The 1153433-nt window shown below is 45.5% G+C and overlaps 2 protein-coding genes and 1 long non-coding RNA gene across 6 annotated transcripts; 2 read left to right on the forward strand and 1 right to left on the reverse strand.

Annotated features, from left to right (window-relative positions):
* The first annotated feature begins 1992 nt into the window (after positions 1-1992).
* Positions 1993-119501, forward strand: LOC138246093 (testis-expressed protein 47-like). The gene is made up of 8 exons (XM_069200326.1): positions 1993-2146; positions 2543-2755; positions 39807-39879; positions 70120-70223; positions 70339-70403; positions 74246-74447; positions 79970-80126; positions 118481-119501. The coding sequence occupies exons 2-8, from the start codon at positions 2624-2626 to the stop codon at positions 118531-118533; spliced, it is 786 nt and encodes a 261-aa protein (XP_069056427.1). The 5' UTR covers positions 1993-2146; positions 2543-2623; the 3' UTR covers positions 118534-119501.
* On the forward strand, positions 19754-28454 carry LOC138246094 (uncharacterized). The gene is made up of 2 exons (XR_011194221.1): positions 19754-19890; positions 25953-28454. It is a non-coding gene; the product is annotated as an uncharacterized lncRNA (long non-coding RNA).
* Positions 119502-206305: 86804 nt separating the features above from the next.
* On the reverse strand, positions 206306-709828 carry ARHGAP44 (Rho GTPase activating protein 44). 4 transcript variants are annotated; one of them, XM_069200328.1, is made up of 22 exons: positions 709395-709828; positions 429635-429674; positions 421488-421592; positions 410748-410824; positions 402651-402762; positions 400490-400566; positions 376539-376656; positions 374962-375030; positions 374764-374845; positions 369962-370089; positions 360483-360594; positions 360235-360316; positions 357427-357507; positions 345271-345384; positions 344551-344642; positions 343724-343904; positions 278174-278395; positions 238157-238588; positions 230578-230723; positions 222854-223231; positions 221665-221716; positions 214224-214360 (listed from the first exon to the last, which is right to left on the reverse strand). In XM_069200328.1, exons 1-21 carry the CDS (start codon positions 709445-709447, stop codon positions 221709-221711), a joined length of 2709 nt encoding a protein of 902 aa, XP_069056429.1. In that variant the 5' UTR covers positions 709448-709828; the 3' UTR covers positions 214224-214360; positions 221665-221708. The 4 variants fall into 4 exon arrangements, with proteins under 4 accessions (XP_069056428.1, XP_069056432.1, XP_069056430.1 ...); XM_069200327.1 differs by lacking the exon at positions 221665-221716 and having other exon boundaries at positions 206306-214360; XM_069200331.1 differs by lacking the exons at positions 221665-221716; positions 238157-238588 and having other exon boundaries at positions 206306-214360.
* Positions 709829-1153433: the final 443605 nt, after the last annotated feature.

The following is a 1153433-nucleotide window of genomic DNA, read 5'->3' on the forward strand; positions in this document are numbered from 1 at the left end:
TGTTATTCACCGAGACTATCAGGGCATGTTATAGTACTGTACCTGTACACTATATCACCGCATGCTCGTATACTGTTATTCACCGAGACTATCAGGGCATGTTATAAGTACTGTACCTGTACACTATATCACCACATCCGGGAATACTGCTATTCACCGAGACTATCAGAGCATGTTATAGTACTGTACCTGTACACTATATCACCGCATGCTCGTATACTGTTATTCACCGAGACTATCAGGGCATGTTATAAGTACTGAACCTGTACACTATATCACCACATCCGGGGATACTGTTAGTCACCGAGACTATCAGGGCATGTTATAAGTACTGTACCTGTACACTATATCACCACATCCGGGGATACTGTTATTCACCGAGACTATCAGGGCATGTTATAGTACTGTACCTGTACACTATATCACCGCATGCTCGTATACTGTTATTCACCGAGACTATCAGGGCATGTTATAAGTACTGTACCTGTACACTATATCACCACATCCGGGGATACTGTTATTCACCGAGACTATCAGGGCATGTTATAAGTACTGTACCTGTACACTATATCACCACATCCGGGAATACTGCTATTCACCGAGACTATCAGAGCATGTTATAGTACTGTACCTGTACACTATATCACCGCATGCTCGTATACTGTTATTCACCGAGACTATCAGGGCATGTTATAAGTACTGTACCTGTACACTATATCACCACATAACGGGGGTACTGTTATTCACCGAGACTATCAGGGCATGTTATAGTACTGTACCTGTACACTATATCACCACATCCGGGAATACTGCTATTCACCGAGACTATCAGAGCATGTTATAGTACTGTACCTGTACACTATATCACCGCATGCTCGTATACTGTTATTCACCGAGACTATCAGGGCATGTTATAAGTACTGTACCTGTACACTATATCACCACATCCGGGGATACTGTTATTCACCGAGACTATCAGGGCATGTTATAAGTACTGTACCTGTACACTATATCACCACATCCGGGGATACTGTTATTCACCGAGACTATCAGGGCATGTTATAGTACTGTACCTGTACACTATATCACCGCATGCTCGTATACTGTTATTCACCGAGACTATCAGGGCATGTTATAAGTACTGTACCTGTACACTATATCACCACATCCGGGAATACTGCTATTCACCGAGACTATCAGAGCATGTTATAGTACTGTACCTGTACACTATATCACCGCATGCTCGTATACTGTTAGTCACCGAGACTATCAGGGCATGTTATAAGTACTGTACCTGTACACTATATCACCACATCCGGGGATACTGTTAGTCACCGAGACTATCAGGGCATGTTATAAGTACTGTACCTGTACACTATATCACCACATCCGGGGATACTGTTATTCACCGAGACTATCAGGGCATGTTATAGTACTGTACCTGTACACTATATCACCGCATGCTCGTATACTGTTATTCACCGAGACTATCAGGGCATGTTATAAGTACTGTACCTGTACACTATATCACCACATAACGGGGGTACTGTTAGTCACCGAGACTATCAGGGCATGTTATAGTACTGTACCTCTACACTATATCACCACATCCGGGGATACTGTTAGTCACTGCGACTATCGGGGCACGCTAGAGTGCTGTGCTAAATGCTAAAATAAAGTTATTCACTGCATGCTAGGGTACTTTGAAACTGTGCATATCAGCTCTTGCTTGCTTCAAGTCCTCCCGCATTTTGAGTGAAAGTTTTCCCACTGCACTCTCGTTGCAATAAGAGCGCGTGTTCTACAAGAGGCAAAGCGCGCGGTCCTTCAGCTCTCCATGTGTCCAGTGCAGAGCCCGTGCGCGGCCTCAACCTCCGAGTGCGTCCCTGGGGCGGGCCAGCAGCACAGTTTACAACTCTGCGGGCGAGACGAAAAGTCCGCCGAGCAAACACTGAGCCCTTTGACGTGCCAAAGAACAATCCAGGATTTCAATGGGGAAAGGATCTATACTTTGCTCCCTAGGCAACAGTCCCCTACAGCCAAAGCAGCAACGGAAAAAGCAGCGCCAACAAACAGCGCAGACCGGACTGGCGACTTCCCCCAGTGCGCTGCGAGGAGCTCTCGGCGTCTTGGCAGCAGCCAGATTGTACATCCCAGGCTTTGGTGCCCATCGTTTTTTCTGCTCTTTCTGTCGTTATTTTTACTTCCTTTCGCTTTCCACATTCGTTTACACCCTTTTAGCGCGACCTCCCCCACTTTCCTTCTTTCTTCGTTTTTTTTCTTTCTTAATTTTCGTTCTTTGTCTTTTCGTTATTTTCTTGCATTTTTCGTCTTCCTTTTTCTTCTTCCACTTTTTCTTTCGTGAATTTGTTCTTTTCGTTTCTCCACTCCTAAACATTCTTTTTCCCATTTGTGTTTTGTTTTTCTGTATTTTCTTTCTCTTTTCGCTAATTTACCTTTTTTCTGGTCGTCTTTTTTTCTCTGTTTTATCTTTCCGCCGTTTTCCCTTTCCTGTCCCGACTGGATTTGTATTTTCGACTAGTTGGCCCGAGCTAGTGAGAGAGTTGCAAAGGCTGCCGGTGCTTCCAGTCTACTCGGCGCTTTGCTGGGCTTCGGTGCGGGGATGGAGGGCTCCCAGAAGAGCGCGGATCGCAGGGTGAAGAGGAAGGAGGGCTCCGCGCTGGAGAGAGCTGAAAACAGCCTCTACCATCAGATCCTGAGCAAGAGAGCGTTCCTGGCGGCCGAGGAAGACACGGTCAGTGGCACCCCTTAGACTCCTTAAAGCGCCACTGGCGTACTCGAAGCCGACCCCTTAATATCTGTGTCCTTTTATGAGCATAGGAAGGGGACATTGAGTTTATGTAGCCTGGGAAGTGGGAGCCCGCCGGAGCCGGCTCAAGACCCCTTTTTGTCTAGCTGAACGTCCTTTATTCTCTCTTGGCCACCCCACACTGGCTCGGTGCTCGTCTGCGCCTTTTTTGTGGGTGGTTGCCACAAAGTGCCACTATACACAACTGCATAGTGTTTGTTTTATCTTCTGGGAGTTGTGTGCTCCGAGCTCATGTTGCTTCAGTTCAAGTGAGAACTCTCCACCCAGCCCCGTGGTTTACCACAGACCTCTGTTGCTGGTAGTTGTACACTACAAGTACCAGAAGACCCCGCGGTAGGAGGACACCTTCAAGTAGCTTCTTGTGTTTCATACCCGTACACGTCGATGATCCAAGCTGCAGGTCTGAGCCAGGAAGGCTACATTGTTTGCAGAAACCGACTTCCGGGCGTTTAGTTATCTCTTTCCAGTCCTTCCTTTGGTTTATTTTTAGAGGTGTGTATCTTTACTGTGTTAATACATTTGAAGAACTTGTGGACTGCATTTCCCAGAATGCACTTTTTTAAATGAACTGAAATCGTGACCTCCTGCCGATGTTTTATTTGCTCAGCAGAAGATCGATCAGAGAAGGTGGATAAACTTTGGAACGTTTCCTGTAACTTTGGTTTTTTTCCTGGCGAGGCGATATGTACCTTGTTAAAGGGAAATGTCTTGGGAAACTGCTCTGCAGGGAACAGAAATGCAGTAGATTACGAGAACAAAACTGTCCTACAATACTGCATGTTAAAATAGTTTAAGGCGCCTCCTGCGGATATAGTAATTAGTAACCAGCTAATCGGTTGGTAAAATAATGGTGAGGTAAATCAGGTGCTTAATGCTGGGGGGATGAGAGGTGTGTGTGTGTGTGTATATATATATATATATATAGTCCCTGTTCATTTGTTTAGACTATTAATTAGCCGCAGAACTCTATTCTTAAAGATTTCATGCATGATTTATCTAATCACCTTTATTGGCTTCTGGGATTTGTAGTCCTACTTTAACCCATTGGAAACATCTGAACTCTAGTCCCAGAATACAGAAGGAAAGAGCATGGAGTGGGTGGAAGTCTCATGTGTGATGCTGGAAAACTTTGGAATTTTGTTGTTGACAATCTTAAAGTGCCTCTTACGGAGCGTGGCCTGTGCAGATCATCATTTCTGACTATTCACACATCTGTCCTCTGCAAGGGGGCATTTGAAAGGACATATTTACTAAGACATTATGAACTGTAATACTGGGCGCTGTTTCACACTTACAGGCGGCATCGGCTGTTCACCATACGATGAGACTTCTGCATTTCAGTATGCAGCAGCAGTTGTGTTCTTTGCTCATTATGAGGACGCCGCATTTTCATTCCCCTTTGCCATACCAGCCTCAAGGCTCCTACCACACACGGGAGCATTCACCTCCCACTTCCACAGAAGTGGCAATGCATTGCCATAGCAATACCCAATTAATCGGGCCCTTAACACGCTAATCACCCCCGTTACTCCTCTGGGTGCTGTGTGCCCGTGAACCCGGAAGTGTTCTCAGTGGTGCTTCAGAGCGGCAGTCAAATGTTCTGCAGCAACTAGTTGTCGCCCCTAAATAAGCACTGTCCAATCAGCTCGAAGAGCACGGTTTGTTCCAAAAACCCTCCAGAGGGCCGGTAACACTAGTGCACGTGCTGTCAGCAAGCGGGCACAGTCGACGCCTGTTTCACTAACTAGACCCACGAGAAGGGGCCCTGGAGGAAAACAGAAGCTGTCTGTGTTACCGCCACGGAAGAGGAATCGTGTTTGGCGGAAAAGGGGCAGGTGGGAGTTTCAATAAATAGAAACATTAACTCACATATCCCAAGTGCTTTAATCTCTTCAGAGCATGGGGCGTCATTTGTTTTGTTTATTAATGTCCATGATTAATTGATTTGAGTTTTATTTTTATTAAGCGCTCAAATACCGGAGAGTGTCCAAACACTAGTCAAAATAAGGCACTGAATAAATCACAGCTCATCAGATAAGTTCTGAACAGCTTGCTTACAGAACTCAAGCAAATGGGGTGCTGAGTGTACCGGAAGAAGAATATTGTTCCAGGTTAGAGCTGCCACTGTGGGGAGAGCTTGGCCATCCATACATGATTTTTTGGAAGCGGAGCCTTCACAAACAAGCATTTGCAATGCAATGGGTCTCACGTTTGCTAGAGTTACAGCTATTAAACAATACAATTAAACTGGTAGTCATGAAAAGCATTTGATTACTGCCCAGTGAGATTGCTCTGCCTATGAAACAAAGAGAAAAAGTAGTCCAGAAATCATACGGAAAACATGGAGACTTGTATGTTTTCAGTAGTTTGCCGGTGCGCTCGAGGAGGGCTAAACACCAGAAAAGGCATGACCTATGCATGTCTTTCACTAATGAAATCAAGCGAATTTTAAAAGGCAAGCCCACAAACCAACCAAAGTGATGAGTGTGACATGGGCGTGGTTAAAAGCCCACAGAGATATTACAACTGGGACAGAGCGCTTACGCACTCTCCCTAAAAAGAGGTAGAAGGATATAAGAGTTGAGCAGGCCAGTAGACTGAAAAAAAAAACAGACTTTTAGGGGCTTATTCACAAACTGCAATTTGTAGTACTTTAGAGAGGAGTTAAAAGAAAAACTTGTAACTCACCTACAAAAGATTAAACCCATTTCTATTCATAAACTGCACTTCTAAAGTTACTACAGCCAAAAAGGGACCCAAAAGAGTAGTAACTTAGCCCAGGTAAGAGCTGGCGTAAGTCCAGCACCACACATGGCCAACCACTGGTATTGCAACAACCTCCCCTTGAAAATAATGAGGGTAGGGACCTAAAATAAAACCCCATATGAAATCTTGTTATTAAATACTAATATTTAAAATAGTAAAAAAATAATTATAATTTAATGTTTACAAAATCTAAAAATAAAACACGTATTTAATTATGAAATATTGTAACAACATTTTGTGAATTTATATTAATTTTTATTAAAATATAATCACATTGTTTTTAATTTATTCTGTAAATCACATTTAATTTTTACTGCATGATATACTTTTTTTAATTGAGGGTAGAACTTATTTTTATGATGAACTACAGAAAAATAATGTAATTCGTTTAATATATTTATCCTATTTAAGGATTTAATTCAAATTTAAATTACTCTTGCTGTGGCAAATTCTTTTCGTTCTACATTTACAATAAATATATACAATTAATTCTCCTGTCTCTGGGGGTGGAGATGTGTTAGTCTGCATTTTGATTAACTTTACCTTGTAGTTTGTGAATATCCAAAAGTAGTAAAGTTGCTCAAAAGTGTGACCTTGGACTGGAGGATGATCTGGTGCAGTTCTTGAGAGCTTTGCATTTTGACATTTCAGCTTCCACAAGGTTTGGCATGAATGGGGAACAGGCCAGTAGCTTTAAGCTAGGAGGAGAGGTGCTGCAGGGCTGCATCCTGGCTCCTGTATTGTTTCTTTTGTATATCAACAGCCTCAATGCAGCTCTTCCAAATACTACATCGGATGCCTCTATAATTGGTAGGAAAAAAAGTCCCTGTTCTTCTTTACGCAGGCAATGTGGTTTTGTTATTTGGAACACCTAAAAGGCTACATGTTTTATTTTAGGAGCTTGTGTCTTTTATGGGTACACTGGAGTTGGCTACTAATGAGACACAGACCTTTATAATGGCCTGTAAGTCCAGAAACTATAAGATGAGGGGCATTCATCTGCATGGTCATCCTGATGCTCAGACCGAGGAGTTTTCATACTTGGGTGTTGTCATGGATGCCAAGAACAATGGGGACCCTTGTGTGGTCAGGGTGAGACAGAAATTAATAGGTTCAGTGGCCCACATTTTCAACTTGGCTCAACGTATCAGAGAAAAGGCCTGTAGTCCCTCTTATAGAAATCTACAAGAGAAAATGTCTGCCGGTCCTCACCTATGGGAAGACATTTGGGGATATTTTAATATTAGTCCCTCCAACATGAGCAAAATAGGGGGCTCTGATGACTTTTTGGGGGTGCCACTTGCATGCTCCACCCATATTATTCATCAGGAGGTAGGGATGAAGTATGCTGAGGACATTATTAAGTTGGCTCCCCTTCTTTGTGGTGCTCTAGTTGGTCTAATTCATGTGCCTCACTGAATAGAGACATTATTAGTGACTGTCTCATGTATGTGAGAGGCATGAAAATTCCCTGGTTTAATTACATGAACATCGAATTTATGAAGCTGGGTAGGCCCACCCTTTTCACCAACCCTTCCTTTATCCATAAGTCGGACCTATTGTGTGTCAAAACTGCTTTTAAGGAGAGGCAGAGAGTACTCGGGGAGGGCCTTGAACGTAATAAATGGCCAGTTAAAGAGTACATGGAGATTCACCCCTCTCCATCCTGTGAACCCTACCTTGAGTGGATTGATATCTGTTGGGATAGCTCCTGCTTACCAGGTTTAGACTTGGGTTTCTAAGGTGGCACCAAGGCTTCTCCCTTGGTCAATTTGTCCCCTCTAAAGTTTTGTTATGCCCATGCAATGGATCTTGTCCACAAAGTCTGATGCACTTTATCTTTTTCTGCACAGTTTCATCAACCTTACAAAAAGGTTTCTAATTCCGCTTATACATTAATGAGGAATTAGAACCTCTAGGTCAGTCCTTGTAGCTACAGAAAATGGACTCCCCATCTAATTGAGTCAACATCTGTTACTTCCTAATATGTACAATTAGCAGAAGAAAATCTTTAATGTTTTAATTAGCAAGACCAATCTGAGAACTGTTGTCTCACATTTTTTCTGAATCAATTTCTGATATTGGCACTACATTATGCACTCTATGAATCTGAATTTGTCATGTTAGCCAAACACCTAGTGTGCAATTCATGGTTTTTGCTTGGTAACATCTTTGTGTGGCAGAGGACTCTTGCATGTTGCTGATTTTATCCAGTTGTATTTTCAACTATATTTGTTCCTCACTTATTAAATTTTATAATGGTGTGTTTTTATGTGCACTTTTATGGCCACATTTATGACTGAAATAAAGAGAAGTTGAATTGAATTACTCTAACATGTAAGAGCAAATTACACATGTAAATTACTCACAATTGTAAGTTACATTTGTGAATAGTCCTACAGTCTTTTGGATGAGAAGAAAAACAAACCTTGTGACAGAAACCTAGTACTTTAAAAATGTCATGTTTCTGGATAGGAAGTCATTGCAAAGAATGGAGAATGGGAAATGCCCTAGTCAATTTAATAGATCCAGTAATAAGGGTGGGATTCAAAGAGGATCCTTGTGGAACTCCCCATACACATTTAGACATGAAATGAAAATTAGGCAATGGTACTCTGTACTGTTGCAAAAGCGGCTCTGTGTCACCAGAACTCCACATTGCACAACCTGGGCTTCCATTTTACCAACAATTCCTGCCACATGCATTAGCAATATTATGTATTCAAAACAAGCCAAGCCCATTGGCAAATGAACAGATGTTGAATGCCTTTGGAAGGGCTGGAATATAATTTGCCATATTTGAGTAAAACGTTTCCAATAGTGTATTAGATTGTACTGTTTCCCATTGAGGAACTATTAAATATTCAATTATCCTTTCTTGGGCCTTTAGTCCTCGCCTGTCAAACAGTTCAATCTATTGTATGCTTATTAGGCCTGCCCATTACTTACCATTAAATGGCTTTAGTGTTACTACTATTTGCTTGCCTCTTACTTGATGTCTTTCCTTGTTGATTGGTTGGCTTTACTGTCACAGTTTTCGCTTGCTTCTTAATCAGTAGATTTCCTTGATCCATTTTGTCAATCTTTTGTATTTTATTCTTTTCACCATCCTTTTGATTGGCAGACACATTCTTTCACTGCTCAACTATAGGGAAATATTTTTGGTAAAGATCTCAATCAGAGTGCATGTGTTTTTCAGCTCTCTCCCGCATGTGTTTTTCCCACTCAAATACACGTTTCTCTTCTTGATTGACTTTGCCTTCTCCCTCATGTGCTGCTTGCCCTCATACATGTGGTACTCACCTGCCTCCTGCTCTGTGTTGCTCTCTTCCTTGCGTACTTCTCTCCCTTGTGTTGCTCTCACCCTCATGTGCTGGCTTTATTTTTTTTATTCCCTCCACCAGCTTGTTGTTGCTCCTGCCCCTCTCACTCCTCAATACACTTACCGGGGTTTTTAATAAATTATCGGAGGACACAGTAGCAAATTTCTGCTGGTCCTTCCACCTTTCACATTACTCCAACTTTTTTTTTTTTTTTTTACAGTTTTAGATCTGTAAATTAAAAAAAAAAGACCCCTGCATCCTTTAGTGGCACAGCCATGCGTGGTCACAGGCATGCTTGGTTGATGATGGATTTGTGCCCATGTGTCATCACAATGCACTCCCCTGTGAAAGAACATCAACAAACTTATTTTATTTCCTGATTGGTAAATAAAAGTCAAATCTTTTTATTCTTTTCATCAATACTGTACATCACTGGCAAACAAAAACTTTTTTCTTGTGTTTTATAGCATGGTCAAAAGGCATTAACAAACCCAAAAGGTCCTAATGGTGAGAACTAGTAGCAAAGTCAATGCTTGTTAAATATTGTTACTGGCATTTGCTGTGTATTTCCTGTAAGTGCTTCTAAAACGAATGAAGAAATGTAACATTTCTGGACCTATGGGCAAGTTTATAAAAATGCAGTGAAAACCTTCCATAAATGTCATAGCAAAAGCAAGACTATGGTGGTCATTACAACCCTGGCGGACGGTGTTAAAGCGGCGGTAAGACCGTCAACAGGCCGGCGGACAAAAAAAGAGAATCATGACCCTGGCAGGAGCCGCCAACAAAGACAGCCACTTTAACACACCGCCCGCCACGGCGGTACAGACAAGCAGCGCGGCGGTCACTGCCAACAGACAGGCGGAACACAATGTACCGCCCATAGTATCATGACCCGCCAATCCGCCACCTTTTCCGGGGCGGATTCACTGTGGATAAAAACACGGCGGAAACAGCTTTGGCAATGGGAAAACGCTCACCTGAATACATCCCACGAGGAACGAGGACTCCATGGACCCCGAACCACAAATACTCCCTGCCCTTGTGTTTCTGCTCCTCTACGACTATCATCTACATAGGCGCCGAAGACAACGGTGAGTACTGCACCTACGACATGGGGGAGGCAAAAGTTAGGGGGACACCCACCAAACACCCCCAACCTTGCATTATCCAACATACACACCAATGCATTCACAAAAACCACAGTAACAACCTACAATCCCCCCGGAAGAATGAAAAGACAAAGCGAAGTTCGGTTAAACATTGTAATGTGGCAATATGCATGTCATACAGAAATATACAGATATATATGAAAATCAGTCATAATTATATACAGTACGAGAAGTAGTGCAGATATGTACACAACAGTGTCCGTGCACCAACAGTCCAAAAATGCATGGGCGAGGCCCACAAAGGATACCTGACCACAATCGGAGAGAACACTGCTGGGGCATCAGATAGAAATACTACAGGCACCTCAGGGGGAAGGGAAGTGGGGGCACCTCAGCCAGATCCACGACGGGGCTCCATGCCCATTTATGTATCCTGGGGAGTGCAAAGCCACAGTCTCTCAAGTCTCTACAGTGGGTGGCTTGCCCACTGTGCCATCCAGGGGAGTGCAAAGCCACAGTCTTTCAAGTCTCTACAGTGGGTGGGGTGCCCACTGTGCCATCCTGGGGAGTGCAAAGCCACAGTCACTCAAGTAGATGCAGGTCTCCACTGGTACTGGGGGGGACTGGTGCCCAGAGTGCTTCATCCTGTGCAGGACAGACAGAGTGGATGCAGGTCTCCACTGGTTCTGGAGGGGGACTGGTGCCCAGACTGGATGAGTCTCCTCGTGAAAGTTCCTGTCCTGTCACTGTCCCAGCTGCACATGGGATAAGGATGCCTGATGTGGCGGTCTATTCATTCCTACCCGGTGCTTTCCCTGTTCAGCGGTGCTTCGACATGGCGGTCTTTGCCCTGTTCAGCGGTGCCTTGCCATGGCGGTCTTTGCCCTGTTCAGCGGTGCTTTGCCATGGCGGTCTTTGCTCTGTTCAGCGGTGCTTTGCCATGGCGGCCTTTGCCCTGTTCAGCGGTGCTATGCCATGGCGGCCTTTGCCCTGTTCAGCGGTGCTATGCCATGGCGGTCTTTGCCCTGTTCAGCGGTGCTTTGCCATGGCGGTCTTTGCCCTGTTCAGCGGTGCTTTGCCATGGCGGTTCTGGTACGGACATTGGTGTGTGGCATGACGTTCCCTACACTGGGCATTGGTGTGTGGCATGACGTTCCATCATAGCCCACCTGGGCTGTGGCAGCCGGGGCCCTCCTGGGCTGTGACTCCGTCGGCGGTCTCTTGACCAGTGACGATACTTGGGCCCTCCTGGGCAATGACTCTGGCGGTGGTCTCCTGACCAGTGACGATACTTGTGCCCTCCTGGGCAATGACTCTGGGGGTGGTCTCCTGACCAGTGACGATACTTGTGCCCTCCTGGGCAATGACTCTGGCGGTGGTCTCCTGACCAGTGACGATACTTGGGCCCTCCTGGGCAATGACTCTGGCAGTGGTCTCCTGACCAGTGACGATACTTGGGCCCTCCTGGGCAATGACTCCGGCGGTGGTCTCTGGACCAGTGACGACGGTGCTGGTGGTTGTGTCTCGACCGCCGGAAATGATGGCGCACTTCTCCGCCGTGACACTCACAACAGGCTGGGCAGACTTCCTCTGGCTCTTCCCCACCTTTGGTGGAGTCACACCTGACTCTCCAATCCCCTTGGAACCCATGTGAGTTGTTTTCCCACCAGGAGTCTTCACACGGTCCCATCATCCACTCTCCAATTTTAGAGCCTTTACAGGGGGTGGGCTGCCAGTCCCTTGGCTCCGGGTCATACTGCCAGTCCTGGTGGCAGGTGCACTCCACAAACCTTGAACAGGCACCACTGGTATTGGAGGCTTTTTGGCTGAGGCGCTACGACGGGACTAATGAATTGGAGGGGGGCTGGGGGCAAATAGGTCAACTTTACAGAGGGACAGTTTCTGACGAACACTGGGATGGGTAGTTGGAGGCTGCCTGGGAGTGGAGGAAGAGGAGGTGGTTGTCGGAGGTGTCACTTTAGGTGTTTTGGGTGCAGGTACTGGAGGCTGTCGTGAGGTGGATGGATGTTGTGTGAGTGATTGGCGGCGTTTGTGTACTATGGGAGGGGGTGTCACAGACACACTGGGAGAGGACACAGGGGACGTGTAAATGGGAGTGGAGGTGGTGAGTGCAGGTGAGCTGGGTGTGGTGCTGGGTGTTCTGGTGCGAGTCCTAGTGCCTGTAGATGTGGTGCATGCAGGTGTGTGTGTAGACGAGACTGGGAGGGAGGAGGGAGAAGAGGAGGAGGGGGACACAGTGGAGGCAGTGGATGTTGCTGTGTCTGTACGTGGGTGAGGCTTGCGTGAGTGCCTGTGGGTTGTGTGGTGCCTATTTTGCTTGAGCTACCTGTGTGTCCTGACTTGTGTGCATGCTGGTCTGTAGGTGTGTTTGGGATGGGCTGGGGTACAGGAGATTGGGTCTGGGTGGAGGAGGTTGGAGGGGGGAGGCTAGACACAGGGACAATGGCTGCCATCAGTGCTGAGGCCAGAGATTGCAGGGTTCGCTGAAGGACAGCCTGACCAGAATGAATGCCCTCCAGGAATGCATTACCGTGTTGCAACTCTCCTTCTACACCCTGGATGGCATTTACAATGGTACACTGTCCAACAGTGAGTGACCTGAGGAGGTCAATGGCCTCCTCACTGAGGGCAGCAGGGGTGACTGGGGCAGGGCCTGAGGTGCCTGGGGCGAAGGTGATGCCCACCCTCCTGGGTGAGCGGGCACGGGGCGAATGCTGAGGGGCTGCTGGGAGGGCGGTGCTGGTAGGGGAGGTGGCGGCTGTACCTGTAGAAGTGGGGCGCACAGATGGTGCCGCCACCACAAGGGAGCCCCCATCGGCGGACAAGTCCGTGTCGCTGCTTGGTGATCCGGTGGCCGACGTGAAGCTCCCCTCGCCCTCCGTCCCACTGGTGCATTCAGAGTCCGTGGTGTGGCTCTCCATGGCCATGTGGGATGCAGCTCCCTCGTGCTCCGGTGCCACTGTACCTCTGCCTGATGATGCTGATGTACAAAAGGACAGGGAGAGCAGAAAAAGGGGGGGGGACAGAAGAAGGAGAGTTTTAGTGCATGGCATACCACTACCGTTGATGGACAAGACAGACACAGCAGCCCCCTGCATTACGCCGTGCTCCTGCCCTCTGCACAAGCAATTCCTGGGATATGGCCTACATGGCAATGGTGGACATCTGCGCACATGGATGCCACAGGGGCAACTATACCTCGACTTGGCACTCTGCTGAGGTGGGGTAGAGTGCCACATGGCCTACATTACGGAGGGGCCTTGCCTACCGAACTCGCCTTGGCCTAGGGACACCCACAGCCCACCTCCCCCACTCAGACACCTCCACTGTGCGCAAAGTCCGCAGAATGAGAGTGTACTCACCCCTTTGTGTCTGCTGTGATGCCCTCAAGCGCCCATCCAACTCCGGGTAGGCCACCGCCAGGATCCGGAACATCAGGGGGGTCATGGTGCGACGGGCACCCCTCCCACGTTGGGAGGCCATCCCCAGCTGAGCCTCCGCCGTCTTCTTGCTGCAGCGGCGAATGTCCTCCCATCTCTTACGGCAGTGGGTGCCCCGTCTCTGGTGGGCCCCCAGGGTCCGGACCTCCTTGGCGATGGCACGCCAAATGTCCCTCTTCTGGTGGGCGCTGACCTACATGACATGCACAAGGAAAGAGGAACAGTCATTAACAAGTGCACCGTCGTTGTGAGTGGCCCCCTCCCTACTCTGGCCATGTGGTCCACTCATTTCCATGCATTAATGTACTATGAACTCTGCCCCCTTCCCTCTTCCAACCCGCCCTCTCCACCCAGGCCTAGCCCATACCACGTGCTCCCTGTGTACTAACCTGTTGGTCTGGAGGACCGTAGAGTAGCGTGTACTGGGGGAGGACCCCGTCTACCAGTTTCTCCAACTCCTGTGCAGTGAAAGCAGGGGCCCTTTCCCCAGACGCAGCAGCCATTGTCGCTTCCACACCGAGGTCACAGCAGCACTTGCAGTGTAGGTCCTCTCCTGTCGAAGGTCAGGTATCTAGTGATTGAACAGATAGAAAATGGCAGTGACGTCCGCGGCGGTGACGTCTGCGGCAGTGCGCATCATCACCGCCGGCGCACCTATTCATTGGCTCCTGGGACCCATAGGGTACAAAGTTAACCAATGCAGCATTGCGCCGCGGTCTACGACTGCCTACCGCGACGGTGTGCAACGCCAGCGCAGTTACCCCACAATCCCATTGTCCCAGTTTAGAGGTCAGGCAGCCGACATTTCAGGGGCCCACATGGCTTAATTTACCTCTGCGTCACACATAGCTAGGCCTACACTCAACACACATACAGGAAGGGTTCTGTGAGTGGTGTAGTCTTGTGTGTAACTGTGGGTACATACCTGGAGGAATAATGACTGATTCTTCGCTGTTGTCCTTCGTAGGCACTGTCAGCTGGGACAGTTGAGAAGATGGCGGAATCCTCCGGTGTACCGACCGCTGGTGGACCTGTTGACAATGGAAGAGCGACATGTCATCGTCACCTACCGGTTTGACCGTGCCACAATCCAGGAACTATGTACCCAGTTGGAGCCAGACCTGATGTCACCAATCCGCCATCCCACTGGAATCCCCCCTGACGTGCAGGTGCTGTCAGTGCTCCATTTCCTTGCAAGTGGGTCTTTTCAGACAACAGTGGCCATGGGATCAGGGATGTCCCAGCCTATGTTTTCCAACGTGTTGTCCAGAGTGCTGTCTGCCCTGCTGAAACACGTACGGAGATACTTCATTTTCCCTGAGGTGGCAGATTTGCCTACAGTGAAAGGTGACTTCTATGCCCTTGAACATATCCCCAACGTCATAGGTGCCATTGATGGGACCCATGTAGCTCTGGTCCCCCCCCCACAGGAGTGAACAGGTGTATAGGAACAGGAAGAGTTATCATTCAATGAATGTCCAGATGGTATATTTGGCAGACCAGTACATCTCGCAGGTAAATGCTATGTTCCCTGGCTCAGTGCATGACGCCTACATCCTGCGAAATAGCAGCATCCCTGATATGATGTGTCAACTCCAGAGGCACCGTGTATGGCTATTGGGGGACTCTGGTTACCCCAACCTTTCCTGGCTATTGATCCCAGTGAGGAATCCCAGGACCAGGGCAGAGGAACGCTACAATGAGGCCCATGGGTGGACTAGGAGGGTGATCGAACGCACCTTCGGCCTCCTGAAGGCCAGGTTCAGGTGCCTCCATATGACAGGTGGATCCCTATTCTACTCACCGAAGAAGGTGTGCGAGATCATCATCGCCTGCTCCATAATTTGGCTTTGCGACGCCAGGTGCCTTTTCTACAGGAGGATGATCCAGATGACGGTGTTGTTGCAGCTGTGGAGCCTGTGGACAGTGATGAGGAGGAAGCTGAGGAAGAAGACAACGACAACAGGGAGTCAGTCATACAGCAATATTTCCAGTGACACACAGGTGAGGACATTTTCATGTTTAACATTACATTAACTTTCACACGTCTACCTCTATCCGGTTTGTCGATTTCAAACACTATTTGGTAACTGAGTTGTACCTTTCCATTACGGTTTCACAGGTGTGGTTACCAACGTGTCATCTGCTTGCATCATTCAAGGACTTGTGATGTGTGACATACGTATGTTAGCCTTACAATGGGAAACGCATTATGACACTGTCATTGATAATACATAATTAGTAAATCACAGACTGACTCAAGATTGTTTTGGGTTTCAAGGGTGTTTATTGAAGTGCTCAGAAATGTGAGGGGGTTGTAAAAAGAGGATGGGTGATGGTGGAGGAATGTCCATGGCAGAGTCCAGTCTATTAGTCTCACAGATGCACTGCCCATCTGGGCATAGGAAGTGGAGCTGGGGCAGTTTAAGTATGGACAGGGTAACAAGGTGGTACAGTGGGAGGACAAACAGGGTGGTCTCATTTCCTTGCGGGGGTCTTGCCATCTTGCTCTATCCTGTTCCTGGATCTCAGGGACCGCTTGCGTGGTGGTTGTCCGTCTGCAGGGGGTGGGGTGCTGGTGTGTTGGTCCTGTGGCGGGGCATCCTGTCCACTAGCGCCGGCGGAGGTGGTGGGCAGTTCATCGTCCTGGCTAGTGTCAGGGGCCCCTTGGAGTGCCACTGTGTCCCTCATGGTGATCTGTATGTCCTTCAGCACCCCTACGATGGTGCCCAAGGCGGAGCTGATGGTCCTGAGCTCCTCCCTGAACCCCAAATACTGTCCCTCCTGCAGGCGCAGGGTCTCCTGAAACTTGGCCAGGACCGTCGCCATTGTCTCCTGGGAGTGGTGGTAGGCACCCATGATGGAGGATAGGGCCTCGTGGAGAGTGGGTTCCCTTGGCCTGTCCGCCCCCTGTCGCACAGCAGCCCTCCCAGTTCCCCTGTGTTCCTGTGCCTCCGTCCCCTGGACCGTGTGCCCACTGCCACTGCCCCCAGGTCCCTGTTGTTGTTGGGGTGGTGGGTTATCCTGGGTTCCCTGTAGTGGTGGACACACCGCTGATTGACCTGTCCTGGGTAGGGAGGTTTGGGTCCGCTGGGTGGGTGCTGTGCTGGTGTTACCAGAGGGTGGAAGGTCAGTGTTGGGCTGTGCCTGTGCAAGGGGCACCGACTGTCCCGAGGCCCACGATGGTCCGGGCTGGTCATCAGGATCCAGTAGGGCAGAGCTGCTATCGTCACTGTGGGCCTCTTCTGGGGGTGGAGTGGTGTTGTCTGGACCCTCTGGTGTGGTGACGGTCCTTCAGGTTCCTGCAGGGGCATCAGAGCATGATTATTGCATGTGTGTGTGATGGTGTGGAATGGGTGGGTGTCTGTGTACCCCAGTGCATGCATTCCTGTGGGTGGGCTTGATGATGGTTAGCAGGTTGTTCTGGGTATGTGCAGTGAGCATGCTTTAGTGAGGGGTGACCATGCTTAGTTGTGTCATGCAGGGCTTGGTGTTGGGATGTGTGGTTTGTGTTATTAGTACATTAGTGAGGAGTTGGAGTGATATGGGAGGGGATGAGGGTGGGGGTGTGTGAGAGCATTCAGGTAGGGTGGGGGATATGATAGTTAAGATTTGACTTACCAGTGTCCCATCCTCCACCGACTCCTCCGAGGCCCTCTGGATGCATGATGGTCAAGACTTGCTCCTCCCATGTTGTTAGTTGTGGGGGAGGAGGTGGGGGTCCACCGCCAGTCCGCTGCACCGCGATGTTGTGCCTGGAGACCGTTGAACGCACCTTCCCCCGTAGGTCGTTCCACCTCTTCCTGATGTCCTCCCTATTTCTTGGGTGCTGTCCCACGGCGTTGACCCTGTCCACTATTCTGCGCCATAGCTCCATCTTCCTGGCTATTGATGTGTGCTGTACCTGTGAGCCAAATAGCTGTGGCTCTACCCGGATTATTTCCTCCACCATGACCCTGAGCTCCTCCTCGTAGAAGCGGGGGTGTCTTTGGCGTGACATAGGGAGGTGTGTGTGATGTGTGGGGTGGTGTATGTGTTGATGAGTGTGGTGATGTGTAGCGGTGTGTGGTGTTTGGTGGTGGATGTTGTGTGTGTGATGGTGTTGTGTGCCTCTGTGTGATGGGGTTGTCTATTCTGTGCTGTCTCTCTGGCCTTCGTTCGTGATTTTTCGGTCGTAGGGGTTTGCGGGTGATGTGGGTGTGTGTTTTATATAGTGTTGGGTGTGTGGGAGTGGTGTGTGTGTGTGTATGTGTATCAGGTGTTTGTATTTTGAATTGTCCAATGTGGTGGTGTTTTGGAGATGTGTGTGTATTTTGAGCGCGGCGGTGTGTACCGCCAATGGAATACCGCGGTTGTAAGACCGCTGCGTGGATTCGTGGGTCGTAATAGCATGGGCGTGTTTCTGTTGGCGTGGAGGTGGAGGTTTTGTTTTCGCCAGTTTATCACTGACCTTTGGTGTGGCGGAGTTGTGTGGGTGTCTGAATTTTGGCGGATTCCGAGCTGTGTGTCATAATAGCTGTGGCGGAATTCCGCGGCCGCGTATTGGCGGTCTTCTGCACGGCGGTAAGCACCTTTTACCGCCAATGTTGTAATGACCCCCATAGACATGATCTGTATTGTTTAAGTTGTTTCCTCCTTCTGGATCAATGGCTTGCCTCTGACCAGGGCTCCTTTTGGGCACCCGCTGCTCACATTTCAGATGATGTCCCTTCCTTATGCTGATGTCATTCTGGGTGTATTAAAACTCTCCAGACAAGTCAACAGCCATCACTACTTGTTGTAACAGGGAGATCTTTTAGTCAAGAACAGTAGAATTGAAAGCAATGGGGAAGGATTCCCATATGGAATGAAAGTCCTTGCAGTGCAAGGAAAGCTGTGCCATCCTGCCTAGTCTGACATTTTCTGTCCAGTTTCTCTCTCAATGTGCTGATCAAGTAGCAGGTCTACAGGGCTTAATGCATGGTTTGCAAAGTAATAGCAGCAGAGATTTATTGTTCGAAAGGCTTACTCACAAGTTTACCCATCACTTTTTTAGAGGGTGGCTATAACTGTGATTGTGGCAACACATACGGTGTATCTGACAGATGTGCTTAGGGCTGTCATTGGTATCTTTTCACAAGTCAGATTCTAAAAGTTGATGATGTTAGACCAGTGGTTGAACTTCTTATCCACTTACCCAAAGACTGTGTGGGATGAGTGTGGCTACCTCATACAACACTAATCAAAAAGGAGTGTGTTAATACATTTTAGACAAGAATGATAGGTGCCCTGTAAGATCCCTTGAGGAGAAAGTGGTACATTCACCTGGCATGCTATTGTTTGCTTATTTAAAGGTGCTACAGAAAAAAATGTTAAAGTACAATTAAAACTCCTTTGCGGTGAATCTATTTGTGTTTCCTTCACTTTGGTGATAGTTGTTGTATGGAAATCTTAAATAAAGGGATAGGTAGACCCTAAACAGCAATTGTAGGAAGCTGGCTCTTTATAGTGTGGAAAAATAGTTTCTCACCCTTCGTGCAACCACTGTTCATTTGACATCAGGACAACCATATTGAATATGGCATCCATTTTGTGAGCGTTTTAAACACCCCGTCGCAGAGTAAATAGGCAGAAAAAGATGCAGCTTGAAAGCAGCTACATCGTGCAATATGCCTAAGGCCGAATACCAGACCGGCCACATACCTGCGGTTAAGCCAATTTTGAGAAAAACTAATTTCCACGGAATAACCTGCAATTGGAACAAGGTCATACCTGCCATTTACTACACACTATTATACGCTTCAGCTGTTTGCACATTTTTGTTTGTAAGCAATTTCCCACTCCTCTCCCCTGAGGCATACAAATGTTTTTATACCTAACTAGTGGAAAATGATTGAACCTCTGCCATTTGTTTGCATGTAGTAGAAAAATATATAAAAGCTCTATGCTGCGCGAAGTGAGACAGACTACTCCCTAACCCGCTTGGTGAAGGAGCTCTCCCTTAACTTGAGTTATTGAATAAATCCCGATTATTCTCTACGTCTCGGACCCCGTCTCTTTCCTTTTTTTATTATTTATTTAACTTACAAGGAAAATTCAGAGGTATTTTAAATTATTTACCACATTTTGGCGCCCGAACAGGGACTTTCCCTTCTCTACACGCGCCGGTTTTGCCGGTCGCGGGTTTTTCCCCTACTCTCTCTCGCGACGGACTTTAGGTGCACCCGGTGGGGATTTCCCGCCGAACTCCCTCGGAGACCCGGGGGGGACCAGCGCCCGGCATACACATGAGGCGGTGAGAGATGCGGAAAGTCCATACCCGAGTGCGACAACGAGGAGAAGAGGAGTCCGAGACATCCGAGACCCCTCAAAACGCGCAGCGTCTGGATTCGATCGAAGAATAAAGAGTTTGCTTCTCGGTGAGTACTGCTGAAAAGTATCAAGACGTTTTCTGTTTAAACAGAAACGGTACAGATATACATTAAGAATGTCATTATTTACTAAATTCAAGTATCGGGCAAAAGAGAAAAAATTGTTAGAGAGGGCGATTGCACTCCCACCCAAGGACACTCCAGCTAGGTTCATGTATAACAAACATGGTATGCCCGCCATTGTATTCTTGGACCTATGGGTAGAATATACTAGTCAATTAGTGGAACGATTCAAATGGCCAAGTACGGGGACTTTTGATATAGAAAATGTCCTCAAAGTAGAGGAACAGTTGTTCAGGAGAAAAGCAAGACAGGGCCAGTTAGAGGCCATAGAATGGTGGAGGAAAGAAGCCCAACTGAGGCAAGAGAAAGCTCAAGGAAAAGCTGAGAAAGCCCAGAGAATGTCAGGAAAAAATAGACAGGAGGAACTATAAGAGAAAGGAAAAGAGGTAGTTCTCGAGCGGATGATAAGAGAAAGTCAAGGAAATGTTACAGGTTTATACCCCGTACTGCCAAGTTGTGAAAATTCCTGCCCCGACAAATCAAAAAAGAATCCTCTCCTTCCCAGTGCACCTATGCCCCCTGATGATTCGGCGCTTATAGACTTATTAGATGTGCCACCCCCATATTTTACCAATACACAACCACTCTTACCCGTACATAATCTATCACCATTGGTTTCTCCTGAAACTGTCGAGGATCTCTCCGAAGCCGCGAGATTCCTCTCTATAGCAGAAGAGGATAAGAAGGACGAAGCGGGAGGGGGAGAACCAGAAGGACAGTGCCCACACGATCCCTTATCCACGATATACCCCGCCTTAGGGGACGAGGGAAAAAGACTAGTTGCCATTTGGAAAAAAATAGAAAAGATCCCCGCTGTACAAAATAATATCAATGGTATGCTAGAATTCATGTTAAGAGGGGGCGACTCTACTCCCTACCAAGATGTCTTGAAAGGAAGAAACAGAAAACAACAAATGTGTATATATATACCTTCATGTTATATCTATTTGCTCGATACTTCCAATTTAAGAGATTAAGAAATCCGGCGAAATTAGAAGATTTAATGGAAGAGGTGGCGGAGGAAGAGGAAGGGTGGATAAGGGAGAAGGAGTGGATTCCAAATTAAACAAATTATTAGATCTCATGAGGGAACATAGACATAAATTTAAAGAAGGAACAGTAACTCCCGAGAGGAAAATCAGTAAACAGCACCCTGTACGATGCGTACCACCCCTAGGGGATAGCTTTGCTCCCCTACTCGTGTTCCCAGAACCTCCCAGTAGCGAAGAATTATATGAGGAAACTGAGGAAGCTCTAGACTGGTTCTTTGAACAAGAACCGCCATTTACAGCCGAGGAACAAGAACTGGTCCGTACTGCTACCCTATGGACTTCACAACCAAAGATTTATAATTCGGACATTATAGCCCAGTTATACTCTAGTTTACCCCTCACCCAGCGTAGGTTAGCAAGTCTGTACATGACACAACACTTGATGACACTGAATAGAGTTTTCAGACCCCATCAATCGGCCCTTGAAAACGTGTTATCCAAATGTACCTCCTTGGCCTTTTTGCAAGATCCTGCACACTTCCTTAACATATTTTTAGATGCACGACAGGAATATCATGATGAAGTGGCTAGGACACTCCTTCGGGCCCGCAATACTGATTATAGGGAGAAAGAAATGTATCGACAATACCCTCTCAGAGAGGTCCATCCTAGAGTAAACGCCGCAAATGAATTGCAGAAAGTTTTTGTGTATACACCTCTTACTAAATTAGAAATAATGAAAATGAAAGAAATGGTACCACCGCATTCTAAGGATCCTGTTGGGTTTTTTAAGGAACTCACAGACGTCCTTACTATGGGAATATATACCTTAACAGATCTAACAATTATACTAAAAAATTTGCTGCCCCCAGGTATATATGAGAAATTAAGGGGACAAGACTGGTTAGTGGATAACGCTAATTTGAATTGGGCCGCCTTAGAGACAAATGACAACGCCAGGGCAGCTGGAGCCGACATACCAGATGATGTGAAATTAGCACCGACCCTCATTCTTAAAGTGTTGCCCCAACTTCTTACCACAACGAAAGAGGATTGGGATGCTATCTCCGCCTGTAAACAAAAGCCAGGTGAAGATATAGGGGATTATTATACGAGATTAGAGAAATGTTTCACTGCCAATAGTGGTCTTAAATTAGAAAGTGATTCATATGCACATCTTTTTGTATCCAAATTGGTGGAAAACAGCCTCCCGAAGTTAAGGGAAAGAGTTCAGAAGGTAGAGTGCTCCTGGCAAGCACAAAGTCCCTCCCAAGTCCTACGAATATTACAATATCACCAAAACAGGATAAGGGGGGAAGAAGAAAGCGAATAGGTTAGGGTAAAGGAGACTAAGTTAAGAGCACTGGTGGCACAAACAGTGATGCCCAAATCAGGGCCACAACCTCAGGTACAAAGAAAGGGTAATAATTCTAAAGGGGTTTGTAACTATTGTAAAAAACCAGGACATTATGTTAAAGATTTACAAGGGAACGTTACGTGCCCAGTTCTAAAACATAATGTGGCCACTGGGAAAACTGCACCCAGAATACATGTTCCTCGAGATCAGTACAGACCTCAAGAAGGAACGCCCCAAGAACAGAATTAGGGAATACCAAACACAACGCAAATGTACATATCTGATGAAAATACTGGATATGCCGATTTCCCCAGTTTTTTATGAGGCTGCCCAGGGGGGGTTGAGGATAAATTGCCCCTTATCCCTATACCTGTGGACCAAACTGGTCCATATGTAGACGTTCACCTCCTGGGACAAGACAAGAAATTCCTATTGGATACAGGGGCAAGTAAGACAACGATAGATCATAACGAGCTCCCGCAAGCTCCACTCTCTGAGAATAAAAATATTTCACTGGGTTTCTCAGGTCAACCCATTACAAGTAATACATCAGAGCCACTACCCTTACAAATTGGCCCCCTTACCACTACGACAGATCTTCTCTTGACTGATGCTTGCCCCGAGAATCTATTAGGAATAAAACAATTGAAAGAATTAGGAGCCATAATAGTGTGCTCCCCCCAGGATGTGCGTCTGTTCCTTCGAGACTTCAAGGGCCATTATACAGTCAGAGATTTAGATCCTCGATTGGCCCACCTCCCAGCCGAGTTGTGAGCCACCAGTCCCACATCGGTCGGGCGGATGGTCATCACGCCACACAAGATCATTTTAAAGGAGGGAGCCATACTACCACGACTCCGTCAATATAAAATGCCTCCACAAGCTGAGAAAGCCCTTACTTCCATTATAGAGGACCTCATCACTAGTGGGGTGGTGATCGAAGTACCATCAAATACCGTGAATTCACCCGTATTACCTGTGGCAAAGAGAGTACAACAAGGAGAAAATACCAACTATAGACTTGTGGTAGACTTACGGGAATTAAATAAATGTGTTGTGGCACAACATCCTGTCGTACCAGACATATCTACCCTTTTAACAACAATTGATTGTGAAGCCACACATTTTACCGTTATCGATCTCAAAAATGCGTTTTTCAGTGTACCAATACATGAAGACAGTCAATATTTGTTTGGGTTCTCATTATCCGGAAGGAGTTTCCGGTTTACCCGAGCTCCTCAAGGATTTACTGACAGCCCGAGCATCTATAGCCAAGCACTAAAAAGACAGCTAGACACCATACAAATGCCTGATCAAACAGCTCTTCTACAGTATGTCGATGATATACTCATTACGGCCAGATCTGAGCAGTCATGTGTCGAAGCTTCATTATTGGTATTAACATTCTTGGCTGAAAATGGCCACAAAGTGTCGCCAAAGAAATTGCAATTCTGTCAACAGCAAGTGACCTACTTAGGGCACTTGCTGTCAAAGGAGGGAAGACAGCTAACAAAGGAGAGAATACAATTGATACAAAATATACCACAGCCAAAAACACAGAGACAGGTACGCGAATTCATAGGACTAACATCCTACTGCAGACAATGGATACCCCAATTTGCACTAATATCAAAACCACTTGTAAAATTGACAACATTAGAAGCCAGCACGTCACCCCAGCTTTCCTGGACAGAGGAACACACGCTCGCTTTCAAAACATTGAAAGAGGCGATGTGTCAGGCCCCGGTGTTGGCCACCCCTGATTATCATAAAGATTTTACACTATTCGTCACTGAAAAGAATGGGACCGCTCTATCGGTCCTGACACAAGAGCAAGCTGGAAAACAAAGACCATGTGGATATTTTTCATCCACCTTAGATCCTGTAGCACAAGCTCTTCCCGCATGCCTGAAGGCAGTAGCAGCAACAGCTCAAGCTATTAGACAAAGCGATGCTATAGTATTGGGACACCCTTTGATAGTACGAGTTCCCCATGCAGTAGAACTATTACTTAACAGAACACAGACGCAACATCTAACAATAGCAAGACTGTCAGGGTATGAACTGACACTTTTTCAACCTCACATACAGATCTTAAGATGCAATACCCTGAACCCTGCCACACTTTTACCCATTCCATGAACATAGATGAGGTACATGATTGTATGGAAGTGATTGAACAAGTGACAAAACCACAAACAGATTTAAAAGACACTCCATTACCAGATGCAGAAGAAAATATTTACGTGGATGGTTCCTGTAAAAGAACAGAAAAGGGGGAGATAAGGGCCGCCTATGCTGTTACCACAAATACTCAAATTTTAGAAAGCAAACAGATGCCCATTCTCTCAGCACAAGCGGCTGAGTTGATAGCATTGAGCAGGGCCTGTCGATTGGGTAAAGGAAAAAAAATAAATACTTATACTGATTCACAGTACGCTTTCGGAGTAGTACACAATTTCGGAACATTATGGAGAGAAAGAGGATTCATGACATCGCATGGATCAAAAATACAACATGCAGATTTGAGAACACAATTGTTAGATGATATACATCTACCAGAACAAATAACTATAATAAAATGCAAAGCACACACAAAGGGGACAGATCATGTTATATTAGGAAATGCATTAGCAGATCAAACAGCTCAAGACATGACACAGAAAGACGTAGAGAGTACGCTGCATCACGGTCCCGAATTTATGCATATGCAGGTCACACGAGATATAACTATGGACATCCAAGACATACAGAGTCACGCCACAAATGAGGAAAAAGAAAAATGGAAAGAGGAAGGAGGGATACTAACTGATCAAGGATGGATGACATCACATAAAGCAGTCTGGTATCTCCGCGATGCCATGGTGCAGATTATTATAGATACAATACATGGACCAGCCCACCTTGGGGAAAAAGCAATGCTAGACGCAATACAACATATATGGGACAATAAACATCTTAGGGCAGCAGCCAAACAAAGAGTCCAAACATGTATGATATGTTGTCAGTATAATATTGGAAAAGGCACAACAGTAGGGGCAGGAGGATTTCATCCTCCTGAACACCCTTTTGAAGTTATACAGATGGACTATATACAAATGGAAAGGTGCAGAGGACAGAAGTATGTACTCGTAGTAGTATGTGCATTAACACGATGGACCGAAGCTTATCCTGTACCTGACTATACTGCCAGCACTACAGCTAAACAATTGATTAAGGAGTATTTCCCTAGGTTCGGTCTGCCCCGAGTTATATATTCTGATAATGGTCAACCATTCTCGTCTGAATTAATAAAAAAGATATCGCTCCTGTTGGGATACCAGTGGAAATTTCACTGTGTGCGTCATCCACAGGCAGCAGGCCTGGTTGAGCGACATAACCAGATTTTAAAAAACAAATTGTCAAAAATATGTGCAGATAAGAAAATTGATTGGATAACTGCTTTACCTGTAGCACTGTTCTATATGAGAATGGTTCCCCATTCCAGGATAGGATTAGCTCCATACGAGATCGTTTTTGGAAGACCACCTAACATATGGGGGATACCTCGAGCTAAGTCTATAACAGATATTGAAATACCTGTACTGACTGATTACCTGGCTGCCTTGACGTCTGCACTTCAATCTTGTCGTTCACAGGTTGTAGCCGCATTTCCTGATAATACTGAGCCCAAAGAGCACCAGATCAAACCAGGCGATTGGGTTTATATTCGTAATTTTGATCGAACAACACCTCTTGAGCCTCGATGGAAGGAACCGAAGCTCATTCTACTGGTTACCAGGACAGCTGTAAAAGTCGAAGGTCGTAAGGGATGGCTCCATGCCAGTCACTGTAAGAAACATTTTCCCAAAGAAAAAAGCAGACAGACATCGCCACTTAATACACAACAGAACGCAGAACAATTGACATTACCCACAGAAGAAAGTCTCCACCAGACTTATAGATCTAAACTCAGGTCATCTACTCAAGCCCAGGTCAATTAAGTCCAAACAAGCTCTACTTGTTGGTGAAACGGCAGGGGCTCTGAGAAGTATACCTGACAAAAATGACGACGGAGACAGTGAAGCAGAAGATGTTGAGAGACAAATATAGAAAGAAAATGTGTGCGGAAAGAAATTTTTGTATAATGGTGTTAATGTTGTTTCTGGCAGCAGCAATGTGTTTAGGTTGGGTTTTACATTTAATTTTTCCATCTAGTCAACTCCCTATATTCTCACCCAACAGTACACAAGAACATACCTATTATGATCTTACACCTCATGAACGGGCCCACAGATTAGCTATGCAAAATAACTCCTTTGTACGGATGTTGCACTATACTCACCAGGTTGCCAATACTACCGATTGCTGGATATGCGGACAGATTCCCCCTCATCAGAATGACGGAGGGATGCCACTGGTACCTTTTCCATTTTCATATAATGGTACCTGTGAGGCTTGGTTTGCCTTAATAACAGCGTACAATACCTCCAATTCCGCATGCCCTGAAGGAGATGCTCGGATATGTAAGAATGGGTGGCCATGGGGAGATCTGAATACCGTCCTTAATCAAGTCTGTTATCCCGACGATAATGGAATACCACAGGCTAAGGGGACTATATTCGAAAGTGAAGAGTATAAACAGGAGTATTGGTCTTCCAAATTAGTAAATACCAAGCCTAAAAAGAAAGGCGGACCAACCTCCATATCTGTTTCCGAAATGAAAGGACAGCTGTGTGTCCAGAAGACTGGTATAATCCAGGTAGGACACAGTGAATGTAATGTTACTGTGAGTTTCGAGGATAAAGGCCAATCAACGTTTCCAGCGTCTAGACATACATATTTTGTCTGTGGAGAGATAGCCTATATACGTCTTCCCCTCAGATGGGGAGGAAGATGCTATATATCTTTCCTATTGCCTCCCGTTTTCCTTGCCCCTCCGATGTATCATAAGGATCGCCTACTCCCTAATGAAAGGCATAAGAGATCTATAGATACTTCGGAGATAGACCAAACAGAGACTACCCTGGAACAGTATACAGACTTCAATAGAGGTTTCTTCTTCTTTATTGGACCGATTCAGAATAGTAAGCTTATCCGTAGGCTTACTCGAACAGTAGAAGCAGTTGTAAATCAGACTATAGCCGCTCTGGGAAATTTGACACAGGAACAATCCGCTATCAGAATGGTAGCGCTTCAAAATCGTCTTGTTCTTGATGTCATACTAGCAGAGAAGGGTGGAGCGTGTAAAATTATCGGGTCGAGCTGCTGTGTTTTCATACCTGATAATGCCCCCTCTGTCTATGAGGCTATTTCTAGATTGCACAAAATTGCGTCCAGCTTACACCAGGATCCTGGCAACTGGACCTGGTCAGGATGGTTTTGGGGACTAGTCTCCACATGGGGCTGGAAATTGATTTCTGCTATTGGCATAGCATTGTTTACATTAATGGGATGCTGCCTGTGCATCCAGTGCGGCCCGCCACTCTGTGGATTGTGTGCTACCATGTGCATTCCTAAACCACACATCCAGAAAAAAGAAAATGTTAAGATTATGCTCCAAGATCATATTGATGATCTTATGGCCATCGAGATAGAGGACAATGGTTGCACTCTGGTGCAAGGAGGGAATGTGGAAAAATAGTTTCTCACCCTTCGTGCAACCACTGTTCATTTGACATCAGGACAACCATATTGAATATGGCATCCATTTTGTGAGTGTTTTAAACACCCCGTCGCAGAGGAAACAGGCAGAAAAAGATGCAGCTTGAAAGCAGCTACATCGTGCAATATGCCTAAGGCTGAATACCAGACCGGCCACATACCTGCGGTTAAGCCAATTTTGAGAAAAACTAATTTCCACGGAATAACCTGTAATTGGAACAAGGTCATACCTGCCATTTACTACACACTATTATACGCTTCAGCTGTTTGCACATTTTTGTTTGTAAGCAATTTCCCACTCCTCTCCCCTGAGGCATACAAATGTTTTTATACCTAACTAGTGATAAATGATTGAACCTCTGCCATTTGTTTGCATGTAGTAGAAAAATATATAAAAGCTCTATGCTGCGCGAAGTGAGACAGACTACTCCCTAACCCGCTTGGTGAAGGAGCTCTCCCTTAACTCGAGTTATTGAATAAATCCCGATTATTCTCTACGTCTCGGACCCCGTCTCTTTCCTTTTTTTTTATTATTTATTTAACTTACAAGGAAAATTCAGAGGTATTTTAAATTATTTACCACAATAGGATACCTCAAAATGAGATATATTGTGCAAAGAGTCCAGGGGTTCCCTTACTAGTACACAGGGGCTTGCTCTAGTAACCCCAATGTGCCTTTTAGGAGGTAGTGTGGTCGAGCAGCCTTAGGCCTGTCAGAGAGGAGTGTTAGACATCACCAAATGCACACACAGTCGATAAATGAGACAAACGACTCAATAAGGAGATCCACACCAATTTACAAAAATAACAAGTATTATGTATATTTAGGCACTAGAAGCAATACAAACAGGTAAGTATGTTTTGCATGAAAAATACTTTCAAGGTCAAGAGTCGAAATTTCAAAAGTTGACACAGTGCATTTTTAACAATGGGCAATGTTATCCAATGCAGGAAAAACACATACTGCATACATGTATAGTACAGTGACTTACAGGACCAATCTCCTGGACTTAAGGTAAGTATGGGGCAAGGTCCAAGGCTGTGGCAGCTAGGTACTGAGGTGCCTTTCAACCTCAGGTACCCAATGTTATCCTATGGGGGAAAAACATGTACTGCATCTGGCTTTTCAGAGCGACTTATGGGACCAATCTCAGTTAAGTATGGGGCAAGGTCCAAAGCAGCACCAACAGGTCATCTCGGGTGGCACTGGGGCTGCATCATTTTGTACTGCCCTTTACAATCCATAACATTGTAGGAGCCCATAGCATCCATGTACCAGCCCAAGGGGGCAATGGTGTTATTTTCCTTCAGTCCATGCCTTTAATGAGACACCTGATCCCTAACACTACATTCCACTTCCCCACTTGCTAGTAAGAACCTACTGATCTAGTGGGATGCCACATGTCTGGTGAAAACATGCATCAACTGAAAATATCAAATTCAACCATCTGTGCCTTCAGAGCACGTTGGGCGTGGTAACTTTTACCCTTGAAAGCAACTTCATCAGCACCATGACACCATATGTTTTCTATGTGCATGTGTGGAGGGTGAGGAATTGGGGAGCTGTGGAATTTTCTGTGGTGTTTGTGAGTGTTTCAATATTATTTAGTTGTGTTTGTTTTTTTTTTTACCCTACCAAAGTGGGCTCAGTTTTTTTCTAACTTTTCCCGGTCTTCTGAGAAACGAAGTAAAAGTCTAGACATAGCTTTACATACTGGAGACGTGACCGCTGACAGTTTAGAACATTCATTGATGAGTGTAAACCAAGCCATAGCAAAAGTATGGGGTCCCAAAGGCCGCAGAAGGTAGGCATGAACTCACAAATCGTCCTCTTAGGATACGATTTTCCAAAGACACCCATGGCATTTGAATTGTAGTACCTTACATGCAAGTGCTGTAAAAGCATGTAGGTTCAGTTGGCAGACTCACAAAGTGCTACAATTATCTAGTTTGTTTCACAGTGCATCGTTGCATCGTCTTACGGCCATCCAGTTCCTATATATTTCTAAAGACATACCTTATATCAATGTCTTAGCTCAATATGGCTATTGTTAATTGCATCTGATTAGTCTGATCCCCAAACCTATTACCACCACTTTAAACAAGCCTTGACCTCTCAGTGTAGCTACATTTGGAAAAGGTCCTATGACACTCCTGTTGGAAGACTATACCCATCATTGGTATGACCCAGTAATTGCTGTCTGCCAACCAACCCAATACAAAGCCATCACATTGAGTAAAATGGATTGGCTCTGCAGAGGTTTTCATCAGTCAAGGGGGCAGAGTATCAACCCCTGTCCGTTACCCTTTTATTTCTTAGCCTTCCTTGAGTGGTGATAAGATGTTTGCTGTAGATTTGAGAGCACGAGAAATGGCTTGAAAAGTAATATGTAAGCAAGGCTCCCTGACCTTCCCTATGATAACATAGACAGAGTCTTCCGATCAGAATCTGTCCCCAACCTTTACCCTGCACATTACACATGAAAAGGCTTGTTATGTTCATATATGCCTCTGACAGACCTTCCCCACAGGGAATCACTCCCTTATAAATGGCTTACTCCTTTGGTTTTATCACTTTTTAACAGTGGTTTGTTCTTTGAAAATGCCTTCCTTAATAATGCAGAACTTAAAATGTTCTGACAATCCACTTGTGGTCCAGTCCATTTGTGGTCTGTTCTTTTGAGGAGTTGTTTGCCACACATCCCTATATCATCCATCCATCCTTAAGATTCTGGTTCCATCAGCTAAGAGATTTATCAGTCTATGAAGATTTGGGTATTATCAACTTCAAGCACCTTCTCGTGGGCCTAGTTCAGAAATGCCATTAAAGGGCGTAGTATGCTAACAAAATGTCCTGTAAAAATCTTGCCTTTTCAGCTCCAGTCCTACTCATATGCTAGGGTCCATGGGATGTCTCACGTTGTAGCCTCCTCTCACGCCATAAATGTTATAGTTCCTGAAAGCCTCAAAGGAAACCTGGAGCCTGTATCAACCTTCTGAAGGCAAAAAAACTCACCTGCCCTGAAGCAACACTCTCAACCCTGGCTGTGTGTTAAGATGAAACTGTACATTTTCATAACAATTCTCAAATGTTGATGTAACAAATTAGCTAACAAATCACATCTCTTCACAACTTATACATGGCTTAAAAATACTGGAACCATCGTATACATTGAGGTAGCTACCCATATCAGCCTATGATGTCAGTCTCTGATGTTGTACATAACACAAGTTCTGAATAGGATAAGTACCTCCCTCAGGGGCTTTATGCACATGGTTTCAAGTCCTAGTCCTTTGTATTAGTCTAATGCATTTTGGGTGTATAGCCTTGTTATGCTTCCACTTAAACTAATTAGAGTAACATACCTGAAACTAAGGATTGCTAGGTGAAACATTCAGGACTGTAGACATACTCTGTAATAACAGCACTTCCCCCAAACTATCTCTGGAGAAATACTTTGCCACATATCCTATTCAACAGTAATCATAATGTCTTTAGACTTGATTCCACTAAACCCGTGTTGAACTTTGCTAAAGAGGAAGAGTGTTTTAGGTTCTTATGTGCATAGCATAATGTCACCTACTTCTGGATATGTGCCAGTCCAAATTGCTCTCATTTAATCACACTTGATAGTAGTAGCTCTTTGTAGGAGCACCACATTGCTTGGCCTCGGAGGATGAACAGTGCTCGCATGTCATTAACAAAGTGGATTGTGCTTCAGAGAGGAAAATTATTATTGTAGTTTTATTGTGGTACTTACCTTTGATACTGCCCTTACCTTCTCTCACTGATCCCCCTGCCCATACCTCATTGTTGAAACATTCCTTGGGAGTTCATTTAGAATGTTCATGGTCATATCTGCCCTGTGTGGTGAGACTGGAGACACTTAACTTCAATAGCTCTCCAATGTAATCAATAAAAGTAATTTACCTCATCTCTTCTTGATTTTTACTTAACATATTGGCAACAAGGATGGCACAACAAGTTCCAGTTGGACCTCTGCCTCCTCCTCTTGCAAGTTCCAGGTGGTATGACATCTTCCACAAGTCCTTTAAGGGTGATTCCTGCTTTCAGCCGACAGTCCTTACAGCTGTTTGGCTTGTCATTAGCTGACCCATCTGTCTAGGATCAAGGGTAAGCTTACCGATGAACGTTTGTTCATCCAGGTGAGCCTTGTTGCAGACTGCGCTTTCGCCACCTACTTCAAGAGATTTAATTTATAGGCACTGTTGTCCACTTTCTGGAGGCTTTTCTGACTTTGCCGAGCACTGTTGTGAACTTAGCTGGCTGTCTAGCATGTTCCTACCGTCTCCTTGCCCTTGGCCGTTTTACATATTGCAGGCAGGGCATGTGCAGCTTATAGCACAGCCTGATCTGGACAGTTTACGGCTGTGTTAGCTGTTGAGTGTGAAAGCGTATCCTTGGTTGCCTCTCTGCGGGGAGCCACTTTACTTTCTTGCTGTATGGTGCTTCCTGGCAGTGACCGCACTTATGAGTGGGCCTCCAAGGGATTTGCACTCAAGGCTGCTTGATGTTCCTATTATGATTCACTCCCCAGCAGTGCCAGCACTCCTATCACAACACCTTGGGATGTCACCATGCTGGTTGCCAGTTGTGACTCTCCTGCAGTGTGTTGTCTGACACAGCTCACTGCATTGGTATATTCTGAGAATCTTTGGATTAGCTACCTGTGATTACCCTCGCCGTTCTGACACCCGTCGAGGTGGTTGTTTCGGCCTCAGCTTTATAGCTGAATTCTAGGAGAAATAAAACAATCCAGATGATCCTTCAGAGAGGCAATCTGTTTAGCACCATGCTATTTTTTGAGTGCCTGCCTCTTCTTAGAAGGAAGTCAGTTTGCCTTTAATATCTTTCATACAAAGAGAAGTTGATTATGGATGTTTCTTCCTTTTGCCACACTTCCTGTTTGTCCACCCTCATTATAAATGTACTGCACATGTGACCTTCAAATTTCTCCATAAAAAGAGGACACTACGCAGTACAACAGTCATAAATATAGGACTTGCAGGCTCTGCTTCTAAGTGTACAATATAAAGGAAACTTCTACTACATACATAGGTGGTCATTCCAACCCTGGCGGTCCATGACCGCCGGGTTGGAGGACCGCGGGAGCACCGCCGACAGGCCGGCGGTGCTCCAATGGGCATTCCGACCGCGGCTGTAAAGCCGCGGTCGGACCGGCAACACTGGCGGTCTCCTACCAGTGTACCGCCGCCCATTGGAATCCTCCAAGGCGGCGCAGCTAGCTGCGCCGCCGAGGGGATTCCGACCCCCCCTACCGCCATCCAGTTCCCGGCGGTTCTCCCGCCGGGAACCGGATGGCGGTAGGGGGGGGTCGCGGGGCCCCTGGGGGCCCCTGCAGTGCCCATGCCGCTGGCATGGGCACTGCAGGGGCCCCCGTAAGAGGGCCCCTAAATGTATTTCACTGTCTGCTGTGCAGACAGTGAAATACGCGACGGGTGCAACTGCACCCGTCGCACAGCTTCCACTCCGCCGGCTCGATTCCGAGCCGGCTTCATCGTGGAAGCCTCTTTCCCGCTGGGCTGGCGGGCGGCCTGAAGGCGGCCGCCCGCCAGCCCAGCGGGAAAGTCAGAATTACCGCCGCGGTCTTTCGACCGCGGAATGGTAACCTGACGGCGGGACTTTGGCGGGCGGCGGAGGTCCGAATGAGGGCCATAGTCTCTATCTGCTAGTGTATATTCATCCTCTTTACTCATATTAGCCTTCCATATTACTTTGTGTGCAAGAATTACTGAATATGAATCAACCCCCACCCTTCCTTAATGAAGTAGGTGAACCAGATATACCATTGGAAAGATGGATAAGAATCTTTGAGTCCTATCTTATATCAATAGGAGGGGACACATTCATTACAACAGGAAAGCAGCATGTATTATTGCTTAATATAAATATACAGGCTAGGAACATTTATGAAGATCTCCTGGAGCACGCCACAGCTGAAGGAGGAGGACAGGGAGAAGGACTAAATGTTTACCAATCCACATTAACTAGGTTAGAGAAATATTTTAAAGAAAAGATAAATGTGGTCCTGGAAAGGCATACATTTTTCTGTAGAATCTAGGGCAAGAATGTGAAAATTGATTATTAGATTGCAGTACTCTGTGGTTTATCAGCCACATGTGAATTTGGTCAGCTTACAGATTCCCTCATACATGAGCAATTAGTAAGATGTATGAACAACCCAATAGTACAAGAGAAACTACTTGCTTTAGATCCTAACTTTTGTACAAACAGATGTAATTGATAAAGTAAAGAACATCCAAGAACAGAAGTTCATCAAAAGTGGTAGTAAATTGGAAAAGTTAAAGTGTTACAGATGTAGCAACACTAACCACTTAGCGAATAATCCCAAATGCCCTGCAATATCTTTTTTATGCAAAAAATATAACAAAATGGAACACTTCACTAAAGTATGTAAAGATTCTGGGGGGTAAAGATGTTGATTTGGTAAAACCTTTAGATGATGATGCAAATCTGAGAACAGAATAGTTTTTCAAGTAAATGGTAAAAATTAGGATATCATTCCAGGGCAGGAACACTGTTGAAAAAGTATATATTTCAAAACAAGGTTCTAATTTATTGGGATAGAAACATCAAAAGGAGTTGGTCATAAAACTCGACTCTAATAATGAAGAACAAGTACTCTTGATAGATAGATCTGTTATTGGGGATGAGATATGTGAAGAATTTCCAGAGGTCTTTGCTGAAAATCTAGGGTTCCTTATTGATTTTTTGCACAAAATCAAACTTAAAGATAATGCCATCCCTGTAGCTCACAATGCTAGACCCATTCCATTGCTTATGAAAGAACCTCCAAAGTAAGAATTCAATAAATTGGAAACTCAAGGTGTAATTGGAAAAAAATGAAAGTTCGGAATGGCTTCCCACATAGTCATTGCTAGCAAAAATAATTCCAACAATATCAGGTTATGTGTAGACCTTTGTGACCTTAATGCCAATATATGGGTAGACAGACATCCCCTGCCCAGAATAAATGAGATGTTAATTTAATACAAAATGCTAAGTTTTTTGAGTGCTGGATCTTTTAGCAGCTTACCATCAAGTAGCACTCCACAAAGACTCCAGACCTCTAAAATCATGTATCACACCATTTACAGCATACTACTACTGCAGAATGCCCCTTTGGTTATCTTTGGTGACAGCTGTGCTCCAAAGGGTAATGCAACAGATCTCAAAAGAATGCAAAGGCACACTCTGTTTCCAAAATGACATATTAATTTACGGTTCCTAACAGAAGCAACACTGTGATAATCTCAGAATGGTCCTAAAATAACTCCAAATGGCAGGCTTAACAAGTAAAAGAGAAAAATGCAAAATTGGAGTAACTGTTGTGACTATTTAGGTCACACTATATCTAGTGATGGCATTAAACCCCAAATCAGCTTGGTTAATACAGTAAAATGTGCCCCCATGCCTTCCCGCAAAGATGAACTAAAGTAATTCTTAGGACTTGCTGAGTATATGTCTAAATTTGTAAAGAAAAAAAACAACAACAAAAAAAACTTCTGAGACACTGTACAGCGTTTACACACCCTCCCAATGAAAGGTTCCTCATTTGAATGGAAGCATAGGCATACCATGGCCTTTCAGAAAATTAAAGAAGTTATTGCGATGCGAATGCCTCAAACAGAGGCAATTGTTATGTTAACTACAGAACCATTTTAACCACTGATGCTAGCAATAGGGGACTTGAAGCTACGCTATCCGAAGTAGTAAATGGGTCAGAGACTATTGCTACGTTCACTTCCAGACAACTCAAGGGCCCTGAAATTAATTAGTCCAGTATAGAGAAGGAAGCGTTAACATGATTCTGGGGCATACATCACTTTAAATATTACCTGTGGAGTCTACCATTTAAATTAAGAACAGATCACAAACCTTTAATACCAGTACTAGCTACCAAAAGCATGGAAACACCACCCCACGCATAGCCAAGTGGATTTTAGGATTACAGGGCTATAATTTCATGTCAGAATATGTACCGGGGTAAATTCCTTGCCAGATGAAATGATTCTAGCCAATACTGTCCCTGCCTTACTAGAAATGGAATGGGACGATAACTCTAATAAGGATGCCACTCTGTTATCGGTCAAAGAGAAAATCATACAAAGGTGGCCGGAGAAATGAAAAACTTTACCAGCACAATTACAGCCTTATTGGAATGTTAGAAATGAATTATCCATCCAAGGAGCATATATTCCAAAAGGTTTGGAATCATACCTCCAGAAAACCTCAGAGAATGCATTGTAAATATTGCCCATGAAGGACATCTTGGAAGGAATCTCACAAAACCATGATCAGGGTAGATTACTGGTTTGTCAAAATTGATTGAAAGGTGGAAGATAAGAGATTGTTATGCTCGTGGGAAAATTGATAAAACTAAAGTGACATGCTCTGGTGACATGTTCATCCAAACCATGGCACCAATTAAGATTGGGTCCTGTTCATATTCCAGGCTTGAATCAAAAATTCATCTTTGTGTTGATTGATTACCACTCGCATTGGCACAGCTCTAAATTTGTAAATAACACAAGCATTAAATCATTCTTAGAATTCTTGACTGACACATTCTCACCATCCCCAATACCATAATAACAGACAATCTGTTACAATTTGCATCAGAAGAAATCAAAACTTTTCTGAAGAATTTAGCCATCAATCACATAAGGACACCCTTATACTCTGCAAAGGCCAATGGGTTAGTAGAAAGAACAAATAACATGATCAAGGAAACCATCCAATGTGCTCACACTACTGACACCCCCTTACAAAAAGCACTAAGAGACGACATGGGCATACTATACATCTTCTAATTCCATTACAAGAGTATCACCATTCACAGCTGTCAATGGGAGGAAGCCTAGTTCCAAACTTACTCTTAGCTGGCTCAATGGAGGTCAACCTCTATGGGTGGACATGAAAGCTATCACAGAATCTATATGTGATCTCCAACAAAATTACAAGTCTTGATATGACAACAAATGGGGGACTAAAGAACAAAAATGGAGGGTGGGACAATGAGTGGTAGTAAAAAAGCCCTCTGTGAATAAAAACAAATTTAACAAATATTCTCAACCTTGAAGGCATGGACGTCAATTTTCCAAAATGCCAGGAGTAGCGGAAGTGACATCACACAACTTTCTGTCTTTACTTTCACTCACACACACACACAAGCTTACACATACACACACATTCACTCATTCACACACTCTCTCTCTCACATAAATACACTCACCTATAACCACACACACAACATACATTTAAACTTGTTTTTTACTTACCTCAGCTACCAAGGAGGTGCATATTCCAGCTAATTGTACTCCATTTTTTTACAGTAATAGTGAATAATATATTTTTCACTATTACTGTAATAAAAAAACTGATTGAAAGCAAGGAAGTGGAGCCCGAAGCAACGTCCATGAGGACCAGCTGCCACTGTGTTCTTGGCACTGATTTTGTGACTTCTGAGGTCAGGAATTGCAGAGGCAGTGCCAGGGTTTGCAAGGGTCAAGCTGGGGGGGTTACAGCTGTGATCCCTGACAACACCCAAAATGTAGTAGTCTTAGAAGACGGCAAAATGCGGAGTATGGACAGGATAGCCCATTGTCCAGAAGATGTTGTAGGTGACTTCAATATGTAAAACACCAATCATTGAAACAACATAAAAACAATGGAACAGCGATAAAACCAGAGGACTACACATTCTCCCAAATGGCTAACAGATTATGAAAGTCTTGTCGGGATTCATTGTTTTGATCTGTTTTTGCAGATGTTATGATTCATTTTTTTATCTTATTTCCAGATATTTATGAGGTGAATTGTAAAATTCCTTTTTTTTTTGCTTCAGGGAGGGAGATATATTGTGGTTTTAATGTGGTACTTACCTCTGATACTGCCATTACCTTCTCTCACTGACCCCCCCCCCCCCCTTACCTCATCGTTAGAACATTCCTTGGGTGTTTATTAAGAATGTTCATGGTCTGTCAGATCTACCCTATGTGGTGAGACTGGAGACACTTCATATCAATAGCTCTTCATATTAATCAATAAAAGTAACTTACCTCATCTCTTCATGATTTTTACTTACAAGTGACTAAAATGTATAATTGCACTTGATTTCAGTAGCTCTTTGGGAGCCCATCGCAATATTTGAAGGAGGTTTAAGTATTTGACATAACACTGCGTTATTTTAAATTGGACCGAGGCACTATGTATTTGTCCGATTTTGCTCTGATCTGAATTCCTCAGCAGTCTGACAGCATCACTTTTTGTAAGCAGTTGTGTGTTCACAGGTTGTTAAGTGTGTGACATAACACTACCTGCTTCTGAACTCTGTGTCGGGCACAGCATTGATAAATCTTGCTCAGACCGGGAAGTATTACATTTTAAGGGGGTGAGAGTTGGCTGTTCATTAAGCATGGGACATCACACCACCTTGTTCCAGGCTGTGACCAAGCTGTGCAATGATCACATGTTGCCCATGCTTCATTTTAAAAGCACTTGCAGGGCCATCACATTGTGTGGACATTTGACCGTGAATGAGATACGTCCTGTCTGAGCTTTGGGTTGTGTAGGTCGCATCCCCCTCCTTCCTTTTGGACATATTTGCATTATATGTACTCAATGAATGTTTGTTGAAGCACCATTTGTGCTACAATGCACATCATTTCAAACAGTTGAATGAAGTTACTCGCCTCCCCTCAGAGCAAACTTTACAATAGTTTAAAAATACTGGATATTTGAAAGAATAGTTCAGTCTCAGAATGTGTTTAGTTTTTGAATACCTCCAGTATTTATGCCCACTCCATTGTAATGTACACAAATGAGGTATTAACCTACTCAAAGTTAAAAGTATTGACTGTAATGGAAACATGGATTAAGTTGTATTGTAATAATGACCTTAATTCAACACTACTGGGGTTTATTTTATACATTGGCAAATTCAGAGAAACATAGAGGTAGAGGTGTGGAATTAATAGCCACAAAAATTAATATTCAAGCCCTTTAAACTTGCCTGCCACTCCTGTTTTGAAGTAGTGGTCTGTAGATTTATTGTATCACCAAGTACAACACTTTTCCTTTTCTGCCATTTGTAGAACACATAGGGGACATAAGAGCTTTATAAAAGCTCTACCGGACCTGTTTGCCTCTATAGTTAATTATAATACATGGGCCGAGTGTATAGGTGACCCATTTGTTTGCTTCCACTGAGACCTGCAAGGTCTTGAGTTCAACAATTCACTAGTTCAGAATCTGGAGCACAGCCTAATTCCGTTCTAGATTCTAAAATCAACCTGAATTGAACCAATTTCCGTTTTTTTCAACCTGAATTGAATCATTATCAGTTTCGTGTTCAGATCAAGAAATCCTTGTCCCCTTTTTATCACCCAGGACATCACCAGCCCAAGGATCCCATTGAGCTCATTCACAAACAAAATCTGAAACTGCTGAAATCTTACTCCAGCCTTCTGCTCCTCTAATTTAGAGAAACGTTTTACAATATAGCCATCACTGATAACACCAAAGCAACTTCAAGAGATCAAGTGCAGACAGGAACTGTAAATACATCTAAGACCATTAACAGCTCGTTTATTGGGGTGCTGGATCTTACATGCTTCAAACATTCCTGAATCGGGAGCAGGCCCCTGCACCAGGCCAGTAACTAATTGGACCGAATAATTCATTTCTCACCAAGACTAACCATTGTATTCTTTTCAGTTTGTAATTTAATGCATAACATCTTGTTCTCCAACTGAAATCTTATTTTGTTTCAATTGCGGTTTAGAAATCACTTCTTCACAGACTGGTCTTCCTGGCTAAGGTATCTCCAGAGCTAGCAGATAAAAGAGATCTGGGAGGTACGTCTTTGATGTATATTGCATAGGAGTAATGGCTCTTGGAAGAGGGACGGAGACGGGGTTAATTATATACATGACATATTTTTATTATATGTGATTGCTGGTTTATAAAAACTTATCAGTAGTTTGTGTTGTTGCATGTAAGGGAATCTGGTTACAGGGAAATAGATTTATGTGTCAAGAATATAGTCGAATGTGTAGCTGGGATCTGGTCTCAGACAGTTTCTTCAGTAGCCACAGTTTCTGCATGAAGTATTTGCAGTGGTTAATATCCCTATTTGCTTTTCCTTCCGCCCATCGTCATTCATGGGTAGCCCAGAAAGGTGGTTTGAGTGTAGCTGTGGTTGGGAAATGTCACCACTCGTGTCTTGCACAAAAACTGGAACAAATCAATTATTCATTGTTACTTTTCAGTGATCCATTAAGTGGCAAATGTGAAATGAGTCCAAGTCTACTCTGTTTTTAGTAAGGGTGCCCAAGGCAAGCTTGACATTACTCACCTGTGTAGGGAACTGGCACAGGGCACACAACCCTGCACAAAATATGCACTCACCCACTCATTAGGAGAATTGGAAATCTCACATCTCATACTACATAGATCCTGAAGATCACTGGTATTAGATTGGGTCAGTCATTTCAGCCTTCTATGCCTGTTTAACCTTTTCCACTTCAACATGTGCCTCTGCCACAATACCCTCCTGCCATTTTGTTAACCCCATCCTTTGAAGGAAGCTTTTTTCTTTCTGTTGTGGGCAGGCCTTAGTATTTGCTAAACATCAGTCATTAGTGACGTTCTTACTGAATGGAATAAGGGAGCTATTAGTCAAATGATTTTGACCCACAGAGCATTCTCGGAAACCTTTTGTTAAATGATGAAAGTTAGTTCCCATTGTCAGCTGTTACTGTGAAATATTTTATTTTCATGTGTATATGTATTCTAGGACGAAAATTGGTGGAACAGTAGTTTTGCAGTTTTCAATAAAGACTTCTTTGGTCCCCTCCCATGCCTGTTTTCTTTTTTTTCAGAAGATGTGTCAGTAAACTTAACACCGTACTAAACGTGTAACTTTCTGGGTTTGCTGCCATATCTCAATTTTTCCTCTAATGTTCAGTCATTGCAGAGATTGTACACAAACCTATTTTGCAGATTCTTTTTCTCACAGCTTAAAGTTTGCATCTTTCACAAAGCTCGTAATGTGTTGAAGAAGGAAAGACTTTGTAAGTGTTCACTCTCATGGCCATATGTTAGCCATATGCTAGCCAGGATTTAATGTTCATTTCTTTGAATATTTTGCTGATGCATTTTTCCCCACTCGCAATTCACTTCTCAAAGATTTTGGACATTGTAGACTTGAATGTCTGACCTAATGACGCTGAGATACATATGCCCTGAGACTTGTTGCCACTGATGTTTGTTTTGAAACGTGCTCAGTGGCGAATGGGTCCTTATTGCGGGGTGCTATTTTAAAACTAGGGGGTTTTGTCTCAAAAACAGCAGATGGCATCATAAGTAGCATACGGCGGGGCAAAGTTAGTAATATTTCATGCAATACAGCAGGAAACAGCATAGAATCATGTCTATCATATCGGAGCCATTGGCCTTCTGCTGCTGTGCTCTGGGTCCAGTTAGGCTGTCTTGCACAGTGGTGAGTGTGCACAGTCTAGCACAGGATCTGCTTTGGAAAACAAATTCCAGTGCATAGACGCATTTCAGAGGACTGGCCTGGCTCTGTACTGTGCATTTCAGAACACACGCAATGGATGTTTTTTTGAGAAATCAAAGCATTTACCGTTGTGAACACCTGCTTCAAGGTGGCATTAGGTTTTGATGCATTGCCTGGTTTGGCTACATCTTAATGTGAAAGACCATGACACACTTCTACCGGTTTGTTTTCTAATCATTTGGAAATATTTCAGAGATATAATACAGGTTGAATGAACTATACTATACACAAGGAATCAAGACAATAGTACATGAATCGTTAAAGATTTGATGGCAAATTGGTATAAGTCTGGCAGCTGGGGATGGGTTAAAGCATCCAAATCAAAAAGATCTGAAGATGGCCCCAATATTTCTGAAATTCTAGAGGTCAATCTGATCAACAGACAGATTAGGACAAAGCAGCACATTAGGATAGCCTAATGTTCCTGCCATCTTTGGAATCCACTGCTGTGGCTGGGTCCTTTAAAAAATTGTTGGTATTTTACAGTTTTGGATCAGGCGTAGGAGTTTCTCACTTTTAAGTTCTTAACTATGGTTCTCTGTTGTTTTAGCTGAATTGTCTTAGACTTTTTAGGTCCCTGATCTTTACAATGTCCCTGTGTAGACCGAACTACATCATTCACGGATTATTTTCCTTTACATAAGTATATCCCTCCTAAACATTTGTTCAAAATTAAGTTGCCTAAACCGACCCTTCATGCAAAACCTGAAACATCAGCCAAGCCAATGAAGTATTGATGGCCCTGAAGTAAATTCATGGAGTGACTAGAAAGCACCAATTAATACTCATAGAATTTCCATATATAGGTGACGTAGGCTGTGACCTATGCCTCTCCTTGTTGGGCAAGGTGGCCAGCACAGACACAATCAACATGTAGCCAGCAATGGCGAAGGAGCATCATCCCCCTGACTAAGAGCCAGCAGCTGAAAAATAAAACAATAGTCTAATATAGTTTTATTTTTCCGCTTCTGGCTCAGTCAGCATGTGAAGGGAGGAGCGGGGCTGGGCCATGGGAGGGATGAGGGGGAGTGGAGTGAGTGCACTAAATGTGCAAGTCAGTTTGGCCGGGTTGGAGAAACTGCACAGACTCCCATGCAGTGTCTGAGCGGCAGAGCACGCTGCGTAGACCAATCCTGGAGCAGTGCCAGGATTGCGTGGGGAGCCTTTGCTGGAGTCGCAGGGAATGCTGGGACAGCAACACCGTTGGAAGAGGAGCGATAAGCGAATGTCAGCAGGAACAGGTACGTTTTTTTAATTTTTTTATTTTTATTTTCCCCCTCTGAGTCCGCCCTTGAGATTTGTGGCGGCTGCCACTGCATGTAGTGAAGTTGAGCAGCGTAGGCACCATCAACATACAGCGATCAAGTGCTTTGCAGCGGTTTTGGAGTGGTGTGCCAAAGAAAGAAGAGTTGTCAATGCCAGTACTTCTCCCTTACCAAGCATAAACAACAATGTAAGAGTTTCCTCTTTTCCACGCCTTAGTTTCATTGTAAAGGCATTTTCGTTATAACACTTGTGTTATAAAGCTATTTGTTGTAATAGCATTCGGTATTCTGTAATACATCCACTGTTAGCTTCTAAAGATAGTCATTTAGATCCATTAGCACTGGTGCTATATGGTCTCATTTTCGAGTGCTGGCTCTCTGTCAGCAGAATGGCTTTTACAGGGCTAGTTTCTCTTTATGAAGATTTGATTATAGTAACTATTTTGGTTGAAATGCTAATGTCACCTGTGAGACAAAACCACTCTGATGGAAGGTGTTATTCAGGTTCGGTTCAGAAGATCAGGAATTCCGTTTTTTTTGTTAGGTCAAGAGTTAGTTTCATGTGTCTCATCCGAGCTTTGGCCTGTGTTATACCTGTGAGAGTAAGGGTCTATTCAGAGGGGGCTAGGCTATGTTTTTTCTCATGAGCCCTTAGAGTTTTTCTCTGGTTGTGCAATTGAGAGTGGTACAAGTGAGCAGTTTTCTTGCTTGATCTGAGTATTGTTTTAGGAGGGGCAGCTTCAGCTAAGCAAAGAGCTAGATAGTTTTATATTCTAGTAGGAGAATACCGGTGTAATAATCCCTTTTTAAAACGATTATCTTTAAGAGCCATCTTGTTTGATTAGACGTGTGTGTAGAGCAGGCAGTAATTGTTTGTCTTCAGTTGTATTTGGGCATATTTACCAATGCAGCTTGTTGGCGTTGTTGGGGTCCAGGTATTTTAACTGGGGAAATACACTACATTGTCTACACTGATAGTTGAATCACCTCAACAGCATCATAATGAATCTTAATTTATTAGGCATACCCCTGAGACAGCACCTGCTGAAAAGTTTCTTGTGAGTCCAGCCTTCAGGAAACAATTAAAATGTCAAGATAACGCTTGTGATTAACATTTCTGAAGGGAGAGAGATGGGAGTTTTGTCTAGCGGCATCTTTCACTCGCCATAAATTAGCAGAGAGGGTTAATATGCCTGCTACAAAGAACAGAACTATATTTTATGTGGACAGCCGAGCGGATTAGTAAAGCCAACCTTTACCAGCAATTTAAAACAAATGAATGTGAAAGGGGGGTATGGAGAGATGATGGGCACATTTGCCAGGTGGTAGTGAGTGAATCCGTGGAGATGGTCATGGGGCGGGGGCGCCCAAAAAAGCTGCCATTTGGCACTTAAGCTGGCCCTAGCTGTTGGCAAATAGTCGTTGCCAGTGCTTGCTTATAGTATTCTTCAATACATTTCAGGATCGATGTTGTATCTTCCACATTATGCTGCAGTTTTTCTTTTAACCAGTAGATGGCACTAAAATGCAGAAAACTGCTGTTTAAATGTGACTTTTTGAGGGTGCAATGTAGTTAATAACAGGAGGAATGACACATCTACAGACAGTAAAACTAAAAACTTCCGTGGGTCAGTACAGAACGGGATGAAGGCAGTAAATAAGAGCAAAGCTACTGAGGTTGGCATTCAAGCTTTCCGTGTTTTGAGGGAGAAGTATAGCATACAATCAGAGAGACTGCTGAAGATGTCTGTAGCAAGACTACAAAAAGGGGGTAGTGGTTGCAAAAAATGATACCTTTCATACATCATCAAAATAGTTTGTGATAGTCCTGATCAGCATGCACATAAATGCATACTTTCAGCGAAGTGGAAAAACTACTTAGTGATATTTGTTTGCTAGATATAAACATAATTCGGTATTTTGCATCCTTGGATGTCCCTGTGTGATGTGATACTGCTTTTCATTGCACACGTACAAGAAATTTGAATCAAGAATACGTTTTTTTGTTTTGTTTTGTTTTACTTGACCTACGGTCACTTCTACTACAACACCCTTATAAGTAGCTCTTTTGTTTCTGTTGATGTTTACATGTATTGTTTTTGTGGAGCAATAGGAAGTAATTACCTCATCACTGTCGATAAAACATCTTGGTCGATTTTTTCAGATGAGTTTAGTTTCTGTCCCATTTCTATGCTGCTGGGGTGTTTCTCTACATTTCTGGAGCTTCAGTTTATCTCAATGGATTCCTGGAATTCATCTGTTTTGCTTTGAAATGTTTGACAATCTCTGAATGGCAGCCCATGTCGCTGGTGGAAATTGTGTAATGCTTGCTTGTTCCTTCTGACATTTCTGATTGTGACACTTTTAACATTGTTTGAGAGCTTCATGTAGGAGAATACTGCCAAGGTTATTTTCTTTAACATCGGGTAAATGTCAACCATTTATTATTTATGCCGTTCCCTTCCCAATTTACACCTGTGACTTTGAAATTCTTTATGGCTTCTCACTCTGCCACATCCTTTTCAATTTCTTTGTCAAGCGTCTAATGCAGATCACCTGGTCTTTTGTGTCTTTATGCACATGCTATAGGTCACTAGGTATATGCTACATTAGTGGCTCTGAAACTTGTTAGCACATCTGACCTTATTTGGTTTCTTAGTTTTAGTTTATAAGGAGACCCGTGAGAGGTTCGATGGACCTTTTGACTGTGCTCAGAATGTTCCACCATAAGTCTCAATTTCAATACACCAACAGTAGAGACTGACAAGCCAGAGCTCACGACTGGAGATGGAGTTAGAGGGCTCTGGAGCCTTTCTTTCTTGCCAGCACATGGTCCATTCCATTTTTGTATCTTAAAAACTTGGGCTTAAAAGTGGTCTTGAGATGATGCTCCCTGTTGAAGGGCTTTATTGTCTTTTCGTTTCACTGCATAAGGCTACTGCGAACAAAATCTCCTCCTCTAAATAAAATGAAGCACGTTCTTAAGTGGCGACGATAACCCTCTCTTCCACTCAGAATACCAGCAATTTTCTCTCTTGGGATTGTCACGATGGCTTACTTGCCAACCTCATATGGTACACAATGCTGGCACTTAACTGCTACTGCCAGAAATTAAATGTATCACTAGCCGTTTCTGCTCTCTTCATTAGCTGCCTGGGCACATAGTTTATTCCTTTTAAATAGTGGGTGAAGTCTTGGGTCACCCCACCTTGCTTCATAATAAGCTAACAGCCCACTGTCCTGTTCAGCCCCTTTCATTTCCATCTCTTTATTTACCTTTGATTTTTCACTTTCTTTGAATGCACAAAGGTGGAAGAGCTCTGTTTGTTTTGCTTGTGTTGCTACTAGGGCTTTGAAATGTTCTTCCTCTGACTATAAGAACTATATGTTCAGAATAAAACCGTAAAAAATTCCGTAACGACCGATTCTTCGGTTTTGTTTTATGTAGAGTGGTTAGTGCTAAGAACCCGGCCTGCTTGACAGCAAGCAGAAGGTGCCCACCAGCCTAGGCAGCGAGGCAGGAGTGCAGGGGATGGTGGTTCAGCTATTTAAAAAAAAAATCATGTTTCTAGGAGTTTATTGAGAGAATATTGAATAGAGGTTGTTGGTAATGCGTACTGTGATTCAACAACATAGTACTATCTTTACTTCACTGGAATCAACCAGTCTCGGGAGTTTCTTTAGGGAAAGTGCGTCCCAGGCCAGATTTTGGTAGCAGCCACTCGGAAGGTCTTTCTACCAGCTCCTACTCCTAATATTTCGTACATTTAATATCAACTGCCGTGCAGATCTTAAAGATTACGTTGTTTAGACCATTTCACATTTTTGCCAAAAGGCAAAATTTACCCATACATTTGAATGTGCATTTTTACTCCTATTTAGGTCTCATAAAGTGCTTGCTCGCGTGCTCACCGAGAGCACCTTGGCGCTAAGAAATTAATGACGAAAGGAAAGATATCTATTGTCTACAGGGGTATAGCGACATTTTCAAATCTTTTTACAAAATTTCTATAGATTTAGCTCTCTACACAAAGCAGGTGGAAGATGATGATTCCATTGAGAGACTGCAGCAACTGGCAAAGCTCAGGGAACCAATCTGGATTTCTTTTCTTTGCCAGATGTTGAGATTTAAGTGCCCACGGGAGATGAAACCATTTGAAGAGCAATGTACAAGGTGTGTCAGTATTGACGTGTTATGGTTTGTGGACCAAGCAGAGGAATTTCCAAGTCCCCCTTCTGCTTGAAAGGCAGCCAGTGTTGGGAAGCAAATGCTGGCATTGCATGTTTTTGTCTTGAGCATCTGCAAGTTATGTTAGCTGCTGCCTTTTGTTATAGTTGCAGCAGAACAAGACAACAGTCCGGAATATCTATATGTTATGCATTGCAACAATCTAAACAAGAAGAAACAAAAGCATACAAAATTTGCGCTTTGTGCAGAAAAGAAAAAAAGGTTCAAGACTATTCACAGGACTCACGACACAGGGATGTTAGCATAGGAGCGAGACATATTTTTAAAGTGCAGGACAAGGGTCAACTGAGGATAAAATTTTAACTTAAGATTTTTGATACCCAATACCTGTCTAGCACATTTACCCAAAACCTGGGCCAGAACGGAAGCTGCCAAAAAAAGAGTAATGAATGGAAGTCTTGTCTCCGTTCAATTTCAATTCCTTATAATTTATCCAAAGCCCCACCTCTGTCAGACATTGATGAACATTGTCTTCGCTGACTGACAAGTCACTGGAGATCTTTAAAATGAATAAAGATGGCATGACCAAGTAAAGAAGGGAAACCAAATGATGACCATACACGTATTGAAGAGTGGATGGTGTGTTGAAGCGCTTCCTGTGCGAACTCCTCTTCTGTTGATATGAAGTGGGTTTGTTTGCCCAGAAAGTGCAGAATTCATGCTAGTGCTGTGCCATGGTCACTACGGTGATTTACCCCATCAGTAAGGGTCTGACAGTTTACCAATACCATATCAAACGGCGCCGACTGGTAAAACTGGATAAGAGCAGCTAATGCCACAGCTTCCGCTCTGCACCCAGCACAAAACCCACTGATAAATCCAGATTGTGAGGGATACATTAAGTTTTTGAGGATGGGGGTCCATTCAAAGAGCGAAAACTTTTGAGTATATCTTACAATCTGTATTTATGAGGGATATGGGGCGGTAGTTTTTGGAGTTGGATAGGTCTTTGCCTTCTTTGGGGATAACTATTATAGTTGCCTCTGCAGCGTAGCCCTCAATGGTACCAGTGGAGGAGAAGTGTCCAAATAATCTTCTAGAGGAGTGATTCAGGAAGTACCCCAGGTTTGGTAGAATGAGGTCGGGAAGTCGTATGGGCCCAGAGCCTTCCTGTCTTTCATTTTCTTACTAGCATTAATGATTTCCCTGTGAGAAATCGGTTGTTCTAATGATTGTTTTTTTTTTATTCATCTAGCTTGGTGATGGTAATCTTGTTGAGATAATCCAAGCATAGGAGGTGTTATTGCTTTTTGAATAGAGAGTATGAAAGACATTTTCAAAGGTGTTTAGAACGTCTTTCTTGTTAGTTGATGGTATGCCATGTTTGTTGGTTATAGAGATTATTCTTGTTTTCTGATAGGTCTGTTTTAAGTAAGACGCAAGTATTTTGCCAGCTTTGTTATGACTACAAAAGTTGATTTCGTTATATATTTGGACTATTATGTGGGCTTTGTTACTCAGTATTGTATTGATGCTTAAGGTTTGTCAGATTATTTAACTGTGTTTTGTTTTAGGAATTTTTGAGGTCTTTCTCTAATGCTTTTGTTTTGGGTTCTATTTGGTTGAGGGTTTTGTTGTCTACCATGTTTTCTTTGACATAAGGTTAATCATTTGCCCCCAGAATGTGCATTTCAGGGTGTTCCAGATGATTTGTGGGTTTGGCCTTGAGAATCTGTTGAGTTCTATGTATTCTTTGATCTCTTTTCTGATTATTTCCTTAAAGGAGGGATCCTCCATGAGGAGGTAATTCATTCTCCATGTTTTTGTTCCTGTTGTATTGCAGGAGATATTGTAAAGTAGGGATTTGCAGGCGTGGCCTGAAACCAGGATTGGTACAATAGTGAGTAAAGAAGAGGCTGTGACGTGTATTTCGTCAATTAGGATATCGTCAATACGGAAGAAAGTATTGTGCGGTTGGAAGAAGAATGGGTAGTCTTTTCCCGTAGGATTGCTCAGCCTCCATATGTCTTTTAGATTAAGAGAACTGAACATATTGAGCATTTATTTATGGAATTTGTTGGGTTTAAATTGACAGGCAGAGTTCTTATCAAGAATAAAGTCTCAGGGTAAATTGAAGCCCCCTCCTTAAATGATTCTGCAGTTGGGAGGCAGAATTGAGAGCTTTTTTATGAGATTCACCCAGAAAGCTGAGTTGTCGTTATTGGGGGCATATATGTTAATGACTGTAATTTTAGCTTTGCCTTCAGTGTCCACTTCTTAGGACAAGATAGTGAGGCCAGAGATTTCTGAGGTAAGGGAGATCAGTCCATTTTTTGGTTGATGATTGGGGCACATGATAGTTCCCCAACCCATGCTTTTTTTTTTTTTTTTTTTTAAATGAGAGTTACCTCTTTCAACGCCTCTTTGATTTCTTGTAGGAATATGAGGTCTCCCTTGAGTTTGTGGGTGTAGTTTAGGATTTTCTTTCATTTGGGTGGGTGATTTACACCCTTGACATTAAGGGATAGTGCCTTTATGTTGTGCATTTTAGTGGGAGGCGAATCCTCTTGTCTATGTAACTGGCAGGGTGCCAGCTGGTATTAGGCCTGGTATTAGGCGATGAGGTGGGAGCAGGGATGAGAAGGGAAGGATGGTTCGGAAAGGATGGTTTGTGGGGGTAAAGGAGAGGGAAAGGGCTAAAGGGAGAGGGGTGGGGGAAGGGAAAGGATTTAGTAAATTGGCATACTAGAGAACAGGAAAGAAGATAGGGAGTACAAAAGAGAAAAAATAGATAGCTTAGAGGTGGGTTATACATTGAGGCTCAGATTCTAGATACCCAGGAGGGGTATCTGAGACGTTCTCTCGGAGTCTGAGTGATGGTGGCCACAAGTGGTCAAGCCTAAGTCCAGAATACAGTGTTACAGCGCCCTATATGAGTTTGGGACATGAACTGAGAATCACGGCCATGTCTAGGTGTGATGTGTATGTATATACTGCTTGGTAGCTGAAGTTGATTCCAAAGGGGCCTAGCAAGTCAATTATCATGGTATAGAAGTGTGTAATTGTTGTAAGTGTATTGTAGTAATTATATGGTAGTAATTGTAGTAGGTGTAGAAAGTGTAGTAAGTGAGGTAGCTTGTTGAGGGGTGAGTACTAAGTAGTAAAAAGTTTGTTGTTAATCCTCATGAAGGAGGTTTCTTTGCCATTGAGCAACATTGTAAAGAATGGTACCCAATGTGTATCTCAATTATAGTGTACATAACACCAACATGTAGATACATAGCCCAGTATGAACAATATGCAGTAATGTGTAGTAGGGACAAAGAAGCGAGGTCAGTGCAGTGTAGTTTCAGAATTATCCAAAAGTGAATCGGTCAAATGTCTCCAGGAATCTGTAGTGCTGACTAACATTAGTAAATTATAAATTGTATAACCTGAGAGTTAGGAACTGATACAGTGAAAGTTAAAACATGTGGGAGACCATTATTGATATGAAACTTGGTAAAAGTAAACAGACAGAACATATCAGTACAACAAATTTGTAGTTGGATTAAAACAGATTAAAACACAACAGGGCTAAGGTCAGCATAGGAAAATAAGATCTACTGTGTAGGGTTATTGGTAGATGGTAGTTAGTAAGTTGTGGGCAGTTGGTTAATCATTAGTAGATTTATGGTTAGTAAGTTGTATACAACATTACCTGTTCATTGCTGTGGTGTGAGGTAAAAGTCATCCAGGATAGAGGGCCTGTATCCCAATTTGAGGGTGAGGAGGCAACATAAACATTTCAGCATGCCAGTGTTAGTAAAGAAGAACAAACTTGTGCACCCAAATTAAGCAGTTAAGTTAGATCAGTAAATGCTTTTGGGGAAGTGAGTACTTCCCATGCAATGTTCCCATGGATCGTTCGTAGTTCGGCAGTGCCGTGAGAAGTAGGTACAGTGGGGTTTGTTTTTACCATTTGAGGGCATCCTTAGTTAATGTTAGTTAGTTAGTGAGTATTAGTAGAGAAGACAGGTGTTTAGTGTTAATCATACCTTCTAAAAGTTAAGAAGTCATTTTCAAGTCTTGGATTGTAGGAGTCCAATTCCTTAGGATCATCATAGATGGTGATTTTTCCACAGAAGATTGTTTTAATTCGTGCAGGGCCAATAAACAAAAATTGTGTTGTCAGGTCTTTCAGAGCTTGCCTCTGGGATAAGAATGCCTTTCATTTCTTGACAGTGTCTTTGGAATAATTATGAGCTATCCCAATGGAGGAGCCTTGCCATTTGATTCTCTGTATTTTCTTCATCTGTGTGAGAATAGTTGTAGTATGCGAGTAGCTGAAGTGTTTGAAGATGCATGCTCTCTGAACTTTGCTGTTTTGGGGGTTTATATCTGGGGACTCAAAGTCCTTGTGGAAGTTTATGTTGAGCACTTGGGGGATCCATTTTTAAATGAATGCAGCACAGGAAGGGGCCTGATTTTCGCTACCCTCTGGAAACCCAAAAATACGCAAGTTGCCACTTCTATTTCTGTCTTTGAGTTTGGTGATGTTCCTTTCCAGTCGGACCAGTCTTGCGGAGGTGGTTGATTAACTTTTAGAAGAGTTTTGTTTGTTGTCTTCCAGGAGGTTTAAATGTGATTCTATTTCAGAAAATCTTCCACCCAGTGAAATCATTTTTTGTTTTAAGGATGGGAGGTTGCTCTGCACTGGTCTGTGGAAGACTTTGTCAATTAAGCAAGCACATGCAGCATATCTAGTTTCTGCATGATTAGGTCTAATGTAGCAGAGTTGTCAGATTCAGCTTTTATAGGGCATTGTGCCACAGGAGGGTCCAGTTTGTGTCTCCTTTGCACTAGTTTGCTATCTTTCATCCCTCCCCTCACTTCTCTTGGGTCATGCGGCTTGGAGTTCGCTAGTTTGAGAGGCGGCCTTACAGTATATTTCACGTGCGGTTCACCTTAGTTGGACTTGTGCAGCCTTTGTGTTATTTGCCGGAGGTTAGACAGAGATTAGATCGCTGGGTGCAATTAGCATGTAGAAAGGTGTGAAGGTGGACTGGATTCAAAGCTTTCAGCACTGTGGTGCTTCCAGACCTTCCAGAGCTTTAGAGTTGCCTTGATGCTTAGATTGCACCTGAGATGTCCACAGACCTTGGATTTCACTATGCGACTGTTGTAGATTGTAGCATAGTCCAGTGAGGTGAAGTAGTTGGTACCATTCCTGGGTTTGGCTACATTTAAGTAGTTTTCACATGGCGCCTCGATGTGGCATAGCAGGGTGCAGCACATTGGAGCATGAGAATTTGCCCTCGACCCCACTCTTGGGCACATTTTTATATTTACAATAGTGATGGAAGTCCTCTGGATCCCAATGTGGGAAGCAAATAGATTACCAGAGGGTAGAAGCTCCTATTCATGCAGGAATGTTCTGGAGCATGTATTAGTAAGTGGTAGTGGCCATCTTGGGGTCAGGCATAGGGTCAATGCAGCCTTTGGCTCGATGAGCCTGTTGATTTTAGTATATTATAGTCCATATTATAGTCCACCTACCAATCAGGATGCTGTGGAGCAGTACCAGTATGTGCTCACATCTGGGGATGTGTCGTTAGTAGTACCGCTGGAGTGGCTGAGGGGAAATTCAGCCAGGTGGTGTCCTTATGTCGGCCATTTTAGGGACAGGTGGTGCAAGGTTGGTTCTGGTGGTCTTGATGGCGAGAGGTACTTCTCTCGCAGTGTACTTGCAGAAAACGACTCATTAGCTGCACCACATCTTCCCACGCTAAGGCCACTGTTCATTGAGTCAGTGAAGGCAGTGTGTTGTTAGATCAGGCCGTTTTTAATGCCGTTGTGACAGAGCTTTCTGCCTAGGTGGCCATTTCTCTTGGGCGTTAGCCACACTCCTACGATGCTATACTTTTTATTTTCTCATGGAACTTGTTGTTCATTAGCAGTGGCACTTTAATCAATGGGATGTCAACACTTCAGAATCTCATGAAGTTTTCATAGACTGAGTTTACTCTACAACTTCACAAAGTTTCCTGCAACTTTGCAAACACCTTTACAGACAAAGAGGCAGAGGCACAGAGGAAGAGATGTGTTGGGGGAAGTAGTCAAGGACAAACATGTCAGGATGGGACAGTGAGGCACAAACACAGAGCCAATAAGACACAAGCAGAGCAACAGTGACATTAAGACGCACACTCTAGAACTGGGAACTACTAATAAGGAACCTCTCACACCTTCAGGAGGTCCTAATTGAGCCCCCTCTATGTTCACTGTGTAAACTCCAAGCAACACACATGCTATTCGTTTTGTTATTTAAAAGTAATTAAAGTTCACTTTGAAGTTAAAAGTAGGTAAGCTTCTTCGCCTCAAGCTTTCCGGGCATGAAGCAATGGGCAAAATCGATGAGGGAGCCCACCTGGTCCACTGGAAGTCAGTTGCTCAAAGAAATTGACAGACGGGACTGGGGTCTCAAAAATCTTTTTAAAAAAAAAAAACATGAACAAAAAAAGCAGCAAACAAAGTGTGCACTTCCCTAAACAAATCCCAGTTCAATGTCAAGGAAAGGTACGCCAGGATTCTTGGTAGCTAGTTTCCAGTCCAGTAATCTCATCAGCAGGCAAAGGAGTCCACTTGAAACAGGTCAAATGAGGTCCAGCTCTCAGGAGTGGATGTGCTTTATGGCAGTAGTTAGAGTTGTGTTTTTTTTGTTTAAAAAAAAATAAAATGCATTGCACTAATGAAACTCAGACTCTGGCTAACATTGAAATTTTAGGGCTCATGCTCCATTTTTGTTTGTGACCTTTGCTGCCAATGTCTTGTATCGCAAGGACAAACTCATATTTTTTGGGTCTCAGTAAAATAATGTTTAAATGTAGTTTCACAGGCAAGACAGCTACCTTCACAAGAATATTAAATTTCCCAAAGAATTGCACATATATATCAGGTTTTCCCTAGCTGTTAAGCATAATCGCACAAAATGTAGCAATTTTTGTTTTAGAACAGGTGGTTTCTGTGAATAGCTCCATGTTGTAGAATAATGAGAGATTTTTAAAATGTATTTACTTCCAAGTGTTTCACTCTATTTAGCTCTCATTGGTCTATTTTCTGGGAATCATGAACAAGTGTATTGAATGTATGAAATCCATTGTTCAGAACCCTTTAAAGTGTACTATTTTGTAGGTATGAAAATTACTCTTTTCTTCTGACCTTAGGAGGAGAATCCATGCCGGCTTGTTCTCCTATTCCACACTTTGTATTTTAGTTACCCGAACTTTACTAAGTTCCTTGATTGATCCTGTATTTTAACTGAGCTTTGCACTCTGACTTATTGATTATTGGATTTGACTATACAAATAGGCCTGAGCTGAGTTGATGGAGTTCTACTCTGTGGAATTCTGCAGAGTTGAAAAAGCTCTGTGGAATTCTGCAGCATGGCACCCTCTCCTGAATGCGCCCGATCTCGGAAGCTCTAAGTGCACTTCCGAGATCATGCGCATTCAGGAATGAGCCATAGGCAGTGAAAGCCTCCATTTCAAGCCTCTTGTGCACCGGCCTGTCCTGTGTGCACTGCCCACGGGACAGTCTGATGCCCAAGAAGCCTGAAACAGCAGCTTTATTTAGCTGCCTATGGCCAAGGCATGAATTCGGGCCAGGTCCGTAGGCAGTCCTGTGTGCACTGCACATGGGCAGACCAGTGCACAAGAGGCCTAGGCAGGCTGGTGCACAGGATACCTGAAACAGCAGCTTTCACTGCCTATGGCCCAGGCCTGAATTCAGGCCTCTTGTGCACAAGTGTGCACATACAAAAAATAAAGAAAACAAGGGCTCACCTCGGTTCTCGTTGCCAGTGGCATGGCACTCTGCCTCCCTCTGCCCCCTGCTCCCGGGCCCGGGCCATGGCTGCTGTTGGAGGGAGGCCTGGAGGATCCGGTCCAGAGCTGGTGCCCCGCAGCAGCTCCATACTGCTGCGCCAACGTCAGGCCAAGAGTGCGCACCGGAGCCCAGTTATGGACTGCACAGCGCAAGTGCAGTAAGTCTGCACTTGCACTGTGCAGCCCATAACTGGGTTGCAGTCCGCTGGTGACAAGCTCCGCTCCACTGGTGGGTCTAGCAGAGTTTTTGGTTGAACTCTGCCCTCCAAATGTAGCGCGGCGTGCCAAAAAACGCCATTAGCTCTGCCAGCGGAGCGGAACTCGCTGCCCACTCCTATATACGCCTCGATTTCTGTATGACTTTTAAACTGAAAATAAACCATTAACGTCTACACTTTCCCCATTTGTCTTGCTTGTAGGACCAAATGGGTTCCATATGTCCACTGCTGAAATTGTCATTTAGAATGTTAGAAAAGAAAAATTGTCAGGAGAACCAAAATCTGCTAACCAATTATCACTGCTCCCAGTCCATCAGTCATGCAAAAGAATGATGCTTAGCGCAACCTCACAGTTTGCGTGTTGTGTACATTACTCTCTGCTTGCATCATTCATGGGCGATAAATCGACCTTTGAGAATTGTATTCCCTTCAAGGCTTGTGTGAAGATTTAATTATGAAAACAGAAACCGCTTAATATTGGCAAATAAAGATTAGAAATGTCTGTGTATGGAGAAGTGAGTTTTAAAAAAGCGTTTTCCAAAGCATACCTTCCAGTACACCAATTCATCCTTCTAATTTTTTGGTACCTGCAAAAATCCTCGTTTTGTAGTTGAATTCATGAAATAATATGCTAGTAAATTTGAGAACTTGGCCCTGTTTTCCCTGTAAAGTCTTGAAGAAATTAAAGTCCCTACCCCTTTTTGAGTCATACCATTAATAAGTGGTAAGACTTTTCTTTGTTTTTAGGTCAAGAACAAGGAATGCCCTGACTTTGGTGCTTGAATAGCTGTTTAACACAGAACACAGAACGATTTTGTAGCTGGTAATTAGGTTTAATTTCTAACTAATAGGATAACATCATGAGGTGTTATCATCTTACTGCTTGTACATGGACAGCTACTGATTGGTTGCAGGCGTAGGTCTAATTGTAATGTGTTTTACTGCTCTTTTTGCAACATTGTGTGCAGATATATTCATTATTTAAACTTCTCTCATCTATGATGTGTGTTGGACAGATGTCTGATCATTGGGGAGGGTCATGTGCTCCGGGCAATTGTACTGGTGAAGCCTGAAAGCCAAGAATGTAGTACCTCAAGCTTAAGCGAACACAAGAGTTGATAGATTGCCTGAAAACGTGTATCCTGTTACAGTCGTATTGTTTGATGTGAATCTGAAGCATTTGAGCTCAGATTCACTCTTTGAATATGAGTTTCACTCCCAGCACCATTTTCTCTCTCTGGGTGAGACGTTTACCTTCCAAGCTTAGTCTCACTTTGTGGGCGTGAGACTTACCTCTATGAGATAGCTCTCGGTCTTGGCTAATCTCAGTGGCCCCAAGGGGGGAATACTGTTTTTTTCAACTTTAAATTAACTTTTGCTTTCTTCTGATCTTACTCTTGTCATCTTGATGGTATGCAGAGGCTCTGGGTGTAGGGGTACGGGTGGTTCTGTAGCACCACATATCCTTGCAGGTGTTCAGAAGGAGAATGACTAATAAGCGGCCTTTACATTTTGTTTTATCTTGTTGCATTTGCTTTGACAAAGACGGAGTTCGACAACCAGGCATTGTCTACTGATAAATTGCTGGCTATTCTTTTAACATAGAGATTGGTGTTTACTTTTCTTTTCTTGGACTGCACCATGAGGGAATTTTGAACAGGGAGTGTGGAAGGACAGGATGTATGATGTCAAATGTTTTATAACACACAAGTACATTTAAATACTTGTAAGTGAACTACACAAATAGTTTTCTTAAAAAAGCAGCAAGGAAAGCACAAATGAGGCATTTTTTTGGAATTACGAGTTTCATGGAAACAAAGATTTTAATAGGATCATAACAAACCAAGACACCCTACTTGTGTAGTGCCCACATAGTAGATACATGTGGAAACTAAGTTCCACATTTTTCATTGTGTGCTATATTAGTTTAGCAATAATACTGCATGCCTGATGCTAACTTAATGGCAATTGTCAAAAGACCATTTAAATTAAAAATGTACACTGTCTATATGTCTGTACCCTACTACAGCATTCTTCAGTTCTATATTTCGGAAGATTTGCTACAAAATGCACCCCTGAAGGCATGCAGCTTCTCTGCCATTCTCCTTCTGAATGGCTCAATGGGAGTGCCTCATTTGCTCCACTTGTTCTTTGTGTGATACTTATATTTTTCACATTCCCTATGGCTTGAAAGTGTGTAATGGTGAGTCTAAGAGTGATAAGGCTTTAGTGTTTTACGTCACAAGCCAACTAGAGCCTTGCCAATTGTTCATGTCCTCCCACTAAGGATACTTGAGCAGTAATGTTCCTTTCCTATCAATTATGTTTATTATCCAGCACCCTAGATCTTCTTACATTCCTACGGTTTCTTCAAAGAGAAAGACTTTTCTTTAGTTACTGATGTTAAACTTTAAATATAAGAGAACATGGTGAAAGAAGGACTACTGGAGACTGTTGGAGGTTTGCAGAATAGCAGCCTGGACCACACACTTAGAATGCTCCGGTTTCTCAGTGCAGATAATGGCAAAGGTTTGGAACTACTGTAGCCACGTGAAATGTTCAGATCATGCCTGCTTTTTCAATTGGGATCTTGAAACAAGCCTGGGTAATTGTGGCATTCTTGGGTCGCTTCACTGAGTTATCATCATTTGGCATTTTAAGGTACAAACCAGCTGGTTTTAAGTGGCCTCGTGGTGACAAGTAGATTGAGAACCACTACACAAACTGTTAGAAATGGGGTCTTTGGTTGACAGTCAGGTTACCCCCTGTTCAAGCAAGGACCCTCACTCTAGTCAGGGTAAAAGAGAATCGGCCTCAGCTAACCCCTGCTTACCCCCTTGGTAGTTTGGCAGAGCAGTAGGCTTAACTTCAGAGTGCTAGGTGTAAAGTATTTGTACCAACACACACAGTAACTTAATGAAAACACTACAAAATGACACAACACCAGCTTAGAAAAATAGGAAATATTTATCTAAACAAAACAAGACCAAACCGCCAAAAATCCAACATACACAAGTCAAGTTATGAATTTTTAAAGATTAAACTCAAAAATAGGGCTTAGAAACAAAAATGCTTCGATGAGATGTTAACACGGTGTCGTGACGGAGTCGGTCCCAACAAGCCGACACCAGCGGCGCCGGACACGGAGTCGTGTAGACCCCCAAGTACAGTACCTTTGGTGAAGAGTGAAAACAAGCCGATGCGCGAAGTCGGGGATCGCGGCGTCTGCGTGAAACGTTGAATCCGTGCACTTCGAGCGGCGTCGGTCACGACGTGGTGTGGTGACTTCCACGAAGTCGCGGACTTCAGCGGGGCTGCTGCGGCGTCGGGCCTGCGAAGAGCATCGCGTTCCAGTGAAGGTCACGGCGTCGGGTGCAGGCGACGTCACCGGATTCAGCAGCGGCGTCGGTCCGAAGGCGTCCGAAGTCGATTTCCTTGGATTTCCACCAGCTTTCATTCAAGGGCCCAGGGACTGGATAGGGCACCACTTGTCAGAGCAGGAGTTTCTCCAGAGACTCCAGGTGCTGGCAGAGAGAAGTCTTTGCTGTCCCTGAGACTTCAAACAACAGGAGGCAAGCTCTAAATCAAGCCCTTGGAGATTTCTTCACAAGATGGAAGGCACACAAAGTCCAGTCTTTGCCCTCTTACTCTGGCAGAAGCAGCACTGCAGGAAAGCTCCACAAAGCACAGTCACAGGCAGGGCAGCACTTCTTCATCAGCTAATCAGCTCTTCTCCAGGCAGAGGTTCCTCTTGGTTCCAGAAGTGTTTTTAAAGTCTGTAGATTTGGGTGCCCTTCTTATACCCATTTTAGTCTTTGAAGTCACCTTTCTTCAAAGGGGACTCACACCTACTTGTGAAATCCTGCCTTGCCCAGGCAAGGCCTCAGACACACACCAGGGGGTTGGAGTCTGCATTGTCAGAGGCAGGCACAGTCCTTTCAGATGGGCGTGACCACTCCACCCCTCCCTCCTAGCAGAGATGGCTAATTAGGAAATGCAGACTACACCCCAGCTCCCTTTGTGTCACTGTCTAGTGTGAGGTGAAAAACAACCCAACTGTCAAACTTACCCAGACAGGGAATCCACAAACAAAGCAGAGTCACGGAATGGTTTAAGCAAGAAAATGCTCACTTTCTAAAAGTGGCATTTTCAAACGCACAATCTTAAAATCAACTTTACTAAAAGATGTATTTTTAAATTGTGAGTTCAGGGACCCCAAACTCCACATGTCCATCTACTCTCTAGGGGAGTCTACACTTTAATCATATTTAAAGGTAGCCCCCATATTATCCTATGAGAGAGACAGGCCTTGCAACAGTGAAAAACGAATTTGGCAGTATTTCACTGTCAGGACATATAAACCACATTACTATATGTCCTACCTTATCCATACACTGCACCCTGCCCTTGGGGCTACCTAGGGCCTACCTTAGGGGTGCCTTACATGTAAGAAAAGGGAAGGTTTAGGCCTGGCAAGTGGGTACACTTACCAAGTCGAATTTACAGTGTAAAAATACACACACAGACACTGCAGTGGCAGGTCCGAGACATGATTACAGGGGTACTTGTGTGGGTGGCACAACCAGTGCTGCAGGCCCACTAGTAACATTTGATTTACAGGCCCTGGGCACCTCTAGTGCACTTTTACTAGGGACTTAACAGTAAAACAAATATGCCAATCATGGAGAACCAATTACATACACATTTTAAACAGGAGCACTTGCACTTTAGCACTGGTTAGCAGTGGTAAAGTGCCCAGAGTAATAAAAACAGCAAAATCCGAGTCCAGCACACATCAATAACCTGGGGAACAGAGGCAAAAAGTTAAGGGAGACCACACCAAGGATGAAAAGTCTAACACGTGTGTCCCCCCAGCTAAAAGTGGGGAGCAACTACCCAACCTCATAGGAGTTCTCATCACTAAGGCGGAAGAATCTGTACAGACCATTAGCATTGGCGTGTTCTGTACCAGGACGATGTTCCACCGTAAGGCCCATCCCCTGTAGGGAAATGGACCACCTCAACAGTTTTGGATTCTCACCCCTCATCTGCATTAACCATCTGAGGGGCCTGTGGTCGGTCTGAACCCGGAAGTGAGTCCCAAACAAGTAGGGTCTTAGCTTCTTCAGTGCCCAGACCACAGCAAATGCTTCGCGTTCTATGGCACTCCACCTACGTTCCCTGGGTAGTAACCTCCTGCTAATGAAGGCTACGGGTTGATCTAAGCCCTCTTCATTAAGCTGTGAGAGTACTGCTCCAATACCATGCTCTGAGGCGTCTGTTTGCACAACAAACTCCTTGGAGTAGTCAGGTGCCTTCAGCACAAGTGCTGTGCACATGGCAGCCTTCAGGGCATCAAAAGCGTTCTGGCAAGCCTCTGTCCAGATCACTTTCTTGGGTTGCTTCTTAGAAGTCAACTCGGTTAAGGGGGTAACAATGGTACCATATCCCTTAACAAACCTCCTGTAATATCCTGTGAGACCTAAAAAGGCTCTCACTTCAGTCTGGGTCTTGGGGGGCTCCCAAGCCAGAATCGTGTCAATCTTAGGCTGTAGGGGTGCCACCTGGCCACTCCCCACCTGGTGTCCTAAGTACACCACAGAACCCTGCCCTATTTGGCACTTGCTCGCCATAATAGTGAGGCCTGCCTTCTGCAGGGCCTCTAACACTCTCCAGAGGTGTTGCAGGTGTTCCTCCCATGTGGAACTAAACACAGCAGTGTCATCCAGGTAGGCGGCACTGAACTCATCCAGTCCTGCCAACACCTGGTTGACCAACCTCTGAAAGGTGGCAGGGGCATTCTTCATCCCAAAGGGCATCACGTTGAAGTGGAAGTGCCCATCTGGGGTAAAGAATGCTGACCTCTCCTTTGCCCCCTCAGTTAAGGCAATCTGCCCGTACCCAGATATTAAATCTAACATACTGAGGTACTTGGCAGCTCCTAACCGATCAATGAGCTAATCAGCTCGGGGGATGGGGTGTGCGTCAGTCTTGCTGACCGCATTGAGACCCCGGTAGTCCACACAGAACCTAAGTTCTGGAGTGGCACCAGGAGCAGCAGCCTTCGGGACCAATACCACTGGGCTGGCCCAAGGACTGCTGGAGTGCTCAATAGCCCCTAGGGTTAACATTTTGGAGACTTCCTCCTTAATGCAAGCCCTGACCCTGTCAGTCACCCTGTAAACCTTATGTTTAACAGGTGTACTGCCCCCAGTGTCCACATCATGTGTGCACAGGTGTGACTCCTGGGATCAGGGAAAACAGCGAGGCGAACTGTCCCAACACGTGGCGACAGTCCGTCTGCTGTTCCTCAGTCAGGGAGGGGGAGAGGATCACTCCCTCCACAGACCCATCTTTCTCTCCTGCAGACAGGAGGTTAGGAAGAGGCTCACTCTCTTCCTCCACCTCGTCATCTGTCGCTAGGAGCATGGATAGCTCAGTGCGCTCAAAGTGTGGTTTGAGGCGGTTGACATGTAGGTCCCTCAAAGGGTTCCTGGGGGATTGCAAGTCTACCAGATAGGTGATCCCGCTCTTTCTTTCCACCACCTCAAAAGGCCCAGTCCACTTATCTTGGAGAGCCCTAGGCTCCACTGGTGCCATGACCCACACTTTTTGTCCTGGCTGAAACTCAACCAGAGTGGCATTCGGGTCGTACCACTGGTTCATATCCTCCTGGCTTGCTTCCAGGTTCTCCTGAGCGAGACTCCTGAAGCGGGCAGTCTGGTTTCTTAGTGCCAGCATGTAGCTAAATACATCCTGGAGTGGTTTACTAGGAGCTTTCTCCAAAGCCTCCTTCACCAGACTGAGCAGTCCCCTCACAGGGTGGCCATAGATGAGCTCAAAGGGGCTAAAGCCAAGTCCCTTTTGAGGCACCTCCCTGTAAGCGAACAGAAGGCATGGCAAGAGGACGTCCCACTTACGCCTCAAGGGCTCTGACAGGCCCTGAATCATGCCTTTCAAGGTGCGGTTGAATCTCTCAACCAGACCATTACTTTGGGGGTGGTAAAGTGTGGTGAACTTGTAGGTTACCCCACACACCTTCCACAAATACTTCATATAAGTGGATATGAAGTTTGTACCACTATCAGATACCACTTCCTTGGGGAACCCCATGCGGGTAAAAACTCCCATCAAGGCACGTCCCACCACGGGGGCAGTGACCGTCCTTAGAGGAATGGCTTCTGGGTACCGTGTGGCATGGTCCACCAAGACCAGGATGAACCTGTTGGCCATGGCTGTCTTGGGGTCCAGAGGCCCCACAATGTCAATTCCTACCCATTCAAAGGGGGTACTGACTATAGGTAAAGGTTGGAGGGGAGCTTTGCATTTCCCCCCACTCTTGCCACTTGCCTGACAAGTCTGACAAGACCTACAATAAGCAGCTGACTGCTTGTGCATCAAGGGCCAGTAAAAGTGGGAGACAAGCCTCTTATAGGTCTTGTCCTGCCCTAGATTTCCTGCCAAAGGCACATCATGAGCCAAACCCAGTAGGTAGGCCCTGAAGCACTGGGGTACCACCAGCATACGAGCTGACCCAGGCTCAGGAACCTTAGGCTCACTATACGGGAGGCCATCCTCCCAATATATCAGGTGAGTACCTGGCGCCTCGCCAGCTGCCTGGGCTGCAGCCTGCTGCCGCAGCCCCTCAAGAGTAGGGCACTCCTGCTGCGCTGTGCAGAATGCTTCCCTGGTGGGTCCCCCTTCCTGCTGCCACTGTGACAGCTCAGGGACCTCCCCCAGTTCAGCCACCTGCTCCCCTGTAGGTTCCGGGGCATCACCCTCAGGCTCCGCCTCCTCCCGGACCGTGGGAACCTCTGGGGCCGGTTTCCCGCGCCCCCTGCCCTTCCTCTTCCTGGCGGTCCCCTGGGACACTGTTTCACACTCCAGGGGCTCTTGACTACCCTGATTGGCTGCCATAGACCGGGTGGATATGCATACCCACCCAGGCAGACCCAACATCTCCATGTGAGACCAGTGTTCCACCTCCTTCCAAGGGGAATCCTCCAGGTCATTGCCTAGCAAACAATCAACCGGCATGGTTGGACTCACAGCTACTTTCCAGGAACCTGAGACCCCCCCCCCCATTCAAAGGGAACCTGTGCTACTCTGCAGAGGCGCTCAGAGTTGTCTACCGCAACTACTTGGTGAAGTACCCGGGGATCAATCTGCTCTTCAGACACCAGGTGACTCCTCACTGTAGTCGCACTGGCTCTTGTGTCTCTCAGAGCCTCCACCCTCTGTCCATTGATGGTCACCCATTGCCTGTACTTCTTAGTGTTATCAGGCACTAGGTTTCTCTGGACCATCTCACTGTCCCCTAGTGAGACAAGGGTCATTTCTGCTGGTTCCCACCCACCTGAAACCAACTCCTCCCCAAGCGCTACACTGGCCAAACCCTGGGACGGTGCACCAGTAGGTGCAGGTGTACTTTTGGGGCATTTGGGGTCCCCCCTCACATGACCCACCTGGTCACATGCATAACACTTATGTGGGGGACCACCTGCCACTGGCTTTCCTTTGGACAACCATGGCTTCTTTTCACTGGGGGGTTGGGAATCCTTACCCTGGGAATCAGTTTGGGGCCCTTTAGAGAACTCCCCCTGTTTGCCCTTACCCCCCCTTTCTTCTGAGAGGGACCCTGCCCACCCTTGGCGTGGTCTCCCCCATACCTCTTTTGGACCCTGGTGCTCTCCCAGCGGTCCGCTTCCTGCGCAAGCTTCCTGGGGTCAGTCAGCTTGCTGTCAATGAGGTGCTGGCGCAGCGCTGGAAAACATAAACTGTACAAGTGCTCCCAAGCAATTAAATTGTAAAGCCCCTCATACGTGTTTACCTTACTGCCCTTCACCCAACCATCCAGTGACCTGCAAAAAGAATCAACACATTCCAACCATGTTTGGGATTCCTTTCTCTTGTAGGATCTAAACTTCTCCTTGTACTGCTCAGGGGTGAGACCATACCTGGTGAGTAAGGCCTCCTTCATGACAGGGTAGGTGAGAACCTGAGCATCCCCTAAGGCTGTCAGTGTGTCCCTCCCCTCTGCCTCAAAATGATGCTTCCACAGGGCTGCCCCCCAATGAGCTTCAGGGACCAGGTTCATGTGGAGAGCTGACTCATAACCCTTGAACCACAAGTAGATATCATCCTCCCTCTTATAATCCCTCACAAGGTATTTTGGGATGTGTACCTTCTCTCAGGCTGCACTGTAGGATTGCTGCCACCATCCCTACTGGACAGACTCCTCTGATCTATCTCTTTTAAACTGAGCTCATGAGCCATTGCTAACTTCCTTTCCTCAATGGCCAGCCTTCTCTGTTCCATCTCTAGACTGAGCTTTTTCAGCTCCAATTGGTACTCCCTCTCTGCCTGTCTGTCCTGTAACTCTTCAGGTGTCAGACCCTTGGAGGATACACTGCTACTTGCCCTGGAGACTCTCTCCTGAGACATAACAGGCCCACCCACTACATCAGTGTGAGAGACTTGCAACTCCTCCTCCCCCTCTGGCTCCTCATCTGTGTGCCCCTCAGCTGCTTTGGCTGTCACCCAGGCCCTCAGCGCCTTTTGCAGCTCATCCTTCCTGTATGAGCTCTTAATGGGACAGCCAACATTACTACCAAACTGCTTCAACTGAGCCACTGTGTAGCTCTCCAATTTCTCCAAATCAAAAGCAGCTCCAGCTAGGGCATCTCCAGACTGAGACATGATGAGAGGTTAAAAAAAGTGCAAAGTTCCAAAAACAGAAAAGCAAGTTCTCAAATTAAGTTCCAGAAAAGTCAATCACAGGATCAGCGAAAAAAGAAACTGAATGCAGAGCAAAAACAGTCCAAATAGGAAAAAAAACAATAATCACAAGACTAGTAGTATGTGGTCACGTAGTAGTCTGAACTCAAACAGTAGTGTACACTTAATTACTGTATGTCAAGTACAAATACAAGTCCAAATCCCAACCGCTGATCACCAATGTTAGAAATGGGGTCTTTGGTTGACAGTCAGGTTACCCCCTGTTCAAGCAAGGACCCTCACTCTAGTCAGGGTAAAAGAGAATCCCCCTCAGCTAACCCCTGCTTACCCCCTTGGTAGCTTGGCAGAGCAGTAGGCTTAACTTCAGAGTGCTAGGTGTAAAGTATTTGTACCAACACACACAGTAACTTAATGAAAACACTACAAAATGACACAACACCAGTTTAGAAAAAATAGGAAATATTTATCTAAACAAAACAAGACCAAACCGCCAAAAATCCAACATACACAAGTCAAGTTATGGATTTTTAAAGATTAAACTAAAAAATAGTGCTTAGAAACAAAAATGCTTCGATGAGATGTTAACACGGCTTGTTGGGAACGACTCCGTCACGATGCTGACACCAGCGGCGCCGGACACGGAGTCGTGTAAACCCCCAAGTACAGTACCTTTGGTGAAGAGTGAAAAAAAAACGATGCACGAAGTCGGGGATCGCGGTGTCTGTGCGAAACGTTGAATCCGTGCACTTCGAGCGGCGTCGGTCACGACGTGGTGTGGTGACTTCCACGGAGTCGCGGACTTCCGCGGGGCTGCCGCGGCGTCGGGCCTGCGAAGAGCATCGAGTTCCAGCGAAGGTCACGGCGTCAGGTGCAGGCGGCGTCACCGGATTCAGCAGCGGCGTCGGTCCGAAGTCGATTTCCTTGGATTTCCACCAGCTTTCCTTTCAAGGGCCCAGGGACTGGATAGGGCACAACTTGTCAGAGCAGGAGTCTCTCCAGAGACTCCAGGTGCTGGCAGAGAGAAGTCTTTGCTGTCCCTGAGACTTCAAACAACAGGAGGCAAGCTCTAAATCAAGCCCTTGGAGATTTCTTCACAAGATGGAAGGCACACAAAGTCCAGTCTTTGCCCTCTTACTCTGGCAGAAGCAGCACTGCAGGAAAGCTCCACAAAGCACAGTCACAGGCAGGACAGCACTTCTTCCTCAGCTAATCGGCTCTTCTCCAGGCAGAGGTTCCTCTTGGTTCCAGAAGTGTTTCTAAAGTCTGTAGATTTGGGTGCCCTTCTTATACCCATTTTAGTCTTTGAAGTCACCTTTCTTCAAAGGGGACTTACACCTACTTGTGAAATCCTGCCTTGCCCAGGCAAGGCCTCAGACACACACCAGGGGGTTGGAGTCTGCATTGTCAGAGGCAGGCACAGTCCTTTCAGATGGGAGTGACCACTCCACCCCTCCCTCCTAGCAGAGATGGCTAATTAGGAAATGCAGGCTACACCCCAGCTCCCTTTGTGTCACTGTCTAGTGTGAGGTGAAAAACAACCCAACTGTCAAACTGACCCAGACAGGGAATCCACAAACAAGGCAGAGTCACAGAATGGTTTAAGCAAGAAAATGCTCACTTTCTAAAAGTGGCATTTTCTAACGCACAATCTTAAAATCAACTTTACTAAAAGATGTATTTTTAAATTGTGAGTTCAGGGACCCCAAACTCCACATGTCTATCTACTCTCTAAGGGAATCTACACTTTAATCATATTTAAAGGTAGCCCCCATATTATCCTATGAGAGAGACATGCCTTGCAACAGTGAAAAACGAAATTGGCAGTATTTCACTGTCAGGACATATAAACCACATTACTATATGTCCTACCTTATCCGTACACTGCACCTTGCCCTTGGGGCTACCTAGGGCCTACCTTAGGGGTGCCTTACATGTAAGAAAAGGGAAGGTTTAGGCCTGGCAAGTGGGTACACTTGCCAAGTCGAATTTACAGTGTAAAAATACACACACAGACACTGCAGTGGCAGATCTGAGACATGATTACAGGGTTACTTGTGTGGGTGGCACAACCAGTGCTGCAGGCCCACTAGTAACATTTGATTTACAGGCCCTGGGCACCTCTAGTGCACTTTTACTAGGGACTTAACAGTAAAACAAATATGCCAATCATGGAGAACCAATTACATACACATTTTAAACAGGAGCACTTGCACTTTAGCACTGGTTAGCAGTGGTAAAGTGCCCAGAGTAATAAAAACAGCAAAATCAGAGTCCAGCACACATCAATAACCTGGGGAACAGAGGCAAAAAGTTAAGGGAGACCACGCCAAGGATGAAAAGTCTAACACAAACCTTGAAGGATATCATCAATTATGGAATCTGATGTTTTTGACTCTTATAACAGGTGCCAGGTATGTTAGATATCCCAGTGATTGGGCTTGCACCCACCTTTCTGCACCTGGGTCGCACTGATGGACATTGCCCAATTGCATCGCTGTGGACCACTACACAGCTCCCTGGAATTCCTGAGCAGAGTTTTGAGATTACAGACATAGATCTATTTGTACGTTCTTCCAACATTTCATGGTGGCATCCATTACTAAATGCATCAAAGTGCACCCGACAATATGCCTGAAATTTTTTGTTACAATCATAAGCACTTTAAAAACATTTTGGTACTCTGTCTTATGCTCCATTCTAAAATAACTTGGTGTTCAATGTAGACATATGCAATCTTTCTTTCGGTTTTATTCAGGGTGGGTTTTTTTTTTTTTAATTCGGCACAAGCGTAGTTTTGATACTGTCAAGTAGCTTTTATTTGAAGTCTTATATACTTTTTGCAGTATAGAGCTGCAGAATATCCACATGAAAGGAGAAAAATACATATCTTGGTTTCTAAGTAGCACTGAGATCAGAGTACACTTTTGTGTCTCTCAGGGCAAATAAGAGCTCCTTTTATTACTATGTTATTTGTGTTAACAACATTTGAGCGGTGTAAAGTATAAACCAACCACCAGTTCCTGGGTCTGTGGTTTCCTTGGTTACTATTACTCCTTGCTGAGACAAGGGGCCTATTATACTGTGTGTGCTAAAGTTTTACCAATAGTTTTGACAATGTTTATGACCTACAGTGTTGTGAAATTCTCCATCCTGTCAAGAGTGGACTCAATTAGTAACTGAAGAGGCCTAATGCACATATTAAAGCTACATTTTCAGCAAATTGATTGTGAATCTATGATAGCATTTGCCAGTAGGAGCCAAACAATGCTAAAGGGAATCTATTATTTCAATTGAGTTGGTGAATTGTAGTTAAGCTAGTCCTAACTTACCTTCTCATTGTTTGTATGTTATAGTCTAGCTTTGAACTATCATATAAAGTGATCGTATTAACTATAGTATAAAGTTATTGTTTGATGTATTTAATGTGTTGTTTGATAATTATAAGTAAAAACATTATGACATTTGTTTAAAAAAAAATCCTTGCATGCATTAACAAAACATATCATTAGTGTGTTTCTTTTTAAACTACTGAAATAAAATCAATTAGTTTCTTAAAATAACATCCAAAAATCCATGATTCACTGGTGTTGGTACTTTGCTACATTGACGGGTTCTGCAGACCTTGTACCCCAAAACAAAGGTGTCATGGGACCGCAACGCCATGGTGGGGAAGCCTGGTCCCACAGTCGTAACGCAGATCTATGTCTGATATATATATTTGTTAATATTCCTAAACACCAGTGAGGTTGAGTGTTCCTTTGTAGCACCCCAACATTGGTCAGGGGTCCGCTGGTCCTCACCTCTCCTCCTCATAAGCCTCACCATCTTATGTTTTTTAAGACTCAAGGACTAAGGCTCTCATTATGAACACGGCGTTGTTTACCGCCGTGTTCAGGCTGGCGGTCATTTAACTGACCGCCAGCCCCCCTGGGACCCTGCTGGCCGCAAAATGAACATTTTGCTGGGCCGGCGGGCGCAAACATTGTTTCTGCCCACTGGCCCAGCAAAATGCCTGGCCGGAACATTGCCGGCGGCTCCACATGGAGCCGCCATCAATTCCTCTGTGCAGCGGGTGCAGCTGCACCCGTCGCGCAGATCACTGCCCATAAATCGGGCAGTGACCTGCGCAATGGGGCACTGCAAAGGGGCCCCTGCACTGCCCATGCCAAGTGCATGGTCAGTGCAGGGGCCTTCAGTGGGGCCCCGGGGCACCTCTTCTGCCAGCCTTCCCTGGCGGGCGAACCCGCCAGGGAAAGGCTGGTGGCTGTAGGGATCATTATCCGAGGGGCAGCAGCACTGCAGTTCGGATGATGATTCCTTCCACTGCCAGGCTGCCTGTCAGAGGCAGCACGGCGGTGGAGAAGGGCTGCCTATGGCGGCCCTCCATGTGTACATTATATGGCGGTTCAGCCCGCCATGTGGCTGGCGGTCTTTTTACCCGCCGCCGACATGGCGGGCTGAACCGCCGGGGATCATAATGACCCCCTGAGTCTCAATCTCTTTAATGACCGTTGCAACATTTTTTAACAAAGTTGCTGCCAGGCAATCAACTAGATTCTGTATCGCAGATCCACCTCATGATCTGCAGTACTGAAATGGCTGACAGGAGATAAAGCTCTTGCTACCAATCAGAACTGAGTATTTTTGAATTTTGGATTCGTGGTGGTATCACAGTATCAGATATTTCCAACTGTTCACCCCGACATGACCAGTCTCAACACCCTTCTAAATGCTAATTTCTCAAAAACTAGTGTACAGATTTACACCAGGGAACATACAACACACTTTGTGAGAAACGTTGCTCTTTTATTCCAAATTTTCTGTAATTCCGTTAGCTCTTTTTTCAGTATTGAAGAGCAAACTTTCCAATGGGATTTGACATCGGAATTCATACTTTAGGGTCCCCCCCTTTTTCTTGAACCCCGCCTGATGGATAGAAATACTTCCCATGATGGAACCAAAGTGGATATTTTTTTTTTTTTTTTTTTTGTGGACAGATTCCTGCTTACCGTCAAATAGTGCCAAAGTCATTAAGAAAACTAGAAATGGCTTTCCAACAGAAAGTCTCACCTATCTTTAACTAGCACTGCTACACACACACACACATATGATTTATGTATTTATAGTCAAACTATGCTGGTGTTTAATCTCAGGCTATTTAAAAGTATCAGACTCAATGTGTTGTGAGTATATAATTTTAATGCCACTCGCTAACAGTGTTACCGACTGCTTCTTCCGCAGAGTTTTGGGACCGCCATTTCATGAGCCTGCAGCGCTATTTCCAGGGAGAGAGTGTAACTGGCCTTCTTCTGATTTACCCCGCTTACGCCGTGCACGTTCTGGAGGTAAGGGGTTACGCATGTGCAGAAATATCGCTTCTACCACCAATTCTTCTTGGTGTAGATCATTTGCAAAGAACAAAGGTTAGTGGGATAACAAGTTCATCGTTTCTATTCCCAGTCATCCAGTGATGCCCTTTACTCTGTGCTGAAGACTATGAAAGACATGAAAAAGCAAGGCAACAGGTGAGTTGATGGATAGCACTCTGGTATTTATCACTTTTGTTTTGTATTCAATGCCTAATGTACCGAACCTTTATGTTCCTTCAGATGGGAACAGCGCTAGAAGTTAGAAGATACTTCTAATAATTGGGCTTTCCATTTTCTTAGAATTTCTTCTCTATATTAAGTGATCAAGCATCCCATATGTTTTCCGGCAATTGAGGTGTGTCCTGCATCTCACGTTGACCTTTGCTAGATGTTTGAAAGACCAAGAATTCTTTAGGGGTAAACTATCTCCCACTTGGACTTACCTTTCTTTTCTGTTACCTTTGACTGATATTACAGGGTCAGTGCCCATACAGCTGCATAATTTCAAGCAGGTTACCCACAAACCTCTGAGCAGTTTACCAATTAAAACTCCTGTAATGTTAATTTTGAATCTTGTATGCCAATGATCCAATGAGTTGTGAAATGTAACATGCAGTAGTGTTACTAAAACATTGTTGGCATGCCTGTATTGTTGACATCAGACTATTGGTCGTTCTTTTTGTGAGCATCTGAGTTGCCTTCTGAGGTGGGTTGGAAGGGGAGGATGGTGATCTAGAAGTGGGTTTCTGTATCATACACAGTGTCCCTGAAGACCACGAGAACCACACCTCGTATGCAGCGCAGTCCTGCTTTGTACATGATTTTTCCCACCCTACTGAGAATGAAGTCTGTGTTGCTGCACCCTGTTGTCCTAAGTCTGGGTATTTCCTTCTGTGTTCTTACAGGCAGGAGACTTGCAGGTGTACATTATGCTCAGTGCTTAATTTGTAAATAAAAAGGTGCCGGTGCTCAAAGCCCTCCTCTTAAACACACGGCTGCTGCAAGTAAATCTGCGAACACGGAATACTGAGGTAGCGTAATCCCAATGCCATCTCTGACCTCTTCAATCCATCTAAAGCCACTCCCTGCCCCTTCAGCTCACTCTTGCAGCTTTCTGCTTTCTCTCATCGTGACGCTTTTTCGTTTTTCTCTTCCTCCGTCTTTCCCAAATGTGTCTTTTGCTCGCAGCAAATGCTTGAGGCAGAAGACTAAGCGCCGGCCCTCAAAAATAAGTGCTGGTGCTCAGCACCGGAAACAACAAGCACAAATTAAGCACTGATTATGCTGCTTATATTTGGAACCCCTTAGGTGCCACTCACTCCAATACCCCCACTTTTGCTGTACCCTAGAGGAACCAGCATTCCAAATGCAAATAGTTCCCTGACTTATGAATGTGAACACAATTGCGTTTTAACTCACCTGCTGTTACTACCAGAGACAATAGCACAGAATACAGCCATTGTCTGACAGAGGTTCAGTCTGGGGCATGGGAAACTTGACTGCAGTGCTATCCTCATCTGCAACCTAGCACACACGCACCCCGAGCTTTTAGCACTCTCCTTAGTTAAAGCTCTGTGGAATACCATGTACTGCCCTCAGAAGTGTCAGCATATCTGATTAGAAATTAACAATACATTACATTTGCTGGTGTGCAAAAGTACGGAAGCCCAATAACTGATGCTCGAGAACCTCATAACCGTATGAGGGTTTTCAAAAGACTGCTCGGCTTTTAGGCAATATAACGTGCTTGAGTTTATTAAAAAAAAGGCACCGTTTCCAGTTAGAATTACCAAATGTGTCTCAAGGAATAAATCATAATCCTCCAGTAAAATTAATTGAAAACTTGTGCAGGTTTGACCTGCGTTACTGTTGGACTATGTAAGTGCTTTTTGCTTGGACCTCACAAAAAGCTTCTGATGGCTGACATTTTGCGCATATTGTGTGTCATGCATAGTGATATTAGGAAATTTGCAGATTTCTCCACGTATCTCATTCACCTACTTGTGTCTCTAAATATGTTTGCATAAATGATTGCATGGATTAATGTGTGTATGTCCTAACATCATGCCTTTTACTTGTTCATCCAAATGTTTATTTCTTCTGGAGCCAAATCCAAAGGGACCCTTTACAGCAGCTAAATCATTTGCAAAACCTTCTAGGGGTAAATTTCTCTCCTTTTGTTGCATAAAGGTTTGTACTGATATTTCACAATATGTACAACATAATAGTTCAGAATATAATAATACTCACATAAGAGGATTTTTAGAATTCTTCTGGTCAAGCATCTTGAGAAAAATATCCAAACTTCAAATTTGACTGAAAATATAGGTAAACAATCAATCGGAGCAGAGAAGTGGACTCACAGCGGGATAGGTTCCCTGTCTTACTCTGATATGATAAAAGAGAAATCACTTCTGCCATTCAACAGATATGCACGTAATCGTTAGGCTAAATTACCAATCCACACCTTTTTGAAGGAAGAGTTACCTTCCCAGCAGACAGGCCACAAGCTGGTGAATGCTGACTAGAAAGGTTATGAATGGTAAGGAAGAGACAAGAATGAATGTGAAGTCAGTATGTAGAGCTATGTAAAGACGGGGCATGGAAAAAAGTCATAGATTATTGTGAAGTTCCATGTTGAGAAGACACTATAAGTGGCCTGTTATTGAGATGACGTGTTAAAATGTGTCCATATTCTTGCAGTTGTCTTTGAATTAAGGAATTTCTTCTGGTTTCCTTGAAGTGAATAGGAGCTATAAACCTCATATAGAGTTAGGTACTAAGATGAATCCTCTGATTTGCGGAGTCAATGTTAAATCAGATTCAGAATCCACCTGTGTAATTTCCTCCACCTACTATCCCTATGGTAGAGTAATTCCCACCGGTAGGTTCTGCATCATATGTAGCACTCCCTACACAAATTTTAAGACTTTGCCTAAAAATTCTAAATTGAGGCATAAGTTGTCTCCTTCTTAGCACCTGGTTGGCCGTTGTTGTGAGGTGATCTTTCCTTCTTGAACGTCAATGGGCTATAGTTCTCTGTTTCTTAACCAGGAACGAGTTGAGCATGATAGACCCCTGACTTATGTGGTCTATGGCAGGTATGTCTAGCATAGATCCTGGAAGACCTGGGCCCGTATTATAGAAACTACCCAAGGGCGCAACAGGCATGTGTGCACACTTTGTGCACCCTGGGACACTTTAGTATTATAGAAAGGGCCGTAGATGCTTGCGCAGCCGCTTCTATAATACAGACAGTGCTGGCGCACTAGTCGCGCCAGCGCTATCTTAAGGCGGTGTTCCCTCATTTGCATGGGGGTGAGGCCCCATGCAAATGAAGGAATCTCTGTACCACTGTCCCTGTGCAATATCATACAGTAGATGCAGGCACAAAGGCAAAGAAGCTGTCAGGAGCCACACTGACAGTCTGCCAATGCGCCCCCTGATGCCACCCCTCGTGAAGGGGTGAAGGAGGTCCTATGGACTCCCTAGACATCCCCTTGAAGGCAGGTGCAATCATTCACTGCGCCTTACTGCAAGGGGATCTCTCTCCCCTCTTAGAAGGGCAGGCGGGTTGTCTCAGCACAGTGAAAAATTGAGTGGCTGCTCCGTATTTCACTTGAATCCTCTGCCCCGAGGGCAGCACGAGTTTTCTGCTGGCCTGAGGGCAGCGCTTGCAACATAATAGGGTGTACTCTACCTGTTTGCGCACGGCACACCTGTTTGAAGATGAACTGTGGCTCAAACAGAGAAAGGGACCTTGTTTGTAATACGGCCCTAGATATATGCCAGACTTTCATAATAAGGACTGATGCGTAAATGAGCTCTAATTAAAATAATTGTATGTAATTGGCACCATATGTGCATATCATGACAGTTCGACATGGATCCAGCCGTGCTGGGCCAAAGGTTGGCATTCAACTTCTGTTCTAACTCTGCAGTCTGGCATGCAAATGGTGCCATTGTGGTCTCAATGTCACCATCATGCTCTCTTTCAGTGCCTTGCTGTTGGAGCCCAGGATCCTGGTGATGTCCCATAACATCCCTACCCGACTTTTTCACCACTGGAACTATAAGGTGCTCAATGTGCCTGGATCCCACCTGGGATATGCAGATCAAGGAGAGTCACTGGAGGACATCATCGGCGAGTGCCTAACAAAGTTACTAAAGCTCGGTGTGCACCTGCTTAAGTACCCCAGGGTAAGAAATTCGTATTTTTACATATGAATGTTATTGATGGCAAGAGGTACAAGATGTGCTGTCCTTTTAAAACTTTCATATATCAATCATACATGGCCTGGATGTAAATCCACAAAATAATCCTACAGGTTTCGTGAAGACAAACGTCTTATAGACAATCCTAGGCCACTGATAAAAGCAGCGTTCTGGACATTGTGACGTTGAAACCTGGCAACACAGACTTCACCTTCCGAAGTCAGTAAATTGGCTGCTGTAAATTAGATTAATATTAACGTCTGTTATTTACATCTCGTAAAAACGGCATAAGTACAGTATGAAGTACTTTATAAACCAAGTTTTTATTGTTATATTAAGGTTTCCCAACTCTAGTATGAATGGAAGATTGTCTACAGATATGACCGTTTTTTTCCTATTTACTAATACTTTTTCATGATCTTAACGGGACATGCTGTGCAGAACTATAGAGTCTTGACAGCATTCGGAAAGTAGACAGTTCATGATTTAAGAATCTATGGAATTATCTACAGAAATGTGATACCTGTCGAAACTGAAAAAAATCTTACTTTGCTGGTTAATCAGGAATTCTAAATACGCAGAGAAAGCAGAATAGCGGAAAAAATATGAAAACTCATCACATTTATAAATTATGATATAATAATATCCTGTTTTATTACGTCATTGCTATAGTAGTTCTGCTGTTTTACCCCACTGTCAAAGGTGTTACTATTATCCAATTCAATGTTACCTAATTTATAAATTTCTGAATGATGCACAATAGACTTTACCCTTCTGGGCTGTCAAGCCCATGGCCTTCATGTGTGCCAAAAATCAAGAGCAGGCGTTTAACTCGGGGCGAAGGAAGTTAAACATTTTTTTCTGCTAAATTCGTGGCATTTTTATCAAAACCTCACATACTTTGTAAAGTTCACGAAGGCTGTTAAGTTTCAAGAAGACAATTCTGCCGGATCAAAATCCCACAAAAGTAGGCTTTAAAGGACACAGCACCTGGAAAACCCGACATCTAGTAGAATAATTTTCTCAAAGAAAAGGAAAATACATTTTTAGGTGGGAATGTTTCATCCGGGGGAAAACGTTGTGAAACAGACCAACTTTGTGAAGTTGCGAAGTTCAGTAATGTGTCACCTCATCAAAATGTGCGTGTGAAATTATAATTTCATATGTCCTACAGTTAAATAAATGCACCGGCTTGTTTGGTTGGAAAGTGGCCATATACGGGTCCGCCTCTTCAATTTAAAGATCCAGGTACATGGAAGACTTCCCTATTGAAATATTGCACAGCACTGCTGCTGGTCCAGCATCCTACAACCTGTGGAATGATGCACAAATTTACAGCTCTTAATGATGCACCAACTGGTTTGGTTCCAGTGGCTATTTCAATGCTTCACTCACTTGTGCCCGAGCAGAGGTAGCCCATGCAGAGAAGGAACACCCACTGAATGGTAAAATCATCAAACTTATTTAATGTAGTGATCAATGTAATCGTATTTTTAGTTTTTCTAATTGGAGTGTCATAAAACGCTACATGTCACCAAGGCCACTTCTGAGCCCTGAACAGAGAGCATGACAGCTAGGGCCTGGATTGCAAAGCGCTTTTTTTGATAACCAGATTTTATTTATTTGATACTACAAGTATCACCCACTGTGATACAATTATTAGTTACATAGCATCTCTGGGTCACATTATTATGTACAACGGTAATCTCAAACAACATATTTCTTATGGCGGGATACCATGGTATACCCACAACTTCCCCATATTTTGTCATGTGTTTTGGGACATCCTCATGCCTTGTATTCTGGTTTCTCTTGGTGCGCCCACTAGTCAACTCTCTTTCTCCATAGCTGCAGCAAGGGGGTGAAGGTTGTTTCCACAAGCAAGCAATGTCTTTTTTAGCCACCAGACAAACTGTCCCTATAAAAATCCTCTTGCCACGAGGACCCCACCAGCTCCTCCAGGAGGCCCAGCAGCACTGTCCGGGAACCCAGATCGATCGAGCGATTCAGCACCACAGAGATTTCGCGATCCACCCCATCCCAAAAGGAGCATTGAACTGAATGTTCCCATGCCACGTGTTAAAAGTTGTGTGGATCAACTCATCTGTTGTATGCAGTGCAGGAATAGGTAAGTTTCATGAAGGTAGATGTTCTGGATCCTATACATCTGTGATGACATCACCATTTCTCTGAGAGCTAGGCATGCTATATCAGATGGGCCGGGTGAATAGCAGTGGGGATAGGGGACATCCTTTGCGCATGCCTCTATGGATTGGAAATGGGGGGGGGAATAAAACTCAATTGACAAGGACCTGCTATGGGAAGGTTGTAAGCTAGATGTACCATTCTCCGGAACTTTGGGCCCAGCCCTCACTGGAGCACAGTATCAAGATAAAATCAAGAAACCATGTCAAATGCCTTCCAAACGTCTACAAAGAGAAGGGCTAGGTTATGACCCAGGTGGTGTATTTGGGAGAGGGCCAACTCCACTCGGCTAATTCAGTGGTGGGTACTTCTACCCAGCATAAAACCACATTGGTCTGGATGAATAAGGTAGGACAGGGTTTGATTCAGTCTAATTGCTAGAACTGTAGTGAAGACCTTGACATCAGCTTTAGTAGTGGAGATCAGGGGGTAGAAAGAGCACCAATCTGTATGAAGACCCACTTTGGATATGACAATGATAGTGGCACAGTCGAGGTCTGGGGTGAATGATCTCTATTGTGATGCCTCCGCATAAAAGGCCAGTATGTGTGTTATCAGAAGAGTCCGGTATCTCTTTTAATATGCAATAAGGAAGCCATCTGGGCCGGGGGTCTGCCCCGATTGATGTTCCGAGATAGCCTGATCTACCTCTTCACTCGTCGAGAGGTTGGTCCAGTTCATGAGCCAAAGAGGATGGGATCGTGGGTATGGGTATGTCCTAGATATGAGGGGTCTTTCGGCTTCAGGGGAAGTCGGGGTTGCATCTCATATATACATCTTGGTAAAATGCCATAAAGACTTGAGCAATTGCCGGTTGGTCCCCATGGAGGTTACCAGCAGAATCTCTAATGGCAGGCATGATTCTACTGGGAATATTACGGGTTGCTAGCCAATATAACAGGTTGCTAGATTTATCACTGGTTCATATTCCTTGTCTGGGTCAAGACCCACTAGCACTGCTTTGCCTCCTCCAGGGAGACCTGTCTGAATTTGAATTGTGCTGTTGCTAGTAGGCAACTGACATTGTCCGTGACAGAGCCTCTGACCTGGCATTTCAGGGCAAAGATCTGGGCCTCTAGGTCTGCCACTTGCACCTGTTGCACCAATTCCTTCTATTGCACATAGGCCTTGAGCAGCCAACCAAACATAGGCATACTCAATGTTCATAACGTTGCGGCTGAGGGTACTGAGCCTACATTGTTCTGAAAGAAAGCCCACAACTCCTCCTCCATGAAGGCTGTGCATTCCAAATCCAACAGATGCCACGCATTAAATCTCCAAATAGGGCTTTGGGTATTTGGTTGGGCATCCCACTCAATAAAGAGTGGGGGGCGTAATCAGATATATCTCACAAGAGCATCCAAAAAGATCATAGGGACAGGAGATCTGCTGACGGCAACCAGAGGAGGTAATTCCTTGATTCCGTATTGTGAACCGCTGACTGGTGTGTGTAAGACCTTTGTGAGAGGTTCCATGAGCACCATACATCACGATGACCCATGGAATCTGCCCAGGTGACTAAGCACGTAGAGCACATCCATCTACCAGGTCGTGGGGTGTCAGGGGTGTCCCACATGGGATCAGGAATAGCAGTGAAGTCCCTGCCTTTGAGGATAGTCTTGGGGGTAGGGAGGAGGCACTATTAGGATCTGGAGAGTACACAAGGTCGGCTGCAGGAACTGTGGAGGGACATAACAGGAGATAAAGTTAGTGTGTGACAGCCATGCGTCCTTCGATCTCCACATATCTTCCCTCAGAATCCTCGTGTACTTTAGTTACCATTAGTGCAAGGGTTTCATGCAAGAAGAAATTGACCTAGAAAGGGACATTGAGAACCTAGGAGGTGTGTCTCCTGAAGTAGGACTATGGGGGTTATTACAACTTTGGAGGTGGTGTGAATCCGTCCCAAAAGTGACGGTAAAGTGACGGATATACCACCAGCCGTATTACGAGTCCATTATATCCTATGGAACTCGTAATACGGCTGGTGGTATATCCGTCACTTTTGGGACGGATTAACACCTCCTCCAAAGTTGTAATAACTCCCTATGTCTGGTCTGTATCGATTGATGTAGCGCAACACCACAGATCTCTTTATACGGTGCGAGAAACCGTTTACATTCCAAGAGATTACCCTCATAATCCCAGGGGGTGGTGGGATATATGTGTCGAATGGGGACCAGTTAGTGATGGGAGGTAGTCCACACATGGCAACTCAGAGCATAAACTAGGAAGCAGAGAAGTCACAGTGGAGAGCACACATGTGAATACCTGAAAGGAAAAAACAGGGTACACAGCAGAACAACAATCCCATGAAAACTACACATTCCCCCCCCCCGTAGCCTCCCTCTCCCCATACTTCCTCCCTCGAAGCATCTGTTGCCTATAAACAGAACATGAAACTTGAAAACATGGGGGAAAATTAAATGGCAGTTTCTGTTGCCCCTGGGTCGGATCTCGAGCCTGACAGTGATTGCAAAACATTTTTAGTGGTGCAAAACATGTTTTACTGGTGCTAATGTATGCATGTGTTGGAAGGTTAAGGCAGTGTTTGGTGCAAACACCTTTCCCACTGTGTTATGAAAGGAGATTTGTGAACATGGCACTGGGCGACAAGAATATTTGTGCATATGTATTTTGTTGTTGTTGTGGTGGTGTGTTATGTTTTTCCTTCTTGTGTTTTTGTGTTGCATTATTTTTTTGTGTTGTGTTATGTTTTTGTGTTGTGTCTGGTTTTGTTATGTTTTGCTTTGTGTCACATTATTCCTTGTGTTCAGTTGCACTTTGTAAATACTTGAGATGCCAACGATGGTCGCTAAATATGCAGCCAAAATCAGCACATTTTTTTAAAATTTTCAGTAACAATCATTTACCACTCTCAAATATGTTAAAATACTGCTGCTCCAGATCTTCATCTACTTCAGACTCCTGTCACCCCCAAAACTGTGGGAGGGATCTGTCATAAATTAAAACTTCGGGTGCTCACTTTGTGATAAAGAGCATAGAGTCCAGTTTGATGCACAGGAATAATCTAGATCTGAAATTCTTTGATCGCTTCCATGTGGGGCTTAATTAAAAGCCTTGATCAATGAAAACCGTGAGGTAGGAATCATAGCTGCTTAAGTATCTAGCTCATGATTAAATGCTTGTACCACAAGGAGAGTTTAAATCAAGTAGTGTACTTATAGCCTGTCTTTTGTAAGTGAAGGTCGTGGCAACATAGAAATACCCGTTGACTTTGTATCTGATGCAAATGTTTATGTCTTTATGAATCTGACCTTCCTGTGCCCTTTGGCTTTCAGGCCTCGAAACACCTTGCAGACTCCATCATCGAAAAAGTGCCCGAGTTGATAATTCCCCAGGCCACCATATCCCACCTCTTACAGTGCAAAGATCTACTCACTCCAGGGCAGTATCTTCGGAACTACACTGCACCCATGGACATCGTCATGGACTCAGGTAAAGTGTTAGCCGCACAGTGAAGGGCATCACGAACTGTTTATTTGAAGTTAAAATTTATTTGTCCCAGATAAACATTTTGCGACAGAGTAGATTGCTGTTAATGGAAAACAACGAGTTACCTTACAGGTTGGTGTCTCAGAGTCCAATTGGTCGGCATCAAAAGTTTTGATTAATCAGAATAAACATTTTAATAGAAGCAACAGTACTATCTCGAACCATCAGTCAAAAAGTAGAATTATGGTTCTTTACCATTTTGTGTAACTACTATCCTCTGTCTCATAATTTACATCCCAGAATAGCTAATGGTGCAAAACCCTGTGTTAGAATGATTTATGTATAAAATTATTTTCTACAGGGTCCCTTTTCATTATTGCATTCGGTTTCTGAATTGTGGGTGTACTTGCTCACCAAAGACATGTATGATCAATCCCAATTTCCCAATGTGGAGGGTGATTGCTCATCCTGTTCTAGTTTTGCTTCTTGTGTTCTGGCTCTTGAAGTTTTGTTTTTCCAGAATGACATTACAACTTGAGACTGAAAAAGCTTTTTATTTATGACATGGGGCTATCTAAGATCTCCGTGTGATGCACACGTCAGTTGTGACAACCAGAGACCTGTGAGCTAGTCACACATCATCAAAATCTACATAGTACCAATAACAGTTAGAAATTGCAGCAGTGAGTGTTTGGTTGAAAGAAATCATTGAATACCTAAAAACCAAGCCAAAGTTAGCTTATAGACTGCTGTGTGGATGAGCATACCTCATACACCTTAAATGTATCTCAGACCTGATCATTATGCCAAAACTTCTTCCCCTTGTATGAAATAACATGACAGCCTTGGTGTCTTGTTGTACTGCAAATATGTAGGGATTTAGGGCCTGATTTAGAGTTTGGCATAGACTACTCCATGACAAAGGTAATTGAGTACCCTCTCCACCAAACTAGCGTTCTGCCCACCTTATTTGGACCTGGGCCATGTCCGCGTTAGATTCTATTCTATCTTTTCCACTGACATATTACCCCGGCCCAACAGAGTTCGGGTCGTAGGACGTTTGGGCATTTGTCTGCCTGACAAATTTAGAGAGGGCTGCTAAAACTGTAGTTTTGACTTTCACACACTATCATCCAAAATGTGGTGGTAAGTGAAAGTAAAAACATTTTAATGACCCCATGCCATGAGAGAAAACTCCCATGGAGAAGGTCTCTCAGTTATTTATTTTCAGTTGAAATATTACGTTTTTGCGAACCTTAGTCCATTAAACCAAGCATTAATCTAACATATCCCAGCATTTTATACACAATATATGTATACTAAAATAGATATTTAATACATTTATAACATTCTACCATCATAAAACTGAAATTCTCAATACTAACGTATCCATAGATAAAACCACTTTTTATATATAATATATTTATTCTAGAAAATATTATATAAAATACAAGATACAATCATAAAAAGCAAATATAGGAAATGAGGTATCTGTGTCTCAATGATAAATATTCATGAAATACATTTGCAATAGCCACCAAAATACACAAAAGAAATACAAACTTAAAAGTTCCAGTTGTTGGAAAGATCCTTTGCTTCCCCCTTCTTATTCCATTTACTTACAGCTGATAATATTCAGCCTATTGAAATGGTGACATCTAAAAAACACATTTCACACAATAATATTATGGCATCTAGCCTCAATATTAACCGTATTTAATTAAACTAGGCCATGTTAACGTTGCCTAAGATTAACAAAATATAGATAATTAAAATATGCATACTGGAGTTTATAGTGTTCAACCCACACTCGCATCCATCATTCTCCCGCTAACCGGGAAATAGCAAAACCCAAGATTTAAGATCTCTGTGCACCATATTGGGTTTGGGAGTTCTGAGAGCTAAGGATACTGGCTAGTGTATCAGATGAAGGGTGATACCCAGGATGCTTGTTTCCTCTCCAGGGAGGACCTGGTCTGGCAGTTCGGGCTGGCCTGTTCCCATGGGGAACAGGGTCAAGACTGATTTGCATATGGCTGGGTTCAAACTGGGGTGAGGTGGCAAGCAAAGTAATAATGGATTAAACCCAGATCTGTGACTGGGGGTGATTGTTTTAAAAGTTTCAACACTCCATCCATCGTTTTATTTTGTTTTGTGATGTTGCTTTCTAACCCAGTCAACATATACATTTATTACCAACATTTGATCATGACTTAAAGTATTAGCAAATGGATATATCATTGTTGCTTGCAGCCATTAACATTTTGTTATTACTCTTGTAATTTGGCAATTTTTGTGGATACTAAAGTTAGTATGCCCCTGTTGGGTGCCCTAGACCCTTAAGCCGAGCCTCTCAAACATTATGCAAAAAGCCATTGAAAGGAGTAATATTCCCAGATAGCCAAGTCTCCTGCAAACAAAATTTACTATTTTCTTGAAACAGTTTATTCCAGCAATCCTTATCCATCAATCTCCTAAAACCACGTATATTCCATGATATTATCCCTAGGCTAACTGGCAAGCACCTTCCCTATTCATTAATACTGAAATAAGAAGTGTCTTCCACACACTCGCTTTCAAGACAAGATAATCTATTACTCTGCCTGATTTTATGAACTGGAATTTTACTAATTCTGTGCAGAATACTAAGTTCAATACTACATTTGTGAGATCTACCGTCTTCATTGGGCAACACTCTGCCTGCTCACAGAATGTATGTGAAAATAAACATGATCTAACCCAGTATGATGGTTATGAAAGCCCATTCCCTTTATCAAAATGGATTTCTTCCCTTTGCACTGTCCTGATTCCCTGTGTGTGTAATTTCAACTCGGAAACCAATATCATGCTTAGTATCACTTTTGAATAGGAAACGACTTTCAGCATCTCTTTCCTTACCTTAATGTTTACAAATGCAACCTTCTTCATATATTTAGAGGCAATTGATGTTAGAGAGGCTCCATTTCTAAACAATCTCTCTCTTCCTTGCCTTACCTTCCTCCTATTCTCTTTATTTCTATGCACTCTACTTCCATACATTGTACATCTTGGGTAAAGTATAGGATCCCCTATTCTTGTCACCAGCACATGTCTCCTAGATATAAACACCAGGTCTGTCTGATTGAGGTTAGCACCTCTGCATCTTCTTCAACTTTTTCTGGAGATTCTACCGTAACTGGCCTTACTATAGCTGCCATACTCTCATTTAATGCCTGCATGTCTTTTGCTGTGAAATTTGGAAGCAAAGTTTATGATTTATTCCCTTATTGTTCACAGCTATTGCTTCTAAAACCCCATGTATAGTCTTTTGCATAAGCAATATAACTTCAAGTGATGTTGAGGAAGATAAGCCTGTTGGATCAGTCAATGTCAAAATGTCAACTCCTTTATTGCAGCGATCTTGTGCTACAGTTCAACCTCACTGCTGCATGCCTACCCTCTCCCCTTGCTCAGGGGAAGGGGGTCAAATACAGTTGTGCATAGACTGTTTAGAATAGCTGATGTCCTGCAGAGAACAGTCAAGAAACAGACAAGGTTCTGTTGCGCTACAGCACTGGTAAATGCCGGTACACACCTGAAATTCCTGGGGCTAAACGCCATGGAAGCAATAGCTGGCAATGGCACAGCACTCTCCAGGTCCACAAGTCAAGGAGCCTCGAACAACCCTTAGGACAGCCTCAGAGGTAGAGGATCAGTCGTCCACTTATTCCACACAGTTGGACACACTCTCGGAGTCTCCAGCAGTCTGCAGTTTGTTATCTGTTTGTCCCGCTGATTGAGAACCAACAGAATAAACAGAGAGGCAAGCAGGCAGGCGGGCATGAGCATGGCAACTATATCGAGGTAAGTGCTATGTGCGTCCATGTGCAAGCATCTATGCCAGCAGTAGGAGGGAGCTTTGGGATTTGGTTTTTGGAAATCAAACAAATTTTGAAAGAGTGCCTTATGGCACTATCTTGTTGATGGAGCAGCATGGCACAATGGTGCAAGAGTGTTAGCAACGCATCCAGAACGCCTCCGCACGCCTCATCCTGGTGGGGCAGTTCATGAGCTAAATAATGGCTATCCACCACTGTGGGGTGGACAATTGCCCGTCAGATGCGACCCTACAGCACATGACCGGGAGATGATCTTTTGCGTTCTTGACTGTGTGTAACATACTTTAATGGCTCAGTGATGCACATCTCCCATTTTAACTTATTATGGGTATTTTGACAGATGATAAATTCTTCTTGTGGATGATAGAGTGGGGGCATTTGAGGGTTGAATTTTATACTTTACATTTGAAGTTTATTTTTGGTTATCAGGTATTTCCACACTGTAGATCATGACATAACAATGGAAAACATGAGATTACACAACACATCCGACCTTCCCAATCAACATCCCTAACTACCGTATAATGTCATGGAATGTGAATGGCTTATATGGTAGAATCAAGCAAGGGGATTTACTCTACTTTGCAAAACAGCATTCCCCTGACAAGTTTCTACTGCAAGTGATGCATCTACTGGGCACAAACTGTAGGTTCTTTGGCCTTATAAGGGTACATGTGACTGTATCAGTTCAGCTTTATTAAGGGATCTAGGGGCATAGCCATTTTTCTTAGAATGTCATTCCCTCGGGTAGTCACTTAGACTACAACGTATGTTCAAGGATGTTAAGTGCCGGTTTTGGACAAACCTGAGAGCCACAGCTAGTCTTTTGTCAGTGTGTATGCCCCTCCAGCTCTCACACATTTGTGTCCTAGATGTTCACACCACTTTGATGGCCTGACCTTCCCCATGGGCTGACGTTACTTGGGGTAATAATGGACAAAGGGGTAGTTATTCAGGAGACATGTACCATGGGATCACCTAGAAATACAATATTGGCAAACTGGGGGACCCCTCTGGGAACTGTGCAGAGGTATTTGGCATCCATATGTGAGAACATTTATTAATTTTCCTCACTGCACTGATCCTTCTCTGGAGAAGATTACTTCCTTTTGCTTGTCACATATCTGACTTTGATCCAGGGAGCACATCTTTTTCTAAGGGGATTATCTGACCACTCCCAGTTGAGATGCACTTGCAGTTGCTGGGCAAGGGGAATGCAGCATTTGGCACCTGAACACTGATTGTTGGTAGGCAAGGATTTTCCTGTTACTGAGACAAAGATTGACACTTACTTTAAATTGAATGTGGGCTCTGTCGCCTCTCCTCACACTCTGTGGGAGGCTGGAAAAGCATATATTTACAAGAAAGTGATGGCCTATCTGCAGCAAGGACAGGAAGCTGGCAAAAGAAAGCCCCAGCTCCAAACTCATTGGCCTGGAGCACAAATGCACTTCCACTGGGGATATCACTGTGCTTCATCAGCTGAAGAGTGACAGAATAGCAAAGAAGCAGATGGCCTACTATGAAGCTAAGGTGATTGGATCACTGACAGAACATCAGAAACAAAAATACCATGTGGACAGAATATTGTAACAGCAATATCGAGGACCAAAATGTTGAGAGCGTAAGTGTAAATAAGGAAGTATAGATTTACTATTCTTAATTCCACAACTACGTACCTTGAAGGTGTATATATCATCAAGGTAAATTTATGTGGAGTTATATGCGGTAAACCTTTGCTTACCTATAGAAACCTACCTTCACAATATTTTGTCCTCAATATTCTTGGCAAACTATTTTGTCCACACAATATTTATTCTCCAGTATTTATCCAAACACTAAGATGATTTAGGTGGTATGCCAGTCTATGAGTTTGAGGACAAAGCTGGGAAATATGTGTACTGGATAGCCAACAGGGTGAATACTTCCTGGGTGATAACAGAGATCTGAGACTTCTTGAGAGCCGTAATCACAGAGTTATTACCTCAACATTTGCAGCGTGCTACCGCACTCTGTATATAGCCTGCCCACTGTCATCTAGAGAAGTTGAGTCTCCCATGATATGTGATTTACTGCTACAGTTGCTGACCAGTGCAAAATGTAATGAACTGGAGTTCCCTTCTCAGCGGAGGAACTCTCCAAACGCATTGTTGACAAGCACTCTGAGAAAACTCCAAGCCCAGATGGTTTCAGATTGAAAAATGTTCTCTTCTGATGCCACACCTATTGAACGTTTTCAGATGCCAGGGGCATGCCTCATGATCTCCAGTTGGATATGATTTTGGTCCTGTTTAAAGTATACAGACCCCCTAGATTAAAGCATATCCTACTGACAAAGTTCACTTATTGATGACAAAAATATGTCAATCTACTGACAAATTGACTAGCCAAAGTTCACTAATACACTCAGACCAGAACAGTTTCATGCTGGGTCAGACCACATGACTGCATTTGACAGTTACAGATGGCACTGCCCCATGTGCAGGACCTAGTGCGTTGATACTTGTAGACTTTGAATAGGACAGTCATTCAGATTCACTTCACTGGACCTTTATGCACAAGGTATTATACCAATGAACTTTGGCCCTCAGTTCCAATCTATATTAAGGTCCTTTGCAATAGCACGTGGGCACAAGGGAAAGTTAACAGAGGGGTGTCAGCTCCTTTTGCTGTTAAAGGGACACAAAATAGGGCTCACCCCCTTTCATATCTGTTTTCTGCTTTGGCATTAGAGCCGCTTGCAATTTGGATCATGTGCGATGCTTCGGTACATGAATTTATGTGGAAAAGGATTATTGAGGACAGTATATCTTGGTACACAGACAGTATTTCCTCTTCCTTCTGTACCAGATTGGATGGGACAAAGAGCCATGAACTTCTTTCAGCTATGGGGGTTAATTGGGGACGATACCGGTCAGTGGCGCGGATGCAGTAAATAATTCGTAATCTATGGTCTTGCTCACATGCTGCCATTATGCCCTGCAGAACTCAATGTACCCCGGTCAAATAGTCAGTCTTCCAGAGATAGACAAGTTGTTGGTGCACCTGGTCTGAGCCAGTAAGAAAAGTAGAGTGCGGTTAATGGCGCTAAGCCTGGACATGACTGCCACACATAGAACATGTGGTAAAGTGGTGTAGGGAATTCCAAACTGGGAAACCAGACCGATGGGAGAAATACGACAAAAGAGTGCTCCGCCCATCCACTTGATGAGAGCAGCGCATCAACTTCTGAACATACCCAGACTGGTAGGGCAGGTAGCCTCAGCCTGGGAATTGGCAATTAAGAGTGTAAAATGCCCACCCTGCAACTCATCCCTACCCATAGAATGGCTACAACGGTATTGGCATATACGGGAGACTATGACGTTGGCGGCGTGGAAAGGGGATGAATGTCACACACTTGGTGACCAAATTCATAGCATTTGATGAAGCCAGTGACACCGTTGGGGTGGGTGTGGGACAGTTTCTACAGGTCGCCAAACTGGCACAGACAGCCAGGGAGAGTGGACCAGCTTTGCAGAGGTACCAACTCCCTCGGCTACACTGGAAACCCTCCCAGAAGGAAGAGAGGGGAGGAGACCGGTATCAGGTTATACGCATCTCTGAAGGATGACAGGCTCTCAGTCCTGATGCATGCCACACAGGCATGAGAGAATGACTAACTGATACCCTTATTGGATAAGGAGTGGGCATCGTCCTGTGCGTAAGTATAGGACAACGCAGCCAACACTTGCTTCAAACTGACGCACTTAGCTACTTTCATCGGTACTTGACGCCGACTGTAGAGAATGTACCCGGACAGACCTTTGACAAGCCCATGCTGCGAGGACCAGAGCCCCACTTTCCTACACATGGCCCGGTCATGTAGACAGCTGGCACAATATAGATGGAGATAGTGACGCAGCGTCAGAGGGTGCCCCTATTCAGGCTAACAGCAACAAAACAACAGTGCTTGCTTGGCCTTGGCCCAAGACCCAAACGTGGTAAAATGCAGCATAAATTCCTGAATTTGGGCTTGTTGCTGGCTAAATGCTAGACAGCAATACATTGGTTAGTGGTAAATGTTCCCACAGTTGGGAAATCAAGTCAAGACATGACGGAATGGTCATTAGTGGAGGAAGTGCTACTGAAAAGGGCGAGGACAGATGAAGGGATAGAGGAGAACTTAGGATGCTGGGCTGACATGTTACACACCCTGGTGGGCAGACAAACAGATGACAATGGCGCAAACACTGCACCGGAACATCAACATGCTCAGCCGGAGGTCTCCAGTGAGACCCAGGCCCCCATTGGGAGCGGGCAACTCAACACATGTGAACACTAACAGGGACACGCCCTGCCAGAATGTCAAAGATGAAAATTGGAATTAGGATACACTGGGTGGTGGGGAAAGCTGAATGGATCAACATTATGGTGGGACAATAACCATGGAATTTGGTGTGCAAAATTATTCCTGCAACGTATGGGAAATCACATAATGTGTGGGTATGTTCAGATGTTGTTTTTCTGTTGCTGCACTGTTGGAAGACTAAAAAATGTTAATAAAGATTTAAAAATAGAAATAATATTTGGAAACCTAAGCTAAAAATCCTGTATGATTATTTTAAATATTTGAGTATTCATAGCATCCTTGAATTAAAATCTCTGCTAGAGAAAATAAATACACCTGACAAAATACCAATCACCAGTTTCAAGAGTGTGGCACTATAGAGAATGATTATAATTCTTCATGTCCCTCAAAAGTTCCCTGCAAGGTCCCCCAGTGATTCTTTGGACATTGTCAACAATGACATGTACATTGCTTTGGGCTGGTAAGCTTCCAATAGGAGCATTTGTCAAATGCAGTTTATATACAAAGGTGAGCTTGAAATCTCAGACTTACGTCTTTATTACCGAGCAGGAAAATTTGCATTTTAAATAATTGTCTCTCTGGGAATAGGGACGACCCATTAATTCATCTTAAAATTGATCTGTTTGAGGGGGCTAAATCAAAGACTTGTGTACCATTCTCCAATGCCTAAGGATCTTCCACCCATTGCAAGTGTAGTCTTCGATTGCTGGAAGAGGGCCCTTCGCTGGATGAGGTGGTGGTGCAGATTGGTGCAATAAACTCCACTATGGCGTGGTACTTGCCTCCAACCTTTGGCCAAACTTGCGGGTTCAAGAAGTGTCACTGTATAGGAATATCTAAAATGGGGAGTGTTTGGGAGAGAGACCACATGCAATCAGGAGGATGTTGAGCTTCATAAGTCCCCATTTTGAAATACCTACAATGGAGGCATGCTCTTCAAATCAAATCAAATCATTAACATTTATAAAGCGCGCTACTCACCCGTGCGGGTCTCAAGGCGCTAGGGGGGAAAGGGGGGGGTTATCGCTGCTCGAACAGCCAAGTCTTTAGGAGTCTCCGGAAAGCGGAGTGGTCCTGGGTGGTCCTGAGGCTGGTGGGGAGGGAGTTCCAGGTCTTGGCCGCCAGGAAGGAGAAAGATCTCCCACCCGCCGTGGAGCGGCGGGTGCGAGGGACGGCAGCAAGTGCGAGGCCAGCGGAGCGGAGGGGGCGGGTGGGGACGTAGAAGCTGAGGCGTCTGTTGAGGTATTCCGGTCCCTTGTTGTGGAGGGCTTTGTGTGCGTGGGTGAGAAGACGGAAGGTGATCCTTTTTCTGACTGGGAGCCAATGCAGGTGTCTCAGGTGTGCGGAGATGTGGCTGTTGCGGGGTACGTCGAGGATGAGGCGGGCCGAGGCGTTTTGGATGCGTTGCAGGCGGTTTTGGAGTTTGGCGGTGGTCCCGGCGTAGAGGGTGTTGCCGTAGTCCAGGCGACTCGTGACAAGGGCGTGGGTCACGGTTTTTCTGGTGTCGGCGGGGATCCAGCGGAAGATCTTGCGGAGCATGCGGAGAGTGAGGAAGCAGGCGGAGGACACGGCGTTGACTTGCTTGGTCATGGTGAGAAGAGGGTCCAAGATGAAGCCGAGGTTGCGGGCGTGGTCTGCGGGGGTCGGTGCGGTGCCGAGGGCCGTGGGCCACCAGGAGTCGTCCCAGGCGGACGGGGTGTTGCCGAGGATGAGGACTTCCGTTTTTTCAGAGTTCAGCTTTAGGCGGCTGAGCCTCATCCAATCTGCAACGTCCTTCATACCCTCTTGTAGGTTGGTCTTGGCGCTGGCGGGGTCCTTGGTGGGGGAGAGTACAAGTTGGGTGTCGTCGGCGTAGGAGGTGATGATGATGTCGTGCTTGCGTACGATGTCGGCGAGGGGGCTCATGTAGACATTGAAGAGTGTCGGGCTGAGCGATGAGCCTTGAGGTACGCCGCAGATGATCTTGGTGGGTTCTGAGCGAAACGGAGGGAGGTAAACTCTTTGGGAGCGGTTAGCGAGGAAGGAGGCGATCCAGTCCAGGGCCTGGCCTTGGATCCCGGTGGAGCGTAGGCGGGTGATTAGGGTGCGGTGACAGACGGTGTCAAAGGCAGCCGAGAGGTCGAGGAGAATGAGGGCGACTGTTTCACCGTTGTCCATCAGGGTTCTGATGTCGTCTGTGACTGAGATGAGGGCGGTTTCCGTGCTGTGGTTGGTTCGGAATCCGGTTTCTGAAGGGTCGAGCAGGTTGTTGTCTTCCAGGAAGGTGGTCAGCTGTTTGTTGACGGTCTTTTCTATTACCTTGGCTGGGAAAGGTAGAAGAGAGATGGGGCGGAAGTTTTTCAGGTCGCTTGGGTCAGCCGTAGGTTTCTTTAGTAGGGCGTTGACTTCAGCGTGCTTCCAGCATTCGGGGAAGGTAGCAGAAGAAAAAGAAGAGTTGATGACGGTCTGGAGGTGCGGGGCGATGATGTCGTCGGCTTTGTTAAAGATGAAGTGCGGGCAGGGGTCCGAAGGGGCGCCGGAGTGGATAGAGTTCATGATGGATTTGGTTTCTTCCGTGTTGATGTGGGTCCAGTTGTTGAGGGTGATGTCCGGGGAAGCGGGTTCAGTGGTGTATGGTTGGGTCTGGTGTCCGAAGCTGTCGTGGAGGTCGCTGATCTTGCGATGGAAGAAAGTGGCGAGGGATTCGCACAAATCCTGTGAGGGCGTGACGGCGTTGGCGCTGGGGTTGGAGAACTCTTTGACGATGCTGAAGAGTTCTCTGCTGTTGTGGCTGTTTTTGTCTAGTCTGTCGGTGAAAAAGTTCCTTTTGGCAGTGCGGATCAGGTGGTGGTGTTCGCGTGTAGCGTTCTTGAGGGCGGTCATGTTGTCAGCGGTGTGGTCCTTGCGCCAGGCCTTCTCAAGGGCACGACAAGTTTTCTTTGATTCTTTGAGGGTGTCAGAGAACCAGAGAGGTTTTTTGGTGTTGGTCTGTCGATGCGTGCGTTTGTGGGGAGCAAGGTTGTCAGCGCAGTTGGAGATCCAGTTTGTGAGGTTGAGAGCTGCGTCGTTGGGGTCGGTGGTGAGGGTGGGTTGGATGGCGGCGAGAGCGGAGAAGAGTTGCTCTTCAGGGATCTTGTTCCACTGTCGATGAGGGATGGGTTGAGTGCGGAGGTGGGAGGTCTCGCGTCGGAATGTGAAGTGGACGCAGCTGTGGTCGGTCCAGTGTAGGGCAGAGGTGTGGCTGAAGAAGACGTGTTTGCTGGCGGAGAAGATAGGGTCGAGCGTGTGTCCGGCGATGTGGGTGGCGGTGTTCACCAGTTGTTTGAGGCCGAGGTTGGCGAGGTTGTCGAGCAGGGTGGTGGTGTTGGGGTCGTTGTTTTGTTCCAGATGGAAGTTGAGGTCGCCTAGGAGGATGTAGTCCGGTGAGGCGAGGGCGTGCGGGGAGATGAAGTCGGCGATGGCGTCGCTGAAAGAGGCGCGAGGTCCGGGAGGACGGTAGACGAGGGAAGACGAGCTCTTCTTGACTTTAACCCTCTGGAGGCCAAACTGACTGTAGATTGATTAGCCAAAGAGGCGTATTGAGACTTTATCACTTCCTAGTGTCCAATGCTTGACCAGCTGAGATCTAAATTAGGGGTGGGTGAAAAATTCTGCTCCACCTGAGGAGTTTGCAGAGTTTTGCCCAATCCACACTCTGCTTGGAGTGTGGAGTTCTGGCAAAACTCCGTCAACTGCCACATGGTGGGTTGTTTCTTGCATGGAGATCGCCAATGTTAAGTTGGTGCATGGAAGGGAGAAACGGCGTCCCTTAGAGCTGTCTTCGGGCCCTAGAACCCCTCCTGGTGAGATTTGTTAATGAAGGCAGTCGCAGCAGGCCACAACCATTTGCTTTGAGAAAGCTGCCGCTCGAGCTGAAAATCTACTTGAGCAGCAGAAAGAGCAGCACCTTCATGCGTGCCACGTGGTGCCATGCACACTAATTTTACAACTGGGAACAAGCTCTCGGTGCTAAAAATCGTTGTGAGCAGCATGACATTCCATTATTTGGCCTGCTTGTGGAACGCTGCTGATTCTCACAGCGTTTTTATGTAACTATGCGGAATTCTGCAGAGTGAAACTCTGCAAGTTCCACCCAGGCCTTATCTAAATGGGAGGATGAGCTGGAGGTGGCAGACTGAAGAGGTGCATGGATGAGTGCGTGGAAACTGGACATATATTCGAAACTATATCTTAGCCAACTTAATTGATTACAAAGGGCATACTTTACCCCATGTAAATTGTGGAGGATAGATAGAACTTCTTCACCGGAATGCTTGTGTACCTCAGATACAAGGAACGCCTTCCATAATTGTGTGAACATTTCACCAGATTCTTACATATTGGCAGAACACACTTCAGCTATTGTCATTCTGGCTAAGCCTATTGATCCATCTGGGGGTAATGGAGGAGCTGGATGGTACCCGAAAAGAATGTTCACTGATACATAGCTAGGCACTGGTGTTCAGAGAACGCCTTATCTTTGCAAGAATGGATCAAGGGCATTGACTTCTGCTGCCGCGTAGAGGAAGGAACCTGTATACCAGGCCAGAGGCTGTCCTCATAAATACAAGAGAATGAGGGGCACGGTGGGACTATATTCACTGGAGCAAGCAAGCCCTATATGAGATGGAAACTGCAAATTTTAGTCCAGTAATGGCAGGCAAATGGGTAATTAAATTAGGTTGCACCTTATATTATCCATGCAAAGGACATGAACACAAAATGGCCCTGCCCTGGATGTATTGTGCTAGCACAGGACAAACCAGTAGGCAATGCTCGTGAAATGTTACAAACTTTAGCCAGAGAACTAGCTCACACTGTTACATTCGAGGCCCTGTCATTTTATTTTTTCTCCAATTTTCATTTAGTGGTTAAAAAGAATTGCCCTTTGTTCCTTAGACTTAAACGTCCGGCTTGTTAAATGCATTTGGCAGACGTGGTCTGTGGTGTTTAGACAAAGAAAACCACTCTGCCAATGGTTTCTCATAAACTAGGCTGCCAGAATGCTATGTGCATTACGCCTGCAGGGCCTTAGTCTGTGGCCTAGGCTCTGAAGGACCAATTCTGAAAAGCAGTGAGGGAAATACGGGGCTTCGACTCGTACGGTTACCCATAAGATGTTTGCAGTACTTTTCCAACTTTTAAGTGATTCACAGAAGCTCAATTCACAAATATTGTTTGTGGCTATGCGTGACATACTCTTCAATCAATCAGTGGATTTGTAAAGTGCGGCTAATCACCCGGTGGGGTATCCAGGCACTGGAGCTGGAGGCCTCATTTGAACACCCAGGACTTCAGTCCCCTTTAGAATTCCACAGAGAGGAGGCGGTCTGTAGTTGCAGTGGAAGGCGGTTCCAGGTCTCTCTAGTTTCAACAACTAAATAAGACATTTCTTGTAGAATAAACATTTGTTATTATCACAAACAATAGGTGAAATAATACTGGAAATCTGAGACAGTTTTTTTGCCCTCAAATCAACTCATTTTGTCCTTAGAAAAACACTTCTGTATAATCCAATGTAATGTGTGGGTGATAGTTGTCTTTTCACACTCTGAATATTATGTAATCCTTCCCCTGACAATAGTAGTTGTGCAGTGATATGCGTATCCTCAAACTACCAGCAAATCAATAGCAAGCAAATCTATGAGTTTGTGACTGTTCGCTGCCTTTTGCAGTGCCGCCTTCTTGGAATGTACTAACCTGTGATTCCATACAATAAAGAGTAATGGCACACATGCGGTATAACAACTCTAAGTAGATCAAAATTAATCCAACACCCGTCAAAGTATTCTACACATTGTATCTATCTGGAAAGGCACCAAAAGTTTATCCTTATACAAATCTATTGATCCTATTTACTGAATTCACAAAATTATATGCACTGTATACAACCATAAATGTCACTCTATTTCAAAGCCTATAAATAGTCATTAGTACATGAGATAATAAAAGAAAAAAGTATACATTTCAGTGTCAACTACATGTTCATATTCACAATCCCATGATTGATCTAATTAACATAACTGCCTAAACCAAAAACTCCCCACTTGCTCGTCCGTCGTCAACACGTGTTTCATCCGGGGGAGTGCCCCTAGGATTTCCTCAGGACTTTCTTGTCGAATAAAGATCCATCCAATACTTCCTAAAAACAATATTGCCACATGACATAAGTCAGTTACTAATTCTCCTATTCATCCATACCCTAATTGTAAACTTCAAATTGAAAGCCAACCATGTGAGCAGGTGAGAACCATGCAAATATCCGACATCACCGTTATAATAAGTGATGTTTCAATGTGTATCTAAAGTGAACACATCATTTTATAAGTGTTTCGCCCTCTCATGCTATAAACTGTGTAGTGATGCATAGAACAAGTAAGTGCAGCCCCACTCTAGTTTGAATTAAAACCATATTTAGTGCCAACAGGATAGTCAAATTGCAAATAAATAAAATTAATACGAATTGGAATCGAAAACAATTATAAATATGAATAAGTACCGTGCTCTTCATTCACTTAAAAGGGCCCAATTGTGCTTCATTGTAACCCCAACAAGAAGAGGTATGCCCCCCAATTTGTTTAGATTTTACCTTACTAACTCGGTTGTGCCTGATTTCTTTAAATGCTCCAATGCACCTCTTGATTCTCGAAGTAAACTCTGGCAGTATATAGATACGATAAAAGTATACACAAATATTTCAATCGTTAGACATTTCATAACGTATTTATGATGTCCATGTGATCCCCAAGTAAACTTACCAATTAACTTGTTAGCTTGAATTAATTCTAGAACCTGTCTCCGCGTATTTATATCGATTCCACCTATTGTGAAAGTTAGCACCAATTAATTACAAGTCCTGTATGATTAGATCTATCCATACTAATAGAAAATTCAGAATCCCTATTTACCTGTAACAGTATCTGGATATCAGCGAGTACGCTTCCGATTAATTAAACCGAGTTTCTATTGTGCGTCCTATTTAAATGCCTCAGACGCTAACGCAAAATAGAAGACGGACTAACGCGAACCTAGCCGTCTCTGCTGTAAACATAAACAATGCACTTCTATCTTACGACTTCCCCTTCCTAGTTAGTGACAAAAGGATACTAAACATCAAAAACGGACTACATTAACAACAAATAAGTCTAAGAAGGAAAACAGCCACACAGGTCCAGTTATTATATCCTAATTGGAGCCAGTTCTGATCTCTATAAGCTCTGTGTCTATGTACTTATAATTGCCTGTCTCTCATTCTATATAAATACAATTATTTAATTACTTTTACAAATGGTTATCTTACAGTAATGAACTTGTGAAGAGTTATGAAACCACATAGACTGTTTATATCAGACTTCTCTTGAATTAATTCTCCAATTCACAATAAATATGTAGTATACACTACAATTATTTAAAAAATATATATATTTTACATATCCTTACTCTTATTTAATTCGATATAAATTCACTCACTGAGACTTTGCTTATTACTTCTCACCGAGAAAGTACTCAATCTCATGATCTGTGTTTAATCCTAATTCCACTGCTCCTAACTTCATGATCCATAACGATTCCCTTCTTCTTAAGGCCAATTCTCTATTGCCTCCCCGTGGGTTCTTTTCACATTGTTCAAAGCCAAAAAATTTAAAGTCTTTATGTGCCTCTTGCGCTTTACATATCATCATATGCGAGGCTATCGGGTAACGTTCATCTAGTTGCCTAATTGCCCTCCAGTGTTCCGAAATTCTCGTCTTAAGTGGGCGTATCGTACTACCCACATATATTTTCTCACATTTGCAAATAAGCATGTAAACTACAAATTTCGTGTTGCAATCTATGTGTGATTTTATATGTATTTTACATCCTCTTCTATCAAAAAACTCTTTCTTAGATTGCCATGCCCATTTGCACATTGCACATGAACCGCATTTAAAGAAACCACGGTTATGTACACTAAGCCAATTTACCTTAGTTTCCTCTGAAACATAACTTAGACTTAAAATACTTTGGAGGGTGTTCCCCCTTCTAAACTACACCTCCGGTTTCATACCTATGTATTTCTTGAGCACCTCATCTTGAGTCAGTATTGGCCAATGTTTTTTCATTATTTTCAATAGTTTCTGAGAAACATCCGTGTAGTCTAAAATAATCCTCAATCTCCGAGCACTGTTCTTCTTGCCCTCCTCATTTTTTCGAGTCGTTAGTGACAGTGTCTGTGAGCGGGAGGTCTTAAGAGCCTTATTTCGAGATTTGACTATATTGTTATCCGAATAACCTCTAGCTCTAAATCTATGTTCCATATCCACAATGGTATCATAGAAATCGCAATCCCTACTACAAATCCTTCTCGCTCTGATCATCTCACCCAATGGTATAGCCTCTATTTGGTGTTGAGGGTGTGAGCTTGACGCATGCAATATAGTGTTGCAGGAGGTAATTTTCCGAAAAAGTCTACTTTCTATCCTATTATTCTCCACAAATAATTCTACATCTAAGAATTCTATTTTGGACTCACTGTATTTATATGTGAATTTGATATTCACATCATTTCCATTAAGGTAATCGCAAAAACTCTCCAACGCTACTGCATCCCCTGTCCATAACATGAGACAATCATCAATGTATCGCCCCCAATAGAGGATATATGAGTGCCAATTTGCCGCTTTAGAACCCCACACCCAATTTTCTTCGAAACATCCCATGAAAAAATTAGCATACGATGGTGAGAATTTCGAGCCCATCGCTACACCCTGTTTTTGTCTAAACCAGCTTTGTTTAACCTGAAAGTAGTTGTTATTAAGTATAACATCAGTCATATCCAGCAGCATATGTTTATGTTCTAATAGGCTCGCCAATCTCTTGTTTAAAATATATTCTATTGCTTTCAATCCCCAATCATGTTGAATGCTAGTGTAGAGAGCTGTCACATCTAGAGTTACCAAAAACATCCCTGGTTCCCATTGGAAATCTGACAATAAACTCAGTACATGTTTCTTGTCATTGATGTTTGAAGGTAGATTATTTACAAATGGTTGTAAAAAAAATATCGACAAATTCTGACAACCTCTCAGTAGGTCCTCCTATGCCTGAAACTATCAGTCTCCCCGGTGGAAATTTAGATTGTTTATGAATCTTCGGTAATGTATACAGACACGGGTATTTGGGACGAAATACTTGTAGATATAGAAATTCTTCCTCATTCAGTAAATCCCTATCTCTCCAGTTCCTTAACATTCTATTTATTTTCCCTGTCAGGGCTGACATTGGATTGTTTGAAAGCTTTTCATAACAGGCAGTATCATTTAATTGTGTGCTCATTTCCTGCTCATAGTCTGTGCGATTCATTACCACTATATTACCTCCCTTATCCGCTTTTTTAATGGTCAAGTCCACATCTGATTTCAAAGTCTTTAGTGTCTTGTATTCCTCTTGTCTCAGATTTGATCTCCTCCATTGTCTCTTCTTCGTTTCTTCTTTGTCCAAATCATTCCAAACTAATCCAAAAAATGTTTCTATATTACTGTCCATAGTTGATTTGGGTACCCAGGTTGATCTTCGTTTCAAACCACTAGCAATATGTTTATCCGGAGAAATACTCAAGTCTTGTCAAATTGAAGACGTGGTAATTGGATCTCCCTCATAGTCTGTAATTGTCATTAATGTTACAGTGTCATAAATATCCTGAATCGACAATTTACTCAATGCTCCTGTTCCAATTGGAGCCGTTTCTGTATCTATTACACGTGATTCAAAATATCTCTTAAGTTTCAATTTTCTTATAAATTTGAATAAATCAATTTTAGATTGACACACATTGCCTTTGACCGATGGACAGAAACCCAGTCCCCATATGGGTTTCTGTCCATCGGTCAAAGGCAATGTGTGTCAATCTAAAATTGATTTATTCAAATTTATAAGAAAATTGAAACTTAAGAGACATTTTGAATCACGTGTAATAGATACAGAAACGGCTCCAATTGGAACAGGAGCATTGAGTAAATTGTCGATTCAGGATATTTATGACACTGTAACATTAATGACAATTACAGACTATGAGGGAGATCCAATTACCACGTCTTCAATTTTACAAGACTTGAGTATTTCTCCGGATAAACATATTGCTAGTGGTTTGAAACGAAGATCAACCTGGGTACCCAAATCAACTATGGACAGTAATATAGAAACATTTTTTGGATTAGTTTGGAATGATTTGGACAAAGAAGAAACGAAGAAGAGACAATGGAGGAGATCAAATCTGAGACAAGAGGAATACAAGGCACTAAAGACTTTGAAATCAGATGTGGCCTTGACCATTAAAAAAGCGGATAAGGGAGGTAATATAGTGGTAATGAATCGCACAGACTATGAGCAGGAAATGAGCACACAAATAAATGATACTGCCTGTTATGAAAAGCTTTCGTACAATCCAATGTCAGCCCTGACAGGGAAAATAAATAGAATGTTAAGGAACTGGAGAGATAGGGATTTACTGAATGAGGAAGAATTTCTATATCTACAAGTATTTCATCCCAAATACCCGTGTCTGTATACATTACCGAAGATTCATAAACAATCTAAATTTCCACCGGGGAGACTGATAGTTTCAGGCATAGGAGGACCTACTGAGAGGTTGTCAGAATTTGTCGATATTTTTTTTACAACCATTTGTAAATAATCTACCTTCACACATCAATGACACGAAACATGTACTGAGTTTGTCAGATTTCCAATGGGAACCAGGGATGTTTTTGGTAACTCTAGATGTGACAGCTCTCTACACTAGCATTCAACATGATTGGGGATTGAAAGCAATAGAATATATTTTAAACAAGAGATCGGTGAGCCTATTAGAACATACACATATGCTGCTGGATATGATTGATCTTATACTTAATAACAACTACTTTCTGGTTAAACAAAGCTGGTTTAGACAAAAACAGGGTGTAGCGATGGGCTCGAAATTCTCACCATCGTATGCTAATTTGTTCATGGGATGGTTCGAAGAAAATTGGGTGTGGGGTTCTAAAGCGGCAAATTGGCACTCATATATCCTCTATTGGGGGCGATACATTGATGATTGTCTCATGTTATGGACAGGGGATGCAGTAGCGTTGGAGAGTTTTTGCGATTACCTTAATGGAAATGATGTGAATATCAAATTCTCATGTAAATACAGTGAGTCCAAAATAGAATTCTTAGATGTAGAATTATTTGTGGAGAATAATAGGATAGAAAGTAGACTTTTTCGGAAAATTACCTCCTGCAACACTATATTGCATGCGTCAAGCTCACACCCTCAACACCAAATAGAGGCTATACCGTTGGGTGAGATGATCAGAGCGAGAAGGATTTGTAGTAGGGATTGCGATTTCTATGATACCATTGTGGATATGGAACATAGATTTAGAGCTAGAGGTTATTCGGATAACAATATAGTCAAATCTCGAAATAAGGCTCTTAAGACCTCCCGCTCACAGACACTGTCACTAACGACTCAAAAAAATGAGGAGGGCAAGAAGAACAGTGCTCGGAGATTGAGGATTATTTTAGACTACACGGATGTTTCTCAGAAACTATTGAAAATAATGAAAAAACATTGGCCAATGCTGACTCAAGATGAGGTGCTCAAGAAATACATAGGTATGAAACCGGAGGTGTCGTTTAGAAGGGGAACACCCTCCAAAGTATTTTAAGTCCAATTTATGTTTCAGAGGAAACTAAGGTAAATTGGCTTAGTGTACATAACCGTGGTTTCTTTAAATGCGGTTCATGTGTAATGTGCAAATGGGCATGGCAATCTAAGAAAGAGTTTTTTGATAGAAGAGGATGTAAAATACATATAAAATCACACATAGATTGCAACATGAAATTCGTAGTTTACATGCTGATACCCCCACTTAAGACGAGAATTTCGGAACACTGGAGGGCAATTAGGCAACTAGATGAACGTTACCCGATAGCCTTGCATATGATGATATGTAAAGCGCAAGAGGCACATAAAGACTTTACATTTTTGGGCTTTGAACAATGTGAAAAGAACCCACGGGGAGGCAATAGAGAATTGGCCTTAAGAAGAAGGGAATCGTTATGGATCATGAAGTTAGGAGCAGTGGAATTAGGATTAAACACAGATCATGAAATTGAGTACTTTCTCGGTGAGAAGTAATAAGCAAAGTCTCAGTGAGTGAATTTATATCGAATTAAATAAGAGTAAGGATATGTAAAATATATATATTTTTTAAATAATTGTAGTGTATACTACATATGTATTGTGAATTGGAGGATTAATTCAAGAGAAGTCTGATATAAACAGTCTATGTGGTTTCATAACTCTTCACAAGTTCATTACTGTAAGATAACCATTTGTAAAAGTAATTAAATAATTGTATTTATATAGAATGAGAGACCGGCAAATATAAGTACATAGACACAGAGCTTATAGAGATCAGAACTGGCTCCAATTAGGATATAATAACTGGACCTGTGTAGCTGTTTTCCTTCTTAGACTTATTTGTAGTTAATGTAGTCCGTTTTTGATGTTTAGTATCCTTTTGTCACTAACTAGGAAGGGGAAGTCGTAAGATAGAAGTGCATTGTTTATGTTTACAGCAGAGACAGCTAGGTTTGCGTTAGTCCGTCTTCTATTTTGCGTTAGCGTCTGAGGCATTTAAATAGGACGCACAATAGAAACTCGGTTTAATTAATCGGAAGCGTACTCGCTGATATCCAGATACTGTTACAGGTAAATAGGGATTCTGAATTTTCTATTAGTATGGATAGATCTAATCATACAGGACTTGTAATTAATTGGTGCTAACTTTCACAATAGGTGGAATCGATATAAATACGCGGAGACAGGTTCTAGAATTAATTCAAGCTAACAAGTTAATTGGTAAGTTTACTTGGGGATCACATGGACATCATAAATACGTTATGAAATGTCTAACGATTGAAATATTTGTGTATACTTTTATCGTATCTATATACTACCAGAGTTTACTTCGAGAATCAAGAGGTGCATTGGAGCATTTAAAGAAATCAGGCACAACCGAGTTAGTAAGGTAAAATCTAAACAAATTGGGGGGCATACCTCTTCTTGTTGGGGTTACAATGAAGCACAATTGGGCCCTTTTGAGTGAATGAAGAGCACGGTACTTATTCATATTTATAATTGTTTTCGATTCCAATTCGTATTAATTTTATTTATTTGCAATTTGACTATCCTGTTGGCACTAAATATGGTTTTAATTCAAACTAGAGTGGGGCTGCACTTACTTGTTCTATGCATCACTACACAGTTTATAGCATGAGAGGGCGAAACACTTATAAAATGATGTGTTCACTTTAGATACACATTGAAACATCACTTATTATAACGGTGATGTCGGATATTTGCATGGTTCTCACCTGCTCACATGGTTGGCTTTCAATTTGAAGTTTACAATTAGGGTATGGATGAATAGGAGAATTAGTAACTGACTTGTGTCATGTGGCAATATTGTTTTTAGGAAGTATTGGATGGATCTTTATTTGACAAGAAAGTCCTGAGGAAATCCTAGGGGCACTCCCCCGGATGAAACACGTGTTGACGACAGACGAGCAAGTGGGGAGTTTTTGGTTTAGGCAGTTATGTTAATTAGATCAATCATGGGATTGTGAATATGAACATGTAGTTGACACTGAAATGTATACTTTTTTCTTTTATTATCTCATGTACTAATGACTATATATAGGCTTTGAAATAGAGTGACATTTATGGTTGTGTACAGTGCATATAATTTTGTGAATTCCAGAATGTTAAATAGGATCAATAAATTTGTATAAGGATAAACTTTTGGTGCCTTTCCAGATAGATACAATGTGTAGAATACTTTGACGGGTGTTAGATTAATTTTGATCTACTTAGAGTTGTTATACCGCATGTGTGCCATTACTCTTTATTGTATTGTTAGATATCCCTTTGGGTATATCGTGGAGGTAATATTTGGAGGGTGGTTACCTGAGTTTTGTGCACCGTGTTAATTGAGTTACTCTAAGCTATAATTTTTGGAAGTAGGAGCGCCAATCACTCACTATCTCGCCCTCTTCTTTTGGATCATAACCTGTGATTCCAGTACATCTGTTATTCCTGTGAAGCAGTAGCAGTTGTTCTTATGAAGGCACATTGTCAGAAGACCTGGGGGTATATCTATCAAAGGAGCTGCGTCTCTCTTGCACTACGCAGCATGTATAAGAGCGAAGCAACTCTTAAGACAGATTTGTGAAGCCAGGCAAGGCCACCTTTTCTAGCCTTGCCTGACTTGATAAATCTGCAGTAATACAAGGAGGCGATTTGTGATGTGCTGCGCTACTCTAGATTTATCAAGCTATTTATCTGCCCCATGGATTTTGGCATATTACCAGGTTTAACATTGGTAGTAGACCTGGGAATGCATCAAAAACCTACATCTCTTAAGAAGAGGCGTAACAAGGAGAGATACCTATATTGCAAGGGAGCCTGCATGGGCGCTGGGAAAAGCCAGGAATGCGCAATACAATGTTCAATTAAGTATGGTGCATTCCTGCTTTTCCCCATCATCCAGGGCACCGGAGCAATGTTCTTGCTGCATGATATGACAACAAATATGCCCCCTAGTTTAGTGAAAATGGATAGTGATTTTTTTTCTCACTTTTGGGGCACAAAAACTTTGTGACCCGTGCTCCGAGATGAATAGCTGTGACGTTTTACTGTCACTTACAATAATGGATTTCTACAGGTATACTGTCTATTTAACAACCACAGGGTGGAGCCAAATGTCCATAGTTCGGCTTTAAATTGTATTCCCATGTATTATTTTCATGTGCGTGTTTAGATTAGGGGGGTCTACCTTGAACGAGGCAAGTATAGGAGGATTATTTATGTTCTCTAGTCTTGCACATCGATACATTTGATGTGAAGGTATCTACCCCGGGGAGTTTGTTAAAATGTTTTGATGATGGAGGGATGAGACTCAATAGCATGCGTTTCTAAGAATAATTAGTTGTAATTGAATATTGATGCTATTGTCACCCTTTTCAATTGTACAGATTTAATCAACCTTGTAAGAATTAAAGGCTGGTTGAGCCCTTACCCGGATTTGAACCTGTAACTTGGAGGTTACACAGGGATTGCTTATCTAGTGGAAGCTTCCAAAAATCGATTAAATGTAGTTTGTAGATCAGAGCACAGCTGCAGCAACCCGTAGCCGACTTAAACACTTGAAATGTATTCACAGATTTCTAATTACGTTTTAAAGATTACAGTTGATCATTTTTCTACGTAAAAAAACAATATGTGAGTAATAAGTCCTCGGTGTGTGTCTGTGATATTTGGCCTGAGCAGCGTTTACTACAGCAGCGTTTACTACAGCACTGGGTGGTCTGCCAGATCAAAGTTTCATGTTTTGGTACTCTTTTATATCTTGCCTGTACGACAAATGTCGGTGTGGGTGCTGTCCTGCAGACAAGTCTAGACTCAGTGACAGTGCTTTATTTGAGCCGGTGGTTTCCGGTGAGGAGCACCGCACTTATTCTTCTGCCTCAAGCATTTCCTGCGAGCAAAAGACATGTGGGAAAGAAGGAAGAGAAAAACGAAAAAGCGTCACAAAGGGAGAAAACAGAAAGATGCAGGAGTGACCTGAGAGGGCAGGGAGCTGGCTGTAAATGGATTAAAGAAGTTCGAGATGGCTTCAGGATAGCGCTGCCTTAGTATACCGTACTGGCACATTTAATTGCAACAGCCGTGTTTCCGAGGAGATCTTCCTGCGACGTCATTAATGTGATGTTGGTGCTGAGGTGAAATTAATGTGAGGCAGCCAGAAGTAGGAGAGTAGAGATTAGGAGGGTGAGAAGAGGTAGAGGCCAGGAACCACAGATTTTACAGGTAACCCTGATAGCTTTCGTACAGATTGTCTTGGGGTAATTTACAGATGGAGAGGGGGTCTCTGCCTGGCTATCCTGTGAGAGGTCCCGGGTTCACGGGTGTGTTCCAGTCAGTGCTTAATTTGTGTTTGTTGTTTCCGGTGTTGAGCACCGGACTTATTTTTGAGGGTTTGGGCTTATTCTTCTGCCTCAAGCATTATATGCGAGCAAAAGACAGAGATGGGGAAGACAAAAGGAAGAGAAAAACGAAAAGAAGTCACAAACGTAGAAATCAGAAAGCTGCAAGAGTGAGTTGAAGGGGCAGGAAGTGTCTTTTCATGGATTGAAGAGGCCCAAAATGGCTTCAGGATTAGGCTGCCTCAGTATTCCGTGCTTGCACATTTAACTGCAGCAGCCGCGTGTCTAAGAGGAGGGCTTTGGGCACGGCACCTTTTTATTTACAAATTAAGCACTGGTTCCAGTGAACCACCTCCCTTCCTCATTAGGAGAGCTGTGATTGGCAGTGAAACCTCAGATATGTTGTATTTCAGATGAACTGCCAGGATTCTCCCCATTAATCAGCACTCATGGAAGAAAAGAGTCACTCCCTTGTTTGTCTAAAATATTTTCAATAAATATCATTTCAATCACTAGTGAGGAAATGTACACCAAATGAGGTGAACACCAGGGGAAGTAATGAGAAGAGTTCTGAATACCACCTGTAGCCAGTGCGGTTTCAGGTGTTTGGTTAGGTTTATGTCTTGCATGAGGTAATTGACGGGGACAGTTGTCTACTTGCCAGCACTATGCACCACATGTTCAGTCCTGACAGTGTGAACAAGTACTTGACACGAGTGTTGTGGTGCTCATGCATGGGAAGGTTTAGGCACTACACTTGAGGATTTACAGTTTAAGGATTGTCACCTTTATTTTATTGCAGACTTATCTCATGATGGGGTTTCCAGTCAGTTCAACCCGCCTTATGATTAGCCGATGTGAGACCAAGAGCTCCTGTTGTACCGTTGCGGCACCGATGATAGAGAATGGGAGGGTACGAATCTCACTGCTCTTTACTCAGGAAGCACCCGTTTAGTGCCTAGACTCAAGCCAGACGGACAATGGAGGGAATTATACTGTTAAATTTTAACTTGCTTTTATTATATAGCACTTGGGACCGTAATTCTGGCATTCTGTAGTGCCCTATAAAACGAGTATTGCTGTTATGGCATTTTGATGATACTTGGTATATTGGTTCGAAAGAATAAAATACTGTATTGTTCCTGCTTACGCTGAAATCTTTAACATGCAAATTATTAGGAGTGAACTCTTTTAGTGGCTACTAATCATCACTGGTAAGTAATATACACATGCCCTCCTTCTGTTGCTCCTCCAATTTGAGAAAATGCCCCATCGTGCATATACACAGTTTGGGACATCACTGAGACAAAATGCACATTAAACTTGTACTGCAGCATCTGTGCTTTTATTGTCAACAGAGGGCACTTGTATTACGTGGCTGCTGCCTCCAGCACCGTATGCCTACTCATATTGACACTAACTTCAGCAACTGCTGGCTGTAAAGAATTACAGAAGTGTAGAGAGATAGCCAAGCTGCTGAACTACAGCTGTTTTCCAAAGGAATGACAGTGGCCGCTACCCAGAATGGTGCTGTTGCCCTCGTCGACATACGGGGAACATCAGAACAGGGAATGATGCATCAGTCAACAAGTGGGTTTTCCCAGTGAAGAGCCTATTCATCTTTTTTACGAAGTTCGAAGTCCGAAGTTCAGAACAACTATCTCACATTCCCATGCTTCTGTCGTGTGTGTTTAATACCTAAGGGCTGTACAGGGTTCTACCATGCATTTCCAACTTTGACCCCCACCTGCTTCCTGGAAACCTAGAAGACCCACCTCCGATCCAGGTGAAGGATGCTAACACCATGTGATTATTGAACAGAGCAGTTCTCCCAGAACATTAAAGGTCCTAAATCACATTGTCAATAGAGTGACAGCTGCAACTTAAAACTTCCTTAAAAATGAGGGTATCAAGGACAATTTGTAATGGTTCAAAAGGTCTTAACACTAAAGGCAAGTCCTAAGGAGGGTCAAAGATTTTCCTTGGCTGACGGAGTAGCAGGAACAGATAACTAATAGTATTATTGCACCAGCCTTCCGCACAGAGTGCCCCGATTGACGACCATTTTGCTTTCAGGGTGGCTACAGCCGTATGTGTGTGGAAATGTTCCATTTAGAAGGTCAGCGTTTTGGAACTGAAAGGATGCTCAATGATGGGTGCAGACCTGTCTGATGGAAAAAGTCCTTGACTGAAGTCGATTCACTCCTGATACTGGAAACAGACCAAACCTCTCTAACCCTGTTGCCACAATCACCACAGCAACAGATGAAGGCAGAAGCTGGATTAAAAACAAAGCAGGGCACCCTAGAGGAATAGGACAGTGCTGGAGCATCTAAGTTGATACAAATTTGAGAAGCAGACATCATGTCCTCGGTGTCCAGTAGGGAACCACCCTCTTTGAAGAGAAACCATAGTGTAAGGACCTCAAAATAAAATAAGTTGAAAACTGCAAGTTTGGGGGAGCTGGAGCACCATCGATTTACATTGATGCTTCTTCTCCATCGAACTCTAAACAAAGCCCTAAGTTTCAGTGTATGCCAATATCAGTTTTCAACCATTCCCTTAAACACTATCTTGTTTAAGGAAATGACTATTTGAACACTTCATCATTGAGAGTTTCTTCTATGTTCTACACAGTTTTAATGTATACATTTCTTGTTAGTTTTGTTATTTACTGTGCAAACTGTAAGCGGAGTACTGGAAAATAGTTTTTTAGTGATCAGCTATTCCACTTGTTTCTAGGGATGAAACACTCAGTGTAATGCTGAACAGATCCCTACATCGGTAACCTCAAATAAACAATTTGGCCTACGTTTTTCTGAGGTTGCAGCATCTAATGGGTGCTATTATTCTACAACCCCACTTGGCTGACATTGCTACAACATTCCCTTGTGCCAAAGTAAACTATGTTCCAAAAATGTAAGGCAAAGATTGAAAATATGCAAATCCTTGCAGCCACATACTGGCAAATGTTCCTTTTTGTACTTGTTTCACCCTGATTCTGTTTAAGCTACAATGGCACCTACCACAAAGCAACATCATATTCAAACTTTGATCTTTGATCACGCATCTATAGATTTAGTAATCTTACACACTAGTTTGAAAAACACCTACGAGTGTATCACTCTAGCAACGAATGCCTGCTCAAGGGTAAAGCATGCCCAATCTATACTTGCTTATTTGCTGGAAGAGCATCTTAACTTCACAAAATCACAAAAAAACCCAAATTTTCCTAAACACTCCTACTCTGCTCTTAACTAGAAATTTGCAAAACTGAGACATTTGTTTCAGAAAATTATGTAAAATTGCACAAAGAGTTACAAAATTAAATTTGGGATAAAAATTCTTCCAAGATACCATCAAGAGGGCGGTTTCAGGATAACTGTCTTCTGCAAGACATTTTCCACTTGGACCAGTTTAACACAGAATATATTTGTGTGAACTTCAGGGCTGCAAAATATGAAGACTTTCACAAATGTCGCATAAAATACAAAGAAAGTTGAGCCTTTTTTTGGTTTAATGAAAAATGCTGAGACTACTTCTGATTCTGTAAGTACTTTAGGGGTTATTTAGACTAGGCATATTCTCCACAGTACTGGACAACTCCAGCCCTCCTTGTTTACAGTTCTCCACCTGCCTACAGTGGCACTGGAACTTGGGGTCCTGGACGTGCTGCAGCACACCCATATATATGTATATGTGTATGTATGTATGTATATATTGTATTTCTATAGGGTGAACCTAACTAAAAGGCATGGGAACAAGAAGATAAATTTGTAAGAGTTCAGACAGAAAATAATCAATAAGAAGGCCGTTGAATTGTTTCTTCTGTGGAAGCATTTGATATTCGTCCAAAGACAGAGGAAAATGTCAGACTACATCTGCCAAAGTATTGCCATTTATTGTAACAATTAGATCTGCATTGATGGTTTGTTTCTTTAGGTCAGAGTAGGATACTTTTATATATTGAATTTATTGAATTCCAGGAACGTATGAAAAGGCAAGGCAACTAATTGTGATAGATACATGGCAATAAAAAGGTTGTCTTGTAATGCTGAAACATGAGTGTCCGAAGATTTCAGTAAGTTGAAATCAAACCAAGACACATTCATTTTAATTTTGTATGATGCACACAAATATATTGTGTTTACTTAAAGTATTTATTTATTATTGTAGCTGTTCTGTATCTTAATATATCCTGTTTCTATTTGAATTCTGGTGGAGGTTTTCAGTGTTTTACATTTTTTTTTTTTATATTTTGCCCTGTAAGTATTCCTGAAGATGACGAATTTACAGCACTTACAAAGAACTTACCTTTTTATTTCCTTCCATCTTTTGTTCATTTGTATAGTTCATTCTTTCTCCCTTCTTTCCTGCTATGAATTATCTTCTCCGTATGTGTTCCTTATATTTGCTCTTCTAAGACACTTTACATTATTTCTCTGCCAATTTTATGTCCCAGGACTAAAATTCATTTTCCAGCAGTCCAGTCCCACCTTCTACCCATGATGCACATCAATAGGGATATGTTTGCACCCCATTCAAATTTGATTGCAGCAGATAAAAAGGTTAACCAGAGTGTCTAACAGTGTCTTGCTGATCCAGTCTTCAGAAAAATGACAATGATCTGATGACATATGATTTTCTACTTGGGACATTAATCTATATTGTGTGGTGCTCCATGTTCTGTTATTATAATCCAATGTGACAATAGCTTCTTCTTCGTCTAGAGCTATCAAGAAAACACTGGGCTAATACATGTAGTAGTGTTTCCTGATCCGAGTGTGTTCCTCCTTTGTATGGTCATAGAGGAGATGTCTGCTTAGGAATTAATCTGGAGTTTTAGGCTTAGTGGAATTATATTTATTCTGGAAGAGTCTGTACGGAGAGCACTCTTTGTTCATACAACTTTGGTAATTCTGCATTCAGAAAGCAAAGCTTTGTTCCACTCTCAGTGAAAGGGGATGACTCCCTTTTTCTCTTGACTAGAAAGATGCTCATACTTCATTTGTGATTCTGTTAGCCACTACACAGTGTTCAGTGCAGTGAGCTGAATCCATATGAGGTGAGTCCTGCTCCCAAAGAGGGTATGGAAAAAGGTCCACAGTTGTTCCAGTGTCCTGACAAATAGTCAAAATTGACCATAAGGGTCATGGCTGGAGCATTTATCAGAGAAATGTGTAAAAGTTCTACACTGTACCAGGTCTCATTTTTACCTTGTACAAGTAATTAGATGAGAGGTAAACCAGAGCAGAAATGTTACTAGTGCATTAGAGATTTACCCTTCAATGTATTGCTTTCTTCTAAATGCTTTTCACAGTGTTTCTATTTACCGTATCATCTTAGGCATTCCTGATCATTTATGTGTATTGAATGATTCATTATTTTTTCAATCTTCTTTATTGTGTGGGTAGTGTAGCAGGTATTTGATTATTTCAATGCTCATGTGCTTAAGTGTCCCTTTTGGGCTCTGATTCATTTGTTTACATTGCCTGGAATATTTGTTACAAGTAGGCTGTCAGAAGTACACACCAAGTCTGTTCACTGTCAAGCACTACAACAATAAAACCAACTAGTGCTCCTTATATGTTTGGTTATATGTTTATTAAACTCACACTCCTCTTCAAGTAGCACAATTAATTAACAACTTTGCAAATAGACTGTACAATGTTGAAGTATAAAAATAACACACAAATTAATTTTATTAATATACAGTTAAAACAATCTCTCAGGAGATGGAACAGCTAAGTGGGTTAGTAATTCAGAGGTTTGGATACTCTACTTGCCCTCCGCAGAGGTGTAAACCTTCCCATGTATTCACCTCGATATTTGAAGGTACTTAGGAAGTTAGGCAAAGTGGCTATTCAGACTATGCCCTATGCTGCAAAGCACTGCCCAGCAATGGCTTTGCCCACATTCCTCAGTTGCTTAAATAGGGTTACTATATTGGTTGATGTCAATAAGACACCATATTGTGTCCAGTCATAGGCTTTGATTTAATTAATCAGTACATTCTGAGAATTATAGTACAGAACCTGAGAACAATGCCGTGTAAAAGAAAATGACAACCAGATGGCCAATACCAGTTAGGGAGCATTCATTAGCACAGGGCACAAAACTGTGCTTGGATAAAATGCTCTGTGCACAGCATTTTGGGTGGTTCCCCGCTGCCAAATATTAAAAAAACACAGATCCACAATATATTTCTGAGAAATACTTTTCCATCACAAATAAGCTTTACAGAGCACACGGTGTTTTTTAAAGCAGTGTTATTTAGCACTAGAGGCTGAGTTATTTATGTTACTTTCCAACAACTCCATAATCTTGAGGGCCATTACTTCTGGCACAGCACATATATTGACTGGTACTTCTGCATGGGTCAGTGCTTTTGCACAAGACAATTTCTGAAACTACACATAGCTGCAGAATACTAATGCATCAAGGGGCACTATTGAAAATTACAACCTACGACATCATTTACAGATGTTAATATAAGATCTGTCCTTGGTTTTGTGGCTTTTGTTTGCATATTGTAAATTGATCTAGAGAGTGAATAGCACGCTTACACCTCACTCAACAAAATTTAGTAATTGTTTCTATAATCCCTGAGGTAATGGCTAATGACCTCTCTTATTTCTTGTCTTGAAGGCCAAACAATGGAAGGGTTCCTTTACAAGAAAGAGAGGAAATTACTTTACCAGTTGTAGAATTCTGTAGCACCTTCTCTGAGGCACAATCAGTTTTCTAGGTGTGCTAAACTATTTAGGAGAGTTCAAGAATGGGCACACTAATATTTGAGTCTTCCTGCGACCACTTTACTCACTATACACATTTATATGGAATAACCACAAATGTAAGTTGTTTGTGGAAGCTGCTTTGTTGTAGGTGTGAGTACATAGTGCAAATAATCATTTAGATTCTAGAGTTTCCCAGGTCTAACTATAACTATAAGTTGGCAGAGCAATTAAGACTTCACTTTTTTCAAACAGAAAATGAGCTGTAACTCCATTAGTTGTTCTGGTGACTTCAGTGATAAATAATCTCTCAATAAATGACAATACCTTACCTCATCATTTTTAACAATACATTGGTAAAGATTGGTTCTAAAATGTACTGGACATTTAGAAAGTGAGCTGTAAATCCATTGGCTGTTCTGGTGACTTCTTACCTCATCCCTTTTAACAATACATTGGTAAAGATCGGTTCTACAATATTCTGGACCTGTATTACTCAACCTCCTCAACTGGGTCAGGTCCTTTGGTACACTCACTCTTCAGAGCTTCTATGACCAGTGAAATTACATTGATAGCCAGTGTCCCTACTCTGAAAAGTGTCCCAGTACCACTGACTGTCTTGTGGAGGTCTTTTTGTCTTGAGAGAAGCTATCACCATGGCGGATCCTCTGAAAGGTCTAGTTGCTCATCAAACTTTTTTGTTCTTCCAAAAACAAATCCCCAAATGTGGGATTTTAAGTTTGGAAAAGGAGTGACTAATGACCCTGGGACCTTAAGAGTTTCTTCTCTGGATGTGGTGGACAGGATACTCTGTCACATTTGTGGCAAAGTACCCTTTTGCAAAAATCTAAAAATATCTGTGGATTTATCTCTACATATTATGGAATGTAATGAATGAAACTGATTTGATGTTGAATAGTATTCCTTTGACTAAAATTAAGAAGGAAATAGACCATGCAAACTGTACACCTCATAATCGATTTTGTGGATAAAATTGTTCATTACAGCTGAAAAACATTTATATTCAAGTTTCAGTTTTTACAAATACATTGATTACTATTTTGATGCTCAAAAAATAAATTTCAGCCACTTTTATGTAAAAAAGTCATAACATGCAGGTAAATATATAGATGGTTTTTGGTGAACTACTGTTTGTCATAATTATTTTTGATTAGCATGAAAAATACAACCACTTGAATTTCTTCTTATTCACTGTGGCTCCTGTGCCAGTGGCAAGGTTATGGATTGCATGAAATTTGCTGCAAGACTGTGAGGACAGAATATGGTCACAACAATATTGAGGGGAAAAATGTCGAAAGATAAGTTTCTATATATTTTCTGTACCTAACATATACGTACCTTGGTGATATATATCTTCAAGATATGTAGATGTGGAGTTAAGAATAGTGAATCCTGATCTTACTCTGTGCACTTACCTGTTCAATATTTTGTCCCTTGATATTATGGTAATGAGATTTGGCCCATTGATATTTGGGTTTTGATATTACCGGCCGCAGTTGCTTCATTGAGGGATTGTTGATCTTCAGAAGGAATGCATACAAACGTACCCACAATAATAAATTGCAATGATTACATTTGGTGTATTTTACTTTAAGGACATGTGTTTGGAAGTTACAACATATCATCTGTGTAGGTCTCTCAAGGTACAGTAAGTCTTCATAGAAATGTGCATGTCAGCACTTGCATGGTTCCAGTTTCATGCATGTGTATTCATTGTCTGTCTGTAACATCTACTGTGTTACTACCCACAAGACTGTAGTTAATCAGTGCATGTTGGTTTTTAGAAATATCCATGCTAGTAACTAATACTACTCCAGAAATATTTATGCATTAGCTATTGAATGGGATTTCCAAACTCATAAAGCTTTATACATGCATAATGCTCTAACCTGAATGGAAATGCTCAATTCTTTTTTTCACAGTAGTGCCTCTTAATGGTTTTCAAAATAGCCTGGGGATCTTAATTTAGGAAGCAGTTGTTGTTGTTCCAATATAAATGACCCAAAGTGGTCTATTTTCAATTCTGCCTCGTCTACTTCTACTGAAGAAGGAGAAATTGTTATGCCAGGTCATATGATCTGTCCCTCATTGGTTCTACAGCCTTCAAAGAAGTACTTTTATTTTTGTCGTGTATAAAAACCATTACAGTGGCCATCTTGTGGTGCAGCCTGATTTAATGTTTAGAAACTTTTGTTTCACTATTTAAAAAAAATGAAATAATCTCATTGGTCATTCAGCTAAGTGCTTTTGAAACAAATATTCTATTTTGTATTAGAGGCCATTTTAAGTGTTGTCTGCCTTGTACCTAAACTAACCCCGGGTGCATTTTAATAAGTCTAAAGGTAGATCTTACCAGAGGAACTTTGACAATGAGAAGCTTAGTAGCTAGCAGTGAGTTTTAAAAACGTTTGTATAGAAAAGTTAAGGGTGGCCTCGCTAGTTAGGCTATAAACATATGTCATTGGAGACTGGTTGGTTTAATAAATGACACTGTGATGGCCCCTTAGCCAGCTACTGTTAGTTTTCAAATGTGAGTGGGATACTTCCCCCATTAGTCCAGTTCATAAATATAATCTCTAAAACTAACCTCATATGTATTACATTTGGATGTGTTGAAGTTGTGATATAATGGGTGCATTCAGATTCCCATGGACTATTAGAGTAATTTCTCATTCTTCCTGGCAAGCCAGTCCTTCTGAAAATCTTATAAAGTTAAATAATCAATTGCACACTAGGCACAAATGACTGTCTCATTTGCAGTCCTAGCAGCCTTTCAGATGATTTACTTTCACTGTCCTTTTATGGGTACAGTTGATATCTCCAAAAATGAGCGACAGTACAGAATGACTGTTGAGCCTACTTAGTCATATAAGTGCCAAGAAAAGATTAATAACAAAATGCCACCTGACGAGAAAGATCATTTTAAGTTGTTACTTACAATGTAGATAAAACATTGATGAGATGAGAAACAATAAAGAAGTGATTAAGCAAATAAAGAACAGCAGAAAACAATATAGAAGCATACAAAATAAAAGGAGAGAAAAAAAGGGAGATCGAAAAAGTAGAACACTTAGGAAAGTAATGTAATCATTCACCATTTGCCATTGAACGGTTGACTCAGCATTCAATGGTGCATGTTTAGAGTCTGAAGTTTAATTAAAAAATGCATTTTAATTATAACTAAACAATGTAAAACCTTTTTAGGTCTACTCTTTCAGCAGTGTCATCTTGTAAGATGATCATGATGAAAATCTCTGAATCATTTTGTGTAGAACGCCTAAAGACGAGATAATTTGTACCAAAAATTATTAACTTTATTTCAGTAGAAGTATCTTCTTCAACTATTTTAGAGACAGCAGGTCACAGAAGAGTCAGCTTGAACAGTATTCCATTTGTTGCACAAAGGAAAACAGTTAACACTTGATGAAAATGGCCATCGGACAACATTGCTTCTTTCTCAATGTTGTGCACAAAGAAAACATGGCATGAAAGAGGATAAAGTATCCACATGACATTTTTCAGAGTATTTTAGTTTATCCTTGTTTTAAAAGTAAAGGATTCAGTAGACAAAATTGATGTGGTAAGATGTATTCCTCATATAATAATCACTGTGCAAATCCTGTGTTCCTTGTAAAATAACTTATGCAAACCGTAAATCAAGTGCCCTATTCCTAAGCAATAAAAAAAGCCATATTTAGAAAAAAGGTCTTAAATATCACAAAAAAGTATTGAATAGCTCTGAGGAGTTGGGTTTCTATTTGAGTGTCAGTTGAGAAATGCCCCCCCTGAACAAATAAAAGTTCTAGAGATTTTGCACCAGGCTTTCACCTCTTTAGTGTTATTGTAAAAACCATCAGTAACATCAAATCGTTCTTTGTTGGGATTTGATGAAAAATTGTCGGTATCCTATGCCAAAGTTCAAATGAATCCAAACTTATTTTAGAAGCTCAGTGCTTGAGGTGCTTATTGCCAGTAGATCGTGTGAGACAACCCTTTTAAGACTGAATCTATCCGATTTTGAAGAGCAGAACAGTTCAAAGTCTTTGCATTGATCTGACAACAATGCAGCCAAAACTTAATCTACAAATTTGGTATAGTTTTATGCCAATATTATATTTTTAAAATTATATCTTCATTAAAAATATATTAGTAATCATGTTCTGTGAACAAAACACCAGGCATGATGTGAGGCTTGTGCAAAGAGTAATAATAATTAGGTTTATGTAGGTCTGTGAGAGCACGATTTTGCAAGTAGTTGTCGAATTTCCCTAAGTAGAGAAAACCAAATGTTTATTCCAAGGCATCAACAGCGGAAATGTATCAAAATTTAGAAATTTCCAAGCCACTACTTCTATTTTTCACATGTGCGGGGTATATCCAGAACACTTACCAAAATCTTTAAAGACTTTAATAGATTTAAAAAAAGCAGAACTAGAATAATTTTGGAAAAAATGAAGTCCTTCTCAATTGTACAGCATGGAGAGATGAGAAATAGCAGAACTGATGTTGACTGTCATGATTTATGAGTGAAAGGTTTGGTGTAAATGGAAAATAATGCTGACCAGAGCAGACAGCAACGTATTGTGTCTCTGCCTATTGCAAATGATGAACCAGTTGTTTAATGTATTCAAGATTTTCCAATCAAATGTAAGTGTAATGATTGTACTAACCTAACACAACTACCAGGAAAGTCCTATGAACATTTGAGAACCATGAGAAAAATCTGAGTGACACAGACTAAGGCTTTCATGGAATCAAAATTAATAATGCACAAAGAACCCAAATAAATGGTAGTAAAGGGTAGAACAGCTAATACCTTAAACCATTTGCTGCACAGATACATACCTGTGATAAACCCTAATTTATCCATGAGTATTAAGTCTGAAACAGTTCTGTTCAAAATTACGTTTTTTGCAAATTCTTCTGAATCGTATTTTATCAGTCCAATAGGAAAAAAAGAAAATTATACTAACACATCTTTATGTTTTGGGGTATTTTACGTAGATCAAAATAATGTTGTTAATATTTCCAAAACACCTGGTTGAATGATGAGCTATCATTTGGTGGAAAATAAGTCAGGATTCATAGTTTACATGTTTGAAAGGCCTTTTATGAACTATTCAATGCAATCTAAATCAATAGGAGCAATCATTACTTTAAAAGCATGTGGAGGTTACATTGCACAGGACGAAGATTTTAGGAGTGATATAATTTATTTCTCAGTCATACAAATATATTATTATGGATTGGAAACAACTCCACAAAAACACTGAGATTTCTTGCTCATACACTACTTTACCAGAAGTCATGTCTTTATTTTCTTTCAATTGTGGATTTCATCCTTTTATCTATTTTTGGGTAGAAAATAACTGCCTACAATTATCTCCATATTCACATGTTGAGAAAAGAGATGCACAACTAGCATTATTTAATGTCTATAGGATATGACCATAAAATTGATTTAAGCAGCCAATACATATTCACCCAGTTACATAAAGGCCTACCAACATACTAAAGAAATAGACTTAATTAGGCCACTTTGGGTCAGGGTAAAATTAATGTGTATTAATATGTCAGTTGCGATGGTGCCACATTTGCCACTTTTAAACCACTGCATCTAACAAAGTCCTAGGATTGAGGAATTCCTCATGGACACCACTTCCATCTCAATGTCCAAAGCGCCCACAGGGTTTCTGACTTCACCCGTCTCAAGTCAGTTCCCCATTCAATATACCTTATGGTGTTGTTTCTGTCTGTGTGAAGCTGCCTCCCTGCTAGTCTCAGTACTTTTCCATTCTCCCGCATTCCAATTCTCTGGTTGCTTAAGTCCCATTGTTTACATTGTGACTATTATACCCACTGCTCATCTAATTTACCATCAGCCATATACCAGCTTGAGTCCATTCCTTCCTGACCTCATCGTATGTGTTTTTTCTGCACCATTCACCACCTGCATATGAGGTCATCTGCCTCACATTTCACCTTCTTGCCCTGGTGCAAAGTGACAAAAGAGATGATATAACTTTGATTCAGTCACTTAAATGGTCATGCTGAAACTGGTATGTACCTACCAGTCTAACTGTGACCACTAGTGTAACACACTGTTGCCTAATAAATGCTGCTCTGTGGGCTATTGAGATAACCTAGTGCTGAGCTGAGCTAAAGAAAAGCAAATTGTTTTCTATGTATGCTCTCAGGCTTCCCACTTATTCCCTCTTTAAAATCATATAATTGCTTATGTAATCAATAGATGCCCACTAGCAGAGGCAGGCAGCAGTCTTTGATTCTCTCAATATTTTTTAAGTTCCTTTCCCATAATTGGTCAATTTAACACAACAAATGGTTAAGCCAAAGTAGGTAACTGTGTAACCATACTGTCTATTAACCTAGAATGTTGCCGTAAATTTCCACAGATCATTAATGTTCGTAAATCTTGATAAAGATAAACACTTAATTAACTTTACTGCTCATAGACATGTGTGAGAAAAGAGAAATAGACTACTCAAACACCTCAGTTCTATAGAACAACACATTTAAACAGACATCAAACAAAAGCAAAACATCGCAGAATCCTTTTTTCAGCATAATTGCAACCACAATTCAAAAACATTATGCCATAAATATATGTGAAATTGTACTTCATTACTATTTATTATTGAAAGTTCAAAACTAAGTGTTTGCCATCAATTGCAGAAAGAAGTAGTACCAAATGTGTAATCGTAATGATGTTGAGTCAGTTCACTAAAAGTATAATGCCAGTGGATGACCATACCAATACTAATACCAATTTATTAGCAAATAAATGGTTCATGAAAATTCTTTTTTTTAACACACAACTAGAAAATGAGTTCAATTACTATACCCTGTGCTACAAACCTGCTGCATGCCTCCTTAAAATGAGATTTTATTCTGACAGCACTTTATGAAAATGAATCTCAGGCCGTGATCTTTCTTTCTAGAAAAAGAGATTAGCAAGGTTTAGCCGAGAACAGTCCTATGACGAGCTGCTTAATTCCATTCGTAAAAAGCAACAGCAAATGAAACTGAACATTAATGCACTTATTAAACTACATATAAACGTGATTTGAACTGGAGGCTTAAAGAAAGAACATTTTTAGCTTAGAAAGAATACATGAGTCACACTATAGTGAATATCACTCCATTGAATGACCTCTTCAAAAACAGGCTAATAATAATTATACCACTATGAATAAGAATAATATAGGGTTATTGACATTCATCTTTTTGTATTTGTATTAGTTTTATTAGTTTATTCCATAATCACAACAAAGATCATGCCACTTTTTTATTCTCACATTGATACCTGCTTTTCTTTTTCAGATGTTGTGTGGCCACCTCCAGTTCCAATAAAACCATTAGAAATGAGTTCTTAGCAACATCATGGAATCAAATCGAACTATTATCAGATGTCAGCAGTATGTTCACAGATGTGGAATTGTATATAGACCTTTAATTATTGCATTGTGAACATTCCTTGGACTCTGAGAGAACTCTTTCTTGACAGACCTGCCATGAAGTAATCCGTGGGCATTGAGGAACAAATACCAGTTATGTTTTAAATGCAGTGGTAGATTCTTTCTGCATGCTAATAAACAAATGGTGATGGAAGATTACAGAAGCATGAATCAAAATACTTAGTATTTTTTTTAACTCTTCAGGACAAAGTCCACTGGACTCAACACGTAGTGTCAACCTTATGTGTATATGAAAGTCTCTTGTTACATGTGACCTATGCTTTATGTGCAGTGTTCTTGTGTTTAGTTTGACCCTAGTACAGGGCTTTCCAAAGTAGTAAAATATATCACTTCGTTAAAGCATGCATTTCATATGATAAGTGATTTATTTATAAAGTAGTAACTCCCATGGTTCAAAAATGTTGTAAGAGAAGCTGCTGTTGGTGCTGCTTGCTGCAAACACTGGGGAAGTGGTGTAGCATCACCCAGTACTGAAGGTAGCCCAGATTGCTTCTGTTGATATATTCCATGTTTAAATAAATTGATAAGTTTTATATCACACATATTCATATTCAGCATTCATTCTCTTTTCCAGTCATTTCATTTTGCTTTTAAGTGCATGGAAATACATTGTTAAATCATTTTAGTGGAATTAATATGTACAGAAATGTACAATAATATGACAATAAACATATGTATATTTGCCTATGAGTAATTTATGAATGACTAGATTCAAAATTAGTAAAACATAACAATATTTTAACTTGACACACAAATCCTAACTGTGTATTGACTGCAGTTAAAACGAAAAAAAAACTAGGCTTGTATGCTTAAATGGAGTTGTTTTTACTTAACCGTACACCGTTAGGTAAATGTACAACTTTATACATATGAAAAATAAATACTTAATGATAATGCTTGCTTTGGCTCAAATATTGTTTCTAGCTTGATAATATTGTGAACTCAACTGCTCAACTGTAGTTCAGATTCGGTTGATATACTAATGTTTTACCGATGTGTAACTGTTAAGACAAGTCAAAGGGAGATATGGGAAACCACATTTCTGACAGATGCTTCTAGCCACATATTCATCACCTGTAGAATATCTGCTGACACCAGGCTGGGTTGGGAAGATATTTCAGCATAGTCCTTTTGAACCAGTAGGTAGTGTTACGAGAGACTGCACTGACTCCACTTCGCACCTTTGATGGTTGGAGTTGATATAAGTAACCTCGAAGCATGCTAACATCAGTTCCTTTCTTTCTGCGCCCTCGTACGTGAATCCGGAGTTAGCTACTAACATTTTCAGTAGACAAGCTTTTTCTCCACAAAATTTCTTTCCAGTATGAAAGGGAACATAGCCCCTTTAAAAATGACAGGGTTTAAGCCTTGTAAGCTTTGCAGGGACTGTTGCAAACAAATATCTGTGAGAGACCCAGAAGAAGTGTTTCTCTGGTGTTTGATTTGGGCCAGGAGCCCATATTATGCAAGAAATGTGCCCTGATACACCATAAGGTCATCCAGGAATGTGAAGCTAAGCTGTACGTCTCAAAGCACTGCAGGAAGTCAATTTAGGCCTCTTCCATTCAAAGTCGAGATCATGTACCTGTTCCTGCTCTTCAGACTGTCCCCACAACAGGTTGTCATCGCAGTTCAAGTCTTTGGGTAAGTCTGAAAAGAAGCATGAAATGTCCAAATGGACCCCTTCCCAACCTCGTCACTCTCCATCTGAGAACTCACAAGAATGTCAAGTTACTGACTCAGTCACCACATGGGCCCACTGCTGTCTTTTTTTTGCCTATTTGAGGTAGTTCAGGCTTAGCCTCCATAACTTTTTGTCAAAATAGGCTATCCATTCAATCTAATTTGCAGGGGCGGCTCCTCCGCTAAGGCAGAGGAGCATCGCCCCAATGGGCTGTAGAAAAAGGAAAAATAAAATGATAATAACACTATGTTGTTATAGCTTTATTTTTCCTGGGAGTAAGAGATGGGGCAGGGCTGGGCTGGAGGGGAATGGAGGAGGGCTGGGGGAGGGATATGTGCACCACAAGGTGCTCATGTTCGTTCTGCTGGCCATGCTGGGCCGGCCAAACAGACATGCTCACTTTGCATGTTTTCTACCTGGATGTATTGCACAGCCGAGGGGGGAACATGCCCAGGCTCCTACTCCCAGTCTGAGTGGTGAAGCAGGCCACTCAGACCAATCACAATGCTGCTGTCATGTTGGTGACAGCAGCATTGTGATTGGCTGGGACCCTGTGTGCAGCTGGGAAGAGGACGGAGGGGAGACAAACGTGTCTCCCCGAGAAGGTAAGTGTTTTTTTTCAATTTTTTTTTAAACTCCCCTCAGCCCACCACCCCTGTTCAGTTAGAAGCGCCACTGCAAAATTTTCTTTTTTTCAAACATTCTGGAGGTTCTAAAGGTACTCAGGATTTGTGGATTCTCCTGAAGGAGACCGAGAAAATAGGCAAAATAGTGCTACATGTTTAGTTTTTTGGAAAAAATTGAAAAAGTGTTCTGGATAAAAGTGTCTGTTTCCATAAAAATTGCATCAACAAAAGGTTTGATGTGCTAAAGTCATCATCTTCCCAGCTTTCAAGAACATGCAGAGCTGAATCAAACAAAACAATTTTTTACTACAATTTTGGTATTTTTCAAAGAGGTAGCCCATTTTTCCTATTTTTTGTGCTTTCAAACTACTTCCAGTTTGGGGTGTAAACTAGTGTAAAACCTATGCGTGATCCAGGATAGCTATATAATCTCTGAAAAGTAGACACAATTCCAAATTCGGCAAGCAGTCATATGTGTAGATCCCTCAAGGTTTACTCAAAGAAACAAAAATTTGAAATAAATATTGAAAACTAGTAGGGAAAAACAGCAATTTGTGAAAATTCATCTGTATCTTTTTGTCATGATGGCCAATTTACAAAAGCAATGCTCTGTTACGTTTACTACACCCTTTTATTTTTGGGGATAGATATTGTTTCTAGGTTCTCCAAGAACCCGAGGTACCCAGAGCCAACACCTGAGCTGCACGGTACAAAGGTTTTTCATTGTGTACTGAATACAGACTAATTCATATGGTGAAATATGTATTGTGAAAAATAAGTATCAAGGAAGTTATTTTTAGGAATTGGCAGAAGATGTGGAGTTTAGGCTTATTGGTTATTTGTACATCTCTGAATTTGTGGGTAACGGTATGAGCATATGATTTAGATCAGATTTTTCAAAATGTCTTTGTTCTTACACTCTGTCTTACATTTGGAAGGCACAAATGCATCCAGCATGTCTTTTGATAAAATGTATACCTCACTTATGTGGGTAGGCCTAGTACCTGCAACAGGGAACAGCCCAAAACACAACAAGGACACATCACATTTTTCCACTCAGAACTGACCCATTTTTTTGCAAAAGGGATAGCTGTGGATATTGGGCTCAAGCTCAGCCGGCACCTTGGGAAACCTAAAAAACCTGTACATTTTCTGAAACTAGACACTTAGGCGAATCCAGGGTGGGGTGATTTGCATGGCTCTCACTAGATTGTTTTACCCAGAATCCCTTGTGAACCTCAAACTTTGACTAAAAAAACCACATTTATTTTACATTTCTGTGATGAAATGTTTTGGAATCTGTGGGGATCCACAGACTTCCTTCTACCTAGCATTCACCTAAGTTTTCTGATAAAAATGGGAACTCACTTGTGTCGGTGGGTCTAATGCCCACAACAGGAAACTGCCCAAAACACAACAAATGGTAATCACATTTTTCCACTTAAAACTGACCAGTTTTTTGCAAAGAGGATAACTGTGGATTTTGTGCCCTAGCTTAGCTGGCACCTAGGGAAACCTAGCAAACCTGTACATGTTTTTTAAACTAGACATCTAGGGAAATCTAGGAAGGGGTAACTAGCATTGCTCTCACCAGGTTGCTTTACCTAGAATCCCTTGATGATGATGATGAATGCAACTTGTATTGCTCCACAGAGTGTCCTGGAGCACTGCACAGGTCAGAATGAAGGTTAATTCTGTCATTTTAAACCTTTCTAACTAGCCAGGATTTTAGTCTTGCAAAACTCAAACCTTGACTAAAGAACACATTTTCCTCAATTTCTGTGATGGGAAGTTCTGGAATCTGCAGGGAGCCACAAACTGCCTTCCACCCAGCATTCCCCCAAGTCTTCTGATAAAAATTGGAATTCACTTGTGTGGGTAGGTGACAATAGGAAATCCCCTAAAAGGCAATATGGAAACATCAACATTTCCTGTCACAAAAATGATCTGATTTGGCAATGTTGGGTAGCACCATTTTTTGGGCCGGGGATCGACGGTAAATTGGACACCCTGGGGAGTCCAGGGTGGTATGCTTCGTGAGAATCCCAGAAAGTATCTCATCCACAATGACTTTCAAACCTCGAATTTTGACAAAAAGTTCACATTTTCCTTTCATTTCTGTGACGTAAACTTCTGGAATCAGCAAGAATCCACTAAATTCCTACCACCCAGCATTCTCCCACTTGCCCTGATAAAAATTCTATCTCACGTGTGTGGCTGTGCCTAGTGTACATGACAGGCAAGCATCAAACCAAGGTCATTGGGAGCCTTGTGGAATGACTCTCATTTACCCTTGTTATATTTGTGCCCATCAAGAGCATTAGATAAACTCAGCTGGTGATGCCTAGTGGATCACGAATATCATCTGCACCCCAATGTGGGTGGAGGACCACTGGGTGGTTCCCAGCTTTTGGTGGTGAGCTACTCTACAAGACGAGCAACACTCTAAATCTACCCACTTCAAATGTCAGTTTTTCTAGTAGCACCTTTCCACAGCAAACTAGAAAAGTGACAAACCCTTTGCCATTTTTGCAGCAAAGTCTTTAAAGATATAATTAGCCAGTGCTATCCATGCCTAGCTGGAAAATGACAAAAGTGTTTTAATCCAGGCTACGTAGCATAGTTTTGAATTAATTACCTACTATCCAAGCCAATCAGGAATGAATACAAGCAACTCCTCACCCATGTTTTCACTTATTAGAGCTGGTCTGAGAAGTATAGCTTTATCTTGACACAAGAGTATGCACGTTGTAGGTCAAAACCAAACACTCCTGTGTTAATCCTATGCTATATAGTAACTATATCTTGGGGCCTAGCCAGCCACAGTATTGTCATCAATGATATCATTAGATGTCACCGGTGATGATCTCAATGATGGCACAGAACATGTCATGAGTGATGTAATATGTGAAGTCCTAACTAGTGCATGGCAAGTTTGTGAATTATAGTTCTTCAGTTAACTCTAACTGGTGAATTTCACTGTTTTTTGGTTTAAAATGTTAAATTTAAACTGACATTTTCACCAAAGTATAATGGCACTTTAACCTTTGTTTTTTTCCAGTGAATTTCTGAGGTCTTTTTAAAGTAAAGTAAGATATTATTTCCATACATAATTATAACAACACTTGTTTTTTACAGAAACTGATATCTCATTACCAAATCTAATGTTGTCAAAACCCCACCATGTGTGGCATGGCCAATGTGGAAACTGTACAACCAAAAGATAAAAGTGGTTTAGGAATGCGGAATGCAACACAAATAATCTTTGAATTAGAAAAAAAACATGTGTCTTTAAATCTAAAAATAGTGGCAGATGAGATTGTTAACCAAATTCACTAAATGTTCAAGTGTGTCCAGAGGATTAAGGATTATGATGGTTCCAACATTTAGTGATATGGACCTGGATCTATTGGAGGAATAGAGTGACTATACTGAACAGATCTCTATAAAACTCATGGGAACCTTGGTGGAACGTGGCATACATAAAATGGAGATACACATATCTAAGATTGAGGCTCTATCAAAAGAACTAGGGGATTTAGAGGGGAGGACAAAGTGAAGAATCTCCTGGGCCAAATGGAATCTGGATACACACAAGGAAGAGACAAAAAACAGAATAGTATGAAAGTTTAATTATGATGGGCTAGATTACCAGTTTGGGGGAACCTATACCTCTGCTTGAAAATACGATGTATTGAAGATAAAAGATAAGGATACATTTGAAAAAAACCCTGTAGAAAATGCTAGTTTGAGTGAAATCAAATTAAGCTCTGACCATGGCTCATCAGCAGAAGAAGGCCCCAATGAGAAGAAATGTGCATTTTACACTCATCAATTTGATACAAATGAAGAGGTAAACAAGGAAGCAGTGTAAGAGGAAACACACGATGTGTAAGGGGAAACGTAAACAGAGGTCAATAAACAACATGGAAAATATGGGTCACAAAATAGAGGCAATGGAGGATAGACCCATTGCTAATAACATTTCTTCCATGCCATTGAAATCAACCCAGGAAAGAATATTATGTTGAGGCTTGCCTTTGCCCCTCATCTATGAATTTTGGGGCCACATGTATGAAGATAAAAAGTTGCGAGTCTGATATTGCGATTCCATGCGAATCCCAATTACCAACTCACAAATCAGAATGTATGAACAAATAGTAGACCAGTTTTGCTATTCGGTGCCGAGTCGCATCGCAATTTGCGAAATCGCAAATTGTGATTACCTAAATTGCACAGGGGGGGGGGGTGTAACCGAATTTTAATTTGCGATCCGGAATCGCAAATTGCGACTAAGTCGCAATTAGCAAATGGGTGCAAAGGAACAGAGAAATTACACTTCCTGGTGCTGGATGATGACCTCAGAACCAGGAAGTGCCTCCCATGGAAGTGGGAGGAGTCTAGCCAGGACATACAGCAGAGGCACACCCAGCTGAGAGGAACAACTGCAGCCATGGCAAGCCAAACAAAGGAGGCAAAAACTGCAGGGAGGAAGAGAAAGCTCAAAGTCTCAGACAAAGAGTTGGAGGTCCTCACTGGGGAGTGCTGCCTACACCATGATGTCCTGTTTGGGAAGGCAGCAATGAGTGTCCCTGACTCACAAAAAAAGAAATTCTGGCTGAACATACAAAGTAAGATCCATGCCATCGGAGTCAGTCACTGCTCCATCGAGGAAGTGTGCAAAAGATGGTATGACCTCAGGTCAAGAACCAAGGAAAGGGTTGCAGAGCGGATGAAGGAGGCGCATGAAACAGGTGGGGGACCGTCCACAGTACCGCCACCCACAGCAATTAAGAGCATGGTGGAGACCACACTGGAGCCAGAGGCTGTTGTTGGAATTGGGGACCTGGATGGTTCAGCACCTGGAACCTCCAAAAGTAAGTAGCACATCTCACTTATTCACACTGTTCAAGGCACCATGCACACAACCACAGTTCACAAAAGCATGCATCATCCATATAGTTCCATGCCTATATGCCCACCTCAAGTTCAGTGCATTATGGGTAATGTAGTACAGTAGTCCAAATTTTGAGGAATTTTTATTTTGATAAGCCACACATCTGAGAGGCACTGACAGTGTATCCTCTGTGTCCCACGATGCCACCATGGCAGCAGACGAGGCAGTCAGCATTTCTGCAGAGGAGTGCAACACAACACCAATTGTTCTCCATTCACGTGAAACAACAGAGGACACAGATGTGGACAATAAGGCTGTAAACCTGACTCCCGGGCCACAGATGGGTGAGTGCCAGCCACTGGGATCAGCAGGGTATTGGCGTAGAAGGCGTCGTCTGACAACTGATGCAGGTGAGGAGGATGCCAGTACACAACTATTCCTGGGACTGGAGGCATCCCTACTCTGCAGTCACCGCCTGCAAAACAAACATATGTGGTTGATGAACCAGAATCTACACCGAATGCAACAGACTCTCACACAGGGATTTGGGAATGTTGAAACACAATTATCCACCATGAACACCAACATGGTCAACCTCACCACTGCCATCACTGACCTATGTAGAGAAATTGTGGCAGATCGGGCCCATGTAAGGCGCAATGAGAGCAACACAGCTGCACGGTTCCACCGGCTCAGTCAGTCCATTGGCCGCCTAGCCACCACAACCACATGACTGTCAAGACGCACTGTCACTCTCCAGGTTGAACTAGGACATTTTGCTGGAGATGTGGCAAGGGGACTAGGCCGCATTACTGCTGCTGTGGACCTTATTCATAACTCCCAGGCAGCAAGAGGCACTGGTGACACCCCTCAGGACAGTGAGGACTTATCAAGTGTGAGCAGCATTTCTGCCTCAGATGCCCGCATCCTGCATAGTAGCAGTGCCCGCCAGTCATCTGTGGACCAACCAGGCACAGGCCATGGTGGTCTTAGCCGTAGGAGGGTGTGATGTTTTGTCACTATGTTTATCCTAAGGCACATGAGTGGAATGTGTTAGGTTTTGTTACAAAATACTTGGTATACGCCACCATTTACATAATGCACTCCTGACAAAGGATATTTTTGTTTTCCACAACCTGGCTATGTGTGTCTTACATTTGTGAGTGCTGTTACGGTTGGCACTTACCTGCCAAAGTAATGAGTTGCTATGTGATCCCGTCTCCATCTGCCCTCCATTGCGGTTCTACCATCCCCAGGCTGTCGTAGTGGTGACTCCTGCTCCTCATCCTTAGAATCTGTGTCATCTAGAGTGAGATGTAGCCCGCCTCTGGTTGCTATGTTGTTTAGGATGGCACGTCACCACAATCTTGCTTGCAGTCTCTGGGGCATACTGGAGTGCACCTCCACTTTTCTGCAGGCATCTAAAATGTGACTTCAACATGCCAAAGGTCCTTTCAATGACGGTTCTGGTGCGCCAGTGTCCAATATTGTAGCGCCTCTCATGATTAGCAGGTGTTAGGTATGGGGTGAGCATCAATGGGCTCAGAGCATATGCACTGTCACCTGTGTAACAAAACAGCAGATATGAGCATGGCTTCACATGGTTATGCAGTGACACGTATTTATGACATTGGTAGGTACTACACTGTACCTAATAAATATCCATCATCAAACTCCCCACGCTCTAGGCATTTGTGTATCCCATTGTGCCTGAAAATGTATGCATCATGTGTGCTCTCAGGAAATTTTGCCACTATATCGGTTATGACATTATGGGCATCACATACCACCTGGATGTTGAGTGAGTGAGTATATTTTCTATTGCGGAACACATATTCCAGATTTGCAGGAGGACATATGGGTATATGTGTCCCGTCCACACACCCTATTACATGGGGAAAGTTTGCAATTCTGTAGAAGTCCAATTTGGTGTTGTGTATTTCCTCCACATTCCTGGGAAGGTAAATGTATCTGGACATGTGTGCGAGTATGGATCTAAGAAGGGCCTAAAGAATTGTGATAGAGCACTTTGAGACACCCCACCAGCAACAGCAATCACTTCCTGGTAGCTACCCGAGGCCAAGAGGTGCAGTGAGCACAGCACTTGCACATGTGGGGATGAAGCAGCTGCGCAGGGTTTGGCTTTCTAGCTGAGGTTTCAGCAGTTTAATGATCTCTAAGATGACTGTGCTGCTCAGTCTACATTTCTCATATATTTCCTCCTCAGTCTGTTGAAATATGGTCTGCCTGGTTCTGTATATCCTCTCCTGTCTCCGCCTCCTCCTCTGCTGGGCAGCCTAGACTTGCCTCCTCCATGAAATCATGTTGAGTGCAGCCATTTTGAAAAACCCAGATGCCTTCTGGGTCTGCTTTTATACTTTGGTTCTACTTACCACCTGTTTGGAATCAGTGCTAATCTGGGTGTGCAAAATGGCCTATTTGCGACTAATCGTAATTTGCTACTGCCATGTTGTAGGAGGCTGGCCTGGCTTGGCTTGTAGTGAGTACCAAGGGGTACTTACACCTTGCACCAGGTCCAGGTATCCCTTATTAGTGTAGAGGGGTGTCTAGCAGCTTAGGCTGATAGAAAATGGTAGCTTAGCAGAGCAGCTTAGGCTGAACTAGGAGACAAGTGAAGCTCCTACAGTACCACTAGTGTCATATGCACAATATCATAAGAAAACACAATACACAGATATACTAAAAATAAAGGTACTTTATTTTTATGACAATATGCCAAAGTATCTCAGTGAGTACCCTCAGTATGAGGATAGCAAATATACACAAGATATATGTACACAATACCAAAATATGCAGTAATAGCAATAGAAAACAGTGCAAACAATGTGTAGTCACAATAGAATGCAATGGGGGCACATAGAGATAGGGGCAACACAAACCATATACTCTAGAAGTGGAATGCGAACCACGAATGGACCCCAAACCTATGTGACCTTGTAGAGGGTCGCTGGGACTGTAAGAAAACAGTGAGGGTTAGAAAAATAGCCCACTCCAAGACCCTGAAAAGTGGGTGCAAAGTGCACCTAAGTTCCCCAGAGAGCACAGAAGTCGTGATAGGGGAATTCTGCAAGAAAGACAAACACCAGCAATGCAACAACGATGGATTTGCAGACGAGAGCACCTATGGAACAAGGGGACCAAGTCCAAAAGTCACGATCAAGTCGGGAGTGGGCTGATGCCCAGGAAATGCCAGCTGTGGGTGCAAAGAAGCTGCCACCGGATGGTAGAAGCTGTGGATTCTGCATGAACGAAGAGGGCTAGAAACTTCCCCTTTGGAGGATGGATGTCCCACGTCGTGAAGAAGCTTGCAGAGGTGTTTTCGTGCAGAAAGACCACAAACCAGCCTTGCTAGCTACAAGGGTCGCGGTTAGGGTTTTTGGATGCTGCTGTGGCCCAGGAGGGACCAGGATGTCGCCAATTGCGTGAGGAGACAGAGGGGGCGTCCAGCAAGACAAAGAGCCCACTCAGAAGCAAGCAGCACCCGCAGAAGTGCCGGAACAGGCACTATGAAGTGGAGTGAACCGGAGCTCACCTGAAGTCACAAAGGAAGGTCCCACGACGCCGGAGGACAACTCAGAAGGTCGTGCACTGTAGTTTAGAGTGCCGGGGACCCAGGCTTGGCTGTGCACAAAGGAAATCCTGGAAGAGTGCACAGGAGCCGGAGCAGCTGCAAATCACGCAGTACCCAGCAATGCAGTCTAGCGTGGGGAGGCAAGGACTTACCTCCACCAAACTTGGACTGAAGAGTCACTGGACTGTGGGAGTCACTTGGACAGAGTTGCTGAGTTCAAGGGACCTCGCTCGTCGTGCTGAGAGGAGACCCAGAGGACCGGTGAAGCAGTTCTTTGGTGCCTGCGGTTGCAGGGGGAAGATTCCGTCGACCCACTGGAGATTTCTTCGGAGCTTCTAGTGCAGAGAGGAGGCAGACTACCCCCACAGCATGCACCACCAGGAAAACAGTCGAGAAGGCGGCAGGATCAGCGTTACAAGGTCGCAGTAGTCGTCTTTGCTACTTTGTTGCAGTTTTGCAGGCTTCCAGCGCGGTCAGCAGTTGATTCCTTGGCAGAAGGTGAAGAGAGAGATGCAGAGGAACTCTGATGAGCTCTTGCATTCGTTATCTAAAGAATTCCCCAAAGCAGAGACCCTAGATAGCCAGAAAAGGAGGTTTGGCTACTTAGGAAGGAGGATAGGCTAGCAACACAGGTAAGAGCCTATCAGAAGGAGTCTCTGACGTCACCTGCTGGCCCTGGCCACTCAGAGCAGTCCAGTGTGCCAGCAGCACCTCTGTTTCCAAGATGGCAGAGGTCTGGAGCACACTGGAGGAGCTCTGGGCACCTCCCAGGGGAGGTGCAGGTCAGGGGAGTGGTCACTCCCCTTTCCTTTGTCCAGTTTCGCGCCAGAGCAGGGCTGGGGGATCCCTGAACCGGTGTAGACTGGCTTATGCAGAGATGGGCACCATCTGTGCCCATCTAAGCATTTCCAGAGGCTGGGGGAGGCTACTCCTCCCCAGCCCTGACACCTTTTTCCAAAGGGAGAGGGTGTAACACCCTCTCTCTGAGGAAGTCCTTTGTTCTGCCTTCCTGGGCCAAGCCTAGCTGGACCCCAGGAGGGCAGAAACCTGTCTGAGGGGTTGGCAGCAGCAGCAGCAGCAGCAGCTGCAGTGAAACCCCGGGAAAGGTAGTTTGGCAGTACCTGGGTCTGTGCTAGAGACCCGTGGGATCATGGGATTGTCTCACCAATGCCAGGATGGCATTGGGGGGGCAATTCCATGATCTTAGACATGTTACATGGCCATATTCGGAGTTACCATTGTGAAGCCATACATAGGTAGTGACCTATGTATAGTGCACGCGTGTAATGGTGTCCCCGCACTCACAAAGTCCGGGTAATTTGCCCTGAACAATGTGGGGGCACCTTGGCTAGTGCCAGGGTGCCCACACACTAAGTAACTTAGCACCCAACCTTTACCAGGCAAAGGTTAGACATATAGGTGACTTATAAGTTACTTAAGTGCAGTGGTAAATGGCTGTGAAATAACGTGGACGTTATTTCACTCAGGCTGCAATGGCAGGCCTGTGTAAGAATTGTCAGAGCTCCCTATGGGTGGTAAAAGAAATGCTGCAGCCCATAGGGATCTCCTGGAACCCCAATACCCTGGGTACCTCCGTACCATATACTAGGGAATTATAAGGGTGTTCCAGTATGCCAATCTGAATTGATGAAATTGGTCACTAGCCTGTTAGTGAAAATTTGTAAAGAGAGAGCATAGCCACTGAGGTTCTGGTTAGCAGAGCCTCAGTGAGACAGTTAGGCATCACATAGGGAACACATACATATAGGTCACAAACTTATGAGCACTGGGGTCCTGGCTAGCAGGGTCCCAGTGACACATAACAAACATACTGAAAAAAAAGGGTTTTCACTATGAGCACTGGGCCCTGGCTAGCAGGATCCCAGTGAGACAGTGAAAACACCCTGACATACACTCACAAACAGGCCACAAGTGGGGGTAACAAGGCTAGAAAGAGGCTACTTTCTCACACAAGCCCCCCCAAACGAAGGACAATAAGGCTAACCTTGGCCAGTTGAGACTTTATTGTCTAAGTGGTGATAAGTAGAGAGTAGCTCTGCAATATACTGGTTACTCCTTTTATCATACACTATATGGTTACTTCCCTGTGGGGATGTAAACCACCCTGTTTGAAGTTTTTTAGCTAAGCAATAATGTGAAGATATATTTTCAGAGTTTCTATCAGTAAGTTTTAGTTTAGAGCAGTGGGAATTGTCCACTGAACCTATTTCTAGTGATGAGAATGCCAGACCGGGATGCTGTCTCAGTAAAGCCATAGCTGGGCAAAAACTTTGTCCATATGGCTGGAAGAGAGAACAGGGATGCTGTTTCTCTTGAGTTGGAGCAGGGCAGGGATGCTGTCCTATGAGCTCCACACTAGGGCAGGGATGCTGTCCTAAGTGTTGTGAGGCAGTGCAGGGTTTCTGCACTAAAGTTTCTCTGGGAGGGTTGAAGGGATGCTCCATGTTAACTACAATGGTGCTCTTTTTCTCACCAATGTTAGTTATCCCACAGAGAGGTACTTTCACCTCAGGGAGTACAGCTATGCCAGCTGATGATTCCCTTGGAACAGGTGCCACCCCAGGAGAGGTTTCTCTCACCACAGGAATGGTATCCTGAATGGCAGGGTGGTTAGGGGATACAGTGATACCCTTTTGACCTGTTGTTGGAGAGGGATCCTGAGTTTTCAGGCCTTCTCTCCTTTGCTTTTTAATTTCAGTAGAAATGAGAGGGAACAATTCCTCCGGGATGCCCAGCATGGCTGCATGGGCATAAAACTCTACCTCAGCCCAACCTGAGGCCTCTAGGCCATTACCTAAGAGACAGTCTACAGGTAAGCTAGGTGATACCACCACCTGCTTAGTGCCAGTAACTCCACCCCAACTAAACTGAATTATAGCTAAGGGAAAAAACTTAGTGGAGTTATGGACATCAATAATCTTATACTGTTGTCCAATGATGTGTTATTCAGGAGGCACTAGGTTTTCAGTCACCAAAGTGATACTGGCACCTGTGTCCCTGTAGGCTAAGGCCTCAACACCATTTATTGAAACTGTCTGCCTGTACTTATCCATTGTAAGGGGACAAGCAGCCAGTGTGGCAAGGCCAATGCCACTAGGTGTGACAGAAACTGTCTTGGGACTGACTACCCCAGTTTCTATGATGGACCCATAAGTGAACCCAACTACACCCTTTGCTTGACTGTTGCCAGCAGTCCCACCACTAGTACCACTACTGCTAGGGGCACTAGAGCTTGATGTATTAGTGGTGGTAGGCTCAGGGGGTTTACCTGGACAGGACTTATCCCCTGGCCTATGGCCTCTGTTTTTACACACAAAGCACCAAGGCTTTTTAATGTGTGCAGGTTGTGAAGAAGAGGAAGAATTTGTTTTATCCCCACCCCCTGAAGAGTGTTTGGGATTTGAAGAAGGATCTTTGGTTTTACCCTTGTCCCCATGCTTATCCTGAGATTTCTCACCATCTTTCGTCTTGCCATCCTTGTCACCACCTGTATGAACCTTTCTGTTCACTCTTGTTCTGACCCATATGTCTGCCTTCTTTCCCAATTCTTGGGGAGAGGTCAGATCTGAGTCCACTAGATACTGGTGCAACAAATCAGACACACAATTATTAAGAATATGCTCTCTCAGGATTAAGTTATACAGGGTTTCATAGTCAGAAACTTTACTGCCATATAACCACCCCTCCAAGGCCTTCACTGAATGGTCAACAAAGTATACCCAGTCTTGTGAAGACTCCTTTTTGGTTTCTCTAAACTTGATCCTGTACTGTTCAGTGGTTAAGCCACAACCATCTAGGAGTGCATTCTTAAGAACTGTAAAATTATTGGCATCACTTTCTTTAACAGTAAGGAGCCTATCCCCACTCTTTCCACTGAAAGATAGCCATAGGATAGCAGCCCACTGCCTTTGAGGGACCTCCTGTACAACACAGGCCCTCTCAAGTGCAGCAAACCACTTGTTAATGTCACCCCCCTCCTTGTAAGGGGGAACTATCTTGTTCAGATTCCTAGAATCATGCTCTTTCACAGGATGACTATTTGGAATACTGATGCTGCCACCATGGGGTCCAAACCCCAACCTCTGTCTTTCTTTTTCTAAGTCAAATGCTTCCCTGTCTAGATCCAGCTGTTGCTTTTTAAGCTTCAGCCTGGACTCTTCCACTCTCAATCTATTGAGTTCCCTTTCTAACATTCTGTCTTCAGGGAGGGTGGGTTGGGCATGCCTTGACACAGAAGAATGGTGTGAATGGACAGAGGGAGACCTGTCCCTAACAGATGGCACTCTAACATTCTGGCCTACAGAAGTAACACTCCTACTGTGATGAGAACTCGCATTAGTACCAGCCATGCTAGGTGGCCTGCTAAGAGGCAGGTTGGGAAGGTTCCCTTCTAACACTTTTACTGGGGCTACCCCAGAATCAGAGTGTGAACCATCAGCTAATTTCTCACCAGATGTGCCAACTATGGTCTTATCCTGTTCAATGAGCATATTAACTAACAGTTCTCTTGAGGGATTCTTCCCTACCCCTAAACCTCTTTAAATGCAGAGACTCCTTGCTCCTTTCCAGCTAAGGTGATCATAAGCAACTCTGGTCAGATCAACAGTTTGACCTGTGCCAGACATGATAGAAAAGGTTTAAGGGACAGAAAAAGAAAGAAAAAGTTTCAGGACTTTTTAAGGAACAGAAAAAAAACTTTAAAAACTTTTTAGAAACTTTTTGATAGTTTTAGAGGTACTTTTCAGCACTTAGCAAAGGAGTAAGAGAAGAAAAGCAAAACTTTTTGGTTAGGTGTACATACACTGAACTTGTTTTGTATATTTTTCTCTTATGAAAAGTACAAAATGACAAAGTGGTAAGTAGTTGCAAGTACTTATCCCACCGCTGCACAACCAATGTAGGAGGCTGGCCTGGCTTGTAGTGAGTACCAAGGGGTACTTACACCTTGCTCCAGGTATCCCTTATTAGTGTAGAGGGGTGTCTAGCAGCTTAGGCTGATAGAAAATGGTAGCTTAGCAGAGCAGCTTAGGCTGAACTAGGAGACGAGTGAAGCTCCTACAGTACCACTAGTGTCATATGCACAATATCAGAAGAAAACAAAATACACAGATATACTAAAAATAAAGGTACTTTATTTTTATGACAATATGCCAAAGTATCTCAGTGAGTACCCTCAGTATGAGGATAGCAAATATACACAAGATATATGTACACAATACCAAAATATGCAGTAATAGCAATAGAAAACAGTGCAAACAATGTGTAGTCACAATAGAATGCAATGGGGGCACATAGGGATAGGGTCAGCACAAACCATATACTCTAGAAGTGGAATGCGAACCACGAATGGACCCCAAACCTATGTGACCTTGTAGAGGGTCGCTGGGACTGTAAGAAAACAGTGAGGGTTAGAAAAATAGCCCACCCCAAGACCCTGAAAAGTGGGTGCAAAGTGCACCTAAGTTCCCCAGAGAGCACAGAAGTCGTGATAGGGGAATTCTGCAAGAAAGACCAACACCAGCAATGCAACAACGATGGATTTCCAGACGAGAGCACCTGTGGAACAAGGGGACCAAGTCCAAAAGTCACGATCAAGTCGGGAGTGGGCAGATGCCCAGGAAATGCCAGCTGTGGGTGCAAAGAAGCTGCCACCGGATGGTAGAAGCTGTGGATTCTGCATGAACGAAGAGGGCTAGAAACTTCCCCTTTGGAGGATGGATGTCCCACGTCGTGAAGAAGCTTGCAGAGGTGTTTTCGTGCAGAAAGACCACAAACAAGCCTTGCTAGCTGCAAGGGTCGCGGTTAGGGTTTTTGGATGCTGCTGTGGCCCAGGAGGGACCAGGATGTCGCCAATTGCGTGAGGAGACAGAGGGGGCGTCCAGCAAGACAAAGAGCCCACTCAGAAGCAAGCAGCACCCGAAGAAGTGCCGGAACAGGCACTATGAAGTGGAGTGAACCGGAGCTCACCCGAAGTCACAAAGGAAGGTCCCACGACGCCGGAGGACAACTCAGAAGGTCGTGCACTGTAGTTTAGAGTGCCGGGGACCCAGGCTTGGCTGTGCACAAAGGAAATCCTGGAAGAGTGCACAGGAGCCGGAGCAGCTGCAAATCACGCAGTACCCAGCAATGCAGTCTAGCGTGGGGAGGCAAGGACTTACCTCCACCAAACTTGGACCGAAGAGTCACTGGACTGTGGGAGTCACTTGGACAGAGTTGCTGAGTTCAAGGGACCTCGCTCGTCGTGCTGAGAGGAGACCCAGAGGACCGGTGAAGCAGTTCTTTGGTGCCTGCGGTTGCAGGGGGAAGATTCCGTCGACCCACTGGAGATTTCTTCGGAGCTTCTAGTGCAGAGAGGAGGCAGACTACCCCCACAGCATGCACCACCAGGAAAACAGTCGAGAAGGCGGCAGGATCAGCGTTACAAGGTCGCAGTAGTCGTCTTTGCTACTTTGTTGCAGTTTTGCAGGCTTCCAGCGCGGTCAGCAGTTGATTCCTTGGCAGAAGGTGAAGAGAGAGATGCAGAGGAACTCTGATGAGCTCTTGCATTCGTTATCTAAAGAATTCCCCAAAGCAGAGACCCTAGATAGCCAGAAAAGGAGGTTTGGCTACTTAGGAAGGAGGATAGGCTAGCAACACAGGTAAGAGCCTATCAGAAGGAGTCTCTGACGTCACCTGCTGGCCCTGGCCACTCAGAGCAGTCCAGTGTGCCAGCAGCACCTCTGTTTCCAAGATGGCAGAGCTCTGGAGCACACTGGAGGAGCTCTGGGCACCTCCCAGGGGAGGTGCAGGTCAGGGGAGTGGTCACTCCCCTTTCCTTTGTCCAGTTTCGCGCCAGAGCAGGGCTGGGGGATCCCTGAACCGGTGTAGACTGGCTTATGCAGAGATGGGCACCATCTGTGCCCATCAAAGCATTTCCAGAGGCTGGGGGAGGCTACTCCTCCCCAGCCCTGACACCTTTTTCCAAAGGGAGAGGGTGTAACACCCTCTCTCTGAGGAAGTCCTTTGTTCTGCCTTCCTGGGTCAAGCCTAGCTGGACCCCAGGAGGGCAGAAACCTGTCTGAGGGGTTGGCAGCAGCAGCAGCAGCAGCTGCAGTGAAACCCCGGGAAAGGTAGTTTGGCAGTACCTGGGTCTGTGCTAGAGACCCGTGGGATCATGGGATTGTCTCACCAATGCCAGGATGGCATTGGGGGGGCAATTCCATGATCTTAGACATGTTACATGGCCATATTCGGAGTTACCATTGTGAAGCCATACATAGGTAGTGACCTATGTATAGTGCACGCGTGTAATGGTGTCCCCGCACTCACAAAGTCCGGGTAATTTGCCCTGAACAATGTGGGGGCACCTTGGCTAGTGCCAGGGTGCCCACACACTAAGTAACTTAGCACCCAACCTTTACCAGGCAAAGTTAGACATATAGGTGACTTATAAGTTACTTAAGTGCAGTGGTAAATGGCTGTGAAATAACGTGGACGTTATTTCACTCAGGCTGCAATGGCAGGCCTGTGTAAGAATTGTCAGAGCTCCCTATGGGTGGCAAAAGAAATGCTGCAGCCCATAGGGATCTCCTGGAACCCCAATACCCTGGGTACCTCCGTACCATATACTAGGGAATTATAAGGGTGTTCCAGTATGCCAATCTGAATTGATGAAATTGGTCACTAGCCTGTTAGTGACAATTTGTAAAGAGAGAGCATAGCCACTGAGGTTCTGGTTAGCAGAGCCTCAGTGAGACAGTTAGGCATCACATAGGGAACACATACATATAGGTCACAAACTTATGAGCACTGGGGTCCTGGCTAGCAGGGTCCCAGTGACACATAACAAACATACTGAAAAAAAAGGGTTTTCACTATGAGCACTGGGCCCTGGCTAGCATGATCCCAGTGAGACAGTGAAAACACCCTGACATACACTCACAAACAGGCCACAAGTGGGGGTAACAAGGCTAGAAAGAGGCTACTTTCTCACACAAGCCCCCCCAAACGAAGGACAATAAGGCTAACCTTGGCCAGTTGAGACTTTATTGTCTAAGTGGTGATAAGTAGAGAGTAGCTCTGCAATATACTGGTTACTCCTTTTATCATACACTATATGGTTACTTCCCTGTGGGGATGTAAACCACCCTGTTTGAAGTTTTTTAGCTAAGCAATAATGTGAAGATATATTTTCAGAGTTTCTATCAGTAAGTTTTAGTTTAGAGCAGTGGGAATTGTCCACTGAACCTATTTCTAGTGATGAGAATGCCAGACCGGGATGCTGTCTCAGTAAAGCCATAGCTGGGCAAAAACTTTGTCCATATGGCTGGAAGAGAGAACAGGGATGCTGTTTCTCTTGAGTTGGAGCAGGGCAGGGATGCTGTCCTATGAGCTCCACACTAGGGCAGGGATGCTGTCCTAAGTGTTGTGAGGCAGTGCAGGGTTTCTGCACTAAAGTTTCTCTGGGAGGGTTGAAGGGATGCTCCATGTTAACTACAATGGTGCTCTTTTTCTCACCAATGTTAGTTATCCCACAGAGAGGTACTTTCACCTCAGGGAGTACAGCTATGCCAGCTGATGATTCCCTTGGAACAGGTGCCACCCCAGGAGAGGTTTCTCTCACCACAGGAATGGTATCCTGAATGGCAGGGTGGTTAGGGGATACAGTGATACCCTTTTGACCTGTTGTTGGAGAGGGATCCTGAGTTTTCAGGCCTTCTCTCCTTTGCTTTTTAATTTCAGTAGAAATGAGAGGGAACAATTCCTCCGGGATGCCCAGCATGGCTGCATGGGCATAAAACTCTACCTCAGCCCAACCTGAGGCCTCTAGGCCATTACCTAAGAGACAGTCTACAGGTAAGCTAGGTGATACCACCACCTGCTTAGTGCCAGTAACTCCACCCCAACTAAACTGAATTATAGCTAAGGGAAAAAACTTAGTGGAGTTATGGACATCAATAATCTTATACTGTTGTCCAATGATGTGTTGTTCAGGAGGCACTAGGTTTTCAGTCACCAAAGTGATACTGGCACCTGTGTCCCTGTAGGCTAAGGCCTCAACACCATTTATTGAAACTGTCTGCCTGTACTTATCCATTGTAAGGGGACAAGCAGCCAGTGTGGCAAGGCCAATGCCACTAGGTGTGACAGAAACTGTCTTGGGACTGACTACCCCAGTTTCTATGATGGACCCATAAGTGAACCCAACTACACCCTTTGCTTGACTGTTGCCAGCAGTCCCACCACTAGTACCACTACTGCTAGGGGCACTAGAGCTTGATGTATTAGTGGTGGTAGGCTCAGGGGGTTTACCTGGACAGGACTTATCCCCTGGCCTATGGCCTCTATTTTTACACACAAAGCACCAAGGCTTTTTAATGTGTGCAGGTTGTGAAGAAGAGGAAGAATTTGTTTTATCCCCACCCCCTGAAGAGTGTTTGGGATTTGAAGAAGGATCTTTGGTTTTACCCTTGTCCCCATGCTTATCCTGAGATTTCTCACCATCTTTCTTCTTGCCATCCTTGTCACCACCTGTATGAACCTTTCTGTTCACTCTTGTTCTGACCCATATGTCTGCCTTCTTTCCCAATTCTTGGGGAGAGGTCAGATCTGAGTCCACTAGATACTGGTGCAACAAATCAGACACACAATTATTAAGAATATGCTCTCTCAGGATTAAGTTATACAGGGTTTCATAGTCAGAAACTTTACTGCCATGTAACCACCCCTCCAAGGCCTTCACTGAATGGTCAACAAAGTATACCCAGTCTTGTGAAGACTCCTTTTTGGTTTCTCTAAACTTGATCCTGTACTGTTCAGTGGTTAAGCCACAACCATCTAGGAGTGCATTCTTAAGAACTGTAAAATTATTGGCATCACTTTCTTTAACAGTAAGGAGCCTATCCCCACTCTTTCCACTGAAAGATAGCCATAGGATAGCAGCCCACTGCCTTTGAGGGACCTCCTGTACAACACAGGCCCTCTCAAGTGCAGCAAACCACTTGTTAATGTCACCCCCCTCCTTGTAAGGGGGAACTATCTTGTTCAGATTCCTAGAATCATGCTCTTTCACAGGATGACTATTTGGAATACTGATGCTGCCACCATGGGGTCCAAACCCCAACCTCTGTCTTTCTTTTTCTAAGTCAAATGCTTCCCTGTCTAGATCCAGCTGTTGCTTTTTAAGCTTCAGCCTGGACTCTTCCACTCTCAATCTATTGAGTTCCCTTTCTAACATTCTGTCTTCAGGGAGGGTGGGTTGGGCATGCCTTGACACAGAAGAATGGTGTGAATGGACAGAGGGAGACCTGTCCCTAACAGATGGCACTCTAACATTCTGGCCTACAGAAGTAACACTCCTACTGTGATGAGAACTCGCATTAGTACCAGCCATGCTAGGTGGCCTGCTAAGAGGCAGGTTGGGAAGGTTCCCTTCTAACACTTTTACTGGGGCTACCCCAGAATCAGAGTGTGAACCATCAGCTAATTTCTCACCAGATGTGCCAACTATGGTCTTATCCTGTTCAATGAGCATATTAACTAACAGTTCTCTTGAGGGATTCTTCCCTACCCCTAAACCTCTTTAAATGCAGAGACTCCTTGCTCCTTTCCAGCTAAGGTGATCATAAGCAACTCTGGTCAGATCAACAGTTTGACCTGTGCCAGACATGATAGAAAAGGTTTAAGGGACAGAAAAAGAAAGAAAAAGTTTCAGGACTTTTTAAGGAACAGAAAAAAAACTTTAAAAACTTTTTAGAAACTTTTTGATAGTTTTAGAGGTACTTTTCAGCACTTAGCAAAGGAGTAAGAGAAGAAAAGCAAAACTTTTTGGTTAGGTGTACATACACTGAACTTGTTTTGTATATTTTTCTCTTATGAAAAGTACAAAATGACAAAGTGGTAAGTAGTTGCAAGTACTTATCCCACCGCTGCACAACCAATGTAGGAGGCTGGCCTGGCTTGTAGTGAGTACCAAGGGGTACTTACACCTTGCTCCAGGTATCCCTTATTAGTGTAGAGGGGTGTCTAGCAGCTTAGGCTGATAGAAAATGGTAGCTTAGCAGAGCAGCTTAGGCTGAACTAGGAGACGAGTGAAGCTCCTACAGTACCACTAGTGTCATATGCACAATATCATAAGAAAACAAAATACACAGATATACTAAAAATAAAGGTACTTTATTTTTATGACAATATGCCAAAGTATCTCAGTGAGTACCCTCAGTATGAGGATAGCAAATATACACAAGATATATGTACACAATACCAAAATATGCAGTAATAGCAATAGAAAACAGTGCAAACAATGTGTAGTCACAATAGAATGCAATGGGGGCACATAGGGATAGGGTCAGCACAAACCATATACTCTAGAAGTGGAATGCGAACCACGAATGGACCCCAAACCTATGTGACCTTGTAGAGGGTCGCTGGGACTGTAAGAAAACAGTGAGGGTTAGAAAAATAGCCCACCCCAAGACCCTGAAAAGTGGGTGCAAAGTGCACCTAAGTTCCCCAGAGAGCACAGAAGTCTTGATAGGGGAATTCTGCAAGAAAGACCAACACCAGCAATGCAACAACGATGGATTTCCAGACGAGAGCACCTGTGGAACAAGGGGACCAAGTCCAAAAGTCACGATCAAGTCGGGACTGGGCAGATGCCCAGGAAATGCCAGCTGTGGGTGCAAAGAAGTTGCCACTGGATGGTAGAAGCTGTGGATTCTGCATGAACGAAGAGGGCTAGAAACTTCCCCTTTGGAGGATGGATGTCCCACGTCGTGAAGAAGCTTGCAGAGGTGTTTTCGTGCAGAAAGACCACAAACAAGCCTTGCTAGCTGCAAGGGTCGCGGTTAGGGTTTTTGGATGCTGCTGTGGCCCAGGAGGGACCAGGATGTCGCCAATTGTGTGAGGAGACAGAGGGGGCGTCCAGCAAGACAAAGAGCCCACTCAGAAGAAAGCAGCACCCGCAGAAGTGCCGGAACAGGCACTATGAAGTGGAGTGAACTGGAGCTCACCCGAAGTCACAAAGGAAGGTCCCACGACGCCGGAGGACAACTCAGAAGGTCGTGCACTGCAGGTTAGAGTGCCGGGGACCCAGGCTTGGCTGTGCACAAAGGAAATCCTGGAAGAGTGCACAGGAGCCGGAGCAGCTGCAAATCACGTGGTACCCAGCAATGCAGTCTAGCGTGGGGAGGCAAGGACTTACCTCCACCAAACTTGGACCGAAGAGTCACTGGACTGTGGGAGTCACTTGGACAGAGTTGCTGAGTTCAAGGGACCTCGCTCGTCGTGCTGAGAGGAGACCCAGAGGACCGGTGAAGCAGTTCTTTGGTGCCTGCGGTTGCAGGGGGAAGATTCCGTCGACCCACTGGAGATTTCTTCGGAGCTTCTAGTGCAGAGAGGAGGAAGACTACCCCCACAGCATGCACCACCAGGAAAACAGTCGAGAAGGCGGCAGGATCAGCGTTACAAGGTCGCAGTAGTCGTCTTTGCTACTTTGTTGCAGTTTTGCAGGCTTCCAGCGCGGTCAGCAGTCGATTCCTTGGCAGAAGGTGAAGAGAGAGATGCAGAGGAACTCTGATGAGCTCTTGCATTCGATATCTAAAGAATTCCCCAAAGCAGAGACCCTAGATAGCCAGAAAAGGAGGTTTGGCTACTGAGGAAGGAGGATAGGCTAGCAACACAGGTAAGAGCCTATCAGAAGGAGTCTCTGACGTCACCTGCTGGCCCTGGCCACTCAGAGCAGTCCAGTGTGCCAGCAGCACCTCTGTTTCCAAGATGGCAGAGGTCTGGAGCACACTGGAGGAGCTCTGGGCACCTCCCAGGGGAGGTGCAGGTCAGGGGAGTGGTCACTCCCCTTTCCTTTGTCCAGTTTCGCGCCAGAGCAGGGCTGGGGGATCCCTGAACCGGTGTAGACTGGCTTATGCAGAGATGGGCACCATCTGTGCCCATCAAAGCATTTCCAGAGGCTGGGGGAGGCTACTCCTCCCCAGCCCTGACACCTTTTTCCAAAGGGAGAGGGTGTAACACCCTCTCTCTGAGGAAGTCCTTTGTTCTGCCTTCCTGGGCCAAGCCTAGCTGGACCCCAGGAGGGCAGAAACCTGTCTGAGGGGTTGGCAGCAGCAGCAGCTGCAATGAAACCCCGGGAAAGGTAGTTTGGCAGTACCCGGGTCTGTGCTAGAGACCCGTGGGATCATGGGATTGTCTCACCAATGCCAGGATGGCATTGGGGGGGCAATTCCATGATCTTAGACATGTTACATGGCAATATTCGGAGTTACCATTGTGAAGCCATACATAGGTAGTGACCTATGTATAGTGCACACGTGTAATGGTGTCCCCGCACTCACAAAGTCCGGGTAATTTGCCCTGAACAATGTGGGGGCACCTTGGCTAGTGCCAGGGTGCCCACACACTAAGTAACTTAGCACCCAACCTTTACCAGGTAAAGGTTAGACATATAGGTGACTTATAAGTTACTTAAGTGCAGTGGTAAATGGCTGTGAAATAACGTGGACGTTATTTCACTCAGGCTGCAATGGCAGGCCTGTGTAAGAATTGTCAGAGCTCCCTATGAGTGGCAAAAGAAATGCTGCAGCCCATAGGGATCTCCTGGAACCCCAGTACCCTGGGTACCTCAGTACCATATACTAGGGAATTATAAGGGTGTTCCAGTATGCCAATCTGAATTGGTGAAATTGGTCACTAGCCTGTTAGTGACAATTTGTAAAGAGAGAGCATAACCACTGAGGTTCTGGTTAGCAGAGCCTCAGTGAGACAGTTAGGCATCACATTGGGAACACATACATGTAGGTCACAAACTTATGAGCACTGGGGTCCTGGCTAGCAGGGTCCCAGTGACACATAACAAACATACTGAAAACATAGGGTTTTCACTATGAGCACTGGGCCCTGGCTAGCAGGATCCCAGTGAGACAGTGAAAACACCCTGACATACACTCACAAACAGGCCACAAGTGGGGGTAACAAGGCTAGAAAGAGGCTACTTTCTCACACATGTACGTTCGGTTTTCGAGCCGCTAATTGGGACTTCTTATTTGCGAGTCGCAAAATCCAGTTTGCGATTCGGTAATTGGTCGCATCGCTATTTGGGACTCCGAAATGGCATTTGTACATACCATTTCGTGTTTTGCACGGTCACAAATAGTGCTGGGACCGATTTGCGAGTTGCAAAACGTACGTACATGTGGCCCTTGTTGTCTTGAAAATAGAACTATACAAAATTACACATACATTAAAGTTACATAAATACTTTGCTATGAGATCACCAAAAGAGGCATCTCTGACAGAATATTAAAATCAACACTATCGTGTAACATAAATATCATGTCAAGAATATCATTTACAAAAATTATTGTGTCCCTATCCTTATTATGGTAAGAACAAAAATATTGAAAAAGAAAAATATTGTTTCACATTAAAATGAAAACATATGTGTATATATATATATATATATATATATATATATTTAGTTGTTAAAGTAGTAAATATTACATATTTTTAATATATACTACTAATATAAAGTTAATTAAATAAATCTCACATATTTACTAGTATATATAAATATAAACTTATTTTTCACTGCTTCTCGTTGATGCTGCCCTCCCTTATGCAACAGTAGAGAAAGTGTAGGACTTAGGAGGTGTTAAATATATTAATCCCTCTCCAATAAATCAAACAATGACTTGTATAGTGTGTGAATCACCTGTGAGGGTATCCAGGCCCTCCAAACAGCGTGACAGTAGGGAAAGCCTTGAACTTCAGCAGGGTTTAATTTACTACTCCCAATCCAGTCTGTGCAGTAGTGGGAACATGTTGGACTTCAGAGGGGTTAAGATTTACTATTCCCATTCTAGTCTGTGCGATAGTAGGGAAAGCATTGGACTTAAGAGTGTTTAAATTTACTATTCACATTCCAGTCTGTGTAGCAGTTGAGAAAGGGTTAGATTTTAGAGGGGTTAAGTTTACTATTTCCACTCCAGTCTAAAAATCTCTAGGTAAAGTACTTCACCTCAAACACTTTATATATTTAAATAACACAATCAAATTACAAACAAAGGTTACAGGGACGTTGTAGTTAGGCTTATGTTTTAAACGGACAAAACCATAGAAATTGACCTTTTATTGTTAGAGTTAGCTCAAGTAACTATAACTCGTGTCCTAAGGTAAGCATAACTAGCACCCCAGCCGAGCACAGTTTTTTCATTAAAAACTTTACTGCACATATTAAACTGATGTTATCAATGATGTTATCAAAGATGTCATGAGTATCATCATTTGTGGGGTAATTAGAAGTGCATGGCAAGCACACGAGTTATAGTTACCTTAGGACACGAGTTATAGTTACTTGACATAACTCTGTTTTAGGTGAATTTGTATGGTTTTACACATTTAAAATGTGAACCTAACTATAACGTCCCTGTATCCTTTGGTTGTTGAGGTGAATTTCTATGGTTTTTATAATTCTATTTCCTAACTATAATGTCCCTGTAACCTTTGCCTTTTTCAGTGAATTCCTATGTTTTTTTTAATGTATAGTAATTTTCATTACTTCACATTAATCCAACCACCACCGTGCCCAGCCTTTGGCTGTAGGCCCCCTATAAGCACCCAACCTTGCATAGTGCTCAGTCGCTACCTATACGCAGCAGGGGTTACCTGCAACCAAACCCTGTGGCTAACCACCCAACCCCACACTGCGCACAGCCCTTTGGCCGTGCGCAACGGGAGTTGGCAGCAGCCTGTCTCTCTGGATGAGAATAGGTGTGAGAGGATGTATCTGGGGGCTAGAGTGGTTGTGAGAGTTTCTGTCTGGGTGTGAGAGCGCATACATCACTGACTTAATGTGTGAGTCAGTGACTGCACAGGTCTGTGAGTGTATGAGAGTCTGAGTGGGTCTGTGAGTGGGTGCGTGAGTGTTTGGGTCTGCTAGTGAGTATGTGAGGGGCTGAGTGGGGTTCTAAGTGGGTGCACAAGGGTCTGAGTGTGTCTGTGAGTGGGTGCGTGAGTGTCTGAGTAGGTCTGTGAGTGAGTGCGTAAGGGTCTGAGTGGGTGTATGAGTGGGATTCAAAAAGAGAAATTGAGACAGAGAGAGAGAGAGAGGTGTTTTTTTAGACTTTGATGAATGATACAATTAAAATGAGATATTTCTGAACAAACTGAAAAGAAAAATGTATTTGTCGATTAAAAAGATTGAGATCACCATTCACTATGTACTTACAATTCTGTGACCAGGGACACACCTAGACTAGAACCCTCAACTTTTAGTGCAAGGGTCTGTCTCTCTCTCTCTCCCATGCCATTATGAGATGGAAGAGAGAGGGCGACAGGATCGTGGGGGGAGTTTCAAGGCCCCCACAGTCCTAGCCAGCTCCTGACCTCTGCGGGAGCCAGCATTGCTCCGTCAAGTGGGGAGCTGCTTTAAAAAGAAGCTCCCTGCAGGTGGGGGCAATGTTTTTAACTGTTTCCCTGCATGCATACTTGAGTGCAGGAAAACAGATGAAAAGTCCTCTTTCTGACAGTGGGAGCTGTTTTACAGCTCCGCTGTCATAAAGCACAATTTGTTTGCTTCAGGGGTGGGCTCCCCGGGACATAGCAGGAACCGGCCATGGGGGTGACGGTCCTAAGGGCTGTCATTAGCAGCTTGAGGGGGGCGCATTGGCTCCCCTTCAACAAGCATTGCCCTGGGAAGGTGGTGGTCCCCGGGGCTTAGGGGTCCGCAATCGACCCCATTCACTTCTGTTATTGTAGTCCCAGGGAGCTAGTGGTCCCCAGGGCTGCACGGGGTGGGTGGTGTGCAGCCCCCGCATTCTATCTTCAAAAGTGCCCTGAGGAGGTGATGGTCCTGGGTCTGCGGGGGTGGGCTCTTTCTCCACATTCTACCTGCATAAGTTACCTGGGGACGTAATGGTCCCTGGGGCTGAGGGGGGCGATGTGGCTCCCTCGCATTCAGTTTTCAAAAGTGCGCCGGGGAGGTGGCAGTCCTTGGGGCTGTTGGGGACCGGGCAGCGCCCCTGTATTCTATTTGCAAAAGTGACCTGGAGAGGTGGTGGTCCACGGTGCTGCGGGGAGGCCACGGGGCCTACGCAGGGTTTTACTCTCTAGTCCCGGGCAGATGGCGTTCCCCAGGGCTGCAGGGGGTCCGCAATGCCCGCATGATTTTACTGTTTATCCCTCGGAAGGTGGTGGTCCCCGGGGCATGGGGGCCATGCAGCCCCCCGCTTGTAACATGAACAACGCCCTGGGGAGGTGGCGGTCTCTGGGGAAAATATAAGCCTTAGAGGGGGGACCTGTGCACCCTCCTTATATCGTGCTTAGACCGTGCTGTTTAAAAAAATAAAAAATTAATTGTGAATTTGCGACGTCATGAAACCGCAGTAAACATTTTTGGGATATTTGCTTTTTGCCCTGGTTAGTTCCCTTTGGGACCCCAGCACCAGAGCTAATGGGTCAGCGTGTCTCTACCCTGGCCCTTTTTCCTTTTTGTTTTGCTTTTTTTTATTGGGACTCGGCTGAAGCCGAATCACAAGATGGCTGCCAACACTTCCTGGTTGAAGTGTTGGCAGCCAATCAGATCTGTGCATTTCCCTGCACGAGCTCATTATTATTCGCTAATACATTGCGTAGGATCCGCGGCCCCAGACATACACATTTATTTTCCCTTTAATACCTCGAAAACTACTGAATGAAATTAAACCAAATAAACGAAAGCATAATCTGCGTACCAAAAGCTAGCTGTCTGCCAAATTTGGTGTACTTCTGTCCAGTGGTTTGGGCTGTAGTCGTGACTAAGGGGGTGATTCCAACTCTGGCGGGCGGCTACCGCCATTTGGCCGCCACACGGCCAAAATTCCGCGGCCCCCATTCTGACATTCCCGCTGGGCCGGCGGGCGCTAACCAAGTTAGCGCCCGCCGGCCCAGCGGGAATGAGGCCGCAACACAGGAGCCGGCTCTGAATGGAGCCGGCGGTGTTGCGGCGGTGCGACGGGTGCAGTTGCACCCGTTGCGCTTTTCACTGTCTGCCATGCAGACAGTGAAAAGCAGGCCGGGCCCTGTTAGGGGGCCCCTGCACTGCCCATGCCAGGGGCCCCCAGGGGCCCCAGGACACCCGTTACCGCCAGCCTCCTCCTGGCGGTGAAAACCGCCAGAAACAGGCTGGCGGTACGGGGCTCAGAATCCCCAGGGCAGCGCTGCTTGCAGCGCTGCCCTGACGGATTCTCCCAGCCGGGGCAAAAACGGCGGATGACCGCCGGCCCCGGCAATCCGACCGCGGCTTTACCGCTGCGGTCGGAATGGGGATTGAAGCACCGCCAGCCTGTTGGCGGTGCTTCCGTCATTCGTGGCCCTGGCGGTCCAAGACCGTCAGGGTCAGAATGACCCCCTAAATGTCCTATGGGAATTAACATGGGAAACCCAACTTTTAGTCCCCCCCTTTTTTTCTCAGTCCCTGCTTCACAGATCCCCGCAAAACTTTCCGTGCAGAACAAGAATCACCAGCACACTTCTTTTGGAATGTTTCCTGAGGATTAGTCAAATGATGCCAAAGATAAAGGCAAGTCAAAAAACACTTTTTCTATGTAAACATGGGCCTAATTTAACTACCTGGTGGGCACAGCCACTAGGTAATATATGTATATACATATATATATATATATATATATATATATATATATAAAATAAAAACAATGAACGAATTTACGTGACCAAGGCCTGCCAAGGCCAAAATGCATCTGGAGAAGCCAGCAATAAGCACTTTTTTGGAAAAGCCTACAGTGGTGTCTACATGTATCTAAAGTAGGTAAATATATATATCAAAACTTTTTAGTACTGAAATTCCTCTGAACACTAGATGCCCGGTGCCCCACATACTATATAATTTCCAATGTCCACCACAGAAGATGACCGGCGCTAACAGGGTGTGAAGAGTTCTTTATTTCCAGAACACAAGAAAATCATGAGCGTTTCAGCTGTGCGCCTTCCTCAATATCAAACATGCTCAGTGATTCCGTTCACCTATAAAGTCTCATTTAATTGGTTATTTCATCATCATCAACATAAATAAGGGATTAGTCATCTATTCATGTAACTAACATGGCAGCCATCATACAACATATTTACTTCAAATGAATATACAAAAGAACTCATACTCTCCAATTCCTGATATAATACCTAGACAAATACTTAGACATCACATTATCGTTATTATTCCACTGTTTAAAGGAATTCACACACATTTCCATGTGGAGGAACTTCTGACTCTTCCATAGCATATCACCTAATACCAGCCATCATAAGCTTTTGAGGGCCATTCATGTCCAGGCCCCATCCTCCTCTTACTCGCACAGATGTAATGCCAGTTCCTCCTCCCTGTTAAGCCCTCTCGAGGTTTTAGATTGTAAGTCCAAAATATATCTAGACTCAAGTCTCCATAATGTTGTGAAACTGTCACCATCTCTCTCACCCATTACAACATGATCCAAACAGAAAAATTGTAGGGCATCCCTATTGCTGTTATGAAAATCTTAAAAATGCCTTGCCACCATATAGGTTGGATCCCAGTTTGCTCTTGCCCTTATGTGTTATAACACTCTTTTCTTCACAGGATGTACCATGCTCCCAATATATTGTTTTCTACATGGGCCGACCAAACAGTATACTGTGTATTCAGTATTACAATTCATTAAATGTTTTATCACCATGGGTTTGTTGCAACCCGGCACATAATATGTATTCACCTTCTTACTGTATTTGCTTGCTTTGCAATTAGTACAAGGGAAACAACCATATAGTTCTATCACCAGACAGATTTCTGTTCTCCTGAAAGTGGCTATGTACTAGCATATCTTTTAATCTTCTACCCCTCCTGTCATTTTGAGGTGATCCGGTAAGTTGGAGCTGAGAAATAGATCTGATTTCAAAATATGCCAGTTTATTTGCAGAATCTGACAGATCTCTGGTGTCTCATTTGTGTAGTCTGTAATTAATCTGAAATCAGTCATTGCTTCTGCTGTATTATCCATAGTGGGCCTTTCCTCCAATAAATTCACTTTGTTTAGGTGACTAGCTTTCTCCTTTGCTTCCCTCATTATTTCTGTTGGATAACCTTGTACTTCAAATCTCCTAATGGTCTGTTCCTCTGCCAGTTTTCCCTGTTGAGGTATTTCTTTTAATATGAAGCAACTCCCCAAAGGGGATGCTCCACTTCAGTTTTTTGGGATATTAACTCCTGGCATGTAATACAGAGTTCCAGGCAGTCAATTTAATTTTCTAAATAGTGTGGTATGACGTTTACCATCTACAACATAACCTTCAGATCTAAAAAAGTCACACTGTCTTTGCTCATGTTACTAGTGAATTATAAGTTCACACTATTCTGGTTCAGAGAGAAAACGTAATCTTCAACTGATTTAAAGTCACCTTTCCAGACAACAAAAATGTCATTGATGTATCTGAGCCACATTATATTCTGGTCTAGCTATCTTTCAATCACCCCTGACCAGGCCACCTGCTTCTCCCATCAGCCCATGAATAAATTGACAAAGCTGGGGGAGAACAGGTGCCCATGGCTGTGCCGTGAATCTGTCTGTAGTGTTGTCCTGCAAAAAGAAAAATATTATAAAGCAGACAAAAACTGACAAACTGCAATAACATCCTATTGTATTCCCAGAACTTGAGTGCCCATATGCGTCATAAGAACTCTAATGCCTTTAAACCATCTTGGTGATCAATACAAGTATACAGACTTGTGATGTCCATGGTAACTAGCAAAAATCATCCTCCCAAATTACATTCACTATGTGTTGCAGGAAGTCCTTGGTATCTTTTATATAAGAACTCAAAGTTTTTACCAATGGGAGAAGAAAATTATCTAGAAAATCCATCAACCTCTATAACAATCTAGATTTCAACGAAACAATGGGACACACTGGTGGTCTAGTTGGATGTTTGTGTACTTGAGGTAGATGGTAAAATGTTGGGGTCACTGGATGTTCATTATTCAAAAATTGATATTCAGGTAAATCCAGCATAACCTATCATACCATTCTGTAATTACTATTCTTAAGTCTTCTCCACAAGTTATTCTTTGATGACATTGTGTATTGTTCAATTGTCTCATTGTTTCATTCTTGTAATCTTCTGTGTACATCAACACAATATTCCCGCCCTTATCTGAGGGATTCACCACTGTTGTATCATTTTTTTGTAAATGCTCCAAAGCCTGCCATTGGCCTTTTGTGAGTTTGCTTGACTTCATCTGCTTCGGCTGCATCCGTAAAGTCCCAAGTTCATCAGTTACTATATCATGAAATATATCCATTGCATCTGTTGGTACTTGTGGTACAAATTTGATTTCTGTTTGAAGATACTTTCATGACCAATCTGTGCTATTCCCAAACTCTCCAAGGAATCAATAATTGCCTCTTGATCCTCTTGCACTTCTAGCATTTCATTCTGAAAACAAGAGTTAACAGAGTTTCTAGATCCCCCTTTATCAGAATAGCCGTTGACTTTTAACCACTCCTCATTTTCAAGGTTTGCAAATTCTCCCTCTGTTTTTTTCCATTTGTACAATTTTAGTTTATGTATGAATTTCAAAATATCAATCCCTGTTTGGGCATAGCTGAAGCCTTGAGTGAGAATAAAGGACAATCCTAACTTCAAAACTGATTCCTCCTCATCAGCAGTTAACTTCCGTGAGGATAGTCAGATTGTCAGTATATATTTGCTCAGGTCTCCCCTCTTACTCCTCATTACTCTCTGGGGGATGTCATCCCCGACTTTTCGTCTTTGCCCCCTTTTCTTGTTTTCCACTTCCCCTTCTTTATTGAGGTCTGTTGCATTGACCCATTTATTGCCAGGTCTCTCTAACCAATCTGTATTCCTTGTGAGAAGGGTCACAGGGGACAATATTACTTCCTTCACCTTCCAAGAGGTCTGTATCTATTATCTCCAATTCCAATGTTTCCTTATGCTCAAAAGTAGTTTTATTTTAGTTTTTTTGGGAGTTCTCTCCTTGGAACATCATATTTCTTTGCCAAGGTTAAGATGCGACCAAGTTCATAGCCTCTAGCATCTCTCTAGAACTTCCTATGTTTAATTGACTCTTCATACATTACCAGTCTGGCCTTCATACCCTCTCTTAACTCTTCTTTACGTCACTCATTGCCATATCAATCGCCTCCTCTAAAGCCTGTATCTCCTTAAGTAATTTCTCTCAAATACTCCAGGCGAATGTCACCAATATTTTAATCATTCCTTGGGAGGACGTTGTTGCATGTTCTGCCCATTCTTGAAGTAATTGTGGGACTGGATTTTCATACGAGGGTATAGTGAAGATTCACAATCCTCGTGGGACTCTATTTACATCTAAATAACTCTGCAATTAAGTTACTTACCACCATTTTCTTATTTCTCTTTCATATAGGGGGTCATTCTGACCTTGGCGGTCCATGACCGCCATGGCGGAGTGCGGCGGTAGCACCGCCAACAGGCTGGCGGTGCTTCCTGGGCGATTCTGACCGCGGCGGTAAAGCCGCGGTCGGAAAAGGGAAGCCGCCGGTTTCCCGCCGGTTTCCCGCTGGCCCAGGGAACCCGCCATGGCGGCGCTGCTTGCAGCACCGCCATGGGGATTCCGAGCGCCTTCCCGCCAGCCTGTTTCTGGCGGTGTCCACTGCCAGAACCAGGATGGCGGGAACGGGTGCCGTGGGGCCCCCTAACAGGGCCCCACAAAGATTTTCACTGTCTGCCTAGCAGACAGTGAAAATCGCGACGGGTGCCACTGCACCCGTCGCACCCCTTCAACTCCGCCGGCTCCATTCCGAGCCGGCTACATTGTTGAAGGGGCTGTCCCGCTGGGCCGGGCGGCGGTCTTCTGGCGGTCGGCCGCCGGCCGCGCGGGAAAGCCGGAATGGCCGCCGCGGTCTTTTGGCGGGAACCGCTTGGCGGGCGGCGACCGCCAACTGCCGCGGTCAGAATGACCGCCATAGTCTCTTAAGTGCTTTGAATTTGTCATCAGGTAAATCAGGTGCTGTACTTGACCTGGTCCCGCCCGCTCTCTCTCCTGTTGGGCGCCTTTTACCAAAGATGCCCGCATTTGCTTCTTTCCGAGCTGCCTCACTGAACATGCTGTCAAAATTAATCTTCCACTCGAACGTACCCTTTTGCCTAGCCACTATTTCCTTGAATAATATCACTGTTGCTTACCTGTAGTAGTCCATCTAGTTCTCGTGGGTCCTCCGATTCAACCAGCCTCGACGGTCTACTGCAGGCGAGGGTAACCAAATCATGGGTGGTGGTTCCAGAGGATTTCTAATCAATCTCAAATCTTCTTGGCACAGAAATTCGTCCGAACACTGCAGGTGCTCAGTCCGTGGATTTTTTGAGGCTGCAATTATGAATCATGCCTGCTAATATGAGGATTGTAATATGTTTTTTAATGAATAAGTATACCTGACCAAAATGGTTGATATTAATATTATTAGTCTGGGACATTACAGCCTGCACTCCATGCACCCAACCCCCTGTTTGTTGGGGGGTGTTATGAATTACGTGAGGAGATAGGTTTCTATTTCTCTTGAAGTTATTAAGGGGAGATGGAACCCACACTCTCATGAAATAGTGCTCCCAACAATCCAACATGATCAATGTGATTATAAATAACGAATATTGTAGGTAAGTAAAGGTTGACGATCGGCATCAGGATTAGTGTCGGATGACCTTTATGGATGATGTAATGTGAAAATTGTATAGAATTGAGCAGATGTCTTTAAGTATTTGCCTAGGTATTATGTTAGGAACTGGAGTACATGAGTTTTTGTATGTTCATTCGAAGTAAATATGTTGTTAGATGGCCACCACATTAGTTAAGTGAATAGATGACTAGTCCCTTATTTATGTTGATGACAGTAAAATAACCAATTGAATGAGACTTTATAAGTGAGTGGCATCCCTGAACATGTTTGATATTGACTAAGGCACACAGCTGAAACACATTTATTTTTTTGTGTGTTTTTGAAATAATTAACTCTTCACACCCTGTGAGTGCCAGTCATCTTCTGTGGTATATATATATATAAAATAAAAACAATGAACACATTTACAAAATTCATAAACAGTGTAATAATTTTCAGTTAAAATAATAGTTATTTAATTATTACTTAATTAAGATGCCGCCCTATCCCCCTACAAACCTAGCAACCCACAGCTAAAATATAACTGAATAAATAGGTATAACACAATTTACATAACTGATAATTGCATAAAATAATTAACTAATAATAGTTAATTATTTAATTAACTTACCACCCTACAAAGCCAACAGCTGAATACCTAAAATATAACTGAAATATATAATTATTACACAATTTACATTGTAATTCATTAATGAAATATTTAATTATTCATAATTTTTTTTTTAATTACTGCTTAACTTCCCATCCTATACCCCTTCAAATATAGCAACGCACAACCTTTATGGATGATGTAATGTGAAAATTGTATAGAGTTGAGCAGATGTCTTTGCTGTCACTTGCCGTCAACCCGTCGGGATCACCGATTCTGGCAGGGATGGTGGAATCCTGGCAGTCTGACTGACAGGGTCTTAATGTGGAGGTCAGACTGCCACAGCAGAGGCGGTCCTGACCGCCACCATGAGGCTGGCAGTGTCCAGACTGCCAGCCTCGTAATGAGGCCCTTAGTTATCTGCATCTTCCCCCAAATATCCTTTCCCGACCTCTTTTTATCCTTTATTTCCTGTTTACTTTTTGTCCATATGTTTTGTAGCCCAGCACTTGTCAATTAGTGACATATTGTCTTTGAAGGATTCCTTTTGTCTTAAAATGTCAGGTGATTCTGATTAGCACTAATGTTCAGACGGGTTGGAAAATGTTTGTTTTCTGTGCACCAAGTATTGCTATTGTTATTCTGTATGGTTTTAATTGAATGTTTATTCTGTTTAATGTTAATTACACTACACTTTTTCAAGGTTAGGTCACCAGATGGTAATACGGTGCCTATATAGCTTGGTTTTAATTGATTCCCCCCCTCACCACCCCCCCACGCTAGGCTGAAAAGATTTGTCGACTTCCATTAGAGCATACCGGAAATGCTCCGGTAAAATCCAACTATAGCACTATGACCAAATGAGACTTAAGATAGCTAAAATAAATACATCTGTTTTCATACGAAAAATATTCACAATATATATAGCAAATGTAATAGGCGAATATATTAGCAAAGGAATTTAAATGTCTAAAGTACAAAAACTTTGAATAATTATTTAAAGTATATACTTTAAAATAGAGACATTATATGCTGGAAATTAGATCATAATATTGATGCAATAACGTTGATTGGTCTCTAGACCATTAAGGGCATATAACTGAATTCAGTCTTACTGTTATATTTAGCATTTGTCAAGGAACATGTTTATGTATACACATATTATCAAGATCTTCGGATGAAGTCTAATGTATATCAGTTTAAGTAAAATGAACATTTGTTATACGTTAGAGCACATGCAACTCTATAAAATTGATGTATTGTGCATGTTCATATACAGCAATCTATAGTTTACAGGTCATTTTATTTAGATTTTTGTTGTAAGTGTAATGAACAAGTGTGGTCATTATCAGAAATCGTGAATCATTAATCAAGTAATGATGGTCAATTTTAGAATCCTGTTAGCTATAGTATAGATAAGCCTTCAATTTGTGCATGCAGAGGTCACTTTGTTAAAATCTACTGTATGGTGTAACGAATAAGGTTGTTCAGCTTAAGGAATTACAAACTAATCAATAATGAGACCTTTCCAATTTCATTAGCCAATTTTCATCAGCCTGTTTTAATTATAAATATGTTATCAAATGGATATTGACACAAAAGTAGGACAATAGAGTTAAGTTTTTTACATGTTGAAAATGTCAAGCTTCATTTGGTGATAGTGTAGTGGTTGGGACGGAAATGACAAAAATAAACTGTATGTTTGCAAAGGAAGTGCTTTTTTGCTTACATTATGGTGCGGTTGGGTCCAGGATGGTACTAAAATGTTTTAGGTGTTGGGGGCTACACTTAAAGATTTGTGTTTAAACAAAAAATAAGAAGAATAAGGACTAAAAAGTAATTATTTACAACTTAAAAATACAAAATATCTGAATCCCAATGTATGGTACTTTATCATATTAGTCTGAAATAATAAATCAGATGTAATAGTATCCTCATTTTTTAACCTAGTTGAAATCACAAGGCATCCTGCCACTGGCAATGTTCATCACCAACAACAGTCAAGGCCTCAGTCCCCAGTACTGTCAATTACATACCTGGCAGGCTGACCTAGCAAAGTGGGCTGGCCTTAGTAATGTCAACTAAGGAAATAAATGCAAGTCTGTCATGGCTTCTAGTTCATGGTCCGTGCTTAATTTCCCTATTGAGAGATGTGCCTACTTCTGCTGTTTAAGAGTGGAATACGTAGAACACCGTTTGTCTCCCACGAGCTGTCTGCTTCCTGTTGAGACATGAGAATCCCCAGGTTGACAGTCCCTGACGTCTGCACACCTTTGACAGACACTAAAATAAAAGCCAAACTGCTCATGGGAAGTAAAATAAAGTAGAGAACTGGCTGTAACTCAACCACCGAGAAGCAGGTAGGGTCTGTGTCATTATGCATATACATATATTTTGCCCTTGGTATGGCCTAATGGTACTTTCTGCAATCAAATGCCATTCTAGTGCATTTGAGGTTACCATGGCATACTGGGAGTGTGGCATACCTGAGCAGTGTTGAACTTTTATCAAATGTCATATTAGAGCTTAAAATATACTGTGGAGCAATAAAGACCATAGAAAATATTAGGTTGCTTGACTGCCATGTATATCTTCATGTTACTATAAGTTTCTAATAAAAACAATTAAACGCTGTTAGACAATGCATTCAGTGTTTTTGCTCCCCAATCACAAACTTTCACAAGTTAATGCATGCAGTGTTCTGTAATGGGATATTTAGTTGCATTTGCAAAGCATTTTCTTACATTGTTGTTGTGTATGATAACACTTCGTTCTGATGGATACTTCTTACCGCATATTTCTCACCTTAGACTATCCCCTAGGTGCCAAACTGAATCCAGAGATTTCTTCATTGCTTCATAGCAGTGCTCTCACACACTCTAGTTAGCAACATGTGGCTCAGAGCTGGCTCCATCCTGTCTGAGAAGTGATGGAGTGGAGCTGCATACCAGTGCTACACCCTGTATGTGGTCTTCACAAAGGCCCCTCTCCCACTCTAAGATGTGGGCCCAAACTGGGTTCCGGTCCAGAGGCAGCATCCATGTTTGTTTAACTTCGCCTCAAAGTGCTTTAAGTTGAAGTCCAAGCTCAAAGAATAAGAACGCAACACAGGACTCAAACCCATCAAGCCACTCCAACTTCAACAATTGTGAAAGTATCACTATTTCAGTCGCACTCCCAAGAGTATGGAACCGATTCCTCAGTTGGTCTCGAGGTGCCCCTTATTTCCCTGTCTGTCATCAACCCCACAGAAAAGGGAGGAGTTCAAAGACAACATGTTGCACATTTTCAGTGCTCTTCTGGCTTCCTCTACCATGCCTTTAGACTTTATGGAGCAGCAGGGTCATCCAGTCCATGAACCACCAGTGGGTCTTTCCCCAGCTCTATCTGTCCCCTTAGGATCCTTTATCAGGTTAATACTGATGCCAGTACAGACTTCTGCTCCATCCCCAGGATTCCCAGCTGGTTCCTGCTACCCTGATGCTGGTGCTAATGGCACCGGTGCCAGAGAATATCATAGTGCCAACACTGAACCCCAAACAGATGTCAGGCTGAGTTTGACCTATGTTGTGCTATGAAATTAAAAAAGTACAATCAGTTGTTGTGCAGCCTCACTCTAACCATATGCCTCTGCCACGTCGCTACTACCAGCAAAGGCTCTGTCATCTTTTTGATTCTGACTCTGATCCTGTGCCAGACCAGGGTGCTCCCCGGGTTGTGGATGATGATGATGATGAAGGGAATAGCTTGCTCCCCCCTCATTATTCTGATGATACCTTATATTGTGATTTACATAACACCAGTGGGCTTCATTCCTCTCCTAAGGCAGAGTTTGACTATATGGGCTACAACAGAAGAAAATGTTTCATTTGCATTGGTGACTCAGAGGGCAGCTAAAACACTAGAAATTGTAGTGAATCCTAGTTTAATGGGATACAGGAGTTAGCTTAGCTTTTGGCTTGCAGACTCTTGCCCCCATCACCCAGTGACTTTTACCCTACTTAGCTTGCTCTGTTTTAGCGCATTTATTTAAAAAAATCTTTTAAGATGGCTGCCTTGTTTTGAGTTAGGCCCATGTTTTAGTTTGCGTTATCAGTGTCACCATGCTAAGGCGTCAAGATCAAGCTACAAAGATAAACAAACTGTAGGTGTTCACTTTAGGTACTTTCCCTCTTCATGCTTTCGAGGAAATTGTTTATATTAAGTACCATCCCAAGCATGCCTTGTGATCTATTGTTTGGGAACAAACCTATGTCAGGGGTCCAAGTAAATATGTATAAATACTCCTCACTTAAAAAGATAGAGGGATTCTGACCAGATGCCATTGATGCTATCGTTGCTGCACGTCGCCTTGACGCTGGCCTAGTCTTCGTGTCCCTACGGAGTCTGAACTAGAGACCTCATTCCAAGGTAACCAGGGTTGGGGGCTCTTCTCGTGGACATGGCATTGGCAGATTAGGTTTAACATACCTAGCTCTCCTTTAGGTAAGAGGTTAAGCCTATCATGTTAGGGTGTTAGGACATATTACACACTTCATGTCATTTCATGATATTGCAAAATGGTGGGGGTCTTTGTATTAATGGCTCTTGCCTTTACCATTCTGTTTCTTGCACTGTTCATTATCCTAATCATTGCAGCCCATGCAACTTATCGCAGATTGCAGTTTTGCTGAAATAAAACCTATTGAAACGTTACTGCATCTTCATTGCCTTTGTGTGATTGAGACATGTTGTTAATGTGAGAAAGGGGTAATCTCTGTTTAACCATGACACTCCCAGAGATGTCACTCTCTTGAGTCCATGTGTAAAGGCTGCCACAAATCACCTTTTATTGTTCGGCTTTCTGGTGAGGTGCTGCTTGTGAGCCGGAAGGGTTGGGACGACAGGTGTGACTTGTTGTAGGACTGGCATAGTCACCTACAAACATAAGTACTGTCATCCTTAAACCAGCAGTCTTGCCTACAGCAAGAGTCCAACTATGAAAAAATACAGCTACCCTGCATGGAGAACAAAACAAATGCCTTGACAGAACTTCTTCAACCTGGGCCAGCAACATATGAGCCCTCACTTTCTTTGCCCTCGCAGCTACTTTGATGGCTATTGGGTCGAAACCATGTTCCTACCCACATGTGGTGAGGGTGGTGGCTGGTCGTCATAGTCAGTGCCTGGTGACCTGGATTTTCTCACCAAACAACCCACTCCAAAAAAGCTTTTTTGTGCAGGCCTCCTAACCATGTTATTTCCTCATATGAATAGACAGGTGGCTAATCATCATAGATGGTGCCTGAGGACCTGGATTTTCTCACCAAACACCCAACTCCAGAAAATCTTTTTGTGCAGGCCTCGACCACTAAGGTAATTACAAACCCATTTCCAACCACTCCCCAGGATTGGGAATTCAAGAGGATTCATGCATTTGGCAAGCACATGTTTTCTTCCACCTGTCTGGCACTGTGGTCCATAAACGCAGCTTGACTGCTATACACATGCCCTTTGGGCCAGGGCCAGCAAGATCTTGTCAATGGACCCAGAATATCTTAGGACCTTTCTATCTCAGGCAATATTTGATTAATAGGACTCAGCAAAATATGTCATCAATGCAGCCCTGGTTAAAATGAATTGCCTACGCAAGGCAGCTGATACCACTGTTGTGCTTCACACACATGCATTAATGAAATCCACTGGATTGGCCAGTGATTTACAGTCCTCTCTAATGTAGATGCTCCTTGATAGAGAATGTGGACTCCGAGTAGGAACATTGTTAGAACAGTAAAGCTACAGCATGTTCCATGGTGCTGTTTACCACTGCCAAACAGTTTCTGCTTCAGTTACAGAAGTTTCAAGGCTGATCCATAGGGTCAGCATATAAACAGCCACAGCCTTTCCAGACAGTAATGCAGCACATACCCCAATCTTTTTGAAGTCATGTATATTAGTCTGGCAAGTAGCATGTTGGTCAGCAGGAGTATCAGTCTTTCAACTCTTCCCCTGCTACAATGGGCAATAACTCACTTTATTTATCCTTGGTAGTGCATGTCTAACTGGTGGGGGGAGGTGTTTGGATGGGCCTCAGGGGGTGTAAATTGAGGGCGTAGGATTGAACATTCTGCCTGGTTGTCAATCCATGACTTCCAACAAATGTGGTTTACAGATGTTCAAAATAGATGAACCTTGTATTTTCTCTCTGGCACGCCCACTATTCTTTCCTCACCAGAACAAATTTCGGAGGAACATCAGTCCATCCTGATAGAGAAAGTATGCCTTTTGCTCTCCAAGGATGCTTTTAAGAGAACACCAGATTTGTAAAACAGTGGTGTTGTTACTCTCACTACTTTCTCATCCCAAAAAAGGATGGAAGCCTCAGGCCTACACTGGACCTTCAACTCCTGAATGCTTTCCTCCAAAAGGACAAATTCAAAATACTCACACTGGCCTGGATCCTGTCTACTTTGGGCCTGGCTTACTGGATGATGTCCTTGGACTTGCAGGATACTTGTTTTCATATACCCATCACACAGTCCCACTTGCATTATCTGCAGTTCAGTTTGATGTGCTCTCCTTCTGCCTCACTAGTGATATTCACAAACGTGATGGCGGTGGTCACAGCCCATCTTCGGAGGTCAGGAGTACCTGTATTCTTGTTCCTCAATGACTGGCTGCTGAAGGTGGTCACACCACCTTCAGTCGTGAAACACCTCCAGATTACAGCAGAACTCTTGAAATCATTGGGGTTCACTATAAGCCAGTTGGAAATCCCACCTGATTTCTATGCAGAGGCTTGAATTTATTGGGGTGATCTTGGACACAGTAGAGCTCAGGGATTTAGCTCTGCAAGAGCTAGTTCAAGACATTTGTGCTATGACCCTCATGTTCAGGCTCGGTGATCTGCATTGGGACTTGAAGTTCCAGTGGGACTAGCATTAAAGCTACCTTTCCAACACTATCCAGGTATCGGAGGAGAGCGCTCAAGGTTATCAGTGGCCAGTGCTTGAAAGTAAGAGGTTCAGCAGTAAGGTCATTGGCGGCTCCTCTGTTTGGGCGGAGGAGTGTCGCCCCCCGCCAGCAGCAGAAGCTGCAAACCTTTCACAAGGAAGGGGCAGGGCCATGGGGTGATGAGCAGAGAGGGGAGCGCATTGTGCACTCCCCTCACTGCGCATGTATGTTTAGCCGGCTGTCGCGGGCCAGCCAAACATACTTGCGCAGAAGGCTGTCTCCAGCCGGGCTGGAGAGAGCCTGCACAGGCTCCCAATCTGCCTGGTAGAGCCCTGGCTGGGTGCTCCCAGGCAATCCTGACGCTGCTCTGAGCAGCATCAGGATTGGCGCAGGGCAGGCTGGGAGCCTGTGCCTGCCTGCAGGTGCAGCGAGAAGCAACGCAGAGGTATATATATTTTTTTTAATTAAAATTAATTTACCCCCCTAATCTTCACCCTCCCTGTACATGCGCCACCACGCCTCTCCCCACCCCCTGTAACCCTGGTGAACCGCTGCTGAGTAGGGTCCTCTCCCTTCCCCACCCAAGCTCATGGTGATAATGGATGCATCATTACTGGACTGGAGTAGTCGTGTGGGGAAGTAGGGGATAAGATGGATTGGTCTCTGGCAGAAGGCCGTCTCCAGATACATTTGGTGGACCTGGAGACAATCATTTAGCTCTGAAGGCATTCCTATTGTTCATTAACAGAAGGCTGGCACAGGTTCTCACAGACATCATCACCACTGCAGGGTACTGTATAAATCAGGGCTGAGTGGGGCAGTGGGTCCTGTGCAAGGAGGTTTGGTATCTCTGGAGGTGCTTGAAGCACCAGGCCATTTTCCTGGTCAAGAATCACCTAGCTCGGTCCCTGAACGCCATATCAGATGGACTCTGCAAAAATTGTCTGGTAGATCACAAGTGGAATCTGCACCTCAAACTGTTGCAGGGCATCATCTCACAGTAGGGAGAACATTGGCTAGGTATTTTTGCCCCCATCAAGTATGCACAGTATCAACAATTTTGCACATTGCTGTTTCTGCAAGAACACTTGTCAGAAGATATATGCTGGCTGAAATGGGACTTGGAACTCCTGTAAGTCTTCCTGTCTCTACTTCGTCTGCCCTGAATGCTGAAGAAGATCAAGAATGTTTGGGCTCAAGTCATTCTGTTGGCCTCATACTGGTAAGAATAGTGCGGTACCCAGAACACCAGGCTATCACGATCTGTCCTCCGATCAGACTGCTGCTTCAGGAGGACCTTCTGTCTCTGCAACACAGCCTGGTCCTCTACCTCCACAAAATGTACACCTACATGCATGGAGATTGAGCAACAGCAATGCCTTTGATTGGCAAAATAGAGTGGATGTCATCTTTGACTCAATTCCATTTTCTGCCTCAAGTAGTGGAGTCATTCTTGCTCATTCGTGCCCTTCCACAGAATAGATTTATGCCAGGCACTGGGACAAATGGACCACTGTCGCAACGCTGATCACTTACAGGTAAAGCTGTCTGGTGTCCCATTGTTTTTTTAAAACTCATTTCTATTGCCTTATTCAAACACAGTACAAATATTTGGCATACAAAACTGAAATTGGGTCCTCTGTGTACATCATGCAGACTCAAGAGGGAGGGGACTATTCGCTCCTGCCCATTTAATGATGGGCAGTATCAATGTGGTAGCATTGCTGTGTGCAATTCTATGTGCATGTGTTAGATGGGGCGCAGGTGCACGTTGAGCTATGGATGAAGTATATGCCTCCTGAGGGACAAAACTAAATAGAACTAGGGGAAGACATACTTTGCTGCCTTTGAACCCATTGGTAATGACATGCATTTTGATGAAAATTGTATGTTTTCAATATGTATTTTGTAGTTGTATGAGTGAGGGGCACACAAGCTGGCGGCACCTGGGCTGGTTGCGAGGCGGGGTGGGGATCCCTCGAAAGGTGGGGTATTCTACTCTTTTATTGCATAGTAGGTCTGGCATCCTTTTTTCTGTTGTCTTGTGCCCAGCAAGTGGCACTGGAAAAGGTTATTTGTTTGTCCTGTCTGGATTTTTACATTTGCGGGACCAATCTTCCTTGTTCAAATCACTTGTTGTGATAAGGTTTAAAAAGGTTTGATAAGCCTCTGTCCATACATAGGGGCTGAGGGACCACGTCCGCTCACTTTTTTTGCCATCAAGAATAGTGTATGTCAGGCTGAGCAAAGGCCCTAGATCTAGGGATGCAATTAATTGGCAATTTTGTCACAGTGTCCTCAATGACATTGTTACCTTAAAGGGGAAGCAGTAGCATTGCCAGTCCGCCAGAGGCTCTGGGATGTTCCCGTACAGGATCAGGAACACAAGCTGACAAAGATTATCGCTGTAACCTATTCTAACATAAGTCAGGACAGTCTGGCGGCCAGAGCAAGTAAACAACAACTACAAGATAAATTCAATAAGGATTCTACCAAGCAAGCAACTGAGGGTTCTAAAAACTGCTGAGATAAACAAGAACAAAATAAAGATAATACAAAACAAAGAGGAGAATCTCCACTCTCGGAGATCTCTGAGAAACAATACAATTTGAGAAATACAGATAGTTTAAAAACTCCTGATACATACCAATATCTTGATAGGCGCCAATCTTGTTCCTTTCAGGACTCATCAGATAAACGCAGTGAGAGAGACAGGTGTTCTGAACAACAAAACGAGTATGTGGAACCGAGAAAATATTCACAACGCTCATTTGAACCTTCCATAAAAAAGGAAGAGAAACCGCCACAACAGCAGGCACAGTTAAAAAAAAAAAAAGCACAAGTGTAAGAAATACTCACACAACTTGAGTACCAGGGTGTGATAGAACCCACATATCACAGATGAACATCCCTTTGTTCCCAGTAGCTAAGTAAGACCATTCATATAGAATAGCCTTAGACTATAGACATTTGAACAGTCACACACACGCGTTTGCTGTACAAAATGCACACAGCACAGGACTCATCAACAATTTAGTGTGCAAAAAATACAAAACAACCTTGGATATTTTCAGTGTTTTTTCCTGCCAAAATATACCACCTGAAAGCAGGGATTTGACAGCTTTTAGCGCATTAGGCTAGCAAAGGAAATTTTGTAGACTTTACAAGGGTATAGGAACAATATCCATACCACACAACATTGACCTTGAGGCGTTATCCTATGTAGATGACATCTATCTAACAGATGATGACCTTGTCACACACCTAAGATGGGTGGACCGCATTGTGTTGGGCTTTTCTGAAATAGGCTACAAATTTAATTTCAAACAGCAAAAATTGCCTTTCTCAGTGTCCTGTTTTTGGGATACGAGTTATCAGATAAAGGAAAGAACCTGGCACCCCATTTTCTAGAGAATTACAACCACCCAACACCATCAAAAAGCTACAATCATTATTCGATTTTGGCAGAACATACATTCCAGATTATGCACAATGCATAAAACCACTTTATGACTTGATACGGCCAGATTTTTCAAGTAAATATTGGACAGTTGAACACACGCATTCTTAGAGCATTACAACAGGACATGCTTGAAGCAAAAGACACACACGTGATAACAAAACAAACTTGATCATCAGAGTAATCGCTGGTGCCATTGGGTTCACCTATGTAACATTCAATGAAGGTTCCAACATCCCTACAGCATACAAATCACATTTGTATTCAATAGCTGAACAACACTTTGCTCCTGCTGAGAAACTTCTGACTGCTGTACAAATGGCTGTCATATAAAAGAGACCTCTAGCCCAGGGACCCCAATACCGGCCTTAGAGGCTGTGAAAAAAGCAAGTGTTGCAAACCCAATATCTTTACATCCACATTGGATTCAATTGGCCAACTCTCTGACTGCCACAGATGTTGACTATGTTTTTGACCAAAAACTTCAGACACAAGAGTTCCTTCAGTATGAACTTGAAAACCCAACACCTACAAACATTTTGCCTCTTTATCAATATGAAATGGTTATTTACACTAATGGTTCAGCGCAACTAGAAGGAGATACAAAATAACAATACTCTGTTGCTTGCACAGCTCTGAGTGGGTTCATGAGGGATGGCAATATCCACCCCCAAAACACATATATGCAGACCTTATGGGACTACATGGCACACTTGGCAGAGCTTAAGGCTCTAATATTGGCACTGGAACACACAGATCCTGACCTCCTAACAATTATTGTATGTGATTTGTATTATTGTGTCCAGTTCTTTAATGAATATCTGTATTACTGGCACCAGTATGGGTTCAGAGATTCAAAAGGGAACAGCATCAAAAACAGACTCCTGTGGGGGGAGGTAGCAGATCTAAAAGAGATGCTACCAAATGCCCATGTAGTTCATACAATCGACCATCAACGTGTAGGAATACACGTTGCAGGAAACACTTTGGCTGATGAAGCAGGCAAGTCAGCATTAGTCAAGGCTTCTGTCTCCAAGACAAGGATGGATGATGAAACACTGGCTGCTGTGAAAGGTTAGCTAACAGCAAGCTGTTGCCAAAGGTATAGCCCGCTAAATATTCCTGTTATTTAAGTGCTGAGAATGTTGTGTTAGTAACAATACCAGGGGTGGGTGATCATGGGATCCCTAAGACCTAAGATTAAATCTAATAAGAGCAGCGCATGAAGGGATTGCTTCTGCCCATGCGGATGTGGCAGTTACAATTACATTAGTGCAGAAACTCTATTGGTGATCAGGTCTATACAAACAGACCAAACAGTATGTCCTTTGCTGTGACATCTGTCAACAAATAAGTGATTCCACCGTTAAACACCCACTGCAGACACCTCTCCTAATTTCCAACAAACTGCTAAAATGTGTGCACCTGGACCATTGTGGTCCCCTAACGCCTTGATGGTGCATACAAATACATCTTAGTCACTGTTGATTCTTACTGCAGATTTCCATGAGTATGGCCACGACCATCAACTGATGCTCAAACTGTTATTAAAGATTTGCATATCTTCTTCGGGACATATGCAGTTGCGACTTTCAATTCGGACCAGGGCCCTGCCTTTGCTTCCAGGGCATTCAGGGGCACCATGGTGATAATGGGGGTCCAACAGTATTTCTTGTCTCCATATCATCCAGAGGGAAAGGCTATTGTGGAGCAGAAGATCCAAGACTTAAAGCAATCCTTAACATCTAGAGTACTAGGTTCAGGTCGTAGTTGGCTTAACCACCTGTATGGAGTCCAGAGAGCACTTAATAATCTACCCAGAAGGTCCTTGGCAGGGCGCACCCAATAAGAGCTCTGTTTGGCATACCTATGTATGTCCCAGATCTTGATAGCCCTGGTGCAGTGGTGGCAGACACACCTTTTGACATAAATGAACATGTCACCGCCTTTCAGGAATTACAACAGTTACGTGATGAAAACTCATCTGAATTTACTGCCACCTTGGGAATGAGGGATACATAAACAACATCCACCAGCTGGATTCCAAAAGTTTGGGATCTAGTGCATGAAAAGATTGCTGTAAAAAAGGAATAACCCCTTTCAGATCGATCATTGGTTCCAGTCCTGGGACTACACAGTACCAGAACTGTCACTATACCACTGATGTCTGGTTCAAAAAAAGCTGTTTTGTTTGAATTGACAATGGCAAGTTACACCATATGGCCAGTCCTACACAGTAGACCACAAGGACTCCTAAACTGTTCTTGAACCCCTCTGACTGCTAGTGAGGATGTCCCTCCCCAAAATGTAACATACAGTGATGAGATTTACCCGAGCTAGGGGACAGCGGAAAATGAACTTTCATTAGTACCTGTCTCTACATCTACGACAAGAAATGTCCACAGTTCTGAGCAATCCTACTCAAATTCAACACAAACATATGGAATAATTTACTATGAACAACAAAGTGGCTCGAAAGTACATTTATTTTTTTTCTTTTTAATCTTCTGATGACAGATGTCTCCGGCTCCCCTTCGAATACCCATGGGAGTCTTCTCTCTATTGTTGTTGATAGGTGGGGCTGACATCCATGTGACAAGCCCCTCTCCCTGTCTACAGTTCTGATTGGTCCTTGCCGAGTGCCATGACCTTGTTACCTGATGCCCGCGTTCATCCCAACTCTTCCTGGATTGTGGCCGTCGGGTAGGTCTCCAGCGTCGGACCACGTCCAATGTGGAAGTACACATTATGTTTGTCAAGACTTAGGGTCGCTTGCCCTTTGTTTGATTTAGATGCCGTTTTCACCCTCCCATATCGACATTTTTACTGGGTGTTCCAATGACAGAGGGTCCATTACCGATCTAAAGTGTTTAGACTAGAGTACGGCACTGCTTCAATTGAACAGAGCTACTTTTCGTTTTATACATGTATTGATTTATACGATTTGACATGCCTCTTAAAGATCCAGTTATCCATGCACCTCACTGCTGCTACCGTCTTTCCATTTTGCCAATTGCTTTATTTGAGCTTTCTCCTCCACAATGGCCCTTTCTAAATCTATTTGTAGGCATTGGAGTTCTTAGGAGAGCCCACTTGTTCCCCTAAATGGACATACCTTTTCCATAATATATGCTACTGGGTAAAAAGTCTTCTCCTCAAGCGACCACGTCACCTTCAACCATACCACCGTACTCCACTGGACCGACCACCACTGCATCCACTTCAACTACAAAAAACATACTGAGTACCATTGCACCCAACAACCACCCCGCCGATGCTGGAGCAAAGTTACGGAAGACCAGTTTACCAACGCCCTCGCCCAGAACCCACCCCCCGACTCCACCGACCCAGACACCGCCGCCAACAACCTCACCCTGTGGATCAACGACTGCGCCAACACCCTCGCGCCACTCAAAAAACCTACCGACAACCAAGCCAGAAGAAAAGCCGCCTGGTTCACCAATAAGCTCCTAAATTCCAAAAGCGACTGTCGGAGGCTAAAAAAGGAATGGCTCCTCAAATGCACACCTGACAACCTCACAGCCCACAAGGACGCCACCCGCAAGCACCACCAACTCATCAGACAAGCGAAACGATCCCACTTCAAAAACCGCCTGGACAATAACGCACACGACAGCAAAGAGCTCTTCAGCATCGTGAAAGAACTCTCCAACCCCAGCGCCAACATCAACGACATCCCTCCATCCCAAGAACTCTGCAACGCACTGTCCACCTTCTTCCACCGGATGATCACCGACATCCACGACAGTTTTGACGCCACTCCCACGCCAGACCCCACCCCCGAACACTCCACCTTTGCAAACCACCTGACCTCCTGGACCAACGTGAACGACACAGAGACACGTAAGATCATGAACTCCATCCACTCAGGATCTCCGTCAGACCTCTGCCCCCACCACGTATACAGCAAAGCCGACTCCACCATCGCCCCCCAACTACGGAAGGTCATCAACATCTCCTTCGAAACAGCGACATTCCCTGAAAAATGGAAACACGCCGAAATCCGTGCCCTCCTCAAGAAGCCCAAAGCAGACCCCAACGACCTCAAGAACTTCCGACCCATCTCCCTGCTCCCTTTCCCAGCAAAGGTAATTAAAATAATCGTCAACACACAACTAACCCGCCACCTCGAAGACAACGGCATTCTAGACCCCTCCCAGTCCGGCTTCAGATGAAACCACAGCACCGAAACCGCCCTTCTCGCCGCCACAGATGACATCAGACGCCAAATGGACAACGGTGAAACATCAGCCCTCATCCTCCTGGACCTATCTGCCGCCTTCGACACGGTCTGCCACCGCATCCTGAAATCACGCCTCCACGAACCTGGAATTCAAGGAAAAGCCCTCGACTGGATCGTCTCATTCCTCTCCAGCAGAACCCAGAGAGTCCGTCTCCCCCCCTTCTGCTCCAAAGCCACCGACATCATCTGTGGCGTCCCCCAAGGCTCATACCTCAGCCCGACGCTGTTCAACATCTACATGGCCCCCCTCGCTCAAGTGGTCCGACAGCACAACCTCAACATTCTCACCTACGCCGACGACACCCAGCTCATCCTCTCACTCACCAAAGACCCACGCACCGCCAAAACCAACCTCCACGAAGGAATGAAATCCATCGCCGAATGGATGAGAAGCAGCTGTCTGAAACTGAACTCGGACAAGAGGGAGGTCCTCATCCTCGGACCCACCCCCTCCGCCTGGGACGACTCCTGGTGGCCCACCGCACTAGGAACCCCTCCGACACCGTCCGACCACGCTCGCAAACTGGGCTTCATCCTCGACTCCTCCCTCACCATGTCTAAACAGGTCAACGCAGTTTCCTCCTCCTGCTACAACACACTCCGCATGCTCCGCAGAATCTACAAGTGGATCCCGACAGAAACAAGAAGAACAGTGACACAGGCCCTCGTCAGCAGCAGGCTGGACTACGATCAGGCAGTAACACAGTACCCACATAGAGCCAACGTGCTACCGTGGAGAATACTGCTGAAGACCCAGGGAAGTGCCCCGCGCCCCGGAGAGAGGATCGCAGGGGATCTGAACCAGGAGGGGCCCAGGAGTGGAAGCCCTCCATGAAGGGAGGAGGCACACCATAGCCTCCCCTAACGCAGATTAGAGAGGCAATTTGCAAGGGAGAGAAGGCAGCATAGGAGGTACCCCCATAACGGGGGGCTTCCAAATACAGACTGTACCCTGAAACAAGTGACAAAGACTTCTGGCGGTAACGCGGACCGGCTGGGGCAGGGACTTGGAGAGGCAGTGGTGGGCACAAGGCTGACCAGCCCCCACTATACTCAGGTGGGCGATTCAATAGGTCACGTGATGGAGGTGAGGTAACCGACTATCTTCGGTGAGCAGGAGAGGAGGAGGGCTAGGAGAGCAGCTGGCGTGGGGAGGACCTGCAGTGGCTGCCCTGTAGTCTCGTAGAACATAGCAGCAGGGACCCAGAAATGGGGAAGGTTGGTCGCAGGAAGGATATAGAGCAGAAGGAAGGAGCTACCGCAGAAACGATGGCAGACCTGCGGGGAACCAAGAGTACGCATCCTGTGGAGAAGACGGGAGACCCCACTCTTCAGGACGTACTTCAAGCCATAACGGCATCTCGTGAAGCCCTGGAGAGGAAAATTATGTCCTGGCCACTGATTTAACCATACTCAGAGACGATCACTGTCGCCATGCCGAAAAAGTATCCACCACAGAAAAACAAGTCAAGGAACTCCTATCTGAGGTTAGGGACGCATCCAAGATCACGCAAACGATGGAGAAGCGAATCCATGACTCAGAACTATGCGCAAAGGATGCCGAAAATCATTCCTGACGAAATTATTTCCGGGTGGTTGGTTTACCAGAACGCATTGAAAAGAATAACATGGTGGAGTTTCTAGAACGCTGGCTTAAAGAGGAAGTGGCAGAAGATGGACTCTCCCCCTACTTTGCGCTTGAGAGGGCGCACAGGGTCCCGGGGTGCCCTCCTCCGCTGGGGGCTCCTCCGAGGCTGGTTGTAGCTCGGTTGCTGCATTACAGGGATAGAGACTATTTGCTGAATCAAAGCAGGAAGAATGGGGACCACATGATGGACAATCACATGATCCGTATCTTCCCTTACTTTTCATGGGCGGTAAAAAAACAGAGGGCCACTTTTCGAGATGCTAAACTGAAATTGGGCCAATTGGGGATTCAATATGGGATGCTGTTCCCTGCAAGACTTAGAGTGGTGACCAAGGGGGGGTGAACAGTTCTTTACCACAGTGGACGAAGCATGCAGTGGATTGACTCTCAAGCTCCACTATCAGAAAAGGGTGGCTGGCTGAGACCCCACATCCGTGACCCCAAAGAGGTAGCAGGCATAGAAGGAATCGCAAATTGGGGACTCCCTCCAGTAAAGAGATGCAAAAAGAATGTCAGAAAGCAATGGAAGCAGTGGCATCGCTAAGCAGATCGGACCTTGGCTCTCACCCGAGGGCGGATGAGGAATTGGAACAATAAGGATCAGATTTGGATTCAGAAGGGTCGCGAGCATCGAATGAGTCAGGACCGGAGGTGACTCCTGGGACGTCGGACTGCGTCATTTGATTTGACCTGCTTGGCCCTTGATGTATTTGGAAGACCCGGCGCGGTCATTTTGTGGCTGCCAAGAATCCTCACCCCCACAGAGGCTGATCACATGGCTGTAAAAGGCCGAATTTGCAGGAGGGGGTCTGGATCCGCAAAAAAACCCTGATGCTTTGCAGACGGGGGTGGGACAGGCAAAGTGGTATATTCCTCTCTAAAAAACTTGAGGACCACCTCAGATTCCGTAGACAAGCTGAAGTAACTGTTTTAGTTTGGATGAGAATAGTTCAAGCTTTTGTCTTGGGGGTGGGGAGTTAGGTAGTTTATCGTTGAGTTAAGACTATTGGGCGAAGCGAGTCACAGAGATTGGTAGCAATTGAACCAGGGAAACGGTGCGGGTGGATATGGCTTTTGCTGATTGTGGTGATGAGTGGGGTGCAGGAACATCTACGGATGCTACATGGTTATGGCTACATTAGATTCGTATAAATTCCTTTCTTGGAATGTCCGGGGCATGCACACGATGGTCAAGAGGTATAAGGTTTTTTCATACTTACAGAGGAGAGGGATCCAGGTAGCAAAGCTCCAGGAAACGCACTTAACACATACAGAGGGGAAAGCACTACAGAAACGGTGGAGGGGCCAAGTATACTATACTACATATTCTTCTTTCGCTAGAGGAACCTTGATATGGATACGGGCTGGGGTCCCATTTCAGTTACTAGATAGTCAATCTGATCCTAAGGGGCACTTTGTAGCTATTCGGGGAGACTAGAGGGTAGGGAGTTAGCTATGATTAATGTTTACGCACCTAACTCTGAACAGGGCGCGCTCTTTACATGCCTATCGGGTCTTTTGGCCACATACCTGCAACATCCCTTGGTCTTATGGGGGACTTTAACTGTGTGGCATACCCCGTCAAGGACTGATCATACCCTCCTTTGCGCGACTCTCCGCTATCCAGGGTGGCACGACAATTTACATCATGGCAGTCACACTGGGGTCTAGTGGATGCGTGGCAGAAGTTGCACCCAGATGACAGGGACTACTCGTATTTCTCTTATTTACATGATTTACATGTCAGGTTAGATGCCTTCTTGTGCACACCAGATGTATTCCCACATATACATAATACTGCATACTTGGCTCGCACTATTTCAGATCATAATCCACTCTTGTTGTCGCTGAGGTGGGGCCTGACTCTCCCCAGCATCCCCACATGGAAACTGAAACCAGAATCATTGGAGGATGTATTATATCAAGGAGAGATGAAATAGCACAGTACACAATTTTATCAGATAACGAGGACACAGCCAGCAATCCTTTGATAGAGGGGATGCTTTTAAAGTAGTGATGAGAGGAAGGTGCATAGCGGGAGTGGTGGGGGTACGAAGATCACTACTGAGAGATACTGTAGAGGCAGGGCGTAAGTTGAGAGAAGCGGAAAAGAGTAGACCGGAGGACCCTCATTTACACTAGACCTTAATAGAGCTCAAAGAAACAGTGGCTGAGTGTGTGGAACGCCTACGCTGCTTTGATTATAGGAATTATATCGCTAGAGCCCATGGGGAGAGAGACAAGGCAGGCTGGATGTTGGGGTGGGTGGTGTTGCCGTCTCAGAGAGGCTCAACTATATTAGAAATGTAAACAGAGAGGGGGGATAGTATTTATGGTCAGGAACAAATAAACACGCATTTCCTCACCTACTATGAGCGACTATACAAAAGTTCCCTTCAATGCGAAAGGGAGCTCGTAGAGGATTGCTTTGCCCAGACGCAGTTCACACAGCTAACATCAGACATAGCAGGGCAGTTGGGGGAGGCCATTACCCAGCAGGAATCAAGGGAGCCATTAAGGATTTAGCTCGGGGGGAAGACACCAGGGACGGATGGTAGAGTTTTATGCCACATACGCAGAACTGCTGGCCCCTAGGCTTGAGATCCTCTAGAAGGCCGCAAAGGAGTGGGTAATTTTGCCGACAACGGCTCGGGAGGCAATAGTGGTGCCGCTGCTAAAGCCTGGTAAAGACTCCACTGAGTGCAGCCCTTACAGACCTTTGTCTATGTTAAATTTGGACTACAAGATACTCAGTGACATTTTGGCAACTAGGCTCCTCCCACATATGACACAATTGATCCACCCGGATCAGGCAGGCTTTGTCCCAGGGCGAAATACAGTGCATAATATACGCCGGCTGTTGGCGAAACTGAGGGACCCCGCTCAGGATGCTAAGATGGCCTGGGTGCTTGCTGTGGACATCGAGAAGGCTTTTGACAGCATGAGATGGGAGTTCCTATATGCTGTGATGGCCAGACTGGGTCTGGGTCCTGGATATATTGCGTGGGTGCGGTTACTATACACCAAACCTACAGCCAGGGTGCGCAATGGACGGATAATTTCAGAGAGCTGTGCTGTGGAAAGAGGCACCCGACAGGGCTGTCCTCTGTCTCCATTACTCTTCGCTTTGGCGATGGAACCGCCAGCAGCCGGAGGCCAAGGTATAAGAGCGGGAGGGGGGGCGACACCAAATTGCCTTATACGCCGACGACCTGTTGATTTTTTGGGGGGATATGCAGAGAGACCTGCCTCGAGGACAGTTAATGCTTTCTCAATTCGGGGCACATTCGGGACTGGGAGTAAACTGGGACAAAACCAGGTTCTTCCCGTTGAGGCCTGTGACCGCACCCACTGATGAGCTGGTGATGGTCTAGTGTGACCCAGGATGCATCTCTTATTTAGGAGTTAAGGTGTACCACGACCCGCAGGATATTTTGGAAGGAAATGTAGGGAGAGCGCTGCAGTCCATCAGGGCGCATATAGCTTTTTGCCAAACATTGCCATTGTCTGTAGAAGGTAGGGTAGCGCTTCTAAAAATGATTGTCTTGCCTAGGCTACTATATCACTTTACAGTCTTACTGGTGTGGATCTCCAGGCCGACCTTCAGAGACTTGGAGGCAATGGTGGTGGCATTTCTGTGGGGCAATGGCCGGAGAAGAGTGGTGCTGGCCAAATTGCAGAGACATTCTATGGACGGTGGGCTGGCAGTCCCATACTTTGGAGCATATTACTTGGCAGCGCAGCTCCAATGGCTTACACAGTGGATAGCAAGTAGAACGGACCCAGAGGTAATAGTGAGATCATTCACACCTCCGAGGGCAAGGCTGATGGAGGTGTTGTTGGGGATCCGAAGCAACAATTCGGGAGACTCCCCTGAATTTAAAGTCTTGATTCAATGCTGGACAAATTGTCTATGTAAAATTTAGATACAGTCCCCATACTCCTCAGAGCTGCTCTGTTGCTAGCATTGCCCCATCGGGTGGGATGGTCTCCAGATCTGGGTGGCGGCGGGGATCCAGACAGTGGGAGCGCTGTTTGCTGAGGGAAAGATGGTAACATTTGAAGCCCTTAAGGAGGAGTTTGATTTACCGAGGGGTCATTTCCTACTGTACGGCTCGCTAACTGCCGGCATTCGGCGGCACTGGCCGGAGGGATTGAAAGAGCCCCCAGCTCAGACGACGTGCACCTACCTGGCAACATCCGCTGCAAGGCTTAAAGCAGTGACTCATTTATATGGCAGGATATGAGCAGATAAGACCCTACCATTGACCCAACTCAAACTCAAATGGGAGAGAGATCATGGCACAGATATTCCTGACAACACATGGGAGCGCATACTGGAGGGGTTCCCCAAGATGACTAGAAATGCTAGATTCAAACTCATTAACTATTACGTGCTACATCAGGCTTATTTGACCCCTGGACGGATTAACAGGTACTTCGGGACAGACGGAGCAAATTGCCCTAGGTGTGGGTTACGGGGAGCTGAATTCAGACACATGTTCCGGGACTGCCCAAGTTTAGGAACATTCTGGGAGGCAGTGACCCAGTCTGTGGCAAGAGCGACAGAGAAGGAGATCCCCTGTACAATGGGCCATTGCCTGCTCGGGTGGTATCCACACACGCCCAAGGCGAAAGTTACAAGCAAATTTCAGGACTTGGCATATGTGCTGGCTAAGAGGGAAATAGCAATGACCTGGAAAAGTCAGTCGGGACCAAGAGTATCACAATGGAAGAGGGAACTGAAAAAATGGGCTAGGAGCGAGGGGGATGTTCTCCTCAGAGTGGTCAAAAAAGGGATGCGGCCACCAGAAATAGCACAGGGATGGGAGATGGTAACGGAGGCCCTGGAAGAAGAGATTCTGACCGACCTGGCCTCATGACCGATAGACCGAATAACAGAAAGTAGGAACCTGAGCATGCCCTCATCTGTTGGCGGACATCTTTAAAGATAGGGAACCTGACACTACCACACTCGGCAGAGGATGCACACATCAGACCATTCCGCATCATGCTAACACTATAAAAAGTTTAGACTAGCCAAAGGGGGGCAGGGAGAAGTTGGGGTGGGTATGGGGGGGGGAAGCTGGTTGGGACATAGGGTTCCAGGTTTGTAGGGGATCAGACTTGTATGGTTTGCGCTGAATAATTGTACTACCACCAGGCTGGCTGATGTAAAGTTGTAACAAGCTACCATAATATGATATGTGATATCTGAAACTGCAATAAAATTATGTTTACAAAAAAAAATCAATGATTATTTTTCAAACTCTTCAATATCTTTAACTTCGTCTGTCCCAAGAGCATGTATGCTATTAAATTGGCTTAAAATTAACTGCCTCATTCGTTCATGAAATTACCTATGGGTACTGTTAACTGTGCTTGACTTCCTTCTATGGATTGGTTTTGTCATTGTTTTCTTTCTGCTGATACATGGTCATTATCTTCCTGGACACTCTGCTGTTGAACTGATGGATGAGGTTTTGAATTCTCACCTGTCCTCACATAAGGTCTGCAGCGCCTTGTCATTATCGAACATTTCAGCTATACCAATTCCGGATGGGATTGTTTGGGATAAAGTATAATTTGACAGAATCTGACCGACAGAAATTATTCAAATTCCGTATGTATTCAAAGTCTCTATGGATTATACAATAACACCTAGGGTGGTTTCTGATGATTAGGATGTGAAAAGAGTTGATTCTATGCTTTCTGAACTTGAATACTGTACTGTGTTTGGAAGTGAAGATGCTTACCAAATAACAGCAAATTATAAGGACATTTTCTGTTACCATCGTTATGAACACCATTTTATACATAAAGCCAGCACCCCGAGAAATGTCTACAATTATACACAATGGGAACATTGTCCAACTCCACCAGTGGGGAGTACTAAAATGTATGTAGAAAAGGCAACATATATTTCTGGATATGATGTCACAAATGATGAGTCTTATTATTTTAAATTGCCTCCTATGAAATTTCAGACTGTCCTGGTCCCAACTTAATCTATTCTGATTCATTTGTTTCCCAGTTGGCTATTTAAGGCTATGACTATCGGTTGAAGTCAATTGACTTAAAGAGTGTGGGAGGAACCAGAAATTGGCAAATACAGGGATGGTAAGCTTTGTTTAGAGCATGCCTTATTCAGTTGCAAATTATATTCCTAAATGAAACTGTACAACAAACAAGTTGTTTGGACTTAGCAACAAGTAAGGAATTGAATGTGCCCAGTTTTACGTCAGCAGCTAAATTTAACAAGTGGCAACATTTTTTAAATGTCACAGAAGAACAGCTCGATGGGTGGGTCTGCAATGAAACATCTAACTCAGCACTTTCAGTTCCAAACAGGTCATTACTATGGCCGGTGGACACAACGTGTTGTCATGCGGATTTTGAAAACTCCACAGGGAGTTTTAGAATAAGACGACTGGCCCTTGTTACATATCATCACAACACACTGATATTGTCACCACATCTAGCATGGGCAAATTATGTCAATGATGATTGAAATCTTCCACATTAACAGCTGTTAAATAACAACTTAGTCTCCTGTCAGAAAACACAGACTTACAAGATGTATTGTTAGGTCCTAGAAAACTACGCAAAGTGCTTCTTATATGCAATATATAACAAAATGTGAAAACTTTCACAAAAAAGAAGCCGCCACCCGGTTAAGGCAAATAGATCAAAAAAACTTACAGAAACCTGTACCTGTTGTAGATAATGGTATGAACACTTTATCCAACTGCATTTACGCCCTAACTAACATAGTTTCATCTGCACTTGACATTATTCAAAATGACGCCATTTTTACAACAGGGACAGAGTCAGCTTAGGTCCGTTATGCAGTTAGGTTGGACAATACAAGTTCTGAAAAGTGGTCGTGTACCCTGGCAACATGTCAGCTCCAGGGACCTGTTTTCTGCATTTAATTTGATGTGAAAGCAACAAATAATGGCTAAGAAAGAAGCAACGCATATTTTGTTAAACATCAAAAAGTTAGAAAAGTTGCCTTGCACTGTGGCGGAAACACCATCTGCAGTTTGGTTAATACACAGGGATATCAATCTGGCCATTTCAACATTTCAATTCACCTCGTGTTTGAAGCACATTCCTGTTGGTTGCAGATTTTGAAAGCTAGGAGATAGTTATAACCATGAGGTGTGGGAGCTAGCCTTTACATACAAATGTTTCAATGGCATGAAGGAGTCTTTCGTAGCAGAAGCGAATGTGATACTTCTATAAGTCATTCAATGATTTTTAAACAGCTGTCCTTGCACGGAGCATGTAATGCTTCTGCTGCAAATTTAGCCTGTTATCTGAAGGGGGGTCCCAGTCCCTTTGATTCATCCGCCATTCCAGGTGCTCTCAAATAGGAGTTATGTAATGCTGAATAAAATCAGCTGTTGTGGTATGCGAGCCGGAATTGCCTATGTAGTTTCAGTCTCCCAAATTGTTACATGTTGTGGAGATGTGCTTTTTCCCTCGTCAAGAGATAAAAGTAGTGGAAATTTAGTCTCATAGTATTACTTCAAACATAAATTTTGACAAACTGAGCAGACCAAAAGCTCTTTTGTTTCAAAAACACGTGCCGCTTACATCTGCCCGCAAGACTTATGCTGTCCGAGTGGCGAGGTCATCTGCAGAGATACAGTCCCCTTTAAATACAAACTTCCCAAGACATTTCGGTGTACTCATAGGTTCAATTTTTAACGCATCTAACGCTGCTGGGATTGTACACTTCTTTACAGCTGTTGGGTCTGGTTTTATCAGCACCTTCTCCTCTATATTTGGCATAATACCTTCGGCCATACACTATATTTTTTCGAGTGTCTTTGGGTAATTCCCTGTTACTTTGGCCTAAATTGGTGTCATTTTGCTGTTAGTACTTTTCATTCACAATGACTGCCCCATCTCAACAAGGAGGACTGATGGCGCTTCCACCAGCCCATCTGTGTCATGACCGCATCATGAAGTATTTTGGAGCACCACTCCAGAGAAACTGGAGTCTAACTGGTCTTTGTCATTCAGACCGGTTCTGAATTGTGTGCAGCCTGTCTTTCGATGTTTGTGGTGCTCATTTGTAGTGAAATATGTGTTTTGACCACTGACTTTGTTGCACCACTTTGCACCTGGATTAGATGTCTAGTGTTCACCAGTTGCAGACTACATTTTGTATTCAGTTTAGCTGTCTATTGACTTTATCGTAGCATTAGACACTGCCATGTTAAAAGCAGACCGTACTTTTCCACAATGTAAACTGTGCTTGTTTTTGTGCTTTTTCTCACCAAGGGCTTTGGTTGATAAGGATGTACTCAGACGGCAGGGAATGGCCTTGTTTTGATTTGACACCTTGGGATTGTGGCCAAACCTCAACTTGTTATTTTCAAAGCAGACCTAAACTAGCCAGCTTGTTTGAATTGCTAAATGAGGGTTTTTTTCCAGAAAGCTCCTTCTGGTTTTTTAAGATATAAAAAGACCCAGTGTGACAGTGAGAGTGAGAGTGACTTCAATCAGGATTCTTGACGTCAGATGCCTGATGCCTGTCCCGTGAGGGTGGAAATCTCTTTCTTGCAGTCGAACAGGGTCATCATCTTGCTGGCATGAGAAAGATGAAGAGCTTGGAAGGCCCTACAGTGATGAATTTTTACTTCATTATTTGCTTTCCATAGTATAATATAATTACATATGTTTGCTGTGTACATTGCAGTGGAGAATCATTTTGGTATATTTTCCTTTCATTGCTGTGACTATTTTTAAATGTGTGCTTTCAACATGCTAATCTCCTTTTAGGAACCTCATGGTGAAATAATAATAAGGGGCATATTTATACTCTGTTTGCGCCGAATGTGCGTCAAAAATTTTGACGCACAATCGGCGCAAACCCTGCCCCATATTTATACTTTGACGCCCGACCCAGCGGGTGTCAAAATTCCACCATGTGCGTCATTTTTTGGAAGGGGGAACCAGCCTTGTGTTAATTATATGCAAGGTAGGCGTTCCCTTCCAAAAAATTACTTTAAGGCCTGTGCCCCTTATTTATACTCTGGCGTAATTTTGACGCACAGGAGGGGGTGGGCCTTAAAAAACAGTGCACAGCCTGATGGGTGCCGTTTTTTAACGCCTGGGTCAGGACAGGCGTTAAGGGACCTGTGGGCTCGGAAGGAGCCCAGAGGTGCCCTCCCCTGCCCCCAGGGACACCCCCTGCCACCTTTGCCCACCCCAGGAGGACACCCAAGGATGGAGGGACCCATATCATGGAAGTAAAGGTAAGTTCGGGTAAGTATTTTTTTCTGATTTTATTTGTGGCATAAGGGGGGCCTGAATTGGGCCGCCCTACATGCCACTATGCCCAATGACCATGCCCAGGGGACCTAAGTCCCCTGGGCATGGCCATTGGGCAATGGGGCATGACTCCTGTCTTTGCTAAGACAGGAGTCATGTCAATGGAGGTTGGGCATTAAAAGAAATGAGGCCTGAATTTTGCCTCAGACCTGACTTGCACCATTTTTTGACGCACAACCCCCATTTTCCCATACACCGGCGCTGCCTGGTGTGAGTCATTTTTTTTTACGCACACCAGTCCACAGAGCCGGCTAACGTCATTCCATTAATAAGGCGCCCGCATGGTGCGTTGGAATGGCGTTAGCCGGCGGTAAAATTTTTGACGCACAACTGCGTTGGCGCAGTTGTGCGTCAAAAAGTATAAATATGGGCCTAAATGTCTTCTTTGAGCTGAGAAGTGCATTCCAGAGATTTTTGTCAGCTCGGTCATTAGTGAAAGCAAAACACCATTCAAACATGCATCAGAAGTGTGTCTTAGCATGCAGCGCATACCTTCTTTGTGCGCTGGTCTGTTGGTGTTCTTGATGAGAGTTCAATGCCAGAAATGTACATTGAGACTGTGATTGGTATGGGAAGCTTCCTATGAGCCGCCCTTTGAGAATCAAGTGACTCCTAGTGCTACAACATCTGGCACTGCCTGGAAACTGCCACTTCGGCCAGAGTTGTGGCTGAGGCAACAAGACATGAGTGCTCCCTCACTTTCCTTGTCAAGGAACTGGTTACTTTACCATCTGCAGAAGTGTGGTCCAGTCATGACTCGTGGAGCACGGAAGGGTTGGGACGGCGCGTGGAGGGGGGGAATAAATCTTTTTTTTTTTTTTTTTTTTTAAACAAAACACTTACCTGAGTGCTGCACTCAGCTCCGCTCCTTCGTCTCCTCTGCCTTCTCGCTGCAGGCACAGGCTCCCAGCCTGGCCTGTGGCCAATCCTGATGCTGCTCAGCATTATCGTTCAGTTTATTATTGTTTTCTGGTAAAGGTTTTGCAGCTGCCATTACTGGCGGGCAGGTGACGCTCCTCCGCCCAAATGGAGGAGCCGCCCCTGGTGGGGTCTTTCCTGGAGTCAATAACAATTGTACCAGCAATTGTTTTTAAAAGAACATGATTACTGTTAATTTGCTGAAATTTAGCCTCAACTGATGTTTGAGGTTTGAAAATTCTAAATTGACTGTTTGGTTCAGATTTGGCCTGGTTTGCTTGTAGACATAAACATTTTATCTTATTCACTATATTTTAGCTTGTTTTAGTGATCAACATTATTATAGATCTTTGCAACTTTGAACCGATAATGGGGAGGGTATCATGAGGTTACTTTAGAATTTACACTGGCACATTATTTAGTCTTGGGCCTGAGGCCTGTGCCCCCCTCACCTAGTTACATTTCATTTTTATTCCTTTTATTATTTTCACAAAGCTTCATTTTAGTGGAGAGGTTTTTCATTCTTTTATCAGTTGCCCTTCCACGCAGAATTTGTTATTCATTTCTTTGCATGACATTTTCATCCTGTGCTCAATCCAAAGCTGTACACATTATTTGCCAGGTGTAGCCAGACCAAAGAGCACATTGTCTACCCTATATAGAAAAATAAGTGTCACATCAGGGCAGTACGTAGAATAACAGATATGTTATTATAAAACATCACAATTCCCACACCAGGGTAGAGGGGACATTCCAGCCAGGTTGCCATCCCATGCTGCATGTCGTCACAGTTTCTGCAGAAACCTTTTGGTTCCTCTTCATCTATGTGGGAGGACTCCCAGCAGACTAACAGACCTCTTCTTCACCTCTGAATGCAGGTATGAGTGTTGGGCTTCCTTTCCAGGACCAGAAGTGAGCATTAGGGCTTCCATTGCTATTTGCTCTCATTTAGAAACTTAGTAATGCAGGTAGGGAAATTATGGACACTATTGTGACAATGTGGTGGGACTCCTCTTGTGATTCACTGTCCTGGTCACTGTCATGATACTGCTGTGTTTCATTATCCTCATAATCGCAATTCATGCCTTTTTACGAAGAATGCAGTTGCTTCAATAAAATATATATTGAACCAAGATGCTACTTCTGTTTGTCTTTGCATGTATGAGACTTGTATAACTGAGAGAAAGGGGTATTATCTGTTCCACCACAACTTCCCTGAGGAGTCTGAGTCTCATGTGATAGGCTGCCACAAATCACTCTTACTCTGGTTTTGGTGAGGAGCTGCTCGCTAGCTAGAAGGGTTAGGCTGACAGCTGTCACACGGTTCAGGATCAGACTCAGTCCCCAGTACTCCGTGGTGCTGCTACCTAAAACCAGCAGTCTTGTTACTATAACAGGAGTCTACGACAACACCACCTTTTTGCCAGGCAAATTGGTGCTGAGGACGTGTCTCCTTCATCATTTAAATGGCTGATGCTTATGAAAATGAGTAGCAGCTTTAGGCTTAAACATGACATGTATATATAAGTGAATTCTCATTTTTTTCTCCCCCTTGACAACTTGAATGACTGGGCTGGGTAAGAGAGAGAGCAAGATATGGATTTCTCAATAAGCAACAAGCAGTGCATTTATCCATGTAACTGCACCAAAGCCATTGTCTCATAACATTTGGCTGCAGTGATTTAATTCAGATGTGTCTTGTGGGCAGGCCGCTGGTTGGAAATAAGATGAAGTTCAGGTATGCATGGAAACTTCAAAGGGATGGCAAACTTTTGGTACTAAAATTAGGTGTGCTGGGATCCTTAAAATGTTCTATGTTCCACATAGTATGTTTTATAATTTTCCCAGTCTATGCACTTTCTGTATTTTCTTTGTTAGCTGCAATAACCTTGTTAAATGTATTCTGCACAAAACCTGGCTTTACATAAAGCCTTAGAAGTAATAGTGTGGATTTCTTGCATGTATGGACTTGCAATGCAAGATAGCGAGAACTCTCAACGAAAAATAAAAATACTTGACGTTCCTTGGCAGGTTCTATTAAATTCCTAACAGTTGTTCTCGTCAGGTGAGCTGAGAGAGCTGTGTGGGCCATAACCTGTTTATTTTCCCCATAAAAGCAGGTAAGTTGGCTCATACCTATGCTTGCATTAGGGCCAGGGGAATTCTAACCAGGTCATTGTCATGTGAGGTCCCTAATAGATTAACTTGGCACTCAACTCATTGGCTAGAAATCTGAATACAGCCTGGGGCCACAGTCACATCCCTGACAATCATTACCAACATGGAGCTGTCCATTGTAATATTGATTATTTGTTCCTAATTTCAGAAAATAATACCCTATTCTATTGAAGGGGTTGTTAAGCACTTAGGGGGTCATTCTAACTTTGGCGGGCGGCGGAGGCCACCCGCCAAAGTTCCCCCGGCAGAATACCGCTGCGCGGTCAAGTGACCGCCGCGGTAATTCTGAGTTTCCCGCTGGGCGGGCGACTGCCAAAAGGCCGCCCGCCCAGCGGGAAACCCCCTTCCACGAGGATGCCGGCTCCGAATGGAGCCGGCGGAGTGGAAGGGGTGCGACGGGTGCAGTTGCACCCGTCGCGATTTTCAGTGTCTGCTATGCAGACACTGAAAATCTTTGTGGGGCCCTGTTAGGGGGCCCCTGCAGTGCCCATGCCATTGGCATGGGCACTGCAGGGGCCCTCAGGGGCCCCACGACACCCGTTCCCGCCAGCAAGGTTCTGGCGGTCAAAACCGCCAGAACCAGGCTGGCGGGAAGGGGGTCGGAATCCCCATGGCGGATTCCTCAGGCCAGGGGTAAACCGGCGGGAAACCGCCGGTTGCCCTTTTCTGACCGCGGCTTTACCGCCGCGGTCAGAATGGCCAAGGAAGCACGGCCAGCCTGTTGGCGGTGCTTCCGTCATTTTAGCCCTGGCGGTCGCCGACCGCCAGGGTTAGAATGACCCCCTTAACCATTAAAAGGATATCCCTTTTTTCCCCATTGAGTTTTTTATGAGACTCAAATTATGAGGAATCCTTTGGAAATATTAGAATATGTGTGAAAACAGCAGAAGCACCTGTACAAACATTAAAGGTCCAGTAACCAATTACTTGAAGTTGCAAGAGTGCCCCCTTATTGGGGCAGGGGAATGATACTGGTTGTCATTGCAAGTTGAGCTTATCATTTTTAAATATTTTACTCGCTGGAAAAGTTTTCAGCAATTGAGGCAGCTGCTGGCAACATTGCTACATACAAGCAAGACACCTCATCCTGCACAATACTTCAAATGAAAGGAAAGCAATCCCCATAAACTATCAGGAACATGGCTCATGTTTTAATGGAGAGTTACCACAGTTTGTGGAGCCAGTTTGAATGGGTCAGTGTTAGTGGAGTCTTTACTGGATCCCAATAGAAAATTGTGACTGAGGTCATTTAAGACAGTTGTTGGTAAACTTTGTGACAGTGTATAGATAACTTAGTACTTATTACAGATGACGGGACCAATTGGGAAATCCAGTAGTCACAATGGACGCACTACACAGACAATAGATCCCATATCTATGAAGCGCTTCCCTTGCCATTGCGTCATGCAAAGTGGTGAAAGGCAACGCAAGGGCTTCAGTGAGTTTTACTAAGCTGTGCAAAGCTACCTTGCATGGTTCTGCTGCCTTGCGTTACTCTGCATTGGGAAGGCTTTCTTTGGGTGGAGTGTGGGTGTTCCCACGCATCTGCCCATGAATTTTGGTGCACTTCCAGATTTATTAAGACTAATAAACCTGGAAATGCATCAAAATGCTACATCTTCCCAACAGAGGCATAACGAAGAGAAATATCTTTATTTCTACTCATTATTTTGTCTTTCTACATGTGCTGCATTGTGCAGCACAGGTAGAAAAAGGAAAATGCCTCAGAGCATTGCTTTTGTTCAGTGCAGGAAGATGGCCCTTCCTGCACAAAAACATCCCTGCCTGTAATGCAGGCACCCTTGCATCATGTTGCAAGGAGGCCTATCTTTGCCCTAGGCTGGCCTGTGTGTGCCAGTGCAGAAAGAGAGCAGGAATGAGCCATATATTAGTAAATGTGGCACATTTCTGCTTGCTCCATTTAAAGAAGCACAGCAAGTTGTCTTGCTGCATTGCGTTGCACCAAATATTAGAAGATCTGGGACTAAGGGGCAGATTTACAAGAAAGTGGCACATCGGTATTGATGCACCACTTTTCTTGCTTCTCCCTACTGTCACTAACACCATGGTTGCGCCGTATTTATAATATGGTGCACCATAGCGGTCGTTAACACAACAGTGTCAGAATTTTGATGATAGTGCAGCAAAGCATAAAGAGGCCCATGGGTTAATATGAGTGCGTCATTTCAATGCCTGCTCTGAGCAGGCGTTAAAAACGCTGGACAACATGGCACAGAGAAATGTTGTAAATTTCACAGCGTTATTTTTTCGGGCCTTGATGCGTTGGACTGCCCCCCTTGCATACATTATGCTGATGCAGGCATAATGTGGCGCAAGGCTTTACAAAGTGGCACAATGCATACATTGCACCACTTTGTAAATATGGCGAGGGAGAAAGGCCTTCTTAACGTCAACTAAGATATAAAAGAAAATGACACCAGAGCGGCACAAGGTGGCGATAGAGGCTTGTAAATATGACCCACAGTCTTTGAAAGCTGTGCCAAAAATGGTTGCTGAAATTTTACTTTACATCTGTGGAAAATAAACAACTAATTGCTTAAATTGATGATATCAATTTAAGCAATTTCCTTTTAGTTCCATCTAAAGTGAGAGAAAAGAAGCATTTTCTCCAGTTTTAGTTTATGGTTTGATACAAAAGAGCGCTGCTTATCCTAAGAAAGAAGCTACTATACATGTTAGGGATACAGATAAAGAAGTACTACAGGATACTTTTTACTGTCATAGATAATAGTTTTTGAACATAAACATGTCTATTCTTTACTTACTCTCACTCATCAAACCTAAAACTAGTTAAAGAAAGCTTACCTTATCTATATCAAGAACAAATTTGGATGCACAAGATTAAACCATTGAGTTGGGCTCTTCAAACACTTAAATCACATCAGGTGCTCTGGTCACTCTTTAAGGGAGCAGCACTCCCTGGTCGTTCCTGTCCTTTTCCCCTGAGCTGGCTGACACACAATGGGCTGCCATGGACAACACAGGCACCCTTGCAGCATAGTGCAAGGGTGTTGGTGTTGCTGGGATGGTTGTGTTTGTGCAGGAAGTGGCACCTTCATGCACAAATGCACAAACACAATCACAAGAGGCGTTTTCCTCTTTCTATATGTGCTGCAAAATGCAGCACACATGGAAAGAGGAAAGAACGAGGAGAAATAATTGTCCTTCTCATTGTTGCTCCTCCCTTGGGAGGCGTAGGCTTTTGACACATTCCGAGGTTGACAAAATCCTGTAAATCATCGAAAGCATCAAAATCCATGGGTGTGGTGTGGGAACACCCACTGCAAAACCCATGGAACGTCTGTGTGACGCAAAGTAAGGCAATGCAGCAACGTGTGCTGCATTGCCTTACTACATATCTACATGGCAATGTAAAGCCATGCGAAGTGGCTTTGCGTGGCTTTGTAGATATGGCCCTGCAGCCCGCGCCGCAGATGTATCACAAAAAGTGATGCACCAGCTTGCAGGGCCTAGGTCTTTAGGAATTAGACATACTATCTAACAAAATGCTCAAACTTCTATCCTCTCAAATATCTCTTCCAAAAAATAATTAAATTTGTAGTTAAAACATAAACATCAGTGAGACCCCCAACATAAGCAGAACCATTATAAGGACAACCAAGCACTGCATAAATCCCGCTCTGCTCCAACAAATCGACACTCCACAGAAAAGTGCAATGCGATCAACTCTTCTTCAGTGACAAAATACAGCAGTTTCTACTGCACATCAACATCGCTATGTCTGCTTCATCTCTTACACCCATCCCTTCCCATAAACCCAGCAATGCTTAATCTTCAAAAGCCCTATTTCACTGACATACTTAAATTCTTCCAAGCCACTTTTTATGAACATGTCTCACCTTTGCCCTACATTAATGCTCTTTCTGGGGATGCTCTCTTACCCATACACATCATCGGTAATGCCTCTCTCAGTCTCCATTGTCAATGCCTCCCTTACTCAAGGCATCTTCTCAGAAACTCTCCAGACAGTCCAGATCCTCCTACTAATGTTCAAAGGTTTTCTGCAGCATCACAGCCTGCAATTTACAAATACACAATGTTGGCTAATGCAAAACACCTTTAAACAGAGTATCACACCTCTTTACCAAGTTGGAAAATTATTTGCAACTCATAAAATGGCTTTTGTGACCCTTTACCAATTGCAAAAGGGGTATTAGAGAGATAAAGGAATGTATTAAGGCTTTGTGATGGCTTACTGCAGTCACAAACCATTAATCAGATCCTTTGCCAATCGCATAAAGGAGGGACTATAGGATTTATAATGGAGTGTATCAGTGCTTTGCAGCTGCCTACTGAATTCATAAACCATTCTTCAGATAGCAACTGTTAGAAATTGGGTCTCTAGTTGGCAGTGGTTTGCACCCTGTCCAAGTAGGGACCTTCATTCTAGTCAGGACAAGGGAGCCACACAGCTACGATAACCCCTGCTCACACCCTTAGTAACCTGGCATGAGCAGTCAGTCTTATCTCAGAGGCACTATGTAAAGTATTTTAGAAACACAATACCTCCAACTGAGGCTATCATGACATCTTGATGGAGTCATTCCCAACAGTCCGACGCCACTTGTGAGGCAGTGCAGGCCAGTCACGGAGTTGCACCAATCCCTGGTACATTACCCTGGAAAACAAGGTGCAAGTAAAGACATTGCATGCAGTAGGGGAGGTGAGGCATCACTGGAGCAGGTGCAGCGTCGGTTCCTTACTGCTACCGGGAAGGTGACGTGTCAGTTCCTTACTGCTAGGAAGGGGAGGTAAGGCATCAGTTCTTTATGGTTGCAGGGGAGGTGATGCAGCGTTGAGGCATTGGTTCCTTACACCAAGGAGGGGTCGATGAATCTAGCAGGTCAAGATGTGAGTTGTCCACTTCAAAGTGTCGCAATCACACCTGGGGTGTTGTGGCGGAGTTGGAGTCGGGTGTCACAGACGTCAGTGACAAAGTACTCAGGACTCACGCTGTGTACGGGGCATCAGGCCTGTGTTGCAGGTTGCGGTTGGTGCTCGCAGCATAGACCACGGCTCCAATGCAGGTGGCAGCACGGAGTCGCAGAGTAGCACCGGTTCTGAAGTTACTCTGAAGTCTATGTGCTTAGTTTTTTTCTTAGTTGCAACTGAGCTCACTCCCAAGGGTCCAGGAACTGGATTTGGCACCAAGAGAGCCCAGGTGCTAGTAGGTGAAGTCTTTGATGGCCCTGAGACTTCTTAACAGGGAGGCAAGCTCAGTTCAAACCTTCAAAGAACCTTGGAAAGCAGGATGTAGAAAGCAAGGTCCAGGCCTTTCACTCCCAGAGCAGAAGCGGCAAGCAGCAGACCAGCACAACAAAGCAAAAGGCAGAATGACAGTCCCTCCTACAGCATCCAGCTCTTCTTCCTGGCAGAATGATCTCAGTCCAGCAGTGTTTTAACTATATGGGTTCAGAGGTCCAGTACTTATACCTATTTCTGTTTTGAAGTAGGCAAACTTAAAAAAGAAGTCTTTGTGGTGCACAAGACCCTACCTGTCCCTGCCCTGGTCCCAGACACACTTTAGTGGGTTGGAGACTGCTTTGTGTGAGGACAAACACAGTCCTGATCAGGTGCAGGTGTCAGCTCCTCCCACCAGGAAGATCCATTAGGATATGCAGAGCACAACTCAGCTCCCTTTCTGTGACTGTCTAAAGTGAATTTACAAACAGCCCAATTGTCATCCTGACCCAGACGTGTATTCCACAGACAGGCAGAGGCAATAATGGTTAAGCAAGAAAATGTCCACTTTCTAAAAGTGCCATTTTCAAACTTACAGTTTGAAAACCACCTTCACTACAGCATGTATTTTCAAATTGTCAGTTCAGAGACGCCAAACTCCACATCTCTATCTGCGTTCAATGGGAAATTACACTTAAAAGATATTTAAAGGAAATCCCTATGTTACCCTATAGGAGATATAGGCCTTGCAATAGTGAAAAACTAATTTAGCAGTATTTCACTATCAGGATATGTAAACCACACCAGTGCATGTTCTACCTTTTAAATAGACTGCACCCTGCCCATGGGGCTGCCTTGGGCCTACATTAGGGGTGACTTACATGCAGTAAAAGGGAAGGTTTGGGCCTCACAAGTGGGTGCACTTGTCAGGTCAAAATGGCAGTTAAAAACTGTGCACACTTACACTGCAGTGGCAGGTCTGAGACATTTTTACTGGGCTACTCCTGTAGGTGGCACAATCAGTGCTGCGGGCCCACTAGCAGCATTTGATTTATGGCCATGGGCACACATAGGGCCATATTTATACTCCGTTTGCGCCGGATTTGCGTCGTTTTTTTTAACGCAAATTCGACGCAAAACGAACTCCATATTTATACTCTGGCGTTAGACGCGTCTAGCGACAAAGTCCATGGAGTTTGCGTCATTTTTTAACGTGGACACCAACTTTGCGTTAATGATATGCAAGGTAGGCGTTCCCGTCTAAAAAATTGACTCCGAGGCATGTGCGCTGTATTTACACTCCCGGGCAAAAATGACGCCCGGGAGTGGGCGGGTCAAAAAAAATGACGTCCAGCCGCTTTTGCGACGTTTTTTAGCACCTGGTCAGGGCAGGCGTTAAGGGACCTGTGGGCTCGGAAGGAGCCCAGAGGTGCCCTCCCATGCCCCCAGGGACCCCCCCTGTCACCCTTGCCCAGCCCAGGAGGACGCCTAAGGATGGAGGGACCCATCCCAGGGCACTTAAGGTAAGTTCAGGTAAGTATTTTTTTTTTTTTTTGTGGCATAGGGGGGCCTGATTTGTGCCCCCCTACATGCCACTATGCCCAATGACCATGCCCAGGGGACAGAAGTCCCCTGGGCATGGCCATTGGGAAAGGGGGCATGACTCCTGTCTTTGCTAAGACAGGAGTCATTTCAATGGGGGTTGGGAGTAAAAAAAAATGGCGCAAATCGGATTGAGGCGAAAATTTTGCCTCAGCCTGACTTGCCCCATTTTTTGGCGCCCAAGCTCCATTTTCCCCTACGCCGGCGCTGCCTGGTGTACGTCATTTTTTTTTACGCACACCAGGCAGCTCCGCCGGCTAACGCCGGCTAACGTCATTGAATAAATACGGCGCCTGCATGGCGCTTCAGAATGGCGTTAGCCGGCGTAAGATTTTCTGACGCACACCTGCGTTGGCGCAGTTGTGCGTCGAAAAGTATAAATATGGCCCATAGTGCATTGTACTTGGGTCTTACTAGTAAATCAAATGTGCCAATCATGGGTACACCAATCACCAATACAATACAGGGAGCACATGCTATTTAGCACTGGCCAGCAGTGGTAGAGTGGCCAGAGTCCTAAAGCCAAAAAAACAGGTCAGACAAAACAGGAGGAAGAAGCCAAAACGTTTGGGGATAACCCTGCAAAAAAGGGCCAAGTCCAACACCAACACCTCAATGGATGTGGTATTAGGGGTTTCAGGTACTGTTGGTGCTTGTTTTTGGGAGGGGGTGCTGAGAGCATTCTTAGCATTTGTGTGGGGGGTGTGGGTGGATGGCTGCTGTAGAACCGGCAGTGGGTGCATGTGAAAGCTCCTACCGCGGTGTGAGGGGTGGCACAACAGCACTTGGGGGAATGGCTTCTGGGATTTAGGCGGTCATTACAACATTGGCGGTAAAAGCCGATTACCGCCTTGCAGAAGACAGCCAACACACCGCTGCGGCTGCGGAATTCCGCCACAGCTATTATGACCCACATCCCGGAACCCGCCAAAATTCAGACACCCACACAAGTCCGCCACACCAAAGGTCAGTGATAAACCGGCGAAAATAAAACCTCCACCGTCACGCCAACAGAAATACGCCCACACTATCACGACACACGAATCCACGCGGCGGTCTTTCAACCGCGGTATTCCATTGGCGGTACACACCGCCACGCTCAAAATACACACACTCTTACAAAACACTGCCACATTGGACAATTAAAAATACACACACCTGATACACATACACACACCACTCCCACACACCCAATACTATATAAAACACACACCCACATCACACACAAACCCCTACTACCAAAAATTGAGAACAAAGCACAGAGAGAGACACCACCAGCAAGTACAACAGCATCCACAGGCACATAACACCATCACCCACACAACTTCCACGCACCTCACACAACACACCACTACATATCACCACACTTATCACCACACACACCACCCCACACATCACCCACACCACCCCATGGCACGGCAAAGACACCCCAGGTTCTCGGAGGAGGAGCTCAGGGTCATGGTGGAGGAAATCGTCCGGGTAGAGCCACAGCTATTTGGATCACAGGTTCAGCACACCTCAATTACAAGGAAGATGGAGCTATGGCGAAGAATAGTGGACAGGGTCAACGCAGTGGGACAACACCCAAGAAATCGGGAGGACATCAGGAAAAGGTGGAACGACCTACGGGGGAAGGTGCGTTCCGTGGTCTCAAGACACCACCTGGCGGTTCAGCGGAATGGCGGCAGACCCCCACCTCCTCCCCCACAACTAACAACATGGGAGGAGCAGGTCTTGGCGATTCTGCATACTGAGGGCCTCGCAGGAGTTGGTGGAGGAATGGACTCTGGTAAGTCAATCTGAACTATTACATCCCCCACCCTACCTGCATGCTATCACATACCCCCACATTCGCCCTCACCCCTATCACTCCAACTCCTCACAAATGTACCAATATCACAAACCACACATCCCAACACCAAACCCTGCATGCAACAACAAAGCATGGACACCCATCACTAAAGCATGCCCACTGCACATACCCATACAACCCCCTAAACCATCATCACACAAGGTCCCACACAGGAATGCAAGCACTGGGGTACACGGTCACCCACCCATTGCACACCATGACACACACAGATGCAATAATCATGCCTTTCCACCCCTGCAGGACCACTACCCAACGTCACCAGACAGGAGGGTCCAGACATGTCCACTCCACCCACAGAAGAGGCTCACAGTGATGACAGCAGCTCTGTCCAACTGGATCTAGATGACCAGCCCAGACCATCGGGGACCTCTGGACAGTCGGTTCCCCTCACACAGGCACAGGCCACCACAGACCTTCCCCCCTCTGGAAACACCAGCACAGCACCCACCCAGCGGGCCCATACCTCCGTCCCCAGGACACGTCAATCAGCTGTGTGTCCACCACTACAGGGAACCCAGGATAACCCACCACCCCAACAACAACAGGGACCTGGGGGCAGTGGCAGTGGGCACACGGTCCAGGTGACGGAGGCCCAGGAACACAGGGGCACTGGGAGGGCTGCCGTGCAACAGGGGGCGGACAGGCCAAGGGAACCCACTCTCCACGAGGCCCTCTCCTCCATCATGGGAGCATACCACCACTCCCAGGAGACAATGGCAACGGTACTGGCCAAGTTTCAGGAGACCCAGCGCATGCAAGAGGAACAGTATATGGGCTTCAGGGAGGAACTCAGAACCATCAGCTCCACCCTGGGCACCATCGTAGGGGTGCTGAAGGAACTACTTAACACCAGGAGGGACACTGTGCCACTCCAAGGGGCCCCTGACACTAGCATGGACGATAAACTGCCCACCACCTCCGCCGGCGCTAGTGGACAGGACGCCCTGCCACAGGACCACCACACCAGCACCCCACCCCCTGCAGAGGGAGAACCACCCCGCAAACGGTCCCTGAGATCCAGGAACAAGACAGAGCACGATGCCAAGACCCCCGCCAAGAAATGAGACCACCCTGATTGTCATCCCACTGTCCCACTTTGTCACCCTGTCCATAATTAAACTGCCCCAGCTCCACTTCCTATGCCCATATGGGCAATGCACCTGTGAGACTAATAGACTGGACTCTGCCATGGACACTCCTCTGCCATCACCCCTCACCATTTAACTTCCCCCTCCAATATTTTGCATTTAAATAAACACACCTAAAGCACAAAATGATCTGGAGTCTGTCTGTGATTTCGCAATAGTGTATTTGCAATTACAGTGACAAAATGTTCTTGGAATAGTAATGTCAACATACCTATGTCACACAGCTCTAGTCCATGAGGAATCTAAGCAGATGACACACGTTGGGACCCACATCTGTGAAACCGTAAGGGAAAGTGACAACTCAGTGATGTGTGTGCCAATAGTGTACGTTTTTTCAAAAGTGGCTCCTGCACTGTTGAACCCGGTTGATTGGCCAGATTTCCTGTGGCAGAAGGCTGGATTTGATATCTCAGGATCATTACATTTTTTGATCCTAGTCAATAGGCTTGCCATGGTTTTGGTTGAGTACCACTCAAAATGGCATGAAGTACAGCTTGTGCCTTAAGTCACCACAAAACGACAGACAGTAGAGAGGTAGTAGTTGAAAAGTACATGTAGTAGGCAGGAATGTATTCTCACCTGTGTTTCACTGGAAATATTGCTGTATCACTGAGTCCATGTTCTGCATGTCTTCTTCCTCTGCTTCATCCTCATCACTGTCCACAGGCTCCACAGCTGCCACAACACCGCCATCTGGACCATACTCCTGCAGAAAAGGCACCTGTCGTCGCAAAGCCAAGTTGTGAAGCATACAGCAGGCCACGATGATCTGGCACACCTTCTTTGGTGAGTAGAATAGGGATCCACCTGTCATATGCTGGCACCTGAACCTGGCCTTCTGGAGGCCGAAGGTCCGCTCGATCACCCTCCTAGTTCGCCCATGGGCCTCATTGTAGCGTTCCTCTGCCCTGGTCCTGGGGTTCCTCACTGGGGTCAGTAGCCATGACAGGTTGGGGTACCCAGAGTTACCTGCAAATGGCGAGGCACAACTGTTAGACACACACTAACCTGGATAACCCCAGACACCCATTCCCACTGTCTTGCTTCCAGGGGCTCACCTAATAGCCACACACGGTGCCTCTGAAGTTGACCCATCATATATGGGATGCTGCTATTCCGCAGGATGTAGGCGTCATGCACTGAGCCAGGGAACATGGCATTCACATGGGAGATGTACTGGTCTGCCAAACATACCATCTGTACATTCATGGAATGATAACTCTTCCGGTTTCTGTACACCTGTTCACTCCTGTGGGGGGGGGACCAAAGCCACATGGGTCCCATGAATGGCACCTATGATGTTGGGGATATGTCCAAGGGCATAGAAGTCACCTTTCACTGTAGGCAAATCCTCCACCTGAGGGAAAACGGTGTAGCTCCGCATGTGTTTCAGCAGGGCAGACAACACTCTGGACAATACATTGGAAAACATAGGCTGGGACATCCCTGATGCCATGGCCACAGTTGTTTGAAAAGACCCACTTGCAAGGAAATGGGGCACTGATAGCACCTGCACTTGAGGGGGGATTCCTGTGGGATGGCGGATTGCTGACATCAGGTCTGCCTCAACTGGGTACACAGTTCCTGGATTGTGGCACGGTCAAACCTGTAGGTGATTATCAAATGTCTTTCCTCCATTGTCGACAGGTCCACCAGCGGTCGGTACACCAGAGGATTCTGCCATCTCCTCACATGTCCCAGCGGACGGGGTCCTATGAAGGACAACAGCGACCACAGAGTCAAACAACTCAGAGGTACGTACCCACAGTTTACCCAGAACACCAATCATACACAATAGGTGGCCTGTATGTGTGTTGAGACTAGGCCTAGGTATGTGTGACGCAGTTGGAAATTAGGCCATGTGGGCCCCTGAAATGGCAGCTGCCTGACCTCTAAAGTGGGACAATGGGATGTGAGGTAACTGCGCTGGCGTTGTACACCATCGCGGTAGGCAGTCGGAGACCGTGGCGCAATGCTGCATTGGTTAACATTGGACCCTATGGGTCCCAGGAGCCAATGACGATGTACGCCGACGGTGATGGTACGCACCGCCGCGGACGTGACCACCATTTTCTATCTGTTCAATCACTCGATACCTGATCTTCGACAGGAGAGGACGTACACTGCAAGTGCTGCTGTGACCTCGGTCTGGAAGAGACAATGGCTCGTGCGTCTGGGGAAAGGGCCCCTGCCTTCACATCAGAGGAGTTGGAGAAGCTCGTTGATGGGGTCCTCCCCAGTACACGCTACTCTACTGTCCTCCAGACAAACAGGCAAGTACACAGGGAGCATGTTGTATGGGCTATGCCTGTGTGGAGAGGGCTGGATGTAAGAAGGAAGGGGGCAGAGTGCTGCGTGCATGAAAGACGGTGGGTGCATGTGCCACATGGCAAGGGTAGGGATGGGGGCCACTCACTTTGACAGTGCAGTTGGTAATTACTTCTCTTCTTCCCCTGTACATTTCATGTAAGTCAGCGTCCACCAGAAGAAAGATATTTGGCGTGCCATCGCCAAGGAAGTCCGGACCCTGGGGGTCTACCACAGACGGAGCACCCACTTCCGGAAAAGATGGGAGGACTTTCGCCGCTGGAGCAAGAAGACGGCGGAGGCTCAGCTGGGAATGGCCTCCCAACGTGGGAGGGGTGCCCGTCGAACCATGACCCCCCTGATGTGCAGGATCCTGGCGGTGGCCTACCCGGAGTTGGATGGGCGCTTGAGGGCATCACCGCAGACACAAGGGGATGAGTACACTCTCATTCAGCTGACTTTGCGCGCAGTGGAGTTGTCTGGGTAGGGGAGGCGGGCTGTGGGTTTCCCTAGGCCAGGCGAGTTCCATAGGCTAGGCCCCTCCGTAAGGCATGGGCCTGTGGCCCCCCCACCCCACCTCTGTAGAGTGCCAAGTACAGCTATTCATGCCCCTGTGTCATCTATGTGTGCAGATGTCGTCCATAGCCTTGTAGGCCATTTCCCAGGAATTGCACTGTAGAGACCAAGAGCGCGGCGTAGTGCAGGGGGCTTCTGTGTCTGTCTTGTCCGCCAACGGTAGCGGTAATCCATGCTCTCAACATGTCTTTATTCTGTTCCCCCCCCCCCTTTTTGTGGTTTCCCTGTTCTTGTGTGCATTAGCATCATCAGGCGGAGGAGCAGTGGCACCGGAGCACGAGGGAGCTGCATCCCACATGGCCATGGAGGGCCACACTACGGACTCTGAATTCACCAGTGGGACAGAGGGCGAGGGGAGCTCCACGGAAGGGACAGGAGCTGACACCAGCGACACGGACTCGTCCTCTGATGGGAGCTCCCTTGTGGTGGCGGCAACATCTGTGCCCCCCGCATCTACAGGTACAGCCGCCACCCCCCTACCAGCACCGCCTTCCCAGCAGCCCCTCAGCCTTTGCCCCGTGCCCGCTCACCCAGGAGGGTGGGCATTACCTTCGCCCCAGGCACCTCAGGCCCTGCCCCAGTCACCCCTGCTGCCCTCAGTGAGGCCATTGACCTCCTCAGGTCCCTCACTGTTGGGCAGTCTACCATTTTGAATGCCATCCAGGGTGTAGAAAGGCAGTTGCAACAAACTAATGCATTCCTGGAGGGCATTCATTCTGGTCAGACGGCCCTTCACTGAGCCTTTCAAACTCTGGCCTCAGCACTGATGGCAGCCATTGTCCCTGTGTCTAGCCTCCCCCCTCCAACTTCCTCCACCCAGACCCTATCCCCTGTATCTATCCCAAGCACACCATCAGACCAGCCTGCACACACCTCACCACACAAGGGAAGCTCAGGCAAACATAAGCACCACACATCCCACAGGCACTCACGCAAGCATCAGACACATGCAGACACACCAACATCCACTGCCTCCACTGTGTCCCCCTCCTCGTCGTCTCCCTCCTCCCTCCCAGTCTTGTCTACACACACACCTGCATGCACTACCTCTACAGCCACTACGTCCCTCACCAGCACACCCACCAGCACACTCCGCTCACGTGCAGTCACCACCCCCACTACCATTCACACGTCCCCTGTGTCCTCTCCCAGTGTGTCTGTGTCTGTGACGCCCCCTCCCAAGATACACAAACGCAGGCACACACCCACCCAACAGCCATCCACCTCACGACAGCCTCCAGAGCATGCACCTGCACCCAAACTCACCAAACGTACACCTCCTACTTCCACCACCTCTTCCTCCACTCCCAAACCCCCTCCAGCGACCCGTCCCAGTGTGTCCAAAAAACTTTTCCTGTCCAGCCTTGACCTTTTTCTCACACCTCCCCCACCCCGTCCATCTCATAGGTCCCGAAGTAGCACCTCAGCCACAACATCTCCAGGACCAGTGGTGCCTGTAGTCACAGGTATGTGGAGTGCACCGGCCACCAGGACAGCCAGTGTGGCACGGAGCCACAGCACAGCCAGTCCCCCCCCTGTGAAGCATCAGAAGTTGGCCAGTGCCCGGCGGGAGAGGGGGAAGACTCCAGCCACCCAAGCCGCTCCCAGGGGTCCCGGTGGGAGTGTGGACTCAGCTGTGACACCTCCCAAGGTGGGGAAGGGCCACAAGAAACCCGGCAAGTCTGGGAAGAGCAGCACGGCGGAGAAGACCGCCATCATCCCCGCTGCTCAGGAGGGCCCCGCCAGCCCCATCCCAGTTGCCCAGGAGGACCCGCCAGCCCCTTCCCAGCTGCCCAGGAGGGCCCCACCAGCCCCATCCCAGCTGCCCAGGAGGGCCTAGCCAACCCCAGCCCAGCTGCACAGGAGGGCCCCACCAGCCCCAGCCCAGCTGCCCAGGAGGGCCCCGCCAGCCCGAGCCCAGCTGGGCCATGAAGGACCGCCAGCCCCAGCCCAGCTGGGCCATGAAGGACCGCCAGCACAAGACCCGCTGGGCCATGAAGGACCGCCAGCACAAGACCCGGTGGGCCATGAAGGACCGTCAACTCAAGCACCGCTGAACAGGGCAAGCACCGCTGAACAGGGCACCGCCAACTCAAGCACCGCTGAACCGGGCACCGCCAACTCAAGCACCGCTGAACAGGGCACCGCCAACTCAATCACCGCTAGCCCATGAGCGGCAGGGGCACTGACGCAACTGGGACCGTCACTGGGTGAGTGATGCACTCTGGGCACCAGTCCCCCTCCAGAACCAGTGGAGACATGCATCCACTACCTCTGTCCTTCACAGGATGAAGCACTCTGGGCACCAGTCCCCCTCCAGAACCAGCGGAGAGATCCATCCACTACCTCTGTCCTTCACAGGATGAAGCACTCTGGGCACCAGTCCCCCTCCAGAACCAGTGGAGAGATCCATCCACTACCTCTGTCCTTCACAGGATGAAGCACTTTGGGCACAAGTTCCCCTCCAGAACCAGTGGACACATGCATCCACTACCTCTATCCTTCACAGGATGAAGCACTCTGGGCACCAGTCCCCCTCCAGAACCAGTGGAGACATGCATCCACTACCTCTGTCCTTCACAGGATGAAGCACTCTGGGCACCAGTCCCCCTCCAGAACCAGTGGAGACTGTTATCCACTTGAGAGACTGTGGCTTTTTCTCCCCAGGATAATGCAGTGGGCAACCCACCCACTTGAGAGACTTGAGAGACTGTGGATTTGCACTCCCAGGATAATGCAGTGGGCAAACCACCCACTGGAGAGACTTGAGAGACTGTGGCTTTGCACTCCCCAGGATAATGCAGTGGGCAACCCACCCACTGTAGAGACTTGGGAGACTGTGGCTTTGCACTCCCCAGGATTGAACAGTGGGCATTGAGCCCCCTCGTGGAACTGGCGTCGTGCCCTCATCCGGTTGAGGTGCCCCCCCTTCCCTTCCCCCTGAGGTGCCTGTTGTATTTCTATCTGATGCCCCTGCAGTGTTCTCTCTGTTTTGATCTGGTATCGAGTGTGGGCCTCGCCCATGCATTTTGGGCCCAGTGGTCCACGGACTATAAATGGTGCAATACCTGGACTACTATTCTTGGTTTATATTTTGTTAATAGTGTATATATGTATATATTTGCGTACTGCATTTTAATATATTACAATGGTTACACTAATTTCCTTTTGTCTTTGCATTCCTCCGGGGGGTTCGGGGGTGTAACTATAATGTATAGATATGTATTAGTGTGTGTGTTGTAGTGGGTGAGGGTGGGGGTGGGGGTTTTACGTGTTGCGTGTCCCTGTTTTTTGCCTCCCCCCTCCCCTGTGTTGTAGGTGCAGTACTCACCGTGGTCTTCGCCACCGGTGTTCGTGCTCCTGGTACAGGAGCAGGAAGATTATCGCAGGTAGGATTTGGAGTTCCGGGTCCATGGTGTCCTCGTTCCTCGTGGAGTGTGTAGAGGTGAGCGTTTTCCCTTCGAAATTCCTGTTTCCGCCGTGTTTTTATCCGCGGCGAATCCGCCCCGGAAAAGGTGGCGGATTGGCCTGTCATAATAGTGTGGGCGGTACATTGTCTCCCGCCTGTCTGGTGGCGGTGACCGCCAAGCTGTTTGTTTGTACCGACATGGCGGTCGGAGTGTTAAAGTGGCTGTCTTTGTTGGCGGTTTCCGCCACGGTCGTAATTGCTAATTTTTTACCGCCAGCCTGTTGGCGGTCTTACCGCCGCTTTAACACAGTCCGCCAGGGTTGTAATGACCACCTTAGTGTCCTAAGGAATGCTGTGGAATATCACTGGGTGGTGATTGAACTATGATTGCCTTTAACATTTTCCTGCCCTAGCTATATGCTGCCTGCTGGCTGTCCCTGGGTCACATGACAGGGCGTATTTGGCAGTTGGACTTTGTTTATTCCTCCCATACAGCCACACAATAGATGGATTAGGTGTCCCTGGATGCACCATCACTGACAGGAATGGGGCAGAGCTCGGCACAGACGCATTTGCAACTGAACAGACTTAGTGATACCTGATACTGAAAGATGCTATGCTGTGATAGAGAAGGTATTTGTTATTGTGTGTGTCTGAAGGAGGGGGTGTAAGGCTACAGCACTCATTTTACTGTTAATGTTCAGACTACAGGAGTACAACTTTAAACTTGAATATGTACCTGGAGAAAAAAATGTCACAGCAGACTTTTTGTCCAGACTACCTTGCACTCAGAAGGAATATGCTAGTGAAGCAGATTACATTGAAGTGATAGCTAATGTAGCTGATGTGATGTCTGGAAAATGTGAAGGTATGTCTGAAGAGATGTGGAAGGTTGCAATGGATGGCGACTTACTGTTAAAAAGGTTCTGAAACATGTTAAAGAAGAATGGCTGGCAAGGGGGGGGGCTGAGTTATTACCTTATTGAATAGTTTTGGGAGATTTGGAGGTTGAATGTGATATGCTGTTCAAAGATGGACATGTATACTCTCGGTCAGTTTGAGGGATCATACATTATCTGTAGCCCCTGAAGGACATTTAGGGATGTCATCCATAAAAAGATTGGTGTTTTGGTGGCCTGGCCTTGATAGGGTAGTAGACAGTGTTGTCAGGGTGTGTGATGTGTGTGCCAATAGTGTATGTTTTTTCAAAAGTGGCTCCTGCACCGTTGAACCCAGTTGATTGGCCAGATTTCCTGTGGCAGAAGGCTGGATTTGATATCTCAGGATCATTAAATGTTTTGATCCTAGTCAGTAGGCTTGCCATGGTTTTGGTTGAGTACCACTCAAAATGGCATGAAGTACAGCTTGTGCCTTAAGTCACCACAGCTGTTGTGACTGAATTTCTCAAAGAGTTGCTTGCTAGAGAAGGATATCAAGAAGTTCCAGATAATGGGGTACAGTTGAAATCATATGAGATGGAGAATTTTCCTAGATATTCTAATAATTGTTATGGCACCACTGCTTTGTACGAGCCTCAAGGTAATGGTCAAGTAGAAAGATTTAACTGCATGTTCAAAGACAATATCTTGTGGGCTCACAGGTTTGAAGCAGAGTGGAAAAACAAACTAATGGAGAAATGATGGTTGCATCGTATTACTCCACACACCACCACGGAGGTCAGCCCATTTAGACTGCTTAGAAGGAGCGATACTGTTTCTAAATTGTGCCCTTGTTGGTTCAAAAGGAGGCAAAAGGTAAAGGATGAGGAGACCAATAAGAAAGAAGTGGCATTGAGGGTTGAAGAGAAACAGGAGAGGACAAAACTGGCATATGATGCCAAGAAGAAAGTCAAAAAGCCAAATTTTGAAGTTGGTGATTTGGACAGAATTTGCAGACCTGCGGTTTTGGCCAACAGAGATTTCAAGTTTGGTAGAGCTGTGCAGGGGGTCAAGGTAAATAAAAACTGCGTAGTCACTCAAGATGAGAAAGTTTAGAATGTCAGGATAGTAGCCAAATGTGAATGTAGTAATAGTGCAGAGTCACATGCTCATTACTGTAAAGAAAGTCAGGATTGTGGCATCTAGAATAAAAAATGAAGCTGGATAGAGGCGGGCTTCCTGCAAACTGGTTGATTATATATATATAATGCTTTATTTTTATTTATTACTTTGTATTTTTTTGTCCTGTATTGTTGTTTATTTTTACTTAGTAGTACTTTAAATTTGTTTATAAAGGGAGGAGTTGTGTTATATCTTGTGTATTTCCCTTTAACTATTTATGCTTGAATTCAATTCTGGTCTCATGCCAGCTATGTGTTCATAAGAATTCTGTTTTAAGATAGTGAGGCAGTGGGGTTTCTGCTGCCTGGCTGACAGGTTGGTACTGTGCGGTTCTCCAATAAACTTACTTCTACCTTCAAACTGGAAAGATTTCTTGGATTCATTTTACTACGTTTAGGATTACAACACTCACACTCCTCCAGTCACTCACCAACATTCCATGACATCACACACTGGCTGAGCAGAGCAGAGAACAAAGGAGGTTGGCACAGAATACGTCACAAGCATAGCAGATTATAACAATAGGCCTGACTGCTTTTGTGCCAAGCTACAACAGGGTTAGGCACAGGTTAAATTAGTGACTTTAGCATTTCACCCTTGAATTGTGGCTGTTGCTTGAGCAGGGTTAACACCTCACTCAACCAACAACCCAATTTCTCACAAGATCCTCATAAAGTATATTCATATGATTTTTGCTTAGGTTATGCACTATATCAATGTAACTTCATAGATGATAACGTAGCGTTGTTGTGCTGGAAGTATGTAAAAAATGACACAGTGATTTTTAATTAAAAAACAAAAATCTTTATGGCATGCCTCACACTGGCTCACATATTAGGAACTGGACAAAGTTATGGATGAACCAGAATACTGACTCAGTCATTGTTCTGAGTGGTTTGAGTGATGAAGACCTGCAGCTAGAACATTATTTAGGTTACTTGACAAGGTAGAGTCTGAGACCTACATCACAAACATCAAAATGTAATACACATGAAAGTCAAAGGTATTACCTCAATGAAAACATATGGGGCCTCATTTTCAAGGCCTTTGTGCCACCGTTGCATCGTTTTTTTTGGCACAGGTAGGTTTTCCCAGGGAAAAAGCCACACAGAACTGAAGCAGTGAAATTTACATTTTACTGCGTCATTCTGCGACTTCACTGCGTCATTCTGAGACTTCAATGCCTGCGCAGAGCAGGCATTAAACTGACGCAGGGCTTTTTCTTATGGAAGCCTTCCACGCTTTGCTGGAGTAGCATCATTTTTTTTATGCTAGTCAAGCAATGCGTCAGTATTTCTGACGCATCAGTGGAGACATACGCCATGGAGCTCCGTATAGTAAATACAGCGCATCCATTGCATTGTTACGAAATCATTAGGCAACGCGAGAAATCTGACGCATAGGGCTGATGCCTCAGTTTCTTGTAAATGAGGCCCACAGTTTTAAAATCAACTTTGAAAGACTAAACGGGCTAGTAAAAGATTATTCTGCAGAAAGTTTGCCTGGGCATGAGAAAAATATTTTTGTAGAAGCGCCTATTACCGTTAGAATCAAAATGCATCTATATAGAACCTTATTTGTAGCATTTGATAAGCAGGGGTGACAGAGGACTACAACATATTGTTGTATTAATAATAACGTTCTAGTTCAAGCTATTTATACAAATGGTTTTTTGCACAGTGGTTCTAGCGTTATGGTTGAAACAACAACCAACATTATCTGCTGTTGTTCTTGACTGTGAAATTTCCACACAGAGCTAGCCCACACATGGCAGGATTATGATCTGCCCTCAATCACGACTTCTTTCTTCTGCATCTTGTAAATCGTTAAGCTATGGACGAGTTTGAGACTGAGAACGCCTTCACACATTTTCACGCCATCGCAGTGAATTATACTGAGTAGAATAATTTAGACATGGGTAAGAGCAGGAACGCCTGTTAGATAGCTCTCAGCACCTCCTATTTAGTACTATTTAAGAACCCAAGTGACCGGTTGCAGCTTATACTCATTACAAAATAAATGTGTCTCAATAAAACAATGTTTTTATTAAAACCTTTGAAGTTACTACCAGAGAAACCTCGAAATAAATCAAAATCATACAGAAAGTCTAGAAACTACCTTTTCGCATGCGTAATCGAGATCTTTAAGTGGAATGGCGCAATATCAATGGTTCTAAGTGGAAGTAAAACAACTGTTAAAAGCTTATGCAAGCCTCAGCATTCCCACATCACAGAAAGACCACCTTATCTTTAGCTTCTGATGATTTAGTGGTTGGGATTCCCGAGCTTGGCCTAAATACCCTAGAACAGTGGTTCTGAACCTGGCATTTGTGGACACCTGGGAATCCATGATGGCTTCTTAGGGGTCCACAGATGCCTGAGGATCCATGATGTCTACTTAGGGGGTCCCCAACGGCGTGGAAAAGTTTGCCACATGATAAACTACTATGGCCCAAATTTAAGAAGGCCTAGCGCCTCCTTGTGCTACATTAGCGTTATTGTTTATGTCGCTAATGTGGCTCAATGAGGCCAAATTCGCTCTGCGAGTTTTAAAAAGTGCTGCAATGCATGCATTGCACCACTTTGTAACCCCTTGTGCCACATTATACCTGCTCCAGGCATAATGTATGCAAAGGGGTATTCCCCCATTAGGGGGTCTGCAATAATGGCATGGTGGAATCTATGAGATTCCACTGTGCTATCTTTAGTGGCTATTTTTAACACCTGCACAGAGCAGGCATTAAAAGGGGCTCACCACTATTTATAATGGGCCCCTATGGACCTTGCAGGATTAGTGCCAACATTTTTGGTGCTAATCCTGCAATGCACTCCAATAGCATCAAAAATGTTGACGCTATTGTCCCTAACCTGTGTAATGGTGCACCGTATGTTTAATATGGCACACACATGGTAGCGTTGGGGGGGCGCTGATGGGTGCAAGAAAAGTGACGCTGCATGTAATGCAGCGGCACTTTTCTTCAATTTGGGCCTATGTGTGGATTCAAATACGGAGGAGGGGAATTCTGACCTGCCTTGAGTGGACCTTGGTCACAATCCCAAATCCATATAGATGCTGATTATGCAGACATTAAAGGGCACCGTAGCGTTAAAGTGACAAAACGGAACCAGACAGTCACCCTTCATCTCTTGTATGCATCCACTTTAGATTGAATAGTAACATTTTCACAGTGTCACCGTATGAGATAAATAGACATTCAAATGTAAAAATCATATTTTTCCTTTTTTGTTTTATGTTGGAGTTATGTGCCTACTGGAGGGGGAGTTAATGGCCAAGTTCAATCCTTCTCTCACTAGATGAGTTATTAATTTACTGGTAATTACTATCTAATCAGAAAAAAACATCCTTCTATTCAGAGAACATATTGGTGTAAAATATACCCTTAGATTAACCATCACAAGTAGCTGGTCTTTTATAACAGATGATACATCTTAACGTTTCTTGGTACTACCCATTTCCAACCTTGTAAGATTACTTACATTTGGAGTACCCAAAGGTGTTATAACCCAAACACCCAATGGAATTTTGCACACCGGTTAAGCAACCTCATCACCTACACAATGAAGTGATAGTACGTCATAAGCAACTGACTAATTGAACTTTTACACTAGCAGCAAACACTAATCAAGTAATAATAAAACACCGAAATTACTCAAAGAGAAGATTTATCATAAATTTACATATATGATACATACTGAGGATATTGTATCCCAAAAAATTACAGTTAACTTGTTCCACCTTCACTCTTACGTAACACACTTTTCTTGGCATAGGAGCTACTCACAGATAGAACATACCTAAACTCATAAATATTACAACAAAAACTGTGCATTTAAGAAATCGTTATCCACGAGGGTTCTCTTACTTTACTTTATGTATAGGATGAACCTCCTTAACACCGATAGATGCATAATCCCTGTATATATATAAGCCCTTTGCCCTGATAGGTTCATGTTTGCTCCAACTCTTTTTCTCACCTGCAGATAGAAGGAGGACTGGTGAGTGGAATAGACATCTTCCCTCTCCAGCTTGCTGATCTCAAAGATGTATTTGTGTCCTCTTGGGAAGATATCAACTTCTTGGGGTGGTGCCTCCGTACTGTTGAGCACAGGGGCATGTTTTTCCAAATTACTGAAAAAACTAAAACCTGTCTACTCTCTGTGACTTCCATCTGCCTGTCCAAAACTTTCACCAGATATTCGATTAATTGTTTGCAAAATACTGGTTGCACATTGCGACCATTAATTAAATTTCAACTAGAATTTTTGTGTCCTTAAAGATTTTAAGAACCACCTTGTGTGCTAATAAGTTAGTTCAGAACATTTGGAATCTTTGGGGATTGCAAACCAACCTACCTCATTAATATTGAGGCCATCACAGGGATGTTGGCCTGCTGAAGTAAGTAGACCACCATGTATGTGGGTGCATTTAAATAAAGTATTTTTTTTTAGATGCAGCCCCTTTTCCTTAAAGGAAATGGGACTGCATTTAAAAAGAAAATCTTTTTTTGAGTGTGAGAGAGTAAGTTGACAGTGGTCATACAGACCACTGCCTATAACACAACAAACTATTTTTAATTGACAAAGATGAAGGAGTCTTAAGGGGTCACCTTCCCTTTTACAATGATTTACCCCATCCTTTGAGGTCTCAGCCACTTTTCAATATTTTGTGACCAGATTTCAGTTGCATAACATGAACACATAACATACCAATACAGTATTTGGAAGGGATGCGTGCAACATGCCTCAGGATCATGACTATCTTGCACCTTCGAAGCAATGATGGATTTCGAGTGTTGCTGTCAAGTCACGACAAGTGTGCACCTTCTGAACAATGATGGGTTTCCAGTGTTGCTGTTAGGTTATGACAAGCTTTCATCTTCTGGACAATTATTGTTTTTCCAATGATGCAATCAATCATGATGAACATGTAATCGTCAGGATAATATTAGATGTCCAGTGCTGCTAGCAGAAGCTGAGGAAGTACTTCCTCTTATACTATTGATTTCCATTGCTGTTCACCGGTCATCTACAATTATAATCAAAACAATGACTTTTGAGAACTGATGTGATTGGTAGTACTTATCAGGTCCCACTGTAACAAGGATAGAAATGTAATTGCTAATGTAATGGGGTAGATATATAATGGGTAATGTCAATGATAAACTGTCTGAACAATGAGTTTCGCTCTGTACTGAAATAACAGGACCTAACCTAGGGCCTGATTTAGAGTTTGGCGAATGGGTTACTCCATCACAAACTTGACGAAATATCCTGTCCACTGTATTACAAGTGCATTATATCCAATTGCACTTGTAATATGGAGGACAGGATATCCATCACATTTGTGATGGAGTAACCTATCTGGCGAACTCTAAATCAGGCCCTGAGGTACATCTCCAGAACAGTAATGACTATGCAAATCTATTTTGCGAAACAGGCCCTCACTATGGTGGGATGTGAGAATAATCAGTATACAGTGATGATTAAACAGATCATGTCTAGGGCACTGAGCCAATCAGTAATGGGTGCCTATTGATGATGTAAGATTTCATGCGCAGAGTTTAATGACCAAAGTTCACAGTGTAAAAAACAGTCAAGCCAACACAACATTGTTTATTTTTCTTTAATATAAAAACAAAAAAAACATTTTGAGAATTGTGGCCTGAAGTGCTGTTTTTTTTTTTTTTTTAAATAAGCCCCCCCAGGGCTGCATAATTTCTGAATATTGATAAATACACCGAGTACGATACAAGGACTTGCAGCATGTCTGTTGAGTTAGGTACAAGAGATACACAGGGAGTGAAAGAACCCATTTTAAAACAAGATAATATTCACAGAGATTTATACATCTATTTAGGGTTACTTTCTTCTCCTGATGCCCTGTCCCTCTACCCTCCCTCAAACCCCAAACCTCCAGTCAGACAATCCGTGATGGGATGCACTTGTCACAGTTTGTGCAAAAGCCATAACACCTTTAACTTGCAAATACTGCTATAATAAGTAAAAAGAGTCTGTATCATTTGTACATTTACATAGGAGCTGGTAAGATTCCAATATTGACACCTCAATTAAATATTTCTTCTATACATTGTACATTTATACACCAGTTTTGATGGAATGGCTCAATTATAGAACAAATATATATTATATTTATTTATATATATATATATTTTTTTCTTTTAATAATAAAAATCAGTTTTGTTCCTGCACACACATACACACGGGCACACACTCAAGCAAATCACCATCTCCACCTCTTATTGAATCTGCTATCTATAAAGTGGTTATAATAAATACCCTTCTTTCCCTCCTGAAAATGTACCCATTGCACATCACCTATGAAGTGAACCCCTTGCCACGACACTACAATCTGGGTACACTGTAACCACAGAGGCAACGAGCAGCCGTCCTCCAGCTTTTCAAAATCCTGCTGGTTGATTTCTGTATACAATGGGAATATCTTATATTTTGTGTATAATATTACAACATTTGTCGACCACACTGATGTCCATAATGATGCATAATATTCAGTGCTCTTTAGTCTTAACATTGAAGACTTCCTAGGCTGACTTGCCAGGCACTTCTGAACTCAAACACCTGACTCTACAACTGCAGATCACAGCTATAGGAAGCTATGTGCATCCAAAGGACGAGACATCAATGTAGCTAATTTACAAGACCTGAATAACCACTGATACCTCAGTCGAGCTGCATTTCAGGTTCTATGTCACCGGAAGGTGAATCTGTGGCGTGGTTGTGAAAGTAAATCTGAATTCTAATAGGGGATGTAGCCAAGAAAAGAGCCAAGAGAAATGACCTATATATTATTTTGAAATTGGTTAGTGCAACATGCCTTCAGAATGACTCCAATATTACCTAGTGGATGTACTCTTAGCTTTTTTATTCTATGTACTATCATAGGATTTCTTTACGGTGTTTTCATAGACTAAGGTAAAAATAAACAAAGGGCCTAATTTACAAGAGGCCTGTGCCGCAGGAGCGTCACTTTTTATGACTCTCAGGTGGCGCATGCCTCTTAATCATATGAGATGAGGCAAAACCACCCTGCATAGCTTTGCATGGCCTCATAGATATGGAGTACGACAAGGCAGCGCAGAGCGCTATGTTGCCTTACTCTGCATTAAGGGGGCATTCAATGGGCGTTGCAGTGGACTTTCCCACGCAACACTCATGGGTTTTGACGCATTCCCAGATTTACAATGATCTGTAAGCCTGGGAATGCGCCAAAGTGATGCACCTCCCCAGGGGAGGCGTAACGAGGAGAAATAACTTTATTTCTCCTCCTTATTTCCTCTTTCTATGTGTGCTGCACATAGAAAGGGGTCTCTTAGCTTTATCAGGAGTTACTGGATGTTTATTGTAACCTAGCAGCTCACCGAAGTATATGCAGTACTCCACTGAGCCATGAAACCCAGTTCAGCCTGACATTCCTGCACTAGACACAGGGACATTTGAGGTGCCAGTGTATGGAATTTTCCCATTAAATTATCAACAATTACAAACGAAATAAGACAGCAGCGTCAACTTGCAAGTGGTTGGGCACATCTTTCTTTGTTATTAGTGGCCGCCCCAGTAGTAAAGTGTACTTTTAAATATACTGTCAAACCAAGTGGTGCAAGGTGTTGAGTTTTCTGAATGAATAGGAAACTGCATTAAATACCCTTGTTTTTACAGTACGACTCAAATTGATGCATTGTCCAGAAACCCATGAAGAGGACTGTTATAACAATGGCCACTTTGAAGGTTCAAAAGCAGTCCACCAAATGAAAGTGCTTGTTAAAAATTGTTCCTTTTTTGAGGGAGGGTGTCCTAGTTGGCACTGAAATAGATTATTCATTATGCAGTTTTGATTTCCTTCAAATAATCAATTCTGTTTAATCAGAGGTAAAACGAGAATTGTGTCAATAAATGGATAATCTAACAAAATGGGAAATCAGTCACATTCAATGTCACAAGAAGCCATTCGGAGCAGTGCTCTGGCTTTCTTCTTGATTTATTGAAATCAGAGAGGAACTCCTATCTGCAGGTGTTTCAAGAATACCTCCAATTGGTTATCTTGGGCAATGCACAATCTAATGGGATTAATAGTCATTCTCAGCAAGTTGCAAACACCAAAATACATAGGCTCTTATCCCTCAATGGTAAAAATAAAATCCTTTCTTTCCCTCACTGTCGCATGGAAAATATATGCACACTATAGAGTCTAGTTACTCCTTTTTCCTCCTGTCTTCACTGAAGCCAATAGGTTCAAGAAAGAGCTAGATAACCACAGAAGTACAAACAAAGAGATATGCTGGTGTGCCCAAAGGCATAGAGGGCTCCCTCCAAGTGTGAAACTGAACATTCCACTCGTAGGCATAGCATGAAACATAAGCACATTATTGCTATTCAATCCCACTTAATAACCATTGGAAATATCTACATCTTGGAAAACAGCCAACCCCAATATCTCCCACCCCTCTCAACTTTACAACATTTGCTTGGAACCTATTGAGAGGATGAGCACTGGTGCAAAGTTACCAGCCAGAAATATTTTGTGTTGTTAATACTGTGCTGAAACAATAATGTGTTACAGGGTGCCTTTTGCTGATAAGGCTACAGAATTATCTGTACATATCCATATTGATATCCTTGTCAAAGGAGGTAGGCATATCATTTCACATAATATTGATAAAACATATTTTAGAGAATACTGCACAGTCAGTCCGGCAGTTAAATTATTGTTTTTCAGTTAGTATGGATTTTTAAATCATGTTCTAATTTAATAGGATAACGTGTTCTGTAGGCAAATTGTTTTTGTAGAATTTGCAGAAATCTGGGCAAGGACCCAAAAACCCACAAAAGCCCTTTCATGAAAATAGGTACATGAAAACTATAAGACAAAAAAAATTGTTCTTCAAATTAAAAATATAAGAATCATGTATATGTCAAAGGAAGCAGAGGGAAATCAATGGGATCGTCATTTTCCTAGAAACTGGGTACATTTGGTGTCACACATGAATTTGTAGATGTTTCTTTGACTCAATTAAATGTTTCACGTTATTTTTTCTTTGAACGCCTCCTTGCATACATTATGCCTGGTGCAGGCATAATGTGGCGCAAGGGTTTACAAAGTGGCGCAATGCATGCATTGCACCACTTTGTAATTATGGCACGGGGAAGATTCCACTTTAGCGCTGCTTTGCCTTAGTGTAAAAAAAATGACGCTATGGCGGCGCTAGAGGCTCATAAATCTGCCCCAAAGTGTGTTTTTTTAAGCTGCAGATTAGGCAGCAGATGGTGTGTGGCAAAATAAGCAAATCCATACTTATGGGAAAAAAAGCTGTGGCTGCAGAATCTCATAATTCCAGTGGCCCTGGTTATAGCTAATACTCAAGCACAAGACGGCAAAGAGCATTTTTAGGGGTTTACCGAAAATATGTCATTTAGGTCCAGAGGGAATGTGACCTTATGCTCCACTGAGTTAGCCGTAGGACATGCTCACATTGATATCAATTGGGCTGACCACTTGAAATGTGCTCAAACACATGGACTTCGTACTCAATGAAAACATTCTTTTCACTGAGTACATTGGAACACTGCCAAAATGTACATTATTGTGATCTAATGGGTGATCCATCGGAACTATTTATAGTGAGATCCATACAGCACATAACATTACAATCTCCTTGAGATTTAGTGAACCTGAACAGGAAAAGCTACCATTAAGGTAACTTCAGGCCATTTGGCAATCTTCTCATTGGAACTGATGAAGATTCTACAGGAAATGTTCAATGTGATAAACTGAATGCTCAGAGGAACTATTTAGACTGAGAAAAAGTAGCTGGCCTGAAAGGAAGTATTCTAAAAAAAATGTAGCGTCAATGCCATCAAAGTTCACTGAAACTCACTAAGTAGTTCATATGTAATCTTATCAGTATTTCATATTACCTAGTCTATATGAAATGTATTTTTTCCAATTTAGATGTTATAGACAGTCCACTGGAAATAGACTATAATGAAGATATAAATTTCCATAAATTGGATAAACCACAGGGTGTCTACTCATCGGGGACAACTGAGAAGAGTTTCTACATTGTGCCAATTGTGATCACTTGGGAAGATCACATAAATTCTTTCTCCTATAAATACATTGGGTAACTCAGGGGGAAAATATGGAATTTTCCAGAACTATACCCTGTGGTTGTATTACAGGAATTGTCCTCATGAACCATTCTGCCTCAACAAATGTACATATCCCACTGGCATTGACAGAGCAGAAAAGAGGAAAAGTGTTCATCAAGGGACATTAGGCAGACCTCATACAATGTACGAATTTAGATCAATTAAGTAAACTACAAATATTTGGCAACTGGAAGCCAATGAGCACTACAAGTGTTTCTGCAATTTTGTTTTTACAAACGGAATACTGTGCTGTATCTTATAGGCTATCTGCAGTATGTCTCTGGTTTTAATAAATATTTTATTTTTAATTTTGAAAATAGGCTGAGGCTATTATATATATATATACATATATATATATATATCAAATATGTACCAGCTTGGTTTAGGCAAAAGCTTCCAGTAGCAGCACTGCAAAAGCTTCAAGATAAATGTGTTCACTAGGCAGGTCGAACTATCACATTGCTATATAACCTTTGTGTACAGCAATATAACTACAAATATTTCTTTACCAGAGTGAAAAGAGACTTAACAATAACAACTGCATGGATTGGATGCCCAATAAGCATTCGATTATGCAGCTTAAAGAAATATGCTCTGTAAGATTCCTGAGGCTTTTAGTGTTACTAATCTCACTTCAATGTATAGCCACTTTTCATAAAGGAGAAATCTGATGTTACTCAATATTCCAAAAAGAGTCATAACAAGATGAAGACTTTGTATTCAAAATTAAAAACATATGTTTTTCTAATCAGACTTTTTTTCAAATTGACACACTTCTAAAGAGAGCAAACAGTGGTTGATGGAAATCATTGAACTTATCTTAATTACTATTGGCACTTACTCTGGGCATCTATTTATCCAACTTTTTAACTGATTTGGGCCAAAGAGGGTAACCCTTAAGAATTAAGAGCCAGATTTAAGTGAAAATGACGGTGCGCATCGGGGCACCAAATTTGGCAGCGTTGCGCACTGTCGTTTTCAAAATGCAGGGATGCGACGTACTTATAATAATACGTGTTTCCCCCCGCGCAAAATTGGCTGCCGAGCGCCAACGCAACCACCCTTGCACAATAGTGCACGGATGGCTGCGTTGAGAGGGAGATTGTTTTTGTGCAGGAAGGGACACCTTCCTCCACAAAAACAATCTTCAATGGCAGTTTGCTCCTTCTATGTGTGCTGCACAATGCAGCTCACAGAGAAAGAGCAAAAACCAAGGAGAAATGAAAGCATTTCTCCTCGTTGTGCCACTCTAACGCCACCCCAGGGGTGGTGTTAGATCTTGGCATCCCCTCAGGTTTATGAAAACTTGTACATCTGGGGCAGCGTCAAAATGCAATAGGTGTTGCTGTGGCACGTCCACAGCAACACCCATTGCATGCCCCTTCCACGTAAAGTGATGCGTGTGAAGGGGTCGTATTTACAAGGTGGCGTTATGCCACAAAAAGTGGTTTAACGCCACTTGTAAATATGGTGCAGTGCATAGTGCCACCAGAACGCCACTACAAGTGACGCTCCGGTGGCGCTAGGGGCTTTTGAATATGCCTCTAAATATTTGTACCACTGCAAAAGGGGAAGGCCAGCTTGCATTTGCCGCATCCCTTTTAAACAAGAAAACCAACAATGCAAAATTTGCTTCGGCCTCAAACTTGGGAATTGAACGAAAAAGATATTCATTCCATGCTCTTTATTTAGGGAGTATTTTAGTAGCAGCGCAACTTTAAATGTCAGAATGAAATACCACCTTAATGCCACCTCAATAATATATGAACATGTCAACAGGGTAGCCTCTGGTTACAGATGAGTCTGGTCAGATTAAAATATGCACAATCCTACTTCCAAAGGCAGTAAACTGAGCCAATAAAGTGGGGTGTTTAATGATTTTTAGTGGCATACGAGCTCTTGAAATAAAGAGTTGTTAAGTTTTATGAGGGCCCCAGTCTTTCTTCGATGGGGCAATATAGAAAATACACAAACAGTATATGTATATCTCACGATGGTGAAGCCTCAAGTGGGTCATGATCGCTTCCCTTTATAATTGTAATTAATAGCATATTGCACTCAATGGATCTGGGTGTGTGGTTTGTGTCATGTTGTTTTTTCAAGTGCAGACATAAACGACGGTGTTTTGACCGTATACAAGGAGTTACATCCGTGCAGAAGAGTAAGGTCCTAGTTGTATTCTTCTGTGAAGTGATTCGAGAATAGAATATGTGAGGCTTTGAGCTTTCAGAAATGTTTTTTCATCATTTAAACCCTGCTGTGGCAATAACGCCTTTGCACTGTAGAAATAAATCTGTGGCTCTGTATTTATTAGTATACTTGCTTGAAAATAACGTGATGTATTGGGTCACACTAATTTGGTGTATCATAGATATATATATATATATCCCTTCCAAATCTGTAGAAGCGCGTCCATTCTGCACCCAGCACGGCAGACTACGGTGGGGTCGCGAGCCCCTAAATTTAACTAAACAAATCGTTCCTTTCAAATGATAAGAAAGGTGTTTCCTTTCTTATTATTTGAAAGGAACGATTTGTTTAGTTAAGTTATACATATATATATATATATATATATATGTCTTGCTCTTTAACACCATTGCTGAGGAGGATGGGCGAAGACTCACAAGGGCAAAGCCTTGAGTGGATCATAATGGGCCTTTCCACCTTCACCAATAGTAGTTGCAATTTACACAAAAGTAACAAAGCAATTGTGTATGTCTGTACCTAACATTCATAACTTTTTGATCAGTGATGCCATTAAAAAGTTATATATTTTAATGTATCATTCAGGCATTCATGAAATAAAGATGGATATGTGTAAACCGATGGGGGCGAAGGAAGATGAAAAACACAGAGCAACTTCATGCTATTGCTACTTGTAACTCTGGGTAATTGTTATTTTTTTTAGATTTATTTCAAGTCCAATATTGCACATATCTTTCTTCACTCATATATATATATATATATATATATATATATATATACATATATATATATTTTTATAAATATATATGTCACATGGGAGTTACAACACAAAAATGATAATAACACAGCTAGGCACCAAGTAAAAAAATAAATAAACATAAGAGCCAAAAAATGGATAAGGCAAAATGAAATTGCACCAAAATGAATGTGCCAAAGGGATAGGTGATTTTGTGGTTTCCTTAGGTCCATCTCGTTGTTGGCATCCAATGGGCAAAGCGCCTCTCTTGGCAATTTCGCAAAACAGATGTCTTGCAGTAGTGGTTGTGCCAGAACGTTGTCCCATTTGCAATGTAACACCCTTCACTCCCCTACCCGCACTCCCTACGTAAAGGAAGTCCTAATGTCATAGGGCTGTGCTCTCAGACTCCTCATCCGACTGGGTCTTCTCTCCTGCTGCTTCTGAGTCCCTCCTCTTCTTCTCCTCCAAAGCATCCCGCTGCAGGGCGGCATCAATCTCTATGAGTATGGAGGGGATGTCAAAGTGAACGAGATCTGCAAATGGGACGAGAAAAAACAGCGCTAGTTCTTGATCAACATCATGCGTGGCTGAAAATGCATTAGTACACCAGGGAACATAGCACCAGCAGTAATGCAGGGACAGGCAATGAGAACCCTGAACTTAAAAATATGGAAGTATTGAACATAATAGTGATGGTGTCTAATATGTAAAGCGTGAAAGTATTATGTAATAATTTTAATTGTCTTACATTATAAAAAAGAAACTAAGTAGTTTTTTAAATATAGTGTGGTGTTTTATTTAAAACACATGATGCAGTGATTTTTCTCTTGGCGCAATGGAGGCCATTTTTATTGAATGCAATGTTAGGTGGGCCACACCAGGATCCCAATCATTGACTTGCAGATTGCATGCAGATGTATGCAGCGGGTTAGCCAACTGGGCTATCGAAGACTAACTGCAGTTAGAGGTTGAGTAGGAGTTGTCTAGAACAAGCAATAGCGTCTTACAGCAGCAGCTTTTTGTTGCTGTCTGGATGAAAGGCCACTGGCTAAACGTGGGACCAGGAGTGGGAAGGGCTGGGAAGCAGATGGAGAAGTGAAGGTTTATTAGAGAAGATGTATATAGTAGTTGTTTATTGCACGGCCAAGAAATGACAGAAAAGCTGAACTAAGATTGCTAAAATGAGTTCTACCAAATCTATGCCTGTTGGGTTCCTAGCAGGATAAGTCTCCTTCCACCACACTGTTTCTTTTTTCCCCAGAAATGTCATTCCCTACTTATAAACAAAATTGAAAATGTATGTGAAAATGGCACAAGGGTTCTTCATCAATACTGCGCTTGCATGGACTGGTAAGGACATGAGAGTGACGTGAAGCAAGCCTTTTCATCCTTGTTCTGTCAGAGCAGCAAGCTGCCAAGCATTTTGGCCCAGATTTATGCAAAAGTAGTGCAGTGCGGTGCTGCGCCAAAAACAGCAGCACCGCGCCACTTTTGAGATGCAGGTGTGCGCCGTATCTAGAGGAACACGGCGTGCCCCTGAGTTTCCCCCTGCGCAGGCACTGAATTAGAGCAGCCTTGCGCCAACGCAGGCATCCTTGCACCATAGTGCAAGGGTGTCTGCGTTGAGGGGATAGATTGTTTTTGTGCAGGAAGGTGTTCCTTCCTGCACATAAACAATCTGTAATGGGGATTTGGCACTTCTATGTGTGCCACAAAATGCAGCACACATAGAAGTACCAAAGCATAATTTGGAATGATTGTTTAAGTTCAGGAAGGGACACCTTCCTGCATGTAAACAATCATCCATGGCATTTTGCTTATATCTGTGCTGCAGAATGCGGTGGAACGCCCACAACAACACCCATTGCACACCCCTCTGAGACAGATAACTGCGTCAGAGGGGTCCATATTTATAAGGCGGCGTAATGTCAAAAAAAGCGGTGTTACACCTTCTTGTAAATATGGAGCAGTGCTTAGCACCACCGGAGCGTCACGAAAAGTGGCACTCGGGTGGCGCTAGGGGCAATTAAATATGCCCCTTTGTGTCTTACCTACATGTGTGCAAGGTATCACTCTGGTTAGGGTTTGAGCTATGATCTGACTAGGATTCACCCAACTAGCCTTGCTCCACATGTGAACTGCTTCTGGATAATCAAAGGGCTTTCGATGTGAACCCATTCTCAAAATATGGCATTTTTTCAGCCTAGGAGAATTAAGTGAAATCTGTACTTTGAACGGTTGTGTAGTTTCTGCTCGGGGCGCCAACTTTGACTGCTCTTCCACTTCCATTTCCCTGGGAGGCTGGAAGGGTGGGGCAATGCTTTTGTTACTGGGGGCCGGTTTTATAGCAGTGCAGTAGTTTTAAAGGACCTAAAGAGTTCCTTGTATATCCAATAGTTTTCAGGCAACAATAAAAGGGCCAACATAACTCTGGTGATTAATGTACCTGCTGATGAGAGATCGTAGTTTGGCCTAGTGGCAGTTTTGACTCATCTAAGGTAGCTCAGAGGGCTAATATGCCTGCTGCAAAGAATGTGTACTATGCAGATCACAGAACAGTATTTTTTGTGCAAAGCTCAGTGGCATACTGCTTTTGTCACAGAGCTCCTTTTGTTACAGTGCAGTTCATAAGTTACAATCATAATCCTGCACCGTGAGCTATGAACCGCCATCAAAGAGCTGCAAGTAAACTGCATGGTACGGGTTAGAAAGTTATGTTCTTCCCCTAGTCTTTGATTATGCTAATTTTGCAAAAAAAGGGTTTGTTTGGGTATAAATACATTTTTATTAGTAAGTTCAACACTAACCACTCTCTTACGTTCTGAAAACTGAATTTATGCTTCCACAGACCAAGCACTCTTAAAAATGCCTACCAGTATGGATGACATGTAAATCCTACACCTTGTAGTCTCCTTTGTCAACATTTTGCATACATTGATTTACACACCTCCGATTCATTGTCTCTGTATATGTGTGTGTGATTTAAAGTGCTCCAACACCCTATGCTGGTAAGACAGGTGCTATAAAACAAATGCAATACATGTGAGTGAGGGGGGCTATGGAGAGATGATAGGCACTGTTACAGAGTGGTGGTGAGGGAATCATTGAAGAACTCCAATAAAGTTTGCTGTATCCTGGTGCACTGTAAGGTCATCATTTACTATGCTTTAAAAATGTACACAATTGAATATATAATGAACAATGTATTGTAGAATGCACTTTCTGTGCCATTCTGTCCCAAATTGTGCTTTGGGAGGGAGGGGAAAACCCTCCACACCACATTGTAGTGGTCAGGCTCACTTGCTATGCATCATATGGGCTTTGGTCTGACAAAATCTGCCAGGGCTGCTTTGGGTTCTCAGTCTGGCCCTGGATGTAACTGTGCCTTGCACATGTTACCATGTGCACTACTGAGCTATCTATGATGGCACCCTTTTTCAGAATACACATATAAAGCCCCACTACTCATCTTATTGGGCTGCAACAATGTACATGCTTACATGTTTAAAACTCCACCTTGCTATAGGACTTACAAGTATCCAACCGATCTTAGTAGGCAGAACATCTAGACTTGTAGTTCTGACACCAAACAAGAGAGACAGAACAGAACACTTCTCAAGCATCCACTATAATTGCAGCTACATACGGTGGCGTAACAAAGAACCTGCAGCCCCCGTGTTGCAGAGGAGCCCCTCTAATAAAAATGTACTTTGCAGGGCCCCCCCTCAAGTTTTGTTATGCCACTGGCTACATCACATAGTTCCTAGCCGGTAGTACTTAGCTGAAACTTCAACTCCAAAATGCCAATATAAAACACATTTTGGGTGATCTCTGTACAATACCAACGGTGAGCAGGATGGGCTACGTGCCCAGGAAACATGGAGGCTAATCTGAGGCACTCTCTCCACCCTTGAATAAGTAGGTGTCTTGTTTTTTAACAATATGTTCACCCAAGGGTGTGGCAAGATTTGGGATTTTGAATGAAGAGTGCACATGGATATATATCTACATTCTTTTCTGAACTCTTACATTGCCTAGCTGTAAAACTGTGCCTCCAGGATTGTGCCTCTTTTGCTCTTAGGTGGACTTTGGGTGGTTCATACTATGGTTAATTAACAGTGCCTCCAGGGTTATGCCTTTGTTTGCTTCTTACTGGACTGCTTGCACTATATACTGTCATTATTTACCAGTGCACGAAGGGGTTGTGTATCGGTTGCTTCTGAATGTACTCCATATAAAACATATCCTGTGGAATTTCAATTATCCACTTCCAATGCAAACTTTAGGATACTGATGAATCCCAAAATGGTATGCATGCCTGCTTGCATCTATTCTCCCACTCTTCAAAACACCTCAACCTTGCGCGCAGTGGAATTCTATGCATATTTGATGCATGTCTTTGAACTTCATACACCTCAGCCAACGCCTCCCGAGTATACCAAACTACACCAAAACACTGTCAACCTGGCACCGGCACCAAGAACCTGATGCAAATCATGGCGCTTCCTGGCCTTGTCAAAGATATTTAACTCTAGTACTTTATACAATAAGAAATACACCTCCGGTACCTGAGAGAGGATGTACTCATGTCATAAAAGCTCATCCCTGAGGAAAAGGAACCTTAAAAATTACTTAATTAATGTACTTTCATTATTTACACGGAGTTACACTCCTAAATAGTCAGTTCTCATGTTCGTGGCTGACACCCTTGGTGCAAAATGACACTTAAGTGATATTTATCCTGGTTACTCATACATTGTTAAAATATTTGTTCTTGTCTTGCACGTGATTTTAATGGCATCGGAAATGTGGCCCATTGAGAGGACTGTCAACTGCAGTCCTTAAAAACCTCTACATTCCAATGCCGCAAGCAAGTTTGTTTAGTGAGCAGTTGCACTTGATAGAGAGAGGTATATAACACGCATGTTGTGGTATCAACTTCGCAGGATTAGTCGGCATGTCATGCTTTCTAGTCTGAGTACTACTTAGCTAGATTCCTTTTAACAGTTGTTATAGGCAGTTTCTTGAAAGCACCTTAACTGCATGCAATACTATCTGAAGGAGATTACAGCAGAAGCAGGAGCAGCAGACAATGTACCTCTACCCTGCCCTAGATGGAGAATGTCAGATATGTTTAGGATTCAATGGCTTTAAATTAGAATTGTGATTCCTAATACATTGAACTTGCGTAATACATACTGGACTAAGACTGAGGCGGTCATTCGGCCCGCCATGCGGTTACCGCCATTTGGCCGCGCGGCCATTCTGGCTTTCCCGCTGGGCCGGCGGGCGCCCGCCAAAGGAGCTCCCGCCGGCCCAGCGGGAAAGGCCCTGCAACACAGAGGCCGGCTTCGAATGGAGCTGGCGGTGTTGCAGGGGTGCGACGGGTGCAGTGGCACCCGTCGGGATTTTCACTGTCTGTAGAGCAGACAGTGAAAATCTGTATGGGGCCCCCAGGGGCCCCACGACACCTGTTCCCGCCATCCTGGTTCTGGCGGTGAAAACCGCCAGAAACAGGCTGGCGGGAAGGGGGTCGAAATCCCCATGGCGGCGCTGCAAGCAGCGCCGCCATGGAGGATTCCCTGGGCCAGGGGAAAACCGGCGGGAAACCGACGGTTCCCCTTTTCTGACCGCGGCTTTACCGCCGCGGTCAGAATAGCCCTGGAAGCACCGCCAGCCTGTTGGCGGTGCTTCCGCTGCCCTCCGCCCTGGCGGTCAGAGACCGCCAGGGTTGGAATGAGGGCCTGAGTCTTGAACTAAGACTGATTCTGATGGAGTCTAACATACTCATGCCTATTGAAATATTGATTTATACACATTCCCTTCATCCCACGTTTCTTTATCTATATAAAGTAACATATTTCTTAATGGTTCATCCATAATACATTTCACCTGTGGGGTGTGAATCCATCCTTCCATAAAAGTGACTAAATGCTACACATGAATGAACTATGGCCCATATTTATACTTTTTTAGCGCAGCATTTGCGCCATTTTTTGACGCAAAAGCGGCACAAACTTGCAAAATACAATTGTATTTTGTAAGTTTGCGCCGGTTTTGCATCAAAAAGTGGCACAAATGCGCCGCTAAAAAAGTATAAATATGGGCCTATGTCTTACTGTTATTCTTTTTATTTCTCATCTGGGCTAAGGGCAGTAGATTTTGATTCCATTTCCTTACGGTTCCATGTCCTTTGCTTAGCAGCCCAAATACCTAATCTATGTTGTTAATTGACTGCTGTGCCAGTGAAACTTAGAAAACTTGGTCCGAATTTGTTTGTATTATTATTTTTTCAAATATAATATATGTGTTTCTTATTAAACATGACTTACTGGTCGATTTGGGATCCTGGAATGTTGTCTGGCTGGACTTGTGTCTAAATAATCTAAACTGCACTTGTGTGACTTTTTTCTATAAGTTTAGCTTTTTCCACCAATGGTTAATCTAATATAACATTTTAAATAATGATCTGGGGGTGCATGTATGTAGGAATACGTTGCTATTTGTATCGTATAAACCTAGCTACCTAGTAATAATGTTGAGTTTTATGTGAGTGGTGGGTGTAGACAATTTGAGATTGAGCACAGCAAGAGGGAGGGAAAAATGACGAAAAATATAACAAACTGGTTAATTTAATGGTCAGGCCGTACAGTAGGGCTTAATGAATTTTTCCATTTGCATAGAATTGGATTTTAGCGTTCGCTAAAAAAGATTCATAACAGAAGGATGGCAACCAAGACACAGGTGAGATAAAAGCAAGAACAAGGTTGCTGGGAAACGCCCCTAGAATCACCTCCTCTGCCTTAAACATGACAACAATGGGATCTTGGAAGTCGCTGCTGATACAGGCAGACTTTATTTCCTTTCATGGTCAGTGCATGAAATCATGTGCTCAATCTAACGTGATTGCAGCTGCTACTCAAGCGACAATCTGAAAATCATCGAACAGTACACAATGGTGACCATCTATGCGTGTAATTTGGAATTTTCTGTTGAACTTAGTACTACAAAGTGGAAGTAGTTTCAAAGCAAAATGCACAAACAATATAAAACACCCAACTAAATAATATAACTAAATAAGGTAGAGTAAGCTAAACCTCACATTTCGCACCAATACTATACAAACTATTACTATTTTGTTACATAACATTTGATATTCAATGATATATATTTTTTTAAGACAGTCTAAGAAAGGAAAGGATAATGTGATTAACTTGATTTTTTTATGAATCTTTCAAGCCATTCTACTCTTAAAACTGCTCAACAAAGTTTGTAACATACCCTGGAAAAAAATGTTCATTCATTCATTAGAGAAGGTAGAAAAAAACTCCTAACATGCATTCTTTTGAAATCCCTGCAACTGATATAATAAGCATTGTTGTACCTGCAAAATGACACCATTCTTTAGAAAACCTGTAATTTGTTGGTTCAAGTTGTTAAAACAAGCAATGATATGACATCCCAGTGTAGCAACGCGTGTAATGGAACGGGTGAAGGTTGCTCTCAACAGGGCGTTATAAAGCTGGAGGAAAGCAGGGAGGGAATTGTTCATTGTATGATTAGATTTGCTTTTTGAACAATGCCAAAAATACATAAAGACCAGGCAGCATGGCACAGGACAAGTTTACCGATGAAGGAATTGTGAACTTGCGTTGGGCGTGATAACAGTCTCAAGCCATGCACCTTTCTTTACAGCCCCATGCACAAGGCCGGAGAAGGTATGAGTTAGTGGTGATGACTGACATTCAGGCAGTAGCTGGAGGCCAGCCACAAGGGATTGGGATAGGTTGATTTAAGCTTCAAGGGCCAGAGAGGGGAAGTCGTAGTTCCAGCTTACCCGGAAAATCCCCCTCACACTTATCCAATATTGTGTCACTCGCGTCAAACAGCTGCAAGCCCACAATGATGGGGTATATGGGAGAAAAAAAAGGAAAGAGAAAGAAAAACACAACAGAAAAAATGTTCAGAGGGTTTTTTCATGTTGTAGGAGGTTGCATTTCTTATTGGTAAAGGCAAAAGAGAACACTGAACACTACTACATCACATAGCAGGTTTGATACACAAAACAGAGAGTAGAGGGCATAAAGACAATTAGAAATGGGAGATGGATCCTCTAGGTAACAAACAAATACCAGTCACCCAACCAATTTTCATACAGAGCTTAAAACATCTTTTGCTGGACACCTGTTTCAACTTTACGCCAACTACATTAAAAAGGTACAGCCCTCTTAATGCTAACACTCTTGGGTAAGTTGGCAGAGTCTTTATTGGTGGCTCTTTTGATATTACAGCCTTCCCATGGCGCTAAATAAATCTCCTCTCTCCCTTATTAGAGATGTCAGGTGGTAAACAACAGCCATCTTACAAATGCAGCCAGTTAGGCATTCCTGCCTCCTACAGGGACTGCACTCATCTGATCCTTTTGTACTACGTCTGCAAAGGTTGGTGCATGCAGCACACTGGGCCTGATGGAATTCAGATGATGGACGATATTGGCTAAGATGCTTCTGAATGGGAATGGACGCAATTCATCAACAATTTTATGCTAAAGGTTTCCTGAGACATGTGTTGCACTGCCCAGGCCATATATATCTTTAGGTACCAATGATGCAAGATAAGTTGGCATGCCCTGCACACACACACATATATATATATATATATATATATATATATATATATATATATATATAAATATTGTATATGTATATATAATGTACATAGACATATATGTAATGTGCTTTTTATCAATATTACCTAAAGAGTTTTTTTATTCAAACATAATATCTCTTTTACTCTGCAATACTGCAAGTCTGCCACTATAAAACATTTCTTGGTAAGTTACAATCGTACAAGCCAGTTTTACTGAGCTCTCCCTGGCATAAAATGCTTTTTATGTCTCCTACTGTGATATCTGATTTACATCATTCTGTCATCAATTCTCACTCACATCCAGTCCTCTCAAGCCTTTGTTCCAAGCACTCCCCTGCCGCATGCAATATATTTGAACCCCTGGGGCGCTTGATTACCTGTGGACATGCTTTCCCCCGGGGACAGGCCATCTAATATAGGGTGCTCCGCGGACTGAGGGCTAGCTCCGGACATGCTTGCTGAGGGGGGTTGCGGGGGTGGTAGCGTAGGCCTCTGCCTTGGCTTAGGAGTGGGCCTGGATTTGGTTAAAGTGCTGGTCAAGGAAGGCGGTGAGGACAGGGAGGGTGTGGTGGCCCCGGAGCCTTGGCAGACAGGCAGAGAGTAGCCTTGCTGGTAGTTGAGTCCATACGGCGAAGGGGTGCTGGGAGGGGTGGGGGAGAGGCTGACCGGGGATGGCTGGCCTGTAGATTGGTCTGACATACCACCAGACTGACCATAGGGAATCTTGGGTGGAATTGGTGCCAGCTTCCTGGAGACTGTAAGGAGAGAAGAAAGAAAAGGGAGAAGAAGAGCAAACAGAGCTGTAACACAAAGACAATTAGACGTACACAATATGCAGGTAGCAGCTGCCCTCATGCCACATTTTATGAAATGAAAGCACAGGAAACTTGGATGTACACTTCACAAATACTCCTATTCTGGGAGGCAATTGGTATTATACTTGTGGGCAATATGTGCACCTTATAATGTTGTACGATAAATGGTGAGGAAATTGCTTCACTTGCAGCATCATTATTTCTAAGAAAACACGAAGGCTTTATCAAAATACAAAAATATCAACACACATGTTAAACAATAATATTAAACTAACCAAATCTGGTCTCTGATGAAATAGAATAACTCATTATTTGTATGATTGTTTTTTCAAATGGTCTGACTTTTTTTCAAATCACATTCCTAACAAGTGTCAGAAAAATGTCTACTTTTGCCTTGAGGGTGCCCTTGTGAACTGTGCTCTAGGAGTGAAAATACCATGGTTGTCGAAACATTGTGTGCTATATGATGTGTATAGAAATGAAGCAACAGAGGCTGCAATGCTATTCATGTTGGGGAAGAGAAGTAATGATTTAAGTAAAAGGCCAATTGGGCAAGTTTTTACGGTATTTCATCCATAATGTAGGTTTGTAGGTCCTAATTGGCCTTTTATTGAATAGATTATTTGAGTCATGCATGGCATTCCATGCCCAATGTTGCCTGCAGCTGACCTTTGTCAGTGTTGCACAGTGTTATCACTTCTATACATAGATTTGTTTCAAGTACTTGGACAATGAAGCTGTGCTTTGGCTTTCATCTCACTCAGTAATCTAAGCCATGTTTTTCTTATTATGTCAGTAGAAATGTAGGCTTCTATACACTGATGTTGATCTTCATCAAGGAGTGACGGGAAACCTGATTGCCAGGGGATAGTATTATTCTAAAGCCTTTCACTGGGTTAAATTGGTCATATTTCAGCGGGTCCCAAACAGTCTGTCCGTTTGATCTTAACAGTCCGTAAATGTGATCACATCCTGCGCACTTTTCATCAAACTGCGTTTGGTTGCGTGTCACTAAGGGCCAGATGTAGCAAAGGGCTTTACCCATTCTGTGTCTATGGGAAAATGTGTTCGTACATATGGCCCTATGTGAGCTGTCTTCAAACGGTTATTTTAGTTCAAATCTGTTTATTGCGTTTCTTAACAATCAAATTATAAAATGATTTAAAGGTACAGCATGTGGCAGTTTGGCTATGGTCAGCTGGTCACCAAAAAGCGCTTTCCAGTTCGCTACAAACTGCTAAACAGTGAACTCAGTGATCTCAGTGATCTCGCTTTGACAGATAGAAGCCTACGCATGAAAGTGGTATGGTGAGGGATAAATCACCGTGTGTGGTGCATAGTGTTGCACTGAGTTCACAGTTCTCGATTAGTTAATGTAACTGGGTACGGAAATAAACAGTGTAATTCGCACATAATAACAGAACAGTTCCAACAAACTCTAGGGACATCCGGTATAGAATATTCATAGGTCAGAGGTCCCACCCAACAGCATGTTGACCACAGAAAGTATGAGCGAGACACATAACATCATACTTCTCGCATGTACAACAATGTGGTGCATAGAGCACGTTCAGGTGGGTTCAATGCGTCACAAGGCCCAGTCAGTGCAATGAGCAGGGAGCTCTTCCCTGCCGAGGGCACGGACCCAGAGGCGGGTGTCATAGGTGCGTCGTCTACAGGGCTATGTACTGCTATGTGAAAGTTGATCATTATAGCATCCCAGGTGTTAGCTATAGGATATTTACAAAGTCCTAAATTGTCTTCCTTGTGCATGGCTATGCTCTGTGACCTCGAGGAAGTTAGTAATGGGGAGTCTGGTGACTTCCACTTGAGGGTAATGAGCCTTTTAGCTAGCAGGGGGCCCAGGTCTATGTATCGGGATGTGCTCCTGTACTTTTTGCCCTTTTTATATAAGCCTAGTAGGCAGGCCTCACATGTAGTCAGTATGTAGCGTCCGTTGCAGAGGGATAGCAGGTGCCTCACTCCCACCCAATAGTGTGACAGATGAGTGCAAGACCATAGAATATGTTTAAGGTCTGCATCAGCCAGGTGGCATTGGGGGCACTTAGCATCTGTGCGGTGGAAATAACTATTGATTCTGGCAGTTGTAAGATAGGCTCTGTGGACAATGTACAGTTGTATTAAATGGAAACAAGCGTTCCGGGGAATACTATTGGGACGCCCCAGTATTACGGACCACTCCTTGTCTAAGCATGGCCTACCAAGATCTCGCTCCCAGTGAGCGTGGAATGACGTGAGTGGCGGCACTGTGCTTATGGACAGAGAATCGGCTAGACAGTGAGTCAGATGTCAGCCATCACCAAGCATGTGAAGATATTGAATAGTAGTGTGCATCGGTGGCTCTAGTGTCAAGTCTCCTCCACATATTTGTCAGTGTTCTAATGAGTGAATTATATGGGAGAAATTGGGTGGGCTGGACACCCCTCTCGTCAATCAGCATCTCACATGTAGGAAGTTTTCCATCTCCATAGAGGTCCCCTATGGTATGCATCCCAGCTTCATTCCAGGAAGCTAATTCGGTTCTAGAGGTGAAGCGGTTCCCTCTCGGTGTTCCCAGCAAGGCCAATGCAGGGGCAAATGTGAGTACTCCCCTCGTGAGACAGAGGCTATGGCGGTAGCATTGGCATGCCACTCGCAGGAGTGTGGGCTTGTGTAGGGGTGTTTTAGTGCAAGGGTGTAACAAGTGTAACAGTTTAGCCGCCCCCCATGCAGGTAGTAGCTAACCAGTATGCCATCCACTGTAGTTGGGTGGCGAGGTAGTAGTGCTCAAAGTTCAGTACTGTTAACTAGCCACGATTGGTCAGCAAGTACAGTTTGTTGAGAGCTATCTGGCAGCAACATGCAGTCCATATAAAGCCGCAAATAGCACTTTTGAGGACTCGAAAGAAGGAAGCTGAAATGTACAGTGGCAGGTTCGCAAAATAATATGACAGTCTAGGGAGTGCAACCATCTAGTGGAAGGCTACGCACCCTGCCACCAACAGTGCAAGCGTCTCCCAGAATGACATCTGTGCTCTCAGTGATGTGGCTGTCTGCGCGGCATTGTCATCCAGCAGGCTGGTGTGTGTATGATATACCCTGATTCCCAGATACCGGAATGTGACAGGTTGCCAGGTAATTGGGCAGTGCAAGTCACGGATCAGGTGCTACCAGGTCTAGGGGAAAGAGGTATGACTTGGCCCAGTTGACTCGTAAGCCAGAGAGCTCCACATTTGTACTGAGGGTGTGTGTCCGTGTGAACGGTACCAAGCTGATACCCTTGAGGTGAATTAGTATACTGTTTGCTTAGAGTGAGATTGTGTGTGTGTGGCATCACCAAGGAGGATGCCCCATATGCTGCCCTGTGCATTGAGGTCCACTGCCAATGGTTCTGTTGCCAGGGAGAACAGTAGCAATGAAAGCGGGCAGCCCTGACGCTTGCCTCTGTATATTTTGATTGTATCAGATACAAGGGTCCCCGTTTTTACTCTGGAGATCGGCAGTGTGTATAGGAGACATATAAGGCGCAAAAAGCAATTTCCAAAGCTGTATCACAGCAGGCCTGCAAATAGAAACGGCCACTCCAGAGAGTCGAAGGCCTTCTCCATGTCTAGGACCAGGCATCCCAACCTAGGCCAGCATTCTGGGGCATATTCAAGGACCCGAAAGATTTTCCGCATATTCAACAAGGTGGAGTGGGCAGGTCCGAAATCATTTTGATCAGTGTGTACTAAGGCCAGTCGGTCTGTCAATGCTAGCAGGTGGTAGGCACCTAAGTTAGTGGTGTCTTTTCCCTGCTTAGGTATTAAAATGAGGAGTGCTTCACTCATGGAGGCAGGAAGGCATGCGGTGCATAGGGCTTCCTCATATAATCCCCTGCGAACACGGGGCTAGTAGAGGGCTATATGGTATGTAAAACTCTGTTGGGAAACCGTCGGGCCTGGTGTCTTGCTTGGGCATGTATGGCTGTTTTTACCTCCAAAACCATTATAGGTTCATTTAACTCTAGCTGCTGGTAAATGCACAGACTCTAGGTAGGAGGTTATACATTCTGGAGCAGCTGTGCTACCAGATGTGTATTGAGGTGTATGGTGAAACGTAAGTAAGGTTCCAGTTATATTACTTCCCGTACAGAATGCCAGTTCGCTGGACAGATGTGGGAACTTAAACCGGGGGAAATGGACCCTAGTCCCCCATTGACAAAGTGAACTCACTAATATATGGTAGGTTCCCACTTAAGTGTCAATAATTTGAGGGCATCTAATTGCCAGTTATCCAATAAAGTTCCTTAAGGAATTGGAAAAATACTCCAGGATTTGTGATCCAATTTAAAGTTTATTAGACAAAAGTAAATGGCTTCATATTATGCAGCAAGTAGATGAAGCGTGGAACAAAATAGATACTCAGCCAACACGTGTTTCGCCCTATGGGGTGCATTCACCAGGGCTTTCTCAAGGCATAATTGTGATACATTTTTGCTTCTAGTAATGAACTGAGTGATACTGACAAAACAAACAATCCGTTTAGCAGCTAAAATAGCTTGTCCAGGGAGGTTCAGTCAGTTGCGTCCGTCGCCATTGTATTGAGGTGTAGTAGTGGAATAGTTCTTTGTGTATTTCGTGTTGAGTGTAGAGCATGTCATCAGTGGTCAAGCGTAACCCAACGATTGGCTTGTTCGGTTGTTCCTGCTGGATCAACCAGGCGAGTAGTGCACCAGGTTTGTCGACTGTGGCATCTGTCTTGGCTGAGTGAACAGTGTGGCTAATGCAGCATAAGCGTTCTAATAATGTCAGATGTTCATGTCTGGCCTCCGTTAGTTGGGGGCTACTATCAGCATCATGCGCCACCTTCGTTTCAAGGCACAGCAGTTTGGATTCTATTTCAAAGATGTCCTTGTCCAATGACGCATGCTCCAGCCCATGCGTAGACAGTGCCCTCTCAGTGTCACTTTTAACACATCCCATTCCATCGAGCATGTGTCTACTGAGTTAGTGTTATGTTCGCAGTAAGTACTGATGGCTGTGTCAACTGAGGACTGGAATGTCTTCAAACTGTTATGTCTGACATGATAATGCCTTCATCGTTCAGACCTTTGCATCTCAAGGCTACAACTCATCCCTCCACTCCCAATTTGTTCTGTGCTCCAACAACTTGACTCTCTCTAGTCCTAAAGACCAATTTCAAATTCAAGCGGTGGGTTGACTAGGAAGGGACAACATTTTCGGCTGTGTTGCCAAACTTCAATGAATCTCAGAGCAGCCGTACACTAGAATAATTGAGGAATATAACGTATATTGCATCAGGAGCTAAAAATGATATTCCAATCTAGGTTGTTTTAATAAGGTTAGTCTCACAAGTCTGATGATTGTTATGATTTAAATAGCTGTACCATATGACTGCTGTTAAGGTTTAAATGGACATGCTTGTATGATGTAGAGGAGCTTTTAACTGACAAAAATATGTTCACAAATGAGTGGTTCTCTACATCGTTATTTATATGAATAAAGAAAATACTCTTTTAAGTTTTTTTATTTTATTGTGCACCTAGTTATGTAATTTATGTTGTGTAAAACAAAAGATAGGTATTTCACAAATGTAAATTTCTTGACTACTTGAACAGTGTGTCTTAATACATCGAGCATGAGTAACAATTATTGTTTTGTTTGAAATAGCTGAATAAGTCAAAGGATTTCAATGGGTGAGTTTCTATTTATATACAATATTTTTCCTATTCTCTTTTGACTAAGGGTTCCCCCTCTCCACTTTCCATGGTACTACATTGTCATTTAAAAAAAATTAAAGTAACTCAAGAGAAGTGCAGTGACGATGACTGAAAGAAAAATTGACAGGAGAGAAAGGATCTATTGAATGATATCTTACCTTTTGAAATACTCTCCATCAAGAAGTTACACTGCTTACAAACCTACTTTAATTTAGTATGCATACAATTTGATCGAATAATTGTTTGGTTCACAGTGGATATTCAATGTTTAATATTATCAGGCGGCTCATAAGGTTTGGTTTGATATTCATGTCAGAGGACCTGGAGAAAATGTGTTTATTAGTGAGCACCAAATGAATAATTAATTAAAATAAGTACAAAGCTGCTTGTCTCTGATTGATAATGAAATTCTATTTAGAATGTTTAGACACATAGGATTCAGGTATCTATAGAATCTGCCCACATTTCGGTCAGAGTGAGACTGCAGAGAAATACTATTATAATTCTTGCAAAATTACTCTTAGGATAATTGTTGATTGTATTGTTTTCTGCTCTCCAATAAAACGAGGAACCCCTCCTTCCCTGTCTGCCATTTTCTATGACACTCTGGGCTTGACTAAACATAAGCACATATGCAGAAGATAGAGTGCTTTAGCAAAAGTACACAGCAGTCATAAATTAACTCTATATGAATGTCCTTGTCCTTGATTCTGCTCCTCATCTATTCTTTAGGAATGTACAGATATAATCTTTGCCTTCACTAAAAGTAAATGCTTCCAGGTAAATATTTTTTATGTAGTTTTGTGTAATTTTTATAAATCCATCAGTCGATTCTTGACATAATTCTTGTAAAACTAGTGATCAGGTAGATCCACTGTACATACCTTTTGTTATTCTAAAGATTGAGTAATTGTACAGCTCCTATGCTTCATCACCTAAAATGTCTTTGTGTCACTTCTCATAAATAGTTTCTTGGCTTCAGCTAACAGTGTATTGCTTTTGGCAGTAATGCCTAAGTGGTTCACTTAGTTTTGCATTGGACTAACCTTTGCAAGACATTAATAATCAAGCACTTTGCCATAATTCAGCCCATACCCAGTTTATCTGAATTGTGAGTAAAGAGATTATGTTACATTTTTAAATTTACCTGCTCTGTCATTCACCATCCAAATAAGACAGAAGTCCATGTCAAACATTTAACAGGTGTCAACAACACAAATAGAATAATAAAAGCAGCAGGTGAGTAACAAAACAGACCAAACAAGATCACATATAGTCCATGTGGAATATGCATGTATTGTTGGCATTGTGTTCTGCACTTTCACACTGCCAAGGATATAGAAGGACTGTGCCTTTATGAATTAGGGAGATTTCTCTGAAGGGTTGGTAGGTCTGAGATATAGTCAACCACATTTCAGATTGAGACTGACTCTGTAGCAAACCTCAGACTTGCCAAGCCATTACAGGCAGTCAGCCTTGGTCAGTCTTTCTCCCTGAAGCCAACCCTGTAGATTCCTGTCCACTCCTCCCTACCCTCCCAGCCACTTCAATACAATTCTTGTACCTTTTCTCAGGGAAAGAGGACTCTGGTCCACGGAGAGCTGATTGGCAACTGCTGCTTGTGGAACACCCCCAGAGGGTGCAACATAGCCAGTGCCCATGCTACCTTTTGGACCAGACACTGGCGAAAGTTCTTTGCTTTTCAAAGTGCTGAAAAAACAACAAACAATAAGAATAACAATGAAAGACAAATAATTCCAAATTAATATGCATTTAAAATTCTCATGTGTTTTTTTGGTACATAATGCTAATTTGATTTTCAAAAAGAAACTGTCTCTCTAGTCATACAAATACCTCACAAATAGCATCAGCCCACAGTCCCTTGAAAACAATGTCTGCCCCATAGACTGTTAGGGTAGTTGCAACATTTGAAAGACAGACCTTAATGACTTTTGAAAAAGAATAACATGTCATGCCATGATGTTTTAGAAATGGGAATTGCAATTGATTGTTGGCTGTGTTCTTGAATACAGGGAAGACTCACAATCTATGCAAATTCACATGTACAATCGGCAAAGTTGAACAATTCCATTTAGTAAACAATGCTTAATTGTCTATTAATAATATTAATTTACAATGTTTACATAAGATAGCTCTTGACAAAGTACTTGTGCTGTATTTGCCATCTGGAGTCATAATCTGCACTGTAAGCCTGATTCACAAAGGATTGTAAGAGTACACAAAAGAGTATTCCAGTAGCACTCTTTTATGTACTCAAACATGTTTTTGTGAAGTGGCCCCAAACCATCTAAAATCGGAATCAAATGGGAATATTCATATATAAAAATTACAAACAGGAATGACTATATCCTCTTTGCACCTTTTTAATTAAAGGGAATAGATGTTTCGGGCTAATTTATAAGGTATGTAAAAGTACCTACAAAATTACTCCTGTAGTACTCTTTTACATGCTCATAAATGCCTCTCTAAATTGGCCCCAGATGGGCTCAAAACCAAGTAAGGCTGGCAAAAGAATGGCTCTCATGTTTACAAATACTAGAAATGTAATGGTTCATTTGAGCATCGAGCTTCTTACTCAGTCAAATCCCTGTAAAGGACCTAAGGCAAGCTCAGTCATTTGCTAGCCTTTTTCTATTTCATGGCCACCTCTTTTTTCTGTTTCAACTCATGTTCTGAACTAACAATATTTGTTTGGAGAGGAAAAAAGCTTTTATTGTCACAAACAGTCTGAATCGCTGTTTGCGACCACAAAGTGTGTTTTACAATGTACTAAAACCGATTTAGGAGTCAGTACATTTTTATTGATTTGTAACTTTACTTTGCGACTGCAAGCCGTAGCAATATTTGTAAGAGACATATTGTAGGCGTGCTTTCCAAACAGTGGTTCCGTATGAGATATATTAATGTTTTGCAACCAAAATCCTGTGCAGAACATTGAAAATTTACTGACTTCCAAGTTGGGGGAGGGAAGAGGTACCCCAGGTGATTCCTTCTCCTTTGTGAATGTAAAAGGTTTCACCACCTTCTATGAAACAAATTTGAAAAACACAGCACTGTTTCTTTTAAGGAAAACAGGCTGCATAAAAAAAAAAAAAATCATTTAATTTAAAAGCGATCAAGGTATGGTGGTCTGTTGAACCTTCATGTAGGTCAGATTGCAAACCACTCCAAATTGGAATTTTATGATAGGTTAGTTTGTTAAATTCCATACTGGTAGAAACAGTACTGATCACAAATTAAAACCAGTTTTTAGTTAATTGGGGTCTAAATCTTTTCATGAGTGGTAGACTGAACATTTTATTGCTAGTAGTCTGAGCTTGTATGTGACTGGTATTTAATGGGAGACATGTATACAACATTGGTGACATAAACCTGTACTGCTGTATGAAGAAACAGCTATGGTGGTTAAACTTCATGACTTAGAGGATGCCTTTAGGCATTTTCCTGTGCTGTTCACATTAAGATTTAAGCCTATTTTACATTGTTATGGTTTTGTCTATCATACCTTGGGTTCATTTGAAAGCCAGTGTGATGATCACTATATTTTTACCATGAATGTGGGGGTTTGTTTATTTTAAAGCAGTGCGGACATTGAGCTCCCTCTGGACTTGTGTGATAGCCACCAATAGAACTTTTCTTTTGTGTTCTCTGCATTGATCATGCTTCTAGTGCATTTTCCATCTTGGGGAAAGAACAAGCACAGCTCAATATGCTTCCAATATATATGGTCCCGTGGGCTGTACTGGTGAGTTTGGGAAGTATTAGACCTAGTTTCAGCACCATGTGTTCCAAGCTTCATTCTGACATGCTGACAGTAGTACTGAAGGCTGTACTTGGTGATACTGCCTTTCGTAGCATTGCACTAAGAATACTTAATGCATTGTAAAAATGCTGGACTCCACAAAAATCAATACTGAGCAACACACAATGGTCTCCAAGGTTTTCTTATTCATAATGCACTGAAGCCCAATCTTTACCATACTCCCTACATTTTGCATTCATCCACGAATAAACCATACTAAACAAGGACTAGGAGGCTAAACCTGCAGACATATTGAGCATGGTCTGCAGACTTCATTTTTGAAACATCTAGCAAACAATAGCTTCCAACTCAGATGATATGGCCTTATGTTTATTTGCCAAAGACCCCACAACCCTCGCCCTCCTACCAGCAGTGCGCATGTGGCAACATTATATTGAGAAAAAACACATTGGGCCTCATTATGACTGTGGCGGTCACCAGACTGTCAGGGTCACGGTCGCAGTCGGACTGCGGCAAAGTGATGGTCCGACCGCAAAATTATGTCCACCCGCCGACACCGCCAGGCTGCCGCCAGCCTGCAGCCTGGTGGTCCCGGTGGTTGTAATCCGCCAGCCTGTCCATGGTGGTTAAAACTGCCATGGAAAGCCTGGTGGAACGGGGGACTCGGGCTCCCCATGGGGCCCCAGTACTGCCCATGCTATAAGCATGGGCAGTGCTGAGGCCCCCATGCACAGTCCTGTTGCGCATTCAACTGCCCATTAGGAGCCGGCTGCAATGTTAAGGCCCTGTTCACCGCAGGGTTGGTGGGCAGAAACTCTGTTTCCGCCTGCTGGCCTTGCAGTGGACTCCTAATAGGGCCGGGGGGGTTCAGGCCACACAGGTGGCCTGATGGTGGGATGAGTTTGGCGGGTGGCCTCTACCGCCCGCCAAACTCATAATTAGGCCCATTGTGTGGAAACATGATGAACGCTATCATGTTTGCATTTGAGTAAAAACTTGCTAATATCTATTGCTAAGGGATCACATTTCACCTCCCCACTTCTCCACAGCAGATATACAGAATCATGTTTGCGTCTGATCACCAGCCAAGAGATATCTCTTTTAAACTGCTCAGACTGCACTTTCACACTTCTCTACAGGCCTCCTAATAATGAAAATGATACCCTACAAGCTTGGGTTGACATAGCTTAGTTTGACAAAGCAAGCACTTATGGCCTTCTTCTTACCTTAGTTCAGAGATCGTTTGCAAGTGTTTATTCAGCCAGCTATGTGGAAACTTAAACATCTTTACAAGAACACAATACATATAGTTCAGAGGATTCTCTTGGCACTTTTCCCCCAGTGTTTGCTTATCCGTTGTGCTTACAGAGAAGTAATTCACACTGGGCCAGATATACAAGTCCCTAGCGCCACCAGAGCATCACTTTTTGTGACGGTCTGGTGGCAATGTGCACTACTCCGTATTTACAAGGTGGCATAAGCCACTTTTTTTGGCTTTACACCACCTTGTAAATACAGCCCCTTCACACGCAGCACTTTGCATGGAAGGTGCGTGCAAGGGGTGTTGCTGTGGACGTTCCAAAGCAACACCCATTGCATTTTGACATTGCCCCAAATTTACGAGAAATTGTATATCTGTGGCAGCACCAAAATCTAACGCCACCCCAAAGGTGGTGTTAGCATGGCGCAATAAGGAAAAATGCTTTCATTTCTCCTTGTTTTTTGCTCTTTCTACGTGTGCAGAATGCAGCACACATAGAAAGAGCAAATCGCCATTAAAGATTGTTTTTATGCAGGAAGGTTTGCCTTCTTGTAAAAAACAATCTCCCCCACAATGCAGCCATCCGTGCACCATGGCGCAAGGGTGGCTGCGTTGCCACTTGGCAGCAAATTTAGTGCCAGTGCAAGGGGAAACACAAGGGTGTGCTGTATTGTTGTTAATACTGCACATCCCTGCATTTCAAAGATGACAGAGCGCAGCACTGCCAAATTTGGCACAGCATCACGCTCAGTCATTTTCTTGTAAATCTGGACCACTATATTTTGATCGTAGGCTCACCACCCATTCAAAATCTAATGCTTGTCTTCTTTCCTTGGGGACTGTTGGTCGAAATCAAAAAAGACACACACTCCTAAGAAACCACTTAGCAAGGTCTTAAAGAATCAAAATGTGAACATCAAAGCGTATGCCACCTTTTTTTTATCCATTTGTTTCTCTTAAGCCAGAATCAACAGAAATGAAAACTAGACAATCTCTAAAACGATAGTGAAAACCTCCTTGACCATTAAAATGGGTCTACAATTGGACTCTAGCTCAGTGGCCCATTACCAGTGTGAGCAAATGTATTGTCACAACATTTGGGTTCTAGCAGGTCCGTCTTAATACAAATGCAGGACTGCCCAAATGGAAGTCTTCATGATGCTTATAGATAAACCACTGAAAATGCATGGCACTTCATTTTTAATATTTTCACCTGTTTCATAAACTACTACAATGTTACACAGACGATTGTATATATAATGTAATGGAAGTTCCTTTCACTTTTTAAAAGTTATTAGGTCAAGTTTTGCTTGGTGACTGCTGTATTTGGGCATTAAAGCGGTCATAATCTGCCTTTGGTAGTCCTAAATGACCTTATGTATTATTCTGAAGTGGATTGGTGGAAGTGGTTTTGTGTTTTGTTTCAGCAGGAAACAAAATTGATACATATGTAAAAATTGTTGTAATATCCTGTAAATAATTATTCATTGTTTGCCATGAAATTGTTGTGTATTACTATTGATATAAATTCATGTTTTAATTACATGTTTAAAGGAAGCAGCTATTCCTGAGATTGAAAGTGCCGCCTAGAGTAGCACTTTCATACTTACAATTGACACGAATGTAATGATTCAGAATGACCTTTAACCAACAAAACAAACACATATCTCGTCATCCATGAAAGCCTTACAATGGCATCCTGACAGACGCATTGCTCACTGAGCCTTTCTTCCCACAAGAGAAGTTCAAATGCTGTAGAGGGAGGCAACCTCAGCCTTCCATCCTTCAACCAAGGTAAACTTGATGGAATATCCTTTTCATTTGTAGCTGCAAACATATGGGACAAATTTCCTCCTTTCCTTCACTCAATTGAAAATCACTTGTTTTCAGTAAAGAACTTAATACTTTAAAAAAAAATTCTCTCAACACTAAAAGAATTAGACTTTTACAAACGCTATAGCACATTTTTCATGATACTTCTCAATTAAGACTACCACAATCTGAATTACCGTCACAGCTTGTGTTTTATAAATAAATACTAATTTATTTGTATATTCATTCATACAGAGTTGTGCAGAACATTTTCCACTTTTCATGTAGAGTTTTCATAAAACCAATTTTCTATGCACAAAATTGGCAGACACTGAATTCCAAGGCAGATTTCATAACACATATGGGATTTTCTGAATAAAAGAGGTACACCATTTATTATAGAAAGTGTGCACAGGTTTATATTCTCTTGAATGAATTACTGTCAATATTACACAAACTATTTTACTCCATTGGAATGCTAGGGCCCTATTTGCAAGCTGACACACTTGTTCTAGATGTGAGACAAGTGGTTACCATTTTGAAGGGTTTTCCAAGGTTCAGTAACGTTTTTCGAGCCTTTTTGGAACAATATATTGTTGAAAACCATTACAGTTATCTAGGAAGGTCAAAGAATTTGTTGCATAATTTAATTTGCCTTTAAATACACAATATAGCACACACTGGGTTTGCCGATGCCTCATTTTTTAGTCAAGTCTGCTACAATACTTCATTATGGCATGTACAGAATGGAACTGAGTTTACTGTATCATTACAGAAAATACTGTAGCTAACTAAGCGCCTCTTCCTTGTTCCACTATATTATAAATTATTATTGCCTGTTGTGCATCCTTCTCTCCTTATAATATAAAATCTATTATGATGCAAAACTGTGTTTTCAGTTTCAAACCCAACTGCTGAATTGGAGTCCTGGCCAAATAATTAGATACGGTTTTAGTGCATTTTTCCATGCAACTGTTGGACTTAAGTCCACAAAAAAATAGTTATTTGGAGAATTTTAGAATTCTGTATTGAGAGCTGACATTCTCAAAGGTCAGACTATGCAGTGCAGTTTACCAGTACACACTCAGGGCTTTAATTTGTGTGGCATTGCAACATCACAAAATTTTACTGTGTGACTTCTAATTTAGAATGAACTGAATTATTCAAATAAGAAATAGTACCACCATGTTGTCTGAACCACAATATCTGCTTACAAATAATGTATTTTGAGACTGGTGTACAAAGACCCATTTGCCAAACCAACATGCAGGATTTAAACACACGTGTCAGCCTCTCTTTTCTTTAAAAAACCCTACTCATGCTCCTTCACGGCCATACTCCTCCAAAAGCCTGACAGAATATGGGCCATTGGATGTTTACTTCTAACACTCTCCACCCGATTTAGAGAGGATGGTGTTACATTTATTTTGCTGTTCATAGAAACCTGGCAGTGAGGGACAGTGAAAAAAAATAATGACCCCCCCAATCCATAGCAAAAAGGGGTGGCGGATATCTCTAAAAGCGGAGGATGGGTTCCCCATCAAGGCGACACAGTATTTTACTCCATTGCCCTGATGGAGTTCAAACCATAGACCAAGATTTAAATGAGGTTTAAAACGTTTTTAAATATACCACTATCAGCCAGCCTCAAATCAGCATGGAACCATTCCTAGGGGCATTGATGCCCCTGACCGGCCGGGCACCTTCCCTTTTATGTAACATCAGTTCCCCACCGGTAAAGGGGCTTTACCACAGAGCTTCATAATGGAGCAGGATCTGAAAGAAAAGCTTGCCATGTTTAAAAATTAGGATTCAGGAAATTGCTGGCAATGTCTCAGTGCCTTGCTCTTACCAACTTCCAAAACTTTAGAGCAGCAGGAGCAATTGAAAACTTCCTATCTCGTCTCAGACTCCACGCCATCAAGCTAGCATGCAGCTAGCACACGATCCTGCAGTTTTTCAGCAAGTTATTGAATACGAGCTATACTGAACTACACATACACTGAGTATGTTTTGGGATATGGTCTGCTCTTACAGCGCTTCCGATTACAAACATGTGCTTGTTACCAACATTACATTAACAGCATCTGTACCTAAAAGAAATCATTTTACTTGGGGTCCAGTTATGTTTCACATTTGCAAACCAGTAATTCAAGTAAAGCATATTGTTCCTAAAGTGAATGCAAAAGCAAGATTTTCACCGTATCTAGTTGGGATTGTAAGACATTTTATCTTAGCTAATAATTTGCGGCACTTTTCACGCAAAGTAAATATTTTTGTATTTACCTAGTCAGCCTCGATCCTCTTTCTCTGGAACTGGACCAGTTGGCCCATGGGGAAGTGGCTGACATAGGATGGGGGTTACAAGGTGTGCTGGATGGGTCAGGTTTGGTTAATACAAGGGGGGTTTTGATGTACAGGGGTGATATGTTAGTTTCAGGAGCATGCGGTTCAGTGAGGGAGCTTTGTTTAGGAAGGTGTAAGAAGCACGGTTTAGGATTTGAGTTAATGTCAAGCGGCTGATGGGAAGCAGGCAAGGTGTGGCTGTACCCAGTCCACCTGTAGGTGGAGGGGGTCTCAGGCTTAGCACATGGCTGAGCCTTGGGGAGGAGGTGATGATGGGAGTGTGGGTAGCCAGGGTAAGAGGGAGGCCTGTCATCCTCAGGGGACACACAGTCGTTACAGGAATCCGACCACTGGGACGACACATCACCCGTGCTGTAAAATGTAGGGAACAAAACAAACAAATAAAAACAAAAAGAATAAAAGACAATAAAAATGCTTATACATTAGGAGAGAACAAAGTAAGAGAGTAGGCTGACAAAGGTTTTAGTGAAAAGGACAGATTACGAAGGATACAAAGACAAAAAAAGTAAGTTACTAGAAAGGAAAGATCTATAATGAAAGAAAGAGAGAAAGAACAAAGAGTAACTTGGAATACAGGAGGAAAGAAAAAAGGAGGGAGAGAAGGTTAAATAAAGAAGGGTCTAAATGAGGGAGAAGATGAACAAAGAAGAAAATGAAAAAGGAAAGAAACGTAGAAGAAAATAAAGAAAAGGAATACTTAGATGACACAGGAAAGACCTTGAAACAAAACGAGGCAGCCATATATATATAGACGTGTATATGTGGGATTAAAACGAAGAAAATGCAAATAATAAATCTACAAAAAAGAAAGACATTATGATATAAAATTATAAAGAAACTATAAAATGTATGAAAAAAATGACAAAAAGGAACAAAGAAATAGAAGGCAAGTCAAGAATGAAATAAAACAAAGTCAGATAGGATGAAATAATGAAATAAAGAAGTAGAGAAAAAGGAACAATACAAAAAATAAATTGATTTAGCTCATTCTTCAGAAAAGAATGAAGTCATACAATACCTGCCTTGTGATTTTGAGCTATTATGCCGTTTATATGCATCCAGGTATTGGTTTGTGACCCACAGCTCAAGCATGCCCTGTATGCCACAGGACTACATACAGTTTTAAAGTAGGACTGGGCAATATTTTTTACTCTACAGTAAAATGAAGCAAATATCACCATGAGCCTGTCGTTTTTTCCCTATCATGACAAGCACTGATATTTTGCAGCTGTCTGCTGCAAGATGACTGGTCAACATCCAAAGAAATAGTCAGTGAGATATTCAGATTGCCTACCAGCAGTCAATTAGAATGGCTTGTATTCTGGTTGATTAAATGGTGCCTAATAAGATTTGTTCATCAAAAGCAATCTAATTTGCCACCCGTTCGATCAATCACATTAGGAGTTTCATCTCTTAAGATCACTTTGATTGCCTACTGTCAGACAGTCAGCATCACTGTGGGCAGACATTGAAGCTCTGGGCCATGATCTGGGTTCAAGAAAGGTGCACTGAGTTTAAACACAGATAATTTTTTGTGGTCTGGCACCAAATATACCCTTTCCCGCATCCGAATGCAGAGTGGATTCTGGCCATTTTCTAAGCCGGATTTCACTGTCCGGGCAGAAATCATTGATTTTGCCAGTTTCACTATGCAATGTTTTTTTTCCCAACTATAGTCTTGAGTCAAGACATAGCCACATCCACATAGATGTCATGGTAAAGTTGGCGAGTAAGTAAAGTGTGTGCAACTGAGGAGAAAGTAGACTAAAAAAGGCACCTTAGTGATGCAGCGGAGAATTGGCTGCCACCCCTGATGTCATAAACATGACCCACATGTACTCATAACATATAACAAGTTGTGTCTAATGTAAATGTGGTGCACTCTAATTCAATACTGAAGTGCAGCCACTGTAGTGTACATATACCGTGTGAAATATAATCTTTGAGTATGATATTTTAACCACATTCACTTTATTTGAATGGTAATTGCATTTAAAATGATAACAGTCTATGTAATGTACGCGCTAATGTTAAAGTTTAATGTTAAAATGTATGTCTACATCATACTTGAGCATTGGTAAAGTCTGCATTCATATTAACTGTATAATGTGATTACGATTTACAAAATGTAGCTCACATTTAAATTAATGTAGAATTAAATGTGTGCGCAGTATAATGTGAAACTAAATGTGCAATTGCTTAACGTTTGCTTGACTAGGGCTGAATTTCTTTAACATGAGAAACTGTTTACATTTTCTGCTACATGTCATTTATATGCAGGTATTTTCACATCAATTGTTAGTTTGGAAATAGATGTGCTATTGACTTATTCGGAGAGAGTCTGGGAAAGCAACCTTGGACGGTACACAGAGACTCGGTGAGAAAGATGATTGTCCCTTATTCATACCTGTTGCAAATAATGTTCGGGAGCCCAAGGACAGCAACATTTCCAGGACGGCAGTGAGGCCCATTCCTGATGTTTCAAGTTTCACAGTGAGATGGGAGAAAAATGAGGCACATAATGAGGTGATCCATGGGTGCTGCTTAATGGACCTTGTGCAGTATTAACTAGGGCTTACATTGACTGATAGTAATCCAGATTCCTTTGGACTTTGAAAGGAACAGACCTCCGACTTTCCCCTTTTGCCACATGCTTTCCTGAGTGTCGCTTAGGCTTACACTTAATTTTCTAAGAGTATTCTTGACTGAGCTTCTGAAATGTGGACACCTTCCCTTTTGTTCCCCTTTCACATTTCTTGTTCATTTTTCCAAAACCTTTTTGTCCTATTTTGCTCCTCACTTTTTGCCCTTATGTTGTTTGTTAGATTCTCATTTTAGATAGTTTAGGTACTAGGGAACTTACTTAACTGCCCACAGCTAACATTAGCTAGATGATTTAGTTTGCACTAGTGTGTAAAAGAATTAACCAGCGTCTATTTTCGGAACACCAAGTTCTATGGCTGATATTTTGCATTGCTGTTACTGAGTGTCTGGTTTGTCTCATGTTAACTCAACTAAATTTCTTCAGAGGATTTGGCTATCCTATGGTGATTTTGTATCTTTACAGTATGTTCTTGAGATTTGTTTACATTAACCCGAGTGTTAATTTGTAATAAAATCTTTTAGCTTTATTTCCAATTTGGGTTTTCATTGTGTGGCGTAATTGGTTTCCCTGTAAATTAAATGTTGATTGATTTTTACCTGATTCCCTAGTTATACCCTTTGCAAGGACTCCAAGATTATCTGCCTTGAATTAGAGCATACAAATGCTCCATCATTAGCAACAAAAAAAGAGACAAAAAACACAATTGGCACTTGAAGTTCAAGCAGTGCCCGCAGGCTGGAAGTCGAATATTTCGATATGCAGGAGACACACACTTCTGGTTCCCACATGCTGGCACTTTCTTGACAAGCCATTATGGCAGTGATGCAGAATTCTTGGAATTGCTTTTATTAAAACAGAATTTGATTGCATTTTCTTATTCATACACACACACAGCATTATAACAGCACTTTGTCTTTGCATGATAAGAATATACAGGGTGGATTAGTATTCTCTCTTCTCGATAGTTAGCATTTCGTTACAATCTGTATTATTTTGTAGTGCTTTTTTCCCTTTTGATTCTTTTCTTGTCATTTCTTAACTTTCATAACTCCCCCCATCTCCTTGTGGGTATATCTTGGTCACATCACCGCTCCTACATCTCATTGCATGTATTTCTTGTTGAGTTGACCCCAATGTTCTCGCCAACTGGACCTTTTTCTGTTCTGTCCTTGTGGGGGAAGTCTCCGCCCATTATGCTTAGTCTTTAGGGGAATCGGTTACAGCCTCCCATGCCCGTGCTCCCTCTAACAAAGTGCGGCCTCTCTTGGCCTCTCTGAGTCTGACTTCAGATTCGTATCCTGCCCATTTGGTAAATTCTGATTTCCATGTATCTATACTCGGGCCCCGCTTGCTCTTCCAGTTTCTGGTTATTTCTCTTTCCAATCACGTAAGCCAAGTCTTGGAAACGGCTAGTGATCTTGTTTTTCGATGTGTGTGGGCACCAGCTCAACAAACACCGGCTCGCTGAGCATGGGACCTCTTTATCTAGCACTGTTGAGTGGGTGCTCACGATGCCCTCCCAGAAACCTCCCAACCGAGGACATTCCCAAAGCATGTGAAAGAATATGGCGTGTAATTCATTGTAGCGATTGCATTGAGCTGTTTGTATGTGATATACCCTATTGAGTTTTTCCAGTGTAAGATATGCTCTGTGAAATATATAGAAATTAATCAACTTAAACCGGGCATTCCTTATGGCTTTTGTTGCGTTATATTGGATATTTTCCCAGTCCTTGTCTCCAATTGTCTTGCCTAGGCGTGTCTCCCATTTATTCTTCAGGCTCTCTAGCGGCTTCATTACCTCTGTACGTAATCTCTTGTACATGCAGGTTAGTGCTTTATACTTTCCTGATGATATCACCAGGTATTGACAGCTAATGGATTGGCTTGGTTCTTCTACTCCTGTTTGCCAGTGCCTCTTAATGGTGTCTGTTAGTGCTCTAAGTAGTAGGAAGTGGCCCCATGGTAATTCATATTTTGCCCTAAAGTCCTCAAAAGGAAAGAGCGTCCTATTGCCATACAGCGCTCCAACCTCTGTCGCCCCTGCTTCCACCTAGGTTCGCAAACCCTAACCGGAACCTCCGTGAGGAGGTTCGTCCAAGAACCCTATCGGCAAATCTGGGGAATATGGAGTCCTCGTGTTCAGCTTCTTGAGGTGTTGTGTCCAGCACTGCTGTAGAACTTGGAATTCAGGCCTAGGTTCTCTACCTCTGTCCGGGAGCAGTAAAATGACCCTACTCTACGCTGTTAGGTCAGCGGTCAACATAGGGAGTAGTGCTCCTGGGGTCCGTCATCCCATCACCCATTGTGTAAGCCATTGCAGCTGGGCTGCTAGGTAGTAAGCCTCAAACTCCGAGACCGCCACTCCTCCCTTAGTTGTCAGCCTTTGTAGGACAGCCAGAGCAACTCGTCTGTGGCCCTTGCCGCATATGAATCCCGTTATGATCTTATCTATTTCTTTAAAGTATGCCCTTGGTATCCAGAGGGGTAATGTCATAAAGCAATAAAGCAATCTTGGAAGTGCCACCATTTTAAGCAGGGCCACCTTCCCTGGCACGAAGAGCGGCAGTGTAGACTAAAATGCAATACTTGCCTTTAGACCGTCTGGTCTTCAGAAAGAACCTCAAGACATGGTTGTTCGATCAGTGACCCACCTTGCCCCACCCCCTGTTTCCCCTCCCCCAGCGCCTTGAGACCCTTACGGGTGAGTAGCGCGCTCTACAATTGTTTTTGATTGGTTGATTGATTGAGACCTCTTATGGCTTTTCCCAAGTTGCAGTCCAGTAGGTCAGTCGTGGTGTGATATATGGGTTCTCCCAGGTAGGTAATAGAGCGTGGTTGCCAGGGCAAAGGCCCAAGTTCATCTAGAGCTCGCCATCTGTTTGTATGGGGAATAGGCTGGATTTGCTGCAGTTGACCTGGGATCCCGAGAGGGTTCCATAGTGCTGCAGCATGTTCTGCACTCCCAGGAGGTCTCTCCAGGCATTCTGGAGGAAAAGGAGCATGTCATCCACATATAAGGCTATATAGTGCTCCTTGTGGTCTATCTCCAACCCTAAAAATATTGTCTCTCCCCGCGCCCAGCATGCTAAGGGTTCCTGGGCTAGTGCAAATAGCAGGGGCGATAGGGGACACCCCTGCGTGGTTCCTCTCTCTACTCTATAAGCTTCGGATATATGTCGCTCTGTATGGACTTTAGCTGTTGGGTTCGTATAAAGCAAACGGGTCCAGCCAATAAACACCTCACCCAGCCCCATTTGGTCCATCACTGTATATAAGAAAGGCCACTCCAGACTATCATAGGCCTTCTCAATGTCAACTGCTAGAATTGCTGCCTCCTGTCTACCGGTTGAGACGGCTCTCAGGATTGCGCAAAGGCGCTGTATGTTATGAGCTGTGCTAAATCCTGATTGATCTAGGTGGATCAACATAGTCATGTGTGGCAACAGGCGCATTGCTAGTATCCTACTGAGTATTTTATAGTCCGTATTTAGCATTGATAATGGTCGATAAGCTTGCTCGTTATGGGGTTCTTTGCCTGGTTTTAGCAAAGGTATTATTAGGGCACCTTTGGTAGACTGAGGGAGTATGCAGAGGGTCTTGGCTGTATTAAGCATGGTGGTCTACCTAGGAGCTAGGGTTTCTTTATAATTATCATAAAGCTCAATAGGGAGACCATCAGTACCTGGCGTCTTATTTCGGGCCATTAGCTTGATTTCTGGTACTGTGATTTCTCCACCCAATGCCTCTACCTGCTCTGGAGGTAATCGTGGTTAGTGTAGGATGTCTAGTAACTCCCTCAGTTCCATCATTGGGAGTTCTGCAAGTGCTCAGTATAGCTGGGCATAGTATTCCGTGAATACTGTATTAATCTCTTCCTGCCTGTACCGCCTCAAGCCATCCTCTGCCTCCAATTCTACAATAATCGACCCTCTTTTGTTGGGATTTGCCAACCAGGCTAGGAGTGTACCCATGCAAACTCTTTCCACATGGGCTCGCACCACATAGTTTCGATAGTCAAAGCAACAGAACTTTTCGACTTCAGTAGCTACCGCTTCCTTGGCCGCAAGGAGTTCCTGATGGATCTCTTGGTGTCCGGGTCGTTCTCCTTCACACTCCCTAAGTAATGTTTCCGCCTCTAGAACCTCCTGAAGTAACGTTCTCCTAACCTTCTGATATACATCTCAATCTAATCACAGCCTTAAATGCATCCCATTCCGCTAATGGGGAATCTGCTGTACCTGTGTTTTTGGCAAAATAGTGATTAATAACCGTGCTTATTTCGGTCCGGAAAGTTGGATCCTCTAAGGTCTCGGGTCGCAAGCGCCATGTCGGGATACTGGGTCACTCCTACCCCCATCTAAGTCCAAGTATTAGTGGGTTGTGATCTGAAAGGGCGCAAGTCAGATACTCTGCAGCATGTACCTGAGCATGCATAGCTGGGGAACATAATATAGTATCCAAGCGGACATGTAAGCCATAATCTCTGGAATGGTAAGAATAGTCCCTATCTCCGGGGTGTCGACTTCTCCAGGAGTCTATTAGCCCTCACTCTGTTTGCCATCTTGCAAAAGCATTGGGCCACCCTCTCAATCTGTGTTCCTGGAAGGGGTGGATGTGATCTTTCTCAGACGGGGTCCGCCACACAGTTGTAAACCCCCCCATTAGTACTGGTTCCCTTAGGAAGGGGGCAAATACCCCAGATATGCTATTGTAAAATTGCCTTTGGTCTACCTTCGGACCATATATACTCCCTAGTGTCACGTCGTGGCCATCTGATCTGCCCTGTACTACCACATATCTGCCCTCTGTGTCAATCTGCTGCTTCAAGCATTGAAACGGTATCCCTGCCCAAATCCAGATAAGGGCCCCTCGCTCATATGCAGAATACATTATATAACATATCTGCCCTCACCATCTGCGCTGAAGTGCTTGTCCTCCCTTACTCGTCAGGTGCGTTTACTGTAAAAGGGCGATCTGTACTCCCCTCCGCTGCAGGTGGGAGTGAACCTTATAGCGCTTGGCCATGGTGTGCATCCCTCTTATATTCCAAGTTATTATCTTATATGTTGTGGTGCCTGCCATGTGCAGTTTGTCCCTCCCGGATGCCAATTCTTCCCACCCCTGCCTGTCGCTCTCCTGGCAATTCTTTGTATAACCTGCAGTTTGATTCATGTGTTGATGTGACTCCGGACCTCCTTTCCCCCAACACAAACTAACCATAAACAATCCCTGAAACTCCCTATCCTCAGGACAAGTAGGTCCCCCTTCCTCATCCAAACCATACCATACAACTGAACATTGGCAGGGTTTTCCACCAAACAACACTGTGGGGCGGATGCCATCAGCAGACGGTGGCCCGCCTGACTCCTCTCAACTCCCCATCAAGGTCATCAAAGATCTGTACCCCATTTTTTCATGCCCCCATGCATGGTCATCTGAATGTGAGTAGCCAGCTCTTACGTCCTCGTTGCCAGGCCCTCGAGTTTCAGGACTGGCGGGCGCGTCCATTGTATGTTTTGAGTTCATGTGTCAGTTCCTATTCTGGGTTTGCGATGTGTATGAAGTCTCTCTCCTCCTCCTGTGGGTGTCACAGCTCTCTGTATCACTATTTATGTCTGTCCCCCTTGGGCAATCACCTTCTCGCCCCTTCCAGCTCAACTCAGCTACTGTTTCCACCGCTGTTTGCTGTTCTCTCCGTGCCTCAGTTTTAGATGGTTTGCCTCCCAAGAGGTTTCGCCTCTTCTTTCTGACGGTCTTCTTCCATACAGTTTTACCTGTTGGCATGGGGTGGCTAGGGCCAGGGTGCTCTTGGATATCCAGCCAGTCCTATACATCTTGAGGTATCTGAATAAAATGCGTTCCTTCAGCAATGGAGACTCGGAGGCAAGCAGGAAGCATCATGGCGTACTTTATACTTAGTCTTGCTTTAGCCTCCATGAACGTTGCTCTTTGCTTCTGTATGGCCTTGGTGAAGTCCGGGAATATCATCACTTTATGACTGTCTATCGTTATCTCTTGTTTCTCTTGTGCCTTTGCTAGTATATGGTCTCGATCCCGGTAGTGTAAGAGACGAGAAACTATCAGTCTAGGCGGCATGCCAGGTTGTGGCAGCTTCGCTGGGACCCTATGCGCCCTCTCCAAGGCATAGAATGTGGAGAGTCCCTCCGATGCCATCTCTTCTTGCAGCCAATTTTCCAAGTAACATATCGCGTTTCTCCCCTCTATTTGTTCGGGCATCCCTACAATTCAGATATTATTCCTCCAGGATTTGTTTTCGCTGTCTTCTGCTCGGAGTTCTAGGGTGGGGACTTTCGCCTACATGTCTGCAAGCTGGAATTGTATTGCGTCCATCTTAGGGTTAAGCTCTGACATTGTTTTTTCTGTTGCTGTCACTCTTTCAGCCAGTTTCCAGTGGTCATCTTTTAGAAGACTCAGGTCCATCCCCAGCGCATCTATCTTGGTTTCAAGCGATTCTCTTGTGCTGTGATGGCTTGCAAAATGTCCATCAGTGTGGGGTCTCATTGGGGCATCTCCGTAGCAGTCTTCTGGTTGTCTAGGGATGAGTGCTCCATTGCTCTCCTCTGTGCCCCCTGCTCCGTCCTTTTTTTAGTCGTTTAGCCCGTAATTGTCAAGTAGGGGGGTATCTGGTCACTTCCGTTCTGTTCTATGTTGATTGCTTCCTGCTGCTCGTGCTTCAGCCTTCTTGCCCAGGGTTTAGAGCTCTATTACTATCTCACAGTCATTAATGTCTCAGGCGCAGGGCCCAGTTTCCTACGGCAGTAGGGGTTATTAAGTTGGTTGTTGTTGACAGTGTTATTGGCGCTGTTGGACGTCCAGTGGCCAGGCCTGAGATGCCCGCAACTAGGTCTTCCCTCGGTGATGGCCCTGCTATTGTGCCAGCGGCAGCATAGTACTGCTTGATATTAAGTATTGTTCTGCTTGTGTCCCTTGTTTGATGGCCACAGGGCCCTCACCCTTTTCGTGGCGACCCTCGCAGTCAGCTGTTCTCTGTCCCGCTCTGCGCTGCCGGTGCTTTTGTCTTACGCTTTCATCTCCATGCCTTTTTATTCAATTACCTTGGCGCCCCTTAAAAGCGCTATTCTAGTGTCGAACACACTGCAGTCCCTCCACTTTGCTGCTGCTTAGGACCACTGGGCGCCATTCTGGGATAACTGTTCTGGGTAGAGTTCTTCTTGTCAATTGTGGGGCCTCCACTGTATTGCGGGCCTTTCTGCCATTTTGTCGAGCTCTGGGTGCTGCTGTGTCCCTCCAGCCCCCGCAGCTGCCCGGGCCCACAGGTACAGGGATTCCAACAGTGATACTGCCTCCCTCACAGCAACAGCCCGGGCCTGCCGTGGGTGAAGCACCCAGAGGTCTCGCCCGAAGGCCTCACACAGCGCAAACCCCTCCCCACTTTACTTCAAACTCACCATCTTGTCGTGGAGGTGCTGCCCGTTGCAGACTCCTTGATCGCTCTGCAGTTTTCTGCACCGCAGTCAGGTCAGTCGCCAGTGTACCAAGGTCTCCAGGATGTCTTGTAGGCCCCGCTCACTCTATAGGCTGTTTTTCTGCACTCAGGGCCGGGCGCCGCCATTTTGTCTCAGCTCACACTTGGCGGCATGACTCTCGCACTGTCACCGTTTCTGGTCCGGTCTTTAGTGTTCCGGGTTCGCCATTATCGCACAGGTTGCTTTAGACAAGGGTTTTCGGTGGCCCCTATTTTGTTCGGGCCCCCGGATAGACAGGATCTTTAGGGATGTTGGGTCACCGGGGAGGGAGCTCGGTGGCTCACGTCCTACTCCATCTGCCCCTGGCCATACCCTTTCTTAATAAAACATGTCTTATCTGAGTAAGTCCGTGGAGGGAGGTTGGATTGGGCTATTTTATGTTATCTTACAATCAAGAATATAACGCTGCAACTCCACTGTAATCAGGAAGCAGGCACTGTTAAGAAACACTTGTTTTAATGCGCAGCCTACTATAATAAGAATGAAATCGCTTATTTTTCCTTTTTTAAATACTGCAAGCCTGCACAAACCCTGTAAAAATATTGTATACTATTTTCTAAATTTCTTCATCCCTTGATATCAATCTGGATTAGGTACTTCCCGATTATGCATTGAGTATTCAGGATTCTCATTTGGAATTCTGCCCACATCAGACATAGGTTAGCTAATGTTCCCATGACCAGATTTCCCAGGGTTGGATACACAGGGCCTAATTTTATCAGCTGGTAAATTCATCTTGGAAAAAAGACAGCCCCAACCAAGCTTTCTTTCCCCTAACTCTCCAAAGCCCCTCCTCTCATACCAGTCCCCTTGCAAAATTGCACAACTTGTTCCAAGCAGGTGATAAATATTTGTATTAAACCTCACTGACCCAGGTATTCCATGAGGAGTTATGCCTGGCAAATCAGAGGCAGCACAGTTATTCCCTGTACCATGGGGTTTAACTTGTAATAGGAGAAATTGTAAATCAGACCGCTAAAAGCTACCAGCATACTGGATTTTTCATTGGCTCTTAACCAGTGACTATCTACCCAGGAAACCCATAGCTACCACCTAAGACAAGTCTCATTACAATATCAACCCATATATTCATAGAATGTTCACCTAACTCATGAAACATGCCTACGAAAAGGAGACATCCATCTGGAGAAGACAGCTTTTGAACCATTCACTTGACTTTAAAGACAGATAAAAATGTACATGAAAACTGTTCTTAGCTCTGCTGCTATGAGTTCCTGAAATAAGTCCCCAAAAACATTATTTCTCTTATGTTTCTATTACATATTTAAAGTGTTCACAGTTTGTGAAAACTGTGTAGGTTATGACAATTTTAATTGTGTTTTAAAGTACTCCCTCATTGTTTTGACTGACTTAAAATGTTACTTATTTTAAAATACATTTCAATTAATCAATTTTGAATGTAGTCAATTCTAGGGTATAAATAGAGATTAATATACAGACAATAAAGATATATTCAAAAGCATGTATTATCTTGTCCTTGTACTTGACTCACCATATTAATGATTTTTAAGCCACTTCTCAGTCATGCAGGCAGATGCAACTACTGGCTAAAGGAGATGGGAGAAGTACCAAGAAAACTGAAATGCCTCTACTGCGACTCATTCAGAAGTTCTCACATCCAGTAGGAGCCAAATTTATTAATTTAAATTTAGGATCTTTCTGTAAATAGTCACCCGCATCTGTAAATATCTAATCCCACATACTTAAATGGAGGGTTAAAAAACACCTATTTCTACAAAAATGTTACTAAGTAACAGAGAGAATGGATTATCTGAGGAAATGTGGAAAAAGTAATGCTGGACTTAGGTAAGGTGCAATAGCCCCTCAATGTTAATTTAGCCAGATCCAGAGGAAAGGTGTTTAATTCAACCACTCCTGTTACAGCAATATGGTGCCCAGGAGTGCCTTGCTTCTTTCATGAATTCAGAATGTTAGCATTCTAGTTGTTCACTAGAATACTGTAGCGATCCTAAAGTAGAACTCTCAGAATCAACGGACAGGCTTCTGCTGCTTTTGCTGATACATATTTATCTCAAAATGACTGATATGTTTTTCCACATGGATGAGAAAGATGTTTGAAAATGTATAGAAAATGTGTCCTCATTTTAATTTCTGGAGAGTTAATCTTAAAGGAATTAAACTCCTCATGTTGCTCGGTTAATGAAGCCATCTCCACTGGAAATGCTTCAATGATGTAGCTTTTATTCTAGAAATATGGTGTCCAGGTGTGCCTCACATTTGTCAGAAATATAGAATTTTAGCACTCTAGTTGTTCATTAGACCACTGTGGTGAAGCTACAGTAGAACACGGGGAAAACACCAGAAAGGCTACTGCTGCGATTGAAAATATATGTCTTACTCAGCATGCTACATCTGTTTTCCTGTGTGGTTGAGGAAGATATTTTTGAATGTATAGAAAATGTGCCCTCATTTTACTTTTTGGATGACTACCCATAATTTCCATGACAAAGCAGCTCACCCATCAGATTCCATCAGGGGATCACTATTGTTAACAGGGGAAATGATCCTAGTGACACCACAATTCTTAAACGTGGAATGGTACCACAATACGTGCTGTGCTTCATGTAACTTTCTACCTAAACAGTACCATGAAAAACACACATTGTAACAAACAATATTTTGGATTTTACCCCAAATATTGAGGGGCTGATTTATAATAGCAATATTATCTAAGGGAAGGCACTCCCAGGTAGTTATTGACCGGAGAGGAGTAGGGAGCATAGAAGGCAAAAAACTTGTAGTTAACAAGACCTTGGTAAGCTACTCGCCTGCATTAGCTTCAGTAATCTTAGTTATACAAGATGGGTGTATATTACTTGTTTGTAGAATCTCTGTGATTCACAATTTACCATCCTAAGTTACTTCCAAAACCCACAGCCCGTATGCCCTAAATAAGCTCCTTTTTTAAATTAGATGTCATTGTCTTAAGCCTCGTTTTATGCCTTGGCTGTGCAAGGTACGGCTGTCTGCCTCTGAACTAAACAATTTACAAGGTAAGGCAGAGGTGGGGATACAGCAGATCAAATGATAATACCCTTGCCTGTGACAATTCCTTCTCATGTAGACAACAGAGTGACCAGAAGGAAGGATGCAACTGGAGTTGAAGGGGGTGGTTTACCAGCAACACTCAGGTAGTTATTGACCGGGGAGGAGTTGGAACCATAGTAGTCAAAACACTCATAGTTTACAAGCCCTTAGTAAGATACTCACCTACATTAGCCCCAGTAATCTTAGATATACACGCTGGGTGTAAATAACTTGTTTGTAGAATCTCTGTGATTCACAATTTACCATCCTAGGTTACCTCCAAAACCCTCAGCTCGGTATCCCCTAAATAAGTCCCTTTATTAAATTAGACGTCATAGTCTTAATCCCTGATTTAGCCTTGGCTGTGCCAAGGTATTGCTGTCTGTCTCTGAACCAAATAATTTACAAGGTAGGACAGAGGTGGGGATACAGCAGATAAAACAACAATAGCCTTGCCTGTGACAATTCCTTCTCATGTAGAAAACAGAGTGGCCAAAGGAAGTGAGCCAATTGGAGTTTAAGGAGTGGTTTACCAGCAAAGAGCTGGTGGTAGTCCACTGAGTCTACCTTCTGAGGGCTCAGTGAATTCCCTGGGCCCTGGGAAGGAAACAAAGGCTCCTGGTGCCACAATAAACCATAGTAGTTTTTAGAACTATGGGGTACTGAAGAACCACTTTGACAAAAGGGGAATCCAGGAGATTGTCTTGTCAGCAACAGTCAGGGAAAGAATGGGATTCAGATAGTGTGGGATCTACTTTTTGCTCACACACCCCAGATAAGGTTAGCCTAATAATAAGGATGGTGAATTCTGCCCCCAGATCCTGAGGAATACACATAATTGCCCCCCTCGCTGCTAAGCTTGCAACATATACTGCTAAAAGGAACAGTCTAGTCTGAATTGCTGGGGCAAGTCTCCCCTGAATGGCAACATAAGCAAACCCAGATCAGTTTCGGCCTCAACAGTGAGGTGCAGCATGAGTCTAATGGCATACTAAAGAACACAAAAAGGTGATGGATGGAATGCTTGCAGAAGACTAGCTCAGCCTGCATTCCAGTCTATCATTTTCAACTAAAATGCCACTAGAGAAAGAGACCCTGCCTGATGAAAATCAGACTTGGTGCTGCACTAATAGGAATTGAATAGTCTGAACCTCCAGGACAAGCCCCCTTTGAAAGGCAGAATAAGCAACCCCAGACCAGTTTCAGCCTCAACAGTGAGGTGCAGCTTGAATCTGGTGGCACAGTGAAAATGGGACTCATGTCTGGGCATACCCATTGCACTGAGGAATGCTAAAATGTGATATATGGAATGCTTAGAAATGTCTAAGCATTGACATCACTCTGTATTGCAAGTTAGTATATAGTTATTCATCCACTATGCCACACAGAATAAGCTAGAGTCAGTATCTTCACAATGGCTCTTGATGTTCTATGCCAGCATCCACCTTTCCTCTCCATTGCTCTACTTTTTCTCCTTGTGTCCACTTATGACACAGATACACTTCTTACTTTACAACCGTCCTGTACTCTCTAGCTGTTTCGCCTTGCAACGTATTTGTACAGCTTCTTCGGCCTTTAGCTCACCTGTCCTCTGCCTTATTACTCCCTTTTTTTTAACCAATTTTCTAGCTTGTTTCTTGTTTTCTACTTGTCTTCATTTTTCTCTCTTACATATTTTTGCTGTTATGCTAGTATGCAGTCACAGCTCCCGATAACAAGAAGGGGCGAAGCGCATGTGGGGGGAGGGGAGAATGTAAATAAAATTAAATGTAAAAATATAAAAATAAAAACACTTACCTTCTCTGCCTCGTGCTGCTCCTCTGTCCGTCGTCGCTCCAGACCAAGCAGGCAGGCACAGGCTCCCAGCCTGCCCTGCGGACAATCCTGATGCTGCTCAATGTAGAATCAGGATTGGCTGGGAGCGCCCGGCCAGGGCACTTCCAGGCAGACTGAGAGCCTGTGCAGGCTCTCTCATGCCCAGCAACTGTGTTGCCGGGCTTGAGAGAGCCTACTGCGCATGTATGTTTGGCAGGCTTGATACGGCCAGCCAAACATACATGCGCTCTGAGGGGGAGGGCTGTTCTTCACCCCGTGTCCCCGCCCCTTAAAAGAAAAGGATAATAAACAGGGTTTATTATCCTTTCTTTTAAAGGTTTTGCAGCTGCTGGTGCTATGCTCTTTATTAGTCTTGGTCCTCAATTGTTTCCTTTACCTTGATTTTTCACAGTTATTACTTACTGTATGTCTTCTCTCATTTTATTTTTGACTTACATGCTGACCAGTCTCATAATCCTGGATTTTTGGGTTCACAGTTTTGAAATCTTTCGAAATTTAATGACATCTGTAAATGAAAAACTTAAGTCTTAAATGGGAAACAAAGGAATTCCCTTTGTGTGTAAATACAGTTTTTCTCCAAGACAACAGTCAACAAATAACAATTAGGCATGCTGATTTATGAATTGTAAATTCTGAGGCACCCTCTTCCCACACAGTGCAATGCATAAATGTGCTCTGTAGGTCAGAAAAATGAGTTCTGCAGACTTACTTTTGAGATATATGCACATGATGCACAATTTGGCATCCCCCTGTGCAATAGATCATGGTTCTAGCGCATCGTTACCATTGGGCTGATCTACAGGGCACAATCAGTAAGGGGAATATTTATACTTGTTATATGCCAAATTTGCATCATTTTGTTTACGCAAATTCGGTGCAAAATGAACTGCATATTTATACACTTCTAGCGCCAAAATTATGGAGTTAAAATCATTTTTTAGATGTGAAAACCTACCTTGTGTCAATGAGATGCAAGGTAGGCATTCCCGTGCAAAAAATCACTCTATGGCCTTAGCGCCATATTTATCCCCTGTGCTAAAAACACGAACAGGGGGGAGGATGGGTCAAATAATGGGGCAAAGCTTGCTTTGCACCATTATTTAATGCCTGGGTCAGGGCAGGCGTTAGGGGACTTGCGGGCCTATTTCCATAGTGGAACACCATGAAATAAGCTCACAGGTGCCCTCCCCAGGCCCCAGGGACACTCCCACCCACACCAGAGGGACAGCGGAGGATGGGGGACCCATCCCAGGTAAGTATAGGTAGGTACAGGTAGGGGGGCGTGGCCAAGCAGCCAAAGATGGCATGCGCATAATTTCCTGGCTCAGGAGGGGCCTATAAACTATCCGGAATTTTAAGCCTGACATCGGGGCCGCCCGTGAGATCACTCTGGGCGGGGTCTTGGGAGTCCGACGGGGAGCAGCAGAGCCCGTTTCAGGTGCTCAAGAGCGATTCCTGGCGGCGGCGGCGGAGCGGAGTGCCGGCGGCCTGGTGTGCAGCCCGGAGACTGGGGACGAAAGCAGTTGGCCGCGCCCGCACGTGACTCCTTTGGACCGCTGGTCGAGCCGAGAGAGTTAGAGGCGGTGCTGGACCTGCTGTGATCTGCTGCGGGGGACCCGGTGCATTGCCCTTGGTGTAGTGGGCGCAGTGGGCTGCTCCATCGGGCCGACGCGGGGAGGGGAACTGGCGGCTTCCCAGAGCGTGGCATTTTCGAGGGCCTGGAGCGGGGGGCTGAGGCCTGGGAACCCGTGTGGTGCAGTGCCTAGAGGTGCTGAGTCGCGTCGTATTGGACGCAAAACGAGGAGCTACAGTGGACACCCCATCACCTCGGAGGTAAAGAGGGCGCCACGGCGGGCCAGGCGAAGCACTCCTGTGCCTGAGTGGTATTAGCAGGACGATGCCCGCACGGAGTGGGGCGTGAGGGGCGCACCGCCACTGCCTGTGCCATACTGCGATCCGCACTGCAGCCCTTAGGGGGGCACTATGGGGAGAAAACTGATGGGCCTAAGGAACTTGGGTAGATGAAGGGAAGTGGACATCCCTAGTGCACCAGAGGGAGATCCTGGTGGGAGCAGCTTCCCGCCCCGTAGAAGTGAGGGTGCAGTTGCGTTGGCCTCCTGGCTGGCCCTGGTGGACAGATGCGACCAGACCCGGGTGGCTTTTTCATCCCTGTTGGGCACACAGAAAAGCTGCTGGAGGCCGGAATCTGAGGGTACGGTATACTTGTGGACTGGGATATCATCGCCTAGGCGCTGTAACATAGGTTGGACCGCGTCAGCGTCGGAGGCGCCGGATGAAAGAGAAACCGCAGCAGTAGACCGCCCGCCACTCTGACCTTATTAGTACAAAACCCCATATTTTCGATGTCTTCCAAGAACCGGCACAAGAGTAAAACCATGGACCATGCACTGTCTGTTGAGCGCAAGGGAGGGGACCCTCAGGACCTCCCGCAATCTAAAGTGCAGGACACCTTGGACCAAATCCTGGGCGCAATTGAAGACACAAAAACAACATTACAGCACAATATTAATCAAGTCACAGTTGAAGTAGGACTCCTGAGGGCAGACCACCAAAAATTGGCAGACAGAGTTAAAGAGACGGAGTCCACCTTAGCGGACTTAGCACCAAAACAAAAAGACCTAACAGCCACGGTGATGAACCTAACGGACAGAGAGGCATGGCTGGAGCAGAGAGCAGAGGACGCGGAAGGGAGAAACCGAAGGAACAATGTGCGGGTGGTTGGCCTCCCGAGGGGGCGGAGGGCACGAATATGGTGGAATTTCTCGAGGAATGGTTGCGCACAGTCGTGGCTCCGGACCGACTGACCCCTCTTTTTCACATTGGAACGAGCGAACTGAGTGCCCTCGAGGACCCTTGCACCGGGCAGGCCTCCCTGCGTAGTGGTTGCCAGGTTACTGCACTACAGGGACAGAGATATCTTGCTACAGAGGGCCAGAGAGATGGGCCCCTTTAAGGTGGCGAATGGAGAGGTGACGCTATTCCATGATTTTACATTCAAAGTCCAGACCAAGCGAGCCTAATTTCTGTCAGTTAAGAGGGCTCTTAGAGGAGAGGGGATCCAGTACTCGCTTCTCTTCCCAGCTAGACTGAAAGTGATCCTGGAGGGCAAGACTACATTCTTCCAGTCCCCTGAGGAGGCGTGGGAGTGGCTGGAGGCCCGTGGAGGTCAGTCGGGGCGGCACACGAGAGAGGGCCTAGCTGAGAGTAGACTCCGTAGAGGCCCGGGGAGACGACGGAACAGAAACAGCCCCACGCGGCACCATCCCAGACACAGAGGGAGTTGGGAAAGAAAGCAGCCCTGGAGGCAGCGGCCTCCATGAGCAGAGAGGCGTCTCCTCCGGAGGGTTCTGGGGGAGAATCGGATGACACAGCTGTGTCCTCCGCGGGGGGCTCGGGCTGCTCCGCGCGGCCCCGAGGGTAACTCCGCAGACAGCAGATGAACTTGGATAACTGAGTATATAAGATGGTCTTGAGGTGAGGAGAATTGCACGAACATGAGGCCCCTCCGAGCACGGTCCCCCCAACCGGATTCTCATCCATTCTGTCAGACTGGCAAAAACTATAATTAAACTATTGAATATGTTGCACTGTTGCACATTTTCTGGGCAACCTACTATTCGAGAGGCGCCCTGGGGAAGGGGAGTTGGGATTCACAATTACAAGTTTTTATGGTGCTTTGGGAGATGTGGTTTGATTGTGTAAGGTATTCGATAAGATCCAGGGGGAGACCGATCACATGGGAAGACTGTAATGCTTATGATATATCAACATGGCAGAATATAATCTCCTAAAGTGGAACATACGGGGCATGGGGTCACCAGCTGAAAGGCATAGAATATTGTCCTATTTAAAGAGGAGGGGCATTCAGGTAGCGATGCTACAAGAGACCCACTTAGCGGCAGCAGAAGCAGAGAAGCTGAGACGCAGGTGGAGAGGGCAGGTGTTTGCCACAGAATACTCTGCATATGCAAGGGGAGTACTGATCTGGGTCCGTGCTGGGGTCCCTTTGGAGGTAGTGTCTACTGATATAGATCGTGAGGGCAGGTTTGTGATAGTGGATGGGAAGCTTCACAGCACCCCGATTGTCCTGGGTAGCATCTTCGCTCCTAATCAGGATCAGGTCCCCTTCATGACGGGTTTATCGAGTCACCTTACCCGTCAACAGACTGGAGAATTGTTAATTGGGGGAGACTTCAACAGCGTACTAGACGTAGACCAGAACCGCTCCACTCCCCCGATACCAGGGGCAGTGACACATAAGGTAGCAAACAAATTGAGAGAGTGGTTGGGTTCCTGGGGCCTGGTGGATGCATGGCGTGAGCAGCACCCTTCTGACAAAGATTACTCATACTACTCAGGTTTCCATCGAGTGCACACCAGGATAGACAGAGTGGTGTGCACAGCAAACCTAGTGCAAGGAATGACCCATTCTGAATATCTGGGACGTACCTTATCTGACCATAATCCTTTACTGCTTACATGGAGGGTGACTGAAGACAGGCCCCCCCATCCCGACGTGGAGACTAAACCCTGCTTCTCTAGAAGATCAGGCATATAGAGAGGCCCTCCGTTTATACCTGACTGACCATATTAAAATTAATAAGGGATCTACCTCCTCTAGATCCACTGATTGGGAAACGCTTAAAGTAGCGACAAGAGGTTACTGTCTAGGACAAACAGCAGGGGTACGCTAGAGCGGGAGCTGATTAGTCTCGAGAAGATAATACACGAGGTGGAACGGAGAAGGGGAGGTGAGGCACCAGAGAAGGAGGAGTACGACCAGGCACGGAGATCCCACTCCCAGGTGGAAGAACAACTTTGCTGCCACAACATGCAAAAATATTTAGCTTCATTGCAATCTGAGGAGGGCAGATCAGGTAGGATGCTGGCGTGGTTGGTGCGGCCAGGAGGGGATAGTGAACCCATCACGAGTGTGCGTGATATGGAGGGGGAAGGAAGATGCAGGCCGGGCCCTATAAATGATGCTTTCAAAGATTACTACACTTACCTGTATAGGAGCCCTGACGAGCTTAGGACAGATGATCTTGATAGTTTTTTTCCCTCTGACTACTCTGACGCACGAGGAGAGGGACAGTCTGGGTGGGCCGGTGACAGTGGAGGAAGTACAGGATGCCATCTCGCAGATGGCCCCTGGGAAGACACCAGAGACAGACAGCCTCCCAAAGGACTTTTACAAAAAGTTTATGATGCTGTTGACCCCCCAGCTGGTGGAAATGTACACGGAGGCATTGCACCGTAGCTTGTTACCAGACTCGCTTAGGGAGGCACTGGTGGTCCCTCTACCCAAACTGAAATCAAGGGAAGCATCGGTAGCTGACTTCCGCCCCTTATCAATGCTGAACAGCGATTTTAAAATTCTTAGTAAGATCCTGGCCAACCGCTTACTTCACTGCATACCCACGTTAGTGCACGTAGACCAGAACGGATTTGTCCCGAACCGCAATACGTCCCTGAATCTCAGGCGCCTCTTCGCTATCTTACATATGCCTAGAGAGGAGAGACCCCCATCGGGAGTGTTACTTGCAGTGGACTTTGAGAAAGCCTTCGACTCGGTTAGGTGGGACTTCTTGAGGGCAGTGATGCTGCGGATGGGCTTGGGAGAGGGATGGGTAAAATGGGTGGACTTATTGTATACGGCCCCGCTGGCAAGGGTGAGGACGGGTAGGATGGTATCTGATACTTATCCCATACACAGGGGAACAAGGCAAGGATGCCCTTTTGTCACCACTATTATTTGCCCTGGCCATCGAGCCACTAGCAGCCCAGATGCGGAATGACGGAGTGGATAGGGGTGTGGAATGGGGACAGTCTGAGCATGTTATCTCGTTATACGCCGACGATATTCTCATATATCTCAGGGATGGGGAGTCTGGACTCCCCTGGGCCCTGCGGAACTTAGAACATTTCAGAACCCTTTCGGGACTACACCTCAATAAGGGCAAAACATTTGTTTTCCCCATGTTATCGAGTTGTGAGCGCCCCGCCTCGTGCCCGGGGGACGTGCTTTGGGCCCCACTTACCTTTAAGTACTTGGGTATTCAGGTATTCCATCAAGTGGGGGATCTCCGTGACGGTAACCACTGTAGGTCACTTCGCTCCCTGCATGCATCTGTTGGGTTCTGGCGTTCCTTGAAGTTATCTATAATGGCCCGAATATCATTATCTAAAATGATTAAGCTACCCCGCTTCCTTTATTATTTTGCTAACTTACTGTTGCTAATCCCATCGGCGTGGTTCCGCAAATTGAACACCCTGCTTAGGGAATTTATATGGGATGATGGCCGCAGACACACAGCGCTCTCGATCCTTTGCAGGCAGGCTCACTCGGGAGGCCTGGGAGGCCCAGATTTTGAATCCTATTATCTGGCATCCCAGCTGCAATGGGCTTCCAGGTGGTTCGCAGGAAAGGGACATATCAACAGATGTATTGTCAATGGCAAGAAGGGCATAGATCGGATTATAGCACACATGATAAATCAGAGGGTAGCTCACCAAGCAGACAGCCTAATGACGAGGGCAGCTTCGTCGTGTTGGAAGAGATGCGCGAGATGGGTGGGGGTGGGCCTACTCCCCTGCTCTGCCACTGTCGGCACTGGTGTTGGATGTGGGGAAGAAGAGCTTGGTGGGCACAGGATTGGGAGTTTGGGAGAAGGCGGGAGTGGAGACAGTTGGGGGCCTATTCCGGGATGGGGTGCTGAGATCCTTTGCTGACCTAGTGGATGGTAGTGGAGTCCCGCAGGGAGGGTTCCTCCTATACCAGAAGTTGACACACACTTTAAGGGAACATTGGGAGACGGTGAATGCGGAGCCTGCCACCCACCGGGTATTACACCTTCTATTAACATCTAGGGATGATGCCCACCTAATCACTAAACTGTACCGGGCCCAAAATGGGGATGCATTAGACCCACTGCAATCTCAGAGGGAGAGATGGGAAAGGACATTGAGCGGGGACTTAACGGACACAGAGTGGAGTAGGGTGCTGGCATACCCGCGGGTGGTCTCTCAAAATACACGACTTAGATACATCCAGTAGAATTACATTCACAGGACGTACCTTACCCCACACCGCTTATCCCTAATATATGGCGGTGCCCCCAAGACATCCCCCAGATGTGATGACATAAACGCAGATTTCGACCACATGGTGTGGAGCTGCTCCGAACTCCAGCAGGATTGGGGTGCGGTATTGACCAACCTGACGAGCCTATTTGATGTGGAAATGACTTTGGCCCCATCTGTATGCTTGCTGGGTCTTAGAACGAGATTTTCACATGGGAAAACGAAAGGTTGCTTTCTGGATCTGGCCCTAGTCCTTTACAGGAGGTTGATCACATTGGGTTGGAGATCTCCTAGGTGCCCCCCATTGAATCTATGGAAACGGGATGTGGCGAAACTGGCTAGGGCAGAGCTACAAGTCCTGAAGAGTGAGGAAGCACGGGGCCTCCGCCAGACCCCATTGCACCGGCATGGGAGGAAGTACTGACGAAATGGGATCGTGTGGTGAAGGGGGGGGAACCATCTGCAGAGGAGACAGCATGAATAACAGGTCCGGGAATAGGAATAGAGGGAAAGGGATGCCATCACGCCTGTTGGGGTATAATGCACAGAAAGGACCAGGAGCCACGCCCGATGTGTGGACGGAAGCGGCTATAGGCCTGGGCTGAGACCATTAAGGAAGTAGAACAGGGAAGGGTTGGGATAGACAGGCAATGGATCAGGTGACCACTTACCCACCAATGAGCTGGGGGGGATTGTAAAGAGAACCAGACCATGCCCCGGTGAAGACGTAAAGACTCCTTACCCCTGCAACTGAAATTACCTGCTCTCATTGGCACCATCATGTAAATATATTGTTTAGTATTAGTTAAAGACTGTTATGTGGACATAAAAACAAAAATGATAATATGGCGCACACATGGAATGAATGTATATATATGAAGCTCCAACAAGTCTAGTACTGAGAATCTACAACCTCGAAGTATAGACATAAGGAACAATAGGATGTAATTTCTAGAACATGTAACATTACGGCGTGTTGTGAACACTGATGATAGTGAACCAGACGGGGGCCAGTTTCTGCCATAACTTGAATTGCACTTTTATGACAGCAAAATGTTAATAAAAATATATTCTAACATTTTTTTTTTTTAAAGGTAGGTACAGGTAAATAGTTTATTCTAATTTTTAAAGTCTCATTGGCCTTACATGGCACTGGGTGCAATGGCCATGCCCAGGGGACACTGGTCCCTTGTGCTGGCCATTGGGGTGGTGGGCATGGCTTTTGTCTTTTTTCTCTAAGACAGGAGTCATGTGGTATGGATGGTTTTGCGTCAGAAAATGACGCTAGGCTGGTTGGAGTCATTTTTTTTTTACTCTAACCAGCCTAATGTCATTTTTTGGTGCAAAACCCCCTTCTTCCATACCGCCACCCCGACCCGGCTAGGGTAATTTTTTTTACGCTAGCCCACCCTTTGCGCCGGCTTACACCATTCCATAAATATGGTGCCCAGCTGGCGCTCCGGAATGGTGCAAGCCGGTGCAAAACTTTTTGAGGCAAAACTGCGTTAGTGCAGTTTTGCACCAAAAAGTATAAATAAGCCCCTAAATCTGTAATTTCGCAAGATGGGCAATACATGACAATTTAATGGTTCCACAAATTATCGAAAAACATGCCAGATACAAATCACTGGTCCGCCACGATTAGCATCAGTAATCAGGCAAAAACACAGACTGTAAATATATTGAATTAAAATCCCAGATTATGCCTGGAAATTGGTGTAATTTGTGCCAGTTGTTTAAATTTATTAAATACAGTGAACAACACAAATAATAAAAAAATAAAAAACATCCAGTTTGAAGGCTCTATAGTTAAACACACGCAACAAATTTATGGGCAGGTGGAGGTCAAGCATAAGTTTGGCATTGCTATAAAATCAAAGGAATTTCGCATATTATGAAGTTAGCTAAAAAAATCAGCAATGCACTATTAAGGGTGATTTGTAGGATGAGTGTTGTACGTAGCTCAGTGTTACGGGGAGGGCAGTTGTGATGGGTAAAAAGTGTAATACCTTATATCTATTTACAGTATGAGGTGCAAGCAGATGCCTTTATCTCTATTTTTGTGTTTTTTTGCTAAAAAGATTCAATGGTCAGCAACTTCGCTACTAGACCACTTCGGAGTTGTGTCAAATTCACAGCGTGTACCAGCAGATTTTAATGTAAAAAAAATGGTTTCAAATGGGATTATGATCCGATTGAAAATAGTGTAGTTTTCCATATGAGAATTTCAGAATTGTCGAGGCAGACACAATTTTCACCACTAAAATAATCTGCTGTGTTTGACATCTTTGAGATCAGCACACGATGTGCACTTTTGTCACTGATGTATTATAGGGACCACTTCCCTAGAAGTGGGAGTGGGCATGTGTCAGCTGGTTGGGTTTCATGTTATGCTAGGCTTTCAGATTACTGTGTTCCTGAGCATTACTTGAGTCTGGTGTAACTGGCTGTGTCCGTAGTTACCCGATTGAAATGCATTCTTTGCTTGTGAGTTGGGTCTTTGGCCTCCTATGTCTTTGTTGGTTTTCCTCATCAACTTCGTTTAACTACAAGGTTTTAACTTGTCATTTTTTTTAGCAGGGTCCAACCTAATGCAAACCAGTAATGAACCTACTGCTTATGGGAACCGTGTATCCCAAACCCCAAACTTTGGTCATCCCTCCACACTTCGGCATACTATTTCAGTTGGGAAATTTAAAATTCACCCCCCCAAATCTCACTGGATTTAGGGCCATATTTATGACCTGGTTTGCATCGCTCTTACACGCTGCGTGGTGCATGAGTGACGCATACTGCAAGTGAGATTTATGAAGCTAAGCAAAGCCTCCTTGCATGGTCCTGCCTGGCTTCATAAATCCGGAGTAATGTAACGCAGTGCAAAATGCTGCTTTACATCAATCTGCGCCAGGAAGGCGTTGCCAAGGTGACTTGCTGCACTGCACTTAGCCACTATGTCAATATATATGCCCCTTAGACACTACTTACTTTGGTCTGGCCAACTATAAGCCTCTGTTTGTGTCTTTGAAGCCTTGTAATAATCAGTGCATGTAACTGAATGTGGAGAGCGTTACAGACGATGTAGACATTGCATTTTTTGATTTAGTTCTCGAAGCCTGTGATTGTGGCAGCCTACTCCTTCTACACTGCCTTGCACAGCAACAGCAGGTGTGATAAAGCAGCAATGAAGGCAGCGGGAGCTGAGCAACCATCTAGGGTAGGTTTTCCTTCTGCCCCGCAAAGTGGAATATTGGCTGATGGCAGGTGGGATGTTCTGCAATGAGTCAGATCGGACAATGGGGCACAAGAAATCAGTGCAATGTTCTTGCATAGTTGTGCCGGAGTAAGGCTTGCACAGCAGATAATAAAGTCTGAATTACAAAGGAAAACCTTCATTCTGCAGAGCCCGGAGTGATGATGCCTGGTGGACGTCATCTAATTCATCCATCCTAACATAAAGTCTGATGACAATGTAGGATCCCAGATAAATAACGAGATGAAACCACCTGGATTAATTTTTGAGAGTCAGATGTGAACTTTCTCTTGTTTCTCACAATACCTGTCTTAAGGTGAAAGAGCTTCAGGTAGGCCCTCAACATCCAGACCTCAAAATTGGCATTTCCAAATAAAAGCTTCAAATATCGCTTGTAATCATCCATGTATCCGTTGAACTGTGATGTCTTATCAGCAAAGGTAACTCTTATTGGTTCCATATTAAGACTGAAGATCACTGTTGCCATTGGGAATCCATGGACAATGCCATCAGTTACAGAATGTTTTGAAATCCAAGGAGCTCTACTGAATAAACTGGAATCGGTAATTGAGGTAGGATGAGAACAACTGCATCACTATGCTGTCAAAGCCCATTCTTGGGGATGCAAGGTTGAGCAAAGCATGATGGTTAATGGTACTGAAGTCTGCAGAGAGGGTAATAAGGATGAAGAGTCAAGGATCAATCTTGTCACTGATTTGGAGTGTACTTAATGGTAGCCATCTATGTAATGTATTTTACATTGAAACTGGTCATTTTGGAGGACTGCATTGTTCTTGAGTTTCTTATGAAACTGGGTGGCACTATTGATTTCTCTGATATTTCCATAGGAATAATGGATCAGTAATTTCAAAATAGCTATGGTACAGTTTGGGGTACATTAGCAATGGTAGGTTCTGTATAGTCTTGAGGGAAATAAAGATAATATCTTGTGGTAAGGATGCTTGACTACATTGATGAGAGTTTAGGAGCTTCTCTGACGACTGCCCTCATTGTCGATGCTGGCATAATGTCATAGGATGTTGCCTTGACTTCATGAGCTTTGAAAGATCATTGATGGAGATGTGGGACCATTCATAACATGGAAATATGGTGCTCTGGTGACTTCTCTTTCATTAGTTTTTTTTATTTTATTTTGTCAGTCTACTGAAAACTGTGAATCGTGGTTTACTTTTCCCTACAGAGTTGAAAAGATAAATCCCGACTGGAAATAACTCAAAGTTTGAAGCCACTCAAAAATATTATGTTTCTATTGGTGGCTTTTCGGATAATGTAAATATAGTATGTTGCCTTGGCTTTTGTGAACAGCTTCTTTATGGTGGTACGAAGTTTTTACAGGATCATCAGATAATTTATGTTAGACCTGGCACGTGGTGTCAGTGGTTACCTCAAATTTTTTGTTTTTTTTTAGGATGTGTTGCTGGTTCTCGCAATGAGCCTACCGGACCTGGCACTTGTGCTGGAAGCACAGTGTGAAAGTGCCAGCGTCATCCTTCCATCTACCTGGAAGTGGCATTCACCTAGGTGTGTAACTTGCACCCTGGGGGTTTTCCTGTATAGGTACAGGAGCTGGCATCACTTTCCAGGGTGTGCACATTTGTGCACAGGTATTCTAAGATAGGAATTGAGCCTGATAGAGGAGGCTAGCATAGGCACACTTGCAACTTTGTGGTGGCTTAAACGAAAGTGTGAAAGTAACAAAAGGGAAGAGGGAAGTATTTTCTGGTCCAGTGTACACCGTCCCAATTGTCTAACACAAATTCTATCAAAGTACACTGTTCCGATAAGACGGACACCACACTACCAATTAGGTTGAGAGTCATAAGGTCATCAAACACATTAGTATGTTAGAAGCAAGTGCCCTCATTGACCAATAGGTGACATGCTTCATCATTGACCATTGCTCCTTGTCAGGCCGGCGTTGCAATGCCTGACGGGCCCCACTTCCGGCTTCATGGATGATGGGTAGGTTAGGGGGACCGCTACTCCAAGAAGTACATACTTTTTATGCTTGAGAGTAGTAGCATCCATGTGTTCCCAAGGAGCCCATTCCTGAAACCTCATGCAGAGCTTGCCAAGGAATGCCCGCTCTTTAGGTGAGTGGCCATTCATCGTGGGGACCACTGCACAACGAAACGTCTTGTTGGTTTGAACAGGATCACCTGGTGCGGGACCCCTTAGGGCCTGCTATTGTCAAGTGTGTCCCATTTCTCTCATGTGAGCCTGGGCTGCATGCTCATTTTTTGCAGAGACCTGATCATTGGTTGCAACCCTCAGTGGTGGGGGGGTACGACCTGAGTTGTGCTGTACTTGGTTTCATATGGCACGACTGAAATTGCGTCAAAAGTGTTGACCAGGGAGTCTGGTGCGTCTAAAGTCATTGCACACTAGACGATGTGTCTCATTCCACAAAGGTACGGAAATGAAGTTCTAAGTATGACCAACGGAATTACTGCGACTTAAATCATTGTATGCTAGACATTGTGCCTTTTAGAGAGGTGCTGGATTTACATCCTTCGTGGGAGAGTCCAGGATTGTCTAGTGCAGTTTAGGTCTTCACGTACCAGTCTAGTGCCTTTTCCAAGGTGGTACCACATTGGGAATTGGCTTGTGAGTGAACACATGGTCAGGGTGATTCAGATCATTGGACCCCTGATGTGTGCCTCCTTTTTGTGGAGGTGCAGCACTGAGTACTTTTCACGTGAATATGTAACCATCTGGGGTTAGCTGAGTCTTCATGCTCCCAGACACGGCATCTCCTGGTACAGGAGGTGCGGGCCTAGTAACTTGCCACGTGCAACTGGCAGTGTTGAGGGCAACGCACGTCAATAAGCCCTGACGGCGCCTCTCCATTTCAGAGGTGATGAAATTGGTAACAGTGAAGTGTTTTCTTGGTTGGACGCCTTGGTGTCAAACGGCCCCGGTGACCCTGCTCCTGTGTTTTGGTGACCTCTTAGTAAACCTCCTGTGGGGAGCCCGAAATTCTACTCCTTAATGGTTTACCGGCTGTTGTTATCCTTTCCCCCACCTTGACTCCAGAACTCTCAGACTGTTGACTAGCCAGGAACAGCCCAGTAACCAGGGAAAGGTTGATGCAATCTTTGGTTCGTGGAGGGGCATGTTAGTTGAAGCTGGTGGGTGGCGGTTTGGGACCCAGGGTGCACGCAAACACCGTGGCCTTCACTATACGGGTATCAGGGCACCACATTAGGGTGTCAGGAGTGAGAGGATACAAGTGTGTGTGTGCACACGCCAACTGATACCCGTGGCACCGCACAGCAGGGCAGAGTGGATGTGAGGGAGTGAGAGCGGGTGAATGTGAAGGCAGTATCATGGTGCTGCTGGTCACGTTTATCCTGTCAGGGAGTTCTTACAGTTTGCATTACTCTTACTAGTGCAGCTTCGGTGCAGTGCTACACTAAAGTATTGTAATCCCTGTATGTACAGTTTGCTGCTAATGTCGGGAACCAGGATGCACTCTGAATTTATGTGTTACACTGATTGTGGGGATTTCTAGGGTTGGTCTTGTGCTGACAACGTTTGACACCTTATGTGGGTGCGGGGAGGAAATCTACTATTTTCCTTATGTGTAAATACGGCAGTAGTCTTTAACACAGTTGGGCCTCATATAGTGGCTTCCATTGCAAATTGGGGCATAGGCCCAGAGTTACATTATAACCGTACAGTGTTGACAAGGTGTGTGTTGAATCCAATCTTTTATACATGCAATGTGTATGAAGTCTCCTTTGTACCATGCAGTGTGGTTCTGGAGGGGAAGTCATGTGTAATTTGCTTTACGTATTGCCTCTTTAATAAGCCTGGCTGCTCTGTGCCACTCTACCCAAGGGTGAGCACAGGTTATCCTGTTAGTGTAATACCCTAACCTTGATGGGAGTGGCGGATTCTGCCTGGCTAGGGTCCTGCCTCAGCCATCCAGAATGTGCCACCTCCAACAATTTATTTATATATTTATATTCGAGTTTAATATGGCACAAGGTCATTGAGAGGTATACATGTGCTTTACAGAGTGACAAGATAGCAACAGCGGTCTTACAATAACTCTGAATCTACCATATGAAGTCGGGAGTTGGATACAGGGACGGTAGGGGATGGGCGGAAGAAACATAGGACAGAAACAGAGTGATGAACAGGAAGAGGCTCGAATGAAAGGAGTAAGAAGCAGGAGTGAGAAAGGCAAGTAAGGGTGAAAGGTACTGGAAGGAGAAGGAGAGAGGGAGCAGGAGGATTGTGACAAGAAAGTTGAGAGATGGGATAGAGCAATAAAAGGTAGGCAGAGAAGGAATAAAGTATACAAGAGGGTATAAGAGCTAGAATTCAATAGAAAGAGTATAGAAGGCAAGCAAGGATGGAAGGGTAGGTGAGATGAGATGAGGAGCAGGAGGGAAGACGTAGGAAGGCCGGAGAGAGGACGAGCAGATGGAGGTCCCAGGAGAGGTGTGCAAGTGTCTGAGAAAAGGTGCAGCTCTGTTCTGCATCACTTCTTCTCATGCCTGTTGATGCAGCATTTACTGCCTAATCTTTTGTTGAGCAGGATTTCAGTGAACATGGTTGTCTAGAGATTACTCTCTCTTTGAGTGCAATGAAGCGGAAAATCTAGAAAGAATAACTTTATTGCTTCAGTTGGATCTCTAGAGAAGATGTGGAGTGGAGGATGTCAACCGGAAGGCTACATGGTCATCCAAATCCAGGTAAAATACGACATGGTCAGGTGAGGTTTACATATGAAGCGTAGATGAAGTGCAACATGTTACATGCTACCCGTGCTGTGGGTTAGCAGTTTGATAAGCTGTTGGATGTTGGTGGTTCCCAAGAGGATGACAAATGCTTTATCATGGTTTTGGTTGCTGTGTTATCTGGGAGAGGGACACCAGAAATTAAAATATTGCATGATCAGGTGGTTTTGATACAACAGTGAAAAGATGAAGATGGAGCTATTTCCGGTTGGGCAGCAGCTCAGATGGAGGGTTATAGACTGGATTGGCAATAATGAGAATTAGCAGGGAAGCTGCTCAAAGGATTTAAAGGGTGGTTGTGGAGCATGCAAAGCCATGTTGATCCATAAAAGACTGTTATACCTCCTTCTGTTCTGGTGTATTTGTCAGTGGAGTTTAAAGGTACTATGTCACTGTGAATGCGTGATAAGGTGAGGAAGAGACAGATCTTTGACAAAGATGGCTACAAAGTTGGTTGTGATTACGATCTCTGCTGTATCTCTTGCACAAGAGGCATTGGACTACGTATTGGTGAGCATGAAGTGCAGTGAACGTCGAGTGTGCTGAGATGTAATGAGCTGGGAGTTGGAGTCTGCTGGTTACAATTTTTGAAACTAAATAATATACAGTAGTGCAGATGGTGCATAAGGATTTTGAAGTAAAAGCCCTGTCAATAGCCTGAACTAAGGTTTCTCTGAACACCTGCCAAATCCTGAGACCTTATTCTCAAAACACAATCATTTAACCCAAAGGAAATACAAAGATGGACTGTTGAGCATCCAATCCAAAACACTGTAATTGTGTAAACACAGCACTAAAATGACTGAAAACAAACTATTAAGGTTAATCTTTGACCTTTGACAATTCAGTGTTCCGACTGGTAGCAGCTAAACAGATACAGAGTCTGGTCCACTGTAATTTATTTGACCACAATCACAACTACTCAACAATTAACCAGCAGAATAATCTGCATCCATCAGCAGGCAGAGAGAACAAATATTCACAAAAAAAAAAAAACGTAAGACACTGAACTTAACACAGCCTTGTAGGATGAGTACAAAGCAGAGTATTTTCAAACCTAGCTGGAGGAAGCTGCAGCTTTTAAAAATAGTCGAAATACTGACTCAATCTGCATTCAAATTGGATTTTAACTGCATGTTGACGTATGATATCAGCACACCTAACTACAAATCAGCTATCTGATAAACCCATGGGCACATTTACTGCTAATTCATGCAACTCGCCACGCTGTGTGAAAGGTAGAAAGCAGAAATGCACCATATTTAAAAAGATATGGAGCATGTCCACTCTCTCCTTGCACTGGTGCACTGTGTGCTGCCTAGCGGCAATGCATTCACCCTTGCATTATGGGCAGGATTGTTTTTGTGCAGGAAAGGCTACCTTTCTGCACAAGAACAATCTTTAGATGCCTATTCCACTTTTCCACGTGTCCTTGTTGTACCTCTATCTGGTAGGTGCACCATTTTGGAGCAAACCCAGGCTTAAAAGTCTTTGTTAATCTGGGTGTGTGTCAAAATACATAGGAACGGCCATGCTCTAATATGCTCTAACCGTGTAAAGCCGACCCAATGCAAATTAACACAAGGTAAAAATATGTGCAGCGTTGCATTACTTTGTATTTACTAAACCATCTAAAGCCACTCAAAGTGGATACCAAGAAGGATTTAGCCAAAAAGGATTGCCACAACTGAATGCCAAAAAAGATTTTGCATTGGAGGCAGCACCCACAAAACTGATGATTCTTCAACACAAATTCATAGTAAATCTGGGTCCAAGTCTCTTTATGCCTGCATTCCATGTTGAGCTTTTGGGGTTTGTTTGGCAACGGTTCAGGTACCTCGCAGCAGGACTGACAATGCTGAGCTAACAGGATTTTTACATGGCTAACACTCAGAGAATTGACTGTGCCAACAGGTTGATAAGATCTTTACTTGGACTGCTTTGTTAATAAGTCACAGAACAGCTATGGGAGATAATGGAGATAATGTCATACATGTGATTATCCCGCCCAGAAGACATGGTGTTGCAATAAGGCAGCACTGAAAAACTGGGTGGTGGGCAGTGCACTGAAGGGACGTACGGCGGATCACTTGCAAAGTAAAAACAAAATTAAGGTAATTGAAGCAGGTCCCAGTGGGCCCTTTATACCTGCCTTCAACAGAGAGAAAATAAATATGCCGGTCACAGACCAAAGCCACAAGTCAACACCATCAGAAGTCCCCTTTTTGACATAGGGATGAAGTGACACATTGGGTGCTGTAGAGTAACATTGGTATCCTACAACTGAAGGGACTATTGCATTCAAATTAAATAACAAAGTTATCGTTGTACATTTGATGCTCCAAGGAGAGTGATAACTAGCAGTCAAGCTGCAAGTGTGTATTTGCCATCCTCTACTCTTGGAAAGATCTTTAGACTTACTACCTAGGACATCATTGCAAATGTACCAGTAATCCAGATTAGAGTAAATGTTACACAAAATTCACGCTGTACCTGCATTTTTTCTTGGAAGACCTGGCAAACTTTGATAGGAGAAAAAACTGCACAAGTTGCGGTTTTACATCTCAGTAAGTGAGAAAATGAACAGCATTACGGTGTTACCTCCCATTCCAACCAGTGTGTTTATAATGAAGGTAATACCTCCCAAAGAAATAAAAGCATCTGCAGTAGTTCCCCAGGCAGCATTAGTTCCCAGGATTACCTCAGATTCTGCAATGAAGGCCAAAGTCTGTTGGCTAGTAAATCTCCAGAAGAACAAGTTACTTACCTTCGGTAACTCCTTATCTGGTAGAGACAATATCTAGTTGCAGATTCCTTACCTTTCAATTTGCCACAGGTATCAGAATGGATCCAGAGAATTTTTGTGAGCAGTATCCCTGTGTGCTGTCAGGTGGTGTCGATCAGCTCTGAACCCATCATCGGCATCATCCGCCATGGATATGACATTGCGGTTCCTAAATAGGCACTACCCCGGCACGCTGACATCAGCTTCTTTTCACAACTTTCCACGTCAGAAGCGCAGAATCATGAAGAACACTGACCACTGGTGCATCAAAACTAAGGGGGTCAATATGAACACAGCGGTTTCACAGACCGCCAGCCCCCTTGAGACCCTGCCGGCAGTATAATATACATTCTGCTGGGCCGGCCGGTGGAAACAGTGTTTCCGCCCGCCGGCAAGCAGAATGCAGGGCCAGGACATTGCGGACAGCTCCACATGGAGCCGTCGTCAATGCCGCTGTGTGGCAGGTGCAGCAGCACCCGTCGCGCAAATCACTGCCCATAAATCAGGCAGTGACCTGCGCGACGGGGCATTGCATGGGGGCCCCTGAGCCCCCCTTCCACCAGGGAAAAGCTGGAGGAACAAGGGTTCTTTATCCGCGCTGCCCTGTCGGATAAAGTATGACGCAATCGTGAGGCTGCCTGTCGGCAGTAGCCTAGCGATGGCGGAGGGCTGCCTGTGGCGGCCCTCCCGTGTTCAGAATATGGTGGTTCAGACCACCATGCCGGTGGCGGTATTTTCCGCCTTCGCCGGCATGGCAGTCTGAACCACCATGTTCAGAATGAGGGCCTAAGGCCCTGAAGGGAAGTCCCGGCCCCTAGAAATCGCAGAGCATGGAGGATAGAAGGGTCAGTAAGGAATCTAAAACTAGATATTGTCTCTACCAGATAAGGTGTTACCAAAGGTAAATAACTTGTTCATTTGACACTTCTTGTTACAGATTCCTTATCTTTGAATACAGACCAAAGTAATACCATCCCTAGATGTAGGTCTGCGAGCCAAGTTCATACTAGAAAGTCCTTCAGGACTGAATGGGCACAGTACCTTTCCCTTCTGACCTGACTGTACAGGCAGCAGAGTTTGGCAAATGTGTGCAGAGAAGCCCATGCTGCCGCCTGACAGGTGTCAAAGACTGGAACACCATGAGCTAATACAGTGGTCACGGCTGTTGCTCAGGTAGAATGAACACTCAAACCCTCAGGGGGCTGCTTTTTGGCCAGTGTGTAGCAGATCTTAATACAGAGCACAACCCGTCTGGAGATGGTCCGCTTCTGCACTGCCCAACCTTTCTTCACACCCACATCACCAACAAAGATTTGATCATCAACGCGATGTACGATCAAGGTAGAATGCCAACGCTCTTTGTGAGTCCAGGCGGTGGAGTCTCTCCTGTTCCTTAGAAGGATGTGGGGGTGAGTAACAAGTAGGCAAGATGATGGATTGGCTACATGAAAGGGTGTGACCACTTTTGGCCCACTTTGTCAGGATAGATAGAAAGGTAGGGCGGCTTGGATGACAATGCCCATAGCTCGCTCATTCTGGAGGCAGATGTAATTGCCACAAGGAAGGCTGTTTTCAACATGAGAAGCCTGAGAGGACAATTGTGGAGAGGCTCCAAAGGAGTGTACATCATAAATGGCAAAACCAAATTCAGATCCTATTCGGGCATAATGAATGGGGATGGAGGAAAAAGATGTGTAAGACGATTTAGGTATCTATGTACAATAGGGAACTTAAACAAGGAAGGTTGGTCAGGCAACCTCAAAAGAGCAGAAACAGCAGACAAATAATCTTCAAAAGTGGCCATAGCAGAGCTCTGCTGGTCCAGGGAAAGGATGAACAACAGGAGCTCAGAGAGAGGGGCAAAAAGGAGGTCAACAGACTTGTCTGTGCACCATGCCACAAATTTCTTCGAACAACAGGCGTATACCATTTTGGTAGAGGGATGCCTGACTGCCAAGATTAAGTTATAGACTTCAGAAGGAAGGTCAAAAGCTGTCAACTGTTGCCACTCAATCTCCATGCAAGAAGGCGGAGAGTGGAAAGATTCGGGTGCAAAACCCTCCCCCTGCTGCTGCAAAAAAGATCCTCCAAAAGCGGCAGTCTGATCTGAGGATCGATGGCCATGCTAGGCAGCTCAGGGTACAAGACTCCCCGTGCCCAGTCCGGATCCACAAGGATTACTTGGGCCCGTTGTTCTTGGTCATATTGAGAACTCTTCACAGAAGTGGTATGGGCAGAAAGGTGTCTAGGAGGCCTGAGTTCCATTTGAGACGCAAAGAATGTCTGAGTGATTGCCACCTTGGAAACTCCAACATGCAACACTTCTGACAATGAGCATTCTCTGCAGAGGCAAACAGATATAACCAAGGCTTTCCACACTACTGAAAGAGACCTTGCACCACCTTTGGATGGAGACACCATTTGTGATCCCCTAGGCTTTTTAAGCTGAGTTGGTCTGCTTTGGCGCTCAGAGAGCCTGCCAAATGTTGAACCACCATGGATATGCTCTGCTGTTCCAGCCACATCCAGAGGTGCAGAGCCTCTTGACAAAGGGTCCATGCCACTCCCACCCACCCTGCCTGTTGCAATACCACATGGCAGTGGTGTTGTCCATGAACACCTAAACCATCTTTCCCTTGATAGAGGGAAGAAATGGATTGCACGGAATTCCACCAGGCCTCTGATCTCCATCTCTCCCAGGTAGTCGCCCCATCCCATGAGTGACGCATCTGTCACTACTGTCACATCTGGCTGGGGGAGGTAGAGGGATCTGCCTCTGACCCAGTCGCGGATCATTAATCACCATTGCAGATCTTGGGCAGTTTCCTCCGAGATCTGTACCTTGTCGGAGAGAGTGCCTTGATGCTGCGCCTACAGGAACTTCAGGTCTCACTGCAGAGCCTGCATATGCCACCTGGCATGTGTCACCAGTAAGGTGCAGGAAGTGATGAGGCCTAGCAGCCTAAGAGTCATTTTCATAGAAATCCTTGATAGAGGCTGAAAAATCGTTATCACAGCCTGAATATCCTGGACTTCCTGCTCGGGAAGATAAGCCCAAAACTGCATTGTGTCCAGAACAACTCTGATGAAAGGGAGCATCTGAGAGGGAGTCAGATGTGACTTCAGCATGTTTATAGTAAAACACACTGAGTGCAGTAGGTCCATCGTAGCATGTAGGTGGGAGATGACAGCCTAGGATGAGCCCACCTTCAACAGCCAGTCATCAAGATAGGGGAAGACTGAAATCCCTGATCTGCGCAGATAAGCTGTGATGACTGCCGTCACGTTGGTGAACACCGAGGGGCGCTGGTAAGGCCAAAGGGGAGCGCAGTGAACTGAAAGTGCTTATGGCCCACCGTGAACTGCAAGTAACGTCTGTGGGTAGGCAGGACGGGAATATGGATGTACGTGTCCTGCAAGACCAATGCTACCATCCAGTTTCCTGGGTCCAGAGCAGATAGAACTGGAGGCAGAGTGAGAATCATGAACTTCAACTTCTTAAGGAACAGATTGAGGGACCAAGGGTCTAGGATAGGATGGAGGCCCTTGTACTTTTTGGGCACCAGAAAGTAACAGGTATAGGAACCACAACCTACTTCTGGCACGGGAACCAACTCTATGGCTCCCTTGGCAAAGAGAGATGTAACTGGTGGAGAATGGATAAATGATCCTCCATCGTCTGATCATAGGATGATGGCATGGATAGAGGGGTAGTCTTGAAGGGGAGGAGGTAGTCCCTTCAGACTATCTGCAAAACCCACCTGTCTGATGTGATGGATAGCCAGCAGAGCAGGTGATGGCGGACCCTGCCTCCAACTGGCGCTAGGTGGTGGAGAATCAGATTAGGAAGGCTTAGAGGCTGTTGCAGGAGGAGGGGGGTGGCAGACTTTCCAGACCACTGGCTTCTCGATCCACCAGGTCGGTGGATCCCACACCCTTGGCCACCCAAAGGCAGGGCAGCATGTGTGGCACAGTGGCTGGCCAGGAATGGACATGGTTGGAGGCTCCTTCCGTAGCCATGAGAGGCAGACTGAGGGGGAAGAGGAGCCGCAAGCAAGGCCCAAGGACCTAGCCATGGCTTGAGAATCAAGCAATGAGTCTGCCTTGTCTCCGAAGAGATAAGTGCAATCAAAGGATATGTCCACCAAAGTAGCTTGGACATCCCCTAAAAAGCCAGACATCCTCAACCGAGTGTGGCACCTCAGAGCCACTGTCAACAAAACCGCTCTGCATAGCGAGTCGTTTGTGCCCAGTCTGCAACAGATAGTGAATTTGCTGTGTCTCTCCCATCGGCAGCAGCCTGAGAGTGCACAACCAGGGCCTCGTCTGGGACCTCTGGCAGCACTTGCGCAACCGTATCCTACAGTGTTTTGGGGATAGAGGCCCAAAAGGCATGTAGTGTCACGGACCGCAATGCTAGGCTGGTGGAAAAAAACAATCTTCTTCCCAGGTGTGTTCAGCCTTTTGGATTCCCTATTCAGGGGTGCAGAAGGAAACGCGTCCTGGGAAGTGGAGGCTTGGAAAACCAAGCTCTCAAGGTGGGGTGTTGCATCAGAAAACTTGGGTTCCCTGCAGCAGGGCGATGGAGGCAGGCAATTGTTCTATTCACAGGAGCCACTGTAGTGGGTTTGGACCAGGTACCCAGTAGGAGCTCTGTGAGAGCCCCTTCAACCTGGAGCATGGGTTCTGAGGAGGAAGCTCCAAATTGAAACACCTCTGTCAGTAATTTAGTCCTGAGGGTCACCGAAGGCAACTCAAGGTCCAGGACCTCAGCTGCTCTTCTCACCACCATGGAATAGGAAGCTCCCTCCTCCATAGCCATGGTAGAGAGAGAAAGCATGACAGTATTTGGAGAAGTATCCAGTCCGCTGGCTTCACCCAAGTCTGTATGCCTGTCCATAGGTTCCTGGAGCTGGTATTCTAAAGGGTCCAGTGACCCCTCCCATTCATCACCGTAACCTAGCAAAGAAGAATGGGGCTCAGGGTCCAACATAGAAGGCAAGGCTCCTGCCGGTGCTGGAGTCATCGTCCAGCTCCGTGTCAGAGTCGGGGATTGGAATGGGGATGGCATTGCCTGCGTGCAGCACCGGGAGCGTTGCCGCCAGGACTGGCGTCGGGGAAGGTCAGCATCGGATCCAAGAACAGATCAATGGGTGACCCTTGGTGCTGAGGCCAAAGCCTCTGATGTAGAACTCAAAGGGCCCCTTCTATCTCTGCGGGGCCCAAAGGTGTTCCAGCGGTGTTGGACTGCCTAAAAATGAGGCGCATTGCCTCAAAAAGCTCTTTAATTTGGTCAGGGGTCGCTCTGGCTCCTGGAAACTCATGTGGGGGGGGGGGCACGGAGTCGCCCCAGGCAGAGTGGACAGAGTGAGGCCTAGAATGTTGACAGTCCCTTGTCTTGTTGACCTACGGATGCGGAGAAGTTGAAGAATGCTTCCACTTTTTAGATTTCTTCTTGTGCCTCAACTTTTCCGAATGCCCCGAGGGCTTGGAGCAGGACGACAATGATGGAGGACTCCGCGAATGATCCCAGGACCTTCCTCTTGACCAAGATCTCGACTTGGTAGAGTCAAGGGTTGGGCCACCATCAGCTTCAGTGGCCTCTCCCTCAAGGCCTTCGGATGCACGGTCCGACACTTGGAGCATGACTTTGGGTCATTGTTGAAGACACACGAGGTGCTGATCCATCATGGACATCGCCCAATGACAGGAACAAAGGCTTGGGACTCAGTCTTTCTCTATGAAAACTCAAAAAAACTTTGACAAATAGTCAAAAAAGCCAGTAAAACAATTACTGTGGTGTAGGTCTCTTTGGATTAGCGCTAGCTGTTGGGGAAAGAAAAGAACTGACGCCAGCGCGCCGTGGTGGTGCCTATCAGAACGGCAACATTATATCTGGTGTGGACGAAGCGGACAATGGACGGAGAGCCGATCAATGCCACCTAACGGCACGCAGGGACACTGCTCATGAGAATTCTCCAGATCCAGTCTGACGCCTGGGGGAAATTCGAAAGGTAAGGAATCTGTAACTAGAAGTCTCAATCAGATAAGGTGTAAAGTGCCTGCACCCCCTGCAGGAAGGACATTCCATCATTAGGATTCACAATGGGATGCTTCCCTGCTTGACAGCCCATACTGGATTAGAAAGTAGACTTATTCATCATAATGTACTTATATTACATATATGATTACAAAGAGATGGGTCACTATATTAACCCTCCTCAAGAGTCACAATAATGTTAGCCCTACATTGTTTCTAGCTAAAACCACACCATTGCATGCTGTATTGGATGTCCAAATACACCTGACACCCTTTGTGCCTCGCCCTTGAACCCACCTCAATTTTAGTATGACACCAGCAACCCAGATAACAGCAACAAGATAAACAAAGGTGCCCAGTACTGATGCCACAGGGAAATTCTTAGAATGGCTGATGGGCAGGGGTGGTTGTTTCCACCTTATGCAAAGAAGGCTTTACCATTCTTGTGCTCGTGTAGGTCTTTACACAGCTGCATATGATATTTAAATGGATAAAGGTTTGCCCATGCTCAATGACGCTTTGGATTGTGATGGAATTGTCCATAGTAAACTTGTATTCTTCTCTCAGATCATTTGTTTTGATAAAAAGCTTTCAGCTCACAAGGGTAGGGAGCTCTGAACTTTGTGTTCTTAAGCGAAAGCTTTGGAGAGGAACAGGTGGCAGAGGTTTAGGGCAGAGCAGCATTGACACAGATATCTAGTTACCCATTCCCCTGATTTTAATGTTGGAAAATACCTCATATTGTTAGTATGGAAAAGAAAGCACTGAGCAAGAAAGGTTGCTCCAAAGCAAATAATATACTTTACTTCAGAAGTATCACGAAAACAACTAAAATATTCCCTACCTCAACCCGCAAACAAATTAAGGAAAGTGATTGGCAGAGATTCATTTTGTGATACGTATCAGAAATGTTACAAACACAGATTCCAGAATAAAATATAGCCACTGCACTGTCAAAGCTTACCTTGACCACTCTGGGGCTGGCTGCAAGTTAACAGAAGGAGGTGTAGGGGAGGGAATCACTGGAAAATCAAAAGCCTGCTCAGGGATTGGTGACTGAGGGGTGGCAGCAAGCTCAGACGGTGGTGCTGGAGGCTGAATGGCTGGAGGTGTGGAGGATGTCTTCCGGACCAATGAGGAACTTCGACGGGCAACCCAAGAGGTGTCCATCACCTTCACGCCCATGCTGGAAATACAGAAACAAACTGATAAAAAAGGAAAGTTCAATCTGCCTAATGCCTTCGGTAAAAACAGTACTGTACTGTAGTTTCCACATGATATGACCTTTTTCAACCCCCACTTCTAACTGAAACAAACTACTTTTCCTCTGTTCTGCAAAGGTTTTCATTAATTGCATTAGATTTCCAATACTATAGGCCCTGATATCCTTTTAATTATTTACATTAACACTCATTTACAATGAAGGGGCCCTACTCCCATACTTTAGATAACTGATACAATGAAATCAATTAATGGCAAGACCCACTCTCAGATGAATGCATGCAAATGTGGGGGCCATCTCGAGTCTCAAAAATTGTTGCAAGGAATGCTTTGTAAAAAAGAGCACTATCTAACCAAAGAGCAAATGTACAGGTCATTTTTCCGGTCGCTGATGGCCCAATTCATGGAAAAGTATTTTCTAAATGTACAAAATCCAAAATGCGATTCAGTAACTTGTTACTGAATCGCAATTTGAATTTGAGATTCGGAAGGGGCGTACTTGGGTGTCCCTTCCAAATATCAAATCAGTATGGTATATATTGCTGTTTTGAGACCAAATTCCTGTTGCAAAACAGTAATAATTAACACCATTTTAAAAATGGTGGTAACACATTCTTAAATGGTAAGGGCTGCAATTGGGACCTCTTCCCCTTTGAGAATGATGAAAACATATTTTGTTAAAAAACTGAGGACCTGATTTATGAAAATATTGCGCACCTTTGCGTAATTTTTTGACAAAATACAATTATATTTTGTAAATGTGCACCACTTTTACATAAAAAAATGACGCAAATGCAGCAAAATCTTTTCATAAATCAGGCCCTGAGACTTCAAAGTTTAATTTTGCTATTTTTAAACGCATCCCATTGGCCTTTAAGGAAAGCAGCCGGCATAAAAGAATAGTTTTATTATAAAGCAGTCATAGACACGGTGGTCTGCTGACCATAGCAGGCCACCATCCATGTGATGGCTGCGAATGAGTCGCCAATTATGACCTACCTCAGTGGTTCCCAAACGGTGGTAATCGTTATTCTAAAAGTACAAACATCTGGCCCCAAATGAGCTATTCAGTTTATCAAAAGTGACCAGCAAGAAAAATATAAATCTAAAGACATTCTCCACCTGATTGTGCATTTTTTGCTACCTATTCTCACAAGCAAATTAGGGGCATATATTTACAAGAAGTGGCGCAGCCGCTGCACCACCATTGGCAGCACTGCACTGAGTCACTTCTAAAATGTAGGGATGCGCTGTATTTACTAGAATAAGGCGCATCCCTGTGTTTCCCCCTGCACTAAATTAGCTGCCAAGCGCCATTGCAGCCACACTTGCGCCATGGTGCAAGAATGGCTGCGTTGCGGAGGACATTTACTCTTTCTATGTGGGGTGCCCCTAGGGTGGTGCTAGATTTTGGCGCTGCCTCAGGTTTACGAAATCTCGTAAATCTGGGGTAGTGTCAATATGCAATGGGTGATGCTCTGGAACGCCCACAGCAACACCCAGAGCATGCCCAGTCCACGCAAAGTGCTGCGTGTGATGGGGCCGTATTTACAAGGTGGAGTTAAGCCGAAAAAAGTGGCTTAATGCCACCTTGTAAATACGGCGAGTGCACACTGCCACCGGAGTACCACAAAAAGTCACACTCTGGTGGCGCTAGGGTCTTGTAAATATGCTCCTAAGTGCTCAGCTATGTAAGTTTGACAGATTTGTATCTCGAGCATTGTGCTTTAGAAGTAGGCCTGGGTGAAATGGCAACTGTTTTAACAAGAAACACAGTATTTTTTATGATAATTACAAATATCGTGGAAAATACGTTAAGACAATCATCTTCATTAAAATTGTATATAAGCTATCTCCTTGCACACAAAACTTAAGTAAGATACCTGCTTTATGCATTTTTCTTGGAGTTTTCTAAAATAATGAAAGAAATATTGCCTGTGAAAACATGCTGCTAAGGCACACGTCCACTTTCACAACTTTCTCAAATCATTTCCTGAATGAATAGTCTCCCAAGAAAGAAAGTTATGCAAAAAAGAGTAAGAAGACAAAAACAAAAAAATCATGCAAAATATGTGAAACATGTGAATCAGAATTTACGCGAGATTACCCTTGTGTGATGAAATTTCCCTGTGGCCTAATTACAACCCTGTCCAGGTATATGGGGACTTGCTTGCTTCTAGCTGGACGTCAAACTCGCCTTAGTGAGCAACCATAGTCTTGTGAGCTGGATTGGGCCTCATATCGTGCTGCTGACTTCCAGCCAGTCCCAGGGGCCCTTTCTTATTGCACTCTTTTAAATACGACTGGCCATGGCTTTCTGGATGGGGCTGAGTTATCTGGTCGTGGGGATGTGAGTCTGGATCTTCGGAGCTCTGGGATCAGGGGTGTCCTCCTCCTCCCTTCGAAGTAGCCATGGTTTACCTTCATCTCATTCGTTTTCTCGGCCACTGAAGAGTCCCTTGAGGCTGCTACCTTGAACCACAAAATGTTTTGAGTGGCTGTCTCCTCTCCCTGCTAGACATACACAAGGGTTCCTTTAACAGCAAACACTCTTTATGCCCCTTTCTCAAATGGTGTTTGGAATTTCTATCTGTCCCGAATTAGGACAGGAACCACTACTGTCATGTCCGAACCTTGGGCTCTACCAGCACTACCTCATTCATTTACTGCCTGCACTCTTAGGTGCTGATTGGGTCAAAGCAGCAGGGTTTGTATCCTGGCCTCCTAGGAAAATTGTGCTTCACCGGCTTTCCTATCATCATGGTTATGGGATGGACTATGTTGTGCAATGGGGCGTGTCGGGTCTGTGCAAAGCAAGTAGTATAGGCTCCAACTGAGGTTCGCTCCCTGTTCGGCTGCGATCCTGAGGACTCCGTGGAGGGTGCACATGAAATGCTTCACATCCTCTTTGGCCTGGGGCTGATTTGGTGTGATTAATTAATCATGGATCCCCAGTCTTCCAAGTATTCTTGAATTAAGCCTCTTGGAACAGGGGCTCTGTGGTATCCTAGTAACGTATAGGTGCATGTGTTCTGGGCACGAGAGGTGATGAGAAAATGTCGTATTACAATAGAATGTTGTGGGAGGCTTTTGGAACGGCAGTGAGAGAGCGCGACAGTTGACGGGGAGAGAAGAGGATGTTGGTTGGTGTAGGGATTTATGCTTGACCTCTGTCTAAATTAACCATTGCCACAATCTATCGTTCATTGGTGTTGTTCCGACGCTTACATCCACCTCTGATGACTATCTTACAGGCTCATTGTCAGTTTACTTCACCTTTGGGAAGCCAAACATTGCAAATGCCTTCTCCAACAAAAGCCACTCCTGCAAACAATTTCGAGGTTGTTAGCTCAACAAAGAGGTACTTAGAGTACCCATCGACCAACACACTGGTGAGTCACCCACCAGGAATGTTCCAGAGATCGAGACTGGCCTGGTCCACGGTGGCTCCCTGACTCTAATGACAATGGGGGCAGGATGGCTTGCTTCTCCCTTGATCTCACACAACGGGCATCTTCTGACTGCTTCTTCCACAACATCGTCTCGCTCTAGGAACCACACCTTTTCACGGAGGTGAGATTTAGGGGCAGATTTAAGAAAAGTGGCACTGCATTCAATGCAGTGCCACTTTTCTAGTGCCCCCCTACTGCCACCATGTGTGTGCCCTATTTATTATATGGTGCACCATGGCACAGGGTAGGGGCAATAGCGTCAAAAGTTTTGACACTATTGATGTACTTTGCAGGACTAGCGCCTTAAATAGTTGCGCTAGTCCTGCAAAGTACAAACGGTGTGCCTCCTTTTAACGCCTGCTCAGAGCAGGAGTTAAAAAATGCCATTAAAAATGGCGCAAAGAAATCTTTTAGATTTCTTTGCACCATTTTTTTAGCCCCCCTCTGGATACATTAAGCCTGGGGCAGGCATAATGTGGCGTAAGGGATTACAAAGTGGTGCAATGCATGCATTGCGCCACTTTGTAAATATAGCATGATGATTTTTTAAGCCAAACGCCATTAGCGTTGATAAATGACACTAATGTGGCTCTAGAGCTTCTTAATTCTGGGTCTTGCTCTTCTTTACCCCTCTGTGGCCGTTTGACTACACTTGACTGGAGGCGTTGTGAAAACGCTATTCTGTTCCCTCTTATCAGGAATCAGTCTGAGGTCACAGGTAGTTAATCGTGGACACTCTAGAGCTAGGATAGCATGGTTTTGTCAGCTGCCACGACACTCTAGAGCTAGGATAGTATGGTTTTCTCAGCTGCCACCAGTGGTGGCCGGCAGCTTTAGGAGGGAAGCACACAAACACACACACACTCACTCACGCACCCACATCCATTAACAACACTCATAACATTCAAACATGCACATACCAAACATTCATTTTAAAAGGTCTCACACACACTCATTTTTTCACACACGCACGCACATCCATTAACAACACTCATAACATTCAAACACGCACGCACCAAACATTCATTTTAAAACATCACATGCACACACACACACACTTACCTTCAGCCTCGGAGGTCCCAGGAGGGTTGGGACTGCTGCCTTCCCTTATTGGCCAACCTTAGGTCAGCCAATGAGGGAAGGCAGCAGTCCCAGCCTCGTCACAGAGTGGGATGCGGTCAGTGAGACTGCTGACCCCACCCTACTCTGTGACGTAGTGTCACTGATTGACACTCGCCCTGGGCGCTTCAGGGCTTAAACCTGAAGTGCCCAGGTCAAAGTCAATGGGTGATGCTTTCTTTGTCACCCAGGGGAGGGCCTCGAGGCACCTTTGCTGAGCCGAGGAGGTCACGCCCATAGGAGCTGTGGCCTCCTCAGACCAGCAAAGTTCAGCTCAGGCAGCCAGGAGTCTGCGCAAATCGAGCATGTCTGCTCCTGGCTGCCTGACCTGAACATGACGAGTGTCTGTCAGACTGACCTTTGTACAGCCTGACAGACACTCTTCATGAGGGGCAAAAGGTGGAGGAGCGTGGCCCCTCTGCCCTAAAGGATGGGCCGCGCTTGGCTGCCACCCACCTGTGAGTGTCCTGGAGAAACATCTTCCAGGCGTTTCACTGCAACACTTTCATCATCTTTTGGAGCCCATCATCCACAAGTGCTGCTCTCTGGCTGTCATCAAGTAGGCACTTTAAACCGCTATGTGCACATCCATGCCATCCTCTGGGTCCATCTGCCTGCTTCCTGGAGCTAGTAGGTGTTGTGACAAAAAGTCAGCTGGGTTCCCTACCCCAGCTCGGTATATGACAGTGAAGTGATATAGCAGGACCACCCATCTTTCAATCCACAGGGGTGGGTGTGGGGAGGTGCCCCGAAACAGGCTGATGAGAAATCTATGATCCTGATGCTCCTGAATTCTCGTCCATTTAAGTACAAGTGGAAATGATGCTCAGCACCTCTCTTTCAGATTATGGGGGTCATTCTGACTTCGGCGGGCGGCGGAGGCTGCCCGCCAAAGTTCCCCTGACAGAATACCGCAACGCGGTCAAAAGACCGCCGCGGTAATTCTGAGTTTCCCGCTGGGCCGGCGGGCGACCGCCAGAAGGCCGCCCGCCCAGCGGGAAACCCCCTTCCACGAGGATGCCGGCTCCGAATGGAGCCGGTGGAGTGGAAAGGGTGCGACGGGTGCAGTTGCACCCGTCGCGATTTTCAGTGTCTGCTACGCAGACACTGAAAATCTTTGTGGGGCCCTGTTAGGGGGCCCCACGACACCCGTTCCCGCCAGCAAGGTTCTGGCGGTCAAAACCGCCAGAACCAGGCTGGCGGTCAAAACCGCCAGAACCAGGCTGGCGGGAAGGGGGTCGGAATCCCCATGGCGGCGCTGCCTGCAGCGCCGCCATGGAGGATTCCTCAGGCCAGGGGAAAACCGGCGGGAAACCACCGGTTTCCCTTTTCTGACCGCGGCTTTACCGCCGCAGTCAGAATTGGCCTGGATGCACCGCCAGCCTGTTGGCGGTGCATCCGCGGTCCCCGGCCCTGGCGGTCTATGACCGCCAGGGTCAGAATGACCCCCCTATGCGCTTCGCTCTTCTGTGGCAGAGAGTGCCCGACTGGCTCTTGGCACCTGGCTCTTATTCTTGTGTGAGTACTGCTCCTAACCCACGGGACACCAGTAGCTTCATGGTTTTCTAGAGATTGATATAGGCCATAGAGGTGTTGGCCAATAGGGCACACTTGATGTTGTTGAAAGCGCCTCTTCCTGGGCACCCCACACCCACTTAGCTGCTGTCTTGGTGAAGGCCCTAAGTGGTTCTGACAACACTGCTAGATTCAGCAGGAATTCCCCGCAGTATGTCACCATACCTAAGAAGTTGCAGACCTCCGTAGCATTTAATGGGGCAGGGGTATTCTTGATAGAGTCCGCTTTACGGGGTTCTATCTGAAGGCCGTTCTTCAAGACATAACCAAAGAGTTTTTGGGCCTTTTTAGCAGTGCAGGAAAACCGAGGCATGGTGTTCACAGGACACCTCCTTCTTCCTCACCCCTCTCAGCTGAGGTATTCAGCTGGGCTGTGGCGGGTAAGTCAGCCCTCCGGAGTTCAAGGTCTTGCATGACGCTCAGCCCACAAACCAGTGACACCAGGCATGCTTTCTGATACACTTATCAGGTGCTGGGCTGAACCAAGGCACTCTGTCTCCCAAAATAATGGCAGCGCATGCTGCCCGGAGAGTGCAGGGGCAAGCGGTGTGGTTGTGCGATGTTGTGCATGGGTGCAAAGCCAGTTGTAGGTGAGGAGGTAGGATCTTGTAACCAATTTGCTCTGGGAGTTGAGGCCCAAACCCCAACTCAGATGAAACAGACCGCTCATCACACTTGGGGATTATTTTTGAGGCAGGCAAGGAGCGAGCCAGCTCCCATTTACATATCTCCTTAGCTGAGCCCGGCCACAGAGGTGCATGCTGCGATCACCCGCATAACAGAGCCCGAAAAACTCCGTACAACCCCTGCTGCTTATCTAGGGTGACCACCAGTCTGTAATTTTCACGGACTGCCCATAATTTCGCCCTGCCGTCCGCTGTCCGTGATGAAAGGCTTAACGGACGGCATGTGTCCGTAATTTTAGCCTTTCACTTAAAGGACAAAATGTAATTAGGACAGATCAGTTTCCCAGCTGGACTGAAAGGCAGAGTTTCCTGTGCTCTGAGGGAGGGAGGGGCAGACAGATAAGAAATGCCTACTTTCCAGGGTGTCTCCTTCCCTAAAGAAATGCAAATGTGCAACTGCTAAATCTGCAAATGCAAAGGGGCTTGGAAACCTGCATTGACTTTAATCAACGGAGTCACTTGAAGCTTTCTGATGGCAAAGCTATTTTCTTTTAGAGAGGTACTGTAAGGGTTTTCCAAGGTGAGCTGTGGAGTGTGTGGTTTTAATGGACAGTTATACAAAATGTTTTCACTAGGTATAATCTGTACATTATTCAAATGTGTATTTTAAAAGGGCTTTTTAAAAATGTATCCTAAATGTATTTTCACATTGTGAGGCAGCCTATAGTATGCTGTGTGTAACGCATGTTTAAAATAAGGACTTACACATTCACAGTGCTTTTAGGGATCTCAGCAACTCATAGTACTAACAAACATGGGCAAAACCAATAGGTTGCGTCTACACTGGATTTACTGGTTTTGCCAATGTATTTTATCCGTGTTATACACAAGAATGGCTGCTGTTCAGCATGGCTAAAAGTTAGTGGCATAGAGGAGAGTGGCATGGGGTGTCGCAGAGTGGAATGGCAAAGAATGGCATAGAGTGTTGTGGAGTGACAGAGTGGTATTTTTAGGAGTGGCATACTATGGAGTCGCGTAGAGTGGCATATAGTGGAGTGGTATGCAGTAGAGTTGACTGGTGTGGAGTGCAATGGTATAGAGTGTTTCAGAACATAGTGGTGTAGAGTGAAGTGGCATTGAATACAGAGGTATAGAATCAAGTGACATACAATGCAGTGTCACAGAATGCAGCGGCATAGATTAGATGGGTGCATAGTAGAGTGGAGTGGTGCAGAATAGAGTGACGTACAATAGAGTGGCAGAGTGTGCTGTAGAGTGGTGTATAGTGCAGTGGCGTAGAGTGCAGAGTAGACTTGAGTGGCACAGAGTGCAGTGGTGTAGAGTGGGGCAGAGTACAGTAACGTAGAGTGGTGCAGTGCAGAGTAGAGTATAGTGCTGTAGAGTGCAGTAGGGCAGAGTGGTGTAGAGTGCAGTGGCATAGAGTGGAGAGGTGCAGGGTACCGTGCAGTGGTATAGAGTGTAATGGAATAGAGTAAAGTGATGTAGATTGCTGTGGCATAGAGTGTAGTGGTGCAGAGTAGATTAGAGTGACAGGGCCATAGAGTTGAGTGTTACATAGCAAATTGCATTAGCATAGAGTGTACATTAGCATAGAGAGTATTGGCATAGAGTGCAGTGGTGTACAGTGCAGAGAGTGGCATAGAGTGAAGTTGTGTGGAGTAGATTGGTGTGACCTAGACTGGAGTGGTGTAGTGTGCAGAAGTGCAGAGCACAATGGTGTAGAGAGGCGTAAAGTGTGATGGCATAGAGTACAGTGGAACAGAGTAGAGAGGCACAGAGTATAGTGGTTCAGAGCAGAGTAGAGTGCAGTGGCATGGAGTGGTGTAACGTTTAGTGGTGCAGAGTAGGGTGCAGTGGTGTGGACTGGTGCAGAGTACAGTGGAGTGGAATATGCATGGTGTGTTAAGACACTGCCATTACAGACAACACGTTTTTGATTGAAATGGCCATTACATTTGCATGGACATACAGTTTTTCTAATAAAACTCTACAGTGCACAGACAATGTGTGGACATTTTATCACCTGGTGTAATGAATTGTTTTAAATTATATTAGGGTATTTGTTTCCAGACAGTTCAGAATTAACCAAAATGTGCTTCATTTGTGTTCCTAATTCTGATATATTCTGAAATCCTTGCACAGTTCATATAAATGCTGCTGTTTGCTAGAATAAAAACTCTTTCCTACCCCCGGTAGCCAGCAAGATTATCACATACATCCTCTCACTTTGAAGTCAGAGAAAGAAAAGTAAACACCAAGCTCCCACCAAAGACAGAGCCTGGCATTTTCCCATATTCTTTGAATGCACAGCAAATGTGATTGGATAAGAACAAGATTTACAGGCCTATTTACAGAAAGGGAGCAGTGAGAAGGATACTGTACATAAGGTTTGGGCAAGGGAAGGGACAAACTCAAGCTGGGCAGTCTAAGCAAATAACGCCAGTAATTTGAAAGCAATGAAATGTGAGTTACAAACCACAAAGTCAAAGGCAAGCAAAGGGCGGAATACATTCCCAGGAAAGCTCTATAAATGTACTTAAAGTGGCAGCCGCAGGATACTTTGTGATGAAAGTTCAGTATTTTAGCCCAGTCCGTATCTTGAAGAGGTTTGGCCACATAACTTTCCCAGGTAGTATTACAAGAAGCCCTGGAGTGGTCTCCATGTTGCAGGAAAGGTCTGTACACCCATCTTATTTGTTTGCCACCAGTCCCTATGGTGGAGAGGTTATGGCACAAATCATGTAGGTTTAGAGCTAGGTGGCAGACATGAAATAGGGCATTTAATGATAGCTTAAGGTGTTTGTAAGTAAGGAGTTGACCCGGCTGAAGGTGGTAGTCTGCCACAAGGGTTTGGAAATCTAGTAGTTCGCCGTCCAGAAACAATCACCCCAATTTTAAGATTGCTGCAGCATGCAACTGATGGAGTTGCTCTGAGCGCAGTCATACTTTGCAAGTGGGAAGGCCTAGCAAAGGTAGTGCAAGAGCACAGGGTTTTTTCGTGTCAGTGAGTGTACAGGTTCTAGAAAGCCATGAGAAAGCTGTGCAGGATAATCCTGGATGATGTTCCAAAGAATGGTCAGTAGGAAATCAAATCAAATAAAAAAAATGTTTATAGATCGCGCTACTCACCCGTTAGGGTCTCAAGGCGCTGGGAGGGGGGGAGAGTTGAAGAGGGGGGCAAGGAGAGTCACTGTTCGAACAACCATGTCTTGAGGTTCTTTCTGAAGATCATGAGGTCTCTTATTTTGCGAAGGTTGGTGGGGAGGGAGTTCCAGGTTTTGGGGGCGAGGTAGGAGAAGGACCTGCCTCCTGTGGTGGTGCGTTGGATGCGGGGGACTGTGGCCAGGGCGAGGTCAGCTGATCGGAGGTTGCGTGTGGGAGTGTGGAAGTTCACTCTTTCGTTGAGGTAGGTTGGGCCGGTGTTGTGGAGGGATTTGTGAGCGTGGATGAGGATCCTGAATGTGATTCTCTTGTCTATGGGGAGCCAGTGAAGGGATTTGAGGTGTGGTGAGATTAGTTTGTGGCAGAGGAGGCCAAGGACGAGGCGTGCAGCTGTGTTCTGGATTCTCTGGAGTTTGCGTTTGAGTTTGAGTGTGGTGCCGGCATAGAGGGTGTTACCGTAGTCTAGTCTGCTGCTGATGAGTGCATGGGTGACTGTCTTCCTGGTCTCTGGGGGAATCGTGCGGAGTGTGTGGAAGCAGGAGGAGGTTAGGGCATTGATTAGCTGTATCATGGAGAAGGAGGGGTCCAGGATGATGCCAGGGTTGCGTGCGTGGTTTGCGTTGGTGGGTGCGGGACCTAGGGCGGTGGGCCACCAGGAGTCGTCCCATGTGGTTTTGCTGGGGTTAAGCTTGAGGTGGTTAGTAGTCATCCAGTTGGCGGTGTCGAGGAGAGCAGCGTGTAGGTTGGTTTTGGCGGTTGTGGGTGAGGGAGAGGATGAGTTGGGTGTCATCTGCATAGGAGAGGATAGTGATTCCGTGTGCTTGGAGGATGTTGGCTAGGGCGATCATGTAGATGTTGAAGAGTGTGGGGCTGAGGGAGGACCCTTGGGGGACTCCGCAGATGATCTTGGTAGAGGTGGAGTGGAAAGGTGGAAGGCGGACTCTCTGGGTCCGGTCGGTGAGGAAGGAGGTGAGCCAGTCTAAGGCTTTGTGGCGAATTCCTATGTTGTGGAGGCATGTGCGGAGTGTGTGGTGGCAGACGGTGTCAAAGGCTGCTGAGAGGTCTAGGAGGATGAGTGCGACGGTCTCGCCTTTGCCGACTTTGGTCCTGATGTCGTCAGTGCATGCGATGAGGGTGGTTTCCGTGCTGTGGTTCTTGCGGAACCCGGATTGTGAGGGGTCAAGAGTGTTGTTTGCATCGAGGAAGTGGGATAGGCGGGCGTTGACTAGTTTCTCGGCAACCTTGGCGGGGAAAGGGAGGAGGGAGATGGGGCGATAGTTGGAGAAGGTATCTGGGTCGGCTTTGTTTTTTTTTAGGAGAGCGGTGATTTCCGCGTGCTTCCAGGGGTCTGGGTAGGTGGCGGAGTTGAAAGAGGAATTGATTATGTTGCGGAGTATGGGGGCGATGGTTGAGCTGGCTTTATTGTAGATGCGATGTGGGCAGGGATCGGAGGGGGATCCGGAGTGGATGGAGTTCATGGTTTTTTCGGTTTCTTCGTGTGTGGTGGTTGCCCAGGTGGTGAGTGTGGTGGTTGGGGTCATGAGTGGGGGTTGGGTGAGTGGGGGGTGTGTGCGGTGGGTGTGTGTGGTATGAAGCTGTTGTGGATGTCCAGGATTTTGTGGTGGAAGTGGTTGGAGAGGGCGTCACATAAGGGCTGTGTGTGTGAGGGGTCTATGTTGCTGGTTTTGGGTTTGGCAAGTTCATTAATGATGGTGAAGAGTTCTTTGCTGTTTTGAGAGTTGTTGTCAAGGCGTGTCTTGTATTGTTCTCTTTTGGCGGTGCGTATGAGTTGGTGATAGGTGCGAATGGTGGTTTTGAGGGTGGAGAAGTTAGTTGTGGAGGGTTCTAGTCGCCATATCTTCTCCGCATGGCGGCATTTTGTAATTGTAATTGTAATCGTATTTATATAGCGCTTACTACCCCTGACGAGGCGTCGAAGCGCTTTTCGATGAGTAGCACGCTACTCCGGAACCCAACAAGAATTAGTGATGGATTAGTATCGTTAAATAATGAGTACAGTTTTAGTATTATTATGAGTTAATTTGAGCCACGGATATGAGAGTTTGTTAGTTAGACTGGAGTAATGGAGGGGTGGAAGAGGAAATAAATCCAGAGGTGTTAATTGGGAGTATATCGTTCATTTACTCAACCCAAAGGCTTGGGATGAGTAAAGGGGGGTGGGGGGGAAGAGTATGTGGAAGGGTTAGGGAGAGCATAGTAGCAGGGTGAGATGAATGCAGGAGAATTTAGTAGGGTTGTGTGGGAGGTCACAGAGGTAGAGTGAGGTTTGGTGAGTTAGATGTGGAGGGAAGAGCTTAGGCAGAGATATTTAGGAGATGAAAGTGGTAGAAGGGATTTGGGATGAGTCAGAGTGAGAATGGAGGATAGTTTGATAGAGACATGACATAAGAGTGATGAGTAGATAAGTGTGATAAGATGAGAGCAGGAATTCGTAGATATCTAGTATAACAACCCAAAAAAAAGAAAAAAAAAAAAAAGGATTTGCGCTTGGAGTCTTGGAGTTCGGGGTGAACCATGGGGCGTTCTTGATGTTACGGGTGGCGATGTGTTTTCTGAGGGGTGCTAGTGTGTCTGCGCAGGTGGTGATCCATTTGGAGAGGTTGTGTGCTCCTGTGTTGGGGTCGTTGGCGTGGGGGGGGTTGTGAGCCAGTTGGGAGTTTAGTCATTCTGTGGAGATCTTGTCCCACATGCACTAGGGTGTGGTGTGTTGATGGTGGTGTGTGGGTGGTTTGGTGAAGGAGAAGTGGACGCAGTGGTGGTCAGTCCAGAGGAGTTCGGTGGTGTGGGTGTAGTCTATGTGTTGGCTTGAGGTGAAAATTCCGTCAAGCGTGTGTCCACTGAGTAGTGCAATAAACCCTCCTTAAATTCTTTACGGACAAACCCCATCTCATGCAGGGGGTGGGCAGACAGCCAGTGAGCCACCCTCTGGACCTGTACAGCTGAATAACAGCATTTTTAAGTCCGGAAGGCCTAATCCACCAGCAGTCATGGGTAGCTTTAGAGTGGAAGGAGCTACTTGATGGGGCCCCAGCAGCCAAGTCTGATGTGTGGCGTGTCTGAAAGAAATGAGGAATGAGCAGGGAATGGTTTGCAAAATAATACAATAATTGGGGAAGTACCCCATCTTCATTAGTGCTACATGGCCCACTACAGAAAGCAAAAGAGAAGACCAAAAAGCAAACTGGGCTCAGAGGGACCGTGTTGCTCTGCAGAGATTTCCTTCTTGAAAATCAGCAGGAAAATGGTAGATATTAATCCCTATGTATCGAAACGTAACTGGTTCCCAGTTCAATCTGAGGTCTAATTGTATACATAAGGGGGAAAACAGTACTGTATGTTAAAGAAACACTAATTACATTTTATATCTTTCTTATGTTCTTACATTTTTGTTTCTGCAATTTTTATCCCAAATATTCTGAAGATTCTATGAGTACTTTGACACTTGGGGATAGGTCAGATTACTGGTTTGGCTTTTGCTCAATTGCAAAATCATTTTAAGACATGGACAGAGTAGGCAACTGCCTTGAACAACCTTGCAAGTGGTCTGGCCACTGCTAATCCTTCGCAAGCACAAACAGCGGACCACTGCACCAGAACAGGTTGCCTGGGTGGGTAGGTGCTGCTTGTTCAACTACTTGACAGTGCCTCTTCTGTTTTACCCCTGTCTGCAGAGACAACTCCTCAGTTACGCAATACCTTCTGATACTCTTGGTGGACTCATCTTATCTGATTTTAGGAATTGTCTCACCATGTTCTTCTCTTCCTTATTTATCCAGTTCTTAGCAACAACCCTTTGAAACAGTTGCTGTGGATCTCCTATCTGATCTCTATTACATCCTCCTCTCTTATTATCTTTGATTGGTAGTCCTAGCTCCCAGTTCTGAGATAAATGTATAGTCCCGGACATACATTCTAGTGCTTTGAGTCTGCAGACAAGTTGTGGGTACCTGACATCCTGACATTAGGTGTGAGACTGTCGCCCAATCCATCTGCTCTGCCTTATTCATTTTGTTAGGTTGAAAGGCCATTGGAGGTTGAGGTGGGCAAGATGTGTTTGTTCAACTTGTTTAAACTAGCATGAGGCTAATTACCTTAATGTTTCCCAAACTGTTGCCATGGTTTTTTAAAATGTTTAGAAACATAATCAAAATGTTGCTATTGCTTTCTCTCTAAGAAAGATAGGGTAGATTGACGTAGGGGTGACGGCCTTAACACAGTGCTGAAGGGCATTAATTTACTACTGAACAAGGATGCAATGTGACACCTGAATGTGGCATACCAGGAGGCAATCACAAAAAGACCACAAGGAATAAATAGCGATATGTAAAAAATGAGTAGATACATTCACTGATAAAGTAATAGGGTATGACCCCTCTTGGATGTATCTGTAAAACTGACGTTTGTTGTTGAATTTTTGTCCTGAATTTTGACCCTTTGTCCTGAATTTTGTACAGTCCTGTCCAGAATTTGCCTCGATGCCAGGTGGTCACCCTATGCTTATCGCACCCATCGAAACGCTATTATGTGCACGGCAAGCACCTTACTTGTTAAAATAAAGGGCATGGCACCTCACTAGTCTGTGATTTAAGTCCATCTGCAACAAAGTATTAAATTAACCCAGCACATTGTTTATTTTGTCCTTGTTTTTTGTGCAGAGCAGAAAGAAGCCGGTAGCGATTACTTGAAATGAACGCTGCCTCTAGTGGCATTCTCTGATACATGCACATTCGGTGACAGCAATGAGAAATTCCTGTCCACGTTTACCCAGCTCTCTCTGAAAAATGTGACTGGTTGGAGTTTCCCATGAAGGACTAAGAAGAGCTATTTGCTGAATTTACTGTCATTATTACTCCCACGCATGTCAGCTGAAGCAGAATCAATCTTTCAAAATGGACCAAATTGTGATATGTTGTTTTGTTTGTGTACTGGTGCACAAATGGCAGACACAAGTTGGCACATCACCAGGGAAATTGTCAGAACCAACCAAACTCACTGTGATAGAGCAATCATGGTAGAGTTCACGATTCAAACTTGTGTAAAGACGAATCGAAGGTGAGCTTAAATATATGGTCAATTTAAGTTAGAAATGTCCAAAGCACTTAATAGAATATTCCTCACTCTCACAAAGGGAATCATCAGAACAATACATATTCACTTCACATAGAAACATATTTATCCGGAGAAGCAGGCCAACATAATAAGTTTGGGTTTAAGCCAGACAGTTAAATGCAGTGTACCTCCTGAAATCCATTTTAGACATGACATCAATGTAATAGAACGGGACACTGCATTCCATGGTGCACTCTAGAAAACTGGTAATTGTTTTCATATCTACAGAGCTCTTAATGTATGTTTTCACAACAAACCTGTGCCCTTCGTGTACTATAACTAAAAAAGGAACACACAAATCAAGGAATGGAGCACGTTTAGTAAAGGTTGTTGGGAACAGAAAAGTATGCCACAAGCACACAGATCAACTACCAGGTGTTGTGAAGGTGAAACATTCTATAACACCGTGGCATCACGCTGGAATAAAACGCATGGACACACACACCAGGAAGCATGTGTTGCCTTCTGATCAGCTATCAGAGTAGTTTTCCAAGGAAGACCACTGGTTTGACCTACAGTGCACATAAAGGCACCCAGCTTTGCACAAGACGGGACTATGGATTAGACCCATATCAGGGCATGCCGAAACTCAGCACAGACTCCCTAAGCAAAAATAAAGCCCCAACCAATGACATGGAGATCTTAAGAAACATAAGCTTTACAGTGGATTCATTTTTCTGAAATCACCACAATAATCCAAACAGTACATGCGTGATTGCATCAACCTGTACAGTAATACATCATCATGCTGCTGCAATGCCAGTATGCAATGTGTGCCTGCCCAACTCTGGCTGTGAGTTATTCCTAATGCGTCTATTGCAAATGACAAGGGAAGTTGATGGAGGGGCTGATTAACCATTGTCTTCTGACCCCTGTCACTTCACTTCCACCCCTTTACAATAGATTGTGCGCTAGGTTACTGGGAAGCCATGGGCATGGCAATGTGACATATAGTACCTAGAGAAAACAATTACTGCAAAGAGTGAAATGAGTGGGCCCCAGCATGGTCCAAACTTGCCACAGCCCCCTACTCATTACTTTAGATTTAGACAGGCTCTGCTACCTGTGATTCCTTTACTAATATGAATGAGAACATTGGAATGTTGAGGACTCCGTTGAAGACAACGGAGTGTCTCAGGACCAATAATTACTGTTATAGAATGACCCTTTGAGCCGACCTTCCAATGTTTGTCTTTCTCCCTCTTTAATTGAGAATAATGGCATTATTCAAACTGTGAGGGATGAGACTTTGTGCAAAGTAACGATAAACTGGGTGGTTTATGAAACTGCTTATCATTGAGCGTGTCTGTAACTGACTGAGACAGCCTTCAGTTTTGCAAAAGCAACATATTGTGGATATCAACATACATTGGCTAAACCCACCTCCCTCTGCTTTTTATGACCTACTGTGTTTGAGACTGTTGCTGTACGAAGAGACTGCTTCGTATTAGCAAGAACGACTCCAACAGGGTGAAACTGTCTCCTAATGAGTGAAAGAGCCTTAAACTGAGTGAAACTGCTTCAATTCAAGTGCATGCTTTCCAAAAACCGAGGCTATTTCTCAATAGGCGTAGTTGGCTTCCACTGAGAAAATATATGTTTCAACAAGGACAGTGAAAAACGCGCTCATAAACAGGAAAGTCTTGCTGGGAGGAAGAGTTGATCTAGCATGTATCAAAAACATCTTCCAATTACAGGGAATGATTAACATGACAGTTTCATCCTACTAGGGTGACTGCTTTTTCTATAACTTTATATGGCCTACTAGTTAAGAAGACAATACAAGCACTGGAAAAGACAATGGGGGTTATTCTAACTTTGGAGGAGGTGTTAATCCGTCCCAAAAGTGACGGAAAAGTGACGGATTTACCACCAGCCGTATTACGAGTCCATTATATCCTATGGAACTCGTAATACGGCTGGTGGTATATCCGTCACTTTACCGTCACTTTTGGGACGGATTAACACTCCTCCAAAGTTAGAATAACCCCCAATATGTCTAGCCTATGCAAGACCTATTGGATTTGCCAATGTCTTTTAGGAATGTTGTACAGCAGCATGGCTGGTTTTCACCATGGCAAAGTGTTAGTGGTGTGGCGTAAACTGGCGCATAGTTCAGTAGCATAGAGTAGAGTGGTGTAGAAGAGAGTGGAGTACAGTGGCATAAATTGGAGTGGTGTAGAGTGGCGTAGAGTTTCATAGAGTGGGGTGGTGTGGACTGGAGTAGAGTGGCATAGAGTGGAGTGCAATAGAGTAGAGTTACATAGTGTGTCACAGGGGCGAGTGGAGTGGTGAAGTGGGGCAGCGTGGAGTGAAGTGGCATAGAATGGCATAGAGCGGAGTGATAAGGAGTGGAGTAGCATAGCATGGAGTAGAGTGGAGTGCCATAGAGTGGAGTGGCATAGCATAGTGCAGAGTTGAGTACAGTGGAGTGATGTAGAGTGATATGGAGTGGTGTAGAGTGAAGTGGCATAGAGTGGATTGGTGTGGAGTTCAGTGCATGGAGAGGCGTGGTGTGGAGTGGCATAGAGTGGAGTGGTGCGATGTAGAGTGGAGTGGCATAGAACGGAGTAGAGTGGCACAGAGTGGCATAGAGTGGAGTGGCACAGAGTGGCGTGGCATAGCCTGGTGTATAGTGAGTTGGAGCAGAATGTAGTGGTGTAGAGTAGAGTGCAGTGGCATAAATTAGAGTGGAGTACAGTGTAGTGGTGTTGCGTGACAGAGTGGTGTAGAGTGAAGGGGCATATAGTGGAGTGGTGTGAAGATGAGTGGTGTGGAGTGGTGAGGAGTGGTGCAGAATAGAGAGGATTGGCGCAAAGTAGAATGGAGTGGTGTAGAGTCGAGTGAAGTAGTTTAGAGTAGAGTGGCATGGAGTGGAGTGACGAGAAGTGGTGTGGAGTAAAGAGGAGTGGCATACAGTGGAGTGGTGTAGAGTGGCACAGAGTGGAGAGAGTGTCAAAGAGTGGAATGGCATAGTGAAGGGTGGAGTGACGTGGTATAAAGTGGCTTGAAGTGGCATAGATTAGAGTGGCAAAGAGTAGAGTGGTGTAGACTGGAGTGGCGTACAGTAGAATGAAATGGAGAGGGATGGCTTAGAATGGCATGAAGTGGTGTAGATTGGCATAGAGGGATGTAGAATGGTGGGTAGTGACGTAGAGTGGTGTGGAGTACAGTGGTTTAGAGCACTATGGCGTAGAGATTTGCATGGCGTGGAATAGAGTAGAGTGAAATCGTATAGTGAGGAGTGACACAGAATGGAGTGGCTTTGAGTGGCATAGAGTGGCATGGAGTGGCACAGAGTAGCTTGATACAGAGTGGAGTAAAGTGGCATATAGTGGTATAGAGTAAAGTGGCATATAGTAGTGGGGAGTTGAATGAAGTGGCATAGAGTAGACTGGCATAGAATGAAGTGGTGTAGAGTGGACTGTGGAGATGCATAGAGAGCAGTGGTGTAGAGTGGAGTGTCATAGAGTAGCTTAGAGTAGAGTGGCATGAAGTGGCATAGAGTGAAGTGGCACAGAGTGGAGTGGTGTGAAGTTGAGTGGCATGAAGTGGAGTGGGGTGTAATAGAGTGGAGTTGCATGGAGTGACGTAGAGTGAAGTGGCATAGAGTGGAGTGGCGTAAAGTGGAGTGGCATTTAGTAGAGTTACATAGAGTGAGTGGCATAGAGTGGAGTGGTATGAAGTAATGAGGAGTGGCGTAGAGCAGAAAGGAGTGGCGTAGAGTACAGTGAAGAGGTGTAAAGTGGAGTGGCGTAAAGTAGCATAGAGTGGAGTGGCATACTGTGGAGTGGTGTGAAGTGGAGTGGTGTAAAGTAGTGTAGAGTGGAGTGGCATACAGTGGATTGGGGTGGATTAGAATGGAGTCGTGTGGAGTGGCTTATAGTGGAGTGGGTTGGTGTGGAGTGGCTTAGAGTGGAGTGGCACAGAGTGGACTGGTGTATAGTTGCAGAGAGTGGAGAGGTGCAGTGTGGTGTATAGTGAAGTGTCATAGAGTGGAGGAATGTTGACTCAAGTGGAGTAGCATAGAATGGAGTGTCATATGGTGGTGTAGAGTGGAGTGCTGTGGCATGGAGTGGAGTAGAGGGCTGTGGAGTGGCATAGAGTGGTGTACAGTCAAATAGAGTGGTATAGAGTACAGTTGTGTAGAGGCAAACAGTGAAGTGGCACAGAGTGGAGTGGCATAAATGAGAGTGGAGTAGAGTGGAGTGGCATAGACTAGAGACACAGAGAGTAGGGAGGCATAGAGTAACAAGGAGGGGCATAAAGTAGAGTGGTGTAGAGTGAAGAGGAGTGCTATAAAGTGGAGCAGCACAGAGTGGTGTGGAGTAAGGGGGAGTGGGGTGAAGTAGCGTAGAGTAGAGAGGAGTGGCAAAGTAGAGTGGAGTGGTATAGAGTGGTGTGGAGTGTTGTATAATGGTGTGAAGTGGCGTGGAGTGGTGTAGAGTGAAGTGGCATAGACTGGTGTGGAGGTGAGTAGCGTGGCAGGCATGGAATGCAGGGGCGTAAAGTTGCATAGAGGGGAGTGGTGTGTAGTGGCGAGGAGTGGTGTAGAATAGAGAGGAGTGTTGTAGAGAAGAAAAGAATGGTGTAGAGTGGAGTGACGTGGTATATGGTAGAGTGGAGTGGCATGGAGTGGAGTGGCATGGTGGAGTGCCACAGAGTGGAGTGGCACAGAGTAGAGGGGCGTAGACTAGAGTGGTGTTAAGTAATAAGAAGTGGCATTGTTTATAAAGTAGTGACACAGAGTAGAGTGGAGTGGTGTAGAGAAGAGTGGAGTGGTATGGAGTAGCACACCATAAAGTGTTGTGGATTGAGTGGTGTGGAAAAGCCTAGAGTGGAGTCACATACAGTAGCGCACAGTGGAGTGTCATAGAGTGGAGTGGTGCACAGTGGAGGGGAGTGGCATATAGTTGAGTAGCATGGAGTGAGCTGGATTGAAGTGGCATGGAGTGGCGTAGAGTGGAGTAGCCTAGAGTAGACTAGAGTGGAGTTGGATGGGGTGGGGTGGAGTGGAGAGGTCCAGAGGGTTATTGAGTGGTGTGGAGTGGCACAGAGTAGAGTGGCATGAAGTGGTGTAGAGAACAGTGACATGGAGTGGGCTAGAGTAGAGTGGAGTGGCACAGAGTAGAGTGAAGTGACATAAAGTGACGTGGAGTGGCACAGAGAAGAGTGACACAGACTGGAGTGGAGTAAAGTGGCATAGAGTAAAGTGGTGCAGAGTGGTGTGGAGTGAATTGAATGGCGTAGAGTAGAATAGAGTGGCATAGAGTAGAGGGGCATAAAGTGGAGTTGCATAAAGTGGAATCTCAGAGTGGAGTGGCATTAGAGTAAAGTTGTGTAGAGTTGAGTGGAGTACCATAGAGTGGAGTGCAGTGCAATATAGTGGCGTAGACTGGAGTGGTGTAAAGTTAAGTGGAATAGCGTGGAGTGGAATGGCATATAGTGGCCCTGAGTGGAGTGACATATATTGGCAGAGAGTAGAGTGGCTTAGAGTGGAGTGGTATGGAGTGGAAAGGCAGAGTGGAGTGGCGTAGAGGGTCGTGGAGTGGCTCACAATGACGTAGAGTGAAATGCAGTGGTGTAGAGTAGCGTAGAGTAGATTGGCATGTGGTGAAGTGGCACAGAGTGGCTTACAGTAGAGTGGAGTGGTGTAGAGTGGAGTGGCATAGAGTAGAGTTGCACAGAGTAAATAGGCACAGAGTAGAGTAAAGTGGTGTAAAGTAGAGCAGCGTAGAGTGGAGTGGTGTGAAGTGGAGTTGTGTAAAGTGGAGTGGCATAGAGTGGCATGTAGTGGCATAGAGTGGTGTGGAGTGGTGTAGAGTAAAGTGGTGTAGGGAAGAATGTTATTGTGTAGAATGGGGTGGCACAGAGTGCAGTAGAGTGGTACTATGTGGAGTTAAGTGGAGTGGTGTAGAGTAGAGTGCCATAGAGTTGAGTGGAGGGGACCGCACTGGTGTAGAGTGAAGTGGCATAGAGTAATGCAGATTGGTGCAGAGTGAAATGGAGTGGTGTAGAGTGTCATAGAGTAGACTGAATTTGTAGAAGAGTAGAGTGGTGGTGAGCAGAATGGAATAGAGTGCCGTGGCTTGGAGTGGCACAGCACACAGTGAAGTGGCATAAAGAGGAGTGGCGTGGAGCAGAGTGGGGAGGAGAGGCGTGGAGTGGAGTGCCATAAACAAGAGTAAGGTAGAGTAGAGAGTTGTAAAGTGGAGTGGACTAAAGTTGCATAAAGTGGCATACAGTAAAGTGGCATAAGGCGGTGTGGTGTGGCATAGAGTGGCCCAGAGTGGAATGGAGTGGTAGAGTTAAGTTGTGTAGAGTGGAGTGGAGTAGTGTAGAGTGGAGTGGTATATAGTGGCAAAGAGTGGAGTGGCTAAGGGTGGAGTAGAGTGGCATATACTGGTGTGAAGGGGAGTGGCACAGAATGGAGCAGGATAGAATGGCATATAGTAGAATGGAGTTGCATAGAGTAGAGTGGTGTAGAGTAGTGTGGCGTAGAGTAAAGTGGCGTAGAGTTGAGTGGCAGAGCAGAGTGGCGTGACGTGGAAGGGTATGAGTTGCACAGAACAGAGTTAGAGTAGAGTAGTGAGGCATGGAATGGCATATAGCAGAATGGAATGGCATTGAGTAGAGGGGCACATAGTGGAGTGGCATAGAGTGGAGTGGCATAGAATAAAGTGGTGTAGAGTGGAGTGGAGTAAGATAAAGTAGAGTGGAGTGGCACTCAGTGGGAAAGTGTGGAATGATGTATAATAGTTTGAGTGGAGTGACAGGGTGGATTGGAATGGCATAGAGTGGCATGGAGTGGAATGGCATAGAGTGGAGTGGCATAGAGGGGCAGGGAGTCGCATAAAATGGTGTAGAGGGGCATGGAGTGGCGCAGAATGGCGTAGAGTAGAGTGGAACAGAGTGAAGTGGCACAGCGTGGCATAGAGTGGAGGGGTATAGAGTGGAGTGGCACAGAGTACAGAGGCACAGAGTAGAGAGAGTGGCATAAAATAGAGTGGTGTAGAGAGGAGTGGAGTTGCGTAGAGTGGAGTGGCATTGAGTGGAGTGGCACGTAATGGTGCTAAGTGGTAGACAGTAGTGGCATAGAGTGGCACTATGTGGAATGAGGTGGCATGGAGTGCTGAAGAGTGGCACTGTGTGGAGGTGAGTGGCGTGGTGTGGAGCAGAGTTCTGTAGAGTGGAGAGGAGTGGTGTGGAATGGTGTAGAGTGAAGTGGCATAGAGAGTAGTAGAGTAAAGTGGCATTGAGTGGAGTGGGGAATCATAGAGTAGACTGGAGTTACAGAAGAGTAGAGTGGTGCAGATTGGATTGGTGTTGAGTGGCATGGCATCGAGTGAAATGGCATAGAGAGGAATGGTGTGGAGCAGAGTGGAGAGGAGTAGCGTATAGTGACGTGGCATAAAGAAGAGTGAGGTAGACTAGAGAGGTGTAGAGTGGAGTGAACTAAAGTGGCAAAGACTGGTGTGGAGTGACATAGAGTGGCATAAAGTGGAATGGTGTGGCACAAAGTGGAGTGCCAGAGTGTACTAATGCAGAGTAAAGTGGTGTAAAGTGGATTGGAGTAGTGTAGAGTAGAGTGGAGTGGCATATAGTGGTGTGGAGTGGAGTGGAGTGACGTAGAGTGGTGTGGAATAGCATAGAATGGTGTGCAGTGGAATGGAGTTGCATAAAGTGGAGTGGCATAGAGAGAAGAGACAAAGAGTAGAGTGGAGTGGCGTAGAGTGGAGTGAAGTGGCATAGAGTAGATTGGCCTAGAGTGAAGTGGTGCAGAATGGAGAGGTGTAGAGTACACTGGAGTGTAGTGGGGTGGCATGCAGTCGGGTGGAGCTGTGTAGTGATGCTGAGCTGAGTGGCGTAGAGTACAATGGTACGGGGTGGACTAGAATGGTGTAGAGTACAGTAGCATGGAGTGACATTAAGTTGCAGAGCAGAGTGGAGTGGCATAGAGTAGCAGAGAGTGGCATACATTGGCATGGAACGGCACAGAATTGTGGCATACAGTAAAGTGGCATAGTGGTGTGGAATGTCATAAGTATGGTGTAGAGTGGAATGGACTAGCATAGAGTAGAGTTGCACAGAGTGAAGTGGCATAGAACACAGTTGAGAGTGGCAAAGAGTAGACTGCCATGGCATCGAGTGGAGTGTCACAGAGAACAGTCACACAGAGAAAAGAGGCATAGAGTAGAGTGGAGTGGTGTAAAGTAGCGTGGAGTAGTGTGGAGTGATGTAGTGTGGAGTGATGTAGAGTGGAGTGACGCAGAGTGGCGTGTAGCGGCACAGTGTGTGCTGGAGTGGTGTAGAGCAGAGTGGGGTAGGGTGGCATAGAGTGGCACTGTGTGGAGTGGGGTGGCATAGAATGGCACAGAGTCCTATAAAGTGACATTATGAGGAGTTGTTTGAAATGGAGTGGTGTAGAGTGGGTGCTGTAGAGTGGATGGAGTGATGTGGAACAGAGTGGAATGGCATAGAATGGCATGTAGTGTTGTAGGGTGGCATGAAGTGGTGTGGAGTGGTGCAGAGTAGAGTGGTGTAGAGTAGAGAGGCATAGGGTGGTATTGCGTGGAGTGGCACAGAGTGCCATGGAGTGGCATTATGTGGAGCTGAGAGGAGTGTTGTGGAGTGGATAAGAGAAGAGTTGCGTATAGTGGAGTAGTGTGGACCGACATAGAGTGAAGTGGCATAGAAAGGAGCAGAGTGGCATAGGGTGGAACAGAGTAGTGTAGAGTAGAGTGGGGGGTCATAGAGCAGAGTGGAGATGCAAAGAGCAGTGTAGAGTGGAGTGGAGTGGCATGGAGTGGAGAGGAGTGATGTGGCATAGTGTGAAGTGGCACAGAGAGGAATGGAGCTGAGTAAAGAGGAGAGGAATGGTGTGGAGTGGAGTGGCATAGAATAAAGTAGGGCAGAGCAGAGGATAGTGATGTAGAGTGGAGTGGTATACAGTGGGGTGGCATATAGTGGAGTGGTATGGAGTGTGGTGATGTCAAGTGGCATAGAGTGACATGGAATGAGGCAGAGTAGAGTTGCCTAGAGTGGAGTGGCATAGAGAAGAGTGGAGAGGAATGGAATGGAAAGGAGTGTTGTGGAGTGGGGTGGGGTAAAGGAATGTTGAGTGGTGTGGAGTCGTATGGAGTGGAGTAGAGAGGTGTAGAGTGGTGTAGATAAAGTGGTGAAGAGTCTCATGGAGTAGCATAGAGTAGAGTGGGGTGGAGTGGCATAAAGTAAAGTGGCATGGAGTGGCATTGAGTGGCATGCAGTGGCACAGAATAGAGTGACTCCGAGTGGAGTGAAGTGGCATACAATAAAGTGATGTGGAGTGTTGTACAATGGTTTAGAGTGGAATGGAGTGGCATTGAGTAAAGTGGCATAGGACGGAGTGGCATAAAGTGCAGTAGAGTAAAGTGGTGTAGAGTCAAGTTGAGTATCGTGAAACAGAGTGACCTGGCATTTAGTGGCATAGAGTGGAGTGGCTTAGGATGGAGTAGAGTGGCATGGAGTGGTGTGTAGCAGAGTTGTATGGAGTGGAGTGGAGTGACGTGGAGGGGATTGGAATGGAGTGGCATAGAATGGTGTACAGTGGAATTGAGTGGCGTAGAGTGAAGTGGCATAGAGAGTAGTATGGAGGGGCACAGATTAGAGTGAAGCTGTGCAAAGTAGAGTGGAGTGGAGTACAGTGGAGCTGCATGAAGTGGAGTGGTGCAGAGTGGGTTGGAATAGACTGGTGTGTAGGAGTGTAGAGTGGTGTGGAGGGGGGCAGAGGAAAGTGGTGTAGAGTAGAGAGGCACAGAGTGCCATTGTGTGAAGTGGAGTGGCAGAGAGTGGCACAGAGTGCCATATGAGGAGCTAAGTGGAGTTTTGTGGAGTGCTGTCGAGTGGCATATAGTGAAGCTGCGTGGTAGGGAGTGGCATATAGTGGAGTAGAGTGCCATAGAGTGGAATGGGAAGGTGTAGAGGGGAGTGGGGCATTGTAAAGTGGAGTTGCACAGAGTAGAGTACTGTAGATTAAAGTGGCATGGTGTGGAGTGCCGTGACATTGTGTAAAGTGGCATAGAGAGGAGTAGAGTGGAGTAGACTGGAGAAGAATGGCACAGAGTGGAGTGGAGTGGCATAGAGTAGGGTAGAACAGAGTTTAGTGGTGTAGAGTGGCGTGGTGTGGAGTGGAGTTGCATATAGTGGAGGGGCGAGGAGTGGGGCAGGTTGGAGTGAAGTGGCATGAGTGGCACAGAGTGGTGCAGAATAGCGCCTCCTAGAGTGGAGTGGTCTAGACTGGAGTGGGGTGGAGTGGGATTGTATCGAGTTGAGTTGTGTAGAGGGTATATAGTAAAGTGGCATGGAGTAGTGTAGATACAGTGGTGTAGAGTGGCAAGGAGTGGCAAAGGGTAGAGTGGAGTGGCGCAGTGTGGCATGGAGTGGCACAGAATAGAGTGATGCAGAGTGGAGTGCTATAGGCTGGCACACAGTAAAGTGTCATAGAGTGGTGTGGAGTGACATAAAATGGTGTACAGTGGCACTGTTAGGAGCAGAGTGGTACAGAGCGGCACTGAGTGCCATACAGTGACATTATGTGGAATTGAGTGAAGTGGTGTAGAGTGATGTATAATGGAACGCATGGGTCATAATACCCATTGATGTCCTCTGAAAAAAAACTCTATGGCATTTTTTTAACTATATCCAGGGTACCCCATTAATAAAGGATACTTTGTGGTCTTCCTTGAGATATTTTTATTAGCACCAACTGGATCTGAGTCAGTTATCCAGAAAGAATAATATCAAAGAACTCCCTCAAGACAGCCCCACTTTAGGTGGAGTCCGCCCTGGTAGTATCATCTTACCAGGGAGGGACGAGGTGGCCTATGATGAAGGATGTCACTCTCGTCCTACACTGCAGGATTCTAGCCCACCTCGTTCAAATATTCGGGATTGCCAATATGTTAAATAGGAAGTATAGCGATAAGATGCCAGGAACTCTAGTGAAGAACCTATTCATAGATTGGTTAACTACTTTTGTGTTTTGAGTGTTTAATAGAGGCACGTGTGGGACTTTTCCCAGCCTCTGTGCTTTCTCCCCTTGTGTTAATGATAGAGTGGAGTGGCACAGAGTAGGTTGGAGTGGAGTGGCATAGAGTGCTGTGCATACAGTGGAGTGGCTTAGAAGGGTGTGGAGGGACAAACAATGGCATACAGTGGAATGGAGTCTCATAGAGTAGAGTGGCATAGAGTACAGTGGTGTAGAGTAAAGTGGCATAGAATGGAGTGTGGAGTGGCATAGAGTAGAGTGGAGTGGCTTAGAGCAGCGTTACACAGAGTAGAGAGGCATAGACTAGAGTGGAGTGGCATGAAGTTGAGTGGCATAGAGTGAAGTGGAATGGTGTAGAGTGGAGTGGCGTAGCATGGAGAGGTTTAGAGTAGAGAGGAGTGGTGTAAAGTGGAGTGGGTAGAGTGGTGTGGCTTGGTGTAGAGTGGTGTGGCTTGGTGTAGAGTGGAGTGGCATACTGTAGAATGGCAAAGAATAGCATATAGTGGAATGGAGTGGGATAGTGTAGAGTGGCCTACACTCTACAGAGAGTGGAGTGGCATAAAGTAGACTGGAGTTGTATAGATTATAGAATAAAGTGAAGTAGTGTAGTGGAGAGTGTTGTAGAGTACAGCGGCACTGGGTGCAGTGGAGGGAACAGAGTGGACTGGCATGGAGTGCAGTGGCGTAGAGTGGAGTGGCGTAGAGCAAAGTAGAGTGGAGTGGCTTAGATTGGAGTGGCATAGAGTGGTGTGGTGTGGCATGGTGTGTCATAGAGTGGAGAGAAGTAGAGTGTCAAAGAGTGGCGTGGCATAGAGTGGAGTGGGGTGTCAGAGAGGAGTGGCCTACAGCAGCGAGGAGTGGTGTAGAATACAGTTTCCTAGAGTAGAGTGGTTTGGCGTATAGATAAGAGGTGGAGAGTGGTGTGGCATAGAGTGGAGTGGTGTGCAGTGGAATGTAGTTGACTAGAGTAACAGAGAGTAGAGTGTTGTAGAGTAGTACAGTTTTATGTCGAAATAAACAATAAACCAAACTTGAAATCAACACAAAGGTTATGAGGAATTAAGAGGAAGAATGGCCGAAAGGCAATGAAATTAGGCGTGCAACGGCAAGCACCATGAAGGCAGGCTTGATCCATCCCATCCATAAAATGTAATTTTATTTTAATTGAGTGATTAAGCCAAAAGATACAGGCCTGGATAAACAATGTCCAAAATTGTGTTTGAAAACAAAATTAACAGGGAAAGCAGCATGAGAATTGGAAACAGGGGAAGTGTCCTGAAACATGTACATGTATGGTAATAAGCAATATAAAAATATAACAAAAGATGTACCTAAAAAAAGCAGTAGTGAAATAAATAGGACCTCAATCACAGTGCAATCAGCAGATGAACATTAATCAGGAGGAAGGAATCTGTGCTTGGTCCATGCTCCACAGAAAGAAAAGGAAGTGAAGTTCAGCATGCGCTGGCTAGCTAGGAGGCAGCAAAAAAGAGTGACAATGAAGCCAATGAACGATAAGCAACGGGTGGGCTCCAGGCTCTTTATTGTAATTAATACCCCTCACAAGCGAGAGCACATGCTGCGCATGCGCTGTCACAGGCAAGACGAAAAATGCAATGCTGCCTTCAACTGAGTTGACTCTCGTCTTGCACTGCAGGATTCTTACCCCATTAGGCCCATGGATAATGCAATCTGAAGTGAAATGCAATGATCAATCCTAGCATGTTTCATCCAATGGTTAGCAGAGTTAGAATTAAGGATATGCCTTTGCTTTATGAGAAGATGATGTCATGAAGAAGCACTCACTAGCAATTAAGCATGGGCATGACATTACCGTAAGGCAATGCACTGCCAATCAGATTACAGCTTTGGACACAATGGGGCTTCACATTCATATAACACAATGCTGCAGATGAGTAGCAAAGCTTCTCTTGGTGTTCACAGGAATACAAAGCCTCTCCTAGGTAGGAAGTGGTCCAGTAGCTAGGATAAGATACTATACCTTTGGATTTTCCTAAGGCTGCATGGACAGAAACACAACAAGAATTAGTGTACCAGTTGACTAAACTGTGGAAGATTCAGTTGCAAGTGTTAGTTGCAGCTAGACCCTCGAGGGAATGCAGGAGGATAGGGTTGGGTGAAATCTTAGGATCAAATGGGATAGTAGATGCAGGAAAAAGTTGAAATAAACAATTAAGGTTAGCAGTTTTCCTTTGTGACGGATGAAGTAAAATGCAGCTACCAAGTAATCAAGTAAAAATAAGGCCCAATGGGCTGCTTGGCCAACTACATAAGTGACATTGTTGAAGGGTCATGGACCAGTATCGTTGCCGATACAAAATAACTCCATCATCACCCAAGTTTCTTTAAAGCTGATTCTACACAAGCCTCTTTGAGGGATCGACCTATTATGTAGTCCGGCATGTCCTTCTAAATGGTGGAGTATGTGTACTGGGAATATGCATAGTTATCACAGATAACCTAGTTATTTTTGCTCCTTTGCACGGAATCTCTTGTTACCATTGAAGTAGAAAATGTATGAGTTATCACATCTCGAGTCCAGAGATCCATTGCTGATTGATATTATCTTGTAAACTGTTTTCTTTGCCTTTCTCCTATAAGTGCAGGGTGCTATACGAGTCAATATTGAGACTGCAAATGCTAAAATAAAGTTGCTGGTGGATAAGAATCCAAGACTAGTGCAAGGCTCACTTGCTAAAATGGGTAAGCCAGAGAGTGAAATGTGACCTTTATCAGAGTACACACCCAGACCAACAAGAAAATAAGTTTTTTTCTTGCTACATAGTAGAAGACAAAAATTCACAAACATCCTCTATAACATGATGCGTATAGCAAACTTTCATCAACAGTGGTCAGAATCAAGCTACAATCTCAGGGTATGAGTAGACACAGTCTCAATAGGAATCACCATTTCTTTTGAGATACCCAATGAAGAAAATATGCCAGCCACAAAAAGTACATTAGACATTTGGCCTATTTTATACACAACATCTTTTTGAAATGTTTTCTAACCCCACCGTCAAACTTCATTACTGTTAACATATGTCATCTTCATGTATCTCAAAAGAAAAAACGTGAGCCTGTTAAACATCTTTGACTTGTAGAAGTCTTAGGGAGACAAAGGTATGCTTAATGGTACACTTTCTTCAGATAATGAGGAAATCGTGCTAATATCTGGGTTTCTGAACCTTCTGGCTGCGTATTGTTTTGGGTGAAAATATTTAAAAGAAGACTGAGGTAGCTTTTGGTGTGCACGTGGTCAGTGGGGATGATTAATTTATATCACAGCCATTTCATTCTTCACAATTACTTCTGACCACAACCTTATAATCTCCTGTAGAGTAGCTGTTTTAAGAACAATAGGAAGAGAAGGCTTCAACAAATTAAATATGCTGCCCTCATCCTAAATGGAGACATTTCTCCCTAAAGGGCATTGGATGACTGAGGTAACAAACTATAAATAGCACAATGGAGATGGGTGTTACTGCCGGAGTCAAAGCCAATAGGTCGCATCTGTGTGCCGAGTCCCAACTAAATATTTAAAAAAGCCTGCTGGAGTGAAAAAGAAATCAATAAAATCTTGTTTTTTTTTCGATGCACATAAGAGGTAAACAATGTGTGATGACTCAGTGTGCTTTAATAATGTAAAAGAACGACTCACTGCCATGCAAGCGCTCCATGGGAGGAAGAATGATACAGGAAACAGCAGTAGCTTGAGATCAAGGAAAAGACTCTCTGTGCAAACCTGATGTACATTTTAAAGAATTGGTAACAGTAGGTAATGGCCAACAATACAGCTATCAAGCGAGACCTAAAATTACAAACTCTAGGATTTAATGTTTTTGCTTATCTCAACCAAGGCCAGAAACATCAGAATGGAAACGAAACTGATGTCTGCACACAATAAGACTGGCTAAACGTAGTCCTATAGCTATTTGCCTGTCATTTCTCTGTTGCAAATTAGGAAAACTACTTTCAATATTCTGGATTTCGTTGCATTGTCTATTGATTTCTGATATAGCTGTTGAGCCCAACATTACCGAACCTCCATAGCACTATTACTCTGTTTGTTCAGTAAATAGTCCCGGCAGTGCATCCCAACAGATTGTTCAGATATGCACCTACTGAAATCTCAGTATAAAAACTCGTCCTTTGGGCCAGCATCTTTAACTTTAACCTTTTCCCTAAAACAAGGGTGGGCCACAGGTTGATGGTTTAACACATGGAATATTTTGCTTGTCACATTTAGGATGAATTATTTTGGATACATTACTGCTCGAATCTGGGAGATATTTTCGCTACGCTTTGGCACTATGGACTTCAGCCATGAGGGCTGTTTGAGGAAGTGAGCAAATAAGTTGTTATGGTTTTGACATGTCCATTTATATTGCATGAAGGCACACATCGGTGGATGATGGTTTTACAATGATTATGTCATCGCGGTAAGCATCTGGTATTTCTGGACTAGGTGTAACGTTTTAACACTTTTCGAAATTGTTGATACCTTGTGTAGTGGGTTTTTGCACAGTTGTCTAATTTAACTAAGTATGCAGACACATTGCTGGTGCACTCATGGGGAGTTTGATCACCCCGATTAGCAGTTTTGTGATTGGCGATGGTGTCAAACAGGAGTTTAGTAATGATAATCAATCAAAATGTGACTATCCTAGATGACTGGAGGAAGGATTCCTGGTTTACTATTGTACTCCCAAATTAAGGTGATGAGTAACTTATAGAATGATACTATTGAGAAAGTCAGTAAGATTGAGCACTGGGATTTAGGATGTTTCCGGTTTCTGTCTCCTTCATACGTGTGGTAGTCAGATGACTGCGTCCCGACCGTCACAATTAGACTTGTTTCAAACGTCGACAAACCCTCCTTTTTGTTGGACAGATTTAAATAATGCAAAGGGGCCGTGCATGAGGTCACACTACCCTGATATGAACTGCTTCAAACTTTGTTTACACCCACTGGGATTTGTACAGAGTCGTATGTTGTATTTTGTAAATATATTCAGTCTGAGCACTGCGTCGTCTGCATTACATTCAAATCTGTCACTACTTGCTGCATATGAATTGCTGTAATGTACTTTTGATAGAAACTAAGGTTGTCCTGTGCTTCTTCTCCGAACGATTGCTAACGTTTAATGAATCAGAACAGAATTAGATTTTAGATCTCTCCGATATACTCATGAGGTTTCCACGTTTAAATGAGTCCCACGGGGCAACTGTTCCAATAATATGTACTTACCCTGGTCAACATAGGCACAAAGGGGCATTTTTAAGAGCCCCTAGCACCACCGGTTCGTCACTTTTCGTGATGCTCTGGCGCTGCTAAGCAATGCTCCATATTTACAAGGAGGCGTAACGCCAAAAAACAGTGTGGTTACGTCTCCTTGTAAATATGGTCCCCTCCAATGCAGTTTTCTGCATCAGATGGGCATGCAATGGGTGGTTCTGTGGGCGTTCCACCGCAACAACCGTTGCTTTTGATGCTGCCTCGGATTTATGAGTTGATGTAAACCTGAGGAAGTGCCAAAAACTAACCCCACCCCAGGGGTGGCGTTAGCATGGAAAAACGAGGAGGAATGCACTTATTCCTTCTAGTTTTTTGCTTTTTCAATGTGTGCTGATTTCTGCAGCACACATAGAAGAAGCAAAATGCCATGGACGATTGTTTACATGCAGGAGAGGACACCTTCCTGCACATAAACAATCTATCCCGTCACCGCAGACACCCTTGCAAATTGGTGCAAGGACGCCTTTGTTGGCGCTAGGCAGCCTAATTCAGTGCCAGTGCAGGGGGAATCACAGGAGTGCGGCACACCCTGTGTTTCAAAGTGGCACAGCGCGGCGCTGCTATTTTTGGCGCAGCACCATGCTGCGCCGTTTTAGCATAAATCTGGGCCAAAGTGTTTTCCTTGTCATATATACACAGACATGGGGGAAAGTTCTGTCATCAGATCAGGGGCCACAAAACTGCAACAAGTTGCATGGGCAACAGCTCTCACTTCCTGCAGCCAATAACTTTAGAAAATTCCTGCAGTAAAAATATTCCTCTTTCAGGTTTAGGCAGCGCTTCTCACTCAGATCCACAGTTGATATTCAAGTTCGCCACAGGTTTTGTTGATTTATTGTATATAGGTTTTGCCCTGAGATCGAGATTTTCACACACTGCAAACTAACTGCACACTAACTGCACACTAAGGGGCATATTTATACTCCGTTTGCGCCAAATGTGCGTCAAAAATGTTGACGCACTTTCAGCGCAAACGTTGCCCCATATTTAAACCCTGACGCCCGATCCGGCGCACCAGGAAAATGGCGCTATGTGCGCCAGTTTTTGGAAGCGGCACCCCGCCCTGCGTTAATGACATGCAGGGTAGGCGTTCCCGTCCAAAAACAGACGCACATAGCGGTGCGTGGTATTTATGCTCCAGGGCAAAAATCACTTCCGCGCGGCAGGCGGCGCAAAAAAATGGCGCAAAGCACGAATAGCGTGAAATTTTAACGCCTGGGTCAGGGCAGGCGTTAAAATGGGGCAAACACACCTGTACTTAATCAGAACACACAGAACAAACAACAGAGCAGCAGAGCAGCAGAGCAGCAACAGGGAGACATGGAGGTGCTTTTTCTTCAACCTGCACGTAGACGCAGAGCCCTGCAGCAACAACAGCAGCCACAACAACAACAGCAGGGACCCCAAAGACAGCGCAGAAGGCAGGAGAGGATATTCCGCCCACGAACAACCCTGCATGGCCTCAGGGAACGAGACATCATCCAGAGGTACCGGTTGAACTGGCAGGCCATTCAGCAGATGCTGACAAATATTGAACAGCAATTGGCCCCCACTTTAGTGACTCCACGCACTATCCCAACCGAAACAAAGCTGCTTGCCGTACTTCACCTGCTGGCAAGTGGCTCCTTTCAGACAACTGGTGCCCTGGTTGGTGGAATCTCACAACCATCTTTCTCCGCATTCCTGCCTAAAGTACTGGATGCCATCATTGGACTGACACCCCGCCACATCTGCTTCCCTAACACAGTGCAGAAGCAGCAGGAAACAAAACAGGGGTTCTACGCCATCAGTGGCTTTCCGCACGTCCTTGGTGCAATCGACTGCACACACGTACGCCTTGTGCCACCTGCTGCGAGTGAACACCTCTACCGCAACAGGAAGCACACACATTCCATCAACGTGCAGGCCATAGTCGATCACCAAGGACTGATCAGCAACATTGTGGCTAAATATCCTGGGAGTGTACATGACGCATTCATCTTCCGTCACTGCACCATCAACCAACACTTCCAGGATGGACGGTATGGCAATGGACTACTTGTTGGTAAGGACAAAAATCTACTTATATACTCACTGCACAGAAACCCTCTAGGATAAACAACACATACACCACAATAGCAACACCTAGACAGGAACACACTGAGGTACTCACATCACTAGCCATGTGTCACAAGTCACCATTGAACCTCTCACACATTTGAATTTACTCCACAGCTTAGTGTGAAGACATTCATGACTGTGGTTGCCTAAATGTCACCTTGCAAATTGGAAGTCTCACAATAACCTGTACACTAATACAATGCATAACTTTTAAGGGATGGGATGGCCTGGCTATGTTCATATGAACGTTTCTAATACCCTTTCATGTTTCAACTCTGCATGGAACTATCATCACACCCCCAGTGAGGACACACGGACAACTGTGTCACAAGTCACAATGCAAGGGAGGGCACACTGTACTTGAGAAACCAATACATCCTGCTGACAAACAGTTAGACAACAAACACTTGCTCAGCCAAGGGAAAAAAACAATGCCAAAGTTTCCACCAACAACCATAGGTTGTCACATTAGTACACAAAATAGTCACAGACAACACAACACAACTACTGCCATCAAAGATACGTACAACAGTGCCTCCTACATCTAATTGATACCATTCTGTGTTTCTCTTTCAGCTGATCAGGGGTATGGCATCCAGCCTTGGCTAATGACACCATATGGGAACCCAAATACTGCTGCTGAGCGGGCATACAATGACGCCCACAAGAGGACCCGCAGCATTGTGGAGAGGACCTTTGGGATCCTAAAGTCAAGGTTCCGCTGCCTTGACATCACTGGCGGAAGCCTACTCTACTCCCCAGAGATGGTCTGCAAAATCATACTCACTTGTGCCATATTACACAATATTTGTGTACAAAGGAACATTCCCCTCCTTGAACCGGACCCAGACATGCCTGAGGATGATGATGAGGAGGATGCTGGCCTGCAACAGGAGGGGGAACAACCTAACACCGCAGCAGGAGTGCGTAGGCGCCAACAGCTTGTGAACAATTTTTTTACTTAAGTTATTATAATCACTTGTATTCCACACTTGTAAATAAACACAGATAACAAACACCACATCATGCTTTGGCCTATTCATTTCTGACCACCTTTAGTTTGAAATAGCTGAAGATGAATGTCGTCTCATTGATCAAGAATGCCATTAAAATTCATCACACCAAAAATAAACATCACAACTGTATGCACAGAGGGTAGGATGTGACATGTTACATTACCATACACAGAGCCCAACAAGAGTACAAATGTGACAATTACACATGCCGGATCCAAACAACTGAAACAGTCTCTCATCCAGCCCAAAATTGGAGATCATTTGAAAGTCACATCACACGTGTTCAGAGACAGGGTGGGACCATCCATGTGTACGTGAACATGTCATCAATGGCTTCTCTCAAGTGTATGATGTGAGCAATACACAATTGCAACAACATCAGCTGCCACTAACTCAGGAGGAGACCTTGAAGTTACAATGACAACATACACACAGACAGGTCATACTGGATCCACATTCCCACACACATGTACACATATGTCATACAACCAACCTAATATTTGAAAGTAGACCATCACAGTTGTGTCCCAGTTTGAACCTAGCAGGAAGATTGTAACATGACACTAAACTAGTTTATGCAGAAAGGGACACAGACAAGCAAAACAATCTTCGCATTATCACATCGTGAACGCTGAGAGTCTTGCAAACTTAGGGGGTCATTCTGACCCTGGCGGTAATTACCGCCATGGCGGAGGTCGGCGGTAGCACCGCCAACAGGCTGGCGGTGCACCGATGGGCATTCTGACCGCGGCGGTTCAGCCGCGGCCAGAAACAGGAAGTCGGCGGTGTACCGCCGACTTCCCGCTGCCCTTGAGAATCCGCCATGGCGGCGGAGCACGCTCCGCCGCCATGGGGACTCTGACACCCCCTACCGCCATCCTGTTCCTGGCGGGTCTCCCGCCAGGAACAGGATGGCGGTAGGGGGTGCCGCGGGGCCCCTGGGGGCCCCTGCAGTGCCCATGCATTGCAATGGCATGGGCACTGCAGGGGCCCCCGTAAGAGGGCCCCACAAAGAATTTCAGTGTCTGCTTTGCAGACACTGAAATTCGCGACGGGTGCAACTGCACCCGTCGCACCTTCCCACTCCGCCGGCTCCATTCTGAGCCGGCGTCCTCGTGGGAAGGGTGTTTCCCGCTGGGCTGGCGGGCGGACTTTTGGCGGTCGCTCGCCAGCCCAGTGGGAAAGCCAGAATGACCGCCGCGGTCTTTCGGCGGGAACCGCTTGGCGGGCGGCGACCGCCGACCGCCGCGGTCAGAATGACCCCCTTAGTCATATGAAAATGGTATGCAACTTAGCTCCAAATCATCATTACTGCAAACGTCAAATGGGCTAATGAGATGAATGAATGGTCAACAGTCATTCATACCATATGGCCTTACATTTGCCCGCTGCTGCAGGTTTGCCAGGATATGATAAAAATACTCCATGGATACAGTAGCTATTCTGGATGGTCAAATCCTAGGGTGCTGGGGGCCTAACTCCACCTCTACCACCCCCAAAACATACAAGAATCATGTACTTGTGAACTAAACACATGCATAAGGCACATGTGTGGCCTCCATGTCACAAGTCCTACACAAATATGAAACACAAAATCATAATGGGACATGGTCAGCCCCATAAAAACTGAAAGTGACTCTCCCACTCCATGTTAGGACTACAGATAAAAGCATCCCCATCATAAAGGTGGGGACATTTTGGAGACGGAATACATAATGGTATCAAAAACATCATTTCAAAATAGCCATCAGCAATTACACCAAATATGTTGTCAAATATGGTCAATACATTAGTTAACGTATCCCAAACATCACAGTGTGAAGGCCGTCTATACATAAAAGTACGGACATTTGTCATATACAAACACAAATGTGTCTCACATCGCACCGTTTGACCATGACAAATCACCTTTCCAAAGCTAAACACATGAAGACATTTGGATAAATTTGCTCCATATTCTACGCATACAGCATGGCCGTCATAATTTGTTCACGTACATGAGTGCACACAATGCAGTCAGATACAAATGTATCCAAAAGTGTCTTGATATTTCACCTTCAAATTATTATTTACATCCACAATATTTTTGACTCTGCATCATGTGCACTACTGTACGTGTAAAAAAAAACACGCCCATGATGTACGCTACATGCACAATATGTTGGTCATTTCATGTACAGTATTAATTATTAATATTCATATCATATTTTTTCACTCCGCATCATGTGCACCACTGTACGTGTAAAAAAAAACGACGCCCATGATGTATGCGTGGTGAAATTGACGCTACATGCACAATATATTGGTCATTTCATGTACAGTATTAATTATTAATATTCATATCATATTTTTTCACTCCGCATCATGTGCACCACTGTACGTGTAAAAAAAACGACGCCCATGATGTATGCGTGGTGAAATTGACGCTACATGCACAATATATTGGTCATTTCATGTACAGTATTAATTATTATTATTCATATTTTTTCACTCCGCATCATGTGCACTGTAATGCGTCATAAAAAATTGACGCACAACTGTGTATGCGTGAAAATATGACGCATAACGGGAAAATAAAAACGGCGGCCATTTTATGCAGGAAGTGATGTAATAGGATATCCTGTTTACAAAATCTGTACTGGGAGGTAACTTTCACTTTCACTTTGCAGTCTCAGATTTCTCTAGACTGTGTGGTTGTGTGAAAGGTGTTGTCCTGTGTTTTACTGCTCTAGTGTCCTGTGTGCCTTGTATTTTGTCTTAGTGTCAATCTATTATTGTTGTATCACATTGTCTCAGTCTGTTTAGTGTTATTTTGTCTATACCTGTGATAGTTTGTATTGTCTGTGGGAGTCTGTTGTGGGTAGCATAGTTTGGGGGGTTAGTTGGGCTATTTTTCTACTTCTCCTTTTTCTTTCACACCTCTACCTTTCCCCATTTCCCCCTTTATATTTTATATTTTGTTGGTACATTCTTATCCCTCTCAATATGTCAGGTAGGCCTCGCCTGTCCAGGATGGGGGAAGACGAATTGAGGGGGTTCATATGGCTCGTAAGCCATTTCCTCCCACTAATGCTGGAAGCTGGGGGCCGTGTGATACAGGGGTATCACACGGAGGCCAGGAAAATCTGGTGGGAGAAGGTGCGCCATCACCTGGTCCGGGTCTATGGGAGTCTCAGGAATGTACACCAACTCAAGCACCGCTGGGCAGATCTGATCACCAGGGAACAGGACCTGCTGGACCACCTGGGACTCCAGATTGGTGGCCATGTTGGTGAGTAAAAAACAATTACATGGGAATGACAGAAATCGGTGTGTGAACATGTGATGATTGTTAGCGAATCTGCAAAATAAGTAGCTGAGTGTGTGTAATGCCAGGGAAACCTAGGCCCATGGTTATACACATTAATCCCCATTCTTGCAACACATGTACACGCAATGACAGCTTTATAAATTCAACATCTATTTGTATTATGCTAAGTCGCCCCCTCTCTGCGTCCCAAAATGTTTCAAATGCTGCGCTACAAAGGTATACATATGTGTCCTAATGTGTATTTGTTGCAGAATGTGTATGAAGACCTATGCTACCAGTCCGATGGATCATTTTTGCAACACATACCAGATGCCTGTAGCTGCATGTAATGTAGTGTTGCCTTTGTGTCAGAAATGCAACACGTGAACGGCTCCATTTGTACTCCACTGGTCATAATGGCCAGTGAGTACGTCATGTAGAAACAACATATCTACAGATGCAGACGCCATAGCTAGACAGAAAATTGGAAACACATGATGATGCTATACATGTGTGTTGCCGTCACGTCACATGAAGTCAGTCATGTTGTTCACACATATGTCACATGTGTGTCTGGTTGCTGTCTGTTGACCCTGTCCAAATAGCCTGTTTTATTGTGAGTGGTCATGCAGTCCTCATGGAACCAGTTTTGGAATGTCTCTCGGGGATGCACATGCTGAGATGTATGGATAACATTATTGTTGGGGCATACTAATGGAGGATTAACTTGGACGACACCTGACTGTCCTGACCACTGCATGAGTGTAGTAGGGTGTGACACTGGAGCAGGAGACTCATCCAATGTTAATGTTGAATACAAAGTGATCCATGCAGGATGAGCATGTGTGAAAGTCTATCATTACCATGTCATTTTCACACAGTGTCATTGTAACAGAAATCTTTTGTCCGTTCACCCAGTCTGAGTATAATCTTTGTTTCATGCTTTACAGGTGGACCAGCCCCGTACACCGTGGGAGAGGGGGCCCATTTTGACGACCCCGATACCTACAGTGAGTGTCGCCTGAGTGCTATTTACATTGTTTGGTAATGACGCATGATGGATTACTGTGTGTTCAAGAGAATTCATGATTTGATGTGCTGGCCGTTCATTTGCTTTGTTCTTTTAGTGTGATATCAAATTAGAATTATGTTTCTGCCAAGCAATACGTAGTCATCTCTCAGATTGAGGGGCTGTAGCCCATTCAATTAGGGCGGCAATTGGGAATGGTATGACTCATTTCGAATAGACTGGTCAATGTTAGATTTGGTCAGGGACTTGCCATGAACTGAGTCTGCATATCAGACTGACAGTCTCCCAGATAGCTTAGGCATATGGCATTGATGACAAGTGCTTCTTCCTAGTTGAGGATGGACTGTGTACACTGTAGGTTGGATCTTCCATGGGCATGTACTTCCACAAGGTGAACTCGAAGTGTGTGTGACTTGAGTGCAATGCCCTAGGTGTTCAGTTGAATCATGTGAATGGGTGTACTACCTCCCCTGTGTGTGTTGTTAAACATGCCTCACTAATAGTATGTTATGTTGGGCTAAGTCATAACATTTTGACATGTGTGGACCTGGGATGTGACAAGGTTGGGCTGACTACAACGTGTTGCTAGCCCTTCATAGGTGTTGTGTGTGAAGGCACATAATTGTTGCACTTTCTGTACACTCCTGGGTGTGCATTGAACATGGGATTGTTGGTTGTTCTTCCCACACCACCCACAAAGACTGGGATGTTACTGTGAAACAGGGTACCTAGGACTGTAGCAACCAGTATGTTACACGTACTTAACACCTTTTGTGACTTGAGTTAGTACCTTGGGCCAGAGTGAGAAAAATGTCTACACGTTGCAAATGGCATAAATATCTGTGTGGGATTTGCAAACGTCTGTTTCCTAATCCAAAATGTCTTTGGTGGTCATGTACATATGAGTAAAATGCTTTTCAAAATTGATATAATGAAGGGTTTTACCAGACCTACTTGCAAATCACAGTGGTAGGCAATCCCATTTGCAACCGAGTACGTGGTTGCAAAGTGAGTAGCTGTTATCATCCACTTGAAGAGGATGGTAACCACCTTGCTGACTGGAAGGGGTCCTCATTGTAAAGCTTCAGCCTTTGTGAGTGGACTAAAAGAATCCTGCGCAAAAAAGCCAGTGGTCTAAGGGACCAATAATTACCGTGAAAATTTCCAAGTACAATTGTTGTGATTTAAAAATAATTGCTGCTCATTTTTCTTTCCGGTAAACGGCCTACACTTGGGGAGAAATAACTTGCTTAATTTAAAAACAGTCACGTCTATGGAGTTCTGCTGGTCCCAGCAGGCCACCATCCCCGTGAGTGCCCATGTTGCTAAGGTGGGGCAACTTGGAACCCACATCATTGATGTTCATGAGGTGGGTTTTATGGACCCCATAGCGACTCGCAGACGGTGTCAGAGACACCGTTCTGCTTTGCAATTTGCTAGTTGATTTTCCTAATTTCCTACATCTGACACCTAGTGTGGACACATGATTCTGGGCCAGGGGTTCAATCTTAGCACACAACTAATTAAAAATGCTATTGAGTGAGGAGTGTGAGTGTAATCACCTAGAATGACATATGTACTGAAGTCAGTATGCGGAAGAGCTGGTGCCATAATGTCAAATGCCTTAGGTATGATTTGGATGAGTAGTTTAGGGTGATGTCATCCATCATGTAGAGACATGGATATGCTAGGTGTGATATGACCTTAGGGATGCATGATTCACATGTACTTCCTCTGAGCATTTCCGTGAACTATGTTGTAACAATTGCTGCATACAATATATTTCTAGTAATGGACAAATGAGCCATTGTGGGATTCAACCCACTGTAAATTCAATGCTCAATATTTCCCTTTTCTCTTCACAGCTGCAAACCTGAGTGCCGCAGAGCGCAACCATTTTGAGCACAGGGCACTGAGGTACAGGCACATCCTGCAGGTGCAGTGTGGGTATCGGAGGATGGCCCGCAGATACAATTCCGATCGGGCCTCCGGGGCGTGGTATGCCACACCACAGGCTCCACCAACAGTGCCACCTACAACCACCAGGTCTGCCCAAGGGGACCCAGCGACGGACCAGCCATCTTCCTCAAGACCTGGACCCAGCCGTGTGTTGGGAGCAGGGCTGTCCCGTCGCCACTCCACTCCAGCGACAATCTCCACCTCCACCGGCACGCAGACCAGCAGTGACCCTCCAATTGACCCTGCAGCCTTCCAGGCATTGTCTAGGAAACTGGACAGGTTAATTCAAAAGGTGGACAACCTGACGGAGGACATGGCGGAGGTTAAAAAGAAGGTGCGCTCCATCCGGCGCACACTTCAGAGGGCAAATCTTTAGTTCTTTTGCCCTCCTGAACTTTTACCCCTCCCCTCTCCCCTCTTTCCTCTTTTCATACTGTTAGTTGGGTTTGGGGGGTTAGTTATAGGATAAGTATAGGTAATTAGCTTAGTTAGTGTTAGGTAAGAGGGTGGGGGGTCCTTATACTTTCTATCTAATATTTTTGTGTGGGTGGGTGGGTGGGGTGCAATGTTGGGATTCCTGTTTAATAAAAAAAAAATATATATATATATATATATAAAAAATAAAAAATACAAAAACATATATGTTTGTTTAGGATAGTATAGTATGTGTGTAGGTTAGTAAGTGTTGTCCTGCATGTGTCTTGTCTCTTAATGGTGGGTGGGGGGTTGATGTTTAGATTGTTTCGTTACATGTGTAGAGTAAGTTTAGCTTAGGTTAGTTAGGGACAGTTGTGGGTTAGTAGTAGTCAGGTTAGATTAGTGTAGGTTTACCTTTCCCATAGTTGCCTCTTTTATTACTACTTTTAAATAAACATTTTGTTAACCCTTTACCTGATGCGTTAGGTGCTACCTTTTCATGGCCTTGACATCAGTGTAGCAGAAATGTTAAGTATGACATTTGTGTTCCATGCTCCCTATCCCCAGGCTTATGAGGTTTAACATGCCAGCTACCCGTGTGCTAACTTGGTAAGTATCCACCATGTTGGAGAGCCACCATTGGTAGTGTGCATTGATCATCAAGGTTTGGGGTTGGTATGTATCCTACTTCACAAAGAGTGCTTCCAGACTTGTTATTGTAGGTAAATAGATAGGTCGGACAGCATTGTGAAGTTCAGGGAGAGCTTTATAGATGATGATTTGTTCACACTCTTGTCTTGTTGCTATCATTGCTGACCTACATCATGTGTGTACTGATTCAGCATGACTTTCCTTCATGGAAGTATACGCCGTAAGGGTGATTGATGCAGTGTAATTTGTTTATCATTCCTTTCATTCTACAGCATAATTTCAAATGTTAGTATTGCATGGTGCCTATTTCTCAGCCACCATTAGTTGTGTAGAATAGCTATAGATGGTGCATCATTCTGTCCAACACAGCATGATTGTGTGTGCTTAGTCCCTTCATCAGTTATTTTCCTCAGTATAGTAAAGCTATGATGCAATCCGGGCCACTGCACAGATGATTCAGTATACATGTAATCAGGACAGTAGTATAGAGAATCGACATGGTTTCCACACAGCCACTTTGGAGTTATCTACTGCACAGTTGAATTTTGAAATGACACAGAGACACAATATGTGTGCAAGTGATATTTATTTATAAGTGGTGTTGTGCAAAATGTCCATTCACCATGTTTGCTGACTCCTTTCTGGGGCATTATTACATGGTGATCCTACAGAAGGGGTGTGGATGATGCTCCTGACATGCTGGGGTGATGTCACAGACAGTGCAGAGGAACATGAAATGCCAAATGGTAGGAGAGAAACATTCACTGGGAAGGTGGACAAGTCAGACAGTGGATTGCCGAACAGTCATTGAGGTTAGTTGTAGTGAGACTGGCATGTGTCAAAACGTAGGACCTTGGTCAGAGTAGGGCATGGTGCAGGGACTAGGGCTTCCGGGTACTCTTGCGTGTGAATGTTATCTGTTCCATGTCTTCTTCTTCTGATGTGTGTGTTGCCTGGTGTGTCCTTGTTGTTGTTGGTTGTGAAGGGGCAACACACACCTCAGTGTTAGAAGACATGGAGGCAGACATCCCGGGGGCTGATCCCTGTTGAGTAAGGAAGGGCAGTACTGCAGCAAGGAGGGCCTGCTGGTTTTTCAGAATGGCAGCCACATCCCGATGGTAGGCAGCCAGGTCGGCCCTGAGGGGTTCTATGTTGCATTCGTGCACACGTTGAGTGGCTTGCAGTTTGAGTTGTTGTGTCAACTGGATGACAGCTGTGCCAATTTCCTTCAGTGTTTTTGAAATGTCCTCCAAGAGAAAATTTCTGGCTTGCATTGCAGCTGCCTGATCAGCAGTTGACAACATGCACGAATGCACCCCCTCAAGGCTGGCTGCCATATTTTGCATCCCCACCCGCACCTCCTTGGCCAGCTCCCGCTGGACCCCAACGACAGTTCTTTCAAAGCTGGTGCCAGTGTCGTCAGAGTCCTCAGCTGTGTTGGAGCTGGCAGGTCTTACAATTGGGGTGGCGGGTGGTTCTACTGTGGTGGCTGCTTCTTCTGTGCTCCTCCTTGTGACTGAAGGTGGGGTTTGGAGGCTTTCAAGGACCATGTCAATGGTCTCATGTGGGAGGTTGATGGTGTCGTCATCCATGTCATCAGGGAACTCATGGACAGGCAGATCAGCAGGAGATCCGTGTTCCTCTGCAATGAAACAGGGTACAATTAGTGTGTCTGTGTTGTGACAATTTTGCAGTAAGATACAAGCCTTTGGATGCCTTAACATTGTACTCTGTGTTTGTCTACGTATCTGCTGTCCGTCATAGGGCATTGTTGTAGGCCTATGGCCCACCTGTGTGTCACATGTTTGATATGGATCTTTCAGACATGTCTGCCAGGTCGCCTCTAGGTGTTGCTTTGTAATTATTTAGGAATAGGTGTTTTTTTCTCCAACTCCTCACTCGGTGTTTCACTATTGTTATGGAGGGACATTTTGTAGGGTGGGCTCTCATTATCCAACATGTGATTCTTGGCTTTCTAAGCAGCAGGATAGCTAATGGTGTGGGGGACTAAGTTTGACCCACTTGAAAATAACTCTGTCACCCAGATATTCAATTTAGCTAAAACTAACTAGCAGTGCCTCTGGTCTCCCACATCAAAGGAATGTTTAGACATCCGAGCGCATGACATCTTTGGAACTTCTCAGGGAAGTGGTGGTCACTCAGGTCCTACACATTTGTATCTTTTCCGGTAGGTTCCCATACACAAATGACATAGACAGTATTAGTTTGATATGAAGTTTCATTGTACAACTGACTTGTAGGAATTTAGGTGTGAGCCCCATTTACACAAACAATACACACTGTTAGAATTGAAATAGTCCGCAGGAGAGTAATACATTAGTACACAGCTTTCATGGTGCCTAACTGTTTCTACTCTCCCCCTGCATGTTCTATGTATAGCACAGCTTGTTAAGTTTGGAGGTTGCCTGTCAGAATCACAGGGGAGACATCATCCCTCATATCAGAGGAATGGGCTAGGATCTGGTTGTGCATCAGCAGCAAGGCAGGCAGCATCTAGTTGTTATTTTCTGTTTGGAAACTCCCCCATGCGTGTCTTGGGACAAGGGAGTGAATGTAAAAGACATATGTCATGGTGATGACAAAGTTTCCATAAGCAGGAATGCCAAACCTTGACCCCTACCACATCTATCAGCAACGTACCAGACGGTATCCTTGACTGGGGCACAGAGTGAATATGTTCTGGCAAACTCCAGTGCAGAAGTAGGCAAAACAGTGTGATTTGACTAATTGACAACACCTTAGGACTGACTATTTGCTACATTAACTGATAGGAAGGGCAATGAGAATCATTTAGTGCAAAGTGCTCTGAGGCACTTAGATGTGAGCAAATGAGTATAAGTACATTCAGGGTAAGATGCACAAAGGCCTCCAGCCTGAGGCTAATGCGCAAAGTATACGTTTCACTTGCCACACTACACTTTGACTGACTGTGGGTGTTGTGACTGCCCTGCCAGCACACTTGCCTCTCAGGCCCTGCCCCATACACTTTTTATTCACATTGCATGATCTGTACATGTAACGTAGCATTACCTATGCATGTCAATGTTAGGATGTGGTATGGATGTAAACATTCTTGATGTTTTGAGATGGTGTTGGGTGATGTGTTTTGAATTGGATTGGCCTGTTTATCGTATGAAGGTCCTATTTGTTTGTCCGACTTTGCAGGTGTGTTTCAGTGACCAGTTGCCTGTGTCCCCTCCTCAATGTTGTTGTCTGAGCAGTATGACATTAGTGATGTAGCCTTGTTAGCCAGGCACGTGAGGGACCCTGACGTATGCAGCATGTGTGTATCGTTAGTGCTGTGTGGCTCCTATTGCTGTTTACTTAGGCTTATGTATGTGTCAGTTATGGACATTCGGCATTTGAGTGTACTGGTACCTTTGTCTTATTTCTAGGAGTAATTGCAGATGTCACCCTCACCCCCTAATTTAGGTATGTATGTTCCAGGGTGGGGTTTCTGCCATTTGGTACTATAGCTGCACAGAGATGAGAGGTGTTATTGTCAACTGTGTTTGCAGTTAAGTTACAGTTGTTGTATTTGCTACTGCATTACAGATAGGGACCTAGTTGATGTAGAATAGATTTTGCAATACAAGTGCCTGGATGTGGATTTGAGGTATTGTCCTTCCCACCTGTCACTGCTTTCCCTTGGCTCTCTTGTTGTAATTACAGGATGTCCCCGTGGGACTGTTGTGGTTGCTGTATTTTGTCGTGCCCCAGCTTCGGTCAGTACTGGGCATGCCCCCCTGCCGTGCCCCTTTCCCCATGCCACTTCATATATGTGCTGACTTACATGCATTGTGTAGTAGGTATCCCCCCCTGCTTACAGTCCCCATTATTGTATTATGATTCCCCATGCGACTTACCCTGCATGTGCGTAGTGTCGTGGTAGTCTGCGCTGTCCAGTCCTTGAATCCCTGTGACGATCTCCTCCGGGATGACGGCTGCGACCATCTCCTCCATGTGGTCCAGGGCCTCCTGTTGTGCTGGACTCCCCCTCCAGTCTGCATTGCTGCCTTCCTGTTCCTGGCCATTTTCTCTTTGGTCCTACGTTTGCAGTCATGCCAGCGTTTCTTACACTCGGTGACTGTCCGGCGTTCTTCAGCCACACTGTTAATCTTGTCCACAATTTGTTTCCAGATGGCCTCTCTCCTACTGAGTGGCAATTTTGAGGAGATGAAAAGTTGGTGCTGGTGTTCCGTCACCTCTTTCACCAGGATTTCCTGCTCCTCTGCACTGAAGCAACACTTTCTTTTTTTTAAAAAAATGTCCTGGGTCCTGTATGCTTCCTCCTGGCTGGTTCCTGGTCTGCTCTCATCCTCCTGGGGTCTGTTGGGGCATCTAGGATCCATTTTGGGTCTCCTCTCCTGAAAGGGCAGATTTCGCGCAAAAATGTGACGCTATTGCGTGAAAAAAACCGGCGTTTTCACGATTGCGCTGTCGTAAATCGACCCACAGTGATGTGCGTCGCATTTACGTTGGTTTCCTTTACGACAGACCGACGCTGTGTGCGTCACGAAATAATGACTCCCACCTGTTGGTTGCGCCGCCGTACGTCAAAGTATAAATTTGACGCCCGCATGGCGCATCCAAATGGCGTTAGACGGCGGAAATCTTTTTGACGCAAAATTGCATTAGCGCAATTTTGCGTCAAAAAGTATAAATATGGCCCATAATGTTTTCGGTGGCGGCAGCTAAACTTTGGAACATTCTCCTGCTACGTATCAGGAAAGAGAAAACTCTATGCCTTTTCAGAAACAGCTTTTTCCCTCAAATTATGATTTTCTTCCATGAAAGTTGCTGCTCCTTCGTCATCTTCTTCCGCTCTCATCTGCACATCTTTCCATTTAGCGCTTTGATGCTACGGTTGGAACACACTTTACACATACAAATATTTATAGAGCACACACTGTAACTCTCAGTCTGCATTGAGGGCCATATTTATACTTTTTGACGCAAAATTGCGCTAACGCAATTTTGCGTCAAAAAAATTTGCGCCGTCTAACGCCATTTGGATGCGCCATGCGGGCGTCAAATTTATACTTTGACGTACGGCGGCGCAACCAACAGGTGGGAGTCATTATTTCGTGACGCACACAGCGTCGGTCTGTCGTAAAGGAAACCAACGTAAATGCGACGCACATCACTGTGGGTCGATTTACGACAGCGCAATCGTGAAAACGCCGGTTTTTTTCACGCAATAGCGTCACATTTTTGCGCGAAAACTGCCCTTTCAGGAGAGGAGACCCAAAATGGATCCTAGATGCCCCAACAGACCCCAGGAGGATGAGAGCAGACCAGGAACCAGCCAGGAGGAAGCATACAGGACCCAGGACATTTAAAAAAAAAAAAGAAAGTGTCGCTTCAGTGCAGAGGAGCAGGAAATCCTGGTGAAAGAGGTGACGGAACACCAGCACCAACTTTTCATCTCCTCAAAATTGCCACTCAGTAGGAGAGAGGCCATCTGGAAACAAATTGTGGACAAGATTAACAGTGTGGCTGAAGAACGCCGGACAGTCACCGAGTGTAAGAAACGCTGGCATGACTGCAAACGTAGGACCAAAGAGAAAATGGCCAGGAACAGGAAGGCAGGAAGGCAGCAATGCAGACTGGAGGGGGGAGTCAGGCACAACAGGAGGCCCTGGACCACATGGAGGAGATGGTCGCAGCCGTCATCCCGGAGGAGATCGTCACAGGGATTCAAGGACTGGACAGCGCAGACTACCACGACACTACGCACATGCAGGGTAAGTCGCATGGGGAATCATAATACAATAATGGGGACTGTAAGCAGGGGGGGGATACCTACTACACAATGCATGTAAGTCAGCACATATATGAAGAGGCATGGGGAAAGGGGCACGGCAGGGGGGCATGCCCAGTACTGACCGAAGCTGGGGCACGACAAAATACAGCAACCACAACAGTCCCACGGGGACATCCTGTAATTACAACAAGAGAGCCAAGGGAAAGCAGTGACAGGTGGGAAGGACACTACCTCAAATCCACATCCAGGCACTTGTATTGCAAAATCTATTCTACATCAACTAGGTCCCTATCTGTAATGCAGTAGCAAATACAACAACTGTAACTTAACTGCAAACACAGTTGACAATAACACCTCTCATCTCTGTGCAGCTATAGTACCAAATGGCAGAAACCCCACCCTGGAACATACATACCTAAATTAGGGGGTGAGGGTGACATCTGCAATTACTCCTAGAAATAAGACAAAGGTACCAGTTCACTCAAATGCCGAATGTCCATAACTGACACATACATAAGCCTAAGTAAACAGCAATAGGAGCCACACAGCACTAACGATACACACATGCTGCATACGTCAGGGTCCCTCACGTGCCTGGCTAACAAGGCTACATTACTAATGTCATACTGCTCAGACAACAACATTGAGGAGGGGACACAGGCAACTGGTCACTGAAACACACCTGCAAAGTCGGACAAACAAATAGGACCTTCATACGATAAACAGGCCAATCCAATTCAAAACACATCACCCAACACCATCTCAAAACATCAAGAATGTTTACATCCATACCACATCCTAACATTGACATGCATAGGTAATGCCACGTTACATGTACAGATCATGCAATGTGAATAAAAAGTGTATGGGGCAGGGCCTGAGAGGCAAGTGTGCTGGCAGGGCAGTCACAACACCCACAGTCAGTCAAAGTGTAGTGTGGCAAGTGAAACGTATACTTTGCGCATTAGCCTCAGGCTGGAGGCCTTTGTGCATCTTACCCTGAATGTACTTATACTCATTTGCTCACATCTAAGTGCCTCAGAGCACTTTGCACTAAATGATTCTCATTGCCCTTCCTATCAGTTAATGTAGCAAATAGTCAGTCCTAAGGTGTTGTCAATTAGTCAAATCACACTGTTTTGCCTACTTCTGCACTGGAGTTTGCCAGAACATATTCACTCTGTGCCCCAGTCAAGGATACCGTCTGGTACGTTGCTGATAGATGTGGTAGGGGTCAAGGTTTGGCATTCCTGCTTATGGAAACTTTGTCATCACCATGACATATGTCTTTTACATTCACTCCCTTGTCCCAAGACACGCATGGGGGAGTTTCCAAACAGAAAATAACAACTAGATGCTGCCTGCCTTGCTGCTGATGCACAACCAGATCCTAGCCCATTCCTCTGATATGAGGGATGATGTCTCCCCTGTGATTCTGACAGGCAACCTCCAAACTTAACAAGCTGTGCTATACATAGAACATGCAGGGGGAGAGTAGAAACAGTTAGGCACCATGAAAGCTGTGTACTAATGTATTACTCTCCTGCGGACTATTTCAATTCTAACAGTGTGTATTGTTTGTGTAAATGGGGCTCACACCTAAATTCCTACAAGTCAGTTGTACAATGAAACTTCATATCAAACTAATACTGTCTATGTCATTTGTGTATGGGAACCTACCGGAAAAGATACAAATGTGTAGGACCTGAGTGACCACCACTTCCCTGAGAAGTTCCAAAGATGTCATGCGCTCGGATGTCTAAACATTCCTTTGATGTGGGAGACCAGAGGCACTGCTAGTTAGTCTTAGCTAAATTGAATATCTGGGTGACAGAGTTATTTTCAAGTGGGTCAAACTTAGTCCCCCACACCATTAGCTATCCTGCTGCCTAGAAAGCCAAGAATCACATGTTGGATAATGAGAGCCCACCCTACAAAATGTCCCTCCATAACAATAGTGAAACACCGAGTGAGGAGTTGGAGAAAAAAACACCTATTCCTAAATAATTACAAAGCAACACCTAGAGGCGACCTGGCAGACATGTCTGAAAGATCCATATCAAACATGTGACACACAGGTGGGCCATAGGCCTACAACAATGCCCTATGACGGACAGCAGATACCTAGACAAACACAGAGTACAATGTTAAGGCATCCAAAGGCTTGTATCTTACTGCAAAATTGTCACAACACAGACACACTAATTGTACCCTGTTTCATTGCAGAGGAACACGGATCTCCTGCTGATCTGCCTGTCCATGAGTTCCCTGATGACATGGATGACGACACCATCAACCTCCCACAAGAGACCATTGACATGGTCCTTGAAAGCCTCCAAACCCCACCTTCAGTCACAAGGAGGAGCACAGAAGAAGCAGCCACCACAGTAGAACCACCTGCCACCCCAATTGTAAGACCTGCCAGCTCCAACACAGCTGAGGACTCTGACGACACTGGCACCAGCTTCGAAAGAACTGTCGTTGGGGTCCAGCGGGAGCTGGCCAAGGAGGTGCAGGTGGGGATGCAAAATATGGCAGCCAGCCTTGAGGGGGTGCGTTCGTGCATGTTGTCAACTGCTGATCAGGCAGCTGCAATGCAAGCCAGAAATTTTCTCTTGGAGGACATTTCAAAAACACTGAAGGAAATTGGCACAGCTGTCATCCAGTTGACACAACAACTCAAACTGCAAGCCACTCAACGTGTGCACGAATGCAACATAGAACCCCTCAGGGCCGACCTGGCTGCCTACCATCGGGATGTGGCTGCCATTCTGAAAAACCAGCAGGCCCTCCTTGCTGCAGTACTGCCCTTCCTTACTCAACAGGGATCAGCCCCCGGGATGTCTGCCTCCATGTCTTCTAACACTGAGGTGTGTGTTGCCCCTTCACAACCAACAACAACAAGGACACACCAGGCAACACACACATCAGAAGAAGAAGACATGGAACAGATAACATTCACACGCAAGAGTACCCGGAAGCCCTAGTCCCTGCACCATGCCCTACTCTGACCAAGGTCCTACGTTTTGACACATGCCAGTCTCACTACAACTAACCTCAATGACTGTTCGGCAATCCACTGTCTGACTTGTCCACCTTGCCAGTGAATATTTCTCTCCTACCATTTGGCATTTCATGTTCCTCTGCACTGTCTGTGACATCACCCCAGCATGTCAGGAGCATCATCCACACCCCTTCTGTAGGATCACCATGTAATAATGCACCAGAAAGGAGTCAGCAAACATGGTGAATGGACATTTTGCACAACACCACTTATAAATAAATATCACTTGCACACCTATTGTGTCTCTGTGTCATTTCAAAATTCAACTGTGCAGTAGATAACTCCAAAGTGGCTGTGTGGAAACCATGTCGATTCTCTATACTACTGTCCTGATTACATGTATACTGAATCATCTGTGCAGTGGCCCGGATTGCATCATAGCTTTACTATACTGAGGAAAATAACTGATGAAGGGACTAAGCACACACAATCATGCTGTGTTGGACAGAATGATGCACCATCTATAGCTATTCTACACAACTAATGGTGGCTGAGAAATGTAGGCACCATGCAATACTAACATTTGAAATTATGCTGTAGAATGAAAGGAATGATAAACAAATTACACTGCATCAATCACCCTTACGGCGTATACTTCCATGAAGGAAAGTCATGCTGAATCAGTACACACATGATGTAGGTCAGCAATGATAGCAACAAGACAAGAGTGTGAACAAATCATCATCTATAAAGCTCTCCCTGAACTTCACAATGCTGTCCGACCTATCTATTTACCTACAATAACAAGTCTGGAAGCACTCTTTGTGAAGTAGGATACATACCAACCCCAAACCTTATTGATCAATGCACACTACCAATGGTGGCTCTCCAACATGGTGGATACTTACCAAGTTAGCACACGGGTAGCTGGCATGTTAAACCTCATAAGCCTGGGGATAGGGAGCATGGAACACAAATGTCATACTTAACATTTCTGCTACACTGATGTCAAGGCCATGAAAAGGTAGCACCTAACGCATCAGGTAAAGGGTTAACAAAATGTTTATTTAAAAGTAGTAATAAAAGAGGCAACTAAGGGAAAGGTAAACCTACACTAATCTAACCTGACTACTACTAACCCACAACTGTCCCTAACTAACCTAAGCTAAACTTACTCTACACATGTAACGAAACGATCTAAATATCAACCCCCCACCCACCATTAAGAGACAAGACACATGCAGGACAACACTTACTAACCTACACACATACTATACTATCCTAAACAAACATATATTTTTTTGTATTGTTTTTTTTAAATATATTTTTTTATTTTTTATTTTATTAAACAGGAATCCCAACATTGCCCCCCACCCACACAAAAATATTAGATAGAAAGTATAAGGACCCCCCACCCTCTTACCTAACACTAACTAAGCTAATTACCTATACTTATCTTATAACTAACCCCCCAAACCCAACTAACAGTATGAAAAGAGGAAAGAGGGGAGAGGGGAGGGGTAAAAGTTCAGGAGGGCAAAAGAACTAAAGATTTGCCCTCTGAAGTGTGCGCCGGATGGAGCGCACCTTCTTTTTAACCTCCGCCATGTCCTCCGTCAGGTTGTCCACCTTTTGAATTAACCTGTCCAGTTTCCTAGACAATGCCTGGAAGGCTGCAGGGTCAATTGGAGGGTCACTGCTGGTCTGCGTGCCGGTGGAGATGGAGATTGTCGCTGGAGTGGAGTGGCCACGGGACAGCCCTGCTCCCAACACACGGCTGGGTCCAGGTCTTGAGGAAGATGGCTGGTCCGTCGCTGGGTCCCCTTGGGCAGACCTGGTGGTTGTAAGTGGCACTGTTGGTGGAGCCTGTGGTGTGGCATACCACGCCCCGGAGGCCCGATCGGAATTGTATCTGCGGGCCATCCTCCGATACCCACACTGCACCTGCAGGATGTGCCTGTACCTCATTGCCCTGTGCTCAAAATGGTTGCACTCTGCGGCACTCAGGTTTGCAGCTGTGAAGAGAAAAGGGAAATATTGAGCATTGAATTTACAGTGGGTTGAATCCCACAATGGCTCATTTGTCCATTACTAGAAATATATTGTATGCAGCAATTGTTACAACATAGTTCACGGAAATGCTCAGAGGAAGTACATGTGAATCATGCATCCCTAAGGTCATATCACACCTAGCATATCCATGTCTCTACATGATGGATGACATCACCCTAAACTACTCATCCAAATCATACCTAAGGCATTTGACATTATGGCACCAGCTCTTCCGCATACTGACTTCAGTACATATGTCATTCTAGGTGATTACACTCACACTCCTCACTCAATAGCATTTTTAATTAGTTGTGTGCTAAGATTGAACCCCTGGCCCAGAATCATGTGTCCACACTAGGTGTCAGATGTAGGAAATTAGGAAAATCAACTAGCAAATTGCAAAGCAGAACGGTGTCTCTGACACCGTCTGCGAGTCGCTATGGGGTCCATAAAGCCCACCTCATGAACATCAATGATGTGGGTTCCAAGTTGCCCCACCTTAGCAACATGGGCACTCACGGGGATGGTGGCCTGCTGGGACCAGCAGAACTCCATAGATGTGACTGTTTTTAAATTAAGCAAGTTATTTCTCCCCAAGTGTAGGCCGTTTACCGGAAAGAAAAATGAGCAGCAATTATTTTTAAATCACAACAATTGTACTTGGAAATTTTCACGGTAATTATTGGTCCCTTAGACCACTGGCTTTTTTGCGCAGGATTCTTTTAGTCCACTCACAAAGGCTGAAGCTTTACAATGAGGACCCCTTCCAGTCAGCAAGGTGGTTACCATCCACTTCAAGTGGATGATAACAGCTACTCACTTTGCAACCACGTACTCGGTTGCAAATGGGATTGCCTACCACTGTGATTTGCAAGTAGGTCTGGTAAAACCCTTCATTATATCAATTTTGAAAAGCATTTTACTCATATGTACATGACCACCAAAGACATTTTGGATTAGGAAACAGACGTTTGCAAATCCCACACAGATATTTATGCCATTTGCAACGTGTAGACATTTTTCTCACTCTGGCCCAAGGTACTAACTCAAGTCACAAAAGGTGTTAAGTACGTGTAACATACTGGTTGCTACAGTCCTAGGTACCCTGTTTCACAGTAACATCCCAGTCTTTGTGGGTGGTGTGGGAAGAACAACCAACAATCCCATGTTCAATGCACACCCAGGAGTGTACAGAAAGTGCAACAATTATGTGCCTTCACACACAACACCTATGAAGGGCTAGCAACACGTTGTAGTCAGCCCAACCTTGTCACATCCCAGGTCCACACATGTCAAAATGTTATGACTTAGCCCAACATAACATACTATTAGTGAGGCATGTTTAACAACACACACAGGGGAGGTAGTACACCCATTCACATGATTCAACTGAACACCTAGGGCATTGCACTCAAGTCACACACACTTCGAGTTCACCTTGTGGAAGTACATGCCCATGGAAGATCCAACCTACAGTGTACACAGTCCATCCTCAACTAGGAAGAAGCACTTGTCATCAATGCCATGTGCCTAAGCTATCTGGGAGACTGTCAGTCTGATATGCAGACTCAGTTCATGGCAAGTCCCTGACCAAATCCAACATTGACCAGTCTATTCGAAATGAGTCATACCATTCCCAATTGCCACCCTAATTGAATGGGCTACAGCCCCTCAATCTGAGAGATGACTACGTATTGCTTGGCAGAAACATAATTCTAATTTGATATCACACTAAAAGAAAAAAGCAAATGAACGGCCAGCACATCAAATCATGAATTCTCTTGAACACACAGTAATCCATCATGCGTCATTACCAAACAATGTAAATAGCACTCAGGCGACACTCACTGTAGGTATCGGGGTCGTCAAAATGGGCCACCTCTCCCACGGTGTACGGGGCTGGTCCACCTGTAAAGCATGAAACAAAGATTATACTCAGACTGGGTGAACGGACAAAAGATTTCTGTTACAATGACACTGTGTGAAAATGACATGGTAATGATAGACTTTCACACATGCTCATCCTGCATGGATCACTTTGTATTCAACATTAACATTGGATGAGTCTCCTGCTCCAGTGTCACACCCTACTACACTCATGCAGTGGTCAGGACAGTCAGGTGTCGTCCAAGTTAATCCTCCATTAGTATGCCCCAACAATAATGTTATCCATACATCTCAGCATGTGCATCCCCGAGAGACATTCCAAAACTGGTTCCATGAGGACTGCATGACCACTCACAATAAAACAGGCTATTTGGACAGGGTCAACAGACAGCAACCAGACACATATGTGACATATGTGTGAACAACATGACTGACTTCATGTGACGTGACGGCAACACACATGTATAGCATCATCATGTGTTTCCAATTTTCTGTCTAGCTATGGCGTCTGCATCTGTAGGTATGTTGTTTCTACATGACGTACTCACTGGCCATTATGACCAGTGGAGTACAAATGGAGCCGTTCACGTGTTGCATTTCTGACACAAAGGCAACACTACATTACATGCAGCTACAGGCATCTGGTATGTGTTGCAAAAATGATCCATCGGACTGGTAGCATAGGTCTTCATACACATTCTGCAACAAATACACATTAGGACACATATGTATACCTTTGTAGCGCAGCATTTGAAACATTTTGGGACGCAGAGAGGGGGCGACTTAGCATAATACAAATAGATGTTGAATTTATAAAGCTGTCATTGCGTGTACATGTGTTGCAAGAATGGGGATTAATGTGTATAACCATGGGCCTAGGTTTCCCTGGCATTACACACACTCAGCTACTTATTTTGCAGATTCGCTAACAATCATCACATGTTCACACACCGATTTCTGTCATTCCCATGTAATTGTTTTTTACTCACCAACATGGCCACCAATCTGGAGTCCCAGGTGGTCCAGCAGGTCCTGTTCCCTGGTGATCAGATCTGCCCAGCGGTGCTTGAGTTGGTGTACATTCCTGAGACTCCCATAGACCCGGACCAGGTGATGGCGCACCTTCTCCCACCGGATTTTCCTGGCCTCCGTGTGATACCCCTGTATCACACGGCCCCCAGCTTCCAGCATTAGTGGGAGGAAATGGCTTACGAGCCATATGAACCCCCCCAATTCGTCTTCCCCCATCCTGGACAGGCGAGGCCTACTTGACATATTGAGAGGGATAAGAATGTACCAACAAAATATAAAATATAAAGTGGGGAAATGGGGAAAGGTAGAGGTGTGAAAGAAAAAGGAGAAGTAGAAAAATAGCCCAACTAACCCCCCAAACTATGCTACCCACAACAGACTCCCACAGACAATACAAACTATCACAGGTATAGACAAAATAACATCAAACAGACTGAGACAATGTGATACAACAATAATAGATTGACACTAAGACAAAATACAAGGCACACAGGACACTAGAGCAGTAAAACACAGGACAACACCTTTCACACAACCACACAGTCTAGAGAAATCTGAGACTGCAAAGTGAAAGTGAAAGTTACCTCCCAGTACAGATTTTGTAAACAGGATATCCTATTACATCACTTCCTGCATAAAATGGCCGCCGTTTTTATTTTCCCGTAATGCGTCATATTTTCACGCATACACAGTTGTGCGTCAATTTTTTATGACGCATTACAGTGCACATGATGCGGAGTGAAAAAATATGAATAATAATAATTAATACTGTACATGAAATGACCAATATATTGTGCATGTAGCGTCAATTTCACCACGCATACATCATGGGCGTCGTTTTTTTTACACGTACAGTGGTGCACATGATGCGGAGTGAACAAATATGATATGAATATTAATAATTAATACTGTACATGAAATGACCAATATATTGTGCATGTAGCGTCAATTTCACCACGCAAACATCATGGGCGTCGTTTTTTTTACACGTACAGTGGTGCACATGATGCGGAGTGAAAAAATATGATATGAATATTAATAATTAATACTGTACATGAAATGACCAATATATTGTGCATGTAGCGTCAATTTCACCACGCATACATCATGGGCGTCGTTTTTTTTACACGTACAGTGGTGCACATGATGCGGAGTGAAAAAATATGATATGAATATTAATAATTAATACTGTACATGAAATGACCACCATATTGTCCATGTAGCGTCAATTTCACCACGCATACATCATGGGCGTGGTTTTTTTTACACGTACAGTAGTGCACATGATGCAGAGTCAAAAATATTGTGGATGTAAATAATAATTTGAAGGTGAAATATCAAGACACTTTTGGATACATTTGTATCTGACTCTGCATTGTGTGCACTCATGTACGTGAACAAATTATGACGGCCATGCTGTATGCGTAGAATATGGAGCAAATTTATCCAAATGTCTTCATGTGTTTAGCTTTGGAAAGGTGATTTGTCATGGTCAAACGGTGCGATGTGAGGCACATTTGTGTTTGTATATGACAAATGTCCGTACTTTTATGTATAGACGGCCTTCACACTGTGATGTTTGGGATACGTTAACTAATGTATTGACCATATTTGACAACATATTTGGTGTAATTGCTGATGGCTATTTTGAAATTATGTTTTTGATACCATTATGTATTCCGTCTCCAAAATGTCCCCACCTTTATGATGGGGATGCTTTTATCTGTAGTCCTAACAGGGAGTGGGAGAGTCACTTTCAGTTTTTATGGGGCTGACCATGTCCCATTATGATTTTGTGTTTCATATTTGTGTAGGACTTGTGACATGGAGGCCACACATGTGCCTTATGCATGTGTTTAGTTCACAAGTACATGATTCTTGTATGTTTTGGGGGTGGTAGAGGTGGAGTTAGGCCCCCAGCACCCTAGGATTTGACCATCCAGAATAGCTACTGTATCCATGGAGTATTTTTATCATATCCTGGCAAACCTGCAGCAGCGGGCAAATGTAAGGCCATATGGTATGAATGACTGTTGACCATACATTCATCTCATTAGCCCATTTGACGTTTGCAGTAATGATGATTTGGAGCTAAGTTGCATACCATTTTCATATGACTAAGGGGGTCATTCTGACCGCGGCGGTCGGCGGTCGCCGCCCGCCAAGCGGTTCCCGCCGAAAGACCGCGGCGGTCATTCTGGCTTTCCCACTGGGCTGGCGGGCGACCGCCAAAAGTCCGCCCGCCAGCCCAGCGGGAAACACCCTTCCCACGAGGACGCCGGCTCAGAATGGAGCCGGCGGAGTGGGAAGGTGCGACGGGTGCAGTTGCACCCGTCGCGAATTTCAGTGTCTGCAAAGCAGACACTGAAATTCTTTGTGGGGCCCTCTTACGGGGGCCCCTGCAGTGCCCATGCCATTGGCATGGGCACTGCAGGGGCCCCCAGGGGCCCCTCGGCACCCCCTACCGCCATCCTGTTCCTGGCGGGAGACCCGCCAGGAACAGGATGGCGGTAGGGGGTGTCAGAGTCCCCATGGCGGCGGAGCGCGCTCCGCCGCCATGGCGGATTCTCAAGGGCAGTGGGAAGTCGGCGGTACACCGCCGACTTCCCGTTTCTGGCCGCGGCTGAACCGCCGGGGTCAGAATGCCCATCGGTGCACCGCCAGCCTGTTGGCAGTGCTACCGCCGACCTCCGCCATGTCGGTAATTACCGCCAGGGTCAGAATGACCCCCTAAGTTTGCAAGACTCTCAGCGTTCACGATGTGATAATGCGAAGATTGTTTTGCTTGTCTGTGTCCCTTTCTGCATAAACTGGTTTAGTGTCATGTTACAATCTTCCTGCTAGGTTCAAACTGGGACACAACTGTGATGGTCTACTTTCAAATATTAGGTTGGTTGTATGACATATGTGTACATGTGTGTGGGAATGTGGATCCAGTATGACCTGTCTGTGTGTATGTTGTCACTGTAACTTCAAGGTCTCCTCCTGAGTTAGTGGCAGCTGATGTTGTTGCAATTGTGTATTGCTCACATCATACACTTGAGAGAAGCCATTGATGACATGTTCACGTACACATGGATGGTCCCACCCTGTCTCTGAACACGTGTGATGTGACTTTCAAATGATCTCCAATTTTGGGCTGGATGACTGTTTCAGTTGTTTGGATCCGGCATGTGTAATTGTCACATTTGTACTCTTGTTGGGCTCTGTGTATGGTAATGTAACATGTCACATCCTACCCTCTGTGCATACAGTTGTGATGTTTATTTTTGGTGTAATGAATTTTAATGGCATTCTTGATCAATGAGACGACATTCATCTTCAGCTATTTCAAACTAAAGGTGGTCAGAAATGAATAGGCCAAAGCATGATGTGGTGTTTGTTATCTGTGTTTATTTACAAGTGTGGAATACAAGTGATTATAATAACTTAAGTAAAAAAATTGTTCACAAGCTGTTGGCGCCTACGCACTCCTGCTGCAGTGTTAGGTTGTTCCCCACCCTGTTGCAGGCCAGCATCCTCCTCATCATCATCCTCAGGCATGTCTGGGTCCGGTTCAAGGAGGGGAATGTTCCTTTGTACACAAATATTGTGTAATATGGCACAAGTGAGTATTATTTTGCAGACCATCTCTGGGGAGTAGAGTAGGCTTCCGCCAGTGATGTCAAGGCAGCGGAACCTTGACTTTAGGATCCCAAAGGTCCTCTCCATAATGCTGCGGGTCCTCTTGTGGGCGTCATTGTATGCCCGCTCAGCAGCAGTATTTGGGTTCCCATATGGTGTCATTAGCCAAGGCTGGATGCCATACCCCTGATCAGCTGAAAGAGAAACACAGAATGGTATCAATTAGATGTAGGAGGCACTGTTGTACGTATCTTTGATGGCAGTAGTTGTGTTGTGTTGTCTGTGACTATTTTGTGTACTAATGTGACAACCTATGGTTGTTGGTGGAAACTTTGGCATTGTTTTTTTCCCTTGGCTGAGCAAGTGTTTGTTGTCTAACTGTTTGTCAGCAGGATGTATTGGTTTCTCAAGTACAGTGTGCCCTCCCTTGCATTGTGACTTGTGACACAGGTGTCCGTGTGTCCTCACTGGGGGTGTGATGATAGTTCCATGCAGAGTTGAAACATGAAAGGGTATTAGAAACGTTCATATGAACATAGCCAGGCCATCCCATCCCTTAAAAGTTATGCATTGTATTAGTGTACAGGTTATTGTGAGACTTCCAATTTGCAAGGTGACATTTAGGCAACCACAGTCATGAATGTCTTCACACTAAGCTGTGGAGTAAATTCAAATGTGTGAGAGGTTCAATGGTGACTTGTGACACATGGCTAGTGATGTGAGTACCTCAGTGTGTTCCTGTCTAGGTGTTGCTATTGTGGTGTATGTGTTGTTTATCCTAGAGGGTTTCTGTGCAGTGAGTATATAAGTAGATTTTTGTCCTTACCAACAAGTAGTCCATTGCCATACCGTCCATCCTGGAAGTGTTGGTTGATGGTGCAGTGATGGAAGATGAATGCGTCATGTACACTCCCAGGATATTTAGCCACAATGTTGCTGATCAGTCCTTGGTGATCGACTATGGCCTGCACGTTGATGGAATGTGTGTGCTTCCTGTTGCGGTAGAGGTGTTCACTCGCAGCAGGTGGCACAAGGCGTACGTGTGTGCAGTCGATTGCACCAAGGACGTGCGGAAAGCCACTGATGGCGTAGAACCCCTGTTTTGTTTCCTGCTGCTTCTGCACTGTGTTAGGGAAGCAGATGTGGCGGGGTGTCAGTCCAATGATGGCATCCAGTACTTTAGGCAGGAATGCGGAGAAAGATGGTTGTGAGATTCCACCAACCAGGGCACCAGTTGTCTGAAAGGAGCCACTTGCCAGCAGGTGAAGTACGGCAAGCAGCTTTGTTTCGGTTGGGATAGTGCATGGAGTCACTAAAGTGGGGGCCAATTGCTGTTCAATATTTGTCAGCAGCTGCTGAATGGCCTGCCAGTTCAACCGGTACCTCTGGATGATGTCTCGTTCCCTGAGGCCATGCAGGGTTGTTCGTGGGCGGAATATCCTCTCCTGCCTTCTGCGCTGTCTTTGGGGTCCCTGCTGTTGTTGTTGTGGCTGCTGTTGTTGCTGCAGGGCTCTGCGTCTACGTGCACGTTGAAGAAAAAGCACCTCCATGTCTCCCTGTTGCTGCTCTGCTGCTCTGCTGCTCTGTTGTTTGTTCTGTGTGTTCTGATTAAGTACAGGTGTGTTTGCCCCATTTTAACGCCTGCCCTGACCCAGGCGTTAAAATTTCACGCTATTCGTGCTTTGCGCCATTTTTTTGCGCCGCCTGTCGCGCGGAAGTGATTTTTGCCCTGGAGCATAAATACCACGCACCGCTATGTGCGTCTGTTTTTGGACGGGAACGCCTACCCTGCATGTCATTAACGCAGGGCGGGGTGCCGCTTCTAAAAACTGGCGCACATAGCGCCATTTTCCTGGTGCGCCGGATAGGGCGTCAGGGTTTAAATATGGGGCAACGTTTGCGCTGAAAGTGCGTCAAAAATTTTGACGCACATTCGGCGCAAACGGAGTATAAATATGCCCCTGAGTCACCCCATTGAGATTTCTGGATGCAGGGGACTGAGGTCAGATAGAGACTGGTGGACCTGAGGTGCCGATTAGGCATATGCCATCTCATAGTTGTGCAATGGTATTCGGACCCTTCGGAATGGAGAGCCTTATGTGTGAGGCAAAGAGCTTTAAAGAAAATACGCTTCTCCACAGATAGCCAATGCAACTGCCTCAGGCTTTCACTAGCGGCTACCGACCTGGGAAGATCCAACACCAGGTGGGCTGCGGTGTTCTGTATAAGTTGCAGCTTGTGGAGAGAGTCTTTGCTGATGTTCAGCATCAAAGCATTGCAGTAGTCCAATTTAGATATGACTAAAGCAAGAATCACAGAGATTCTGAGATCCTTCTGTAAGAAGGGTAGAATCTTCTGGAGGGTTTTAATCACTTAATAACAGGTTTTAATAGTATGATTAACCTGCAGATCAAAGGACAAAGCATTGTCAAATAAGATCCCTAAATGTCTTGCCACTGGTATGGGCGCAGGCAGGTCTCTGCAAGATTGCGTCCACCAGCGAGAGCTCCATAAAGAGCTGCCAGCCCCGAAAAACAGGATTTCAGTTTTCTCTCCGTTAATTTTTATCCAGTTTTGGCTCATCCACTTATTGACTTCGTTCATGCAGTTGTGAAACCTGATTGCTACCTCCTCCCAGTTTCTATTAACCAGGATGATAAGCTGGGTATCATCAGCATAAAAGGAAACCTGAAAGCCAAATGAAAGGACCAACTGTGCCAGCGGTGTTACATACAGATTGAACAAGGTGGGGCTAAGAGAAGACCCCTGGGAGACCCAACAAGGAAGTTGGAACGGGGCTGCTCTGAAATCACACAGAAAAGACTCCAGGATATCCAGGGCACTGTCTCTTAACCCAGCTTGGTAAAGGCGCTGCACCATCAGTTGCGGAGAGACGGTGTGGAACGCAGCCGAGAGATCTAATAATTCCAGAATGGCTCTCTCCCCTTGATCTACCATTGGCGGATCGAGTCAGAAGTGGCAATAAGAACAGATTCTGTACTGTGCGTTTTCCGAAACCCATGTTGGGAGGGATCTAAGCAGCCACTTTTCCTGGAGGAAACGGGCTAATTCAGTATTAAGATGCTTTTCTCGAATTTTAGACGGGGTGGGTAGTAGAGAAATGAGACGAAGATTCTTAGGATCATTAGGGGTGCCTCAATGCTTCTTTTTGAGCAGGATTACAATTGCCTCTTTCCAGGGAAGGGGGAAGACCCCAGTGTTCAATACCTCCTGGTAAGCCAAATCTAATGCTTCGGACACCAGGTCAGGAGCAAGCCTCATTATTATAGAGGGGCAAGGGTCGTTAGGGGCCCATGACCTGACCCTAGAGAACAGAGCTTTAATTCTGTCTGCTGACAATGGGTGGAATTTGGCGAGTAGGAGACTGTTGTGAGTCACCATGTCCACCCTAGAGACTACAGGGTCCAGATCCCCAGGGTGCTGGGCAAAATTTCCCTGGATCTGTAGGACTTTGTTTTTTGAAGAAGTCTGCTACCTTATTACAAAAGGCTTGAGAATTCTCTAGTTCCGGGGAGGTGGCGGAGGAAGCGAGGGAGCAGACCACTCTAAAGAGTTCCTTGGTGCATTATCTGCTTCTTTAATTTTAGGAGTGAAATAGTCCAATTTGGCTTTCTAAATTACCAGTTTATAATCCCCAAGCAGAGTCCAAAACTTGTCTCTCTCCAGTTTTGATCCAGTTTCCATCTACGCTCCTGCTGCCTAAATCGTCCTTGCAGATCCTTGAGTTCCTTGGTGTACCAAGGAATATAAACATATGACTATAAAAATAAAAGCTATCAACAATTGTGTTGTTTCCTAAATACTCCCACCAGCACTTTACCAGCTACATAAGAACTGATCATGGCACCCAACTCTATTTCTCACAATGTAGTCATTTTCCATCATGTTGTACTAGCGCTCATCAACGGATTCAGCATGCCATTTTGTCTTGGTAGACATCCACCTACATTGCATTTCCACAAGTTAGACCATGAACCATCCCAGTAGGTTAGAATGCCTTGGGATACTTACATAGCATCAATGTAGGAGTCCACCTTCTATATCATTTATAAAGGATTATTGTTGGAGGTGATTTGCTCAACATTTCTAATCAACTATTCTGGATTTCTTCATTCAGCCACGTGGGCATAAGCTCCACTTAATGCCTGTCAAAATAGTTGTGTCGCTCATCTAAGAGGGAGACATTGTGAAAAGCATGGATGGACGGTGTTCTGTAGGGCACTGTTATCCTATATTTAAACACATAGGAACTGGATTTTATTGCATTTGTAGTACCTGCCTCGTGTGTTCCTACTGTAGCTTATGCATTTTCTCCTTTCACTTTATTTCACTTTAATAAACATATACAAAGTTGTGCTGAATATTTTACTGTTTCATGCTATAAATCCAAGGCCAATAAGACAGTTGTGACATTATAGCAATGTATTGAATGGTGCTATATTTTCCTACCCTAGTGTTATTTATGTTTCTCTCACAAGATATCAACTTGGCAACACGTATGAATTCATTATCTCTGTTCCATAATGCAGCCTGCTAGTTCACTGCCGAAGGCTATACTGCTTGTTTAAGACCCTGAACCCAAGTTATAAGGCTGAGCCCCAGGCATGGACAATGATCTAAATTAAAAAGCGAGAAACAGAAATACAAATATGGAAGTGTTAGAGCAGAGGGCTTATACCAGCCTTTATTGGCTGCATCACTTCATTGTCTTCAATGGAGCTTCCAACATTCCAATGGTCTAGTTGAAAGTTACATGTCTACGCCTAGACTGATATCACAATGGGAGAAAAGCTCCAGACCTAAGCATATATTTGTTCATGAGGCGGGGTAACCCAGAGTATAATGCACAGCCTGTTAGGGCACACAGCATACTGCATATATTCTATATGAAGAGTTTGGGATCCCCAGAGGGAAATGACTCTTTCAAACCCAAGGCATTAAAGGCCTATATGCTAGGTTCTACCTAAAGCATCAACGTCTCCACGATACTCTGAATATGTGAAAATGCTGCCAAATATTTTTGGTTGGATAAAATTGACCGTTGTTGCTTGGCTTTTATAGGCACAATTATTTTAAAAAGCTTGTAAAAGATAGTGTAAGACTTTGTCCAAAAATGATAAACCAAGTGATAGGGCTAGCATATAAAGCAGAAAAGAGAGATGTTAATTAACCAAAGGTGACCCTACCGTATAGTGCAGATGAAGAAGTTCCCTAAAGTGGTTGTTCCATACAGGCCTTTTGTGTTTTCCTATGAGATTCATAGCAATAAGTATCAAAAGTTAAACACTCAGTTAAGGAGGTGTGGCTAACAGTGCAGGTGAAACACAAAGGTTGAAAGGTATTTTGAAGTTAACATCATCACCCATATCTTGCTAACAGTGTCGTAGCACTAAGCACAGTCCCTAATATATTGGATTTTGAAAAGAAGAAAGCTCCCACACACTCCTGACTCACAAACTCCATGCTTTTAGTGTAGTTTGTGCAACTGAAAAAACATACCAAACAGAGAGGTTTGGGAAATAAAGGTAGAGGTCACTTGGGGTGGAAGGGCAGGAGAGTAAGGATGCTCTTTGGACATAAGAAATTATAAAGGATTGCAGTATAGAAGGGATAGTACACATACTGAGGAATATTCTCAGTGAGGGTAGGAAGACTTAGGGCCTCATGAAGAGTTTGGCAGGGGAGTTACTCCCTCACAACAGTGATGGATATCTCGTCCGCCGAAATATAAATCCCATTACATCCTATGGGATTTAAATTTTGGCAGATGGTATATCTCTCACCGTTGGGATGGAGTAACACCTCCGCCAACTCTAAATCAAGACCTTATGCAGTGAGTCCCAGCCCAACTTGATTCCAGCGAGTAATAGTTTCTCGTCTCTTTATAGTACATATAGAAGTGTGTCAGCTGATGGGACAAACTGATCGCCTTCACGGTGTGTGAATGTTCATGTGATGCTTCAGACGAGACACAAAATAAGACACATCCTACCCATCCTTTCTGTAGAATTCCAGCATCATGTTGTCGGTGGCAACACTGAGGGGGCGCCGAGCCTGGTCATGAAGTTTTCGATCAGAGTGGTCCATGTCTGGAGATGGCATAGAGCTGTAGTTGGCATTGTGGTTGATATGCACTGGGCTTCCATAGTTTCCAGTCACATTAAATTCGATATCTGTCCCAGAAAAAAATAACTTAGGATGCAGCAATGTCAGTCCACTTTCTGAGAGGTTGCAGAAAAGAGTATGCTGAGCAATCCCCACCACTGGTATCAGGTAGACACCCAAGCACGGGGCCAGATGATTTCAACCAACCAGGGGAAGGGACACTGGTTACAGAACAGACAACCCCATAAAGTATTTCTGTTACCTGGTCCCCGCATGCCAGGGAGACCAAGCTAAAAGGGTTGAATGAGTGTTTATTCTGATGATAGCAGGAGAAGGCCGCAGTGGACTACCATCACCACAATTTCATTTCTGGCAGACCCCCATGACTGTGCCTCTGTGCTGCTTGGTAAAGATCATGCAGTAACTGCACAGATGCACAGATTTCTGTGATTCAAGCATGCCAACACCTATGTTGGGTCACTGACTTTGCATCTGCCATCTTACAATGGTCAGCTCAGTTGAGGGGTGCGTTCCTATGCTTCTCCCCTTCCCATCCACACAATGTACCCGAAGCTGTAGGTTGTGCCCAGAAAGAATTAGCTGCTCTTTAGGGACATGGATGCATGCACACATGCGTTTTATTACTATTGGCTAATTTTGCATGCACAAAGGCTAGAGCATCATTTACTGCCAAAAATGTAATAGATAAAATACCTCCAGGAAAGAACCAGTCTGCATGCAGAATTATGGGTTCGATAATTCCGACTATCTGCAGGGACACAGTGGTCATCATCTCTGTGATGTTCCTAAAGAGAGATAGGTTATGAAAAGCAACTCTGGCCACTTTCATTACAAACATTTATATCTCGCAACACATCTTCCTTCTCATAAGCAGGGCATAAAGGCCTACAAAAAAGACTGCACTGGGAGAGGGAGATGGTGAATGAGCATCAAAAGAAAGGGTTTTAAACCATTCACCTTTGTGGAGACCTGAGAGACCGAAGAACTCACAATTGCAGAGAAAGCAAGCTGCTAGTACTTTACAAAGCGCCCTGAGGACTCAGTAGTTTTACTGAATCTCCTCCCTCTACTGACTTAACATATCCTTAAGCAAGTTTAGATAGTGGTATCCAAGAGTAACCCCAGTACCCCATGCTAACCAAATACCAGGGGCAGCCTATCGCTCTAGGAAAACTGAGACTTTTGCTGACTGGTGAAAGCCACGCAAAGTTTGTTCTCTGTTGGGTAAAATAAAAGTTTTTTTTAAAGGCCAGTCCATCTCTCTCAGATTTATTGGGTATTTTTATGTTATGCAAAGAAGAGGTTTCAGCTCAGAAAATAATATACACGACATAAAAGACACAGTTTACGTTGTCTGAAAAGCATCCAAAGAATGGGTTATGGGGTAACCCACAGTTCCATTTGCATACTCACCCTTCTGCCTGTGGCCAGAGCAGGTTGGGCCCAAGTACTATGGCCATGTTGCTTGGCGTCATTTTGTTTGCATCCTGGTATTCTGTCAATTTAGCTAAAAACTTTATCAAATATCTGGAAAAAACAGTGGAATAGTAAGTACTGTGTTTCTGGACTGACAGTAACAAAGTTAACATGTGACGTCCCACTAAAGACAGTTCTGAATTCAGGAATGCCTATGTCAGAACCAAGCCCAATAGCTGTCTCTGAACAGAACGAGGTTGACCATAATGATCTGTCAAGCAGGCATCACGTTTCAGGTTCTGGGCTTTTTATTTAATAAACCAATACCTTAATACTTTCTAGTTAATGTAATATTGGTTCACAGCTGAGTAAACTAGAATGCTACAAACACAATATAATGTTTTTAAAAAGGAAACTTCACAGCTGAGAACAGGGTGTATTGGTGTCTGCCCTATTGCTTCAGCAGCAGGAAATTATAGTAAATCAAAAAACAGGAGAGCTGCCTTGCCACGAAGTGTAAATGGTGGGTGAGACAATATTCAGGGGTGTGAAATTCCTATAGCCTGACACCCAGGACATATAGTTTGTGGTCAAGGACAGGTTTTCAGGTTTATTTTGTCCCTGGGAGAAGTAGGCCCAAACCCCTGCAGCACACACCCTTTGGCTGCAAATTTACAGTACCACATTACAGAGCAGGGAAAGGCATTGTCTGCAGTTGAGGTAATATTTGTTCCCATATATTAATGCTGTTCGAACTTGTATATATGGTTCATAAATGCAATGCCCTTATTATTAGGGTGAGTGTTCTAAATATATGTTGTAAGCTCAGACTGCACTACTGACAGCGGTTTCAGTAAAAATCCATACACGTTTGCGAAGTGTAAAAGGACTATGTTACTTACCCTGTAAGCATCTGTTTGTTGCATGTAATGCTGTAAATTGACATGCTCTGAATACTTCTGCCATCTAGTGTTGGGTCCGGATGTGTGCAAGTTATTTTTCTTCTAAGAAGCTGTTGGAGTCACGAGGTAAAGAGGCCCCTTCTCTCGGTGATACTGTGCATGGGCTTTGACTTCATTGTTAGATTGTTCTCCCGCAGTCAGGTGAGAATTGAGTGTGAGTAGAGTGGTAGAAAGAGATGTCCATGCATTTGAAGTATAAGCTAATACTTCAACGGCCACGGGCATCCAGGGAGGAAGCTCGGCACATGTGAATCTACAGCACTACATGTCACAAACAAATGCTTACAGGCTAAGTAACTGAATCTGTTCAATGGCATATGTGGCTGTAGGTACACATGCTCTGCATAGACTGTAAAGCAGTGCCCTCCAAAGGTGGTGGCTAGCCTGTGGGTGTTGCACTTGTCTGAAAAAGAGTACGAAGCACAGCAAGTCCAATATTTAATTGTTGTCGTGCTAGTACATCCAAGCAATAGTGTTTAGTAAAGGTGTGGGGATCTGACCAAGGTGGCTGCTTTGCAAATGTTAGTTATTGGTATATTACCCAGGAAAGCCATAGATGCACTTATTTTACGAGTTTAGTGTGCTCTAGAAGATGTGGGTAAAAGTTTTTTAGCTTTAGCATAGCAAATTTGTATATATTCAATTATCCATCTTGAAATACCTTCTTTAGATATAGCTTTCCCTGTGTTTGGAGGTGAGAAAGCAACAAAGAGTTGTTTAGTTTTGTGAAAATCTTTAGTTCTATCAATATAGTACATTAATGCTCTTTTAACATCAAAAGTGTGTAAAGCTCTTTCTGCAACTAAATCCAGTTGCGGGAAGAAAACTGGTTATTCAATTGATTGGTTTAGGTGGAATGTGGAAACAACCCTATCTTTATGTATTTTGGATACAAAAGGTCTTGATTATCGGTAGACCTAATTAGGGGCCTAATTCTTAAAGAAAGTCACAAAAGTCCACTCATGATATATGTCTTTGCATTAGAGTAGATTTGCATATTTCATGAATTTACAAGAATGCACAGAAGTAGACCATGAAATCATACTCCTAAAGAATATTTGTGAACTATATTTTAGAACAAGCAAATATCCAGGTGTATATTTCATCATGCGAAAATTAGTTGAATGTTTGGAACTTCACTTTCCCTTTAACCACTTTTTTCCTCACCCTGTGTAAAGAAATGGCTCCCTGTTGCAGTTACCCCCCACTTTTTGCCTGATACTGATGCTGACTTGACTGAGAAGAGTGCTGGGACCCTGCTAACCAGGCCCCAGCACCAGTGTTCCTTCACCTAAAATGTACCATTGTATCCACAATTGGCACACCCTGGCATTCAGATAAGTCCCTTGTAACTGGTACTTCTAGTACCAAGGGCCCTGATGCCAAGGAAGGTCTCTAAGGGCTGCAGCATGTCTTATGCCACCCTAGAGACCCCTCACTCAGCACAGACACACGGCTTACAAGCCTGTGGGTGCTAGTGAGAACAAAATGAGTAAGTCGACATGGCACTCCCCTCAGGGTGCCATGCCAGCCTCTCACTGCCTATGCAGTATAGGTAAGACACCCCTCTAGCAGGCCTTACAGCCCTAAGGCAGGGTGCACTATACCATAGGTGAGGATACCAGTGCATGAGCATGGTACCCCTACAGTGTCTAAACAAAACCTTAGACATTGTAAGTGCAGGGTAGCCATAAGAGTATATGGTCTGGAAGCCTGTCAAACACGAACTCCACAGCACCATAATGGCTACACTGAAAACTGGGAAGTTTGGTATCAAACTTCTCAGCACAATAAATGCACACTGATGCCAGTGTACATTTTATTGTAAAATACACCCCAGAGGGCACCTTAGAGGTGCCCCCTGAAACTTAACCGACTATCTGTGTAGGCTGACTAGTTTTAGCAGCCTGCCACAAACCGAGACATGTTGCTGGCCCCATGGGGAGAGTGCCTTTGTCACTCTGAGGCCAGTAACAAAGCCTGCACTGGGTGGAGATGCTAACACCTCCCCCAGGCAGGAATTGTCACACCTGGCGGTGAGCCTCAAAGGCTCACCTCCTTTGTGCCAACCCAGCAGGACACTCCAGCTAGTGGAGTTGCCCGCCCCCTCCGGCCCGGCCCCACTTTTGGCGGCAAGGCCGGAGAAAATAATGAGAAAAACAAGGAGGAGTCACTGGCCAGTCAGGACAGCCCCTAAGGTGTCCTGAGCTGAGGTGACTCTGACTTTTAGAGATCCTCCATCTTGCAGATGGAGGATTCCCCCAATAGGGTTAGGATTGTGACCCCCTCCCCTTGGGAGGAGGCACAAAGAGGGTGTACCCACCCTCAGGGCTAGTAGCCATTGGCTACTAACCCCCCAGACCTAAACACGCCCTTAAATTTTGTATTTAAGGGCTACCCTGAACCCTAGAAAATTAGATTCCTGCAACTACAAGAAGAAGGACTGCCCAGCTGAAAACCCCTGCAGCGGAAGACCAGAAGACGACAATTGCCTTGGCTCCAGAAACTCACCGGCCTGTCTCCTGCCTTCCAAAGATCCTGCTCCAGCGACACCTTCCAAAGGGACCAGCGACCTCGACATCCTCTGAGGACTGCCCCTGCTTCGAAAAGACAAGAAACTCCCGAGGACAGCGGACCTGCTCCAAGAAAAGCTGCAACTTTGTTTCCAGCAACTTTAAAGAACCCTGCAAGCTCCCCGCAAGAAGCGTGAGACTTGCAACACTGCACCCGGCGACCCCGACTCGGCTGGTGGCGATCCAACACCTCAGGAGGGACCCCAGGACTACTCTGATACTGTGAGTACCAAAACCTGTCCCCCCTGAGCCCCCACAGCGCCGCCTGCAGAGGGAATCCCGAGGCTTCCCCTGACCACGACTCTTTGAACCTAAAGTCCCGACGCCTGGGAGAGACCCTGCACCCGCAGCCCCCAGGACCGGAAGGACCGGACTTTCACTGGAGAAGTGACCCCCAGGAGTCCCTCTCCCTTGCCCAAGTGGAGGTTTCCCCGAGGAATCCCCCCCTTGCCTGCCTGCAGCGCTGAAGAGATCCCGAGATCTCTCATAGACTAACATTGAAAACCCGACGCTTGTTTCTACACTGCACCCGGCCGCCCCCGCGCCGCTGAGGGTGAAATTTCTGTGTGGACTTGTGTCCCCCCCGGTGCCCTACAAAACCCCCCTGGTCTGCCCTCCGAAGACGCGGGTACTTACCTGCAAGCAGACCGGAACCGGGGCACCCCCTTCTCTCCATTCTAGCCTATGTGTTTTGGGCACCACTTTGAACTCTGCACCTGACCGGCCCTGAACTGCTGGTGTGATGACTTTGGGGTTGCTCTGAACCCCCAACGGTGGGCTACCTTGGACCAAGAACTAAGCCCTGTAAGTGTCTTACTTACCTGGTTAACCTAACAAATACTTACCTCCCCTAGGAACTGTGAAAATTGCACTAAGTGTCCACTTTTAAAACAGCTATTTGTGAATAACTTGAAAAGTATACATGCAATTTTGATGATTTGAAGTTCCTAAAGTACTTACCTGCAATACCTTTCGAATGAGATATTACATGTAGAATTTGAACCTGTGGTTCTTAAAATAAACTAAGAAAAGATATTTTTCTATACAAAAACCTATTGGCTGGATTTGTCTCTGAGTGTGTGTACCTCATTTATTGCCTATGTGTATGTACAACAAATGCTTAACACTACTCCTTGGATAAGCCTACTGCTCGACCACACTACCACAAAATAGAGCATTAGTATTATCTCTTTTTGCCACTATCTTACCTCTAAGGGGAACCCTTGGACTCTGTGCATGCTATTCCTTACTTTGAAATAGCACATACAGAGCCAACTTCCTACATTGGTGGATCAGCGGTGGGGTACAAGACTTAGCATTTGCTGGACTACTCAGCCAATACCTGATCACACGACAAATTCCAAAATTGTCATTAGAAATTCATTTTTGCAATTTGAAATTTTTCTAAATTCTTAAAAGTCCTGCTAGGGCCTTGTGTGTTAAGTCCCTGTTTAGCATTGTCTTCTAGAGTTTAAAAGTTTGTTAAAGGTTTGAAATTAGATTCTAGAAACAGTTTTAGATTCTTTAAAAAGTCTTCCAACTTTTAGCAAAATAATGTCTGATACAGAGATGAATGTGGTGGAACTCGACACCACACCTTACCTCCATCTTAAGATGAGGGAGCTAAGGTCTCTCTGTAATATAAAGAAAATAACCATTGGCTCCAGACCTACCAAAATTCAGCTCCAGGAGCTGTTGGCAGAGTTTGAAAAAGCCAACCCCTCTGAGGATGACTTCACAGAGGAAGAAATTAGTGACTTGGAGGGCAATTCCCCCCTTCCAGTCCTAAATAGGGAGACCAGGGCCTCTCAAGCCCTGTCTCCAAAAATGATAGTCAGAAATGTTGCTTCCCTCACAGGAGGGTCCAGCATTTCTGAAATCACTGAGGATGCTCTCAGTGAGGATGACCCCCTGTTAGCCAGGATGGTCAAAAGATTGGCTTTGGAAAAGCAGCTCCTAGCCATAGAAAGGGAAAGAAAAGAGATGGGCCTAGGTCCCATCAATGGTGGCAGCAACTTAAATAGGGTCAGAGATTCTCCTGACATCCTAAAAATCCCCAAAGGGATTGTAACAAAATATGAAGATGGTGATGACATCACCAAATGGTTCACAGCTTTTGAGAGGGCTTGTGTAACCAGAAAAGTGAACAGATCTCACTGGGGTGCTCTCCTTTGGGAAATGTTCACTGGAAAGTGTAGGGATAGACTCCTCACACTCTCTGGAAAAGATGCAGAATCCTATGACCTCATGAAGGGTACCCTGATTGAGGGCTTTGGATTCTCCACTGAGGAGTATAGAATTAGATTCAGGGGGGCTCAAAAATCCTCGAGCCAGACCTGGGTTGATTTTGTAGACTACTCAGTAAAAACACTAGATGGTTGGTTAACTGGAAATTAAGTGTGTGACTATGTTGGGCTTTATAATTTGTTTATGAAAGAACACATTTTAAGTAACTGCTTCAATGAAAAGTTGCATCAGTATCTGGTAGACCTAGGTCCAATTTCTCCCCAAGAATTGGGAAAGAAGGCAGACCACTGGGTCAAGACTAGGGTAACCAAAACTTCCACTGGGGGTGACCAAAAGAAAGGGGTTACAAAAACTCCCCAGGAGAAAGTGGGTAACACTAGAAACAAAGAAAAAGAGTCCTCTGTAGGCCCCCAAAAACCAGAACAGGTGGGTGGGCCCCAGGACACAACCCAAAACAAAGGTGGGTACCAGGGTAAGAACTGGGATGCCACTAAGGCATGGTGCCACAACTGTAAACAGTCTGGGCACCACACCAAGGACACTTCTTGTCCCAAAAACAAACCCCAGAACAAAATTCCTGGGGTAACCAGTGTAGCCATGGGAGATGACTCCTCAGATGAGGAGGTCTTCCTAGCCTTCAACTGGAAACAGGGCCCAACAGGTGAGTTGGAGATTCCAGAGGGAAGTAGACACTTCCACCACCTACTGGTGAATGGAATCCCAACCACTGCCCTGAGAGACACTTGTGCCAGTCACACTATTGTGCATGACAGGCTGGTGCTCTCAAACCAGTACATCCCAGGTGAGACTGCCAGGGTAAGAGTTAGCCTAGACAGGGTCACTAAGAGGCCTGTGGCTTTAGTGCCCATAGAAGTGGGTGGCACTCTTAGCTGGAGAAGGGTAGTAGTCAGTACAGACCTCCCCCTTGATTGTCTCCTTGGAAATGACTACCCAGAGGTTAGTCAGAGCTCAAGAGAGGAACTGGTCCAGTGCCAGTCCTCTCCCAAGGATTCTGGAAGTCCTGCCTCTGCAGTAAATGCAAGCAGGCCCCAGAAGAAGAAGAAAAGAAAACAGAGTAGGAAGGGTGGACAACCTTTAGCCAAGGTTACAGCAAGCCAAGGAGATTCTGCTCCAGTAGGGGAGAACTCCAAAAATGGCCCTGATAAAGTCCAACCTGACCCACAAGAAGTCCTGTCTAGTCAGGCAACTGATAAACCTGAGTGGGTGGCTCCTCAGCTAACAGAAGAAAGAGTGGAAGAAGGGCGTTTACTACAAGATGCGGTAACCCCCCACTCCAATACAGCAGACAGGCAACCTGAACCCAAAGAAGCCTGTAACTTAGCCCCTTCCCTTTTAGGTGAAGAGCTAAAGGTGTGGTTCTGGGCACTGACAGCTGTCAGTGGCCTCTGCTGGGTGTTAGCCTTTATGGCTGCACTATCCTTAGCATGGTGGTCTGACCCCATGCCAAATAGCAAGTTAGGCCCCCTGACCCTATTGGTCATGGTGGGGTTACTCCAGCTCTGGGTAACCTCTCTGGGTAAGCTAGGGGTAACCCTGGCCAAGATAAGGTTAGCAGAGGTGGATACCTCTAAGACCAAGATAGAAAGAATGGGTGGAGACATTGAAGAGGCAGACAAGAGGCAATTCAGACTAGGTCCTATCACTGTGGAAGTAGGTCAGTTCCCCAAAGGGAATGACCTGAACAGAAGGATGTAAGGCAGAGTAGGCCCTGCAACTAACCAGCCTATTTCTCCTACTCTTCCTCGCCTGACAGACTAGGAAGACTCTCCCAGCTTGGGCTGAGTCTCCTGGCCTGTGGGCTGGGGGGGGCTTGTGTAAAGAAATGGCTCCCTGTTGCAGTTACCCCCCACTTTTTGCCTGATACTGATGCTGACTTGACTGAGAAGAGTGCTGGGACCCTGCTAACCAGGCCCCAGCACCAGTGTTCCTTCACCTAAAATGTACCATTGTATCCACAATTGGCACACCCTGGCATTCAGATAAGTCCCTTGTAACTGGTACTTCTAGTACCAAGGGCCCTGATGCCAAGGAAGGTCTCTAAGGGCTGCAGCATGTCTTATGCCACCCTAGAGATCCCTCACTCAGCACAGACACACGGCTTACAAGCCTGTGGGTGCTAGTGAGAACAAAATGAGTAAGTCGACATGGCACTCCCCTCAGGGTGCCATGCCAGCCTCTCACTGCCTATGCAGTATAGGTAAGACACCCCTCTAGCAGGCCTTACAGCCCTAAGGCAGGGTGCACTATACCATAGGTGAGGATACCAGTGCATGAGCATGGTACCCCTACAGTGTCTAAACAAAACCTTAGACATTGTAAGTGCAGGGTAGCCATAAGAGTATATGGTCTGGGAGCCTGTCAAACACGAACTCCACAGCACCATAATGGCTACACTGAAAACTGGGAAGTTTGGTATCAAACTTCTCAGCACAATAAATGCACACTGATGCCAGTGTACATTTTATTGTAAAATACACCCCAGAGGGCACCTTAGAGGTGCCCCCTGAAACTTAACCGACTATCTGTGTAGGCTGACTAGTTTTAGCAGCCTGCCACAAACCGAGACATGTTGCTGGCCCCATGGGGAGAGTGCCTTTGTCACTCTGAGGCCAGTAACAAAGCCTGCACTGGGTGGAGATGCTAACACCTCCCCCAGGCAGGAATTGTCACACCTGGCGGTGAGCCTCAAAGGCTCACCTCCTTTGTGCCAACCCAGCAGGACACTCCAGCTAGTGGAGTTGCCCGCCCCCTCCGGCCCGGCCCCACTTTTGGCGGCAAGGCCGGAGAAAATAATGAGAAAAACAAGGAGGAGTCACTGGCCAGTCAGGACAGCCCCTAAGGTGTCCTGAGCTGAGGTGACTCTGACTTTTAGAGATCCTCCATCTTGCAGATGGAGGATTCCCCCAATAGGGTTAGGATTGTGATCCCCTCCACTTGGGAGGAGGCACAAAGAGGGTGTACCCACCCTCAGGGCTAGTAGCCATTGGCTACTAACCCCCCAGACCTAAACACGCCCTTAAATTTAGTATTTAAGGGCTACCCTGAACCCTAGAAAATTAGATTCCTGCAACTACAAGAAGAAGGACTGCCCAGCTGAAAACCCCTGCAGCGGAAGACCAGAAGACGACAACTGCCTTGGCTCCAGAAACTCACCGGCCTGTCTCCTGCCTTCCAAAGATCCTGCTCCAGCGACACCTTCCAAAGGGACCAGCGACCTCGACATCCTCTGAGGACTGCCCCTGCTTCGAAAAGACAAGAAACTCCCGAGGACAGCGGACCTGCTCCAAGAAAAGCTGCAACTTTGTTTCCAGCAACTTTAAAGAACCCTGCAAGCTCCCCGCAAGAAGCGTGAGACTTGCAACACTGCACCCGGCGACCCCGACTCGGCTGGTGGCGATCCAACACCTCAGGAGGGACCCCAGGACTACTCTGATACTGTGAGTACCAAAACCTGTCCCCCCTGAGCCCCCACAGCGCCGCCTGCAGAGGGAATCCCGAGGCTTCCCCTGACCACGACTCTTTGAACCTAAAGTCCCGACGCCTGGGAGAGACCCTGCACCCGCAGCCCCCAGGACCGGAAGGACCGGACTTTCACTGGAGAAGTGACCCCCAGGAGTCCCTCTCCCTTGCCCAAGTGGAGGTTTCCCCGAGGAATCCCCCCCTTGCCTGCCTGCAGCGCTGAAGAGATCCCGAGATCTCTCATAGACTAACATTGAAAACCCGACGCTTGTTTCTACACTGCACCCGGCCGCCCCCGCGCCGCTGAGGGTGAAATTTCTGTGTGGACTTGTGTCCCCCCCGGTGCCCTACAAAACCCCCCTGGTCTGCCCTCCGAAGACGCGGGTACTTACCTGCAAGCAGACCGGAACCGGGGCACCCCCTTCTCTCCATTCTAGCCTATGTGTTTTGGGCACCACTTTGAACTCTGCACTTGACCGGCCCTGAGCTGCTGGTGTGGTGACTTTGGGGTTGCTCTGAACCCCCAACGGTGGGCTACCTTGGACCAAGAACTAAGCCCTGTAAGTGTCTTACTTACCTGGTTAACCTAACAAATACTTACCTCCCCTAGGAACTGTGAAAATTGCACTGTGTCCACTTTTAAAACAGCTATTTGTGAATAACTTGAAAAGTATACATGCAATGTTGATGATTTGAAGTTCCTAAAGTACTTACCTGCAATACCTTTCGAATGAGATATTACATGTAGAATTTGAACCTGTGGTTCTTAAAATAAACTAAGAAAATATATTTTTCTATACAAAAACCTATTGGCTGGATTTGTCTCTGAGTGTGTGTACCTCATTTATTGCCTATGTGTATGTACAACAAATGCTTAACACTACTCCTTGGATAAGCCTACTGCTCGACCACACTACCACAAAATAGAGCATTAGTATTATCTCTTTTTGCCACTATCTTACCTCTAAGGGGAACCCTTGGACTCTGTGCATGCTATTCCTTACTTTGAAATAGCACATACAGAGCCAACTTCCTACACCCTGGAAGAAGTTTCACTTCTGACGCTTGTCAGAAGTACATTTCCAACCTTTCTCAGTATGGGAAATGATTAGGGAAGACCTGATGAAAACCCTTAAAACATGAAAGTTAGTAAGTTTGCACAGACTCAAAAGGGCATTCCAGCCCTTGAACCATTGCTTACTGCTATCTCCAGTCCCAGTATATAGATTTGTGGTAAGGTGGCAAATTAAAGAAATTGCTTGTAGTGAAGCCCTGCTATGGATTAGCATTGGAATAATCAGAGAGGCTATTATCAGAGCTCTTGTATAATGAGATTAATGCCATAACTTATCGCCACATTATATGGCACCAAAGTGACTAGTCAATATTTTACAGGACAAATAGATCTATGAAGCAACCTTCCCCATGGACAAGTAGATATTTTATTAAATTCCACATCCCTGAACATTACTTGCTTCCTACAACCCATGCCGTCCCACTGTGTCTGGTTAGCAAATTTCACTTTATGAGAACTGGGAAAAGACAACAGACACCTTTGCTTCAAACCTGTTGTGGAATGTATGACAATGTTGAGTTTCAGTCCACACAACAGGTACAAATCTAGCTCTACCACTAGTGCAGCACAATAATTCCCCACACAGTTCAGAAACACAGTGACAGGTCAACAACTAGATCTGAAATGCCTCTTCCATGTTGTCCTTTACATTAAGGTGTTATTTTCAAGGTTCTGGCTTCTGAATGTGTATAAACAGTGCAATTTTTGACCTTTTCAAATTGTGCATTCATAGCATATAGAGGGTCATTCTGACCCTGGCGGGCGGCAGACGCCGCCCGCCTGGCGGGAACCGCCAAATGGCCGCTCCGCAGTCAGAAGACCGCGGAGGCCATTCTGACTTTCCCGCTGGGCCGGCGGGCGCCTGCCAAGGGAGCACCCGCCGGCCCAGCGTGAAAGGCCCTGCAACACAGAGGCCGGCTCCGAATGGAGCCGGCGGTGTTGCAGGGGTGCGACGGGTGCAGTTGCGCCCGTCGCGATTTTCACTGTCTGCAATGCAGACAGTGAAAATCTCCATGGGGCCCTGTTAGGGGGCCCCTGCACTGCCGATGCCAGTGGCATGGGCAGTGCAGGGGCCCCCAAGGGTCCCACAACACCCTTTCCCGCCATCCTGTTCCTGGCGGTAAAAACGACCAGGAACAGGATGGCGGGAAGGGGGTCGGAATCTCCATGGCGGCGCTGCTTGCAGCGCCGCCAGGTTCTGCCCAAGCAGGGGAAATCCAGCGGGAAACCGCCGGACTCCCTTTTCTGACCGCGGCTTTAACGCCGCGGTCAGAATGGGCAATGAAGCACCGCCAGCCTGTTGGCGGTGCTTCCGTTGCCCCCGGCCCTGGCGGTCTTGTACCGCCAGGGTCGGAATGAGGCCCATAGTGTCTAAATAATCAGAGATTCCACATGTCCTCAAAACTGTTTGGTAGATATAAACTGGCAAGAGTGGTTATTTATTTTTGGTGATGATGGAGTTATGGCCCCTTCAGAAGACTTTTGGTCATTTTTACAATGCTAGTAAATGGTAAGCTACTATGGTTCAAGGTCATCTGATTTTTACTTCCTGTCTGCCATTAGGGGTATTGGATATGCAAACTCACTTATTCATGCAGTCATCCAAGTTAGAGCAAAAGAAAAATGTATCATTTTTCCTATTCCTATGGTTTCTGGTGAATAAATATCTCTAATTATCAGATGGAAGGAGTGGCAACACAATGCCTTCAAATCAAATGCCTAAATGCCTATGATACCTGATGAGAGTTGGTTTCAAAAGAGGAAAGCATTACTTGGCCAGCCTCTAGTGATGGTCAATGATACTGCAGCAACATACCTTAAGTTATTGTAGTTGGTCTTCGGAAGCTTCTCGCATGCATTCCAGAGAGCCTGCAGCCTCTTGTCTTGGTCCTGAATGCTAAGGAAGAAAAATTGGATTCAGATAATTATTGTGTAAATAACATATTTATGTATGACTGTCCCACTGCACCTTGGAATTTCTTCCCTGGGGTAACACACTCCCACCAGGGTGAGGAGCAACATGTGTACAGATCAGCGAAAGACCTTCCCAGTGGCACGTTGGCACTGGAGATACCTATCAGAAGCGTATTCAATTGTTTTTTTATTCTGTGTAAGATGTCCTATGTTACACCTTCCTCCCCATCAATCACAAGAATTAATGGTTCCTCACTTTATATGTATTTATACTAGTGACAGTATTTATATGTCACTTGTGACTTACCCAGGAGAATCCTGAAATAATTAAGGGGGTTACTTAGAGTTTTCTGGATAGTAGATATCAAACAAAAACTGAAGGATGGTCAATTCACCTTATTCAGAGTGATACAATAACATTTTTGGAAGATGTCTGGTATTTACCAAACTTGAAGTAACACCATAAGGTCCTGGGCCCGCATTTACTAATCTTTAATGCAACACAGCAAGGCAACTTGCTGCGCTGCTTTGCCTGATAGAGAGAGATAAGAAATGTGCCATAGCTACTAAGACAATGTGCAATTCTGCTCTCTCATAGACTGAGTGCACTTCAGGCAGCCTAGCACCAACGCAGGCACCCTTAAGCCATGGTGCAAAGGGGCCTGAGTTATGGGCAGAATTGTTTTTGTGCAGGAAGGGATTCAAACCTTAGAGGCATATTCCTATTTCAATGTGAGCTGTGGAATGCAGCACACATGGAAATAGTAAGTAACGAGGAGCAGTAAAGATATTTCTTCTTACGGCTCTCTCAAGTAGGGGTGTTATTTGACGTAACCCCATGTTTTCTGCCTTTATTACATCTAGGTTTGCCTCAAAATAGATGGATGGATAATGGGAACACCCAGGCTGCACCCATGTATCGCCTGTATAACTCTGCAATGCATTGCATTTTTTACCAATTCAAGCAAGGCAACACAAATCAGACCTTGCGTGGCCTTGTAAATCTCAACTAGCCTTTTGCATCATGGGTGCACCATAAAAGTGGTGCAAACATGTCACAAAAAAGTAGTAAATCTTGGCCCAGGTTGGAAGAGGCCTGTTAGTTCCAATAAGGCTGACAAAAGAAGTTCTAAAGACCATTGGAATTATAAACTGCAGGGATGCAGACTATGGTGGTCATTCCGACCTAGGCGGGCGGCGGTTGCCGCCCGCCCGTCGGAAGCCGCCTGAATACCGCCCCGCGGTCAATAGACCGCGAGGGGTATTCTGACTTTCCCGCTGGGCCGGCGGGCGATCTGATTCAGATCGCCCGCCGGCCCAGCGGGAAAGCGCCTTCCACAAGGAAGCCGGCTCGGAATCGAGCCGGCGGAGTGGAAGGCGTGCGACGGGTGCAGCAGCACCCGTCGCGCTTTTCAGTGTCTGCATCGCAGACACTGAAAAGCCTAGTTGGGCCCTGTTAGGGGGCCCCTGCCGTGCCCATGCCATGGGCATGGGCACGGCAGGGGCCCCCAGGGGCCCCGTGACCCCCCCTACCGCCATCCTGTTCATGGCGGCTTTCCCGCCATGAACAGGATGGCGGTAGGGGGGGGGTCAGAATCCCCTCGGCGGCGCAGCGAGCTGCGCCGCCTTGGAGGATTCTAAGGGGCAGTGGAAAACCGGCGGGAGACCGCCGGTTTTCCCGTTCTGACCGCGGCCAAAGCGCCGCGGTCAGAATGACCAAGGGAGCACCGCCGGCCTGTCGGCGGTGCTCCCGCCCCCGTTGGCCCTGGCGGTAGAGAACCGCCAGGGTCAGAATGAGGGCCTATGAGTGTGTGGCTTAGATGTCACCTATATGAGTTGAGAGAAATGTAGTAGAGAACCTGTGAGTTCAGGAGTGCTTGAAAGCATGAGTTCTTGTAGGCAAGCATTTGTTACTTTAATACAAAGACGTAAGTGCTACTGCCAGTATAATGCAACAATTGGTCACATGCAGGAAAGAAATTACAATTTACTTAGTGTGCCCAGAAGATCAATTGCCAAACTGAAACCATCTGACCTGTGGATTCAGGAGAGGAAGACAGGGATATCTGCATTGTAAAATACAGAAATCGCTATTCAGTCATCAACCCGCTGAGGATTGTCCAGAACCAAAATTCCAGTCCTTTTTGTTTTCAGTATCTTGGGCAGTATCCAGATGGGCTTTTCTGGTGCACCCGATAGCTGAGCACAAATATGCACCTGCAGGGTGTAAAGTGAATTCACTTAACCCAATATTTCTTTGAGTAAGTACTTTATTTTCTGATAGTACAGCTAGGAAACAGAGGACCAGGTTTGCCTTTTTCTGTTTCTGAGGTGTGCTGTCAGAACATAAAGCTCTTAGAGAAATATGGGTTAAATTAATTTACTTTACTCTTTAAAAGTGTGTAAAACAGCCGGCTGGCTGTGCCCTATGCCAGTGAACCCCAACATAATACCAACAAAGCAGTTCATTTCTTGAGTCAGAGTGGGGGATATGATAATAATATTAAGAGTAAATAATTATTGTAGAGTTTAAATTCAATATTGGAATGCTGGAAGAGTCACAGTAACAGTAAGTGTCAGCCAGAGTTGTAGAGCCAGCAGGTAGGGTAATGACTCCTATTGATAGTCTGTTTCTACAGGAACAGTTTAGATCACATCTCCCTCAAGCTCACAAGCTCAAGGAGAGCTGTGACACAGAAAAAGGACTCACTTCGATGCCTGTATCCATTCGTCATAGAGTTCAAATGTCATTAGGGGTTCTGGAAGTTCTCGAAGGTATGACTTCAAAGCTCCTGGAAGACAGAGGGACATTAAAGGAGAAAGAGTTAGGGAGAAGTAGTGAACAGCTCTGGGTTTATTCAGTGATGTGAGTTTGGCCTGTGACTGGCAGAGTGCTGACTTTCATGCAATCTTTAAAGGATCCTTTTGCTCATTCACTGAACATTTGCTCTCATTTACCTGCTATTGCATGCGGGTCAACAGAATACTCTGCTACATCTACCACGCAGCAATCCAGAGCAGCTTTTAGCTTTTTCAACTTTGAGGCTGAAGGTGCCACCCGGAACAGACCCTAAAAATGAAACAGACAGAAGAGTGATGGTCAGGAACTGTAAAGATAAAAGCTCACCCATGTTACGTATATTACAGTGTTGGCCAGATACACTACAATCACTACAATATGCTCTGATGAATCTTGAAAGATACATGCATGCACTTTCAGTTTCCCAAACCTCTTTCACACTGTTGTCTCAAGGAAGTACTTGGGTGCCTGGATCCTCTTCTGGAAGTTGAACGAGTCCACCCAATGGAAATAAACAAATCTGAGTGTTTGTTTTTTTAGTGCAATCAAGGCCTACAGTAAATGTCTCAGGCATTTACAGAAGTGCTAGAGAGCATATAAACACCAAAGAGTGTGCTATATCACCTAGATGTAGTCGCCACCACACTATGGACTACACAATGGACAATTTTGGTAACTTTAGTTCTCTGAATTTAGAAGCAACATTCGCTTTGGTTTTCAATAATAAGGGGCATATTTATCAGTCTTTTACACAGCGCAATGCAGCAAGCAATCTTGATGCGCTGCGTGAAAAGGAAAGGGCAGAAATGAGCCATATTTAACATTATATGGTGCATTCCTGTCTTTTTCTTGGGCTGGCACACTTTTCGCTGCCTAGCACCAATGCAGGCACCCTTGCATCATGATGCAAGGGGCCCTGCTTTGTAGGCAGGATTGTTTTTGTGCAGGAAAGGAGACCTTCCTACAAAAAAACAATCATGAGAGGGATTTTCCTCTGTCTAAGTGTCCTGGAGAATGAGGGCCCACACAGAAAGAGAAAAAGTTTGCCTTGTTAGACCTCTCCTGGGAGGCACAGCATTTTAACACATTCCCATGTCTACCGTTAAAGGTAAATCAGGGAATGTGTCAAAATCCATGGGTGGGTGTGTTGGAACACCCACACTCCACCCATGGAACACATGCCTGGGGCAGAGTAAGGCAAAGCAGCAATTTGAACTGCCTTGCATTATTCAAGATTCATCAAACCATGCAGTGCCACTCAAGGTGGCCGTGCACAGCTTGGGAAATCCGACTTTAGTACTGCGTTGCCCTTGTGCCCCCTTGCGTGGCGCAAGAACAATGTGACTCTATGATAAATGTGTCCCCCAGGACCTAATTACAAGCTCCACAGTATTGGGGTGTTTATGCTGCATGTCATTTTACCATTTCTGTTTGGTACAAATGTCCCAAGTACAGTGCAATCAAAAGTAAAACTTCATGGCTCGGGGAATAACCATGTGAGGCAGATATTTCTGGACATAAAACCAGAATGAATCCCCTATACCATGCAGTTTTACCCATACATTTACTGCTTGCTCTGAGCTAGTCCATGGGCTGGGGGATGAGGGAGGGTTTAGGGGCTTGGAATGCATGTTTGAGAGACGGGGACAGAAGGGGACTTTTTTTCAGCAGAAGGAACTTCCCCTATTAGAAAGAAAGTGACACACTACTTGGTTGGTACTACAAATGTCCTAACACCAAGTACTATTTGCGCGTTTACTTGTGGATGTTCCCTAATCCCCTTATTCCTATTTATCTTTCTCTCACCCCTGCGTTGATATTACATATATTTGCTGTTGGACTTTTTTCTTATGCTGGGTCATCCCCAATCTTTTTGCTTCCTGCCTCCTATTTTGTGTGACCTGTTGCTATTGGCTTTTGAACTCTGAGCACTTTACCGCTGCTAACCAGTGCTAAAGTGCATATGCTCTCTGTGTAAAATTGTATGTAATTGGTTTATCCATGATTGGCATATTTGATTTACTAGGAAGTCCCTACTAAAGTGCACTAGAGGTGCCAGGGCCTGTAAATCAAATGCTACTGGTGGGCCTGCAGCACTGATTGTGCCACCCACATAAGTAGCTCTGTAATCATGTCTCAGACCTGCCATTGCAGTGTGTGTGTGCAGTTTTAACTGTAAATTCGACTTGGCAAGTGTACCCACTTGCCAGGCCTAAACCTTCCCTTTTCTTACATGTAAGGCACCCCTAAGGTAGGCCCTAGGTAGCCCCAAGGGTGGGGCGCAGTGCATGGTTAAGGTGGGACATATAGTAATGTGTTTTATATGTCCTGACAGTGAAATATTGCTAAATTTGTTTTTCACTGTTGCAAGGCCTGTCCCTCTCATAGGTTAACATGGGGGCTACCTTTAAATCTGATTAAAGTGTAGATTCCCTTTGGGAGCGGATGGACATGTGGAGTTTGGGGTCTCCGAGCTCACAATTTAAAAATACATCTTTTAGTAAAGCTGATTTTAAGATTGTGTGTTTGAAAATGCCACCTTTAGAAAGTGAGCATTTTCTTGCTTATACCATTTCTGTGACTCTGCCTGTTTGTGGATTCCCTGTCTGGGTCAGTTTGACAGTTGAACTGGTTGCATCTCACACTAGACAGTGACAGAAATGGAGCTGGTGTGTAGTCTGCATTTCCTGATGAGCCATCTGTGCTAGGAGGGAGGGGAGGAATGGTCACTTACACCTAAAAGGGCTGTGCCTGTCCTCACACAATGCAGTCTCCGACCCCCTGGTGAGTGTCTGGAGCCTGGCCTGGGCAAGGCAAGATTTCACATTCAAAAGAGACTTTACTTTGAAGTAGGCCTACTTCAAAGGAGAAATTGGGTATAAGAAAGGGACCCAAAATGACAGACTTTAGAACACTTCTGGAAACAAGAGGAACCTCTGCCTAGAGAAGAGCTGAAGAACTGAGGAGAAGTGCTGCCCTGCCTGTGACTGTGCTTTGTGGAGCTATCCTGCAGTTGCTGCTTCTGCCAGAGTAAGAGGGCAAAGACTGGACTTTGTATGCCTTCCATCTTGTGAAGAAATCTCCAAGGGCTTGATTTAGAGCTTGCCTCCTCTTGTATGAAGTCTCAGGAACAGCAAAGACTTCTCTATGCCTGCACCTGGAGTCTCTGGAGAGACTCATGCTCTGACAAGTGATGCTCTATCCAGTCCCTGGGCCCTTGAAAGGAAAGCTGGGGGAAATCCAAGGAAATCGACTTCGGACGACTTCGGACCAATGCCGCTGCTGAATCCGGTGACGCCGCCTGCACCCGATGCCGTGATCTTCACTGGAACGCGATGACCTTCGCAGGCCTGACACTGCTGCAGCTCCGCTGAAGTCCGTGACTCCGTGGAAGTCGCCGCACCGCGTCGTGACCAACGCCGCTCGAAGTGCGCGGATTCAACGTTTCGCACAGACGCCACAATCCCCGACTTCGTGCATCGACTTGTTTTCACTCTTCACCAAAGGTACTGTACTTGGGGGTCTACGCGACTCCGTGTCAGGCGCCGCTGGTGTCAGCTTCTTGTGAACGACTCCGTCACGACGCCGTGTTAACACCTCATTGAAGCATTTTTTGTTTCTAAACGCTATTTTTGAGTTTAATCTTTAAAAATTCATAACATGACTTGTGTATGTCGGATTTTTGTCGTTTTGGTCTTGTTTTGTTTAGATAAATATTTCCTATTTTTCTAACTGGTGTTGTGTCCTTTTGTAATGTTTTCATTAAGTTACTGTGTGTGTTGGTACAAATACTTTACACCTAGCACTCTGAAGTTAAGCCTACTGCTCTGCCAAGCTACCAAAGGGGTAAGCAGGGGTTAGCTGAGGGTGATTCTCTTTTACCCTGACTAGAGTGAGGGTCCTTGCTTGAACAGGGGGTAACCAGACTGTCAACCAAAGACCCCATTTCTAACATTGGTTGATCAGTTCTCCCTATCTACCCACACTCTAGTCTATTGTGGTTGAAAATCAATAACTTCTTTCCCTATGTCGTCCATTAATGCAGTATCGCTGAACACTAAAGGGTTGAATCATCCAGTGAAAAGAAGGAAAATCTTAGAAAATTCTAAAGACTTAACAGGTGATAATATTCTCCTACAGGAAACTGAGATTGGCTACAGGGAAGCCCTTTCTATGAAGATAGGATGGGTGGCCGAGGTGCTATGCACTGAAGCATCAGGGGGGGGGGGAAATGGGGCACTCACTTATCTCCAAGAGTTTTGATCGGTCAATTATCTCATCAGAACACGATGAAAAAGGAAGATGGCGTCTCACTAGGGTAACCAATGGCACCCAGGAAATATACATACTGAACATTTATGCACCGAACATTGACGACTATGAATTCTGGGCCAGACTGGACAAGAAATTAACTGATCTCCCACCTAATTCTAACCTGATCGTAGGCAGAGATTTTAACCTCCCAATGGACACTATCCTAGACCCCTACTCTGCTGTGCAATTTAGAATACCCAAATCTCACAAATATATGATAAACCTCTGCCAATTACACAAACTCAAAGCTGTATGGAGAATTCATAATCCAACCAGCAATGACTTTACGTTTTTCTCCTCACCCCACTCCAGCTTTTCACGTATTGATTACCTCTAAGTTTCAGACTCTCTTCTCCAGTATCCACCCAATTTTAGGATCCGACCATGCTACAGTTTCCATGACTATTATCCTAGCCCCTACCAAACAGAATAACAGAATGTGGCCACTAGGTTTCTTCTGAGGTATTTCTATGGGATGTATTTAAATGCACAGTGAGGGAACAAATCATCAAAAGCATGTTCAACAAAAATCACCAGATCAAAAAAATCACTTCAACAGCTGGCTTCAGAAATTAAGGCTAAGGAATCCACCTTTAGACAAACAAGGAATAAAGTGACACTAACTGAGATCAAACAACTGAAATACACATATAACACTATTATTAATAAACATGCTTATCTACGGGTCCACACACAAAAATAGAAACAACGACTATTTTTAAACAAAGCTGGGAAAACACTGTTGTACCATGGGCCTCCGCAGCCCGGACAGGGGAACCGGTTCGGGCCGGGGTTGGAGCCGTGTTCCATTTTACTGGCCGCGGGGCTTGCCGCGGCCCCTTTTTCAGGCCACAATTCATCCGAGGCCCAGGAAATGGCATCGGGCCTCGGCGGGTTCAGGGCGCGGTGCGCCCTTGGCATTAGGAGTGGGCGCCCCCACCCCTCACTGACCTGGTGTCTTGCCTCTTTCTGGGCTATTTTCTTCTTCTTTTTCCTTATTCTTTCTTTTTCCTTTTTTTCTCTTTTTCTCAGTGGGGCCAAATTCTCTTTCTCCCAGCATGCCTTTCTTCTTGTCTTTTTGCCTGCATGCATCTGGTTCCCTTTCTAACATGGCGCCCTCACCTATCTAATCCTATAGTCTTTTCCCAGTCTAACATGGCGTTCTTGCTTTTTCCTGCATGTCACTTCCTGTTCAGGGGTATTTAAGGAGTTGGATTCTTGTTCTCCTTGCGCTGCAACACTTCCTTTGGTGGTGATCAGGCTCCGGTTGTTTTCTTTCGATTCCAGCCTTTTCAGTTATTTTTCTTGACTTGGAAGTCTGATATTTTTTTCGTGTGTCTTTCCTTCTGTTCCAGGGAGTTCCTGTCATAGAGGTTTTTCCCTTAGGGGTTTTTCCTCTGGGACTTCTTCTGGAGGGCACAGACTGCCTTTGCCGTACCATTGTCAGCAGCACCATGGCTACCGGAAAGGGCCGCCCTTACCTTGGCCAGAGCAGGACCTGCAAGAATTGAGGTCGTCCTCCAGTTCCAGAGGACCAAGGCCATAAGCGAAGGGTAGACCCTGACAAACTCTGGCCTCCACACTCAAATTTAAACATACTTCTAACACAATCTCTCATATCAAAGCACCCAAAGGAGTTTTAAAATACAAAAACTAATGAGATTCTAGAAATCTTTGGAAACTTCTATGCTAAACTATACACCCCACAAATACCATGCCCAAAATCGGATTGTAAAACATTTCTCTGAAACCTCTGCATCAAAAAACAAACCGAATCAGAAAGAACCCAACTTAACAAGCCCATTGATTCCTCTGAAATTGCATGTGCAATTAGATACATTAAATTAGGCCAAGCACCAGGTCCAGACGGGTTCCATATCTCTTTCTGTAAAACATTTCAAGCCCCACTGATTGAAGATCTTAAAAACACATTGAATTAGTTTATACTCCAAAAGAAAGTGTCGGGCACCGCTGCTGAAGCGACAATAGTAGTAATCCCCAAGGAGGATGAAGATCACACAGACCCAAAAAACTATCGACCCATTTCCTTACTCAACATGGAGGCAAGCATTTTTGCAAAAATCCTGGCAAAACGTATTGAATCTTTCATTCCAAAACTCATACATAACTCCCAAACAGGTTTTGTTAAGGACAGAATGGCAAGAGACAACATCTGTACTTTCTGCCATGTCATGAATAAGGCAAAAATGGCAACTTGACGCTGAAAAAACGTTCGACAAGGTTTATTGGCCATTCTTACATGCCACCTTTGAGGCCCACGACTTAGGTGAATCTTTTATTAACATGACTATGGCTCTATACGCCAACCCTAAAGCAAACGTCCAGATCAACGGAGAACTACTGGCCTCTTTAGATTTATTTCAGGGCACACAACAGGGATGCCCACTATCCCCATGGTCGTTCCTCCTAGCAATAGATCCCCTACTCCTACTAATTGATTCTGCACCAGAGATTGTGGGATTCAAATTCGACAACGACACCTACAAAACCTCAGCATATGCTGCCAATATACTTATTTACACAGAAAATATGGAGAATGCAATTCCAACATTAATTAATATAATATCAAATATAATATCAAACTTCTCTAATGTCTCTGGATATACGCTGAATAGAGATAAGACAGAGGTCTTCCCCCTCAACTCATTATGTTTTGCCGCCCACCTGGATATACCAGGCCTAAAATGGCAACCTAAACAACTTAAATATCTAGGTATCTGGTTTGCTGGAAACATCCTAGGCACACTCCAAATAAATGAAGAGAAAACCATCAGCAAGGTTAAAAACCTTTTAGACACCTGGTCACCTAAAAATATATCCTGGTGGGGTAGACTCCAGACGTTGAAAATGATGATCACCCCAATCATTAACTTCACTACCTCCATGTTACCAAAGCATCTCTCCCACGTCTTCTTTCACAAGATAGATAAACTCACATTTGCATTTTTGTGGAAGGGAGAGAGGGCTAGAATCTCCTTTAAGGCCTTAAAAATGGAAACTCACGAAGGGGGCTGCAGATTGCCAAATTGGAATCAAACAGCTTTCCTAACATCAATTGCAACTTGGCTACTTAATGATTTACCTGACCCTCCCGAGATGACTTGAAATTGAAAAGTCTATATGATCACCCTTCTCACAAGCCACCTATCTGTGCATGAAAAAGTTTCGTCCTCCCTTCTCGCAAGAGATATTTGCTGACACTGCTTCCGCTATTAAATCATTAGACAAACAATCACAAACTCCAATACATAGATCTTTTATGTCTTCTCTCTGGCACAACCCCAGAATAAAACTAGACACTACAGTTGAATTACATTGCTTATGGGCCCCAAAAAACATCCATGTTATCAGCGACCTATATGATGATAATGGAGATCCCATGTCCTTTGCCTTTTTAGCTGTGAAACATAACCTCCCCCGACTGACTTCTACAGATTTCTAAATATTAAAGCCAAACTCTCTAAACTAGACTTGGCTACAAACACAACTAATGCAACCATATGCCAAAGACTAAGACTATGGCACTAGTCAGGTCACATACGCTCTGAGATTTACAAAGCTCTTGTGGCTTTGACCTCACAAGGCAGGTAATCTATTACTTCTAAATGGTCTAAACGCCTAGAAGGTCCAGTTGGAATACCGATTCTAGAGGAAAATTGGTCTAATATAGGCAAACATGCCCTACGAAATAAAGTTGCCCCATCACTGATTCAATCTAAATTTTTAACCCTGCACTTCCTACACTGGATTCCCACTAGACTACATAAGCTGGGTCTCAGAGGGAACGACAATTGTTGGAACTGTGAATCTGCCCTGGGATCCCATGAACATATGTTTATACAATGTCCCCAACTTGCTTTCTATTGGTCATATATCTCAAACAAAATTAATAACATGCTTGGGACTCCAATTTCCCTAAACTTTCCTTTAATCATTTTGGGCCCTTGGATTCTCTCAGTCTCAATCTGGATGAAAATGACATGGCTTCCTGGATCTCATTCTAACCATTGCGATTAAGGTTATATTAGCTGAATGGAAATCTTTCAAACATGTCTTCCCTCACACATGGTGGGCATGGGTAACATACCTAAGAGGAGCTAATAAGCTATACTAATCGCCCTCATGCTTCCAAACGGCTCTGAATAACATCTGGCGAACATTAGATCACGTTATGGAAAAATAAGTAAATTCCATTCAATGCATTTCTTACTACATCTATTCAATCACATTATAGATCACTTTTCTTAGCTACTCCTTTATACCAACGCCCCCTCTCCTCCTTTCTTACAACCCCCCTCCAATTCTTCCCTTTACCTTTCATAAATGTTATTATCTCCTGTTTGACTCGATGATACACCTTCATCCATGTAACAACGACTCTCTAGCTTTTAAATCACAATTGTTATTATTGGCTATTATGCTCAGTCTTATATGTATATGTGGATTACTTTCAGGTCAACCTTGCTGATATATGGACATGGATGTTGTGTTGCTCATCACATTATTATTCATATCAGTGTACCCTCTGGTCTCTAGATCGTTTAATTGTTGGTATTTTTTCTTAGGCCTAAATACTCCAATAAAAATGATTTGAACTAAAAAAAATAGTTTCAATTTGTTTAGTAGAAACAAAATTGTAAAATGAACTAAGGCAAGTTGCTGCACTGCGTTGCTTAAATGAGAGAGAGCTCCAAAGCGCCATAGCTACTAAGATATGTTGATCTTCAGCTTTCTCCCTGCACTGGTGCACTTAAGGCTGCCTAGTGCCTACACAGACATGCTTGCACCATGGTGCAGGAATTTCTTTGGTCCCTACATATTACAGGATCATGTGAAGTCAGTTTTGATGCAGCCTCTCAGCTGTACCTTTTTGATATCGAGATTGTGATGCAGACTAGTGCAACACGTTTGAGGAGACAGGGCAAAGATCAGCAAAGAGCATAGTGCAAGGGCTAAAGAAATATCGAGGGACATAGGGGACAGGACACATGGCAGAGTGGGAGCTCATGTCAAAGGTCATTGAAACTCTGGGGCCAATAAGAGGACATTTGCGTAGGCAAAGGGAGTGACGTTCCGGTGTGTGTGACAAAGGACATTAGGGAATTCAGTGAGCGTAACAAATGGCATTTGAGGCTGGGCTGAGTAACGTGACCATCAGGGAAGATGAGTGGTCCTGGCAAAGGACATTTTTTAATGTGTGTGTGAAGAACGGGTCGTGACAAAGAACATTTGGACACAAGATCAGCTATGAACAAAAGTAAATAATTAGATGGTGTTGGAAAAGACTGCTAGCCAGCTCTACCTCTTCCTGCATTCCACATTCGAGCAGCATTGTGACACAGGCTTCCACAGGAAATGCTATTTCACGTCCGCTGAGAGTCAGGTGGTCATCGAGTGGCTTGCCAAAAGAGGGCTTCTCAATCCAGGCCTCTGATAGGAAAAAAGAGAGGTGGGAGAAATGTCATCTATTCATATTATTCACAAACCTGCCTGCGGGTTATATGGATGTGCTTCTCGAAGCAATTCCAGCTGTAGAAATGTGCACCACGCTACTGCACACCCTACTTATTTGCCAGCTTTCCGTTTCACGTGCAAGAAAATTTGCAATTTCGCTGTATCCCTGGCCTCTCTGAAATCTGCTCCCTTCACTTTCCTTGTAGGCAACTGTATTCATAGGCAATAGGTGATAATTTTTATTACAAAAATATTGTTTATTGATATCATAAACACTCGCGCGCTTTCTATGCAACAATTATAGTTGAACAAAATAAAACTGAAATTATGTAAGGAGTAATCCCGCAGAAAAAAAAAACTCACATTTTTCTATCCAACAGAATTGCACCACTTTTTAAGAACAGTAGCGATCACCAGCTCAGTTCCTTGTATCACCCGGGAAATATGAGAGTTTAGCAGTGGTACTGGGTGCATAATACCCCAGCATGATAATATTTGCCTCACAACTCAAGTGCATTTGTGCATCTGATTAACACAACAGACAGAATTGACTCTTTCTTGTCACTTTATTACTCCTTCTGCAAAGAGTTTCTGAGTCATTACCACCAAGTCGAATCTGCTTGTAGTTTCCTATGCTAACACAAGCGGATGCAATTTGTGCTCATTTCCTAATTTCAGATAGTTCTAAAAAAGGTGCAAATCCGTTTCAGAATTAACTCATGGATCTAAGTGGCCCTAGCAGTCTTTTAGCCTCAATGAGGAACAGACCTGGCCTCGGTCAGGTTCCTGTAACCTGAATTAATCTGTTCCCAACACACTCCACTTATAGAAACAAGCACACTTACAAGAGATGGAGTAGGTGCCACGCACACTTTAGGTGTTTCCTGAAAATCTGAGGCACTGAGTAGAAGACAGTGGCGGCCGGCAGCTTTAGGAGGGAGGGGGGCGGGCGGGACGCACACACACACACACACTCATTCTTTCACACACAGAAACGCACGCACGCACATCCATTAACAACACTCATACCATTCAAACATGCACGCACCAAACTTTCATTTTAAAACATCACACACACTGATTCTTTCACACACGCACATCCATTAACAACATTCATACCATTAAAACATGCACGCACGCACCAAACATTCATTTTAAAAGATATCACACACTATTTCTTTCACCCACACACACATGCACGCACATCCATTAACGACACTCATAAAACTCAAACATCCACACGCGCACCAAACATTCAATTTAAAACATCACACACATACACACACACACACAAACACACTTACCTTCAGCTTCCAGGTCCCAGGAGGGTTGGGACTGATGCCTTCCCTCATTGGCTGACCTTATGTCAGCCACTGAGGGAAGGCAGCAGTCCCAGCCTCGTCACAGAGTGGGATGGGGTCAGTGAGACTGCTGACCCCACCCCACTCTGTGACGAAGTGTCACTGATTGACACTCGCCCTGTGCGCTTCAGGGCTTAAACCTGAAGCGCCCAGGGAGAGTGTCAATTGGTGGCACTTTCCTCGTCACCCAGGGGAGGGCCTCGAGGCACCTTTAATGAGCCGAGGAGGTCACGCCCATAGGAGCTGTGACCTCCTAAGCCCAGCAAAGTTCAGCTTAGGCAGCCAGGAGTGTGCACAAATTGCGCGTGTCTGCTCCTGGCTGCCTGAGCTGAACATGGAGAGTGTCTGTCAGGCTGACCTTTGTTCAGCCTGACAGACCCTCTTCATGAGGGGCAAAAGGACGGGCCGCCACTGGTAGAAGATGAAAGAAAACAATTCCAAAGTAGCAAGGAAGAGTCATAATATGTCTTGGGGGTAAAAACGGGCAGTCATGGATTTCTGGGGAGATGGCTGTGATAAGTTGAAATGTCACAGTGGTTGCCATAGATCCATCCATTTTTACACCTCAGGGATTCCCACTAGAATTGACTCTCAATTTAGCTACACCTATTCTCCTTCACCTTTAAAACTGCCCTAAAGACTGAGCTTAAAGAATAAATGTACCTCTAACTAATCCCAACTTTCTTATAGCTTCCTTTATCTATTAGCACCTGATGTAACTAAGAACATATCCTAACGGGATATATCATGGGGCTGAATTAAACTCAACATTTCCTCCATGTTTACCAATCAAAAGGTGAATGACTTGATGTACTGTGTTTCCGTGGCTTTGTACTGAGCTTCGTAGCAACCGTCCTATTGTTTCCAGTAAAGAAATCAAATAAAGTCCAAGCGGTGTTTTAAAATAAAATAAAACACAATATTTCTTCAAACAAATTTGATATCAGTGATTACATTTCAAAGTTAATTACGGAAGGTCTAGAACTTTCTTCCTCTTTCTCTCCAGTTCTCATTGGTGATGTAATTCTGCTACTCCCTGACAGTGGACATAAGAGACTAACTGCATCTTACCAACTGGCCACCTCCTCTGCACTTTTTAATTTGGAATTAAGGGCCAGATGGAGTAAGCCGTTTGCATGCTGCAAACTGCAAAAATCGCAGTTTGCAGGATGCAAACAGCCGAACGCGATGCTCATTCCCAAATTGCGAGTCGGTACCGACTCGCAATTTGGGAATGCGACTCGCAAATAGGAAGGGGTGTTCCCTTCCTATTTGCGACCGCATCGCAATTCAGAGTTGCTTTGTGACCGCGAATACGGTCGCAAACCAACTCGCAGTTACCACCAGTGTCACACAGGTGGTAACTCATTCGCAAAAGGGAAGGGGTCACCATGGGACCCCTTCCCTTTTGTGAATGTCGAAAAAAACGAAACCAAATGGTTTCGGTTTACTTTTCATTTTGCAACTCGTTTTCCTTTAAGTAAAACGGGCTGCAAAATGAAAAAAAAAAACTGCTTTATTTATAAAGCAGTCACAGACATGGAGGTCTGCTGACTACAGCAGGCCACCATCCCTGTGAGTGCAGGGACTCGCTATAGGGTAGCAAAATGCGACCCACCTCATGAATATTGATGAGGTGGGTCTTTGCGACCCCATAGCGAGTCGCAGAAGGTGTCTGAGACACCATTCTGCATCCAATTTTGCGACTTGCAAATTGCGAGTCGGTCAGACTCGCAATTTGCAAGTCGCAAAATTGGATTTTCCTACATCTGGCCCTAAATGTATTGCCTTTCTCTGACATTTGTACCTCTTCTTGCTGCAGTTGTATAGAGTCTGCATGTATAGCTCTATAACACTCTTTACTTTTTAGTTTGTGCATAAAGAAATAAAAAATAAAAAATAAATGCAAAATATTAATACCAAATTATTACAATCAGTAAGTTACTAGGGAAGAATTATGAAAAAGTATTAATGTCCATCACTCGTTCTGAAAACAACGACTTTACAATCTTTCCCTTAAACTACTGACAATGTACAAAATAATACCTCGCTATTTCTAGACTCATTCTCCCACCAAAAATAATGCTACTAATTCATTGTATTATCTGTCATTCAGGAATTTAACTGTTTATCTCTTACACTCCCGCTTCTGCTCTGGAATTTCAACTCGTTGCAATTATGGCTCACAGCGTTTTCCAGGGCATGATTTAATAGATATTTAACACACTTTCCACTTAATTCTCAATACAGCTTGGCATTGTGGAACGTCGGCGAGTAGGAGAAATTGAGCAAAATAGGTAAACTGGAGAAATGAGACAAAACCTCATGACATACACATGCCTGGGGTCATCATAAGTAGACACCGATACCTTCTAGACACTGTGATAATCTGCCTTCCTAGTCTTGAGATGTAGCCTACCATGGCCCAAGTCGGGGGTAGACGGTGTCTACTGCATCCACCCTGCCAAGAAGTTGTACCCCACTGAAATATGCAGAACAGTATGCTAAGCAATACACGTCCTGAAAGCAATTGCCCCCATTCTGTCATGTTGGACCACTTTCCATTTTTGGAGAAACTGCTCCTGTTATATTAGCAGAAGAAACAGAGGCACAACAACATAGCCAGGTCTGTAATCATCTCTATTAAAGACTACTGCTGTCTCAGCCTGGATCATATATCCTTGTCTTGTTTCTTGAATGAGAGGTCTTTAGGTGCAAATGCACCTATTTTACATACACACATGTAGGCAAAGCACTCAATCTGGATAAAATATCTCCTTCCTGTCCGGGGATCATCTTTGACCTTTAATATTTTAGCACTTGTTTTTCCTTCTACTCTGCATTATTTAACTCTAGAAATGCAACAATAAATGATGAGAAAAAGAGAGAGATTGTAAAATACATCATCTGGGCTGATCAATATCAAGCTGTCTTCTAACTCCATAACAATACTGTGCTTTTACTGAAACGAATACACTTTTGCCACTTCAGGGTCAGGCATAGCTAATGCCTACATGTAATTCACACTGATATGGTTCTACTTCACCCCAGCCACTGCAGCCCTGGCCCAAATCAGCATAAAACGCTGACGGTACCACATAAAATTCTGATTATTTTATGGTAATATGTGTTAATGGTGTCATCCATAGCCAGCAATGAATATGACTTTCAAATTAGTCATGTCCCATTTCATCCTCATTGTACCTCATTGTACCTTACTGTGCAATCCAGGTTTCTGGGCCACATATTTCTTGGAATATGGAATCTAATTTTACAGTGCTTTACTCACCTTGCTGTGCTTTAATCTGAGGAAGCATGGTTTGTAAAAGCTCTAGTGACTTTCGATGATATTCTGCTTGAACCTCTATCAGCTGAGAGACAGGCAAAAAATATGTATTACTATTGTTGCTTAGCAGCCGCTGCATGGTACACCATGATATCTCAATATATGGGAGAAAACAGTGAGTTCAGAGAATCGCAGACTTACAGTCTGAAAGTAGTTTGCATAGTCGATTTCTTTGGCCACGAAACTGTACATGTCAGCTGACAGCTGGTCCTGAAGAAACAAAAGGACATCGCATGAGGGCAGTCATGTGGGCATACAAATAGCAAATGACATCGGTGTGCATGCAGCTGACACCAGGAAGGATTAATTCAGGTACTCTTTACAGAGCTGCCTCTTCTCACATCTGCCTCTGCTCACTCACAGGTTATACCTCCTTCCAACCTTCAATACTTTTATTGCACATATTTTTACAGTTCTGCCCATACCTGTAGCTGTACATTGGAATATTTCATTATTCCTTGAAATGTGTTGCGCAATGCGCTACACAGACATTCAATTATTTGTACACATTACACCTATGTGGATCTAGTGTCAACCTTTACCACAGCAAGAGGACGACCAGAATATACCATAAGTATTTAAGTGAAATCACCTCTCAGGATTGTTTTTGTGCAGGAAAGCGCCACTTCCTGCAAAAAAACAATCCTGCATGCAACGGAGGCAACCTTACACCATGGTGTACATAGGCACTAGTTTGCCGAAATGGCGCCAGCGCAGGGGAAAGGACAGAAATGTATCATATTGCAGAAATACGGTGCATTCCTGCCCTTTCGCTTTAGAGTAAGGCAACAGCAAGATGACTTGATGCGCTGCCCTACACCAAATGCCCATCAATATGCCCCTTTGTGTCTGTAAAGTCATGTGTCTCAGGTTCTAGTTGCAATGTATTAATGGTCGATCTTCGCTGGCTAGAAGTCAACAAAAATAATCATAAGCAGGTATTTTTTATGTTGACATTTGAGGTTCGCTTAATTACTGTGTTATGCTGTGGCAATATCCTCGCATACAAGTAAGCCCTAGCCTCTGTTAACATTTTAGTATCAGTCATTTCCATATCTTCACACCAAAAGGCTATCAGATATATTAAAAAAATGAATAGGAAATGAAGCTCATATATCATGGCAATTTCTGCAATTTTTTCGAATTAGGTGAACTGAAAAATGTCTTGCAACCCAGTTACCAGACATTTCTTACATTTTCGCACTACTGGCTTGATTTAAATGATTCCCTTAATATCCTGGATATTCAATTGCATGCAATCTTTGCATCACAATTCACATCACAATTCACAAGGTAACTTATTGTGCTTTCTTTTGTGGCCACTAGGTGTCCACCATGTTCTTTTCAGATAAATGTCAATGTTTTAACACAACTGCAATATTATTATTAAGTTTTCATCGAAGGGAGAGGATATAGCGCAGCGTGGGATCACTGTCAAAACATTACTCTTTTCAGAAATCATATGAAAGAGAGGGAGTTATTTCATTGTGGGAAGTGTTGCAAAAACAGCAGTTCTTTTGTTAACTATCCTAGGGCAGGAAACTCTCCTCATGTCCAGTGGGATGGAGTTCCACACAGGACTAGTACTTCCTGAGAAGGATTGTATGAGAGATGTTTCCTTCTAAACCCAAGTGTTTCAAAGAAGGTTGTTCCTCTTTCAAAGTGAGGTTGTCAATGTAGCCAGTTGCAGGGCATGCTGGGGAAGAGAATGCACTTACCCTGCAAATCTCCACACGATTGGCCGCCTCCTCCATTTCTTCCCTGAGGGCATCAGCTTTGGCACCCGAAGGCTGGGGGATAGTGGACAGTCCAGATCCCTTGGCCGACTGCTGCCACCTGAGGAGCACGAGGAAAGGATCCAGTCAGCAACAAGCACAACATGATTCATTATGTTACTTTTACAAACCTCTTTTAGCTTGTAGCATTTGGCACTAATAGGTACATTTACTGTTAACATCCTATAAAAGAAGATTGATCGATGACACCGATATCTTGCCATGCTGGATCCAAGAAGCGGAGTGTAAAAGAAGTAACTCGGTCAGCCAAAGCGATGTTTGCCTGTGTTGATTTTGTCATTCATGAGCCCTAGAAAGCTCCTATTTAGATTCGAAATAATTATTTTATAACAAATCAAATATGCTGTCGACAAGGATTTAACTTATGCTCCCACCAATCAACGGTGAGTTCCGTCTGTCTTTAACTTATGTGAAAGGGCGCCCATGAACTCTGGGTAGCATCCAAGCTATTATCAGATTCACGTGCACTCTGTGTATCAGTGATGAAAGATGATTAAAAAAAAGAAAACATCAAATACAAGAAGTGAAAGGGCAACCATTGTGATGACCGTACATTTTTACAAATCATTCCAAGCTGCATCTTGCAGGTTGAGCTATGAGCTCAAGGCAATGCAAGCCTATGTGTGCGTCGGCTCTCTTTTTAGCAATGTCACTCAGGCTAAAATAGGTCATCAGTGATTCTACGAAGCTTTCCTGGAGCTGAAGCGCCAATCTTGTATCATTTCTAGGAGCCTGAGCCTCCACGTCTACCGAGATATTGACAGGCGCAGAAGAGGCTAGAAAAACAACTTTATTATCCACATAATGACTTCAATACTGCAATAGAGGCGCACAGCACCACTCAAAGGCCCTTTGCTCTAACTAGCACTTAAAACTTGCAAGTGACTCACTTCCATGATAATTCTCATTCAATATTCTTGACCTAATCTCGTTACTGTCTCTATCGCCTACATATCTGCCTCTGACTGGTGTCAGATGGAGTCCTGCCAATTACAGGAACTAAGCAGGAGAGAGCTGGCTGAGCCATGGCCATGTGATTTAAGACGAGACAGAGCCCAGCTTCTTCCTCACCCTCCCTCAGTCCCCTTAACAGCAGAAGGAAAAGTATTAGGAAAAACAGTAGGATGAAAGAAAAAGTAACATGAAGAATGGGAGCAGAGTCAGGAAGAATTGTGAGGGTGGTGGATGAAAAACGTGGGGTGGGGGTTGACATACAGTAGAGTACAATGTAGGGCACTATCAAATATATCAATATTATTAACTTCATTATATTAAGTTCAAAAGATATAACTCTTAAATCACCATAAAAAAATCACTATGCATTCTATGGATAGGACCTGAAATAGCATTTAGGTCAGTGGGAGTAAAAAGGGGCTAAGACCCCTGGCGTGGACCAATGTTTTCCTCTGCATTAAAGGAAATGATTATTATTTCACCACCATAACTTTATGGTTCTGTTTAATGTATTGAAAAGGTGTTCCATAGTAGTTCTAATTCCCAAGACTGTAGCTAGGGGACCAATGGTTACTTATCACATGCTGGATAAGTGACAGGACTAATAGGTAGCAAGGTTGAGGCTTGAAAGTGCTTCCTCGTAGGATCTTTTGTGCTTTTATATGCAGCATTACCTTAAAATGCTAGAGGGCATATTTATCAGCCCCTTGCACCACCTTGCTCCGCCTTGCACCACCTTAGTAAAAAAAAATTATGATGTGGCGTTTGGTTGCCAAAAATGTCGCACCATATTTACAAAGTGGCGCAATGCACGCATTGCACCACTTTGTAAACCTTTGCACCACATTATGCCTGCACCAGGAATAATGCATGCAAGGGGGGCATTCTGCCGGGGAGTACCTGAAAAATGCTGCAGTGGAATCTATGAGATCCCACTGCGCTATTTTTAGTGTCATTTTTAACACCTGCCTAAGGAGGGCATTAAAATGAGGCTCCCATTGTTCTCCATTCACATTGCAGGATTAGCGTCAAAATTGTTGGTGCTAATCTGGCAAAGCGCCAAACTAGGGTCAACAGCTTGACGCTAGTCCCCTAACGTGCGCCATGGTGTGCCATATGATAAAAGTGGTGCACACATGGTGGTCAAAGAAAAGTGACACATTATCACATGCTGCACCACTTTTCATGACTATGGCCCTAGATGACACCCAGCAGGGCATCATATGTTGGATACTGCATTGCTGCATTTTTGGATTTACCTGAATGATGATTAGATTTTGCCAAAGGCACGCCACGATCATGAACAGCCACCACTAGTTTTGATGCTCATTTATGAAACATTTAACATTTTTTTTATTGTCAGAAAAAAACTCCCAAAGCTGGAGTTTGCTTCAGGAAAAAAAAACTAATAACCCCTAAACCCAAGGAGCATGCTCCTAGTCTGTGGAGGTAATTTATTATTTTTAATGTCCCTCACCACCAGGTTTTTCCGGGAAGTGACTAATAGGAAAAAAAACATTATACTGTCCAACCTAAATAGGGCTGGCAGTGTCATGAACTTCCTCAAAAGGCCTCCACTCCATCAGACTGTTGGGGGAAATGTTTAATCAACAGACCCATTGGGGGCTCCACCACAGAAAACCTAAAGTTTGTTCATCTCTAAATGATGCAGGTGGACAATTGTTTGGCAGACAATATTTAATGCGTTTGCGACAAACTCTTAATTAGGCTTTGAGAGAATGATTATACTGTTCATTTTCGCCACTCTCCACCCCCACTTACCCCCTGTCCAAACTGCAGGTGTCTCATATACAGATGCCACATTTAATAGAATTCCCAGGGCCACAACCAAAACAATTTCCAGAGATTACAGGATATCTTCCGGGATTGTCAAATCGTGGTTTCAGAAGTTTGTAGCTTGAGCAAGCAAAGTTGTTTCCAAACCGTGTGCCAAAAAAGTTTACCAACCAGCTTCTGCAAAATACATTCTTATCCAGCATTTACTAAAGCAGCAATTGAAAAGCCAAAAGCCCAAAAGAAACATGTCAAACCACTAAAATGACTATATTTGGTCACTGTGTTTGGATAGCACATGCCTGGCACATTGGTGGTCATACTGCACCCATTGGTGGATTAGGAACTAGCCTATCATTTGCACTGCCAGCAGTGCATACATGCGGTCAACACATACCTTGGTAAAGCTGAAATTTGCAGATGACTTATGACTTTTGGTCAACTAATTTACATGTTAGTAGTGTAGTGGATAGAGCACATGTCAAGCAACAATATGCTCTCTACCGTCTGTGGAAATTTTAGCAAAGATCCTTTCCAAAACACAAAATAAAAATAGCCAGTTCGAGTGACAGCTACTGCTGATATAGCCATGTTCAGCTTGGCGCTACTGAAGATGCCACAATGTTATTTTTTCCAACAACAATGGCACTGGCCATATAACCATTGGAGGTGGCCAGCCTTCTTTAGGCCAGGTATCAGCTTGAAACCTCACAATAGGTATCTCCTTGAGAAATTCATTATTAGTTTTGGAGAAGCAATCCAGTTATCAAACGCTCATAGCCAAATGGAGAAAATATTTCAGGATATTCCACACTAGGTTTAAGTTTAAACAATAACTGGGGGTAGTTACCATTGATTAGAATATGAGAGAGTGAAAGATTCAGCGTAAGCATAGGGAGCAGACAATATCATATAAAGAGGCAAGAAGGTCAAGCCTTGGTAGGAAGCAAAAAGGGGAAATAGCAAGGAGTTTTGCTCTGTTCCAACAAGAAAGAAGAAATCCATTTGGGTGCTACTTGGTGGATTCCAGTTTATTCTAGCCTCTGCAGAATAATGTGATTGAAAGTTGTGTCTTGTGGGATACAGTTAGGGAATGCATAACAAAAGACAGGAACAGATGAATATGACACTATGATAAGCGGACGTATTCAAAACAGGAGAACAAGTGTCTGTACTCTGTCTCTTGGTAGAGACTAAGCTACAGGCTAGTTGGCAGGCTCCCAACTCATCTCTAAAGAAGACAATTTCAAACACCTAACTAAACACATCTACTTCCCTGAAGACGACCAGCGCAGTTCTATCATATTAACCAGTTAATGAAATTGGAAGAACCTTTGGAGGTACGGCCAGACCTGAAACTTACCTCCTAATGTTTCAGTGACAATCCTCCCTAAATGTGGAATACCCCTTGTTGTCCTCATCACCAGAATTTCCTGTTCCAAGGGGCCACAATTTAATTGCAAACCAAGAAAGGGATCTCAGTCAACTACAAGGCCTGTTTTCGAATTTGTTTAAGAAAAACCCTCTAATATGTTTTTAATACAACATCGTATTCTGACAGAGCCCATATAGTGATATGACAGTGACACTATCATTTTCTGGAAGCCTGACAAGATAACATAAAACAGAAAGCCCAGAGAATGTTAGCAGAAGAAATCATTGAATCATCCTCAAATGTTCCCATTGCTTTAATTCTGAAACCAGACAGTTCAATGAGATTATGTATAGACTTCAAATGAACAATTTCCCTTGCCCAGTTCAACTATTATTGTGTGCTCCTGGTTGACGGATTAATAGAAATGCTAGCTGTTGGAAAATGGGTTATTGGTAGGGCAGGTAGGTACCTACACCTAGCAACAGGCCACTAACCTCCACATAGGTACAGTTAGGTCTCAGTAAATTAATCCCAGCTCAACCCTTGGTAGCTTGGCAACGAGCGTCAAGGCTTAACTTAGGAGACAAAGTGTAAAGCATTCAAATATCACAAAACAGTAATTAAATAAAACACAGGAAACAGTTTAAAAATCCAAAACCAATTTATAAAAATAGTTTATATTTTTATCTTTAAAATGACACAAAAACGATTAAAATCGGTTCAGGGGAACCGGAGATATGAATTTTTAAAGAATTATTACTTTTCTAGCGCTTAGAAACAAAAAGCGCCAATCGGGTCATCTGGTTGCACCTCGACCAGGACAAAGTCAAACTTTCAGGCCGACCACGATGGAGCCCTGCTCGGCTACAGGTCGCGGGAGGCCTCGGTTAAAAAGTTACCTTCTGACTTAGTCTTTATTTTGAAGTTTTTCTTCACCGGGACGAACCTGCCAGTTGAATCCGACCTCCTGGAGCCCTTGTCCGGATACGCGATGTGGGTTTCCTCGGTGGAGACTTTTACCATCGGACTTAGTCGTTTTTTCGAGATGAAAATCCTTCGTCCGGGGTAAACCTGGATCTTGATCCGACGTCCATGGAGCCCTTCTCGGATACGATGGCTGGGAGGTCCCGGTCAACTTTTTAAGTTCGGACTTAGTCTCTTTTTTGGATGTTTTTCTTTACCGGGACGAACCACGAAGTCAGGCCGGGTCGCGGTTGAGGCAAGCCGGCTAGAATTTCCGCGGCGGGTCGGTCCCTCTCTGGAGCTTTTTTCCAAAAATTCTCAAATCTTTTCCAAACTTCTGGGGCTTCACCCAGATGTTCTTTTAAGGTTCTTTTGGGATCCACAGCTCACCCCAAGGGTCCAGAAGTTCTGTGATGGTCCTTGGGGGGTGCAGACTTCAACTCCCAGAATGCACCTGGCACAAACTCCTTTTTGGCCACTGGACAGTGGTCAGCTGGTCGCTTTCTTCAGGAGTTGGTGCAGGGGACTCTGGTTAGCAATTTTTCACCTGTAGCAAACAGGGAGTCCCTCCTTGAACCAGTTGAAGCCAGGCAAAGTCCTTCTTGTGGTGAAGCCCAAGTGTGCAGCTGGTGCAGTCCTTCTGAGTGCAGGGTCCAGGTGCAGGCCAGGGGTCCAGCAGGGCAGTCCTTCTTCTTCTTTAGTTCCTTTCTTGTTGAATTCTGGAGGGGATCTGAGGCGTGGGTGCAGGTCTGCCAGTTTTATCCTTGCTCCTGGGTGAAAAGCAGGGGTGCCCTGGTTCTCCAATCAGGGACAGGGTCGTCCCCCTGTGATGACCACTTCCTGGGAAGTGTGGCAAAAATCCATCCCAGAAGGCAACAGTCTCTAAAAATCCAACATGGATGAATCTGATTTTTGGAGGTTTCATCTGGCTGAGCCCACCCACTGGTGTGGCTAAAAATCATAAACGCACCCCTCTCCTGCCCTCTCCTAATCTAATCAAGGGGGCACCTAATTGTCTGGGGTTGCAGGATGTGGGGGTGTTGCTGGGTGCTGCAAATGTCCTTCTCTGCCTTTGAAGACCAGTTTGGCAGCCCTCCCCCTTCCTGCCTCACCATCTGCTGAGGGGAGATTCTCTCCCCCAAGCACATTCCTTTGTGTGAAGCCAGGCCACTTCACACCTAATCAAGGCAGCCTGGCAGAAGCTGCTGCAGGCTGGCCAATCAGAGCACAGCAGCAAAAACAATGCAGAGCTGAAATTGGCAACTTTTTAGGTAAAGTCTAAACTTTTTACCTGGACAAGTTATATTAAATCCCACAACTGGAAGTTGTGGGATTTATTACAACAATCAATTTGATACCAAATTCTTGGTATGTAACATTTAAGGAGACTTTAAAATTTAAAATAAAGTCTGCCCATTCTAGCCTATGAAGGCCATTTACTTCAATGAGGGAAAAACGAATTTGGCTGTTTTTACCTCACCAGGGCTTATAAATCTATTTTTATAAAGTCCCTGCTTATAGTTACATGGCACCCAGCCCTAGGGGCAAATAGGGCAAACCTTAGGGGTGACTTATATGTAAAAATAAGGTAGTTTAAGACTTTGGAAGTACCTTTAATTCCAAAGTCGAATTTACATATAACTTTAATTTAAAAGCAGCCAGCAAGGCAGGCTTGCTTTTAAAATGACACTGGGCACCTCAGCAATGCACCTAGGTGTGCACCACCTATGCTGTGGTCCCTAAACCTACATGCCCTACCATATACTAGGGACTTATAGGTAGGTTAACTTAGCCAATTATAATTAGCCTAATTTGCATATCCATTTTACACAGAGCACAGGCCCTGGGACTAATTTGCATATCCATTTTACACAGAGCACAGGCCCTGGGACTGGGCACCATCAAAGTCAGGAAAACACCAGCAAAAAGAGGAAAATGGGGGCAAAAAGTTATGGGGCCTCTGCAATCAGCCCTGTTTTCTCACACTAGCCAATGCCCAGCTCCTTGCAACAATCAATTCAACAAAGGTGTATTAGCAGATTGCCCTTACACCTCCCAAAAGCAAAAATTGAAGTGTCTGCCACTTTGTCAGGGTCTTACTTTCGGACTCTGTTGGGCACCAGCTACAGTTCAAAAGTTAGAGTATGCTCTAATATGAACCCATGTGCAATATACTTCTGTGTACCTCGATGATATCATCAAATGTAGCCTTAACTGAGCCACACATATTGTACACTTGAAGCATTTTATTTCTACACTGCTAAATCAGGATTACATGCCAATCCTAAACACAGGCATCTCTGAAGCCCAGTCACTGTCTATACCCTGAGTAATGGGCTCATCCACCCTCAGATAGATAAAATACAAGTAACCAGTACCTCCCTTCCCAAATACTAAGAAATCTGTAAGACCATTTTAAGGATTCATCAGTACTATGGATGATTCATACATTATTATGCAGTGAATGTAGTACCCTTAAAGTATCTCCTAAAGAAATTGTCCCATATAAACTACCACCTAGTTCCCTTCTCGCAAACAGACACTTTGGGGTTGGTTTGTGTGATGTGCTATCTCAGTGAGACAACAGCAGCGTAGAACACCCTCTCTTGCATATTAGTAGAAATGTATTACTCAAAGAAATTCCTGTATGGAGAAGGAATGCTTGGCAATCAAATGACCCATTAGTACCCCACAATATTATTTTCTGGGTCGTCATTTTGGTTTATATGTATATAATTCACGCCATAATTAATTCTAACATATAAATGAAAACTTGAGGTGAGATAGGCAGGAAGTAGAGAGGCGAGTAAGTTTGTGATCCTCAAGATAATGAACATTAGAAGGAGGAGCATAGTAGAGCTGAGGTGGAGAGAGATCTGGAGGAGAGGGTGGAGAAACACTGGATTGGAGAAAGCGGAAAAAGCACAATGAGCAGGAGGTGACAACTGGAGCATACCCAGAGAGTCACACTTTCAGCTCACAACACAATAATCCCTTGGAGACCCTGAGTCCTAGTCAACTACGGTCCCAAAAGTAGGATATGGTTTAAGGTATGTGGTCCTTAGTGTCACTCAAGAAGTGGTTCATGCACGGGGTGGCAGAATCGTACATTAGGGATGGGAAGGCTAATGATGAGTCCTGTTAACCTATCTGTACCAAGAAACACCAGTACTCATATCGCTGATACTCATGGTTGTAGCACTCTATACTACATCTATCATGAAACCTGCGGAGGTAGCACTTTTCTGTCATTTCTTGTTCCACTGTTATGATACAAGCTTTTTGTCCTCTTCAAGAAGTGAAGAATTCTGTAAAATTAGGTGTCTGAGGTACCAGCAGAACTACCTGTGGGATTCTCTGATAACTCTGAACTGATTTGTTTCCTAACTCATACAGACAATAAAACACCTTAACCGTCATTTTCATTTCCCCCTTCTTGCCCAATAAAGTGTCAAAAGCAGCCAACAAATACACACACATCAGGGCTCTGGCACTGGCACCAACCACATTCAGTTTCCAAACATTTCACATTGAGACATTGGCTGATGCTCTTTCTGCAGGTAGTCAACATTTCATCAGGTCTAAACTAATAAAGTAATTTGATTCAACAATGGCCGCAATTAGCCAGTGTCCTTAAAAGGCTTGGATTTGTCAGGGAGACTGGAAATTGAGCTTTGGTTTCACCTTCCTGATGGGTCAGCCTCAACCCTTCTATAATTGGAGTTCGACTAGTGCTTGCATTATGATCTGGAGAGGCAGCCATAAATGCAAGAAGAGGTATGATGATTTCCCTTTATTGATAAAAGTAAATGCATGTGTCAGTATAGTGAACACAGCCAAGACAAAAAGCGTTTTACAGAATTACTGATATACTTTACTCGGTTCACTGATACTAAAAACTCCCCCTTTTGTGAGTGGCTGGAAAGCATTGGTGTGGCAGGAGATGTGCTACTTCACCTGGGAAAGAGGGAGGCCTGAGCTAAAGTAAATAAAATAGCACTATCATTAATCACTTTACAAATGAATTACACTGTTTGTGAAAAAATGTTTTGAACAGTACAAAGTCTGGAGCTGTATTACTTTTTAAGTGTAGCCATAAGGCCCTCCATTTTGATTTTGGGCCGATCAATTTGATTATGAGAAGACTGTATTCATGTACTTTTTATATTTCACGCCATGCTCCTACATGCCAATGAAAGATACACTTATTTTGTTTTAACCCCTTGCTTGTGTCAGACGTCTGGGATCCGTCTGACGCCATAGTGGGCATGTGCATCAGACACCTCCCAGCCGTCCTAGCACCCACCCATGGGAGAAGCTCCGGCGCTCACCCTGTGGACCGCCATTCCTCATCCCCCCACCAGGGATGGCAGCGGAAGCACTTCTACTGCCACCCCTGACCACCCCGCGCCATATCTGATGACATAGGGGGCACCACAGGCCGACATCACGAGAAGTTGCCGGGGATGCACTGGAAGCTATTTGCTTCCAGTACATTGGAGAGGAAACTGGTGAGCTTCTCCTTGGGGAAAGGGTCAAGTAAAACAAAGAGGCATCTGGGGGAAAGGAAAAGCTTTTCCTTTACTCTGATGTCTCTTTGGAGCATTCCTGCTGCACGATCGTGCACTAGGCCACCAGGGATGTTTTATGGTGATGCCTTGGGAAAGGGTGCTCCCCTTTAGAAGGCAATTATTTTGGCCATTTCTGCACCCCTTGGCGGCAAGATGGCTTTTTTAGGCCCATCTGCCCCAAGGGGGCCAGAAACCCATAGGCCACCAGGGATGTGTTTTTGGGAGATTTTGGGGAGTGGACCCTTGTGCAAGGGTCACCACCTTTAAGGGGCAATTATTTTGGCCATTTCCGTCCCCCTTGGGGGCAGATTGGCCATTTCTTTAGGCATCAGGGAAAGTTTCTGAATGCTTGGTGGTGGGCTGTTTGTGGACTGGCGTATCATTCGCATTTGTGATCATAATGTTTTATTCCTCCTTTTTTCCTAGTTCAAAGCTTTTGATTCCTTTGGTGTGACTCCTGCTTGCGGTTTCAGCAGTGGTAGACCTTCAGTTTGCGTAGTTGCATGTGTTTGGCAGCATATTAAGCTTATGTTTTATTGTGTGAAATTTTCCTTGGATTTGTGCATGATGTGTACTTTGTTGTCTCATGTGTAATTTTGTTTTGTTTTTCCTTTTTTGTGGGAATATGTTGGTGCTTGCTGTGTATGTGCAGAGTAGGTGCTGGTGAGTCTAGCTGTCTGTCGCAAGTGAGTGGTATTGTTTTGAGTATATAGAACTTTGTGATAAAGCCACACTCTGTTTATTACTTATTTTACACAGTGTTTGTTGTTGTTGCCTTATTTGTCAAGTTACTGTTATTAGTAAGGATTATGGAGCGCTGCAGGATTACCCCTCAGCAGGTTGTTAGTATGCTTTTCGAATCTTACTCTGACCATGATTATAAGACTGACACTGCATCTTATGCAGAGGAGGAAGTGCAAGTTTCTGGCAGTGAATTTTCTGTCCAAGAGGAATCATCTGATGATGAGGCCACCCTCAGTGCGGAGGAAGTGTCTGTTTTAGAGGAGGACACTGATGTGCCAATAGTGCAGCAATAGGCATCTGGATTTCAGCCTGGGGCTGGAAGGCTTTTCATTAAAAGAGCTGATCGCTGGGCTGCCCCAAATATGGTGCACACAGCGTTGCCTGCCTTTACTGGTGTTGCAGGGTGTAGAGTGAATACCGAATACTTTTTTGCCTATAAATCTCTTTCAGTTGTTTATGGACGATGTATTTTTAGATGAGATTGTTGAGCAGAATTTATATGCTGAACAGTATTTGAGGGACAACAGCGCTGGACTTAGGCCCTGCTCTAGAGCTACCCAGTCGGCTCCCACAAATTTGGATGAGTTGAAGAAGTTCTTGAGTTTAACTTTTTTGATGAGCTTGATAAGGAAGCTGTCGCTGTCTTCATACTGGTCTACCAGTCCCTTAATGGCAACGGCCATGTTTCCTGCAAACATGAGTCATGAACAGTATTTGCTGTTGGTTCGGATGCTGCATTTTGTTGATAATGATTCAGCACTGCCACAAGATTTTCCTGATTGTGACCATCTTTTTAAGATTCAATCTGTCCTTGATCACTTTTAGATCGATTTTCAGAGATCTATGTTCCAGGAAAAGAAGTAGCTGTGGATGAGCCTTTGGTCCTGTTCAGGGGCCATTTGTTTTTTAGGCAGTACATTCCTAGCAAGGTGGGCACGTTATGGAAATAAGATGTAGCTGCTGTCTGAGTGTAGTGCAGGATATGTCTATAAATTCTTGGTGTACACTGTTAGAGATTCCAATATTGACCCCCTCCCCGGCTGTCTGTCCACTTTTGGTGTTAGTGAGAAAAGTGTTTGGGAACTTAGTGGAAAACTTTTTAACAAAGGTCAACATTTATACAAAGGTAATTTCTACACTGCTGTGCAATTGTTCAGGTAAATGTTCAAAGTGGACACTGTTATTTGTGGCACAGACCGCTCTAACTGTATAGGTTATCCAAAGCAACTTATTTGTCAAAAACATGATGAATTGCTAGCTGTGAATTTTGCAGACAGGAGGGATGTCTACATGCTGACAACCATCCATGATGAAAGTGACTGTTTGGGGTCTGGTTGCTGAAGTGTGCAAACCTGTGTGCATTTTAGACTACAATAAGCACATGGGTGGTGTAGACAGTGTAGATCAGAGAGTGGAACCTTAAAGTGCTGTTCATAAGGCTTGCATTTTGTATAAGAAGTTAGCTATCCATTTGTTTAATCTAGCAAACTTCAATGCTTTTGTTGTCTTCAAGGATTGTTCTTCAGAGTCAAAGATGACATTTGTTCAGTTTCAGGAGTCTGTGATAGGCAGCCTTGTTGTAGTGAAACAGGCAAGTTTTCCTAGAGTTAGAGTGGTGGAGGATGTGGCTAGACTGAACGATCCACACTTTGCTGATCACATTCCTCCAACGCCCCCCAAAAAATAATCCTTCTAAGAGATGTAGAGTCTGTATGTGGAAAGGCATGTGGAAGGAGAGTTGTATGCACTGCTCTGAATGCTGGGTGTTCTTCTAAACCTGGGCTGTGTTTGCTCACTTGTGTTAGATTGTACTACACACAAAAGAGTTTTTGGGAGCAATCATGAACATAAAAGTGAACTGTATGGTCTATATAATTTTATATTTTTAGTTCAGTTTTACGGTTGGCATTAGTGTGATGTATTCTGTTAGAGATGTTGTGTTTGTAGTTTTGTATTTACTTATAATTGGTTTGTGTTTTCTTTTTTATTAAAAAAATTTGATGGCTGTGTCTGTGGACTGGCGCTTGGCTGGCTGTGTGCGGGGACTGGTGCTTGGCTGGTGGTGTGCATGGACTGGCACTTGGCTGGCCGGCTGTGTAGGCTGGCGCTTGGTTGGCAGTGTGTGTAGACTAGCGCTTGGCTTGTGATGCTTGTGAGCTGCCACTTGGCTGGCAGTGTGTGTGAGCTGGCATTTGGCTGGCGGTGTGTGAGTAGTGACTTGCTCCAGCTCACTACACACACTACCAAAAGCCAGTCCATGCACTCCTTCAGCCACTGTGATTGTTGTGTCAGGCATGTGGGCGTATGAAAGTGATGGGCCCTTGAATGGCACTCTCTGTTGATGTGAGTGTTGTAATGTGCTGGCCCACAGCTGGCAGCATGAATGGTCTTGTGTGTGTCATGTATCAAAGGTATGTGAATGGATTGTAAAGCAGTTGGTGCCTTGACGCAGCTTTACAGCTCATGAGCTGTGAGTCATTGGTTCTGTTTTTTGACCTTTCAATTACTAACAGTGTATTTCATTTTTGTGAAACTCGTGTTAATAAAGTTTTATACATCGAACTATCACTCACCCCACAGCCAAATCCAACCAGTATGTGTGTATCCATAGAGTGAGAAGACAAGGCTCATTCACCTTCCCAATTTACTATCAACAACCACAAAAGGCTACCAAGTCTCTTACTTCTGTGATATACCAAGTACTCAAATTATAAAAATCACAGTTTTAACCTTTATTCCAGGTTGCCACATTGGTGATTAATCACAAGACAATGTTTTTGCACTGCTCCTCTTCGTTGGGAATTCAACTCTAAAAAAAAACGCCACTCTCCGGTAACCAGGCAGCGAAGCACACCCCTGGCATGCTAGGTGTCTCGGGTAGGATCCCAATGATGAAGCATGCCGCCAACTAGATTGGTGGGTGAGGGGTCTCTTTAACAAAACCTAAGGGCATTTTTTTCACAATTTGAGTGTTTGGGATATCACAGAAGTAAGAGACTTGGTAGCAGGTTTGGTTCTTGTCTAGGGAAAAGCTACCAATTCTATGTGTTCCAAAACTAAACACCCATGGGAGTACAGTGTGGTGTGCCTCTCATGGATCCCAACAGGTTTTCTTACTACAATGCCCTGCAAACCTCAAAATGTGACTAAACACACATTTTCCTTGCATTTCGTTGGCATATTCTTCCACAAACAGAAATACATCACAAATTTCCTACCACCAAGCATGGTTTCACAATAAAAATGATACCTCACTTGTGTGACTCAGGAGAGTCAGTCTAAAAACATATAAAGAAAACTGCTGTTTTGGACCAGCTTTGGTTCCCCTTCAAACTCTACATGTTTCTGGCCCTTCCCTGTCGCAGGCACTTAGCCCACCCACACAAGTGAGTTATCGGGAGACAGCGGGGAATGCTCGGTGGTAGAACATGTGTAGCTCCCCTCAGATTTTATAACTTTCCATCGCAGAAATGTGGCGAAAAATTAATTTTTTTTAGACAATTTTTGCGGTTTGCATGGGATTTTGGTTGACAGAACCTGGCGAGAGCCACACAAGTTACCCCATCGTGGATTCCTATAGGTGTCTAGTTTTTAAAAATGTACATGTTTGCTAGGTTTCCCTAGGTGCCAGCTGAGCTAAAGCCCAAAATCCACAGTAGGCACATTGCAAAACAAGGGTCAGTTTTCAGTAGAAAAATGTGATGTGTCCACGTTGCATTTTGTGACATTTCCTGTCGAGGGCACTAGACCGACCCACAAAAATGAGAGACCATTTTTATCGGAATACTTGAGGGAATGCTGGGGGGAAGGAAGTTTGTGGCTCCCCCTCACCTTATAGAACTTTCCATCACAGAAATGTGAGGAAAATGTGTATATTGACAAATTGTGAGGTTTGCAAGGGATTCTGGGTAACAATATGTGGTGAGAGCACCCATCACCCCATCCTGGATTCCCTAAGTATCTAATTTTAAAAAATGTACTTGCCAGATTACTCTAGGTGCTGGATAAGCTGGGGCCAGTGTCGTAATGAAACTTGAGGGGAACCCCCTGCAAAGTACATGGAGGTCCGCCCCACTGAACTCACTCAGGAGCACAAAGGCCAGGGAACAGTGCTGAGGGGGCCCTCTGGAGCTGGGGGGCTGTGGGAGGCCTTTGCTACACAACTGGCTAGGGCCCAAAATCCACAGCTAGGCACATTGAAAACATCAGTTTTTAGTGGAACAATGTGATGTACCCAGGGTGTGTTTTGGGCTGTAATCTGCCGCAGACCTCACCACACAAGGGAGGTACGATTTTTATCTGGAGACTTGGGGGAATGGTGGGTGGAAGGAAGTTTGTGGCTCCTCTCAGATTCAAGAACTTTCCATCACAGAAATGTGAGGAAAATGTTTTTAGACAAAGTTTGGGGTTTGCAAGGAATTGTGGGTAATAAAATGTGATGAGAGCCACACAAGTCACCCAATCCTAGATTCCCCCAGGTGTCTGGTTTTCAAAAATGCACAGGTTTGTTAGGTTTCTCTAGGTGCCGGCTGAGCTGGCGGCCAAAATCCACAGCTAGGTACATTGCAAAAAACAAGTCAGTTTTCAGTGGAAAAATGTGATGTATCCATGTTTCATTTTGGGCCATTTCCTCTTGCGGGTACTAGGCCTACCCACATAAGACTTGGGGGAATACTGGGTGAAAGTAAGTTTGAGGCTTCCCTTTGATTCCAGAACTTTCATCACAGAAATGTGAAGAAAATATGTTTATTTAGACGGATTATGAGGTTTGCAGGGGATTACGTGTAAAGACATGTGGTGAGAGCTACACAGGTCACCCCATCCTAGATTCCTCAAGCTATCTAGTTTTAAAAAATGTGCAGTTTTGCTAGGTTTCCTTAGGAGCTGGCTGAGCTAGGGCTCAAAATCCACGGCTAGGCACACTGCAAAAAACAAACCAGTTTTCAGTGGAAAAATGTGATGTGTCCACATTCAATTTTGAGCCGTTTCCTGTTGCGGGCACTAGGCCTACCCACACAAGTGAGGTACCATTTTTTGGGGTAGACTTGGGGAACACAGAATAGCAGAACAATTGTTATTACCAATTGTCTTTCTCTGCATTTGCGCCTTCCAAATGTAAGAGAGTGTATAAGAAAGAAGTCAGTTTGAGAGATGCCCTCTAATTTACATGCTAGTAGGGGTACCCACAAAATCAGAGATGTGCAAATAACCACTGTTTCTGAACTCCATATCCTGTGCCATTTTCGGAAATACATAGAGTGCCTTGATACCTATTTTTCACTCTTTATATTTTACCAAATGAGTTGCTGTATACCAGGTACACAATGAAAAAACATTGCAAGGTGAACCTACAAGCCTTATATATCCCTGCAACCAGAAGGGCCCACTGGATACAACAGTGTATTGCTTTTGAAAATCTGCCATTGTTTGAAAAAGTTACAGGTAAAAACGTAGACACAAATGTCTGTTTCAACTCAATGTCAATATTTTTTTTCAATTGCAACTTTCTATAGGAAAACTTTGAAGGATCTACACAAAAAATGCCTTGCTGAATTCAGATTTGTGTGTACTTTTCTGAGATGAATAGCTTTCCGGGATCCTCCATTGGTTTCATACCCATTTCTACCACTAACTGGAAGGAGGTTGAAAGCACACAAAAAATAGGAAAAACGGGGTATGTCCCAGTAAAATAGCAAAACTGTGTTGACTTTGGCTTTCTGATTTAATTCTGCCTGTTCCTTAAAGCTGGGAGTGTGGTGAATTTAGCACCACAGATCCTTTGCTGATGCCATTTTCAGGTTAAAAAACAGACACTTTCTTCCCCATTTTTCCAAAACCCTCGAATTTATCTGCATTTTGGCAAATTTCTCGGTGCCCTCCAGGGGAGTCCACAAACCCTGGGTATTTTTAGAATCCCCAGGATATAGGAAAAGAAGGATGCAAATTTAGCAAGGATAGCATATGTGGAAAAAATGTTATGGGGGGCTTAAGCGCAAACTACTCCACATAGCCCAAAAAAAAGGCTTAGAATTGGATGAGGGGAGGCTTAGCAGTGAAGGGATTAAAATCTGTCCATACTTAGTTCACTAAGCTCATTCTACAATTCTTGTGACAGCATTTATTTCAGATGTTTCGCTTTTAAGGAATGTAAACACCAATTCACGCAGTAAGCTGTTTCTTGAACATTTGCTGCCAGGGAGGACCTGGCCTGGCAGTTCGGACTGGACTGTTCCCATGAGGAACAGGGTCAAGACTAATTTGCATATGGCTGGGTCCAAACTGGGGTGGCGTAGTGAGCAAAAGAACTGATGGATTAAACCCAGATCTGTGACTGGGGGAGAATGTTTGATTTGTTCTGCATTCTGTCCATCATTTACTTTTGTTTGCTTTTGTTGCCCTTAGTTATACCTCAGCACAAAGATAGGAAGAAGAGAAGGTAATAAAAGGGTAAGAATAGTACTGAGTCCCTTCCAGGCCACTAGTATGAAGGATCTTTAAAGGTTAGACTGGAAGTATTGGAGGTATCACAACTACTAAGTCTGGCAGTAATGCTAAATTAAGAACTGAATGAGCAGTGATCAGTCTACGCATTCTAAGAAGATAAAAGTCATCTGTGAAGTTGGCTTTGAAAGTGCTGAAAATAAGAACGAGGGAACGGCCCTTGTTGTGATTCCAGTTTTACGTTCTTTTCTTTAAGTCTATTTAAGTATATGGTTAAATAAGGCACAGGGTGCGCTGCGAAGTGAGTCATCATCCCAGACATTGAAGATACCAAAGAGAGTTGGAGAGGAAAAGCCAATTAACGAAATATGTTACAGCTTGTGCTACGCGATCAGCACTGTCATTGACAAAACTGGGATCTGCACGAGGGCAACAAGAGAAGCGAAGAAACCCTTTAATCATATCATGACATTCATGACATTGAATCAGTAATAATGCAGAGCTGGCATGGAAGAACTCTGATGACAAGCTATTTCCTAGCTATAAATGATAAGCCACTCATTGCAAAGGATTTCGACTGGGCCGCAATCATTGATGACCTAAAACGCAATAATAAAAAGAATATATAGAGTAGCAGAGAGATGTGAGTTGACATAACCCTATGTTTCACAACAATGTGGTAATTAAATAATACACATTATAGAGACTTGTATTTAGGTGATCATTAAGGGAGGTGCAGTAAATTATCTAAAGCTACCACATTAGATGTGAAAGTATTATGGTGCCATGGCAAATTGAATTTGGCTACCAAACAAATCGTGGATGGTGTGGCATTTTTTGTTCAGTAGAGAAATTACTTTGCTGCAGAAGCAGCATTAAACTGATATGAACAAATACTACACTTGCCCTTAGCCAAAAGGTAGAGAAGCGATGGCTGTTGGAGCAGCATGATGCTCTATTGCCCGGTTCAGGTGCAGACATGCACTCATAGGTTTTTTTGTTTTTTGGCAGACTGCTGGCACACCCACTGCACACATCCACACTGTTCGACTTCATAAAAAGTTGCTTCAGCCATGGATATAATTATCTCACCCTGAGAGTGGCGTCCCATCAGATGTCCTGATGACCCATGGGTGAATGGAAAAACTGATACAATAAGCACTTTACAGTGAAAAGGCCTCAATGTCATGTCTTTAAAGGACTACTGTCTTGTAAGTAAAATGGCCATTCTAGTAACAAAAATTAGAAGCCTTTTGAGGCCCCCACACGGTAGCATGTAATAATAGTTTACAAAGGTTCAAAAAAATCAATAATTAATTAAATTAATAGCTTTGATTTTTAAATTGTGTCCTCAGTGAACCAGAACCCTAAGCGCTAACAAATACCCCATTTAGGCATAACATTGTTAGCTGACCAAGACGTTGAATGACAGCACCAGCTACATTATTGATCTGTTGAAAACTATGACCAACAACATACAAGCAAGCAAGTTATCCTAACAATTCATAACACCCTTTTATCATGGCTGTAAAGCAGTTTTCTGTAGACAAAACTCAATTAGATAGTCAATTTGCTCAAACTCGAGTCAGAGAGTAAGGTTAAATGACTGAGATATTACAAAGCTGTACTTTAATATCATTGAGCTCTACAAGGATGACCTTGATCTGTTGTGTGACATCATTGATCTGTTATGTGACATCATTCAGTGGAACTAAAACATTAAAATGATTCAACCCATTACCATCTCACAATGCCATCAGCCACATGACTACTCCCACTGCTGGACCCTCCCACCCTCCAATTGCCCAAAATCAAATGTAACATATGCCTTGTAGATATTCCCTCATCCCTCTTTGATTCAATTGCATACCTTCACTTAACTCCAACCAAAGATTACCACTGAGATAAGCTCTCTTAAGATCTACATGTGCAGCACCTGTACACATGAAGAAAGATAAGAAAACCTACCAAATACTCTGGCATAAAAAAGCAACTCTTAATGAAGCAATGGCCACAATAGCCACTGCATAGCCTGCCTACTATCAACATCTAATCTGTCTTTGCCTCACCTGCAATGTTGGACAGCAAATTGTTTTTCTCCCACTTTTATCAATATACAGTGCTCTATCACTGCAAGTCACTTTGCAGTAAATTCCACTTCAAAAACGAAACAGATTAACACGACTCTCATTTCTTTGCTCTCTTGCTTCTCATTGTGCTTTATCTCACGTTACCCTTCTAGCTTGTCCTATCCATCACACACCTGCACAACTGAAATAATTCCCACCCTCGGATCAGTCATTCGATCTTGTGCACCTCTCGAACTGTTCAACCTATTCCACATTACAAAACTTTTCAAACACGCTATGCTCACTAGCTGCCATTCTCTCCCTCTCCAGCAAACTATGAAATGCCCCTTACCTCTTGACATCTATTCCATATCTTTCCTTTTCCTCAATATGCCTATAAGGCCCCGTTGTCAACGTTTACTAAACAATGACACTATGGTCTATGACATTGTCATGTTTGACTCCAACCAAACTGCTATATTCCAAACAATCAACAAACAATCACAATATTTTGTGATATTTCTGTGGCTACCATTCAGTGATGTACAGGTAAGACATCTGTTCCATGAACTTCAAACAAGTTGCAATTAGATTCCAGCCAGCTGTAGCATATTCAACTATTCATAACTTCCAGAAAGGATGTCAGAATTGATGAGAACCCTAGACTCAATCAAAAACCCAATAAGGTGTATGTTAGTTGGCATGCATGTAAAGTTCTGACCACGAGATTGAATGAGATGTGTGACCGACTGAAAATGCATATTAACTAACAAATGTGATAAAGCAAAAAAGTGAGGACCCCCGTAAGACCTGGATCTGTGCTGCATGTGGTGAACAAAAGGAGCACACCTTTGCTGGAAAACAAAGGTGTTATGCAAGCTGCACTGTAACCCTGGTTTTGCAGTCACAGTGGTGACGCTGTCATTATTTTTAGTTTTGCATAACACATACACCCATATTATTCTTTGTGATCTTAGCTATATGCTTGTTGCTTTGCATTGTAAGGTTGGTTAGGCTGATGGCTGGAAGGAATGGAACAAAAAGTAAGGGAGGGAATTGGTGGAAAAGGGAAATGGGAGAAAACAAAAGAGAGGAGAAGTGGAGCTTGAGATGATGTAGAGCCATATCTCTGATGAATTAAGGGATCTAGAAGAGTCTGGACATAAACAGAACACGTCAACAACTGGCATTTAAAAATCAGTCACAAGGGGACTTATGAATGTATTGTGATATAATGAAAATGATCTCCATGTTAAGGTAGCCATAGGTAATGTAACGTTCAGTTTCAATGACTCACACTACGACAAAAATGTACTTTTGGCAGCTTTGTACTTTCTCTTGTTTCAGGAGCTGCGTTGCACTAGTTTGAGTTAATTATATTGTTACAAATGTTTTGATTTCTGTGCAAATTGCTCACCTGTGTGTGTTCCATAGAGAATGGACAGTGAAGTTCAATACATGTGACTGGGACAAGCTGACCATGAGGTATCATCCTCTTACGAGATAGCTCTTGAAGGTCGTGCAGCAGAAAACGTCCATTGTACAATGGCTGGGAAGAAGGGTGAAGCCATCCCATCGTGAAACGCTTAATCCTGATTGATTTCCTCTCCCTGAGACCCACGGTGATTGTTGCATATTGTCAAAAATTGTATGATTTAATTGTGCACTGCTGAGCTAGACAGACTCAGACCCCCTTTCAACTCTCTTGAGATCAGATGCCTTACTTTCCTCCAGCTCAAAGAGTAAGACTCCTGAGCAAATCCATCTCACTTACCAGACGGTTTCTTTATTTGATTCTACCCTTTAGAGGCTTTACTTACTGATACCTCCTGCTTGACCACTCTTACAATTTTTCCCAATTTCCTTTTAGCTTAGCATGTTAGAGAATTTTTCGTCAGGGGAAACTGAAACTTTCTTGATTTGCTTATGACAACTTTAAATAGTTTGTCTATCTATTTGCTATTTTGAATCACTTTTAATTAGGCTGACCAATTCATCTGTATTAAGATAATCAATTTATGACTGAGTGAATGATTTTAGTTTGTAACTTTGCTAATCTGCTACTAAACTTTAATGATTTGCAAATCTACTACTCTCAGTCATTATTGTGGGGCCTAATGTGTGCTTCACTTTTGTTGATTTATTGCTGATTTGCCAATTTGAAACCTCAGCCCAGGACTAAAAATTAATCCTCTCGATTGCAGCTTGTACTTGAGTTTGCATCACTGTCCTCCGTGTTGCAAATCCAATCCCCTATGCAACAACGGTGGCAACCAAGGAGAAATGTTATGTGTGAAAAGGCTGAAAGCAGCAGACTAAAGGGAATATTTATACCCCATTTTCGCCAAATTTGCGTCATTTTTTAGCGCAAATTTGGCGCAAAACAAACTCCATATTTATATTTCGATATAAGACCAGTCTAACGTCAAAATATTGGCGTTTGCACCATTTTTTAGATCAGTAAACCTACCTTGCGTCAATGAGATGCAAGGTAGGCGTTTCCATCTAAAAAATAGTGCTAACCCCATAGACCCATATTTATTCCCCCCGTGCTAAAATGACACACGGGTGGGAGAAGGGGCTAAATAATGGTGCAAAGCTTGCTTTGCACCATTATTTGATGCCTGGGTCAGACCAGGCGTTGAGGGACCTGTGGACCTATTTTCATGGTTAAACACCATGGAATGGTTCCACAGGTGCCCTTCTCAAGTCCCAGGAACACCCCACCCACACCAGAGGGACACCGGCGGATGGGGGACCCCATCCCTGGTAAGTAGGGTAGGTATAGGTAAGCATTTTTTTTTTTAAATTAAAGTGCCATCGGGGGCCCAACTTGGGGCCCCAGCGTGGCACAGGGTGCAATGGCCATGCCCAGGGGACACTAGTCCCCTGTGCTGGCCAGTGGGATGATGGGCATGACTCCTGTCTTTTCTAAGACGAGAGTCATGTGGTATGGATGGTTTTACATCAGAAAATGACGCTAGGTTGGTTAGTCATCTTTTTTTACTCTAACCAGTGTAATGTCATTTTTTGGTGCAAAACCCCCTTCTCCCATACTGCCAGCCCCCCCCAGCTAACGTAATTTTTTTTACGCTTGCCCACCCTTTGAACCAGCTTGCGCCATTCCATAAATATGGTGCCCGGCTGGTGCTCAGGAATGGCTCAAGCCAGTGCTAAACATTTCGGTGCAAAACTGCATTAGTGCAGTTTTGCCCAAAAAGTATAGATAAGCCCCTAAATGCCCTGCATCTGAAGGTCATCCAATAAAGACAGAAAAGGCCAAATTACATTACATTCATTTTCCTTTGAGTGGAGTGGGCATTTACACCTATTTTAGCTCTCCAAGGACATTGGATAATACAGAAGTGACCATAAACTCTTTTTTATGTATCTACGATTCATAATGACAGGAGAAACCTCAAAAGATGAGAACAGACGCCAACCCTTTTATTATTGCATTACTTTACAATATATGTCCAGCATTAAATGTCGAGCAACACCCCTAAAACTAACAAGTAGATATGACATCATGGTGTTTTAAAGTTATTGAGGTTTGAATCATCCTCTGTTCGCAAGTAAGATGAATACGGCATCCAACTCCTTCCATGCCCTGTCTGTAATAACTATTAGACAGGCACAAAGTTTCCATCAGTGCAATGTAAGTGGGTGTGACCTGGTTCAAATGAGTTTGTCTTTGTCTAGAGATATACTACAGACGTAGGCACGTCAATTAAAAGGTACCGGATGGATGCCCTAACAGTGCACCGTCCACCAGTTGAACCAAGTTAGAGTATGCACATTTCATTTTTCTGGCAGAAGGATAAAGTTCCACTTTTTCACAGCTGTTACCGATGTAAAGCAGGACCATCCTCTCGGTCTGCAAGGCTACCATAATTCAGCCTCATGAGAGCTTCCATTTTTTGTGAAGGGTGGTAGAACATCTCAAAATTGGCTAGCAAATCATTATCTACACATTACATTAATTGAGGAATTATTACTGATTACCTCAGTTTGCCAAACAGTGGAAAATAGATATGTGTACAATTGTTCATGTTACCCGAGTCATACTGAAAACTAAAATGAGCATTTGCAAAAAAAAAATCAGAAAAGCCCCACAAGGCAAGCGACAATGACAGAATTAGGCCATGGCCATGAGTGACAAAATGATCAGTTCTACCCTGCATGTTACCTGTACCCAGGCTTGGTTTCTAAACAGGATAATGACCCACTTTTGTCATTTACAGGACTCAAAATGCAAGCCAGGACTCTGACTTTGGAATTACTTTTCTGTTTGTTTGTGTTTTTGTCTGTGATAAAGTCACTGTCATTTGGCTGGGCTGCCAGCAGAGCCGCAGGAATGGAATTATGTGGCTGGGAAGGACCAAATTATGTAGCAGGATTGACTAGATTATGTGGCATGAAAAGGCAGATGATGCAGCTTATTGCAGCACATTTTTCTAAATATTGTTACTTCTTTGTTTTGTAATTTGTACATATGGTAACAGTCTGGGAATATATATTCACCTCGTTAGTACCAGTTTAATAACCAAAAACAGCAATAAGCAAATAAAATATCACAATTTAGTCTTTGTGAAGGCCCTTCTAATGCGTGGAAACACGTGCCACCAGGTTTTCAGTAATATTTTACCCGTTTGAGGAAAAAAAAATTTTTTTGTTATTAAAAGCTATAGATTATGCAGCAGATGATGGATATTATGGTAAATGCAGAAAATCCATAATCATGTTATAAATGCTGCAGCCCCTCAATCACATAATTTCAGTGGCCGTAGCTGCCAGTAAGACCTTGAATGGACTAGACAACATCCTGATGTTCTGAGTTTTTCCCTAAAGGTTGCAAATAGGTCTTAAAAGCCAGAACTGACGGAGGTCAGGCTTCTTATTTTAAATGTTGTGTCATTATTGTTATGAACGATAGACCTCTAATGACCATTGTTGGCTTACCTTGTTCTTGAGGAATCCATGTCCAGGACTAACTTTGCTAGGTGCTTCCTCTGTTTCTGGATGTTGGGTATCTCCACCTGAAGGATCCAAGGAAGAAGACAATAGGTGACCGACTTGACACTGTCAACCAAAGTGATCAGGTAAGAAGCAATTAAGAGTTTTACAAACGTGAAAAAGTGGTGGAGTCTATCAGATGTATAAGAGATCAATGTCACTCTAAGGCTTACCTGACAAATGTCTCTCTACATTGACTCATATAGAACTACAGGTTGCCAGGTGAAGGTTTCTTCCTATAAAGAGTCTGGAGGAGTTGCTAACAGCCTGCTAGGGCAATGGTAGAATTGGTTACTGTCAGGCTGTCACATGCCAGACCAGCCTGTGATCTGAATAATTCTGATCCAGCTCTGTTGGCCTTTTAACAATCCTATCAGTTTTTTATAAAATAGATGTACTGTAACAAGCAATTGTAAAAATATAATAACACTTGGGCCAAGATTTACTGAGATTTGGCGCAACGCAACACAGTAAGACAACTTGCTGCGGACAATCAAACGGAGAGAGCAGGAATGTACCATATATACTCATATATGGCACATTCCTGCTCTCTCTCTCTGCATTGGCACACTATGAGCTGCCAGGCACCAACACAGGCACACCTGTGCCTTGGAGCAAGGGTGCCTGCATTCCAGGCAGGATTATTTTTGGGCAGAAATGGACACCTTCCTGTATCAAAACAATCCTCTGCAGCATTTCCTTAAAGTGTGCTGCAGAATGCAGCACACTTAAAAAAAGGAAATAACGGTGAGAAATAAGGATATTTCTCCTTGTCACGTCTCTGTGAGATGTCTTAGAATTTTGACGCATTCCTAGGTTTACCAGTCTTAGTAAATCTAGGAATGCGACAAAAAAAAACATGGGTGGCGGCGTGGAAACATTACTCCAGATTTACTTATCTACGCCAAGCGTAAGGGTTTGTGTTACTTTGCATCCCATTGTGTGATGCAATGGCCGCTCATGACCTTAGTAAATTTGGGCCGTAAAGCTTTAGGAAAAAAGGATACTATGGAAAACCAAACAGCTATGAGATCTACATTTAAAAAATACTTGTGTCACCCTTTGTAGGTCGTTGAAGGTGGCATTCTCAAACTGATTCAGTCTCATTCATTTGAAATGAGAGTCTATCAAGTTAGACTCTAAAACATGGGTACTCGCAAACATTTTCCCAGGGGCCAAAAAGTTTGGTATGTAACGCGCCTGGGGGCCGCTTGATGCCAGGGCAGTGGCGGTCAAGTGTGGTGTTTGGGGGGATTGGTGGCAAGGTAGGTATAGGAGAAGCAAATGATATACATCTAGTGGCTGAAATAAACAATGGGAAACCACAAAACCTGGAATGAATCCCGGCTTACCTACTTTTCCAAATTGTGGGATCTTAGGCAATTGTTTAGTCTCACTTTCCCTCCTCTTTCTGCATTATCACATTTAAGATGACCTCGAAATACATGATTCATGGTGTGCGCTGCACAGAACCTGCTTCTATGTTTGATTTCATAAACTATAATGTTGTTAATGTATTATAGGAACCCAGGCAACCCATAAAGTGCACATACCAAGTGACTTGCCTCTTTAATTTACTATTGGTGGTGTTCTTAGTGTTTCAAAATGTATGTTTCCAAATGTATGTTTGAAAACTATCACTTTTAAAGGAATACACCTCAATGCACTGATTAAATAAATTGTACTAAGACAAAAGGGTTCTGCATGTTAACTAAATACACTTTTTTAATTTTGAAGAGACTGTCTTAGTTTTACACTTGTGCTGCAATGAAGGGTTTCTAAAGTTAAGTGCAGGAGTCCCTAGTTACTTCCTTTCTTTAACACCAATTAAGTTTGAAATAAATGATTGTGTGTGTATTTAATATTTTTATTGTTAGTGCAGAGTCGAGCAAACAGCTGCCCAGTGCTCCTGTTGCACAAGGGGCCGCATGTAAAGCTCAGAGGGGCTGCATGAGGTACGCGGGCCGTACTTTGAGTATCCATGCTCTAAAACATAAAAGGTCAGCCACATACATTTCAGAGCAAGATATGACCACTCTCTATGTCTGAAAAAACTGTCCTTCTCTCTTTCATCTTACTGCTGGGACAGGGCATTGGAAATCTTTACCTCAGCCAACACAAATAAAGGTTCTATAACATCTCGTTCCACTTCCACCTCAAAGTGTGTCAGTTCCTGGGCAAGTTTATCCTCGGCGTCCCCGCACAACCGGAGCATTTTCCTGTGAAGAGACAAGAAAATGCATTTTCGAATTGGACAACACCTTATCACAACAGACTCTGAGTACAAGGGGAGAAATAAGGGTGAGGCTTCTCCTCGGGCAGTCTGTGGGTCATGCTCTCCCAGGACGTCTAGTTCTTGAGCGAATAATATAACACAACATCAGGGTTTGTAATTTAATTTAAACTCTTTAGGTACACTAACGTTAGCCACTTTTAGTATACACAATGGACATATCAAAGTGAGGCTTGAAGAAGCGGCTTAATTCAGTGTAAATTAATGTTAGGTATTATCAAAATCTGAACTTACACTAGTATGGCAAATTTAAAGTGAGTGATCTGTAATCTATAGCAGACTACAGAGAACCAAACTAATTCTCTAAATGAAAATGATGACATGTTTACATTAGATGTAATTATCTGCTTGTGTACATCATGGTGCACTTCATTTATAATATGTATTCTCCCATGCTTCTTGCACTCCATCATTATTTATATTATCCTCACACAGCCCTAATATTTACTTTGCAAGTGAACTGCTAGGTACATTTTTCTGTTTAATAACTGGACCTTAAATTCTAACTAACAATTACCGCTAAACACCTCATAAGTACAAAACAAGAAAGGCATCATTTGCAGCTAGCTCACAGGCTCTGGTTTGAGGACAACTTTCCATATTTCTGTAAACTTTGGGAATTGATTCTCGTTGTGAAAAGGTTACTTTAATGAAAAAGCAGGATATGGCTTACAAAACACATCCTATCTCATTTACTATACTAAATAAATGTGACTCTCAACACCATTATAATACATTCAACCCCTCCCCTTGCTCCCAGAATAAATCAATTCTCAGCCTAATGTCACCTCGCTGCAACCTTTCCAATTCTCTAGGTCTTACAACGTTTCCAATTTTCTACTGCACATCTAACTTCTAGCCAGGTGGGCCAGCACCACTAGGTCTCCAAGCTTTACAATATTCTAACTACGACCACTCAAAGCAATCTAAACTAAAATAGATACTGTGCACCTCAAAGCATTGAGGATGAGTACAGGTGGGACAGTAAGGAAAGAAAAAGAGGAGAGGTAAAGCTAGAATCTCTTCTCTGAGCATTTGCTTGCACCTTAGAAGCTAGAAGAAATGAAGAAAAACGCTTACTGATAGACATGTCTCCACATAAGTGCTAGGATCACACTGAATACAGTACAAATGCATTGAGAACAGTCAGGTTAAGGTACATGACAAATAGGTAAGAGAAGAAAGTGCAAAGGAAAGGGAGGAAGAATCAGGGGCTGAGGGTTTCTCTTGGTACTTAGGCATCTCAGTGTATAGTGGCATCCTGGTTAAGAGGGCAAACCCTCCGTAGGGTGCTGAAAAGCTAGGCACTAGCACTTCCTCATGATCCTCCCTACGTTGATTAGCCAGCCTCTTCATGGAGGCCCCTGGTTGGAGCTAATGTTTAGGATTCGATGTGTGGAGCGTATGGAGGGCAGGGCATTGAATGCTGCTTATTTTGGTCCAGTGGCAGGGCATTACATCTGGGTTTGAAAGAAGCCTGATGGCACAACAGTGGTAGACCTAACTTTACAATTCAGCACAGCAGAATGAGAAACACTTTATTGGAATGACCGACCTGGCATATATTGACAAAGCTATAGCAATAGTTTAACTAACGTGATACAAGATCATGGTTTTCAATGTTAGCCTGAAAGGCTCATTACTGTTTAGCGCTACATATTCTATGACATGGTTCATATGGTGACTTGCACAAAAAACCTATAGCACCCTGTCCTAAGTGACAGAGGACGTTGATGCCCAAACTGACTACCATGGTACCCCTATTTTCTATCATATACGCAATCACCGTGCATCTTGAACCCCAACCCCCCTCGTCCTTCACATTATGCTCATCTCTCATCTGATACCAAAGGTGACACCCACGTCTCTGCTTGCATTTCTCTTCTGATCAAGAAGGTCTTCAGGACCTGCCTTCAGTGGCATGTTTATTTTAATTGTGGTTCACTGGCTAATGGGCGAACAAGCAGTAACGGTTTGCTGCTAGCTCATGTTTTTATTCATACTCCACACCACTCGATGGATGATCCATCTCCCCCAAGACAGTCCACTGCTGACTATTCACTGCACTGAAGGGGTGCCCTCAACACAAAACAGTGATGCATTGCACTGCCTATTGTCAGGTTTAGAGACAGCAGTTCTTGCATGCCTATCCCAGACGTTCCCCTAATAGAACTTTCAAATGGAAATGGAAAAAAACCTATTCCCAAGTGTATAACGAGAGCAGAAGAGAGGGGAAAATGTTGAAAGAAGATCAAGACTGGAATTGAGTGGTTCTGGAATCTTGTGTTCATGGCTGCAGATGTACGGTGTCTGGGTACAGCATTGAATCAAAGGGCTGGATTGGCTACCTTCTGCTTGCCATAAACCTCAAAACATATTACAGCATAAGAGTATCTTCAGAACTTAACCACCTCTTTATATTAAAGTGTGACAAAAGGTTTAAGGTTTTAACTGCTTCTCCTACAGTACAGGCACTGATAAACACAAGGGTAACCAGGATAGAACAGTGCCAAACAAAAGGGTAAGAGATACCAATGTACAAGTAGACAAGCTAAACAAATGAGAGGGAACAAAGGGACAAAATAAAGCTGGAGGAAGCAAAGCTGTGTGCAAACAGAAATGATAAGCAGGAACCCTATTACATCTTTCATGAGCTACATCCTCCCTGTCCTGTATATTCTCCGCCCCACCCTTAATCTATGCCCCAGCCTCCACAGGCCCGTTCACCACCTCCTCTTTTGACTTCACACTGCTCTGACATTCCAAACAGTGCACCTCTTTCTTAACTTGCTTATCAGGTTAGTAAGAGAATAAAACTAGATGGGTCACGATGGACAGTAAATCCTCTCCTTGCCTGCAAAACTCCCCTTTGCTGGGAAGATTTGCAAAGTTTGCTGCGGAATCTAGGATGGAACTCTTTTACTTTGAGGCATGTACCAATGAGGGAGGCTTCCAGGATTTTTCTAGTATGACAATCCATTTACAATCCAATGAGATATTGCAATTGTCGTTTCCTGATTCAAGAACCTAATGTGGCATCTTTCTCAAATTCAGGTTCTCCCTCAACCAATACCACTGGAAGAGAGTTCCGTCCTAGTTAGTAAGGTGGTTTAACCAGGGAAATTTACAAAAGGACACAACTACCAATTTTGGGGAAGCCGTAGCCATAGTGCTGTTGCCCCCTTCATCAGCAACACTTTTACAGGAGCCCAAAATTGAGGAGTGAATTATGGATAACTAATATCTTCAAGGGCTTCGAGGATAGCCACATCATATTTCCCTGTCTCTAAGTTGGGGCCTTTATAAACACCTGCAAATCTTTTCTGATCCAGTTGTGCCTCCTCTAACTATACCACACCTGTTTTGTGATTTTTCTGTATATTCTGCAAAAAGAACAGCACATGGAAATATATCTAGTTTAAAACTGTGATGGACACATTCGAGGATGAATGTCATAAGTACAGTAAACGGAGAGTAAACTGTATACGTATGCAGTAGTTCTAGGAAAATTCAGCAATATGAAGCCACGTTCCCCTCTCATATGGGCAGTCCATAAAAAGACAATGAAGATATTATTACAATGTCTGATTTACTCTGTCTGTCTGACCATCTGCCAGGGGGTGGTGTCTAGTTAATTTGCAAATAATGATGGTCAGTTTAGTCAACAGTTCATTCCAAATCCAAAACTGAGCTGTGCCCTCCTATGCATAATGATGAACTTTGGCAACCTCTGAATCTGGTTATTGCTCCTCTGAAAAACAGCTCAGCCAACGTAGGAGGAATAAAATAAGGTACTTGTATCATAGTCAGACATTGAGAGGGGAAGAAATCAGCACTACAATACACTGAGACTCGGACCAGCGTTGACTGGCACAGAGAGGAACTGTAATAGACCAGCTGGTATTCCATAGAGGGTTTTAGTTTGTGCACACACAGTACATTTCTTAATGTACTGTTCAATAGTCTTTTGCATTCATGGACACCTAGAATGTGCAGTCTGCCAATTCCCTTGGTTTCCTAGGGCCAGGATGGCCAGCTGCAAGCGTGTCATACATCAATTAAATTAATCATTGTCTTAGATCTTCTACGGGAATGTAAAGTCTCTTTTTATGCAATAAAATCTCTCCTTGAAGATTTCTGTGGTTCGGTGATTCTACCTTTTATTCCCCTTAGCTTTACTTGCATACTTTTAAACAAATCTGCAGTTTTCTCCCACGACTGAGACTGAAGTAGTACCAATATGGATGAACTAGGCATGTGGCGTTCTTCCCCTTGTATGTTCTGTGATAGTGCATTAGCCTTTCCATGCCTCTTACCACGCCGACATGTGATTTTGTATGAAAAATGGGGAAACAAATAATATTCTTCTTGCATCTGACATTAGAGCATTTCTTAGACTTGTCAGAAGACAGGAGTTGATGAAAAAGCTTTTTTCAAAAACCCAAATGCCTATTCCTGCTCTTTTCCCCAAATGAATGGTACTTCTTTTTAGTCAGTTGTGCAATCGGGAGGACAATGGTTCAAAAGTCTTGTATAAACTGCCTAGAAAAAATTGCAAACAGCAGGAATTTTTGTATCTTCATCACATTTTGAGGTTCAGGACAATTTAGCACAGTTTTAACTGTTTGATAGTCCGCCGGAACTCTGAAAGATGAAATCAAAATTCCTGAAAAGTGATGGAAGAGGTCTCAAAGCAAGAGTCTACTGTTTGTCTCTGAAACCACTTGTATGCCAATGTAACACCTCTTCCCCATGCTTCTTGTGCTCTGTTCTAGAGTCCGACAAAATCAGAATGGCATCTAAATATATGTCAACAAAGGTGTCTAAACTGTCACAAACTATATTATTAACAAAATGTTGAAACTCAGCTGGTACATTGCAGAGGCCAAACAGTATGAGCAAATACTCAAAATGGCCATACGATGAGTTAAAAGCTGTCTTCTACACATTTCCCTCTTTGATGGGTACCAACTATAGGTCTATTTTGGTAAACACTATCTTTTCCTACACTTGATCCAATAATACTGTGATTAAAGATGAAGAATAACAACTCCTGGTGGTTATGTAATCCATTTCCTATATACAAGGTGTATACGTTTCATTAGGTGTCGAGATAAGAAAAGTCCCCGCTCCTGCTGGTGAATGTCTTAAGAAACCTTTATTTGCGTTCTCTTCCAGATACACTTTCAGTACTTCTTCTTTCACAGTTAGGGAATGCCACGATGGATGAAGTTGATGGTGCAATGATATCTCTGATGTGGAGGCAGTGTCAGCTCTTGTCTCACTAAAGACATGCAGAAAATGTTGGTATTAGTCATGTATCATATTCTCTAAGTCTGATACATCTTGAGACACCTAAAGGCTTTAATGGCAATGTGTGACGTAGGCCAGCGCGAGGAAAATAGTGCTCTTGGCACAACGCTGGTGAAAAGAACACAATTGTGCTCATCTATTCCTTACTTGGTACATGATATGGCAATAAAACCAAGTCACAAATAACATGACCATACTTGCAAGTGCATTGATTAGGTTAAATATGCACATTTCTGCACAACCTCTTTGGTAACCGCGATCACTTCTTGTGTGTCCAAAATCACATCTCCTGATGTTAATAAAGTTCTAACTGTGTGTTCAAATCCTTCCTTTCTTTGCAGTCAAATACTGGGCTGGGAGTGAAATGTCTGATCAATAGAACACCCTGTACCTCCACTCTCAATCAATGCCATCATTTGGAGCGGTCCTGTAGGATTTGCTTGTATAACTTCTAGAAGGAAATATATTTTATCAGTAGCACATTCTTCTAATTGAACTTAGCCTACCCTGCATTAGCTGATCAGATTTGGGCTTTTCATGTTACCCGAAAGCTGAAGACATTGCTTTACACGATAGCCTAACTGGCTACAGCATAAGCAAGCTGCTTCTCTTCTTCATTTCTCCTTTTCCTCATTAGCAAGGGGCCTCAGCAATGATCCAATCTGCATTGGCTCTACAGATTTGGTGTCATTCTGATTCCTCTCTGAAGAATTTAAAGGAACCCAGAACCTGGGAGCCCATCTTCTTTCATAGCTTCAGAATGTGTTTCTGTGCAACGATTTGCAAAGTTATCTCTGTGGGTCGATTCACAACCAATGCCAAGATGTCTTCAACTTCTCTCTAAAAACATGGCAAAAGGGAGCAGCTTCTGATTCCTCCATCCGACTTGCTTCTAACTGAAGTTGCTGGAACTGGCCAATACATGTATTGAGGTCTTTACTTCCATGCCAAATGTAAGTAGACCCATGTGAGCTGAAGTCTCTGACCTTAGCAAAATACTGTTGTGAATCATTCCAAGAACTGGTCAAAACTACTGAAAATGGCATTACTTCATTAATTAGTGGAGAGATCTAATGCATCATTCGTCAAATATAATAACTTAAAGAAGACATTCAACAATTGAGTAATTAAATCCTCAGTCCACAAAATAGAATGTAATTTATACAGAGCAAAGAAGGCCCAGAAACCATTCGGACCCAGAGCATACTTTTCAGGCGAGTCTAAAGTACTAACCCAACTTCCTGCTGCAGGTGGTGTTGTCAGTCTTTGCTCAGGAGATATTCTTCCAGAGTCACCCTAGCTGGCCCCTTATCTTCACTGCTGTGAGCAGCAGCAGAGTTTGCACCCACAGGGGGGTAAACGGAATGAATTTTCTTATTGGGTGAGTTCCATGCAACCTTAAATCTTAGAAAAAGCTTGGGCTACTGCTTGTAATGGATTGACATCGGAAACCATGCTGTGCTGATGGGCTTAGAAAACTGTCAGGATTTGGGTGTTGCACAGTAGGTCTTTGATGTCAATCTCAAATGTCCTCCCTAATATGTACTGGAAATACAAACAGAAACCAATTTTCTACTATATTTCAGAGGGGAAGTGGAGGGCGAAGGTGGAAAACAGAATATCTAGACTATTCTCAGCTGGAGTTCTGTATCCATAGCTGCAGATTTATGGAGTGTAGTCATAGCATCGGTCAAATGGCAAATTTGGTAAAGGTAACCTTTGCACGCCATATACATCAAAACAAATCAGACCAGAAGAGTACTTCTGAAGTGAACCAACGTCCTAAAATGTATGTGACAAGTTGTATAAGTTTTATCTGCTTCTCAAAGAGAAAAGGTGCTGACGATCTAACCGGTAACCAGGATACAACCTTTAACACAGGAAAAGAGGAAGAGAACGCTGCAGAACAAAAGGGTAAGAGAGATACCACGGTACAGGTAGACAAACTGAACAAATGTGAATAAAGTGAGGAACATAACAAATGTAAAGTAAGCAAATGTGAGAGCAAATTGATACAATAACCTGAACCTTGCTATATGTGATAGTTGCTAAACCTGTGGCCCTTTTCTGACTTTGTATATATAGCCATGGAAGCTCTCCCACACTACCCCATTCCTAAACTGTGTATCCCACCCCAATCTGTGCCCCGACCTCCGAATTCAACTCTTTCATTGAACTGTTGCTATTCTGACCTTCCAATTTTATTTGCTTGGCTATAAAAACGTTTCTCAGGTTTGCAGAATATAGCTGGATCTGTTGTGATTGCGATTAAATCCTTGCAACTATGACTGGGCTCTGCTGGCTGTCTTGGGCCTAATTTTGGAATAGGAGAAATGTGGGGAAACTATTTTGCCTGTTAAATACCTATCATCACATTTTTATATAATATTTTTCCCTCAAAAATCAGCTTTAGTGACAAATACAGCAAAAGTAGTGGCTAATGTGTAAATAAATCAAGTATCGTATACCCTGCTACTCACAAAGTTATTGATCAACTGTGTATTCTTGTGGTTGTCTCTCATCCCACAATAGGTTGTGATATTTTGTTTCTGGTCATACAGCTCTCACTACACCAACCAAGTGTATAGTTAGTCTTACCCAAGCAGAGAGTCATCTCCAAGGATTGTGGAACCTTCCATAAGACACTGGGCCAAAGTGGTCAAAGGCAGCTTTTTCTGCAACAGAAACACACTGATTCAAGACTGAAGGTGAAGGGAAAGAATGGTTACACTAGGAGAAGCACTCGCGCACGGCCAAGACAAAAAACTGGCAATTAAGAATAATACTTACAGTTAAACAGGCATTTGTCACTGTTCAGCTCATTGGAAATAATGTAATTCAGGGATAATAATAATATGTAACATGGTGATGACACTCACGTGTTTACTTTTTATTGCTCGGTATTCTATTATACTTGGTTAAACTGCATTGCGAAGTCCATGGTGTTAGCCATGCTTATGATATCATCAGTTGCCAATGAGATCAAGCTGGGCTACTGGAACATCCTCCAACCTGGGCTTTCCGATAGGAATATCTAGGTTGTGCGGTCAAAGCAGAGTGGACATGTTTATCCTCTTCACTGACTTGGAAAGCCCTCAAGCCTTGAGACCAGGAACTAGCAAGATGATAACCTCTCCATCGCTGGAGGTTAATGCCGGTGTCTTTAACCTAACCATATCCTTTACTCTTATACTAAATCTCTACATTCTGCTTCATACCATCCTTACCTCACTTCCTAAGATATTTCTTGCTTCAACAATTCATGACATAATAGTTTTAGATGGATGTCATTTTTTAAGTCATGTTGTGTACATTTTTCCTTTGGCGGTATCTCTAGAATGCTTTTTATCTATACCTACCTTACTCTGGTGATTTATTTATAACATAATTTCTCTGTCATGTTTTGCACAGTAACATACTCCCAGGAGAGGAGAGATACTATGTAGTTGTGCGTGACTTTTAGCAAGAGCCCGACATAAGAGATGCTGCTGGAATCCACCTTAGCAGTTAGACTTATACAAAACCGTGGGGAGGATGACTTGGGTAGGACCAGCCTTAACACAGACAATACTTCTGGTTTTTGGTGGCTGCTGCAAGCTACAATCTGTGGGATTCATGATGAGTGTCCTGCATGCAATCCTCCTGCTCCCTGGCTGCTTAGCCATTGGATGAGACACTTGCACGGGGGTCTGTCGCGATGCATACATTGCTAATTAAGTCACTGGAAGAGGCATTTCAGGAGTAGGGCAATGTATAAAGCAATTCATGACCGACCCCTTATAATGCGTGCATTTCATCAGTGTTGTCGGGTAATGATCTTTTTATGGGCTACTGATATTTAATGGAAAGATTTGCTTTATGAATGTATTTCATGTCTGCATGATGTCGTGTTTATGTGCTATTATTATGTCATGTGCATTTAAAAAACCGATGGACTTTTAATGATGTTCTTTTCCCTTAGCACTGTTTGTAACGTGTAGTACATCTTATCTTGGGTGTACTTTACATTATCACACCTTCAGGCGTTTGATGGGAATTCCATACAGTGATGGCATTTAATGCAAGTAAATTTGGAAGAAATTCGGATGTTTTTGGTATAATACACTTTGTGAAAGTGTTTAAAATAATTACATCACTCTTTTGTTTGTACAGATCATTTAGAGGCGTTTTCTCAGAAGGCTTCCTGGCCTAAAGAGGAATCTTACATTTCCTAACAGTTTACTAATAGGAAGACGGGACTGGGAAGGAGCCAGGCACAGGTTAGGCTGGTGCCTTTGCCAGGCGTGCATCTGCCTCTGGATGAACTCTGCGTCAGTTCCTCCAACTGAGATTTAGCTTCCTCTGGGGGTTTGACCCGGCGCAGAGTCGACGTCTCTCTAGTCTCATTTTAAACTTTTTCGAAGCCAAAAAGAACAGACGGTGCCCACAGTTCTCAATGGAGCAGCCAAAGAATTGAATCATATTCTCCAACAACTGCATCCCAGTGTGGGGAAATATTTATTCGTTTGTTTGCACCTTACACGCTATTCAGGAAAGAGGTGGAAATGCCTGCTGAGACCGTGTATTCTTAACAGTCCAATTCCATTTCCGGTGCGCACCAAGTTTTCCAGAAACCCATGTTTGCAGGTGACCTCCCTTCGAGCAAGCTTCTGAACACTGCCAGAACAGGGCAGGGCAAATGCCAGCGAAAGAGATTTTCAAACTTGCAAGTACATTAATGCCTGTTTTTTTTTGTCATGATTGTGCTTTTACCTCATGTTGAAGTAACTGTCATACTATTTCTGTTAGGTTCTAATTTTTCGATTTCAACATTTGTTTTGTTTGAATATAAATCATTTGGCCCTACTGGGCAAGTCAACCTCATCATTTTAGTTCACGTTTAGTCTAAATCTTGGAATTAAGAGGGTAGTTAAAAATACACGTCTTCTCTCCTAAGTGAGCAGATAAAGTTTGTTCATTATTGACAATTTTTCCATAAAGATAATTATTTAATCATATATGAAGGGGCTGAACGTTGTTGAAATCCGACCTAAAAAGCAAAGTTCTCCAAAACCCTGTTTTCATTAATTTTCCTGAATAACCTTGTAAATTTCATCACACCTCCTCGAGTTGCTAGCATTTTCTGGTATCAGATACAACTACAACAGCTTCAACCAGTGGGTGTTGAGATGACTCAGCTGTCAGGGTACATCTTTCCCATACAGGATCTTGAGTTGTCTTCCAAGCTCATTAAAGCATACTATCTCATCTCGAGCAATTTTCACCTCAGCATTAATCCCACTCAGCACTCTCAACCTGTCCTGTCGAATAATAGGTGCAGTTACTATTCTAATGTATCTGCTAGACCTCACCTCAGTGACCTCCCTGCCCACTGAACATCCCACCGAGAATATCTTCCTTATCAAGTATGGCCCCCACAGCCCAAGACTGTTATTAACTGCCCATCTGATACATACCCATAGGATACTCTGTTAACAGTGGACCAAAGTTTTATGGAGGATACTTAATGAGATACTGTGTGAAAGTCATCCTTTTAGCATGTTCACTCCCATGTTTTCTGACTGATACTGTTGTGTAGCTATTTTAGTTATAGCTCCATGCACGTTATTTTAACACACTAGGCCCCTGTGCACTTTAACCTAGATATTCTATTTGGCTTCGCATTCTTATTTTACAAAAAACGTTTTTTACGGTCTTATTTTATTTTTCATCTATCTAACTGTTTTGCTTAGCCTAGCACTGTGTTCTCAAACAAGACAGTCTTGATCACTTTGTGCTTCATTCAAGGCTACACTTCGGTACATTGCCGGTGAACGTGGTAGAAGTTTAGTCTCCAACATTCGTAGAAAATACACATCCTTACGTAGGGACATTTTCTCAGAACATTAGCTGTGTTATTATAAAAACATTTCATAGTCCCATTATATGTTAAGAGGGAGATTCCAGCCAGGGAACCACGACTGTATGCTGATCACTGAATGCTTTGTTACAGATGTTAATGCAGACTACAGCCCTTTGCTCAGGTATGAGGGTTGATGTCTCCCCGGGGGAACCTGAAAGGCAGAATTAGAGCTTAACATGCTGTGCTCAGATTATGACTTGTATAGAAAATAATCCATTGATCATAGTGGCAATATGATAGTGTTATTCTTATGCTTCACTCTCCTCGTCACCATTTTAAAACTGTCATGTTGTGTCATCCTGGTTATTGCAGCTCACGCTTTGCTGTCTAAGATGCAGTTGTTTTATTAAACCAATCATTAAAACATATACTGCTTCTGTTTGTCATTTATATATGAGACTGAATTGTAAATGAGAGAACCGGATGTGACCTGAGTGACCACGACTTCCCTGAGAAGCCTAATATGTCATGCGCTCAGCTGCCCAATCATCACTATCCCCTGGTAGAGATGAGGCACTGCTAGTTAGCCGGAGCAAAACCCGGATTTAGAGCAACAGGTGTCACCCACAGTGGGTTAGACTCAGTCTCCCACACCGTGGACGATCTTGCTGCTCAAAATCCAGTAGTCTCATTAGAATAATGAGAGCCTATGCGACAATACTGGTGGTTACTGGCCCTGACTGTGCCCTGCGCTCTGCTAACCAGGCCCAGGGCCAGTGCACTGAGTAAAAAGTATATGATAAAGTGGGTCAATTACAATTGGCAATGACAGACTCCTGTACATCCCTAGTAGATAACAGGGCAGGGGGGGATTCAAACTACCTATAAGTATCTAGTGTAAAATAGGGCAGGGAAGGTTAGAGTAGATTTCCTGCACTGTGTTGCCTGCTATCATTTATAAAAGCAGCCCTACCGTGTAGACTGTCTTTAAAAGATCAAATGAGTGCACATTTGACTTTGGAATTAAACGTACTTCCAAAGTGACAATCTATCTAATTTTTACATATAAGTCACCTCTAATGTCTCCCCTAGGTTCCCCAGTGGTGGGGTGAAATGTAACTATAAGAACGATATTATAAAATATGTTTTATATGCACTGGTGAGGGTAAAACTGCTCCTTTCATTTTTCCACATTGTAGGTACTTAGCTCTGGAGGATAACATGGGAATATTTCACATAAATATAAGTATTACCAGGAAGGAGCTAATTGTCTCATGGAATGACTCAAAAGATTGGTGATGGTAAATCCAACAACTTGCCAAAGTTGAATTTATCATAACTAATACAGAAAAGAAGTTGTAGGACTTTCTTATTTGTAAGCCAAAATCCAGCCTGCTAGTGGCCTCTCCCGATTGATCAGCGTTAACAGGGTTAGCCAGGCTGCTTTAATGAGGTGATAAGTAGCCTGCACTGAGCTGATGTTACCTGATGGGGGGAGGTCAGCAGCTCTAGAGGCCATGCCAGGAAGGGGGCTGGGTAAATCAAACTGGGCTTCAAAGGAAGCAAAACAGAAAGGAATGTCCGGCAGGCCTGCTCTCTCACCCTTTACCCCACAGATAGGTAGCAGGCCCTGGAAAGGAATTTGCAGATGTCTGGAGGGGGTGTGTTAATGGAAATGAGCCACACCAGTAGATTGGTTTAACCAGGTCTTGCTCCTCTGGAGAACAATTGTTCACCTTGAATTTCAAAGAACAGTGCTTTATGGGACAAGAAAATGCCACACTTTGGAGGAAGCTGTCATGCTTTTGGGTGGCACCCTGCATCTCATCGGACAGGGGTGCCTTCCTGCTTGTCCCCAAGGTAAAATAAATAAATGTGACTGAGCTGCATTGCAATTCAGATCTGCTACCTGAAATCATAAGAAGAAGAAGGATTGCCCTGCTGGAGCCCTCGTCTGCAACCCCAAGGACTGCACTCTGAAGTGCTGCTCCTGTTGCACACTGGAACAACAGTCCTAAGGACTTTTCTTTGCTTCAAAAAGGACTCAGGAGTGGACTCCCTGAAAGCAACAGGTTAACAGAACTTGCCTGCACCAACTAGCACCAAAGTCCCCAGCCTGGAGTGCGTCCAGTAGATGTTTAAGGATTTAGCCAGGCGCATTGTGAGAACTGTAGTCCTAAACTTCCAAGGACCATCTCAGAGCTTTTAGACACTTGGATTTGTGTTTATCAATCAATCAATCAATAAATTTATAAAGCGCGCTATGTACCCGTTAGGGTTTCGAGGCGCTGGGGGGGGGGGTGCTGCTATCGTTCGAAGAGCCATGTCTTGAGGAGTCTCCTGAAAGTGAGGAGGTCCTGGGTCTGGCGTAGTGAGGTCGGGAGTGAGTTCCAGGTCTTGGCGGCGAGGTAGGAGAAGGATCTGCCGCCAGAGGTCTTGCGCTGGATTCGGGGGACGATGGCGAGGGCAAGGTTGGCAGATCGTAGTTGACGTGAGGGAACGTAGAAGTTGAGTCTGGTGTTCAGGTAGGTAGGTCCGGTGTCGTGTAGTGCCTTGTGTGCGTGGGTGAGGAGTTTAAAGGTGATCCTCTTGTCCACGGGGAGCCAATGGAGGTCCTTCAGGTGAGGGGAGATGTGACATCGGCGGGGTATGTCGAGGATCAGGCGGGCGGATGCGTTCTGGATGCGTTGGAGTCGTTTGATGTCTTTTGTTGGGATGCTTGTGTAGAGTGCGTTGCCGTAGTCGAGTCTGCTACTGACGAGGGCTTGGGTCACCGTCTTTCTGGTTCCTGTTGGAATCCACTTGAAGATTCTGCAGAGCATTCAGAGGGTGTTAAAACAGGAGGATGAGACTGCGTTGACCTGTTTGGACATGGTGAGGGCGGAGTCGAGGATGAAGCCGAGATTTCGTGCGTGGCTGGCTGGGGTGGGTGGGGGGCCCAGGGCGGAGGGCCACCATGAGTCATTCCAGGCCGAGGGGGTGCGCCCGAGGATGAGGACTTCCGTCTTGTCGGAGTTAAGTTTCAGGCGGCTGTTGCTCATCCACTCGGCGATGGGTTTCAGTCCCTCGTGAAGGTTGGCTTTGGCGGTGAGAGGATCTTTGGTCAGGGAGAGGACGAGCTGGGTGTCGTCGGCGTAGGAGAGGATGCTGAGGTCGTGCTGGCGGGCCAGTTGTGCGAGGGGGGCCATGTAGACGTTGAACAGCGTTGGGCTTAGTGAGGAGCCTTGGGGGACGCCGCAAATGAGGTTGGTGGCTTTGGAGTGGAAAGGTGAGAGTCGGACCCTCTGAGTTCTGCCGGAGAGAAAGGAGGAGATCCAGTTGAGGGCTTTGTCTTGGATGCCGGCTTCGTGTAAACGGGTAAGTAGGGTGCGGTGGCAGACTGTATCGAAGGCGGCTGATAGGTCTAAGAGGATCAGGGCAGAGGTTTCGCCGTTGTCCATTTGTAGTCTGATGTCATCTGTGGTGGCGAGGAGTGCAGTCTCTGTGCTGTGGTTTCGTATGAAGCCGGATTGGGAGGGGTCTAGGATGGAGTTGTCTTCTAGGTAGTGGGCGAGCTGTGCGTTGACGATCTTCTCGATGACTTTCGCTGGGAAAGGGAGGAGGGAGATCGGCCGGAAGTTTTTGAGATCGTTGAGGTCGGCCTTGGGTTTCTTGAGGAGTGGTTGGATTTCTGCGTGCTTCCAGCTGTCCGGGAAGGTAGCGGTGTTGAAGGAAAGGTTGATGATCTTGCGGAGTTTGGGGGCGATGGTGACGTCGGCTTTGTTGAAAACGTGATGTGGGCAGGGGTCAGAGGGAGATCCTGAGTGGATGGAGTTCATGGTCTTTAGGGTTTCGGCGTCGTCTACTTGGGTCCAGGTGGTGATGTGGTCGGCGTGGGAGGAGTTGTTGGGGGTGAGGTCTGGCGGAGGTGAGGTGTTGAAGCTGCCGTGGATGGCTGCGATTTTCTGGTAGAAGAAGGTGGAGAGATTGTCGCAGAGTTTCTGGGATGGAGGGATGTCGTTGACGTTGGCGTTGGGGTTGGAGAGTTCCTTCACGATGCCGAAGAGTTCCTTGCAGTCGTGAGCGTTGTTGTTAAGGCGTTCTGTAAAGTGGGAGCACTTGGCGCTTAGGGTACTTTGAACCCTCAAGAGGAACTTCAGGAAGAAGCTCCAGAAGTTTGGAGAAGATTGGAGCAACTTTGGGAAAAATCTCCATTATTTGACCAAAACGACATTGTAAGTCAAGCTGACTACCTTCAACCGTGTCCCAGCATGAATTTCAGGTTCATCCCACTGAAAGCTCTGGAAATCCAGACTTCCAGGATTTGACCGGGGCCTCGCGGAAAAGCAGTCCAACAATGTTGCATTGAAATCGGCTTGCTGGAAAAGTGACCAAGGCCTCCTGTTCAGTGTATCCGAGCAGGGCTCCAAAACAGTCAGCCTCAAACTTTGAGTTTGTGTCAGTCAAATGGGAACAGATGTCCCCGGTTGGTGCTATTGATTTCTAAGCACTAGAAAGCACATTGTTTTATTTAATCTTTAAAAAAACTCATAACTCCGGTTCCCTATATTGGATTTTTGTTGTTTTTGTGTCATTTATAAGATAAACATATTTACTTTTTTTATAAATTGGTGTGGGATTTTTATTGCATGTTGTGTCTTACTTATTTACTGTATTGGTGTATTTAAATGCTTTCACAAATGCCTCTTAAGTTAAGTCTGCCTGCTCGTTGCCAGGCTACCAGGGGGTGGGCCAGGAGGTTAATGTTTCGAGACCTTGACTGGACCTAACATTGGCTTGGTGACATTATTGCTAGTGATAGATGTGTACTTACCTCTACTAATAACCAGCCTCCAACAGATACAATCTTCTGCAACAGTAAGACGTTGGTTGTCCTGTAGTGTTTGGCAGAACTGCTGTGAATTGGCAGTGTTCCTGCCCCATCAAACCTGAGGTCCCCTCACTCTTTTGAGCATCAGGGGAAGCACTGAGTTTACACCTGTAGAGGCTCTGCCATCATAAACCCTTGATCTGGTGGCCCATCTGCACAGGACCACCAGGTTACACTAGTGCTTACCGTGTACTACTTAGGGTAGGGTGACGGCCACTCATTTCCCTACCCCAGACTGCTACACAAAGCATGCACACTAGTGTCTGTATTTTTATTTTTGAAAACCCAACTTTGCCCAGCAGGAGCTCACTCAGCTTAGTTCAGTGCCATCAGTGAAGCAACCTCAGGATCCAACCTTCAGGCTCTAAATTAGCTGGTTAGATTAGATTTAGAGGTGGGTCATGAAGAAGCTTCAAAACTGTAAAGAATGAGGAAAATTCCTCTGGACAATCTTGCTTGTTTGAGACATTCATAACCAGGTCACAGAGCTTTCTAAAAACAATGTATACCCCTTAGGATACATGCTGCTATGATGACAAGGTGACTCAGAATGTGAACTCTCACCATTGATATCTGCAGTAGTCTGATGGTCAACCATTCAAATCTTGACATTCCAGAATATGGCACAGGCCGCCTTGACTGGCCTCTACTCCTTTCTTCCCAGATCCCTTTAATGCATGATGCAGTCTCTCGATGTCTTCTTTCAATCCGTCTATGCTTGTTTTCTTGATGTATGCCCATGTCATCTAGATCCTTTTCGTGTGGAGGGTCCTAATCTGAATGTCACCCTCTTAGACATTAATACTGTATATCAGACTAAATGGATTTATCACAGGTTTTAACTGTAGTCCCTTCTTATATGCCTCACAGTTTTTTTCTATGGTTAGTCCTCCCATAAAGCTCACTAATACAAATCCTCCAAGAAGGGACGAATGCATATGAGAATCTGCCATGACCTATGCACATGGTGCACACACTGGCTCCCAGACATGGCAGATGCTGGATTTCACTAACACTTCCATTAGTATTTAAAGTCAAAATAATAGGCTGGATTGACCTTCTTCACCTGTTACGTTATATTACCAACCGTCTGAGGTCTGTGCCTTCTTTACACTTGTGTGACTCTCCGGAGTCAAAGTGATGTGAGTTGTTGTGTTTGGTTAGAGAACGAAATGTCTCTCTAGAGTACTTCTTTAATAAATATTGTTTCGTGTTGGACCGTAGCTGGCTGGGATGTGCATGATCATGTCACAGATGTATTCGCCCGTCTTCTGCAGGTATGTGTGTGCTGGAAGCTATGGTGTAAGAGAAAATAGTTCTATGGGAAGAGATTGCATCAAAGCTATGGTCACAGAAACCCTGTGCACGTGCCAGTTATTGATGTCATTAACTGAATGGAGTATATCCATGTCAGTTGAAATATTCTTCACCTAGGTAAATGAAGGAGGCACACACTGTATGGAAATGGGGGCTTGAGTTATGACACGAAGCTCAACAATTTGGCTTGGTTTTTCTCAGAATGAAAAAGGCTGAGAGAAAATATATTAACTTAATTTGGCACAGGGTTCTTTGAGCACAAATCAACAGCTGTCCAATATGGCTGGAAAGAAAGTTATTGTGCTATCAGAAATTTGAATAAATCATAAGGCAAGCATTTGCATAGTTAAATGTGCTTCTATACGTGTTATCTTCAATCTGTGATTTAAAGTGAAGCATGAACACGTTATTACGTTACTCTTTGGTAGGTACTAATGACACAAATAGCAGGAGGGCTGATAAGCTTTTTCTTTGAAAAATGTATATAAGGACAAGGTACCATTTCAAAAATGTTTGCCAAAGGTCGCAATAATATTTTTTGTCTTTCTTTAAACACAATGATTTCAGACCACAGGTGGGAGGGATGAAATGTGTAAATAGTGTCTATTTAGTTTTTTATTGAGTAAATGTATTTTTGTAAATATCTGTAAATCATGTCATGCTTTCCTTGATCAACGACCGGAATTAGGAGCATTTATACAGGCGACTAAGTCTGACGGGCCACATGTGTTCAACGACATTTTGTAACTATGTAGAATGTGCTACTGTTTCTATTTGACTTTCAATGGCTCTTTTCTTAGTTCAAAGCTATTTTCTGCTCAATTCCCTTAATAAGTTTAAAATGTAAATAAATCATCTAGACTGAGAAAATTCCTGTTGTCTATGATATGGATCCTAAGATAGGGCTTGGGGAGGTGGACCGCAGGGGGTCATTGATCGAATACTGCCTTAATTAGCTGTAACACAAGAGGTGACAATGGTTTCTCCGACGGGACTATTGCTTCACTGAGCTATAGGTTGGGTTGCTTCTGGTTAATAAGGGGACTGTGTGTTTCTCGACTCTGAGTGAGTGTGTTTATCACAACTGCAGTGCATGCTCCTTTTATACAAGTCTGCCGGCTTGGCGAATGGTGCAGGATTTCTAGGGGTTCTCCATCCTTCATGTCTTTTGAAATGCAGCTTGACAGTTCGTATTTCGATGAGATTTTAAGAATAGAAACTATAAATGTCATAACTGTGAAGTCTCCAGTCCCTCACAAACCATAACCCTTCAAGCTCTCAAATCCAGCATGCTGTGTCAGGCTCTTACCGATCTCTTGTCGGCCTCCAGCCCCTGGTGTCCCTGCAAACACGCCGTCAGTTTCTTGTGGGTGCTGTGGGTGACTTGCTTGACGAGCTCCAACCGTTTCTCTACCTTTTGGAAGCAAAAACACATCCACTTGTATCATCAGCAATATTATCTGAAATGACCAGAGCATCTCGATTGTCAAGTACTAGAAATAGGATCTGGATTTCCAGGGCAGGTTTGCTTTACTCATTCTCACAATCGGCAAGTTGCACCAATCTGTCTTTGCAGCTCCAGCCCCTGCTTGTAAAGCTCCAGACCGCAGAACTAACAACAGAATTACTTGAGGCTGTAAAATGAAAAGGTTGCCTGGAATAATACCATTCGCACAAATACCACGTGACAGGAATATTTACGTACATTTCTCCTCAGGAGCAATTGACAGTAATAGAGAAATACAACATAATAGAACTTGCTCTCCAAGGGCATGCTGAGATTGTCATAGACAATCAAATCATAGAAGCACCATGCCCCGCCGGGTACAGAAGCCTGGATTTTCCTTGGCCCCTTCATAGAAGGGGTGGTTTAGCTGTACTTTTTAGAGATTCCCTATCAGTGAAAAGACTACAACTGAGGAATTTCGCTAAGGGTGAGCTTTCAGGCTTCTCACTTACCCTTTCTTACCCTGACTACTCTGCAATCATCCCCCATTTACATGTGGACTTTGCAATATCGCCAGCCGACTATATTGCCCCTCTAATGATGTCTCATGAAGCCTTTTCAAGCTAGGAGATTTTAACATCTGGGTCGATGACTCCTACAATCCTGCTACTTCACATTCAGTACACTTGTTAGCAGCCTTAGGTCTTCAGCAATTAGTTACAAGAGCTACCCATGAACATGGACATACACATGACGAGATCTTTGTCCGAGAACATGTTATTTCAGTGTTAGATGTCCTACTTCACGTCTGGACAGGCCACTGTTATATTGTGTTTAGTATTCGTGCAACTGACAATTCCCTGATTCTTGGTCATGAAAACATAGCTCAGCTAGCCAAGTGCACCCCAGGGTTAAACTATCTCAAGCAGCTCTCGTGGAGTTCTTAGTGTTGTCCCCTGTCCTTGTGCATCCTGCTGGTTCTGTGGCAGAGCAGTTTGACAACTATCAGACATAGATAACCGGGGCACTGGGCACTATTTTATTATTAAAAATAATGGTTCCTCTCTAATGATTCTCTAAGGGGTGCTAACCCTGTGTGCAAAATATGAAAGAAGCTTGACGTGCAAACTGTTCTGTGGAATTAAAACATGAACTCAAAGTGGCTTGAAAAAGTATAAAAAGCTGATTAGAACTAACAAAGCAGAGTTTTTCGCAAAATAAATTTTTGAAGCACCCAACCTTGAAAATATTATTTTCCACTGTGCACTCCCTAGCTAATCGTGCTTGCATCTCACAGCTGGTCATACCCAATCAACTTCTATGTGACAACCTGGCAGACTGTTTCGAAAATAAAGTTACAAACATTATGGCATTTCTTACTTCAAGTAAACATTCACAATCATCATACAGTACCTAAGTTGCTGCTCTGGATAAAGCTACCACACTGCAAACAAAAAATCTTTTAGTAACCTTCGATGACCTGGAGCTGCTGTCAGATGTTGACTTTACTAATATTGCTACCTAAATTTCATCTGGCTCCTAACTTGACCTGCTTTCACCTCAGTTATGGAGGTTGCTGCCAGACCAATTAGTGGACCCTCTTTAAGCAATTTAAATCTCCCTTTACCAACTGCCACAGTACCACCTGCCTGCAAAAGGGCTTCAGCTGTTCCTCTCCTAAAAAAAGTTACTGTAGACCCCACAATCATCGGCAATTGTAAACCAATCTCTCATTTGCCATTTCCTAGCAAATGTCTGGAAATATATGTCAACTAGAGGTTATCTGAGTTCTTGGAAGAACATTCCTTATTGGACAACACACAATGTGGTTTTCGGCTTCTACGTGGGATTGTCTGTCCTGGTTACGGTGTTAGATGGTCTTCGAATGGCAGTGGAAAGGGGTCATCATGTAGCTTTAGTGATCCCTGACTGGTCTGCTGTCTTTAGCACAGTTAACAATGAAATTCTAATCTCTGGATTAGCTGAGGAAGGGGCCAAAGGAAAGCCTTGCATTATGTGTAAATCACATTTGGAGGAAACAACGCAAGAGATACATCTCCTTACATTCTGTTCCACCTATATCGTAGTCAGTCCGAGGGTACATAAGAGCTCTCCCCAGAATGAGACATTGTTTAATGTCTGCCTCAGACCACTAGCCCTTCCAATCAGATCCCACGCCACCAAAATTTGTTAATTATGCAGATGACACTTGTGTGGCCTGAACAAGTAAAAGGTCCACAATTCCCCTTACTGGGAATCAAGCACCCCTTTATAGCACTTGACTCTATCAAAATAGTGAAGCAGAGCAGTCCAAGGCCTCCTCATACTCAGGGAAGGTAATGTAGGCTAGTAATCATCGTTCACTGGCAGGCAATAATAACACTCAATAAATGATTGTCCTGTCAGTGCTTTTTTTTTTAGAAAAAGGAAAACTACATTTATTCCACACACACACCACTAAAGAATATGCAGTAATTCAGAAATATATACTTTGGAAGATGAAAAATATTGCAGAAGATATTACATAATCATCACTGACACCCTAAAGAGGGTCAAACAAACATATAAAGTAAGTCTACTGGCTTGGTCAAAGGTTCAAGATCCACAAACTACATATTAAAGACATCATTTTGTAGATAAATGTGATCATCAATAATTATCCCCAGGTGTAAATGCACTTATAAATGTCAATAATGCATATGCACTGTGATCCATAAACACCTTCAGTAATATTATCTAAAAAAACACTTAAAATGAGCAAAACATGAGTCTGTGTATTTATTTAAACTTTAAAACCCCTAGAGGACATTGCATTTTGACTACATTAACAAGCAACCACATACTTAGGGCCTGATTACGAGTGTGGCAGTCTTACGACTGCCACACTCATGGTGGTGGTCTGGACAGCCACATAGCAACCCTGGCTGTCGGACCGCCAGCTCGGGGAAGATCTTGGATCCCAGTGGTCGGGCGGAGATCCTAGCCTTTTCATGGAGGTAACACCGCCATGAAAAGGCTGGTGGAGAACAGGTGCAGAGGGCCACAGCGGGGCCCATGCACTTGGCATGGGCAGGGGTCCTCCTGCCCAGCACCCTCGCAATGTTCACTGTCTGCTTTGCAGACAGTGAACATTACAAGGCTGCTTTGCAGACAGCGAACATTGCAAGGATGCTGGTGCACCCTGCTCACTACAGCATTGCTGCTGGCTCGATTACGAGCCAGAGACAATGCTGTGGCCTGTTTCCTGCTAGGCCAGCAGGTGGAAACGTAGGTTTCCGCCCGCCCGTCGACCGAGCAGGAAACCATTAATAACTCTGGCGGGGAGGTTGCTGCATAGGCGGAGGCTACCCTGTTGGGAGTTTGGCGGACAGAGTTTTTTGTCCGCCACACTCAAAATGATCCCCTCAGTCTCTAGAGTGCACTTCAGTACATGTATATAGTTTAAACACTTTCAGGCCACAATAAGTGTAACCATAAAATACAAACGTAGATGGTGCTGCACACCTAGATGTAGAGCCAAAGCTCCAGCCATGGGAATGCTTAGAAACATTAAGGGTCCTGGAATCCTGACCCTCGCACGCACAGGGTCAGTCATCATAAAAATAAATTCCTCATCGGGGATTGCTGCGCTCCTGAAGACTCCTCTCCATTTTGTGTCTGTCGCATGGCTCCTTTTGCTTTTTGTGTTTTTTTTTAAGGCGTATCTGGTCCCACCCATGCATCCCCCATGCGTTAAAACATTGAGTGCAGTTGAGGAAGCCCACCTCTCGCTGCCCAGCTGGCTCCAACGTGGTCTGCACTTCCGCGTGCAGTCGTGGGAGCTGGCAGCTTTACTGTCCCTGCCCGCTCCTGTGTGCAGGGCGCTCTTGGTTTGTGGAGGTCACCTGCTCCCCCAGGTATGGGCAAACACACCACTCCTTGAGGGACGCAATGGCGCTCCTCCTTCAGCCTGCTTTTCTAGGGTCATGGATGGGGTCCGAGCCCCCATCCATTTGCTTACGGTTCAGGAGCTGGGGTCCTCGGGCCATTTGCAGGTCTCGGGATGGGGCCCCACTTATGCCCCTCCCCCAAAAAAATTAAAAGCATAGGCCCCTGGGGAGATGGGGGCCCCCAGGGTAAGTAGAAGCCTGGGGAGGGGCACGTCCCCTTCCTAGATGCAAATGCATAAGTGATCCTTGCACCAACCCGTGGCCTACGGCCCACCCCAGGGGTATATTTAGAAAAGTGCGGCAGAGCCCCACATGCTTCATCAAAAAAGGTCGCCAAACTCTGAAATGCCATTACTTATGCATCATTGGACCGACTTTGATGATCTTGGGCTCATTCTACTCCTGGGTGGCGAGGTCTGGCTACAAGGAGCAGTGCAGCAGACCTCCTCCAAAGCAGGGTAGTCCTCACAGAGCTGGTTTTCCTGACTCCCTGCGCTAGCCTTTCTTCTGGTCTCTGTCTCTGTCTCAGAAGACTAGGGAGTTCCCCCAAATGGTCCTTAGGATTTATAAGGGGCCAGCCTCACTGACCGTTTAAGAGACCAACATGTTCTAGACTCAACTGGGTAGAGTTCTTAGTCCTTTGTGGGCATCAGGGGGTTCTTCCTTCCAGTTGACCATGGCAGCCTGAGGGTCCAGCAGGGAAGTGCAGAGAAATCACCAGCAAGAAAGAGTCTCCCCCTTGTGCCAGAGTTTTTAAAGGGGAGAGGAAGGTTCCAGAATTCAGGCAGCCCAGGCCAATCGTAGGATGCCACATCACCTCTCCACCCTGTCCTAACCCTCCTGCACAGCACACTGGGCTAGTTCCAGGTGGTGTCAACCAGAAGCCACTAGTCACATCTCCTGTGGGGACCTTACACCCCTCGCTGACATCACTGTCAGGGCCTTCCTCACTAGATTTTCAATGGTTAGCCCCTCCTTTGTTGCCTCCAGAGGTTAGGACTTCTTCCTTTGGTAAGTGGGCTTTGGTAGGCCTATTTATGTTACAGTGTGACAGCTGAATGAGTGATGCAAATTATTCTGTTCCACCCCTTTCCTCCTCAAGAGCTAGGTGTAGTGCTGTTAATTGCTCCCTTTGCATTGGGTGGCCTTTGGTCCTGCTGCTGGAGAGAAATGAAATTAACTGGGCACAGCAAGGTGACAAAAGGCCTGGGATCTGATCCTGAGATGAGCCATAGAAATATGATTTTGGAAGACCCATAAATGTTATACATATCTATTTGAAACTTGCATAATTGATTTTCCTGCACAGGTTACACCCCAGTTCGGTGCATCACTGGTCTCTGTAGGCCAAAGGGAAGCTAAACTGCACTGTAATGAAGTGTCACTACAGACAAAACTGTAAATCACACTGACTTTCCCTATTGGTGTACACTACTATCATTAGAAGGCCTATCCCAGATCAATATCAAATATAGAATCTTGCAGAGTCCCAACTGCATCAGACTACCATTGTGCAGGTACAGGGCTGCACACAATAGCTTTCCACGTGCAACCTGCACGCGTGTGAACACGTGTTCATGTGTAACCAGCCAAGTGTCCCTTACACTTGCTGCATCACAGCAGACTTATTTTAAAAGGTGGACACTGGTGGTAAACGTGCAGTCCATTTGCCATGTGATTACAGTGAGTGAGAGACGTGGTGAAACTCACCCACATTAAAAATCCCAAAATCATGTGACCCAAAAATCAAACAATTGCAGCGTAGTAAATGGGCGAACCGAATTGCAACACCACCTAATTGATTCTTACCCTCGTTCATTCCCCTCAATTGTCAATGGCCTTGTTCCACAACTGCTTAAACAACATCTCGAGCTGGCTATGCGTGAACTCACTTAAATTCAACAGCAATAAAACTGATGTCAAGTGCTTTTATACAGGAAAATCCATGCACCAACTGCAGACATTTTTTGGCCCATCAAAGAGAACTCCGGTAAGGAATCTGGGAGAGTGTGTAAATAGCAACCTTTCACTTATGAGCCAAGGTAACAAACTCTCATCTTCCTGCTTTTTGTTAATGAAGACAGTTCGCACATTTCTACCTTTACTTCCCAGCCAGTTTCGCCCACTAATAGTGCAGAGTATCATTCTAAGTACATTTGCTTAAGGAAATGCACTGTTTCTGGGGACTCCAACGTACCTTATTAAATGTCTCTTTCCTAGTCAATCCTCTGCTGCTAAGTTAGCGCTCTCTCTACCAATGGGCACTTCCACCACTCCAGTGGCTCCCTGTGCCAAAGTGTATTCAATTTAAAACTTTTTGTATGGCCCACAGAGCTCGCCACTGAGTAGGAATGTGCTTTTTTTCAGGATAAACTAGTATGCTATGTCCCCAGCAAATCACTACACTCAGCCAACCCTAACTTCTTTAATTTTTCTAAGTTCAGCAAGGCCTGAGCAGACGGCCACAATTTTTTGGTTCAGACTGCTCAACAGTGGAACAACTTGCCTCCGACTCTTCAAGCCATAAGCCATCTCTATACTTCCAGGACAGCCCTTCCTACTTTTAATTATTCAGGATAATCAGCGACAGAATGCCTTCTGTACTTAACAGCCGTTCTTTATAAGTTTAAGTAATAATAATAATAATAATAATAATAATAATAATAATAATAATAAAATAATAAAATGCCTAATATGGTGGCATTAACTAGTGTTGTTTGCCTGAATTCTGGCTTTGGTGTAAGTACTGCAGGGACATGAAACAGACAGAGACAGTGGGTGTGTTTATTTACATGTATTGGTTGAGATTATGGGTACAGTTTGGTATAGCTTGTTGACTTATTGTTTCGGTTGCCAAGCCACCACTATAGAAGGACTTGTGCCAGATGGTTCTTAGTACAATAGCAAATTTAATGTTGGATTGGCTCAGTGTCCCTCTGATTGCAAGGACTTGGGGCCATATTTATGGCAATGTTGTGCAGTTCTGCATCACTGGGAAAGGGCAGGAGTTTGCCTTATATAAGGCATAATGTGTATTCCTGTCCTTTCACTGGTGGACAATGGACTGCCTACTGCCAATGCAGACACCCTTCTATGGTGCAAAAGTGCCTGTGCTGCATGCAGGATTGGTTTTGTGCAAGAAGGGGCACCTTCCTGCACAAAAACAATCCACAAAAAGACGAAGTAACGAGGAGAAACAAAGGTATTTCTCCTTGTTACGCCTCACCTGGGGAGGCGTGTCTTTTTTGGCACATTCCCAGGTTTACCAGGTTTGGTAAAACTGGGAATGTGTCAAAAACCATGGGAGTTGCGTGGGAGCACCCATGCAACGCCCATGGAACGCCTCCCTTGCACAGAGTAATGCAACTCAGCAATTTGCACTATGTTGCATTGCTCCAGAGTTTTGAAGTCATTCAAAGCTACGCAAATTGGCTTTGCGTGGCTTCAGGCATTTGACTCAGAGGTCTGCGTCATACATGCACCACACTGGGTGGTGCAAGCATGATGCAAAGCTCTTATAAATATGCCCCTTGGTTCTTAGATCAAAGGTCACAATTCTGCCTTGCTTCTATGTCAGGAACAAAGTGAAGCTTTTCCAAAGTCTTTTTGGGTGGAGCCAGCCACAGAGAAGCATTTCAGGTACAATACTACAGCCACTCCTTACCCCCTTCCTTGTGACAGACCTGTTTAGTAGTTCTCAGCCCACATTTGACTATGTGAAATACCAGTTTCAATGATAAAGAAGTGTAAACACCCAATGTGTCTAATTTAGGCATCCCAGAATGCATCTGTCATTGTCAAATTCTGCAGAAGTTGCGTATATTTTCTAGAACAACTGAAAATGGGATTATTCTGGTTCTGAATCATTGAGATAATCAACCAGTCCAACCTGTATTGTATAATGCGTCAAATTCAGGCATTATATTGAGTTTACAATTTAAAAATAGATGATTTTAGGATGCCACAGACAACAGAGAAGCAAAACAAAATATGTGCCACATAGGTAAAGCAACCAGGTCCATCCACTAGTCATAATTATTCCACCTCTATGATTTTAGTGCTGAGAAAATGCCAGCTTACCTGCAAAAGGTCATCGCTCAAGACTTCAGTTTTTTCAGCCCTAAGTGGGAAAAATTAAACAAAAACAGTTTGAAAAGTATTCACTGTATGGCGGAACACAAAATGTATAAACTTCATCATACAATGATTGATGTCAGAGGTATCATATTCCACTTTTTTCACCTTTCGTTTTATTGACACTGTTTAGACAAAATACCATTTAAAGCTCTATAGAGAAAATTATGTTCAGGTAAATATCCAGAATACGGATGTATTCTATTGAGGGAGTTCTGGATTAAACTAAAGACAACAGTGAATAATGAGTTGGCCATATTGCTTGGAACCCTGTAGTCACATAAGCCCTCGCTCTCTCTAATGTCATGCATTTTATTTGTTTCCTTATTCACACACCCTCGTGAATAAAGTAAGCAGGGAGGAGATGTGTTGTGAGGCAATAGGATGTATGTATGTGGTATTTTTATAGTGCAAAGCTATCCAAAATACAAAGAAGCATTGTAAAGTGCCAAAGACAAACACAAAGTCAACATGTGATAGCAGAGGCAGCTGGTGTGTTGACTGTTAATGAACTGGGATGTACTGTTCAGTCACCCTCTCATACCCTTGTTATGTGCACTTGTTCTGATAACTCCTCTATGCCCACATTTGTATGGATGAAAACATAATGGGCCTCCTAATACCCACCTTCACCGCCACCTGAGCTCGCCTTCCCTCTGTAAGCACTGTGATTTACAATAGATTACGATAAACTTGGGTATTTCCTGGTGTGATATCAAAGCAGCTGACAACAGAAGTAAGAATTTGTTATTTTATGTAACGCAGCCCAATGGAATCAAATATGACAGACATAATTGTAGATAAGTAGGTATAAGCAACGAGATGGCAAGCGATATCATAGACAAGGAGAGCGAAGCTTGAGTTGTCCATGGTTCTGAGAGTGAAAAGTCCTGTGTGAGAGACATCTCTCCCCTTGTGGGACTGTGCGGGGAGAGATGTTATGGGGTAAATACACAAAATATATTAAGACACAGAAATGAGTTCTGGAAAACTCTATGGTTGAGCCTCCCTCTGCTTCTGTTTTGCCAGCTGTCCACTCTTGTTGGGTCTGTTTGCCTTGGGGAGCCTGCACTGAAGGACAGCAAACCTCAATGCCTGTTCATTGGCCTACTCCAAGCTTCTTGGTCATGTCCTTAGCTACGCCTACCGACTCCACAGACATTGGGGTCATAAGGCTTGCCTGGCCTAGCTTGTGATTCCTGAAAGTGATAGGTTTGCAACTAGCTAACGTGTATTAGCACAGCATTACCTATCAATACCTTGTATCCAACAGGATATATTTTACACAACACTGAGCATGGATCCAGCAGCCACAGCCGTTGCTTTCAACAATTGAGCTGGCTTGTCGAGGCAATATTCTGGTACTGCACATTTTATTTATTTATTTATTCTAACTGACCGAACCAATATAAAGGAATTCCTTTATTGCACAATTCATCAAAAATTTAATTTACTTTATAGTTACTCTGAATGATCAAATAATGATTTACAAAATCCTTTGCAAACTATCAAACCTAGTAGCCAGCAAAAATACAATTTTTGTGATATATGTTGTATGCAAGGACGCAATATGGTTTGGCCATTGTGAGGTCCTTGGTCATCAGGTGATGCCCTTTTATGTATCCATCCTGATGGGACTCTGAGAGACCTCCTGTAGGTGTCAGATGTGCCAGACTGGCAAGGTGGGGCTCTTACATCTTTCGGCCATCCCAGTGCGGCCATGCGATATGTCTTACTGGCATGGCATGGAGCTCTGAAGTGTCTGACTGGCTGCTGCAGCTCTCTGAGATGCCTGCTTGGTACATTGCAGCTCTTAGATGTGTTAGATCTGCGTGGTGGGGGCTTTGAGGAGAGTGATCGGTCCAGTGGGTCTCTTTAGGTGTTGCAAATTTTCAACTAAAACGGTATTTAACTTTATAGTTCACATTGTAAAGTGTGTTATTTTGATCAATGGCTTTTGCTGCAATCAGTTCTGACTTGAGGTTGTGAATATCAATATTTGTATTTTGCCAATGTGGGCACATTACGGACATTGATTTTTGCTGCTGTAAAACATCACTGATTGACCACTGTAAGCACTTGCAATGCAATAGGTCTCACATTTGTAAGAGTGAGAGCTATTGGAGTTGTAAATGGTAATGCCTTTTACCTATGTGTTTTAGTTTGGAGTTTAGTGGATGTATGCCAGGTGCCACAGCAACATTCCCAACCCTGTCACTGCAGGAGAGAGGACACAACAAGGCCACCATCTTGGGAGTGTTTGCCTCATTCTTACAGTCTAGCTGTGATAACCTAGAAATGCAACCCTTTCTAGTGTGTTTGCTTAAACCTTTATAGCACCAAACAAGTCACAAAGAGGCACCTTTGTGGCATTTAACCCGAAGAATAAGGGGGTCAAAAGTGTTAGCAGAGGGCAGCCATATATTTCTGTGTGTTAAACTTTTAAAGGAATTATTCCTCTACATTGACAATACCCACCTAACTTTTAAAAACACTGTCTACAAAGAGAATAACAGAAGAAGCAGCTTAACTGCAAATGAATTATAGTGATTTTGTTAAGAATGGCACCTGCTTTGCAACGCTAAGAAATGGCAGAACCTGTATTACCAAGTGCTATATAAAAAAAATACGAGTTATTCCCAGACTGCCCCAACACACACCACACAAAGAGCCCTAGGGGAGAGGATGTGGTGTAAGGGCCAGAGCTGCTGACCTTGGAGCTGGGGAACACGGTTCAAGTCTTGGCACTGGCTCAACATCCTGTGATTCTGGGCAAATCAGGTAATCTCCCATTGCTACCAAAAATGAATGTGTTCTTGTGTAATGTAACCAGTGCTCATGTAAAGCACTATAATACCTTTGTATTAAGTTTGCACTTTATAAAACTGCAAAAAAAGAAATAAAGCACTCCAGTGCCTTTGTGTTGTTTTCACGCTACATAAAACTGCAAAACAAATTATCCTGACATAGCCTTTTCATCTCTGGAAGGTCGATGGAAATGAATTATAGCGATTTTGTTAAGAATGGCACCTGCTTTGCAGTGCTAGGAAATGGCAGAACTTGTATTTCCAAGCGCTATATAAAAAAAAATATAAGTTATTCCCAGACTGCTGCATCACACATCATACAAGAATCCTAAGAGAGAGGATTTGGCGTAAGGGCCAGAGCTGCCAACTCTGGAGCTGGGGAACACTTTTCAAGCCTCAGCACCAGCTCAACATCCTGTGATTCTGAGCAAATCGCTTAATCTCCCCTTGCTACTAAAAATTAATGTGTTCTTGTGTAATGTAACCGGTGCTTATGTAAAGCGATGTAAAACCTTTGTATCAAGTTTGCGCTAAATAAAACTGCAAAAAGATAAATAGAGCACTCCAATACCTTTATGTTAAGTTTGCTCTACATAAAAAAAATAGATAAATAAAAAGGACCTCTCAGACATCGGAAAGAAACATCATGTTGCCCGAAACCAATACAGCCATGAGCAAGCGGCGAGGCAAAAGGAAAAATAGTGCGCCAATATGAAGCTATCTGGCCAATCGTGCAATAATCCATGTAAAAGGGTCAGTTTCCAAGATGGTACCAAAACAGCTTCAAAGCAGGACAAACGTAAAGCATGTATCACCAACATCAAGGGATTTTTGAAAGGCAGGCCCAGGAATGAATGAAAGTGTTGTGCGTGAGATGGGACGTGGTTAAAGCCCACAGAATAGATTACAACAGGTAGTAAAGTATCCTCGACCGAAAAAGGGGCCAAAACAGTACACTCTACAATGTGTAAAACGGTGCTTAACAGCACCTGTCCAACCATCTTCCAATTTATTTATCTGGGATTTAGGTGTAATTGCCAATTTTACATCATGCAACGAAGGTAGCACAATTCTTCTATCTTATTGAAATTTTACTTCGGTTTTGGTGAGACTCTGCAAGGAAGTTTAAGTGAACGAAATAATCTAAGATCACGCGCACACACTACTCAACGCCTGTGAATGATTTAAAGGCAGCAGGCAGCATCTCTAAAGGGCTTGTTTTAGCACACGAGAGACGTAGCTTTTTCTGCACCAGAGCGGAATATTTGTGGGTGCATGACAATTACTGAAGGGTCTTTAGCTACGGATTGACAGATGTCAGTCAGCTTGTGGGTAATCGATCGCACAGTATTGCACACTGCGTTTCTTCGGCTGCCGGTTGCTCCCACCTTCTTGCTAGGTAAGCACAGCAGACATCTTCGTTGATGTAAGGGGCTATTTATACTCCTGTGGAGGGAGGGTTGTCTCCCTGTCCTTCAGCAGGGCAGCCACCATGCACAGCGTGAAGAACCAGGCCTCTCGCCGCCTGCTGAGCGAAGGGGAACACACTAGCATCCACTAGTAATAGGAGGGGACAGGTGAAATGTCAGCTCATGATGGAGTGGGTTGGCATGCATCCATGAATATGCGTCATCTTTCCCCTGACCTCAGGGTAATCTTGGACTGATCAACACTGATTTCTACATTGAAGCTGGCTTGTTGAGGCAATATTCCAGTAGTGCGCGTTTTTATTTTTTCATTTCGGTTGCTTTATATGACATTGACATGAACAGGAGGCATCAGAGCGCTTTAGAAGAGAACAGTTACCAAACAATCATAGTAGGAGTACATTAAAGATGAAAACGTGCATTAAGCGTATGTGGAGAGAAAGCAGTGCAGGAGGAGTACAATTTAGATAAAATATCAGAAAAATTAAAGCATATATTCAAGAGCGAGTGGGAGCTAAAGGAATTTAACCTTAGTGTTTTTGAAAGAGAAGAACTTCAAGTCCTTTATTGAAGGTAGCATGCCGAGTGTCATCGGTAGGGTCAGATGAAGATAGTTTCAAAATCATGGGGTGGTTCCGGAGATGAACTGGTTCATAAATCGCTCCTGTTTGAAGGTGAGGAAGTCCTATAAGAGGGATTGAGCATTTCATGCCCGTTTGGTGGCCAACATTTTCAATGCTACAGTCAGGTAGGCTGGTGAAGAGGAGTGCAACACATTGTGTGTGGAGGATGTAGTTTTAAACTGAGCTCTTGCCTCAACATGCAGCCATTGGTGGGTTAGCATGATGGGAGTGATGTGGTCAACTTTCTTGTGGTTGGTAACAAAGCAGGCAGCAGCATGTAGACTTGCCCTGAGTGTACCTAAGTGAACTTTGACGATGCCTGAGAGGGCCATGGTCACGCCCCTAAAGTCTAGAATGAACCAATGAATGTACAACTGATTTCAGGGCCTGTTCCTTGATGAGTTGCCTGAATTCCCAGAGCAGTCGTAGTTGGTCATTGCTGCAATGTGACTCTGTAGGTTGAATCGGCTGTCTAGGGCAAAGCCAAGGGAACAATGGAGGATTGGCGCTTCAAGCCCATGAGGAATTCCATCCAATCTTCTACAAATAGACTGGCTTTCTTCAGACATAAAAGGAATTCTGTTTTCTCACACTTAAGTTTAAAGTGATGATTTGACAACCATGATTGACTACTTATTAAGGTGTTGAATAGGAGGGTGATGTTGTTCAGAGTGACAACCTTCAGGTAGATATCACTTCCAGTTTATTACACAGTTGTAGCTCAGGATTTGTGGACGCTCCGAATTAGCCTTAAGGAAGCATGCAGGACTGAGAAACAACATTCAGTTAACACAACAACTGAACATCTTACTTTTCTGTTTGTCGCCCCTTCCCCAAAAAAGTGATCTGCGTTTCCGCAGTCAAAGCTGGAATGGAAAGAGGAGTCTGATGTAAATAAGGGGTCTGGTTATTTTGATAGCCTCTCTTCTGCCCCTCTAGGATAGGTGTAGTGAAGACGTGTTGAATGAATGAGAGAACACAAATAATCAGTGCTTGTAGTGCCAGAGCTTTGCCATTTTTCACCACGTTTCCACTCTTTTACCAGTTACTTTCCTTTATGTCACAACAATATGTGACTGCCTCCTACTGTCTTTAGGAGGTAAAGCGTGCCAAGGAATTAGCCATACAAAAGGCACTTTGAAGGGACTGAGAATATGCATGTAGCATCGAAACAGCAGCAGCAAAAGATAACATAAAATACCACAAATGCATGAACACCAAATATGCAGACTGGCTTTCATTCCTTGAGAGAACCACTGGTGTGCGGGGTAATGCTAGCTGGCGAGGTCGGTGTTGGCTGAGACTGAATACAAGCAGGCCATATTGGTTTTTACTGTGCTAGTAATTTGCTCCGATCCGCTTCCCTGTGAATAGGGCTGTTCTTGTACTCTATTGGGTCTGAACTCACAAAGACAATGTATACTCTGAAAATGCGAGCGTGCAAACTGGTAGCTTAGCTTCATGCAACTAAGTATTGGCAAGAACAATTGAAACACCGCACCATGCATACTAACTGAAAACTGAACACTTCATGTGATGTTCTTCCCTCTTCCACTGCATATGTACTCACTTTACCCCATCAGTAAAAGGTGAACAGTGTCTGGTCATGTGGGTAAGTAACCTTGAGTGTGAGCACGCAGAAAAATTGAGTAACCTAAATACTGGGACTCCCACTCACAAAGTGTCAGTCATTCCTTTGCCTGACATCAAGGGGTGTCTAAACTAGGCCTTGTAGTAAACCAGTACCTTCCTGAAAGAAAAAGAACAGACGATCTATCTGTCTGTCTGTCTGTCTATCTATCTATCTATCTATCTAGTGCAGCAAACACACTAAAAGGTTTTCTCAGTGCTGTAGACTGAGAGAATGAGAAAGGGATATCATTCTCTAGTGAGTGTTACCGCATACAAACTGAAAATTGCAGACATTAAGGGGGTGATTCTAACCCCGGCGGTCTTAGACCGCCGGGGCCAGGGTCGGCGGGAGCACCGCCGACAGACCGGCGGTGCCCCGCAGGGCATTCTGACCGCGGCGCTTTGGCCGCGGTCAGTGCAGGAAAACTGGCAGTCTCCCGCCGGTTTTCCGCTGCCCGTTGGAATCCTCCAAGGCGGCGCAGCTTGCTGCGCCGCCGAGGGGATTCCGACCCCCCCTACCGCCATCCAGTTCCCGGCGGTCCGCATGGGCACTGCAGGGGCCCCCGTAAGAGGGCCCCTAAATGTATTTCACTGTCTGCTGCGCAGACAGTGAAATACGCGACGGGTGCAACTGCACCCGTCGCACGGCTTCCACTCCGCCGGCTCGATTCCGAGCCGGCTTCATCGTGGAAGCCTCTTTCCCGCTGGGCTGGCGGGCGGCCTGAAGGCGGCCGCCCGCCAGCCCAGCGGGAATGTCAGAATTACCGCCGCGGTCTTTCGACCGCGGAACGGTAACCTGACGGCGGGACTTTGGCGGGCGGCCTCCGCCACCCGCCAAGGTCAGGATGAGGGCCTATATATTTTTGGTGACATTTTGTGAAAATATGTTGTTCGATGGTATCTTGTATGTTGTTTTTTATATGATGGCATATTTCAACTAAAAAACTCATGCAATACACCAGCTGGGGACCGATTTGAGCAGAAAGTGCCCACAGGAGGCCAAACCTTTGAGTGAAGAGCTTTATAAAAATCAGTGGTAAAGCCAATAAGATTGACGTTAACATGGCTTCTGGATCGGGCATATGCACAGTGTGCGAATGTTAAATGTTTTGGCTTTGCCTAAGCGGTTTGTCCAGAAGCAATGGAGCTCAAACACAAAGGCCTTCATTTGGACTTTGGGGGTCAATTTCAATGACTGCCAAAGCCCAACCTGCCAGATGACCGCCATATTGTAGGGGCTGGCTGCTTTCTGCCATTATTGAGGTTGAAAGCAGCAAGCAGTTGTTCTGACAGTTGGTGCTGCAGAGGCGGTTTCCTCGCCGGCACCACCACACCAGCAGGACTCCGTCCCCCATATTACAAGCTGCAATACGGCTTGGCGGAGTCCTGCTGGCGTGGTGGTGGCGGAAAGGATCAGCCAGGACCCATCTGCTCCCGGACATCCCCCTCGACTGGGAAGGTAAGTGGGCGTCCGAAAGTGGGGGCAGGGGGCCTGTGTGTCTGGGTGCGTGTGTGTGTGTTTGCGGAGGGGGTAGGAGGGTGCTGAATGCATGCGTGTCTGTGAGTGAATGTTAATGTGTGTACATGTGTATGGGGGTGTCTGTGTGGATGAATGCGCATTTATGGAGGTGTCTGTGTGGATGAATGCGAGTGATTGGGGTGTCTGAGTGCAGGTATGCGTGTGCTGCATGTGTGTGTGTGTGTCAATGCATGCGAGTGTGAAGAAGTGGGGGTGGGCGGGTGTGTATATGTGTGCATGTGTGGGGACATGTGTGCATGTGTGTGCTGACGACAGGAATGGACCTCCTGTTGCCAGGTGAGTGACCACCAGAGTTTTGGTGGTGGGGTGACCAGGGAAAGCCTGGCCTGTGCAACCTCGTAATCCGGACGGCAGGCTGAGGCCTGCTGTCGGGCTGGAGGTGCTCGCTGCCGGCCGCAGCGGTGCGACCGCATCTGCTGGCCCGGCGGGGTTGTGGAGGCTTGGCCTCTGCCAAGCCTCACAATTTTTAATGTAGCAGTCTTTACCGCCGGCTCCGCGGCGGAAGGACCGACACTGCGAAGCTGGCGGTCTCATGACCGCCAGCCTCGTAATGAAGGCCAAAGTATGTAAACAATGGATGCTAAAAAAAGGTTTATTTATCATTAGCACACATTTTAAGATGTTTGTGTCAGTGCTCACGCCCCAGTGCTACTAGACCCCTCACCAAATGATTTCAGATGTAAAATAGCCCCACATGTACAGGTGGAAGGACACACCCACCTAACCAGTTGAAAAACAGTGACACTAAAGTGCTCCTGTGGGCTGAGCCAAAAAGTGATCGATAATGTCTCTAGCCAATGTCTGTATGTTCTGGAGCAAAATGGCTGAAGGAAGTGGACCCAGAGTCCCTTAAAGGAAATATATGATACAATATAACATTTGGATGGTATATCTGGATTACTCTAAAGCCAACTGTCTCAAGCTCAACACCAATGACAAAGAAGCAGTGATCTTTGGCAAGACCACCTCAATATGGGACTACAACTGGTGGCCTGCCAAACTCTGACCCACGTTCAACACACATGCCAGAAGCCTCAGAATCATCACTAACAGCAAACTGAACATGACCACACAAGTCAACTCCATCACTGCATCCTTCTTCCATACTCGGAATATGCTGAAGAAGGTCTTCAAATGGTTCACAAGCAACACTAGAAAAAACATAATTCACACCCTAGTCACTAACTACTTCAACTACGGGAACACCCTCTACGCCAGGATCACAAAGCAATTCTGCAGCCAGACTCATCCTCAACCTGCCACACAGAACCCACAGCACAACATTCCAGGGAGCTCAGCAGGCTCCCGATACACAAACACGCTAATTGCAAACTCCTCACAGATACGTTCAAGGCACTACACAACTTAGGCCCCACCTATATGAACTCTTGCAACTCCTTCCACCAACCACTCAAACAGTTCTGCTCAGCTGGACTCCTACTCGCACACATCCTGCACATACACAGAACTAGATAAGGAGGACAGCTATTCTCTTACATTGCTAAAGTATGGATGTACCTCCCACTCCACATCAGAGCCTTCTCCCCTCTTCTTGATTTCTTCAAGAAGTTGAAGACTTAACTTTCAAATTAACCAACCCACCATAGGCAGGGCTGGGCACACACATGCACACTCAGCACCGGGATACTCTTGCGGGTGATAGTGTGCTTACAAGTACTAATCACATAACAAGAAGGTACAGCAGTGACAATGTGCCAGCTCTGGAGACTACAAGGAGAGAACTGTATTTTAGTATAGAAGCCAATGTAGAGGATGGTAAGATGTTCTGCAGGTCACATCTGCTTAGATTGCCTAGATCCTCAGGGCCAAATTTCCAAACATATCAAGACACATTAAAGACAGTTCTGAGGGGAAGCTACCAAGATAGCTAAAACTCTACAGCATGAACTTCGGGAAAAAAAAGATGCAAAGATTTATATATTTATAATATGGAGTGGAGATTTGATGGGAGGTACTACAGGTATTTAAATAAATGTAGAGTAAACGTACTGTACATGATATAGAAGGACTATATAATATGTACATGTCCTGATATGGGAAGATGAGCACGTGTCGATGGTGAGATGGCTCTGGGAGAAGAGGTAATGACCTAAGATGTGGAGGGAGAGAGTCGAGGGATCGGTACAGAATAATGGTGCTGTGACCCACAGAAATGGTAGTCACTACAAACTGCAAAATCAGAAAGGAAATGAAAAAGTTTTGGAACCACTCATAGGAGTAGTCATGGCGCAGTGTTGGTAACTTCGCTGAAAGATGAATTAGGTGCACGAACGTAAACATTTATATTTCAGTCAGAATCATCAAGCTTTTATGAACGATGGCAGATTTTTCTCTATTGTGTGTTTAAGGTTAGATGTCAGAACAAGGACGTCGACAGGGGAGGTGCAGGAGAGTGACCATTAGAAATGTGTAACTCGTCCTCCCAGTCATAATTTCGTTGGTATTTACTAACACTTCCAATGGATTTCTGCAGCACTTTACACACTAAAACCTATTGCAAAAATATGCAAATGGGGCGTGAAACCCCCCAAATATTCACAGGAAGTGAAGAAGAAGGGTTATTCCACAGGGAAAGGGAAAATAAAGTTAAAGTGAAATGTAGAAATGTGCTTGTTTGGGGTCAAGCCTACTCACACAAACGTGTGTGTGTATATATCTATATATATATCTATATATATATCTATATAAATATATATATATATATATATATATATATATATATATATATATATATATATATATATATATATATGTGTGTGTGTGTGTGTGTGTAACTTTGTGAAGCTCATAATATTCATATATCCAGGCACAAAAAAGAAGAAAACCTTTCAAAAATAAAGTTATTAATTGGGTCTCAGGTGTTTAATATGCCCAGGCCTAGTCGCATGAGGGATAAAACAATGGGCCTCTGAGAGGTAAAGATTCGCATCTGCTCATATTCAAAGGATGCTTTAATTCCACCCCCAAGGTCTTGTGGGCTGTAATGAGAAATATAATCTATACCTTCCCACTCAATGACTCATCCACTAATTCAATACAAGTACTGAAAGAAACAGAAAACAATGGGAAGAGCAACGAAGAAAAGTATGTTGTTACCAAAGCTGTAAGAAAATGTGAGCTACATTAAACTCAACCTTCATTCCATTTTCAGATCAGATAATTTCCTACAGATGGAGAAAGACTCAGGGAAGATGCTAACCCAGTCTTGGTCCAAAGTAGATAGTGATCAGCCCCTGTTGTCAATAAATACATCTCACCGTGTCTTCCACAGAGCGCTGCTTTGTGGTCATGATGTACGAGTTTACAAGTATTGTTAAAGCACCTGTGGATTCAGAGACTCTGTAGCCCTGGCACAAAAGGTCTGTGCATCTCTGAATTATTTATTTTTGTGATGGCTCTCCCTTGCACTGTGTTAAACTTCAAACTTTGCTGCTTCTTTCAGCCATATGTGAAGCAATGATGATAGATTTCTATTTTTTGACCAACAAACAAAGGTGATGGATGGGTGAAATACTTGCATTACTTTGCTCGCACAATTCGTGTTGTAAAAGCGCAACAACCATCATTAAATTATCCAACCACCAGCATTCAACTACTTTCAGCATTCAATTACTGACACAATCAGAACTAAACAAACACCACAGCAATAATTAAATAATGCCCATTATCATTACTAATGTTCTCTGTAATAAACATTATACTACCCAAGTATCAGCAGCAAATTACAACTGGAACGAGCAACTAACATAAGCTAACCCAATTCAATACTAACCTGCCCTACCTGGAACTAACCTTAAATTTATCCTCAATGATGCTGACTATGAAAAGAAGCTCGATGTCTGCGTAGGGTTAGGGCAACCTTTCTCCCTGTAAAAAATAGCATGGAATTTTATTTGATTCTATTCTCTTCAGTTCCAATTAATTTAAACGTTATTCAATTGTAACATGGTTTGAAGGAAAAAGGTGGCAGGTACATACGTATTAATGTACAACATTTATAACAAACGCCAAATGGACATCTTCGGCGCCCTTCAACGCCACTCCTGCACAAACAACACCCATATCTACCCAGGTCTGTCGGAGGAGTCCAACCAACTCAGTCACATATCATATAATAACCACAAACTTGACGGATCAAAAACTGAAATTCGGACCCCAGGCCATCAAATCTTCCTCAAGCAGATAAACTTACTACAACACCCTCATCTCCTTCAGCCAAACACTACTCACCAAATACAAATTAAGAAACCTGCAAGGGACGCCGGCCTCAGCTTTTGCTCTCAGATAGGGGCAGTAGAAAAAGCCACATTTTGCCACATTAAACACTCAAAACAACTCTACTGAACATCACCACAGACAACCATGTGGTGCAGGAGGACCACGCGTCAACTCTGGTATTGCTTATGGCAGTGCCTTATATGCAGGTATTCCCACATCCCAGATGAAGACATTGCAAAATCCTGAAAATGAAGCTTGCCAACTCATCTTTGAGTTAACAAAACCATATGTGGCAGACAATCTATAATGGCACCAAATGATCTCCGAGTAAAGAATCAAATTCAAGTTCTGCTGCCTCCATTACAAGTAGCTGGAAGTTTCTGACCGGAAATGCTTCCAGGAGAAGACTGAAAAGCAGAACCAGTGTAAGATCCAGTTCCACCAGCTCCACCGGAGACCCAGTGTTAAATATCAAGACCCAGAAATAAGAGCAGAGGTGACTGGAGGTTCTCAGTGGTGGCACTCTGTCCCCATAATCACTGCGATTTGACACCAACACTGCTCTGTCCCTCATGCTCAACAGGCAGAAACTTAAAAAACACCAATTGTAGAACAAGCACACTCCACCGTCCTCGCTACAGGCAGCCTCCAAGGACCAGTGCCCCCAACATACACCGGCCTGGTACAGCACGGGTCCTCTTCCACGGCTTCACCGCTGCAATTTATAACCAACCTCAATGACCGTGTGTGTCATTGATGTAACCCATGTTATCGATGTTTGTGCAACTATGTCTGCAGCAGACACATTATCCTACTGAGCTATTTTACAAACAGTAATCATAGCCGGGTCTGCTGGCTTCGTGGACACATTCAATTAGTGAAGGGGCCTGTGTTCGATCAAATGATCGTAGGCTGATTTCCATCGAACCCTTCCAGTCTGCCATACTTCAGTGGTCGAAAAAAGGTGCATCACTGACCAGAACATATGCTCAGTCACTTGGCAGGGAAGCCCCACACCTCAGTGATTCCATGCAAATTGAAAGGCGATGGAACACTGGTTCTCCATTAACTGAATTAACCCCTACGTGCTACACAGAACAGACAGGTCATCACAAGACACAACGGTATTTGGTTACGATTGTTACAGTCAATGAGAACGTCCAGGCCCGTTTGAGAAGGCAACCATCGGACTTCTGCGAGCGCCACGAAGCCACACAGATAGCAGAAGTTCACTACACAAATGCAAACCTCTTATCTGTCAATAGTGCTAAGATGCTCCTCAAGGTGCACGTCTGCGCGCTGCAGCAAAATCTGTTACTTTATGTCAGTTTCGTGACAGAGCACAATTTGTAATAAATTCAAGTGAACACAACAAAGCCCTGTGGATGAACTTGGCTTGTGCGTTTTGTACAACATTGAACCAAAGAGCTGCATAAGCCCTGCATTGACAACCGAGTCTATTTATATACCGAGCTGCCTCTAATAAATATACCACAAGGCTTTTAACATGTTAGGGAGTAATTATCTGTAAGTGCATTAAACTCCCTGGGCTATCCTGAGATCAGCTCCAGCGAGTGTCACACAACATGCATCAGGGTTCACCGCGGCCTGGATGTGCAGGCAGCCTGGAGGGTGGTTGGGGGGGCGGCGCTGAGGTAGAGACGCTCATCAGGGTGCAGAAGAGGCACAGTGGGAGGGCTAGAATACTCAGTGGAAGGATCTATGTGAAAGTATACAAACCAGAGATGTTCATTACCTCAATCCCACAGTCAGCAAACCATTAGCACAATGTTTACTATATCTTCCGCCATTTGTCCTTTTGTGTAGAAGGAAGGTGATGGAATTCCTCTTTGCCCTTCCCACCCATCTTCCTCACATTCCTGCGAAAGTTATGTATGTAGGAATGCATGTATGTATGTAATATTTCTATAGCGCACCTAGTCATAAGGCAGCAGAGCGCTTTACAGTGTCACAGATCAGCTGGGTTGTGGGCGGTTAACGGGTAGTGACCAGCCCGCATTGCACTAAAGGCTGTATTAGTCATCTTTTCATGGTAAAAGGCTCCTTAGTTAGGGTGACCAGATTTTGAGGAGCGAAAACCAGGACAGGTCAGACATAAAAGAAAGACTAAAGACTTTACTCACTTTTATATCTGGCCTGTCCCCTTTTTTGCGTAGATTTGTGAATGCGTGTCTATACATGTGTGTTTTTTTATTTTATATATATATATATATATATATATATATATATATATACACACACACACACATATACACACACACACACATTTACAACACTACATATAAATACTATTACACTACAATACAATACATATAAAAAATTAGCTACGGCTTCACCTCCCACCGTGCACCCCCAAACTGCCCCCCCTCTCTCTGTTCCCCAATCCCTCTCTCTGCTGGGAGCAGACAGGGGACTGTGTTGCCTGGTAGTAAAAGATAAATTACTTTAATGATTTCATAGGTTGTAGGCGTCTTTAACTTGTGCTTCCCTAGATGATCTAACATCTTCCCAAAACCCAGGACATTTATTTAATGGTCTGACCTTCGTCCCAAAAAGCGTGCCATTTATTTAAAATTAAGAGAAGCGTCGGGACACCGGGACAGTCCACTGAAAACCGGGACTGTCCGGGGAAATCCCGAATGTCTGGTCACCGTATCCTTAGTGGTGAATTCAAGATTTTCACAAAGGGCCGCCGTGGAATGACACAAGTACATTTTAGTGTCAATAGTTTATAAGTGGAGACATTGCAACAGAAAACCTCTAGACATAATAGCAAAACACACTGTGTTAAGCTGTAAGTGGTTATATACATTATTTATGGAGTGATTGCTAATAAATAGGTGAGTAGACAGGCAATTCTTAACTAGGGATAGTGTGTGCAGGATATAGAGTTGGTCAAGGCCCGTGTTAGGTGCATGGGTGGGAGGGCAGCCCAGTGATCAGAGGGGTGTCTATGGCTATGTCCAAGAAGGGCTTTGAATCCCAAGCGGTCTATAGTTCTGCCTTGAAAGCAGGAAGGGAGGATTCAGTTCAGCCTTGGACAGAAAGGATGCCCCAATGGGGAGGTGAAGAAGAATGACTGATGAATTTGTGAGGTACGACAGATTGTTTTCGGCCAGAGAAGGAGGAAAAAGTTAGCAAGAAGCAGAATTTATGTTGAATCCTAGCAAGATATGGTCTGAGTGAGGTAGGGATGCGAGACACGAAGTACAGCTTTGAAGACTAGGTGGAGAAGACTGGAATGGCCCAGGGTTGTTGCAACCCCAGCCTGTCTAGTGACAGTGAATCAGAGCACAGAGATGCGGAAGTTAACAATAATGTTGCTAGGGGAGAGCATGCAGCAGGTTTCAAACTAACAGACTGCGCAGGAGTCCCCTGTGCTCATTAGAATGGTGCTGGTGAAAGACATGGCTGAGTGGAAGCAACGGTGTGTGAACCTTCTGGATAATAACCAACAGCCTGCCAAACAGTAGTATTGGAGGTTTCATGAACAGGCTCATAGTGGCAGGGGGTCCTGTAGAAAATGTATAAGTTAAAGTAGAATTGTTTGTACAATAGACTGGCTAAGGGATTGTGTAGAACACATGGAGGTACTGCAGAATGTCTCGGAAGTACTCTAAAGTAGGTAGGAGATGGTGTCCCACAGATTCGAAGAGCAATGGAATGGCTAGGCCTCCCTGTAGAATGACTAGACAGTACGGCGGCATGCTTAGGTGGCTCTGTAGCATGGCTAATTTGCTGTTGCATGGGCAGCGGTACTGTAGAAAGGCTCAGAGATAAAGGAGGGTGTCTAGGATGTGAACTGCAATAGTACAGAAGAACGGTTGAGTATGGTTAGGAGGAGCAGTAGAACTGCCTGGAGTTACTATAGCGTAGCGTCTTCGAGCTGGCTCAAAATGACATAGCACACTTGTTTAATGAACTGAAACAAAAAGAATTACATAAAAGACACAAAACGGGAGGAAAGGGATCCAGGAGGCCTAACTGTCATTGATGGGCCCTACTTTACTCTAGCTAGGTGAAAAGCTAGACAGAGTATTTCAAAACATCACCATGGCGATGGAAAAGGCCTGATCACCAAAAGTTGCAGTACATGCCATGGGTACATAGAGTCTGTATATGAGATGCTTTACGGCATGGGCAAAGTGGCAATTACCCAGGGCCACCACCTTCCAAGGAGCCCCATGGAAAAGTGAGTTTTCTTTCTATACCACCTCTATTTCTGTAACTTACACTTTGTCCTTTCATATGCCTACCTGTACGTCTCACTCTGCCCAGGATGATTTTAAGGAATTTTTGGACCCCAGCCCTCAGCTGTTTTTCAGTGACCCCGTTTTTGCAAGTTTGTTTGAGATCGTGCATGCTAGAATCAGTAGAAAATCGGCAATAAAATTCACGATTATTCTGAACAGGGGGCATCAAAATATGTTTTGTCCAGACCACAGAAATCCTTGAGATGGCAATGTAAATGTGCACTGAGCAAGCCAACTTAAGGGGGAGCACCTTTTTAATTCATGTGCCAGGGATTCAGGAGTACCCCTCTAGGCCGCCTTGTAAATGCATCCATTGTTCTAAAAAAGACTCACTACTTAACAGTCAGCCTAAACTTCTGATGTTAGGACTAATGTAGTCTCGCTTTGGGAGGCCCATCTGCAGACTTGCCGCTGCTTCTTGAGCTAACAGAAGTCTTGCAAAAAGCTTTATTGATCAATCCAAATTGATTGTAGTCCAGCTTTATTTAAATAGGAGCACTGAACACAGGATTGCAATGTGTTCTTTTTGTTGGGAGTGAGGCAGAAAGGGGAGAAGGTTTTTTCTGATAGAAACATAGCTGGAAACTTGTCTGATAAAAGATGGCTTTTCACATGGATTCTAATGTACGTACATACCTGGCCAGCAGGGGGGGCAGACCTCATGGCAGTGAACCATTTGTTCATGTTCAATCTGGTGAAAGCCTGTTTGGTGATGCAAGGATTGTCTTCGCAAGATTGATTTTTAAGAAAGTTGATGCCTGGGTAGGACGTGCCAGAGAATATCTATGGAGCACTGTGGACTGATCAGAAACTACAGAAGAATAGTTAGGTGACCTTGTAAAATGGTTATCAGTTTTTGTACAATGGATTGAGGCACAGTAGAATGGCTGTTAGCACAGTAGGGGGCATATTTTAAAGGAGTGGTGTCGCATTCAATGCAGTGCCACTTTTCTAGCACCCATTAGCGAACCCCTACCGCCACCATGTTGCGCCGTATTTATTATACGGCACACCATGGCGCAGGGTACGGGCAATAGCGTCAACATTTTTTACGATATAGATGTACTTTGCAGGACTAGCAGCAAAAATGTTGGTGCTAGTCCTGCAAAGTACATAGAGGCTCATATTAATAAATGGTGTTCCTCCTTTTAACGCCTGGTCAGAGCAGGCGTTACAAAATGCTGCTAAAAATGGCGCCAAGAAATCTTTTAGAATTCATTGCGCTTTTTTTCGCCCCCACCTCCTTGCATACTTTATGCCAGGCGAAGGCATAATGTGGCGCAAGGGTTTACAAAGTGGTGTAATGCATGTATTGCAGCACTTTGTAAATATTGTATGTTGATTTTTGAAGCCTAATGCCACATTAGTGTAAAAAAATGATGTTAATGTGGAGCTAGAGCTTCTTAAATCTGGGCCCAGGTTTGCAAGGATGCACAGCAAAATGCTACAGATCTACAGGGTCTGTGATGTGACGTCCTGTGTCATCGCCGAGGGTGCTGTCAACGAGGGGTATGTGATGTGTAATCCTGCAATAAGGATGCACTACACAGCAGCAGTTATGATGAAGCTGCAAGGAGATGCATTGTGCTGCATCGGCTCTGCTCATAGGACCACAGCTGGGCTGATAGAGCACCTTTATACCAACTTCCAAGGGTCAAGGACTGGGGTGGCACCACTTTTGGTGTAAGACTCCAAGCAACCTGAGTCTAGGGTTCAAGAAGGTTGGAGCCTTTTCAGTCCTTGAGGCTCTGATCTGGAGGCCGGCCAAATAGCCTTTGGAATCTTTCTGGTGGTCATGGATTTAAGTTTAAGAAGCAGGCCCAGTCCTTTTCAATCAAGCATCAGGCCAGAAAGGCAATAGAGTACTAGTCTTTCTTGCATAGCTGCACAGCACTCCCTCTGAGTCTTTCACAGGTCCAGAGTTGTACTGTAGGGTCCGAGGGTCCAATATTTACACTTTGTGGTAGTTTTGAAGTAGGAGGTTTTGTACAATTAGACCCCCAGAGGAGTTTGGAATTTCCTTCCTCCCTGCCCTGGACCCAGCTTGCCTGGGGGCACAAATGACTAGTGTCAATCCTTTTGTGAGTGTGCTTAGGGAGAGGCTTTGTGATGTACAAGTGTGGTAGGTGACAGCTCCTCCTCCTATCAAGTCAGAGATGGCCAATCTTGCCAACACCTATTCCCCCTTTGTCTCACTGTCTAGGAGCAACACACAGTGAACGACTGCCAGCTACACCTAGTCATGTGACCCAGGATACATGCCACAGGCACCAAATGAGTTGGACAATAAAATGCCAATTTCTAAAAGTGTCATTTTCAGAATTGTGAAATAAAATCCAATTTCACCATCAAAGAGGGTTTTAAATTATAATTCTTTAGACACCAAACACAACATTCCTACTTGCTACCAAGTGAAAGTTATCACTTATTAAATGTAATAAGGTAACCCAACATTACTTCGTGGGAGAGGTAGGCCTTGCAGGTGTGAAAAATGAATTTAAAAGTGTTTGACTATCAGGACATGTTAAACTTGAAAGTACATGTCATACTTTTTAAATACACTGCACTCTGTCCTATGGGTTGTTTGGGGTGATTTATATGTATAAAAAAAGAATGTTTAGACCTGGCAAAAGGTTTATTTTGCAAGGCTGGAATGGCTGTTTAAACTGCCTATACAGGCAGCAATGGGAGGACTGAGAGGTTTAAAAGACTACATAAGTGAGTGGCACAATAAGGTCTGCAGGCCCACTAGTAGCATTTAATTTACAGCCCCTGGGAACATGTAGCACCACTGTGTTAGGGACTTAAAAGTAAATTAACTGTGCTAATCGGATGTAAGCCACTCTTACCATTGTCTAGGGAGTGAGCCCACATACTTTAGCACTGGTTAGCAGTCGAAAGTGCACAGTGGCCTAAGGCCAATAAAAACTAGATGAGCAAAAATAGAGGGGTAAGGCAAAAGGTAAGGCTGACAGGTCTAACACAGGACACCTCCTGAGGCGGTGGAGTGGAATGGCTAGGAGTTACTGTTAAATCACTAAAAGAAACAAAGTAATCTAAAGGTGCCCTTCGAAATGGTTTTGAGTCTCTCCAAATTAATCTAAAGGTGCAGTAGCATAGCTATTGGCAGGACTGTAGCTGCTGGTAGAGTAGAATGATTAAGGGATACAGTAGAATGATTAGCAGTTTCAACAGAACAGCTATGGGTTACTAAGGAACTGAGAGGGGTTTCTGAAAAACGGGTGAGTTGCTGCAGAATGGATAGGAGTTACTATAGCAATGCACTGTATTTCTCTGATGACTCCATAAACTGTTTTGTGTTACAGAAAGACCTACCAAGAGTGGCCACCCAGGTTTCTGAAGAAATTTACAATTTTGAAGATCACAAACAGACAGCTGCAGTGCTTAGTTTTTAAAAGAATAAGTGGCCAATATTTTGTTAATAAGAAGCTTGCAGCAGGCGTTATCGAAGGTCTGGTTCTAGAATACCAAGGTTGACTATTTTTGATTTCACCTAATGCTCCTTTGATTCACCACCAGGCACCTCTCACCCCGTCATGTCACTATTTCAGCTTCTGTTTAATCTCTGTTTTCTTTCTTAGTCACTGTTTTTTCCTCTTTCTCATCCTCCTTCTTTCTACCCTTTTGTGTTTTCCTCTTGGTTGCTCTTGGTCAGTCTGATGAAGGAAAATAAGTTCTGATCTCCAAAGATGCATGCCTATGGGTCTTATGTGCAACCACCAGCTCAAATTAAACACTGAGCAGTAACACAGCATACCTAGAAAATGGGTTCAGAAAACAGTGTATGAAGCAAACAGTCTTAAAATTGTACTGTGGCCTAGGCCTGTTACAAATCCAGCTTCCGCAAGACAAATTACGGGATAACAAAAATTCATATTTACAGTACAATGGTTATTTGAGAAACATACTCATAACTGAATTAGCTCTCAATTGTCAAAAGAATTGTGAGAAGAATGAGTAACTCCGGCAAGGATTGTGCAACACAAATCTCAGACGAAGAAAGGCATACAAATGAACAAATAAAGATAATACTCTATATAAAAACAAACTAGATCTGGCAACATTATTAAGTCTCTAAAGTTTTAAATAAACAATACCCCTTGCATCAAGTAAAAAAAAACACTAACAGTGGAAATATATTACCCAGCAATTAATGGAGCTAATACAACAATTTTCCATTACGTTTTTTGACATATCACTGGTTTTAATGGTCAAGGTAGAATATTACATTTTGGCACTACTCATCCTTCTCCTACAAATAACACACCCAGCCCCTTCTTACCATGAAGACCCATGCAGGTTTTAATGGAGTTCTCAGATAATAAACTTCAATTAAATAAGTCAAAGGTTGAATTCACGGCTCTCACCTCATGGTAAAGTTGGTTGTGCGACAATGCCTTTAAATTGTGGATATAATGGGGTGGCGGCAACCATTCATTGCATATGAATATTCTTCTTATTTATTATCTCCACACTTACGAATTTAGCAGTTTGTGTATACATTATGAAGTGGACTGGTTTTTCACTAACCCAATCTGTTCTTTTTCTTTTTCATATAAGTAATGATGGTTAGCAGCTTGCACCAAATGGTGACATTGGCTAAGCCAACCAAAATGATCAGAATACTGGCACTGACTACTACTGAGTGCCTTCAAGGTTTAGTAACAGGGGAATGAAGCAGACAGAGATAGCAGGTGTTTTATTTTCCCCAGAGCTTTTATGTTAGGGGGTGATGCTAGTACCCTAAACGTACACATGCTGACAGGCGTATTTGTCATTATCAACAATTGGTTCAGACCATAACTGAGGGTGGTCTATTAACAGCAGTTTACACCCTTATTAAATGATGTAAATGCTGTTAATGCTTTGAACAGAAGGCAATTATGTCTACTGAATATCATATGTGCATTTTTATCCAGACTGAGATATTGGAGGCTAACTTTCATATACGCAAATGTCTGCAAAAATAAACCTTGCAATTGAGTACATTGTCTTTGTTCTTCTCATTTGTTTGTATTTAATCTCTTAGAGCAAGTCCTTGAACAAATGTTTTGCTCCCTACAATGCAGGATTCATCACCCAGGCCAGGTATGCTCCCTTTGATATAGAAATCTTTAAAAGTGTCTATCAACTTCCTCATTTCTGATAAGAAAATATTCAATTTCCACGCTGCAATACAAATTAGTTATTGTGGTCTTTCTGTAGGTCATGGCTCTTAGGCTCTTATCAATAGCTTTACAAGTAAAATGCAAGTAGGCAACCACTTCTACACTGATAGAATACACAGAATCTCAAAGTGTGCTTTAACAATTTATTTTCTGTAAACTTCAATGGTTATGACAACCATTATATACATTGTCTATAAAATTGGATGTCTGTAGGACCACCATTAAATGACATTCCTCAAACCATAGATAGGTCACCATAGCTAGGAGAGATGCAACAAATTATTGTTGTTCTCTAGATCTGTCTATAAAGCACTAGAGGTGTGCAAAATAGTGTAATATTTGTTTGTAAAAGTTCATTAAATTTCATACATATTTCACAGAATTACAATTCCAGAATGAAATATGGTTTGCCAGTATCTCATATGCCTTTTTTTTGACGAGAGCATGAAGTTCACGTAAAAAAATCTTTTAAGATGCCAGCAGGAGACTGGTTCAAGAAGAAAATGACTCTCCGCAAGACATTTTCTAAAACAACCCCTTCTGTGGGGAAAAAACATGCAAAGTTGCGTAATGGAAAATTTCAACAAACTTTGAGCATCACAAAAGCCAGCAATTATGCAAATTTTGCCAGCATAATTAAAATTTCCCCAAGGCCTAAAAACATCCATCAAACATAAAGATGTGAGTTAAGCAGAACTCTAATATTTTATAATCCTAGCAGTTTGCTCAGGGTACTTTGCTGATCTTGTAGATAATAGTTACATTATTGTGAATAGTACTACTTCATCCTTAATTGGGTTTTTCCATCATGTATCATCATCATTCAACAGGCAAAGTTTATCAGTCATATGACTTTCAACTCACAATTGTTTATGATAAAAAGAATTGCTAGTTTTTTCACCTAAATGGTAATTTTAAAAAATGTTCATATTGTTATATCTATCTGTTACATCTGTTTCAACTAACAATTGTTTCTGATAAAAAGAATTGCTAGTTTTTTCACCTAAATGTTAATTTTTAAAAATTGTCATATTGTTACATCTATCAAAAATAAATATCATCACCACGGTAAGAAAGTTTAACAATCAACTTTAATATCTTTCCCCAAGGCAAAGTTAAATGTCTTCTTAACTTTTTTGCTTTATATTCTTAAAATTTATACTCATCATCATTAGGCCACCTAAACTTGTCTCATGACAGTACTGTTATCATAAGTAGATGATGAGGTGGGTGAGGCTTTAATTGTTTATGTTTCTGGCATTGATGTAGCTTATTTGTTCTATAGAAGAAATAAATCAGTTTATGTTTAGATAATTAAATCTTGCATGGAAGCAGTCTTTTTTTCCTGAAGCTGACATTTCAATTATTGTTAATTGTTGACGAGACAAGTTGATAATCATCACCTCCCTCCTTTCACCTCTGGATGGACCATTTAACAGATCCTAGGGTGTGTCCATATGTCTCTGCTAGGACCCCTTTCTACTCCATCTCATGTTTCTGATTTTTGTTGTTGTCATATTACCCCTCTTTTACTTTGTGCATTCTGCAACAGTCTCATCTCATATACAAAATCCTGGAAGGAAGTGTCTCCCAGTATTTTTAGCTAAGACCTAGGATGAACTGTGAGATGATAAATTGTTCATCACCCTTGATTGTTGCACTACACAATCTGTGTCCGGTATAATTGTTACATTTGGGAAAGGCATACATAGCACTGACACATAATCCTTCAGGTGTCTTTTAAGCTCCTACTCTTTTTTTCTCTTTGACTGCTCCCTAAAAGTGCTGCATATTTTCCTTGATCTCAGAGAGTAGTAGATCTGATATCCTCTGTTCCCTCATTGATTCCCTTCACTTTAAACATTGTATTGTGGCAAATCAGAGCCACACCTGTTGAGCACCCAGTTGGACATTTGCCTCCATCTTTGAGCAGGAACATCATCTGCTGGAGCGATGAAAATCCAAAAGCCTGGAGTGTTTCGTATAATATCTAAATAGGTTGTAAAGAGGCAAAGTCCCACAATTTAATAATTCTATTGTGGGACACCATTTTTAAATTAGTTAAATTTATACTGTAGAGTGTTCTGTGACCACAATGTGAGAGTTTGTAAAAACAGCCAGAGATATCTCTATGCAGCTCAACTCTGATAGTTGATCAGTTATCTCTATACAGCTTGTGTCTGACAGTTAATTAACCACCTCTATGCAGTTCAAGTCTTACAGTCACCCAGCTGTCACTATACTGTTTATATCCGATAGTGGCTAAACCATCACTTTATCGCTCATATCTGATAGTGAACCATCAATCACTACACAACCTGTATCTGACGATGGCCCAGTCATCTATATTCAGCTCATGTCTAAGAGTCTACCAGCCATCTCTCTACTACTAATTTCTGGCAGTAGATGAGGCATAGCAATACAGCCACTGATTCTCTGTATGAGGCATATTTGTGTATTCTAAGAAACCTGGTCCACTAAGTCTGTTTTCATCCACAGGTATTCTTGACAGTGCGGAGGCTGCATCCAATGCAAGAGGCTACCCATCTGAGGATCTTGCTGTTTGGGTGCCAATTGATCTAAATTGTTACACTTTTGGTATCCCCTCTAAATTATTGGATAGCCCTGTGTTACTACTAACTTTTAAAACAGGTCATAATATAATTCTACTTAAATTTTATATTACAGAGTGTAAGTACAGCTCTGAGTCCCCCCACTTTTGGCCAGCTTGATCGTGTGCTTGCCTATACCCTTATGACAGATGTCTCATGGTAACCACCGACCCAAGACTAGGGAATTTATTTCTACCTTTGAACCTCTCAGGTCTAATTATTATCTTTTCGAAGTGGATGGCTTAGTTTCAGGGACTTCTTGTTTATAGATTCCTTTGTTTCTGCCCCTCTAAGCCCTACAACTGTCTTTATTGACCCTATTTCAAGGTCTTCGAGCTTGCAGTAGTAGATCAGGTCCCGATATTCCTCTAAAATCCAGGTTGTTGACACACTCATATTGATTATAAATTGTGTAAAAAGTATGATTAGCAAGTTATGCTACAATTGGAGGTAAATAGGAGGCCAGAGAGTGACAATTACTCTTTTGTTTCTAACATTAGTTCGCTCTTTCTTTGTTACTTCTTCTGTTCTACCTGCATTTACATTAAGTCCCTCTTTCTTTGTTACTTCTTCTGTTCCCTCTGTGTTCACAAGGACATCTACCGATATGGCTGCCGTTGAAAGAAAAAGATGGAACTGGCCAGCTGTAGTCTCTGAGGATGTCCTCCCCAAAATGTATAATTTAGTTTCCCTATATTGGAATGGTGTTTTGCTACACACTCGCGTTTGAATGTGTACACCATACTTCATGAGAAAATAATAGTAGCTATAATACTTCATTTAACTAGGCCATGCATCCATTTGATGAACTAGCATCTGATTTGAAAAGGTGGTACGATCAGGAATGCCTTGAACTGATATCAGAAGATCTTTTGGATACCAAGCAGAGGTCGTGTAAGCATTTTTAAAACAGAAAATAAAATTCTGGAAGAACACTAAAGGGGTGAACACTTGGAGGTTTTTTATTTGAAAAACTTGAGTAAACTCTGGTGTACTGTATTTTTTAACCTATAGGTAGGGCTGTTATGCCAGACCAGCACTCACATTTCTCTGTTTTGTATAATAACACCAGCCCTTCTAATGAACAAACTAGGGTCTTACATCTATGCCTAGTCATAACTATAATTTATCTTTTGATGTGTTTTCATATGAAGAGTTTGTATTCACAAAAAATGGCAGGGCGTTACTTGGCAAAATATCTGTCAAATTATACATGTCAGAACCTCTGATCTTATCCAATTATATTTTAACATTAGCTAATGCCTTTGTGCAGTGTGCACCAGTGCCCTATTCATGGTTGAGAACCCCCATCATTCACGTTTCTAAGAAGAGCTTTTGTAGATCTCCAAGCATATATATCTCTATCATTTCCATTGATTCCTCACAAGATATTTGGGCAGCTAACTGGTTCTTGGTAGATTTTAATCCTAAATAACTGGCCATGATAATCTTTCACAGTGTCAAGTCATTTTTAGGAGATAGATCAGTAGGGTAGGTCAGATGTTTAAATTCTACTTGATTGGCCAAAGATACATTACATTAAAAAAGAGACTTTATATGTGGTCTTCGTGGACCTGAAGCCCACATTTGACAGTATCCCAAGAGATTTAGATTGTGCCTGCTCACACAATTTAGATGTTCCATATATTAATAAAATCTCAAGGACACTCCTGTGCCAAGGTAAGACGGGGGTAATTGTGGGTGGCTCCAAAACAAGGCTGGTAAAAAAGGCATTTGGTAGGAATGTGTTCTGGTTCCATCTTTTTGCTATATGCTAATCAGGATGTGGCACATTTAGAAACAATGTGCAAATGATGCCCTAATGCTGGCTGGAGTAAAAATTCTATTGTTATTGTTTGACACATAAATTGTTACTCAACGGACCTTCAATATTCTGCCATCAGGCTGGGTTAACAATTAATCCTTCAAAGTCTACTTTTATGCCTTTTAACCAACACAGATCATTTTGAACAAATTAGTATGGGTAATATCCTCCTAGAAAAGGTATCCGATTTTGGTTACCTGGATATCAGACTTGCCTCTGAAATTTAGTGGCACAAATTACTCCAAAGGAGTAATGACATGCTATATCAAAGGGCTGGTGCCACAATTTGGTTTACAAAGAGTCTCCATGGTAAGACTTTATCCCTGCCCTGGAGTTTTACAGGGCTACTAGAAAAATGCCTACAGTATATGGTCTCTGCACCATATATTACTGCTGTTTTACAAGTAGTAGATATGGAGAATCATATCTTTAAGGCTTGTGGCGCCCCATGTGACAGTCTTTTTTGGCAGCCCCCCTCTTCAACAGTGCACCTCATCTCTCCATAGCCTCTCTCTGACATATATTTCATTTTTTTTATAGTGTTACTGATAGTTCACTCACACTCAGTTCTGTGATCTGCATGATAAACGTTATTTGCAGCAGGAACTCTGCTGAGCCAAAACTGCCAGTAGACAAAATTCGGATCTTTCACCAGTAGGAATTCTCAGAATTATCTTGACGTATTTATTGTTGCCTGAAAACTGTTGGATGCACAACGAAGTTCATGTGCTTTTAAACCCAAAGTTATTTTTTCAATCAGCGCCCTCCATCAAAGTCAGTGCCCGGCGTGGCTGTACCGGTTGCACCACACAGAGTGCCCCTCATATGCCTATGCTTGGAGCTAGGTTTGAGGAACATAGAAAGTGGAATAAAGTTGAAAGCACTTGGAACACCAACGAATTACGACCTCATATAGGTGCTGTCCAGGATGTATTAACTATGAACGGAGCAAATAATTTGGGAATGTTTAAATATGTCTATGAATCACTTGATAAACTATGCCTGGTGAATATATGGTCTAAAAGAGAGACTACTAATATTGGCAAGTTCAGAATCCTCAAATTAAACCACAAACAGGTTGAAGGCTAGGTATTAACCAACACTTACGTGAATGAAAGTCTTTTTATCCTTTAAAAGCAGTTTGGTATTTGAGGGCTGTATTGACCGTTTTAAACCTTTGTTGCTCAACAAGGTATATATTAAATTCTGCTTTGGTGTCTTACTTTAAGCACTGTTCATCTCTGCCTGGACCTATTCTTCAGGTTTATTGAAATACTGCCCGCTGTACAAATTACAATGAGTCAGAAGCTCACTTTGTGTTTTGTCACTTGTACTGTAACCCTGTAAAGGATGGCTGATATAACTGCTGCATTATCAAGGTTTCTCTGAGCATGTTGCTGCCTTAGGTTCTGAGTTGTCCTTAAATCAGACAACTGAGAACATCTGATGTTCGCAATCTCCAGATACTTATTTTACTTTTGAAAGTTACTGACATATCTCAAATTTGCGGCATGAGGGGTAGTTAATGATGATGCACCCCAACCCAACCAGGGCTTCAGGGAGAGATTTGGCTAGTGGTCTATGTAGTTTTAATTCTGCTGGGGACATGATTTTGTAAGACATGGTAATGACAGGCAGTTTTATTACAATATATGGTAGTCATTGGCATGTGTTTTTATATAATGGTAGATTACAGATTAATTTCTATAAGTGTTTTTGTTTCACTATTTAGGATTTTTTTGCAAGAGCTGCTTCGGAATTTCAAATACTATTTTTTAAGGGTTAAATATGAGTTTTATGAAGAGGAGATTCGAAATAAAGTTGAGTCTGCTGCTGATACAGCTCAAGCCTGACAGTTGGTCAGCCTTTTCATATTCAATACTTGATTAACCATCTGTACACAGCTATTGTCTGACAGTTGATCAGACTTCTCTATACACCTCCTAGTTGATCAGCCATCTCTCTACAGCTCACATCTGTCAGTCAATCAGCCTTCTCTATACATATCATAGCAGATACAGCCATCTCCCTACAGCTCATCTCTGACACTCAATCAGAAATGTCTATATAGCTCATGTCTGACAGTTCATCAGTATTCCCGATACAGCTCATGTCTAATATTCGATCAGCCATCTCTATACAGCTCATAGCTGACAGTCAGTCAACCACCTTTATACAGTTGGTGTCAAATATTCGATCAGCCATCATTACATCATTATAGAGCTCGTATCTGACAGTGGCCCGGCCATCTTTATACAGCACATGTTTAAAAGTCCATCAGTCATATTTTTATAGCTCATAACCAATAGTTGATCAGCCATTTCTAAAGAGCTCATATTTGTTAGTCAATCGGTCAACCGCAGTAGAGTCCCTCAGACTTCACACTGATAGACACAGCACCGCAATTTTGACTCCATCCTTTACATATCATCATTGCACAATTATGCATTTACATTTGACATTATATTTACTGTGTGTCTTACTATTATTAACGTGTGTGAAAAATGCATTCATGAAATGTAACCATTGAAAGACTTAAGTTTTATAAACGTACACACTAATGTTCATTCAAAATACATGTATCCATTATTGACGTTTTATATTTACATATTAAGTTGTATTTTTAGAAGTAAACATGTGTTCTTTATTCATGTTCCGCATTTATTTTGACAAGTATATGTGTGCACGTATAATCATGTATTCAAAATGCACATTCAGGGTTGGGCAGTTAGACTGACTGAAGGCCTTAATTGTAAAATGTATTTTACTTGGATAGTGTTTTCTTTCTTTTGCAGGTGTGTTTCAAGGCTTCACTAGTAAGAGAAAATGAGTATTGTTATATGTATTAATTTGCTGATAGTAAAGCCTGATAAGAACAATCTTGAACAGAGATGTGAAGATCTAATGAATGGCTGGAGGCTCCTATTTAGTGCGTACCAGGAATGGGGGATGTTCAAGGTTACAGTAACCTTCTGAGGTCTATGAAATGAGAAAAGCAGGTGATGTTGCAAATGCGCACGATGACAAGAAGCTGACTGGTTCCTGTTGGGGAGGGATGAGATAACATTGATGTTGAAGGCTTTGTTTGATATAATTAATGCTTATGATGTTAGAAGTTAAGGAAGATTCCTATAGACCTGCAAGACCTCTCAGCTTCCTTTATCCTTGCAAGTGTGAAGCTTTTTGCTAAACATGTATACCCTTTTCTGGAAGTATTTTGCTGAAGCCTTAACTATGCTGATTCCTTCTTGCATTTCCAAATTTCTCTAAGATTTCACTTGAACCATCCTCATTCCTTACTTAGAATTCTGATTAGATGAATTTAGATTCATGTTATGTTTTGGAGAAAGATCATGAATTTATTTATGGAACACCTATTTCTAATTCTCAGTTTCTGTATTGCTGTGGTTGTTACTGCCTCACATCTTAATCTGATGAGACTAAATCGATTGTGATATTTCAGTTTGCCAGCTATAATCCTAAAGCTTTTTAACATTTTCATGACATGCATATATTGGATTAATTGAAAATAAACTACTTAACTTCAGTCGCTGATTCCCAGTCCTCACTGTGGGGCCAAACGGGCTTCGTGAAATTTAAATTGTTTATTATTGTTAACTCCCTCGAAGTGTCAATTTAAAAAGATCCACAGATGAGATTTTGTAAATCATACTCCTGCGCTCTCACAGGCATTACCTACGTCCCCTTAGTCAATAGTAAGGGTACTCATGGAAGGAGTGAAGGGGAGGGCGAGGGTTGGATGAGACAGCTATCACTGCTGATCCACCTCAAAGGCTTTTGACTTAATCCTTACTCTCAGCTTTAGTATATAGTTGGAGTGAAAAACTCCCCTGCTCAGAGTGAACTGCTGATTCATGTCCCTAAAAATCCATCTGGCTGCAGCTGCTAATTTTGAGGCAAAACGAGAATTAGAAATAGACAGCTGCATCCCACCTGCACAAATAGAGCTGATAATATTACTGTATGAAAATAATTACTGCAGCAACCAGCTAGCACACTGTCTCAAAAACATAGGGCAGTCCATGAGTTCACCATTAAAGATTTCTTAATAGGGATCAATAACTCGGTCAAGTCAGACATGATTTAATCTGTCATACCTTACCTGGAATTTGAAAGTATTTCCCATGACTCAATTATCTGTCAACTATATAGATAACTGATGGGATTATGAAAACCTAATCAAATGATGTACAGTTCAAATCTCAGAGGCGCAAATGTATGAATATTAACAAACAACTCGAAAATTGTATCTCAAAATCAATTTTACTTCACACAGTGTGAGGAAGCAGGTTCTCTTGATGAATCAGATGTCAGGAGGGGCAGGAAGAGCAGTACAAGATCTGACAGACAAGCACCTGGAAAGCAGCTAACAATTTCACTTTCACTCTACCCTGGAGGACCAATATACAGGCCCTTCCCTACTGTCTTCCTCTCTGTGTTTCTTCCTCTTCCTCTCTTCTTTCCCCCACTCTCTGTCTGTTTCCCTGTCTTTCTTACTCTTTCGCTCCCCTCTCTCTCATGTTCCCTCATACTCTCTTTTGCTGCCTCTCTATTTATCGTTATCTATCTATCTTTCTACATATGTATATAACTTGAAGTTGGTCTATCTGTTCTTTCGTTTTTCACCACCCACTGAGTTTCTTTCTATCGCTGCCTTTCTCTTTCATTCTCTTCTCTCTCACACTCTCTCTCATACATTGTCAGTAACCATCCCAAGTGTTAGTTTAAGCAAGAAAAGTACAAGGTGTGACAGAAAAATACTAGAGGGGAATCTGGCTGCGTCACTTTCTCTCTCCTACAGCAGCAGCACATATACTCTTCCCATTCCCTCTCTCTTTCTTCGTCACACTCTCTATTTCTCTCTCATTCTCTCCCTCTCGGCATATATATATTTATATATATATATATATATATATGTATATGTATATATATGTATTTTAAATATTGAGCCTTCCTTTTGAATGTTTGCCAACAGGTTCAAACATAGTATTTCACAGAAAATAGGTCTAACTGTGAATAATTTCCCATAATTTACAGAACTGAATTCACTTGCAGGATATTCAGCTTTCACAATGACAGTGCAGCTGCTTTTACACTGTTAATCAGCGCGTCTCACAAAGTCACCCTTTCAGGCCCACCCTTGATGCAAGCATTTACTAATGAATGCTGCCCAGTGAGTGGAACTGTTAATGCAGAACCCAGTCAGCAAAAAGTTACAGTGTCCCACATTGCACTTTATTTTCTGTATTTATATATGTGTTCTTACACTTTTTCTAGAGTGTCAACGTACTACAAAAAAAAGCACGTTATGTTGTGTTTTTAATTTCTTTACAATATGCTTTACATGGAAAATGCGATTTATAATATTACACTTTGGTGTCAAAAAAATTATATTTTACCATGTTATCCCAAACAGAAAACACACATTTCTCAAAATATTGACGGATATTTCTTCAGTCTTAGACACACAATGAACGCGAAATAGATGAAGCTCAAATGCTTCAAACGTTTCTAAACAGTGCTGAAAAGAATTGATAAATCATGAAATACTAAATATACATAAAGAGTAACATATGTAAAATGGTCCTATACTGCATTGCCAGCGTGGGTTCAGGTGGCATTCAGGAACCACTAGAGTGCAGCAACACAGATAGTGGGTGAAATATCATGAACTACTGTCAAACTGATGCAATATGCCAATAGGATAGCACTTAGTTTCATAGCAGTCTCGAGCATCGATTCTATGGCACCTCGCATCAGAAGAATGGCGTATTGGGCGATCCGAATAGCATGCAGCACCAGATGAAAAATACTGACCATTGATTGACTGCCACCTAGCATCAGCTCAAGGGCACACACATTGAAACTGATGGAATAGCTATGGAATTTCCATCCTCACTACAATGCTTACACCAATACAAGTTTCATAGTAGCTCAGTGGTCTGCAGAATGAGTGAATAAAAAGCCAATGATAGTTATGGTGGCTGAATGTTTGAAGGCACAAAGAAAAGCTAAACTTAAATAACAATTTTGTCTATTATGATGTAGCATGAAAAGAAAGAACCGCGCCAATGATCTAATAGCACTTATTGTATTGACTGTTCAGAATAAAAGGCTTTGCTGGCCCCCTGGAATTTAAACATGCCTTGCCGAGACCTAGGCAGCACATAGGTTAACCTAGACGCTGTCTTTGCTGGAACACACCCAACACACCCACTTACATACTACGAGCAAAACTGCCCAGGCACAGCACCCAGGAGCATAGGAGATGTGAAGTATCAGGTGTCTGCGTTTCCAGCCAAAAGCGGTCTATTGGTTAAGTCACCAGCCGTGGAATCATAAGGCCTTGCTTCTTATCCCTACTTCCCTACTTGACCAAATGATGTGACTCTCAACAAGTCACTAAATCAGCCAGTGGCAACATTTCATTTATCTGATAACAACTGCGAACACGTAGAAGCAGCACTAATGGTAGCGCGAAGCAGTATTTAGCTTGTCCATCTGCCTTTGCCTGAGATGAAAAGGTTTTGAAACCTATTATCCGGTTTGCCTTCAGTTTCTGCCATAACTACATTTCATGTTTTCACATTTAATGATTGCAGAGTTGTTTGTATTGCTTCTGAGAGCACATGTTTGACCAAATATAGCTCAGAGATCTAGCACAGCCCAGATGTGCCGTATAGGACGGCATCACCATGCTCAGAAGACTACACATCTGTACAGGCACACAAACTGCATCCATCTGGACAGGTGAGACAGACACCAATCACAGCACAGGCATATGCCATATGATTGGGTTTAATCTCCTTCACAGCTAAATGCATCTTTATTCACCCACCATACTCTTAACATGCAACCATATGCACTAGACAGGAAACTGTGTACACACTCATATAAGCCATTCAGTGGGTGCAGTGAGTATATCACCAGGCTCCCAACAGCACTATCCACTAATGCACACTACGCATTACTCTACAATGTAGACGTATAATAAGGAACTCTGAACATACAAACAGCAAAGCCCAAATATGCTCTTCACTGATTATTACCTGGCCTTACAACCGTTCGGCACCATCGAGATGATAATTGAGTTTGTCCAGAACTCGCTTCTCACTCACAAAGGACCGAGACCTTTCACTCATAGGTAAATAAAGAACACATGACATAAAATGTGAAAAGCAAATACACTAAGGTATGCAGCAGGGATTATGAGTTTGAATGCCCTTTTGTTTTTTCTGAATATATACATGTGTATACGTGTGTGTGTGTGTGTGTGTGTGTGTGTGTGTGTGTACGTACATGTGGGTGTGTGTTTTTGTTCATGGTGTGTGAAACCTCAATAACCTTCCTAAATACACTTCCACTTCCTAGTGTCGTCAGCAATTCAGCAAGTTGTCAACACAGAAGCAAGGCAGATACAATCAACTAGTTCTGGGTTCTTAGATCCTGGGGATATTATCCATCACCCAGCTATCTATCTTAGATGCTAACAGGAATCAGTTTCTGCCATCTTAAGTCTTTTTATCCACCAAACCTCCATGTGTTGCTCAATTCTTCTGCTCATTTGTGCTACTTGAACCATACCTGTGCTCGCATCCAACTTTAAAACTTGTTTTAAAGACTATTCATAATATGCTTCAAAATATTTACAGATAGTTCTTACCAACCCACTCTTGCACTCTTAAGCTCTCTCCTATGCTCTCTTATTGACCCCAAAAGTAAAGATGTGGATGTGTAAACATACCATATTATTTGTCTTGCCTCTAACTAGACTTTCAATCAATAATTATCAAGCATCAAACACAAATAAATCAATCTGTTGCCACCCAAACACCATAAGACCTTTTATACTGTGGTTCCATAGCCATGTACAATATTTCTTATCAAAGTACTTATTTCTAACTCAATAAACAAAGAAGGCATCCCACCCCTTTACAGTGGTGACGTTTGTGGCATATGTTGAGTGTTCCATTCGTTTTTTTTGCCTTCAGGTACTGTGTGTTGCAGGAAGGGCAAAGCAGCTTGAAGAGCAACAATGCATGTTCTGACTGACCCTACTAGAACTGCCATTGGTGGAAATAACTTCATAAACTCATTGGCTCTGCATTGTTAGCCTGGGTAGTGCCTTGTGCAGGAGCTGGTTTGAGTGGTGGTAGCGGATACAAAACAGCACTACCGTCAACACAGTCAATATTGGTCAAAATCCAGCCACGGGGGCTGCTTTTAAAGGAACAATGGCCTGATTTAGAGCTTGGCTGAGAGGTTACTCCGTCACGAATGTGACGGATATCCCGTCTGCCATTTTACAATTCCATTATAACCTATGGAACTTGTAAAATGGCGGATGGGATATCCGTCACATTTATCACTGAGTAACCCTTCAGCCAAACTCTGAATCAGGCCCTAAGTCTTTAGTGTACACACTTAGATAGATACAACAGGTAAACAGTGATAACCAATAATCACAAACCCAAAAGGTTAACAAGTGGTTACACTGTGGTCAGGTTAGCCAGACATACATCATTTATAAAACAACCAAGGCATATATCAGGAAAGCTGATACACACTTTGAGTTTTGTTACAAGGTCTTTATTGTGAAGCTCGGTACCTCGGTCACCTCCCCTCTACCAGTCGCCAGTACCAGAGGTACTGGTAACTCTAAGGGATAGAGTCAAGAGAGATGAAAAGTGGGACCCTGAGGTCCCCGTAACAATGAGAAATTACCAGTGGAATCAATAACTCTGGGTCCATTCAAGCTAATAGTTCCTCATTTCTCCCTGAGTAAAAAAGAACAGGTCCGCAGGCTCACAGCTGGCCGTGTAATTCCGAGAGCACCAGTTCCCTTGTTACCGGCTCCATCTGAATTACCAGGTACCCAGTGACAGCGCTCTTGATCTGACACCACCGCCATTCCTCAGAAGAGCCACTACACTTCTAATTGGACGCTAGCAGCACTACTCAACAGGGACATTTATGGAACAATAATAGCCCTCGTCTGCTGAGTTGCTATAGTGACATGGGCCACACGTGTCAACAAAATTGCTTTTCAGAGCACCTTTCTTGACAGTTCCAACCCCATCACCGTAACAACGGAGGTGTTGCTCAGCCTTTCACAATGAGTCTTCACGTCGGGGATTTACAGAAGTAGACAGCAAATAAAATGCTGACAATAATGCTAATAAAAACTTAACTATATTAATGGCGATGATGATAATAATGAAAACGAAACAACAACAAAAGAACAACATATTAATAATAATAACAACTCCTCTTTCGGCCCTTGAATGGCAGGTATTATTAATCACCGCAATGTCATTCATTTATAAACCTTGTAAAGATGAAAGGCTGATCTTGCCCTGCTTAACCTTTGAACTGTAGGTGTTTGGTCAGGCTCTTTTGAAGCTGAGGGCCCTGCCTCTGTAGGCAGCATGCTATAAAGTAGAGATTGAAAGTTACTCCACTGTTCTGTTTGGGCATGCGGCTATAGCATGTGCGACAGCTAGGCACAGGAATTGTTGCGAGATTACACCTAATTGTATCCCACTTCCCTGAGCATATACATTGGTTTATCCTCGGCTGTTGTGTCTGCTCTGCACCAACGTTTTCTGCAGCATTACCACTGACATTTTTTAACGTTTTATGACTGGCTCAAATTCTGCTTTAAGAAATTCCTGTGCTTTTCCACATGTTCTTGGCAGTTTTTATTTGGAGCATTATAGCATGCCGATGACTTGCAATCAGACCAAACTTTGATTTCAACTTTGATAAATTATCCATACAGAAAGGCCTTACATCTCAACAGAAATAAAAGCAAGATAATGATTTCTGCAAAAAGCACTTATAGTTTATTGATAGACTTCCATTAGAACAGGTGATTTATTACAACTATGCCGGGATTGCCTTTCATAGTCAATTGAAAAGGGAGTCCTGGTTGAAGAAAGAAGGAACTCAGTACAGGTGATCTACAATGCCTTGAACAGCTTCAATCATATATATGGTGGTTATTTTACAACTGTTGCTAGTTGTGTACCATTCTAATGTGACAATAATTTTCACTTATGGTTCTCCAGTTTGTCTTTCTACAGGTCTAACAATAAATAGGGCGGAGTGGTCCGCCATGAGGAAGATTTCTGAGGATTACATGGCATTATCTCAAACAGGACAGATGCTTTAACATTTGAATGGTTACTTAAGCTGATTATTTACCTATGACTGAAGTATTAGTAATACTTTATTTAGACCAACGGGGCATGTTACATTAGAAAGGATATTAGTGAGCTCTGATCTATGGGCAGTAGGGGATAATTGTGTTTCTTAAACATACGTTGATCCCCTGTCCATCATGATAGCATACTACATGTGACATTTGTAAAGCTTCTAGTGCAAGATTATGGTACCTTCAATGATCAATTTAACGTTGCTTATGTATTAAATATATTGATTTCAACTTATAGGCCCTGATTACAAATGTAGGACAAAATTTGGACCGCTTTTCAAACAGGGACAGCAATTTCTGGCTGTGTGATAATTATCACAATCTCTAAGCTTTCTCATAAGGAATTCCGGGAGGTCAAACCTGCAGACATTTATCGGGGGAAACCCATAAAAAAGGAAAAACATGTGGAATTTTGTGCGTAAAAGACCGATTCCACTTATTATGCCTCATCTACAAGTTAAAAACCAGAATAAGATGTATTTACCACCAGTGGTAGGTACATCACTCTAGGGTAATGATATTTACCCATGCAGTAAATGCAGTAGTGGTTCGTGGGGTGTAGAAGTGGCGGGGAGGCGCACGGAGGAGGAATAAAAATGTAATTAAGAAACAAAACATTCCTCCTCCGTCGCGTCGCACCGCTCCTCTGCGGCACGCAGGCACAGGCTCCCAGCCTGCTCTGCGGCCAATCCTGACGCTGCTCTGAGCAGACTGGGAGCCTGTGCAGGCTCTCTCTAGCTGGGCTGGAGAGAGTCCTGTGAGCATGTGTGTTTGGCCGGTCCGAGACGGCCTGCCAAACATATATGCGCAGTGTACTCCCCCTCAGTGCACGTCACCCCCATGGCCCAACATTTTCAAAGATAGTTTATTATCCTTTTTTTTAAGGTTTGGCAGCTGCCGCTGCTGGCCGAGGGGAACGATGCTCCTCCACCCTAATGGAGGAGCCGCCCCTGGGTAAATGCCTCACCTATTCAGGATAGGATATAATGAGGGCCCCAGAGGTTTCATTGATAGATCACATATTGTGATATTTACATTGATACACAGTAGTTGAAATGAGTTTTAGAATGTATGTTCATATGGTTTGCAAACCAAGAAAACAATTAAACGGAGTCAATGGAAGCTTAAGCGCGATGTCTCAGGAGGAGCCAAATGCTGAATAGGGAGACACCTGGAGTGGGCTGTCCCTAGGTGGTCTGACTAAGTCAAAAAGGATTGCTCAAAACATGCAAACATGCACTCAAGTGTTAAGCCTTCACTAGACCGATATGTAGCTTTTTAAGTTGAGGAGGAAGCACCTGGGGATTTTTCTGATCAATGTAGACATCTGTCTGAAAGGTAAAAAATAAAAAGGTGAGTGATTAATTGACTGGTGTAAAGGGAATCCATCTTCATGTAGAAAAGTAACAACACCCTGATATTGAAGGGGAAGGCGGTGCATGCGGGGGGGAGGGGGGCCGTGACAGCAGCGTGCGCTCCGAGGCAGAGTGAAAGTCTCTGCCAGCTCTCTCCAACCCGGCAACACAGTGCCGGGTTGCGCCGATTTTGCGTCAAAAAGCGACGCAAATGCGGAGCTAAAAAAGTATAAATATGGGGCATAATCTCCCTTGCGCTCAACCCCACTTAATCTCCCTTATACTCTGCCTTCTCTTCCTCATATCGCTTTCTCACCTGTAGTTATAACAAGTACTTTGACTTTTTAATGAGCAAGTATTTTGACGTTTTAAATCTCTTTCCTTTACACAAACATACACGCTTAAGGATGGATGTGTTCTTAACCTTTCTATCACCAACGCAAATGGTGATCCTTTTTCGAAAATTATTCTTCTAAAAACAAAGCTGTATTCCACAACTAAGCAATACTGACTTAGAGGATCTGCTCATATGGCCTTATGAGAAAATCCTGTGCAAAATTGTAGACTTAAAACAATACAAAAAATATTTCGAAATGGAATATGGATGTGTAGTTGTAAAAATGAAAGCAAAATTAAGGTTTGGGACAATTTACAAATGGCTAGAGTTTGTGTTGGTTCTTTGGGTTTCCGCATATTGAAAAGTATCCATAACCTGGTACATCATTGTTCCTTGGAGCAGTCCAGCTAGAGTAACTATACTCTGCACGGGCACACAGGTGCCGATCTGTTCGAAAAGGTGTGAATGCGTAGGCACCAGGCGCTGTGCAATCCCAGCCTCGCAGTTGCACCTGTTCACGATATTGTGGGTCATCATTGTCCAGAATCATGGCTCCTGTTTGCTTGGGTAAAGAGACAGGGGCCCTGGCACATGGGAGAAGAGGAATATTTAGCTGCGAGAAGAGAAAGAGACAAGCCAGTCCAACTCCTGGCCCGGAATGTGTGTATATTTCATGGAATTTCCACTCATTTTTGTAGTGTTCCTCTGGGGCATGACAGACCAGATGAGGTTTAAGAACTGACCCTTAATCCGTAGGTACCTGTGGAACACCACGGCACTACTTTGGCGGACGAAGTAATGTACAGAGGAGGATAATAGTGTGCAATATTGGCCATTACAACTCCTTTTCACCGAGCAGAGCACGCAACCCACCTCTTTTCTCCCAGCGGATGTCTTATGAGGCGCAATGCCGTCTAATTTTAGACTCAATTAAGGAACACAACATGAAAAAGAAATCCCAGGAAGATTAGGGAGGGGACTTCGAAAGGCCTTTAACAGGAAAGTTCGAATTACTAATTCATCATGGAAGGCCTGCGCTCCGCGAGGGACGCATTTGGTGAGGAGAGGGCACGTCAAGGGCTATTTTAACGTGCCTACATGCACGATGGTACAGTGAGAACTCATCTGACAAGATGGATTTGACTCCTCCTGCTCAGTTTTTACCACTAAATGACCTCTCACCATGTGTCACATCAACGTGCTGGGGATATTTTGTGTTAGCATAAACTCCGGAAAATTACGTGTTTGGGGTGGGTGAGAGAGTGGATAATTGTGAGAATATGTCAACAGTTTGGTGGATGAGTGAATGGATGAATGAACGAGTCAATGAAGGACTGCAGTAGTAACAATTAGGTGAGTCCATGGATAAATAAGTGATAGGATGGTGTTTGGGTACATGATGGTTGCAGCCACGTTATGGCAATTCTACAAGCGCCTCAAGGAGCTATGGTGATATTACAGATATTACAATACTATGCCAATGCAAACACCGGGATTGTGTCCTACTGTATTACACTGTACTGCATTAAAATGCATTACACTGTATTGCATTTTATAGTACTGCCCTATTATATTGCAGTACTGCAATTGTCTGTATTTTGCAGTACAGAGTATTTTCCTGCATTATTTTGTTGATGTGTATAGTACTTGCATGTATAGTAGTGATTGTACGTTTTTTGCATTGATGTATGTATGGCATTAAGTTGCATATTACTCTTGGTCAATTCTGGAATGTATAGCATTACATTGTACAATATTGTTGGATTGTATATTATTTCCGCATTCTGTTTTCTGCAGCATATGCTTTCAACTACGAGCAACGAGCTGTTGCCATTTTGATCAGCTAATTTATTTCCTGTCCTTGCTTATGCAGACACAGGCTGAGCTCAGAAGCAGCGGGAAGGGGGCTTTTCATCGTGAGAAGTAGGAGGGGGCATTTCGGCGGCCACCCACGTCTTTCACGAACAGGCACGCTGCGGGGACTGAACTGAAGGCATCTTAGAGCGGTGGCTGTTGTGGGCCCACATGCACAGTAAAAAGGCGACACGGACACCAGTACTATGTGTGCATAACTGACCCAGGCACGTGCTTCTGCCAACTTTTTTGCCTACCCCGTGACCCATGTTGCTTTCTCACGCATGTGCTTCTACCCCACACTGTTTCTCTTCCTCGTGTGCTGCTTTCCCTGTCCCCTCGCCCACCCCCATCCCCATTTCTAACTTCGATCTGTGTTACTCCCACGCCACCGTTTTTTCACATTATTTTTATTTATTTTTTGGGGGAAAGTGTCTACAGAGTTCCCCAACTCACCAGCCAAAGACACCAGGAAAAAACAATCAAAATGATTATATTTAGCAATCAAAGCAATAAAGTTCCTCAGCGGAATTGAAAGGGAGGGATTATTTCACTATAAGGAAAGGAAACTTAAAAAATCTAAGTTAAATGTTTTTAATACGTTTTAGATTTACGAAGAAGCCCTGTTTTTATGAAAAAATCGAAGCTACTTCTCAGTCTGTGCATAAGAAAATGACATACACTGGCCAGTTTGCTTCCATAATGCACACTACCAACAGAATCATCTCTGTTCTTCAGGGGAATTAAAGGTTCGTATTGGTGCCCTGAAAGCAAGTAGGTCTTAAGTCCTGCACTGTAGTGCAAACCTCACACGCTCCCCACCAGTGCCAGCTTCTGCCTGTTGGTGCCAGCATCTCACACTCCACCCAGTTTTACACTGCTTTTAAATGCAAGCTGGTCAAACTAGCTACCAGTGGCACCTAGCGAAATTGCATGCGAGTGCCAGCTTCTCACACTGACCACCATAGTCGTCTTCTCACCCAACATACGACCACCAGCTTGTCACACTGTCTGCCTGACAATATCAGGTTTCCACACTATGTGCCAGGGTCACTGGCACTAATACCCATCAGTGACATTTTCAAACACTACCTACAAAAAGTGCAGGCTTTCACTCAGCACAGGTAAGGAAACGTGAAATGACTCTCAGGTGTAAGGTTTGTAAAAGAGTGACCACAGGACTTCGTTTTAGGTCTGGGTTTTGACAACACAACTGTCAGACAAATTGCTTAAAATATCAATAGAGTGGATTTTGGGCCCGCCCTTTCTAAACATTGATTTTCTTCAATCGGCCTCTCAGTTATTGACTTGAAGCATTGTAATCATCTCTTGGCTCAGCCAAATGGAGTATTCATTGCTTTCCTAATGATATTGGCTGTGTGGGTGTACCTTTTGTTGGACCTGGCATACTTGGCGTAGTTTCCCCCCAACTTTTTGCCTTCCAGCCTCCTGTTTGCACTGACCTCATTTTTCTTGGCTCTGGGATTCTGCGCACTTTACCACTGCTAAACAGTGCAAAAGTGGCTGTGCTCTCTCCTTTAAGCATGATAACATAGGCTTACACCCAGTTGGCATTTTTAATTTACTAGTAAGCCTCCCTAATAAAGTGGTACTACATGTACCCAGGGATTGTAAATTATATGCTGCTAGTGGGCCTGCAGCATTCACTGAGCACCTCTTAAGTAGCTCTTTAAAAATGTCTAAGGCCTGCAATTGCAGCCTGTGTGTGTAGTTTTAAACTGCCATTTTAACCTGGCAAAATAAACCTTTTGCCAGGGCTAAACCTTATTTTTAATACATATAAGTAACCCCTAAGGAAGGCCCTAGACAGCCATAGGACAGGGTGCAAGTCAAACATGTACTCTTAAGTTCTACATGCCCTGGTAGTGAAAAGCTCCTAAAATTATATCTCACTACTGCAAACATCTCCCATAGGATAACATGGAGTTGCACTTATTACTTCAACAAGAGATAACTTTTAATTTGGAACAGGTAAGAGGTTTAAGTTTGGTGTCTAAGTTTGGTGTATGATGAATTGTAACTTAAAACCCTCAATAATGCTAAAGTCAGATTTTAAGACACAATTCTGAAAATGCCACTTTTAGAAAATTGCCATTTTCTTGTCTTAACCATTTGGTGTCTGCAGCCTGTTTCCTGGGTCACATGCCTAAGTGTAGCTGCCAGCTGGACCTTATATATTGCTCCCAGACAGTGAGACAAAGAGGCACGGTTCTGCTGATTGGATTTTTTGTCATTTTGGTCTCAATTCATTTACTGAGCTTTTGTCTAGTTTTCTAAATTGGTGTGGGATTTTTCTTGCATTGTGTTTTCAATTTATTACTGTTTGAAGGGCTGCATACATATTTTACACATTGCCTCTAAGTTAAGTCTGACTGCTTTTTGTCAAGCTACTAGAGGATTAAGCACAGATTAATTTGGGGTTTTATTGCGTTTCACCCAGATGGAGATTGTGGTTTCTGTTTGAGTAGTGTTTCACCCCCCCTAAACAGTAACCCCATTTCCAACACTTTTAACTTCCATTCCAGTGCCTGCATTGATCTACATGAAGGACTACTTTACAACTAGTGTCCTCTCTTTCTCCTGCTGGCTCCCTCCCATTTGTCTCTCTTTCACTTCACAATACCTATTGGCTTTGCAAATGCTTGTTTAGAAAAATTAGGCTACTTTGTAGTGAAACTTATCAATTGTAAAGGACTGCACCATGAGGAGACCTTACATGTCAATTAAAAAAGGCAATATTCTGGTACTACCTGTTGTGCTTTACAAATTCCGCAATCATTCATTCTTAACTCACTCAAATACACCAATAACAATGCTAATGCACAAGTTCAACCAATGCATGCCCCAAATGCTTTGCATAATATGGAACAAATGAATAAATCATCCTAAATCCTTTGTTTTGGGATCTGTTACAGGCATGATGGCTCGCTAATCAGATCTGGCTACTTTTTTTTCTCAGATGCATTAATGCAATTACTGGTCTAGTGCGGCTAGGCTTCTGGATTATATGTTCTCATCCCCATGCTATTCTCTAATGAGCGTCTGGATTTTCGGATTGCTCTTATCCCAGCAGACAAATTATGCAAATTAGCATGGGTTTTGACTGATGATCCACAGCATCACAAAAGGGCCTTAGATTTCTTTTTGGTAATATTAGTCTGTCCAAATACCCAGGCACACTCTAATAAAGACAAAAATGTAAAAAAACAGGTTCTTCCTTAAGTGTGCAACAGAGGCACAAATGACATATGTTCTGTGGTCCAGGCTAAATGCAGGATTGAAGGAGCAGGGGAACAGACAAAGAGTGTTTGCTATTACAAGCTCAACATGGAGGGGCACATGTGGCATGAGAGCTATTTACGTTATACTCTGGCTTTCTACACTCTGCTGAATGAAGGGTTTCTAAAGAGAACACTCTTGCCCTCAGACCTGGAACTGTGTGTCCAGAGCGGGTCCATGCAAGCGCTGTGTTCTCACACGTGGGTATTCAAAGCGTTGTGCGTTTTACAGAGAAGATGCTAAGCGCCGCAATGACTTGATTATTATTTTGGAGGTAATACCACTCCCTGGAAACACCGACGTCACTTGGTGCAATATCTGTAAGTCCCAATGCCACCGGGTGCGGTACATATAAGTGCAGTAAAGCCTCCTGGTCTGAGATACACCTCAGAATGAAGGATGAAACAGTAACATCACATGTTTTCACCCGATTTGCATCTGCAAACAAAGAATGTGACGTACTATCCCACGTCAACTCTTGTTTACACCCGAATTGGGATTAGCAGAGACTCAGAATGAGGCCCTGAATTGTCTGATAACGTCAGTGTGAAATAGTCTATCGGGCTGCAACTTTGAAAGGTAAGTTTCTCCTCTCTTGTTGCTGTACACCAATACACGATACTCTTCAAATGTTTCAAGTGTGATCCTCAAGAGCTGGCATGCGTCTAGTCAGGGATCCTGTGTGGACAACACCATCTCCCTGTCTCCTATACCCATCCAACCTGCCAATGATCCATTACTCTTTGACATTTTAAGACAATACTTTAACATATTTGAGGTTTGCTATTGACTGGGTAACTTGGGTTTTCTGCAGGACAAGTGCACTACCCAGAATCTGACCAGCGTGGAAGTCCTTTCTGATGGACCACACGTGTCTTCAGCTGTGATTCTGTGTCCTATGTACTACGTAAATTGCAGCCACTTGGACTACCCTTCTAATGGACCGAGGTGTCGAGGGAAGATCAGTGCTTGCACGCCTTGACCGCACCCACTGCCTTCATCTACAAGGTCATATGCTTTATTCCTCCTCTTGATGAGCCCCGACAGCTGCTGGTCATATCACAGTGATCCCATGAGAAGTATTACCCGCTGCATGCCCCCAATTATTGCCTCCTATTTCTGGCCACCCTGATTTGTGAGCCTCTGATGAGTAGGTGACATCTCAAGGGTCCTACAGGAACGTGGGTTTCCACTATATGCACCCCAATTAAGTAATGTCACATGCTGTAGTCCTCTGTGAAGCACTTATTATTTATCTCTCTGCCTCCAGCCTCCACGAAGACCTCTGTAAACCCACCCTATGCTTACTTTGGGCCAATTACGTCTCTTAGGGCCTGGTACAAGGTTTGCGAAGAGCTCACAGTACATAAATAAACACATACATGTTAACCCCTGCAGTTAAAGAATTAATGTTCGGGCCCTTTGGAAATATAAACGTGATAGACATAAAAAAAAGACCGACGCCGTTGTGGCTGTTAAACAAATATAGTACTGTAGTATAAGCCAACCGGGAATATAGAGAACATGATGTGCAATACATACACCGGTTGAACGACAAACTGATGGGAAATTCATAAACTGGCACACAGCAAAGTATTGTACAAAGTGCGACAGAGTAAACGTGTTTTATGATAATGTTGTGCAATACACACACCTGTGTCACTGGGAGAATGTTTTTAAATACATAGAACAATGACACGGAGAAAGGGTTGAGTAATGATATAGAGATGGCTGACTTTGAAATGTGCAATACACGGTGGTAGGGAAATGGTGGAAATTAAGGTCCTGCAAAGCTACACCACTGCCACCCATACCGAAGAAGAGGCAGAGCGAAATATATAGTCTTGCATGAATTAAGGGGCATATTTATGAGAGGGTTGCGTCCTGTTTGCACCATGCAACGTGGTACACGCATGACGCAACCCTCTAAGTCAGATTTATGAAGCCACATAAAGCCACTTTGTGTGGCTCTGAGTGGCTCCAAAAATGTGGAGTAAGGCAACGCAGTGCAAATCGCTGCGTTGCTTTACTCTGCCCTGGGAAGTCATTACATGGGCGATGTGTGGGTGTTTCCCTGCAACTCCCATGTTTTTTGACGCATCTCCAGATTTACAATAACATGTAAACCTGGAAATGCGCCAAAAGATACGCCTCCCCAAGAGAGGTGTAACAAGGGGAAATACCTTTATTTCTCCTCGTTATTTTCTCTATGTGTGCTGCAAAATGCTTCTCAGGATTGTTTTTGTGCAAGAAGGTGTCCCTTCCTGCACAAAACCAACCCTGCATGCAACACAGGCATGTGCAAGATTTGGGCTATACCAAGCGAAGATCTACAGAAATAGTAATTGGGGAATGATCCAAGACAGGTCCTACTTTGATGACACGTTTGGAGCTTTAGCAAGACAGATGGCGTTGTGAGAAAGAAGTCTAGTCTGGACTCCATGCCATAAGCTGGACCAATGTATATATAATTGCTCTGCTTGTGGTGCAACAAGCAACAGGGATCAAGGAGAGAAAAGTCCACCATAATGTCACTCTTAAGGGCTCTATCTCGCATTCTTCGAGGCTCAGGGAAGCCCAACTTGTCTAACAGTGGATCCAGCAGCATGTTCCAGTCACCGCCACTAATGACAGGACCTGGGCCAAATTCAGTCAAAAGCCTAGTCAGTTTCGCTAACCATTGGAGTTTATTGCCCAAGGGCGCATAATCAGAACCTGCAACAAAAGTATAGTCTGAGATTCATAGCTGTGCGAAGGCATAACAACCATAGTCATCAGTCCAAGACCTTAGAATGCTCACTGCTAGCTTCCTATGGAGCAGAATGGCAACTCCATTCTTTCTAGGAGTACTGACAGGGCTAGTAGTCGCTTCAAAGGACTCATCTGATCTGGAGGACAATATCGCCCTCCCCACCCAATCATACTTCAATCTGGCAGATTTCAAGGCGTATTAGTGTATCTCCTGTAAGAGGATAACATTCAGGTGTTTAGAACCGAGGAATTATTTTATCTTTTTACTATTCAGAAAGTGGGTCATACCATTGACGTTAAATGACCAGATGTGTAAATCCATAAGTTCATGGCATACCATGTCAATGAGCCACAGCAAAATGAGGTATGTAGAGTTCTGCAACAAAGAAGCAGATATCTGTCTATCACAGGGCCTAACTAACAAGAGCCCCTTTCAACTAACAACTCATGGATGGTGTAGTACAGTGGTTCCCAACCTGTGGTCCGGGGACCCCTGGGGGTCCGCAAAGCCTCCACAGAGGGTCCGCAGCTGCTTAGAAAATTAAATAATATTAACAGATTAGGTTCCCAGCTTTCAGTAATGACTCAGTAGGGGTGTCCCTGGATTCTAATAATGATTCAGTGGGGTCCCGAGTTCCAGTAATGATAAAGTGGGGGTCCACAGAAGTCGAAAGGTTGGGAACCACTGGTGTAGTAGAAGCAAGCAGCATGTCGGCCCGCCCCTTCTATAATGTAGGGTAAGGATCTAGAAGCATGGATGGGGAGAGGGGTAGTGGGTGAAGGGTAAGCCAATACCCAGGAAGGATTAGCCATGAGCCACATCCCCTTGGACATCAGTGTTTCAAGGGAGAGCTGGATTTGCCTGTCAGTAGTAATCAGATGAGCTTCCTGTCTGCTGTGCTCTCTGTCCGGGGCCTGGGAGCGAGATAGGCCAAGAGGTCCCTCAAAAGATGATTGTGATAAATCCATGTAGGAAGAGTGGGACTCCTCCCGCTCCAACCTTAGCTCCAATTCCACTGGTCATGAAATTCCTTGGTCCGACCATTCACTGTGACAATCATGATTGCTGGGTCCAGCAGGCTAATACGCAGATCAATGGTCTTGAGGGCAGAACGCAGGGCTAGAAACGTCTTCCAGATAATGTCAGCTTCATAAGAGAAATCAGCAGAGATAGTAACTCAATGCTTCCTAAGCATGTAGCACCCATGCCTACATGCCTCAGAGAGAAATGATCTTGCATGCTGGAACCGTAGGGAATTGGCAATTATCGGCCTCTGGGTGGTGCGGGCTGATGCTTTATGACACTCCATTCAGTGTGATGTTGGAGCTCCAAGGGACGCGTGAATGTGAGACAAGTAGGATCTGATAGAAAATTTTGAAGGAAAACCACAACGTCTTTAGTGTCCTCTGTCTCCTGGATACCAAAATTCTAAGTGTTATTCCTACGGTTCTTGGTTTCCTAGTCACTACATTTTTTTTGCATTCAAGAGTTCTGTACTCCATGGCGTGGCCTCTGTAACTCTAAGATCCAGCTCATCTAGACGCTTGTCTTTGTGTCTAATCTGGTGCGGAGATGCAACATCTTCCCCTTAATCGCCTCAAATTCCTTTTTAATTTCTGACATTGAATGTTCAACCGTGGAGATCGCAAATTGGATAAGTTTCAGTTCATCCATAAAATAATCACCTCAGAGGCCATTGGGTAGGCAACAAGATCAACAGATTGCTTGGGTTTATCTGTTTCTGCAAAAGTAATTTGAAGCTGTATTTTCTTACCAGGCATCTGCGCCGTTCCAGAAGGAAGGAGGCATTTGACAGAGGAGAATGAGTCAAAGATGTGTGCCCCCCTCCCAGTAGCAGCCCATCAACTGGACAAGGACTAGGAATGCAGGACGGTTAGGACTAGGACGATTCCTAAGCAGGGGTCTTCCACTACACAGGAGGTGATGGTAATGATAAAGAGGTAGGGAGAGCAGTGAATGATGGCTAGTACTCAGGGGTGGCCTGCAGTTATCTAGGTCTACAGGACGTGCAAAAGGCTATGTGGAGGCACAGATAAAACTAAGTGCAGGAGCTGTGGAGCATCCTCACAGTCTCAGAGTGAGCAAGCAGATAGGACCCATGGGGCGGTTTGTCAGTAAGTGACCACACAGCAGCACCAGCAGCCCCCGGGTGGTTGAGCTGGCTCACCACAGAGTGTCTCTGACTCCTGACATCTGAAGAGGCACAGCCAAGTGCCAAAACATACAGGCTGTCTAGGAAGGGGCCCCACGATGCTCGGTGGACCACAGGCCAACTGGAGGTGAGGAGCAGCTGGACGAGTAGCCCAGGATGTCGGTGACTATGGCAGTGGCAGCAAGAACAAATCAACCCGCCAGGAGGTGGGTACTGGCTTAAGCTTGCTCTGTAGCACCATCACCTCCTGGGGTCTACTGCCGCTCTGCAACAGGCCACTTTTGGCTCTGCTCTGATTCCTTGGCTCCCAACCCCATTAGAGGAACTGCTACTGTGTATCTTATTGGGCTGTATGAAGAGGTGAAGAAGTAAGCAGTCCCAGTGGTGGCCACAGAGGAGGGGAAACACCTCCAGGAGGCGGATTACCAGCAAAACATGCTCGGTAGCACCAGCATCCCCTGGGAGTTGGCATTGGTCTTCTGCAGGCTGCGCTTGGCCCCATGCCGCAGCTCCTCGGGGTCCGAAGGCCACACTGATGGTCTCCCGGCCCCGGTGCAGTGAGCAAATTTATTCAGACCAGCAGGCAGGAGTGGAAGTGAGTTTCAATGGGGCACCCCCTCTGGTTCCAGAGGAAACAAGGTCACACTGTATGAAGAACTTTCAGGGTAGAGCCACCGGAGCTGCACTAAGGTGCATCTTCCCGCATATCTTCTCCCCGATGTTGACATGTGTTTTGAGTGATTAAGTGATTCTGGCCCTGTAAATGAGGGAACATATTCTGAAATGGATGATTCTCAGTGTTTAAGGAACATGTTGACCATTGTATTAATATCATACCAGCAATGTCCAGAGCAGGAGCACCGTTTGGCCATGGAGCAGTTCAAACGTAAAATCAAAATGGCCTACATTGGCAGCACCACTCATAAAAATGCAAAATGCAGGATGTACAAAGACATCACCCAGAGACAAATTGTCCCACATGATACTTACGTAGTTTGTTGATTCAATCAGCCAGTCAGTCAATAAACTTTATTCGGCCAATGTATGGCCTTAAAAGTGCACAGAAATATCAAATACATCAAAAAATCAAACCATCAGTGTTGGACCTGGCCTTTTTGACAGGGTCATCCCCAAACTTTTTGCCTCCTTCCTCCTATTTTTTCTGACCTGCTGTTGTTAGCTTTTGAACTCTGTGAACTTTACCACTGCTAACCAGTGCTAAAGTGCATATGCTCTCTGTGTAAATTGTACTGTTGATTGGTTTATCCATGATTGGCTATTTGATTTACTTATAAGACCCTAGTAGAGTGCACTATATGTGCCTGGGGCCTGTAGATTAAATGCTACTAGTGGGCCTGCAGCACTAGTTGTGCCACCCACTTAAGTAGCCCCTTAACCTTGTCTCAGGCCTGCCATTGCAAGGCCTGTGTGTGCAGTTTCACTGCCACTTCGACTTGGCATTTAAAAGTACTTGCCAAGCCTAAAACTCCCCTTTTTCTACATATAAGCCACCCTTAATGTGTGCCCTAGGTAACCCCTAGAGCAGGGTGCTGTGTGGGTAAAAGGCAGGACATGTACCTGTGTAGTTTATATGTCCTGGTAGTGTAAAACGCCTAAATTCGTTTTTACACTATTGTGAGGCCTACTCCCTTCATAGGCTAACATTGGGGCTGCCCTCATACATTGTTGAAGTGGTAGCTGCTGATCTGAAAGGAGTAGGAAGGTCATATTTAGTATGGCCAGAATAGTAATACAAAATCCTGCTGACTGGTGAAGTTGGATTTAATATTACTATTTTAGAAATGCCACTTTTAGAAAGTGAGCATTTCTCTGCACTTAAATCTTTCTGTGCCTTACAATCCACGTCTGGCTAGGTTTAGTTGACAGCTCCTTGTGCATTCACTCAGACACACCCCAAACACAGGGTACTCAACCTCACTTGCATACATCTGCATTTTGAATGGGTCTTCCTGGGCTGGGAGGGTGGAGGGCCTGCGCTCACACAAAGGATTGCCACACCCCCTACTGGGACCCTGGCAGACAGGATTGAACTGAAAGGGGACCTGGTGCCCTTCTTAGCCACTCTTTGAAGTCTCCCCCACTTCAAAGGCACATTTTAGTATAAAACAGGGCCTCTGCCCTACCACCTGAGACACTTGCTGGAGAAGAAACCTGAACCAGAACCTGCATCCTGCCAAGAAGAACTGCCTGGCTGCTCAAAGGACTCACCTGACTGCTTTCTACAAAGGACTGCTGCCTTGCTGTTGGCCTGCTGTCTTGCTGAACTCTTGTCTGGCTGCAAAAGTGCTCTCCAAGGGCTTGGATAGAGCTTGCCTCCTGTTCCCTGAAGTCTCAGGACCAAAAAGACTTCTCTTTTTCAATTGGACTCCTCGTGCACCGAAAAATTCGACGCACAGCTTGCTCCGCGGTGAGAAATTCACCGCACGCCGATCCGGAAAGACGCCCTTCGACGCGACGCCTGCGGTGCCACCGGAACTTCGACGCACGGACTCACCTGGACAACGCCGCCCGACTTCCAGAGAGGAAATCGACGCAACGCCTGCCGTGAGGAAGAAAATTCCACTCACAGCCCACCGGATCAACGCACAGCCGGATAACAAGCCTAGGATTCCACACACAGACCCTGGGACATCTGGTAATCCCGCGACCCACAGAAGGAAACGGTCCGTGTGCCGGAAAACAACGCACGTCTTCCCCGAGAAAAATAACGACGCAAATCTGTGTGTGTAGGGGCGAAACCGACGCACACACCATTTTTCCTCCCGTAGAACGACGCACGTCTCCCCGCGTGGAAAATAACGACGCAAGTCCATGTGTGAAGGGGTGTAACCGACGCACACACCATTTTTCCACGCATCTCCTCTTCTGCGGCCCTCTGCAGAGATTTTCCACTCCAAACAAGGTACTTTGTGCTTGAAACAGACTTTGTTTACTTTTTAAAGACTTAAGACACTTCATATCACATATCTTTACAAATTCATATTGCATCTTTGATCGTTTTGACCTGCAAATACCCAGATAAATATTATATATTTTTCTAAACACTGTGTGGTGTATTTTTGTGGTGCTATATTGTGTTATTGTATGATTTATTGCACAAATACTTTACACATTGCCTTCTAAGTTAAGCCTGACTGCTCGTGCCAAGCTACCAGAGGGTGGGCACAGGATAATTTGGATTGTGTGTGACTTACCCTGACTAGAGTGAGGGTTCTTGCTTGGACAGAGGGTAACCTGACTGCCAACCAAAAACCCCATTTCTAACAAACAGCAATTAATACAATTTCATCCCTTCTCATCAATTCATCTGCCCTACTCCCTACAAGTCCTAAAAAATATACAATATACATAGCAGCAAAACATTCACCAGAAAAAGGAGGTCCCAGCCTCAAAACAAACTAAATAAATACAAAATCAGTTAAAATGCATATTTTCGCCTTATAGCAATTGCATCAATTATGTAACTGAGAACAGCCGTACAAATATCTTCCAAAGTCAAACTCTGTAAATAAAGTAAGCCTTCCTTATAAGATGTGAAATGTTTGTTCAATAATAAAGGGCATAAACACGCTATCTGGGGGACGTAAAGAATGTACAAAAGAGCAAAAAGTGATGTGTGGATTGCATGGTAAGCCCATCACATTGGCAAGGTGACAAGGAGGCATGCCAGGAACAACTTTTTGAGAAGGCCACTAAGTGATGCACAAGATTCAACCTCAATCTAGTGAGGTGAAGTCTGTATTGAGGATGAATTATCCATAGCAAATAGGGATTCACACTTGAGGACGTAGTAATTTGCATGCACCTTATAGCTGTAGGTTTACCTAAAATGCCTTCAAGTCTAGATTCCCCTCTGGCTGCTCCAAAAAAGCACCTTTAATTTAATTTTAGAACTAATAGGGATTCTTCCCGGGTTGTCAAAAACGTGTCCACAGCAAAGGCTATAAAAGGTGGGTTTTATATAAGCCAACCAAGGAATTAGCTCCATGTTATCCTGAGGTAGGCAATTAGACAGCACTTTCCTAGAAAAATCAGCTTGTGGGCTTTTTAGCCATTCGAGTAAGTGTGCCAGTTTGATATGATCTAATTCTGTATGAACAGTAAAACTCGTAGCTCTAGGAAATTGCTATGAGTCTACATAAAAAAAACAATTTTCAACAGTGTGGAGTTTCTTATAAAGCGTAACCCCAGACACCTGCACCATTGGTGCTGACTCATAAACATTTGGTATTGTAGAGCTGAAGCAAGCCTTGCACCTACTTTTGCCCTAGACGTTTCTCGAATCCAAAAATGGCATCACCCACCGCTCCCATTTTTTGTGCTCTGTGAGTTAAAAGTCAATCCCAATGTCCCTTTGCATCGAATAAAACGCGTAAACAATTCAAATTAGATGTTTTCTCTATCAAACTCCCCACTATATAAAATGTTTCTGATTTGAACAAAAATTGGGCTGCATGACATTATACAAGATTTTTGGTGATTCACCTTTAACTTAAGACTATGCGTAAAAATATTAGAACCATTTACAGGTCTTTGAAGCCCGTTTGCTGTAAGTGCCAGTAGGACTGCATCATCTGCGTACAGCAAAACTGGTACTGATTGGCTTCCAGTTTTAGGGACGTCTTCGGTACACGTACTCAATGCTACATACACAAAAATAGAAAAGGGGCTACAATACAGTCCTGTCTGACTCATCTATCCACTCTAATTGGGCCGATACAGTCCCCGTCTGTTGAATAACGAACTCCAGTGGTGCAGCCCTGGTGGAGCTGCATTATAAGATCTAATAAAGGGGCTTCAATTCCAGCATGCCTCATCAATTCCCACAAGAGCTCCCTATTCACAATATCGAGGACGAAAGAAAGGTCCATAAAAACCATGTGCAGAACGCCTTTTCTGGCCTTCACATATTTTCCAGTAATTAGTTTGTGATTCAAAGCCTGATCTAAGGTCCCTATTCCAGGGAGGAAACCATACTGCACCTGGCTAAAGAAATCTCCTCTGCCCAAAACTCTAATTTCCCCAATATGACTCAGCCTAAGATTTTCACTGTCGAGTCAATTAAGGATATTGGGCGATAGCAGGCTGGGTAGATTCCTACTGCCTTTTTTATAAATGAGAGCTATTATAGGCTCTCAACAAGAGGTGACTGGGCCACCCATCACTGCAGCTTGCAAAACATTTGTCACCAAAGGGGCCCAGAACACCAGGTTAGATTTATGCAAATCAACTGGGACCCCATATTGCCCAGGGGCCTCACCAGTTGTGGCACACATTGCTGCATTTGTTACAGAAGCCAAATCTATAAGATCAATAACCCATCCTTTATCAAATATGTGTCCACTTTCACAACCATCACCTGCCTCCTTATTTTTTGGGTGAAAAACTGCAAAATAATGGTCAACCTACTCCTGTTCAGTGATATGGCATGGGATGTCACTCAGCTGGCAGCCCGCAAAAAGAGGGTGATTTACTATATTCCAAAAAAATCTACAATTCTTTAATCTCACGGCTTGGTGCAAGTCAGCCCATGCTTTTGTCCTGACATCCTTCTTCCTCCAGTTAAGGGCTTCTTTATATTTGGACCTTGCAAGCCTAATGTGGTTAACATTTGGCGGGATGGTATTGGTGGCTAATTTTAGTTCTTGGAGTGCTACTGTACATTTGCGAGAGAATCAGTGATGGCCCACACGATCTCTCAAGGCTTTATTTAAGGTTAGGCCACCTGTTATCGCACTACAGAGCCTCTCATAATTGCGCAAAATACTTTTTGGGTCATCTGACTCAGAAAGCCAACCCGAGATCTTGTTAGAGCTATTAATATTCCCATTTTCAAAGAACTTTCCTGGAACTATGTAGCCCCAATGGAGACGGACCCTCTTATTCACAGAGTAAGTAACTGGACCCATTACTTTTGTAACTGGACTGTCCCTTTTACAAGAGAAAATCGTTACTGTGACAGGGTTGTGGTCACTAAATGGTAGCTCAAGAACGTCATAATCTAGGTCACACTGAACAAAATCCATTGATATTGGAACAAAATCTATTGTAGAGCCCTTGCCTCTTCCAAAAAAGGTGGGTGGATCTTGAGTTTGGTTTCCCCTCCCCTGAATATCTGACAAAAAAATTTAATCACAAGATAAAATCAGCTGGTTCAAGATTTTGCCATAGGGAGTATGTAAAAAGAGTCCCATATCGCACCCCTGAAAGTCGGTGAAACCTCAAATGCGATCTCCATCATAGGGACATTTAAGGTTACTAAACTCACCCACCCAAATTGTAGTGCTGAGATTATCTTCCTTATCAGCATACACCGTGATCAGCTCCCCCAATTCTTCGATGATGCAGGTGGGTTGCACCAAAATATTTTTAAAACAAAAATTAATTAAAATGATCTTGAGCTAATTGGGCAAATGAAGGCTTAAAATCTGATAAGGGAGCCTTCGGACTAATAGTTCAATTTCCAGGTTCTTTATAGAGTTTGTCATAAAAACTGCTAAACCACCCTTTCGTCTGCCAGCTATGGAAGGAGTTGCGCTTATACAATAAGACTTAAAGACACAAATATCTATCTTTTCAAAAGCCCGTGTTTCCTAATGACAAATCACATCATAATTCTTTATGAAAGTCAACCAATCCTCATTATGCAATTTGTTTCTGATTCCTGCAATATTCCAAGATAAAAGAAACACACCCCGGCTGGCCCCATTTGGAGTTGACACATTTGCAATTGCTATAAAACAATCCGGGGAAGGGGTTTTGTACTCAAATGTAATCACATCCTTGTCTAATGATCTTAATAAACAACCAGTCTCTCTTGATTAGCGTCAATTACTTTGCTCCAAATCGGACAGGGCTATAAAGGAATGCTCAAGGGGTAACAACAAAATTTGAGAAAGAACTGGTCTGAATGCTGCTTAGGCTCTTCACTCAGTTATCCATAAGGTGGCAGTGCATAAATGCCTATAAAAGTAACCGAGCTGCAATATCTTCAGAGGGCTTGATGTCATCATACCATGCCGGGCTTGGGTTAGGATGTCCCGAGCTGTCTCAGGATTGCGAACATTCACATGCACTGTGTCACCTGGACAGTTTCTTGCTAAGGGGTCAATACCACCAACTCTTCGTACAAGAAGAATCTTGCTGGCAAGGTCCCAATTACAATTTACTGTGCGTGTTAACCAAAATAGAACCTTATTTCTTAAAGATACCGTCAATTCCTTTGAGCCTAGAGGTAGCCAGGGTACATTTGCCAATGTTATAACATATGGGCATGATGCTGGATTAGGGTCAATAATATGTTAAGAGCTGAAATCCCTGGGGGTTTTCACCCTCTTAGCAGCTGGAGGCCTATTCCCTTGAGAAGGTGACTGACATTGCTCTTATTATTAGTAGTATTTATGGGCAAAACTAAAGTGGCAAGGCCCCTTCCTTGGCCCTCATTGTTTGGATTTGTAAGGGACTGTGCCTGTTGGCTTGGGGTTTGGGGAACCATATCCACAGGGCACCTCGAAACCGAAGGTGCCGAGGGCTGAGAAGTGACTGGGACAGCAGGACAGCAGGATTAACCAGTGTTACCGTCTGCTCCTTGTTTGGGTTACCGCCATCAGATTTGATTAAATGGGTTAAATTAGATAAAATAACACCAATATTTGCAATGCGCTCAAAAAGTGGACATAACTTAATGTCCAATAGTTCACTCAGGTGTGTTTTAAAAAAGTCCCATTTATCAGCTGGAAGTAAAAGGGCCTCTTTTGCAGCATACTGTCTACCAGTTACTGACCTCTGCTTCGCTTTACTCGTGGTTGGTTTAGTTGCTCTTTTAAGCCGATTGAAAGGTCTTTCAATCTTTGACCGGTCTAGTGTGATAAACCTCTTTCTGAGTGGGAGAGGGTGATACCTGCACCCCAGCACTAGAACACCCTTGCAGTAGAACAGGTGCCTGTATCAGCACAAAATACTTCTGTTATCCCATGTGTAATTAGAGAAGTTGGAGAGAGGGATGATGAAAGAGTCTCTGTTGTCAGTGAAAGGCGCAATTCGGCAAGTTTGATTTAATTTGCCACTAAATCAACAGCCCTTACCAAAAAGTTGTCAATCGTTGAGCACAGGTGATTTTTATGTAAATCCATGTTCCTTACCTGGGTAGTCTTTCTTTTCCCCATGATTCCACAAAGGAGAAATTATTTATCAAGGGATCACTTAGAGTTCCTTTTAAAACTGTTGGGTGGAAAACATAGCCGGCAAACAACTCCCCGAACTGCACCCAAACCCCGAGATCAAGAGATGGAGCACAGCCCCGCCCCTAACAGGCCATGGTGGGCTAGGACAGGCCTGTCTTGGCCCGGTCTTTGCCCAGGCGCAAGCTCTGGCGCATCTCGTGCTGTGGGCAAGCATCCGCCATAATGAAGCGCCTCGAGCCCACTAAGAAGCTGATGCAGGCTGGGGGACAAAGTTCCACCCCAGCCACTGAGACTGAAAACACTTTCTCTCCCAGAGCGCACGTCCTGCGTTGCGGGGAAGCATCTGCGCTAATCAAGCACCTTGGGATTGCCCAGAAGCTAATGCAGGCTGAGGAACAAAGTCCTACCCAGGCACTGAGGCCCAAAGCACTGTCTCTTTCAGGGTGTGCGTCCCAAATTGTTGATTCTCTTGTATATGTTCCCTAGTCATCACTATCACTTTGATAAAGAGTGTATACAGGAGTCTGCAAAATGACAAACCAGCACCGGCTGAAATAAACAGTAGCATATATGCAATAAAACAGGGGTATGAAATAAGGAAAATGTCAAACAAAAACGTGGGCCTTTCTGATACACCATGCGCTCGGGTGGTGACCTGTTGTGCAAGAGGGTGAATGTCTTAATGTTTAGGCTTCTCGGTGACACGGATCCATAGCAGGTCTGGTTTGAGGAACAGAAGGTGTTCAATTTCGTATGGAAGAATCAATGAGGTACAATCTTAACCCAATCATGGGCTAACCTAGGTAGATCTCTAAATATATTAGATCATCTTTACTTATGTTTAATACAGTATATGAGTGTTACATACAATATGGAATGTACTTATGTGTAAAAATACTGCAGTGACAGCATGAAAGAGATCCAATTCTATCCGTTACCTAAATGCCCAGCAACTAACTATCTATTAACTTTAAAACATAATTTATATATTATGTTATAGAACTACGTTATAGTACTATAAGACATTAAATGAAATAACACTGATGAGGCCTATTAATGAACAGTGTTAGAGGGATTCATTTTTCACGTGCGTAAGAATATCGACTCATCCGTACCTAAGTCAATTCCATATTTGAAAACAGTGAGGCTGGGAAAAACAGATGATCATAAATAGAAAAACTAGGGAGTATGTTTTCTTACTCTAAAGCAAAGTAAATTACTTATTGATCTAAACAGCACACAATTACTTTAAAGCGTTGCATCATAAACGAGCTTCAATTACACTATGTCAGTAGAAGATAGGTTTATAATATCACAACATGTGAGCTCGCAGGTTTTTCTGAACATCAATGACTCAAGCATGCCTTGCTCCCTTATGGCAATATTAATGCATTTTGTGCATTGGTTCTAACTATGGTGAATACTGCTTTACTTAACCTCTTGAGTAAGTGACACGCAAAGAACCATTAAAATCATTCCAATTGGCTTTGATGAAGCTGGGTCTGATATGTACACAAGCCCAATTTGAAGTCATCTTTTTTATTGTTTCTCTAAAATTAATCACTTTAATGGAATACTCAACTATTTATGAACCAACCCCCTACTGGAAGTGCCAAGTGGCTCATTCAAGTGTATTACATGATTTTTTTCAATGTATCTGCTTAGATTGTTTTCAGAGCATTTTGGTTATTTTGTCACATTAGAGATTTAAAAACACACAATTAGACTCTGCTAAAATTACAACACAAAGCACCTTTGCTCATACACCAGTATTGTCCTTTTCCCAAATTGGCACATAGAGCACTAGAATATTTCACGTGCCCCTTTCAATTAATTAGTAATTTTAGCCAGGTTATTCCGGAGTTGTGCTTTAAATGCACTTTTGATTTCATATTTTTCAAAATGTTCACAGGGCTGTGGTGGACCTCCCATCAAAACCTTACTTGAGGAAGGTTCCCTTGCTGAAATTCAGATTGGATATTATATCTGGCCTTCAGCAGTTCCAGTTGAGAATGTGGGTGGAGCCTACAGAGTAAGTGGGTAGAGCCAGTGGAGTAAGTGGGTGAAGCTGGGGAATTGGGTGTGGCCTCCTACAAAAATAATTGAGCACCTGGACTTAATATCTTACAAATTAAGCACTGGCACAATGATTATGACCAGTCTCTTTTCTGATAAGTAGATCCGTTTGTTAGAGCCTCAGGATTGCCTAAGAAGACCATTCCAACACGTGGAACATATATTTTTGTATGTTTTTCTAGTCCTAAATGTTTCATGGCTCCTGGTATATTCTCACAATTCCAACATGTTGAATTGTCACCATAAGTGCTATCATTTGGCTTCTTGAGATGTCCAATTACATTTGAATTACTACAGTAATCTTTACAGAACCCAGAGGACCTGAATTATAAACTCAAGCAGGGCAGCTTATAATACCATGGTTCTTGGACCCCTACTGTAAAATTGGCTACTTTTCAGTAGAACAAGGATGCAGGTGTACGGAACTCACCTTTTTAGGCAAGAGGATACACAGTGGAGCGTTATAGGTCGGATCTTCAGAATAAGAAAAAAGCTCCTGGAGGAATCCTTTTTTATAAACAAATTTGGTGGTTCATAACAACCATCTTACCAACTTCAGTCATAATAATGATTTCCATTTTTCAAACCCTGCAACAAAAGTTATCTCCAAAATATCTATCTATCGAATTTTATTAGTTAATAGAGAATTGTGTAAACATCTATTTCCTGTTCGATTTTCGGGAACAATTTTGTTTATATTTCGGTTTTTTCAAACTCAAATCTCCATCCTCTTTGATGTCTTCCTAGGACACAAGGCAATGGACCCGGAAGAAATAGTGTGCCTCGGTTGCAGATGATACTGTAATAAGCAACCAAATTGACAAGGATGCAAGAAAAAAGGACTACATTGTAAAACTTATTAAGTGATCAAAGACGTTGTGGTGAAGACTGAAAGCACATATACAAATAAAAAAGACGACAACGAGGAAAGTGTCAAAACCCATTACAAAGGAGAGAGAACATGGAACCCTCTCATCTAATCACTTCAACTGATCAAATATTGTCAGAAACAGAGGAAAGCCCAGGTGATTGCTAGACTCTAAGGGCTCAGGTGTACCCAGACAAAAGAATAGTTGGTTTATCATTATATATAACTATGGGGAAGAAGCGCCACACATATATATTTTATTGCGTTTTGGAGACCAAATCTGGAGCAATGGGCCCAGACCTGAAAGCCAGAGTGTCCTGTTTTCCGTTTTTATTTTTGTGGATTTCAGTGGTTTTTCATAGTGTTTTCTGTATAACATATGTGGGTGTATACTGTATAACATATTATTTATATATATATTACCTAGTGGAGGTCTCTCACACAGCCCTGGCGAACACCACCTTCCCAGGGCTTTTACCTAATACAATGCCTCCCAGGGCTACAATAAAAGAGTAAAGGGGGTCCGTTTCAAACCCCCGGGGACCACCACCTTCCTGGGGCAATAGCCACTGGAGGGGGGCCTACTGGCCCCCCTTCTGGAGTCAATGATGGCCCTGTGGACCACCACCCCCCAGGGTCGGCTCTTGCTAAGTCCCGGGGTGCCCAACCCTGGTACACAGCTGTTTGCTTTTGCTTGGTTGGAACTGACAGCTCCCACCAAGCAAAAGCAAAGAAGTCCGCTTTCTGAGAGCGGGAGCTGTCAAACAGCTCCCGCTCTCAGAAAGCAGAGTTTTCATCTGTTTCCCTGCACGCAAAAATGCCAGATCAACCTGCACCCATTCTCCTTTTTCACACTTTCAGATTCTTGCTCTACAGCATCTAACCTCTCAAGCTTTTGCCCCTCATGTTTCACCATTTCTTGTTTCCAATGCTGTTTCAATTTTTGTGGGTCTCTCTACTTCTCAATACACTAAATGGATTTTTTCTGTGTGACTCTGTGTTTTTGATACAACTACATCAAACTCCACTCAGCAATCTCCACCGTCCAAAACAACCAATTATCTAAATTATTAATCAATATTATGCTTCTACCAGTAAATCCTTTAGATACAGGAGACCCAGTCAACAAATGCCTCTTCTTCATACCAGACAAACCACAAATACCAGCACAGCAATCCATGACATAAAGACACATTATATGAGAATTACAACACATGTGAAACCCCCATATACTGCTAAATCTAAGTTGTGGCTGACACCTTCTATACAACATCACCTTCTGCCCACAGCCACCCATGTCAGCGGTATGGGCACTCAATAGATGCTTTAACACAGGTCATGAGAACACTGTGGGTCGCCATAGTTCAAGGTTGAATACAGGATCCCAAGCACAGAGTGAGTGCATGGGACTATCAATCAGCAGAGTATGAGTCCCTATAAAAAAAAACTCCAAAACACAGAGACTAGTGAAGACCCAAACTAGAATAGCCATGAATTCAGTAACATTATGGCTTCAGAAACAAATCCGAGATCCATGACATAGCAGGATAGGGGTTTCTATCAATCAAATTAAAAGGCTTTATTTTTGTACCAGACCATATTGGCACAATAGCACTCAATGCTGCGAGTAGAGAAGGACAGAATATGAATTTGAAATTGGGGTGCACTGTAGGTGTCAGTTTGTTCTGTCACTGGTGTAAGATGTCAATGCAGATCTCTGGGTGGTAGTTACAGGGCCTTGGACCCAATAAAATAACTTCATCTTTTGTAAGTGCTCTATGTTGTTGGCTGTCACTTTAAAGCTTTATGGTGTGGACTGGAAGGTGCTGGGGTTCATCTGATTAATCAGTGCACCTTATTGGATGGCTCCAGGAAGATCCTAGAATACTGATTTGTCCTATCCCCCAAAAATGTTATTCAGGGCAAAAGTAAAGGTTAGCACTAGTTAGGCCCATCTGGAAAATGCAAACCATTTTGGGGGTGAAGGTCCCAGATTAAAGTGACATGATTGTTACTCAGTTGCAGTCTCGTAGATGGTACAAAAACTGAGGGCCTGATTTAAAGTTTGGCAGAAGGGTTACTCCATCACAACAGTGACAGATCTCTCATCCACTGAAATATAAATCCAATCAAATATAATGGGATTTATATTTTGGCGAACAGGATATCCATCACTGTTGTGATGAAGTAACCCCTCCGCCAACCTCTAAATCAGGCCCTGAGGCTTTAATTCTTAGTGGAATCTTGGAAAACCTTCCTCCAATATCAGACAAAGGGGTAGAGTCTTGGACATGAAGCAAGCTTCCCCTGAAGCATCTGCATCTTGGTGAGTGGCTGGAAAAGAGGTCATGAGAGATGGATCTTACACAAAAGGTTATTTTCCTGATATGTGTTGCAGAAAAAGGTCAGTGCAAAAAACGTGTTATTCTGTGATACAGAACGACCGCCTGTGGCAGATCGTTCTCCCACCTCGCCGCCAAGATGTGGAACACTCTTCCTATCCACCTGCGACAGACACAGGACCTGCTAACCTTCAGGAGACACATCAAGACCTGGCTGTTCGAGCAGTAGCAGCACCCCCGCCTCCCTCCCACCCTCAGTACCTTGAGACCCTTACGGGTGAGTAGTGCGCTTTACAAATGCTATGACTGATTGATTGATTGATTGATTGATTGTGATTGGTTGTGAACTGTGACATTTCTTTGACTGGTGGCTAGCGTTGGGTCTTCATTGCTGGTGTAATGTGATTGAATATATTTAATGTGACCAAGACAGCAAGTTTTTGGAACCTCTGAAGTTGGGAGAGTCCTCTTTTAGGAACTCATGTGTAAAATATGGACATTGCCACTGCAAGGATCAGGGCGTATTTGTGATTTGATTGTCGGAGTGGGAGGACGCCTTTTTAAAAGCAAGCGTGTTACACTGCATTTTCATGCCTTTTTTTTAACGCCTGAAATAAATTATCTCCACTATGCAGCACTTGAAGGTTCCGGTCAGCCTACCGGGAAAATGTATTCTTTGTGCCTTTGAAGTTGTGGTGCACACAGTTTTCAAATGTTTCAGGGAGATTGACTCTTGTTGGGAGTTTCTGTAGATATACTGTAATTGTACCTAAAGCTCTCAGCCTGCCTTTATCACCTGCTCACATTTACGTCTCCAAATGTCAGCCCTCTCTAACGTTTTATCTGGCTAAATCAAAATGACACCTGCACTCACATAGCAGTACGAAGCTTCTCCTGCCTCCTTCTGGTCATGAAGTGGTACTACAGATATCCAACCCTCATTCTATGGGTAGGGATCAGGACCTACATTTAACTCTTTTCATGTTTCAAGTTATTCATATTTTCCGGAAACTTGCTTAGTATGAGCTCAGCAGCAGTAGAACAGGTGAGGGTAGTTTTCTTTGCCCTATGAGACTACACATTTCCCATTCCCTCTTAATGCAGATCACTAGCCCAAAACAAAATGATGTCATGAATTAAACACTAAGCTAAGACATTCTTTTAAGGACTCCAGTGTTTGTATGAGCTTCAAAACCGCCACATAGAGGGGAGAGTGAGGGCTGTTTTGGGATACGTAAAATGTCTAAGGGAGCTTTGTTTATTTATATATTGATGTGTTCATTTGTGCATGCATTATTTATATATTTTCTTACTTAATGGTGCTTGTATAACTCCACAGTGTTGCTGAGATTGGCCCTATATTTTGAAGGTGCATGCATTGCATGGGTGATGGAAATTTGAACAATGACATGTCAGTGTCTAGCAGTTAATATAGCTTGGGGGGGGGGTATTGCGCTGTCTACCTATGTTCACTCGACTTTCAGAGAAGCAAAGCTCACCAGTCAAACTCTGGGCCAAGTTGCAATTTCATTTGTTTTATTTGCCAGGCAAAGAGAAATTTGAATACTAATGTTGGCTGGACAGAACAGTCCTTGAGGGGCAGTTCATTATTTCGCAAGCACTGGCAAGGACAATAGGTCTCGCCTATGCAAGAGCTATTGGCTTTGCCAATGTGTTCTAGCCATGTTGTACACCAGTGTGGCTGCTGTTCAGCATGGCTAAGGGTTTGTGGCATAGATGTGGCATAGAGAGTGGCGTCGAGTAGCATAGAGAGGCATAGACTGTTGTAGAGTGCACTGTCACATAGTTGAATATTGCAGCATCGTAGAATGCAGTGGCATAGATTAGAGTGGTGCAGAGTAGACTAGAGTGTTCTAGAGTGCAGTGACGTAGAGTGCAGTGGTGAAGAGTAAAGTGCAGTGGCTTAGAGTGGTGCAGAGTAGAGTGCTCTGGAGTGCAATGGCATAGAGTAGAGTGGTTGGTGCAGGCATAAAACTTGCAGAGTACAGTGACATAGTGTAGTGGCATTGAGGCGTGGGCATAGGGTGGCATGGAGTAGAGTGGTGCAGAGAAGAATGCAGTGGTGCAGAGTGGTGTAGAGTGCAGTGGCGTACTATGAAGTGGTGCAGAGTAGAGTAGAGGGGCATAGAGTACAGTGGTGCACAGTAGAACAGAGTGGCATACAGTCCAGTGACGCAAAGTGCAATGGGCTAGAGTAGAGTGATGTAAAGTGCAGTGGGTAGAGTCTTGCAGAGTAGAGTGGCATAGAGTACAGTGATGTACAGTGCAATGGTGCAGACTAAAGTGCAGTGGTGCAGAACAGAGCGGCGTAGAGTAGAGTGGTGTAGAGTAGAGTGGTGTAGAGTGTAGTTGCATAGAGTGCTTTGGTGTAGAGTAGCACAGAAGTGAGTGGTGAACAGTATAGTGCAGTGCAGTGGTGCAGAGCAGTCTATAGTGGAATAGAGTGCAGTGGTATAGAGTAGAATAGAGTGGCACAGATTGCAGTGGTGTAGAGTGCAAGGGTGTAGAGTAGTGTGGAGTAAAGTGCAATGTCATAGAGCAGAGTGTTGCAGAGGTAGTTCATTAGTTTTGAGTAGAGTGGTGTAGAGTGCATTATTGTAGAGTACAGTGGTTTAGAGTACAGTAGTGTAGAGTGCAGTGGCATAAAGTAGAGTGGTGCAGAGTAGATCAGAATGCAGTGCATAGAGTGAAGTGGTGCAGAGTAGAGTAGCGTAGAGTGCAGTGGCATTGAGTGGATTATTTCAGAGTAGAGTGAAATGGCATGGAGTGAAGTGTTGTATGGTAGGGTGGAGTGGTGCAGGGTAGAGTGCAGTGACATAGGGCAGAGCAGCATTGAGTAGAGTGGCGTAAAGTGCAATGCATACAGTACAGTGGTGCAGAGTAGATTATCGTGGGGTTGAGTGGACTGTCATAGAGTGCAGTGGCGTAGAGTGAAGTGGTACAGAGTACAGTGCATTGGTGTATCGTGTACTGGTGTAAAGTGCAGCGGCATACAGTACAGTGTTGCAGAGTAGTGTGGCATGAAGTGGTATAATGTGGCATAGAGTAGAGTGGAGTGGTTCAGAGTAGAGTTGAATGGCTTAGACTGGAATGGTGTACAGTGCAGTGCCAAAGAGTATAGTGGTACGGAGTGGCACAGAGTGCATTGGCATAAAGTAGAATAGTGCAAAGTAGAATGGCATAGAGTGAAGTGGCGTATAGTGGAGTGGAGTACAGTGGAGTGGTGCAGAGTAGAGTGCATTTGCTTGGAGTGGTGCAGAGTAGAGTGGAGTAAGGTCAAATACACATGGTGTGGTAGGGCATGACTATTACAGGCAACACATTTTCAATTGAAATAACCATTACATTTGCACAGACATACATACAGCTTTACTGATAAAAGTATGCAGCACACAAACAATGTGTGGAAATGTAATCACCTAGTGATTTGTTTTGGTCGTAGAATTACAAAAAATGTGTTTATTTTTGCATTCCTAATTGTGATATATTCCGAAATGTCTGCTCATTTCATTACAGACATTAAACTTTGTGGTGTGCTACAAAAAAGGCCTTTCACAGCACGATTGGCACATAAATCCTCTCACTTTGAAGTCAGAGAAAGAAAAGTAAACACCAAGCTACATGGAAGACAGAGCCTGACATCCAGCCTCTATCTTTGAATGCACAGCAAATGTGACAAGGTAAGAGCACGATTTAAAGGCCTTTTTACAGAAATTGAGCATTAGGGGAAGGACACAGTAAACGGAGTTTGGGCAACGGAATGGAGGAACTCGAGCTGGACAGCTTAAAACAAATAAAACCAGCAAATAGAAAGCAAGCAAATGTGAGTTATAAATCACAAAGCCAATGGTAAGCAGTGGGCGGAATGCATTCCCAGGGAAGCTTTTCGAATGTCCCCAAGATGTCCTTAGCAAACCAGAAAGCTGAGCTGTCTGGTAGGCTTTGACCTAAGAACGGCGCGCTAATCTCATCCAAAAAAAAGTAAAAATGTTACAGGAGTGGTTGACTGGGTAAGATACATGCCACTCAACTCTTTTATACAAATTTCACTGTTCACAATAGTTTCAGCATCGTTCATGGAGCCCCCATTGTTCCGAGAATCTGTTGTGCCAAAGCTGGGGCAGCTGATGCAACAATACTCATGTTTGTACTCTGGGAGTTAGTCTTATCCCTTATAGCTGGAAATTGCTTGTATTCTGAATCCACTCTTTCCTTTCTCTTTGGGTCCCGGCAGTCAGGGAAGCCCTGGCAGGGAGCATGAGTAGGGTAATCCTATCAAAGTGTGCATCACACTAAGTCTAAGCGGCAGCTGCTCACCAGCACTAATGGATTCTTGTGCTGGACCACAAATGGTTGCAGTTAATCCCGTTTAGCTAACATCATGTACCAGCCACACTAACTTTCCGATTACGTATTGTTTTAGGCCTTACTAGAACAACCATAAAATGAGGAACAGGATGGCTTAATGGTCAGTATCTCTCGGAATGAACATACATCTCGATGAATAATGTATCACTTTACCGGTTTCATATACCATGTCTAAAGGAGTTGTATAGGTTTTCTATCACAAATTTATTTTCGTACATATTTCTACAGAAGAAATGTTACGGTGGAAAATGAAATGGTTTGTAAAATGAATGACAATTCGCAAATTAACTATACTCTGTAAGAGATGAAATAATTAGCACTATTGTTGTCTAAAGGCAATACTTACGGATATAAATGCATTAACTGTTGGTAATTGCTCACTCCTTAATAATGAGAGAAAGAACAAGGAATATAATAATAAGAGAAAGCAATTAATAACTGTTAAATAATTCGAACAGGTGGGTACTAATTTCAATTTATTTGTCAACGGTGCTGGATGCCCGTCTTCTTTACAATATAAATAATATGCATTTTTATTGTCTACCTAAACGGTAGTCATTTTATCCATTTTATCAACCTTATGAGAGCGGAACATTGCACCTTCCGTAACGGAGTCACATGGTCGGTCTACAGTCTGCACACAGATCGCTGGTGCATCAACCGACTGAGAAACCGAATTCTTTACAGCTGTTCGACAGAGACCTCTCTGCACAGAAGGGATTAAAAAGAATGCAGAATATTTATTTTCAGTGATACAGCAAGTAAAACGTGATAGGTAAACATAAAGAGAAATGTGTTTTAAAAAATACGAAAATAAACGTTTCCCTTGATGACAATCAACCGAGTGGCTATCAGGAGTTTGGAGCAAAATATTTTGAGTGTTAATTCTCGAGTTAGGCTCAGGCTGAAATTGTTACTTGAGTATATGTGACGTCGGTATAGAGTTGGTTAGGCCAGGCCACGAAGTGATTTGCGCTCCAGCAATTAGCTGCTCTTGGCTTTGACTGGAGTAAACAAGCCCGTCGGGCAGCTGAGCTGTAGAACAGGCTGCCGTGGAGCTTAGGAAACTGGACCCAGGATCTCGTTTTGAAAAGGATTTGAAGAATTTCCCTTTTAAACAAGGTTAATTACTGGTCAATTACTCCCTACAGGTTAAGCGCTGGGACGTTTCTTCGAAGCAGCTGTTCGCACTTCACAAGAAGTATTTAATTAATTCATTGGCAAAGCGAAGCTAGCCAAAGGACAGATACAAGGTGATGAAATGTAATGGTTTTTGATCTGCACAGATTGTGTTTGTCTGGTCAACATTAGAAACGCGAAGGGTACATATAGCCCAGCAAAGTCCTCTGAAGTACCCACCTCAAGAAGAGCAGGAGCATCACTAGTGGAATCAGACCCGGGCGCTTGAGATTCAGGCCCTGAGGTGCCCAGGGCTGACTGTTTATCAGAGACGCCTCATCACAGAGTGGGATGGGGCGAGCAACTCTCACTGAGCCTATCACACTCTGTGACAAGTTAGGGAAGGTCCTCCTCTCATTTCATGACCCATGACAAAGCCAGCCAATGAGAAGAGGCAGCAAGATCTTCTGTTCGTCGCTCCCTTCCCCGAAGCCTCCAGGAACCAAGATTCTTCTGCTGCTCCCTTCTGCCACCAGACAGTAAGTGTTTCTTGAATGTTGTAAGCATGTGTGTATGTATGAATCTTTGTGTATCTGTGTGTACACGTTGTGAATGGGTGTGTGCATGCATATGTGCTTCTGAATGGTGGGTGTATGTGTGCACTTGCGAATAGATGGGTGTGAGTGAGTGAGCATGTGAATGGTTCGGTGAGAGTGCTTGTAAGTGAATGGGTGGAAATGAGTATGTGCAGGGGTGTCCCCTCCCCCACCAGCTAAATTAAGAGCCGCCACTGACCAACATGCCAACTTCTAAGAGCCTAAGTCAAAGCTGTGCATGTCATCTGGTCCTCTGTAAGAGTCTAAAGTGACCATAGATCAACCCCGAGTTGAAAACACCAGGAGAGCATTAAGCATCCTATTCCAGTCCAAAGTAATGGGGTTGATGTTTATTCCTCAGCTTGCCCAAAAATCTACGTACACCAACTACAAGTCGACAAGTAGCTGGGCTTTCAACTGGGACAGGGTGTGCGGTTTTTCTTAATCAAAAGAATAGGCAGATAAGCATCCTCCCTGAGGGCAATCTTATTAGGCTGCATTTGGTACCCCCAACCATAAAATACTGAATCAAAGAAAAAACTAACACTACCGAGGCAATCCAAGGAAGTTTCTTATCCTTTCTGACTATTGTCCGTTCATCACAGGATAATCCAGCTCCTCTCAGCACCATCGCTAGGTGCAGAGCTTAGCTTTATTTATAAATGATGCCAGTGAGAAGTAAGATGAAACTGCAATGCAATGAAGCTTGGCATCGGACTTCTTAAGTTTCTGTTTAAGGTTTCAGCCTCGTTGCCAGCAGTAAAAATGGCCCAAGTGGGCTCTTGAGAGCATCTATATCTCCCAAACCAACAATAATGTCTGAATCCAACTCAAGGTAACCCCCAAAAGGTCACTGGATGAAACAGGACCCTTTCATCACTAAAGAAAGTAACTTGTTCATGTGACGTCGTTGTAGGGACAACAGGGTTTAAAATGGAGAGCTGTCTCCATGTGTTTGTAGACGATGTGAAAAGTGAAACAAATAGACCCATGTCTCCCTGCCCCAGGCAGAGTGGAATGAAGAAAAAAGACAAAGAAAAAACACACAACTAGGTAGTCAATGTGTCCAGGGAGGGGATTGAGGGCACCAGTGTCTCATATATGACGACACATGGCATTCAGTCACCTCCAGAGTAAGCAGTGAGATGACAGTCAGCTGCAAGTAAACTTCTGAAGACTATATGGAAGTCCAAGTACTTCCACGCATCTGGTGTTAGGAGTAAATAAGTAAAGAAAAGAATGTGCCAGGTGGACTCCTCCTTACTTCCATACCTCAAATGTGAATTTAAAATGGCATGCAAGACACCTAGTGTGACTTTCATGAATATAAATTGGAAGAAAGAGAATGGAGGAGGCACTTAGTGAGATGTTCAAAAAAAATGTAGGCTGAACAGTTTAGGGGTCTACAAATGAAGGTGATATTGTAAGCACGACGATGGATGTGACAGTCTATAATGCCCTCCTTTCGTTTATACTTTCTAGGGTTTTTTGGACTGAAAGAATCAAAACAGAACTTTAATGAAGTGCTAGTGTTAGGGAAGACAAAGAGATACCATGTCATGGCCAGAAGCGGACTGACCTTCAAGGTTAGGAGGGGCAAGTGATGTCTAACCACCAAGGGTCACTTGACTGCCAATGTATATACTTTTAAGTCGAAGCCTACCAGACAGGCTAAAGACATCCTGGTGACATTCAGACAACTTCCCCGGGAATACATTACGCCAATTGCCTACCATTGGCTTTGTGGTCTGTAGCTCACATTTGTTCGTATCCTGTTTGATGGACTTATTTTAGGCTGTCCAGATTAAGGCCCAAGCAAAGAGCATTCCTTATTTAGTGTACCCTTAAGAGTGCTCTCTTCTCTTTCTGTAAACAGGCCTCTAAATCTTGTCCTTATCTTGTCACATTTGGTGTGCAGTCAAATAGAGAGGTCAAATGTTAAGCTCTGTCTTCGGAGGAAACTTTTTGCACGTCGCAAACATAGAATTTAAGCTGTTTACGACATGCAAAAAGCACATTGCGATGCCCAATCCCCGTTTTGCGAGTCAGTAACCTGGTTACCGATTCCCAAAACGGGACTGCAAGTCGCAATTAGGAAGGGGTGCTCCCCTTCCAAAATGCGAGTCGCAGCGCGATGTTGTATTGTTTTGTGACCTCGAACGCAGTCGCAAAACAATCGCAGTTACCACCAGTGTCACACTGGTGGTAACCCATTCGCAAAAGGGAAGGGGTCCCCATGGGACCCCTTCCCCTTTGAGAATGGCATAGAAAACATTTTTTCAGAGCAGGCAGTGGTCCTATGGACCACTGCCTGCTCTGAAAAAATGAAACGGAAACGTTTCATTTTTTTGTTTTGTAATGCATCTCGTTTTCCTTTAAGGAAAACGGGCTGCATTACAAAAAAAAAACCTGCTTTATTTAAAAGCAGTCACAGACATGGTGGTCTGCTGTCTCCAGAAGGCCACCATCCCTGTGAGTGCGGCTAGTCTCAAGGGGATCGCAAATTGTGACCCACCTCATTAATATTAATGTGGTGGGCCTTTGCGACCCCCTTGCGAGTCGCAGATGGTGTCAGGGACACCATCCTACATTCTGAATTGCGACTCGCAAATTGCAAGTCGGTCTGACTCGCAATTTGCGAGTTGCAATTCAGAATTTTACTACATCTGGCCCCTGGTGTTTTCTTTCTCTGACTTCAAAGTAAGAAGATTTATGTGACATTCTTGCTGTGAAATACTTTTTTCCTATCACACAACAAAGTGTAAATGTCTGTAATGCATTGTGCAGACACTTCAGAATATATCAGAATTAGGAAAGCACAAATAAAACACTTTTTTGTAATTCTGTGTGTCTGCCACACCATGCCTACGCCACTTTACGTCACTCCACTCTACTCAGCACCACTCCACCCCTCTGCATTCTATTCTGCACCACTCAACCTTACGTCACTCCACTCTGTGTCACTGCACTGTACTCTGCACTACTCTACGCCACTGCACTCTAGCCAATACAGTCTATATCACTATAATCTACTCTACTCTGTGCCACTGCACTCTTCGCCACTCCACTCTACACCACTCCAGTCTAGGCCACTCACTCTAATCTGAAACACTGCACTCCATGTCACTGCACTCTACACCAGGGCACTGTATGCCAATGCACTCTATGCCAAACCACTCTATGGAACTCTAATCTACTCTGTACCACGGAACTTTATGCCACTGCACTCCACTGTGAAACAATCTACTCTACATCTCTGCACTCTATGCCACTTCACTCTACACCACTTTACTCCACTCTACTCCACGCCACTCCATTCTACACCACTCTACTGTATGCCACTCCACTCTACGCCACTGCAATCTATGTCTCACCATTCTACTCTACTTACTCTGCCCCACTCTACTCTACAGCACTTCACTCTACGCCACTCTACTCCAACCACTGCACTGTACACCAATGCACTGTACACCAATGCACTCTACACCACTCCATTCTAAGCCACTATACTGTATGCCACTCCACTCTACGCCACTGCATTCTACGTCTCACCACTCTACTCTACTTACTCTGCACCACTCTACTCTACAGCACTGCACTCTATGTCACTCTACTCCAACCACTGCGCTCTACAACACTGCACTCTACACAAATGCACTCTACACCACTTTACTAAGAATCAATGCACTCTATACTACTGCACATTATGCCATTCTACACTGCACCACTGCACTCTATGCCATATACTTTACTTTGCAACACTCTACGCCACTGCACACAGCACCACTCTACACCATGGCACACTACCCTGCACCACTCTATTCTGTCCTTCACCACTCCACTTTTTGCCACTTCACTCTACCCTGAAACAATCTACTCCAATCTACTGCACTCTACGACACTGCACTCTATGCCATCCTTTTCCACTCAATGTCACTGCAGTCTACGCTGTACCCCTCCCCTCTATGCCACTCTACTCTGCATCACTCTACTCTACACCACTGCACTCTACACCACTCTACTCTAAACTTCTGCACTCTGCACCAATGCACCACTTTACTCAAAATCAGTACACTCAATGTATCTGCACTCTATGCCAATCTACTGTGCACCACTGTACTCTACACTATACTCTACTCTGCAACACTCTACTCTTTTTCGCTGCCCTCTTCACCACTCTCCTCTACTCTACACAGTTGCACTCTACTTCACTGCACTACATGCCACTCTACACCATTGTACTCTAGGCCACTCCTCTCTACCCCCCTCTTCTCTACTCTGCACCACTGTACGCTAAGCCAAAGCACTCTACGCCACTCTATTATACACCACTCCACTCCCCGACACTCTTCTCTGCTATGCTGCAATGTACGCCAGTGCACTGTACTATACACCACTCTAAGCCACTCTACACTAATGCACTGTACACCACTACACTCTGCAAAACTCTGCTCTGCATCACTCCACTCTACACCACTGCACTCTACACCACTGCAATCTATGCTGCATCACTTCACTCTATTCCACTATACACCACACTACTCTACGCCACTTTAATCAAAACCAATGCCCATTATGTCACTGCACTGTACGCCAATCTACTCTCACCAATGCACTCTACATCACTATACTCTACTATGCAACACTCTACTGTACTCCACTGCACTCCATGTCACTGCTATCTATGCCACCCTTCTCCATTGTACTCTACGCCACTGCTCTCTATCCTCAACAGCACTCAACTCTATGACACTCTGTTCCACTCTATGCCTTTCCACTCTATGACACACTCCCTCCATGACACTCCACAACACTCTACGCCACTCCACAACACTCCACTTCACTCCTCGCCACTCCACAACAATCCACTCCAATTCATAGCACTCTACATCACTCTACCCCACTCTGTACCACTCCACCACACTCTACAACACTCTCTCTTATGTAACTAACTTTTAGCCATGCTAAACAGTATCCGCACTGGTGTATAACAACAGTTACCAAAGTTTGGCATCAAAGCTTTTAAGAGGATGACCACACCTGGTGGGTTTATCGGCTTAACTCATCATCATCAACACCATCATAAAAAATGTATTCGATTTGACAAGCAAATCATAAAAGCACACAAATAACAATTCGTTCCAGCAAAGGTGCCGGTAATAAAAGTGCATAAAATGACTGAAATACACAAATTCATTAGAACGTCACTGAGTCAAATGGGAACAGTAGAAAACACAAACAAATAAGTTAGAAAGATAAAACTGGTGGCCCAAGTTGAATTTGTTCCAGCTTAATTACTAGCTGTTGTATCATAAGTACAAAAGAGTCACGACCCCGCCCTGCAAGGTGAATAAAGTGCAGAGAAGATGAGAACTACAATTTTATGAGCTCATTTACACATATCGGGCCAGATGTATCAAAGAATTTTGCAATTGCAAACGGTGCGAATCGCAAAATTCGGCCGTTTGCGAATGGAAAATCGCCTTTCTGAATGTAAGAAAGGCATTTGCAGTGCGATTTCAAGGAATCACCATAAAATTGCGACCCCATTTAGGGAATCGCAATTTACGATTCTCTAAATGCGACATCGCAAATAAGGATTCCTTATTTGCGACCTAATTTAGAGAATAGCAAATTGTGATTCTCTAATTAGGAAATCGCAAATAAGGATTCCTTATTTGCTATTTCTTATGCCAGTATAACAAGCATTTCCTAAATGCGAATTGGGCATTTAGGAAATGCAATTACCACCAAATTCAATTTGGTGGTAATCATGTGCAATTTTAAAAAATGCATTAAAAATGCATTTTTAAAAATGGCATGTGTGCGCCTTTGGGGTGCAGCAGAGGGGGCCTTCGGCTCCCAGCACCCTGGGGTTTGCATTTCCCAAACTGCGAATTCCTAACATGCAAACATGCAACATGCAAAGATTTTGCAAATATGGGCCTACAGGCCCATAGGTATTTGCGATTCGGTAATAGCATTTGCGATTTTTAAGAAATCGCTATTACTGAATCGCAAAAATCATACATACCTTTTTGCTTTTCTGAAATAGGGATTTCTTAAAAATCGCTATTTGAGAATCACAAATCGGTTGTATGATACATCTGGCCCATTGTTTGGTATTTTAAGCGCACCCCTTATAAAATGTAGAACAGCCACACAGATATGGAAAGAGTCGAGGAGATGTAAATGGCTAACACCTTCTCTATAAGAACAGGAACGGCGAGACCTCAGTATTGGAAGCAGAAATTTGGATCTCAAATTTGTATACATTGCACAGAATAAGACAAACTGCATAGTGGATTGTTTTGCAAGATTATCACATGGACAGGGTGAAAGGTTTTCACACCAACCGCCTTGGTTGGGAAAAGCTACCAAAAAATGTACTGTGCCCAAGTGAAATTTTGTTATTTAAAATCTTTTTTGCGGCTCCATAAAGACAGTTAAATAAGGTTGTATCTCATTTATGGAAAAACTGGCATTGCCCATGCTCAAAGAGCTTCGCTGGTTTGGTGACTGTGGCGTGCGCTAATGCTTGAATGATATGAGGACTTAATTAGGAGTCTTGGTAGAGGACGCATTTTGAGAGGGTCATTAAAGAACTCTAATACACCCAGGTGCTAAAAAAGTATAAATATGGGCCCTAGTTCGCTAAACGCAAATTTCAGGTACCCAAGACATGGGATCCTCTCTGGGTTGGACAAAAGAAGACAATCCGAGATGATGCGTCTTGTAAAATCTAGCTCAGGTCTATGCCAGATTTTCACCCATAATAGCAGCGGTGCAAGACCGATACGGTCCTTTATGTACTCCGGACCCAGTACCAAATGACAAAAAGATGTTGGTGCGCTCTTGGGGACCATCAGGACCTTTCTAATGAATTTATTCTCCACTAATTGGAGCTTACCACAATTACTAAAGCTACACACCCCAGCCACATAAGTGGCGATCGAGAGGCATTTACATTTATATAGAGTGATCATCGTTTTGACAGGCCTCAGACCCAATTTTATTGCTAAACGAAACAGTGTCCTCATGGCTCTGGTAGTTTGCTGTGGCCTTAGGGTCAGCCATGGGCCCCACGACAGCTGGGTGTTAAAGGAATCCCTAAGTACCAGAAATTTAGATTTTTCTTGATCCGATTGCCCTGGACAGTAAAAGATTTCGACTTTGTTGACTTACGCCACATCCCATAATGTAGGACTTTTTATGGTTCACTTTTAGGTCCAGAGATGACATGAAGTCAACAAAGGCATCTAAGGATCTCTGAAGGCGCATGGCGGTTCTTGGAAGAAGGATAGCATCATCTGTGTATAGTAATGTTGCTGCAAAACTTTTACACATCTTCGGTAGTCTAAACCCTTTTGCAGCAAGTAGCCCTCTAAACCGTTTGTATAAACTTGAAGTAGAAAAGGAGCCCATTTACAGCCCTGATGGACCCGTTCCATCCAGGCAATTAGGTTTGTTCTCTCCCCATCATCATGATAGTGTATTTTAACCGTGTTGTTACAATGTAGCCTACGCAACAGGATAACTTGAGGTGTCTCCACCCCCATATCTCCCATCACGCTTCACAATTTGTCTTGATTGACAGTATCAAATGTGCTAGAAAAGTCCATGAAGGCCAGGTGTAATGAGCACTTCATGGACTTAGTATTCTTGCTCACAATCAGTGACCGGTTCAAGCATTGTTCCGTCATCCCCATGCCACGCCTAAAGCCATATTGTGTTTTGGAAAGCACCTTATTAACAGTGGCCCACTCTTCTAACCAGGCCAAAAGGACCCTACCCAGAAATTGCATCAAATAGAGATACCGGCCTGTAACGGGCCGGATGTTCCTGTTCCTTTCTTTAAGATAGGAACCACAATAGCATCCTTCCATGATGAGGGCAGGGAACCTACGATAGAGGCCCTAAAGATATTTGTTAGAAGAGGCACCCAAAGACTGGGGTTATTCTTGAATAAATCAAGAGGGACCACGTCCGTGCCAGGTGCTTTCAGACGGATGCCCTGGGTTAGCGCTACCTCCACATTCTTAACAGAGATTGATTGACTAAACTGCAAAGCATTGATCCATATCTCCAATCATGTCGACGTCCCTGTCCTTAGAATTTAGGGCTCTGTTTGAGGGCTTAACTCATTCATCTCACAACAGGGAATTCATCTTTTACTCCAGGACTGGAAGATTCAGGATGGGGCACAATAGACACTGAGACCGGAAGAGAAGGGGCCAGGGAAAGGCAGACACTTGGAACAACAGGCTCAGACAATGGAGCAAACAACTCAGGCAGAGTGAAGCCAAGCACAAACGGACACTCAAAAGGCATGATCCAAAGCCAGACATTGTGAACGACAGAGCCAGACATGGCCACCGGGGAAGACACTAGAAGGCCACCAAAGGCAGAAGTGCATATGTGCTTCTCAGATATTATTCTCACATCTCCATTTACTTCACCATATACAGGTTGGCAGTAGAGTCCTATGCAAGCTTCTCATCCTTGGGTATAAGTCCATCTATGGCCTATTACTCCCTGAAAGGTTGAGACCTTATCCAGTTACACCCTCTCTATAGTTCTGCATTCTCCTCTCTACACCTCCTTGCAGTGTTTAAAACCCGAGTGCCTGTGCTTGCTTCCACTCATTCAATCTTCTCAGACACATCAGTGACAAGATCTCCGTCTGGATCTCAGGTCATGCCCTTACCAAAGGCATTTATACCTGCACTTGGGATCCACTTTCTAAAGGAAGAATCTTTAGGGTGTCATCTTTATCCACGGACCCAAATATGCTTCTCTTCAAATAAACATACCTTTATCAATGTTCTGCATCGATTACAATACCACTTCGTCAATCCCCATCCTTATCTACATTATGTTCATCGCAATCCTCCACAACCATGTTTAATGTGTCTAGCCACAACCACTGCAAGTAAATGGGTGCTGAGTGTTTGATCCTCAGATCCTTAGTGAAAGAACATTCATTTTCCAAATGCTTATGTTTCCTGGTATGCCTAAATAAATAAAATTTAAAAAACATAAAAAGAAACAAAACAGACGTCTTCCAGTAACATTCTGTTAGCAAGGACTTCTTCGGAGATGTGATGATTTTGAGCTTAGATCTCCTGAGATCACCACACACAATCACTCTTCCTCTTGCTGGGGAAATGCAGACACGCATTTCACGCCGTCGTATAAAAGCAATTTTACTTTCAGGGCAGAAAGTGTAATACTCAGGCTGGCACACATGGTTTACCAGCCTATAAACAGCTTAACCACAGCTCTCCCTGGAGCAATTAGACATCTTGTTAATGCTGCACCGCCCAGACGGTATGCAGATTAACTTCCGCTCTCTAATGAAGGCTCATAAAGTTTTTAGCTCAACATTTTGCCCGTTTATTATGCAAAAACAGAGAATCCACGTAGTTCTTTAGTGCACAGCAAAACCCAGAGCTGGCTCACCTGGGGTCTGACGTTAGAAACCTGAACGTAAAACAGATTTCCGCATTAGTTAGTGCCTGAGCTATCACACAGGAAGACTGGCTTGCTTGAGCTCTCTGCTGAAGCTGAGCCAAATACATTTTTTGAGAGTGCTCCGGGTATCTCTGTACTGAAATTCCAGCACACCCTTTGGATTGTAACACAGTTCCTTTGTGAGACCTCTGTGAGTGTTTCAGTAGTAGGGCTGTAGTTGGGTGGTCTTGACTGGCTCTGCAGGCAATAATGCTGTAGAAGCAGTTAAGACTTGGCTCCTACCTGTGACCAGCCTTATTCCGGGTCGCTGTGGTGGCACGTTCTTTTGAGTGCTGGGGCCACAGCTCTGGAATGCTTGTCCACTGAGTCAAGCTACATTACTGATTCAGTAATTTTCTGGCAACATTTGAAGACCTACCTTTTCAGTGGAACTCCTCCTGTCTCATGTTTTCACATCTTTTCCCTCTCCTTTTCCATCTTTCTCACCTTCCGTCTTTCCACTTTGCGTGCTTTTCCCTCTTTTGCTCTCAGGAAATGTCTGATGTGGAAAATTAAGTCCTGGGCCCCCACTGGCAACCTCCAGCATAAATTAAGCACTGATCTTGAAGAAACATCATATCTATCAGACTTTGCCTGGGTAGGATCCCTCATGAAGAAACTGCTCCACCCAACTCATAACTGGCCTCTTATTTCAACTTAAAAGCACACTTTGTTGATGCATCTATTCGAAAGGTCCCTGAATTACCTATTGGTGGAAAGTGCCTGAAGCCCAGAGTGACGTGAAAGAGCCTTTTGTGCTACACACATATATGCTGAAGCATGTGCAACAGGACTGTTGAGTTGCTGTTGCTGCAAGATAAAGTATTAATATTTCTATGCTTAAATGCATTTAGCATCATCAACAAGCTGACGTGTCCTCTCTTGTAATGAGAACCCAATTGATGACTTCTACTTCCCATATATTCTGAAATTTGTGGGTGACTCTAGCATGTATAGCAAAATGTAAAACATTTTCTGTCCTTAAATATTAGGTTCAGCCTCTAGATTTAAACATGAAGACCTTTTTCAGGTTTTCCTAAATTGCATTAATATCCCTTGAATGGGCCGAATATATCATTAAAAGAACTATCAGATAGCCTACACCTAAGAGGAGGAGGTCATAGCTAGTGCATGTTTAACCTTAAAGAGGCCATCTGGTGAATGAAGTTACAAACCAACACAATGTCATCAAACATATAGTTGGTGATTGTTGATTTTAAGGTTGAGTAAAAGGACAAACCTTTATTGCTTTAGGATGGCTCCTTTAACCTAATTTGGAGTCTCAAGATAAAATATTGAGCGATCTTTAGTCTTCAGACCTGGTGCCTTTCTGCGGAAGCTAAATTAGCATATCATTAGATTGCTACAATAAACCACTGTCGGTGCTCATAAAGCACCATGGCCTTCCACTGGGGGCTGCGCAGTGAGCTCTAGAAGCTGAGTTCCGCTCTGATGCCCAGAGGAGTAATAATACCTAGCAGAGCAGCAGAGAATGTTGCGCAGCTTCCAAAGTGATGCTAAGTGAAGGTGACAGCATGTCAGGGCCGCTGGACCTTGAGGGGGCAGTGATGCAGAGGGCGCGGAGGATTAAAGGCCAGGAAGCATGCAGGAGGCTTCCATCGAAATGCTTCCTCCAAACATTGCTCTCAGGGTTCCTCATCAAGAAGCAACGTAGAGGTGACTTCGACACAACACAGGCGGGCTCAAGGTAGGACTCAAACGCTCAGCATGAGTGAACATATTGGTAGGATAGCATAATTGGTTGAGCGCTTGCTACGGAAATCTGTAGCATACAGATCAAAGATTTGAGTGTCAAACTAAGGCGATCAAATAGGTTCTATTGATAAGTTTAAGGTTTCTCCCCTTTACTAGTCAACAATGGGAAATCTTTTTGTTACCAATTTCCAGTACATAAAACCAAATTGATGTAGTGTACGAAAAGCTCAAATCTCAGTCAAAAATATATGTAAACCTGCACCCATGGGCAGTGTGTGGGTGTGTGTGAGGCTAACGATCTCAGTGACATAACATTTATCCCTCTGCAAATAATTTTATATTTCTAGCTGCACTTACACTATTGAATGATTTGTGTGAGTGATAAGTGCAAAATTCTAGCTCTATCTTATAGATATAATTTAGATATACATGCTTTCAAACGACCTTCAAACAGTAGTACAAAATACTCACTAAATTTGCTCTGCGGGTAGGATTTCCCCCAACCTACTCACAGTATTTAGGGATATTTTCTTCATGCAAAATGCACCCTGGCATCCAAAAGGAACATGAGGATACATTTTGTGCTAAGGAATAGCTCTAAATGCAGTAGAACATGAATAGCAAGCACGAACAGCCACCTGCACTCATTAAATGTGCTCTTGTGTTAGGATTTTCCCCCCAAATTACTCTTAATTAAGCAGGAGTAATCTTACTAGCAGTAATTCTGTGTCAAAGAGTAGCGGAAATTACTCTGATTACTCCAGCATGATTGAAATTCTAGCCAGGTGTACTTTTGATCTTTAAGGCCTCCCAGCCTACTTCGAGAATAAATTGCTACTATCTGGAAACAACAAATATGTCCGCAATCCTCCAGTTCTGCTCCAAAATTCTAGACCTTTTTTAGTTAAGCTTTGCCATGCTCCAGAACTCACTTCTTTTAAGTATGTATCTTAAAAATGGTGTTGGACAACAAGTATTATGCCTATCTCTGTCTGAAGGCTAAACTATACAAGGCATGTGGCGTGGAATAATCAATATATGTACTAAACTAGTATATGGAAAGTCCCTTACAGCTAGAAGAGTAATACCGAATTGAGCTCACCCATGTCAAAAGAACAATAAAATTAAAAAAATACGGCCTGAAAATTTGGAGGGTAATAAATAGCATACTTCAAGGCTTTCTTGATCCTCATCGTCCCTCCCACTTTACTACATCCTTTGCTTGGCGCATCGCAAGATTATTTCTATCACTCCAGCTTGAAGCCAGAAGTGATTCGACCAGAGCACCTTTCTAGCTGCCACTCACCAACCCACTCTCCTCAATATGTCAGTCATGACAACCAACACCCTTCCCATCCATACATATAAGCACCTGTGTGCTGTGAGAGGGCCAAAAGACTACCTTATATGGTGAGGGGTATACTCATGAGAGGCTTGCACCACCGTTGCATCACTTTTAGTGACACAGCGGCGGCGCAAACCTCTCAACCATATCTATGAGGCCATGCAAAGCCACTCTGCATGGCTTTGACCAACCTCTTGGATATGGAGTAAGGCAAGGCAGAGCGAGTAGATGCATTGCCTTACTCTGCACCAGGGAGGCGTTCCATGGGTGCTGCAGTGGGTTTTTCTACGCAAACCCATGGATTTTGACACCCCCCAGATTTACGAGTTCCTGGAAACCTGGGGATGTGCCAAAACCTTACACCTCCCCAGGTGTAACGAGGAGAAATTATCTTTATCTCTCCTCATTTTTATCTCTATACATAGAAAGAGGAAAACACCTCTATGGATTGTTTCTGTGCAGGAAGGTGCCCCTTCCTGCACTTAAACAGTCCTGCCGACTACAAAGGCACCCTTGCACTTTGGTGCCTGCATTGGCACTAGGCTGCCGGGAAAGGACAGGAATGCACCGTATTGCATACATACGGTGCATTCTTGCCCTTTCACTTTGACACAGAGCAGCGCAGCAAATTGGCTTGGTGCACTGCCCTACGCCAAATCCTCATAAATGAGGGCCCGAGTTTACAACAAAAAGGTCTCCCTTAAGACATCTGGAATTTATTGTTGACAAAGATGAGGAACATCTGAAATTCAGCATCGCCTTGAAGATTTAGACATTCTTAAACACAATACTCTGTTAATGTAAGTAATCTCAAATGAATCATAGATCCGATCCACCCTCAAGAATGAATACGCAATGGAAAAGGCAATAGGTCTGGGACTATCCGCCAGCCTTTTGGCTTTGGCAATTCTTGTTTTGTTGGTTCATAGTATTTGGGAAACCTTATTGTTGGGGAAGTATCCAGGCCCTCGTCAATTGAAAAAAAATGGCTGAAGGCAAAATGTTTTTTGGGTCTCAAAAAACCACACAAAACCTAGTAGCCCCTCACACTCAAGGGAAGTACTTTGTGTGCGGATGTGCTCCTTGGGTAAGGGCAGCATACTGTAATTCACAGTCAAACAATGGGTGCATTGACCCACTGCCCCATGATGCATGCTTGAGTGGGTGGATCCACTGCGGACAAATGTGAATGACAGAGACTAATGGATGATGTCCATTATCCCTATAAATTAACTATGCTCATAGGTTTAGTAAACGCAAAAGATCTTGCCTAACACCAGACTTAAGTCTAGTATAGGCTGACAGCCTTTTGAATTTGATAATGTTTTTGCAAAGATTTTGCAAATCGTTATTACAGTGGGATAGAGAGAAGTGAAAAGATAGATACGTTGAGAGTATTGCAAAGATAGATCGAGAGGGTTGTATAGATAGAGAGAGTTTTATATATAGTGTTGCACAGATAGCGTTGCATGTATAGTATTGGCTAGATAGATAGATAGACAGACCATCAGACAGAGAGATAGATAGATAGATAGATAGATAGATAGATAGATAGATAGATAGATAGATAGATAGATAGATAGATAGATAGATAGATAGATAGACTGTTTAAGGTGTGGCTGTCTATAATATTACTACAATAGCTCTGCTTACTACAGAACTAGGTACAACATGAAACATCATCACACTTGTCTTTCTCTGACCCCCATCTCCTCCGTGCACCAGATCAAGATAAATTCTGTTTAATGCACACTTAACAAAAATATAATGCACACATTCTTTAACATAGAAATGTATTTAAGTAACATGTACAATGTTAGTGAATCACAGCTAATTGATGGATTGGAACCTATTGTGAAGTTCGTGCTAAAAGTGAGTTTTTATTTAGCTTGCTGACAGTGGACACTGCATAGGGAACGGAACAAATATCAGCTTTTCCTTTCACAGTAAAGCTGTTCAATACGTTAAAGCAAGCTGTTGGGGGCATGGCTGAATGCCGCCCCAGATGGCCACTGCTTGTTAGAGCTCTGATCAGCTTCACTTCAGAGACAGGGCAATGTGAGTTATCTGGACCACTCTCAAACTTTCTTTTTACCTCAAATAGGCGTCGGAAGACAGTCACAACAAAGGAATTTCCTTATTTTCCACTTTGGCGGTATCCTGACTTCATTCTGGGATCCCGCTGTGACGTGCACATTGGTGACGGCCATTTTTACCGCTCTGGCGCTCCACAGGTAACTTTTCACCATAACGCAGCTCGGAGCTCATGTCTATCTCAAGGCATCTTCAGGTCTCCAACTGACCTTCAAAAGTAGTCCCTTTGCCCATATGTCTTCCTGTGGCCATTGCTTGCTTCTACGCCAGCTCACCTTGCATGTTTGCCTTTTCCTATTATATTTTACCACATGTGATGCCCTTCGCTTGTGTTCAGTACTTGCTATTTGTACTTCATCATATCAATATTACTGTCACCGGCTCAGGTTCCTGTTACTGCGCCTTGGATACAACTGTGTGACTGGCTCTTTTCTCTGTTCATTCTACTTTTTATGGTGAGATCTCGCAAAACGCAAAGTGGCAGTAAGTCTTCCCCCGTCTTTAAGCCTTCAAATTCCCTTTGTGTCCTGCGGACTCAGGACTACATTTATCAAACGGTGACGCAGCGCAGTGCAGCAGAGCGAGCATTCATGCTGCACTGCGTGAAAGAGAAAAGGCAAGAATGCACTGTATTTAATATTATATGACGCACTCCTGTCCTTTCTTTGCGCTGGCGCACATCTGGCTGCCTATCGCCAATGCACCAAAATCCCTGGGTGGATGTGTGGGAACACCCACGCTCCACTCATGGAATGCCTCCCTGAGGCAGAGTAACACAAGGCAGTGATTTGCGCTGCCTTGCGTTACTCTAGATTTATCAAGCCATGCAGCACCACGCTAGGTAACCTTGCGTGGCTTGCTAATTGTCACATATGTTTTGCATCACCCTTGCAAGGGTAACGCAAACCTCGATAAATATGCCCCTCAGTCGGATAATAGTAATCTGGCCTCCTCAATCCTCTTTGAGTGTGCTTAAGAATTTGGAAGATAGTGCTCTCCTAGCGCCCCCACTTCTGGAGCTGTATCAAAGAAGCCTACTTGCTCCATTTTGGTAAAAAGGAGAAAAAAAGATCTTGATTCCCTCTCAAAATCACCTACTCATTTGACCTTGGAGGATGTTATGCAGGAAATGAGTGCCCTAAAACCTTTTATGGCTGATAACTAATGCCTCATAACAACAGAGGCTAAAAGGTAGTCACACTGACCACAGATGACACCACCTTCACCATATTGAACAATTATGGTCCAAACTTTCCAGACCCAAAATTTTGGAACATGGTCTCTCACACTATCTCTGAAGACGCTACTGCTAATCTATTGGAGGGAGGTGACTTTTATTAAGTCCTGGACCCTTTTATGGCTAGGCATTCCACCTCACGCTTTGTTCCTCATGCCTCCTATAACTTCTTTAAAAGCCTCATTTCTCAACACTCACTCTCTGCTTCCTGGAGATTATACAACCCCAATCTGTTAAAATACTCCTTCTATTCTCCCACTCACCACTCTCCAGTTAGATTTGATTATATATTCCTTAGTAAAGCTTACTACGGCATTTTGGTTCCATTTTAATCTCAAATCATGCCCCGGCACTGACCAAGCTAGATATTTTGGTTAGCATGTCTAATAAATCATCTTGGAGGTTCAATAACTCGTTACTCTCAGATACCACCTTTCTTGCTTCCGATATGGCCTTCATTTAAAAAGTATTCAAATTCAATGACAACGTTCAAACACCATTTCATTTTGTTTGGGACGCCTTTAAGGCAGCCTCAAGGGCTTGTTACACTCCTCACCACATTCCTCTGCTATAGTTAATGGTATATGATCTCCGTATATACCTCTTAACAGAGGAACTTGACAGGGATGTCCCTTTTCTCCCTTGCTATTTGTTGTAGCTTTGGAACCATTCCTTCACCAAATAAGAAAGTCAGGTGACTTTATCGGGTTCAAAATTAAGAACATTCACATAAAGTTTACAGCATATGCAGACTATATATTATTTTATTTATGTCACATCAAGGTCTCTTCCTGCTTTTGTCATGAACTCAACCTATATCCTGCAGTATTGGGATATAAACTCAATGTAGACAAAACAGAGGTATTGACACTGAATAAATATTGTACCAAAACGATATTTGTCCAAGCAAACCTCTCTGGAACTCTTCCAAAATCAAATGTTTAAGTATTTGGTACTATACGACTCTCAAAGACACACTGAAAACTAACTCGGATGTCCTTTCGGACAAACGCCTGACTTTTTCTCAGAAATGCTCTGCACTGTATCCTGGTGGGGTCAGCTAGACACTATTAAAATGGTGTTCCTCCTTATTATCAATGTCTTTCTCATGATGCTCCCTATGTAGATCTCCAAGGGGTTCTTTGGCTCAATCAACAAGATCCTTTCTAAATTTCGTTGGCAAAGTAAACCTCCTTGAATCTCTTTGTCAAAATTAAAACTTCCCAGGTTTCTAGGAGGTGTTTACTTTCCAGATTTTCTTAATTATCATATGGCTTTTTGCATCAAGCAAATACAAATTTATATGACCACACGTCTTGATGCTCCTCAGAAGCTATGGTTCTTTCTGGTATAGGCTATGTTATGACCCTTCTTTCACAACACATCTTTTCATGCCTAACCGTCCCAAATTTTGGTTACCTTTTGCTGTTTCTCACGCATGCACCTTATTGAATCCCTTTTTTGTTTCACTCCTAACCCCCATTAATCTGATCTTCAACAGCCCTATTTGACATAATAATTTACTTACGAGGCAGGGAAGGACTTTATGAATGAACGCATGGGTATACTTCTGATCTCACAGCTGTACCATTCAGGTTCCCTCATTCTGCTTTTTAAGTTATCCTTCACATACCTCACATGTGTTCCCAATATTATGAAGTCTCTGAACTGGAAAATAATACACTCAAACATCACTTCTCTCCTGATACCTTCCATTCCGGCTCATATCCTCATCTCATCACATTATCCATCCACCTAAAGTGGCCTGTATACAAAGATTCCTGAGAGCACCCAATCCAGGTATTACCAAAACACTTACAGAAACATGGGAATCTGATTTTGTTTGGTCAAACTCTTTGTGGGACGCAATATGGTGCAAAATATAATCCACTGCTTGCCGTGCCAGCCTCAAACAAACCTTAATACTTTTTCTGCAAAATACTTTTTTATACTCCTGTCCATTTTTTTAAGCTCAAAGCTGCGTACCAAGATACTTTCTGGTGTTGCCACACCCATCCAGGTAGAGATTTCTTGATGTTCTTTTCATGCCCAGCTCGGTCCACTTTTTGGCTTTTGGAATTGAGCCGCATCAAGGCCATCACCCAGATTAATATACCTCTTTCACATAATTTATTGTTTCTTGGCAGCTTACATGATGTTTGATCTCTCAGTGAATTCATGGGAAATTTGTAAAAATCTTGATCTCCATTGTCATTTCTGTTATTACTTCCAACTGAAAGCCTATAGATAATATTATTCTTCAATGTTGGTGGAATCTAGTCTGTCATCATCGCAGACTAGATAGATACAATCGTGACTCACTGCAGTTGTCTGTCAAATGTAATCGGTTGTGGTAGCCAGGTATTGTCACATTCTGCGAAGGGGATCAATTTATTTTCTCCCGCCTAACTTTACAATTTATACTTCATAATTTATATTTCGCAATTTGTAAACATCTATTATTTAACATTGTCATATTTGCTGTTTCCTCTGTTGTATTCAATGACTCTTCATTTTGTATAATTATTAATGTTACAAGTTCATTTTGTGTATTTTTCGGATGTGTTAAACTTCCAAATGCCATACCGCTATAAGTTGCAAAATTCTATTATATTTAATGTTGCTTACTCAATAAACATATTTGCCCAAAAAAAGCAATTTTATAGGGCAACCTTTAAATCCAAACAACCCTGGACCAAAGGCATGACGAGCATATTATTAACTACCCTGTCATCTGGGTAAAATTAGGGCAAGATGCACGAAGTCACTAATAATGTTTTCTTTACATGCTCATTCCAATAATTCAATGGAGGACGAGGCTCGCTTTATTAAACACTTAATAACAATATGAATCACAGTTTGAAACCTTTCAGAAAGACACACATCCAGCTGCGCAATACTAACGTTCACTCAGTGTTTCCTTCTGATGTAACATGCACCACATATCATAAGCAAGTGCACTGGTGGCCAGAACATCCCACACAAAACACACTGACGTGGCAGGGCAACTATAGTGACACCAACCAGCCTCAATGGAGACTGCTGGCAGCACTTCAACATAGTGCCCTGTCCAGATCAGAATGAACACATTCTAACTGACAGTCTCCAGAGAGATGCTCTTGGCAAAATAAACAATCAGCAGTAAGGCCTAAAAGCAGTTTTTAAGGAGTTGCTTGACCCTTACATCAGAAACAAGCACTGGCAAAGACAATAGGTCTCGCTGTTGTGAGAGCTATTGGCTTTGGCAATGTCTTCCAGCCATGTTGTACAACAGTGCAGCTGCTGTTCAGCATGGCTCAAAGTTAGTGAAGTGGTGCAGAGTAGAGTGGCATTGTATGTAGTGGGGTAGAGTAGAGTGGCATACAGTAGAATGGAGTGGCATAGAGTAAAATGGAGCAGCAGGGTAGGGTGGGATAGTGTACGGTGGCATACAGTAGCATGGCATAGAGAAAAGTGAGTAGAGTGTCACAAAGTAGAATGGAGTCGTGGAGTGTATAATGGAGTGACGTAGAGTGGAATGGGGTGATACAGAATGGAATGGAGTGGCATACAGTAGGGTGACTGGAGTAGAGTTGCTAAAGTAGGGTGGCATAGAGAGGAATGGAGTGACAGAGTAAAGTGGCATAGAGTAGAGTCGCACTGTGTGGAATGGAGTGGCATAGAGTGCAGTGGTACAGAATAGAGGGGAGTGGCTACGAGTGGTACAGTTTTGGGTATAAGTAACTAAAGCAGCGATAGAGACTGCAAATTGGGTGAAAGCGCAAAAATAAGAGGCTGTGATAAAAGTAGGAAAGCACAGTCCAGGAATAAAACAGAAATGCCAATGAAAAAAAAAAAAAAAAATAGGGCATTTCAAAATGACGAGGAAGAACAAATATACTTTGTCAATGCTCCAGTGAGGAGCAATTTCAAGAAAGGAACATAAGTCTATGAGAGCTAAGCAATCGACAAAATTTCAAATTAAAGTGACAATAAGAAAAAACAAATGGTATCTAGTGGGTGGGTTGTAAGACCACTGAACTGTAAACAATAAGTCTTGCAATACAGCACATGTGCTATGTAGGTGAGACCTAAAAAGGGCACCAGATTTTCAAAGTGCTACAGTGTCATGCTAACAGTAAAATAAGCTATAAAAATTGTTGATAACATAGAAATGACGTTTTGAAACCCACAGCTCTGAAAGCGTCTTGCACTGGCTGGCCTTACTGGCAGCCCTCCTCCCACAGAACAGTGCGACCAGCATTACACCCTTAGAATGTAGAGGTGGCTCTGAACCAGCAATTAACAACACGGTCCAGGCCAAACTCAATGGAGGTGCGACAATGCACCTGGAGATTCATACAACAGGCAGAGGTGGGAGGAAATCATAGGCATTTGTTTTGGCCCACAACAAATGCAGGGGATGCAGAGAGCCCGACTGTAGCTATTCGGTGACCTTGCTGATAAAGGAAGTTCTGAAGGGCTGGCTGTCACCACTTCTAAGAGCTCAGAATTTCAGATGACAAAGTGGTTTGCCCAAGGTTCAACAAGTGGCTTAACGGACAACTTAGCAACATTTGTCAACCACAGTAAGAAGCGCAGACAAAATATTACAAGGCGAGAACTATTGTCTTTGCCAATGCTTGTTATGTCTCAGCACAATACCCTGATGATTCTCAGCAAATCAGTTCATCTCCCCATGAGTGAAAAAGAAAACAAAATGACATTTAGCACAAAAAAATCCTATCACTTAAAGAAAGCAATTGCATCCATGTCTTTGCGAAAATACATTTGAAAGCAGATAACATCAATTGTCACAATAAAAACAGATAATATCTGTTGTCACAATAAATATCAATTTCAAAGGAGGAAAGGGCTTCTTTTGGGTGTGTATGGCACAAAAAAGCATAGTTACAAATGCCAAGAGGTTCACCAAGGACAACAGAAAAGACAAAATAAAAGTAGTACCTCAACCACAGTCTGATCAGAGGGAAGGACAGCAGTCAAGCTGAAGTAATCAGTACTTGATCCGTGCTCCAGTCAAAAGAAGAGGAAGTGAACCTACTATGCACTTTCCAATTAGAAGGCAGAAAATACAAGCTTTTGCAATGCAAGGGGTCTCGCATTTCTCCGAGTTAGAGCTATTAGCAGTTGTAAACTCCTAACCAGACTTTTCTTGCCTCATTAAATGGAAAAAAAAAAAAAAAGAGCGCAATCGTGCTGCTAAACAAGCGAGATCGTACTGTGAAAAAAAGAGAAAAAGTAGTCCACAAATTGGACGGAAATTAGCAAGCCTTGTATTTTTTCAGTACTTGGTCGCTGCGCTCGAGGAGGGCTAACCACCGGAAAAGGCATGACGTGTACATGCCTTCCACTAATAAAAGCAAGCAGATTTTAAAAGGCAGGCCCACGAACCAATGAAAGACACTGACGTGACATGAAGGGGGCTCTGAGCCCTTTTCTAACTACTACAGTGTCTCGCAAGCGATACGCAAGTGCAAGCGCATGCTATGCATACTAGACCCTAAAAAGTGACAAAAACCCACCAAATGTTAAGCAATGGGCATTACTTAGTTTTCTCAGGAATTGCCAGAAAAAGTGACCCTTTGAAAGAACCACTCAAAAAGGGTGTGAATTATGAGATCTTAGTGGACAAGAGACCTTAAAGCTGCTTCAAGAGTTTTGTTCATTTAATCTATGACGAACACGTGTGGTCACTGTGGATGATCATGGTTTATGTGTTGTTTTAAGCACTTAAGTGAACACAAGACAATTTTCATAGCACATGAGAAGGTGAGGCTTTCTCTTGCATATTGGTGGCTGAAAACGTCAAGGTGCTTTTGTTATAATTGTTGTCTTATGTAAGCGTTTTAAGTGCTATGCTGTTTTTTGTTATCTTGTATGTTATGTTCAGGGCCACTGGAATTATGTCATGGTGCACCCGCAGCGATTTTTGCATAATTTAAGATTTGCCGCATTTGCCATTTAATCGTTTGTTCATCTGCTGCATAATCTGCAGTTTTTACTCAAATATTTTTGTTTCTACTTCAAACGGTTCAAATATTACTAAAACGCAGTGACACCTGTTGCTGCGCAGTGGACGGCCCTTTGTAGAGATGGACTGATCACCTTTCTGTTAATATATTTGGGTGTTAAAATACTACCGAGGTGCAGCCAATGACCAGACAGTGTTACCAAGTTTAAAAATGATGAAATATTGAAGCAGTGGTATTACAAAATGTGCCGAATTCTGATGCATAATTTGCCTTTACTTGCCACATAATTTACTCAGCCATACCGCATAATTTGGCTCTCTCCTGTGGCATAAATTGGCCCACTCCTGCTGCATAATTCCAGTTGCCCTGGTTATGTATCATACTATGCTGTCTGTTTTTTGTATGTGTTATGTAGTGTTGTTTTCCTTTGTGTTGTTATGTTTTATGTACGTTTTATATTGTATGTGCTGTGAACGTTTTATGTTATAGGTGTTATTTTATGTTTTACGTTATGTTGCGAGGGTTAGATATAGTACACGTTCGCTATTTCCAACTGCTCCTCATTGCTGTTGGAGGATTAGCGTTCTGTTGAAGTAATGACCCAAACGTGGGGTGCTTGTATGGAGGACCCTCAGGCCCAGCCCATGGTGGTGTGTGCCCCTGATACATGATGTCTCTGTCGTTTCCGCGTGACCGCGGCGTGTTTCTTCCACCTCGTACTCCAGTTTCAGGGCTGCTGCATTCTCGAATGGTCTCTAGGCCTGCGCCCTATTCCCTGATACTACGCTCTGTTGTGGAAACGGGTCTGCGTCTGCGCTCTCCACAAACCCTTGTTGCTTGTTCTTACTTGTGTCAGCCACCGAGGATAGGTAACTCGCAGAGATGTGTAATCTTAATTACTTTGCAGAATTAAACACTGACTGGCGTTTAAATGACCTTCATCTTGGTTCCTTAGAATGGGTTTCTGAAATGTTTATTTATTCAGAAATGCAACACCTTTGAAATACAATGCAGGAATGGATTACACGCCTATCTGATAGGAAGTTAAGCCCGGTATATTTTTTTCAGGCGGCTTTTAAAATGATAGGCGTTTGGCTGCAGTTGCGCTTTTCGCTGACCGATATTTCTTTTTTTCTCGAGTTCTATATGCGCTTCTATTGGCAGGTATTTGGTTATTTTTCTTGAATTGTATATACGCTTCTACTGGCAGATATTTCGTTATTTTTCTTCAGTTGTTCCAATATTAGTGAGGTGGCGCTCACCACTTTGTTCTGCATTTCCTTAGATTTCCACCAGTTTACAGCCATCTGTATCAAGGCTTTCTCTGTTGCAGAGATAAACAAGTAATGCCTGGTCAGGGGAGGGGGGATGGACGCAGATGGAGGAAACAGTATCTGAATCGGGTCAGCAGCAGCAGACAGGCGCTGAATTACTTGAATCAATCTGTGTTTGATGCCTGCTCCACAACAAGCGGCGGAAGTGACGTTTCGGCAGCACTGGCAAACAGAAAAAGCAGCAATGATGAGTGACACAGAAGCCGATAAATGGTAAGCCAGGGGTGGGCTCCAAGCCCTTTATGTAGACAAACAATAGAGTCTCGCAAGCGAGTCACATGGACTAGCGCATGCTCGAACCTAAAAAGAACCCTGTGGTGCACCAGCGCCTGGCACTAAAGTTTTTTTTTCTGGTAAATGTCCTTGTTGTGCAAAGGTAAAATGCTGTCACTCGCAGTGAAACAAACCAATGGCTGATAAGGGCTGGCTCCTTGCTGGGTGGAAGCACAATGTGAATGATAGCTGAACAGACCAACAGAAGAAGGAGGCTAACTAAAAGCCTTTCTATGCACGTAGGTATATAGATAAAAATCGGTCACCTCATAAAGATGGTAGGTATGAGCATATACCACTGCATCTCTCACTCTGCTTCACATCACCCTATGCTTAAGTTCAACTCGAACATTGCTGTCATGGACACTGTCCGATACGCACATGCAACACCATACTCTTCACACAAACTCTTCACAAAAAGGCCACGTTATAAAGCCACACTCTCACAATCAAGCACAGCGTGACTACCTAGAACCACCGAGAGGCCTTATCAGTGGTATGAGGCCCACTACAAATACTACTGCAATACACTAAAATACAGTGACCCGAACCCACCCCCTATTGCCATAGAACCACATACTGACTGCTCTTAAGGCCATCCAATGTGAGGGCCTTGCCAACATCTGCTTCACCAATCAAACATATTCCTTAACCTTCCAAGACAGAGCTCGGCTGAAAATATCGCCGCCATGGAAGTTGGTGCCGTCAGGGCACTGGGTAGGTGGAACAACTTAATGGATGCTGCATGGCGGCACTGATTTCTGCAAATAGATATTAGTTCTTTTTAGACTCTCTTCCTACCTTATCCCGCTGCATGTCTGCGCTGATTCATGTGTTTTAATGTTGATTTTTTATTGGCTTCACAAGTTTACTTCAGAACTTCTCTTGCAGAACCTAATGAATTATTCATGCTTAAGAAAATGAGGAAGTGGTTTATGTTGCATACTGAAAACTAATTTCCTCATTCTTTTATCAGACTTATACTTGTAAAACCAGGTACTTGGTTCAGCAGTGCGACTGGTTTCCAGATGTCAATGGCCAGGTGCCTAATTTGAAAAACAGGCTCAAGGGCCCAAAGCTTTTCTCAGAAACCCACCACTGGTGCTATTAAATGTCGGGTGCTGAATGCCAAAGCAACATAGTCTTAATTCCACCTCATGCCATTTAAATCCACCACCAAACACTCTCTGCTTCTTTATCTAACTCTTGAAGGTTCCGGCTTTATCCCTTTGGCACTGGTTTTCCATATTTTCTATTCCACCATTTTTCCGCCTTGTGTGTTCCTCAATCTCTTGCTCTCAGTCAAAGTCTGATGTGGAAAAATAAGTGCTGGTCCTCACAAATCAGTGCTGATGGGTCCCACCTGCAGCCATTGGCTCAAAGGAAGCACTTTATGGAACCAAAGAAAACAGAACTCTTATTGAGAGGCCCTGCAGTACAAACAACTGATATTTCTGCTGCCTGACATCTACTGCACTGTGGGTACCTCAAAGCAATGCAGTTTCGTGGCTGCATACTTATAGATTTTCTATGTAATCTTGATCTGCACAACTTGCATATTTTAACAAAATATAGTTTCCAGGTCATACGGATCAAAAGTTACTAAATCTTGACAACGTGTGTTGCAAATGTTGACTGGTCAACTATTTGTTACTTACTGGTGTGTTTGAGTGTCAAACCGGTACTAATGCGGTGAAACGTTTGCCCAGATGGTGTTGACATGTGTAAAAATGACAAAATAATGAAGTAATAACTCACAAAAGGTGCTGCACTATGCAGCCTAAATTTATCTTTCTTGATCCATAATTTAATCAGCCCTGCAATATATTTCCAGTACTCATGCTGATAGCCAGGTTGCAGGCTCACCCCAGCTTTTTGCCACAACAACAGTGGCACCTACTGTCCAGCTTGGGATGTCTCCTCTCTACATTAGTACATAAGGATGTCGGACCATATCCCAAGTGCTTCAAGAGCCACAGTGCTTAATTTGTAAATAAAAACGTGCCGGTGCCCAAAGCCCTCCTCTTAAACACGAGGCTGCTGCAATTAAATGTGGAGACATGGAATACTGAGGCGGCGTAATCCTAAAGCCATCTCGGGCCTCTTCAATCCATTCAAAGTCACTCCATGCCCATTCAGCTCACTCTAACAGCTTTCTACTTTTTCGCTTTGTGAAGCTTTTTCGTTTTTCCCTCCCTCCGTCTTTCCCATATGTGTCTTTTGCTCGCAGTAAATGCTTGAGGCAGAAGAATAAGCCCCGGCCCCCAAACATAAGTGCTGGTGCTCAGCACCGGAAACATCAAGCACAAATTAAGCACTGAAGAGACAGCATACGGGTGTCTTTAAATTGAAGGTACTGTATAGTAGTCCATAGCAATAATGGGTTACAGGCTAGGTCTTCTGAAAAATGTGCAAAAACCTGCAGAAATATTTACGGATTGCTATGGGTAGAATTCTTGTAGAAACGACGGTGAACAATTACATGAATGTTTCTTAGACCAATGCCAAAAAGAATGAGAAAAAGTCAAACTGCGCTAGCTGGATTTTTTCAACATTGAGATCATTGAGAAGGAAATCAAATGGTATAGTCTCTGTGTCCATGTTGACATCTGTTTTCAACTGCAATTTGTGAGTCATGATATCAAGGTCATTGTCTACCCCACACGTCTCCCCAATGCATAAATCTCAGAATCCTTTATGCCCTGATGCTCAGGCGCCTCACTTACATGTGCTTCTTTCACCTGGTTGTAGGGAATAAAAGCCAGGCTATACTGAGCAATAGTCTAGGGTGCTCCTGTGCAGTCAGGGCCGGCTTTAGTGCTGGTGGCGCCCTGTGCGACAGTCTTTTTTGGAGCCCCTAACCCCATGACCACCTTCTCAGATTCACTCACTACCACCTGGCAAATGTGTCCCTTATTTCTCCATAGCCCCCTTTTCACATACATTAATTTGCTTTAAAAGCGCCCGTTAAGGCTGGCTTTACTAATCCACTCAGATACCCACATAAAATATAGCTCTGTTCTTTGCAGCAGGCACATTAAACCTCTGCCTACTTTATGAGGAGTCTAAGCTGGGCTAGACAAAGCTCCCATTTCTCTCCCTGGCAGGAACATTAATCACAAGAGGTATCTTGACATTTTAATGGTTTCCTGAAGGCTGGACGCACAAGGAACTTTTCAGCAGGTGCTTCTAAATTGCAAGTTTCCTAACTCATTGCTAAACACAGCGCCCCCCAATCCAGGTCAGCACCCCATGCGGTCTCACCGCTCGCGCCGCCCTAAAGCCGGCCCTTCCTGCAGTGACCACCCAGCTGCAGCCTGCAAATCAGCTGTTCTGTTACTTTCATTAAAAAGTAACTACTGCATTGCTAGTCTACGTTAATAGATGCTACTGCGGCCTGCATCCTTGGCCCATGCCACCTTCTTTTCTGATTTTCATGCATCCATTCTTTACGCCTGGAAATCAAAGATATATGATCTGCATCTAATTTCCAAAAGATTATATGATTGCATAATATTCGCAAAATGTCCAAAATCTGTCGACAACGAAGAATGTGCAGATAACTGAAAAATCCGTGTGTCCCACAGAAAAATATGCACAAATTTAGACTCTTACAGTCAAGTTACATTGGTGGCTCTAAAAGGACAGTACCACTGAGGGAAGGTCAGTAACATTGGACACACACTGTGGATAAGGTTACTACTGGAAGAAAACACCGACCTCAGCCCTTGTCTCAGCATGAAGGAGAACACTTCCAAGCCTTCACCCGCAGGACATCCACACATTAGTCTGAAGGAGTCACTGGCCTTTTAGAGTGTGTCAGAGGAGTAGGTTCTGTTTATGACCCCAATAAAATCCTACTGCCTGGGGTTTACGAGTGGTAAATAGCGCTTATCACACAAAAATCCACATGTTTCAGTAAATACCATACTGTTTTTCACTGTTAAATTCTGGCAGGTTTGCCCTGCCAAAATTTGATTAAGGATGCGATATTTAATGAGATTGCGAAGAGACCCACTAATGATTAGGGGCGTTGTATACTGAGGGCACATTAGAGTGGAGCTGCACAGTATACCATCTCTTTGAATGGTTCGTCTATTTCTTCCTCTTCTTTGATCATTCACCTGGTAAACTATAAAACATGATACCTTACTACCAAATGCGACACCACTGCATGTGCTTTGTCGAAGATTACACTTTTTGATACTTATAGAAAACTTGGGCAAATGTATAGTAGTACATTGAGATTGTCCTGTTCTTTAGGAAAAGCATGTTGTCAGAGCCATTTTAGATGTTTGGCATGCTCAAATAAAGTTATTTAATTCTCTTCTCTTGGCACTGAAAGCAAGTAATTTCAACAACATGGCAGAAAATATCCCATTCCAGCACCTTAAAGTTAATCCAATTAGGCAACTTGGTATAACTTCACATGATAAACCTTTGTGTGAGCCTCGTAAGTATCTGGTTTGCTGACAGTACATTTAAAGCAAGGCATTTTATTGCCAGTTTCCATTTAACAATCTACCATTTTTGCCCTGAAGAAGGGAGGATGCATTAGCCGGGTATGGAGAAACGTCAACCTCGCCTTGGAACAGGACCTTTTTGATTTCTGAAGAACTGGGTATGGTTTATATCATAGTCAACTGTGTTTAGTTCTGTTATTATATTGATGTTGAATTGTTGCTTCTCCCTTTCACCTCTCCTCTTGTCTCATCCCCTCTCCTCTCTTGTGGTAACTGATACCAGATCAATAGTGTTGTCAAACTTACAAATATCTCTTAAGAGTATGAACTGAAATAAGAGGATCAATAGGTTTTGATGAACCCATAAATAGCTCTACTGATATCAGAAACCCAATTGTGTTGTTGAATCTACAAATATCTCTAAGTTTTGGAAAATGGTACCAGAGAATCAATTGTTCAATTATCAGCTCAGCCTGCTGATGATTATTTATAAGGTGTTAATTGTCAGAGGGTCAATGGGGAACTGATGTGACTTTAAACAGAAGATCAATAAATCAGCTTAACCTCCAAATAGCTCTTCAGGGTACAAACTGATATGAGTGGAACAATATTGGATGCTAAATATTAGGCTAGCACTTTTGAGTGTGAACTGGTACACAGGATCATAAAAGCCTACAGCACATTTGCACATCTCTTTAGGTTTTTAAACACAAGGGGGGAGGGAGCACACTGCCTCTCATCCCAGCACAGTTCGCCCTATTGCATCCTGATAATTGCAGTACACTTCAATGTTGCTGTAGTTTATTTCACCAAAGTTGGTGCAGATAATGCTATTATATTTAGACACATGTTGCTGGGTTTAGCCCTTCATCAGTAGAGAGCAAAAGTAGTAGAGAGCAAAGTCATCTAGGGTTGCTGAAATGTTGTCCACAACTTCACAGGTCACAATACCACTCCACAGGCACATCAGTGCATCCTAGGTGAGCTTGCCAGCTCATTAGTTCTAGGGAGCCTTAAAATGCAAGAGTGGTACACCACTTCTCATCCCAGCACAGTTCACCCCATTGCATCCTGGTAAAAGCACTTACTTCAAAGTTGCTTTTTAGTAGTAGAAGTTTTTCACCAAAGTTGGTGCAGATAGTGCTGTTATCTATAGACACATGATTCTGGGTTTAGCCCTTCATCAGTAGAGAGAAGTAATAGACAGCATAGAAAAGTCATCAAGGGTTGCTGGGGAGAGCCTGTCAGCAAATTGGCTCAAGGGAGCCTTTTAAACACAGTTGGGCAGCATTTCAGCAACCCCAGATGACTTTTCTCTGCTATCTACTACTTCTGTTCTCTACTGATGAAGGGCTAAACCCAGAAACATGAGTCTGTAGAAACAGCGCTACCTGCAGCAGATGCTGAGAAATGACAATTAAACAAGTCTCCTGTACTTGGCATACTAGGAAGATGCAACTCCCATGGATGAGCAGATATATACCCAAATGTGTTGGGATGGGAATTTAAGGGGTTATTGGCTCCCGGCAAATGCTGCCACAGGATTGGCTCTAGACTGTGGAAGCGAGATATGGATTTTCTCTGACTTTGAATTGTGTTTCAATTGGTGTTCCATAGTAGTTTGGACAGATACTTTTCCTAACTTAGAAGTAAACATATTTCCTTATCTTTTCTGATTTCCCGAGTGTGAATCTTCATGCTAAACACTCTTTCCATCTCCTCTGAACTTCTACTGAGTTTCACATGATGCTGACCCATTTCTCCTTTCCCCTTAAGAAATCCCCTACACACTTTGATTTCTTAAATTAGCTAGGATTAGTTTCTTTATGGAACAGTCAGTTTGAATATTTTGCATACTTTACATATTATTTGCAATCTGTACTTCATAATACTTAAATTCAGAGTGCTTGAATGTTTGAATATTTCCTCTGTAATTATATATTTCATTATTGATCGCCAACTCTACTGATGAGCTAATAATTCTAAAATAAACCTTCATGGTTACATACTATCGTCTTTGTCATTATTGTGGAACTGTTTTGGTTTTATTGAAAAGTAAATTAATTCTGAATGCTAGCTCCCCCTCAAGGCTTCAAGTTGACTACTAAATATCTTTACGATCAGTGGGGAATTCTGTATGATGACTATACCAAGAGATTGAGGTTTGAAAATCAGTGGTCAATCAAGACTTTTATATTTGAGTATTGGAAGGTGAGGGTACTCAGCGAACATGTTCTAGTAGATTGTTGACTATCAATCCAGGAGAACCTTATTCAAATACCAAAGTAGAACCTTTTGAGATTTAGGCATAACAGCTAATATTCCTATTCCTGGTTTCCTTATACAAATCTAAAGATTCCTTCAACAACTAATTTATTCACTGTCAACCCTTCCATCTTTTCAATGCATTTTGGCTGGTCTACCAAGATCTTGCTAAAGGATTGAGTTTACAAAAAAAGAGACCATAAAGTCACACTACTGGGGACACACTTGCAGAAACCGCATCTGGCCGCCCTCTACTTTTGTGTGCATATTCAGGCCTCTCTCACTGCTACTTGCACTTTCCAAATACTTATAAGGACATTCTATGTTAAAAGAAATATCAAAGTGCATACACAAACAATGTATGTTTAGATACTTAGTTCCTGTTTTTTGTTTAGGAAAAAAGATCAGCAGGCATTTTTGTTCCAATTATATTTCCTGTTGGCTCCCGTCCCTGTGATTTTGTGATTCTGGCATTAAACTGGGCAAACTATTTCAGGAACATTGGGTCTTAACTGGATTTAAGGAGAAAGGAAAGAGGTTTATAATTTCCAGCTATGTACAAAATAAAATATATCTAGTGCATGGATTCAGCCCCATTGTTCAAAAATATCAAGGGCTCCCCAACTGCAGAAAACTGAAGTGGGACAGGGGAAAATGTAACCAACAAATAAAGCAAACCCTCCTTCAAGTCAGGGTTCCTAAGAAGCAGAAACCCCAACAAACAGACAATAACAACATCAAGTCAACAAAGAAACCAGGGTGTCTTCGGACTGCAATTTGGCATGTGGAAGTTCAGCCTGTATCGGGAATATTAACTCATCCAATAAAGGATGATGAGACTGCAGCATTAGAGATAGTGTTTGAAATGCTGACATTATGGATTGAAATTTAAGAGTCGATATAATTACTCTGGATGTTCGAGGCGATCTAGCAAAGAAATGTCCTAACAGGTGAATAGGATTGGAGCTCTTTGAGCCCTTCACATTACAGAACGCATTTGATGATCACTACAGTCGTTCCTGGGATGGTTGTAAATATATGAATGTTTTGTGCCCTGAAGAAGGTGGGTGACCCCTAGGGGCCACTTTACACCGAAATGCGCGTCGGCACTGACCTCATTGTCCTGGATGCATATGGTTCATTGGACCTTTTTTCCTTTTCATCTCTCTGTTTGGAAACTATGGCCACTTAAAAGAAAGTTTTCATCAACCTATAAGAACATTGTTCTTCAATTAAGGCCTTATTATAAAAATAGGGGACTCTTCAGTTAAAATGCATAATGCCCCTGTTGGACATTTAAATGTGGGGTCATGAAAGAATTGTTAACTAGTGGCAACATGTGAGACCCTATGGGCAAATACTATATTTCTACTCTGTATATATCTTTTGATGTTTTGTCCAGGCTGTGTTTTTTATATTGTATGATTGTGATGGTGTGACTGTGTGTTGTTTTATTTGCTTTTTCTGTTCCAGGTGACTTAGGATTTTTCTGTATTATATATTCTCATTTGATTATCTTTTTCAATAAATGTTACTTGTTAAATAAAAATGAGTTTTCTCATAACCACGGTTCTGAATATTAGAGACTTGTACTTGTTTACCAATCTTTGTTGACTTGATGTTGTTATCGTCTGTTTTTTGGGGATTCTGCTTCTTAGGAACCCTGATCTGAAGGTGGGTTCGCTTTATTTGTTCAGCCCCATTGTTGGCATGAGAAATGGTTGAGCTAAAGCAAGCGGGCATCGTGTGAGCTGCGCAGCCTATTCAGCATGCTCCCTCCATCACTATCTAGCCATTCAGGGTTGACAGCATAGAAAAGCAAATATGCAATGCGAAGTTTACACAAGTAGCTAACGATAGAGGAGATTGGTTTGAGAATATTGAGGGAATGTGTTGAGTGAGGGCTCTTCGCATTAGGTTGAGGAGGTTGCATCCTACATTAGAGTCTGAGTGGCACAGCTTTATGCATACTTGAGCACCACTCATGTTGACATGGCTTACAAGTGCATACGGGGCATTGTACCTTAATAAGTAGTGTAAACTGTACACGCACTGATGCAAGGTTATGCATGTGTGTTACCAGGGAGAAAATATTGTGTTGGGCAAAGCTGCTGACTTCTAATGGAAGCCTAGAACATCAGTTCTTCCCTCTGCTGCCTCAATTGATGAAACTGGCAAACATGGAGATCTACCCCTACATAACCTCTTAGCGCTATGCCCAGCAGAAATCTCTCTTTGGTCAGATTGAGTATGAGGCAATATCTGCAGGCATTATCCCATCAGTCCCTCCACTTTTGTTCATGATAACCATGCATTTCCCTGTGTTAAGTGGATTGGTGCATGGTTTGAAAATGCATGCATTGTTAACGGTGTGGGTCAAAGATAGGTCCGAGGGTGCCATCACAGTAGGACGTAGTCATATTCTCGATACTGTGCATGATGGGTACAGGATAATCAGCATGTATCTTCCTCTAGAATATGATGACAAATAACCTTATAGCAATGAGACCTTCCAGAGCACACCTTATGATAGAGTATACAGTGAGGGAGCAATTAAGAATATTAAATAGTGTAATATCCTGGGGTGGGATATCCTGTAAATGTGTCAAAGCACAACCCTCAAAGCGACTGAGATTCAGGAAGTGAGTATGACGTTGTGAAGAAAAGAGTTTAAAGTCCCAGGATAGATAGACTTTGGTGAAAAGTATCCTCTTTGTATTCATCTCCTTGCCCACGAGAGAATCTTTGTGGAGCTGGTCCACGTGCCTTATAGCGTTGAAAGGAACAGGGCATGAAGACTGAGCCCTACTGTGACATTCTGATCAACAGTCTCTCCGAAGGGAGTCTATTGTCAGTAAATTAGCAAAGTCCTAAGGCAGTGATGTAATGGTCGGGACTAGCCTTACCAAAATGGTTTTGTTGATATGTGTTGTTGTGCACTCATTTTCTTGCCCATTTGGCATCTTCAATGGGGGTAGTTCACATGACTATACCATTAAAACCTAGTGATCACAGCCTTGGCCCTTCTGTGTTAATTTTGATAACTAAATGTACTGCTTCTATGGTGCCTATTTGGCAGGGTTAGACTTCAAACAATTTTGTATTGGGGGAAGGATTTGACTCTACCAAATTAGTTTGAAGCTAGACCTAACTTCTATAAAGCTCTTACATGAATACCTACATACTTACTAGCATGCCACATACACCAGTAGGCACCTAACTCTAACTGGAAAGTAATGAAACAAGATCTAAAGTTTCAGTATGGGCTTTTCTGAGTTATTAGTAGTGGTTGAAGGTGATGGTGCGCAGGTGGTAAAATCATTTATTCAGGAATGGGTGTGTATCGCATCTTCTCTGCATTGAAGATCAATAGTTTCCTTTTCTATTCCGATTAATAGTGACTTTCTATTGAGTAGGCATGGGGCTTAGTTTGTAAATAATTAAGTTTAGGGACCAGACGTTTTTCTTAGAAGCCCATTGCCAGCACTGACAATTGACAGGGTTGATGACTACTAAGTCTACTTGGGGCTGTGTTAAAGAGAGCGTCCTGTGTGTGGGCCTCTTTCTCCACCCAGGGCACTTCAGTATTACAGAAGGTGCTGCAGACCCTTGCGGTGCCGCCTCTGTAATACAGATTGTGCCAAAGCTAGATATGAGCCAGCGCAATCTGAATGGGGTGTCCCCTCATTTGTATGTAGTGTAGCTATGTGCAAAGAAGGGGATCTGTTGCCTGTGTCTGTGTTATATTACAGACACAGGCACTGAGGAAAAGAGACAGTGATGAGGTACGCTGTTTGTGCACCACAGAGAGATGGCACACAGACACCTCCGGAGTGAATGGCAAAATAGCAAATTTAAACACCAGATCTACCATTCCCAGTGCAGCTGCGGGTTCATCCCTGCCTTGGGAACAGTGTATTTGCTGTGATATGGTGCACTGTCCTGGTCCGCACAGTGCAGTGGGACACTGTGCCATATCCATACTACACCACTTTGTCTTTATTTGATATCATGCCTCTTTCTTGCCACACCCTAAACTTCCTTCTTTTTTATCTCAATTTTAAGGTGCTTTTTGATCCCTGATGTTTCACTTTGTCATTCTTTTCCTATCTCCCCCCCTCCTTTTTCTTCCTATCTCACTCTTGCATGCTTGCTTTGGTTCGAAGTCTAATGCTGGCAAAACGGGACTATGACCACCACTTGCAGCCACCTGCACAAATTAAGCAATGAGGGGAATCTTCGACTGAATGAGTTTTCACTTACAAATGCATCTCAAACAGCACTCGCATGCTGAGAGGACATGGGCTGAGATTTATGATAACAAGGGAAATGGCGGCCTGCCGATTCGGCCACATTTGATTTTTGATGAATGTATGATGGAAAAACGAATGCTGGAACCATGCATGCCTGAACAACGCGGTCAGAACAACGATCGCGTTGTTACCACGAATGCCTTTACCACACATGCCTTTACAATGATTTTTCTTTGTAAAAGGAAGCCTAGTAAAGGCATGTGTGGGAACGGCATGTGTGGTTCTAGCATGTGACCACCACCTGCCTTAAGGCCCAGAAGTACCCCACCCCTAATACTAAAACTACCCCAACCCACCCACCCCTAAAGCAAAACTACCCAGATACCTCCTACCCACCATGAGCCCTAAACCCTTCCCCGGTCTCCCCCATCCACCCTAAAAACAACTGACCCCCCCACTCCGTCCCCAAATACCAAACTACCCCAATCCCCCACCCCCAAAAACGAAACTACCCTGATCTCCCAGCCCGCCCCTAAAAATAAAAGTACCCTGATTCCCCCACCCGCCATTAAAAACCTAACTACCCGATCTCCCACTCCACTACCCCAAAAACCTAACTACCCCGATCCACCCTCCTACCGCCAAAAAAAAAACTACCCCGACCCCACCCCAAAACAAAACCACCCCGGTCCCCCACCCTCAAAACCCGAACTACCCCTATCTGCCACCCCCCAAAACCAAACTACCCCACCTCCAAAAACAAAAGTACCCTGACCCCCCTACTCCCCAAAACCAAACTACCCCGATCCCCCACCCCCAAAAACCAAACTACCCTGCTCCCCACTCCCAAAAACAAAAGTACCCCAACCCCGTCCCAAAACAAAACTACCCTGACCCCCCACCCCAACCCTAAAAACAGAACTGCCCTGATCCCCCCACCCCTAAAAACCAGAACTACTCTGGTCCCCCACCACAGCCCCTAAAAAAACAAACTACCCCGACCCCCAATCCCCACCCCAAGCCCTTAATCCACCCCACCCCTAAAAACTATCACCCAACCCTGCCCTAACCCCACTTACCTCACCACGTCCTCTCCCGATGCACTCTCCCTTTTTCTCTGCCTTTACCACGCATGTGCATTGTTTAGCACATACGTGGTTAAGGCTGAGAAAAAGGGAGTCATTTGTTAACACAAGCGTGGTTCCGCTTGTGTTAACAACGTTGTTGTGGTTCTGGCATCGTTGTTCCGGACGTTTCCCATTTTTATGGGCGAGCACAAAGTGCTCCGTCCATTCTGTAATCTCTCTTTGGGCTTGAAACCACACCCATGCCACGTCAGTCACCTACATTGGTTCGTGGGCTTGCCTTTTAAAATCCGCTTGCTTTCATTTGTGAATGGCATGCATACGTCATGCCTTTTCTGGTGTTTAGCCCACCTAACAGCACTGGTAAAGTACCAAAAACATACGAGGCTCGATGTTTTCAGCCTGGAGTCTGGACTACTTTATCTGTTTATTTTCCACACAGCGGGATCGCGCTGCATTTTCTTGCTTTACAACGCTAATAGCTCTAACTCGAACAAATGCGAGAGCCGTTGCATTGAAAATGCTTGTTGATATTTGCGATTATACCAAACACTATCTTTGTTAGTTAAGGCCAGGGCTCTTTAACGGTAAAGAGTATAAACTGTTACTTAGCTTTAAAACAATAAATCAACCATTATTATACCAGAATATCTGCTTCAATTTGAACCCGATATCACTCCAAATAAAGCAGACCTTGCAAACACATAAGTCGTAAGTGGTTTTTAGGTCTGGAGTTTAAAAGGAAAAATAAAAAATGAAATTCATCCAATAAGGATAATCGTTACACACTATTAGCCCCTTTGGAGATTCTTACCAGCATAGCCTTGATAGTAACAGCACAACTGATGGCCCACGGGAATGCCCAGTGTATTGTGCATTCACATAATCTTTCCTTATCACATTTTGGTAACCGCATTAGGTTGGTCCTCACTCTCAATCCACAGAGAAAGTGGAAGAGAGACAAACGGGCAGAGAAATAGAAAGATAAACACAGAAAGAAGAAAAAAAAACAAAGACAATAAAGGGAAAGAAAAAGAATGAAAAACAGAAAAAATACAAAGAGAATCAGAAAGAAAAACATTGAAAGAGAAGGACAAAGGAGAAAGGAAAAGAAGAAAAAGAATGAAAAAGAGAAATAGGGAAAGAAATAAAAATAAAAAGAGAACGCGAAAGAGAGCCAGAGAAAGTGAAAGTAACATGGCTTTTGGTGTTAAACCTTCTCATGCGCCGAATATGAAATAAATAACCTGAGACAAAGATTTTCTGAGTTTGGCTATTGAATTATTGACTTTTTTTGTCGTGCTGCGTGCTCTTGGTGATGTTTCATATTATCCATTGCTGCGATCTTGCTGCGCTATGGTTTTCTTCCTCGTCCTGACTGCCCATGAGGCCAGCTGTGCTGCCGTGAATAAGAAAGGCCTTCTCGTGCAGCTCGCAATAAACCCGCGGGTTCAGCCCTGCTGCCTCCATTCCCTTCCCTTCTCGCAGTAGGGATGCGCCTACAGCTACCAGATGGCTCCGCGCCATTAAGACTCTTCCTCCCCAGCTGTAATTGACCAAATCAGTGCATTCCGGGGGCTGCAGTCCTCGCGCAGTTCACGCGAGCCAATTGGAAATTAAAGGGTTCTAAAACCAGGACTGCTGTGCCTCGGTGACATGGAGGACTCTGGGTACCTACTCGGATTATCGGTGTAGAATTTCCCCACTTCGGCTCGCTCTATCGCACTTATTCGTGTAGAGTTATCATTAGGTTTTTGATGGTGACAACGGGGCATGATGCGCTGTAAATGCGGGGCCGCGCCCCATCGCTTCAGACCAGGTAAATGTAATGTGCGCCGCAATCCGACTGGGGCCCCTTTATCGTATCTGCCAGGCCCTCTGAGGCCGTTAAGTGATGGATAGTTCACTATTCAATGGTCTAGAAACAGATGTTTTTGAACTATTGCATCATATGTCCCTGGAGAGAGACGTGTGCGCCGCTCTATCGCTGAACCCAGCATCCTACCACGGAACGGACAGGCCTTGCCTGGCAGAAATGCTTTACGTACAGGCGCTGAAAGTAGGGGTTCGGCTGCACCCTCACACTAACCATGCTGGAGATCAGAAGGAGAATGAGCAACAAAGATGCCTTTTTAAATGTAGCTTTTTTCTCGTTAACATTTGCTGTGGGTTCGAAGGCAGAGGTCAGGTGTCAGGCTCTGTCTGGTGACAAATTGCCACATATTCAAGGGGATTGGTGTTCATACTATGCATACATATATGTATGTATGTGTGTGTATATATACAGTGCTTTAAATGGAAAAATAGAAGTGCAGGTACTCTGTAATAGAGTACCTGCTTGTTTCTGAGAAGTACCGGTACTCTCCAATTAAACGTATTACGTTTTTCCCGAGATATGCCGGTACTCTCCCTCTCAAAATAAAAAAGTGCTGGTACTCAGTACCGGAGAGTACCGGCCCATTTAAAGCACTGTATGTATATATATATATATATATCCATGAATACATACATCAACATCCAAAAAAGTCAAGTAATGACGCGCTCTCAAGCCGGTATTGTTTGCATGAACAATAAACTCTCTGCACCGGCTTGGGAGCGCGTCATTACTTGACTTTCTTGGATTTTGATGAAATTAATCGCCAGATTGCTCTGCTGGTGAGGACGCACCCCCGCCCCCCGATGGCACTGACTCGGAGGAGCAACTATTAGGTTAGGATATATACATGTTTATAGACACACACATGAATATGGTCTACTAAACACATGAATACAAAACCTAGGAAACAATAAATTCACAAATTGTGGTATGCAACACAGAATACACACAAAATGTATGAAACGCCATGCTCTGTTCACCTCTTTGCCAAAGGCACTTGTAGAAAAAAGAGGTCTACCAACAGCTAAAAGCAGAGGGATTGTGAGTTATGGTGAAATGTTTGCAGTTTGTCCAACAACATATACAAAATTGTTATCCCTTTCCTGCCCACCAAGCCTTCTTGTAACTTTAATTTCTCAAAAGCTACTCAATAGATTTAAGCCACACCATGAAAAGCATGCTTTCTTAGTAAAGTTGAAAGTTCATGTCACCCTTGGCATAATTCTATTCAGTGGGTTTTGCTTAAGTAGAGAGCACAATTTCCTAAAGAAGCTAAAAAATGTTGACCCCCTCTTAATGTTTTTCCCCTCGAAAGAACTACACTAAAACTGGCATTGCATTCCTGAGCAGAATGTGTTACAAACGCTGTGCAGGTTTGTCCAATGAAATTAGAGCTATAAGGAAAGCACGATGCTGAAAGCCAGTTGGTTTATAAATTCGTTCTGCTCACCCAAGCATGTAGTATAGTGCCAACTAGCACCCTGACAATGTTGGACCACATAATCCCCAAATTCTGTATGGGAGAGCTAGTGGGCGTGCATTTTCTGTTCAGGCAGCACATTTATGGAACTCGAACTGAACTGTAATGTTTTGCCCTTTAGGAAATCACATAAAACTTGGTTATATGCTCTTTAACAATTTACCCAGACAATTACTGGTTTTCAATCCTTTGTTAAACATCAACTAAAACACTGTGATCCTGTAATCTGCGCCCCTAACGTATGCACATGTAGTTATACATGCTTCTTTCCAAATGATTTCAGATTAATAGAGATAAGGTGAACTTTTCTCGATAATAAAACACTGCAGCTATTAGGAAAAGAATTTACATATTTTGCTCCATCACAATAAACTCTCTGACTTGACTAGTGCAGCTGTAATGTCATTTCATAAAAGCATCTCAGTGAAAAGAAAATCAATCCCCAGCGGCGCGCGCAGCGCCATCAAAGCAGTGCCAGCTTCTGAATACTCACACCCGACCTGTGTGATTCATGCCTCAATATGCTGCCTGTAAAAATATGTTGCTAAGCGATGCCGGTGCGGTCCCCATCCCCCGGATTGAGATAAAAATACATTTGTCGTAGCTCTGCAGCCCGTCGCCTGGCTTCCATCTTTAAAGTCTCAGTGGCAATGGTTTCGACAGCAGTCGCATCAGATAAGAGTGTTGGGACCGTTTAAGGCTCATCTCTCCTGACCTCATTTTGATGTGGAATGCCACAATTACGGTCAATTTCAGAGTTTGGCAGGAGTACATTTTTTTTGTAACCAAAGCTTATCTTTTTCTTTCTCATTCTTTTTAATTCTCGTAGTTCGTTGTTGCATTTTAGCTCTCGTATAAGCCAAGATCTTTTGACTTCCATAAAATTATGTATATAAGATATATTACTTTCGAGGGCTTTCAGGCAATTCTCTTCATCCATTGACTCGTTAATGTGTAATTTGCATTTTGCTCTGCCCACCCGGGCATGGAGCACAGGGGTAGCCCACTTCATCCTTTGGCTCTCTGCGAGTGAGGGCACTCTCTTGCAGATCGTGCACTTACACACAGTCCCCTTTTACGTTTTTTATACAAAAAACATCCAGAAAGGAAACAAACATTGGCAAAGCCAAAAATCAACATCTAGCACCAGACTTATGGGAATTTCCAGTGCTTGTTAATGGATTCGTTTTACTGTCTTACTTTCTGTAAAACGGAGAGACTTGCATTTAATAGGAAATCAATTGCAGACTGAATAACAGTCCCTGCAGCCCTGTTTTAGTGGCCACCAAATGCAAGATACAAGCAGTGATCACCTCGGTTCATCAGGCATAGTTGCCAACAGTAATGTAAAAGGGCTTTGTCAATATGGACAACTTTACATGTGTAATACATAAAAGCTACAGCTGCAATGCCCTTGGCAAGAAGGTCTTCATAGTAATAATAACTCCCCAAAAATGCAGCAGAGTTTATCACTCAGATATCAGCTTCAGCTGTATTTTGTAAATTAAACCATTTTCTCCAAACATCAGCTCATAAGTTCTGAAAATGCACGCATTTTCACCTCGCACATACTCTTTCCAATTTTGCTCTACATTTATTAAAAGATCAAACAAAAGCTTCTAATTTAGTAGGCTGGGCTGCACGCAGGAAAGTTACTTACAGAGCGGTGATGGAACAGTTGTTGGAGTTGGGGTAGTGCCATCAATTGTGCATCACTGAAGTCCTAGGGATTGTGGAAAATCCAAGTGGTACACAATTAATAAGTGTAGTTATAAGCCATGCTCATTCAGGCGGAGAGTTGAAAGGGTGTGCTATGTAGCTGACGGTGTATTATGAAGAAAACTGTTACAAATATATTGCTAAAGCATGGTGTGGAAGCACATTTGTCTATAGGCTCCACATTTTCCATTGAAATCGACACACAATTAACACAGATTTGTAGTTTTACTAATACAACTATATATCACACAAAAGATATTGTGTGGAAATTAGGTCTTGGCAAATATTTATAATTTGTATATCACTAAGTGAAGTTCTTCGTTTGTTTTGAAGCCATCAGAACCTTTGTTTCCACCACACTTCAGTATTATTTAACAAATGTGCTTCAAGTGTCCATTCCTAACTGCTGATGAATTGTGAAATATTTGTACAGCTCGCTTTCTGAAATTAAATGTTGTGTGATAGAAAAAAATGGACATCCACAACCTTTCCTTTCACACTCAATGTACTCCACGAAGATTGTCAGATAGTTCACTTTACAAAATCATCTCACTTTGCACTCAGAGAACGAAAAATAAACACCAATCTCCATGTCCAAAGGAATAAGTAGAAATTTGTCAGAGGATACAGCCTGATATTTGAGCTCTGTCTTTGAACACCAGCAAATTAACAAGATAAAAACAAAATTTAAAGGCATCTGTATTGCTCATTGAACTCCTGAACTCCAGCACAGTAATTGTCAGGGTGCTGAACCACCCCCAGCACCCTTACTTCCAGCGTCTATGCACTTACTGGTAGCTGGAGAGCTTCCAGTGGCTCCCAAGCTACTCGTTGGAGAAGCTTATTAAGGAGTTGCCCTGTCATTGCTGTGTATTAGACAACAATGATCACTGAACAGCATCACAGGAAAGCTTGTACTAGTACACCCAAAAAATTTGCTTCAGTGGTCTACTAGGTAGTTACAAAAGGCATACGTCCTGAAATGGATTGTTAGATAAGGCCATATCATTGTGAAAAGATTAATCACTACACACTGTAATTTGAATTCTACCCCAGCTCACGCTAAGTGGCTTGCAGAGGTAGAAACATGGGCAGAGGTGGAATATAACGTGATGCAGAAGCTAACAGCACAGAGGCGGGCGGGGAGCATTCCACAGGACATAGAATAATTGGCTATTTGTGGTGATCCCCAAGACTTACAAGACCTTCACCCCCCCCTCAGGAGTAGGTTGAACAAATTGTAACCAAGATGAATAAGCAAATGGCTATGCTCCCTCTGTAAATGTAATGTATTACTGAGTTTCAGTAATATAATAAAATGAAAAAAAAAGATGTTTAAAAAGGCTAATAGGGCAGAGGCCTTCAAACTTTTTTGCTTTGAGAACCTTTAAGCAACATTTATTGAACTTGAGGCTCCCTCCTAAACCTTTAGGATTGGAGGAGCAGGAGAGATGCACAGAGCATAGGGGCCAAGGCCAATGAGATAATTTCAGAGGTACTTTTTCAAGAGCTCATAGTCCACACAAAATGAGAGACTTTCAAAATAGCAAATACATCAAACAAAACCAGAAACAGACCCATAAATACTGCTCCACATAACTGGGGTTTTGTGAGCCCCTCGCAATCCTGGGCCCCAATGCAACTGCACCTGTTGGACTCATGATAACTGAGGCCCTGAGTAGCAGGCCACCACCTCTGCCTCTTTCACCTCTTCCCCACCTTGCCTGACTCTCACGCCAACCTTGCAACAGTCTCTGTCCTTTTCAAGAAAAAAAAGCTCCCACATGCTGTCCCCCTTTTTTTCTATAAAAGTGATATTTTGATAGATTTGACAATAAGTCCCTATGCCCCCTTTTTAAAATGAGACATTCATAACTGTGATGCAGTGTACACCTGAGACCCCAGACCCAATGCTGCTGCACCTACTTCAGTAATAATAGCTACTGCCATGCGAGGTGGGCTGTCTGCCATCTTGCCACCTCTCCCTCCCTTCCATTTCTTCAAGGCTAAACTAAGACGTCTCCTCTGCTTCAATTCTCCCCGCCCTTGAATCACTGTTCTGAGGCTCAAAGCAACACTGGCATAGCAAGTGCGTTTTGCAGCTTTATGCAAACAAAGGAGGATAGTAAAACTGCCATGCTTGAGGTTTAGCTGGCTCTACATACCATGGGGCCTTGGTTGTACTCTACCCGTAGCACCAATGATACTTTCTGCTCCCTAGTTTTACAAAAAGCAGCTTGGGTGACCTGGGCTCTAATGCTAGCAAGGACAATGGGTCTCCACTCCACTTTTAGATAGGAAGAAAGACAGAATTGGGGTACAGTGGTTACTTACACCGTTGCCTCACTACCTGTTACAATAATGACAGTGGTGGCCATTGGAAAAAAAACCTGTATACCACCCCCCTCTTAGGGGGCATCTCTTAGAGGAAGTTGTATCTGTTCATTTGTAAACCACAAAATTAGCCCCAGATAGTGCCCCTTCTTCTGGGCCATATCTTTGACACTATCTATGGATCTCACTGTTTCATGTTTCTCCTCCACCATTACTCTGAGGCCAAAGGGTCCAGAGAATTAAGGCTCTGCATCTGAATGCAACCATGTTTGACTCTTCCCTGCTGCCCTCTGGAATCATTTACAAGCACAGCTGTCCTTGAATGTTTAATGCTGACCTTGAAGTCCCTTTGCCTGAAAGCATGGAGGTGGTGGGGTACAAGGAGCTAAAGGCAAAAAGTCCTTTTTTACAATAATTTCATTGATGAAGTCCCTTAAAGCTTCGTTGTTACAAAAATGTATTCTTTTTAAGAGGTAAGGTAAGGTTATCAGCTGAGTTGCAGTGCAAGTGAGACACTTACTAAAGTGTTGCCACCAGAAGCATTCTGATTACTTACTGCTAAAATATACATTTTGAAAGCATATTTTGTTATCTCAAACACAACTTCAGGATGTGGTGGAATGGTTGAAGCTGATGACTTTGGACTTGGGAACGAGGTTTAAGTCTCAGCAGATTCTCAACATCCTGTGATTCTGGGCAAATCACTTAAGGGGTTATTACAACTTTGGAGGAGGTGTTAATCCGTCCCAAATGTGACGGATATACCACCAGCCGTATTACGAGTTCCATAGGATATAATGGACTCGTAATACGGCTGGTGGTATATCCGTCACTTTACCGTCACTTTTGGGACGGATTAACACCTCCTCCAAAGTTGTAATAACCCCCTTAATCCCCCCATGCCAAAAAAATGATTGGGACCTTGTGTAATGTAACTGGTGCTCCTGTAAACGCTCCAATGCCTTTGGGTGGCGTCTGCACTATATAAAACAGGAAAAAAAGACCTGTGGCAGCCCAATTTATATTAAAATAATGACTTACATATTTGCATATTCTGTCACAGGCTGGGACGTCATAGCACTGTAAATATATAAGTCTATATGCCACAACGCACCAGTTAGGAATCAATTGTGTGTCTTTCTGGTCAGACACACAGACATCTGCAGTGATCACATTAACTGACTGAGATGTCACATTTGCCAACAATTATTTTTTAAATAGTTTTATATAGCGCAAACCTGACCCAAGGTATCATAGCACTTTACATGAGCACCAATTACATTGCACAATCACATCACGTTATTTTATATGCAGTTACGTGAAGACAAAAAATAACAAAATACTTACAGAATATTTTGTTCTTTTTAGACACCACTTTGACTCTGCCACCACACTCAGTGGTCCCAGTAGCACTCTGGATCACGGTTCGTATACTCTTGTATGCATATCAAGTTTGTTTTTAAAGGAAATAGCCTAGAAATGAAGAAGGTCACACTTTCAGGCCATCTTAATTTACACCTCTTTGCTGAGGCTTTTGCTCCTCCTGGGAATGCAGCCACGGACTCCCGGAGGGGCACACCCCACAGTTTTAAGACATATGCTATGGTGTAATAGTGGTTTACTGTATTCATTGTTTAGAATATCTCTGTGTGCTCAACTACTAAGTTTGTATGAATGAATTCCAGATGAACCATTGTTTTGAGTATATACTGAAAGTCCTGGTTCTACTTGCATTGGTGCTGCTCTTTCATACACAGTATTAATGTCCAATAAGGCTGCGTGCATGATATTAAAAAGTAGGACATGTCCAAGGTTAATGTAAAACATGTCCTTACTGTCACAAGGCTCCAAAAGCAATGTATCAGAGTTAACTGTTTCTAGGAAAGCATTGTTTTTTCATCCTAAAATTAAATAATGTTATTGCTCCTCTTTGGAACCAGATAAAAAGTTAACTCTTGGAATTTGTAAACTATCTATTACACATCCAACTCATTAGTAAATTCAGACTTGTACTAAATATTTTACAACTAGTAATTTTAAGAAGTTGCCTTCTACCTGCATAAGGCCTGTAGAAATCTTATTTACAGTAGCTTCTAACTGTCACCCAGGCACTGAATAGCTCCTTGATGAGGTGTAAACTTGCTTCCAGAGCTCAGATCAAGGCATTGGGTGTGGGTAGGTGTTTCATTTCTCTGACAGGATGGCCATCTATGCAGTGCCCAATAACTTAATTATCTTTAAAGAGGCCTACACAGTCAAAGAGAAATGTAGCTAACACCTGGGACTGCCACCTTTTTATTCTGTTAGCCAGCCAGACACCAATCCCACTTAAAGAGGAGCATCCCATAGAACAGGTTTGAGTGACCACAGAGGAGAGGTTGCTTATTTCCCTGGCAACAACTCTAGGGTGGGCACAGGAGCTTTGCACAAGCGAAGAAAGGTTCTGCCATCTTGTTTTTAGGTAAAGAGGGGCAGTCTAGGATTATTTGCAGTAGAGCACAGAGGAACTGCTGCAAAGGTAGGTAGGTTTACCCCTGGTAACTTCTTATCTACTGGTTAGTAAGGGGCCAGGAATCAACCTCGCTCACAGGTCAGTTCCACACATACATGTGGTACCCTCTGAGCACCCTCTTTAGGACACTACCGGACTTGTGGAAGATACACAAAGGACTCCACCTGCTGTTGAGACTTCTGAGGAGAACCCCAAGGGCTGGACCTGCTCCCATTTGCACCCAGCTCCAACAAGTGGACTCGAAGGGTGAGCTGCCTGTTAGGCTATAGGGTCACGAAAGCTGCAAGAAGCCCACTTCCCTGGAAGAGCTCAGCTGACCAGTTTCTACTGGACCTGCCCTGAACCCTCCTGGTGGATTCTGTTAGAGTATGTCCTGTCCCCCAAGTGCTGTTCCTGAGGCCCTGGAACTCTTGGCCATTGTCAGAATGTACTGCTCCAGCCTAAACTCAAAACTAGAACTTTAAAGCGCTTTGAAGACTTTTTGCCTGGAGCACCAACAGAGGTCTAGGATCAACCTGCCCAGCCGATCTGCCAAAGGTGCATTACCAGTGGGCCTGACTTCACTGTAGCACCTGCTACATTCTTCTCCACAGCAGCAAATCCATTTAACTGGGCCCAGGGCTGACCAGCAACCAGCAACGTCAGAGCCTATTTGGCTACAGCCCCCAGCCTTTCCCTGCTGGAGAAATCTGACTCATCGAAAAATGTCTATGCCTGCAGTTAGAAAGCTTTACCGGTCCCGACGCCGAGTGGCAGCTGAATGAGTTTGATGACTTCCTGGGTGAGAAACACAGACTTTTCCTGCTGAGAGCTTTCCCTCCTCTGTCGATGGCTTCACCAGGACTTCAAAAAGCAGCAACCCATCATTTTTGGCCCCATCTTTGGATCCAAACTGCTGCCTTGCCCCGCTGAAGACTCTTATCTTCTCAGGAAAGTCCGAAGGTAACTCTTTGATCAGCACCACCCTGGTCCTCCTATCCGACCTGTGCTTCATCACAGTTGGCTTGAAACCTTACCCTTGTCCCAATGTAGTGTGAACAGTTGCCTGTGGTTGGCTCTTTCCAGTGCTATTTATATTTAAAAAAAATAAAAATCATATCTTCAATACCCCATAATGGGCTTTTGTCATTTTTGTAAACTTTTGTTAATTCAACAAATTCCCAGTTTTTATAAATTGGAGTGGGATTTTTATTGGGTTGTGTTTTTAAATTTGTAACTGTTTTTGAATTTCTAAATGCTTTACATATTTTCTAAGGTTAAGCATGTCTGCTCTGTGCCATAGCTACCAGGATCTTAGCTCCAGTTTAAATTACTAAACCCTTTACTGGACCTAGAAAGACTAATGCCATTATTACTTGTGGTTGACAAACATTATATTTGATATACTAAAAAGTATATAGGGACACCAGTTTGAAGACCAGATGGCCACATTTTTCTTGGAGTCACGCGATAGCATTTCTTAAGCAATCACAGGCATTTTATTTAGTATGTTTGGGGGCATGTTTACACTTGTTTTGCACCAAATTTGCATCTTTTTTTTTTTTACGCAAATTCGGTGCAAAACTAACTCCATATTTATACTTTGGCGCTAGAGCCGTCTAGCGCCAAAGCTATGGAGTTAAAGTAATTTTTTGGACGTGGAAACCTACCTTGGTCAATGAGATGCAAGGTAGGCGTTCCCGTGCAAAAAATGACTATGGCCTTAGCGCCATATTTATCCCACCGTGCTAAAATCAAGCACGGGGGGAGGAGGGGTCAAATAATGGTGCAAAGCTCGCTTTGCACCATTATTTAACGCCTGGGTCAGGGCAGGCATAAGGGAACCCGTGGGCCTATTTCCATGGTGGAACATCATGGAATAGGCCCACAGGTGCCCTCCCCAGGCCCCAGGGACACCCCCACCCACACCAGAGGGACAGCGGAGGAATGGCGAACCCCATCCCAGGTAAGTATAGGAAAGTACAGGTAAGTATATATATATATATATATATATATATATATATATATATATATATATATTTTTTTTTTTATTGCCATTGGGGGCCCTGAAATGGGTCCCCCTACATGGTACTGGGTGCAATGGCCATGCCCAGGGGAACCTGGTCACTTGTGCTGGCCACTGGGGTGGTGGGAATGACTCCTGGCTTTTATAAGACAGGAGTCATGTGGTATGGATGGTTTTACATCAGAAAATGACGCTAGGCTGGTTAGAGTCATTGTTATTTTACTCTAACCTGCCAAATGTCATTTTTTGGTGCAAAACGCCCTTCTCCCATACCGCCACGCCCACCCGTCTAGCGTCATTCTTTTTTACGCTAGCCCACCCTTTGCGCCGGCTTGCACCATTCCATAAATGTGGTGCCTGGCTGGTGCTCAAAAACGGTGCAAGCCGGTGCAAATCTTTTTGATGCAGTTTTGCACCAAAAAGTATAAACATGCCCCTTAGTAAATAAGATTCTAATCATTGTGACTAAGGACGGTGTCTAGACCCAGAACATTGATTTGTGACCAAAAAGAGTGTAAATATCTGGCCAATCCAAAAGTGACGTGTTAATAAATACCAGTGCTCTTTGTTGATACCAATTGCTGGATCAATGTAATCAAAACAAAACAAGTCTTGAATCTGCTCAGCAGAGCGCACACTGCAATTCCCCAGCATCACCCCTTATTCAAGCTAAGCTGGAAACTCTAATTAGGTATCTTTCCATTGACGACGTGAAATGAAAATTGATCATGGCACCGACAATTACATATATTCACGGACTGTGTTTATGTTTGGCACAGCTGTATTTTCCTATACACATATTGATGTTGGTGATTTTGTGTGGCTCTATTGTGGTAACAGCACTATGCAAAATTTCTGGGTCATCCTTGTAGACTTAGCAGGACTTGAAAAAGTTGACTGCTCCTTTGTCGACCAAGTCAAAGGGCAATGCATGGTCAAAGGTCAACATCTTGAGGCAATTGTCTTCACAGGAAAAACATAACATTTGCAGTAAATTATCAGGAGACGTTTGAGTCAATTGTGTTTGTGAGGTTAGAACATGCTCTCATTTTCATTCAATTTTTAAAAATTTGAAATGCTTATGTCGGACACAGAACGCAATTAAAACATGTATTTTTTTCCCAGTGATGATATCAAAGTACTGGACAGGAAACAGAAAGTCAAAGGTGAGAATATCGTGAGATAGTTGTGTATTTCTTTCGATTTCATATGATTTTGAGCAGCTTGTTAGCCCAGACCTCAAACGTAAACTACTGAGGAACCTTTTTTTTGCTGTACTTCATTTAGGCATGTTTAGGGCATGTGGAAAGTGCCCAGACCCTTCTAGTATTTCAGGGTCTTGGATTGCTAGGGAAGAGTAAGTGAGTGAGTGAGTTCAGTGAGGTGTGCCTGTGGGTGTGGTGAATATGGCAAGAGTCCCTGTAAGGAGGGTCCATAGGAGTCATTTAAAGTGTAAGTGAGGGAAAGAGTTAGCGAGTGAGTGAGCATGTGAGTTAATGAATGATTTGTGCATGTGTGTCTTAAACACAATATAAACATTGAATGTTTGCAAACTACATCACAAAACTTGTCAACCACCAATCGTTGACACATACACTGGAAATTCATCTCCTATCTGGCCAACCACCAGGTCATCCTGCTGGGAACCTTCAAATCCATTAAATTACCTTTTTGCAGCAGCCTACACAAGGCCTCCTCCTGCCCTCCATCATTTTCATCCTGTAACTGGACACTCCTTATTCACCAAAAGCAACACTAAGATCCATCAATGTGCCAGTAATATATAGCTGTACATGAAATGCTCCACACCCCATGACAATCAGTGACTCAAAACCTGCCACAATCTCAGTCAAAATGTCCAGTACCCAAAACTTAGCCAGCCAAAACTCAAATCCTCCTGTTTGCCAACAGCAGCACAGAAAACACAGATGTAAGAATGACTCACCTACATCTGATATCTAACGCATAATTACTTGTATTCCACTTTGACACTGATCTCTGAAAGACAGCATGGTAACACGAACATTAAACCCTTTCTCCTTTATACCAAGTTTAGAGCAGCAGTCCAAACGTTAGTCCACATGTACCTGGACGGAGGTAACACCCTAGGGTACAGCATGCCTCTCTAATCAACTCACCCACTGTTGGTGGAATTAGTACACGTTCACAGGATCTGCTCACCCTCAAACTAAACCACTTGATCTACAGTGGCCCGTCACTAGTTCTAACATGGTGGCCGCTTGGAGGCTAGCTTAATTTACTGTCAACTGGCAATTTACTAAGCTGAATGGTGCATTCACACAATCAACAGTGAAAAGGTGATGTATTTGGAAACAGGACCGCATGCCATCAGCCTTCTGGCTCCATACCACGGCGCAACAGCATTTCAATTTGTCTTTGCAGTGTGCACGTGTGGGCCAAAACAAATCACATGCACCCATATCAAGAATGATATGGTCCACAACACCAAGGAGTAGCCAGACTGCTTATAAAAGCTGACTTGGCTAGGTGGAACACTGTCCAGATGCACAAAAAACTTCAAGTGCTCTTCAACGCTGCACAAATGGCTGGGTGGCATACTCCCGTTGTCAGCACAGTAGGATCACTGCATGACCCGGCAGTCTCCTGCATGTATTGTGTATCACACAGTGGCCCATATGTCCAGTTAATCAATTGGAGGCTACAGTGAACAAGAAATGTAGCAATGCCATTGATCTAAGGAGAAAGCAAACATTGAGGAGGATGAAGAGGTGCAGCGGGGCTCAGAGATTGCTCATACAATGAATACTGACTATTTTATACTTTCATTTTCCCAGAAATATTAGCAGCTCTGCCACCTCATTATCAATTAATCACTGGAATTTGTACAGCGCCCAGCTGCTTCAGAAGAAGTGTCCCGGTGCTCAAAGCAGAGACAGAGTACAAGACCAGACAGTCAAATCTAGTTTTGATCAACAAGCCAGGTTTAATTCTTTCCTGAAGTGGTGCTCGGACTTGGCCATGTGGAGGTTGATAAGAAGGGTGTTCCAAAGTTTTGCAGTCAATACTGAGAAGGATCTACCATCCCGTCGGACCTTGGAAACCTGGAAAGTCGGAGGTGGCTCAATCTCAGCGTTCTCTCCTGTTGGTATCAACCACGCCTATTTCTCAGGTAACAAGGACTATTGTCTGCAAGGCCTCTGAACACCAGGGTCAAAGCCTTGAACTTGGTCCTTTTTATGTACAAGAAGCCAATGAACCTGCCTCACATGCGGCGAGATATACGTAATCCAAACAAAATATTACAAGAGCACTGATTACTGTTTTTCAGGTCTCAGCTGGAAGCAAGTGTATGAGCTTCCTGACTGATCTAAGCTTCAGGAAGCAGATCAAAGAGTTCTGGGAGGCAAAGGAAAGATCAGAATCAAACAGGATCCCAAATTTCTGGCCAAAGAGGCTGGTCCGAGGGGGGGATTCAGTTCCACCCACCAGAGGCTATCGGGTGGAGGGGCCTTCTGGTTTTAGAAAATAAGCTCTATTTTATCTGTATTCAGTTTTAAAAAGTTTGAATCCAGCCATTTGACAATGCTTTTAGGCAGTCTTTAAATTTGAGAAAGGCACTTCTGAATGTTCTTGGAACAAGAACAGTAGTTGCAGATCGTCTGCATACAAACTACCTTCACTTCCCAGGATTCAAAGAGAATAGCCAAGGGAGCTAGGTAGAGGTTGAAGAGCAACAGGCTAAGTGCGGAGCCCTGGGGTACCTCACGGACAAGGGGTTTTGAAGAGGAGGAGAAAGGGTGGATAAGAACCCGCTGGGAGCGCTCTTCCAGAAAGGATCAGATCCAGGACAGAACTGCGCCATGAAATCTGAGTAGGCTTAATCTATTCGACAAGGTGGAGTGTATCACCATGCCAACCCTGCCCACAGGCCTAACAAAACCACCATGCGAAGGAGCCGCCGTCCACAGATTCTCTAGAGGACTACACGTCCAGTAATCTTCATGCTGTATCCAACACAGAAGCCAGACTGTGTCATGTAACAGACCGTTTGCATTGACAAAGGATGAAAGTTTGTGATTTATCATCTTCTCCAGGAACTTTGCAGGGGCAGGCAGTAGTAAAATGGGCCTAAAGTTGCTCAGCATGCTCTGGTTCGCATTAGCTTTTTTAAAAAGAGTTAGCAGGAATGTCTGTTTCCATATGGTGGGGAAGATGCTGAATTTCAACGAGGAACCCCAGGTCATATTAAGAGAAGGATTAATTCAGTGTGCAGCAAAACAACGAATTTGAGGGGGGCAAACCTGATTTACATTTAAGCAATTCCTCAAGAGAGGTGTCTACTGAAATAGTGGAAAATTCGGATAAAACTGGTACGTGACTGGCGGGCGCCACCAATGCAATTCTGCCAGCAGTTCCCGGGAAAGTGGAGTACAGTTTTTGGATCTTTTCCTCACAGAAATCTGATAGCCTAGTGTAGACGTAATGCGAAGGGGGAATGGTGCTTTTAATTGCATCAGGGGAAGTTAAGAACTTGACAATATTGAAAATGTCTCTAATTGAATTGGTGGCAGTCGCAATCCATGCTGCATGGTACTCCCTCATGGAATTTCGAGTGAGTTTACAGAAGTTCCTGAGAGCTGCCTTGTAAGAGAGTTCAGCCTCCTGGCGGAGGACTTTCTCCAGCTGCGCTCAAGCTTTTTGCAGCAACTTTTATCTGCTGTTAGAGCCGGAGGGACCAATGGTGCAGACGGCTTGCCTCTTTTTGCCATGTGCAATTTTAGGGATACAACAGGATCCAATGCTAAGGAGATCCATTGGTTAAATAGGATCACGACGCTGTCTGGATTGCCTGTGAATGTGAGGAGAGTAGATTGAAGAGATGGCATGAAGGATTCCTTTGTGACATTCCACCAGTTTCTCTTCTTTACAGGTGTGCTCTAGGTTACTAATTGGTTATATGGACCACAGAAAGAAAATGGACAAGGAAATGATCCGTCCACACCTTTTGGTGTTGTCACTGTTAGGTGTTTTAACATTATCTGAGCGCTGTGCAGTAAAAGAACATCTCACAATTCTATCATAAAAATGCAGCAGATAACTTTTAAAACCTGCTTTTTCAAACATATTACTAAACATTTGTTAAGTTTGAAGATAAGCAGTCACGCCCTTGTAGGATGTATGCTAAGACTTGGGTGTTTTCAAGGGCAGTACATAAAATGACAAAGATTGGAAAAATGGTAGATTTTAACACAGTGCATTAACTGGTGCATTAATGGCTGATATAAGGGTATAAGGGTAATGCCCTTATAAAATTTATGAATGGCCATCAGCTTGATTCAAAATGTATGTTCTATGAATGTGAGCACTTGTTCATTTGACTTCCTGTGATAGCAGCAGTCCAAGGGTATGCAATGTCACTTTCCGTAATATTAAATCGAATGTCATGTTTTGTCACGGACGCCACTGAGGCCTTGCTCTGCTCGCCTTTCTCAAGAAGGTTAAGCGGTATACTACAGATTTTCTAATACCACACTGCCTCACGCTTAATTCAATCTACTTGCCACAATAAACAAAATTAAAGACTTGTAGTAGTTTGATCATATTATGCCCAAGAAACCGTCAACATCAAGACCAACTGCATCAAATACAATTTACAAGCACAAATGGTACCAAAGCAAACCTGGCTGAAAAATTAACCACCTGAGGTGGTCAGAGCAACGCTAGTAGCCAGTAGATCACCAAACTGGTAAAAACAAATTTGCTAATAAGTGAAAGCCAGAAGACAGGGCTGTTATGCTTATGTTCTCAAGAGCTAGAACAACATCTCCATCAACTTGGTAACTTCCCCAAACATCCTGAGGTTCAAAAAATACTCACATCTGCAGAGAACACTACATCTCTACAAGAGAGGAATCATCATCCACTTCTCCTTTCCAAATATCCTAGATAGAAGTCGAGGATACAATCCAGGTTCAGCACTCCTTTACTTTCTAAATAGACTTATGCACTAAAAGTACTAATGCATATATGTAAATGAAATGGTAACCTGAGCCTGGGTTGCAAATGTTCATTTGGATAAAAATATAATTGCCTAAATATGGTCGCAGGCACACTGAAATAAATCCTGGGATGCATTCATTTATTTACTTTAAAATACATATAATTTAATAATCTGCATTGATATTGGTCATGCTGTACCGTTGGCCACAAGATCCTGATGCGCAAGTCTTTTTTTATTATGGTGAGCTTCGATTTTTGGAAACATTCAAAGGAACTGTATATTTTTCCACCAAGTGTCCCTTCCTGAATCCTGCACATATTTTACAGTGGGCCAAAGCCAAGGACCAGAGCTCTCTGCTGACATGCACATTTTAGCATTTCCTGTTTTCTAAAACGGGCACTTGTGTGAGTGGGGGAACAGGTTAGCGAGTGTGCAAACACCATGAGTGCATTCCAGAGAAAAGCAAGTTGCAAGGCTCGAAAATGTCAAACAATGAACATCAACATAGCATCTGGACCACAGTTTTATATACTGCAATGATTCAAGGGAAACTGAAGGCAAATACAACTGGAACAGAACTAGACAACACACTACAATGTTTCTTTTTTACATATCACTTTACACATATGTATTGGTTTCCCCAGAACCACAAAGGACCACATATATAAGGCAGTGCTATCAAAATGGAGGGTTTCGTAATGCAGGTTTCAAGCTTTTTGGAGGGTCAAGAAAAATTCCAGGAGTAATCCTGCTGGTCAAAATGTACTCAAGCGGATTTTCCTGTAGGTGAAATTCCGTATGATAAAAAACCTTCTACTTCATCCCCATAAAATATGTGTTGCCCCTTTTGCTTTTCCGTTCTGAATAGGCACCTGCTTCTGTATCGTAGAAATGGTCCCTTTCTCCTGTTTTCACAGCGGTATCCAACCTGCAAAATGTTTGTGAATAGCTGCAAATTTAGCAGCCTGCATTTTCCAAGACCACCATCGTGTCCCTTCTCAAATTCTATTATATATTAGTGGCAAATGCGACGTACAGTTGGCTTTTCTATCGTGAGTGCACTTTACACTTCAAAAAATTCACCGACCCTGCTTTTGCAAATCAGGATGTAGGATTCAGAAATGCACTTTTCTTTTTCTTTTTATGCAACCACGTTGCTCCACAGTTGGTGCAAACCAGCCCGTGCTTTGTTTGATTGAGGGCTAAACTGGGGGTATAAACCAGGCTCTTCCAATTCGTTTTATTGTTAAGCACCTCAGAAGGGTGACAACAGAAATAGGGTATGTAACCAGACCTTAATGAGATGGTCAGGAGTCTCAGGGTCCTGTTTCATTTAGAACAGCCCTCAGGTTTCTTTGACTACGGTTATATTCAGTCTGCTAATATCCCCCACATGCCCTAACCTTAAGAAGGAGGATAGACAAGCCAGCAAGGTGCCAATGCCATGATGATATGATTACAGGTTCTTCCAACACTTGCTAGCCGTCTATTGCCACAGCAGACTTGTGTGGTGTCTAACCGAAGTGTGTCCAGCACGTCATAGTCAACGGATCTCCAGAGGTCCTCATGCAGATTTCAATGTACCGAGATGGTTTACCAGCCGGGCAGATATATGTGGCTCTCACATTGCAGTTAGTCTACAGTCTGTAACTCCTGGAGACAAAGGAAGTAGTGCCGGCCTGGGTACCACATCCAGCATAGCGTGGGATGTACACAAAGACACAAAATCCCTTGCGAGCAGCACCCTAAGCGACAGCAGACAGCCGCTGGTTCCTCTCCAAGAAAAGTGGACTAATCTGCCAACAGATCTGAGAGAGCATTCCAAGATTGGAAGATTAATGAAATTAAATGCAATAAACAACTTAATCAGTGAAAATATGGCTTCTGCAACTGCAAGCAATTCTCTACTCCTCGCTGTCCTGCATGTGTAAGCCAACGGAAAGCCCACAAATAATTTACGGGGCTTGGCCTGACTGAAGCTGCTCTCCTCTTAGTGTGGGTTAATGTTAGGGAAGCGGCTGACTACGAGACTCATTACCTACTGCATTTAACTTCCTGCTGTAGGGAAGGGCTACCAGCCATGGCGGGAGTGTCAAGCACGGCCTTTGCCTAGTTCCAGGATTTCCTGACAGGAACAACAAAATATGTCCCAATTTGTTGCAGGCAAGCCATTGTTTGCTCCCTTTTCCTGAAATGTTTGAGATGGCCACCGCTGTCACTACTTCATTATTTCAGTAGTTACCTTCAGCCACTTTTTTGTAACCTACAAACCTCAGGTAAAACCACATTCTTTTGCTGATGAAATCCTACTAGAGGTTCGCCTATTGATTAAGCAGATTACTGCCTTTGGATCACTACTCTCAAAGATCTGAGAACCAGAATGTCAATGAGTCTACTACAACTGAACTAGAGTAAACATGAACTAATCTTAGTTTGAACCAATAGAGATGTGTAGGAAGTTGGCTCTGTATGTGCTATTTCAAAGTAAGGAATAGCATGCACAGAGTCCAAGGGTTCCCCTTAGAGGTAAAATAGTGGTAAAAATAGATAATACTAATGCTCTATTTTGTGGTAGTGTGGTCGAGCAGTAGGCTTATCCAAGGAGTAGTGTTAAGCATTTGTTGTACATACACATAGACAATAAATGAGGTACACACACTCAGAGACAAATCCAGCCAATAGGTTTTTATATAGAAAAATATCTTTTCTTAGTTTATTTTAAGAACCACAGGTTCAAATTCTACATGTAATAGCTCATTCGAAAGGTATTGCAGGTAAGTACTTTAGGAACTTCAAATCATCAAAATTGCATGTATACTTTTCAAGTTATTGTCAAATAGCTGTTTCAAAAGTGGACACTTAGTGCAATTTTCACAGTTCCTGGGGGAGGTAAGTTTTTGTTAGTTTTACCAGGTAAGTAAGACACTTACAGGGTTCAGTTCTTGGTCCAAGGTAGTCCACCGTTGGGGGTTCAGAGCAACCCCAAAGTCACCACACCAGCAGCTCAGGGCCGGTCAGATGCAGAGTTCAAAGTGGTGCCCAAAACACATAGGCTAGAATGGAGAGAAGGGGGTGCCCTGGTTCCGGTCTGCTTGCAGGTAAGTACCCGCGTCTTCGGATGGCAGACCAGGGGGGTTTTGTAGGGCACCGGGGGGGACACAAGTCCACACAGAAATTTCACCCTCAGCAGCGCGGGGGCGGCCGGGTGCAGTGTAGGAACAGGCGTCGGGTTCGCAATGTTAGTCTATGAGAGATCTCGGGATCTCTTCAGCGCTGCAGGCAGGCAAGGGGGGGATTCCTCGGGGAAACCTCCACTTGGGCAAGGGAGAGGGACTCCTGGGGGTCGCTTCTCCAGTGAAAGTCCGGTCCTTCAGGTCCTGGGGGCTGCGGGTGCAGGGTCTCTCCCAGGCGTCGGGACTTTAGGTTCAAAGAGTCGCGGTCAGGGGAAGCCTCGGGATTCCCTCTGCAGGCGGCGCTGTGGGGGCTCAGGGGGGACAGGTTTTGGTACTCACAGTATCCGAGCAGTCCTGGGGTCCCTCCTGAGGTGTTGGATCGCCACCAGCCGAGTCGGGATCGCCGGGTGCAGTGTTGCAAGTCTCACGCTTCTTGCGGGGAGCTTGCAGGGTTCTTTAAAGCTGCTGGAAACAAAGTTGCAGCTTTTCTTGGAGCAGGTCCGCTGTCCTCGGGAGTTTCTTGTCTTTTCGAAGCAGGGGCAGTCCTCAGAGGATGTCGAGGTCGCTGGTCCCTTCGGAAGGCGTCGCTGGAGCAGGATCTTTGGAAGGCAGGAGACAGGCCGGTGAGTTTCTGGAGCCAAGGCAGTTGTCGTCTTCTGGTCTTCCGCTGCAGGGGTTTTCAGCTGGGCAGTCCTTCTTCTTGTTGCAGGAATCTAATTTTCTAGGGTTCAGGGTAGCCCTTAAATACTAAATTTAAGGGCGTGTTTAGGTCTGGGGGGTTAGTAGCCAATGGCTACTAGCCCTGAGGGTGGGTACACCCTCTTTGTGCCTCCTCCCAAGGGGAGGGGGTCACAATCCTAACCCTATTGGGGGAATCCTCCATCTGCAAGATGGAGGATTTCTAAAAGTTAGAGTCACCTCAGCTCAGGACACCTTAGGGGCTGTCCTGACTGGCCAGTGACTCCTCCTTGTTATTCTCATTATTTTCTCCGGCCTTGCCGCCAAAAGTGAGGCCTGGCCGGAGGGGGCGGGCAACTCCACTAGCTGGAGTGTCCTGCTGGGTTGGCACAAAGGAGGTGAGCCTTTGAGGCTCACCGCCAGGTGTGACAATTCCTGCCTGGGAGAGGTGTTAGCATCTCCACCCAGTGCAGGCTTTGTTACTGGCCTCAGAGTGACAAAGGCACTCTCCCCATGGGGCCAGCAACATGTCTCGGTTTGTGGCAGGCTGCTAAAACTAGTCAGCCTACACAGATAGTCGGTTAAGTTTCAGGGGGCACCTCTAAGGTGCCCTCTGTGGTGTATTTTACAATAAAATGTACACTGGCATCAGTGTGCATTTATTGTGCTGAGAAGTTTGATACCAAACTTCCCAGTTTTCAGTGTAGCCATTATGGTGCTGTGGAGTTCGTGTTTGACAGACTCCCAGACCATATACTCTTATGGCTACCCTGCACTTACAATGTCTAAGGTTTTGTTTAGACACTGTAGGGGTACCATGCTCATGCACTGGTACCCTCACCTATGGTATAGTGCACCCTGCCTTAGGGCTGTAAGGCCTGCTAGAGGGGTGTCTTACCTATACTGCATAGGCAGTGAGAGGCTGGCATGGCACCCTGAGGGGAGTGCCATGTCGACTTACTCGTTTTGTCCTCACTAGCACACACAAGCTGGTAAGCAGTGTGTCTGTGCTGAGTGAGAGGTCTCCAGGGTGGCATAAGACATGCTGCAGCCCTTAGAGACCTTCCTTGGCATCAGGGCCCTTGGTACTAGAAGTACCAGTTACAAGGGACTTATCTGAATGCCAGGGTGTGCCAATTGTGGATACAATGGTACATTTTAGGTGAAGGAACACTGGTGCTGGGGCCTGGTTAGCAGGGTCCCAGCACACTTCTCAGTCAAGTCAGCATCAGTATCAGGCAAAAAGTGGGGGGTAACTGCAACAGGGAGCCATTTCTTTACACAAGCCCCCCCCAGCCCACAGGCCAGGAGACTCAGCCAACGCTGGAAGAGTCTTCCTAGTCTGTCAGGCGAGGAAGAGTAGAGGAAATGGCTGGTTTGTTGCAGGGCCTACTCTGCCTTACATCCTCCTGTTCAGGTCATTCCCTCTGGGGAACTGACCCACTTCCACAGTGATAGGACCTAGTCTGAACTGCCTCTTGTCTGTGCTTTTTATGTCTTCACCCATTCTCTCTATTTTGAGGTCAGAGGTATCCACCTCTGCTAATCTTATCTTAGCCAGGGTCACCCCTAGCTTACCCAAAGAGGTTACCCAGAGCTGGAGTAACCCCACCATGACCAACAGGGTCAGGGGGCCTAACTTGTTATTTGGCATGGGGTCAGACCACCATGCCAAGGATAGTGCAGCCATAAAGGCTAACACCCAGCAGAGGCCACTGACAGCTGTCAGTGCCCAGAACCACACCTTTAGCTCTTCACCTAAAAGGGAAGGGGCTAAGTTACAGGCTTCTTTGGGTTCAGGTTGCCTGTCTGCTGTATTAGAGTGGGGGGTTACCACATCTTGTAGTAAACACCCTTCTTCCACTCTTTCTTCTGTTAGCTGAGGAGCCACCCACTCAGGTTTAACAGTTGCCTGACTAGCCAGGACTTCTTGTGGGTCAGGTTGGACTTTATCAGGGCCATTTTTGGAGTTCTCCCCTACTGGAGCAGAATCTCCTTGGCTTGCTGTAACCTTGGCTAAAGGTTGTCCACCCTTCCTACTCTGTTTTCTTTTCTTCTTCTTCTGGGGTCTGCTTGCATTTACTGCAGAGGCAGGACTTCCAGAATCCTTGGGAGAGGACTGGCACTGGACCAGTTCCTCTCTTGGGCTCTGACTAACCTCTGGGTAGTCATTTCCAAGGAGACAATCAAGGGGGAGGTCTGTACTGACTACTACCCTTCTCCAGCTAAGAGTGCCACCCACTTCTATGGGCACTAAAGCCACAGGTCTCTTAGTGACCCTGTCTAGGCTAACTCTTACCCTGGCAGTCTCACCTGGGATGTACTGGTTTGAGAGCACCAGCCTGTCATGCACAATAGTGTGACTGGCACAAGTGTCTCTCAGGGCAGTGGTTGGGATTCCATTCACCAGTAGGTGGTGGAAGTGTCTACTTCCCTCTGGAATCTCCAACTCACCTGTTGGGCCCTGTTTCCAGTTGAAGGCTATGAAGACCTCCTCATCTGAGGAGTCATCTCCCATGGCTACACTGGTTACCCCTGGAATCTTGTTCTGGGGTTTGTTTTTGGGACAAGAAGTGTCCTTGGTGTGGTGCCCAGACTGTTTACAGTTGTGGCACCATGCCTTAGTGGCATCCCAGTTCTTACCCTGGTACCCACCTTTGTTTTGGGTTGTGTCTTGGGGCCCACCCACCTGTTCTGGTTTTTGGGGGCCTACAGAGGACTCTTTTTCTTTGTTTCTAGTGTCACCCACTTTCTCCTGGGGAGTTTTTGTAACCCCTTTCTTTTGGTCACCCCCAGTGGAAGTTTTGGTTACCCTAGTCTTGACCCAGTGGTCTGCCTTCTTTCCCAATTCTTGGGGAGAAATTGGACCTAGGTCTACCAGATACTGATGCAACTTTTCATTGAAGCAGTTACTTAAAATGTGTTCTTTCATAAACAAATTATAAAGCCCAACATAGTTACACACTTCATTTCCAGTTAACCAACCATCCAGTGTTTTGACTGAGTAGTCTACAAAATCAACCCAGGTCTGGCTCGAGGATTTTTGAGCCCCCCTGAATCTAATTCTATACTCCTCAGTGGAGAATCCAAAGCCCTCAATCAGGGTACCCTTCATGAGGTCATAAGATTCTGCATCTTTTCCAGAGAGTGTGAGGAGTCTATCCCTACACTTTCCAGTGAACATTTCCCAAAGGAGAGCTCCCCAGTGAGATCTGTTTACTTTTCTGGTTACACAAGCCCTCTCAAAAGCTGTGAACCATTTGGTGATGTCATCACCATCTTCATATTTTGTTACAATCCCTTTGGGGATTTTTAGGATGTCAGGAGAATCTCTGACCCTATTTAAGTTGCTGCCACCATTGATGGGACCTAGGCCCATCTCTTTTCTTTCCCTTTCTATGGCTAGGAGCTGCTTTTCCAAAGCCAATCTTTTGGCCATCCTGGCTAACTGGATGTCCTCTTCACTGGGGTTATCCTCAGTGATTTCAGAGGTGTTGGTCTCTCCTGTGAGGGAACCAGCATCTCTGACTATTATTTTTGGAGTCAGGGTTTGAGGGACCCTGTTCTCCCTAGATAGGACTGGTAGGGGGGAATTGTCCTCCAAGTCACTATCCTCTTCCTCTGAGTTGCCACCCTCAGAGGGGTTGGCCTTTTCAAACTCTGCCAAAAGCTCCTGGAGCTGTATTTTGGTAGGTTTGGGGCCCATTGTTATTTTCTTTATTTTACAGAGTGACCTTAGCTCCCTCATCTTAAGATGGAGGTAAGGTGTGGTGTCGAGTTCCACCACATTCACATCTGTGCTAGACATTATGCTTCTAAAAGTTGGAATACTTTTTAAGAAACTAAAACTGGTTCTAGAATCTAATTCAAACTTTTACAAACTTTTAAACTCTAAAAGAAATGCTAAACAGGATCTAACACAAGGCCCTAGCAGGTCTTTTAAGAATTTAGAAAACTTTTCAAATTGCAAAAATCAATTTCTAATGACAATTTTGGAATTTGTCGTGTGATCAGGTATTGGCTGAGTAGTCCAGCAAATGCAAAGTCTTGTACCCCACCGCTGATCCACCAATGTAGGAAGTTGGCTCTGTATGTGCTATTTCAAAGTAAGGAATAGCATGCACAGAGTCCAAGGGTTCCCCTTAGAGGTAAAATAGTGGTAAAAATAGATAATACTAATGCTCTATTTTGTGGTAGTGTGGTCGAGCAGTAGGCTTATCCAAGGAGTAGTGTTAAGCATTTGTTGTACATACACATAGACAATAAATGAGGTACACACACTCAGAGACAAATCCAGCCAATAGGTTTTTATATAGAAAAATATCTTTTCTTAGTTTATTTTAAGAACCACAGGTTCAAATTCTACATGTAATAGCTCATTCGAAAGGTATTGCAGGTAAGTACTTTAGGAACTTCAAATCATCAAAATTGCATGTATACTTTTCAAGTTATTGTCAAATAGCTGTTTCAAAAGTGGACACTTAGTGCAATTTTCACAGTTCCTGGGGGAGGTAAGTTTTTGTTAGTTTTACCAGGTAAGTAAGACACTTACAGGGTTCAGTTCTTGGTCCAAGGTAGTCCACCGTTGGGGGTTCAGAGCAACCCCAAAGTCACCACACCAGCAGCTCAGGGCCGGTCAGATGCAGAGTTCAAAGTGGTGCCCAAAACACATAGGCTAGAATGGAGAGAAGGGGGTGCCCTGGTTCCGGTCTGCTTGCAGGTAAGTACCCGCGTCTTCGGATGGCAGACCAGGGGGGTTTTGTAGGGCACCGGGGGGGACACAAGTCCACACAGAAATTTCACCCTCAGCAGCGCGGGGGCGGCCGGGTGCAGTGTAGGAACAGGCGTCGGGTTCGCAATGTTAGTCTATGAGAGATCTCGGGATCTCTTCAGCGCTGCAGGCAGGCAAGGGGGGGATTCCTCGGGGAAACCTCCACTTGGGCAAGGGAGAGGGACTCCTGGGGGTCGCTTCTCCAGTGAAAGTCCGGTCCTTCAGGTCCTGGGGGCTGCGGGTGCAGGGTCTCTCCCAGGCGTCGGGACTTTAGGTTCAAAGAGTCGCGGTCAGGGGAAGCCTCGGGATTCCCTCTGCAGGCGGCGCTGTGGGGGCTCAGGGGGGACAGGTTTTGGTACTCACAGTATCCGAGCAGTCCTGGGGTCCCTCCTGAGGTGTTGGATCGCCACCAGCCGAGTCGGGATCGCCGGGTGCAGTGTTGCAAGTCTCACGCTTCTTGCGGGGAGCTTGCAGGGTTCTTTAAAGCTGCTGGAAACAAAGTTGCAGCTTTTCTTGGAGCAGGTCCGCTGTCCTCGGGAGTTTCTTGTCTTTTCGAAGCAGGGGCAGTCCTCAGAGGATGTCGAGGTCGCTGGTCCCTTCGGAAGGCGTCGCTGGAGCAGGATCTTTGGAAGGCAGGAGACAGGCCGGTGAGTTTCTGGAGCCAAGGCAGTTGTCGTCTTCTGGTCTTCCGCTGCAGGGGTTTTCAGCTGGGCAGTCCTTCTTCTTGTTGCAGGAATCTAATTTTCTAGGGTTCAGGGTAGCCCTTAAATACTAAATTTAAGGGCGTGTTTAGGTCTGGGGGGTTAGTAGCCAATGGCTACTAGCCCTGAGGGTGGGTACACCCTCTTTGTGCCTCCTCCCAAGGGGAGGGGGTCACAATCCTAACCCTATTGGGGGAATCCTCCATCTGCAAGATGGAGGATTTCTAAAAGTTAGAGTCACCTCAGCTCAGGACACCTTAGGGGCTGTCCTGACTGGCCAGTGACTCCTCCTTGTTATTCTCATTATTTTCTCCGGCCTTGCCGCCAAAAGTGAGGCCTGGCCGGAGGGGGCGGGCAACTCCACTAGCTGGAGTGTCCTGCTGGGTTGGCACAAAGGAGGTGAGCCTTTGAGGCTCACCGCCAGGTGTGACAATTCCTGCCTGGGAGAGGTGTTAGCATCTCCACCCAGTGCAGGCTTTGTTACTGGCCTCAGAGTGACAAAGGCACTCTCCCCATGGGGCCAGCAACATGTCTCGGTTTGTGGCAGGCTGCTAAAACTAGTCAGCCTACACAGATAGTCGGTTAAGTTTCAGGGGGCACCTCTAAGGTGCCCTCTGTGGTGTATTTTACAATAAAATGTACACTGGCATCAGTGTGCATTTATTGTGCTGAGAAGTTTGATACCAAACTTCCCAGTTTTCAGTGTAGCCATTATGGTGCTGTGGAGTTCGTGTTTGACAGACTCCCAGACCATATACTCTTATGGCTACCCTGCACTTACAATGTCTAAGGTTTTGTTTAGACACTGTAGGGGTACCATGCTCATGCACTGGTACCCTCACCTATGGTATAGTGCACCCTGCCTTAGGGCTGTAAGGCCTGCTAGAGGGGTGTCTTACCTATACTGCATAGGCAGTGAGAGGCTGGCATGGCACCCTGAGGGGAGTGCCATGTCGACTTACTCGTTTTGTCCTCACTAGCACACACAAGCTGGTAAGCAGTGTGTCTGTGCTGAGTGAGAGGTCTCCAGGGTGGCATAAGACATGCTGCAGCCCTTAGAGACCTTCCTTGGCATCAGGGCCCTTGGTACTAGAAGTACCAGTTACAAGGGACTTATCTGAATGCCAGGGTGTGCCAATTGTGGATACAATGGTACATTTTAGGTGAAGGAACACTGGTGCTGGGGCCTGGTTAGCAGGGTCCCAGCACACTTCTCAGTCAAGTCAGCATCAGTATCAGGCAAAAAGTGGGGGGTAACTGCAACAGGGAGCCATTTCTTTACAAGATGCCTTCAGGCTTCGCCTCTTCCAATGTTCTTCATACCTAATACCCTTGTGGATAACCTGGTCTGCAATCTGGGCTTCTTGTTTGAAATTGCCTCAAAGTAGTTTTCCAATGTAATACATTTACAATGTAAGCCTTTTTTTAGCTTTTGCTACAGAAAACCTTTGCCCCACTCATCTCTTCCAGGGCCTGGCTTCTTGTAGTGGATCACTGAACTCCTATTTAGGCCACACTACCTTCTTATTCATGTTGCTTCTTCTGTGCCCCATCCATAAATCCAAGTCCATTCAGAAAACTGCTGTTTATCTTCCGTCTAAGCTAAAAAATGGTACTCTGCATTAATAGCGAGATACCATTGGATACTGGATGAAGATCATCCTGATCTACATCCAGGATACTATGATATCTGCAAAGAAACGAAGTACAAAGACTACTCAGCACACCACTTGCCTCAAAGATTTTCTACTTGAATCATGTTATTCTAGAGGCACTGTACATTTACTAAGCACAATCCACAAAGTATTGTTTGCCGTAACTAGATGTCAGCTAATTCAGGAGGCTGTCTAAAGTAAGACAAACATACTCACAGAAAAGGTTAGTGAATAAATCCCATTCTGTTGATGTTACACAACTCCAATAAACAAGCACTGGCAATGCCAATAGGCCTGGCTTTAAAAGAATGTTATATGGTAATGTGGAACATTACAAGTTAATTAAATGGGAACGGATATGTATTTGTGTTGAAGGAAAGAACTGTAGAATAATGTTAGTAAAAGTTAAAAGGTCAGGTGACAGTTGCACTGTGAAGCCAGACCTAAAAATACATGTTGGTTAATGGATGCCCTCCATCCCTGCTGCCAGAGAAAACCCAACAAAAAAGACATAATGGTATTCCAATGTCATGTGTGTTTCCCTGAAAGTTTAAGCATAGGCATCTGGATAAATAAACACAATGATCACAGCTGCGTGGAGGGCGAGCACTTTGTTTGTGGAAGCACACAACATCTGTTCAACTGAAACATGTACTCTTGACTCCCAACATATTGGTTGACCTAAAGCCCCTCTCTAGTGATGCTCACATAATTGTCTAGATACATCTGCACTGTGAATCCAGATCATAATGACTAGCCAGCCAGTTCAGGCTCCATTAAAAATGTTCAAACATGTCATGCAATCTATATATAGCATGCACTATTCTATCTTATGCTATATATATATACATATATCTATACATATATATATGTGTGTGTGTGTGTGTGTGTGTGCCTTCCTTATCAGTGTGCTTTCCTTATCTTGCATAAAATGATATACTTATGTGGGATTATATGATGTGGATTGGGTTTGGTATTGTGTGGAATTTACTACATTGCCAGTTAGGTCAACAGAGGAGTGGTCTGAGCAAGTAGAATGCGTGTATGCCTCTGTAGGGTCCTATATGTTCTTGTAGTCATCCATGCAACTGAACGAAGAAGTACATATGGTACCTGATTGTGTCCTGCCTTCTTCATCGTAGCATTGTCTTCAGATACCATATGTGGCAATGAGGGAAAAGGACTTCATGAAACTTCACATCCAGAGGTACCTTGAAGATTGAAGCATCCTCAGAAGATTTGAGAGCAATTGAAATCCCTTCAGCAAGTGCGGCCCACCCAGCTTAAAAAGCCAGGACTGAACATGATAGCTTGCTAACCTCAAGAGCCTGGCTACAACACTGTTATGGTGTTTTATCTGCAATGGCTTAAATGGGTGCCTCTGCAGCAGTAAACATTCATGGGCATTGAAAAATAGCATGTGTAGTTCTAGTATTGAGTCATGCTTCAAAATAACAGCTAGCTAACAAATCCGTTGCCAGCAAGGAGGCTGGACTCTATTGTGGGTGCCAGAGAGTGCTGACACTGTGCATCGTCTATACTTATGTATTTTTTTTATATGTTTATACATTTTGTAGAACACCCTGTTTCATATTGCAGTCACTTCAGAGTATTTACAATCTTCTGATAATTTCAAGGCTAAATGGTGAGCCTGAGTGTAGTTGAAGCATTCTTCCATAGACCCTTTGAAGGTGGCATGAATGTATTACTCAAACATGTAGTTTTTCTGTATGTGTATCAAGTCAGTAGTACACAGGAGAAATGGACTATGGCTCTCTCTAATAGTTCCTACCTATGAAAATCTATTCCAGGTTCTTCATTCCACCCATGCCTATTCCAAGGAACACTTCCATCCAGGTAACATAAAAAAAAACTTGACACCTCCCATCATCCCTCTCTAAACATGACCAGGACAAACATATCGAATGGAAATTTAAAAAGGAGCAATGTAAGAAGAGATATAGAGGAGGGGTAAGACAAAGGAAATAAAATACACCTTGCAACTAATATGAAACAAATCACTTCACTCTACTAAGGATTATTCTGTTCCTAATACTTCATCTCACTTCAAACTTACGAGGGACAAAACGTTCCAGAGATTAAGAAAATCAAGCACCCAAAATCCAATGGTCCCCATATTCAATATTCTCAACTTGTCCTCCTGGGGTGGTACCATATGCCTCTGACTTTCCTACCTGCAACATCCAGCCCATTAACCATATGTCTATTCTCCACAGATGTTCAAGTCATACTACACCCGTACGTTTGTAAACTGATACTCTGCTATGATTTCAAACCCCACCTCCTTCCTCTCTAACAGCAGTATTCCACGCACTGATGGCCTTCAGAGCGTCAGGCCATCTTGCATGGGAATTCCTATGAACTTCCAGCAATTTGGTGCAAACTAAGGGGGTCATTCTAAGTCTGGCGGGCGGCGGAGGCCGCCCGCCAGACTTCCCCCTCCGAAATACCGCTCCGCGGTCAAAAGACCGCGGAGGGTATTCTAAGTTTTTCCCTGGGCTGGCGGGCGGTCGCCAAAAGACCGCCCGCCAGCCCAGGGAAAAACTCCCTTCCCACAAGGATGCCGGCTCGTAATCGAGCCGGCGGAGTGGGAAGGTGCGACGGGTGCTGTTGCACCCGTCGCGTATTTCACTGTCTGCCAAGCAGACAGTGAAATACTTGTAGGGGCCCTCTTACGGGGGCCCCTGCAGTGCCCATGCCAGTGGCATGGGCACTGCAGGGGCCCCCAGGGGCCCCGCGACCCCCCCTACCGCCATCCGGTTCTCGGCGGGGGGACCGCCGGGAACTGGATGGCGGTAGGGGGGGTCGGAATCCCCTCGGCGGCGCAGCTAGCTGCGCCGCCTTGGAGGATTCAATAGGGCAGCGGTACACTGGCGGGAGACCGCCAGTTTTGCCGGTCTGACCGCGGCTTTACCGCCGCGGTCAGAATGCCCTGCGGGGCACCGCCGGCCTGTCGGCGGTGCTCCCGCCGACCCTGGCCCCGGCGGTCTAAGACCGCCGGGGTCAGAATCACCCCCTAAGTCTCCCTCAAAATGATTCCTAAAAGAGCCTTCCCAACCCTTGACTTGTACTGCCCCATTCCTTACATGTACTTAATAACCCTCATCTTCATATAATTATACACTGTACTCTTCAAGACAATCCCCTCAGCTGATATTCCTAAATTTCCTTTCAATCACCAATGAACAAATGAGGATCCCAGGTTTTGCCCTCTTAAGAACGCAAATGGTGTGGCACTTGAGAATTGAGAGTGGTTCTATAATTTAGCAACATTGTCCAAAATGCTTCAGTCCACTTTTCTCTCCTTTGAATTGGCATTTGAATGGTCTCCTTAATAATGTGGGTAAAGCACTCATCCTGTGCACTTGTTTTGGGATAGTGAACCACAATTCTTCTGTGCTGGGCCACACACCAGACTAGATACTCGGAGAATCAGACATTACATTCTCTGCAACATTCACCTTTGGGTACAAGATATAAAGAACACACATTGTTTGTGGAAACATAAAATTAAAATATTAGTTCTAAATTAAATTTCCTCCAGGGACCCTCAGGTAGGTTAACTGGTGTGGGATTCACAAAACAAGCCTTGGCACTTCCGTCACTATTATCACAGAAGTTAAATTGCCTCAATCATCTGGAAATCACAATATCTAACCCGGCTAGCAGAAATATTCAGTCCTACTTCTTGTTATCGATCTGCTTTGGTGCCCTTCATTCACAGGTTTGAAAATCGTATCCCTCAAACCAAGAGACAGGGCGATTTTGTCAGCTTTCATAAGAATTTCATTCTCCCACGCTAATTCCCTTTGTACCTTTACAAATAATTTCATCTCATCTTGCAATTTCCCCTCCTTCAGCCATTCTACAATGATAGATTCTCACTTAGATCAGAGTTGTGTCAGCCTGCATGGCGTGATCCCAATCCTGCTCTGAATACACTCCTCTAAAAAGGACTCTCCTGCAGTTCTCACATCACAAACAGTAAAAAGTTACTCCACTTTTCTCTTGATCTTACTGACCATCATAGTCAGACAGAGGCAGTCTGAACCTGCAGTCAGTGTGCTGATTGTGTTTCCTAGAAACATTCTGGATTTCGAACTGGAAAGCCTGAAGTTTTGCAGCTAACCTATCTAGCCTGGTAGTGAACTTTCTTCCTCTACTTGGAGACAAGATGTTCACCTAGGGTTAGTGATTTGTGGAAAGCACAAAGCTAGACCCTGCAGGAGCATGCTGAGGTGCTCTATTTTATAGGTGCACGTAAGGAGCTCAGTTTCAATGACCGAATAATGTTTTTCCGCATTACAAAGGCTCTGTATCCATAAGCCACTATCCATTCTCTCCGCCTGTACCACTGCTGAAGGATGGCACCTAAGGTACAGTTACTAGCATGTACTGCCACAACCCACTGACAAACATTTCAGATTATATGCATGCGCAATATCATTCTTTAACGATTTAAAAGCCATTGTGTTTTATATGCGTGGGTTCATATTTCATAATCACCACACTGGTGATGCAAAAGAAAATACCTACAGGCACTGGAAAGGTTACTCCAAAAATTGATTTGTTTGCCTGTAAGTGAAACAAATCAGTAGGATACAAAGGCCATAGCTCTCTGCAGATCCCCTGTAATACGAAAACCCATTCCCAGTTCTACATTCCACCTTGAGAGTTCCACAGTACACTGCCACTTCAGGTGACATAAGGCAATCAGAATACCACACCCTTCTTGAGTGAGATTCAGCTCTAAACCACTCTAAAGAACTCAGGGCCAGATCCTGAAAGCTGTCACCCAGTGCAGCACAGCAGTCAAAAATACTGTGCTGCGTGACGAGAGTGCCATTTTCACATAGAAATGGCAATCTCCTCCCCTCTCGCTTGCTAGCACCAGTGCTGATTTCAGCTGCTGTGCACCACGCACACACCTTAGTGCCATAGTGCTAGGGTGTGTGCATGAGCCTAGCATAGGTTTTGTACAAAATACTTTGTGTAGACAAGTGGAAATGTTTTTCCTACTTTGTATGTGTGCTGTACAGTGCAGCACACATGCAAAGTCGCAAGAGCACGGAGAAATAAAAACAATTCTCAGTTTAATGCCTGCTTTTCTGTGGCATTCATTTTTGGCGCTAAATCCTTTCTCCTGATGTTACAGAATAGGATTTAATGCCGAAAAGTATGGGTGGTAGCATGGGTTCACTCATGTACCACCCATGTAACGCACTCTTGACGAGAAGTAATGCAAAGCAGTGTACTGCGCTTCTTTGAGTTACTTTGCTCCGCAAACCAATGCAAATACCAATTTGCGTTGGTTTGTGAATCCCCCAAAACATTTAGCATTGGTTTAGCGTTATAAAAGTAATGCTAACCCGACTCTAAACCTTTGAAATCTGGGCCTCAGTATTTAGTTGCGTTCTGAAGTGCATGTAATTTGGCTGAGTCTTAGATGTGGGTTCTACGCATTCTATAGTTTAGGACCCTGAAATTCCTTGGATCTGCCTCCATGACTCCACCCTTGGAATGTAGCTGTATTAACTGATGTACTGTTGTGGGACGAAGGTTTCTGGATGGTAAGTGTTAAGGGGGCAAAGGGCTTATGTAATTTGGTTCTTTCACTTTGTCACGTTGTGGACAGTAGAGAGAACTTGGGCCTTCCACTGGGAGCCAATGTATGGTTGCATTTGGGAATGGTCATTCTGGCTGCCATATTTTGCAGCCTTTGAAGACATTGATGAGGTACTTTGGGACAGATGTTGTAGTAACTGAGGTGCACCAAGACAACGACCTGATGAGTTCCACGCAGTGGCATGATTGGATCAGTGGGAATAATTGTCATCAGGTGGAGAGCTCCATATTGACCACTTGAACTAAGCCATTGTCTTGGAATGTAGAAAGGAGCTCGGTATCAAAGATGATGCCCATATTTCTATCTTTTGGTGGGGTAGTTGGGGGTAATCCAAGGACAGAGAGCCAGTTAAAGGGTTAGGAGGCAGTTTTTGTCACTCGTGAGCCAGGATTTCTGTTTTGCTCTTTACATGCACTAGAAAATCCCCTTTATCTAATACAAAACATGGTTACACAGGGTGATAATGTTCTAGGTCTCTCAATGTTTTTCTAACTGAAAGTGGATTTGGGTATCATCAACATACATTTGGAAGCGCGCAAGTTGGTTATGTATTTGAATAAACACATTATATTTTCATACCTATGAGGGTACATATGAATACTATAAACATTATTAGACATGGGGACATTAGTGAAGGTTTCAAGGTTTCAAGCTCATTTGTTGAATATAGTTAGAGGCAATGTTGTTATTTCAGGTTATTCAAAATTCAGCGACGTTTTATGGTGGGTGATGGGTAAGCATTGAGTATTTTAACCATCATTCCTGCTTTTTGTTGATAGATGAGTTGGTGAATGCTGCCAGCAATGTGTACAGTTTATGTATGTTGCCATGAAGCTCACCCAAGCACTTTATGTGTGCTCAACCTGGTGGGTTACAAGTGCATGAGATGTATGTGATGCTCATGTCTACATGCTTGGCCCTTAGTGTCTTATTCGAACAGTAATAGTCACTTTTGCTGCAAGCTGCATTGTGTCCAGAGTGACAGGATGTTGCACGTTTTATATTAATATCTCATCCTTAATGGGTGGGTATTACATGTATTTTCTGTGACGTTACAGTTTGAGTGGACAGACATTACATATTTTTGCTTTTTTGTGGCAATACATGTATTTGCTGTGTTATCCTGAATGGAGGGACGTCACTTGTTTTGCTGTACTGTCAAATGCTCGGTGGATGGGGTTAGAACGTTGCGTTTTGAATCGGCTGACATGACATGTTTTTGCTAATGTGCCCTGAGTAGACAGCTGTTTTATTGGTGGGTATTTATTGCAAGGTGCTGAGTGTTAAGTGATTGGGCTCGATGATGTTCCGTTTATACTGCATGATCGTACCCTGATGTAACATGACGTGTCTGTTAGTGCATGGGTGTGGGTCGAAGGTGTGGTCTGGTCTGTGCTGAGGCTTGTGGTGTTGGTGTTGTGTAGAGGAAGGCAGTGTGCTGTGTCATGTGACAGTGGTGTGGCTGTTGCATTGAGTCTATGCTATATTAGACCGGCAATATAGCATGTAATGGCGTCATGTGTGGCTCTTTTGTGCGGTGTGGAATTCAATATAACTTATGGGCATACTTCAATTATCTTGGCGTAACTGGCTGTGTGCAATGCTCTGTGTGTCCACTGAGTTTTATTCATTGGGGGCTGGTGACCTTTAAAAGAGGTGAGGCGTAATCCTTGGCTCAAATTACAATAAGCTTCTTCTTGAAGGGTTCTCTCATACTTTCTTGAACTAAGGGCCTCATTTACAATGATTTGGTGTAGGGCAATGCCGCAAGTCTTTTTTCAGCACTGCCCCTCCCCAAATCGAAAGGGCAGAAATGCACAGTATCTACGAGTTACGGTGCATTCCTGTCCTTTCAGCCAGCGCCACTGCAGAATTTGGTGTCTAGTGCCAATGCAGGCGCCCAAGGGTGTCTGCGTTGTTGGCAGGATTGTTTTCCCCGTTCTATGTGTGCTGCAGAATGGAAAGAGGAAAAAAATGAGGAGAAATGAAAATATTTTATATTTATATCCGGGGAGGTGTGAAGTTTTGGCTCTGGCCCAGGTTTATGTGACTTTGTAAATCTGGGGTAGCGTCAAAATCCGGGGTGTTGCGTGGGAAACCCACTGCAATGCCCATGGAACGCCACCTTGACACACAATAAGGCCTTGCCTTATTCCATATCTATGAGGCCATGCAAAGCCAAACAGGGTGGCTTTGCGTCGACTCATAGATATGATTGAGAAACCTGCGCAACCAAAACATCTAAAAAAGTGACGCTCCGGCGGCGCAGGCCTCTTATAAATAACCCCCTAAGTTTACTGTCTCACTTTGACCCACTCAGGGTCGCTCGGTCTCACTAATTCATGCATTCTCACTCATTGTACTCTGGCCCACTCTCTCTCACTCAGTCCCACTCATTCTCTCATTCTGAATTACTCAGCTTTACTGTGACTCAATCTCACACACAGTAACACTAAGTTACACTCACTGTCATTCTCCCTCAATCACTCACATTCAGCCCCATACACACTTGTCCTTACTGTCACTCATTCTCACTCACTCTCACTCACACCTTCACTGGCTCTCTCTGACTTTAACTCATAGTCACACAGACATGCTCACAGTGCTGGAATTTCACCAGCTCTGAACAGTATCGCTGATAGCTGGCGCAGGCACCATCATGCATCTGTGTCAGCAATCAAACTATGTCACTAGCTGACTCAGTTTGTTGTTGGGCCCAAAGCAGGCCAGCATTTTATTTGTATTATACCAAGAGTGAATAATTATTCACTCGTGATACAATACAAATGGGCCACAAATTAAGGAGGGCGTAATGTAGCTGTGGAGCCCATAAAGGAGAGCTGCCACTGGTCTAGGGACACGCATCAATCAAACCAATTTATCCACTCACTCATCCATCCTTTCGCGGAAGATAGGATATCACTCTATGCCGATGACATCCTCTTATACTTAACTGACCCACTACTGACCCTCAGTAGAATCATGCATATTCTGGAAAAGTTTGAGCGATACTCTGGTTATACCATTAACTGTATGAAATCCATGATATATGTACTTAGTAGCCCTGATCCTTGCCTATCCGAGGATGCGAGGCCAAGATCTGCTGAGACGGTTTCCGTTATCTGGGAATCCATGAGACCATGGACCCTGCATGTTTCTACTATTCTAACCTACTTCACCTCCTAGTGTGGCTGAAATGCAATGTCAACCGTTGGAGGTCACTACTGGGCAGAGCGGCTCTTTTTAAGATGGTGGGTCTGCCCCGTTTTCTTAATGCTCTACATAATACTCGCTTCCCAGTGCCAGCGGCTTATTTCAAAACTATTGACTCAGGACCCTCCTGTGGAATGGGGGATCTGCAAGAATAGCAATAGCCAAACTGACTACAGGACGGTACTATGAAGGGATCGCATTGCCCGATATCCAGAAATTCTATTGGGCAGCCCAACTCAGCACTGTTAATGCGCGTTCATGCCCCTTCAGATGAGCAAGCCTATCGGATGAACAGATACCTCATGAAGAGGGGTAGATACCTTAGGGCTCTATACACCAACCCTAAACGCATAAACCTGAGTGGGCCAACATTAGTCACGGTCACTCTTTAGCATGCTGTACATCAAGCGCTGGGGTGAGATGGAAAGATAATTATGGCTACCCTGCTCTGGGATTCTGACAAGCTAGGGGACCAACCTGGCTTCTGGGATCTTATTGTAATCTCCAGTGTCTGAGACCTCTGGACCAGGTGACAGATCCACTCATTCGCAGAACTGAAGCAGTAATACAGTTTAGCATCCGCCGAATGTTACTGCTACCTTCAAGTGTGTCATGCTCTTCAAACAGCGCAATGGAGAAAGACTGACCTCCCCAAATCCTCCCCTTTGGAGAACAGGTTACTGGAGGAGCATATGCACTGCAAAGCGACATCTTTCACATACAGGAAGCTGATTCATAATCCTCCTGACCCGCCACAATCTGTATGAGAACACTGGGAACTAGACTTGGGGGACATTGAGGATGGATACTGGCTTGAACGGCTGGCTTTGCCCTGGAAGTTGACGATTCAATAGGGGTTTCGACTGGTCCAACTGAAAATACTACATAGATCCTATCTCACTCGTGTGGTCAAGGTGAAAATGGCCAGGGTCGTGGGCACCGGTTGTCTAAGGCGCTGTGGTCACGAAGGTTAATTTCTGCATATCATATGGGACTGCTCGGATATACAGGGATGGTGTTTCTAGGGTTGAATGTATGAATGAGGTATGCAGAGGCAAGAGGGGGGGCTACAGTAATGTGGTGCCTACTGAACATATGGGGCAAATCAGATCTTGGCAGAATGGAAAGAATTTGGATGCTCTTGGGGTTAGTGCTGGCCAAGCGTAAATTGCACGACTATAGGGACATCATAACCACCACAGTTAAGTGAGTGGAAAAATTATATGGACTGGTGCATGCTTGTGGAGAAAGTTGTTTATGAGACTCGGGGGGTGTCCAAAAAAGATCTAAAATATGGGGACCATGGAATAAATACAGGGGACACTTGTTTACCTACCTCACCTTGGACCAAGATGCAGTGAGGAACTCTGACCACTTTGACACAGATGTTTTCAAGAATGGGTAGGGCGGGGGTATGCAGGATGCCTTGCTGTCCATGTATTGTTATGACTTCCCCTACGCCCCAGCTGTTGTTGTTATGTTACCTACCGACTGTGTCTTTTGACAACTTGCCTTGTTTTGAATAAAAAGATCTTATTAAAAAAAAACACCCATCCTTTCATTTATCCACCCTTTCATCCATCCTTTCAATCATCCATCCATCCTTTCACTCATCCATCCATCCTTTCACAGCATCCATCCATCATCCTCCCCTTGGCTCATCCACCTATCCACTCTTTCACTCAACCATTCATCCTTACACCCATCCATCCACCTTTTGTCCCATCCATCCATCCATCTATCCATCCATCCATCCCTCTACTCATACAACCCTCCATTTACTCTTTCTCTCAGACATCCATCCTTTCACTCACTCATCCATCTATCCATCTAGTCATCCATCCATCCATCAATTCACCCTTTCACTCATTCATCAATTGTTTCACTCATCCATCTTTACATATATTTTTTCACTCATTCATCCTTTTACTCATCCATGCATACTGTCACGCCATCCATTCATTTACTGTTAGACCTGACATGCTGAGCTAGTGTTTCCCCAAACGGTTTGCTTATTCTACATGGTTTTGTTGATTCTCTTTAAGTGCCATTGGGACCGTAGGCCCTTTCCCACTGTGGATACAGTGTGAAAGTGAGCGCGCCTTCCTACCTGTGCGAAGAAAGTGGCACTGACCAGTATGTGCACATATAAACACTGGTGTGCCCCTATGTACTTGGCCTGTCACAGCAGGCCTGAATGGGTTCCCTTGCACCGTGTGGTGTTCTCAACGCTTGTGGGCAGCCTGTCCCTGCAGCATGCCCCGTGCGTGTGCCAGGGCACATGTGCCCATGTAGTGAAAGAATACCTATGTGTGTTTTCACTACATATGAGAAGTGCTCTGTCCATAGGTTAACATGGGGATGGATTACAATTGATCCTGAACTGCAACAGTGGATTGCAGTGGAGCAGCCTCATGGTGTTTCCTATCATTGGATTCACAAGGACATACCCCTTTCCATGGTATAGACAGTTTTCTCAGTAATGCTCTAGAAATGCCACTTCTAAAAAGTGGGCATTTAAATGTTATAAAAAGTTTCTTTTGGTGCCTTTTAACTCTAACTTCATTTCACTGGCTGGATAGATTGGAGGGAGAGGTTTTGACACTTGGCCTCTCCAAGATCATGTCCCCACTAAAGATAACGATCTGCATTCCATGGCTCCATGGCAGACAGGCCTGCAATTTAGGGAAATATCTGTGGTTTAAAGGGAAAACCTTTGAACAACACTGAAGTTAAAAAGCACACTTCAGTACATCTGCTAGTACCACACTTCAGCAACTCAGAGCTACGCTTGCTCTGGACCATGTGGTGCACGCTGCCAGAGGGCTGTTGTGCACAACCAGTATTTACTTCCCCAGGAAAGGACTCCACACCCTTTTGACATTGTGGTTGGCCTGGGCAAACTGGTCGCTGCAGTGTGTCACTCTGAAGTGTGCTCTCCAAGAGTACAAAGGTTTGCCCCCTGTTCTCTTGTGGAAGTCTGAGGAACATCAAAGACCCCCGTGAGGAATCTACACCTTCTACCAGTATCATCTGGAGAGCGTTGCCCTCGTAAGTACTCGCATCATCGGCTGGACTTCATTGAGCAGCACTGGTGTGAGCGCTGAAGCAAGTATACTATGTGGAGACCGGTTTTGCCTGGTGCAGTGCCTTCAAAGTACTGCCTGTATTTCAAGAAGTGTGGCCTTCATCGTGGGGCCATAACACGCAGAAGTGGCAGGTTTGTTCTGAGCGGATTCACTGATGCGGGACCCAGTGTCCCATCCTTTGTTGAGTGTGTCACATTTCTCTTATGCAACTCCCAACTGGGTGCTCATTGTGTTGTGTGTCAGAGGTGTCGGCGTCCCAGGAACAGTGCCATACCCTACCTCGTATGGCCCCCCTGAACTTGTGTCTTTTGTATATCTAGCCTAATCGTCTGGTGCAAGTCAAGTCATAACGCATAAGATGTTGTGCCTCATTCCAGGGAGGTACAGAATTGAAATCCTTTATGTGCGTGCTCTAAGATTGTCTGGTGTGATTCAGATCATCGCACACCAGACGTTGTGCCTCATTCCAGAGAGGGACAACATTGGCCACTTTGTGTGTGCAATCGGAACCTGTCTGGTGCGACTCAAGTCATCACTCAGCAGACGCTGTGCCTCATTTCAGGGAGGTGCGGCAGTGAACACTTTGTGTTTGTGATTGGAATTGTCCGGTGCGACTTATGTCATTGCGCACCTGACATAGCACCTCCATCCAGGGAGATGTAGATAGGTATCTCTTCATGTGCAACAGGAAACATCTGGGGCTTCTCAGGTCATCGCACCCCAGATGTAGTGCCTCCTCCCTGGGAGGCACAGGATTTGGTAACTATTGTGTATTAGAGTGTCTGGCTTGGCGCCACTGTGATCAGCATGTGTGCCTGATCAAGAGTGACTCCAGCTGTGTCCGACCTAGCACTCAGTGAGAGGCTTTTTGCATCTTCAGCTAGTTGAAGGAGGAGTAGTAGGGCCACTTGGAGGGTGTAAGAAGGATCTGGAGCCCAAGTGACAGCTAACATGCCTGATATCAGTGCACCGCATTAGGGTGCTGGAAGCGAGTGTATGCGAGTGCATACATTACAAGCGGCCTGATATACGTGGCATCGCAAGGCGGTGAAGAAGGAGTGCGTGGGAGTGATTGCAGGTGATTGTTACACTGTACAATGGTCTTTCCAGACACATTAGTTATTGCCAGAGGACTACATGGTTGACTTAGATTTTGCCTGTGTGGACAAGGCCACAAAGATAATTTTAAGTGCTGCATTGCTCTATATCTACATATTACTGTTATCGCTGTAAACCCTGGTGCACCCTAAGACTGTGTACAATTGAGTTGGGGTAATGGCTAGGGTGGGTCTCGTGGTGACAATGTTTGGCACCTTGTGTGGGTGCTGGGAAGCATACTGCAAATGTCATTTTAACAAAGTTGGACCTAGTACTGCTAGTGTTGTTTCAAATGGTGATTCCTGCCCAGACTTATATTTTATTCATGCTGTGTTAATTAATGCGTGTGTTGAATACAAAACCTATATGCATACACCTCGTGTGAGGTCTCTTTTGTAATGCTCAGCCTAATTGTCGTGTGGTACTGCTGTGTCATTGCTATACACATTGCCCCTGTGATAAGCCTGACTGCATGGTGTCAAGCTACACAAGGGTGAGTGCAGGTTATACAGTGAGTGTAATCAGCCACCCCTGATGGGAGTGGGGAGTTCTGCCTGGTAAGGGCCCAGCCCAGTGCTTAATTTGTAAATAAAAAGGTGCCGGTGCCCAAAGCCCTCCTCTTAAACATGCGGCTGCTGCAATTAAATGTGCGAACATGGAACACTGAGGCAGGGGTTGTACAATGGAGCAATGCAGGCGTGATGCACAGATGCCTGAACAACGCCGTTGGAACAACGACTGCGTTGTTTCCACGCATGCCTTTTCGACGCATGCCTTTTTACAATGATTTTTCGTTGGAAAAACATGCCTAGTAAAGGCATGTGTGGAACGGCATGCGTGGTTCTAGCATGCCACCTCCCACCCGCCCTAAAAACATAACTACCTGACCCGCACCCTAAAAACACAAGTACCCCGACCCTCCACCCGCCTTAAAAACATAACTACCCTAACCCCATACCCCCTAAAAACATAACTACCCTGACCCCCCACCCGCCCTAAAAACATAACTACCCCGACCCTCCACCACCTGCCCTAAAAATATAACTACTGCGACACTCCACCACGCCCCTTAAAAAAAATGGCACCACTCGCCCTAAAAACATAATCACCCGACCCCCACCCGACCTAAAAACACAACTACCCTAACCCCCCACCAACCCTAAAAACATACCTACCCCGACCCCCTTAAAAACATAGCTACCCTGACCCACCACCACCCGCCCTAAAAACATAACTGCCCCGACCTCTCCTAAAAACATGACTACCCCGAACCCCCACCACCTGACCCTTAAAAAAATAAAAGGCCCAACTCCCCCAACACTGCCCCAGCCCCACTTACCTGACAGCATCCTCTCCCGATGCACTTTCCCTTTTTCTCTGCATTGTTCAGCACATGCGTAGTTAAGGCAGAGAAAAAGCACTGCATTGTTCCAGCAAGCGTTGTTCTGCTTCCGATGTAAACAACAGCGTCATTGCAGACTCATTGTTCCGGACATTTCCCGAGGCAGCGTAATCCTGAAGCCATATCGGGCCTCTTCAGTCCATTTACAGCCACTCCCTGCCCCTTCAGCTCACTCTTGCATCTTTCTGCTTTCTCCCATTGTGACGCTATTTCGTTTTTTTCCTCCCCCATCTTTCCCATATGTGTCTTTTGCTCACAGTAAATGCTTGAGGCAGAAAAATAAGTGCCGGCCGCCAAAAATAAGTGCCGGTGCCCCGCACCAGAAACAACAAGCACAAATTAAGCCCTGGTCCAGCCTCAGCCAACCAGAACACGCTGCCTCCAACATTCACTCATCCATCCTTTTACACTTCCACACATCCATCCATCCATCCTTTCCCTCATTCTTCCATCCATCCTTTCTCTCATCATCCATCGATCTATCCTTTCTCTCATCATCCATCGACCCATCATTTCACTCCTCCATCCATTCTCCCTTCCATCCACTCTCTCTTCCTTTCACTCTTCCATTCTTAGATCCATCCTTTCACTCATTTATCCACGCCTTTATCCATCCACCATTTCATGATCTATCCATCCACCCAGCCTTCCTTTCATTCACTCATTTCACTCCAGTTCATTATGAGCATTTGTCAGCCAAGCTGCAGACAGACGAGGCCCATTAAGAACCCCAACCCATATAGCTGATAAGCAGGGAGGGGTTAAAGAGGGGGGTGAAGATGCCCCTGGTGAAGAAGATTCCTTCCTTCTCTTGGGCCTTTATGGAGTCGAGATAAGGAGCACTCTGTCATGCTCAGCTCCATAATGTTTTTTTTCAAAGTGAAACCAAATGCAGTACTAAACACGTGTTACTGCCAGGAGAGTAGCCCCCCTGCACTAGTAGCTAATAGCATGTAATCATGTAAACAAATGTGAATACATGTGTGTGTGTGTATATATATATGTGCTTATTTATATGTTTGTATATGTGTGTGTGTGTGTGTGTGTATATATAAGATATAGAAAGTTGGGGCCGCCATTTTAGGTTATAGGAAACGGTCCCCGGGGCTGAAAAATTAAATTAAAAGTGGCATAAGGAGTCAGTGTGGAGGTCCCCTGACCCCACAGGTGCGATAAGGGGTCCTTGAGGGGTAAATTATGACTTTAAGAATATTTTTTTTCACGAAGCGCGATATTCCCGAATACAGTACATTACTCAGCACAGCCCCGGTGTGACGTTGCGACGAACTCGCGAATATCAGCAAAAACATCAATAAAAAAACATTCACAGACTTGTTCATACACTAATTCATTCAGTCATAGTAGCACTCAGACACTCCTGCAGCTACTGGCAGCCGCACACTGACCTTCATACATCCACTTAGAGACCAACTCAGACAGATACGCACCCACTCACAGACCCACTCAAACAATGATGCACCCTCTCAGACCCAATCAGACTCTGGCGCACCCACTCAGAGACACATTAAGACACTGATGCACCCACTCACAAACCCATTCAGACCATCACACATCCACTCACAGAACCACTCAGACCCTCTCACACCCACTCACACCCAGACAGACACTCTCACACCCAGAGACACCCTCTCACACCTATTCTTACACCGAGAGAGACAAACCCTTAGGCTGTGCATGGTACGGGTTAGGTGGCTATGGGTGGCTAAGGGTGGTTGGCTGCAGGACCTGGTCATAGGGGCAGGAGTCATAGTTACTTTAGGGCACAAGTTATAATTACTTGAAATTGACTTTTACTATGACTGCTCAATTTCTACAGTTTTGTAGGAGTAAATTCAGTATCTAACTATAACATCCCTGTAACCTTTGTTTTTGTTCAGTGAATTTCTATGTTTTAAAAAAAATATATTTCCTAACTATAATGTCCCTGCAATCTTTGTTTTTTACAGTGAATATATATATATATATATATATATATATATATATATATATATATGTGCACACATTTAGATCGCTTCACAAAAACTGCGACAGTCCTGACATCGAAGTAAAACTATTAGATTTAGATCGCTTCACAAAAACTGCGACAGTCCTGACATCGAAGTAAAACTATTAGGTTTTAGTCCTACTTTTATGTCTGGCCTGTCCCGATTTTTGTTTCTCAAGATCTGGTCACTCTCCCTCTACTTTGCTGCTTGGCTTAGAGATGGAAGAGAGAGGTAGCAGAGCACGGCTGCTGCTCATCTGCTGAGGAGAGCCAATAAACCTGTTATAGCAGCTCATAATTCAGAGGTCCCCTGGAGGAAGTGCGCTAGCACACAGAACATGTACGTGGGGTCAGCCGCTACCATGGAGTCCTTTCTGGGCACTTTTTCATTGCACTTTTTTTTTAATTCATAAAGCTGGTATAGTGATTTCCTAATTAAACTTTTATTTGCATCACAATTAGGAAATTGCTATTCCTAATGTATTATACTTTTATTTTTAAATTACCTAGTGGGTCGCAAATCGAGCTTATGAATTTTAATTAAGAATGTCACAGTTAGTGACCCATTAAGAAAGACAGCTATCACAGGGATGGTGGCCTGCCGGGATTAGCAGACCATCATGTCTGTGATTGCTTTTAAAAAAATCAAATAAATACTAAAGCAAATATAGCATTTTTTTTAAACACAGCCCGTTTTCCTGAAAGGAAAACAGGAGGTTTTTCAACAAAAAAAAAATGTTTTACCTTTTTAAGCATAAAAATATTTGTTTTAACATTCTCAAACAGGAAGCCATCACATAGGGAATCCTTCCCATTTGCAAATGGCTTGCTGCCTGCTAAAGAAGGTGCTAAAATATTAATGTTTCCAGATGGGAAGCCAGTCACAAAACACTCTGATTCAGTAATTGGAAGGGATGCCCTAAACACGCCCCTTCCAATGTGTTACTGAATTGCAATTTTGGTTTGAAACTTTAGAAAAAGCCTTTTTGCAATGGGAATCGGATGGATCCAGAGAATCTGGCCATTTGGAACAGCTAAATGTCTTTGTACATCTGACCCGAAACCTCATAACTCTCTTGTATGAGTAGCAACAGCTGATTACAAAACCTGTTACCACTTTTGCTATGTCATAAAGGCCTTCCAGGCCACACTGACAGTGCTCTCTGAGAGCCTGTCAGCACAGCCCTGCTTGTCTGCTTTGACTGAAAGCAGAATGCACAACTACAGGGGATAAGTAAGGTTGGAGAAGTGGTCAGGGTTGGTGAAGGATGGCAGGCAAGGTTTGTTTTAACCTTTGGGACAGGGATACATAACAGAGGCCATGTGATGTACGCCTCTCCCGTTATTCCTCTGCCACTGCGTAGCAGTGGAATACTGGGGCAGATGATTTAGTGGGCCATACATAATAAAACTATAGACTGGCAGGAAGTTTACTCCGGGGATGTTTTTCACCTGGTGTTTATGAGTGACATCATAGACAATTCGAGCTTCGCTGTTCTCTATTTGATGTCACTCAGAACCCCTCAGTGAGAAGCATCCCTGGAATTAATTGCTACCCACCTATAATTCTATATATAATTGATGACTTTAGATATACCCAGTCACCAATTATTTAGAAATGACGTCTGGATTCAACTATAGTAATGTATTACAATTGATTAATGATGTCACAATGCCTGCTGCCAGAGCCAGCAGTTGAGTGGAAAGGCAGGTGAGGTCACGAAGCAATATTAAAGAGGCTGTTTACAGAGCAAAAAAAGAAACATTGCTTTTCTTTCTTTTGCTCTGCTTTTCTAGCTGTACATTGACAGGAAGAAAGGAGATATTTATGACAACATGTTTATTTTTTGCACTCTTGTGGTAATTATAGAAAAGTTAGAATATTTCTGAAAGTTCCTCCTGTGCCTTTTTCTTTTAAAAAAACGTACTTGTATTAAATTGCCTGTGATTTTTTTGCAACTAATATCAAACAGCTTTTTTGATGTGTTTAATTTTGCACTAGAGATTTTATTTTTATTCTTCATGTTTCAAACAGGCTGTCTCTTACATATCAAAGGATTTAGGCGGGTTGCGGGAAAAGTGATGTATTGACCATGAATTATAAGAATAAAGTACTCCCTACCATACAGGATTAGGATGTTACAAGTCTCCTCAGAGTTTCGTAACCTTAAAAACGAATTTGACCTTCAGCCTCATTCTGCTATCTGGTCAAGGAACTCCTTGGTGACTTGCAATATCCTTGTAATATACAGCCTGGGGTACTTTATACCAAATATATTCAATTTTTACAAAGAATCATTGACATTGCATGGTCAGCAACATCCAACTACGACAGCTATGAGGTTATACTGAAGGCACAATTTGCTATATGAATGCCAATTGCATAACATAAAATAGTACAGCACAGCATAACATAATGTAGAACACAGCACAACATGACAGCATAACATATAATAGCACAGTATATTATAACACATCACAACATAGCCTAGCAAAACACAACTCTATACCTGATAACATAGCATAATTGTGCATAATATTACAAATCAACACAAAATACTTTAACACACACATCACAAAATAGCACAAATCAGCATAATATAGCAGAGCACAACATAAACCAACACAGCATAGCATAACAAACAGTAATGTAACATAGCATTGCTATACAAATGCAAGTTAACAATAACACAACATAACATAACAAAGCATACCACAACCCAGAGCTACTTAACACAAAATACAGTAGCACACATAAACCTTTTACAGCACAGAGCAGCACTACAAAATACAAGATAACTCAACATTGTTGAATGTTTGCACACCGCATTCCGAAGGTAAGTTCCACCTCTTCTTTACGCATTGCTGTGTACATGTACTACTGGGCTACATTTCCCTACATGCTTATGTCGGGCAATAATGTGTATATGATATGCCTTTAAATGTACATGCAGCTCTATAATGAATCTTGGTGCGTTGTTAACACATGAAGGCCTTATCAGGAGTGCCAACTTATTTGCAAATGGGCCCGGTAACGCGAGCACGCCGCGGATCTGTTTATTTTTATTTGCGGATTTCATTGTTGAAATCCGCTGGAATCTCCGAGAGTAAGTCTGGGTCAAAAAGACGTGAAATTAACAACTTCCCTGTTAATTCTTCATTTCTCAGAGTCCAACTCCTAATGGGGCAGATGTTCTCTTCCCCTAAGTCACCGGTACCACTTGTTTTCGTAGCTCCATGTGTGGGGAATAACAGTCCATTTCCTGGACTAATCGTAATGAGAGTTTAAGTACAGCTGACCTCTCCCTTTGTGGCCCGCTTGTCAAGAATCAGCCACTTACTAGAGGGGGAAGGTACCTGATACAATACATGCAAAAATATATTTGCCAGAGTATGAGTAATTTCTTAAAATTTGTAGTTCATTTATGTTATTCAAGAGAAACACATTCATCCAGGCTCTGATTCTGAGTTTACATTCTGATTATGCGAATTGAATGTTATACGCTACTTAGTATTAGACCGCAACGCTGTTGATGCTGGAGGGCAAGGTTTTCATATAAGAGTCTGAAGTAACTGAAGTAGTTAAGAGCTCAGTAGCTCTTGTTAGATCCTTAGGTAGCAGCATCAGCAAGAAGGTCCTCCCCGGGCTCCATCCTTCCTCTAACTTCATATCTCCTAGCTTTCACTCGACATCTCACACCAACATTATATTAGGTCACTCTCAGCATTCCAGACAGCGGTGGCCACTGCAAATCTCAAGGGGTGGGGCAAGGGGGAGGAGCTGGAGACGGAGGGGGGAAATAAAAAAAAAAAAAATTACCTTATGGCCTTCTTGGTCTCCTGCTGCCTCGCACTCATCTCCCCTCCATGTCGTGTCCCAGCATTCGCTAGGACAACAGCACAGGCTCCCCAGCAATCCTGGTGCTGCTTTCATGCCAAACATAGCATGAAAGCAAGGTCAGGACTGGCCTAAGCGGCAGTCACTGCTGCTCAGACAGTGCCCTGGTCTGTGCAGTGTCTCCAGCTCGGCTGTTAACACAGCCGGGCTCGAGAAACCTAAGTGTGCATGTGTGTTTGGCCGGCCTGAGACAGTGCACACTCTGTCCACCTCCTGTTGCCCTGCCCTGTCCCTCCCTGTTCTGCTGGCTGAGCCAGCAGATGAAAAATAAAATGCTAATGCAACTATTGTTTTATTTTTCATCTTCTGGCTCTAGGCTGGGGGGTTGATGCTTCTTTGCCATAGCGAAGCCACCCTGATTCCAGACACCAGGCCAGACATTCTGAGAACGGGGACATAAAGCATTCTATACACTCACTGCTTACTTTGTAAATAAAAAAGTGCAGGTGCGCAAAGCTCTCCTCTGAAACATGCGGCTGCTGCAATTAAATGCATGGAATACTAAGGCAGCGTAATCCTGAGGCATCTTTAATCCATTTACAGGCGTTCCCTGCCCCTTCAGCTCACTCTTGCAGCTTTCTGCTTTCTCCCTTTGTGACGCTTTTTCATTTTCTCTTTCATTAGTCTTTCCCATATGTGTCTTTTGCAAACAGTAAATGCTTGAGGGACAAAAATAAGTGCCAGCCCTCAAAAGTAAGTGCTGGTGCCAAGCACCGGAAACCACTGGCTCAAATTAAGCACTGTATACACTCCACAATTTTTCCTGACATAATTTGCCAGGTCAACTCTGTTGAAAGTTATCAGAGCAAAATGTGGAAATCGGTGAGATATATAAAGATTCTAATCTATAATGTTGTATTTTCTTACACAAATTTAAAACAGGATGTAGTTACGACGCCTGGTAAACGCCTCACCCAAGGTAATTGCATCCACCATGCGCTGTAAATACTTCACTCTTCACTGAAGCACTGGTAATTAAGGCCTAAATGCGACCAGTACTTTAAAAGACAATGGATAATTTTGTGACCGACTAAAAATAGCTCCTCTGTAGGCATAGAAACACTGTCAAGCTTTCCCCCAAATTCATGGTCCGATCCACAAAGCGTTTTGCCCATTTAATTTGAACTCACATAACGAAAGAAAAATAAAATTGGCTAAATTTAAAATGATATAGAAATGTTAGTATAAAAGATTAGTGGAATTTTATGTTCAGATATTTGCATAAATATCACATCCACAATATTGGGATTCGGACCATGCTTATGGGTGTTTCTTTCTTCGCCACCCTGAAAACGTAACTCAACTCTACAAAATCATACTTTTTTAAGTATTCACATCCTTCATGCAGAACGGTTCCCATCTATGGAAATGCACACTAATTTGCTCCTATCAAAAGCCTTTTCAGGGTGTGAAAGGGGAGGGCACACCCCATGCCTATAAGGGGTTAGTCAGTGTACTGCTTTCGTCTTTGCCACAGGTAAAAAATTGTATGTACAAACCCATATCTGCATCACACTGACAGGGGAAGCATTTTCGACCGTGTGAAAATGTGTATTTATTTGTATTTCTTATTTAGGAGCATTTGTATGGTGTGGGCCTTACCAGGGGGCAGCAGAGCGAGTTACAGTAACCAGAAGTACAGAGACAGGAGGGGTGCAGTTCAACAGTAGCCAGTGCAACAATAATATAGGCAGTGATCAGGGGCCTGAGGGTGAAAGGAGAGGAATGGACTCCCACAGACAGGCTCTGCACAGGTAGGGCTCCTTAAGGAAATGAATTGCCTTGCATTACGCCTAGAAATTTGATAATGGTAGTTATTCTCATTTGTACTCGGGATATTTTGTGAATTCCTTACAACTTTGTAATATGCTCCATAAATAAGACTGAACAGTCACCGGGAGAGCAGATTTTCAGCTATTTAACCCCTGTTTTTATGAACTGGACTGATCACAGTAAGAAGAAAATCTGATCTATAGTAATCCTGTGATGTACGATATAAAGAAGCAAATATACAACCACAGTAACTCACCACCCAGGCCTGGGTTATTTTCCATACCTACTGCACTTTTTTGTGTTACACCCCAATAAATGTTTTCCTGATAAATAGATGGATACAGGTGCTTTCAGTGAGGTGCAGTGAGATGTCAGTCAGATTTCACCAGGAACCTTTACATACACACAGAGAAAAACGCACACACACTCTCCCTCTCTATTTTTAAAGTACTAAAAGATATTGCCTATTTTAGAAAATATAGTGTTTTCTCTTAATACTCCTACCAATGCGCATTCTTCTCCCTTTTCACTGGCCCTTGGGCCCCTGTCAGGCGCCCTGCATGCCCTCCCGAATAAGTGCTGATTTTTTTCCTTTTGTTTTTCAGCTATGTTGTGGATAATAGGAAGGCTTGTGAAAGGGTCACTGTTTACACGTGTGGTTGTAGAGAGAATAAATTCACATTTAAGCCACCAGGCCACCAGAAATCCACATACCTTGCCCACTAGCTCCCGTTCACACTGCCCTTTGCTCTTTTCACTGAGGCTTAGGCTAGTATTCGTGGTAGGAACTATCCGTTAGGAAATCCCCGCCCACGGCCCTCACTGTGTAACTCGCATGACCAATCGGAGAGATCCCTCGATCTCTTCAAATGTGCAGGTCTTGGATGAGAAGGGGGATAATCTCTGGTGCTCAGTTTGTGGACAAATGCTTCACAAGACAAAGTGGTTGGAGATAGTGATGGTGGCAGATGGGCAAAAACAATTTAGGGAACATCTGATTAGCTTCCCAGAGAAATTGAATCCTTCCTCACATAGTTTCCTCTTTACTGGCAGTCTTTGTTAACAGTAGTAAGTATGCAGGCCCAGACGGGAAGCTGAAGGGGTATGTTCAGCCAATCAGCACGCTGACAGCAAACACAAGCTCATAACCCAGCATCCAGGTAAGTACACATGGGCCTCTAATTTAATCACTGATTGGCTGAGAGTACCACACAAAAAGTAGTGCAGCAGACTTTTTCTTAATCTCTTCATTGGTTTACGCCACCTTAATCCCCTGAAACACAAGTGAAGAGAAGGCATGACATTTCACAAACTTTTACAGTGCATTATATTTCAAGATACATTGACTGAAAAAACATGCCCAACAACAGTTGTTGTCCAGCGATTTTTTTACATTGCTGGCTGGATACCATCTGTGTGTCATGACATGCCTTTGAATAGTGTGATTCATGTGACTTTTTAAAAACTTTCTGGACTGTTGGACGGTCAGTTGAGCCCAAAAACATTTCTAAGAAATAGCTCTACCTTGTAGCACAAATATTTTTTGAGGACCTTTGAGTTAATCTTAACTGACTCTGGGGCTGATGTATTGTTGGTGCTGTGTCTCCATAGCATATGCGATACGGCCAGGAGCATTCTATGCACTTTGCGTTGCTTGAGCATATCAGAAGCCTCGAAAATCCAGCCTCATCGAAGTCCTGATGCAGCACTCCTTCGGCAAACCATGCAAACAGCTGTAAATGCCAAGATGGAGACCTGCAAGGAAGAGTCTTCCCCCATATATGCATTCACTTTTGCAACACCCCTCGTAGACAGGCTTCCACTTTGCGAATCTTTACTGATTAACAACTGCAGTCAGTAACCTTTGAGTGTTTTACGACAACATAAGTAGTCCCAAGGCATTGGTATCTCTTCTTGTAAGTCACAAGAAGGGTTAACAACTCACCCTTGTCCTTACGATTCAAAAGGACTATTGCGATTTACAATGTGCTTTACTACATTGAGTTTTTACATTTTCCCTTGCAAAAGGTGCCACTTTGTGCAACACATGCATTGCGAAACGAGAAGGTTTGATAAATCCTGTCCCATACACCGCTGGCTGATTACAAATGTGCCTTTCTCTCTCCAGCTGCAAGAAATCGGGCAGCCTCAGCTTTACAGATGTGTTATAAAAATGCATTCTTCGTTAATCAAATATATCTAACGTTCAATATTTTTGTTTTCACTGATTAACCTTAACATCTAGTCACTACCGCCACTCTCCTGCTGTCAACTTAGAATGAAGGTTCTGTCCAAATTCAAAGAAAAACAAGTCATTTGTGACTTTGCAAAGCTCATTTTTAAAATAGCTTATTGAATCCTCACTCAGGCCTAAAATCTGGCCTCACTGGATCTAAAAAAAAGATTCTAGGTCTTAATATGAGTTTACCAGTAAAATGAAGAGGTATTACCGCACCTAGAATTACCAATACTGTGTGGTTTGTTTCGCTTGGGTACAGTATTACTTTATGATTTCAAATGTTTTTCTCTCAGCGTGAAGGATTGATCTTTTATGCACTGATTTACGCTGGGTTGCCTCTTTCTGAGTATTTGTCTCAATTTACACCTCACAACCTTTCTGGTGAGGTGTGAACAGAAACAATGACCTGAAGTGTGTGATTTCCTAATAACAAGGAATCAGGTTGGGGTGAAAAATCGTATTTGCCCCAGACTCTAAATTACAAGGAAACTCAAAATGAGCCCGTTTCTGTTCTTTGATCAAATGGAAAATCTTACTCCTCAACTTTGGCTGTTAATTTGTCACTAATACCATCATGCTGTTTTTTCATGGTGTTTTAAAATCTGATCCCTGTTAGTCTGGGTTTGCCTAATGATACCATACATGACATGAAATGAAGGATTTGTCTTAGAGCAGACACTCATCCCAAGGAGTATTTTGTCAGTGTTGATAGATAATGGATGCCTATCATTACTCAACTCAATTGTACTCTTGTTATCAACCACCAAAGGATGAAAGGTTAAAAAGGTTGCCTTTACTCGCTGGTATGGAAACTTGTGACTAGCAGGGCAAACACAGATACCAGATGCCTTAGCTCACTGAGTCATCAGATCCGGCATACGCTATAGGCTGCTTAAGTAGTGCTGGTTTGGCCTGAGGCTGTCTTAATGCCTGCTGATTTAGCACACAGTGACAAACATCCTTCAAGGAGCAGGAACGCCATCAGTTTTATTTCATGAATTACAACGTGATTGATGGAAGAGAACCAAAGGCGAGCTGCTCCACAGAGCAAGGGCACGCATAACTTCTCTGAGCACGAAAATGGTCAGGATTAAAAGCTGGACTACGAGAACCACCAAGCCCTCCTAAAATCTCTCCTTTATTTTCTACATGTGGTTGCAATTCAAAGTGCAAATGTGTTATTGTGCTGTATTGAGTGGCCCTGCCTTATACTGGGAGTATGGCTTCTTCCGTGTAAATACGATGGTCTCTGCGTTGCACTAGGAACATCAGGTTGCCATTTGGTTCGGCTTTGAGGTATTTTTAACCATTAGATACTGGAATATTTTACTTGTAGAAACATTGGCTAAACGATGTTGCTCCTACGTTTCTCAGATTAGGATTTTCTCCATAGCATTGCTTCAATAAGGACAATGAGGCCAGACTTTGCCACCAGCACCACACTACAAGTGGCTGTAATCAAAGCAGAGGGACCCAAAGTAGGCCCAAGAGGGCCAGATCCATGACTGATTTCAATCCATGTAATAAAACTTCACATAGATCAAATTTAAATGGAACTCGGTCAGCGGTTATCATGGTAATCTGGCTTGGATCCCATCGTACAAGACCTGGTAGGACACCATTGAATTAGAGCCATAGATCTGCAGCGACAACTGAGCTATTAAGCAGCGCTTCAGGGGTCTCTACAACCATAAATAGCACCATAGCTGGGCCATAACAGGAATAGTGGCCTCAATTAATAAATCTCCACTCATATTAGTACTCCTCTGAGTGGGTGCAGATTTGCTGTGGTTTTGCAATTCACAAATATTCCCAGTAGTATGTCTGGACGGCTGCACCAGTTACACGTTCCAAGTGAACGTCTGGCAATTTACATTTTGGGGAGACATTTATGTGCATTGCCATTTCCCCCTGCAGAACTGTACACAGTACAGTGCTGCGTTCAGACTTCAGAAAAGGCAACCCAACTGCGCATTGGCATTTTTTTCTTCTCCACACGCAAATTAACTCCCTCCCCCTAGATAAACTTTTCCACTTTTAGCCCCCATATTGTCTCAGGAAGTTGCCTTCCTCTTCCCATTCTGGAAGAGATTCACTCTAAATCTTTACTCGACAAAATATATTATGATTTCCATAGAGGTAAAGGGCTGGACAGGAGGTTAACTCACACGGTTGTGGCCATTAACCACTCACTCACAAGGTAAACCATGTAATGAATTATCTACCCACCCCTTGTGTGAAGTGACTACAAATTCTGTGCAGTTGTAGGCAGGCGTGGGGTATAATTACAGAGTGACAAACTTGCAATTATGCCACTAAGTATGCTTTTGTGGACAAATGACAGGGGTAAATCCAATCATTTTCAGCCGTATGGCCTTTTGAATAGTCAATCGCTTCCTTTTTTGGCAGTGATTCATTTGTGGAATAGGAAAATAGGCCAGGTGACAACCATAGTTAAAGGGCCCGAAGCCTTGAGTTATGAGGACAAGCTTAACCAGTTGGAGCACTTTTCCTTAGAGAAACGAGGTCTGGTTACTTCAGAGTCCTATTCATTTCAGAATTTGGCAGGCCACCTCTTCATTCAAAGAGCTCTAACAAAGCACGTGGGCACCACTTAAGACTGGAAGGACAATCGATCAACTAATCTGCTATAAGAAAGAACTGTATTTGCAGTCATTGTGAGCAGTTCTGACATGCACAGCTTGTTTATGCATGCGGTGCATCACAGGGAAGGGGAATGACGTGGCGACATTATTTTTTAATTTTCATAGGATTATTTTTAACAGATAATGGTGTGATTGGTCTAATCACCAAAACTAATAACAAAGGAGTTTTTTTTTGGTTTATCTTCTTAACTTAAAGATTGGCTGGATTTCCATCTGGTTAGTCGCTCTTAGGCTAACCACTGCCGGCAAAAGATGAAGACAACTCCAATGTACCATCTTTCAACTATGCAGACAAGGTGACTGTGCCACGATGTAGTCTGTGGTATCTGTACCACAATGGCAGGAAAGACAGAGTGATGATGGAAGAGAACATAGCACTGGACGTTGCAAAGAGGTGTCTATTCTTGACAGTTGACTGCATCATCCAGCCAGGGAAAGGTGGGGTGCCCAAACATCTGACACTGTGACAATGAAAATCAAGAACAGTGGTCACCCTCATGCAGTGCACGTGGCAGTAGACGTTAGTACACCTCACCTTTTAACCTTGAAAGTCAAAAATTCAGGTCTCAGGCACCTACTTCCAACCAATCATAAGGCAACTCCAACTCAGTGGGTGGAGCTTCAATGTTTACCTCTAAGAACATATGATAGAATTCTTACTATTGACTATTTCATGAGAAGGGAAAGGTATAGGGACAAACATTATACAAATCCTCTCCAGCCTCACCAGTAAGGAAGATGCATCCATTACAGTACAGTGAACGAATAAAACAGGTCTGTACATTAAATGCATGATTATATTGCTCTAGGAGACTGCTGGTTTTATAGATATTAATTAGTGGCACTGTGCAACATAAGAATAACTTTAGAGTTCTTTTATTGTGGGCAGGCATATTTTGACCAATGTCTCTGCTTTCTAGAAACCCTGGGTTGTATTACATTTTGAGCTCAAGGAGGTTACTCTTGGACTTTTTGGTATTTAAAGAGGAGGATGCGCTGCAGAGCTACACTTTTGCATTGCATTTTTTAACATGGAATTAACCACAGTGATGCATGTATGAATACATGGCTCTCACCAGTGCTAGTTAAAATTGATTACAAGGGCACCATGCTCTCATTTTGGAGATGGGGGAACAGGATGTCCGTACAATACAAACAAGGATTCCTGGCTGCCGGTAGGGCCACAGGAAGTCTGCGATTTGTGGCTGCTGTCTTTTCGACATACGTATCGATCTGACCCATTTACCACATAATCCATAATCTGCTACATAATCTGCAGATTTTAACCAAAAAAATGGATTCTAGCTCAAACAATCAAAAGTTAGTAAAAGTGGGAAGAAGCTTCACTGCACAATGAAAGGTTGTTTGCAAAGGCTGACCAGTCATCTCTCAATTGGTTACTAGTACTATCGAGGTGAGATCTTTGCCCAGACAGTGTCATCATGTGGCAAAGAGACAGACTTCTGAAACAATATTATCTCCACATAATTGATCTTTTTTGCCATATAATTTAGTCATCCCTACCATATAACGTGGTCTAAGCCTGCTCCAGAATTTCAGTGTCCCCGGCTGCTGATTCATTCCTTTGGGCCCGTGAGTACACAGGCTGAGTGCTCTTACGAGTCCCAGCCAATGTAGCTCCACCTGCAAGGTGCCTCAAGTCCGACGTTCTACAAAAAGTATTTGATAGGTTATGGGTTGTATCGTCTTCGTTAGTCCAATGAAAGGTACTGTGGCCTGTGAACTTTGCATTAGACATTGCCCAGTTTCATGTATGAACCAGTGGACTTCCCATCCCATAATTCCGATGGAAGAGAGAGAAATAAGCTTGCGAATCGTATTGATTGGCCTGGCGGCTACGTATGCCCTGCTGTCTCTGCAGTCGATCATGGAGACCTCTGCCGCAGGGTATTAACTCTGATCCCGGAAGGATTGACAAGTCAGAAAAAAATGGAAAACAATAGAGTACAATATTGAGCGCTCCGGAGCACTGGGAGAGGCCTGCGCTAAAGAGATGGAAGCTGATTAAGCAAGTCATAGACAGACTCGCTGATCCACCAGGACAACCCTTCAGCCTCAATCGGCGGGCGCAGGGCTGGCCGCAGTGCTTCTTGGTGGTCGGCACGCAGACACTGGCTGTCACCCGGTGCTTCTTTAGCGAGGTGTGGGACCAGCACTGAGTTTTGGGGCCCCGGACTTGTCTTTCATCATCAGACTTTCGCCCAGACTAGGAGAGGGAGACAGAAAAGGGAGCAAGAAAGAGGAAAAAGATACAAAAACAGAAATCCAGGGAGAAAACTGGGATGATAAAGACCCTGAAAGAGTGAGAGGAGGAAGCAGGAATTGAGGCGTGGTGGAGACATGAGGTGGAAAGAAGACCAGGGGCTGTACTCCCCAAAGAGCAATGGATGGGTGGGGCAGGGGGTGCAACAGGTGTGTACATCCACCTTTTGCCCCCCTGGCACTTTGGTATTACAGAAAGGGCAGATAGGGGCTCGTGTGGCCCCTTTTATAATAGAAGGCGCCCACGTGCTGCATCAACACAATCTGAATAGGGCGGTTTCTCGTTTGCCTGGGGCCTGATCCCAGACAAATGGGGGGAAAGTTTGCCTCTGCACTGGTAACGTATTACAGACACGGGTATAGAAGCAAAGGGGCTGTTGGGAGGCGCACTGACAGTGCACCACAAAGTGGTGGGGTAACGTCAATGTGCCCCTGAGGGCAGTCACTCGTGGCATGTGGCTGCAGGAGGATATCTGCCCCCTCCTGAAATCCTCACCACATCTGCCTGCAAAGTGAAATGTGGACTGGCTACTTCAAACTGCCGATCATCCTATCACTAATGCGCCACCCTACGAGCAGGTGCGGGATCCCGCATGCTCTGGAGGCAGCGCATTATCCGTCATAGGGTGCACTGACAAGATCTGCACCCGGCACATCCAGTTACATAGGCACTTTGGTGCAGACCAGGGAAGTGCACCTTTTACATAATACAATCACTGGCAGATGAAGCTTTCGTACTTGGTAACCCCGACTTTCAGCAACAATGGTGGTGGGCGCCACCCCTCCACTTATTATTCTTACACAATAAGCACTGCAGCCACTTGCTTCTGGCTATGGACATTAGTTGTTAGTAGCTACATTTACAAAATCCTATATTTGCTAACCCTCTATATACTCTCTCTCTCTCTCTCTCTATATACATATATATATATTCTCTACTACAGTTTTCCATCTGAAAAATATATGACTTTGCAAGCAGGGAGAGCATGACAAATCCAAAAAAACAAGACACAGAGCTAGGGAGAAAGACCACCAATTTAGTTTACTATAATATATTAATGTAGGAATCAAGATCAGGCACAAACTTGTACAAGTTGTTGCAAATAATTTTACAGAGTAGGTTATGTTCCGTTGTATGGCGCTTTACACCCATTTGTATCTTCCCATAGGGCTATTGAAACCAGCCCATCGGCTAGGGTTAATTGAGATCAACAGAAAAATGGAATAAACTGAACAACAAATAGACACTAGGGATGTAGGGAGCAGCAGACTAACAGACAGCAAGACAGGTGGGTGAACAGACAAACACCGGACATGAACTGTGGCCACAATTTCGAAGTGCAAGGGAGAACTTGGTGCTATTTATGGCACCTGGTAAACTCAAATGCCCTGGGGTTTGGAAGTCATCACATGAGGTAAATAGAATTAGTTAGGAGATTGCCCCTGAAATCGAGCATAACCTGGATTTTGGTGCTTTACACAACAAAATCCAGTTTGCCTGCCAAAAAGGTAAATGGGGAAAAACCCAGAGGATTTGATCTTTTTTTCACCACTTACAATTGCATGTTCTTCAGAAACAGATGTGTACCCATGGGCCACAATGTAATAAGCCATTAATAATAGAGATGTATGTGTGAGGGCTTCGGATGCCCAAAAGAATCACACTTGGGCACATGCCGACTGACTGTTCATTGAGGCCAAAGCTCGATTTGACAAAAAATGTACAACTAATAGTGCACTAAAATGTATTTGACTACATTTTCAATCCCATCCACAGGATTAACCAAACAACCTAAGACATACCACTTAGTTGCTTGTAGCAACAATAATGGTCAATGTTATTTTATTTATAAAGCATTTGATTTAAAGTGATATAAATTATGCAGTTATTGTACCATCTGCTGTACCATAGTGATCAGTGATTACTAGTGACAGATGTGAGAAGCGTGCAGTCCCTGTTCTGTATATGCATGAGAAGAAACCATTGCTGTTATGTGATGTATTTGCTCTGTATGTGTGTGTAGTAAGCTTGCATCACTGCAGTTACTGCTACATCTGTGCAGCGTGGGAGTGGAGTTAGTGCTGTAGCTTCCTGTTCTATAGAGGTCTTCAGGTATTGAGTCATCATTTATGGGCTGAAGGGGCTGCATGGTCTAGCCTTGCCCTCCTGCATCCAATCGGTTTGGATTCCTACATCACCACATGTCACAAACTGAGGCATTCTACCACCATGGCACTGGCAGACCTTCTCCTGCCATAGAGGCAGACTGCAGCACCTGCTTTTTATGAAGATCCCTGGTGTCTGTGAGACAGTTCTATCAAATTGCCCCTTTTTATATCCCTCAGGAGTACCAGCCCCATCCTATTCATCACCCCATCCTAGATCCTTCAGTAGTACCAGCCCTGTCCTATCCATCCTATCTGTTGCTCCTTACTACATCCTTCAGCAGTACCAGCCCCATCCTAATCATCACCCATCCTAGATCCTTCAGTAGTACCAGCCCCATCCTATCCATCCTATCCATAGCTCCATGTTAGATCCTTCAGCAGTACCAGTCCCATCCTACTTATCACCACATCCTAGGTCATTCAGTAGTACTACCCCTATCCTATCCATCCTAGCCATCGCCCCATGCTAGATGTTTCAGTAGTACCAGCCTCATCCTATCCATCACCACATGCTAGATCCTTCAGTAGTACCAGCCCCATCCTATCCATCCTATCTGTTTCTCCTTACATCCTTCAGCAGTACCAGCCCCATCTTAATCATCACCCCATCCTAGATCCTTCAGCAGTACCAGCCCCTTCCTATGCATCGCTCCATCCTAGGCCCTTCAACAGTACCAGCCCCTTCCTATGCATCGCTCCATCCTAGGTCCTTCAGCAGTGCCAGCCCCTTCCTATGCATCGCTCCATCCTAGGTCCTTCAGCAGTACCAGCCCCTTCCTATGAATCGCTCCATCCTAGGTCCTTCAGCAGTACCACCTCCATCCTATCCATCGCCTAATTGTAGATCCTTCAACAGTACACGCTGGCGACATCCGCTCCTGGACTACAGTGGCCGAAATTCTGATAGGTTTATATTATGGTCTGACCCCGCAAACAAACAGCGTTATCTGTTCACAGTACAAGGATATTTTGATGTTTTTTTCTTCTAAGGCTGAGTGAATCCTAAAGGCACTATTAATATTTCAGTAGCTCAAAATGCCTCTTCAGGCCATCTGTTTCTGCAGGGCACACAATTTTATGATGGGCACAGAAACGTCTCAACTGTAACGGACTTGGACACTGGCAAAACTGGATGTGCTGATGATTTCATGAGACCTTCCTTAGTTCTTCCTTTGAATTCTACAGCTTATTTTTTAGTCAGTATATTTCGAAACACGTGTTTTAGTGAACTTGGAAATTTATTTGTTTACGCTTTCACGATCGCCGATGGTCCATTGGGGCCCTCAGCAGTGTCCCAGAAAGCCCTGAAAGTTCTCGCGACCATCCACAGCGGCAGGCTGTAGCCTGCGTTTGTAAAATGTGTTATCACCTCCTTAAAGGACAGTAAAATGGGGTAACTCCTCCTCTGTGTCAAACAGATGTCTATTTCTTAAAAACAGGGTTCAAGCCGCAGCTCGCAGAACGGTTCAATTACGAGTCCAGTCACGGTTGCAATCAACAGCAGCGTGGGCAAAAGCCCATTAACAGCACTCCCCCCAGCCACTGCAGAGAGCAGCGTTCACCCCACCTGCCCCACCCTGACGTGACACCCACGTCCTGCGCGTCTGAAGAGCACCAGGCCATGCACTCTTACGGACGCCAACACCGCAAATGTACACATCAGGGCAAAGATTCTCAAAGGTTTAGCGTCGGGTTAGCGTTACTTTTGTAACACTAAACCGAGGCTACACCTTTTTTGGGATCCAGACACCGACGCAAATTGGTATTTGCGTTGGTTTGTATGGCAGAGTAACACAAAGCAGTGCAAAACGCTGCTTTACATTACTTTGCAGCAAGGGGGCATTACATGGGAGGTACATGGACGTACCTGTGCTACCACCCATGCTTTTTGATGCCAAATCCTATTCTCAAACATCAGTAAAAAAGGTTTAGCGACAAAAATGAATGTCGCTGATAAGCAGCTGGAGAAATGTTTTCATTTCTCTGTGCTTTTCCAACTTTGCATGTGTGCCACACTCTAGAGCACGTATAGAAAGCCTTTTTCGATGGTCTAAGCATATGTTTTTGTACAGGAATTAGACCCTTCCTATACAAAGCCAATGCTAGACTCACTACACACTGTAGCGCTATAGCACTAAGGTGTGTGTGTGGCGCATGGCAGCTGAAATCAGCATCATCGCTAGGGAGAGGGGAGGAGGGTGCCATGTCGACGTGAATATGGACTCTCCTGCTCTCTCCCTGTTACCCAACGCAGAGCAGCATTTTTGGCTGGAGTGCTGCGTTGGGTGACAGGTTTCAGAATCTGGGCCCACATGTTCCACTACTGTTATGGAAGCGACAGCAGTGAGCTCAAAGCCTGCAGGAGACATCATTTCTGTACATTTTCAATCAATGAAAGCCTCCTTAAAATTAGCATAATTTTTCAGTAATGGTACGAATGGGGGTTGTCATAGAAACACACACATAGGATTAACACACCCGCTCGCTCTTTTTCTCTCTCGATGCTCTTGCAGAACTCGAAAGCATAAATGTAACAATGTAATCAAAATGACAATTTACTCAAAACAACAGAGAACATTTTATCAGAGGATGCAAAATCTGTGGAGGTTAGCTCTAAACTCCAACTCAAACAAATTACCATTACATAAAATAAAGAATTGTGAGCACCAGAATGCAAAGGATAAATTTAGGACGGAGCCAATTTTGGATTAGGGTGCAGCTCCAGAGAAAACGATAATTCAGTCATTTTACGCATATCTTAGAAACAGACTTTTAAGCACCAAGAAAAGAGCAGATGGGAAAAGGAAGAGAGCTATCCATTGCTTTTGAGGGCTAAAAGACAAATGAAAAAGTAGTTCTCTTTTGTCAGCAGTGGAAGAATACTCCTCTCAACCTCAAAAGGACAGTAAGGAAGTCATGCTCCTGGGTGGTACAAACACCAGAATACAGAGGAAAACCAGTGAATCAAGAGCAGAGAACTGAGGAAAAGAAGAAAGCCATCAACTCAGGAGCAAAGGGTGGTCCAATTGTAAATCAGTCCACTTTGCTCATTAGATATATTAAGACATCTTCCCAATAATCTTCCACCCCTCACTCTCCTTGAATGGTGGACAGTCTTAATTGTTGGAAGGTATGAAAACTGACTTTCTTATAACATAACAAATCTTTGCTGTAGTTTAAGTAAAGCATTATAAATAGTTAATGGCGCTCAGAAAGTCAGTGAACCATTACCTTCTGCTCTTAAAGGAAATGTTATGTTCTGAAGCTCTCCTGGGGTAGAAGCGGGCTGGAACAGGCACTTTACATATTTGATGCATAAAGAGTCACAGCACGAACGTGAAGTACTTCAATGAGTGTGTGTGTGTGTTGAAGGGGTGAGGGGTGATCTCCACTGAAAGCCTTTCTTAGTGTTCCTATACACTGCTTTCCCTCCACCACACAACCTACTGTTTGTTTCTCTCCTCCCTTAAGCTCCCTAATTTGGAACAGGCTTATATAGCACTCTGCTGCTGTAGGGTGTCTCGCTGAAAAAGACTCATTAAGCCAGAAGTTAAAAAATAACAAGGAAAAAGGTGGATTTGTGGATCAAGATATGGTCCTCAATGCAAGAAAGTGTAAGCAGGAGCGAGTTCCACAGAATCGCAACTATGTGGGAAAAGAACTACCACATATGCAAACCAAGTGAAATGTGTCACTTATAGAGTTGTTTTATTTTATGTGGCATATCTATACATGATGGAAACCTATCCATGGGGAATGATCGGGGAACAACCTCTCCACAATGCCTTTACCACCGCTGTGTCATCTGCATAGCTCTGCCTCTGCTCCTCCTACTGCAAGGAATACCCTTATTCCAGAACTGAATATGCACCAGTGCATGCAACCTATGGAGGGGTTCATACCAAGATGATGATGAAGAGTAAAAAACAAATACCACCTAAAAGAGGTTAAATATCACCGGTGCCAATGTCATACCGTCAAAAAAGAGTTGGTTTCAAGCTGAAGTGGTTCATGCACAAAGTTGTGTCAGCTGATGGCGTCATACCAGACAATCAATATCTTCGGTCCACTTGAAACAGGTTCTGCATCATCTGATATGATACAAACGGTTTCAGCACAGAACATTTACAATTGTGAACCTAGGTTTATGGGCCAAAATGAGTCAATTTATGCCTGCTAGCTGTCCACAAAAGGAGACAAGTGTAAGTGTACGCCATGATTACATAAATTATATAGCAGACACCCTATGCACATGATGAGGGGGTAGGTAGACCAGGTGTGACTTGCTTTTAGAGTTCTGAACTCCTAAAAACTTGTGGACATCCACAAACAGCTGGTTTAAAATCCCTCCAGTGTAGGAAGGCGAACGGAACATCCTCAAACTTAATGGGAGGTTGAATTGGGATAGAGAAAAAAGGTTTCTCAGCAGCACATAAGAGGCATCACAAGTGGAGAAAAAATTTAAAGAAAAAAGAATGTGCAATTGCACAGCAGACCTGTTCCCCAGTGCAAATTTTACAGTACATAGAATTTACTTGTGGGTGAAAAAGCCACTCGTAAAGATGTCAGATGGCATTGCCAGTGGTACGCAAGAAAAAATGTGACTGGCACAGCTTTCGAGGTTTACTACTGCCAATGCTTGTGGATGCCAAGCAGTGGTAAATCTGTATCTGTCTGTAGGAGTGCCTTTACAAGGACAGATTTGCTATTTTTTTGTTATTGCAACAACAGTATTTGAACAGCCTGGGATCTAATCCCTAGTTCTTTTTAAATCCTCCTTCTCCAACATGCACAAAGCACTTGGAAGTGATCCTCAACCAGCAAACCAGGCACAGGTGTAAACTGAGTAGTTGGCATGTGTTTTTGTGAGTCAAAACACATTAACCATGACACAAACACGTGTATCCACAGCAACAACAAATGAAAAAAAAATAACTCACCAAGTTATTAATGCAGCGGAGTCAAATGTAAAAACAATGAACTCTTTTACATAGAGCTAGAAAGCCATCACGTTAAAGGTTGAAATGCGTTATTCTGGTTCACCACCACTTTCTGAAATGAAAGATGTTAACTGGAGTCTATTGTGGTTACTGTGTGGGTGATTAGGCTTATGTACCTATGTGGACTGAGAACATTGAGAGACATCCAGCTAGTGACAGGTGTGCAGGGAGCATTATCATTAGTAAGAAGGGTTCCTTCAAAATGTAGAAATATTTACTTAGCCATTGTTGAGAAACGGTATCTCCAGAAAATGGGGATTGAGTCATTAATTAATAGAACTCAAACTCACACCTATGGCTCAGTGCAAGATAATACAAACTTGTTGAATGAAACATGCTACTCTTTTAATCAATTAGATGCTCTGATGGCTACAAATCTCCACTGGTTATAATAATGTAATCCAAAGATGTTGACTCAGTAAAATATCAGAGGTGGCAGAAGTGAGATCATGAACCCTTTGGTGTCACTGGGTGACATTGCAGGGTTGACACTCTTATCCCACTCGCTTAGCCCTGATTTAGAGGCTCCTGATGAGAAGTTAAGGGAAGGAGACGAAACTGAAGGATATATAAATGGCTCTTAGCACCCTTCATAAATGTTGCTTCAGATGCTACTCTCTCCTGGTTTCCCGACCACAGAGCCCACGATAACAGCAAGGTTGATATCAGAAATAATCGAAGCCCATGGCATTCTATGATAATTCAAAACAAGAGACCCTATTCTAAAGCTCAAATATGCATCTCAGCAGCTATGTATGGCCATCACGCCTCCAGGAAGGGTTCGAGGATTTACAGCACTCCAACTAGAATGCTGATTTGTCTGATGAAGAGCTCCACATACAGGAGAATGAGAAGGTTTTAGGGTCAGATGTAAATTGTCATCACTAGGTGATGTCCTAGGGCTGGCTTACCTCGGTTCATTGAACAGCAAGACCTGGATCAGCCTTCTACTGAGTGATAAAGGTAGTAGGAAGCAAAAACGTCTAGCCACCCATCATCAAGAGTGAGCAGCTTATCAGGACCTGTGCATTTTGGTACTTTGTACTCAGACATTTATAATGGTAAAAGCAAAACAATAAGTGCCAGGATCCAATAACTGAAACTAAGAATAGATGAACACCGTCCACCTAACAACTTGAGATCATTGGGAAAAAATAGCAACGCCTTTTCTGCTTTAGGAACTAGCACATCTAATAATACTAACTTGATAAATCAATTGCTATGCTGGCTTGGAATAATTTACAAAGTTGTTTAAACTAATGTTTATCAACAAAGGATTTGTTTGTGGTTAATTAAAATCTTCCAATTTCTGGTGGAAATGCTAAATAAAGAGCACAATCCACAGGCTGAACTTCCTCCAATCCATGGACATTGTTGCTGGTAATTCAGTTGGTGGACTCTACTGTGTATTTGGGATTTACTCCAGAATTTAGAATATTATCAAGTATAACATTTCTCAATCTGGCCCAAAGTCTCTAAGTACTGAAGTCTACTTCACGCTGTAGCTTTTTTAAAACTAACTTATGGGACAGCCCTGATTAACTGACACCTAGTCAGCCACCTCTGTATAGAGACAAATACTTGTATGCAGTACACCTTGGGTAAATCAGATTTCACCAATAAACATCTCTGGTTGGTAACGGGCGAATAAGCCTATTGCAGAGGAAGTCAAAACTAAGGGGTCACTAAAAGCACCGCAGCAGGGGGCCCTTAAGCACAACTGTGGGTCAAATTACAGGATAGGGGGAGGGGCAACATGCCAAACCCTTCAGCAAATCCTTGCACCAACTCAAGAGGTAAAGATGTACTAATCAAACCAGCAGGTGTAAGCCTTCAAGTATTTTTGGGGTATTGCTACAGTTCACATAACAAGGTGGACTAGACAGAAAAAAAAATTTCACCCCTGAATACAAAACTAAAACACCTGAGATTTTATGGCATATAAATAAATACAGACTTCTTCTGTGCTCGTACCATCCAAGTACAGATGAAATTCAATGCCAACCTGTTATATGAAAGATATTTTCTCTTTTCATTATTAATGATCGGGATATTTTATTCAGAGTACGAAGGCTTGGGCGTGCAGTGACGCGTGGCAAATTCCAAGGCTTAAGCACTCTGTGACCAGAGACACAGGAGAGAAAAACGCAACATTTTACATTTTTTAAAGGGACCGTGCCAATCGGAGTGGACCCATGAACGTCATTTAGGGGTCGCAAGGGCTCCATATGTAACCCCTAGCTTGTCCTTTGCACCCCTGTCCTCAGAGGTGGCAAATTTAGGGCCAGTAACACAGGGGGAGCTCGTCCTCGTGTGTGGCAATCGGGGCTTCACTTCCTTGTTTTCTGTCAAAGTTATACCACACTAATAGTGAATAATGTGGTATTCTCTATCAGTGTAATAGAAATGGAGTGTAATAAGCTGGAATATGTCCTTCCATGGCAGCTGCGGTAAGTAAAACATTATTTTAAATGTATGTTGTGAGCGTGCTTGTGGGTGGGAGTGTGTTTATATGAGAGAAAGTATGTAAGTGTGAATTTGTGTGTATGTATACGTATAGGTGTCTGAGTGAAAATGGAGGTCAAAGGGTGTGTGATGACATTTCCATTACCCCTGGCATTTCAGTGAATTGACCCATGAGTGGAGCCTCAGGCAGTCTCTCATGCCACTTGGAAGGTCACTGAGACTAAGGGGCAGATTTAAGTACGGTGGTGCTGCATCCAATGCAGCGCCACTTTTCTTGCGCCAGTTAGTGCCCCACTAACACCCTCATGTGTGCGCCGTGTTTAAGATGTGGCGCACCATGGCAGTAGTTAGGGAATTAGCGTAAAAAGTGTTGACGCTAGTTTGGCGCTCTGCAGGATTCCCATCAACAATTTTGATGCTAATCCTGTAAAGCACATTGAGGCCTGTTGGACTTTTGCTTATGCAGGGTCATCCCCAGTCTTTTTCGCCTCCTGCCTCCTATTTTTTTCTGACATGTTGCTGTTGGCTTTTCAACTCTGAGCACTTTACCACTGCTAACCAGTGCTAAAGTGCATATGCTCTCCTGTTTAAATTGTATGTAAGTGGTTTATCCATGATTGGCATATTTGAATTACTAGTAAGTCCCTAGTAATGTGCACTAGAGGTGCCAGGGCCTGTAAATCAAATGCTACTAGTGGGCCTGCAGCACTGGTTGTGCCACCCACATAAGTAGCTCTGTAATCATGTCTCAGACCTGCCCCTGCAGTGTCTGTATGTGTATTTTTACACTGTAAATTCGACTTGGCAAGTGTACCCACTTGCCAGGCCTAAACCTTCCCTTTCCTTACATGTAAGGCACCCCTAAGGTAGGCCCTAGGTAGCCCCAAGGGCAGGGTGCAGTGTATGGATAAGGTAGGACATATAGTAATGTGGTTTATATGTCCTGACAGTGAAATACTGCCAATTTCGTTTTCACTGTTGCAAGGTCTGTCTCTCTCTCATAGGATAATATGGGGGCTACCTTTAAATATGATTAAAGTGTAGATTCCCCTAGAGAGTAGATGGACATGTGGAGTTTGGGATCCCTGAACTCACAATTTAAAAATACATCTTTTAGTAAAGTTGATTTTAAGATTGTGAGTTTGGAAATGCCACTTTTAGAAAGTGAGCATTTTCTTGCTTAAACCATTCTGTGACTCTGCCTTGTTTGTGGATTCCCTGTCTGGGTCAGTTTGACAGTTGGGTTGTTTTTCACCTCACACCAGACAGTGACACAAAGGGAGCTGGGGTGTGATCTGCATTTCCTGATTAGCCATCTCTGCTAGGAGGGAGGGGTGGAGTGGTCACTCTCATCTGAAAGGACTGTGCCTGCCTCTGACAATGCTGTCTCCAGCCCCCTGGTGTGTGTCTGAGGCCTTGCCTGGGCAAGGCAGGATTTCACAAGAAGGTGTGAGTCCCCTTTGAAGGAAGGTGACTTCAAAGACTAAAATGGGTATAAGAAGGGCACCCAAACTTACAAACTTTAGAAACACTTCTGGAACCAAGAGGAACCTCTGCCTGGAGAAGAGCTGATAGCTGAGGAAAACGTGCTGCCCTGCCTGTGACTGTGCTTTGTGGAGCTTTCCTGCAGTGCTGCTTCTGCCAGAGTAAGAGGGCAAAGACTGGACTTTGTGTGCCTTCCATCTTGAAGAAGAAATCTCCAAGGGCTTGATGTAGAGCTTGCCTCCTGTTGTTGAAGTCTCAGGGATAGCAAAGACTTCTTCCTGCCAGCACCTGGAGTCTCTGGAGAGACCCCTACTCTGCTCTGTGGTGCCCTTCCAGTTCCTGGGACCCTGAAAGGAGAGGCTGGCAGCCTAAGGACAAAAATACACGCACCGAGCACCGTGCGGAGAAAAGATCGACGCGAATCCGATCGCGGCTGAGAAAACGACGCGACGCCGGTTCCGCAGCTGAGAAACGACGCCGCAGGAAACGCGACCGAAAAACCGACGCCCGGAGCAGGAGAAACGACGCGCAGCATCGCTGACGGAGGCTGAGAGATCGCACCCTGCGCCGCGGGACTTTCGGATCGTCGTGTGGCTGGCTTTTTCAACGCGCACCGCCGTGCCGAGTTGTTTTCGACGCACACAGCCGTGCAGGGTTACTTTCGACGCACACCGCCCGTGCGGGGTTATTTTTGACGCAAACCAGGTACATTTTTCACGCTAGCAGCGCTAGTGTGGTGTTACAACTACCTAAAGACTCTTTTTATTTTAAACCTTTAAAAAATCATAACTTGACTTGTGTATGTTGGATTTTTGTCGTTTTGGTCTTGTTTTGTCTAGATAAATATTTCCTATTTTTCTAAACTGGTGTTGTGTCATTTTGTAGTGTTTTCATTAAGTTACTGTGTGTGTTGGTACAAATACTTTACGCCCAGCACTCTGAGGTTAAGCCTACTGCTCTGCCAAGCTACCAAGGGGGTAAGCAGGGGTTAGCTGAGGGTGATTCTCTTTTATCCTAACTAGAGTGAGGGTCCTTGCTTGAACAGGGGGTAACCTGACTGTCAACCAAAGACCCCATTTCTAACATTGGTGACCAGCGGTCGGGACTGGACTTGTATTTGTACTTGACATACAGTAATTAAGTGTACACTACTGTTTTGATCTCAGACCACTACGTGACCACATACTACTTGTTTGGTGATCTTTTGATTTTTCTCTTAAGGACTCTTTTTATTCTACTTCCATGATTTTGCTGATCCCTTGACTGATTCTTTTTTCTTCATTGGGAAATTATTTTCTGCCTTTGGAACTTTGCACTTGTGACCATCATGTCTCAATCTGGAGATGCAACAGCTGGAGCTGTGTTTGAAACGGAGAAACTGAAGGAGTACTCAGTTGCTCAATTGAAACAGTTCCTTAAAGATCTTGACTGTCCCACTGAGAGCTCCACCAGGGAGGGGGAGCTGCAACAGGCACAGAGGGCCTGGGTGACAATCAAGAAGGCTGGAAGGCACACAGAGGAGGAGAATATGGGGGGGGAAGTGCAGAGGATACACAGTGGTGTAGTGGAGGAACCTGTTACGCCTGGGGGGAGGGTTCCCAGGAGGGGTGGCAGGGTGTCACCCAAGGGTCTGACTCCTGAAGAGTTACAGGACAGACAGGCAGAGAGGGAGTACCAATGGGAGCTGAAAAAGCTCGATTGGGAGTTGGAAGAAAGGAGGAGGAACTTAGAGATTAAAAAAATGATTTATGCTTACGAGCTTAAATTGAAAGAGCTGGAAGTCATGAGGGCTGAGTCCAGCTGGAATGGTGGCAGCAACAATTGTATATCCAGTGATGCTGCAGAAGTGCACATGCCCAGAGAGGTGGTGCCCTACTTGAAGGAGGGAGTTAACACACGCCAGGAGGTTCAGGGGTATGAGGTAGCTCCAGTGATGCACAGGGTCCCTGAGGTGGATTGGGGAACTGGCATGGGGAGTCATATTCCTACTGGTGGGAGGGACACTCTACTGACTCTAGGTGAGAGTGACAGGGAGAGGGGTTCCCCCCAGGTAGAAGTCCTGGTTATGGAGTGTGAAAACATCCCAGAAGAGTGTGGGTTGAGTGTCAGGGACAGTCAGGTACTGTCTCACCAGTCTCAGGAGGGTGATGTGGGGTGCTTTTTCAAAGCAGAGTCACTGGATGGTTGGGTGAAGGGTACTTTGGTTAATTCATGTGAGGGGCTGAGTGATGTAATTGCTGGAGAGCATATGTCTAGTCCTTATTTTCCAGAGCTATGCCAACACCAGGTGGAGTGTGAGTTCTCTGACCCCAGGGAGCTTACAATGGAGGCAGACTTCTGGGTGAGTACCAGAGAGTCTGAAGAGGCATTTGGGGGTGCTCCTGAGAGGAGTGGTCTAGGTAGTTCCCAACCAGGTGAGGTAGGGAAGGATTGTAGTGTCCCAGGTAGGTCCCAGTGTAGTGGGATGGGTGAGGGACCCCATGTCCAGTCTCAGAGGAGAGGGAATGGGGATGGGTTGAGGCCCAAGGTGCCCGAGATCCGGTCCCAGGTCCTGGAGGGTTCCCTGCGGGAACACCAGGAGGGGAGCCTAGCCTGTACCATAGGGCCATCTGTTGAGGGAGACCCCACAGTGTCAGGAGAACTTGGGGGGGCGGCTGTAGCCAGCGTCCCACCAGTTCTGGTGTCTGGCAGTACCACTCCTAGTGAGGGGGGGCAGAAGTCCAGACAGAGGGTTGAGAGGGGGTTGCGGACCCCAGTGGAGAACCTGGAGGGTCAGGGGTCAGCTCTGAGAGCAGAGCCCCCCATGAATGACCTTGGTAAGACCATTTCTGGGTTGGGGGGAATCCAGACTCTGTCAGATGGGCAGAGGTCAGGAGACCTGCGCCAGCCAGACTCTTGTGTGGCCCTTCGGGACAGTGTGTCCCTTGAGGGGGGTAAGTGTGCCCCCCTGGAAGTCCTGGTGTGCCAGGCAATGGTTCAACCGCAGGGTGGTGACTCTGGGTTGAATGATCAGGTTCAGGGGGTAAACTCTGACCTGATGGGGGGTAAGTGTGCTCCCAAGGAAGTCCTGGTGTGCCAGGCAGTGGTTCAACCGCAGGGTGGTGACCCTGGGTTGGATGACCAGGTTCAGAGGGTAAACTCTGACCTGGTAGGGGGTAGGTATGCCCCCCAGGAAGTCCTGGGTTGCCAGGCAGTGATCCAGTCTGTGGGTACAGACCCTGGATTGGGAGGCCAGGTTAAGGGTGTCCCCCCTGACCTGGAGGAAGGGGCTACTGCTAACAGTGCCCCTACCATGTTGTCTTCTGGGGGGGCCGCTCCTAGTTGGGTGGTTCAGGACCCCAGAAGAGAGGGCAGGGGGAGGGAAGCCTCACCCCTGGCCCTGGTCCAACCTGAAGGTACAGACCCCAGGTTGGAGGATCAGTTGCAGGTTAACATCCCTGCACTGGTGGAAGAATTGTGCAGGACTGCTTCTACAAGCACCCTGACAGTTTTTGACTCTGGGGGTGCCGCTTCTGCAGGGAGGTTACAGAGCCCCAGAGGGGAGGACCAGGGTCAGGTTGTCATCCCTGACCTGGTGGAAGAGAGAGTGGTCAAAGGGTGCCAGGCACCTGGGGCTACCGCCCCCCACTCTCCACAGTCACAGTGGTTAGAGAGGCCTGAGGTCGGGCTCTCATCCCGGACAGTTGTCTGGGGCCACTGTGGCTTGCTGTCCTGGTGGACAGAGTTGCCCCTGGGGGGGGGAGGACGAGAGTCACACCCCGGGGGTGGAGTGGGCAACACCACTGTGTTGGCCCTGGTGGTACTATCTGCCCATTGCAATACATCTGTGAGCAAAGTAAAGTTAGGTGTTGCACAGATGGTGTCTGTAGATGTGGAGAAGGGTTCCCCATGGGTTAGCTTAGTGGGCCCTGAGAGTATGGACAGAGGGATCCAACTGGAGTCAGGAAGGCGTAGAACTGGAACATGCCCCTGCTGTTGTGGGCCTGGGTCCCTGTTCTATCGCCCCAATCAGGGAAGTACATCAAGGTATTGATTGTTCTCCCCTGGCTTTAGGCTGGTAGGGGGTCGTGTTGGACTTTTGCTTATGCAGGGTCATCCCCAGTCTTTTTCGCCTCCTGCCTCCTATTTTTTTCTGACATGTTGCTGTTGGCTTTTCAACTCTGAGCACTTTACCACTGCTAACCAGTGCTAAAGTGCATATGCTCTCCTGTTTAAATTGTATGTAAGTGGTTTATCCATGATTGGCATATTTGAATTACTAGTAAGTCCCTAGTAATGTGCACTAGAGGTGCCAGGGCCTGTAAATCAAATGCTACTAGTGGGCCTGCAGCACTGGTTGTGCCACCCACATAAGTAGCTCTGTAATCATGTCTCAGACCTGCCCCTGCAGTGTCTGTATGTGTATTTTTACACTGTAAATTCGACTTGGCAAGTGTACCCACTTGCCAGGCCTAAACCTTCCCTTTCCTTACATGTAAGGCACCCCTAAGGTAGGCCCTAGGTAGCCCCAAGGGCAGGGTGCAGTGTATGGATAAGGTAGGACATATAGTAATGTGGTTTATATGTCCTGACAGTGAAATACTGCCAATTTCGTTTTCACTGTTGCAAGGTCTGTCTCTCTCTCATAGGATAATATGGGGGCTACCTTTAAATATGATTAAAGTGTAGATTCCCCTAGAGAGTAGATGGACATGTGGAGTTTGGGATCCCTGAACTCACAATTTAAAAATACATCTTTTAGTAAAGTTGATTTTAAGATTGTGAGTTTGGAAATGCCACTTTTAGAAAGTGAGCATTTTCTTGCTTAAACCATTCTGTGACTCTGCCTTGTTTGTGGATTCCCTGTCTGGGTCAGTTTGACAGTTGGGTTGTTTTTCACCTCACACCAGACAGTGACACAAAGGGAGCTGGGGTGTGATCTGCATTTCCTGATTAGCCATCTCTGCTAGGAGGGAGGGGTGGAGTGGTCACTCTCATCTGAAAGGACTGTGCCTGCCTCTGACAATGCTGTCTCCAGCCCCCTGGTGTGTGTCTGAGGCCTTGCCTGGGCAAGGCAGGATTTCACAAGAAGGTGTGAGTCCCCTTTGAAGGAAGGTGACTTCAAAGACTAAAATGGGTATAAGAAGGGCACCCAAACTTACAAACTTTAGAAACACTTCTGGAACCAAGAGGAACCTCTGCCTGGAGAAGAGCTGATAGCTGAGGAAAACGTGCTGCCCTGCCTGTGACTGTGCTTTGTGGAGCTTTCCTGCAGTGCTGCTTCTGCCAGAGTAAGAGGGCAAAGACTGGACTTTGTGTGCCTTCCATCTTGAAGAAGAAATCTCCAAGGGCTTGATGTAGAGCTTGCCTCCTGTTGTTGAAGTCTCAGGGATAGCAAAGACTTCTTCCTGCCAGCACCTGGAGTCTCTGGAGAGACCCCTACTCTGCTCTGTGGTGCCCTTCCAGTTCCTGGGACCCTGAAAGGAGAGGCTGGCAGCCTAAGGACAAAAATACACGCACCGAGCACCGTGCGGAGAAAAGATCGACGCGAATCCGATCGCGGCTGAGAAAACGACGCGACGCCGGTTCCGCAGCTGAGAAACGACGCCGCAGGAAACGCGACCGAAAAACCGACGCCCGGAGCAGGAGAAACGACGCGCAGCATCGCTGACGGAGGCTGAGAGATCGCACCCTGCGCCGCGGGACTTTCGGATCGTCGTGTGGCTGGCTTTTTCAACGCGCACCGCCGTGCCGAGTTGTTTTCGACGCACACAGCCGTGCAGGGTTACTTTCGACGCACACCGCCCGTGCGGGGTTATTTTTGACGCAAACCAGGTACATTTTTCACGCTAGCAGCGCTAGTGTGGTGTTACAACTACCTAAAGACTCTTTTTATTTTAAACCTTTAAAAAATCATAACTTGACTTGTGTATGTTGGATTTTTGTCGTTTTGGTCTTGTTTTGTCTAGATAAATATTTCCTATTTTTCTAAACTGGTGTTGTGTCATTTTGTAGTGTTTTCATTAAGTTACTGTGTGTGTTGGTACAAATACTTTACGCCCAGCACTCTGAGGTTAAGCCTACTGCTCTGCCAAGCTACCAAGGGGGTAAGCAGGGGTTAGCTGAGGGTGATTCTCTTTTATCCTAACTAGAGTGAGGGTCCTTGCTTGAACAGGGGGTAACCTGACTGTCAACCAAAGACCCCATTTCTAACAAGGCCCATTATAAATAATGGTGTGCCTCCTTTTAACGCCGGCTCTGTGCAAGCATTAAAAATGCTGCAAAAAAATGACACAAAGAAATCCTTTAGATTTCTTTGCGCCATTTTTACAGACCCCCTCTAACGGGGGAACACCCCCTTGCATACATTATGCTTGGCACAGGCATAATCTGGCGCAAGGGGTTACAAAGTGGCACAATGTATGCAGTGCACCACTTTGTAAATCTGGCGCTGCAATTTTTGAAGCGTAATGCCACATTAGTGTAAGAAAAATGGCGCTAATGTGGCACTAGAACTTCTTAAATCTGTCCATAAAAGTCGTTGACAGTAATAATGTGCCTGTATGAAAATTGTTAATGTCTGATGAAGCTGCGGAACACACTAATGCAGAGACTGTAAAAATTCAGATTGTGAAGGTTCGCACTATTTATCACCATTCATTCAGCGAACTCCATTCAGCATTTGGCCCAGATCCAAATGAGGCCTTTAGGCTGGGCAGTGTATGAAAAGCCTGGTTGCTCTACCTGTTCTATTTTTCCACATAAACATTCAGAGCCAGATTCTTAAAAGGAACCTCGCACGCAGTTTCCTCACTGAAGATGTTAAAGTGCAATTGCCCTTCTACTTTCTGGTTAAATTTCCAATTGTCATCCGCATGTCAAGCAAGGGAAGGGATGGCTGGCAGTGCCGTTGGGCACTCATGAAAAATGAGTGAGTTGATGCGCATCGGGTAAGTGCTTTCATCGCACAGGGTAGGCCTCAGGGTTTCACTAGTGGTGGTTATAAATAAATGAAAAAAAGGCCAGAAAAATGCCCTTTTCTCAGTTCATTAAAAAATGTTAACATAACACCAAATGTGCACATTTGATGTTTCTGTGCCCAGTAAGCATTAGACACAGAATGGGTAAAACCCTTTGATACATCTGGCCCTAGGTGGTTCAGCACTTTTGAAGTTTCTATGCCCTATAAATATTAGGTGTTATTATTGCAGAATTTGATGGCACGCAATTTCCTGAACTCACTGGACAGATTGCTGATTCAGCTTTCTCGTGATTCAAACCCATGACCTTCAAATCACTACTTTTCAAATGCAAACTTCCAGCTCACTATGTCATCCAGCAGTCATTTGGAGGCCACTCCAGCATGCAATGGTCTATCTTGCCTGGAACTCTGGAATTTCTTGCATTGTTCCTGGCACACACAATAGTTTTCTTATGCATTCCCTACCATCAGCCAGGTGAGGAGAAGGGCAGGGGCATGCTGATGTCACAACACCCATATATCTGTACCAACATGGTTGAGCAGTGCATTTTCCAGGCTGGGTCTTAGAGCAGAGTCATCTTAAGGATTCCTGGGGACCTGGGCGAGACAAAATTTGTGGGCCACTGTCCACAACAATTTTGCAATTTATTACTGATTTTCTACTAATTCAAGCCAGAACCTCACTGAAAATGGTTTAAATATGCCCAGTCTGGGGATCCAAAGATTCTTATGATCACCCTGGGCAGAGAGAATCAGACTAAGAAGTAGAAGTAAGAACAGAGAATTTGAGACAGTGAGATACAGAAATATACAGAGGTGATACAGGGAGGAAACTCACTTTCCCAGAGGAACCCTTGATAGATGAGAACCCTGGGGAATTGCCTACTTTGCACATGCCTTAAAACTATAGTCTTGGAGGGTTCCTGGAAATGGCCCTTTCTGTGGGGTTATCCCGAAACATTTTACCTTTCTCCTCCTATTTTTCTCTTTTTGTTGGCTTTGGGACTCTGACTACCTTACCACTGCCAACCAGTGCTAAAGTGCATGTGCTCTCTCCCCTAAAACTTGTATAATTGGCTTACAACTCTTTGGTTTACTTATGTTACCTGTAAGTCCCTTATAAAGTTGTATATCGTATACCCAGGGCCTGTAAATTAAATGCTACTAGTGGGCCTGCAGTGCTGACTGTTCCACCCACAGAAGTAGCCTTTCAAACTTGTCTCAGGCCTGCCACTGCAGTGCCTACATGCACAGTTTACTGCCAAATTGACCCGGCAATGAAAACTTCCTTTTTACTACACCTGAGTCACCCCTAAGGTAGGCCTAGATAGCCCTATGGGCAGGGTGCTGTCTATGTTAAAGGTAGGACATGTACTTATATGTTTTACATGCCCCAGTAGTGACAGAAGAGGCATCTGAATACTCATAGTCATCCAGGGCTTGGGAGAGGGAGGGTCATTCACACCTTACATTTCAACAGGCTATGTCCTACCCTCACACAATGGGCTGATTACTGTTTACTGATGCTTGGAGACAGGGCTAGGTTGGAAGGGGGTTGTCTTTCACTTGACTGCGCTCCTTTGTAGTCACCCCCTGAACAAATACATTTTTGAGTATAAGTACAGGGGCTCTGACCCCATGATTTTAGAGCTCTTTTAGGACAAGGGCACCCAATCAGGAATAAGAACTGCTGTGTTGCCAGGAGGGACTGGCACTCTGCACTGCATTGCTGTGCTGGCCCACTGAGGCTGTGTGCTGGATTGTAGGAGGGACTGCCACTTTGCTTCTGCTCTGTTGTGTTGGCCTGCTGCCAGCTGTCCCCTGACTTCATTGGCACTACAAGGACTGCCAGGAAGAACTGCCATTTCAACCCTTTGCTTGTGTGCCGGCCTGCCGGCCACTGCTGTGCCTCCCTTGAGTGCCTCCCAAGGTGCCAGCGCAGAGAGAGCGCTGATTTTCAGCTCCTTGGCTCTTTTCTAAAACCAGCGCATTGGGGAGTGCTTTGTATTGCCAATTTCCCTTTTTTAGGGTCCAGCGAGCAAAGCACTTTGTCCCTGGTGTAATCTCTCTGTGGGCTTTTAACCACGCCCATAAGTTTGGTTGGTTTGTGGGCTTGCCATTTAAAATTCACTTGACTTCATTAGTGAAAGGCATGCATATGTCATGCCTTTTCCTGTGTTTAGCCCTCCTCGAGCGCACCAGCCAACAACTGAAAACTTACGAGGATCCATGATTTCCGAATGGTTTGTGGACTTCTTTTTCTCTTTATTACTTGCGCAGCGTGGGCTCACTGGGCTGTAATCCAGCGCTTTGCATGACATCGACCCTGTTACATGGATAATTGCACTTTTGAGGGTTGCATGGATATTTGCACTTTTGCCGGTTACATGGCTAATTGCACTTTTGCCAATACATTTCACTGTGAGCGAACTTCTGTTTCCTTTTGTGTGTTTGGTTTGCGCTCATGGTGGCCGTCGGTTCGCTCATGTGAAACTATTTTACTTTTCATTTTTAGTTTATGTGGCAAGAAAAGTCCAGTCACGAGTTTTAAAGGTTAATAGCTTTAACTCGAGCAAACGCGAGACCCATTGCATTGAAAATGCTTGTTCTTTTTCCTACCACCTTTAAGTGCTTTCTGTTGACCCTAGCATGTGGAGAGCACTGATTCCTCCCCCTTGCCTGCTGCCCACTACCACCGGTGAGTGCGTTTACTTTTGTCTTAAAGATTGGTGCGGGTTGAGCACCACATCTGAGCAGAGCACATGGGGAGAACAGCGTGGCAAGCACCTGGCTGACCGCACCAAGGAGAGCATGAGGAGTGTTTTTCTCCTGGGAAGAGGGTGGCACATGTTGAGTGCTGAAGGTAGGGCATGTCCACAGGCCCAGCCAGACTGGGCCAGGGCGTCTTCTGCCCTGACCGGGGGTCACCAGGCGGTACTGGTTATTGCAGATGGAGGCCTGCCAAGACTGGCCTCAGAACGTGCTCCTTAAAGGTACTGCAGCTCTCGGTGCTGCTAGGTGCTTACATGCGGCTGCTTCTGCTTGCCGGGAGCTCCTACAGCGAGTCCGAGGGCCGGTGCAGAGCTTCGGCTTGGGGCTGCCCGGCCTGGACGGGGACACTGATGTACACGTGTGTGATGTAAGCAGGCGAGGCCACAGGTGGGTTCTAGTTGGCTCAACTTGAGTCAACCTCATCTGGTGGAATGTCCAGGAGTTCTGGAGGAGCAGGGAGAGGAGTTGGTGATAACTGATCCCCAGAGACCCCAAAGTGAAAAACATCTGGCGCCACACCCACTGCCCACTGCAATAGCGATTACCACTGCCCAGTGAGCACCTGTGAGCGCTGGACCGCACACGTTCTCTGAGCAGGGATCAATGATCGTGGGCCTAGAACAGAAAAGGCGCCGGATCCACATGAGGCCAGGCTCAGAGCCTGTTTTGTTTTTAAAGTGAGTGATGCGCTGGATCCACGTGGCTCGGAGAATGCAGCTCAGTTTGTGAGTGAAAGCTCTGACAACTTCTAACCTGGAAAAAATGGCCTGGCCCAGGGCATCACCATGAGGAGCAAGTCACTCCCCTTCAACTTGGGCCTGGTAGCTCACTACCGCATGAGGCAGCAGCACACATCAAGCCCAACAATTCCTCGTCATACTGCTAGGAGCTGGTAATAAGTGGCATTAGCAATTTAGCGCACTGATGCGGTCATCAACAATAAAATGCGCTAGTTTAAGCCCGATGCGTGGCATTTAGCAAGGCTCTTTCCAAGGCCTGAGGATATAGTACAGAAAGGAAAACATTAAGGCAGTCGTAGTCGATGCACAACTGTGAGTGTATTTTCCAGTAAAGTCAGTTATGTGCCCCTTTCAGCTGCTGCGAATAATACCTAATTTGATTAGTGAGCAGAAATTCAGACTTGTGCAATGTTGAATAAAAAAAAAGATGGCTTCACGGGGAGTTTCTTGTTCTGCTTGTTATTGGCTGACTCTCGCATTTGTAAAAATAACTGTGCACATTTGTTCATTTATAAGCATTAAAAATATTTTAGTTGCGTATTACAAAATATTCATACTATGGAAAGAGCCATATGTGTGGTCACTTAATAAAATATCCAGGTTCTCCTGGAAATAGATAACTCCATGGGTAAACATGTGTGCTGCAGAGATCAATGTGCAGCCTCATGGTCGCCGGTAATCTTCTTTAAGTTAGTTCTATGTGACCAAGAAGGCTTGTTGACTTCTCTGCTCCCTGCTGACATCCACTGATCTGCAGTTAAAGGGTTTGCATCCTGACAAGACAAGACCGTTTCGGCCTTCTATTCTACTTAGGTCGGTAAATTGAACACCATTAAAACGGACTTAAATGATGTTTGTTAATTACGGTGCTTAGAAATAGCAAAAGTTCAGTATGATGTGCTATATAAACCAAATGCATCACTATTATTTATTTCTGAATTATTATTATAGTTATTATTGTATAATTATTAGGGCTGGTAGTCATAGTAGTAGGGCTAAAAATAAGAAAAGAAAAAACAATAACAATGAAAACAAAATACTCTTCATCCACAAACCATGACACGTGAAATCTAGAGTGATCTATTACTGTATGGAGCCCAAAGAGTAAAACAGATTCTGACATGTAATTTAGCATAAACACACAATGTATCCTGCTCGAAGTAAAAGTACTCAAAATCACGAATTGTGAAATTAAGTAGCATATTTTTCTTGTTTCTATAGTGTGGGGGATTCTTTTTTTATTTTTTTGTATACATGTGTACAACATCAATTAAGTAACAATTTTAATGTGTTTAGCGTTGTCCCCCTAGAAAAATACATTATGAATTAACCACTGCCCCAAGTAAGAGTCAAACAGTGCGGCACTAATACTAAAATAAAGCCTCACGCAAGCACTGAAGGCAAATTAAACTGAACAGTCACGACAAAATAAAACACACAATTTACAATGAAACAACGAAGGCCACAAAATATACACGGAAACTTAATAAAATAAGCACATTACAATAAAACAGCAAAGGCAAAAAATAATAAACATTGGAGAGGCATGAAACACTTATCCAGAGGAAGAAGCAAAGGCAGAATAAGTGGCAAGAGGAAGGAACTTTATGAGCAAGGACTTCTATATTTAGCTAAGCAGAGGGCAATGAAGGAAATACGAGAAAATCAATCTGAGGGAGCAAGAAACCTACTTTGTGCTAGCTGTGAACGTAAACCATCATCCGGTACAAGAGCACCAATATGTATGGTTGAATTTGCTTTGTTCTTCCACCAGACGTCTAGCCCACCAACCTTAGCCAAGTCATAGTCAAAAACCATGAAGCCCACACTTCCTTCTACGAGAGTGATCCGCATGTGTCTCCCCTTCACCATATCAAAATGTCATATGAGCTAAGAAAACACACTTCCACATTGGTCAAGAACCACTCACACGCCAACTAAAACATCAGCTCAACATCTCCGGACAGGAAGCATAATTCCACAAAATGAGGACCTGGCATGTTTTATATTCATGTTGCTTTCTTTGATTACAATAGATTACAGCTCTTTATCCATTTTCCGTCCCAAAGACTCATATCCCACGGTTTGTATCACAGAATGTGCATCCCATGGACATAAATAGCTCAATCAGTTCCAAATTCAACAGCATCTCTCCAGAAGAAGTTACAGTGCCCCCATCCTTGAAAATATAATTGAATAGTCAGATTTTCAAGAAAGCATTTATTGATCCCAGATAACTCTTGTCCCATCACCAACAGCCCTTTCCTAAACTTCCCAATCCCACTGCAAATCCACCTAGGGAAAAAGCATCTCAGGGGGCCACATGGTAGAGTCAGGTCCATAGGCACAATGAGAACTTTGTTCCTCAACTCATGGGATAAATAGCTTAATTCACAAGGAAGGAGACACTTTTTTTTACTATTTATTTATTGAGATTTTGCAGAGTAAACAACAACACATGACCAATAGTCACAGGGCAAGTGTACATTATCACCAACATTGCATCAGACCCACCCTGTGCTTTGATTTACATTGTGTATTTCTATCCAGCCCAGAACCTGGGCACTCTAACAACAATTCCATATATAGCACCAGGCAACACGAAGGGAAGGTCATCTTATAAAGGGAGAGAAAAGGAAAAAGGAAAGGAGGGGGGTGTGAATTTGCACACCGCCAACATCAGGTTAGAGGTGCACCAAAGGCCAATCTCGCAGGAAAGGTCCCAAGTGGTGGGAGAAGCCACTTTATTGGTGTTGCTTGAACTATCACTGTGTCAATACTCTTGACCAGATAGAAAGAGCTGGCAAAAAGAATATGCAAAAAAAGTAAACTCCTTCTTTTGATTCTGCCATCACTCAAGAAATCGATCTGCGGACTACAGGAACTTGTGGGATTGATGCGCAAACACAGAAAACTGCCTGCATTACAATATCTGCCCAAACCTGGGTCATGAAATGTGAACCGAGTCGGCATAGCCTGGCATAGGCTTCCAACAGGTACCCTGACTGACTGGTACTTTATTTCAGAGTATGGAAGGATCCACTTTCACATACCATGTTCTGAAAAAAAAATAAAAAAACACAAGCAGCAGCCCACAGCAGTCAGCAGACCGCTGAAAGATTGAAACCTGCAAGCAACCCATGGGTTCTTTGTGCCAAAGCTATTCTCAATGAAAGCAGAATGGTAGTAATACACAGATCTATTCCGTAACAACTGAAACAGTGTGTGTTTTCAGAAATCTGTCCGGCTACTCTTTGGAAGAGGGCCTGTGTGAGGAGCGACATACGAACATGCACAATGAGATACATTTAAATCACATGCCCTCTACCACATGCAGACGTCAGTGCCAGCACCTGATTATGCTGACTCGTGGGACTTAAAATCTGGGTCAGAAACAAAAAAAACAGACTGACAAGACCAGATCTGACAACCTCGGGTAGTATATGGTGGATGTAGCGGAAGACGACGGAGAAGTGTACATCCTCCTTGTATATCATGACCAATGTAATGAACCAAGTTGTGCTCTTCACTTTACTGATGTAAAGAACAAAATAATCTTCACAATGGTTCACAGTGGCCTTGAACGTGAAAAATTCATCTTGCACAGACACAGAATTCTTGAGTACTAAAGCCAACTACTGAGAACTTTATTGTGCTGTACTCCATAAGAAAACAAACATTTGCAATGCAATAGGTCTTGCATTTGTGAGAGTTAGAGCTATTGGTGTTGTAAATGACAATGGGCCATATGTATGAACACATTTTCCCATAGACACAAAATGGGTAAAACCCTTTGATACATCTGGCCCAATGTCCTTTACCTCTGTGTTTTGGTTTGGGGTGTAGGGGATGTATGCCAGGTGCAGCAGCAACTCTCCCAGGCCCGTTGTTGCAGGAGAGAGGACACAACAAGGCCACCATCTTAAGAGTCTTTTTTGCTTCATTCCAACATATTGGCTGTGATACCCTAGAGATGCAACCATTTCTAGTGTGTTTACCTAAACTTTTATAGCACCAAACAAGCCACAAAGAGGAACCTTCCTGGCATTTAACCCGGAGAATGAGTGGGTCAACAGAGTTAGGAGCAAAGAAAAGAGGGCAGCCATATGTTTCTGCGTGTTAAACTTTTAAATGAATCATTCTTCTACATTGGCAATACCAGCCTAACCTTTAAAAACATTGACTGTATACAAGAGGCAGCTTAGCTGAACATGGGGCTTCAAATGTGTGCAGATTGGTAAAACAGAGCTGCAGTGGTAGATAAGCCGACAGGGTAGGTTCCAGACGTGCAAAATCTCTGACCTTGGGTCAGTGTTTTAAATGGAAATACAGACGGGCTGGTACTCAGTATTCATTTGAAGCACTGCCTTGGGTTTATAGTCTCATGACAGCCCTCGGCTCATGACTGGACTCTGTAAAATAGATTGCCCAGGCCCGACCCTGTATAGCGCTTCAGAGATCGAGCACATTCAGGAGAGGGCCGTAGGCAGTGAAAGCTGCCATTTCAGGCCAGTGCACAAGAGGCCTGGGCAGGCCGGTGCACAAGAGGCCTGAAATGGCAGCTTTCCCTGCCTATTGCCCTAGCCTGAATTCGGCCTGGCCTGAATTCAGGCCAGGGCTGTAGGCAGTGAAAGCTACCGTTTCAGGCCTCTTGTGCAATAGCAGCAGCTCCATGCCGGCAAAGAGTGCACACTGCAGCCCAGTTATGTGCCACAAAGTGCAAGTGCAGACTGTCTGTGCTTGCACTCTGTGGCCCATAACTGGGCTGCAGTGTGCACGCGTGAGCTCTGCTCAGCTGGCGGGGCTAGTGGAGTTTTTGGCTGAACTCCCCACTCCAAGCAGAGCACAGAGTGCAAAAACTCAGTTAGCTCCACCAGTGGAGCGGAGCTCACCGCCCATGCCTAGACTGTGACAGACGATGCGTGGATCATTATATACAGGAGTCCAGAGGGTGATGGGGAAGCACTCTGCGCCTGTGACAGCGACTGTGGGGGGTATTCGAAGTGGGGCCTCTTCAAACAGGAAGCAGTGCTATTTGAGCGCTGTTTTAGACAGTGCTTCTGGAAATGGCATCTGCAGGGTCGCAGTAGCTGTGAGGGAACTGTCAAAGCCATGACAACAGTGAATTCTGAAAGGAGGAAGTGATGGAGTTTGCTCCACTTTTGTGCCCTACGATACGCTGCTCATCTCACTGTGGCACCCTTGTGTTAGCTTTCTTGCGCTACGGTTAGAAAAATGGCTGCCTTCACTAACTGAACTCTATTTGAAGAGGCCCAATTTACATCCAAAGGCTAGATGTTTTTTGCTATCATACTCGAGGCCATGAAGTGCTTGGGTCTGGAGTCAAGAATCCTTTTCAACCATTTTGAAGACAACACATTTCGCAATCTACTTGCCTAGAACTAACCTATGTGCTTGGTTGGTGACCCTCTGGAGGTTATTAAGAGCACATGCTATCACTAGTGTTAAGCTCTACTCAACTCAGTTGGTTAAAGCACCAACTGCAGAGGTCTTGACAAAGCGAGAATGTCACAGTGTTAGAAATGGGGTCTCTGGTTGGCTGTCAGGTTGTACAGGGACCCTCACTCCAGTCCGGGTAAAGGAGATACACACCTAGGACAACCCCTGCTCACCCCGTTGGTAGCTTGACACAAGCAGTCAGGCTTATCTAAGAGGCAATGTGTAAAGTATTTGTACAATCACACACAGTGACACAGTGAAAACACCACAAAAGGACTCAACACAAGGTTAGAAGAATAGCCAATATTTATCTGAGTAAAACAAGACCAAAATGACACAAATCCAACATACACTAGCAAAGTTATGATTTTCTAAAGACTAAACATGAATATGGCACTTAGAAACACAAATGTTTCGATCACGGTGTCCTGACAGAGTCGTTCTCAACAATCGGCGCCACACGAAGTCGCACGGACCCCCAGGTACAGTACCTTGTGAAAATGAGGAAACAAGTCAGTGAACGGAGTCAGGGGGGCGCGGCATCCCTGGATCTGGTGCAGCATCGGTTCTGGTGCTGCTGAGCAGAGAAGCGGAGGCACCGGTGTGAGCCATCGGGTCCTTGCTGCGGAGCAGTGAAGATGAGGCTGCAGCGGTGCGAAGCGTTAGTTGATGTCCAGCAGTCAGGACGCGGAGAGGTGACCTAAAGGGGTTGCGGTCATGCTACGAGCCTGCAGGTGCTGCCACGGAGTCGGGTGTCACGGACATTGGTGACATGGCACTTCGGAACTCACGGAGTCTTGGACTTCAGCGAGGCTGGTGCAGTGTCAGGCCTGCAATGTCTGTCGGGGTTGTTGCACTTCAGCCGGGACTACGGCTTCGGGTTGCAGGCAGCGTCACAGGGTCAGGCAGTGGCATCAGTCCAGGCATTGTCCGAAGTTGGTGCAGTTGGTTTTTCTTGGTTTTTCACCAGCTTCTCCTTTCAAGGGCCCAGGGACTGGATTAGGCACCACTTAGCAGGGTAGAAGTCTGAGCGAGAGAGTCCAGGTGCTAGCAGAGGAAGTCTTTGATGTCCCTGAGACTTCAGAACAGGGGCAAGCTCAGTTCAAACCCTTGGAGAAACTTCGCATGCAGGAAACACAGCAAAGACCAGTCTTTGCCCTCTCTAAGGTAGAAGCAGCAACTGCAGGCCAACCCAGCAAAGCACACACAGCAAAGGGGCAGTACTCGCTCTTCAGCTCTTCTCCTTGGCAGAGGTTTCTCTTGATCCAGATGTGTTCTAAAAATCTAGGGTTTTGGGTCCACTAATTATACTCCTTTCTGCCTTTAAAGTAGGCAAACTTCAAAGGAAAGTCTCTGTTGTTGACAAGATCCTGCCTTGCCCAGGCCTGGCTCCAGACACACACCGGGGGTTGGAGACTGCATTGTGTGAGGACAGGCACAGCCCTTGCAGGTTTGTCAGCTCCTCTCTCCTCACTCTAGCCGAGGAGACTCATCAGGATATGTAGGCTATACCCCAGCTACTTTTGTGTCACTGTCTAGAGGAAATTCACACCAGGACAACTGTCAATCTGACCAGACGTGAAATACACAAGCAGGCAGAGGTACAGGATGGTTATGCAAGAAAATGCCCACTTTCTAAAAGTGGCATTTTCAAACTGACAATCTAAAAACCAACTTTACTAAAAGATGTATTTTTAAATTGTGAGTTCAGAGACCTCAAACTCCATACATATATCTGCTCCCATAGGAAAAAAAGATATTTAAAGGCAGTGCCCATGTTAACATATGGGGGAGATAGGCCTTGCAATAGTGAAAACCGAACTTGGATGTATTTCACTATTAGGACATGTAAAACACACTGGTACATGTTCTACCTTTTAAATACGCTGCATCATGCCCATGGGGCTACCTAGTGCCTATATTAGGGGTGCTTTACATGTACAAAAAGAGAAGGTGTGGGCCTGTCAAGTGGGTACACTTGCCAAGTCGAATTGGCAGTTTACAACTGCACATACAGACACTGCAGTGGCAGGTCTAAGCCATGCTTACAGGGCTACTCATGTGGGTGGCACAATCAGGGCTGCAGGCCCACTAGTTGCATTTGATTTACAGGCCCTGGGCACCCATAGTGCACTTTACTAGGGACTTACCAGTAAATCAGATATGCCAATCATGGATAAACCAATCACCAATACAATTTAGACAGAGAGCATATGAACTTTAGCACTGGTTAGCAGTGATAAAGTGCCCAGAGTCCTATTACCAACAAAAACTGGTCAGAAAAACATAGGAGGAAGGAGGCAAACAGTTGGGGAATGACCCTGTAAAAAGGGCCAGTCTAACACAAAGATTACAATCCTGACAGCTTTTTCACCTCTTCATGTGTGCAAGGTCAATGTAAATGAATTACAGTGATTTTGTTAAGAATGGCACCTGCTTTGCAGCGCTATGAAATGGCAGAACCTGTATTTCCAAGCACTATATAAAAAAAACAAGTTATTCCCAGACTGCCCTAACACGCACCAGAACCCTAGAGCAAAGGATGTGGGGTAAGGGCCACAGCTGCTGACTTTGGAGCTGGAGAACACAATTCGAGTCTCAGCAAATCACTTAGGGCCTTATTACGACCTTGGCGGACGGGATACTCTGTCACAATGACGGATATCCCACCCGCCATTATACAAGTTCCATCGGATATAATGGAACTTGTAATATGGCAGAGAGGATATCTGTCACGTTTGTGACAGAGTATCCCCTCCGCCAAGGTCGTAATCAGGCCCTTAGTGATTGCTAAGTCTTGTTACCAAAAATGAATGTGTTCTTGTGTAATGTAACCAGTGCTCATGTAAAGAACATTAATACTTTTATATCGAGTTTGCGCTATATAAAACTGCAAAAAAATAAATAAAGCACTCCAATACCTTCGTGTTGAGTTCACGCTATTTAAAACGGCAAAAAAACCAGACCCCGCAGACATCGGAAAGAAACAGCCAGCTTGTGCAATGCTTTGCTAGACCTAAAAAATAACAACTGCAGCTTAATTTATCAAGGGGCAATTAGGAGCCTTGGGCAATTATCCAAACATGCCTTTTCAAGTAGTAGAATACAGAATAAGTCCAAGATCTCACTGATACTAATCTCCCACTGAGCCAAAATGCCTCTTGTTGACTAAATACATAAAATAAGAAAAAAATCAGCATTTCACAAATGCCATCAGTACACCTCCCGGAATATTGCAAGCAGGCTCTCTTGAATTCACCTCTCAATGAAACTCTTGGATAAAGCTATAACTGCACTAAATTAGGTTTTCCAACTACTCTTTAAACCCAATGTCAGCAGCTATGCCACAGAAGCCTCTCCAGTACCCAGGTAAATTTTGCTCCAGGTCATCAACCCTTTCCTGAAAGAGTGGGGTTTCCCTAACAGAAAGAAACTAGAACAGGTAAACCCTTTCTTCAAAGTATCTACAACAGACTTCTAATTCCAATCATTATCACCTTGTTAGAGGCCAATCATTTCCATCCAAATGATTGCAAGCTGCGTAGACATGCAATTAACATTGTTTGTCAGGGAATAACAGTCAGGATACAGGCCGGCTGTCAGCGTGCTAACTTGCACCACACAAGTTGTTAACTATGTACTCCACTTCCGGGACAAAAGAGAAATTGTCTTCTTGTCCTTATATATCCCTTCACAGCGTTCGACGCAGCCAATCATATGGGATTTAGATTTCGGCAGACAGAATTTCCGTCACCGTTGTGACGGAGTAACACCCGTCCGCTGAGTTCTAAAGGCCCTTAATCCATTCTCTCTGACGTTTCTCCATTAAATAGAACCATCGCCAATGAGCCTTAATCAATGGCATCAGTTTTGTTTTTTAAACGTATTTATTATATGAGAGTAACTCTGCAAGAGAATATCACACACTTAGCACAGAAGGCAAATGTAGATCTTTGGGAAACAAACCAACATACATTGAAATACAGGAATTGCTTTCTCTGAACCACAATAAATAAAGTTCTAGCTAAGGCGTCAAGAATTTTCAAATCTATTAAGGACACGGGGGCGAAGATTATGCTTCTCTTTCTTAAATGAATATTCTACAGCAGCCAATAAACTTTAAGAAAAACTAAAACTACATATCCCATCAGCACTAGTCGTCCTAGCATGCCCAATCCCAGGCCTGCATTCTCTATAAATGTCACTGACATTAACGTCCTTCCTCTTTCTTTGCACCAACTTGAAACTTGATCGCCACACACTGGATCTGGCAACTTCTCAACGGAGAACTCAACTGCCAACAGCGACTGAACTGCGATGAACATCACGTTCTACGATAACAGCGGTTGTTCAAACGCTCTTGTTAATGGAACCTATAAATGAAAGAAATATCTAATGCTGCCATGATATCTTTCAAACGGGAGCCAACTCCAAACGACTTGAATGCCATGGCACCTCGAACTGAATGCGCTCAAAATATGGTAGTGTCTATGCCAGCTTCCCCTATTAACCATCTAACCCATCTAGCCAAAGTAGCTGATGACACTGGATTGAATGGCTTTTGCAATGAAATTAACAACTGTCCTCCCACATCTCTGAGATTCTTGCGAGTACAGCTTTCGTAAGCTTTCAAACACTGTACTACACATAATTTTTGATTGTGGGCAAAGGACGGATAGGAAATAGTTGAGGTTTTAGTACCTCTAGAAACCGTGAATGAAACTCCAGTCAGAGTAAATACTCTACCTGTCAAATCCAGAGCACGCACATCCGAAATGCGTCTACAAGATATGAGACATAAGTGTACAGTAAGCTTGGACGATAGCTGTTTACGAGAAAGATCCTCATTACATGGCCAGGATCTGAGAAAACGCAAAACAATATCTACATCTCATGAACTGGAATATCTGGGTTGATGGGGTTTGGCCATCCTAATTCCACATAAGAGTTTAGATATCAAAGGGTGTTACCAACTGGTCTACCCTCAAAATGAGAGTGTACCACCGAAATGTCTGATCTGAAGTTATTAATGGTCCTGTATGCTAGACCTCGAGATGCCAATTCCGACAGAAAATTAGCAATCATGGTAATTTGGGCCCCCATGGCATCAAAACTTCGTTCAGTGCCCCAACCAACTCATCGCTTCCAGGAAGCCTCATATCGTTTATGGGTGGAGGGAGCCCACGATTGGGAAAGGAAGAACATAGCGTCTTTCGAAACTCTGGCATTTGCCAATGTTTCCGGAAAGTCTCCATGCCATGAGAATTAATTATAGGAAATACCAGGTGATGAGGGAGACCTGACGGGTTCAGGAGTGATGAAGGGAACGGTGGAATTCGAACCGGCAGAGCAAACGACAGAGACATCGCTACTGGAAACCACGACTGAGCTTTCCAGAGAGGGGTCACTAATATGATCTCCACTACTTGCCTCTTGACTTGCGCGAGCACCCTCTGAATCATAGAAAATGGAGGAAAAGCATAAAGGAGGTCCTGAGGTGATTCCTGAAGAAAAGCATCAGAGCTCACTGCTAGAGGATCCGGTCTCCAACTGAAAAACCATGGAAGTTGGGAGTTGAGTCGGGATGCAAACAGATCTATTGAGCATGAGCTCCACTGATTGATGAGAGTTCCAGTCTGCTACGACATTGGAGCGACCCGGAATATACTCTGCTATCACTGAGATTTGATGATGGAGACAAAAATGCCAAAACTCCTTGGCGATCTCCACGAGAAGGCGAGATCTGGTCCCGCCGAGGCGATTTATATACCTTACTGCTGAAATGTTGTCCATTCGCAAATGAATACAGCAGCTGGCCTTTAGCTGGGAAAGGAGGCGAATCGCGAAAGCTCCCGCTAGAAACTCTAAACAGTTGATGTGAAGATTTCGCTCTTCTGAGGACCAATGACCTCCCGTCTCCACTGTCCTGCAACGAGCTCCTCAGCCCCACTGACTGGCATCCGTCTCTATCACTACTTCCGGTAAGGATGCAAAGATTGCCTTGCCGTTCCACGCATCCATGTGGTCTAGCCGCCAAGAAATCTCCGATTTGGCTTCCTCTGACAAAAGAATCTGTTCTGAGTACGTCAGACCCTTGAGGAGGTGCATAATTTTCAGACGTTGGAGGGCTCAGTAATACAAAGGTCCCGGAAAGATTGCAAGGATAGAAGAAGCAAGAAGCCCTACCAGGCGAGATAAAGTCCTTAATGATATAGTCTGAGAGGCAAGGGCTCTCCCTAACTCTCTCTTGATCGAGATACGTTTTGTCAGAGGTAACTTCAGTTGTGCCTGAATGAAAGCCTAAGAACTCTATACATTGCGAGGGGAGAGTTACACACTTTTCGCTGTTGATCAAGAAACCGAGATCTTGTAGAATCTGGATCGTCCAACTTAGATGATTCAGAACCAAATCTCTGGACTGGGCCATGATTAGAATGTCATCAAGATAAATAGTGAGGTGGACACTTCGTTCTCGAAGAAACTGAGCTATAGGGCGTAGAAATTTGGTGAAACACCAAGGGGCCGAAGACGGACCGAATGGAAGGGCCTTGAATTCATACCATTGGTCTCTCCATCCAAACTGAAGAAATTGTCAATACAGAGAAAAAATTGGCACCGTTAGGAAGGCGTCTCTGAGGTCCAGACGCACTAACCAATCTCCTTCTTGTAAGAGGTCTCTTAATAGATGGATACCCACCATCTTGAAGTGACCGTACACTAGCCATGAATTGAAGTCCTTTAGATTTAGTACCAGGCGAAATCCTCTGCCTTTTTTCTGAAGCAAAAATATTGTACTGACAAAGCCTGTCAGATAGGGCTGGGATTCGATCATCGCTTGCTTGCGCAGAAGTGCTACTATTTCCGCATCTATGAAAGAGCTCTCTGTTTGGGAAAAATGGAGATGAAGAGGGGGCAGACTTTGTTTGGGAGTGGAGTAAAACTCTAGTTTGTAAACCTGCACTGTTTGTAGAATGCAGGGGTCTTGGGATAAGCGAGCCCAAGCTTGAAAATGGTTCTTTAACCTTCCCCCAAGAACCACGTCTGCAAAATGGATCATCCTTACCAGAAGCTGAGGCGTCTGAGGTGTTGTCAGCACCTCGTCCCCAACCTCTGTAGCCACGACCACAACCTCTTCTGGATCTGGATGGGTAGAATCCTGAGGTGGCTTGATAGGAACCTCTGCCTCTCTGGCCGCAGTTGGGAGAGGTCTGATAAAATCCTCGGCCTGACACGCCACTTCAATAGCAATAGCAATAGCAAAAGGTTATCCGCTAAACATTTTCCTCATCGAAGTTTGAGCTTTATCCAATCATGAAAAAGTGGATACATATTTGCCCAGGTCCTTAGCAAACTTGTCCCCAAAAAGCAGACCATTAGCCAAAGATCCCGGTTCTGTAGGGGCGAGTTCAGCCAGTTTAGGGTCTATACGCATCAAAAAAGACTTCCGTTGTTCTGTGGACATAGCACAGTTAGCGTTTCCTAAAAGGCAAATAGCTCTCGGAGCCCATTCAAGAATGGCCTCCGGGTCCAAAGGCGTGCTGGTTTCCTTAGCTTGAACTGCTAGTTCCAATATTTTTGTAATGGGACCCGACAGGTCACAAAGTTTCTCCTGGCAACCCTTCCAGGCTCGTTCTAAGACCTTCTTGGGGTCCTTTGCAAATGTTTTCAGAAATGTAGCCACACTGGGGTCTAGGTCCAGGGTATCAGCCACTTTACCCAATAATGAGGGTCGAGGACATTCAGAACGCAGAGTACTGTGCACGTCTTTATCAAATCCTTTGCATAATCTTTCTTTGACATAATGTGCTACTTCAACACATGGAACCCACTCAGTAGACCTGGGATGAATAATGTTTTCGGGTTAAAGTCTTTTGTGCTACCGCCTCATTTGTGGCATGATGGGACTTGCGCTTACGTTTGACTGACTGGGCTCTGCTAGAGTGTGATCCGACTCTGAAGAATGTGAAGCAGATGAATGGGACTCCTCTGTGTGAGGTACAGATGGAATTGGAAAAGATTCAGCATCCATTGCAGGCCCATGCCCATATTCGTGGTCCTGAAGTTGCCATTTGGAAAAATAGCTCAGCAGAGGAATAAGATCTCAAAGGAGGTCTCTGGCCCCTGTTATCAGTTTAAAGATCTCTGTTCAGTGACTCAGAGGACGGACGTCCCATTAACTGTCTCTGCCCAAATCTTACCAAAGGCTGTGTAAAAGGTTTTAAGGCCTTAATCACGGACTGATTTACTGAGTCGTGTACATGATGGCCAAGGGCCTGTACCAATTTGTTCTCAATCTGATGTTCGAAGGGCACCTCTGCCTCTTCCTGAAAATAGTCATCCTCTTCTGCGAAATATGCCATATTGCCAGAAGAAAGAAGGAGTTCAAACAAGGGGGGGGGACAACCCCAGCAGGCAGAAAATAAAGATAAAACTCCTATTTAGTCTCAGAAACACAGTCTCTCCAGGCCCAGATATCAAATGTGGAGGGAGCACCTGCTTCAAATCCCCTAGGGCCAAGCTCTAAACCATTTTTGCGCTCCGTCAGGCATTCTGGGTGCACAACTGGCAAGTATTAGGCTCACACCGAACAAACGCCGATCTCCAGTGTTGAAATTTCAGAAATCGCAGTTCACACATGCACAACCGTTGAAATAGAAAGAGGACAGAGTCCTCAGTGCAGCGCTCTCCAGACCAGAAAACACAAAATAAACACAACGCGTTCCCCAGAGATCGGAGTGTAATGAGAACACACTCCGATGCTGAGGGAAATGAGAAGGAAAAACAATCCCACTAGACCCACAACGGGGAATGAATCGTGTGTGCCAGTTATCGGAAATAAAGGGAAAACTCCTTTCGAAAGAGTGCCGCTCAGCCCTGCTCCCGCTCCACAGGCCTAATGAATAAACACACTGAAAACAGCTTAAATAACAATATGCAGTGATGAGACTTATCTTCGGCTGCGCAGCAGCAAAGAAAGAGGAAGGACTTTAGTATCAGTGACATTTATAGAGAATGCAGGCCTGGGATTGGGCATGCTAGGACTACTAGTGATGATGGGATATGTAGTTTTTGGTTTTTCTTAAAGTTTAATGGCTGCTGTAGAAAATTCTGTAATGAAAGAGAAGCATAATCCGAAGCCTCCGGTCCTGACATATAATTTGATATAGTTCAGAGCTCTAGAAGTGAAGTCATGTATCAGACATACTTCCTTTACCCTCAGTAAATAAAACGTATAAGGGTGAAATCATCCTTCTATGGAGAAAAAACACAACAGCGAAAAGTCTGATAACCACAATGTCATCATTTTCAGAGAGATATGGAACACAACTGCACCACTCTGGAACGCAGAATCAGATACTGAGAGCTGGAGGTGCCATCCCTGAAAACTCATACACAAAAATAAGGAATGCAGTGAGGAGACATAAAAATACGCTTCAGGAGACAACTGGCCAAACAACCAACACCACAGAAAGAGGCGTGCGCCAAATATATTGGTTAAACATGATTCAAAATACAGGCAGAAATGTACCTCTGCTCACTGTACTTAACAACATACACTAATAAGCACAAGAGTCAGAGAGGCTCCGCGTGCACTATAAGGTGTATATTCTAATAAGGTTGGATCTACCCACGAGAGCAGACATAGACATGTGTGTCCCCTAGCAAACTACCCCCAAATTAAATAAAACCAGCTTAGAAAAAGCCTAGTAACCAAGGCACAGAGACATAGGATAAAACTGCCTAATTCATGCAATGCTTTGAAAAAGCAAATGTATGCTGGCAGAATGAGAGGGGATGTACCATCAAAATGCATACAGAGCCCCCAACAAGTCAATATTATGATATACTGTGCTGTCCCTAGCATACTAACATACCTCATTGGGTCATTCGCTGTCCACTCATGAACATATTGTTCCAACCACTACTTCACCACCCTATACCTAAATACATTTGCCAGAAATTAAAGAGCCAGTGCAAGGTACCATCCCAATAAAAATAGAAAATATACAACAGATATAAATGGGAACACAGCTCCACTAAGACATAGGTACGAGAAAGTACGCGGTACATCTATGTGCTACATAAATATCCTTCCAAATATCCTGAGGAATGCTGCAAGCTCAGCATTAATTAAAGCAAAACCAGAAAGAGGCACACATAAGAAACAAAAGGACACCTGGTTTACATCTGACTGCACACCAATCTATACGAAACTTGAACAGACCTCTAACCAAAGACAAAGAAAACAAGGTAATTGTCTACTTAGAATATTCAAGTCACCCAGGAGAAAAAAGGAATCTCTGGGGCACAAGTTAAACCCGGTCTGAAAATGAATGTGGGGATATGCACTAGACAGAGGTGATAAAAGGTTGAAAATGTGGGAATAGCATTTTCTAACCTCTATCAATAAAGAAAGGTGGACAGCTAACAGAATACCACACAGACACTACTGCCAGGCTGGACACGCAAGAAAATGCAATGAAAGATGCTCACAAATCCAAAGATAGTGTATTAACAAAACCAGTGTTTCAGGAGCAAATGAGAAGCATAAAAACAGGAATAGGACCAGAACAGACAACAAACGTGTAATGACTATAATATTCAGTCTGGCATATGCAAAAATTGCACCCTTCTGCATCCCTACAAATACATTAACAAAATTAACTGTGTAAGTAGCCCACCAAGAATAGTTCAGTGAATCTTCTACAAAATTAACAGAGATATACCAATGGCAAAGATATTCTCAACAAAATACAGAATACAAAAATAATTTATCACAGAATCACTGACCACATGTACACTAAAATGAAGATTGCCTTTAACCAGGACCAGGACCTGCAGCAGAAATTTCACATTGTGCCACTTCTGTGACTGCTGTTGAAGGCAAATTCCACCTCTGGGGAGCCAGTAAGAGATAGTCTGTGATTTACAGCACTCCTGTGTTGTTGAATTATCATAGCAGATAGATATAATCAGTGATGAGTTCAGAAAGGGCCTCTGGGGCTCCCCAACAGTTGAAACTTTGAGATGCATAGAAGGATGTTTAACATGACACTAAGGCTGTAAACAATGCAACAAGGTGATGATAGAATATCTTGCCTCTCGACAGGGGACTGGATATCTGTTATGTGTCCACGATATGTGAACTAGGGTTTTGGAGCTTCTACGGAAACCAGATGTGTAACAGGAAGTCACTTCATTGTCCTCTTTGGGGGTGACCAGCCCATTAAGGGATGGCTAAACAGAGTTGGAGTCATAGAAAGGAATAGGGGGTGACAATAAGTCAAGGTTTTATGTCCCAGTGTTTGATTTGTGTTTAAAAAGTGTCCTTCGCCAGAGGGCTCCCAATCGCTGTTGGAGAATGAGAATGGAATAGGGAACAGGCCCTTATCTTCAAAGGGAAAAATGTGAACCATAATTAGGTAAAGCAGAATATTCTCAAACTAAACCTTTCTAAAATAGGACCATAACTCCTCTTTATTCCATATACTTAGGGAAAGAAATACTACAGCATGCAAAGGAGTAATAATTATGTAATGTGTCAGAACAGGGCACAACGAACTCACTCCTATCAGGAAGTGTCCAGCAAGTCAAGAGTCTAAGGCAGCTGATGTGCACCCGGGGACCATGAACAAAGTGGTGCCATGATGGTGGCATTCTAGGTGGCAAAGAATGATTATAGGGCTTGATGCCCCTGCTGTGGCAGATGGTGTAAGGGAAAGGCTGCACAGTGGTTGGTGGTAATAACGCAGAGTCCTGGGACCCATTTAAGGGAATAGATGGCAGCCTGAGGATGGGAAGGTGGACTGAATGGGTGTCGTAGGTTATATGTAAAATCTAGGTCAAGCAGTAAAATAAAGATCTATACTACAAATAAAGAGCTAGTTCATCAGAACAGTGTAAAAGGCTGGCACCAAACAAATAATGCTGTGCCTAAACATATGAGTGCAGTAGTTTCTGGAGCTTAAACATCTTGCCTTGGTTGAATTATAGGGTCACAGTGGTTGGGAAGGTGCAGTATTCACAGTATTTTTCTCAGGCTCTCCTTGACCAAGCCAAAGAAAAGCTGCATACCCTTACACCGCTTCCCCTGTGGATTAAGTCCTTAAAAATCAAGGTAGGATTGTGAGCATATGGCTCTCCTCTCAAAGCCTGCCAGTGGCGACAACAAATCCTCAACAAAGGTTGTCAACTTTACCAAATCTCTACCAAACTCTTATCAATGAAACCACTTTCCCTTGTTGGAATATCTAGTGAAAACAGGAAGATATCCAGCAGGAAATCCTGCCCTGTCTGCTTTCTTTGTCCATGATTCTCTCTGCTAAGCTGTACCTGATTCGAATCCTTCCAAACTAAGGCCTCTGCTAACCATCCAGTGAGCTTTGATTGTGTATCACTGGGGCCATTTTCATTGAAGGTGGCCATAGCAGTGGGAAGAAGTGTAGAAAGATGGAGCAGGTGAAGAAGAGGGCAGTTCTCTTGCCATGGAAGAGGAAAAGTTAATTTAAAGAGTCCCCCTGACTCCTAAGAATTTTTTAAGAAGCACATCCTTTAAGAGGAAGAGGCACATTACATAAAAAGCACACCCTTAAACTTAAAGGGAAAATATTTGAATGCTCCACCCATAAACCTTCAATTCAAACTGGCACAAAGCACTACTTAAAACTTCTTGACAGAAGTATAAAAGAAAAAGTAGAAGTATGTAAAACACAGATTGAAAAAATTCTAAAACACAAAGGTGTTCATTGCAAAATAGTTATCATACATACATGTTGCCCTTTAACAATGACGGCTTGTGCCTTAATCCATTATCAAACCATTACGACCAAATCGGCTAGGAATTAAGTTTGGGTGGTGAATTAACTGCATCCTACAATAAGGTAGAATTATTTTGGCTAGATAGAAGGTTTTGTACAGAGGTATTTATATTTGGTTAATACAAAAATCACCAACCACATCATTACCAATGGAAGACTATTACTGGACATTGGTACAGTAGTTAACGTCTTATTTGAGCATCATTTAAGGGTAACTATCAGTTGAATTTGCTACACCTGGTCTGGGGTTCGTAACACTTGGCACTGTCTTAGATGCCCCTGGTCTCAGGTAACTTGAAAGCAGCTGCAAGATAGTGGCCTAAAGCCCTGTTTACTAGTAGTTTCCCCTACATGCCATTTCTCTTAACTCTCAGCAGCAATTAGGAGGCTTTTGAAGGGTTAAGGGTGGAACAAAGGGTCAACACTTTGTTCCCATCAGTGTTTAAAGGGCGTGTCATATCACTTTCACTACTGAAGACACTTAGGTAAATCAACACCCTTAACTGGTTCCTCTCCATAGATGATGTGGTCCTAACAAGAAAAGGCCTTCGACAGGGCCTTTAAACAACACGGACCTACTGTTACATAAGGAGCAAAAAAATTAAGAAAATCAAATATAAATTACAATTTTCCAGAAAAAAAAACAAAGTATAACCAATCAAAAGCAACTTAAGATAAGCAGAAAAAGTATTAATTGTATAACCAAATATACCTACTTGACAATAACATTTGGTTCTCTGAATAACATAGCAATTGCAGCAAGAAAAAACAGTGACGTCTATGCCTTCAGTGAAAAACTAATAATTGCTCAGTAAAATTCCGGACAAGATTATTCAATAGTGTACTCAAAATAATTCTTCACTATGACAGTAAGTTCTGGGGCCCTGCTTTAGGGATTGCATAGTTATGACATATGTCAGTTGGAGGGCTGTAACTTTAAATATTTTCTCAAACAAGTTTATAAAAACTGAATGAGGAGATGACACCCAGTCCTTTTCAACTCAATTTGTACGTTAGCTGAATCATTGTGAATTCATACTCCTTCACTGATATGAATGTAAGTAGGTTGGATAGACGTCAATTTGTGGTCCTTTTCAAGTGATATTGCACTACATTAGCCAAGTGTCGGGAAAGTTATGAAGCATTGTCTTATAATTTTCACCAATGACTCCTGAGATCTCCGCTCTTCTTGGGTGCTGTGGAAACTACAGCAACTGTAGTTATTTTGGCCATGGTGAAAAAAGGACAACGATGGTCATCCATAGCAATTCAGTGCAGCTGAGATAACCATAACTAAAGGCCTCATGTACCCCCGTAAACATCTTTCAAATAACCTTCCTCGAGGCTTCCCACTAAATTTGACTTTGGAAGCATGGTTCCCAGTTGCAAGCTGTGCAAGATGGCACATGTGTTTCCTGCAAGTTAGCAGGCAATCCAAACCATGCATGGTGCTGACCAGTAGTCCGGAGAGGAAAAGATAGGCACTGTTCTTAGCAGGAAGTTTTTAGTATGATCCATGAAGCGCATTGTACACAGCTGCAAAAGATCAGCTCTTTTATTGTTCTTGCTCCTATTTCCAGAACACCAGAGGTAAAAAAAAATGTGCCAATATGTGTCTAGGGTGAGTGATGAACCTGTGAGAGTGTAGGGTGGCGTCAATAAAGTCAGACCAACTGAACTGGCATTGCCGATGCTTGTTATAAAATATATAGCTATTCTACACAATTTGTGTAGTTACCCATTTTATAAAATACACAGAGTCGCAAGCTGCAAAGTTTTGTTGCTTCTCACAGCCCTACCCTGAATATATCCATGACTACACTAGTTGGGCCACTACCTTAATGGAAATTATGCACCAGATAATCTGTAAGCAAACACTAAAGGTCGATTGGAATGCACCCTACAATGCATGTTGATCAGAACCAGGGCAAATCCTGCTACTACCCAAAAAAAAAAAGACTGCAAACATATATTCACCTAAAAAAATAGATACTTTTTTCATTAGTTCAATGCCATAAAAACTCAACAACATAATACATCAGACCACATACAAAGCCCTGAAAGCGGAATGCAGGGTGGACATGTCTGTGATTCGACACAGGTGGTCCATGGGTCTGCCAGTCCCCTCCACGGACGCAGAGTGGCAGCGGGAAGTTTCACAGGTGCAAGAGGTGGCCAGCAATGCCTGGTTTAAGCTCATACAGTTCCACTCCTTGCACCACACTTATCTTACTCCCCAGTGGCTACATAAAATTTACAGGGCATGCTCGTCTGGGTGTCCCCATTGTGGGTTTGAGCCAGAGTCTTTCATCCACATGACTTGACGATCTGAAAGAAATCATAGGGATACAACTCGAGCCCTTGGTCAAACACTGCCTGTTAGATATACTCCCTACACCCAAAAAAGGGCCTAAAATGAATCACAGTTTTGCCTTGCTGGGGCTGGTACTATCTAAGCGTTGCATCGGGATACACTGAACCAGGGCTCGTCCTCGTACCCTGGACAAATGGAGGGCTACCTTGTGAAAACGTGGGATAGCCAAAGAGAGGAGGCTCAAGCTGGTCCATAAGGACAAGTAGACGGAAAGGGATCTAGAAAAGTGGAGTGACATGCTAGAGGACCCGGAGACACAGGAGCCCTTACTGACTGCACAATCTGGACACACGCAGGACACAAACACAGAAGGGACCCAACGTGAGGGGGAAGAGCCTGAGGGGTTACAGTCAACATCGGGTTCTGCAAGCCCCACGCCACTGAATACTGAGCTCTCCCCGTAAGGGGCAGGCAGTTGCTGACATAACCGGAGGACTAGCTTCCCCGACCCTATACACCCTGATTTCTACAAGAGATGACAATAGATATCTACACTGACCGGCTGCTGCCACGTTTTGTTGATCTTTTTGTTTTAGTTTGTTTTTATGTTATAGTGATTGTTGTCAATCGCATAAAAAGTTGCAAAGTCCGGATCCTCCGGAAAGAAAAGGAAGATTTTCAATGGGCATCAACTGAGCAACAGCCCCCTAATGCCCATTGCTCCATTACTGGAGAGACAGGGGCAGTGTTAACTGATCTGAGATGCTCCACGAGAGTCTCCATACATACGACACTCCGCCTAGGGTATTAAGGTTGAAATGCTCTGTATCCTTTACATGTACGCAAAGTATACCCATTGTATACTGAACGAAACGCAGTGTGTGATAAGATGTAGGAATATGCAATAAACACAAGTTAAAAAAAATAATACATCAGACATCTGGTATCCAAAGAACTGAATATCTTCACACTACAGAGGCTGAAACACAGCCAACCCTAACACAAAATTCTGAACTTGCCAGTAAAACAGACTGAATAAATCAACTGGCCCATGTGATAAAAAGCGTAGGGCCTGATTTAGGTCTTGGTTGATAGTCTACCCACCTTATTACGATCTCCATAGGATATCATGGGATCGTAATAAGGCAGGCGGGATATCTGTCATGTTTGTGACGGAGTATTCCCGTGCACCAACACCTTTATGAGGTCCATGGGCAGTGCTTTAAATGGAAAAATAGAAGTACAGGTACTCTGTACCAGAGTATCTGCTTGTTTCTGAGAAGTGCCGGTACTCTCCAATTAAAAGTATTACGTTTTTCTTGAGATGTGCCGGTACTCTCCCTCTCAAAATAAAAAAGTGCCGGTACTCAGTACCGGAGAGTACCGGCCCATTTAAAGCACTGCCCATGGGTACATAAAATACATAACCACAGTGGAGAACCCAAGCCACAGGTGGTCATGTGTAGTTTTAGCAATCACAGAGTACAGTTTGAATGAGGGTGATATAGATATAACTGGAAAGCAGAGCCATGCAACATTTGTCAACAATGAGACCTTAGCCCTTTGTAAGATGCTTCACCATACGCTTCCCAGTTATAAGAAAATACAGAGGTACTCCTATGAGGAGTTGGGCAGCAGGATACCTGGCTTTACAAAACGTGAACCTTGGGTTATTACTACTTAGTCGTTATTTTTCTCTAAAAATCTACACCTATATAATTTTCTCTGCAATGGTTCTAGTCTCTCACTCATTCTTTCAGTCAGCTGCTCTCCGCTCTTGCCTTCCTACTCTTTTATTTCCCCTCTTCCGACTCAAACTGTCCTCTCCACGTCCCACCATATCAATCAAAGACCCACTCTTCCTTCTACTTGTGCCCCACTCACCCTCCCGAACTGTGTTACTTTCATGTTTCATCTCATCATTAAAGAGCTCTCCATATTACCTTCTCATGCCTCATTCTTCCCTCACTATCTCTAATCACATATGTCTCTTTCTCAAATTCACTTTTACTCTAGCTTATGCAATCTTTCTTGTTTTCACCCATCTTCCTTTATTTCTCACTCTCATCTTCTATGTCCACAGCTCTCTCCTCTATTATATCCCCTTCCCCTCTCTCTTCATATATCTCTCTCTCTATTTAGACTTGATAGCTAGATAGAGAGGCAGACTAACTGACGGACGGATGAACGGACAGTCGGACAGACAGACAGACAGATAGATAGATAGATAGATAGATAGATAGATAGATAGATAGATAGATAGATAGATAGATAGATAGATAGATAGATAGATAGATAGATAGATAGATAGATAGATAGATGTTTTCCTTCCCCTCAGGGCAGACCGAGTTCTAAAAGCTGGCAGAAAAGACACAGAAAGGCACTTTGCAATAACACAAGTAACCACAACTCTGCTGTCAGCTACAGCAAGGCTTGAATCCCTAGGGGTGCGCCTTCCCCCACAACCTCTCACCTCATCTGCCTAGAGAAGATGATGCTACCGGCACACAGCAATGTGCTCCAGGGACACCTCCCACGATCAAACACACTGAGTGCACCAAGTCTATTGAATTCTATCGGCAATCTACGCTGTAAATATAAATGCTCTGATTTTTATCAGTACTCCTGTAGTCTTTATCCAATGGCAGTGAATTATGTTAGTGGGATAGAGATAAAATCCATGCATCTTCTGCAATGGCACTGCACTGTGTCAGCCAGAGGGTGACAAATTTATGGAGCTTCCAAACTGTCTGTGCACTCTCCAGCCCCTAATTGTGCATTGCTTTTTTTTAAACTGACACTGCAGTCTTTTACCAGATGACAATATATTGAAAGTCCATTTCATATAAAGTTGCATTCTACTACTTTGCTGGTGGTACGTTGGTGCCCCATCTTGAATAACATGGCAATGTGTTATCTGGATGGTGGTTTATTCATGGTGGTTATACCCGATTCCGTACTTTTAGTTAACAATTTCTCTTTCTTCTCCACTGATATTACACAGGGTTTTAAAATGGTGGTAAATGTATGATCATTCCCAAATGACAGTGGTGTCATTTTAGTCGTATGGTGGTAAATTTGTGAACTTTCTCACTTCCAATTCGCAATGCTAGCCAAGTAGATGTAAATTAATTTTCATTCACATCTGAAAATCCACTTTGGACGCCAGATGGTATTAATGTCATGTATTAATGTCCTGTTTGTTAACCAGATGCCTGCATTCGCCTTATTTTGTTACCAAGAAGCAGGAATTTATTGGTCCTCCATGGTGCTCCAATGACACTGATGTTAGCTACCGCTAGTAAATTCATATCTTTATGCCATGTTAGCCAGTCACAGAAAGTATGGACCACCTCAAAGGATAATGGTCTGCGCTAAACACATTGTGAATAATTCAAGGTTGTTCTTTTAAGCTAAATAGATGTACATGCATCTTACTTATCAACTCAAACAGCATTATGTTTGCCAGATGTTGTGAAAGGCATGACGCTCTCAATGTTCATTGCGCTTTGGCAGCCGATTGCTGAAATGTATTTTCTTTTTTAATTATCTTTGCACTCCGAAGACAGACTGAGGAAAATGTAAGGTACTTTAAATGAGTATTTTACAATACGTGTGCTGGGTAAATTCCATTGCATATATTAGTTGGAGGACTGTAATCTTTATTTAAAAAAACTCGATGAGGGGCTGACACCCAGTCCTTTTCAACTAAATTCCTATGTGAGCTGAACGGTAGTGAATTCATACTCCTTCACTGATATTAACCTAAGTAAGTTGGATAGAGGTCAATTCGTGGTCCTTCTCAAGTGATATTGTATTACATTAGCTAGGTGTAGGTACATTTATGGTGCATTGTGTTCTAATTTTTGATAATGATTCCTAATATCTCTGCTCTTCTTGGGTGCTATGGAAGCCACGGAGATGGCACTTGTGATAGCCCCATAGTAAAAAAGCACAATGATGGTCAGACAGAGCAATTCAGTGCAGCTGAGATAACCTTAACTAAAGGCCTCATGCGCCCCATAAACATCTTTAAGATGGCATTTCAGCAACCTTCCTTGAGGATTGCACAGCAAATTTGTCTTTAGAAGGATGGTTCCCAGTTGCAAGATGGCACCTGTTAACTGCAATTAAGTGGGCAATCCCAATCATGCTTGGAGCTGACCAGTAGTTGGGAGGAAAAGATGGCTGCTGCTCTTCTTAGCAGTAGGTTCAGCATGATATAGGAAGAGCATTGCCTACAGCTGCAGAAGATCAGCATCACATTTCCGATTGACTAATCTCTCAAAGTGGTGTCTTTGCAACTAGAGGAATTATTACAAACACAAGATTTGAGACTGAGGGCCTGATTATGACCTTGGCGGAGGGGATTACTCTGTCACAAATGTAAATATATAGGGTGTAATGGACCTTGTAATATGGCGGGCAGGATATCCATCACGTTTGTAACAGAGTAATCCCCTCCACTAAGGTCGTAAAAAGGCCCTCAGTCTCCACCCGTTTCCTAAGTATTTTCCAAATGTATTTATATGTTCTTAGTTTTTAACCTTATTTATTTGGTAAAATTTGTGTTGAAAGTCACCTCACTCAGGGGCTTTCCACTTTGCTCTATGTCCCAGGTAGAAGGCAAAGACTTTAGAACTGCAAGTGAGTAGAAATCGAGCATAGAACGCATCTAACTGTGCATTGTGGATACTTCGACTACTGTTCCCGAGTCTTTCTTCCTAATTCTAGTTCGTGAGATGCTGTCATCCAATGCCTCCACCTTCTAGACTACTACCTCATCAGAGGTCCATTCCACCTTTGATTTTACTTTACACTTCAATCCAGTAGGAGTGATTCCTCGTGTTTACTGTATACCCATCAAAGACAAGGACACCTTGAGAGATGCTGGTGTACCTTGCCAACATCCTTGCGGCAGTCATGACCTCACCAGGTAAAAGACTTCACAGGATGTATTAGTAAACTAGTGGTAAGGTAGAAATCCTTCTCCATAAAAAGAGATGCATGTGTCAAATTATGGCAGATGGTGGTTAAGGCCTGTTTGTTTCTACTGACATTGAGCTGTGTGGACTGTATGTGATAATGCATGGTCCTTCCATGGTAAATTGCTGTATATTAGTCTGTTGGTGGTGCAGGCATAGTCCTTAACCACTGATACTGCACTATGTCATCTGGCTAGTGATAAATACATGGTCCTTCACTGATGACACTGCAGTGTGTGAGATGAGGCGGTACATGGTCTGAAGTCTTTACTGACTTGAAAATATGCTACCCAGAGAGTTTCAAATGTATGCATGGTACTTCTAAAATTACACTACTATATGTTGTTCTGTGAGTGGTGCATGCAAGCCTCTTCGCGACTGACCCTGCACTCATCCTAATGGTGGAATATGCGGGGTCCTTCCAGCATGATGGTGGTACATGTATGACCCATCTCCACAGATGCTGCATTATGTTATTCTGAGGGTCGTACATGCATAGTCTTGCTCCACAAATGCTGCACCTCATTATCCAATGGTGGTAAACCCAGTGTTTATCATCAGATGTTTTATTCTGATTGTCTTATGAGTAAAGCCTTACTCCTCTGACAGTGAATTATGCTACACAGGTGGCTTTAATTCTCTAGTCCTCCACTAATTTTCTTGCTGCTCAGTATTCTGACGCGAGGACATGCACTGCTTTTCTCCTCTGCCACTGCATTATGTTATCCAACTAGTGGTAAATTCTTGGTCCTTCACCAATGGTAAATACAGTGGCCTTTACAAATGGTATTGTGGTGTGCTAATCAATTTAAGGATAATGCATTGCTCATGTCAGGACAGTTTTTTTTTTTGTCAGCTACAGGTAGCGCTCACTTAAGACATTTTCAACCAAGTTTTAAGAAATAGACTGAAGGAATGAATCCTACATGTCCAAGGAGCAAATTGTGGCCTGTACGTATCTGATATGTCAATGTGACCTGGATCAAACTAGGGAAGAAAGTAGGTTGGGGCATCAAAATAAAATGCCCACATTTATGAACTGGGAAGTAAAAAAAAAAGGTGGCCCACGTTCCTAAGTCGAGGAACTTTGGACTTTTTAAGACATGCTATCTGGGTGGTCTGTGAGGGGTGGCAAATCACAAGTATTTGTGCTTGCTGCGGGCAATGTCAGTGATAGAAATTTAGAGAAACGTGGGAGTGAAATTCATCATGTTCCTTCCCTATCATAAAGATAAAAACATTGACACATCACCGCTCTTCAACCCACGATGCGATTGGTCCGTCCATGCTGCATGGGATGAGATAGCAGCATCCACAGCTCGCACACTTGCTAGTCTCCTAATCTATCGAAAGATGTTTACAGCAACATGCCACACACAGCTACAAATCCAGCCCACCACACCACAAAACCAGCCACACACTGGCCTTTCCGACCGGCACATCTGGCACTCTGAGACTGGCATGTCGGCCAGTTCGACCTAGTCTGTCCACCCTGACTGACCTTTCAAAGACACCACTGGCTCTTACAGTCTCTGGATTACATGCACGCCGCGGGCAGTCTACCCAGTCCTGTCCCCGCACATCTTTGATTTCCTGGTGCACCCCTAGACACACATGCCTACATTTTAGAAGAGGAAGGTAGGAGATGTGAAAAAATAATCGGGAATGTGTGTTTCTCCCATTGACTTCATTTGAAAAAGAGGCAACTTCAGGCGGAAGACAGACAAAATAAAGTCATGTTTGGCTTACAAAATGGGGAGTCACGCGCCTGAATCCTTTCTATTGGCAAGTATGCTAGATATGCAGTGGGGAAACTCTATGCCATATGCATAAAGCTACAACCTGAAAGTGTTAATGGTGAGACCGTGTGAAGAGTACACGAACCCAACAGCCACGCGTGCTTCACCCCGCAGCCACGCATGCTTCGCCCCACAGCCACGCATCTGCTCACACTTGTGCAGGGCACGGTACCGTCCACCCAGCCAAGAATAGCTAGAGAGGAAGCCCGGCACTGGATGGCATGCAAAACAAAGCGGCAGGGAATCTGTAAATAGCTGCTCCAGGCTGTCCGTGTGGCAAAACATTCACACGAGGGCTGGAGGCCACCGCTCTGCAGGAAGGACACATTTGATATTACGTTGCCTGCTGTTTCGAGCAGTGTGTACTGTGTAGGCAGGGTGGCCCTTGAAGGAAAAGCAGACTATGGTTTGATGCCTAGGACATTTCAATGAAGTGTCTAAGCTGGCTTTACAAATAGTGTCTACTCAGAAACCCTGGAGTGCTGCATTCTCAATGATATGACATTACATAAGGGCGCAGAGAGGGGCAGGGAAGGAAACCCCAGCCTGCCCTTGTCCAAGGCTAATAGCAGAAACAGACAGCAAACGCCCACAACTCAAACAGGACAGACTTGAGCCTGCTGGGGAAGACTGAGCAAGCAGGGAAACAGTCAGACAAGATGGCTTTTTTATTGCTGCTTTCTATAAAATCGAAGTTATTTGAAAGCAGTGCTAGAATTGGAGAAAAAAAAATACTCCTGGAACCTATATAATGGGGTGGAGCTATGGCAGAGAAATGAGGTGGAGTCCTACGGGGCAGAGTTTGAAAATAAGATTTTGACAGTCATCTTATTACTTTATATTAAAAAATCTGCTACACAGAAACAGCCTCCAAGGACAAATGTACTATACAAAAAATGATGGATAAAATGCTTGAATTAATCTCAGCCACTGGTAAATACTTGGGCAGCATCCCAGGCCATCGTTACTTTGCATAACGTACCAGCTCAGTTTGGACCCAGCCATATGCAAATCAGTCTTGGCCCTGCTCAAATGGAAACAGTACAGCGTGAACTAGCAGGCCAGGTCCTCCCTGAAACCTAGGGCTGGATTAACCCTGATTCGGGCTCATCAGCTTGGTACAGCTTGGTTCCAGCGACACAGTTTGCACGGGACCCACGTCGGGCATACCGATCCCAGTTATTGCAACCAAAAGAACTTGAAACCAGGACAAATTCTGAATATTTTCTGGCTCGACAGGATCCCAGATCCTGCCGGAAGCTGTTGCTAAAACTGGGATCCATCGCAATCGCCTACTTTCAAGCTATGTTTAAATGTATCCCTGAGTGCCCATGATGCTCATCGACAGCGCATGCTAACATCCTGAAACACACAATAGGGCAACCCAATCTTCCATCAGGAGATGGGTGCGTAATACAACCAACACAGAATCTCCTGAAGGAATTGTTTTTGATCTCTCAAATATATATTAGATGACTGGTTAAATAGATCTAATCAAGGGACTCAATCAAAAAAAAAAAAAAATGATTATATAAACTAGTACATAGTAAGTAGAGAGTCAAACTGGCTACTGCACCTTGCTCTTAGATGATTGTTCAGCTACTGTCAGCTACTGCCCGTTAACTTGCTATTTAAAAGAAGTGACTCTCAACCTTCCATTTGATTCAGAGTCATACCTTGTGACTCTAAAAAAAAAAAATTGAAACTGCGCTCACATATTATGTCCATTAAACTTTTGTTTTTTGAGCAGACATAGGGGTCCTGTTAAATTTCTTCTGTATTGAAGAAGATTTCAAGATTCTGACCTACTAGGAGACCAAAACATCGACCCTTTCCCCGACATCACCCTTTACAATTTAGATAAAATTACCACATGTACTTTAGACATAGAGTATTTGGAAGTTTGTTAAGTGGTTTTCCTCGTTAATTCAAGGTCTATTATCAGAAACACTCACGGAAATACTTTATGACCTTGCTGTGTAAAAGATGTCTGTGATCCTGCAAGGAAATTGTATTCAACTGTTTGACAGTGTTATTTTCGATAATAGTTGTGATTTTTCTATTGAAAAAACAAACATCTTTTAAAAACTGCTAGTGATTTTGATTTATGCATGTTAGAATCTTTCAAAGACTGCACACCTACATTTATATATATATAAATATATATAGAGAAAAAATATATATATATATAGAGTGCGAGATAGATACATAACTACGTTTATTAATCCCAGCATTGAATACACCCCTATAATATTTTGTTTTGTTTTTCTATTTTGATTGATTCCCTTGATTAGATCTATTTGACCAATCATCTAATGTATGTTTGAAACAATTCCTTCAGGAGTTTCTGTGTTGTTTGCTAACACCCTGATGCAAAATGCTCACTCTGCTTACCAGAATTCAGCTAGTGTTTGTTTTTTTGCTTACCAACTCAAGTGAAGCAGTGGACTACGTATGCACCACCAACTGAATATCAAAACAGGTGCGGACGTTCATGAAAGTGAAAAAAATCCAGATATAGTACAAAATGTAATACTTGTCATCGGCCCTTCACAGTCTGGGAAACCAGGTTCTCCATCTGTCAAGGGAATCGTTCTCTTTCCAAGAGAGAAAGGCAAAGTTAGTGGTTAGTGTTGGCACTGGTATCGTTTAATCAAACGCTTAGAAATAAAACAAATGACTTAATTTGCCCTTTGACCTCCAAATGACATCATTGGAAGAGAAACAACATTAATTTTGACCTTCACCACAATCAGAAGAAGGGATACTAAACAACCTTCAACCCCAAAGTACAATAAATCACACATTAAATGTAAAACTGTAAATTTAAATCTTTGAGAAGCAGATGGAACGGAGCATCGCGGGGGGGGGGGGGGGGCAGAGGTCACCGCAGCAGTCCCAGGAGATCCGTAGGAGAAGCCCTGCCATGAACAACAACTGTCGGCCGCCTGCTCCTCGCTGGTTTCTGCAGGAGGGGTGGGGTGGTGAAGCGAAGCACCAATAACTCCACTTGTAAAGGTGGTAGAAACACAACAGAAAACCAAGTCTCTGGTGCAAAGGGGTTGCTAATGAAACTAATTGTGATATGTCAGCGCCCAATAGGATTCATGTGGTAGACAAAAGACGATATTTCTAGATTTCGCCTATGGTAGTGAAAAGCCTATAGGGAGCTTACCAAGAACGTTTGGAGGCTAATAACCAACCAATTGCTTTCCATTGAGTGGAATTATTGTCACTCATTTGGCTGCTTTTTTATGGGCGAGCGCAAAGCGCTCCGTCCATACTGTAATCTCTCTTAGGGCTTCCAACCACGCACGTCACGTCAGTCACTTACATTGGTTGGTGGGCTTGCCTTTTAAAATCCGCTTGTTTTCATTTGTGAAAGACATGCATACGTCGTGCCTTATCTGGTGTTTAGCCCACCTACACAGCATCTGTAAACTACTAAAAACATACTCGATGTTTTTAGCATGGTGTCCGGACTACTTTATCTCTTTATTTTCCATGCAGCGCGATCACGCTGCATTTTTACATAGTGCGATCTCGCAGTTTTTTTTTTTTTTACAACGCTAATAGCTCTAACTAGAGCAAATGCGAGACCCGTTGCATTGAAAATGCTTGTTTTCTATGGATCACCTTGTCCCAGCTTGTTCATCTTGTCTTATACTCTGGAGCATAGCCCCTTTACCATCTCTTTGTTTGGTTGATTTGTATCATTCCACTACTCACTTTTAGAGAACTTCTTGTTTCTTTTTGGTTACGCACTCCATGAGGGTGTATATGTGAAAAGGTGTTTTCCAGCTCTTTATCTCATGTGCTCCCCATGCTTCACGTTCTTCTCTCACAAGTGTGCTGCTCTGTCATGTATTTCTTCCCCTACAGTCCATGTTGCTCTCTCCCTTGTGTGCTTCTCCACTCCACATTATTCTCTCCATCATGTGCTTCTTGCCTACCCTGTGTTGCTGTCTCCCTCATGCATTGTTTTCTCCGTCCTCCACCACCTGTTAACCCTTACTATGCCTGCATTGCACCCCCAACCCCTGTGTCTTTTCGTTTTTTGTATTGTGCTTTAGTGCAAAAAAATATATATATCTTAATTTATCTAACTTACTGATCCAAGTAGCATCCACTATCTTGGATCAGTAAATAAAACCCAAAGCAAATAGGTAGCAAAATGATCACACATGCGTGTAGCCAAGGAACAGCGAGCCACCACCCCCAAGCAGCAATATAATTGTTGTATTTGTGCTCGTTTTTTGATGATTCTGTACATTTGTAAATACCATACCCACTACAGCATTGCCAAAACGCATTGGCAAAGCAAATAGGTCCCAAAGACCTATTGGCTTAGCCAATGCTTGTTTATTTTATCTGTTATATGGGAGGGGGCATTACCAGAGCAGGCATATCTGAATAAAGATATGCTGTTTCTATATATCTCTGCGGTATCATAGCGCCCACGCAATGTAATGTCAGACTGATGATCAAGGCCAACCCACAGGTGTGGTCCACGGCACATCTGTTAGCTTTCAAACTGAGAATCAGCAGGACTTCTTTCAGAGGCATGTGTCTCTTAAAATCATAACGCTGGTGCCTTCACTCCTGTATCAGAGATGAGTGCGGGGATGGGTGAAATGGCAGCTCTGTGAGACAAGATGACTGTTGACCATCTCTTTAGAGAACGGGCAAGATATATTGCCCGTGCCCTCTTAGCTAGTTGTTTTACCTGCCGTGCAATATCTATGTGTTTTTAAACAGAAGGGAAGGAAGCAGCATCCTAAAGGACACATCTATTAAGGATCAAGACAGCTGAAAGGCGGTCCACTAGAGAGATGCCCAGATGATGCTAGACCTGCACAAGGAATATTACCATCCAGTTGCAAAGCAATTTGTATTTTTGCACAATGGGTATTTGCAACCTCGCCTTTAATTGGTACTGTGACAGATGCGCTAATCTGATACCGGGGAAAATGCACACACGTAGGGAGTTATAAAACATTTATATTTATGAGACAAATATTGCAAATAGAGAGATGGAGGCTTGCAAAACACAGCAGACCACCGTCCCTGCATTTGAATTCACTGTACTTGGGAGACACGGGCTGTTTCAAATGTAAAAGCTGGCTCTCCAAGAATGACATGACACTGGAGGAAGCATGCAGCGCACCCCTGGATCCCAGTCCGTGCCCCCCATTGTCAACAGCCATTGTTCAAGAGGAAAGCTGTCCACTTTGCAAATCCATAACTACCCAACTTTTAGAAGCCAGTAACAGATAAATGTTTGGGACAAGCATTGGTACAATGTACAGTAAGTCACACCTGTATCTTGAGGTAACTCCAATTGGCTCCACTTGTTGGTCGGCACCAAACTAGATGCATTGTTTACAAAGCGGAGACGGGCTACCCTCCTGCCTATCTGGCTGACAAGCGCATCATCATTGGTGCCATTTGGCACAACTTCAGCCAAAACACCATCAGACTGAAGACAAAGAAGTGCAAAGGAAAAAAAAAACACGTCAACACAACTTTTCTAGGATCTGAAATAACATCTCCACGTCCATCAAGACCACCGCAAACCAGATCCACTGGAAAGAGGTTAAGCTGCACCTCTTTAAAGAACACTACAACATGATGTAGTAACAATCCACAAACCGTGCACCTCTTCAATCACTTGATGATTGTGTCCTTGACTGTATCATTGCCTTTGACGGGGTACAACACTATGCTGCCTTTTGGCTCGGTTTGTGCTATAAAAATACTACCTACTTACATTTCCTCTGCAATTTCTTATGGTTTTCAAAGCACTTTTTGACATTTCCAGCCCATGATGTAACTCTTCCATTTGTACTTGCAAAGCCCGTGATTTTGCAAACTGCATGTATTGCGGCCACACAGAGGGAGGGAGGTGTTAGAGATACATTCACATGTTTGAGCTACAGGCATGATTATTATGGGAGAGGAGGGATATGAGAAAGGCAGCTACATCCCTCAAAGGCACAAATACAGCATGCAGGCGAGAGATGTGATGTGAGACGTTTAGATGCTTGTAGTGTACAAAAGACCTGTGCGGGAGATGACGGACATGAGATAGAAATATAAATCCCTATGGGAGGGAAGGGAGAGATACTATAGAGAAATCTTTAATATCTCCACTACATATACAAAACAAGCAGGAGAGGTATATTATGATGGAGACATATAAATCCCTCAAGGGCACAGGAACAGTAGGGGAGAGCCGGGTTTGAGACACTTCTAAGTGTACAGATGCAGTAGAGGAGGGAGGGGAGAGACCTAAGAGATACATTAAATCCCGCAGCTGTGTACATACAACAGAGGGCAGTGGGTCTGTACCAGGGGGTTGCACGCAGGTCCCTTGTGTGTAGCTACTGTGTGCATCAGTCCTTTCTCTAATGCTGTCTTTGTGAGTGGTTCACACAATCTCTCTGAAAGTCACACCATTTGACGCTCCTTGCCGTGTAACAAGCTAGCATGTCTTATCTTGCCTCTCATTATGCTATCTTGATACTTGAGTAGAGATTACTGCACCCTTGAAAGCCCTGTTGGAGGCAGGATGGGAAGAAAAGGGGCAGAGAGAGACGGAGAGGTCAGCAGAATGTAGGGACCCGTGGAGAGCAGACGCAGTCTAGTCTCTCCACGGGGGCATTCGGGACAGAGGAAGTGACACACCAGGACAGGGATTGGCTGGGGCTAGGTGGGGGGAGGGTCTAATGGTGGGAGTATATAGGAGGAATGGGATTAGGGGGACGGCCTCTTCCGCGACAGCCTGCCGCGCTGTCATGAAGTTGGCTGTGGGGGTTTTTCTTGTTCAATATTGTAAAGGTAGGGGGTGGATTACTAGGTTCTTGGAGGAACTCGCGGTGAGTGGGGGCTGCGCGGGCCGTGCCCCGCGATGTCGCCTGGCCAGCCAGGCAAATTTGCCCAGGCCTGTTTTGTGGGCCGGGCCTCAGGGGACAAGGAGCGCTGGAAATATGGCGCAGCGCAAGGCGGAGAGGCGGCTGTACAGCGCGTCGTCCGCGGCTCAGGTGCGGGAACAATCGGTTTTCTGTGGGGCGGGTGTGGCTATTCACCCCCACCTGTTTTTTCACAAATTTGCACACCGCATGTTGTTGTTTCCTGGCCAGGCAGGCCGGCCAGGCAGGGCGTTTTTTCGGCAGGGCGGGGATAGCCCATTCACGCGGAGTAGGGCCCAGAGGTTGGGAGCGGACGGGGTGGGGGGGGGGAACTAGCAGGGCCCTGCCCAGTCTCAACTTTTATTGGTGGTGGGGGGAGGTGGGAAGCTGGGGAACTGGGGAGAGAGGTTACCCGTTAATACGCAGGCTGTAAGGGCATGTAAAAGGTAGAGAGGAGAGGCATAGTGGGGTTTGTGTTTCCCCCCCCCCAGAGGGTACCAAAGGAGATGGTTTGGGGTGCACCCCGGTGCAGGCCCCCCCCTCTGGCTGAGCATGACAGCGGGCGGGGGGGAGTGGCATGGCAGGGACAGCGGCAACTGTGGTGGTAGCCCCCCCCGTCCCCACCCCTCGTCCCCCTCGGGAGGGTGAAGGCAATGATCTGCATGGCTGGCAGGGGACATCGGAGACAGTAGGGAGGTGGGCCCGGGTAGCCGGGGGCGGCAGGGGGCTAGTGGACAGGACAAGGAAAGGGGGGACGCTGGCGCCTTGGTCAAGAGGGCCTGAATTAGTCAGAGTAGTAGGAGGGGGAGCCGCATGAGGATCTTAGGAAGGGGCAGATGGCTGGAGCGGCCAAGGGGGCAGGCAGCGCGCACGTAGTGCATGGCGAAGTCAGCTGTGGAGGCTGGCAGAAAGGTGGCGAAACCAACGGGGCGCAACACAGCCCTCGGACGTTGGCCCGAAGCACTAGAGGGGTCACCGGCGGCCTTCTCTACAACGTGGGAACGTGGACACCACACATATGGCACACGCCATCAGGGGTAAGGAGCTGGGGAGTGAGTGCTTGACGTTTTTTCTGAAGGTGCTAGGGACACGTGTGTGGGAAAGACGATGATGTGGGGCAATTCATTTTGAGGTGGTGTAGAGGTTGTGAGGAAAGGGAGATCCATGAGTACGTGGGACTTTGAAGCGGGAAGGGGAAGGGGCGCAGGTGCGGCGTGACCCCCCCCCTTTTTTCAGTTAATGTTTTGCAGAATGCCAAGATGGAAATAAGGAATTTTTTCGCAACGAGAATCGCGATTGCAAAGCAATGGTGGACACTGGAGCAGGCGCACAGTGGTGCCAGGTATGGTGAATTGGGGGTCCAGTGTGATACTTTGCTGGGTAGCTACGGTGCACTGCATGGCATAGTGGGATGGGGGATTACTCCATACACGGAGTGCCTCGGTATAGGTGCAACACAGGTGGAGCGCCAGGAAGGGGGTAGTGGCCCAAGAGTAAAGAGTTACGAGTGGGGAGGGAGAGACGATATCGGTAAGGGAGACTGAAGGTGAGGAGACAGAGAAGGGGACACAGGTTAAAGCTCTTGTGCAGGGGTTGGACAAAGTTTTTGGTTTTTCATTTTGTGGAGTAAGCTAAAGATGAGGTTGCGGGGAAACAGGAAGGCGTTGATGTTGCGGGCTGCTTCCCAGGAAACAAAAAAAAATTAAATTACATTGAACAATTAAAATAAAAATTATATATATAAAAATGGATGCATGGGTATGGTCCTGGCGCACTAGCTGAATGGGGGTCATCAACATCATTTCAGTTTGGGTCACTGGGGCCCGAGTTTTTGACGCTGGGCTGACAAATTGCGGTCTGCACCAGAAGTGGCAGTTTCGGAAACGACGGAGTGCACAAAGAAAGGTCAAAGGGAAAACTTGGGAACATGCAAGTGTGGCAGTGGGTTGTGTGGTTTCCCTCACGAAAAGTGGTACTTCAGATTTGTACACACCCGTCATGGATGGGGAAGGCGTTGGTGAATGATTTCATCATCTGGGTGGAGACGCAGGTGGTACATGCGCTAGCGGATGAGGCTAATCGGCTCATTTTGGGGTGTGGCAGAGGCGATGAATGGGCTGAAGGCGACAGTTGAAGCGACTGTCGATTTGAATACTTATGGGGAGATACTGTTACAGTGCTGAGAATTGCTATTGGGGGGGGGCAATATAGGGGGCAGGAGTGCTCATGGAATGTGTAATCCACTGTCCTTTCTCGGCAGCCCTTGGTTCATTTCTGATTTGGTTTCCTTTCACAAAGGGAGTGGACACCGGTCGGGGCTGCACTGGTGAAATGATTTCTCTTTGAGGGATGGACACGGTTTTGGGGTTGGGGGCTTGAGATTTGCAGGTTTTCAAGCAGCTCGCAAAAGGGAGTGGTGTTTCTGTTGGCTCCATGGCAGACAGAGGGTACCAGGGGGGGTACTGACAATGGAGAATCAAACTGGACACAGTGGCCTTCACGGCAAGATGCCACGAGGCATGGCAGGGATTTTTCTGGGCACTATGCGATGGAAGGAATTACTGCGATCAAATTATATGCGCATGGGGGGGACAAGGTACGTGGCAGCTGGGGTGGGATTTGTTGAGATGCCGGGTGCATACTTTAATTTCCTAAGGGGCCGGAGGAAGGGTATACGGGTGTGGAACACGTTTCTAGCATGGTTTTACACAGGGTATACAGGGTTTTTGGCGAAAACAGGTACTGTATGGCAGGTGCGGATATTGCCTGATGCGACAGGGGCTGCTTGGGTGTTGGCCAATTTTGGGGATGTACGGTACAGCACGGCAATACGGCTGGAACCAAATTTGTTAAGACAGGAGTATGGTGTTCTAGAAGTTTTTTCACTGTTTGTGGTTTGGACAGAATGGGGAGAGAGGTTGGCCACTCGAACCATCAGCACGTGTGTGCAATCTGAAGGTAGTGTTTTTTGTTGAACTGACAGAGGGCAAGGGACTTTAGGGTGCTGCATCTGCGGTGGAATTTTCTGCATGCTTCAGGGCTTTGCTCCACAAAATTTTCAAGGCAGCGCGCGTTTAGCTGCCGATGCACTGGATCGTTGGAGGTGGCAATAATTTTGGAAGCCTGGCTCAAGCAAGAACGAAGGCAGGTCAAGGTTTCTGGAGGAATTTTTGGGAACAGGGGCGTGGATGGTCATTAAGCGGGCCGAAGGGTCGTTAGCCCCACCCATGCAGAGAAGTTTCCCGCTTGACACAGTTGGTTTTTCAGATTTGGTAGGTTTGTGACGGGGCAATTTGGGGACTGCTGAGCCGTACTATGGAAAGGGAGGGTTTACGTGGTTTTGTCTTGGGGTTGGAAGGGTTTCCCGCACGTCACAAGGGTGGACAAGTGGACAGGTGTTTTCCATGGGCATTTTGGTTTACAATGCTATCCCGTTGAGAACGATATTGTGGAAAGGTTGATGGGGTTTTAAAAAAAAAAAAAAAAAAAAGGACCTGGGGTAGGGAACAGCGGTGAACAAGGTTTATTGCGTTTGTCCACCGGTTTGAAATTGTACGTATTGCCAATATGCTGGTTGGGTGCACTTGAAGTGGCATGGTCAGCTTCGGCTGGGTAGATAGGTTTGGGGCTCATATGGGAGTTTAGGAGTTGACGATTGGAGGGAAGTCGGTTAGCAGGTGTGGGGGGGTTAGTTGGGTGGCGGTTGGCGGGATAATTGGTATTTTTGGTATATATATATATATATATATTTTAAAAAAAATAATAAAAAAAAATAATAATAATAAATGGGGGTCCAGGGAAGCAGACATGGGGAGCACAGAGGGAGTTGCAGCAGCATGGCTGGTATGTGAATGGGGGACAGTTTCGGGACGCACAGGGTGACGTGAGGGAAGGAAGCTGTTTGTCGGGCAAAAGGGGAAATATATTATGCATTTCCATTTGATGGCGGTCTTGAGGGTGGCATTGTCTGGGTTAGGCAGTAGGCCAATTGTCTGCGTGTTTTTTCATTTATGTGGAGCAGCCACGGTGGCAGACAGTTTAGGTTGGCGCTGGTTTTCTTTCTGGTGGGTTGGGGTGGTGGTAAAACGCAGTGTCCGTCAGGTGGGGGGCATGAGCAGTGAGAGTCAAGGCAAGAGGTATAAGGGCATGGTAGCGGAAGCAGATGGGGGGGTTTGTGATAGTCTACCTTTAAACTATGGTGCTTCTTTGCAGATTAGTCCACCATTAAACTATGTTTTCTTTGCAGGATACATAAGTGGCCCCGGGTAAGCAGACGTGGTTCCATTGCATTGAGCATCATCAGTCATGTGCGAGAGGGGATATATGCAGAGGGGCAATTTTACAGAGGTTTGCTGGACCTTTGGGGTGGCCATCACAACATTTTTGTGGGAGGAAAGAGCAACATGGAGTGGGGAAGCTTGCATTTCTGGGATGCCTATTAGGCCAACATGGGGGCTGTATGGACAATTTGGTTACACCTGGGGAGAATGGCCTGGTACGGCTCCCTGGGGCTCACCCTACGGCAACACATGCAACGGGGCATAGCGTATGTTGCCCAGAATGGGCATGGAATTTGTGTTGTCTGGACTAAGCGGTCCTCAAAAGAAGATGGTGAGGGGCAATGAAACATACCCACGAAAGGGGCTTGGAGGAAGATCAATCTGGCTATGAAGGTTTTTGGTTGGGTTTCATTACATGAGTGATGGAATGCAAGGGCATTTATGGTGAAGGAAGCGGGCACTCCAGAGATGACGGGTGCATTTTTTCTGAAGACGGGGAATGCATATTACATTATGGTAGTGTGTCAAAATCAAAAAAAAAAAAAGAAAAAGAAAATGATGAGCTGAACGGCTTAAGGTTGCAGTGTTGCTGTGGGTTCGCTGGTGGGGCAGCAAAACGCCCAAGAGGGGTTTCTGCTGGGTGGCAGTAGATGGGGGAGGGTGGAGAGCCAGATGCGGGCCTGGCCACCCTTCCACGGGGAGAAGAAGAAACAGGTGAAGGATGACAGAGTGGGGGATGCCCGAGACAGGCAGGGGACGGAAGGAAAAGAGGGATTTGTGGGGGAATGCATGTGGATGCTGGAACGGAGGCAAGATTGGAGGAATGAAGTAAAAAGGAAGAATGGGGAGAGTTCAAAGGGGGAGGTTGAAAGGTCGATAAGTTGAAGTTACAGTGGATATCAATGTTATGTTATGTTTGCAATCCTGTCCTAATAAATGGCCTTTTACACTAATAAGTGAGTGTCGACTATTATGTCCCGATGTAGGGACCCGTGGAGAGCAGACGCAGTCTAGTCTCTCCACGGGGGCATTCGGGACAGAGGAAGTGACACACCAGGACAGGGATTGGCTGGGGCTAGGTGGGGGGAGGGTCTAATGGTGGGAGTATATAGGAGGAATGGGATTAGGGGGACGGCCTCTTCCGCGACAGCCTGCCGCGCTGTCATGAAGTTGGCCACCCACCCGCCCTACATAGGGAATAAGGTAAAGTGAATGGGGGCTAGGGTGATGGGGCAAGAGCAAAGGGGGGAGCATGCCAGAGTTGGGGCAGGTTTGCACAGTGGTAGCAGTAGATGGGGGAGGGTGGAGAGCCAGATGCGGGCCTGGCCACCCTTCCACGGGGAGAAGAAGAAACAGGTGAAGGATGACAGAGTGGGGGATGCCCGAGACAGGCAGGGGACGGAAGGAAAAGAGGGATTTGTGGGGGAATGCATGTGGATGCTGGAACGGAGGCAAGATTGGAGGAATGAAGTAAAAAGGAAGAATGGGGAGAGTTCAAAGGGGGAGGTTGAAAGGTCGATAAGTTGAAGTTACAGTGGATATCAATGTTATGTTATGTTTGCAATCCTGTCCTAATAAATGGCCTTTTACACTAATAAGTGAGTGTCGACTATTATGTCCCGAAGGGAACACAGAAACATGATGTTGCTTCCTGGTGATGCTTAAAATGCACCAAATACAACCCCTGTGTCCTATCAGGGCGCTGCTAGGAGCAGGAAGGGGCGGGACAGAGCTGCAAAGGGGGCCAGAAGGAGGAGAAGAGGGAGGGAAAGAAGAGTTCATTCTTCATTCAGTCTTTTTTAGTGTTTCCGTCCTGTCTGTTCCAGACCAATTTCCACTTTCTTGGGCAGTATCGCACCCATGCACTAGTGCTGAACAATTTTAAATTGACATGTGTACCGACTGCCAGTTTGTACATAACGTCACTTTCAGTGTGAGATCAGTGCAACAGCGGTATTTGTAACGACGAACTTTCGAAAAAAAAAATATATATATATATTTTTTTTCCCCGGGCAGCCAGTGCTACACCGTCCAGCATACGGTGCATGTGTGTGGATACTGGCCACTGAGGTCGAACACTGCTCTGCTACAAGTGACGGCAGCCACAGCGAGGTCTGCGACTGCAGCAGCACCGGGAGTAAGCCAGGCTACTTCCTCAGCCGCCCTTCCTTCCGGCCGACCCTGCCTCACTTGACCTCAAGGCCGGGTCCTGGGAAAGGTGCACGTGTGGACCTGGAAGCCACACAATACGACATTTTTAAAGAGTTTAACAGAGAGAGGAGTTTGAGCAGTAAGATCCCTGAAAAAAATCGAAATGACCTAGAGGGAAGATGGGAAATCTTCTAACAGTTCGCTGCCTCGAAAAGGTGGGCAGGGCTGAGGCAGGGTCGGTCGAATGTCTACAATTAAATGCGCTGCAGTTCTACCTAGCTGAGAAATATCGCTCAACATCTCCATTTCATGAGCATACTAAAATGCACCTATGTAAAGTTGGATAAGAACATTGTTGATGCAGCACTTAGTTGTCTTGTCGAGATGTTAGTGCTTTATAAACAATTTCGACTGATTGATACCAGAATTTCAGAGGCAGTGGCCTGTGAGTAGATATTTTAGTATCCCTACAGTCAGGCCGGTGAGCCTCAAACCCACAGGATGTTTTACAATTACGTTGTTGCAGCTTGTTTTGAATTCCTGAAACAACAAAAGTGGGCATAAGTCTCTGAAAATGGGAAACACACAACTTATTGGGGCGAAATGACTCGATAAGGGCCGAAGGGAAGGGGGATGGGTCGTGTGCGGTGTGTAAAGCAGCCCCAGAATTACCCTTTTCTACTGGGTATTATAGTGATTTATTTAGGATGTATACCTTATCAGCAAAGGAAGAAACACAAGCAAGAAGAAGGGTTTGGCGAAGCCATGGCAAGTCTCAAAAAGAGATCAACTAAAATAGGCAGGAACACATATTCAAGAAAACAGATAATGAGAAATTACAAGAAAACAAATGATAGGAGTGCAGCGAAAAATACTTACATACCACCAGTATTATATCTAAGGAACTTCATTAAATCCTATAGGAACTTTCTCTGACAGTTTCAATGTTTTAAATCTTTCCCTTCTTGTTTTTCTAACCCCAGTTCAAATACCTTATGGCCAAGATGGACTGTCATTAACTGGCCAGCTGCAGCAGAGGGTTTGAAACTGCTTCCTTGCAGGTGTGCAATAGTTAGCGTTTTTCAATACCTAATCCGTACATCTTGTGTGCTGCAGCTCCTTCCTCCTAGTCAACAACCAAAGACATGCTGGTGTCTGGCTGGCACCTCTGCACGGCTCAGGTTCACAGGGTGCCCGCCTTCACCCTTCATGTAGGACATCATGCCTTGGCTAGTCACAGCACCTTGCTGGGCCACTTGAGATATTGCAGTCCACTTTGCTTAGGTGCAAGGAGGAAGATGTTTGCAGCTAGTTAATGCCAACTTGAAAAACCTCCTAAATTCCAAGTGACACCACATCTCCAACTACATCCACTATAGTACACAGACAAGGGTCAGATGAATGAAGGTTTTTTTAGGTGACAAACTGCCCGATTCGCACATTCAGGCCGTTTGTGACCACAAAAAAGCCTTTTTGAATATACAAAACTCTATTTTGTGATTCAGTAACCTATTATATTATTGAATCACAAAATGGGTTTGAATTTGGTGTTAGGAAGGGGCATGTTAGGGCGTCCCTTTTTAATACTGACACGCAGTGGTATGTGTGAATGTTCTGCGACTGTAATGCAGTCGCAAAACATTCACATTTTACTGACTCCTTGAAGGAGGTGGTAACCCATTCACAAATGCTTTGTGAATGTGGGTGAAAACATTTGTTTTCAAGAGCAGGCAATGGTCCTTGCTCTTACATTTTAAAAAAAAAATCTGTTTTCTTTTTTAAACGCATCAAATTTTCCTTTAAGAAAAACGGGCTGCATTTAAAAAAAAAAAGCTTTATTTAAAAAGCAGTCACAGACATGGTGGTCTGCTGACCCCATTTCCAATGGGTCACAAGGCAAAATCTACTGCAGGAATATTATTGAGGTAGTTCTATTTGTGACCCTCTGGGAATTGCTAAATGTGTTTAAGACACACTTGTACATTGTTGTTTGCGATTTCCTCATTGCGAATCGCAAGAATTTGCAATTAGGAAATTGCTAACATTTTTTTCATACATCTGAACCCATATTTTCTACTATGCATAAACTCATAACATGCTGCATGCCAAGGGTAGTTTGGGAAACCTTTTGGTTAGTCACTTTAGCAAGAGCAGACTTGCAATTTGTCTCTTTGAAACCTGATTTATTGATGCTGAAATTTGATGAATTCTAAAACAAATATATATATATCTCTTCTAGTCCAGATACCAATTCTACTTGGTGTAGTTTGTGGCTGAGTTATCTGCAGTGCCTTTTTAATCTTCAATATACTGGATATGTGTTAACATATTATACGCATAAAGCATGTACACTCTATGCTTGAGAAAGCAGACGTATAGCTCCTATCGCACAATAATGAGGTCTCACTGCACTCTTTTCTTTTATGGCTGGTTGGAGAGTGGAGCCCACCTGCTTTGTTTAACATAACAGACAAGCTTGCATGCAATATGGCTGGTTCAGTTCCAGCACCACAAGCCTTTCAGAAATGTTTCAAATTTCCCAATAGGCTGGTCTGCATTTGCAGAATTTTGTGGGAGAAGGGTTATGGGTAAATATCATGTATTTGCCTACCAAGATATAACTAGCTTATATATCCATTCGTCCATCTAATCCATCTATACTTTAGATCAGATGTCCCTCTCCACCTAAAGGGCAACACTCTCCTTTTCTCTGGTTAGAGCTTCTGGAAAAGGTCGACACCTACCAGAGATTTGACACTGAAAGGCGGGGTAAGTTGAATGCTGCCACTGGTGGAAACAGATGGGTCATGTGAATGAGAGGCAGAAGAGACTGCACAGAATGAGAACAGGATCACCATGGCTCTGGGGCAGTGGCACAACCCTACTGTGAAGACACACACTATGGGAATAGACTTTGTGGAAATTATTATCACAGGCTTATGTCTGGAACACTAGCTTAATTGGAATTTCGCATCCATATTACGCATCACACGCAGATAGGTTTCAACACAGATTAGCAAAGACCTTAAATTGATTCTCTTCCCTTCAGGCAAGAACTCCTACTGCAGAGTCCTCTCCCTACAAAACTACAGGCAGCTTAAAAGCATTTTGGTCGAAAGCTCGAAAGACACTGTTCCTTTTCTCTCTTTCAAAAACTTCCCTATCGCCAGGATTCTCTGCAAAACAATTTGTAAACAGCTCAGGGAGTTCAAATGAACTTGTGTCGAGGCTCCTCTGTCACCCCCGTACGTTTACGCCAGGTAGGACAATCCACGACTCATGCTGCTTCACAAACACTCTCAGGTAAAGAAATGTAATTTACAAATAACAGAGCGAGAATGAAAAGTGAGTTCGTGGCTGTAATATTTAAGACTTTATGTCATATACCGTTGATATGCTAATGACAACACAAAATATGTAACTTGTGTGTATTCTTGTGCAATGTGCGTTCTGAGCGAGGGGTGAAGAGCTACACTCCTTCAATAACACATCTTTTCCTTCTCATTTCTTACCAGCGCTTTAAGGATGATCTAAAATCCAAACCACGGCCAGCTTTAATAGCTATGAGACTTGAGGACAGACCTAATGTTTATTTTTTTCGTATAAAAAAGTATCCATACTCTCGGGATCTTCAGAGCCATTAAGCCAAATACCATCTCAAGCATCTAGCGCAAAGGTGGCCATCTTGTTCTGCTGTCTCCAGTGTCCATGTCAACCCCAGGAAAGCTTCAGTAGACGATAAGTTAGGAATGCCATTATTCACACAGCCTCAGGTTACGAAACCCTCTGGGGAAGGGAAACATCTTGAAAGAGGAAAAAATCCAATTATGCTGCATGCAGTATTATAGGAAATGCAAAATTGTGAAAACAGTGCGACTGATGTCACCTAATTGCTTCCATAGCAGGCTATCTCTGGCCCATGGGGAGGAAATATCCTATATGTGGTATCTGAGAATACAGAATTCATTTATTGTGTGTTACTGTATTTAAGTGTGCCTATGGCAGTCGGTGTTCAGGGTAATTTGGCTGCGTTCCCCTATAGTAACGCAGGCCTTCTCACTGGGTCCACATTTCATCAAACCAGCTACATTCAATTAACTAGATCATCGGTATAATCAAGTATCCACCATACTGAGCTGCAGCAGATTTTCTTAATTCGAATAAAATTGCTAGATCAGATTTGGACTAGCAATACTTAGGAGTGACTGCTGCCTCTGGTAGTGTTGATGGCTCAAGCGTGCTTGTCTTGTCCTCTCTGCATGCATATTATTATTATTATTATTATTACTAATCAAAACAATAATAACACGAGTGATAATAATATTACAAGAATAATGTTATTATATACTTAGCATTCAGAGACAACTATACACAATTTTTTGTGATTACAACGTGTGCAAATCTCAGTATTGCAGGTTTTGTAACTGCAAAATACCAATTCACAATGTGGAAAGGTTACTTTGCACGCTGTAAATGAGACACAGTGCAAATCTAAAGGTGGTGGGACCATAAAAGAGACGCCCCCCTTTTCCTTCTGAATTTTAGTGCCATGTATCACCGTGTTGTGATTGCAATGGCAGTAGCAAACCACTGATTGAATATCAACTCCCACAAGGAGCTAGCATTCTGTTCTATCGGTTTTGGGAGAAGCATGCAGTGACCAAAAGGCGGACACATTTAGCCCTCCTCTGTCCCTCCAGTGATGCATAGTTCCACCAGAGCCACTGACAGAATGCAACCTGAACACAGCCCCTGTACCTCTTGTTAGGTCTGGTCAAGAGACAGTTTTAGCTGTCTAGCCAGCTTCAAGTCATAAAAAAAAAAATACTTAATAAATACATAATGAGTGCATAGAGAGGCTTTGGGTCATTATTCATTGGTCTCTTCATCTGCCATACAGATTTTGCTTCCACCTACAACAGAATACAGCATGGGGCAATGGGTCAGACCACTTGAGCCATTGGCTCTTTTGAGCTATGTGTGTCTCCGCATTTTGCCTGATCACATGTGCACATCCACCTAAAAAGAAATACACTTAATTACCAGGGCTGGTTGGGGCAATACTTTACTTTGCCAATGCTTATTTGTATTCTTTATCTTTTTTTAGTTGACAAACTGTCTTTAGGTGACAGTAACTCAAAGGCACTAGTAACTTCTTTTCTAAAAACATATTATTATACTATCATGTACATCAAAACTAAAAGATATTTCATTCTACACCTGTTCTAAATACCACTGCTAAATCGGTAGTGCACGTACTGTGCTGTTAAAGTTATGTGAGCTGGGTTTTTTTTTAATGTAAAAAAGGTATTAAAAGCACATGACCACCACATTTAGGCAGCAGCATTTTTTTCCTGTCATTTTTCACCCCTTTTTTATTTCACGGTATGTGTTTTTAATAAAAATAAAATAAAATGTAGCTTTCACACCACCTTGACAAGGCTACGTCTATTGGTTTTTGCCAATGCTTGTTTTTTCATACTGGCCCTGTCTCTTTAAGGGACGGAAGCAAGGGCTGCATTAAACAAACAGGGTTGCCATTCTGTAAATGCAAATGCAGTCATACTGCTCTGCCGTCTGTTGCCTGCCTCCATCCCTGCATTCACAGCCCATTAGGTGCAATCCTGCCTCAGTAATATCAATGGTGAAGGGTTCTACAAATCCTACCAAGTGGTCATTTTCTTATTTTGATTCTGACTGATTTCTACATGCATCTCGGTGCAAAACTGAGGCCAGGTTCCAAAGCGTTCGCTTTGTAAACTACAGTGATTCTATGTGGCTCGACCTTAGTATATCGGACCCTTAGTTCCATAGTTGCTTTTTCTGAGCAAACTAAAAATACCTGATTTTGTAATTGCCCCAGCACAGTGGTATTGATATCATTGATCCCAGAAGCATAAAAGGCTGAGATGGATTTGCTAAGAAACACACCCACCACCTGCAGGTGACACGCAGATGTCAACCGCAGGTGATGAACCCACTGAGCTTGCCATGTTTTTTTTCTGCTCTCCTTTTTCTTGTCATATCGCTGTTTCCGTCCCCCCTTCCTAATCTCAGCAACGTTCTAGGAACTGACAATTGAGGCGTGGTCAATGGTAAGAGATGCCACCCTTTGATCACAAGGGTTTCTTATTTAGTAGCACTGTCAACAGCTGATATGAAAATGACACATTTTACTTAGTGACGTGTCTTAGTATAAAACCACCGCCAGCCCAGTAATACTAGATGTGCAGTGCTTAATTTGTGCTTGTTATTTCCGGTGCTGAGCACCAGCACTTATTTTTGAGGGCCGGCGCTTATTCTTCTGCCTCAAGCATTTACTGCGATCAAAAGACACACATGGGAAAGGCGGAGGAAGAGAAAGACGAAAAAGCGTCACAAGTGGAGAAAGCAGAAAGCTGCAAGAGTGAGCTGAAGGGGCAGGGAGTGGCTGTACATGGATTAAAGAGGCCTGAAATGGCTTCAGGATTACGCTGCTTCAGTATTCCGTGCTCACACATTTAAATGAAGCAGGCGCGTGTTTAGGAGGAGGGCTTTGGGCACCGGCACGTTTTTATTTACAAATTAAGCACTGTAGATGTGTACAGTGACCCCCAGAGCTGCCAACATAACTAACAAATGGTCAGCTGCTACTAGAAATATCGCCATACATTCCAATGATCTGTAGCTCTTGCGTTTGTGTACAAAATGATACGGGGAGATGTGAAGAGTAACTTCATCTGCTACTGTAAAGTAATCAGATTATATTCACATGCAACTGTGATATTCCTCTCAAACTCTGCATGGATATACATCTTTTGGCATGTATGTTCAACCTGTCCTGTAAAGTGTCCTGATGAGCAACGCAATGGGATTTACGCTATAAAACATGTCAAATTAGAATAGAAATACTCTTGAATTACCCCTGCCTAAAACATGGCTTTGTTCTAGGTAGAGCAATGTCCGGATATGGTTTTCAAGATTGCTGTGCCTTATGAACTCAAGCTGAACTCATTAATGTGGCCCAGTAACACCAAAACACATTTGGTTTGCTTGAGGGGGCTCTGGATTTGCAGTTTTATACAGGGCGAACTCGACCCACAGGAATTAGAGCGCTTCACATGCGCACCAGTTATATTACACAAGGTCAAATTAATGTTTTTTAGGCATGAGGAGATCATGTGATTTGCCCAGAATAACAGGATGTTGAGCCGACACCGAAACTCGAAGCTGGTTCCTCAGTTGCGAAGTCGGCAGCTCTCCATGTAGCGGCGGGGCCAAGGAAAATTTGCATAGGTTGGTCACTATCTGTTTGGACAAAATGATGGGATGGATTACGCCTAGAGTAACTGAAGGTATTTCAGACTACTGAAAGCATTTTTATCTATCATTTTTGTACTAGTGCCTCACTCCATGAAACACGGATATGTCCTGATATAGGTTGGTCCCAAGGCTATACCACAGACAGAGTCACCCTTATACCCACCTGCGATGACGTGAAAAAAAATACAGCCCCTAGCTCCAGGGTTGTAGCTATTATTGGTGCAGCAGGTGAAATGGCACCAAGGCTCAGGGTTGGAAGGATCTCATGCACCCAAAATAAGGCTGTAATATATTTCCCAGTCAACAGGAAGGGGGACATTTATCTTGCTTGCTTTAGAGAACATGGCACCCTTGCTACACCACTGCCGCCAAAACAGCACATCTCACCCAAGAAAGTACAGCTTTTCAGCCTGAGTTTTAGGAATTAACCTTGTGTGACTCAGTCAAAGGAAGTGCCAGCAGAGAGCCTATCATCAGGCAATTAGTTGGTGTGTACTAAAACATCCTGTGACCAGACTTTTTATTAAGATAATCTACAGCCCACTTACAACTATGCAACCATCAATCACTCCATGGGAGATTGTTGAAAAAGGTTGTACATGAACCAAAGCATGCTTGAATCACACAAGCATATAAGAACTGAGTCATAAATCAAACTGTTCTGTTTATGCCTCAGGACTAGACAGCCCTTATTTACCTGGAATGCTAGTAACCCATCTATGCCATAGGTTCAGTACTTCAGTACTACCTCCTCAATCCAGGTGCAGGAATACAGGTAATACACCTCCATGCTAAACTAGGATCACTCAATTGGATCCTACTTTGATAGGAAAATAACACTGTAAGGAAAAATGTAAGGGTAAACATTAGAAGACAGCTGCTCTAGCATTTGCAGATCATCTGCATGTTTGCATCAATCTCTATTGTTGTATTTATACAAATTGCCCACACCTCATTTCAAAGAACATAGGGGGTCATTCCGACCCCGGCGGGCGGCGGGCGTTGCCCGCCAGGCGGAGACCGCCAGAAGACCGCACCGCGGTCAAATGACCGCGGCGGTCATTCTGACTTTCCCGCTGGGCGGGCGGGCGACCGCCAAAAGGCCGCCCGCCCGCCCAGCGGGAAAGCCCCAGCAACGATGAAGCCGGCTCCGAATGGAGCTGGCGGAGTTGCTGGTGTGCGACGGGTGCAGTGGCACCCGTCGCGATTTTCAGTGTCTGCTAGGCAGACACTGAAAATCATTATGGGGCCCTGTTAGGGGGCCCCACAACACCTGTTCCCGCCATCCTGTTCCTGGCGGTTTTTACCGCCAGGACCAGGATGGCGGGAAGGGGGTCGGAATCCCCATGGCGGTGCTGCGAGCAGCGCCGCCATGGAGGATTCTTTGGGGCAGGGGTAAACCGGCGGTTTTTGCCCTTTTCTGACCGCGGCTTTACCGCCGCGGTCAGAATTGCCCATGAAGCACCGCCAGCCTGTTGGCGGTGCTTCCGCGGCACTCTGCCCTGGCGGTGTCAGAATAACCGCCATAATCTGTCCTCCTTTGAAAGCCATACCCTGCAATTTAGCAATACCTAATTTCCTCTAGCTCATCAACTAATCCCACTAACAATCTGATAGAACTCACATACTCCCACACGAGTGCCCACATCTAACTCCTACTCAATTATTGCACCACAAAGGCACTGGAGTAAATGCATGGAATGGTCTCCTTGAGAGCACATGACTAAACCCTATCACCAACAATAACTATGAACCGTGGATTCTGGAGCAGCGTGCTGCACAGTATGTGCTTCGGTGCCACATAAGAGATAGTAAACGCTACATAAGGTCAGTTATAAAACAATACAATACATATGATGGTGTGATTCTGTATGAATCTAAAATGTCTTAAGGTTGGCTGCATTACATATTAGGTTAGAAATTGGACTGGATTTCCCGTGATTGGAAAGACACTTAGCAGTAACGGTACAGTGAGTAAAAGGAAGAGGACATGTGACACAGAAAAGGTAGCACACCGGTGCCATCTTCTTACAGAACTCTGCAGGATAGCTCAGTAAGGAAGAGCTTGATGGTGCTTTACCAACCATTGTCAACTGCTGCTTTTACAAACCTTCCAGACACCTCAGCTCATCTGGACTCCTACTTGCACACATCCCACGCACATGGAAAACCAGACCCGGTGGTGGAGCTTTCGTCTACGTTGCTCCTAAAGCGTGAAAAGACCTCCTGGTGCACCTAAGAGCCTCCTCTTCACTTCTTGAATTCCACAGAAGCTGAAGACCTGGCTTTTCGAGTAGTCCCACTAGACCCTAAGTTTGGCTAAACTCACACCTGCTCAGCGCAAGGATACCCTCCTGGGTGCTAGTGAACTCTACAAATCTACATAACATAACAATATACATCACTTGCACTTTGCATGTCTGTGGCAATCTCAACACTACTTATCAATATAAGCTTCTCACACTGCCTTTCAGTAGCAGCCTTTTAAAGAATACTGCAAGACAGTTCAGAAAGGTAGGTACCTGCCGATGACGATTTTTAATGCAAGCAGGGGTGACATAGGCCCTCATTCTGACCCTGGCGGTTCTCTACCGCCAGGGCCAACGGGGGCGGGAGCACCGCCGACAGGCCGGCGGTGCTCCCTTGGTCATTCTGACCGCGGCGCTTTGGCCGCGGTCAGAACGGGAAAACCGGCGGTCTCCCGCCGGTTTTCCACTGACCTTAGAATCCTCCAAGGCGGCGCAGCTCGCTGCGCCGCCGAGGGGATTCTGACCCCCCCTACCGCCATCCTGTTCATGGAGGGAAAGCCGCCATGAACAGGATGGTGGTAGGGGGGGTCGCGGGGCCCCTGGGGGCCCCTGCCGTGCCCATGCCAATGGCATGGGCACGGCAGGGGCCCCCGTAAGAGGGCCCCGCAAAGTATTTCAGTGTCTGCCTTGCAGACACTGAAATACGCGACGGGTGCCACTGCACCCGTCGCACCTTCCCACTCCGCCGGCTCGATTACGAGCCGGCATCCTCGTGGGAAGGGAGTTTTTCCCTGGGCTGGCGGGCGGTCTTTTGGAGACCGCCCGCCAGCCCAGGGAAAAACTCATAATACCCTCTGCGGTCTTCAGACCGCGGAGCGGTATAATGGAGGGCGGGATCCTGGCGGGCGGCCTCCGCCGCCCGCCAGGGTCATAATGAGGCCCATAGTCTTTCATCCTTATGATAAACTGAATGCCATTTAATATGGTAATAGTAACACCTGCTATTCACATTCCTATGAGACAGACACTAACTAAAAGAGCTCAGACTCAGTGTTTGTTGAATCCCTGCTTCTTTTGGTTAGATTCTGATAGTGAGGTGCCAAATGTCGGAGATTTCATAATTTGTATGCCGACGGCAGCTTGTAGGCACATGACACACAGGCGGCTTTCTGTCATGCCACCTCCAGGGGAGGACCACTCATGAACCAACTGAAAAAGGAGGTAGATACCTGGGCATAAAGAAGGGTGGTCCAAAATATTTACCATACATGGGTGCCACAGTACTCTGAGATGTGCCCATGCCAGTTCTCTGAGGAGTGGCATCAGATCACCGACTTTATTCATTATGGCTACTCAACAAATGATCAGATTGATATAATATTTCATTGTAACTGACCTGGCGAGATTCACGATTGTTACAGAGAGGTAAACGACCTGACTCCATGCTGCTCCAAGGACAGCAATAAGGTTCACAAACACAGAAAGGGAAAAAGACAAATATTTAAAGGCCATAAACACAGTGCTTTATTTCTTCCAATGGTTAGATGTGGTTGGCACCAACACTCAATTTTTTGGGCCCAGGAGTTATTGGTCCAGAACAAGAGAGAGGAAGTCAGAAAAGAGAGAAAGAAAGAGGAGTAAAATTGGAAAAACAGTCACAGAGGGAGAAAGCTGGGATGATAAAGTGAGTTATAGAAATAGGACATGTAAGGTGGCAGAAGAACGAAGCATGAGGAGAAATGAAGCCCGGGCAGTCTTGGTGGTTTGCATCTCCAGTATTCAGCGGCAGCGGTGGTGGGTTCCTAAGTAAAACCTTGAGCTAATAAACTTATTTTTCCTGCAACATAAGCACTACACAAATAGATTTAAAAAACTAATGATAAAAGATAAAGAGACAAAGCTTGGGTGAACAGGTTGATGAGGGAGGAAAGGAGTAAAAGGAAGAGCAAGAGGAAGGAACAGAGAAAAAGAGACCGAAAAAAAGAGGGACCGCCTTTGAGTTGTTTGAGGGTGAGAGAAAGATAAGAGAACTGATATTCGAACATCAACATACGACAGATAAAAAAATATAGCTAGTGCCAAGTTGGAGATGTGTGTCTATATGTAAGAGAGAGAGAGGAAGATAGCAAGAGATAAGGAAAGGAAAGCGAGAGAAAAGGCAGACAAAAATAGAGAAATATTAATTTATCGCCAGACCTGTGTCTATGTTTTTACTCATGTACCGAAATACAACTCTTGCAGTATTTCTGAGTGTTTGGTGTGGAATGCTGGTCTGACTACCAGAGATGGGCCTGTGTGCAACTTGACACAAGGAGTAGCCCTTGGGCCCTGCACTCTGCAACACAATCCCCACTGTCTGCCGGTGCGGTCTGAATGGGCTTTATTGTGCGAATGGGTGAAGTTCTCCTTGGTGAAGGAGTCACTCCGTCCACTTTGAGTCCTTGTTCTTTGTCTTGTGCTTTGCAACTTTTTTTGCTGTATTTCTGCAAGCAGCTGCCCTTCTAACAGCGACCTTAACTTCAACACACAGATAACAGGAGAAGACTGGCCGTCTGCTCAAAAATATTTACTGTGTGAGGAGAGGGCGTGACACTTGAGTGGGGCAGGACTTTGTGTTGAGCACTGCCATAAAAGCACTTTGATCGTCTGGCCCCACACCTGCCCCTCAAGAAACTAAAAAGAACACAAAAGCTCCTGAAGCTGGCGCCAGTGTATTGGGAAACTTACTAAACTCATAAAGACATCGGTTGTGCAGAGCCTCCAAGAGGAGCTGGACACCACCTCTGTTCAAGGGTTCCAGCTCACCATGTGATAGACGTCAGCGCTTCACCGAGTGACTGTATGAAGAGAGATGATTATGTGTAGCACACAGAGGCACGGTGTAAATTAGCAGGTTTGTAGTAGCAAAAAAGCACAAGCATTTTCAATGTACTGGGTCTCACATTTGCATTGTAAAGTCCTAACTGGACTTTTCTTGCCACATAAATTGAAAATGAAAAGTAATACAGTTTCATATAAGCGAGCCGACTGATAGCGCCATGCCAAGAACGTGAAGGAGACACGCAAAAGAAAAAAGAAGTTCGCTCAGAGTCAAACGTATCGGCAAAAGTGCAGTTAGCCATGTAACAGGGTCCCTGTCCAAGGCACAACCAATGGGCATGAGGTAGGCGTGGCTAAAAGCCCAAATAGATAACTACACGTCGGAAAAGCAGCGCTTGCGCTCTGCTATGCTCACCCTAATAAACCCTGCCCTTACTACAATAAAAGCTGATATTCAATGTTAAGGATGAGAACTCTGATGTGTATCTCTGATAGTTTATACTTATATTTTTTGTAGATTCTCAATTTTTTGGGAACTCACATAACTCTAAAGTTCGAAATACAAGTACTCCTGACTTTGACTGTTTATTCTGAGTTTTCAGGCTGGGAAACGTCCTGTAAAATGTTTTGTAAGAGCTCAAACTTGTGAGTTTGTGGGTGATCACTGCATTTTGCATGATTACCCTGTCACAAAATGCCCCCCTTTCTATCCTCTAGTCTCAGTTAATTACAATGGGAAATTCCTCATGCTGGAGGCTTTTCCATCTCCATAACTGCACTTAGTACATCAGAAAGTACAGAAATTAAGAAGCCTGCTTCACAAAAGAATCTGCATATATTATTGTAATTTACGCGCACTAAAAAGCATTTTGTGGTTTGGAATGCCACAATTTGCAGAAAGGGTGCATTACGGCTGGGGTGGGTGTACAAAATGCAGTGAAAACCAAGAAGCTCTCAGGTTTCCAGTATTGATAAACAATTTGCAAATAGATTCCCACCTTAAACGTGTATCTAAAACTATTACCAATTCAGTACTAAGAGCCCGTCCTTAATTCCATAATTCAGGAGAATCCCGAGGAAAAAAATCCATGCAGAAGCGAAAACAGTACAAAAGATAAATATCTAAGTATAATGTAATCAAGCATATTTCAACCTACTGGATAATCTCTATAAGTATTCTTTGAGCGCAAGAAGTAGTCCTCAAAATCTACGATTGTCACAAGTTAAGAGGAGTTCTTCTGGGAGTCTTTATACATTTCCAGGTAATCAGAATTCTACTACAAATGCAAGTATAACTTCTGGAATACATTTCCAACCCTTAGGTAACCCACTTTGTCAATGTTGTGTAAGACATTAAAATGTTGAAGCACGCTTTTACCGTCCCAGGTCTTTTAATGATGTCTTTTTATATGCTAGAAGTAATGTAAGGTCAACAAAAACAACAGCTGTTTGAAGTACTTTTCACTTTTTTCTGGGACTTTTTGGTTAGATTTGCCCATATTAACATTGGTGTTGTTGTTGTGATTATTAGTCCTTGTTGTTAATAAAAACTTGCTATGCACATTTTTCTGTTAACTATGTGACAGTGTTTGAAAATACGTTTACATCTATTTGTGCTTCTCTGATAATAAAAAAGCTCACTCATATATGGAATGGGCACAAAAAATTCTTATACATCAACAGATTAGTAACGTTTTTATTGCTGCTAGGGATTCTTCTATTACCAGTATAGTACATACTAAAGGTGCATTACAAGACCGCCAGACTCGCGGTGGTGTTTGGACCACCGCCAATGTGGCAGTCCGAGCTCTACATTATGACTGTGGCGGTTGTGCCGTGGTCAGACCGCCAGCACTGCCAGGATTAGTTGTCATGGCGGTCTGGCGGTCTAGCGGTCTAGCGGTTGTGACGGTCCTAATCCGCCAGGGCAGTGCTGTAAACAGCGCTGCCCTGGGGATTAGGACTTCTTTCTCTGCCAGAGATTTAATGGCGGTGTTACTGCTATTAAAAGGCTGGAGGAGAACTTGGCATGGGCGGTGCTAGTGCACCCTGCATCCTACAGCTTTGCCGCTGCTTGATTACGAGCTGAAGACAATGCTGTATTGTGTTTCATGCTAGGCCGGCGGGTGAAAATTCAGGTTTCCACCCACTGACCTAGCAGGAAACTCGTAATGGGCCCGGTGGGGAGGTATATCATCACTAATGGTGTGGGGTAGTAGGAACTGAAGGTCAGACTAGGTCAGTCTTTGTTCAGTGGTGTTGGTAAGGTCACTGTAGATCCTCAGGTCGGGAAGTCATTGCTGGAAAAATGTCCAAGCTAAGGGCTGCTGTGTTGCCTACAGGGGGATGGGGGATTTCCCTTACGGACTAGGTGGTCTCACACACATAATAGTGTCTTGCTTCATCATATGACCACCTAGCCCCACCCAAGTAAGATGATACTACTTGGGCGGACTCAACCTCGTGGTTAAAAGAACCCGAGGGAGTGCTGAAATTAAACTGGCTGGATAGTTACATTGATCCAGAAGAGGTGAATACTAAAATTACCAAGCATGTCGCCAGTAGCTTCTGCTAATTTTAATGAAGGTGCATGCTGGTAAACCTAAAACTAGAGGGGAAAGGCTCGTTGGAGAGTAATGTCTCTTGGAGTCTAAAAGAAAAAGTGGATGACCAACATGTTTCTGCCCTCACTCAGTGCTGGTAGGTCAGGGGCATTCGTCAGGGTCGGAGCACAAGCAGTAAGTGGGGTGCTCAAAAAGTGAAACATTTATATGGCCTACCTGAACGGTTAGTTCACGGTGGGGTAGGCCTGTAGTAGATAAGAATAAATGCATCAATGGATCCGCCACTATTAGTTCAGAAGATATATGAGGTGAAAAACGTGGCAAACCACTGCAAAGCACACAGCAAAATGTGAACAATTCGTGCCAGGCACTCACACACACATGCAAGTGAGACTTACCCCAGGGTAAGGGGCAATCTGCCTCTGGTCTGGCTAGTGTCGGGGGGGGTTTCCCTTGTAGTCACACTCTGGGGAGATAAAGGGTTTAGGAAGGATACAGGTGAAGGGTCATGAAACGGAGAAAGAATGCGCAAGACTTAAGGGAAAAATAAACCACGAGTGGGAAATATAGAAGAGAACGAAGCTTAAGCCAGGGGAAAGGCAAGTGGGAAAAGAGAGGAAAGGAAGAAGGAAGGGAGGGGAAAGAGAAAAAGGGGTAAAAAGGAGAAAAGAAGGAAGAAAGAAGGAAGGGAAGGAAAAGGAAAAAGAAAAAGAAAAAGAGGAAAGAAAAGGGGGAGAAGAAATGAAAAAGGAAAAAAAGGGGAAAGAAAGAGAGAAAAAGAAGGGGTAAGAAGGGGAACAAAGGGCTGCTACAGGGAGGGGAAACAGGGAAATAAAAGGAAAAATAGAAGAAAATGGCCCCCAAGGGGGCCACACTTACCACTCCAAAGGGAATACCAAGGGGGGTTACCTACATGCCGGAGCCAGGCCGCTCTGATACTGACTGCATGGTTGGTCTTGAATATATGTGGACCAAGAGCCAATCGGCGGGGGGCTCCGGGCGGAATCTAATTAAGAAAAAATCATCAGGTGTATCGGGCGTCCTAGTTACGGGACCACGCCCTGAATCCGGCCGCACCCCCACGGGGGCTGTGGCGGTGTGAAATGCTTGAATAAGCCGCCCGATTGTTGAATTGGGCCGTCAGTATTGGAGCCGCGGGACGGTTGTGCTAGAGAGGCCCGCGGGATGGATTGAGCCCAGCAATATAGAAGTAACGTGTTTGGAAAGGGCGCCTGCACCGCGATGCGGTTTGCAAAGGCGGTGAGCGCCCTGTGATGACGCGTCGCGAGGAGCGCGGCGCGTCATAAGGGCGCACGGGACTCTGGGAATTAGAGTCCCGTGATGCAGTAGTACGGCGTCCGATAGGACTACATGGTACACCAGGGGCGGGAAAGGGGGGAAAGGAAAGGGAGGGAACACAGTGGAAAGGGGGAAAAAAAGGGGAAAAGAGGGGGGGGAAAGAAGAATTCTGGTAAGAAAAGAAAAAGAGAGAGGGAAAAGAAAAGGGGGGGGGCTGTTTGGGAAGAGAGGGTGAAAGGACCAAAAGGAGAGAAAAGAGGAAGGGGAGCCAAAGAAAACAGTCGGAAGAGGAAAGGGAGAAGACAAGAGAAAGAAGAAAAGAGAAAGAAGGAAAAATAGAAGGCCTACACAGGCCTATAAGGGAAGAAGAGGGCAGAAAGAAAAAGAGGGGGAAACAGAGAGGGGCAGGGGGAAAAAGGAGGTGGAGAGCACAGGGCAGAGGAGGAGGGAGAACTGAAAATCGGGAGAGAGAAAAAGGGGTGGGCAAAAGGGAAGCTGGAGCTTGGATACAGATATGAGGATAAGGAAAAGAAAAGGTGTGAGAGATGAGGGACAATAGCTTCAATGGCAAGGGTTATGAAAATAACTCTGAAATAGATGGACGCTACCCAGGTCAGAGATAGTGACATGGGGTATTGGTAGTGAGATCCCCGATGGGACCTTAGGAGGAATCTCGCATGGGAAAGGGTCGCCGTGGTCTTAGTTCTCATCTTAGAGCTGACCACTGTATATTATCGTTCAATCCTCTAATGTCCGTTTGCAACCTCCATATCCACCTTTGTTCATACAATAAAAGTTTTTGTGTGGCATTAGTTGCTGTTGATTTTAGTTGGTCCAACACTACCCATTGCATGTGATCAGGGTCGTGATTGCTGGATACATAATGCTCGGTGAGTCTTGTGGCATCTCTCTTGCATCGAATGGTGCTCCTATGCTCGCAGATGCGTGTACCCACTCTTCTTGTCGTCATCCCAATGTATCTTTTGTCACAAGGGCATGTGATCATATACACCACGTTTTTGCTGTTGCAGTTTGTGAGTTGTCTAAGTTCCCAGGGTGTCCGTAGTCCCACATCAAGTGTAAGAGTTTTTTTGGTAAATGCGCAGACACTGCAGCTGCCACATGGAAAGTGGCCTTTAGCGGGAGGAAGGTCCCAGAGTGTCCTTTGTTTGTTCGGGGTGAGGTTTACCCGCGGGCGGGTGTGTACAATCATGTCCCGGATACTTTTAGCTTTTCTATAAGCATTCATTGGGGTTTGAAAGGGAAGACCCCCAGATGTGAGGATTTTCCAGTCTTCATTGAGTATCTTTTTGATCACATTGGACGCTGGGTTGAATGTAGTCACACAGATCAAGGGGTCTTTCTTGCTGGTTCTGCTGCTGGGATGCAGCAAAGTTTCCCTAGGGCTCACACGAGCACGTTTGTCAGCCCTCCTCAGTAGATGGTCTGGGTACCCTCTGGCTCGAAGTTTACTTGTGAGCTGCTGAGCATGCTTTTTGTAGTCCGTTAGTTCGGTACAATTTCGCCGAAGGCGGAGATACTGACCTACTGGGAGGTTTTCCCTGAGGGAGCGTGGGTGGAAGCTCTGGAACTGCAGGAGAGTGTTTCGGTCAGTAGGTTTATAAAAAACCTCTGTTATCAAGGAGCCATTTTTTTCGGGTACCCAGACCATCTACTGAGGAGGGCTGACAAACGTGCTCGTGTGAGCCCTAGGGAAACTTTGCTGCATCCCAGCAGCAGAACCAGCAAGAAAGACCCCTTGATCTGTGTGACTACATTCAACCCAGCGTCCAATGTGATCAAAAAGATACTCAATGAAGACTGGAAAATCCTCACATCTGGGGGTCTTCCCTTTCAAACCCCAATGAATGCTTATAGAAAAGCTAAAAGTATCCGGGACATGATTGTACACACCCGCCCGCGGTTAAACCTCACCCCTAAACAAACAAAGGACACTCTGGGACCTTCCTCCCGCTAAAGGCCACTTTCCATGTGGCAGCTGCAGTGTCTGCGCATTTACCAAAAAAACTCTTACACTTGATGTGGGACTACGGACACCCTGGGAACTTAGACAACTCACAAACTGCAACAGCAAAAACGTGGTGTATATGATCACATGCCCTTGTGACAAAAGATACATTGGGATGACGACAAGAAGAGTGGGTACACGCATCTGCGAGCATAGGAGCACCATTCGATGCAAGAGAGATGCCACAAGACTCACCGAGCATTATGTGTCCAGCAATCACGACCCTGATCACATGCAATGGGTAGTGTTGGACCAACTAAAATCAACAGCAACTAATGCCACACAAAAAAACTTTTATTGTATGAACAAAGGTGGAAATGGAGGTTGCAAACGGACATTAGAGGATTGAACGATAATATACAGTGGTCAGCTCTAAGATGAGAACTAAGACCACGGCGACCCTTTCCCATGCAAGATTCCTCCTAAGGTCCCATCGGGGATCTCACCACCAATACCCCATGTCACTATCTCTGACCTGGGTAGCGTCCATCTATTTCAGAGTTATTTTCATAACCCTTGCCATTGAAGCTATTGTCCCTCATCTCTCACACCTTTTCTTTTCCTTATCCTCATATCTGTATCCAAGCTCCAGCTTCCCTTTTGCCCCCCCCTTTTCTCTCTCCTGATTTTCAGTTCTCCCTCCTCCTCTGCCCTGTGCTCTCCACCTCCTTTTTCCCCCTGCCCCTCTCTGTTTCCCCCTCTTTTTCTTTCTGCCCTCTTCTTCCCTTATAGGCCTGTGTAGGCCTTCTATTTTTCCTTCTTTCTCTTTTCTTCTTTCTCTTGTCTTCTCCCTTTCCTCTTCCGACTGTTTTCTTTGGCTCCCCTTCCTCTTTTCTCTCCTTTTGGTCCTTTCACCCTCTCTTCCCAAACACCCCCCCCCTTTTCTTTTCCCTCTCTCTTTTTCTTTTCTTACCAGAATTCTTCTTTCCCCCCCCCCTCTTTTCCCCTTTTTTTCCCCCTTTCCACTGTGTTCCCTCCCTTTCCTTTCACCCCTTTCCCCCCCCCCCCGGTGTACCATGTAGTCCTATCGGACGCCGTACTACTGCATCACGGGACTCTAATTCCCAGAGTCCTGTGCGCCCTTATGACGCGCCGCGCTCCTCGCGACGCGTCATCACAGGGCGCTCACCGCCTTTGCAAACCGCATCGCGGTGCAGGTGCCCTTTCCAAACACGTTACTTCTATATTGCTGGGCTCAATCCATCCCGCGGGCCTCTCTAGCACAACCGTCCCGCGGCTCCAATACTGACGGCCCAATTCAACAATCGGGCGGCTTATTCAAGCATTTCACACCGGCACAGCCCCCGTGGGGGTGCGGCCGGATTCAGGGCGTGGTCCCGTAACTAGGACGCCCGATACACCTGATGATTTTTTCTTAATTAGATTCCGCCCGGAGCCCCCCGCCGATTGACTCTTGGTCCACATATATTCGAGACCAACCATGCAGTCAGTATCAGAGCGGCCTGGCTCCGGCATGTAGGTAACCCCCCTTGGTATTCCCTTTGGAGTGGTAAGTGTGGCCCCCTTGGGGGCCATTTTCTTCTATTTTTCCTTTTATTTCCCTGTTTCCCCTCCCTGTAGCAGCCCTTTGTTCCCCTTCTTACCCCTTCTTTTTCTCTCTTTCTTTCCCCTTTTTTTCCTTTTTCATTTCTTCTCCCCCTTTTCTTTCCTCTTTTTCTTTTTCTTTTTCCTTTTCCTTCCCTTCCTTCTTTCTTCCTTCTTTTCTCCTTTTTACCCCTTTTTCTCTTTCCCCTCCCTTCCTTCTTCCTTTCCTCTCTTTTCCCACTTGCCTTTCCCCTGGCTTAAGCTTCGTTCTCTTCTATATTTCCCACTCGTGGTTTATTTTTCCCTTAAGTCTTGCGCATTCTTTCTCCATTTCATGACTCTTCACCTGTATCCTTCCTAAACCCTTTATCTCCCCAGAGTGTGACTACAAGGGAACCCCCCCCCCCCGGCACTAGCCAGACCAGAGGCAGATTGCCCCTTACCCTGGGGTAAGTCTCACTTGCATGTGTGTGTGAGTGCCTGGCACGAATTGTTCACATTTTGCTGTGTGCTTTGCAGTGGTTTGTCACGTTTTTCACCTCATATATCTTCTGAACTAATAGTGGCGGATCCATTGATGCATTTATTCTTATCTACTACAGGCCTACCCCACCGTGAACTAACCGTTCAGGTAGGCCATATAAATGTTTCACTTTTTGAGCACCCCACTTACTGCTTGTGCTCCGACCCTGACGAATGCCCCTGACCTACCAGCACTGAGTGAGGGCAGAAACATGTTGGTCATCCACTTTTTCTTTTAGACTCCAAGAGACATTACTCTCCAACGAGCCTTTCCCCTCTAGTTTTAGGTTTACCAGCATGCACCTTCATTAAAATTAGCAGAAGCTACTGGCGACATGCTTGGTAATTTTAGTATTCACCTCTTCTGGATCAATGTAACTATCCAGCCAGTTTAATTTCAGCACTCCCTCGGGTTCTTTTAACCACGAGGTTGAGTCCGCCCAAGTAGTATCATCTTACTTGGGTGGGGCTAGGTGGTCATATGATGAAGCAAGACACTATTATGTGTGTGAGACCACCTAGTCCGTAAGGGAAATCCCCCATCCCCCTGTAGGCAACACAGCAGCCCTTAGCTTGGACATTTTTCCAGGAATTACTTCCCGACCTGAGGATCTACAGTGACCTTACCAACACCACTGAACAAAGACTGGCCTAGTCTGACCTTCAGTTCCTACTACCCCACACCATTAGTGATGATATAATTTCTATAGGGAGGCGGTGTGGGCTAGCAACACTCCCATTGCTCTCTTTTTGTGTACACCCGGTGGTGAGGTAGCCACAATGGTGGCAACCTCCCCCGTCTGAAGTTCGGCAGACGGGTAAAACCATCCGCCTAACTCGTAATCAGACCCTATATGCTGAATACAATATTTATACAAGTTACTATAAGATATTTTCGTATTATGATCTAGAATGAAAATAGGTTTGGGGCTTCAGTTCGAGGTTTATTTTACCCAATTAATCAGCCTAGAAATAAAAATTCAACATAGAATACCACAGTAAAAAATATAGGCATGTTTTAAAAGGGGGAGCAAGACACTAAATATATTCCTGTTTAGGAGGAGAGGTTCACATCACATGGAATGAGGCAGCACCAACTGTACTCATAATGTGGATGCAGCAGGCCATTTTGGATGTCCTTCGCATCAATAAGAGCACTGAGGTGGAACTGCACTATCCTGATCATGTGATGTTGAGGGTATGGTAAAATAATCTATTCTCATATCTGAAAATAGTCCCAGGGCACACTGCCCCTATTCAAGCCACTCTGGTGCTTGAAAAATATGTACATAATATTTGCAGTAGCTCCCACACGTCAAGCAATCAATGACACTATGAGTACATTCTCCCGAAAAAGGACCAGGTGGGTCCTAAATGCACTGGGATTACAGATCAATGGTTAGGTGTTTTAGCTTGATAACTCATAATTGGATGATGAGGATCTTTGTCAGAAAATATATACAGTCATGAGGATACTCCACATATTTTACAAGGATTGAAAAGAATGCATAACATAAACGTTAATAGTTAAATTCTGTGAGTATTGCGTACATGTTCTTCGAGCACCTGATTGGCTGATAGAGTGTCGGTGCACCTTGAGACTATTTTCACATCCGAGAATAGTGATTCTTTCAATATTGTGTCCTTAGATAGAGAACATACAAATTACTGGATTATTTTGCGTACTGTTTCGTTTAAATAGGAGTGCAATGCAGGAACTCCCAGATAAGACTGACAATGTGTGTGTTTTTAAATGACGGTTTCTCTTTTCTTTGGATTGGAAATCATCCAGTTCTAGGCCTGAGAGTTCCCAACAGTTTCCCTAAAACCAGGGCAGAGGCAATGGCTTGAAGACTAATTGACTCTGCTTGGCCTGACAAGCTTTGCAGAGGTGACAGCCTAGCTTGATACCTCTGGCTTCCCTGTAAAATCACCCTGGAGGCCACGTTGGGTATTTCAGGCCCTGTGTTTAGAACTGGAAAAGTATAAAAGAGAGCAGTTTTCTGGCCATGTTGTGTTCCTTCATCTGTCACAGCGCAGCTGTCGCTTTTGGGGACGTTTGAACTAAAATTGTCAGCGAACGGTTGTGACAGCTCTGAAGCCAAAATAAAACGCAGTTGCAAGTCTCCCCGCGATTCCGTCTGCCTAACGAGAACACACATAGTATCTGACACTCTCTTCGGTGACTCCAGCATAAATGGGACATTAAGCTACGACGGTGCATGCTGCTGAGCTCGGGCCTTTAAAATCAATACAGCTATCATGGCTGTGTGCAGAGCAAACAATTTCCCTCCAATTCTCTTGGGTGAAGTTAAAGCTTGAAGTCCAATAATCAATATACAGATCCGAACTGAAAATGAAAGAGGATTTACCATCCCTTCCTTCCATACGTGACCGCTTGCCCCGGCCCCAGCCCAGTACTGTTGTTTGACGGACAATCAGAAACACTTGGGTGTCCTGTCTCTTTAACTTGCACTGACTTTGCAAGAAGGTTTAGAGCACTTTGGATTCCATAGCAATGGTGCCACCTTCTCACCACTGCCAAGTTTAGGAGCCTTGAGCTTAAAGGTGCAGAAATTGACCTCAACGCTCTGTGAAACAGAAAAGGATGCGTTTCTGCGCGCCTCAAGAGCGTTCCACTACTGTGGAAATATTATCAGAAACATGGTTCAGGATGCAAGACAGAAGAGTCCAGATACCCTGTTAAGACACCTCGTGACACCCAGCACTCTACCATTCTACACAGAATGCATTGCAACTGCAGAGCCAGCCCATCGAGCATCTTATCTGGTTGGCATCTGCATATGGATCGATCTCTTTGGTCAATGGGCAGTTAATCTGATTGGCTGAAGCCCTATACAGCCTTCCTGTAGCAAAGGGAGTTCTGAAATGAAAGGAGAAGTATTTCACAACAGAATACCCTAGATTCCATTACAGATATGCAGTTTGGAATGTAGTGGCTTTCACTTGTTTCACGTTTTTAGGGACATTTTTTCCTCTCTACTTGTGCAACTCCCAGTTCGGGATTGCCTTCTATGGCAAATATGTGACTTCTCAACTGTGGCCAGAGAACAACTTCGTAGTAGGTTGTACGTCAAAATATCAAGACTATCCACCTGATGTATGTACAATGCATTCTGTAAAAGTGCTGGCAATTTGTGCACTGACTTTTAAAGAATGTACTGGTATTTTGTGACCCAACCTATGTACCAATAGGTCGGTTAAAAACACTGATATTAATGAGAAAGGTCGCAAGATGTGATTCAATACGATTTGTTGAATTTGCAAGGATTGGGGGCCTGCTGGGACAGCAAACCGCCATGTCTGTGATTGCTTTTAAATACATTAGTCTATTTTTAATTTAGTTTGTTTTCGTTAAAGGAAAATTAACTGCATTTTTAAAATATCTAAAGTTTTGAATTTTTTTAAGAGTCCACCATGATCACATGTCCCTCTAAAGACTATACCCATCACTTTTTATATTATATGACTGTATTTGTACAAGAGGCACCTGCCATAAGTGTGCTAAAGGATATGGACATTACTGTAATTAAAAACATACCCATTCCTCTGCACCAAATCATGCTCATCACTGTGCCACATGCTATGCCCTTAATTTTGCTGCAGAATGTGCAGTCATTGACAGTTCCACAAACTCACTGCCTCCTTAGCGGGCAATGGCGGCACGTAGGCCCTCCCCTTCCTGGGGGTGTGGCTATGCCTGCTGGCCTTTGGGTTCCTGGGTCTGTTTCTGGTTACGGTCTGCCTGTGAAGGTGCAACTCCCTTTTTTCTTTTATGTGAGGTCGTTCTTCTTGTTGTCCTGCCCCTCTCACGGTGGGTCCCAGTCTGGGGGCCTTTGTGGGTGGGGCAGTGATCTCTCTGGTCTGCTCTGCGGGTGCTCGGACCGGAGTCCTTCTATCCATGGATCCTGTGGTCTCTTCCCTCCTTGTGGTGGTCATGGTCCACGTTTCCCTCACTTTGTGGTGTGGTTCCGGTCACAGGGGCTCTGTCTGTGTCTGGTGGGCCTGTGTCATACCCCGCCATCCCTTTGTCTTCCTGGTTTTGTTGCCTCTTGCCTGACCATTGTGACTTTTCTCCCTGTTCCTTTTTGGGTGTCACAGTCACCGATTTTCCGCTCTGGGAGGCGAGGGTACATGGGTCCCTGTCTGTGTCCCCCTCCTGTTGTTCTTGCACCCTATTGGCGGCTGTTCCTGTGTCTGGATTTTTTCCCTTGCCTTTTTTTGTTTTTTGTTGGTGTCCGCTGGCTGGTCCCATTTGCGGGCCCTCGCACAGAGGTATGGGGGTTCTGTTACAGGTTTCTCCGTCATTTTGCCCCTCTTGTGCTTCACAGGCTGCTGCTTTTTCCCTTGCTCCCATGTGTGGCGCTGCCTGTTTTTCCGGCCACCGGTATTGTTTGCTTCCTGTTGTGGTCATGGGTCTGCTGTGCGGCTTCAGTCCTGGTCTGTTTTCAGTTCTCAGTCCCTCACCTGGGGTGTAGGGTTCTGTTCTGCCCCTCTCTCCTCCTGTTTTTGCTTGCTCTTTTTCCCTGGGGCTTGTGTGGTTCCCTGTGGGGTTTGGCCCTTGGTGCTGTCTGGTGGTTGCTCTCTGTATTCCCCTTCTTTTGGGTGCTTTTAGCTGTTCCTGGGTTGCTTTGTGGGACCTTCAGTTGGGCATCTCGGGCGGTGCCTGGTGGAGACTCCGCTTAGCGGGGTTTGGTGTGTTGCGCCTGGTATGTGCAGCCTTGGGTTGCCTCTTGGGCATGCCTGGGGCTGTTGGGGTCCTCTGGCATTTGGTGTGACTTTCCTGTCACCTGTGGCTCACTGTCTCTGCCTCCTCTGCTGTGGGTTTGTGGTTCCTCTCGGGTGGGCCTTCGGCCGTTTATGTTCTTTGCGGGCGCTACGCCACCTCTTTCTTTTTCCCCTTCTCCTGGTTCGGGCTGCTTGCCAGGCGGTGCTGCCATGTGCTCTGGGTTTGTGTCCTGTACTCGGGGCGGTGTGTTGTCTCCGGAGTCCCCACACCTTGGTGCGGGGTCCTGCTGCTTTTTTGGGGCATATACTGCGGGTGGTTATCCTGGGTGGCTCCCCGGCATGGCTCTGTTCTTTTTGTATGTGCGGGTCATGTTGGCTTCCGTCACGTCTGGGGTGCGTTTTGCTCCTTGCCCATCCTTCAGGAGCCTTTTTGCTGGCCTTTCCACATGGGGTTCTTTTTTCAGTGGTCTCCTGCTTTGGGTCAGTTGCCCGTCTTGGTACGGGGTGGGTGTTTGGCTCTGCTCTTCTAGTAGGTCGGCCATTCTGTGTTGTTTGTCTGGTTGCTGTTTGCCGGCTATAGCCTTTTTTGTCGGTTATGTCCCTGTGTGATAGGGACTCTTTCACCTATTCTTCCCTGTCTGCTTGGAGCTTTTCCAGATGGGGATGTTTGGCTTGTTGCATATTTTTGGATTTCTCGGTCTCGGTCTCTGGTCTATGCCTCACTTTGCCAGGTTTGGGGGTTCTGCTGGTGGTGCTCCTTCCCTGGTCCCAGAGTTCCTGGCTGTGTGTGGCTCCTGGGCCTGGTTCATTTTGGTCCCTGTTTCAGGCTCCGCCTTTGTTTGGGGCCGGCCGTTGTATGGTTCTCCATGCTGGGTTTGGTGCCTCCTTTCTGGGCTTCGGTGGTTTATTGGCCAAGGTCCTGTTCCTGCTGCTGGCTTTTTGTTTTTCGGCTGATAGCGCCTTTTTCCTCCACCCCTTCTGGGTTCTTCTTTTTCTCCGTACGTGTCCGGCACATGGTGGTGCCTGTTTGGGTTCGGTACGCTGGGATTTTTCTTTGATTCCCTTGATGGCACTACTTGAGCTTTTGGGGCCGGGACTGTCCCGCTTTGGGGGGTTTCTCCTTGGGTGGTTTGGCCTTGGTGGTGCGCTCGGCCTCCCGGGTGGCGGTGTTTCTTTTTGCCATTAGGGGCTGTTCGTTTCTTGGTCCCTCTCTCCTATTGTTCTCCATGTTTTTTTTGTTGGTGGGCATGTCTTTTGGGTCCATCGCCTGCGCTGTCAGTTGCCCTGGCTTTTGTGGTATCTGGTCTCCCTCCTCTGTCGGTGCTCTTCTGCTGGTCTTGCTGCCTGGTTTGGGGTCTGTTGGCTCTTTCTTTGTTAGGATTCCTGTGGTGTTTTGTTTGGTATCCCTGCTTCAGGTTTTCTGTTGGCTCTGTCCAGTTTTCAGAAGGTCGGTTTGGCCTGCTTGGGTATTCTCCAATTAGTGATGAGTGGGACACGGACTGAGGGACCTGGGGGTAATGTTTTATTACTTACCGGTAATCTTCATTACTCCTGGTCCTGTTGTCCTCGCCCCAGTCATCACGCCCCTCCCTCCCATGCTTCCGGCCTTCTGTTGGGGGCTCGGTAGTGCAGGCAGAATGCTGGATAAGTACAGCTTATGTACTACCAGAGGGAGGGGCTTTGGAGGGGATATCCCAGGATTCCTCATGTTCTCTTTTCTGTTGTGGAGATAATTATCTCCAATTAGTGATGAGTGGGACGAGGACAACAGGACCAGGAGTAATGAAGATTACTGGTAAGTAATAGAACATTACCCTGTTCCAAGCTGCATAATTTGAATGGTGCCTGTGTCATGTACAGGGAGCACTGTCACAGTCTGCACCGCAGCACACCTATAACTGGGTGTGCTTGTCAGGCGCTCTATTACAGTTGATGCACAGAAAGACAGATCAGCCGTTCGACGATACCAGTCTTTTCACTTTGCAAGTGACGGTCCAGTCTTCATTACAAAGCATGGTGGCAAAGATGCCCCTACAGGCAAATGAAGCGAGTGACTGCACCCACTGTAAGGGGATGCCTCAGGGCCCCAGGGATCCTCTTTCCCACCATTCCAAGCAGCACTCTCAGGGATGGGGGTGCAGCTGACTCAGCGCCACCTCTTTCTGGTGTACAGTCTATGACCTAGCAGCACGTCTTGCTGGGGTGTAATCAGTGCACCACCTGACAGCATCTTAGCCTCTGCTCTCATATATGTAATAAAGCACGAGCACAGAGGTAACATGTTTCCTCATTTTCATGGGGTCATGACCCAAAGCAAATGAGAAATTCCCCCTTGGGTCTGTGCAGCATGATCTATATACAGATCTAGCTTCAAAGTGCCTGCAGCTCCTTCTGTAATACCAAAGTGCCCTGGGAGTGCAGAAAGTGGCGTGCATGCCCTTTACACCCATGGGCACTTGGTGTACTAGGACTCCAGGTGAATATTGACTAGACGTATCAGCATTGATTGGGTGTAACAACCAGCCTGCATCGCACGAGGCTCGTGAAAAGCCCCTTAGCACAGAATGCCCATGGAGCACCACTGTCAGTTGAGGGAACCTTTATTTGTGCTGAATAACCAACAGCGCACGGCCACTGTATTTACCCACGATACCCACACAGAGAGTGCGTGAAGCCTGAGCCACTCCTGCGCGCTCCCCCACTGGACGAATCACCCACTTAAGACATCTATCAGAAGCAAATATGTAGCTATACTCAGAGTAGGTGTACTCAGCATTTCATCCTGCTGAGGGTGATAAAAAGAGCCCCAGTCTGTTGGGTGTTAATAACTTCTCTTTGTTTCCGAGCTATAGGTGTGTTGTGTTTTGCAGCATGTTTTACATAAGTAGGAATATTGCAATTCTTGGGCCAGTGATTTAGGATCTAGCTGTCTGAAGAAGGCCGTTGCTGCTGAGGCTGCACAGGTAGAGACCACTGCCTACAGGCTGCGGTTTTCAGCTCTCTGAAGAAATCCGTGCGCTCCGAGCTGCCACAGCGCCACCCTGGAGTGCTGAAAAAAGAGCGCCTCAGCTCGCAGTGCGCTGACACAGGGCCCGGCCGCTCCACGCAGGTGCCTGAAACTGGAGAACTCCGATTTTCGAATTCCCCTTTCTAAGGGCTGCCGGCGGCTGCCGCGAGGAGAAAGTACCATGCCACGCGGGGGACTCTGCACTCGCTTGTCCGTTTGCCAAATACCTGGCGAGCTTTCATATCACATACTCTCTTGGCTCATGATATTTCCTTCGACAACATTCTCTTGACTAAAATAGAGACATAAAACAGGGAGTACTGCCTGCTCATAAGCCGAGACACTCAGGAGACACAAACTAACACCCCTGCAGCCCTTCTTCGTACCCAACCGAGCTGCAGGACACACCGCACAGGCATCCAATCAGCGCACTGAAGACAAACATCACAGCACTCACCCTGTCATAATCTGTTTGCTTTACACAGCTCCAAACGCCTTTCACTCACCCATGCAGCAGTGAACCTCGCTGCCACGATTTAGACGGTTTTACTGCAGCAATCCTGTATCCCTGGAAAATCCGTTTGAGCAGCAGTGAATTATGCATCTCTGTCCTCTGGGCTCCTGCTCCAAACCCCTTTATCTCTGCTCCTGGAACATCTCCTTTAGCAGCAGCGAATTCTGCATCCATGTCTGAATCCATGCCTTCTGGGCTTCTGCTGCAGGAATCCTATATTCTTGTCCCCGGAATATCCGTTTTAGCAGCAGTGAATCCTGCGTCTCTGCACTCTGAGCTCCTTCTCCAAAACTCTTTATCCCTGCCCCTGGAACATCACTTTTAGCGGCAAAGAATTCTGCATCCATGCCTTCTGGGCTTCTGCTGCAATAATTACGTATTCCTGTCCCTGCAATATCCGTTTTAGCAGCAGTGAAATCTGCACCCCTGCCCTCTGGGCTGCTTCGGCAGGAATTTTAGTCATGTCCCTGGTATTATATGTTTTAGCAGCAATGGATTCTGCATCCCTGCTCTCTGGGGTTCTGCTGCAGGAATCCTGTATTCCTGTCCCCGGAATATTCGTTATAGCAGCAGTGAATTCTGCGTCACTTCACTCTGGGCTGGTCTTGCAGGAATCCTGTATCCCTCGCCTTTGAATATCCGTTATAGCAGCAGTGATATCTGCATCCCAGCCCTCTAGCATCCTGCTGCAGGAATCCTGCGTCCCTCGCCTTTGAATATGCGTTATAGCAGCAGTGAATTCTGCATCCCTGCCCTCTGGGCGCTTGCGGCAGGAGCTTTGTATCCCTCTCCCTGTAATATCCGTTTTAGCACTAGTGAATTCTGCATCCCCACCCTCTAGGTTCTGCTGCAGGGATCCTGTATCCCTGTTCCTGGAATATCCGCTATAGCAACAGAGAATTCAGCATCTCTGCCCTCTGGGCTCTTGCTGCAGGAGTCCAGTATCCTTTGCCTGGAATATCCATTTTAGCAGCAGTGAATTCTGCATTTCAGCCCTCCAGGCTCCTGCTGCAGGAATCCTATATCTAATGACCCTGTGCATTGGTGATATTTTCAGTGAATTCTGCATCTATGCCCTCTGCGTTCTTGCTGTAGGAATCCTGTAATCCTAAATAAGGCACGCTGGTACTAGGGAATTCTATATCTCCTGGCTCTGTTGCATGAGCGATATTTGCAGTGAATTCTGCACCCCTGTCCTCTGCGCTTTTGCTGAAGGAATCCTGTAATCCTAAACTAGGTATTCTGGCACTAGTGAATACCACATCCCATAGCTCTGTTGCACTGGTAATATTTGCAGTGAATTCTGTATCCCTGCCATGCCTCTGGGCTCTTGTTGCAGGAATCCTGTAACCCTAAAATAGGTACTCTGGCACAAGTGAATCCTACATATCTTTTCTCTGTTACATGAGTGATATTTGCAGTGAATTCTGCATACCTGCCCTCTAGGCTCTTCTTGCATGAATCCTGTAATCCTAATTTAGTAACTCTAGCACCAGTGTGTCCCATATTTCGTGGCCCTGTTGCACTGGTGATATTTGCAGTCAATTCTGTATCTTGCTGCAGGAATCCTGTAATCCTAATCTAGGTACTCTAGCACCAGAGTGCCCTATATCCCAAGACCCTGTTGCACTGGTGATATTTGCAGTCAATTCTGTATCTTGCTGCAGGAATCCTGTAATCCTAATCTAGGTACTTTAGCACCAGTGACTCTGTTGCACTGGTGATATCTGCAGTGAATATTGTGTCCCTGCTCTCTGGGCTCTTGCTGCAGGAATCCCGTATTCCTAAACTAGGTACATTAGCACCAGAGTGTCCTATAGCTAATGGTTCTGTTGCATTGGCGATATTTGCACTGAATGTTGTATCCTCAAATTTTGCTCACTTGAAGCAGTGAATCCTGTACTGCTTGACTCTGTGAAGCCTGACCTTGTCGTTTTGGCAGTGTAAGTAGATTTTGCAGTGCATCCTTTATTGGTGTGTGCATTTGTAGCAATACAACGTCTATCTCTCTCCTCTGCGCTCTTGCAGCAAGAATCATGTATTCCTGAACTGCACATATTTCCAACACTGAGAACTGTATACTTGTTCATGGTGCAATAGTGATTTTTTAGCAGCTCCTGCAACCTTACGCTCTAGGCCCTTGATATCTTAAAAAGTGTACTCTGCGCTCCGCACTCTTGCAACAGTCAATAACATATTATTTGGCTTTGCATTATATATTAGTGAAGGATTGGCCTATAAACTCTCTATCTCTATGCTCTGCATTCTTGTAGCAGAGATGTCTTTTACAATGCACTCTATAGCCCTGGATTCCTCACTCTTTTAGCAGTGAATCCTGTACCCTGGTATCTGTTTTGTTGCAATGTCCATGCATTTTTCAGTGAAATTTGCGTGCCTGGGCTCTGCACTCTTGCACAGATAATTCCTCTATCCCTGGGATCTGTACTTACAGCAGGGCTGTACTTTACATTGATCCTATTTCCCTGGCCTGGTGCTGTTGCGTCAGTGAATCGCGTATCCCTGTACTCTCCTCTCTTGACCCAATGAATCCTGTATCCCTGTACTCTGGACTTTAGACCCACTGAATCCTGTATTCCTGTGCTCTTCTTTCTTTCCTCAATGAATCTGGTATTCATGTACTCTTCTCTCTTGCATCAATGAAACCTGTATTCATGTACTCTTCTCTCTTGCATCAGTGAATCCTGTTTTCCTGTACTCTTTTCTCTTTCATTGATGAATCTGTATCCTTGTACTCTTCTCTCTTGCATCAGTGAATCATGTATCCATGTACTCTTCTATCGATGAATCCTGTATCCTGTTACTCCTCTCTCTTCCATCAGTGAATCTTGTATCCCTGTACACTTCTCTCTTGCATCAATGAATCCTGTATTCCTGCACTCTTCTCTCTTTCATCAATGAATCCTGTATGCCTGTACTCTTGTCTTGTGACTCAATGAATCCTGTATCCCTGTAATCTTTTCTTTTGCATTAATGAATCCTGTATCCCTGTACTTCTTCCCACTTGCATCAATGAATCCTGGATCCCTGTAGTCTTGTCTTTTGACGCAATAAATCATGTATCCCTGTACTGTTCTCTCTTGCATACACAAACCCTGTACCCCTGTACTGTTCTCTCTTGCATCAAATATTCCTGTATCTCTGTACTCTTCTCTCTTGCATCAATGAATCCTATAGCCATGTACTCCTCTCTCTTGTGTCAATGAATCCTGTATGCCTGTACCTTTCTCTCTTGCATCAGTGAATCATATATCCCTGTACTCTTCCCTATGTCACCGATAAATCCTGTATCCCTGTACTCTTTTCTCTTGCATCAGCGAATCCTGTATCCCTGTACTCTTCTCTATTTCATCGATAAATCATGTATCCCTGTACACTTCTCTCTTGCATCAATGAATCCTGTACTCCTGCACTCTTCTCTCTTTCATCGATGAATCCTGTATGCCTGTACTCTTGTCTTGTGACTCAATGAATCCTGTATCCCTGTAATCTTTTCTTTTGCATTAATGAATCCTGTATCCCTGTACTTCTTCCAACTTGCATCAATAAATCCTGGATCCCTGTAGTCTTGTCTTTTGACGCAATCAATCATGTATCCCTGTACTGTTCTCTCTTGCATACACAAACCCTGTACCCATGTACTGTTCTCTCTTGCATCAAATAATCCTGTATCTCTGTACTCTTCTCTCTTGCATCAATGAATCCTATAGCCATGTACTCCTCTCTCTTGTGTCAATGAATCCTGTATGCCTGTACCTTTCTCTCTTGCATCAGTGAATCATATATCCCTGTACTCTTCCCTATGTCACCGATAAATCCTGTATCCCTGTACTCTTTTCTCTTGCATCAGCGAATCCTGTATCCCTGTACTCTTCTCTATTTCATCGATAAATCATGTATCCCTGTACACTTCTCTCCTGCATCAGTGAATTCTGTATCTCTGTACTCTTCTCTCTTTTATCGATGAATCCTGTATCCAGTTGCTCTTCTCCCTTGCATCACTGAATCCAGTGTCCATGTACTACTTTTCTCTCTTGTATCAGTGCATCATGTCTTTTGACCCAATCAATTCTGTATCTCTGTAGTCTTCTCAATTGCATCAATGAATCCTGTATCCCTGTACTCTTTTTTCTTGCAACAATGAATCCTGCATCATGTACTCTTTTCTCTTGCATCAATGAATCCTGTATTTCTGTACTCTTCTCTCTTGCATCAATAAATCCTGTATTCCCTGTACTCTTCTCTCTTGACCCAATGAATACTGTACCCTTGTACTCTTATCTCATCCATCAAAGTATCCTGTTTGCCTGAACTCTTGTCTTCTGACCCAACCAATCCTGTATCTTGTACTCTTCTCTCTTGCATCAATAAAACCTGTTTTCTCTGTACTCTTCTATCTTCACCCAATTAATCCTGTACCCCTGAACTCTTCTCTCTTTCATCGATGAATCCTTTGTCCCTGTACTCTTGTCTTTTGACCTAAGTAATCCTGTATCCCTGTACTCTTCTCTCTTGCACCAGTGAAACCTGTATCCATGTAATCTTCTCTCTTGCATTAGTGAATCCTGTACGCCTGTACTCTTCTCTCTTGCATCTGTGAATCATGTATCCCTGTACTCTTGTCTTCTGACCCAATCAATCCTGTATCCGTGCACTCCTCTCTCGCATCAATGAATCATTTATCCCCATACTCTTCTCTCTTGCATCAATGAATCCTGTATACTTTGGCTCTGCGTCTTTGCAGAGATGATTCCTCCATCCCTTGAATCTGTGTTCTTGTAGCACTTTTGTGCTTAACAGGGAAAGTGATATCCCTGGACTCAACTCATTTACAGCAATAATTCATATGGCTCTAGTGGCAGTAAATCTTTAAATCCTGGCCTTTGTTCTCTTGCAGCAGTGAACCCTATACACCTGGAGTCGTTTTTGGGGCAGTAAACCTGATATCTCTGGCCTCTGCAGTCTTGAGGTAGTGGTTGGTTTTGCAGTGAATGCTTTGTCCCTGGTCTGAGCCCTCCTACAGCAGGTTTGTATATTACAGTGACTGCTTCATCACAGAGCCTTAGACTCCACTCTACACTACTGGTCTTGGCAATTTCGAGGAGCAGCTGGATTTTCTTGCAAATCCTCAACTGCAGGCGCGGACCTCTGCTCTCTTGTAAGAGTGCTGGCTTTGCACTATAAATTGTAACCCGCGTCTGAATACTCTTGCAACGGATTTGCGTGAATATTATACCCATGTACTGTGACTGCAGTCTTGCAGCAATGCATAAATCCCACAGAACATATTGTAACCTAGAGAGTGCTGCATTCAAACGTGTAAATACAGCACAAAAGTGGATTTCTGTTTGCCACAGCCACCCTCCCACTCTGAGATATGGCAGGAGTAGTTGGGAAGTAGATAACTTCCTTAGGTGGGGCAGGTCTGAGCACTAAAAAGCAATAAAATACAGACAATGGAACAGGATCATATAGGGCCCGCAATTTCCACTTTTACCAACTGAACAAAACAAATCACAGCTGAAGTGAAATGTCTCTGTGTTGGGGGACCAACCCAGATGTTACCACCAACATATTGTTTTCAAAGCCAGGATTAGATTTCAAGTGCACTGTACATCTACTATTACTGGGGGTGGTGCCATATACCTTCCCAACACATCGAACTACCCACCTTACTGGGTGTTCAATGAAGAATTCTTTAGAACTCTGCATGAATTGAGCCCTTTCTAAGCATTCTCAATGTTTGATGACGATTCTGGGGGTTCAGTGACACTGGCTAATACTGTTGTTCACCTTTGGCATCCCATGGGCTAATGTTCTATTTCATTTGAAGAGAAGAAACAGGTTATCCTCCTCTGTACACATAACTCTTCTAGGTTAGCGATAAGAAGATGTTGCTTAGTGTGAAATTTACCTTTTCAAGACTATCATAGATTATGGCTCAGGATACATGTGGTTTATAGTATGGTGAGTAAATATCGTATTGACTTCTACTATTTTTTTTATTGTTTGTTCAATAAAACTCTATTTATGAATTTGACGAACAAGGGACTGTGTTTCCCATGCATTAGGTCACACTTCTAGTTACACAGGCCACATCTCTTGTAGAGGGTCACCAGTTACGCTTTTTAGGCCACCCTCTTTTTGGCACTGCCACCTTTTTTCATCTCACTGGAACCAGTGCTATATCCAGGCTATTACAGACACCTGCCTTACAGCCACACCATAAATGACCACATGAGGGCATCAGATTGTAACTAATGGCCTGAATCTTTGCTATGATTTAAGGGGTAAGGACCCCCGTAAAGGCTCCAAAACATCTTGCGCCATACATCTTTAGATGCGTCATAGCACGAAATGTGCTTCCTTTTACCATTTTGAGCTCACCCCAGTTGATAATATTGGGTTTCTAATAAACTGTGTGCCTTATAAATCCAAAGTGTGGCAGCTCAGATTGATGCCGAGGGCTATCGCCGCGGATTTGGGCATCGACTGAAAAGAGCATCCGCTGGAATCAATGTCCATCCATTTCTCAGATGCAGCTGGAGCTGCTCAGGTTTGGCACCAGTGAGGGTTAAAGCAGATACCACCTGCTTTCGAATAATCTCACCATCCAGATGCATCGCCTTTGTGGGACGTTTGTTTGTTCCGCCATCGTTTTGCTTTTAGTACTTTGCAGCCTCCAGATACAAATGATGAACAATAAATTATTGCGAATGCCAAAAGCAAAGCTACAAAAAAGCACAGGCTTTGCTATCTGATACCGCCGCGGCCCCTGAGAGTGGAAAGGAATGAAACCCGCTGATGCCATCTTTCCTCAGCGTGCTCCTTCAGCCCGCGGATGGCACATGGACAGCTGCCAATGGCCTACATATTCAGCCAGGGAGAAAAGGGCAGAGAAAATGGAGAATGCAGCTGCTCGTGGAGCACAGCAAAGCAGCGATTTGCTTTAAAGGGAAACTCACGGTTTTTACTGTAATGTATGCTTTTTTGTACAAATCCTTTCGGTTGCTCGTTGCATGCTGGATACTGCACCTATGCATGGATGAACTCAGCCATTATACAAGCACTGGATGCCCCATCCCACACCAGCGAGTAGATGGGGCTGGGCTGCAATAGTCCAAGACCGCAAAAAGTCCTAGTAAATTACACATCGACCTCATATATATATTATTCATATATTTTGATTTCAACAACATTTGTGGACTAAGCAACCCAACAGTCCAAGTGATAACATGTATATCAAAAAACGTTATGGAGAGCAACTCTCTTTCAAGCAGCGCTTGTTCGCTGGTCAACTTAGTCCTGCAATTATGTGAGACCCATCTGGTGGCATTCTGTGCTCAGGTGTATATTTTATTATTATTCACTCTTAGGAAATTGCAGTAACTCCATACACACGTGTATCAATCAAACGTGGGTCTTTCTTTTTAAAGAACAGGAAAATTAGACTTCATTTAATCCATAATTATCCAGCCACAAAAAAGTAATAATCATTGGGCTAAAGTGATGCTGCTGTGGCCAGCAATAATGCATAAAGGTTCTGTAAAGAATACCTAAGCCGTCCCTCACACAAACACTACTCTTGGTCCATCTCTAATAATTGTTGTGTGTGCAGTTATCTCTGGGCAGTGCTTAATTTGTAAAAGAAAGAGTGACGGTGCCTGGATCTCTGATCAGAAGCCAGCGACGAGTGCAATGAAAGGTGGTGCACTGAATACCAAGGCTGCACAGTCTGGAATCTACCACAGTCCTCTGTAGTCCTCTGGCAGACACTTACTGCCTCTTTGTCTCACTCTTGCAGATTCCTGCTGTCTCACTTTGTGACAGTTTTTCCATTTTCTCTTCTGCCATCTTTACGATCTGTGAGCCCGATTCACAAGGGTAACTTACCAGTAGCAAAGTTATGAGTGAATGTTTTACGCTCTTTTGCTCTCGATAAATATCTGATGGGAAAAATAAGTGCCGGTCTCCAAACGTAGGTGCCGATGGCCCCCGCTGGTAACTACTTTCTCAAATTAAGTACTAGAGAACCTGACAAGTTACCCTGGATTGTGTCCTGATGATAGCGCTGAAGCGTATGACATGATAAACCAAAATACTGAAGACATTGATGGATCGAAGAAGCTTCTCTGAAAAAGAATGATACACAGAGAAGGCACATTCAGTGCTTGCTTTGTGTCAGTCCTTGCAGATGGTGGGCACTGACACTCATTTTTAGGGATCCAGACTTGTCTTCCTTTATCCCATTTTGAACCAAGCAAGAGAGAGAGGCAGCAAAGAGAGAAAGAAGGAAGGGAAAGGCAGGAAAACAGTAACAATGCAAGCAGGAAGTCTTGGCAGAGTATCCACAGGCCTGGAAGTGGACTGAAGTGGTGGTATCTGAGGTCCAGTACTTATACCGTAGTGCCCCGGCTCTGGAAGGTGGGAGAAGCTTCTCGGCAGTGGGTTTGAAGTGCAAGGAATTCCCTTTCTCCCCTGCCCTGACTCCAAGCTCCTCCCTCTGATTCTGCCTGGGATGGCCCATCAAGTCACACCTAAGCTCCCATTGTGTGTGGCTGTCTAGGAAGAATACACAAAGCTCAAGTGCTAAAACATCCAGTCACCTGAACAGAGACAGTCTGCAGGCACCAAATGGCCAGGGCAAATAAAATGCCAACTTTCTAAAAGTAGCATTTTCAGAATTACAATTTAAAATAAAATCCACCTTCACCATAAATTAGGATTTCAAATTGTGATTCCAGAGGCACCAAACTTGAAGGCGTTATCTCTTCCCATTTGGAAACTACACTTATAAAGGGTAATAAGGCAACTTCAATGATACTGTATCAGAGAGATGTACCTGGCAGTAGTGAAAAACAAATTGAAGAGTTTTTTTTACTACAGGGACATGTAAAACTTAAAAGTACATGTCCTAGTTTTTAAATACGTTGCACCCTGCCCTCTGGGCTGTCCAGAGCCTACCCTAGGTGTGACATACGAATTAAAAACAAAGTTAGGGGCCTGGCAAGGAGTTTACCTTGCCAGATCAAAATAGCAGTTTAAAACTGCACACACAGGCTCTGCAGTGGCGGGCGTGAGACATGGTTAAAGAGCTTCTTAATTAGGTGGCATAACCAGTGTTCAATCCCAGTATTAGCATTTAATTTACAGGCCCTGGACACGCGGAGAGCCACTTACCAGGGACTTACAAGTAAATTAAATATGCCAATTGGGGATAAGCCAATTTTACCATGTTTAGAGAACCAGCACTCTAGCACTTGTTAGCAGTGGTAAAGTCGCCAGAGACCTAATACCAGCAAAAACATGGTCAGAAAAAGTGGAGAAGGAAGGCAACAAGTTGGGTGAAAGGCCACCCTAATGCTGACAGGTCTATCAAGTAGATTGAAAATACATTATACATCATCCACATAAAACACATGCAGAAAGTACTACAAGAATGTGAAACATTAATTGCTTATCATAGTAACAAATAATAGGCATCTTATAAATGCTACTAGTAACAACATTAGAAAATGTGCCACATTCTGAAAGACATCGCCATTCCTGAGAAATGGGATGATACAAAAAAGATTAAACCATCCTGTGACTTAAGAAACAAACACACTGCCTCCACAAAACCTCTTGCACTGGCTACTAACACATGTTTCAGGTCGCTACTATGACGCTGGCTGTATAGGTATGAAAGCACTATGAAATGCAGATAGGCTTCCTCTGTAAACATGATAAAATAAATAACACATCTTCAGCTATTTAGTTGCACATTTTATTGTTAATGGTCCATCAGTTGAGTAATAATCAGACAAAGATGGTTCATGTATCTCTACACTGTCCTCAAGGCTCTAATGTAGATGTGTTACAATAAGCATGATTGTGGTTGCTCTTGACTCATAATGCAAGTCTGATGTTTTTATAAAAGCTTTAGATGAATATGACTCAGTTATCCTATTTGATATCAAGTTAAATATATTACAGATAATCTTTTTTAATACAATCATTACATTATTTAACCACCAGCTTGGGGCTTATTACATTTAATACTATATGTGAACAATGCATTACACCTATTCAATATTATCAAAATTTCCTCATGGACTCAATGCCTGCTTAGAAAACAAATGTCTTTCATTTTTTAAATTCATCTTGTTATTGATTTTCTGGTTTCTTTCATTAAACAATCATGTCTTGTTCATATTCTCTTGTGACATTACTGGCATTCAATTATACATTAAGAAAGTTTAACAAATCACATTCAAAGAAACCAAATTTGACAGGTGGGGCAATTTGTTATAGGCTCTGATGAAAATCCAATTGATAAAATACAGAATGTTTGAGCAAAGGTCTACCTACAGTGTATATGGGTGAGTTTGAGCCCATCTTAAGGGGTACTAGCATAGTATATAATAACAATTAAGCAAACTAAAAAACATGTCATATTACTGTTTTATAACTGTGAGTCTCACAGTGGCCTAGTATCATCTCTGTTGTCATTTATGAGAGTATAAACCAGCTCGTTCCACTGTCGAGCTACAAGATATTTTATCAGCCCTCTTATTTTCTGCTGTGCAGTACTCTCTGCCTCAGCCTAATGCATAAAAACTTTCCACCATTTGATCAGCGATGGAGGGTGTCAGAGCCTTACATTTCATTGTAACAGCCCTTCTAGCCAAGAGAAAGGATGAATCTACAAAGTTAACATCTGCCTTGTGTGTTGTTGATTGCCGAAAAAGCCCCAGACTACATACCTCTATATCACACAGAGTTTGAGACCTGTTATACTATTATATCAGTGATTATCAGACAATATCAATTTATTTTGGTACAGGCTCACATCATATGTTTAAACCTAGCTTACTATTTATGACACCCATGACTATCAGAAGTTATTCCAGGAAATATTCTATTAATATTTTATTAATTTTTCTTGTGGTTAGATACAGATACAGATGTTTGAACTAAATATATTTATGTCTGGTGTTGCAGGATGCTTTATGTGAGTAGTCTAAGACTTGTTCAGATTCCTTGCCCTGGAATGCTCTTCCAGCCTTGGCCTCCTATTTTTCTGTTAAGTAAGTAATATATAGACCTGAATAGACCAGGAGTGCTTTATAGAGCCAGCTCTCCAGCCTTCTACCATCTTCCATGGTATCCCATAGTATGTAGAGCTTGGCTTGTATTACTGTATAGATTTGATGCTTGCTGTCAGTGATCCCCAACACATTTGCATTGCCTGAACTAATTGGCTGTCAATAAGGAATTGCCCATTGTGTAGCTCATATTGTTCTACCAGCACCTCAAAGGCGGCTAGATGACCTTCAGGGGTCAACTCTCAGTGTATTGCATAATATCATAATGCACTTGTAAAAAGGAAGGGATGGACTTCACCTTTGTGATGGGGTACCTATCTGCCAAGCTCTAATCAGACCCTTAGTTATTAACCCACACAGAGGGGCATTGCAAAAGGTCAAACAAATAAGGGGTAAAAGAAGAGCTCACCTGTTGGTTATATCCACTGGCGTGCAATCTTTTTGCAGAAATGTACATGTGTGGTTTCATTTCCATACATATGTGTGCCTTGAGAAAGAAGAGTGCTCATTTTGGAAATATTTTTTTGACTTACACTCACATAAAATGTTAAGTGATTTTGATAGAGTTGTGAAACACAATGGAAGCCACTGCCTGTATTTGATTTTGGTATCTTATTTTATGTTGATTCATTTGGATTCAATTTAACACAATTAAACATTTTGGTTGGCTCTATGTCGATGATGCTGAATTAAACTATATTGTTATTTGGTTTACTGGGAAATCTAAGACTGTAAGAAAATTATCACTACCTGCTTTAATATTTTTGATATTGTCAAGTGTTCATTACTCAAGACTTCTCTCTGTGCTCCACAGTTATATCTTAGGACTTTGGTATGTTTGTATTTGTATTCTTACAGAAAGTTTAGTGAGAAATTGAATATCATAATTTAGTGTAAATAGTTAGTAAAACTAGATTCATTTGTTTAATTTTTGTGAAGTGCAGGTTTCACATTTTGTACACTTGATAAATACATTTTGCTTTGAAGATAAACTATTTTGTAAGTCATCATTTATAGATCTGATTCATGTTAGAAATGGGGTCTCTAGTTGGCAATGATTTGCACCCTGTCCAAGTAGGGACCCTCACTCTAGTCAGGGTTAATGAGCCACACAGATAAGATAACCCCTTCCCCACCCCTTTGGTAACATGGCACATCAGTCAGGCTTATCTCAGAGGCAACGTGTAAAGTATTTGTACACCCACACAGTAACACAGTGAAAACACCACAAAAGTACTCCGCACCAGTTTAGAAAAAATAGGTAATATTTATCTGAGTAAAACAAGACCAAAATGACAAAAATTCAACATACACAAGTAAAGATAGACATTTAAAAAGATTAAATGCAGTATGTCGCTTAAAAACACAATAGCTCCAACTGAGGGTATCAAAACGGCTTGACAGAGTCACTTTCAACAGTCAAGTGTCACCCGCGAGGGAGCACGGCCGGTCATGGAGGGGTGTCGACCCTGGTTACAGTACCTTGGAAAACTATGAGGAAACAAAGACGTTGCACGGAGGTGGGTAGGTGTTGCATCGCTGGAGCCAGTGCGGCATCAGTTCCTTAGTGCCACTGGGAAGGTGAGGCATAAGTTCCTTCCTGCTAGGCAGAGAAGGTGAGGCATTGGTTGCCTACGGTTGCAGAGGAGGTGGTGCAGCGTTGGCGGCGAGGTGGCAATTCCTTACGACATGGCGTGGTTTATTAATCCAGCAGGTCAAGACGTGAGGTGTCAACTTCGTAGTGTTGTGACCACACCACAGGGCCATAGGTGCTGCGGTTAAGTCGGAGTTGGGTGCCCCTGATGTAGGTGACACAGCACTTTGGACTTCGGAGGCTCTTCGACCACGTCAAGCCTGCGTTGTAGTCGTTGCACTCAGTGGGGACTGCAGCTACGGTGCAGGGAACAGCGCAGGGTCAGAGGGCAACGCTGGTTCTGAAGTTGTTCTGGAAGTTGATGCACTAGTTTCTTCCTTGTTGCACCAGAACTTACTCGTAAGGGCCCAGGAACTGGATTTAGCACCACTTTGCAAGTCAGGACTCTCGGCAAGAGTGCCCAGGCACTGGCAGATGAAGCCTTTGATGTCCCTGAGACTTTTTAACAGAAGGCAAGCTCAGTCCAAGCCCTTGAAGAACTTTTGGATGCAGGATGTTAAAAGCCAAGTCCAATCGTTTCACTCCCAGGACAGAAGCAGCAAGCAGCAGGTCAGCACAACCAAGCAAGAGGCAGAGTGGTGGTCCCTCCTACAGCATCCAGCTCTTCTTCCTGACAGAATTTCCTCAGTCCAAAAAGATTCTGACTATGTGGTGTCAGAGGTCCAGTACTCATACCCATTTCTGTCTTTGAAGAAGGCAAACTTCAAAGAGAAGTCTTTGTAGTGCACAAGACACTGCCTTTCCCTGCCCTGGCCCCAGACACACTCCAATGGGTTGGAGACTGCTTTGTGAGAGGACAGGCACAGCTCTATTCAGGTGCAAGTGTCAGCTCCTTCCAACACTCTAGCTCGGAAAGACCCATCAACCTGGTGATGGGCCATCAGGATATGCAGGGCAAACCTCAGCTCCCTCTGTGTTACTGTTTAGAGTGAATACGCAAACAGTCAATCTGTCATCCTGACCCAGAAGTGTATTCAGCAGACAGGCAGAGACACAGAATGGTTAAGCATGGAAATACCCTCTTTCTAAAAGTGGCATTTTCAAACTCACAGTTCAAAAACCAACTTCACCAAAATATATCTTTTTTAACTTGTGAACTCAGAGACCCCAGACTCCATAGCTCTATCTGCTCACAATGGGAAATTACAATTAAATGATATTTCAAGGTAATCCCTGTGTTACCCTATGATAGGGATAGGCCTTGCAATAGTGAAAACCTCAGTTAAGGTATATTTCACCATCAGGATATGTAAATCAAATATGTCAATCATGGATAAACCAATCACCAATACAGTTTAGACAGGGAGCACTTGTACTTTAGCAGTGGTAAGTTGCCTAGACTCCTAAAGCCAGCAAAAACGAAATTCAGCACAGGACCAATAACGGACATCAGAAGCAAAAAGACAAGGAAAACCATATGTCTAACAACTCAAAATATAAGGATGCCATGGACGTACTGGGAACAGTTGTAATTAGTTCCAAAATTTAGCATGTCAGTTACCTGAATACAATTCTACTTTTATTCCAATTCATAAGTTGTTCAAAGTTACTTTAATTTGTTTAATATCTAACAGCACTGTAATATTCCATAATCAATTCCATTCTAATTTTTAAGATATCACCAGTTAATATAATCCAAATATGTATGTGCTAAAATAATTATTACATTGGCATAAGAGAGTGCAAACCCTGTGCCCATGGCTAGAGGGGAGTGGCTCTGAAGGCCTCATCAGTAGCAATGCTGCATGTTCAAACAATCTAGTGGATCTAATGCTGATTCCTGTGATTAATACAATCAAATCAAGATTGTTTTGATAGATGTACACAAATTCACTGTTCAATGATGATATGTAATTACCTCAGTGATGTCACTGATGATGTAATTTGTGATGTCAACCGTCACATCACACATGAGGTCATGAGCAGTGCAGTGGGGACCATTTAAGGTTATAAATAACTGGTGGCTTTCAGTGAATTTTTTTACTAAAAACCAACCATAGCAGTCGAGTTATCTATGATTTTCATTAAATATGGGTGATTTTTTAAAGCGAATATTATTTTCTTATAAGCAACATTATCTATATATTATAAGGCATTTTTAGTGAATTTTGGGATTCGGGTTCCATGTTTGTATAATAAAATGTGCAGGCCGTAGGCAGGAGGCTTCAGGCCACATCGCCTGGCCTGTGATTAGAAAATGTGCCAGTCCTGTGCCAACACAATGGCTGCACGAGGTCAGAGGTCATGGTCAGTGGTCTCTGGGTGCAAGAATTGTCCTGCAGCCATGTTTCTATGCCAATCCCAATGGCCCAAGAATTCTACACATGACCTTCGGCTGTTTGTAGCAGGCTCTAGGTACAGAGCTTGGCATGTCTCCAAATCTTGTGCCCCTCCCAGTGCCTCTAAGTGTCATGAGCATTGCCTTTGGGAGTACAGAGCAGTCTCTGGTGTTGGGCCTTGTCCATAACTAGAGCAGGCACCAACCCCAAAGCCACAAAACACACAGTGCATGGCAAACACACTCTGAATGGCCTTTTGCTGTACACAGTGGATCATGTGTACACAACCTGCATCAGGCCTCAAGCCAGAAAATCGCGAAGACTGTGTACTGCTGAATGTGGACATAGGTTAGAATGCCACTAAGCCCTCTAAGATCAGCCTTTGGCCAAGCGCAACTAGATGTGGGAAATGGCCTATATCCATAACAACTCACTGTGCACAGCTTTCAGACTTTGGTCATACACAGTGGGCTCTGGACGCGGGGAATGCCTTGCACCCAGCCAGGTGTGAACTCCTGTGTCAAGAAGCAATGGACTGGGTGTAGTGGGCTTTAGGCACAGTGGCTGGTTTGGCCACAGGCACTGTGGAAACTCTATGCCTCTATAACTTGCATACCAAATAATTATATACACTATTTATACCAATAAGTAACAATTTCTAACAGCACAAGCACATAAATAAGAGCACATATACTAATAATACTGTATTCATACTTGTCTTATTGAGAGTGTTAATTGTAATGTGATATGTAATTTGAATGGTCAATCATGAAATTTGTAATTACCTCACTATATCAAGGGTGAGGTCATGAGCATTGTATTCAGTGTGCGAGCCAAATACCAGACCCTGCGCCCAAACATACATGATCAATCCACAACTGACAGCCTGCCACCACTGCACATGGCGACCTGTGGCCTGGCCATGTCCACGGCCTGTGCAAGAGCGGGCCAAATGTAGTTGCCAGATTATTTACGAAAAATCAAGATTGACAAATTCTGAGACCTCAAGTAGGGCCACAAGGAGAAACTGTAAATCAAACACAGGTTTAAAGAATCTGCAATAAACATATGTTTTTATATTTATTTTAATTTCAGGGATCTGCCCATATAGACATGGTGAGAGGGTTAGGATAGGCTTGTGTTGCTCACTTATGCGATCCTTGTGTTTCTTTTTTTACAACTTGGTGCTCGGTGAGCTGCTTTGTGTAATAGTATACAAAACAGGCGTTATGCTATGAATTAGAGCATAGTGGATTCTGGGTATAAAGATGGATTTGTGAATCTGCGATGAATGAAAGGAGGAAAAGTTCCCTCATCCAATGGCATGCCTTAATGTTTTTTGAATTGCATGTGCAAATTCTCTGCGAATTCATGAACCCGAGGAGAATCTGCAACTTAACTGTACAGATACCTGCAGAAAATTTGCCATAATGAATCCAAATTTAATTAACTTTTTGGGGAAATTTGTGTACTTATTTATCGAATGGCTCCAACTGTATTAAGAAAAAAATAACAGCTTTTCAATGGAATCTGTGCTGCAAACATAACTACACACTGGCTATTAGCAGCATACATATTCTCTGAAAAAACACAGTTAAAATGTGGGGTATGTTTGGGGCTCAAACATGCAAAACCACTGAAAGTTGCCAATTATGTTTAGAAATGCACACAACACACGAAATAACTCATAGTTATCTGGCGTGTTGTTATCAATTGAAATGTTTTTTTTATCTGTGTGCTGTTGCCAAATATTTGTTTTTTTTCATGGCGGTCAACCGTGAGTTATGTTGTGTGTTGTGCGCATGTGAGCACTCTGAAGTGGATTAATTAGTATGCTATCCTTCCATAATGAGGTAATCATGGTTAGCATTGTGTTTTGTATGTTCACCTTGACCTACACCTTTTATCCACCCCTAGCAAACGCATTGCTCCCAATGTTATCTTAAAAATGTATTGGTTTGAATGGACTGTTGGCCACTCAGTTGGAGGATTTCTATGGCGGATTAGTAGCCATTGAAACAGGGCTGTTGATTGAGGATAATCACTTCTTCATGGAACATATCTGTGTGTCTTGGTCACAGTGGCTGACAGTAGTTTTAGGAGAGGGGCGGTTAGAGCACACATGCACATTCACACTCATTCATGCACACGTGCGCACACACACATCCATTCACAACACTCATTATCAAATGTTCAAACATACACACGCCAAACATTAATTTACAAAAAAAACAGACACACATAACTTCAGCTCTGCCTTGGAGGTCCCAGGAGGGTTGGGGCTGCTGCCTTTCCTCACTGGCTAACCTAAGGTCAGCCAATGAGGGAAGGCTGCAGTCTCAACTCGTCACAGAGTGGAATGGGGTCAGTGAGACTGCTGACCCCACCCCACTCTGTGACAAGGTGTCACTGATTAACATTGGGCCCTGGGTGCTTCAGAGCTTAAAACTGAAGAGCCCGGTCCGAATCAATCGGTGACGTTCCCCGTCTTGAGGAGAAGGCCTTGAGGCACCTTTGCTAGGCTGAAGAGGTCACGCCCACAGGGCTGTGACTTATTCAGTCCAGCAAAGTTCAGCTCAGGCAGCCAGGAGCCTGCACAAATAGCACATGTCTAACTCCTGGCTGCCTGACCTGAAAATGAAGAGTGTCTGTCAAGCTGACCTTTGCTCAGTCTGACAGACACTCTTCTTGAGAGGCAAAAGATGGGGGCGTGGCCCCTTAGCCCCAAAGGATGGGCCATGGCTGTTGGTCATGTCACACTGCCTGCTGCTTGGAGACTTCATAGTAGACCTCACCCTCACCGGCCGAGAAGTAGCACTAACAAGGGTCAGTTCATGCACGTATTCCAAGTGGTTGGCAAAGGCATCCATTTTGGGGGTCAGGGAATTGTTTTCAGCATCAAACTTTGAATCGGAACAAACGAGAGAGAAAAGCAGAAAAAAGGCTGCTTCTTGCCAGCTATTCCCCATGTCACTGAAGAGATGTATCAAGAACAGGCTGAAACACCAGCTCAAGCTTCTGTTGGATAGTTCAAGCTTCACTCACCAACTGCCAACAGTACCAATATCCACATTACAGGAAGCATTATCTTAAACAACATAATACAGTAGAACACCTGCCTACACCCCTGCCAGTAACATGAAAGACATAGTATTACACTTTTATTTGCAGCCACCTGCCACGGGGGCAGGGAAGGGGCTGGGAAAAGGTAACACGGCGAGAAAAAGGATGTTGCTCGTCACAGCCAATGAAACGCACAGACAGACACACAACTGCTAGAGTCCTGCGACCTCCTAGGCTTATGCAGCCGGCCTGAAGCTGAGCCTCGTAGGCCTAATACTTCTCCTGGACACAGATTTCCAGATTTTAGGAACTGGCAATGATTTTCAAGAGGATACTTGTACATCAGCCACTGCCACACGTTTCCAGCAGTAGTCCAGGAAAGGTTTTCCTACTTTGGTTGACGGGAAGGGCATTCCACAAATTTAACTTTATATAGTGCAATAAAGTACATGAGAAAACGTCTTCACATTTGTACAATTACCCTTTTATTATGATACTTTATTTTCGACCTGAGGGAAATAATTTCCTCAAGGAGAATCTACTTTCCTTTTACACTCACTAGTTCAGGGGATCTTCCCAGCCCAATCCCACTCTGGAAAGTGACTAACTGCAGCCCTTCCAGAAATAACCTCAGACCGTCTCAAAGTTACAAGTTTGTAAAAACTCACAAAGTCTATGTTTTTAACTCGTGTATTAAACATACCTTTTAAGCTGGTGGAGATTTTTCTAGTCTTGCAAAATGAGTCATTGGCTGCATTTAGGAAAGCAGTGAAGACCTAGTACGACTACATTGTTAAAACATATAGCAAGAGGCTTCCCGAGGTAGACTTCACTTCGTACATGTAGCCAATCAAACTCCACACGGAAATGAATTGAATTCATTTTGTTCAGAATTGCTTTAACATTGGCATGAGTTATCTTCATTAAACAGCGCGAAAGTGAGCTAAGACTGCATATCAGTGCTATTACAATCACTATGAAACTACAAGACAGCTCTTACAAAAAGCTTGAAATTGGCCTCATGAGTTATATGTAATTGCTCCCACAACTGCCATGAAATTGCTCTGGCAGTTAGAACAAATTTGATACCCGATAGCATTAGCAAGATATTTTCTCCTACAGTCCCAAAACTGCATGAAATTCCTCTCAAAATCAGCATGAAACTGTTCATACAATCAGCACGAAATTATTCAGACAGTTCATATAAAATTCTTCTTACAACAGCCTGAAACTGATCCAATGACATTGTGGTATTTCTTTACCCAGTTGTACTCACCCTCTCTTGCCCATTTATGCTCACTCTACCTGCTCTCATGCACTTCCGGTTTCCTACCCATATATTCTCACTCGTAACCCTACCCAAATGAACTCACCCTAACCTTCCAATTGTGCATGTGGTGCTCTGTCATACGCACCCAGTCACTTCTGCCATGTGTGCTCATTCTGTTCTGTCAACATGTACTCGCTTTCCTCTGCCCGAATTTAATTACTTCATCTTTCAATAAGGACCACTTTACCACTCTCTAATGCATGATACCTACTTAATGTTGTTATGCTATTGGTATCTGCAAAAACACACCATCACCCAGAAGGGTGTAATGGTGCTGAGCAGGTGAGAGTCAAGCCTCGTCAAGTGTGGGCAGAGGGCTATTCGCACAGGCAGGCCTTCAATCTCGGGCTTAGCTAAGGAAGCGAGGTGGAGGTTCTGATGTGTAGTGGGATATTGTTCCACTCTTTAGACGCTGCATGGACATATCTAAAATCCCTTGCACTATATAGTCCTACTCAACTGGATACATTTAGTAACTCTATCCTGCCCTGAAATCTTAATAGATCCAAGTTCCAAACATGGAGCAACCCCGCCTCCCCAAAAAAGAAAGAGAATAATACAAATAAAAACAAGTCCAAGTAGATTTAGCTATTTTTATTGCTCTAATGGTGGTTGCTAATACAATATCATTCACTGAAGTTATGTTGAACTAAAGAATTAGTTTTCAAAATTCACTTAAGTTTAGATTTTAACTAATAGGAGACCTAGAATTTACTCTGATTTAAATTACATTTGATAAAAGAACACATAATGAGTAAAGTGTATCATAATGCAATAATGGTATCTGATGTCCTTAATTTGATTTAGCTTTCTAGCATAGCCAACTATCTCAATAAAAAACGTACGCATTATCAGTCACTTACACATAAGAAGAAACTGATGTTTGAGAATAGGATCCAGATGGTGAGGAGAGGAGCAGTGGTGTTAATCAGTACAACTAATATATGGCATCTTGTTAAAGCTCTACATCCAATTTGTATCAACAAACTTCTCTCCAATGAGATGGCTGTTTCTGAAAGTCTGCCCCAACACGGGTACAACAATTTCTTCTGAACCCTCCAAGTGAAAGAGATGGTAACTGAGCACCATTATGAATGTGCAAAAGGAGGCTACAGATTTCCTCTCCAGTCGAAGGGAAGTCCTGTGTGTCCTGTGTACACCTGAATATTGAGGCGGCCAAGGATGGTTTGGGATTAGGGAGGCAGTGTTATAAAATATCAGGACTGGAGGAGGGCAGTTGGGCATGTAGGAGACAATAGTTTTGGAAAGACGGGTTCACATCAAAGGTACAAGCTATGAACGATTGTTCAGGTAGGATATAAACTGGGGGAGTGTTGTAGCAGTGATGCTTATTGCAGTGAGAAGTATGTGAAGTTGGTGACAGCATCAATGTCACAAGTCACAGAAATAGCTAAGACATTAAATGAGAATACATGGTTGTGGTGAGCCCATTAGGATGCTGTGTGACAAGGGACTAGTGTTCTCAAAGAGGTGGTGTCCACAGAAGCATGGCTGAGAGGAGCAGCCAAGAATGGGTGCGCGTGGTATTGCATGAGTCTCTTAAAAAGTAGTAGCTCCAGGATCATCTAAAAAAACTGGAAAAGCAGGTGAAGCATTATTTGAAAAAGATATAGAGAATCCAACAAGGGATTCTGAGTGATGGGATACCATTATGAGCAAACACAGGAGAATTCAATGTTAAGCACAAGGTTAAACAACTGAGAGATTTGATCGAGGGTTTGCGGAGACAGGGCTTTCATTATCTGGGATGTAATTTTACCTGACTGTGAAGGATGAATTTGCCAACAGGCGATGGGTTGCAGTGGCAAGAGTGAGGTCCACTTTAGGGCAAGAATGGTAGTGTAGATAGTGTGATTATTTTAGTTTGTCATCATTTTGAGTAGTGGTGCAAACATATGCACGTAAGATGTGCAAGCATTAGTATAATAATTGAGGGTTGAGTTGAAAGGAGTTGGGAGTTGAAGTGATGGACTGAGAAGGACAAACTGAGAGAATATGAGAGGAGTCCCTTACTGACCTGGAACACTACAGCAAAGAGGGAAGAAAGGAGAAGTGTAGGACTGTGCAGGGTTCTAGATAGAAGGGAAGCCACTCTTGTTTGAAGTTGAGAATAGTAAGTGGAGTGCAATTGGTAGCCAAGCTACCATGAACTATGACGGACATGTGACAGAGGTAGGGTTCCTTAGTCAAGTGGTCTGTGGTGAAATGGTTTTAGAATAGACAGCCAGAGAGGAGGAGTGGACGAGACAAAGCCTAAGTCTTGTGGCTTAATTTTTCATCAATGGCACTGAAGGTATAATACCAGAATATAGGGCCTAGACCTACCCTGAATAAGGCAGTAACTACTCAAATTCTTCAATGAAAATGAAAGAATTTCCATTTACCAAGGCCAAAGCCTCTCAAAGGAAAGTGAGGTCAGGACAAACTTAACTGAATCAGATCTGACAAGAAACTGACATGTGACTGACTCTGCCCAGGCCCCATAGTCTTGTCACGAGCGGTGGACTGTCGAGAAAGCATTCGTATTTCCTACAGGCTGGTCTAACTCTTTTTCCATTATCATTCTGTACCGTCAGCAACATGTCCAGTGTGGAATGCTGTCATGCTAAGGCGGCCCAAAGCTGTCCCCACTCATGTGAAATGGTCTGACCCTTTCTTAGCTACAGAGGATGCTGCATACCTCAGTCCTTGCTTCTCACGACATCGAATTAGGGAATTAAAGAAATACTTGCTTCCTTCATGAGGCTGTCTGGCGCACTGCAAGATTTCCAGTAAAACAGCATGGCCCGACAAAAGCAAACCACCGAAGAGAGAGGCAAACTGCAATATGTTGGAAAAAATAAACTAATGAGAAACAGAGACTTCTGAGGATGTTTTGCAAAAGGCTAGCCTCAGGCCCCATTGTTTTGTTTGCTAAACATGCTCAAAGAACATTGGGGTGGGGAGGTAAGCCTGAAAGTGCCTCAACCCTCAAGTAGTACACAGACAGTTACACAACTTAGCAGGCAGTCATGCATATGTGTATCCATTTATTTCACAGATTTGACAGCATGGGCTAGACTCCGGGATCACTAAGGTGGACATCTACAGTATGACCAGAAACAGATGCTTGTTGTTCAACTCAATGAAATTCATTTTTATCGACCTCAGATGAATGAAAGGCACAGTAGACCCACTATGATTCAAACCTGTTACTAAGGTGGCCAAACACAGATCCCCGGAGTGGATGCACTAGACCAGTGGATCACAACAACACCTGGCTATAAGTGTATAAGTGGATTCCGCAGCAACCAATAATAACTGGAGAAGGCGAATTTCCAAAAGGGCAAATGTTTAGAGGGGGTCAGGGAAGGGCCGCGTAAAACATCACACAGTGGCACTAGTAGGAAAGGCGAGTGCTGTGTTAATTTTAAGTATATCCTATGCTAACCAGGGATGCACACAGATTAAAAGGTTTATCCACGAAGACGGTGTTGCACATCTGAGGAGAATCTATTATGCTCTTGGATCATGGACTTCCAAATTCCGAAATGTCCTTAAGTGCGGAACCTGGAGTAAGGAGGCTGTTTTAAAATGGCAGCTTTAAAGGTCAATGTAGCTCAAGAAACCTAACGTGCAACAGTGGCTTCCCTCGTGCAAAAGCTTTGAGGTGGGCCCATTTGGGTTCGCATTCAGGTTCGAAGGTGCGTGTAATGAAGGGTCCTTGACCACCAAATGCATTCCGTGGATCCGCTGTGAGGCCACTGCGTGGTAATCCTACAGCTGTATTGATGGTGCTATCTTTACGCACGCACGGAGTCAGCATATGCTTGTTCTACTTGCCAGTCATGGCAGAATCTTGCTGAATTCTGACACGACGTGAGGGGCTGGGAGGGTACGTGCTCGTGTAGATTCTGTAACAGCAGTTCGCGGCCTACCATTTCGTTTCTTGAAGGAGAATTATGTAGTTGAAAACACAAAAGAAACACATTTCTGTCCTCGTGTGGTTGTCGCCTTGTGGCCTGAAAGGCGCAGGCCGTAGTGTTTGCTGTAAAGACACGAGTCCCTTCCCCGCCAGCTCCATTAGCAGAAAGAAAACATGTCTAGTGGGCCTCATTAAGAACAAAAAAAGGAGAGCGGCTATTGCAAAATCACCGCGCACTGTACAACAATAAACAAAACCATGCGCTTGGCCGCGGTCCCAGGCAGTATGTGAACACACAAATGCCCGCCTCATCCCCTACCCCCGTCAAATGCCTGAGCCTCAGGGCTCGGGCAGGAAAACGTGCTAGGTGTGGATTAGAAAAATGGCCAACTGAAGAACAAGGCGACCAAACCCAGAAGTACGTGCCCACAACGCGCCCCCCACCCCCAGCAAGCGGCACACTGCAATCACAGCAGAAAGCCAGAAATGGCGTACAGGAATTCATGAGAAATTGTGCTCTGGATGTCTGCCTGCGAAGCTCGGGCCTGCAGAGATCCCTTGGGGACGCCACAATCCAAAGAGCTACTGCATTTTTTGGAGGTGGATTGTTGGCGCGCATCCGGGAACCCTCGACCGAATACCACGCTGTGGCTTCTAATGCGAGCACCATCCAAGCTGGTTGTTGTCGCACGTGTGCCAGCTTGTAACCAAAGCTGTGGCCACCGATCCGCATCAAATGTTCTTCAACCACAGCGTCACCGCTCTAGTGCCGTCAATCACTGCCCCGTCTCTACGCAAGGCTGGCCGGTCAAAAATGGCATCGCACGTCTCCACACAATAACACCCTTCCTCCCTCTCTTCGTGCCTGCAGCAAGTTTCATCTGTGGTTTGTATTCCGTACAGCTGGAGATGCAAGCACCAGCGTCCTTCCAGACCAGCGAATCACAGGCGGAAATGAAGGAATTATTCCTGCACGAAAAAACCAAGAAAGAAGCTGACACATGAAAATCGAATCTGGGCCTCAGACACAGCTGGCACTAGGCATGGGTGCACCTCACACCCTGTTGGGTCATTCCATCCTCTGTGGGGGGCTCTTGGTCTCAGACTCTCAACGTTATCCTTGAATACAAGAGGGAACGCTTACACGTGTATAGGATACGGAGGTATAGAAAATGGGCCAAGGTATAGTGCACACATACTAAACAGTCTGTTTTCAGATTGTTTGAGTTGCATCCTCAGTACTGTGGGTGTAGTTAATACGCTGTTTACGCTTCTCTGGACGAGTTTGTCTGCATATTAGTGTAATTTAGGGTATGTATCAAGAGGAGTTTGCAATCTGGGTATGTGCCATCTGGGAGGATTCGTATGTGCACTGCTCACCCTGAAGTATGTGCCTGAGGTGATAAAGAGCAATAGCGCTGTGAGCTATACTAATTGGAAAATGGCACTTCACAAATGTCCTGTAACATAAGAGATTTTTAACATTATGACAATGTTCCCTCCACAGGTCATTTCATTATGACATTGTGGCATGCTTGTGTTCCCTGCCTTTGTGATTGTTTCAAAAATCTCACAATAACAGCATTCTGCAATATAAAATTCTCTACCATATAGAACGTCCCCCAACAGACTGCAGAATAAGCAGCATTGCCATAGCAATGGCTGATTGTGTGAATTGCAAAGGCCTACAACATAACTTAGAATGAAATAGCATAACATAAATTCACCAATAGACTGTTACAAGACATTGATACTCTATGAGAAAGTAGGGGTTGGATGAGCATGATCTATTCTTCTGCCCTGACACTCTGCTTCGTACCTGCCTATACCTATGACAACGTGTTAAGATCAACCCGATTCAGCAGGTGATGCTATCCACGGATGTGTTCGATGAAAACACATCCAGGCCAAGCAACAACACTCTTATGAGTGACAGGTACATTAGAAAACATAGACAAACTATTTCCCAATGATAACAGATAGGTTCAATCCTTGGGGGAAAACTTGTACATCCTATGCAATTATCAGTGCGCTGCCAGTACATACTTGTACCGACCAGTGGTCTGAGTGCTGTTTCCAGGCCCCACCTCCTTCTTCTGGTGTCACAATATGTAAGCAAGGTTATCTGGATTTTTATCCCAAATATCCGCCCTATAATAGCCCAAAGAGAATTTCCTGGGGAAGCCTTGGCACCACCAAAAACCCTCCTTATTCTTGCCCCTTGTCTGCAGCTATGCCTTTGGTCATGTTCACAAAAAATGCCACCGAATACATTTAACATTCATGAAAACACAACAAACCTAGCACAGGCCTACGGGGAGTGTACAACGAGCAAAAAACGAAATTAAAACGGGCAGTACAATACATAATATCTCAAAGTGTATATATCATGTGCTCTGGCTCATTCCAACCTGAACTTCTAGAGTTAATAATTTAGGGCCTGATTTAGAGTTTGGCGGAGGGGTTACTCCGGATATCCTGTCTGCGGTATTATGATTTCCACGGGATACAAAGGAATCATAATACGGCGGACGGAATATCCGTCATGTTTGTGACGGAGTAGCCCCTCCGCCAAACTCAACATCAGGCCTAATGTCTCAAGAATGAATGTATACATGTTTATATTTATCTGTTTATGGAATGCACACAGATTGAAATTAACTTAAATAGTACCTAATACATTTATTTTCTCAAAGTTATGTTATATTTGTTAACTGCTACCTCTCGCATCAATGTAAATATTAAAACCTAAGGAACGTATGTACCAGTAGATAGTGTAATACTCCATTCATTCTCACAGAGGATGTGAGGTGCACGGTAAACCGGACATAATGCATTTCAATAACCATCCCAGGCCTCTTTGGTGTGATATTCCACAAGCTAAGGTGTGGGTGTAGCTTCGTGCACCTACAGATTACATAATTATACAATTCTCTCCTCATGTGCAAATAGGGCGCTAATGCCAATTAGGAAGATACCTGCCTACACATTGTGTTCATGTGTGCCCACAGTCTTATAGATTGATACACGGAAGAATGTATTTATGCATATGTATATTGCAAAGCCCATAAACATATGGGAGGGTTAGTGTGTCAATAAGTAAGTCATGTTAACGCTCGATAAACGTGACTCTTCGTTCACTGTTAGCACAACTGTTATTTATGTCTTTCTGTTCTGAAAAGTAAGCAAAGGTGGGGGCGGTCAGATTCACTGCCACAATTTCTTGGCAGACATTCATGCAGAAACACGCCCACTATTTGTGTGCACGTGTGTCTACACTCCGACATACATCAAACAAACGCATCTATGCATTCATAAATACATAGTATATGTGCATGTTTGTGGATAAAGGTATATATCTGTGCATATATATGGATAAAGATATATAGATGATACATAAACACAGGTGAAGAGCAGAGACGGGAAAATAAAATCTTCGATCAGCAAATGTGGTGTCTTTTGGTATCTTAGCAGCGCCCAACCTTGTGTGTGTGTTTTTTTTTCTCTTGTGCACCGATGTGCCAGAAGCGCTCCCCTCCCTTGGCCTCCCGGCGCACACACGCACACACCTACTCACGGCACTGAGCATCCGCGATGGATATCAAGACCCAGAGATGGGTATAGGAATTCGCTAGTGCCCACCACACCCCAAATAAAGGACCCTCGGTGCCACCCTCGAGGTGCCCATCCCCCTCCCACCTCCTTTCTATTTCTGCAAACATCCCGGGGTCTCAGCATTAATACGTTTTTTGTTGTTTTTTCTTTTGAAAAGCGTCGCTGAGTGTGTTCGGGGGTAAACAGCCAACCCCTGCAGAGGCTCAGGCATGACACATTCCATATTGTAATTTTGCAGCCCACAAAACACTATTGCTAGATATCACATGAATAACAATGCTGCGCTCGGCTCTCTTCTTACCTGCCCACTGTCTGGTTGGCGAGTTGCCTCATACGGTTAAACTGTTTCTTCATCTTCCGACCCCTACAGTCCTCGGATTAATAAAAAAAATGGGAGCGTATAAATATATATGTATGTACGTATAGGTGTGTTTCCTTTCCCTTTCCTCCCGTCTTCAGCAGCAATTACATGTCTCCTGCAGGGAAGCCGGCGCTGCAGCAGAGCAGGACACCACAGGCTGACTGCAAGTGGCTGGCAGCACCCATCCTACCAATGTTTCTGCACGAGAAAAATATAGCGATAAAATAGAACTGCCCGAAACGGAGGGGTGCCGTCCAGGCCAGCGGGCAGACTGTCTTTATTGCATTATGTTAAAGGGACAGAGATGTAGGTCCCCGTTGCGGTTCCCCGGGTTTCCTTTCCTCGCTTTTGCTGCTTCCCCGCTGCTGCCTCCACCCTCCCAAGCTCTAAGATTCTCGAGGCTAGCTGGAAAGCCTTTACAGCGCCTGCGCGCTGGAGGAAAACAGCATGCCGGGAGTAGTAGTCTTAGGTTTGTTTCCTCACTGCTGTCATTGAGTAGAGGTTGATTTGCTGACAGATCCAGCTCTGGGAATGACCGGTGCTGGAACAATGGCCGGGACTTCCCTGCTAGTCACACCTCGCAGAAAAGAAACCCAAAATGAATTCCTAAAATACCTGCTTACATTTTGTCATTGTACATGTTACACGTCTGTTCTCCCTATCAGGAAAATATAATGTATACCATTAACTTCATTACCATCATATACGATTGTATGATTTTAATTTCCCCAGAAAAACACTTCCAGAAAGAAGCCATGCTGTATCAACCCTCGTAATATCTGCTAATTTTCAAATGAGATTGTTGAATTGCTTACTTTCTGCTGGTGTCCTGACAGGATAGAAGCCAGAATGTATCCCCTTATTTTGTGTTCAAGGGTCTAGTCTGGTTAGCGGAACAACTAACTATAAACATTGTCTGAAAACGGAACCTTCAGATGTCGCACTCCCAGACATCCCTGAGGAGCAAAGACTGCTGCCAGAAACAGAAAACAATAGTGTAATGACTTATAAAGTACTTACTGCCATAGCCCTGTAGTTAAGCGGTTCTGTAAATAACATGTTGTACATTTCCCTTCCAGTCTTACCAAAGAGGCTGTTTGTTTTAAGGTAAAAACACAACTGCCTTCACATGCATGGACGTCCTCGCGATGTGAACACAGTGCTCTGTAAGTCACTCTGACCTGGCTGGCCTGTGGCCGATGGGACTCTAGCGCGAGAGATTCTGCGGCAGAGGCAGCCGAGGCTCTACCTGTGGAAAACCCGTGGTTCTCACCTCTAACTGGGCAAAGGGAACCACAACCTTGGCAGACGCGGCAGCATCCCATTGTGGGCAGATGTCCAGCATCCGTAAACTAAAAATGTTCTCCCTGAATGTGTTAAGTTGTGTTTTTTAAGACAATTGAAGTGAATATACGTTTTTTTTTTAGGCACAAAATCTGCATAGACCTGTGGAAATGGAGTGTCGATGAAAATTTCCGCTCGTGCTTGGGTTGAATCTTTGATATATTTATTACGAAAATTGGCATTCACACAGCATAATGAGAAGGAGATCCCACTACAGGGTAATATGGAGGCAAGGTCTCAGAGTGAAGGCAAGATGCAAATTCATAATGTACCACAGAAGACGTTTAGCATCAATTCTCACTCAGAATATAATGCAGGTACGCAGCTGACCGCACCAGAGCTGACATTTGGCCTTTACAAGTAACGATAATGTAAACAAACACGCTGAAATCAACGCTTCGAGTGCCCAGACGCACCTTGCCTCACCTTGCCACGCCTCGTGGATGGGCATGTTGTGTGATCAGAGTTACCAGGAGCAGAAAATGACGGCAGTTGAGAGTTACTGTACTCAGGCATTACAGTTTTACATACTACAGATGTTATTAATGTAAATTCATAGCTTTTAATCTTATTAGACACAGTCTTCTTTTTTTTTTTACTACAAAATATTGATAGCAGGCCCATCACAAGGTGGATGTTTAGCGTGGGTTTTGTCCGAAACACAATAAATTCCGCTTTTCTGGCATTTATCTGGAGCCAGCAACGGTGCACATGCCGCTCTGTCTCTTTCAGGTGGCAGGCGGGTTGCTATACTGGGCTGTGTTGCGCTTGGTTTTAAAGATAATCCATGTGATATGCACATTTGATTGATCTGATAGGCTGTGACTGATCTGATAGGTTGTGATTTCAAGAGTCACTGAAGCACAATCATGAAGTTGTTAAGAGCATTGGGGAGGCGAAGGAGGTGTACCAGAGGGATGCTTAAAGCTACAAGGAGGACGTGGAAAAATGTTTCTGTACTTAACCTAATGATCCCCGTCGCTGATACATAATGAAAGCCAAAAGTGTCTATTCTTCCTCTGCAGCAGAGTTTGCAGGTAATTGGGCCAGAATACAGTGGTCTCCCATATCGAAGGCTACCAAGAGATGCAAAATTATTAGTAACAGCAGGTGCTCTTCATCAACCATTTTTACGCTTGCCTATTACGTACACCTCAGGGTGGGGTCATGAAAAATTGGCACCCAGGGATGATGTGTGGTTAATCCAGATGCGCTGTGTTGATGGGGCTGTGGTTGAACAGGCGCTGCGTTGATCATGCAGCCGCAAGACAGGCACTACATCGATTCTCCAGCTGCAGGGTAGGCACTTCGTCGATTCTTCAGGTGGTGCGTTGATTCTTCTGGCGTGGTGCATTGATGCATGGATTGTCTCCTTCTGATTATCAGCTTGCACTTCCAAGGGCCCAGGGACTGGAGTTGGCACCACTTGGCAAGTTAGGATTCTCAGAAGAAGAGCCCAAGCACTGGCACATGAAGTCCCTGATGTCCCTGAGACATCTAAAGAGGGGGAAAGCTCAGTCTAAGCCCTTGGAGAACCTCTACAAGAAGAATGTAGAAAGCCAAGTCCAGTCGTTTTACTCCCAGGGCAGAAGCACCAAGCAGAAGGCCAGCACAACAAAGCAACAGGCAGAGTGGCAGTCCGCCTACAGCATCCAGCTCTTCTTCCTTGCAGAATTTACTCAGTCCAAAAGGATTTTAACATTGTGGTGTCAGAAGTCCAGTACTTATACCCATTTCTGTCTTTGAAGAAGGCAACATTCAAAGAGAAGTCTTTGTAGTGCACAAGACCATGCTTTTCCCTGCCCTGGCCCCAGACATACCCCAGGGTGTTGGAGACTGCTTTGTGCGAGGATAGGTACAGCCCTATTTTGATATAAGTGTCAGCTCCTCCCACTATTCTAGCTCAGGAAGATTCATCAGCCTGGTGATGGGCCATCAGGATATGCAGGACACACTTCAGCTCCCCTTGTTTGACTGCCTAGAGTGAATGCACAAACAGCCCAACTGTCATCCTGATCCAGATGTGTATTCAGCAGACAGACAGAGGCACAGAATGATTAGGTAAGAAAATGTCCTCTTTCTAAAAGTGGCTTTTTCAAATTGTTATTCAAAAACCAAGTTCACCTAAAGATGCATTTTTAAAATGTGAGTTCCAAGACCCCAAACTCCAAATCTCTATCTGCTCTCAATTGGAAATTACACTTAAAAGTTATAATGCAGGCAATCCCTTGCCATCCTGTGAGAGACCTAGGCCTTGTAATACTGAAAATCAAAATTAGTAGTATTTCACTGTCAGGACATGTCAAACACACAATTACATGACCTACATTTTAAATACCCTGTACCTTGCTCATGGGGCTACCTTGGGCCCAACTTAAGGGTAAATTACAGAGAAGGGTTGGGCCAGGCAAGTGGGTGCCCTTGCCAGGTTGAAAAGGCAAGGGCACACACAGGCACTGAAGATGCAGGCCTGCCTTATGTTTGCAGGGCTACTCATGTGGATGGCACAATCAGTGCTTCAGGCCCACTAATAGCATCTCATTTACAGGCCCTGGGCACACACAGCGCACAGTACTAGGGACTTACTAGTAAATCAGATATGCCAATCAAAGATAACCCAATCACCAATACATTTGAGATAGACAGCATATGCCCTTTAGCACTGATTAGCAGTGGTAAAGTGCCCAGAGTCCTGAAGCCAACCAAAATAGGTCTGAAAAAAATAGGAGGAAGGGATAACCCTGCAAAAAGGGCCAGGTCCAACAGGAGAAGCCTTTCTTAAATGCTGCTGTTTGAGTAAAATTCCCAAATTCTGGGCTACAAAATGGCACTATGAAAAATAACAAGAACAAAAGTGTGTTGATAGATCCTCATCTATCTACAAGTGACAACCTCAAACCAGTATTATAACCCTTAAGCCTCCTGGCATTGTGTTGAATGTCTTACATAACCTCAAACCATCTTTAGATCATCTTGACACTACATTTCATCTCCCCTTATCCTCTCAACTGTCATAGCATACGGTTCCACCATATTTCAGTTCTATTCCACATCTACCTCAGAAAATTGTGCTATTACCTTGAACCAATTGCCAAAAACTGCTAGAAATAGCTGGATGGTACACAGATTTTACTAACACTGTAACCACAATCAAACATTGATTGTACAGAGTTCACATCCTGCCTTACTGGCACCCATAGCTAGATGACCAAAACGTATCTGAAAGTAAAGAACAGTAAAACAGCAATGACAGCATTCGGATCCTAGTCAGAGCCAGGAGGCACACTAATCTAAATGGCTCACCCATGTTGGTACCTTCAGCGAAAATCTACAGTTGCTCTGAACTCCTAATCCTTGGACCTCAGATCAGCTTAGTTGCCAGAACCTTTTACCTCCAGAGAATATATCACATACAAAAGAGACTAGGCTGGAACAATCATCCGTGTACACTCCCCCAATATAGTATTTTGCTACACACAAAATATGCCGATTTACATCAGCAGCGAAGGGGTGCAAGTTGATTTCTTGAAGGCATTGTCCCTTGGTGCATGTATGCCGACCGGGAGTTTGCCTCTTTCCTCTATGGCCGTGAGCAGTGCTTAGTTTGAAAAAGAAAGGATGCTGGTACCTGTAGCTCTTTTCAGAGATCACAGACAGTGAAAGTCAACATCGACACACCAAATACCAAGGTTGTGTGGTACTGAATTCACCCCAGAGCTCTCTAATCCACTTCTAGACATCCCCTTCCCCTTCATCTCACTTTTGCCAGTCCATGACTTTTCCTTTGTGACAGCTTTTCATTTTTCTCTTCCCCTTCATTCCTGTTTGTGTGTTTTTCCCTCAGATGCATGGTTTATTTTGTAAAAGTATAAGTGTCAGGGCCCTCATCAGGAGACCACTGCAGCTTGCACCACCCATTAACCCTGCCAGCGCTGCCAATGACAGTACCAACACAATTGCTAACCATCACCCTCCTTAAAATGTGACAGTCCTGGCTATTCCAGTCCCCCAAGACAGGAGAAATAGTTTGATCTGCAGGTATTAGTCTTTTGTAATATGTTGTGAATTAGTAAACAACTACTGTTGTGCTCATCTCTGAATCAGACAAAGAGTGCCCAATGTGGTAGACTGTCATAAGTGCCGGTACTGACAATTAAGGGCCAGTGCTGAGCACTGGAAACCACTAGCTCAAATTAGGCAATGCTCTGGTGCAGAAAAATAATTGTTGTTCCCCAAAAATAAATGCTGGTGGCCCCCACCACCAGCCACTGGCTCATATTAGGCACTGAACACGAAGAAAGACCAAACCCTGAACAGGGTTGACTGAATAAAGCAGTTTCAGTAACAGGTATGAGAGCATTCAGCCTTACCGTAGGTGTTGCATGTTTGTGGGTGCAGATTTAATAGGGATCCTATCACCCTGAAGAAGACAGTTGACCCAAGAGGGCAGTCTAATGGCTGAAACATGTAGGCATTGATTTAAGGCGCACAAAGAATTACCATCTGCCGGTGGTACTCATCCAATGAAGTAACATACTTTGAGTATACTGCTAGAAAGTTTTAAATTATCTGAATCCCTGACTATATCCAGTTGGAACTATCTCTGTACTCCCGATCGCGGTCAAGTCCATCTGGGTGGAATTCACCTACGTAGATGTGGAAGATCACCAATGATGAAAAATGCCACAATGAACAGTGTGTGATGTATTGTTTTCAATATAATTTTAGACCTGTGGTGTAGTGTCAGACTGGAATCATTAAATCTGCATTCTTGGTGTCTATCAATATCGCCACAGAATACGCAGGAGAATCTTCCCTTTCTTTGAATTCCCACACCAGTTTTGGCAGTGGACTCAAGGATTTCACATCTCTACTAGGCTAGCGGTCTCTACCTCAGTACACCTGAGTACTTCCTTCAATGAGCATAGAACATTGCAGCAAGATTTCTTCTGCATCTGAAGGCAGAGGAGCACCTTAGCCCAGCTTTTCATGCTTTGCACTTACAGCCATTAGGAGGATAGTCTCCTTCTAAGGTCTCTGCATTACCAATCATGCAGTATATGGAACAGAGCCTTCTTTTCTCCAAAAGAAATATATATTGTATCATACCCAGACAAAGTTTGTGCTCAAAGTCCTCTCTCTGACCTGAAACATAGTAGATTATGGCTTTTAAGTTCACATTTCTCCATGCTGGGAGTAAAATTATGGACTTTATACTCCCTTCCTGTAGGCATCAAAAAGTTTCATGAACATATGATCTTCTGTGAAGCTCTAAAATATTTCACTCGAAGTTCTAGTTCTGAATGGAAATCCCTCATTACAATAGATTATGAATTGTGAACTCGACTTTTTGCATAGAGATTAGAAGTATGGAACTCCCTTAATAAATGCATCAGAAACATTCATAAATAACTAACCTTTTGTAAATGTCGGAAAATGTGTTTTTTTTTCCCACAGGCTAGAGTTTCCCAAGTGATGAGCCCTTTGAAGAGCGAAGATGACCAGCACGACAGTACTATACACTTCAACAGATTACTGTTAACCAATTTATATGTGTAAGAATATGCACTCCCTTTTCTTGGTGTGTGTTGGACTTTTGCCCTTTTCCAGGGTCATCCCTAATCTTTTTGCCTCCTGCCTCCTATTTTTTCTGACCTGTTTCTGTTGGCTTTTGAACTCTGAGCACTTTACCACTGCTAGCCAGTGCTAAAGTGCATATGCTCTCTGTGTAAATTGTATGTAATTGGTTTATCCATGATTGGCATATTTGATTTACTTGTAAGTCCCTAGTAAAGTGCACTAGAGGTGCCAAGGCCTGTAAATCAAATGCTACTAGTGAGCCTGCAGCACTGGTTGTGCCACCCACATAAGTAGCTCTGTAATCATGCCCCAGACCTGCACTGTCTGTGTGCGCAGGTTTTAACTGTAAATTTGACTTGGCAAGTGTAACCACTTGCCAGGCCTAAACCTTCCCTTTTCTTACATGTAAGGCACCCCTAAGGTAGGCCAAAGATAGCCCCAAGGGCAGGGTGCAGTGTATGGTTAAGGTAGGACATATAGTAACGTGTTATATAAGTCCTGACAGTGAAATATTGCTAAATTTGTTTTACACTGTTGCAAGGCCTGTCCTTCTCATAGGTTAACATGGGGGCTACCTTCAAATATGATTAAAGTGTAGATTCCCTTTTGGGAGCCAATGGACATGTGGAGTTTGGGGTCTCTGAGCTTACAATTTAAAAATACATCTTTTAGTAAAGTTGATTTTAAGATTCTGTGTTTGAAAATGCCACTTTTAGAAAGTGAGCATTTTCTTGCTCATACCATTTTTTGTGACTCTGCCTGTTTGCGTATTCCCTGTCTGGGTCAGTTTGACAGTTGGGCTGGTTGCACCTCACACTAGACAGTGACACAAAAGAAGCTGGGGTGTAGTCTGCATTTCCTGATGTTCTAGGAGGGAGGGGAGGAGTGGCCACTCGCACCAGAAAGGGCTGTGCCTCCCCTCACACAATGCAGTCTTCAACCCCCTGGTGTGTGTCTGGGGCCTGGTCTGGGCAAGGCAGGATTTCACAATCAAGAGAGACTTTGCTTTGAAGTAGGCCTACTTCAAAGGGGAAAATGGGTATAAGAAGGGCACCCAAAACCACAGACTTTAGAACACTTCTGGAAACCAAGAGGAACCTCTGCCTGGAGAAGAGCTGAAGAGCTGAGGAAGAAGAGCTGCTCTACCCGTGACTGTGCTTTGTGGAGCTATCCTGCAGTTGCTGCTTCTGCCTGTGCTGAGGACAAAGACTGAACTTTGTGTCGCCTTCCTTCTTGTGAAGATCTCCAAGGGCTTGATTTAGAGCTTGCCTCCTCAGGGACAGCAAAGACTTCTCTCTGCCAGCACCTGGAGTCTCTGGAGGGACTCCTACTCTGCCAAGTGGTGCCCATCCAGTTCCTGGGACCCTGAAAGGAGAAGCTGGCAGCCTAAGAGGAAGAAATCCACGCACAGAACGCTGTGCAGGGAAAAGATAGATGCAACTCCGATCTCAAGCTGAAAAATCGATGCTCCGCCGGCTTCGTGGCTGAAAATCGACGCTCACCTGCAATGCGACCCGAAGATTGACATCCGGGGCTGGAGAAACAATACACAGCATTGCTGACAGAGGCTGGTGAGATCGCAACCCGCGCTGCATGGTTTTCGGATCAGCGTGCATCTGGATTTCCGACGCAAGTACCGCTGGGCGTGTAAAAACAACACAAGACCAGAGAGTGCTGACCGGATAGACGCATTGCTCTCCTGCGGAAAGAAATGACGTGCCCCGACCTGACGAAAGGAGAAACGATGCAAGGTCTTGCTCGTGAGTAAAATTGACGCATTGCAAGCCCTTTTTGACGCACACTCACCCATGCAGGGTTATTTTTGACGCCCCAAGGTACATTTTCATGCTAACAGTGTTAGTGTGTGTTTAAAACTACATGAAGACTCTTTTTGCATTTTTATTGATAACTTGACTTGTGTATTGTGGATGTTTGTCATTTTGGTCTTGTTTTGTTTAGATAAATATTCTCTATTTTTTTAAACCTGTGTTATGTAATTTTGTAGTGTTTTCATTAAGTTACTGTGTTTGTTGGTACAAATACTTTACACCTAGCTCTCTGAAGTTAAGCCTGCTGCTCGTGCCAAGCTACCAAAGGGGGTGAGCGGGGGTTGGCTGATGGTGATTCTCTTTTACCCTGACTAGAGTGAGGGTCCTTGCTTGGACATGGGGTAACCTGACTGCCAACCAAAGACCCAATTTCTAACAGTATGTGCTTGCACTCACTGTGCCACGATCAGAGCACAAATGTGGGCCCCACATACAGCAACTGGGTATATGGACCCCTCTTGTGAATTGACGCAAAGAAGGACAACGAGGCTTCACATTGCTCCGTAATCACTGACCAGCTTCTCTAAATCTCAGCAGCGTATATCATTCACTGCCACATGATCAGAGCACATCTCTGGCCTCCAGACCCATCACCTACACATAATCAATACACCACCTCTGCACACCTGTACACTTGCTACCAGTCTGCACTCTAACCTCCCCCATTATGCTAAGGTTCCCATCCCAGCACCTTCCTAGATAATTTCCTTTTCCGTTCATACCTCTTGTGTACAGGACTACTCCATAACTTCAGAGGCCCACCTAAGTGGTCAGTCGAAAAACACTCAGCTCTAATCAAAGCTCATACGAGTGAACTTGCTACTCATCCATACATGCATGCCCCTGCATACTTCAGAAAGCAGAAGCAAGCCGTATACGTGGAAAGAACTATGACACTCAAAAGAAACCTACACATGTCAATCATTTAATTCCATTTAAGAAAGCTTTTGAGCACCTGAAATGCTTGGCTTGGCTGATGTCTCAGTTTCATGGCTGCCATTGGTCAGAAGATGCCTGAGCCCAGAAGGTGTAAGGAACAAACACGGCTAATATTCGAGGCGCTTCTACCTTGACAGGGCTGATGAAGGCCCTGGATCATCTAAGTAACAAGATAAAAAATCGCGCCCCTGCAAAACAGGTCTCACTTCACTGATAACATCTGCCCCTCTGTTTACCGTGGCAGATGCACGGACGTCTCTCCCTCCTCTGGCATTATAGCTCCTCGGGACCAATGCTGCTGCTCCGCCCCGCCTCTCTTACTGATGTCAGCAATGCTGCCATTATGCCCATGAGCGCCAGGTGCAGCCTCCTGCTGTATTTATGGTCGGGGGACTGTTTTTCACCGTTGCTGAGCAGGTGATAACTTTAAGCAAAAAACAGCCTTTACTAAAACATTTGCTAATCTAATGCACACATCTGCAAAGTCGCAACCCGCTTAGCAAGGCCAATTTGCAATTTTGAAACTGTAAACATCCGGGCCTGTTGCAGACGACATTCACAGAGCACTTTGCATAGGTGGATAGCACAAATGGCGGCATTGCCTTCGCGCAGTTGCAAAATCATCGTGCACCGTCCTCCTTACTCTGATACAGTAGTTTCTGGACACAGACAAGAAACTGTCAAGAATAATGCCAGGCTCCAGTAAATATGGAAACATAGTATGGCAGCAGATAGGGACAGCTAATCTGCAGTCACTGCAGTTTTTATGTGGAAAAAAATGTTCAGCTTCACAGATGCATAAAGTTGTTAGAGTTCACTGGCTTTCAAAGTCACCGAGAGCCTACGTCAGCTTTAGAAGAAATAATGTGACTGACAAAGGTACTGCACTAACTGGTTTGCATGATTGCTAAGCGCTGAAACGAAAGGCCCTGTAGACGAATCTCTAATTATCTAGATTAGAAGTGTCCTTTAAAATGTCCAATTAGCAGGTGGGTGGTGTCACGATGCTGTGTGGTTCCTTAAGGAGTGCGTGTTCTTCACAATTACAATATATGGGGCAATAGACATGTTAATTGTGGATGATGTGTGATAGGTGGCTTTGCACCCTGCTTAAATTGTATCTTTTCCCGTCACCCTACACTTTCCGTCTCCTTATCTAAGTCATGCAGGTTCTTTTATTTCCCTTTCCCATAGTTTTCATATTTTCTCTTTCCACAATGTTCTTCATTTACTGCCTCTCTCTTTTGCTCTGGACCAGTCTTGTGCTGCAAAAATAACTTCCAGTCCCCAAAAATGGTTGCAAGACTCAAAATATTGCACCCTGTTCCTCGCATAACACTACATCGTCACGGTAAGTTTACATTATTATTTTTATTTCGATGTCTGGTTTCCTAGACTTACTTGGCAATGCAGTGGATGTATTTTTTTTGTCACGTTATTTAAAGCATTTGACATAGTGGTGGCACAACCCAAAACTGAGTGTCAGTGCCGACCTTAGCAACACAAAAGGATGATGGACGGAGTGCTGAAACTTTTCAAACACTCACCCCGAGTCACCGATCTGGGTTTAATCCATCGTTCTTTTGCTCACCATGCGACTCCAAGTGTTGACCGCCTGCAGCCACCACCCCAAATTAAGCACTGGACATGTGATGTGTGCTGTTAGTATTGTGTGATGGCAAATGATAGCTCGGTTTTTAAAGGCAGTGGTGGTCAGAGCACAGTAGAAGTATTTGGAGTTTTCTGTTTTTAAAACTATATGAATGAGTGAGAACTTGAATTCATTTACATGTGTGCCTTTATGTTTGCTCATTTGATGTACAAATCCACAAATGTGCCTTAATGTGTGCAGTTATGTTTTATTAAACATTTCAATTAATTAATCATTCAACCAGTCATTTTCTAGAGTGCTGCTTGTAGACTGTGATGATATCCAGGCGCTTGTGGTGTTTAGTGGTTCAGTTGAAGAGCCAGGTCTTCAGTGTTTTTCGGAACTCTGGTAATGATGGGGAAGTCCAGGGACATAGAGGGAGGACATTACACATCTTTACTGCAATGTAGGAGAAGAAGCGTCCACTGCTTCTACATCGGCAGATGCCGGGGGTAAAAGCGAGCACGAGAAAGGCAGAGCGGCAGTATCTGGTGGGCTAGTGGTAGTTCAGACCGTGGTTGATGTAGGCGGGGCCGCAGTTGTGAAGGGCTTTGTATGCGAGGATTAGTAGATTGAAGTGTCATCTCTTCTGCACTGAGAGTCATTCGAGCTCCTTGAGATGAGGGGTGATGTGGGTTCATCGAGGGAGATTGAGGACGAGTCATGATGGTTGCGTTCTCTATGACCTGATTCCTGTGTAAAAAGTGTTGTTGTAGTCCAATCGGCTGGTGATGAGGGCTTGAGTGACGGTGTGTCTTAACTCTGTGGAAGCCATTTGAAGATCTTGTGCATCATGCACAGGATGAAGAAGCAGGAGAAGGAGACGTCATTGACATGGGATGTCATATTTGGCTCGTTATCCAGGATGATGCTGAGGTTTCTGGCCTGGTCGGACGGGGTTAGTGCTGGGCCCAGTTCCACAGCCCACCAGGAGTCATCCCAGGGGGAGCAGTTGTTCCCAAAGATCAGTACCTCGGTTTTGTCAGAGTTGAGCTTCAGGCAGTTGTTTGTCATCCAGTTGGTGACACTGGTCATGCATTTGGTCCTGGTGGTGGTGAGCTACTTGGTGAGGGAGAGGATGAGTTCTGTATCATAGCTGCTGATCATTAGTGCCAAAGTGTAGGTTTCTGCTTATTTTGTGTTCCCACCTCCATTCACCTGCAAAGAGAAAAGGTGTATAAATGTAGCATCATAATGCATGGATGTTAGCATTACATGCTCCAAATGATTGGAGGCAAAATTCTAGTCCAGTGCTTATTTTTGAATGCGTGTTGGCTTCTTTCACATTTAACCTACGGTAGACTTCTATGTGCTACACCAAGGGTTTGTTTTCTTTTACAAAACCTGGTACGTTGGCTGGAAAGCATCTTCACTAGGAAATCAGAGGTGATCGCTGTACCATTCCCCAGGCGTCATGGGTAATGGTGAGATTTCTCCAGGGGAGCTGGGGGGAGCATGGTCCAGCGCTGAACCATGTGATTTGGCTGAACAATGTAAGGACATTGAAGCAAATTTAGGTGAAAGTTCACTAGGTTTACCATATTGCAGTCACTTACTCCACATGCCTTGTCTAGCATTGTTTGTAATGTTTTAAAAAGTGCACCAAAGAAGTTGTCTGGGGAGGAGACAACAGAAATCTATACTGATTGGGTAGGTTGGAATGGAGAGTCCTTTACCCTTTCTAGTGTTATTATTTATGCAGCGCTCACAAAGCATATGCAACAGGGATCCAACGCCCTGATGAATGCCCAGAGACCTTCCAGAGCTCAATTTCAAGGGCAGAAACATGTCGGCTACTTCCTTTAGATAGGTGACCTTGTGAGTCATTGCTCTCACACCGGTTCCCCAGTCCTTTTTAATCACACCACACAGAACCCTCTATTAAAATTCACACGGGTATCTGAGTAGGTGTTTTTATTTCCTAACATAGCTGGATCCCTTTTCCAGAAATTAAATTAATTTACGCACTCCCTCCTGTTGTTTTAACAGTGAGGTTGAGTCCGCCCAGGTGGCACTGTTCTACCTGGGTGGGGCTAGGTGGTCATATGATGAAGCATGACACTATATAGTGTGTGAGACCACCTAGTCCGTAAAGGAAATCCCCCTTCCAGACCACACACCACACCACAGGTCACCCACATTTCGCCTCTAGTTGAGGGTCACGAGTGGTCTAATGTTACAATTGATACACTACCGACCCACCTTCGTTACAAGAACCCCGTACTCTCAGTTGTGATTTAGTATTGTTTTCGGGAGTCGAGTACGGTTGTGTTTTTCCTCTGTCCCCCTTTCTCCCATATACTCTCTCTTAGTGTAATATTATAGGTCACCGCCAACAGACAGGTGGGAGACAATGTACCACCCACACTATTATGACAGGCCAATCCGCCACCTTTTCCGGGGCGGATTCACCGCGGATAAAAACACGGCGGAAACAGGAATCACGAAGGGAAAACGCTCACCTCTACACACCCCACGAGGAATGAGGATGCCATGGACCCGGAACTCCAAATTCTACCTGCAATAGTCTTCCTGCTCCTCTACCAGGAGCACCAACGCCGGCGCAAAGACCACGGTGAGTACTGCACCTACGACACAGGGGAGGGGGGAGGTAAAAAACAGGAACACACACAGGCAACACCCCCACCCTCACCCACTACAACACACACACTAATGCATATCAATACATTACAGTTACACCCCCCCAAACCCCTGGAAGAATGCAAAGACAATAGAAAATGAGTGTAACCATTGTAATATATTAAAAGCAAGTAGGCAGAAATATATATATACACCATGTACATAATATATACCAAGCATAATAGTCCAGGTAGTGCACTAAGAAAGTCCGTGGAACACTGGGACCACACGGTATGGGCGAGGCCCACACAAGATCCCCGACCATGACAGAGAGAACACTGCAGGGGCATCAGAGAGCAACTAAACAGGCACCTCAGGGGGAGGGAAAGGGGGGGCACCTCAGCCGCTTGAGTGCACGATGCCAAATCCACGAGGGGGCCACATGCCCACTGTTCCATCCTGGGGAGTGCAAAGCCAGAGTCTCACAAGTCTCTACAGTGGGTGGGTTGCCCACTGTTCCATCCTGGGGAGTGCAAAGCCACAGTCTCTCAAGTCTCTACAGTGGGTGGGTTGCCCACTGTTCAATCCTGGGGAGTGCAAAGCCACAGCCTCACAAGTCTCTACAGTAGGTGGGTTGCCCACTGCCATATCGTGGGGAGTGCAAAGCCACAGTCTCTCAAGTCTCTCCAGTGGATGGGTTGCCCACTGTTCCATCCTGGGGAGTGCAAAGCCACAGTCTCACAATTCTCTACAGTGGGTGGGTTGCCCACTGCCATATCCTAGGGAGTGCAAAGCCACAGTCTCTCAAGTCTCTACAGTGGGTGGGTTGCCCACTGTTCAATCCTGGGGAGTGCAAAGCCACAGTCTCACAAGTCTCTACAGTGGGTGGGTTGCCCACTGTTCCATCCTGGGGAGTGCAAAGCCACAGTCTCTCAAGTCTCTACAGTGGGTGGGTTGCTCACAGTTCAATCCTGGGGAGTGCAAAGCCACAGTCTCACAAGTCTCTACAGTGGGTGGGTTGCCCACTGTTCAATCCTGGGGAGTGCAAAGCCACAGTCTCTCAAGTCTCTACAGTGGGTTGGTTGCCCACTGCCATATCCTGGGGAGTACAAAGCCACAGTCTCTCAAGTCTCTACAGTGGGTGGGTTGCCCACTGTTCAATCCTGGGGAGTGCAAAACCACAGTCTCACAAGTGGATGACAGTCTCCACTGGTTCTGGAGGGGGCATGGTGCCCAGAGTGCTTCATCCAGCTAAGGACAGAGGTAGTGGATGCATCTCTCCACTGGTTCTGGAGGGGGCATGGTGCCCACAGTGCTTCATCCTGCTAAGGACAGAGGTAGTGGATGACAGTCTCCACTGGTTCTGGAGGGGGCATGGTGCCCAGAGTGCTTCATCCTGCTAAGGACAGAGGTAGTGGATGCATCTCTCCACTGGTTCTGGAGGGGGCATGGTGCCCAGATTGCTTCATCCTGCTAAGGATAGAGGTAGTGGATGACAGTCTCCACTGGTTCTGGAGGGGGCATGGTGCCCAGAGTGCTTCATCCTGCTAAGGGCAGAGGTAGTGAATGCATCTCTCCACTGGTTCTGGAGGGGGCATGGTGCCCAGAGTGCTTCATCCAGCTAAGGACAGATGTAGTGGATGCATCTCTCCACTGGTTCTGGAGGGGGCATGGTGCCCAGAGTGCATCATTCACCCCGTGATGGACTCAGTTGCGTCAGTGCCCCTGCCGCTCATGGGATAGCGGTGCTTGAGACGGCGGTGCCCTCTTTAGCGGTGCTTGAGATGGCGGTGCCCTGTGCAGCGATGCTTGAGATGGCGGTGCCCTGTTCAGCGGTGCTCTCAAGCGGTGCCCTGTTCAGCAGCACTTGAGATGACGGTGTCCTGTTCAGCGGTGCTTGAGACAGCGGTGCCCTGTTCAGCGGTGCTTGAGACGGCGGTGCCCTGTGCAGCGGTGCTTGAGACGGCGGTGCCCTGTTCAGCGGTGCTTGAGACGGCAGTGCCCTGTTCAGCGGTGCTTGAGACGGCGGTGCCCTGTTCGGGGGTGCTTGAGACGGCGGTGCCCTGTTCAGCGGTGCTTGAGACCGCGGTGGCCTGTGCAGCGGTGCTTGAGACGGCGGTGCCCTGTTCAGCGGTGCTTGAGACGGCGGTGCCCTGTTCAGCGGTGCTTGAGACGGCGGTGCCCTGTTCAGCGGTGCCGGTGCTTGAGACGGCGGTGCCCTGTTCAGCGGTGCTTGAGATGGCGGTGCCCTGTGCAGCGGTGCTTGAGACGGCGGTGCCCTGTTCAGCGTTGCCGGTGCTTGAGATGGCGGTGCCCTGTTCAGCGGTGCTTGAGATGGCGGTGCCCTGTGCAGCGGTGCTTGAGATGGCGGTGCCCTGTTCAGCGGTGCTTGAGACGGCGGTCTCCATTGCAGTGTCTCAGCTGCTGGCGGTCCTTCATGGCCCAGCAGGGCTTTTTCTGGCGGTCCTTCATGGCCCAGCGGGGCTTTTGCTGGCGGTCCTTCATGGCCCAGCGGGGCTTTTGCTGCCAGTCTTTCATGGCCCAGCGGGGCTTTTGCTGGCGGTCCTTCATGGTCCAGCGGGGCTGGTGCTGGCGGTCCTTCATGGCCCAGCGGGGCTTTTGCTGATGTCCTCCCGATTTCTTGGGTGCTGTCCCACTGCGTTGACCCTGTCCACTATTATTCGCCATAGCTCCATCTTTCTTGCAATTGAGGTGTGCTGCACCTGTGCTCCGAATAGCTGTGGCTCTACCTGGACGATTTCCTCCACCATGACCCTGAGCTCCTCCTCCAAGAACCTGGGGTGTCTTTGCCGTGCCATGGGGTGGTGTAGGTGAGGTGTGGGGTGGAGTGTATGGTGATAAGTGTGCTGATATGTAGTGGTGTGTTGTGTGAGGTACGTGGAAGTTCTGTAGATGATGGTGTTGTGTGCCTGTGGATGCTGTTGTTCTTGCTGGTGCTCTCTCTCTGGCCTTCTTTCGGAATTTTTTGTCGTGGGGGTTTGTGGGTGATGTGGGTGTGTGTTTTATATTGTATTGGGTGTGTGGGAGTGGTGTGTGTATGTGTATCAGGTGTGTATATTTGGAATTGTCCAATGTGGCTGTGTTTTGTAAGAGTGTGTGTATTTTGAGCGCGGCAGTGTGTACCGCCAATGGAATACCGCGGTTGAAAGACCGCCGTGTGGATTCGTGTGTCGTGATAGTGTGGGCGTATTTCTGTTGGCGTGACGGTGGAGGTTTTGTTTTCGCCAGTTTATCACTGACCTTTGGTGTGGCGGACTTGTGTGGGTGTCTGAATTTTGGCGGATTCCGACATGTGGGTCATAATAGCTGTGGCGGAATTCCGCGGCCGTGGCGGTGTTTTGGCGGTCTTCTGCACGGCGGAAAGCGGCTTTTACCGCCAATGTTGTAATCAGGGCCTATGTGTCTCCTCACTCAATGCAGGCAACAGAGAGGCCCACTGCTATGGGCCACTGGCAGTGAGTTTGCAAATGCAATAGGTATAAAACATGCAGGATCAATCTATCATGATACTGTGTTCATAACACCAATAATGTTTTCTAAGTGAAGTAGGTAAGCAATCAATCCAATCCAACAGTTATTTAAATCTTCACTTAGTGCCCTAACACCTTACTACAAACAGCTCACAAACAAAGCATTTGTCAGCCAGTACTTTCATTTTCTCGAATCATAGAAAACAATTCCAGCGCATCATCAAATGGAATATCACAAGCACGCCGCAGCCACTGAATGCTGTGCTTGCAGTTACAGAAGTTCAAGTAGACTGCTGACCATCTAGTCGTGGCACTTAATTTTTCTGTGATGGGTGTTACATGATTTATACGACGGCCTCGTAGATGTGGTCTGTACCCTTGTACTTTCTATGGCTACTATTAGGTTCGGGGCCCTTGGGGTCCTTAGAAAGCTAAGTTTGATAAGTATTAATGTTTACCTCCTCCATGGTGTGTTTGTTGTTGTAGCTTCCTTCCGGTGAACACTGACTGGAGATAAAGGAGTTTCCTCTCCATTATATATTGAGTACAGTTGGTGTGATGGGTTCCCCATCTTCTGCTCCTAGCACCTCCTTTCGCGCTGATGTAATTCGTACCGATGGGCCTCTCTTTATTCTCATAGGTATAGGAAAGAGACAACAGTTTCACATCCTAATGAGATCCTCATAACTAACTGGAAGGATTGAAACATCAACGAAATACAGGGGTTTGTATTATTAACTAGGCCTTTGAGGAATCAGCTGTGCTGAACTTGTACTACGTGGAATTCATTTACAGCCCCGTGTCCATATACTTCATGTGTGTCATTTTTGGGGGGGACATCACCTTCACCTTGAGCAGTGTGCCATTGTCACTTCTGTAGTTGTATATACTTTCTGGAGACTACTATTGTAATTTTTTGCAATGAGAAAGCCTTTTTGAATTTTGTTGGTGATTCATTTTGTAACAGCGTCTGCATATATGACTCTGACCTGTGAGTTAATGGGAGCCTCTGAACCCCTAGTTCCGGTTTGGACAGACAGGGTTCAGTCCATGTGATGTATTAATCCTATTACAGATAAGCAGGTTTTCTTTCTAAATCCTTCCTCACCAGCTTAACCCTTGGGTAGAAATATATGTTGCAAGCTTAACTTTACAGTGTTCTGTATCACCAATGAAGTCTACCTTAACATACCCCAGTACCATGACAATGAGGTGATACACTGCTTGGTGAAAATACAACGTATTAACCTCTTGTAATTAATAATGAATTAGTGCCATATTTAAACAACTTACTTTTCCAAGCACCTTCCAAGTTCCGGTACACAGGAGACGACATGGGATGTATCCCTTCCATGGAGCCTATGAAAATCAAGATCAAACCACCCCACCCAAAAAAAATTGCATCGATCTCTCAGTACCCCCTTAATCCCAAGACAATGAAGGAATTTGTTCTGTCTTTGCAGACCTATTAAAGTAGGGAGTTCTAATACTGATTGCCAGCAGTTGTAATACCCTGATCCTTGCTATCAAAAAAGCTGGAAAGCCCAACAAGTACAGATTTGTCCAGCATCTTTGTGTCATCAATAATGTGGTTATCCCCCGTTTCCTTGTAGTCTCTGACCCTCTTGCATTCCCACAACAGCCAAATGGCTTTCTGTGGCAGATCTTTTTTCTCTGCTTTCTTTTCCATCCCCAAACACGAAGAGAGACAATCCCTCTTCACATTCTCATTTGCCAGATCCCAACTTTTGTGACAAAGTCTCCCACAAAGATTTAATTAACTGCCATCAACCTTTTCCCAAACTTTAAAAATGATTCAGACACTTTGGCCTTTCCCAGATGCTCTACTTTTGTGTACTATGTTGATTACGTACCATAGACATGTTTTACTTTGGATCCCTGTAAGGTTGATTCTCTCTGTCGTCTCTCAGAATAGCTTAGAAGGGGGCACAAGGCTTTAAAACAGAAACGACAGTTTTGCCTTTCATAAATGCAATACCTTGATCCTGAAATCGTGGCCAGTGAGTGCCACCTGCCACCTGAGAGAATTGAAGCCATCTATAAGTTGTTCTTTCCTGTGACTGTATCCCAGGTATGAACTTTGTAATGTAGGCTGGGTACTTTAGACAATGGATCATGGGCTATGCCAGTATGGCAAAGCTCAATATTACACAAATGGCACTCCTGAAAGACACCCCATAGTCCTTGCAGTGGTGTAAGGGGGTAGAAATGCATTTGTATCAATAAAAGAAACCATGACCTCTGCGCCTGCTTTGGGGCTCCCCAATTATGTTAAACCCTTTACTGTCTATTGTCATGAACACAATGGTTGTGCACTTGGAATACTGGTACAAGATCATGGTGACCTAAAAAACCTGTAATTTCTTTTTCTTTCTCTTTGAACACAGTCACAGCTGGACTCCCTTTATGTTTCCGCTCTGTACCTGCTGCTGCCCTCCTTGTTGAAGCATATACATTTTATTGTATTGAGCAGTACTCTGATTGTTGCTCTGCCTCAGGCTACTTTTTTTCTCATCACCACCAAAACTAAGCACCTTTCCACTACCAGATTTTCTTGAGATGAAATATTGCTACTGTCTACTTCTCATATTATCTTTGTTCACTGTCCCATTTTGAACCCAGCATCTTTGATGCACATCTGTGAAGAAGGAGAAGCTCGTGGTTGTCCTTTTGTAACTGCACATGTACAAAGCAGTGCACTGATCCAACACATACTCTCATACCAGACTTGAAATTTCCAGAATTTGTGGATGGATCTTTTTTCAGAAATGACAAATGTACCATGGTTGTAGGCTACCCTGCATGCACTGTATATCAAATGTTGAAACCAGCTTGCTGCCCAATGTTAAACCTGCTTAAGTTGCTGAACTCATTGCAGTCTCTCCATCCTGTATCCTGCATGAAATTGTGACCATGTACATGGATGCAAAGTATTTGTTTGGAGTGACACATGACTCTGGAGGCAAAGGAGATTTTGACATCAGCTGGTACCTCTATTAAAATGTTAATAGAGTACTCCACTTACTTCTCATTGGCTTGCTGCAGAAGCATAGTACTCATCCAGAATTCGGAAAGGATTTTAGTGGGTGAGAGTCAGGGACAGCATTGATGTTGCACTCATTAACGTTCCACAAAGATACTACTATTTCTGGTCTTGTGGCAGTGCTAGCAAGGGTAATGGCAGGAAGCACAATATTTTGATTGGGGAGTCAGAGTTCACCATTATATAGGGGGATTTCAGTGGTGTCGCTGTCACAGTCATCGAGGTGCTGTCCTTGGAAGAACACATCAAGACAAGTTGCCTTCTCACCAATAAGAATAGGAATTATGGGTACACCCCTTCGGGAGTCAGTGGCGAAGTGAGTGAAGATCCAGCATATACAAAGAATCCAGCCTTGCTGGTACCCTTTTATCAAGTACAGATAAGTGTTTTCTGCCATTCTGCCTCTGGTGGGTAGCAGGGAAGGTGTAGTTACTTTTATTAAACGTGCCACTCCTTACCTCAATCATGTAAAACAGAGAAACAAAGAGTCAGGCTTGCAACAAAGATGGGCAGCCAGAGGCTCAGTGGGATCTGCTAGCGGGTGACCAGCCAATCACAGTGGACAAAGCTGGAGACAGTGAAAAGTTGGTCCAGCATCTTGAGGCGGCTAACGGAGTACAGGTGAAGATACAGGGCCTCTCCCTGGGGCTTTGAAATGTGTTGCTCTAGTCGAACAGGTCCAGAGGCAGAAGTCAGGGTAGTGGCAATAGGAGTCAGTGTGCAGAGGTGCAGGTGCTCATTTGAAATAGGCTATGTCCACTCTAATGAAAATTGCCCTGGCACTTTACAGTGGTGTTGGTGAAGAGCAGCACTTGGTAGTGTCCCTTTCATTGGGATTGAAAAGCTGACTTCTGCTGATAAACCTTCATGAAAACGTAGCAGTAGGCTGTAGATCATGGCAGTCTTCGGTAGAGCAGTCAGGAAGAACACTTCATACCTGAGAAAGGAAACTCCAGAATGGGTAATTAGTTGCTGGCAATATTGCAAGACCACACCAGCAAGTTTGACAACAGCAAGTTTAATGAGTAGTTTTAATGAATCTTAATCCTGAGCCAATCCACAGCTTATTCGGAGTCAGTGATTACATTCATTTTTTGTTTTGTGGTCAATACACATACACATGCACAGGTATAGGTAACAAGTACAGTCACTTGGGCAGAGTGATTTTAGGGTAAGTTTCAACTTTCTACAACTTCATGAAGGGTACAGACAGGAACTCTAGCTGCAAGGTTTTCATCATTAATTCTGAGAGATAAATCATCCACAAAAGTAATCAGTTCACTGTTGGGATTTAGTGAATTAGACAGATTAGTGTGAGGTTTGGTCAGGTGTTCAATGACTAATAGACAATCATGTAGCTCTTCTGACAGGGGGCATCAATGAGGCTGAGTTCACAGCTGGTCAATAAGTCCACGTCCAAGCAGTGTGGGAAGCTGACAGCTACAAAATCTCATACCAGGTCAATTGGGCAGTAGAAAGATAGTGTGTCTTTGTAGTAAACATAAAGACAATGATTGCGGAGCCTAAGAAAATATTTTCTGATGCTTCTAGATCAGGGTATGCAGCAGCAGCAACAGAGAGCGTGTAAAGCAGAAGCCCTGCAGCCATGGGGGTACTGAACTTATAAGCAGTAGGTTTTTCCTGATCCTGGTGATCCTGCACCAATATACCCCTTTCATTCATAAGATACAAAGTGAAAGGTTTATTGTGCCAGAAAGGCCCAGTGCTGGGGAAGAAACCAGTGCCTATTTCACCTGCTGCCAGGCTTCCTCTGCCTCCTCAGTATAATGCAGAGGTTCTGGGGAGCCCCTTTGACATTGTTTTGAAGTGGTTGTACAATGGCAGCAAATTCCATAATACACTGTCTACAATATCCAAACATTCCCCAAACCATGCATACCTGAGAGATATTCATCAGGGCAAGGTAGCTTATAGATGGCTTCAATCCATTCCGCAGACAGATGCCACTGCCCAGCCAAGTTGTCATGACCTAAATGTCGGATAATGAGGAAACAAAATTGTAATTTCTTTTCGGAAGGCTTATGCACCTTCTTAGCCAATTATGTGAACAAGTTATGGGGGTTAACCTTGTATTGTTCTAAAGTAGAAGAAGCTAATAACATATCATCTACAATATGTACCAACATAGATCCCTTCAAGAAAGATCAAGGTGTTGCAATCCCATTTTAAAGCTTTGTAGAAGATGAGGGGACTTGGTAAATGTATGTGGGAGTCTGTCCCATGTTATCTGCCCTCTGCAGATTTGAAAAGCAAAGATCAAATGCCTCTCCTTGCGTATGTGCATAAAAACGAAGGCAGAGCACAGATCTACAACAGTGATACATAGGAAGTTGGTGGGGTTGGGTACCAGTAGGAAACAGTAGATAACCACACTATTGATCACCTGAGGTCTTGAAGGAAGCTGTAAACATTTCAGACCATATCCTTTATAGGACAATGGGAGTGTTGCAGGTGCTCACGGTGGGCACTAGGACTCCTTGCTTAATTATATTGGCAATGACAGGGCAATTCCAAGCTTCAGCCTCAGGATGCAGTCGGTATTGTGGGATACAAGGTAGTTTCAGTTCATTTTGATGCAATCTATTTAAGGAATCAGAAATCAATGTTGCATATTCATCAGTTTGTTTATCAGATCCACACAACACAGCTAAAGCTTTATTTTCATTAATAAGTTGATTGCTGAGAAACAAATCATCAGTGTTGTAGAAGGCGGGCCGCCTTACATTTTTCTCGCGCTTGGGCGGAGGCAGCTGTCATCAACAGTGCACCATGGCAGCAGTCTGGCTGCAGCCTTCAGACTCCATTGGACAATTAATAACCTAACTCCTCTAATTTGCTTCAGAGACCAGTGCTGCAGCGCCACAAAATCCTAGCTATTATTTATATTGAATAGTGGATTCTGCCCTAGAGGACGATGGATCGAAGTGACATAGATTTGAGGGGATGTCATCAATGAGTAATGAAAGCATCAACAAAAATCAGCATAATCAATATTATTAAATTCCAAACAATAACAACACCAGTTTATTAACCCCTTTGCTGCCAGGCCTTTTCCCCCTCCTGTGCCGAGCCTTTTTTTGGCTATTTGGGGCAGTTCGCGCTTAGGCCCTCATAACTTTTTGTTCACATAAGCTTCCCACGCCAAATTTGCGTCCTTTTTTTCCAACATCCTAGGGATTCTAGAGGTACCCAGACTTTGTGGGTTCCCCTGAAGGAAACCAAGAAATTAGCCAAAATACAGTGAACATTTTTTTTTTCCCAAAAAAATGGGAAAAAGGGCTGCAGAAGGAAGCTCGTGGTTTTTTCCCTGAAAATGGCATCAACAAAGGGTTTGTGGTGGCATGATCACCATCTTCCCAGCTTTCAGGAACATGCAGACTTGAATTGGAAAACCGTGGGAATTTTGACATTTTACTGGGACATACCCCATTTTTACAATTTTTTGTGCTTTCAGCCTCCTTCCAGTTAGTGACCAAAATAGGTGAGAAACCAATGCTGGATCCAGGAAAGCTAAACATTTCTGAAAAGTAGACAAAATTCTGAATTCAGCAAGGGGTCATTGTTTACATCCTACAAGTGTTTCCTACATAAAATAACAGCTGAAATAAAAAACATATTGAAATTGAGGTGAAAAAAACAGCCATTTTTCTCCACGTTTTACTCTGTAACTTTTTCCTGCGATGTCAGATTTTTTAAAGCAATATACCGTTACATCAGCTGGACTCTTCTGGTTGCGGGGATATATAGGGCTTGTAGGTTCATCAAGAACTCTAGGTACCAAGAGCCAATAAATGAGCTGCACCTTGCAATGGGTTTTTATTCTATACCGGGTATACAGCAATTCATTTGCTGAAATATAAAAAGTGAAAAATAGGTATCAAGAAAACCTTTGTATTTCCAAAATGGCCACAAGATAAGGTGTTGAGAAGCAGTGGTTATTTGCACATCTCTGAATTCCGGGGTGCCCATACTAGCATGTGAATTACAGGGCATTTCTCAAATAGATGTCTTTTTTACACACTGCCTTACATTTGGAAGGAAAAAATGTAGAGAAAGACAAGGGGCAATAACACTTGTTTTGCTATTCTGCGTTCCCACAAGTCTCCCGATAAAAATGGTACCTCACTGGTGTGGATGGGCCTAGCGCCCACGAAAGGAAATGGCCCAAAACATAACGTGGACAAATCACATTTTTTCACAGAAAACAGAGGTGTTTTTTACTAAGTGCCTACCTGTGGATTTTGGCCTCTAGCTCAGCCGGCACCTGGGGAAACCTAGCAAACCAGCACATTTTTTAAAACTAGACACCTAGGGGAATCCAAGATGGGGTGACTTGTGGGGCTCTGACCAGGTTCTGTTACCCAGAATTCTTTGCAAACCCCAAAATTTGGCCAAAAAAACACTTTTTCCTCTCATTTCGGTGACAGAAAGTTCTGGAATCTGAGAGGAGCCACAAATTTCCTCCCACCCAGCGTTCCCCCAACTCTCCCGATAAAAATGGTACCTCACTTGTGTGGGTAGGCCTAGCGCCCACGAAAGGAAATGGCCCAAAACACAACGTGGACACATCACATTTTTTCACAGAAAACAGAGGTGTTTTTTGCAAAGTGCCTATCTGTGGATTTTGGCCTCTAGCTCAGCCGGCACCTGGGGAAACCTAGCAAACCAGCACATTTTTGAAAACTAGACACCTAGGGGAATCCAAGATGGGGTGACTTGTGGGGCTCTGACCAGGTTCTGTTACCCAGAATCCTTTGCAAACCTCAAAATTTGACCAAAAAAACACTTTTTCCTCTCATTTAGGTGACAGAAAGTTCTGAAATCTAAGAGGAGCCACAAATTTCCTTCCACCCAGCGTTCCCCCAAGTATCCCGATAAAAATGGTACCTCACTGGTGTGGGTAGGCCTACCGCCCACGAATGGAAATGGCCCAAAACACAACATGGACACATCACATTTTTTCACAGAAAATAGAGGTGTTTTTTACAAAGTGCCTACCTGAGGATTTTGCCCTCTAGCTCAGCCGGCACCTGGGGAAACCTAGCAAACCAGTGCATTTTTTAAAACTAGCCACCTAGGGGAATCTAAGATGGGGTGACTTGTGGGGCTCTGACCAGGTTCTGTTACCCAGAATCCTTTGCAAACCTAAAAATTTGGCCAAAAAAACACTTTTTCCTCTCATTTCGGTGGCAGAAAGTTCTGGAATCTAAGAGGAGCCACAAATTTCCTTCCACCCAGCATTCCCCCAACTCTCCCGATAAAAATGGTGCCTCACATGTGTGGGTAGGCCTAGCGCCCACGAAAGGAAATGGCTCAAAACACAACGTGGACACATCAAATTTTTTCACAGAAAACCGAGGTGTTTTTTGCAAAGTGCCTACCTGTGGATTTTGGCCTCCAGCTCAGCCGGCCCCAGGGGGGGCAGAAATGGCCTAAAATAAATTCCCCCCCCCAAACCCCACAGGGAGCGACCCTTGCCTACGGGGTCGCTCCCCCTGCGTGACTTTGGCGCAAAAAAATAGATCCCCGGTGCCTAGTTGTTTCTGCCCCCCTCGTGGGCAGATTGACCTAAAATCAGCCGATTTGCCCCCAAGGGGGGCAGAAATGGTCTAAATACAATTTGCCCCTCCAGGGGAGCGACCCTTGCCTAAGGGGTCGCTCCCCATCTGTAAAACAACAACAACAAAAAAAAATCCCCGGTACCTAGTGGTTTCTGCCCCCCTTGGGGGCAGATCGGCCTAATTAAAATAGGCTGATCTGTCCCCCAGAGGGGCAGAAATGGCCTAAAATAAATTTGCCCCCCAGGGGAACGACCCTTGCCTAAGGGGTCGCTCCCCTCGCGTGAAATTTGCGGAAAAAAAAAACCTCCCTGGTGTCTAGTGGTTTCTGTCCCCCTTGGGGGCAGATTGGCTTCATAAAAATTGGCCAATCTGCCCCCAGGGGGGGCAGAAATGGCCTAAATATAATTTGCCCCCTAGAGGAGCGACCCTTGCCTAAGGGGTCGCTCCCCACCTCAAAAATACAAAACAAAACAAAAACAACAACAACAACAACAAAAATGATCCCTGGTGCCTAGAGGTTTCTGCCCCCCCTGGGGGAAGATCGGCCTAATTATAGGCCGATCTGCCCCAAGAAATGCCCCCCCTGGGAGCGACCCTTGCCCCAGGGGTCGCTCCCTCATGCCAATTACATAAAAAATAAATCTCTGATGTCTAGTGGGCGTTTTAGCAGCCGGATTGCTTGCAATCCGGCTGCTAAAACGCTGAGAGATACTTCAAAGGGAAGGAAACAACTTTCCTTCCGTTTGAAGTCTCTCGGCCTCCTCAACGTGATCGGAAGAGAAATGCTTTTGCATTTCTCTTCCGATCGCGCTGGAAGCTGAGATTCCAGCGTGATGGAGGAGGCCCTCTGTGACAATCAGCACGCTGACATCACAGGGGGGGTGGAGGGGTCGAGGGTGAAGGGGAAGGGCTTCCCCTTCCATCCCTGCCTTGGTGGGGTGGGGGGAACCCCACAGAGGGAGGGCTAGTGCCCAGGACGTAATGGTTACGTCCTGGGCACACAAGCACTGTGCCTCAGGACGTAACCATTAGGTCCTGGGCACAGAAGGGGTTAAGAAGAATTATAAAATGTATTTCCTTAGATTAACAATGCTAATGTTACGAAATAACTCTCAAACACAAATGGTAAGCATATAAAATTAATATTGGTTGATTAGAACGTCTTATATATTTCAGTTTAATTAAAACAACCAAACAAATCATCTCCAAGAGAATTACAATTATTAATAACACCAGAACAGGTAATAAAGGCAAAGTATTCATTAGTACATCACTCAAAGGATGTCAATGTAAGTCATGAGCATTTCAAATTGATTACCTCACTAACCACAACTTAGCATTAACATGTTGGGCTTTATGTAATAAGTATTTAGTAACACAGATTTTGAAAAACTCTTTAACTCGGATTAATAATTAAAAAAAAAAATATTATTAATATGCAACAATCAAATTATAAGTTGCAGCTGGTACCTGGAAAGCAAAAGAGACACATATAACATTACAATGACATACGTTACCCAAAATTGATAGCAACAAGCAGTCTACTTCAGCTAGGGGACACCATCAGGTATATCTTCAGGAGAATTGGGCCAAACAACAGCTAAACCCACACTGCTAGTAGGTCTCGAACCATCAGCTGGAACTCTGGCATCTAACTCTCAGGTCTCTAACATGGAATCTCCTCTCCAAGCATCTCTCTAAGGGTTGTTATACCAATCTCTAAAAAGCTTATGATTGGTCAGTTCATGGGGTAGTTAAGTCTCACCCAATAGAAAACTACATTGATAACCTAAAACATGACAATACTACATTAACTAGAACATTTTCTCAACAGTAACTTTTGCTCTTCCGTCTCATCTGTAGCTCCATTGTTCCATCTCCATTCAAGCTTCTCTCCGCAGGAAGAAACTTTTACTCTTGTAACATTTACTTCCATCCTTGAGGAAAAGATCACGCCTTAGTAACATTTTCAAACAATAGAACATTCAACTTATGCAATGCTCGGTTAAAACATGGCCTTGTAAGACATAATTCAGCAACTCACTAGGGGTAGCTGTGGACACATCTATTAAAGCACTGAAGGCACTTTTATGTAAGCACTGAATTATGGAAAATAACCACAACATTTAGTTAGAATTTTGCTCAATGAGGAACAGAAAATAAACTGTGGCAACCATTTTCAAAAGTCGCCCACTTTACACATTAATTCATCATATATTTCATTATACCAAAATCATTATTAAGCATTTTAGAAAATTCACACTCTCACATAGTGACTCACCTGCCATGACCGTCTGGACCTTTCTAACGCAGCAATTTTGCATTCAGGGAGACTGTGGCTTTTCCCCCTTTCTTCTTGGGTGGTGATTTCTCGGGTAGTGTCCAGCACCTGTACATCAGCTGGCACCATATGCCATCAGTTGCCATTGGGACTGCTTTCGTAGTCTGAAACTCTGCTGTGGGCCTCTGATGGGCAAGGGGAACCCCAAGCAGTAGAAGCTTACATTTGATGCCAAACGATTACACCGTTGTGAGGAGATGGTGTCCACAGACATGGCAAGCACTGTGGAGGCTTTAGACACAGGGACTCTTGACTCATCTGCAGCCAACATTTTGGACCTGAAGACAGGAAACTGTAAAATGATGCCAAAAGAGACCCAATGACAGCTCAGCTAGACCGCATGATAGAATGGACTGTAGATAGTTGGTCCGCCTAGATGGAGCAGAATATCTGACCTTGAGGTTGACATGACCAACAGCAGAAAGAGCCTTGCAAAAATGGAAAGCAGCTAATCACTGTGGCAGCCAAGAAAGAAGATCCAAAGAAGTGCTCCAGGTGGACTGATCTACTCATCGTAGGCATAGTTAAATCCAACAATAATGGCTGGATGGATGCATTTGTGGAACTGTGCTTACTGACTTGTTCAGCTGTGACAGCTTCACTCCTTTGTTTTTAGCATGGTGGGCTCACAGATCCTTGTGCCCATGCCCACCATCTAGCTCACGCCATCGACCAATCATAGCTTGATTACTGATCTTTTGCGACTGTGACAAAGCTTTGCTTCTGGGTCTGGAGCATGGACTATTAAAATATCAGAGCACTTCCATCTCCATTTCCCCTGACTTTTCTGTTTTGGTGCACTTTAAATTTGCTGATGTAAAACACACTCTCCACGGACTCAACATCAAATACTCCACCCTCTCTCTGCCCCTACTGAAATTGGATCTGGATGAGAAAATCCACATATTCCACAATGCTTTGGAGGTGGCCACTTTCTGCAAGATGGTTTCTACTTCAAGGTCTCTGGTGCATTCATTCGGGAAGTCTCAGTGGCACAGAAACTCACGAGATTCTGACAAGAACTCAGTTACTGATGGTTGCTGTCACCGAGCTGCCTAACGAGAACTGAAGCTCTTCCATTCTTTAAGACAATTTAGCCATTTTTTGTCTACAGTGGGTTCTTCCCTGCACCAACCTTATCCTGAGGTATATTTATTGTTCCTAAGGGCCACGCCACAGAATGATGTCACATCTCACAGTGTGAATCACCTGATGCAGACCATACCATCTTTGTTTTTTCCTTATTGCATTCATCTATGTGATTCAATGGGAGTTTCTTGGAGTACAATGCACTGAATGTTGGGATGTTTACTGTGGATGAGGGAGAGGGTCCGGAGGGATCTACATGATGCAGACTAATTTGTAACTGATGTTAATGCTTGTTCTCATGCATACACCTATTGCCTAGCTTGTGCATATACTGTATACTTCTCTGTTTATGTGGCACCATGTCCCATCTTAGGAGGTCAGTTATCTGCCTTACATGGAACATTAGAGATCTCAACTACTGACACAAGTCCAACAGGTATTGATTTACTTGGATAAACATACTATTGACATTGCAATTTTGCAGGAATCTCTCCTACCCCCAGTTCCCGGAGTGCTTTCGCCCTCAAATGGACCCCACATAGGTACTTCTCATCATACAGTAGATAATCTAGAGGGATCTGCATATTTATATGCCCACAAACTCTCTTCACCATACAACAGAAATATGAAGACATGGAGAGGAACGATCTCATTCTACTAGGTACCCTAAACTCGTTTTGTTTGGTGATGGTCAATGTTTACGCTCCCAACGTTGACGAGCTTGCCTGTTTTCCTAATAATTTTGTCAAATTGAGAAATCTTAGCATAGATAGACATTATTGACTTTTATGGACTGAGTGAAGTTTGCCATTCCCGGCACTTCACTGATAGGGAGTATACATTTTACTCTGAAATTAACTAGACCTTATTTTGGATTAACAACTGACTCACCACCCCATATCTCATCCATTTTGTGACTCATATCATTTATTTGACTCGCAAAGTATTCGATCATGTACCAGTTAAACTTAAAATTAGTCTGGCAGGCTCCAGATTTGTCCTCCTGCATTGGGAATTCCCCACTAATTCGGGTTAAGACCCCCTCCTGAAGGAGTAACTTTGGACTTCCATGCTCATATTCTTTCAGTTTAACTCTGGTACAGTCCGCAAATATACACTTTTGTGGGGGGCCTTCAAGCTCTTTATAAGCGGGGAGGTCATAGCAAAACCTGCATGTATTGAGACTGACTTAGCAGACTTGAAGGACAAAATTGCCTCCCGACCAATTCAAAACCACCTACGTAAGCAGAATCACCGACTGCAGTAATACAGGGAAATGGCAGGTGAATTTGCACGCATCTGGCTAGATAGTATGGGGAAGGAGAGAGACTGGGCAGGACACTGGCATGGCTTCCCAGAAGGGAGAGGCATAGAGTGGGCATTGACCGTATAGATAATGCCACTGGTGCAGCTTTTACAGACAGTGAGAATATACTAGTGGAGTTTGTATAGTATTACACTCAACTATATTTTCAGATGGGATGGAATCATGGAAAAGTATTAATACATGTCTTGATGACATTGTATTAGTATGGGTTAAGGACTCTCACTCACAATTTCTCGACTACTCCTTAGGGAAGGATGAAGTGATTCCGGCCATTGACACCCTGGAGGATGAGAAAGCACCAGGCTTCGATGTGCTTATCACAGAGTTCTATAAAGCATATACACATACACAAGCCCCGCACCTCATGGCGGTTTATTTGGAGACACTCCAAGACTTATATTGCCTTCTTACACTCATCAATTGTGACAATAAAATATTGGCCAAGGTTATTGCTTCTCGGCTTTCCCTTCTATTGGAACATATTGTCACCCCTGCACAATCTGGCTAAGTCGACTACACAAAATTTGCATACAATGGCCCATATTTATCAGGGGCCTGTGTCAGCCTTGCATCACACAGTGTGACACAAGGGCAACAAAAGCAGAAAGTCAAATTTATCATCTATGCAAGAGCAAAAAGGGGTTATCTTTAGGCCAATGCGTGGTGCAAGTGCTGCTCTGAATCTGCCTACGTCATGCAGCAAATAATTTATGCAATGTAGGTGTTCCTTGTAAATTCTAACTCAAAAGTAATGCAGTGGGATTTATAATTATCCCACTGTGTCACCTATCATCACGCAGTATAACTTAATGATAGAAATGCATCAGAATGCTTTGCATAATCAACACAGGCATAGGAAATGATACAGTGACTTTAGTATAAAAACACACCATTACAGTACACTTTAGCATGCTCAACTACACCATGGAGATAATCATATTGCTGTAGGGAGTAGGTAGGAGACAACCACGAAGGCAGCAAAGGAGGAAGGAGCCTGTATCCTGTCAACATATATCCATTATTGATCACAGAGAGTAGGAGGTCATCCTGTTCCACAGACTGAATTGTTGTATAAGATATCACCAAGCATACAGCCAACAGCTGCGAGCACCAATGCCATCCAAGCACATGTGAAATTGATGTCAGTTCTACACATGTTGGTCTCCGGATGTTTTCAAATGATATCTGCAAGATCAGCTGGCATTTCACACGGTGCATTTTCAGCATTCATCCCATCTGTGTTAGATGGAATCAAAAAACTTACACCTCAGTAGCTTTTCTTCCCAAAACCAGACAATAACAATTAGCTACCAAGCAAGGGTTCTACAACATTTCTGGATTCCCTCATGTGCTATTGATTGCACACATATGTAATTTGTTCAACCTGCAGGCACAATTAATCCATTAATGTTCAAGCAATTGTGGATCATCCCATGCTTTTTACCAATGTCCTTGTGAAGTGTCCTGGAAGTGCCCATGATGCATACATATTTCGGCACAGCACCATCAATGAAAGGTACACGAATAGAAGAAATAGGACTGGCCTACTCATTGGCAAGGAAAACAGATTTATCAACATATCACTTTAACTCAAACTTATTACTCTGTAGACATCTCTATGCTTGTGTTTTGATCTTGTGTCATGTCCACAAAGTGGTAGCATTTCAATAAAACATATAGCCACTGATGTTAAATTGTGGGCTAACTTTACTGATTACACAATGAAAGATGAACACAGTTAGAAGTATTGTGTCATGTCACACTGTGTGAGAGCACAGAATCACAATATCTGCATTCTAATAGAAATCAAATCACAAATAATGTGGACAAAGGTGTTTGAAATCTAAGAACAACGCACACACCATATAAATGTAGTTGATGTGTGTATGTGCAATGGTGTAGCAAGTCAGTTATTGTAGAAATGTTCAAAATAAAGTCAAGGTAGCAAAACACAAAAAATATCCTAAGCATATTATTGCATCTGGCAGTATATGCAAGCTGATGAAAGCATTAGGAGAATTAAAGGAAAGTGCACATCAACAATCCATGTCTGTGATGCACTGAAAGTATTGTATCAATACAGGAAAATAATACGGACACTATGTCCGTATATGTTATAAAGGGCAGCAAACCTCCAGGATTCACAACATTAAACATATACACAGAAATGAAGCCAAAATAACACTGTTCTTTAATATGATAGATGAGTAAATGTTAGAAATGGGGTCTTTGGTTGGCAGTCAGGTCACAGTAAGTCACACACAATCAAAATTAACTTGTGCTCACCCTCTGGTAGCTTGACACTGAGCAGTCAGACTTAACTTAGAAGGCAATGTGTAAAGTATTTGCACAATAAATCCTTCAATAACACAGTAGAACACCACAAAAATACACCACACAGTGTTTAGAAAAATATATAATATTTATCTGGATAAATGCAGGTCAAAACTATTAAGATGCAATAAGTATATGTTGAAAATATCACTGTAGAAATGATTTAACGTGTCTTTAGTCTCTTGAAAGGAACAAATGTCTCTTGCAAGCACAAAGTACCTGGTTTGCATTCAAAATCTCCACAAGGAACCGTAGAGGAGGAGATGCGTGGAAAAGAGGGAGGTGTGTGTCGATTTCTCTGGCTGCACATGGCGATGCGTCGTTTATTTTCCATGCAGGGAAGGCTTTGCGTTGATTTCCGGTGCTCGGTCTTGGATTCTCTTCAGGTTGCGGGGTTTCGGACACCCCAGGGGCGATACGTTGAAATCCAGCGCTGACAGGACGAAGTCACAGGGGCTGCGTCGATCCAGTGGGCGTTGCGTGGAAAATTCTACCGCACGGCAGGCGCTGCATCTATTCCTCTCAGGAAGTCGGGCTGCATCGTTCCAGCTCGGCTTTGCTTCAATCCAGTGGGCCATGCGTCGAATTTCCGGTCCCTACGCTGGCACTGCGTCGATCTTCTCCTTGCAAAGTCTGGCTGCGTTGTTCCGGTTCAGTGAATTTTTCACTGCGATGCAGGCTGTGCGTTGTTTTCTGCCGGCTGTGTGTCTATTTCCGCCGCACAGGGAGTTCTTCTTGCAGAAATGAAGTCTTTTTGGTCCTGAGACTTCAGGGAACAGGATGCAAGCTCTATCCAAGCCCTTCGAGAGCACTTCTCAGCACAGCCGTCAGGTGAGTCCTTTGGGCAACCAGGCAGTTCTTCTTGGCATGTTGCACGTTCTGGTTCAGGTTCTTCTCCAGGACGTGTCTGAGTTGGTAGGGGCAGAGGCCCTGTTTAAATACCCAAATGTGCCTTGGAAGTGGGGGAGACTTCAAAGAGTGGCTTAGAAGTGCACAAGGTCCCCTTTCAGTTCGATCCTGTCTGCCAGGATCCCAGTAGGGGGTGTGGCAGTCCTTTGTGTGAGGGCAGGCTACTGTCCTTTAGCATGTAGGTGTCAGGCCCTCCACCCTCCTAGCCGAGGAAGACCCATTCAATATGCAGATGTATGCAAGTGAGGCTGAGCATCCTGTGTTTGGGGTTTGTCTGAGTGAATGCACTAGGGAGCTGTCAACTGAACCTAGCCAGACGTGGATTGTAAGGCACAGAAGGATTTAAGTGCAGAGAAATGCTCATTTTCTAAAAGTGGCATTTCTAAAATAGTAATATTAAATCCAACTTCACCAGTCAGCAGGATTTTGTATTACCATTCTGGCCGTACTAAATATTACCTTCCTACTCCTTTCAGATCAGCAGCTACCACTCAAACAATATATGAGGGCAGCCCTAATGTTAGCCTGTAAAAGGAGCAGGCCTCACAGCGTGCAAAATGAATTTAGGAGTTTTACACTACCAGGAAATGTAAACTACACAGGTACATGTCCTGCCTTTTGTCTACACAGCACCCTGCCCTATGGGTTACCTAGGGCATACCTTAGGGTGAATTATATGTAGAAAAAGGGGAGTTTTAGGCTTGGCAAGTACTTTTAAATGCCAAGTCGAATTGGCAGTGAAACTTGCAATAGCAGGCCTGAGACATCGTTAAGGGGCTACTTAAGTGGGTGGCACAATCAGTACTGCAGACCCACTAGTAGCATTTAATCTACAGGCCCTGAGCACATATAGTGCACTTTACTAGGGACTTATAAGTAAATTAAATAATCCAATTGGGTTTGATCCAATGTCATCATGTTTAAAGGGAGAGAGCATATGCACTTTAGCACTGGTTAGCAGTGGTAAAGTGTGCACAGTCCTAAAACCAGCGAAAACAGTATCCAAAAGGTGGAGGGAGGCAGGCAAAAAGTTAGGGGTGACCACCCTAAGGCTGTCAGGTCTAACAAGTAAACATTTCTCACAAGCCACCTAAATTTGCTGCTTCTCAGTTTAGCAAAGTAATGTTAACAGAATTATTATTTAGGCGTATTAAGATGTGAGACACCAGACAATATTGTATGTGAAAATACATCAAGGTAAGGTGACACAGTGTATTGCCAATTACGATAAGTACCATATCATGATAAATACATTGTGTAAATAGCAAGTCATATAAATAAATGTTCTCAAACAAGTAAAAAAAACCTACATACATGCACATACAAAAAATGTTGTGGACATATCTGTAGACCAATGTTACTTAATTCTGCATCAGTCGGCTTCACCAGACAAATGGATCCAGTGTCATATCTATGCATAAGTCATAGGTAATCAATACATCTTACTGTACAAAAACATTTCACTGATGTATGATGAATCCAAAAAAAGTCAAAGTAATATGTGGAGGCTACATTTGTTCATCAACTACCCATTCAAAATTATGATTAACAATCTAAGATCCCAAAACCATTATGTATAAAACTAAGGACATCTCAGGTGAACAATGGACAATTGTATGTGTGAGTCATAATGTCGAAGTCACTGACACTGCATACATCTTTTTAATTAACACACGATTATAAAAAAAATAATGGCAACATTGCACACAGATTGAATGTCATTCCCATATAGCTGATATGAATGTTTGAGCTTACTTACAATACTAAACTGCTGTGTAAACATCAATATTAGTATGCAGATGTGCTGTATGTTTTACAGTGAACACATAGGTGAAATGAACCATATAAGCTATGGCAAATATGATATAAAAAATATCAGCAAGATCAGCATTTAAAAAGTAAAAAAGATTTGGAAACATATATCTAAAATAGCTATTACTGTAGCAGTGACTGCAATTCAATAAATAATATTGATTACTTCTCATTTCAGGTGATCAATGATATGGATTGCAGCCATTGATAATGGCCCCCTTTCAAACAGCACAGACTGATGGGCGAAAAATATAATTCAGCTTTGACAAAAACATGCACTGAAATCACGTTTGAAAGGCCTGGATCAATCTTGTGTTACACTACTCTACTCACCACGAGTCGTTTGCAAAATAATATTAGTATGTGCAATATTGCACAACATATGTCTAAAGACAAATGTACCCTGGGAGTATGAATGTGCAATCACATCAGAAGCTAACAGGGATGAAGAATCCCAAGCTGAAATAATTCATTCAATGGCAAGTCGTCTCTGACATTATGAAATAGTAGAACATTTTTTTACATACATGTTTATAAATCTATATCACTAAGTTTGGATTAATGAGCTGTAACCGTAAATGATTTTTCACAAACCTAAATATAAAAATGGATGAATTGTTTTATTTTTTATCAATGGGGACACAATCACTGTGACATTTATCCCAAAATATTATAGTCAACTCACACAGATATGTTAGATAATAATATAGTTTTTACGTACAATAATTTGTACTTCTGACTTAGGTATGTGTGACATCAGAATCACTATCAAGAAAAGTTTTTGATATGCCTATGTTTATGAGCCTACAAAAATACATCACCGGTAATGTTGATAATCATTTGTCTAGCAATTGTTCATTAAAATAATGCTATCACATCACCATCACTGATAATCTATCAAACGTTTACTGTACAGGTAGCACTTCAATCATTTTATTTCACATTTCAAGAGGACTGCAATGGCAAAACCATTTTTAACAAATGGCGTATGAATATCACAGGTGGACTATGAAACATATGTCACTTTTAGAATATTATGATTCACTCAGAATGTGAAAGTGAACAATCATCTACGTACTGTACAGATTCTTTTAAAGATAATATATGTGCAGGCCTATCATCCAATGAGTTAATTAGCTGTAATTGGAGTAATCCATAAAAATACATTTTGAAGGAGATCATGTTATGGAAACCAAAGTATGAGAGCAATATACAGTACAATGTTAACACTATTGGTGGAACACTCATTACCTTTACAGACAAAACAAAAAACTACCACTACAGAAGTAACATTTCAATAAAACACTGATCAGAAATTCTGTAACCTAACAACATGTATTTGTAAAGAATTATACATATGCTCATTTTTGCATGCAAACAAATTCACATTCATGCACATCATGCCCCAGAAATCAATGTCCATTTAAAATGGCTTGTCTCAAGCACTGTTAATACATATCATCTGAGTGACAACAAAGGTAGAAAACAAAAACACTAATCCCAAATCAACCTTTCATTTGGTCAGCCAACATGTCAATATTTGGCACATATTTATAACAAAATGCTGGTACATCATCACAGGTATAACCTCAAATTACATAGAAAATTCATTATTAATATGAGAGTGAAATGGGATTAGATGTGAAATGGATGAAGGTATCTAAGTCATTCATAACACTCTTCAAACATTCAAAACATGTGACGTCATTAAATTTTACATAAATCTCATTGGTGTCATGTCATAAGCATTGGTTTACAAATCCATGGAGACATGTCAATGTCATACGTTTTGATATGTACATTTACATGTAACCCTAGGATACTGCACCAAAGTCAAGGGCTTTATTGTCAATGTATAAATCCTGTGTTTTGTAAATGTTGTGACGTCCCCTTGCAACACATGAGGTGATGGAGCGTGATGACAGCCTTCCAGTTCGAAAATCATACACACCTAAGGTAACTATTTGTAAGGGTAGAGAAAGCTGAACTCACGCAATGGTCAATAACTTTTGCACCTGTGTTGCAAAGCCCTTGAAAAGTGTTACCTGTGTGGGGTGTTCAAAATAAGACATATCCACATGTGGTTTGAATAGCATTTTGATTATCACCCATACTGGTAAATCAAGTAATAGGCATCTACATGCATACCTGTGCATGATAGATACACTTGTGAACAAAGTTTTACAATAATTTGTATGTATTACTGTGCTGGGTTACATGCACATTTGCAATATGTAGCTCTTTACATATATATGTAGGAAGTAATTATTGTGTAGGTATATTGGTGAAAGCAAACATCACATATGTTTTCCATTATCCATGTGTAGGTTTATAGGAAACCATAAACATATGATTTGTGTTGGTCTGTGTGTTGTGGTACATAGGACACTTTGTGTGCCTTTTTATTGCTTTATATAGGACACTACTTAGGAAACATATGATTTGCGTGGGCCTTTCCATTGTGATACCTAGGACACTGTGTAGACCAATGCATTGCTCTTTGTAGGAAACCTCATATGATTTGCATCTTCCTTTGCACTGTGATATAAGGGACACTGCATGGGCGCCTGCATTGCTCTCTATATGACACTGGTAAGAAACATATGATTTGCGCAGGCCTTTGCATTGTGACACATAGGACACTGTGTGGACACTTGCGTTGTTCAGTATAAGACACTTTGTAGGAAACATATGATTTACGTGTGCCTTTGGGTAGCGCTACAGAGGACATTGTATGGGCCCTTGTGTTTCTCTATATAGCACCCTCTGTAGGAAATATATGATTTGCGTGGGCCATTGTGTTGTGATAGATAGGACTCTGGGAGGCACTGTCTAGGGACATCGGTATAGCATGGGCCCTTGAGTTGTTAATGAGAGAGTAGGCCATAGCGCAACGTCGATTTGCGCAAAAATGAGTCAGACAAATCAATGGAAAATAACAACAATCTACCTGTCACATCCAGGAAATAATGCAATGGGTGTCGCTGCCTACCAGGAAGTGTAATGTTTTTCTTTCACTTTCTGATTGTGGATGGTGGTTGTTGAATGGGCTGAGAGGATGATTGAGAGAGTATTGGAGTCTTGTGCTGTGTTTCTTGTGGAATCTGTGTTGTAGTGTGCCTAATAGTCTTTGTCTTGTTTTTGTGTATAAGTATTGTAATTTATAAATGTATGTCTCTACGCATTTTTGGATGTCTGTATTTTAGGGCTTATAATTGTTACATATAGTTAGGAGCTTCAGGGGTGCTTATAGTAGTTAGGTTAGTTAGGAAAGGCCTTGTGCTATACAGGGCCATGTTTGGGAAGGAAAGATGCCACAAGTTTGATGAGGGGGAGTTAGGTGCTGTTATCTGGCTCTTTGTGCACTACTTCCCACATATGATTGGTGCTAAGGAGAGGATGAGTGAAGGATACCCTAACAAGGGAAGAAACACCATTTGGGAGCGTGTGCACAGGCAAGATGTCAAAGGAGGAACAAACGGTCCACCAACTTAAGCACTGATGGACCGACGTTGAATCCCGAGAGGGAGATGAACTGGCCCTACTGGGACTGGAGGATGCAGGCCCTGTAGATGTGTATCCATTTATTTTCAGCTTGTAGACATGTAAAATACTCTATTTTTTAAAATACTGAGCAAAACAAAGGAGTGATTTGTGAATGCCTTATGCCACATAAGGTGAGACTGGTGACACAAAGGCTAGAATGTAATTGAATTTAACGGTCCATGCCACACAAGGGGCATTATATTTCACTGTGTTTCCTTGCATGGCACTGGTGCACAACATAATGTAGCAAATTCCGATACTCAATGCGTCTCTAAAATGATGATGATGATGAAAAGGCTTTTATGGAGCGCACAGCTACTACAAATTTATCCAGTTACTACTGCAATGGCAAGGTAATTAAGGCTGAGAGAAGAGCCAAGTTTTCAGTTTCTTTTTAAACTATTTTTCAGTTTCGATCAAATGAAAATCCAAAGGGAGTTTGTTCCCGACCGAGTGGCCCAGATAGGAGGAGTGTCTGCCAGCTTTAGAGTGGTGGAGCCTAGGAACTACGGCCATTGGTTCATTGACAGAGTGCAGTTTGCTATTAGGGTGCGATAAGCAGTGCTTAATTTGTAATTAAAAACGTGCCTGTGCCAAAAGCTCTCCTCTGAAACAAGCTGTTGCTGCAATTAAATGTGCAAGCACAGAATACTGAGGCAGCGTAATCATGAAGCAATCGTGGGCTCTTTAATCCACTTACGGCCACTCCCTGCCCCTTCAGCTCACTCTTCCTGCTTTCTCCTTTCTCGTTTTAAGATGCTTTTTTGTTTTTCTCGTCCTCTGTCTTGCCATATGAGTTTTTCTCTCGTAGTAAATGCTTGAGGCAGAAAAATAAGTGCCAGCCCTCAAAAATAAGTGCTGGTGCTCTGCACTGGAAGCCACCAGCTCAATTTTAGCACTGGCTATTGGTGTATCCTGGCTGAGAGATAGCCCTGCTGTGGCTCCCTGCACTGGCTTTCCGGCAGCCTCTTCATGGTGGGGTCCCTGCCACAAAGAGACTGGTGGAAATTTGAGTTGTAATCAGCACGGCAGCACTGAGTGCAACACCGCTGTGGGTGACCACAACTGTCAGCCCAGCGGGAACCATGTTCCCGGTGGTGACGGCGGTCCTCCGGTGGGTCCGCCCACCCAGGTTGTAATTTGGCGGTTGGACCCCCTGAAGTGCAATGGTCCTTCTGTCACCGTGAGTCTGCCGGTTCTCAGACCTCTAGACTCGTAATGAGGGCCTGAGTCTGTTCACACAGCTAGTAACTGCCAGCCTAACTCCTGGCTAGCTCACAGTGACTCAACCAAACCTCCAAACTCATTGGGGTAAAATGTGACTATGGCTACATGAACATGACACTCTGACCCCCCAGGGAAGTAATGGAAACATACCGTACCCCTCTCTTATTATTACATAGACATACCACGACGAGACAAAAAGATGCAAGATAAGTTTTCAATACATTTATTGAAACAATCGCAAACTGGCATATAAAGAGTGAGCTGCGATAATTAGGCAGATGAAACAAAGCAAGGTAATCAACATTACGAACATGGTGAAAAAGATGATCGATCTGACCATGATGTATGTGGTTCTAGATGTGCTGGATGTTCCTACATAACCCTATGTCTATTCTGACAGCATAGTGGTTGTAACCCTCTGCCTCGCCCAATCTAGTGGATTAGCCCCAAATCCATACCTGGAAAGAGTGTCAGGAAGATAGCAATCCTCTCAGGAAGCTGGCAGATCAGCACCAGCCAAGCTGCATGTCACATACCATGCGTCCCAGGATTGTCGTGGCCAGAATTCCCTCTACCCTCCTTGAGTCAGTGCACCATGTATATAATAAACCAAACCATGTTGGAAATGTAGTTATGATGCAATGCTCTGTCTAAGTGGTAGAAGCTGTCTCCTGGACGGGCTACACAAACTAGCATATCATGTACCTCTTTCCATAACCGTGGACAAAAAGTACTGATTATATATCATGCAAAGGCTACCTAAACAAGCACCATGTTTCTTGCTTTCCTGGAATAAAAGCAAACTGATAAAATGTGTAAAAGCCAGCGCTGAAAAGCAGCCTATCAATAAAATCAATAAAATGTGAATAAAAAAAGAACTGTAAAACAAAGCTAAAACAGGGATGACCAACCCAGTCCTGGAGGTCCTCGTCATGCTCTATGAGTCAAAACCAGGGTTTTAAACAAATGCAGTTGTTCACTAGGAGTCAATACGGAGAATGAAGATGTGCAGAAATGTGAGTTCTCAGAGGAAGCTTAAGCGTCAAGCGAGCAGCTGCACTTTGAACCACCTCTAGCTTATTTACTAGGTAGTGGGGAAGACCTGAATATAGAGCATTTGCATAATCCAGTAACCCAGAAGTATATGTTTCAGTGAATGTTGTATATATGTGTGTGAATATGAATCACTTATTGGCCCATATTTTTAAAGGTTTTGCCTCATCCTTGTGCCACATAAGGAGTTGATGGGGTGACACAATCCCTAAATTAAAATTGTGCGGCCCTGCATGGCTTGATAAATCAAGAGTAACACATGGAAGTGAAAAATGCTGTCTTGCGTTACTCTGCAGCAGGGAGGCAAGCCATGGATGGAGCATGGCTGTTCCCATGCATCCACCCATGGATCCTGGCACATTCCCAGATTTACCAACACTGGTAGACCTTAGAATGCATTGGATTTTATGTATGCCTCCCTGTTAGAAATGGGGTCTCTAGTTGGCAGAGGTATACCCCTTGTCCAAGAAGGGACCACAATCCTTGCCAGGGTAAGTCACAACTCAATCCAAATTATCAGGTGCCCACCCTCAGGTAGCTTGGCACTGAGCAGTCAGACTTAACTTAGAAGTAAGTGTGTAAACTATTTGTGCAGAACTTATACATTAGCACAGTGAAAACACCACAGAAATAGACCAAACAGATTAAGAACAATAGAGAATATTTATCTAAATAAAATACTGTTGAAACGATGAAAATCCAATGTACACAAGCAAAGTTATGACTTTTTTAAAGATGAAGGCCCTCATTATGAACATGGCGGTCTGGGCCGCCATGCCGGGGGTGGCGATCATTACCGCCACCAACATGGCGGTCCAGACCGCCATATGATACATGTGGCAGAACCACCACTTTTGAAACTCCGGCACCCCCAGGCTTCCGCCACAAGCAGGCTGGAGATTGTGGAGTTACAGGATATTGTTCCTGGTTCCACCAGCCTTTCCCTGGCGGTTTACCCCACCAGGGAAAAGCTGGCGGAATGGGTGCCTCGGGTCCCCCATGCACAGCCCCGTTGCGCATGTCACTGCCTGATTTACGGGCAGTGAAATGCGCGATGGGTGCTGCTGCACATGCCGCACTGCTACATTGTCGCCGGCTCCATGTTCAGGCCCTGCATTCAGCTGTGCCGGCGGGCGGAAACACTGTTTCCGCCCGCCGGCCTAGCTGAATGTACATTATGTAGCTGGCGGGGGCTACTGCGCGCTCGTGGTCTATTGTTGACCGCCAGCGGCGAACTCCCGTCGAGTTCATAATGACCCCCTAAGTCCCACTAAAGCACTTAAAAACACAATCGCTTCAATTGGGGCTATCACAGCGTTCTTGACAGAGTCGTTCCCAACAATCCGACACCATATGTGCCGTTCATGAAGTCACACGGACCCCCAGGTACAGTACCTTTGGAAAAGAACAAGGATGTTGCACGAAGTTGAGAAGAAGAGGCTCTGTGGGAGCCTTTGTGGCGTCAATCCCTTATTGTCAGGGAGACCAGATCCTCGGGGTCTCCGCACGTTTCCAACATGTCCACCATTAGACAGCTCCAAGACTCTGATAGATGAATCACAGAGACTGAGATAGTCCAAACGGGGGAAAAGGGGATTAGGATGGGAACAGCTGGGAAGGAGACCTGTAGGAAACAAAAGGTTAAAACACACAATATCAAGATTATATCACATTAATCTTTACTAGACTATGATTCTAAGCATTGTCATACTGTAACCAGGGATAACTTAAGCATGGACTAAATAACTAGGCCTCAAGACGTCTGGTTACCTGGGAAGGAATCAAGAATGATTAATACAACTTCTCAATGAACCTATTAATGAAATGTTACACATTGACTAGGAATATAAGAACCCTCTACAATGATGTTTTCAAAATCAAACATGGTCTTTTTGCATGAGGACAAAAAAATAATCTGTACGTTTTCTGGAACACAATAGGAGTTGTATTAAGGGACTTATTATGCACATATAATGTGACATCTAGAATTGTAACACTTAGTTTCAAATGCAGAAACATGAATCGCGCACATTGCTTATTTCAACAAGAATATGCAAATGCCATGAAATGATCAGGCACACTGCAAGCGATCTGAAACATCAAGTTTTAATTGCAGGAGTGAATCGCGCGTCTTGCCGATTCGAATGTCACCTTGTAAATGCCAAGAAATGGTTGCGCACAATGAGTATCAAGTGTTAAAAACAAGGAATGAATCGCGCGTCTTCTGATTCGAATGTCACCATGTAAATGCCAAGAAATGGTTGCGCACAATGCGGATCAAGAGTTAAATGCAAGGACAATGAATTGCGCGTTTTGCCGATTCGAATGCCACCATGTAACTGTCAAGAAATGGTAGCGCACAATGAATATCAAAAGTTAAACACGAGAAATGAATCGCGCGTCTTGCCGATTCGAATGCCACCATGTAACTGCCAAGAAGTGGTAGCGCACAATGAATATCAAGAGTTAAAACACGAGGAATGAATCCCGCGTCTTGCCGATTCAAATGCCACCAAGTAACTGCCAAGAAATGGTAGCGCACAATGAATATCAAGAGTTAAACATGAGGAATGAATCGCACGTCTTGCCGATTCAAATATCAACATGTAAATGCCAGAAAAACCAAGAGCACATTCACACGCACAAGGTAAAATCTCTCAAAAATTAGGCCCAAGAACTCGAATGCCTTCGAAAACGGGATCAGGGGCCCAGCCTGACCTCGGTCTTACCGCCCTGTTCAAGGATCACCAATACAATGAAGGGCAAGGCCTGGAAGATCAAAGTAGGCCTCCGGAACAGGAGCTCAGGAAGTTGCTGCTGCTCTGCACCGGGACCTCTGAATAGTAAGCACGTGGAGCTGGGCTGGCTCCCTTATATAGAGTCTGGCCGAGCCCACAAACCACACCCAGTCATGCTGCAGAGAAAGCTTCTAGAAAGCCCTGGAAAGGGACCAAACCCTGACACATTCTGAAAGCCTGCAGCAATACATTGCAATAGAACAGTATTTATAAGCACCTTGAATATAAGTCTTCAGGATTAAACTCTGCAATGCAAAAGGTTAAACAACAGCATATCAGCATAATGCATGAATTACGTTATCTCATAAGTGCTGGGTTTTTGCATACCAGTCGCCCGTAGAGCGCGCACTGCCCTGATGTTGACACTTATGGCATCCGACGAGATGAGGCATTGGTTCCGCGCTGTGAGGCAGGGGGAGGTAAGGTGTCGGTTCTGTCTGGTTGCAGGGGGGAGCTGATGCTGTGTCGTTAGCGATGTATCGATTCCTGGTGACCTGGTGGAGTCACTAGATCTGATCGATCAAGACATGGTGTGTCAACTTCACAGTATTGCGATGACTGTGTTACGTCAGCGGTGTTGCGGCAATGTCAGACTTGCATTGTAGGCCGTGGTCATTGCGTGCAGCAATGTCCACGGAGCGGGAGGCGGCTGCAGCATCTGTGCTGGTGTCGCTGAAGTCGTTCCAGGAGTCGCTGAAGTCGGACAACTAGCTAAAAGCCAGTAGATGAAGTCTTTGCTGTCCCCGAGACTTCAGAACAGAAGGCAAGCTCAATCCAGGTCCTTGGAGAGCACCTTTGGGGAAGGCACATTCCTTTCAGCACAGTCAGAGGCCAGCAGGCAGCAGGGCAACAGCAGGGCAGCAGTCCTTCTCAGCAAAGCAGTCCAGATGAGTCCTTTGGGCAGCCAGGCAGGTCTCCTGATAGAGTTCAGTTGCAGGTGCAGGTGTAGTAGTGTCAGATTTGGTGGGGTCAGAGACCCAGTTTATATGCCCAAGGGGTTATCAGTCCTTTGTGTGAGGGCAGGCCACTGGCCTTTGAAATGTAAGCGTCAGCCCCTCCACCTGTCCAGCCCAGAAAGACCCAGTCAGTTTGCAGGTAAATACAGATGTGATTGAGTGTCCTGTGTTTGTGGTTCTCTGGGTGGAGTGCACAGGGGAACTTTCAACCAGTCCAGACCAGACATGGATTGGAGACAGGTTGTAAGGCACAGATGGTAGTAAGTGCAGAGAAATGTCCACTTTCTAAAAGTGGCATTTCTAAAATAGTGATATTAAATCCAACCACACCAGTAGGCAGGATTTTCTATTACCGTTCTGGCCATACTGGCTACTCCTTCCAGATCAGAATCTAGCACTCAGTAGAATATGAGGGGAGTTCTAATGGTAGTCTATGAAAGGAGCAGGCCTCTCAATAATGAAAATGACTTTGGGAGTTTTCCACTACCAGGACATGTAAAACACATAGATACATGTCCTGCCTTTTCCTTACATAGCACACTGCCTTATGGGTTACCTAGGGCCTACCCTAGGGGTGACTTATATATGTAGAAAGAGGGGAGTTTAAGGCTCGGCAAGTAGTTTTGAATGCCAAGTCGAAGTGGCAGTGAAACTGCACACACAGGCCTTGCAATGGTAGGCCTGAGACATGATCACGGGGCTACTTATGTGGGTGGCACAATCAGTGCTTCAGGCCCACTAGTAGCATTTAAGTTACAGGCCCTGGGCACATGCAGTGCACTTTACTATGGACTTTCAGGTAAATTAAATATGCCAGTTGGGGCAGGAACCAATGTTACCATGTTTAGGTGAGAGAGCATATGCACTTTAGCACTGATTAACAGTGGTAAAGTGTACAGAGTCCTAAAACCAGCAAAACAAAAGAAAAGTGGAGGGAGGCAGGAAAAAAGGTGGGGGATTACCACCCTAAGGCTGTCTGATCTAACACTCCCCAACAGGTGAGAACAAGGATAAATATATTTATTTCTGCTCGTTGGTTCCTCTTTGTAAGTGTGTGTCATTCTGCAGTACACTTTGAAAGGAGAAAATGCCTCTGAGCATTGTTTTTGTGAAGGAAGTTGCACCTTCACGCACAAAAAGCTAAACTGCCTACAGCACAGGCACCATGGTGGAAGGGTTTCTCTCTTGGTACACCAGCGCAGTCAGAGAGCAGGAATGCGCTGTATGATGTTACACATTTCTGCCCTTTCACCCAGCTTGGCCGAGCAAGGTGGCTTGCTATGGTGCATTGAGTGAAATATAGAAAAATATGTGCCATTACACTGAAATATCAAAGTGCTTAGTATACAGGTTGAACCGTGTTTCTGTGCTCCATTTTTACTGCCATTTAATTTATCTTGTATTGCAGGTTAACATATACCTTTCTCAAGAGGGGAAATTGAGTGCTTCAAGGGTCCTAATGCCGAAGTTAAGTGTCATGACAACATGTTTGTAGGTCTGTAACAAATGTGTGTGTGAGTCATAAAAGTATTTATTATGTAATCCGTATGCAAGGTCATTATCACCTTGATTCACATCACTTTGAATTAGATAGCAAATACAACTGAACGTGTATAGACATACTGTTTAACATACAAGAAGCCCTGTGAATGTAAAGTAATTGTCAATACAGGCCTCAGCATGGATGCCAAAGCATTGAACTAAGTCAGCAATATTTATATATATATATATATATATATATATATATATATATATATATATATATATACATATATATATATATATATATATATATGACAGCTTAATTTGGTGTTTATTAACTATGTGTTTAGGGTGTTTGCACATTCAGCAGGTGGTATGTATGTATGAGAAAGAACTGAGTTTACATTGTTATTGCTACTGCAGATGGTCAGTCAAACAACAAGCAAGATTTTGGATTCTTACAGTCAATGCAATAAAGCAAAACATTTAGGTGTGCTGCTATGCATGAAAGCTAAAGAGCAGGGATATGGCTTATTATATTACGTATCCTCTCCCTCCACTGGCTATAACCTGCCTGCACCCAGTGCCAACACAGCCAGCCTATATTCATGGGTCAAGGGTGCCTGTGTTGTAGTCCGGATTGTTCTTGTGCTGGAAGGAACACCGTCCAGCACAACAACTTTGTGCTGGGGTTTTTCGTCTTTCTATGTGTGCTGCAGATTGCAACACATGTAGAAAGATCTGCAGCACACATAGAAAGAGAAAAAACAGAGGAGAAATAAACAGTTATGTCCTTGCTACGGCTTTCCTGGGGAAGTGTAGTAATTTGACCCATTCAGTGTAGCCCCCGCGGTTCGGGGGGTCCTGCGCTCAAAGGAGCCTTGTCAGCCCAACACGCTGCGCAAGGGTGGTAGGTCCCTGACTTTCCCTGGGGGAGGGACTTTCCCTGGGGGCCCCCCTCCTTGTACTTTGCAGGGGGGCCCCCTCTTACACCAGTGAACCCTTCATCTGGGAATGGGCCAAAGTCTATGGATGGATGTGTGGGAACACCCAGGCTACACCAATATAACGCCTCCTTGGGGCCAAATAACGCAAGGCAGGGACTTGAGCTGCCTTGAGCTACTCCACATTCACCAAGCCATGCAGAGCCAAGCAAGGTAGCCTAGTCTGGATAGCTAATCATCATTATAGATTTTGTGCTTCCTTTGTGCCCCTTTGAAGCCCCTTGCGTGTGGCAAGGGTGACTCAGATCCATGATAAGCATGTCTCTCGGACACTAGTAGAAACATATTTACTATTAGTCTGATTCAAAACACAAAATAGGGCCACATTTGTGTGCTAATGTATGGCTAGGTAATAGCGAGGGAATACCAAATAGATCAAGTGGTTCACTGGTGCCACTGTGCCTGCGGTAGTTGTGTCATGGATGACCCTAGCCATTTATGATTGTTTCTCAAAGCAATGCTTCTCTGAAATGTATATGCCAATGTAAATAGTACATTGGCTAAAATGACAATGTACTGCCAGGCAGAAGATAGTTTCATCTATATTTATATAAATGCCATTATACCAGCAATTCACATATGTAAGTGCATATAAAAGCAGTACACTTATAATTATGAAAATGGCAACCAAAATCAATGTGGAAATTAAGATAGGCCTGTAGCCTTCTCCAACCTGTAATAGTACATAGGTACATAAAGATAATAGCAGGGTGTAATGAGCCAACATAAAGGGGGTCATTCTGACCCTGGTGGTAAATACCGCCAGGGCGGGGGTTGGCGGTAGCACCGCCAACAGGCTGGCGGTGCTCCGCCGGGCATTCTGACCGCAGCGGTACAGCCGCGGCCAGAAGCGGAAAGCCGGCGGTGTACCTCCGACTTTCCGCTGCCCATGGGAATCCGCCATGGGGATTCTGACCCCCATACCGCCATCCTGTTCCTGGCGGGGCGCCCGGCAGGAACAGGATGGCGGTATGGGGTGTCGTGGGGCCCCTGGGGGCCCCTGCAGTGCCCATGCCAATGGCATGGGCACTGCAGGGGCCCCCGTAAGAGGGCCCCACAAAGAATTTGTCTGCTTTGCAGACACTGAAATTCGCGACGGGTGCAACTGCACCCGTCGCACCTTCCCACTCCGCCGGCTCCATTCGGAGCCGGCTTCCTCGTGGGAAGGGTGTTTCCCACTGGGCTGGCGGGCGGACTTTTGGCGGTCGCCCGCCAGCCCAGTGGGAAACCCAGAATGACCGCCGCGGTCTTTTGACCGCGGAACGGTCTTCTGGCGGTTCCCGCTTGGCAATCAGGCCCAAAGTATGTAAACAATATTTACAGTGTTTGTCAACTTCATTTTGGCACATGGGATGCTTATCAGCAAGTATGAGCAATTCCATGATATTACAAAGGTGAGAAAAAGTTAGAAATATCATATCATGTATTTTTCTTGTATGAAGAAAATACACAGATGTGTATGTGTGGTATCCACTAGTGATATATTGTTGTATCGTTTCTGAGACATACATTTTCACATATGTGTTATGTTTTTTTTCTCGATGGAGAACATGCATACAAATATGTTTTTTAAATACAATCAGACATCTGCATGAGTAGGGATCATTGTTCTGAGTTAAATGTGTGGAAGTGACATTATGAATAACAAAATGTATGTCACCCTACACTGACTTTTATGTTGTAAGATTTACATATTGCAATTACGAATTACACTGTTATGCTCGAATTTGGGCTATATATGTATCAAAAGATTAGGTGTATGTATGGACTGGCATGTTTCATTTGTGACAATGTGTGAAAGTTATGTAAATAAAAGATGTTCATACAAAATATTGCCTAATATGATATACATTTTCCTCTCTAGGTCACATGACTGCTGATGTGGCTAAGCCCTTTGCTGGCAGAAGGGCAGGCTATTCTAGAATTACAAAAATGCCCATGTATTCTGCAAATGGGGAGGATTTATGATTGAAAAAAGGCAGCAGGAACATGGGCTGTTTCTAAAGTGTTCCAGCAAAACCCCACTACAACTGAGACAACTACCTCTCATGGAACCTCTCATGCCAGACCATCACACACACCATTGCAGGACCATCCACTGGACAGAGGGATAGGCAACCAAACAGAACAAGCATTTTCAATGCAACGGGTATCGCATTTGTTGGAGTTAGAGCTATTAGCTTTGTAAAGCAAAAAAAAATGCAGCGCGATCGTGCTATGTAAAATGCAGCGCGATCGCACTGCGTGGAAACTAAACAGATAAAGTAGTCCGGACTCCAGGCTGAAAACATCGAGCCTCGTATGTTTTTGGTACTTTACCGGTGCTGTGTAGGTGGGCTAAACACTGGAAAAGGCATGACAATTGCATGCCTTTCACAAATGAAAGCAAGCGGATTTTAAAAGGCAAGCCCACGAACCAATGTAGGTGACTGACGTGGCATGGGCGTGGTTTCAAGCCCAAAGAGAGATTACAGAATGGACGGAGCACTTTTTGCTCGCCCATAAAAATTGACTCTCAGTGTACCCCCTCATCCAGAAACAGCTCAAATATATGCAGAGATTGGACAAGCGACTGGCCAAACTCACAAAAGTGTAAAACAAAAACCTGCAAACCATTCCCTTCCATGTGTTTTACTTGTATTAATTGTATTTTAGGTGTGTTACTAGGTAGGGTACAGTACAGTTCTAAGCACAGTGTGTTTCAGAAATAGATTTGTAGGATATTTTGAGTTATGTGTAGAGAATGAAGTTAAGAATATTTTCATATTTAGTGGGTGAGAGGTGAATGTTTTGTGTGCAAACAAACAACAAAAACTAAAAATTTAGAAAATCTTCGAAAATTAATATAAAATTATATGTTTGTATAGGATTATAGGTGCAGCTAATATTTGTTTAGGATATAGTTTTTGTTTGTATTGTATTTAGTTATGTGCATTAATGGGGGTGGGGACTAATGTTTATCTTGTTGTGTGGTAATTATTGTTAAAATAGGTTAAGTGTTACATAAGTTAAGATAAGATAGATTTAGTAATAGGCAGTGTAGGTTGGATAGTGTTAGGTGGTGTATTTCTATTTATATATTTTAAATAAATACATGTTAAGGAGGTCATAAAGTGATTGTATATTTTGGCTTTAGTTTCCTAATACAGAGTTAGGAGAGTACATAATGATCAAATGATCTAGAGGGTATTGTCCTGAAATACTGAAGGGCCAGAATTCACTTGACAATTGTATGTCATTCTCACATTAAATATTTGACTGCACACATATTCATGCTCCTAACACAGTTTTAGAATCTGGCCAGCATGGGATCAATCATCCTGAGTCATGTTTTTATAACAATCCTTTGTGGTAGCAGTGAGGTTTACAACTTATGCACCTATGTTAAGGGAAGTACTTACCAGCATAGATATGGACCAGTGGGACAGTGTGTTGTGTTCACATACCTTACACATCCTTGGTAGAGCTGGAAAGTCATTATATACTCTTATTAATTTCTCTATGTGTCAATCCAGATAAAGTTGCAGGTTACTTTGAGGTTCCTTAGAGTTTCTACACACTGCTCCATCTTCCAATTCAGTTGATGTTTTTGGAGTAATTGTACAATCAGAGACTACATATAATATTTAGTTTAATCACCTCTGATTGTGGATTCTAAATTTTGGATTGTGTTTTAGAAAAGTATGTATTATGACTTATTACAATTCTGGTGAGGGTATTTAATTTTCTTTAATATCAAGCTGGTTCTGATCCACACACTTAATCATGTGATAAGTCCACTTACATCAGTTCATCACATAGTAGAAAATACCAATTTCTAGTGAATCACAATACATGTATCTTGAATATGTACTTCTCAGTTATAAGTGTTACATATGAAATGTGCTGTGGACCAAACTGTCATTAGAAAATAAGGATGCTGTTTTATAAGAACAGTAGGACAAGATCAATTGCTTCTTCAAAATAGAGTACTGTAGTGGGTTGCAAAGAAGGTGGCATGATGTACAACACAGGACACATCAGAAAACTGCCCAGGAAGCTTTCACAACTGTTTATAGGGAATTTCTGGTTCTGAAACTGGAGAATTGTACACTTTCCTCCTCAGATGAGCGTTCTGCTTCCAATGGACGTTGTGGTGTTGGAATAGGAGGTCGAGAAGTAATGGTAATAGCCCCAGAAACACAAATATCAGTGAATGCCAGTAAGGCAGCTTGGTGGTTTCTGGCAAGGGCTTGTTGGTTGAGCAACACAGCTACTACGATGTTGCTATTAAGGGCATTTGCTGATGCCATGAAGAAATCCATCTTGGCCTTCAAGCAATTACCTAAAGGCTCCAGTCCTCTTTCCAAGGACTTGTTGGAGGAATTGAAGGGCTCCCATCTAGCTAACAACATCACTGATGTTAGATCTCGAGGGCTGGTGTTGTTGGTCCTTCTGCATCATAAAACAACACCAGCAAACTTAGCTAAAGAGACTTCAATCCCATAGAGCCAAGAGTAGGTGCCTAAAATAACCTTTGACAAACCCTTATTTGGGGTGAGACACATATGGACAACTTCCAGAGTGCTCACTATAGTCTCCATCCCCAACCTGACTTCATCTATCATTTGTTGCTGGACCCCTACCATTCACCATTGTAATGTTACTTAGGGTCATCAGAGTCCTCACCTGCAATATGACATGTAGATGGTCCATCTACAGTCTGGGTTGGGTCATGTGGCGACCCAACAATGTTATCTTCTCTTGCCAAAACCTTAGGAGATGTTTCTATAGTGTCCAGGACTGGTTGGAAGGTGTCTTCATCCATGGGGAGCAGGAGGGTGTCTACAACAGGTTGATCATCACAGACAGGCTCATCTTCAGGAGGTGTTGTTTGTCCCTCTGGAAATAAATAGGGATATGCTACCAATATTCAGTAATTGTTTATGACATAGGGAGTCTCACTTTGTGACATAAGATACCTTCGCTTTCAACTAAGAGGTATACTGAGAGCATATGTTTCTGCATGTGAATATGCCAGTGTTGTACCATTTTCATTTGTCATATGTCAATCACTGTACATTGATCTCACACCCTCATTAGTCTCTAGAAATAATTAGAGATCTACCTTGCACAACATACCATGTAAGCACATGGATCTTTTTTATAAACAGTATTTCATCACATATGTCAATATTCTTATTTGAAGAATGTCCCCTAAATACATTATTGAGCTCATTACAGTACATGATGCTGCTGAAGTACGTTTTTTTCATTATATTCAATTTTTGGACAAACATTTGTATGCTGCTAGCAGTGTCCATTATCATATCTGGACCCATATTTATCATAGGTTTGTGTCAACCATGCAACAAGGCGCAAGGGAGACGCAATACCCACATGACAATTACCAAGCCACCTAAGACCACATTGCATGGGCCTGCATGGCTTGATACATCTAGCATAACACAAAACAGGACTATTCACAGTACACAGTCTTGCATTAATCTGTGGCAGGGAGGGGTGACATTGGCGTTCCCACACACCCACACATACATTCTCATACATTCCATCTCCTGATTTACCAACACTGGTAGCACTGAGAATACGTGCAAATTGTATGACTCCCCACCAAGGGTGCAACAAGGAAAACTATTTTTTATTTCTCCTCAAAGTTTCCTTTTTCTATAAGTGCTGCATTGTGCAGCACACATAGAAAGAGGAAAATGACTTTGAGGATATTTTTGTACAGGAAAGTGTCCCTTCCTCAACAAAAAGATCCTGCATACAACATTGACAACCTGCACTATGGTGCATGGGTGCCTGCAATGGCACGAGGAAGCAATTTCTGCACCAGCACAGGCAGAGAAAAGGAATGTGCCCTTTATATACTAAATACCCCACATTCCTGCCCTCTTCCTTTCATTTAGTGCACCTCAGCAAGATGCCTTGATGAACTGTCTTGCATGGTTTTTATATATATTTGTATTGCAGGTTGTTGTCCCAGCAATTTGATGGAACTTCTATCAGACCCCTATTTGACAGTTGATAATACTGTTCTTGTACATTTCTCTATTACATTACACACCTTCTTCTCACTCCTTGCTGGTCCTCTATGTCAGGACAATCCTGACCTTCCACTCCAGATGCCAACAGTGTTGGAATGATGGCTGCCACCTGCTCCTCCAATGGGTCCAAATTTTCCTGGAAATTAGATCCTCCTCCAGTCCTCATGGCACTTTCAGGTTCCTGGTCAGTCTTGCTATGTCCATCGTTTGTAGCCATGCCACCTCTTCTTACACTCCACAACAGTTCTTTTTGTTTGAGCAATGTGTTGATCTTGTACACTATAAATTGCTATATAGCATTATTCTTTGCTAATGGCAACATTGAGGTGACAAATAAAATATATCATTCTTGGTCTCCTCATTGATCAGTATGTGGTTTTTCTCCTCTGAGAAATTTGACTTCCTCTTCCTTTTCCCCCTGGGCTGTTGCCTGTTTTTAGGGTTAGAGCTGTTGCCCTCCTGTGTGGCTGAAGTGAAGCTGTATCAATGGTTATAGATATAGTTGGGGGGGGGGTTGGTGGTGGGAATTGTGTTGAGTAGTTTACTCTTTGCAAGTGTTCCCACAACGCCATGCATTTCTACATGATGCAATGCTGATTGACGGCATGTAAAGGTGTTTTGCGACATGCCATTTGACTTTGCATCACATACATAGTAGTTGTGTTACAGAACTGTGCATCAAGATCAACTACTTTGCGTCACGATGCGTGAATCATCTCAAGATCCTGCATCATGGAGCACCGCATGATGAGTACGGAGTATCCATGCAGCAGGAATTTGCCACAACACGCCGCACCTCATTCTGATGCAATGCCACTCAATGCAGCGTTGCATCAGAAATGCTAAATATGCCCCAAAATCCGCGTGCTAAATGATGGCTCGAATATGTGTCAACGTTCTGAAATCTGATGCTTTTTCTATGGCGAGGGGCACGAGGCAAGACTGTCCACTTTTACCTCTGCAATTCATATTGGCTATGTACCACTAGCTAGAGTACTGCACAGGAAGAATGCATATAGAGGTCTATGTTTGCCACGTCCATCGATTGATGTCTATGTACACAGACAACATCTTGCTAGTCATTAAGAAATGTGAGACAAGCATAACCCCAATATATATCACCTTGCTGCACACCACCATTTTGCTAACTTCTGGTACAGTCCTGGCACCCTGTTCCTTATTTACTCCCATAACAAGACCAAAGGAGGTGACTCCACTGACCTCCCTGCTGGGACTGGGGCCCCTGCAGAGCATACCTTGCTGGCCACCGTCTGGCAGAAGAGTCAGAGGGCTAGACAGTTACCTAAAATCTTGTCCCCCTGCAGGTATACATTACTTTTGCATTTCTTCAAGGCCTTCTCCAGTCAAGAGACTGGTGTGATGCCAAGTATCTTTCTAGGAAACCGTCAGAATTGTTCCACATCATTGTCACTCACGGACTGGCTCAGCGACTATAACCAGCACATGAGATGCTGATGACTACTGCTCCGCTATGTAAAACCTATTTTTACTGCTTTTGCATGATTGTGCGTGTATCACCGCATGATCATTAGTGGGTTTTATATGCTCTGTACCATATGTATTTACGTTATAATATAAATAAACAATAAACAAACAGAAGGAAAATCAGAAGATTTCAGGGCAGACTGGCTTGTGCCAGTGTCACTGAGACTAGACATGAATTTACCATCAGACATGTTAACATAAGGATCCTTTTGATCAACCATGATTAAAGCATGTATTGCACAGTTTGCACCTCTTGGGTTGTTCTAGTAATCGGAGTACTGGTTTTGTTTGATCTGGATAATCCTGAGATGAGCCTAGCGAGCAGTTCCTACTGTTCGGTTGGTGCAGTCTCCTTTCCAATGTCCCAAACTGCCCACAGCTAAAGATGATCCACCCGAGGAGGGTTGCTCGGCTCTCGCCCTTCTGTTACTATGAACTACCCACCCACATCCCTGTTCACTCTGTTCTTGTCCCCAGTTCACTCTTCCCCTCCTCCTTCCTTTTACAGTCTGTTGAAATGATTGTGTATGTAAAGTCCTTCATTTAGATTTTTTAATTCATTTTTTCAAGCATGGCCACAAGGTGACTGGTCACTGTAACCAACTTTGTTAGAGTCTGAGTTTGCCATCCAATGCAGAGGGTGTGCAGCAGGTTCTGTATGCTAATCAATAATCTCTGCACAAAGGTATCTTCTACAGCTTCATCAGCTTGGTCAATAGAATGGGCTATGCCTCAATATCATTTAAATGCATCTTTTAGCTTGTCTAGATATCGAGTCAGAGATTCTCCCTGGTTCTGTTTACAGTTTGAAATCTTTGTCTAGTTTTCCTTGACTGAGCACACTTCCATTTTGACAATCAATAGCCCAGCCAACCATTGTCCTGTATCATCTGTTTCTCACTTCGCTCAGCACCACCCATCAATCAACTGAATGGCATCAATCAAATGCAGCACATGCACTTGGAGTATAATCTGTAAATCTTCGCAGAATTTTGAGGGATATATTGTGAAAGTTTTTTTTAAGGTTCATCAAGTTAGCAAGGGACCAACGACATGAACTTTGCTATTCTAGAGCCCACTTTGCTTTATACTGCGGATTACCCTTCTACATTTCTTCAGAGACTACTGCTACACCTACCCACCCATTCTTACTCGCTGGTCCCCTTCTTGGACGACCCCTGGGCACATTTAATTCACCTAGATAAATAAGCAAAACAACAAAAAAAGCATATTTAGTTTTCAAATTTGCAATTTAGCCACACTAATGCTGTCTGTCTAATCAGCAGCTGGAACACAGCCCTCCCCCCACCCCCCCACTCCCGAGTTTCATGGTGGAGAAATGTCTACTAAAGTGTGAAACAAGTTTATTATACAAAAATAAGCAAACATTGTGATAATGCCGCAAAGAGAGAGCGAGGTATGCTTTGCCATGCAGTTGAGCATATAATGCTACACCATTCCCAAATTACCAAAATCTTTACAGATTTTTCCTACATAGTCAGTGGAAGGAGGATACACTTGTTTTAGTTTAGAGCTCATGTGGATAAAGAGGATATGTGACCTAATATGTACAGTTGCCAACTTTGGAACCGGCCAATCAGGTTCGAATCTCGGCCTCAGATCAACATCCTGTGAATCTGGGAAATCACCTAACCTCTGCATAACTAAAAACAATATGTAACGTCTGGCTTTACTGTAAAATGCCTATTTCTTTTATAAAGCGCTCTTATGCCCTGAGCCCAGGTTTGTATTATGTAACACTGCAAAATAATAAAAAAAATAATAGAAAAGTTCCAAGATTGGGAGTTGCAGAAGCTGAATTTGGTTGGTTGATATTTTGCTGTACCTGGCATGAAAACGAAACCTGTGCATGTCACAAGCGAGATAATTTAGATAGCTGGTTTAGCATGAGCATATAAGAAGGCTGCAAATTAAACAACATGGAATTAACTATTTGTGATATATTTCAAGACACTTTGCACAGATTCACTCTATTAAGTGCAAAGTGCCACCATGGCCACTGGAAGAAATTGCCTTCTCTTCGGGCAATCAGAAACACCTGAGATACCTTCATAGCACCAGTCCTTGACAGTACCCTGTTTTAACAATAATGTTGTGGCTCAAAGCTCACTAACGACATATGCATAAACATTACAACACTAAATTACAGTGTACTAGGTAACAACAAACATCACCATTAAATTCGTATTTCATGGTTATAAATCGTTCAGGGCATGCAATGAATAGCGTTGTGGTTAGCTTGGTTTGACTCCATTTTCATATTTTACGTCTTTGACAATGTATGTAATTTCAATCGTTTTTAATGGCAAATATGTCAATTTGTAACTGGTCAGGTGCAAAACAGGTTTGCAGTAATTTGATAATATGAGAGGTAATGTGAAACACGTTCTAGGTTTACATATTTCCTTTCATGATTTCCTTTAATCATCTGAATAAGATAAATGCCTTTATTATGTCTTTATTACTACGTGAATTTTTAAACTTAAGTTAGCACAAGACCAGGAACCATTTCTATGTTCGTATTTATCCCAGGTATATAATATCCATGTACCTATCTAAAACGCGTTGTTTTACCACTTTCTAGGTGAAATAAGCTCCGTTCATGACATTGGGGGTCTGGTAAGCAGTGATTAACATGTAAAGTGCAAAGCATTTACCCACCACCGGTGCTGAAAGCTGGAATACCAAGGTTGCCTAGTTCTGCTTCCAGGTTATGCCTCTGTCTTTCACCACTTTAGACTTCCTGTCTTTATTTTGCCCTGTTGCAGGTTCATTTGCTTTTCTACTTTATCTCTCGGTCACTCTTTTTCTATCAATTTCTTCTTTCTTTCTTTTGTTCCTTTCTCTCCCTTGCTCTGGGTCAAAGTCTGATTCTCAAAAATGAATGGTGGTGGTTACATCCGCAAGCACAGGTTAAGCACTTCTTTATGGCGTCTATGCACAGATGAACAAACAAATCACCCCTTTGCACACTAAATGCATGAGGCAGGATTTTTTTAGTAAACTCCAACTATTAAGCATCGTATCCAGAAGTCTCAGACAAAGAATTTCCACCTCAGGCATGGAAAGGCTATCTTTTAATGATAAAGGATTCCCAAATGCCTGCATTATGTTAAGGAGTAGAAATGCAAATGAATGTTCATGGGAATGTGAAGGATACTGGGAGAATCAAGGGATACATAATTGCAATATTTGCAATTCAACTGGTTCTTTCATTACTCATATATTTTTATGACTTACTCTTTTAGAAATTGTAACCCAACATCATGTTTATATCTGCAGCATTACCACCCAGATTCATAACAGATTCTGTAGGATTAACACAGATTGTGAATGTAACCCTCTGTCAAATGTTCTGGTTAGTGACAGACTTTGGGTCTTATTAAGAGTTTGGCAAAAGGATACTCTGTCAAAATATGACGGTTATCCCATCTGCCATATAGCAAGTGTCACACTCTCTAATGTACTTGTAACACAACAGACGGGACATAGGCTGTGTTTGCGATGGAGTATCCTGTCTGCCAAATGATAAGTAAGTCCCTATGTAAATAACTCCTGTCTACATTATTTGTAAGGAAATTTATCTCCTGTGGATATCCCATTCATATGATTTAATTATAACCTAATATTCATATGAAAGTGAGGTCATTGTCAATATTTGACTCGTTCTTCCATGTAGTCATTTACCAACGTAGTTCTGACTTGCTACTTTTGTAAGAGCTTATGTTCCATATAATCCTACCTTCTCTGAAATTGTCAATTTTCTCGCAACAAAAATGCAAAGGAAAACAATACATTTTGGGACACTGCATGGATTGTGTGCATTATTCTGTTTGACAAGATATCATTTGGAAGGCAGGTATTACATATGTCTTGCTTTTATCATGTGGAGGTTGCACAACTTCCCAGTATGCAGCTATTTGCATTACTCAATCGGAAACCCCACCATATGAATCTGAATCAGGTCAAGCAAGTTTAATTTACCTTCTCCAGCAAATAATACAACAATCATAAAACCACTTAACTTGGAACCGCCTTAGGTTGTTTTTAGAGCAGCTACCTTGAAGGACATCTTAGATGTTACTAAGACAATGAATCTTGCTCAATGTCCTTCTTGTCTTCTTTGTCAAAGAGCAAGTCCCCATTGTTATAGAAGTTGTTCAGAGTTCATTTAATCTTCATACTATTTCAGAGGCCCTTAAGGAAATAAGGGTGACCCTTTCATCAACGAGCCTCGCTGAATGCAGACGATTGTTTTAATTATTGACCAATATTTAACATTGGTAAACCCTAGGAACAGGATGAGGATAACTGTTGGTGAAATTAAAAGCATTTTAAAGCTACATATATAGACCCTCATTCATATGTGAAACGATATCATTGCTGCATAGGAGGGCTCAGATTTAATGTATGTCAGTACCCCACTCCTTTTGTTACTATGTCTGATTTAATCATTCTAAATTAGATTTTACTAGGACTAACCAAAATATGGGTTGTAACTGTACACAATAATCAATTCACTGCAGTAGAACTTGTGAATACATCCTTGATTCAGTTGTTGGCTAGTCTCATGTGTATACATGAATAATTTTTCAATAATATTTTATAACCTTTTTTGTTACCAATTTTCTAATTAATTTTTGTTACAACTCAAATTAGTACAATTAATTCAACATCGTATCAAGCTTCAATTCTGTATGAAATGGACTAATAAAATATTCCTTCAATTAATAACAACTAGATCTACAATAACATAGTGGGTAAAAAGAGACAAATGGGCAGTCAGGTAATAGGTATTATGATAGGGGAAAATTCATAGTTATGTATCAAAGTGTATCTATTGATGATTAACGGCCTCAGTATGAGTGTATCTTCACCCTGACACCTTGCCTCTTTCATTTGGACTTTCACCATCTCATTGTGGCTGCAACATTCTAGGCAGGTTGCAGTCAGTCAATTGCAACACTTCTTTTCACATGCATATTTGTGAAAATTCACAAATTTCACGAATTATTTGTTTATATTCGCAAATTCATCATGGCTAGAGATGTATGCATGTATTCCCTGTAATATCTTAAAAACTACTGTACACATTTATACCACGAAGCGTGATCTGTGTACCGAAAGCTATCTTTCTTCCAAATTTGGTGCAATTCCGTCCAGCGGTTCCAGCTCTAGACGTGTCTAAAGGTCCTTTGTGAATTAACATGGGAATCACAACTTTTTTCACACACCTATTTTCTCTGCCCCCGCATAACAGATCACCCTGAAACTGTCTGTGTGCAACAAGAATCACACAACACTTTTTTTTGGACAATTTTGTGAAGGTTCCTCAAATGGTGCCAAAGATATAGCCAAGTCAAAAAACGCTTTTTTGATGGAAACATGGTCCTAACTATAACTACTCAGTGGCGACCGCCACTAGATGATATATTTATATCTGTACATTCACTAAACAAAACGTTAGGTTACAGGGACGTTATAGTTAGGTTCAGATTTTACATGCACAAAACCATAGAAAATTAGCTGTTAGAGTTATTTAAGTAACTGTAACTCATGCCTTAAGGTAACTATAACTCGTGCCCTCACCATGCACAATTTTCTGATCACTTATTTTACTGCAAATGTTACAGTGACATTATCAATGATGTCAAAGAGGATGTGATGAGTAATGGAATAACTGGGGAAATTAGCCATGCATGGCCAGGGCACAAGTTAAAGTTACCTTGGGCACAAGTTATACTTACTTGAAATAACTCTAACAGCTGAATTTCTAGGGTTTTGCACTTGTAAAAGCTGAACCTAACCTGTAACCTTTTTTTAGTGAATTTCTAAGATGTTTTTAATTCTATATCCTAACTATAATTTCCCTGTAATCTTTGTGTTTTTTCATTGAATTTATAGGGTTTTTTAACGTTAAGTAAGATGCCCATCGCAATGCACGGAGGGGGAGGGAGAGAGGGGCTGGATGCAGGGCCTGATCTGACATTGTGCTGCCCCCACCCAAGCTTGCTGCTTCTGGCCCGCCTCCTCCTTGCCATGCATTGTCCAAGTTCATGTCCTTTGGTTCAACCTTCATTACAGCCCTGTGTGGCCATTGTTCTGCCACTGCCCTTCCCCCCTGCCCTGAACAGTTAGCTTGCTGCTCCATCCACCTCCTCCCTATCCTCTGTTGTCCGAGTCCATGCACCATCCCCCTCCCTTCTGCCCTGCATGGTCTGATGAGCTGCCACTGCCCTCTCCCACCTGCGTTCATGGTCCGTTATGCCACAACTGTCCTTCCTGTCTGTCCAGTATGGTCAGACAGCTGCCCTTGCCTCTTTCCCTTCTGTTGTCTGTTGTCCATGCAATACCGGTTGACCAAACTTTCTGAAGAATCTCAATTTAATAAAAGCATGTATCACTACACATTCTAGAGTTATAGTACAAATCAATAGCAAGAACAACTGCACAATAGAAATAGCATACATTTAGATTCGGTAAAGAAAATACATCATCTGTTGTTAATATTTAGGAAGCATCTTCAGTGAGTCTCTTAGCTAACCTTCTGATTAGAATGGCATGTTTGGCTTCAGGCAAAACAATTTAGTCAACACAAATTTTGAAAATCATCTAGCTATGGCTCTACCAAAATTAACGGTTGGTACCTAAAAAAAAAAGCAAATTACATCGACAATAACATCGGGCTAGTACCTCTCTTCGGTATGGATCAGCAAGCTGCGACTGCCTTCATCAATGGGAAATTCTGTTCGGGCAACAAGGCATCGGCATTTATCAATAAAGTTCAAGATATAAATGTCTCAGGAACGGACATAATAGGAAGGATACTTCTTGATGAAATATTTGGGAAAGTGTGTTGTCTCCTCTCGGTGCAGTCTGGCTAAGATAGATTCCCTAGGACATCTTCCCACGTTGCTACTGGTGAAAGAATCGTACGTTTACATTTAGTCCAATAAAAGTAGAAACTCAAATCTAAGATATAACTGAACTGTCCTTCACATGTTGATGATTGGCTCCTCTTCTCCTGTTCCCCTTGTTGGGCTCGTCAGGTAACAATTTTGTGTCGCCTTATACTCCAGTCAGTGCATCCATTGTTAGTGCCTGAGAACATTGCCTTTGCACATACTAAATTCGCAAAGTATCAATAGTTAGTACAACATATGCTAGCAAGTAGTTCTCATGGGAAAGAAATTTAGCTACTATCATCTGGTCAAAGCGGTGGAAAAATACAAATCTAATTCTTTATGCAACCACTTTGTGTGACTCGTCTAAGCAATGCAACTTGACATGAGTCCGTGCAAGTAGGCCCAAGAGCTCGCTAATTTAAGGCCTATGATTAATGAAGCAAATACGTAATACATGACCTTTAATATAACATACCACTATATTAATCTAAACATGAACACAACATTTTACATTAATAAGCAGTCAATGAGGACACTTTGTTTATTACTGGTGGTCACTTAAGGATGCACATTTTCAAAGTTGTGTATTATTTCTCTATATTAAGTCATTTTCTATGCAGATTTAACATTCAGAATACATGAATATTTATTAGTAAAATATCAGTGTTAACAATCCCTCCTCTGATACTAAATATGTCATCACACTCACATCTTCCCACAGAAATTTTCGCTTCAGCTAATATTTGTCAACCCTATCTCTTTTCGTTTTTCATTCCCTCTCACAATTTTCCCTAAACAAATTTTCCATTTTAATTTCTTCCGTCCTCTGATGATTTTTCATTCTCTTTAATTTTACCACATTATACAAATTACATATTCCCCAAGCTCAAATTATGCAAATCACAATAATCAATATCCCTTGCAATATTTTCAATATTATCCCTTTCCCAGGGTTGCTGATCCAATTTCCCACTGAAGCAAATCCTTTGCTAATTTTTTCCCAAACTCCTGGTTCTTTCAGCTCTTTGAGATCAGCCCTATTGTTAGTCAAATTACTAAGTAAGGTTCTAATTTCTTTGCTATTATCAGTAATATATGAACAACAATGCTTCTAATTCAACATCTTGTAAGCTCTGCCATATTTTGCTGAAAGAATATCTAATGCAAGGCGGTTCTTAAGAGTCATTGATCTTTCCGCAGCCATTTCTGTGTCCATTAGGATCGTGGCTCCTAAAAAATGTGTCAACATGTAATCCACAATAGTAGACAACTTTCAAATCTTTACAGAATTTAGGATAACTCCCACTGAAGGAATTATTGCTCCAAATATATCTTCAACTATCCTAGAAGAAGACTCTATCTTTTGTTTAACGTGATGTAACTAAGTCATTTTGGTAATCTTTTCAGGTCCTCAAGTTGAAATATCTTTGGGAAAACTATCCCTAAGTTACATGTGCCATACCATCTTCTTGGAAGATGGTAATAGGCAGTTGGCCCACAGATGTAATAAACTCCAGGAACTGCTGGATCCTGTCCATTCAACATGAACGTCCATTTATTCTAAAACAAAAACAGGTCTACATTCACTGGCTCAAAACAAACAACGTATCAGTTCTAGATTTTGGCCTATATATACACAGCTTTCTTATGTGTTGCACATCTAAAGCTAACATTCCTTGTGTTCTATTTCACTACGGGCCACATGTCTGAATATTTGGTTTTGAGACTTGCAAATTGCGAGTCTTAGCGACTCGCAATTTGTGAGTCGCAAAACCTGAGGTACAACAGTGTCAATGACACTGTTTGCGATTCCCAATTGGGACGCAAATGACCTACCTCAAAAAAACTCATGAGGTAGGTCGCAATTTGCGACCCCATTGGAAATGGCCATCCTCACAGGAATGGTGGCCTGCTCGGGACAGCGGACCACCATGTCTGTGACTGCTTTTAAATAAAGCACTTTTTTAAAAAATGCATCCTGTTTTCCTTTGAGGAAAACGGGATGCATTTCAAAAACAAAAATGAAAAGTTTTCTTTACATTTTTTCAGAGCAGACAGTGATCCGTGGGACCACTGCCACTGCCCGCTCTGAAAATATATTTTCGCTACCATTCAAAAACTGGAAAGGGTCCCCTGGGGACCCCTTTCCATTTGCGAATGGGTTAGCACCAATTTGAAACTGGTGCTAACTGCAATTGTTTTGTGACCGTATTCACGGTCACAAAACAATCCTACTCTGCACTGCGACTCACAATTAGGAAGGGAACGCCCCTTCCTAATTGCGACTCACAAACTTATTTTGCGATTTGGTAAATGGATTACTGAATCGCAAAATAGGGTCTGTACATGCCAAAATGCATTTTTTGCGACAAGAAAAAAGGTACGAACATCTGTCCCTAAATGCATAGTTATTTCTAAATGTTGTTTTCTCTAAACCCTTTTCTAATCTCTCTTTTAATGTCTTTCTTCAATCATCTGTCTGATCTACGAAGCTCTTTTCTATTTGTGAAAGCAAGCATGTCAATTTGTTTCTATGCACATATGCAGTGCCAAAGGTTAACTTAGGCTCAAATAATTCTTTCGCTAATTCTATAGTGTTCTCTTTAGCTACTCTACTCAGGTATTTAATTATAGGGACAAAGGAAAACACAACATCATAATTGGAGTAGAAATACTGAATGTACTCCTGATTATAGAATCTTGTTAGTAATACACTACAACGTATCCCATAAGTGAGAGGTAAACTATGATAGGTAACTACTTCCTCGACTGATGGAGGAATCTATGTGCAAACATGACAATCTCTTGCATCCATCGTCTCAACATACTCACTAAATAAGCGATAGAAAACATTAGAAGAAAGTTCTCCTTGGGCACTGCCTACATGTAGATACTTCTCATCTGACCTACATTTCTCTACTTCTGTGAGCATTGTAGTTTTCTCTGAAGGTAAAGTATCTTGTCAAGAACAGTCATTCCCACAATCAATACCTAGCACAATATCATGCATACAATTGCCAATCCAATACTCATGTATTTACAGCACCTATCCTTCCCACCTAGATGGCTAAGGTTACTCATGATGTTTAAAGGATCAGAAAGTAGAAGAGAACAATTATTACTATGCATCAAAAATCAAAAACAAATCTTCAATCTTTTTCAGCAATTAGTTACACCTGTCAGTCTTATTTCCAGGATCCTTTTGTCAAAATCGTTTTAACAGCTGGTCAAATCAGGTTATCTTGTCAAATCAGGTTATCAAAAATTCTTCTCCGGTTACTTTCAATAGTCTCATTTTCTTTTAACTTCTCTTAGATTACAGTTTCAACAGTTCAGTTCATTGGTTTCCTTCAAGTGCCAAAATATTGACCTGGAATGTCTCGATCAAAATAAAAAGTCAAAAATTCTCTTTGTCGTTCGCTTGTTGTTGCATATGCCCATTCAGGATCAGCATACCTTCCATTTGCGATCCTCTTTCTTTTCAACTTTCGATCTCCATTTAATTCTCATTTACTCAAGTCTTCGCTCCTTGTCGTGTCTACTTCCTCCTCAATTGTTGTCACTGTGATTGCGTCTTTTCTTTTTGCTTGTGACTCTTGCCACTTATCTCCTTTCAGTGGACCCTACATTAATGCTCTTTTCAGGATTGAACTTCGAACTTCTTGCTCTGCAAGACTTTCTCTTGACGGCCCTGCAACTGGATGAGGAGGAGTCACACCACAGTGGCTTTGATCCACCTCAACTCCTTCCCCCTCAGGGTCTGTTGTTTACTCTGTTCCTCTCTGTAGACCGTCTGCTTCTGGGAGAGTCCTTTGCTGACTAGACTCTCCTGCTGCCTCAATTGCTTCACTTCCACCTTTCTGTGGGTCTTTTTCCTCGTGTCTCACAGGACGGGCTAAACCGCTTTCAGTTTGCTCAGATTCAGTCTCAGTTTCTCCTTCTCCCCTCTCCAGCTCTGGGGTTGATTGGGACGTTGCTGGCACTCTCAACAACTCCTCTTCACTCTCCAAAGGACATGCCACTTTCCTTGTATGGCTTGCTTGGATCCATTTCGGAACTCCAGTGCACTTCACATCTGTGGTAGTGATCAGCACTACCTGGTAGGGGCCTTTCCACCGAGGCTCCAAACATGTTTTCCTCACGTGCTTTCTGACCACAACCCAGTAATCTGCTCTCAGGTTGTGTCCTTGATCTTGAGACGGTTGCAGTGTGGTGGCTTCCACCTGATGAGAGAAAGAGCAACCCACATCAGCCAGACCTTTGCAGTAGTCCAACACCATATCATCTGTTATGTTTGCAAGAACATTTCCAGGAACTGCTGGCAATCTCATTGCTCTGCCCATGAGGATCTCACGCGGTGACAGTCCTGTCTTCCTGTCGGGTGTGTTTCTCATTGTCATCAGAACTAATGGTAATTTGTCAGGCATTTCAGATACATGGCCGCACACATTTTCGCCATTCTTGATTTCAAGGTACCATTCATCTGTTTCACAAGTCCTGATGCTTCAGGGCGATAGCTACAATGCAATTTCTGCTCAATTTTTAAGGCTGAACATAGCAATTTAATTACTTAATTGTCAAAGTGACTTCCTCTATCTGATTCTAAAGAGATCGGAAACCCGAAACGTGGTATCAGTTCCCTAAGCAGTAATTTTGCTAATTTGAGGCTGTCATTTCTTCGAGCAGGGTAAGCTTCAATCCAATGACTAAAGATACAGACAATCACCAACACATATCTCAATCCTCCACACACAGGCATCTCAATAAAATCCATCTGCATTCTGCTGAATCGATCTCCTGCTCTTCCAATGTGGCTCAAATTGACCACTGTCTCATTTCCTGCGTTCATTTGTTAACAAATGATGCAACAATGGCAAACTGCTGCAGCAACCTGTCTGAACTTTGGATTGTACCAATTCTGTTTGAACACACGGATCATTGCATCCCTCCCAACATGTGCTTGACCATGAGAATATATAGTCATTTGTGTCAGTAAACTGTTCGGCAATATCATTGGCCCTCTTCTGAAACCCACAGTTCATCCTGACGCTGTACACATTTCATATTGACCGATGACTTTTTCTCCTCCCTCTCAACGTTATTCTGCAATGTTTTCAGTTCTTCCAAGGTATCTATAAACTGTAATGCATAATGCGGACTCATCTCATCTTCCTCAGGTGACAATTCTCATTTATCTTCAAACGATATACAGTTCAATGTGCAAAACCTTGCGACTTGATCCTCATGTTCACTTCCCATTGACTGAAAACCTTGTGATTTCAGGCGTGCACTGCATTTTGCTGCAGCAATCTTCTCAGGTATTTGAATAGCCTGCAACAATTCATGAATTCTCTCACCATTTCTGACTGGTGAACCAGAAGAGGTCAGAAAACTTTTCTGTGACCACAACAGGCCAACATTATGCACTATTCCAAATCCATACTGGCTGTCCGTTTAGATGGCAACTTTGAGCTGTGCAAAAACATGGCTTACTCTAGTAAGGGCTACCAGTTCCACCACTTGTGCAGAGTATACTCCTCTAAGCCAGGTTGCTGCAAGTATACCAGAAATTGTACATTCAGCACATCCTGCTCTCAGTATTCCTGTATTGTCCCTTAAACAGGAACCATTGACAAAAATAATTTGCTAATTTTCTTCCAATCGGGTGTCAAGCACATGTTGGGAGGGATGCAATGATTTGTGTGATTAAACAGAAGTCGTACAATCCAAAGTTCAGAAAGGTTGCTGAAGCAGTTTGCCATCATTGCATCATTTGTCAACAAATTAACATGGGAAAAGGGACAGTGGTCAAGAATGTTTGTGACAGGTCTATTACGGTGAATCATTCAGCATCGCATGGAATCTGAAACAAAATCACTGCTGGGTGTGGTACTATGAGGCACATTTAACCACAATGTCATTTATCTTTCTCAAATCCTGAACAATTCAGAATTTCCCACAGAGCTTTTTCAATTCCATTATTGGTGAATTACATAGACTGCTCAACACTTCTTTCAAAACTCCTTGGTTTGCAAACTCTGCAATTATGGGAGCAACTTTTTCAATGGTGTCCTGTGTCATGTGGTACTGGGGAATCTGGGGAAAAACTGTGTTTGGCTTTACGGAGACCATAACTGGCTCAACTTCTTTTATTAGGCCATTGTCTTTTCCTCTCAAATCCCACACCTTCACTTTCACTGTTCCTTGTAAATCAGGAGGAAGATCCTTTGCTGCGAAAACTGGAAAGAAGCTAATCAAAGGGTATTCCTCATTTATTGTCTCACAATCTATCTCTGGATCTGGGTCATCCTCGTCACTGTTTGTCTGAATTTCAAATCCATAATTTGAGCAAGTAATTGAGCACCTTGTTTTACACAAGTCCCTTCTCAGTAGGGATACTGGACTTTAGTCACATACTACAAATGTGTGTAATCCCTTAAAGTTGCTAATTTTAACGTGAACTGGTTCTGTAATTGGGGTGGTCAACTACTGATTCGCTACTCCTACAATCTGGAGTGTTTTTCCTGAAAGGGGCAAATTTGGAACTTTGTCAGTTCTCTCTGTAGAGCATGTAGCTCCTGTGTCAATCAAGAAAGAAACCTTATGACCCATTACTTTCCCCTTTACATATGGACCTTTCTGATTTAGGGAAGCTGCAAGCACACATTCTTCTTTGTCCGAACTCTCACTCACCCAATCGTCATTCATTCCATTCTCACTGTGTAACGGAAATTGCTGCACTGTGTTATTACTCTAGTTGAACCTTTGAACGGTGACCTGTTAAGGAAGGATCACCTGCTGCTGTTCCATTGGGGCTTGAGTTATCTGAATTTGTTGTCTAGGTACCATTTCAACCTGCTTTTGTATTGGCTGCGACCCTCGCCATCTGCATACGTGGCATTTGCACCTGTTGCATGGGTTGAAAACTTTGCATCTGATTCATGTTACTTAGAAAATTTGGATTATGGCCTCTCATACTTGGTCCTCTCAAGTTTTGGAAAGGATTGATGTCACTTGTTTGCTGAACGACACCTTCCTGTACCACATTCGGACAATAATATCTTCATTCCTTTGCACATCATTCTGAACCACTGCAGTACTCAAATTGGGACTATGGTTTCCGTTTCCCATTCCTCCGCGACCTCTACCTCTTGCCTGAATCTGAAATACCACATTTCCCTGCTGCTGCTGCTGTGGAAAATTTCCCTGCATCCCATGTTTGTGTCTCTTTAATCTGCCTCACCATTGCCTTCTACAGTATTTCAACTTTCTCTGTTTCAACTCAATCTCGTCACTACAGTACTTTGCATGCTGCAATGCCTTGTTGATCGGCTTCGCTTGCCAGTAAATCAAATGACTCTTAATCATCTGGCCAATTTCAGTTCTCAATCCTTCAACTAATCTGAACACAAGATGAATCATGTCTTTCGGCTCAATTGTTTCTGTACCACTTTAATGTTTAAATTTCTGCAACAATCTCTCATAATATCCATGTATAGACTCTTTAGCTTCCTGTGAAATCCTGTATATGCACTGTCAATCAATATTTTTATGCAAAATTCTGGTTTTCAAAAATTAAGTCATTTTATAGTAATATTTTATCACCTCGGGAGATGGCGCACCTGTAATTGGGTCTTTGTCTGGTTCCTTTGTCGGCCAATCTATGCTCCTCTTGCATTCAATCCATAAATCCGCTGGAACTGCTATCTCTAACTGGGCATTCAAATCTTCCCACAAGCATTTTGCAAGTTTCACAGACCTGTCTGTCTCTTAATACCATTCTACTGGTTTCTCTCTCACCCTGGGATAATCGTCGTAAATGACAGAATGTCACTTCTGCTCCAAGAGACATGGACAAAATTCCCTTCTGGAATTTCTCTCATTGGTAGAATATTTACCGGGACCTCAACCTGCTGCACATTTGCAGTAAGATTTGTGGAATCCCTTTTCTTCTTATCTCTTTTCTTTACCCATCTACCTTCCCATTTGTCTAATGCTCCCCATGTTTGGACGCTTTGAAGTAATTCCCTAAGGTGTGCTTTCATTACCCCAGATCTCATGTATCCTAAATCTTTTGAGTCAAAATGTAATCTGTAACTCCTCTTCAAGTGTTTTGTTTTCTCGATTTCTATGCTGTATTTCTCTCCTAAGTCTGCTAGCCTTTGATGTACCTTACCCGCTTCCTTTGTAATTTTTGTGCACAAGTATCGCAATTCTGTTTCTGAGTAGGACTCAAGTCGGTTTACACCCATAGTTCCTTCAATAAGTTCACCCACTTCCATCCCCAGTCTAGTATAGTTCAAGTACTTTTCTCACCTAAAAGCATTTTGCGGACTATTCAGCTTATCTAACCATTCAATCAATTGTTGGGCTGTCAGACCTTGTAGTGAAATGTGGTTGGCCTGCGTATTTGGCAGCGGTTGTAAGGTTCGTTTTAGAGGTGGCGGCATCAGCAATTTCAGGCTTGGTCTGATGTTTGACCCTGTTAAAGTATTCGGAGGAGCTCTGAAAGGACTAAGGTCTAACAATGATCCTGTTCCATCAAAGGTCTGTCCCACAGGAAAAACTACTCGGCACTCTCATTGAGTCTTTCTTCCATTAAATTCTGACTCAAGACTCCCTGGCCATTTGTGCTGTTACTTCCCGGGGTAAACAATGGTATGACTGGACCAATGGTGACGGGTCCAGACACTGCGTTGGGGCTTGGTCTAACATTCGGGTTTTGTGGGTGCATGATTCCCATGTTCTGGCTCATCAATACGGACATATCTGTCTGTGTTACTGTTATAGTAGTGTACTTTGGCATTGTTGGTGTCTGCACTCGAGGCAGTAAGTGTGGAGTTGGCTCCGTCTGAACCAAAGTTGGTTTCGGGAACACCTGTCCTGTTGGCACTATTAAATATGTTGCAGTTTTCACAATGGGTACATTGGGGTAAACTCTAGGGATATTCAGTTGTGGCATTGAATTTTGAGCTGCCGAAGTAGTAGGCACATTAGGACTGCTCTGCATTGGGCTCTGTGTCAGGTTAGGATTGATCTGTACTGGACTCGTCATCATGTTAAATGGTGTTGGTGCTGAAGGGTTCACACTACCGCTCTGACCACTCTCTTGTGCTGCATATGGTGGGGGCGATTTCTCAGTAACTGTAAAATGAACTTATCATCATCTGACTCTTCATTGACTACTAAAGATCTCCTAGACTCCTTTGATTTCCGCTCCCTATTATCGGAGGGACTTCTGTTTGTCTTTCTGGTAGCTTTCATTTCTTCTCTCTCGCTGTCCTATGTAATCGCAGGAAACAACTTAATTCCCTGTAAAGTCTTGGTTCTCCAAAATTTCTGATCGCTGTCCCATCTAGCCTCCGCTAGAGTCTTTTCTGACTTTCTCATTCTCCTCTCAAATTTCTGTTGTTGTCTGGCTACTAGTTCCAAGATTGCTAATGGCTCGAACTCTGCTGGTCTCGGAGAAGGTTTCAAATCATGTAGCACCCTCCTCAAATTCTCTAAGCTAGTCAAATTAATGTTTCATGGACAGAAAATGCTAAACTCCCATCTTTCTCTGTCACTTTGCACCATTTTTCCAACCAACGACATGGTGCAGCACCCTTCTCTTCTAATAAAATGTAGGCTGGTGTACATTCTGGCGGTGCAATGTCTACTATACTCGTTGTAATATACATATCTCTCCTTAGGGCACTCTTTAAAGGTTGAAAATATTCATCTCTCTGACCTTTATGCTACTTTCAATCAAATCAGGAAGTGACTTCCCACCCCAAAATATTTTTCGCCAAACTTCTCAACCAATTGTGCTTCACGGTTGTCCGCCAATCCATGCGCGACTCTTCTCACTAACTGAGCTATCCCAACACAGCTCCAATAATGTCACATTCACATGTACAGCGGCTGACAAAGTCTTGCCCTCCCAAACTCGGATTCACACCAAACTAATGCAAAATTATTGCAAGCACTAAACGAATCAAAACCTCAATTTGTCAGTTTACTTCAAGTAGGGTAACACAGTCGCTTCATAAACCTTAAGGATTTTTCACTGACAGTGTTTTGTTCTAGCAGCTACTCTTTCTTTCTCGGTTTCCCTGATTTGCAAGCAAAATTCGACCTGCAAATTTTACTCTCAACTGATCAGTGGGTCTGTCCTGGTGCACATAGGACTCACCAGATCGAAGTCGAAAAATTCTTTGACTCACTTTGACTCACTCTCTGACTTGTCGACCACGTCTGATCGACCGACTAAACCAGACAAATTACATCAAAAACCAAGTGTCTCATACACTTTTCAATATACTTCGGAGTCTTAGACCTCGCAGGGCCCATATACCAACAACCACATGGACAATTTTTTAGCACAAAGCGCCACATACATGTGAAGTTCGACGACTTCCCTACTTTCCCACTTCAGAGTACGCAAATTCCTTCAATAACTTAATTTGGAGTACGCAAACTCCTTAAATCCTCACAAAAATCACAATTCACGCGCAATTTGCATGAGGTGTGCAAAAGCAAAACCTATTCCATTCACACTGTGATTAGAATGGCAAGAACATCCTCAAACAATTATTGGCAAGCTCCAAGGTTCTGGGAAAGTCATTCTAAGTTATTAAGGACACATTTTCTCTCCACTTTGTATCATCAAATCTTAAAATTCAAACTTTCGCCAATTTCTTCTTTCCAATCTGCGAACTCTAGGTACCTGCTATTTCTCACTTATTTTCTAGGGGGCAAAATGCTCTGTAATGGGCTCTTAAGGAGACAAACCTTCATACTCTTCTACCTATATCTAAACTTTATGATGGGCTCTTAAGGAGACTAACCATCATACTCTGCAAATACCAATCAATAACAAGATCAATCAATAGAATCAATGGTCTTGGAAGTCAGTAATTTCAGCGCACCATGACCCCTTTGGCCATGAATAACTACACCTTTATGTAAAAGTTGGTACATTTATTTCCCTATATTAACAATGCTAATATCACATAACTTGGTCTCAAAATCAAATGATAAACATACAGAAACAATACCGTTTGACCAAACCTTCTGAAGAATCTCAATTTAATAAAAGCATGTATCACTACACATTCTAGAGTTACAGTACAAAACAATAGCAAGAACAACTGTGCAATAGAAATAGCATACATTTAGATTCAGCAAAGAAAAGACATCAACTGTTGTTAATATTTAGCAAGCATCTTCAGCGAGTCTCCTAGCTAACCTTCTGATTAGAATGGCATGTTTGGTCTTCATGCAAAACAATTCAGTCAACACAAATTTGGAAACAAAATCTAGCTATGCTTCTATCAAAATTAGTGGTTGGTACCAAAAACAAAAGCAAATTGCATTGACAATAACATAGGGCTATTACATCTCCTCTGTATGGATCAGCAAGCTGTGACTGTCTTCGTCAATTGAAAATCTGTTCAGTCAGCCAGGCATCGGGACACAGTAATGAAGTTCAAAATAGAAATGTTTCAGGAACAGGGATAATAGGAAGGGTACTCCTTGGTGAAAGATTTGGGAAAGTGTGTCGTCTCCTCTCGGTGCAGTCTGGGTAAGGTAGATTCCTTAGGACATCTTCCCACATTGCTATTGGTCAAAGAATCGTACATTTACATTTAGTCCAATAAAAGTAGAAACTCAAATCTAAGATATAATTAAACTGACTTTCACATTTCGATGATTAGCTCCTTTTCTCCTGTTCCCATCGTTGGGCTCATCAGGTAGCAATTTTGTATTGCCTTATACTCCAGTCAGTGTATCCATTGTTAGTTCCTGGGAACATCGCCTTTACACACACTAAATTCTACAAAGTATCAGTAGCTAGTACAACATATTCTAACACGCAGTTCTCTTGGAAAAAATGGAAAAGAAAATTAGCTACTAGCATCTGGTTAACGGAGTGGAAAAATACAAATCTAATTTTTTATGCAATCATTTTGTGTGACTCGTCTAAGCAATGCAACTTGACATGAGGCAGTGCCGGTAGGCCCAAGACCTTGCTAATTTAAGGCTATGATTAATGAAGCAAATACATAATACATGACCTTTAATATAACATACTACTACATTAACCTAAACATGAGCACAACATTTTACATTAATAAGCAGTCAATAAGACACTTTGTGATTACTGAGGGTCACTCAAGAAGGCACATTTTCCAAGTTGCGTATTATTTTTCTATATTAAGTCATTTTCTATGCAGATTTAACATTCAGAATACAATGAATATTTATTAGTAAAATGTCAGCGTTAACACATTCTATATTTATTACAAAAGTGTAGCACACCAGACGTCATCATCTGGTGTACTCAGAACTGTACACCTAAAGCATTTCCTTTAGAAATTATAAAAATGAGAGGGTCTTATTCCCATAGAAATTATGGTTAGTGCTCTAAAAAACTAAAATAGCTACAAAGCACTTTAAAAATATTTTCTATCTTTATGTACCAAAATTAATGTGCCCTTGTGTAATGTAGCTAATGGTCATGTAAAGCATTCCAATACCTTTGGGTCAAGTCTGCGGTATATAAAACTACAAAAAAACTAAAACAATAAGGGCCTCATTTACAAAGAGCTTGCGCCGCCGTTGAATTATTTTGTTATTACACAGCAGCCGCATGATCAGTTCTCCACACTGCTCCATATTTACAAACTGATTAATTGGGCCCAATAAGTCAGTCTGTGGAGCCCTGTCTCAAATTATACTTGTGCCAGGTATAATGTTTGCAGGGTAGGTGTTCCCACATTAAAAGCCATGCAGAACTGATGCAGTGAAATTTACAACTTTTCACTACGTCACTCTGTGACTTGACTACATCAAAATTCTTACACCTGCTCAGACCAGGCGTAAGGATTGATGTAGGGCTTTCAAAATGGGATTCTCCTGTGTGTTCTGACGCATTGCTGGAGTTGCATCAGTTTTACAATGCAACTCCAGCAATGTGCCACTTTAGCACCAACAGATGAATCAAAATATTTGGTGCATTCATGAAAACATGGGCCATGGAGTTCTGGATTGTAAATACAGTGCATTCTTGGTGTTGTTAGGGCATTTGCGGCAGGCACAAGAAATCTGGCACATTGATGCCGATGTGCCATATTATTGTAAATGAGGCCCTAAGTGTTTTACAAACTTCAGTTATTGGGCTATACTTGGGCTATTCTTAAGCTTTATTTGGGACACCCCCAGGTCCCGAAAGGCCCCACGCAGCGCCCATGTCCCAATCTCAGCCTTCCTCTGACCACCAGTATTCGGCACAACCATCCACCAGTGCCCAAGCCCTTTCCTACACCCCCCCAGACGATGCCTCTGATGCCTCCCGTTCATCCCAGTCAGATGACGAATCTCTCCCTCACAAGCAGCGCAGGCACTCCTCTGACAAACAGCACAGCCGCTAACCCTCCTCTGAAGGTACAGCCCCAACGTCTGCTCTCAGTTTCAACCCAGACGAGTTTATCCACCCCAGGTCCTTGGACTGGGTCCCCCTCCCTGTAGTGACGAACTATGCCAATGCACATATAAGAAAGGCCGTAGACAAGGACGTCCGGAGTCGCCTCCTATCTGAGATTCCACGGCCTGGCATAGCTGACAAGGTGGCTATAACCCCAGAGCTGGACCCGAATCTGGCAACCTTCCTCGATCGCTCCACAAAGGACCCCAAGAAGGGCATAATAAGTCCTGGAAGTCCTGCTGTTATGTAAATTCCTAGACCTGGCGGAGGCAGCAAAGGAGTCCGGCTTGCAAGTAGACCCTGATACACTGGCCTAATGTGCTCAGCGCGCGCTCTGCTTATTGTGGAACGCTAATTGCGTTATCTCAATGGAGAGGAGAAAGTCTATTCTATTTCGTATAGATCCAAAGTTGGCAGATCTCACAAATGCAGAACCAGGGCCCCTAGCCAATGAACTCCTGTTCGGAAACAAATTTGTGAAGGATTTGGGGAAATTCATCCATACATTCACAGCACTGGACAAAGTCCAGACCTCCATGAACAAGGTCTTCTGAAATCGGATTTTTGCCAGGGCTGGCAGACTTAGAGGATGCCCGTATGGCCGTGCTGTCTCAAACAGCCCTCAGTCATTCTACACCTCATCAGGCAGAGGATTTTCATCTCCTCGAGACACCTTCTACCCTGCCACAGCCCAAGCAGGTTATTCCCACTTCAACCGGAGTGGTTTCAAGAACAATTTCAACTCCAGCTCCAACCCTCAAGATAGGCCTCATTTCCCCTTCTCTAATAACTCTAGAGGAAAGGACCAGTTTTTTCTGCACAATTGGTCAGCACTAACATCAGACCAATGGGTTCTGGAGACAGTTGCAGGTTTACATCTAGAATTATTTGGGAATCCTCAGCAGATGTCCTTGCCTCCGCCTATCCATTTTTCCCATCTAGCTTTTATTTGGCAAGAGATCCAACAATTGTTGCTCAAAGAGGCAATTGCTCTGTGCCTTCCAGACCCTTCAGGTTATTGCAGCAATATTTTTACGGTAAGCAAGAGAGGTGGAGGGTCACGCCTAGTGATCAACCTAAGGGAGTTCAACACCTGGATACTATACCGGCACTTCAAGATGGAAGGGATCCATCTTCTCAGGGACATTCTCTGGGAAGGCGACTGGATGGTACGCCTAGACTTGAAAGATGCCTATCTCACAATTCCAATATTCCCACCCCCCACAGGAAAGTTCTCTAATTCTAGTGGGACAGTCAATGGTTCCACTTCAAGGTACTCCCTTTTGGCCTTTCGTCCGCACACTGGTATTTCACCAAGGTTATGCACCCCGTAGTAGAGAGCCTCTGGGCCAGAGGAGTTCAGATGATCGTCTATTTAGACGATATGTTGCTGATGGCTCAAGACGCCCATCTCATCATGCAACATTTAGATTGGACCATACAGTTGCTGCAAGTACTGGGATTTGTGATCAATGTAAAGAAGTCTGCTCTGATGCCATCTCGTCAGATGGAGTTTCTAGGGTTCCAGATTGACTCTGTTTCTTCCCTCCTGTCCCTTCCGGCCCAGAAGTTACAATCAATCCGGAAGGAGATCAAGTGCACTCTCCAGAAAGACAAAATATCCCTCAGGTTCCTGGCAAGGATAGAGGGACTTCTAACATCTTCCATACAGCCCATTTTTCCAGCGCCCCTGCATTACAGAGCGCTACAGCGTCTAAAAATCCATCACCTCCAGAAGGGTCTTTCTTACACGGAACTCATAGCTGTCACTCAGGAGACGCGTTGCAAACTCCAATGGTGGCTCGACCACATGGCAGCGTGGAACGGCCGGGCCATCTTCGGATCTCGTCCGTATGTCATTCTGGAATCAACCGCCAGCAAATGGGGCTGGGTAGCCAGATGCAACTCCGTCTCCACAGGACGGCGTTGGTCTTGCGACGAGTCTCAGCTTCACATAATTTGCTTGGATTTGTTAGTAGACTCTTTAGCCATAAAAACGCTGGCCCCTCGTTCCAATTGTTGCGTCTGCGTCTCTGCAGTGCGTTATGTCAACAAGCTAGGCGGAGCGAGGTCTCGTATTCTAGCAGAGATAGCGAAAGCATTTTGGCACTATTGCCTCCAGAATCAGATCTCAGTAACAGCAGTATACCTTCCAGGTCAACTCAGTACGATCGCAGACTGGAATTCCAGTTTCCTCAGAGATCCCAGTGAGTGGAAACTCCATCTCTTGGTGTTTCAAGCCCTCCAAAGGAGATGGGGTCAGTGTCACATAGACCTCTTTGAGTCTTGTCTCTCCTATCAGCTGCATCGGTTCTACTCTTGGAGACCGGATCCCATGGCAATTGCCACGGATGCCTTTCTTCAACAGTGGGCAGGGCCTCTTCTTGATGCCTTTCCCCCCTCTATAATGATACCCAGGGTAGCATCTCAATCTCTCATTCAGAAAGCAGAGCTAATTTTGATCACTCCTCTCTGGAGAGCTCAGCCTTGGTTTCCAGTTCTCCTGGAAATGTCCAGAGACTTCCCAGTTCAGGTTCCCTCAATCCCGGAACTATTGTTAGACCCAGCAGGTCAAACACATCCTCTTCTGATCCAGGGCAAATTACACCTCATGGCCTGGCGCATTTCAGACAATGTTGGCACCTGCCAGACCTTTCGGAGCAATCTGCTTCCTTCATCTAAGGATCTTGGTGAGACTCCACTCATAAACGTTTTTCGTGGCGTAGATGGGTGGGTTGGTGCAGCCCTTGGGAATTGGATCCCTTGGGGAACCCAGTTGCTGCTGTAGTAAATTTCTTGGCAGAGATAGCATCTGAGGAGCTGAGGGCCAGATGTATCAAGGTTTTTTGCATTCGCAAACTATGCGAATGCCCGTTTGCGAATGCAAAAAGCCAGTTCAGAATGCATGAAAGACATGATGAACGCAATTTTAAGGAATCGCTAAAATAGCGATTCCCTAAAATTGCGACCCTGTTTAGAGAGTCGCAAATTGCGACTCTCTAAATAAGAAATCGCAAATAAGGATTCCTTATTTGTGATTTCTTAGCACCTGTATGAAGCCATTCCTAAATTCGATTTGGGCATTTAGGAATCGCTATTTACCACCAGGTTGAACCTGGTGGTAACCATGTGCAAAATTAAAAAATGCATTTAAAATGCATTTTTAAATTGTACATGTAAAGCACACATGCCCTTTTGGCATGTGTGCACCTTACATGTCCCCCAAAAAAATGTTGGGGTGCAGCAGAGGGGGCCTTAGGCCCCCAGCACCCTGGGTTTTGCATTTCCAAAATTGCGATTTCTGGTTAAGAAATCGCAATTTTGGAATTGCAAACATTTCGCAGATATGGGCCGACAGGCCCATAGGTGCAAATGGGGCCGGTATCGCAATTTGCGATTCGGTAATAGCATTTGCGATTTTTAAGAAATCGCTATTACCGATTCGCAAATGTGATACATGGCACTTTGCAAATCGGAAATAGCGATTTCTTAAAAATCGCTATTTCGGAATCGCAAAAGGCCTTGATGATACATCTGGCCCTAAGTCTCTACACAGTAAATAATTATAGATCTGCTTTATCAGCAAGCCATGTATTTCTAGACTGGAAACCAATAGGAGAACATCCTCTTGTGTCTAGGGTGATGAGGGGTATCTGATTGGCTAATCCTCCTCAACCGAAGTATGCCCACCTTTGGGATGTAAATATCATCTTAACCTTTTTGCGACAATGGCCTTGTAACGCAGATTTATCTAGGAAGCAATTGTCAGCTAAACGGACAATGTTGTTGTGTTTAATATCAAGTAGCGAGCGTCAGACGCAAGAGCTCTAGACATTTCTGGTTGCGTCTTTTCCCCAAATGGAGTTACCTTTTCAATATCCAGAAAGACAAAGACATTTTCAAGGCAAGCAACCTGTCCTGGTTTTCCGGAAGATTCCAAATTCTTTGTGGTCCAATGTTTAAGGGAGTATGAGGACCATACCAGAGAATTTCATCAATATCCTGGGGGCCAGTTGTTAATTGCACTTCAAAAACCTTTTTATCCAGTGTCTTCGGCTACCTTAGCTCGCTGGGTGAGATGGATTCTGACTGAAGCAGGGATAAATACTTCTGTGTTTGTGGCCCACGCTGTAAGTGGTGCTATGGCATAAAAATCCTTTTCTCTTGGCTTTCAGTTGCAAGAAATAATGCAGGCAGCACACTGGTCATCCAACTCTACATTCAAAACGTTTTATTACAAACCAAATTTGGATTTAGCCTCGGTTGTCTCACAACAGCTTTAAACAAGCATAATCCGAAGCCTCCGGTCCTGACATAGAATAAAAAAAATTCTAGCATACACAACAAGAATTTTTAATTCTATTAAGGACACAGAGGCGAGTATTATCCCACCCAATAGACTGAGGCCCTCATTATGACATTGGCGGAACATCCCACTTATCGCCGCGGTGAAGCCGGTAACATACCGTTGAGGAGGCGCACATCCGTTCACCATATTATGACACACACTAAACCGACAGAATGCTGCCACATACACATATCCGCCAGACCAAAGGTTAGTGGTAAAGTGTTGGTACGAACACCCATACCGTTAAGCCAACAAAACAACGCCCTCCACATTATGATCCATGAATCACCATGGCGGACATTCAACGGCAGTAAACCATTGGCGGTAACCACCGGTGCGGTCAGAATGGCCAGCCAAATATATAACAACACAACATTGGCCAAAACTAAAATCACACTCCTGACACTGATGCACACACCACACCCACCCACCCACAGCACTATAAAACACACACCCACATTACCCACAACCCTTTATGGACACGAAAAATAGCCAAGAGATAGCCACGCAAATCAGAGACATAACTACACACACACACCCCAGACACCCATCCATCCGTCACGGACCGCACACGCCACCACATTACTCAACACCCACTGCACAACACACACCACACAACACCCATGTCCCCACAAAGGCACCCCCATTTCACAGATGAGGAATTGCGGGTCACGTGGAGAAAATAGTCAGGGTAGAGTTACAGCTGTTTGGAGCACAGGTACAACAACTCTCCATTGCCAGGAAGATGGAGCTACGGTTGAGAATTGTGGACAGGTTGAACGCCGTGGGACAGCATCTAAGAACAAGGGACGACATCAGGAAGAGGTGGAACGACCTACAGGGGAAGGTTTGTTCCATGGCAGCAAGGCACCAGCTCGCCATCCAGAGAACTGGCGGTGGACCCCGACCTCCTCCCCCACAGCTGACAGCATGCGAGGAGCAAGTCTTGGCAATACTGCATCCTGAGGAACTCACTGGAGTTGCCAGAGGACTGGACACTGGTGAGTCAATATTTACTACCTATCCCCCCACATACCTGCATGGCACTACCACCCCTCACCCTGACACCCATCACCCCACTCCATCCCACACAGTGCACCACAACAATTGACTTACCTGAATGCCAAGCCCTGCATTGGCTGCTGTGTTTTGTGAAATAATAAACAGCGAAGAAGAAGAATCATAATCCTCACCTCCGTGTCCTTAATAGAATTGAAAATTCTTGTCACATATGCTAGAACATTTTTCAGTGCGTGTTTCAGTCCCCATGTCAGAATTTTGTAATGAAATAGAAGCAGAGGATACTTGAGAACTCAATTACAACATTTCCTCATTTTACTTTCTACAGCAATAATCATATTTTCTATGACAAAATGAACCCCTTTATTTTGTTCCTTTGTGAAGTAAATTAAAAGTTTAAGTTTTACCAGTTTGATTCAATAAAGATGGCTTAAGGAGTGCCACACTTTTATCATAAGTAAGACTGTTAGCGCTCTAATTGTTCTTTAGAACACTCTCAGAAGCTGCAGTAGAACTCAAGGGAATCAACTGACAGGATGCTCCTGTTGGAACTACATGTTTTACTGAAAATGTCAGACTTCATTCTCATATAGCTGAGAAAGATAGTGTGAATTTACAGAAAATATCCTCTCATTTTAGCTTCTGGAGCACCTTCCATCACCTCTATGGGAAAATCATGAAAAACAATGTTCTCTCAAACATGATTCAGAGCACAATCACCTTATAACACTACACAATTCTTAAAATTAGAATGGTACCATCAACAAATGATTTATATTGCAATTAAAATTGGTTATCACCCTTTATACACTCTCCTTTTGCAACCCTTAAAACCTGGCATTCACTACAAAGCATCTCAATGGGGTGTTACTATGTATATTGGTCCCAAGATGGCTGCCAGCACTTCCTGGTCAAAGTGCTGACAACCAATCAGATCTCACCATAAGATCTGTGCTTAGACTCCACCCAGATATTCAAATTTTAATGTCCTTTATTTTCTCTAAAACTACTGAAAAGATTCACACCAAACAACAAAAAGAGTGATATGCGGACAAAAAGGTACCTTTCTGCCAAATTTGGTGTAATTTCGTGCATCAATTCGGGCTACAGGCATGTCTTAAGAGTCTAAAGGAATTAACACGGGAAACAAACATTTTTTGACCCCCCCACCCTTTTTCTCTGCCCCCGCTTGATAGATCACGCCGAAACATTCCTTGTACAATGAGATCCTTAGGCACATTTTTTTGAATTTTTTTTAAAGATCCATCAAACGGGGCCAAATATATAGCCAAGTCAAAAAATGCTTTTTCAACGGAAACTAGATTCTAACTATAACTACTTACTGGTGACTGCCAGGTACCCACAGATCTGAGCAAAAAGCAATGCCTTGATTGGCTGGCTGCAACCTGAAAGGAAAGTTGCAGCTGCCATTTTGTTTCTTGGCTTGGCCCCCAGGGAGAAAAAAATAATGAAAACCCACATAAGGGGTCAGGATAGAGGTATCCTGACCCCAGAGGACACATGCCCAATTTTGTTTCCGGCTGGTCTGTAGCTCCACGGAGACATCACAGAACACAGCGCAACCCCCAGTGTAACTCTGCGATGGATCTGTTGGCCCGAAGCCCAGTGTAAAAAAAACTCACCCTTGCAAACACCACCTCCTCTCACCGAACCCCCAAAGCCTGTGCGCAGTGTGAGTTTGGCTGTATGCTACACAACGGTATTTATATATTTTACTTTACGATAAAAAAAACATAAAAATTCACAGAAAAAACAAAGCTACAGGGATGTTATAGTTTTATCCACACAAAACCATAGAAATTCAGTAGTTATACAGTAGTTATACTTTTAGCTATACTTATCGGAAGAAGCATAACTCATGCCAGAAAATAATGTTAGGCCACACTTTATACTTTATTAACATAGGTACAACTATAAGTATCTTGCTAGTCTGACTCTTTGAAGTCACTGTATGGATAGACAATCTCTCTCTCTCTTCCATCCATCCCATAAAAAAAAAAAATTGTAGATTTAACACATTTTCCACCATTTTACTCCAAAATGAAATCATTATTGGAAAAAATATAAATACAGATATTTTTCAAAAGTAACAGGGCTATAAAATGAAATATTGTACAAACACTAAAGCATATTATAACACATTAATATCCAAATTATTAAAAATAGTCCAATGATTATCAAGTTCAATTACCAACTTAATCAATTAACAATTAAAAGAGATGATTACCTTATTTTTAAATGTATTTAAACATAATTAAAAATAATTTAGATAATCAGTAATCAAATTAACCAATGAAAAAGTATATTCAATTAAAAAAATTAATGTTTAAAAAACTTTCCACCCTATCCCCTACAAACCAAACAACCTGCCATAAAAATGAAATAACTTTTTTTTAAATGTTAAATATAAATCGCCAAATAAAAAAATCTAAATGACACTAAACATTAATTAAACATATTTAGGGCCTGATTACAACTTTGGAGGAAGGTGTTAATCCGTCCCAAATGTGACGGATATACCACCAGCCGTATTACGAGTCCATTATATCCTATGGAACTCGTAATACGGCTTGTGGTATATCCGTCACATTTGGGACGGATTAACACCTCCTCCAAAGTTGTAATCAGGCCCTTCATGTTAAAGTAGTAACAACGAATAACAAAAAACTAATATAACTCAACAAAATAATTTTAAAAGTATATTTCGTAAAACTATTTAAAAAACAATTGAAAAAATATATATATATATTGGTGGAACACTGTGTGATCTTGAGTGGAGCTTTCTCCTTAGATTTGGGTGCAGTGAGTAGGTCATGGAGAGTTGTCTATTGGGGTTGCACAGCTGAATTATTTTGCTGCATTATCAGAGTGGGTTGTTATTCTTCAAATAGTGTGCTAGGTGCAGTTTTCGCAGGCATTTAAGTGCTTCCTTTTTTCGGCATACAAGGCAAGGCACCTTTTGAACAATGAATTACTCCATAGAAAAAGCTTGATAGACTTTCGCCTGTTTCAACGGCAAAGAGTGGCTGATCTATACCAGTGTCAACACCTTATCCTGTGCAGTTCAGCAGCACCTCCTTGAGACAAAAACACTTGTGCAAGTGGTTCAGAGCACAGGACATACAGGCATGTCAATCTGGGACATGCTCACTGAACTAAGGAAGTCATTCACCACATCCTCCCACACCGCCAGATCCTCTGGTGAATTGTCATCCCTTCTACTACACCTGAGATGGGTCTCTTCCCCCAAGGACCATTCCATCATATCCCAGACCCAGAGATCCCTGCTGGGGCCAGTTGCATCGACCTAGGTGATGGCTATTCCTCAGTTTGCAGCGATAGGAAACTGTAGTTCATCTTTTTCCCATTAGGTCTGACTACAATGCAGAGTAAACAATGTTGTAGGGAAAGCACCAGATATATCCTAGTGACCTCTCTCAATGGGTCTGAAATCTCAATTCAGAAGCTCACCACCCGTGGACAAGATCAGTTCAAGTGCGGAAATGAGCCCCCTACAAATCCATATCTAGGACATTCGGGGGGTCATTATGACCTCAGGGGTCTTTTTGCAAGACCGCTGAGGGACCACCGTGCGGAAGACCGCCTGTGCAGGCGGTTTGCCGCTCGGCATATTATGACTGTTGGCTGCTCTCCGTCGTTATTCCGACGGAGAGCCGCCAACAGCCATACTTGCGGGTGGCGGGGAAGTGGAGGTTGCTCCACCTCCACCACCACGCCAATAGAACACCGCCCAGTGAATCACGTCCTGTGATTCGCCGTGGCGGTGTTCTGTTCGCGGTGTGGTGTCGGCGGCGCTGCCCCCATGGCTCCCGTCCCCTCCCGGAGGATCGACGGGCCAGGTAAGTCTATCGTCCGTTAGGGGAGGGGGTGGGGGGATGTTGTGTGTTGTGTGCGTGTATGGGGGTGTGTGTCTGTGTATGTAGATGGGGTGTGTGGGTGCGTGTAAGCTTGCGGGGTGTTGTGTGTATGGGAATGAGTGCGTGTATGGCTGTGGGTATGGCTGTATGGATGTGTGCGTGTATGTTTGAATGTGGGTGTGCGTGTCTGACTGAGTGTGTGGATGTAGGCATGTATGTCGGGGTGTGTGCGTGTGTGTGTTGGTGGTGCCTGCATGCGTGTCGGGTGTGTGTGAGTAATGTTATGTTGGGGGTCGAGGTGGGGAGGGGGGCCCTGCCACCTTTGGGGGGTGGCAGAGGTTGTGGGGGGTGTAGGGGAGGGAGTCAGGGTGGGAGTGGGGGGTAGAGGAGACCCCTATCAGTGCCAGGGAAGGAATTCCCTGGCACTGATAGTGCTTACCGCCATGGATTTCATGGCGGTTCAAACCGCTGGAAATCCACGGCGGTAAGCTGGGTCCAAATACCGCCGGCGGTATACTGACGGCCGCCGGGCTAGAGACCCAGGTCTCCAGCCTGGCGGGCGGGACGGAGAACCGGCGGATGACCATGGCGGTAACCGCCATGGTCATAATTCACCAAGGTAAGACCGCAAGCCTGTTGGCGGTCTTACCGCCGGTTCTCCGCCATCCGCCAGGGTTGTAATGACCCCCTCTGACCCTTTAGTTAGATAGATTTTGCATGGGGTGACTGGCAGAATGTACGTTTCACCAGCTCACATACCATCATCTATTGATGTGCTCTCTTACCACCAAAGTACGACAGAAAACAAGGTAGGGCAGGCATGATTGACTGCTCTTTGCAGGTAGGTAGAGCACTCCAGAGTGGAGGCACCTTTGATCAAAGAGGTACCTGTAATTGGTACCGGGGTTTCCTAGAGAAGGGACATGCTGTTCAGTTGGCCCAGCCCAGTAGTGCAGCTTTCTTCAATTTTCTCCTCCATCAGGTCTCCAAGAACTGTGCTTCCCCAAGCTTGCTGCAGAAACAGACTCTGGACTTCAAATCAAATCAAATCAAAACAGGTTTTTTATAACACAGCTAATCATCTGCAAGGGTATCCAGGCACTGCGAGCAAGCTGCTGTGGGGTTTTGCTGAACAGCCAGGGCTTGAGTCCTTTTCTAAATTGCAGAAGAGAGGATGAAGTCCTTAGGTGAAGGGAAAGTTGTTCCAAGATTTTTCCGCAAGGTAAGAGAAGGAGCATCCTCCACTGCCGCTTTGGCAGAAGTGAGGGTGTGCATGAGGGAGAGGGAAGCAGAGCTCAGGTGTCCTGAGGGCTGGTGGAAGTTCAGAGGGTGGTTGATACATACTGGTCATGGATTGTGAAGGGCCTTGACGGTGTGGATCAGCATCTTAAACTGACATCTCTTCTGGATGTGGAACCAGTGGAGCTTCTTGAGATGGGGGTGGAGTGGGTCTGCCTGGGGAGGTCGAGGATGAGTCTGGCTGCTGCATTCTATATGGTCTGCAGTCTTTTCAGGAGGCCCGTGGTGATACCTATGTAGAGTGTGTTGTCCTAGTCCAGCAGGCTGGTGTCTAGCGCTTGAGTGACATTTTTTCTGGTGTTAATAAAGAGCCATTTGAAGATCCTACATAGCATGCAAAGAGTGAAGAAGCGGGTGAAAGAGACTGCTTTGATCTGGTTTTTCATGGTGAGCTTGCTGTCCAGGTTGATGCTGAGGTTGCAAGTGTGATCTGTTTGAGAGGGTGCTGGTCCAACTCTGGTGGGAAACCAGGATTCATTCCACAGGGAAGGTGTTACTCTGGAAGATCAGTACTTCTGTTTTGTCTATGTCAAGTTTTAGGCGGTTTACTTTTATTGAGTTGGTGGTGTCCATCGTGCACTTGTGGAAGTTGACTTTTGTGGTGGAAGGGTGTTATGAGAGTGAGAGGATGAAATGGGTGTTGTCCGCGCAGTATATGATGTTCATTCCGTGTGTTCTGGCGATGCTGTTTAAGGGGGTCAAGTAGATGATGAACTGTGACTAAGGGGGCAGTCTTCATTTATATTTCTCTCAACTCTTTAATTCATAGCCTAATGCAGGAGCTATTCTCTGACATTTTCCTCTTTGAATCTCGCACCTCTAGGGGGAATCAGTGTTCCCTTGCTCTTTGACGCTGCCCAGGACTGTTTCCCTTAACTGGAGATGCTGGATGGTGTGGCTGCCTCTTCTATTTTCTCAATTATTTGTGTCCTTCAGACCTCCTGCGCTGTTCTCTGTCTATTAAGAAGGGTTAGGACATGTATATGCATGGGCTAGGTCAGCAGCCACAATTGGGCACACAACCTGTTCTCTCCCTTCTTTTCCCATCTGCCAAATTTCCCTATGTGTGGCAAGGGAGTTGTGAGAAGCATGAAATGGGTGTGGTGTTTGGCTGCAAGGTTTGTAGGACCGGTTGAAGGGCCTGCAGGATAGGCTTAGAAGCTAGAGGACTGGCATAAAGAGGAGTGGGCAGGTTACATGTAGTTGATGTGGCCAGACGGGTCTATATGGCTATAGGGAGTACAGCTACAGATGGTGTGGTTGGGAGGAGAGGAAGAGCAATATGAAGAGTGGAGATGCAAGGAGAGATATGTCTGGCGTACATGATTCCTGCATCTTCTCCATAAGTGTACACAAATAGATGGAACAAGATCCCCTCACCCCCATAATTCTAGAAATAAAGTCCATATTAAAATATTTCTTTGTGAAGTCAACCATCCCTGTGGCCATGATCTCCCAATAGGACAAAGCATGTGCCTACCACATAGTAACAGAATAAGGCAAGGGAAGATGTAACCTGTAGGCATTCTTTCTAAATTGTAGCACATCTATCCGCTCCTTAGGAGTGTACGTCGGAGATATAGGATCGATTATTCAGTCCCTAGATAGGTTTGGGGCAAAAAAGTTTGCAGTCCAAGATTAGATGAATCCATCTGGAGGATAAATTGTTCTTGTAAATGTAGACCTGGATCCGCACAAGGCCTGTGTCAGGTCCCTAAGTCCTGTTTCCTCAGCTTCTGTCCATGTCACCTAATTGGGCTCTGTTTTTTTGTAGTAAGTCAGTAGGTGGGGTCTAAATTGTTTTTGAGATTTGTGCTTCTGTATCACCTATAGGTTGCATCGTTGAGGAGAGATTGTTTGCTCACTTAATTTGTGAGGAACTTGACAGACTTGCTTGCAAAAGAAGCACTCTTTGTGGGGGGCAGACACCCACCCGTTTGATTGCAACATACGCCTATCTGCAGTGTTTCAAGTTTTTGAGACCAAAGTGGCTAAATATTACCATGGTAGCCAAATAGGATCTGGCATAAAGGTAATGGGTCATCATATCTTATCCGTTAGGTGTTGAAATGTGGCCAGTGCCCAGACAGGCCAAATATAATGACATGAAATTTAGAGTCCCTGAAGGGTTGCAAAGGCAGTCATACTTTTTCATTGAAATTTGCTGGTTCCCCCATCTGAGGTCCAACGTCGAGAAATACCTGGTTTGCCTCAGAATGTCCAACACATCATCCACTTGGGTTAGGAGGTCATTGTTGAATTTTAATCAACTGGATGCAGAGCCTCCAGTACCAAGATAGCCAACTTCATAAAAGCTCCTGCCGGAGATTGCCTATTATACATTAATTATCTCACAGAGTTTGGCTCTTTACAGTTTATTCTAGCAGATAGGAACTTGGCAGCAAAAAAAAAATATAATAATCTGTGACCTGTCACAACTGAGGGGGACATGACATTGATACGGGCCAAGATACAACGTACAAGGGCTGATTGAACTACAATTGCAAAGTAACATTTGCTTCATCAACTGCAGATGTGGTGGTGGTGCTGCTATCCCCAAATTGTTCTTGGGGTGGAAAGCCACCTCTGCACATCCGTGAAACACCAGAACAGGCTTTGCAGGCAGAGGGGAGAGTCAGACGACAGAAGGCTCAACAGACCCCTGACGGTAGCATCATTTCCACAGAACAGAGCTAAGCATAGGACAGAACAGCAGATTGTAAGGAAACAGTTACCAATCTGGTGCCCCATTTTGGATAAGAAAGGGTGCCAGATGATGAACGTGTGGCCCTTTGGACACCACCATTTTGAAAACTTCACATCAAATTAAACCGCCACCCTCTAGGGGTCTCACAATTTACCTTCATTCATTACAATCATGGTAGAGCTGATATTTTGCAATATAACACAATTGCCTCCCAAACGACGGTAATAAAAAGCTGACACTAACTTTTCAAAGCTGTAAATCAAACAAACTACTTCAAAGGGCTAATATAATTAAATCAAGAGTGGCCTTATCAGACTCAAGGTCTCCTCCCACACAATAGTTCTACCTCCTGAAAGGGGACAGAAGGTTGTCCGGAGCTCATTCCCAGAAAGAATGCTATGAGAAAGCTCACATTTGTAACACCTGTTGCTACAAATGAACAAAAAAATGTGCATCCTCTGATATTGCAAGCATGACTCATGTGACATTATACATGCTGATTAATGAACTTAAAGTTTCCATAGCGGCTGTAGAAACAGCTACAAAATACACCATTCAGGAACTAAAACTCATAGGCAATTTCAAAACTTGTCTACAATCAACAGTAGGCTCACATATCTGGAGAACACTGTCTATAATGCTCCTGACTGGACAGACAAGTTAGAATCTTCAGAAAAAAGTCACAGATCTAGAGGAAAGAAACAGACAAAACAATATTCATTTTATAGAGGCCTCCCTGAGCAACTCAGAATTTCAGACCTCACTGCACTTCTCAGCAAACTACTTCAGAAAATTACTAGCCTAATGTTTCACCTCACACTGGATTTCCAAAGAGCACACATACTAAAAACAAGCAATAAATCCTCTGACTCTATTGGCACTCAAATAATAGAGTGCCTCCTACCATGCTAACATTTTCACCAGCTCTTACAGGCATTTAAAAAACTTGGTGCCAATGACTATCATAATGGCAAGGTATTCATAGCAGTGGACTGTTCATATGAGACGATAAGAATTGTCCAAGCTCCCTAGGTCTGCAAACTCTGTGAAATAGGATTATCTGTTCTGTGTCATGGCTAGGGTAGGAACTGGCACTATTTCTGTCAAAATTGCACACTATCTTTCTATATCCTCCACAGTTCAAATTAGTTGCATTGGCTTTCTATTAGATACAATATCAATCAGAAGAGGGACAAGACAAGGATTTCCCCTGTCCCCCTTTGCTGTTCTTGTTGGCACTAGAACCACTGGCGATATTGATTAAACGTGAGCCTACAGTAACTGGCATACAACCACTTGCAGGTGAATCCAAACTCATGCCATATACCAAGGACATCTTAGTAAAATTATCATCCCCATATCCATTAACCACTTCTAAACCAGTGTTGATGGATACAATCAATTCGTCAAAGAGTGAATCAATACCAATAACCAGTGCAACTACAGCTGGATCAATACATGGCCTCCCCTTCATATGGCTGCCGAATAAACCTACATAGCTGGGGATTTTCACGAGTGGGAGTATCAGGTGCATGACTCAAGATAATATGTCAGTCCTGATTGAGCAGATGCAGAGAGACTTTAAAAAATGGCAGACACTGCACCTTTTGTTATGGGGTAGAGTGCAGATAGTCAAAATGACAGAAGCCCCCATTTTAACTAAGTAATTGGCATGTCCCCCCTCCATATGCTACATAAATACCTACAATCTATAGATACTCAGATTAAATCTTATCTTTGGGATGGCAACAGATGGTGCATAAGCACACCAAAGCTGTATTCTGACACTACAGTGGGAGGCCTGCAGCTCCTTAATAAGAAATTTTATTTTAATGCCCACCAAATATCAGAAAGTGAATATTACTTTAAACCGGAAATGGAGTCACTGGATTGGCTTCCCTTAGTAAGATATTTACACTGTACTGTGAAAGGCTTCCAGATACTGCATCAACAATTTGTGAAATCTAAAGATCCTACTAACCTGATACTAGGAATCTCAATTCAGAATTGGAAAACTATGTATAAGAAATTAAACATAATTGATTCCGCCATCTGGGTGCCCTGATCTGGCATCCTGCAATTTGGACATTTGTGAAAGTTTAGTGTTGCCAATTATGTTTTTTTATATCTTTGTGTATTTTATATTGGACTTTTGCAATCAGTAATTTGCACACATAAGATAAGCACCATTATGCGCATTATGGTATTTTATCACTGTGGGGATTCTTGATGCGTTTTATCTTTTTGTCCAAATGTATTGTTTATATTGATTATTTTTGTGTGGACCTCAGTTGAGTTCCAAAACATAAATAAAATTTAAATTTAATTGAATTGTAGAAAACTATGCATAAGAAAATTAAACATAATGGATTCTGCCTTCTGGGTGCCCCGATCTGCCGCAGCGATGCTGCATTGATTGATAGATCCCCTATTTGGTAGTCTGATTGACCCTCATCATTCAAATCTTTTTGCATCAATTCATAGACAATGGCCTGGTCAAAGGTTTCAAAGAGCTTTAATCAGAATTCAACCATCCCAATCGTAATATTAGGAGCTATCTACAATTAAGAGATACCTTGGATAAGAAACTAAGAGGTTTCAACATCAAGCTTGATTCATTGGTCCTTCACATTTATCTGGATGGGGAGTTGGGGGGCAGTGTACAAAAAACTGTTCTCAGTTCTCCCTTCAACATTCATTAAGAAAATATTTTCGAAGCTGACAAGAAAATCATTGCTCTCATACTGGCCTGAAGACATTCCAAAAAGATTTGAATCAGATAAGTGTTTTACTATTTTACTAAAGGAGCTGAAAAGCCTGAGAGAAGCATGATTGAAATTCAATTTTTTTTAAAGCGCTGCACAACTAGCATTGGTCACCCTACAAACTCCACCAGGTTCACCTTGCCCCAACCTCACAATGCTACAGATGTAACCAACCTGAAGCAGACCTAGTTCTTATTCTATGGTCATGCCCTAAATCACAAACGTGTTAATCGGAGGTGTGAAATGAGCTGAAAGTTGTGTCTGAGGTAAAAGTCCCTCCCTCAATGGACTCAGCCATCTTATAAAATCTTGGCAAATGTCATGGAAATCAACGCAAGTAGTAGGAGAGGGTTAACATCCTCTCTAACTACAGCCAAACACTGCATGTTAAGACACTGATGAAATCAGCTCCCCATCAATGTTATAATGGTCTGACGTGATGAGAACGCAATCATTCTACAAACTCAATGACCAACTCACCACATTTGAGAAAATATGGAGCCCATTTCTATAAAGTGTATCCAGAGAACCCCCCTCCGCTTTATGATAGATGATGCACCATCGTACCTGAATCAAATCTCTAAAAAGGACCATATAGATACTGGGAGAGAGACTCTGGGACCCCATCACCATTACAATAAAATGATGGATGTATGGCAAGGTGGACTTATTAGTAGAACTATAACATGGCTGTAACATCAATTCTATTCTTAGATAACCCAAAGGTTGTAACAATTGCAACAATTTCTTTCAAATATGTCTAAATTGTTCTTATAAGTCCTCTGTAAACAATATATACTGAATGGTTAGGATTGATCTACCTAATGAGTCTTTTATTGTAATATTGATTGCTTTTGTTGAAAATGCAATACATATATTATGGCAAAAAAAGAAATTGAATTGACTATTCACATCTGAAAATGAATGCAGAATTGTATGTGTTTATTTAACTTAGGGGTTAACACAAGAGGGAAGGCCAATTCAGAGTGGGAACCCGGCAGCTTCATTTGATTTATGGCATCTGAAAAGGATGGAGTCATACAGATGCCCATGGGGTGTGTATATGATAGGTTCAGGTAAATTCTTCCTGCGTTTTCTGAAAGGAAAATGGAGAAGATCTGTACAATGTTTCCAATCACCTTGTCTCAGAAGGGGAGAGGACCACTGGAAGGGAAGAACAACTGGGCAATTTCTTCCATATTATATCCGTTTTCAATGTTGATGATGTGCACAGGATCATATCATTCTCATGGCATATCTGCTCTTAAGGTCAATGATCTGACAGTTTTATCTTTTCAGTTAGATCGCCTTTCACATATACTGTAGGGACCCTTGCTTTAGGCCATGAATTTGTTGTCGTTGCTCGGCAGGAGTACTAACACCTTGAACCCCACTTTGAAGGTCTATAGTCAAGGGCTGTGGTTGTTAGAGACTTAGGCCCTCATTACAACCTCAGCGGTCTTTTGAAAAGACCGCCGAGGCTGCAGGAGCCAAAATACTGCCAGTGCCGGCAGTATTTTTGGCTCCCTATTATGACTTTCCGCTGGGCCAGCGGACGGTAACAGTGCTACCGTCCGCTGGCCCAGCGGAAAGTCACATCAACATTTCTGCCGGCTCGTAATAGAGCCGGAAGCAATGCTGATGTGCAGCAGGTGCAGTAGCACCCGTCACGCATTTCACTGCCCAAAATTCGGGCAGCGAAATGCGCGATGGGGCTATGCCTGGGGGCTCCTGCACTGCCCATTCCAAGCATGGGCAGTGCAGGGGCCCCCAGGGGCACCCCAAGTCCCCCTTACCGCCAGCCTTTCCATGGCGGAGTTTACCGCCGTGGCCAGGCTGGCGGTCAGGGACTCATAATCCCCAGAGCAACGGTGAAGCCCTGGGGATTATGCCTGGCGGTATAGTGGAGGGGCCGGTGGTATGGCCGTGGCTATTGTGCCACGGTCATAATAGCTGTCGGAACACCGCCAGCCTCTTGGCGGTGTTACCGCCAGCCGCCAGGGTCACAATGAGGCCCTTACTGTGTTATAGAGCATATTATAGGTTGGTACTAATCAATTTCTGTATCTTTTACTTCTACTTACACTCTGAATGTATAAATTGTAACATTGTCTGTGGAGGAAGTACTTTCTGTGCCCATTTCTCCAGCACATCCCTGGGCTGCAGTTCATACACTGGTTCAAAGGGACTAAAAATCATTAGTGCCTGAGAAGTTTGTCTAATGGTAGAGAGTCCAATGAAGGAAGTACTCCCAATACTGCTGATCGATAACCACAGTATCTTTAGGGTGTTCTTCAGGTTAAGGGGTTATACCAGGCCATCATATTGGGGGTGGTAGGCAGAGTTGCTTATGGCGTTAATGGGTGAGGTTTCCGGTATGTTCTTCATAACTCCAAATACAAAAGGAATGCCTTGAACTGCCAGCATCCAGCCCGGAATCTTGGGACAAAAATCTATAGGATGGCCTATACTACAGCTGCAGGCTTAATGACACAAGGGCGATTATTTAAGGATATTCAGTAGCATAATTCAGAATTAGCAAGGTATACCTGAAACCCTCCTGAAATGGCTAGAGGGTACCTTTCAAATCCATGGCTATGCAATCAGAGGAATTTATGTATCTGTACAGGACGTAGAGGAGCCTTAGGAATGTTTCTAGACAACCTTGCTTAAGCATAGGTCTAAGGGCTGACAATGTTTTCTGGATGGTAACATGTCTCCTGGACAAAAAAAAAACTTTGTAGGAATGATTGCTTGAGCTCTTAGGGTGCCACTTGTCTAATGGCAACAGGATCATGTTCCAGACCAGAACCTGTTTTCGATGTTCTCCTAGTCCTGCAATTTTTTCCATCCATTTTCCATTTTCTGGTGGCTGCAATCTACCTGATGCTAACAGCTACAAATGGATACATCACACAAAGGGTAAACCAATAGTAACCCGAAGGACCTTGATATATATCATAATAATACGTAACTACGGTGGTCCAGTTGGAAAAAGATTCTATTTTAAAGTCAAGACAATCAGCTAGGGGTGCCCTTTGAGTTTGGGCGTGGTACTTCGTTTTGGGTAGAGTGTATATGACATTCCATTATTGGGATGGAGGTGAGCGACGGGATAAGGGTTTTCTTATTTCTCCTAGTGATGCACATAATTTAGTGCATATTGTTTTAATCACTGTTTTGTCTCCCCAGATATGGGAAATATGGGGGTCATTCCGACCGTGGCGGTCGGCGGTGAAGCGGTGGTAATACCGCCAACAGGCTGGCGGTCTTTTTTCATGTATTCTGACCATGGCGGTTACCGCCATGGTCAGCCGCCGCTTCACCGTTCCCACCGCCACGGCGGTAACGACCGCCGGGCTAGAGACCTGGGTCTCCAGCCCGGCGGTCGTCACATACCGCCGGTGGTATTCCAACCCGCCTGACCCCGGCTTACCGCCATGGATTTCATGCGGTTGGGGACCGCCATGCAATCCATGGCGGTAAGCACTATCAGTGCCAGGGAATCCCTTCCCTGGCATTGATAGGGGTCTCCCCCACCCCCAACCCCCACCCCGACTCCCTCCCCTAACCCCCCCACCACCCCTGCCACCCCCAAAAGGTTGCAGGAACCCCGTCCCCCACCCCGATCCCCAACATATACACACACATACACACATACAGGCACGCATTCATGCACATACACACACCCCCCGCATTCATGCACGCATTCATGCACATACACACACCCCCCCGAATTCATGCATGCATTCATGCACATACACACACCCCCCGCATTCATGCACACATTCACACGCCCCCTCAATATACACACACGCACACCCCCATGCACGCACACAACTCACAACACCCCCCCACCCCCCTTCCCTAGCAGACGATCACCTTACCTGTTCCTGGTGATCCTCCGGGAGGGAACGGGCAGCTCCGCCGACACAGCCACGCCAACAGAACACCGCTACAGCGAATCACAGGTCGTGATTCGCTGGGCGGTGTTCTGTTGGCGTGGCGGTGGAGGTGGAGCTACCTCCATTTCCCCGCCTGCCGCCAGTATGGCTGTTGGCGGCTCTTCGTCCGGAAACGGGCGGAGCGCTGCCAACAGTCAGAATGCCCCGTGCGGAAGACCGCCAGCACTGGCGGTCTTCCGTACGGCGGTCCCTCGGCGGTCTATTGAAAAGACCGCCGAGGTCGGAATGACCCCCTATGTGATTTATTCAGGGGCTGAAAATGACCAAGTTTTCCTGGTAATGATGCAGGAGTGTTTCTTCATTCTTCATTTTATGTGCGAGGTGAGCCCCAATTAAACATTTTTTTGAATAGTGGTGATATTTTCAGTGATATGGGAAATTGATGATGTCCACATTTCTCTGGGTTTAACAGGGAGGAGATTTGATATACGTTGAGGTGCCAGATGAACCATTTCTATAAGTGTTACCTTTGTCTCACCTTACGACTGCATAGTCTTGGTGAGTGGGGAAGTAATTATGTTTACAGGGCATCACCAACCGTAATTTTAAACTTTAAGGAGTGTTCTATTAGGTTTGGACATTTTGGGGGTCATTCTGACCCTGGCGGTAGACTACCGCCAGGGCCAGCGACCGCGGATGCACCGCCAACAGGCTGGCGGTGCATCCCAGGGCATTCTGACTGCGGCGGTACAGCCGTGGTCAGAAACGGAAAACCGGCGGTGTCCCGCTGGTTTCCCGCTGCCTTGAGGAATCCTCCATGGCGGCGCAGCTTGCTGCGCCGCCATGGGGATTCCGACTCCCTTACCGCCATCCTGTTCCTGGCGGTTTTGGCCGCCAGGAACAGGATGTCGGTAAGGGGTGTCGTGGGGCCCCTGGGGGCCCCTGCAGTGCCCATGCAAATGGCATGGGCACTGCAGGGGCCCCCGTAACAGGGCCCCACCAAGATTTTCAGTGTGTGCCATGCAGACACTGAAAATCGCGACGGGTGCAACTGCACCTGTCGCACCCCTTCCACTCCGCCGGCTCCATTCGGAGCCGGCATCCTCGTGGAAGGGGGTTTCCCGCTGGGCGGGCGGGCGGCCTTCTGGCGGTTGCCCGCCCGCCCAGCGGGAAATTCAGAATAACCGCGGCGGTCTTCTGACCGCGCAGCGGTATTCTGGCGGCTCCCGCCGGCCCTGCGGTTACCGCGGCCGGCGGGAGTCAGAATGACCCCCTTTGTGTCCTTTTTCTCAGTGGGTTGCTTCTTTCCATTGTGAGTCCTGATAAAGACCCGCATTTGAGGCTAGAATTGCCTCTTTCTTTTTTTACAGGGTCGAAAAGTTGACGATTATTTTAAGCCTGTATTGGTTTGTGGAGACCACCAAAGGGCAATTTTAATTAGGACATTTTACAGTTGGGTAATGTGATTTATGTTCAGTGATTGAAAAATGGTTAACCTACAGGCTCTTTTGTAAATAATCTTTATATAGAAATCATGACTGAGTTTCCCCTTTCTTACTTTTATTCACGAGCACTTTTCTTGAACACGTTCTTTACCTTTCAGGTATTATCTGTCATGGGGCAACTATGTTTTAAACTGTATAAATAATTATGCGTATGATTGTATGGTGATACAATAGTTACATTTCATATTTAAGTGATAATTAGTGTAAGAATATTGTTTTTTTAAATAGATGTTTTTTGTGCTGCACTTGTATGATTTAATTCATATTAAAAGGTTTTGTGGGAGTGACGATGAAGAACAGCTGATTTTCTCTCACAAAGCTGTTAGTTTCCCAAATAACTGAAACACTCTTCCCACGAGACGAACCATCAGTTATTCTCCTATTGCATTGGTCTTTGTTCTTCATTGGAAGATCAAAGAGAAACTAATTCCTTTCCCTGAATTAACTTGGTCTAATTAGAGGCAGACATCATAATTTATATTTGGATTTTAAACCATTTCGATATGAATTTGGCTTAAGACACTTCCATAGGCCATATGTCACCAGCATAATGTATTGCTGGAGGCCATGAGTTCGGGTAAAGGTAGTTAGTGCTGCAACATATAAATTAAAAAGAAGAGGGAACAAAGCAGATTTCTGAGGGACTCAGCACAAATTGGGAATGGCCTTAGCTGTAAATCGGGCAGGGATGTGGCCTATATTAGACACGACACAAATGAGCAAAGTCTCCTTATCACTTTTCTTCATAGGCAAATCCCATAGAGCCTTCTCAACAGCAGCCTGTGGTCAACACGGCTGAAGAAATCCAGTACAATCAAAGGTGCTGGCAACGTTGACATCAACTGCTATGAGGAAAACATTCAGCACAGTCTCCACACTTCTATTAGGACAAACACAGGCCCATAGCCAGGAGGATAAGTTTTGGGGCGCATTGCCCCTAGTAAGGAAAACAATGGAAAAGTGGTTTTGGGGACGGTGGCGTGAATTCTCCCAAGGAATTTTAGATTAAAACTTGAGCATCATTGTGAGATTTCAAAGTGCACAATACTTTTAATGGAATTTTGTAAATACAATTCTACCCCCAAAATATTCAGTTAATATAGTAGAATACTATGGGGGTGATTCTGACCCCGGCGGGCCAGGGTCGGCGGGAGCACCGCCAACAGGCTGGCGGTGCCCCGCAGGGCATTCTGACCGCGGCGGTTTGGCCGCGGTCAGAAGAGGAAAACCGGCGGTCTCCCGCCGTTTTCCGCTGCCCAGATGAATCCTCCATGGCGGCGCAGCTTGCTGCGCCGCCATGGGGATTCAGACACCCCATACCGCCATCCTGTTCCTGGCGGTTCGCCCGCCAGGAACAGGATGGCGGTATGGGGTGTCGTGGGGCCCCCGAAAGAGGGCCCCACAAAGAATTTCAGTGTCTGCTTTGCAGACACTGAAATTCGCGACGGGTGCAACTGCACCCGTCGCACCTTCCCACTCCGCCGGCTCCATTCGGAGCCGGCTTCCTCGTGGGAAGGGTGTTTCCCACTGGGCTGGCGGGCGGCCTTTTGGCGGTCGCCCGCCAGCCCAGTGGGAAACCCAGAATAACCGCAGCGGTCTTCTGACCGCGGTGCGGTATTCTGGAGGGGGGAACTCTGGCGGGCGGCCTCCGCCGCCCGCTAGGGTTAGAATCACCCCCTATGTATTTAAAGCACGTTGTGCTACGAACAAATCAAAAGATGACAGAATTTTATAATGGGTTCTACATATAAATTTCTAGGAACTATGTGGTAAATCATGTTTTAAGGCAATTTAGTTATAAATAATATAGTTGAGAGCAGGGAAGAACAGAACAGTTGTCTTAGTGAGGAAATAGGGGTGTCCCTCAAATACCTTTGGGGAGATGAGGAGGACATGGTATATTTTGAGATCTGAGCATTGGTCAAAACATGTCCATTTTTTAAAACATGTTATCATGTATGTTGGGTCTCAAGGCTTTACAACAAGGGGACTTAAATAAATGTATGGCAAAAGGTGCATGTGAGAAAATCTCTCTTAATGCATGATCATCCTATTTTCAGATGACTGGAATTCACTAGTTTTTCAGCTGAGCACACTGGGATACTGCTGTGCTCTCGCCAGAGTATGTGATCTGACCCCTTGAAACATAGGACACTTGTCTAATCCCTAATTGGTATAGTTAACTTTATAGTAAGTCCATAGTATATGGTGCAGGAAAATACATCAATAACAGATAAGTTAAATGCCACCTATGGACTGGAGCACATCTTGTGCCACCCACTAGACTGACAAGGAAAAACATAGCTTCCGGGCTATATGTCTAATTTGTCTAGTGCAGCTTTTAAACCTGCAGACAAAATGTCATTACAACCATTCTTACAGGAAGGATCCCTACTTTTAAACATTATATAAGTCACCTCAAAGTGAGCTTGCATGGCCACAAGGTAGGGTGTCTAGTATTTAAAAGTTGTACAATCAATGATTTAGTGTCGACATGGACATACAGTGACTAGTCCCTAAAAACTATTTTCACTGTTATGGGAAGTACCAGTCCTAGGGGAAAACCTAGATTAGGACAAATGATTAGAATGATTCAACCCATATGTTTGTTGTTTATTAAAAATCCAATCACTGGTGAGTTTTAAGTTTTTAATACATTTTTAGGAAAAGTAACTTTTAATAAGTTAGTCGGTAGGCCTGATTTAGGTCTTGGCAGAGGAGAATACTACATCACAATCATGACAAATATCCTGTACGCTGTATTACAATCCCAATCTATCCTATGGGGACTCGCAATACAGCGGACAGGATATCTGTCTAGTTTGTGACATACTATTCCCTCCACAAAGACGTAAATCAGGCCCTTTGTCTTGACCGATGTGTTAATTAGCATTAGCCTGCCAACACCTGGTCCCTGCCAGTGCTTATCCTAAATACAGTGAGGAAACTACTCACAGAGCAAGAATAATAGCTTAGGCCTGGGTGTTAGGGATATGATTCCTATCAGCTCAGGAAGAGCAGGTTGGAAGGGTTCATGGACGGCATGAACTTGAAAGGGACCAGGGTGAGGCCTGCCCATTCAGAGTTAAGTGTAAAGAAACACTTAGGGTAGAGAAGCCTTGTTTCCTGGGCCATCTGTAGCCTATTTGGCACCAGCCCAGTGGGAAGGGGAGCTGGTCCAAGAACCACTTTGGTGCAGTTGACGAGAAAAGAACTGCTCATTTTCCTAAAAAACTCCCTCTCACTGTCACATCGGCTGCCTCTAATGGCAGAATGATGATGCTTTACTCAAGAATGGTGTACTGTGGGATAGTTTGCAGTAAGGCAAACAGGATGTGCTGCAAACATAAGAAGGGCTGCCCCTGAGAACATTTTACTCTTTGGTTTGGGAGTGTCATTGAATCATTCCTACTCACTGGCTAGTGAATCCTACAAAAGTGGGCCATCATTCACAGCTCATCAAAACACTTCTGGACTTGCAGAAGAACAATTGACGATTGGACCTGATGTCTGTGACCTTTGTAGAGACCTGAAAAGCTGGACCTGCTACCATGCATACCAAGGACTGTGAAGTGGATTCCAATGGTCAGTTGGCTGTCCTCCTGTGTGGCTACATTGACAAAAAATAGCTGTATGTGGCATTTTTACCCTAAGTGACCAGTTGGCCTATAACAACTGAAACCAGCTTGTGGCCTTCGCCTGCGTGAGTCCTGATCTTGAGGTTCTGACAGCTTTACAAGTCGCCAGAAAGTTTGAAAAGTTGGGACTTAAAAGATTTTGGACTGCCAATACCCCTGGAGCTTCAGCGGGACTCTCGACAAAGGTGTCTGATTTTGAGAGGACTTTGTTGGATATAGCTTCAGGCTTTTACCGCTGTCAGATTTCAAGAGGACTTTGTTGGATATAGCTTCAGGCTTTCACCGCTGGAGAATTTTGAGCTCCATTAAAAATCCAAAGTTAGAAGTATTGACTGGACAAATGCATGACAATTATCTGCCCAATGAGAAGACATCAGCAGCTGCAAAATCTAAATTTCCCCACTTGTAGCTTTTTTCATCAAAAAAAGCAGCTTTATTGACCTCGTCCAACGACTGCCCGACTTTGAGAGGACTTCGCTGGTTATATCCTGCAGATTTACTATGCTGGAGGATGTCAACTTCCATCCCAGAGACTAATTCAAAAGTTAGTATATTTGACTGCGAGGATATACTTTGGGTTTTTGACCTCCACTCTATTGCTGCTGGTCAACCCCAAACTGTGACTTCTGTTTGGCCCTTTACTTTTTCTTGACACTTACATCCTAAAACTTTAAAAATCGATTTCTCAGGTTACCGTTACCCTTATTGGATTTTATTTGTTTTGATATTAATTTTCTGATTACCTTTTTCTATATCTTTACACGTGGGTAATGCAATTTTTATTGTGCTTTTTTTTTAAACTTTTTCATTGTTTTAGTATTGGTACATAATTGTCCCCCTTTCCTTAAGTGAATTATTTCTGTCTGTGCTATAGCTACTAGGAAGTTGAGCCCAAGTTTATTTCTTAAGCTTGTGTGTTGGACCTGACATCATTTTGATCATATTGCTTGGGATTGACTCACATGCTCCCTAACTAGCAACCCCTTTTCTTACAGTGCACTTTTAATCAGGATAGAAATGTAATAGTATTAGGCAGCTGATGGACTGCATGGGTGAAAGCACTCCATGAACCCTTCATGGTACCAGCATACTAATAAAACACTTTTTTTCAGTGCTACTTAGTCTTAAATTGGATAGGGCCAACACTTTTTATTAGTAGCCATACTTTTCATGAACAATGGCACCACTTCTCAGGCAGGCCGTAACACCTTTATTCAGTAATTCTGGCAATACCTGGTGTGTCTTGGAATACAGTCCTAGTATTTCTCAGGAGAGTTGCTATGCTTTATTATGATAGTACAGACATTCCTTAAAATGGTGGCTAAACTTTTTAGTCAGTCTGTCACACATTATTGAACAATACCATTGATTTTAAAATGGGCTGCTATACTCTTCACTGGATTAGGGCAACATTCTTAGGTAGCGCTGCTATATTTATGTGTACAGTGTGGACACTTCTCAGTGGGGTAGTACCAGCACTTTCCAGCACAGTACCCATGTTATTATTGGACAGCAGAATTGCTATACTATTATTAGCCACCTCTGTGCCTAGTGACTTAGTAGATTTGTGCAGATTTATTTGACTCCCTGGTCACAAGTTTAAACAAAATCAAGTCAACTCAGCCTTTCATCATCCTGGGTTTGATAAAATTGGGTAATAGAAAAACCCTGCCATTAGTGCCTATATCCTCCACAAGTTTGACTGTGCACTTCAAACAGGAGCATTATGCAATATTATCTCATCAGATTTGCATATTTTCATTACACTCCTGGCCCCATTTCATGAGGTTCACCAGCTGACAGACACTTACGTTTTAGCTATAACTTTGAATTCTGGGACATAACCTTTCCCATCAGTAGTGTTCAGACTGGTCCAAGTTGACCCCCTATGGCATCATTCCAGTTGGTAAATGTGGATGAATACCCCACAAATAAGGAGGCTGCATACATTCTAAAGGGGTAGGGGTATCTGTGCTACAAGATTACTCATACTAGTTTGCTGCTCTTCTATAGAACAATCAAAATGCCTTTCCGACAGGGTTGGGACATTTACTCAATATTACATTTGAAGTTTTTCTAAGTCTTAAGGAGGTGCTGAAATCCACACTTATCATGAAAATTAGGGTACGGGAAGGGTATATATGCATGATGGAAGAATAAAAAATGTGCCCACCTCAGTTCATGGTGTGGTGTTCTCTGCATGTGTTTCTATGCGTAGAATCACATGCAGACTAGTGGAATGTAGAATCTAGAACACAGGGCATGATGCGGGGACGGTTGGGATTCAAAGGGAAACAGCATTGGGGACTTTCCATGGATGAGGTGTAATGAATAAATCTGATCTATTCATCTTGCAAATTAATGGTGCGCTTATTTTACTCACATTTAACTATACACATGGCACTTCAGGTTTTGGATCCATGAGAAAAAAAGGATTATATTTGTAAATTGCCATATCTGACAATGATACAGGTGTTACAGGCTCCTGCAGGATTATGCTATAAAGCTGGGCCATAGCCTTATTTGTGGAACTATGATTGTCATTTCCTCATGTCAGTTTCCCTGTGGCATTGTGTATCAGTTTCGGATCACTAGATTTGTTGCCTCCCCACTTCCATGTGCTTTTAGCCCCATATCTCATTGATATTCCACCAGCATATTGATTCAAGAATATTGTTGTATCATAACATTGTTGGCAAACTTTTGAGGACCAAAATATAGGTAAGGTAAAATACTTCCATATTTATGTATTTAGGTGTGGAGTTAAGAAAAACAAATGTATATTAAGGCACAGAGATATACTTTAAATTCTATTCTAACATACATCCTATACCATGCCTCAATGTAAGAACCATAATGTTGTTATCTGTGTCACACTGCTTCCATTTTGCTGTGTCCATGTCATGTTGCCCAAGTGACTCTGCTTTAACGACTGGGTTACCTTATCATTGTTGTAATGTCAGTGCCCCTGTGTCAATGTACCCACAGTAGTGGCCCTGTGTAAGGGCACTCTGTTCATGTCATCACTGCTATCAAGTTACTGCCCCCTTGTTAGTGTTTCATTGCTAATGCAGGTACAGCATCCGTATTACTGGGTCAATGTCCCCATGTGAATGAAACCATATTAGTGTGCCTGTCTCAGTGGCTTCATGTTGTTGTCATTTAGGTAGTGTCTCAGTGTCACATTACTAGAGTCAGCATCATCTCGACCTTGACATGTCCCCTTGTCAGTTTCCCTGTGTCAGTATTCCCAGAGTCAGTGTCCCATTGGTGGCCTCCCTTGTGTCAATTTATCAGTGACTATGCCCAGTGTCAATCTCTGTGTATCACTATTTCTGCCTCAGTGTTCTAATGCCAAAGTCAATCTCACAATCAATGACCTTCTGTCACTGTTCCTTTGCTCTATGTCCCTGTCCTCCAGGTGTCCCTGTGTCAATATTCTATAGATAGTGTCCTCTCATGCAAGCAAATATCTTTTTGTATTTATGTCTGGCCATGTCAGAGTCATAGTATAAGTATTTCATTTTATAAGTGCCTTCCTTTCAATGGCCCCTTTGTTACTGTTCTCATATGAGTGTTGCATGTCTCTATGCCAATGCCCATGTGCCCATTTTCTTTTTCTTACGGAGAACAATCATAACTGAGGGCATCAAAGCACTTTACAAGAGAACCAGGAGTGACACATTTCAGGCAAAAGAAAATTAAGGGCCTAATTTAGAGCTTGGTGGAGGGGAATACTCTGTCACAAATGTGATAGATATTCCGTTGCCATATTACCATCTCCAACTACTACATTAGGTTCGGGATATGGAGGATGGGATATCCGTCACATTTGTGACAGAGTATTCCCCTCTGCCAAGTTCTAAACCCCAGATTTACCCAGAATCACAGGAAGTTGAGATGAGGCTGTCCTAGTCCCATTGGCAGTACCTTTGCTCCAGCATCAATATATCACTGACGATGTCCGCTATGGTAGTTCTCTTGTCCCAGTGTCAAAGTCAATGCCCTGATTTCGATATCCCTGTCTCAACATCAGTGCCTTTATCTAGGTACCCATAGTGAGAAATGGTCTCAGTTTTTTATGTTTTTTTTGCTTAAGCCTTATGGCGTAATAATACCTTAAAGAAATTTCATGCACCTATTGGTAAACAGAAAATTCAGAGAATTGAATGGCCTTAAAACATAGTGAAGTATTTAAGTAATTAGTAAATTATCACTGCTATTTACAACAGACTTGTTTTCACAATTATGAAAAAGGGATACATTGAAAAAATTGTGATAGCTGGCAAATTATTAAAATGCAGTTAACTGCTAAACATATGAAATGTAATTCATGATTATCATATTCAGAGCCCCATCTCGTTTTCACATAGAGGAAAGAAAAATAATGCTTCTTGTTTTATAACACATAGCATTTTGTTCACGCTATACTTTGATCTTTAATTCATGGTGATGTTTATAGCTTAATCATTTGACCTTCTAACCCCAATTATTGCAGCAGAGTTTAGGGAGGCCGAAAAACAAAATAGGCTGACTGGGCCCTCACAGGTACCCCACAGCTACAGCCCTGGAAAAACACTAGCTTCAACATTGTCCAAGGTCTTGTTATCTTCCAAAAACATACAAGGATGTTTTGCAACCTGATATTCAAGGAACTCAGTAGGGTCTGTGAGCAAAGAAAGTGGATCATTTTTCGTACCTAATATCAGGCTCAGTACCTGTTTTTTTTTCAAAAGAGTAACATGATAACCTCTTTAAAATCATCATGGAGTGCCCCGCAGTTATGAGGGAGGAGGATTTTTCATAGAGGTGGGAAGGTGTTGGGTTCCTTGAAATGCAGATAGGTCAAGAGTCTAAGAGGGAGTCAGACTTAAGAGACTGTACAGCTGAGTAAATATATGTCTTCTCCAGAAAGGGAAAAGCATGAATTATGTAGCTGTAAGAGGACATGGAACAATTAATACAGGCTCATCTTCACCCTGTCTTCAAAGTGTTTTCCTTATGGTGTACATTTTAGTGGTAAAAAAGTAACCAGGCCTTCAGAGAGTTGAAGAAAATGCCTTATTGAACTTTCAGTGGTCAACTAGGTTTCCTAGCCATGTGCTAATGTACATCTCTTGTGTTCTTGGTCAGGTGGAGTCAGAGCTCGAAGAAGGTCTGAGGACATTGGGTGTTGAACAATGGCAGTTGCATTGTGGGATTTCATAGTTAAAAACCTGTGGGATTGTTTTTACTGAGAATCCAGGTATTTGTGCTGCTTGGGTTGGGCATCAATGTATGCCACATGTCGGCCAAATCGCATACTGGAACTATATTGAAGTGGTGCCTCAAAGGGAGGGAGATAGACTCTTGAAGCTCTGTCAAATAGAGTCCTTTTGGATCCATAAGTTACGGACAGTACTGAAAGGGATTAATATGGATGAGAAGTTACATGTGTATTTAAAAGAAGATTTGCCATGAATGATAGGCATAAAAAATGTTAGGTCATTGCAAATATGCTCACCCCAATTATGCATTCATTTTTATTACAGTTGGAGCTCTATAGGGTTCGAGGCAATCTGTAGTTGTGACTCCCTGTAATTAGTATTTCTTTAGATCTATACAGTTATGCTTTGTATGATATATCAATTACCTCTATATCTTTGGTTGGATCTGATTAGTGTAGCTATTTTGATTGTATGGATTTTGTTACATTGATCTTTGGGAACCTTGTTATACACTTTACACGATTATGTTTGAGCGGGAGCACAAATTGTGGAGTAATGGATATGTGAGTCTTATGCGGTGGATGAACGTTTAGGTCCATGATTGACCATTGCTTTGTTTTATTCTTTACTTTGACATGATTTATCAATTTGAATTTAGATGCTAGATTCAAACTACTTGTTCATTATGCTTTATTGAGTTTTCATTGTTTAAGGTCTTTGTGGCTGAATTTTGTTATTCCTATATTTGTTTACTTTACTGTACAATTATGTTTGAGCAGTCACATATAGGGTATACTAACAGTCAATTAAGTCATATGCAATGAATGAAGATGGAGGTTCAAGACTGACCATTGTTTTACTTGTATTTTATTTTTACTTGGTATGATTTATTAACTTGAATTTAGATGTTAGAGTCCATATATTTGTTTATTATCCTTTATAGAGTTTTTGTTAGATAATGGGTCTTTGGTTGGCAGTCAGGTTACACCCTGTCCAAACAAGGACCCTCGCTCTAATCAGGGTAAGTCACACACAATTAAAATGATCCTGTGCCCACCCTCTGGTAGCTTGGCACTGGGCAGTTAGGCTTAACTAAAAAGGCAATGTGTAAAGTATTTGTGCAATATATCATGCAATAACACAGTATAGCACCACAAAAATACACCACACAGTGGTTAGAAAAAATATATAATATTTATCTGATAAGATGCAGGTCAAAACGATGAAAATGCAATAAGTATATTTTGAGATATCACTGTAAAAATGATATAAAGTGTCCTTAGTCTCTTTAAAAACAATAAATGTCTTATGCAAGCACAAAGTACCTGGTTTGCGTTCAAAATCTCCACAAAGAACCACAGAGGAGGAGATGCGTGGAAAACAGGGAGGTGTGCATAGATTTCTCGGGCTGCACACTGCGATGTGTCGTTTATTTTTCACGCAGGGAAGACTCTGCGTCAATTTCCGGCGCTCGGTCTTGGATCCTCTTCGGGGTGCAGGGTTATTGGACGCACCAGGGACAATGCATTGAAATCCGGCACTGACAGGACAAAGTCACAGGGGCTGCGTCAATCCGGTGGGCGTTGCGTGGAAATGTTTACCGCACGGCAGGCGCTGCATCGATTCCTCTCTGGAAATCGGGCTGCGTTGTTCTGGCACAGCTGTGTGTCGATCCAGTGGGCCGTGCTTCAAATTTCCGGTCACTACGCTGGCGCTGCGTTGATCTTCTTGTTGCGAAGTCGGACTGCGTCGTTCCGGTTCGGCGTGCGGTGAATTTTTCACCACGATGCAGACTGTGGCAGGTTATGCATCGATTTTCACCACACAGAGAGTTCTTCTTGCAGGAATGAAGTCTTTTTGGTCCTGAGACTTTAGGGAACAGGAGGCAAGCTCTATCCAAGCTCTTGGAGAGCATTTCTCAGCACAGTCAGAGAGCAGCAAGGCAGCAGGGCAACAGCAAGGCAGCAGTCCTTCACAGGAAGCAGTCAGGTGAGTCCTTTGGGCAGCCAGGCAGTTCTTCTTGGCAGGTTGCAGGCTCTGGTTCTGGATCTCTTCCCCAGGAAGTGTCTGAGTTGGTTGGGACAGAGGCCCTGTTTAAATACCCAAGTGTGCCTTTGAAGTGGGTAAGACTTTAAAGAGTGGCTTAGAAGTGCACAAGGTCCCCTTTCAGTTCAATCCTGTCTGCCAGGGCCCCAGTAGGGGGTATGGCAGTCCTTTGTGTGAGGGCAGGCTGCTGTCCTTTGACATGTGTCAGTCCCTCCACTCTCCCAGCCCAGGAAGACCCATTCAACATGCAGATGTCTGCAAGAGAGGATGAGCATCCTGTGTTTGGGTTTTGTCTGAGTGAATGCACAAGGGAGCTGTCAACTGAACCTAGCCAGACATGGATTGTAAGGCACAGAAAGATTGAAGTGCAGAGAAATGCTCACTGCTTAAAAGTGGCATTTCTAAAATAGTAATATTAAATCCATCTTCACCAGTCAGAAGGATGTTGTATTATCATTCTGGCCATACTAAATATGACCTCCATACTCCTTTCAGATCAGCAGCTACCACTCAAACAGTACATGAGGGTAGCCATAATGTTGGCCTATGAAAGGAGCAGGCCTCACAGCAGTGCAAAAATTAATTTAGGAGTTTTACACTACTAAGACATGTAAACTACACAGGTACATGTCCTGGCTTTTGTTTACACAGAACCCTGCCCTATGGGTTACCTAGGGCCTGCCTTAGGGGTGACTTATATGTAGGCAAAGGGGAGTTTTAGGCTTGGCACGTACTTTTAAATGCCACGTCGAATTAGCAGTGAAACTGCACACACAGGCCTGTCAATGGCAGGTCTGAGATATGTTTATGGGGATACTTAAGGGGTTGGCACAATCAGTGCTGCAGGCCCACTAGTAGCATTTAATCTACAGGCCCTGGGCACATATATAGTGCACTTTACTAGGGACTTAGAAGTAAATTAAATAATCCAATTGGGTATGATCCAATTTCATCATGTTTAAAGGGAGAGAGCATAAGCACTTTAGCACTGGATAGCAGTGGTAAAGTGTGCAGAGTCCTAAAACCAGCAAAAACAGTATCCAAAACATGGAGGGAGGCAGGCAAAAAGTTAGTGGTGACCACCCTAAGGCTGTCAGGTCTAACAGTTATTAATAGTTTAAGGTGTTTGTGAATTATTTATTTCTTAGGTTTATTTAGTTATATGCTTTTTTATGCGATTTAATGTTGTGTGGGATCATAGAATCCCTTTTTTCAACCATTGAGTGGAAGGAAGCCGAGATGCACATGGTGGCCTCCATTTGTCAGACTAAATCAAGTGGCCATTTGCTGATACACTGACCGTGGAACTGCACTATGGCAGTTACTCTCCTCATTATACTAGGTAAGGTGTGGTCTAATGGGGAAAGGGTGTAATTTTAGTTGTGACATAATTATTGCCAGTCAGCACTTAGGTTTGTTATGTCTAGTATTCACTTTGTGTGTTGTTGTTTTTTATCTGCCTTTCATTCAAAACTTTAATACATCACTGTTATTAGGGAAACCTTCTTTGAAAATATGAATTGAGGTAATTACTGTATCATATATTGTGGTGTTTAAATGATACTTGATGGAATGCACAATGATGTTTAATCATGTCATGTGTGTAACTACACATATGTCTTTGAAGGAAGTATCCTGATGTGTTTGTGTTAACTGTGACATGAATGTGACTTAAACTGTGATTTTTGATAGTTATAGATTACATTCACTTAAACAATATTTCAAAATATCAGTATTTACTATGACACCTGAGGGAAGTAAATGTAATTAATGGACAGTACATTCTTAAAAGATTTTTTTTTTTAATTTGTGATATTTTTGTGCTAGTTGTGTTATTATCTGAATGCCACATATTTGTTTAGAGAAGAGAGACATTTTTGGTTTTCAACATTGTGTTTAGTCTTTCTAAAAGTCTTGTTGAACTGAGCAGCTCTTTTGTGCTGTGTCGGTATTTGTTGCACAGTTTTGGTTATAGATGGGTGCTTTGGAGTGGTATTTACATATTGTTGAGGAAGCGAGAACTGCTTTGGTCTCTTATAAGTTTTAGGACAATCCATAATTGTATTGGATTTTGTAAATGTTTGACTAATGATAATTTTTTTGTGATTTACTGGACTACTGGATTTATTGAACTACTGGAACTGTTAAATATGCCCTGAAGAAGCGATTTTTATCATGAGACACTTGTTGACCAATTTGTGCTTGGAAAATACATTTATTAAGAATATATTTTTCTTTCTGCCCCTTGCAATTTTGTCTGTGTATGAAATTTCGATACTGTGTTCTGTGGCGGTAGGCAGGCACATCCTGATCCAGCATTTGTTGTCGGTCTACGTGAAGCTGCTCCTGTTCTGAATTTATAGTGCCCATGGTAGTACTTGTATTCTATGCACAAAACAGCCCAACCACCTACATGATGTAATAGACCAGATTGTTTGCCTGAAAATCACTTCAATTACCTGCAGGCCACAAAACGCGTGCCAGGGAGGTGAAGCTGGACCCTTGGAGGGCCACAACTTATGCGTACCAGGGCGCCTGACACAGAAACAGGCTAACGCAGAGTGGGGGAGGTAGGGGCCCTTGGGGTCACCTGACGCACCCATCATTGCAGCGAAGGGTGATTTGACACATGTGGGAAGGCTCGTGCTTACGATTGTCTGAGCGGGTTTTGAACAGGCCAATAGTGAGAAGAAGAGGGGGGGCTCCTCGTCATTTCAAAAGATGACAACCAGGATGGCGGCATGGCTGTGGCCGTGTTTGCCATCATTGTGTTGTCCCTGCTCGCCGTCGCTGTGTGTGGGCGGCTCAGGAGGATCCAGCAGAAGAGCGGAGAGCAGCTGGAGCAGGAGATGGGAGAGGATTATAAGTGTGGCAGGAGATGCCTGGAAGGACCTCTGTGCCCGATATTATTGGTTCTGATCAGCGGGCGACAGCCCTCAGCATTAGCAAAAGATCTATTCAACAACAAGATCCTACCCATTGAGGGTCAATCGACAAGAAACAGGAGCAGCGCAGTAGGAAGCTCCTGGAGAATAGCAGTAAGCCGGCAGTGGAAACCACTTGCTTGGTCGCTGAAGCTTCCAGCATCCAGGGACAAACATGCGACCTGGGCTGGGTGGAGGTGTGAGGTGTTTAGCCATTTTGTAGATTAACAATGCTCAGTGAAAGCCAGGGTGGGCTAATGTGAAGACAAGGAGACCGGCGAGTAGCCTTGGGCAGTGAAGGCAAGGGCAGCAGGAGGCCTTCCTTCATTAATCTTTCCAAATGCAAGTGGAGGAAGACTGCAACCAACTAAACCAGGGATAAAGCCAAATAACTGCTTGGTCTTCAGGATTGGGGAAAGAAGAGTAACAAAGAAGCAAGTGATGGGAGCAGTTTAGAAGCAGCAGGCAGGAACAATGCAGAAAAGCAGACGGATACAGGATAGAAGAAAACAAGCCTGAGGATGGTGCAGCCGCTGAGGGCACCCAGTCACTGAGGGTGACTCGAGTGGAATGAGGAACTGCAGCACCTGATCCAGAGAGCACGGGCGGCGGTTCATGAGCTCCACCATGAATGGTTAATGGGGCAAGTGCTGGGCACCAGCCAAGAGCTGGATGGAAGGCTGAGAATGGCTGGAGAGGGCGCACAAGGAGACAGTGATACCAGCACTAAGAGATCCTGTGCAATGCAAAAGCAAGGTACACAAGCTTCAGTAGTACTGCAGCCAAATGCCACATCACCTGCAGCTAAGATGGCGGTGAAGGAGAAGAGGCCCAGGACCCTCAGCCTGTACAGTAACTGTGCGGATAGCGAGCTGGAAGTGCTAGAGACAGCGTCACACACAGCACATGGAGCCACCACAGCGGTGCTAGCACAGTTGGACATGAGCGAAGCACCGCTGGGGGGACCAAGAAGGCCATGGTGAGCATATGGGCATGTCACCAAGTAGCCAGCGAGGGGGCCCCAAGCTGAGACACACAGAGATGGGACAGCGCATCATGGGAGGGGAGATGGCGTCTCCCAGGAGATATTAAACTATAGACTCAGGGGGGTGTGATAAATAACTAGAAGACAGGCACGCCATGGCCGTGGCTGCAAGCACAGGTGGGCATCGCGCTGGAACAACAGCAATGCACGGAGGAAGTGTGCATGCTGCAAGGGCTACATGAAAGCATGTTGACGACGGCTTTCCCATGAAGCCCACCAGACAGTGGTGTAGCACCATCACACCTTATGTAAATGCCAGTGCCATAACAAGCAACATACCAACATGGTATGCCCACACATCCAGGTCTTTACTGGCCACATATGCAAGACTGGTGGCAGAACCCATGGGCAGGACTTCCCGTGCAGGCATAAGGGCAGGTACCCAAGGCCAGCACAGGGAAAGATGCAGCAACTAGGCCAGATGAGAGAGAACTGAGCCGAAGTACAAGCAGGCCCATGAGCACACAAAGGCAGCAAATGGAGAGCCTGGCCACAAAGAGTGTCACTCAAGACAACCAGGCTGGCCACCCGCTTTAGCGGGTGGGCAGCCAACAAGCAGTGGACAAGAGCACAGCCGGGCTGAGAGCTCCGCAAACACTGGACCCAACGGCAGCGTGGGTGAGGGGGTCAGCATAGCCCCCTCAGGCAGGTAAACCCGCAAGCACCTATGTAAAGACTTCCCCGGTGACCCACCAATGATAACCAAAGAAACTGGGCTAGTGAGCCTTATCCCCTTGTTGGTCAAAGAGAGGATATCGAGGAAGGAATTCATAGATATATTCCTGTTATTGGAGATTAGTCAGGGGTGTTTGGCCCTGGCTGCCCAGGAAAAGAAAGAGGAGGAGAAGAGTGACAGGCACAAACCTAGGTTAGAGCACTCCATGTAGAAATGGCTGCATGCCTTTAGAACATTAGCGTTCATAGTGGTTGGAAAGTTCCCACAAAGAATGGGGCCCTGCTGCTTTATCAGCAAAAGATCCAAGATGCACAGCATAAATACCACGGAGGCGCTTGGCTGAGGTATGTCAAAGTCTTCAGGGAAAAGATGCAGACCTGACCAATAATAGAATGGGAGCACCAGGATGTGGTGGGATACACTGAGATAATGGTAGCAATGAGAGAGGAACCAGTTATGGGCCAACATACTTTTCACACATCCTTGGGGGAAGTCAAAACAAGAATTGTTCTATCAGGGTTGTAAGGCAAAACATATACCTGGGAAGAAGGCAACCAGTTTCGGGCAGCCATATGCTGGAAATTCAACAAAGGTGAGTGCAAATGGGCACCATCTTGGAAATTCAGGCATGCCTCTTGGAATTACGGGGCAGCACACCCTGCAAGTAAATGCAGAGGTAGGCCCCATGTGGAGAAAAAGGACTTCCCAAGCAACTGGTGAGGAGGCAAGGTGATCTGGGGCATAGGAAAGGGTGAGAGAGTCATTCAGGGCACCCACCCCCATTAAGGTGGCCAGACTCCATCAGGTACTCAATGATTATCACAGGCATGACAATGCACAGCTACTTGCACGGGATTTCGAAGAGGGCTTTATATGGTTGAACATGTAAGCAGAAATCTGAAGTCAGTGACTGAGCACAGTGGGGTAGTAAGGTCAAATATGGCAAAATAAGCTATGCTTGGAACAGCGGCGAGCCCTCTTCAGAACCCTCCCTTGGAGCATTTCATGGCTTCCCCATTGGGGGTGTGCCAAAGAAAGAGCCCGGAAGTTACAGAAAGATTCACCACCAGTTGCACCCAGAAAGAATGCCAGTCAATGGTGGCCTGGTGCAGGAGCAGTGCTTGGTCGCATACGAATCCATAGATGATGCTGTGGAGCTGTTGAGAATATCAGGCAGAGGGACACTGCTGGCTAAGGCAGACATAGAGGTGGTCATTCTGACCTCGGCGGTAAAAGGCGCCTACCGCCGGTCAGAAATCCTCCATAATCCCGCCGCGGTCGCGGAAACCCGCCACGGTCATTCTGACCCGCAGAAGGCAAACCTCCGAAAATCCGACCGCCACAACAGACCGCCAGACCAGCGGTCGGCGGAAAGGTGGAGGTGACCAAACCTCCACCGCCACGCCAACAGAAATACGCCCATGCCATTACGACCCACGAATCCACGCGGCGGTCATTCAAACGCGGTATTCCATTGGCGGGACACACCGGCGCGGTCAGAATACACACAAACGAACAAAACTCACCCACATTGGACGATTTGAATCCCACACACCTGATACACATACACACACCACTCCCACACACACAATACAATATAAAACACCCACCCACATCACCCACAAACCCCTACGCTTAAAAATTCGTAAAGAAGACAAGAGCGAGACACCAGCATCCAAAACATAACAGCCACAGCCACTCAACACCATCACCCACACACTATCCACACACAAAACAACACACACCACCACACTCAACTCACTTAAATACACATACTCCACCCCACACATCATACACACCACCCCATGGCACCCCAAAGACAACCCCGCTTCACAGACGAAGAACTCAGGGTTATGGTGGAGGAAATCGTTCGGGTAGAGCCCCAGCTGTTCGGCACACAGATACAATACACCAGCATTGCCCGGAGGACGGAGCTATGGCAGAGGATTGTCGACAGGGTGAACGCAGTGGGACAGCACCCCAGAAATCGGGAAGACATCAGGAAGCGATGGAACGACCTACGGGGGAAGGTGCGTTCCATGGTATCCAGGCACAACATCGCCGTGCAGAAGACTGGCGGAGGACCCCCACCTCAATCCCCACAATTCACATCATGGGAGGAGGAAGTCTTGAACATCCTGCATCCTGACGGCCTCGCAGGAGTCGGCGGAGGAATGGATACTGGTAAGTTGAAGCTTCAATACTGCTTCCCCCCCACCTGCATGCCAAATCAGACCCCAACCCTCACCCCCATCCTCGAACCCCACCCTCACCCCCACCCCCATCCTCACCCCCACCCTCACCCCCACCACCATCCTCACCCCCACCACCATCCTCACCCCCACCACCATCCTCACCCCCACCCCCAGCACACCTATTCCCCGCCAATGTCTCACCATCACAACCCACACATCCCAAAACCTAGGCCTGCATGCGTCCACTAAGCATGGACACCCATCACCAAAGCATGCCCAATGCATATACACATCCCCCCCACAAGCCACCCTCACCAAAGCCCCCACACACGAATGCCAGCACTTGGGGACACGGGAACCCACAGATACACCCATATGCCACACATTGAAACTATAACCATACCTCTATACCCCTGCAGGACCCGACCGTCAACACACCGCGGCGGAGGGGCCAGAATTATCCACACCCCCCACCCAAGAGGCCGTCAGCGATGACAGCAGCTCTGTCGATCTGGACACCGATGACCAGCCCGGACCATCGGGGACCTCTGGACAGTCGGTTCCCCTCACACAGGCACAGGCCACTATAGACCCTAACCCCTCTGGGAACACCAGCACAGCTCCCACCCAGCGGGCCCATGCCTCTGTCTCCAGGGCGCGTCAATCTGCGGTGTGTCTACCACTACAGGGCACCCAGGATAACCCACCACCCCAACAACAACAGGGACCTGGGGGCAGTGGTAGTGGGCACACCGGCCAGGGGGCAGAGGCCCAGGGAAACAGGGCAACTCGGCGGGCAGCTGTGCGACAGGGGGGGGAGGAGAGGCCCAGGGAACCCACTCTCCACGAGGTCCTCACCACCATCATGGGAGCATACAACCGCTCCCAGGAGACGATGGCGACGGTACTGGCCCGGTTCCAGGAGATCCAGGTGCTGCAGGAGGAACACTATCGGGGGTACAGGGAGGACATCAGAGCCATCAACACCACCCTGGTTACCATGGTAGGGCTGCTGCAGGACCTCGTAAACAGCAGGGCGGACACTGAACAACACCCAAGGGCCCCTGCCACTAGCCTGGACCAAGAACAGCCATCCACCTCCGCCGGCACTAGTGGACAGGAGGCCCCCGCACAGCAGCAGCCCACCAGACCCCCACCTCCTGCAGGAGAAGAACCACCCCGCAAGAGGGCCCTGAGATCTCGCAAGACAGAGTAGGATGTCAAGACCCCCGCCAGCAATGGATACCACCTGATGTCATCCCACTGTCCCACATTGTCACCCTGTCCATCCTCGAACTGCCCATGCTCCATCTCTCCACAGGCCTCTGGACAATGCACCTGTGTGACTGTTACTCTGGACTCTGCCATGGACATTCCTTCACCATAGCCCCCACCCACTTGAAACCACCCATCCCATTTTGAGCACTTCAATAAACACCTATTTTGCACCAAAATATCAGGAGTCTGGCTGTGATTTCAATAGATTGTAATTGACATGACAGTGCAAATATGTCCTTGTACATGGTGAAGTCAACAAACAGCTGCCACAAAGCTGTAGTCCATGGGGAAACGAAGCACAGGACTCGTAGTGGGGACCCCAGATCTGAAATAGGGAGGGAAAAGCCAAAACTCAGTCATCATACACTGGGGCAAATAGACAGGCAGCAGAGATGCTGCAGAGTAGTTAACATTTACTAAATTATCTTTGAAATGTTACCTGTGTCCTATTGGAAGTACTGTTCAATGATTCTGTCCCTGTTGTCTGTTTCAGCCCCGTCGTCTTCCTCCTCGTCACTCTCCTCAGGTTCCACCGCTGCCACAACACCACCGTCTCGACCATCCTCCTGCAGGAAAGGCACCTGGCGGCGCAAAGCCAGGTTGTGAAGCATGCAGCAGGCCACGACGATGTGACACACCTTCTTGGGTGAGTACATTAGGGATCCACCGGTCATATGCAGGCACCTAAACCTGGCCTTTAGGAGGCCAAAGGTGCGTTCGATCACCCTCCTAGTACGCCCATGGGCCTCATTGTACCGTTCCTCTGCCCTGGTCCGGGGATTCCTTACTGGGGTCAGTAGCCACGACAGGTTGGGGTACCCAGAGTCCCCCACTAGCCATACACGGTGTCTCTGTAGCTGTTCCATCACGTAAGGGATGCTGCTATTCCTGAGGATGTAGGCGTCATGCACTGACCCTGGGAATTTGGCATTTACATGCGAGATGTACTGGTCAGCCAAACACACCATCTGGATGTTCATTGAATGGTAACTTTTTCTGTTCCTGTACACCTGCTCCCTGTCTCTTGGGGGAACCAAAGCCACATGGGTCCCATCAATGGCACCAATTACTTTGGGAATATGTCCAAGGGCGTAGAAATCACCCTTCACTGTAGCCAATTCGCCCACCTCAGGGAAAATGATGTAGTTCCTCACGGATTTCATCAGGGCAGACAACACTCTGGATAACACCTTCGAAAACATGGGCTGAGACATCCCGGAAGCAATTCCCACGGTTGTCTGAAATGACCCACTTGCCAAGAAATGTAGTACTGACATGACCTGCACCAGAGGGGGAATCCCTGTGGGTTGGCGGATGGGGGACATCAGGTCGGGCTCCAGCTGGGCACACAGTTCATGGATAGTGGCACGGTTAAGACGGTAGGTCAGGATAATGTGGCGTTCTTCCATTGTCGACAGGTCCACCAGCGGTCGGTACACGGGAGGATTCATCCGTCTCCTCGCCCAACCCAGCGGACGGTGCCTAGGAAGGACAACATGGAGCACACAGTCAGGCAACCCACAGGTACGTACTCACAGCTAGCACAGTATACGATTCTCTATGCAGTGAATGGCGTGTCTGAGTGGCTATGCAAGGCCTAGGCCTGTGTGACGCAGTTGAAATTGAGCCATGTGGGCCCTGGAAATGGCGGCTGCCTGACCTGTGAAGTGTGACAATGGGATGTGAGGTCAATGCGCTGGCGTGGCACACCGCGGCGGGCGGCGGGCGAAAACCGCGGCGCGAAGCCGCATTGGTTAACATTGAAGCCTATGGGTTTCAGGAGCCAATGGCGAAGGGCGCCGGCGGTGGCGGGACGCACCGCCGCGGTACGCACCGCCACGGACGTGACCGCCATTTTCTATCTACTTATCCACTTGCGACTTGAACTTTCACAGGAGAGGACCTATACTGCAAGTGTTGCTGTGACCTCGGTCTGGAAGGGACAATGGCTGCTGCGACTGGGGAAAGGGCCCCTGCCTTCACTGGAGAGGAGTTGGAGAAACTTGTGGATGGGGTCCTCCCCCAGTATGCGCTACTCTACGGTCCTCCAGACCAACAAGTGAGTTTAATTCAATATGGATTTGGGGCCACTGGCTGGCTTGGGGGCCTGGCGGGGATGGGGGGCATGTTGGTGCTGGCGAGGGGCCTGGCGGGGGGCCTGGTGGGGATGGGGGGCATGTTGGGCCTGGCGGGGGCCTGGCGGGGATGGGGGGCATGTTGGGCATGGCGGGGGGCCTGGTGGGGGGCCTGGCGGGGATGGGGGGCATGTTGGGCATGGCGGGGGGCCTGGCGGGGATGGGGGGCATGTTGGGCATGGCGGGGGGCATGGCGGGGGGCCTGGCGGGGATGGGGGGCATGTTGGGCATGGCGGGGGGCCTGGCGGGGGGCCTGGCGGGGGGCCTGGCGGGGATGGGGGGCATTGGGCCACTGGAAAGGAAAATGCTGAGTAACTTGAACGTGGTATTTCTCCCTCCCTGTACGTGTCACATAGGTCCGCGCCCATGAGAAGATCGGGATTTGGCGTGCCATCGCCAAGGAAGTCCGGGCCCTGGGGGTCCACCATCGACGGGGCACCCACTGCCGCAAGAGGTGGGAGGACATCCGCCGCGGGACCAAGAAGACCGCTGAGTCTCTGCTGGGGATGGCCTCCCAACGTAGGCGGGGTGCCTGCCGTCAACTGAGCCCCCTGATGTTCCGGATCCTGGCGGTGGCCTACCCTGATTTGGATGGGCGCGTGAGGGCAGCACAGCAGACACAAGGGGGTGAGTACAAGCATTATCTACTCTGTTTTCGCGCAGTGGAGGTGTCTGGGTGGGGGAGGAGGGCTGGGGGTCCCCCTAGGCCAGGGCGATATCTGTAGGCTGGGCACCCCCGTAAGCCCCTGTGTCCCCAGCCACCACCCTCAGTAGTTTGTCAGTACAGCCATCCCTGGGCCGTGTCATCCATGGGTGCAGTTGTCAACTCTAGGCGTGTAGGGCATGTTCCACGGAATGCGTAGCGTACCCCAAGTGCGCAACTTAGTGCAGGGGGCATCTGTGTCTGTCATGTCCGCTAACTGTACCGGAGATCCATGTACTCAATATCCCTTTATTTCTCTCTCCCCCCCCCCTTTTTGTTTGTCTTTCTGTGCTTGTGTGCATCAGCATCATCAGGCGGAGGAGAAGTGGCATCGGGGCAGGAGGGAGCTGCATCTCACATGGCCCAGGAGGGCCATGCCACAGAGTCAGACTGGACCAGTGAGACGGAGGGCGAGGGGAGCTCCACGACGGGGACGACTGGAGCCTGCAGCGACACGGACACGTCCTCGGAAGGGGGCTCCCTTGCGGGGGTGGCACCATCCGTGCCCCCCGCCATTACAGGTACAGCCGCCACCCAGCGCACCATCTCCGCCCTCCCAGCAGCCCCTCCGCGTTCGCCCCGTGCCCGCTCTGCCAGGAAGCCGGGCATCTCCTTCGCCCCAGGCACCTCAGGCCCTGCCCCTGTTACCCCCGCTGCCCTCAGTGAGGAGGTCATTGACCTCCTCCGAACGCTCATTGTTGGGCAGACTACCCTTTTGAATGCCATCCAGGGGGTGGAGAGGGAGGTTCATCGCAGCAATGCGTACCTGGAGGGCATTCATTCGGGTCAGGCTGCCCATCAGCGATCGTTCCAGGCTCTGGCCTCAGCACTGACGGCAGCCATTGTCCCTGTCTCCTGCCTGCCTCTACTAACTCCCTCCTCCCAGTCTCCTGTTCCTCTGCCTGTCCCACCCACACCATCAGACCAGCCTGCACACACCTCAACACCCAAGAGAAGCTCATCCAAACATAAGCACCACAGATCACGCAGACATTCACACACGCAACATTCCGATGCAGACATGCCAACAGTCACTACCACCTCTGTGACCCCCACCTCCTCGTCTCCCTCCTCCCTCCCTGTGACGTCTACACTCACACCTCCATTCACCTCACCATCAGCCAGTGTTTCCATCACCAGCACACCCTCCACTCCAGTCCGCACACGTGCAGTCACCACCCCCACTGCCATTTACACGTCCCCTGTGTCCTCTCCCACTGTGTCTGTCACCCCCTCTTCCACACCACACAAACGCAGCCACCCACCCACCCAACAGCCATCCACCTCACGACAGCCTATCCCTCCTGCACCTGCACCCAAAGACAGCAAACGTGACTCACCTACAACCACATCCTCTCCCTCCACTCCCATTCCCACTGTACCTACCACTCTCCATTGTCCCAAGAAGCTCTTCCTCGCCACTACTAACTTCTTTCCTGACCCTGAGCCCCCCCCTCCTTCTCGTCGGGGTAAGAAGAGCACCTCAGCCACCACCAGCCCTGCAGCCCCCTTGACAAGGGTGCAGGGGTATTGGAGCCCGCCAGCCCGCATGTCTGGATCTTCGCCCAGCAGCAAGGGGACAGCCAGCCCACCCCCTGGGAAGAGGAGCAGAAGGCGGAAGGGGCGCCGCAGGAGCCCGCCTTCTACATCCCCCCCGGACACCACCCAGAGACAGTCACCAGCCACAGCTCCAAAGGGAGGAAAGGGCCACAGGCCGACGACTAAGGAGGGCAAGGGCAGCAAGTTGGAGAGGTCAGGCAGCAGGCCTGCTGCCCAGGAGGAGCCCACAACCCCCATAGCCGCTGCCCCGGAAGGAACCGGCACAGCTGCCCCGGGAGAGCCCACCAGCCCCATAGCCGCTGCCCAGGGAGGACCCAGCCCAGCTGGCCAGGAGGGCCCCACCACCCACAGCCCAGGTGGGCAGTGAAGGAGCACCATTCCCGCTGCCCAGGAGGGCACCACCAGGCATTTAGCAGTTGGCCATAGACCGTCCGCCGTCTCAAGAACCGCTGAACTGGGCCCTTCAAGGCAAGAACCGCTGAACTGGGCCCCGCCGTCTCAAGAACCGCTGAACTGGGCCCTTCAAGGCAAGAACCGCTGAACTGGGCCCTTCAAGGCAAGAACCGCTGAACTGGGCCCTTCAAGGCAAGAACCGCTGAACTGGGCCCCGCCGTCTCAAGAACCGCTGAACTGGGCCCTTCAAGGCAAGAACCGCTGAACTGGGCCCTTCAAGGCAAGAACCGCTGAACTGGGCCCCGCCGTCTCAAGAACCGCTGAACTGGGTCCCGCCGTCTCAAGAACCGCTGAACTGGGCCCCGCCGTCTCAAGAACCGCTGAACTGGGCCCCGCCGTCTCAAGAACCGCTGAACTTGTCCCTTCAAGGCAAGAACCGCTGAACTGGGCCCTTCAAGGCAAGAACCGCTGAACTGGGCCCTTCAAGGCAAGAACCGCTGAACTGGGCCCCGCCGTCTCAAGAACCGCTGAACTGGGCCCTTCAAGGCAAGAACCGCTGAACTGGGCCCTTCAAGGCAAGAACCGCTGAACTGGGCCCTTCAAGGCAAGAACCGCTGAACTGGGCCCTTCAAGGCAAGAACCGCTGAACTGGGCCCCGCCGTCTCAAGAACCGCTGAACTGGGCCCTTCAAGGCAAGAACCGCTGAACTGGGCCCTTCAAGGCAAGAACCGCTGAACTGGGCCCCGCCGTCTCATGAACCGCTGAACTGGGCCCTTCAGGGCAAGAACCGCTGGCCCTTTGGCAGACGTGGCAGGGCAGGATCTATCTCGGGCAGGGCTGCAGGATGTCCTCTGGCCAACTTGCCTCCTCCAGTGGCAGTGGGGTCTGTTATGGACTGTATGGACTGTGGCTTTGCTCTCCCCAGGATGGCCCAGTGGGCAGGCCACCCACTGTATGGACTGTATGGACTGTGGCTTTGCTCTCCCCAGGATGGCCCAGTGGGCAGGCCACCCACTGTATGGACTGTTTGGACTGTGGCTTTGCTCTCCCCAGGATGGCCCAGTGGGCAGGCCACCCACTGTATGGACTGTATGGACTGTGGCTTTGCTCTCCCCAGGATGGCCCAGTGGGCAGGCCACCCACTGTATGGACTGTATGGACTGTGGCTTTGCTCTCCCCAGGATGGCCCAGTGGGCAGGCCACCCACTGTATGGACTGTATGGACTGTGACTTTGCTCTCCCCAGGATGGCCCAGTGGTCATGGAGTCCCCTCGTGGATCTGGCGTCGTGTACTCAAGTGGCTGAGGTGCCCCCCCTTCCCTTCCCCCTGAGGTGCCTGTCCTATTTTCTTTCTGATGCCCCTGCAGTGTTCTCTCCGTGGAGTTCTTGTCGTGGGACTGGGCCTTGCCCCTTTGCACAGGACCCCTGTGATCCACGGACAGTGGCTGGACTACATTTAGTAGCTGTATATATTTTGTGCATAGTTTATTTATTTATTGGGATTAATGGCGTACATATTTCAATATATCTGCCCGTTTATGATCTCTTCTTTTGGTCTTTGCATTATTTCGGAGGGGGGTGGTTTGTGGGTTGTGACAGTGATCTGTGGGAATGCATTGATGTGTGTGTTGTAGTGGGTGTGGGTGGGTGGGTGGGTGTGTGCCGGTAATCTTTTCCCTCCCCTGTGTCGTAGGTGCAGTACTCACCGATGTCTTCCGCGCCGCCGGGCGTGCTCCTGGTATATGAGGAGGAATAGGAGTGCGGGGATGACCTGTAACTCTGGCTCCATACTGCCGGAATCTCGCGTGGAGTGCGTAGAGGTGAGCGTTTTCCCGTTCGTAGTCTGTTTCCGCCGTGTTCTTATCGGCGGTGCTCCCGCCCCGGAAAAGGTGGCAGATTGGTGGGTCGTAATAGGGTGGGCGGTACTTTGTCTGCCGCCGGGCTGTTGGCGGGAACCGCCGCGCTGTTTGTTTGTACCGCTGTGGCGGTCGGAGTGTTAAGTTGGCGGGCTGTGTTGGCGGTTCCCGCCAGGGTCAGAATTGCATATTTTAGACCGCCGGCCTGTTGGCGGCTTGGCCGCCGCTTTATCACCGACCGCCAGGGTCAGAATGAGGGCCAGAGTCACCATTCAGGCTGCTGCTAGTGCACTCGCAGAAATTTCAACCTACTGGGTTTCCCGCTAGACAGCAAGTTCTATTTTGACAAATGCCTATTGATGGGTTGAGCAGTGTCCTGTCCATACTGTGAGGCTTTTAGCACAGTGATTGAATGGGCACCCACCGAGCAGCACCTGGTGGGTGGGAAGCTGGCTGCACCATCTGGACAACTTCTAGCTCATTGGGGAGCCTAATTCGGATCAAGGCCGGATGTTACTGAAGCAGTTTGTGGGGCTGAAGGAAATATTTGGCATACCGTTGGTGAATTACAAGACAGGAGGACCAACCAGCACCCTCACTTTCCTGGGTATTGAATGTGACTCCGGTGAAGGGGTGTGCAGGCTACTGTCGGGAAAGGTGAGAGAGCTGAGGGCTTTGTTTCGAGGCTTGCATGCCAAGAAAAAAGCAAAGTTCAAGGAAATACAGTAGCTTCTCAGTAAACTAACTTTCAGAGGTAAGGTAATCCTAGCAGGCAGGATTGCTATGGTTAACAAAGGACTTAACTAAAGGGCATCACATAATCTTCCTGAGTGCCGGGGTGTGACAAGACATTGAGCTGTGGCTTGTCTTTTTAGAAAACTTTAATGAAATGGTGATATGAAGAGAGCTGTCAGTCATAGCGAAGCCTCTTGAGCTGTCGACAGACACTGACGGAGCAAAGGCTTTGGTGTAAAACCGGGAACTGCATGGTGCGCAGCACTGTGGCCGGATGCCTGGTGCGATGGAGTAATCACAAAGATTACACTGCTCAAACTATTCTCCACAGTGGTGGCTCCCTCACTGTGGGGAGACAAACTAGCAAACAAGCAGGTAGCACTCTGGTCAGACAATAATGGGGTGGTGCAGTTGCTGAACTATAAGGTGGCATCCTGCCCCCCCCCCCCCCCCCCCCCGGCTAGAGTTTCTGGGGCACCTTATCCATTGCCAACAAAAGTGAATGTGGCCATACGAGCAGGTTGCACTGGTGCACTGCCTCATTTTCAGTGGTTTAGGTTTCAAAAGTTAGCCCTCCAGGCAGACCAGGAGATGACACCTTTCTCATTAGAGCTGTGGGAGCTGTGTAACCTGACTTAGGAGTGCTGCTGAACAAGGCACTGGCATCCGCGACGTGCATGCTGGTCTTCTAGCAGGTAACTGGGGTTATTGAACTCAGTGGGATGCAGACAGTGGTCACGGTCGAGAAGTTCATACTGTGTGCCAAAAGTAAGGAATGGGCCCAAGCACACCTTGCGGCGGTTGCCACTTTGCAAATCTACACCAGAGGAGTAACCCAACTAATTTCTGCAGATGCAGGCCAGCCATGAAAGGTTGAGAATGTATGCAGACAGCACAAAGACTGCTGACTGCACACAGGTTTTGACAATCTAAAGGACATCCAGAGTACCAATGGGGGGATATGCACTGACCCATTTGAGGCAGCACTGTTTAGAACAGTGTTCACACTGACCTCCTTTGGGTCATGCAGAGTCAGTGGCTCCATCTATGTCCAATCTTGGTGGGTCCTGCTGACAGTGGAGCGACCTATTCCAACGGGCAGGTTACATGGAGCTATGGCTAAGTTGCTCCAAAACAGACCAGAAGGCTGAGGGGATTAGATGACATATAAACTGCTTAGCGGGTGACTGAGGGCTGCCCGGTCTGCCTGATGCCAGAATATTTGCATCAGAGGCCACCAACAGACGGTCTTGAGTTCATCCACCACAATGCTACTTTTTTGAGCAGATATCAGTTTGTGGCTGTGTTGAGACAGGCTCTCACCATGACAGGCTACCCTGCTGGGCGTTCCAGTACTCACTCCTTTAGGATAGGGGCAGCCATTGGGGCGGCAGGCTATGGGATTGGAAAGCAAGCAATAAAAAGCCTAGGCAGATGGAGGTCTGGTGCCTGCAGGGCAGACATCAGAACCGACATTTATTAAGGCCTTTGTTTATTCTCTTATTCGAGGAGTGACAGGTTTCCGGACTGTGTGGCTGGTGGGGAACTCGTACATCACAAAGGCCCAGAAATGGGCAAGTTTGCAGAAGCAACACAAAGTAATCTGGTGGAGCACGCAAACCTGATCTGGCTGGGTAGGCCACGGCTAAAATGGGTTGTGGCCTTCACCACCATGTGATCCATCCTACCTCCGCGGGAGCCAGGGAGTACAGACGAGAACGGGGTGGTGGTTGCCTAAAGGCCGGAAGCCTGAGAATAGAAGGTAGCCCACCTGGGACATGTTGGGCTTCCGTTTATAAGATGCGAGGATTCACCGGAAACTGTGTCTCTCTCGACCCCCTGCTGGACAGTGCCGCAGGGTGAGTCATGCGCTCTTTGAACTGTCACTTGCCTGGAAGCGCTCAGTCTGAAGTCAGCTCTTTGATCCATCATCGCCCTGGACTTAAATAGCACGAGGCGAGCACAATTGGAAGAGGCGCTGAACGTGCAGGCAAGGCTCCGCAGCCGGAGACATCACTTACTTCCGCTAACAGGGCAATCATGGAGAGGATTACCAAGGCGGGAGACAGCCGGGCTGGAATCTGCAGTGAAAGACTTAGGGATGAGAGGAAAAAAAGGCAATTCGCAGGTAGGGATGTCAGCTGAGAAAAGTAAAAAAAAAGTAATGTGCCGCCGACTACAGCGTTTATTCTGCTGCACTTCAGGTGCTGAGAAGCACTGGACACATTGGCAGGAGGAGACAAGTACGTTGACTCTCATCTGCCGGAAAACATACACCCCAGGGGAGACAACCACTCCAGCCAATGGCACGCGGTCACCAAATCGCCCAGATAATAATAGATATATTATAGATAGCGTTACACAGTTCTGTTTTATTGGGCTGTAAATGCCAGTTTTTAGTATTCCCCAAAGTTATGGTACTCCATCTACGAAAGGATGAATGGCCCGTTGGGCTTGCCGTGCTTAATACCTGTGGATCAGATAACTTGTCAAAGGACTGGCTCACCTGCTGTACACGTTGATGACCAGCCAGTATCTTCAGGACAATGCATGACCTCCGAGAGGCTGATACTCCGGTAATTGTCATCTGAGCTCCCTATGTCGTAGAAGGGTCACCCTCCAAAGATGTGGAAGTCAGGTCGCTAGAAGTAAGCCAAACACCATGTATTCAGTCACAGGGTTTCATTGACAAATCTTTATTTATAGGTGTGTTTGTCATGGTGGTTTAATTGATGCACACATAGACTCATTTGGAGGAGGCCCGCGCTGTGCAATGGGCGTTTTTTCCCCCATTTCACATAATTTAAACTTTCTGAAGCTTTTGGCCTATGAGAGACTTATTTCAGAGAAATTGTCTCACCTGATAAATTTTTTCCTTGAACCAGTCATTTTCTCCTCAAACAAGATATTTTTCCCTTGAGTATTTCACATGACGTCTTTGTGGGAGGTATACCTTCACAGAGAAAGTTACTTCAGATACCAGCGAAAATAATTTAATATGATGCCATGACAATTATGCATATTATGTATATTTTGTAATTATGTATATTTTGCAAACCCAATTGGACATTTCACACCTATAATTTGGAGGTTGGTGGATCTGGGCATCCACTAAAAAATGACAGAATACTTCAGATTTCCCTACCCTATTTAGAGGTGAGGAAACTGTAGTATTTCCGACAGCAGAAGCTCGTCTGCCTGTGTCATCGGAAACCCTTGAACTGATGGCCCATTCACCACTGTGCCATCAAGGATCTCAAACAGTGGTGGACGATCCTCCTCTTTGTGGCAGACTCCGGGGTTTCTGCTGAAGTGGGAGGTCACCCACTGGGTCTAACTGAGACACTAGGGGCCTGATTTAAGGAAAGTGTCGCTGCACCCAGTGCAGAGCCACTTTCCTTGCGCCCCTTAGCGCCCTCCTAACTCCACCATGTGTGCACCGTATCCAAGAAACGACGCACCATGGCGTTAGTTAGAAAACTAGCATCAACATTTTTTACAACATTTCAGAGCTTTGCAGGATTAGCATCAGAAGTTTTGAAGCTAATCCTGCAAAGCCCATTGAGGCCCATTGTAAACAATGGGAGGATCCTTTTAACGCCTGCTCTGAGCATGCATAGCGCCACTTTGTAAATTTGGCGCTGGGATTTTGGCCTCATTGGGCTACATTAGCAATAAAAATATGACGTTAATGTGGCACAAGGAGTCACTAGGGACTCTTAAATCTGCCCCTAAAAATCTTAGAATGCAATGACTTCAAAAATGAAAGCCCAAGATTGGTTCAACATTTATGATAAATACAGAACTTACCTATTGGCTACAGGTAATTCCTAGAGGAGGCAATTACACCACCCTTTCCCTCCAGTTTATTACATAATCTTGAGAACACAATCACTTGTTCCCAAGTCTTCAGTTTACTCGCATCCTTGCGTCGCACAGTTTTTTGTCAAAAATGTTACTGCAAATATTACCCTGATATTATCAATGATGTTCCGAAAGATGGCATGAGTGCCGTCATTTTTGGGGTAATTAACAGTGCATGGCGAGGGTGCAAGTGATAGTTACCTTAAGGCACGAGTTATAGTTGCTTGAGCTAACTCTAACTATAACTGGTGAATTTCTATGGCTTTGTACGTTTAAAATATAAGCCTGCCCTGTAACATTTTGTTTTTTAAGTGAATTTCTATGGCTTTTTAAAATTCTGTTTCTTAACTATAGCATCCCTGTAACCTCTGTTTTTTCAGTGAATTTCTATGTTTTTTTAAATGTATAGTAATTTTAATTACTATACATTCCACCCCCTATAAGCACCCAACCTTGCACCATGCACACCCTTTACCCATGCACAGGGGAGGTTGCCCACAAGACCTCGCCGGCAGCCAGACCCTGCAGCCAACACCCCCTAACCAGTGTGTGCGCAGGTCTATGAGTGGGTGCATGAGGGTGTGAGTGGGTGTGTGAGTGTCTGAGTTGGTCTGTGAGTGGGTGCATAAGTGTCTCAGTGGGTGTGTGAGTGGGAGAAATTGATTGAAAGAGAGACAGAAATAGAGAAAAAAGTGAGAGGGAAAGAGATACAGTTTTGTTTAGATTTTAATATATCACATACCTAGAATGAGATATTTGTGTTCAATTTAAAATAAAAAATGTATTTGTTATTTTAAAAAAACTACTATTTAAAAAAAAAAAAAATAGAGGGCGTACAGCTGGACTAGAACCCCCAAAAGCTCAGTGTTAAGGCCTGCGACCGTCACACTGAGCTATGTTTTTTTTTGTTTTTTTTGTTTTTTTAGCGCTTTATAGGCTATGTGGGACCGCGAGGGAGCCCTCAAGGGCTCCCCCATGATCCCTATATATGTATTTAGTTATTTATTTATTTTTAATTAAAAAAATGAATACAAAGCCCAGCAAGCACCAAGCTGCTTTGACAGCATGTGTGCAGGAAACAGAGATGAAAGCTTTGGATTTTGACAGCGGGACCTGCTTTACAGGTTCAGTTGTCAAAACCCAAAGTGTTTGCTGTGGCTTGGCTGCAGAGCTGCAGCCAAGCCTCAGCAATCAGGGGGTGGGCACTCTGGGACATAGTAGGAGCTTGCCCTGGGGGGTGGCAGTCTCAGGGCCATCAGTGGCTCCAAGAGGAGGGACCACGTGGCCCCCCTCCAACTGTGCACACAGCCCCGGGGAGGTGGTGGTCCCAGAGTTTGGGTTCCCAAAGGGACACCCTTTCTTTTGTCAAATATTTTCCCTGGGGTGTGCTGGTCCCCAGGGTATGAGGGGGCCGGGCAGCCCCCTCACTGAAAATGTAATATAGCCCCAGGGGGTGGTGGTCTCCAGGGTGTGGGGGGGGCCATGCGCCCGCTCAAAATTTAGTGTATCCCGAGGGGGTGGTGGTCCTCAGGGTGCGGGGGCTCCACAGGCCAGTTAGGTACATTTATCACCCCAGGGAGGTGGTGGTCCCTGGGACAGCGGGGGGCACACAGCCCTCCCACACATATTTAATATTTGCCCTGGAGATGTGGTGGCCCCCAGGGCGGGGTGGCACACGGCCCCCCACATATAACTCAGAAGCCCCTGGGAGGTGGCAGTCCCCGGGGCAGCAGGAGGGGGCCAAGAGGCCCCCCCTGCTTTTTTATACACAAGCCCCCGGGACTTGGCCCACCCAGGGGCATTATAGTAATGAAGCACGAGAGCCTTTGCTTCGTTTTTGTTTATTTTATGGCGGCTCTGCAGATCCACTGCAACTCCATCTGTAAAATCAAAAAGACAAATGCTTTTTAGCCCTGGGGGTGGTCCCTTTGGGACCCCACCACCAGAATTAAGGTATCAGGGTGTTCCAGGATGGCTGACAGCACTTCCTTGTTTGAAGTATTGCCAGCCAATCAGATCTCTGCACGAGACCGGGAGGGGTTGCGAATCCTTTGCGTCTCTATATATACAAATTAGAATTTCCTTAAACTTCCCAAAAACTACTGAACAGATTTACACCAAATAACAAAAAGGGTTCTTTCTGGGCCAAGAGCTACCTTTCTGCCAAATTTGGTGTAATTCTGTCCAGTGTTTTTTGCGCTATCGCTGTTCAATTTTTCCTATGGGCATTAACATCGGAAATGCTATAAATGTCACCCACCCTTTATCTCGTCCCCCACTTGACGGATCACCCCGACATTTTCCAGACAGCAGCTCAAGTGACTGTCAAATTTTTGGGGAAAATTTTGTGAAGATTCATCAAGCAGTGCCAAAGCTAAAGGCAAGCAAAAAGAGCTTTGTCTATAGACACTAGGTCCTAGATCATAACTACCTACTTGCGACTGCCAGTAGGGAATGCATATATATATGTATATATATTCATTAAAAAAGAAGGTTTAAGTAATATAGTTAGGAACAGTCCTTAGAATTAATGTTACATTAAAGAAAACCCTAGAAATTCACTGAATAAAACAAAGGTTAGAGCAAAGATAGGCCTTGAAATAATATAAAGAAACATGGTTTAAAACAAAAAAACTGAAATTCACTAGTTAAAGATTCCTGAGCAAGCTATCATGTGTGCCCCCACCATGCACTGCTCATGACCTCACATATTACATCATTCATGACATGGTCAATGACATCATTGATCACATCTCAAATTACATCATTGATGACACCACTGATTATATCATCCAGACCTAAGGGACATCAAGACTTCAATTTTTATAGCCTCGTTACTGCTAATGATGAAAGCGTTAGCAACATGCGTGGCCTCCTAATGCGTTTTAGGTGTGTGAAGGAAGTGAGAGCTCCATGAACGATTGTGTAGAGAGAAATGATAGTGAGCAAGCAGAGAATTGCAGACTTGGGTCAGGTTGGTTGCCCACAAGAGGTTGCCTATCTGCAAAGCTTTGCTACAAGGCAAGGTCTGTATGTAATAGGTGCTTGGTCTCCTAAGGGTGCTTGAGCATCTGGAGGGAGTGTGCTGTGCATGAACACTTGTGCATAGGAGTGAAGACTGTACGTACCAGGCACTAGTCCACATGTGTGCTTGATGGCCCATAAGAGGTCTGCTATCTGCAAAGTTTTTCAACAGGGTGAGGGCTGTGCGTAGTAGATCCTTCACCAACTAAGATGCCTTGAGCGTCTAAAGAGAGTGGGCTCTCTGTGAAGGGGTTCTGCATAGGGTGAAGACTGTTCGCAGTAGATACTTTCCAACCTCTGTTAGGTTTATTGCCCATGCGAGGGCAGCTATCGGTGAAGGGTTTGTATAATGTAAAGACTGCGCTTCGTAGGGGCTTGGCTACATAATGGGGCTTGGGTGACTTGAATAAGTGAGTTCTCCATGAAAAGCTTCTCATAGGGCAAAGATTGTGCACATGAGGGGCTTGCCCGCTAGTGTCTGATTGATTGCCAAGATGAGGTTGGCTATTCACAATATTTTCAGTACAGAGCAAAGGCTGTGCATAGGAGGAGCTTGATTCACCTAAATGGGCTTGTATGTCTTAAGGTTAATTTACACTTTACATGTTTCTGCGCCATTTAGTCCTTACTTTAAAAACTAGATTGCTGCACTTTTTTATGAAATAATTTAAACAGCAGTAGTTTGGAGGATGTCATTAGTGATATCATCAATGATGTCTTTCAAGAGGTCAATGATGATGTCATTAATGGATTGAACATGTCATGAGGGATGTAATGTGTGAGGTCATAAGCAGTGCATGGACGGCGCAACCCTTATAGTTAGCTCAGTAAACTATGACTGGTGAATTTCATTGCTTTTTAGTTTTACAATTCTAGGTTTTATATTATTATAAGGCCTAACTATAACGTCACTTTCACCTTCAGTATAACCATTGTTTTTTCAGTGAATTTCTAAGGTATTTAAATGTAAAGTAAGATATCTTTATCAGATCTAACTATAACGTGCCTTTAAACTTTGTTTTTTTCAATGATGTTCTGTTTTTTTTTGTTCATGTTTACCCAACTTCCTCACTTTGCATTTCTTTTGACCATGGGCAGTAGGGAGCTGGGCGCAGCACCTGGATGCAGGACCCAGCCCAACCTCCTGCAGAATACCAGCACCTTTGCCGTGCACGGCCTTCAGTCATGCGTGGAGGAGGGTTGGCTGAAGGGCCTGTAGCGGTAACTACCTAATATCACAGTATTTGTATTTTTCTTAAATACATTTTTTCTTATATACATTTACTATTATGTGTTGTTCACTTATACTCCATATATATTAACTTTAGGACTACAAGTTACATGCATTGATATAACAGTGTGAAATGTTTGTGCTACTGTGTACAATGTTTGCTGCACCGAAATATGACAAATCAATAATTAAACTAAGGAAACATTTGTGGTGAAAAAGGAAGAGTAAATCTATACGTACTCATATATTCTTGCCATTACAATATTATGGTAGTTGACATTTTGGCCACAATTTGGCAAGTCACAACTAAATTCTCAAATTCTAGTAAAAGTGTCTTGGTATGATATCCTGCTGGATGTGACGGAGAAGGTGTTTTACTTCCACTCAATTAGAAGGGACCAAAGACCTTATACCAGGATTCGAAATTAAAGATGCCCATGCTGAATCAGTAGAAAGGAATTGAGGTCTACATAGTCCCTGCTGGGCCTTCACTGATGATAGAACAGTTAGTTGTTCCGGAATGATTTGATACCACAAGATTTATGGCCCATCCACAGTCTTTGAGCTACACAATTGAGAGTAACAATGAGGCAGGTAAAACTTAGTCCACATTTTTTTGTGTGAATATCTTCATCTCTCAACCTGACACATTTAGTGGTGTGTTACATGATTTTCTGTTTTGATTGGTACAATGAAAGCATTCTCATAAGAGAAAGCAGTACTAAAGCAGTTCAAGGAGATCCTATGCCACCGTGAGTGGAGTTGAAAATATTTTTTTCCTTGTCGCTGGGAATACACTCCACTTAATTATGTTCCTTCTCATCAACCCAACCCAACTACCTTGTGCAGCCCTGGCCACCAGCATTATCTAATCTTGTATCGACCACTCCTTCCTTCAGCTGATTTCCAAATTACTAGTTTGTATCAAATTTAACAGTTTTTTCCCCAAATACTTATAGGTGAAACAGCCTCATCAACCCTACTAAAGAACCCACCTGATTCTCTGAAATCTCTTTCAGCAATATATGCATTATATGCTTCCAGGAATCCCCTCGTTTAAAAGTCTCAGTTAATCCAAAACACTTTCTCTTCCTGCGGGCCTGTCACTCTTTTCTGGAAAAAATAAACAAATGATCTTCTTTTTAATACGCGCCTTTCTCCTCCTTCGCAAGAAGATTCAACAAGTAGTCTGCAATGTTGCTCTTGGTATCAGCCAGATAATTAATGTGCAATAGGTCCGTAATGAAACTAAACCAAGACTCCTGATAAAGAAAATAGTCTTCAAAACTTGTAATCTGTATATAATACAACCCTTTAGTTAACTCAAAGTATCAGCTAGTTTTATAATCTTCTTGCAATCATTACTGCCCCTTTATGATCATAAAAATAATGTAACTAACATTTTTTAACATTCATAATAGGTATAGGTGTAATGTTTTAAAACTGAATAATAAATATGTCCTTTTTTTATATTTCTTAACCTTAACTTATATTTATTTATATTTTCAACAATTTTGAATAACTTAATTTAACATTACTTCTTGTGGAGTTTTATTCGAAGTTCCAACCTCCTTTAGTTTTTTTGGAGGGTATTGCAGTTTGAGTGGACATGGGCGTTGATTCAGCAAAATTCCAGAGATAGCAGAAGGTGACATTGCATATCCTTTCACCTTAATTACATCACAGGAAGTGATATCATATGACCTGTGATCCTGATTTTCCAGGACAACATGTCACATGACCCTAATGTCACAACTTTTGTATCTCTATTGTAATTATAACAGCATGATTGGTAAAACACTATAACACAAATTGATATTTAAAGTTCTACGGTATAATACTTCCACTAAATTGCAATGAGCGAGTAAGCCAGGTCAGTTTTCGGTGCTTACTCAATGTGAGAACAATTAAATAAGAATGGGGTGACGTGCATTTTAACACACAATTTTCACATAAATTTGCCAAAATGTTATAGGTGCTAAAAGGACATTCATTAAATATTCAAATCCTGTCAAGGCGAGCCAAGACAATGAAGCGTGATGCTCCCAAGGCGTTGACTCCATTCTTTTCAGAATGTTGTATGGGTGGCCCCATATGTAAAAAAATAACCCCATTGCGCCAGGGCCAGTATTTTGTCATTGGTGCCCTCTTTTTTGTTGGTGGATCATAATATATAAAAAATGACATACATGCCAGTGCCAGAATTATGGAATTTATGACATCCTTATACCGTACATGACCTTATGTCTAAAATCACTTTGGCAAGCATTTTGTCATTTTTGGCACACTCCCATATCTCAGGCTGTCCACTTTTATACCAAGAATTACCTCCATTTGCTAGCACCAGCATTCTGCCAATGGTGTCCACATGCCAAGAATTTCCTCAGGTAAGCCAGATTTTTACCACGGTTTCCCTATATGCCACAAAATGCTTATAGTATGCCAGTATTACCAAAACCATTGGTGCCCTTTATGACAAAAATTACTGCCTGTGTGCCAGTATTTTGTCAAAAGTGTCTGTCATGCTAAAATTACTGCAAGTATGCCTGTACCAGTATTTTGCCTGGGTATCTCTAGGAGACAATATTTACCTTCAGTATATCAGGACCAGTGACAAACTTGCAAGCATATCATAACATTCTCGCTCTCACTCACATTCGCTCATTTACCCTCACTCACACTGTTTTACACTTGTTCTTAATCCTTCTCACCCACTCACTTGCATTCACTCATCCTCTCAGTCACTCTCACTCATTCAAACTTACTGACATTCAGGGCGAGTATTACTAATAATTTGCGCTGGGTTAGGTCACTTTTTGTGATGCAAAGCTGGCACAAAGTGTTAGGGTAGGATTTACTATCCAAGGCAAACCAGGATTTGCATTGGATAATATCCCAAAGTAACACAAAGTTGCACTATGCTCTGCTTTGCATAATTTTGTGTCAAAGGGGCATTCCATGGGTGATACAGGGGTATTCCCATGCAATGACCCATGGGTTTTGGCACAAATCTCTATCAAAAAACATTGGACAGGAATTTGAGCCAAAATATTATGAAGCAGGCATGATGAGGCAGGCATGATGAGGAGAAGTGCTTATATGTGTGATGCATCGTAGAGCACACATAAAAAGAGCGAAGAGCCTTAAAGCATAGTTTTTGGACTGGAAGGGGCCCCTTCCAGTAAAAACTCTATGCTTCAGACAACGCACACAGCCTTGCACTATGGCACAAGGATTTGTACTTTGGCACATGGCTGCCAAAGTGTGCTAGCTCACAAGGAGATCAAAATGCACCATATTTTAGTTGATAAAACTTATTTTTTCCCTCTCTACTTGACACAAGATAGCACAGCAACTTTATTGCAGTGTTGCCTTGCATCAAAGAATAGTGAAGATGGGCCTCAGTCTCTCACAATCTCACTCTCTACTGCCTACTGAATCTCGCTCACTTTCACTCACACATACATTCTTACCTACATAGGCACACTTGTTCTCGCATACAAACTCTCTCACTTAAACACACTCTCACCCCCAAGCATACACACAATATACATTAAAAAAAAATATGGCCCTCATTATGACATTGGTGGTAAATGCTGCTTACTGCCACACTGACGGCAGCCAACATACCGCCACAGTGGCGAATACCTGTTTGCCATATTATGACACACACACACCAATCCGAAAGAATACAGCTACATACACAAATCCGCAAGCCCATAGGTCAGTGATAAAGTGGCGGTACTAACACCCATACCATTACACCAACAAAACAATGCCCACCACATTATGACCCACGAATCACCACGGCGCCCTCAGAATGGACACCAACATACAAAACAACACCACACTGGCCAGTACCAAAGACACACACCTGACACTCATACATACACCACCCCTACAGCACTATAAAACACACACACACACATTACCCACAACCCTTTATGAATACAAATCATTGTCACCAGACTGACACCAAGACCACTGCGACAACTTGACACACACCACTTACACCCATACATCCTTCACGCACCCCACCATATTACTCAAACACTCTCACCAACACACACCACACAACGCCCATGTCCCCACAAAGGCCCCCCTGTTTCACAAATGAGGAGTTAAGGGTCATGGTGGAGGAAATTGTCAGGGTAGAGCCACAGCTGTTTGGAGCACAGGTACAGCAAATATCCATCACAAAGAAGATGGAGCTATGTCAGAGAATCGTGGACAGAGTGAACGCCGTGGGATAGCACCCATAAACAAGGGACGACATCAGGAAGAGGTGCAACGACCTACGGGGAAGGTGCGTTACATAGCAGCAAGGCACCGGCTGCCATACAGAGGACTGGCGGTGGAAACCACCTTGACTATCCAGTCCCCCAAAAGAAGATGCCCCCAGTGATGACAGTAACTCTGGACTTCTGGATCTGGATGACCTATCTAGCCCATCAGGGACCACTGGACAGCTGGTAACCCAAGCCCACTCACAGACCACCACAGAGCCTCCCCCTTCAGTATCCCACACCACAGCACCCACCCAGGGTACCCAATCAATCAAGAAATTTATAAAGCGCTCTATGTACCCGTTGGGGTTTCAAGGCGCTAGGGGAGGGGGGTAGCTGCTATCGGTCGAAGAGCCATGTCTTGAGGAGTCTCCTGAAGGTGAGGAGGACCTGGGTCTGGCGTAGGGAGGTCGGAAGTGAGTTCCAGGTCTTGGCGGCGAGGTAAGAGAAGGATCTGCCGCCGGAGGTCTTGCGCTGGATTCGGGGGATGATGGCGAGGGAAAGGTTGGCAGAGCGGAGTTGGCGGGAGGGGACGTAGAAGTTGAGTCTGTTGTTCAGGTAGGCGGGTCCGGCGTCGTGTAGTGCTTTGTGCGCGTGGGTGAGAAGTTTGAAGGTGATCCTCCTGTCCACGGGGAGCCAGTGGAGGTCCTTCAGGTGGTGGGAGATGTGGCATCGGCGGGGATGTCGAGGATCAAGCGGGCAGATGCGTTCTGGATGCGTTGGAGTCGTTGGATGTATTTTGTTGGGATGCCTGTGTAGAGTGCGTTGCCGTAGTCAAGTCTGCTACTGACGAGGGCTTGGGTCACCGTCTTTCTGGTTTCCGTGGGGATCCACTTGAAGATTCTGCGGAGCATGCGGATGGTGTTGAAACAGGAGGAGGAGACTGCGTTGACCTGTTTGGACATGGTGAGAGCGGAGTCGAGGATGAAGCCGAGGTTGCGTGCTTGGTTGGCTGGAGTGGGTGGGGGGCCCAGTGCGGTGGGCCACCAAGAGTCGTCCCAGGCCGAGGGGGAACGACCGAGGATGAGGACTTCTGTCTTGTCGGAGTTTAGTTTCAGGCGGCTGTTTCTCATCCATTCGGCAATGGATTTCAGTCCCTCGTGTAGGTTGGCTTTGGCGGTGTGTGGGTCTTTAGTGAGGGAGAGGACGAGCTGGGTGTCGTCGGCATAGGAGAGGTTGCTGAGGTTGTGCTGACGGGCCAGTTGTGCGAGGGGTGCCATGTAGACGTTGAACAGCGTCGGGCTAAGCGAGGAGCCTTGGGGGACGCCGCAGATGAGGTTGGTGGCTTCGGAGCGGAAGGGTGAGAGTCGGACTCTCTGGGTTCTACCAGAGAGAAAAGAGGAGATCCAGTTGAGGGCATTGTCTTGAATTCCGGCTTTGTGGAGTCGGGTTAGTAGGGTGCGGTGGCAGACCGTATCGAAAGCGGCGGATAGGTCTAGGAGGATCAGGGCTGAGGTTTTGCTGTTGTCCATTTGTTGTCTGATGTCGTCTGTGGCAGCGAGGAGTGCAGTCTCAGTGCTGTGGTTGCGTCTGAATCCGGATTGGGAGGGGTCTAGGATGGAGTTGTCTTCGAGGTAGTGGGAGAGCTGTGCGTTGACGATCTTCTCGATGACCTTCGCTGGGTAGGGGAGGAGGGAGATCGGTCGGAAGTTTTTGAGGTCGTTGCGGTCAGCCTTGGGTTTCTTGAGGAGGGGTTGGATGTCGGCGTGCTTCCAGCTGTCCGGGAAGGTTGCGGTGTTGAAGGAAAGGTTGATGATCTTGCGGAGTTGGGGGGCGATGGTGGCGTTGGCTTTGTTGAAGACGTGATGTGGGCAGGGGTCAGAGGGAGATCCTGAGTGGATGGAGTTCATGGTCTTTAGGGTTTCGGCGTCGTCTACGTGGGTCCAGGTGGTGAGGCGGTCGGCGTGGGAGGGGTTGTTGGGGGTGGGGTCTGGCGGAGGTGTGGTGTTGAAGCTGTCGTGGATGGCGGCGATTTTCTGGTAGAAAAAGGTGGAGAGAGCGTTCCAGAGTTTCTGGGATGGTGGGACATCGTTGACGTTGGCGTTGGGGTTGGAGAGCTCCTTCAAGATGCAGAAGAGTTCCTTGCTGTCGTGTGCGTTGTTGTTTAGGCGTTCTGTGAAGTGGGAGCGTTTGGCGAGTCGGATCAGTTGGTGGTGTTTGCGGTTGGCTTCCTTGTGGGTTGCTAGGCTGTCGGGTGTGCGCTCGAGGATCCGTTTTTTCTTGAGTTTCTGGCAGTTGTGTTTGGAGGTGATCAGTTCGTCTGTGAACCAGGCTGCTTTTTTCTTTTCTTGGTTGACGGTGGGTCTCTTGAGTGGTGCTAGGATGTTGGCGCAGTTGAGGATCCACTGTTGGAGGTTGATGGCGGCGGAGTCTGGGTCGGTGGGGTCGGACGGTGGGTTTTTGGCGAGGGTGCTGGTTAGTTGGTCTTCGGTGACTTTTCCCCAGCGGCGGTGAGGCGGTAGTGGGGTGCGGTGGTGTTCGGTGTTTTTCTTGAAAGTGAAATGGACGCAGTGGTGGTCGGTCCAGTGGAGTTCAGAGGTGTGGATGAATGAGATGTGGTTGCTTGCCGTGAAGAGTGGGTCAAGGGTGTGACCGGCGATGTGGGTGGGTGAGTTGACCAGTTGTCTGAGTCCGAGGTTGGAGAGGTTGGTGGTCAGAGATGCGGTGTTGGCATCGTTGTTGTTCTCCACGTGGAAGTTGAGGTCTCCCAGGAGGATGTGGTCAAAAGAGGCGAGGGCGTGGGTGCTTGCGAGGTCGGAGATGGTGTCACTGAAGGGGGCTCTTGGTCCTGGAGGTCGGTATATGAGGGTTCCTCTGAGGGTAGTGTTGGAGTCCGTGTGGAACTGGAAGTGGAGGTGTTCGGCTGTCATGAGGGTGTCTTCCAAGTGGGTGTGGATCTTGAGGGTGGATTTGTGGACGATGGCTACCCCTCCACCGATTCCGTTTGTGCGATCTCTTCTGGTGACCTTGTAGCCGTCAGGGATGGAGATGGCGATGTCTGGGGCCGAGGAGTCGTTCCACCAGGTTTCGGTCAGGAAGGCTATGTCTGGGGCGGTGATGTCGAGCAGGTCCCAGAGCTCGATGGCATGCTTTCGTGCGGAGCGTGTGTTGAGGAGGATGCAGTGCAGGTGGTTGGTGTTGATTGTTGCAGGCTTTGTTGTTCTGTTGCAGGTAAAGTTGCAGGTGCGGCAGGAGAAGAGTCCTTTGGTGTGCTTCGGGGTGGCCTGGAAGCATGCAGTGGAGGTGCCAGGGTTAAGGGCGAGGAGTTTGCTGGCCGAGTAGCGAAGGCTGGTGGTGCAGGGGGTGTGCGGACCAGGGGGGCTGGCGCTGGACGCGGTCCAGGCACGGACGGGCGCAGACAGGCTTGCCTCTGGTGCGCCTCCGGCGCGCCAGCGGCGCGCCCGCTGCGCGCAGACGCGCAGCGCCAGCCATTAAGAAGGGAGGGGGGAGGGAGGAGCAGCTGGGAGGCGGGAGGTGGGAGGGAGCGGCAAATGGGGGCATGAGGGGGGCGGGGCCGCAGGGAGGCAGCGGCAAGGAGAGATCGGCAAGGGGGAGCGCCCAAAGGGCGAGAAAACCAGAAAAAAGCAAGGCACAACAGTAAGGCAAAAAGTTAAAAACAGTCACAATATACAATGAATGCACAAATACAATCGGGGTACAGCGATCAGACGGGGCACACTGGGGGCAAGAGCGCAAGGAGGCAAGGCGCTGAAAAAAGTGGAAAAACACTTACAGAACGGCGAAAAAGCGGCACAAGGGTCTAGTGAGGCTTACCAGGGCCTCGAACACGCTAGCAGCAGCGTGGGCAGGGGTCAAGGGCACGAGACAGCAGGGTGGTGCTGCGGACGTGGGGGGCGAGTGCTAGACCTAAAACAGGTCAGAGGTCGCTCACTCACGACGCGCAACGCCAGCCATTAAGAAGGGAGGGGGGAGGGAGGAGCAGCTGGGAGGCGGGAGGCGGGAGGGAGTGGCAAATGGGGGCGCGAGGGGGGCGGGGCCGCAGGGATGCAGCGGCAAGGAGAGATCGGCAAGGGGGAGTGCCCAAGGGGCGAGAAAACCAGAAAAAAGCAAGGCACAAGAGTAAGGCAAAAAGTTAAAAACAGTCACAATATACAATGAATGCACAAATACAATCGGGGTACAGCGATCAGACGGGGCACACTGGGGACAAGAGCGCAAGGAGGCAAGGCGCTGAAAAAAGTGGAAAAACACTTACAGAACGGCGAAAAAGCGGCACAAGGGTCTAGTGAGGCTTACCAGGGCCTCGAACACGCTAGCAGCAGCGTGAGCGGGGGTCAAGGGCACGAGACAGCAGGGTGGTGCTTCGGACGTTGGGGGCGAGCTCTAGACCTAAAACAGGTCAGAGGTCGCTCACTCGCGACGCGCAGCGCCAGACATTAAGAAGGGAGGGGGAGGGAGGAGCAGCTTGGAGGCAGGAGGCGGGAGGGAGCGGCAAATGGGGGCGCGAGAGGGGCGGGGCCGCAGGGAGACAGCGGCAAGGAGAGATCGGCAAGGGGGAGCGCCCAAGGGGCGAGAAAACCAGAAAAAAGCAAGGCACAACAGTAAGGCAAAAAGTTAAAAACAGTCACAATATACAATGAATGCACAAATACAATCGGGGTACAGCGATCAGACGGGGCACACTGGGGGCAAGAGCGCAAGGAGGCAAGGCGCTGAAAAAAGTGGAAAAACACTTACAGAACGGCGAAAAAGCAGCACAAGGGTCTAGTGAGGCTTACCAGGGCCTCGAACACGCTAGCAGCAGCGTGGGCCAAGGGCACGAGACAGCAGGGTGGTGCTGCGGACGTGGGGGGCGAGCTCTAGACCTAAAACAGGTCAGAGGTTGCTCACTCGCGACGCGCAGCGCCAGCCATTAAGAAGGGAGGGGGGAGGGAGGAGCAGCTGGGAGGCGGGGGCAGGGAGCGGCAAATGGGGGCGCGAGGGGGGCGGGGCCGCAGGGAGGCAGCGGCAAGGAGAGATCGGCAAGGGGGAGCACCCAAGGGGCGAGAAAACCAGAAAAAAGCAAGGCACAACAGTAAGGCAAAAAGTTAAAAACAGTCACAATATACAATGAATGCACAAATACAATCGGGGTACAGCGATCAGACGGGGCACACTGGGGGCAAGAGCGCAAGGAGGCAAGGTGCTGAAAAAAGTGGAAAAACACTTACAGAACGGCAAAAAAGCAGCAAAAGGGTCTAGTGAGGCTTACCAGGGCCTCGAACACGCTAGCAGCAGCGTGGGCGGGGGTCAAGGGCACGAGACAGCAGGGTGGTGCTGCGGACGTGTGGGGCAAGCTCTAGACCTAAAACAGGTCAGAGGTCGCTCACTCGCGACGCGCAGCGCCAGCCATTAAGAAGGGAGGGGGGAGGGAGGAGCAGCTGGGAGGCGGGAGGTGGGAGGGAGCGGCAAATGGGGGCGCGAGGGGGCGGGCCGCAGGGAGGCAGCGGCAAGGAGAGATCGGCAAGGGGGAGTGCCCAAGGGGCGAGAAAACCAGAAAAAAGCAAGGCACAACAGTAAGGCAAAAAGTTAAAAACAGTCACAATATACAATGAATGCACAAATACAATCGGGGTACAGCGATCAGACGGGGCACACTGGGGGCAAGAGCGCAAGGAGGCAAGGCGCCGAAAAAAGTGGAAAAACACTTACAGAACGGCGAAAAAACGGCACAAGGGTCTAGTGAGGCTTACCAGGGCCTCGAACACGCTAGCAGCAGCGTGGGTGGGGGTCAAGGGCACGAGACAGCAGGGTGGTGCTGCGGAAGTGGGGGGCGAGCTCTAGACCTAAAACAGGTCAGAGGTTGCTCACTCGCGATGCGCAGCGCCAGCCATTAAGAAGGGAGGGGGAGGGAGGAGCAGCTGGGAGGCGGGAGGGAGCGGCAAATGGGGGCACGAGGGGGGCGGGCCGCAGGGAGGCAGCGGCAAGGAGAGATCGGCAAGGGGGAGCGCCCAAGGGGCGAGAAAAACAGAAAAAAGAAAGGCACAACAGTAAGGCAAAAAGTTAACAACAGTCACAATATACAATGAATGCACAAATACAATCGGGGTACAGCGATCAGACGGGGCACACTGGGGGCAAGAGCGCAAGGAGGCAAGGCGCTAAAAAAAGTGGAAAAACACTTACAGAACGGCGAAAAAGCGGCACAAGGGTCTAGTGAGGCTTACCAGGGCCTCGAACACGCTAGCAGGAGCGTGGGCGGGGGTCAAGGGCACGAGACAGCAGGGTGGTGCTGCGGACGTGGGGGGGCGAGCTCTAGACCTAAAACAGGTCAGAGGTCGCTCACTCGCGACGCGTAGCGCCAGCCATTAAGAAGGGATGGGGGAGGGAGGAGCAGCTGGGAGGCGGGAGGGAGCGGCAAATGGGGGCACCAGGGGGGTGGGGCCGCAGGGAGGCAGCGGCAAGGAGAGAACGGCAAGGGGGAGCGCCCAAGGGGCGAGAAAACCAGAAAAAAGCAAGGCACAACAGTAAGGCAAAAAGTTAAAAACAGTCACAATATACAATGAATGCACAAATACAATCGGGGTACAGCGATCAGACGGGGCACACTGGGGGCAAGAGCGCAAGGAGGCAAGGCGCTGAAAAAAGTGGAAAAACACTTACAGAACGGCGAAAAAACGGTACAAGGGTCTAGTGAGGCTTACCAGGGCCTCGAACACCCTAGCAGCAGCATGGGTGGGGGTCAAGGGCACGAGACAGCAGGGTGGTGCTGCAGAAGTGGGGGGCGAGCTCTAGACCTAAAACAGGTCAGAGGTCGCTCACTCGCGATGCGCAGTGCCAGCCATTGAGAAGGGAGGGGGAGGGAGGAGCAGCTGGGAGGCGGGAGGGAGCGGCAAATGGGGGCACGAGGGGGGCGGGGCCGCAGGGAGGCAGCGGCAAGGGGGAGCGCCCAAGGGGCGAGAAAACCAGAAAAAAGCAAGGCACAACAGTAAGGCAAAAAGTTAAAAACAGTCACAATATACAATGAATGCACAAATACAATCGGGGTACAGCGATCAGACGGGGCACACTGGGGGCAAGAGCGCAAGGAGGCAAGGCGCTGAAAAAAGTGGAAAAACACTTACAGAACGGCGAAAAAGCGACACAAGGGTCTAGTGAGGCTTACCAGGGCCTCGAACACGCTAGCAGCAGCGTGGGCGGGGGTCAAGGGCACGAGACAGCAGGGTGGTGCTTCAGACGTGGGGGCGAGCTCTAGACCTAAAACAGGTCAGAGGTCGCTCACTCGCGACGCGCAGCGCCAGCCATTAAGAAGGGAGGGGGGAGGGAGGAGCAGCTGGGAGGCGGGAGGGAGCGGCAAATGGGGGCGCCAGGGGGGCGGGGCCGCAGGGAGGAAGCGGCAAGGGGGAGTGCCCAAGGGGCGAGAAAAACAGAAAAAAGCAAGGCACAACAGTAAGGCAAAAAGTTAAAAACAGTCACAATATACAATGAATGCACAAATACAATCGGGGTACAGCGATCAGACGGGGCACACTGGGGGCAAGAGCGCAAGGAGGCAAGGCGCTGAAAAAAGTGGAAAAACACTTACAGAACGGCGAAAAAACGGCACAAGGGTCTAGTGAGGCTTACCAGGGCCTCGAACGCCCTAGCAGCAGCATGGGTGGGGGTCAAGGGCACGAGACAGCAGGGTGGTGCTGCAGAATTGGGGGGCGAGCTCTAGACCTAAAACAGGCCAGAGGTCGCTCACTCGCGATGCGCAGTGCCAGCCATTGAGAAGGGAGGGAGAGGGAGGAGCAGCTGGGAGGCGGGAGGGAGCGGCAAATGGGGGCACGAGGGGGGCGGGGCGGCAGGGAGGCAGCGGCAAGGAGAGATCGGCAAGGGGGAGCGCCCAAGGGGCGAGAAAACCAGAAAAAAGCAAGGCACAACAGTAAGGCAAAAAGTTAAAAACAGTCACAATATACAATGAATGCACAAATACAATCGGGGTACAGCGATCAGACGGGGCACACTGGGGGCAAGAGCGCAAGGAGGCAAGGCGCTGAAAAAAGTGGAAAAACACTTAGAGAACGGTGAAAAAGCGGCACAAGGGTCTAGTGAGGGTTACCAGGGTCTCGAACACGCTAGCAGCAGCGTGGGCGGGGTCAAGGGCACGAGACAGCAGGGTGGTGCTGCGGACGTGGGGGGCGAGCTCTAGACTTAAAACAGGTCAGAGGTCGCTCACTCGCGACGCGCAGCACCAGCCATTAAGAAGGGAGGGGGAGGGAGGAGCAGCTGGGAGGCGGGAGGCGGGAGGGAGCGGCAAATGGGGGCGCGAGGGGGGTGGGTCCGCAGGGAGGCAGCGGCAAGGAGAGATCGGCAAGGGGGAGCGCCCAAGGGGCGAGAAAACCAGAAAAAAGCAAGGCACAACAGTAAGGCAAAAAGTTAAAAACAGTCACAATATGCAATGAATGCACAAATACAATCGGGGTACAGCGATCAGACAGGGCATACTGGGGGCAAGAGCGCAAGGAGGCAAGGCGCTGAAAAAAGTGGAAAAACACTTAGAGAACGGTGAAAAAGCGGCACAAGGGTCTAGTGAGGGTTACCAGGGTCTCGAACACGCTAGCAGCAGCGTGGGCGGGGTCAAGGGCACGAGACAGCAGGGTGGTGCTGCGGACGTGGGGGGCGAGCTCTAGACTTAAAACAGGTCAGAGGTCGCTCACTCGTGACGCGCAGCACCAGCCATTAAGAAGGGAGGGGGAGGGAGGAGCAGCTGGGAGGCGGGAGGCGGGAGGGAGCGGCAAATGGGGGCGCGAGGGGGGTGGGTCCGCAGGGAGGCAGCGGCAAGGAGAGATCGGCAAGGGGGAGCGCCCAAGGGGCGAGAAAACCAGAAAAAAGCAAGGCACAACAGTAAGGCAAAAAGTTAAAAACAGTCACAATATGCAATGAATGCACAAATACAATCGGGGTACAGCGATCAGACAGGGCATACTGGGGGCAAGAGCGCAAGGAGGCAAGGCGCTGAAAAAAGTGGAAAAACACTTACAGAACGGCGTAAAAGTGGCACAACGGTCTAGTGAGGTTTACCAGGGCCTCGAGCACGCTAGCAGCAGCGTGGGCGGGGGTCAAAGGCACGAGACAGCAGGGTGGTGCTGCGGACGTGGGGGGCGAGCTCTAGACCTAAAACAGGTCAGAGGTCGCTCACTCGCGACGCGCAGCGCCCGCCATTAATAAGGGAAGGGGGAGGTAGGAGCAGCTGGGAGGCGGGAGGCGGGTTGGGAGCGGCAAATGGGGGCGCAAGGGAGGTGGGGCCGCAGGGAGGCAGCGGCAAGGAGAGATCAGCAAGGGGGAGCGCCCAAAGGGCGAGAAAACCAGAAAAAAGCAAGGCACAACAGTAAGGCAAAAAGTTAAAAACAGTCACAATATACAATGAATGCACAAATACAATCGGGGTACAGCGATCAGACGGGGCACACTGAGGGCAAGAGCGCAAGGAGGCAAGGCGCTGAAAAAAGTGGAAAAACACTTACAGAACGGCAAAAAAGCAGCACAAGGGTCTAGTGAGGCTTACCAGGGCCTCGAACACGCTAGCAGCAGCGTGGGCGGGGGTCAAGGGCACGAGACAGCAGGGTGGTGCTGCGGACGTGGGGGGCGAGCTCTAGACCTAAAACAGGTCAGAGGTCGCTCACTCGCGACGCGCAGCGCCAGCCATTAAGAAGGGAGGGGGGAGGGAGGAGCAGCTGGGAGGCGGGGGAGGGAGCGGCAAATGGGGGCGTGAGGAGGGCGGGGCCACAGGGAGGCAGCGGCAAGGAGAGATCGGCAAGGGGGAGCACCCAAGGGGCGAGAAAACCCGAAAAAAGCAAGGCACAACAGTAAGGCAAAAAGTTAAAAACAGTCACAATATACAATGAATGCACAAATACAATCGGGGTACAGCGATCAGACGGGGCACACTGGGGGCAAGAGCGCAAGGAGGCAAGGTGGTGAAAAAAGTGGAAAAGCACTTACAGAACGGCAAAAAAGCAGCAAAAGGGTCTAGTGAGGCTTACCAGGGCCTCGAACACGCTAGCAGCAGCGTGGGCGGGGGTCAAGGGCACGAGACAGCAGGGTGGTGCTGCGGACGTGGGGGGCGAGCTCTAGACCTAAACCAGGTCAGACGTCGCTCACTCGCGACGCGCAGCACCAGCCATTAAGAAGTGAGGGGGGAGGGAGGAGCAGCTGGGAGGCGGGAGGGAGCGGCAAATCGGGGCGCGAGGGGGGTGGGTCCGCAGGGAGGCAGCGGCAAGGAGAGATCGGCATGGGGGAGCGCCCAAGGGGCGAGAAAACCAGAAAAAAGCAAGGCACAACAGTAAGGCAAAAAGTTAAAAACAGTCACAATATGCAATGAATGCACAAATACAATCGGGGTACAGCGATCAGACAGGGCATACTGGGGGCAAGAGCGCAAGGAGGCAAGGCGCTGAAAAAAGTGGAAAAACACTTACAGAACGGCGTAAAAGTGGCACAACGGTCTAGTGAGGTTTACCAGGGCCTCGAGCACGCTAGCAGCAGCGTGGGCGGGGGTCAAAGGCACGAGACAGCAGGGTGGTGCTGCGGATGTGGGGGGCGAGCTCTAGACCTAAAACAGGTCAGAGGTCGCTCACTCGCGACGCGCAGCGCCCGCCATTAATAAGGGAAGGGGGAGGTAGGAGCAGCTGGGAGGCGGGAGGCGGGTTGGGAGCGGCAAATGGGGGCGCGAGGGAGGTGGGGCCGCAGGGAGGCAGCGGCAAGGAGAGATCAGCAAGGGGGAGCGCCCAAAGGGCGAGAAAACCAGAAAAAAGCAAGGCACAACAGTAAGGCAAAAAGTTAAAAACCGTCACAATATACAATGAATGCACAAATACAATCGGGGTACAGCGATCAGATGGGGCACACTGGGGGCAAGAGCGCAAGGAGGCAAGGCGCTGAAAAAAGTGGAAAAACACTTACAGAACGGCGAAAAAGCGGCTCAAGGGTCTAGTGAGGCTTACCAGGGCCTCGAACACGCTAGCAGCAGCGTGGGCGGGGGTCATGGGCACGAGACAGCAGGGTGGTGCTGCGGACGTGGGGGGTGAGCTCTAGACCTAAAACAGGTCAGAGGTCGCTCACTCGCGACGCGCAGCGCCAGCCATTAAGAAGGGAGGGGGGAAGGAGGAGCAGCTGGGAGGCGGGAGGCCGGAGGGAGCGGCAAATGGGGGCGCGAGGGGGGTGGGGCCGCAAGGAGGCAGCGTCAAGGAGAGATCGGCAAGGTCGAGCGCCCAAGGGGCGAGAAAACCAGAAAAAAGCAAGGCACAACAGTAAGGCAAAAAGTAAAAAACAGTCACAATATACAATGAATGCACAAATACAATCGGGGTACAGCGATCAGACGGGGCACACTGGGGGCAAGAGCGCAAGGAGGCAAGGCGCTGAAAAAAGTGGAAAAACACTTACAGAACGGCAAAAAAGCAGCACAAGGGTCTAGTGAGGCTTACCAGGGCCTCGAACACGCTAGCAGCAGCGTGGGCGGGGGTCAAGGGCACGAGACAGCAGGGTGGTGCTGCGGACGTGGGGGGCGAGCTCTAGACCTAAAACAGGTCAGAGGTCGCTCACTCGCGACGCGCAGCGCCAGCCATTAAGAAGGGAGGGGGGAGGGAGGAGCAGCTGGGAGGCGGGGGGAGGGAGCGGCAAATGGGGGCGCGAGGAGGGCGGGGCCACAGGGAGGCAGCGGCAAGGAGAGATCGGCAAGGGGGAGCACCCAAGGGGCGAAAAAACCCGAAAAAAGCAAGGCACAACAGTAAGGCAAAAAGTTAAAAACAGTCACAATATACAATGAATGCACAAATACAATCGGGGTACAGCGATCAGACGGGGCACACTGGGGGCAAGATCGCAAGGAGGCAAGGTGGTGAAAAAAGTGGAAAAGCACTTACAGAACGGCAAAAAAGCAGCAAAAGGGTCTAGTGAGGCTTACCAGGGCCTCGAACACGCTAGCAGCAGCGTGGGCGGGGGTCAAGGGCACGAGACAGCAGGGTGGTGCTGCGGACGTGGGGGGCGAGCTCTAGACCTAAAACAGGTCAGAGGTCTCTCACTCGCGACGCGCAGCGCCAGCCATTAAGAAGGGAGGGGGGAGGGAGGAGCAGCTGGGAGGCGGGAGGCGGGAGGGAGCGGCAAATGGGGGCGTGAGGGGGGCGGGGCCGCAGGGAGGCAGCGGCAAGGAGAGATCGGCAAGGGGGAGCGCCCAAGGGGCGAGAAAACCAGAAAAAAGTAAGGCACAACAGTAAGGCAAAAAGTTAAAAACAGTCACAATATACAATGAATGCACAAATACAATCGGGGTACAACGATCAGACGGGGCACACTGGGGGCAAGAGCGCAAGGAGGCAAGGCGCTGAAAAAAGTGGAAAAACACTTACAGAACGGCGAAAAAGCAGCACAAGGGTCTAGTGAGGCTTACCAGGGCCTCGAACACGCTAGCAGCAGCGTGGGCGGGGGTCAAGGGCACGAGACAGCAGGGTGGTGCTGCGGACGTGGGGGGCGAGTTCTAGACCTAAAATAGGCCAGAGGTCGCTCACTCGCGACGCGCAACGCCAGCCATTAAGAAGGGAGGGGGAGGGAGGAGCAGCTGGGAGGCTGGGAGGCGGGAGGGACCGGCAAATGGGGGCGTGAGGGGGGCGGGGCCGCAGGGATGCAGCGGCAAGGAGAGATCGGCAAGGGGGAGCGCCCAAGGGGCGAGAAAACCAGAAAAAAGCAAGGCACAACAGTAAGGCAAAAAGTTAAAAACAGTCACAATATACAATGAATGCACAAATACAATCGGGGTACAGCGATCAGACGGGGCACACTGGGGGCAAGAGCGCAAGGAGGCAAGGCGCTGAAAAAAGTGGAAAAACACTTACAGAACGGCGAAAAAGCGGGACAAGGGTCTAGTGAGGCTTACCATGGCCTCGAACACGCTAGCAGCAGCGTGCGCGGGGGTCAAGGGCACGAGACAGCAGGGTGGTGCTTCGGACATTGGGGGCGAGCTCTAGACCTAAAACAGGTCAGAGGTCGCTCACTCGCGACGCGCAGCGCCAGACATTAAGAAGGGAGGGGGAGGGAGGAGCAGCTTGGAGGCGGGAGGGAGCGGCAAATGGGTGCGCGAGGGGGGCGGGCCGCAGGGAGACAGCGGCAAGGAGAGATCGGCAAGGGGGAGCGCCCAAGGGGCGAGAAAACCAGAAAAAAGCAAGGCACAACAGTAAGGCAAAAAGTTAAAAACAGTCACAATATACAATGAATGCACAAATACAATCGGGGTACAGCGATCAGATGGGGCACACTGGGGGCAAGAGCGCAAGGAGGCAAGGCGGTGAAAAAAGTGGAAAAACACTTACAGAACGGCAAAAAAGCGGAACAAGGGTCTAGTGAGGCTTACCAGGGCCTCGAACACGCTAGCAGCAGCGTGGGCGGGGGTCAAGGGCACGAGACAGCAGGGTGGTGCTGCGGACGTGGGGGGCGAGCTCTAGACCTAAAACAGGTCAGAGGTCGCTCACTCGCGACGCGCAGCGCCAGCCATTAAGAAGGGAGGGGGGAGGGAGGAGCAGCTGGGAGGCGGGGGGAGGGAGCGGCAAATGGGGGCGCGAGGAGGGCGGGGCCACAGGGAGGCAGCGGCAAGGAGAGATCGGCAAGGGGGAGCACCCAAAGGGCGAGAAAACCAGAAAAAAGCAAGGCACAACAGTAAGGCAAAAAGTTAAAAACAGTCACAATATACAATGAATGCACAAATACAATCGGGGTACAGCGATCAGACGGGGCACACTGGGGGCCAGAGCGCAAGGAGGCAAGGTGGTGAAAAAAGTGGAAAAACACTTACAGAACGGCAAAAAAGCAGCAAAAGGGTCTAGTGAGGCTTACCAGGGCCTCGAACACGCTAGCAGCAGCGTGGGCGGGGGTCAAGGGCACAAGACAGCAGGGTGGTGCTGCGGACGTGGGGGGCGAGTTCTAGACCTAAAACAGGTCAGAGGTGGCTCACTCGCGACGCGCAGCGCCAGCCATTAAGAAGGGAGGGGGGAGGGAGGAGCAGCTGGGAGGCGGGAGGTGGGAGGGAGCGGCAAATGGGGGCGCGAGGGGGGCGGGGCCGCAGGGAGGCAGCGTCAAGGAGAGATCGGCAAGGGGGAGCGCCCAAGGGGCGACAAAACCAGAAAAAAGCAAGGCACAACAGTAAGGCAAAAAGTTAAAAACAGTCACAATATACAATGAATGCACAAATACAATCGGGGTACAGCGATCAGACGGGGCACACTGGGGGCAAGAGCGCAAGGAGGCAAGGCGCTGAAAAAAGTGGAAAAACACTTACAGAACGGCGAAAAAGCGGGACAAGGGTCTAGTGAGGCTTACCATGGCCTCGAACACGCTAGCAGCAGCGTGAGCGGGGGTCAAGGGCACGAGACAGCAGGGTGGTGCTTCGGACATTGGGGGCGAGCTCTAGACCTAAAACAGGTCAGAGGTCGCTCACTCGCGACGCGCAGCGCCAGACATTAAGAAGGGAGGGGGAGGGAGGAGCAGCTTGGAGGCGGGAGGGAGCGGCAAATGGGGGCGCGAGGGGGGCGGGGCCGCAGGGAGACAGCGGCAAGGAGAGATCGGCAAGGGGGAGTGCCCAAGGGGCGAGAAAACCAGAAAAAAGCAAGGCACAACAGTAAGGCAAAAAGTTAAAAACAGTCACAATATACAATGAATGCACAAATACAATTGGGGTACAGCGATCAGACGGGGCACACTGGGGGCAAGAGCGCAAGGAGGCAAGGCGCTGAAAAAAGTGGAAAAACACTTACAGAACGGCGAAAAAGCGGCACAAGGGTCTAGTGAGGCTTACCAGGGCCTCGAACACGCTAGCAGCAGCGGGGGTCAAGGGCACGAGACAGCAGGGTGGTGCTGCGGACGTGGGGGGCGAGTTCTAGACCTAAAACAGGTCAGAGGTCGCTCACTCACGACGCGCAACGCCAGCCATTAAGAAGGGAGGGGGAGGGAGGAGCAGCTGGGAGGCTGGGAGGTGGGAGGGAGCGGCAAATGGGGGCGCAAGGGGGTGGGCCGCAGGGATGCAGCGGCAAGGAGAGATCGGCAAGGGGGAGCGCCCAAGGGGCGAGAAAACCAGAAAAAAGCAAGGCACAACAGTAAGGCAAAAAGTTAAAAACAGTCACAATATACAATGAATGCACAAATACAATCGGGGTACAGCGATCAGACGGGGCACACTGGGGGCAAGAGCGCAAGGAGGCAAGGCGCTGAAAAAAGTGGAAAAACACTTACAGAACGGCGAAAAAGCGGCACAAGGGTCTAGTGAGGCTTACCAGGGCCTCGAACACGCTAGCAGCAGCGTGAGCGGGGGTCAAGGGCACGAGACAGCAGGGTGGTGCTTCGGACATTGGGGGCGAGCTCTAGACCTAAAACAGGTCAGAGGTCGCTCACTCGCGACGCGCAGCGCCAGACATTAAGAAGGGAGGGGGAGGGAGGAGCAGCTTGGAGGCGGGAGGGAGCGGCAAATGGGGGCGCGAGGGGGGCGGGGCCGCAGGGAGACAGCGGCAAGGAGAGATCGGCAAGGGGGAGCGCCCAAGGGGCGAGAAAACCAGAAAAAAGCAAGGCACAACAGTAAGGCAAAAAGTTAAAAACAGTCACAATATACAATGAATGCACAAATACAATCGGGGTACAGCGATCAGACGGGCACACTGGGGGCAAGAGCGCAAGGAGGCAAGGGGCTGAAAAAAGTGGAAAAACAATTACAGAACGGCGAAAAAGCGGCACAAGGGTCTAGTGAGGCTTACCAGGGCCTCGAACACACTAGCAGCAGCGTGGGCGGGGGTCAAGGGCACGAGACAGCAGGGTGGTGCTGCGGACGTGGGGGGGCGAGCTCTAGACCTAAAACAGGTCAGAGGTCGCTCACTCGCGACGCGCAGCGCCAGCCATTAAGAAGGGAGGGGGGAGGGAGGAGCAGCTGGGAGGCGGGAGGCGGGAGGGAGCGGCAAATGGGGGCGTGAGGGGGGCGGGGCCGCAGGGAGGCAGCGGCAAGGAGAGATCGGCACTGGGGAGCGCCCAAGGGGCGAGAAAACCAGAAAAAAGCAAGGCACAACAGTAAGGCAAAAAGTTAAAAACAGTCACAATATACAATGAATGCACAAATACAATCGGGGTACAGCGATCAGACATGGCACACTGGGGGCAAGAGCGCAAGGAGGCAAGGCGCTGAAAAAAGTGGAAAAACACTTACAGAACGGCGAAAAAGCGGCACATGGGTCTTGTGAGGCTTACCAGGGCCTCGAACACGCTAGCAGCAGCGTGGGCGGGGGTCAAGGGCACGAGACAGCAGGGTGGTGCTGCGGACGTGGGGGGCGAGTTCTAGACCTAAAACAGGTCAGAGGTCGCTCACTCACGACGCGCAACGCCAGCCATTAAGAAGGGAGGGGGAGGGAGGAGCAGCTGGGAGGCGGGAGGCGGGAGGGAGCGGCAAATGGGGGCGCGAGGGGGCGGGCCGCAGGGAGGCAGCGGCAAGGAGAGATCGGCAAGGGGGAGTGCCCAAGGGGCGAGAAAACCAGAAAAAAGCAAGGCACAACAGTAAGGCAAAAAGTTGAAAACAGTCACAATATACAATGAATGCACAAATACAATCGGGGTACAGCGATCAGACGGGGCACACTGGGGGCAAGAGCGCAAGGAGGCAAGGCGCTGAAAAAAGTGGAAAAACACTTAGAGAACGGTGAAAAAGCGGCACAAGGGTCTAGTGAGGCTTACCAAGGTCTCGAACACGCTAGCAGCAGCGTTGGAGGGGGTTAAAGGCACGAGACAGCAGGGTGGTGCTGCGGACGTGGTGGGCGAGCTCTAGACTTAAAACAGGTCAGAGGTCGCTCACTCGCGACGCGCAGCGCCAGCCATTAAGAAGGGAGGGGGAGGGAGGAGCAGCTTGGAGGCGGGAGGCGGGAGGGAGCGGCAAATGGGGGCGCGAGGGGGGCGGGGCAGCGGCAAGGAGAGATCGGCAAGGGGGAGCGCCCATGGGGCGAGAAAACCAGAAAAAAGCGAGGCACAACAGTAAGGCAAAAAGTTAAAAACAGTCACAATATACAATGAATGCACAAATACAATCGGGGTGCGCGATCAGACGGGGCACACTGGGGGCAAGAGTGCGAGGAGGCAAGGCGCTGAAAAAAGTGGAAAAACACTTACAGAACGGCGAAAAAGCGGCACAAGGGTCTCGTGAGGCTTACCAGGGCCTCGAACACGCTAGCAGCAGCGTGGGCGGGGGTCAAGGCCACGAGACAGCAGGGTGGTGCTGCGGACATGTGGGGGGAGCTCTAGACCTAAAACAGGTCAGAGGTCGCTCACTCACGACGCGCAGCGCCAGCCATTTAGAAGGGAGGGGGGAGGGAGGAGCAGCTGGGAGGCGGGAGGGAGTGGCAAATGGGGGCGCGAGGGGGGCGGGCCGCAGGGATGCAGCGGCAAGGAGAGATCGGCAAGGGGGAGCGCCCAAGGGGCGAGAAAACCAGAAAAAAGCAAGGCACAACAGTAAGGCAAAAAGTTAAAAACAGTTACAATATACAATGAATGCACAAATACAATCGGGGTACAGAGATCAGATGGGGCACTCTGGGGGCAAGAGCGCAAGGAGGCAAGGCACTGAAAAAAGTGGAAAAACACTTACAGAACGGCAAAAAAGCGGCACAAGGGTCTAGTGAGGCTTACCAGGGCCTCGAACACGCTAGCAGCAGCGTGAGCGGGGGGTCAAGGGCACGAGACAGCAGGGTTGTGCTGCGGACGTTGGGGGCGAGCTCTAGACCTAAAACAGGTCAGAGGTCGCTCACTCGCGACGCGCCAGACATTACGAAGGGAGGGGGAGGGAGGAGCAGCTGGGAGGCGGGAGGGATCGGCAAATGGGGGCGCGAGGGGGGTGGGGCTGCAGGGAGGCAGCGGCAAGGAGAGATCGGCAACGGGGAGCGCCCAAGGGGCGAGAAAACCAGAAAAAAGCAAGGCACAACAGTAAGGCAAAAAGTTAAAAACAGTCACAATGTACAATGAATGCACAAATACAATTGGGGTACAGCGATCAGACGGGGCACACTGGGGACAAGAGCGGAAGGAGGCAAGGCGCTGAAAAAAGTGGAAAAACACTTACAGAACGGCAAAAAAGCGGCACAAGGGTCTAGTGAGGCTTACCAGGGCCTCGAACACGCTAGCAGCAGCGTGGGCGGGGGTCAAGGGCACGAGACAGCAGGGTGGCGCTGCAGACGTGGGGGGCGAGCTCTAGACCTAAACCAGGTCAGACGGCGCTCACTCGCGACGCGCAGCGCCAGCCATTAAGAAGGGAGGGGGGAGGGAGGAGCAGCTGGGAGGCGGGAGGGAGCGGCAAATGGGGGCGCGAGGGGGGTGGGTCCGCAGGGAGGCAGCGGCAAGGAGAGATCGGCAAGGGGGAGCGCCCAAGGGGCGAGAAAACCAGAAAAAAGCCAGGCACAACAGTAAGGCAAAAAGTTAAAAACAGTCACAATATACAATGAATGCACAAATACAATCGCGGTACAGCGATCAGACGGGGCATACTGGGGGCAAGAGCGCAAAGAGGGAAGGCGCTGAAAAAAGTGGAAAAACACTTACAGAACGGCGTAAAAGCGGCACAACGGTCTAGTGAGGTTTACCAGGGTCTCGAACACGCTAGCAGCAGCGTGGGCGGGGGTCAAAGGCACGAGACAGCAGGGTGGTGCTGCGGACGTGGGGGGCGAGCTCTAGACCTAAAACAGGTCAGAGGTCGCTCACTCGCGACGCGCAGCGCCCGCCATTAATAAGGGACGGGGGAGGTAGGAGCAGCTGGGAGGCGGGAGGCGGGTTGGGAGCGGCAAATGGGTGCGCGAGGGAGGTGGGGCCGCAGGGAGGCAGCGGCAAGGAGAGATCGGCAAGGGGGAGCGCCCAAAGGGCGAGAAAACCAGAAAAAAGCAAGGCACAACAGTAAGGCAAAAAGTTACAAACAGTCACAATATACAATGAATGCACAAATACAATCGGGGTACAGCGATCAGATGGGGCACACTGGGGGCAAGAGCGCAAGGAGGCAAGGCGCTGAAAAAAGTGGAAAAACACTTACAGAACGGCGAAAAAGCGGCACAAGGGTCTAGTGAGGCTTACCAGGGCCTCGAACACGCTAGCAGCAGCGTGGGCGGGGGTCAAGGGCACGAGACAGCAGGGTGGTGCTGCGGACGTGGGGGGTGAGCTCTAGACCTAAAACAGGTCAGAGGTCGCTCACTCGCGAAGCGCAGTGCCAGCCATTAAGAAGTGAGGGGGGAGGGAGGAGCAGCTGGGAGGCGGGGGGAGGGAGCGGCAAATCGGGGCGCGAGGGGGGCGGGGCCACAGGGAGGCAGCGGCAGGGAGAGATCGGCAAGGGGGAGCACCCAAGGGGCGAGAAAACCAGAAAAAAGCAAGGCACAACAGTAAGGCAAAAAGATAAAAACAGTCACAATATACAATGAATGCACAAATACAATCGGGGTACAGCGATCAGACGGGGGACACTGGGGGCAAGAGCGCAAGGAGGCAAGGCGCTGAAAAAAGTGGAAAAACACTTACAGAACGGCGAAAAAGCGGCAGAAGGGTCTTGTGAGGCTTACCAGGGCCTCGAACACGCTAGCAGCAGCGTGAGCGGGGGTCAAGGGCACGAGACAGCAGGGTGGTGCTTCGGACATTGGGGGCGAGCTCTAGACCTAAAACAGGTCAGAGGTCGCTCACTCGCGACGCGCAGCGCCAGACATTAAGAAGGGAGGGGGAGGGAGGAGCAGCTTGGAGGCGGAAGGGAGCGGCAAATGGGGGCGCGAGGGGGGCGGGGCCGCAGGGAGACAGCGGCAAGGAGAGATCGGCAAGGGGGAGCGCCCAAGGGGCGAGAAAACCAGAAAAAAGCAAGGCACAACAGTAAGGCAAAAAGTTAAAAACAGTCACAATATACAATGAATGCACAAATACAATCGGGGTACAGCGATCAGACGGGCACACTGGGGGCAAGAGCGCAAGGAGGCAAGGTGCTGAAAAAAGTGGAAAAACAATTACAGAACGGTGAAAAAGCGGCACAAGGGTCTAGTGAGGCTTACCAGGGCCTCAAACACGCTAGCAGCAGTGTGGGCGGGGGTCAAGGGCACGAGACAGCAGGGTGGTGCTGCGGACGTGGGGGGCGAGCTCTAGCCCTAAAACAGGTCAGAGGTCGCTCACTCGCGACGCGCAGCGCCAGCCATTAAGAAGGGAGGGGGGAGGGAGGAGCAGCTGGGAGGCGGGGGGAGGGAGCGGCAAATGGGGGCGCGAGGGGGGCGGGGCCGCAGGGAGGCAGCGGCAAGGAGAGATCGGCAAGGGGGAGCACCCAAGGGGCGAGAAAACCAGAAAAAAGCAAGGCACAACAGTAAGGCAAAAAGTTAAAAACAGTCACAATATACAATGAATGCACAAATACAATCGGGTACAGCGATCAGACGGGGCACACTGGGGGCAAGAGCGCAAGGAGGCAAGGTGCTGAAAAAAGTGGAAAAACACTTACAGAACGGCAAAAAAGCAGCAAAAGGGTCTAGTGAAGCTTACCAGGGCCTCGAACACGCTAGCAGCAGCGTGGGCGGGGGTCAAGGGCACGAGACAGCAGGGTGGTGCTGCGGACGTGTGGGGCGAGCTCTAGACCTAAAACAGGTCAGAGGTCGCTCACTCGCGACGCGCTGCGCCAGCCATTAAGAAGGGAGGGGGGAGGGAGGAGCAGCTGGGAGGCGGGAGGCGGGAGGGAGCGGCAAATGGGGGCGCGAGGGGGCGGGCCGCAGGGAGGCAGCGGCAAGGAGAGATCGGCAAGGGGGAGCGCCCAAGGGGCGAGAAAACCAGAAAAAAGCAAGGCACAACAGTAAGGCAAAAAGTTAAAAACAGTCACAATATAGAATGAATGCACAAATACAATCGGGGTACAGCGATCAGACGGGGCACACTGGGGGCAAGAGCGCAAGGAGGCAAGGCGCTGAAAAAAGTGGAAAAACACTTAAAGAACGGCGAAAAAACGGCACAAGGGTCTAATGAGGCTTACCAGGGCCTCGAACACGCTAGCAGCAGCGTGGGCGGGGGTCAAGGGCACGAGACAGCAGGGTGGTGCTTCGGATGTGGGGGGCGAGCTCTAGACCTAAAACAGGTCAGAGGTCGCTCACTCGCGACGCGCAGCGCCAGCCATTAAGAAGGGAGGGGGAGGGAGGAGCAACTGGGAGGCGGGGGGAGGGAGCGGCAAATGGGGGCGCGAGGGGGGCCGGGCCGCAGGGAGGCAGCGGCAAGGAGACATCGGCAAGGGGGAGCACCCAAGGGGCGAGAAAACCAGAAAAAAGCAAGGCACAACAGTAAGGCAAAAAGTTAAAAACAGTCACAATATACAATGAATGCACAAATACAATCGGGGTACAGCGATCAGACGGGGCACACTGGGGGCAAGAGCGCAAGGAGGCAAGGTGCTGAAAAAAGTGGAAAAACACTTACAGAACGGCAAAAAAGCAGCAAAAGGGTCTAGTGAGGCTTACCAGGGCCTCGAACCAGCTAGCAGCAGCGTGGGCGGGGGTCAAGGGCACGAGACAGCAGGGTGGTGCTGCGGACGTGTGGGGTGAGCTCTAGACCTAAAACAGGTCAGAGGTCGCTCACTCGCGACGCGCAGCACCAGCCATTAAGAAGGGAGGGGGAGGGAGGAGCAGCTGGGAGGCGGGGGGAGGGAGCGGCAAATGGGGGCGCGAGGGGGGCGGGGCCGCAGGGAGGCAGTGGCAAGGAGAGATCGGCAAGGGGGAGCACCCAAGGGGCGAGAAAACCAGAAAAAAGCAAGGCACAACAGTAAGGCAAAAAGTTAAAAACAGTCACAATATACAATGAATGCACAAATACAATCGGGGTACAGCGATCAGACGGGTCACACTGGGGGCAAGAGCGCAAGGAGGCAAGGTGTTGAAAAAAGTGAAAAAACACTTACAGAACGGCAAAAAAGCAGCAAAAGGGTCTAGTGAGGCTTACTAGGGCCTCGAACACGTTAGCAGCAGCGTGGGCGGGGGTCAAGGGCACGAGACAGCAGGGTGGTGCTGCGGACGTGGGGGGCGAGCTCTAGACCTAAAACAGGTCAGAGGTCGCTCACTCGCAACGCGCAGCGCCAGCCATTAAGAAGGGAGGGGGGAGGGAGGAGCAGCTGGGAGGCGGGAGGTGGGAGGGAGCGGCAAATGGGGGCGCGAGGGGGGCGGGCCGCAGGGAGGCAGCGGCAAGGAGAGATCGGCAAGGGGGAGCGCCCAAGGGGCGAGAAAACCAGAAAAAAGCAAGGCACAACAGTAAGGCAAAAAGTTAAAAACAGTCACAATATACAATGAATGCACAAATACAATCGGGGTACAGCGATCAGACGGGGCACACTGGGGGCAAGAGCGCAAGGAGGCAAGGCGCTGAAAAAAGTGGAAAAACACTTACAGAACGGCAAAAAAGCGGCACAAGGGTCTAGTGAGGCTTACCAGGGCCTCGAACACGCTTGCAGCAGCGTGAGCGGGGGTCAAGACCACGAGACAGCAGGGTTGTGCTGCGGACGTTGGGGGCGAGCTCTAGACCTAAAACAGGTCAGAGGTCGCTCACTCGCGACGCGCAGCACCAGCCATTAAGAAGGGAGGGGGAGGGAGGAGCAGCTGGGAGGCGGGAGGCGGAAGGGAGCGGCAAATGGGGGCGCGAGGGGGGCGGGGCCGCAGGGAGGCAGCGGCAAGGAGAGATCGGCAAGGGGGAGCGCCCAAGGGGTGAGAAAACAAGAAAAAAGCAAGGCACAACAGTAAGGCAAAAAGTTAAAAACAGTCACAGTATACAATGAATGCACAAATACAATTGGGGTACAGCGATCAGACGGGGCACACTGGGGGCAAGAGCGCAAGGAGGCAAGGCGCTGAAAAAAGTGGAAAAACACTTACAGAACGGCGAAAAAGCGGCACAAGGGTCTAGTGAGGCTTACCATGTCCTCGAACACGCTAGCAGCAGCGTGGGCGGGGGTCAAGGGCACGAGACAGCAGGGTGGTGCGGCGGACGTGGGGGGCGAGCTCTAGACCTAAAACAGGTCAGAGGTCGCTCACTCGCGACGCGCAGCGCCAGCCATTAAGAAGGGAGGGGGGAGGGAGGAGCAGCTGGGAGGCGGGAGGGAGCGGCAAATGGGGGCGCGAGGGGGGCGGGCCGCAGGGAGGCAGCGGCAAGGAGAGATCGGCAAGGGGGAGCGCTCAAGGGGCGAGAAAACCAGAAAAAAGCAAGGCACAACAGTAAGGCAAAAAGTTAAAAACAGTCACAATATACAATGAATGCACAAATACAATCGGGGTACAGCGATCAGACGGGGCACACTGGGGGCAAGAGCACAAGGAGGCAAGGCGCTGAAAAAAGTGGAAAAACACTTACATAACGGCGAAAAAACGGCACAAGGGTCTAGTGAGGCTTACCAGGGCCTCGAACACGCTAGCAGCAGCGTGGGCGGGGGTCAAGGGCACGAGAGAGCAGGGTGGTGCTGCGGAAGTGGGGGGCGAGCTCTAGACCTAAAACAGGTCAGAGGTCGCTCACTCGCGACGCGCAGCGCCAGCCATTAAGAAGGGAGGGGGAGGGAGGAGCAGCTGGGAGGCGGGAGGGAGCGGCAAATGGGTGCGCGAGGGGGGCGGGCCGCAGGGATGCAGCGGCAAGGAGAGATCGGCAAGGGGGAGCGCCCAAGGGGCGAGAAAACCAGAAAAAAGCAAGGCACACAGTAAGGCAAAAAGTTAAAAACAGTTACAATATACAATGAATTCACAAATACAATCGGGGTACAGCGATCAGACGGGGCACACTGGGGGCAAGAGCGCAAGGAGGCAAGGTGCTGAAAAAAGTGGAAAAACACTTACAGAACGGCAAAAAAGCAGCAAAAGGGTCTAGTGAGGCTTACCAGGGCCTCGAACACGCTAGCAGCAGCGTGGGCGGGGGTCAAGGGCACGAGACAGCAGGGTGGTGCTGCGGACGTTGGGGGCGAGCTCTAGACCTAAAACAGGTCAGAGGTCGCTCACTCGCGACGCGCAGCGCCAGACATTACGAAGGGAGGGGGAGGGAGGAGCAGCTGGGAGGCGGGAGGGAGCGGCAAATGGGGGCGCGAGGGGGGCGGGCCGCAGGGAGGCAGCGGCAAGGAGAGATCGGCAACGGGGAGCACCCAAGGGGCGAGAAAACCAGAAAAAAGCAAGGCACAACAGTAAGGCAAAAAGTTAAAAACAGTCACAATATACAATGAATGCACAAATACAATCGGGGTACAGCGATCAGACGGGGCACACTGGGGGCAAGAGTGCAAGGAGGCAAGGCGCTGAAAAAAGTGGAAAAACACTTACAGAACGGCGAAAAAGCAGCACAAGGGTCTCGTGAGGCTTACCAGGGCCTCGAACACGCTAGCAGCAGCGTGGGCGGGGGTCAAGGGCTCGAGACAGCAGGGTGGTGCTGCGGACATGGGGGGGGGAAGCTCTAGACCTAAAACAGGTCAGAGGTCGCTCACTCACGACGCGCAGCGCCAGCCATTTAGAAGGGAGGGGGGAGGGAGGAGCAGCTGGGAGGCGGGAGGCGGGAGGGAGTGGCAAATGGGGGGCGCGAGGGGGGCGGGCCGCAGGGATGCAGCGGCAAGGAGAGATCGGCAAGGGGGAGCGCCCAAGGGGCGAGAAAACCAGAAAAAAGCAAGGCACAACAGTAAGGCAAAAAGTTAAAAACAGTTACAATATACAATGAATGCACAATTACAATCGGGGTACAGCGATCAGACGGGGCACACTGGGGGCAAGAGCGCAAGGAGGCAAGGCGCTGAAAAAAGTGGAAAAACACTTACAGAACGGCAAAAAAGCGGCACAAGGGTCTAGTGAGGCTTACCAGGGCCTCGAACACGCTTGCAGCAGCGTGAGCGGGGGTCAAGGGCACGAGACAGCAGGGTTGTGCTGCGGACGTTGGGGGTGAGCTCTAGACCTAAAACAGGTCAGAGGTCGCTCACTCGCGACGCGCAGCGCCAGACATTACGAAGGGAGGGGGAGGGAGGAGCAGCTGGGAGGCGGGAGGGAGCGGCAAATGGGGGCGCGAGGGGGGCGGGGCTGCAGGGAGGCAGCGGCAAGGAGAGATCGGCAACGGGGAGCGCCCAAGGGGCGAGAAAACCAGAAAAAAGCAAGGCACAACAGTAAGGCAAAAAGTTAAAAACAGTCACAATATACAATGAATGCACAAATACAATCGGGGTACAGCGATCAGACGGGGCACACTGGGGGCAAGAGCACAAGGAGGCAAGGCGCTGAAAAAAGTGGAAAAACACTTACATAACGGCGAAAAAACGGCACAAGGGTCTAGTGAGGCTTACCAGGGCCTAGAACACGCTAGCAGCAGCGTGGGCGGGGGTCAAGGGCACGAGACAGCAGGGTGGTGCTGCAGACGTGGGGGGCGAGCTCTAGACCTAAACCAGGTCAGACGTCGCTCACTCGCGACGCGCAGCGCCAGCCATTAAGAAGGGAGGGGGGAGGGAGGAGCAGCTGGGAGGCGGGAGGCGAGAGGGAGCGGCAAATGGGGGCGCGAGGGGGGTGGGTCCGCAGGGAGGCAGCGGCAAGGAGAGATCGGCAAGGGGGAGCGCCCAAGGGGCGAGAAAACCAGAAAAAAGCCAGGCACAACAGTAAGGCAAAAAGTTAAAAACAGTCACAATATACAATGAATGCACAAATACAATCGGGGTACAGCGATCAGACGGGGCATACTGGGGGCAAGAGCGCAAGGAGGCAAGGTGCTGAAAAAAGTGGAAAAACACTTACAGAACGGCAAAAAAGCAGCAAAAGGGTCTAGTGAAGCTTACCAGGGCCTCGAACACGCTAGCAGCAGCGTGGGCGGGGGTCAAGGGCACGAGACAGCAGGGTGGTGCTGCGGACGTGTGGGGCGAGCTCTAGACCTAAAACAGGTCAGAGGTCGCTCACTCGCGACGCGCAGCGCCAGCCATTAAGAAGGGAGGGGGGAGGGAGGAGCAGCTGGGAGGCGGGAGGCGGGAGGGAGCGGCAAATGGGGGCGCGAGGGGGCGGGCCGCAGGGAGGCAGCGGCAAGGAGAGATCGGCAAGGGGGAGCACCCAAGGGGCGAGAAAACCAGAAAAAAGCAAGGCACAACAGTAAGGCAAAAAGTTAAAAACAGTCACAATATACAATGAATGCACAAATACAATCGGGGTACAGCGATCAGACGGGGCACACTGGGGGCAAGAGCGCAAGGAGGCAAGGTGCTGAAAAAAGTGGAAAAACACTTACAGAACGGCAAAAAATCAGCAAAAGGGTCTAGTGAGGCTTACCAGGGCCTCGAACCCGCTAGCAGCAGCGTGGGCGGGGGTCAAGGGCACGAGACAGCAGGGTGGTGCTGCGGACGTGTGGGGTGAGCTCTAGACCTAAAACAGGTCAGAGGTCGCTCACTCGCGACGCGCAGCACCAGCCATTAAGAAGGGAGGGGGGAAGGAGGAGCAGCTGGGAGGCGGGGGGAGGGAGCGGCAAATGGGGGCGCGAGGGGGGCGGGGCCGCAGGGAGGCAGTGGCAAGGAGAGATCGGCAAGGGAGAGCACCCAAGGGGCGAGAAAACCAGAAAAAAGCAAGGCACAACAGTAAGGCAAAAAGTTAAAAACAGTCACAATATACAATGAATGCACAAATACAATCGGGGTACAGCGATCAGACGGGTCACACTGGGGGCAAGAGCGCAAGGAGGCAAGGTGGTGAAAAAAGTGAAAAAACACTTACAGAACGGCAAAAAAGCAGCAAAAGGGTCTAGTGAGGCTTACCAGGGCCTCGAACACGTTAGCAGCAGCGTGGGCGGGGGTCAAGGGCACGAGACAGCAGGGTGGTGCTGCGGACGTGGGGGGCGAGCTCTAGACCTAAAACAGGTCAGAGGTCGCTCACTCGCAACGCGCAGCGCCAGCCATTAAGAAGGGAGGGGGGAGGGAGGAGCAGCTGGGAGGCGGGAGGTGGGAGGGAGCGGCAAATGGGGGCGCGAGGGGGGCGGGGCCGCAGGGAGGCAGCGGCAAGGAGAGATCGGCAAGGGGGAGCGCCCAAGGGGCGAGAAAACCAGAAAAAAGCAAGGCACAACAGTAAGGCAAAAAGTTAAAAACAGTCACAATATACAATGAATGCACAAATACAATCGGGGTACAGCGATCAGACGGGGCACACTGGGGGCAAGAGCCCAAGGCGGCAAGGCGCTGAAAAAAGTGGAAAAACACTTACAGAACGGCGAAAAAGCAGCACAAGGGTCTAGTGAGGCTTACCAGGGCCTCGAACACGCTAGCAGCAGCGTGGGTGGGGGTCAAGGGCACGAGACACCAGGGTGGTGCTGCGGACGTGGGGGGAGAGATTTAGACCTAAAACAGGTCAGAGGTCGCTCACTCGCGACGCGCAGCACCAGCCATTAAGAAGGGAGGAGCAGCTGGGAGGCGGGAGGTGGGAGGGAGCGGCAAATGGGGGCGCGAGGGGGGCGGGGCCACAGGGAGGCAGCGGCAAGGAGAGATCGGCAAGGGGGAGCGCCCAAGGGGTGAGAAAACCAGAAAAAAGCAATGCACAACAGTAAGGCAAAAAGTTAAAAACAGTCACAGTATACAATGAATGCACAAATACAATCGGGGTACAGCGATCAGACGGGGCACACTGGGGGCAAGAGCGCAAGGAGGCAAGGCGCTGAAAAAAGTGGAAAAACACTTACAGAATGGCGAAAAAGCGGCAGAAGGGTCTAGTGAGGCTTACCAGGGCCTCGAACACGCTAGCAGCAGCGTGAGCGGGGGTCAAGGGCACGAGACAGCAGGGTGGTTCTTCGGCCATTGAGGGCGAGCTCTAGACCTAAAACAGGACAGAGGTCCCTCACTCGCGACGCGCAGCGCCAGACATTAAGAAGGGAGGGGGAGGGAGGAGCAGCTTGGAGGCGGGAGGGAGTGGCAAATGGGGGCGCGAGGGGGGCGGGGCCGCAGGGAGACAGCGGCAAGGAGAGATCGGCAAGGGGGAGCGCCTAAGGGGCGAGAAAACCAGAAAAAAGCAAGGCACAACAGTAAGGCAAAAAGTTAAAAACAGTCACAATATACAATGAATGCACAAATACAATCGGGGTACAGCGATCAGACGGGCACACTGGGGGCAAGAGCGCAAGGAGGCAAGGTGCTGAAAAAAGTGGAAAAACACTTACAGAACTGCGAAAAAGCGGCACAAGGGTCTAGTGAGGCTTACCAGGGCCTCGAACACGCTAGCAGCAGTGTGGGCGGGGGTCAAGGGCACGAGACAGCAGGGTGGTGCTGCGGACGTGGGGGGCGAGCTCTAGCCCTAAAACAGGTCAGAGGTCGCTCACTCGCGACGAGCAGCGCCAGCCATTAAGAAGGGAGGGGGGAGGGAGGAGCAGCTGGGAGGCGGGGGGAGGGAGCGGCAAATGGGGGCACGAGGGGGGCGGGGCCGCAGGGAGGCAGCGGCAAGGAGAGATCGGCAAGGTGGAGCACCCAAGGGGCGAGAAAACCAGAAAAAAGCAAGGCACAACAGTAAGGCAAAAAGTTAAAAACAGTCACAATATACAATGAATGCACAAATACAATCGGGGTACAGCGATCAGACGGGGCACACTGGGGGCAAGAGCGCAAGGAGGCAAGGTGCTGAAAAAAGTGGAAAAACACTTACAGAACGGCAAAAAAGCAGCAAAAGGGTCTAGTGAAGCTTACCAGGGCCTCGAACACGCTAGCAGCAGCGTGGGCGGGGGTCAAGGGCACGAGACAGCAGGGTGGTGCTGCGGACGTGTGGGGTGAGCTCTAGACCTAAAACAGGTCAGAGGTCGCTCACTCGCGACGCGCAGCACCAGCCAATAAGAAGGGAGGGGGGAGGGAGGAGCAGCTGGGAGGCGGGAGGTGGGAGGGAGCGGCAAATGGGGGCGCGAGGGGGGCGGGGCCGCAGGGAGGCAGCGGCAAGGAGAGATCGGCAAGGGGGAGCGCACAAGGGGCGAGAAAACCAGAAAAAAGCAAGGCACAACAGTAAGGCAAAAAGTTAAAAACAGTCACAATATACAATGAATGCACAAATACAATCGGGGTACAGCGATCAGACGGGGCACACTGGGGGCAAGAGCCCAAGGCGGCAAGGCGCTGAAAAAAGTGGAAAAACACTTACAGAACGGCGAAAAAGCAGCACAAGGGTCTAGTGAGGCTTACCAGGGCCTCGAACACGCTAGCAGCAGCGTGGGTGGGGGTCAAGGGCACGAGACAGCAGGGTGGTGCTGCGGACGTGGGGGGAGAGATTTAGACCTAAAACAGGTCAGAGGTCGCTCACTCGCGACGCGCAGCACCAGCCATTAAGAAGGGAGGGAGGAGCAGCTGGGAGGCGGGAGGTGGGAGGGAGCGGCAAATGGGGGCGCGAGGGGGGCGGGGCCGCAGGGAGGCAGCGGCAAGGAGAGATCGGCAAGGGGGAGCGCCCAAGGGGTGAGAAAACCAGAAAAAAGCAAGGCACAACAGTAAGGCAAAAAGTTAAAAACAGTCACAGTATACAATGAATGCACAAATACAATCGGGGTACAGCGATCAGACGGGGCACACTGGGGGCAAGAGCGCAAGGAGGCAAGGCGCTGAAAAAAGTGAAAAAAACACTTACAGAACGGCGAAAAAGCGGCACAAGGGTCTAGTGAGGCTTACCAGGTCCTCGAACACGCTAGCAGCAGCGTGGGCGGGGGTCAAGGGCACGAGACAGCAGGGTGGTGCGGCGGACGTGGGGGGCGAGCTCTAGACCTAAAACAGGTCAGAGGTCGCTCACTCGCGACGCGCAGCGCCAGCCATTAAGAAGGGAGGGGGGAGGGAGGAGCAGCTGGGAGGCGGGAGGGAGCGGCAAATGGGGGCGCGAGGGGGGCGGGCCGCAGGGAGGCAGCGGCAAGGAGAGATCGGCAAGGGGGAGCGCCCAAGGGGCGAGAAAACCAGAAAAAAGCAAGGCACAACAGTAAGGCAAAAAGTTAAAAACAGTCACAATATACAATGAATGCACAAATACAATCGGGGTACAGCGATCAGACGGGGCACACTGGGGGCAAGAGCACAAGGAGGCAAGGCGCTGAAAAAAGTGGAAAAACACTTACATAACGGCGAAAAAACGGCACAAGGGTCTAGTGAGGCTTACCAGGGCCTCGAACACGCTAGCAGCAGCGTGGGCGGGGGTCAAGGGCACGAGAGAGCAGGGTGGTGCTGCGGAAGTGGGGGGTGAGCTCTAGACCTAAAACAGGTCAGAGGTCGCTCACTCGCGACGCGCAGCGCCAGCCATTAAGAAGGGAGGGGGAGGGAGGAGCAGCTGGGAGGCGGGAGGGAGCGGCAAATGGGTGCGCGAGGGGGGCGGGCCGCAGGGATGCAGCGGCAAGGAGAGATCGGCAAGGGGGAGCGCCCAAGGGGCGAGAAAACCAGAAAAAAGCAAGGCACATAGTAAGGCAAAAAGTTAAAAACAGTTACAATATACAATGAATTCACAAATACAATCGGGGTACAGCGATCAGACGGGTCACACTGGGGGCAAGAGCGCAAGGAGGCAAGGTGCTGAAAAAAGTGGAAAAACACTTACAGAACGGCAAAAAAGCAGCAAAAGGGTCTAGTGAGGCTTACCAGGGCCTCGAAAACGCTAGCAGCAGCGTGGGCGGGGGTCAAGGGCACGAGACAGCAGGGTGGTGCTGCGGACGTTGGGGGAGAGCTCTAGACCTAAAACAGGTCAGAGGTCGCTCACTCGCGACGCGCAGCGCCAGACATTACGAAGGAAGGGGGAGGGAGGAGCAGCTGGGAGGCGGGAGGGAGCGGCAAATGGGGGCGCGAGGGGGGCGGGCCGCAGGGAGGCAGCGGCAAGGAGAGATCGGCAACGGGGAGCACCCAAGGGGCGAGAAAACCAGAAAAAAACAAGGCACAACAGTAAGGCAAAAAGTTAAAAACAGTCACAATATACAATGAATGCACAAATACAATCGGGGTACAGCGATCAGACGGGGCACACTGGGGGCAAGAACGCAAGGAGGCAAGGCGCTGAAAAAAGTGGAAAAACACTTACAGAACGGTGAAAAAGCGGCACAAGGGTCTAGTGAGGCTTACCAGGGCCTCGAACACGCTAGCAGCAGCGTGGGCGGGGGTCAACGGCACGAGACAGCAGGGTGGTGCTGCGGACGTGGGGGGCGAGCTCTAGCCCTAAAACAGGTCAGAGGTCGCTCACTCGCGACGCGCAGCGCCAGCCATTAAGAAGGGAGGGGGGAGGGAGGAGCAGCTGGGAGGCGGGGGGAGGGAGCGGCAAATGGGGGCGTGAGGGGGGCGGGCCGCAGGGAGACAGCGGCAAGGAGAGATCGGCAAGGGGGAGCACCCAAGGGGCGAGAAAACCAGAAAAAAGCAAGGCACAACAGTAAGGCAAAAAGTTAAAAACAGTCACAATATACAATGAATGCACAAATACAATCGGGGTACAGCGATCAGACGGGGCACACTGGGGGCAAGAGCGCAAGGAGGCAAGGTGCTGAAAAAAGTGGAAAAACACTTACAGAACGGCAAAAAAGCAGCAAAAGGGTCTAGTGAGGCTTACCAGGGCCTCGAACACGCTAGCAGCAGCGTGGGCGGGGGTCAAGGGCACGAGACAGCAGGGTGGTGCTGCGGACGTGTGGGGCGAGCTCTAGACTTAAAACAGGTCAGAGGTCGCTCACTCGCGACGCGCAGCGCCAGCCATTAAGAAGGGAGGGGGAGGGAGGAGCAGCTTGGAGGCGGGAGGGAGCGGCAAATGGGGGCGCGAGGGGGGCGGGGCAGCGGCAAGGAGAGATCGGCAAGGGGGAGCGCCCAACGGGCGAGAAAACCAGAAAAAAGCAAGGCACAACAGTAAGGCAAAAAGTTAAAAACAGTCACAATATACAATGAATGCACAAATACAATCGGGGTACAGCGATCAGACGGGGCACACAGGGGGCAAAAGTGCAAGGAGGCAAGGCGCTGAAAAAAGTGGAAAAACACTTACAGAACGGCGAAAAAGCGGCACAAGGGTCTCGTGAGGCTTACCAGGGCCTCGAACACGCTAGCAGCAGCGTGGGCGGGGGTCAAGGGCACAAGACAGCAGGGTGGTGCTGCGGACATGGGGAGGGGAGCTCTAGACCTAAAACAGGTCAGAGGTCGCTCACTCACGACGCGCAGCGCCAGCCATTTAGAAGGGAGGGGGGAGGGAGGAGCAGCTGGGAGGCGGGAGGCGGGAGGGAGTGGCAAATGGGGGCGCGAGGGGGGCGGGCCGTAGGGATGCAGCGGCAAGGAGAGATCGGCAAGGGGGAGCGCCCAAGGGGCGAGAAAACCAGAAAAAAGCAAGGCACAACAGTAAGGCAAAAAGTTAAAAACAGTTACAATATACAATGAATGCACAAATACAATCGGGGTACAGCGATCAGACGGGGCACACTGGGGGCAAGAGCGCAAGGAGGCAAGGCGCTGAAAAAAGTGGAAAAACACTTACAGAACGGCAAAAAAGCGGCACAAGGGTCTAGTGAGGCTTACCAGGGCCTCGAACACGCTTGCAGCAGCGTGAGCGGGGGTCAAGACCACGAGACAGCAGGGTTGTGCTGCGGACGTTGGGGGCGAGCTCTAGACCTAAAACAGGTCAGAGGTCGCTCACTCGCGACGCGCAGCGCCAGACATTACGAAGGGAGGGGGAGGGAGGAGCAGCTGGGAGGCGGGAGGGAGCGGCAAATGGGGGCGCGAGGGGGGCGGGGCTGCAGGGAGGCAGCGGCAAGGAGAGATCGGCAACGGGGAGCGCCCAAGGGGCGAGAAAACCAGAAAAAACCAAGGCACAACAGTAAGGCAAAAAGTTAAAAACAGTCACAATATACAATGAATGCACAAATACAATCGGGGTACAGCGATCAGACGGGGCACACTGGGGACAAGAGCGGAAGGAGGCAAGGCGCTGAAAAAAGTGGAAAAACACTTACAGAACGGCAAAAAAGCGGCACAAGGGTCTAGTGAGGCTTACCAGGGTATCGAACACGCCAGCAGCAGCGTGGGCGGGGGTCAAGGGCACGAGACAGCAGGGTGGCGCTGCAGACGTGGGGGGCGAGCTCTAGTCCTAAACCAGGTCAGACGTCGCTCACTCGCGACGCGCAGCGCCAGCCATTAAGAAGGGAGGGGGGAGGGAGGAGCAGCTGGGAGGCGGGAGGCGGGAGGGAGCGGCAAATGGGGGCGCGAGGGGTGTGGGTCCGCAGGGAGGCAGCGGCAAGGAGAGATCGGCAAGGGGGAGCGCCCAAGGGGCGAGAAAACCAGAAAAAAGCCAGGCACAACAGTAAGGCAAAAAGTTAAAAACAGTCACAATATACAATGAATGCACAAATACAATCGGGGTACAGCGATCAGACGGGGCATACTGGGGGCAAGAGCGCAAAGAGGCAAGGCGCTGAAAAAAGTGGAAAAACACTTACAGAACGGCGTAAAAGCGGCACAACGGTCTAGTGAGGTTTACCAGGGCCTCGAACACGCTAGCAGCAGCGTGGGCGGGGGTCAAAGGCACGAGACAGCAGGGTGGTGCTGCGGACGTGGGGGGCGAGCTCTAGACCTAAAACAGGTCAGAGGTCGCTCACTCGCGACGCGCTGCGCCCGCCATTAATAAGGGACGGGGGAGGTAGGAGCAGCTGGGAGGCGGGAGGCGGGTTGGGAGCGGCAAATGGGGGCGCGAGGGAGATGGGGCCGCAGGGAGGCAGCGGCAAGGAGAGATCGGCAAGGGGGAGCGCTCAAAGGGCGAGAAAACCAGAAAAAAGCAAGGCACAAAAGTAAGGCAAAAAGTTAAAAACAGTCACAATATACAATGAATGCACAAATACAATCGGGGTACAGCGATCAGACGGGGCACACTGGGGGCAAGAGCGCAAGGAGGCAAGGCGCTGAAAAAAGTGGAAAAACACTTACAGAACGGCGAAAAAGCGGCACAAGGGTCTAGTGAGGCTTACCAGGGCCTCGAACACGCAAGCAGCAGCGTGGGCGGGGGTCAAGGGCACGAGACAGCAGGGTGGTGCTGCGGACGTTGGTGGTGAGCTCTAGACCTAAAACAGGTCAGAGGTCGCTCACTCGCGACGCGCAGCGCCAGCCATTAAGAAGGGAGGGGGGAGGGAGGAGCAGCTGGGAGGCGGGGGGAGGGATCGGCAAATGGGGGCACGAGGGGGGCGGGGCCACAGGGAGGCAGCGGCAAGGAGAGATCGGCAAGGGGGAGCACCCAAGGGGCGAGAAAACCAGAAAAAAGCAAGGCACAACAGTAAGGCAAAAAGCTAAAAACAGTCACAATATACAATGAATGCACAAATACAATCGGGGTACAGCGATCAGACGGGGCACACTGGGGGCAAGAGCGCAAGGAGGCAAGGTGGTGAAAAAAGTGGAAAAACACTTACAGAACGGCAAAAAAGCAGCAAAAGGGTCTAGTGAGGCTTACCAGGGCCTCGAACACGCTAGCAGCAGCGTGGGCGGGGGTCAAGGGCACGAGACAGCAAGGTGGTGCTGCGGACGTGGGGGGTGAGCTCTAGACCTAAAACAGGTCAGAGGTCGCTCACTCGCGACGCGCAGCGCCAGCCACTAAGAAGGGAGGGGGGAGGGAGGAGCAGCTGGGAGGCGGGAGGCGGGAGGGAGCGGCAAATGGGGGCGTGAGGGGGGCGGGGCCGCAGGGAGGCAGCGGCAAGGAGAGATCGGCAAGGGGGAGCGCCCAAGGGGCGAGAAATCCAGAAAAAAGCAAGGCACAACAGTAAGGCAAAAAGTTAAAAACAGTCACAATATACAATGAATGCACAAATACAATCGGGGTACAGCGATCAGACGGGGCACACTGGGGGCAAGAGCACAAGGAGGCAAGGCGCTGAAAAAAGTGGAAAAACACTTACAGAACGGCGAAAAAGCGGCACAAGGGTCTAGTGAGGCTTACCAGGGCCTCGAACACGCTAGCAGCAGCGTGGGCAGGGGTCAAGGGCACAAGACAGCAGGGTGGTGCTGCGGACGTGGGGGGCGAGTTCTAGACCTAAAACAGGTCAGAGGTCGCTCACTCACAACGCGCAACGCCAGCCATTAAGAAGGGAGGGGGGAGGGAGGAGCAGCTGGGAGGCTGGGAGGCGGGAGGGAGCGGCAAATGGTGTGCGCGAGGGGGCGGGCCGCAGGGATGCAGCGGCAAGGAGAGATCGGCAAGGGGGAGCGCCCAAGGGGTGAGAAAACCAGAAAAAAGCAAGGCACAACAGTAAGGCAAAAAGTTAAAAACAGTCACAATATACAATGAATGCACAAATACAATCGGGGTACAGCGATCAGACGGGGCACACTGGGGGCAAGAGCGCAAGGAGGCAAGGCGCTGAAAAAAGTGGAAAAACACTTACAGAACGGCGAAAAAGCGGCACAAGGGTCTAGTGAGGCTTACCAGGGCCTCGAACACGCTAGCAGCAGCGTGAGCGGGGGTCAAGGGCACGAGACAGCAGGGTGGTGCTTCGGACATTGGGGGCGAGCTCTAGACCTAAAACAGGTCAGAGGTCGCTCACTCGCGACGCGCAGCGCCAGACATTAAGAAGGGAGGGGGAGGGAGGAGCAGCTTGGAGGCGGGAGGGAGCGGCAAATGGGGGCGCGAGGGGGGCGGGGCCGCAGGGAGACAGCGGCAAGGAGAGATCGGCAAGGGGGAGAGCCCAAGGGGCGAGAAAAACAGAAAAAAGCAAGGCACAACAGTAAGGCAAAAAGTTAAAAACAGTCACAATATACAATGAATGCACAAATATAATCGGGGTACAGCGATCAGACGGGCACACTGGGGGCAAGAGCGCAAGGAGGCAAGGTGCTGAAAAAAGTGGAAAAACAATTACAGAACGGCGAAAAAGCAGCATAAGGGTCTAGTGAGGCTTACCAGGGCCTCGAACACGCTAGCAGCAGCGTGGGCGGGGGTCAAGGGCACGAGACAGCAGGGTGGTGCTGCGGACGTGGGGGGCGAGCTCTAGCCCTAAAACAGGTCAGAGGTCGCTCACTCGCGACGCGCAGCGCCAGCCATTAAGAAGGGAGGGGGGAGGGAGGAGCAGCTGGGAGGCGGGGGGAGGGAGCGGCAAATGGGGGCGCGAGGGGGGCGGGGCCGCAGGGAGGCAGCGGCAAGGAGAGATCGGCAAGGGGGAGCACCCAAGGGGCGAGAAAACCAGAAAAAAGCAAGGCACAACAGTAAGGCAAAAAGTTAAAAACAGTCACAATATACAATGAATGCACAAATACATTCGGGGTACAGCGATCAGACGGGGCACACTGGGGGCAAGAGCGCAAGGAGGCAAGGTGCTGAAAAAAGTGGAAAAACACTTACAGAACGGCAAAAAAGCAGCAAAAGGGTCTAGTGAGGCTTACCAGGGCCTCGAACACGCTAGCAGCAGCGTGGGCGGGGGTCAAGGGCACGAGACAGCAGGGTGGTGCTGCGGACGTGTGGGGCAAGCTCTAGACCTAAAACAGGTCAGAGGTCGCTCACTCGCGACGCGCCAGCCATTAAGAAGGGAGGGGGGAGGGAGGAGCAGCTGGGAGGCGGGAGGCGGGAGGGAGCGGCAAATGGGGGCGGGCCGCAGGGAGGCAGCGGCAAGGAGAGATCGGCAAGGGGGAGCGCCCAAGGGGCGAGAAAACCAGAAAAAAGCAAGGCACAACAGTAAGGCAAAAAGTTAAAAACAGTCACAATATACAATGAATGCACAAATACAATCGGGGTACAGCGATCAGACGGGGCACACTGGGGGCAAGAGCGCAAGGAGGCAAGGCGCTGAAAAAAGTGGAAAAACACTTAAAGAACGGCGAAAAAACGGCACAAGGGTCTAGTGAGGCTTACCAGGGCCTCGAACACGCTAGCAGCAGCGTGGGCGGGGGTCAAGGGCACGAGACAGCAGGGTGGTGCTTCGGATGTGGGGGGCGAGCTCTAGACCTAAAACAGGTCAGAGGTCGCTCACTCGCGACGCGCAGCGCCAGCCATTAAGAAGGGAGGGGGGAGGGAGGAGCAACTGGGAGGCGGGGGGAGGGAGCGGCAAATGGGGGCGCGAGGGGGGCCGGGCCGCAGGGAGGCAGCGGCAAGGAGAGATCGGCAAGGGGGAGCACCCAAGGGGCGAGAAAACCAGAAAAAAGCAAGGCACAACAGTAAGGCAAAAAGTTAAAAACAGTCACAATATACAATGAATGCACAAATACAATCGGGGTACAGCGATCAGACGGGGCACACTGGGGGCAAGAGCGCAAGGAGGCAAGGCGCTGAAAAAAGTGGAAAAACACTTACAGAACGGTGAAAAAGCGGCACAAGGGTCTAGTGAGGCTTACCAGGGCCTCGAACACGCTAGCAGCAGCGTGGGCGGGGGTCAAGGGCACGAGACAGCAGGGTGGTGCTGCGGACGTGGGGGGCGAGCTCTAGCCCTAAAACAGGTCAGAGGTCGCTCACTCGCGACGCGCAGCGCCAGCCATTAAGAAGGGAGGGGGGAGGGAGGAGCAGCTGGGAGGCGGGGGGAGGGAGCGGCAAATGGGGGCTTGAGGGGGGCGGGCCCCAGGGAGACAGCGGCAAGGAGAGATCGGCAAGGGGGAGCACCCAAGGGGCGAGAAAACCAGAAAAAAGCAAGGCACAACAGTAAGGCAAAAAGTTAAAAACAGTCACAATTTACAATGAATGCACAAATACAATCGGGGTACAGCGATCAGACGGGGCACACTGGGGGCAAGAGCGCAAGGAGGCAAGGTGCTGAAAAAAGTGGAAAAACACTTACAGAACGGCAAAAAAGCAGCAAAAGGGTGTAGTGAGGCTTACCAGGGCCTCGAACACACTAGCAGCAGCGTGGGCGGGGGTCAAGGGCACGAGACAGCAGGGTGGTGCTGCGGACGTGTGGGGCAAGCTCTAGACCTAAAACAGGTCAGAGGTCGCTCACTGGCGACGCGCAGCGCCAGCCATTAAGAAGGGAGGGGGGAGGGAGGAGCAGCTGGGAGGCGGGAGGTGGGAGGGAGCGGCAAATGGGGGCACGAGGGGGCGGGCCGCAGGGAGGCAGCGGCAAGGAGAGATCGGCAAGGGGGAGCGCCCAAGGGGCGAGAAAACCAGAAAAAAGCAAGGCACAACAGTAAGGCAAAAAGTTAAAAACAGTCACAATATACAATGAATGCACAAATACAATCGGGGTACAGCGATCAGACGGGGCAGACTGGGGGCAAGAGCGCAAGGAGGCAAGGTGCTGAAAAAAGTGGAAAAACACTTACAGAACGGCGAAAAAACGGCACAAGGGTCTAGTGAGGCTTACCAGGGCCTCGAACACGCTAGCAGCAGCGTGGGCGGGGGTCAAGGGCACGAGACAGAAGGGTGGTGCTTCGGACGTGGGGGGTGAGCTCTAGACCTAAAACAGGTCAGAGGTCGCTCACTCGCGACGCGCAGCGCCAGCCATTAAGAAGGGAGGGTGGAGGGAGGAGCAACTGGGAGGCGGGGGGAGGGAGCGGCAAATGGGGGCGCGAGGGGGGCCGGGCCGCAGGGAGGCAGCGGCAAGGAGAGATCGGCAAGGGGGAGCACCCAAGGGGCGAGAAAACCAGAAAAAAGCAAGGCACAACAGTAAGGCAAAAAGTTAAAAACAGTCACAATATACAATGAATGCACAAATACAATCGGGGTACAGCGATCAGACGGGGCACACTGGGGGCAAGAGCACAAGGAGGCAAGGTGCTGAAAAAAGTGGAAAAACACTTACAGAACGGCAAAAAAGCAGCAAAAGGGTATAGTGAGGCTTACCAGGGCCTCGAACACGCTAGCAGCAGCGTGGGCGGGGATCAAGGGCACGAGACAGCAGGGTGGTGCTGCAGACGTGTGGGGCAAGCTCTAGACCTAAAACAGGTCAGAGGTCGCTCACTCGCGACGCGCAGCACCAGCCATTAAGAAGGGAGGGGGGAGGGAGGAGCAGCTGGGAGGCGGAAGGCGGGAGGGAGCGGCAAATGGGGGCGCGAGGGGGCGGCCCGCAGGGAGGCAGCGGCAAGGAGAGATCGGCAAGGGGGAGCGCCCAAGGGGCGAGAAAACCAGAAAAAAGCAAGGCACAACAGTAAGGCAAAAAGTTAAAAACAGTCACAATATACAATGAATGCACAAATACAATCGGGGTACAGCGATCAGACGGGGCACACTGAGGGCAAGAGCGCAAGGAGGCAAGGCGCTGAAAAAAGTGGAAAAACACTTACAGAACGGCGAAAAAACGGCACAAGGGTCTAGTGAGGCTTACCAGGGCCTCGAACACGCTAGCAGCAGCGTGGGTGGGGGTCAAGGGCACGAGACAGCAGGGTGGTGCTGCGGAAGTGGGGGGCGAGCTCTAGACCTAAAACAGGTCAGAGGTCGCTCACTCACGATGCGCAGCGCCAGCCATTAAGAATGGAGGGGGAGGGAGGAGCAGCTGGGAGGCGGGAGGGAGCGGGAAATGGGGGCGCGAGGGGGGCCGGGCCGCAGGGATGCAGCGGCAAGGAGAGATCGGCAAGGGGGAGTGCCCAAGGGGCGAGAAAACCAGAAAAAAGCAAGGCACACAGTAAGGCAAAAAGTTAAAAACAGTTACAATATACAATGAATTCACAAATACAATCGGGGTACAGCGATCAGACGGGGCACACTGGGGGCAAGAGCGCAAGGAGGCAAGGTGCTGAAAAAAGTGGAAAAACACTTACAGAACGGCAAAAAAGCAGCAAAAGGGTCTAGTGAGGCTTACCAGGGCCTCGAACACGCTAGCAGCAGCGTGGGCGGGGGTCAAGGGCACGAGACAGCAGGGTGGTGCTGCGGACGTGGGGGGCGAGCTCTAGCCCTAAAACAGGTCAGAGGTCGCTCACTCGCGACGCGCAGCGCCAGCCATTAAGAAGGGAGGGGGGAGGGAGGAGCAGCTGGGAGGCGGGGGGAGGGAGCGGCAAATGGGGGCGTGAGGGGGGCGGGCCGCAGGGAGACAGCGGCAAGGAGAGATCGGCAAGGGGGAGCACCCAAGGGGCGAGAAAACCAGAAAAAAGCAAGGCACAACAGTAAGGCAAAAAGTTAAAAACAGTCACAATTTACAATGAATGCACAAATACAATCGGGGTACAGCGATCAGACGGGGCACACTGGGGGCAAGAGCGCAAGGAGGCAAGGTGCTGAAAAAAGTGGAAAAACACTTACAGAACCGCAAAAAAGCAGCAAAAGGGTCTAGTGAGGCTTACCAGGGCCTCGAACACGCTAGCAGCAGCGTGGGCGGGGGTCAAGGGCACGAGACAGCAGGGTGGTGCTGCGGACGTGTGGGGCGAGCTCTAGACCTAAAACAGGTCAGAGGTCGCTCACTCGCGACGCGCAGCGCTAGCCATTAAGAAGGGAGGGGGGAGGGAGGAGCAGCTGGGAGGCGGGAGGTGGGAGGGAGCGGCAAATGGGGGCGCGAGGGGGTGGGCCGCAGGGAGGCAGGGGCAAGGAGAGATCGGCAAGGGGGAGCGCCCAAGGGGCGAGAAAACCAGAAAAAAGCAAGGCACAACAGTAAGGCAAAAAGTTAAAAACAGTCACAATATACAATGAATGCACAAATACAATCGGGGTACAGCGATCAGACGGGGCACACTGGGGGCAAGAGCGCAAGGAGGCAAGGCGCTGAAAAAAGTGGAAAAACACTTACAGAACGGCGAAAAAACGGCACAAGGGTCTAGTGAGGCTTACCAGGGCCTCGAACACGCTAGCAGCAGCATGGGCGGGGGTCAAGGGCACGAGACAGCAGGGTGGTGCTTCGGACGTGGGGGGTGAGCTCTAGACCTAAAACAGGTCAGAGGTCGCTCACTCGCGACGCGCAGCGCCAGCCATTAAGAAGGGAGGGGGGAGGGAGGAGCAACTGGGAGGCGGGGGGAGGGAGCGGCAAATGGGGGCGCGAGAGGGGCCGGGCCGCAGGGAGGCAGCGGCAAGGAGAGATCGGCAAGGGGGAGCACCCAAGGGGCGAGAAAACCAGAAAAAAGCAAGGCACAACAGTAAGGCAAAAAGTTAAAAACAGTCACAATATACAATGAATGCACAAATACAATCGGGGTACAGCGATCAGACGGGGCACACTGGGGGCAAGAGCACAAGGAGGCAAGGTGCTGAAAAAAGTGGAAAAACACTTACAGAACGGCAAAAAAGCAGCAAAAGGGTCTAGTGAGGCTTACCAGGGCCTCGAACACGCTAGCAGCAGCGTGGGCGGGGGTCAAGGGCACGAGACAGCAGGGTGGTGCTGCAGACGTGTGGGGCGAGCTCTAGACCTAAAACAGGTCAGAGGTCGCTCACTCGCGATGCGCAGCACCAGCCATTAAGAAGGGAGGGGGGAGGGAGGAGCAGCTGGGAGGCGGAAGGCGGGAGGTAGCGGCAAATGGGGGCGCGAGGGGGCGGCCCGCTGGGAGGCAGCGGCAAGGAGAGATCGGCAATGGGGAGCGCCCAAGGGGCGAGAAAAACAGAAAAAAGCAAGGCACAACAGTAAGGCAAAACGTTAAAAACAGTCACAATATACAATGAATGCACAAATACAATCGGGGTACAGCGATCAGACGGGGCACACTGAGGGCAAGAGCGCAAGGAGGCAAGGCTCTGAAAAAAGTGGAAAAACACTTACAGAACGGCGAAAAAACGGCACAAGGGTCTAGTGAGGCTTACCAGGGCCTCGAACACGCTAGCAGCAGCGTGGGTGGGGGTCAAGGGCACGAGACAGCAGGGTGGTGCTGCGGAAGTGGCGGGCGAGCTCTAGACCTAAAACAGGTCAGAGGTCGCTCACTCACGATGCGCAGCGCCAGCCATTAAGAAGGGAGGGGGAGGGAGGAGCAGCTGGGAGGCGGGAGGGAGCGGCAAATGAGGGCACGAGGGGGGCGGGGCAGCAGGGTGGCAGCGGCAAGGAGAGATCGGCAAGGGGGAGCGCCCAAGGGGCGAGAAAACCAGAAAAAAGCAAGGCACAACAGTAAGGCAAAAAGTTAAAAACAGTCACAATATACAATGAATGCACAAATACAATGGGGGTACAGCGATCAGACGGGGCACACTGGGGGCAAGAGCGCAAGGAGGCAAGGCGCTGAAAAAAGTGGAAAAACACTTACAGAACGGCAAAAAAGCGGCACAAGGGTCTAGTGAGGCTTACCAGGGCCTCGAACACGCTAGCAGCAGCGTGGGCGGGGGTCAAGGGCACGACACAGCAGGGTGGTGCTGCGGACGTGGGGGGTGAGCTCTAAACCTAAAACGGGTCAGAGGTCGCTCATTTGCGACGCGCAGCGCCAGCCATTAAGAAGGGAGGGGGAGGGAGGAGCAGCTGGGAGGCGGGAGGGAGCGGCAAATGGGGGCGCCAGGGGGGCGGGGCCGCAGGGAGGCAGCGGCAAGGAGAGATCAGCAAGGGGGAGCCCACAAGGGGCGAGAAAACCAGAAAAAAGCAAGGCACAACAGTAAGGCAAAAAGTTGAAAACAGTCACAATATACAATGAATGCACAAATACAATCGGGGTACAGCGATCAGACGGGGCACACTGGGGGCAAGAGCGCAAGGAGGCAAGGCGCTGAAAAAAGTGGAAAAACACTTACAGAACGGTGAAAAAGCGGCACAAGGGTCTAGTGAGGCTTACCAGGGCCTCGAACACGCTAGCAGCAGCGTGGGCGGGGGTCAAGGGCACGAGACAGCAGGGTGGTGCTGCGGACGTGGGGGGCGAGCTCTAGACTTAAAACATGTCAGAGGTCGCTCACTCGCGACGCGCAGTGCCAGTCATTAAGAAGGGAGGGGGAGGGAGGAGCCGCTTGGAGGCGGGAGGCGGGAGGGAGCGGCAAATGGGGGCGCGAGGGGGACGGGGCCGCAGGGAGGCAGCGGCAAGGAGAGATCGGCAAGGGGGAGCGCCCAAGGGGCGAGAAAACCAGAAAAAAGCAAGGCACAACAGTAAGGCAAAAAGTTAAAAACAGTCACAATATACAATGAATGCACAAATACAACCGGGGTACAGCGATCAGACGGGGCACACTGGGGGCAACAGCGCAAGGAGGCAAGGCGCTGAAAAAAGTGGAAAAACACTTACAGAACGGCGAAAAAGCGGCATAAGGGTCTAGTGAGGCTTACCAGGGTCTCGAACACGCTAGCAGCAGCGTGGGCGGGGGTCAAGGGCACGAGACAGCAGGGTGGCGCTGCAGACGTGGGGGGCGAGCTCTAGACCTAAACCAGGTCAGACGTCGCTCACTCGCGACGCGCAGCGCCAGCCATTAAGAAGGGAGGGGGGAGGGAGGAGCAGCTGGGAGGCGGGAGGCGGGAGGGAGCAGCAAATGGGGGCGCGAGGGGGGTGGGTCCACAGGGAGGCAGCGGCAAGGAGAGATTGGCAAGGGGGAGCGCCCAAGGGGCGAGAAAACCAGAAAAAAGCCAGGCACAACAGTAAGGCAAAAAGTGAAAAACAGTCACAATATACAATGAATGCACAAATACAATCGGGGTACAGCGATCAGACGGGGCATACTGGGGGCAAGAGCGCAAAGAGGCAAGGCGCTGAAAAAAGTGGAAAAACACTTACAGAACGGCGTAAAAGCGGCACAACGGTCTAGTGAGGTTTACCAGGGCCTCGAACACGCTAGCAGCAGCGTGGGCGGGGGTCAAAGGCACGAGACAGCAGGGTGGTGCTGCGGACGTGGGGGGCGAGCTCTAGACCTAAAACAGGTCAGAGGTCGCTCACTCGCGACGCGCAGCGCCCGCCATTAATAAGGGACGGGGGAGGAAGGAGCAGCTGGGAGGCGGGAGGCGGGTTGGGAGCGGCAAATGGGGGCGCGAGGGAGATGGGGCCGCAGGGAGGCAGCGGCAAGGAGAGATCGGCAAGGGGGAGCACCCAAGGGGCGAGAAAACCAGAAAAAAGCAAGGCACAACAGTAAGGCAAAAAGTTAAAAACAGTCACAATTTACAATGAATGCACAAATACAATCGGGGTACAGCGATCAGACGGGGCACACTGGGGGCAAGAGCGCAAGGTGCTGAAAAAAGTGGAAAAACACTTACAGAACGGCAAAAAAGCAGCAAAAGGGTGTAGTGAGGCTTACCAGGGCCTCGAACACACTAGCAGCAGCGTGGGCGGGGGTCAAGGGCACGAGACAGCAGGGTGGTGCTGCGGACGTGTGGGGCAAGCTCTAGACCTAAAACAGGTCAGAGGTCGCTCACTGGCGACGCGCAGCGCCAGCCATTAAGAAGGGAGGGGGGAGGGAGGAGCAGCTGGGAGGCGGGAGGTGGGAGGGAGCGGCAAATGGGGGCACGAGGGGGCGGGCCGCAGGGAGGCAGCGGCAAGGAGAGATCGGCAAGGGGGAGCGCCCAAGGGGCGAGAAAACCAGAAAAAAGCAAGGCACAACAGTAAGGCAAAAAGTTAAAAACAGTCACAATATACAATGAATGCACAAATACAATCGGGGTACAGCGATCAGACGGGGCAGACTGGGGGCAAGAGCGCAAGGAGGCAAGGTGCTGAAAAAAGTGGAAAAACACTTACAGAACGGCGAAAAAACGGCACAAGGGTCTAGTGAGGCTTACCAGGGCCTCGAACACGCTAGCAGCAGCGTGGGCGGGGGTCAAGGGCACGAGACAGAAGGGTGGTGCTTCGGACGTGGGGGGTGAGCTCTAGACCTAAAACAGGTCAGAGGTCGCTCACTCGCGACGCGCAGCGCCAGCCATTAAGAAGGGAGGGTGGAGGGAGGAGCAACTGGGAGGCGGGGGGAGGGAGCGGCAAATGGGGGCGCGAGGGGGGCCGGGCCGCAGGGAGGCAGCGGCAAGGAGAGATCGGCAAGGGGGAGCACCCAAGGGGCGAGAAAACCAGAAAAAAGCAAGGCACAACAGTAAGGCAAAAAGTTAAAAACAGTCACAATATACAATGAATGCACAAATACAATCGGGGTACAGCGATCAGACGGGGCACACTGGGGGCAAGAGCACAAGGAGGCAAGGTGCTGAAAAAAGTGGAAAAACACTTACAGAACGGCAAAAAAGCAGCAAAAGGGTCTAGTGAGGCTTACCAGGGCCTCGAACACGCTAGCAGCAGCGTGGGCGGGGATCAAGGGCACGAGACAGCAGGGTGGTGCTGCAGACGTGTGGGGCAAGCTCTAGACCTAAAACAGGTCAGAGGTCGCTCACTCGCGACGCGCAGCACCAGCCATTAAGAAGGGAGGGGGGAGGGAGGAGCAGCTGGGAGGCGGAAGGCGGGAGGGAGCGGCAAATGGGGGCGCGAGGGGGCGGCCCGCAGGGAGGCAGCGGCAAGGAGAGATCGGCAAGGGGGAGCGCCCAAGGGGCGAGAAAACCAGAAAAAAGCAAGGCACAACAGTAAGGCAAAAAGTTAAAAACAGTCACAATATACAATGAATTCACAAATACAATCGGGGTACAGCGATCAGACGGGGCACACTGAGGGCAAGAGCGCAAGGAGGCAAGGCGCTGAAAAAAGTGGAAAAACACTTACAGAACGGCGAAAAAACGGCACAAGGGTCTAGTGAGGCTTACCAGGGCCTCGAACACGCTAGCAGCAGCGTGGGTGGGGGTCAAGGGCACGAGACAGCAGGGTGGTGCTGCGGAAGTGGGGGGCGAGCTCTAGACCTAAAACAGGTCAGAGGTCGCTCACTCACGATGCGCAGCGCCAGCCATTAAGAATGGAGGGGGAGGGAGGAGCAGCTGGGAGGCGGGAGGGAGCGGCAAATGGGGGCGCGAGGGGGGCCGGGCCGCAGGGATGCAGCGGCAAGGAGAGATCGGCAAGGGGGAGTGCCCAAGGGGCGAGAAAACCAGAAAAAAGCAAGGCACACAGTAAGGCAAAAAGTTAAAAACAGTTACAATATACAATGAATTCACAAATACAATCGGGGTACAGCGATCAGACGGGGCACACTGGGGGCAAGAGCGCAAGGAGGCAAGGTGCTGAAAAAAGTGGAAAAACACTTACAGAACGGCAAAAAAGCAGCAAAAGGGTCTAGTGAGGCTTACCAGGGCCTCGAACACGCTAGCAGCAGCGTGGGCGGGGGTCAAGGGCACGAGACAGCAGGGTGGTGCTGCGGACGTGGGGGGCGAGCTCTAGCCCTAAAACAGGTCAGAGGTCGCTCACTCGCGACGCGCAGCGCCAGCCATTAAGAAGGGAGGGGGGAGGGAGGAGCAGCTGGGAGGCGGGGGGAGGGAGCGGCAAATGGGGGCGTGAGGGGGGCGGGCCGCAGGGAGACAGCGGCAAGGAGAGATCGGCAAGGGGGAGCACCCAAGGGGCGAGAAAACCAGAAAAAAGCAAGGCACAACAGTAAGGCAAAAAGTTAAAAACAGTCACAATTTACAATGAATGCACAAATACAATCGGGGTACAGCGATCAGACGGGGCACACTGGGGGCAAGAGCGCAAGGAGGCAAGGTGCTGAAAAAAGTGGAAAAACACTTACAGAACCGCAAAAAAGCAGCAAAAGGGTCTAGTGAGGCTTACCAGGGCCTCGAACACGCTAGCAGCAGCGTGGGCGGGGGTCAAGGGCACGAGACAGCAGGGTGGTGCTGCGGACGTGTGGGGCGAGCTCTAGACCTAAAACAGGTCAGAGGTCGCTCACTCGCGACGCGCAGCGCTAGCCATTAAGAAGGGAGGGGGGAGGGAGGAGCAGCTGGGAGGCGGGAGGTGGGAGGGAGCGGCAAATGGGGGCGCGAGGGGGCGGGCCGCAGGGAGGCAGGGGCAAGGAGAGATCGGCAAGGGGGAGCGCCCAAGGGGCGAGAAAACCAGAAAAAAGCAAGGCACAACAGTAAGGCAAAAAGTTAAAAACAGTCACAATATACAATGAATGCACAAATACAATCGGGGTACAGCGATCAGACGGGGCACACTGGGGGCAAGAGCGCAAGGAGGCAAGGCGCTGAAAAAAGTGGAAAAACACTTACAGAACGGCGAAAAAACGGCACAAGGGTCTAGTGAGGCTTACCAGGGCCTCGAACACGCTAGCAGCAGCATGGGCAGGGGTCAAGGGCACGAGACAGCAGGGTGGTGCTTCGGACGTGGGGGGTGAGCTCTAGACCTAAAACAGGTCAGAGGTCGCTCACTCGCGACGCGCAGCGCCAGCCATTAAGAAGGGAGGGGGGAGGGAGGAGCAACTGGGAGGCGGGGGGAGGGAGCGGCAAATGGGGGCGCGAGAGGGGCCGGGCCGCAGGGAGGCAGCGGCAAGGAGAGATCGGCAAGGGGGAGCACCCAAGGGGCGAGAAAACCAGAAAAAAGCAAGGCACAACAGTAAGGCAAAAAGTTAAAAACAGTCACAATATACAATGAATGCACAAATACAATCGGGGTACAGCGATCAGACGGGGCACACTGGGGGCAAGAGCACAAGGAGGCAAGGTGCTGAAAAAAGTGGAAAAACACTTACAGAACGGCAAAAAAGCAGCAAAAGGGTCTAGTGAGGCTTACCAGGGCCTCGAACACGCTAGCAGCAGCGTGGGCGGGGGTCAAGGGCACGAGACAGCAGGGTGGTGCTGCAGACGTGTGGGGCGAGCTCTAGACCTAAAACAGGTCAGAGGTCGCTCACTCGCGACGCGCAGCACCAGCCATTAAGAAGGGAGGGGGGAGGGAGGAGCAGCTGGGAGGCGGAAGGCGGGAGGTAGCGGCAAATGGGGGCGTGAGGGGGCGGCCCGCTGGGAGGCAGCGGCAAGGAGAGATCGGCAATGGGGAGCGCCCAAGGGGCGAGAAAAACAGAAAAAAGCAAGGCACAACAGTAAGGCAAAAAGTTAAAAACAGTCACAATATACAATGAATGCACAAATACAATCGGGGTACAGCGATCAGACGGGGCACACTGAGGGCAAGAGCGCAAGGAGGCAAGGCTCTGAAAAAAGTGGAAAAACACTTACAGAACGGCGAAAAAACGGCACAAGGGTCTAGTGAGGCTTACCAGGGCCTCAAACACGCTAGCAGCAGCGTGGGTGGGGGTCAAGGGCACGAGACAGCAGCGTGGTGCTGCGGAAGTGGGGGGCGAGCTCTAGACCTAAAACAGGTCAGAGGTCGCTCACTCACGATGCGCAGCGCCAGCCATTAAGAAGGGAGGGGGAGGGAGGAGCAGCTGGGAGGCGGGAGGGAGCGGCAAATGAGGGCACGAGGGGGGCGGGGCAGCAGGGTGGCAGCGGCAAGGAGAGATCGGCAAGGGGGAGCGCCCAAGGGGCGAGAAAACCAGAAAAAAGCAAGGCACAACAGTAAGGCAAAAAGTTAAAAACAGTCACAATATACAATGAATGCACAAATACAATGGGGGTACAGCGATCAGACGGGGCACACTGGGGGCAAGAGCGCAAGGAGGCAAGGCGCTGAAAAAAGTGGAAAAACACTTACAGAACGGCAAAAAAGCGGCACAAGGGTCTAGTGAGGCTTACCAGGGCCTCGAACACGCTAGCAGCAGCGTGGGCGGGGGTCAAGGGCACGACACAGCAGGGTGGTGCTGCGGACGTGGGGGGTGAGCTCTAGACCTAAAACGGGTCAGAGGTCGCTCATTTGCGACGCGCAGCACCAGCCATTAAGAAGGGAGGGGGAGGGAGGAGCAGCTGGGAGGCGGGAGGGAGCGGCAAATGGGGGCGCCAGGGGGGCGGGGCCGCAGGGAGGCAGCGGCAAGGAGAGATCAGCAAGGGGGAGCCCACAAGGGGCGAGAAAACCAGAAAAAAGCAAGGCACAACAGTAAGGCAAAAAGTTGAAAACAGTCACAATATACAATGAATGCACAAATACAATCGGGGTACAGCGATCAGACGGGGCACACTGGGGGCAAGAGCGCAAGGAGGCAAGGCGCTGAAAAAAGTGGAAAAACACTTACAGAACGGTGAAAAAGCGGCACAAGGGTCTAGTGAGGCTTACCAGGGCCTCGAACACGCTAGCAGCAGCGTGGGCGGGGGTGAAGGGCACGAGACAGCAGGGTGGTGCTGCGGACGTGGGGGGCGAGCTCTAGACTTAAAACATGTCAGAGGTCGCTCACTCGCGACGCGCAGTGCCAGCCATTAAGAAGGGAGGGGGAGGGAGGAGCCGCTTGGAGGCGGGAGGCGGGAGGGAGCGGCAAATGGGGGCGCGAGGGGGACGGGGCCGCAGGGAGGCAGCGGCAAGGAGAGATCGGCAAGGGGGAGCGCCCAAGGGGCGAGAAAACCAGAAAAAAGCAAGGCACAACAGTAAGGCAAAAAGTTAAAAACAGTCACAATATACAATGAATGCACAAATACAACCGGGGTACAGCGATCAGACGGGGCACACTGGGGGCAACAGCGCAAGGAGGCAAGGCGCTGAAAAAAGTGGAAAAACACTTACAGAACGGCGAAAAAGCGGCACAAGGGTCTAGTGAGGCTTACCAGGGTCTCGAACACGCTAGCAGCAGCGTGGGCGGGGGTCAAGGGCACGAGACAGCAGGGTGGCGCTGCAGACGTGGGGGGCGAGCTCTAGACCTAAACCAGGTCAGACGTCGCTCACTCGCGACGCGCAGCGCCAGCCATTAAGAAGGGAGGGGGGAGGGAGGAGCAGCTGGGAGGCGGGAGGCGGGAGGGAGCAGCAAATGGGGGCGCGAGGGGGGTGGGTCCGCAGGGAGGCAGCGGCAAGGAGAGATTGGCAAGGGGGAGCGCCCAAGGGGCGAGAAAACCAGAAAAAAGCCAGGCACAACAGTAAGGCAAAAAGTGAAAAACAGTCACAATATACAATGAATGCACAAATACAATCGGGGTACAGCGATCAGACGGGGCATACTGGGGGCAAGAGCGCAAAGAGGCAAGGCGCTGAAAAAAGTGGAAAAACACTTACAGAACGGCGTAAAAGCGGCACAACGGTCTAGTGAGGTTTACCAGGGCCTCGAACACGCTAGCAGCAGCGTGGGCGGGGGTCAAAGGCACGAGACAGCAGGGTGGTGCTGCGGACGTGGGGGGCGAGCTCTAGACCTAAAACAGGTCAGAGGTCGCTCACTCGCGACGCGCAGCGCCCGCCATTAATAAGGGACGGGGGAGGTAGGAGCAGCTGGGAGGCGGGAGGCGGGTTGGGAGCGGCAAATGGGGGCGCGAGGGAGATGGGGCCGCAGGGAGGCAGCGGCAAGGAGAGATCGGCAAGGGGGAGCGCCCAAAGGGCGAGAAAACCAGAAAAAAGCAAGGCACAACAGTAAGGCAAAAAGTTAAAAACAGTCACAATATACAATGAATGCACAAATACAATCGGGGTACAGCGATCAGATGGGGCACACTGGGGGCAAGAGCGCAAGGAGGCAAGGCGCTGAAAGAAGTGGAAAAACACTTACAGAACGGCGAAAAAGCGGCACAAGGGTCTAGTGAGGCTTACCAGGGCCTCGAACACGCTAGCAGCAGCGTGGGTGGGGGTCAAGGGCACGAGACAGCAGGGTGGTGCTGCGGACGTGGGGGGTGAGCTCTAGACCTAAAACAGGTCAGAGGTCGCTCACTCGCGACGCGCAGCGCCAGCCATTAAGAAGGGAGGGGGGAAGGAGGAGCAGCTGGGAGGCGGGAGGGAGCGGCAAATGGGGGTGCGAGGGGGGTGGGGCCGCAGGGAGGCAGCGTCAAGGAGAGATCGGCAAGGGGGAGCGCCCAAGGGGCGAGAAAACCAGAAAAAAGCAAGGCACAACAGTAAGGCAAAAAGTTAAAAACAGTCACAATATACAATGAATGCACAAATACAATCGGGGTACAGCGATCAGACGGGGCACACTGGGGGCAAGAGCGCAAGGAGGCAAGGCGCTGAAAAAAGTGGAAAAACACTTACAGAACGGCGAAAAAGCGGCACAAGGGTCTAGTGAGGCTTACCAGGGCCTCGAACACGCTAGCAGCAGCGTGGGCAGGGGTCAAGGGCACGAGACAGCAGGGTGGTGCTGCGGACGTGGGGGGTGAGCTCTAGACCTAAAACAGGTCAGAGGTCGCTCACTCGCGACGCGCAGCGCCAGCCATTAAGAAGGGAGGGGGGAGGGAGGAGCAGCTGGGAGGCGGGGGGAGGGATCGGCAAATGGGGGCGCGAGGGGGGCGGGGCCACAGGGAGGCAGCGGCAAGGAGAGATCGGCAAGGGGGAGCACCCAAGGGGCGAGAAAACCAGAGTAAAGCAAGGCACAACAGTAAGGCAAAAAGCTAAAAACAGTCACAATATACAATGAATGCACAAATACAATCGGGGTACAGCGATCAGACGGGGCACACTGGGGGCAAGAGCGCAAGGAGGCAAGGTGGTGAAAAAAGTGGAAAAACACTTACAGAACGGCAAAAAAGCAGCAAAAGGGTCTAGTGAGGCTTACCAGGGCCTCGAACACGCTAGCAGCAGCGTGGGCGGGGGTCAAGGGCACGAGACAGCAAGGTGGTGCTGCGGACGTGGGGGGTGAGCTCTAGAACTAAAACAGGTCAGAGGTCGCTCACTCGCGACGCGCAGCGCCAGCCACTAAGAAGGGAGGGGGGAGGGAGGAGCAGCTGGGAGGCGGGAGGCGGGAGGGAGCGGCAAATGGGGGCGTGAGGGGGGCGGGGCCGCAGGGAGGCAGCGGCAAGGAGAGATCGGCAAGGGGGAGCGCCCAAGGTGCGAGAAAACCAGAAAAAAGCAAGGCACAACAGTAAGGCAAAAAGTTAAAAACAGTCACAATATACAATGAATGCACAAATACAATCGGGGTACAGCGATCAGACGGGGCACACTGGGGGCAAGAGCACAAGGAGGCAAGGCGCTGAAAAAAGTGGAAAAACACTTACAGAACGGCGAAAAAGCAGCACAAGGGTCTAGTGAGGCTTACCAGGGCCTCGAACACGCTAGCAGCAGCGTGGGCAGGGGTCAAGGGCACAAGACAGCAGGGTGGTGCTGCGGACGTGGGGGGCGAGTTCTAGACCTAAAACAGGTCAGAGGTCGCTCACTCACAACGCGCAACGCCAGCCATTAAGAAGGGAGGGGGGAGGGAGGAGCAGCTGGGAGGCTGGGAGGCGGGAGGGAGCGGCAAATGGGTGCGCGAGGGGGCGGGGCCGCAGGGATGCAGCGGCAAGGAGAGATCGGCAAGGGTGAGCGCCCAAGGGGCGAGAAAACCAGAAAAAAGCAAGGCACAACAGTAAGGCAAAAAGTTAAAAACAGTCACAATATACAATGAATGCACAAATACAATCGGGGTACAGCGATCAGACGGGGCACACTGGGGGCAAGAGCGCAAGGAGGCAAGGCGCTGAAAAAAGTGGAAAAACACTTACAGAACGGCGAAAAAGCGGCACAAGGGTCTAGTGAGGCTTACCAGGGCCTCGAACACGCTAGCAGCAGCGTGAGCGGGGGTCAAGGGCACGAGACAGCAGGGTGGTGCTTCGGACATTGGGGGCGAGCTCTAGACCTAAAACAGGTCAGAGGTCGCTCACTCGCGACGCGCAGTGCCAGCCATTAAGAAGGGAGGGGGAGGGAGGAGCAGCTTGGAGGCGGGAGGGAGCGGCAAATGGGGGCACGAGGGGGGCGGGGCCGCAGGGGGACAGCGGCAAGGAGAGATCGGCAAGGGGGAGAGCCCAAGGGGCGAGAAAACCAGAAAAAAGCAAGGCACAACAGTAAGGCAAAAAGTTAAAAACAGTCACAATATACAATGAATGCACAAATACAATCGGGGTACAGCGATCAGACGGGCACACTGGGGGCAAGAGCGCAAGGAGGCAAGGTGCTGAAAAAAGTGGAAAAACAATTACAGAACGGCGAAAAAGCAGCACAAGGGTCAAGTGAGGATTACCAGGGCCTCGAACACGCTAGCAGCAGCGTGGGCGGGGGTCAAGGGCACGAGACAGCAGGGTGGTGCTGCGGACGTGGGGGGCGAGCTCTATCCCTAAAACAGGTCATAGGTCGCTCACTCGCGACGCGCAGCGCCAGCCATTAAGAAGGGAGGGGGGAGGGAGGAGCAGCTGGGAGGCGGGGGAGGGAGCGGCAAATGGGGGCGCGAGGGGGGCGGGGGCGGGGCCGCAGGGAGGCAGCGGCAAGGAGAGATCAGCAAGGGGGAGCACCCAAGGGGCGAGAAAACCAGAAAAAAGCAAGGCACAACAGTAAGGCAAAAAGTTAAAAACAGTCACAATATACAATGAATGCACAAATACAATCGGGGTACAGCGATCAGACGGGGCACACTGGGGGCAAGAGCGCAAGGAGGCAAGGTGCTGAAAAAAGTGGAAAAACACTTACAGAACGGCAAAAAAGCAGCAAAAGGGTCTAGTGAGGCTTACCAGGGCCTCGAACACGCTAGCAGCAGCGTGGGCGGGGGTCAAGGGCACGAGACAGCAGGGTGGTGCCGCGGACGTGTGGGGCGAGCTCTAGACCTAAAACAGGTCAGAGGTCGCTCACTCGCGACGCGCAGCGCCAGCCATTAAGAAGGGAGGGGGGAGGGAGGAGCAGCTGGGAGGCGGGAGGCGGGAGGGAGCGGGAAATGGGGGCGCGAGGGGGCGGGCCGCAGGGAGGCAGCGGCAAGGAGAGATCGGCAAGGGGGAGCGCCCAAGGGGCGAGAAAACCAGAAAAAAGCAAGGCACAACAGTAAGGCAAAAAGTTAAAAACAGTCACAATATACAATGAATGCACAAATACAATCGGGGTACAGCGATCAGACGGGGCACACTGGGGGCAAGAGCGCAAGGAGGCAAGGCGCTGAAAAAAGTGGAAAAACACTTAAAGAACGGCGAAAAAACGGCACAAGGGTCTAGTGAGGCTTACCAGGGCCTCGAACACGCTAGCAGCAGCGTGGGCGGGGGTCAAGGGCACGAGACAGCAGGGTGGTGCTGCGGACGTGTGGGGCGAGCTCTAGACCTAAAACAGGTCAGAGGTCGCTCACTCGCGATGCGCAGCGCCAGCCATTAAGAAGGGAGGGGGGAGGGAGGAGCAGCTGGGAGGCGGGAGGCGGGAGGGAGCGGGAAATGGGGGCGCGAGGGGGCGGGCCGCAGGGAGGCAGCGGCAAGGAGAGATCGGCAAGGGGGAGCGCCCAAGGGGCGAGAAAACCAAAAAAAAGCAAGGCACAACAGTAAGGCAAAAAGTTAAAAACAGTCACAATATACAATGAATGCACAAATACAATCGGGGTACAGCGATCAGACGGGGCACACTGGGGGCAAGAGCGCAAGGAGGCAAGGCGCTGAAAAAAGTGGAAAAACACTTACAGAACGGTGAAAAAGCGGCACAAGGGTCTAGTGAGGCTTACCAGGGCCTCGAACACGCTAGCAGCAGCGTGGGCGGGGGTCAAGGGCACGAGACAGCAGGGTGGTGCTGCGGACGTGGGGGGCGAGCTCTAGCCCTAAAACAGGTCAGAGGTCGCTCACTCGCGACGCGCAGCGCCAGCCATTAAGAAGGGAGGGGGGAGGGAGGAGCAGCTGGGAGGCGGGGGGAGGGAGCGGCAAATGGGGGCGTGAGGGGGGCGGGCCGCAGGGAGACAGCGGCAAGGAGAGATCGGCAAGGGGGAGCACCCAAGGGGCGAGAAAACCAGAAAAAAGCAAGGCACAACAGTAAGGCAAAAAGTTAAAAACAGTCACAATATACAATGAATGCACAAATACAATCGGGGTACAGCGATCAGACGGGGCACACTGGGGGCAAGAGCACAAGGAGGCAAGGCCTGAAAAAAGTGGAAAAACACTTACAGAACGGCAAAAAAGCAGCAAAAGGGTGTAGTGAGGCTTACCAGGGCCTCGAACACACTAGCAGCAGCGTGGGCGGGGGTCAAGGGCACGAGACAGCAGGGTGGTGCTGCGGACGTGTGGGGCGAGCTCTAGACCTAAAACAGGTCAGAGGTCGCTCACTCGCGACGCACAGCGCCAGCCATTAAGAAGGGAGGGGGAGGGAGGAGCAGCTGGGAGGCGGGAGGTGGGAGGGAGCGGCAAATGGGGGCGCGAGGGGGCGGGCCGCAGGGAGGCAGCGGCAAGGAGAGATCGGCAAGGGGGAGCGCCCAAGGGGCGAGAAAACCAGAAAAAAGCAAGGCACAACAGTAAGGCAAAAAGTTAAAAACAGTCACAATATACAATGAAAGCACAAATACAATCGGGGTACAGCGATCAGACGGGGCACACTGGGGGCAAGAGCGCAAGGAGGCAAGGCGCTGAAAAAAGTGGAAAAACACTTACAGAACGGCGAAAAAACGGCACAAGGGTCTAGTGAGGCTTACCAGGGCCTCGAACACGCTAGCAGCAGCGTGGGCGGGGGTCAAGGGCACGAGACAGCAGGGTGGTGCTTCGGACGTGGGGGGTGAGCTCTAGACCTAAAACAGGTCAGAGGTCGCTCACTCGCGACGCGCAGCGCCAGCCATTAAGAAGGGAGGTGGGAGGGAGGAGCAACTGGGAGGCGGGGGGAGGGAGCGGCAAATGGGGGCGCGAGGGGGGCCGGGCCGCAGGGAGGCAGCGGCAAGGAGAGATCGGCAAGGGGGAGCACCCAAGGGGCGAGAAAACCAGAAAAAAGCAAGGCACAACAGTAAGGCAAAAAGTTAAAAACAGTCACAATATACAATGAATGCACAAATACAATCGGGGTACAGCGATCAGACGGGGCACACTGGGGGCAAGAGCACAAGGAGGCAAGGTGCTGAAAAAAGTGGAAAAACACTTACAGAACGGCAAAAAAGCAGCAAAAGGGTCTAGTGAGGCTTACCAGGGCCTCGAACACGCTAGCAGCAGCGTGGGCGGGGGTCAAGGGCACGAGACAGCAGGGTGGTGCTGCAGACGTGTGGGGTGAGCTCTAGACCTAAAACAGGTCAGCGGTCGCTCACTCGCGACGCGCAGCACCAGCCATTAAGAAGGGAGGGGGGAGGGAGGAGCAGCTGGGAGGCGGAAGGCGGGAGGGAGCGGCAAATGGGGGCGCGAGGGGGCGGCCCGCAGGGAGGCAGCGGCAAGGAGAGATCGGCAAGGGGGAGCGCCCAAGGGGCGAGAAAACCAGAAAAAAGCAAGGCACAACAGTAAGGCAAAAAGTTAAAAACAGTCACAATATACAATGAATGCACAAATACAATCGGGGTACAGCGATCAGATGGGGCACACTGAGGGCAAGAGCGCAAGGAGGCAAGGCGCTGAAAAAAGTGGAAAAACACTTACAGAACGGCGAAAAAACGGCAGAAGGGTCTAGTGAGGCTTACCAGGGCCTCGAACACGCTAGCAGCAGCGTGGGTGGGGGTCAAGGGCACGAGACAGCAGGGTGGTGCTGCGGAAGTGGGGGGCGAGCTCTAGACCTAAAACAGGTCAGAGGTCGCTCACTCACGATGCGCAGCGCCAGCCATTAAGAATGGAGGGGGAGGGAGGAGCAGCTGGGAGGCGGGAGGGAGCGGCAAATGGGGGCGCGAGGGGGGCCGGGCCGCAGGGATGCAGCGGCAAGGAGAGATCGGCAAGGGGGAGTGCCCAAGGGGCGAGAAAACCAGAAAAAAGCAAGGCACACAGTAAGGCAAAAAGTTAAAAACAGTTACAATATACAATGAATTCACAAATACAATCGGGGTACAGCGATCAGACGGGGCACACTGGGGGCAAGAGCGCAAGGAGGCAAGGTGCTGAAAAAAGTGGAAAAACACTTACAGAACGGCAAAAAAGCAGCAAAAGGGTCTAGTGAGGCTTACCAGGGCCTCGAACACGCTAGCTGCAGCGTGGGCGGGGGTCAAGGGCACGAGACAGCAGGGTGGTGCTGCGGACGTGGGGGGCGAGCTCTAGCCCTAAAACAGGTCAGAGGTCGCTCACTCGCGACGCGCAGCGCCAGCCATTAAGAAGGGAGGGGGGAGGGAGGAGCAGCTGGGAGGCGGGGGGAGGGAGCGGCAAATGGGGACGTGAGGGGGGCGGGCCGCAGGGAGACAGCGGCAAGGAGAGATCGGCAAGGGGGAGCACCCAAGGGGCGAGAAAACCAGAAAAAAGCAAGGCACAACAGTAAGGCAAAAAGTTAAAAACAGTCACAATTTACAATGAATGCACAAATACAATCGGGGTACAGCGAACAGACGGGGCACACTGGGGGCAAGAGCGCAAGGAGGCAAGGTGCTGAAATATTGGAAAAACACTTACAGAACCGCAAAAAAGCAGCAAAAGGGTCTAGTGAGGCTTACCAGGGCCTCGAACACGCTAGCAGCAGCGTGGGCGGGGGTCAAGGGCACGAGACAGCAGGGTGGTGCTGCGGACGTGTGGGGTGAGCTCTAGACCTCAAACAGGTCAGAGGTCGCTCACTCGCGACGCGCAGCGCCAGCCATTAAGAAGGGAGGGGGAGGGAGGAGCAGCTGGGAGGCGGGAGGTGGGAGGGAGCGGCAAATGGGGGGCGCGAGGGGGCGGGCCGCAGGGAGGCAGCGGCAAGGAGAGATCGGCAAGGGGGAGCGCCCAAGGGGCGAGAAAACCAGAAAAAAGCAAGGCACAACAGTAAGGCAAAAAGTTAAAAACAGTCACAATATACAATGAATGCACAAATACAATCGGGGTACAGCGATCAGACGGGGCACACTGGGGGCAAGAGCGCAAGGAGGCAAGGCGCTGAAAAAAGTGGAAAAACACTTACAGAATGGCAAACAAACGGCACAAGGGTCTAGTGAGGCTTACCAGGGCCTCGAACACGCTAGCAGCAGCATGGGCGGGGGTCAAGGGCACGAGACAGCAGGGTGGTGCTGCGGACGTGGGGGGTGAGCTCTAGACCTAAAACAGGTCAGAGGTCGCTCACTCGCGCAGCGCCAGCCATTAAGAAGGGAGGGGGGAGGGAGGAGCAACTGGGAGACGGGGGGAGGGAGCGGCAAATGGGGGCGCGAGAGGGGCCGGGCCGCAGGGAGGCAGCGGCAAGGAGAGATCGGCAAGGGGGAGCACCCAAGGGGCGAGAAAACCAGAAAAAAGCAAGGCACAACAGTAAGGCAAAAAGTTAAAAACAGTCACAATATACAATGAATGCACAAATACAATCGGGGTACAGCGATCAGACGGGGCACACTGGGGGCAAGAGCACAAGGAGGCAAGGTGCTGAAAAAAGTGGAAAAACACTTACAGAACGGCAAAAAAGCAGCAAAAGGGTCTAGTGAGGCTTACCAGGGCCTCGAACACGCTAGCAGCAGCGTGGGCTCTGGGTCAAGGGCACGAGACAGCAGGGTGGTGCTGCAGACGTGTGGGGCGAGCTCTAGACCTAAAACAGGTCAGAGGTCGCTCACTCGCGACGCGCAGCACCAGCCATTAAGAAGGGAGGGGGGAGGGAGGAGCAGCTGGGAGGCGGAAGGCGGAAGGGAGCGGCAAATGGGGGCGCGAGGGGGGCGGCCCGCTGGGAGGCAGCGGCAAGGAGAGATCGGCAAGGGGGAGCGCCCAAGGGGTGAGAAAACCAGAAAAAAGCAAGGCACAACAGTAAGGCAAAAAGTTAAAAACAGTCACAATATACAATGAATGCACAAATACAATCGGGGTACAGCGATCAGACGGGGCACACTGAGGGCAAGAGCGCAAGGAGGCAAGGCGCTGAAAAAAGTGGAAAAACACTTACAGAACGGCGAAAAAACGGCACAAGGGTCTAGTGAGGCTTACCAGGGCCTCGAACACGCTAGCAGCAGCGTGGGTGGGGGTCAAGGGCACGAGACAGCAGGGTGGTGCTGCGGAAGTGGGGGGCGAGCTCTAGACCTAAAACAGGTCAGAGGTCGCTCACTCACGATGCGCAGCGCCAGCCATTAAGAAGGGAGGGGGAGGGAGGAGCAGCTGGGAGGCGGGAGGGAGCGGCAAATGAGGGCACGAGGGGGGCGACCAGCAGGGAGGCAGCGGCAAGGAGAGATCGGCAAGGGGGAGCGCCCAAGGGGCGAGAAAACCAGAAAAAAGCAAGGCACAACAGTAAGGCAAAAAGTTAAAAACAGTCACAATATACAATGAATGCACAAATACAATCGGGGTACAGCGATCAGACGGGGCACACTGGGGGAAGAGCGCAAGGAGGCAAGGTTCTGAAAAAAGTGGAAAAACACTTACAGAACGGCAAAAAAGCGGCACAAGGGTCTAGTGAGGCTTACCAGGGCCTCGAACACGCTAGCAGCAGCGTGGGCGGGGGTCAAGGGCACGACACAGCAGGGTGGTGCTGCGGACGTGGGGGGTGAGCTTTAGACCTAAAACAGGTCAGAGGTCGCTCATTTGCGACGCGCAGCGCCAGCCATTAAGAAGGGAGGGGGGAGCAGCTGGGAGGCGGGAGGCGGGAGGGAGCGGCAAATGGGGGCGCCAGGGGGGCGGAGCCGCAGGGAGGCAGCGGCAAGGAGAGATCAGCAAGGGGGAGCACCCAAGGGGCGAGAAAACCAGAAAAAAGCAAGGCACAACAGTAAGGCAAAAAGTTGAAAACAGTCACAATATACAATGAATGCACAAATACAATCGGGGTACAGCGATCAGACGGGGCACACTGGGGGCAAGAGCGCAAGGAGGCAAGGCGCTGAAAAAAGTGGAAAAAACACTTACAGAACGGTGAAAAAGCGGCACAAGGGTCTAGTGAGGCTTACCAGGGCCTCGAACACGCTAGCAGCAGCGTGGGCGGGGGTCAAGGGCACGAGACAGCAGGGTGGTGCTGCGGACGTGGGGGGCGAGCTCTAGACTTAAAACAGGTCAGAGGTCGCTCACTCGCGACGCGCAGTGCCAGCCATTAAGAAGGGAGGGGGAGGGAGGAGCCGCTTGGAGGCTGGAGGCGGGAGGGAGCGGCAAATGGGGGCGCGAGGGGGGACGGGGCCGCAGGGAGGCAGCGGCAAGGAGAGATCGGCAAGGGGGAGCGCCCAAGGGGCGAGAAAACCAGAAAAAAGCAAGGCACAACAGTAAGGCAAAAAGTTAAAAACAGTCACAATATACAATGAATGCACAAATACAATCGGGGTACAGCGATCTGACGGGGGCACACTGCGGGCAACAGCGCAAGGAGGCAAGGCGCTGAAAAAAGTGGAAAAAACACTTACAGAACGGCGAAAAAGCGGCACAAGGGTCTAGTGAGGCTTACCAGGGACTCGAACACGCTAGCAGCAGCGTGGGCGGGGGGTCAAGAGCACGAGACAGCAGGGTGGTGCTGCGGACGTGGGGGGCGAGCTCTAGACCTAAAACAGGTCAGAGGTCGCTCACTCATGACGCGCAGCGCCAGCCATTAAGAAGGGAGGGGGGGAGGGAGGAGGCAGCTGGGAGGCGGGAGGCGGGAGGGGAGCGGCAAATGGGGGAGCGAGGGGGGGCGGGCCGCAGGGATGCAGCGGCAAGGAGAGATCGGCAAGGGGGGAGCGCCCAAGGGGCGAGAAAACCAGAAAAAAGCAAGGCACAACAGTAAGGCAAAAAGTAAAAAACAGTCACAATATACAATGAATGCACAAATACAATCGGGGCACAGCGATCAGACGGGGCACACTGGGGGCAAGAGCGCAAGGAGGCAAGGCGCTGAAAAAAGTGGAAAAACACTTACAGAACGGCAAAAAAAGCGCACAAGGGGTCTAGTGAGGCTTACCAGGGCCTCGAACACGCCTAGCAGCAGCGTGGGCGGGGGTCAAGGGCACGAGACAGCAGGGTGGTGCTGCGGACGTGGGGGGCGAGCTCTAGACCTAAACCAGGTCAGACGTCGCTCACTCGCGACGCGCAGCGCCAGCCATTAAGAAGGGAGGGGGGAGGGAGGAGCAGCTGGGAGGCGGGAGGCGGGAGGAAGCGGCAAATGGGGGTGCGAGGGGGGGTGGGTCCGCAGGGAGGCAGCGGCAAGGAGAGATCGGCAAGGGGGAGCGCCCAAGGGGCGAGAAAACCAGAAAAAAGCACAAGGCACAACAGTAAGGCAAAAAGTTGAAAACAGTCACAATATACAATGAATGCACAAATACAATCGGGGTACAGCGATCTGACGGGGCACACTGGGGGCAAGAGCGCAAGGAGGCAAGGCGCTGAAAAAAGTGGAAAAACACTTACAGAACGGCGAAAAAACGGCACAAGGGTCTAGTGAGGCTTACCAGGGCCTCGAACACGCTAGCAGCAGCGTGGGTGGGGGTCAAGGGCACGAGACAGCAGGGTGGTGCTGCGGAAGTGGGGGGCAAGCTCTAGACCTAAAACAGGTCAGAGGTCGCTCACTCACGATGCGCAGCGCCAGCCATTAAGAAGGGAGGGGGAGGGAGGAGCAGCTGGGAGGCGGGAGGGAGCGGCAAATGAGGGCACGAGGGGGGCGACCAGCAGGGAGGCAGCGGCAAGGAGAGATCGGCAAGGGGGAGCGCCCAAGGGGCGAGAAAACCAGAAAAAAGCAAGGCACAACAGTAAGGCAAAAAGTTAAAAACAGTCACAATATACAATGAATGCACAAATACAATCGAGGTACAGCGATCAGACGGGGCACACTGGGGGAAGAGCGCAAGGAGGCAAGGCGCTGAAAAAAGTGGAAAAACACTTACAGAACGGCAAAAAAGCGGCACAAGGGTCTAGTGAGGCTTACCAGGGCCTCGAACACGCTAGCAGCAGCGTGGGCGGGGGTCAAGGGCACGACACAGCAGGGTGGTGCTGCGGACGTGGGGGGTGAGCTCTAGACCTAAAACAGGTCAGAGGTCGCTCATTTGCGACGCGCAGCGCCAGCCATTAAGAAGGGAGGGGGGAGCAGCTGGGAGGCGGGAGGCGGGAGGGAGCGGCAAATGGGGGCGCCAGGGGGGCGGGGCCACAGGGAGGCAGCGGCAAGGAGAGATCAGCAAGGGGGAGCACCCAAGGGGCGAGAAAACCAGAAAAAAGCAAGGCACAACAGTAAGGCAAAAAGTTGAAAACAGTCACAATATACAATGAATGCACAAATACAATCGGGGTACAGCGATCAGACGGGGCACACTGGGGGCAAGAGCGCAAGGAGGCAAGGCGCTGAAAAAAGTGGAAAAACACTTACAGAACGGTGAAAAAGCGGCACAAGGGTCTAGTGAGGCTTACCAGGGCCTCGAACACGCTAGCAGCAGCGTGGGCGGGGGTCCAGGGCACGAGACAGAAGGGTGGTGCTGCGGACGTGGGGGGCGAGCTCTAGACTTAAAACAGGTCAGAGGTCGCTCACTCGCGACGCGCAGTGCCAGCCATTAAGAAGGGAGGGGGAGGGAGGAGCCGCTTGGAGGCGGGAGGCGGGAGGGAGCGGCAAATGGGAGCGCGAGGGGGACGGGGCCGCAGGGAGGCAGCGGCAAGGAGAGATCGGCAAGGGGGAGCGCCCAAGGGGCGAGAAAACCAGAAAAAAGCAAGGCACAACAGTAAGGCAAAAAGTTAAAAACAGTCACAATATACAATGAATGCACAAATACAATCGGGGTACAGCGATCAGACGGGGCACACTGCGGGCAACAGCGCAAGGAGGCAAGGCGCTGAAAAAAGTGGAAAAACACTTACAGAACGGCGAAAAAGCGGCACAAGGGTCTAGTGAGGCTTACCAGGGACTCGAACACGCTAGCAGCAGCGTGGGCGGGGGTCAAGAGCACGAGACAGCAGGGTGGTGCTGCGGACGTGGGGGGCGAGCTCTAGACCTAAAACAGGTCAGAGGTCGCTCACTCATGACGCGCAGCGCCAGCCATTAAGAAGGGAGGGGGGAGGGAGGAGCAGCTGGGAGGCGGGAGGCGGGAGGGAGCGGCAAATGGGGGCGCGAGGGGGGCGGGCCGCAGGGATGCAGCGGCAAGGAGAGATCGGCAAGGGGGAGCGCCCAAGGGGCGAGAAAACCAGAAAAAAGCAAGGCACAACAGTAAGGCAAAAAGTTAAAAACAGTTACAATATACAATGAATGCACAAATACAATCGGGGTACAGCGATCAGACGGGGCACACTGGGGGCAAGAGCGCAAGGAGGCAAGGCGCTGAAAAAAGTGGAAAAACACTTACAGAACGGCAAAAAAGCGGCACAAGGGTCTAGTGAGGCTTACCAGGGCCTCGAACACGCTTGCAGCAGGGTGAGCGGGTGTCAAGGGCACGAGACAGCAGGGTTGTGCTGCGGACGTTGGGGGCGAGCTCTAGACCTAAAACAGGTCAGAGGTCGCTCACTCGCGACGCACAGCGCCAGACATTACGAAGGGAGGGGGAGGGAGGAGCAGCTGGGAGGCGGGAGGGAGCGGCAAATGGGGGCGCGAGGGGGGCGGGGCTGCAGGGAGGCAGCGGCAAGGAGAGATCGGCAACGGGGAGCGCCCAAGGGGCGAGAAAACCAGAAAAAAGCAAGGCACAACAGTAAGGCAAAAAGTTAAAAACAGTCACAATATACAATGAATGCACAAATACAATCGGGGTACAGCGATCAGACGGGGCACACTGGGGACAAGAGCGGAAGGAGGCAAGGCGCTGAAAAAAGTGGAAAAACACTTACAGAACGGCAAAAAAGCGGCACAAGGGTCTAGTGAGGCTTACCAGGGCCTCGAACACGCTAGCAGCAGCGTGGGCGGGGGTCAAGGGCACGAGACAGCAGGGTGGCGCTGCAGACGTGGGGGGCGAGCTCTAGACCTAAACCAGGTCAGACGTCGCTCACTCGCGACGCGCAGCGCCAGCCATTAAGAAGGAAGGGGGGAGGGAGGAGCAGCTGGGAGGCGGGAGGCGGGAGGGAGCAGCAAATGGGGGCGCGAGGGGGGTGGGTCCGCAGGGAGGCAGCGGCAAGGAGAGATCGGCAAGGGGGAGCGCCCAAGGGGCGAGAAAACCAGAAAAAAGCCAGGCACAACAGTAAGGCAAAAAGTGAAAAACAGTCACAATATACAATGAATGCACAAATACAATCGGGGTACAGCGATCAGACGGGGCATACTGGGGGCAAGAGCGCAAAGAGGCAAGGCGCTGAAAAAAGTGGAAAAACACTTACAGAACGGCGTAAAAGCGGCACAGCGGTCTAGTGAGGTTTACCAGGGCCTCGAACACGCTAGCAGCAGCGTGGGCGGGGGTCAAAGGCACGAGACAGCAGGGTGGTGCTGCGGACGTGGGGGGCGAGCTCTAGACCTAAAACAGGTCAGAGGTCGCTCACTCGCGACGCGCAGCGCCCGCCATTAATAAGGGACGGGGGAGGTAGGAGCAGCTGGGAGGCGGGAGGCGGGTTGGGAGCGGCAAATGGGGGCGCGAGGGAGATGGGGCCGCAGGGAGGCAGCGGCAAGGAGAGATCGGCAAGGGGGAGCGCCCAAAGGGCGAGAAAACCAGAAAAAAGCAAGGCACAACAGTAAGGCAAAAAGTTAAAAACAGTCACAATATACAATGAATGCACAAATACAATCGGGGTACAGCGATCAGATGGGGCACACTGGGGGCAAGAGCGCAAGGAGGCAAGGCGCTGAAAAAAGTGGAAAAACACTTACAGAACGGCGAAAAAGCGGCTCAAGGGTCTAGTGAGGCTTACCAGGGCCTCGAACACGCTAGCAGCAGCGTGGGTGGGGGTCAAGGGCACGAGACAGCAGGGTGGTGCTGCGGACGTGGGGGGTGAGCTCTAGACCTAAAACAGGTCAGAGGTCGCTCACTCGCGACGCGCAGCGCCAGCCATTAAGAAGGGAGGGGGGAAGGAGGAGCAGCTGGGAGGCGGGAGGGAGCGGCAAATGGGGGTGCGAGGGGGGTGGGGCCGCAGGGAGGCAGCGTCAAGGAGAGATCGGCAAGGGGGAGCGCCCAAGGGGCGAGAAAACCAGAAAAAAGCAAGGCACAACAGTAAGGCAAAAAGTTAAAAACAGTCACAATATACAATGAATGCACAAATACAATCGGGGTACAGCGATCAGACGGGGCACACTGGGGGCAAGAGCGCAAGGAGGCAAGGCGCTGAAAAAAGTGGAAAAACACTTACAGAACGGCGAAAAAGCGGCACAAGGGTCTAGTGAGGCTTACCAGGGCCTCGAACACGCTAGCAGCAGCGTGGGCAGGGGTCAAGGGCACGAGACAGCAGGGTGGTGCTGCGGACGTGGGGGGTGAGCTCTAGACCTAAAACAGGTCAGAGGTCGCTCACTCGCGACGCGCAGCGCCAGCCATTAAGAAGGGAGGGGGGAGGGAGGAGCAGCTGGAAGGCGGGGGGAGGGATCGGCAAATGGGGGCGCGAGGGGGGCGGGGCCACAGGGAGGCAGCGGCAAGGAGAGATCGGCAAGGGGGAGCACCCAAGGGGCGAGAAAATCAGAATAAAGCAAGGCACAACAGTAAGGCAAAAAGCTAAAAACAGTCACAATATACAATGAATGCACAAATACAATCGGGGTACAGCGATCAGACGGGGCACACTGGGGGCAAGAGCGCAAGGAGGCAAGGCGCTGAAAAAAGTGGAAAAACACTTACAGAACGGCGAAAAAACGGCACAAGGGTCTAGTGAGGCTTACCAGGGCCTCGAACACGCTAGCAGCAGCGTGGGTGGGGGTCAAGGGCACGAGACAGCAGGGTGGTGCTGCGGAAGTGGGGGGCAAGCTCTAGACCTAAAACAGGTCAGAGGTCGCTCACTCACGATGCGCAGCGCCAGCCATTAAGAAGGGAGGGGGAGGGAGGAGCAGCTGGGAGGCGGGAGGGAGCGGCAAATGAGGGCACGAGGGGGGCGACCAGCAGGGAGGCAGCGGCAAGGAGAGATCGGCAAGGGGGAGCGCCCAAGGGGCGAGAAAACCAGAAAAAAGCAAGGCACAACAGTAAGGCAAAAAGTTAAAAACAGTCACAATATACAATGAATGCACAAATACAATCGAGGTACAGCGATCAGACGGGGCACACTGGGGGAAGAGCGCAAGGAGGCAAGGCGCTGAAAAAAGTGGAAAAACACTTACAGAACGGCAAAAAAGCGGCACAAGGGTCTAGTGAGGCTTACCAGGGCCTCGAACACTCTAGCAGCAGCGTGGGCGGGGGTCAAGGGCACGACACAGCAGGGTGGTGCTGCGGACGTGGGGGGTGAGCTCTAGACCTAAAACAGGTCAGAGGTCGCTCATTTGCGACGCGCAGCGCCAGCCATTAAGAAGGGAGGGGGGAGCAGCTGGGAGGCGGGAGGGAGCGGCAAATGGGGGCGCCAGGGGGGCGGGGCCGCAGGGAGGCAGCGGCAAGGAGAGATCAGCAAGGGGGAGCACCCAAGGGGCGAGAAAACCAGAAAAAAGCAAGGCACAACAGTAAGGCAAAAAGTTGAAAACAGTCACAATATACAATGTATGCACAAATACAATCGGGGTACAGCGATCAGACGGGGCACACTGGGGGCAAGAGCGCAAGGAGGCAAGGCGCTGAAAAAAGTGGAAAAACACTTACAGAACGGTGAAAAAGCGGCACAAGGGTCTAGTGAGGCTTACCAGGGCCTCGAACACGCTAGCAGCAGCGTGGGCGGGGGTCAAGGGCACGAGACAGCAGGGTGGTGCTGCGGACGTGGGGGGCGAGCTCTAGACTTAAAACAGGTCAGAGGTCGCTCACTCGCGACGCGCAGTGCCAGCCATTAAGAAGGGAGGGGGAGGGAGGAGCCGCTTGGAGGCGGGAGGCGGGAGGGAGCGGCAAATGGGGGCGCGAGGGGGACGGGGCCGCAGGGAGGCAGCGGCAAGGAGAGATCGGCAAGGGGGAGCGCCCAAGGGGCGAGAAAACCAGAAAAAAGCAAGGCACAACAGTAAGGCAAAAAGTTAAAAACAGTCACAATATACAATGAATGCACAAATACAATCGGGGTACAGCGATCAGACGGGGCACACTGCGGGCAACAGCGCAAGGAGGCAAGGCGCTGAAAAAAGTGGAAAAACACTTACAGAACGGCGAAAAAGCGGCACAAGGGTCTAGTGAGGCTTACCAGGGACTCGAACACGCTAGCAGCAGCGTGGGCGGGGGTCAAGAGCACGAGACAGCAGGGTGGTGCTGCGGACGTGGGGGGCGAGCTCTAGACCTAAAACAGGTCAGAGGTTGCTCACTCATGACGCGCAGCGCCAGCCATTAAGAAGGGAGGGGGGAGGGAGGAGCAGCTGGGAGGCGGGAGGCGGGAGGGAGCGGCAAATGGGGGAGCGAGGGGGGCGGGCCGCAGGGATGCAGCGGCAAGGAGAGATCGGCAAGGGGGAGCGCCCAAGGGGCGAGAAAACCAGAAAAAAGCAAGGCACAACAGTAAGGCAAAAAGTAAAAAACAGTCACAATATACAATGAATGCACAAATACAATCGGGGCACAGCGATCAGACGGGGCACACTGGGGGCAAGAGCGCAAGGAGGCAAGGCGCTGAAAAAAGTGGAAAAACACTTACAGAACGGCAAAAAAGCGGCACAAGGGTCTAGTGAGGCTTACCAGGGCCTCGAACACGCTAGCAGCAGGGTGGGCGGGGGTCAAAGGCACGAGACAGCAGGGTGGTGCTGCGGACATGGGGGGCGAGCTCTAGACCTAAAACAGGTCAGAGGTCGCTCACTCGCGACGCGCAGCGCCAGACATTACGAAGGGAGGGGGATGGAGGAGCAGCTGGGAGGCGGGAGGGAGCGGCAAATGGGGGCGCGAGTGGGGCGGGGCCGCAGGGAGGCAGCGGCAAGGAGAGATCGGCAACGGTGAGCGCCCAAGGGGCGAGAAAACCAGAAAAAAGCAAGGCACAACAGTAAGGCAAAAAGTAAAAAACAGTCACAATATACAATGAATGCACAAATACAATCGGGGTACAGCGATCAGACGGGGCACACTGGGGGCAAGAGCGCAAGGAGGCAAGGCGCTGAAAAAAGTGGAAAAACACTTACAGAACGGCAAAAAAGCGGCACAAGGGTCTAGTGAGGCTTACCAGGGCCTCGAACACGCTAGCAGCAGCGTGGGCGGGGGTCAAGGGCACGAGACAGCAGGGTGGTGCTGCGGACGTGGGGGGCGAGCTCTAGACCTAAAACAGGTCAGAGGTCGCTCACTCGCGACGGGCAGCGCCAGCCATTAAGAAGGGAGGGGGGAAGGAGGAGCAGCTGGGAGGCGGGAGGCGGGAGGGAGCGGCAAATGGGGGCGCGAGGGGGGTGGGGCCGCAGGGAGGCAGCGTCAAGGAGAGATCGGCAAGGGGGAGCGCCCAAGGGGCGAGAAAACCAGAAAAAAGCAAGGCACAACAGTAAGGCAAAAAGTTAAAAACAGTCACAATATACAATGAATGCACAAATACAATCGGGGTACAGCGATCAGACGGGGCACACTGGGGGCAAGAGCGCAAGGAGGCAAGGCGCTGAAAAAAGTGGAAAAACACTTACAGAACGGCGAAAAAGCAGCACAAGGGTCTAGTGAGGCTTACCAGGGACTCAAACATGCTAGCAGCAGCGTGGGCGGGGGTCAAGGGCACGAGACAGCAGGGTGGTGCTGCGGACATGGGGGGCGAGCTCTAGACCTAAAACAGGTCAGAGGTCGCTCACTCGCGACGCGCAGCGCCAGCCATTAAGAAGGGAGGGGGGAGGGAGGAGCAGCTGGGAGGCGGGGGAGGGAGCGGCAAATGGGGGCGCGAGGGGGGCGGGCCGCAGGGAGGCAGCGGCAATGAGAGATCGGCAAGGGGGAGCACTCAAGGGGCGAGAAAACCAGAAAAAAGCAAGGCACAACAGTAAGGCAAAAAGTTAAAAACAGTCACAATATACAATGAATGCACAAATACAATCAGGGTACAGCGATCAGACGGGGCACACTGGGGGCAAGAGCGCAAGGAGGCAAGGTGGTGAAAAAAGTGGAAAAACACTTACAGAACGGCAAAAAAGCAGCAAAAGGGTCTAGTGAGGCTTACCAGGGCCTCGAACACGCTAGCAGCAGCTTGGGCGGGGGTCAAGGGCACGAGACAGCAGGGTGGTGCTGCGGACGTGAGGGGCGAGCTCTAGACCTAAAACAGGTCAGAGGTCGCTCACTCGTGACGCGCAGCGCCAGCCATTAAGAAGGGAGGGGGGAGGGAGGAGCAGCTGGGAGGCTGGAGGCAGGAGGGAGCGGCAAATGGGGGCGCGAGGGGGCGGGCCGCAGGGAGGCAGCGGCAAGGAGAGATCGGCAAGGGGGAGCGCCCAAGGGGCGAGAAAACCAGAAAAAAGCAAGGCACAACAGTAAGGCAAAAAGTTTAAAACAGTCACAATATACAATGAATGCACAAATACAATCGGGGTACAGCGATCAGACGGGGCACACTGGGGGCAAGAGCACAAGGAGGCAAGGCGCTGAAAAAAGTGGAAAAACACTTACAGAACGGCGAAAAAGCGGCACAAGGGTCTAGTGAGGCTTACCAGGGCCTTGAACACGCTAGCAGCAGCGTGGGCGGGGGTCAAGGGCACGAGACAGCAGGGTGGTGCTGCAGAAGTGGGGGGGTGAGCTCTAGACCTAAAACAGGTCAGAGGTTGCTCACTTGCGACGCGCAGCGCCAGCCATTAAGAAGGGAGGGGGGAGGGAGGAGCAGCTGGGAGGCGGGAGGCGGGAGGGAGCGGCAAATGGGGACGCGAGGGGGGTGGGTCCGCAGGGAGGCAGCAGCAAAGAGATCGGCAAGGGGGAGCGCCCAAGGGGCGAGAAAACCAGAAAAAAGCAAGGCACAACAGTAAGGCAAAAAGTTGAAAACAGTCACAATATACAATGAATGCACAAATACAATCGGGGTACAGCGATCAGACGGGGCACACTGGGGGCAAGAGCGCAAGGAGGCAAGGCGCTGAAAAAAGTGGAAAAACACTTACAGAACGGTGAAAAAGCGGCACAAGGGTCTAGTGAGGCTTACCAGGGCCTCGAACACGCTAGCAGCAGCGTGGGCGGGGGTCAAGGGCACGAGACAGCAGGGTGGTGCTGCGGACGTGGGGGGCGAGCTCTAGACTTAAAACAGGTCAGAGGTCGCTCACTCGCGACGCGCAGTGCCAGCCATTAAGAAGGGAGGGGGAGGGAGGAGCCGCTTGGAGGCGGGAGGCGGGAGGGAGCGGCAAATGGGGGCGCGAGGGGGACGGGGCCGCAGGGAGGCAGCGGCAAGGAGAGATCGGCAAGGGGGAGCGCCCAAGGGGCGAGAAAACCAGAAAAAAGCAAGGCACAACAGTAAGGCAAAAAGTTAAAAACAGTCACAATATACAATGAATGCAGAAATACAATCGGGGTACAGCGATCAGACGGGGCACACTGCGGGCAACAGCGCAAGGAGGCAAGGCGCTGAAAAAAGTGGAAAAACACTTACAGAACGGCGAAAAAGCGGCACAAGGGTCTAGTGAGGCTTACCAGGGACTCGAACACGCTAGCAGCAGCGTGGGCGGGGGTCAAGAGCACGAGACAGCAGGGTGGTGCTGCGGACGTGGGGGGCGAGCTCTAGACCTAAAACAGGTCAGAGGTTGCTCACTCATGACGCGCAGCGCCAATCATTAAGAAGGGAGGGGGGAGGGAGGAGCAGCTGGGAGGCGGGAGGCGGGAGGGAGCGGCAAATGGGGGAGCGAGGGGGGCGGGCCGCAGGGATGCAGCGGCAAGGAGAGATCGGCAAGGGGGAGCGCCCAAGGGGCGAGAAAACCAGAAAAAAGCAAGGCACAACAGTAAGGCAAAAAGTAAAAAACAGTCACAATATACAATGAATGCACAAATACAATCGGGGCACAGCGATCAGACGGGGCACACTGGGGGCAAGAGCGCAAGGAGGCAAGGCGCTGAAAAAAGTGGAAAAACACTTACAGAACGGCGAAAAAGCGGCACAAGGGTCTAGTGAGGCTTACCAGGGCCTCGAACACGCTAGCAGCAGCGTGGGCGGGGGTCAAAGGCACGAGACAGCAGGGTGGTGCTGCGGACATGGGGGGCGAGCTCTAGACCTAAAACAGGTCAGAGGTCGCTCACTCGCGACGCGCAGCGCCAGACATTACGACGGGAGGGGGATGGAGGAGCAGCTGGGAGGCGGGAGGGAGCGGCAAATGGGGGCGCGAGTGGGGCGGGGCCGCAGGGAGGCAGCGGCAAGGAGAGATCGGCAACGGTGAGCGCCCAAGGGGCGAGAAAACCAGAAAAAAGCAAGGCACAACAGTAAGGCAAAAAGTAAAAAACAGTCACAATATACAATGAATGCACAAATACAATCGGGGTACAGCGATCAGACGGGGCACACTGGGGGCAAGAGCGCAAGGAGGCAAGGCGCTGAAAAAAGTGGAAAAACACTTACAGAACGGCAAAAAAGCGGCACAAGGGTCTAGTGAGGCTTACCAGGGCCTCGAACACGCTAGCAGCAGCGTGGGCGGGGGTCAAGGGCACGAGACAGCAGGGTGGTGCTGCGGACGTGGGGGGCGAGCTCTAGACCTAAAACAGGTCAGAGGTCGCTCACTCGCGACGGGCAGCGCCAGCCATTAAGAAGGGAGGGGGGAAGGAGGAGCAGCTGGGAGGCGGGAGGCGGGAGGGAGCGGCAAATGGGGGCGCGAGGGGGGTGGGGCCGCAGGGAGGCAGCGTCAAGGAGAGATCGGCAAGGGGGAGCGCCCAAGGGGCGAGAAAACCAGAAAAAAGCAAGGCACAACAGTAAGGCAAAAAGTTAAAAACAGTCACAATATACAATGAATGCACAAATACAATCGGGGTACAGCGATCAGACGGGGCACACTGGGGGCAAGAGCGCAAGGAGGCAAGGCGCTGAAAAAAGTGGAAAAACACTTACAGAACGGCGAAAAAGCAGCACAAGGGTCTAGTGAGGCTTACCAGGGACTCAAACACGCTAGCAGCAGCGTGGGCGGGGGTCAAGGGCACGAGACAGCAGGGTGGTGCTGCGGACGTGGGGGGCGAGCTCTAGACCTAAAACAGGTCAGAGGTCGCTCACTCGCGACGCGCAGCGCCAGCCATTGAGAAGGGAGGGGGGAGGGAGGAGCAGCTGGGAGGCGGGGGAGGGAGCGGCAAATGGGGGCGCGAGGGGGGCGGGCCGCAGGGAGGCAGCGGCAATGAGAGATCGGCAAGGGGGAGCACTCAAGGGGCGAGAAAACCAGAAAAAAGCAAGGCACAACAGTAAGGCAAAAAGTTAAAAACAGTCACAATATACAATGAATGCACAAATACAATCAGGGTACAGCGATCAGACGGGGCACACTGGGGGCAAGAGCGCAAGGAGGCAAGGTGGTGAAAAAAGTGGAAAAACACTTACAGAACGGCAAAAAAGCAGCAAAAGGGTCTAGTGAGGCTTACCAGGGCCTCGAACACGCTAGCAGCAGCTTGGGCGGGGGTCAAGGGCACGAGACAGCAGGGTGGTGCTGCGGACGTGAGGGGCGAGCTCTAGACCTAAAACAGGTCAGAGGTCGCTCACTCGTGACGCGCAGCGCCAGCCATTAAGAAGGGAGGGGGGAGGGAGGAGCAGCTGGGAGGCTGGAGGCAGGAGGGAGCGGCAAATGGGGGCGCGAGGGGGCGGGCCGCAGGGAGGCAGCGGCAAGGAGAGATCGGCAAGGGGGAGCGCCCAAGGGGCGAGAAAACCAGAAAAAAGCAAGGCACAACAGTAAGGCAAAAAGTTTAAAACAGTCACAATATACAATGAATGCACAAATACAATCGGGGTACAGCGATCAGACGGGGCACACTGGGGGCAAGAGCACAAGGAGGCAAGGCGCTGGAAAAAAGTGGAAAAACACTTACAGAACGGCGAAAAAGCGGCACAAGGGTCTAGTGAGGCTTACCAGGTCCTCGAACACGCTAGCAGCAGCGTGGGCGGGGGTCAAGGGCACGAGACAGCAGGGTGGTGCTGCGGACGTGGGGGGGGAGCTCTAGACCTAAAACAGGTCAGAGGTCGCTCACTCGCGACGCGCAGCACCAGCCATTAAGAAGGGAGGGGGGAGGGAGGAGCAGCTGGGAGGCAGGAGGCGGGAGGGAGCGGCAAATGGGGGCGCGAGGGGGGCGGGGCCGCAGGGAGGCAGCGGCAAGGAGAGATCGGCAAGGGGGAGCGCCCAAGGGGCGAGAAAACCAGAAAAAAGCAAGGCACAACAGTAAGGCAAAAAGTTAAAAACAGTCACAATATACAATGAATGCACAAATACAATCGGGGTACAGCGATCAGACGGGGCACACTGGGGGCAAGAGCGCAAGGAGGCAAGACGCTGAAAAAAGTGGAAAAACACTTACAGCACGGCGAAAAAGCGGCACAAGGGTCTAGTGAGGCTTACCAGGTCCTCGAACACGCTAGCAGCAGCGTGGGCGGGGGTCAAGGGCACGAGACAGCAGGGTGGTGCTGCGGACGTGGGGGGGGAGCTCTAGACCTAAAACAGGTCAGAGGTCGCTCACTCCCGACGCGCAGCACCAGCCATTAAGAAGGGAGGGGGGAGGGAGGAGCAGCTGGGAGGTGGAAGGGAGCGGCAAATGGGGGCGCGAGGGGGGCGGGGCCGCAGGGAGGCAGCGGCAAGGAGAGATCGGCAAGGGGGAGCGCCCAAGGGGCGAGAAAACCAGAAAAAAGCAAGGCACAACAGTAAGGCAAAAAGTTTAAAACAGTCACAATATACAATGAATGCACAAATACAATCGGGGTACAGCGATCAGACGGGGCACACTGGGGGCAAGAGCCCAAGGCGGCAAGGCGCTAAAAAAAGTGGAAAAACACTTACAGAACGGCGAAAAAGCGGCACAAGGGTCTAGTGAGGCTTACCAGGGCCTCGAACACGCTAGCAGCAGCGTGGGCGGGGGTCAAGGGCACGAGACAGCAGGGTGGTGCTGCGGACGTGGGGGGAGAGCTCTAGACCTAAAACAGGTCAGAGGTCGCTCACTCGCGACGCGCAGCACCAGCCATTAAGAAGGGAGGGGGGAGGGAGGAGCAGCTGGGAGGCGGAAGGGAGCGGCAAATGGGGGCGCGAGGGGGGCGGGCCGCAGGGAGGCAGCGGCAAGGAGAGATCGGCAAGGGGGAGCGCCCAAGGGGCGAGAAAACCAGAAAAAAGCAAGGCACAACAGTAAGGCAAAAAGTTAAAAACAGTCACAATATACAATGAATGCACAAATACAATCAGGGTACAGCGATCAGACGGGGCACACTGGGGGCAAGAGCGCAAGGAGGCAAGACGCTGAAAAAAGTGGAAAAACACTTACAGCACGGCGAAAAAGCGGCACAAGGGTCTAGTGAGGCTTACCAGGTCCTCGAACACGCTAGCAGCAGCGTGGGCGGGGGTCAAGGGCACGAGACAGCAGGGTGGTGCTGCGGACGTGGGGGGGGAGCTCTAGACCTAAAACAGGTCAGAGGTCGCTCACTCGCGACGCGCAGCACCAGCCATTAAGAAGGGAGGGGGGAGGGAGGAGCAGCTGGGAGGCAGGAGGCGGGAGGGAGTGGCAAATGGGGGCGCGAGGGGGGCGGGGCCGCAGGGAGGCAGCGGCAAGGAGAGATCGGCAAGGGGGAGCGCCCAAGGGGCGAGAAAACCAGAAAAAAGCAAGGCACAACAGTAAGGCAAAAAGTTAAAAACAGTCACAATATACAATGAATGCACAAATACAATCGGGGTACAGCGATCAGACGGGGCACACTGGGGGCAAGACCCCAAGGCGGCAAGGCGCTAAAAAAAGTGGAAAAACACTTACAGAACGGCGAAAAAGCGGCACAAGGGTCTAGTGAGGCTTACCAGGGCCTCGAACACGCTAGCAGCAGCGTGGGCGGGGGTCAAGGGCATGAGACAGCAGGGTGGTGCTGCGGACGTGGGGGGCGAGCTCTCGACCTAAAACAGGTCAGAGGTCGCTCACTCGCAACGCGCAGCGCCAGCCATTAAGAAGGGAGGGGGTAGGGAGGAGCAGCTGGGAGGCGGGAGGTGGGAGGGAGCGGCAAATGGGGGCACGAGGGGGGCGGGGCCGCAGGGAGGCAGCGGCAAGGAGAGATCGGCAAGGGGGAGCGCCCAAGGGGCGAGAAAACCAGAAAAAAGCAAGGCACAACAGTGAGGCAAAAAGTTAAAAACAGTCACAATATACAATGAATGCACAAATACAATCGGGGTACAGCGATCAGACGGGGCACACTGGGGGCAAGAGCCCAAGGCGGCAAGGCGCTGAAAAAAGTGGAAAAACACTTACAGAACGGCGAAAAAGCGGCACAAGGGTCTAGTGAGGCTTACCAGGGCCTCGAACACGCTAGCAGCAGCGTGGGTGGGGGTCAAGGGCACGAGACAGCAGGGTGGTGCTGCGGACGTGGGGGGAGAGCTCTAGACCTAAAACAGGTCAGAGGTCGCTCACTCGCGACGCGCAGCACCAGCCATTAAGAAGGGAGGGGGGAGGGAGGAGCAGCTGGGAGGCGGAAGGGAGCGGCAAATGGGGGCGCGAGGGGGGCGGGCCGCAGGGAGGCAGCGGCAAGGAGAGATCGGCAAGGGGGAGCGCCCAAGGGGCGAGAAAACCAGAAAAAAGCAAGGCACAACAGTAAGGCAAAAAGTTAAAAACAGTCACAATATACAATGAATGCACAAATACAATCGGGGTACAGCGATCAGACGGGGCACACTGGGGGCAAGAGCGCAAGGAGGCAAGACGCTGAAAAAAGTGGAAAAACACTTACAGCACGGCGAAAAAGCGGCACAAGGGTCTAGTGAGGCTTACCAGGTCCTCGAACACGCTAGCAGCAGCGTGGGCGGGGGTCAAGGGCACGAGACAGCAGGGTGGTGCTGCGGACGTGGGGGGGGAGCTCTAGACCTAAAACAGGTCAGAGGTCGCTCACTCGCGACGCGCAGCACCAGCCATTAAGAAGGGAGGGGGGAGGGAGGAGCAGCTGGGAGGCTGAAGGGAGCGGCAAATGGGGGCGCGAGGGGGGCGGGGCCGCAGGGAGGCAGCGGCAAGGAGAGATCGGCAAGGGGGAGCGCCCAAGGGGCGAGAAAACCAGAAAAAAGCAAGGCACAACAGTAAGGCAAAAAGTTAAAAACAGTCACAATATACAATGAATGCACAAATACAATCGGGGTACAGCGATCAGACGGGGCACACTGGGGGCAAGAGCGCAAGGAGGCAAGACGCTGAAAAAAGTGGAAAAACACTTACAGCACGGCGAAAAAGCGGCACAAGGGTCTAGTGAGGCTTACCAGGTCCTCGAACACGCTAGCAGCAGCGTGGGCGGGGGTCAAGGGCACGAGACAGCAGGGTGGTGCTGCGGACGTGGGGGGGGAGCTCTAGACCTAAAACAGGTCAGAGGTCGCTCACTCGCGACGCGCAGCACCAGCCATTAAGAAGGGAGGGGGGAGGGAGGAGCAGCTGGGAGGCGGGAGGCGGGAGGGAGCGGCAAATGGGGGCGCGAGGGGGGCGGGGCCGCAGGGAGGCAGCGGCAAGGAGAGATCGGCAAGGGGGAGCGCCCAAGGGGCGAGAAAACCAGAAAAAAGCAAGGCACAACAGTAAGGCAAAAAGTTAAAAACAGTCACAATATACAATGAATGCACAAATACAATCGGGGTACAGCGATCAGACGGGGCACACTGGGGGCAAGAGCCCAAGGCGGCAAGGCGCTGAAAAAAGTGGAAAAACACTTACAGAACGGCGAAAAAGCGGCACAAGGGTCTAGTGAGGCTTACCAGGGCCTCGAACACGCTAGCAGCAGCGTGGGCGGGGGTCAAGGGCACGAGACAGCAGGGTGGTGCTGCGGACGTGGGGGGAGAGCTCTAGACCTAAAACAGGTCAGAGGTCGCTCACTCGCGACGCGCAGCACCAGCCATTAAGAAGGGAGGGGGGAGGGAGGAGCAGCTGGGAGGCGGAAGGGAGAGGCAAATGGGGGCGCGAGGGGGGCGGGCCGCAGGGAGGCAGCGGCAAGGAGAGATCGGCAAGGGGGAGCGCCCAAGAGGCGAGAAAACCAGAAAAAAGCAAGGCACAACAGTAAGGCAAAAAGTTAAAAACAGTCACAATATACAATGAATGCACAAATACAATCGGGGTACAGCGATCAGACGGGGCACACTGGGGGCAAGAGCGCAAGGAGGCAAGGCGCTGAAAAAAGTGGAAAAACACTTACAGAACGGCGAAAAAGCGGCACAAGGGTCTAGTGAGGCTTACCAGGGCCTCGAACACGCTAGCAGCAGCGTGGGCGGGGGTCAAGGGCACGAGACAGCAGGGTGGTGCTGCGGACGTGGGGGGGCGAGCTCTAGACCTAAAACAGGTCAGAGGTCGCTCACTCGCAACGCGTAGCGCCAGCCATTAAGAAGGGAGGGGGGAGGGAGGAGCAGCTGGGAGGCGGGAGGTGGGAGGGAGCGGCAAATGGGGGCACGAGGGGGGCGGGGCCGCAGGGAGGCAGCGGCAAGGAGAGATCGGCAAGGGGGAGCGCCCAAGGGGCGAGAAAACCAGAAAAAAGCAAGGCACAACAGTGAGGCAAAAAGTTAAAAACAGTCACAATATACAATGAATGCACAAATACAATCGGGGTACAGCGATCAGACGGGGCACACTGGGGGCAAGAGCCCAAGGCGGCAAGGCGCTGAAAAAAGTGGAAAAACACTTACAGAACGGCAAAAAAGCGGCTCAAGGGTCTAGTGAGGCTTACCAGGGCCTCGAACACGCTAGCAGCAGCGTGGGTGGGGGTCAAGGGCACGAGACAGCAGGGTGGTGCTGCGGACGTGGGGGGAGAGCTCTAGACCTAAAACAGGTCAGAGGTCGCTCACTCGCGACGCGCAGCACCAGCCATTAAGAAGGGAGGGGGGAGGGAGGAGCAGCTGGGAGGCGGGAGGGAGCGGCAAATGGGGGCGCGAGGGGGGCGGGGCCGCAGGGAGGCAGCGGCAAGGAGAGATCGGCAAGGGGGAGCGCCCAAGGGGCGAGAAAACCAGAAAAAAGCAAGGCACAACAGTAAGGCAAAAAGTTAAAAACAGTCACAATATACAATGAATGCACAAATACAATCGGGGTACAGCGATCAGACGGGGCACACTGGGGCAAGAGCGCAAGGAGGCAAGACGCTGAAAAAAGTGGAAAAACACTTACAGCACGGCGAAAAAGCGGCACAAGGGTCTAGTGACGCTTAGCAGGTCCTCGAACACGCTAGCAGCAGCGTGGGCGGGGGTCAAGGGCACGAGACAGCAGGGTGGTGCTGCGGACGTGGGGGGGGAGCTCTAGACCTAAAACAGGTCAGAGGTCGCTCACTCGCGACGCGCAGCACCAGCCATTAAGAAGGGAGGGGGGAGGGAGGAGCAGCTGGGAGGCGGGAGGCGGGAGGGAGCGGCAAATGGGGGCGCGAGGGGGGCGGGGCCGCAGGGAGGCAGCGGCAAGGAGAGATCGGCAAGGGGGAGCGCCCAAGGGGCGAGAAAACCAGAAAAAAGCAAGGCACAACAGTAAGGCAAAAATTTAAAAACAGTCACAATATACAATGAATGCACAAATACAATCGGGGTACAGCGATCAGACGGGGCACACTGGGGGCAAGAGCGCAAGGAGGCAAGGCGCTGAAAAAAGTGGAAAAACACTTACAGCACGGCGAAAAAACGGCACAAGGGTCTAGTGAGGCTTACCAGGTCCTCGAACACGCTAGCAGCAGCGTGGGCGGGGGTCAAGGGCACGAGACAGCAGGGTGGTGCTGCGGACGTGGGGGGCGAGCTCTAGACCTAAAACAGGTCAGAGGTCGCTCACTCGCGACACGCAGCGCCAGCCATTAAGAAGGGAGGGGGGAGGGAGGAGCAGCTGGGAGGCGGAAGGGAGCGGCAAATGGGGGCGCGAGGGGGGCGGGCCGCAGGGAGGCAGCGGCATGGAGAGATCGGCAAGGGGGAGCGCCCAAGGGGCGAGAAAACCAGAAAAAAGCAAGGCACAACAGTAAGGCAAAAAGTTCAAAACAGTCACAATATACAATGAATGCACAAATACAATCGGGGTACAGCGATCAGACGGGGCACACTGGGGGCAAGAGTGCAAGGAGGCAAGGCGCTGAAAAAAGTGGAAAACACTTACAGAACGGCGAAAAAGCGGCACTAGGGTCTAGTGAGGCTTACCAGGGCCTCGAACACGCTAGCAGCAGCGTGGGCGGGGGTCAAGGGCACGAGACAGCAGGGTGGTGCTGCAGACATGGGGGGCGAGCTCTAGACCTAAAACAGGTCAGAGGTCGCTGACTCGCGACGCGCAGTGCCAGCCATTATGAAGGGAGGGGGGAGGGAGGAGCAGCTGGGAGGCGGAAGGGAGCGGCAAATGGGGGCGCGAGGGGGGCGGGCCGCAGGGAGGCAGCGGCAAGGAGAGATCGGCAAGGGGGAGCGCCCAAGGGGCGAGAAAACCAGAAAAAAGCAAGGCACAACAGTAAGGCAAAAAGTTAAAAACAGTCACAATATACAATGAATGCACAAATACAATCGGGGTACAGCGATCAGACGGGGCACACTGGGGGCAAGAGCGCAAGGAGGCAAGGCGCTGAAAAAAGTGGAAAAACACTTACAGAACGGCGAAAAAGCGGCACAAGGGTCTAGTGAGGCTTACCAGGGCCTTGAACACGCTAGCAGCAGCGTGGGCGGGGGTCAAGAGCACGAGACAGCAGGGTGGTGCTGCGGACGTGGGGGGCGAGCTCTAGACCTAAAACAGGTCAGAGGTCGCTCACTTGTGACGCGCAGCACCAGCCATTAAGAAGGGAGGGGGGAGGGAGGAGCAGCTGGGAGGCGGGAGGCGGGAGGGAGTGGCAAATGGGGGCGCGAGGGGGGCGGGCCGCAGGGAGGCAGCGGCAAGGAGAGTTCGGCAAGGGGGAGTGCCCAAGGGGTGAGAAAACCAGAAAAAGCAGGGCACAACAGTAAGGTAAAAAGTTAAAAACAGTCACAATATACAATGAATGCACAAATACAATCGGGGTACAGCGATCAGACGGGGCACACTGGGGGCAAGAGCGCAAGGAGGCAAGGCGCTGAAAAAAGTGGAAAAACACTTACAGAACGGCGAAAAAGCGGCACAAGGGTCTAGTGAAGCTTACCAGGGCCTCGAACACGCTAGCAGCAGCGTGGGCGGGGGTCAAGGGCACGAGACAGCAGGGTGGTGCTGCAGACGTGGGGGGCGAGCTCTAGACCTAAAACAGGTCAGAGGTCGCTCACTCGCGACGCGCAGCGCCAGCCATTAAGAAGGGAGGGGGGAGGGAGGAGCAGGCGGGAGGCGGGAGGGAGCGGCAAATGGGGGCGCGAGGGGGGCGGGCCACAGGGAGGCAGCGGCAAGGAGAGATCGGCAACGGGGAGCGCCCAAGGGGCGAGAAAACCAGAAAAAAGCAAGGCACAACAGTAAGGCAAAAAGTTAAAAACAGTCACAATATACATTGAATGCACAAATACAATCGGGTACAGCGATCAGACGGGGCACACTGGGGGCAAGAGCCCAAGGCGGCAAGGCGCTGAAAAAAGTGGAAAAACACTTACAGAACGGCGAAAAAGCTGCACAAGGGTCTAGTGAGGCTTACCAGGGCCTCGAACACGCTAGCAGCAGCGTGGGTGGGGGTCAAGGGCACGAGACAGCAGGGTGGTGCTGCGGACGTGGGGGGCGAGCTGTAGACCTAAAACAGGTCAGAGGTCGCTCACTCGCGACGCGCAGCACCAGCCATTAAGAAGGGAGGGGGAGGGAGGAGCAGCTGGGAGGTGGGAGGCGGGAGGGAGCAGCAAATGGGGGCGCGAGAGGGGCGGGGCCGCAGGGAGCCAGCGGGAAGGAGAGATCGGCAAGGGGGAGCGCCCAAGGGGCGAGAAAACCAGAAAAAAGCAAGGCACAACAGTAAGGCAAAAAGTTAAAAACAGTCACAATATACAATGAATGCACAAATACAATCGGGGTACAGCGATCAGACGGGGCACACTGGGGGCAAGAGCGCAAGGAGGCAAGGTGCTGAAAAAAGTGGAAAAACACTTACAGAATGGCGAAAAAGCGGCACAAGGGTCTAGTGAGGCTTACCAGGGCCTCGAACACGCTAGCAGCAGCGTGGTCGGGGGTCAAGGGCACGAGACAGCAGGGTGGTGCTGCGGACGTGTGGGGCGAGCTCTAGACCTAAAACAAGTGAGAGGTCGCTCACTCGCGACGCGCAGCGCCAGCCATTAGGAAGGGAGGGGGGAGGGAGGAGCAGCTGGGAGGCGGGAGGGAGCGGCAAATGGGGGCGCGAGGGGGGCGGTGCCGCAGGGAGGCAGCGGCAAGGATAGATCGGCAAGGGGGAGCGCCCAAGGGGCGAGAAAAACAGAAAAAAGCAAGGCACAACAGTAAGGCAAAAAGTTAAAAACAGTCACAATATACAATGAATGCACAAATACAATCGGGGTACAGCGATCAGACGGGGCACACTGGGGGCAAGAGCGCAAGGAAGCAAGGCGCTGAAAAAAGTGGAAAAACACTTACAGAACGGCGAAAAAGCGGCACAAGGGTCTAGTGAGGCTTACCAGGGCCTCGAACATGCAAGCAGCAGCGTGGGCGGGGGTCAAGGGCACGAGACAGCAGGGTGGTGCTGCGGACGTGGGGGGCGAGCTCTAGACCTAAAACAGGTCAGAGGTCGCTCACTCGCACGCGCAGCGCCAGCCATTAAGAAGAAGGGAGGGGGAGGGAGGAGCAGCTGGGATGCGGGAGGCGGGAGGGAGCGGCAAATGGGGGCGCGAGGGGGGCGGGCCGCAGGGAGGCAGCGTCAAGGAGAGATCGGCAAGGGGGAGCGCCCAAGGGGCGAGAAAACCAGAAAAAAGCAAGGCACAACAGTAAGGCAAAAAGTTAAAAACAGTCACAATATACAATGAATGCACAAATACAATCGGGGTACAGCGATCAGACGGGGCACACTGGGGGCAAGGGCGCAAGGAGGCAAGGCGCTGAAAAAAGTGGAAAAACACTTACAGAACGGCGAAAAAGCGGCACAAGGGTCTAGTGAGGCTTACCAGGGCCTCGAACACGCTAGGAGCAGCGTGGGCGGGGGTCAAGGGCACGAGACAGCAGGGTGGTGCTGCGGACATGGGGGGCGAGCTCTAGACCTAAAACAGGTCAGAGGTCGCTCACTCGCGACGCGCAGCGCCAGCCATTCAGAAGGGAGGGGGGAGGGAGGAGCAGCTGGGAGGTGGGTGGCGGGAGGGAGCGGCAAATGGGGGCGCGAGGGGGGCGGGGCCGCAGGGAGGCAGCGGCAAGGAGAGATCGGCAAGGGGGAGCACCCAAGGGGCGAGAAAACCAGAAAAAAGCAAGGCACAACAGTAAGGAAAAAAGTTAAAAACAGTCACAATATACAATTAATGCACAAATACAATCGGGGTACAGCGATCAGACGGGGCACACTGGGGGCAAGAGCGCAAGGAGGCAAAGCGCTGAAAAAAGTGGAAAAACACTTACAGAACGGCGAAAAAGCGGCACAAGGGTCTAGTGAGGCTTACCAGGGCCTTGAACACGCTAGCAGCAGCGTGGGCGGGTGTCAAGGGCACGAGACAGCAAGGTGGTGCTGCGGACGTGGGGGGGCGAGCTCTAGACCTAAAACAGGTCAGAGGTCGCTCACTCGCGACGTGCAGCGCCAGCCATTAAGAAGGGAGGGGGGAGGGAGGAGCAGCTGGGAGGCGGGAGGTGGGAGGGAGCGGCAAATGGGGACACGAGGGGGGCGGGGCCGCAGGGAGGCAGCGGCAAGGAGAGATCGGCAAGGGGGAGCGCCCAAGGGGCGAGAAAACCAGAAAAAAGCAAGGCACAACAGTGAGGCAAAAAGTTAAAAACAGTCACAATATACAATGAATGCACAAATACAATCGGGGTACAGCGATCAGACGGGGCACACTGGGGGCAAGAGCCCAAGGCGGCAAGGCGCTGAAAAAAGTGGAAAAACACTTACAGAACGGCGAAAAAGCGGCACAAGGGTCTAGTGAGGCTTACCAGGGCCTCGAACACGCTAGCAGCAGCGTGGGTGGGGGTCAAGGGCACGAGACAGCAGGGTGGTGCTGCGGACGTGGGGGGAGAGCTCTAGACCTAAAACAGGTCAGAGGTCGCTCACTCGCGACGCGCAGCACCAGCCATTAAGAAGGGAGGGGGGAGGGAGGAGCAGCTGGGAGGCGGGAGGCGGGAGGGAGCGGCAAATGGGGGCGCGAGGTGGGCGGGGCCGCAGGGAGGCAGCGGCAAGGAGAGATCGGCAAGGGGGAGCGCCCAAGGGGCGAGAAAACCAGAAAAAAGCAAGGCACAACAGTAAGGCAAAAAGTTAAAAACAGTCACAATATACAATGAATGCACAAATACAATCGGGGTACAGCGATCAGACGGGGCACACTGGGGGCAAGAGCGCAAGGAGGCAAGACGCTGAAAAAAGTGGAAAAACACTTACAGCACGGCGAAAAAGCGGCACAAGGGTCTAGTGAGGCTTACCAGGTCCTCGAACACGCTAGCAGCAGCGTGGGCGGGGGTCAAGGGCACGAGACAGCAGGGTGGTGCTGCGGACGTGGGGGGGGGAGCTCTAGACCTAAAACAGGTCAGAGGTCGCTCACTCGCGACGCGCAGCACCAGCCATTAAGAAGGGAGGGGGGAGGGAGGAGCAGCTGGGAGGCGGGAGGCGGGAGGGAGCGGCAAATGGGGGCGCGAGGGGGGCGGGGCCGCAGGGAGGCAGCGGCAAGGAGAGATCGGCAAGGGGGAGCGCCCAAGGGGCGAGAAAACCAGAAAAAAGCAAGGCACAACAGTAAGGCAAAAAGTTAAAAACAGTCACAATATACAATGAATGCACAAATACAATCGGGGTACAGCGATCAGACGGGGCACACTGGGGGCAAGAGCGCAAGGAGGCAAGGCGCTGAAAAAAGTGGAAAAACACTTACAGCACTGCGAAAAAACGGCACAAGGGTCTAGTGAGGCTTACCAGGTCCTCGAACACGCTAGCAGCAGCGTGGGCGGGGGTCAAGGGCACGAGACAGCAGGGTGGTGCTGCGGACGTGGGGGGCGAGCTCTAGACCTAAAACAGGTAAGAGGTCACTCACTCGCGACGCGCAGCGCCAGCCATTAAGAAGGGAGGGGGGAGGGAGGAGCAGCTGGGAGGCGGGAGGGAGCGGCAAATGGGGGCGCGAGGGGGGCGGGCCGCAGGGAGGCAGCGGCATGGAGAGATCGGCAAGGGGGAGCGCCCAAGGGGCGAGAAAACCAGAAAAAAGCAAGGCACAACAGTAAGGCAAAAAGTTCAAAACAGTCACAATATACAATGAATGCACAAATACAATCAGGGTACAGCGATCAGACGGGGCACACTGGGGGCAAGAGCGCAAGGAGGCAAGGCGCTGAAAAAAGTGGAAAACACTTACAGAACGGCGAAAAAGCGGCACAAGGGTCTAGTGAGGCTTACCAGGGCCTCGAACACGCTAGCAGCAGCGTGGGCGGGGGTCAAGGGCACGAGACAGCAGGGTGGTGCTGCAGACATGGGGGGCGAGCTCTAGACCTAAAACAGGTCAGAGGTCGCTGACTCGCGACGCGCAGTGCCAGCCATTATGAAGGGAGGGGGGAGGGAGGAGCAGCTGGGAGGCGGAAGGGAGCGGAAAATGGGGGCGCGAGGGGGGCGGGCCGCAGGGAGGCAGCGGCAAGGAGAGTTCGGCAAGGGGGAGCGCCCAAGGGGTGTGAAAACCAGAAAAAGCAAGGCACAACAGTAAGGTAAAAAGTTAAAAACAGTCACAATATACAATGAATGCACAAATACAATCGGGGTACAGCGATCAGACGGGGCACACTGGGGGCAAGAGCGCAAGGAGGCAAGGCGCTGAAAAAAGTGGAAAAACACTTACAGAACGGCGAAAAAGCGGCACAAGGGTCTAGTGAGGCTTACCAGGGCCTCGAACACGCTAGCAGCAGCGTGGGCGGGGGTCAAGGGCACGAGACAGCAGGGTGGTGCTGCGGACGTGGGGGGCGAGCTCTAGACCTAAAACAGGTCAGAGGTCGCTCACTCGCGACGCGCAGCGCCAGCCATTAAGAAGGGAGGGGGGAGGGAGGAGCAGGCGGGAGGCAGGAGGGAGCGGCAAATGGGGGCGCGAGGGGGGCGGGGCCACAGGGAGGCAGCGGCAAGGAGAGATCGGCAACGGGGAGCGCCCAAGGGGCGAGAAAACCAGAAAAAAGCAAGGCACAACAGTAAGTCAAAAAGTTAAAAACAGTCACAATATACATTGAATGCACAAATACAATCGGGTACAGCGATCAGACGGGGCACACTGGGGGCAAGAGCCCAAGGCGGCAAGGCGCTGAAAAAAGTGGAAAAACACTTACAGAACGGCGAAAAAGCTGCACAAGGGTCTAGTGAGGCTTACCAGGGCCTCGAACACGCTAGCAGCAGCGTGGGTGGGGGTCAAGGGCACGAGACAGCAGGGTGGTGCTGCGGACGTGGGGGGGGAGCTCTAGACCTAAAACAGGTCAGAGGTCGCTCTCTCGCGACGCGCAGCACCAGCCATTAAGAAGGGAGGGGGGAGGGAGGAGCAGCTGGGAGGTGGGTGGCGGGAGGGAGCGGCAAATGGGGGCGCGAGGGGGGCGGGGCCGCAGGGAGGCAGCGGCAAGGAGAGATCGGCAAGGGGGAGCACCCAAGGGGCGAGAAAACCAGAAAAAAGCAAGGCACAACAGTAAGGAAAAAAGTTAAAAACAGTCACAATATACAATTAATGCACAAATACAATCGGGGTACAGCGATCAGACGGGGCACACTGGGGGCAAGAGCGCAAGGAGGCAAAGCGCTGAAAAAAGTGGAAAAACACTTACAGAACGGCGAAAAAGCGGCACAAGGGTCTAGTGAGGCTTACCAGGGCCTTGAACACGCTAGAAGCAGCGTGGGCGGGTGTCAAGGGCACGAGACAGCAAGGTGGTGCTGCGGACGTGGGGGGGGCGAGCTCTAGACCTAAAACAGGTCAGAGGTCGCTCACTCGCGACGTGCAGCGCCAGCCATTAAGAAGGGAGGGGGGAGGGAGGAGCAGCTGGGAGGCGGGAGGTGGGAGGGAGCGGCAAATGGGGGCACGAGGGGGGCGGGGCCGCAGGGAGGCAGCGGCAAGGAGAGATCGGCAAGGGGGAGCGCCCAAGGGGCGAGAAAACCAGAAAAAAGCAAGGCACAACAGTGAGGCAAAAAGTTAAAAACAGTCACAATATACAATGAATGCACAAATACAATCGGGGTACAGCGATCAGACGGGGCACACTGGGGGCAAGAGCCCAAGGCGGCAAGGCGCTGAAAAAAGTGGAAAAACACTTACAGAACGGCGAAAAAGCGGCACAAGGGTCTAGTGAGGCTTACCAGGGCCTCGAACACGCTAGCAGCAGCGTGGGTGGGGGTCAAGGGCACGAGACAGCAGGGTGGTGCTGCGGACGTGGGGGGAGAGCTCTAGACCTAAAACAGGTCAGAGGTCGCTCACTCGCGACGCGCAGCACCAGCCATTAAGAAGGGAGGGGGGAGGGAGGAGCAGCTGGGAGGCGGGAGGCGGGAGGGAGCGGCAAATGGGGGCGCGAGGTGGGCGGGGCCGCAGGGAGGCAGCGGCAAGGAGAGATCGGCAAGGGGGAGCGCCCAAGGGGCGAGAAAACCAGAAAAAAGCAAGGCACAACAGTAAGGCAAAAAGTTAAAAACAGTCACAATATACAATGAATGCACAAATACAATCGGGGTACAGCGATCAGACGGGGCACACTGGGGGCAAGAGCGCAAGGAGGCAAGACGCTGAAAAAAGTGGAAAAACACTTACAGCACGGCGAAAAAGCGGCACAAGGGTCTAGTGAGGCTTACCAGGTCCTCGAACACGCTAGCAGCAGCGTGGGCGGGGGTCAAGGGCACGAGACAGCAGGGTGGTGCTGCGGACGTGGGGGGGGAGCTCTAGACCTAAAACAGGTCAGAGGTCGCTCACTCGCGACGCGCAGCACCAGCCATTAAGAAGGGAGGGGGGAGGGAGGAGCAGCTGGGAGGCGGGAGGCGGGAGGGAGCGGCAAATGGGGGCGCGAGGGGGGCGGGGCCGCAGGGAGGCAGCGGCAAGGAGAGATCGGCAAGGGGGAGCGCCCAAGGGGCGAGAAAACCAGAAAAAAGCAAGGCACAACAGTAAGGCAAAAAGTTAAAAACAGTCACAATATACAATGAATGCACAAATACAATCGGGGTACAGCGATCAGACGGGGCACACTGGGGGCAAGAGCGCAAGGAGGCAAGGCGCTGAAAAAAGTGGAAAAACACTTACAGCACTGCGAAAAAACGGCACAAGGGTCTAGTGAGGCTTACCAGGTCCTCGAACACGCTAGCAGCAGCGTGGGCGGGGGTCAAGGGCACGAGACAGCAGGGTGGTGCTGCGGACGTGGGGGGCGAGCTCTAGACCTAAAACAGGTAAGAGGTCACTCACTCGCGACGCGCAGCGCCAGCCATTAAGAAGGGAGGGGGGAGGGAGGAGCAGCTGGGAGGCGGGAGGGAGCGGCAAATGGGGGCGCGAGGGGGGCGGGCCGCAGGGAGGCAGCGGCATGGAGAGATCGGCAAGGGGGAGCGCCCAAGGGGCGAGAAAACCAGAAAAAAGCAAGGCACAACAGTAAGGCAAAAAGTTCAAAACAGTCACAATATACAATGAATGCACAAATACAATCAGGGTACAGCGATCAGACGGGGCACACTGGGGGCAAGAGCGCAAGGAGGCAAGGCGCTGAAAAAAGTGGAAAACACTTACAGAACGGCGAAAAAGCGGCACAAGGGTCTAGTGAGGCTTACCAGGGCCTCGAACACGCTAGCAGCAGCGTGGGCGGGGGTCAAGGGCACGAGACAGCAGGGTGGTGCTGCAGACATGGGGGGCGAGCTCTAGACCTAAAACAGGTCAGAGGTCGCTGACTCGCGACGCGCAGTGCCAGCCATTATGAAGGGAGGGGGGAGGGAGGAGCAGCTGGGAGGCGGAAGGGAGCAGAAAATGGGGGCGCGAGGGGGGCGGGCCGCAGGGAGGCAGCGGCAAGGAGAGTTCGGCAAGGGGGAGCGCCCAAGGGGTGTGAAAACCAGAAAAAGCAAGGCACAACAGTAAGGTAAAAAGTTAAAAACAGTCACAATATACAATGAATGCACAAATACAATCGGGGTACAGCGATCAGACGGGGCACACTGGGGGCAAGAGCGCAAGGAGGCAAGGCGCTGAAAAAAGTGGAAAAACACTTACAGAACGGCGAAAAAGCGGCACAAGGGTCTAGTGAGGCTTACCAGGGCCTCGAACACGCTAGCAGCAGCGTGGGCGGGGGTCAAGGGCACGAGACAGCAGGGTGGTGCTGCGGACGTGGGGGGGCGAGCTCTAGACCTAAAACAGGTCAGAGGTCGCTCACTCGCGACGCGCAGCGCCAGCCATTAAGAAGGGAGGGGGGAGGGAGGAGCAGGCGGGAGGCAGGAGGGAGCGGCAAATGGGGGCGCGAGGGGGGCGGGGCCACAGGGAGGCAGCGGCAAGGAGAGATCGGCAACCGGGAGCGCCCAAGGGGCGAGAAAACCAGAAAAAAGCAAGGCACAACAGTAAGTCAAAAAGTTAAAAACAGTCACAATATACATTGAATGCACAAATACAATCGGGTACAGCGATCAGACGGGGCACACTGGGGGCAAGAGCCCAAGGCGGCAAGGCGCTGAAAAAAGTGGAAAAACACTTACAGAACGGCGAAAAAGCTGCACAAGGGTCTAGTGAGGCTTACCAGGGCCTCGAACACGCTAGCAGCAGCGTGGGTGGGGGTCAAGGGCACGAGACAGCAGGGTGGTGCTGCGGACGTGGGGGGGGAGCTCTAGACCTAAAACAGGTCAGAGGTCGCTCTCTCGCGACGCGCAGCACCAGCCATTAAGAAGGGAGGGGGGAGGGAGGAGCAGCTGGGAGGCGGGAGGCGGGAGGGAGCGGCAAATGGGGGCGCGAGGGGGGCGGGGCCGCAGGGAGGCAGCGGCAAGGAGAGATCGGCAAGGGGGAGCGCCCAAGGGGCGAGAAAACCAGAAAAAAGCAAGGCACAACAGTAAGGCAAAAATTTAAAAACAGTCACAATATACAATGAATGCACAAATACAATCGGGGTACAGCGATCAGACGGGGCACACTGGGGGCAAGAGCGCAAGGAGGCAAGGCGCTGAAAAAAGTGGAAAAACACTTACAGCACGGCGAAAAAACGGCACAAGGGTCTAGTGAGGCTTACCAGGTCCTCGAACACGCTAGCAGCAGCGTGGGCGGGGGTCAAGGGCACGAGACAGCAGGGTGGTGCTGCGGACGTGGGGGGCGAGCTCTAGACCTAAAACAGGTCAGAGGTCGCTCACTCGCGACGCGCAGCGCCAGCCATTAAGAAGGGAGGGGGGAGGGAGGAGCAGCTGGGAGGCGGAAGGGAGCGGCAAATGGGGGCGCGAGGGGGGCGGGCCGCAGGGAGGCAGCGGCATGGAGAGATCGGCAAGGGGGAGCGCCCAAGGGGCGAGAAAACCAGAAAAAAGCAAGGCACAACAGTAAGGCAAAAAGTTCAAAACAGTCACAATATACAATGAATGCACAAATACAATCGGGGTACAGCGATCAGACGGGGCACACTGGGGGCAAGAGTGCAAGGAGGCAAGGCGCTGAAAAAAGTGGAAAACACTTACAGAACGGCGAAAAAGCGGCACAAGGGTCTAGTGAGGCTTACCAGGGCCTCGAACACGCTAGCAGCAGCGTGGGCGGGGGTCAAGGGCACGAGACAGCAGGGTGGTGCTGCAGACATGGGGGGCGAGCTCTAGACCTAAAACAGGTCAGAGGTCGCTGACTCGCGACGCGCAGTGCCAGCCATTATGAAGGGAGGGGGGAGGGAGGAGCAGCTGGGAGGCGGAAGGGAGCGGCAAATGGGGGCGCGAGGGGGGCGGGCCGCAGGGAGGCAGCGGCAAGGAGAGATCGGCAAGGGGGAGCGCCCAAGGGGCGAGAAAACCAGAAAAAAGCAAGGCACAACAGTAAGGCAAAAAGTTAAAAACAGTCACAATATACAATGAATGCACAAATACAATCGGGGTACAGCGATCAGACGGGGCACACTGGGGGCAAGAGCGCAAGGAGGCAAGGCGCTGAAAAAAGTGGAAAAACACTTACAGAACGGCGAAAAAGCGGCACAAGGGTCTAGTGAGGCTTACCAGGGCCTTGAACACGCTAGCAGCAGCGTGGGCGGGGGTCAAGAGCACGAGACAGCAGGGTGGTGCTGCGGACGTGGGGGGCGAGCTCTAGACCTAAAACAGGTCAGAGGTCGCTCACTTGTGACGCGCAGCACCAGCCATTAAGAAGGGAGGGGGGAGGGAGGAGCAGCTGGGAGGCGGGAGGCGGGAGGGAGCGGCAAATGGGGGCGCGAGGGGGGCGGGCCGCAGGGAGGCAGCGGCAAGGAGAGTTCGGCAAGGGGGAGTGCCCAAGGGGTGAGAAAACCAGAAAAAGCAGGGCACAACAGTAAGGTAAAAAGTTAAAAACAGTCACAATATACAATGAATGCACAAATACAATCGGGGTACAGCGATCAGACGGGGCACACTGGGGGCAAGAGCGCAAGGAGGCAAGGCGCTGAAAAAAGTGGAAAAACACTTACAGAACGGCGAAAAAGTGGCACAAGGGTCTAGTGAAGCTTACCAGGGCCTCGAACACGCTAGCAGCAGCGTGGGCGGGGGTCAAGGGCACGAGACAGCAGGGTGGTGCTGCAGACGTGGGGGGCGAGCTCTAGACCTAAAACAGGTCAGAGGTCGCTCACTCGCGACGCGCAGCGCCAGCCATTAAGAAGGGAGGGGGGAGGGAGGAGCAGGCGGGAGGCGGGAGGGAGCGGCAAATGGGGGCGCGAGGGGGGCGGGGCCACAGGGAGGCAGCGGCAAGGAGAGATCGGCAACGGGGAGCGCCCAAGGGGCGAGAAAACCAGAAAAAAGCAAGGCACAACAGTAAGGCAAAAAGTTAAAAACAGTCACAATATACATTGAATGCACAAATACAATCGGGTACAGCGATCAGACGGGGCACACTGGGGGCAAGAGCCCAAGGCGGCAAGGCGCTGAAAAAAGTGGAAAAACACTTACAGAACGGCGAAAAAGCTGCACAAGGGTCTAGTGAGGCTTACCAGGGCCTCGAACACGCTAGCAGCAGCGTGGGTGGGGGTCAAGGGCACGAGACAGCAGGGTGGTGCTGCGGACGTGGGGGGCGAGCTCTAGACCTAAAACAGGTCAGAGGTCGCTCACTCGCGACGCGCAGCACCAGCCATTAAGAAGGGAGGGGGAGGGAGGAGCAGCTGGGAGGTGGGAGGCGGGAGGGAGCAGCAAATGGGGGCGCGAGAGGGGCGGGGCCGCAGGAAGCCAGCGGGAAGGAGAGATCGGCAAGGGGGAGCGCCCAAGGGGCGAGAAAACCAGAAAAAAGCAAGGCACAACAGTAAGGCAAAAAGTTAAAAACAGTCACAATATACAATGAATGCACAAATACAATCGGGGTACAGCGATCAGACGGGGCACACTGGGGGCAAGAGCGCAAGGAGGCAAGGTGCTGAAAAAAGTGGAAAAACACTTACAGAATGGCGAAAAAGCGGCACAAGGGTCTAGTGAGGCTTACCAGGGCCTCGAACACGCTAGCAGCAGCGTGGTCGGGGGTCAAGGGCACGAGACAGCAGGGTGGTGCTGCGGACGTGTGGGGCGAGCTCTAGACCTAAAACAAGTGAGAGGTCGCTCACTCGCGACGCGCAGCGCCAGCCATTAAGAAGGGAGGGGGGAGGGAGGAGCAGCTGGGAGGCGGGAGGGAGCGGCAAATGGGGGCGCGAGGGGGGCGGTGCCGCAGGGAGGCAGCGGCAAGGATAGATCGGCAAGGGGGAGCGCCCAAGGGGCGAGAAAAACAGAAAAAAGCAAGGCACAACAGTAAGGCAAAAAGTTAAAAACAGTCACAATATACAATGAATGCACAAATACAATCGGGGTACAGCGATCAGACGGGGCACACTGGGGGCAAGAGCGCAAGGAAGCAAGGCGCTGAAAAAAGTGGAAAAACACTTACAGAACGGCGAAAAAGCGGCACAAGGGTCTAGTGAGGCTTACCAGGGCCTCGAACATGCAAGCAGCAGCGTGGGCGGGGGTCAAGGGCACGAGACAGCAGGGTGGTGCTGCGGACGTGGGGGGCGAGCTCTAGACCTAAAACAGGTCAGAGGTCGCTCACTCGCACGCGCAGCGCCAGCCATTAAGAAGAAGGGAGGGGGAGGGAGGAGCAGCTGGGATGCGGGAGGCGGGAGGGAGCGGCAAATGGGGGCGCGAGGGGGGCGGGCCGCAGGGAGGCAGCGTCAAGGAGAGATCGGCAAGGGGGAGCGCCCAAGGGGCGAGAAAACCAGAAAAAAGCAAGGCACAACAGTAAGGCAAAAAGTTAAAAACAGTCACAATATACAATGAATGCACAAATACAATCGGGGTACAGCGATCAGACGGGGCACACTGGGGGCAAGGGCGCAAGGAGGCAAGGCGCTGAAAAAAGTGGAAAAACACTTACAGAACGGCGAAAAAGCGGCACAAGGGTCTAGTGAGGCTTACCAGGGCCTCGAACACGCTAGGAGCAGCGTGGGCGGGGGTCAAGGGCACGAGACAGCAGGGTGGTGCTGCGGACATGGGGGGCGAGCTCTAGACCTAAAACAGGTCAGAGGTCGCTCACTCGCGACGCGCAGCGCCAGCCATTCAGAAGGGAGGGGGGAGGGAGGAGCAGCTGGGAGGTGGGTGGCGGGAGGGAGCGGCAAATGGGGGCGCGAGGGGGGCGGGGCCGCAGGGAGGCAGCGGCAAGGAGAGATCGGCAAGGGGGAGCACCCAAGGGGCGAGAAAACCAGAAAAAAGCAAGGCACAACAGTAAGGAAAAAAGTTAAAAACAGTCACAATATACAATTAATGCACAAATACAATCGGGGTACAGCGATCAGACGGGGCACACTGGGGGCAAGAGCGCAAGGAGGCAAAGCGCTGAAAAAAGTGGAAAAACACTTACAGAACGGCGAAAAAGCGGCACAAGGGTCTAGTGAGGCTTACCAGGGCCTTGAACACGCTAGCAGCAGCGTGGGCGGGTGTCAAGGGCACGAGACAGCAAGGTGGTGCTGCGGACGTGGGGGGGCGAGCTCTAGACCTAAAACAGGTCAGAGGTCGCTCACTCGCGACGTGCAGCGCCAGCCATTAAGAAGGGAGGGGGGAGGGAGGAGCAGCTGGGAGGCGGGAGGTGGGAGGGAGCGGCAAATGGGGGCACGAGGGGGGCGGGGCCGCAGGGAGGCAGCGGCAAGGAGAGATCGGCAAGGGGGAGCGCCCAAGGGGCGAGAAAACCAGAAAAAAGCAAGGCACAACAGTGAGGCAAAAAGTTAAAAACAGTCACAATATACAATGAATGCACAAATACAATCGGGGTACAGCGATCAGACGGGGCACACTGGGGGCAAGAGCCCAAGGCGGCAAGGCGCTGAAAAAAGTGGAAAAACACTTACAGAACGGCGAAAAAGCGGCACAAGGGTCTAGTGAGGCTTACCAGGGCCTCGAACACACTAGCAGCAGCGTGGGTGGGGGTCAAGGGCACGAGACAGCAGGGTGGTGCTGCGGACGTGGGGGGAGAGCTCTAGACCTAAAACAGGTCAGAGGTCGCTCACTCGCGACGCGCAGCACCAGCCATTAAGAAGGGAGGGGGGAGGGAGGAGCAGCTGGGAGGCGGGAGGCGGGAGGGAGCGGCAAATGGGGGCGCGAGGGGGGCGGGGCCGCAGGGAGGCAGCGGCAAGGAGAGATCGGCAAGGGGGAGCGCCCAAGGGGCGAGAAAACCAGAAAAAAGCAAGGCACAACAGTAAGGCAAAAAGTTAAAAACAGTCACAATATACAATGAATGCACAAATACAATCGGGGTACAGCGATCAGACGGGGCACACTGGGGGCAAGAGCGCAAGGAGGCAAGACGCTGAAAAAAGTGGAAAAACACTTACAGCACGGCGAAAAAGCGGCACAAGGGTCTAGTGAGGCTTACCAGGTCCTCGAACACGCTAGCAGCAGCGTGGGCGGGGGTCAAGGGCACGAGACAGCAGGGTGGTGCTGCGGACGTGGGGGGGGGAGCTCTAGACCTAAAACAGGTCAGAGGTCGCTCACTCGCGACGCGCAGCACCAGCCATTAAGAAGGGAGGGGGAGGGAGGAGCAGCTGGGAGGCGGGAGGCGGGAGGGAGCGGCAAATGGGGGCGCGAGGGGGGCGGGGCCGCAGGGAGGCAGCGGCAAGGAGAGATCGGCAAGGGGGAGCGCCCAAGGGGCGAGAAAACCAGAAAAAAGCAAGGCACAACAGTAAGGCAAAAAGTTAAAAACAGTCACAATATACAATGAATGCACAAATACAATCGGGGTACAGCGATCAGACGGGGCACACTGGGGGCAAGAGCGCAAGGAGGCAAGGCGCTGAAAAAAGTGGAAAAACACTTACAGCACTGCGAAAAAACGGCACAAGGGTCTAGTGAGGCTTACCAGGTCCTCGAACACGCTAGCAGCAGCGTGGGCGGGGGTCAAGGGCACGAGACAGCAGGGTGGTGCTGCGGACGTGGGGGGCGAGCTCTAGACCTAAAACAGGTAAGAGGTCACTCACTCGCGACGCGCAGCGCCAGCCATTAAGAAGGGAGGGGGGAGGGAGGAGCAGCTGGGAGGCGGGAGGGAGCGGCAAATGGGGGCGCGAGGGGGGCGGGCCGCAGGGAGGCAGCGGCATGGAGAGATCGGCAAGAGGGAGCGCCCAAGGGGCGAGAAAACCAGAAAAAAGCAAGGCACAACAGTAAGGCAAAAAGTTCAAAACAGTCACAATATACAATGAATGCACAAATACAATCAGGGTACAGCGATCAGACGGGGCACACTGGGGGCAAGAGCGCAAGGAGGCAAGGCGCTGAAAAAAGTGGAAAACACTTACAGAACGGCGAAAAAGCGGCACAAGGGTCTAGTGAGGCTTACCAGGGCCTCGAACACGCTAGCAGCAGCGTGGGCGGGGGTCAAGGGCACGAGACAGCAGGGTGGTGCTGCAGACATGGGGGGCGAGCTCTAGACCTAAAACAGGTCAGAGGTCGCTGACTCGCGACGCGCAGTGCCAGCCATTATGAAGGGAGGGGGGAGGGAGGAGCAGCTGGGAGGCGGAAGGGAGCGGAAAATGGGGGCGCGAGGGGGGCGGGCCGCAGGGAGGCAGCGGCAAGGAGAGTTCGGCAAGGGGGAGCGCCCAAGGGGTGTGAAAACCAGAAAAAGCAAGGCACAACAGTAAGGTAAAAAGTTAAAAACAGTCACAATATACAATGAATGCACAAATACAATCGGGGTACAGCGATCAGACGGGGCACACTGGGGGCAAGAGCGCAAGGAGGCAAGGCGCTGAAAAAAGTGGAAAAACACTTACAGAACGGCGAAAAAGCGGCACAAGGGTCTAGTGAGGCTTACCAGGGCCTCGAACACGCTAGCAGCAGCGTGGGCGGGGGTCAAGGGCACGAGACAGCAGGGTGGTGCTGCGGACGTGGGGGGCGAGCTCTAGACCTAAAACAGGTCAGAGGTCGCTCACTCGCGACGCGCAGCGCCAGCCATTAAGAAGGGAGGGGGGTGGGAGGAGCAGGCGGGAGGCAGGAGGGAGCGGCAAATGGGGGCGCGAGGGGGGCGGGGCCACAGGGAGGCAGCGGCAAGGAGAGATCGGCAACGGGGAGCGCCCAAGGGGCGAGAAAACCAGCAAAAAGCAAGGCACAACAGTAAGTCAAAAAGTTAAAAACAGTCACAATATACATTGAATGCACAAATACAATCGGGTACAGCGATCAGACGGGGCACACTGGGGGCAAGAGCCCAAGGCGGCAAGGCGCTGAAAAAAGTGGAAAAACACTTACAGAACGGCGAAAAAGCTGCACAAGGGTCTAGTGAGGCTTACCAGGGCCTCGAACACGCTAGCAGCAGCGTGGGTGGGGGTCAAGGGCACGAGACAGCAGGGTGGTGCTGCGGACGTGGGGGGCGAGCTCTAGACCTAAAACAGGTCAGAGGTCGCTCACTCGCGACGCGCAGCACCAGCCATTAAGAAGGGAGGGGGGAGGGAGGAGCAGCTGGGAGGTGGGAGGTGGGAGGGAGCAGCAAATGGGGGCGCGAGAGGGGCGGGCCGCAGGGAGCCAGCGGGAAGGAGTGATCGGCAAGGGGGAGCGCCCAAGGGGCGAGAAAACCAGAAAAAAGCAAGGCACAACAGTAAGGCAAAAAGTTAAAAACAGTCACAATATACAATGAATGCACAAATACAATCGGGGTACAGCGATCAGACGGGGCACACTGGGGGCAAGAGCGCAAGGAGGCAAGGTGCTGAAAAAAGTGGAAAAACACTTACAGAACGGCGAAAAAGCGCCACAAGGGTCTAGTGAGGCTTACCAGGGCCTCGAACACGCTAGCAGCAGCGTGGGCGGGGGTCAAGGGCACGAGACAGCAGGGTGGTGCTGCGGACGTGGGGGGCGAGCTCTAGACCTAAAACAGGTGAGAGGTCGCTCACTCGCGACACGCAGCGCCAGCCATTAAGAAGGGAGGGGGGAGGGAGGAGCAGCTGGGAGGCGGGAGGGAGCGGCAAATGGGGGCGTGAGGGGGGCGGTGCCGCAGGGAGGCAGCGGCAAGGAGAGATCGGCAAGGGGGAGCGCCCAAGGGGCGAGAAAAACAGAAAAAAGCAAGGCACAACAGTAAGGCAAAAAGTTAAAAACAGTCACAATATACAATGAATGCACAAATACAATTGGGTTACAGCGATCAGACGGGGCACACTGGGGGCAAGAGCGCAAGGAAGCAAGGCGCTGAAAAAAGTGGAAAAACACTTACAGAACGGCGAAAAAGCGGCACAAGGGTCTAGTGAGGCTTACCAGGGCCTCGAACATGCAAGCAGCAGCGTGGGCGGGGGTCAAGGGCACGAGACAGCAGGGTGGTGCTGCGGACGTGGGGGGCGAGCTCTAGACCTAAAACAGGTCAGAGGTCGCTCACTCGCACGCGCAGCGCCAGCCATTAAGAAGAAGGGAGGGGGAGGGAGGAGCAGCTGGGATGCGGGAGGCGGGAGGGAGCGGCAAATGGGGGCGCGAGGGGGGCGGGCCGCAGGGAGGCAGCGTCAAGGAGAGATCGGCAAGGGGGAGCGCCCAAGGGGCGAGAAAACCAGAAAAAAGCAAGGCACAACAGTAAGGCAAAAAGTTAAAAACTGTCACAATATACAATGAATGCACAAATACAATCGGGGAACAGCGATCAGACGGGGCACACTGGGGGCAAGAGCGCAAGGAGGCAAGGCGCTGAAAAAAGTGGAAAAACACTTACAGAACGGCGAAAAAGCGCCACAAGGGTCTAGTGAGGCTTACCAGGGCCTCGAACACGCTAGCAGCAGCGTGGGCGGGGGTCAAGGGCACGAGACAGCAGGGTGGTGCTGCGGACGTGGGGGGCGAGCTCTAGACCTAAAACAGGTCAGAGGTCGCTCACTCGCGACGCGCAGCACCAGCCATTAAGAAGAGAGGGGGGATGGAGGAGCAGCTGGGAGGCGTGAGGGAGCGGCAAATGGGGGCGCGAGGGGGGCGGGCCGCAGGGAGGCAGCGGCAAGGGGGAGCGCCCAAGGGGTGAGAAAACCAGAAAAAAGCAAGGCACAACAGTAAGGCAAAAAGTTAAAAACAGTCACAATATACAATGAATGCACAAATACAATCGGGGTACAGCGGTCAGACGGGGCACATTGGGGGCAAGAGCGCAAGGAGGCAAGGCGCTGAAAAAAGTGGAAAAACACTTACAGAACGGCGAAAAAGCGCCACAAGGGTCTAGTGAGGCGTACCAGGGCCTCGAACACGCTAGCAGCAGCATGGGCGGGGGTCAAGGGCACGAGACAGCAGGGTGGTGCTACGGACGTGGGGGGCGAGCTCTCGACCTAAAACAGGTCAGGGGTCGCTCACTCGCGACGCGCAGCGCCAGCCATTAAGAAGGGAGGGGGGAGGGAGGAGCAGCTGGGAGGCGGGGGGCGGGAGGGAGCGGCAAATGGGGGTGCGAGGGCGGCGGGGCCGCATGGAGGCAGCGGCAAGGAGAGATCGGCAAGGGGGAGCGCCCAAGGGGCGATAAAACCAGAAAAAAGCAAGGCACAACAGTAAGTCAAAAAGTTAAAAACAGTCACAATATACAATGAATGCACAAATACAATCAGGGTACAGCGATCAGACGGGGCACACTGGGGGCAAGAGCGCAAGGAGGCAAGGCGCTGAAAAAAGTGGAAAAACACTTACAGAACGGCGAAAAAGCAGCACAAGGGTCTAGTGAGGCTTTCCAGGGCCTCGAACACGCTAGCAGCAGCGTGGGCGGGGGTCAAGGGCACGAGACAGCAGGGTGGTGCTGCGGACGTGGGTGGGCGAGCTCTAGACCTAAAACAGGTCAGAGGTCGCTCACTCGCGACGCGCAGCGCCAGCCATTAAGAAGGGAGGGGGGGAGGGAGGAGCAGCTGGGAGGCGGGAGGGAGCGGCAAATGGGGGCGCGAGGGGGGCGGGCCGCAGGGAGGCAGCGGCAAGGAGAGACCAGCAAGGGGGAGCGCCCAAGGGGCGAGAAAACCAGAAAAAAGCAAGGCACAACAGTAAGGCAAAAAGATAAAAACATTCACAATATACAATGAATGCACGAATACAATTGGGGTACAGCTATCAGACGGGGCACACTGGGGGAAGAGCGCAAGGAGGCAAGGCGCTGAAAAAAGTGGAAAAACACTTACAGAACCCACACCTCTGTCCCCAGGACACGTCAATCAGCAGTGTGCCCACCTGTATTGGGACCCCAAGCCAAACTTCGCCCCCACAAGACAATCAGGGACCTGGGGTCATTGGCAGTGGGCACACCATTCAGTTGACAGGCCAACAGGGACACTGGGAGGACTGCTGTGCACCGTGGGAGGACAGGACCAGGGAACCGACTCTCCAGGAGGCACTCACCGAGATCCTGGGAGCCTACCAACATTCCCAGGACACGATGGGCCAGATCCTTGACAACGTGCAGGAGAACAGGCGGCCGCAGGAGGAACAGTATCAGAGGATCAGTGAGGACTTGCAGGCCATTTACACCACCCTGATCTCCATAGCAGGTGTGCTGGCAGACATGGTCAAAATCATGAGGGAGGCAACAGCATATGACTAACCAGTCCATTGACCAGCCCTCCACTTCTGCTAGTGGGCAGGATGCCCCACCACAGGACCCACAGGCCACCAGCATTCCTCCCCCTGCAGAAGGTGAACCACGCACAAACGTTCTCTGCGACCTAGACAGAAGCCAGAGTCACTTGCCAAGATCACCGCCAGGAAATGGGACTCTCCTGATTGTCCCTCTTGTGTCCCACTCAGTTACCTTGTCCACTTTGTACTGCCGTTGCTCCCCTTCCAATTGCCCCATGGACACTGCACCTGTGCTACAAACAGACTGGAACAATACCCTGGACTTTCCTCTATCATTACCCCTTTCCATTGCACTTTCCCCTTAATGTCTTAGCACTACAATAAACACCCTTGAACACAACTTGACTACTAGTATTTTGTGTGCTGAAAATGTGTATTTATGGAAATAGTCACATCCATTGCAAATGAACTGTACACTGTGAGAGCATAGAAATAATGACCTGTAGCTGGCCATAGTCAGCACATCAGTACACAGTTGTTATATCACCAACATCTGTAAAATCACAAACCATAGGTGACAGTAAGTAGAGATTAAATGAAGCCACACAGAATACACCACTAGTCATAGAAATGTGCAGTTGCACTGTCTCACCTGTGTGTCATTGGAAGTACTGACGGATAACCGATGTTCTGTTGTCCTCATCCTCATCCTCTGCCTCTTCATCCTCACTGTCATCAGGGTCTACTGCTGCCACAGGGGCATCTCCTGTCTCCTCCTCCTGCAGAAAGTGTACATGGCGTCTGAGGTCCAGGTTGTGCAACATGCAGCATGCCACTACTATCTGGCAGACCTTCCCGGATGAGTAGCGCAGGGATCCACCTGTCAGATGGAGACACCTGAACCTGGCCTTCAGGAGGCCAAAGGTCCTCTCGATGACCCGTCTGGTTCGCCCATGTGCCTCATTATAACGTTCCTCTGCCCCTGTCGTGGCATTCCTCACAGGGGTTCGCAGCCACAATAGGTTTGGGTAGCCAGAGTCACCTGCAAGTATTGAGGGAGCACATTTAGCCTCACACAATCCTATGGGGTTAAAACCAGAAGCATACACTAACATACAGTGGGTGGGGACCAAGGCTCACCTATTAGCCACACCCTGTGCCTCTGTAGTTGGGCCTTCACATTTGGGATGCTGCTATTCCTCAGAACAAAGGCATCAGGCACCAACCCAGGATACTTGCATTGATGTGGGAGATGTACTTGTCCGCCAGGCACACTATCTATACATTCAGTGAGTGGAAACTCTTACGGTTCCTGAACACCTGTTCATTCTGGTGCGGGGGGGGACAAACGCAATATGTGTACTGTCAATCCCCCCAATAATATTGAGAATTATGTCCCATTGCATATAATACGGCCTTCACAGTGGCCAAAACGTCCACCTGGGGGAAAGCAATGTAGCTGCACATGTGTTTTACCTGGGGAGACAACATTCTTGCCAGCATGATTGAGAACATTGGCTGTGACATTTCTGCTGTCAACCCCACTGTCACTTGGAAAGAACCTGTTGCCAGGAAATGGAGCACTGATAGCACTTGCACAAGAGGGGGGATCCCTGTTGGATGAAGGATAGATGAGTTCAGGTCAGGCTCCAATTGGGCACACCGCTCTGTGATTGTGGCCCTGTCCAGTCTATAGGTGAGGATAATGTGCCTGTCCTCCAGTTAAGCTAAGTCCACCAGGGGTCTGTACACGGGGGTATGTCTCCACCTCCTATTCATCTGCAGCGGGAGGTATCTAAGGGACAAAGGAGTGAGTAGGCTGTCACAATTGGAACAATGAAACCACAACTACAGTCCACATGGTGCACTTATGTATTGGGACAGTGTTAATGGCGAAGTATGTGGCAACTTAATCTGTGACGCAGTAATTGTCGATATGACTGTTCCCCCCTCCCTAAAATGGTGACTGCCTGTCCTGTATGTAGGGATAGGTATAAGTGAGGTAATTCCACCGACGTTGGGCGTCGTGGCGGGAGGCGATCTTGCAATTGGATAACATGGGGCTCTATGGAGTATAGTGGCCAATGGGGATCTACGCCAGCGGTGACGGTGTACACCACTGCGGACGTGGCTGCCGTTTTCTATCTGATTCTTCACTTGTTTCCTTACCTTCAACAGGAGAACACCTACACTGTGTGTGCTGCTGTGACCTGTGTCTGGAACCTACCATGGCCCATGTGAACGGGAAACGGGCCCCAGCCTTCACTTCTGACGAGTTGGAACGACTGGTGGATGGGGTCCTACCCCAGTACGGACAGCTGTATGGGGCTGCAGACCAACAGGTGAGTACACTTTGGGCATAATGCATGTGGGTAGGATGCATGGAGATGTGTGTGCAAGCATCATGTAAGGGTGGGTGGGGGTGGGGGGATTGACTGTTGGTGGTGTACTTGTTGTGCGCTGGCCTATGTGTGTGCCAATGGTGATGGAAACGGGTATGGTGGGCCATTTGTTTGACAGGCTGGACTGTTTGTTTAATGTTGTTCTCCTGTCTGTATTGCCTCTGCAGGTCAGCATTCATCAAAAGAAGGGAATATGGTGTGCCATCGCAAAGGACGTGCGGATCCTGGGGGTCTATGGCAGGCGGAGCACCCACTGTCGGAAACGGTGGGAGGACCTGAGACGCTGGGCACGGAAGACCACGGAGGCCCAGCTGGCGATGGCCTCCCAATAAGGAAGGGGTATCTGTCGGACCCTGACCCCCATGATGGCCCTCATACTTGCAGTAGCCTACCCTGAGCTGGATGGGCGATGAGGGAATCACTGCAGCCACAAGGGGGTGAGTACAGTGGTTATCATCACATATTTTGGCTGGTGGGGTGGTATCTGGGTGGTGGATGTGTTAGTGGGTGCCCCTAAGGCCAGGCCAGACATTGCAGTGTGAGTCATTTGAAAGGTAATGGGTCTATGGCACATATAGGTAACCTAGCTTGTTAGCAGTCCATTTCAGCCAGGGCATCGTGGGTCCTAGGAGTGCTGCAGTTGGTGGTGTGTGGTCCTCCTCTTGCCTTAGTGACCAGCTATATCACTGGTAGTGCTATGCATAGTGCTTAAGCCTGTTCCCTGTGTGTGACGGTGATCTGTATGGCAATAGTGGTGTTGGTGCAGTCTTTGACCCAGTGTATCCTTTGTCTCTCTCTCCCCCTTTCTTGTTTTGTCATCCTGTCCTTTTATGCATTAGCATCATCTGGAGGAGCAGAGGCATCGGTGACAAAGGGAGCTGCATCCTACAGGACCCAGGAGTCAGAGTCCACAGACACCGAGGGAACCAATGGGACAGAGGGCGAGGGGAGCACCATGGCGGGGACTGGAGTATACAACACAGACTCAGATACCTCCTCCAATGGGAGCTCCCTGGTGGTGGCGGACACCTCTGTGACCCCTCCAGCTGCAGGTACAGCCGCCACCCCCGTACCAGCACTGCCCTCCAATCAGCCCCACAGCAAGTTGCCCATGCCCGCTCAACCAGGACGGTGGGCATCTCCCTCGCCCCAGGCACCTCAGGCCCTGCCCCAGTGAGCCCTGCCGCCCTGAGTGAAGAGGGTATTGACCACCTGAGATCCATCTCTGTAGGGCAGTCAACCATTGTGAATGCCATCCAGGGGCTGGCGTCCCAGATGCAGCAAAGCAATGCATTCCTGGAGGGCATTCACGGTGGATTGGTGGCCCAACAGAGATCGATTCAGGCTCTGGCCTCCTCTCTGATGGCAGCCATTGTCCCTGTTTCTACCGTCCCCCCTCCAACTACCACTTCCCAGTCCCATTCTCCTCAACCCTAACACATCCCAGGCACACATACAGGCAAGCATGCCCACACGACAACACACAAGAGTGGCACAGGCAAACACAAGCACCACACTTCATCACACATTCACTCACACAAACACCATACATTTGCAGACACAACAACATCCACTACCTCCACTGTATCCCCTTCCTTTTTCTCCTCCCCCGCCCTCCTAGTCATGTCCACACTCACACCTGCATGCACTACATCAACATCCACCACCAGCATCACCACACCAAGCAGCACACACACCTCACTAGCAGACAACTCCACAACAGCCATGCACACATCCCCTCTGTCCTCTCCCACCCTGTCTGTCCCCCCTACTAAAGAACACAAACGCAAATACTCACACATCCAACAGCCATCCACCTCACATAGGCATACAGCCCATGCACCTGCACCCAAATCCAGCAGACATACACCTCCTGCAACCACTCTCTCTACCTCCACTTCCATCCCTCCTATCCCCTCCCGCCCCACTGTCCCTAAGAAGCTTTGCTTTGCCCAACGTGACCTCTTCCCTCCTCCTCCCCCTGTCCTGCCCATATGAACAGGGTACCAAAGACCCAGCCCAGCACCTCAGCCAAATAGTCCATGGGGACAGTGGTGGCACCACCTACTCGTGGTGGTAAGGATACCACACCTCCATTGACAAAGGGGAAGGAGCCTGCACCTCCATCGAAGAAGGTGAAGGAGTCTGCACCTCCATCGAAGAAGGGGAAGGAGTCTGCACCTCCATCGAAAAAGGGGAAGGAGCCTGCACCTCCAGGCAAAAAGAGGAAGGAGCTTGCACCTCCAGGCAAGAAGAGGAAGGAGCCTGCACCTCCATCCAAGAAGGGGAAGAAGCCATCCACCCCTGTCAGAAAGGGTAAGGAATCTATGCCCCATGTAATGGAGTAGAGGAAGTCCTCTACTCCAGCGGAGGCTGTCAGGGTGATGCCTCCACCACCACCAGCTGTCACGGGCCCCCACCACCAGCTGAGGAAGTGCAGCCATCAGCAACTGCAGAGGCTGTCCAGGAGGCACCTCTATCCACCACCACACTGCAGCCATCAGCAACTGTAGAGGCTGCCCAGGAGGCACCTCCATCCACCACCACACTGCAGCCATCAGCAACTGCAGAGGCTGCCCAGGAGGCACCTCCATTCACCACCACACTGCAGCCATCAGCAACTGCAGAGGTGGCCCAGGAGGCCCCTCCATCCGCCAACACACTGCAGCCATCACTGCCAGCGGATGCCATGTAGGCCACCCTCCAGGGGCTGCTGCAAGAGTGGCCCACATCCAGAACCAGTCGGGAAGTCACCCACCTGAGAGACTGTGGCCTTGCACTCCCCTGGACAGAGCAATGGGCATGTTGCCCCTTCCAGAACCAGTTGAGAAGTTACCCACCTGAGATATTGTGGCCTTGCACTCCCCAGGACAGAGCACTGGGCATGTTGCCCCATCCAGAACCAGTGGGGAAGTAACCCACCTGAGAGACTGTGGCTTTGCACTCCCCAGGACAGGGCAATGGGCGTGTTGCCCCATCCAGAACCAGTGGGTAGTCATCCACCTGAGAGACTGTGGCCTTGCACTCCCCAGGACAGAGCAATGGGCATGTTGCTCCATCCAGAACCAGTGGGGAAGTCTCCCACCTGAGAGACTGTGGCCTTGCAGTCCCCAGAGTCACCCACCTGAGAGACTCTGGCCTTGCACTCCCCAGGACAGAGCAATGAGCATGTTGCCCCCCCCAGAATCAGTGGGAAAGTCACCCACCTGAGAGACTGTGGCCTTGCACTTCCCAGGACAGAGCAATGGGCATGGAGCCGCATCCAGAGCCAGTGGGCTTGTTCCCGCATCTGGCTGAGGTCCTACCCCTCCCCCTGAGGTGCCTACCCATTTGCAAACTCATGCCCCTGCAGAGTTCTATCCGGATGAAGTCAGGATTCGAGTTGGGCCTTAGACTGTGCCCTGTGGCCATGTGGGCCCTTTGAACATTGGACTGGGCAGTGTCCCTTTGTGTACATGTGTACATATCTGTTTCATTGACAAATCGATAAATTATTTTAAATGTTGATTTGAACACAATCACTTTCGTCCATTCCTGTAGTCCTTGCATTATTCTGTCATGTATCGGGTGCAAATTGTTTTTTGTGTGCAGCTCGTTGTGTGTATGGTGTGTTGGGTGTGTGTTATGCGTGTGTGTCACTCTCGTTTTCCTCCCTCCCTCGTGTGCTAGGTGGCTGTACTCACCGTTGTTGTATTCATCGGCTATCCAGTTGGAGCATAATGTAGAAGATCATCAGGAAAACTTGCAGTTCGGGTACTATGGCGGTGTTGTTCTTCCCTGGTGAGTCCTTTCTCTTCTTTGATGCGTTTCCACTAGGCTTTTAATGGCGTTGGTACGCCCCGGAAAAGGTGGCGGTTTGCAGTGTCTTAATATGGTGGGTGGTACTTTGTTTCCCGCCTGGCTGTTGGCGGCTACTGCCGTGGTCAGTGGTGGTAATGCCCTGGCGATTGGTGTGGTACATTGGCTGTCTATGGGAGTTATCACCGCCATGGTCATAATTTGGGGGTAGTTACCACCAGCCTGTTGGCGGTATTACTGCCACTTTATCACTCACCGCCAGGGTCGTAATGAGGACTTATATGCCACAGCTGTTTCAGCTGAGTGTGCTCTATGTTTGATTACACTAATATTAAGTAATAGAATATTATTCACTATTAGTACAAACAAAAACAGGCAGAAAATTAGGAATGCGAAGCAGTCTCTCTGTTCTTGGCACAGAATTTTCCACTCTTGACGCCATGGTCGTAAAGGCTGTGCAGAGGTTGCAAGAGGCAAGCCAGGGGTCGCAACTGCAAATCCTGGCAACCCCTAAATAATGTTCATGCCAGTGGGTGGCTGTGTATAGTGCTGGACTTTGTACAAAAATGTAAGTTACTACAAAAGTGTAAGTTACTACAAAAGTAGAATACCGAAAATTTACTCAAAAGTATAAATTATCTTTGTGAATCAAGACCATTCTCTCTCTCTCTCTCTCTCTCCCTCTCCTTCTCTCTATGTCTCTCTCAAAGATTTTTTAAATCCTTTGATCCCACAAATATTGAAATATTTTCCTTCTAAACTAATCAAACTATAGATTTGTGAAATTAGCTATCTTTTTATTTAGAAGAAATTAGAACATTTTGAGGATTGGCCTGGAGAGTGCACACACTTGCAATTAAAGGATACACCTTTGTGAAAAATAAACACATAGAGATGATATCAGGGTGTCAGATTGTCCCCTACAGGCAGATATGAATTAGTTTAGGATATTACATACCGGAGTTACTGCTGGCATGTAATTTACTACTAAATATTAATATGTGTGCCTTCATGGCTGATTTTCTGAACAAATATGGCAACAGAAAAGCAATTCTGTAATTCTTAAAATACTGTACATTGATTGAGTAATTTTCAAGAAACAATAGACTAAGAGTAAATGTTCGACTCTGGCTTGGTACATATTTAACTCAGTGATCGCAGTAGCCTCCCAAAAGTAAAGTAACAGAAAACACCTGGAATATAAAGTTAATATATGGGGCCACTTTATTCTTATGCATGTATTTGAGTATTGAAAGATCTCAGAGTTGAAAGAGCATCGTGCTTTTAATTAAAAATGTCAAAATGCTCAAGTCCATCTTCACAAGAATGGAACACATTTTGTAATAAAGCTACCTGGATGTGACTTTCATTCCTACGTGTGAGGACGCTGTACTCCTGCAGTGTGGGAAAGAGCTTTGCACCTTCGATTTTAGACTCATTCTGAATACATGGCTATACAACTCTGGTATCTTCAAAAGACAGACGCAGGATCAAGATGGAGGAATACAATGTTTATTGAGATCGTGCAGTGCAGCCTACAACCGGAGTGTGGTATATCTGAGTCAGTCAACCAGTAAATGACTCCCAATGAATCCTCACACCCGCTGTAGAACATGGAATACAGTAAGAATCTACATTCTCCCTAAGTTGTCAGTCCCTAATCATAACATGTAGATATAACAATATCTATGTCTATTTATCATATGTATGGACAGTAAGCAAAAATATATTTACTTTTAGAAGAGATGCATTTGCATGAAGGTCTAGTGTTCAGAAAACATATAAACATTTTGACAATGGTGTATTTCACACATCTGAAGTTTTCAAAGTGTATTAATAAGATCAGTTTGAATTACTGCTTCATGAGTCTACGCATGAGAGGTCTATTAATTTCCATTGATTTTTACAGATGTTAACCGGACTGCCAGAAGTTCCCACAGTACTATACTTCCAAGTTTAAGGGAATGATCAGAAAAAATAATGTAGTTTGAAATATAGCTGTCCAATACAACATATCGGCCACCTAGCCAATAATGACCTGACAAGTGTTTAAATAGTCGATGAACTATAAATAATTGTGTTGTGCTCTATTAGAGACATTGCGCCCACTGCTAAGTCACAACCATGGAAACATGAGCACCTCCAGACATGTTTCAACCTCATCAGTGCTTTGCAGTAGTCTATGCCAGTAGCTGAATACAGGCACTATTTATCTGAAACATTGTATATTGCCTTAATTACCCCATTTCATATCTCACAAACTAAAGTGTGTTGACCTTATCGCCTATATAGCCAATTAATATAGCTTAAGTTCACTTGTGATACATACATTAGTCGCAACACCAGCTCTGGTGGTTGATCCTGCCCTGCTGCAGCCTTGCTTCCTCTGAACTGTTGAAGAGTCACATCCACTGCTTTGCTTCAGCCTCCCTGCCCCTGAATTATTCTGCAGCATCCCTGACCCTTCCCAGCTGTAACCTCCCTGTCCAGATGCTGAATAAATCAATTAATTGCCAGTAATCTTAATTACTTCAATTTTCCCTTCTCATCCCAGAACATACAAAATGAGGTGTGTGCACCTCCATATATCACCATGTAACTCATGTGGAGTCTAAACAAAACTCCTTCCTACCCTCCTCTGTCCTCCTCTTAAAGCCTCTCTCCTCATTAGGGTCCATAAAGGCAGAACTGGCCTGACACAAACCCTGACATTCCCTAACACAGGGTATTAAAGTTGTTTCAACAGGAACAAAGGTGGGAATGGGACTGGGATAGGAAAGTATAATCAGAATAATGAAGATTTCTACTGAGTAATCCATACATTTCATCCTCAATCCTTCCATTGTCCCATTCCTCCTGGAAATTAAGATATAAAAAAGCAACAAGTCTGTGACCTGAGCTCTGAAATCAAGCAATGAGAGAGACCCACAGAAGTAAAAGGAGGAAAGACTTCAGGAAGAAGATCCATAGGCAAAGACAAACAACAGCCCAAGAACAAACATGCACCCTTATCTAATTAGAGAGGGAGCCAGTCAGAGAATTTGCTGAACAGAAAAACAAGCATGCTGCTCCAGCTATAGATACGGAACTCCAGCAAGCTTTCTACACAATTTCGCAATCTAGAGCAGAACAAACTAACTCACATTGTGGGTCAAAAGAGCTTCAGAGACGGCCAAGAAAAAACCACAAGGCCAAGGACCAGCCAACACCCAATAAGTCACCAACAAAGGAGGCACCAACACCCAAGAGTAGCATCTCAGAGGAGGAAGTCAGAGAAGGGTCCTCACCAAATAGAACGGTCAGGCCTGTGGCAGAGTACAGAGCTCTCCTTGCATCTGGACAGCTGCCCAGTCAAACTCAGCCCAACAAAAGCAACAACAGGCAGACCCAAGGCAAATTTACCCAAAAGGAGACAGACATTGGGGCCATGAGCCCAAAAGGGCCCAGAAAAAAGGAGCAAAGTCTGAGAACCAAAAGACCTTGCAACAAATGAGAGGAGTTCAAACACCATTAACAAGGAAAGGAAACCTCATAAAAGACAAAATACACCTGGGGCCACCCACCATGCAGCAAAGCCCAATGAACCCACTAGGTTGACCCTGTAAGCAACGGGACAAATCCAGTCCTGACAACCAAGGGGAAAGAAATGGACAGACAAACAGCCCAGCAAAGCAGCCAAAACAAACAGCCCAGCAACTTATAGCCACAGAAAGGGTGGGCTCCACCACAAGGACCAAGCCCAGCATGGAGTTATGTGGAGAAAACCTGTGCCATTAAGATCAATTGATCTTTTCCTACTGATTTAGAGCAAGGGCTTATTGGAATGGGGAGACACTAAAAGCATTTAATCCTCCAAGAACAGGAAAAAGTCCCAATCATGACAGAAGCTATTGATATTACTGTTAAATTGTCTGATCAGGAGACTAAGGGCCAGATGTAGGAAACTGTTTGCGACTCGCAAACGGCAAAATTTGCCGTTTGCGAGTCGCAAAACGCAGTTTCCTATGCAGAAATGCATTTTGCGAGTCGGAACCGACTCGCAAAATGCATTTCCGACTCGCAAATAGGAAGGGGTGTTCCCTTCCTATTTGCGACTCGCAGTGGGATGCAATACCATTTGCGACCGCGTACGCGGTCGCAAATGGCATCGCAGTTACCATCCACTTCAAGTGGATGGTAACCCACTCGCAAATTGGAAGGGGTCCCCATGGGACCCCTTCCAGTTTGTGACTGGACCCACAAATATTTTTTCAGGGCAGGGAGTGGTCCAAGGGACCACTCACTGCCCTGAAAAAATACTGAAACTAAAGGTTTCGGTTTTTTTTTAAGTGCAGCTCGTTTTCCTGTAAGGAAAACGGGCTACACTTGAAAAAAAAAAACTGCTTTATTGATCAAGCAGTCACGAACATGGAGGTCTGCTGACGACAGCAGGCCTCCATGTTAGCGAGTGCCTATACTCGCTATGGGGCCGCAATTTGCGACCCACCTCATGAATATTCATGAGGTGGGTCATTGCGACCCCATAGCGAGGCGCAGTCGGTGTCTGAGACACCGTACTGCATAGCAATTTGCGACTTGCAAATTGCGAGTCGCAGGGACTCGCAATTTGCAAGTCGCAAATTGCCGTTTTGCTACATCTGGCCCTAAGACACAACCTGGTGACCAACAGTGCATATTAAGCTTCACAATAAGCATCCCTGGCCTGCAAGACGCTAATACAAGTGACCACAGTTTTTCAGGTTCCAGTAGCATGAGCCCAGGGATTACAGGAGTGTGCCAACAAAGTAATAGAAGGTAAGAGGCAAAGTTTCCCAAAGGAGAATCATCCCTTTAATTAGGCAGAAACAGAAAATAACAAACTTGTACAAAACCTAGCAAGCGAAGGACAACCTTTGCAAAGCTTAGAGAATGTGAATAAAAAAATAGCAAAGACAAGTCACCCACATTCTTGTACATGGAGAGGGGAAAATAAAGTGAAAATAGAACTCCTCAGCCAAATCTGAAACAAAGGCATGTTGAGTCAACTCAACACAAGGCACAGACTGCAGGAGTAGAAAACAAAACAGGATGTGGTGCAGGTTGGCTCCCCTTTTATTACTCCTCATGGCTTGAAAGGCTTTAGGGGGAGGACAGGGAGGCCAGTGGGGTGCATATTTGTAGGTCGACCCTAAAAGACAGCACAAGCTGCCTGGTTGTGAAAGACATATTGTGGGCTTATCAAGAACATACAGGGTCTTGCAGTCTGCATATTGCTGGCCATTAATTGGCTTTACTTTCACTTTTATATGATTGCTTTCTATTGGATAACTTTCCTTGTTTAAGCCTGTCCATGTTATGTTGGCCTCTCTCCGGAACAAGTCCTCTTTACTATCTATTTGATTGACTGGCTTCTATGCTTCCTCTGCGCACGTTTAAGAAACATCATTTTTAATTTTTGTTTAAGACTCCATGAGAGAACATGTGTTTTCCAGCTGTCTGTTGTGCTTTCCTCAATTCATGTATTACTCTCCTCTGCCCATGTGATTCTCTCCTGTTGGGAGAAAACTGGAATAAAGAAAGAAGACTCCTCTGGCAAGGCAAATGTAGGTTTAATCACAACGGCCGGGAGACCAGTCACCTCCGTAGGACTGGAAAGCTGGTCTGAAATTACTGCTTGCACGCAGCCCTTTATATAGTCATAAAAATGCTGACTTCATACATATTATCTTAAAATCCCAAAACAAGTCACAGAATAAAAAGTTAATAATATACTTTCACATAAACATCACATCACCTGCGCACTTAAACTCATGTCCTCTCCTATCGGTTCCCCTTACTGTAATCCTAACAGAGCTTTGATAAAACATTAACCTTCCTTCCTCAAGAGTAGAAGTGTTTATTGCTCTGTCCCCAAAACTTCTTATCTTAATCTATATACCCTTTATTAAGGTTACTTTTGACCATTATTTTCTAAGTCACTTCTCTATTAACAATGAGAATAGAATAGTGCTGGTGCCCTGTGATCGTAAACTCTTCAAGGCTTGGTAAACATGTTCTCCCTTTTGAATAAAACTTGCTGAGTTTGTGTTCTCTCACCTACATTGTGTCCTTGCAGTTGGGGCCTGTACTCCACTTTAACTACTTATTGTTCTACAACGCTCTCTACTGATATTTGTGTCGGTGAGATCTCCTCGCATTTTATTCTTCCTTTAACAATCCCCCAGGCACACTCTTGTTTTTCTCTCCTGTTTGTGTGCTTCTCCACAATACTCCATATTGCTTTCTTTCACTCGTGTTCTCTCCCTCATGTTGCTTCTACCTCTCCCGCATTGTTACTTCTTTCCCACCCACCTTTTGGTGTAACACCCACCTGGAGCATTACTTAACCCTAATCCATTATGTTGCTTCACCCTCTGCCCTGCTACTTTCCCTTACCCCCTCATGAACCCAATCTGTTGTCAAGTTGCTTTAGCTAAGTATACAAGTGTACTGTCTTAGCCATTTCTAGACTAGGCCTGCAGCTTGTGCCCTTTCATCTAGATACATGGCATTTTATTCATTTTTATTATTTTAGAAAATGCTTCCTTTAGTGGAAGCTGTTTTTATATTTTATCAGTTGCCCTTTCGCGTAGACTTCTGTTATTCTTTTCTTGCACAACATATTCACTCTCTGCTTTCTCCAAGGTGACCATGATATGCTTCTTAGTTATTGCCAGTACAAAGCATTCATCATGTCCCCAACACGTATACACTGAAATATATGTGTTGTCACATCAGGGCAGTTTCTCAGAACATCTGATGTTTTATTCTAAAACACATCACTGCTAGGTTAGAGGGGATTTCCAGTCAGCTGTCATTGAATGCTGCAAGCCAACTTTGCAGTGTCTGCTGAGATCTGATGCCTCCCCTGCCCATATGTGGGAGGGCTCTCAGTAGACCAACAGACCTCTTCTTTACCTACAACCATAGGTGTGGGGGATGAGTTCCTTCTGGGGGGCTGATGGGCAGATTAGGGCTTACACTGCCATGCTCTTATATAGAATATTAGTAGTGCAGTAGGGATTCTAAAACCATTATTGTGGCAGTATGGTGGGACTTTTCCTATGCTTCACTTTCCTACTCACTGTTTTGCTTCTATTATATTTTATAATCCTCATAATCGCAATGCGTACCATTTTACATAGAATGCAGTTGATCCTGCTTCTGTTTGTCTTTGCCTGTATGTGACACCTGTGACTGAGAGAACGGAGTAAGATCTGTTCCACCACGGTTTCCCTGAGAAATCTAAGATGTCATGCAACGGGCTGCCACAAATCACTTTTAACCTTGGGTTCTGGTGAGGTGCTGCTAGCTGGCTGGAAGGGTTAAGCCGACAGCTGTCACATAGCGCAGGATCAGATTTAGTCCCTCATGCTTGGTGGTGCTGCCGCCCAAATCTAGAAGTCTCATTGCCATATTGGGAGTCACTTTACGACAGATGCAGCAGCCCGTTCATCTGTTTAATATTTTTTTATAGTGCTTTCACATTACATTTTGAAAGAACGCATGTATGCCTAAAAAACGAAGCAGAGGCTACATCACTGTGTCCTTTTTTTTTTTGTGTAGGCCATGTTGCACAGCAGCCACCATGCTGCACAGCATCACTAAATACAATTGACAAAAGTAAGACATATGAGCTTCACCAATGCTTGTTTTGGATTTCAACTAGGCCATTTGATGCATGGGGCCGGTGAACTCACCTCTTTGTTTAGCAAGGACTGGGATGAGGAAGAATAAAAGAGGAAACCACCAAAATGTCAGTATCACATGTCCTTGTATGAATGTGTAGGTGTGTTTCTGCACATGCATGCTTAAATGGCATCTGTGTGCATTTGTGCATGTGCACTATAGCTGTACGTGCAAGCATTTCTGTTTTTGTGTATACTGGCCCTTTCAAGCTGACTCAATCGGTACTGCCAGATGGTGCAAAAGACCAACTCAACACCTTTCACAACATATTATGAAAACAGGACTCTGGAGGCCCTAGTGTGAGACAAGACCCTTTGTGTGCATTTGCTGTGTGGCAAATTACCTGGCCCTGAGTTTTCACAATTTTTTACAATTACTGAGACATGCATATGTCAGACACTGATGGGGACACACTGGTTTACAACACATATTGCACATAAACACATATGCCATTATAGTGCCAGTATTAATTGCCAAATGAATCCTGGAACCACAATGATATCACAATCGCACTTGGCAACTATGCCCATGTGTGCACATTGCAAGGGGACATGTACATGTAATACTGTGCTACCAGTTGTGTATGTGAGTAAGTGTGTGTGTGTCTGATTGGATTGGCTGGTGGAGGGAGGTGAAGTGGTTGTGTCAGATTATGTGCCACTTGCATGTGGGTCTGCTGTTATGTATGTGTGGTTTGTGTTGCTGTGTCTGACATTCAAGTGAGTGTTGTTGTTGTGTGGTGGGCATTGTCATGATGTGTGTAGTTGTAATATTGTGTGTGTGTAGATGAGTGTGTAGTTCTGCTGGTTGTCATGGTTATGTCATGTGTGGGTGTAGTGTGTATAGTGTGTGTATGTTGTGTCATGATGTATGGCAATGTGTGTTTTCACCATGTATGTGTGGGGCTGTGGAGGAATGCAATGGATACAAGTGTGTATGTGGAGTGTTGTGTAGTGTGTAGTGCAGGGGGACACCTATGGCTTGGGTACAGTGTATAAGTGTTACTCACCTCTATTCCACAGCCACTGCCATAGTCCAATATTTATTGGATCCCACAACGTCCCCCCTCCATTAGCAGTTCGCCACCAGTACACTGTCTACAGAACTGTGACTTCTAAATATGGGCGGTGGGTACCGCCAACCTGGCAGCTTGGAAGAGCACTGTCGAGCAGTCAGTGGCTCATGCGCAATACCTCTAAATACGGCTGGCGGACTGTGTTGGAAGCTGTCCTGTTATCTAGTGTACTAAAATGAGGTACACTGTGCAAAGAGTACAGGTCAACCCCAAATGTATCACGGAGGCACAAATTACATCACAAATGCTCTCTTTTGTGGTAGCGTGGGCGAGCAGTTAGGCATATCTGAGGGTAGTGCTAAGCATGTAAATCACAAATATATACGGTAAGTGAGACACACTCAATAAAGAAATCCAACACCACTTTATAAAAAGTTTACACACCTTTATATAAATTTAGATACCAAGATCACTAGAATCAGGTGAGTACTTTTTGAGATAGGCATTTTTAAAGGTTTCAAAAGTCAAAACAGTGCAATTTTTGTATGTGGTTAAGTTATCCTATGGGGGGAAAACATGTACTGCATTTGGACACTTCACAGTGACTTACAAGATTGTTCTCCAAGACTTAAGTGAGACTTAAGTGAGTATGGGGCAGGGTCCAAGGCCACACCAACAGGTCACCTTGGGGGGCGTTGGGGCATCCGGGTGCAGAGCTGTGTTATGGCATTGGGTGTCCCATCCACTTCAGTGGGAAACTGTCCGGTCAGGAAGTTGCTGCCAGCTGGGACTGGAAGGTCAGACCAGGGGAATCCACAGGGGGCCTCAACCTTTGAGGTCTTGGGCACATGGGGACACCATTGGTCCACTTCTATTCAGGCTGTGGGGCTCGGGAGCAATGGTGTCGTTTGGCATCAGGTCCGGTGCTGGAGTTATTCGTGGTTTGAGGTGTACCTCCAGAAAGAGACATTAGGTGGCAACTGGAAGTCCATTCTGGCCAAAACCATGGATGGGCTCAGCTCCAGAGGGTCTCAGGTCCCTATGGCAACCATCAATTCCCTCGGACTTAGTCTGTAGGGCTCAGGTGCAGAGGTGCTTTGAGGCATCGGGTCACAGTGGTCAGGGACTTGCTCTGGGTCTTGGTGACCTAGTAAAGAGGGAAAACAAGACAGAGGGAGCACTCTCCTGAATGGCCTCGTGGATCCTGACATTCCTCAATGGTAGATCTGCTTTGGTACTTTTAGAATCCGGATTGGACCACCAACAAGCCTTGGTTGCTGTAAGGGTTGGTGTCTGGAGACTTCGGTGAAGTTATGGGGCTGACCTCCTGGGCTCCAAACACTCTTTTCCTGGCATGTTGATCCCTCAGCAGGCCTGATGGCCAGCGAGGCAGAGTACTGGACTTTACAAGCTGTGCCAACAGGTGCAGCTGCTCTGCTCCAAGGGAGTTCTTCTTGGCGATTTGCAAATCACTGGCATCTCTCACGGTTTCTTGGAGGCTGCAGTGGCAGGACAGCTCAGTTGCTTCTCAAAGTGTGCATGCAGGAGGCAGGCTGGCAGGATTGGCTTCAAGTCAGTCATGCTTCTCGGTTCTCGGATCAGCAGTCTTCTTTGTCCACTCGTTCTTTTGTGTCTAGTGAAGATCTGTTTTCCTGGTATCAGGGGTTCCCCTAAATACTCAATTTAGGAGGTGTTAAGGGGAGTGAATGGTAGTAATCAATGGACTACTTACTCTCGGGGTCACTATGCCCTCTAGATGACCACTTCCTTTGGTCACTCAAGATGGCAGAATTCCTAAGGCTGTATTAATTTCAGGCTGGTCACCCTAGGAGTGTAACCAGCCAGGAAATGCAACAAGCCTCCCGAAAAGCTATTTTTTCTGCCTGTTCAGGTGCCTGATGGGCCCTGGTGCAGGGGATGAGCATCTTCTGAGGAAGGCGAGATCTGCATACCAAAGGCAGTGGGCTTCTTTGAAGTATTTTGCCTTGGAATGCAGATTTGCAGGTCATCTTGTCAGGAGGGGTGTTTAACACCCCTGCCAGAGCAGGCTTTGTTTCTGACCTCCAGAGAGCAAAGGTTCTCACGCTTGTGGGTCAGAATCTCATCTGTTGGTGGCAGGCTGGCTAGAACTAATCAGTGAGCCCACCAGCAGTTGGACAGTTTTCAGGAGGCACCTCTAAGATGCCTTCTGGGTGCATGTATTGATACATCCATTACTGGAATCAGTGAAGGTTTATTAATATGAGATGTTTGATAGCAAACATCCCCATTTCAGTGAAGCCTTCATGTAACTGGGGAACTTGTATTGACCAGTGTCCAGCAGATGTATTAAGAAAATGCCTTTCCTGTTCACTTACTATGTCTAAGAATCGGCAAAGACATAGCAGGGGCATATCTGCTCTCGCACATATGTCCACAAATGTAATATAATGCACCCTGCCTTAGGGCTGTAAGGCCTACTGTAGGGATGACTTACAAATATTATATGCAGTGTTCAGGGGACATGGCACACAGGCTCTGTACCATGTCGTATTTTCACTTTTGGGAGCACCTTGTCACACAGCTTGCAATGGCAGTCTGCATGAGGTTGGTGCTGCACAAGTTGTGCTGCAGCTTTTAGGGGCCCTCTTCAGAACCCATTACCTAGGTACCAGGGGTACCTTTTACTAGGGTCTTACAGAGGTGCTAAAGGGCCTTGGTGCTTGGGGATCAAGTGACCAGGTGTCTTGTTTTAGGGAAGGAACACCGACACTGGGGACCTGATTAGCGGGAGCTCAGTGCACTTTGGTCAAAGTTGCATCAAAAACCAGGCAAAAAGTAGGGGTACTGCAACCAGAACCCAGCTTCCTACAGAAGTCTTGATGGAGTAGTCGGGCCCGCCACCATGGTGGATTGGCGGTAATACCGTCAAGATCTAAATCAGACCCTTAAACTCCTGTACCTAAAAATGTGTAATATAATCTAGTTTTCATGTAATACCAAGTTGGTGCTAAGTCATACTTCATTATGGAGCTGTGTTTGCCACCACGACTGTCCTGGAAAAATAGAGACAATGTAGTGCTAGGTTAGTGAACCTGATATGTTATTTTATGGTGTGAACAAGGATGGCATGACAACAGGGTAAAAAATCAGATGACAGGTCCAATTATATTAGACCGTAGCTGTTCTGTGCTGTGACTAGGTTACAATCAGGAGTGTCTGGCGTTAGGGCCGAGTTATGATGTGTAGGGAAAATTCTGTTCCCGTTGCAAATTTGAAAAGGACTGAAAAAAAGAATTTGGTACAGTAAAGACTAATTTGAAAGCTAAGCTTCATTTTCCCAGTCAAAACCTCAGCAAAGGATGATATGTACCACATCCCGGGGTACATTTTCTAAGTGTTTGCTCCGCATTTGCATCAACGCAAAATCTTTTCTAGCCATTTACTTTAAAGCACGAAGCTAGTTTTGTACTGCAATATCACTCGAATGTAACGCATTGCTTAGCGCCACAGGCGTTCTATGCGTGGTGTATGGGTGTTCCCATGCAACCCTCAAAGGTTTTTGATGCAAACCCCTATTTACTTAAGAAACTAGACAGGGTTGTGCGTCAAAAATAGCGCCCCTTCCAACTGGGCATTATCACGGAGAAAGGCTTTTATCCCTCCTTTTTTTCCCAATTTTGCATGTGTGCTGTGCTGTACAGCACACATAGAAAGTGGGAAAAGTTTTAAAGTTAGTCTAAGCATTGTATTTTGAACTAGAGGATATACTTCCAGTACTAAACTTATGATAGACTCATGGAGGCACCTTGAGTGCATGGTGCACCTCAGCAAATTTCTGCACCAGAGCTAGGGAGAGGTAGGAAAGTGCCATATTTCTGTAACTATGGCACTCTCCTGCTCTCTCCTCCTCACGCAGTGGCTGCTGCTCTGTGCTGCATGAAAAGCTAGCAAATCCAGGCCCCAGGATATACCTTGCTATTGTTTTTTAGCAGGTGTGATAAAAACGACCCGTATTTTGGGGCATTCCATATTAGAACCTAAAGAGTATATTGTCTCAGATGTGCCATTACCACAACTCTTTTACAGGCCACACCATCACTTTAATCAAGAAAGATAAATTCTAAGTTAGCTGTGACGTTTTCTGCATTAGACACAGATTTCTTAATTATTGGGTGACCAGCATCTGAAGACATTCCTCTGGGCAGATACATTGACTACATCAGTAATCTTAAGAATGATAGTGGGTAAAAATTCCTAATCAAGTGATCTTGACGTAGGGCAGTGGCTGGGAACCTTCAAAGATCCTTGGTAGAAACATGCCCTAACCTGAAGATGGCATATTGTAGTGAAGGTGCATTGATACTTCTGTAAACTGAAGAGTGATCAAAATTCTAGTACATTTGTGTTTTTATGACAAAATGTTTTGAAGGCTATTACAGAATGCAATGGACTCTCTTTACTGATTGGTAAAAAATGGAGTAGGTGGAGTGATCAAGTGTCAAAGTTAACAGTTGGTGTTTGGCCAGACTAAACCAAAACTGTGTTGGTGCATTGTTATGGCATCTGGTGACTTCTTGTTATATGGATATTATCCCTGACATGATGGGGCCAACAGCTGGCTTAATGGAGGGCATTCTTTACATATTGTGATCGTCCTTGGCATCGTGGTACACATAGTGCATGCCCAGTCAGAAATGGTTCCTTTCCTTAACATATTGTGGGTGTTAGTGGCATATTTGTGGCCATCCTAGAGATAATGGTGGTGGAATTCTCTAGCATCTGATGGCCATCCGTGGTATTTGATGGTGCTGATGCGGAGAAACCCTAGCTATATTTTAGTCACAAGAGACTAGGCAGTGGATTTCACACCCTAGGTCGATGAACCGAACCAAATCTGTTTTGAATAAATGTCATTCGAGATAAGTCATAAACATCACATATAACATATGATAACGATTTCAACTTTAATACCCACACCAGTTTATTAAGAAGTTAATGATTTATTTCCCTATATTACCAATGCTAAAGACACAAAAATAATTCTCACACACAAATGATACATGTAGAGAAACAACAAAGTCTGATTCGAACGCCGGACATATCTAAGTTTAATCAATGCAAAAAGACAAATTATCTCAATGGTTATAACACAAAACCATAGCAAAAGGAGCTGAGCAAGAGAAATTTAATACATCTGAATAATGATAAGACAGAAAACATTGATGACAATTCATGAGCATGTGAGTAACACCTCACTAACCACTAATTAGCATTACCATGTTTGGCTTCATGTAAAAGTTTTAGTAAGACAAATTTAGAAAAACATCTAACTATGGCTCTATCAAAAAAAAGCAGCAGTAAATAAACAATTGCAGCTGGTACCCGAAAAACAAAAGAAAAATAACAATTCACATCATATACATTTACCAAATCACTACGAAAAATCAGCAACAACGTCTACTTCGTCAGTGGGACAGCAACATCAGGAACCAACAACAGGACAGGAACAGGAATAGGAATAAGGGCAGGGGTAATGGTTTACAATTTGGACTACAAGATACACTAAACCGTCTAAGCATAGATTCAATATTGAACAGACAAACTAATTAAGTACCAGAATGTCATTAAACTATCTGGAAAACATGAAATTTCAAAGTGACGGATCATAAAGTTATAAAATCTCTAGGACTCAGGATACACAGAAAAATCCCAAAGAAGAATGACCCACAAACAATGGTGACTGTACATTAAATTAAACTTGTTAAATAAAAATTATTGGATAAAGTATGAGGTGAGAAAGTTATGACCAATTAGAATATTAACAGATATAAAAATTATACAATTAGTTTACTCCAAGCTCTTCTATTTGCTGTTATTCCATTGCAAAAATCTAAACTAATACTTTTGTATTCTATACTTCCTCTTCTTCAGCTTTATCTGTGGATCAATTGTTTCCACTCCACCGGAATACGAGAGTCACTGGAAAATAATTACAAAATATGTTACCACACCATTTCTTGTCCCTCAAGCAAAGACATACAAGTTAGAAACATCATCAAACAATGAAGTCAGTCAAACTACGGAACACACTAGAAACATTTTATACAGCTTGTATTGTACAGTGACCTTGCATCTGCTTCTACTTTAGTCCAGCAGAGGCCACTAAATTCATACTTAATTCTAGCATTATTAGTTAAGAAACACACTCTCTTGTAAAGACAAAATAATTTCATCAGCTTAAGTTAGCATGGACAAAATATAAGCCTTACATAAGATGGTGGCCATTCAGTTAGTCCCAATTCTCGTAAACACAATATTATCATTAAATTAATTCACACATTAATCTGTAAACATAATTACGTAAAGACTAAACATTTTATCAAGAAAATCTCAGCTCTCACAATGGTTATACATAGATACATAAGGCCAAATATGTCCTCTTGTGATGATCAAAATGAGGATTTGGGGAAAAATATTTGCATTTACTAAAAATGAAAACGTAGACAATTATGACTTTTTTCATGAAACCGACAAGCCTTTCTTTGGGAGTAGGTGCTGTGGTATCCAAATATAATAAAAATGTATGTGATAGTACAGTGTGTGTATTTTCATATTTGAGCCAGATGTTTAGGGATTCAATTATCATATTCCAAAATATACTTTAAATTGATATTTGTGTGATGAATTCAGGTGTCATGCAGCATATATTATTTTCTTGTTGCCAGCGAGCACCTGCTCCCTTTGCTGGAATGTCATGACTTGTGGGCTTACATTTCATCATATACATTTATTAACTTTTTTATGGCATCACCATTACTGTGGTCTGTGGCCTGAGCCTGCAGGATTCATGAAACCTGGAAAATGTTTGATCTTAAAGGTTCTGTGACATGAGGAGTAGCAGTGCCACATTACCCTGTATGTTGTGTTTATCTCTGTTGCCTAAAGCAGATCTGCAAGATCTATTTAATGTTTAAGTTTTTTTATCACACACCTTCAAAGTAGGTTTTCATTCATCATATGTGACTGACTGAGAGTGTACTTGGAATTGTCTAAGTTAAATGTCGAAGGTTCTACTTGGCAGGGGCAGTATTTAAACATTAAAGGGAGTGCAAATGCATATATATAAATATATATATATAAATTAATCCTCAATAGATGGAACGATAACCATCTGAAGGCTGCACCAATCCCATTAGTTGAATCTCGACCATTTGAACAAAATCATATTCAGCAATGCCGAGTTAAATTAGATTGTATCAAATTTTATTGCTTATAATGGTGACACAGAGTCCTGCAATGGAATGTCAACGCATTTCGGGAAAACGCCTTCTACTGGACAAATCCGGCCAACAAGCCGGCACCATATATATATACAAATTAAAATCCATCATTTGTTTTCATAGCATTCTACTGTGATCTACTGCAGTGGCCACCTTGGAACGTGCAAGAACCTAAAAACAATCAACATATATATGCCCAGTTTTAACTCAGAAAACATAACATGAAATACTTTCAATAGTTTAGACATGGAAACATTGTATATATCCTACATATTTCATAAATAAAGACTACATATCCTTATTTTGAAAAAATAAATAAATAAATGAATAGATGAATTATGTATTAATACATTTTTTAGACTAATATCATCAATCTTTCTACTCAACAATCATCACTCTAATTAATCAAATATTTATTGGATATAATGTCCAATGTGAGTTGCTGTATATAAATATTTCAAGTATTCCAATTAATATAAATATTATGAAAAGCTATAAAATATTATACAAAGTTAATACATCCAAACTAATCAGCATAAATAGCTACTATTTTATGGTTTGAAGTAAAAAATGACATCCAAAGTGGTTATAATTTACAGTAAATAAGATCTCATTCATTATTAAATTCAACATTTAAAACCAATAATAAAATGTCAAAATCCATCTCATAAACAACTAATCACAATGTCAAGGTGAACCCCATTGGACTTTGATCTTCTGTGTAGTCTGCGTCTTCGATGTCAACATATGCTATAACCCTTGTACATAATTGATAAGTTCAACGAACTTTAAAGTTACTTTATCATGATATATAACATCGACATCTTGAAAGCAATAGATTTATTTTATGAAATAAATCTTCTCTATTCTGATCTATGTTATAGGATCCTACTAAGTGCATGTATATGAATGGATAAAAAGAGGCCACAGACTAAAGTGCAAAAGTGCTGATTAAACAAAAAAAAATTATAAAACTTTAAGTAAAGTGTCTATGAACTGGTGAAAAATGGTGATAAAAACTTATACCTATATGTCCACTCTTCTGTACATATTGGTTTCTGAAGGAAGAACAATTCTAAAAAAGTGTAAAAGATAGAAAAATCCCAAAGAATTCCATAAATGTCAATTGAAGACTTATATCTATTACTAAAAGTTTGGTAAAATCACATATATTTCATTTTTGTCATTAGAGTTACCCCCTATTAATGGCAGTTATAGAGATTGTAGTATATCCACAGTATTAAGTAGGCAAAGTTACACAACATATTTAATTCCTCTACTGTTATTTTGTAAGTGCAGTAGACATTCTGTATTTTTTATGAGATGGACATGTAGTTCAGCATCAAGGTTATGTCCCCAGGGAGATTCAGAACCCAGTAATAAAATCATCTTCGATTCCATTTGTCTAAGCTCAGATGTTCGGTCACCTGCCCTAGGATTATTTTTGATAGATTTAATACCATAGAATGATAGTGTGCTGGAATCCCCTTTGTGTATTTCCCAAAAATGTTTGGCCAGGGGATATGTTCTATCTTGATTTTTAATGGCTCTGAAATGTTGTAAAAATCTGACTTTTAACTTGTGGATAGTACTACCAATGTATGTTTTATGACATCCACATTCGACAACATAAACCACAAATTCAGTGTCACAAGTAATGCGATCCTTGATGCCACAGTAGCGACCATCAAAAGTTTGATATCTTTGCATATTTTGTGCATACTTGCATGCCTTACAATGGCCACACTTCCAAAATCCCAAACTTTTTTTGCTCAACCAGGATGTACTCTCTTTTGTAGAGAAAAAACTTCTGGTTAGGTGATCCCCTAGTGAGCGAGCCTTACGATAAGTTATGGAAGGATGTGGACCAATGCTGTCTCTAATAATGGGATCATTCTGTAGGATGTGCCAATTCTTCTGAAGTATAGTTTTCAAAGTGTTATGTTGGTGATTATATTGCAAAAATATTCTAGGAGACAATTGTATCGTCTCACTGTTAGTGGATATGTTATTGAATAGTAACTCATCTCTGCTTTTGTTTTTTACTCTGTTCTGTGCGTCCACCAAACTTTTAAGAGGGTATCCTCTATTTAGAAATCTTTCCGTCATAGTCCTAATTTCCAGATCATATCTACTCTCATCTGAGCATATTCTGTAAGCCCTCAGAAACTGGCTGTATGGTATACTCCATTTTTATGTCGTGGGATGCCCACTATTAGCATGTAGAATAGAATTGCATGCTGTGGGTTTACGATATATGGTGGTCTCTAGATGATCATTCCTCACTTCCAGTAAAACATCTAAGAATTCAATAGTCTCACTACTGAAAGTGGCTTCCAATTGGATGTTAAATGGGTTATCATTTAGTATGTTTATATATTCCAACAATGACTGATCAGTACCTTCCCAAATGATAAAAAGATCATCAATATAGCGCTCCCACAGCACAACCCTATCCATGCAGATGTTATTATTATCAGAACATGCTACCTCCTTTTCCCACCAGACCATATACAAATTGGCGTACGTGGGAGCAAAAGAAGCTCCCATAGCCGTCCCTTGTTTCTGTAAAAAGCAATCATTATCAAACAGGAACAGGTTATGGGTTAAGCAAAACTGTAGCATGGATAAAAGCATGTTAGTGTGCTCAAGAAATTCAAGAAATTCAATAGGTCGTGTTTGTACGAAATATCTACATGCTTGTAACCCATATTGATATTTGATAGAGGTATACAGCGAGGCCACATCCATGGTAACCATTAGATAATCTTTATGCTATGGAATGTTGTGTATCTTAGCCAGAAAATCATTGGTGTCTCGTAGATACGATGGCAATTCAGTGACAAAGGTGCACAGAAACAGGTCTAAATATTGCGAGGTGTTTTCTAGCAGCGACTGGTTCATGCTAACTATTGGTCTGCCTGGGGGATGTAATTTATTCTTATGGATTTTAGGCAGAAAGTAAATACTTGGAATTTTGGGATAGTCAATCTTCAAATATCTGAACTCATCATAGTCCATAAGTTGTTTAGTGTACCATTCATTGAGCATCTCATGATATATTATTTGATATTGATTTATAGGATTAATCCGCAGCTTGTCATAATGATCTGTGTTCATCAATTGTCGGTAAGCTTCTTTAGTATAATCACATGTGTCCATGATAACAATATTGCCGCCCTTGTCAGATGGCTTCATTATGATGGATGTATTTGATCTCAGTACATTTAGATCGTTCCAGTCTTGTTGAGTAAAATTGGATCTCTTTGTTGTTTTAGGTGGAACTTTTGTGCGGAATTTGTCAATATCGCCAATTACTAGCTCATGGAACGTATCAATTAAATTTCCACTACGTAGTGGAGGATTGAATCTGCTCGACGATTTCAAGTGACTGGTATCATGAAGATTGGTAACAAACCCCATCTCATTGAGCGTAGAGGTATTGGTGGTAACATTGTCATTTGTCAAGCATCCAAATTCATTACTCTCCTTAGCTAGATCATTAATGGTAGTCAATTCTGTACTATCTGCAATAATAAATCCTGAGACTGGGGCCCTTCTGTTTACATTGTCTACAAGGATGTTTTTATCCGTGTTAGAAAAATGTTTAATTAAACGTAATTTGCGAACAAACTTATAGAGCTCAATTCGTGTACTGACATAGTGCCATTGGACATTAGGACAGAAGCTTAATCCTAGATCAAGTATACGTATTTGATTATTTGTAAATACGCTACTAGAGATGTTTACAACAGTACTTGAGTGGTTGAAACTGCTAGGAGACTGCGGGTGCAATCCTATTCCTATTGTTGATTGTTTCTTCTTCTTGTAATACATATATATATATATATATGTATATATATATATATATATATATCAATCAATCAAAACATTTATAAAGCGCGCTACTCACCCGTGAGGGTCTCAAGACGCTAGGGGAGGGGGGTTACTGCTGCTCGAAGAGCTAGGTTTTGAGCTGCCTCCGGAATACGAGGTGGTCCTGGGTGGTCCTGAGGTTGGCTGGGAGGGAGTTCCAAGTCTTGGCCGCCAGGTACGAGAAGGATTTCCCACCTGCCGTAGTGCGGCAGATGCGAGGGACGGCGGCGAGTGCGAGGTTGGCGGAGCGAAGTTGACGGGTGGGTGTGTAGAAACTGAGGCGACGGGTGAGGTATTCGGGTCCCTTGTTGTGGAGGGCTTTGTGTGCATGGGTGAGGAGCCGGAAGGTGATCCTTTTGTTGACGGGAAGCCAGTGCAGGTGTCTCAGGTGGGCGGAGATGTGGCTGTTGCGGGGTATGTCGAGGATGAGGCGGGCGGAGGCGTTTTGTATTCGCTGAAGACGTTTTTTGGAGTTTTGTGGTGGTTCCTGCGTATAGGGTGTTTCCGTAGTCCAGGCGGCTTGTGACGAGGGCGTGGGTCACAGTTTTTCTGGTGTCGGCGGGGATCCAGCAGAAGATCTTTCGGAGCATGCGGAGAGTGAGGAAGCAGGAAGATGATACAGCGTTGACTTGTTTGGTCATGGTGAGAAGTGGGTCCAGGATGAATCCGAGGTTGCGTGCGTGGTCTGAGGGGGTTGGTGCGGTGCCAAGGGCCGTGGGCCACCAAGAGTTGTCCCAAGCGGACGGGGTGTTTCTGAGGATGAGGACTTCCGTTTTGTCTGAGTTCAGTTTCAGACGGCTAAGTTTCATCCATTCTGCGACGTCTTTCATTCCATCTTGCAGGTTGCTCTTGGCGCTGGTGGGGTCCTTGGTGAGGGAAAGTATCAGCTGAGTGTCGTCGGCGTAGGAGGTGATGTTGATGTTGTGTTTGCGTACGATGTCCGCGAGGGGACTCATGTAGACATTGAAGAGAGTCGGGCTGAGCGAGGAGCCTTGTGGGACGCCGCAGATGATCTCGGTGGGGTCTGAGCGGAACGGAGGCAGGTAGACTCTTTGGGAGCGGTTAAGAGAGGAAAGAAGTGATCCAGTCCAGGGCCTGTCCTTGGATACTGGTGGAGCGGAGGCGGGATATTAGGGTTCGGTGGCAGACGGTGTCGAAGGCCGCCGAGAGGTCGAGGAGGATGAGGGCGACTGTTTCTCCGTTGTCCATCAGAGTTCTGATGTCATCTGTGACTGCGATGAGGGTGGTTTCTGTGCTGTGGTTAGCTCGGAATCCGGACTGGGAGGGGTCGAGTAGGTTGTTGTCTTCAAGGAAATTGGTCAGTTGCTTGTTGACGGTCTTCTCGATGACTTTGGCAGGGAAGGGGAGGAGCGAGATGGGGCGGATGTTCTTCAGGTCGCTGGGGCCCGCCGTAGGTTTCTTCAGGAGGGCGTTAACTTCTGCATGTTTCCAGCTCTCGGGGAAGGTGGCAGAAGCAAACGAGCTGTTGATGATGGTCTGGAGATGTGGGGCGATGATGTCGTCGGCTTTGTTGAAGATGAAGTGGGGGCAGGGGTCCGAGGGGGCACCGGAGTGGATGGTGTTCATGGTAGCTTTGGTCTCCTCCACGCTGATGTGAGTCCAGGCGTTGAGGGTGATGGCTGGGGTAGTAGGTTCTGTGGTGGTTGGCTGGGACTGATGACCGAAGCTGTCGTGAAGGTTGGTGATCTTTCGATGGAAGAAGGTAGCGAGGGAGTTGCAGAGATCTTGTGAGGGCGTGATGGAGTTGGAGTTGGCGTTAGGATTGGAGAGCTCTTTGACGATGTTGAAGAGTTCTTTGCTGTTGTGAGTGTTCTTGTCCAGTCTGTCTGTGAAGGAAGTTCTTTTGGTGGCGCGGATCAGCTGATGGTTTTCGCGGGTGGCGTTTTTGAGGGCAGACATGTTTTCTACGGTGTGGTCTTTGCGCCAGGCTTTCTCGAGGGTAAGGCAGTTTTTTTTTATTCCTTGAGGGTGTCGGTGAACCTTTGAGGTTTCCTGGTGTTGGTCTGTCTTGGGAGGCGTCTGAGGGGTGCGAGGTTGTCCGCGCAGTTGGTGATCCAATGAGTGAGGCTGAGGGCTGCGTTGTTGGGGTCGGTGGAGAAGGTGGGTTGGTTGTCGCTGAGAGTGGAGAGTAGCTGTTCGTGGGGATTTTGTTCCAATGTCTGCGTGGGATGGGTTGTGTGCGGAGGTGGAGAGTCTTGCGTCTGAAGGAGAAGTGGACACATCTGTGGTCGGTCCAGTGTATTACGGATGAGTGGCTGAAGGATACGTGGTTGCTGGCGGAGAAGATGGGGTCGAGCGTGTGTCCGGCGATGTGGGTGGGGGTGTTCACCAGTTGCTTGAGACCGAGGTTGGCGAGGTTGTCGAGCAGGGTGGTGGTGTTGGGGTCGTTGTTCTGCTCCAGGTGGAAGTTGAGGTCTCCGAGGAGGATGCAGTCCGGCGAGGCTAGGGCGTGCGGGGAGATGAAGTCAGTGATGGATTCGCTGAAGAGGGCGCGTGGTCCAGGGGGTCTGTAGATGAGAGTTCCTCTGAGGGTTTTCCTGGGGTCCGTGTGGATCTGGAAGTGCATGTGTTCGGCGGCGAGGTGGGTGTCTTCGGTGGAAGTGGTGAGGGCGGGGGGGGGGGTCAGATAGAGGGGAAGGGAAAGGGAGGAGATGGATTACAGAGGAGGAGAGGAGTCAGAAGAAAAGAAGAGAAGAACCCAGAAGAAGAGGAGAGAAGAGTACAGAAGAAGAAGAGAAGAGCCCAGAAGAAGAGGAGAGAAGAGTACAGAAGAAGAAGAGAAGAACACAGAAGAAGAAGAGAACACGCAGGATGGTGTGCAGAAGAAGAGAAGAACACAGAAGAACACAGAAGAAGAAAAGAAGACGCAGGATGGGGTGCAGAGGAGGAGAAGAGCACAGAGGAAGAGCAGAGCACGAGGAAAAACGCAGTGAGGAAGAAGAGAACAGAAGAGAAGAACACAGAGGAAGAGCAGAGCACGAGGAAAACGTGGTGAGGAAGAGGAGAAGAGAAGAACACAGAGGAAGAGCAGAGCAGGAAGAAAATGCGGTGTGGAAGAGGAGAAGAGAAGAGAAGAATACAGAGGAAGAGCAGAGCAGGAAGAAAATGCGGTGAGGAAGAGGAGCGGGACACAGAGGAAGAGCAGAACACGAGGGAAGTGCGGTGAGGAGGAAGAGAAGGACACAGGAGAAGAGCAGAACCGGAGGAAGATGGCTACCAGAGGGAGGAGCAGAAAGCGAAGGGAGATGGACAGAGAGAGGACAGCAGAGGTACGAAGAAAAAGTTGGAGGACAGAGCAGAAGACAGAAGTTCAGAAAACAGAGGTGAGTAACGAGGGGCTGGGCGAGGGGCTGGGCGGGGGGAGTACTTACGGTTTTGCTGGTTTTGCTGGGAGGTGGCAGGAGCCTGGGCAGGTGGAGCTGCAGCGGCGGGGGAAGCGACCTACCCTAGGGTCAAGGGTCGCTGACTCTGCATATATATATTTTCGAACAATGTGTGAAGGTTTCTTAATCATATTTAGGGAAATTGTGCTACAAAAATTCATGGATTTGTGTCAGGTTTTCAAAGTTTCTTTGTGGAGTGAAGAACTGACAACGTCCTTCGGGAGGGTCAGGCTTACGTGATACACCATGAAAGTTATCAGTTAACCCAGTAATAGTTGCTAAGGTTTCCACATTGTTGGCTGAAGCACTTTCAGAAAATAATCTCAGCCACAGTTGGCAGACCACTGTGGGGCTGGTAGAGCCATGACTTTTGTACAATTTACGATTCCCAGCCTGTACAATGACAGTCATATCAATAAAAAACACCGTTGAGGAAAGGTGTTGTAGGAGGCAACCTGATGGCAGATGCAGAGCCATTTAAAGATAAGGGCACACTGCGGATCTGGCACAAGGCCAAGAGGAAAGCCTTCAGCACCTCAAGGATCTGTGCCTCATCTTATGATGACCCTCACCTGTGGACACCCCACCGCCCCAAATGATTCATCTTCACTTTGTGTATGGTTTAGCAAGCCATTTTTTATTAGATCGAGCACTCAAGCGCTCTGGCCTGTTGTAATTTATCTGTGGGCTTTTAACCACCCCACCGCACGCCCATTACTATCGCTTGTTCTTTCAAAAATCCTTTGTTATCACTGGTAAATGTTTTATGTTTGACCTTTCTTGGGGCAGTTTTGCTACCGCCTTGGCCATCAACCCTGTTACATGGATAATTGCACTTTTGCCTATACGTTTGACTGCAAGTGAACTTTTTTTTCCTTTTGTGTCTCTCCTTTGCGCTCATGGCGGCCGTGGTACTTTGAATCGGCTTGCTTATGACAACTTTTCTAATTTTCATTTTCAATTTATGTGGCAAGAAAAGTCCATGTAGGAATTTACAATGCTAATAGCTCTAACTCGAGCAAATGCGAGACCCATTGCATTGCAAATGCTTGTCTCTTTTCCCACCCCTTTATCTACTTTAGGTGGCATAAGGTGCTAAATAGATAACAGCTCAATTTACTACACAAGGTACCCCCCGCTAAGAAGGTTCCAACTCCAGCTACCATTGTGCTTCTAAAATTCCGCTCAGTCCTAAAGTGGTCTCAGTCCTAAATTGGGTTCAATCCTAAAGTGGGCTCAGAACTAAAGTGTGTTCTTCATTGGCCTGTTGGATGCAGAGCCATGCATGCATCTGCTAGTCATACCTACTAAGTCTTCTCCTCGCCACTGCCCTGGCACAGCCCAGTTTTGCACCCACTTCTCTTACTTTTACACATCCGATGCTCTCCAGATAGATCAAGGCCTAGCAATGCAATGCTCATATTAGGCCCCCAAAGCCTTTTTAGCCTTTCACTTCTAATGGGAAGCAGACAGGTGCCATAAGGAGCTGCAAGGTGCCCTCTCTGTATGTTCATTGGCCTGTGCAGCAGACTCCGTCTCTATTTTGGCTGCCACAGAAACTGCAGTTCCTTCAACACTACCAGGTTCCTTCAATCGGCTGCTCTGTAGTCTCTGATCAGAGCCCAGGACTCAGAAAAAGACTGTATCGGAGCTCCAAGAAACAGTCTCTTTTAAGGAACTTATGTTAGGCCTTAAATAGAGGACTGACCATCCAGTTATTATGGTGTGCATTCTCAGGAACTCGACCAGCTCCACAACTCCAAAATTGTGTACTTATAAAATGTTTAATTTTTTAATTATGACAGCCTCAAAACTACTGCTTTCACTAGCTTTTTTAAGAGACTCTGATTAAATATTTCAAAACGTCTGGGTCTGGTGCATTACCCAGAAGCATTGTTTTTCTGCAGCAGAAAATCATGCATGTTCCTATAAGCAAAGTGGCTGCTGCTCACTCACGGCTGTTTCCTTTTCTGACTGGGTAGTCCAGCTTTTCATAGAGAACGTCAATATTCTTGGTAAAACATGCTTCCACAAAATGGTATCTTATCACCTTCTTACAGGCCCTTTCGAAGGAGACGCATCATTCATGATCAATGTTCCCTCTAATTTTGTTCCTTTATGTGCAGCAATTATGGTTCTCCATGCACTACAGCTAAGGCTGCATGCGATGAAGACAATCAACAACTTAATATGCAAGCATGTGCTGTGTGCAAGCTACATAAATCAGTGGCTTAGTATGAGTGCATTAGGCCCTAATACAAACCAGAAAAAAAGGCCCCTCATCTTTGGGATGGTATTAATAGACAACCATTACAGGGGTGGAGAGGCCATGGGTGCTGATGCATCGTTCTTCCTACAATTCCTCTTTATTTGATATCTCCATGATGCTCTTAGCTCCTCCTTGCACCTTTTCTTATCCCTGTTCACTACCACTCAATATCCCTCTTTTGTTCTTATCTCCTCCTCCCTTCTTTATATTTTTTCTTCTCTCCATTCTCCTCCTTAACCTCCCCACTTGCATTCTCTATTTCTGCTCTGCTCTATTTTTCCCTCATCCGGTCTCCTGTCTCCTCCCTTCAATCTACATCCTCCCCTTCTGTCTCCCACAGCATCCCTTTAATCTCCATATTCTCTCTCATTCCAATCTTATTCTAATGAAACCTATATCTTGAATATGCTTCTCTCTCACCCACCTCATTCCTCTTCTTGTCTTGGGCTTCCTTGTTTTTCATCTCTAGGTGTACCTACCCCCTTTTGGTTGTTTTATCGTCCTTTCCCTCCATCCTTTTAATCTTTCCTTGCTGCATTTGACTTGACTCCCCTTCCTTTCTTTTCTTCTCCATCTTTTGATTATTCACTTGTTCCTCTTTCTATCTCATGTCCATAGCTCATCCTCGCCATATACACCTCATTTTCGCTCTACAACCTAATCTCCCCTCTCCATTGCACTCCCAAATCTTCCTTCCTCTCCATCTTTCTATTATTTTTCTCTTTTCCTATCCGGCACCTTTTCTTTCTTTCCAATCCCGATACTTACCTTTTCTCTACTCTCCCATCTCTCTTTCTATTCTGTCTTTACCTTCTCCTTGTTCATTTTCTATCTCCAATGTTGGCTCTACTCTTCCTTAATTCTCTCTAATTCATATCTCAATCTCACCCCTCCATTCTTTCACTCCTTAGTATCTCACCTCTACAGTTGACCTCCTCCGTCCAACCTCATTCCATCCACTTCTGTTTTTTCATTTCTGCTGCCTTTTCACCTCATTCATCAGCTTCTACCCTCTCTCCTTGTCCTCTTTTCTACCTTATGACAAGCTCCTGCATGACACATTGAATGAATGGTTGGCCTCCGTTCCACTGTATCCTCTGTTCTGAGTTTTACCAGTGCCAGCCTGGGATCGGTTGCACTTTCTGTTTGAATGACTCTTCTCCAACCCCTCCCAGAGGAAGAGGTCACACAGAGCTAAACCCAGGGAGACACTTAGAAAACATCTTAGCAAAATCAGGGCAAAACTGGTCTCCAGTTGCTTGTGTTCAGATTCAGGGAGCACCTGGTCTGGCAGTTTGGGTGGACTGTTCCTATTGGTGCAGAGTCAACACAACTCTGCATAACTTTCCAAACTGCGTTGGCATGATGGGAAAAAGAACATTAGTTCTGAAAACAGCCCTAAGTGACTGCCAGTGGTTAGATCTACTGCAAGCATTCCTCCCATCACCTTCTGTGCATTTGATGTAATGCACTAAGAAGCCAAGGACATGCTGAGACATGGGCTCCTTGATAACTGTGCTACTGGAACCAAGCTATACGCGACTGATGAACCCCAGTCATGGTGAAACTGGTCTTGAGTTGCTTGTGTTCCAGTTCAGGGAGGACTTGTCCTGGCAGTTCAGACAGGGCTGTTCCTTTTGGAGCAGGGTCAAGACTGATTTTCATATGGCTGGGTCTAAAATGAGGTGGTATGTTAGACACAAGGACAATGGGTGGAATGCTACCCAAAGTGATTGCCAGTGGTTAGACTTCTTGCAAGCATTCCTTCCATCACCTTTTGTGTGTTTGATATTACATAAATTGCAGCCAATGCAGAGAAGACAGAGCATCTCTCAAGTCTGGACCTTGATGCCTTTACACTGACAGCTGCAAAAATGGCCAAGCTCTTGACTAAAATTACATGGTAACATCACAGTACAGTCTGGTACTCACTATCTCCTCTGAAACACTTGTCTAACCTCCTCTAGAATCCTCACAAGGTAATGGGGCAGTCAGCCTTGGCCAGACTGAAGGTGTCCCCACCCTTGCCACCACTAGGAAGCCAACATCCACACCTCACCACTTGTGATGGCTATAAAGTAGAAATAGTGAGGTGGTTGTTTGTTCCTCTTGTATTTATATAGTGCTTAAAACTCTAGACAATGCTGTGATGTATTCTGATTTGCATTGTGCTTCTGGGCACCCTTTTGGACTGCGTGGTTGATAAGGATATTGGATGTTGTGTGGCCTTTATGGGAGGTGTTGGGTGAGGCGCATGAAGTTCAAAGACATGATTCAAACATGCTTCTGTGGACATAGCTGCAGATAAGTATAAGGTGTCACAGAGAGAGTGAACATTCACCTACTATTTTGATAAAAACACTAATGTGCAGTTAGGTGAATTGGCACAGCTACATTTTTTGTCACCCCTGATATTTTAGGTCTTTGTAAATTTTCTGATTTAGCGCTCTGTAAGAACCTTAACTAAATATTAGCATGTTTAGACCTTCATTACAATCCAAAACACAACAGAAATCTAGGCGCAAACCATTTTGTCTCATGCTTCTGGACCCTTCTCTTTGGCTTCTTCATTGACTTTTGATTTTACACGGTACAGCAACATTTGCTCTGCATTGGTCATTTTGTAACCTTGCATTAGCTTGCTGTAAGAACACAAAGTGCCCTAATAACATTGACAAGTACCTGTTTAGAGATTCTGGTCCAGATTTACTAATACTTTGCACTAAGTTTACATCACAAAAGTCAAGCAACCCATTGGACAATATTGTGGTGGGACTTACTTTCCAGTGCAAATCATGAGTTGTATGAGAAGTTGCCCACATAAACGCAAAGTAGCAGTATACCCTACCTTGCACCTCTTTGCATCAAGGGAGCATACCATGGTTGGCACATGGTAACTGGGCATTTCCATGCAACTACCCAAGGGTTTTGAGGTAAATCCCTAGCTACTGATATTTACAAAAAAGGGATTTGAACCATAAAATGACCTCCCCTTGGAGGCATGCATAACAGTGGAGCAACTTTTAAAAGTCTCCATATTTTTCAAACTTTGTATCCGTGTTGCACTGTACAGCACACATAGAGTGGGACAAGTCTTAGAAAATATTTTTTTACTAGACGGATAACCTTCCACTACAAAACCTATGCTTGCCAGAACCCTCAAAGATCTTGTGCTAAGGTCAGGGGCTCTGGAATTATGCAAGGCTGTGGCATTTTCCTTATGACTATGGATTTGCCACATGTCCACATAATCCATCATCTGCTGTATAATCTGCAGATTTTAACCCAAAAAATGTTTCTATCTCAAATGGATCAAAAGTTACAATGACAACCTGTATTGCTGCAAAGTGGGAGACCCTCCGCATAGGTTAACTGGTCACCTTTCTGTTGCTACTTGTTGTATTTGGGTATTAAATTGGTACTAATGAGATGCAACATTTGCCCAGACAGTGTTAGCATGTATGAAAAAGCCAAAATAATCAAGTGATACTATCCAAAAATATGCTGCATTCCGCCACATGTTTCCCTTTTCTTGCTGCATAATTCAACCATAAACCATGATTTGGTCCTCTCCTGATGCATAATTTCAGTGGCCCTGACTATAGTGCAAGGTACAGGTGGGTGAGCCTACAAATTAACAAGGACAGCTGTGCCAAGGGTCTGCTGTAGCTCTTAAGAGCCCATGCACAAGCTGAGCCTGGAAAATATGTGGCATGTCAATTATGCAGCACATATCATGTGAGAATATGACAAGGTGTTTTCTGAATTCAAAAAATTAAAACCTGCAATTGTTTCACTTTAGTCAGGGCCACTGGAATTATTCAGTTTTGTGACCATGGCTTTTTTCTCATAATTTTGAGTTTGCTGTACTTGCCACATAATCTATCACCTGCTGTATAATCTGCAGATTTCAACAAAAAAATGCTCCTAGCTCAAGCGGATCAAACATTACTAAAAATGTGTCTACATGTGTTCGTAAGCAATGGAAGGCCCTTTTCAAATGTTAAATGATCATCTCTCAGTTACTTATTTCTGCATTTCTTTGTTAAACTGGTAGTAATGAAGTTAAATATTTGCACAGACAGTTTTATCATATGTAAAAATGAAAAAGCAATGAAGACTATAACAAATTTGCTGCATTATGCAGCATTATTTGCCTTTTCTTGCCGCATACTTTAGTCAACCCTGCTGTATAATTTGGTGCTCACTTGCAGCATATTTCCAGTGGCTCTGACTTTAGTACATCAGATTATGTGCAAGGATTTATTAAAATTTAGTTTTTAAACTGAACTGAGAAAAAATCCTGAAAAGTATTTTTTTGTTTGTTTTTGCAGTTTTATGTAACAACCACGACCGAAAGTATTAGAGCACTTTACCTGACCATCCAGACTGGAACCTGTTTTCTCGGTTCCAGTCAGTAAATCTGGCAAGAATTCCAGATAGCTAGCCTCTCACTGCAATGTGAAACACAATCACACGTGTTTATTTCACACTGCCAGCCTCGTGAAACACCACGAATTAAAAAAAAAAAAAAAACAGCCCCCTTGGTCACTGATGGATTTTTAGGGCCTCCTGGTGCACTGCCTGTCACGAAAAGAGTAAAGTGGGGTTTCACTACTCCCTTTTAAGTCTATCAATCCCCGGCACGACGAGCGCTTCCTGAGAGACTCTGGGCGCTGGAAGTAGCACAGGAAACATAGGTCATGATGCGACAGAACTGCAAGTTCACAGTCTCCCTGGGAGTGGCATCAGCATTATTAAATTCAGTCCAGTCCCTAAAATATTTGGGAATCTGATGGAGGTTTAGGAGCACTCGTCCCTGTAGGCTGTACAGCTGAATGTGCGCCCTGAGTCTGAATAGATTGAATGTGTTGACAGCAGATATTTCATGCCGAGGGGAAACCAAAGATTGTTTCCTTGGTTGCTTATTTTCCTCGAGCACAAGGAAGTCGGAGGTGAGGGATGTCAGTCCTGGACCTGTGGCAACTTTGTGAAAACCACTGTCGCCATTAATTGATGTATTATACTGTTTTTGCTACACCTGTTGAGAGGCTCAGGAACAAGATGTGTTGACTTAGTGTACAAACGAAACCAAAGAAGCAGCGCACCCTTCAGAGCAGGCTGAGGACCTGTTGCCACACACTGCTGTGCCTGACCTGTGGGGTTGTGTGTTCCCACAGTTGCGAACAATGGAGTGAGCTGCACTGAAAACAGGAACAGAGAGGTAACCCAAGCTGACAAGACTGTGGGAATGAACCCCTCACGGGTGGCTCCTCCGCTAGGGCAGAGCATCCCCCCCCCCCTGCCAGCAGTGGCAGCTGCAAAACCTTTACCTGCAAAACCTTACCTGCAGGAGGGGAGCGGCGCTATAGTGGCGACAATTGTGGTGTTTGTGAAAGAAATATTTTTAGTTCATTTTATTTCCCCATTCTGCCCCCTCACGTACCGCCCGCACCTTCAGTGGACTGCGAGCCGCATGCCACGTCTGGAACCCCTAGGGTTTGAACATGAATGTGGAAGCACAGGGCCCCACAACTCCATTCAACGTATCCTTCTTTTCATATTCAATGCACGGCATACAGCACTACTGTGAATGTGTATCAAAAGCCTGTCAAATGTAAGCAAGTGAAAGTACAGATTGATTGCTGATATATTTAGCTGTCTTCCATACACCATATTCATTGAGTACCCAGGTGGGGTCCTCAACTATGGTAGAGGAGCGCTACCCCCCCCGCCAGCAGCAGCAGCTGCAAACCTTTTAAAAGAAAACGATAATCAACTATGTTTATTATCGTTTTCTTTTTAAAGGGGTGGGGCCATGAGGGCATGACAGCCACGGAGGGGAGTGCACAGAGCACTCCCCTCAGTGCACATGTATGTTTGACCGGCCGTTTTGGGCTGGCCAAACGCACATGCGCACAGGGCTCTCCCCAACCCAGCACTGTGTTGCCGGGTTGGTGACAGCAGACCCAGGCTCCACGTCTGCCTTGGAGCACCAAGCCAGGGTGCTCCAGCCAATCATAATGCTGCTCTGAGCAGTGTCATGATTGGCCACAGGAGCTTAAGGTAAGTTAAAAAAAATATATATATTCCCCGCCCCTGCCCTGCCACTTTGCCCAGTCGCCACGCCAACTGCGACTGTGATTACCACTGGATCCAATACATTCATGCGCTTGGTGATACTGCCATTGTTGGGACAGGGATGTCCTCTGTGTCAGAGTCTTTCTGAGCACTGCCATTTGATAGATGTTTGAGGTAAAGGGTGGAACTGCAGACTGTTGTTCAGAAAGTGAAGGTCTTTAGGTAAGCCAATTAGGTAAGGCTAGCCCTTTGTCACACTTTCTATTGTTGATAGCCAGGTGCAAAATGTTTACATCTCTTTGGCTATCCAACCTGGAGATGATCTCTGCATTTATGAGAATCACTCTACAAAAAGACTGGGTCGTAAAGACAGCCTCAGAGTGGCACATGGATGGAGAATGCCACAGCCTGCCAACAACCCCTCCCTGGATAGTGGCCCTGCAACTACCACTCCAAGACTGGGTCTGGAGTATCGCTGAACTCTCAATCAGCATGTGGTTGTCCCAGAAGAGTAGAGACTCCATACATGATATAGGCACAACCATGGCCAGCAAAGGACTAAAAGACTCATAGCTAAGATTGACATTGGAGTAGACACTATAAAACTGCAAGCACAAACTTTAAACACCAAAGGGGTAGCATTGTACCTTTGCCTTAAACCTGCCATACTATTTCTATAGAGAGTTAAGGAGAAAGTAGGGGGAGAAGAGGATTTAATAGTTTCTTTCCTAAAAAAGACATGCACTGGTTAGGACAAACAGTTATTGCGCTGCTGAGTTCTGAATTTAATACACCCCTACCCTACCTCCCTGAGAAGCCTCTGACTGTTCGCCAGAGTCAATTGCTGAAGGGGGTTTACTTGGCCCAGTTTGTACAGTCATAGTGGGATGGATCTTAGGACATTAAAGACAAATACCACTAGCCCCTATGGCTGTAGCCTTGTCGTTCCTCTATGTAAACCCTGGTCTTCCGATCAGCTTCAGAAAAGAATCATGCTCCTCCTCCACCCCTCCCCCACCGCTGATTGAAGGCTTAGGTGATCTTAACGTGGCTCAATACTGAAACATCACTAATGAAACACAAACACTTAACTCACTAAGGCTGAAAGACCCCTCTAACAGAGGCATTATCCTTCACTCTATAAACTGCACATCTTCTCAAACCAAACCAAGCTCCAATCTGTGATAGAAACTTCAGTACACTTTGGAACGTCAACTCTAGACTATCAAAAGATCTGTGATGTACTTTTAAATGCAGAATAGACAATATAGGAACATCAGATAGCAGTAACAACAATTAACAAAAAAAGCCTAACCTACTAGGGTCTGAGCATTAATTCTTCAGGCCACATTGCAAATGGATCTGGGCCATCACAGATGGTGTCTGTCTGAACTTCATGCATGGTGTTTTATAAAGTACAGACAACACACCTATATAGATGACAGAGGGCTTTAACTCGCTAGGTGCGAGCGATGGCCAATGGCCGGCACACGCACACCCTTCCTGATTTGTCTGTCGAACCATTGGCCATCACAAGGGAGGGTTTTAAACTGGAGAATTTTTTATAAACCCTGGGAGAGACATGGAATAGCTTCCGTGTCTCTCCGCCCTCTGCCTCCCACCCATCTATGATGTCACAAACCACCAACGCAACCGCCATTGAGAAGAAGGTAAGATCTGCTCCTATGTCCGGTAGGGTTTGAGTGGGGTTTTAGATGCCCCCCATGTTTGTCAGAGGCATTGCTGGAAAGGTGTGCCAAGATCCATGATCAGGAATCCCACTAGACTCCACTAGGTTACCCGGGGGCAAATTAAATGTAAAAAAAGTTGTTTTTTCCCCATAGGGGGCGTGATCCCTCCCCCTGTATCACCTGGGATAATAAAATTTTAAAAAACTTGAAATTGTCCAACCACCCTGCGTTCCCACACTTGCCCTGATATAACCGCTACCCCACTTGTGTGCTTGTACCTAATGCCCACATCAGGTATGGATCACCCCAGTGTCAACAGTAGCCCTCATGCGAAGACTACTATTGACCCTTATGCAATCCGTTTCTGTCACAGGTACTAGGCCCAGGCACACCAGTGGGGTAGCGTGTTTGTAGGGACAAGTTGGGGAATGCTGGGTGGTAAGAACTTTGTGGATCCCTGCATATTCCTAAAGTTAATGTCATAGAAATGCAAGGAAAAATAGTGTTTCAGTTTTGCAGGGTATTCTGGGTAAGAAAACTTTGGGAAATCCACACAAGCAATACCTCAGTGGACTTACTTTGATGTCTACTTTTCATAAATGTCTGGGATTGATAGGTTTCTTTACATTGTTCCCGATCCCAGAACTAATTAGTACAACCACCTTAGTAATCATTATCGCTACAATACATTTTGGGCCCTTCCCTGTCGCAGGCACTTGGTCCACCCACACAAGTGAGGTACTATTTTTATCAAGAGACCTGGGGGTATGCCAGGTGGAGGAAGTTTTGGCTCCTCACAGATTCCAGAACTTTTCATCACAGAAATTTGAGGAAAATATGTTTTTTAGTGCAAGTTTGAGGTTTGTAATGGATTCTGTGTAAAAAAGTGTTGTGAGCCACACAAGGCAGCCACCTTGGATACCCCTAGGTATCTAGTTTAAAAACATTTACAAGTTGGCTAGGTTTCTATAGGTGGCAGCTGAGTTAGGGCCCCAAATCTCGAGCTACTCACATTGGAAACAAGCATTTGCAATGCACTGGTCTTGCAATAGTTTGAGTTAGAGATATTAGCGTTGTAACGCTTGTGGACTTTTCTTGGCACATAAATTGAAAGAAAAAAAATGAGTGCGATCGTGCTATGTAAAACCCAGCAGGATCGCGCTGCGTGGAAAATAAAAAGATAAAGTAGGGCAGAAACCAGGCTGAAAACATGGAGACTATTATGTTTTCAGTATTTGGCCAGTGTGCTCAAAGAGGGCTAAACACCGGAAAACGCATGACGTTTGCATGCCTTTCACTAATGAAATCAACCGGATTTTAAAAGGAAAGCCCACGAACCAATGAAAGTGACAGGTGTGACTTGGGTGTGGTTAAAAGCCCTAAAACAGATTACAACAGGGACGGAGCGCTTGTGCACTCAACCCTAAAAATGCCTTTCACTAATTAAATCAAGCACATTTTAAAAGACAATCCCACGCTACTGAAAGTGACAGGTGTGACATGAGCGTGGTTAAAACCCAAAGAGAGATTACAACAGGGTTGGAGCGCTTGTGCGCTTGACCCTAAAAAGGGCTAGTTTTTGGTGGAAAAATGAGCGGTGTCCATGTTGCGTTTTGGGCCATTTCCTGTTGCAGCCACTTGGCCTATCCACACAAGTGAGTTACCATTTTTATCAGCAGACCTTGGAGAATGCTAGGTAGAAGGAAGTTTGTGGCTCCCTGCAGATTCCAGGACTTTCCATCTCAAAAATGTGAGGAAAATGTGTTTTTTTAGTGAAAGTTTGAGATTTGCAAGAGATTCCAGGTAAAGAAAATTGTGGTGTGAGCCACACATGTCAGCCCACCTTGGATACTTCTAGGTGTCAAGTTTTCAAAAATGTACAGGTTGGCTAGGTTTCTCTATGTGCCGGCTGAGCTAGGGTCCAAAATCTTGAGTTATTGGAGAAGTGTCCGTTTTTGGTGGAAAAATGTGCTGTGTCCATGTTGTGTTTTGGGCCGTTTCCTGTCACGGGCACTAGGCCTACCCATGCAAGTGAGTTACCATTTTTATCATGAGATTTGTTGGAGCATAGAATAGTAGAACTTTTGTTATTACCTATTGGATTTCACTGCATTTGTGCCCTTGAAATGTAAGCAAGTGTATATGAAAGATGACATTTTGAAAAATACCCTCCAAATCATACACCAGTATGGGTACCCACAAATTCAGATATATAGAAATAACCACTGCCTTTCAACTCTATATCTGGTGAGCATTTCAGAAATATATAAGTTTCCTAGATACACATTTTTCACTCTGCCTATTTCAGTGTAAGAATTGGTCTATAATCGGTAGTCAATGAAAATACATTTTACGATGCAGCTCAGCTGTTGGCTTTTGGTACCTTGGGTCTTTGGAAAATCTACAAGCCCTAGATATCCCCGCAACCAGAAGGGTCTAGTGGGCGTAATGGTATATTGGTTCTGTCAATCGGCCATCGTGACAAAAAGTTACAGATGAAAATATTGTCACAAATACCCTTTTTTCCTACTCATTTTCAATATTTCTTTATTTAAACAGTTCTTTTCCTTGGCAAAACCTTGTGGCATCTATACATATGACCCCTTGCTGTATTCAAAATTGTGTCTACTTTTCAAAAATCCATAGCTTTTCTGGATAACCCATGGGTTTCATACTGGTTTCCACCACAAACTGTGAGTAGGTTGAGAGCACAAAAAATAGGGAAAATAGGCTACCTCTTAGAAAAATGCCAAAACTGTGAACAAAATTAGTTTTTTGGATACAGCTCTGCATGTTCCTGAAAGGTGAGAAGATGGTGACTTTAGTACAGCAAACCGTTTGTAGATGCCATTCTTAGGGAAAAAAACTGACACTTTTATCTGGAGCACCTTTTCCTTATTTATTTTTTAAAAACTCAAGGTTTTGCTATATTTTCCCTATTTTCTCAGTCCCCTCCAGGGGAATACACAAACCTTGGGTACCTTTACAATCCCCATGACGTTGGGAAAAAAGGATGTAAATTAGGCATGAATACTTTATGTGGAAAAAAGTTATGGAGCCTTAGGCGCAAACTACTCCAAAAAGGGCTCAGTATGAAGGGAGCTAGATGGGGTTGTGGCCGAGGGGGAATGAAGGCTCAGTAGCTAAGGGGTTAAGTAGCAAACAGTATTTGACCTCTTTGTTATATTTTTTAACAAAAGATCAATTAGTATTCAGAGCCCCCAAGGATATTTCCTTAGTCCTTCTTGTATGGTTGTATGCCTGCAGATGGGCATGGGCTAGCCTATGTTGAAACTGGAATATTTCTAGGCATACTGGCAGAGGTGGGCAAGAGTCAATAACGTCACTCACTCTGTCCTGGTGCTGCAACACTTCCAGTGACAGTTGTTTGCCTTGAAAATTGTTGTAGACCAGTGCTTCGAAAATTTTTCAGAACCACCACCCAATTTTAAGAAATGGCAAACATTTTCAACCCATCTATCTTTAATGGAGATAAGGGGGGGGGGGGCAAGCATTGTCATTTACAGACAGCACATTTTCCATTGAAATGGCAACTAATTTTGTACAAACATAGTTTTACTGATCAAACTGTACAGCACACAAATAAAATTGTGTGGAAATCAGGTTTCTGTGAATATTTATCATTTGCGCATCAACAGGTAAGTGTCTTGATTTGCTTTGGTCCTATTAAAATATCTTCATTTTCACTTTACGAACTGCTCAAATCATACAGTTTATTTGCAGTTCAAAAGCTACTTTCCATAGGAAGAGTGGTTTTTGTTTTGCCAACAATTGTGGCCCCAATTGACGTATCTTCACGAAATGTTCAAAACATATACTTTAGTCGGTTCAGCTACTGTCTTGAACATTTCAGGGTGATCCGTCAAGCAGGGGCTGAGAAAAAGGATGGGCCCCGAAACAGTTATTTACATTTTGTTTTTTGTTGCAAATGAATGACATCCTAAAGCCTTTCCTTTCACATGCCCTATACTCCAGCAAGATTGTCATATCATTCTATTTAAAAACTCCTCTTAGTTTGTAGTCCGAGAAAGAAAAGCAAACAACCAATCTCCAGCTTAAAAGATAAAATAGCAATTTATCAGAAGTCATAGCCAGGCATCTGCCTTGTCTCTTTGAAGCACCATGAACACAGTATTTAAAGGCATATTTACTTATTGCTTGGACTTTCCCACCTTACCAAAAATCGTCTTGCAACCCAGTTTGGGAACCACTGTTGTATACCCATTAGCGTAACTTCCCTTGTGTCCCTGGCATACTTTTTACTGGTCGTAATGTAAAGCCACAGAGTGAGATAAGGTAAGACGAGTTATGAATTTCTTATCCATACACCCAAAACTTATTAGAAGTCATTCAATTTTAGTTATTCAACTTGATAGCCAGAATTAATTTGTTTTTCACATAATAATTCCTTTAAAAAATCATTAATTTTGCCCTTTTTGAAATACTCTTCGTAAAACACTCCTAACTGAGCACAACAATGTTGATAGTCATACAATTACCTTTAAGCATATCATAGAATACATGCCAATTTCCATATACTGGCATCATAACGAGACTTCAATGCAATATATATGCATTCCAACAATAATATTCCCAAAAGTATAGCAAGGATGAGTTATACCCTGATTTTTATATTCTATCGTATATATGCATTACCAATTAGATCCTGCTGTACACAAGTATAATAATAACAAAAAACAAAAACAAAACATTACTAAAAATGTATGTGTGATCTTCTATATCCTATTTCACCAACAGAATTTTCTATAAGTGTATGTGCATTTCCTCTCTGCTGCTAAATCCAATTGTTTCTTTGGTATCCAGCATAAGTATATACTTTGATTCTAATGTTCTCTGTTTTAACTCTCTATTATCACCTCCAATGTCCTTGATCTATATCCTATTTCACCAATAGAATTTACTGCTAGTGTATATACATGTCCTCGCTGCTGTTCAATCCAATTGGTTCTTTAGTATCCAGCATGATTGTATACTTTGATTCCAATGTTCTCAATTTTAACTCTCTAATACCACCTCTTATGTCCTTAGTTATTCCATCGATTCCATCGATCTCACAGTTTTTTGATTTGATCCAGGTTTCCATTAAGTATATCATGAATATGACGCGCAATAGGATAGGTATACTCTTTGTTCTGTATTGCTTGTAAATGCTGTAAAATCTGCTTATCGATCTACTTCTCCTAAATGTAATTTGAGGTCTATTAGGTATTTTCATCCCTATCACAGGATCACTTTTCAATACATGCCAATGTTTACTCAGTATTCTTCTAATCTGACTGTGTGCTGTATTGTGTATAGTTATGAACCTCTGAATACCTGTTCCTGTCTTACTGCTTTTCTTCTTCTTCTTCTTATCTCCTATACCAAATAGAAGGGAGTCTCTAGAACGCAATTTGACTTTATTTCTCGCCATCTCCAATGTGAAGTCTGAGTAACCTCTCAAACTAAATCTCTCAAATGTCTCTTTCTGTATTATCTCAAAGTCTTTGTCTGTACTATAGATTCTTTTGGCTTTGCAATAGCTCCCCTAATGGACTACTCTCTTCTAATGCTTGGGGATGGAAGCTTGCTCCATGCAGTATACTATTACCTGCAGTAGGTTTTCTATGTAATGCAGTTGTCATTCTACCTTTATCTATCTTAATCTTAACATCTAAGAATTCAATCTCATGTGCATGTATATTACCCACAAATTTCAAATTCAAATTGTTATCATTAATTTGTTGAATGAATCTTCTTCACTATCCATATCACCTTTCCATTTAATAAAGATATCATTGATGTACCATAGCCACATCACAATATATTCATTCCACATCTCCAGTGGAGGGTTATTGAGAATCTGCTCTTCCCACCACGCCATATACAAATTTGCATAGCTAGGAGCGAAACAAGTTCCCATCACTGTTCCGCAATTTTGTTTAAAAATCTCATTATTAAAGAAAAAGATATTATGCTTGAGACACCACTCAATCATCATAATTAACATTTTTCTATGCTTATATAATGTGATAGGTCTTGCCCTAAAAAAATGTTCTACTGCTCTTATTCCATCCTGATGTGGGATCCTAGTGTATAGAGCCGTGACATCAAGGGTCATGAGAAGCATATTAGATTTCCAGCTTACATCGAAGATTCTTTTTAACAACTCTGTAGTATCCTTCAAATATGATGGTAAGCTTATCACTAATGGATGCAAGAATACTTCAATATATTACCCTTAAGCATATCATAGAATACATGCCAATTTCCATAGACTGGCATCATAACGAGACTTCAACGCAATATATGTGCATTCCAACAATAAGGTTCCCAAAAGTATAGTGTTAGACCTGACAGCCTTAGGGTGGTCACCCCTAACGTTTTGCCTGCCACCCTCCACTTTTGAGATACTGTTTTTGCTGGTTTTTAGACTCTGCACACTTTACCACTGCTAACCAGTGCTAAAGTGCACATGCTCTCTCCCTTTAAACATGGTAACAATAGATCATACCCAATTGGGCTTTTTAATTTACTTATAAATCCCTAGTAGAGTGCACGATATGTGCTCAGGGCCTGTAGATTAAAAGCTACTAGTGGGCCTGCAGCACTGATTGTGAATCAGAACCTGCATCCCACCAAGAAGACCTGTCTAGCTGCTCAAAAGACTCACCTGCCTGCTTTCTGTGAAGGACTGCTGCCTTGCTGTTGCCCTGCTGCCTTGCTGCTCTCTGGCTGTGGTGAAGAAGTGCTCTCCAAGGGCTTGGATAGAGCTTGCCTCCTGTTCCCTGAAGTCTCAGGAGCAAAAAGAATTCATCTCTATAAGAAGGACTCCTTTTGCAGTGAAATTCAATGCACAGCCTGCCAGAAACGATGCACAGCCTGCATTGTGGTGAAAATGCCACTGCACACTGAACCGGAATGACGCAGCCCGACTTCGCACCAAGAAGATCGACGCAGCGCCAGTGTAGCGACCGGAAATTAGATGCACGGTCTCACCGGATCGACGCACAGCCGAACCAGAACAGCGCAGCCTGACTTCCAGAGAGGAATCTACGCAGCACCTGCCGTGCAGTAGAATATTCAACTCAACGCCTACAGGATCGACGCAGCTCCTGTGACTTCGATCTAGCAGCACTGGAAATCCACGCATCGTCCCCGGGGTGTCTGAAAAGCCCGCAACCTGAAGAGGATCCACGACCAAGCATCGGAAATCAACGCACAGCCGTCCCTGCGTGAAAACTAAACAGCACATCGTCGTGTGCGGCCAGAGAAATCGATGCACACCCCTTTGTTTCCACGCATCTCCTCCTCTGCTGCCCTTTGTGGAGATTTTTCACGCGAACCAGGTACTTTGTGCTTCAAAGAGACTTTGTTTGCTTTTAAAAGACTTAAGACACCTTATATCACTTTTCAGTGATATCTCTACATTTACTTATAGCATCTTTGATCGTTTTGACCTGCATTTAACCAGATAAATATTATATATTTTTCTAAACACTGTGTGGTGTATTTTTTGGTGCTATATTGTGGTATTGTATGATTTATTGCACAAATACTTTACACATTGCCTTCTAAGTTAAGCCTGACTGCTCAGTGCCAAGCTACCAGAGAGTGGGCACAGGCCAATTTGGATTGTGTGTCACTTACCCGGACTAGAGTGAGGGTCCTTGCTTGGACAGGGGGTAACCTGACTGCCAACCAAAGACCCCATTTCTAACATATAGCAATAATGAGTTATACCCTGATTTTAATATTTTATTGTATATATGCATTACCAATTAGATCCTGCTGTACACAATTATAATACTAACAAAAACAAAAGGGTAACTGTATGACTATCAACATCGTTGTGCTCAGTTTGGAGTGTTTTACGAAGAGTATTTCGAATAGGGCAAAATTAATGATTTTTTAAAGGAATTATTATGTGAAAAACAAATTAATTCTGGCTATCAAGTTGAATAACTAAAATTGAATGACTTCTAATAAGTTTTGGGTGTATGGTATAAAAAGAGAGTCCAAGATGGTGACCGCGAGGTTGACAAAGGTGGAAAACGCCAAAACGCGTTCCTTAGCGTGTCAATAAATATGAGGGAAAAGGTAGTTATAGCTAGGACTGAATTTTCCCATAGACAAAGTGTTTTTCGTCTTGGTAATAACTTTGGCACTGTGTGATGAATCTTCACAAAATTTCCCAAAAAGAGTGTCCTACTTTGCCTAGTTGTGGTTGGAAAGTTGTGTGGTGATTCATCAAGTGGGGGCCGGGAAAAAAGAGGAGAATACCAAAACACATTTTACCCCTTCTTTGTCTATTGGGATTTTGCATGCTTTGGATATAGCTACAGCCTGAACCACTGAACGGAATTACAAATACTTTGGTAGGAAGCTATATCTTGGTCTACAGATTCTAATTTTTGTGATTTGGTGTAGCTCCATTCAGTTTATTTGGAGTTATTTTAGGTAAATAAATAAAGTTATAGGGACGCGGATCATCCCCGTATCCACCCGCAGTGGATCCAGCTGATCTGGGGAAAAAGCAAAGCCCTGAATGGCTGGCCGCAACATGACAGACAAGTTGCAGCCCCCATTTTGTTTGTCGCATTGGGTGGGATGTGGGAAAAGAGAACACTAAAACACATAAGGCATCAAGATACAGGTATCCTGACCCCATAGGACACATAGAGGGGTTGCTTACAATTACAATTGCCCACTTTCTTTTTTGCACAATCCGCAGATCCGTGCATCCACCAAAGGGCTCAGCACAGCCCCCTTTGTAAATTCATGGTGGAACCGCGGATCCAGAGGAAAATGAAAAAAAAACATCCACTGCATCCAACCCTATTGTGAGATTCACCAAAGGCTGTGCGCAGCTTGTGTTTAGGTGCATGTGGGAGAGTTGGCCGCAGGACCACGGCACTGGTTATATTAACTTGCGTGCTAAAAAAAACATAGAAATTCACTGAAAAAAAACAAAGGTTAGAGGAATGTTACAGTTAGGTTTTGAATTTACTCGCACAAAACCATAGAAATTCAGCAGTTATATTTATGGTTACCTCAAGTAACTATAACTCGCACCCGAAGGCCATTCGCGGTGGTGGTTGGATTAACATATCGTAATTAAAATTACTTTACATTTAAAAAAAATCAAAATTCACTGAAAAAAACAAAGGTTACAGGGAGGTTATAGTTAGAATAGAAAAACATAGAAATTCAGTTAAAAAAACAATGGTTACATGGACGTTATACTTAGGGTCTGAATTTACTCTTACATAACCATAGAAATTCAGCAGTTATAGTTATGATTAACTCAAGTAACTATAACTTGTGCCATAAGATGAAACTATAACTCGTGCCTGTGAGCAAGAGTTGAAGTTGAAATGCGTTGGTGTCTGGATTGGTGTTGATGCCTAAATAAAACTTAAAGATACACACACACATATAGTCATTAAGTTATATTCATACCATAAAAGAGAATGTAAGTGTAGTACAATAACACAGTATTTAGAGCAATTGTACTAATAAATACCCATGCACCTATTTAGTACGACAATGTAACAGCCAAATTTGACTTTAATACCACAGTATAGCAAAAGTGACATGAGAAAGCCATAGATGCATATTTGCAGAGTATATAATGCTATTTATTAAGAATGTTGAGGGAGTGGTGGGGCACCATAGCTCAAGAGAGGCCCCTCCCCAAACTGAACAATGAGAATGGATACCATATTACACAGGCAGCCACTGCACCTGTAACCATTGCACCATTGTACTTATGGTTCGGGAAGGCTTTTCATTGAAAAGGCATTTTGTCTTGTCTTAATAACTTCAGCACCATCTGTTAAAAGAATCTGCATGAAAAAAGTAACCCACTTTGTGTTGTTCATGGCAAGTTTCACGCAGATCTGTTAAGCGGGGCAAAATCACTGGGTACCAAAAGTGACATTTTATATTTTAATTCCTAGATAATTATTTGTGCCTTGATACAGCAAAAAAAAGAGAAAGCGATGCATGCATAGGAAAGCTATGTACAGCAGGTGTTGGCTGCCCACCTGTGGTTATGCTCCAGGTGGCTAACCAACGCAACGCACAGCCAAAGTCCAAGTCTGTGAGTAGTGTAGGTTTTGCAAATCTTTTAATGTTCTTTAATTTGCTTCAGTCGAGTATCAAGGTGTTGCTTATCATAGCAAGTGACTAGTTGTAGACGATGCTTGTTTGTCATCCCTCTCCCTGTACATTATTTCTGAAAGGAATGACCATTCATGACATGCATTAAGAAGCTTCTACATCAATGTTGTTTCAAAGCTTCATATCCCTCAGTTGCCCACAAAGTGCAAGTAACTTACTTGATGTCATTTTTTTCACCAGGTTGAACAGTGAAACATTTCCATGCAAAAACTTCCGGCAGTGATATGAAACCACCACCCTTAGTAGATTGCAGTTCTTTTTTCTGGTTCCCTCTCTTGTTCTGTATTTCGTTTTTCCTGATCTTCTTGTCTAGGCACTTATTTTAAGGAGCAACAAGTACTTTTCCCAAAAACAAGTAATGTGTTCTTTGCTGCAAAAATGAGCAGGGAGTCTAATGACGTTTGCTAGATACCCAAGAACTATTTGAATGAGGATGAATATATGCTCAGTAACCAGTCAAATCTCTGCAATGATCCATTCAAAGTAGCTAATATTTCGCCAACCAGGAAAAATAGGCATGGGTGGGACCGCCACACCATGGTACACCTATACCAGTATCTAGAAACCTACGAGGTCGAAGGCAGCCAAAAATTAAAAAGTAAATATAGGACAGAGACTTTTACAGCTATTTACATAATGTCTACTTGGACACTATTTTGAGTAATAGGTTGACCTTTTAAAAACAACTCTTTTAAAATATGCATTATTTGCAGTACTTGCTTATGATACTGAGAATGGAAGTTCCGCTTTCTGATGATGGGGAGGTTTCTGAATAGTCAGCGAATCCTAAAGCTTCAAAACAAGCTTCAAAAAAAGAATTGATTCATAACAAACTCTAACCTGTAAAAAAGTCCATACCCACTACAAAGAAATAGATAACTCCTCAAATGACACCATTTAAAATGTCCCCCTCTCCAGAGCAGAACAGTTTTTTTTTTTAAGTTTGAAAATAGAAAGTTTATTGAAGATTCATACAATATTCAAAAGATATAATTATATTTGATAACAAGAGAGAAAAGAAAAATAACAGTTCAATTTCCTAAAAGGCACATCATAAGAAGCATAATATATATTAATACTTTAACTCGCAAAATGTACATGCATATATTAAATATATCAGTAGAAAAAGTTAGAAACAGTAGGTTAAGCACAATACAAAATAAGGAGAAACAGTTCATGGTGGAATAGAAACCTCTTCAATCTAGGAAAATGATTACATGCAGAGTAAGCCAAAGAGTTAAGGTAATTTGTAATAGGTAACCATAACATGTCTCTTTTAATACCCAGGGACACAGGGTAAACATAAGCTCTATCCAACCAATGGTTATAACATATACCATACCACCAAGCCTGAACGGATAATTGAGAGATGTCTTTCCAAATTTTCGTAATTTGTTCAAAAGCAACAGCTAAAAATAGATCCAATATTGCAATAGAGTTGCGTATGAAGTAAAAATAGGTTGCAGAATTCTGCATGAGTTTTTCAAAATCGGGAGGGAAATAAATGAAGGCTTTTTGACAGAGTTAATACTTCCGGAAATGTAAAAGGAGCAACAAAGGTTTTTTCAACCTCAAACCATAAAGGCAAAACAGTGGAAACATCTTCGGTCAATAAAAAGGAAGCCTGTTTAGGAGAAAAAGCCATATGATAAGAGTGAAGATTCGGAAAATTAACTCCTCCGTGAATTTTAGGTCTCATTAATTTTTTAAGAGACATTCTGGATCTCTTATTAAGAATTTAGTTAATATAGAGTTCAACCTTTTGAAATAATTATTCGGAATATTAATTGGAATATTTGATAAATAGAAGAGAGTGATTGGAAGTAACAGCATTTTTAGAGAATCTAATCTTCCCCACCAGGATAGAAATAAAGGCTTCCATTTAGATATAAGAGAGTCAAGGCTAGAGAATAGTTGCAAGAAGTTACAAGAAATTGTATCCCAAAATGAAGATTTAAACCGTAGACCAAGATATTTAATTTTGTCATTGTTCCAATTAAATTCAGAAGACTTAAAGTCATCCGGAAGGCAAAATTTATTTAAGGGGAGAATTTCACATTTTTCTTTATTTAACTTATACCCTGAAATAGAAGCAAAATGTTCTACCTCAGAAAGAAAAGAAGGAAGTGAAGATTTCGGATTTGACATAAAAAGTAAGATATCATCAGCATAAGCTGAAAATGTTATCTGTCGCTCTCCGAACCGGAAACCAGATAAATTTGAATTAGCCTTAAGTTTCAATAAAAAGGGTTCCAAGGCAAGAACAAACAAAAGCGGTGATAACGGACATCCCTGACGAACACCTCTATGAAGTGAGAACGAAGGAGAGATGAGATAATTCAAATAGATAGAAGCTTTAGGACAAGTATATAATAATAAGATAAGATTTATAAATTTAGTTCCAAAGCCAAACCATGGAAGTGTTGAAAAAATAAAGAACCAGTTAACACCATCAAAAGCTTTTTCAGCATTAAGAGCAATTGCAAAAAGTGAATCTCTGTATGTCACAGATTTACTTAATATGTTAAAAAATAGGCGTGTGTTATCTGATAATAGACGTCCCTTAATAAAGCCAGATTGTTCCTTACCAATTAACTTAGGAAGAATCAATTCCATTCTCTTAGCGATAATTTGAGCAAACGTTTTATAGTGTAAGTTCACTAGAGAAATGGTTCTATAATTCTTACAAAACTTTGGATCCTTGTTATCTTTCGGTATAAGGACAATTAAAGCCTCCTGAAAAGACCCTCCAGAAGAGTTTGTGTTAACAAAATAAGTAAAAAGATTAAATAGTCTTGGAACTAATAATTCAGAAAAATGTAAATAGAATATAATAGTAAAGCCATCAGGGACGGGAGCTTTACCTTTTTTAATAAGATTTAATGCAGCCAGAATGTCATTAATAGAGATATCATTGTCGAGAGCAGTGAATTCAGAAGAGGGAAGTACAGGTGCTTTCATAGCAGGCAAGTAATCCCCAATAAGCTCCTGCGTGGGAATAGACTCAAGGGTATATAACTGTGTAAAAAAATGAAAAGATATCTTCGTTCTTGTGTAGTAAAAGATGGGAAGAATTATAAATAGATTCAATCCTTGTTCTATCTTTTTTAATTTTAAGTTAATTTGCTAAAAGGTCTCCTGATTTATTTTGGCCCCCATAATATTTAGCACTGGATTTAAGAAGATAAGAATTAGCAATATCAGTTGAATTTCTATTAAAAGTGAATTTAGCTTGAAGTAATTCCTTAAGACAAGTTTCAGACTTCGAAGAATAATAAAAATTTTCTAGTTGTTTAATATTATCCATTAAGTTAAATTACTTTTTATTAGCCGTTTTCCGTTTTTTGGCAACAAAAGAGATAATAAAATCCCTAGAGGCCGCTTTGAAAGTATCCCAGATAATCTGAACAGGTAGCTGGGGATTATCATTTTCTACAAAAAATTGTGTAGCAAACTTCTCAAAAAGCTTAGTAAAATTAGTATCAAGAAGTAGTGAGTCTCCATCCATTATTTGGCTGTTTATGTCGTAAAATATCAAGATCCAAACTCACTGAGCATGATCCAATATTAATATGGTACCAATTTCTGAATTCAAAACATGTAGCACGAGATGTTGTGAGACAAATAAATAATCAATCCTCGATTGGGAAGAATGTACTGGAGAAAAAAAAGAGAATTCCTGTAATGTGGGGTAACACAATCTCCAAACATCTGTTAATGCTCTTTGTTCAATCATGGAGGTAAACTGTGAAAATATGGTGGATAGTACAAATCTAGAGTTACATTTACGATCAAGGAAGGGATCCATAACCATATTGCAATCACCTCCAAAAATTAAATAATAATCTGAAAGAGTCATTAATTTAGCTAATATTTCATTCCAAAAAGAAAAGATTTATCAGGTTGGGTTGGAGCATAAACATTAAATATCGTGAAAGGTACTTTATTAATATTCATTGAAGCTATAACCCATCTACCCTGCTCATCAGACTCTTGAGAAAAATCTGAAATATTCAAAGCTTTATGACAGAGTATAGTAGCCCCATTTCTTTTCCCCGAACCCGGAGAGGCAAAAACATGAACCACCCATTGTCTTTTAAGTTTGGACACCTCAGCACATGTTATATGAGTCTCTTGTAACTTTGCAATATCAACTTTCAATTTTAAAATATGGGTTAAAACTCTTTGACGTTTTATTGGGGACCCCAAACCTTTAACATTCCATGAACGAAATCTAATTGTCATTTAATATAGAAAATAAATAATATGATCATGAAAGTAATGGAGGTAGACACCTATTAGTATGTAGAAATTGAACCAAAAGAAAATATTTAGTGTAAGAAAAGTGAATAATACAAGTATAAACAAGTGAACAAAGAGAAGAGAGAAGAGAAGAAAGAAAATTAAGAGAGGATAAAATTAGAAAAAACATAGAGAGTGTAATATAGAAGAAAACATTAAAACTTCATAAAGAACATTGAACAAATAATAAAAGCATACCTATGAGACAAAAACAACATGATGGTGGTGAAACTAGAAAGGGAGGATGATGCAACCCTCACTCCATAACCGCAGACACGGAAGGGCGATCCGACCACACAGGTTGCAACCACAAAAGACTGGGACACTGAATATATAAAAGATCTAAAAAGAAAGAAAACAGAGGAAACATTTAAATCTCTTAAATAATCAAACACTGTTAAGATTACATTGAACCAAGAAAGGACACTTCCCTTAAATATGAGCAAGATAAAAGGGAAAACAGAAAAAACAAGTAATTCAATTATCAATTCTCTGATAATTTAGAAGTGTCCATTGTTTCACCTCTACAAGAGTCAATAAACTTTTGAAGTAATACTGGGTCCTCATATGTTGTGGTCTTATTGTTGTATGTCACCTTGACCAGGCAAGGATGAAAAAGACCATATCGGGCATTAAGCGACTTCAATGTCAGACGCATATCTAGAAATTTATTCTGTTTGTCTGCCATCGACTTAGCATAATCTTGAGCAAAAAAAAGATTGGACCCTGACCACATGATACGACCCTTAGCTCTTGCTGCTCTCAGAACCTTCAGCAAGTCTGTATATTCCAAAAAATACAGTATTATTCCTCTTGGTTTCCTTGATGTTGAAGCCAAATGTGAAGGGTGACCAAGCCTATGCGCTTGTTGTATATTCATAACAAGAGAAATAGGCAGGTCCAGAATCTTGATTGAAAGAAACATAAAGGGTCTGAACCTTCAATTCCTTCAGGAAGACCATAAATGCGGAAATTATTCCTGTGATTCCAATTTTTCAGCATAGCAACTTCAGATTGTAAAGATTGTATTGACAGAATTGTATCCTCAAGCACTTCACCTCTTCGTTCCACAGAAGAGACTCTGTTCTCCACAAGAGACCATTTGTCATCCAATATTTGTAATTTTGTTATTGGTATCCTCCATATAAGTTTTGAGTGCTCTTATTTCCACAAGAAGTAATTTCATAGATTAAGTATCTAGCACCTTAATAGGGATGGAGGATCCTTTTTAGCTCTCTTATTTGTGGATGTTGAGACCGATACCGGAAGCTTAGACTAAACTTTATTTGCAAGAGGAGAAACAGGTGTTGAAGGTGTAACATCGCAAGAAGTAGTTCCTGTAATCTCCATATTTGATAAAGGAGCAAAGGAGTTTTACACTGTACTTTGTTGTTGGTCAACTGAAGGTTCCTGGATCTGCCCATAAGCAAGAATATATAATTCTGCCCAAAATGTCATAAAGTATATGCCTTATAAAGTGAAGGTTCACCTCAGATGAGAGATTAGAGCGAAAAAACAAGATAAATCTGGACAAAAGTGCTCCAAAAAGTAAGGCATAATGAGTAGAGAGCACAAAGCCTACACCTGCAGGCCCCAAAAAAGTTTTTTTACAAAATTCTTTCAGGCATCAAAGCATATTCAAAAAGGTGAAATGTGAGGTAAAAAAAAAAAAAAAATTGCTGCTGCAGTGAAAATTCACACACGACCGCCATAAAAATCATCAAAGAGGATGCAAAAGTACCTCTGAAGTCCTTTCAGGGGGAGCACTTAATTCCAGGCATGTTCCCCCGAGTTCTGCCATCTGCAGGGACATAAAATATGTCCAAATGAGGCTGCCGCCACTCCCGACTCCCGCCGCTGTCACAGAGCTTTGTTTTGCAGTTCGTGAATTTGTAGTGTACACAATTTTTGTTTTTGGATGAAAAAGTAGTATTTTCTATAGTTTGTTGGCATACTCCACATTTATGCTGTACCTTGATTTCAAGAGAAACAATGTGGTGTTTGTCAATTAAAATTACAGGTTCTAGAGTTAAAACCAAAATTGATACATGTGGGCAACAGGACAACAAGGTTGTTACAAAAGAACTGTTCTGGATTAAAACAATGAATACGGCGTTTCTGAAGGATATCAATGCCAAAATAGATTAGAGCTGCCATTTGTAACATTCAGGTGCCCACTTGTATATGTATTTAGTGTTCATCGATTCTCGTTTTTGAAAATATTCATCAGCCACATGCGCAATCATGTAATAACCTAGAATTATTTCTAAGGTAACAGATGAAAATTTTCTACGAACATGTCACTTTTGACAACACAAAATGATCCCACTGTAAGAATCTTTGTGTACTACCACATGCACCTGGTCTTCAGACAATTTAACCAATTCAAGGCTGTACATTTCACATACACTTTTTGTCACTGTTTGAAGATGTTACTACTAAAGAAAGACGCGTCCACATCGTCTGCTATACTAACGTCAGTGAAATGGGAAATGCTCAAAATGGTGCCGCAGTTGGAACTTTACCTTTTCTGAACTGCAGTGTTTCACAGATGTTCTAGGGAGAGTAGATGGACTTGAAGGGTCACAGCTCCCAGTGGGGGTCCCCCTTTAGGACTGAGATCATCATTGGCTTTGGAAATAGATGTGCTGAGGGTGCTGCAGCACCCCCCCAAAATAATCATGTTTAGGTTCAAAAGGAAAAGGGGAAACAAAGATGCATTTTTATCTCCTTTGATTTCCTGTAGGTACTAAAATAGACTATGTATTCTGACAAATTTCTGGTTATTTTTCAAATGGCTATTACTGTTTTCTTTCTCTTACTGCAAATTCAGAGGCGTTTTAAAACGGAACTATTTGATAGTCTTGCTGGGGTAAGAGGATTGTAAAAGGTTGGACTGTAGGATTTTTAACAATTAACAAAGTTTAAATATGTAAATGACCTGTACATATAGTTCAAAATATGACAGCAGTTAGGCATGTACAAATGAAGCACATTTTTTAAATTCTGAAGTGTGATAGAAACAAAGATTTTAATAGGATTAAAGCAAATTTACACATGATTTGGTGATGCACACATGATAAATATTCACTAAAAACAATTTTCACACAGGGGTGTATTTACAAACCCCTAGCTCCACCCTGTGCTGCCGTAGCGTCATTTTCTTTTTACGCTAAGGTGGCCCTAAGGAGGCCTTTCTCCTGCGCCGTATTGCGCCACTTTGTAAACCCTTGTGCCACATTATATCTGTGTCAGGCATAATATATGCGGGGGCGTGTTCCGCAGGGAGGCCTGAAAAAGTGGCGTAGTGAAATTCACAACATTTCACTGTGCCATTTTTTCCATCATTTTTAAGGCCTGCTCAGAGCTAAAATGACACACCCATTTTAATCAGTGAGCCTCAACATTTTTGACGCCAGTGCAGCAAAGCGCCACAATAGCATCAAGAATGTGGATGCTATTGTCCTAACGACTGCCAAGGTGCGCCGTACTGTAAATACGGCACAACTATGTTGTTGTTAGGTGGGGTAGGAGCGACGCAAGCAAAGTGGTGCATCGGGACCGATGCTCCACTTTCTTGTTAATATGCCCCATAGTCTTTTTTGTCCTATCAGTACAATTGCATGTTTGTGCTAAATAAGTGGCCATTTTAATGTAAAATGTGCTGCCTTTAAAGGACAGCGTGCTGCTACGCCATTCTTCAGAAACATATTTGCCACGGTGTGCTCCAAAATGCTCCCCGCTACATACTACACCCTTACCACTCTCCTGCTGCATGGGTGTGGTTAATTTGGTACACTTGTTCTTTGTGTGACTCTCCTGTCTTTTTTTGCAGACCCAATTGACTCCAGTGATGTATCCCTTATGGCAGCAACCCCGCTCTGAACATTGATCTTGCACCACTGAGATAGATTAGCTCTCTGAAAGATGTGATGGTACGGATTACACCAGAAACAGAAAAGCATTGACAGGTTTCATAAAAGAAATTTGAATATTGATGATTTATGGCAAAAGTCTGAGAATGTGGCAATATTTGCTATGATTCGTACTCCTTGACTCACTATCAAAGAGTTGTTTTTTACTTTAAAAAAATGTAAATTTGCACTAAAACAAGCGATCACACATGTGATAAAGGAAATAAAAAGGGGAGCCGTGGCCCTGAGGTACCAGAGGAGCATTTCAAGGAATTAATGACTGGTGTCTGTAAGGCAGTAGCGACATTGTAACTGATTGTAAAACCAATGTAAGCAAGAAGGTCTTGTTTCCTTTAGTGATATAAATGCTATTCCATGTATTTTATCAGTTCATCTGGGGTTACAAATCTCGCTGTTGAATAGTGGATTGCTCGACATCCATTGAGAATATTGCAATTTTATGCACATACATATTGAATGAATGTGTACTAGCGAAAAACACATTAGAGGAAGACATTTACGAATAAAAGATTTCCAACACAACGCAGAAAATGATACTTTATTGATTATTCACATTTCAACATGAATGAGAGGATGGTTCAGGTGGATCTATCCATCGGTGCAGGCCTAGGAGTTCCAATAGTCTTTGTAGAGTCTAGTGTGAACAGTAAGAGCATCCTTTGGCCAGCACCTTGTGACCGGTGGCACGCTACAATTGCAAAAACTGATTATAGAACTGCTTGTTACAAGTTCACAAAATGGTGGAAGTGGTGTCTACATTGAAAGGGTCTGTTCCGATTGCAGTTAGCAGGTGACTCACCCCAGCACAATGTTCCAGGCCACAGAGTAGTGGGTCAGTTGACACCCCCTCCTGTGCCCTGTTTACAGTTCGGAAGAGGGTACAGGAGCGCGTGCCAGCTCGCCTGCATATACACTCTACTTCTGCTTTTTTAAGGCCCCTCTCGCCCTTAGACAGGGCAAAGGGGCACCAAGGCATTTCCTCCCCTCACCTTTGAGTAAGGAGACGAGAGAGGGGGTATTTCTCTTCTCTCCTCGTCGTTGTGGAAAGGGAGCGTGGTTGGTTTTCCTCCTGGGCAAGGTGATAAGGAATGTTATATTTACCCCCTTGTCCTTTGGCAAGGCAGGGTGGAGGCATTCCCCACATTGCCTTGGGCAAGGCGAGATGGGAAGGGTGTTATTACCACATTGCAAACGGGAGTATATGTAAACCTCGCCTTGTGCTAAGGTGAGAGTGGGAGGGACACACACAGTGGCAGGATGCCATAGGCAATTAGAAATTTCGTTCCTACCCTTGGACTTCGCAGGTAGACATGGTTGCCATTCTCCCCCTCCCCAGCCCTTAGGCAAGGCCAGGGGGGGAGTAAAGGCTCAAGGATGTATGTCTGTACAATGCATGTCTTTACCACACATGCCTTTTCTATGCAGCCTTTACCACGCAGATGCCTTTACCACGCACATCTTTACCACACATCGCAAGTATTATAAGGTGAGTGAAACACATACACACACACACGTGTATATATGTATATAATCGTTCTCCTTCTTTCTTTCTCTCTCTCTTTCTAAGTTATGTCTTTTGCAGGGGCAGCTCCTCTGCCATGGCGGAGGAGCTTCGCCTCCCCCCCAGCAGCTGCAGCTGCAAAACTTTTACTATAAAACAATAATAAACTACGTTTATTAATGTTTTATAGTAAAAAGGGTGGAGCCATGGGGCTGTCACAGCGATGAGAGCATGTATGGGTCCGGCCACACACAAATGCGCACTGGGCTCTCTCCAACCAAGCAACGCAGGCACTGTGTTGCAGGGTTGGAGACAGCAGGCAGAGACTTTCACTTTGCATCCAGCAGCATGAAAGCAGCATTAGGATTGGATGCAGGGCAGGTTGGGAGCCTGTGCCTGCAGGCCACTCGAGGAGCAGATCAGAGCGGCGAGGCTCAGCGCAAAAGGTAAGCTTTTTTTATTATTATTTTTTTTCATCATGAACCTCCCTCCTACCCCCCAATGCGCCACGCTGCCCCACCCTTTATCCCTCCGCGAGCCGCCACCGGTCTTATGAAAGAGGTACACCCCATCAAGGGTTCTCACTTTGTAAGCGATTGCAGGACATTGAACACCCACAGCAACTGAGTCCTGACATTGCTGCTTTCATCTCGCCTATTTATTAAATAATGGAGGTGGTGGAGAAAAGCACGTCATGCTTTTAATCATATTACTTTGTTTCTGCAAAGAACGTTGGCCACTTTTCCAGCACATATTCTGTCATGAGATTACCTACAGGGGCACAACTGTCTCTTTCTAAAATCTAAATAAATCTGTTCCATTGTCTGCTCATTCAATTTGTCAACCAAATCTTCATCATCTTTTGAGAAAAACACTTCTCTGCTTATAACAACAGCATTAATTTGAGCTACAACTAGCAATCTTTCTCCTTCTTCGAAGGATAGCAGCAGACCGCCTACACAGTGAACAAATGTCCCTCAGGAAAGAACTGGCTGTTTACCTCTGATGTGAGTTCAACCTTGCCACTTAGCCCTTCATCCTTCTGAGGTCCATACTTATTTTCCCACTAAAACATGTAGGACAGAAAAATCCAGCTACATTGTGGAGTTCCCTTAGAAGATATTTTCACAAAATACTTTGAGGCCATTTCTTTGGTCTTTAATGTCCTTTCAAAGCATCGGGCTACTCTTCAAAATAAGGTTTGCACGTTGAAAAAAAGTGATTGAAAGAAACACAAAAAAATATAAATATACCATTCATTTTCTTTGTTTTATTGGCAAGGGAGTCCCCCAAACCTCCTTTTTTAATTTTTTTCTAACCATCCTTTACTACTACCCACCTCTAAACTCTACATTTACCCTTACCATCCTTTACCACTAACCTAAACCATAAAACTACCCTTATCACCCCAAAATCCTAAAATTACAATTACCACCCTTTATCACTACCGACACCAAACAGTAAAATTACCCTTACCCCCTTTACAACTACCTACACCTAAACCCTAAAATTACACTTACCACCGTTTACCACTACCCACCTCTATACCCAAAAATTACCCTTACCAGCCTTCACCACTACCCACCCTTAAAACTACCCTTATTAAGCCTAGACTCTAAAAATACCCTTACCTGCCTTTATTACTAACCACCCCAAACTGCAACTTTATCCTTACCACCCTTTACCACTGCCAACCCCAAAACCCGGAATTTGCCCTTACTACCCTTTACCAATATCCACCCCTAAAGCCTAAAATTACCCTTACCATCTCTAAACCCTAAAATTACCCTTGCCACTACTACCCACTGTAAACTCTAAAATGAGCCTTAGCACCCTTTACCACAACCCACTCCTAAACCCTAAAAGTACCCTTACCACCCCTAAACCTTAAAATGACCCTTACCACCCTTTAACCCCCACCCAGCCTAAACCCTAAAATGAAGCTTACAAACCCTTTACCACTAGCCACCTTAAACCCTAAAATTACCCCATCACCTCTAAACCCTAAAATGAATTTTACCACACTTTACCACTACTAACCCCAAACCCTAAAATTATCTTTACTACCCTTGACCACTACTCACCCACACCCTAAAATTATCCTTACTACCCTTTACCACTACCCACCCACATCCTAAAATTACCCTTACCCACCCACATCCTAAAATTACCCTTACCACCCTTTACCACTACTAACCCCTAAACCCTAAAAATACCCTTACTGCCCCTAAACCATAAAATGACCTTTATCACCCTTTACCATTACTCACCCCTAAATCTTATATATATTCACTGACAAAAAGACCCATAATAGGGCCGTTATTGTTAGGCTCACATTTCACTCGTACAAAACCAGTGAAATTCAGCAGTTATAGTTACCTGAGCTAACTATAACTTATGTCACCGCAATGCACTGCTTATGAATTCACGTCACTCATGACATGATCAGTGACTTTACTGATGACATCACTGATGACATCGTCCACAGAAGCGCTCACACACCCTCTCACACCGCAATGCAACCTCGCATACACCCACTGATGCACCCACACAACCACTCACATACCCATTCACAGACCCATACAAGTACTCACACAACCACTCACTTATCAATATAGCCACTCACAGCCACTCATGTACCACTAGGTAGTAATAGTTAGGCCCTAGTTTCCATATCAAAAGCTTTTTTTAACTTGCTGATGTCTTTTGCGCTGCTTGACGAATCTTCACGAAGCGTTCCCCAAAAAATTGCCAGTCAGGTCAACTGCTGTCTGGAAAGTTTCAGGGTGATCTGTCCGGGTGAGGGGGTGTGTGGGGGTGAGTGGTGAGAAAAAAGGGGGTGGTCCCAAAACACGATTTCCCCATTAATTTTTCCATAGGGATTTTGAACAGCGACAGCACCGAAGCTACTGAATGGAATTACACCAAATTTGGCAGAAAGGTAGGTCCTGGTCCAGAAAGAGTGCATTTTTGTCTTGGTGTAATTCCATTCAGGAGTTTTTGAGAAATTAAGGGTGAAGGAAATTTGTATATCTAGGGATGCAAAGAATTTGTGACCCCTCCTGATCTCGTGCTGAGATCTGACTGGCTGACGACACTTCAACAAGGAAGCGTTGTCAGCCTGTTTGGGACTCAGCAGCCGAGTCCCAGGAAAAAAAAGTAAAAGAAATACAAGGAGCCAGGGTACAGACACCCTAACCCCTTAGCTGTGGTTGTGAGGTCCCAGAGAGATCCCCGCAGGACTAAAATCCATTTTCTTTTTCAAATTTTCACTGTGGTTCGCAGCGGATCTGCAGATCCAGTGAAAAGTTACAAAATGCCTCCTGTACTTTGTTTTTTTAAGCCCCTGAATGGGCCAAGTCCTGGGGGCATTTGTTTTTTGGAGTGCAAGGGGGGAGGCCATCTGGGACCACCAACTACCTGGGGCGAAGTGGAAATTATGTACAGGTGGCCACACGGCCTGACCAAGCTCCACGGATCACCACCTCCCTGGGGCTAAATGAAAATAGTGTGGGGGAGGCCCATTGCCTCCCCCATGGCCCCAGGGACCACCACCTCTCCAGGGCGAATAATCTACCATGAGCGGGGGGTTTGTGTGGCCCCCCCTGTGCTCTGGGGACCACCACCCCAGGGCAAAAATGGATTGTAATGTGGGGAGGCCCGTGGCTCCTTAACAGCCCCAGGGACAACCACCTCCCCAGGGCATTTGTGCGCTTGTGTGCGGGGAAGCACAAGGACGTTATAGTTAGGCTCACATGTTAAACGTACATAACCATAGAAGTTCACCTGTTATAGTTAGAATTATCTCAAGTAGTTATAACTCATGTCCTAAGGTAACTATAACTCATGCCCACACCATGCACATTTTTTTTGTCAAAAATGTTACTGCACATATTACACTGATATTATAAAAGATGTCATGAGTGCCATCATTTTTGGGGCAGTTAGCAATGCATGGTGAGGGCCCCCTGCATTTTATGTGCACAAGTGCCCTGGGGAGGTGGCGGTCCCTGGGCCTGTGTGGGAGGATGTCAGGCCTCCCCCACATAAACAATATAATTTGCCTCTGGGGAGGTGGCGGTCCCTGGGGCTGTGAGGGAGGGGAGCCTGCCCCCCCCACATTCAATCTAAGAAGGACCCGGGGAGGTGGTGGTCCCTGAGGCTGTGCACAAACAATAGAATTTGCCATGGGGAGGTAGTGGTCCTTAAGGTGCGGGGGCTCCGCGGGCCCCGCACACTCTAATTACTCATTGCCCTGGGAAGGTGGTGGCTTCCGGGACTCATGGAAGCCCTAGGAGGGGAGCCCTGTGTACCCCCCTCCTCATTAAAGTCCCCAATGCCCCTGGGACCCGGCCTACTCGGGGGCTAATAAAATGAAAAGGGCAGAACACAGCTTTCTTTTTAAATTAAAAAATATCTGAAAAATCAGTGGATCCAGATCCACAGGTTTTTCCAAGATTTGAAAACAAAAAATGCTTTTAGCTCTGGTGGGTCCCTCAGAGACCCCAACACCAGAGCTAAGGGGTCAGGGTGACTCTGCCCTGGCCCCTTTTCTTACTTTTTGTACTTTTTTTTCTGGGACTCTGAAGCCGAGTCCCAAGATGGCTATCAACACTGCCTTGTTGAAGTGTTGGCAGGCAATCAGATATCAGCACAGGGACAGTTGGATCCGCAGAGGATCCGTGTCCCTAGATAGCTATATTTTTCAATCTTTATTATCTCCAAAACTACTGAATGGGCTTACACCAAAAAAACGTAATCTGCTGAACAGAATCTAGCTTTCTGCCAAATTTGGTGTAATTCCATTCAGCAGTTTGGGCTGTAGGCATGTCAAAAGATCCTACAGCTAAATGAATGGAAAAAACATGTTTGGTACTCACACTTTTTCTTTGCCCGCTTGACAGATCAACGCCAGACTTTCAAGGCAGCAGCTGTACTAACCAAAGTATACATTTTGAAAGTATCAGGAAGATTTGTAAAATGGCACCAAAGTTATTGACAAAACAAAAAATGCTCCATCCAAGGAAACTAGGTCCTAACTGTAACTACCTAGTGACAAATGGCACTACGTAAAATTATATATATATATATATATGTATATATATAGAAATAATGATGAAAAGAACTTCCACAAAAGGACGCACACTCGGGAAATCCCAAAAATTAATAGGAGTATTTAATTCACACTACGCGTTTCGGCTGTCAAGCAGCCTTGATCACGTGCAAATTCCACCAATGTACATTTAGTTTAAATACCCATCAGATATAAACATAGAAACAGGACTACATATTGCATTTGTTTTTCAAACAGTGGAAATGAGATGGGAATAAATCATTCAATACAGCGAATATAAAAATAAATACATCATTAAAAAAATACATTTCCATATATTAAGAAATACAATACTTCCATAAATAACAGTATTTAAACCATCGGCATTCAACTTAATATGATGGCATTTCCTGGCTGGCTCTTAATTAATACCCATATAAATAAATAAATATAAATCTAAAATATCAGATATATATGAGTATACCAACTTAAATATATAAATATAGATTTCTAACGCACCTTATATTTATTCATTTTAATAAATGTAATATTCTTAACAATTATAAATATCTAAAAAGGTGCAAAATCAATTATATCAACATACCCAATTGCGTATAAATATCTACATAATTCAATATATAAATATATCGATATAAATATAAACAAGAACCAGTCAATTTTAAATTTCATTTCACCCACTTGAAACATTCAAATATACTTTGTCAATATACTAGAATCTAAAAATGCTTATTCAACATTCCCTGTATTACTCCCTAAGATGACTATAATCATATTTCCTCCAAATCTGTGCAACAACAATATATTCTACACAATTTCCAAATATCCGATATCCCTGACACCCCGTGACTGAATCAACAGCTTTGTGTTCCGAAATCGGGAACCCAACCGGACTCCTCCATTCTGAAAAAATAATAAAAATAGAATAAATATTTAAAAAACATACTCTCATTAAAGAACCACTAATCAAAAATGCTCAAACATCATTATTAGCCCTAATGACTGAAATCTCCCACCCCATATAGTGATCCTAAGTATAGTCATCAAAATAGGTGAGTAGTCAGCTCTTCACTCATATTCAATCCTTGAGGTGTATTAGTTTCTAAATCAACAATATATTTGGATTCTTTTATATGTAAAGTCAACTCCCTATTGCCTCCTCTATGGTGCACAGGTATATGTTCAATGCCAAAATAAGCTAATACATTGGCATCAGAGTTATGGTACTCCTCAAAATGTCTAGCTACCGGATAGTGGGGATCTCTTGATGTAATAGCCCGCATATGTTCAAGAATATGTTTTTTCACTGCATGTTTTGTACTTCCCACATACCACAAATGACACGGACATTCCAATACATAAACAGTGAAAAGAGTACTACATGTTAGAAACTGCTTAATAGGTCTATTTGTCCCTGGTCTTTTTATAGGGTACTCTTTTCTTGCCACACTGTTACGACAGGCTTTACAATGACCACAGGGAAAAAATCCCTGTAGATTATGCTCCTTAACATGAGACAAAGGAGAGATATCATTAGATCTCAACATATCATGGAGATTACGACCTCTTCTATACGTAATCGAGGGCCATCTCTGAATCTCCTTGCCTATAACAGGATCACTCTTCAGAATATTCCATTGTTTGGAGATAATCTTTTTGATCTGTGAGGTGTCCTCATTAAAAGTTAAAATTAATCGAGTATCATCCTTATTCTCTTTTTCAGTTATGGTCGTATTGTCAAAGAGGGTCTGAGTTCTCTCAACTTTTTAAATTTTTTCTGTGGCCTTTTTGATTACCCACTCCGGGTAACCCCTTTGTTTAAATCTTCTAATCATTTCTTCCTGTTCTCGTTCAAATGCCTCATCTGTGTTACTTATTCTTTTGGCCCTCAATAACTCTCCATACGGAATACTCCATTTAAGTTTATCTGGATGTCCACTAGTAGCATGTAATAAGCTATTTCCTGCTGTAACTTTACGGAAGAGTTCAGTATGCAACATCCTGTCTTTAATCTCAATTTTAGTATCTAGGAATTCAATAGACACATTGCTAATATTATATGTTAATCTGATATTAAGATCATTGTCATTGAGTTTCTTAATAAACTTGACAGCCTCTTTCTCAGATTCTTTCCAGATTATAAACAGATCATCAATAAATCTAAGCCACTGTAAAGCCTGATGTGTTTCAGGATAATTCTCTTCATCTTTGAAAATATCTTCTTTCCCAAAGACCCAAAAATAAACAGGCAAAACTGGGAGCAAAACAAGTTCCCATAGCAGTCCCCAGAACTTGTATGACCATTAAATAGAAAAATATTATTAGTCAAGCAATAGGTTTTCATTTCAATGATCATATCAGTATGTGCTAGATATCTTAAGGATCTAGTATGTAAAAAATGTCTGCATGCCTGTATACCCTTCTCATGATCAATAATGGTATAAAGGGAATTTACATCAAGAGATATAAGTAAAAACTCCTCTTCCCAAATAATACCCTCCAATTTACCTAAAAAGTCCTTAGTATCCTGAACATAAGAGGGTAGATTCATGACAAAATCTCTTAGAAAGAAATCCACATATTTGGATATATTTTCCAGAGCATTACCACAAGAAGATACTATAGGTCTTCCCGGAGGGTTGACTCTATCCTTATGGATTTTAGGGAGAATATACAGTACAGGTAACTTGGGAAAATCCTTTTTCAGGAAGCAATACTCTTCCCACACTAGTAGGCCCTTATCTTTCCACTCCGTTAGGAGACGCCATATATTGGTGATACTGTTAGAATATACTTCTTTAGTTACAACTTTATAAAATTGCGTATTATTCAGTTGACGCATAACTTCGTCAATATATTTCTGCCTCTTCCAGAGTACTATATTACCTCCTTTGTCTGCTGGGCAAATAATAGTATCACTGTCTTCCACTAATGATCTGATGGTTTCACTCTGGTTAAATGTCATATTGTTGTTATTTCTTGGTCTGAACCATGTTCGATGACGGAAATGTGTCAGACCACGTACTGTCATATCATAAAAAGTGTTGATATTGTCATGCATCATATTTGGGAAAAACGTTGATTTGGGTTTAAAACCAGAAGGGGCTACTCGATCATAAACAACGCCCCACTTTTCATCATTATTTATATTTTTCAACCGGAGTGCTCTGCCGGTTTATTACGCACCACCTCTCTCGGGCCTTCAGGAGCCCGGTGGTGAGCATTTTTTCAGCTTATGTATATATATATATATATATATACATACATACACACACACACATATATATATATATATATATATATATATTTATATATATATATATATATATATATACACACATGTATATTCACTTAAAAAAAGGTTACAGGGACGTTATAGTTAGGCTCACATTTTAAACGTACAAAACCATAGAAATTCAGCTATAATAGTTAGAGTTATTTCAAGTAAGTAAAGTATACTTGTGCCCTAAGGTAACTATAATTTGCGCCCCGGCCATGCATAGTTATCTCATCAATAATTTTACTAAAAATGTTACAGTATCATTATCAGTGGTGTTCTAAAAGATGTCATGAGTGTTGTAATATCTGGGGTAATTAGCAGTGTATTGGGAGGGCATGAGTTATAGATAGGGTGTGAGTGAGTTACAGATAGATAGAAAGATAGATATATACACACACACACACACATACTGCTTCGTGGTAAAGGAATGACTGGAAAAGGCTGCATGGCAAAGGTATTGTGTGAGAAAGGCAGAATTGTGAAGGCTATTTTCCCTCCCTCAAGTTTGTGCAAGGTGGGGGAGGGGCTGTGATTAGCCCCTCACAGGTCATTACAAGGAAAGGGGAGCCAGGGAAGTGGTCTGTTTATTCATAATCTATACTCTGCCTCACAAAGATGCCAGGTAGTGATTTTCATGAGTGGTAGACCATACCCGATTTATTGTATTAGGGTAAGATGTGAAATGTGCAGTGTGGATGGGACTCGCATGTCTTATTTTCAGGTAAAGTAATACATTGGATGGGCCTAGGGATCATTTTCAGCAGAGGAATGGGTTGTTTGGATAAGCCTACTCATCCTTAAATGCAGGGAAATGAGTATATGAGATTGGTTTGGGGTCTCAAAGGCCCGACATTCTATGTCTTCATCACACTGTTTGGATGGACCTAGAGCTCATCTTCAGTGAAATGAGCAACTTCGGTGGGCCTCATGGTCGTTGTCTCAGGAAAAATGTCCCACTGGAATGGTCTGGTGGTCTTTATATGAAAGAAAGATCACAGAATGATGGGCCTGGCAATCTTGTTCTGAAGGCTAATAAACAAATTGCACAAGCCCAGGGATCCCACTCTATGAGTATTGGGCTTTGAGGATGGGCTCACAGTCCTTTATCTGCAGGATACCAGACCAGTAGGTTAGACGAGGCTGGTGCTCCTTCTGTGCAGTAAAATGGTCATGTTTTGGCTCTCTTCTTCAGGGAAAGAATGCACAGAGAGCAGACTGTACAATTTTGAAGTGCTTATCTACTGAAAAGTTGGAATACAACATGGACATGGGGGCCTCATTAACAAGAACTCATGCATCTCTGAGTTGTGTCAGCGATGTGTTAAAAATACTTGTGTTGCAGGAAAAAACATTTACAATGCCGTGGATGCATCGTATATACATTACAGCACTCCATGGCTTAGCGTCCCAGGATGCGTCAAAAATACTTACGCATCTGAAGGAAGGATGCCTCAACAAATGCACTCAAAAATTGACGCATTGCTGAAGTAGGTGTCACAACTGGCGCAACTTCAGCAGTGCGTCAACAACTGAGGAAATGCATCAGTATTCATTGACGCATGGAGCCTAATGTGTGAGGACCAATGTAAAAGACTCTAAAATGGTGGAATGTCACCTTCTATACTTTTACATTGGCCCTGGATGTAAGAGGTAATGCATGCAGTATGGCTATGTGTCACATTGCACATTACTTATGTGTTTGTAGAGTCCTGAGTATGTGTGACATAGTGAGTGACAGTGTAATGTAACTTAATACAAGTCTGTGTTGGAATGTGAAATGGCAATACATGTATTACCTACCTTATGTGTATACTTACTTGTTATCCTTTGGGGTACGCAGGCCTGGACGTAGGGACCTCTTCCTTCATGAAGAAGTGGATATTCTGGCATGTCCCTTTCAAAAAGTACTCAACGTCACATAGCCTTGCTGCAGTGGATGATAAAATCATGGGTGCCCTTCTCCCAGGTTGGTCAAGGGGTCCTACAACATAAGTTTCACATGTGTAGACCAACTACAACTAGTCGGAATATGAAAAACCAGACATCTTCCAGGGTGTGGAGTGACTTCCAATGGCCAGATTCCTCTGTTAAATCCACTGTGTCAGTCCTAATGCCTGGGTTTTGGTGGCATAGGAATTATGACTGATTGCAGGCTATACGTGACACACCCTGAATAAGTGTCAAACTCTGAAAATGTTGTAAATACCACTGCATCAGTTCTGACTGACTTTTTTTTGACTGAACGCTCACTCTGCATACATTATATTCAAGATGACGCAAATGGATCCCACACAGCTTTTATTTGACCCAGGGCCAGGAAACGGGAAAAAATGACACAACAGGAGCCCAAGCTCCTTGAAAATAAGCCCCAGGTTTTTTAGCTGAGATTGCTGTCAATGTTCATTGTTGGAGGCACACTATGGTTCCTGAAGCAAGGCTTAGCAGGCGTAGTTCACAGTCTGAAGATGTAGACCCAGCTGCCCTCTGTCAGCAGGCAGCAAATCATGCTGTGGTTCCTTCATGCTCAGCTCTGTGTAGACCTGGATCTCCTTTATGTCTGATTGATGATAATGCCTGATGAGCAAAATTGAATGTGGGTAAAATAGAGGATGCAGGAATGGTACCTGAGGAATTTGTGATGATGTCTCAGCCTCTGATATCACAGCACTTCTTAAAACTCCTAACATCCCTATCCACATTACACCTTAGTTAGTCAGCTTAGAGCTTCATGCTATGTGTCAGGGTCCCAAATGATTTGTCAATTGCATAACAGGTATTTGTGCCATGAGGCCTTCATCAGTGAACACTTGTGTATACTGCCCTTTTCTGGCAGTGGGGACTGCCTTCTCAGGTCAAGTCAGTTTCAAGTGAATTGATCTTGCAGGTCATTTTCCAAAAGAACACAGAAATAACCACTTAAACAAATATAATGTTCCTATCCAGAATTTCCACATTCCAATAATTTTTCTGGGGATACCTGTGCGATGGTCCCTATCTGGATGGCGCAAATGACAGCCTGATCCTCAATAAAGTGATGACGCTATGGATGGTAAGGTTCTTCCTTTATTCCAATTGCCCTCCCTAATATACATGTGGCCTGCTCATGAGGCGCTAGCCTTCTCATGTCTTGCTTTGTCATGTTTCTGCAGACCACTTCAAACGCCATTTGGCCTTTCCTTTTCGGCCAGGAAGTTCTGGTTGGTAAGCACCTAGACTGCTGACCTACATTGTTTTTGGCTCTTTATGGCTAACATTACAATACCTTCAGTTCTTTTATACGATAATCAGATATCTACAGCATGCTTCATGGCAGAACCACTGGAATTATGCTGAAGTTGATTGAAGCATTTATTAAGAGAACAAGATAACCAACTGCCCCAGGCAGGCATACATCCAACTATGCCAACCTTCTAGATCTGGTACCATGGGAACCAACTTAGAATGCCCACGGCAATATCCATAAACCCCCTGCTATTCTAAATACACAATGCATCCCCTATTCATATAACTAACAAACAAACAAAACTTTTCATCTATTAAGAGACATGAAGGATTTCTTGAAAACAATTTACACAAAAACAACAGAATAACTACAAAGATTAATATCCTGGAACACAGAAGGACATACAATTACCACATCCTATGAACATACATAATTATCCAATTTCTTTGTTCTGGATTTGGGATCAGCTAAAAACTTTTTCACTTGAATTTCTGGGGCTTGTGCAATTTTGGGAGGTGTGTACTTGACTCCTTGTCATTCCACCACAGAGCCGCCATTTTTGTCAGGTCGCACTCTAGTGGTTGGAAGTGTGAGCTCCTTAGTCTGATAAAAAGCAGGAGATGCTGCAGACGCACAGCGGATGCACGCAGCGGGTGTGTGGCTGGCTCCAAAGGGGCACCAAAGGCAAGCCTGTCTTCGCCCATCCATGTCTAGCTCGCGTCCAGAGTCTGCCAGGGGTGTAGCTTCAGGGCGGATACAGGGAGATAGAACACCTCCCAATATTTACAGTCAGTCGGAAACATGTCATAGCTGACTGGCTGGTTGGTTCACCTCAAACACTAACTGTTCCTTTGGCTGTGAAGAACGATGTTGTGGCGAGGACCAGGGTAGGATGTTACTGTAATCTGATACTGTGTGCTGGATAATCCCTGTGACAGTGTCCCAACGCAGTGAATTACAGAGAACATTGGTCTGGTCGCACACAAGAATCCTGTGTATTATTCCGTGATGGGGCAAATATTCCTTTTTCACCTGCACCACAAAACCTTTAATCCATGCTTCAGGTGGCTGGGCCTGCAGAGTGCGCATGTAGTCAGAGTAAGAATGGTAGGCTCTTCTCTGTGCCAGAATAAAGGAGTCCACACAGAGGCATCCTTCGCCATCATTCTTGCAACACAGACCCCCACCTCCCTGCTGCTTTCAAGCAGTCTGTACCTTTTTGTGGTGCTTGGGGTTAGGGAGGGAGGCTCTTGCTGTGCGGCACATATACAGTATAACCTTTAAACTAATCAAAAAAAGTTTGAATGCTGATGATGTGTGTTTACTTGAAAGTGTGTGTGTTTGCGTGTGTGTTTACATCTGTGTGTCTGTATGTGTGATGTATGTGCAGGTGAGTGAGGGTGCACATGAGAGGAAGTATTTGTTAGTGTGCATATGAGAATGTGTTCGTAAGTGTCAATGCATGTGTGTGTTTATGTGACCAAGTGCCAACCTAACTGTGTGCACATATATGTGTGTATGTGCAAAGATCTGAGTTTGACCTCATGGTTAGATGTTCAAATCCTCGTGGGTGTACTCAGCCTTGTACCTTTCCAAGTTCGGTAAAATGAGTACTGCTGAGCTGGTAAAAGTAAACGTGTTACTCAGAGCCAAGATATCCTAAATGTAGAGCATGCACTTTCAAAAATGTATATGTTATGTGTGCATGTCACAATGTCTGTGCACACAAGTGTGTGCCTGCATGTATGTGCACGATTGTCAGTGTCTGTGTGTGTATCACAATAACTGGAGCAACACCCAGCAGTTTAGAATTGGGTTCATTGGCAAAGGTATTACTGAATAGAATGATATTGAATGCTGCAAATCGCTGCTGCTTGGGTGTGCATTGCCACAGCTATGTGTGACCTGACTGGATTAAATGGGGTGCTTGAACCTCAGGAGTGAGCTGCATTGTGTGGGGGATGGGCCACAGTGCTGACATCCAAAAGATTCTCAATGTCAGAAAAGTGCGCTTAAAAGACTTTGTTAAGGCCGAGTTATGTACCTAAACTTGAACCCATGACAGTAATTTGTCAGTTGCATTCTGACCTACTTTAAGTATGTAGATGGTACATGGATAATGCAAACCTAGCCAAAAGGCAGTAGAGTGCTATACAGGGGAAATGGGAAAGGTACAGTAACAAGTGATTGGAAGTGGAGGGTTTTAAGAGCAGACGTGGACTGTTACTGTGCCATGATATAGTTTTCTCTAATGAGATGTGTATTCAGTTCTTTTCTAAATTGGGGCATGGTTGGGCAGGTTCTGATGGATATTCGCCAGAGCATTGTTTCACAGATGGAGAAGGCCTGATACCTTGTTTTTTCATATTTTGCACTTCTTCATCTCCAGTACTCGATATGTGGGTCCAGAGGTGGGGAGCTTTTTGGGAGGAATGGTTTTATTTTCTTAATTAGGGTAAGCCTCTATCAAGTTGTCTTAGGTTTTTTGATGACGTGTTCCTTGATGGTAAGGTCAGTTTCTAAGATGAATCCGAGTGACCTGGGTGACAGCGGGGGTTTGACTCTTTTAAGGTTCAGGTCAGCCTCCCCAAAGCCATCAAGAATTCCAGCCATTGGATCACCTCCTGCACTGACTTCCTGGCCCCCTTCCAAAACAGAAATTCAAAAATAGACCCCAGGCCATTTCGTACACAGAGGAACTTCAACTGCTGAAATGTTGCTGCAACCAACTAGAGCACATATAGAGAATGAGCCAGGGCAGTAAAGACAGGAGTATTTTGAAATCCACTCAATACGCTACCACCAAATAATTTAGACCACCAAATTTGCGATCTTCATCAACAGCAAAATCGACATATCCGTCCAACTCCATGAAGTCACTTCCTCATGCTTCCATACCCTGAATATGCTGAGGAAGGTTTTCAAATGGCTCCCAATCAGCACATGAAGAACCATCTCAAATGCCTTTGTCACAAGCAAGCTGGACTACCGGAAGATCCTTTGTGCCAGGACCACCAAAAAGGTCTCCAGAAAGCTGCTGACCATTCAGAACGCGACAGCAGAATCACTCTCATCCACCCATGCCACACTCACATCATACCACACCTGAAGGAGTTCCACTGGCTCCCCATACACAAACAAGCACAATTCATACTCCTCACACACACTTTCATGGCATTACATCACACTGGTTCAGCACACTTCAACAATTACTTCTGCTTTATTAAATCTTCCAGACACCTCCATTCATCCATTCTCCTACTTGCACAAATTCCACGCATACAGAATATTAGCTCTGGCAATCTTTCTTCGACATTGCTCCTAAAGCTTTGAACGACCTTCCACTACACATAAAAGCCTCCTCTTCACTTCTTGAATTCTGCAAGAAGCAGAGGACCTGGCTTTTTGAGCAGTTCGAAAAGGTCTTAGGTTTGGTTACACTCACACTTGCTCTGCACCAGGACACCCTCACGGGTTATAGTGTGTCCTATAGATCATTAGAAAATAATGAAATAAGTCATTGGGCTAGCACAGTCTTACAGTTTCAGATGTACATTATGGCGGATGACCTGAGTGGTGGAAATTTCTATGTAATGTTGTATGCATGATCATTTTAATGTGCAATGAGAAACACTTCAGGTATCAGCTGATATGGGGACAGAATGAAAATTCTGCTTCAAGATTTGGACTAATGCACCACTTAGTGGCACTTATTTATCTTCTTTATGGACTGATAATATGTGAGAATAGTGTAATTGGCCTGTCATTGAAGCATGCAATGACACTCTAGCCTTCTGTATTACCTGGGATTGCAAAATTCTTTTTTCTTTGCTCTTCTGCCCCTTTCAAGAAGATTCTCAGTTACAAACATATAACTGAGAATCTGCTTGGAAGGTGTGGGAAAGGGAGAAACTTGTATAAATATGTTTAGGTGCTAAGGTAAATGATAGAACAATGAACTCTGCATTTTATGAACACTATCAGTTGTAGCTTTTTAGAAATTCTGTTGAAAGTTGCACCTCGACATCACTAATTTCTGAACATCTGCTCAGGACAAATGAATCTGTAACTCTTTCGGGGAGGGCCAGGCTTCTATGGTTCTCCTTGTAAGTACTGGAAAATGAATTAAGTGCCCTTCAAGAGCATACAGCTTTTTAACAATTTGTAATACTGTTAATCTTTCCTATGTTATTCCTGGAGTTGTGGGTGTGTTATGCTGTTACACACTGCTAGGTATTCAGCAACTTTTCCTGCTATTCCACAATTTTAACCAAGTAGAATTTGTAACACGCATTCCCATTTAGCCCCAGAAAGCTCGTTTAGTACCACCAGTATGCTTGTATTGAAGGCCGGGCCTCTCTGATTCACCGTCCCTAGGCCTTGTCTGCTTCTGGACTGCCCTGACCTAACCCTGTACCTGTTGCCCCTATCAAACAGGGCTACTGTGCAAAACCAAGGTTAGTGCTAGGTGTGCTCCTCTTGCCATCACAGCTGTGCTACATTACTGTATCAAGGAATGGGAATGGAGTAGACAACATCATTCACCATTGCCCGACTGGCTAGTCTACCATCAAACTAGGTCTTAGGTGTGGCATGCCCATAACAAGCTTGAGTTTAGGGAAAAGAACATTCCACTGTCATGTCTTCAAATACAACTACGGTGCCTATATGACTCAATGGCCAGGTCTAGGCCTGGCTTTAGAGCTGGTGGCACCCGGTGCAATAATCGTTTTGGTGCCCCCCATGACCTCCTCCTCCGATTACCCCCGTCACTGGGCAAAAGTGCACCTCGATTCTCCACAGCCCCTCTCTCACACACATTATTTTTTTAAACGTAGGCAAAGGCTGGCTTTACTAATCCACTCATCTATTCACATAAAATGCAGATCTGTTCTTTGCAGCAGGCATATTAACCCTCTGCGCTACTTTATGATGAGTAAAAACTACAAACAGACAAAACCCTGCTCTTTCTCTCTGTCTCTAGCGGGAACATTAATCACAAAAGTTATGTTGACTTTTTTATTGCTGCCTGAAAGCTAGACCACAAGGAACTCTGCAACAGGTGCTTTTAAACAGTAAGCTATTGCTTAACACAGCACCCCTCTGAGGTCAATGCCCTTCCTCCAGGTCAGCACCCAGTTGAGCTACACCGGGCGCATCCCCCTAAAGACAACCCTGCCCAGTTCAATACCTAGTTTTTCTACAGGATATGGTGGAAGTAGACTGAGGGCATTAGAGATAAGGCATCATTTGTACTTTTTTTAAACGTGTTTTATTGATTTTCACAGTTGTAGTTCATCATGCATAGGATACCATTGCCCTCTTTTCCACACTCCCACCCGACCCACAATGTTGGTACGACATGTAGTCAATAACTGTTAACGTTTCCACAAGTTTCCAAAATAATGCTCATTGTTAGAAATGGGGTCTCTGGTTGACAGTCAGGTTACCCCCTGTTCAAGCAAGGACCCTCACTCTAGTTAGGATAAAAGAGAATCACCCTCAGCTAACCCCTGCTTACCCCCTTGGTAGCTTGGCAGAGCAGTAGGCTTAACCTCAGAGTGCTGGGCGTAAAGTATTTGTACCAACACACACAGTAACTTAATGAAAACACTACAAAATGACACGACACCAGTTTAGAAAAATAGGAAATATTTATCTAGACAAAACAAGACCAAAACGACAAAAATCCAACATACACAAGTCAAGTTATGATTTTTTAAAGGTTTAAAATAAAAAGAGTCTTTAGGTAGTTGTAACACCACACTAGCGCTGCTAGCGTGAAAATGTACCTGGTTTGCGTCAAAAATAACCCCGCACGGGCGGTGTGCGTCGAAAGTAACCCTGCACGGCTGTGTGCGTCGAAAACAACTCGGCATGGCGGTGCGCGTTGAAAAAGCCAGCCACACGACGATCCGAAAGTCCCGCGGCGCAGGGTGCGATCTCTCAGCCTCCGTCAGCGATGCTGCGCGTCGTTTCTCCTGCTCCGGGCGTCGGTTTTTCGGTCGCGTTTCCTGCGGCGTCGTTTCTCAGCTGCGGAACCGGCGTCGCGTCGTTTTCTCAGCCGCGATCGGATTCGCGTCGATCTTTTCTCCGCACGGTGCTCGGTGCGTGTATTTTTGTCCTTAGGCTGCCAGCCTCTCCTTTCAGGGTCCCAGGAACTGGAAGGGCACCACAGAGCAGAGTAGGGGTCTCTCCAGAGACTCCAGGTGCTGGCAGGAAGAAATCTTTGCTATCCCTGAGACTTCAACAACAGGAGGCAAGCTCTACATCAAGCCCTTGGAGATTTCTTCTTCAAGATGGAAGGCACACAAAGTCCAGTCTTTGCCCTCTTACTCTGGCAGAAGCAGCACTGCAGGAAAGCTCCACAAAGCACAGTCACAGGCAGGGCAGCACGTTTTCCTCAGCTATCAGCTCTTCTCCAGGCAGAGGTTCCTCTTGGTTCCAGAAGTGTTTCTAAAGTTTGTAAGTTTGGGTGCCCTTCTTATACCCATTTTAGTCTTTGAAGTCACCTTCCTTCAAAGGGGACTCACACCTTCTTGTGAAATCCTGCCTTGCCCAGGCAAGGCCTCAGACACACACCAGGGGGCTGGAGACAGCATTGTCAGAGGCAGGCACAGTCCTTTCAGATGAGAGTGACCACTCCACCCCTCCCTCCTAGCAGAGATGGCTAATCAGGAAATGCAGATCACACCCCAGCTCCCATTGTGTCACTGTCTGGTGTGAGGTGAAAAACAACCCAACTGTCAAACTGACCCAGACAGGGAATCCACAAACAAGGCAGAGTCACAGAATGGTTTAAGCAAGAAAATGCTCACTTTCTAAAAGTGGCATTTCCAAACTCACAATCTTAAAATCAACTTTACTAAAAGATGTATTTTTAAATTGTGAGTTCAGGGATCCCAAACTCCACATGTCCATCTACTCTCTAGGGGAATCTACACTTTAATCATATTTAAAGGTAGCCCCCATATTATCCTATGAGAGAGAGACAGACCTTGCAACAGTGAAAACGAAATTGGCAGTATTTCACTGTCAGGACATATAAACCACATTACTATATGTCCTACCTTATCCATACACTGCACCCTGCCCTTGGGGCTACCTAGGGCCTACCTTAGGGGTGCCTTACATGTAAGGAAAGGGAAGGTTTAGGCCTGGCAAGTGGGTACACTTGCCAAGTCGAATTTACAGTGTAAAAATACACATACAGACACTGCAGGGGCAGGTCTGAGACATGATTACAGAGCTACTTATGTGGGTGGCACAACCAGTGCTGCAGGCCCACTAGTAGCATTTGATTTACAGGCCCTGGCACCTCTAGTGCACATTACTAGGGACTTACTAGTAATTCAAATATGCCAATCATGGATAAACCACTTACATACAATTTAAACAGGAGAGCATATGCACTTTAGCACTGGTTAGCAGTGGTAAAGTGCTCAGAGTTGAAAAGCCAACAGCAACATGTCAGAAAAAAATAGGAGGCAGGAGGCGAAAAAGACTGGGGATGACCCTGCATAAGCAAAAGTCCAACACGACCCCCTACCAGCCTAAAGCCAGGGGAGAACAATCAATACCTTGATGTACTTCCCTGATTGGGGCGATAGAACAGGGACCCAGGCCCACAACAGCAGGGGCATGTTCCAGTTCTACGCCTTCCTGACTCCAGTTGGATCCCTCTGTCCATACTCTCAGGGCCCACTAAGCTAACCCATGGGGAACCCTTCTCCACATCTACAGACACCATCTGTGCAACACCTAACTTTACTTTGCTCACAGATGTATTGCAATGGGCAGATAGTACCACCAGGGCCAACACAGTGGTGTTGCCCACTCCACCCCCGGGGTGTGACTCTCGTCCTCCCCCCCCCAGGGGCAACTCTGTCCACCAGGACAGCAAGCCACAGTGGCCCCAGACAACTGTCAGGGATGAGAGCCCGACCTCAGGCCTCTCTAACCACTGTGACTGTGGAGAGTGGGGGGCGGTAGCCCCAGGTGCCTGGCACCCTTTGACCACTCTCTCTTCCACCAGGTCAGGGATGACAACCTGACCCTGGTCCTCCCCTCTGGGGCTCTGTAACCTCCCTGCAGAAGCGGCACCCCCAGAGTCAAAAACTGTCAGGGTGCTTGTAGAAGCAGTCCTGCACAATTCTTCCACCAGTGCAGGGATGTTAACCTGCAACTGATCCTCCAACCTGGGGTCTGTACCTTCAGGTTGGACCAGGGCCAGGGGTGAGGCTTCCCTCCCCCTGCCCTCTCTTCTGGGGTCCTGAACCACCCAACTAGGAGCGGCCCCCCCAGAAGACAACATGGTAGGGGCACTGTTAGCAGTAGCCCCTTCCTCCAGGTCAGGGGGGACACCCTTAACCTGGCCTCCCAATCCAGGGTCTGTACCCACAGACTGGATCACTGCCTGGCAACCCAGGACTTCCTGGGGGGCATACCTACCCCCTACCAGGTCAGAGTTTACCCTCTGAACCTGGTCATCCAACCCAGGGTCACCACCCTGCGGTTGAACCACTGCCTGGCACACCAGGACTTCCTTGGGAGCACACTTACCCCCCATCAGGTCAGAGTTTACCCCCTGAACCTGATCATTCAACCCAGAGTCACCACCCTGCGGTTGAACCATTGCCTGGCACACCAGGACTTCCAGGGGGGCACACTTACCCCCCTCAAGGGACACACTGTCCCGAAGGGCCACACAAGAGTCTGGCTGGCGCAGGTCTCCTGACCTCTGCCCATCTGACAGAGTCTGGATTCCCCCCAACCCAGAAATGGTCTTACCAAGGTCATTCATGGGGGGCTCTGCTCTCAGAGCTGACCCCTGACCCTCCAGGTTCTCCACTGGGGTCCGCAACCCCTTCTCAACCCTCTGTCTGGACTTCTGCCCCCCCTCACTAGGAGTGGTACTGCCAGACACCAGAACTGGTGGGACGCTGGCTACAGCCGCCCCCCCAAGTTCTCCTGACACTGTGGGGTCTCCCTCAACAGATGGCCCTATGGTACAGGCTAGGCTCCCCTCCTGGTGTTCCCGCAGGGAACCCTCCAGGACCTGGGACCGGATCTCGGGCACCTTGGGCCTCAACCCATCCCCATTCCCTCTCCTCTGAGACTGGACATGGGGTCCCTCACCCATCCCACTACACTGGGACCTACCTGGGACACTACAATCCTTCCCTACCTCACCTGGTTGGGAACTACCTAGACCACTCCTCTCAGGAGCACCCCCAAATGCCTCTTCAGACTCTCTGGTACTCACCCAGAAGTCTGCCTCCATTGTAAGCTCCCTGGGGTCAGAGAACTCACACTCCACCTGGTGTTGGCATAGCTCTGGAAAATAAGGACTAGACATATGCTCTCCAGCAATTACATCACTCAGCCCCTCACATGAATTAACCAAAGTACCCTTCACCCAACCATCCAGTGACTCTGCTTTGAAAAAGCACCCCACATCACCCTCCTGAGACTGGTGAGACAGTACCTGACTGTCCCTGACACTCAACCCACACTCTTCTGGGATGTTTTCACACTCCATAACCAGGACTTCTACCTGGGGGGAACCCCTCTCCCTGTCACTCTCACCTAGAGTCAGTAGAGTGTCCCTCCCACCAGTAGGAATATGACTCCCCATGCCAGTTCCCCAATCCACCTCAGGGACCCTGTGCATCACTGGAGCTACCTCATACCCCTGAACCTCCTGGCGTGTGTTAACTCCCTCCTTCAAGTAGGGCACCACCTCTCTGGGCATGTGCACTTCTGCAGCATCACTGGATATACAATTGTTGCTGCCACCATTCCAGCTGGACTCAGCCCTCATGACTTCCAGCTCTTTCAATTTAAGCTCGTAAGCATAAATCATTTTTTTAATCTCTAAGTTCCTCCTCCTTTCTTCCAACTCCCAATCGAGCTTTTTCAGCTCCCATTGGTACTCCCTCTCTGCCTGTCTGTCCTGTAACTCTTCAGGAGTCAGACCCTTGGGTGACACCCTGCCACCCCTCCTGGGGACCCTCCCCCCAGGCGTAACAGGTTCCTCCACTACACCACTGTGTATCCTCTGCACTTCCCCCCCCATATTCTCCTCCTCTGTGTGCCTTCCAGCCTTCTTGATTGTCACCCAGGCCCTCTGTGCCTGTTGCAGCTCCCCCTCTCCTGGTGGAGCTCTCAGTGGGACAGTCAAGATCTTTAAGGAACTGTTTCAATTGAGCAACTGAGTACTCCTTCAGTTTCTCCATTTCAAACACAGCTCCAGCTGTTGCATCTCCAGATTGAGACATGATGGTCACAAGTGCAAAGTTCCAAAGGCAGAAAATAATTTCCCAATGAAGAAAAAAGAATCAGTCAAGGGATCAGCAAAATCATGGAAGTAGAATAAAAAGAGTCCTTAAGAGAAAAATCAAAAGATCACCAAACAAGTAGTATGTGGTCACGTAGTGGTCTGAGATCAAAACAGTAGTGTACACTTAATTACTGTATGTCAAGTACAAATACAAGTCCAATCCCGACCGCTGGTCACCAATGTTAGAAATGGGGTCTCTGGTTGACAGTCAGGTTACCCCCTGTTCAAGCAAGGACCCTCACTCTAGTTAGGATAAAAGAGAATCACCCTCAGCTAACCCCTGCTTACCCCCTTGGTAGCTTGGCAGAGCAGTAGGCTTAACCTCAGAGTGCTGGGCGTAAAGTATTTGTACCAACACACACAGTAACTTAATGAAAACACTACAAAATGACACGACACCAGTTTAGAAAAATAGGAAATATTTATCTAGACAAAACAAGACCAAAACGACAAAAATCCAACATACACAAGTCAAGTTATGATTTTTTAAAGGTTTAAAATAAAAAGAGTCTTTAGGTAGTTGTAACACCACACTAGCGCTGCTAGCGTGAAAATGTACCTGGTTTGCGTCAAAAATAACCCCGCACGGGCGGTGTGCGTCGAAAGTAACCCTGCACGGCTGTGTGCGTCGAAAACAACTCGGCACGGCGGTGCGCGTTGAAAAAGCCAGCCACACGACGATCCGAAAGTCCCGCGGCGCAGGGTGCGATCTCTCAGCCTCCGTCAGCGATGCTGCGCGTCGTTTCTCCTGCTCCGGGCGTCGGTTTTTCGGTCGCGTTTCCTGCGGCGTCGTTTCTCAGCTGCGGAACCGGCGTCGCGTCGTTTTCTCAGCCGCGATCGGATTCGCGTCGATCTTTTCTCCGCACGGTGCTCGGTGCGTGTATTTTTGTCCTTAGGCTGCCAGCCTCTCCTTTCAGGGTCCCAGGAACTGGAAGGGCACCACAGAGCAGAGTAGGGGTCTCTCCAGAGACTCCAGGTGCTGGCAGGAAGAAGTCTTTGCTATCCCTGAGACTTCAACAACAGGAGGCAAGCTCTACATCAAGCCCTTGGAGATTTCTTCTTCAAGATGGAAGGCACACAAAGTCCAGTCTTTGCCCTCTTACTCTGGCAGAAGCAGCACTGCAGGAAAGCTCCACAAAGCACAGTCACAGGCAGGGCAGCACGTTTTCCTCAGCTATCAGCTCTTCTCCAGGCAGAGGTTCCTCTTGGTTCCAGAAGTGTTTCTAAAGTTTGTAAGTTTGGGTGCCCTTCTTATACCCATTTTAGTCTTTGAAGTCACCTTCCTTCAAAGGGGACTCACACCTTCTTGTGAAATCCTGCCTTGCCCAGGCAAGGCCTCAGACACACACCAGGGGGCTGGAGACAGCATTGTCAGAGGCAGGCACAGTCCTTTCAGATGAGAGTGACCACTCCACCCCTCCCTCCTAGCAGAGATGGCTAATCAGGAAATGCAGATCACACCCCAGCTCCCATTGTGTCACTGTCTGGTGTGAGGTGAAAAACAACCCAACTGTCAAACTGACCCAGACAGGGAATCCACAAACAAGGCAGAGTCACAGAATGGTTTAAGCAAGAAAATGCTCACTTTCTAAAAGTGGCATTTCCAAACTCACAATCTTAAAATCAACTTTACTAAAAGATGTATTTTTAAATTGTGAGTTCAGGGATCCCAAACTCCACATGTCCATCTACTCTCTAGGGGAATCTACACTTTAATCATATTTAAAGGTAGCCCCCATATTATCCTATGAGAGAGAGACAGACCTTGCAACAGTGAAAACGAAATTGGCAGTATTTCACTGTCAGGACATATAAACCACATTACTATATGTCCTACCTTATCCATACACTGCACCCTGCCCTTGGGGCTACCTAGGGCCTACCTTAGGGGTGCCTTACATGTAAGGAAAGGGAAGGTTTAGGCCTGGCAAGTGGGTACACTTGCCAAGTCGAATTTACAGTGTAAAAATACACATACAGACACTGCAGGGGCAGGTCTGAGACATGATTACAGAGCTACTTATGTGGGTGGCACAACCAGTGCTGCAGGCCCACTAGTAGCATTTGATTTACAGGCCCTGGCACCTCTAGTGCACATTACTAGGGACTTACTAGTAATTCAAATATGCCAATCATGGATAAACCACTTACATACAATTTAAACAGGAGAGCATATGCACTTTAGCACTGGTTAGCAGTGGTAAAGTGCTCAGAGTTGAAAAGCCAACAGCAACATGTCAGAAAAAAATAGGAGGCAGGAGGCGAAAAAGACTGGGGATGACCCTGCATAAGCAAAAGTCCAACACTCATCAACCATAATGCCAAAACAAATAAAACCTCTGCCAAAGGGTGGTGAAAGAGTGTGTTTGTGTCAGTGCTGCTGTGGCAGCCCATCTCTACTATGTTGCCTCTACCTATCTCTGCACGCAGTAGCAGCCAGTGGGAGTTTTCTAGCCAGGTGTCAGCTAGTGCAAAAGATACATTTCAAGCACTTCACTGTTACATCAAGGTATAGTACTGAAGTAAGTCTTCCATCAAAGTTTCTTTTTTTTCGTATTTTATTCAACTTGGCAAACGTTCCAATGTAAACCTCCAAACAGGTTTCAAAATAAAGCAGCATCCAGAAACAAAGCCAGCACGTGTTTTGTCCGCATTAGGGTATCAAATATTGTGTCGATCCAGGTTGCAAGTATCCAATAAAAAAATAAAGAAACTTACTTCAGTACTATAGCTTGATTTAATAGTGGAGTGCTTGAAATGTATCTTTTGAACCTTGGTGGACTTCCTGGCTTCAGAGGAACAGGTGGCTCTCCTGCATTTTGTGCACCCAATATAATTTTGGACCTGAGATTTTTTTGGGGATTTAAAAATCTAATACTGAGAGTGTGTACGCCATTTTCCCAGCCACCAATTTACTTCTTAGGTGTCAGCTAGTATCTCGTGCCTCAAGGGGGTCTCATGCACCAACCTCCTCAAGATGAATCCTCTGCGTCCGTGGAGTATGCGTCATTTGTACTTGCTGCATTTCTTTAAGTGGGATTCAGTACACCTCTAATTCTCCTAAAGGTCTTGCACAGTTATTTGGCATATGACTTTGCATTAAATATTTTCTAAACTAGATCCCACTTTAATGAACCCAGTTGAAAGAATGCACAGATCAGGCACCCAAGCCAAATACACAACATAGTACTGAAGTGGCACAATGCCAGCCTTGTGCGCATACATGCTAGCATATGAAATGTCATTGTGAAACACAGCACTATGTCATGTGCCTGGCTTATTATATTGTCTAGCATTTATTATTCAACTGGTGTCTGGTCTTTGAACAAGTTACCGCTTAGAGCGCAAAACTTTTTTGCCAGTGGAAGGTTCTATCTATATATTAATGCTACTAAGAATATTGTTTAATTTTCTGAGCCACAAACTAATTACCTGAACTCTACTCACCCAAAATCATGCCCCAGTCCACTACATGTTCTTTTCAGTTGGGTACAGTCTGTTGCTTGTTAAGATATTGCAGACTCACACCCCCTAATATTCTTGCCCATGCTACATCCCTGGCGCCTGCCACACTACCGGTGAGTTTAACAAACTGTCTCCTTTCTTTGTTTACTCAAAAGATGAGTTACTTGCATTAAATAAACAGCTTACCTCGATGTGCTGCAGTGAGAAATTTGACTTAGAAGTTTTTTAAACCAGGTGGCTAAAAATGTCTGTCGGGCTCGCAGCTTCATTTTTAATCCCTGAACGGAGCCATGTGGGCCTGTCCTCAATTCTTCCCAGACTGGGAACTCTTTCCCTATTAACACTAGGGAGGGCACCTTGATCTCAACCACCTTATTTAACTGCTGGTCCCTTCCCAAACATTCCTTTGAAATGAACAAGCTACTGTCCGGAAATAATTGTGATCTTGACAGAAACATGGCTCTCTGCCTCCTCAGCCCCATATATACCTTTGTCTATCCCAGCTGGTTTCCGAGTCCAGCATATAGATCGAACGGGTAAACAAGGCAGGGAATTGGCAATAGTATATAGAGACTCCTGCCAGTGCTCTATTTCTAAACCTTTTAACTTGGGGGCCATTGAGGGCTTTTCTTTTACAATCACCCTGATCCCCTCCTTCACGGTCGTGGGCTTCTAGTTTATAGACCCCCCTGTACTGTATGGACAATTTACTTAACCTAATAACAGACCTGATAGGTCACCTTTCTATCCTTCTCTCAAACTTGTTGTTGCTTGGTGATTTTAACCTACATATTGATGATCCCAACTGCTCTTGAGCTAAACAGTTTTAGCTACTTAAGAGGGCTTTAACCTCACTCAACACGTGCTAGGGCCGAGACATTAAGTTGGTCACACACATGACCTTTTCCTCTTGCATACTTTTAATATGCAGATGGACCAGATCCCAACCTAACATGGTCAGATCACTTCCTTGTGCCTTTTAAAATGGTCAGGTTCTGCTCTAAGAATCAGCAGCTCCCTTTGCAGAAAATTCCCAGGTCTTGGAGGCAGGTCTCGGAATCTCTATTCTTGGAGGCACTACAGGCAATTCCGCTTGAACTTACTGGGGCAGGATATTCTGATCTGGCCAATATAAATAACTGTCTGACCTCCGCCCTTGACCATATAGCGCCTATAAAAGCAGTATCCCAATGGAAATCTACCCTTTCTGCTCTCTGGTTTACTGGTGCATTAAAAAAATAGAGATAACACTGTAAAAGCCTTGAACATAGGTGGAGGAAATCATACGATCCTGTTGCATAAAATACCAACAAAAAATCGCAAAATATTTTCCATAGTGCAGTGCTCAAGGCACGTAGAGTTTATTTCATCTTTTATCACCTCAGCTACTATTAAACCTCTTAAGCCTTTTAAAGTGTTGAACTCTTTACTGTGACCTAGTACTTCACAAAACTCCCTGATTTCATCAGCCACAATGTGCAAAAAAGTCAATTTCTTTTATAATAAAAACTAAATGATTTATGACAAGTTACCCCCACAAGTAGCTATAGTCCCCACCGCTGGCAGGAATCCCCATTCAGGACCATTGTTATCTAGTTTAGATACCCTCTCACTCAACAACGTGTCCACCTCTTTGGATAGCTGTAAATCTGGGTCTCCACTGGGACTATGCCCGTAGAGATCCTAAAATTGTGCGCACTGATAATCATCACCATTTTTCTTAAGCTGATGAATGCTTAGTTGGAGGAGCCTATAGTGCCACAGAGCGGGAAGCAGCCTATGCTTCTACCTCTATTGAATAATGCAAATCCCAAGGTGGACAACAACTTCCATCCCATCTCCCTGCTTCCAACCATCATCAAAATGCTAGAGAAATGGTCAATCAATAAATCTCCAGTTTCTTGGAAAATAACAGCTTACTCCATGACACTCATTTGGGTTTTTGAGCAGCACCGGAATCCACTCGTTTGGAGGGTGCTGATTTCAATAAGGTCAATCTTGAGCAGGGCTCAGTAGTCATGGTTGTCCTTCTTGACTTGCAGAGGCCTTTAATATGGTTTCCCACTCCATTCATTTTGACAGATTATAGGGCATGGGTTTCCAAGGTCAAGCCTAGGCATGGCTGAAATTCTCTCTAGAAGACCAGTCACAAAGGATTCCCCCCCTTTACATGCACAGCTAAACCACTTGACTGTGGGGTACCACAGGGCTCTGCCCTGAGTCCAACACTTTTTAACATTTACTTAGCCCCTTTGACTAAGTTAGTAGAGGCATGGGTCAAAAGAGTCATCTCTTATGCAGAAAATACTCAGTTGATGCTCTCATTCCAGGAAAAGGAGATGGGTGCATTTTTGCCACTTAAGGGATCTTTGAGGGTTGTCGGCAATTGGATGAGTGCAAGCTGCCTCAAATTAAACTCTGACAAAACAGAGATACTCTTTTTTGGTACTGACCATCATCCAGATGCCTCCAACTGGTGACCTTCTGAACTAGGATCTCCACTTTCCCCTACATCAGTGGTAAGAAACCTCGGCGTCAAGTTTAACTCCAATCTTTCCTTTAAACCTGAGGTTAGAGCTGTGTCTGCCAGCTGTTTTTTTCCGTTGAAATTGGTCAGGAAGATGATCCACTTGATCCCAGAGGAAAGCCATAAATCGGTCATTCACGTTCTGATAACATCTAAATTAGACTAAGCGAATAGCTTGTACCATCTCATCTGCTTCATTGCTGGCAGATTATTCAGAATGCAGCAGCCTGGCTGGTTTTGAAGATCCCTGCTTGACCATCTGTCATTGTTTCCTTGTGCAGTCTTCATTGTCTGCCCATTGCTAGCCACATTAAATTCAAAGCCTTTACCTTCTCCTGCAGCGTGTGTGAACAGAAAGGCCCAGGCTACATGAAAAAAGATTGCTTCTTTTCCATCGGGAGAGAGCTCATTGCTACAATGGACAAAAACATCTACTTGTTCCATGGGTCAGCAAGACAAGAAGAGGCAGTCGCTCCTTTTCCTTCTTAACTGCCAAATTATGAAACTTTCGGACTTATAACCTATATTTTGCGCAATCTGAATTAGTCTTTCGGAAACTTCTGAATACATGTTTGTTTGGCAATTAGGCAGCTCGCATTGGTTGTGATTTAATCTTTTATTGCACCTCAAAGCCGCTACCACCAGGACGCCTCTTCGGAGGCAGCCACACGCCTCACAAATCCATATTGTAATGATCTCCTGCAGATTGGAGATTCTGGCTTAACATCAGTGTTAGTCTCTGACTCAGGAGCAATGCTGGATTCCCTGTTCCTATTTGATGTTTCATTTTTCTCCATGTTCCCGCAGGACTTTCTACCCTTTCACCAAACCTTCTGTTCAGATTTGTGACATCTAGCCACTTTCCTCACATTTCACCATTTGCCATCCTCCACCCATACCACTTTGCAACAAGCCTGACACGTTTTTAGGGCATGACCCTTTTAGAGTCACTTTTCCTGACACCTCCTTCAATGCACACTCTCACTCAGTCTCGTCTCATTTTTCAAACACATTCATCTTTAACCCCTCATTATGTGGGCATGCATTTATATCTTGGTATTTCATCTCTTTGTTGACCATGACATGCCTCTCCAATTCCACCCATGATGTCCCATCCACCCCAGGTGGAACTACAGCACTATATGCCAGTCTTCCTTTTAATAAGAAAAAATTGAGTGTACTCAGTTACAGAACGTGGAGTTCTCCTATAATTCCATAACATAATTCTCACTTATTTTTTCCAATTCAACCCCTTCCCTCATGCTAATTGAATACACTCACTTAACACACACTTCAACTGGACCATTTTCATTTAAATTATACACAGCAGTTTATAATCTCTTCTTTCTTAAGAAAAAACTAAAATTCCTAACTTACAAATTATGGTCCATTGTCCGATATCATTACTTCTGAAGTAATCTACTAATACAAGAGGAAGTCTACAGTCAGGACCCAGGCACTCAAATGGACCACATATATCAATAGCAATATTCTTACAGGACCTATCAGGAAATGTCACCAGTACAATAGGTGTTTCTGATACGTTCTGAACCTTGTAACTTCTTGTGCAAGGCACACAAATATGAACAAATCTCTCAATCAATGTATCCATTCCAGGCCCCCAAAAATCATTGTACACTTTTTTCATTGATCAGACCATTCATACTTTTCTTCCTTCTTCAAAAGCGAACATAAAACATGTACTTTAGCAGCGAACTGCAAAACAAATTTGGAGTGTTACTCCATAAGTCCTAAAAAAGTCTTCAATTGTTCCCTGTCCTTGGTTGAATGTGCTTTCTCAATATCTTGTATCAGTTTTAATTCTTTGGTATAACAACTTGCACAGACATATGTCCCAAATATCCCACCCACTCGTCTTCAATCTTACATTGTCCAGCTCAAGAGTCAGCCCAACTTGCTCCAATTTCCCCAACATACTCTCCAAAACCAAATCATGATGTTTCTTATCAGAACCCCAAACCAAAATATCATTATGGAAAAATAATACATTGGATAACCCAAACACACTTTGCATAATTCTCTGATGTAGAAGCGAATCCAAAAGGCATGGGTACAAATTGAAATACTCCTTATGGCATCATAAAAGAAGTCAGGTGGTTTGACTCTGGATGTAACTGCACCTGATGATAGGTGGCGGGCAAATTAAATATGTGGCATCTCTTACATTCATTACCATTTCATTAATTTGAGGAATGGGAAGTCTACCTACCCAAATGGTATCACTGACATCACTTAGTCCACAAACATGCAGATTTTTCTGTTGGCCTTTCTTACTGGAACTAAGGGACTTAGGCACTCTGACGAGTCAATGGGTTTGGTAATTCCTGCTTCACACAAACGGTTTAAATCTTCTTTCAATTAGTTGCGTAGTGGTAAAACAATATTAAGCACTCGTACTTTTGGTGTTGCGCCCTTCTTCAAAATTATGCAATGTTCAAATGTCTTTAAACATCTCAATTATTGGACAAACAATTTATGATAACTAGATTTCCTCCTTTCACCAAAAGATTTCGGAGTAAGTAAAATTTGATCAGGATGATTCGGATCAAGCACAATTTCCTATGCGTATTATTCCTTCCATCCTAATAAGGTTTTTTCTTTTCAAAAACATATATCTTTCCATGTGCCCTTTTACTTTTTTACATCTCATCTGCTTCAAAGTTACCCATAACAGATAGTTTAACACCACAATACTCCTGTGGCTTCACATCACTAGGAATAAATTCAAACTTACTTAGACCCATCAAAATAGCTTTAAGCAATCTATGTACAGGGGAAACATGAGTCCATCTGCTAGCGCAGGTGTTATAATTAGAATTTTTTAATGAATGTTTCTGTATTTTGAATAATGAGTTTATGTAGAAAACGAATAACATAGAAAAATAATGCACACATTTGAAAATATGACTTCGAAGAATGGCCACCAGTGTTCACGAAATGTACTAATTAATGATTAATACTTATGAAATATTGAAAATGCTTTAGACTAAGGTAGTAATATGTCATACTAAGGGTTATGAAGTGTGCTCTAGCTTTATTAACTATAGACCTTAACTTAGCGTGTGTCTTGGCCTAGTTTTGCTAGGTCTCATGCAGAAGCTGTATTTTTTAGCGGTTAATAAAAATGCTGACAGAGTGAATTAAACTGTGAAATGACCATTTTCTTTTTAAAAGTGCTTAACAGAAGCTTTTTGTGAGAACCGACTGCAAGGAGATGATGTTCCTGCTAGTGTAACAACTTATGTGTAATGTGTGTGAGATGTACTTTCCAAGGATGAGAACAATGAAGACACTACCTGGAGCTGAAGATGCAACAATATTGCTACCTGACGAGCCGGATGATGAGGACATCTTAAAGTGAACCAATCAACTGCATGTGAATAGAGAAATATTAGAATTCATAGATTTGGTGTAGAAATGTTATTGGATAAAGTATAAATGTACAATTAACTGACCAATAAGGAATTAGGAGGTAGTTTAGGTCACCGATATAACAACGCGACAGAGGAGAATCATTCAGACTTGAGACTTATTGAGAACTAGAGAGACTTGAGAGAAGAGACTAAGGAGAGATTCGAGATTCATTTTGTCATTGGGCTCATATTCTCTGACTGAGAGCCTGATGCTTTGCTGATCGACTGATGACCTGAGGACGAAGACTGATTCTGCTTTACTGACCCATACAGAGGATAGGTAATTATAATGAAACGCGACTGTTATGTTTTTATGCCTTTTCTTTCTAGGTACCAACTGCGCTGTTTTGACAGATCCATAGTTAGATGTTTTTCTAAATGAGTGTTTCTAAATTGTTTTGCATGAAGTCCAACATGCTGATACTAACTTGACATTAGTTAAGGGCCCTCACAAATGACTGACAATTTACAGGGACTAATGATTGATAAAATACCTTGTTGAATTTCATGTATGCTATATCTTTGTCGCAGCTGACTCTGCTATTGATTTGCACTGTAGCTCTAGAATGTGTTGTGGTTCAGGCTTTGACTAGATTGTGTTTCTTCTGCCGATTTGGACAAATAGTGTTGTTCTAATATGTGTTTCATTTGATTTTGAGATTAATCTACATAACTTTAGCATTGTTAATATAAGGGAAATAAACTTGCTAAACTTTTACTTAAGTTGTAGTTATTCATGGCTGAAAAGTCATGGTGCATGACTTTTACTGACTCCATTGATTATTGATCTCATTGATTGCTAATGATATTAATTATTATGCATTGGTTATTATGTACTGGAGCTATGGTAATAACTTCTTAATTGCAAGTCAAAAGGTTCATCGACCTTTTTGTGTCCCCTTGTAAGTTTACTTATTAAGGTCTGACGCGCTAACACACCCATATGGGAACACCTACACCATTCAATTGAATTATACACTTTGGAGTGTGATAAATCTCTGAACTTGCCACTTCATGTTCTTGAGCATCAACATCCACATACCATTAATAGCTACATCTCATTACTGTTTGTGTTCCCAAAGCTCTTAGCTTCACCACTCTAATGTTATCTGACCCAATTTACTTAGTGTTTCCCATCATCCACACCTCCCATTTTACACACTCTAGAAAAAAATGACTAACTTTCCTGCATTTGTAACTTTTGGCAGTGATGGCTGGACATGCATTAAATTTAGCTGTAACTTTGTTTGTTTCTCGCCACACCCTGCGGTTCCTTATTGTATTTATATTTCTGTAAAATATTCACATTACTCACATCTACCCTAGGTTTATCTTGACCTTCATTAAGCGCTTTAACATAAAATGAAGTATTCTCAATACAGTATGCAACACTATTGTTTTTTCCAAGGAAGCATCCTTGCAAACTTTCCTGAATCTTAATATTGTTTGTGAAGTTAATCATCTGATCTCTGCTGATAATTTCCTCTTGCAATTTGTTAAATCTTGCTCAATGGTCTCACCTGGTAACTGGGCATATGAGAAGAATGTATACCTCTCCACTACCAGGTTTACAGTGCTATCATAATTTGCCTTTAATCTTTAATATCCTTAGCATACTCATCATGCAATCCCTCATCCTCCTCTGACTCATCATCCTTCTTTCCTTCTACATTGATAGGCACAGGTAACATTTTAAGTTTAAGAACCTTTTCTCCCTTCTACACCTAAATTATGGTTCAGCATGGCAAGCCTTCCTTTTGCTACAACTACATCTCCACAGTAGCTTCAAGATATGTCTCAAAAGACTCCTTCCAGTCTTCCCAAGCCATTACAGAGAACCCTGGTTCCTGTAAAAACATGGGACGAGCAGCTATCATTTGTACAGACATACTGTAAATGTTAAGCAAAAACAACAAAAAATTAAGAAAAGTAGTCACAACAGTCTCTGCCAATAAAAAAACAAAAGTAGCCACCATTGTCTAGTTTCTGGTCTCCAAGTTCTTGACAACAAACTGGTGCCTTGACAAGAGTTCACTCTTCCATCTGTCTCCTATTGCTGCACTAGTCCATCTAGATGTCAATGAATTTCTCCCAGGAGACATGTCCCTGTGCCTTCAGCCAATCAGTAATGGTACATTTCAAACATTTGTGACCTCCTCACGTAACGGAATTCCGTGTTGCACCACTCTTGCAGAAAGGCACTGCTCAAGCGTTTTTTTCTCATGACTGCCCAGGCAGTGGCACACACTCGCAGTCAGTTCTTCCTCGTGGATTTCACCTTGGTCAAGGCCAACGCAGAGTTCTGGCACATGCAGTCCAATCGGTCTTCCATGAGGTCAGCTGCTGCTCTTGCAGCCAACCAGTAATCAACGGTCGACCCTGAATAGTTTTGTGTTTCTCCAATCCTCAATTACACAAACATTTTTTTAACACAGCACCACTTTACAGCAGCAAAAGCTTCTTTTCCCTAGAAACTGTGGATGCCCACCCGTCACTAAAAGCATGACTGTTATGTGGGGGCAGCACACCACAGATACTCAAGCACAGTCCCCTCTCACCATAGTCTTCCAAATCTCATCCACATTGCCAGTTTGGGGAAGATACAATTGCAGGAGTTGATTGAAGAGTTTAATAAGAGTACAAGTGCAACCAACCAACCCCAGGCAAGCAAACCTCCAACTGTGCCAACCTTCTAGAACTGGTACCATGGAAAACAACTTAGGATGCCCAAGGCAATACCTATAAATCCTCTACTATTCTAAATACACAACAGAGGCACTGCCTCCTACCTTAAAGACAGGTTAAAAAAAGACTCCATTCTCCCACAGCTTTCTCTCACAGGCATATTTACATGCCTCTTGCACAGCTTTCTCACCCCCATAGCATCATTCACTTTTTTTATGCTAAGGCGGCACTAAGGTGGCCTTTCCCCAGCGCCAGATTTCCAAAGTCGTGCAATGCACGCATTGCACCACTTTACAACCCCTTGCGCCACATTGTGCGTGTGCCAGGCACAATGTTGGCAAGGGGGTGTTCTGACACAAGACGGCCCGAAAAAATGTTGCAGTGAAAATTACTAGATTTCACTGCGCCATTTTTTTATCATTTTTAATGCCTGGGAAGACGTTAAAATGTTGCACCCTTTAAAATCAATGGACCTCCATATGCTTTGATGTTCTAGCACCAAACATTTTGATGCTAGTGCAGCAAAGCACCATAACAGAGTCAACAATTCTGATGCTGTTGTGGTAACAACTGCCATGGTGCACTGTATTGTGAATACTACGCAACCATGGTGTCATTAGGTGGGGCAAAGGCAACGCCAGAGAAGTGGCTCATCGGAACTAATGCAGAACTTTCTCATAAATATGCCCATGTAGTGGGGTCACCTGTGGCGGATTGGGGTGTCTTCCCTTTCTTGTGCACGACACACGGACAAATACTATTGGGGTTGCAATAGCTTTGTTTATCGTCTTTTAGTTCTCTCTCATGATTTTAGTCATATAGTTTCTGTGTTCCTTTTCTTCTTTGTTTCTTGCTTCCTCTCGCTTTTCCAGCTTTTCTCCCCCGGGATATCGATTCCAGGACCTCGGAAGAGGAAGAGGTGGTGGTCAGAAAAGTGTTTTCTATTAGGTAGGTGGGGGTTTTGGAGAGGAAGAGGGTAGTGCCCATGCAGAGGATACGAGGGAATGTGTCTTTTCATGGTTCGTGCGGTTCCTTTCCGCTGGGATATCTCTGCCCATGCGCCCCAAACTGTAGGTTCAGTGCCCTTGGTACTTGGGAGGAGTTATATGGTAGCTTGTGGTGCCTTCCCGTCCCGCTCCTCTCTCTTGTTCCCTGCTTCCCCCTTTTTGTGCGGTAGGCCCCACACCCGACCGCTTAAGCGGTCCCATACCTGAGAAAGCCACATCACTCCTGGGACATGGGAGGATTCTTCAACTTCTCCTCTTTCCGTCCGGACGGCTCCCTTCCTCACTCGTTTCCCTGGATCATTCTTCTTGATCGTCGGTGCAATCCAAACCACTCCGACCCAGTTGTCCGTTGTTCTGCTCGGCTGGGTTGGTTCCTCCCATGTCTCCTCCTTGTCTCGGTCTTCATCTCGTTCTCTGGCTTAACCTTCTCCCGCAGTTCCTTCCCTGCTGTCCCAGCTGCCCTTAAGAAAGTCTGAACGCACGGTCGTACAATCAGGCGTAGTGCTCCCTTCAGTGCCTCAAGGGTATCTTCCCGTTGGGCTTGGGCACATCTCGATCACTGTCTCGCCCAGGACAAGTTCCTCCCTGTCACAGCCCCTAAGTCTTTTTAGTGCAGTTGCTGGTTCTCAGATGGCTGTCCGTACTCCTCCTCTGTCTTTTGCTGAGAGGAAAGCCCAATCAGCCAAAAACAGTAGAAAATGTAAACAAATGTTTATTTAAAATGGAGATGTCATCAAATATTCTAGCCACAAAGCCCCATTAAACTTCTGGCATGCCCGTTTCTGCTTCATAACGTGTTTATTGTTACCCAGTTGTTGCTCTTTTTATCAATCTCAGCAGGATGAAAAGCTGAATTACCCACTTTTATTCAAACCTGTCACTCCTGGATCAAACAAACATCACTGAAGTGGATGCATTACCGTGCTTCTGCTACCGAGGACTCATGTTACTGCCTCATTGCTCACCTGGCTCTTGCACTTGCATCTTCTAGAGCTGCTCTAATCAACCATTGACTTTTAGTATTCCTACTGCCCCTGACTCCTCTTTCTGAGGAGATGCAAAACTTTTCATCCTCTGGAAGTGAGGATTTTGGTTTTTCAGAAGTTAGAATGCTGAATATTTGCATCCCTGAATTTACAATTGACTCATCAAAATACTACCATCATATGGGCAGGTGGAATGAAAGAAGATTTTTTTTAATTAGGAGAAATAGAAAATGGCCCAGTTATGAATATGTTAATAACATGGCTGTAGGTACTCACGCAACCAGAGAACTCCTAGATTGTTGAATAATTTTGAAAGTATAGGAGGATGATTGGAGTACATAGTTGGTCTTCGACTGTCAGAAAATGAAATGAGTACATGTTTAATGCATAACTGGATGCCCTTCCATCTGTTTATCATTTGACCTCAAACCATTCAGTAGATTCTGTGTATCCTTGTTTCTGCATGAGTGAGCTGTGCATGGAGGCAATGATATCAGTGAGAGGAATGTTCTCTCTATTCTAGTTCCACCAGTGACTGTAAGTCCATTCAATGTAAATCCAAAGTAAGATACACCTAAATCCTGGGTAGGATTTGACCTACAATCTGTACTTGAAGCACAGAAGATCAAACAACCTTCCATCAACATGTCTTTGGTGTGCACCTGATTAACTTGCATCACAGCAGAGTGCGTCTCACCCTGCGCTGCTATACAGCATGCCTAAAAGAAATTGACAAATTCAACAGATCTTTCATAGGCCAGACTCATTGGCTTTGACAATGCTTATTTTATTGGTAGGGTTAGAAAAGAGCAAGGAATAATTGGGTTAGGGGCTCGGGCGGATGTAGCATGGAATGACATGGGAGGTGGCTGGGGTACGTGCAAGCTACAATAGAGGGGGTAAGAAAAATGAGCTATGAGGCCACCTCATAACTCTTTTCTTCTGGTGGGAGGAGCAGAGGAAGGGGCAAGCAACAATGGGGGGAGGAAGTCTTGAGATGAGGCAAGCAATGATTGGAGGAGGGTGTGTGGGAACAGGTCAAGCAGCAACGATGCGGGTAGGTGGTGAAGGTACAGGGCAAGCAACCACATAGGATGGGGTGGGTGAGGTGGGTCAGGCAACCACAGGGGGAGGGTGGGACGGGCAAGAACAACAGGCAAGCAATGACAGTGCAAGCAACAAAGAGCAAGCAGCAATCAGGCAAGCAATAACGGGGACAAGGCGAGCAACAACAGGCACACAATGGTGGAGAGGAGGGACATGGAAGCAACAATGATGAGGGAAAAAGCAACAATGACGGGAAACAAAAATTGGGGCTTAAGCAACAGAAGGGGAAGCAACACTGGCAGGAGAAGCAGTGATTACAGGGGAGGCAACAAAAAAAGTACATCAAACTGAGTGGGGGCAGTGGAAGGACACACACCAGCCAAAGAAGCAATGTGTGGTACATCTTCCAGGAAAGAGACAAATACACCAAGAGGAAGAAAAGGCAGCATGCATTGACCAAAAAGAAGCAAGGAAAGGAGAGTGTCAATGATGCCACTCGAGGTAGCAATGGGATGGCTCTAAGCCCCCTTTAAGGAAACAAAATGTGTCATAACAGCATATGTACTGTCTCGGCAAGACCTAATAAGTACTCAAAACATTGCTTGAGGTTCTTTTTAAAAAGAAAACACATTATAATGCTATACAATTTGCCTTATTTACACCTACATTATACATGAAGGTGTATCCTGTAAATGTGATGATCATTCACATTTAGATAAGCATGGCAAGCATTTTGTATGGCACTATTGTGTTTTGTTCAAAAGCACATCAACTGATGCTTTTCAGTGCAGTGAAGTTATATGCAAAATATGGCTCATAGTGTGCACTCATTGTACCTGTAATCACTGTTCAAATGTGTATATTAAATGTGTAGTTCCATAGAGTTATGTAGTACGCAGTATGCTGTTGTATAGTATGTCCATATGTTTCCATTTCTGTCTAGTATTGGCCACCACAACGCTGTTTTCCCGAATCAATAACACTTCAGTTGGTATATGTTATGTACCATTTACATAATTGCAAACCGAATGCAGGTCAGAAAGCACACAGACATATAAATACTAGCAGTCCAACAACATTGTTGCGGCGTCTTGCATGAAGAGGCGGATGGGAATGCTAGAAATGTCATCACTAAAGATAAGGCTACTAGAGGCTACAAAGGCCAAAAAAAAGAGTGTTGATCACATTTACCTCCTTAACACTCCACACACAAAAAGAAATGGATAGACAGATGGAGAAAGACATACGTCCGATTGAAAACTAGTTTTGGTTGGAAGCACATACCTACACCTCGAGAACTATCAGCAAGATATTGTTAACGCTTAGTCAAATAAAAAAATCTCCAAAGACTGTACTACATAAGGGTTCAGCTGTGAATATTTGGGTTCACTAATACCAAAATGTGCTAATGAGGCTGTGGCCAAGAGGGTACTTATCCACACACCATGGAGTAGCTCATTTCTAGGGAAATACTGGAAGTCAGTTGGCAGGAAGCTGAGGTGGCCTATCAAGGAGAGGTATACCACTAGGATGGGGCGGGCCATCACCACCATCCAATGAGGAATGGACCCACGGTATGGATTTATGTATTGCAGCAGACAGGGTGGAATGTAAATGGAGGGGCTGTCCAAAGACATTTTTTTAAATGGAGGACGTGGGAGGAAGATAATTAACTTTGTGAAGCGAGGAGAGCAAGTCAAGGAGAACGGGTAGCAATGTACCATAGTGCAACTAACAAAATGATTGCTCATTACAAGAACACTAAAACTACCCTGTAATGAATATTTTGCCGGCATTCGTCCTGTATTAGGTCATAACTGTAATATGTACATCTTGTTAATACGCCACAAATATTTCAAACAGTTAGCCAAAAATGGAGTTTGATTTCCCTTATATACACTGAATAAGGCATAGTAAAGAACAGAGTTATAGTAGCGGCTTGAATGCGTAAAATCACTGTCATGTGCTAGTTTTTATTAACAATGCGCACAGTTTGCATATCTTGCGCTACCCACTATCTTGTTCTCTTGGGAGACCTTTTGTTTGTTTTTGTGTTCTGTTGGCAAATTAAGTTATGCTGTGTGTTGTGTTTGCTGCTAACCATAACTGGTGAATTACAGTGGTCTTCTGTATTTGAGCTGGAACCATAACTGTGCTTTTTTCAGTGCATAGAAAAAAATACATTACAGCAAACTGCGTAGGGATGTGAAAAAATAGTAGCAGGGCCTAGTGCATCATATTTTTAAACTTCAATACTTTGCAAAGTACTAAACTGAGAAAGTTATTTAAAAAAAATGAAAAGCAGCAAAGGACTGTGTGGCAGGAGTAACCTTTCTACTGCTACATATGACCATGAGCATGCTCGACTCCTTTTGCAATTACAGTTCTAAAAAGCGGCACCCTCCCCTTTCCCTAAAGCCAGAAGCCCAGATGCAGGAATTCTTGCAACAGGGAATGCCAAGTATGTAGCTCATGTGATGGGGATTATTTTATTTCTTAACATATACTTTTATTGACATTTTGAATACAAAGTGTGTCCCATATTATTGGTAAGCATTATCTCCCCACCACCCCATAGTCTGCGTCCTCAGCATATAATATTCTTGTAGGGGCCTCGAGGTGAGTTACATCTGGTCCAAAGTGGGTACGCTCTCTGCAGAGGTGACGTCTGTATGCATACCAATCCTTCCAAAATATGCCCCATTTTTGGGGACAGCCCTTACTTTCATATCGAATCTTTTCCACTGTGATACACCAGTCCATGTCACATTTCCAGGCCTCCAGTTCAGGGGTCTGAGCTGCATCCCACGCTTTCACTATATTTCTTTTGGCCACTGCCAGATTCAGTGTTATCCATGTCTGTAGTGGTCGCCCTGCCTCGGTATCTCCCCAAGTACTTAGCAGGCATCACCTGGCAGAGACCAGCATTCACCCCTTTCCCCTCTCCAATGTGGTTCACCACTGCGGACCAGAAATTTTGTTTTCCCAGGCATTCCCATAGGGTCTGACAAAAGGTCCACACCCCCACAGACAGTGTGTGTTCTCAGCTTTACCCATCTTAACCAGCGCTGTTTGGGTGTAATAAGAACGATGGAAGATCTTTAGCTGGACCAATCTGAATACTGAGCGTATTGCCACCTCCTTGGGAGATGCTAGGACCTCTTCCCATTGATTGTTTTCTACCCCATCTAGCTCTCATTCCCACTGCTCCCTTATACATTTTAAAGCATCAAGCGAGTGGTTCAGTATTTTTTATATGTCAGTGTCATAGACTTTTGGGGCATGAACTCATCTAATAACCTATCTTTAAATAGTGCGGATTCTGGCAGGTCAGTTCACATGGGGCGCATCGCCCTGAGCGTATGCCAGAGCTATAGGTTTCTGTATGTCTCAGTAGGTGCCAGTCAGTATTCCCACTGCAGCTCAGCCCACAGGACGATATCACCCCGGGACCAAAGATCCCCCACCCTAAAGATTCCTATGAAGTCTGATTTATCAAACCCTGGCAGGATCTGCAGTGTACCCAGAATGTTGGCATCCCACAAAGGAGTTGCCTGTGTAACCACATTTTTCCACCCTATAGCTGATGTAGCAGTCTGCCAAAGTAGCACCACCATCCCTGTGGGCTCTGGCCAGTTGCTGCTTCTAGTCCCTTTTTAAAGGGAATTTAAGGTATCCCTGTGGGTGCAACATCAATTGATCTATATGGACCGCTGGTTTCATCTCTGGTAGGAACATCCAGTTATTTAAAGGGCTCAGCTGAGCCGACCAGTAGTATTTCTGAACACCCAGCAATGCAATGCCCCATCATACCAACCATGTGTAAGCTTATGTAGTGCAATGCACGCCGGGCCACCATTCCAGATCAATGTGCTAACCTCCCCCTCAATTGGCCCGGAAGTATGATATGTGTATTTCCTGAGGGATGTTTTGGAGGACATATAGAAAGCAGACAGGGACATCATTCTGAGCAAGGCTGTCCTCCCTAGTAGCGACAATGGCAGAAACCTCGAATGCCGCACATCTCTCTGCAACCTCTCTAGCACTGGGGCCAAGTTATGTTGAAAAAAGACATCAATGTCTGGTGTGAGGTAGATCTCCAAATAGCAGAAGCCCATGGTAGTAACAGCCAGCGCTCATCACAGTGGTTGTCGGGGTATCCTTCCCTTAAGGGGGTACAGTCAAGATTTATGCCAGTTGATAGTATAGCCAGAGTATTTGCTAAAAATGGTAAGGATCTTCATGTGTCTATCCAGAGTTAGCTCTAGATCTGTGACATACAGTAGTACATCATCTGCATATAGGGATGTTCTGTCTTCCCATTGCTATTCCCTTTGCAAACCTCTCACCAGTGGATCCTGATGGATCCATGCCACCAAAGGCGAGGGCAAAAGTGAGCGGGGAAAGAGGGTAGCCTTGTCTAGTGCCACTGCGGAGTTCAAATTGTCCGGAATGCCCACCATTGACCCTGATCTGCACCAGGTGTCCAGTGCAGAGGAGTCATTTCTATTGTGTGAATTGAGGTCCAAAACCCAGCTTGGCCAACACCTGAAAGATGTAGTCCCACTCCACTGTGTCAAAAGCCAGTCTGCCATCCAGCAACACCGGTGCCCGCTCCCTTACATTGGTTGTTGTTGTCACAAAAGCCTGTATAGGCACCGGAGATTAAGGGCCGCATTCTGGTGTGGCATAAGGCTAAACTGATCGGGTGGATCAGGGTTTGGATCACCTTCATCAGGCGCAACACTTTGACCATTACCTTTACCTCTGCATTTAATAGTAAGATCGGCCTAAAGGAGGGTGGGCCTCAGGGGGATTTCCTTCTTTATGAACGACCACTAAGGCAGCTAGCCCCTGGTCACATGGCAAGGAGTCATATACAAGTTAAGTAGGTGTGGGCCTTCCTTTTATACAGTTCAATCTGGGATTCTGTTAGGACCTATAGCTTTACCGGAGTGAAGCTCCCTGATAGCCACCACCAGTTTGTCTTCAGTAATGTCTGATTCTAAAAGTTCCCAGTCTGACTGAGAGAGTTGCGGCAGGTTTATATCTTGCAGAAATGCTTGGGCGTTATCTTCCGTTGTATGCACAGGCAGGGAGTACAGTTTTGCTTAATAGTGTGTAAATGCTTCGATTATTTGGGTTCTCTCCCTCACCAGTTCTCCTCTGTCTGACTTGACTTGGAGCACCCAGAGCCTGGTTTGCTCTCTTTTGCTGAGCCATGCCAACAGTTTGCTTGTATTATTTACCGCATCATTGAGGCTGTATTGAGTGGCTCAGTGAAGTGCTCTTGTGGAGTCTGTTGCCAGATCATTATACTACCTTTGCCTCAGGGCTAGGGTGTGTCTCGCTTCCAGCCCTTCTACTGTTGTGATAAAGCCCTCCTGCGTCAGAATGTCCGGTTTGAGGTTCTCCATTTCGGCCTTGTTGCCTTTTTTGAACCCTGAAATTAGGGAAATCATCTGGCCTTTGACTGCTGTTTTGTAGACCTCACAGAAAGTCAACGCTGAATAAACCGAGGTTAGGTTTTCTATAAAGTAGGGTTCTATTGTGTTTCTCAACCTCTCCCTTATCGTGTGCTGTTGCAATTACCAGGTGTTGATTAAATGGACCCCGGGCACACAACAACCACTGCCCACAGTGCAGAGTCGTCCGGCATCCCCCTTCTCAGGTTTTGCACCTCCACATAATGTGAAACTTGGCGACAGTGTGTGATGAAGTAGTCTATTCAAGAGAGGTTCCCAAGGGCCCCAGAATGGTAAGTAGATTGCTGTTCCCTGAGATTGTTTGCTTGCCATATAGCTGCTAGCCTGAGGAGCTCTAAAAATTCTGGAAGTGTGCTCTGGGGGCCCAGTAGTTGTGCTATTCACGAAGCACCAAGTTGAAATACCCCCAATGAGAAGGCCTTTGTTCAGCAGTTGGAGCAACAGTGTGCTCAACTACCTGATATTGCCACATTTCTCCCCTGTGGGTCTGTCCAGGTATGCTGGATTGTTAGCTGGAGTGATCGCTTTACTAAAATTCCCACTCCATGTGACTCTAGCATATAGCTGGCATGGGCCACCACATGGGACCCCAACTGTTGAGAGCCCGATAAGTCTTGTCATGTGAGTTTCTTGTAGAGAATCCGGGGCCTGGCGATTAAGATATTGCAACACTACCCCCATCTTAATTTTGTCCCCAAGTATATTGATGTTCCAGGACATTATTTTTAACGAGGCTTCCCCCACCATTGTGTCTGTACCATAACTTGGACTCTAGTCTTCAAAGGCCCATAGGATGCCCCTTCTGGTCTTAAGGGCTGAGTGGGGTGACGGAGATGGCCTTGCTTGGTAAGATAATGTGACAGTGCATTTAGATCAACAAGACACCATAGAACCCACTAACTGAAAACAAAACATTCCCTTTGCATAGCCCCAATCCCTGCATTGTGGACTTTGAACTGTCCACCCTCACCCCCTCCAACATTGAGAGTGCCTGTTGCCCCAACAAAATTCTAAGTTCATGGAGATCCGTGAACACAGCTAGAAGTTCACCCACTGCATCTCAATCCTCCCCAATGTCTTACTGTAGACCATTGTCCACAAATGGTTGTAATCACCATCTATTCGTTCATTGCTCAGGCCCCCCATCCAAGTTCAGTTCGCAAGTGTTCCTAGCTGTGGTCCCTGGCTGGACCCCAGCCCCTGGCATATTGGCAGCACTCGGCCTAGGCTTGCGCCTTCAAATCCATCCCTCTGCAGCTCACTCTGCACTGTGTCTTTTGTGGTTGTTTTTGTGCTGGTCATTGGTGTTGCTTCTCTTCCTCAGTAGTGTCTGTTCATTCTGGGCCTACCCTGTCAGGTTGCTGTCATCTTAATCGGTTTAAAGTCCCATTTCTTCCTACTGGCCTCCAACCCTTAAGCCAACTCCAAGCATCCAAAAGTCCACAGGGGATCCAAAATACCAGGTTTTCTCCTCCGCTACCACCCTCAGCTTGGCTGGGAACATCATTGAGTACTTAAGTTCATGCTTTCCATGGGTCCTCTTCACTTCCTTGAAGCTGTGATGGAGACGTTGGACCGGGAGAGTGAAATCTGGGTAGAATCTGATGGTGACATTGTCATATTTGAGTGGTGGGGCATGGCACACCGCCTGGAGGATCATAACTCGATCTATGTTGTTAAATATATGTGACCAACAAGGGTGTGAGGTGGTGCATCTTGTCATGATGGGGGGCCTGGGACCTTCTGTGTTCACTTAACAGAGAAGAATTTTGAGATTCCATTTGGTTTGAGCTGGTTGAGGATGAGATCTTCCAAGAAGAGGTCCCCACTTGGGCCTTCTGCTTTCTCCAGGACCCCCACCACTTAGATATTATTTCTTCTAGAATACCCCTTGAAATCCTCCAACACCACTCTCATAACCTCTGCATTCATTAGCAGTTTATCTATTTGTTTTCTTAGGGTTGTTGTTACTGCCTTTAGGGCAGTGATTGAGTCATCTGCCACTTTAACCTTTTCACTAGTGTTGTGGACATCTGCCATGAACAATGTGACCTCTGCGGTGAATGAGTCTACTTTGTTCTCCAAGGAGCCCCTTACCCCCTATTTAGCCTCCATAATGTCCTTGATAGTGACAGTCTCTTCATCGAGTGGAGTGGCTCGATCCGGCTGTCGCATTTTTCTGATGGGCAGTCCCCCTGTTGCTTCCCTGTGAAGGGTATATTTATCAAGCTTTGTTTGTTAGCTGGTCCAGAAGCTCTAATCACCTGTCATTGTGGGTGGCAGTACACTGAAGCCAAGGAATGAACATTGTGTCATACGCAGATGACACACAACTCATCATTTCACTCACCGAAGACCCGGACACAGCCAAAGGAATTTCTATTCGGGAACAGAAGCAGTCGCCACCTGGATGAGAGAAAGCTGCCTCAAGCTCAACTCCGACAAGACAAAGCTCATCATCTTCGGAAATGCCACCTCAGCATGGGACGACTCCTGGTGGCCCACATCTCTCAGCACCCCGCCTTCACCAGCTGAGCATGCCCGTAACCTAGGCATCATTCTTGACTCCTCCCTATCTATGACTCCACAGGTAAACTCAGTCACCTCCTCCTGCTGGCACACCCTCTGCCAAATTTTCAAATGGATCCCAGCAGACTGCCACAGGACAGATACCCACACCTTAGTCACAAGCAAGCTTGACTACGGCAACAATCTCTACGCTGGCAGCACGATGAGAAACATCAAAAACCTGCAACTCATCCAGAACGCCGCCGCCAAACTTGTCCTTAACCTCTCCTGCCAATAACATATTTCCCAGCACCTGAGGACCCTTCACTGGCTTCTGATAGAAAAACGAATCACCTTCAAGCTACTCACTGACACGTACAGAGCCATACACAATGTCAGACCAGCATACCTTAACCACCTTGTCTCCTTCCACACCCCTGCCTACTCAAATGGCTCTGGCCATTATGCCTCCTATTCGAAAAACCACCTCCAGAGGCAATCCTTCATCTACATCACAGCAAAGAGCTGGAACAACCTCCCCCTTGACCTCAGACAAAGCCCATCGTTCACCATATTCAGGAAGAACCTCAAGACGTGGCTGTTTGGATGAGGCTCCACCCTCCTCCATCCCCTTGAGACCCTCATGGGTGAGTAGCAGTGCTTTACAAAAACTGATTGATTGACTGAATGTTCGCCCACTCTGCCTTAGTGGTAATCACTGCCGCCTGCCAACGCCTCTTTGATGTCTGAGTCGTCCCTTGTGGCCTCTTTGGCTTCCCACCGCCTGGCGAGTTCTACTTTAGATCATTGGTGGACTTAAGCAGGTCTAATCACCTCTCCAGGGTCCGACTCTGGGTGCCCCCCACAGTCTCAGGAGGGCCTCAGTTATATGGGATGACACTAGGATGCACTCCTCAAGCCGTGCCTTTAATCAGTGGTCCCCAGGAATCAGAGGCTAGTTCAGGATACCTCACCTCCATCACTGGGTCCCCCAACCTTAGTGTGGCGGTACGGCTCTCGTCTCTCCTGAGGGGCGAGATGGGGGAGAGTCCTCCACACACTGCAACCCCTTGGCACCGACCAGGACACCGCAATCTCTCCGGCCTGGCCCGTGCACTGGACTCTCCACAACCTCCGATCTTCTTCTCACGCGAGGCTGCGGACGCCATCACTGTTCAGGCCGCCGCTCCTCGGCCCAGCAGGGTGCCCCTGCATCAACAAAGGTCTCCCCTGGCCCTGGGCACTGAAAGCTACACCGGTGGTAAGGAAATACGGATGGGAGGTCGGGTGGTGGGGGGGTCGGTCAGGCAGCGAAGTCGCTTCAACAAGCGCCCATCATGCTCTGCGGCTGGCCCCTCCAGATGGAGATTATTGTGCTGAAAATATCAACATTGGACAGATGTCAAAAACTAAAACAGCAGATCATTGAAACGCATTGGTGTATTTTTTGGCCGCTGCCATTCATCTAAATGGCTCACCCACGCTTCGTCATGGCCCTTCTAGGTCAAAAACCCTGGACCCTGGCTTGCTTAGGGCGAGAGAGTTACAAAACGTACGAGTCTGGCCTACCATAGCGACATAGTCTGTATTAAAATGGATAAAATACCCACCTAAAAAATGACCTGTCCTCGTAAGGGGGTTCTTCTTGCGTGCGTTACTTTGACAGGGTCGCAGAACACGTTTGCAATCGGCAATATCAATACGAGACATTTCAACAGTCCTGTGGGTATGAACAGGTGTGACGTCATACTTTCTGTATTTTACCATGAAACATAGTAGCAGAGTCTGCGTCTTCAACCTGGCACTAAAATAGCCCCAGCGCTGGCTACAACTTTCCCTGGACTTCTGTAATTACTCCCACACTGGTTTGCAAACCGAAAACTCTTGACAACTCTTGACAACTATCGATTGCCGTGGTTTCAAAGTAATATGGTGTTTTTGCTCCCTCTACTGGACATGTCATGAAAACCTCTAACAGTCCCTGCAGTCTTAAATCCTTCCTTCCTTTCTAGATGTTTCACTAGATGAGTGACCAAGAATAAAAATTCGCAAGAGTCTAAAGGACCAATAGCCGGAAATAACTCTGTACACCTGGTATTTTTACAGATTGATAGGTCTTAACTCCGGAAACGTTTCCTTTCCCATGCCCCGAGAAGGTGATATAATTGGAGTGGGAAATGGAAGCGGGGGCAGCGTGGTTCGAGGATTAGGGATTGCGTGGCCGGGTGGTCAGGGTGGAGCAGGTTCTGGGGTGTGGGTTTAGGTGGGGCATTTCATGCTCTCTCCTTGGTGAAGGAATGGGTAAGACAAGGTCGCGCTATATCTGTGACTGAAGCCCCTGACCCCGGCCGTGCATGCAATTAGACTTTGTTTTAATTGAACGTTGAAAATGCCCCAAAATGCAAAGGCCTCCTCCTGGCATCCTAAAGGCACCTCGTATTTAAAGTGATTCACCCACAAGTACAAGGTCAAGAATTCTATCTTTCCACTTAGAATAATGTTTCCATAGCGAACATAGTCAACCAGAAATTATGTAGAGCCTGTTTCAAAACGATGGCTGCAGGAAGGTCAGCTAGGTGATGTGTAAATACCAGTAATAAGGGGGAACAATGCTGCGTGTGTCAGGAGTGGGCAAAGTTAGGATAGTCATCAAGGACTCGCAGCTGGATCAGATGTAGTGAATGGTCTCCCTGGAGATATATAAGCTCTGACATAGCCCTTTCTTCAGTGTAAAAAGAAGTCTTATAGGCCACAGGTACATGCAGAATCTGAAGATGGTTTCATGAATTAGGCATCACGTGTGGGGAGACTCGATCAACACCAATGAATGGAATATGGAGAAGCAATTCTCCTATAAGATCCCCCTAGGCTGGGTAGATATTCTTAAAGTTTAAGTTTTTGTGCATTTTGTATTTTTGTCTACTACTAGCAATGTGCAGAAAATGTATTCACTCCCAATTTTACATGTGCACATTAATATAGTGCACATGTACACTGCTAATGCATTTGCAACACATTTGCTATGATTAGTAGAAATGTGTTTTTTTGGGCTTAAATTAACTAGGCCTCAATTTAGACGTAGATGCCATCTTATTCAAAATACATGTCTCCTCCTGCATGTACACTTTCCATTATTTTGCAGCACTCAGTCAAGCAGTGCCATGTTTGTTTATTTCCATTGATGTTCTTTTTGCTGTTCTCAAAGAAAGTTTTCGAGCACAGTAACAATAATGTTTCTTTTCCCAAGGCCCTTTCGTTAGCTCACTGTACCCCATTCATTCATAATAGCTTGCTTTTGCTCATGTAACTAGTTTGTCCTGCCATCTCCGGATGACTTTAGCATAGCGTGGGCAGAATCAATATTAATGTATTGGGAGAGTGCTTAAATGTTAAGGCAATATGACTTTTATTAGAACCGTGCTCTGCTTTGCTAAATGTGTAACTCTCTTGTCACACAATGAATGATTATGCAGAAATTAATCCTTTCTTCTGCAAGAAAACTCAATGTAAAACACAGATTTTGGGGGTGAGCCACAAGCTTTCCTGAAGACTTTCCAATGCTTTTACGAATGCTGCCCAGTTTTTTATTGATTTTGCTGCTCATTTGGGACATGGCATTTTTCTGATTTTGCACCTTCTTATGTATTGCTCTATTTACTAAGAGACTTAATGGCACCATCTTTATGCTTGCATTTACAATTAAGGTACTACACCTATCGAATTTAGTAATACATCTTTTACATTTCTATTTCTGACCTAGAATACATTCTTGAGTCTGTCCTTACTTAATTAGTTGTAGTTTGACATGTTGTGGGGTGCCTTACCTAGGGAACACATTGTGGCATGAAACTGAAGTTTAAATCCATCTCTGATTCATCAACCCATGGATGAGTTGTTGAGGTAATATTTTGGGCTGTAAAAATGTAGATGTTCCCTGCACCCACACTATTCCATCTCAGTCTTATAGAATGTTCAAATGAATTGAACTGAACACACTGGCAATGCTGCCAACAGTGGTAGTGGCTGCCAGTATTCGGGGGCAGGAGCCAGTTGCAAAGAAACCCACTTTTACAGCATGTAGTTGGGATTAGTGAGAACCTGTCTGACAGAGGGTGAGAGAAAAAATGATAGAAATGGAAGAGAAAGTGAGAGGATGACAATATTAGAGGTTGTGCCTAATTAGTTAGCGCCCTTGTTACATTTGTTGAATGTTTCAAAACAATACAACAAATTAAAATAGGGAAAGACAATTTTGAATAATTCAATTCAGTAATGTAGCACCCATCAGAGAACAGGCAAGGTATGATAAAGAAGAGGCAAAGCATGGACTGGGTTTCAGGTAATCCCAGCTGCTTACTGACTCTTGTAGTGATTCTAAGTAACGCTCCCTGTAAAGCTATGCTATCTTAATCAGTCAGGCCGTAGGATCTATGTATGAGGATGAACAGCTCTGGTGGCCAAGGTACCAGACTTTCAAACCTTTGTAACCACAGACATAACTCTGCTGGTTGAGGTTGTTTGAGATATGAGCATGTGAGACAGCTCTTCTTTGCCTGTGCACATTCCGGCCAGATGCGGAACCAAGATGTTTGGCTCTTTTCTTTCAACTTCTAGGATCACTTACATGAGAGAGCACTGGCAGCTTTGCCACACCCTGTCCACTGTGCTCTCAAGTGCCACCTTCCAACCAGCCACTCACAAATTCACTTAATTGCCTCCTACTGAAAACTCAGTCTTTAAATTAGCATAATTTGGGGATTAAAGACCTTATCACTGACTTCTTCACACCACGTGTCATCCCAGGGGAGGGCTTAGTCCCAAAGACAAAACAGAAATCCTCATCTTTGGGAACAAGATCTTCCAATGGATCCCCATCTCTACCAGGAAAACAGTCACTCAGGCCCTCATCTTCAGCTGACTCGACTACGGCAATGTGCTCTATGTTGGAACCACAAAATACCTCATAAACCACCTCCAGGCCATCTAGAACGCAGCAGCAAGACTCGTCCTCGACCTCCCCAGAAGGACCAGCATCACCCCCCTACCTCAAGCGTCCTCCACTGGCTCCCTGTCAAGCTCCTCATACAAGCATACAAGGCTCTCCACAACACCGGACCTACCTACATCAACAACCGCTTCACTTTTTACCAACCAGCCAGACCTCCCATCAGCCTCCATTACCTTGGCCCATGCCCCCAGCATCCACCTTGAATGCTATGGAGGTCGATCCTTCTCCCTCCTCACCGCCAGATACTGGAACGACCTCCCCCTCTACCTGCGCACCGCCCCTTTCCCGGAAGAACCTCAGAAAGCAGTTCGAGACCTGGCTCTTCGTTCTGCCAGCACCAGCCAGAGGAGGCCAGCAGCACCCCTCCTCCCCCAGGGTGACAAGTTCACGCTAGATAAGATTGATTGACAATACCTTCTTGTGATATTACATCTCACCCTACCATCCTGAACTCCCAGTGCTCTCCACTCCCTTTCCAGTCTTCATTTACGTTTCCCCTGCAACACTGCCGAGGGTCATCCATCTACTCCCATTATTTCAATAATAACGCTTATCTTCTTGCTTCACTGATCAGGCACTTGGATTAAATTCCTTACATTGCTGAGATGATACTTAACTCCTAGTTTCTCTAGATACAAATCTGTCTATCCAGACTCACTCCATAGCTCTCAGACATTGGCACATGGATAAATTACAAGTTTTTAAAACCTACTAGTGTTAACGGGGTACCACTGATCTTTGGCCAGACTCATGGTGTGTTCCCCTCTATGGACTTACCACCTGCCTCTTCTGCCTCTGTAGAGGACCTTGGCATAATCTTCAGCTTTATTACAACTCTCAGCACACTGCATTACCTGTCATTAGTGTACCATGTCTCAAGACCTTGAGAAAAATCCTGTCCTTTTTTCCCTTTTGCAGCTGTGAGTCAATCAACCACATAGTTTGTTTTTCCACATTGAATACAGAATCACTGTCAATCTTTGTCTCCTAATTGTTTGCTTAATCTTTAGTGGGGCCATTATCTGATTCTGATAGGCCAAGTGTCAAAACGTCTCTCTCCATTTAATCCAGCCAGGCCCTCAAATTGCAGAGATCTGTCATTCCATTTGTGTGCCCAAGGTTTATAGCTGTCACAGGTGTGCTCCCTCATCCTCCAGTGTGGATTAGAGTTGAATTTAAAAGGCACACAAAAGCGCTTTAGACCATAGTAATGCCCACTTTATAGAAGTGGCATTTCTAGGCTATTATTAACAAAACCACCTTTATCACAGAAAGGGGTCTGTCAGAACAAATCTACTGATAGCAAACATTATGAGCCGCTTCGCTGCAGTCCACTATTGCAGCTAGAAGTAATTGTAAACTTCTCCCATGGTCCCCTATGGGCTTAGCAGCTCTCATAGGTAGTGAAAACACACATGGGTATTGTTCACTCCCTGAGCATACATCGCCTTGCTCACACACAAACCTGCATTGGCAGGCTGGATAAATGTTTAAGAAACCATAGGTGCCAGTGCACACACATAGGCCTGCTATGACAGGCTGTACTCGTGTTTAAGAACACCATAGGTGCAAGACCGCACACCCAGATAAGCGCCACTTCCTTACATAAGTAAGAAAGGTAAACACACTTTCACACTGTACTTACAGTGGGAAAGTGCCCAGAGCCCTAAGGCAACTAGGAGAGAATCAGCAAAACCTATAGGAAAAAGCAAAAACGCCTCAGTGTGTCAAGTCTAACACACAGGCATAGCACAAACAGGCTTGTTACAAGGTCCTTCAGAAGTTCTGCCTTATCAATACTTGTGAACTGGGATTCCTGTGGGAATTAGGTGAAAATGTAGAGATGGAGGTTATTAAAGTGCCACTCCTGCAATGGCTTTACTGCTAAACAATTTAATAATGGCAAAGGAAACATTGGGGTCAGCTTACTAGTCCATGCCTAGAGCAGTCATTCTCCCAGCTGAAATTATTACCAACTGGCAAGCTCAGTCAATCACCTATCAATGCAGCAAGCATGAGGGCAGAAAATTAATTGTATTATAGTGAATTGACATTCTGAGCTATCTCATATATCTTTGCAATCGCAATGTCAGTATTTGATTCCTTGTAAATCAAAAGTTTAGGAGGAGGGGTTCTCCATTCCTAGCAATCCACCTTTTGTCAGTGCTTTGTGACTGCTCATACATTTTCAAAGCACTAAAAGGTTATTTACTTCCCTTGACAGTCAGTAACCCTCCACACATGGGAAGATGTCCTTGGGAGACATATTCCACTGAACAAATGGCAGCTGTGTGCATCGAGGGTGGAGAGGACAGACACTGGCCCCTTTGACTGCTGCCTGCTCCTTCTGGTGGCCACTTCTCGAATGGCCACTTTTATTTGGAATTTCAACCTATCTTCCTTTAAAGACAGTGGTGTCACTGATGGTATTTTGCAAATGCAGAAATCAGGGTCTTCTCTACCTCACAGACTTCCAACTCTACATTTGAATTCCAACATCATTTCTATCCAGTGTCAAAGTTTTTGTTCACTTTTATCTGACATCTTCTTCGACGAATTCCTCGTAGTGATAAATTGCATCAGTCACAGTCCCTCTCTTGCTTAACTTACTCTCAACACTTAGTTTAGAGCCAGATTTAAAGTTTTGTAGATAGGATACTTAATCACAAATGTGATGGAGTACCCTGCCTACCAAACTCTTGGTACACCCACCTCATGTAGAGATGGGTGGACAGAAAAGTTTTGTTGGCAGAGCCCAATGTATTGTGCATTTACTATTCTAACTTCGGGTGCACTTTGATAGTAGGGAAGGTTATAAAGCAGAGCAAGGCAAATATAACTGCACTTTTATTTTTTTGATGCAGTCACTCAAAATTACCTAAACACATTACAGGGACTAGTCCTCATAGTGCACCGGCCCTCACAAGGATAGTATTTGTTGGGGCCCCTACCGTGTTTCCCCACGGTATGAGGACCAATCTAGCTGGGACTCTGGCTTTCTTACATCTATTATAACTTGGTCTCTGGTGGTTTATGGCAGAGCTATACCTACCAGTTTTCACAAGAAGCTGGCAGTCAAGCTAATCAAGTTGAGTTACTGCACAGAAATAGGCCTGCAACCTGCAGGTGCGACTATGTACCTGGTAGTGGTGCTTAAAGTGTTAATGTAAAAAAAACACATAAGTGATATGAAATGAAGGCGAGAGGCAGCGTTGCGGTGTAGCAGGTAAGCTTTAATCCGAGCTCTCCTCTAACGCGGTGTCTTCTTCCCCTGTCAGCAAGCAACTGCCAGAGGGAAGAATCATCGCTAACATTCTAGGCTTGCGGCAACGATCACACATCTAGCCGCGAGCCACATCATAACACATCCCCCTCCGTTAACACCCACAAAAAGTACCACAAATAAATAACAGGAAAGAACTCTAACAAAATAAAAACTACAAGGTAAAACAAAAGAAAATCTATACACAGAGTAAATACCCTAGCAATAAGCCTTAAGTTACATAGTCATTCAAGAACCCTGGAGGTCTCCTACATCTGGTAGCCCTAGGAAACCCAACAGATATAGGTGACACAGTACTTGGAACACAAGTAGAGGCTCCCATGGAATCTGAACAGGTATTAGGAGCATCCATAATCACCTCACTCCTCCCAACCGCAGCATCACCACTTCCACAACCAAACTGTTTCCTCTCGCCACCACTAGAACCATTCACATCTTCATCTTTCATCAACATATAACCACTACAATCATCACCCCTCCTTGCACATCCAACATCCAATGCAGAAGAAAATTTTGCGACACGCCTGAAATTCCAACGTTGGCCATTATCAAGCAAGACATGCCACTTGTGAACTTGATGAACTCTAAACGGACCTAAGAATTTGCTAAACCCTTGTCTCACTCTACCAGATTTGATTTTTACCCAATCACCTGGTTTAATTCTCGCATTATCATTCCCTGTCTCATTGGCTGTGTCTCCATTGAATGCACCACCACCTCCCAACAATCTCTCCATCCATCCAGGTTTGAGTTTGCTGACAGGTTTCCTACCTCTCATATCAACAAACGGTACTCTGCCCGACGTTGTATTTTCTGTGGTTTGATATCCCCACACCAACTCTGAGATCACTAAACCAGCATCCAAATCATTGACCACAGCCAATTGCAGACCACCCTTAATCATGAGATTAGCTCGTTCCACAATACCATTAGCACGAGGATTGTACAACGCTGTACGAGCGTGCCTTATGCCACACAAGTCTAAAAACTCTTTAATCTCCACAGACGTTAACTGTGTACCATTATCTGTAATCAACATCGATGGAAATCCCTCCTCAGCGAAAATTTCTCTCAGTACACTTATGGTAGCAGATGTTGTAACTTCTCCCATTAACTTGACGATAAGCCATTTGGAGTATACATCCACCATAACCAAGGCAAAATTCCTTCCCCTGCTGATGCCGGACAAAGGTCCGATAAAGTCCAGGCAAACACTATGCCAAGGTCTGCCAGGGTCAGTTATATTCCCACTAACCGACTGTTCTCCCACTCTGAACCGTTTCTCACTCTGAACACACTCAGAACATCTCTCTACCCATCTCACCACATCATCATCCATACCGGGCCACCAAAATTCCATTCTCAACCTTCTCTTGGTAATCGTTTGGCCAAGATGACCCTCATGTGCAATATCAAACAAGCGTTTGCACACCCCCACAGGCGGAACAACCCTTTCACCCCGCAGAATCATTCTTCCATCAACTTCAGAAAGCTCATCCACCACCAAATTGAAAGGCCGTACAGATGCCGGGAGAGTACTGTCTCTCCTCCCACCTTTCCTTATTAAATCAATGACCCGCAACAAAACTTCATCTGCTTTCATAGCCAAATCCCAATCAGTTTCTTTCACTGCTCCCTTACACCAATGCACAACCTCACCCACAGACGCAACAGCTCCTTCTTGTTCATGCTCTAAAACGTTATCTCCATCTACTGTCTGCCACTCAAAAGCCAGACGAGAAAGACAGCCGCTTGCACATTCTTCCAACCAGGAATGTACTCAATCTTGTAATTAAATTCTTGCAAACGGGAAGCCAACCTAGCCAGTCTCGCTGACCCTTTACCAGTCCCACCTGGTGACAAAATCTTTAGCAATGGTTTATGATCAGAACGTAATGTGATGGTACTAGCCCATATATGTGTGCAAAAATACTCCACACCCCATGCCGCAGCCAGAGTTTCACGCTCAATAACAGCATAATGTCTCTCAGCAGAAGATAAAGTCCGAGAAGCAAAGGCAACCGTCTTCTCTACAGACCCATGCATTTGAGATAAGATGGCACCAATGCCCACAGCGCTTGCATCCACCGTGATTATTGTTCTTCTCTTTGTGTCGAAAGGCACTAGAATGCCAGCATTGCATACATCATCCTTAATCAACTGAAAACACTGGCATTGCTCTCCTCCCCCGACAAAACTAGCTCCTTTGCGCAAAAGTACTTTTAGGCATTCTGTCTTGCTAGCGAAGTTCTTGACAAATTCGGAATAATACTCAACCAATCCCAAAAAGGATCGCAATTGGTCCTTGTCTTTAGGAGCTGGAGCCGACCTAATTGCCTCCAACAGGTCTTTCTTCAGCTTTACACCATCTTGCGACAGTGAGTGACCAAGATACTCCACCTCTGTCATCAAAAATTGACATTTTTCACGGCGCAAAGTCAAACCAGATTGCAACAATCTGTCCAGAAGCATCTTCAGGGTTATATTATGACTTTCAATAGTTTCACCAAACACTAGAATGTCATCTTGGAAGAACAGGATATTGTCCAACCCTCTGAAAATTTGGTTCATCATCCTTTGGAAAACACTAGCGGCAGACGCCAGTCCGAACGGCATCCGAGTGAACTGAAATGTGCCCTCCATGGTGATGAAAGCAGTGAGGGCCTTAGAACCAGGATGAAGTCTAATCTGATGGTATGCGTGCTTCAAGTCCAATTTTGAAAAGAATTTAGCATCCTTCATTAGTAGAACCAATTCATTAATATTCGGCAAAGGAAAATTGTCTGTAACAATATTCTGTTTTAACCCTCTCAAATCTACACAGAACCTCAACTTGCCATCTCTCTTCTTAGAAATGACTACAGGCGACAACCATGCTGAGGCCTCCACTGGTTCAATTACCCCACTGTCTAGCATTTCACTCAAGAGCTCCTTTACACCCTCTCTTATCGGGACTGGAAACTTTCTAACCTTGTGCTGCACAGGAACAGCACCGGGCTTCAACCTAATCTCGTGAACATAGCCTCTCAATTCTCCCATCTCCTCCCTGAATACCCCTTTAGCTCCATTCAATATACCAGCAAGAGAAACATCTTTGATTGCAGCTACCTGACTAGGGGCACACGGATTGATGACTATGTGAAGATCATACTGGTGTTGCCAACCCAAAATAGGCGGACCAGACTCTGCCACAAACACTTTGCCTAAGACCTTTCTCCCTTTGAACCCTATTTCAGTGAGCATATAACCTATAATGTCTATCTGCTCACCCTGATACCCGCCGGGATTGATGTCCTTCGGCAATAGTCTTGTTGAAGGCCACATTTGGAGAAATAAATCCTTAGGAACTATTGTAGATAAGGAGCCGGAATCCACCATTAGTTCTACAGACACATTCTTGACAGTAAATTCTGCCTTTGGTCTCTGCATCCTTTCCGCTCTCACCCCTGCCTTGTCCAATCCAGAAACACACAACACCCTTCCGAACTTGTCACCTACGGACACATCGCCTGACGCATCACCAACCATGGCCACCTTCCCCTTTGAATGCTCTTTTTCCCTACACATCCTCGCAAAATGCCCTTTGCGCCCGCACCTACGGCACTCTTTCCCTAGGGCAAAGCAATTCTTTGACTCAGAAGTATGATACTTGCTCCCACACTTGTTGCACTTCCCATTTTTAGATCCACTAAGCATTTCCCAGGACGATTTACTCGTCACAGCTACATCACCCAGAACAGAAGATACTTCTTCAGAAGCCCTAACTTCTCTCCTCTCCATTTGTTTCATACAAAACTCTGACTCCTCAACCACCTTTGCAATTTCTATAGCATCCTTCAGCTTGGGGTCCTTCGCTGCCCACAATCTTTCCTGCATTTTCTTGCTCCTACACTGTACTATGAGCTGGTCCCGAATCAACTCCTCTGTCATCGGCCCAAATCTGCATTTGACAGAAAGCTCTCTTAATCGAGTGACGAATTTGTCCACAGATTCACCATCCCTTTGAGGTTGTGTGTAAAACTTAAATCTTTGCATGACTACATTCTCAGTCTTGGCAAACCTTAATTCTAGCCTCCGCCTTGCTTCCAACAACACATCATCTATGGGTTGACCAGACTGATCAACAGCTTTAGGCAAGTACTTAAAGACATGCTGACCTTCATTGCCTAGGGAACTAAGTAAGATAGCTTTTTTTCTACTGGACGAGAATCCTAACCCATCTAAGGCTTCAAGATATTTATCGAATATATCTATCCACTCCTTCCAAAATATCGGCGGATTCCCAGGTTGCACCAAAAATAGAGGTGGAGAATGCACAGCAGTGGCTGCCATATCCATTGTGTGAATCTGTGCTCAGTTTGGTAAATCTGGTATGAAGCTATGATCAGGAGAAACCCCAAAAAAACAACAAAAAAATTAGTGTTCCTCCAGGTATTTGCCAAGATAAAACAATGTAGCAAACAGCAGGTTACAGGTGCCTATCACTGTAGAAGACCCGTGAAATGGTGAGCAGTTCGTCGTGGCCAGAATCTATTTTAAGGGAAGTTTTCCCAACTCCCAAAGATGGCTGCCACCACACGAAGCAGTTCGTCATGTGCAAAATCCACTGACCGACTGTTTTCCCAACTCTCAAAGATGTCCGCCACCAGTTTACTAAAACGCCTGTGATGTCATTGCGACGTTGACAGCAAATCAGCCACCCTCACGTGACCGAGGCCGATGCAGTCGTATCTCCAAACTAAGCCGGACTGCAAACTGTAAATATATTGGCTGGCGCTGGAAAGACATAAAACGCCAGGTGTTGGTAATTATGCCCTTTCGTTATGCCGCGTCTGCGATCCCACGGCAAAACGATGTACGCAACGTTCGCGACATCCGCATCAAGAGGAAAGCGACCTGCTTGCTGACACCTTGTCGCCAAAAATGAAATGAAGGCGAGAGGCAGCGTTGCGGTGTAGCAGGTAAGCTTTAATCCGAGCTCTCCTCTAACGCGGTGTCTTCTTCCCCTGTCAGCAAGCAACTGCCAGAGGGAAGAATCATCGCTAACATTCTAGGCTCGCGGCAACGATCACACATCTAGCCGCGAGCCACATCATAACATGATGTTATCAATGAGATCATAAAAACTGTCATGAGTGATGTACTATGTGATCGATAAGTGGTGCAAGGCAAGTGAGCAAGTGCACACGTTATAGGTATTTCAGTTAACTATAATTGGTAAATTTCAATGGTTTTCGAGTTAAAAAAGTATTGTTCCCTGATATTTTTACCTAACTATAATGTCACTTTAACCTTTGTTTTTTTCAATTCATTTCTAAAGGTTTTTGTAATGCTAAGGAGAGTATTTCCATGCATCACCTAACCATAACGTCACTTCCCTCTTTGTGTTTTGTCAGTGAATGTCTAAGGTTCTTTTTAATATGAAGTAAGATTTTATTACCATACCTATCTATCCAAACCCCCTGCATTGCATGGATTTTGACAACTCAAGTGGGAATTAGGAGTAGGGCCTGGCCTCTGGCCAGACCTTGTGCCCATTCCCTTGTTGGCAACCAACCCTCCTGGGTGCCCAACTTCTGCTTCTAGCCATGTCCTCTGCCCAGCTCCCATAGGTGCTGACAGACAAGCACACATGGCTGGCCAAGCCCCACAAACTCCTGCTCAACTTGGGGAGGTCACACAGTAAACTTGCAGTAGTCTCAAAGTAATTTCACAGTACTCTAGTTAATTTTCATGGTGGGGTGTGTGCTGAGTACCACAAGAATACCCTAGGCCTGTGGCGACACAAAAATAATATTTTTTGCTCTTTTAGCATACAGGACACGGTGACCAAGTCCATGAGTTCCGAAATAGCAGCTGCAATATTTCTTTTCATGTTATGGCTAGTCAATCACAGTGTATGATCTCGCTGGACTGGTCTCAGTCCTGCAGGACAAGACAATCAGAGTGCTTCATTTGCTGTTTTTTCCTCAGTACTCCCTCAATAGTATTGTGTCACTAGATACTTATAAACGTTGGAGCTTAATTTCTCTCAAACAGCTGAACAGATTTTCACCAACTCACAAAAAGCACACATTCTTGGTAAAAACCTAGCTTTCTGACAAATTTAGTGTAATTTCATTTAGCCATTTTTGCTGTAGAGTTGCATAAAGTTCCTATGGGAAACTGCATTGGGGAAAACTGTGGTGTCTCCTGCATGTGGTTCAAAGAGTAGACTCACATGCAGATTAGTAGAATTAAGAATGTGTTATAGTAAGGTTCTATGACTATTACTTGTGCGTCATCCAGAGTCAGTTTGTAGTGTGGTTAGTTTTACGTATACTTTGCGCTTTAACTTTAGGCTTTAGGCCTTTGTGCACTTTGCCCTGAATGTATTTTATTCATTTGCTGACAGCTTAGAGCCTCTGTGCACTTTGCTCTAAATGCTTTTTATTAGGCTTCGTACTGTTATTTTTCAAATAGCCAGTTCTATGGTGTTGTTTTTTATTCATATCACACTGTTTTGCCTACTTCAGCACTGGAGTTCTTCATAAAATATTCACTCTGTTCTTCAGTCAAGGATACAGTCTGGTACATTGCCGATAGACGTGGTAGGAGTTTAGATTTGGCATTCCTGCGTAGGGACATTTTGTGATCACGATGACATGTTAGTTATAAAATCACTTCCTTGTCCCAATACATGCGAGAGGGAGATTCCGACCAGAGACCCACAGCTAGACGCTGACTGCCTCGTAGCAGATGCTGAACCAGATCACAGGCCTTTGCTCAGGTATGAGGGCTTATGTCTCCCCGGTGATTCGGAAAGGCAAGCTAGAAGCTTAACATGCTGTGCTCTAAATAGAACAAGCAGAGGGAGAGTAGAAACTGTTAGGCACTATGATAGCTTTATTCTTATGTTTTACTCTCCTGGTGACTATTTCAATCCTACTGTATTGTATTGTTCTGGTTATTGCGGCTCACGCCTTATTATCTAAAATACAGTTGTTTTATTAAAACGTTATATAAAACTTATACTGTCTTTGTCATTTGTATATGAGACCATATTGTAAATGAGAGAGTTGGTTTGGATCTGAGTGACCACGACTTCCCTGAGAAGTTCCAAAGATGTCATGCGCTCGGCTGCCTAATCATTTCTTCCCCGTGGGAGAAATGAGGCACTGATAGTTAGCCGGAGCAAAAGCCGGATTTAGGGTGACAGAGTTCCTTACACGTGGGTCAGACTCACTCCCCCACACCGTTATCGATCCTGCTGCCTAGAAATCCAGTAGTCTCATTTAGGATAATGAGAGCCCACGCGACAAGTTCACCTCCAGCTGGCGATGGATGAGGTGTATTAAAAACAAACTCTTTTATAACCAACTTACATATGAGGTATAATTTATCAGTTTTTACACTGGCGATGACGGGAGTAGGTACACCTCAACATGGAGAAAGAGGAGTGATCAAGAAGACACCCTGGAAGAATGTTTATGAGACTTACGGACTGAAGGTGTTTATAAAAAAGGGAAGCAGTGGAGGAGGCATTCCGTGGTGAGATTGCTCAATGCGCTCCATGGCGAGATCGCTGACAGGCTAACGCTTGTATAAAATGGAGGAGCATGAAGGCAGTGTTTGAAGTGGGTTGTGCCAAGGGCGGTGGACTCATTTAAGGCCTGCAGAATTGACGGTTGCATTCGAGCAAGTGATGCTGGACCGCAGGTGCATTCCAAGTGTCACAGCTGTTTGGGCCTGATCGTCGGTTGAAACAAATGCATCAGAGATGAGATAATGCATGTAAAATAGGCTCTACTGACTATGGTAAGAATGTTTTAGTGATGCCAGGTGGCCATATTGAATTATCCTAAGTGCCTTAAGCGTTTCAGCAGCTGCATGTCATCTGCTGCATAGTTTAAAGCAGCGTGAGTTCCTCGTGACACATTGGAGCTTCAACTGCGAGTTTGAGGGAACTGATGGAAAGATTTATTGAGCGGAAAGAAACACATAAGTGACTGGCACATCACGAAGATTTACTGGTCAAGGAGAAAAACATAGCAGAGACTGGCACACCTTGAATGAGATGGCGAGCCTGACAGACAGGCACACTTAAGACTGTCATTGCATGAGGATTATGCTGTGGTTGCAGTAACCGCAACTTTATAGTTGTGGAGATTTTAAGTGTAATAATGGGATTGCAGCAACTTTAACTTTATTGTTTTGAAGAATTTGAGAGTGCCATTGGGGTGAGATACTTAAGTGTGTGTCATACAATTGTGGTTTCGCTCTGTGTGGTTTGGGGTATTGAAATATGAAATACATAACTCCACCCTCATTTTTCTTAAGCATCTAAGGGAAGCTGACCATACCATGGAGGAAATGGAAAAACATGTTCAACCATTATTCAAGGATATGTGGATCTAGTGCAGAAAGGAGGCATGCACTACTTATGCATTGTATGTGAGGTGAGGGACAAGAGGTCATGGAGAATTTACTGTATCTGAGCACAGAGGAACAAAGACATTTTAAAAATATGAGACATGTTTAATGAAAATGGACAAATATTACCTACCCAGAGTGAGCACGATAATGGAGAGGTATTATTTGGAGAGTCATAAACAAGGGAAGGATAAGGCAGTTGAAGAGTATATAAGAAGTCTCAGAAGACTGGCGCTTTGTGCAAATTTGGTGTGGCATTAAAGGAAAGAATTTGTGATCAGTCTGTCCTAAAATGTAGTAGTGACAAGATCTGGGAAGAATTGTGGTTAAAAGATGAGCCACCCTCGGAAGTGATTATGGTGGCTAAGAGAGTGAAGCATATGCTAAAGTATGTTTCAGAATTTAGTTCAGCTAAAGAGAAAAGTGTGACGAGTTTGGAGAAAGTGGAAGAGTTGATGTATGAGGTGAAAAGGAAGGAGGTAGTCAAAGAGAAAGAGACACATACAAATTTAATGGGAGAATGTTTTAGGTGTGACAATAGTGGTCACAGAGCAAATGTGAGTCCTTGCCCAGCTTTGAATGTTTATTGCAATGGCTGTGGAAAGAAAGGGCATTTCTTCAAGTGTTTTCATAACAGAGGCAAGAAAAATACCAAAAGAGAGGTTAAGGAAGTTTCAGATTAAATTGTGTTCCAAATTAACAAATTAATGGAAAAGGACAAACATGCCTGTTAAAATATGGGTATAAATGGAGTGAAAGTATTAATGAGTTTTGACTCCTGTTTGCATTGGACTATTATTTCTAAACAGTTTTTTGAATGCTTTTTGAGGAAAGGGATAAATTACACATAAGGGATGTGAACCCAGGAGGGTATGGGGGGCAGCCAATCAAAATATTAAGTTACTTTGAAGGCCATTTTGAGTTAAAAAGAAGATATGTTGTAGGCCAGGCCTGTGTGCCCAATAAAGGAGACAATTTATTGAGCTGGCCACATAAAAGGCAGTTATCTGTGGTGCTCATTCATAATGCTGAGCCACAGGTTCAGGTGCAAGAGATTCATAAGTCTGGTGTGGATTTTGTCTCCAAGTTTTCTGAGGTCTTTACAAAATCTTTGGGATGCCTGAAGAACTAAAAGAATTGCATTAAATTTAGGGATGGCGCAAAGCCTGTCACAGCAAGAGTAAGGAGAATTTTGTTAGCATTACAAGATCAAGTTAGTGCTGAACTTAGAAGACTAGAAACTACAGGTGTGATAGAAGAGGTAGAGGCCATGGTGTGGTTGGCCTCCAGTGTAGTGGCCAAGAAGAGTAATTGGGACATCAGACTATGTGTGAACCTCAGAGCACTGAACAGAGAGGTTGAGGTGGACAAGTTCCCTCTTCCCAATAACAAGGAAATAATTTAGACATTGGGGGGAGTGAGGTTTTTCACCACATTAGACTTAGTATCGGCCTATCATCAAGTGGAATTGGATGGTAGGTCAAAAGACCCTACGGCATTCATAACATATCATGGAAATTTGAACTACAAAATGATGAAACAATAAATGATGTGATAAGTGCCATAAGTCATGGAAGGTTTAGAAATCCCAAGAGAGTGTGGAATCTGGTTAAAGATGAGTTGACTGTAGATCATGGTTTATTGCTGAGGGGAACAAGATTGATTCCACCATCAAAACTGAGAGACACATTAATAAAACTAAACTGAGAAACCATGAGAGGAGGTAACTATTGACATTGTGGGTCCGTTATAATGTGAGCATGTCACACCCTACCTAATAGTAATGATGGAGCTCTACTCAAGGTGGATTGAGGTTATTAATGTCAGGGATATTTCATCTTTTGGCATCATTAAGCTTCTGGAGAGTGCTTTTAAAAAAAGAGAGTTTTGCAAAAAAAGTGTCTTGTCTGACAATGGTTACCAATTTTTCTCTAAGGAAATGGAAAACTACTTAAACACATGTGGCATTATCCACAAAACAATGTGCAATTTATCATCCAGAAACAAATGGTGCCATTGACCAATTTCACAAATACCTTAAGGAGAGTACACAGTTGGCAAAGGTGAACTGTCTAGACTGGAGAAAAGAGCTGCAGGAGAGAATAACTGTGTACTGCATGTTTCCACACATGACCACTGGGAAGATTATGTTTGAACTGTTTAAAGGAAGAGCACCCAACATGTGTTTGTGTCCAGGTTGGATGGATTAGAACAAAGGCATAAAGTCCAATGGTCCTACTGGTTGGAGAAGCCAAGAGGAAATTAAAAAAAAAAGATTAGGATTTTGATAGAAGAATAAATGTCCATAATGTTGAAATCAAAGTAGGAGATGTTGTCAAAATGTGCCGCATGGTCAAAGTTCACCAAGGAACAAAAAGTGATTAGGTCATTCTGTAATGCTATACAAACAGCTGATGGAAGGATTTGGAATAAGAAGAGGGTTGTGTTAGTAAAGATGGACATGAGAGAAAAGATGAGAATGAGTGACGAAAAGAGAATTTGTAAAGGTGAAGGAACTTTAAGTGATGTGCAGATCAGAAGCAAAGGAGAGGGAGTGACTGTAGGACCACAGGGGAGATCGTGTGACAATAAGGAGAGAGTACGAATGAGTTATTGTAGGAAAATGCCACCACATTATCTGAAAGATTTTATCTTTGTGTAAAAAGGTACGTGATGCTTATGCTGTTCTATCCCACGACCATTCGTTAGATAATGAGAAGCCAATGTTTATTATTTATATAAAAATAAGGAAGGGAGATGTGTGGTGTGTCCTACATGTGTTTTTAAGAATAGAATCACATGCAGATTAGTAGAATTAAGAATGTGTTATAGTAAGGTTCTATGACTGTTAATGGTGTGTCATCCAGTCAGTTGGTCTCCAGTAGGCAATGGATGAGTTGTATTAAGAATAAACGTCTTTTATAACCGCCCTACTTATGAAACTTTCCAGGAAGGTGTTGAGGCAAATAAACCATTTTAGGGAAGGTTTGGTGAGGATTCTTTAAATGGTACCAAAGTTAGTAGCAAAACAAAACAAAAGGTATGTGTAGTAGTATTAATTTCGGACTTAGGCCCTCATTATGACATTGGCCATAAGTACTGCTTACCGCCATGCTGACTGCTGCCAACATACCGCCACTGCAGCGGATTACCGCTACCCATATTATGACACACACATAGCAATCCGTCACTATACAGCCACGTACACAATTCTGCCAGCCCAAAGTTACGCCAGATAAACTGGCGGTAGCAAAACCCACACTGTTACGCCAACAGAACTACACCCACAGCATTATGACCCACGAATCACCGTGGCGGACATTCAATAGCGCTAAACCATTGGCAGTAAATGCCGGCGCGCTCAAAATACACACACACTAACAAAACAACACTACATTGGACAATTTGAATAACACACGCCTGACACCCATACACACACCACACCCACACCACTATAAAACACACACCCACATTACCCACAACCCTTTATGACTAAAACAATTGCCACAAGAGAGATAGCAAGACCACAGACAAGACCACAGCCACACACCACCATCACCTATACACCATCCACGCACCTTAGATCACACACCCCAACATATCACTCCACACACCCATACCACTCACACTACACCCATGGCACCACAACGACACACCAGGTTCTCAGAGGAGGAGCTAAGGGTCATGGTAGAGGAAATCATCCGGGTAGAGCCACAGCTATTTGGATCACAGGTGCAGCAGACATGCATTGCAAGGAATATGGAGCTATGGCGGAGAATCGTGGACAGGGTCAATGCCGTGGGACCGCACGCCAGAACAAGGGATGACATCAGGAAGAGGTGGAACAACCAAAGGCGGAAGGTGCGTTCCACAGCAGCAAGACACCAAATAGCTGTACAGAGGACTGGCGGTGGACCCCCACGTTCTCCCCCACAACTAACAACATGGGAGGAACAAGTCTTGGCAATCATGCATCCTGAGGGCTTGGCAGGAGTAGGATTGGACTCTGGTAAGACCAATCTCTATTACTATCACCCCCCTACCTGCATGCCATCACAAACCCCCACCCTTACCCTCACTCCCATCACTCCACCAACTCACACACACCCCACCATCACAACCCACACCTCCCAATACCAAGCCCTGCATGTAACACCAATGCACAGACCCCCATCACAGACCTGCATGGACACCTATCACTAAAGCATGCAAACTAGAGAGAATCACCTATCCCACAAAATAACTGCTCACACAAGGCAAAGCTGCCAGGGCAATAACAACCATAGAGGGCAACAAACCCATGCACAAGATGTCACACGCAGAAACAATAACACTGTATTTACATCCCCACAGGTCCCCCACCCAACATCACCAGAGAGGAGATGCCAGCAATATCCAGCCACCCCCCGAGAAGAGGCCCACAGTGATGACAGCAGCTCTGGATGCCTGGATCTGGATGACCAACCTGGCCCATCAGGGATCTCCGGACAGTTGGTTACCCAGGCACAGTCCCATACCACCACAGAGCCTCCCCCTCAGGAAACACCAGCACAGCACCCACCCAGCGGACCCATGCCTCTGTCCCCAGGACACGTCAATCAGCTGTGTGTCCACCACTACAGGGACCCCAGGCAACCCCACAAACACAGGACGATCAGGGACCTGGGGCCAGTGGGCACACAGTTCAGGGGGCAGAGGCACAGGACAACAGGGAAGCTGAAAGGAATGCTGTGCGACAGGGGGGGAAGCCAGGCCCAGGGATCCGACTCTCCAGGAGGCACTCACCAAGATCCTGGGAGCATACCACCATTCCCAGGAGACGATGGGCCAGATACTGGACAAGTTGCAGGAGACCCAGCGGCTGCAGGAGGGACAGTACCTGGGGAACAGGGAGGACTGGAAGGACCTCAACACCACCCTGGTCACCATTGCAGGAGTGCTGGCAGGCATGGCCAACACCATGAGGGAGGCTGTGGCACACCAGCGGGCCCCTGACCCTAGCCAAACCGATGAACAGTCTTCCACCTCCACTGCCGTTAGTGGACAGGAGGCCCCGCCACAGGACCAACAGGCCACCAGCATCCATCCACCTGCAGAAGGAGAACCACCCCGCAAACGGTCCCTGCGATCCAGGCAGAAGCCAGAGTCTATTGCCACGACCTCCGCTGGGAAATAAGACTCTCCTGATTGTCACCCTTGTGTCTCACCCTGGCACCCTGTCCCCCTTGAACTGCCATTGCGCCACTTCCTATGTCCCCTTGGACAATGCACCTGTGATCCACATAGACAGGACTCTATCCTGGACATTCCTCCCCCATCACCCCCAGCCCATTGCACATCCCGCTCTACTTATTGGCACTTAAATAAACACCATTTGAATAAATACAAGTATGGAGTCTTTCAAATGACTGAACTATGTATTTGTTTAAAAAGCTTTAAACACTGCAGTACAACTGTTCAGTAATGTATACATAGGAATGACCTGTAGTTGGCTGCAGTCAACACACCAGGAGCGATAGTGGGGCACAAATATTTGAAAATAGAGATGACAAGGGGTACAGTAAGTGGCCATAGAAGTGGGAAAATCAGCCTGCCAGTGACAATGTCAAACACAAAACTGCCAATGAAAAGTGAAGTTACAATGTCTTACCCGTGTGTCATTGGAAGTATTGTTGTATTATTGCCCTTCTGTTGTCCTCATTCCCATCCTCTACCTCCTCATCTTCACTGTCCACAGGATCCACTGCTGCCACACGGCCATCTCCAGCCTCATCCTCCTGCAGAAAAGGCACCTGGCGACGTAAGGCAAGGTTATGTAACATACAGCATGCCACGATGATCTGGCATGCCTTCTTGGGTGAGTAGTACAGGAAGCCACCTGTTAAATAGAGGCAACAAAACCTGGTCTTCAGGAGGCCGAATGTCCTCTCTATGATTCTTCGTGTTCGCCTATGTGCCTCATTGTAAGGTTCCTCTGCCCTTGTCCTGGCATTCCTCACAGGGGTCATTAGCCATGAGAGGTTGGGGTAAACAGAGTCACCTGCAAATATCGAGGGACAACTGTTAGACACACACTAACCCTTAGGGCCCACACCATACCCATACACCAACACCTACTGGGTGGGAACAAGGGCTCACCTGTTAGCCACACCCGGTGCCTCTGGAGTTGAGCCATCACATATGGTATGCTGCTATTCCTCAGGATAAAGGCATCACGCACAGACCCAAGATACTTTTCATTGACATGGGAGATGTACTGGTCCGCCAGGCACACTATCTGCACATTCATGGAGTGAAAAGCTCTTTCAATTTCTGAACACCTGTTCATTTCTCCTGGGGGGGGGGGGGGCAAATGCAATATGTGTTCCATCAATAGCCCCAATAATGTTGGGGGTATGTCCCATTGCATAGAAATCAGCTTTCACTTTGCCAAGTCCTCCACCTGGGGGAAAACGATGTAGCTGTGCATGTGTTTAATCAGGGCAGAAAACACTCTGGTCAGCACTATTGAGAACATTGGCTGAGACATTCCTGCTGCCAAGCCCACTGCCACTCAGAAGGAGCCAGTTGCCAGGAAATTAAGCACAGATAGGACTTGCTCAAGAGGAGAGATCCCGGTGGGCTGACGGATAGCAGATATCAGGTCAGGCTCCAATTGGGCACACAGCTCTGGGATTGTGGCCCTGTCCAGTCTACAGGTGAGGATAATGTGCCTGTCCTCCATTGTTGACAAGTCCACCAGGGGCCGGTACACGGGGGGATGTCTCCATCTCGTATTCATCCGCAGCGGTTGGAATCTAGGGGGCAAAACGGTGAGCAGTTGGTCAGTATTCCATATTTACAAACACTACACTGCACTGCATGTTGTGACTGTAACAATATATTGTTGGATAGGCCCAAATGGTGCCTATGTGTACTGTGATGCAGTTAGGTGCCATGGCCTGCCCACCCCCTGAAATGGCGTCTGCCTGTCCTGTATGGAGGGATATGTGGAAATGAGGTAATTCTGCTGACGTTGTGCGCCGTTGCAGGAGGAGGTCGAGAACCCCCGTGCAACTCCTCATTGGATACCATTGGGCCCTATGGGTTACAGTGGCCAATGGTGATGTACGCCGGTGGTGACGGTATGCACCACCGCGGACGTGCCTGCTATTTTCTATCTGTTCACTCACTTGCTACCTGACCTTCAACAGGAGAGGACCTACACCTCAAGTGCTGCTGTGACCTGTGTCTGGAACTGACCATGGCTTGTGTCACTGGGGAAAGGGCCCCTGCCATCACCGCTGCGGAGTTGGAGAGACTGGTGGATGGGGTCCTACCCCAGTACTGAATGCTGTATGGGCCTCCAGACCGACAGGTGCGTACACTGTGAGCATGATGCATGTGGAATGAATGCATAGAGTGCTGTGTGTGAGGGCCTCGTGTGGGGGGGTTGGTGGAAGGGCGCTGGGCAGTATGCTTGAGGGGTGCTGGGCTGCATGCTGCATATATGGTGGGCAATGTATGTGTGTAAGGGGATGGGAGGGATATGGTGGGCCATTAGTGTAACAGCCCGGACGGTATGACTGATACCCTTTTTCTATGTGTATTTCTCTGCAGATCAGCGCCCATCAAAACAAGCATTTACAATGCATCGGGTCTCGCGTTTGCTCATGTTAGAGCTGATCGCGTTGTAAACTCCTAACCCGACTTTTCACCTATCGGGCAAAAGTGCATTTATTTACATAACCCGAAAAAGTGTGAAGTCAAGTATGTAAAGCGCTCGACTTCTGCCAAGCGAGATCGGGCTCATAAATTAGAGAAAAAAAAGTCCACGAGCCCGATGGAAAACAGCGAGCCTCTCATGTTTTCTGTACTTGGTCACTGCGCTGGAGGAGGGCTAGCCACCGGAAAAGGCATGACATATGCGTGCCTTCGACTAATGAAAGCAAGCAGATTTTATTAGGGAAGCCCACCAACCAATAAAAAACACTGACTTGAATTTGACAGGGCTCCGAGCCCTTTTCTAAATTCAAAAGAGTCTCCCTGCTAAACGCATGTGTGAGCGCATGCAACGCAGGCTCGACCCTAAAAAGGGTATATGGCGTGCCGTTGCCAAGGACGTGCAGACCCTTGGGGTCTACGGCAGGGGGAGCACCCACTGTCGGAAACAGTGAGAGGACCTGAGACGCTGGGCACAGAAGACGGCAGAGGCCCAGCTGGGGATGGCCTCCCAACGAGGAAGGGGTGCCCGTCGAACCCTGACCCTCCATATGGCCCGCATACTGGCGGTGGCTTATCAGGAGCTGGATGGGTGCTCGGGGGCATCACAGCAGCCACAAGAGGGTGAGTGCAGTGCCCCAATATACTACTTGCATGTGGTGGGGTGGCTTCCGAGTGGGGAATGTGGGCCTGTGGGTCCCCCTAGGCCAGGCCGGAAATTGCAGGGTAGGGCTTATGTTGGGCAGGATCTGATGTAAACCTCCTCCAACTAAGGTAATAGGCATCCACTACTGGGCAGGGGTCTGTGGGTCTCAGGTATGCTGCAATTGGCATTAGGTATCCCTGTCCATGGGCTGGTGACAAGCATTGTGACTGTTAGTGCATTGCCTAGTGCGTAGGGCTGTTCCCTGTGTGTGTGTGTGTGTGTTTGTGTGTGTGTGTGTCGTGTACGCCAACAGTGATGTTGTTGCCGCCATTGACCAACGCTATCCTTTGTCTCTCCCCCCCTTTTTGTTTTGTCACCCTGTCCTTCTGTGCATTAGCATCATCTGGCGGAGGAGCAGAGGCACCCGCGAAGGGGAGAGCTGCATCGCACAGGGCCCAGGAGGCTGAATCCACTGACGATGAGGGCACCAGTGGGACGGAGGGTGAGGGGAGCACCACGGCAGAGACAGGAGGGGACAGTTCTGACAGTGATACCTCTGCCGATGGAAGCTCCCTGGTGGTGGCGGACACCTCTGTGCTCACCCCAACTACAGGTACAGCCGCCACCCCGTACCAGCACTGCCCTCCCAGCAGCCCCTCAGTGTGTTTCCCGTGCCCACTCGCCTAGGGCGTGGGCATCTCCTTTGCCCCAGGCACCTCAGGCCCTGCCCCAGTTAGCCCTGCTGTCCTGAGTGAGGAGGCTATTGACCTCCTGTGATCCATCTCTTTTGGGCTGTCAACCATTGTGAATGCCATCCAGGGGCTGGCAGCCCATTTGCAACAAACAAATGCATTCCTGGAGGGCATTCACTCTGGCATGACGGCCCAACAGGGATCAATCCAGGCTCTGGCCTCCTCCCTGATGGCAGCCATTGTCCCTGTTTCTAGCCTCTCACCTCCAACTTCCTCTACCCAATCACATTCTCCTCAACCCCAACCTATCCCAAGCACACAGGCAGACCAGCATGCACACAAGACAACACACAAGAGTGGTTCAGGCAAACACAAGCACCACACATCATCGTGCAGGCACTCACACAAACACTATCCAGATGCAGACATACCAACATCCACAGCCTCCACTGTGTCCCCCTCCTTTTCATCATCCACCTCCCTCCCAGTTGGGTCTACACTCACACCTGCATGCACTACATCCTCCTCCACTACCACCATCATGCCTATCACTACATGCCCCTCACTGGCAGTCACCACCCCCACATCCATGCACACGTCCCCTGTGTCCTCTCCCACTGTGTCTGTGCCCCCTCCTCCTAAAGTACACAAACGCAAGCACTCAGACACCCAACAGCCATCCACCTCACAACAGCATCCAGCCCATGCACTTGCGCCCAAACACAGCGGAAAGACACCTCCTACAACCACTTCCTCTTCCTACACTCCCAAACCTTCACCCTCTGCCCACCCTAATGTACCTAAGAAGCTTTTCCCCTCCACCGTTGATCTCTTCCCTACCACTCCCCCCCGTCATTCACGACTGGCCAGGGTGGTCAGAACCCAGGCGAGCACCTCAGCCACCCAGTCCACGGCCACAGTAGTGTTGACAGCTACTGCAGGTGGGAGAGGATCCCGGGCACCAGGCAGCAACACTGAAAGGGTGCCTGCACCAGGTGCTTCAAGGAAGGGCAAAGAGGCACCACCAGCAGCGACAGGGAAGGGCAAGGAGGCACCACCAGCTGCAGGAGGGAAGGGCAAGGGGCCTGCACCAGCAGGCAGTAAGGACAGGAGGCCTGGTGCTGGGACTCCTTCGGAGCCCCCACCACCAACCAAGGTGGTTCAACCATCCAAGGCTGCAAGGGAAGGGCTGGAGCCTCCCCCACCACTGCCAGCACACCACCAGCACCACTACCAGCACCGCCACTAGCACCGCCACCAGCACCACTGCCAGCAGCAGCAGCCCCAATGGGCAGCTGTCTGAGGCTGCAGGGGATGGGCTTGAGCCTCCCCCCACCACTGCCATCACAGTCAGCAGCACCACTGCCTACAGCAGCAGCCCCAATGGGCAGCCGTCCGAGGCTGCAGGGGATGGGCTGGAGCCTCCCCCCACCACTGCCAGCACCGCCAGAAGCACCACTGCCACCAGCAGCAGCCTTAGTGGGCAGCCGCCAAAGGCTGCAGGAGATGGGCTTGAGCCTCCCCCCACGACTGCCAGCACCGCCACCAGCACCACTGCCAGCACTGCCACCAGCACCGCAACCAGCACCACTGCCAGCAGCAGCCCCAATAGGCAGCTGTTCGAGGCTGCAGGGGATGGGCTGGAGCCTCCCCCCACCACTGCCAGCACCGCCAGCAGCATCACTGTCAGCAGCAGCAGCCCCAGTGGGCAGCTGTCCGAGGCTGCAGGGGATGGGCTGGAGCCTCCCCCCACCAGTGCCAGCACGGACACCTGCCCCGCCACTGCCAACACTGAGCAGCTGTTACCTCCAGCGGACAGTGTGTAGTCCTGCCTCCATCCTGGCCCATGCAAATCCTGTGGGTCTGACACCCACTTGAGAGACTGTGGCCTTGCACTCCCCAGGATCAAGCAGTGGGCAAACCACCCACTTGAGAGACTGTGACCTTGCACTCCCCAGGACCAAGCAGTGGGCAAACCACCCACTTGAGAGACTGTGGCCTTGCACTCCTCAGGACAGCGCACAGGGCATGTTTCCCCCTCCAGGACCAGTGGTGCTGTACTATCTTTCGGCTAAGGTGCCCCCCATTCCCGGTCCTCCTGAGGTACCTGTGTATTTTCGACCTGATGCCCCTGCAGTGTTCTCTCCGTGTTGTTGCAGGAATGAGTTGGGCCTTGGCCTATGTGTTGTGGCCCTGTGGCCCACGAACACTGAGGACTGGGCAGTGTCCCTACATTTGTAAATATGTATATACGTTTGTATTTTGATGCACTTATTCATGTTATTTTATCGTATTACACTCACTTTCTTCAAATCATGTTGTCCTTGCATTATTCCTGAGGGGTACGGGGTGAATAGGTAATGTTTGTGCATCTGGTTGTGTGTATGGTGTTAGGGGTGGGTGTGTGTGTTGCCTGTGTGTGTCACTCTCTTTTTCCTCCCCCCTCCCTTGTGTGCTAGGCGGCAGTACTCATGTGGTCGTCTTCGCCGGCGTTGATGTTCATAATGCAGCAGAAGGTAGACGAGCATCGGAAATATGTGCAGCTCGGGCTCCATGGCGCCGTGGTTGTTCCCTGAGTCTCCAAAGGCGAGTCTTATGACTTCTGTGCAGTGTTTCCGCCATGCTTTTGATGTCATTGGTACCGCTCCGGAAAAGGTGGTGGATATGTCGGTCATAATAGTGTGGGCGGTACATTGACTTCCGCCTGGCTGTTGATGGTTACCGCCATGGTGCTTGTTGATTCTGCCGTGGCGGTCGGCGTGTTAAAGTGGCTGCCTGTCTGAGCGATTTCCGCCGTGGTCATAATTCCATTTTGGTTACAGCCGGCCTATTGGCGGTATTACTGCCGCTTTATCACCAACCGCCAGGGTTGTAATGAGGGCCTTAGTTTCTATAGAAAAGTGGTTTTTTTTTGCTAATAACTTTGGCACCGTTTGATGAATCTTCACCAAATGTTCCAAAAAACAATGAATATCACTTCAGTTGCTGTCTAGAAAGTTTTGGGGTGATCTGTCAAGTGGGGGAGGAGAGGGGGCAGAAAAGAGGGTATCCCAAAACATGATTTCCCATTCATTTTTCCCTAGGGATTTTGAACAGTGATAATGCCAAAACCACTGGACAGAATTAAACCACATTTGGCATAATGGTAGCTCTTGGTTCAGAAAGAGGCTTTTTTGTTATTTGGTGTAAATCCATTCAGTAGTTTTAGAGAAATCAAAGGAATGTAAATTTGTATATATAGGGACGCAAAGGATTCGCGACCCCTCTCGATCTTGTGCTGAGATCTGATTGGCTAACAACACTTCAACAAGGAAGTGTTGTCAACCATGTTGGGACGTGGCCCCAGAAAAGGGGGGTCAGGGTAAAGTCACCCTGACCCCTTAGCTCTGGTGGTGGAGTTCCAGAGAGACCCCCCCGAGCTAAAAAGTATTTATTTTTAATTTGCAGCAGGAGTTGCAGTGATCTGCGCAATAAATTTAAAAAAATAAAGCAAAGGCTACAATGCTTCATATTTTTAAAAACCCCAGGTAGGCCAAGTCCTGAGGGCATTGTTATCATAATGCTGGGGGCCTGACCCCCTTCTCGCTGCCCTGGGGCTTATAAGTAATATGCGGGAGGGTGCCTGCCCTCATTGCCCTGGGACCACCACCATCCTAGAGCTTTCATTATATATCGTGCAGGGGGGCCCCGGGCCCTCCTGCTGCCCTGGGTACCACCACCTACCCAGGACTTTTAGTATATATATGGTTCAAGGGGGCTGTGTACCCTCCCCCGCTGCCCCAGGCACCACCTCCTTTCTGAGGTATTGAATAGATTAGGTGGGCACCACGCAGTCCCCCCCACCCACAGCACCAGGGACCAGCACCTCCCCAGGGCATTGTATATATTTGGTGTGAGGCCCCACCAAGCCCAGGGGTGGGGGTGCGAGCTGTAGCTACCTTAAGGCACAAGTTATAGTTACATGAGATAACTATAACTGGTGAATTTCTATAGTTTGGTACATTTGAAATGTGAGCCTATATATATATACATATATATATATATATATATATATATATTCACTTTAAAAAAACAAAGGTTACAGTGATGTTATAGTTAGGCTCACATTTTAAACGTACCAAACTAGAAAATATAGTTATAGTTATCTCAATGTATATGTTATGCAGAGTACACAAGTTTTCATTGCGAGAAGCGAGAACCTCGCCGCTAGCACTACAGAATGACCAAGCTCCTGTTGACCAAGGCTGCCCATTCTTGATTCCACCTCATGCCTCTTTTTCAACCACCCTAAGCTGCCTAACTCTTTAATTTGGTTCCGGGGGTTCGTTTCTGCCCTACTCTTTATGTTTGTCACTACTTTCCTATCTTTCTCCGCCTTCTTCATTCGCCATTTTTTACTATTCTCCCATTTTTACTCTGGATCACATTTCCACTGCTCAAAAAAAGAGTGCTTGTGCCCACAACCTGCATGCACTGGCACTGCCACAAAACAGGTAGTGTTTTTCATCGTTCTATGGTTAAACAATTACCATTACTGAGATGATCACCAGTACCGCCGATCAGTCATTCAGCCACCTATAAACAATAGAGCTTCTGGGATACATTACTCATAGTAGTAATCATAAAAAATGCAAGTAGATATTGTGACACATACCACACGTCTTCTGCTTCTCAGTGCTGTAAGTAACATGTTTCTATCACCCCATGCACCCGTACTCAGTCTGCCAACCTCAGACAGATAAAGGGCTATATTGGACTTGAAGGGATTATCTCTTGCCTCCAGGTCCTCGCAGTCTCCTTTCCTAGACAGGGTTCGGCACGAAGCGCACAGCAGCCTCGCCAGCAGGGGGTCAGGGAGGCTTCCAAGATATTTTAATAGCTTGAGGTAAATTTAGCTCTTTCGCTGCTTGAATAGTTTAAGGGCCCAAGGGGCTCCCAACTGCTCTGTGATACAATGTAACTTCATTAAATTTAACCTTGACTTCTGCATTGTGTCAGACACAGTACATCACACAATGGACTCATTCTGCAGCCTGTGTTATCAGAGTACAACATCTAATCAGCCTAAGGAGGGGTACTGTGCACTGTGCTTGAACGCAAGAATTACACTATTGTATGCAGCTCGGAAAATTCCAGTTCTTAAAACTGGAAACAGAATGAGCTTGGTGGCAAAGAGTAATCATGAAGAGAGCGCATGTACTCCTAGCCCAAGCGAACCTGTAATTGGAGACATGGATATGATGCCCTTGAGAGGTGAATGTAGTGAGAAAGAAATGCACAACTCTGTTAAGAAACGACTCCGATTACACCCAGTAATCTCAGTCAGAGGTTTACTTGGAGAAATACAACCTGGTGTCCAACCGTCCCAGAGGTTGCTCGCAAACTGCCACCTCTGGAATGGTGAACGCTTTCCATTCTAGATGACATAACAAAGTAACAAACAACAAAATAAAAATAAGCAATAAAATAACATTTGTAACAAGTTTCTTGACTAACATATACCACTCAAATAAACATTAAGTGCATTATCTAACATAATCTTTCAAATAAGAAGGTGGCTTTCTAATCCTTCTTCCCGAAACAGGCCCACTCCTGCACACCGCTCTGATCCTCGAAATTACTAAGCAGAGCATCGCTACACACTCTGTGATACAAACGAAGAGGAGACGTGAAGCAGAGCATTTTAATATGACCACTATAGATGGGGAGGACTCAGTTCTGGCAAAAATATCCAAACCAGCCCCCCAATGCAGGAGGAGGTGACAGGGATGGTACTATGAGGCCTTGGCTGGGCTTCCTGGTCTGAAAGCAGTCTTCTGCAACCTACCAGGAAATGTCGGACTAACAGAATGGTCAGCTGACCCTGACTACCGAGTAGAGTTGATAAACTCAGAGGTATCATGTAGGGACCTCCAGGGCCGGACTGGGGAAACAGAAGCAGCCTAGGCAAAAATGCTCAAACCAGACCATCTCCTTTCATCTCCTTGTGCAATATCTCTTTCCATCCACCCATTCTCCTTCTCTACTTCTCTTCTTGGTTCTTCCTCTCTGATCACTTTCTATTTCCCCTACCTTCCACTCTCTCTCTCTTTCATGGTTCCCGTGCTTGCTGTAATGAACCTCAGGAGTGGGGGAAATTGACAGAGGCACCAGGAGTGGCCCCCTGCCCTAAAAACTTCCAGTGGCTCCAGCCCACCATGAAAATGCCCAGTGGAATAAAAGACCTGCCTGGCCCTGGGCACCTCTAGCTCTTACTGTGAAGCAGGATTCATGCTACTTGTAGCCCTGTCAAAGAGGATAACAAGAGTGCCAGAAAGTGACTTAGGGCGTGTTTTAGAGTTTGGCTGACAGGTTACTCCATCCCAAATGTGCCAGGTATACTGTCTGCCTCATTACAAGGGCATTGTATCCAGGACCACTGACATTATGCAATTTTGTGGCAGCAGCTTTTTCAGCATTACTATGAATCTGCCAAATGTGCCACATAATCCATCATCTTCTGCACAATCTGCAGATTTCAGCAAAAAAAAATGTAATACCGCGAACAGATCAAAAGTTACTAAAAACAAAGCACTACGCGTTGCAGAGCAGTGGAAGATCCTTCACAAACTTAGACTGGTCACCTTCTTGTTGTTTATTTCTGTATATGGGTGTCAAAGTGGTACTAAAAAAAACCTTTGCCAGAAAGTGATCACTTTCGTAATAATGCAAACTAATGAGGTGATACGAATAAAAAAAACGTGTTGCATTACGCCCCATAACTACAAGTAACATTACTGTAGTACTTCTAGCTTACTAGTGGAATACAGAAGTATGTCAGAAGTACCACAAGAGTCGCAGTAACATATTTGTGACTAGGGTGTTCATATGTTTAAAGTGATTCTTTCTGTATTTCTTTTCAACCACAAAAGGGAGAAGGTACACTGACCTCAACCTGCAGCTAACGCAAGCAGGCTATCTGGTCGTGTTTTCAACCAGTAGAAACGTGTCCTAGCCATGTGCTCGATTCAGTGGTGGCCACACCGGCTCACTGAAATATTATTAAGTGGGGACACTAAGAAAAGCTCGAGCCTGGCTCATACCAAAGGCGTGTCTTTGGCTGCTCACCCCTTGGTCCCTAGGTCTTCTGAGCCAAACAACATCCGGGCTGAAACAACATCCGGGATGCATTCTTGGCCTGTTGCAACCTCTTACCCCACAATGCACTGCAGAAAACAATTGAATATCGGAATCCGCATAAGAACAGCTGGTTTATATGCTGTTCTTGGTCATCACCCCTGACTAGAAAATATGTGCCATCTAGAAGCTGTAGACATGCTGCACGCCACAGATGTGTGTCGTGAAACGCTTACCACCCCAGAAATTAGGGGACCTCTGTAGTCCCTTTTTCCAGAAGTCATTTATTGCTTTCACTGAGGTACTTATCTTATTACTACACAGAACATACATGCAATTTAAGGTAATGTCTTCTGTTAAGTTTACAAACATTCATGTAACAAAAACTGATTTTCTTTTGTTGCATTTCACATTTTGAGACTGTCTGAATCCCGGAAACTCCACTATGTGTAGTGTGTGAACTTAGGCAAAGCGCTTCACTTCACAGTGCCTCCTTTACCTTCTCTGATACTTTTGGAAGCTGGGGTCACTGTGGTCAGATCGCTATTTAGAGATGATACTCACACAACGTTCCTCCATCTATACACCAGTGACATGGGTCATGAGTATAGTCCACATCACACATTGCCTGTAGACGAGTTTAATGTTTAGAAGATATTAATTTCAAAACATTTCACTATACACAGTAATACAATATAATGCATTAATTTGAAAGCGCACATGTTAAAAAAATAAGCCATTTTTAAATTAAAAGAGTTAGCATAATTTCATATGACCTCATTCTCATCCTGCCAGGTGGTCATGGCCACACACTTCCCTGTGTGAGGGACGTGGCCATTTGTTGTCGTGTTTCTCTTTGGGGCCAGGATGTACCACCCCTCGATATGCTCAGGAGCCGTCTCTGTCCTTCCCCTCGTGGACCTGTGGACCCACACATTCTGATTCTGTTGGGTGTCCGCTGCTCAAGCATGGAGTGTCCGAAGAGAAGGAGTTTATCACTTTAGGCCTTTTCCTGAATATGGTCTGCCATAGCAAGGAGAAACATCTTCTTTCCCATCTCTCATTCATACTCTACAAAAGGAGGTCCGAAACATCTACGTCTATTCAGACTTGTCAAGTTACCTAGATCCATGCGTGATGTGCTGCTTTAGTTCATGTTTTTTCTTTGAATTCTGTGTCTTGTAGTCTTGTTTGTTCCATTATAAAACAGAAGTGCATGCCCAACGATTCAAAGGGGAAAAAAACGGACTGGTACAACACATCACGCATGGACCTGGGAAACCTGGCAGTAATGCCCCTTACTGCGGAATCTACACGCACGCTTTGCACTTTTAGAGACGTCCCAAGATTTCCTGTGTAGTTTCTCCATCTGCTGGCAATTTGAAGAATGGCATACACTATTGCGTTTTTTAAATCAAATTATTTCTCGTGCAATCTTCACCCCGTTTGCCACATGGAATACAACAGCAGGCCAACGACTGAAGTAAAATATTTAAAACCCAAATAGAACATATATTAATTATGATGAGCGAGTAAACAGAATTTACTTGCAAAAGTTTGGTATCAGTAACTTCAATATTTGGAATTTCAAAAAGTTTAGTCGAGTTGGCCGAGCAGAGATTTAAAACTTGGAATTTGTAATGAACAGAAAGAAAAAGCATTGGAGCAACACAGCGCTTGTTTCAGATCGTACATTAAGCCATAAAGAAGGCAAGGTAGATTTTACCTCCAGATGTCAAATTAACGAGGCTCCAGATTTGAGGACTCAATCTGTTCGCAGATTTGAGACTTAATACATAGCTCACCTTTCCCGTCAGCCTCTCTCACATTTTAACCATCAGCTATCACATCGTATATCATTATATATCGGATAGGGCTGTGCACACCAAGATCACCCTTTCCAAAGCACCAGGACCGTATTGCCAGCGTCCTGCAAATATATCAGGATGATTTTGGATAGTTTGGATGGGAGGAAGGGTGTGTGTGTGTGGGGGTGTGGGGGGGGGGGGAGTGGGAGGAGCTCTTCTGCCCTTATTCTCCATCACCTATCACGGCCTCCCCTATGGTCCCCCTACAAAGACTCAATGGAGCGGGCCTGCGGGGGAGGGCGCTGAGTTGGTTTGAATCATTCCTGCTGATGAGGGCCCAAGCTGTCCACCTTTGACCCCTCCAGTCAGCCTATCGAGATCTGTGCTATGGTGTTCCCCAGGGCTCTTCTCTGGGCCCGAAGATATTCAGGCCCGTATTTATACTCCGTTTGCGCCAAATTAGCGTCGTTTTTTTCGACGCAAATTCGGCGCAAAACTAACGCCATATTTATACTTTGGCGTTAGACGCGTCTAGCGCCAAAGTATGGGCAAATAGCGTAATTTTTTTGCGTGAACGCCTTCCTTGTGTTAATGAGATGCAAGGAAGGCGTTCCCGTCTAAAAAAATGACGGCGACGCAAATGCGTCGTATTTATACTCCTGGGCAAAAATCACGCCCGGGAGGTGGCGGGTCAAAAAACCCCGCATTTGCGCCACTATTTAACGCCTGGGTCAGGGTAGGCGTTAAGGGGCCTGTGGGCTCAAAATGAGCCCACAGGTGCCCTCCCCTGCCCCCAGGGACCCCCCCTGCCACCCCTCCCCACCCCAGGAGGACACCCAAGGATGGAGGGACCCACCCCAGGGACATTCAGGTAAGTTCAGGTAAGTATAATTTTTTATATTTTTTAATTTTTTTTGGGTGGCATAGGGGGGCCTTATTTGTGCCCCCCTACATGCCACTATGCCCAATGACCATGCCCAGGGGACATAAGTCCCCTGGGCATGGCCATTGGGCAAGGGGGCATGACTCCTGTCTTTACTAAGACAGGAGTCATTTAAATGGCGTCTGGGCGTCGAAAATAATGGCGCAAATCGGGTTGAGGCGATTTTTTTTGCCTCAACCTGACTTGCCCCATTTTAAGACGCCCTAACGCCATTTTCCCCCTACGCCGGCGCTGCCTGGTCTACGTGGTTTTTTTCCACGCACACCAGGCAGCGCCGGTCTGCTAGCGCCGGCTAACGCCATTCCATAAATACGGCGCCCGCATGGCGCTTCAGAATGGCGTTAGACGGCGCTAAATATTTTGACGCTAAACTGCGTTAGCGCAGTTTAGCGTCAAAAAGTATAAATATGGGCCTCAGTATTTAGGTAATGGCACTGGTGGTCGCATCACCTTTTTAGGCTTCATTTCTATTCAGAAGTCGATGATACTCGGATTATTCTGCGGCTTGAGGGTGGTCACTCATCCATCTAGACCAGTTTAAATCCGGCCTGACATCAGGAGCCCATTGGATGTATGCTAAATGTTTTAGGGTGAATACATATAAGATGGGGGTGTTTTGGAACTCCTTAATTTGGTGGCATACTTGATGGGCTCAATGTCGGGGAACCTGCCCTATGCTTAGAACCAGTGTATGCAATGTTAGTATGATCTTTAACTCTAAGTTATTTTTAGTCTCATATCAATAAACTCACCACAACATGTTTTGTGTTTTTTAAGAAAGGGGGAAGATCGCTTCCTTTATGCCAAGCTCTGTTTTGAAAACCCTGGTACAAGTACTAATTACCAGTCGCTTGGACTACAGTTACACCCTCTTCCTGGACCTTCCCTCCTATTTGAGACAACACCTCCAATTTATATAAATTTCTGCAGCTAGGCTTATTCTATATCTGCCCAGATCAGCTAGAATTTCCTGCCATCGGCCAGGTTTGCACTGGCTGCACGTTGGAAAACGTTGTACCTTTATATTTTTGTGCTATTGTCGCAAAGTGGTACATAGGGCAATGCCATCGAACTATACGAAAGGTTTGTTCGTCATAAGGAGTCCAACTAGACAACTGAGCGCTCCAGCCGCTCTCTTGGTCAATGAGCTGAGATGTCACAGAAGGCCACCAGAGGTCGGGCGATCTCGGCCACTAATTCCCAGAGGTGGAACAAACTGCCATTTGTTATTCAGGCAGAGCCTAACCACATGCTTTCCCAAAGCTTTAAAAAAAATCCATCTTCTGGTTGTAGTTTTGTTCTGTCTCTCTGTCGCCTTTGTGTTTCATGCCAGGATACCTTGGTAAGTGTGCTTTTTACAAAATCTAAAATAAAAAATAAATAAATAATGTGTCTGGAGCATGTGAAAGTGTCAGGGGCGAGGCAGCTGTCAGGAGGATCTAGAACATGGGTACTCGCAAATATTTCCCTAGGGGCTGCAAGGTACTGTCCCTGGCATGCCCAAGGGCTGTACAGATGCCAACAGTGAGAGGGGCAGGCTGATGAAAGGTGGCATAGGGGGACGTGAAGCAGATGCATGGTATGGACAACAAACTGAGCCTTCATGTGACTCCTGTCTGCCACCAGTGCTCTATTTGCATACACCAAGAATTAAAGTCAAAGAAATAACTTCATATGTAAAACTTGAGAGGGAAAACCTGGTATTAGTCTCGGCTTCCCCCACTTGACCAAATTGTGTGATCTTAGGCAATTGGTTAATTTCAGTTTGCCTCCTTTTTCGTCTTTACCACATATGTGAGCCACCTTAAAATACATGAGTTCAGGATGTGTGCTGTACAAAGCCTTCTCTTGTGTTTTATTTAATAAACTATAATGTTGTCCTAATTATATAACAGCCAGGACTACACACAAGATGCACCTGACAAATGACTTGCCTCTTGGTTCAATAATAGTATTGTGTTCGGAATGGGGGGTGGCAGGAATGTTTCCAAGATCATGTTTGTAAACTATCACTGCTAATAAATGCCTCTCAATACAGTGGTGTAATCTGAGATACTGAGGTAAAATGCTCATGCATGTTAATAAAATAATTTTTCTGAAGTTTGCAGAGAGCTTATCATGTTTCTTCATGTTTAGTGCAAGATGTCTTTAAAACTAAAGGTGTTCCTAAAGAGACGGTGTTTAGGACACCTTCTTTTCTTCTGTACTGTTACTTTAGTTAACATGAAAATAAAGTATGCCAGTTTGGTTCAAGGCTTTGTTCCTGCTCTGTCAAGAGAACAGCAGCCCAGTGCTGCTGTTCACCAGGGGGCAACAGTTAAAGGTCAAGAGGGCCGCATGGGGCCCCCGGGCCGTCTTTGAGTATCCCAGATCTAGAATATAACATAAGCATTTTATTTGGTTACACTAAGAAAGTGAACCGATCCCTCCTTAGAGAGAAGAGCTTTCAAAGTATCTATATTATGTATCTATGATAGGTTATTAGTGAGAGATGTATCCAAAACAGTATGGGTCACAGTTGAGCTCATTGAGAAACTGTTATGATATATGACACGGAAACGTTGTACGTTTAAGTAGGATTTATTCCAAAATACAGCCCCAGCAGCAGTACACAAATAAGCTGCCATCCGTACGCCCATACCAGAAAACCGCCACCCTCGAATTCTCCCACCGCATTCCATCATAAACATTCCCTTGCTCGCATGGATTATGCAGCGCGAGCCCAGCTGTTTGCATTCCACCACCATTACAACACATCTTCCACTTTACATTTATGCAACCACTATATAAATATATTTACCAACAAAAGAAACGATGCATTACAGCACTATAGCTGTAAACAACACTATATACTATTTTTTTTTTTAACAATTGACGTAATCAATTTACACATTTGCACACATAATCACTAAGCTTTCCAGGTCTTGTGATTCTTCTACCACATCTACTAAACTTACACTAGCATGTTGTGTTGGAAAATTGACCTCATTCTGCGAATGCATGTTATTCCCAGTTACCTCATCCATAAATGATTTGGTCTTAGTCATATCAATATTTTCTCTACCCTTGTATGTTGAGACTCTGCTTAAATGCCACACTTTTCCATCCTCAAGCAGGTACAGCATTACACAACATTTTCACAACTTCTAAGGGGGGATAGAATTTTCCTTTTCTGTACTTTTTGAAACCAGGAACTTTCACCTTCATCCAATCACCCACCTGTACATTTACAACTTTGCATTTGTGTTTGGTGTCAGAGTATTTCTTTAACCAAGTTTGTGCAATTTTAATATTCCCTTTGACATCTTCAATTGTCCAGTTGTTCTTTCTTCCACCAGTCATCCATCCTTTGTTGACTTTTCTTAACGGAATCCTTCCTCTCATTATTTCGAAAGGACTATGACCCGTAGAACTGCAAAGGGTTGTCCTATATGACCAAACCGTTCTCCACACCTCTTTTTCCCAGCACAAATTCGCACTTTCTGACTACTGTATACTATTCTTCACCACCCCGTTAAAGCACTCAACAGCCCCATTACCTGCAGGATGATAGTTGGAAGTAGTCATATGTTTTATACCACGTCTCAACAAAAATGCCTTAAATTTATCAGACGCGAACTGCAGTCCATTGTCCGTAACTATGACCTTAGAAAAACCCTCTCTCAAGAAAATGTTATCCAAAAATTCAACAATTGACAAAGAATCTACTTTACTCATAATTCCAATTTCTGGCCATTTTGAGAAATGATCAATTATCACCACAATGTATTTGGACTCTCCTTCTGCATGTATAGGTCCCGTGATATCTAGACCTATCTTCTCCCAAGCCATGTCTGGACATTTAATAGGAACCAAAGGCGGTTTAAATGTAGATAGAGGGGGTTATTACAACTTTGGAGGAGGTGTTAATCTGTCCCAAAAGTGACGGCAAAGTGACGGATATACCACCAGCCGTATTACGAGTCCATTATATCCTATGGAACTTGTAATACGGCTGGTGGTATATCCGTCACTTTACCGTCACTTTTGGGACGGATTAACACCTCCTCCAAAGTTGTAATAACCCCCAAAGTCTTCTCCGATTCATTGCACAGAATACATTCTCTCACTTTCCTTTCTACAGCTATATCTATCCCTGGCCACCAATATAACTGTTTAATTTTGCTTTTGGTCTTTGATATACCTAAATGACCATCATGGCAGATATCCAATATTTTATTCCTAAGGACCTCCGGAGGAATAAGTCTACCATTACGCATTAATCTATTACACTCTATGGTCAATTCCTTTTTCACTTCCCAAAATACCCTTACGTTATCCTCTAGATTTTTTTTTATGTGGCCACCCGTCACATAACAACGTTTGAACTTTACTCAATACTGCATCTTCATTCAAAGCTTTGTTCCACTCTTCTTCTGTGGTACCCTGAATGTCTTCTACAATGTCAGCCACACAACAGTTCTCCAATTCATTCACTTCTTCATCGGTGCCGGCCAAAGGCATCCTACTCCAAAAAATCTGAGATTTTATTCTTGACTTCTGGCACTTAACGCTTCTCATACTTATAATCTAAAAGTCTTATGGATAAACAGGCAATACGTGGAGAAGCTTTAAATAAGCCATTCGTTGTCAACAGCTCATTCGTTTATGGTCACTTTGTAAGATGACATTTGCACCCCATATGAACGACCGGAAATGCTCCAAATCCCATACACATGCAAGAGCTTCTCGCTCAATAACAGAATATTTCACTTCAGTATTAGTTATTGAGCGGGAGGCAAATTAAATTACACGTTCTTTACCACACTCGTCTGCTTGTGAAAGAACCGCACCCAACCCTCTACAACTGGCATCCGTAGTGACAATGCATTGCAAATTTGGATCAAAACCTTGTAGAGCAGGTGCTCTAATAATGTTGTCTTTAATCATTTTGAACGCTGCCTCACACTCCTCAGACCACTCAAAGACACATTTTGTTTGTAACAACTGTCTAATGGGAAAAATTATGCACATATTTAGCATAATATTCAGCCAGACCTAAAAATGCTCTGACCTCATCCTTATTTGTAGGCGCTGGCAAATCTTTTATCACAGCCACTAAGCTAGTTTTAGGTTCAACACCTTTACCACTAATCTTGTGTCCTAAATAGGTGACACTCTGTTTAGCAATTTTACACTTGCTATATTCAGCCGTGAGTCCATTGTCCCTCAACAGCTGAAGAACACTGTTAACTTTAGTGTCATGGTTTGTTCTTGAATCAGCCATAATTAAGATGTCATCTTGGAAAAAAAACACATTATGTAACTTGCTAAATAATTTAAACATTAGTCTTTGGAACATAGCAGCCGCCGATGCTAATCCAAAAGGAACACTGACAAACCGATAACAACCAAATGGTGTAATAAGGGCAGTCAATCTACAGCTATCTGGATGTAACAAAATTTGGTGATGCGCTGAAGTAAGGTCGAGTGTGGTAAACCATTCCTTACCTTCAATTAGAGCCACAATTTCATTGATTTTTGGTAAAGGTAATTGGTCTACCAAAATGTTCTTATTAAGGTCTCTAAGATCCATGCATAATCTCAAGTTTCCATTAGCGTGTCTTGCCACCACCAATGGAGAAATCCAATCAAATGCTTCAACTTGCTCGATAATGCCAGCCTGTAATAACTTATCTAACTCACTAGATACTTCACTTCTAATACTTAAAGGTATGTCTCTTGCTTTATGGACAACAGGTATCGCATTTTCTTTCAACAAAATCCTATGTTGAAATATTTTTAAATTATCAATGGTACCTGAAAACACTTAGGGAAATAAATCTTTTATGGATATCTCATTTACTTCTCCACCCTGAATCACAGACACTGGTTCCGCGCTGTTTGGGCCAAGGATCATTCCCAGCGCACCTTGATCCCACCAACCTAAAACAGAAGGCCCAGACTTAGATACATACATTTTGCATTCTGCCTCATGATCCTTGAATACAAATATCAGTTTCCTGTAACCTATTAGATGTATTGGTTCACCAGTAAAACCTTTTGGTGAAATATCCGGTGTAACTAGATCTCCACCAACAACATGCCTATTTTCTTTTAACCAAACCATTTCATTTACAATTGTGTAGGGTGACCCAGAGTCTGCTGTAACAGTGATGGTAACTCCTCCCATTGATATTTCACATTTAGTTTTTTTCAGTTGACAATCAGATACAGAGGACTCAGTATCTTTTATATTAAGAACCCACATGTTCCTCTCATCACTGTCCGTGGTTGATCCTGAATCAGTGGCACTTTCTAATAATTTAATCACAGACTCCCTTTTCCTCCTGCAGACTTCAACAAAATGACCCATAATACCACAACCAGAACATTTCTGATTCCGGGCAGGACAGTTCCTATCATTTGAGCAATGTCCCAACAATCCACACCTAAACCACGTAACATTTGTCTTATAATCATCTTTCTTCTTCTTCTTGAGTTTACTGGAATTCTATTTTTTCGATTTACTGTCTGTCACACTCGAATTTTTCTTCGTCTCAGTAACCTTGTTGACAAAAGTGTTGTACTCTGCTCAGGAATCATCCTCTTTTTTGTTTCTCAGCAAAACTGCTTTTGCACATCTCCCAGTCAATTCCGCCTTTTTTGACTACCTCTATTACTTTTTGTAAAGGCGATTCCCCTTTAATCCACAAGCAATCATGTATGCTCTGGTTCGAAAGCATGCATAACTATTTGATCTCTTATGAACTCCTCATGTAAAGTACCGAATCTACATGTTAATGCCAAATTCTTCAAAGCAGAAACATATTCTTCAATTGTTTAATCTTTCTCTTGCTTTCTATGAAAAAACTTGTAACGATCAATGCCAACGCAAACAGTGGGAACATAGTATCTGTTCAAATCCTCTAAAGCATGTATGAAAACATCTCCATGTTCTCTTTGTTTTTTTTCAATTCTATTGTACGTTTTTAGACCTTGTGGCCCTAAGCAATGTAATAAAATCTTCTTCTTTTTCTCCCCTGAGAAATCATTGTCTTCATCACATGCAGAAATATAGTTTAAAAAATATTCTTGCCATTCTTGCTATTTTGTAGATGTATCACCAGTACTAGGGACAAAAGTTTGCGGTGGTGGTAAATTCAAATTATTTGATGCCATAGTATGTATTGTCCTGGGAAGTGCTTACTAAACACAGTGAATATCTCCTGTATTCTCTTATCAATTATTCTTATTATAATTTAGTTCCAGTTTTATCCAAAATTAGAATCCAGCTGAAGAATGAAAAAAATATATATATTAAAAAAAATAATAATACTCTGTAACATGCGAATTCCTCCTCTTAGGTTAGCGGTCTAGTTGTAATAATCCACGATACGGCTTCACAGGGCTCGAAACTGCAGCGCGGTTGGCGGTCTAGTTGTCAGAATCCACGATCTGACATCACATGACCTGCGGCGCTGCAGTGCGAGGAACAGCACAAGGACCACATGCGTATCGCACGTGCACAACAAATCCAATAGTGTTTAAAGACGGACGCCAATGTTGGAAATAATTCAGGAACTCCACACAGATATGAAATATCAGAGTCACTTACTCGCATCGCTCTTATTTCATCAGCTCAGGTACGTTGAATAATAAACGTCCCTGTAGATTGTCGGATGATTGTAGCTTACGAGGTCGTCGGGCTGTAAGTCACTCGTTGCCAAATTTGTTATGCTATAAGCCACGGAAACGTTGTACGTTAAAGTAGGATTTATTCCAAAAAACAGCCTCGACAGCAATACACAAATAAACTGCCGTCCGTAGGTCCATATCAGAAAACCGCCACCCTCTAATCCTCCCACCGCATTCCATCATAAACATTCCCCTGCTCGCATGGATTATGCAGCGTGAGCCCAGCTGTTTACATTCCACCACCATTACAACAGAAACAATTAAAATGCAAGATGTTTTGTGCAGAAGCACAGTGTGAGTGGCTTTAGGAAATGACATTATTAAAGATATAAATACATTATTTTCATCAGTACAATTCACTTCCATCTGGCCCTAAAGTTCTGCACCATAAAGTTAACTATTAAGGCACCAGGTCCATCTAAAGAGTCAGGGGGTTTGAAAAAGCACTCACCAAAATATTAGTTATAATGCTGCAAACTGGCCATGGATGAACCCAAGACAGCTCTATTTTTCATCTCTGTGGACACTTACCAGATGTGGCAAAGTGAAGTCCTAAGTAAGTGGCCATAATCCCCAAGTTGGGCCTAAGCAATTTATTTGAAAGAAACCCTAATTTTCAAATTTTGCTTGGTCTCCAAGCCATTACTTAGGCTTCTGAATGTTAATCAGAAATTTGGATTCAATACCCAACTTTTCAGATCCTGCCATGAGCAGCTCTAGCCTACTTTCAGTACAAGTGCATAAAACTGCATTGTCAGCATAAATTAATAAGGGGACATTAATAATTCCCAGTTTAGAAAAAATACACCTAATTCCTTTAAAAGCAGCATTAAAGCCGTTGTTACAACCATTAAAAAGAAGCTACAGTGCAACGTAGCCTAATACATTTTACAATGCTGAAATCCTTTAGATTTAGGGCATAATAAACACAAGCCACCCTGCTTCGATGTAGTAGCCCAACTGATTCTATGAGGCCATAGTCAAAATCCCTTCCTTTACTTCCGTCCATTCATTTCATGCTATCCAATCTATGATATCAATTTTCAGAAACCTTGAGCATCTCTTTTTCGGAAAGAACTACTGAAGATCTTTCCAATATCTTTCATGGAAATCTTTACATTAGCTTTTACTGCCTTCTAGGCCATCTGCAGGGTTTCTATTCCCTGGGTATTAGAAAATCCAGTCATTAACAACAAAACCATATAAGTAGCTCTGCACTCTGTCACACCATTGGTGTTTCCTAGTGAAGTCACTAATATAATGTTTTCTGCATCTTTTTAGAATTATTGTTATGCAGAAGGACTTGACCTGATTATATGGTAGTTTTGCCACATATATAGTATTTTTCCTTGGGATTAAATCCTAGAACCTAAGAGAGGGATTCAGAATTGCTAGACAAAAAATTGGGAATGACAATATCCTTTCCAAGAGACACTCTAGAGACAGTATCTATTTCAAAAGGCACTCACTTAAATGGTTTTAACTTTGAGGAGAACTCCACCTCCTAGTGAAACAATAATGTACAGAAAACATACCATAGGCAGTTGAACAGAGAATATTATTTTTACTGGGACTGTAAATGACCTACAACAAAGGAAGTTACTAGTGCTTTTATCAGCCTTTTTGCTTTTTCTTCTCTCACAATTTTTGAGACCTTTCCTGCTATTAAATTGAACATTCATAAACAAAATACTAAATATTGAATTGCTTTATAGCATTTAAGAGGTAAACTTTACTCTACAGCTCAATGGTAATGACTTTATCATCCTCAAAGGGGAAAAATTGATCCCTCTGGTCTTTCTATCCTGGACCTTGTGTGGTGTCTTACCCAGATTTCTACAGCAGATGAAATGAGCCTCAGAGGTATCTTAAAATCTTAGAGATTAATATTCACTACATGATGACTTCAATCAATCAGTAGATTTGTAGAGCGCTTTTTGTCACCAGTGAGAGTATTCAGGCACTGGTAGGGTCCAGTTGATTAGCCAGATTGCCAAGCCTTTAGTGACTTTTGGAACTCTGGAAGAGATGTGGAGGTCTGAGGTGAAAGGATAGCTCATTCCACGACTTCATTGCTAGGTAGGAGAAGGAGTGATCTCCACATCTGCTACATTGGATGTGAGGGCTGAGAGTTAGAGAAAGGTCAGTGGAGTGGAAGTGTCAGTTGGGCTAATGGAAGTTCAGGTGGTGGCTCAAGTAGGTGGTCTGCGGTTGTGTATGGCCTTGTATGCGTGGCTCAGGAGCTTGAACTGGCATCTTTTCTGTACAGGGAACCAGTGGAGTTCCCTCATATAGGGGGTGATGTAAGTTCATCTAGGGAGATTCAGGATGAGTCTGACTGTAGCGTTCTCTATGGTCTGTAGTCATTGGAGGTGGTGAGTTGTGATCCCTGATTAGAGTGTGTTGCGGTAGTCCACTTGGCTGGATATGAGGGCCTGGGTGATGGTACTATTTGAGCTTTGAGGTATCCATTTGAATATCTTACAAAGCATGCACAGGATGAAGGAGAAGGAGACAGAGTTGATCTGAGTCATCATGGTTAGCTGGTTGCCCAGAATAATGGTTAGGTTCCTAGCGTGGTCAGTGAGGGTAGGAGTAGGTCTGAGTTCTGAGGGCTACCAGGATGCGACTTGAGAACAACAATTTCTTCTTGCCATGAAGAACCATGGTACTCTTTCTACCCTTTTCTGAGCTAGTCTTGACTCTTGTGTCCCATTAACCCATTTCTCCATATCATCCTCATCGCCCTCCTACTCCTGGTCCATTCTCTCCTCTTCCTCCTGCTCATTCGACTGTTTGTCCTCCTAGTCTTCCATATACTCAGCCTTCTATTTCTCCTCTTCCTGATCCAGGTCCTCCCCCTCCTTGACCTCATCCCTTGTAGTCTTCCCAGATCTGCCACCTAATCATCCTCCTTCTTCTGGCTCTTGTCCTTTTCCGAACCCTCCTGGTCCTAGTACTACCCCTCAGCATCATGGTACTCTTTCTCCGTGTCTTTGTCCTCGAGTAGGACCAGTCCCCAAACTAGTCCTTGTGGTCCTCTTCCTACTCCCTCTTCTTGTCATTCTTCCTGTAATCATTATCATCATTGTCTTAGCCCTTCTCCTCCTGTCCTTCTGCACTATCTGTTCCTGTCCTCCCCCTCTTCCTCTAATCCTGGTAATTAGTCATCTAGTCTTGATATTATGCCTCAGCCTCCTAGTATTATTCTTTTCCTTTTGTTACTCATCCTGGTCAGATTCTCCTCCTCTTTCTCCTGTTCTGCCTTCTGGTCCTTCTCCTACTTTTGGTCATTCTCCCTGGTTGAACAAGTGGTAGAGGCAGAGGTCGGATGGTGCCCTGGAGTAGATGGATGACATAATGGTAGAGGTGGATTGTGTGGTAAACTTTAACCACATGGTGATTGTTCTGTTAGTGCGCACTGGAAGGTTGAGAGAGCTGAGGTTGGCGATCAAGGGTTGGGGGTCGAAGTTGTTGTATATGATGGTAGTCTGAGAGAGTTTTGCAGAGTTCTTGGGAAGGTTGGATGGTGTTCTCTGTTGATGTGAGATTGGAGTTTTCTTTGACTGTTGTGAAAAGTTATTTTTGTGTGGTTGTTTGCTGAGTCAATGTGGGTCATGATTGTTGTTCTCTTGTCTTCCTTGATTTGTCGGTGGTAGTTGCTGAGGGCTGCTTTGTGGGTGGTTCTATCGGAGGGGTTCCTGGTATATCGCCATTGTTTCTCAAGTCTGTAGTAGGTGCTCTTGTAATGTGTTGGACTGAAATGGTTTGTAATGTGTGGTGTGTTCTGCTACCATTCTTCCCCTAATTCCACTTAAATGACTGTCAAATTCATATGTGTGGAATAGAAAGGGAGGCAGTCAACTTTGGCTTACCGACCCCTCTCTCAGCCTGTGGCCATCCTTAGGTGTCTCTGAAACCATAAAACCCAAAGTCAAGGGTACTTTTTGCATGTACTAAGGCCCTGATTATGAGCAGGGTTGATGTTCCTGCACCTGTTTTTTTTGCGGATGTTGGATTACAGGACCCAATTTTACCGGGTGTTATTTCTGCAAAGAAAATTAGCCAGGCGCTTTGACTGCAGGAGCAGTCAAGCCTCTTTTCACATTTTTCTCTCTCGGGAGCATAAAATCTCTTTCGTTCCTAAGCCCTCTGCTCCTTCCAACACCCCCCGCCAACATAGAGGCTGTTGCACACATTTACCACCTGGTCAAAGCAGGTGGTAAATGTGGGAATTAATCCCCACAGTATTGGGGATACTGTGTGCTATTCTGATTGGCAAACCTGGTCCTACACAGTTATCCAACTGTTCCAAGGCATTTAACTTGTAATTTCATGGTACTGAGGTGATGTTAGCAAACCGTAATGTAAATGGTGCATGTGGAGTTTGCACCCTATCAATACTGTGAAACTCATAATTGGGGTATAAGAGGGAAAGATGAAAATCCGAATCTGCATGACTAAAGGTCCTTAACTTTTGCTCAAAAGAAGAACAACGTTCTCAGCTTTGCTTCAAACTGCCAAGATATTAGCTCCTGAACTGAAGACAATTTCTACATGGAGCAGCCGAAGCTTGAACAACTGAAGGCAATCTTTGGATGGAGCTGGCTAAGCATCAGAGTTGAAATAGACTTGGTGACAGATGGATATTTGAACCCCACACACTTATGAAACCTCGATTCACATCTCTAGAAGTTACTGAGAACTGGGACTTGCAGGCTCCTTTATTCCTGAGTTGGTGGCAATGTTCTCTCCCACTCTCATGTCAACTGATGAAAAACTACAAATGTCACACACAGTTACACTTAAGCACACGCACCCGCACACCCTTTCCCCAAACTTTACTGGCATGTACACATGAAAACAAAGGAACTAAGAAATCGAACTCTGGCTCACGTTTCTGCTCTCAGGTGGCTAAGCAATGAGGACTGTGATATCATTGATATCACAAACTGAGGTACAGAAATACACGCATATAAAAGGGTTGCACTAAGCGAACTTTGGAGAATACTGGCACATGACCTCAAACCAAATGCAGAGTTCACCAAAGGCCACTGAGAACATCATACACGAGTCGTAATATAAGATGCAATAGTGAAGCCAGTACCCAATCCATACATACTGTTGGAAATCCAAAAAATACCCTCACATCTGTTTATATGGCTGCAACCACAATACGTAGCGATAACAGTGGCTTTCCCTGGCCCAAACCAATACTTGACCTGCAAGATTGCCCCAATGAATACAACTTCCACAAAACTGCAGGTAGACATGACAACAAGCACTTCATTGAACAACCAGCCACCTTTGGATGAAAATTCATAGCAAATGCTTCATACAGTTGCGAACTTAGGGCCATATTTATACTTTTTGACGCACAACTGCGCCAACGCAGTTGTGCGTCAAAAAAGTTAACGCCGGCTAACGCCATTCCAAAGCACCATGCGGGCGCCTTATTTATGGAATGACGTTAGCCGGCGCAGCTGACTGGTGTGCGTCAAAAAAAATGACCCACGCCAGGCAGCGCCGGCGTAGGGGAAAATGGAGCTTGGGTGTCAAAAAATGGGGCAAGTCAGGGCTGAGGCAAAATATTGGCCTCAACCCGATTTGCGCCATTTTTTTTTACTCCCAACCCCCATTGAAATGACTCCTGTCTTAGCACAGACAGGAGTCATGCCCCCTTGCCCAATGGCCAGGCCATGGTCATTGGGCATAGTGGCATGTAGGGGGGCACAAATCAGGCCCCCCTATGCCACAAAAAAATAAAAAATAAATTACTTACCTGAACTTACCTTAAGTTCCCTGGGATGGGTCCCTCCATCCTTGGGTGTCCTCCTGGGGTGGGCAAGGGTGGCAGGGGGTGTCCCTGGGGGCATGGGAGGGCACCTCTGGGCTCCATCCGAGCCCACAGGTCCCTTAACACCTGCCCTGACCAGGCGCAAAAAAATGACGCAAAAGCCATTTTTGCACGGGAGTTTAAATAAGGCGCACATGCCTTGGAGTCATTTTTTAGACGGGAATGCCTACCTTGCATATCATTAACGCATGGTAGGTGTCCACGCTAAAAAATGACGCTAACTCCAAGATCTTTGGCGCTAGACCGGTCTAACGCCAAAGTATAAATATGGAGTTAGCTTTGCGTCGGATTTGCGTTAAAAAAACGACGCAATTCCGGCGCAAACAGAGTATAAATATGCCCCTTATTCTCTCTTATGCAGGTGACATATCCTAGCCTGAATGGAGGAGGGTCGCATGGTAGCCAAAATCAAGGAAGTCATATGTTGCCTTCACATTGCTTTGCCTGCATGTGTACACCTTGCAAGCTCCTAAAGATTTCAATAGAAAGTGAATGTTGTCTCATACCACATCTGTTATATGCACCTTCTCTCGAGAACAGCAATTCATCTACTATGTATTTTGTCACACCCGAACACACCTACATATGCAAACTATCATCATAAACTTCTGAAGCACAACTGCTGCCTTGCCCCTAAGATCCCAGTACGAGTATAAACAATGAAAACAATTAGCACAAATGTCATGGCGACATGAGCTAGCTTTGCAATTACGCTGATACAACAAACATATGAGCAGCAAATCCCCAGCCTGGTCGAGAAATGGGCAGCCAAGAACACGGGCTCCACCTCCTTAAACTGAGTGTCCTGAGTGTACTTCATAGAACAAAATACAGCTCTATTCTAATCACTCCCACTCCACATGCCACAGGAAGGCAACATCAAGAAACAATTCACAGTACCGAAGGCACTGCAAGGGGGAAGAGCAAAGCAGAGGGAGAGCAGACAGAAAGACGGAGGGCAAAAACTACAGCAGACGATGAGCCAAGAGCACTGTAAGGGAACAGCACGAGGGCATATAGAATGGCAGAGGTAGGGCAGAGAGCATTACAGAGGGAGGGCAGAGAGCACATAATGGGCATGGGAAAGGGAAGCAGAGGACGCCTTAGAGTGGGGAAGAGGGTATAACTGAGGGAATAAGAGGCAGAGAGCAGAGAGGAGGCAAAAAGCACACCAAAGGATACCAAAGGACACAGCAGAGGGAGCAGAGAGCACTCCAGGGGGAGGCAGAGAGCATGCCAAGGGACAGAGAAGTGGAGGCAAAGAGCACACCAGCGGATGCCAAAGGACACAGTATAGCAGGCTGTAGGCACAACAGAGGGTGCCAAAGGACACAGCAGAGGGAGCAGACAGCACTCGATAGGCAAGCAGAGAGCACTCCAGAACGGAAAAGAGAACCCGCCAGAAGGCGTCAATGGACTCAGCAGATGAGGCACACAGCACACCAGAGGGTGCCAAAGGACCCAGCGGAAGGGCCAGAGAGCACACCAAAGGGTGCCAAAGGACCCAGCGGAAGGGCCAGAGAGCACACCAGAGGGTGCCAAAGGACACAGCGGAAGGGCCAGAGAGCACACCAGAGGGTGCGAAAGGGCACATCAGAGGAGCAGAGAGCACAACAGAAGGTGCAAAATGACATAGCAGAGGATGAAAAGAACACGCCTGAGGGCGCCAAATGACACAGTAGAGGGGGCAAAAAGCAAACCAGAGGGTGCCAAAGGACACAACCAAGGATGTATGCTAATAGAGACAGCAGAGGGGGCAGAGAGCACACCCGAGGCAAAATGAGAACACTCCAGAAGGAAGAAGAGAGCACACCAGAGGATGCCAAAGGGCACAGCAGAGAAGGCACAGAACACACCAGAGGATGCCAAAGGTCACAGCAGAGGGAGCAGAGAGCATAGAGAGAGTACTCCAGAAGCCGAGAGCACACCAATGGACACGGCCGAGGACGAAAAGATCACACCAGATGGTGGCAAATAACACAACAAAGGGACAGAAAGCACCCCTGAGGGTGCCAAGGACAAAATAAAGGGGGCAGAAAGCACACCAGAAGGTGCCAAAGAATACAGCAAAGGGAGAAGAGAGCTCCACGGAGGGTGCAAAGGACATAGCAAAGGAGGCAGGGATCACACTAGAGGGTGCAAAGGACACAACAGAAGGGACAGTCAGCACACCAAATGGTGCAAAAGGAACCAGCAGAGGGGCAGAAAGCACAAGAACACAGCAGAGGGAGCAGAAAGCACACCTGAGACAAACAGATAGAACTCCAGAAAGAAACAAAGAGCACACAAGATGGTGCAAGAGGACACAGTAGAAGGAGTAGAGAGCACTCCAGGGGAAGCAGAGAGCACTCCAAAAGGTGCCAAAGGGCACGGCAGAGGAAGCAGAGAGTATTCTAGATGTTGAGAGCGCACAGAGGGTGCCAAAGGATACAGTAGAGGAAGAAAAGAGCACACCAGAGGGTGACACAACAGAGGGCAAAAAGCACATAAGAGTGTGCCAAAAGAGACAGCATAGGGGGCAGAGAGGGCACAGCAGAGGAGGCAGAGAGCACACCAGAGTGTACCAAAGGACACAAAGAGGAGGAACAGAGATCACATCAGAGGGTGCCAAAGTAGACAGCAAAGGGGGCAGAGAGCTCATCAGAGGGTGGCAAAGAACACAGCAGAAGAGGCAGAGAGCACAGCAACGGGGGCAGAGAGCACACCAGAGCAAGACAGAGCGCACCTAGGAAGGCAAAGTGTACGTAAATGTAGAAAAGTGTGCTGGCAGGGCTGTGCATTAATCGTGTCTTGCTGTGCTCAGTGCTGGCAGTAAAAACAAGCATTGGCATGGTCAATAGGTCTCACCTTTGGGACCTTATAAGTATTTAGTCATGCATCACATTAAACCTTTATCAGAAATAAACTGTGCTTGTGCATTCCTTTATACACTTGGCATTCAACTGTAATGGTCAAAACATCCCGTAGAGAGCACCACAATAAAAATAGCATTTGGAAGAAACATGGTTCGATAACCACATAGTCAGCCCCTAGAGGACATAAACACATGAAAAGAGAAGGGCAGAGAACATTTTAGTATAACCATGTATTCAACCCCCATAGAACATCGTGCATTACACATTTTCAAGCCTAGCAGGCCTGCTAGAGCAGTATTACAAACGAGACCCTTGCAACACAAACTACTCACAGCTGTAAAGCAAAAGGTCCAGCCACAAGAAAACTTTAAAAGACATTGAATGGTGGGAGAGGTTACAATTTTGTGGTCCCCCCAACCTAGTGTGGGGAGCCACAAGATGAGCTGGACAGAAAGAGCAGATCGTGCTGAACACGTTGGTGGTGGTCTCATTTTCCTAGGACCACTACAGGCTGAGTTATGGGCAAAAATGTGTTATAAAAGGAATGCCCCGCAAAGCATTATGGGGTGAGTTTCCAGAGTGCAGTGTACATTGTAGTATCAGCTCTCCTGCTGTGCTGGGGAGAACCGCTTTGAGGGTGTTTTGAGGGTTTCCCTTGTGTTCTTTCTAGTTAAAAGGCACCAGTTTGTAAAATTTTCAACTGCTAAATTTGGGAAGAATTTAGAAAAGGGCTGCAAATTTAACCAGTGCCCATGAAAAGCACTGCAAACTTCCAGTTGAGTTCAAGCTATATAAATAAATAAAAAAGAATCCCCCTCCAGCCTGCAGTCTTTGTCGGGTGCAGACACCGCAAAGAAACAGCAAGATGCCAGAGGAAGAAACAATATACCGCCACAACCGTGAAGCAGAGAGGCAAAAGAAAAAAACTAAATACAGCAAAGAAACAGCAAGATGTCAGAGGAAGAAACAATATACCGCCACAAGCATGAAACAGAGAGGCAAAAGAAAAAATCTAAATACCGCAAAGAAACAGCAAGATGCCAGAGGAAGAAACAACATACCACCACAAGCGTAAGCAGAGAGGCAAAAGAAAAAAGTAGTGCAGTGACACTAAGATATATGGCCGATTGTCCAATAATCCATGTAACAGAATCGGTCTCCAAGGCGGTAACAAAACAGCTTCAAGGCGGGACAAACCTAAAGCATTTACCGAGCAAACCAAAGGAATTTTGAAAGGCAGGCCAAGGAACGAATGAAAGTGATGCGCGTGTTGAAAGCCCACAAAAGCAGATTTCAGCATGTCGAGAAATAGCGGCTGCGCGCTGCCTGGCTTGACCTAAAAAATGGGCCTGGAAACGGGTCCCAACCAGGCCCTCCATTACTGCTCAAGACCATAGCAATAAAAAGAGTACTGGAGAGTGAAGATTAGGACATTTACCTTAATGTGAATGAAAAGGGAGAGGGCGAGCAGATGCCACTGTACTGCCGAGGGAGTGGGAGGGCGGTGATCTCCGCAAATGTTTCCTAGGCATCACCCAGCCCATTACTCTTTAAAAAATAATCTTTGTGCAGCAGCAGGTAAGGACAAAAATTGAATTTTTCCTGAATGCACAATACACTGTAGGCTTTGGTGAACACTTTTAATAATGATTGTGCTATGGTAAACAAAACAAATTTCATTGTTATTTGGAACTTAATGTTAAGTGTTAACATTGAACTCAGTGGTGCTCTTTCTAGCACCAAGAATGAAAAGTTGAGTTAGTCCTGCAAGTTCACAAACATGTGGCTTTCTCATTCCTCAGGATTTCCAACCATGTGCATAACTAATTGAGCTATCTGGCTAACACTGGAACTTGTGACTCGGGTGACTTGTGAGTCTCACCAACATCCTCTAAGGAACAATTTAGGTTTCAAATTTGTAACTTACAGATTACACACAGTGCACTGCACCAAATTAATTCACCATCTGAGTTGTATTACTATTATTGGAAACTGACACTTGCCAGGTACTCTTGTCAGCCTGTGTCTTATCCCACTGAGCTACGGTGCCAGCTGATGCACTTGTCCAGCAAATATAACCATTAACATATCTCAGTGGATCAGGGTTCCTATTAGGGAAATCTGTAGGGAACATGAAGATCACATATTCAAATCTAATTGGCACTAGAAAAGCTTTACAGGTTGATAAAGTCAGTGCCACTGAGATGGCAAAATATAACTCCTAGTAATATGCTAATTCACATGGGCATGACATGTTTTGACATGGGCGGTGCTTAAGTCTTGATTCAAAGATTGTACCTGAACAGTGAAAGCTCATAATTTGAATGCATGGCAATATTTTGATTGTATGTTTTCTATATTACATGTAGTATTGCCATTGACCCAGGATATGAGTGTTCTATAAGCCTATTAATATTGCAGGGCTTTCTGATTGTAATTATTCTCTTTATATCAATTGATGAGGTGCAGGATTCCAATCCAATTGTATTAAGCCACACAGTTAGTTTTATAGGCCATGTCTCTTATTAAGAGATCTTAGCTCTTTGACCAGGACCTTATTAGAGACTCACCTTGTTCAACCCACTTAAAGCACTAAGGGCCAGATGTATCAAGGTTCGCATTTGCGAATACCAAATAGTGTTTTTTACTGAATCGCTAACTGGGATTCGCAAAGTGTGATGTAACAACACCATCTCAGAATTTTTTGCGATTTCTTAAAATTCGCAATCACAAATAGTGAGTACCAAATAGCGATTCAGTAAAATAGCGAATCGGAATTTGGAAATCGGAAATTGCGATTTTTGTATTCTGGAGCAGGTTGATGACATCACAACCAGGAAGTGAGTCAGTGCATGCTGTTTCCAGAAGCCTGAGCGACAGGAGCAGGCAGAGAGACCCAGCACAGCACCAGGGAGGCACTCAGGAGAGTCAGCCAGAGCCAGAAAAAACTATGGCCACTGACGGGAATGGGAAGGACACTGGAGAGAGGAAGAGAAAACTGAAATTCAGTGAGCAGGAATTGGAGATGCTCAAAGAAGAGTTGGTCAAGAACCATGACCAGATATTTGACAAACAATTACTACAGGTTCCAGAAAGTGAGAAGAGTAGAATGTGGACTTTAACCTTTGTTTTTTTAAAGGTTAAAGTAACGCTATACTTAGGTTAATATGTCAAGGACAACATTTAATTTTGAACAGAGAAATTATATAGATATATTATGTATATCTATAATTATATATAAATATATATATATTTATATATATATATATTTATATATAAAACATATTAACCTAAGTATAGCGTTAGTTTAAGTAGTTTAACCTTTATGTTTCCAAAACAAATCCCCTGCTACAGACAGCTTTTACCTGTATCGAACCCCTGACTGTCACTGAGCCTATATTGAGAAATAAAGTTAATATGAGTAGAGAAGTGGGTATAGTTAACAGAATTCATTCTATGGAGAGAGTTTACTCTGTACCACACTGCTGGCATAGAGTGACACTCTCATGAGAAATACACTACAGAGTATTAAAACTGTTCTACTCAGAACAGTGTACATTCTATGCAACACTTGTCAAAAAGACAATTTGCTTTAAAGAAGCAAAGGTTCTAAAGACTATACTATCTGCAGCCTTAATACTGCGGTGAAAACTTTACAGATAAACCATCTTCTGGAGCAAAACATAGCTTATTACCAGGTGCCCACAGTCTTCTATGTTACATAGAAATTGTCATGCTGAGAAGATTCTGTCTACTAACTCAAGGCTGCTTCAATACTTAGTATATGTTAGACCTGGCATCCTTGGTGTGGATTCTCCTGACTTTGTGCCTTCAGACCTCTTATTTTGCTGACCTAGTTTTTGCTGGCTTTAGGACTCTAGACACTTAGCACTGCTGACTAATACTAAAGTACATGTACTCTCTGCTTCAAATATGGCAACATTGGTTTATCTACAATTGGCATATTTAATTTACTTATAACTCCCTACTAAATTGCACTACCTGTGCTAAGGGGCTGTAAATTGAATGATATTAGTGAGCCTACAGCACTCACGCTGCCATCCACTTAAGTAGCCCTTCAACATGTCTCAGGCCTGCCATTGCAGAGCCTGTGTGTGTGCAGTTTTAAACTGCCATGTCGACCTGGCAAGTTAACCCACTTGCCAGGCCCAAACCTTACTTTTTAATATATATATATGTAAGTCAACCCAAAGGCAGGTCCTGGACAGCCTAAGGGCAGGGTGCAGTGTATTTAAAAATGTAGGACGTGTACTATCAAGTTTTACCTGTCATAGTTGTGAAAAACTTAAATTTGTTTTTCACTACTGCAAGGCATATCTCTCCCATTAGATAACATTGGGATCACCTTATTACATTTTATAAATGTAATTTCCAATTGGGAAAAGATAGGTCCCCCAAGTTTGGTGTCTCTGGAATCACAATTTAAACTCATAACTTATGGTGAAGTTGAGTTTTAAGTTGTAGTTCTGAAAATGCCACCTTTGGAAAGTTGCCATTTTCTTAATTTAACCATTTGGGGCCTTCTGCCTATCTCTGAATACATGTCTGTGGTGAATAACAGCTGAGCTTTGTGCATTCCCTCAAGACAGCCACACACAAAGGGAGCTGGGGTGTGCCTGATGGGCCATCCACAACCTGATGGGCCATCCTGGGCAGGATGGCAGGGAGCAGCTGACACACCTGAATAGGCTGTGTCCTGTCTCCACACAAAGGGCTGCATACCCTTCTGTAGTAAGTCTGGAGCCATGACAGGAGGGACAGGGACTCTGTGTACTTCCAAGACCTCTCTGTGAAGTCTACCCCACTTCAGAGGCACACCTGGGTATAAGTACTGGACCTCAGACACCACCAACTCGATACACTTCTGGATCTGTGGATACTTTGCCATGAAGAAGGACTGCTGGGCTGCTAGAAGGACTGCCACTCTGCTGGATTGCTACTCTGCTGAACTCCTGCTCTGCTGTGCTGACCTGGTGCCCTCCTTGCCTGATTGTGAGAAGGGCTTGACCTGCATCCCTCCAACCCAAAACCAAAGTGACTCCAAGGGCTTACTGCCTTGACCCCTATTTTCTAAAGTCTCCGAGACACTGGAGACTTACAACTCACCTGCTACAGGTCCCGAACTCTGCTAACTGTGAGTCTTGCACTGCCAAGTGATGTCCATCCAGGCCTTGGTCCTTGTAAGAGGGTATAATGTGCTGCTCCAGTCCAAACCAACACATCAGAACCACTGCGTGGATCGGAATCAGCGCATCGCCCCTATTGCGTGGATTGGAGTTATTGCTTTGGCCTCATTGCATGGATCGGAGTTGACACATCACCTCTTCAGCTCGGAACGACCTTGGCGCATTGTCTTCAGAACCACTGCATCTCGGACCCAGCGTTTTGTTGACATTGTGTGGAGGATATCAATGCATCTTTGCTGCTACATGGAAATGATCGATGCATTGCCTCAATGGTGGGGATCGAAACTGACACAATACTTCAGTCTGCTCCCCTCATCCTCTACATCAAGGCAAACAGGATTAAGGTAATTTTGTTCAGCGGGCATCACTGGGTCCTTGTAGTCGGTCCATACTCCATCACGGTCAGCCTGAACTTTTGACTGTCCTAGTCCTGCGCAACCAGATAGCCTCAGATGGCGCTTATTGTTTCTAAGCAAGATTTCACAGTTTATTCTGTAAAAGTTCATATCTGAAGTTCTACTTATTAGATTTTTGTCATTTTGGTGTTTTTTTAGTTACTAAATTATTAAGCTCTATTTTTCTAACGAGGTGTAGTATCTCTTTGTGTGGTGTTTTCACTGTTTTACTATTTGAAGTGCTGCACAACTACCTAACACACTGCCGCTAAGTTTGACTGCTCGCCACATGTCAGTATTTCAGTTTTGGAAACATTCAACTTGAGATGGCTCCATGTCATCCACTGACTGACGGTTCTGAGGCAACTGAAGAGTTTTGAGTTTCCAATGTCTTTGGGGCTTTCCAGATTAAAGGAGCATTTGTGTGGCATCTGTATAGTTATAGTATGCGAGCTGAAATTCATTGATCTTTTTGTTAATGACTTTATGTAAATGTTGAAAAGCATGGGTGAGATGAGAGAGCTTTGAGGGAACCAGAGGGTAGGATGTGATCCAGTAGAGAGCAGTGCCCTCTATGCTGGTTTTGTAGAGTCTTTGTATTAAAGTGTCATGGTCAACTGTGTCGAAGGCATCTGAGAAACCCAAGAGAATTAGTGCAGCGACCCCTTTGAGGTCTACTGTGTTTTTAAGGTCATCCTAGATGGTGACCTGGCCATAATACCGCCTTATTGTCTGAATGTAGCCACCCTAGAGTTATAGTTAGGATTCCGAGAAGTAGGAATTCCTCAGATTTGTGCATGCTAATAACTTTATCACAGCTTGATGAATCTCCAGGAAACCTTGCAGACCTATTCTTTTTTCTACTTTGGCTGATGATACTAAGGTCCCTGATGATTAGTTAAGGGGGTGCAGAGAAAAAAGTGGGGTCCCAAACATGTTTTTCCACCGATGCATTTTCCATATACTTTTTAAACAAACATAGCAACAAAATGGCTGAACAAATTCACATGAAATTTGGCAGAAATGTAGATTATGGCATTGAAAGGGTCTTTTTGTTATTTGATCTGAATTTGTTCAGTTGTTTAAGTAATAAGGGACAAAAAGAAGAGATATTTTGGGCTGTTGTGTATTGCAGTATCTTTGCAGCATACCATGGTACATGGCAATGATGAAACACAATATTATTGGTTAAATGTGTTTTAACATCAAATATAGCCCATTACTTTTTTGTGATGTATATGAGAAATATGGCAGTTTAGCAAAATCTGTAGAAGTATGGAAAAGTATTTTCACTGTTGTATATATTTTTTTAAATGTTTGTAGTTGCAGTACTTTCTTCAAAATATCTAGAAAGCATGGTAATAGTTATTGAAATCTAAAAAACAACAATGCTACCAAAATGAGGTAAGAAAATGATCTAGGGCCTGATTACAACTTTGGAGGAAGGTGTTAATCCGTCCCAAAAGTGACGGATATACCACCAGCCGTATTACGAGTCCATTATATCCCAAGGAACTCGTAATACGGCTGGTGGTATATCCGTCACTTTTGGGACGGATTAACACTTCCTCCAAAGTTGTAATCAGGCCCCTAGTCTGTGGAACTGGCGTTTAACAAGTATTAAAAAGCCATTTGAAACACACATTTCACATATTTTGGTCACATGACAATGAAAATGAATAGAAAACAATATAAGAAATAACATCAAGAAGTAACACATTATTTACTGGGTTAATGACACAATGTGGGCTATGAATATAGCCCAATACTACTAAATATGTATTGGAGCCATGGTACTGGGCACTGTGGTACTGGAGCAGGTACTGGCTGAGGGACAGATGCACTAAGTGTTGATGGAGGCGGTGATGGAACAGAAGAATTAGAAGGTGCTACTGGAGGAACAGATGCATCTGTCACAAACTACTCGTTGTCTATGTCTGTGGCCCACAGGAAATGTGGCGAGGTCTTGGTTCGTATAGTTTCTGCCTTGACCCAAGTAGGGGCGACCCTTTCTGGTAGCCACGGTGCTGCTGATGGAGGGAACGCCAAAGGCAGTCTGTGCCCTCCAGAAGGAGTCCCAGAGGGAAAAAAACCAAAAAGGGAAAAAACCTCTAAGCAGGAACTCTTGGAACAAAAACAAAAGTAAAAAGTAAATCTGAGCAAAATGACAATGAAAAAAGCTGGAACAGGCTAAGAAAAGATATAACTGACGCAGAAGAAACAGGAGTGAAGAGCACCTCCCAAAGGAAGTGTTGCAGCGCAAAGAGAACAGGAATCACATACCTTATATACCCAAAAAACAGGAAGTGACCAACAGGAAGTAAAAGACACCATATTGGTTTGGGAATTTAGCATAGAAACCTATAGAAAAGTCACCATGTTAAAAAAGGTTCCAAAGGCATGCAGGGAGAAGGAAGGCATGCTGGGAAGGAGAAAGGATCATGGCAACTAAAGAAGGGAATAAATACAGGGATAAACAAGGAAAGAAGAAAAGAAGAAAGAAAAAGGAAGCATAAGGTAAGTGAGGGTGATTGAGTGTGTGGAGGGAGGCAAGAACTAGCAGGGGCACGCTGCGCCCGTAACTCGTCGAGGCCCCATGCCCAATATGGAATGAGAGGTGCACAGCACGTCCTGCTGCCGTGGATCACGGCCGCCTCCAGAGCTCAATGCTCGGCTTGCGCCGCGGCTTGCTGTGCGACAGCATCAGGTGATGGTAGAGGTGCTGGTGCTGGTGAACCAGAAGAAGCTGAAGGTGTTGCATTAACCGGAGAAGCGGCCACTGCTGATCTTCCTGCTTCAGCCTCTTTTATCTCCATCTGATATCTTCTTTCCACACGTGCCAACCTGAGGGAATAAATTGCCTGCAGGTGTTTTCTCATTCCTGTGGTACTGAAGAAGTATTGTTTAATGTTCCCATAGGAAATAACTATGTTATATAGGTTGCATGTAACAAGTTTGGAATTAACATTTTTCCTCCAGGTGGGAAAGAAATAAAAATCCCACACAATGGAGTCTTTCAATGTTTTCTTCTTTGCCACCTCTTCCTAGAAACAAATTAAAAAACAACACTGAAAAAAACAAAGGTTGAAGACTAGTTATAGTTTGGAAAACGTAATTTATTGTTTCTGTTCAAAATCAACTTAAACTACACAAAAATCAGAAATTCAAAAGTTATATTTATAGCTTTACATTAATGACTTAAAGTTATAATTCATGACCCCGCCCAAAACTTATTGTAACTCGCATACCTCCATACAGAGTGTCCCCAATTCTCTATCCAGATTAAATTAATTAGAAATTGGCTTTCTACCAAGTGCGCTCTAATCATAAATTATGTAATTTTGGGTGTCATGAGTATTGTTATGAATGCTATGATTTAACATGCTGTAAGTTATTTGCTCTTAGGTACACAAGAAACATCACCCACAGTACTGCCAGACAGAAGGCCAGCACGAAGTGACACGCACCACCGAGGTGGTGGCTTTTGCTGCTTCCGTTTGTGCAGCTTGTGCCAACTGACAGAGTTTGAAGATGGCCCCAGAGAGAGTTGTTCCTACAAAGAAACTGGCCAATGAGGAGAAGAGAAAGAAGCAGATTGCCACCATTGGTGTGCCACACTTCACTTTTGTCAGGAAACGTGGTGTACCTGCTGAATTGTCCTCTGGGCAGTAAGCTAGGAGCAGCAATCCTGCATCGACGTAACAACCCCAACCAAAGTCTAAGCCTATGTTTCTCAGTGAGGCAGCCACTGCAATCATGGTGATGACCAGTGAGTCTGCATTGGATTTGTTTCAGCCCCAAAGTAACCAATTGTTGCAGGAAATTGAGCAACAGGAGCCAGAGGCATCAACAGTTTGTACTGGAGTAGGAGCAGAAGAGGAGGTTGAGCTTCATGCTGAGCAGGTTGTAGCTTTTGATGAACCATTGGCTTCCTGATCTCCACCAAGCGAAAGAAAGGGTACTTCACCATCTTCACCAGGCTCCCCCGATCATTTGGACATGGACTGGACCCCGGCTGAGTCCAAGACCCACCACGAGAGACAAGGGAAAAGGAAAGTTCCTGAAAGCCTCAACAATTATGGAAAGGGACAGTGATGAGGATGAGCCAATGACTGTCAGAATGGAAGACAGCTCAGAGGACACCGAGATTACCCCCCCAATTCAACCTGCTTAGAGGGATGTGACACTGGTTCCACCGCCACCACTGGCAGCTTCCATATTTGTAAGTCTCCCTCTGAGACCTGCATCTACCACTACCGCAGTTGAAGTACACATTGCAGAGAGGCAATCGACCCACTCACCTACCTCCAGTTTTTCAGGCATTGACACACTAAAAACGTTCTCCTCCCCAGTTTGGAAATTCTGTACAATTATTAAACTGGAGGATAATAGTGGAAAATGCTCCATTTGCCATGCTAATGTTAACTGAGGTAAGCCTAATTCACACAATGGTAGTGGAGGTCAACCACCCTATATAAAAAAACATCATGCAATCCGCTGGGAGGAGCTTTGATCATGGTGATAGGAGGGGGTGAGGAAGAAGAGGTTGACAGTGTTACACCAAGCAGCCCTGTCCCCTGCAGCGTGCCAGCATCACCCCCATCAGCAACCTTTAAATGGCACAAGACTCAGATGCAGACACCACCGCACATTGAAATGATTCCCCCAAGACGCACATTGAGTCTACCACCTCCTGGTTCTCTCTGGAAGTCACCTGCATCAGTGGCATCACAAAAGAAAAGAATCCAAGCTTCTATTACAGGAATGTTTAGGGAGGAGTGTCCCTATGACCGCAACTAACCAATGACATGTTTGTACAACAGGAAGCTCGCTAAAATGTTAGCACTGGACCTCCTCCCTTTTTCTTTTCTGGAAGGAGTGGGATTTGTAAAATTTGTGGCCGCCATATGCCTGAAATGGAAGGTTCCCAGCCAGACCTATTTTGCCAGAGTTGCTGTTCCAGCGCTCCATCACAATGTACTGCAATTGGTTGGACAAGCTTTGCAGCAGAATGCTGTTCACACTATCCATCTTACGACAGCCATGTGGACCAGTTGTCAAGCACCTGATCACATGTGTATCACTGCACACTGGAGCTCTTCTGTGGGGGTTGGACAGCAGCTATCTGCAGCCCTCAACTCTGAAGAAACTTTTAAGAGCGTTCAACGGCATTCAACAGTAACGATGTTCACTGTGGGGAAATCCAATACAGCTGCAAACATCTTGGCAGACCTTATCAGCAAGATATTTGAAGGTCTGCAACTCAGAAGTCTCAGAATTTGATTTGTTGCCACAGACAATGGCAGTAATATAGACAAGGCCGTAACAGATGGTATTTGAGGGTCCTGTATTTGGTGTCATGCATCAACTTGATTGTGCAAGACCTTCTAAAAATAGAAGACATAGTCAGCAACATAATGGGCACCTGCAAAAGAATCTGCACTCATTTCAGTTATTCTTTTAAAGCCAGGAAACAGTTGAGGATCATTTAGCATGCAAATAGAATATGGGTTAAAACCATCATACAGGAGGTGCCAACACATTGGAATTGGATCCACTACATGTTGCAACATCTGTTTGAGCAGTACAGACAAATCACTGACTGTCCTTCAAAGACGACGGGATGCAACTGGGAAAAGCATGAATATGGAGGTTGATTAATAGGGTCTAGTCAAATACCTGATACAAATGCTATTTCCTTTGAGGTTTTCACATGTGAAGTAAGCAAGAAGGACAGTATGATGAGCCAAGCTATCCTGTTGTTGCATCTGCTACAGGACCAATTAAAAAAGTTGTCACAAAGATTCGCCAGTGAATGAAGAAGCGCATGAGTTGGTTGAAAGCTTAATCCTTCGCTTGGCTGCTAATCCAAGGCAGAAAAGAAAGATTGTATCCTCCAAAGAGTACATCTGTGCCACAATATTTGATCCACAGTACAAACAAATACTAGCCACTTTCAATCCTTTTTCAAAAGGGAATGTTTCACTAAACAAGATGTGAATTGTTGAGCAAGTGAGAGACTTGGACGAATAATGGCTATAAGTCAGAGTCCAGGGCAGAGGTCCTGGTCCTTGAACCTCCAGAAAAGGCAGTGCTGTTGTCTCACAGCAGTCAACACAAGCAACACAAGCAACAACAACACCGGCAACAACACCAGCAACATGGCAACAGAAGAATCAGACCCAACCTCTGCAATGTCTTGGTTTCAGGTGGCAGGGATTTAGTCAAGGGCAGAGGTGAAGGATAACAGAGGTCGAGCAAGTGGCAGCACCAATGACCATTTAGTGGATGGTCCAACACTGTCTGGATGACCCAAAAGAGGTCTACATGGATAGAAACCCATTAGTTTATTGTTATGGGAAGATGCACCAATGGCCAGAGCTCAGCTGGCTGGCAATAAAGTATCTGGCTTGTCTACTAGGCAGTGTGTCTGCTGAGCACGTGTTCAGTTCACCTGGTGCAGTCCCTTACCCCAAAATGTGGGGAGATTGGCTATTAATAAAATGAGTTTGAGGGTGAACTCTACTTTCATGACTTACTAGGCCACAACAGAACTTTCACATTATCGTCGAACTTCTTGCCAAAAAATGTATTTTGTTAGAGGAACATTTATATATTTGGGAGTCTGACTTATGTAGCCCCACCATTTATTCACATATATGGCCAGGCTGGAGTTGGACCAGTGTGCATAGAAGAAGCCTCCCTATTGGCCTAAAGAACATGAAGACAATGCCTGCCTCTGTCCCAACCTTCTTCTTCTTTTTTTCATTCCCTAGTTGGTTTGCCTCAGTAAAGATGATTCATTTACAAGACTGTAATTGTGTTACTTTCATGGGAAAAGAGGAGATACAATAGACAACTGTTTATCACCATGCTTGGATGGGAACAGGTAACTATTACACCAACGAGCTAAGTGAGTGGTGATGATTGATGTGGTGGCAGACAGTGAGGGTGTTGTTCAGTTTGAGTTTGATGATTTGCAATGTTTGGGAATTGATGGGTGATTCTGCTTGAAGGTGATTGGCCCTTTCCCAATTAGCTAGATTTACTTGCATGGTCTACTCCTTGCTGCACTTTTTTTTCAGGTTCTTCAGAGAGCAGTCAGTTTAGTCAACAAGTACAATTTACACAAAATGTTCAAATTCTTTTGCTCTTCTTGTTTATCTACAGCAGTGCACTACAGTTCTATCTCTCTCAATCTCATTTGGGTCTGGAGGACTCAGGAGTCAGACAGAGTTGGGGCTTGAAGTCAGACTCAGAATTCAGGGTGGGACTACCTCAACAGTCAGAAGAAAGATGTTATCTACTTCAAGTTCAAATGGAAACCAACATGACTCAAAGAGGCCTACTCAGCCTGTGGACTCGAGAGAGGTGCGTTGATTTGGGAAATGTTGAGTAATGTGTTGACTCAAATGTCAAACTCCTCTAATAAAGTGGTTGTGGTCGGGAAGGGGCTGTAACTAGAGACATACATGTCACATGATGGATGCACTCTGCTAAATATTATGACAGGTGTGAGATTAATCAGACAGGTAAATGCAGTTACTTGTCTGGGATTTGTTGTAAAAATGTTCTCAATTCTCAGTTAATCACACATGAGGTGTCATGATATTGCACTGCAGCACCCTATGATTTTGCTCTGCCTCTTGGTACACTCCTCGTGAACCCTACCTTCTCCTGTAGTCTAAACTATCAACATTTACTTTTTTACAATCCACAGGCCTTCTCTTCTTCTGCACGAAAGCTCCAACACTCCTTCTAACCTTCCCGGATTGGTTCATTGACGCACCCAAGATAGACATTCCAAGAAGAATGTAGATGTACCACCCAATTTGGCATTTATATACAATATCATTTTGCTTTTAATAATCATAGTATTTACGTGAGTTCACCCCTCCCTAATTCGTATTTTTTTCAAACCTAGATAACAGAAGAATTAGATAATAACTTGGGTCTCTTGGCCCAAGGACTGTTTGCAATGCATTTAACTGAATGGTATCATTCCTCCATTTCCTTCCACAACAGATTTGATTATGATAATGTGCTGCTCATAGACCTGATGAATGTTGTTGTTGTGCAGTATTTGTCTTTGTTACACCTTTCCCCAACTCCCTGTTCCCATCCATTCATGAAAGTGGCATCCAATGGAATAAAGCAGAATGGAGTGCAGTAGAGTGGTTTGGCCTTGATTTTGAGTGATGTACATTAGATTGCCATACAGTGGAATAGCGCAGAGTAGCATGGCGTACAGCAAAGTGGAGTACTGTTGAATAGCATAACTTACTCCGTCACGCCAACAAGAATATGCCCACACTATCACGACCCACGAAACAACGCAGCGGTCTTTCAACCATGGTAATCCATTGGCGGTACACACCACCGCGCTCAAAATACACACACACACCTACAAAACACAACTACATTGGACAATTCGAAATACACACACCTGATACACATACACACACCACACCCACAAACTCACACCACTATAAAACACACACCCACATTACCCACAAACGCTTACAACAACATTTTTTTGAAAAAGCAGAGCGAGAGAGAGAATAGTAAACACAACACCAGCATCCACAGGCACACCACAACATCACTCATACAACATCTACGCACCTCAAACAACACACCCCAACACAACACATCACACAGCACAATAAACATCACCTCACACATCATCCACACCACACTATGGCACCTCAAAGACACCCCAGGTTTTCTGAGGAGGAGCTCAGAGTCATGGTGGAGGAAATCATCTGGGTTGAGCCACAGCTATTCGGATCACAGGTGCAACACACCTCCATTGCTAGGAAGATGGAGCTATGGGGGAGAATCTTCGACAGGGTCAACACAGTGGGACAGCATCCAAGAACACGGGATGACATCAGAAAGAGGTGGAACGACTTACGGGGGAAGGTGTGTTCAGTGGTATCCAGACACCAGATTGCTGTACAGAGGACTGGCGGTGGACCCCCACAACTAACAACATGGGAGGAGCAATTCTTGGCAATACTGCATCCTGAGGGCCTCGCAGGAGTAGCAGGAGGACTGGACTCTGGTAAGGCAAATCTTTACTACTATATCACCCACACCCTACCTGCATGCCAACACATATCCCCCACCCACCCCTTCACCCCCATCACTCAAACACCTCACATATGCCCCACTATCACAACCCACACATCCCAATACCAAGCCCTCCATGCAACACCAAAGCATGGACACCCATTGGCAAAGCATGTCCAGTACAGATACCCACGCAGACCCCAAAACACTAATCACACAAGGGCAAACACAATAATGCAAGCACAGGAGTAGAGGGTAACTCACCCAATGCACAAGATGGCACACACAGATACTAAAACTCTGCATTTATACCCCAACAGGACCCATACCCAACGTCACCGGACAGGAGGTGCCAGACATATCCAGTCCCCCCACAGAAGAGGCCCACAGTGATGACAGCAGCTCTGCACGCCTGGATCAAGATGACCAGCCCGGCCCATCAGGGACCTCTGCACAGTCGGTACCCCTGCCACAGTCACAAGCCACCACAGACCCTCCCCCTCAGGGAACACCACCACAGCACCCACCCAGCGGGCCCATGCCACTGTACTTAGGACACATCAATAAGCAGTGTGTCCACCACTACAGTAACCCCAGGCAAACCCACCAACCCAAGACAATCAGGGACCTGGGGTCAGTGGCAGTGGGCACACGGTTCAGGGGACAGAGGCACATGACAACAGGGAAGCTGGGAGGACTGCTGTACGACAGGGGGAGGACAGGCCCAGGGAACCCACTCTCCACGGGGCACTCTCCAACATCATGGGAACATACCACCATTCCCAGGAGACCATGGGCACAGTACTGGCCACGTTTCAGGAGACCCAGTGGCTGCAGGAGGAACAGTACCTGGGGATCAGGGAGGAGTTGAAGTCCATTAACACCACCCTGGTCACTATTGCAGGGGTGCTGGCAGACCTGGCCAACACCATGAGGGACACAGTGGGACACAAACAGGCCCCTGACACTAGCCTGGACGATGAACAGTCCTCCATCTCCGCCGGCGCTAGTGGACAGGAGGCACCGCCACAGGAACAACAGGCCACCAGCACCCCACTCCCTGCAGAAGGAGAACCAGCCCGCAAACGGTCCCTGAGATCCAGGAACAAGACAGAGAACATTGCCAAGACCCCCGCCAGGAAATAAAACCCTCCTGATTGTCACCCTTCTGTCCCACTTTGTCACCCTGTCCACCTTAAACTGCCATTGCTCCACTTCCTATGCCCCTATGGACAAATCACCTGTGAGACCAAGAAACTGTAGTCTGCCATGGAAATTCCTCCACCATTACCCCAGCCCATTGCACACACCCCTCCACTTATTAGCACAGAAATAAACACCCTTGAATCACAAATCAATCTGGAGTCAATCTGTACTTTCACAAATGTGTAATTGCAACCTCTCTGAAATATAGCAATGTCAATGTTCATGTTCACATACCAATGTTACACAGTTGTTGGGCAGCAGTAAACATAGCAGAGGGCACAAAGTGGGACCCAGATCTGTGAAATGGAAAGGCAAAGTGACATGTCAGGGTCCATACACAGAGGTAAAAAGTCAGATTTATGCTATGTCCTACAGTAGTATGAGATGTGTGAAGCAGTGCCATCCTCTTACCTGTGTCTCACTGGAAGTATTGCATGATGATGTTGTTTCGGTTGTCTATATCTTCTTCTTCTGCCTCCTCTTCTTCACTGTCCACAGGCTCCACAGCTGCCACATGACCAGCATCAGGCCCATCCTCCTGCGGAAAAGGCGCCTGGCGTTGCAAAGCCAGGTTGTGCAACATACAGCATGTCACGATTATCTGGCACACCTTCTTCGGTGAGTAGTATAGGGAGCCACCTGTCAGATGGAGGCACCGGAATCTGGCCTTCAGGAGGCCGAAGGTGCGCTCTATTATCCTCCTAGTTCGCCCATGTGCCTCATTGTAGCGTTCTTCTGCCCTTGTCCTGGGATTCCTCACTGGGGTGAGTAGCCATGACAGGTTGGGGTAACCAGAGTCACCTGCAAATATCGAGGGACAACTGTTAGACATCCTCCAAACAGTATGGAATCTCCCATACCCAGACACCTATGTGTCTGTGTGGGGACCTTGGGCTCACCTATTAGCCACACATGGTGCCTCTGGAGTTGCCCCATCACATAAGGGATGCTGCTATTCCCCAAAATGTAAGCGTCATGCACTGAGCCAGGATACTTGGCATTCACATGGGAGATGTACTGGTCTGCCAAACACACCATCTGCACATTCATAGAATGGTAGCTGTTGGGGTTTCTGTACACCTATTCATTCCTGCGGGGGGGGGACAAATGCCACATGTGTACCATCAATGGCACCAATGATGTTGGGGATATGTCCCAGGGCATAAAAGTCACCTTTCACTGTGGGCAGATCCTCCACCTGAGGGAAAACGATGTAGCTGCGCATGTGTTTCAGCAGGGCAGATAACACTCAGGACAACATGTTAGAGAACATTGGCTGTGACATCCCTGATGCCATGGCCACTGTTGTTTGAAAGGACCCACTTGCCAGGAAATGGAGCACTGACAGGACCTGCACTAGAGGGGGGATTCCTGTGGGATGGCGGATAGCTGACATCAGGTCTGGCTCCAACTGGGCACACAGTTCCTGGATTGTGGCAAGATAAATTCTGTAAGTGATAATGATGTCTGTCTTCCATTGTCGACAGGTCCACCAGGGGTCTGTACAACAGAGGATGCCGCCATCTCATCACCTGCCCCAGCGGACGTGCACTATGGAGGAGAAGGGTGAGCAGAGGGTCATACACCACACAGGTTTCACAAGGTTGTTTAGCACAATCGTGAAATTATCTCTGTGTGCCTTTGTCTGTCCGTATTCCTGGCCAAAATAGCTGTGACGTAGTTAGTTGGCCTGCCATGTGGTCCCCTGAAATGGCGGCTGCCTGACCTGTAAGGAGGGACAAGGGGAAATGAGGTAACTGCGCTGGCATTGTGCAGCGTCGCAGTAGGTGGTCGAAGACCGCTGCGCAATTCAGTATTGGTTATCATTGGGCCCTATGAGTTCCAGGAGCCAATGACGATGTACGCCGGCGGTGACGGTACACACTGCCGCAGACGTGACGGTCATTTTCTATCTGTTCCCTCACTTGATACCTGACCTTCAACAGGAGAGGACCTACACTGCAAGTGCTGCTGTGACCTCCGTCTGGAAGCGACAATGGCTACAGTGTCTGGGGAAAGGGCCCCTTCCTTCACTGCAGAGGAGTTGGAGAAACTGGTGGATGGGGTCCTCCCCCAGTACACACTACTCGTCCTCCAGACAAACAGGTGAGTGAACCGTGTGCATTATGGATGGGACATGATTGTATGGAGTGTCGTGGATGGAAGAGACGGGGGGACAGGCCAGCATGTGAAGATGGTGAGTGTATGTTTTTCTGGGACAGGGTGGGAGGTTTGTGGCCAATGTGTGAGAATAACTGTACAGGGGAGTAACATCCTTTTTTACTTCACTACTCCTCTAGGTCAGCGCCCACCAGAAGAAGGGTATTTGGCGTGCCATCGCCAAGGGAGTGTGGACCCTGGGGGTCTACCATAGACGGAGCACCCACTGCTGGAAAAGATGGGAGGACCTGTGCCGCTGGAGCAAGAAGATGGCGGAGGCCCAGCTGGGGATGGCCTCCCAATGTGGAAGGAGTGCCCGTCGCACCATGCCCCCCCTGATGTACCGGATCCTGGTGGTGGCATATCCTGAGTTGGATGGGCGCTTGAGGGCATCACAGCAGCCACAAGGGGGTGAGTACACTCTCATTCACCTGACTCTGCGCACTTGACGAGGTGTCTGGGTGTGGGAGGTGGGCTGTGGGTTCCCCTAGGCCAGGGCAGACGTGCAAAGGTAGATCCATTGATTTGCAGGCTCTGTCCCACTCCAACCCCAAAGGTGTTATTTGCCCTCTACACCTAGTCAGACTCCTATGGGTTCCGGCTGTGCATGAAATGGGTCTAGAGAGAGTCCCCCATGGGCATGTGCTTTTCCCCTGCACTATTAGTGCATGGATTAGAGCAAAGGGCTGCTCCCTGTGTGTTGTGCCCGCCAACGGTAGTGGTGTTGCAGGCATTGACCATGTGTCTCCTCTGTCTTTCCCCCCCTTTTTGTTTTGTCACCCTGTCCTTGTGTGCATTAGCATCATCTGGCGGAGGAGCATTAGCACCAGAGCAGGAGGGAGCTGCAACCCACATGGCCCTGGAGGGTGAATTTACGGAGTCAGAAGGCACCAGTGGGATGGAGGGCGAGGGGAGCTCCATGACGGGGAAAGGAGCAGACACCAGCAACAGCGACTCCTCCTCTGATGGGAGCTCCCTTGCGGTGGTGGGCACCTCTGTGCCCACCAGAACAACAGGTACAGCCGCCACCCCCCCATCAGCACTGCCCTCCCAGCAGCCCCTCATCGAGTTTTCCGTGCCTGCTCACCCAGGAGGGTGGGCATCTCCTTCGCCCCATGCACCTCAGGCCCTGCCCCAGTCAGTCCTGGTGCCCTCAGTGAGGAGGCTATTGACCTCCTGAGATCGCTCATTGTTGGGCAATCAACCATTTTGAATGCCATCCAGGGTGTTGAGAGGCATTTGCAGCAAATAAATGCATACCTGGAGGGCATTCATTCTGGCGTGGCGGCCCAACAGAGAGCATTTCAGGCTCTGGCCTCAGCACTGATGGCAGCCATTGTCCCTGTGTCCAGCCTCCCCCCTCCAACTTCCTCTACCCAGACCCAATCCCCTGTACCTCAGCCTACCCAAGCACACCATCAGACCAGCATGCACACTCATCAACACACAAGAGTGGACATGGCAAACATAAGCACCACACATCCCATAGGCACGCTACAAGCACCATCCCCACGCAGACACACCAATATCCACTGCCTCCACTGTGTCTCTCTCCTCCACGTCCTCCTACTCCCTCCCTGTCTTGTCTCCACTCACACCTGCATGCACTACATCTTCATCCACTACCTCCATCACCAGCACGCCCATCACCACACAGCGCTCACGTACAATCACCACCCCCACTACCATTCACACATCCCCTGTGTCCTCTCCCAGTGTGTCTGTGAGCCCTCCTCCCAAAGTGCACAAACGCAGGTACACACCCACCCAACAGCCGTCCACCTCACAACAGCCTCCGGCCCATGCACCTTCACCCAAATTCAGCAGACGTACACCTCCTACAACCACTACCTCTTCCTCCACTCCCAAACCCCCTCCATCTTCCCGTCCCAGTGTGTCTAAGAAACTCTTACTGGCTAACATTGACCTCTTCTCTACACCTCCCCCCGTCCTTCCCCTAGGGCCAGGATGTTCCCTAGGGCCAGGATGCTCCGCCACCAAATCCTCCAGCACTGTGGTCTCAGCAAGTCCTGTCACATCGCGGGCCGCACAAATTAGGACTGCCAGTGTGCCACCTAGGAAGGCCAAGGATCAGCCCATTCCGCCACCTGCCACGGTGAAGAAGGTGGCCACATGCCATAGGGAGAAGCCGCACCAACCACCCAGCAAGGGCTCCTCCAAGCCAAAAGGGGACAGTGCCAAGGGACCAGCAGCGACATCAAAGGTAGGGAAGGGACACAAGGTGAAGGGCAAGTCAGGACAGGGCACGGAGCCTCCGGCTGAGAGACCAGAGTCACCCCTTCTGGCAACCAGAACAGCAACCTGTACGGCGGTGGACACCGCCACCTGCACATCTGCTGCCTCAGCAACAGTCCCCAGGATCATCCCCAGTGGGCAGCTTTCGGAGGCTGCAGGAGACATCCTGCTGTGTCCCTCCACAGGTGCTCACACTTTCACCACCGCCAGCATCTCCGTCACAGACACCGCCGCTACCACCGCCACCAGCCCTGCGACGTGCTCAGACAGTGCCACCACAGCTGACATGGCTATCATCCGCAGTGGCCAGCCATCCGAGGCAGCAGGAGACATCCTGCTGTGTCCCTCCACAGGTGCTGACACATTCACCACCGCCAGCATCTCTGCCACAACCAGTGGAGAAAAGCATCCACTCCCCCAGTCCTTGGCAGGATGAAGCACTCTGGGCACAATGCCCTCTCCAGAACCAGTGGAGAAAAGCATCCACTCCCCCAGTCCCTGGCAGGATGAAGCACTCTGGGCACAATGCCCCCTCCAGAACCAGTGGAGACTGACATCCACTTGAGAGACTGTGGCTTTGCACTCCCCTGGATATAGCAGTGGGCAAACCACCCACTGGAGAGACTTGAGAGACTGTGGCTTTGCACTCCCCAGGATAAAGCAGTGGGCAAACCACCCACTGGAGAGACTTGAGAGACTGTGGCTTTGTACTCCCCAGGATAAAGCAGTGGGCAAACCACCCAATGGAGAGATTTGAGAGACTGTGGCTTTGCACTCCCCAGGACCAAAGTGTGGGCATGGAGCCCCCTCGTGGAGCAGTGGCGTCATCTGTTCATCCAGCTGAGGTGCCTCCCCTCCCCCTGAGGTGCCTGTTTATTTTCAATCTGATGCCCCAGCAGTGTTCTCTCCGTTTTGAGTCAGGTATCATGTGTAGGATTCGCCCATGCATTTTGGGACCACTGGACCACTGGTCCACGGACAATGATTTCATTACTATCCAGACTTGTGTAGTTGGTGTACCTATTTGTATATACTGATGATTTTAATTTTGGCCAATCTGATTTTTCGATGATTACACTTGTTACAATCATTTCATTTGGTCCTTGCGTTATTCCAGGGGGTGACGGGGTGTAAATGTAATGTTGATGCATGTATTTGTGTGTATAGTTTTGTGGGTGAGGGTGGGGGTGGGGGTGGGGGTGTTGCCTGTGTGTGTTACTCTCTTTTCCCTCCTCCCCTCCCCTGTGTGCTAGGTGAAGTACTCACCCTGGTCATCGCCGGCGTCTTTGCTGCTCCTGATAGAAGAGGAGATAAACCAACATGGGCAGGACCTATACCTCAGGCTCCATGGCGTCCTCGTTCCTCGTTGGGTGTTGAGAGGTGAGTGGTTTCCGTTCCACAGACTGTTTCCGCCATGCTTTTGATGGCGTTGGTACCGCCCTGGAAAAGCTGGCAGATTGGTGCCTTGTAATACGGTGGGCGGTACATTGTGTTCCGCCTGTCTGTTGGCGGTTACCGCTGCGGTGTTTGTTTCTACCGGCGTAGCGGTCGGAGTGTTAAAGTGGCTGTCTATGTTGGCGGTTTCCGCCATGGTCGTGATTCCATTTTTTTTTACCTCCGGCCTGTTGGCGGTATTACCTCCACTTTAACACCGACCGCCAGGGTTGTAATGAGGGCCATAGTGTATTAGAGTTCTTTTTCAATGTTTTTATTAGATACTACTTAGGACAGGGACATAGTATCATGTAGTGTGGAACAAGACTGAAGATATCTCCATCAAAAGCCATTAAAGAGGTGCTTGTTCTAAGACAAGTGATCAGTTGGCATTGCATTTAAGCCTTTGTGAATAATATTCAACCAATAGAACGAGGACCTTAATGAAAAAATGTCACATTTGAGTAGCTAAGAAATTAATATAGAGTTTGCGAATTTGAAAGAAAAAAATCAATGGAGCGCCATCATTGACACCTCTTTCAGACACAAGTGAATGTGTCATGACAGTGGATGCCAGTGGCATGGGCCTGGGGGTTGGACTCAGTCAAACATTTAAAGGTGAGCAGGATAGAGAACAGTGCATTCTGATACTGGCAGAGAAGCAGTATGGCATATATGGGCAGCTCAACACTAAAAGTTTATTTTGGGTAGGTCAATATTATTTGAACAATCATAACTCCACGATATTTCTGTTGTCAAGTAATGGTACTAGAAAGGCCACATCCAATTTAATCAGAATTTTGTCTAAGCTGTACACGATCATTTTCCACATAGGCTGTATTGCAGGCAAGGTGAATTATTGAAATTAGTAATTGTGCAGATTGCCGGTAAGAAGCCACGTACATGATCAGTAAGGATCTATGCGCTTTGTATTTTGTGCTGTGAGTTCTGTTCAAGAAGATGTTAGTGAAAATGATTGGATTTTAGGTACGAATCTGATAACCTTTCGAAGGAAATTGGGAAATTAATTTCAAACGGCTGACCAAAGGAAATACCTTTATCTGCCAACCTGCATGTCGACTGGAATATTAAGGATAACTTAACCGGTGAAGGTGATGTTGCTTTAAGCGTGGATAGGTTTATACCTCAAGAAAATGTCAGAAAGAGAATTATTATATTTTCTCATGAAAGGCATGAGATGACAACTGAAAATTTTGTCAGACCGATATATTGGTGAATCTGTATAAACAATATGATTTCATATATGTCATTTCCAGTGTGGAATCTGGGAAATCTGACAAAAACTTTGAAAAATTGTAATGTTCCTTACAGTGCCGTTTCCTCATGGTCCACGGTGTCAAGGATCAGTTAGCACACCATCCAACATAAACCCAATCATTACTTTTGCACCCGTGAATGTTGCCACTATATGACTAAATACTGTGGGAGACCATGGAGACTGGAGAGGAGAGACAGAGAAACACAATAGAACTGTTACCACTTCCAATGGTTGTCTACGGAGACCTCCAGCTTGATGATTGGTGTTGGCAAGGTAAGCATGAGCCACATATTCTGAAACTTCCTTCGTGGTGTACGTCATTCAAGGAATGAGAGAGTAGTCATTGTGGTGATTCACGGATACAAGATAAATACATCTGAGAATAGCCCCTACCTTTAAAACCCAGATGGTAAATAAACACAAATGCCGTACGCTTAAAAAGAAACAACAGAGCAGCAGTTATCAATTAGAGAGATGCCAGAACTTCCATCACCAAGGTTGTAATGATCTCTGCAGAACACCAGGAGACATTCCTAATGACCGGATAAAAAGGCACAGAAACAGGAGCCAGTACCAGCAGATGGAAAAGAAGCAGACACAAAGGACAACAACCATCTACCTAACTACGCAGGGAAAACAGAACTGAGGGACAGAGGAAGGGAAAACGAAACAAACGTGAGATGAAGAATTGAAGCTATAGCTAAACCATGGTAAAATGCACAATTGCCAAGAAATGACTGGCTGAATTGCACTAGCCTGGAAGTAAGACATAAAGATCTCGGAATTCCTATCTAGATAGTGGAACAGCAGATCACTAAATTATTGAGTTTTTTTTAGTTTTATTATATCACTTAAAGTGTGACACGAAGTATGAAGAATAGAAATTTGTTTTTAAAAACAGCACCCACAACTGATATTGTATCAGGGTTTCTTACATAAAGTTTGTGAAGGGAAGATCTGCCCATTCCCATTAAAATTAGGAATACTGTTTAATTTACATCATTTAAGAAGAAGGATTTTTTACATAGAAGTGATAGTGTACACAAACGCACACATCTCCATTCTGTGCGAGGGCGATCATAATGCTGTATCTTCTGATAAAATGCCAAATGTTTCATTTTGGAAAAACTGTGGGCTAATAATCGAATACCTCCTCTACCACTGTTTTTCCCCCTTTAAAATGTTGAGATCCTGTGTTCCACGTTCAAAGATGAATTCCAGCTGGTTGTTGAAATATAAAATTTGCAAAGGTAATAAAAGAATGTGAAAGTTTGACAGAGGGAATGTAAACAGAAGGGCACGAATAGGTATGATAAGCAAAAACTGAGAAAAGTTTTTTATCGAAAAAGGTGATTCTGCCATAACTAAGAGTCCATAGTTTGTGAGTAAGGGCATTTTAGATGTTATGCTCCACATAAAGTAGTTGAAATTGGTATATGATAGTTATGTGTGGGGACTTAACAGACTTGTAAAGTTTAGTAACATGTCTGAACTTTGAAATTTTGAGAAATCAAGCGAAGAAGACAAAAGGCTTTTGGATCCTTAGGGAGATAAAAAATATTCAATAGATGTGGAGGTTCTTGATACGTTAAATTAACCACCGTGTAATTGTTCACAGGTTTCAGGAGAACCTTGTTTAGTTAAAGATGCATTTACAATTAGAGGTGGTTTAAGAATGATTGTGCAGATATTTTCCTTAGGTCATGCTTTGGAATTTAGACTTAAATATTTAGGTTATTGTTACATAATCCTAAAGTATTCTAGTTTCTTTTTAAATGGTATTGTTATTGCTTACTCTCATTTGAATAAATGGCAGACATGTTTTAGTGGCACTTTCCTTTTACTGTTTGTAATCACTTCACCTTGCTGTCTTCTCTATCCCATATGTGTCATCCTTGTTCCTCCACTGCCTGGTGCTACTTCCCCATTGTACATTTCTGGTCTCGTGCCATTTATTGTTTCATGACAGTGCTGGGAATATTGGGTGGGGGACTACTGGAAGCTTGAGGTTGTAGATGATGGTTGGTCAGTTTTGAAGAGTTCTTAGAATAAATCCTATGTTTTACATGGAACTCGCCTTCAGTCTTCAGTAATGACCCTATGTTGAACTAGTCGTGTAACCCGTCTTTTAAGTTTTGGAACTGTCAAAGTCCTACCAATCCCCTTTCTGTGAACTTGAGATAGTCATTGGAGCAATATCAGTGAAAATGATACAGTCTCACTTTCTCACCTGAGTAGTACTCAAAGACCTGACCTGATATATAGCTCTTAGTGAAAGTGTAATCGAATACTAATAGTTATCTTTGTAGGTCTGCGTATTGTACAGCCTAGTGAGGCATTTTGACTTGACTGTTATAGGTTGTAGCTCTTACTGCCGTCATTGTACCATAAGTGTCAAAGGTAGGAATGGGGCCAAAGAGCACTGGTAATTTGTTTTATCATTATCAGTCACAAATAATGCACACGTTGTTTTTAAGTGTGTTGTATTCCATTTCTATTTTTCTGAAATTAAAATGTTATGCAGTAGATTCGATGCTCAATGTGTCTTTAGCAGGCGCATTGGTTAGGTTGGCGCTATACCCCACAGCTCATGTTTCTTCACATGGAAACCTGAGAGAAGATGCTTGATTACAGTTACAAAATCATTTTTATGGTCCACCTTATTGTCTTCGTGCAGTGCACTTTTATTTTCTTAAAAGGTTTATATTTCATTTTCTTCTCCATGGAAAACACTGTTCACCACAGGTTAAATTTTGTCCTTTGCATTTCGGTCCCTGAGAGCATTGTTTACTCTCAGTTTGCTTCTTGTGCACAGGGTTAGGAAACACCATTAGGACACTTTTAAATGTGACTTGAAACTCACAATATTGGCTCCTCCTGAGACTTCTTTGGGTTGGATTTCTTGAAATCAGTGTGGAGCACCAACTTATCCCACCGAAAATTACAGTTCTCTTGGTTAGAACTATTTTACTACTTCCTTGAACCCAGGACTGTTTCCATACTTTGTCAAACAGTGATTTACTACTCAAAGGAGTGGCTTCACCAGTTCAGGTCTGAGCCAAGGGCCCTTGAGTCACTTCAAGCCAACCACGAGTGGGGTTATACGGTAGGAACTACCACGGACTTTGTTTCTAAAACAGGGTCTCAGTGTAGTTTTGTTGGAAAATTGGGTTATCCAGGGAGTTCCAGGAAGAACCTCACCTCAGTCAGTGTTCTGGGGGTTTGTCAGGCCAGGATGGTCTCAGTCTTGGCCTGGAGGGGATGCACTTTTCCCCCCTCACCATGTGACCCAGATACACCAGGGCAGCCTTCCTTATCTGGCACTTGCTGGCCTTTATAGTCAGGCCTGCCTATTGCAGGGCTTGTAGCACCTCACGGACGTGGGATAGGTGTTCCTCGCAGCTGGAGTTGAGGACAGCTATGTCATCTAGGTAGGTGGCAGAGAATGCTTCCTTCTCAGCCAAGACACTGTTCACCAATCTCTGAAAAGGTGGCACAAGCATTCTCTAAGACAAATGACATCACTCTGAACTGAAAGTGGCTCTCTGGGGTTGAGAATGCTGACCTCTCTTTTGCCCCTTCAGTTAGAGCAATCTGCCGTAGTACCCTGATGTGAGATCAAAGGTACTAAGGAAGTAGGCAGCACCCAGCCTTCAATGGGCTTAAATGCTCAGAGGATGGAGTCTTGGTGACTGAAATGAGTCCTCTGTAATCCACACAGAACCTAAGTTCTGGGGTGGTGCCCAGTGGGGCAGCTTTGAGTACCTGCACAACGTGGCTGGACAAGGGACTGTTGGAGGGCTCAATCACCCCTAATGTCAGCAATTTTGGAGACAGTGTCCTTGATACAGGCCCTTGCGTTGTCTGACAACCTGTAAAGTTTGCTTTTGACAGGCATATTGTCTCCAGTATCTATGTTGGGGGTATACAAGTGTGTGAGCCCAGTGGTAAGGGAGAACAGAGATGCACACTGCCCTATTACTGGCAACACTGCTGTCCTGGGGTCAGAGTAGGGTAGATGTTAACACCCTTTACCGACCTATTGTGCTTCTTGGAAGACATGAGGTCAGGGAGAGATTTGCTCTCCTCCTCCACTCTGTCTGTCACCAATAGTATGGTGACTTCAGACCTCACAAAGTGGGGTGTAAGGTAGTTGATGTGGAGCACCCTTAAGGGGTTTCTAGGGTTCTTGAGGTCCACAAGGCACGTGACATCCCCATTCTGTTCCTTCACCTCATATGAGCCTCTCCAACAATCTTGGAGAGCTCTGTGCTCTACAGGTTCCATGACCCATACCTTCTGGCCAGGCTGAATCTCTACCAGAGTGGCCTTTTGATCATACCAGAGTTTCTTTACCTCTTGACTGGCCTCAAGATTAGCTTTGACCTTTTTTCAGAGGCTCTGCTTTGGGTTACTGAGAGCCAGCATGTAGCTGACTACACCTTGGAGTATTTCCTAGGAGCTTGCTCCTACCCCTCGCTCGCAATACTGAGAGGTCCCCTAACAGGGTGTCCATGGAGAAGTTAAAATGGGCTAAACCCAACCTCCTTCTGTGGCACCTCTCTATAGGTGCACAGCAGGCATGGCAAGAGGGCATCATACTTCTGTCTCATGGGCTCAGGCAGGCACAAAATCAAGCCCTTGAGGGTTTTGTTGAATTTCTCAAGAAGCTATTTTGTTTAAGGGTGGTAAGCTGTGGAGAACTTCTATATTACTTCACACTCACTCCACATTGACTTCAATAATACTAGTGTCTCTGTCAGCCACTACTTCCTTTGGGAACCCCAGGTGGGTAAAAATCCCTATCAGGTCTCTAGTCACTGCAGGTGCTGTCACTGACCTCAGAAAGATGGCCTCTGGGTAACATATTGCTTGGTCCACCCACAGCAGAATTAACCTGTTGCTTAAGGTAGTCTTGGGGTCCAAGGGATCAACATTGTCAATGCCCACTGTTTCGTAGGGGGTGTCAATGACAGGCAAGGGAACCAGGGGAGCTTTCAGCTGTTTCCCTGCTTTCCTTACTGGCCTGGCAGGTAGGGCAAGACCTCCAGAACATATCTGAGGCTGTCTTTATGGGTGGCCAATAGAAGTGGGGTATAAGCCCGGAAAAGGTCTTGTCCTGCCCCCAGGTGTCCTGCCAGGGGTATATCATGAAGCAGACCCAGCAGGAAGGCCCTGTAAAACTAGGGGATCACCAGCACATGGGCTTCCCCAGGCCCAGGAACCTTAGGCTCACTGTAAAGGGGGTGATTCTTCCAATAGATATGGCGATCTCCAGATGGATCACCTGCTGCCTTGGTCTTAGCTTAAAACCACAAGACCTCTAGAGTTGGGTACTCTTGCTACACCTTGCAGAATTTCTCCCTGGTGGGCAACTCTCAACTAGCCACCAGCAAGTTCAGGCAGGTTTCCCAGGGTGGCAGTGGCCTCCTCTGTAGGCTCAGGTGCCCTGTCAAACTGGACCGTGTGAACTTTAGGGGTAGGTATCCTATGCCCCCTGCACTTCTTCTTCTTGGCAGCTGCCTGGGCCATTGTTCCAGGCTCTTTTGATTCCCATCTCAAGTAGCCATGGACCTTGTGGCCATACAGTCTCATTCAGGGGAGCATAAAAGCATAAAGTTTGACCTGAACTCAACTTTATTCGAGACAGTGTGCTCTAGGTCATTTTCCAACAGGCAATCTACAGGCATGGCAGGGCTCACAGCTACTTTTAGAGAACATGAGACCCAGCCCCCACTCAAAGGGAGCCAGAGATACAGGATATTGGCTGTCACAGTTGTCTGAGACTATGACCGAGTGGAGTGTTTTAGTCTCTCTGCTCTGAGGACACTGAGGCCCTCATTCCGACCTTGGCGGGCGAATCCTGTGTTGCGGCCCACATTCCGACATTCCCGCTGGGCCGGCGGGAATGAGGCCGCAACACAGGAGCCGCCTCCTAATGGAGCCGGCGGTGTTGCGGCTGTGCGACGGGTGCAGTTGCACCCGTCACGCTTTTCACTGTCTGCCATGCAGACAGTGAAAAGCAGGCCGGGGCCCTGTTAGGGGGCCCCTGGACACCCGTTACCGCCAGCCTCTTCCTGGCAGTGTACACCACCAGAAACAGGCTGGCGGTAAGGGGGCCATAATCCCCAGGGCAGCGCTGCATGCAGCGCTGCCCTGGAGGATTATCACCGCTGGGGGAAAATCGGCGGGACACCGCCGTCCCCGGTGGTGCGACCGCGGCTTTACTGCCGCGGTCAGAATGGGGTTTGAAGCACCGCCAGCCTGTTGGTGGTGCTTCCGTCATTCGACCGCCAGGGTCAGAATGACCCCCTGAGTGACACCTCAGAGTAGTCATACTGGCTCATGTGTCTCTCAGAGCCTCCACCCTTTCACAATTGGCTTTGGGCACTATCTCTCTATCCCCTAGCGACACTAAGGTGACCACTGCCATTCCACCACAACCTAACTGGCCCCTTTCCTTCCCAAGTGCTACACTGGCCAACCCAGGTATCTTCCCACGGATGGGGGGCTGCACCCTCTTGGGACACTTGGTGACTCCCTTTGAGTGCCCATACATTTAGCATTCAGGAGACTGGGGAGGTGAACCTCCTCGTCTGCTTGTCAAAGAACCCCTTCTTCTTTGGTTCAGATTGGGACTGGTTACTGTTGTTCCATGGGGAACTATTGTGGGAGCCTTTAGAGAACACCTTATTTTTAAGTTACTCTCCCCCCTTTCTTCTGGTGGAACCCCTGACTGCCCTTCTGATGATCCCTCCCCAAGATACCTTTTTGTAGGCCCTGGTTCTAAGCCAGCAGCCCATCTCCTTAGGAAGCCCCCTGGGGTCAGTCAGCTTACTATCAATCAGGTGTTGGCGCAGCTCTGGAAGACAATTACTGAGCATGTGCTTTCTTGCAAACAGATCATACAACCCTTTATAAACATTCACATCACTGCCCTTTACCCAACCATCGAGTGCCTTTTTATTGGCATTATATAGACATAATAAACAAATTACAATATAGCTCCACACATGGCCGCCACTGTACATCCAAAAATAGAGTTTGTGCTGTCACAGGAAAAAGAAAATGGCAAGATACAGTAATTCATTGCTATCTATATTTAGCAAGTTATAGCCTCTTAATACCACTTGTTAATGTCATCTCCCACAACAAAGATAGACAGCAGATCCTTTGGGTGTGGGCATTATTGTCTTCAGCAGCCTCTGCGGCTATGTCCAGCTCTCTAAGGCTCCTCTCATGAGCCATTTTCTCTCCTCTGCCTCCATGGCCAGTTGTTTTTTATCCATTTTAAGATTGGCAATCTGCAACTTTAACTCTCTTTCTGCATTCCTGTTTGCCAGCTACTCTGGGGACAGGCCTTATGAAGTAACATTCTCAGCTCTGGCAGAAATTTCTAATTCAGGAGATGAGTTGTCCCCTGAGTACTACATCTCAGGTTCTTGCATCCAGGCCCTGCTCCTGCTCCTCATCCTCTTCATTTCCATACTCTGTTGTTGCCAATACTTGGTGATCCTCCGCCCAGGCTCTCATGGCCTTTTGGAGTTCCAGTTTTGTGGTATTCCTCTTGACTGGGAGCCCCCAATCCTTGCAGAACTCTTTGAGCTCAGCCACAATGTAGACATCCATGTTGGCCTGCTCAACCTCCATTACTGCAGGTATGGTCACAGGCACAGACAGTCAGGTAGAATGAGGGTACAATTTAAAAAAGCAAAAGAGCCAATCAAGGAGAATTTAAAACTCAAATTGAAATCAACCTATCGAGCCAGGATTTTTTTAGTGTAACACAAATTCATGACACTGCACAAACACAACTCATAATCCAACCACTGCCACCAGTGTTGGAAATTGAGTTACTGGTTGAGGTGGGTGAAACCCTACTCAAGCAACAACCACAATCTCTAGTTGGGCAAAACACAAGTAAACCCCAAATTGACCTGTACCCAAACCTCTGGTAGTTTGGCACAAAAGCAGTCAGGCTTAACTTAGAGCCAATGTGCAAAGTATTTATGCAGCACTTCAAACAGTAATAAAGGGAAACACAGCAAAACAAACATTTGCAATGCAATAGGTCTCGAATATTTCAAACAAGATAAGTGTCATCTTTTGACAACAGCGCCCACAAGCAAAAACAAAAGAAAAATTGAGCGGAAACTGAGAAAGGACGATTTAATAAAATAAAAGAAAGTTAGTTTTGAAGAATAAAACTTTGCAACTTTGCTTGTCCTGCTGGGCACGTTTTTGCTAGTCACAAGCCTTCTGTTTGCGGGGCACTGGAAGTTAAAAAGAACAAAATAGTACTTTGATCATGTCGGGAGCAGTGGCTGGGCACTAATTAAATTGAAATCAATTAGTGCGTGATCCCTGCTCCATCAAGAGGAACGGAAATGATTCCAGACGTGCCTTGACGAATTACAAGGCTGTAAAGAAGAGTGCCACTCAAACCAACAAATGGTGAGTGACAGGCGGGCTCCAAGCCCTTTACTAAACACAATAGCATCTTGCATGCAAGAAGCATGCACTAGGGCATGCACTTGCAGGCTCAACCCTAGAATTCCAACACCAATGTAGAAAAATGGAGCAACATTTTTTAAAAAATATTTGAGGCAAAACAACACAAATCTAATTAATTAAACCAGAGAAATGCAATATTCAAATTTACAGGTAAATAAAGCGCCAAGAAGCACAAAGCAAAACTCGTAGTTATCTGGTAGTGTGAGACTGGGTGAAAGTACCAAGTGCAGGCTAACTGTGTTGGAGAGCAGGCCAGATACAGGGACCCAGTTAATCCCGCTGAAAGAGCTACCTTCCAAAGTCCAGCGTGAAGAGTTCTGTTCACAGTGTAGGGGTCAGCAAAGAGCCAGAAGAGAGTTGTGGATGATCATCAATGTAGCACGAAGAGCAGGGCAATCATCTCAGGAGGTCACAACTGTAGCACGAAGATCCTGTTGGGCATCGTGGATGGTTGCTGTTGGAGCTTCGCCTTGACGGTCACCATGGGCTGTTGATGTTGTAGCTCGAAGTGCAGATCTAGCATTGCCAGGCATTGCTGGCAGTCGCTGTGGCATGAAGAGTCGTATTCACTGCAGCTTCGCATTGGCAGATGGCGTGGACAGCAAGTTCTTGCACAAACAGGTCCGTTTGAGGTCACAAAGAGCCCAAAACTTCAGAATTTCTCCTTTCCCTTGGGAGGAGTTTAACTGAGGTCACTGCAAGGGTGCAGGACCTGAGGGGCACCTCTTCTAGGTCAGGAACTCACAACAGCAGAGGCCAGCAGCGCTCAGGCAGGTCCAGTTAGCAGGTCAGCTGGGTAGTTGCAGGCAGCCTCTGCATCTTATTATATCCCTGTAGCTCAAAACAGGATGTGGGTAAGCTGACCCTTAGAGCCACTTCAGCCTGGGATAGAGGGTGCAGGTCCAGTATTCCTTCTCAGCAAGCAGGGCAGCAGGTGGCAGGGCAGCAGAGTAGCAGTCTTCCTTGCCGAAAAGTAGCATAGGAGTTGTCTGTTGTATCCACAGGTCCAGTAGTGTACTGAAGAGTAGGTCTAAGGGTCCTATTTTTATACCGGGTGTCTTTGTACTCGGAGAAGTTACTAGAGAATTGCCTTTGAAGGTCATGAAGTTCCCTGCCTCCCCTTCCATGGCAGAAAGTTGCCCACATAAACAAAGCAGGGGTAAAAATGTGTGTTGTGTGAAGGCAAGGCACAACCTTTTCAGTTGCAAGTGGCACTGTGCCCAGCTACACCCCATCCATTCAGGCACACCTAAACCCTCTAGTGTGTGGCTGTCTGGGTGGAATAAACAAAGCCTAACTGCCAACTACACCCAGTCACGGGACCCAGGAACAGGCTCTAGGCACTAAATAGTTAGTACAGGAAAATGCCAACTTTCTAAAAGTGTTACCATTAACAAAGGAAACCGATGATCACGAGGGGTCTTGGGTAAGTACATGCACAAAAAACACGGGTCCCACAGTTGAAAACAACACAATCAATACAAATTAACCAAATGGTGATTTTAATCATTAGTTATAATAAATCAAATATAAAGAACTTTAAAAAAAAGGTTTTACCTAGTGATGGTGCAGTGGATGTATAGTGAGAAATGTGCTTAGTGCTCTCATCAAAGTAATACACACGTAATCAAGTTCAGTAATCAAAACTGTGTATCTTAAAAACATGAACAACACAGCCCATTTATATATTATATAATCTATCTAAAGTCCGTGGTGGTAGTCAATGATGTTTCATTCTCTAAAGATGATGGGGGACCATCATCAAGACTCGCAAGATAAAGAGGAGCCCGAAACAAGGAGAACGAGGGAGAGAGAAGATTAAAAGCTTCTATGAGAAAGAAAGGTGACTGTCACTGAATCCTGGTAAGTCGAATGAACAGGTAACAATATTGTAACTGTGATATCTGTCCCACTGGAGTATGGCTTACAGATTTTCTAGAAGAAAAGTTTTAACAGCAGAAAATACCACTGATATCTTGATAGTTGGGTCCCAAAAGTCCTTTCTGTATTCTCCAGGAAAGGAGAAAGAAAGCCAGCATACAGTATGTTCAAACAGAAACCATGTGCACTGTATCGCAGCACATGTGAGCACAAAGTGCTTCATCTCGCTCTGAAAATTAAAAGGGATTCCCAAGGAATGGTCCATGGACAACAGGTCTGCATGTGATCTGGAGAATATGCCCTGCATTTGCATTTTGTTGTGTGCTACAAAAAATGACATCCTATACCCTTTCCATTCGCTTGTACCCAGCAAGATTGTCACATTATACACTTAACTTTTCTTTCTCTGCCAGCAAACTGAGAAGGAATTGTAATGACCAATCCTCATGTTAAAATAGAATAAGCATCAATTTGTCAGAAAACATAGCTTGACATTTAGGGGGTCATTCCGACCCCGGCGGTCCTGAGGCTGGCGGTGCTCCTGAGGGCATTCTGACCGCGGCGGTATGGCCGCGGTCAGAACCGGAAAACCGGCGGTGTCCCGCCGGTTTTCCGCTGCCCTGAGGAATCCCCCATGGCGGCGCAGCTTGCTGCGCCGCCATGGGTCATTCCGACCCCCTCACCGCCATCCTGTTCCTGGCGGTTTCCACCGCCAGGAACAGGATGGCGGTGAGGGGTGTCGTGGGGCCCCTGGGGGCCCCTGCAGTGCCCATGCCAATGGCATGGGCACTGCAGGGGCCCCCGTAAGAGGGCCCCACTTTGAATTTCAGTGTCTGCTTAGCAGACACTGAAATTTGCGACGGGTGCTACTGCACCCGTCACACACCTTCCACTCCGCCGGCTCCATTCGGAGCCGGCTTCCTCGTGGAAGGGTGTTTCCCACTGGGCTGGCGGGCGGCCTTTTGGCGGTCGCCCCCCAGCCCAGTGGGAAACCCAGAATGACCGCCGCGGTCTTTTGACTGCGGGACGGTCTTCTGGCGGTCCCAGCCAGGCCGGCGGCTACCGCCGCCGGCCGGGGTCAGAATGACCCCCTTAATCTCTGTCTTTGAAGTCCAGCAAATGTGACTCAATAAATACAGAATTTAAAGGCTTTTTTATTTATTGCTTGAACTTTCCGGACCTGACCCTACTGGTGGGAAACACTGCCCTACGACTGTCCTAGCATATACTATTATATTGTTTGATTGTACTGAAATCAATCTATCACATAAATCTTGCAACACTCTGACTCAATGTGACCAAATGAGTGGTGAATATGTGAAATGAGGTGGAGTTATGTGGTTGCCACCTTTCTCAGAGGAAAATACCAGTCATTTATTCATGTTTTAAGATTCTACAAAGCCCAGGAGTTGAAACTTGGATAAGATTTTATGCACTATCTTCTGTCTTCTTTATCATAAAACGTTTGCCTTTGTTTCAGTAGTAATTCTGGAATAGTTTAGAGAGCCCCAAAATGCTTTTGAATCAGTGTATTCACTATTTGCTCTCTTAAGAATACAAAATGTGGGGGTGTGGCTAGCCATGAGGGCTAAGTGGAAGTGATCCACAGAGGCTGTGCTGCCGTACAACAGAAAAGTTAGGGAAAACTGCCCAACTCTTAACGCAGAAACCCGAAATAAGATGTCCTCCACATACAGAGGCAGGGGAAGCTCAAACGGGCAGATGACGTCAGATACAATAGCACATGGGGCCTCTAGAGCTGGCTAGTGTGGAAAGGAGGCCTTACTAACAGGGAGAAACAGAGCCCAAGCCTTTGAAAGAGGATATTTGAGAGGAAGGGCAGGCGGAAAAGACGGAGCGTGGCAGGTCTGGTAGCAAGGGAAATAGAGCCGACGAGACCGAGAACGTGCTTGGGTGAATCACGGGGACCCTAAATGGAGCTCCACAGCAGGCCTGAAGGGGGGCTGCACAGCGGTAAAGGGGGACCCCATTGTCAATACCTGCCACCATAGGGCAATCAGGGCCACTCACACATCCCGAAACCGGATTCTGCACAGGACATAAGAACACAAATTGCCTTTAAAATGGTGGCCGAGGCCTGCGCCAATTACAGATTGACACAGGGAGAATTATCTCAAATGGGAAGCGTCACAATAAAACCTGGGCTATAAAGGCGAGATCCTGCCAAACCTGGCACAGCATTCTTAGAAGACAATGATAAAGAGAGCTAAGAGGGGTCTACTACTGAAGGGACAAACCTATTGAGGCATGCAGGGACACAGCTAGCTTTTGAGGGGTGTGAACATCGGAGACACTTACCCCTAAAAGAATGCGGGCTCTGTTGGGCATCCTTCAGAAAAGCAGCAGAATGGACATCGCTGATTCCACTGCGGGTCTCTCTGGGCTGAGATGGAGATAGATGCAACACACACTACCTTTATTTGGGACATCGAGGGACATGCATGACCTGTCTCACAAAGGGCTGAACACCAGAGTCCATCGCTGCTTAGGTAGCCCGGTCGCGCAAGGGTCAGACTACACTGCGGTGATAATCAAGAGAAACGCTTCTCCCCAGGGTTCCCCACACCCACATTTATGGCACCAAAAAAGCTACAAAGCAATAGAGTGTCCAGATACTTCACTACAACAGAAGCACAGGATGGTAATCCCCCTGCGGCCATGGCAGACACCATGTCCCGGATGAAGGAAGATCTCCTATCATCATTATGTGAATTCAAAGCAGAGCTACGTGAAGAACGTAAGGCAGACATGGCATCGTCCCAAAAAACACTACATGCTGACCTCAGTAATAGACTGACCACTCTACAGGGAGATGTGGACTCCGTGGGCACAAGAGTTCTTGATCTGGAGTCTAAGGCTCATGAACTTGAACAGCATACAAAACAGCTGGAGAATCACACACAATCCCTACAGATGCAATTGCAGATGTCCATTCTGCAAATTGAGGATTTGAAAAATAGATCCAGGAGAGAAAACATCCAAATAAGAGGCCTGGGAGAAGGGGCAGAAGGGGCGGATCTGGAGGCCTTTGTGATAGTTTTTTATTCTGAAGTATTAAGAAGCTCGCAAACGAAGATCAAGTTAGATAGAGTGCACAGAGTGGGAGGGCCACCAACAGCCGAAAAATCCTGACCCCGGGATATCTTGACCAAATTACACTCCTCAAAGTTAAAGAGGCAATAATACAAGCTGCCAGGAAATTGGACTCCATTTCTTTCCAAGGGGCCATGTGCTCACTCCCCCAAGATGTCGCTCCTGTGACTTTGCTCCACCACCAACAATTTAGACTGCTCACAAATGAGGTAAGGCATGATCGCATTAAATATAGATAGACATATCCCTTTATCCTGGCCTTTGAACTACACAATAAAACATGTCAAGTTACAGAATTCGAAGAAGCAATGACACTCTTAGAGATACCTGGACCTAAGGCGCAAGACCCAACAGCAGACAGGAGAACAAAATAAACTGGAAAAAAAAACATCCAGAACGAAGGACAATGGTTACTCAGCATCGCCTGTGATTCCAGAGGAAACGCTAAAAGGTCAGAAGTAGCATGCTTTATTAACATTGCTCGGTTTCGATCCATTTTGTGTGGTTTGACAGGATCCCTGGCCACTGATAACCTAGACTTTCCGAGGACGAACCAAGGCGGCTTAAATAAATGTCAATGAGACAACTGAAAGGGGCCTAAATAGAAAAACTATTGATGCCAGGGAACAGAGTAGGCAATGGCCTAGAAAATGCAACATAGCCTTCGGGCTCCTCAAGTGTGTGCACACGTTTTGAACACGGTAGTGTTCTCTGACAGAATCGCCTAACCTATATCTTTTTTTATAGATACACAGTGTAACCTGGGACCTGTTGTCCCGGTAGTTTATGTTTTACAACTGTTCTGGCTACATAGACTGGTAAATAGATGTTGAGTTCATATGTACAGGAATGGCGCTGCTCAGTGGGGTCAGGGTGAGACATGGGCGAAGGGGGCTTAAGGATTGGGGATGGCAAATAAGGAGGAGGGAGGAGGGGCGAAAAAAAAAACCTTGAGGAGGTGGAACTCCAAACGCAGGGAAAGAGGGAGCATCATCCACTATGGTGATTACCACTCTCTCATGGAATGTAAGCGGTTTAAATGCGCCAACCAAATGGCAAAAAATATGGAAATACCTGCACGAAAAACATTATGACATAGTGGCATTGCAAGAAACACACCAAAAAAGAGCTGAGGACTATAGACTAAAACATAAATCCTACCCTTTGATTTATAGATCTTTATAGATCTACAAAACATAATGGGGTAGCTCTGATGTTTCACTCCTCACCAAGATTTCATGCAGAGGGATATAAAACAGAAAAAGAAGAGAGAATAATCATGGTGAAAGGAAGTATCCGGGGAAGATTAAGCACCATTATCACAACATATGTCCCTAATTCTAATTAAGTGTCATTCATACGATCCTTGCTCTCAAGGGCTGAGGAGTTCGCAAAAAAGAGATATAATACTAATAGAGGATTTCAACCTTGCATGACACTCAGGAATGGACAGCACTCATCCACAAAGACTTCAAACAGGGAGCTTCACAAAAGCCCTGAAATAGGCGACACAAGACCTCAGCCTGGTTGATTCTTGGCGGTCATTACACGCGACTGCCAAAGATTACACATTTTTCTCTCATATACACCATACCTACTCACACTTAGATTATATCTTTCTAAGTAAGATGCTAATCCATGGCCTTAGAGAGGCGATCATCCACCCAATCACACTATCTGACCACGCCCCGGTCTCAGTGTCTTTGGACTGGGCGACCCTACCACCAAAACACAAACACTGGTATTTCCCCAACTAATAATATGCAACACACAGTTGCAGGATGAGCTGCAAAAATCCACTTGGGAATTTTCCCAACTAACCCACCCCCAATACACCACACCCGCTAACAAATTGGACGCATTTAAAGCAATAATAAGATGGATATGTGTAGCACTGATGTCAGTACTGAATAAACAGAGGTCAAAAGAGCAGGAAACACTGGAAGAGGAACTAAAAAACTTAGTACAGGTGCACAAAAACGCCCCCACATGGGCTCTTCAGCACAAGGTGACAGCATTGAGGGCGATACTCAAGGCCATGTACACAAACAAGGCTGAATTAACACTACTATGCCTTAAACATAGATCATGCATGGAGGGCAATAAAGTAGGAACACACCCACCGAGACAACTAAGGGTTGAATGGAAGAAAGAATATATTGGTGGAATATTTAACGAAGCTGGGGACTTTGAGACCTCATAAGAGGGGAAAGCCCAAATATTTGGCACGTTTTTTGTAAGGCTATACAAAGCAGACACACACTCCTAACTTGACTATCTCTCAACTGTGGACGTCCCACAGGTGACGCCAGACCAAAATGAGCATTTGCAAGAACCAACCACTGAGGAGGATGTATTGAAGGCTACAGGGACTTTGAAATTACACAAATCCCCGGGACAAGATGGGTTCACAGCTCAATTTTACAGGTCATTTAGCTCGGAACTAGTCCCCCACTTGACAGCACTATTCAACTACATAGTGGAAGGGGGACAGGTGAGGTGACATCTACCATGAGTGAGGCAATAATCACGGTCTTGTCTAAGCTGCATAAGGGTCACCAGCATTGCAGCTCATACAGGCCTAAAGCACTCCTCAATCTGGATGCCAAGCTATATTCAAAACTCCTGGCCTCAAGACTGAAAGGTCTGATTCCTGATCTAATACACCCAGACCAATCAGGCATTATCACAGGCAGACAAACCCACAACAATATGAAAAGAGTGATACATTTGATTGAGAAAGTCACCAATAAACAGCGGTAATCTTAGGCCTCAATGCAGAAAAGGCATTTGATCGGGTGGATTGGCCCTTCATATTTCAAACGCTAAAACAGTTTGGATTCGGCAACCCCTTCATTACAATGATTAAAGCCAATTATGACGTTCAATCTGGGGCGAGGAACAAGGCAGGGATGCACCCTGTCCCCACTACTTTTTGATTTAAGCATTGAAGCACTAGCAGCCAAATTAAGGGTCAATCTATTGATAAATGGCATCCACTTATGTGATATAAAACCTAAGATCTCTCTGTTCGCTGATGATATTTTACTGACACTCACCTCGCCTCAAAAATCCCTGGCAGCTTTACAGGCAGAGCTGCTCCTCTTTGAGGGAATAGCAGGCTTCCGCATTAATATGGCCAAATCCTCTTTGCTTAATCTAACACTTTCAAATTGGGACATGGAAGCTCTACAGTATTCAACCCCCTTTCAATGGGCAAAAGAAGAACTCACATATCTTGGCATCAAAATCACCCCCAAGCTTATACGTCTATACTAGGCGGGCTTCCCACCACTCTTACATCAAGTACAATCTGACCTCAAACACTGAACACCATTATACATGTCATGGTTGGGCAGAATCAATGCCATTAAGATGAAAATTCTGCCAAAGTTTCTGTATCTTTTTCAGAGTCTCCCTATCATTCTTCCTCATGAATTTTTCTCATCATTATGGTCTACACTTATAAGGTTTATCTGGACAAGTGGGCTTGCCTATCCTTTAAAATATTGAAGCGTACAAAAGAGGAGGGGGGGATTAGCCTTCTCAGATTTCCACTTATTTTATCAAGCAGCACAATTGCGAGTTATAACCAAGTGGTTGCAGTGCGAGTCAGATAAACACTGGCTCCATATGGGCAGAGCAGTGGTGGGGAGAGTGATTTGGGACCTATTATGGAAACCAAAATCTGCCCGTCCCCAGAATGCCTACTTGGGCACACCCACTATAACACCACTTACGATCTGGGACACAGTAAACAGATCAGCCACGTGGACTATTTCCCCATCTCCCTTCACCCTAAATCATTTCAACCCAGCATTCCCACCAGCCGCCCTACCAGGACCCTTTGGTGCTTGGAGGGAGGGAAGATGCCTGACTCTGTCTGACCTCTTCCATAATTGGGATATGCTAACTTCTGAACACTGCAGAAGATATTATCACCTCCCTGCCTCGGGACACTGCCACTACCTCCAGCTAAGACACTGGGCATTGCAACCAGAAGTTCATGAGGCAGCTACCAGAGAACTTACACAAATCGAACAATTTGCTAAAGGGCGCTAGACCCTCTAGGGAACCATTTATTTTCTGTACTCTCTACTATTATCCACACAACACTCCCCTCAGTCATGCCACATAACCCTTTGGGTACACACACTGGGGCAAGATATACCAGAGGGCTGGTGGAAAACACTGTGGAGGGACATACTGAAACATAACCACTCCCTGGGCATGAGAGATGCTCACTATAACTTAGTTTACAATTGGTACCTCTATCCCACCAAATTGAAAAAAATATTGCCCCGATACTTCTTATCTTTGTTGGAGAGGGTGTAAATTGCTGGAGAAGTTTCGTCACATATGATGGGACTGTCCCGTGATTCAACCCTATTGGTCTAAATGTCTAGCCCAGATTAAGTAAATACTGAGGTACCCCATTCCAGAGACCCCAGAATTCGCTCTCCTAGGCCTCAGTGATGACTCTGAAATATCAAACCAAGAGTGATAAAACGATAATGTGGCTCTGCCTGGGGGCGGCGAAATTGACGATTGCAGCAGCCTGAAAGAAGAAAAAGGACCCGGCATTGTCGCAGTGGCACGCTAGACTTTGGCAAGAACAAACGATGGAAAGATTAGCAGATATACTTAGTTATTATTTTAACCATTTTGAATATTCATGGGCTCTATTGGTGGAATACCTTTCAAGGGGTCCTGCATTGACAACTTGATCCCCACAAGTAAGAGCACAACACTTGTTTCAGTTTTACAATGTGGCAATGCCTTCGACCAGATGATCAATAGACGGAGCGACAATCCATTCACATGGAATTTATATTCTTTGTTTACTTATTTCATGTTTTTTCTTAGTTTTCTATACCAAGATACAGATGTGATTGATGAAAACATGATTGTATTGAATGGATTTTGACACTGACCTCTCTTGATCATGGGGGTCATGGTCTGAATATGAAACACTGTGTTGTATTATATCTATCTCTAGACGTAGTGTGTAACCTATTTTTGAACGCCACACTAGGCGTTTGATCTTGGAAAACCTAATAAAATTAGTTTTGTCAAAAAGAATATAAAATGTGAAAAATACCTGATTTTTATGATTTTTCCCAATTTTTATGTTGCTTTGCCATAAAAGTAGCAATGAAGCCGCTAAAATACTGGTCTGGTGACATCGGCACTAAAGGCGAGACCTAGGAGCTGGTCCATGGGTATAATTTCCAGGTGCTGAATGGGGAAGTCATGAAAAGGTTGATAGAATTTTTACAATATGTCTTAACTCAGCATAAAAAGAGATTTATCACAGGGAATCCTTGGGTACTCGTGGGATGCCAATGAACATAAGGATGTGGTGCTGGGCAGGTAAAGCACACAGACCAACATATAACTTTTTTTTCGAAATTCACTTTAGCCTGGTATTTAAAATAACGCGTGTGAAAAGCTACGACAGTGCCCAGCGTCAAAGCAATCCTGGTTCTTGCAGGTGCCTTCAGCACCGGTAAGTGTTAATAAAGACAAAAGGTGGCGTCTTGCGCCATCTAGTGGTGTGGTCTCATTATTTATGAAGACGACAGGCTTACTTATCATTTTAAACCTATACATAACATTCTACTGAAGAACCGCGAGAGAGCTCTGGAAGTCGGCAAAATGCCCTCTCGGCAGTGGGGTGGTGTATTGTAGCGGGGCCGCCTTCTCAACACCGGAACGACGCCCAACTCCCACCCACAGGTTATCTGTGAAACTTCACCTGGGTGAGGCGGCTTGGCAAATATTTGCAACACCAAACAAAGGAAGAATAGACGCCCTAACGAGGATATAATTTGAATTTCTACCACAGTATTTCAGAACAAGGTTACTAATTGGTCGTGGAGACATGTTGATCAGTTAGAATTTTGTAACCTCCCATTATCAAGCGTAGGTCCATGACACCCCCACAAAAACACAGCGTGACATCAGCCTAATAGGCTTCTCCACTTTGGTCGTCTCCTTATATTGCTCTATATTTGAAAGAAACTGGCTTTAATCTTTCGTTGACAATAGATTTATTCGGATTTTTAAGAAATCACAAAAAGAAGAACACAATATAAAGAGGTATAGTTACACATATTAAAACATAAAGAAAAACTGTCCATGTTTTGCCTTCTTCAACATTGGAGGTTGAAATTTTAGCACATTAATATGTTTAATCTTTTTAAAAGGACAGTCATGTTCTTTCAGACTAAACAATAACCTTATCACGGAATAATCGCGTGTGAAAGCAGAGACTGAAAACTGTCAAAGAGGGGTGCGGTAAAAGCTTTGCCCTTTGTGATTCTCTGCACTGTGTGTGTCATTTCCAGCCCCTGTATAACCCCAGGACCACGTGTGGTCCCAGAGGGCTGCAAGAGACAGAACCATGCCTGTAACTGAGTGCCGTGAGACTGCACTGGCAAGAATAGAGTTTAAGTAGGCCGCAGGGCTGAATCGATTTCACATTTATTCCTCCTTATACTTAAGGTTTATTTATGACCTTGTCCTGGAATACAGGAGCAATTGGAGACGAGGTTGCGAACATTTTACACAGGCACAGTGAAAATTTGCTTTAAACTGAGTACAGATTCATCGGTGTAAAAATTATATTTGCATTGAGTGACCCATGAGAAAATATCTTTGCACTGTTGAGGCACACGTTTTTGCAGTGGCTAACTCGTGCAAGTATTTGTTCAAAATGTTATTGCAATATTTTGGTCAGACTTTTTATTTTTACTTACTTTCAATTTAGATGTGAAAAATGTATTTGTGGGTTTATTACCACAGACCCTGAATATGAGACTTAGAATCTGAAGAGATGAGTTTTCACCTTCCCTGGGCCGGTCTCATCAGCTGCTTGAACTTCCACATTTTGTCACCCCACTCAAGGATCTTCTTCACCCCACTACTGCCTCTGAATTTGCCACCGCCTCCTAGAATGGTTTCTAGGCAAGCATCCATGTTGTCTATATGTGGCCATCGTCAGCTGAGAGGTCCCAGTTCCCTCAATCTCTTCCTACTCCATTGAGGGATGTTGATCCACCATATACGCCAAGGAAGCAGAGATTTACCAGATCTTTCAATGATTCTCCAGCATCTTCATTTATGGATGATACATACTCGGTGTTCTTCTACACACCAACCTCTTTACCTGAAGTATTCTTCAAGAGTGCCTTTGGTGGATGACATCCTCAAATTTCACAATGTCTTGGCACGAGACATTTTGAAAGTCAACATCCCTATGGAAGCTCCACTGTCATCACTTTCAGTCATAATGGAGACCTTGCAATCAAGAGCATCGCCTTGGCTTCTGCACAGGTACCTGGCTTTATATTGTTGGGGGCAGATAAATCCTTATATCTGCCTTGGTGAAATCTGCTACACATTGCTTGCAAGGTCTCCATGGTGAAATCTGCTAGATCTTGCTTAATAAAGAAATAGAGATCTCAGAAGTGAGGCCCTAAGTATCTGAAAGAAACCCCAAGCTGGATTTGGTGATTGTGTTGTTAAGGAGACGACAATCTTCAGCACAGAGTCATAGGCGCCTCTCAATAGGGAGAGTAAAAGAATGCATGTTGCAGGCAAGAAGTTGTGCAGGACTGCAACCACAGCCCTAATGACAGCGAGTGCTTCAGCTTTGCTGGGAGGAATGTCACATTTGAGATAGCATTAAAGCCTCTTCAGAAGTCCTGCTAAATCATCTCAGGCAAGACTTTGAAGAAATATTTTGTGAAGACTTCCTGTTCTTGAGCAATGTTATCACTACTGCATAGATTCAGCAGAGTGTGTTGCCACAGGCTGGCAAAGAATAACTTTATACCTTTCTTCATGGTTACGTCTCACTTCTTTAAAGACAGATGCTAAATTAAACATCTTGAATGTTCCTTTCTCTGGGTCTTCTTTGCTTGGTCATCTCACAAAGGAAAAGAATAACCTGCTTACAAAATGAAGCTGAGCAAGAGATTTTTCAGGTTCCAATTCTGCAGTTTGTTTTGGGTCATTCTAATTTCCAATATGCAGTTCTACCTTTTGGTCTGAAGTCAACCCTCTGACGTTTCTCCAAACGCATGGCAGTAGTAGTAGTCCACCCAAAAGAATATTAATCAATCCATATTTAAACAATAGCCTACCTTCTACAGAAAGTGCACAGGACCGGTTGACAACAATATTGCTACTGGACCAATTTAAGTTTACAAGTAAGTCTTCGGAAATAAGTGACAACCCCATGCATTTTCTTTACAATCTTGGAGCAACAATAGACATGCGAGTCATGCGAAAAGTGTTTCCTTCACAGCAAAGTGTTACCAATCCGGGAGGAGGGCCCACTCTTCTTTGTAATTCCCAGTTGATGCATTTTCATTCTTCTGAATACAAGACTGCACTTGCAACTACTTCAACAATGCCTGAAGGAGTAATGGTCTCAGCAGAAGGTCATTTGGGATGACAAACATCAAGTTTTGACAACAACAAAGCAGTTTCTCTTGTGATGGTGGAAAAAAGAATAATCTCTTCCAAGGTGTGCCTTGTCTACAGGATTCTCATGTGCAGACGATAGTCATGGATGCTAGCTGACTTCCGAGCCCATCTAGGTGACCATTCTGTGTAAGGTTTATGGATGAAAAAAGAGAGAATCTATCACATCAAATGCTTAGAGCGCAGAGCTGGCCATCTAGCTCTCAAGGCCTTCAAACCATCTCTGATGACAAGCAACATTCTGATGCAGACAGATAACATAACAACGATGACAAAGATGGAGGAATGAGGTTGTGACCATTGTCCCTGCTAGTTCAGGAAATATTGTTGTGGGCCCTACCTAAAGGCCTGGCATTAAACGCAGTCCACCTGCTAGGAGTGTACAAATATTAAGCAGATTTCACCAGCAGATTGTACAAAGAAAAAACAAGAGGGTTTTAAATGAAGAGATTCTTCAATTAATCTTTGCAGAATGGAATAATGCAAAGGTTTATCTCTTTTCTAAATATCTGTACAAAATGCTGAGACTTTCCATCCAGGAGATGGAAGTCAGCTCCTCTGGACAATGCCTGGTTGATAAATTTCGTCAAAGACATTAATGTATATCTTTCTACCGATGTCTTTGATCCCTGAATTCATTGTGAAACATTGGAATTTCCGAGCAACAATGATCTAATTGTCCCCTTGTGGCCCAGAATGTGGTGGTTCACAGAACTTCTATGGATGTCTTTAAAACTACACAAGAGGCTGCTAAGCAAACCAAGTCTCCTCACCAGATTGCCAGGTCAGTTGTTCCACCCGAGCGTAACATCTTTAAATTTGAAACCGTGGCTCCTGAAAGTAGATAATATGAGTTTCTGAATTTATCTCAGAACTGCATGGACATTTTAAAGAGGGAAAAGACCATCCACAAGGGTCTCTTATTCTTGAAGGTGCTCAGATGACGGATTTATGGTGTTCCCATACTTATTACACAGTTTTAGAGAAGCAAAGTGCTCATGTTAAGTGGATAAAGTCAGTTTAGAAACTTTGATCTAGTTCTAATATGTTCTGTATTTCCTATTGTTTAGCTTGGTAGGATACGTTTTGGTTCCTTCGGCCTAAAACGATTAGGTGGATTTTGGCCTTTTAAAGTTTGTGTGGCTGCCAGCCTTGATTGCTCTTCCATATCTTTTTCCTTCATGGGATGCATTTTTTTTGCAGTATCAGAAAAGCTTTATTAGATTTCTTATATTAAAATCATTCAAGCCAGCAATCAAACACACGAAAAAAACAGAGCAGTTTTAAAAACATGCATCAAAATATTATATGCATCAGGTCAAAAACAGGAAGAAACATTATACATTTTAAAAAATAATCAGTAAATTCCTGCACATACTCCCTGCCCACAGAAACATTGCCATACTTACGAATACGTGTCTATTTGATAAAAACTGTAAAAACAGGTAGATGGATCAACATTGCCAAAACCATGAAACTTCAGAATTGGCAAAATCCAAAACTTCCTTAAATCCTTATAGTATTTGCAAAATAAAACACAATGAATGGTACTCTGTTTAGAAGTAAGGTCACAGGGACAATTAAATAAATTCCTGGACCAGAGTCATTAATCACCAGGAAGCTGACTAGGCAGTGGACTATATCCAACCTGAAGCGGCTTAAAATAAATCTATTAAGGGCGTCAGACACATGTTGTAGGTAAGTTTGTAATTTAAACGTGACCAAAGTCATTACGTGCCTACGAACAGTGGGTTTCATCACCTCACAAGTAAGCCTTTGATCCTCACATAGGGCCAAACAATCTGCTCTAAATTGCTTTCTACTGATGTTCATTGGAAGCTCAGTTTGATCAAAGTAGTCCTGGTGCCCCAGATCACACAAAAAGATTTAAACATATTTCAGCCAAATAAGCTAGAAGGCTGCATCTGATTTTAGGCAATCCATGACAATATCACAATTTAAGGCAGCTTGCTCAGTAGTCCAAATCTTATGCTATAATGACATGGGTTGGATTTTCACTAGATCGCTAAGAAATGAAAGACCCAGTTCAGTGTGACACGCATAAGTTAAACAACTGTCAGGCACTGCAAGAACTAATCGCAGAAAAGCATTCTCATCCATTTGCAGCTGTTGGCAATCAGAGTACCCCCATATCCAGCCCAATATCTAACTGTTGACACACACTTCGAACTATAGATAGTTAATAACTCCTTCACAGGTTTCCACCCCAGTTTTCTAGTAAAATTACCTAATGCCATAATGGTTTTACTATATTGAACCTTCCTAGTGCTAACAGCCTGCTTCCAACTGCGCCCTGATCAAACATTATACCCAAGTACGCAAATGGTTTTGTAAAATCAATACAGGTGTCTTCCACAGTCAGGTTCCTGCATTTGACTGGCCTTCTACCACAGCTCATGACAAATGTTTTCCCCTTATTAATAGAAAGGCCCACATTTTGTGTAAAATTCACAAAAGTGTTCACCAACCATTGTAACCTGATGGGGGTACGAGCCATTAGCACTGCGTCGTCGGCGTAGAGGAGGGCCGGAATTGGGTGACGCACAACTTGGGGAAGGTCATTGCAATGCTCAGTTAAAACCTTCTCCAAGTTATTAATGTAAATAGTGAATAAAAACCTTGCTTGACTCCTCTCTCTATGCGGAATTTACGTGTGCACTCACTCCTAGTCCCAAATCTGACCATGGCTGTACTACCTGCATACAAACGCCTCAAAAAATCAACTAAAGGAGGGTCCACTGCAATATCGATCATTTTACTCCAAAGCTTATCTTGGACCACACAATCAAAAGCAGATGATAAATCTACAAAAGCCAAGTATAGGTTACTATTTTTAATCTGAGTGTATTTCCCTATTATTAATGCCAGATTGAGACCATGTTCAATCATGCCAATGCCAGGTCGAAACCCATGCTGAAGGTCAGATATAATTCCCTTGGATTCGGCCCAGTCCTCTAATCTATTCAGCAACACGCACCCCACTATCTCTACCATTGAATCCAATAAAGATATTGGGCGATAAAAGGCAGCGTTAAGGCAGCCCCCCTTCTTACATTTTGGGACAATAAGGGATTCTGACCAGGTAGTTAAAAAGCCAGCACTAGCACACGCACGCAAGCTCATGTAAACAAAGGTGCCCACAGATATACGTTAGCCTTGTAGAGAACCACAGGAAGAGAATCTGTCCCAGAGGCCTTTCCTTTACTAGCTCCTAATGCCGAAGTAACCTCCTCCACTGTAAATGAGATATTGGAAAGACTTGGTTGTGGTCTAGAGGGAGTAGACATATCAATTGCCGAATGGTGAAGTACCCCAGCAGCTTTTTTTAAAATATTGGAAAAAGTGTCGACCCACTCAGATTCCTTGATAGCAATCTCCAGCCCAGGGGTGTCCGCAGAGGTTAAAAAAGGGACAGAGCATCCTATTATCATTAGTAAGGCTAGCTTCATAGAGGGACTCCGAGGTTTCATTTCTCAAGCTTCTCTTTCTCTGCATCAGGACTTTTTTATATTCCCTTCTGAGACCCTGTACCTCAAACCTACACCTGGGGACTTTTTGCAACACAGATTTTGGCCTCTTATGAGCCTGTCAACACAATGAGTTAAACTAGCCTCTTCTTTCTTAACAGGGTACTTACTAGATATAAATAGACCATTTTAACTCCTTCTGTGATTTGCATAAATGCCTTGATAATTTCCTCATAACCAGCTGTCTCATCTAAACAAGTGGTAAATGCGTCTCCCTGAGTAAACACCAGTTGTTATAGAAATTTGACAGGATCAATTTGACACCACCGTAGAGCACACCCTTTAGTGCGAACAATATCAATGTTATCCACAATATGTCGTTTAAAACTCAATGTGGTGTGGCACTGTCCCCCCTCACAAACGTTTTACTGTGAGGGTAATGGTTACTCATTGCCTTACTATGAGTGACAAATTCCTTTATCATCCGAGAATATTGTGCCAAGAATAACAGATAATCTATGACCGTATTAGCCCCCCTCCTATTAAAAGTGCTTTTAAATGGGACTGGTGAGCTACAAAATTCATTACAGAAACCTAAATCATACTGGCACAATAAATCATTAAGAAGCTCGCCATATCTAGAATGTAAAAAATTTGATATTTCCACATCTTCATGATTAAACAGACCACAGATCTTAGCCAACTGGATTGAACACAAATTAACATTAAAATCACCTCCCCAAAGCATTATCACATCCCTTGTAAACCCCTTTAACAGAGTAGCAAATTCAGAGTGTAATTGCCTCACAATGCTACATAATTCGGGCATACTCACATTATTATAAAAATGTACCCCTGCTAAAAGGGAATTGATCAGTATCTTAATGGAAATAATTTGAAAGCACACCTCTGGCATCACCAAGCACACCTCGGCAGAAGGCATACAAATTGACACATGGGTACATAGTCACCCTTTCGGTCTCCCAGAAGTGGATGGAATAGCGAGATTGTGGAATGTTTTATAACCATTTAATTGTGAAGGTTCTATTAACCAGGTCTATTGAAAACACAGTATATGGAATCCCAGATTATACTAGGTCCATTCATGAGACAGCAATTTTCTCTTTAACCCTGCTATATTCTAAAACACAATCTTACTCCTCCCAAACAGGCCATGATCATCAGAGGCATTATGACTATCTAAAGATATTAACACTCCACTGGTAGAAGGGGAAGCCAGTTGCAAACTCCTTAACTACATCTCATGCAAAGTACAAGCAGCATCCTTAGAAGAGCTTAAAATAACATTGCAGGTACCCAGGGATCCCAAAACCGGGCTAGAATCGACACCATCTGTAGATTCTAAGTTACTAAATCTATTCTTAGTTGGTACAACATACACAAGACCATGTAGGAAACCTGGATTCAAGGCTTCCTATACACCTGAAAATCCCTGCAATGTGGAGGGTTGATAAAAAAAAAAACAGGGGAAGTGCCTTAATGTGATTACCTGGTACTACTGGTACACTTACACATTTCAAGATCGTTTCAAGCAGTGGGGATTTTAAAGATAAAACAACGCAATACCCTAGCAAAGGTTTCCTTCCTCGGTCAACCCATTTAAATCTCTTAACCATCTTAACATTCAACAAAGAAACCTCCGCTCAAGATTGGCAACCCGCCTTATAACACCACTATTCAAGAAAAAGACAATAGATGGTACATCCTTCTCTGTTCAAGCAGCCAAACTATGGAATTTATTACCCCCAAATATAAGATGCACGGATAACTATCTTGCCTATTATTTTATACTTAACATGTTCATAGGTCATTCAATAGCTCCTAGATACGTTGTTATATTAGTTACTTATGAATTCCTGCTTTCTTTTTTATATCATAATGAGCAAATGTTACCTTAACTATTTAACAGCAAGCATTTCCCTATTCAAAAATTGAGGAAATGTAAATGAATGTTGGAAAGGTACACTTATTAATTAACTTCAAATAGTACAAATCTTAAAAGTCTGTATTTAACCAATACTTCCTTTCTTCTCATATTATCATACCCATTATTATATTCCTTGCACATATATTCCCTTACTATGTATTTACATATCTATTTATTTATTACTCTAGTCCTACTGTACAAGAGAGAAAAAAAATACAAAATATAAATAATTAAATGAAATTTAAAAATGAAATATCTATACATATGGAACAAAATAATAAATAAATGAAAAATAATATATATTTTACTCTCTCGTAAGCTTTACTCTGTCTCCCCATCACCCTATGTCTCTATCAATCGATCCTCCATCCCCACTCTGACTCATCTCAAACCCATTCTACTACTTCCATCTCCAAAATAACCCTGCCTAAGCTCTTCCCTCCTCTACCACATCTAGCTCACCCCAAACCTCGGTTTACCACCATGATCTCCTAAACAACCCTACTAAATTCTCCCTCATTTATCTCACCTTTCGCTCAACCAAAACCCCTCCTCCTACTATGATCTCCCTAACCCCTTTTCACAGACTCTTTCCTCCTCCATCTCTCCTTTCCTCATCCTATTACTAAAAACTCCCAACTAACACTTCGGGATTCTTCACTCCTCTATCCCTCCATTACTCTAGTCAATCCTACTAACAAGCTCACATATCCTCTGCTCATGGTAACTCATAATAAAATTAATACTGTACTCATAGTTCCCTATACTAATCCACCACTAATTCCTCTTGGGTTCCAGAGTAACGTACTACTTGCCGAAAATCGATTCAACACCTCATCAGGGGTAGTAAGCACTATTTTAATACAATTTCAATTACACTTAGGCCCATATTTATACTTTTTTTGCACCGCTTTTTGATGCAAAAATGTCGTAAACTTACAAAATACAACTCTATTTTGCAAGTTTGCGCCGCTTTTGTGTAAAAAAATGACGCAAATGCAGCGCTAAAAAAGTATAGATATGGGCCTTAATGTAAAAAAACAGGGCATATATTTACCCAGTTTTATTTCACACACAATGCAGGGCATATTTTCTTAATGAGTCTCAAGACTCTGCCCAGTCGATGGTAGAGTAGGAAAATTGGTTAACACAACTTCTTAAGTTGTCGCCTCCGGTGGGAGATTGAAGTATTCTACAGGAGATAGTACATTATTAAATCCTGAAGATCTATTTGTTGTATCGGGTGGATCTAGATGGTGACAAATACCATTGTTTTTAGTCATAGCTCCTCTGTGTGAAGGAATAGTTCTCTTCGAGGCTCTGATGATGCCTTGTGTTGCACGAAAATCATTATGAGGAGTATTAACAGGTGGACCTGAGTTGTTAATATGCCCTCAAATTATTTTGTCTGCTAATAGGGGTAAAACTCTCCCCCACTGGTTCGTCAGTACTCTGTGTAGCAGGCAATAGAGTTATAGCATGACCCCCCTTTAAAAGCTCCAAACAAGAAAGGACAGAGCCTTCTATCTGACCTAATCTCACGTTCAGAGCCTTCATTTCAGTACTTACAAAAGAGTCCAAGGTTTGTACCACCATGATTGCTGAGTTTACGTCCCCTGTAGAAACTTTACAAGAGGATTTCACAGATACTTTCTTTTGCTTTGATTTGACAATAATTAGGTTATCATCTGCACTCAAAGTGACCTGTGGTAACTGAACTAACTCAGCCTCATGATTACTAAAAGGAAGGCAATCCATTGGATTCCTTGGGTGCTTAGGGGGTGGTTGCATGTTGGACTCACACATAATTATGCAGTCCGATGCATCTTGAACACACCCATTTGCAAACTTACATGCAGAATTGGACCTTCGGCCTGTTGTGAGATTAGAGTGCTGAGACTCTCCTGTCTGTAATAGTTTATCCGTCTCTCCCCCCTGACAGGCAGATAAAGATTCTTGTACATTTGAGATCTAATGCCCTATAGCACCTGTAATATATTCAAAAAGACTCTAGCACATTTTAACTAGTGACATTCTCCTACTCCCTCTATTTGAGGGGGACTTTCTCCTACCCACTTAGACTGCTACGAGCTGACACAGTAATACCTTAATTACCTAATACAAAAGGCTAACTGGGGTCGAAATACAAAAACGGGCAAATAACATAAATATCAAAGCCAAAGGAGTGGCCCTGCCCTGCCTCTTCCTGGCGATGATGGGAGCAGGACCGGCCTGCCCTCAGCCCGGCCTTTACCCGGGCACCGTCCGCGTGCAACCCGCGCAGTGGTAGAGTTGGTGGCCTTAGGTGCACCCGATGGCGTGCTGACAGTAGTCCCAGTGGGCAGGTCCAGCCGCGAGGCGAGATGGAGCCCATAGTACTGGGCTAACGTGTCCTGCTTCCAGCGCAGCAGGAGAGTTGCAGCCTTAAGTGCACCCAATGGTGCGCTGACAGTATTCCCAGTGGGCGGAGCTAGCAGTGAGCC

This window comes from Pleurodeles waltl, chromosome 7 (genome assembly GCF_031143425.1).
Source record: "Pleurodeles waltl isolate 20211129_DDA chromosome 7, aPleWal1.hap1.20221129, whole genome shotgun sequence".
In the NCBI taxonomy this organism is placed as follows: domain Eukaryota; kingdom Metazoa; phylum Chordata; class Amphibia; order Caudata; family Salamandridae; genus Pleurodeles; species Pleurodeles waltl.

Bases quoted from the DNA above. Each gene is read 5' to 3' on its own strand.
- LOC138246093 (XM_069200326.1), top strand. From the start codon at position 2,624: ATGGAGGGCTCCCAGAAGAGCGCGGATCGCAGGGTGAAGAGGAAGGAG. The intron at 70,404-74,245 runs GTGAGTTGATGG...GCTCTCTTTCAG, and splicing joins ATGAAAAAGCAAGGCAACAG to TGCCTTGCTGTTGGAGCCCA. The intron at 80,127-118,480 runs GTAAAGTGTTAG...TTTCTTTTTCAG, and splicing joins GGACATCGTCATGGACTCAG to ATGTTGTGTGGCCACCTCCA.
- ARHGAP44 (XM_069200327.1), bottom strand. From the start codon at position 709,447: ATGAAGAAACAGTTTAACCGTATGAGGCAACTCGCCAACCAGACAGTG. The intron at 370,090-374,763 runs GTGAGTAAAGCA...TTTTCCTATCAG, and splicing joins TCAGATTAAAGCACAGCAAG to AGGCCTGGATTGAGAAGCCC. The intron at 214,361-222,853 runs GTAATCAAGCGC...TCCCATTTGCAG, and splicing joins GGGGGAAAGCATGTCCACAG to ATCTCGTTCACTTTGACATC.